Raw genomic sequence first — 941,135 nt, 5'->3', positions numbered from 1 at the left:
CCGTGAGAGAGAGTCAGGCTTGAACTTGGCCTTCAGTCCAAAGCCCTCACCTTGGCCTTAATCACTTGGAATATTACTTCAACCTTATCTTATTTACCCAGAGTCTCCTTGGGAGGTGAGCCAGGAATTAATAACAATACACCTTTACTTTTACTTACAGCCCTTTACAATTTACAAGACCTTTGTACATGCACTATCCTTTGTGAGCCCCATAATGGTCCCGTGTGGTGAACAGGAATGGGTTTAGTGAACCTATTTTATAGATGAAGAAATTGTGGCTTGAGGAGAGTACCCAAATTCATGGAGCCAATTTCAGGACTGGAACCCAGGTATGCTGACACAAAATTTAGTTGTCTTCCATGGCACAAAAGTACTGTAACATATACCTAGGGGTATTCAGAGAATTATTCTTAGTGATAGTTATTAATAACAAAAATAGCTATTATTTATAAGCACTCATGTGTCATACTGCATTAATTGCTTCATATACCCCCTCATTTAATCTTCACAGCAATCTTTTGAGGTTGATGCTAAATTCTCCATTTAACAAGTAATAAACTAAAGCTCAGAAAGTTTAAGGAAATGATCTTGAGTCACACAGCAGAAGTGTCAGAGCAAGGATTTGAACCCAGATCTGTTTTCAAAGATTATACCCTTAGCTCTTAAGATAGATGAATGGCCCCCTAACACATGAAACAAAATTTTTGTTAGCAGCAAAGTATTTCATTAGGTGTATCTGGTAATAATACAAAAAGTGAAGAAAGGGCCTGGCACGGTGGCTTCACGCCTGTAATCCCAGCACTTTGGGAGGCTGAGGCAGGCAGATCACTTAAGGTCAGGAGTTCAAGACCAGCCTGGCCAAAATGGCGAAACCCTGTCTCTACTAAAAATACAAAAATTAGCCAGGTGTGGTGGCGGGTGCCAGTAGTCCCAGCTACTTGGGAAGCTGAGGCAGGAGAATCGCTTGAACCTGCGAGGTGGAGGGCGGAGGTTGCGGTGAGCTGAGATGGCACCATTGCACTCCAACCTGGGCAACAGAGTGAAACTCCGTCTCAAAAAAAAAAAAAGAAGAAGAAGAAGAAGAAAGGTCAGGCGTGGTGGCTCACGCCTGTAATCCCAGGACTTTGGGAGGCCAAGGCAGGCAAATCACTTGAGGTCAGGAATTCAAGACCAGCCTGGCCAACATGGCAAAACCCTGTCTGTGCTAAAAATACAAAAGCTAGCTGGGCATGGTGGTGGGCGCCTGTAATCCCAGCTACTTGGGAGGCTGAGGCAGGAGAATCACTTGAACCTGGGAGGCGGAGATTGCCGTGAGCTGTGATTGTACCACTGCACTCCAGCCTGGGTGAGTGAGTGAGACTCCATGTCAAAAAAAAAAAAAAAAAAAAGTGAAGAAAGGAGAAAGAGAAGAAAGGAAACTGAGCATCCACTTTTCATTCACTTAGTAAATATTCCCGAATAACTGCATCTTCAGGACTGTGCTAGGTACTAGGGTTAGAGGGGGTATAAAAGCAGACTTGGTCCTTACATTTAAAGTGCTTATTTCTGGGAAGGTATATAAAGCATTAAGTAAACACAAATGAATATATACTTGTAAATGGTATAAGTCCTGTAATATTATGGATTACTGGGAGAGAGAATAATGGGAGCAGGGAAATCTTTGAGAGACAATAATTCAGGAGGGTCCAGGAAAGTCTTTTTGAGGAAGGGACCTGTCAATTGAGACCTAGAAGGCAAGTTGTGGTTAGTCAGTGGGGCAGCAGGTGCAGTGGCTTGGTGTGAGAAAGAGCCTGAGCATGAGTGGCAAGAGATGAGGCCAGGTAGAGACAGGCAAAAGTCAGATGGAAGTCAGATCAAAGGATTTGTGGCCCAAGGTAAGGATTTGGGATTTTATCTCAAGGACAATGAGGTGTCTTGGAGGGTTTTCAATCAGAGAAAGGATACGATCTGATTTATGTTTAGAATATCATTCCAGCTACGGAAAGGTAATGGAATTGTAGAGGCAAGATTTGAAACAGGGTAACAGGAAGCTCTTTCAGAAATCCAGGCAAGGGCTGGGCACAGTGGCTCACACCTGTAATCCCAGCACTTTGGGAGGCTGAGGCAGGTGGATTGCTTGAGGCCAGGAGGTTGAGATCAGCCTGGCCAACATGGCAAAACTCTGTCTCTACTAAAAATACAAAAATTAACCAGGCGTGGTGGCACGTGTCTGTAATCCCAGCTGCTTGGGAGGCTGAGGCACAAGAAAGAATTCCTTGAACCCAGGAGACAGAGGTTGCAGTGAGCCGAAATTGTGCTACTGCACTCCAGCCTGGTGTCTCAAAAAAAAAAAAAAAAAAAAAAATTCCAAGCAAGAGGGTGATTTGGATTAGGTCATAGTATTGACAGTGGAGAAGGACAACTATAAATGGATGAATTTGAAATTGGTGCCAGATATTATCCTAGATATTGTAAAATATACTTTCTTATTTAAGCCTCACAGCAACTCAATGATAAGGGTATTTTACCGATTTTACAGATGAGGAGGCTGAGGCTCAGAGAGGTTTAGCCTCGGACTGATACTTTCTCTGTACAGCAGTGATCTGCCAGATAAACTGATATTCACAACCCAGGGTAGGTGTCAGGGTGATCTGCATGATAAAGGCTTGTCTGAAATGCTTCAGTCTTCTCCAGATAAAAGAGGTCAATCTACTTAGGGAACTTCTGGGGGGCGGGACGGGGAGGAGGGAGAAGATAATGTCAACTAGAGAACGATGTGTGACATAGAACATGGTCAGGTCATCAGGACCCCTGGATTCTAGTCTGCGTGGCGCTTCCTATAGCTAGGCAACATGAAAAACTTAGCCTCTAGTGTAACAGGCCAATGGATTCGCTTTGCCTGCTGCCTATACAGAACTGATTTATTAAGACAGGGGAATTGCAATGGAGAAAGAGAATTCACACATAGCTGGCTGTGCAGGAGACCGGAGTTTTATTATTGCTCAAATCAGTCTCCCTGAGCATTTGGGGATTGGAGTTTTTAAAGATAATTTGGCGGGTAGGGGCTCCGGAAGTGGGGAATGCCGATTGGTTAGGTTGGAAATAGAATCATAGGGGGCGAAGTGAGGTTTTCTTGCTGTCTTCTGTTCCTGGGTGGGATCGCAGAACTGGTTGAGCCAGATTACTAATCTTGTCTGGGTGGTGTCAGCTGATCCATTTAGGGCATGGTCTGCAAAATATCTCAGGCACTGAGCTTAGGTTTTACAATAGTAATATTATCCCCAGGAGCAATTTGGGGAGGCTCAGACACTTGCAGCCAGAGGCTGCATGACCCATGAACTGTAATTTCTAACCTTGTAGCTAATTTGTTAGTCCTGTAAAGGCAGACTGGTCCCTAGGCAAGAAGGGGGTCTTTTCAGGAAACGGCTATGATTAATTTTGTTTCAGAGTAAAACGTCAAACCATCAAGTGAATTCCTTCCCAAGGTTAGTTCGGCCTACGCCCAGGAATGAACTAGGACAGCTTAAAAGTTAGAAGCAAGATGGAGTCGGTTAGGTCTGGTTTCTTTTACTGTCATAATTTCCTCAGTTATAATTTTTGCAAAGGTGGTTTCACTAGAGAGATGTAACTGTAGATTGAGCTGGAAAAACTCCTTACAGATGGTTGGATATAAACACCCCACTTAACAGATGAGAAAACTAAAGTTCAGAGAAGGGGAAAGGCTTGCCAGAATCACCTAGAATGACAGTGGCAGACTTGGGGCTAGAACCAGGTCTTCTGACTTCCAGCCCACAGGTCCCACAGGACTGAGCTGTGCCATCTCTTAGATGGGCCCAAATATCCTTTCACACTGGAATATTCTGTATCAAACAAATTCTAGATGAGGAAACTGCTTTTGAGTAGAAGCAGAGAGGCAAATCTCATTTCTGCTCCTAGGAGGTCCCAGCCAGAAACATGAGTCTCTGTCTTCCCACATAAACATCTCTTAAATTCCCAAATGTAGCCTGTTCCTGAGAAAACTGGGTCATAAGTCTGGGTTATCCCCAGGATTCTAGACTTATATTCCTTCCTCTCTCCTTTGCGCAGCAGGTGCTCTCTTTCTCTTTTCCTTTTTTTTTTTCCTTTTTTGGAGACAGAGTCTCACTCTGTTGCCCAGCCTGGAGTGCAGTGGCTCCATCTTGGCTCACTGCAACCTCCGCCTCCCGGATTCAAGCAATTCTCCTGCCTCAGCCTCCTGAGTAGCTGGGATTACGGGCATCCGCCACCACACCCGATTAATTTTTGTATTTTTAATAGAGACAGGGTTTCACCATGTTGGCCAGGCTGCTCTTGAACTCCTGCCTCAGCCTCCCAAAGTGCTAGAAGTACAGGTGTGAGCCACTGTGCCCAGCTGCTCTCTTTTCTCTTAAAGCATGCTTTTGGGAAAGGATCTTCTGACAGCCACTTTTACCATGGCATGAATTACAGAGAAGCAAATCCCAATAAGGCAGAGGCTCTAAATTCTGTCTCTCACTGCTGTGTGACCCTCACACAGAAGAGATCGCTGTTCTTCTGTGGGCCTGTTTCCTTGCCTTTACAATAAGAAAGCAATATAATTTCTGAGGGGTTTGCTATCTCTGACCTTATGGGTTTGGAATTTATTAGTTCCACAATTCCAGGTCCCTGGCACAGAGCAGGTTCACCAAAACTCTTGGCTACCTGATGAGGTGAGGCTCATCAGGTGGAATGTCATCAATTGCCGAGTTCCCCCTCCACCAACCTGTGCCCACCCTCCGGCTCCTAGTTCTACTGCTCCTCCAGAGTCTCAGCTAGTCAGAAGCTCCCAGATGCAGATTCTTTTCCTTCATTTCATTCAAAGGAGGAGCTTGGCCCCACCCTTCCCCTTTACACTTGTACTGTTTGAGTATAATTTGAGAGAGGCACCTTCCTGCCTTAAAATATCTCTTTCACCCACTGGGAGGAAATGAGATGTTGATGACAGAGCAAGAGCTTTGGAGTAAACAGGCTTGGGTTTGGATCTTGACCCTTTCACCTTACCAGCTTTTGTGACCTTGTGCATGTCACCCCTACTACCAGATCCTGAGGCCCTCAGTTGTTAGGTGTAACGCCCACTGCGTGCTATGAAGATTAGAGATGTCTGTAAAGTACCTGTGCAAAAAAAGTATATAAGCTTAAGAAAGCCATCCCTCTGGTTTTTTCCCTGAGGTTCTAAAAACCAAAATGCAATGCATTTTTTGCCTTCTACATGCTTAATATATGGTAAATGCTCAGTGCATTTTTTATCTTTTTTTTTTTTCAGAGACAAAGTCTTGCTCTGTCCCCTAGGCTGGGGTACAGTGGTGCAATCATGGCTCACTGCAGCCTTGAATTCCTGGGCTCAAGGGATCCTCCCTCTTTGGCCTCCCAAAGCACTGGGATTATTTATTAGAGGAATGAGCCACTGTTGTAGTCCCTTATTATCATTATAATTACAATAGTGGCCGGGCGCGGTGGCTCACGCCTGTAATCTCAGCAATTTGGGAGGCCGAGGCAGGCGGATCAAGAGGTCAGGAGATCAAGACCATCCTGGCTAACATGGTGAAACCCCGTCTCTACTAAAAAATATGAAAAATTAGCTGGGTGTGGTGGCAGGTGTCTGTAGTCCCAGCTACTTGGAGGCTGAGGCAGGAGAATCACTTGAACCCAGGAGGCGGAGGTTGCAGTGAGCAGAGATCGCGCCACTGCACTCCAGCCAGGGCAACAGAGCAAGACTCCATATCAAATAAAATAAAATAAAATAAAATATAAAATAAAATAAAATAAACAAAATGATACTTCTTTCACAAAAGCCAGATAGGAGGGCCGGGTGCGGTGGCTCACAACTGTAATCCCAGCACTTTGGGAGGCCGAGGCGGGTGGATCATGAGGTCAAGAGATCGAGACCATCCTGGCTAACATGGTGAAACCCCGCCTCTACTAAAAATACAAAAAAATTAGCCGGGTGTGGTGGCGGGCGCCTGTAGTCCCAGCTACTCGGGAGGCTGAGGCATGAGAATGGCATGAACCCGGGGGGCGGAGCTTGCAGTGAGCAGAGATTGCGCCACTGCACTCCCAGCCTGGGCGACAGAGTGAGACTCAGTCTCAAAAAATAAATAAATAAATAAATAAATAAATAAATAAATAAATTGCACTTAAGTGTAAAAAAGTTTCAAATATATTCTTGAGAGTCACTTGACCTAAGTAGGCTGGATGGCCACAGGGAAAGTGCATAGAAGCACTGGGGACCTGAAAGAGAGCCACAAAGATGAGATGGTGAGTGGAGAAAGGAAAGGGGAATGGTAGGCAGTTTCATTAACATAACACATTTTCCATGGGCCAGCATGGTTCTCTGTCGCTGTAGCTATTGCCAAAGGACTCCATTCAAGGGATCTGTTATCACAGGAATTTGAGAGCACAATTCAGGACAGTTAATAATCAAGTAGTAATGCCTGGGAAATTCTCAAGAAATCCTTCTCAGCATCCTCTGGTCAGAAGCTAGAAATCAGAGAGTCACATCTCGGTTTATAAGAATGAAACCAGGCTGAGGCAGGTGGATAGAAACCAGGCTGGGAAGGGTGGATCACCTGAGGTCAGGAGTTCGAGACCAGCCTGGCCAATATGGCGAAATTCCATCTCTACTAAAAATACAAAAATTAGCCAGGCATGGTGGTGGGTGCCTGTAATCCCAGCTACTTGGGAGGCTGAGACAGGAGAATCGCTTGAACCTGGGAGGCAGAGGTTGCAGTGAGCTGAGATCACTCCCGCCTGGGTGACAGAGTGAGACTCTGTCTCAACAAAAAAAAAAAAAAAAAAAGAAAGAAAAAAGGAATGAAACCTGGAGTAAAATAGTAAAATCTGCAATTCCAAATTTGGCACCTGGAGTTCAGTATTAGAATCTCAGACTTTGACAGAACTTGGAGGTCACAAATACAATCTGGAGGTTACAGATTAGAATTTTGTAGTCCAAATATATAATCTTTGATTGCCATTATTGAAATTCCTTAAGTATTGTGGAATCTAACTGTAGGATTCAAGTTCAGAGAATAGATCCTATCCTTTCAATATTAGAATTCTAAGGACCCAAGTAGCAGCTGAGTTCTAATGGTAAAATGCTTAGACTCAGAGAACAAAACCAGAAGTTGCAATAGTAGATTTCTGGACTTTAGTATTAGAATCTCAGACTCTGAATCTGGAAACTGGAGTTCTAATAGTAGGATCTTGTTATGAAAGTAAAATCTAGAGGTTCAACAGTGGAATTTCAGTTTCAGAGAAAGAACCTAGAGTTCCTAAACTAGAATCTTGATTTATAAGAATAGAACTGGGAATTATATTCTTAGAATCTTGCATTTTGATACTGAAACTTTAGTTCCAAGAATGCAATACAGGTATTGAAGTTTAAAATATGAGGTTCAGAGAGCACAATCTTGAGTTCCAAAGAGGTACCTTGAGTTTATATAGTAGAACCTTGAGGTACAATAGTAAATTATGAAATTCTAATATTGGATTCTAGCATATTAGATTAGATTCTAGCATATTAGCATATTAGATTAGGATTAGGATTAGCCTCCAACAGTAATAATGCAATGGCTAACATTTATTAAGTGCTTACTATGTACCTGGCATTGTTGTAGGTGTTTTACATGTATTACTGTTGTTATTATTGCATTTAGTGCTCCAAAAAAAAAAAAAACTGGCAGGTGAATACTATTGTTACCATTCCTGTTTCACAGATGAGGAAACTGAGGCATGGAGAGGTTAACTTTCCAAAGGTCACACACCTGAGAAGTACAGAAATGGTATCTAACCATAAGTAGTCTTGCTCCGGAACTCATGTTTTTAACCTCTGTGATAAGTGCCTCTAGATTCTAGAGTCTAAGAGAACCTTGAATTCCACTACTATAACAACATTTGGGGTTTAGTCAATAGAACCTAGAGTTACTATAATAGAACTATAATTCCAATAACAGCATCTTGAGTTTTGATAATGTAATTTGTATGTCCAATGGTAGAATATATGGCTCACACAATACAATCTGGAGTTTCCAACAAATTCAGTTCTAAAATTAGGGTTCCCATGGCCAGGCACGGTGGCTTATGCCTGTAATCCTAGCACTTTGGGAGGCCGAGACAGGCAGATCACCGGAGGTCAGGCGTTCGAGACCAGCCTGGCCAACATGGTGAAACTCCGTCTCCACTAAAAATACAAAAATTAGTCAGGTGTGGTGGCACGCACCTGTAATATCCCAGCTACCCAGGAGGCTGAGGCAAGAGAATCGCTAGAACCCAGGAGGTGGAGGCTGCAGTGAGCCAAGATCTTGCCGTTGTACTCCAGCCTGGGCAACAAGAGTGAAACTCTGTCTCAAATTAATTAATTAATTAATTAAAATAAAATTAGAGTTCCCAATGAAGAATTTCAATTTAATCCCAACAATTGAAGTCCAAGATTCTACTACCAAAACTTTTGTCTCAACTCTGAACCTTCAGGTCTAATTCCAATAATGGAATCTGTGTTTCTGAGAGTAAAGCCTAAGTTCTTATAGTAGAATTTTAGTTTCTAAGAGTAGAACCTTGAGTTTTAATAGTAGAATCTTCTGGGTAGACTAAGACACAGAAATAGTAGAATCTAGAATTATTAAAGTAGATCAAGTTCCAGGATTGGAAATTGAGTTTCCAATAATGGAATCTTAAGTTTCAGTAGAAGAATGTGAACTCCGATAATAGGATCAGAGAATGGGTTCAGAGAATACAATGTGATGTTCCAAAAGTGGGATATGTGATTCCAAGAACAGACCAGGAGTTCTAATGTTAGAATCTTAGGCCTTGATAGTAGAAACTGTGTTACTAGAATATTAGAATCTGGGGGTTAGGGAATAGAATCTGGAGTTGCCAAAATAGAAGCTGTAGTTCTAAAAGCAGTGTCTTGGGCTTTAATAGCAGAATCTGATTGCCCAATAGGAGGATATGGGATTCACAGAATATAACCTGGAGTTCCAAACATAAATTACTGGATTTGTAAAGTTGAGTCTATAGCTTACTAGACCAATTTCAACAGAATGATAGTCAAATATGGACTAACACTGGTAGAATCAGGTTAGAATCTGGGGTTCACAGAATAGAACCTGGGAATTAATTCTAGGACTGAAAGTAGAACTTGGAGTTGTGATGATGGACTCTTGATCTAGTTGGTTTTCATCTCAGTTTTCAATCCTTATCCTGTGTTAGTACTGGATTTATTGTGCCTCCTTATTAAAAATCACTGTTTCATTGGCTGGGTGCAGTAGCTCACACCTGAAATACCAGCACTTTTGGAGGCCGAGGCAGGCGGATCACCAGAGGTCGGGAGTTCGAGACCAGCCTGACCAACATGGAGAAACCCCGTCTCTACTAAAAATACAAAAAATTAGCCAGGCGTGGTAGCACATGCCTGTAATCCCAGCTACTCAGGAGGCTGAGGCAGGAGAATCACTTAAACCTGGGAGGCGGAGGTTGCAGTGAGCCAAGATCGCGACATTACACTCCAGCCTGGGCAACAAGAGCAAAACTCCGTCTCAAAAAAAAAAAAAAAAAAATTACTGTTTTTTTTCTAGCCTGGGCAACATAACAAGACCCTGTATCTAAAAAAAAAAAAAAAATACAAAAATTAGCTAGGCATGGTGGCACTTGCCTGTAGCCTCAGGAGGCTGAGGCAGGAGATTCGCTTGAGCCCAGGAGTTCAAGATTACAGTGAGCTATGATCATGCCACTGTACTCCAGCCTGGATGAGAGAACAAGACACTGTCTCAAAAAAAAAAAAAAAAATTACTGTTTTTTTGTTCAAAGAGGGAAGATTCTTAATCACAGGGTAAGAGTTAGACTGCCGCTCTTAGAAGTGTGTAGAACTGAAATGTAACTTTCTAATGTTACTGAAGGCTATTTGGCTCTGGATGAAAAGTCTTCCAATCAATGAGCTATGTGATTAGGCCTCTGCTAGGTGCTCTGGAGCATTCCAAAGTGAAGACCTTGTCCTTGATCTGAAAAGCTAACCATGAATAAAGCAATACAAGTCCAACATAGGGAAGAATGTAATCCAGGGCTAAAGTGTGTAGGCTGGCATTATTCTGACACAGGAGAAAGAACGGTGTGGGTTGTAAGCCAGGCACGGTGGGCCCATGCCTGTAGTGCCAGCTACTCAGGAGGCTGAGGCAGGAGGATGCTTGAGCCCAGGAGTTCAAGTCCAGCCCAGGCAACATAGTAACACCCTGTCTAAAATTTAAAAAAAAAGAGAGAGAGTTGCAACTGAAGAGAGAGAGAGAGAGAGAGAGAGAGAAGTGTATATTGCCATAGCTAAGGAGGCTGTACAGAGGAGGCATTCCAAAGGATGGGTAGAATTTAAATAGAGAGGAGGCAGTGCATTTGTGCACTTCAGGTGGGAAAATTCTCAAATAAAAACATGGAAGTAGAATCTAGCATGATGTACACTAGAAATTTTTTCAGCAAAGAAATATTTATGGAGTGCCTACTTATTCACCAGGCACAATGTAGGTCTGGGGGAAACACAAGAGAAAGCACAAGAGATTTCTGTCCCTGAGGATATCATGTAGAAAAAACAATTACAGTGACTTTGGAGTTAGACAGAACTGGGTTTGAAAAGCAGGCACATTAACTTATTAGCTATGCAACTAGGTTAGCCTCTTTATATCTCTGAATTAGTCTGTCTATAAAGAGGATAATATCTTCCTTGAAGAGTGGTTGTGAGGATTCATGATTGTGTCTGTGTGTATAAAGAGGCATATGGGGGATGCTAGGTATTATTATTATTATTATTAGTTGTTTAAACAGAGTTATATACAAAGTATAATGAGACTACAAAGGAGGTAACACTTGAACTGAATCCTGAATAATGGTAGGGTGCACTTGACAATCAGAAAAGAGGAAGGGCATTTCAGGCAGAGGAAACAGAAGTTCTAAAAGTACTGGGCATGAAAGGGAACAAGTAGTGCAGAGGACCTGGTCAGAGGCTGGGGAGCTGGGTTGCAGCCAGACAGTAAAAGGCTTTAGTGCCAGAGTAATGGCCTTTAGGTGATGGCAACCATTGAAATATTGTTAATGGGGGACTCACTCAACAAAAATATATTGAACTGGTTCAGAGCTTCATTGAATAATAGACCACTATAGGAGAGATGGTCTTTCTTACATGTATACCTTACACAAATTTATCAAGAGAGATAGTACAGATACCCAAGATAAATAACAATATTGGCATAGACAGGAAAGAATGAGCTTTAGGCCTGGTGCAGTGGTTCACACCTATAATCCCAGTACTTTGGGAGGGCAAGGCAGGCAGATCACTTGAGCCTAAGAGTTCGAGACCAGCCTGGGCAACATAGTGAGACCTTGTCTCTATAAAAAATAAAATAATAATAATTTAAAAAAAAGGAATGAGCTTTAAAGTTAGAAATCCCTACCATGTTTCACCTATCAAATTTACCTTGTTTCTACCTTTATTTCACCCCACTTGTAATAATACATTTTGAGGGACTTAGATTAGCATTATGTTGAAGGAAATATTGGTATAATGAAAAGGCAAGGGCCCTGGACTAGGTACAACACAATGTGGTTTTTTGCAAGTGAATTCACCTCTCAGAGCTTCAGTTTCCAAAGCTATAAAATGAGGATACTCATCCCTACCTTTCAGTGAGAAGTCATCAACTGAGTTGCATGTGTTGTTTTAATCAAGCTTTTGGAGGTTTAGGAAACTCACTTTGATTATCATAAGTAATAGGAGTTTCTTGTAAGGATCCATGTGGAAATGAAGAAACATGTCTGACAGGGACCTTACAGCCAAGCCCATGTAGAGCGGGAACTTCTGTGCAGTGCAGTGGCTTCAAGCATCCAGTAATGTAGTGTGGAAACAAGATGGATGCTGTGGTACACCTCTCAGATACCCAATTCAGCATTAAGGCAATCCTATCCCCAGCTACTGAGTCATTTTCTGGGAACTGCCATGGCAAAGGAACTGCCCATCCAAGTGTATGACCCCATCCTGGGTGCTGTCTGTATCTAATGAGGGGTTGATGGTGGGATAAGTGGGAGGCTTAAGGGTCTCACCCCTGTGCCTCATTTCCAGATGACTCTAGAAGGTCATTTTGGCTCCTGTTCTCTCTGAAGGGTCAGTGGAGTTTGTTTATAACTGCATCACAGCCCAACTTCTTCCTCCTCTGCCCAGTTACATGCCCTTCACTTCCTCTCAGGTGCTGATCTGAAGAGCATGCCCCAATAAGGCCTCTGCCCACTAATGTCTGATGCAGAGTGTTTGTGGGAGAACCTGACCTAAGACAGGGAACTAGGAGGCAGGTCGAGATCCAAGCAGGAGGCTGTCTCATTAACCCTTCAGCTGTAGGCATTCTTTCCACTGTGGTGGAAAGACTACCTATTGTCTACTTTTCCTGCTTTTGCAGCTATCAACAAACTTCTCTTTTAATTATCCCTTTCTTTGTTTCATGGCTTTTGTTTTCTGCCTCCTGTCTTTCAACTTTGCCCCCGAACCAAATGCTGATTCCTTCATTTAGTCAAGTTTTCACTGTTTGCCTGTTAGGGGCCCAGCAATGTCCTAGACACTAAGAAGGATGCCTAGTGAGGAGGGTGGCGAAGAGGATGGCCCTTCCCTGATAATGATAACTTTATAGGAAATAAATGAGATTAAGTGTGTAAAATCAGTTAGTAAATGGGAAGTCTCTATACAAATGTGAATTCTTTGTACCATAGGAATTCATACCAGGGAAAGGATAATTAGCTGTGGCAAACTGGGAAAGCCAGAGCAGATGAGATATTCCAGGGTCAGCCTGGCCAATATGGTGAAACCATGTTACCACTAAAAATACAAAAATTAGCCAGGTGGGGTGGTGTGCACCTGTTGTCCCAGCTACTCAGGTTGTGGTGGCGTGCACCTGTAGTCCCAGCTGCTCAGGAGGCTGAGGCAGAAGAATTGCTTGAACCAGGGAGGTAGAGGTTGCAGTGAGCTGAGATCATGCCACTGCACTGCAGCCTGGATGAAAGTGATACTCTATCTCAGAAACAAACAGGCTGGGTGCGTTGGCTCCTGTAATCCTAGCACTTTGGGAGGCCAAGGCAGGTGGATCACGAGGTCAGGAGTTCAAGACCAGCCTGGCCAACATGGTGAAACCCCATCTCTACTAAAGATACAAAAAATTAGCTGGGCATGGTGGTGCGTGCCTGTAATCCCAGCTACTTGGGAGGCTGAGGCAGGAGAATCGCTTGAACCCGGGAGGTGGAGGTTGCAGTGAGCTGAGATCGTGCCATTGCACTCCAACCTGGGCAACAGGGCAAGACTTCATCTCGAAGAAACTAAAAACAGGCCAGGCCCAGTGGCTCACGCCTGTAGTCCCAGCACTTTGGGAAGCCGAGGCAGGCGGAACACGAGGTCAGGAGTTCGAGACCAGCCTGGCCAACATGGTGAAACCCTGTCTCTACTAAAAATACAAAAATTAGCTGGGTGTGGTGGCGGGCACCTGTAATCCCAGCTACTTGGAAGGCTGAGGCAGGAGAATCACTTGAACCCGGGAGGCAAGGATTGCAGTGAGCCGAGACTGTGCCACTGCACTCCAGCCTGGGCGACAGAGTAAGACTCCATCTCAAAAAAAAAAAAAAAAAAACAAACAAACAAACAGATAAAATCAGTGTTGGCAAGGACAAAAAACCAAACACCGCATGTTCTCACTCATAGGTGGGAATTGAACAATGAGAACACATGGACAGGGGAACAGGAAGGGGAACATCACACACCGGGGACCGTTGTGGGGTGGGGGGAGGGGGGAGGGATAGCATTAGGAGATATACCTAATGCTAAATGACGAGTTAATGGGTGCAGCACACCAACATGGCACATGTATACATATATAACAAACCTGCACGTTGTGCACATGTACCCTAAAACTTAAAGTATAATAATAAAAAAAAAATCAGCGTTGGAAAGTTTTTCCATGGCCTGGATTCTGGCTAACTGGATTCACCCACGCTCAGCATAACCTGACACTGGTGGTCATTCATTACACAAAGTATATACAAGATATAAATGGGCCGGGCGCGCTGGCTCACACCTGTAATTCCAGCACTTTGGGAGGCCGAGGCGGGTGGATCACCTGAGGTTAGGAGTTTGGGACCAGCCTAGCCAACATGCTGAAACCCCGTCTCTACTAAAAATACAAAAATTAGCCGGGCATGGTGGCAGGCATCTGTAATCCCAGCTATCCAGGAGGCTGAGGCAGGAGAATAGCTTGAACCCGGGAGGCGGAGGTTGCAGTGAGACGAGACTGTGCCACTGCACTCCTGCCTGGGCAACAGAATGAGAAAAGATACAAATGTTCTCTGGGTCAGGCATGGTGGCTCACACCTGTAATCCCAGCACTTTGGGAGGCCAAGGTAGGTGGATCACTTGAGGTCAGGAGTTTGAGACCAGCCTGGCCAACATGGTGAAACCCCGTCACGATTAAAAATATGAAAATTAGTTAGGCATGGTCATGGGAGTCTGTAATCCCAGCTTCTTGGGAGGCTGAGGCAGGAGGATCACTTGAACCTGGGAGGCGGAGGTTGCAGTGAGCAGAGATTGCGGACTGCTCTCCAGCCTGGGTGACAGAGCGAGACATCGTCTCAGAAAAAAAAAAAAAAAAAAAAGATATAAATGTTCTCAAGCTCAAGCTCATTTTTACTAAAGGAAAAAGTCACACTTTCACAATCATTTTTTAGTTATCTAGAGAAAAAAACCTTGATTTATTTTATTTCTTGGTTATATTTTGCAAAAATTGCCAGGTGTGACTGGTGTGCACCTGTGTCCCCATGTAGCCCCCATTACTCGGGAGGCTGAGGCAGGAGAATTGCTTGAACCCAGCAGTTCTGGGCTGTAGTGTGCTATGGTAGCACCTGTGAATAGCGCCCCTGCACTCCAGCTTGGGCAGCATAGGGACATCTGTCTCTAAAAAAAAAAAAAAAAAAAAAAAAAGGAGGAGGGAGGAGGGAGAATGGGAAAGGGAAGGAGAAGGTGAGGTGAGGGGAAGGATGGAGAAGAAGACATATTAAATCTAATATAAGGTATTCAGTCTGGAGAAATAGGAGCCTGATATCTAGAGACCAACGTTCCTTCCGGCTCCGCCACCATATCCTGCAGTGACATAATCTCATTATATTATTGAATGAATGATATGGCAAAAACTGGATGTGAATTTAGGTCTAACTCCTTTTTTTTTTTTGGAGACAGGGTCTTGCTCTGACACCCAGGCTGGAGTGCAGTGGTGTGATCTTGGTCACTGGTCACTGCAACTACTGCCTCCTGGGTTCAGGTGATCCTTCTACCTCAGCCTCCTGAGTAGCTGGGACTACAGGCATGTGCCACCAAGCATGGCTAATTTATTTATTTCAATAGTAGAGATGGAGTTTTACCATGTTGGCCAGGCTGGTCTCGACTCGTGGCCTCAGGTGATCCGCCCTCGTTGGCCTCCCAAAGTACTGGGATTACAGACATAAACCACTGCGCCTGGCCTAAGCCCATTTCTTTTTCACTTGATCTTCATGTTCTCATAAGCATTCCTTTCCCAATCCCATGAAAATTACTTTCTGAGAGGAATAAATGCTAGTAAGTAAAATAGAAAGTTCTCATTTTTGTGCAAAGCTGAAGTACAGGTCCTCTGTAAATGTTAAATAACAATGGTGATAATCTATCAGTGGCAGTGTGCTTAGAATTTATAGAATCAGGCCTGGCGTGGTGGCTCACACCTGGAATCCCAGCACTTTGGGAGGCCAAGGCGGGCAGATCACCTGAGGTCAGGAGTTCGAGACCAGCCTCAACATAGGGAAACCCCACCTCTACTAAAAATATAAAATTAGCCAGGCCTGGTGGTGCATGCCTGTAATCCCAGCTACTCGGGAGGCTGAGGCAGGAGAATTGCTTGAACCTGGGAGGCGAAGTTTGCAGTGAGCCAAGATCACGCCATTGCACTCCAGCCTGGGCAATAAGAGCAAAACTCCATCTCAAAAAAAAAAAAAAACAAAGAATTTACAGAATCATACAGAATCCTAGGGGGTGGAAAACACCATTAAAGTCATGAGGTCCAGGGATTTTCAAACATGTTTAGGTAGTAGAGCTCCTAGAAGTCACAGTGCTCTTCGCAAAACATCACAGATTACTGACAGCGAGAATCGTTATATGAACTAGCAATGATTTCACCAGCAGACACAGCATGATGTAATGGGAAAGATCAGGTTTTGAAGTCTCACGGACCTGACTTTTCCATTCACTAACTTGACTACTTGAGTAAGTTAATTAACCTTTCTGTGCCTCTGATCCTTCATCTGAAAAATGGGGAAAGCAAATCCCTCTTGCAGGGTTGAGTTACTTTTGATACATGTATAGGTACATATATGTAATATTTGAACCTTAAAAATGGTAGCAACAGGTCCATAATTCCCTATCCAAACTTTCTGGAGCCAGCTTTGTTTCAAAATTAAGAATCTTTTTTACTTAAAAAATGTAATATCGGACGTATGTCATCCAAATGATACCCCTAGCTGAGTTTGTGGCAGTATCCCATAATCTAACACTTTACATTTCTGTAGAGTTTGCACCAAATTTATGAAAAATATTCTTTGTTTTAAAATCATTTTGAATTTAGTTGGCATTTTTGATTTGTGGACAAAGGATTGTAAACATGTGTTATTATTTGAAGGTAATATAACTGCTATGTTTCAGGTCTACACAGCTTAAGAAAATACAAGCCAAGTGCAGTGGCTCACACCTAGAATCCTAGCACTTTGGGAGGCAAAGGCAGGAGAATCACTTGAGGCCAGGAGTTTGAGAACTGCCTGGGCAACACAGCAAGGGCCCCAACTCTACGAAAAAAAAAAAACAATTTTTTTTTTTTTTGAGATGGAGTCTTGCTCTGTCACCAGGCTGGAGTGCAGTGGCGCCAGCTCGGCTCACTGCAATCTCTGCCTCCTGGGTTCAAGTGATTCTCCTGCCTCAGCCTCCTAAGTATCTGGGATTACAGGTATGCACCACCACACTCAGCTAATTTTTTGGTTTTTTGAGATGGAGTCTCACTCTGTCACCAGGGCTGGAGTGCAATGACGTGATCTCAGCTTACTGCAACCTCTGCCTCCCAGGTTCAAGCGATTCGCCTGCCTCAGCCTCCCAAATAGCTGGGATTACAGGTGCCCACCACCACACCTGGCTAATTTTTTGTATTTTTAGTAGAGACGGGGTTTCACCTATGTTGGCCAGGCTGGTCTTGAACTCCTGACCTCATGATCCACCCCCTCTTCGGCCTCCCAAAGTGCTGGGATTACAGGCCTGAGCTACTGCGCCGGGCCATTTTTTTTGTATTTTTAGTAGAGATGGGGTTTCACATGTTGGCCAGGATGGAAAAAAATTTTTTAATTGGCTGGCTGTGGTCACACTCTTGTAGTCCCAGCTACTTGAGAGGATCGCTTGAGCCCAAAAGTTCAAGGCTGCAATGAGCTATTATCACACCACTGCACTCCAGCCTGAGCAACAGAGTGAGACCCTGTCTCAGCTGATACAACTCACAGCTGTCCCCTTCTTGGAGACTTGCCCTCAACCAAATGGGAGCTATCTCTCTTGGTGGTAAGGGAACCAGGGAGAAGACTTGTCAATGACTGTCTGACACAGTCCCTTGAAACAAGGGACTAATTTTGGGGTACAGGTCTTGTTTCAGTTTCCCTGTGGGGTTAGACTGGAGCGGGAATTCACACTCTTCCTTACCTTTACTCCACTGCTTCAACAAGTTACTTCGATAAGTTACTTGAACCAGAATCCCTATCTCAGGCTCTGCTTCTGGGGAACTTAAGGTAAAATACTTGGTACCACGAATGGTCCTTGAAAGCAGACCTAAGGATGGGATTCTGGAGTTGGATCACACATGGACTGGATGGTAATGCGGTAGGTGGAATGAGAGTCTCTGGCATGCCATATATGTAACTGCAAGACTTTCACCTATAGTGAATTGGGGTGGAATATAGGTGGAAGGAAGGGGATATTCAGTCTAGCTGGTGCAATGTCTCAGGCATTTGAGAGATATATGGGAAATACCAACTATAAGGATAGTGGAAGTGGGAGTCTGTTGCTAAATGCCATTGATTGATTGATGAAAGAAAATGAGCCAGGTGTGGTGGCTCACGCCTATAATTCCAGCACTTGGGAGGCTGAGGCAGGAGGATCACTTGAGCCCAAGGAGTTCAAAACCAGCCTGGGAAACATAGTGGGAACCTGTCTCTACAAAAAAATTTTTTTAAAAATTAGCTGGCTGTGGTGGCTTATGCCTGTAATCCCAGCTACTCAGGAGGCTAAGGTGGGAAGATTCCTTGAGCCCAGGAGTTCAAGGCTGCAGTGAGCCATGATCACACCACTGCACTCTGGCCTGGGCAACAGAGCAAGACTCTGTCTCTAAAGGAAAAAAGAAAAAAGAAGAATAGAAAAAGAAAGAAGGCCAGGCGCGGTGGCTCACGCCTGTAATCCCAGCACTTTGGGAGGCTGAGGCAGGCGGATCATGAGGTCAGGAGATCAAGACCGTCCTGGCTAATGCAGTGAAACTCCATCTCTACTAAAAAATACAAAAAATTAGTTGGGCATGGTGGTGGGCACCTGTAGTCCCAGCTACTCAGGAGGCTGAGGCAGGAGAATGGTGTGAACCCAGAAGGCGGAGCTTGCAGTGAGCTGAGATCACACCAATGCACTCCAGCCTAGGCCACAGAGCAAGACTCCATCTCAAAAAAATAAATAAATAAATAGAAAAGAAAAGAAAGAAAGGAAATGACAGGCTCAGATATATTAATCAACAATTTAAAGCAAAGGACCTCACTGGTAGCATTTAAAGAGACTTTCACCCCTTGCAGCCAGTAGGCCAAGGTAGTTAATTATCAGGCAGAATTGTGAGAGTGGGAGCTTCGATAAAAGGCTGAATTCTCAGCATAGGCAAGTCTCCTCACAAAAGTTGGGCCCTAATACGGAAGAAGTAGGACCCTGCGATTTGAAGTGAGGATATGTAGGTAGATACATTTGAGAAGCTTGAATCTCAAGATTCCTTTAAACCCCCAGGCCTATTGAAGTGACTCACTGTCTCAAGTAGGAAGATGAATGCCTGTTTCCTACTCCCTTTGTAGGTAATTTATAAGACAATGCAGGACCTCCTTAGAATCTGTCCTGATCGTTCCTCCTGGCCACAAGTCCCATAAGTAAAATCAAATAGCACAACTAGGTAAATGCAGGGTATGCTAAGGGAAAAGGGAGAGATATATGCCAAAGTGGCTGTAGGATCTGGTTTACATGTGCTGGCGAGTACCAGAAGAATATGCCTGAGGGGTGGATAAATGGTGAAATTTAAAGTTGGATAGGAAGAGTTCATCAATATCAGGGCACTCTCCTGTGACACAGGATTTAAAACCCTACAAGTGCCCCAGGAGATGATTCTGTACACTGCTGGAATGGATCTTTGAAGCCTGAGAAAAGGGACAGCCTACATTCACATTAAAGTAGAGATGCTAGAACTGCCACAGCAAACTATGGTAAAGGGAATCAAAAGACTCAGAGAGGCCAGGCGCCATGGCTCACACCTGTAATCCACCAGTTGATTTCCAAGGCCCACCCTTGGAAGGGCCTTGAGGACATGCCATTTACCAAGGAAACAAGGAATGCACTAGTTAGGGGAGGTACCAGCATCATGAAGATTACAGCAACTATCCTCTAAGTCAGGACTAATGGTGGGAGATGGGCTCCCAAGTAGCAATGGGGATAGATCTCAGAATAGCAGAGATCAAGTGGCAGCACTTAACCATTGAAAAAAGGGTGGACTTAATGTCAGAATGGGTAGCCAGGAGGGCATGACCAAGAGAGATTTTGCAGATGACTTAAAAAACATGATGTTCTCAGGGACAAGACAGATGGATGCCCATTGTATAAGTAAAAGATTTCAAGAATGTATGAGAAGAAAAAAAGACAAATACTGTATGATTTCCCTTATTTGAGATATCTAAAGTGGTCAAATTCATAGAAACAGAAAGTAGAATGGTGGTTTCCAGGGCCTTGGGGAGGGGAAAATGGTGAGTTGTTTAATGGGTATAGAGTTTCAGTTTTGCAAAATGAAAAAGTTCTGGGGATCTGTTGCACAACAGTGTGAATATACTTAACACCATGAACTGTATGTACTCTTAAAGATGGTTGAGATTGTAAATTTTATGTTGTATGCTTATCACAATTAAATTTTTTTTTTAATTTTAATTATTGCAGGGGGTGGGCGTGATGGCTCACTCCTGTAATCCAGCACTTTGGGAAGGTGGGAGGATTGTTTCAGCACAGGACCTGGGCAATAAAAAGTCAGACTTCGTCTCTACAAAAAATAAAAAACGTAGCCAGGTTTGGTGGCACATGCCTGTGGTCTCAGCTACATAGAGGGCTGAGGCAGGAGGATCGCTTGAGCCCAGGAGGTTGAGGCTATGGTGAGCCGTGTTCATGCCATTGCACTCCAGCCTGGGCAACAGAGTGAACCCTGCCTCAAAAAAAAAATTTGTGGGTACATAGTAGATGTATATACATTTGTGGGGTACATGAGATATTTTGATACAGGTTTACAATGTGTGATAATCACATCAGGGTAAGTGGGGTATCCATCACCTCAAGCATTTATCCTTTCATTGTGTTACAAACAATCCAATTATACTCTTTTAGTTTTTCTGTTTGTTTGAATGTTTGAGACACAGGCTCACTCTGTTGCCCAGGCACTGGAGTGCAGTGGCACAATCTTGGCTCACTGAAGCCTCCACCTCCCGGGTTGAAGTGATTCTCCTGCCTCAGTCTCCCAAGTAGCTGGGACTATGGGCGTGCACCACGATACCTGGCTAGTATGTTTTTGTATTTTTAGTGGAGAGGGGGTTTTGCCATTTTGGCCAGGCTGGTCTCGAACTCCTGACCTCAGGTGATCCATCCACCTCGGCCTCCCAAAGTGCTGGGACTACAGGCGTGAGCCAAGCCCAGCCTTCTTTTAGTTATTCTTAAATGTACAATAAATTATTGTTGACTGCAGCCACTTTATTGTGCTATCAAATACTAGATAATATTCATTCTACCTAAGTATATTTTTGTACTGATTAACCATCCTCACTTCCCCCTACCCTCCCAGCATCTGGTAACCATCATTCCACTCTCTGTCTCCATGAGTTTAATTTTTAGCTCCCACAAATAAGTGAGAATATGTGGTTTGTCTTTCAGTGCCTGGCTTATTTCATTTAACATAATGACCTCCAGTTCCATCCATGTCATTGCAAAACAGGACCTCATTCTTCTTCATGGCTGAATAGTGGTCCATTGAGTGTATGTGCCACATTTTCTTCATCTATTCATCTGTTGATGGAAACAGGTTTCTTCCAAATCTTGGCTCTTGTAAATAGTGCTGCAATAAACATGGGAGTACAGATATCTTTTAAACATACTGATACAATTTTAGAAATTACAATTTTTAAAAAAAAAAAGAATGAGGAGAAAGCTGAAATCAGCTGCACTGGAAAGTCAAAAATCTTTGCCTGTTTTCAGACCTAGAAGCCATCAACTGAAGGAGGGAAGAGGCCTCCATAAGGAGGGACCCTGCTAAACCACAGCAAGTATATATAGTAGTGATTCCTCCAGTTCTTCCCCAAAGGGACCTATGGTCATTTATTCAGATAACCTTACACTAAAGAGTTAGGAAAATATCCAGATCTTTCAAGGGTTGCTGGATACTAGATCTAAGTTAACACTGATATCTGGGGACCTAAAGCATCAGCATGGTCCACCAATTGGAATAAGAGTACATGTGGGTGAGGAAATAAATAGAGTCCTGACCCAGGTCTGTTGTACAATGGTTCCACTAGGTACATGGACCTACCCAGTTGTCTCTCCTGTTCATGAGTGTATACTTGAAATAGGCGTACCTAGAAATTGCAGAACCCTCACTGTAGATGAAGAACTACTGTAGTAGTAAGAAAGGCCAAGTGGAAGCTCCTGAAACTGCTCCCTTATAATGGCCAATATAATAAATCAAAAACCTATGACATTCTAGTGAAATGACAGAGTTTAGTGCCTCCCTCAAAACTTTAAAGAATGCAAGAATGGGCCAGGCGCGGTGGCTCACGCCTGTAATCCTAGCACTTTGGGAGGCCGAGGCAGGCGGATTGCCTGAGCTCAGGAAGTTTGAGACCAGCCTGGGCAACATGATAAAACCCCGTCTCCACTAAAAAATACAAAAAATTAGCCAGGTGTGGCAGCGTGTGCCTGAGTCCCAGCTATTAGGGAGGCTGAGGCAGGAGAATGGCTTGAACCCGGGAGGCGGAAGCTGCAGTGAACCGCGGTCACACCATTACACTCTAGCCTGGGTAACAGAGAGAGACTCTGTCTCCAAAAAAAAAAAAAAAAAAAGAATGCCAGAAGGATGGTCCCTGTGACATTTCCATTTAACAGTTTTAATTTTTTTTTCTTAATTTTTCTTAACCTCTGCCTCCTGAGTTTAAGTGATTCTCATGCCTCAGCCTCCAGAGTAGCTGGAATTACAGGCGCATGCCACCACGCCTGGCTAATTTTTGTATTTTTAGTAGAGACGGGGTTTCACCATGTTGGCCAGGCTGGTCTCGAACTCCTGCCATCAAGTGATCTGCCCACCTCGGCCTCCCAAAGTGCTGGGATTACAGGTGTGAGCCATCATGCCCGGCTTCAAATGCCCTTGCTCTAAGATCATTTGGTGGCAAGGAACAGTCTCTCAAGCTGGCTTAAACGGAATGATGGTGGCAGAGGGAGGTGTTTTTAAGAACACAAAAATCTCACTGACAAGTTAGCAACCCAGGGACAGAAAAAGGACAGCCAGGCATCATAGGACAGAAATTGTGAAATCATTTTCTGAGACTGTTCTCTTTTTAGGGTTGTCTATTATTTCGGCTTCATTCTTATAGCTTCCACTGCTTGTACCTGGCCCAGTGTGAGTGTTCTAGCTCCATCCTACAGGATCGTTCAGTCCAAGGGTCCATTAGCATCTGATTCAGTCTTAGTACAGAATCCTTAGAAATAAATGGATTGGCTCAGCTGTTAGTCTATGGATTGGTTCTTGGGTCACTGTTTTGCCCTCGGTCTGAGCATCTATTACTGGTGTGGAGTCACGCTCTGTAAACATGGCTGTCTAGGCTTCTTAAGAAGGATATGTGGATGTAAAACAATATTAGAATGGGTGTGAGTTGGGCTAAATACACTGTGATAACAAGCTTGCTCTAGCAAACATAAAGATGGGATGAAGATCCTTTTCTTCTGTGACACTTAAAAAGAGTCTGTAGCACTGACCTGGTCCTTGGTATGACCTTTTATTTTTTGAGTGTATGCTATTTTCTAACAACTGTAATACTGTGGAGGTAGGGATTAGTGCCAACTCATCTCTGACTCCTCAGAGTACCAACTCAAAGTTTCTCAGCACTGTGGTCTTGGGAATGACTTATTGCTGAGGTAAACTGTATCCATAATGTTTTTGATCGGTTAGACTTACCTACAGTTGGCTGATCTCTTCCACATGGGGTTCCTAGAGGCATTTCACAGGTTTTTTTTTGTTGTTATAGTAAAATATTCATAAAGTTGACCCAGTATAGTGGCTCATGCCTGTAATGCCAACACTTTGGGTGGCCAAGGCAGGCAGATTTCTTGAGTCCAGGAGTTCAAGACCAACCTGGGCAACATGGCGAAACCCTGTCTCTACCAAAAAAAAAGTACAAAAATTAGCTGGGCATGGTGGTACACACCTGTAGTCCTAGCTACTTGGAAGGCTGTAGCAGGAGGATTGCTTGAGTTCAGGAAGCGGAGGTTGCAGCAAGCCAAGAACAAACCACTGCACTCCAGCCTGGGTGATAGAACAAGACCCTGTCTAGAAAACACACACACACACACACACACACACACACACACATACACACACACACACGATATACATAGTTTGTCATTTTAACCAATTTTGAGTACACAATTCAGTAGCATTAAATACATTCATATTGTTGTGCAAACATCATGACTATCCATCTCCACAACTTTTTCATCCATTCCAAACTCAAACTCTGTACTCACTACACAATAACTCTCCATTCTGCACTCCCTTTCTACCCCATAGTAATTCTTTCTGTCTCTATGAATTTGATCATGCTAAGGCAGGAGTCGCCAACCCCCAGGCCATGACCCATATTGATCAGTGACCTGTTAGGAACCAGACTGCACAGCAGGAGGTGAATAGAGAGTGAGTGAACAAAGCTTCGTCTTTATTTACAGCTGCTCCCCATTGTTTGCATTACTGCCTGAGCTCCGCCTCCTGTCAGATCAGTAGCAGCATTAGATTCTCATAGAAGCGTGAACCCTGTTGCGAACTGCACATGCGAGGAATCTAGGTTGTGGGCTCCTTATGCAAATCTAATGCCTGATAATGGGTCACTGTCTCATATGACCCCCAGATGGGGCAGTCTAGTTGCAGGAAAACAAGCTCAGGGCTCCCACTGATTATACATTATGGTGAGTTGTGTAATTATTTCATTACATACTACAATGTAATAATAATAAAGTACACAATAAATGTAATGCACTTGAACCTTCCCAAAACCATCCCCCAGTATGCCCCCAACTGGTTTGTGGAAAAAATTGTCTTCCATGAAACCAGTTCCTGGTGCCAAAAACGTTGGGGACCACTATTCTAAGGTACCTCATATAAGTGGAATCATATAACATTTGTTCTTTTATGTCTCGCTTATTTCACTTAGCATAATGTTTTAAAGGTTCATCCCTGTTGTAGCATGTGTCAAAATTTCCTTCCTTTTAAAGGCTGAAAAATATTCTGTTGCATGTACATACCATATTTTGTTTATCCATCCATCCATCCATCAATGGGCACTTGAGTTACTGTTGTGAATAATGCTGCTATGAACATTGGTGTACAAATATGTTTGAGTCCCTGCTTTCAATTCCTTTGGATATATACCTAGAGGTAGAATTGTTGGATCATATGGTAATTCTACATTTAATTTTTTGAGGACCCTCCACATTGTCTTCCACAGTGGTTGTACCATTTTACATTCCCACCAGCAATGTACAAGGATCCCAATTTCTCCACATCCTGACACTTATTTTTTATAATAACCACCCTAATAGGTTCACATCTATTAGGTGTGCTAGCTCATTGTGGTTTTCATTTGCATTTCCCTAATGATTAGTGATGCTGAGTATCTTTTCATGTGCCTGCTATCTGTATATCTTTGGAGAAATGTCTATTTAAGTCTTTTGCCCACTTTTTTTTTGTATTTTGTTTTTACTCCTTTTTTGAGACAGGGTTTTGCTCTGTTACCTAGGCTGGAGTACAGTGGTCTGACCATGGCTCACTGCAACCTCTGCCACCTGGTATCAAGCAATCCTCCCATCTCAACCCTCCAAGTAGCTGAGACCACAGGTGTGTGCCACCACACCTGGCTAATTTTTAATTTTTTTGTAGAGACAAGGTTTCACTATATTGCCCAGGTTGGTCTTGAACTCCTCAGCTCAAGGGATCCTCCTACTTCAGCCTCCCAAAGTTGCTGGGATAATAGGCCTGAGCCATGATGCCCTGCCTTTTTGACCACTTTTTAATTGGGTTCTTTTTATATTGAGTTGTAGACATTCTTTATATGTTCTGAATATTAATCCCTTATCAGATACTTGATTTGTAAATATGGGGTGCTTTTCTAATTTTTTTTTTTAGAGAGAGGGTCTTATTCTGCCACCTGGGCTGTAGTGCAGTGGCCTGATCATAGCTCACTGCAGCCTCAAATTCCTTGGCTCAAGAGATCTTCCCACCTCAGCCTTTGGAATAGCTGGGACCACAGGTACATATCACCATGCCTGCCTTTTCTTTTTTTCTTTTCTTTCTTTCTTTTTTTTTTTTTTTTTTACTTTTTTTGTAGAGACAGGATCTCACTATGTTGCCCAGGCTGGTCTCCAACTCTTGGTCTCCTGCCTCAGCTTCCCAAAGTGGTGGGGTGATTACAAGTATGCGCCACCATGCCCAGCTGCTTTTCTTTCTAGTGTCCTTTGTACATTTTGAATTTTGATGTAATGCAATTTATCTTTTTTGATTTCATTGCCTGTGCCTTTTGCTGTCACATTGAGGCAATCATTGCCAAACTTAGTTTCATGAAACTTCCCTTTCTTCTGAAATTTTTGCTTTTGTTTTTGTTTTGAGATAGAGTTTCACTCTCGTCGCCCAGGCTGGAGTGTAATGGCGCGATCTTGGCTCACTGTAACCTCCACTTCCCCAGTTCAAGAGATTCTCCTGCCTCACCCTCCCGAGTAGCTGGGATTGCAGGCATGTGCCACCACACCCGGGTAATTTTTTATATTTTTAGTAGAGACGGGGTTTCACCCTGTTGGCCGGGCTGGTCTTGAACTCCTGACCTCAGGTGATCGTCCACCTCAGCCCCCCAAAGTGCTAGGATTACAGGTGTGAGCCACTGCACCCGGCTTGTATTTTTTTCTAGACAGTCTTGCTCTGTCTCCCAGGGTGGAGTGCAGTGGCGCCATCTCTGCTCACTGCAACCTCCTCCTCCCAGGTTTAAGCCATTCTCCTGCCTCAGCCTCCTGAGTAGCTGGGATTACAGGCGCACGCCACCATGCCCGGCTAATTTTTGTATATATTTTTTTGAGACTGAGTTTTGCTCTGTCGCCCAGGCTGGAGTGCAGCGGCGCGATCTCGACTCACTGCAACCCGGGTTCAAGTGATTCTCCAGCCTCAGCCTTCTGAGTAGCTGGGATTACAGGCACGTGCCACCACCCCCAGCTAATTTTTTGTACTTTTATTTATTTATTTATTTTTTTGACGGAGTCCCGCTCTGTCACCCAGGCTGGAGTGCAGTGGCACAGTCCCGGCTCACTGCAAGCTCCGCCTCCCGGGTTCACGCCATTCTCCTGCTTCAGCCTCCCGAGTAGCTGGGACTACAGGCGCCCGCCACTACGCCCGGCTAATTTTTTGTATTTTTAGTAGAGACGGGGTTTCATCGTGTTACCCAGGATGGTCTCGATTTCCTGACCTCGTGATCCGCCCGCCTCGGCCTCCCAAAGTGCTGGGATTACAGGCGTGAGCCACCGTGTGCGGCCATTTTTTGTACTTTTAGTACGGACGGGGATACATCATGTTAGCCAGGATTGTCTTAATCTCCTGACCTCGTGATCCGCCCGCCTCAGCCTCCCAAAGTGTTGGGATTACAGGTGTAAGCCAGTGCGTTCAGTTAGGAATTCTCTTTATCTATGCTGTAGGTAATGTGAACTGGCATATTCTTTCTGAAAAGGAACTTGACAAAATGCATGAAGAGTTCTAAAAATGTTCATGGCTCTTTCAGCCAGTAACTACACTTTCAAGAATCAATAGAGGACGTGTGCAGTGGCTCACACCTGTAATCCCTGCACTTTGGGAGGCTGAGGCGGGTGGATCACCTGAGGTCAGGAGTTCGAGGCCAGCCTGGCCAACATGGTGAACCCCCCCGTCTCTACTAAAAATACAAAACATTAGCTGGGAGTGGTGGTGCACACCTGTAATCCCAGCTACTCAGGAAGCTGAGGCAGGATAATCACTTGAACCCAGGAGGCGGAGGTTGCAGTGAGCCGAGATCGTGCCACTGCACTTCAGCCTGGGCAACAAGAGCAAAACTCCGTCTAAAAAAAAAAGAAACTATTGAAGGAACTCAGAACTCAGATTATCTGTCTATGTATCTATCTATAGATCTCTCTCTCTCTATATATATATATATATGTTTTTGTTTTTGTTTTTGTTTTTGTTTTTGAGACATAGTCTCACCCTGTCGCCCAGCAGGCTGTAGTGTAGTGGCACAATCTCGGCTCACTGCAACCTCTGCTCTCGGGTTCAAGCGATTCTCCTGCCTCAGCCTCCTGAGTAGCTGGGACTACAGGTACACGCCACCATGCCCAGCTAATTTTTGTATTTTTATAGAGATGGGGTTTCATCATGTTGGCCAGGCTGGTCATGACCTCCTGACCTTGAGATCCGCCCGCCTTGGCCTCCCAAATGCTGGGATTACAGGTGTGAGCCACCGCACCTGGCCGTGTTGTTTGTGTTTTGAGACAGGGTCTCACTCTATTGCCCAGGCTGGAGTGCAGTGGCACAATCACAGCTCACTGCAGCCTTGACCTCCCCGGGCTCAGGTGATCCTCCCACCTCTGCCTCCTGAGTAGCTGAGACTCTGGGACTACAGGCAGCCGTCACCATGCTTAGCTATTTTTTGTAAAGATGAGGTTTTGCCATGTTGCCCAGGAGTCTTGAGCTCCTGGGCAATATATTACAGGCTCAAGGGATCTTCCTTCCTCAGCCTCCCAAAGTGCTCGGATTACAAGCGTGAGCCACCTTGCCCGGCCCTCTTTCAAGTTTTGTATCTTAGGTTTTTGTCTTTGATTATTTTGAGGTTTTTTGAGACGGAATCTCATTCTGTCGCCCAGGATGGAGTGCAGTGGCGCAATCTAGGCTCACTGCAACCTCCAACTCCAGGGTTCAAGTGATTCTCCTGCCTCAGCCTCCCAGGTAGCTGGGATTACGGGCGCCCGCCACCACATCAGGGTAATTTTTGTATTTTTAGTAGAGATGGGGTTTCACCATGTTGGCCAGGCTGCTCTGGAACTCCTGACCTCAAGTGATCTGCCCAACTCAGCCTCCCAAAGTGCTGGGATTACAGGCATCAGCCACCACACCTGGCCGCATTTTGAGTTAACTTTTGTATATGGTGTAAAGGATCTGTCGTTCTTTTGCATGTGGATATCATTTTCCCAGTGCCATTTGTTGAAGATTTTTTTCCATGGAATGGTCTTGGCACCCTTCTTGAAAATCACTTGGCCATACATGTGAGGACTCATTTCTGGACTCTATTTTATTCCATTGGTCTATATATGTCTTTATGCCCAGTACCACATTGTTTTGATTCCTGTAGCTTTTTTTTTTTTTTTTTGGAGATGGAGTCTCGCTCTGTCGCCAGGCTGGAGTACAGTGTTGCGATCTTCTCGGCTCACTGCAACCTCCGAATCCCTGGTTCAAGCGATTCCCCTGCCTCAGCCTCCCGAGTAGCCGGGTCTACAGGCACGCGCCACCATGCCCAGCTAATTTTTGTATTTTTAGTAGGGATGCGGTTTCACCATGTTGGCCAGGATAGTCTCGATCTCCTGACCTCATGATCCGCCCGCCTCAGCCTCCCAAAGTGACCTCGTGATCCGCCCGCCTCAGCCTCCCAAAGTGCTGGGATTACAGGCGTGAGCCACCACGCCTGGCCCATATTGCTGTAGCTTTTAAGTAAATAAGCTTTCAAATCAGGAAGTGTTAGTCTTCCAACTTTGTTGTTCTTTTTTGAACTCTTTTGGCTATTTTGGGTCTCGAGATTCCGTATGAATTCCCAGATGAGTTTTTCTATTTCTTCAAAAAACATCATTGGGATTTTGACAGGGATTGCACTGAATTTGTAGATCACCTTTAGTATTGACAGCTTAAGAGCCTTCCAATGTATTAACACAGGATGTCTAATTTGTCTTCATTTATGTTAGTGATGTTTTGTAGCTTTCAGTGTACATACTGTCACTGTACATCACTGGTTAAGTTTATTTCTAAATATTTTATTCATATTGATGCTACTGTAAATGGAATTGTTTCCTTAATTTCCTTTTTGGATTATTCCTTGTGTGTAGAAATGCAATTGAGGCTGGGCGTGGTGGCTCACACCTGTAATCCCAGCACTTTGGGAGGCCAGGGTGGGCAGATCATGAAGTTAGGAGTTCAAGACCAGCCTGGCCAACATGGTGAAACCTCTACTAAAAATACAAAAAAATTAGCTGGGTGTGGTGGTGCACGCCTATAATCCCAGCTACTCAAGAGGCTGAGGCAGGAGAACTGCCTGAACCCTGGATGCAGAGGTTGCAGTGGGCTGAGAATGCGCCACTGCACCCCAGCCTGGGCGACAGAGTGAGATTGTCTCAGGAAAAAAATGATTTTTGTGTGTTGATTTTGCATCCTGCAACTTGGCTGAATTCGTTTATTAGCTTTTTTTTTTTTTTTTAATTGAGACAGAGTCTTGCTCTGCCACCCAGGCTGGAGTGCAGTGGTGTGATCTCGGCTCACTGCAAGCTCCGCCTCTCAGGTTCACGCCATTCTCCTGCCTCAGCCTCCTAAGTAGCTGGGAATACAGGTGCCCGCCACCACACCCATATAATTTTTTGTATATATATTTTTTTTAGTAGAGATGGGGTTTCACCGTGTTAGCCAGGATGGTCTAGATCTCCTGACCTCGTGATCTGCCCGCATCGGCCTCCCAAAGTGCTGGGATTACAGGCATGAGCCACCACGCCTGGCCTTTTTTTTTTTTTTTTCTTTCTGAGACAGAGTTTTGCTCTCGTTGCCCAGGCTGGAGTGCAATGGCGCGATCTTGACTCACTGCAACCTCCGCCTTCCGGGTTCAAGTGATTCTCCTGCCTCAGCCTCCTGAGTAGCTGGGATTACAGGGGCCTGCCACCACACCTGGCTAATTTTTTGTACTTTTGGTAGAGATGGGGTGTCACCATGTTGGCTGGGGTGGTCTCGAATTCCTGACCTCAGGTGATCCACCCACCTCAGCCCCCCAAAGTGCTGGGATTACAGGTGTGAGCCACCATGACTGGCTATTATTATTATTTTTTTTCTGAGAAACAGCCTCACTGTCACCCAGGGTGGAGTGCAGTGGTGTGATCTCAGCTCACTGCAACCTCTGCACCCCAGGTTCAAGTGATTCTCATGCCTCAGCCTCCCAAGTAGCTGGGATTACAGGTGTGTGCTACCACATCTCGCTAATTTTTTGTATTTTTGGTAGAAATGAGGTTTCTCCATGTTGGCCTCAAACTCCTGACCTCCTCAAGTGATCTGCACGCCTCGGCCTCCCAAAGTGCTGGGATTACAGGTGTGAGCCATCACAACCAGCCTCCTTTATTAGTTCTAACAGGTTTTGTGTTGAATAGTTTGATTTTAAACACAGAAAAAATATGGCTGCAAGACAAATTCACTACCTTGTTCAAGTTTATAGAATTGTTTTTCTTTAACAAGGTATGCCTAAAAGGTGGCAAAATTTTAAGAAACACCAGTGTCAAGATCAACATACATAACCCAAGAATTTTTGCCTAAATGCTGCTATGAAACATCCTGAAGTATGCAAAATATTCAATTATTAACTTTATAAAAGTCAACTCCTGAATACATGCAAAAATTACAAACCCTACTTATTTAAAAAAGAAAATCCTTAGACCCTGAACAATCCTTATGACATGTTTGATTTTCAGGTTAATATTGAGTGATATTAATTGGTGAGAGTATCTAACTGGAGAGGCTATGTAAACATAATTTGTAATTATGTAAACATAATTTTCACTTCAATAAATATTTGTTGAGTGGTATGCAGTGATGAGTTTAGACCCTGGGATTTGATAGCTTTTGATTAGAATCTTGGTTCCCCACCAATTAGTTGTTTGGCCTTTTACCAATTTCCCTAAACCATTTTTTTGTTCTTCTTTAAGACAGGGTATAGACTGGGCACAGTGGCTCATGTCTGTAATCCCAGCACTCTGGGAGGCTGAGGTGGGCAGATCATTTTGAGGTCAGGAGCTCAAGACCAGCCTGGCCAACATGGTGAAACCCCGTGTCAATTAAAAATAAAAAAAAACAGCGAGGTGTGGTGGTGGGCACCTGTAATCCCAGCTACTTGGGAGGCTGAGGCAGAAGAATCGCTTCAAGAGGTTGCAGTGAGCCAAGATTGTGCCACTGCACTCCAGCCTGGGTGATAGAGACTCCGTCTCAAAAAAAAAAAAAAAAAAAAGATAGGGATTATAATATCTGCCGCATCAGACTGAGAATTAAATGAGATAACTTTGTATTCAACAGTAAGTAGTTGAAAAACATTACATATTATGATGTTGAGTAAACTACACATTGGGCACTACGAGAAAGTAAAAAGAAAATCAAATAATCTTAATACTCTACTATGGCAAATGAATAGTATGCTGGAAGTAAATGTAAGGACATGCTCAGATAGGAAATTTAGGTAGCTGGCTCCTGTGTAATGGGCTGGAGAGAGTGGATCATAAACAAAACTATTAAGAAAGCTATAATAATTCAGGCAAACTCTATGTGGCATAGCAATACAGGCTGAACTGGAGTGTTGTTCAACACAGGTTGAAATGCAGTGTAGAATGGAGACTTTCTGTGCCTAGAACCATGAGCTTCGGAAAATCTAAGCCATAGCTTAGGAGATAACACGCTTTAATCATCTTCTACCTTCACCTTAATAATTTAGGGGATTCTAAGAAATCATGACTCTTCTAGGTACCATTTTATAGATAAAACTGAGGCTCAGAGAGCAAGGCCATCATTGCATTATTAATGGAGGACACTATTCACACTGCAGTCTATGAAAATGACACCTTCTGGAACACAACAAAAATAAGTGATGGCTCCCGAAGTTGTGCACCGCAGCAGCCCTGTCAGAAAGGTTACAATGTAAGGGTAGATAGCAGAATTGATCTCTATCTAAAAACTTGTGCTTTTCCCACTATAACATACTATCTCTTACCATGGTATCTTATTTATGGGTATGTAGCATACCTAGGGTTAAACACTGAATTAAAACAAAGAAACAAATCAAACATATCGCAGATATGGGTTTTTCATAAGAACTTCATAGGCTTATTAAAGTGAATTTAATGGAATCCTGTAAGCACTAGCTACTTAACAACAAATTAAGGTGCTTGATATATTCTTAAACCATTACTTAATGGGAAAAATAAGGGTAAAACAGATATAAGAGCCCAACCATTTACTTTGGACTTGTCCAAAACAGATAAGGCGCTTTACAAAGAACAAAAACAAAAACAAAAAAACCTCAAAGGACTAACACAAAAATTAAGATCATAAATCAATTTTCTGCAGACATTTCTTGAATTATCCCAAAATTTTAAGGTCAATTTCCCCCCCAAAATGTTTTTATCATTGTTATCTTGGCAAAAAATACCTAATCTTAGTAAGAAGCACATATTTAACTAGTTATTTAAATATAAAAAAAGATTTAATTCATATTTATGCCAAGAACACTACAATTTACAAAAGTTTCATCCAAACTCTTACCCTATGTCTACCCACACCAGAGGGAGGAACATGTCTTTGTGGAGAGGATTTCTTTGAGACTCTAAATATGCTTTGTTCAGGAAAGGGGAAGATACAAAAATATAGAACAAAAAAGAATATTGGCTCATTGTACACAAGAGAGGCCAGCCATTAAGAATTGTTATCAATACAATAAAAGGGAATACTTGGCCAGAGATCCTCTAGATAAGTAGCTAAAATGTGATCAAAAGGAGAAAGAGGAAGAAGCAAATACACAAACGTTTTATGGGTATTAATAAAAATAAAGACATCTCTGAACAAATGATAAAATCCCTTCCCTGAAAAATTTCAAATGAGATTCACAGAAATGCAGAAGCAGAAGAAACTTTAGATTTAGAAACATCTCATTTGGGCTGGGTGCAGTGGCTCACGCCTGTAATCCTAGCACTTTGGGAGGCCGAGGCAAATGAATCACCTGAGGACAGGAATTCAAGACCGGCCTGGGCAACATGGTAAAACCCCATCTCTACTAAAAATACAAAAAAAAAAAAAAAAAATCCCAGCTACTGTGGAGGCTGAGACAGGAGAATCGCTTGAATCTGGGAGGTGGAGGTTGCAGTCAGCCGAGACCACAACATTGCAGTTCGGCCTGGACAACAAGAGCAAATCCCCATCTCAAACAAAACAAAACAGAATAAAATCTTATTTGACTGATGATAAATTTCAGAGTAGTTAGATGACCTGTCCAAGGTCACATAATGCCAGAGTTTTGACTAGGACACAAGTCTCCTGGCTTCCAAGTGTGTGTTTTCTTTCATGTGCTATACTGCCTATTATTTATCTGTCCCTAACCACTTGAAGTGGTTCCCCCTAACTCTGCCTCCACAATGTCCCCCTTTGGGACAATTAGAGAAAGAATTCTGGACTGTGTAGACTGTGGAGCTACTGACCTAACACTGGATGAGGCATTATTTCAAACAATTACTGCACTAACATTCATTTACAGGTGGAGGGTAGAGGAATAATATAAAAGGAAATTCTGTACACAACATCAAGAAAAGCACAAGAGGAAATATTCTCCTCTTTTGCACTGTTATTTTATTTTGTTTAGTCCATATATTATATAAAACATAACAGGAAAAATGAACGAATTTATAAAATAAATTGAGGTGTTTGGATGAAAAAAAATACAAGAGCTTTGCCTTCATGTCTACAGATCTCTTAATATATTGTTGGTCTTGCACCTTAGATATCAAATAAAGATATCTAGCTTGACACAAAAGTTGGTAGCTGCAAGGTTAAGCTGTATTAGTTTGATGATGGGCCAGGAAATGATATATTTTCTAAATTTTGTCCTTAAATATTGGCTGTAACAAATGCTGATATAGCAAAAAGTAAGCTTCTATTAGACAGCAAGAGGGAAACTTGAGTGAATGAATGCAACTTACCTCCAAGTCCTCTTAAAGGAGGTAAAAAAATAAATACTGTGTTTTACCAGTGCTCCCCTCAAAGCATTATTCTAAGCATGCAGGAGGGTATAGTGAGCAGCTACAATAGTAAGATCCAACCCAGAGGTAGGTTCAAGGCCAAGAGTAGGAGAGTGGTTGAGGAAATCCTCCTAGGGCCAGTACCATTTCATAGAATGCCCATTTGTGCTGGGAGATGAGTCTATGGCCTATTTTCTTCTGATTCAAAAGGACATTCCCAATTTCAACCTTGCTGAAAAACAGGCATTTTTGTACCTGCTGTTAAGAACAGCTAGGATACAGGATAAGGCTGGCATAAAATTATTTAGCAAGCACATGCTAGCTATTCCAGTTTGAAATCTACCAAACTGTAACATCAGGGAGAAATAAAAAGTTGAAGATGAAGTTGTTCCTCAAGCTGAGGGAACAAAATCTTACAAAAGGAGGGATTAGGCACTCGCTAAACTCTATATGGAGAACATCCTTCTCAAGCTAGGTGGAAGATGAGGAAGAATATTACCAAAAGCTGACCAGGCCATTTGGAGACCAAAAGGAGAGGAAAAAAGGCATTTAGGAAGCAAGCTAGTAAAAGAAGTTCTTCTGGGTCTGACTAGGTAAGTTAATCTAAGGCAACCATACCAAAGATATGTTACCCATTACTCCAGCATGAAGCCAGTGGCAAAATACCTCAAGATATTTTAAATCCAGAGAAGTGTATGAAAAATATGATAGTTAACCAAGCAAATTAAAATCAAACCACTAATGGTAAAAATCTCTTCAGATTTGAAATCCAAGATACTCACTTTCCATTAATTCTGTGTCTTACGGGGGGAAAAGAAAAGTAACAAATGTAAAGATTTTTTTTATTTCTACTGGGGAGGGAGGAGGATAAATAGAACTGTTTTCCAATTTGCTCTCCACTGTATACACACATACCCACACACATACATAAACATACATACACCAAAAATACCCCAAACAAAAAACAAAAAAACCAGGAATCAAAAACCAAAACACCCTCAAACTGCACCAATACTTCATATTTTGACCAAAAAAATATCCTGGGAGGAAGTGCAAAATGCAAAATCAAATGACCGAAAAATGCTGAACAAACAGCATTATTAATATACAAAATATTTATATTACTGAACTAGTAACAGGTGATGTTCTCCATGTCTGTAAAACTTTGGAACCACATAGCTGATTTGTTAAATCTAGTCCATGCCAGCTTCCAAAAACCAAACTTTTAGTTAGCTTCATTCTTTGATGCCTCATCAAAATTTTCTACAAGATCTGAAAAAGAAAAACAAAGTATATGAATCAAAGAATACAAAAAAGGAAAAAGAGGTAAATGGAACTCCTAACTTCTAACCCCCGAAAAAATAAAATTAGTACAACCAGAATTAGCCTGAAAACATAAGGAGGCAGAAATGAACTGGTGGCATTTTACTAACAATGATTTAATTATTTGCTTAGGACAGTAATCCTAAGGAAATGTTCATCTTTTGTCTATGCAAATTACTGAGGTGAATAGCATTTTCATATGTCAATTATAATTCATACAGAAATGTTATAACAATAGCTATGCAAATTTATAATCACAGTGATTTCAATTTAATAAATCCAGGCAGCAGAGCTTTGTGTGACAATTTCTGATTCTAGGTTCTAAGGTGGGTGCTTACGTTGTTTTTCATTAGATCCTATCCACATTATTGTGAATCAATTTAAATTCATGAGCTTACAATCAACACAAACCTAAAAGTTATCTATGCAATGACTGAAAGGAGATAAACAGGATGCTTAAAATCTTAAGTCTAAGGAAATGTCACTTACCTGGAACATCATCATCTTCCTCATCAATGTCTTCTGGTTTTGGTGCTTTACTGTCCAAGACTACAAAAAGTTTATTTTAATATTAGTCATTGAGAACAAAGACCTTAAAGAAAACTTATAATGTTTATCCCTTTTTTCCTGTATAAATCACACAGAGTTGCTCAGAAATAGCTAAATATTGTCAATCTAAAATGCCATTCATATTTTTTGCTTGAGTAACATTAAAAATAAAACTTTAATCAGTTAATACACTGATAACACAGCTGGCAATTTCCATGTGTGACAAAGATGAAATTTATTTTATTTATTTTTATTTATTCATTTTTTGAGACAGGGTCTCACTCTGTTGACCAGGCTGGAGTGTAGTGATGCGATCTTGGCTCACTACAGTCTCCACCTCCCAAGTTCAAGCAATTCTCCCTGCCTCCCAAGTAGCTGAGATTACAGGCAAACACCACCATACCCAGCTAATTTTTGTATTTTTAGTAGAGATGGGGTTTCACCATGTTGGCCAGGCTGGTCTCGAACTCCTGACCTCAAGGGATCCACCTGCCTTGGCCTCCCAAAGTGCTGGGATTACCGACATAAGCCACCACACACGGCCTACAAAGATAAAATTTATATGCAAAGTGGAATAACTGATCACTGAGTAAAAAGACTTTACAGTGGCCATATTCTCCAAATAAAAAATTAATATTAAGGTTTTTTTCAGCCAGGTATGGTGGTTCACACCTGTAATCCACTGCACTCCATCCTGGGCGACAGAGTCAGACTCTGTCTCAAAAAAAAAACAAAACAAAAAAACAAACAAACAAAAAAAACCAAGCAACAACAACAACAACAACAACAACAAAGCTGGGCACAGTGGCTCATGCTTGTAATCCCAGCACTTTGGGAGGCTGAGGCAGGTGGATCACGAGGTCAGGAGTTTAAGACCAGCCGGGCCAAGACGGTGAAACCCTGTCTCTACTAAAAATATAAAAATTAGCCAGGCGCAGTGGCGGGCGCCTGTAATCCCAGCTAACTTGGGAGGCTGAGGCAGATAATTGCTTGTACCCGGCAGGTGGAGGTTGCAGTGAGCCAAGATCATGCCACTGCACTCCAGCCTGGGCAACAGAGCAAGACTCTGTCTCAAAAAAAAAAAAAAAAAAAAAAAAAGATTTTTTTCATTTCTTTTGGTGTAAGAAAGTATCTAGCTAGGTAGTATGGGCACTACAATACTAGATTTTTTCATTTTTAGGGGCAACATGACACATTTGAAACCAGGACTATCTTGGAAATTCAGAACTTACGGTTGCCACATTTATAGGGCAATCAATATTTAACAAAAACATAGATGTCTGACAACATTATTTTCTTTTTTCTTTTTTTTTTTTTAGAGACAGGGTCTCCCCCCTCTGTCACCCAGGTTGAAGTACAGTGGCTTTCCATAGCTCACTGCAGACTTGAAGTCCTGGGCTCAAGTGATCCTCCTGCATCAGCCTCCTGAGTAGCTATGACTACAGGCACGTGCTATCACACCTGGCTAATTTTTGTATTTTTTGTACAGATAGGGTCTCACCATGTTGCCCAGGCTGGTCTTGAGCTCCTGGCCTCAAGAAATACTCCCTCCTCAGCATCACAAAGTGCTGGTATTACAGGAGTGAGCCACTGCGCCCAGCCATATAACAGTATTTTCTGATTGTCATTAATTAGCAGTGAATATCAAATTAACTATTTAAAATGATGGGCCAAGCATGGTAGCTCACGCCTGTAATCCTAGCACATTGGGAGGCGGTAGGTAGGTGGATCACTTGAGGCCAGGAGCTCAAGACCAGCCTGGCCACCATGGCGAAACCCTGTGTATACTAAAAATACAAAAATTAACTGGGTGCAGTGGTGCACACCACCTGTAGTCCCTGCTACTCGGGAGGCTGAGGCATGAAAATTGCTTGAATCCACAAGGTGGAGGTTGTTGTGACCTGAGATCGCACCACTGCACTTCAGCCTGGGAGACAGAGCAAGACTTTATGTCTCAAAAATAAATAAAATGAAATAAAATAAAATAAAATTATGGCCTGAAGATCTGGGCACTACCCTTTTAGGTAATTACTTCTCAACTTACTATTATTACTACCAAAATGTTTCCGAATATTCTTTTTTTTTTTTTTTGAGACGGAGTTTCCCTCTTGTTGCCCAGGCTAGAGTGCAATGGCATGATCTCAGCTCACTGCAACCTCTGCCTCCCGGGTTCAAGCAATTCTCCTGCCTCAGCCTCCCGAGTAGCTGGGATTATAGGCGCCTGCTACCATGCCTGGCTAATTTTTGTATTTTTAGTACAGACGAGGTTTCACCATGTCGGTCAGGCTGGTCTCGAACTCCTGACCTCAGGCAATCTGCCCGTCTCGGCCTCCCAAAGTGCTGAGAATACAGGCATGAGCCACCACGCCCAGCCATGTTTCTGAATATTCTATATGTCACACTACATAATCATTAAACAAACTCAAAATTTTATGAAGCATAGAAATAACTTTATAGAAAGTAAAATAATTACATACAGGCAAATCCAAATTAAGATGGGACACCTTTTAAATGATTAGGTTCTTTAAGTAAGGTGGGGAGAGAAAGATTTACTAAATTGAAATACCTACCTTGCCGTGGGAACTGTTCAGCTAACTTCCTAAGGCTTGTTAAACTGTCAGCACCAAGCTGACTTAATATTCCAGGAAGCATTTCTGTGATTGGTTTGGCTTCTGCATGACCAGTAATTGCAAAGGTATTAGCAGAAAGGGAAGCTTGGACTTTGGGATTGTTGAAATGAATAACTGTCCCATCATCTTTAATCATGTTCACCTGTATGATCACAGAAGAAAAATGTACTTCACATGCTAGGTACACTAAAACAATATATTTTTAAAAAGCAATTCAGCCAATTATGGTTCTTTACTTGGTAGTTATGTAATCCCAAGGTAGTAACTGGCCAAGCAACGGACATTCGTGGAAAAAGATCATAGTAATAAAGTAAAATGGTGTAGATGGCACAAATTACTAGGATGGACAAGAAATATTCAATTCATTATAGAATCTAGATTTTAAATTCAAAGACTTCTAAGAGAAGGAAGTACATGACCATGTTTTTTTAAAAAATGGAAGTATCAGCCAAAAACCAGCTTCTTAATGAAATTACTCATTATCTTACTCAATTTATACTGTCAAACAAAATCAGTGCAATTTCCACTTGGCAGGGTAGCATCTTACTTAGGGGACTGGTTACAAAGGGGAAATAGTATATGGTAAAAACAACCACTAAAAATCCATAAAGAACACTCAGAAACGTAACCAGGTGTTTCATTCCTTCAAGCACTTAGTACATTTATAAAAATTTCAACTTGTTCTAATCATGCCATTCTTTGTAAGGGATTTTGCTAGTTCTTCTAATTTTTTTTTTTTTTTTGAGACAGAATCTCGCTGTGTCATCCAGGCTAGAGTGCAGTGGCATGACCTCGGTTCACTGCAGCCTCTGCCTCCCAGGTTCTAACCATTCTCCTCCCTCAGCCTCCCAACCTGGTAGCTGAGATGAGAGGCACATGCCACTATGCCCAGCTAATTTTTGTATTTTTAGTACAGATGGGGTTTCACCATGTTGGCCAGGCTGGTCTCGAACTCCTGACCTCAGGTGATCTGCCCACCTCAGCCTCTCATGGTGCTAGGATTACAGGCATGAGCCACCACACCCAGCCAGTTCCTCTAATTCTTAAGGGTAGCTTCTCAACAATCTTTAATAACCCCTGTAAAGGTCAAAGAAATTGTCCCACCCACTCACCTAGTGACCTGAACATGCTTTATCAACTAGGAAACCTTTAAAAATCATCCTCACATTCTTTCCATAACTTTCACCAATATGAACTATTTCAGATTTGATTTCATCCATTGCCTGGGACTTACTGAAATGGAAGGTTTAACATGTGCTACTTAAGATTGTTATTTTTCTCTCTCACTCATGTACTTCATGTTTTTTTCAGTAGAGTTGAATTTGTGTAAGTTAAATGTGTGAATAACGTGATTCCACTATGTAGTTGATTCCCCTGGGTAAGTTACCTTGTGGGGTAACATGCTTACTATATAAAAAGGTTAGGAAGAGTTAACTCTTGGCTACTTTAGAAGCATTTCATGATTCATCCAAAATCTGCCCTGTCAAAATCAAGCATAGATGCTGAGTGTTCTCCATGGACAGTGGGAAGAGGGCTTTTCTTCCTCAGAGGTGATTACCACCATTGATAGCACCAGAAAGGAAGGGCAAGAAAGGGGCTTCTAAATTTCAGGCAAGACCTGGAACACAGAGAAAATAAAGGCAAATCCCTGGAAAATTGTAACTAAACCCACAAATAATTTCCCCAGGTTTTTCTGACAAAAATCACTATTTAAATTCTATACCCTTCCCTCTCTCACTATTACACTTAGGGTTCTATTAATTATATCACACACAAGCATTCAACCCAGCTGTTCTAAAAACACAGCACTGTGAGTTATGTTAACTTCAGAAAAGATAAATTATATAGTTTTGAAGATAATTACAGTTTTGTTAAAAAGTTAAATGTTAAAGTGGGTGAAATCTGGGCTCGAGAAGGATGACAGTGGATGTGAAATGGGATGTTGCTCTGCATTTAGCCTAGAATCACATAATTTTAGAATGGGAAAAGAACAAAAGATATGGTAGGACTATATTTTTCAAATCAAGACCAAATCACGTGGTTTAAAAGAGGATTTCAGGCCAGGTGCGGTGGCTCACACTTGTAATCCTAGCACTTTGGGAGGCCAAGGTGGGCAGATCAAGAGTTCAGAATCAGCTTGGCCAACATGGTGAAACCCCATCTCTACTAAAAATACAAAAATAGCCAGGCATGGTGGTGGGTGCCTGTAATCCCAGCTACTCGGAGGCTGAGGCAGAAGTGGCTTGAACCCAGGAGTCGGAGGTTGCAGTAAGGTGAGATCGCACCACTTCACTCCAGCCTGGGCGACAAGAGTGAAGCTCTTTCTCAAAAAAATAAAAGAATAGGGCAGGCGCGGTGGCTCAGGCCTGTAATCCCAACACTTTGGGAGGCTGAGGCGGGTGGATCACGAGGTCAGGAAATAGAGACCATCCTGGCCAACATGGTGAAACCCTTTCTCTACTAAAAATACAAAAATTAGCTGGGTGTGGTGGCATGTGCCTGTAATCCCAGCTACTTGGGAGGCTGAGACAGGAGAATCACTTGAACCAGGGAGTCAGAGGTTGCAGTGAGCTGAGATTGTGCCACTGCATTCCAGCCTGGCTACCGAGTGAGACTTTCTCAGAAAAAAAAAAAAAAAAAAAAAAGAAGGCCGAGCGCAGTGGCTCACGCCTGTTATCCCAGCACTCTGGGAGGCCGAGGCTGGTGGACTGCCTGAGATCAGGAGTTCGAGACCAGTCTGGCCAGCATGGTGAAACACTGTCTCTACTAAAAATACAAAAATTAGACAGACATGGTGGCAGGCACCTATAACCCCAGCTACTCAGGAGGCTGAGGCAGGAGAATTGCTTGAACCTGGGAGACATAGGTTGCAGTAAGCCGAAATCGCACCATTGCACTCTGGCCTGGGCAACAGAGTCAGACTCCGTCTCAAAAAAAAAAAAAAAAAAAAAAAAAAAAAAAACCCAAAAAACCAAAGATTTCTAAAATGCTTCTGGGTGCAGAGTCTCAAATATTGGAATCTGAGACTTTTTTTTTATTTACAGACATTAAAGTCACAAGAAATCTGAAATCAATATTGTTCAAAAAATTCAGGCTATATATTTGTTGAACTTAGAAGTCTTCCAGTTCAAATCCTTTATGTTAAAGAAATAAACACTGAAGACAAAAGCTCTTTGTTAGCAACATACCCAAGGACAAATAGCTTGTTAAGTGCAAACCGAGGACTTTAACCTGGGTTTCCCAACTTGTTCTTGTTTCCTTCCTACTAAATCATTCTCATACTTAAAACGCTTATTTGCCTACAAAAATTCAATTCAGCTGGGTGCTCATGCCTGTAATTCCAGCACTTTGGGAGGCTGAGGCGGGTGGATCACCTGAGATCAGGAGTTCACAACCAGTCTGGCTAACATAGTGAAACCCCATCTCTACTAAAAATACAAAAATCATCTGGGTGTGGTGGTGGGTGCCTGTAATCCCAGCTACTTGGGAGGCTGAGGCAGGAGAATCGCTTGAACCCGGGAGGAAGAGGTTGCAGTGAGCTCAGATCATGCCATTGCACTCTAGCCTGGGCGACAGAGCGAGACCCTGTCTCAAAAAAAAAAAAAAAAAGAAAAGAAAAGAAAAAGAAAATTCCATGGCCTCATGAGAGCTTGTCAGAGAATGATTTATTTCAGGATATAGGCCAAATCGAGAACACAAAAGAAAAACAACACAGGTATATAGATAAAATGTATCTTATTGGCTACAAAACAAGAGGCTAACATGGAGCCAAAAACAATAAACAAACTCATGGAGTTTTTTCTTATGTTCAAGTTTCTCTTCTGAAGGCTAAATGTTGTTATATTTTACACCCTGATATATAGGTCTTTCTAGTTTGAAATATGCTTGAGTTTAGTGTGAAAAGCAAGATGAATTCCATCTCAGATTGTGAAACATAAATAAATTTATTCATGGCTGTTTTAAATGGAGTGGTCTAAAAGATGCAGCTTCAGGAATAGAAAGGTCCAGAAAGGGATGGAGAGTTTAGTTAATTTTAGAATATAGAGAAATACTAGAAGGTAAAACAGCTAGAATATTTTCTTTCTTTTTTTTTTTTTTTTGAGATGGAGTCTCACTTTGTTGCCCAGGCTGGAGTGCAGTGATGTGACCTCTGCTCACTGCAACTCCTCCTCTCGGATTCAAGCGATTCTCCTGCCTCAGCCTCCCAAGTAGCTGGGATTACAGGTGTGTGCCACCATGCCCGACTAATTCAAATTATTTTATTTCTAACATTCCTTCCTTCTGAGCAAATGACATGGTTATATAAAGCTTCTGGGCACGAGCTATTATAAACTATCAAACGATGAATTGTTTGGCTGAACAAGACCAGTTAGACACCTCTCCTACCATTTTGGGTAAAAGAAGGGATAAGGAACTTGTTAAAGTCATAAAGCAAATTATATGCATTTAATATCGAGACTTCACTTCTTTCAGTGATTTTATACTGTGTGGTTTGAGTAAGCCATATAATATATGTACAATATAAGAACAAGGAGCAGCCAAATAAAAAGGACTATTAAATTAGCAACTATACCAGCACTGAGGTCTCTTTTTCAACCAAACATCCCCTTTAGGTCAAAATTTGTTTTTTTTTCCCTAAAGATAGCTGAAGGTAAAGGATGCCACTTGAGCTAAGGAGAAAGAGGCATTTTGAGACCCCAGTCCAAACCACAGAATGCCCTTGCTCTCATTTTTTGCTTTAATACTGATGTGTATAGTAGTTAGCAGTAAACTTTGTCCTCTCATTCCTAGTGTATTTATATATGCTGTTTTCACTGTTTAGAAGAACCATTTCCTACTTCTCCATCTTGCACATTCCCATTTATCCAAGATTGAGGTAAGATGCTTCTTTCTCTGTGAAAACTTAAGGTGGTTTATGCACTTACTGCTATTATACAGAATTGTCTTGTAGTATAATTGCATTTGTAAATCACTGACCATACTAGAAGGTTAATTTCTTAAGATCAGAGACCATGCCTTATTCGACATAGTATTTCCCCCAATATCTAGTACATAATAATCACTCAAATCTGCTGAATGAATGAATGGATACCTCCTATACAATTTATTCTAAAATCATGGCTGGGCATGGTGGCTCATGTCTGTAATCCCAGCACTTAGGGAAACTGAGGCAGGAGGCGCGCTTAAATCCAGGAGTTCAAGATGCCTGGACAACACAGCGAGAACCCCATCACTACCAAAAAAAAAAAAAAGCAAAAGCAATCCAGGTGGCATGGTGGTACATGTCTATAGTCTTAGCTACTCAGGAGGCTGAGGTGGGAGGATTGCTGAGCCTAGGAGGTCGAGGCTGTGATCACACCACTGCATTCCAACCTGGGTGACAGAGCGAGACCCTGTCTTAAAAAAGGAAAAAAAAGGATATTGTCAGACCAACTCCCCAAATGCTAGATGATGGGTCACATTAAGGTTTAAATATAGCACCAGCAGTGCCTCCAACGAAGATGCCCAGAATCTCCTGGGCTGTATCTTTAGCCTGACTTTTCCTATAGTTTTGACCTTTCAGAATCAGCCCAACCTACCCTCCAGAATTAGGGGCATTTTAAGTCACTCTTTGGCAACTGCTGGGTGGCCCTTTTATGCTGCTATCAAACACCTTAACAATCCCTACCTTTGCTGGGCTCTGCATAGGGTATGTAAGTTAGTCATAGTAGCCTCCTACCTGGTAAATTTGATGCTCACTTTGTTCCTATACTGCAGTACATTTTTGTGGCTAGAGGAGGCTCACAAAATTATATTTGACTCCATAGCTCTTGCTAATAACTGCCCTCTCAGTTCATGGAGGCTTGAATTCTTCTTTGTGACTTTTTTTGAATCCAACTGAGAATGATAAAAGAGAATTAGCAGTTGTCTCTTTTTTTCTTTTTGAGATGGAGTCTCGCTCTGTCACCCAAGTTAGAGTGCAATGGCGCAATCTCGGCTCACTTCAACCTCTGCTCACTGCAACATCTGCTTCCCGAGTTCAAGTGATTCCACTGCCTCATCCTCCCAAGTAGCTGGGATTACAGGCATGTGACACCACGCCCAGCTAATTTTTATATTTTTAGTACAGATGGGGTTTCGCCATGTTGGCCAGGCTGGTCTCAAACTCCTGACCTCAGGTGACCCACCCACCTTGGACTCCCAAAGTGTTGTGATTACAGGTAGGAGCTACCGCGCCCAGCCAGCAGTTGCCTACTCCATCCTACATGTAATGGCACTTAAATGTTTACCAGAAAATTCATCTTTTACTGACTTCTTCCTATACCTTTTAAGAGACAGGGTCTCATTCTGTCTCCCAGGCTGGAGTACAGTGGCTTGATAATAGCAGCTCACTGCAGCCTCAAACTCCTGGGCTCAAGGGATCCTTCTGCCTCAGCCTCCTAGGTTGGTAGGACTACAGGCATGTGCCACCATGCCTGGCTAATTTTTTATTTTCTTTAGAGACACGGTGTCATTTTACTCAAGCTGGTCTTGAACTCTCGGCCCTAAGTGATCCTCCTGCCTTGGCTTCCCAAAGTGCTGGGATTACAAACACAAGTCACCACACCTAGCCTCTTCTTACAGCTTAATAGGGTAAAACAACAGACTTCTTAAGAATAAGGCACATAAGCGTCTGGGGTGTTGTGAGACTGAAGAATGTGAGATTTTGAGGATAATGGGCTTTGCACACGCTCTTATAAATCAGTCAGTATCCTTCACATTCAATTCTAGCTCAGCATCTGCTTATTTCTAATGGCTATTATTAAGCTAAAGCTTACGCTATCATTAGTCTATAACATATGCTGGGATCACTTTGTCTTATTCTCTGGTGACAAGTCTGACAAGACAGGAATTTTTTTTTTTTTTTTTGAGACAGAATCTCGCTCTGTCACCCAGGCTGGAGTGCAGTGGTGCGATCTCGGCTCACTGCAACCTCCGGCTCACTGCGACCTCCGCCTCACGGGTTCAAGCGATTCTCCTGCCTCAGCCTCCTGAGTATCTGGGATTAGAGTCACGCGCCACCACCACGCCTAGCTAATTTTTGTATTTTTAGTAGAGATGGGGTTTCACCATATTGGTCAGGCTAGTCTCGAACTCCTGACATCGTGATCTGCCCGCCTCAGCCTCCCAAAGTGCTCGGATTACAGGTGTGAGCCACTGCGCCCAGCCTTTTTCTTTCTTTTTTTTGAGACTGAGTCTCGCTCTGTCACCCAGGCTGGAATGCAGTGGTGCTATCTCTGCTCAACGCAACCTGCACCTCCTGGGTTCAAGCAATTCTCCCACCTCAGCCTCCCAAGTAGTTGGGATTACAGGCATACGCCACCACTAAAAGTACAAAAAAGAATTCCCGTGCCCAGCTAGGAATTCTCTTTATATATGCTGCAGGTAGTGTGAACTGGCATATTCTTTCTGAAAAGCAATTTGACAAAATGCATGAAGAGTTCTAAAAATGTTCATGGCTCTTTCAGCCAGTAACTACACTTTCAAGAATCTACAGAGGCCGAGCACAGTGGCTCACTCCTGTAATCCCTACGCTTCGGGAGGCTGAGGCGGGTGGATCACCTGAGGTCAGGAGTTCAAGGCCAGCCTGGCCAACATGATAAAACCCCGTCTCTACTAAAAATACAAAAAATTAGCTGGGTGTGGTGGCGCCTGCCTGTAATCCCAGCTACTCAGGAGGCTGAGGCAGGATAATCACTTGAACCCAGGAGGTGGGGGTTGCAGTTAGCCAAGATCGCGCCACCGCACTTCAGCCTGGGCAACAAGAGAGTTGAAAGAACTCAGATTTATATATATAAAAATATACATATATTTTATTATATACAAATATATAAAATATTTATTTACATATAATATATAATTACTATAATTTATATATAATATATATTTTAAAATATATTTTATTTATTATTTTATATATATGGTTTTTTTTTTTTTTTAGACGTAGTCTCACTCTGTTGCCCAGCAGGCTGTAGTGTAGTGGTGCGATCTCGGCCCACTGCAACCTCTGCCTCTTGGGTTCAAGCAATTCTCTTGCCTCAGCCTCCTGAGAGTAGCTGGGGCTACAGGAGCGTGCCACCACGCCCGGCTAATTTTTGTATTTTTGTAGAGATGGGGTTTCACCATGTTGGCCAGACCTCGTGATCCTCCCAAAGTGCTGGGATTACAGGCGTGAGCCACCGCGCCCGGCCCAGAGAGATATATTTATATATAGAAAAGTTCATCACATGATTCTTTTATTATCAAAACATTATAATGTATAATAAATAATTAAAAAGTGTTAAATTACAGTACAGTATATCCATATACTGGAATGTATGTAGATACCTACACATGATTAAAAGGAGTTTTTTTAATGACATAAAACAATTTTTATAATATAATGCTATTTTAAAAAATGATTATTGGCCGGGTGTGGTGGCTCATGCCCGTAATCCTAGCACCTTGGGAGGCAGAGGTGGGAGGACTGCTTGAGGCCAAGAGTTCAAGACCAGCCTGGGCAACATAGGGAGACCTCATCTCTACAAATAATTCTAAAAAGTAGCCAGGCATGGTGATGGAATCTCTCAGCCTGGGTGACAGAGTGAGACCTTGTTTCAAAATAAAAAATTTAAAAATTAAAAAAGTAAAAATGATTCTTTTAAAACAAAAACAAGCCGGACGCAGTGGCTCATGCCTGTAATCTCAGCACTTTGGGAAGCTGAGGCAGGTGGATCACCTGAGGTCAGGAGTTCAAGACCAGCCTGGCCAAAACAGTGAAAACCCATCTCTACTAAAAATTCAAAAATTAGCTGGGTATGGGGCTGGGTGTGGTGGCTTACACCTGTAATCCTAGCACTTTGGGAGGCCGAGGCAGGTGGATCACCTGAGGTCAGGAGTTCAAGACCAGCCTGACCAACATGGAGAAACCCGTCTCTACTAAAAATACAAAATTAGCCGGGCATGGTGGTGCATGCCTGTAGTCCCAGCTACTCGGGAGGCTGAGGCAGGAGAATCGCTTGAACCTGGGAGGCCAAGGTTGTGTTGAGCCGAGATTGCCCCACCGCACTCCAGCCTAGGCAATAAGAGTGAAACTGCCTCCAAAAAAAAAAAAAATTAGCTGGTTGTGGTGGCACACACCTGTAATCCCGGCTACTACTTGGGAGTTTGAGGCACGAGAATCGCTTGAACCTGGGAAGCAGAGGTTGCAGTGAGCCAAGACTGTGCCACTGCACTCCAGCCTGGGCATAGAGTGAGACTCTATCTCAAAAAACAAAAAACAAACAAAAAAAACCAAACCAAACAAAACAAACAAAAAAAAACAAGGTCTTGCTCTGTCACCCAGGCTGGAAGTGCAGTGGTGAGATCACAGCTCACTGCAGCCTAGAACTCCTGGGCTCAAAGTATCCTCCTGCCTCACCCTCTGAGTAGCTGGGATCACAGGCATGCACCATCATGCCCAGCGAATTACATTTTTTTCTTTTTTTGAGATGGAGTCTTGCTTTGTTGCCCAGGCTGCAGTGCAGTGACACGATCTCAGTTCACTGCAACCTCCGCCTCCTGGGTTCAAGCAATTCTCTGCCTCAGCCCCCTGAGTAGCTGGGATTACAGACGCCCACCACCACGCCCGGCTAATTTTTGTATTTTTAGTAGAGACGGGGTTTCACCATCTCGGCCAAGCTGGTCTTGAACTCCTGACCTCATGATCCACCTGCCTTGGCCTCGCAAAGTACTGGGATTACAGGCTTGAGCCACCCAGCCTGGCCTTTTTTTTTTTTTTTTTTTTTTTTTTTTGTAGAGACAGCATCTCACGATGTTACCTAGGCTGGTCTCAAACTCCTGGCCTCAAGCAATCCTTCCACCTCAGCCTCTCAAAGTGTTGGAATTACAGGCATGAGTCATTGCACCTGCCAAAAAAAAGAATTCTAAATTGTACATCTAGCTGTAATCATATGTGTGTGTGTGTGTGTGTGTGTGTGTGTGTGTGTGTATGTAGCATATATATAGTGCATATATATAGTGCATATATATAGTGTACATAAAGATGGGAAAGATTAAATACAAGACTAATAGTAGCTCTCTCTGGGTGGTAGGGATTATGGTTGAATATTGTCTTCTTGACATTTTCTCTATATTCCTGATTTCCTACAGTGGCAATATCTATTATCTATATAGATATACAGATACATATTTTTTTTTGAGACGGAGTTTCACTCTTGTTGCCGAGGTTGGAGTGCAATGGCATGGCCTCAGCTCACTGCAACCTCTGCCTCCCAGGTTCAGGCAATTCTCCTGCCTCAGCCTTCTGAGTAGCTAGGATTACAGGTGTGCACCACCATGCCCAGCCAATTCTCCTGCCTCAGCCTCCTGAGTAGCTGGGATTACAGGCGTGCACCACCACGCCCAGCCAATTTTTTTCTTTTTTTGAGACAGAGTCTTGCTCTGTTGCTCAGGCTGGAGTGCAATGGCACGATCTTGGCTCACTGCAACCTCCGCCTCCCAGGTTCAAACGATTCTTCTGCCTTAGCCTCCTGAGTAGCTGGGATTACAGGCGCACGCCACCACACGTGGCTAATTTTTGTATTTTTGCAGAGATGGGGTTTCACCATGTTGGCCAGGCTGGTTATGAACTCCTGACCTCGTGATGCGACCACCTCAGCCTCCCAAAGTGCTAGGATTACAAGTGTGAACCACTGCACTCATCCGGCAATATATTTTTATGTTGAGGGGAAGAAAGCTTTTTAAATACAAAACATGCCAATAAGGATGGATAAAATGTGGTATACGCATACAATGGAATATTATTCAGCTATAAATCCGTGAAGTTCTGATACACTATGACCTCGATGAACCCTGAAAACACTAAGTTAAGTGAGTGTTTTCAGGCCTCCAGGCACAAAAGGACAAATACTGCATGATTCTATTCATATGAAACATCTAGAATAGGCAATCCATAAAATAGAAAGTAGATTGGCGGTTACCAAGGGCTGGGGTAGAGGGGAATAAGGAGTTATTGTTTAATGGGTATCAAGTTTCAGTTGAGGGAAATGAAAAAAGTTCTAGAGATGAACAGTAGTGATGTTTGGCCAACATTGTGATGTATGCCAATGAATTGTATAGTTAAAAACAGCTGGCCAGGCGCGGTGGCTCATGCCTGTAATCCAGCACTTGGGAGGCCAAGGCAGGCGGATCATGAGGTCAGCAGATCAAGACCATCCTGGCTAACATGGTGAAACCCCATCTCTACTAAAAATACAAAAAATTAGCCAGGCGTGGTGGCGGGCGCCTGTAGTCCCAGCTACTCGGGAGGCTGAGGCAGGAGAATGGTGTGAACACAGGAGGCGGAGCTTGCAGTGAGCCGAGATCGCACCACTGCACTCCAGCCTGGGCAAAAGAGCGAGACTGCACCTCAAAACAACAACAAAAAACAAACAAAAAACCAAAAAAAAAAAACAAAAAAAAACCCTGGCTAAAATGGCAAATTTTGTGATATATATATAGATATATCTACACACACACACACACACACACACACACACACACACACACACAGAGTAAAAAACAAAACAAAAAGCCAAAAGAACAGGACCCTAAGAGAGAAAGAAGGATGCTATGGAATGGTAAAGTGAATAGGACATGGTGCTTCCCTTTTACTCTCGTGTACTCAGAGCTGTCTATCTATGGGCACCTGAGGCTCTAGCTGGAGGAAGAAGGAACTGCAGGAAGAGCCCGCCATTAACTTTAGGTCCTCTTTCTGTACAACTGGTTCAGAAAAAACAAGAACCAGGAAGAGGAAAATGTAAAAAGTAAAACTTATGTGTCCAATTACAAAATTTATATTCCCAGCCTTAAGCTTTCTCTAAGCCCTAGCTCCCTATAGCTAACTTACTGCAGAACAATCCCACCTGGAATAATCAGTACCTCTTAAATTTAATAGGTTCTAAGCAAACTCATCACAGAGAATCAGCATGCTATAAACTAGAAACAACGAATAAACATGTTCCCAGCCGTCAAGACTCTTTATAAGCTACTGAAAACAGACTACTGGATTAATAAGTTACCATTATACACCACGATATGAGATAGCGAAAAACATATTATAGAAGAGCAACTTAGGCTAACAGCAGTAAAAGTACAGAGAAAGGGTTGACTATACCTGGAAAGACAGGAAGGGTTTCATGGAGGCTGAATTATACCCTGATTAAGACAGAAGCTGTCCTCTGAATATTATTATAAAACTCTATGAAGCAACTTGGAACAATTAGGGCATCTGAATCGGAAAGTGCTTTTTGGTTACACTTCTTACCAAATAAACTGGAAAAAATCTGTTGTTTCTGAGAAATAAAACAGATCCTTTTGTCAATGGATTCATGCAATTGGGGAAGAAAAGGTGACAGCACAGTCACTACATTCAACTAGATTACCAAATAACAAGCACATTCAAATATTTTCAAATGTTACAGAACATAAAACATTTTCAGAAATTTGGTTCTGGATGATACTCTGTAAGTCTGCCTAAGAATTCCTTTCAAAAAGCTGGTTATTGGCCAGGCGCAGTGGCTCACACCTGTAATCCTCCCAGGACTTTGGGAGGCCAAGGCAGGTGGAACTTCTGAGGTCAGGAGTTTGAGACGAGCCTGGCCAATGTGGTGAAACCCCGTCTCTACTAAAAATATAAAAATTAGCCAGATGTGGTGGTGCGCCTATAATCCCAGCCACTCAGGAGGCTGAGGCATGAGAATTGCTTGAACCCAGGAGGCAGTAGGTTGCAGTGAGCCAAGACTGTGCCACTGCACTCCAGCCTGAGTAACACAGTGAGACCATCCCCCCACCAAAAAAAAAAAAAAAAAGCTGGTTATTTATTTGACCTTTGTATGAAACTGTCTCTGAAACCCCTCATCCCTTAGTTTTGTTTTTTTTTTTTTTGAGATGGAGTCTTGCTCTGTCACCAGGCTGGAGTGCAGTGGCATGATCTGGGCTCACTGAAACCTCTGCCTCCAGGGTTCAAGCGATTCCCCTGCCTCAGCCTCCTGAAGTCCTATCCTTTAGTTTCTGACAGCCTTGGATTTTTCTTTGTTTGGTAACATTAAAAACAAACAAACAAACCTATATATAATTTATTATACCAAATCAATGAACTATTATACCAAATGAACTATTATACCAAATGAACTATTATACCAATGAACTATTATACCAAATCAATGAACCAAAGAAGGTCAGAGAAGCTTGTCTTATTCCAAATAGTCTTTTAGTTTTTTTTTTTTTTTAGACAGTCTTGCTCTGTCGCCCAGGCTAGAGTGCAATGGCACGATTTCAGCTCACTGCAACCTCTGCTTCCCAGGTTCAAGCGATTCTCCTACCTCAGCCTCCTGAGTAGCTAGGATTACAGGCATGCACCACCACACTCAGCTAATTTCTGTATTTTTAGTAGAGACAGTGTTGTACCATGTTGGCCAGGCTGGTCTTGAACTCCTGACCTCAGGTGATCCACCTGCTTTGGCCTCCCAAAGTGCTACGATTACAGGAGTGAGCCACCGCACCCAACCTTAGTTTTTAAAGTTTCTGAAGAGGACACCAATTAAGCTCTGGAAGGGGGAAAAAAAATCACAAATACTGATAGCTTGGATAGTACTAATGTTAGTGACATTCAGTACTGACAGTAGAAAATTAGGGGTATGGAGAAACACTTTACTTGGCCTAAGTGCATTCAATGAATTTTGAGATCCACTACTGCTCTCCCTGTTCCTCACTCCCTAAACTGAGCACTTTCTACTTTTTCATGTTTTGAAGGTCTAAGCACAGAAAGTACTATCATATTGTTTCACAATAATGGCAAAAAGTGTCTTTTCTTCTCAAAAGTTTTTATCTGCTTTAAACTGCCAAAACTCAAAAAGGCAGCATATTCCTGAGTTCACACTTTGTAACAAGTTTTAAACATCCCAAAGTAAAAATAACAAAGTTTTAATTAATGTGTTCCCTACTCTGACATATATATATGTTCATATCTGAGTGTTTCTGAAAATCATATCTATATTTTCATGTATACATTTAATGCAATAGCTTCTTTTTTCCTTCTCAAGAAGCTGTTTTTAACCCAAGTGTATGAGCAAGCCAGGTTATATATAGTATACTAGATGTTCCCAAAGAGGAATATTTCAGATTTGTTAAGGGTTATATAAAGTAACAAATATCTTGGTTCTCAAAAAATCAATTTTAGAAAGAGGGAAAGAAGAACAAAAAGTAAAACTCCTCTCCATCTTCGGTTCAAATATTCAGAAATTTTATGGTTGCCACCTTGTATTATTACTTTGTACGTTTTCCCTGTACAACTATCCTGTGAGGGTTAGAAGACAACACCAGGATGGGGGGAGGGCAGAGAAGCTGCTATAGTGTACACACATGCCACATATCTATTATGTGGCATTAATTCTCTGCGTGATGTTGTGAGGTGTATTAACTACTCAAAAAAATTGCAGTGGCAATATTAACAAAAAAGAATTCACAATATAATTTAATAAGTGCTATAATAAAAAGCAGATACAGGGCATTGTGGAGGCATACACGAAAGGCACCTAACCCTTCTCTGCACAAATGCTGTACAGGTGCTACCAGGAAGGCTTCTGGGAGGAAATAATGCCTATATTAAGACCTGAAAAAGGAGAAACAGCAATGTCCTTGGAAATACTGATGGGGATTTCTTTTCTATAATGGTTTAAGGAACGAATTCTGCATGGTAGGTGCTCAGTACCTATATAAGGCAGGTGAACCTCTTACCTTCCCTTTTTTTTGGTGGGGGAGGAGGGACAGGAGGAAATTAAAAGGCCAAGAATGAGTATAATCAAGTATAAATGAAAACAGCAAAAGCAGGATAAATTAATGAATACTATGAACTCTGGTTTTGACACACCTTAGTTCAAACCTGGAATTCTAGCACTTACTAGGCTACGTGATCTTAGGTAGGCACCTAACTCTCTAAGCCTCAGCTCTCTCATCTGTAACCAACAACAACCAACTCAAAGGGATATTGTGAAGCTGAAATGGTACGATATAATACATATTGATTTGTCTAGTTGTCTAATTAGTCTCCTCACCAGATCGTAAGCTACAAAAGACAGAGGCCATGCAGAATATCTTGTACCACTGTCCAGTAAGTCCTTGGCAAAATGCTTAGCACGCAGATGTTTAATAAACGTTGACTATCATTAAGTACTTTGTTATGATGATTTCAATTACAGCAACACCATGACCTCGGCACAGTATTATAGGTTTGATTATATTCTGAAGAGATCAAAAATTACTAACTGGTTCCTTATTTCAATGTAAAACACTTATAAAATCAATGCTGCCCCTACACTAAAAGTTTTACTAATTATGAGAGGCATAAAGTCTTCCAAATCTGAACAAAAACTTTAGAAAAACATGTCCTTGGAGATATTACACAGTTAAATCTATACTGCAAGGAAGGTATAATTTTTTTTCCTCTCTAAAGAAGTGTTTCTCAGCTAAGGGTGCCTGCCCTTTGCCTGCAAGGTACGTATACATGGCAATCTCTAGAGATATTTTTGATTGCCACAACTAGGAGTATAGGTCTGTTACCAGCACCTAGTGGGTGAAGGCCAGGGATGCTGCTAAATATCCTGTAATGCACAGGACAGCTCTCACAGCAAAGAATTATCGAGTTCAAAATGTCAACAGGGCTGAGGTTGGGGGGCAGAGGAGTTGAAGGGTAGAAAGGTAGGCAAAGATATAAAATTGCATAAACATTTACAAGTAGGTTAGGTTTAATATTATCAGAATTCATGTGTATTATTGCAACTTATTCATTTTTACCAAGTTTTAGATTTTTAAAAAGAGGTTTGAAAGGACTTAGATTTGTTTTTTCTAATATGTATCTAAGATTAAGAGAACGGTCTCTAAAATATTTGAGGTCCATGAAAATATATAAAAGCTTTCAATAACTCAGAAAAAATAATCTCTAAATATAATTTCAGGTCTTACAAATGAAGCTCTAATCTGTATCTCAGAGTAACAAGGCACAGTCACATCAAGCTGAAAGGAAAAAGATGCATGTGGCTTACATTTTCTACTATTTTATCAGTACACTGATTTTCAATGTACAAAGCAGATTTAAATGATGTGTTAATTTTATTCATTTATATATGCAAGGTGGAAGGAACATGTGGCACTTTGCCATTCCACTACCTTTTCTTTGCCATTTAACTCTGCTATTTCTTTATTAATGATCTCTATCCACATTATTATTATTTTTTTTCAGACAGAGTCTCACATGATCTCTGCTCACTGCAAACCTCTGCCTCCTGGGTTCAAGCCATTCTCCTGCCTCAGCCTCCCAAATAGCTGGGATTACAGGCACGCACTACCATGCCTGGCTAATTTTTGTATATTTAGTAGAGACGGGTCTCACCATGTTGGCCAGGCTGGTCTCAAACTCCTGACCTCAGAAGATCTGCCCACCTTGGCCTCCCAAAGTGCTGGGATTACAAGTGTGAGCCACTGCGCCCAGCCCCTACCTCCACATTATTTCTGATTCTTGTTTTATAGCACATGTACATTAGTCACCTATTTAAAATTGTGAGGTGATACCAAACACAGTAATGATTAAATTTTTTTTTTTGAGATGGAGTCTCGCTCTGTTGCCCAGACTGGAGTACAGTGGCGTGGTCTCGGCTCACTGCAAGCTCCCCATCCTGGGTTCACTCCATTCTCCTGCCTCAGCCTCCCGAGTAGCTGGGACTACAGGTGCCCGCCACCATGCCCGGCTAATTTTTTTTTTAATTTTTAGTAGAGACGGGGTTTCACCGTGTTAGCCAGGATGGTCTCGATCCCCTGACCTCGTGATCCACCCGCCTCGGCCTCCCAAAGTGCTGGGATTACAGGTGTGAGCCACCGCACCCGGCCGGTTAAATTTAACTTATGGCAGTAAAAGCGTAAACTTTGGTTACCATCACAGATGGAACTGGCTGGGTGCAGTGGCTCACGCCTGTAATCCCAGCACTTTGGGAGGCCAAGGTGGGCAGATTATTTGAGGTCAGGAGTTTGAAACCAGCCTGGCCAACACAGCAAAACACTGTCTCTACTAAAAATACAAAAAAAAAAAAAAATTATCCGGGTGTGGTGGTGGGCGCCTGTAATCCCAGCTACTCTGGAGACTGAGGCAGAAATTTCTTGAGCCCAGAAGGCAGATGTTGCAGTGAGCAGAGATCACACCACTGCACTCTAGCCTGGGTGACAGAGTGAGATTCTGTCTTAAAAAACAAAAAAACAAATGGAATCATCAGGCAGAGGTGCATCTAGGTGGTAACATCACAAGTAGTTGTTGTTATTTATTAAGTATCTTCTGGAATAACATTAATCTTTGGTCTCATATTTGAGAAAAATAGTGTCATCAAAATACAATAAACTGACATACAATTTTTTTTTTTGAGACGGATGCTCACTCTGTCACCCAGGCTGGAGTGCAATGGCACAATCTTGGCTCACCGTAACCTCCGCCTCCTGGGTTCAAGTGATTCTTTTGCCTTAGCCTCCCGAGTAGCTGGGATTACAGGCATGTGCCACCACAGCTAGCTAATTTTTGTATTTTTAGTAGAGACAGGGTTTCACCATGTTGGCCAGGCTGCTCTTGAACTCCTGACCTCAGATGATCTGCCTGCCTAGGCCTCTCAAAGTGCTGAGATTACAGGCGTGAGCCACTGCACCCGGCTGACTAATACATTTTAAACAATTTTTGAAACAGTTTTAATAAGAAATCTAACCCATGTAAAGCTACTGCTAAAGCCTTTTGGCTGAGGTAGTAACTAATGAGGCTCTGTAAAATATACAGGTGCATTAGGGTAAAAAAGTCTACCTCTATTGAGCCATGAGTCCAAAATCTTAAATAATAAAAAAAAGTCTGGCCGGGCGCGGTGGTTCACACCTGTAATCCCAGCACTTTGGGAGGCCGAGGCAGGCGGATCATCTGAGGTCAGGAGTTTGGGACCAGCCTGGCCAGCATGGTGAAACCCCGTCTCTACTAAAAACACAAAAATCAGCCGGGCATGGTGGCACGCACCTGTAGTCCCAGCTACTTGGGAGGCTGAGGCAGGAGAACCGTCTGAACCCGGGAGGCAGAGGTTGCAGTGAGCCAAGATCGTGCCATTGCATTCCAGCTAGGGTGACAGAGTGAGACTCCATCTCAAAAAAAAAAAAAAAAGGTCTATCTCATCTGAGGAAATGTTGGGGTTTATTTCTACATTATTAGAGACATATTTTATATTAATATTCAAGAACACTTACATAATTTTGCCATATACGCAAATATCTTGAGCTTGAAAAGTATGATGAAAATCCTTAACTGTCTACTAAAATTATTTTTTTGACCATCATTTAATTTCATACAAAAATCAAAGTGCCACAGTCCTTCAAAGACATCAGAGTGACAATATCAAAGATTTTTCTAAGCTGATATTTTACATCTGAAAGGTCCAGACAATTATTTGTGCATGTACCCACACAATTTAACAACTTGCAAAGTGATCATACCTCTTCAATACCAGCTATATTATTCACAGCCAGTTTTTTTAGAGAACTCTGAAGCTTTTTGTCATCAGCTGTGGCTGTTCTATGTACCACCTTCTTCTTTCTGCGAGCTGTACCCTGAAAAATAACCAAACAGAAGCAGAAGTGTTAGCATGCCTGGCATCTGGCAACTGCAATCACATCTTACGTATCACAATAATCTAAAACCCACATTAAAAAATGGACAAAATAATAATGATTAATGTTATAAGACTTCTCAGAGGTTGTGATTGTCAGCCTAACGCAGATTTCTAAAGGTTGGTTCTAGCCAGTTCCTTTTTTTTCCTTATCAGCTTTTTCAGGTTGAATTATTCTTATCTAATATCCAGCCTTTGTCATTTCAACACAAGATACTGTTTGCTAATAAAACATAATTTATAACTTCAAGACAATTTAAATACTTTATAACAATTTTAAAACATTATCTTTTCTTATAGTAACTACCACCCCCTGCCAGTAGTCTAAAGATATTCTGAAATTTGGGGAATTAGGACATAACTGAAAATTAATGTCTACATTACAGTAGGAGGAAAAAAATCAATAAATATATAAACAAATCAGATAATTTCAAATGGGATTAAGTACTATTAAGAAAAAAGCAAAACTAGAGCACAGCAAGAATGACTAAGTAGGGGCAAAGCAATACTTTATTAGAAGGTCCAGGAAAGCCCCCTCTGAAGAGGTAACATATGAGTTGAGACCCATAACTAGGGCAAGAATGATCAAAGCAGAATGAAACAAGGTTGAACTTGTCCTTTCTAGAAGAGAGAAAATGGGCCAGTATGGCTAGAGCAGAGTGAATAATGGGAACGGAAGAGGAATATGAAATCAGAAAGATAGGCAAGGACCAGATTATGTAGCCTAGAATGCCATGGGCAGGAGCTAGATTTTATTGATTGCAATGGGAAGCCATTGAAAGGTTTTAAGCATGGGAGTGACTTGATCTGATTACTTATGACTGAAGTTGCTATGTAGAAAATGGATTATAAAGAGACCAGTCAGGAGGCTCCTGTAGCCGTCCTGGCCAGAGATGAGGGATATGGCAGTGAAGATGGTGAGGGGTCAGATTCTCACAAGAGACCACATGACTTTGCTGATGGATTACACGTGGGATATGAGAAAAAGAGGACATTTGGATGATGCTTAGAATCTTGGCCTGAGCAAACAGGTTGAAAATTATACTAGTTACTGAGAAAGAAAAAGTTCATTTCTAAATTGATACTGTGAAACTCTAAATACATTTTTCCATTGAAATACTATTTAAAATAATGGATTCCTGGATCAGTTTATTAAGTCTTGAGGGTTAAATCTTTCTAAAACTGGTAGGAGTAAGGAGAAAGGAATAGTGGTTTCAATCTCTGGGTAGCTCCTATAGTAGTACTCAGGGAATCAGCCTTATAGAGGTAAGGTAGGGGCTTCAGTCTCAGCAATTCCGGTGGGAGTGGAGGAGAGATCTGACAGCAGAGGATGCCTTGAAATCTAGTTGCTGAAGGACTGACTATTTACATAGGCACTCATTTGTGAAGCATTCCTGACTCAGGGATAGCTCAACTGCTTGGTGCTTGTTCAACTCGAATGATCCTCAGGCACCTCAAATTCAATATGTCTTAAAGCTTATCAGTCCACCAATCTATTCTTATTTCCTAACTTTTGTAGCTGGTGGTACCACCATATACTCAAGTCTCTAAAATCATGAATCTGAGGGTTATCCTAGATTCTTCTGCATGCCCTTTACCCCCCATATCCCATCAGTCACTAAATCGTGTCAATTCCAACTCCTAAATTTGTATCCCATATAATAGAGGTCCCCAACCCCCAGGCCACTGACCAGTACCAGTCTGTGACCTGTTAGGAACACGGCAGCACAGCAGAAGGTGGGGTAGGGGGCATGAGCGAGCATTACTGCTTGGGCTCCACAGCCAGTCAGATCAGCGGCAGCATTAGATTCTCATAGGAGGGCGAACCGTTGTGAGCTGCGTATGCGAGGAAACTAGGATGCGCACTCCTCATGAGAATCTAACTAATGCCTGATGATCTAAGGTGGAACAGTTTTATCCCAAAACCATCATCCTCCCATCCGTGGAAAAACTGTCTTCCACGAAACCAGTCCCTGGTGCCAAAAAGATTGCGGACTGCTGCCTTAGACTCTAGCAATAGCGTCTCAATTGTTCGCCTATAGGCCAAACTTCCATTTTGTTCCATTTTCCACAACGCCAGCAGCTACCTTTCTAAAATGGCAGTCATTTCCTTCTTAAAATCCTTTAATAGTTGCCCACTGCCTATAGGATAAAACTCCAAGCTCCTTAGTATGGCATATAAAAGTATAATGGAATCCCAAACTACCTGGTCATTTCATTTCCTGCCATTCTCTATCCATTACGTACACTAAAGAACAGCTGTACCGGCCGAGCGCGGTGGCTCACACCTGTAATCCTAGCACTTTGGGAGGCTGAGGCGGGCAGATCATAAGGTCAGGAGTTTGAGACCAGCCTGACAAACATGGTGAAACCAAGTCTCTACTAAAAATACAAAAATTAGCCAGGCGTGGTGGCGCGTGCCTGTAATCCCAGCTACTCAGGAGGCTGAGGCAGGAGAATCGCTTGAACCCAGGAGGTGGAGGTTGCAGTGAGCCGAGATCACGCCACTGCACTCCAGCCTGGGTGACAGAGTGAGACTCCGTCTCAAAAAAAAAAAAAAAAAAAAAAGGCCGAGGCGGGCGATCACGAGGTCAGGAGATCAAGCAAGACCATCCTGGCTAACATGGTGAAACTCTGTGTCTACTGAAAAAAATACAAAAAATTAGCCGGGCATGCTGGCGGGTGCCTATAGTCCCAGATACTTGGGAGGCTGAGGCAGGAGAATGACATGAACCTGGGAGGCGGAGATTGCAGTGAGCTGAGATTGCGCCACTGCACTACAGCCTGGGCGACAGAGAGAGATTCCATCTTAAAAAAAAAAAGAGGCCGGGCACGGTGGCTCACGCCTGTAATCCCAGCACTTTGGGAGGCCGAGATGGGCAGATCACCTGAGGTCAGGAGTTCAAGATCATCCTGACCAACATGAAGAAACTCCATCTCTACTAAAAATACAAAAATTCAGCTGGGCATGGTGGCATATGCCTGTAATCCCAGCTACTCAGGAGACTGAGGCAGGAGAATTGCCTGAATCCAGGAGGCGGAGGTTGCAGTGAGCTGAGATCGTGCCATTGAACTCCAGCCTGGGCAACAAGACCAAAACTCCGTCTCAAAAAAAAAAAAAAAAAAAAAAGAATAGCTGTACCATATTAAAGCAAGCCATTCCATTAAGTACTGTGTTATCTTAGCACCATATGTGCCTTTGCAAGTATGGAAATGACAACCCTTTTTACTCTATCTCATGAACCCTCTTACCTATTTCTTTTTTTTTTTTTTTTTTTGAGACGGAGTCTTGCTCTGTTGCCCAGGCTGGAGTGCAGTGGTGCAATCTTGGCTCACCGCAACTTCCACCTCCCGGGTTCAAGTGATTCTCCTGCCTCAGCCTCCCAAGTAGCTGGGACTACACGTATGCGCCACCACACCAGGCTATTTTTGTACTTTTAGTGGAGACAGGGTTTCACCATGTTGGCTAGGCTGGTCTTGAACTCCTGACCTCAACTGATCCACCCACCTCAGCCTCCCGAAGTGCTGGGATTACAGGCGTGAGCCACCACCCATTACCTTTCTGCCAGCCATTACCTTTTCGCCTAGTGATAAATTGTTTATCCTTTAAACAAGAGCTCAGTGATAACTTCCTTGTCTCCACTAGGCAAGAGTACCTTGTACTTCATTATAACACTCACTATTCTGCGTTATAATTGTGAGCATCTCTCTCCCAAGCAGAGCTGTGATCTTGTTTATCTTCTATGTGCTGGCACACAGTAGGTGCTCAATATACAACAGCTAAATCGAATGTACCAACCACAGTTTTAAAATACACAATGGCGATGTGGTACATCAAGCTCTTCTAGGTATATTCTATGGTTCTTGAATATCCCTAGTTTCTGCATTGGCACATCACATCACACTTGATGCTACAATGTGACTACTGTGGTTACATGAGTGTGTTATTCTAACTCCAGACTCATATAACTGTATCACTGTGGGAGAAGGAGAAAGTACTGGCTCTTCTTCCCTTCCCTTCCCTTGTGCTCATCCCCAGGAACTGTGGTTATCATCAGTGTAAATGACACAGTGGGACCCACTACAAAAAGTAGTGTCCTACCTACCACTTCAGGTCTGAGGTAAGTACTATTCTTTCTTTCACTTTTGCAAAGATTGTGTTGGGCAGAGATATGGGTAGAATATTCTCCTTGAGCCTGGTGCCACAGCTGAAGAGAATCAAAGACTTCAGTTGCTCACAACTAGTTCTTCCTTAGGCTTTAAAAAGTACAGGGAATAAGAAAGCTGATATTCATATTCACCAACATGGAAGAACAGGTAAGAATTTGTGAGGAAAACCTGGCAATGAACAAAATATATAATCAACTTAAGCATCTCCAGCTAAACCTCTGTACAAGTAGGTAACATCCAGTCAAGACAAAGTAACCCTAACATCTGGTATGCCCTGCAAGTGAGTCTAACCATAATAATAGCTATAATTTATTAAGCATCTACTCTGTGCTAGACACCACATTAGGTGTTTTATAAATATTACCCTAATCTTTAAACACCTTATGTAGGATTATTTCTATTTTGCAGATAAGAAAGTGGAAGCTTAACAAGGTTGGATAACTTGTTCACATCATATAACTAGCAGATGGTAAGAGTTAGGATTCAAACAAATGTGGCTATTTCCATTGCATCATCAGAGAGAAAAGTGTTCTAGTTACCTATTTTAGATCTAGACAAGTTATTTTCAAATTGGAATGTGGTTTGATCTTGATTATTGAAAAGATTTTAGATTTTCAATGACCACAAATCCGAAATAATAACACTATCTGGTAATCATACATTCTCCTATCAATTTTTCTTATGCCACACTCACCTTGCCCCCTATCCGGACCTGAGCCTGAAGTTTGGCTAACTTTTCTTGATTCATGCTGTTGGTAAATCTAGGGGGGGAAAAATAGATTTGTTAAAGTCACTCTTTTGCCGAAATTAACAAACTGTTTATGCAACAGTACCTTCTGGTTCACTGAGCTTGTAGTATGCATCAACACCATGACCATATTAATACTGTCTATATTCTTAATAAACATTAATAACTTGTTCTAGCTTCATAAACCAGATATTTTTAAAAATCAAAATTAAATTACCATGAGGGAATCAAATATACAAACAGAAAGTAGAATGGGATTCAAAGTCACCTATTCAAAGATCCCTCCTTAAAACATGATTCAATCCTTTGGCATTCAGTTAAGCCTAACCAATTATGAAATCTCTGTAGGCAAGCCAGTTTTTTTCCCCCAAAGATTTTTACAGCAGAGAGCTGTTACCAAATGTTATTAGCAAAATCTTCAAGTAGATTTTTTTCCTCCCAAATCACATTCTGTATTTCTTATAAACCATAAAGATGACAAAAGGAAAAAAAAGCTGAACAAAGAAGAAATTCAACAAAAGGCTGTCTAGCTGTCAAGATATCAAGTAGTCATGTCCTCTATTCAAGGTCAGATGGTATGTTAATAATGGGGAAAGAGAACCAGGTTTTCAGACATTTGGTGCTTCTGCAGCACTCTCCAGAGTTCATTCAATACCCTGCACTGATATAGTATGTTATACTTGTCAAGACATTCTTGCATACAGGGTAAAATGCTTCATTGCACAATTTAACAAAAACATATCTTTGCTACAGTAATAAATGTTGGGGGGGGGCAGAGAGGAGACTCCTAAAACAAGCTTTTTAAAGTTAATCTTGATTTTGAAGATTCTAAAATTATAGTCATGAATCTAGTCTGGTCAGTGATAATCCCACTAAGAAAAAAACATTCTTAAGTTTATAATGGGTCATCACATTCCACATTACATAAACAAAGAAAAGCCAAATTCAGGCCCGGCACGGTGGCTCACGCCTGTAATCCCAGCACTTTGGGAGGCCGAGGCGGATGGATCACCTGAGGTCGGGAGTTCGAGGCCAGCCTGACCAACATGGAGAAACCTGTCTTTACTAAAAATACAAAATTAGCCGGGCGTGGTGGCACATGCCTGTAATCCCAGCTACTCAGAAGGCTGAGGCAGGAGAATCGCCTGAACCCGGGAGGCGGAGGTTGCGGTGAGCCAAGATCATGCCATTGCACTCCAGCCTGAGCAACAAGAGCGAAACTCCGTCTCAAAAAAAAAAAAAAGCCAAATTAAAAGTCTTGTTTTACTTGTTCTGCAGATCAACAAATCATTACTGAGATGTGAGGGAGGGAATAAGGGACTAGGTTGTTATCAAATCTTCTTTGGCCAATTCTCTAAACCCTGTATAGTCATCATTCACATGAAAAAAATACTGTTTGCTTCATTTGAGAGATTAAAAAAAGCAGCATCAAAGACTATATAATTACTAACCATTTTGTACTTTGACACTATCCTTAGGCAATAACCTATATATCTATCTCTTCTTTAAGGCTAATGTCCAGATCCCAAATAATATTTAGAATTTATGATTCTTCACTCTGCTCAGCGCTGTATCACAATGCTGAAGCAGCTAAAAACACTTTTATAGGAGGAAGTGTGTTTAGAGTCCAAAACAAGAAGTCTTAAATGTGTGCCAATCTTAGCTCTGCCATAGACTTAAATTTGATGACTTAAATCCCAATTCCTATGCTCAAATATCCACAGAAAAGGACCAACATTCACTTTTCTCAAAGGAATGTGGCCATGAGAGTGTAGTGAACTAACAAAGAGCCAAAGGAATTTATTGCAAAAAAAAAGGGGCTAAGGAAAAACATTAGACCTAGATACTTGGTAAACCCTTTGGGATTCTTCTGCATTTTGAAGTAACAATTCCCAAGAGAACAGACAGAGGTTGGGATGCCAAGACAAAGTCTTGACTTGTTTGAAATAAAAGCAAGAACAAAATTAACTCTTCAAATCAAGGTATAGATGAAAGAACAGATTCCATTCCAGGTGGTCAGGACAACAGAATTGAGAAATTTTGTTCCTAAGGAGTATCTCAGAGAAAAATGATTTTAGGGAGACTGAGAGCTCAAGGCAGTAGGGGAGGAACAAGAGTAGTCTTTTGTTTCTTGGCAAGTTGTGGTGTGTGGAATTCAAGTAGGAAAGAGGACTGGACTCAGTCTATGCGATGTCAAGCTCAGAATCTGGAGTAGACCTCCAAGATCACCTGGTTTAATTCTCTATTCTCAATCAACCTCTACTTTATTGCACCCATCATTCCTATCTGTGATGTCATCTCAACATCTGCTAGCACCAGCAAAGTATAAATTACAAACGAAACAGTTCCCTCCCTCCCATCTTAATAGATTAGGAAATAAGGGCCCAGAAGGGAGAAGTCCCTTCCTAGGCCCAAAAGGGAGAAGTAACTTCCTAAAGCCACATGATTAATGAGTTCTTCCTTGGGGATTCCAGGATCTTTTAGCACTGTTCTCAAGGACTCAAGAAAGGGTGTAAACAGGTTTATATTTATTAAGTGCCTAAGTTAGAAGCATTGTGGTAGGCACTTTCACATACATCATGTTTACACAGAGATAAAAATAATTGCAACCTTGAGTCCTGACTTTTTATTATGTAGGGTTTCTCTAAGACAAGCACAGGCTTTGGAATCAGAAAGACCAAGGTTCTACCAGTTGGGAAAGGTATTTTTCTTCTCTGAACTTGTATTCCTCCTGCATTTGGAAAGGTATAACACCACGTACTTCACAGGGTTGTTTTGAGGGTTAAAACATTATCAACCACAGGGAATGGTTCACAGAAGATACACAGTTACTGGTAACTATTGTTACCACTCCCGAGGGGACAACTATGGTAAACTGCAAGAATGTGGGAACGGAAGTTGAAACCGCCATTCACTAGCTGTGCAACACTGAGCCTGTCGGTCAGCAGGCAGTGGGAGGGGGGTTATAAAGATGGGCAAGGGACGCCGACTTGTAAACAAACACTGCCATTACAAGGTGAAGAGTGCTGTAACTGAGTTCGGTTCCCTGGACTCAAGGGCGGGAAGTGGTAACCTCAGCTTCCCTATCTGTAGACTGGGAGCATCAAATGAGATGACAACAGAGAGCCTGTATAAAGCTCAAAGCACACAACACTGCTGTTGTGAGCAAGGAGTAATGGAACAGAGGAGGGGCGTCCACCTGCCTCCTGGGACAGGGTCTGGGCGGCAACAGGGCGGGCCCGCTCGCTCCCACAGGGGGCGGTGGTGCTGGGGACCTTCCCACAGGTGCCGACCCCCAGCTGCGCCGCCGGTAACCGACAGGCCAAGCCAGCCGCCTCCGCCCCCGCTCGCCGCACCACGGCGGAAGTGGCAGCCTGAGCGGTTGGCGGGTGTCGGAAGGGGAGGGCGGGGGGAGACCGTGCGCAGCGGCCTATGGCCGTGAAGTGGCGGGACCGCCGGGGGTCTCACCTGAAGCAGGGAGGGTCCTCCAACACCAGCACGCGGCAAGAGAAAGATGGCTGCCTCAGCCGAGACAGAGAAAGACGACGGCGGCGGCGGCGGCGGCGGGAGCAGATCCACGTGATACAGCCGACCCCGCCTCTCCCTCTCCGGGGCAGCCTATCCCGGGAGCGAACATCTGAACTCCAACGCCCCGCCTGCTTTGCGCATCCCTCTTAGTGCTAGTGGCGGCAGGTGCAGGTGGCCGCGCGGCATCCTGGGGCTTGCAGTCTCCCGAGCGTTCTGTTGTGTCCCTGCCTACAATTTTAGGGAACCTAATAAAAGGGTGGTCGGTATGTTTTTATTTGGGTGTGTACTTTTGTTAGGTCGCTTTTTCGCTATGCATTAAGTACGGACTTTAGGACTCAACTAGTACCAGGAAGAAAAAGACCGGACATTTTCACCTGTTTGTTATACAGCGAAGGGGAAAAATTGGGAAGAAATCCTCAAGCTACAAGAAAAATAACCAGAAGCTTTACACTTTAGCCTGCAGTGACTTATATCCTGGTGTCCTAAGTCCACCTAAGTCAGTTTTGCAATAAGAGGTCCCAAGTTTGGTTTTCTTGGAGCTTGCATCAGTTGGTTGCATCATCCCTGAGTAGAAGATTTGCGGTTGCAAGGAAAAATAAGGTACAGAGCTTCTCCAGCGGGAAAGTGCATGTCTGCACGGCACGAGCCCACGCACCGCAGAACAGGCTTGCCAGGTCTCCTCAGAGACCCTCGCAGGAACCTAACAATGAAATCCAGTTGTCCAGTCTTGATTTGTGGAGGGGTAAGGAGAATCCGAGGCCAGTGGGCAATCCGCCCACTGTTGGGAGCGACTGACCTCACGAATCAATAATTTGCTTTTGACTAGGAAGTGCAGCGGTTCTTGGGGGGAGGGGCTGGACTGGGTGGCGGACGCGAGGAGCAACGGTTCTCCCGAACCTCTCCCCCGCCCCTACTATCTTGGCCTACATTTTCCCGCTCCGTCCCGGGACCTGGACACCCAGAATCCACGAAAAGCAACTCGCGCTCGAGAACAGCTCTCGTACCCTTCTACGTGATCTGCACCTTTAAGCTCACTCCATCCCAAACCGGACCCCGGAGGCACCACCCACATCCGTCTAACATCACTTCCTTCAGAGTTTGAAAAAAAAAAATCTGGGAAGTAGAGGTGTTGTGCTGAGCGGCGCTCGGCGAACTGTGTGGACCGTCTGCTGGGACTCCGGCCCTGCGTCCGCTCAGCCCCGTGGCCCCGCGCACCTACTGCCATGGAGACGCGGCCTCGTCTCGGGGCCACCTGTTTGCTGGGCTTCAGTTTCCTGCTCCTCGTCATCTCTTCTGATGGACATAATGGGCTTGGAAAGGGTCAGACCGCGTTCTTATCTTCTCTTTACTGATCTTTACTATACTGATCCCAGTATAATCTCTTCTTGCCCTAGCACCGTTCCCCTCCCATTCTAACTCTTAGGCCACTCCAGATTTCTTTTTATCTTCCCCAACCGCTCCTGGAGTTTGAAGATTTCTTGGGGTAGAGAGTAGCGGGTCTGGGGAATGGAGAAGTTGTACTTGAGGCCTCTCTAAATTATTGGATTGGGGGGAAGGAATGGCCCGTAAATTAAGGAAAGCATGTTAAGAGCCCAGCATAGTGCCTAGCACTTGGGAGGTCCTGAGGAACGGTCACCTTCCCACCTGGGAGAAATAGAGCCGTTGGGGACCTGCATATGCAGAGGACCCTGTTCTGGGTCTGAAGATTTCTCTCGTTACTTCTTCCGCGAAGAGCTAGGTTACTGCCACTTGCTTGCCTTTGGGAAACAGCACCTGCATCCCAGGTAGCTGTATCTAGTGCATAAGAAGAGCCAAGCGAATGGTAGAAGGTCTGCTGTTTAAGGGTCCCCAACAATTGTCCTTGCTGTGGTTCAGCGAAGTTTTTTTGTAAGTGAGCGATCAGTGGTTATGAATGGAGGTTAGGAGGTGTGGCCCCCTACTCCATCCATTACCTACATCTCCATTCTAAGTTTTAACACCTCTCTCCTCATCAGCCCTTACTTAGTTGAAAGTTGGACTGACAGTCTGTGAACTCAGAGTTTATGCTTTTCTAAGTAGATGAATTGTAGCATGGATCCCAACCCCTCTTCCTTTTTTTTTTTTCACTGACCTTACTGTATGGAATGATTCTGCTGCAATCCTTCTGTTTTTGTTTTCTCTTATCCTCTCTATTTTCACATCTATTGGTGAGTAATAAGATTGGGTGGGCATTCATTTTGCCTGAATGCAATCATTCCTTCATTCCGTAAATAATTTTTGATCACCTCCTATATTTCAGGCACTGTCCTAGGCACTAGGGATATAGCTGTAAACAGGACAGACAAGGTTCCTACTCTGGTGGAGCTTATATTCATGTCAGAGAGACAGAGTAGACTCATGAACAAATTAATAAGACAGTTTCAACTAGGAACAAGTGCTGGGAAAACAATAAGACTGTGATGGAATAGGAAGTAGAAAGGCTGGGGAGGTTGGTGGAGCTGGCATCACTTGAATTATGAAGGTCAGGAGAAGCTTTTTGGAGAAGGTGATATGTGGGTTTCCATCTCAGTGATGAAACTGCATGACAAATCCTGTTAGGCCAGAATGTTTTAAATACTGACAATCCCATTTTAAAACAGACTACCGTTTTTTTTTGTTGTTGTTTTGTTTTGTTTTTTAGACAGAGTCTCACACTGTTGCTCGGGCTGGAGTCCAGTGGCATGATCTTGGCTCACTGCAACCTCCGCCTCCTGGGTTCAAGCGATTCTCCTGCCTTAGCCTCCCGAGTAGCTGGGATTACAGGTGCCTGCCACCACGTCTGGCTAATTTTTTGTATTTTTAGTAGAGACGGGGTTTCACTATGTTGGCAAGGCTGGTCTCAAACTCCTGACCTCATGATCTGCCCGCCTCGGCCTCCCAAAGTGCTGGGATTACAGGCATGAGCCACTGCGCCCAGCCAGCTACTGTATATTTAAAGTTGTAAGTACTGAGAGTAACAGAAGAGTAGAGTGTTGGGTACGTGGGTTTAGATCTGAGTTTTTTCTTTGCTGTTTTTTCTGTTTGTTTGTTTGCTTTTGTTTTTGAGACGGAGTCTCACTCTGCCAGGCTGGAGTGGAGTGGTGCAATCTCGGCTTACTGCAACTTCTGCCTCCCGGGTTCAAATGATTCTCCTGCCTCAGCCTCCCAAGTAGCTGGGACTACAGGCATGTGCCACTATGCCCAGCTAATTTTTTTTTTTTTTGTATTTTTTTGTATTTTTAGTAGAGATGGAGTTTCACCATGTTGGCCAGGCTGATCTCAAACTCCTGACCTCAGGTAATCCTCCCTCCTTGGCCTCCCAAAGTATTGGGATTATAGGCGGGAGCCACTGCGCCAGGCCTAGATCTGAGTTTTAATTTGTTCTGCCACTCACTAGCTGAGTAGCCTTGGGCAAGTTTCTTAACTCTCAAAGCCTCCGTTCCTCATCTGCAAAATGGGCATCATAACTACCTCAGACACTCAACAAATAATTTGCTCTGTTCAAGTTACTGTGTTAGGTGTAGGTAATACCTTGGAATCAGGTATTTTGTATTTTTATTCCTTGTTAGATATTAAGCTTTGTGTGGTTGTTCCAGTTACCATTGTTGTGTAATAAATCACTCCAAAATTTAGTGGGCATGAAGAAATCATTTTATTATGCTCACAATTGTGTGAGTAAGGAATTCAAACAAGGCACACTGGGAAAGGCTTGTCCCTGTTCTATGATGACTGGGGCCTTGGCTAAGCTGGTTACCTCTCCATGTGATCTTTCCGCATGGGCTCCTATGGGTTTCCTCACAGTAGCTTTATGGGAGGCTGGATTCCAAGAGTGCGTGCCATAAGAGAACAAGGTGGAAATGCATGGCATTTTTGTCACCTAGCCTTACAAGGCACATAGCATCACTTCCACAGTACCCTGTAGGGGCAGATTCAAGGGAATGGAATATTAGGACCCCCACCCTCACCCCCAATGGGAGGTATGTTGAGGTCACATTGTAAGAAGGGCATATCTGCCACAGTGAACCAGGACTATTTCTGTCTTGTTCATGCTCAGGAATATTTGTTGAAAGAGGAAATGAATGATAAACATGATAATTGTGATTCCTGTCCTTTTTCAGCTTGCAGTCTGGTAAGATACCAAGACAAGTAAGCAGACAGTTACATGGCAGCATGATATGTGCTTTAAGCAGAGAAATACCAGGTAGCTGCAGGAGCACATAGAAGGGCAGCTTAGGGCAGTGGGGCTGGGTTGGGAGGATTCAATCAAAAAACAAAAGGCACTTAATATTGTGTCGGACACTTAGAAAATATTTAATAAACATTAACCAGTATTATTTCCCCCATGGAAATAATAATAATAATCCCTAAAAGGAATTAATACTATTTCAAACTTTTGTTTTATGTATCTCTTGGGTATGGATTCTTGGGAAGTAGATTATACCCCACTTACCCTACCTTCCAAAAAAGTGCTACCTGAGGCAATGGTTGCTGAAAGTCTTAATGAGATGGATTTCTTCCCAGATGTTTCCGGACGATGGCCTGGTGGTTTACAGAGAGGAGAGACTGAATGATCTCTACTGTTTTCATTAAGAAGAAGCAGCACAGTGATGTGGACTTAGCACTAAATAGAAATTAGAAGGCCCAGGCTGGGCACGGTGGCTCATGCCTGTTATCCCAGCACTTTGGGAGGCTGAGGCAGGTCAATCACCTGAGGTCAGGAGTTCAAGACCAGCCTGGCCAACATGGCGAAACCCCATCTCTACTAAAAAAAATACAAAAATTAGCCAGGCGTGGTGGCACACGCCTGTAATCCTAGCTACTCGGGAGGCTGAGGCAGGAGAATTGCTTGAACCTGGGAGGCGGAGGTTGCAGTGAGCCAAGATAGTGCCACTGCACTCCAGCCTGGGCAACAGAGTGATACTCTGTCTCAAAAAAAATAAATAAATAAATTAGGAGGCCTGGATTGTAATCCTGATCAGGCCATTTAGTTCTGGTCCTACGTGACAACCAATTAATCAATGAGAAAGTTGTACTAGAAGTACTTCCTAAGATCTCTTCCAGCTCTAACGTTCTATAGAGTTCCAAAATAATTACATTGTTCTCCATGGACTAAAAATTTGGAGTACATCACCCATGGGGAGAAGTAGTGACCAATATTTACTGTACATTTACTATCCTCCAGGTGCTGTTGTGTGCATTTTTCATGTATTGACTAAGCCTCATAATAACCCTATGAGATGGACAATGTTTTTATCATTATTCCCACTTAACAGATGAAAAAACCTCAAATGAGGCAAAGGAGTCCAGTGGACTAGCTGGAATACAAATCCCAGAGCCAGTGCCCTTAACCAGCATACCATTCCAGTCTCTCAGTGCAGAAACTCCTCTAAAGTTTAAAGGAGAAACTAGAAAGCTGTCATTGGGAGTGGTTCTTGTGCTCTTCTGCCTGAAACAAAAATGGATAACTTTGTCAAGTCTCTGGAATAAAAATTTGGCACTAACACATATGAAGTGTGTTTACCTCCCACACAGTGTTCTACTCACATTCACAACAGCCTATGGGATACATGTTTTTGTTAGCCATAGTTTGCATTTATGAAAATGGTAAGTGGCTGAACAAGAATTCTAATGCAGGTCTGTTTGACTGAGACAATCAGTATTTAGCCACTATGTTCTATGTCTCAGGTACAGTGTTCCCTGTTTCAGAGGCTTGGCTGCCAGCTCTGATGCTTGACCTTTTGTTATTTAGGTTTCATCAGCTAGGAGGGGGTGGATAATACTTTTCAGATGTCTTTAGCTTACATTCATTAAAACAATTTTTGGATGAAGGGATTGAAAATTCTGATTGAATGCTGTGTTTAGAAATGGTTGCTTTTCTTTTTTAAAAAATTAATGTTATAGGGTAAGAGTTGCTGATGTGGGAGACTTTACTTTGCAGATAACTGGCATAAATTAAGTGGCTATACAGGTGACACTTTAGGAAATTGGACTGCCTTCAGATGTTCCATGTTGGCACAGGTGGGAGTGTTAGTGGTGCTGGGGAATGGATGTTTTTAGTAACAAGGTAAACATTGTACCTTTTAAACATCTTTTTGAGAGGGAAACAAAAGGCCCAAGTTTTCCAGATCTGAAGTTGGTGTTCCCATTCTGCTTTGGTGAAGCTGCATTCGTTTGTTCATTTAATGTTTGCTAGAGAGACAGTAAAGTGTAGTGAATGGTTGTTAACTACAGACCCTGGAACCCAACCACCTAGATTCTAGTCCCAGCTCTGCCACTTAGTGGCAACATAACCTTGGGCAAGCTGTTTCAGTTCAGCTTCCTTATTTATAAAGGGATAATTAGAGTTTCTACCTCATAAAGTTGTTGTGAAGATTAAATAAGTTAACACATATAAAAGCATTTAAGTACCTGGCACATAATAAATTTCATGTGTTAGTCATTAATATTGTTACTATAATATAATTATTACATAAAATAAGCACTTAGGCTGGGTGCAGTGGCTCACGCCTATAATCCTAGCAGTTTGGGAGGCCAAGGCGGGCAGATTGCTTGAGGCCAGGAGTTCAAAACCAGCATGGGCAACATAGCAAGATCCTATCTCTACCAAAAAAAAAAAAATGCAATTGCTTAATAAGTGGTGGTGGTGATTATTACTATTATAAAAAATTCCAATGTAAATTTTAATATGAATTCTCAAGGAAATTTTGTACATGCAGTAGACTATTTTGTTGTTGTTGTTGAGACAGTCTTGCTCTGTTGCCTAGGCTGGAGTGCAGTGACGCAATCTCAGCTCACTGCAACCTTCCCCTCCTGGGTTCAAGCGATTCTCTTGCCTCAGCCTCCCAAGTAGTTGGGATTACAGGCACCTGCCACCATGCCTGGCTAATTTTTGTAGAGTAGAGACGGGGTTTCACTGTGTTGATCAGGCTGGTCTCAAACTCCTGACCTTGTGATCCACCCGCCTCAGCCTCCCAAAGGCTTGAGCCACCACGCCCAGCCACAGTGGACTATTTTCACGTTATACCTCTAGACTTACTCTAGGGATATTGCAGCAGAACAGCTTGGGAAGTACTGGGGTATTAGAAAAGAATGCTAATTAGGAGTCAGGAGACTTAAATTTTGGTTGTGGTCTACCTTGGAGTGTTGGATAACTTCTTTTCTAGGCCTCAGTAAAATAAGAGGGTTAGACTAAATCTCTAGTGTTGTGACTCTTTAAATTTATTAAAGTTAAATAAAAGTAAAAGTTGAGCTCAGCTGGATTGTCTACATTTCAATTGTTCTGTAGCCACATGTGGCTAGTGACTACCATATTGAACAGCTCATTGCAGTAAGTTCTACTTTACAGTGCTGTTCTAGGTCTCTATTAGTAATAACCTTACGTGATTGTAAGGTTTGACACCTAGCTTCTGAGTGGCCTAGGTACATGGAGAATTTATTTTAATTAATTAATTAATTATTATTTTTTTGAGACAGAGTCTCACTCTGTCACTCAGGCTGGAGTGCAGTGGCCCCATCTTGGCTCACTGCAACCCCTGCCTCCTGGGTTTAAGCGATTCTCCCACCTCAGCCTCCCAGATAGCTGGGATTATAGGTGTGCGCCACCACACCCAGCTAATTTTTAAATTTTTGGTAGAGATGGGGTTGGCCAGGCTGGTCTTGAACTCCTGAACTCAAGTGATCTGCCTGCCTCAGCCTCCCAAAGTAATGGGATTACAGGCATGAGCCACTGTGCCTGGCTGAGAAATTTTATTTAACCTTATATTAATCTAGCTTCCTTGACTCTATCTTGTTTGGCATTGGACTTCTGTAAGTCCTTCTGTTTTAGGCATGCTTTTTTTTTTTTTTTTTTAAAGAAAAGAAACAGGGTCACCCTCTGTTGCCCGAGCTAGAGTGCAGTGGTGCCATCATAGCTCACTGTATCCTCGAACTCCTGGCCTCAAGCAATCCTCTGACATCAGCCTCCTGAGTAGCTGGGACTATAGGCACATGCCACTGCATCCAGCTAATTTTTAAATTTTTTTGTAGAGGTGAGGTTTCTCTATGTTGCCCAGACTGGCCTCGAACTTCTAGCCTCAAGTGATCCTCCTGCCTTGGCCTCCCAAAATGCTGGGATTATAGGTGTGAGCCACCACAACTGGCTAGGTATGCTTTTATAAGCATCGTAGAGGTACTTTTTTCTTAAACCAAGTCTGACAATTTTTGTCTTTTCACTTTAATTGGCAAGTTTAGTCCACTTATATTTGTTGTGATTATTGACAGAACAGCTCTTGTTTCTGTTATCCAGTTTCTACTGTTTTTTTCTGTGCTTTTTTTTCTTTTTGCCCTTTCTTTGGGGGTTGAATATTTGCTTGTTCTTATTTTATCTCCTTTATTAGTTTGGAAGTTGGCATTCTAGTTCTTTTCTTTTAGTAGTAACTCTTGAAATTTTACTTGCATACTTAACAAAATCTAACACTATTATACCCCCAGTGGTAAGAGGGACTTTAGAACATTTAATTTCAATCACCCACTCTTCACTTATAAGGAGTTGTCTCATATTTAGTTCTAATTTTAATTTTTTTTTGAAACTTAGTTATTTATTTTTTAGAGATAGAGTCTCATCCTGTTGCCCAGACTGGCCTCAAACTCCGGGGCTCAAGCAATCCTCCTGACTCAACCTCCAGAGTAGCTGGGACTACAGGTGCACATTGTGCCTGGCTTAGTTCTCTCTCTCTTTCTTTTTTAACTCTACAAATCGGGCATTATAAATTGCTATACAGACAATATTTACATATTTATCTACATGTTTGCTGGTTTATTTGCTCACTATTCTTTGTATCTAGGCCTTCCTCTGGGATCATTTCCTACCTGAAATATGTCCTTTAGCTATCCTTTTTATTTTCTCTGATTCTCTCCTAGGGGACTATTTCATACTTCTTCCTGTCTTTTCAAATCTCCAATACTTCTTCCATAGTCCTTGCTCTCAGTTAGTAATTATAGTCCCTCTTTACCAGAAGACAGAAGGAATCGGAAGAGGCCTTTCAAAAATTTTCACTACTGCATTTACCCACTAGTGTTCATACATGCTCCCTTTCCTGTTGTTACCTGATAAACCATCATTATTCCTAGCAAAGGCTAATCCCTCTACTTGAGTGCTAAATCCCGTCTCCTCTCACCGACTCACCAATATTTTACCAGTGACTCTCCCTTCTAATGTTGTATTACCCCTTTTTCCTATCTTTATTGTATCATTTCTATCAGCTTTCAGTTGTCCCTGGTACAGCAAAATTCTTTTCTTTTAGAGACAGAGTCTCACTCTGTTACCCAGGCTGGAGTGCAGTGGCATGATCTTGGCTTACTGCAACCTTCGCCTCCCAAGTTCAAGCAATTCTCATGCTTCAGCTTCCTGAGTAGCTGGAATTACAGGTGTGTGCCACCATACCCGGCTAATATATATATATATATATATATATATATTTTTTTTTTTTTTAGTAGAGATGGGGTTTCACCATGTTGGCCAGGATGGTCTTGATCTCTTGACCTCGTGATCCGCCTGCCTTGGCCTCCCAAAGTGCTGGGATTACAGGCGTGAGCCACCGCGCCTGGCCTAATTTTTGTATTTTTAGTAGAGATGGGGTTTCACCATGTTAGGTTAGACCAGGCTGGTCTCGAACTCCTGACCTCAAGTGATCTGCCTGCCTTGGCCTCCAAAAGTGCTGGGATTACAGGCGTGAGCCACGACACCCAGTCAAAAATTTTTTGAAAGAGTTGTATGTATTCGATCTAATTTTTCTCCTTGGACTGTCTTGGTCATGCTCTAATCATGCTTTCATCCTCACTGTAAATGGCAGCTCCATCCTTCTACTTGTCCAGGCCAAAAACCTTAGAGTGATCCTTGACTTCTCTTTTTGCTCTCATATCCCATATCCATAGCAAAATCCTGCTAACTTTGCCTTTGAAATATATCCAGAACCTATTGGTATCTTACCCCTCTACCACCCCAGCTGGTCCAGTCCACTATCATCTCTTGCCTGGATTATTGTAGTAGCCCCTTTATTAGTCTCCTTGCTTTTGCCTTGCTCCCCTGTATTAGTTTGCTAAGGCTACAGTAAGAAAGTACCACAAACTGTGTCTTTTTTTTTTTCGAGACAGAATCTTGCTCTGTCACCCAGGCTGGAGTGCAGTGGGGCAATCACAGCTCACTACAGGCTCAATCGATCCTCCTGCCCCTGCCTCCCAAGTAGCTAGGACTATAGGCATGCACCACCACACCTGGCTAATTTTTCTATTTTTTATAGAGATGGGGTCTCACTATGTTGCCCAGGCTAGTCTCAAACTCCTGGGCTCAAATGATCCTCTCACCTCGGCCTCCCAGAGTGCTGGGATTACAGGCATGAGCCACCATCCACAGCCCAAACTGTGTCTTAACAGAAATTTATTGTCTCACAGTTCTGGAGGCTAGGAGTCCAAAATCACAGTGTCAGCAGGATTGTTTTTTCTGAGGGCTGTGAGGGAAGGATGGAAAAATCACTCAGCTTATCTAAAAATGTCTATTTTGCTCTTACTTTTGAAAGATAGTTTGTTACAATTGACGAACCAATATTGATACATTATTATTAACCAAAGTCCCTAGTTTACATTCGGGTTCATTCTTGGTGTTGTACATTCTATGTGTTTTGACAAATGTATAATAACATATGTATTCGTTTGCTAGGACTGCCATAACAAATACACAGACTAACCGGCTTAAACAATAGAAGTTTATTTTCTTACAGTTCTGGAGGCTAGAAGTCCAATATGAAGGTCTTGGTAGGGTTGGTTTCTTCTTGTGGATGGCTGTCTTCTATGTCTTCACATGATCTTCCCTTTAAGTTTGTCTGTGTCCTAATCTCCTCTTCTCATAAGGATAAGGGCCCACCGCAATGACCTCATTTTACCTCAGCTACCTCTTTAAAGACTTTAAGATATGAACTTTGGAGTGGGGTGGGGGACACAATTGAGGCCATTAACAGTATGTATCCACCATTACAGTTTCATATAGAATAGTTTCACTGTTACAAAAATATCCTGAGCTCCACTTATTCATCTCTCTCCCCCAGAATCCCTGTTAACCACTGATCTGTTACTATCTCCATAATTTTGCTTTTTCCAATGTCATGTAATTGGAATTATGTAGTATATAGCCTTTTCAAATTGCTCTTTCCACTTAGTATATGTTTAAGGTTCTTCAATGTCTTTTCGTGGCTTGATTACTCCTTTCCTTTTATCACTGCATATTCATTCACTTTGTATTTCAACAAAACTGTATTTTTAATTTCTAGAAGTTCTGTTTGATGACTTCACAGATTTGACTTTCTTTTTTTTTTTTTGAGACAGAGTCTTGCTCTGTCACCCAGGCTGGAGTGTGGTGGCGTGATCTCAACTCACTGTAAACTCTGCCTGCCAGGTTCAAGCAATTCTCCTACTTCAGCCTCCCAAGTAGCTGGGACTATTGGCTTGCACCACGGCACCTGGCTAACTTTTTTGTATTGTAGTAGAGACAGGGTTTCACCATGTTGCCCAGGATGGTCTCGAACTCCTGAGCTCAGGCAATCCATCCACGTCGGCCTCCCAAAGTGCTAGGATTACAGACATGAGCCACCACACCTGGCCAGATTTGACTATTTATTTTGCATGCTGCATGCCTGTTTTTGTGATTCCATGTGTTATTTCTTTAAACATTTCATGCATAGCTATTTCTGTATTTTGTGGCTGATAATTCTAATATCTGAATTCCTCAGGGATCAAAATCTGTTTGTTGCTTGTGTTCTTGTGGCGACTTCTTTTCTCACATTTTTGGTGATCCATGATTGTGAGCTCATAATGGTTGTTCTTCTTCATTGGCTATCCTGGAAGCCTAAAGTGGAGAATCTTTTCCTCCAGAAAGTTTTGGCATTTGATTCATCTGAAAACCAGGGGGTACCACTCACGTGGAATCACTTTAGTCTCTTTTGAGGGTTGTGTTAATGTGGGAGTTTCAGATTCATCTCCATTTTGCCACATCATAATGGACGCTTGCGTTCAGGGCAGCCTCACTTGCTTGTTGCTCATAGGTTTTAGCTTGCTTTGTGTTTATGGAGGGTTCTGTCATTACTGAGTCTAGTGAGCACATTCTGAAAGTCCATTTTATCTAGGATTTCATTGTTTTGTAGGTGTATATCCCTTCAGACTGTCTGGTTGGGCATCTTGCCAAAGCAGGATTCAGTTGCCTGAGTTTAGATATTGACCAATAGAGTGATGGTGATCATGTTAGACACCTTGCAGTTCTCCTGGGCATCCTCTCAATTTCATTCTCAATCACTCACTCTTCAGAGTCAAATCTTGAGCCTTAGGCAAGTGACAGCATCCCATGCTGTTGGGAATGAAAAGTGAGGATGGTTAGTTTCGATACTGCCTGCATGTGCTCATCTGGATGACCTTTTGTTTCCCTGTGGTAGCACTGATGAAAATTAGATTTGAATTTATTTCTGAGAAAGAAAAATCTGAAAGATGAGTGTAGTAAACCAGAATGGCACACGATTGCAATTTAAATCTCAGCTTGGCCATTTAGCAGTTATGTGACCAGTACAGGTGATGTAACTTCTCTGAGCCTCAGAAGTCTCAATCGTATAGAATAACAAAAGCTACTACTTACTGATCATTTATAATATGCTAAGCACTATGCTAAGTTTTTTGCATATATTTCTTATTTAATATTCAGTAACCTTATGAGATATAATTATTTTATGCCTCTTTTAAAGATGAGAAAACAAGCATACAGAGATTAAGTAAAACTGGGTTATTAATAAGGCCAAATTTAAATGAGATAACACATGTGGTATGTCAGGCACATATAAGGTGGTCAGTAAACAGCAGCTAGCATTATGATCACTAATAATTTTTGGATATAAAATTCTTTTTGTGATATGATCTAAATAAGATTCATTTGCTCAACAAATATTTTATGGAGCACTTACTGTGGCCATGTGTACTGCTAAATGCTAAGGAAACAGAGAGGAATAAGAAAGATATGGTCCAGAGATGGACACATAAACATTTACAAGTCAGCCTGGGGAGTGCTGTGATGGGGTAAGAATAGGGTGCTTTGGGAGTCAGGGAAGATATACCAGAAGAAATGCCCTCTAGGCTTATACCTGAAGAATGAGTTGGAGGTGAGGGACGGAAGGAATTGCACAGGTAGTAGTGATTGTGAAAGCCTGGAGGGGAGAGAGTGCGTGCTACTCTCATTTAAAGAAGTGAAAGGGCCGGGTGCGGTGGCTCATGCCTGTAATCCCAGCACTTTGGAAGGCTGAGGAGGCTGGCAGATCACCTGAGCTCAGGAGTTCGAGACCAGGCTGGCCAACATGGCGAAACCCTCTCTCTACTAAAAATACAAAAATTACAGTCCGGGCACAGTGGCTCATGCCTGTAATCCCAGCAGTTTGGGAGGCTGAGGCGGGCAGATCACCTGAGGTCGGGAGTTCAAGACCAGCCTGACCAATATGGAGAAACCCTGTCTTTACAAAAAATACAGAATTAGCCAGGCTTGGTGGCACATGCCTGTAATCCCAGCTACTTGGGAGACTGAGGCAGGAGAATCGCTTGAACCCAGGAGGTGGAGGTTGCGGTGAGCCGAGATCATGCCATTGCACTCCAGCCTGGGCAACAAGAGCAAAACTCCATCTCCAAAAAAAAAAATTAGCCAGTCGTGGTGGCAGGCGCTTGTAATTCCAGCTACTCAGGAGGCTGAGGCAAAAGAATCGCTTGAACCTGGGAGGTGGAGGTTGCAGTGAGCCAAGATCATACCACTTTATTCTAGCCTGGGTGACAGAGAGACTCTATCTCAAAAAAAAAAAAAAAAGTGAAAGTATAGTATAGGGTGTATATATAAGATTTTAGGAAAAATGTGGAAAGTGAGGCTGGAGAGGTGGGCAGGTGCCATATTCTGAAAGGCTTTGTAAACCCTACTGCAAGAGTTGGACCTTTATCTTTAGGGCATTGGAAAGCCTTTGAAAGTTTTTTTGTTTTTGTTTTTTGTTTTTTTCCTGGAGTAACATGATTTAGAAAGACCATTCTGTGCTATTCTACAAAACATGTTCAAGAGTTTCAAAAAATAAAATAGGAAGATTACTCTGGGTGAATTGTGGGAATAATAATAACAATAGCTTTAAATACTTACTTCATTTAATCCTTATACTAACACTTGGAGGTAGGTCTTATTGTCTTGCTTTTACAGATGAAGGAGGAAAATAAGAAAGAAATTGGGACTTGGAGAGCTTACTTCACTCACAAGAATTCACACACGTAATAGGAAGTGGAGTCATGGACCTAGGTCTTTCTGAATCTAAAGCTGTATTGCTGAATCACCTTCAATTGGTTATGATTTGTTATGACCTGCTTTATGTTTACTCTGTGGGAAATTCTCGTTCATTCTTACAGTATTATTAGCATATTCCGTGATAGTTTACAAAGCATTTAACGTCATTTTTAAATTTAGCCTCCTTTGAAACTGTGAATTAGGTGGTGGTGTCTCCATTTTGCAGGTATGAAAACTGAGGCTTGAGGTATGGTCCCATACACCTAGAAGGTGGTGGAGCTGGGACTTGAACACCAAGCTCTTGACAGAAGAAAACCTTCTTAGTGGGTATCTTGTGAACATGCACACTTCCTTCTTGGGACTGTGCCCTTTGTTCATTATGTGAATGCTTATAAAGTTCTTTCCTTCCAGGTTTTGGAGATCATATTCATTGGAGGACACTGGAAGATGGGAAGAAAGAAGCAGCTGCCAGGTACAAGACATGGTTTTAGGTCATTTATGGTGGTAAAACACTTTTCAGCTATCAACTTAACGTTAATTTCAGGTGAAGGGCTATACCAAGGCAGAGCAAGAACTGAATAGTTGCCTAATTACAACAACAGCAATAATAATGGCTAACATTTATAGTTGAGCCTTGAACAACATGGGTTTTTTTTCTTTTTTTTTTTTTCTTTTTGAGATGGAGTCTCACTCTCTCGCCCAGGCTGGAGTGCAGTGGCACGATCTCGGCTCACTGCAAGCTCCACCTCCTGGGCTCACGCCATTCTCCTGCCTCAGCCTCCCGAGTAGCTGGGACTACAGGCACCCGCCACCACGCCTGGCTAATTTTTTTGTATTTTTAGTAGAGACGGGGTTTCACCGTGTTAGCCAGGATGGTCTCAATCTCCTGATCTCATGATCCACCCGCCTCGGCCTCCCAAAGTGCTGGGATTACAGGCGTGAGCCACCGCGCCCGGCCTTTTTTTTTCTTTTTTGAGACAGAGTCTTGCTTTGTCACCCAGGCGGGAGTGCAGTGGTGCGATCTTCATTCATTGCAACCTCCACCTCCCAGGTTCAAGCAATTCTTGTCAAGCCTCAGCCTCCCACGTAGCTGAGATTACAGGCATGTGCCACCATTGCCGGCTAATTTTTGTAGTTTTTAGTAGAGACGGGGTTTCACCATGTTGGCCAGGCTGGTCTTGAGCTCCCAACCTCAGGCGATCCACCTGCCTCGGCCTCCCAAAGTGCTGGGATTACAGATGTGAGCCACCACGCCCGGCCAAACAACATGGGTTTGAACTGCACAGGTCCACTTATATGTGGATTTTTTTCAGTAATAAATGCATTGGAAACTGTTTTGGAGATTTCAAGCAGTTTCAAAAAACTTGCAGATGAACAGCATAGCCTAGAAATATCAAAAAACTTAAAAAATTGGTATGTTACAAGTGTAAAAATATATGTAGGTATTAGTCTATATTATCATTTACTACCATAAAACATACAGAAATCTACAAGTTAAAATTTATCAAAACTTCTGCACACTGGCTGGGTGCGGTGGCTCATGCCTGTAATCCCAGCACTTTGGTAGGTTGAGGCGGGCAGATCACTTGAGCCCAGGAGGTTGAGACCAATCTGGGCAACATGGTGAAACCCCTTCTCTACAAAAAATACCAGTTACTTGAGGGGGCTGAGGTGGGAGGATCAATTGAGCCTGGGAGTTTGAGGCTGCAGTGAGCTAAGACCATGCCACTGTACTGCAGCCTGGAAACAGAGTGAGACCCTGTCTAAAAAGCTTCTGGCCAGGCATGGTGGCTCACGCTTGTAATCTCAGCACTTTGGGAGGCTGAGGCGGGCAGATTACCTGAGGTCGGGAGTTCAAGACCACCCTGGCCAACATGGTAAAACCCCGTCTCTACTAAAAATACAAAAATTACCTGGGCATGGTGGTGTGCACCTGTAGTCTCAGCTACTAGGGGAGGCTGAAGCAAGAGAATCACTTGAACCCGGGAGGTGGAGGTTGCAGTGCGCTGAGATTGCACCACTGTACTCCAGCCTGGGAGACAAAGCGAGACTCTGTCTTAAAAAACAAAAATAAAAAATAAAAATAAAAATAAAAAAATAAAAAACTTCTGCACACAAACACCTATAGACCACACATGCTGCCATTTGCAGAAGGGAGAAATGTAAACAAATGTAAAGATGCCATATTAAATCATAACTGCATAAAAATTAACTGTAGTATATAACATTACTAATAATTTTGTGGCCACCTCCTGTTGCTATGGAGGTGAACTCAAGTATTGTGAGTATCCACTTAAAATGCCGTGCAACATTAATCATCTTCAGTGAGCAGTACGTCTCTCCAGTGTATTGCGTATCGCAGTATAACGTAGTTTCTCAGCTGGGCGCGGTGGCTCACACCTGTAATCCCAGCACTTTAGGAGGCCGAGGTGGGTGGATCACTTGAGGTCAGGAGTTCGAGACCAGCCTAGCCAACATGGTGAAACCCTGTCTCTACTAAAAATACAAAAAACTTAGCTGGGCATGGTGGGCGCATGCCTGTAATCCCAGCTACTTGGGAGGCTGAGGCAGGAGAATCGCTTGAACCTGGGAGACGGAGTTGCAGTAAGCCAAGATCACGCCATTGCACTCCAGCCTGGGAGACAGAGCGAGACTTGGTCTCAAAAAAAAAAAAATTAATCTCTTACAACTCTTGCATATTTTTCCTGGTATTTAGTACAATATCATAAACCTAGAATAACACCATGAAACCCATACAAGGTGCCATTGGTGATGCTGGAAGTGTTCCCAAGAAGCAGAGAATGCTCATGACATTACAAGAAAAAATTGAATTGCTTGATATGTACTGTAGACTGAGGTCTACACAGGTAGTTGCTTGTCGTTTCAAGATAAATGAACCCTTTTTTTTTTTTTTTTTTTTGAGACGGTGTCTTGCTCTGGCCTGGCCAGATGAATCCATTTTGAGAGTCTGAGGCAGGAGGACTGATTGAGCCCAGTAGATTGAGACCAGCCTGGGCAACAAAGTAAGACCCTGTCTCTACAAAAAAAAATTTTTTTAAAGATAAATCCAGCGTAAGGACCAATTGCGTAAAAAAAAAAAAAAAACAGAAAAAGAAAAAAAAAAGAAAATTCATGAAGTTGTCACTGTAGCTATGCCAACAGGTGCAAAAACCTTGCACTTTTTGCCAAATGCCTTTTTATGTGCATAATATGTAGCTTTTACATGGGTACTATAAAAAGGCATACCTATTGACTCTAATATGATTTGAGAAAAAGCAAAGTCATTATATGGCAACTTAAAGCAAAAAGAAGGTGAAGGATCTAAAGCTGGAGTATTTAATGACAACAAATGATGGTTTGCTGATTTTAGAAAGAGGTTTGGCTTAAAAAATGTCAAGACAGGCTGGGCGCAGTGTTGCCCGTAATCCCAGCACTTTGGCAGTCCAAGGCGGGTGGATCATTTGAGGTCAAGAGTTTATGACCAGCCTGGCCAACATGGTGAAACCCCGTCTCTACAAAAAATACAAAAACTAGCTAGGTGGTAGTGGTCCATGCCTATAATCCCAGCTACTTGGGAGGCTGAGGCAGGAGAATCGCTTGAGCCTGGGAGGCGGAGGTTGCATGAGCCGAGATCCCCCCACTGCACTCCAGCCTGGGTGACAGAGTGAGACCCTGTCTCAAAAAAAAAAAAAACAAGATACAGGAGAAGCAGCTTATGCTGACCAAGAGGCAGCAGATGAATTCTCAGACACCGTTAAGAAAATCATTGAAGAGAAAGGATATCTGCCTGAACAGGTGTTTAATGCAGATTAAGGTACCCTACTCTGGAAAAAAAAAGCCACAAAGGACATTAATAGTAAGGAAGACCAACCTGGGCAACATGGGAAACTCTGTCTCTACAAAAAGTACAAAAATTAGCTGGGTGTGGTGGCACACACCTGTTGTTCCTGCTACTCAGGAGTCTGAGGTGGGAGGATTGCTTGAGCCTGGAAGATTGAGGCTGCAGTTAGCCATGAGTGCACCACTGAACTGTAGCCTGGGCAACAGAATAAGACCCTATTTCAGTTTTTAAAAAGGAAAAAAAAAAATAGGAAGAGAAGCAAGTACCAACATTGAAGGCAAGAAGAGACAGGCTAACTCTACTCTTTTGTGCAAAAAAACCCAGCACTTTGGGAGGCAGAGGTGGGACGATTACCAGAGCCCAGGAGTTTGAGTCAAGTTTGTCATCAGAACTGCCCTTGTCTATAAAGCTGTTAACCTCCAGCCTCGAAGAGCAAAGATAAACACCAGCTGCCAGTGTTTAGGTTGTGCAATAAGAAGGCTTAGACAACAAGAACCCTTTTTCTGGATTGGTTCCATCAATGCTTTGTCCCTGAAGTCAGGAAGTACCTTGCCAGTAAGAGACTACCTTTTAAAGTTCTTTTGATGTTGGACAATACTCTGGCCACCCAGAGCCCCATGAGTTCAGCACCAAAGGCAAATTAAAAAGTCTATTTGCGGCTGGGCCCAGTGGCTCATGCCTGTAATCCCAGCACTTGGGAGGCCGAGGTCGGGGGATCACCTGAAGTTGGGAGTTCCAGACCAGCCTGACCAACACGGAGAAACCCAGTCTCTACTAAAAATACAAAATTCGCCGGGCGTGGTGGCACATGCCTGTAATCCCAGCTAATCAGGAGGCTGAGGCAGGAGAATTGCTTGAACCTGGGAGGTGGAGGTTGCAGTGAGCTGAGATCGTGCCATTGCATTCCAGCCTAGGCAACAAGAGTGAAATTCTGTCTCAAAAAAAAAAAAAAAAAAAAAAGGTGGTCTATTTGCCTCCAAACACAATATTTAAATCAGCTACTACATCAGGGGGTGATAAGGACCTTTAAGGTTCATTACACACAGTACTCTCTAGAAAACAGATTGTCAAAGCTATGGAAGAGAACTGCAATAAAGAGAACATCATGAAAGTTTAGGAGGATTATATCGTTGAAGATGCCATTGTCGTTATAGAAATAGCTGTGAAGACCATCAAGCCTGAAACAATAAATTCCTGCTGGATAAAACTGTGTCCAGATGTACACAAGACTTCACAGGGTTTATGACAGATAATCAAAATCATGAAAGAGATTGTGGATATGGCAAAAAAAGGTGAGGGGTAAAGGGTTTTAAGATATGATCTTGGATAAATTCAAGAGCTAATAGACACCAAACCAGAGGAATGAACAGAAGATAACTTGATGGAGATGAGTGCCAGATGATGAGGAAAAACACGTAGAAGAGGCAGTGCCAGAAAACAGATCTGGCAGAAGGTTCTAATTATTTAGAGCTGCTTTTGACTTATTTTACAACATGGACCCTTCTAAGATATGTGCCCTGAAACTAAAGCAAAGAAAAAAGATTGGTATTGTATAGAAACATTTTTAGAGAAATGAAAAAGCAACAAAATCAGACAGAAATTATATTTCCATAAAGTTACACCAAGTGTGCCTGCCTGTTCTACCTCCCCTTCCACCCTCTTCTGCCTCTGCCATCCTGAGACAGCAAGACCAACCTCTCCTCTTCCTCTTCCTCCTCCTCCTCAGCCTACTCAGTGTGAAGACAAGGATGAAGACCTTTATGAGTATCCATTTCCACTTAATGAATACTAAATATATTTTTGCTTCTTTATGATTTTCTTTTTCTTCTTTTTTGCCCCCCTGCTTCCTGGAAAGATTTTCTTAATAACATTTTCTTTTCTCTAGTTTACTTTATTGTAAGAATACAATATATAATATTACATTCAAAATATGTGTTAACTGAATATATTATTAGTAAGGCTTCCAGTCAACAGTAGGCTATTAATAGTTAAGTTTTAGGGAGTCAAAAGGTATATGCTGATTTTTGATGGTGTCAGGGGTCAGTGCCCCTCATCCTGGGGTTGTTCAAGGGTCAGCTGTACTAAGTGCTACTGTGCATTAGGCATTAAATTATGCAAATCAACTCATTTAACTCTCACAACAACTTTTTGAGATTGGTATTATTGTTATCTTAATTTTAGAGATGAAAAAAGTAAGGCACCGTTTTTTCTAAGTTTACTAAAATAACTTGCCCAAGAGCACACAGCTAGCAAGTGGCAGACCCAAGCACTCTGGCTTCAGAGCCTGCTCTTTAAACCTGTATACCATACTGCCTGCTAGAATCAAGTTGAATAGTCTGTAAAGTCTCAAGTAGGTTTAGTTTATGCACAGACAATTCAGTGCATAAGGAGGAGGAAAAGGCAGGGCAGGGGAGGGAAAGCTAAGCACTGGTCTGTGTTTACTTTTTTTTTGTTTGAGACAGAGTTTCGCTCTTATTGCCCAGGCTGGAGTGCAGTGGTGCGATCTAGGCTCACTGCAACCTCCGCATCCCGGGTTCAAGCAATTCTCCTGCCTCAGCCTCCTCAGTAATGGGATTACAGGCACACGCTACCCCACCCGACTAATTTTTTAAAAAGTATTTTTAGTAGAGACAGGGTTTCACCATGTTGGCCAGACTGGTCTCGAGCTCCTGACCTCAGGTGATCTACCCTCTGCCTCCCAAAGTGCTGGGATTACAGGCGCGAGCCACCATGCCGGGCCTGTGTTTACATTTATTTAACCCTCACAACAACCTACAGATTGGTAAACCTGTGAAATAGCAGTTGTTATTTTATAGAAGGGGAAATTGAAGTACAGAAAAGTTACATAATTTGCCAGTAGTTACAACACTAGTAAGTGGAGGAGCCAAGACTTGAATGTTTTTTACTATACTGTACAAGAGAGATACAAAGACCCCAGTATATGTGCATCTACAATATACACACATGCACAGGCACACTCACATTTCTGCACCTACCATCCTATAGTGCTTGCTGTTTATACAAGAGATCCAACAGTTTCATGGCTCTGGGTCTCAAACCTACAATAATAGAGTTGCCAGATTGAGCAAATAAAAATAACGGATGGCCAGGCACAGTGGCTCATGCCTTTAACCCCAGCACTTTGGGAAGCCAAGGCCAGTGGATCACCTGGGGTCAGGAGTTTGAGACCAGCCTGGCCAACATAGTGAAACCCCGTCTCTACTAAAAATACAAAAATTAGCCAGATATGGTGGCGCACACCCATAGTCCCAGCTACTTGGGAGGCTGAGACAGGAGAATCGCTTGAACTCAGGAGGTGGAGGTTGCAGGGAGCTGAGATCATACCACTGTGGTCCAGGCTGGGTGACAGAGCGAGGCTCCATCTCAAAAAATAATAATAATAAAATAAAATAAAGGATGCAGGCCAGGCACCTTGGCTCACACACCTGTATTCCCAGTACTTTGGGAGGCAGAGGTGGCACAATTACTTGAGCCCAGGAGTTTGAGACCAGCCTTAGCAACATACAACCTCATCTCTAAAAAAGAAAAAATAAATAATAATAATAAATTAAAGATGCCCAGTTAAATTTGAAGTTTAGATAAGCACCAAATAATTTTAAATATGTCTATGCAATATTTGGGACACACTTAAGCTTAAAAATGTTTTTGGTGTTTATCTGAAATTCAAATGTAACTGGGCATCCTGTATTTTATCTGGCAACCCTACTAAGGAGAAAAATTCCTATTTGTCTTTCAAGTTCTAAGTCAAATGACTATTTCTACATAAAGTCTTCAGTGATTTCTCTGGGTAGTTTGTTTTTCCCTTCTGTTCTTTTATAACCTCACCTGCATCTATCCATTATAGTATTTATTACTCTGATTGTAGGCGCCTGATCCTTCCCATTCAGACCTTTTATCTTTTGTGGGGAAAGCGTTTTATGTTCATCTCTGAATTCCCAACCTTGGAGATGTTGAATGATTGAAATGGTAATTGAATAAACATTTACTGAGAGCCAGTAGGTTTAAGAGGAGGAATGAAGGAGAACCAGCATTTATTAATTGCCTTCTATATGCTAAATATAGTGCTGATTGCTTACAATATTTAATGCCCCTTAGGCCTTATTAATAAAATGGACGGGCAGTCTTTCGCTGCAGGAAGATCACATTCTCCTGAGGCCTATAACATTTGGCATAAATAACTGATGCCATTATAGTCTCTGTATCTCCTTTCTGAGAAAGCTGAACCTGGGCCTAGCTGGCGTAGAACTCCTGTTTCCATAGAAACAAGAGGGTCTGTAAAAGTCAAGGGAGACAGGAAGAGCAGTTTGCACTTCCGGCTTACGTCGGAGACGCGTACAACCCGGAAGTTGGCGCAGCGCGGTTGCCAATGGTCGCTCCCTGAGAGGATGCCGCTCGTGGTGTTTTGCGGGCTGCCGTACAGCGGCAAGAGCCGGCGTGCTGAAGAGTTGCGCGTGGCGCTGGCTGCCGAGGGCCGCGCGGTGTACGTGGTGGACGACGCAGCTGTCCTGGGCGCAGAGGACCCAGCGGTGTACGGCGATTCTGCCCGTGAGAAGGCATTGCGTGGAGCTCTGCGAGCCTCCGTGGAACGGCGCCTGAGTCGCCACGACGTGGTCATCCTGGACTCGCTTAACTACATCAAAGGTTTCCGTTACGAGCTCTACTGCCTGGCACGGGCGGCGCGCACCCCGCTCTGCCTGGTCTACTGCGTACGGCCCGGCGGCCCGATCGCGGGACCTCAGGTGGCGGGCGCGAACGAGAACCCTGGCCGGAACGTCAGTGTGAGTTGGCGGCCACGCGCTGAGGAGGACGGGAGAGCCCAGGCGGCGGGCAGCAGCGTCCTCAGGGAACTGCATACTGCGGACTCTGTAGTAAATGGAAGTGCCCAGGCCGACGTACCCAAGGAACTGGAGCGAGAAGAATCCGGGGCTGCGGAGTCTCCAGCTCTTGTGACTCCGGATTCAGAGAAATCTGCAAAGCATGGGTCCGGTGCCTTTTACTCTCCCGAACTCCTGGAGGCCCTAACGCTGCGCTTTGAGGCTCCCGATTCTCGGAATCGCTGGGACCGGCCTTTATTCACTTTGGTGGGCCTAGAGGAGCCGTTGCCCCTGGCGGGGATCCGCTCTGCCCTGTTTGAGAACCGGGCCCCACCACCCCATCAGTCTACGCAGTCCCAGCCCCTCGCCTCCGGCAGCTTTCTGCACCAGTTGGACCAGGTCACGAGTCAAGTACTGGCCGGATTGATGGAAGCGCAGAAGAGCGCTGTCCCCGGGGACTTGCTCACGCTTCCTGGTACCACAGAGCACTTGCGGTTTACCCGGCCCTTGACCATGGCAGAACTGAGTCGCCTTCGTCGCCAGTTTATTTCGTACACTAAAATGCATCCCAACAATGAGAACTTGCCGCAACTGGCCAACATGTTTCTTCAGTATTTGAGCCAGAGCCTGCACTGACCAGAGGAGGTAGGGGGGAAGCCATGGCTTCTGATCTCCACTCCACTTTATTTCTCTGGGAAAAATAGGCTGCAGGTCTCCAGAGCATATCGATGCAGTACTGTACTAGAGCTGTTGTGACTGATTCACTCAAACTTTCCTGCATACCCCTGTGCCAGGCCTTGGGTTTACAGCATAAGTTCAGACTAAAGAGAATGGAGAACTATTGTGGTGCAACCTGGCAAATCCCTCAGAGGACAGAGCTAAGGTGGACAGGGATTACCTAGATTGGATCCTACTTGGGCTATCACAGAGCATTGACCATTGGCTTCCCTCATCTGAGGCGTGGGAGAGCAGACTGGATAGATGAGAATTGTTTTAAAACAATTGTGAACAGAAACTGAAGATGGTACAGTTCTACATCTGCACCTGCCCTTTTTTCATACCACAAAAGTATTTTTTGAGTACTGTACTGACTTTTTGCTAGTTTCTATTCTGGGACCGAGTTCACAGATAAATCCATTGGTTTGTATCCTTGAGAAACTTTGTTTTTGTGGAAGTAAGAAAGTTATCTACTAGATTATTTCCTCTAATAAAATCTTTTAAAATAGTCTACTGGAATCTCTTTCACTTAATGTTCCCTGTGTAACTTCATGTAACATTTTAGGTATACTTGTCATTGTTCTGCCTTTAAGTGAAGTAGTATTTTGATAGTTCTGAGAGAGTAGATGTTTTGAGCTACTCTACAGTAATTATATTATGACAATTTCCGTAACTGTTTTGCTTCATTCTGCATTTCAAGGCAAATATCATTGTAAGCTTGTCTTTCATTCTTCATTGATTTCATTGAACAAATGGTAGGTACCTACTTTAACAGTGGCTGTGATTTTCAAAGACCAATTAGATACAGTGTTTTTGCTCTTGAGATATGTGGTGAGAAGCCGGGTGTGGTGGCTCATACTTGTAATCCCAGCACTTTGGGAGTCCAAAATCGAGGTCAGGAGTTCGAGACCAGCCTGGCCAACGTGGCAAAACCTCGTCTCTATTAACAGTACAAAAATTAGTTGGGCGTGATGGTGTGCCTGTAATCCCAGCTACTCTGGAGGCTGAGGCACGAGAATCGCTTGAACCTGGGAGGTGGAGGTTGCAGTGAGCTGAGATCGCACCACTGCACTCCAGCCTGGGCAGCAGTGAAACTGGGTCTTGAAAAACAAACAAAAAGAGATATGTGGTGAGAAATACAAGTAAAAGATAGAATTAGGCTGGGTGCGGTGGCTCATGCCTGTAACCCCAGCACTTCAGGAGCCCAAGGCGGGTGGATCACAAGGTCAGGTGTTCAAGACCAGCCTGACCAACATGGTGAAACCCCATCTCTACTAAAAATACAAAAATTAGCCGGGCGTGGTGGCACGTGCCTGTAATCCCAGCTACTCAGGAGGCTGAGGCAGGAGAATCGCTTGAACCCGGGAGGCGGAGGTTGCAGTGAGCCGAGATCGCGCCACTGCACTCCAGCCTAGGTGACAGAAGGAGACTCCATCTCAAAAAAAAAAAAAAAAAGATAGGATGAAATGGGCTGGTGGTCAGAGGATGATGACAAAAGACAAAATGCTTTGGAAACCTGGTGAAGAGGACTAACTAGCTGTTGGGGGAGGTGGTTTTGGAAAGGTTTTAAGAGGAGTTAACATTTGAACCATCACTGTAGAATAAAGTCAGTAAAGGGCCAAATGGTAAATGTTTTAGGCTTTGTGGACCATCAAATGCTGTTGCTACTTATAGATGGTAAGTAAACAAATAAGCATGAATGTATTTTAATAAAACTACACTGAAATGTGAATTACAATTAATTTTAACATATCACAAAGGAGTCTTTAGATTTGCTTTGCAAACATTGAAAAATGTAAAAATATACAACAAAATATTTGCATATCATGGGCCCTACGGAAGCAGACGGTGGGCTGGATTTGGCCTGCAGACCCTAGTTTGCCAACCCCTGCTCTAGAAGGATAAACAGATGTTTGCCAGGGAGAAAAGAGAAAGCAAGACATTCGAAAACATGCATGCTCTGAAACTATGGAGCTGTTAAAAGAGAGGGTAGATGGGCTGCCTTGGTTGATGGTATATTCCTTGCTCATCAGGTAATCTATACTACCTTTTGTTTCTGATAAACAGGATTCATGTGTGAAATGGAAGTCTGGATGAGGCAAACTCAAAAGGCTTTTTCCAACCTTCATTAAGTTGGTTATTGATTGAATTGGGTCTAACCATGGATTCTGGATTACCATTCTAAATTGAAGTAGACTGTAACCGTCAGAAAGAACATTGGTTTTGGAGTCGGACTTCTGAGTTAGCTAGTAAGTGGCAGAACCTAGGTTTTTGTTTTGGGTTTTTATTTTTTTTTATTTATTTATTTTTGAGACAAGGTCTGGCTGTCTCCCAGGCTGGAGTGAAGTGCTGTGAGTAGCTGGGACTACAGGCATGCACCCCACGACCGGCTAAGTTTTGTATTTTTTTGTAGAGACAGGTTTTCACCATGTTGCCCTGGCTGGTCTTGGACTTGTGAGCTCAAGTGATCCTCCAGCCTCGGCCTCCCAAAGTGCTGAGATTACAGGTGTGAGCCACTGTGCCCGGCCTAGAACCTAGATTTTATGGGGCCAAATATTTACTCTATTGAGCATCTCAATTTTCTCATTTCTATTGTGAGACCATTAATAGTATCTACCCTAGGGTTATTTTGAGGATTTAAATGAGATAATGCATATACAGCACAATGTCATATAATAAACGTTCAGCACATTTTGGCTATTATGGTTACCTATATCCTACTACCCACCTAAACTTGCCCTGCTCATTTGGTTTACAAGCTTTTACAAGTATTGCAGGCAGAAGTCCATCCAGATGTGAGGTAGGCCTAAGGTGAGGTGACTGAATGATTCATTTGACACTTATTAAATGAGTTAATTTATGTATATTTACAGTAGTGCCTGGCACATGGCAAATGGTATATAAGTGTTTGCTATCAATAATATATGTGTCAGATGTAAAGGATATAGAGACAGCTAAGAGTTCCTTGTCTTAGGAATCTCCAAGTCCAGTGGAGGGAGATGGGTAAATAATAGGTACAGATCAATATGTTAAGTGCATGGTAGCTATTATACAGTGTATGTTGTTATGGTGACATGGGGTTGTGTGATGGAGAAAGCTAATGGCTACCTACTTACATGGGGTCTTCCTACTGTCATTTGAGCCTTGAGAGCTTAAGAGCTTCCTCTAGCCAGTCTGGTTCGGGTGGATTGCATTGCTCATTGTGAACAGTTTCCTCCCTGATTATGAAAATTATATTGTAGAAAAATCATGAAATACAGATGTAGTGTAAGGAAAACATCCACAGTCCCATCATCCACAGAAAACTGCTATTATTATGTTTTGGTACATTTTCTTTTAGGCTCTTTTCTCTGTACATATTTTATAATTAAAACCAGACTATAGATACATTTGTATCCTAGTTTTTTATATAAGCTACCAATGAAAAATTATTTTCAATGATTATATAACAATAATCATTTAGAAATACTGTAACATTTTGTTTGCTTTGAGACAGAGTCTGTTCTGTCGGCCAGGCTGGAGTGTAGTGGTGCGGTCTCAGCTCACTGCAACCTCTGCCTCCCAGGCTTAAGCAATTCTCATATTTCAGCCACCCCAGTAGCTGGGACTACAGGCACGTGCCACCACGCCCAGCTAATTTTTGTATTTTTAGTGGAGACAGGGTTTTGTTATGTTGGCCAGGCTGGTCTTGAATCCGTGGCCTCAAGTCATCTGCCCACTTCAGCCTCCCAAAGTGCTGGGATTACAGACATGAGCCACTGTGCCCAGCCCTCCCTAACTTTAAAGCCCAAGTTTGCAGAATTTACAGAAGTGTTAGAACTTAACAATAATTTTGTTACAGCAATTATCTATTATTATTGAACATTTGTCTAAAGATTTTCCCAATTGAAATAATACTACAGAAATGTCTTCACATATTAATCTTTATCATTAAATTTCAAGAAGTAGAATTACTAGATTATAATTTCTTTGTTTTGCTTTTAAGTGGACTGCCCCTGATGGTGATTATTCATAAATCCTGGTGTGGAGCTTGCAAAGGTAAGTGCAAATGCTCAATCTAAATTCAAAACTCAGATGTGTTGTTAAATATTAACATTTAACAAATATTGGCACTGACTCTGGCCCAGCACTACTGACTGTTTAAGGAATACTAAAGAAACATATGACATAGATTTCCTGCCTTCATGAAATTTGCAATTATATTTGGAGGGGATTTTAGGGAAGTTAAGGTGATTAAGATACAGTTATGTCACGTATGGGATTAAGTGCTAAAATGTCAAATGAACAATACATGTTAGAGGAAGCTGAAATGTACGGACAGAGACATGAGAAGGAAGTAGGACCCAAATTAGAACCCAAGTTATCTGACTCTGTGGCATGTGTTCTTTCTGCTATACCACCTTGCCACTTCCCCAGACAGGCTTTTTCTTTTATTTAGTATGCTGCACTTAAAATCCTAGATGGAAAAGGAGTGTAAAAAATAGTATAAAAGACCAGGCGCAGTGGCTCATGCCTGTAATCCCAGCACTCTGGGAGGCTGGGCCGGGCAGATCACTTGAGGCCAGGAGTTGACCAGCCTGCCCAACATAGTGAAACCCCGCCTCTACTAAAAATACAAAAAAAGTAGCTGGATTTGGTGGCACGCGCCTGTAATCCTAGCTACTCGGGAGGCTGAGAATCGCTTGAGCCCGAGAGGCGGAGGTTGCAGTGAGCTGAGATCGTACCATTGTACTCCAGCCTGGGTGACAGAGTGAGACTCTGTCTCAAAAATAATAATAATAATAGGAATGTATGTGTGTATATAACATATATACACATATATACATAACATATATAACATATAATATATACGTATATATGTATATATGTATATATAACATATATACACACATACATATATGTATACACACACATATACACGTGTGGCAGACTGTCACTCTATTGTCTTTCATGTCAATGGTTTTTGAAATGTAACTATAAAAAGCAAATAATGCTTTTCCCCCCTATTCGTATGCCATTATCCTTATTTTATAAATGAGGTAACAGCTTCAGAGAAATGAAGTAAGTCACTCAAGGTCACATAGCTGTGCAGGTTCAGAATCCAGGTAGCCTAATTCTTGTTTTTTAGAGTGTAAAAAAAGTTTGTTATATGAATCAACTAAACAAATGCCTAAACTACCAAAGAGAAATAGTGATGCTTATGTTCGTTAAGGTTTAGTTGTGACAATGATGTTTTTTCTTCTATTCCAAAATCTTTTTCCCCCCAGCTCTAAAGCCCAAATTTGCAGAATCTACGGAAATTTCAGAACTCTCCCATAATTTTGTTATGGTAAATCTTGAGGTAAGACTTTGAGAGTTTCTCCTTTCTGCTATGATTTTAAGACTTTTAAAGTTAGTATCATTCGTGCATATTCATTACAGCTTCATTAGTGGTATGAAGTCAAATTTATGTATGTGTTTTTCTCTTGACCGCTAATACTAAGGCTTGCATCAGATATGTTAGAAAGCCATCTAACATCTATTTCTGGGAGGAACTAGGAGAGGAGAGATTGAATAAGATGACTAAATTTTTTTTTTTTTTATATGGAGTCTGGCTCTGTTGCCCAGGCTGGAGTGCAGTGGTGCGATCCTGGCTCGCTGCAACCTCCTCCTCCCGGGTTAAATCAATTCTCCTGCCTCCGCCTCCCGAGTGGTTGGGACTACAGGCATGCACCACCACACCAGGCTAATTTTTATATTTTTAATAGAGATGGGGTTTTGCCATGTTGGCCAGGTTGGTCTCAAACTCCTGACCTCTGGTGATCTACCCACCTTAGCCTCCCAAAGTGCTAGGATTACAGATGTGAGCCACCGCGTTTGGCCAATTTTTGTATTTTTAGTAGATATGAGGGTCTCACAATGTTGGCCAGGCTAGTCTCAAACCCCTGACCTTAAGTGATCTGCCTGCCTCGGCCTCCCAAAATGCTGGGATTACAGGCGTGAGCCAGCATGCCCAGCCTTAAGATGACTAGATTTTAAGGTCCTTTTATCCTTAGTTTATGATTATGACATGTTTTATGTCTTTGTAAAGCTAGACTAAAGGTATAGTCATACATGCAGACCACAACTTTCTGCAAAATGTGATTCAACTGAGCACCTAATCTGTGTTGGGCTTATATGTGCAACCTGCTTGTTTCCTTATGAAAATAGCTTTTACATACCTCATATAGGCTGCAGGTCTTGGAATCCTGAGTCATAGAATGTCAGATCTTAGAGTTGGAAGGGATTTTTAGGCTATTGGTACTATCCTCATTTTACAGAAAGAACCATCTTAGGCCTGAAGCAGGTATGTGATTTGGTCAAGGTCATAGAGCCTAATAAGTGATAAGAATAGGTACTCTCACCTAGCCGTGCTCTCTTTCAGGCCATACTTTTCACATGTGAGGTACTCAGATGCTCTATGATGATACCGCTAGCCATACGTTTCTGTAAAAATAATGTTTACTTGGGCCAGACATGGTGGCTCATGCCTGTAATCTCAGCACTTTGGGAGGCTGAGGTGGGTAGATCATGAGGTCAGGAGTTCAAGACCAGCCTGGCCAATATGGTGAAACCCTGTCTCTACTAAAAATACAAAAAAATTAGCTGGGTGTGGTGGTGCGTGCCTGTAGTCCCAGCTACTAGGGAGCCTGAGGCAGGAGAATCGCTTGACCCAGGAGGCAGAGGTTGCAGTGAGCTGAGATCGCGCCACTGCACTCCAGCCTGGGTGAGAGAGTGAAACTCCATCTCAAAAAAGAGAAAAAAAAAAAAAAAGATAATGTTTACTTAAACATAGGTCTGGGACTCTTGTGAACACATTAACAGTTAACAGTGAGGCAGCTAAGGGATTGCTTATATAGCTAGGGGATAGCCTGAATGCTGATACACCTCACCATAGCGAAGTATTTAACCCCTGAAATGGGAACCACATCATAAATTGTGAAAGTATTGATTGCCTTTGCACATGAATTCCTCACCACTTTCTGTGGTGAATTAGGATTCCTACTCAAAGGAAACAGTAAAAACGTCTTCATAGAGGATTCTCCAACTTTGGAAATTTCTTAAAAAGAAAACTGATTAGGCCGGGCGTGGTGGCTTATGCCTGTGATCCCAGCACTTTGGGAGGCCAAGGCAGGTGGATCACAAGGTCAGGAGATTGAGACCATCCTGGCTAACATGGTGAAACCCCGTCTCTACTAAAAATATAAAAAAATTAGCTGGGCATGGTGGCGGGCACCTGTAGTCCCAGCTACTCAGGCAGCTGAGGCAGAAGATGGCATGAACCCAGGAGGCGGAGCTTGCAGTGGGCCGAGATCGCACAACTGCACTCCAGCCTGGGCGACAGAGCGAGACTCCGTCTCAAAAAAAAAAAAAAAGAAAACTGATTGTGTAGGTTTTTAATCTCCTGGGAGGACTATGAGTCCACAACTTTGACTAAAATGCCAGTCTTATTGATTCATGCACTAAAGAAATACTATGTGCAAGTCAATGATGTAGGTACTAGGAATATAGCAGTGAACAAAACAGACAAAATTTCCTCGTTGAAATAACATGCTAGTGTGGGAAGACAGAAAATAAGTATTTTAGAATATGTCAGATGGTGGTAAATGCTAGGGCTAAAAAAGAAAGGTGGAAGGGATGACTGTGGTTTTAAATAGATGGTTTGAAAATAAAGGGATATTTGAGCAAAGGTCTGAAACAGAAAAGGGAGTCAACCATGTGGATAATAATGGGGAAAGTGTGTTCAGCAGAGAGTTAAGAGCAAGTCCAAAAGCCTGTGTTAGGATTATCCCTGGCTTGTTTAATGACAGCAACAGCAAGAGGTCAGTGTAGCTGAAGAGGACTTAACAAGGGGTAGGACATTAAGTTAGAGAAGTGCCTAGGTGATAGATCATGTAGGGCCTTATAGGCCACTGCAAGGACTTGGGGTTTTGCCCTGACAAGTGGGGAAGCCACTGAATGGTTTTGAGGAGAGAGAGGACGTTATCTGACTTAAGGTTTACATTTAATCTTAATAGGATGAAGAGGAACCCAAAGATGAAGATTTCAGCCCTGACGGGGGTTATATTCCACGAATCCTTTTTCTGGGTAAGGCACATGATCTTAACCTGGGAATCCATGATGTGGATGGAGAGAGAAATGAATCAAGGCACTGACTTCACCTAGTGAAACTATACCAGGATGACCACAAACAAATAAAAACCAGTTTCAAGAGAGAGTGGGGGAGTTCTGAATGCTAGAACTACAAGTCTGAAGGAAAACTTTTCCCATTAACTAACTGCTTTTGTAAGCAATGACAAAAGTTTGGCCGGGCACAGTGGCTCATGCCTGTAGTCTCAGCACTTTGGGAGGCTGAGATGGGTGAATTGCTTGAGTCCAATTTGAGACCAGCATGGGCAACACGGTGAAAGCCCGTCTCTACAAAAAGTACAAAAATTAGCCGGGTGTGGTGGCACGCACCTGTAGTCTCAGCTATTTAGGAGGCTGAGGCGGGAGGATCAATTGAGCCTGGGAGGTCAAGGCTGCAGTGAGCCATAATCACGCCACTGCCCTTGAGCCTGAATGACAGAAGGAAACTGAATGACCCTGTCTCAAAAAAAAAAAAAAGAGTTTGATCATTTATTCACTTCAATAGCCATTTGCGCATCAGCCATATGTCAAGCACTGTATTAGACACTACAGAGACAGATATAAGCCAGAATTCTCACCCTTGAACCTATAGTGCACCTAAGGCAATGGAATAATATAACCAGATAAATGTCTTTCCACAAATAATTTTATAAGAGATATTTAATGACCACCTAATCTTTGTTCAGCATAAATTCTGCTAGGTTTTATGGGGGATAGAAGTCAAAATCATCAAGCAGAAAAGGAAGCAGAAATGTAGGAGGTATTATGGTGAGGTAATGGGCTGCAAATATGGGCAGATCTTATTTCCCAGAGGGCCCGATGTACCAGGTAGTGTTTGAAGTACCTGTCTGTTGTAATTACTGCAAAACTCTGTGTCATTTTGTCTATAACAGATCCCAGTGGCAAGGTGCATCCTGAAATCATCAATGAGAATGGAAACCCCAGCTACAAGTATTTTTATGTCAGTGCCGAGCAAGGTATAGTTATGCTGAAGGGAGGGAGGATTATTGCTAGATTGAACTAGGATGAACCACATGCAAGGTCTGTGATAGGAAAGTAAATTCAGCATGTTAGCTGAGCATCTCCTGCATGTCTATAGCTTTTGGCCAGATCCTGTGTAGGATATAGGAGGAAGATGAGACTGAGCCCCTTCCCTTGGAAGAGCTGACTGACCCACAGGCAGCTGTGAAGAACTGAGGCACACAAGTGACTGAGGTAGTCACTTGCCCATAGTTTCATAGTTAAGTAGCAGAGCCAGAATTTGAGTCCAGAACTTAGTTTTTTTCCTACTGAGCTAATACTGTTTTTCCTATGAAAATTCAGTGGAAGAGGAATAGTGTTAGGTGAACAAGTCTAAGAGGTTTTATAGATATTAAACTTAAATAGGCCGAGCACAGTGGCTCATACCTGTAATCTCAGCACTTTGGGAGGCCGAGGCAGGCAGATCACTTGAGGTCAGGAGTTCAAGACCAGCCTGGCCAACATGGCAAAGCCCCATCTCTACTAAAAATACAAAAAATAGCTGAGCGGGCTGGGCGTGGTGGCTCACGCCTGTAATCCCAGCACTTTGGGAGGCCGAGGCGGGAGGATCATGAGGTCAGGAGATTGAGACCATCCTGGCTAACATGGTGAAACCCCGTCTCTACTAAAAATACAAAAAATTAGCTGGCGTGGTGGCAGGTGCCTGTAGTCCCAGCTACTCGGGAGGCTGAGGCAGGAGAATGGCGTGAACCCGAGAGGCAGAGGTTGCAGTGAGCCAAGATCGTGCGCCATTGCACTCTAGCCTGGGTGACAGAGCGAGACTCTGTCTCAAAAAAAAAAAAAAAAAAAAACCAAAAAAACCCCGAAACGTAAACGGACCTAGAAGGATAAAAATTTCATCTCTGGACAGATATGAGGAGGACATTTCAAGCTATGGAAGTGAAGTGGCGGGGGAATGTAGCCCAACATAGAGTTTGTAAGGCTTGCTAGAAGAAATAATGACTGGATTAAGCCTTAGAGAATAAGACCTTGTCAGTAGCAGAATGGGAAAAGCATGTTCCAGGAGAGAGAAGAGCACCAGCACAAACAAGTGAAGGAAGTTTGCAATCGTCAGCCAGTCATGCTTTTTTGTTCTCTAATCTTTGAGCACAGTCATTCTGGAGGCAGGGGTTGGAATTCATGCCATGTATTGTTGCTGCTTTCCTTCCTTTTCCCCTCATCTATGAAAGGGAGTTGTGTGCTAAGTTGCCATGTGTCCCTATTTGCCATGCTGCCAGGCTGTTGATCACTTTATGATTTGAGTCCTTGATACTCTTATTCTCAGACTAGGGACGGGGAGGAGATCTGTAGAAGCTATTACCTTCTTCCCCTGAGTAAGGAGAATGTCATGTTCCTTAACCAAATGCAGATCACTGGAGATTGGTATCAAAGGGAAATTTTCCACGTGGAGAAGGGCAGCTGGGCTTTAGGTCTCCAATTCTTGTATCTTGAGATTCACCTTCCCTTTAGAATTTCATCCAAGTTACCACTGCTGTCTCCACACTGACATAGTCCAGATGTGAACATGAGACCCTTCCCTGAATCCTCCATCTCTCAGCTGACATGAAACTGGAACATTCAAACCCAGCTTTACTAAAGGCATAGGCAAAACAAAACAGAAATAACAAACTGTATTATCTGCCTCTTATGAGCTTATGGTTTGGCTTTGCAAGATTCATAGACTCTGGCTCAACCCAGCTTCTGGCCTGCCATTATATAGGGGTGCTTTGTAGAACCACCATTCAGGAGCCTATACTGAAATAGCTGTCCCCCTTGAGTCTAAATCCATAAGCAGGATGCCCCAAGACAGACAAGAAGTTTCATCTCGAGTCTACTTAAGGCCCTCCTTCCAGGTTTCTCTCTCTCTTTTTTTTTTTTTTTTTTTTTGGCCTGAGAACTTGGCTTCATCCATGTATAGTTGATACTGGAAATGACGACCCCCTTCAGTAGAGACACCCCCGCCCCAGCACACACACCCCTCAGTGTAATCTGTAACCTCCACAGGAAGTAAAATAAGTGCAACATTCATCCAAAAGATACAATGGGGACGGTAGGAAGGTGTTTCCTCTTCCCTGGGGGTGAAGTGAACATCTACAGTCTAGGACAGGGGATCAGCTCTAATCCTAGAGGGTAAGCCAAAATAACTGCTAAGATTTTGGTATGACTTCGTAGTTGATAAAGCACTTTTATTATCCATTCTCCCATTTAACTTTTATAATACTGTGTGAAGTGAGTTACATTATTTCATTTTATAAATGAGGAAACAAATTCAAAGAGATAAATGACTTGCCAGGGCCAAAATCCAGAGCTAGATCTTGAGTCCAGATCTTGTACTCCTCTCATATTTCTTCTGAAACATTTAAAAGTGTACATTGGTTGTCAAATGTCAAACATTACTTACTTCATACTTTTTTCCTCCAATCTTTATTTCACAGTTGTTCAGGGGATGAAGGAAGCTCAGGAAAGGCTGACGGGTGATGCCTTCAGAAAGAAACATCTTGAAGATGAATTGTAACATGAATGTGCCCCTTCTTTCATCAGAGTTAGTGTTCTGGAAGGAAAGCAGCAGGGAAGGGAATATTGAGGAATCATCTAGAACAATTAAGCCGACCAGGAAACCTCATTCCTACCTACACTGGAAGGAGCGCTCTCACTGTGGAAGAGTTCTGCTAACAGAAGCTGGTCTGCATGTTTGTGGATCCAGCGGAGAGTGGCAGACTTTCTTCTCCTTTTCCCTCTCACCTAAATGTCAACTTGTCATTGAATGTAAAGAATGAAACCTTCTGACACAAAACTTGAGCCACTTGGATGTTTACTCCTCGCACTTAAGTATTTGAGTCTTTTCCCATTTCCTCCCACTTTACTCACCTTAGTGGTGAAAGGAGACTAGTAGCATCTTTTCTACAACGTTAAAATTGCAGAAGTAGCTTATCATTAAAAAACAACAACAACAACAATAACAATAAATCCTAAGTGTAAATCAGTTATTCTACCCCCTACCAAGGATATCAGCCTGTTTTTTCCCTTTTTTCTCCTGGGAATAATTGTGGGCTTCTTCCCAAATTTCTACAGCCTCTTTCCTCTTCTCATGCTTGAGCTTCCCTGTTTGCACGCATGCGTGTGCAGGACTGGCTGTGTGCTTGGACTCGGCTCCAGGTGGAAGCATGCTTTCCCTTGTTACTGTTGGAGAAACTCAAACCTTCAAGCCCTAGGTGTAGCCATTTTGTCAAGTCATCAACTGTATTTTTGTACTGGCATTAACAAAAAAAGAGATAAAATATTGTACCATTAAACTTTAATAAAACTTTAAAAGGAAATGTGCTGTGATGGCCTTTTTGTTATTGGAAAAGGAGGGAGGGATGGAGATCACTTCAGGAAGAAAACTAACCTAGAGGACCTAATCTAGGAGTCCTAACCTAGGACTCCTGCTCCTTCACCTCCCACATTCAAATGAGCACAATGGCTCCTCTCTTTTACTTTTTAAATACCTGAATTTCCTCTGTCCACACTATCACTGTTTTAGCACGGGGCAGGCTTTTTCTCTCTTCGACTATTTATTGCTATAGCCCCTTAACTTGCCTATTGGCTCTAATATTCCCTCCTCCTGCAATCGATCCATATCACTCCCCTGTTTAAAACCTTTCCTGGCTGGACACAGTGGCTCACGCCTGTACTCCCAGCACTTTGGGAGGCCAAGGTGGGCGAATCACCTGAGGTAGGGAGTTCGAGACCAGCCTGGCCAACATGGCGAAACCCCGGCTCTACTAAAAATACAAAATTAGGCCGGGCGCGGTGACTCACGCCTGTAATCCCGGCACTTTGGGAGGCCGAGGCGGGCGGATCACGAGGTCGGGAGATCGAGACCACGGTGAAACCCCGTCTCTACTAAAAATACAAAAAAAAAAAAAAAAATTAGCCAGGCGCGGTGGTGGGCGCCTGTAGTCCCAGTTACTCGGGAGGCTGAAGCAGGAAAATGGCGTGAACCCGGGAGGCGGAGCTTGCAGGGAACCGAGATCGCACCACTGCACTCCAGCCTGGGTGACAGAGCGAGACTCCGTCTCAAAAAAACAAAACAAAACAAAAACAACAAAATTAGCCGGATGTGGTGGCACATGCCTGTAATCCCAGCTACTCAGGAGGCTGAGGCAGGAGAATCGCTTGAACCCGGGAGGCGGAGGTTGTGGTGAACTGAGATTGTGCCATTGCACTCCAGCCTGGGCAACAAGAGTGAAACTCCATCTCAAAAAAAAAAAAAAAAAAAAAAAAAAAAAAAACCTTTCCAGCCATCTTTAAGATAATAGTATTAATGGTAGGAGATATTTGAACCTCAGTCTGTGCCAAGTACTCTTCTAAGTGCTTTATATATGTTATCCCATTTAGTTTCACTTTAGTACTCCTAACAGCCCTGTGATAAAGGTACTACTGTACTCCCAGAGTACAGAGGAAGAATTTGAAACATAAGGAAGCCAAGACACAGGATAAAGTCAAGATCTTTACCATGGCCTTTAAGAAGCTGCCTACTTCTTCAACCTCATTTATTCCCATTTATGTTTTTGCATTATGTGTTCTTGTGACACCAAATTGCTTTGAGTTCTCCTGACAACATGCTGTTTTATGCTTTTCTATCTTCGTTCATCTTGTTTCCTCAGCCTAAAATATGTTCTTTCTGTTCTTCCTTCATACCCATTTTGAGCCACTTCTTCCAGAGAGTCTTCCCTGATCTTTCTCATGAGGATAAAATATCCTTTCCCCAATACATCTATCATAGCCCTGGACCACTTTACATTGAAGTAACCCAATTGCACATCTGGGGCTGTCATCAGGTGGCCATTCTCCTCGAGGGCAGAAGCTAGTCCTCTGTCCTGTGTATCTAAAACTTTCAGGTGACTTGCCAAGGTCTATGTTAGGTTCTTTTCATCCATTCTCTAAACACCATCAGTGGTCCTGTGGGATAGGTATTAGTAACGTCATTTTAGGGGGAACTTTAGAGAAGGCAAAGACTAGCCAGGTTCTTTTGTTGTTGTTGTTGTTGTTGTTGTTGTTTGAGACGGAGTTTCGCTCTTATTGCCCAGGCTGGAGTGCAATGGCGAGGTCTTGGCTCACCGCAACATTGAATGCCTCCCGGATTCAAGCGATTCTCCTGCCTCTGCCTCCCAAGCAGCAGGGATTACAGGCACCCATCACCATGCTCATCTAATTTGTTTTTTTTTTTTTTTTTTTTTTGGGGGGGATGGAGTCTCGCTCTTGTCACCCAGGCTGGAGTCCCGTGGTGTGATCTCGGCTCACTGTAACCTCTGCCTCCTGGGTTCAAGCTATTCTCCTGCTTCAGCCTCCTGAGTAGCAGGGATTACAGGAGCCCCCCCACCACGCCCAGCTAATTTTTGTACTTTTAGTAGGGACAGGATTTCGCCATGTTGGCCAGACTGGTCTCGAACTCCTGACCTCAGGGTGATCCACCCTCCTCGGCCTCCCAAAGTGCTGGGATTATAGGCATGAGCCATTGTGCCCGGCCTAATTTTTGTATTTTTAGTAAAGATGGGGTTTTAGTAAAGACCATGGTGGCCAGGCTGGTGTCAAACTCCTGACCTTTAGGTGATCCACCTCCATCAGCCTCCCAAAATGCTGGGATTATAGGTGTGAGCCACCAAGCTCAGCAGACTTCAGGTTCTAAACTAAGTAAATACTGGATTCTAACCAGCGTTGTCTGATTCCATATTCATGATTTTCCAACCACATTACTTCCTTTATGTCCTGAGGTGTCTCATTGGAACGAGTTTTATTTTTTCTTTCTTTCCTTTTTTTTTTTTTTGAGATGAAGTCTCGCTCTTGTCCCCCAGTCTGGAGTGCAATGGTGCGATCTCGGCTCACTGCAACCTCCACCTCCCAGGTTCAAGCGATTCTCCTGCCTCAGCCTCCCGAGTACCTGGGATTACAGGTGCATACCACCACACCCAGCTAATTTTTTGTATTTTAAGTAGAGACGGGGTTTCACCATGTTGGCCAGGCTGGTCTCAAACTCCTGACCTCAGGTGATCCGCCTGTCTCGGCCTCCCAAAGTGCTGGGATTACAGGCTTGAGCCACCATGCCCAGCCTTGCTTTGCTTTGTTTTGCTTTTCCTTCCTTCCTTCCTTCCTTCCCTCTTTCCTTCCCTTCTTTCTTTTTCTTTCTTTCTGTTTTCTTTTTTTCTTTTTTTTTTTTGAGACAGAGTATCGCTCTGTCGCCCAGGATGGAGTGCGTGCAGTGGTGCGATCTCGCCTCACTGCAACCTCCGCCTCCTGGGTTCAAGCAATTCTTGTTCCTCAGCCTCCCCATTACCTGGGATTATAGGTGTGTGCCACCACACCCGGCTAATTTTTGTATTTTTTGTAGGGATGGGGTTTCACCATGTTGTCCAGGCTGATCTTGAACTCCTGACCTCAAGTGATCCACCCGCTTCGGCCTCCCGAAGTGCTGGGATTACAGGTGTGTGCCACTGCGCCTGGCATTTTTTATTTTTTATTTTTTATTTTTTTTAGATGGGATCTTGCCCTGTCACCCAGGCTGGAGGGCAGGGGTGCAATCTTGGCTTACTGCAACCTCCACCTCCCAAGCTCAAGCAATCCTCCCATCTCAGCCTCCTAAATAGCTAGGCCCACAGGTACCAGCCACCATGCCCAGCTAATTTTTTAATTTTTTGTAGAGATGGGGTTTCACCATGTTGCCCAGGCCGGGGTATAGGAGTTTTCTTTTTCTTTTTTCTTTTCTTTTTTTTTTTTTGAGACGAAGTCTTACACTGTCACCCAGGCTGGAGTGCACTGGTGTGATCTCAGCTCACTGCAACCTCTGCCTCCTGGGATCAGGCAGTTCTCTTGCCTCAGCCTCCTGAGTAGCTGGGATTATAGGCATGTGCCACTACACCTGGATAATTTTTGTATTTTTAGTAGAGACAGGGTTTCACCATGTTGGCCAGGCTGGTCTTGCTCCTGACCTCAGGTGATCCACCCACCTTGGCCTCCTAAAGTGCTGGGATTACTGGTGTGAGCCACCGCACTCAGCCCAGGAGTTTTCAATCTGGGGTACATAAAGACTTTACATGGAATACATGGACATAGAAACTTTAGTGAATTTTTTTCTAGATCTTCATCTTCCTAAAACTGATTTCCTAGGATTCCTCAAAAAATTAAAATTATCATGTGATTAAGCAATTCCCCCTCTAGGTATATACCCGGAAGAACTGAAAACAGAATCTTGAACAGATTATTTGTAAAACCTGTGTTCATAGCAGCATTATTCGCATCAGCCAAAAAGTGGAAGTAAACCAAGTGGCCACTGAGAAATGAATTGGTAAACAAAAGGTGTTATGTACAGACTGGGCAAGGTGGCTCACGCCTGTAATCCCAGCACTTTGGGAGGCTGAAGAGAGGATCGCTTGAGCCCAGGAGTTCCAGATCAGCCTGGGCAACATAGTGAAAACCCGTCTCAATAAAAAATAAATAAAAATAAAAATGTGGTTTGTACATGCAACGAAATATTATTAGCCTTAAAAAGAAAGGAAATTCTGACATGTGCTACAACATGGATGAACCTTAAAGATGTTCCAAGTGAAATAAGTCAAGCACAAAAGAACAAATATTATATGATTCCACCGACATGAGCTACCTAAAATAGTCAAATTCCTAGAGACAGAAAGTAGAATGGTGGTTGCTAGGGGTTGGTGGGAGGGTGAATGGGGAGTTAGTGTTTAATGGATACAGAGTTTCAGTTTTGGAAAATGAAAAATTTCTGGAAAGGGATGGTGGTGATGGTCGCCAAATAATGTGAATGTACTTAACACCACTGAACTGTACATTTAGAAATGGTTACAACAGTAAATTTTATGCATATTTCACCATAATAAAGGTGATTTCCCAGGAAATGTCAGCAAGATCAAGAGTCCCCAGACCCTGGGCTGCATGCTGGTACCTGTCCATGGCCTGTTAGGAACTGGGCCACACAGCAGGAGGTGAGTGGTGGGCAAGCAAGCATTACTGCCCAAGCTCTGCCTTCTGTCAGATCAGTGGCGGCATTAGATTCTCATAGGAAAGCGAATCCTACTGTCAACTGTGCCTGCAAGGGATCTAGGTTGTGTGCTCCTTATGAGAATCTAACTAATGCTTGATGATCTGAGGTGGAGCAGTTTCATCCCAAAACCAACCCTGCTGCCTCAGTCCATGGAAAAACTCTTTCACAAAACTGGTCCCTGGTGCCCAAAAGGTTGGGGATCACTGATCAAGATAGTTCATTCCCACCTTCTTTGTCACTATTCACCTTTCCCCATCCTATGGGGAAAAAAAGGCATACCTCTTACTCACCCTGAATTTTAATATGTTACATTGTCCTATTTTGTAAAAGCCAAACAAAGGAAACCTAAAATGGGACTAAGCGGCCCAGTGAGGTGGCTCATGCCTGTAATCCCAGCACTTTGGGAGGTCAAGGTGGGAGGAGCACCTGAGGTAAGGAATTAGAGACCAGCCTGGCCAACATGGTGAAACCCCACCTCTACTAAAAATTCAAAAATTAGCTGGGCATGGTGGCGTGTGCCTGTAATCCCAGCTACTTGGGAGGCTGACTTAGGAGAATCGCTTGAACCTGGGAAGCGGGGTTGCAGTGAGCCAAGATTGCGCCACTGCACTCCAGCCTGGACAACAGAGCGAGACCCTGTCTCAAAATAAAATAAAATAAAATAAAATAAAATAAAATAAAATGTGACTAAACTTTCTTGATTAGAGGCTTTTTGTCTTGTACATAGTTCTGTCCAAACATGGTTCTGTGAAGAGCAAAACCTGACATGAGCAATGGGACAGTTTGCACAGTTTGATGATATTTTGAATTTAGACATAATAAACTGGCAGTGATGAAATTTTGCTTCCTCCAATCCTCAAGTATTATTAAAGAAGGCACTTCTCCTGAGGAAGAGTTCTGAGGAGCATTGGTAAAGTTTTGAAGTCATCCAGGTGGGAAATTCATGACAAGCCTTCACCTCTTAGAACTGGAATTTGGAATATCTTGAATTAGAATTTGGAATATTTTAGGATTAAAATTTGGAACATTTTAGGATTAGAATTTGGAACTAAAATAGTTGTCATAGGGAGTTATGTTAACGTATTTATTTGCATTGGAAAATGAAGAATAGAGTTACAATGTTGCTTCTGGGCAAAGACTTGAACAGACATTTCCCAAAAGAAGACATATGAATGGCCAAAAAGCACATGAAAATGTGTGACTATTAGGTATCAGAGAAATTCAGATTAAAACTATGATGAGATACCATTTCCCAACTGCCAGAATTGCTAAAATTAAGAAAAAACTGATGATACTAAGTGTCAGAGAGGATGTGGGACAACTGGAACTCTTATATATTGCTACTAAGAGTGTAAAATGGTACTACTTTGGAAACAGTTTGCAATATTTAATAAAGCTAAATATACACTTACTATGTAACCCACAAATCCCAGAATTATATGACTATATGGATTATATGAAACATAGGAACACAACACACACACACATACACACACCCACACACAAGCTTATCAAAAATATTCATGGGCAGGTGTGGTGGTTCATGCCTGTAATCTTAGCACTTTGGGAGGCCGAGGTGGGAGGATCACTTGAGGCCAGGAGTTTGAGACCAACCTAGGCAACATAATGAGACCCTTTCCCTACAAAAAATTGCCAGGCATAGGGTAGTGCACTTACAGTCCCTGGTACTTGGGAGGTTGGGGCAGAAGAATCACTTGAGCCCAGAAGTTTGAGGCTGTCATGAGCTGTGATCATGCCACTGCAGCCCAGCTTGGGTGACAGTGGGACCCATCTTAACAAATAAAATGTGAAAAAGTATGTTTATGGCAACTTTATTCATAATATCCAAAAAACTGGATTCATCCTCAATGCCTATCAACAAATAAATGGATAACATTTGGTATATTCATACAAAAGGGTACCACTCAGAATGAAACAGAACAAACTGGCCAGGCACGGTGACTCACGCCTATAATCCCAGCACTTTGGGAGCCCAAGGTGGGTGGATCACGAGGTCAGGACATCGAGACCATCCTGGCTAACACAGTGAAACCCTGTCTCACTAAAAAATACAAAAAAAATTAGCCGGGCGTTGTGGGAGGCACCTGTAGTCCCAGGTACTCGGGAGGCTGAGGCAGGAGAATGGCATGAACCCAGGAGGCAGAGCTTGCAGTGAGCTAAGATTGCGCCACTGTGCTCCAGCCTGGGCGACACAGCGAGACTCCGTCTCAAAAAAAAAAAAAAAAATTAACTGGGTGTGGTGGTGTGCACCTGTAGTCCCAGCTACTTGGGAGGCTGAGGCAGAAGAATCACCGGAACTGGAAGGTGGAGGGCAGAGGTTGCAGTGAGCCGAGATTGCATCACTGCACTCCAGCCTGGGTGACAGAGCAAGACTCCATCTCGGAAAAAAAAAAAAAAAGAAAAGAAAAGAAAAAGAACACACTACTGATAACATGCAACAACATGGATGAATTTCAGAAGCATATTGAGTGAAAAGACAGGCCAAAAAAATGGTATATTTATATAAAGTTTTGGAACAGGCAAAGCTTAACTATAGCAGGAGAAAGCAGATCAGTGGTTACGTGGCATTGGGGATGGGGGTGAGAAGGGTTTGACTGCAAAGGCACCAGAAGGAACATTCTGTGGTGATGGAAATGTTGATTGTGGTGGTTACACAGTTGTTTATATTTGTCAAAATACATTGAATCATAAACTAGACATGTGAATTTTTTTTTTTTTTTTGAGATTGAGTCTTGCTCTGTTGCCCAGGCTGGAGTGCAGTGGCACCATCTAGGCTCACTGCAACCTCTGCCTCCTGGGTTCAAGCTATCCTCCTGCCTCAGCCTCCTGAGTAGCTGGGATTACAGGCATGCGCCACCACGCCTGGCTAATTTTTGTACTTTTAGTAGAGACGGGGTTTCGCCATGTTGGCCAGGCTTGTCTCGAACTCCTGACCTCAGGTGATCCACCCGCCTCTGCCTCCCAAAGTGCTGGAATTACAGGCGTGAACCACCGCGTCTGGCCGACATGTGAATATTTATTGTGTGTAATTTATACCTCAATATATTTGATTTTTTGTTTGTTTGTTTGTTTGTTTTAAGACAGAGTCTCACTCTGTCACCAGGCTGGAGGCATGATCTCAGCTCACTGCAATCTCTGCCTCCCTGGTTCAAGTGATTCCCCTGCCTCAGCCTCCCGAGTAGCTGGGACTATAGGCATGCACCACCATGCCTGGCTAATTTTTTGTATTTTAGTAAAGACAGGGTTTTACCATGTTGGCCAGGATGGTCTCTATCTCCTGACCTCGTGATCTGCCTGCCTTGGCCTCCCAAAGTGCTGGGATTACAGGTGTGAACTACCGTGGCCGGCCTGGAGTAGGTGAATTTTTAAAATATTTAAGAGAAAAAATAAACAATAACTGATGATTAAGGAGAGAGGTTAGAAGAAGTCAAAGACAGGTCTCAGGTTTCTGGCATGTAAAACAGCAGAGGGTGGTGCTATTTACTTATTGGATAAGGAACACTGCAAGAGAGAGAAAGATCACTGTTAGGACTACCAGAATCTATTTCTTTTTTTTTCTTTTTCTTTTTTTTTTTTTGGTCCTTTAGGGGTTCTAAAACAACGTACAAAAATACATTAGTTTGCCCAGCTGCCTATCAGGATATTTATTGGCACATGTACCCAATAGGCCTGGGGAGTTGAATAAAGGATTATCCATGCAAGTATAAATTAGAAAGACAAATTTCAAAAATGATTTTATCAACCAAACTTCCCTCTCTCACTTCCAAATCCTATATCTCCTCCTATTAAGAGGATTTATCTAAGAGGAGCCATTTGGGTGGAATTGTGAAAGCAGAAGCTGGAGTGGAGCGGTAGAGGCTGAAAAAAAGAATACGAGCATTCGAGACCAGCCTGGGCAACACGGCAAAACCCCGTCTCTACAAAACAGAGTGGGGTGTGGCGGAGCTACCTGTGGTCCCCTCTACTCAAGGGACTGAGGTGGGAGGATCACTTGAGCCCAGGAGCCGGAGGTTGCAGTGAGCTGAGATGGTGCCACTGCAGTCTAGCCTGGCTGACAGAGTGAGACCTGGTCTAACAATAATAATAAGAGTTCTCTAGCAAGCAGACTCAGAATAAATAAATAAATAGGAAGAATAAGAGGTGAGGAAAGGCTAACAGCATGGAGTCAGGCTGGAGAGACACATAAGGCCAATAAGTACAAGTACTCTCACCATGATGCCCGGGCTGGTCTCGAGCTCCTGGACTCAGGCAATCCTCCAGCCCCAGCCTCCTGAAGTGCTGGGATTACAAGCATAAACCACTATGCCCAGCTTTACATTTGATTTTAAAACACATATTCCAATTTTCTCCAAAATGAATTATTTCTGAAATAAAGTCTGATTTAGAAACTGATCCATTTGGCTGGGCAGGGTGGCTCACACCTGTAATCCCAGCACTTTGGGAGGCCAAGGTGGGTGGATCACTTCAGGACAGGAGTTCGAGACCAGCCTGACCAGCATGGTGAAACCCCGTCTCTTATAAAAATACAAATATTAGCCAGGCGTGGTGGCACATGCCTGTTGTCCCAGCTACTCCGGAGACTGAGAATCGCTTGAACCCAGAGGTGGAGGTTGTAGTGAGCCGAGATTGTGCCACTGCTCTACAGCAGGGCAGACAAAGTGAGGCCTTGTCTCAAAGTTTTTTTGATATTAGATTGCTGTGATTTTTGGGCATATAACTCAGAGTTCAAAGAATTTAATGCCATTGCAATGAAGAAACGCTTTCTATTCCCATATAATTATTTTTAGATACAGAATCTCACTTTGTTGCCTAGGCTGAAGTACAGTTGATACAGGAGTTAAGAATAAATTACTTAGGCAGCTAGTAAGGGAATGGGAGTCCTTAGTAAGGCTTTTCTTTTCTTTTTTTTTTTTTTTTTTTTTTTTTTTTTGAGACGGAGTCTCGCTCTGTCCCCCAGGCTGGAGTGCAGTGACGCAATCTCGGCTCACTGCAAGCTCCGCCTCATGGGTTCACGCCATTCTCCTGCCTCAGCCTCCCGTGTAGCTGGGACTACAGGCGTCCACCACACATGGCTAATTTTTTGTATTTTTAGTAGAGACGGGGTTTTACTGTTTTAGCCAGGATGGTCTCGATCTCCTGACCTTGTGATCTGCCTGCCTCGGCCTCCCAAAGTGTTGGGATTACAGGCGTGAGCCACCGCTCCCAGCCTCTTTTTTATTTTTTGGAGACAGAGTCTCACTCTGTCACCCAGGCTGGAGTGCAGTGGCACGACCTCAGCTCACTGCAACCTCCGCCTCCCAGGTTCAAGCAGTCAGGATTTTCTTTTTAATAAAAAGCAGCCCCAAATCATTTTCTAACAAAGAGCAGCCTGTAAAATCCAGCCGCAGACACAGACAAGCAAGCTGGGAGCTTGCACAGGGGAACGCTGGCAGGAACTAGGAACTAGACATGTTCAAGATGGCGGCTCCATCTCCCCTTTTCTGCCAGCCACAGTACAGTAAGAAGCAGACAAGATGGCGCGGATCAACTGGAAAGTCTATTTGCATAATAAGATTAGGGTTAGGCAACCAGCCTTCCCTGCCATCATACCTGATGGAACCAATCTGTGAGGCCTATGTAAATCGGACACCACTTCCTCAAATCTAACTATTACATTTGGGGCATCTGGCAGGGCTCGGTGGCTCACGCCTGAAATCCCAGCACTTTGGGAGGCCGAGGCAGGTGGATCATCTGAGGTCAGAAGTTCAAGACCAGCATTACCAATATGGTGAAACCCTGTCTCTACTAAAAATAAAAAAATTAGCCGGATGTGATGGTGGGCACCTGTAGTCCCAGCTACTCGGGAGGCTGAGACAGGAGAATTGCTTGAACCCAGTAGCTGGAGGTCGCAGTGGGTCGAGATGGAGCCACTGCACTCCAGCCTGGGCCACAGAGTGAGATTCCTCTCAAAAAAGAAAAAAAAAAAATTGGTGTATTCACCACCCCTGGGTCTTTGCCACTTGGAGACTCCTTCCTCTGTAGAGGAAGCTGTTTCTCTTTCTTTTCTTCCTTTTAAACCTCTGCTCTTAAACTCCTTGTGTCTGTGTCCTAAATTTTCCTGGCACACGACAGTGAACCCCAGGGTATATACCCCAGACAAAACGTAGCCGATTCACAGTGACCTGATCATAGCTCACTGTAACGCTGGAATCCTGGTCTCAAGCAATCCTATCACCTCAACCTCCTGAGTAGCTAGGACTACAGGCATGTGCCACCATACCTGGCTACTTTTTTTTTTGATAGAGGCAGTGTCTCTATATTGCCCAGGCTGGTATTGAACACTTGGCCTCAAGCAATCCTCTTGCCTCCCAAAGTGCTGGGATTATAGGTGGGAGCCACTACGCCCAGCCTCTCAGGTACTTTTTATGTGAAGATTGTTTCTCAGCACTAATATCTCTAGAAGTAATTACTGTTAAGAAAAAGCATTCAAAACTTTGTTGTTGTTGTTTTGTTTTGTTTTGTTTTGTTGAGACAGGGTCTCACTCTCTTGCCCAAGCTTGAATGCAGTGGCTTGATCACAGCTCACTGTAGCCTGTGATCGACCTCATAGGCTTATGCTATCCTCCCACCTCAGCCTCCCAAGTAGCTGGGACTACAGGTGCATGCCACTAGCCCAGCTAATTTTTGTATTTTTTTTTGTGGAGATGGGGTTTCACCATGTTGGCCAGGCTGGTCTTGAACTCCTGACCTCATGATCCACTCGCCTCGGCCTCCCAAAGTGCTGAGTTTACAGGTGTGAGCCACCACGTCCTGCCTGTCATATATTTCTTTAGTATTTCATCATGTTGCCCAGGACGGTCTTGAACTCCTGAGCTCAAGCAACCCACCAGCTTCGGCCTCCCAAAGTGCTGGGATTATAGGTGTGAACCACCTTGCATAGGAGTTCAAAACTTTTAATGTAATTGTAGAGCATTTTTGTAACAAGCCTGTCTAAAGTTACCTGACACCAAGAGTTTTTTTTTTTTATTGTTAATTACGATCCAGACATTTTACAACTTTATAGAGTTGAATTTTAATTTATAGGACACTAATTATATGTGAATGATTTCTTTCCTAAGGGGAAGATAATCTCAAATGTTATGACTTTATTGACTGTAAGTCATTAACCAGTTTTATATCTGATTTAGCAATCTTACTTTAGTATTCCTTTTTGTCACTGACAATATGTATGTATGCAAGTTTTTGTATCCTTTGAATTGGTTTGTCTTCTTGCTGGTCTTTGTTAATGAATTAATTAAAATGTTGGTATGTGTTCAGAATCTGTTTGAGAGTTATGTTTTTAATTTTTTTTTTTTTTTTGAGACAGAGTTTCTGTCTTGTTACCCAGGCTGGAGTGCAATGGCATGATCTTGGCTCAATCCTGACCTCAGGTGATCCACCCGCCTTGGCTTCCCAAAGTACTGGGATTATATGTATGAGCCACGTGCCTGGCCAAGTTTTTAACATTTTTGAAACTGCCATTGCAGAATTGTAACTGAGACAGTGAAAGGAATCTGACCTAGCCAACTCCCTCTTGCATCTAACTTCCAAGCTGTCCTTGTTCATTCCTGGGTGTATGCCCGAACTAACTTTGGAGGAACTTAGTTTATAGTTTAACTTTGAAACAAAGACGATTACAGCCCTTTTCCAAAACAAACCCCCTCTTCCTTGGGGACTAGACTGCCTTTGTAGGACTAACAAAGTAGTCAAAGGATTAGAAATTATGGTTTAGGTGGAGTCATGCAGCTGGAGGCTATAAGATTCTGACCCTCCCCAAATTGCCCCTGGGGATAACATCATTATTATAAAACCTCACATCAGTGCTTGAGATATTTTGCAGACCCTGCACTTGATGGATCAGCTGGCACCACCCAGATCGATAAAATGGCTAATCTGGTCTTGAGGTCCCCACCCAGGAACTGACTCAGCAAAAGAAGACAGCTTTGACCACCTATGATTTCATCTCCAACCAAGCCAATCAGCAGTCCCAACTCACTGGCCTCCCCCACCCTCCAAATTATCCTTAAAAATTCTGATCCCAGAATGCTTGGGGAGACTGATTTGAGTAATAATAAAACTCCAGTCTCCTGTACAGATGGCTGTACATGAATTACTCTTTCTCTATTGCAATTCCCCTTTCTTGATAAATCAGCTCTTGTAGGGGTGGGTTGCCCCTCCACACCTGTGGGTGTTTCTCGTAAGGTGGAACGAGAGACTTAGGAAAGAAAAAGACACAGAGACAAAGTATAGAGAAAGAAATAAGGGGACCCGGGGAACCAGCGTTCAGCATATGGAGGATCCCGCCAGCCTCTGAGTTCCCTTAGTATTTATTGATCATTCGTGGGTGTTTCTCGAAGAGGGGGATGTGTCAGGGTCACAAGACAATTGTGGGGAGAGGGTCAGCAGACAAACACGTGAACAAAGGTCTTTGCATCATACACAATGTAAAGGATTAAGTGCTGTGCTTTTAGATATGCATACACATAAACATCTCAATGCTTTACAAAGCAGTATTGCTGCCCGCAGGTCCCACCTCCAGCCCTAAGGCGGCTTTTCCCTATCTCAGTAGATGGAGCATACAATCGGGTTTTATACCGAGACATTCCATTGCCCAGGGACCGGCAGGAGACAGATGCCTTCCTCTTGTCTGAACTGCAAGAGGCATTCCTTCCTCTTTTACTAATCCTCCTCAGCACAGACCCTTTACGGGTGTCGGGCTGGGGGACGGTCAGGTCTTTCCCTTCCCACGAGGCCATATTTCAGACTATCACATGGGGAGAAACCTTGGACAATACCTGGCTTTCCTAGGCAGAGGTCCCTGCGGGCTTCCGCAGTTTTTGTGTCCCTGGGTACTTGAGATTAGGGAGTGGTGATGACTCTTAAGGAGCATGCTGCCTTAAGCATCTGTTTAACAAAGCACATCTTGCACCGCCCTTAATCCATTCAACTCTGAGTTGACACAGCACATGTTTCAGAGAGCACGGGGTTGGGGGTAAGGTTATAGATTAACAGAATCTCAAGGCAGAAGAATTTTTCTTAGTACAGAACAAAATGGAGTCTCCTATGTCTACTTCTTTCTACACACACACAGTAACAATCTGATCTCTCTTGCTTTTCCCCACAAGCTCTGTCTAGGCAGCGGGCAAGGTCAACCCATTGGGTGGTTACAAAGTGGGCACAGGAAGATTGTGGATTATGTGAGTTATCTGCACAGGAGGGCTATGTGTCCTGGACCATGAAGAAAGGCAGACTTAGGGCTTATCTGCCTTGTCTTTTTGCTTTTCCCTGCTCCGCCAGCCTAACGCCTTTTCCCTAATTCGGACTCCACAATTAGGTTAAGATTCTGTGGGTGTGTTGCGGTAAACTGAGGAACAGAGAGACTGATATGGGAAACCAGGAGGATATTTATTTTAAGGTACACACCAGCTCAGTGGATTCACATCCAAAAACCTGAGCCTTGAACAAAGACAGAGCAGGGTTTTTATAAGCAGGCTTACAAAAGCAAAACAAAGGCAGTTAATCATACAGTGCATAACTTGTGGCCTTGCATAGCTGGTGGCCTTGTAGCTGCGTCGAAAGAAAAACAAGAACTGGCTAAATACAGACATTTGTAAAACATAGTCATGCTTAAGAAGCCAGGGAAAGGAGTAACAGTAAAGGAATTTGTCTTCCTCTCTTTTTTTTTCCGTCAACCTTGCTCTGGAGGGAGGGGGTGGTGTCTGGAGCCCATTCCTTTGGCCTTGGTTTTTCTGAGTGTTATCTTATAACTGTCCTTGAAGTGAGCTGCTAAGCAGAGGAAAACTTGTTCTTCTTTTCTTTTTCTTTTTTTTGAGACAGAATCTTGCTCTGTCACCAGACTGGAGTGCAATGGCATGATCTCGGCTCACTGCAACCTCTGACTCCTTGGTTCAAGGGATTCTCCCACCTCAGCCTCCCGAGTAGCTGGGATTACAGGCACACACCACCACACTCAGCTAAGTTTTTGTATTTTTAGTAGAGACAGGGTTTCACCATGTTGGCCAGAATGGTCTCGATCTCCTGACCTCATGATCCACCCACCTCGGCCTTCCAAAGTGCTGGGATTACAGGCGTGAGCTACCATGCCCTGCCTTCTTCTTTTCTTTTTTAACCCTTGCCTTGCCACATTCTGGGCCTTAGCTTTTACTTTTCTTGGAGTGAATAAATGCAGCACTTATTATTTTTTAATTTCTGGCTCAGGTGGAGTGAAAGAAATACAAGTTCAAAGGGAAACGAAATGATGTAAAATTTCCAGCTATTAACAAGGACTTGTGCATGTATTAGTTTTAAGTGGATAATCTGGGTATCAAATTTCTGTCGTATTTAAAGTGTAGTGTATACATATTGAAAAGTGAGGCCGGGCGCGGTGGCTCACGCCTGTAATCCCAGCACTTTGGGAGGCCGAGGAGGGCAGATCACGAGGTCAGGAGATCGAGACTATCCTGGCTAACACGGTGAAACCCCGTCTCTACTAAAAATACAAAAAATTAGCCGGGCGTGGTGGTGGGCGCCTGTAGTCCCAGCCACTCGGGAGGCTGAGGCAGTAGAATGGCGTGAACCTGGGAGGCGGAGCTTGCAGTGTGCCGAGATAACGCCATTGCACTCTGGCCTGGGTGACAGAGCAAAAATCTATCTCAAAAAAAAAAAAAAATCACTCCTTGTTATACATGGTGTCCATTCCCCATTCGTATTTTATTATTATTATTTTTTTGAGACAGAGTCTCGCTCTGTTGGCCAGGCTGGAGTGCAGTGGCGCAATCTTGGCTCACTGCAACCTCCGCCTCCCGGGTTCAAGCAATTCTCATGCCTCAGCCTCCTGAGTAGCTGGGAGTACAGGTGCATGCCACCACGCCCAGCTAATTTTTGTATTTTTATTAGAAATGGGGTTTCACCATGTTGGCCAGGCTGGTCTTGAACTTCTGATCTCAGATGATCCACCCACCTCAGCCTCCCAAAACGCTAGGATTACAGGCATAGCCACCATGCCCAGCCACCCCATTCATATTTTAAAGTCCTAATCCAAGTACTTCAGAATGTGACTGCATTTGGAGATGAGGTCTTTAAAGAGGTAATGACGTTAAAATGAAGTCATATAGGTGGGCCCTAATGCAATAGCACAAGCATCCTTATCAGAAGAGGAGGTTGGGACATAGTTGAACACGGAGGGAAGACCACTGGAAGACACAGGGAGAAGTAGGCCATCTACAAGCCAAGGAGAGAGGCCTCAGAAGAAACCAATCATGTTCTCAGACTTCTAGCCTCCAGACTTAGAAAACAAATTTTTGTTGTTTAAGCTACCCTGTCTGTGTTACTTAGTTATGGCAGCCCTAGCAAATGAATTCACTCCTTTTCACCCCCATCATTACTACCATGGTCTAAACCATCAGCATTTGTTGCCTAGACACTTTCAGTGTAAGATCCACCATCGGGATGGCGCTTTTATCTGTCTTCTTGTTCACTGATATGCCTTCAAAACCTAGTATATTGAATGTCATGAAGATATTGTGAAAGAGGCCAGGCTCGGTGGTTCACACCTGTAATCCTAGCACTTTGGGAAGCTGAGGCGGGTGGATCACCTGAGGTCAGGAGTTCGATACCAGCCTGGCCAACATGGTGAAACCCCGTCTCTACTAAAAATACAAAAATTAGCTCGGCATGGCAGTGTGCACCTATAACCCCAGCTACTTGGGAGGCTGAGGCAGGAGAATCACTTGAACGCTGGAGGCAGAGGGGTTGCAGTGAGCCAAGGTCTTTTTTTTTTTTTTTGAGACAGAGTCTTGCTCAGTCACCCAGGCTGGAGTGCAGTGGCGTGATCTCAGCTCACTGCAAGATCCACCTCCCAGGTTCACGCCATTCTCCTGCCTCAGCTTCCTGAGTAGCTGGGACTACAGGCACCCGCCACCACGCCTGGCTAATTTTTTTTGTATTTTTAGTAGAGATGGGGTTTCACCATGTTAGCCAGGATGGTCTCGATCTCCTGGCCTCATGATCCACCCGCCTCAGACTCCCAAAGTGCTGGGATTACAGGCGTGAGCCACCATGCCCGGCTGCCAAGGTCTTGCCACTGCACTCCAGCCTGGGTGACAAAGCAAAACTCTGTCTTAAAAAAAAAAAAAGGATATTGTAAAAGAAAGAAAGAAAAAACAAAACCTAGTGTATAGGACCTGGTGTGTGTGTGTGTGTGTGTATTATATACATGTGGTGTATGTATATATATATATATAAATATATATAGCCATCCCACAAGTATTTATTGAATATATATGTATATATATAATGTCTGAGGTCCAAAAGTAGTACAAAGGAAGGGGTGATTAAATTATCTCCAAGTAAGTTGGATGGGATGACAGGATGTGTAGGAAGGAATTTTCTAGATTAGGAAGGGGTATTGAGGAAGTCACCTAAGAAAGAGACAAAGGCTTGGGCAAAAATGCTGAGATTTAAAGCAATTTCTGAGAACTCTAAGTCATTCCGTGTGGCCAGAGCACAAGGACCAAGGGGATTAGTTGGTTGAAAATAAAGTTGAAGATAAAAGAATTTAATCATATTTGCTAAGGAGGTTGGATTTTATCCTGTAGTACAATCAATATCACTGACTTTTTTCCAGTTTTTCCATTTAGATCTGTTTTGTACTTTATTATCCACGAATACCTGGAGAAGTCATTTAACCTTGCTGAGTTTCAGTTTTCTCTTCTGTTGAATGGTTGATGAGACATGAGATAATATATGGAAGTTACCTCAGAAGGTTCCCGGAATATAGCAGGTGCTTAACAAACACTAGTTCCCTGCCATTCAGCCCATATAACCAGGTTGATTTCAGCACCATGGTTACTGGTCAGTCCAGAGAGAGTACAGTTCCAATTTCGGACACAAGAGGGAGTATGAGACTTACCTTTGCCGAAGGTCACAGGCTTGCCTAACAGCCTCCCTTACTTAGCAAGCCCTCCAGGAAAGACAAATAGGAGACATTCTTCCAAAATTAGAAAGGCATCTGTCTTATTTTTGTTTTTCTGAGAAACAGAGGGTCTCACTCTGTCACCCAGGCTGGAGTGCAATGGTGCAATCACTCCTCAACCTCCCTGGGCTCAGGTGATCCTCCCACCTCAGCCTTCTAAACAGCTGGGACTACAGGTGCACCTGTAGGTCACCACACCCAGCTGACTTTTGTATTTTGTAGAGATGGGGTTTCGCTATGTTGCCCAGGATGGTCTCAAACTCCTGGGCTCAAGCAATCCCCCTGCCTCGGCCTCCAAATCACAGGGATTACAGGCATGAGCCACCGCACCCGGCCTACTCTGACTTGTTTTATAGATACTAAGCCATTGGTAACCGTTCTTCATTCCCTGGACACATATTTGAAGGTGGACTCATTGGCAAGCATAATGTACTTAGTTATCATGCTGAAAGTAGCTGATGTTATTCAATAGTCTAGTATGCACCACCTATTTTACATACATTATCATCTTTAATTTAACTCTCAATGAGCCAGTGAAATAATCCTTATCCTCATTTTACAGATAAGCAACCTATGGTCTAGAGAAATTCAATCACATAATTAGTGAATGGTAAAAGTTGGATTTGAACCCAGAACTGCCTGTTTCCAAAACTTAAGTTTATTATATTATATTAATTAATTAATTTAATGTATTTATGTATTTGAGATAGGGTCTCACTCTGTTGCCCAGGCTGCAGTGAAGTGGCACAATCAGGGCTCACTGCAGTCTCGACCTCCTGGGCTCAAGTTAACCTCCCACCTCAGCCTCCTGAGTAGTTGGGACTCTAGGTACGTGCCACCAAGCCTGGCTAATTTTTTTTATTTTTAGTCAACATGGGGTTTCGTCATGTTGCCCAGACTGGTCTTGAACTCCTGGATTCAAGCAATCTGCCCACTTTGACCTCCCAAAGTGCTGGGATTACAGATGGAAGCCACCGCACCCCGACGATTATACTTATTTTAATTCAATTCCCTCATTTAACAGAGGTCATCCAGAAAGGGGTCTGGTCAGTGGTGGATGATGTGAGACCAAGGAAGAACTTTGTGCCTAGGGTGAGCACAATTTTTTTTTTTAAGATGGAGTCTAGCTCTGTCACCCAGGCTGGAGTGCAGTGGCACAATCTAGGCTCACTGCAACCTCTGTCTCTTGGGTTCAAGTGATTCTCGTGCCTCAGCCTCCCACGTAGCTGGGACTACAGATGCACGCCACCATGCCAGGCTAATTTTTGTATTTTTAATAGAGATGAGGTTTCACCATGTTGTTCTGGCTGGTCTCGAACTCGTGAGCTCAAGAGATCCTCCCACCTCGGCCTCCCAAAATGCTGGGATTACAGGCATGAGCCACTGTGCCCAGCCAAGGGGGGAAGGTTCTAGTTAGTTGTTTACCCGTTGTCTTGCCCTGGGAAAACCACTTGTTCTCTCTGCATCTTAATTTCCTAAATCATCTCTAAAATGGATTGATTCTTTTTCATCCATCAGGTCTCAACTAAAATGTCACTTCCTCAGAGAGGCTGTCCCTGTTTAATCATCCTAAGATAATCATCTCTTCGGCATATTTCCTTAAATATGGTTATCACCATCTGAAATTATCATAGATAATTTGTGTACTTATTGTTTGTCTCTTCTCTGCAGATTCCTAATTTCTGTCTGAGCAGAGGTTCTGCCTGTTTAGTTCACGTTTGTGTACTCTGTGCTTAGTACAATGCTTGGCACATACTAAGTGATCAACACATCTTTGTGCAATGAATGAACGAATAATATAATGATGAAGAACTAGGACCAGAGGGTGGAAGCTACAAACAGGCAGATTTTAGCAGAGGACTTTACTAACAATAAGGGTTATCCCAAGGCAAGGTGGTCTGCCCTAGAGAAGGTGGTCTCCCCATCCTTGGAAGTGAGCAGATTAGGGCTATAGAGGGGGCCCCATGTTGGTTTGGTGGAGGGTTGATTTGAGGTTCCTCTGGCTCCTCATTAAAACCTTGATTAAGTTTTAAACTAATACTCCGATAACAGGATGCTATCCAGTCATTGTGTTAAATTATGGAATGGGTATTCTCTCTGTTTAATAACTGGAATAAAAGAGGCCCAAAGGGCCAGGGAAGCAGACACAGGGGACGGATAGTGCTAGATTCTGCTTCTGGGCTCTGTGGGAGAGGCCTGACTGAGACAGTAATGGCCTCTATTAAATTTAAATACAATAAATAAAGTATAATAATTATTTCCAGAGCAGTTGCTGCTTTTACCACCATTCCCCTTCTTCTGGCCCCTCTGTCCCCATGACTGTCTCTTTTGTTCTCTTTCACACAGCAAATGACACTACCCAAGTTAGAAAGCTCTCCTGGTTGCCTCAATTTTCTTTTGCCTCATCTACATCCAATCAGTCACCAAATCTTGTTTCTTTCATGTCCCAGTGCATTTCCCAGCTCAGGTCTTATAATCTCTCTTTCTTTTGTTGTTGTCGAGGTGGGGTCTCGCTTTGTTGCCCAGGCTGGTCTCAAACTCATGGATTCAAGCGGTCCTCTGGCCTCAGCCTCCTGAATAGCTGCGACTGTAGGCGCATGCCACTGTTCCTAGCTATTTTGTTTTGTTTTGTTTTTTGGAGGTAGAGTCTTGCTCTGTCGCCCAGGCTGGAGTGCATGATCCTGGCTCACTGCAACCTCTGCCTCCTGGATTCAAGTGATTCTCTTGCCTCAGCCTCCCAAGCAGCTGGGACTACAGGCTTGTGCTACCACGCCCGGCTAATTTTTTGTATTTTTAGTAGAGACGGGTTCTCACCATGTTGCCCAGGCTGGTCTTGAACTCCTGAGCTCAGGAAATCTGCCCACCTCGGCCTCCCAAAGTGCTGGCATCACAGACATGAGCCACTGCACACAGCCAGCTGAGCTATTTTGAAGTCACTCCACCAGCATTTTCTCTGGTGTCCCTGCTCCCAGTATCTTGGAACCTCCAATTCAATCCCTATTGTGCAGGCTATAAGATCTTTTTAAAACACAACTTTTGCCAAGTCTTCCCCTCGGATAAAGGCCTGTAACAGCCCTGCACTGCCCTGATCATGGAATCCATTGTGCTTAGCATGGCCACCGAGGCCTTGCCTGACCTCTGGCTCCGACTTAGCTCTTCTGCCTCACTCATCACTTGCTGCTCTGCCCATTATGCCTATGCTTCTAGAGACTCCAAGTTCTCTGAAGACTTCACATTATTTCACACCCTTTGGGCCTTTGTTCATGCTGGCCCATCTGCCTAGGTGGCTTCTCCATGCATTTAACTCCTACTTTTCCTTGGGGCTCAGTTTAATTAATTCTTAAGTCTACATCCCAGGACCTAGCACGGGGCCAGGTCTAACATCTCAGGTTCCTCTCTGCTGATCTGTCCCACTGTGAGAAAATAGTCATGTCTCACCAAATCTCTTATTGTGGCTAATTTGAGTCCTGGTTTTCCTTGCTTTCAGTAGCTAAGAAACCATGGGCCAGTTACTACTTGCTCACATCTAAGATGGCATGAATCAGTCCCAACTTCACAGGTTCATTGTGAAAGTTAAATGAGATGGCAGATATGAGAAGAAATCCTTTGTTAATACTTATGTACTTATTTATTCAGCATCAGTATAAGTATTTAATATTTATATACTTATCCCTGAGCTCTTCTAAGAATGGTTTAGGAGGCCCTGTGTTGGGTACTAGTATGGCCTTTCCTCTTGTGGAGTACAGATTAGTGGATCTTATAGTCTACTGTCCTGCACCAGACACTGAGTTCCTTGGGTCAGGGACCATATGTTATTCGTCTCTGCACAGCAGGTGTTCGGGAGATATTTGCTAGCTGGGTGAGTGAACCAGCGATTTATTGAATAAATGACTGAATGGCATTCTAGGTAGAGAGAAAAAAACAGATGCAAATTCACAAAGATGTTATGGAGCAGGCCACATTCAAAGAACTGCAAGTAGTTTAATGTCGTGGGAGCTCAGGGTGTGAAGGGGGTGTGACCAGCAGTGAGGCTGGAGGGTAGATGAGACCAGATCACCAGGGGCCATTAGGCTTATTAAACAGATAAGCTTCTGAGTAGGGCAATGGGAGGTTTCAAGCTGGCTTTAGGAAGCGTCCTATGTTGCAGTGTGGAGTGCGGACTAACGGCAGATTGGAGGCTATTGCAGGAGCAGGATAGTGAGGAGACTGTGGCTATGGAATGAAGAGTTCCTGGGAAGTAGAATGGGCTGGGCTTGGTGAAGCATTGGCAGGGTTGGGGTGGGGAGGGAGGGGTGGTGGGTGGTACCGGGGTTCTGACCATTCACATGTTGAATGTTTCCCCTGTGTGTGTCTCAGATTCCACCCCTGCTGACAGTGTGTGCCCTGGCGATGGAGCAGTGTCCTTGTTGCAGATTTGAACCACTTTCACCTCGTAAACAGCAGCTGGTGAGAGGAATGGACTTGCACATTCATTCGTTTTACAAATGAAGAAACTGAAGCACAGAGAAGGAAGGAATGATTTGTGCAGGAGGTGGTATTTGAGATACTCATCATTTTCTCTCATTACCCACATTTGTTTCTACTCCTGTAGTAGTTTGGTTAAAGGCAATAGACTCCTTGTTCCTTATATTGTGCCTTTTTGTGATGTGACTTCGCTCTTCTTCCCAATCAAAAGTGGAATTTATTTCTTCCACCCCTTAAATCTGGACTGGGCTTGTGACTTGATTTGGTTAATATAATGCAGCATATGTGAGGTCGTGCGATTTCTAAGGCTTGGTCTTTAGAGATTGTGTCTTCTGCCTTTATACTCTTGGAATGCTGCCTTGAGACCACCATGTAAGCTGGTCTAGCCTACTAGTGGATGAGAGGTCACATGCAGAAAAACTGGGGTGCCAGTCCTCAGCTGGCACTGATTGCCAGACTTATGAATAAGGACATCTTAGACCTTCCAGGCCAGCAGCCCTTCCAACTGAATGCAGCTCCTGAATGATCGCAGGTGAAACCAGCAAAGGAGGCAGTTAGCCACTCACAGAATTATGAGAAATAGTGAATTATTGCTGTTTTAAGCCACTAAACTTTTGGGAGTGTTTTTTAAATGCAGCAATAGATAACAGAAACAACTTCTTTGCTTCCTGTTTCAGTAAATGGTTTTATTATCTACCTGGTTGTTTAGGCTGGTGCCCTTTTCTTTATATCTCACATTTAATCTGTCACCAAGTCCAGGGAACTTTACCTCCTAAATATATATCAAATCCCTCTGCTTTCTACCTTTCCCATTGCTATGACATTAGCTCAGGTCCTAGTCATCTCTTATCTAGATTATTACAGCAATCTCTATTGTTTTCTCTGTCTCCTATCTCTCTGCTCCCTATCCTTCCCATCCAATCTGTTGTATTCCCCTGCCACAGGCAGAGCTATCTTTCTCACAAGAATATGTAACCATGTTACTCCATTGCTTAAAATCTTTTTGTTTGCAAGGTAAGCTCCCAAATCCCTAATATGATGTACAAGGCCTTGGACCATCTGGCCTCTTCTTCTCTTTCCTCCCCGATCTTCCATCACTCCTCTCATTGAATCCTACATTTCTCAGCTGTTTCACAGGTACCTGCTTCAGCTACCCTATTGCATGGAGCAATCTATTGAATGGGTTGGATGGAAATGTCTGACCTGTCAACACATCTGAGTTCCTAAGCTGGCCATGAGGGACTCACACTAGGGTAAATATTCACCTTGTGAAAATTTGAACATTCCAAACGACATCCGCTTGTGCCATTTTCTAAGCCACTGATTATCATTCAATAAAAAGCTGACACCTGCGATCTTAGCTTCTTGGAAGGCTGAGGTGGGAGGATTGCTTGAGACCAGGAGTTCAAGATCAGACTGGGCAATATAGGAAGACCGCCCCCCCCCCCAACCCTAATAACAACAACAAAAGAGCATCAATTCTATACTTCTTATAAAACTAGGAGTTGGAGAAGGCTGATTACTCTGGCAACTACAAAAGGAAATTTTGTTGTAGGACTCTATTATTTATTTATTTATTTATTTTTGAGACAGGGTCTCTCTCTGTCACCCAGGCTGGTATGCAGTGGCATGCTCTTGGCTCACTGCAATCTCTGCCTCCCAGGTTCAAATGATTCTCTTGCTTCAGCCTCCCGAGTAGCTGGGACTACAGGCGTGCACTACCATGCCCAGCTAATTTTTTGTATTTTTAGTAGAGATGGGGTTTCACTATGTTGGCCAGGCTGGTCTCGAACTCCTGACCTCAGGTGATCTGCCCGCCTCGGCCTCCCAAAGTGCTGGGATTACAGGCATGAGCTACCGTGCCTGGCCTATTTATTTATTTTTTAAATATAGAGACAGGGTCTCTCCATGTTGCCCCAGCTGGAGTACAGTGGTTATTCACAGGCATGATCCCACTACTGATCAGCACAGAAGTTCTGGCCTGCTGTTTCTGACCTTGGCTGGTTCACTCCTCCTTGGGCAACCTGGTAGCCCCACACTCCTGGGAATTCACCATATTGATGCTGAACTTAGTGAGAACACCTGTTCTGCATAACACACATAACAGCCCAGAACTCCTGAGCTGAAATCATCCACCTGCCTCAGCCTCCCGAGTAGCTGGGACTACAGGCAGGTGCCATCTTGCCCTTGCAGGACTCTTAATCACAATGATGTTCACTGGGCAATCAAAATATAATTTTAGAGTCTAATAGAAAACGCCCTGTCCTTGGAGTCAGACAGACCTGCTATCTGGCTCTGCCACTTACCAGTTGTATGACCTTGGGCAAGTCACTTAAACTTTCTCAATTCTCTTTCCTTGTCTATAAAAAAGGGATGATAATCTATAACTTGCATAATTATATTGAGGATTAAATGAGATAAAAGATGTGAATAATCTTAGTGTAATTTAAAGATTCAATGAATATAATTGTTAACTAATCTGAGCCAAGACAAAAGGTAGAATTTTGTCTTCATTCAGGGGCCAGGTTCAGTGGCTCATGCCTGTAATTCCAGCACTTTGGGAGGCTGAGGCGGGGCAGATCACCTGAGGTCAGGAGTTTGAGACCAGCCTGACCAACATGGAGAAACCCCGTCTCTACTAAAAATACAAAATTAGCTGGGCGTGGTGGTACATGCCTGTAATCCCAGCAACTCAGGAGGCTGAGGCAGCCAAATCATTTGAACCCGGGAGGCGTAGGTTGCAGTGAGCCAAGATCACGCCATTGCACTCCAGCCTGGGCAACAAGAGCAAAACTCTATCTCAAAAAAAAAAAAAAAAGAATTTTGTTTTCCTTCCCATTCTTCCTTGGGCATTTGGATCTGGAAGTGAAGACAGTCCAGTATAATTTGATTTGTGTTGTTCTTCCCTCAGGTGGTTACCTTAGTCAATAAGAAGGTAGCTTATGAGGGCATAAATGATGCAACCCAAATGTCAGATGTGGCCTCTCTGCCTCCTTTTTTTTTTTTTTTTTTTTTGAGATGGAGTCTCGCTCTGTCGCCGAGGCTGGAGTGCAGTGGCGCGATCTCAACTCACTGCAAGCTCCGCCTCCAGGGTTCACGCCATTCTCCTGCCTCAGCCTCCCGAGTACCTGGGACTAAAGGCGCCCACCACGACGCCCGGCTAATTTTTTGTGTTTTTAGTAGAGACAGGGTTTCACCACGTTAGCCAGGATGGTCTTGATCTCCTGACTTCGTGATCCGCCCGCCTCGGCCTCCCAAAGTGCTGGGATTACAGGCATGAGCCACCGCCCCCGGCTTTTTTTTTTTTTTATTTGAGACCAAGTCTGACTCTGTCACCCAGGCAAGAGTGCAGTGGTGCGATCTTGGTTCACTGCAACCTCCGCCTCCCGGGTTCAAGCGATTCTCCTGCCTCAGCCTCCCAAGTAGCTGGGATTACAGTCACCTGCCACCATGCTGGCTAATTTTTTTGTATTTTTAGTAGAGATGGGGTTTCACAATGTTGGCCAGGCTGGTCTTGAACTCCTCACCTCAGGTGATCTGCCGACCTTGGCCTCCCAAAGTGCTGGGATTACAGGTGTGAGCCGCTGTCTGGCTGCCTCTCTGCCTCTTCAAGATCCAAATGCAATGGGCTTGAACCTCAATATTCACATTTCCCAACTCATGTAAGTGCAAAGTCCTACACAAGTTTTTGCAAGTTCCACAAGGGCTTGTGGTCTCACAGTTACCTCTGCTTCCAGTCTCCTTTTTCAACTGAGACCTAACAAAGCACATTGCTCAACTCCCTACTCATGTACTCTCACAATTCCCCTCTCTCAAAAAGCGTTCCTGGGTGTAATAGCCCTTCCTGAAGTCTTGAGAGTCACATAGGATGGTCACGTCCTAGTGTAACAAACAACTTATCCCATTTTAGGTATCCCACTGCTGAAACACTCTTGTCAACTACCATGGGAGAGTTTCTTCTGACTCTTTACCTATGTAGCACCTATCCTTACATTGATTTTCTTACTCATCTTTTTCCTTTTCCCCTCCGATCTCTATTAACTTGCCCTCCCATTTTGTCAAGTGAATTCCAAATTTGCCTTCCCCCAACCCTCCCACCCCCACCTTTTTTTTTTTTTTTTTTTTGAGATGGAGTTTCACTCTTGTTTCCCAGGCTGGAGTGCAACGGCGCAATCTCGGCTCATCGCAACCTCTGCCTCCTGCTACCCCTAATTTTGTTTAGATGGAGTCTCACTCTGTTGCCCATGCTGGAGTGCAGTAGCACAATCTCGGCTCACTGCAACCTCCGCCTCCCAGGTTCAAGTGATTCTCCCGCCTCAGCCTCCCGAGTAGGTGGGAGTACAGGCGCCCACCACCACGCCCGGCTAATTTTTGTATTTTTAGTGGAGACAGAGTTTTACCATGTTGGCCAGGCTGGTCTCGAACTCCTGGCCTCAGGTGGTCCCAAAGTGCTGGGATTGCAGACGTGGGCCATCATGCCCCACCTACCCCTACTCCCTTTTTAAACATAGAGAGCAATTTCTTCTCCCAAAGTTACGTATTCACTCTCATCAATTGAGGCCCCAAGCAGGACAAAAGGACTTTCTGTGCATTGGGATCTGTCATTCCTGGAAGGCAGTTGTGGTTTAAAAATAGCACTTTTTTTTTTCTGTTATACGAAGCACAGTGTTTCCTATTTGTTGAATGCTTACTGTATGCCTACCACTCTATCAAGTCCTCTCCAGTAGCTTGTGTTCTCATTTGATCTTCCCAACAACTCTGAGAAGCAGCTCTTATTATTGCTCTTTCTACAAATAAGGAAGGGGTGTGCGTGCGAGAGAAATTAGGTAATTGGCATAAGATCACACAGCAAGCAAGGACTGAAGACCAGGTCTGCCTGGCCCCAAGCCTGTGTGTGCCCTTTCTAATTTACTATACCGCCTTTCAGAGGAGGGAGAAGGAGAAAGCAACCAGAAGAACTGAGGCTACATAAAAGCAATACCATCTGTTCTCATATTGTCTCACAACTTTAAAAGGATGGCTCTATATGCTGTCTCATTATTCCTAGGAAGAAAGAATAATCATTATCATCTCGTCTATTTTGAAATGAGGGAAGTAGGGCCTTGTGAGAGAAAGAGAGTGAGGGAGCAGTTCAGCGTAGCATGTTTGATTTTGCTATTACAGAGGTACCAGCAGTGGGTGATTAAGAGCTCAAGAGTGACCATGGGAGCTGGTGGCCAAGGTGATGTGGAGGACAAGGACTGAGGGACCAGGAAATCTCATAGCTACTGAAGTCACCAGGAGGATGGCAGGACAGGGGCTAGTGAGGATGACCATGAGCCAGGGGCTGCAATCTGTAATGCATAAGGAGCAATTGGGGGGTCAGTGATGAGGAGGGGTTGAGGGGGGTATGGCTGGAGAGCACAGAAGAAAGAATTTTTGCACAAGGGTGGAAATGGCCATGCCATCCCCACATCCTAGTTTTATAGTATATGGGGAGTGGAAAAATGAGAAGCCTTCTAGCAGAGGGCAGCAAAGGAGGCAGTACCTGGAGGAGGCTCAGGCAAAGAAGTCACCTGAGTACTCTGAAGAAGCAGAGGGTATAGCAGAGTTTGTTGACAAAAGAACAGGATTCTAGAAGGCACAGAGGAAAGAGCTGCCAGTGTGATGGGCAGTGTGAGTGAAAGGGCTGGGCAAGAAGCTCAGAAGAGTAAGCGTCTGAGGCAGAGGCCAGACAAGCAGAGGAGCTGTCAGCTTGGGTGGTTCCTAGGCTGGAGATGTACACTGTAGACAGGGTCATAATGGAACTTGGGGGGAAAATGGTTTTGGTATTTGACTCAGACCTCTAAGATCTGAGATGGGGGAGAAGTGTGGGGAAAGACAATGATTCTAGAGCAAGCCTTCAGCTGGCTCCTGTGACCTCAGGAAGACTGGAAGTCCATATCAGGATTTGAGGGTGGGGTATTTATTGCCTCCTCTATCTGCCTCCTCTAGTGGAAGTGGGACTTCCTAGGGCCAGGCCAGGCAAGAACATTTTTCTACTCCTGTTGACAGCCTCCTGGTAATGGGAAACCATTGAGAGGTTTTTGTTTGTTTGTTTGTTTGGTTTTTGATGGAGTCTGGCTTTGTTGCCCAGGCTGGAGTGCACTGCTGGAGTGCAGTGATCTCGGCTCACTGCAACCTCTGCCTCCTGGGTGCAAGCAATTCTGCCTCAGCCTCCCAAGTAGCTGGGACTACAGGCATGCACCACCATGCCCGGCTAATTTTTGTATTTTTAGTAGAGACAGGGTTTCACCATGTTGGCCAGGTTGGTCTCGAACTCCTGACCTCAAGTGATCTGCCCACTTTGGCCTTCCAAAGTGCTGGGATTACAGGCGTCAGCCACTGTGCCTGGCCGAGAGTTTTCTTAAACAAGGTTGATGGTAACATGGTGACATTTTTTAAAGGGTTGCTCGGGCTTGTGTCAAAATGATTTTGGTATCTGACTCAGAATGAATGGGACCAGGAAGTCTCACAGCTACCGAAGTCACCAGGAGTATGGCAGAACAGGGGCTAGTTAGGATGACCATGGGCCAGGGGCTGCAATCTTTAATGCATAAGGAACAATTGGGTGTCAGTGATGAGGAGGGGTGGAGGGTGGTATGACTGGAGACCACAGGAGAAAGAATTTTTGTACAAGGGTGGAAATGGCCATGCTGACACCACGTCCTGGTTTTATAGGGTGAATTGGAGAGTGAAGGCAGGAATTAGGAAGCTGTTGCATTAGTCCAAGCAAGAAGTGATGATGCTGGAGTCAGAACAAGGGCAATGGAGACACAGAGGAAGGGCAGGGATATGTTAAGGCGGTGGGATGTGGGGTGTGAAGGAAACACAGATAGGGTAGAGGACAGCGTCCAGGTTTCTGGCTTGGTTTCCGCTTGTAGTCAGCCTCCCTCTCTGGGCTTTTGTGAAGACGGAGCCATAGAACGGACCGGACCAGAAAGCAGTTTGGAAATGGCAAAACTGCTACCCATCATCAGCTACATTATCATCAAAGCTCTCTAATTACCCTAGTAAGTTCAGTCAATGGAACGAGGCATGACAATTAAGATAAATCACGAGAGTCACCCAGACATGGGGGACCTGGAGGTCCTGAGTCACCTCGGATTACACCTGCTAGGAGTTGAGGGCCGGGGCGGGGCGAACACAGACTCCGCCCTTGGGCGGGGCCTGGATGCGGCCGGAGCGGAGCAGTGCTGGAGCGGGAGCCTCAGCCCTCAGGCGCCACTGTGAGGACCTGACCGGACCAGACCATCCCGCAGCGCCCCGCCCCGGCCCCCTCCGCGCCCTCCCGACGCCAGGTCCTGCCGTCCCGCCGACCGTCCGGGAGCGAACCCGTCGTCCCGCACTCGGAGTCCGCGGTAAGGGGCGCGGCCCCGGCAGCCCGCCCGCGGAGGATCAGGGACCGATCCCCGGCGCGGGGCGCTGGGCACCGAGAGCGGGCGCCGAGAAGGAGCGCGGGGCAGCGGAAGGAAGCCGGGGGAGGAGCGAGGGAGGGGGCTCCGCGGCGGCAGAGGTGGGGCTCACCTAGGGAGGGGGCGCCGAGGGGGTCTCCCAGACGTTGGGGGCAGCCGGGGGAGCTCCAAGGGCGGGAGGGGAGCAAGAAAGACGGCGCTGGGGCTGGGAGGAGAGATGGGGGGCAACTGGAGGGCAGTGAGGGATCGCTGGGGGAAACGGGGGCGTGGGGGGCGGGGGAGCTGCGAGGAGGGCGGAGTGGGGCTGTGCGGAAAGGTGGTACCGGGCAGCCGAGGGGCAGCGAAGGGGGCGGTGAAGGGAGCGGACTGAGGGGAGCTAGAGCGGGGGTGCGGGGGGAGGCATGGAGGTGAGGAGCTGAGGGGAGGGGACTGGCTGGGCGGGGGTCGTTTGGAGCTGGAGGGGACTGAGGTGCCGAGGGCAAGGGGCGCTGGGCAGCTGGGGAGTGTCTGGTTGGGAGAGGGTCGGGGGTGGGGATGTGGGTATGGATAGCTGGGAAGGAGAAAGGCAGCAGGGCAGTGTCTGGTCGAAAGAGGGTCATTTATGGGGGATGTGGGTATGGATAGCTGGGGTCGGAGGTTGAGCCCGGCTGGGGACCGGCGTGGGGGTAACTGTAGATGGAAGACGAGGGGTGGGGCTTGGGGGCGGGAAGCTTGGGAGAATGGAAGGGTGAGAGGCCAGGTTGGGTCTACCCTGCTGCAGAGGAAGGGGGCAGGGAGCCGGTGGAGACACAGGGAAGTGGCCTTGGAAATGGACACAGGGGCCTACATTCTGGTCAGGAGTGGAGAGGAGGCTCTGGAATAGAGTAGGGTCTGGCGGCTGCAAGTGGAGGAATCGTGGGAGAACTTGGAGTGTATAGATAGGGTGGTGGGGCGCTGGGTCAGCCTGGGGAGGAGGCCAGGTGTGGGTCGTGGTGTAAGGGTGGAAAGGTAATGGGGGCTGGAGTGGTGTCCACGCACTAGCGGTGTCTCGGCCACTCAGGAGTCCAAGGAGGGGACCCAGGCACTGGACCTTGTTACACGGGCACCGGGGATCACAGAAAATAAGAGAATCGTGGACAGAAAAAGTCATCCAACTCTGTTCTGTAGTCCAAGCATGGAAGCAACTTTGGGGAGGGCAGGGCAGCAGCCTTTGGAAGCTAAGAGAGATGTGGAGGAGGTGGGAGAAAGATGGGCCCTCAAAACACACACACACACACACACACACACACACACACACACACACACACACAAAACAAGATGGGCCCTCTTCCCCCGGCTTCCTGGAATCCAGATGGAAAGGGGTGGGAGACAGTAAAAGGAGAGGATGTGTGTGTGTGTGTGTGTGTGTGTGTGTGCGCGCGCACAGGTGGGTGTCCACCTGTTCTGTGCCTATAAACAGAGGAAGACAATGGAAGCCGTGAAAGGCCCTATCTATAGAAGTGGAAAGCCCTGGTGCCCTGTGGGAGCCAGAGAAGAAGCATTTTGGGGGAGGTGGGTGGGTTGGGGAAGCCTTCCTGGTCATGAAGGATTTAGCTAGCAGTGGAGGAAAGTGTGTTCCTATCAGAGGAAACCGTATGGGAAAAGGCAAAAATCTAAAAGCATCTCCAGTCCAAGAAATAGATCTTCAGTTTCTTAAAGATTATGACATGAAGGGAGGCATCAGTAACCTATACAAAATATTTAAATAGATTTCCCCTCTAAGCTTGAAGCTCCTAGGGTTTCTCTCCATCTCCCTAAAGTATAGCACAGGTCCTGGTGCATAGTAGGTGCTTGGTGAATGTTGATTGAATGAATAATTGGTGCTCCTGCCTCAATTTCTTCATCCATTCCCAAGAATTGTTGTGAGAATCAAATAGGATAATGTGGGTGAAAAGAACTTTGTAAACTGTAAAACAATGTACAAAGAGAGAGGCCACTGATGTTATTCTGCAGGTGTTCCTGTTTTGTCAGTGGACACACCCATGGCTATCTCTTTCCAATCTGGAGGAGGAAGGAAATGAATATCAAGCATCTGTTGGTGCAAGATGGAATGCTTTGAAAGCATCTTGTAGAATGCTAGACATTTAGTAGGTGCTCAATAAATGGTAGCTATTGTGATATTGTTTCTGTGGCTCTAGGAGACCTGGGAAAACAATGAGAAGGTGGTGATGGGTCAGCAGTGGGGAATGGTCTAAAGACAGATTGAATTAGAAAAGTAGAGTATGGCTTAAAGGAGGATGAGGTCCACATTTGCCCAACTCCCTTCTTATTCTCACTGAAATGCTCCAAGTAGGAAGACAGGGAATTACATTATTGAGCCCCTGCTATATTGCATATACAGTTGACCTTTGAACAGCATGGGTTTGAACTGTGTAGGTTCACTTATACCTGAATTTTTTTTTTCAACCAAACACTGATTAAAAAAAATACCATGGTGGGTCAAGCGCAGTGGCTCAAACCTGGAATCCCAGCTATTTGGGAGGCTGAGGTAGGAGGATCGCTTGAGCCCAGGAACCTGAAGCTACAGTGAGTTATGATCAGGCCACTGTACTCCATCCTGGGAAACAGAGTGACACCCATCTCTTAAAAAAGAAGAAAAAGAGAAGAAAATACAGTAGTGAAGGGAGGTGAAGTCTGTATATTCAGAGGACCAACTTTTAGTCTAGGTGGGTTCCACTGGGCCAACTGTGGTTCTTGAGTAGGCGTGGATTTCGGTATATATGGGGGTCCTGGAGCCAATCCCTTGCCTATACCAAGAAATTACTGTACTATTCTAGATGTATAACCCACATTACCTATAATTTTCCCAACAACACTTGTTTTATGAATGAGGAAACTGTCTTAATCATGTAACATTTCTTGCCAAGGTCTCATAGGTAATAAATGATAGACCTGGAAACTGAATCTAGTTTGTTTGATTTGGAGCTCCAAACTATTTCCACTACACAGGATGACTTGCTAGAAGAAACCATGAAGCACAGAGACAAACAAACAAACAAAATAAGGGGTTAATAAAACACCCTCCCATATACAGGTTTTAATTCTTGCAACAGTTTTGCCAGGAAGCCATTTTATGAGCTCCTTTTATAGATAAGGAAACTGAGGCCAGGGGTGTGATTTGCCTAAGTTTACAGGATCACTGAAAGAGCCAGGGCTTATCTTTCAAATGCCAGGTCTCTTGGACTCAGTCTCATGTTCTTTGCAACAAAAGGTAAGTTCCTTCATTCACTTCTTCACTCCATTTATTGAGCTGATCTCTTCTCGCTGGATTTTAGGGCTCTCTCCTCCTCCTCCCCGCTCTTTCCTGGCTGAAGTTGGCTTCTTCCTTAGGTGCTTATTTCTGCCGCCTATCAGACTGAAAGGGTTGTTTTTCACAGCCACCCTTTGAGGAGTCATTTCTTTCCCCCAGCCTGGGACAGGGACGACTTCCCAGATGGTCCCTGGGCCTTCATCTGTATTGCTTGTCACGGAGATAGCTCTATCATTTTATGTGACTGTCACAAAATAGAGGAAAGATTTGATTGATGCTTATCTTACAAATGCAATTCTGCATGCACCACTGTGCATGACCTGTCTGCTTAGATCTGCCTCAGGCAGCTGCCTGCTGGGATGCTTTTTGCCTGTCTTCCAAATGTCTGAGTAGCCCCTGGCCGCCCCCTCCTAAGAAGATCCCCTTGGGGGCTTCCATCTGAATGAGCCTTCCAACTGAACTCAGCTCTCTGCCTCTCCCCGTTCTCACACCACCTACTGGGAAAGCCATGCTGTGTGTGCATAAGCAGATGTTAACAGTGTGGTATGGCAAGTACAGTACGGTAGCAGGACACTCAGGATGTTGGGTATGCTTCTTTTTTTTAATTTTTATTTTTAGAGATAGGGTCTCACTCTGTCACCCAGGTTGGGATACAGTGGTGCAATCATAGCTCACTCTAACCTCGAACCTCTGGACTCAAGTGATTTTCCAGCCTCAGCCTCCCAAGTACCGAGGACTACAGGTGCACACCACCACATCCGACTAATTTAAACTTTTTTTGGCTGGGCGCGGTGGCTCACGCCTGTAATCCCAGCACTTTGGGAGGCCGAGGCAGGCGGATCACAAGGTCAGGAGACCGAGACCATCCTGGCTAACACGGTGAAACCCCATCTCTAGTAAAAATACAAAAAATTAGCCGGGTATGGTGGCGGGTGTCTGTAGTCCCAGCTACTCGGGAGGCTGAGGCAGGAGAATGGCGTGAACCCGGGAGGCGGAGCTTGCAGTGAGCTGAGATCGCGCCACTGCCCTCCAGCCTGGGCGACAGAGTGAGACTCTGCCTCAAAAAAAAAAAAAAAAAAAAAATTCGTAGAAATGGAATCTCACTATGTTTCCCAGGCTGGTTTTGAACTCCTGGCCTCAAGTGATTTTCCCATTTTGGCATCCCAAAGTGTTGGGATTACAGGCATGAGCCACCATGCCCAGCCAGGATGCTTCTTTATTCACCCTAAAATTGTTGTGGTTTTCGTTTTCCTTAATCCCGTCAAACCTGGAAGCCATTAGGTAACAGAAGTTCCATTCATGACCCTCCAACTGACTTGCTGTGTGAGCTTGGACAAATCACTTGTCTTTGCAGAGCCTCAATTTTTTTTTTTTTTTTTTACCTGTAAGATAAACGGAGGTAGATCAGGAACTGAAACAATTTTTTACTCTTGCCATCACTTCCTAGTCTCCTATCTGTGGCAGTCACAGCTAATAAAGGCAGGCAAATTTCTCACTGATTCTACACGAGGCTACATGTATTTTTCTCAGCACAGTGTATGAAACATACTTATATACGTTCTCTTATTTAAAATTCACAGCACCTCGTGAAGTAAGTATTATTGTCAGATGAGGACACTGAGGCATAGAATTTAAGTAACTAGGCCAAGTTTACACACTGAGTTACTGGGAAAGCTGGGCCCAGTAGCCAGGCTTTTTGTTACAATAAAAAGCTGCTACTCCAAAGTCCCCTCTAATTCTAGCAGTTTAAGAGTGTGAAGCTGGGCTACATCAGAAAAGTGAAAACCAGTAATCTGACATTTACACTGATAGTCTGGCACTTGAAAAATGCTCTATATGTGTTTCTTGAAAGACATAACACCCTCTAAGGATTTACTGTAGGTCTAGCGTTGACCAGATGTAAGGATGGATAAAGCCCCCTTGAATCCAGAAGAGAGAGCAAACAGTTAATTGTAAAACAGGCCCAAATAATGGAGCCACAATCAGGGAGAGGGCAGTTGAACAAGATTTGCCTGCAGAAGTGAATTAAAGGGGCCAGTGAAATAATATGTATTCAGTACCTCCATGGGCCGAGAAACTGTGTCAGATTGTTTACGTATAGTACTACTCTTTCTATTTGTACCAAGCTCTGTGAAGTAGGTGGTATTTTCTCTATTTTAAGGTAAAAGTGCTGTGGCTTAGAGAGGCAATATGACTTACCTAAGAATTCATCTGAGGGTAGAGCATTGATTTTAAACTTTTTCATAACACTGCAGGGTACTAAGTCTAGTCTCGGCTGTTAGCTATGAGATTTGGGCAAATCCTTTTAATTTCTCATTTTCAGTTTCCTTCTTGATCAAATGGAAATAATAATCCACGTCTTTCCAGCTTTATTTCCCAGGTTTATTTAGAGATAAAAGAAGATAAAGGATATGAAATTGTGGTAAAGATCACATTTATGTTTTAGTAGTGACTCTTTGACCAGCAATTCCACTTCAAGGAATCTCTCTCAAGGAAGTAATTAGGAAAATGTACAAAAATTTATGTAAAGAAATGTTCACTGCAGTTTCATGTATAATAATTAAGAGTAGAAAAACAACTTAAAAACAACTTCCTAAAGAGAGTGACAACATTAAATAATTGATCTGGCTGGGCCAACATGGTGAAACCCCATCTCTATTAAAAATACAAAAATTAGCCGGTGTGATGGTGAGCACCTGTAGTCCCAGCTACTTGGGAGGCTGAGGCAGGAGAATCGCTTGAACCCAGGAGTTGGAGGTTGCAGTGAGCCAAGATTGTGCCATTGCACTCCAGCCAGGGTGACAGAGCAAGACTCTGTCTCAAAAAAAAAAAAAAAAAAAAAGAATTGGTCTTATGACACATCTATAGGATGGAATATAATGTAGTCAACTGAAATGATGTTTTTTTAGAGTTTTCAAAGTCTCGTTCATGCTTTTTTTTTTTTTTTTTTTTTTTTTTTTTTTTTTAATTAGAGAGTCTCCACTGTTGCCTGGGCTGGAGTGCAGTGGCACAATCTCCGCTCACTGTAACCTCCGCCTGCCAGGTTCAAGTGATTCTCCTGCCTCAGCCTCCAGAGTAGCTGGGATTACAGGCAGCCACCACCACGCCCAGCGAATTTTTTGTATTTTTAGTAGAGATGGGGTTTCACCATGTTGGCCAGACTGGTCTCGAACTCCTGACCTCGTGATTCACCCGCCTCAGCCTCCCAAAGTGCTGGGATTACAGGCATGAGCCACCGCGCCCAGCCCTTACTTTCTTTTCTTTTTTTTTGAGACAGTGTCTTGCTCTGTCACCCAGACTGGAGTGTAGTTGTGCAATCTTGACTCACTGCAGCCTCCGCCTCCTGGGTTCAAGCAATTTTTGTGCTTCAGCCTCCTGACTAGCTGGAATTACAGGTGTGCGCCACCACACCTGGCTAATTTTTATATTTTTAGTAGAGACTGGATTTCACCATGTTGGCCAGGCTGATCTTAAACTCCTGAGCTCAAATGATCCGCCTGCCTCGGCCTCACAAAGTCCTGGGATTATGGGCCTGAGCCACGGCACCTGGCCTCAAAATCTCATATTTTTGTAGTACTTTTGGTACTACTAAATTTTTGTAGTATTTAAGTACAGTCTTGCATTGCTAATGACAAGGATATGTTCTGAGGGATGTGTCATTAGCCGATTTCATAGTTGTATGAACATCATAGAGTATACTTACACAAACCTATATGGTATATGGTATAGCTTACTATACACATAGTCTATATGGAATAGATAGCCTATTGCTCCTAGGCTGCAAACCTGTACAGCATGTTACTGTATTGAATGTAGCAGGCAATTGTAACACAGTGGTAAGTATTTGTGTAGCTAAACACATCTAAACATAGAAAAGGTACAGTAAAAATATGATGGTTTTTTTTTTTGAGACCAAGTCTGGCTCTATCACCCAAGCTGGAATGCAGTGGTGCAATCTCAGCTCACTGCAACCTCAGCCTCCCGAGTAGCTGGGATTACAGGTATCTGCCACCATGCCTGGCTAATTTTTTGTATTTTAATAGGGATGGAGTTTCATCATGTTGGCCAGGCTGGTCTCTATCTCCTGACCTCAAGTGATCCACCCACCTTGGCCTCCCAAAGTGCTGGGATTACAGGTGTGAGCCACTGCACCCAGGCATAATATGGTATAAGAGATAAAAAATGGTACACCTATATAAGACACTTAACCATGAATGGAGCTTGCAGGGCCGGCAGTTGCTCTGGGGGAGTCAGTGAGTGAGTGGTGAGTGAATGTGAAGGCCTAGGACATTACCATACACTATAGGAGACTTTATAAACACTCTACACTTAGGCTACACTAAATTTATTTAAAAATATGTTTCTCCAATAATAAATTAACTTTGGCTTACTATAACTTTTAAACCTTATAAACTTAAAAAATTTTTAAAACTTCTTAGACTCTTTTATTTTTTATTTATTATTATTATTATTATTTTTTTGAGATTGAGTCTTGCTCTGTCACCCAGGCTGGAGTGCAGTGGATCTCTGCTCACTGCAACCTCCACCTCCCGAGTTCAAGCAATTCTTGTGCCTCAGCCTCCTGAGTAGCTGGGATTACAGGTGCGCACCACCACGCCTGGCTAATTTTTGTATTTTTAGTAGAGATGAGGTTTCACCATGTTGGCTAGGCTGGTCTTGAACTCCTGACCTTAAGTGATCTGCCTGCCTCGGCCTCCCAAAGTCTGGGGTTACAGGTCTGAGCCACCATGCCCAGCCATAGACTCTTTTATAACAACACTTAACTTAAAGCACAAATACACCGTATGGCCTTTTTTGAGATGAAGGCTCAGTGTGTCACCTGGATTGGAATGCAGTGGTGCAATCATGGGTCACTGCAGCCTCAAACTCCTTGGCTTGAGCGATCCTCCCACCTTGGCCTCCCAAAGTGTTGGGATTATAGGTATGAGCCACTGAACCTGGCCTTTTCTTTCTTTTCTTCCTTAGTTTTTAAATTTATGTTTAAAATTATTTTGTTAAAAAGGAAGACACAAATACACACACCTGAGCTTAGGCCTACACAGGGTCCAGGAGCATCAATATCACTGCCTTCCATTTCCATGTCTTGTCCCACTGGAAGGTCTTCAGGGGCAATAATAGGCATGGAGCTGTCATCTCTTATGGCAATATCTTCTTCTGGAATACCTCCTGAAGGACCTGCCTGAGGCTGTTTTACTGTTAACTTTTTAAAAAATATTAAATATAAATAGAAAAAGTACACTCTAAAATAACAATAAAAAGTGTAGTAAGTAAATACAGAAGCCAGTAACATAGTCATTTATTATCAATATCAAGTATTATGTATAGCACATAATCATATGTGCTATACTTTTATACAACTGGCAATGCAGTAGGTTTGTTTACACCAGCATCAACACAAATATGTGAGTAATGTGTTGTGCTACAATGTTACCATGGCTACTATGTCACTAGGCAATAGGAATTTTTCAGCTCCATTATAATCTTATGGGACCGCCATTGTACATGTGGTCTGTCATTGACTGAAATGTTGTTATGCAGTTCATGATTGTACTTTTAAAATTTAAGTGATTTGCTAAATGATAACATACCATATATTCTAGCCTATACCTTGTACATATGATGTCAGCTATTACAATATGCATAGAAGGTATAGACTAGAATGCATGGTATGTTATTTATATAGAAATAAAAAGTATAAATAGGTCTCTTTGCTTATATATGCAAGGGCTATCTCTGAAGGATATATAAATTGATAACATGTATGCCTCTGGGGAGGGGAACTGGATCAGGAATCAGAGATGGAAGCAAGACTTACTTTTCAGTGTAAACCTTTAGGTTTCATATTACTTGTATTTTATGCTAGGAATTAAGAAAATAATGCAGCTGGGTGTGGTGGCTCTCGCCTGTAATTCTAGCACTTTGGGAGGCCACGGAGGGCAGATCACTTGATCCCGGTTTAAGACCAGCCTGGACAGCATGGTGAAACCCCATCTCTACAAAAAGTACAAAAATTAGCTGAGCATGGTGGCACATGCCTGTAGTCCCAGCTACTCGGGAGGCTGAGGTAAGAGGATTGCTTGAGCCCAGGAGATCAAGACTGTAGTGAGCCAAGATAGTGCCATTGCACTCCAGCCTGGGCGACAGAGAGAGACCCTGTCTCAAAATAAAATAAAATAAAATAAAAATAATAATAATTGAGCTACAGCTGGTAAAAAAGGTAATACTTGCAAATAGGATATGCTTGAATTATTTTCCGTAAGTATGTATTACCTTTTAAATTAACAAATAAAACATAGTATTAAAATAGATGGCTTTTTTTTAAAGTACAATTTCCATTTTATTTTTCTCCAGGAAATAGTCCATCTTCAGTCTTTAAGGACTCAGCTCCTTACATGGGCTTTGGTGGGGGTCGTGGGGCAGCACCTACAGGTCTAAATCAGGGTGGGGGTGTTTGGTCCTTGCGGGCTTCATGAGATCGATTCCTGACTACTTTGCTGTGAATTGCACAACTCGCATAGTAATGTAGCTTCACATACTGCTTGGGAAGCACATAGGCATCGAAGATGCTCACTTCAGAAATGTCCCTGACTGCTGTGGCCTCCACTATGTTTCAAATGACGAATTTCTTAATGGCCTTGTCCTTGGGCACACATTGGGCACAGTTCATCCAGTGAATAGGCTGCAAGTGGCTGCAGGCCTTTTTGGCATGACCATTGTTCCTTCTTTTCTTTGTCATCTTGGAGGCATGGACTGGAGAGAGGAGGTTTTTTTTTTTTTTTGGTAGAGACAGTCTTGCTCTGTTGCCCAAGCTGGAGTGCAGTGGCACAATCATGGTTTACTGCAGCTTCAAATTTCTGGGCTCAAATAATACTCCTGCTTCAGCCTCCCAAGCAGCTGGGATTATAGATGTGTGCCACCACGGCTGGCTAATTTTTTACTTTTTGTAGAAATGGGGTCTCCCTATGTTGCCCAGGCTGGTCTTGAACTCCTGGCCTGAAGCCATCCTCCCACTTTGGCCTCCCAAAGTTCTGGGATTACAGGTGTGAGCCACTGCACCTGGCCTTAGGTGGCACTCTTTTGTATGAAAAAATATTGGAGGAAATACAGTAAAATGTTAACAGCCATAGTTTCTGAGTGGGTGGGATGTCAGTTAATTTTTTTTTTGGGGGGGTGGAGTCTCGCTCTGTCGCGTAGGCTGAAGTGCAGTGGCCTGGATCTCAGCTCACTACAAGCTCCGCCTCCCTGGTTCACGCCATTTTCCTGCCTCAGCCTCCTGTAGCTGGGACTACAGGCACCCGCCACCACCCCTGGCCAATTTTTTGTATTTTTAGTAGAGATGGGGTTTCACCGTGTTAGCCAGGATGGTCTCGATCTCCTGACCTCGTGATCTGCCTGCCTCGGCCTCCCAAAGTGCTGGGATTACAGGCGTGAGCCACCGTGCCCAGCCGTCAGTTAATTTTAAATTCTCTTTTTTACACTTTTGCATAATATAATTTTCAAATTTTTTATAATGAATATATTCATAGTAGAAATTTTCTCTTGTGAATAAAGAAAGATGACTTGCAGGCAGCAGAGCGGAGGATGGTGTGAGGTTGTTGTGGTTGCTTCCCTTGTTTTTATGTAGAAAAAGCATAATGTGGCCAGGTGTGGTGGCTCACGCCTGTAATCCTAGCACTTTGGGAGGCTGAGGCAGGTGGATCACCTGAGGTCAGGAGTTCGAGACCAGCCTGGCCAACATGGCAAAACCCCGTCTCTACTAAAAATACAGAAATTAACTAGGCATGGTGGCAGATGCCTGTAATCCCAGCTACTTGGGAGGCTAAGGCAGGAGAATCGCTTGAACTCAGGGGGCAGAGGTTGCAGTGAGCCAAGGCTGCACCACTGCACTCCAGCCTGGGCGAAAAGAGCAAGACTCCATCTCAGAAAAAAAAAAAAAAAAAGCATAATGCCTTTACATGGCAAGTTCTTGCAACAGCCTTTGCACCTAGTACCATGAAAAGCTGAAAAGTTAAGGCTGTGAGACAGTTTAAGCAGCCAATGGCACCCTCCCTTCCAACCTCACTTTCTTCCTCCATGTAAGTGCTATGCCTCAGTCTCCAAGTGTCCTGGGCATGTTCCACACTTGCCTAGTGAGTCTTGTCATGGGGCAGATTGATACAGGGATGGAACTTACAGTCTCAGATAAGGATTGAGAGCTGGGAACAAAGGGAAGGAAGAACAGAGACCACAGGAGTCCAGTGGTGACATATGCAAGGAACTTTTATTAAAAGGCTGCTAACAATCTTACATATTTGTCTAACTTTTCTTCAAGAGAGCTTTAAACCTACATTAATCAGCTCCTTATCCTTACAGCTCATCTGAGAGGCCCAAAGAGCCACACCCACCAGCCTCATGCCCTTTCTTTGCCCTTGGGGAAAAAAACAGGAATTCCTAAAAAGAATGAAAACCCAGACACCATCACACTTGAATGCTGTCCTCCCACCCTCCTCTGACCACTCATCCAGCCATCTGGGTACCCTTGTGCTGAGAAGAAGGGGAGATTTCAGGTGGAGAAGCAGGGTACCTGAGGCTTCCAAGACATAGGAGAAGCAATTAAAGACTTAAATAAGACCATGTGACCAAGTGCTGAATTATGGAGTTCAGATTCGGGTGTTCTAGGAAAGCAGATGGTGACAGAACTGAGAAGGCTGGGGTCTCAGGAAAGGCCTGGCATGTATTAAATATTTGCTGAGTGAATGAGTGAACAAATAAAGGACCTAGGCTTTGAAGGCTTTGGAATAATAAGGACATATGTTCACATCTGTGTGGAATTTACCAGTTGATAATGGTTTCATCCATTGTTATCTCATTTGAGTCCTGTGATAGCCCTGTGAGAAGAGCAGGGTGGAAATTGTTCTCCCCATTTTCCAGATGAGGAGATTGAGCCCCAGAGTGATGAAGTGACTGTGATGAATTCAGCACACATTTCCTGAGTGCTTATTATGTGCTAGGATTCATGCTGGAAGCCAGACATGTAGGAATGAAGTCCATTAAGGCCCAGATGCTCATTCCAACAGTGCTGAAGTGATACAAGGGCTGTTACAGTGTTCTGGGAGCACAGGGAAGCTGGCACTTGATCTGGATCTCCAAGGATGGGTAGGAGTCTTTTAGGAGGAAAAGAGAATTCTAGGCAGAAGGAATACATGTAAGGGACAAAGGCAAGGAATAATGTGGCTTATTTGGCATAAAGTGTGTAATTAGATCTAAGGGAAGCACAGGTTGGTGAAGAGAAGGGGTATGGGAAGATAAAGTTTAGAGAATTGCCTCTTTGGTTAGTTGGTTATTTGTCAAATTGAACAGTTTGGACTTGATCTTTAGAGCTGTGGAAAGCCATGAAAGTTTCTATGTTTTATTTATTTTATTTTTTAGAGATGAGGTCTTGCTCTGCTACCCAGGCTGGCATTCAGTGGCATGATCATGGCTCCCTGCAGCGTCGAACTCCTGGGCTCAAGTGATCCTCCCACCTCAGCCTCCTGAGTCATAATAGTTTTTGAAGCAAGAGAATGATAGCCCTTTACTGAGTCTTTCCTTGGATGTGCATGTGTTTGCTGTTCTTGGCTTTTTTTTTCTTTCCCCAAAATAGCTCAGGAGCTGCTTCCTCCAGGAGCCTCTCCTTGATCACCGGGCCTCCAGGCTGAATGAGATGCTTCTCATGGACTTCCTCAGCCAGGACTCCTCTGTCTTATCACTTATCTACTGCTTTGTTACTCTGTGTTGACCCACCTTTTATTCTAGTTTTTGTCCACCTAGAGGTCAGGCACCATGTCTGACTCATGTTTGTAAGCCCCATGCCCAGCACAGGGCTTGCCCCAGATCAATGTGCTCAGTAAATATTTGCTGAAGGAATGAATGGGAGGAGCTGGGTTCCACCTCAGTGCTGAGACAACATTTGGGGCAGGTGTAGTGATGGGGTGATTCTGAGTAGTGTGCATTTCCTCAGTGGTGCTGGAGTAAGGAGTGAGTGTGTGAATGGTGGGGTGACCATTAGAAGGATGGTGACTCAGGGTGACACCGAAGGTCTGTTCCTGAGTGACTCTAGGTCTCTCTTGCAGATGGCTTCAGTGACAGATGGTAAAACTGGAGTCAAAGATGCCTCTGACCAGAATTTTGACTACATGTTTAAACTGCTTATCATTGGCAACAGCAGTGTTGGCAAGACCTCCTTCCTCTTCCGCTATGCTGATGACACGTTCACCCCAGCCTTCGTTAGCACCGTGGGCATCGACTTCAAGGTGAAGACAGTCTACCGTCACGAGAAGCGGGTGAAACTGCAGATCTGGGTGAGTCCCGGGAATCTTGGGCAGGATTTTCCTGAGAAGCGGCTGGCCTGCCAGTACAAGGGCTTAGAGGTGGGGCCAGCTTGGAACTTCTGGGCCTTACAGCATCAGGCATTAATGCTGTTTCAGGTGTGGCCCCTGGGCTACCCTCTGCTAGTTTTATACAAGTTTGCTCTCCTCCAGGGGTTCAGTTGCTTCTGCTGTTTAACTATCCAGGAGGTTTTATGTTGGCTTGTCTAAATGAGTGACCAAGAAACTGGGGCTTGGAGTTAGAGACTTGGGTTCAAATTCTGCTTCTACCACTTACTAGTCATGGAACTTGACTGAATTGCTTAACTTCTCTGGGGCACCCTTTCTCCTTTGGGGATTGTAATAGCATCTACATCATAAGGCTGTTGGGTCCTTAGGTCCTTGGCTTAGTTCCTGGAACATAGTAAATGCACACTAAATGTTAGCTAAGGTATCAGTTATCTACTGTCGTATAACAAATCACTTCATAAGTTCATAGTGCCAGACTGGGCAACATTGTGAGACCTCATCTCTCAAAAAAATAAAACAAATTAGCTGGGCATGGTGGTGGGCTCCTGTAGTCCCCATTACTTGGGAGGCTGAGGTGGAAGGATTGCTTGAGCCCAGGAGGTCGAGGCTGCAGTGAGCCATGATCATGCCACTGCACTCCAGCCTGTGCAACGGAGCGAGACTCCATCTCAAATAAATAAATAAATAAATAAATAAATAAATTGGTAGTGTCAAACAACAATAATAATTCATTATCTCATAGTTTCTGTGGATCAAACATTTGGGAGTGGTTGGGGCCTCTCATGAGGTGTAGCCAGATGTTGGCTTGGCTTGCAGTCATCTGAAACATACACTGGAGCTGGAGGATCTTTTTTTTTTTTTTAAGACGGAGTCTTGTCCTGTTGCCCAGGTTGGAGTGCAGTGACATGATCTCAGCTCACTGCAACTTCCGCCTCCCGGGTTCAAGCGATTCTCCTGCCTCAGCCTCCCGAGTAGCTGGGACTACAGGTGCCCGCCACCATGCCCAGTTAATTTTTGTATTTTTAGTAGAGATGGTGTTTCACCATGTTGGCCAGGCTGGTCTCGAACTCCTGACCTTGTGATCCGCCCACCTCGGCCTCCCAAAGTGCTGGGATTACAGGTGTGAGCCACCGCGCTTAGCCTGGGGCTGGAGGATCTTAAGACTGCACACTCACATGTCTGGTGCTAGCTGTTGGCAGAAGGCCTTACTTCGTTCCCATTTGGCCTCTTAGAGTGTCTTCACAGAGCTGCTGAAGTGTCTTTATTTGCATAGCAGCTGGCTTTTCCCAGAGTGAGAGATGTAAAAGGCCAGAGGAAGTGGCAATGTCTCTTATGAGTTAGCCTTAGCCTTACAGCGTTCTGTTGGTCACTGATTCAGCATGGGAGGAAACTACACAAAAGTGTGGATATTGGGAGGAAAGTATCACTGGGGACCATCTTGGAAGCTGGCTGCCACAGCTACTATTATTATTAGTATCTGCCAATAGTACTAATAAATTATGCACATATTTTAGATGATATAGCAACATGTAGATCATATAGTTTTCAAAAATGAATTAGTACCTGGATTGGAAATTTTGAAAATTTGTGATTTAAAGTATTTAAAACATGTATTATTATTATTTTATTTTATTTTTTTCGAGACAGAGTCTCACTCTGTCACCTGAGCTGGAGTGCAGTGGCACTATCTTGGCTCACTGCAATTTCCACCTCTTGGGTTCAATCGATTCTGTTGCTTCAGCCCCCCAAGTAGCTTCAATTATAGGCGTGTGCCACCACGCCTGGCTAATTTTTGTATTTTTAGTAAAGATGGGTTTTCACCATGTTCACCAGGCTGATCTTGAACTCCTGACCTCAGGTGATCCACCCGTGTTGGTTTCCCAAAGTGCTGGGATTACAGGCGTGAGCCACCACGCCCAGCCAAAACGTATGTTATTTATTATCTTTCTATTCTGCGTGTTAAATGTACATTAATACATTATGCATATATCTTATTGGGGCAGTCTGTATGTAGTACTTTTCTTTTTACAAATTATTTCCCATATACTATCTCACAATTAACACTATGAAGTAGGTACTACTTTAATACACTCCTGTTTTGCAGGATAAGAAACTCAGAGATTAGTTAACTTGCCTTAGGTCAACAACACTGCTATAAAGTGGGATTTCAACAAGATCTTCTGATTCAAAAGTATGTGCTCTTTTCTCTACACTGTGCATCTGAGGTATTATAGAGTTCATATTTCCCTTCATGATAATGTCAAATATTATATAGGGATAAAAGTTCATTTTGTTCATTTGCTCTCTATTAAAGGCATTGAGGAGTCAGAGATCATTAGAAATAGAAGAAGCTATACGGGTCGTCTAGTTCACTGATTCCCAGACCCATGGCATCAGCATCACCTTGGAATTTGTTAGAAATGCAAATTTTCAGGCCCACCTCAGAACTATTGAGTCAGAAACTCTGGTGGGTGAGTGACAACCATCTGTGCTATAACAAATTTTCCAGGTGGTTTTGTGGCTGGCTAACATTGTAGAACCACTTAGTTTAACTAGCTTGAGGTGAAAGTCAACATGCATTTACTAAAAGCACCTATTAGGTGCCAGGTGCTTTCACTTGTGTTATTTGATATCATCCTTACAGTTCCATGCACAGGGGGATGTGAGAGCACAGAATATTTGGGGCATGGTGAGCAATACAGTAAAACTGGATCAAGGTTGTGAAAGAGCAGAGAGTGGGTGCTGAGAGAAATTTGCTGGAGAGGCTATAGGTGGCAGATTGGGGGTCAAAGAGATCTTCCACAGCAAACAGAAAGTTCTTGTCATCGGTCAGAGGATTCATGCTTGATGATTCCTTAGGGAACTGAAGAAATTATTAGAGCTTACTTTTAATCTTTGAACATAAGATATTTTTTACTGATATTTACTATGTGGATTGACAGAAGTGTCTTTGTTTGACCCCCATATCAGATGGTCAGATAGCCTACACTCAAAAAATCTTGAGATAGGAGGAGGCATTGTGCCCTTCTGAGGGGTTGACAGTGGACTGACTCACTTCTTTGTTTATGTTCAGCCAATTGTGAGCTTTTGTGGTTTTCTTGTGCCTGGGTAAGTGGATTTATTGATTACATGGTCTAGTTTTAACTAAATGAAACCTCATAATGGATATGTGGCTTTTAAAGAGTCCTATAAAGAAACCTCTGATTGAAGACTATGCTAGAAGATTATAGTGAATCCAAGTGAGCATAAAGAAAATGGCTGAACTGGTGTTTTTCCAACTCCCAACACAAGTTCATTGTCAGCCACGTTTCGAGGTAAAATCAATGATAATCTAATTAGATACGACATAGTCAATCTCCCATCCAAGTACTAACCAGGCCCAACCCCTCTTAGCTTCCGAGATCAGATGAGATCGGGCGCGTTCAGGGTGGTATAGCCATAGATGACATGGTCAATCTCATTGCTTTTGCTGAAGGAAAATTAGCAAAGGGTTTTTATGTGTGTGTATGTGCTTTTATGCAGCAAAAATAAAGTTTTCTGGACTATTCATGAATACATTAGATTTTAAACATTTAAATATTGTTTATTTTAATTTTATATATTTTAATATCTTGTGTATAGAAGTAGACATATAGATATATAATCTAAAGAATACACATATACTGTGTGTGCTGTACCTACATTTTTCTTACTTAAAGGGATGTAAGTTGGAGACCACCACCATAGGCACTGGGGAGCCATAGAAGGGTTTAAACAAGTTAGATTTGCATTTTAGAAAAATTCCTGGCTTCAGTTTGAAGGGTGGATGGAAATGAGGCAAAGAAACCAGGGTTTTGGATCCAAACTCATCAAATTGTATACATTAAATAAGTGAATTTTTTTGTGTATCAATTATACCTCATAAAGGCTATCTAAAAATTAATAAACAAATATAGTAGTGACCAGCTATAAAAGAAAGGAAGCAAGCAAGCAAGCAAGGACTTGGGTAAATTATATGGGGCTGAACTAAGTGTATTATTCTGCTCTGGCTGCCATAACAAAATACAATTGAAATTAATTTTCTCACAGTCTGGAGACTGGAAGTCTAAGATCAAGGTGCCAGTAGGGTTGATGTCTGATGAGAGCTCTCCCCTCGGGCTGCCTTCCCACTCTGTGTTCTTGTGGCCTTTCCTTGGTGCATGGGCATGGGGGAGAGATAGTGCAAACTCTTTGGTGTCTCTTCTTATAATGATATGAATTCTGTTGGATCAGGAACTCACTCTTATGACATCATTTAACTTCGATTACTTCCTTTGAGGCCTCATCTCCAAATACAAGCACACTGAGGGATGAGCAACACTCCAACTCAAAAAAAAAAAAAAAAAGAAAAAAGAAAAAAGCATAGTGTATACTGTATAGGATTAGGTACTATCTAGGGCTTCAACATACACATTTTGGGAGGACATAGACATTCAGTCCATAACGCTAAGAGTGACAAAATGACATAAGGGATGGAAATGAAGAGAGAGATTTGGAACTAGAATTTACAGAATTTGATGATCAATTGCTGTCCCCTCTTATCCTTGGTTTCACTTTCCAAGATTTCAGTTACCTGGGGCCCTCTAGATCTGAACATACTAAACAGAAAATTCTAGAAATAAGCTAATAAATTTTAAATTGCACACTGCTTTTTTTTCTTTGAGATAGAGTCTCGCTCGGTTGCCCAGGCTGGAGTGCAATGGCATGAGCTCAGCTCACTGCAACCTCCACCTCCCGGGTTCAAGCAATTCTTCTGCTTCTGGAGCAGCTGAGATTACAGGCGTACACCACCACGCCTGGCTAATTTTTGTATTTTTAGTAGAGATGGGGTTTCACCATGTTGGCCAGGCTTGTCTTGAACTTCTGACCTCAAGTGATCCACCTACCTCGGCCTCCCGAAGCTCTGGGATTACAGGCGTGACCCACCGTGCCTGGCCTAAATTGCACACTGTTTTGAGTAGCATGATGAAATATTGCACTGTCTTGCTCTGTCCTGCCCAGGGCGTGAATGATCCCTTTATCCAGCATATCCGTGCTGTATTTGCTATCTGCCCATTAGCCACTCAGTAGCCATCGTGGTTATGAAATTGAAAAAACATAGTGTGGTCTGGGTGCAGTGGCCCACGCCTGTAATCCGGCACTTTGGGAGGCTGAGGTGGGAGGATCATGAGGTCAGGAGTTCGAGACTAGCCTGGCCAACATAGTGAAACCCCACCTTTACTAAAAATACAAAAAATTAGCTGGGCGTGGTGGCAGGCTCCTGTAATCCCAGATACTCAGGAGGGTGATGCAGTAGAATTGCTTGAACCTGGGAGGCAGAGGTTTCAGTGAGCCAAGATTGCGCCATTGCACTCCAGCCTAGGCGACAGAGCGAGACTCCATCTCAAAAAAAAAAAAAAGAAAAGAAAAAAGAAAAAGCATAGTGTATACTGTATAGGATTAGGTACTATTTGAGGTTTCAGGCATCCACTGAGGGTCTTGGAACTTATCCCCCAAGGATAGGGGGAGACTGCTTTCATTGTAAAGGGAAAGGGGGAACATTTATGTGTGTTTATACATATCACTTCTGTACACAAAAGTTTTGTGATTTTTTTTTTTTTGGTTTTGTGAGCTTTGATAAATCACTTCATTTTTATGACTAGTTAATGTCTTCAACTATTAAAGCCTCATAGGTTTGCTGGTGGTGAGGGGGCCTAAATGTGATAACATAATACTGTGTCTGGGGAATGCAATAAATATTGGGTTCCTTCCTTTCTCTACCTTTGGGTCCACATGGAAGGGGTCACTGGGTTGCTTTCTTTCTTTTTTTTTTTTTTTTTTTTTTTGAGACGGAGTCTCGCTCTGTCACCCAGGCTGGAGTGCAGTGGCACGATCTCAGCTGACTGGAAGTTCTGCCTCCTGGGTTCACGCCATTCTCCTGCCTCAGTCTCCCGAGTAGCTGGGGCTACAGGTCCCAGCCACCAAGCCCAGCTAATTTTTTTTTTTTGTATTTTTAGTAGAGACGGGGTTTCACCGTGTTAGCCAGGGTGGTCTTGTTCTCCTGACCTCATGATCTGCCCGCCTCGGCCTCCCAAAGTGCTGGGATTATAGGTGTGAGCCACCGTGCCCAGCCACTGGGTTGCTTTCTGAAGTTTTCCATCTGTGGTTCCAGTGTAGGAACAGCATTTAGTGACTCACTAGCACAGTATGAAGTGTTCAGTTAAATTCCTCCAGCCTATTTGATCTCTCTTAGGGGATTCCAGACACAAGAAGAGGAGGTTATGAGCATTGCTGAGCAGGGCCACCCACAATAGGAATTTCTGTCATCTCTGGGGGATGAGGGTCTTGGGAGTGCCTTATTGCCTGGAGCCCCTCACCACAAAGGTCCCTGAGAGCTCCCTTTGTTTCCTGAGAAGTTAATGATTGTGGATCAGAGAAGAAAGTCTTACTGGGGAGGTAGGGATAGGAGAGAAGCCTCATTATTAGGGAGCGAGAGCATGCACAGGTGTGAGAGGAGACTTGGTAACTCCACAGCAACGGATCCAACTAGAGGCCACTTATTGCTGGGTGCTGGTTGCCAAGCAACCCCTGGAGACCTTGTGGGAATAGAAGAGTGGAGGGGGCTTCCACCACCTCTATGTGGGGCCCATTGCAGAGGCTGTCTGGTGCTGATCAAGAGAACAATCCAGAGGATTGAGCTCACCTAGGACTCTGGGTCCTGGATTCTAGTTTTTGTTTTTTTGTTTGTTTGTTTGTTTGTTTTTTGTTTTTTGGGTTTTTTTTTTTTGAGATAGGGTCTAACTCTGTTTCCCAGGCTGGAGTACAGTGGTGCGATCTCAGGTCACTGGAACCTCTGCCTCCTGGCTTCAGGTGATCCTCCCACCTCAGCCTCCCTAGTAGCTGGAACTACAGGTGTGCCTGGCTATGCCATGCCTGAATAAATTTTGTATTTCTTGTAGAGACTGAGTGCAACCAGCACCCAGCAGTAAGTGGCCTCTAGTTGGATCTATTGCTGTGTTGGTGATGATTTAAAAGCTCTTAGTGTAACTAAAGACATACATAGATAATGTGCATAAAGCACTAACATAGTGCATGGCACAGAGTAAACACTCAACAAATCGTAGTTTTTATTAAGGTTCTAGGGAGATTGATAAATAGCATTCCTTTTCTTCCCCACCTAAACCCATTGAGAAATAGATGCAGGAGTCAGAGAGATGGGGCGTAATGGAAAAAAAAAAGCCTTATTACTCATTAAAGCGAGGATGAAGCCATGGCTAAAGTCTTCCGGCAAGTGCAGCTTGCTCATACTTTACTCTGGAGTCAGAAAGACACACAAACCCAGTCATAGGCCAACGTGGGCCGCTGGCTATAATTAGCCCGTACACCATTCACTCAAAGTCAAAGTCCATGTGGCCCAGATTTACTAATATTTAAGGCCTAAAGCATTCCACTCAGGTCTGTAGGAGAAGCCTCTGTCTCCATGGACAGCCTTCCTCATAGACAGAGAAAGGAGGGTCCCTCCTCCAACAGCTCTTTTTTAAATTATCATTTTATTCATGTATTTAATGTTGAGACAGGGTGTCCGAGGCTGGAGTGCAGTGGTATGCTCATGGTTTACTGCAGCCTCGACCTCCTGGGCTTAAGCAATCCTCCCACCTTAGCCTCACCAGTAGCTGGGACTATAGGTGTGTGCCACACCATGCCTGGCTAAGTTTTGTATTTTTTGTAGAGACAGGGTTTTGTCATGTTCCCCAGGCTGGTCTCAAACTCCTGAGCTCAAGTGATCTGCCTGCCTAGGCCTTTCAAAAGTGCTGGGATTACAGGTGTGAGCCACTGCTCCTGCCCAATAGCTCTTACTATAATTAAAGACATAGATAAGAGTGACCATGGGTTCCAAAGGAGGGTTAGACAGAATGACAAACAATGGGACAAACAAGAGGAGTCTTAAGAGATTTCCTGGGAATCTGAATTCCACAGTGATGTGAGTAACTCCTCATATAAACAGGAACTGAGAACAAGGTCAAGGTGAGATGGGGTGCTGGGCAGTCAGCAAGGTTCGCTTATCAGTCATCTGCCTTATGTCCACACAGCAGCCTCCATGAAATGTTAGGTCACAACATGGCTTTGGAGTCATTTATAAATATTAAAGCTAGTGAGTATTAAATCTGGGAATGTCAAGGATCTGTATCTTAGGGCCAGTAATATAAGAATAGCTGAAATGTAAGGGAGTGTAGGAATGTGGGAAAGGTAATCATACCAGAAACTTGGAAGAAGGAGGATTGTGGCTCTTCAGCAGCCATTTAACAAATATTTACTGTGCCAGATTCTGGGGATAGAGATATTAATATAAATGTGACATTCCCTGCTCTCCAGGAATTAATGAGACTGAAATTATGAGCCCAATAAATGAATACCATAGCTCTCTTGTTCTGATTAGGGGAAGAAGAATAGGATATCAAGAGACTTTTCCCTAGAATTTAAGAATGTACAGTCATGGATTATTATATGAGATTGGGTAGCTGTCTAATAGGCTTCTCTATTAGTTTCCTGTTGCTGCACTAAAATTACTACAAACTTAGTGGCTTAAGACAACACAAACTTACTATCTCACAGTTCTGGAGGTCGGAAGTCTAAGGTGGGTCTCACTGGGTTAAAATCAATTTGTTGGCTGGTTTCAGTCTGTGTTCTCTCTGGAGGGCCTCATCTGGGGGGCATCTTTAATTTGCCTTTTCCAGCTTCCAGAGGCTGCCTACATCCCTTTGCTTGGGGCCCCTTCTTCCATCCATCTTCAAAGCTGCAGTGGAACATCTTCCAACCTCTCTGAACCTCCTCCTTGTCTCTTATAAAAACACTTGTGATTATAATGGGCCCACCTAGGCATTCCAGGTCAATCCTGCATTTTCAAGATCCTTAATTTAATCCCATTTGCAAAAATCCCTTTTGCCATGTAAGGTAACATATTCACAGATTTTAGGGATTATATATTTGGGAGACTATTATTCTGACTACTACAGCATCTGTTAGTAACATATAAAAGACCTGGTTGGGCGTGGTGGCTCATGCCTATAATCCTAGCACTTTGGGAGGCCAAGGCAGGAGGATCACTTGAGCTCAGGAGTGAGACCAGCAACATACTGAGACCTTGTCTCTACAAAAAATTTAAAAATAAGCTGTGTGTGTGGTGGCATGTGCCTGTAGTCCCAGCTACTCATGAGGCTGAGGCCAGAGGATCACTTGAGCCTGGGAGGTCAAGGCTGCCTTGAGCTATAACCACACCACTGCACTCCAGCCTGGGTGACAGAGCAAGATCCTATCTCAAAAAAAAAAAAAAAAAAGAAAAAGAAAAGAAAAGAAAAAGGAAAATACCTGATATAAATTCCCTCATCCTTTAAGACTCTGAAGCAGGTAATGTCCATGTTTTAAGTTCACACTGCTGATTAAGATTTCCTGTTACCTTGTTAGGTGTCAACAAGCCTGTGAATTTAGAGCACATCACATCTCAGTCTCTCATTTTATTTAATTTAATTAATTAATTTATTTTTTGAGGTGGAGTTTTGCTTTTGTTGCCCAGGCTGGAGTGCCATGGCATAATCTTGGCTCACTGCAACCTCCACTTCCTGGGTTCAAGCGATTCTCCTGCCTCAGCCTCCCGAATAGCTGGGATTACAGGCATGTACCACCATGCCTGGCTGATTTTTCTATTTTTAGTAGAGACAGGTTTTCACCACGTTGGCCAGGCTGGTTTCAAACTCCTGACCTCAGTTGATCCTCCTGCCTCGGCCTCCCAAAGTGCTGGGATTACGGGCGTGAGCCACTGTGCCCAGCCTCAGTCTTTCATTTTAGACAGGAGGAGGCTGAGGCTCAGAGTGAGATAGGGACTTTACTGAGGGCTCATGGTGATGTCCCTTGACCCATTCCAGTGCTCTTCCTGCCACCTTCAGGAAGGTGCAATCTCGTCTTGAGTGTAAGCTGGAGACCTGTGGAGAGATCAGCGGGCAGCACAGAAGAGTCTGGAGGCTGAACAGGGAAACTGGGGCTCTGACAAGTCTCTGTGGCTCCAGGAATGTGAAGACAGTTCCTGAGTACACCATCCTGTGCTCAGCTCTTATGATAATCAGAATTGATTTTTCTAGGCAGCAAGTTTCCTGGTGTGGCTGCAGAAACATGCTGACACTTTTATCTCCCCAAAGCCTGTAGGAACCAGCTGCTGAGGAAGTAAGTTTAATCTGATTTTAAAAATCACAACAAAGACCATGGGGAGTCAAATCAGGCTTAGTTGGCCTCTGTAATTTTCAAATGAATTAACAAGCCATCCTGATTGACTATTGAAGGGGTCTCCAAGACACACTATTTAGGGCCACAACCCCCTTTCCTTCCATCCAAACTGGCATGGGAGAAAAAGAAATAATCTACAAGCCATTTGTGTATTCATTAATCCATTCAATAAACATGTGTCATGTACATATTATATGCGAGGCACTGTCATGAGAGGGCAAAGAAACAGCTACAATGTGATAAAAGCGATGTAATAAAGGGATGAAGAAAGTGTTGTAAGAACAGCTACCTCCACCTGGGAAAATCATTGCAGGTCTCACAAAGGAGGGGACATTTGAGCAGGGTCTTGACAAATGAGTCTGATTTTTTTCAGGTTAATGTAGAGTAAGAGCTTTACAGGTGGAAGAAATGACATTTGCAAGAGCATAATTGCTTTCAAGGACCCTTTGTGTGCCTAGCTGTGCTAGGCTCTGCAGCGATTGGTGAGACAACATCCCTGCCTCTTAGGGGCACTCAGTGAAGCAGAGGAGAAGGGGGATATACACCAGGCACGCACACATTGAAATGCATTGCAGACATTGAGCAGTGGAATGACATGCTCTGTCTTACATTGTTTTAATAAATTTTTAAATCTTTGGGTAATTTTAGGTTTATAGAAAAGTTGCAGTGATAGTGTAGAGTTCCCATGTGTCCTTTGCCCAGTTGCCCTAATGTTAACATTTTATATAACCATGATACATTTGTCAAAACTAAGAAATTGACATTGGTACAATACGATTAAACTACCGTCTTTATTTGAATTTCACTAGTTTTTTTTCCACAAATATTCTATTACCATTGCAGGATCCAATCCAAGATACCGTATTGCATTTAATAATATTTTTTCAATTGACATATACCTTATATACCATAAAATTCACCTTTTTTTTTTTTTTGAGATGGAGCCTTGCTCTGTTGCCCAGGCTGGAGTGCAGTGGTACATTCTCGGCTCACTGCAACCTCCGCTTCCCGGGTTCAAGCGATTCTCCTGCCTCAGCCTCCCGAGTAGCTGGGATTACACGTGCCCCCCACCGCACCCGGCTAATTTTTGTACTTTTAGTAGAGACGGGGTTTTGCCATGTTGGCCAGGCTGGTCTCGAACTCCTGACCTCGTGATCCACCCACCTCAGCCTCCTAAAGTGCTTGGATTACAGGCGTAAGCCACCGGGCCAGCCAAAATTCACCCTTTTAAACAGTATAGTTCAGTGATTTTTAGTATATTTACAGACTTATGCAACTATCATCACTAATTCCAGAACATTTTAACATTTTAGTGACTTACATCTTTCTTTCTTTCTTTTTTTCGTTTCTTTTTTTTTTTTTGAGACAGAATTTCACTCTGTCACCCAGGTTGGAAGTGCAGTGGCGCAATCTCGGCTCACTGCAACCTCTGCCTCCCAGGTTCAAGTAATTCTCGTTCCTCAGCCACCTGAGTGGCTGGGATTACAAGTGTGTGCCACCATGCTAATTTTTGTATTTTTAGTAGAGACCATGTTGGCCAGGCTGGTCTTGAACTCCTGGTCTTAAGTAATCCACCAGCCTTGGCCTCCCAAAGTGTTGGGATTACAGGCGTGAGCTACTGCGCCTGGCCAGGTGACTTACATCTTAACACTTAACAGGATTTCTCTGAGGCAGAGTTATGCCTGTTTCAAGAATAAATTATGAAGAGCAAAGTGCAGAAGCAGGGAGAACCAGTTAGGATTTGTAACAATTGAGGCTGGGAATGATGGTGGCTTGAACTAGGGAGGTAGTAGCGGTAGTAGTGAGAGTAGTCAGATTTTGCATGTATGTTGAAAATACTGAATATTGAATTAGATGTGGAGAGAGAAAGAAGGAGAGAAGTCAAGGATGTTGCTGAGGGTTTGGGCTGAGCGACTAGAAGTTTGGAGATTCCTCTAACTGAGATGGGGAAGACTGCAGGAAGAACAGGGTTTAGAGAGAGAGAGTTGGGGATTCAGTTTGGTTATGCTAAGTTGGAGATACCCGTTAGATAACCAAGTAGAGATATGGAATAAGCAGTTGGATAAATGAGTCTGCATGTATATGTTAGCAAGTAGTATTTTAAATGATGAGACCAAATAAGATTAACAAGGGAAAGAGTGAAGGCAGGAAGAAGAAAAGGTTCACAGACTGAGCCCGGAGACATTCCAACACCAAGGTGTTGGGAAGATGAGGGAGAATCGGGAAAGGAGACTGAAAAAGAGCAACTGAAATGAGAATGTGTGGTGTCCTGGCAGCCAAGTGAAGATAGTTTTTCAGAGGAAGGAGAGATCAACTGTGTCAAATATGGCTGCTAGGTTATGAATATGGGAACTGAGGATTGACTGCTGTATTTAGCAACATAGAGTACATTGATAACCTTGATACAAGTTGTTTTGGTGGAGTAGGAGGGGTGAAAGCCTGGTAAAAATGGCAGAAGAGAAATTGGAGACACCAAGTATGACACAGCACTTTGAAGGATGTTTGCTCTAAAGAAAAGGAGACAATTGGGGTGGTAGCTGAAGGTGAATGGGGAAGTGAATCAGAAGAGGTTTTTGTTTTTTTAAGATTTGAGAAGTAGCAGCACGTTCGTATGGTGGTAGAACAATTGAATAGAGATCAACAAAGCAAGCCAACAAAGAAACAAAAATACAAAGCTGATGATTTGGAAACAAAGGAGAACTGCTGGGACAATATCCTTGAACTGGGGAGAGGGGATAGGATTACATGCAGAGGGTGAGTCCTTGGTAGGAGCACAGACTGTGCACCTACATTCCCAGGGGAGAAAGCAGAGGGTTTGGGCACAGGTGCAGCTTGGGGTTCCATGTGCTGGTTCGAGTTCTCTTAAGTACAATTTTCTGATGAAGCAAGGTCATCAGTGGAGAGTGAAGATGAGGGAGGAAGTTTGGAGAGTCGAAGAGAGAGGAGAATGTCATTTAGGAAGGTGGGAGAGTGAATAGACTGTGGAAATGTAATTTGATTGCTGATTAGCATTAAGACTTCATTTGAAATTAGTGATCATAAATTTAAATTCATCAGCTCATGAATTTGAAGCATGGTTGTGTGTTTTTCTCCAGCCATGTTTTGCTCTGAGGATAAAGGCATAGAATAGGCAAAGAGTTGACTTTAAGTAAAGTGTGGTTTTGCTGAGTATAACAAAGCAAGAGGGCCTGGGGAGTCAGGGGCATGTGAAGGGAGGCTGTTGTCATGATTGACCTTAGAATTCAAGTTGGGCCAAGAGGGAGGTAACAACACAAGGGATGAAGGACAGTGAAAAGGTGGTAGGGAAAGAAGACTGTTGATGCTGGGAATCTACAAGGAGTGAGCTGGAAAGAGCATAGTGGTCTGAGTATGAGAGGCTTGAAATTACTATTGGTAATGATAAGGTCCAGGATATGACTGTGAGAGTGAGTTACTGAGGTGGGGTCAGAGATCAATATCACTGGAGGAGAAGCATTCAAGGAAATGAGAGTCCAAGGTGATGGAAGCCTCATCTATGTGGATATTGAAATCACCAAGAATTATGGAGAGAGTAACAGTGAAGCAGAAGCTGTTCACTGGCCAGTAGAGGGATAAGTGGGTGGTATAATCTCATGATATTGAAAGCTGGAGGTGTTTTGTTTTGTTTTTTTGAAGGAGGGAAAGAGAGTGATATGAAAGCAGGGGTGAGAAGCAACAACATCTATCCCACCTCCAGCCCGCTGATTCAAGGGTGATGAGAGAGGAAGTGAGCAACAATTTAGAGGCTTTAGGAGAAGCCATGTCCTCAGGGAGAGCCGGGCTTTGATTACAGCAAGGAGGTAAAAGAAACGTTCGGATGAGAGGCTGAGCAAAAATAGATTTTTCTGATGACTGACTGAATTTCAGAAGACTCAGAGAAAGGTTTCAGTGGGGAGGGGAGGAGACAGTGTTAGAAAAGATGATGATGTACTGAGCTATATGGCAATTGGAGTCCAGTGATCAGGGATGGCTTTGGAGACATGGGCTTCTTGCCATAATTGACATGAACAGAGGGATAAAGAGAATACAAAACAAATTATAAAGCAGACAGGTGGTCCCAGGACAGACAGTGGTTGTGTGGCGTGTGTGGGAGGATCCCTGCTTCCTTTTGATCCCTGCATTTAGAGGCCCAGAGTCTGGCAAAAGTGCCATTCTTATTCTGAATGCCTGGCATCCCTCTTGACTTCACACATCAATAATTGTGGCAATGAACAGCAGCTTTCATTTAGACCTTCACCTGTAAATGGGACTAATACTATCTCCCACAAAGCTGATGTGAGCTGACAGTGGCACGGGCTTTCATGCCAGCACTGTGCTCAGTGCTTTTATGAACTGATTTCATCCTGACACTAACCCTGTGAACTAGGTGCTGTTATTATCCCCATTTTACAGAGAAGTAAACTGAGGTCCAGAGGAGTTAGATGGCTGTCTCAAGTTCACACAAATAGTAAGTGGCAGAGTCCAGATTTGAATCAGGGTCTATCTGGCTTCAGTCTGGGTGCAGTGGTTCATGCCTGTAATCCCAGCACTTTGGGAGGCCAAGGCAAGTGGATCATTTGAGGTCAGGTGTTTGAGACCGGCCTTGCCAACATGGTGAAACCCTGTCTCTACTAAAAATACAAAAATTTAGCGGGGCTTGGTGGCTGACACCTGTAGTCCCAGCCACTTGGGAGGCTGAGGCAGGAGAATCACTTAAGTTCAGGAGGCGGAGGTTGCAGTGAGCCGAGATCGCCCCACTTCACTCCAGCCTGGGTGACAGAGCGAGACTGTCTCAAAAAAAATAAAAATAAAAATAAAGGTCTGACTGTCTTCAAAACCCATGTATGGAGTTTTGAACCCCTTGTTATATCTTCACATAGGTAAAGCACTCTGTAAATGGTGAAATTGTTAATAATTACAATTTTTGGGCAGCAATTACATACTTTACAGGTGCTTTACTTGCAGTTTTTCCCTTATAATTATCACAGTGATGGTGCCCAGAACAGATGAGGAAACTGAGACTCAGAGAAGTTAAGGGACTTGACCAAATCTTACCAAGCCTGGAAAATAGCACATCTGGGACTCAAAATTAGGGATGTTTGCCACCAGAGTGTTCTTTTCACACCAAACTGCCTTCCCCACTCTTTCCACTGCCCTGTGGTACCCCAGGGACCTCACAGGTGGTTGAGAGTCAACGTCACAGCTAAAAATCAGAACCTCCAAACAAACACTCTCAGAAACGGAGGTGTTATCTGTTGCAAACTATCACCTTTTAGTTACCAGCTCCCCTCCTTTTCTACCAGCCCTCCTCTCTCTCTGTCCCACTACAACTTCACAGGGGAGTCTAATGGGCATCCAAGATTGAGCAACACCAGTGTATAGGTATGTAATTAAGTGACTTGGCACTGAATGTAGTGGTCTCTGAAGAAGCTGCTGCATGTTCTGGGCATAGGGTGAAAGGAGTGGTTGGGGGCTTAATTACTTCAGCTGTGGTGTAGGTGGAATGAACACATGGTACCAGCAGTGTGATAAGTAATGTCTCTGAACCTCTGTTTCCTCAGCTGTAAAATAGAAGAATATTAATGCCTACTTCTTAGTGTTGTAGTAAAGATTGAATGAGATCATATAGGGAAAGGATCTAGCATGGAGCCTGTAACATATTAGGTGCTAAATAAACTTACCCAAAGTCATACAGTGAAGGGGAGAGCCAGGATTAGCTCATGAGGTTTCTATTATGCTGTACTACTGTGACTGATCTTAGGGTTACCACCACTTTAAGATTGCGAGCCACAGGACTTACAAGGCGGAGTCATCAACAGAGAAATTAGTTGTGAGTTGTGGCCCTTTTACTCCCATTTTCAATGGATGGAGAGAGCAGCAGTGCTCTGCCCCTGAAGACGTCCAGTTGCCATCTAAGGCTGGAGATTCTCCTAGCCTGCTTGGAACCTGCCTGATGTGTTGCTAAGGACAGGGGTGGGATGGGGGAGGCCATTCAACTGAGGATTTATAATCCCTTCCTTCTGCAGAATCCTCCTTCCCCCACACCGTTGCCCAACACCATTGCCCCACACCTTGGGTTGCCAGGCGACAGCTGGAAACTCTTATCCTGTCTGTGCTCCTGTGCTTCTCACCTTCCTCTGTGAAGTCTGTCAGCTCTGTGCTAATGACGCAGGGGCTCTGTGCTGAGGCCCAGATGGCTGGGAGGGCAGGTCCCAGGGGATACAGTGCCCCCTCTCTTGAGTGCCCCACTACTGCCCCCAGCTCAAAACTAAGGGTCATCCTTTACTCCTCTCTGCTCTTGTCATATTCATCTGATTGTTCATGAGAAATATCCATTCTATTTCCCCAATTTCTCTTGAACGCATCCCCTGGTCAGTTCTGTTCCATAAACATTTATTGAGAGCAGACTGTGAGCCTAGCTCTCTCCTTTGCCCTTTCCTACCTTAGATTCCTGTTCTCCCCCTTGGACTGCAGCTGCCCGGTGGCACTCCCTGCCCTCAGGCTTGCCCTCCATAATCGCTGTCACTCCAGTGCCTAAAATCCAGGGGGGCTCTCCTGCATCCCCCTCAACACATTCTTGGCCCTTTCTGCCTCCCCAACCCCATCTTCACCCTTCAGGCAGTCCATGCACCACCCACGTGTACTCTAAACCCCCAACCCAACCACAGGATGCAGTTTTAAAAAAACAAAACCTTTATTTTTTAGAACAGTTTCAGATTTACAGAATTGCAAAGATAGTATGGAGAGTTCCCATTTACCCGACACCTGGTTTTCCCTGTTATTACCATCGTACATTAGTATGGTACATTTGTTATAATTAACCAATATCGATATACTATTATTAGCTAACATCCCTAGTTTATTCCACTTTCCTTAGATTTTACCTACTACTCCTTTTCTGTCCCAGGATCCCATCTAGAACACAACTGATCTGAATTGTCGTGTCTCCTTAGGCTCTTCTGGGCTGGGAGTCGGGATGCACTTTTTCACTCCTTGCCTTGCCCAGGTTGTTTCCTCCTCTCTAGAGATTCCCCCTCTACCCACATTTCCTTTTTGTTTCTCTTCCTTTTTTTGGAATAGGGTCTTGCTTTGTCAGCCAGGCTGGAGTGCAGTGGTGTGAACATGGCTCACTGCAGCCTCGACCTCCTGGGCTCAAGCCGTCCTCCCACCACAGCCTCCAGAGTGGATGGGACCCTAGGTATGTGCCACCACACCCGGCTAATTTTTTTATAGAGACAGGGTCTCAGTTTTTTGCACAGGCTGCCTTGAACTCCTGGGCTCAAGTGATCCTCCTGCCGAGGCCTCCTAAAGTGCTGAGATTACAGGCATGAGCCACTGCACCTGGCCTCCTCCCCCATTTTCTATCAGCAAACTCCCATTTGACTTTGAAGACTCAGTTCAAGTATCATCTCTTCTGGGAAACCTTTGATGACCCACCTCCCCGCAACTCAGTGGCAGTTAAGGACCCTCCTTAACTTTCCATACTAACCAGCTGTATTGCATGTGTCTGGAACTCACCTGTCTTCCTCCCAGACTGCATGCTCCCTGAGGGCAGGGACCGGGTCTGACTCGGGTCTACAGCTCCAGCACCAGGCACAGGGCCTTGCCAATAGTAAGGGTTTAACAAAGACTGGCAAAATGAAAGTGAGTGCTCAAGCTAAGGCTGTATACCTCTCAAAGTTGAGGCTATCTCTTCTCTCTGCACTTGCAGTGCCTGATCTCTCTCTTGGCCTCAGATCAAGTTTTGTGCCACCCCCACCCCTATCAGTTCTGCCCCTCAGTGGCTGGGAGGTCTGAGGCTCCTCTTGGGTTAGCCTCTCTAGAATGAGTAGGCCACTTTCTTTTCTTTTTTTTTTTTTTGAGACTGAGTTTTTGCTCTTGTCGCCCAGGCTGGAGTGCAATGGCGCAATCTCGGCTCACCGCAACCTCCGCCTCCCGGGTTCAAGTGATTCTCCTGCCTCAGCCTCCCGAGTAACTGGGATTACAGGCATGCGCCTCCACGCCCGGCTAATGTTGTATTTTTAGTAGAGACAGGGTTTCTCCATGTTGGTCAGGCTGGTCTCGAACTCCTGACCTCAGGTGATCTGCCCACCTCGGCCTCCCAAAGTGCTAGGATTACAGGCATGAGCCACCGCGCCCGGCCGAGTATGCCACTTTCTTACCGGCTTTCCTCTCAGCACCACTGTGGACACCAGTCCAGTCTGATCATCTGATACATATGAGATCTCATTTGATCACAAGAGGAGGTCTTGTCATCCTCATTATACACTTGAGGAAACTGAGGCCCAGAGGGTAAAGGGTTGTACTTTATTAAAGTTGACAAATGGACTAAGTGGGCCCTGAATGCAGGCTTTTGGGACTCATTCCCTTGCCTGGGATCTTCCTACTGGACCCTACTTCTGCATATAAAAAGTGACACCTAACCTCAGTCAACAATTAAATGCTGTACTAGAGCCATCCCAGGACATCCCAGCCTCCTCTGTGCCTGGCTGAACCCCTCAGGTTCTTCAGCTAGAACATGGGGAGGAAGAGATAAGGAAGGTAAGAGAGAAGAGAAAGGGAAGATAGAGAAAATTGGTGGCAATTCTGAGGTTGGACCCTGTGTTCAGGCTGCCACGAGGTGCCATTTTGTGAGGAGAGAATATGTCCTCTCAGGATACCGGCCTCCCCCACCGGTGTGTTGCCGTGTCAACTGATTGAGCCCAAAGGCTGGCTTGGAAATTTACCACCAACGGAGGCTTAATTAGCCCTTTAATTTCCTTCCAGCGGAAGTTTGCTCAGGTGGTTCCTAGCCCTGCTTTCTTGGGCTCCTCCCTCCTCTCACTTTCCTACAGCTCTAGCTCACCAGGAATCTGAGGCCCATTCTGGGTGTTGACACCAGGGGGAAGAGCAGCAGATTACTGAGGGCAAACAGTAAATTAAATGAACACGACTGTTTATACAGAACTTTACCAACACACTGTCACAACACTTATCTTACTTTATCCTCCCAACAATACCAAGAAAAGGATATTATTATGAAACCTGTTTTGCAGTTAACAGATCTGCAGCTCAGAAAGTCAAAGACAGCAACTGGTCCAAGGTCACATGCCAAGAAGTGGCAAAGCTAGAATTTGCTTGACCCCAAAATCCATACTCTTTCTGCTGCCCTTCACACTGTCTGTTCATTAAGTGCTTACAGTGTTTAATGAAATGACACATAAGTGCTGAAGGAACACTAAAATTAAGGGGGGAGGATGAGAATGAGGGTAATTTTAAGAGGCTTCTTGGAGGATGTGATAAGGACAGAAGTGGGTGCCAAAGTGCAGGGAATATTGTTAAAATATATTTTTGTCTTGTTCCCATAGGGATTTAAAGTGGCAGGAAAAGATCGACAGAGTGAGGGCCTGCACCGTTTTTTTCTTCCTCCTGGTTTGGTCCTGACTCTAGCCTAAGTTTTCCACCAGTTGTGCTGCTACAGATTATCTCCCAGCAGTTCATTTGATCACTCAAGAACAAACAGACAAAACCATGAAAAGAGTTTATATAGACTTTACATAAAAACCACTAGAAGATTTTATAGTCTGGTGGAAAGACAAGCACGTTGGCAATTCATATACACAGTTTCATTGGAGAGAGGATAGAAGAGAAGTTAGGAAGGCTGTGAAGTTTGACTTTCTGGCTCGGGTCTTTTACCAGCTGTATGGCTTCAGGCAAGGTGTTTAATCTCTGAATCTCATTACTTTATCTGTAAAATAAGTATGAAAATGGGACCTCGCTCAGAAAGTTGTAAGAATTAGCACAGTGCCTGGCACAGCCCGTCTAAACAAATGGCAGCCAGTCATTATTTCTGCCTGTGGGTATGGGAGGAAATGCGAGTCATACAGGAGGAAGCATTTGAGCTGAATTGGAATGGTAATTAGCGACTGCCTTGGCAGGGAAGGGGAAAAGGCTGATCCAGGCAGAGGGTGCAGCATGAGCAAAGCACTGAGACTTAGAGGAACACAATGTTTGGGGCCTATGGAGTTGTCCAGGTTGGTCAGAACCTGAGGAGAAAAGAATGGAGAGGGGTGGCAAGAGCTGAAGGCAGTGAAATTGTTAGGTTAGAAAACCAGGGATAAGTTTAGCATCCTAGCAGGCAGTATAACTTAGGGGTTAAACTCCCAGCTCTGACATTTGCTAACCTGGGCAAGTACTTAACCTCCCTGTGCCTCTCAGTTTATTTGTCTTACTCCAAAGAGCTGGTTATGAAGACTGATGAAGTAGTGCATGAAAAGTGCTTGTCACAGTGCTTGACACTTAGTAAGTACTCAATTCGTGTTAACAATTATTATTATTTGATTATAACAATTATTACTATTTATCCTGACTCCTTAGAGCTAGAAGGGGCCTTAAAAAAGTAATCTAGTCTAATATCCCTATTTAAAGAGGAGAATCCAAGGCGCAGGGTGCACAGTATTCATAAGCCCACAAAGCAAGTTAGTGGTAGGATTAAACCATACCCAGGCCTCCTGCCTCCCAGCCTTACAGCTGTGTGGCTCCCTTGCCATTCATTGTCAGGCTGCCTCTGACAGGCTCTTCCTCGCTCCTCAGATGTTTGTCCCCTGTCCCTTGTAAATAAATTTCAAGGCATTTGCTTTGTGGAGATGAGTGTTGATCCTATTTTTAGAACACTCTGCCACCTGTATGCAAATGATCCTCAGGGGACTCGTCTGCTATGGTGACTTGGGCCAACTCCTGAAAGAAAGCAGCTATGAGACCAGAGGGAAAACAGCCCAGGGTAGGATGGGGATCCTGGACTCCTGATTTCTCTATCTAGTTAAGTCTCTGAACTCCTCTTGCCTGCTCTGTATATGTTAACTCCTTGTGTCTCCATTTGGAAATGAGTTCAGAAATAGGTCCCTGGGGCCAGGCGCAGTGGCTTATGCCTGTAATTCTAGCACTCTGGGAGGCTGAGGCTGGCGGATCACTTGAGGTCGGGAGTTTGAGACCAGCCTGGCCAACATGGTAAAACCCTGTCTCTACTAAAAACATAAACATTAGCTGGGTAGCTGGGTGTGGTGACACATACCTGTAATCGCAGCTACTCAGGAGGCTCAGGCAGGAGAATCGCTTGAACCCGGGAGGCAGAGATTGCAGTGAGCCAAGATTGCGCCACTGCACTCCAGCCTGGGAGACAGAGGGAGACTCTGTCTAAGAAAAAAAAGAGTAAGTAAGAGTAAGTCCCTGGGCCAGGTGCCAAGCCAAGGTTTTGGCTTTGGAATGTCATGTCAGAGGGTGCTGTAGAACCCAGGGCTGTGGGCATTCACATCGGCTATGGTGTTGGCTCAGCTTCTGGAGAAATATTTATTGTTTTCAGGAAAATAGAAGTAATTGGGGGATTAGAGGGAGAAAAATCACCTTAATATACAACCCAATGATTCTGCCCTGCAAAACGGGAGAGAACTGGAACTCATGAGATGACAAGAAGGAGAGGGAGGGCAAGGCCTCAAACTTCGCTCATAAAGGTCAACGCCCCCTGGCCTTTGGCAGAAGCAGCAGTGACCTGATCCTCAGTGGCCTTACTATTTAGCACACACTAACTGAATGTCTTCCGGGTGATAGGCCCTATGTTGGACACACTAAACCCTTCAGTGGCTTTCTGTTCTCGTCAGGACGACATCCAAGCACCTTGACCTGGCATTCAAGACCTCCGTGATCTAGCTACAGCCTCACTTCCTACTTCCTCTCCTGTCTACTATTTTAAGTACTATGTTTCCAGGAATCTAAGATGCTATCAATTCTAAGATACATCCTTTTTTAAAGATATTAAAATGTGAAAAAGTGGACATCTGAGAATCTATGAAATATGGTATTTTACAAACCATTGAAAATGGAACTGCTTGCTTTCTCCCCAGATGCTGTGCTGTTTCAGGCTTCTCTATTTTTTTAAGCTATTTTATTATGGAAAATTTCAAACACACACTCGAGTAGGGAGAATAAGTAGTACATGAACTCTGTCCTCCAGCTACAACAGTGATCCACTCATGGTTGGTTCACATGCTTTTCCTATACTTCCTTCTCCCTGGACTGGTAATAATAATAAGAATAGCAACTGCCAGTGCTTACTAAGGATTTAGTTTTTTTCTTAAATGTATAAGTTAATATATGCTTATTTAAAACATATTTTGAAATCACAGCCAAGCATAAAGAAGAAAATGTTACTGACATTTGGGTTGGTGGTTGGTTCCTTTCCAGTTTCTTCTCTATGAATTTTTAACATAGTTGAGGTCAGATTATATATTCAATTTTATTAAACATAGCATTATAACATAAGCGTAGCTAACATTGTTAGAAAATCTTTATATGTTTTTGATGAGTTCATTGTACTTTATACAAAAGATGAACCATATCCATTCATTCATTCATCCAGCAATATTTGTTGCACTTACCACGTGTCAGGCACTCTCAACAGTGGTAAAAGAGTGAGGCCCATTCTCTGGCCTCTCAAAGCTCAGTTTCCCCCCATTGTTTGACATTCAACTACTTTCCAATTTGGAGCTGTTATCAATAATGTTGCAGTGATTATCCCTGTGTGTAAAACTTTTCCTAGGTTTCAGATGATTTCCTTTAGACAGATTCTCGGTAGTGAAATTCCTATTTTACTTTACCTTTGTGAACACTGAATGTTATCTTAATTTTAGTTTAGCTAATTCAGTAGGTTAAAAAAGTATCTCATAATTTCAATTGCATTTCTTTGATTATTTATCGAATAAATCATCTGTATATTTATTAACCATTAGGTATTTTTTAGTTTTTTGTTTTTAAGATGGAGTCTTGCTGTGTCATCCAGGCTGGAGTGCAGTGGCACGACCTTGGCTCACTGCAACCTCCACCTCCCAGCTTCAAGTGATTCTCCTACCTCAGCCTCCCAAGAAGCTGGGACTACAGGCGTGCGCCACTGCACTCAGCTAATTTTTGTATTTTTAGTAGAGACGTGTTAGTATGTTGGTCAGGCTGGTCTCGAACTCCTGAACTCAGATGATCTGCCCGCCTTGGCCTCCCAAAGTGCTGGGATTACAGGAGCAAGCCACCGTGCCTGGCCTACCATTAGTTTTTGTGAATTGTCTTTTGACAAGAGTCTTACTTTTATCACCTGCAATTTCTCAGCACAAGGCCTGACTCTGTTCATTTCCTTTTGCTTGCTGTGATCTGGGGATGTATTAAGTATAATCATGTTTCATGCTTCTTTTTTTCCTCCTGGCTCTCTTCCACCTCACTTCTCTCCCCACATTTTCCTGTCTCAAAGGGGAGTTGGGTGAGTCACATAAAGGGTACAGCAGGTGGCATATGAAGTAAATTCCCCAGAGAGACTTCTCAGAATGCTGTGAATGGTGCTGATGTCAATTTGGAGGCAAAAAGAGTGATGAGGAAATGGATTGGCAACTCTGATGCTAAATTTGTCCATGCCAAAGCACTGGGATATTATGAATGATGGTTCATTCTGCAGGCATCTTTAGAATACTGCTATATGCCCAGATGCGTGTGGGGTACTCATAAGGGCTTAATAGCTGGAGAAGACACAAATGAAATAGGTCATAATTAATAGTCAACCATATACATGTTGGATGGTTTCAGGCTAAGTGGAGATGCCCAGCAGACAGTTGGAAATTTCCATCTGAAACTTGAAAGTGAGGGCCCAGGGGAGGATAAGGAGCCAGTGTAGGAGACACAGCAGGAACCGGCAGAGCTGAAGGGAGAGAACAGGGGAAGAGAAACTTCACAGAAGCTGAGGAAAGAGGGAGTTTCCAGAAAAGGGGTGTGTTTGGGGGTGATGTCATGTTTTTAATTTAGGGCAACAAAAAGGTTATATTACCCATCCTTCTTTTATTTTCATTTTTCTTCATTTTTATCTTTTTTCTTCATTTATTCATTCCTTTGTTCATTCCTTTATTCATTTATTCATTCCTTTGTTCATTCAGTATTTATGGAGTACCTTCCAGGTGCCAAGTATTGCATTAGACACTGAGGGTACAGAAACAATAAGGCACAGCCCCTCCTCCAGTCTAAATGAGAGATATAGGTGAGAGTGGAAGCAAATTCCTGATATAGGTGCTATGATCTATTCATTAAAAATATTTATTGAATACCTAAGATATGCCACATACATTGAGGAACAATGCAAGGAAGCCCTATGACCTTCAGCTAATCCACTTGAAGTAAAAAGTAGTGCCTTTATCTTGGTGGAAATCATGGAAATCAATAGCTATATCCATGAGTGTTTTTGAGTTTAGAGTATTTGAGGGCTTTGTGTGAGAGACCAATGCCAAAAATAAGAATACAGGGCATTCATCTCTCTGGGGTCCTGTTTCCCATCTGTGAAATGGGTATGTACACCTCTCATAGGATTCACATGTGTCTAACTTTCCCACTAGACTGTGAGTGTTCTGAGGATAGGGATCACACATGGCACAGGCTAAGATCAGTGAATATATGTGGAATTAATTACTCTCATAAGGGCTTTCTGTCTTTAATGGCCTGTGCTCTGCTGTCACTAAAATAAAGGTCCAAGTACATTCTGTGGAAGGCCAGAAGCAATGGTGATGAATTTAGACAGGGTCCTGAAGGACTTCCCAAAAAAGGTGCACTTTGACCTGGACCTCAAAGATTAGATAGGATTACAGAGGGCAGGGAGGCGCTTTAGAATCCTTAATCCTGGATTCCAGTGACTTCTTTTCTACCCTCTGCCCTCAAGGACCTAACCAGTTGCTACCTAAGTGTTCTTGGACTCCAATTTACTTATTTATTTTTTTGAGACATTGTCTTGCTCTGTCACCCAGGCTGGAGTGCAGTGGCATGTCTATGGCTCACTGCAGCCCCCATCTCCTAGGCTCAAGTGATTCTTCCATCTCAGGCTCCTGAGTAGCTGAGGGACCACAGGTGTAGGCCACCATGCCCAGCTAATTTTTTGATTTTTTGTAGAAACACAGTCTCACTTTGTTGCCCAGGCTGGTCTCCAACTCCAGGGCTCAAGCAATTCTCCCACCTCAGCTGGGATTACAGGCATGAGTGACTGCACCTGGCTGACTCCATTTTTATTACCTGTAAATCAGTAGTGACAATGACACATGGTGGGCTAGAAAGAGCACTGGATGTAGAGTCAGAATATTTGAATTTGAGTCCTGGTTGAGCCTAAAAATAAAGAGCTATGTGGCCTTGGGAAAGTCACTGAGTGTCTAGGTCTCAGTTTTTCTATCTGTAAAAGAAAGGAGTCAGACTGGATGAACTTTAAGATTGATTTCTTCTGGTTCTAAAATGTCTGCATTGGGGACAAGGGCTGCAAAACTGCCCATTGGGTACTATGCTCATTACCTGGGTAATGGGATCAGTCATACCCCAAACCTCAGCATCATGCAGTATACCCATGTAACAAACCTATACATTTACCTCCTGAACCTAAAACAAAAGTTGAAATTGTTAAAAAAAAAAAAAAAAGTCTGCATCACAGAATCATTGTCAGGCTCCTGTAAGATGATGTAATAAAAGTACTTGTAAACTGTAGGGTGCTCTATAATGTGGTCTATATGGCTGAGGACGGATAGCTATAATATTAAGCTAGCTCCAAAGGACCATTTTTACCACTTTCAGTCCTCTGTGTCTCCCAAGCTCTATTGAACTGCTCTTTCCTTCCTAAAGAGCTCTCCCCTTCCAGTTTCCTTCCATTCCCATGGGACATAATGTCTCAGCTCTCAGCTGCTGCAGAAAAACAAAGCACTTGGAGCTGAGCAGCTGTGGGTCGGAGGGTAGCGCATGGGGGAAAGCTAGCTTGAAAGTTCTCATTACCTGCCTCCCTGGTGCTCATCATCCCCATCCACTAATCTTGCCTGGATTGAAGACGGGAAGAGAGAGGAGTCTGGCTGGAGGAATGCACAGGCAACAGGGCACGACCCAGGGATGAAGACCCCAGAGATAACCTCTCACTTTTTGTGTGACCTCTCAAGTTGTCACTGCTCTGGGCCTCCCTTTGTCTATGACATGGAAAGTGCCCAGAAAAAGGAGGTGATATGTATGAGCTCACAGACCCTATTCCAACCAATCCTGAAGTTCTAAATGAGCTTTCCCTTTTCAGCACAGTCAGCCCTTGAGTTTCTTTTGCTAGCATTCTTTTAAGTTCCTAGTATGTGGCAGGTGCTATAGTTGAGGGCCTAATAGTTAGCTAAGTATGACTTGATTTTAGGGTGCTCATAGCCTGAAAGAGGAGACAGAAAAACAAACTGGTAACTATAACAAATGTGATGTGTACAGTGATATTGATAGCAGCAGGAGGCAGACAAATGCCTAGGCAGATAGGGACAGGTCCCTGATGAAACCCCACCTTCAAGCCAAAAACAGCCTGGACTGCTGCTGGTTCTGGATGAAACCCATGACCCAGAGTGAGAACTTGTGTTCCTGTTTGCCCACCCTTTCCTGGTTGGTTCTTTTTGAATAATGCTTTTTAACCAATTAAATGTTGCCTTTTCCAGTAGTACTCATGGCCCACCCCTCACCTGTCCTGTGCCTAAAAATACCCCAGACTCAGCCACACTGGGAGAGATGACTTGACTTTGGGTGAGAGACCCCACATTCCTGATCCCTCTCTACTGAGAGCTGTTTCGTCACTCAATAAAATTCTCCACCCTCATCACCCTACAGTTGTCAATGTGACCTCATTCTTCTTGGATGTGGGACAAGAGCTTAGGACCCTCTGAATGCAAGTACCCAAAAGGCTGTGGCACTGTGGCCCCCTGCCCTCCACTGGTGGAAGGCAGCCACCCCGTGCGACAGAAGCAGTGGTGGGGCCAAGCCAGTCCCGGAGCTGTGGGCTAGAGTGGAGCAAGGAGCTGACTGAGCTGTTAGCATGCCACTGTCTGTTGGGCTGCTGCTGATGGGGCTGCAAGAGCTAATTAGCACACTGTAACACCCCTCTGGAGCTTTGGGGTTGCAGGCACCCCTGCCTGGGCACTGCCACCTTCCCCTTGGGGTGACATGCCTGGTCAAGCCACAAGCCCCTCACAAAGCCTGCTCTCATGTCAGCACTCGGAATGGCTGGCTGGACCCTGCACTTGCTCACTCACACATCCCCTCCCTCCAGGGGCCGAAGGTGCGGTTGCAGTGGCCACGGGATTTGTGCTGGAAGCTTGCCCTCAGTTGCAGCCCTGAGGGCCAGAGTTGATGGGGTGTCTCCTTCTGTGAGCCTGGCAAAGTGACTGAGAAAAATCCTGTGCCGGTGTAATGGCAAACATTTAAAGGGCAGGGGAGGAATTAGTGGGGAAAGAAAGTTAGGGAAAACTTCAGAGGATGTGACCTTTGAATATGTTTGTGAATTATAGAACGCAAGGGCATTCCAGGCAAAGATCAGCATATGCAAAGGCCCAGGGGTGCGAAGGAGCTGCGTGTTTGGGAAACCACAAGTAGTTAAGGCAAAAACTGGAGCTCACTGTTTCAGTTAAGGAATGACAGGAAAGGAACTAGCAGGGAAGCCTGAGCTAGATCCTGAAGGGTCTTTATCTACTGAGAAGCTTGGACTCCATCTTGTAGGCTTTGGGAGGCCAGCAGACGGAGATGGGAAGGTTTGGATTTTTCCAAAGGACCATCTGACATTCTGTGTGCTCTATCCAAATTGTTACAGACACCCCCATACATTTATCCTTTCAACAAATATTTATTGGAACACTCTGGCCCTGTGTTCCAGGTGCTGTGGCATGCACTGGAGATGCAATAGTAAGCAAAACCAGACATCCTGTTCTTGTGGCACTGGTAGTTTGGCAAGGGAGACAGACCTTAATCAAATAATTACACAAATAAATACAAAATTACAGTGGGAGTGAGTGGTACAAAGGAGAAGCTCATGGTGCCAGGAAAGCATATAATTGGAGCATGTGACTTTTCCAGGATGGTCAGCTTCTTTGCTGAGCTGAGCTCTGAAGAGAGAGCATTACCTCAGGGAAGGGCACTAGGAAGGCTCTCTGGGAATGGGCCTCTTCCGCTTCAGAACCCCCACCCAATACATGTTTACCTCCTATGGTAACAGACACTGTAGACTTTAAGCAAGTACCGGCTTGTATTCATCTGTTTGTCTTCAGGACCTAACCAATGCTTGGCACAGAATCAGTACCAAGTGAAGATTTGAAAGAAAGGAAAAGAGAAGTGCCTTTAGGCACTTTAAATAGTTGAAGATAGCAGTACTATCCCCTCAATGGCTAAACATCTTCCTTCACCTGGTTTCAAGTTCCCTTCACTCTTCTCTGGCTGTTCTGCTAATAGTCAAGGCCCCTGTGACAAGAGATTTAAATCAGTGAAGTAGCCTTGTGAAAGAGGATGGTCTGTTGGGAGACAGAAGACCTGGTTTTATTTAAGCCCGTTTTCATGATTTCCTGTCATTCACCTCTTCAAGCCTAAGTTGCCGTTTTTATAGAACAGAGATATTGGTCCTTCTCTCACAGGGTTTCTCAGGGAATAAACTGAGATAATAAGAAAAAAACATTGTAAACTGTAAGAGTTAAGGAAGTGTAAGGATTTGAATATTTGGAGGGCTGCCACATGAGTAAAGAATTAGATTTATTCTTTGTGTCTCCAGAGAACAGTATTAAATCAGTGGGTAGAAATTACTGTATGTAGATTTCAGCTCAACGAAAGGAAGAAATGTTCTAATAATCAGAACTGTCCATCAGTGGAATGGCTGCTTTGTGAGGGGGTGGGTGTCCAAGTTGGAAGCACTCAATACAAGGATGTTGTGGAAGGAATTCCTATTTTAAGTGAGAGGATGGATTGAATGACTTCTAAGGTTTCCTTTTAACCCTAAAATCCAAAAATCTGATGGTCAAGACAAGCAGAGAAGCTGGGAGAGGGTGTATTGTGGCAGAGAGTAGCATGAACAGAGATATAGAGCAGAAATGAATGTGGCATGTGTGACGACCGTGTGGAAAACTTTACGAAGAAATGAAGAGTGTGTGTTGGATCACATGTGATTTCATTTAAGCTTTCTAGGTGATTTCCAATCTTATGCTCTGGTGGAGGGGAGATTGTTGGTCCCTGGAAGCCTTAGACATGGTTAGAGGACTTCCTGTATTGGGAGGCTGCAGAGGATCTTGGGGGCTAAAGAGAATCAAGAATACAAATCAGGTTGGACTTTAGGCTGTGTTGAAAATGCACAGGCTTTGGTCAAGACAGAATTTGAATTTTTTTTTTTTTTTGAGGCAAGGTCCCACTCTGTCACCCAGGCTGATGTGCAGTGTGCAATCTCAGCTCACTGCAACCTCCACCTCCTGGCCTCAAGTGATCCTCCCACATTAGCCTCCCAACTAGCTGGGACTACAGGAGCATGCCACCATGCCCAGCTAATTTTTGTATTTTTTGAAGAGACAAGGTTTCACCATATTGCCCAGGCTGGTCTTGAATTCCTGAGCTCAAATGATCCGTCTGCCTCGGCCTCCCAAAGTGCTGGGATTACTGGCATGAGCCACCGTGCCTGGCCAGAATTTGGATTCTGTCTGCCTCCTTATTGTTTGTGACCCTAGCAATTTACTTAACTTCCATGAGCCTCAGTTAATTCATATATCAACTGGGGACTCAAACTTGTCCTCCTTCAAGCTGATATAACAATTAAGAGAAATGACGTAAACGGCATCCTGGAAACAGCACAAGCTTTGGAATCAGACAGACCAGGTTTGAATCTCAGTCTGAAATGAACTGACTGCAAGATCTTAGGCAAGTTATTTAAAACTTTACCTCATCTGTAAATAGAGATAGTAGTATTTCAGAAGGGTTTTTTGAAAATAAAATAAAATAAGAAAGGTGCCTACTAACATGTGCCTGGCATGTAGTAATGCTCAACTAACAGTGTTATTTTGTTACCACAAATAATGTAATGGGTCTCATATATAAAGCACTTACCAAAGTGCTCAGAACATAGTGGGTGTTCAGTAAACATTAGTCCCCTTCTGTCTTGCCCACATGTCTGTCTGCCACACTGAGCAGGCTATGGGAGACTAGAGCAGTGGTGCTCACTCTCGTGTCTGTTCTCTGGCATAATCCTCTGCCCATATGAAGAGCTCAATGAATGTCTGTTGTGTAGAAGTGAACTGATTTCTCTTGATGACATGGTCTCCTTCCTCAAGTAGCCAGTGAGTCACTCCTCTTTCTTTCTCCTCCTTCCCATCTCCTCTGTGATTCTATTTCTGACTCTCATCAGTAGGAGGAGAATCAATGTTCCTCAGTGTGATTTTTAAAAATAAAAGGGAGAGATTCAGGAGTGATTCTCTGGGCTGCTTTCCATAGAGCACAGGATAGTGAGAGCTGGAGTGTTGTGTTTCCAACCTCGCTTTTCTTTAAGTGAAATAAAAATGTCAACAATATCAACAGTAATAGCAGCACTTACTATGAGCTTTATTGAGCACCTACCATGTGGCCAGTGCTCTGCTAGGCTCTACCCCTACATTATCTGTCATTCTCACACAGTCACTTCAAAGTATAATATTATTATCACCACCTCACAGTTGAGGAAACTAAGGCTCAATTACTTAAAAAAATTAATTTAAAAGTTAAATAATAAATACTTCTATATTTGGATACCTATTATAAGCCAGACACTTAAAAAATATCATATTATGAAAACCCTACCAAGTAGGCATTTTTATTTCCATTCCAGATGTGAGGAAACTGAACCTCAGAGAGATAAAATAACCAACTAGTCCAAAATCACATTGCTGATGAATGGCAGAGCTGGGAGTTAGGCCAAGGCCTGCTCAACTCTTAAGTTCACCCATTCTCTTTCTAACAGGTCATGTTGCTACTCTTTAAGGGAAACATTATATTGACACTCTGGCTGGAGGCAGCCCTGGGTAGGTTTGAATGGAATGGGAAATGACACATATAGCATGAGACCCATCCACTCTAGCAGGGCAGACCCTGGGAAGCTGGCCCTGCTCCTGGAACTGCCTTTGGAAGTGCAAAAACAATAGCTGATGCCTATGTGGTATTTACTACACAGCAGGAACTGTTCTAAGCATTTCGCATATAATAACATTATTAATCCTCACAAAACTCTGAGGTAGGTACAGGCATACCTCGGATATGTTGCAGGTTCAGTTCCAGATCACCATAATAAAGTAAATATTGCAATAAAGCAAGTAACATGAATTTTTTGGTTTCCCAGTGCATATAAAAGCCACGTTTATACTGTAGTAGTCTATTAAATGTGTAGTAATATTATGCCTAAAACAATTTACATACATTAATTAAAAAATACTTTAGGCCAGATATGGTGGCTCAGGCCTGTAATCCTAGCACTTTGGGAGGCTGAGGTGGGAGGATCACTGGAGCCCAGGAGGTTGAGGCTGCAGTAAGCTATGATCTCGCCACTGCACTCCAGCCTGGGCAACAGAGTGAGACCCTGTTTCAAACAAACCAACAAAATACTTTATTGCTAAAAAATGCTAACAATCATCTGAGCCTTCAGTGAGTGTTAATCTTTTTGCCAGTGGAGGGTCTTGCCTTGATGTTCATGGGTGCTGACTGATCAGGTTGGTGGTTGCTGAAGACTGGGGTGGCTGTGGCAATTTCTGAAAATAGGGCAACAGTGAAGTTTGCTGCATCGATTGATTCTTCTTTTCATGAAAGATTTCTCTGTTGCATGGTGATGCTGTTTGATAGCATTTTACCCATAGTAGAACTTCTTTAAAAATTTGAGTCAGTCCTCTCAAACCTTGCTACTGCTTTATCCAACTATGTTTATGTCATATTCTAAATCCTTTGTTGTCATTTCAAGGATGTTCACAGCATCTTCACCAGAGTAGACTCCATCTCAAGAAACCATTTTCTTCGCTCATCTGTAAGAAGCAACTGCATCCGTTCAAGTTTTATCATGAGATTGCCACAATTCAGTCACATCTTCAGGTCTCACTTCTAATCCTAGTTCTCCTGCTATTTCCACAAGATCTTAGATCTGCAGTTACTTCATCCACTGACGTCTTGAACCCCATAAAGTCATCCATAATTCCAAAGTTTGGAATCAATTTATTTCAAACTGCTATTAATGTTCATATTTTTATCTCCTCCCATGAATCACGAATATTCTTAATGGTAGAATGGTGAATTCCTTCCAGAAAGTTTTCAATTTACTTTGCCCAGGTCCAAATAAGCCTTGAAAGTCAAAATTACTCCTTGATCCATGGGCTGCAGAATGGATGTTGTGTTAGCAGGCATGAAGACATTAATCTCCTTGTATATCTCCATCAGATATCTTGGGTGACCAGGCACATTGTCAATAAGCAGGAATATTATGAAAGGAATATTTTTTCCTGAGAGTGGGTTTCAACAATGGGCTTAAATTATTCAGTAAACCATATTGTAAACAGATGTGTTGTCATCCAGGCTTAGTTGTTCGATTTCTAGAGCACAGGCAGGGTAGATTTAGCATAGTTTTGAGGGGCCCTTGGATTTTCAGAATGGTCAGTTAGCATTGACTTCAAATTAAAGTCACCAGCTGCATTAACCCCTAACGAGAAAGTCAGCCTGTTCTTTAAGCTTTGAAGTCAGGCATTGACTTCTCTCTAGCTATGAAAGTCCTAGATGGCATATTCTTCCAGTGCTGTTTTGTCTACATTGAAAATCACTTATTTAATGTAGCCACCCTAATCAATGATCTTAGCAGGTCTTCTGGATAACCTTGCTGCAGCTTCTACATCAGCATTTGCTGCTTCACCTTGCACTTTTAGGTTATGAAAATAGCTTATTTCCTTAAACTTCATGAACCAACCTCCGCTAGCTTCAGACTTTTCTTCTGCAGTTCCTTCACCTCTCTCAGCCTTCATAGAATTGAAGAGAGTTAAGGCCTTGCTCTGAATTAGGCTTTGGCTTAAGGAAAGATTGTGGCTAGTTTGATCTTCTATCCAGAAACCACTAAAACTTTCTACATATTGCCAATAAGGTTGTTTTGCTTTCTTATCACTTATGTGTTCGCAAGAGTAGCACTCTTAATTTCCTTCAATAAATTTACATTTGCATTTACAATTTGGCTAACGTTTGGTACAAGAGGCCTAGCTTTCGGCCCATCTCAGTTCTTGGCATGCCTTCCTCACTAAGCTTAATTATTTCTAGCTTTTGATTTAAAGCAAGAGATGTGTAACTCATCCTTTCACTTGAACACTTAGAGGCCATTGTGGTGTTGTTGTTGTTGTTGTTGTTGTTGTTGTTATTATTATTTTGAGATGGAGTCTTGCTCTGTCACCCAGGCTGGAGTGCAGTGGTGTGATCTTGACTCACTGCAGCCTCCGCCTCCTGGGTTCAAGTGATTCTCCTGCCTCAGCCTCCTGAGTAACTGGGATTATAGGCATCTGCCACCATGCCTGGCTAATTTTTGTATTTTTAGTAGAGACAGGATTTCGCCATGTTGACCAGGCTGGTCTCAACCTCCTGACCTCAAGTGGTCCACCTGCCTCGGCCTCCCAAAGTGCTATGATTACAGGCATGAGCCACCACGCTGGGCCCATTGTAGGGTTATTAATTGGCCTAATTTTAATACTGTTGTGTCTCAAGGCATAGGGAGTCCTGAAGAGAGGGAGAGATGGGGGAATGGCTGGTTGGTGGAGCATTCAGAACACACACAACATTAAGTTCACTGCCTTAATATGGGTGTGGTTCATGGCACCCCAAAGCAATTACAATAGTAACATCAAAGATCACTGATCACAGATAAACATGACAGATATAATAATAATGAAAAGACTTGAAATATTGTGAGAAATACCAAAATGTGACACAGAGACATGAAGTGAGCACATACTGTTGGAAAAATAGCTCTGATAGACCTGCTTGAGATAGGGTCACCACAAACATTCAATCTGTAAAAAATGCAATATCTGCAAAGTGTAATAAGTTGAAGTGCAATAAAATGAAGTATTATTATTATTCCCGCTTCATAGATAAAGAAACTAAGGCTCCAATAGGTAAGTTGCCCAAAGAGAGGATTACACAAAAGCATGAATATCAGGAGACATTTTAGAAGCCATTTTAGAGGCTGTGTACTATAGTCACATAGTGAGTAAGTGGTAGAATAGGGATTCACACCCAGAAGCCTAACTCCAAAGATCACAGTCTTAACCTCAAGACTATATGGCCTTTTTGTTTAACAAACAGTGGTTAAATTGCTACTGTGTGCACAGCCCTGTGCTACGTACTGGTAGTACTGAGATAAAACTGACTCCATGTCCAAACTCATTTATGGGGTATATACCAGAATTTCTAATTAGTTGGGATTCAGTTGGGTGACAAGACTCTTGGAGAGCTTGGGCACAGGGCTAGGCTCCAGGCAGAGATGGAAGACTCGACACTCTCACAGAATAACAGGGCATAGTTTAGGGAGACTGAGGAGAGCTCAGGCCTGATGGCAGTGCAGGCGCTCAGAAATCCTGCCTGGGCTTCTAGACCAGGAAGAGTGGCTTAATTCCAAATCCTGCAGGACAGGATTTAGGGACTGAAGCTACAGATCAGTGGGAGGTCTATTCTTTGGAGTTGGCTCTGAGGAGCTCAGGAAGCAGAGGCAAGGGCATAGGAGGAGTGGATCAAATACTGCGTCAATGTTTCTTAGTCACAAACACACAGAGCTTTGATGTGGATATGGCAGATTTCTCTCAATAATGTCTAAGATTTCCAGTGTTAAATGTTCAGAACCTCATTTATTCATTCACTCATTTATCCATTCATCTATTCATTTATCCTCCCACTCACTCATGAGCTGGAGAAAATATCTTCCAGAACTCATAGGGAGAACTGCTGTATGTGGTCAGAAGGAATACTTTGATAAGCTGATTGAGGTGGAGAGTAAGATGCTTAAAGACATTGCTCAATGAAAAGAAGATGGTGATTCATATGCTCTCCAAGGAGGGTGAGTATGTTAGATGCAGGTTTTGTTTTATGGAGTAAGGTTATGCAAGTCTGGGCCAGAGCTGAATTGCTGAGGACATGGAGAAGCCAAGCCCTGACAGAAACAACTGCTATCTTTGTTTTTCTTCTCTTCACATCTAATCTATCACCATTCCCTATAATTTTACCTCTTAAATACCTCAATGAATCTGTTCTTACTCTATGCCTGTTGTTACCACTCTAGCTCAGATTCTTATTTAGTCTGACCTGTACTACTGCAAAGATCTTCTAACCAGCCTTCCTGCCTCCTATCTCTTCTCCTTCCAGTCCATTCTCTACACCATTGTTAGAGTGATCTTTCTAAATCTCAGATCTAATTACGTTAATCCCTTGGCTCAAAATCTTTGATCTTAAAAAATCAAGTCCATACCCCATAGCATAGTATTCAGAGCTCTTTCTAGCTTCATCACCTACCTATGTCCCATCCCCTACCGTTCCTGAAGTTCTTCAGGAGTACTCACTGTCAAAAACTCTCCCTTCTGCCAAAATACCACTCCTTTACTTTTCTGCTTGGAAAAGGAAAATTCTTCTTTAGAAAAGTTCTCCTTATATTGCCAAATAAGCACACTTTCATGTGATGCTCCTGGGCTCGGTGCAGATTCCACCCATGGGAATCATTATGCCTTCTACCATATAGTCCCAGTTTTCCTCCTCAGCATATGATAGTATTGCACTTTCTTACCCCTTGAAAGTTGGGTGTGGGTTTGTGACTTGCTTTGGCCAGTGAAATGGGAAAAGTGGAAGTTTTAAGAGCCAATACATGACTCACATACTTTTTTCCCCTCTGGTAGTTGCTCTGTCAGTCTTTATCCTGGAATAAAGATGACAAAAAGCAGAGCACCCAGCCAGTCCTTAATGGATATGTAATAATAATAAAAAATAAAACCTTGTTGTTTAAGCTACTGACATTTGGGATTGCTTGTTCCTGAAGAACCCAGCCTATCCTAAAGGATATATTATCTCCACTTTGACATCTTCCATAACTACCCCAAACCACCATGTTTCTACTTTACCTGAACTTGTGTGACTCTTTTTTTTTTTCCTTTTGAGACAGTCTCACTCTTTCACCCAGGCTGGAATGCGATGATGCCATCTCAGCTCCCTGCGACCCTGCCTCCTGGGTTCAAGTGATTCTCGTGCCTCAGCCTCCCAAGTAGCTGGGATTACAGGTGTACACCACTACACCTGGCTAACTTTTGTATTTTTAATACAGACAGGATTTCACCATATTGGCCAGGCTGGCCTCAAACTCCTGACTTCAAATGATCTACCTACCTTGGCCTCCCAGAGTGCTGGGATTACAGGCATGAGCCACCATGCCCAGCCAACTCATTTTTTTTTATACCACTTATCTGGTGCTGATGACATATTACCTCATATTGCTAATTATCAATTTGCTGTTATATCTTAGCCACCTTCACAACTCTATTGAGGTTTCCTGAGGGCAGGGGTGGTGGTTGTTCTATGTTATTATCACACTAAGTATAGTTCATGGCTAAGGCAATATGTTGTAATGGGTGCAGGAGAGAGACAGATTAGTTCTGAATGAATCTTAGTTTCCTCACCTGTAAGATGAGAGTAACAACATATATTCTCCAGGGTTTTCTAGTATTTGTGGATAACAGGTGCAACCTGTATAAAAATAGTGGCATACTGAAATTATTTTTCTCCTTATTTATTTTTATTATAACTATAGATGGTGTTCAGTAGATGCTTGTGAATAAATCAATCTTTCATTGATGGAGTTGTGGTGGTACCTGCATTAGACATGGAATCAGAAGTCCTGGATTTGGCTGGGCTTTACAGGCTCATGCCTTTAATCCCAGCACTTTGGGAGGCTGAGGCAGGAGGATCACTTGAGTTCAGGTGTTCCAGACCAGCCATGGCTACATAGTAAGACCTTGTCTCTACAAAAGTAAAAAAAATTAGCCAGGCATGGTGGCACATGCCTGTGGTCCCAGTTACTTGAGAGGCTGAGGTGGGAGGATCACTTGAGCCTGGGAATTTGAGGCTGCAGTGAGCTGTGATCATGCACTCAGGACTGGATGACAGCGTGACATCCTGTCTCAAAACAAAAAAAGCTGGGTACACTGGCGAGCGCCTGTAGTCCTAGCTATTCTGCAGGCTGAGGTGGGAGGATCACTTGAGCCTAGGAGTTCAAGGCTGCAGTGAGCTATGATGATTGTGCCACTGCTCTCTAGCTTGAGTGACAGAGTGAGACCCTGTCTCTTAAAAAAAAAAAGTCCCAGATTTAAGGCCTACCTTTTTGTCACCAGCTTTATGACCTTGACCTTGGGAAAGTCACTTGCCCTTTCTGCAATTTTTGCATTCTCAACTATAAAGTGTAAATAATAATGACACCTACCTCACTGGAATCTCATAGAATTTAAATGAGGTAATATATGAGGACATGTTTTATATATGCTTAAGCATCACACATTCTGAGACTGTAATGATATAGAGAAGATTGGCTGGTCCCTCACACGAGGACTGTGTGGAAAATTTGGAAGCATCCCAATGTGCCCTGATAACCCTTTGCTGTTGGTCTTGTCTTTGTTGCTTGCTTACGTGTTTGTCTTTCCAACTAGACTATGAGCTACTTGTGATTAAGAATTGTCTTAAAGTCATTTTTTGAAAAAATGTTTATTTCTCCTTACATAAGAGTAATATGTGCTCATTGTAGAGATAATAAAAATACATGAAGAAGTCTGGGCACAGTGGTTCACACCTGTAATCCTAGCACTTTGGGAGGCTAAGGTGGGTGGATTGCTTGAGCTCTGGAGTTTGAGACCAGCCTGGGCAACATGGTAAAACGTCATCTGTACTAAAAATACAAAAATTAGCCGGGTGTGGTGGTGTGCTACTCAGGAGGCTGAGGTGGGAGGATCACTTGAGCCCAGGGGGTGGAGATTGCAGTGAGCCAAGATTGCTCCACTGCACTCCAGCCTGGGCCACACAGTGAGACCCTGTCTCAAAAAAAAAAAAAAAATTACATGAAGAAAATCAAAATCTCAGTAATTCTTGTCTCTTATTCAGAGAAAATCTCTATTAACCTTTTGATGTGTTTCTTCTATTTTTTTCTGTGCACATATAGTTATAAAACTAATACATCACACATACAAGTATTGTCTCATATCGTTAAATATTCTTACATACATGAACTTACATAAAAATTCTTACATTTTAACCATTCTCCTATTGTTGAATATATAAGTTGATGATATGTTTTCACTGTCTAGATAAAGTTTTAACAAATGTGTTTTTGTACATACATATTTGTCTGATTTTCTATTTTTATAGGGAAAATTTTTCTAATTTTGTGGGAAAAATTCCCAGAAGGAATATTTCTGGGTCAAAGAGTATGAACATTTTTAATGCTCTTAAGACTTCCAAATTGATTCCCAGAAAGGCTAAACCAAGTTCCACTCCCACAAGCAAGATGTGAATTTGTATATTTCACTGCATGCTTATCAATCATGGGAATTATTATTAAAAATAAGGGGCTGGGCACAGTGGCACAAAACCTTAATCCCAGCTACTCGGAGACTGAGGTGGGAGCATTGCTTCAGCCCAGAAATTCAAACTTGCAGTGAGCTATGATTGTGCCAGGGCTCTCAGCCTGGGCAACAGAGTAAGGCTTTGTCTTAAAAAAAAAAAAAAAAAAAAAAAAGAAACAAAAATAAGGTTAAAACTTTTTATGTAATAATTACCCACTCAACATTTCTTATGTGCTTGTTCATGCCTCTTGTCCACTTTTCCTTTAGGATTTTAATTATTCTTATTAAATTCTATGAGATTTAAAAAATCATTTTAATCTAGTCAGCAAGCACAATACAAGACACATAATAGATGCTCCTTAAATATGCCTTGGGTTGGGCGCGGTGGCTCACTCCTGTAATCCCAGCACTTTGGGAGGCCGAGGCGGGTGGATCACCTGAGGTCAGGAGTTCGAGACCTGCCTGACCAACATGGAGAAACCCTGTCTCTACTAAAAATACAAAATTAGCTGGGCATGGTGGTGCATGCTTGTAATCCCAGCCACTCGGGAAGCTGAGGCAGGAGAATCACTTGAACCTAGGAGGCAGAGGTTGCAGTGAGCTGAGATCGCGCCATGGCACTCCAGCCTGGGCAACAAGAGCAAAACTCCATCTCAAAAAAAAAAAATGTCTTGGGTTATTAGTTAATTGTCCTGGGGACTTTTTAGGAACCAAAGCAGACTTTCTAAGAGATTGTTTCTTTTCTTTTCCTGCCCAGGACACAGCTGGGCAGGAGCGGTACCGGACCATCACAACAGCCTATTACCGTGGGGCCATGGGCTTCATTCTGATGTATGACATCACCAATGAAGAGTCCTTCAATGCTGTCCAAGACTGGTATGAGACCCATATTCATTCATTCATTTAACAAACTGTTCATTAAAACCTAACATGTGCTAGGTCCTGTATTGTGTGCTGGGGAAGCCCAGATGAATCAGACATGGTTACTGGCCTCAGGAGTTTACAGACGAGAGCAGAAGACAGATCCATAAGCAGGAATGAAAATATCATGTGATAGGCCGGGTGCAGTGGCTCACGCCTGTAATCCCAGCACTTTGGGAGGCCGAGGCAGCCAGATCACCCGAGGTCAGGAGTTTGAGACCAGCCTAGCCAACATGGTGAAACCCCGTCTCTACTAAAAATACAAAAATTAGCCAGGCGTGGTGGCACGTGCCTATAATCCCAGCTACTCAGGAGGCTAAGGCAGGAGAATTGCTTGAACCTGGGAGGCGGAGGTTGCAGTGAGCTGAGATCACACCACTGCACTCCAGCCTGGGCAACAGAGTGAGACTCTATCTTAAAAAAAAAAAAAGAAAGAAAAGAAAAGAAAATGTGTGCTAGGTGCAGTGATGAAGCGAGGCATCAGGGCTGTGGGAACCCAGCAGAGGGCTCTCTGACCCAGTTTAGGGAGTCAGAGAAAGTGCCCTGGAGTTGCTGACACATATGCTGCATTTTGTAAGATGAACAGGAGTTAGCCCGAGGGACAAATGAATAAGGATGTTCCAGAAAATGAGTACAGATGTGCAAAGGTGAGAAGGTAGGTGCGAGTGTTGAAGGGCATAGGTCATGAAGGGTTTTGTGTGCTGCTATAAGGAGTTTGGATTCTGTCCCATAGGTGATGACGTATGAATTAGAAACCAACAGGTTCACATTTGTGTTTCAGGAAGATTACTGTAGCTCCAGTGGAGAGTGAATCCACATAGCACTTAAAGTTTATCCCTGGGCTGAGCCAGGTGTCCAGGAGCACATACAGTCCAAGTTCATCAAGGCTCAATATGCAATGGAAATCAGTACAGCACCCCAGAGTTGCAACCTCTGAGCAACTTATAGCTTTCTTCCTGGGGCACGATTCCCAGGAGAAGGGAGCCTGAGGGGAAGGACACATGAGAGGGAGGGCCAGGACCCAGTGTCCCTGCTCAGATGAGGATGGGGGAAGGTGGGACATCTGTGTGGTGGCTGTCCTTCAGAATCGGAGAGGCTGAGCAGACCAGGCACACAGCAGCAGTGCTGGCCAGTGCTGGGCTTGTCTCCTTCTCCCTTTTGCCTAATGGTGACCTTCGAGGACTTCGCTTCTCCCAGGGAGCAGTTGTCATAATTGTGTTGGCTTCACATACACAGCTTGAGCTGAGAGTGACCTTGTGGGCTGCCTGCTGCACTCCCCTGTTCTGACCAGCAGTTCAGGGTGTCATCAGCATGTCTGTCATTCCTGGGGGTCTGTGTTCTCCTTTTCTGCCTCCTGGTTATCCTCTTCTTCCTCCTTTCTGTCCCTTCCTTTTAAATAACTCTTTCTTCCCTCTACCTTGGGTCTTTCTCCTCTCCTTCCTCTGTTCTCTTCCCCTTCCCTTTACTCTCTCCACTCATCATTTTCCTCCCTTCCTCCCCTCTCCCTGCTCCTCCTCTTCTCTCTCATCACATCTCCCCTGAAGTGTCTCCACGCTGCCCATTTCCCTGTTGGCCTTGACCCCCTTCCCTTCCTCCCTCAGTCTCTGTTCATTCTGCCTCAGGAACACGGTGACTTTAACACCTGGTGACGATTCCTCCAAGAATAACCTGAGTTTGTTGCTAACCTGGGAGCTGAGAGGAAATGGGGTGGGAGAAGGGAGGAAGATGAAAGAAAGAGTAGCATGGGAGATAAGGAGAGCTGGCCCCAGTTACCTGCCTTGAGTCTGAAGACTGAGGGTCTATCTCTCCCAAGCCCTGGCCTTTGAGTTTTGTCTGTGGGTAACTTGGTCTCAGTCTCACCCCTACCTGCCATCCAAGCCCCAGTGCCCAGAATGGGGCCTGGTTTCCTGTGGGCCCACAAGAAGTGGTGGTTGAGTGAATTCCATCCTTTGAGGGAATGGCTTCTCACCATAAATGAGAAGGTTGGTGGTAAGATCAACTTTAAGAGCAGGGTCAGTAGTAGGTTCAGGTTGCAGTTAGGGTTGAGTTAGGTTGTCAGTGTCAGGGTAGAGTCAGATTCAAGATCTGCTTCAGGACTGACCATTCACTGGCTCGTTCATTTATCAGCATTCACTGACACCTTCTTCGCTGTGTGTTCTGTGCTGGGTATTGGCATCCCAAAGATGAATAGGCCGGTCCTTGCCCTCAGGGAGAGAGACAAATTCAGCCAAGTGTAATAGGTGTCATGGTGAACGTGCAGGAGACCAAAAGAGGAAGTAATCATTTCTACCTGATGGGGTCTTTGGGGAATGTTAGGCCCATCTCCACAAAAAGATGTCTTCATAATATAAGAGAGTCCTTTTTTATTTCCTCTTAAAATTTTGTTTTTAATTAAAGAAGTAATACATGCTCACTTTTAAAAATGTGAAAAGTACAGAAATTTGAAAAGGTTTTTTTTTTTTTTTTTTTTTTTGAGATGGAGTCTCGCTCTGTCACCCAGGCTGGAGTGTAGTGATGCGATCTTGGCTCACTGCAAGCTCCACCTCCCGGGTTCACGCCATTCTCCTGCCTCAGCTTCCTGAGTAGCTGGGACTACAGACGCCTGCCACCATGCCCAGCTAATTTTTTTTTTTTAATTTTTAGTGGAGACGGGGTTTCACCATGTTAGCTAGGATGGTCTCGATCTCCTGACCTCGTGGTCCGCCCACCTCGGCCTCACAAAGTGCTGGGATTACAGGCGTGGGCCAGCGCACCCGGCCAAAAAGTATTTTTTAAAAGTCTTATAATCATCTTATATGAAGGTAACCACTGCTGACATTTTGGTTCCTGCAAATAATCATAATCCGAGGCTTCAGGGAAGGTTTATGAATCACATAGGAGGAGGTGGAGGCTAAGTGGATCTAGGAGAAGCTTGAAGAGGCTCCCCTCAAGGTGTTGTGGGATCAGCACTGGGCCCTGGAGGATGAGTTAGTTGTGGGGAAGGACTTCCCAGTGTAGGCAAAAGCACAAGCCATGGAAGAGCTTTTGGGGAATGAGTAAAAAGGTTAGGGAGGCAGGAGAATGGGTAATGAGGCTGGAGAGACACAGCATGAGTGATCTTGAACTGAGGAATCTGGACTTGATCACATAGCTAGCTGGGGGCCAGAGAAGGCTTTTAAGAAAAGATTCATTGTGATCAAATACCTGTTTTAGAAAGACCTCTCTGCCCAGTGAGGAGAGGGATGGCCAGATATGGTAGAGGTGGACTTCAAAAAGATGGATGAGGTTTGCAGCTAGGGCTTAGGAGTCAGCATCTGTGACAGCCAGCAGGGACAGGTATCTGTCTGTCCTCAGCTGAATTAATTGGCAATAACTTGGATGTTGCTAGTCCTGTGGAAGAGAAACCATTTCTTCACACTTCACAGTTTTCTTTTTGTCATAGGAGGGTATGTGTCTTGGTCAGTTTGGGCTGCTATAACAAGAATACTATAGACTTGGTAGCTTAAATAACGGACATTTCTTTCTCACAGTTCTGGAGCTAGGAAGTCCAAGATCAAGGTGCCAGCAGCTCCAGTATCTGGAGACAGCCAGCTTCTTGTTGTATCCTCCCATGGCCAAGAGAGAAAGAGGGCTCTAGCCTCTTTCTCTTCTTATATGGACACATTTATTAGGACTCTAGCCTCATTGACATAATTACATCCCGAAGACTCCACCTCCAAATACCATTACATTGGGGATTAGGCTTCAACATGTAAATTTGGAGGTGGGGACACAGACATTCAGTCTATAGGAATATGATTAACATATCTCTTTCTATCTCATTTTAGGGCTACTCAGATCAAGACCTACTCCTGGGACAATGCACAAGTTATTCTGGTGGGGAACAAGTGTGACATGGAGGAAGAGAGGGTTGTTCCCACTGAGAAGGGCCAGCTCCTTGCAGAGCAGCTTGGTATGTACATGACACATGTATGTGCATGTGTGCATTTGTACACATGCTCATGAGAGTGGGGTAAACAGGGTACGAGTGTGTTTGTATTTATGACATTAGTGTTGTGATTGTGAATTATGTACCTATGTGATCTGTGTGTATTGTTTTATATTTGTATGAGGTACATATGGGCTTTGTGCTGTGAGTTTTAGATAATTCATCATTTTTGATATGTATATATTTTGTTATATTGAATGTGTAAATAAATTTTAAATTTATAAACTCTTTTTTTTTACCAGTTCCTTCCACAAAGGACTTGAGATATCTTATAAAAATGGTCACAATACAACAATAAAAATAAATAAGTAAGTGAGAAAATTGGAGCAAAGGGAAAGCAAGGGTGAGGGAAAAATAAGAGGAAGCTAGGGTAAGTATTAAGTTCTTGGACACCTGCAAGAGTTGGGGCCAAAATGTTGTCTTTGAGCTTCCTAGCAACCTTTGCCAAGAGGGAAACATAATCAGCTACATGGTTTAGAGTGTCCTAGTATAAAAACAAACCCATTATTCCAGAGAAGCACTACTCTTCATCATCAACTGTAGAGCAGACTCTGTATGCTGAATGTGACCATGTCTTGAATATCAAACATCCTTCCAGCACTGAGTATTTATATGCTGTTCTTACAGTTTATCTCAATGCAAATTCATGCTTCTCACCAAAACACAATTCACAACAAAAGTAATAGTATGAAGGAACAAAACTATGTGGTTTGAGTATGTAGCTCATCGGTGTCCTGACTTTTTCCAAGCTTAACATATTTTGATCCTTGTGCTCCTTTGAGGCCTAGGTGCCCAGGCATGTCTCAGTGGCCCCAAAGCAGAACTCTACCTACCTTTGCTTAAAAGAAGAGCTTTTATTTTATGTATTGGGGTCCAGGGTAAGGTTGCCTTACAAAAAGAGTTCCATGCCTGTAGGTTTGAAAGTTTGAAATCTTCCTCTAGAATAGATGTACTGCTTAGCTTTTAGACAGTCTCCCTAAGTATATCTCACATCCTTAGTGTTGTAAGTATTGAGGAGTGGAGAGTTTAAAGTCTCTGACAGTTTCTGAAGAACAGATATTTGGGCTTATAGGTGGGTAATCTGTATAAAATACAAGTGTGAATTGTGTGTTTTATATATTTGTATTATGAGTATGTGGGTGTGTGTGTGTTGTATACTTTTTTCTCCCCAAGGTGTCCTGTAAACTGTAGCAAACTATAAGTGCTTAATAAACAGGGAGGTTGGGTCATCTTGGGCCTTGCTGTCTCTACACTATCACAGAGGTTCTCAGAGTCCAGAAAGTGCCTCCATGTGGTCCATTGACCAATAAGCAAGTGATGAAGCCCACACCTGGTGAACTTTAGACGGTCCCTTTAGGCTTTCAACCTGTAGTCTCCCTGGAGGCTCCCAGCACTCTCCCTGGACTGACTATATTTCATCTGCTTGGAATGCTCTCTTCTACTCCCCATCTTCTACCCTCATCCAGCTGGTGAGACCCCACTCAGCTTTCAAAACAGCTTACACTTCACATCTTCTATGAAACCTTTCCCAGCCCCCTGCCAGAGCTCTTTATTTGTTCTCTCAATGCACCCCATACGTAAAAGAGTCACAGTACCCATCACAGTTGGATGCACTCATTTACTTGTCTGTCTCCCGAAAGTTCCCTGCAGACAGGAAATGAATCTTGTTTGTCTTTGTGCCTACTGTGCCTAGCATATGGCCGGGCACGGAGGATGCAAAAATATGTTTTGGTTAATTTTATGATGTTAAGTATTTGGGTACTTCATTTTATTGTCCAGTGAAGACTTCCTGAGTGCCTACTCTGTTCTAGGCCCTGAGCTGTGAAATAGGCTACATTTCCTGGTCTGAATAAGCTCGATCCAGTGAGAAAGCCTACAGTAACAGTCATAGTCCAATTGGTCAGGGCTGTGACAGAGGGATGTTGGGGGAGCATAGAGGAGGAACGTCATTCTCCTGGGATCAGAGAACATGATGCCCAAGTGGAGTCTTGAAGATAAGTAGGACCAGTCCAGTGAAGAAGAAAGTTAAGGGCATTCCAGGCAGGGGCATAACCCTGGCAGAGGCAAGGAGCTGCCTTGTGGGTCAGGGAACCATAAATCACTGGATGGTGTGAGTCTGGAGTAGTGTTGCCCAAAGAGGGGACTCACGCCACTGGAATTGTGCAGGATGATTTTCTGTATTTATTTTCTAATACATATTTGGATATGTATTAGAAAAAAATATACCAGCATGCCAAGCCCTTCTCACTAAGATTTTTTTTTTTGAGATGGAGTTTCACTCTTGTCACCCAGGCTGGAGTGCAGTGGGGCGATCTCGGCTTACTGCAACCTCTGCCTCCCGGGTTCAAGTGATTCTCCTGCCTCAGCTTCCTGAGTAGCTGGGATTATAGGCACCCACCACCATGCCTGGCTAATTTTTTGTATTTTCAGTAGAGACGGGGTTTCATCATGTTGGCCAGGCTGGTCTCGAACTCCTGACCTCAGGTGATCTGCCCACCTCAGCCTCCCAAAGTGCTGGGATTATAGGCATGAGCCACCTTGTATGGCCATTCTAAGATTTTTTAAAGGTGAATTGGTTAAACATTTATTAGGTGCTTACCATGTGTCAGGCACTATTTATTCTAAGTGTTTCAAAGTATTATGCATCTAATTTAATCCCTCTAAAACCCTCCAAGATATGTTCTTTCCTTATCTCCACATTTTGTGTGTGTGTGTTTTTTTTAACAGATGAGAAAAGTGAGGCACAGAGAAGTTGAGTAACTTGCCAAAGTCACACAGCTAGTAAGAGGGTAGAACCAGTATTTCAACTCAGGTGGTAGTCTGGCTCCCAGAGCCTGTGCTCCTAACCACTTAACTTTACTACACAGCAAATGTGGTAATCATAGCTGATATATATTGAACAAGGCACTATGTGAAATGTTTAGCATTAATTATCTCATTTAAGTCTCTTTATAAACCTTCAAGCTAGGTACTATAGAGCATGTCCAATACTCTCAAAAATGAGGTTCAGAGAGGTTAAATAACTTGCTCAAGCTATACCATTAGCAAGTGGTGGACTCAGTATAAACCTATCAAATTTATTTAGGAACACAGATAGAACACCTGAGATTAAATCTTAGTGCCATGTTTTTAGGAAGGCACTTGAAGAAGACCTTAATGAATTGGTTAGATTTGGGCAGGTCAAAGTAACCCATCTCTGCCTAACTCGACTCCCTGAGCTTTCTGCTATTGATCACCAGAACTTGCCTATTTACATGTTTATCTCTCCTCCTAGGCTTCTACTGCATGGATTGTGTCTGATTTGTTTCATTATCCTAAGGACCCAGCATAGGGTAGATATTCATTAATACATTTTACTTATTCAGTGAAAAACATTTATTGAGCACGCTGAGCCAAGTTCTGCCCTGGCACTTAGGATATAATGAATGATGAACAAACAGCTGCAATCCTTACTGTCATGGAACTAATGGGGAAAGAGACATTAAATAAATACTTACACAAATATTAATTAAAAATTGTGCAAATAAATGGGTGAATTGTATGGTATGTGAATTATGGCTCAATACAGCTGTTAAAATTGTGATAAGTTCTACTTGAGTTAGGACTCTTGTTATTGCAAGTGATAAAATTGCAAATCAAACTAGCTTTAATAAAAAAAATAGAATTGGCTGGGCGCAGTGGCTCACACTTGTAATCCCAGCACTTTGGGAGGCTGAGGTGGGTGGATCACTTGAGGTCAGCCTGGTTTGATACCAACCTGGTCAACATGGTGAAACCCCATCTCTACTAAAAATACAAAAATTAGCCGAGCATGTAGTCCCAGCTACTCGGGAGGCTGAAGCAGGAGAATCCTTTGAATCCAAGAGGCAGAGGTTACAGTGAGCTGAGATTGCCCCACTGCACTCCAGCCTGGGTGACAGAGCAAGACTCCATCTCAAAAAGAAAAAAAAAGGGAGAGAATGTATTAGCTCCTGTAACTGGGAAGTCCACAAGACCCAGGGCTCAATTGCACTCTCCATTTCTCAGCTTTACTTATCCCCTCAGCCTCTTTCTATAGCCAGACTCTCTGCGTGGGGAGTTAGAGGGATGATGGCAGATTCATGGCTTCCCAATTCCTGCAAAAAGAGACCTTCTCTCTCCCAACCACTATGAATCAATCCCAGAGAATACTATGATTGGTCACCTGTGAGTCATGTGCCCATCCCAGTGGCTGGGGGAGGCAAGTATGGCAACATAGTCCCAATATAACTGTTTAAAATGGTGGTTTCCTAAAGGAGGGAATGAAGGGGGCAGATAGAAGTTAACATAAGTCCACCACAAGTGCTATGAAGAAGTGCAAGAGAGAAACCTAATTTTAGGCTGGAGAGTTAAGGTTTTCTGAGAAAGTAACACTTAAGGTGAGAACAAAAGGATGAGAAAAGGCTAGCCAGGCAAAGAGTAGAGTGTAGGGAGGGGCATATTCCACATCCAGAATAGTCCCAATGTGGGTTAAAGCATGAAATATTCATGAAATTGAAAGAAGGCCATGGCACAGGGACTAAATAATCAAGGGAGAGTAGCATGAGATGAGGATGGACAGATGGGGAGAGATCAGATGATGCAGGATCTTGTAGACCACGTTAAGAATTTTGCAAGGATATGATCAGATCTGGGAACAGTGAAGGGGGATGTTCAGCCTTCCTCACCCTCACCCAGTGACTACCCCTCTGCTGTCTCAGGTATTAAGTCAGTTTCAGTGGTATCTTTGCCAGTGCAGTAATGCCATTCTCTGCTTTATGGGATCCCTCCTCAGGATTCCCTTTCTTGTAGCTTTTCTCAGCTCTCTCAGTCAAGACTATTGATATGGCCAACAATTCGTGTTTATTAAAGCTGTGAGGCTGGGCTTGGTGGCTCACGCCTGTAATCCCAGCACTCTGGGAGGCCGAGGCAGGTGGATCACCTGAGGTCGGGAGTTCGAGACCAGCCTGACCAACATGGAGAAACCTCATCTCTACTAAAAATACAAAAATTAGCCAGGCGTGGTGGTGCATGCCTGTAATCCCAGCTACTCGAGAGGCTGAGGCAGGAGAATCGCCTGAACCGGGGAGGCGGAGGTTGCGGTGAGCAGAGATCGCACCATTGCACTCCAGCCTGGGCAACAAGAGCAAAACTCCATCTAAAAAAAGAAAAAAAAAAGCTGTGTGTTGTGATTGGCCTTCCATATCCTCAAAGTTCCTGGGACTTGGTTGAGATCATATAGATGCTGAGGCAGGTGGGTGTTTGGAACAGTAGAGGAGTTTTAGGGACTTTTATTTCAAGAAGCATGACCTTTTAGGGTTCTGCCTCCATGTGCTCCTCGGAAAGGGGCTTCTTGTCCCTTTCCTGGATCTGACTGGAGATCTGACCAGAACCCAGGGAGGCTAGTAAAAGGGAAATATGCTTCTGCCTACAAAGGAAGGAGAGACCATCCACAATGTAGTTTTTTGTTTTATTTTGTTTTGAGGCAAGATCTTGCTCTGTCATCCAGGCTGGAGTGCAGTGACACAATCTTGGCTCACTGCAACCTTCACCTACGGGACTCAAGCAATCTTCCTGCCTCAGTCTCCTGATCCCAAATAGCTGGGATTACAGGCATGCACCACCATGCCCAGCTAACTTTTATGTTTCTTGTTTGTTTGCTTGCTTTTTTGGTAGAGACGGGGTTTCACTGTGTGGCCCAGGCTGGTCTCAAACTGCTGGGCTCAAGTGATCTGCCAGCTTTGATCTCCCAAAGTGCTGGGATTACAGGCTTGAGCCACCATGCCCAGCCCAAAATGTAGTTTTGAAACACACACATACCAGCATAGTGTAGTGGGAAAAGCACGCCCAGACTAGGAATTAGGAGATTCAGAGTTTTATCCTGCTTCTGCTACTACTTTACTATGTGACTTTGAGCATTGCATTTGCTGTCTCTGGGTCTCTGTATTTACCTATCTGTAAAACATGCAGTTTGGATTAGTTGAGTAGGAAGATCTGTTTGGCCCTATCCCACTTTGATTCTGTGATTTCAGTTTACCCAATTCCGCATTCATGACTCAGACCCCACAGACTCTCATACACTGCCTTGCTTATTTTAGGTGCTCAATAAATCTGTGTGTGTGTGTGTGTTTTCTAGATTGAGATGAACCAAGGAACCTTGTGTCATTGAGTCTGGTTGCAGAGAAAGAAAGGCCTAGTTGGCATTGATAATAACTAACAGTGACTTAAAATTCACAATATGCTTTCACGAAAATCCTCTTGTGACCTTTGTTGTCACTTCTAGCACAGAAGGCTGCATTATCATCAGCTATTGTAATACAGTATCTGTATTGCTGTATAGTACATAGTATATTATCACCAGTACAGTAAACCAGTGATTTTCTTGATGAAGAAGCTGAGTCCAGACCACTTGCATTTTCTTGCACACAATGAGCTGTGCCACACTTCTGTGCCTTTATTTTCCCACTCTAAGATTATGTAACTTTTCTAAGCCATGTAAGTAGTAGATGGCAGGCCCCGTACTCAAACTCAGACTTTGACTTAAAATCCTAATGTTCTCATATCATCCAATGGTGTTTTCCCAAAAGCCTGTCATAGTTTCTCTTCACATTTCCACCCTCAGCCACAATATTGGTGAGATTTCTTTAGATTATGCTGTGGTAACACACAGCCTGAGTCAGGAGAATAAGGGTTTCTTTCTCACTCATTACATACCAGCTACAAGTCAGCTGCAACTCTGTTCCATGCATTTTCTTACTCTGGGGTCCGTTTGGAATGGCTAAACCACACAAAGCCTCTTAAAGCTTCCTTGGGACTTGGATCACATCACTTCTGCCCACATCCATTGGCCAAAGCAAGTCACATAATCAAACTCGATGTCAATGGAGTGGGGAGACGTATTCTTCCCACAAGGAGGCACTGCAAGCTAGTGGTAATGTGGAGGTATAAAATCTCTTGCAGGCAGGGCAGTTCACAGTCACTGAACACATCATGGACTCTGGGGACACAGAGGTGAATGGGTTCCCTTCCCTCAAGATGCACACTGACTAGGGAAACAAAATTGCAAACAGATAATTATAACCTTCTTTGGGTCGATGGCTATGCCAGTCCTCATCCTACTTGCTATTATTTTTCACCCTCTCCTGTTGTTTTTCCTGCAACCCCTTCTGAGGGTTTGACCTTTGCAGGCTATGTTTCCCAGCCTCCTGTGATGGTAGCTTCTGGCTGGGACTAGCCAAAGGAAGATATTGGCAGGTGACTGGAGATGCAGCAAAGGGAGAAATCCAGGTATTTTCCCCCTGCCTCAGCTGGCCCCCCAGCAGGGGCTGCTCCTCTACTGTGACTCCTGCTCTCATGGTTCCAGCATCTTTTAGCTCTAATACTAGTATTTTTTGCTTTTGATAATCTCTGGGTTTCCTCAATATTCTGTTTAGCTTCTTAGTTCTTCCATCACCTATATAAGCAATTCCTTCTGGTTTAAAGAATAGTTCCCATTTTTCTGGTTGGAATCTGACTGAAACAATCACACAAAGTGCCATGAGAGTACAGGGGAGAGAGACATTATATGTTCTGAGTGGTAGAGGTGTTGTGGGGAAGAAAAAGTGAAGCTTCTCTGGGATCAGTAATTCCACAGATGAATAATGAAGATGATTAGGAGTAGTAGCTAGAGATTAATAACATGAGCAATGGCACAAAATCAGGAAGCACTGATGTTTCTGGAGCATAGTGTGAGCCAGGAAGATGAAGCTGGGGGAGTAGAGACCAGGCCATGCCAGGTCTTGGGTGTTCAGCCAGTGAGGCTGGATATTGAATTGATCAGACCTCTTTCAATTCCAGTGACACAAATCCAAGTCAAAATAGCTCAAGTTATAGGGACAGGTGAATAGCTGAAGCAAAATGGAAGAGAAGGTCCATCCAAGGTGCCGGATGGATTGTCCACATGACACTCAAAGTTCCAGAGAATGAAAACAAGCCTTGAGTAGAAAGGAAGACAGTGAGTCCCACTGAGCCCAAATCATCAGTGACCAGAGGATGTGAGTTGAAGGTTGATAAATGACAGAGATGAGGTGGTGTCAGAGCAGGATGGAGAAGGGATCTGAACCGTGGAGGAGACATGTTCTGGAGCAGTGTTGGGATGAGGAGAGGTGAGTTTAGCTGGTTGCAAGTTTCTGAATAGAATTCTGAGGTCGTATTCAGAAGCAGGCAGTGTGGATGCAGTCTATGGGTCTGTGACAGCTGCCTTTGGACAGAGTAGATAAACGTGATCATTTTTGGGGGGTGGAGGAACATCTCAGATTCAGTTAAGAATTGAGCCCCATTAAAAACAGCAGAAATGTCATTGTTCTGAAGCCAATTAGGAGAAGAAAAGGACTGGGGGCTAGTCTGGATAATTGGTTGTCATCTTCCTGGCCTCACTAGATTCTCAGCTCCTAAAAGTCCTTATTAATGAACCTGAAGAAAAGGTTACCATATGGACCTACTAATGAAGAATATTTCAGGAATCTGACAGTAATTGGGTGGGGTGCATTTGGGGTTATTCTGCTAAGCAAGAGAGGCCCTTGAGCTGGCTAGACCCATGAGTTGGTAACTTGAGTCACAGTTCTCACATTCCGGGTACCTTTGAGATGACAGTAAAGACATCTCTTTGGCATGACACAAGAGCTCCCCCTGTTTGGCCCCCTGCTGACTCAACTCTCACCACTTAGGGTTTTCTGCTCTAAGGATAACAAACTGCTATGGCCCTTTTGGCATAGACCAAGGCTGATTTTGCCCCCTTATCTGTGCTCTATTCATGCTGTCTCCCCTGCCTGTTGTGCTATGCTAGACATGCCTGTGCTCACACATACACTCACAGTGACATGTCTTTGTCTAGCTGATATCTGCTTAAGCATCAGCTTCTCCAAGAAACCGTCCCTGGTCTCCAGGCTTGGTTAGATGCTTTCTCTGTGCCCTGACAATCCCCTGGCTTCCCTCCATTCCAACACTTATTGCCCTGTAATATTGTCAATGTGTCTATCTTCCATAACACACTAGGGGCTCCTCAAAGGTAAGGGCTGTGTCTGATTCACCTTGCTGTCCCCAATGCCCAGCACCGTGCTCATTGAGCTGAGCTTTCATGACCCACACTATCCGTATCCCCTCAACCACACCCTCCTTGCTCATTCCCACCTCCTTAATTCAACTATTCATTCCACCAACATTCACTAAGCACCTACTCTTCCAGGTGGTGCTGGGGCTCAGAATGACATAGTTCCTGTTTGGGGAGCTCCCTGTCTATATGGACTTCTGCCATGCAGGGTAAAAAGTGCTATGGCAGGAGGAAGCACAGAGGAGAATGAAGATACCATATGTAAGCTGAGTCCTGAAGAATGAGAAGAAGTTAGGTGAAGAGTTTTGTTTAATTATTTTTAATGTAATTTATTTGTGTATTCATTTATTTATTTATGGTCTCGAACAACTGGCCTTAAGCAACCTTCCTGCCTTGGCACCCCCAAAGTACTGGGATTCCAGGCTTGAGCCACTAGCACCTAGCCAGTTTTGCTCAGTTCTGACTTTTTTTTTTTTTTTTTTGAGACAGAGTCTCACTCTGTCGCCCAGGCAGGAGTGCAGTGGCGCAATCTCAGCTCACTGCAACATCTGCCTCCCAGGTTCAAGCAATTCTTCTGCCTCAGCCTCCCGAGTAGCTGGGATTACAGGCAGTGCCACCACACCCGGTTAATTTTTGTATTTTTAGTAGAGACAGGGTTTCACCATGTTGGCCAGGCTGGTCTCTAACTCCTGACCTCAGGTGATCCACCCACCTCGGCCTCCCAAACTGCAGGGATTACAGGCGTGAGCCACTGCACCCAGCCTGAGTTCTGACTTTAAAGGCTCACATCCTCACTAACTTCAAGAAGCTTCCTCCTCCTCTCCTTCCCTGCCAGCCTCTCCCTCTCCTGCATCCCTGCATGGCCTCTGGTTTCCTCTACCTGGGTTAGAATGTTACAGCTTGTTCTGTTGCTGTTCCAACTGAGCGTGAGACAAGGAGGCATAAGGGATAGACCCCTGGCCCATCTCTGAGTCTCAGTTTTCCTGTCTGCAAATTACAAGTGCTAACCCTTGCCTTGCCCCACCCCACTCACATGGTTGTTTTCGTATTTGTGAACTGTTAATGTGAACTGCAGATGGGAGAGACTGATGCCTTTATTAGCATGTCTTTTCTACAACTATAATTGATCTCCCTGTGTCTGTATCTCTAACACTCAACACAAGACATGGCACAAGGTCAATGCTCAATAAAGACTTGGTGGGCCAGTCACTGTGGCTCATGCCTGTAATCCCAGCACTTTGGGAGACCGAGGCGGGCAGATCACCTGAGGTTGGGAGTTCCAGACTAGCCTGGCCAACATGGTGAAACCCTGTCTCTACTACAAATACAAAAATTAGCCGGGTGTGGTGGTGGGTACCTGTAATCCCAGCTACTCAGGAGGCTGAGGCAGGAAAATCGCTTGAACCCGGGAGGCAGAGGTTGCAGTGAGCCGAGATTGTGCCACTGCACTCCAGCCTGGGCGACAGAGCAAGACTCTGTCTCTCAAAAAATAAATAAATAAAAATGAAATTAAAAAAAAAAAGACCTGGCTTATTGATTGACCCTAAGTGATGAAGACAAAGAGATTTCCCCAAAGGCCCTGGAGACAGTAGAGGTGCAAGGAAGCTGGGAGTAAGGTGGGCCAGGAACATATAGGAAAGAGAATTGCCATGTATTCACATGCCAATCATGTCATATACTTTCATGGATTTAATTTTCATTACTATCCTATGGGGTAGGTAGTATTCGCCTCATTCTATAGATGAGGAAACAGAGACTGGGAGCAATTAGGCAACTTGTCCAAGATCACACAGCTAGTAGCTGCCCTCTGTACAATGTGGCATGTCCTCCCCTCAGTGCCACTTCCTCACAAGGGATTTGTGCCCCTGGCCTTGAACTGTGTCCTCATCTTCATCTGAGCTGAAAACCTATTTACTTACTTACTGGTCTGCCTCTTTCCCAAATAAACAATACACTCCCCGCACCTCCCCAAACACTGCCACTTGTGATAAGGCAGTCAAAGACTGGGGAGTCCATTTTTGTGACGTTCATTAAGGAAAAACGATATGCTGGAGGGTCTCTGAAGCTGACTGGGTTTCTATGGCCTGAGTATAATGAGCCAGCAGCTGCCTCCTTCTTCATCACATGTCCACAATTAGCAGGCACTTCTGCTGCTTGTCTTTCTCAGGTCAGGAGATGGGCCACAGGAGAGGCTGTCAGCTGGAGGTGGGCTGGCAGGAATGGCATGTGCCTTCCAGCCAAAAGGCTGGGAAAAGAGAGGCCTTGTTTATACCTGGGGGGCTTCAGCCCTCTCTATGGATGGTGGAATAATAGGGAGAAAGAGGGAGGGGGGAAAGAGATCCCTCCTTTGTTAGAGAAGATGATAAAAGAGGATGTTAGAAAGATGGAGAGGAGGTGGGAGGAACAAGTTGAAAGAACAGAAGGAAACTGTCTTTATAACAGGCCACTTTTTTACAGCAATGTATTCATCATCTCACACACTCCTCCCACCTGTTCTTGGTAGGAAGACACTGTTGTTTGTCTTATTTGACAACAGGGAGTCTGAGAATTGGAGAGGTTAAGTGAGCAGAGAGGTGAAGTGACTTGCCCAGACTCAGATACTGTTAGTCGGATTAAAGCAGAGGAGGCCAAAGAGACTTGTAAAGGAAGAAAAAGGTATAATCAGGAAAAAAAAATGCAAAGTGAAAGAGAAAAGGGGGAAGAAATGAGAGGCAGAGCTGTGTGTGGACTTTGGAGACAGCCAAACCCAGGTCTAAATCCAGTTTCCGCTAATACAGCCACATGACTTTGTGTGAGTTATGCAGTCTCTCATATTCTCATTTATAAATTGGAGATGATGTTATTTACCCAACTGGTTATTGTGAGGATTAAAGAAGATGATATCAGTAAAGCTCCTAGCATAGTGTCTGGCATGTAGTAGTTGCCCCAAAGATATTAGGAATCCCAAGGAGAAAATGCAAGGGACACAGGGGAAAGGCTCCAAAAGAAGGGAAAGAGGAAAGCAGACAGACAACAGAAGTGGGAGAGGGCTGGGGACTGATGGAGAGGGCCACTTTTGCTTCTAAGGGCTGCCACCAAGCTGACCAAGATTCCTTGGGTGGAAAGCAGCCTTTTGGAATCAGGAGGGCCTTTGCTGTGTCTCTTGGGACAACCAAGTTCTTTTCATCACAGAAAGTGACGCTAAGGGTCTCAAGATACAAAATAGACAAGAATGTTGCATACCTGAGATGTAGTTTTCCCTGGGCCTTTTGTTGGGTTTGTGGAGGGAGGGTGAGATCTATTGGATCGTTTTAGTGGAATTCAGGGAGGAGGAACCCCACTGAGTGGAAATAAACCAGTGTGGCTATGGGTGGAAAGGGCAAAGAAGACTTATTCAGTGTGAATCTTGAGGTGCCTCCTAGAGCCCAGACTAGAGCTGGCCAGCCTAGGGGGAATGAGAGGCAGGGGAAAGAGGAGGAAAATCCCTGCGAAAAAGTCCAAAACCTGGGCTTCTCATACTGGTGCTTTTCCTTATCTTGGGCAAGCTAGCTTACTTCTGTAAGCCAGTGTTTGTATTAGTGAAGTGGAGAGGATCTGACTGAGACTCCTTCCTCAGGGGCAACATGAAGATCAAATAAAATAATCTATGTGATAAGTGCTTTGGAAACTGTAAGGTGCTGTGGACACACGTTTATGCATTTGCTCTGTCAGCAAACACTAATGACCCCCTCTGTGTCAGGCACAGGGTTATATATTTCACATACATTGTCTTGCCTGATCCTTGAAATAATTCTATGAAGTAGGTAAAATTATCCCTTTTTACAAACCAGGAAATTGATTTGTAAAGAGAATAAATGACTCAGCCCGGAATTAAACAGCTGGGCGGTGGTAGAGCTAGGATCAGTCTGACTGAAAGACCAGTGCAGGAAACTCCTGCCCTGTACCGTCTCCTTGAAGCAGAATCCCATGTCCGTGGAATTTAGCCTCTTTGCTTCACTGCTGAGCACTGGACATATTAATCCAGAGTGCTTGGGCTGAGGGCACAGAAGGGTTCCAGCAGAAGGGATGGGAAAAGTCCTTATCTGTATCTCTCCTCTTTCCAGGGTTTGATTTCTTTGAAGCCAGTGCAAAGGAGAACATCAGTGTAAGGCAGGCCTTTGAGCGCCTGGTGGATGCCATTTGTGACAAGATGTCTGATTCGCTGGACACAGACCCGTCGATGCTGGGCTCCTCCAAGAACACGCGTCTCTCGGACACCCCACCGCTGCTGCAGCAGAACTGCTCATGCTAGGCAAGGCCCACCTTCCTGACCTCCCCTCATTGTGGCCCCACACCCAGTCTGCTTCTCCCTGTTACACACTGTCCGCTCTCAGCCCACTCTCCCTGTTACACACTGCCCACACTCAGAGCAAGATGAGTTGCTGCTATTCTTTGCCTGCCCCTGGGGTTCTCTGCAGATGGTCCCAGTAATAGATACTCAGCACTAGACTAACATAACAGGTCACTACACGGGTGCAGAATCACTTTACAAAAGAAGACTCTGTTTTACGAAGGGGATTCACTACAGGGACTTAGAGAACAGTCTCTTTTCTGCCTTTAAAATGAGAGTTCCTCCATTTACCAAAATTTGACACGCACACATTCTTCAGGGGCATGCCAATTGCGTAAAGTGAGGCTCGCCTGCATAGCTAATCCTGTTAAAGACAACTTCTCAAAGCACAACGTGCTTGTTTCCTATCGGGCTCCCTGCGGGGCTTTCTCTCACTACAAGTCAAGCTTGGGCTCTCAAAGCCCTGCGCCTGTTACCACGGATGCCCACAGGGCCTGGGCAGTTGCTGTGGCGACAGGAAGAGCTAATCTTCAGAGAGCTCAGACTCTCTAATGATGCTGAAGGAGCAAAGGCTGAGTCAGAAACACACTTAAGAGAAAAGGATTGGCCGGGCGCGGTGGCTCACGCCTGTAATCCCAGCACTTTGGGAGGCCGAGGCGGGTGGATCATGAGGTCAGGAGATCGAGACCATCCTGGCTAACAAGGTGAAACCCCGTCTCTACTAAAAATACAAAAAATTAGCCGGGCGCGGTGGCGGGCGCCTGTAGTCCCAGCTACTCGGGAGGCTGAGGCAGGAGAATGGCGTGAACCCGGGAAGCGGAGCTTGCAGTGAGCCGAGATTGCGCCACTGCAGTCCGCAGTCCGGCCTGGGCGACAGAGCGAGACTCCGTCTCAAAAAAAAAAAAAAAAAAAAAAAGAGAAAAGGATTATCCCCTACAAAATGTCAGAGGTTCCTGCTATATGAAAGAGCAAGTAGGTATGCTCAAGAAAGACAAACAGAGAAAAAGAGAAACAGGCAAGATCAAGAAACAGATCATGAGTTTCTGATTTTGCTGCTTTCCAGTTGGTTCTTAACTGTGGGAACTTAGTGAAATTGGTTATTAGTTCTTAGACTCCTAGAACCTGAGGATTTTAGATTTGACGGGATGCCCAAATTTACCTAGTCTGACTAGTCAGTTCTAACCTTCCTTTTTCTGACAAGTGACTGTCAAGCCTAACAATCAAATCTCTTTCTTTTAAAGCACACCTTCTAGGCAGGGACAGGAGCTCATTTTCCACACCATCTTTGTCAACTCTCATAGAAAGTTTTCCTTGTATCGAGCTCAAATCTGCCTCCTGGAAATTCTTCTTCTTCTTCCCTCCCTGTTGGTACCAGCTCTGCTGTCAGAGACTTCACAGTCTGTGCTCCCTCTGCCCTGTGACGTCTTCAGACTATTTGAGAACAGGAATCATGACTCCTGGGACTTGCCTTTTCTCTAGGTCAAATACCTCTATAATTCCATCTGCTGTTCTTCATAGGGTCTTCTCCCTATCCTGCCCTTTTCCTCCAATCCATCTTTTAACTGCTCTTGAGCAGTCTAACTGAGAAGTATGATTCAAAGCAAAATAAATCTTAAGGTGGCATGACTCTGAAAAAATTGAGAAAATTGAACTCAGAGATCCCGATCCCAACCCCTTTCTCCTGGGAGTGAAACCTTAGTTTCTACCAGAGAGTGTGGGAAACCACTTCTGGTGGAAGCCCCTTAATTAAATACCTGAGGAAAAAAATAAAAGAAACTCAGAGACCAGAATAAATTAGCTCATTATTCTAGCTTGCTTGGCCACAGGGACATATTTTGTTTTGGCTGAAATAATGACATGGAACTGGCAGTGATTCCAGAAAACCTTTCTTCTCTATCATGGCCTGAATCCTCAGCCACCTCAAAAGTCAGCGGGCAGGAGGAGTCTCTCGCCAGTTTTCTTTTCATTTCAAATGAGGCTCATTGTCCTAGAAAAGTAATTAACTAGCAACCAGTCCAATGACTAAATAAAAGGACCATCCAGCTGTGGCTCACACCTGTAATCCCAGCACTTTGGAAAGCCAAGGCAGGAGGAACACTTGAGGCCAGGAGTTTGAGACCAGCCTGGGCAATGTGGTCAAATTCTATCCCTACAAAAAAAAAAATTAGCCAGATGTGATGGTGCATGCCTGTAGTCCCAGCTACTTGGGAGGCTGAGGCAGGAGGATTGCTTGAGCCCAAGAATTTGAGGTTGCAGTGAGCTGTAATTATGCCACTGCATTCCAGTCTGGGTGACAGAGTAAGAATAAGACCCTGTCTCTCTGTCTCTCTTTCTCTCTTTTTTTTTTTAAAGGAGTCAGCTCTACAAAGATGTTGCTTTCTTTGATGCAATGCAGAGAGCAGAGCTTTGGACTTGGAATCAGGAGACCCGGACTCTGTCATTAAATCAACTGTGACTCTGGGCCAGTTACTTTCCACTTTTGAGTCTTGATTTCCTACTTATAAAATGAGGGAGCTTATTTGGATGATCTTTAAGGTCTCTTTTGGCACTAATAACTCGGTGTCTCTTTTTTTTCACCTTCACCATTTCAGTTGATCCACCAAACAAACCTGAGAGATCAGGATTGGCATCCAAGAGTTGTCTCGGCCAACTCTGATGTCATGCTTACTCTGTACTAGACATTGTTCCAAGCATTTTACGTGCATTAACTCATTTATCTTCCCAACATCTTGTGAGGGAGGCACTATAGTGAGCCTCATTTGAAGATGAGGAAACAAAGGTACAAAGAGGTTCTAGCTGGACCTCTAAAGTCACATAATAAGTAAGTGGTAGAGCTGGAGTTCACATCCAGGCAGTAGGCTCCAAGGTCTGTGCTCTTAACCACATTCTGGGCTGCATCTTTTATAGACAAACTATGATCCAGAGAGATTACGAGACTTGGATCACATACCAAGAGAGTGTTAAAGCCACATTAGGATTCAATTCCAGGGCCATCAGATTCCAAGTCCACTGGAGAAAAGATGTATATCTCTAATCTGTTAACAAATTGCTCAACTACTCAGACTAATCCCAGGTGATGGATGTCTAATGCTCAGGAAAGGCGAGTCAGTCTCTGAGGCAACAGATCCCATGGGCCTGGGTAGAAAATGCCCAGTGCTTCCCAGTCCCAAGTGCTGGCTTTCCCTGTATCTGCCTCTGCCAGGCAACACTTATCAGGCTCCCAATCAGCAGGAGCCTCCATGCTCCACTTTGAACAGCCTCTATGCTCCAGCAATGGGGCATTTGTGAAGAGTGACTTGATTAACTTTTCTGACCATGGGTATAATACAGTTGCTTCAGAGGGCAGTGGTTCTGGGTGTGATTTTTACACTGTAACATTGTATACAGTGTCATGGATAATTACTATTTTTTTCTGGTCATTAACACTCACCTACTCTAGTACTAGGATTTCAGACCAAGGTCCTCATGACGCCTGGATATTTTAGTATCTATATCCAATAATCTTTTCTCTCCTACTGAATATCCAGGCAAAGATGAAATCGTTTTCTTTAAAACTGTCAAATTCTGTAAAACTCAGGAGCCAGTTCAAGGGAACAAGCATCTTCACAATAGATGGAATCAAGAGTTAAATGTTATAGTGGCAAGCTTGTCTACTGGGCAACAGACAACCAGACCTGCTTGTGAGATGGCAGCTCCCCAGCCCTGCTCTGTGACCTCATTTCTGTCAAATGAAAGGCAGCAGCTTCCAGCTGATTGCAGCATAGTGTTCATCAATCACAGTAATAGCGCAATTAGCCACCAAGGTTCAAGCTGTGTAATATGTGTTAGTGGCAACTTGTCCTGGATTTAATCTTCCTCAACAATCCAAATAAAATATTTAAAAACTCTTGACTTCTGGCTGGGCGCAGCAGCTCATGCCTGTAATCCCAGCACTTTGGGAGGCCGAGGTGGGCAGATCACCTGAGGTCAGGAGTTCAAGACCAGCCTGGGCAACATGGTGAAACCCCCATCTCTACTAAAAATACAAAAATTAGCCAGGCGTGGTGGTGGGCACCTGAAATCCCTACTCAGGAGGCTGAGGCAGAGAATCGCTTGAACCTGGGAGGCAGAGGTTGCAGTGAGCCGAGATCGTGCCACTGCACTTCAGCCTGGGTGACAGAGCGAGACTCCATCTCAAAACAAAACAAGCAAACAAACAACAACAACAAAAAACACCTCTTGACTTCTAAAGACGCAAAAGTGGCCAAAAGTGCAATACAGTATTGTGTTTATTTACATCTATTTTAAATGCATGTGTATCTGTAAATACAAAGTGATTCGTGACTCATTGTCTCCTCAGTCTATAGCATTATTAACTTCTAGGAGCAGCAGTGGAGTAGAGTGTACTGAATGGTCACAGACTCATCGATTATCAGATCTGGAAAGGAGCTTAGAGAAGATCTGTTCCAGGCTCCTATTTTATAGAAGGGAAGGTTGACATCCAAAGAATGGAAGGAAATCTCCTAATTATTCTGAGAGTATCACAGTGATGGAGCCAGGACTAGGTCCTGGATCACCTCTAAGAAGACACTTAGCTATTTGACTATCGACTAGGGCCTAGCATTATTAAGCACTAGATAAATACAGATGAAAAAAAAAATGATCCCTGCCTGCAAGGTCCTATGATCTAATGGAGATGCTGTTTCTAAAATATTATTATCCCAATTTGGCAGTCAAGGAAACAGCCCTGGAAAAGTTAACATGCTCAAGTCACCCACTAGCATCATTTGAACCCTCCTCTGTCTGACTCATGCTCTTTCAAATTTTTTTCTTCAGATTGTCTTAGCAGAAGGGTAGATGGGATATACCCTCTGGTAGTACCAGGCTCCCAAGGATTCTTAGAGTTAAATAACCTCAGTTAATTAAATAGCCACAATTGCTTGGTGACCGAAGCCTTATAACATCCACAGAATAAGACCATTCTCCAGACCTGACTCCCCAACTCATATCACCTGCTCCTGCCGGCCACTAAGCTCCTTGCTTGGATATCGAGTTTTCTGGAGTATCCTGAGGAATGTTTGTTTGACTTTGTTTGCCAACAGTTTAGGGGAAGGGGAAAGAACTACAATAACCAGTGTCCTGGGATCTCATTGATTTCAGATTCCCTGCCCCAAGCCTACACCCAATTACCTGCCATAGTTGGGGAATCAAGTAGCATCCTGTGGCTGGAAGTAAATGCAAAACACTAGTCCGTGAGATATAAATACTGTTAAATGATGGTTTTTTAAGGTCCTGATCCATTATATGAAGTAGACAAAATTCAAATTTATTTATTCATTTATTTTCTCAACAAATGAATATATATTATGTGCCAGGATACAAGTAGTGGCAAATTAGACACAGTTCTTGCTTTCATGAAACGTATAGCTTCATGATTTAGTATAGACATTGTCAAATCATCACCCAAATATAATTACAAAGTACTCTAAAGGAAAGGCACGTGATGCTGTGAGAACACTCAACTGGGAAACCGGAATCACCTTTGAGAAACTGTTTCAGGGGCTCTTGGAAGAGTCTACTGCTCCCAAATATCTCTGCTACCCACTGGCCATTGCTTTACATTCCTCAACTAAGCTTTCACCTTTTAGTACTAACCTTTGATGACTGATCAAATACAAATGCCCCAAGAAGACTGAGGATAGGAGAAAGAATATCTCTACCTGTGAAACATTGTTAGACTGCCTGGCTAGGAGTTCATTGTTGTTTTCTGAAGGACGTAACCAACCACTCCAAAACTTACAGGCTTAAAACAACAAACATGTATCATTTCTTATGATTCTGTGGGTTGGCTGGGTGGTTCTTCTGGCTGAGGCAGGATGGTCTAGGATAGCTACATCCACATGTCTGGGGTCCCAGCTGAGATGACTGGGGCTGTTGAGGCCTTTCTCCCTGTGGTGTCATCCTCCAGAAGGCTGCCCAGATTTGTCCATATGGTAGCAGGAGTTTCCTCGAAGCAAGAGAGGGCAAGATCCAACACAGAAGCACTTTTCAAGCTCTGTTTCCATCACATTTGCCAATGTCTCACTGATGAACACAAGTTCCATGGCCAAGTCCAGTTTTAAGAAATGGAGAAATAGGGCTTGGCTCAGTGGCTCATGTCTGTAATCCCAGCACTTTGGGAGGCCAAGGCATGCGGATCATTTGAGGTCAGGAGTTCCAGACCAGCCTGGCCAACATGGTGAAAACCCATCTCTACTAAAAATACAAAAATTAGCTGGGTGTGGTGGCGGGCATCTGTAATCCCAGCTATTTGGGAGGCTGAAGCACAAGAATTGCTTGAACCCAGGAGGAGGAGGTTGCAATGAGCCTAAATCGCACCACTGCACTTCAGCCTGGGCGATAGAGCCAGACTCAGTCTCAAAAAAAAAAAAGGGGAGGGGGAAATAGATGCCATCTCTTTATGGGAGGAGCTACAAAATATGGTGACCAATTTTTCAATCTACCACAGGAAGCACCCTCAGTCCTCTGAAACTAAGTCTGGTAGATGTCCTGGGGTCTTAAAACATGGCTCCGATGATATCACCAAAGACAAGTGGCAAAACTGTATAGGGCAGGGCAGTCTTATCATTTGTTTAATAGTGATCCAAAGGATTTACTTTGGAGGAATCAAGACACTCGAGATGAAGAAGTTTTGATGCTTGTTAAACAGTCCATTTGGATACCTCTTAGCTATCCCCGAGGGATGAATCTGACTTCTCATTTCACAGGATTCACCGTAGATAATGGTTGTAATTCCTACCGGAAGTTCCTGGCCAGAAGCCCAGCAGAAAGATTCAGTATATATAGAAAAGATGGCTCCAAGAACAGTTGGGCCTTCTGTTCTAACTGTACTTCCTTCTTTGATGTACTCGTCTAGTCCCGAGGCTTTAGATGCCAAGTCTTTGATAATAACGTGTATCTAAGTGCCTACTGGACATTTTCATGTCTCAAACTTAACATGTCCAAATTGAAACTCTTGATTCTGCCCCCAAACTTGTTTGAACCCCAGTCTTCACAGAAAACTCATCCTTAATTCTTTGATTTTTCTCTTTTTCTCAGCCTCCTTGTCTAATCTAGCAGCAGATCCTAGGGTTTTACTTCTAAATATATCTCAAATCTGATCATTTTTCTCCATTTTCATTGGCATGACCTTGGTCCAGGCCACCATTGTTTTCTGCCCTAGAGAGCTACCACAGAGTTCCTAACATTTCCCTACTTACGTAATTACTCCACTCTAGTCCATTCTGTCTCACAGGAGTAACATTTTTTATATATATATATATATATATATATATATATATATATATATATATATTTTTTTTTTTTTAATAGAGACGGTCTTGCTATGTTGCCCAAGCTGGTTTCAAATTCTGGCCTCAAGCGATCCTCTTGCCTTGGCCTCCTGAGTCACTAGGATTGTACGTATGAGCCACCGCATCCAGCCTCAATGGCAATCTCTTAAAAATCTAAATAAATGAACGGCTCAGTAACACTGAGGTTTACTTCACACAAAAACAATCCAAACCTTGGCAAGACGGTGAAACCCTGTCTCTACAAAAAATACAAAAAATTAACTGGGCAAAGTAGCCTGCACCTATAGTCCCAGCTACTTGGGAGGCTGAGGTGGGAGGATCGATTGAGCCCTGGAGGTCAAGAATACAGTGAGCCATAGCCATGATTGTACACTGTGCCACTCCAGCCTGGGTGACAGAGCAAGACCCTGTCCCCCTCTCAAAAAAAAAAAAAAAAGAAAGAAAGAAAGAAAAAAAAGAAGAAAAGGAAAGAAATGAAGAGAATTCAGAGACTTCCATTATTATTAATACCTATTTTATTGATTCTGTTTCTAGCCCTGAGTCCGCTCCTAACTTGCTATAGGATCTCTGGTAAATCATTTCCTGTAATAAGCAGCTGTCACCTCTCTCCTTGTTTCTTCCAGAAATAGTAATCTCTTCTTTAGTAGTACTACTACTCCCTAACCCAAACCAGGTGATTCTAGTGAAGACTGTCAATAAACGGAGCATGTGATCAAGCAGGGCCCATCAGAATCCTTCCCTAAGATTTTTATAAAAAGCTGGACCTATTCTTTTTCCATTTGAGTGGCAAATATTTGAAGATATGAGGTCTAAAGCTGTGATGGCTTATTCTCCATCCCTGTGTAAATTCTGGTCTATAGTAAGCGAAAACAAGGCCATTAGGCAGAGGGCAGCAGAGACATAAGGTGAGAAAGAGTGTGGTCTCTGGTTTTCTAGACCCTGATTCTGGTTTGGAGGCTTGGCTGATCACCTCTTCCTTTGATTCTGATAGAAAGCTCAATGTATCTTTCTAATAAAACCCCCCTTTGCTTTGCTTGTTGGAGTTAGGTTCTTATCCCTTGCAACCAAAAATATATTGTCTCTTCTTTTGTTCTCAGTTTTCTCATTTATATATCCTTCTAGCTCCAAAGCACAGAAATTCTAAAACAAACAAACAAACAAACAAAAACAAACAAAAAAAACCTGGGTCATTCAGAAAATCCCACTGATATAGACTTTCTGATCCAGAATGTATAATCTGAAAAGAAGCCTACCCTCGTCTCCATCCTCTCTTCTTGTACCTGAAGGAACGAAGAAGAGGGATTTCTCAAGGTGAGAAGCAGTTCTCCATGGACACTGATGACAGCACAGGCAAAGTTTCCTATGACTAGGGATCACTGTCCACACAGAGTCTGGCTTCCCAGGTATCCAGCAGGTAGACAAAACAGCTAACTCCACTGCCACTCCTTTCTCCACATCCGTTCCTATTTCTCAGCCATCTCAGTGACATCCGCCATCTTGAGAGTCAACTACTGACTGGACTGAGTTGTGTGGTATATGCTTCTGTTTACTTCTCTTCTGTCTTTTTTAAGTGGCCAAATAGCAAACGCTTAAATAGGAAATCTCTGGGAGACTTGAATAAAAGACTTTGCTTGGTAGAAAATCATGTCACAGAAAGGCTAATAGACAGCAAAGTAAATCAGCAAGTCCCTGAGCAGTAGGATTAGGATTCCTGTCTCCTTTCAGATTCAAATGCATCTGTTTCTGGGGTTAACAGTGGACTGTTAAGAGGCTGTGCAGCTTGGGTTAAGTCATTCTTATCTCTGGGCTTCAGGAGCTTAGACCAGATAGTTTCTACAGGCTCTCTTGGTGCTGATGCCTTGGGATTCTGTGGCTGTTTTCTGTAAGATCTGCAAGGGGGAAACAGGATTTTGGCAGCAATCCTTTCATTACTAAAGCTTCCTTTCTTTTCGGGTACAGTGAAAAGAGCCAAGGCTGTGTGACCCCCTCATCACTTAGCCAGGCGTATGGTCCTGGTTTCTGAGGCTGCCAGAAAGCATCTTAGCAATTTGTGTTTGGATGGTCCATGCCTGACTATTCTAGGCTGGAGGTTCCTAAAGAGTAACAAGAGGAAGAGAAACAAGAATCTCTGACACTTGTTGAGAATAGAGCACAGTCCCATTTGTTTGAAAAGAGACACCAGGCAGCCATGTTTATGTGCCAGAAATGCATTCCACCTCAAGGAGGACTTAATTTATGGACCCGTGTGTGCCAGGCTGAGCTGGGCAAGATCTTTCTCAGGACAAACTCTGCCATGCAGCTAAAAGCCTGGAAACTAAAGGATTTCATGTAGTAAACTATCTTCCAACCCCTGTAGACATCAGACCACAGGATGAGGTTTCAGAAGGTCATAAGGCAGAATAGTTAAGCCTACAGGGCTTACAGTCTGACAGACCTGGGTTCAGTTCTTGGGTCTTCATCACTAGTTTTGTGACTTCGGGAAGATGACTCCCGGAGCCTCAGTGAGCCTCAGTTACTTCATATGTAAATGAAGTAATACTATCTACTTCACAAGGCTGTTGAAAGGATTAAATGGAGAATGGGTGTAAAACCCTTAGTGCAGTGCCGTGCACACACAGTAGATGCCGAACGTGTGATGTTGGCACTACACAATGTGTAATCCCAATCAGGCAGAGCTAGGCAGGCAAATCTAATCCAGGATCTTTGTAAGGGGACTGAGAACCAGAGACTGGAGAAAGCCAGTGTAAACACCATGAGCAAAGGAGCAAGAGAAGGGGCATTGTGTAAGTAGGAGATGGAGCTTGAACTTACTAAGTGGATCAGGGTAGAAGAATCCAGTCAGGACCAAGGGAGGAGAGTCCAGGAAAATGCCATGAGCAGCTCTGTAGCATGACCTTGTTGGGCTGGGTTAAAGTAGGGTCTGCCACCAGTCATGTGACAGAAAGGTACCTCATGCACTTCCTCCTTCCCCCAGAAATCAGCCTCCAGGAGTGAGGAATGAGCCCAGAATGAGAGTTTAGAGTGCTCCAGAGCCTTTGTTAGAGGTGCCCTCCGACATTCAGAAAACCAGGATTCCAGAGACCTGGGTTTGAGTCCTGACTTTGCAGCATACTAACTGTGTGATCTTGAACCAACATATTTTCACCTAATGAGGCTGACAATCTTCCCTACTTCACAAAATAGTTATGAGAGTCAAATAAAAGTACATTTTAGAAAGTGAAATGCTGTGGACATTTAAGGTGGAGCCACTGTGAGAGTCTAGGGGGATAGATGGTATTCGTCTCAGAATGAAACGAATACACCCCTCTCAGAGCCCTTTCCAAGGATCCCCTCCTTCTTTCAGCTCCTTCCCTCCACCTCAATACACACTCCTGTCCCAGGAACCTAACCTCATCTAGAAATACCAGGGCCAGCATGCCTTACACCTAGAGGTTTGGTTGGCTTCAGAGAAACTTCTGGAGGCTAAAAGCAGCCAAGAAGAATCAGCCACTACATGCTGGGCCTGGATGAACAGAGCAGTGAGCTGTGATGGGGCTGGGGCTGGGGCCCAGGAGGAGCAGGCAGGAGAGTTTGTATGCACCGTGATTCAAATATTATAACAAAAATCATCGATCATGTGTTAGGCACTTTACAGTTCCCAAAGCACTTTCCCATCCATGCCCTGATGATCTTTGACACAACACTGTGATGTGGGTTTTATTATTTCCAGTACAGATGAGGAAGACTGAGGCCTGCATCAGTGAAGCAACCTATCCAAGACTACATAGAGAAGGCAGTAAATGGCAGGGTTAGTCTCAGAACAGGGGAGGGTCTGTTCCCCCCGCAGTGGGCAGTCCTAATTCTGAACTTCACCTATCTGGGGGTGATAGAGGGGAACAAGAGGAAGCCTGCTGAAGAGAAAACCTAAACATCTGTTTTGTCTACGTATGACTTCCTCTGCTTGTGGGAGAGAAGGAAGGAAAGGAACACATTGTTGTCAGCCCCACAACCCCAACAGAATTAAACCCTGGAGCAGGTTGAACAGCAGAGGCTTCCCTCAGATCAAGGAGCCAGGAGCAGATGATCTATCTCTGTGGCCACACAGAGAGATGTCACCTTATGCAATTTGCATATCATATTCAATTCCCCCAACTGCTCTTTCTAATTTATTCAACTGGGGACCAGGCTGGTCTCATGCCAACCTAGGAGATGTACCATAGCAGTATGAGCAGAATTCCTCAGGAGGAACAATTAGCAAAAACTGCAGTTGCCTCTCGATAGGCCTGAGCAGAGAGAGGAACAATAGCTCTCACGTCTCTCCTCATCAGATTCTAACTAAGCAGATGTTCTCATGCTTTTTTCTTCTTCCTATGTTCTGTATACTGACACCTCTTCTCAGTGGCATATGAAATATGAAATGTCATGTGTTGTGAGTTTGTATAAATATAAAGGAATATATATACACAGTAGCAAAAGAGAAGATCTCATTTACAAATATCTATGGTGTTTCCTTGTTCTGTGTTGATCTGTTTTATTGATACAAACTGAATTTTCTTAATGTATCTTCTATCTCTATTATAGTGGCAATGATGGTATATGCATTAAAGTTCTTCTGAATTGTGTATCATTTGTAGAGTGACTCTTTCCTGAGTTTGTGCTAAGAACTTTGGGCAGAGGAGGCTGGGCGCAGTGGCTCATGCCTGTAATCCCAGCACTTTGGGAGGCCAAGGCAAGTGGATCACTTGAAGTCAGGAGTTCAAGACCAGTCTGGCCAACATGGCAAAATCCCATCTCTACTAAAAATACAAAAATTAGCCAGATGTGGTGGTGGGCACCTGTAAATCCCAGCTCAACTGGGGAGGCAGAGGCAGGAGAATTGCTTGAACCCAGGAGGCAGAGGTTGCAGTGAGCCGAGATCGCTCCACTGCACTCCAGCCTGGGTGACAGAGTGATACTCTGTCTCAAAAAAAAAAAAAAAAAGAACTTTGGGTACAGATTCTTGCATTCAGAAATCTTTAAGAGGAACTGGGAAACAGGTCCAGCACCAGTGCAACAAAAGACACAATATGATGCAATAGCTCATGATGGACTCAGGAAAGGGGGAGATCAGGATGGACTACAACAGTCAGGGAAGGCTTCATGGTGAAGGAAGGACTGACATTGCAAGAGGTCAGGGAATGCCTATTAGTGTGCACTTCTGGAGACCTGCTGGGCTGTGGCTCTGTGCTAGGTGGTGTAGAGGTTGCAGAGAATAACAAGGGGCAATGTGTGCCTCCCAGCAGCTTAGCTCAGTGTTAGCTCATAGCAGAGATTTAAGATACACTGCTGGATGGCACGTGGGAACAAAGCTGCTGAGCTGGAAAGTAGAGAGCCCACAGGAAAATGAAACCAAATGTAGACAGAACTGGCAGCCCCAGGAAGGGGCAGAACCTGCTCCCTACCCCCACCTCTCCTCAAAAAGTTTAATGAGTCTAAGTAGGCGGGATATTCAGTCCAATTTTACACCTATCTCCACCATGATGTGCTAGGAAACCTTTCCCCTTTCTTAGCCTAGTTAACTCCTACTCATCTGCCAGGACTCAGGCATGGAGACCCTGGTGGGCCAGGGAGGACACAGAGCTTTGGAAGCACAGAGCAGAGATAACGGAGGTGTCAGAGATGCATTCAGAGATTGGAATTCCTTCCTTCCTTCCTTCCTTCCCTTCCCTTCCTTCCTTTCCTTCCCTTTCTTCCTTTTCTTTCTTTTCTTTCCTCTCTTTCTTTTTTGGCATTTTAAAGAGTCCCTAGATAGGATTCTTTCAGTTACAGGACAGAGACCCACTTTTAGTAGTCACACAGTAAAAGAGGGGATCATGGCGGGAGGGAAATTTGTTAGCTCATGTTACTTATAAAGTCCTGGGCTATATCTAGCTTTAGGCTTAGATAGAAGCAGGTGACTAAATTATATTATCAGGATTCTCTCTCTTAGCATCAGTTTTCTCTGGGTCAGCTTTATTCTCAGGCCACTCCGGGCTTATCCTATTCATATAGCCATCTGGACAGAGAGAATGGCTCTCCTTCAGTAGTTTTGGCAAAAGTCCCGGTCATGTTTAGAATAGTCTAGGATTAATCATTATGCCAGGGGATGGGGTGTTCTGGTTGGCCAACACTAGATTTTATGCCAATCTCAAGTTGGAATGTGGGGTCAGTCCCACCCAAACCAGAGGAACTGCAAGTGGGAGAGGGATGGTTGCCCCAAAGGAAAATTAGGGTGCTGTTTCCACAAGAGAAGAGAAGAGAAGAGAATAGATGTTGTCCAGGCAAACATACCAGCTAGTCACAGGAGCTACAGAATCAGATCATTCCACAAAAGACATCCAAAAACTGGACTGAGAATGAGAATGGGTTATACCCTCAGGATATGGGGATGGAAGGAATAGGATGGGTAGGAATGTGGGGAGGGGCAGAGTGGAAGCAGCCAGCTGAGGGCAGAGTAGTCGAAGGTCAGTACATATGATTGAACAGGCTGTGTCCTGCTGAGTGGGCCAGAGGGAGGCTAAATCGGGGTTGAAATCAGCCTAGATTCCAAGTGCAAAGCCTTGGGTCCTGGTGTGGAGCTGCACTAGGAGAAAGGGCTCTTTGGTGTAATTCACACAAGGGTGCTGTCTCCTCACTAAGCCATGAGCATAGGGGCAGCATCCATCCAGAGCGGGCACAAATGTCTCCATTCTGCACAAAGATGCAGTCATGGGTTGAATTGTATCCTCCCAAAAGATATGTTGAAGCCCTAACCTCTGGTACCTGTGTGTGTGACCTTATTTGGAAATAGCATCTTGGCAGATGTAATCAAGTTAAGATGAGGCCATACTGCATTTGGGTAGACCCTAAATCCAACGACTGATGTCTTTAGAAAAGGGATGAGAGGGAGATTCAGACAGAGGGACAAAGGGAAGAAGGCTTTCCAGGGATGGAGTCAGGGATTGGAGCACTGCAGCCATGAGCCAAGGAATGCAAAGGATTGCTGGCAGCCACCACAGGCAAAGAGATGGGCATGGAGCAGATGCTCCCTCAGAGCCTCCAGATGCATCCAGCCCTGTTGACACCTTGATTTTGGACTTCCAGCTCCAGAACTGTTAAGAGAATCTGTTTCTGTTTTTTGAAGCCACCTAGTTTTGTGGTACTTTGTGACAGCAGCCCTAGGAAAGGAATCCAGGTGCTATATGAGCTAGCAGCAGGCTGAGAGTAAAGCTGCCGCCCGCCCTGCCTCCTCAGTGTCCTGGTGGAAGATAGAAACACTTGAGGTACCCAAGAGATCCCAGCAGAAGTATGAGGGCCTCCTCATGGGCACTACTGCCTGCAATATCCTGGAAGTGCCTGTTTCCTCTACCTTCACACACAAAGTAAACAGTATTTTGAAACTATAGGGCTACCAGAAAAATGAGAGTCAAGCTTTCATTGGTTTGAGAAGATGACTAGGGCACACTTTATTTATTTATTTATTTATTGTTTATTTTGGGGGGCACACTTTAGATGAGAGCCTCTGCATATACTATTCTTTGTACTCCTCTGTCCACCAAGCTCAGTTAGGTACCTCCTCTGGGAAGCCACAGCCCCTTTTCCTTTCCTTTGCCATAGAACTTCCTGTGCCATATTGTAATTTTCTGGTTATCTGTGGAGTAGATTGTCCAATGATGCAGAATACATTTTCCTGTGAAGTGAAACAAATAAGCAGTAGGCAAATAGCCATTAAGGGGTCTGGGGACCTCCTTAAACAAAGGAAATGAGACTCCAGTAGCTTCACCAAGATGCAGAATTGTTGAAGTGTGTTAAGGTAAACCACAGTGGCTCTGAACACAGGCCAGTAGCAGGAACGGGCAACAAGTCCCTGGAATGTCACTTCCTTAGAGAAGTGACCCTATCACATACCTTCATCTTTTTGTTTTGTTTTGTTTTTTGACGTGGAGTCTTGCTCTGTTGCCCAGGCTGGAGTGCAATGGCATGATCTCGACTCACTGCAACCTCTGCCTCCCGTATTTAAGCGATTCTCCCACCTCAGCCTCCAGAGTAGCTGGGATTACAGGCATGTGCCACCATGCCCGGCTAATTTTTGTATTTTTAGTAGAGACAGGATTTCGCCACGTTGGCCAGGTTGGTCTCGAACTTCTGACCTCAGGTGATCTGCCTGCCTCGGCCTCGCAAAGTGCTGGGATTGATTACAGGCGTAAGCCACCACGCCCGGCCTACCTTCATCTTATTTTGTTTTCTTCATTGCATTTATCATCATGAAATTATTTTATTTGTTTCATGAAATTTCCGTGATAACAGAGATCTTGCCTGTTTTGTTCACGCAGTACTGTCAGAGGCCTGGGCAAGTTACTTAGCCTCTGTTTTACTTAAAACCTCTGTTACAAAATCTCTCATTGATAAATGTACCAACCCCTTAGGGTGATTCTGAGGATTAAATGAGTTAATATTAGAACTTAGATCAATTCTAGCTAACATTTATATTGCTCTTACTAGGTTCCAAGCACTATTCTAAGCCCTTTATATATTCATCAATTTAATCCTCACAACAACCTTATTAGACAGGTTCTATTATTATCCTTATGGTAATATTATTATCCCCAATTTATGATGAGGAAACAAAGAGGACAGTTAATCAGCCTAAGGTGATACAGTTAGTAAACACACAGCTGGGATTGAACTCCCAGAGTTTCCACCCTTAACCTCTACATTGTACTTCTGCCTAGTATAAATCCTTCTTGAATGAATACAGTTACCAAGAAAATGGAAATAGATGGAAGCAATGAACTAACTCAGGAATCAGGACAGGTATTGAAGGGGAACAGTGGCTTGGGATGTGTCAGTGATACTGGAATTTGCATCTATTCTAACGGAAAATGGCTATGAGGGTCAATTTACAATGCAGTAAGGAGGAAGGAGCAAGGTAATTCTTGGCTGAGTGTAGCACTGGAGTAGGGTATTGTCTTCCTTCACATCCTGAAGAGCCTCTGAAACCTGGGCAGGGATTCACACTGATAGCAAGAATACGGACTGGTGCTGGAAACACAGCCCCCATCACATCTCATGGGACACATTCAAAGGAACCCACTCCAGCACTGGCAGTAAGAGAAGCAAAGAAGAGGACCTCTCTCAACCATCCACGTTTCAACCTCCTCTGGCCTTGGCAGCTGCACCCAGTGTTTTATGGGATACTACTGGGAGATCCTTTAAGATACAGAGTGTTAGGTGACCCAGCTAGTTATGTGAGTCTTTGCCACCACTAGTAGTGAGCTTCTGGAGGTTGGGGAAGAACGTTTTGTTTCCTTTTCAATCCCCGGGTCCCACACAGGTTCTGGCACATTGAGGGTATCCAATACCCATTTTTTGAATGAAGAGAACCGAATGCTTATTCTGAACAGATGGGATGATACCTAGACAAGGAAGTTGCTGATAACTTAGACGTTTTAGCTGAAGGGTAGTGGTAATGATGGTGTTTTGGAAGGACATTGAAAGAATGGAGAAATCATAGTCTAGCTAGTTCTAGAGAGGTGTGTGAAGAAAACTGTTTAATCCATCACAAATTTAAAGTCCTTCCTGGTCCAAGGTCTTATTTAAATCCTTTCCTAAAATCTCTGCAGTCTGCTTAAGTTGGAGAATTCTTTTCCCTATTTTTATTCAAGAATGAGTTGGTAACAGTAAACAGAGTCCACTATTGCACACCTATTGGAACTGTTTTTCTTTTCTTTTTGGGGGCGAGGGGCAGTGTCAGGGTCTCACTCTGTCACCCAGGTTGGAGTGCAGTGGTGCAATCATAGCTTACTGTAAACTTGAACTACTGGGCTTAAGCAATCCTCCCACCTCAGCCTCCCAAGTAGTTAGAACTCCGGCACATGCCACCATGCCTGGCTAATTCAAAAACAATTTTTTTGAGAGATGGGATCTCGCTATATTGCCCAGGCTGGTCCTGAACTCCTGGCCTCAAGTGATCCTTTCACGTCAATCTCTCAAATTACAGTCATGAGCCACAATCCCCAGCCAGGGAGCCGTTTTTCCAACTCCCAGCTTTTGCAAGAGCTGCCTGAATAAAAATTGTGCCTATAGAAAGGGAGGCCTCTAGCCCCTCCTTAATGGTGTGCTTCTGCTTTGCACAGTGGATATATAGGATGTCTTTGAATCAGCTATTAATTGTCTACATTAAATACTTGGGTTGTCTCTGTATGACTCAATAAACCAACTCTTTAAAAGAACAGTAGCTAAAAATAAGTAGCTATTTTCAACATAGGTGTGTGTGTGTGTGTGTGTGTACAATATGCATATGTATATATATATATATTTTACCCATCACATGAGCAGATTTCTTTACATTATATTAAAAATATGATTCTAGAAATACTTCTGTTCCATAAGACTGCTCAACCTCAGCAAGTTAGATCTGCATAAATATCTCTTGACTACTAGGATCAGCGTCACCCCTTTCCCTTCCTTCACTTGTTCCCTCTTCCAAAGGACTCCACTTATCTTTGTTTGTGCTGCTATAACAAAATACCCAAGACTGGGAAATTTATAAATGGTACAAATTTATTTCCTCACCGTTCTGGAGGCTGGAAAGGCTCCATCACAACTGGTGTCTGGTGAGGGCTATTCTCTGCTTCCAAGATGGCACCTTGTTGCCGCAACCTCTGGAGGGGAGGAATGCTGCATCCCCACAAGGTGGAAAAAACAGAAGGGGCAAAAAGGGCAAACCCTCTCCAGGAAGCAAGCCCCCCCTTTTTTTTGAGATGAAGTCTTGCTCTGTCGCCCAGGCTGGAGTGCAGTGGTACAATCTTGGCTCACTGCAACCTCTGCCTCCTGGGTTCAAGCAATTCTCTTGCCTCAGCCTCCCAAGTAGCTGGAACTACAGGCACCCACCACCACACCTGGCTAATTTTTGTGTTTTTGGTAGAGATGGGGTTTCACCATGTTGGCCAGGCTGGTCTCGAACTCCTGACCTCAGGTGATCCGCCCACCTTGGCCCCCAAAAGTGCTGGGATTACAGGCATGGGCCACTGCGCCCGGTCCCAGCAAGCCCTTTTTTTTTTTTTTTTTTTTTGAGATGGAATCTCACTCTGTTGCCAGGCTGGAGTGCAGTGGCACTCAGGGAATAATTTCCTAGGAGTACTGAGTCATTCATTCATTCAACAAATATTATAGAGTACTTACTATGTGCTTCATATGATGAGAGTAACTAAGGATAAGAGTATGAATCAGGACTAGTGGAGCTTGGCGGGGAGAGACATATAAACCAATAAATGTGATATCAGAGTTAAAGACAGTCATAAAAACAACAAAAGTACTGTGGGCATCCAAAGGAAAGGAAGGGCTGGTTTGATCTCAGGGTTGTCCTCAGCCACAGAGGATGGCACTTTAGAGCTAATATTTCTAAATTCCAACAGGCGCCCCCCTGTTTCTCTGGGATGATTTATTAATAAAGATTTATTAAGAACCAAGTGTGGTGGCTCACGTCTATAATCCCAGCACTTTATTTGGGAGGCTGAGGCAGGTGGATCACCTGAGGTCAGGAGTTCGAGACCAGCTTGGCCAACATGGTGAAACCCCGTCTCTACTAAAAAAAAAAAAAAAAAAATTAGCCAGGCGTGGTGGTGGGCGCCTGTAATCCCAGCTACTTGGGAGGCTGAGGCCTCATCCAGCCCGGGTGACAAGAGCAGGACTTCATCTCAAAAAAAAAAAACAACAAAAAACCTGGCACGGTGGCTCATGCCTGCCATCCCAGCACTTTGGGAGGCCAAGGCAGGTGGATCACCTGATGACAGGAGTTTGAGAACAGCCTGACCAACGTGGTGAAACCCTGTCTCTACTAAAAAAATACAAAAGTAGCCGAGCGTGGTGGCAAGTGCCTGTAATCTCAGCTACTGGGGAGGCTGAGGCAGGAGAATCACTTGAACCCAGGAGGCGGAGGTTGCAGTGAGCCAAGATCGTGCCATTGCACTCCAGCCTGGGCAACAGAGCAAGACTCAGTTTCAAAAAAAAAAAAAAATCTGTATTCATAACCAATGCATCTCATTGCTTCTTGCCCTCAATTGATCCTCCTGGGATTAGCAACAATCTCTCTGAAATTTCTTCATTTTTCCCCATTCCATTGATATTGCTGCAATTTTTTTTTTTTTTTTTTGAGACGGAGTCTCGCTCAGTTGCCCAGGCCGGAGTGCAGTGGCACAGCTCACTGCAAGCTCCGCCTCCCAGGTTCACACCATTCTCCTGCCTCAGCCTCCCGAGTAGCTGGGACTACAGGTGTCTGCTACAACGCACAGCTAATTTTTTGCATTTTTAGTAGAGACGGGGTTTCACCGTATTAGCCAGGATGGTCTCCATCTTCTGACCTTGTGATCCGCCTGCCTCGGCCTCCCAAAGTGCTGGGATTATAGGTATGAGCCACCGTGCCCAGCCTATTGCTGCAATTTACACCATCAACTTACCTCACCAGAAGAGCCTAGTAGTTAAGAACACAGGTTCTGGAAACAGACTATGTAGATTTGAATTCTGGCTCACTAGCTGTGCATTTTTGGGAAAATTACTTAATCGCCTTAATCTCTCTATATCTCAGATTCCACATCTGTAAAGGAGGGATACTTCTTAGGGTTGCTGTGAGAATTAAATGAGTTAATATATATAAACTGCTTAGAAGAATGCCTGGGAGGCAATAAATGCTAGCTACCATACTATTCTTGGTTTCTTTCTGTTTCAGAGTCCTGCAGGAATCAGATGGCACACTCAAACTAGATAATTTGAGGAGTGCTTAATAAAGGAATCATTTACAAAATGAGTGCAGGGTTTAGAGAGACCAAAAAGGGATACAAAATTTCCCCAGTGCTAGCTAGCAACAGCTAGCTAATCATCACTACCCAAAGGTAGTAACAAGGGATGTGGGGGGAGTGATTTGATTACCAGAATCTGAAGAGGGCAGTTGTGTGGCAGATGCTGTCTGCTAAGAGCAGTGACCTTTGGTGGAGAGAAATGTCCTCACACAAAGACTCGCTAGGGAGGGAGGTGGGGGATAAATTATTGGACCTGTCTTTCCCCATGACCTCTGATCTCCTACTGCTATCTCCCAATGCCGGACTCAACCAAAAGCCAGAGGGCAAAGGAGTCCAGCAGGAGCCCACATAGGTCAAACTTCTGGGATATGCAGCAGGTAAGTAGAGGGAGTACAGCAGGTCTTCGAATAATGTCATTATGTTCAACGACGTTTCATTATAACGTTGATGAAAAAAATAGATTCCTGGCAGAGGCCACCGTGTGTGAAGTCTGCACATTCTCCTCATGACTGCGTGGGTTTTCTCTGGGTACTCCAATTTCCTCCCACATCCCAAAAATGTGCACATTAGGTGAACTGGTGTGTCTAAATGGTCCCAGTCTGAGTGAGTGTGGCGTGTGGGAGAGTGTGCCCTGTGAGGGAATGTCGTCCTGTCCAGGACTGGTTCCCGCTTTGTGCTCTGCTTCTGGGATAGGCTCTGGCGACCTGTAACACTGACCTGGAATAATTGGGAAAATAATTATCTTATACTTGTTTTTATTAATCTTTCTTAAATGTATGTATAGCTCACATTTATTATATTTCAAGGTTTAATATTAGAAGTGTTTTGGGTCTTTATTTAGATGTTTGATGTTTCGTGACCAGAAATATGCCATAGGAACTTATTTATATCAATTAGCCTACAGCTAAATTGATTTCTTTATATATTGTTTCCCTTAGTCACGGTTTCCAAGAATCTATCGATGACATTGAAGACTTACTGTATCTGGAGATGCAAACAGAAAATATCTAGCACACCTTCCCCCTAGCCTTGCCCTCCTCCGTTCTTTGTCTTGCAGTCATGAATGATCTTTCTAAAGCAGGAAATGATATTGTTCTGCCTCATCTGATGCATGTTGGTAGCTCCCCCTCTCTCAGGATAAAGTCTATACTCCTTAACATAAAATGCAGGGCTTAATAATTATCTCCAGTTCACCCCTCCAGTTTTAACTCTCGCCATTTTCCTCTCAACCTTTCCGGTTGAGCCATATGCAATTACTTTCAAACCTACAAGAGCATTCCTTTCTTTGACCTTTCTCATGTCCTGGAACTCTGCCTGGAATCATCCTTCTCCCCTTTCATTCTTCTTCACTTAACTAATTCTTACTCATCCTTTATTTATACATAGAAGGGGTTTCTCTTACCCAGCTAGATTTTGGGGGAATCTAAGCTCTGTTTCTGTGGCAATGCTTTTTTTTTTTTAGATGGATTCTCGCTCTTGTCACCAGGCTGGAGTGCAGTGGTGCAATCTCTGCTCATTGCAACCTCCGCCTCCCAGGTTCAAGTGATTCTCCTGCCTCAGCCTCCTGAGTAGCTGGGATTACAGGCATGAGCCATCACACCCGGCCAGTAGCAATGATTTTCTAAGTTCTGAAAGTAGTGGCATGTTAAGGCTGATATTTGGTAGTATTTTCATCTTTTATGCGGATTTTTTTTTATTCTCATGAGGTTCTAATTATATATGATAGGTACTTAGCCTACAAGGCGGTACTGAAAGTAATGAGTTGAGTTTTTAATGAGCTTATCAATATATAACTTCAAAGGGCTCATTTGAAAACCACTGAAACCTAATCTATATTCCTGGAATCTTGGGATGCTAAGATAGACTTCTAGGAGTCTTATTTACATTGAGAAATATGGGAGCTATTTCCCATATTTCCCAATGAGAAATATGGGAGCTATGATAAGTATTCCTTTTGGAAAGATGACTGGGCTCTGACAGACAGGAAATCAGTCACATGAGTGGAATGTAGACAAAACCTGCTTTTGGTCTGTGGGCTGAAGGATGAGAAGAAAATAAAATGTAATAAAGGTTTGTTTTTTCAAAACTATATAGTCATCTTCTATGTACCAGATAACATATTTTCTCCAAGTAGAAGTGAATTCACAATATTAAAGAACTTCTAGGCTGGGCACAGTGGCTCATGCCTGTAATCCTAGCACTTTGAGAAGCCGAGGCGGGAAGATTGCTTGAGCCTGGCCAACATGGTGAAACCACCCACCTCCCCCAAACTCCGACCCCCACAGAACCTCCCCACTTCCCCCACTCCGTCTCTACAAAAAATACAAGAATTAGCTGGGTGTGGTAGCACATGCCTGTGGTCCTAGCTACTTTGGGGGGCTTAGGCAGAAGGATGGCTTGAATCCCAGAGGTAGAGGCTGCAGTGAGCTGAGGTCGTGCCACTGCACTCCAGCATGGGCGACAAAGTGAGACCCTGTCTCAAAACAAAACAAAACCAAAACCAGAACAACATCTATTGAATGCTCCTTTGTCTGACTCTTTTTTTGACAACAAAACCCAAAACAAACAAACAAACAAACAAACAAAAAACCCCAAAGGCTCTCATAATGGAGGAACATGGGTGGTGGTTTAAAGGGAGATAGGATGTGTCCTGGCAAAATCAAGATGGAAAGTCTGCTTCTTCTTCCCCCTTAAGACCAAACATTCTTGTTGAAGAAGACACCCACTTCTGTGTCTCTAGCTCCACCTTGAGGTTTATCAAGAAATCACCTATTCCGGCCACAACGGGTGAATTAGGTTAAAAAGAGCCGAGATCTTTATGCTGTGCCAACAGCTCTTGAACTTGTACTTTGGGCCAGGCTCTGTAATAAGTGCTCTTTGAACATAATGACATTTAATCCTCACAATAATCTTATAACAAATGTATTTTATAATGAGGAAAATTAAGATTAAGAGAGTTTCAAGAATTCAGGACTGGTATAAGATCACACAAGTGGCAGAGTCAGGATTTGAACCCAGCATCTTCTAGGCCTTCGTTTTCGTTCACAAGTGTCTGTGTATACACTCATGTGCACATCTATCACACATGTTTTTCTTTTCCTTTACAACACACCTGTACATCAATCATTTTATTTAATTCTCACAACAACTCTATTAAGTGGGAATTAATATCCCTTTTTGGAAGAAGGTGAGGCTTAGAGAAATAACCTAATTTTCCCTAGGTCATATGGCTCTTAAGCAGTGAGTTTAACCCAGGGCTCCTTTCTCAACTATATGAATAACATGCAACTTCTCAAGCTGACTTGTGATGACTCCTCACAACTTCTTGTCAGTAGCTCCTTGATATTACCAAAGAATTCATCTGAAGACTTGCAAAACCCCCTACTTTAGGAGTGACACTGTAGAACATAATGTCCAAACAAGACACATGTACAATGAGAAGAGTACAGTAAAGCAACATTAAGACGTGGATGAGGTGGGGCACAGTGGCGCACGCCTGTAATCCCAGCACCTTGGCAGGCTGAGGTGGGTGGATCACTTGAGCTCAGGAACTCAAGACCAGTCTGAGAAACATGTTGAAACCCCGACATTACAAAAAATACAAAAATTAGCCAAGGATGGTGGTACACATCTATAGTCCCAGCTACTCGGGAGGCTGATGTGGGAGGATTGCTTGAGCTGGGGAGACAGAGGGACTTGGATGCTATAGGAGATTGACTAGGCTGATTTACTTTTCCCACATTTTCCCACAGACCAGCATCATGGTGCATGATCTAAACTGGCCCTGTAATGTTAAAAATTATTCCAGGTCAGGGACCACTGGGGTTCATCACTTTTGATTAATGGAAATGAATATTAATATTAAATCCATTAAATTCAAAATATATTTAGTGATGGTATGCTCCTACTGCTTGAATTTGCATTTTCTTTCTTTTTTTGTGTGATGTCCTCCTTTTGCCTGCAAACACTTTCTGTCCTTCTGCCAATGAAACAGAAAATTTGAGAGTTGTGAGATAAATGGTAACACCAAGTGCTGGAGGAAAGAAGACAGGTATCTGTCTGTACCTGGAGAGCAGGAGAAAGTTTAGAAACAGGGCTAAAGGACTAGGAAGTATTCTCTAGGTATAAATGTCTGGGTGTTAGGGATGGGAGAGAGTTGAGAGGACCTTCCAGGAAGAGGGAAAAGAAAGGGCAGATACAAGGAAGTCCGCACACAGAGTGGTGTGAGTAGGTTGTGTGGCTCCTGATGGTTGAAGTTTAAAATCAGAAGGGAGATTTGAATAGATGCTTACTTCTCAACAGGCTGCTCTGTTTTCTAAATATACCAGAGCAACAGTAAATAAGCATTTAATGCAAAACTTGCCCTCTTAAAACAGTGACTTTGGGATCATCAAAATTGCATTGTAACTGAAGACAACAGAAGCACAGGGGAGTGAATAGATGACCTCAGGACAGCTTATTCTGGGCTGAGATAGAATACAACATTCTCTCTCACTGCTTTTTTTTTTTTTTTTTTAAGTTCTGGGATACATGTGCTGAACGTGCAGGTTTGTTACATAGGGATACATATGCCATGGTGGTTCGCTGCACTTATCTAACCATCATCTAGGTTTTAAGCCCCGCATGCATTCGGTATTTGTCCTAATGCTGTCCCTCCCCTTGCTCCCCACCCCCTGACAGGCCCCAGTGTGGTGTTCCCCTCCCTGTGTCCATGTGTTCTCATTGTTCAACTCCCACAAACGAGTGAAAACATGCAGTATTTGGTTTTCTGTTCCTGTGTTAGTTTGCGGAGAATGATGGCTTCCAACTTCATGCATGTCCCTGCAAAGGACATGAACTCATCCTTTTTTATGGCTGCATAGTATTCTATGGTGTATATGTGACAATTTTTTTTATCTAGTCTATCTTTGATGGGCATTTGGATTGGTTCCAAGTCTTTGCTATTGTAAATAGTGCTGCAATAAACATAAGTGTGCACATATCTTTATAGTAGAATGATTTATAATCCCTTGGGTACATACCCAGTAATGGGATTGCTGGGTCAAATGGTATTTCTGGTTCTAGATCCTTGAGGAATCACCACACTGTCTTCCACAATGGTTGGACTAATTTACACTCCCACCAACAGTGTAAAAGTGTTCCTGTTTCTCTACATCCTCTCCATCTGTTGTTTCCTGACTTTTTAATGAACGCCATTCTAATTGGCGTGAGATGGTATCTCATTGTGGTTTTGATTTGCATTTCTCTAATGACCAGTGATGATGAGCTTATTTTCATAGGTTTGTTGGCCACATAAATGTCTTCTTTTGCAAAGTGTCTGTTCATATCCTTTGCCCACTTTTTGATGGGGTTGTTTGTTTTTTTCTTGTAAATTTGTTTAAGTTCCTTATAGATTCTGGATATTAGACTTTTGTCAGATGGATAGATTGGCAAAATTTTCTCCCATTCTGTAGGTTGCCTGTTTAGCCTGATGATAGTTTCTTTTGCTGTGCAGAAGCTCTTTAGTTTAATTAGATCCCATTTGTCAATTTTGGCTTTTGTTGCAATTGCTTTTGGTGTTTTAGTCATGAAGTCTTTGCCATGCCTATGTCCTGAATGGTATTGCCTAGGTTTTCTTCTAGAGTTTTTATGGTTTTAGGTTTTAAGTTTAAGTCTTTAATCCATCTTGAGTTAATTTTTGTATAAGGTGTAAGGAAGGGGCCCAGTTTCTGTTTTCTGCATATGGCTAGCCAGTTTTCCCAGTACCATTTATTAAATAGGGAATCCTTTCCCCATTGCTTGCTTTTGTCATGTTCGTTGAAGATCAGGTAGTTGTAGATGTGTGGCATTATTTCTGAGGCCTCTGTTCTGTTCCATTGGTCTACATATCTGTTTTGGTACCAGTACCATGCTGTTTTGGTTACTGTAGCCTTGTAGTATAGTTTGAAATCAGGCAGCGTGTTGCCTCCAGCTTTATTCTTTTTGCTTAGGATTGTCTTGGCTATACAGGCTTCTCTTTTGGTTCTATATGAAATTTAAAGTAGTTTTTTTCTAGTTCTGTGAAGAAAGTCAATGGTGCTTGATGGAAATAGCATTGAATCTATAAATTACTTTGGGCAGTATGTTCATTTCTACGATGTCAATTCTTCCTATCCATGAGGATAAAATGTTTTTCCGTTTGTGTCCTCTCTTATTTCCTTGAGCAGTGGTTTGTAGTTCTCCTTGAAGGGGTCCTTCACATCCCTTTTAAGTTGTATTCCTAGGTATTTTATTCTCTTTATAGCAATTGTGAATGGGAGTTCACTCATGATTTGGCTCTCTGCTTGTCCATTATTGGTGTATAGGAATACTTGTGATTTTTGCACATTGATTTTGTATCCTGAGACTTTGCTGAAGTTGCTTATCAGCTTAAGGAGTTTTTGGGCTGAGACTACGGGGTTTTGTAAATATACCATCATGTTATCTGCAAACAGAGGCAATTTGACTTCTTCTCTTCCTTGAATTTGCATTTTCAAGGCAGTCCATAAAGTGGATAACCCAAATGAATGAATTAACGTTTAAACCACAGGCATTTGATGTAGGCCCTAGGAGTAGCTGTTGGTGACAAAATGGTGTAATGGAAAAGCTGTGAGCTTTGTAGTAGGACCTAAGACTGAATTCCTGCTCTGCCACTTGCTAGCTGTGTGTCCTTGGGCAAGTTATTAATGTTTCTGGCCTCAATTTCCTTACCGTTGAATAAGGAGTCAGTGGACTCAGAGGATATTAACTTTTGTAAATCCGTCTTATTTTTCACAGAAAGTAATTGCTAAAGTTGGTATACCAGTAAACGAATTGTCCTGTTGGAATCTAATGACTGATTTTCAATAGATGGAAGGAGTGGTCACACCATGAGTTAAGGTGCGAAAGCACTCAGGAGACCTTTGGGAAGTGAAATTTTAAAGAACATATACACAATAGGCAGAATAATGGCCTCCCAAGGATGTCTACGTCCTAATTCCTGGAATCTGTGAATATGTTAAGATATATGGCAAAGGAGAATGAAAATTGCTGAAGAAATTAAGGTTACTAATGAGCTGAATAGGGAGATTATCTTGGATTATTGGAGTTGGCCCAACGTAATCTCAAGCATCCTTAAAAGTAAAATAGGCCAGGCATAGTGGCTCACGCCTGTAATCCTAGCACTCTGGGAGGCCAAGGTGGGCGGATCATGAGATCAGGAGATCGAGACCATCCTGACTAACACGGTGAGACCTGTCTCTACTAAAAATACAAAAAATTAGCGGGGCATGGTGGCGGGCACCTGTAGTCCCAGCTACTCAGGAGGCCGAGGCAGGAGAATCGCTTGAACCCGGGAGATGGAGGTTGTAGTGAGCCGAGATTGTGCCACTGCACTCCAGCCTGGGCAACAGAGCGAGACACTGTCAAAAAAAAAAAAAAAGTAAAATAGAGAGTCAGAGGAAGATACACTATGGAAGAAAGACAGAGAGATGCAGTGTTGCTTTGAAGATGGAGGAAGAAGAACACACGCTAAAGAATGTGAGCAACATCTGGAAGCTGGAAATAGCAAGGAAACAGACAATCTCCTGGAGCCTTTAGAAAAGAATGCAACTCTGCCGACCCCTTAATTTTAGGCCAGTGAGAACTGTGTCGGACTTCTACAGAACTGTGAAATAATACATTTGTATTGTTTAAGCCACTACGTTTGTGGTAATTTGTTACAGCAGTAATAGAAAACTAATACAACCCACATAAGTCCATCACTGTGTCCAGACTTGTTACCTGTTTCCTATAGTGGAGTGGAAAAACCACTGGACTTGGAAGCTGTGGGGTTTTTTTTGTTTTGTTTCTTGTTTTTTGTTTTTGAGATGGAGTCTTGCTCTGTTGCCCAGGCTGGAGTGCAGTGGCACGATGTTGGCTTATTGTAACCTCCACCTCCCGGGTTCAAGCAATTCTCTGCCTCAGCCTCCCGAGTAGCTGGGATTACAGGTGCCCTCTGCCACGCCTGGCTAATTTTTATATTTCTAGTAGAGATAGGGTTTCACCATCTTGGCCAGGCTGGTCTTGAACTCCTGACCTCGTGATCCACCCACCTCTGCCTCCCAAAGTGCTGGGATTACAGGCGTGAGCCCCTGCGCCCAGCCAATGCATCCTATGCATGTAGGAAATTATTATTTACAGTGCCTGATACATAGTTGGTATGCAAAAAGCATTTGCTAAGTGAGACTAATTATTACTTGACAGTCCTTGGGATGTGGAAATGTGATTGCAAAACATGTGTTAGGTACTTTGGGAAGGAAAAGAGATCATATATGGCATCTACTCCTAAATTAATTACAATATAATTAGGGAGGCAATATTCATGAGAAGATTTAAACAGGAGTTCAAAATTTATATAAGACAATAGTACAAGAGAAGTCACAGGTTATATATGATTTACTGCCAAGGAAATGATACCAACAACATGTATCCCAAGTTCAGGTATGGAATGGATATGGGCTGTAATAGTCAAAGTTCAGGTATGGAATGAGTGTGGGCTGTAATAGTCAAAGAAGGCTTCTATGAGGAGGTAGGTCAACCAGACTGGAGCACAGTAGGATCTTGGAGAGTGTGGGTAGAGGAAGAATAATCACTACTGTTACCCCCACAAACACCATTTTTCTGCCCCCAATTTCAGGAATTTACATTGTTCATTTAAGACACTGATAGTTCCAGTGTTTCAAATGGTACCCTTTTTGTCTCCCTTCTGTAACATTTTTCCTTTTAATTTTGAAATAATCTCCAACTTACAGGAAAGTAACAAGAACAGTACAAAGAAGTATTTTTTTCCCCTCTGAACCTTTCGAGAGTAGGTTACCCCTATGATGTTCCATCATTCACAAATTCTCAAAATCAGGAAATCAACATTGATGTATTACTATCATCTAATCCACAGAACCCATTCAAGTTTAAGCAGTTATCCCAATAATGTCATTGAAAGTGATGCATTTAGTTATGTCTCATTAATCTTTAATCAGAACAATTCTTTAGTCTTTCTTCGACTTTCATGACCTTGCTACTTGTAAAGATTATAGGTGAGTTATTTTATAGAATATCCCTCAATTTGATTTGTCTGGTGTTTCTTCTTGATTAGATTCAAGTTACGCATTTTGGGCAGGAATAGCACAGAAGGCATGCTGGGTTTTTCCTCGTGACATACTGTCAGGCTATAGCAATTTCAATTTGTCTCCTTACTAATAATATTAGTTTACAGATTAAGTGGTGTTTGCCAGGTTTTTCCACTGTTAAGTTATTCTTTGTCCCTTCTTAATTAATAAGTATTTTGTGAAGAGGTACTTTGAGACTATGTAAATATTCCATTCCTCATCAGATGTGTACCAAGAAGTTTAGCATACATAGATGTTTCTTGGTTGATTTATTACTGTTATGGTTGCCAAATGGGGATTTTCTAATTCCATCATTGCTTGTACATTTATTGTTGGTATTATACTGTAACAAAAAGTTTTCTTCTTTCATTCATTCATTCAGCAGTTTAGACACATTAATTCCCATTAATACTATTGTTATTTATTTTGAGGCTCAAATTGTCCACATTCTGGCCCTGGGAGTGAGAGTCCCTCCAAGCTGGACTCTGTGTCTTTTTGATATGTTCTCATTATTCTATGAATACTTCTTTACTTTGTGGCTTAGCAAGATGTTCCAGGTTCATCTTGTACCTTCTCTGCCCTAGCCTTGGAATCAGTCATTTCTCCAGGAAGCTTTGGTTCTTTTTATTGGAAAATGGCCTTTTAGTGCAAAATGCATTTGGAAACCAAAATGGAGGTGTTAGGTATGCTCATTGCTGTTGGGGTGTCACTGCTCCTAGGTCCTCTTAGTGAACATAGCTAGAAAATATATGTATGTATATACATACTCACATACACATACACACACACATTTTATTATTATTTTTGAGACAGAGTCTTGCATTGTCACCCAGGCTGGAGTGCAGTGGTGCAATCTCGGCTCACTGCAACCTCCACCTCCCGGGTTCAAGCAATTCTCCTGCCTCAGCCTCCCAAGTAGCTGAGACTATAGGCGGGTGCCACCACGCCAGGCTAGTTTTTGTATTTTTAGTAGAGATGGAGTTTTGCCATGTTGGCCAGGCTGGTCTCAAACTCCTGACCTCAGGTTATCCACCCACCTTGGTCTCCCAAAGTGCTGGGATTACAGGCATGAGTCACTGCGCCCGGCCACACACACACATCTATGTTTTATTCTATGTCCACCTATTGCAAATCATGAGTTTACACAAATACCTACAATTCCAATCCAACACCACAGAGTTCATTCTAATTTTCTGCTTTTCCATATTTGTAACTCCTTACATCTACAGTGAGAAGCCTGGATCCCATCTCCCATTATCCTCAATATATTTATTTATTTGGTAAATCACCCGTTTGTAACCAATCTCCCATTGTTACTGCGGCCCTCACCTCTCCCCTCCTCACTCTGCTTGGATTCGGACACTTTGCACTATCAGCCTATGTGGTCACCCTCTTTAACCGTGCATGCTCTAACAAATATCATCATGCTGTTACCACACATGCTGGACACAGGTGCCAGGCTTGCTTAGCTCTACCTAAGTAAATGATTTTTAGACACAATTATTTAGAAGGTAGGCAGGCTGTTGGAAAGCCAGATGCTTTCTTAATGAGAGTTATCAACTGTCATTTTCGTGTACATGTTATAACATTTGTTACTGTGCATATTACATTTAAAGCTTAGACTGGGGGGTTGGCTGGGCACAGTAGCTCACACCCTATAATCCCAGCACTTTGGGAGACCAAGGTGGGCAGATTGCTTGATCCCAGGAGTGCAAGACCAGCCTGGGCAACATGTGAAAACCTGTCTCTATAAAATAAAATTAAATAAAGTAAAGCTTAGACTTGGGGTTAACTACAGCAGGGAATATCAATGATCAAATTAACACATCATAAGTCTATTTATTCTAGGTATGTGACAGGCAACATGTAAGAGATGAAAAAATATAATCTTTGGAATCAGACACTCATGGTTTGCAATTTCAGTAGTCCAACTTTCCTATTGTTGATTTTGTGCAAGTTATCTAACTTCTCTCGACCTCAGTTTCTTCATCTATAAACTGGTGAATAACATATTTAGGTTGCTGTGAGGATTAAGTGAGTTAATGAAAGTAACAGTCTTAGAGGCCAGGTGTGGTGGCTCATGCCTGTAATCCCAGCACTTCGGGAGGCTGAGGCGGGCAGATCACCTGAGGTCAGGAGTTCGAGACCAGCCTGACCAACGTGGTGAAACCCCGTCTCTACTAAAAATGCAAAAATTAGCTGGGCATGGTGGCAGGTGCCTGTAATCCCAGCTACTCAGGAGGCTGAGGTAGGAGAACTGCTTGAACCCAGGAGACGTAGGTTGCAGTGAGCTGAGATTGCACCACTGCACTCCAGCCTGGGCAACCGAGCAAGACTTCTTCCCCCCAACCCCACATCCCCCCAAAAAAGAAAGAAACAGTCTTGGCACAAAGTATTACAGTTACTCAAGAAACAGAAACTACCAGCTGGGCTTGGCTTCAAGACATGTGAAATTTAAACAAGCAAAAAAAAAAAAAAAAAGAAAGACAAATATCGCATTTACCAGTTCCCATGAAAGCAGAACATTCTATACTACTACCTATCCTTTCAGTCCCAACACTGACTTTCTATCATGTTTCAAAACAAAACAAAACAAAACAAAAAAGGAGGCTGGGGACTATTAGAAGGGAACTCTTTTAAATTCCTGCTGCTTCTTTCTGCTTCTTTCTTCCTAAAACGATGTAAAATTTTTGCTGCATTTGCACCTATCTGTGTATCTTTCCTTCTGGGCCAAATGATAATGGTGTTCCTCTACAATTTAAGGCTAATCCCACTCTTCTGTCTCTCCAGGGATCTTGAAACTTCAATTTCCTGTATCATTCATTCATCAATTTGACAAGTATTTGTTGAATACCTACCACATGCCAGGCCCCATTTTTGACTCTAGGGATGTAGTGGGGAACAAGACAAATGAGGTACCAGCTTTCTCATGGGCCTATAACATACAGAGGGTATGTATAGATAGTAAGCTTTTTTTTTTTTTTTTTGAGATGGAGTCTCGCTCTGTCACCCTGGCTAGAGTGCAGTGGCACGATCTCGGCTCACGGCAACCTCCGCCTCCCAGGTTCAAGGAATTCTCCTGCCTCAACCTCCCGAGTAGCTGGGACTACAAACGCCTGCCACCATGCCCGGCTAATTTTTTATTTTTAGTAGAGACAGGGTTTCACCATCTTGGCCAGGCTGGTTTCGCACTCCTGACCTTGTGATCCACCCACCTCCGCCTCCCAAAGTGCTGGGATCACAGGCGTGAGTCACCGCGCCCGGCCTAAACAGTAAGCTAATAGACAAATAATATAATTTCAGATGATGAGTATTATTTTAATTAATTATTTTGAGACAGGGTATTGCTCTGTCATCCAGACTGGAGCACAGTGGCATGATCATGGCTCACTGCAGCCTCACCCTCCTGGGCTGAAGCAACCCTCCCACCTCAGCCTCCCAAGTATCTGGCATGTACCACCACACCTGGCTAATTTGTGTGTGTGTGTGTGTGTGTGTGTGTGTGTGTGTGTATTTTTTGTAGAGACGGGGTTTCACCATGTTGCCCAGGTTGTTCTCAAACTCCTGGCTTGAGCAACCCACCCGCCTCGGCCTCCCGAAGTGCTGGGATTATAGGTGTGAGCCACCGTGCCTGACCATGAGTACTATTTTAGATAGAATAAGAAAAGGCCTCTCTTAAGAGTGACATGTTTTCTGACATATGACTGGTGTGAAGAACTCAGCTATGCAAAATTTAGAGTAAGAACACTCCAGGCAGAGAGGCAGAGGTAATGGCCCTAAAGCAGGAACTACTCTAGTGTGTTGAAGGACATTAAAAAGCCAGTGTGACTGGAGCAAAAAGCTGAATGGTAGATGAGATGGTAGACTTAGAGGAAGGACAGAAATAATTAATAAGCAAGCCATATAAGCGATAGCAAGAGGCTGGATTTTATTCAAAGAGCAAAGGAATGCCATGATGGGTTTCTTAAAAGCGAATAATATAATTAGATTTTTAAATATTATTTTGTGTCTTTACATTCTTCTTTCCAGGCAGAGTTTCAAAAAATATGTATCTTTAGTCCAGAGATGAGGAGCAACTTAGCTTGATTTGTGATAAAATAATATTTCATTTGTCACATTTTTTAGAGTCACTCCTAATTTATCACGAAGTTTTGAACATCAAATTCTTCTAGAACTATGTTTATAGTATAGGAGAAAACTTTTTTTTTTTTTTTTGAGACAGAGTCTCACTGTGTTGCCCAGGCTGGAATGCAGTGGTGCAATCTCAGCTCACTGCAACTTTTGCTTCCTGCGTTAAAGTGATTTTTCTGCCGCAGCCTCCCAAGTAGCTGGCATTACAGGCATGAGCCACCATGCCCGGCTAATTTTGCTATTTTTAGTAGAGATGGGGTTTCACCATGTTGGCCAGGCTGGTCTCGAACTCCTGACCTCAGGTGATCCATCTGCCTTGGCTTCCCAAAGTGCTGGGATTACAGGCATGAGCCACCGTGCCTGGCTGAGAAAACTATTTCTATGGTCACACAAATTGCTTGGTATATTGTGCACACATTCAGTTTCGGGGGAGAAGACTCCATAAGAACATGCCTACTTCTTGACCTAGATACAAAGCTGCCAAATGTGGATAGCAATCAGTGGGTGGGACAATTAATAACCAGAGCTCCAAAGGTATAATTTCTTAGCGCATGGGCCCTGGACAAAATGTTGAAGTGGGTAATATTTCTCTTGTTACCTACCTCTTCTTTCTGTGTCTTTCCCCCTAGATTTAGCAATCTCTTCACCTACCCCAGATTCATAGTGATCTGAAGTTGCCTAGAGTGTGCTTCGAACTAGAGGAAATAAAACATATCCATTCACAAAATGGGTTAGTTTTTCAATCCTTTCGAGGGTGTTATTGGCATTTAACAAGAGTTATAAAAAGGGACATAAATCACTAATGAAGGAATTTTAGACATTAAAGCAAGGGGGAGATAATTTGGGGTTTGAGATGTTAATGGGCTCATACTATTCCAATCTACTCAATGTAGAGTCAACATTCCACATTTCTGCCTTATCCTGACTTTCAATTATAAAGATGGATAATTAAGAATAATTTATCTTTTAATTTTTAAAAGTAAGGCTGAGGCTGGGCACGGTGACTCACGCCTGTAACCCTAGAACTTTGGGAGGCTGAGGCGGGTGGATAACCTGAGGTCAGCAGTTCAAGACCAGCCTGGCCAACATGGCAAAACCCCGTCTCTACTAAAAATACAAAAAATTAGCCAGGTGTGGTGGTGCATGTCTGTAATCCCAGCTACTTGGGAGGCTGAGGCAGGAGAATTGCTTGAACCTGGGAGGCAGAGGTTGCAGTAAGCCGAGATCACGCCATTGCACTCCAGCCTGGGCAACAGAGTGAGACTCCATCTACAAAAAAAAAAAAAAAAATTAAGGCTCAGATCTGTCCCTTTTGCATTGACTAAATTAACTTTCAGAGGCAGGGATCGAACACAGAAATGAGCTGTTTTTAATTTTCATGATTTCTAAACTTTCACCAGAATAATAGGGAGACAAGGCTCACCAAATCTGATGGGAGGGAAATCCTTGAGGTAAAAATGGAAAGGAGTTTAAGGTGGCTGAAGACGAAGTGGAAATGTAAAAAAGCCTTTAAATACTGTACTCTCAGAAAGTCTGTCAGGGTCTGAAACCGAAGAAATATTAAGAAATTAAAAAATAAACTTAAAGAAAAAGTCTGGGTTGAGCCCAGTGGTGCACACCTGTAATCCCAGCACTTTGAGAAGCCAAGGTGGGAGGATTGCTTGAGGCCAGGAATTCAAGACCACCCTGGGCAACATAGTGAGACCCCCATCTCTTAAAAATAAATTAGCTAGGCATGGTGGTGCATGCCTGTAGTCCCAATTACTTGGGAGGCTGAGGTGGGAAGATTGCTTGAGTCTAGGAGGTTGAGATTGCAGTGAGCTATGAATACACCACTGCACTCTAGGCTGGGTGACACAGAAAGACCCTGTCTCAAAAAAGAAAAGAGAAGGTCTCGGAAAATGAGGTTAAAAATTACAGTCTTGTACTCTTTAACTTTATTGGGGATATCAAGTTCCTTTTAACTTCCTGATGCCTCAGTTTCCTTTTTTTTGGAGACAGAGTCTCACTCTGTTGCCCAGGCTGGAGTGAAGTAGCACAGTCTCAGTTCATTGCAACCTCGGCCCTCAGTTTCCTATATAATAGTTATACTTTCGCTGGGCACAGTGGCTCATGCCTGTAATCCCAGGATTTTGGGAGGCCGAGGCGGGCAAATCACTTGAGCCCTGGAGTTGAAGACCAGCCCGCACAACATGGACCCTGCCTCTACAAAAAGTACAAAAAATTAGCTGGGCATGGTGGTGCATGCCTGTGATTGTGGTTCCAGCTACTCGGGAGGCTGAGGCAGGAGAATCACTTGAGCCTGGGAGGCAGAGATTGCAGTCAGCCGAGATCATGCCACTGAATTCCAGCTTGGGTGAGAGAGCTAGACCCTGTTTCCAAAAAGGAAAACAACAACACCAACAACAACAACAAAGTAATAGCTTAATTTACCTGTTTCCTCTGAGGAATACTCTTTATAATACAAATGAGAGATGGTAACTTTCCAAATTATTTTAAATAGGAAAACAATACTTCTGGTTTGGAAGTCCTGGCTATGCCTATTGGTCATTTTTGAGTTTCACCTGAATAGGTATTTATCTTTATATCTGAAGACACCAGACTAAAATAATTCAGAGATCCCTTGCCAATTCTTATATTTTATATATCTAATCTGACACTTCTTTTTCTTTGAGACAGAGTTCAATTCTCCTGCCTCAGCCTCCTAAGTAGCTGGGATTACAGGCATGCGCCACCCAAGTAGCTGGGATTACAGGGGTGTACCACCACAGCTGGCTAATTTTTGTATTTTTAGTAGAGACAGGGTTTCGCCCTGTTGACCAGGCTGGTCTTGAACTCCTGGCCTCAACTGATCCTCCTGCCTTGGCCTCCCAAAGTGCTGGGATTACAGGCATAAGCCGCTGCACCGGGCCTCTGATCTGACACTTCTAACATGTGCTGTGGGTCAGAATTGTATTGGGCTCAGCATCAGAGGTATTTTTCCTGTGATCACACAGGTTTTCTTCTTAACACCCTGGTAGTTCCTTCTCAGTCTCTTTTGTGAGTTCTTCCTCTTCTGTAAGTTCCTCAAAGCTTTCTCCTTGGGCCCTTTTTTCACTTCACAATCTCAGTGTAGGTGATCTCATTCAATAAGCTTTGGTTACCACCTAGAAACCAATAAACCTCAAATTTTTATCTCCAATTTAGGTCTCTTTTCTGAGCTTCAGACCTGATCTTCATCTGTGTCTCTCACAAATAACTCAAACTTAACATGTCCAAAACTGAGCTAGTATACTCTTCTCCTACCAAAACTCCTTTTTCAGAATTTCCTGTTTACTGAGTTACTGGCACCATCATCGATCCATCCAGAAAACCAGACAGCAGGGAGTTATACCTAACACTTCTCTCTTTATTCTCCCACATCAAATCAATCACTACCTAATACTGGGCAATTCTACTTCCTGAATACATATTATTTATCTACATCTTTCCATCGCCACTATCACTCCTCAAATCCAAGGTATCATCTTCTATTGCCTATATGACTTCAGCAGCCTTCTAACTGCTCTCTTTTCTTCCAGTCTTGCCTTTGCCCCCACCATCCAATGTTTTTCATACATGAGCCAGAGCGGTCTACTTGGAAAACACTTGTGATCATACTCTCTCTTTTCTTTTGTTCAACCATTATTTACTGAGTACCACAGTGTGCCAGAAACTATTCTAGAAGCTGGGGATCCAATGATATATAAAATAGATAAGGCAATGACCTCTTACTCATAGGAAGGTTCTTTATGATCTCGACCACGGACTGCTTTCCCCTTTGCTTCCAGATTAGTACACTACAATTTAGCCATACTGACTTGCTTTCTCAGGGCTTTTGAACAAGTATGTATATTCCTACACCCAATTCCTATACATTTTTCAAATGTTAATTTACATTTCCCTTATTTACCTTTTTTTTTTTTTGAGTTGGAGTCTCGCTGTTACCCAGGCTGGAGTGCAGTGGCACGATCTTGGCTCACTACAACCTCCACCACCCAGGTTTAAGTGATTCTCCTGCCTCAGTCTCCCGAGTAGCTGGGATTACAGATGCATGCCACCATGCTCAGCTAATTTTTTTTTTTTTTTTTTTTTTGGATTTTTAGCAGAGACGGGTTTTGACATGTTGGCCAGGCTGGTCTCGAACTCCTGACCTCATGATCTGCCCGCCTCTGCCTCCCCAAGTGCTGGGATTACAGGGGTTAGCCACCATTCCTGGCCCATTTCCCTTCTTTAGAGAAACTCTGACCAGTCTAGGTCCCTTTGTTTATATCTTTCCAGAACTACTCACAATTATAAATTTAAAATTTGTGTGTTTGTTTAATGTTTGTCTCTCCCACTAGTTCTCTTTTATGTTCCAAGAGAACAGGAAAATTTCTTGTTCATCACTGTATTCCCAGTTTCTGGCACATACCACGAGCTCAATTTGTTGGTTGAATGAAGAATGGACTGCCTCACATGTGCTATGGAGTTAGAACTGTATTGGGCTCAGCATCAGAGGTATTTTTCCTGTGCATGTTACCATATTTCTACAGTCTGGTAACCTGTAAGATTCAGAGACTTTTATTTTTATTTATTTTGTGGGGACAGAGTCTTACTCTGTCGCCCAGCCTGGAGTGCAGTGGCACAATTTTGGCTCACTGCAACCTCCACCTCCTGGGTTCAAGCAATTCTCTGGCTCAGCCTCCTGAGTAGCTGGGATTACAGGTGTCTGCCACCACACAGAGACTTTTTTTTTTGAGACAGAGTCTCGCTCTGTCGCCCAGGCTGGAGTGCCGTGGTGCAATCTTGGCTCACTGCAACCTCCGCCAGAGACCTCTTTTTAAAGCAGCTCACACTTCAGGATGCAATCTTTGTCTCTTTTTTTTTTTTTTTTTTGGAGACAGGGTCTCACTCTATCACCTAGGCTGGAGTGCAGTGGCATGATCATGGCTTGCTGCAGCCTTGACCTCCTGGGCTCAGGTGATCCTCCCACCTCAGCCTTTCAAGTAGCTGGGACTACAAGCATGCACCACTATACCCAGCTAATTCTTTGTATTTTTTGTGGAGACAGGTTTTCTCTATATTCAGTTTGGTCTCAAACTCCTGGGTTCAAGTGATCCACCTTCCTCAGTCTCCCAAAGTGCTGGGACTACAGACACATGCCATTAGATCCAGCCCACCTTTGTATCTAGTTAGAAAAATTTAATTAAAAACCACTGCTGTGAGCTAGGTGCAGTAGTTATGCCTATAGTAATCCCAGTGATTTGGGAGGCTGAGGTGGGAGGATGGCTTAAGGCCAGGAGTTTGAGACCAGCCTGGATAGACATAGTGAGAACTCATCTCTAAACAAACAAACAAATAAAACCAACAACAACCCACTGCTCTGAAGAAGAGAAGTCTAGTGGAGTTGCTTAAAGTGGTAAGTTCTTGAAAAGATGTATGGAAACAAACTGGGATATTTTAAACAGTATTTTTCAATTTACCTCATCTACTGCTCCAGTTCAGGTTCCATCATTTTCTACCTGAATCATTGTACCCTTCCTCCCTAACTCCTTATCTTCCTATCCTATACAATTTGTCTTCATTGCATTTATTGTTTTTTGTATATGTGAGACAAAGTAGCAAACATAAGAAGCCATGTCTGCTCATTCTGTTTACCAGCAGAATTTCACAAACTCTCTTGCCAGCAGAATTTCACAGCCTCAGTGACTGCGCACAGCCCTCCAGAATACCCTGAAAATATGCAGGATAGAGCACAAGTTCCCATGTCTCTTGCCTGAATCACTGCATTTTTAGAAAAGATAAATCCAATGATGCTCGACCTTGCCTCTTCCTGTACATTTCTGACAGGATTAATGACTATGCCTCCATAATCTATAAACATGTGTACTCTTCCACCTAAACCTTCATGAGATTTTGCTCTAGTGTAACTCCTGAGTACATTTTTTCTTTTTTATTAGAGACAAGGTCTTGCTCTGTCACCAGGCTAGAGTGCAGAGGCACAATCATAGTTCACTGTAACCTCAAACTCAGGAGTCCCAGCAATCCTTTTAACTCTGCCTCTCCTGTAGCTAGGACTACAGGGATGTTCTACCACGCCTTGCTTTTTTATGTGTGTGTGGAGACAGAGTCTTGATATGTTACACAGGCTGGTTGTAAATGCCTGGCCTCAAGCAATCCTTCTGCCTCAGCCTCCTTAATCACTGGGATTACAGGCCCAGCCTTTCTGAGCACATTTGATTTAACTTCCAAGCACATGCAGAGCGGCCACCACCTGTATAGAAGCTGCGGGCTGAAACACTGCTTTGGAGCAGTCTAAAAAAAAAACTCTCTGACTCTCCCAGGTGGCAGTCCTCAATAAGACTTCTGAAGAAAGCTAACTTGAATTATTTAAAAGCCTGATTTACTTTAGTTTACATATTTTACAGTTCCTTCCCATTAGGATGCAAGCTCCCCCAAGGCAAGGCTTTAAATTTTTGTTGTCGTTGTTTAGACAGGGTCTCACTGTGTCAACCAGGCTGGAGTGCAGTGTTGCAATCACGGCTCACTGCAGCCTCGACCTCCTGGACTCAAGCGTTCCTCCTGCCTCAGCCTCCTGAGTAGCTGGGACCACATGCACGCATCACCAAGCCTGGCTAATTTTAAAAAAGAATTTTGTACAGACGGGGGTCTCACCATGTTGTCCAGGCTGGTACCAAATTCCCAGGCTCAAAGCAATCCTCCCGCTTCGGCCTCCCAAAGTACTAGGATTATAGGTGTGAGCTATCACTATCACGCCCAGCCTAAGGCAAGTTTTGTTTTGTTCATGGTTGTATTCCTTGCATTTGGAACTCAGAAGAGGCCTCGAAAACCTTGAAGATACAGTAACTATCAACACATCTCCCTGCTTCACGTCTTTCCCCGCTCATTCGTATGTATGAGCTATGATCTCTTACCCCATGGTGTCAGTATAGTGCATCTTACTAATTTCAGCTGCTTTTTAGCTTTCATTTATGTTTGTATTTCCGTCACATTTTACATTGCTAACCAAAGACCACTGCTAGCGGGAAAAACTGGGAAAGGAGACTTGAAGGCAGCAGACGCTGCAGCTGCTCGATAAAAATTGGCCGAATTTAACAGGAGGCTGGAGGAGCTAAAAAACGTTTTCACACAGAAGAGTTAGCACATCCAGACTGGTCTTTTTAGCACTTTCTTAGGGCTTGAGGATGAAACCCCACCACTGTCGGGCCGACTGTAGGGTAGAGAAGAGCCAATTAGTATTTGCGGCGCTCGGGAGCAGCGTCCATCCGGCGGGTGTAGGAAAATACTTCCGGCGTTCTGGTTTTTTATGTGCTGAGTCACAGCCGAAGGCTCGCCCCGGGTCTGAGGAGTAGGGTACCCAAACTATGACACGAATGGGAAAATTTAAAACTTTGGAATTAATTCTCTGCACTCGTTTCTCAGTTTTCTCATTAGGGGAATATTTTTCTTTGACACGCGGAGCACTACTCAGTGGTTTCCACAAAACACACTCGTACGTCATAAACGCGCCGGGGGCCCTTCTCCCGTCGTCCTCCGCGCCACTCTCTCCGCTTCTTCTCCCTCGCCCCGCCCACTTTGGGTTTCGAAATGTTCGCTGGCTGTTCCGAGAATCAGTCCGGGTCACGTTGGTGCCTCTCCTTTCCTGTTCTGATTGGTTGCTTACGTGAGCGTGACTACTTTCTTGCCTCATGATTGGCTGAAATCAGTAGCGTCATCGGCGGCCGGGAGGGCGGAGGGACGAGGGAAGTCGGCGAGAGGGAGACTGGGTTGGGGGAGGGGTTCAGGCCTGTTCCCCGCGGCTGCGGCAGCACCAGGGCCGGCCGCCACCGCCTCTAGAACGCGGAGGAGGTGGGTCCTGGGAAGCGGGATGTCCATCGCTCCAGCTTGGTGGTGAATGCTGAGGAGAGTCACTGTTGCTGCAGTCTGTGCCACCCGGAGGAAGTTGTGTGAGGCCGGGCGGGAGCTCGCGGCGCTCTGGGGAATCGAAACGCGGGGTCGGTGCGAAGACTCTGCTGCTGCCAGACCCTTTCCTATTCTGGCCATGCCTGGAAGGAACAAGGCGAAGTCTACCTGCAGCTGCCCTGACCTGCAGCCCAATGGACAGGATCTGGGCGAGAACAGCCGGGTTGCCCGTCTAGGAGCGGATGAATCTGAGGAAGAGGGACGGAGGGGGTCTCTCAGTAATGCTGGGGACCCTGAGATCGTCAAGTCTCCCAGCGACCCCAAGCAATACCGGTGAGGGAGGAGGCTTGCAATGGGGAGGCGAACAGTGTGCCGGCTTCTCTGTCGGTGCCGCCGTCACTTCTTGTCTCCATGTCTCCCAATGGAGCAACAGGGCACACTTTCCACCCCAAATGCTTCCTTGGGTGGAGGTGGCAAGCGTGATTAGAGGCTTCCCTGTGGTGTCAGCTGGGCAAGTGGGAGATCTTGGGTTGTAAGACGTCAGAATGGGAGAAGCTTTTCGAGTCATTTGAATACAGTCGCTAAAGCAAGAATGAAGGTTTCTTTGAGGAACGCAGCCTGAATGGTGAGGGAGTCTTGGTATTATGTTACCAGGAAAGGTTGACGGAGTTGGATACTTTAATTTGGAGGACAGGATATTTAAGGGGCATATTATCACTATCCAAAATATTTGAGGGACACTTAAGTGATAGGTGAAACTAGTGGACGAAAGTTACCAGAGGATGGTGTGGCTTCAGTAAAGTAACTTTGCATCATATTTGGCCTAAGTTGAAGTGACTTGTTTCCATGGGTAGTTCTCCATTACCAAAACGGTTGGGCGACCTCGTCCAGGAATATATTAGAGAGGGCTTAGGTCTCAGTTGGGTGAGTTGTAAGGTTTCTTCTAACCTTGAAATTCTCTACTTTTGGTTTGTACAGGAGTTCTCTAAACATTTCTAATAATTGGTGATTCAGTCCCCACCTGAGTATTTTCCTTCAGAGGTAGCTTATTTCATGGAGTATCATGACTATGATGTATCTTGCGTGTGTGTGTGTGCGTGTGTGTTTTAATAAGAGTCTGGGTCTTGCGATGTTGCCCAGGCTAATTTCAAACTCCTGGGCTTAGGGAATCCTCCTGTCTTGGCCTCCCAAAGTACTGGGATTACAGGCGTGAGCCACTGTGCCAGGCCTGGACTTTGATGTATTTTAAATAGAGTTCATATTGTCCAATAACTTCGTTGAACAGGTTGAGGAAATTGAGACCCAAAGAGTTTGCTTCTTGCTCTGAATCACACAGCTAAATAATAACAGAGCTGGTATGATGACCCCTACTATCTGACACCAAATTCAGTGTATCATTTGCTGATTTCCTTTTTTTTTTTGAAACGGAGTCTTGCTGTGTCACCAGGCTGGAGTGCAGTGGCGCGATCTTGGCTCACTGCAACCTCCGCCTCCCGGGTTCAAGCGATTCTCCTGCCTCAGCCTCCCCAGTAGCTGGGACTACAGGTGCTCGCCACCACGCCCGGCTAATTTTTTGTATTTTTAGTGGAGACGGGGTTTCACCATATTGGCCAGGATGGTTTCGATCTCTTGACCTTGTGATCCGCCCGCCTCTTCTCCCAAAGTGCTGGGGTTACAGGCGTGAGCCACCCCGCCCAGCCCGTTTGCCGATTTTTTACAAATTTCTTGCTTATGTGAATTGAAAGCTGAAGGATTCTAGTTCTAAATTTGTTATAAGCCCCTACAGCGTTAGCGCAAGAAACAACCTTATAGATAATCTTTTCCACTTCCCACCACACCTCTTTGACAGATGACACTTAGCTCCAAGTTCAGGACCAACCTAATTTCTCCTTTCACTTCAAGTCTAGATATATTTTCTCCAGGCTGCCAGAGTCAAGAGATCTTTATAAATGAGCTAAATTTTCTTTCTCATCAAAGATGTGATTGTACAGGTTGAGTATCCCTAATCCAAAAATCCAGAATGCTCGGAAATCCAAAACTTTATGAGCGCCAACATGACACCACAAGTGAAAAATTCCACACTTGGCACCTTTGCTTTTTGATGGTTGGTTCATGTACACAAACTTTGTTTCATGCACAAAATTATTAAAAATATTGTATAAAATTATCTTCAGGTTATGTGTATAAGGTATATATGAACCATAAATGAATTTTGTATTTATACTGCATCCCATCCCCAAGATACCTCATTACGTATACGCAAATATTCCAAAATCCAAAAAAATCCAAAATTTGAAATACTTTTGGTCCCGAGTGTTTCGGATAAAGGATACTCAACCTGTATTGGCAATGTATAAATGAGCAAGTTGAAAACTTGATAAAAGGTGCTTAGTTTTTGCCTTCCAGATCAAATGTTCAATAATGGTTTCAGGGTTTTTTCCAGCCTATATAAAGTTATATAATAACTAATATTTATGGAATCTACACTGTGTTTCAGCTACTGTTGTAACTGTTTTAGATGTGTTATTTCATTTACTGACCTCATTTTTGGTAAATTTGTTTGATAAATACCTGTTAAGTCCTACTGTGTGCTAGGCACCAAGCTAGATTAAATATTTTCTGAAACTTGGTCAAATATAATGTAATAAATAACATGTTAGTCTGGGTGAATATACAAAAATGATTGAGCCAGTACCTGCCTTTAGGGAGCTTACAATAGTAGAGAGGGACACAGACACATAAAAAAAAAAATTAGAGACTGTTGTGGTGGCTCATGCCTGTAATCCCAGCACTTGGGGGGCCGTGTTGGGAGGATCACTTGAGCGCAGGATTTCGAGACCAGCCTGGGCAACATAGTGAGCCCCTGTCTCTACACACAAAAAATTAGCCGGGTGTGGTGGTGTGTGCCTGTAGTCCCAGCTACTTGGGAAGCTGAGGTAGGAAGATTCCTTAGCCTGAGAGGTTGAGGCTGCAGTGAGCCATGATCGTGCCACTGCACTCCAGCCTGGGTGGCAGTGAGACACTGTCTCAAAAAACAAATAAATAAAACTAGGGCACTAAAGTTTTATAGAAGCCATAACGGAGGTATGTCCTAGATATATTGAGGAATGAAATACATTGATAAATTCCACCGGGGGAGAAAGGAAAGACTTCAAAGAGTAGATAATGCTTAAGAGTTGTTCTTTGAAAATTGTTGCGTTTTTGTCTTTATATGGCTTTTGCCAAGTCATTGTCCTTCTTAGTGTCTCAGCTTATTTTAAAAACGAAGGGGGTTGGTTAGAACAGCAGTGTTTTTCAATAACCCTCCCCTTTCAGAAGAGCAGTTCTTCCATATTACCTGTTTTATATACTGGAGTTTCAATTAGACTTTTGAAGAAAAGATGTTATTAGTTTAAAATAAAGGTGGAAAGCCTCAGGACTAGGTGATCTTTAAAGACTTATCCAAATTCAATTCTATGAATTTTTGTAACCAGAAACACACTTAGACGCATCTGCAGCCCACAGAGCTGAATTATCCTTCCAGATTCTGCTGAGATATTCCCTCTGTGAAGTCTTTCTAGGCAGAACTAATTCCTCCTTCCATTGTATTTCAGTAGGATTTTGTGCACGATCCATTACAGTACATAGCATCATATTATATATCTTTTGAATAAGTACCAGAGGAGGACCCATTTAGAGGAATATTGTGGTGAAATAATACCTTGAAAGATTTACCAGTCTGCATTTATTAATAGCCTGCGGAATTTTACTTCAGCATATGTGTAATTTGTATTCCGCTTTTTTGAAATGTTGGGCATATTTCCAGGACACCTATTATGCTTTTTTAGGGATCTGTATTAAATGCTTACCAAGTATTGATTCCCTTCCCTTCTGGAAGGGTTAAGGGACTTCAGGTTGGGAATTGATATTCAAATTTTTATTGGTGTTGAGTGGAAATTCTGGTTGGGCAGGATTAGTAGTGGTGTATTCTATTTATTTTTTATTTTTATTTTTATTTTTGAGGCAGGGTCTCACTTTGTAACCCAGGCTGGAGTGCAGTGGCGCCATCACGGCTCACTGCAGCCTCGACCTCCCAGGCTTAGGTGATCCTTCCACCTCAGGCTCTCCAGTAGCTGGGACTACAGGCACGTGCCATCATGCCCAGCTAAGCTTTTGTAGAGATGAGATTTCGCCATTTTGCCTAGGCTGGTCTCAAACTCCTGACCTCAGATGATCTGCCCTCCTTGGCCTCCCATAGTGCTGGGATTACAGGCACAGGTGAGCCACTGCACCTGGCCTGGCTGTGGTGCATTCTGAATAGTAAATTTTAACAATGAAGAACACTTAACGTTAGGTATTTTGGATTGACTAAAACAAGTACAGAGCACTTTCCATGTTTAACCTGCTCGTAAAAAGACCTGTATTTCTATGGAGAAGGAAAGAACAAATGAAAAGGTATGTAAACTTCTTTTTTTTTTTTTTTAATGATTAAAAAAAATTTTGAGACAGGATTTCAATTCATCGCCCAGGCTGGAGTACAGAGGCACCATCACAACCTGCCCCACCATGTCCGGCTAATTTTTTGTAGAAATGGAGGTGGTGGTGGGGGCAGGTGTCTCACCAAGTTGCCCAGGCTGGTCTCGAACTCCTGACCTCAAGAGATCTGCCTGCCTCTGCCTCTCAAAGTGCTGGGATTACAGGTGTGAGCTACCACGCCCTGTCGAAAAGGCATATAAACTTCTGAAGGGCAAGTCCTTCTAATTTAAATTTTGGTCAGACTGTTACAAGTGAGGAGATGGTTATCTTAATAAATTTTCAGGCTGGGCGTGGGGGCTCACGCCTGTAATCCCAGCACTTTGGGAGGCGGAGGTGGGTGGATCATCTGAGGTCAGGAGTTCAAGACCAGCCTGGCCAACATGGTGAAACCCTGTCGCTACTAAAAATAAAAAAATTAGCCAGTTGTAGTGGCAGGTGCTTGTAATCCCAACTACTTGGGAGGCAGAGGCAGGGGAATCGCTTGAACTTGGGAGGCAGAGGTTGCAGTGAGCTGAAATTGTGCTACTGCATTCCAGCCTGGGCAACAGAGCAAGACTCTGTCTCAAACATAAATAAATAAATAAATAAATAAATAAATAAATAAATAAATAAAAATTCCATATATTATAGAAAATAATGGGTGGGTGTGTGCTGAATAAGGTACAGGCTATTTCTGAATATTATGTTGTTTACTATTATATGCTGTGGAACAGGAGGAGGATCACAATTCCAGTGAGTGGAACAGTTGCATTGAGAACACTAACATTTGTTGGCTTCCTGAATAGTTTGCTAGTGAAGTGGCTCACTTCTGAGCAGAAGCCTTTTGCTCACTTTGGCAGCACGTATACTGAGCAGAAGCCTTATACAAATCTGAGGTATCAGAAGAAAACTATACACCAGAAAACAAGAGAACTTTTTTTTTTGTATTGGATGGGAAGAACATAGGTTTATTTGTTGATATTTACAATGAAAACTCCTGGAACCGTAATGCTTCATTCAATACATGAGCCAGTAATTTCATTTGTGTGTGTTTCATTTCACACACACACAGACACACAAATATTGCTAAAATGATCACAAAATCTCACAGCTACAAAAGAAATCATTATGACTTCCATGTGTGTAAATTCCATGAGATTGACAATTCCTTAGTCTGATAACAAATGAACAAGTGAATCCAAATTTCTTTTTGTTTTGCACTCTCACTTGTCTTGTAAAGTAAAGGTAACCTAGGTATTACTTCACGAGATTCAAACTCATTTAACAAAGTAAGTGCTTTTAAGATTGAAATATGTTAAATCTTATGAATACTAGTATAACTTTAATAAACATATCTTTTGTCTCTTACTATTCCTTAGACTGATTTCCTTATTTTGTTTTGTTTTGTGTTTGAGACAGTCTGGGTCTGTCACCCAGGCTGGAGTGCAGTGGTGTGATCTCAACTCACTGCAGCCTCCACCTCCCAGGTTCAAGCCATCCTCCCCACCTTGGCCTCCTAAGTAGCTGGGACTACATGTGCACACCATCATGCCCAGCTAATTTTTGTCCTTTTTTGTAGAGTTGGGTTTCGCTCTGTTGCCCAGGCTAGTCTCAAACTCCTGAGCTCAATCAGCCCACCTTGGCCTCCCAAAGTGCTGGGAGTACTGGCATGAGCCACTGCACCGGGCCTGACTGATTTCTTTAAAGTGGGCTGATGGGCTAGTAAGAATAGAAAGAGTGTATATTGTTTCTAACTGAAGTTGTGTGTGTGTGTGTATGTCTGTGTGTTTTAGGAAAATAAGATTTAGCATTAAAAAGCTCTCTGTTGGCCAGGTGCAGTAGCTCACACCTGTAATCCTAGCACTTTGGGCGGCCAAGGCAGGAAGATCACCTGCCTCTGTCTCAAAAAAACAAAACCAGAACAAAAAACTCTCTGTTTTTCTGACTGGGCGCCGTGGCTCACGCCTGTAATCCCAGCACTTTGGGAGGCTGAGGCTGGTGGATCACGTGAGGTCAGGAGTTGGAGACCTACCTGGCCAACATGGTGAAACCCTGTCTCTACTAAAATACAAAAATTAGCTGGGTGTGGTGGCGGATGCCTGTAATCCCAGATACTGGGGAGGCTGAGGCAGGAGAATCGCTTGAACCCGGGAGGCAGAGGTTGCAGTGAGTCAAGATCGCGCCCACTGCACTCTAGGCTGGGCAACAGAACCAGACTGTCTCAAAAAGAAAACCAAAAAACAAACAAAAACGCCCTGTTTTTAAAGAACTGAATGATGGTAAAAGCTCTTTTGCTTTTAAGAAGCTTATGATCTGCTGTAGGAGAGTCAGGGAGCAGATACTGAAACTGAAATGCATTAAATATAATAGGTGCTAGAATAGGGATATGTAAAGTATGACTTTTTGTTTTGTCATTTGTGTTTCTAGCTTGCTGTCTACTGGTTATGTGACCTTTAGCAAGTTAACTAATGTCTCTAAGGCTAAGGATCTTCATAAGGACACAGAAGAAGAGCAACCTATAAACAATTGAAATTGAAAAGGAGCAGTTGGGAAGCAGGTGATAGTGGCTTTTTTTTTTTTTTTTTTTTTTTTTTTTTTAATGAACCAGTGGAGGAGAATTCTTGAAGCAAGGAGTGATGATAGATAAAACTGAGAGGTCAAGCAGTACTAGGACTGAATCCCTTTTGGAGACTCGAGAAATTATTACTGGTGAAAGCAGTTTCAAAGGAATGGTATGGAGGCAGAAACCAGGTTGTAGTGAGTTAAGGATGAATGGAGAGTGAGAAATTGATTGACTGAGATGGAGTCTTGCTCTGTCACCCAGGCTGGAGTGCAGTGGTGTGATCTTGGCTCACTGCAACTTCCACTTCCCGAGTTCAAGCAATTCTCGTGCCTCAGCCTCCAAAGCAGCTGGGGTTACAGGCATGTGCCGCCATGCCCAGCTTATTTTTGTATTTTTAGTAGAGAGGGGATTTCATCATCTTGGCCAGGCTGGTTTTGAACTCCTGACCTCAGGTGATCCACCTGTCTCAGCCTCCCAAAGTGCTGGGATTGCAGGCCTGAGGCACCACGCCCGGCCAAGAGTGAGAAATTTTGAATGATGAGGTACACATTGTTTGGTTTTAAAGGGGAAGGGATGAGAGGAGATTTTAGGATAAAAACAGTGCATTGTAGCAAGAGAGAGTTTTTTTCAAGATGAATAAGAGGTGAGCATGTCTTGCTTGAGAAAAAAAGAATCAGTAGAGAAGTTGAAGATACAGACAGTAATAGATTACTGTCTGTATTAGTAATAATACTGTCAGTATTAGTAATTATTAATTACTAATTATTAATACTGTCTGTATTCATAATAATAATAGATTCTTAGATAGTTGTGAGGTGACAGGATTAATCTTAAGAACATACCCAGAGAGGCTCATTTTAGAGAGACGAGAAAATATCTTCACTTAAAGTGAAGGAAGTAACGAGTATGGATGCAGGCAGTGAAAACTTGAAAGGGTGACTTTCCCCTCTTATTTGTAAAGTAGTCATTGAAATGTACTTAGGTGGTCCTCTGGGGAACTCTAAGGGAAATAGTGGGATGCATAGGGGAAGCCTTGAGTGTGAAGGTTTGAAATAGCTAATGTAGAAAATGGGTGAAGTGTATACGTGGTAAATACTAAGAAAATTTGTGGGTTCTTGAGCATGAAAATGATAAAAGTAAAGCAGTATTTTAAGAATAAAGCAGTAGTTTAAATCTATAGGATGTGGAAGACTGGCTTAAGAGTCAGTTATAATTGTGTCAGTTGTGTTGACACAAATGGTACTAGTCTTTCTGTAGCTGATGTGTTCCCCTCTTCACTTTTCTTTTTGCTTTCCACTTAATTCACTTTAAATGTTTGCTAGGCTAAATGCCCGTGAGTACGGAGATCATGTCTGTTTTATTCACTCAAGGTCCAGTACATTTTAGGTTCTCAAATAATATTTGTAGAATGTATGAATGTATGAGTGCTTACATGCCAGGCATTTTCACAGAACTCATGGGGATATTTTGCCAGAAATTTCTTAGATTAAAATTGTATTCTGAAGCTGGGCACAGTGGCACATACTTGTAATCCCAGCTACTTGGGAGGCTGAGATGGGAGGATGGCTTGAGCCCAGTAGTTCAAGACCAGCCTGGGCAACAAAATGAGATCCCTCCATCTCTTAAAAAAATTTTTTTAAGTGTATTTTGGCCAGTTTTAAAGCAATTGATTTTCAGAGAAAATGAATATGGACAGGTTACAGAAGTGCAAATGATACAAATACTACAAATGCGTATGCTGATATTGTATATTTTGTGTGGAAGCTTGTGCTTGGCATAGTAAGCACTCAAATGTTAGCTATTACTGTTTATATATTGGATAAGGCCATGAATAAAGCTGGCTTTGTAGCATTTTTTGTAGTAGTAAAAAGTTGGTACAACTTTATTTTCCATTGGTTGAATAAAGATTAAATTATGTTACAGTTTTACAATGAAAATAATACATAGCTATAAAAAAGGATAGGTGATTTTATATGTTGAAATAGAGAGATCTTCTCTGATTTATTGTTGAATGAAAACTAGTGGCAAAACAAAATGTATAATTCCATTTTTAAAAGGAAAAAACATTACTGTTATATGTTTACTTAAATTATAGTTTTTCACGTATTCATATATATGTACAGAAACGATTAGGGATGGTATTCAGCAAGCTCATTTCTCTGGGGAAAGGAAGGAGAGATTTGACTTTTGTTTTATTTATTTTTTAGTAATTACAAGAAGATAAGTGTTAAATAACAATAAAGAAGTATTATGTGGTCATCACAGGGAAGGAACTTTAGATAAAAAGAAAATTTAAGAATTCCTGGCTGGGCGCGCTGGTTCATGCCTGTAATCCCAGCATCTTAAGTCAAGGCAGGAGGATCGCTGGAGATCATGAGTTTGAGGCCAGCCTGGGTAACAAAACAAGACCCTACCTCTACAAAAAATTAAAAAATTAGCTGGGCTTGGTGGTGTGCACCACCAAGCTGGTGTGGTCCCAGCTACTTGGAAGGCTGAGGTAGGAGGATGGCTTGAGCACAAGAGTTTGAGGTTGTAGTGAGCCATGATCACACCGGTACACTCCAGTGTGGGCAACAGAGTGAGACCCTATCTCAAAAAGAGAGAATTCTCCATAATTATTCTACCCTGCATTAACCACTGGTAACATTTTAAATAATTTCAATGCCTTATTTTATTTTTTGAGGTGGTGGCTCACTCCCTCTCAGGATGCAGTGCAGTGGTGTGATCTCAGGTCACTGCAACCTCCACCTCCCAGGCTCAAGTGATCCTCCCACTTCAGCCTCCTTGAGTAGCTGGGACGACAGGCACGCACCACCACACCTGGCTAATTTTTGTAGAGATGGGGTTTCCTCATGCTACCCAGCCTGGTCTCGAATTCCTGGATCCTAGAGTCAAGTGATCCTCCTGCCTTCATCTCCCAAAGTGCTGGAATTACGGGCATGAACCACTGTGCCCAGCCAGACAGTACTGTTACTACATGATAGATTTAAGTGCTATTCTATGAAAATACATTACTGAGGAGGTACTAAGCAGTAATTAGAGTATAAATGGATTGTATTCTCTCATTTTATTCCTTCTAACAAACTTCTCATAATGGCAGGTAATGTCCAAGGCCTTCTATTTTGTTCTTAACGTTCTATCTTCATCTTCATCTTCTGTTGTGCTATTTTGTGCTTCTTTTCTTGGCACATGTTTTCTTTGGTCATATTTGCCTTTTGAATTCATGCATGAGTATCTCCTCTCTTTTCTGTTTTCTTTCAATCGTCCCTTCCCACATGTAGTTAGTGACTCTTGTGTGGCCCTCTAGCAATGTTTTTTTTCCAAGCGATTTCATATTTTTGTAGTTATTACTTGTCTTTCCACGCTATTATGTTGAATTTTTTGAAGGGAGAGAATTTGTTTCTTTGAGTCTTTGCATACCTTCTCTTCTGTTAGTAATAAATGAATAGTCTGTACTCCTAAGACCTTATCTCTACTCTCCAGTTGTGTACTGGATCCCATCTCCTTACACCTTTTATGTTCCACTAATTATTCCAGCAATTGTTCTCCTTCCATCCTGCATCATCAGTTTGTCTTTTACTGGATCATCCCCGGGAGCATACAAATATGCTGTAATTGTTTCCATCTTCAGGAGAGAAAATTTCTTTATTCTTTATCCCCTTGGAGCTATGTCCTTCTAGCTATTCAGTTTCTCTGGTAACTGTAGCAAAACTTGTTGAGTTATCTGTACTTGCAGTTTGTAATTCATCTGTTTCCATTATTCTGTAAGCTCACTCAGAGTAGACTTCTGCCACTATTGTTACACTGAAATAGCTAGTTCAAGGTCACCAATATCTTTACATTAGTCAATTCTCAAGTTATCTTACTCAACCTATCAGCATCATACTGCATAGTTCACCATTCTTCTTGAAATGCTTTGATCAGTTGACTTTCAGGTCACCACTGTTCATAGTTCTCTTCCTGCTTATTCACAGATCTCTTCTTATTTCCCTGACTTCTAAATTTTGGATTATCTAGGGCTCAATTTTCAGACTTCTCATCTACCCTTACTCTGTATGTTGTCCGGTCTCATGACTTTAAATATCAGCCTGTATAAAATAAATTTTGTTTTCCTACCTCCATGTTTTTTCTTACTCTTTTTTTTTATAGCACTTATTGTCATTTGACATAAATTTACTTGTGCATTGTCTTTCTCTTGCACTGGAATGTTTCATCACAAGGGCAAGGAATTAGTTTTGTTTACTGCTTATATCGCCAGTGCCTAGAATAGTGCCTGTTTTAAAGTCTTGCTTCCATTTCTGTCTTCTTCCTTTTCTCCTTTGGCTTGTTACATAAGGATATACTTTTCAGTCTTTTTTTTTGGTTACTTTATTTCTTGCTTTTTGTCTGGATCAAAACATAATGTTTAGGCTGGGCACAGTGGCTCATGATGCCTGTAATCCCAGTGCTTTGGTAGGCTGAGGCAGGAGTATTGCAGGAGCCCAGGAGTTTGAGGTTACAGTAAGCTATGATCGCATCATTGTGCTGCAGCCTGAGCGACAGACTGAGACTCTGTCTTTGAATATATATGGCATATATGTATATATAAAACATACATATATATAGAAACAAAACCTTACAGATAACAGCTGAAGCCCTCTTTATATTGCCTCTTCCCATTACCTTCTCTGCCTTCTTTTTTCAGTGTTAACCACTATCTAAATTTCATGTATATACCGTACTAGTTCTATCTATAGTTGTATACTTTTTATTAAACATACTTTTTAAACAGTATATATCATTGTTTTTGCATGTTTTAAAGCATTATAGAAATAGAAAGGTATCACATTAGATGTCTCATAATCTTTTTTTTTTTTTGGTTTAACATTGCTTTTGAGATTTATCCATGTCAATAAGTGTAATTCTAGTTATTTGTGTTAACCAATGTTTAATATTTTGTTGATGAATACATCGTTATTATCTATTTTCCTATTGTCATTTGGTTACAGTTTTCTGTTATATTTTGTTTTATGACTATGCCACAATTTAGCTTTTTTCTTTTTGTTTTTCATTTAAGTTGTTTCTAGCATTTCAGAGGACTGTATATGGTTCCTTGTGCACACGTTTGAGAATTTATCTAGGGCACATACCTATGAGTGAAATGATACCTATAAGTGAAATGACTGGGCATACTCATTTTTAACCTCACTAGATATTGCCATTAGTACTCTTCTAATGGGTTGTGCTTTTTTACATTGACACCAATAGAACATGAGAGTTCCTGCTTCTTTACGTTCTTACATTTTTAGCAGTTATTGATACTGTTAGTTTTTTTCTTTTCTTTTTTTTAAAGATAAGGTCTCACTCTGTTATCCAGGCTGGAGTGCAGTGGTGAAATCATAGCTTACTGTAACCTAGAAGTCCTGGGCTCAAGGGGCCCTCCTGCCTCAGCCTCTGGAGTGGCTGGGACTGCCACCACGCCCAGCTAATTTTAAGAAATTTTTCTTTTTTTTTTTGAGATGGAGTCTTGCTCTGTCGCCCAGGCTGTGCAGTGGCAAAATCTTGGCTCACTGCAACCTCTGCCTCCTGGGTTCTAGTAATTCTTCTGCCTCAGCCTCCTGAGTAGCTGAAACTACAGGTGCCTGCCACCATGCCCAGCTAATTTTTTTTTTTTTTGTATATTTAGTAGAGATGGGGTCTCACCATGTTGGCCAGGATGGTCTCGTTCTCCTGACCTCCTGATCCGCCCTCTTGGCCTCCCAAAGTGCTGGGAATACAGGCGTGAGCTATCATGCTTGGTCGATATTGTTAGGTTTTAAAAAAAATTACTATCTGTGGAAAATTGTATTTCTCACTTTTTTTTAAAGGTTAGTCAAGTGAAGCAGTGGGAGTGGAGAAGGCATCATTTAGTTGTGAATACCACTGAATTCAGATCAGCCTATATTTTTCTTTCTTAAAAAATCTTTTTAGGCTGGGCGCAGTGGCACATGCCTGTAATTCCAGCACTTTGGGAAGCCAAGGTGGGCGAATCACCTGAGGTCAGGAGTGCAAGACCAGCCTGGCCAACATGGTGAAACCCCATCTCTACAAAAATAGTAAATTAGCCAGGCATGATCATGGGTGCCTGTAATCCTGGCTACTCGGGAGGCTGAGGTGGGAGTATCGCTTGAACCCGGGGAGGCGGAGGTTGCATGAGCCATGATCACGCCATTGCACTCTAACCTGGGTGACAGAGCGAGACTCCGTCTCAAAAAAAAAAAACAAAACGAAAAACTTAAAAAATTTGTATTTCCCCTTATTACTAATAAGATCAGACATTATTTCATAGTTTGTAGACATCAGGATTTCTCCTTTTATAAATTGCCTGCTTTTCTATTGGGTTGTTTTTTCTTTTTATAAATTTGACTTGTAAAAATTCATTTTATTTTGAATGCTAATTTTTTGTCGATTATATGAGTTGCAAATGTATTCTCTAAGTCCATAGCTTATGTTTGCTCCTTGTTTATAAAGTCAAACATTGAATCAGTTATTGATCTTTTATGGTTTGCACTTTTTGTATCTTATTCTAAAAATTTTATTATAGTTTTTTACATTAAGAAATCTAATTTTTTTTTTTTTTTTTAAGACCAGGTCTCACTCCATCACCCAGGGTGGGGTGCAGTGGCATGATCTCAGCTCACTGCAACCTCTGCCTCCCGGGTTCAAGCGACTCCCACCTCAGCCTCCTGAGTAGCTGGAACTACAGGCATGCACCACCACGCCTGGCTAATTTTTGTATTTTTAGCAGAGACAGGGTTTTACCATGTTGGCCAGGCTGGTCTCGAAGTCCTGGCCTCAAGTGATCTGCCCTCCTTGTCCTCCCAAAGTTCTGGGATTATAGGTGTGAGCCACCATGCCTGGCAAAAATCTAATTTTATTACTATTTAAAAAAAAATATGGATAACCAGTTGTCCAGTCATACTTTTAAAAAAGTATAAATCCCAGAGATCACCAAATATTTTCTGTAAAAGTTCTAGCTAATAAATACTTTGGGCTTTGTCAGTCAGGAGGTGAAATTGAGGATATTAAGTAAGTACTTGTATATCAAAAAAGAAAACAAATTTCTGCAAATTTTTGGTGAAAATTTTTATGAAGTTCAAAATATAGTATGTTTTTTGGTAATACAGTTCTACTAGTAAGAATGATGGAATTGTTTTTATTGGGATAACATTTTGCTTTATTGGGATCAAAATTAAGTGTTCATCAGTCAGTTCATCTGTTAAATCTGATTTGTAATGAGATTTTACATACCTTATCTTTGAAAATGTCTTTCCACATAGCTAGGTACCGCCAATATATTAATATTGAAATACTAATAGCAGTCTATGAGTACAGATGGTCCCTAATTTATGTTGGTTCAACTTAGGGTTTTTCCACTTTCCATGGTGCAAAAAAGTGATATGCATTCAGTAGAAACCGATCTTTGAGTACCCATATGATCTTTCTGTTTTTCACTTCAGTGTTGTATCAGTAAATTACATGAGATATTCAACACTTCATTATAAAATAGACTTTGTGTTGGATGATTTTCCCCAACTGTAGGCTATGTAAGCATTCTGAGCATGTTTGAGGTAGGCTAGGTTAAGCTATTGATGTTCAGTAGGTTAGGTTAAATGCATTTTCAATTTACAATATTTTCAACTTAAGATGGGTTTTTCAGGACCTAACCCTGTTGTAAGTCGAGGAGCATCTGTATATGACTTTAATTGAGCATATTCTTTGCTTGGAAAACATTTATATAATTATATTAGATTCTTCTCATATTTTTTCCTTTTAACATTATTATAGATTAAATAGATCAAACACTATAGATCAGTCACTTCCAATTAAATTAGGTGGGATCTCCTCAATTGCACAGTTAATGGACTTTGAAATATGGAAGTTTCTTTGTGGTTGCAACAAGGTCTGGAAGGCACTTCTGAAACTATAGTTTGTGGGGGAATGGAGGTATTACTTCTTGTTTTAACTTTTTATAGCACAGGAAGTATATGACGTAGCTTGCCATTACTTGTGATTCAAACATCATTCTTGATTGAAATGACTTAAATGCTGTTTTGTCTTGTAATTTTAGGTTGAGTTCATTAAAGAAACATTATTAAATCTGCACCAAAAGCTAATTTTTTTTTTTCTTGAGACAGAGTCGTGCTCTGTCACCCAGGCTGGAGTACAGCAGTGCAATCTTGGCCCACTGCAGCCTCTGCCTCCCGGGTTCAAGTGATCCTTCTGCTTCAGTCTCCCAAGTAGTTGGGACTACAGACGTACGCCACCATGCCCAGCTAATTTTTGTATTTTTAGCAGAGACAAGGTTTTGCTGTGTTGTCTAGGCTGGTCTTGAACACCTGATCTCAAGTGATCCGCCTGCCTTGGCCTCCCAAAGTGCTGGGATTACAGGTGTGAGCCACCATGCCTGGCCTCATTTTGAACTTCTCTGAAGAAATTCTACAGTGATGTGATACTTTGTTTTAAATTTTCTACTTTTTCTGGTTATTGCTTGTTTTTTTTTTTTTTTTTTTTTTTTTCCTCCACACAGAGTCTCACTCTGTCATCCAGGCTAGTGTGCAGTGGCCTGATTTCAGCTCGCTGCAAACTCTGCCTCCCAGGTTCAAGCGATTCTCCTGCCTCAGCCTCCCGAGTAGCTGGGATTATAGGCACGTGCCACCACACCTGGCTAATTTTTGTATATTTAGTAGAGACAGGGTTTTGTTGTCCAGCTGGTCTCAAACTCCTGGCCTCATGTGATCTGCTTGCCTTGGCCTCCCGAAGTGCTGGGATTACAGGCATGAGCCACTGCTCCTGGCCTTTTTTTTAAGACAGGGCCTCCTCAGTCTGTTCCCTAGGCTGGAGTGCAGTGTCATGATCATGGCTCACTGCAGCCTTAACCTCCTGGCTCAGGTGATCCTCCCACCTCAGCCTCCTGAGTAGCTGGCACCACAAGTGTGTGTTACCACCTCGGGCTAATTTTAAAAATTATTTGCAGAGATGAGGTCTCCTTTTGTTGCCCAAGCTGATCTTGAACTCCTGGGCTCAAGCAATCCTCCCACCTCAGCCTCCCAAAATTCTGGGATTACAAGCATGAGCCACCACACTCAGCCTCTTTTTTTTTTTCTTTTTTAGAGAGATGATCTCACTGTGTCACCCAGGCTGTACTGCAGTGGTGCCATCATAGCTCACTGCAGCATCGAACTTCTAGGCTCAAGTGATCCTCCTGCCTGTGCCGCCCAAAGTGTTGGAATTACAGGCATGAGCCACTGCTTCTAGATGGATGTCTTTTATTGGCGGGGGGGAAAGCCCTATATACGTATATATGTATTTTTTACTAATTCTAAAACTGCTAACCCAAGCAGGACAAAATTTAATTGAATACCAAGAAAATAACCATGCCAGATTTTCATGCTAAATCAGCTAATACTAACATTGTTTAGATACGCAATTTGAATGAACTCCATGGTCCAAAGTCAAATTACCTATGATAACTCATTCTAATAAACAGTTCTATGCATCTAAATTGGAGAGACAAAATTGGCATTTAGGAGGATATTAAGTCCAATGTTATCCATGGACTCATGGAGAGCTTTGACCCACCTGGCCCTTCCTGAGTCGTCGAAGTTTCCATTACTAAAAGCTCTGCAGTCAGTGACTCATCATAGATGAGACTAAGTAATCCCAATTGCATATAAATGTGTGCGTGTGTGTGGCGAATGTTCTAAATGCGAAAATGGTTTATGACCAATGTTTGGTTTGTCAAACCCATAATCAATCCTGAGAAGATAATAAAAACTTCAGGTATATTTCTGCCCTGGTGGGCCATTTAAACATTTATAGAGGTATTTTCTTCACTTGTCATTTTCAGTGTATGTTTTCTGGTGGTACAGAATCTTTCTCATGTAGCCAGGCACAGTGGCTCACCACTTGTAATCCTAGCACTTTGGGAAGCCAAGGGGGGCGGATTGCCTGGGCTCAGGAGTTCAGGACCAGCCTGGGCAACATGGTGAAACCACGTCTCTACTAAAATAAAAAAAAATAATAATAATAATAAAAAGCCAGGCCTCATGGCATGCACCTGTAGTCCCAGCTACTTGGGAAGCTGAGGCACAAGAATTGCTTGAACCTGGGAGGCAGAGGTTGCAGTGAGCCAAGATTGTGCCACTGCACTCCAGCCTGGGCAACAGAGCAAGACTTTGTCTCAAAAAAAAAAAAAAGAAGAAGAAGAGATTTGATTATCTCTGTGGCAGAGTGAGACCCTGTCTCAAAAAAAAAAAAAAAAAAAGTAATACCACTTGGGCAGCCGGGTGCAGTGGCTCACGCCTGTAATCCTCATACTTTGGAAGGCCAAGGTGGGTGGATCACCTGAGGTCAGGAGTTTGAGACCAGCCTGGCCAACGTGGTGAAACCCCATCTCTGCTAAAAATACAAAAATTAACTGGGCATGGTGATGCCCGCCTATAATCCCAGCTACTCGGGAGGCTGAGGCAGGAGAATCACTTCACCATGGGAGGCGGAGGTTGCAGTGAGCCAAGCTCATGCCACTGTATTCCAGCTTGGGTGACAGATCGAGACTCTGTCTCAAAAAAAAAAAAAAAAGAAGTAATACCACTTGGAACATCTTTGTGCATATAATTTTTCATACTCTGGACAACTTAATTGGGAAATATTAACAAAAGTAAAATAGGTCTAATTAATAAAGATGTTTTTAAGGCTGATAGTGTCCCACACTATCTCTCTTGTAATATTCTAGCTACTATATTATAAAGGTGGTGGTAAGAAGAGAAAGGAAGGTTCTTGTAGGTAGCACTTCTCTGTTCCTTATTATTCTAGACACGTAAGTTTATACTGTGAATAAACATATTTTCGGTTTTGATTTAAAGTCACCCCCAGAAAAGTAATAGTAATTGCAACAGGAAGACCAATTGGAAGAAAGCTTTTACTTTCTACTGGGGATGAAAAAGTAGATAGAAGTAAACTCTCCCGGTGACCAAGGTGTATGAAATGCCATTTTAAGCTAGCTGTAGTGGCCAGAAGGCACTGGGAGAGTCGAGTAAGAGAAAGAGGTGGCAGTCTCTATAATGAGCTAGCTGCAGCAGCAATGAACACAGAGGCAGCTATGAGTGTGAATGATAGACATAAGTCTGTATACAACTGTAGTTAAACTGTCTCCAGATAAGAAAGTTCTAGAGCAACTATCCTATATTTTTGAAGAAAAAACAATTCTATCTGGGGAAGTTTTATTCTTCAGAAAGAAAAACTTACGGAATGGGAAAATCAACCCTATCTAAATCAACCCTGACTAGTCAACCCAAGTCAACTCTGAGTATCTCTGAGGTGAAAGATGAAGCATGCTGATGGGTGTCAAATCCAATCTTGTATGAATAAAATAAGCATCGGGGAAGCATAGATGTCATCTTCTAAGGCAAACATTCTGAGGATCTGGCAGCATAAATCCATCAGTTAATTTATAATATAATTGGACACCACTATGGCCAAAGTAAAAGACACGGCCAAATCTGGATCACCTTACAATTTTCAAGATGCTTTCAAGATCCCCCTTGTCCTGTTATGGCTGAGGGAAGCAGTGATGGGAGTAGGCACCATAGTCTGTAACCCCTCCCCTTCTGTCTCGGTACAGACAAAGCAGATAAGCTGGGGCTCTGGTAATCTTACACAGTTTACTTCATGCCAATTTTTATGCTCCATGAGATCCAGGTAAACTGAGAATGCTGTGCATCTCCTACATCTAACTACATCATTTCTAAATACTTAGAAATATTTTAAGTTTTAATACTTAGAAGTATTTTAAGTTACCGTAAAGACTTTGAAACTGTGACACAGGTACCCTCCCCTCTGATGTTTTTCCTAGTCATCCTGGGTCTCAGGTAGCCACATGGCACCCAAGATGGGTATGAAGGGCAGGTCCTGTCTGAGTCCTGAATTTACGCACAGCTGTAGACCTCATGACAGAAGACAGAAATGGGAAGACATTGCCTGGAGGACGGAACCCTCCCAAAATAGCCAGGAGGCAAAGCTAGGGCAGGGGAAAAGGGGATATATTGGGCTTGATTCTGCCTTGCAGCTGGTGGCCTAGGCATTGAGAATGTGTCCTCATGCCTCACTGTGGGCATACATCCAGACCTCTGACTCCAGAGGCTCAAAACCAAAAACAAGCAAGCAAGTATCAAATTATATTTAACTGATAATTTTGAAGCCATTTCTATTTTAGTAACAATTTACAACTACCTTTATTTACTAAATATTACATACAAGTAACACATATAGACACAGACACAAAGACAGAAGCAGATATTATAGCTTACATAAAGGATTGTCATTTGCTGGCTTTTGAATAGTTTTTCTTTTCCCCATTCAGACTATCATTCTTCCATTACCTGTTTCATTGCCCTAAGGAGTTGTTAGCTAGGCAACCTTAAATTTGCATTTCTAATGGGACAACTCTTAGGTGAAATAAGGTAGAAAATTTATATCTCAAAAGCACAACCTAAGACTTTAGGCGTACATATTGTACCCTCATTTGCTCAAACCAAGGAAAAAATGATGTGAGTAAAAAATTTCAGTTAAGATGTCCAGAAAAGCACCTTAAACAAAGGTTTGACTTGTTACATAAATTTAAAACTATGGTAAAAGTTTCTAATATACACAGGCAGACACCCTTACAAATGGAGATTTCCTTTATAGATGTAAATTTCTTTTACAGAAGAGTTTCAGGATAGCCAGTTAAATGCCAGGAAGGTATATTTTAGTTGGGTAGGTGGTTTATTTGACTTAGCTACTGTTTCTTGGCTAAAATTACTGAGTTCAGGGTAGATGGAGCCCATTGAGGAATAGGGCAAAGAAAACAGTACTCTGTGCTTGGACTCAGACTGGATAGATCTAAAAAAGAAGCAAGTCTGCTTTACCCACTGGTTTACATTTTATCAACATTTTATCCAGGATATCGTTATTTTCACTCTTGAGGCAGGATAGTGTTTATGCCAAAAGTTTAGCAGATTTAATTATTCTTGTGAATTATTCACCTGAGCTTTTTATTTGCCTTTTTTTTTTTTTTTTTTAAAGACAGGGTTTCCCTCTGTGTAATCACAAAGGCACAGTCACAGCTGATTTGCAGCCTTTACCTCCTGGGCTCAAGTGAATTTCCCACCTCAGCCTCCTGAGTAGCTGGAACTACAGGTGTACACCACCACATCCAGCTGATTTTTAATTTTTTGTAGAGAGGAGATCTCACTATGTTGCATAGGCTTGTCTTGAACTGCTGTGCTCAAGCGATCTTCCTGCTTTGATCTCCCAACGTGTTGGGATTACAGGCATGAGCCACCACACCTGGCCCTATTTGCCTTTTATGAAGTCTTTTAATAAAGCAATAAAAATATTGAAATGTTTTTAGAAGCTTCTGCACATCAATAGGCATCCTTGAAGACTAATTCAGGACCCCTCATTTTTAAGTGCTGTGTTGTTCATTAGGAACGGTCCATTGTAATTTTAAGTTACAAAGATTTTGCCATTTCTGTAAGTAGTTATTTCTTCTGAGGCCTAATATTTATACATTCTACCTTATAGCTAGAAGGTAGAATACGGTGTTCTTCAGATACTAAGGATCCAATATTTCCCTAGAATCCTGGATTTGGTCCTCAGATCCCCTTCATCAATTTAGTTAATGATTTTTCCCTACCTAAGGGTACAAGAAAAAGAATGTAGAACACAAAAATCTCTGCAAATTTCTGAAGTCTGCACCCACTGTAATATTACCATTTCTGCTAGTTTCTGCCTGATCCTGGACATCTGCAGCCTCTTAACTGAATCCAAGTCAGTTAATTATCAGATCCAATCCAATCATGGATCCAGTCCAGTTTCTGTTGTGACTTCCAAACCCAGTTCGGATCAGAAGTTTGCTCAAACTCGGTTCCAAACAGAAATCTGTCGAGCTTCAGAATCTCAGCGAGAACTTACCACGATATCAGTTGCTTCCAGAAAGCAATGGACATCGTGAGTCTGAGGGGTACCTTGCTTGGTCACTCCATGCTCCTGGGCATGACATCTGTTGAAAACCTTAGACATATTAAATTTAACAGAGTTTAACTGAGCAAAGAATGATTCACAAATTGGGTAGCCCAGGAACCAGAATAGGTTCAGAGAGGCTCTGGTGCAGTCCCATGATTGAAGATTTATGGACACAAAAAGGAAAGTGATGTACAGAAAACAGAGATGAGGTACAGAAACAGCCAGATTTGTTACAGTTCGGGCATTTGGAGTATTTGAACATAGTTTGAACAGTTGGCTGCCTTTGATTGACTGAAACTCGGTAATTAGCACAAAAGTAGGTTACGATCTGTTTATACATCTAGTTAAGTTTCAGTTCACTGTGTACAGAGAAACCTTTAGGCCAAACTTAAAATATGTAAGGAGGTGGCTTTAGGTTAGACTTAATTTAACAGATGTTATATATATTGGTTTTCATCCACTGTTCCTGTCTTGTAACTCCCATAGCCCTTGTTAAAGTCTTTTTGTTACAATGTTGGGTGTGTCAGGTCTCATGTGTCTAGACTTAATTTAACAAATGTTACATATATTGGTTTTCATCCATTGTTCCTGGCTTGTAACTCCCATAGCCCTTGTTAAAGTCTTTTTGTTACAATGTTGGGTGTGTCAGGTCTCATGGGCAGGCCTCAGGAAACAGAATTTCTCAGACTTTCTCCTATCCATCTCTCATCTGCCCCAAGACAAGACCCTATAATCTTCCCTGCCTTTCTGATTGGGAGTTATAAGACCCTCCTCAGAGGGCGTCCCACCCTATCCTTGGAGGAAGGAATGCTGATATTTTGAAATTTCCATAAAAACCCAGGAGGACTAGGTTCCAGAAGCTTCAGGATGGCTCAACACGTGGAGGTTCTTGGAGGGTGGCCTGCACAGGAAGGGCATAGAAGCCCTGTGCCCCTTCCCCCATACCTCACTCTGTGCATCTCTTTATCTGTAATATCCTTTACAATAAACCAGTAAATGTAAGTGTTTCCCAAAGTTCTGTGAGCCCTCCAGCAAATTAATCAAACCCAAAGAGGAGGTCGTGGGAACCCCAACTTGAAAGCCGGTAAGTCAGAAGTTCCAGAGGTCTGGACTTGAAACTGGTATGTTTGTTTGTTGGCAGGGCAGTCTTGGGGACTGAGCCCTCATCCTGGGGGATCTGATGCTATTTCCAGGTAGTGTTGGAGCTGATTTGGAGGACACCCAGTTGGTGTCCACTGAAGAATTAATTGCACGGATTTGGTCACAGAAGACTTTGGTTGCTGACCATTGTAGTAGTATGAGAGAAAAAGAAAAACCGTTTGAGAGTTTTTCCTAGAAATGAAATACCTAGAAATGAAATTACTGAATGAAAAGTATTCAGAGTTTCCATTAAAAATAAAAATGGCTGTATTTCCCTACAAGAATGTGATACCATTTGAGATTCATCAGAAATGTGTGAGAATAATCTGTCCACTTATCAGCACTGGATAGCAATTGTTTTTATTTTTTGTTTAGTTAATTTGTTGGATGAAAAATATTTCATTAAGTTGATTGTCTTTTATTTCTAGTGAGATTGCGCATCATTTTATTTGACATCTTGTGTTCTTGTAATGTGTGTAGTATATATTATTATTATCATTATTATTTTTTTTTGACACAGAGTCTCCATCTGTCACCCATGCTGGAGTGCCATGGCGCAATCTTGGCTCACTGCAACCTCTTCCTCCCTGGCTCAAGTGATCCTCCAGCCTCAGACACCTGAGTAGCTGGGATTACAGGGGTGCGTCACCATACCTAGCTACTTTTTTTTGTATTTTTTGTAGAGACAGGGTTTTGCCATGTTGGCCAGGCTGTATAGCACATATTTTTAAGCTTATTTTTTAATAGGGTTTTTTTCTCTTAATGATTTGAAGGAACTCTTACATGTTGTTAGTTTTTCCTCCCAGTATGCAATTTGCTGTTTGATTTTGTTTATGATATTGTTTTATAAAAACTTAAAATTAGTATACAGTGAACTCTTTTCATTTTTTTTTTCTTTATAAGGGCTTGGATTTTTTATCTTGTTTGGTACAAATTTTCTTCACCCAAATATTATACCAATTTTTTTTTCTTAAATAAAAACATTCTTTCCTTTTAGCTCTGTTATAGAACTGAACTTGGGTCTGCTCGCCTGGCACAATAAGGACATAACCACACTGAGGTTTTGCAGCAGTAGAAAGGAAGGCATTTATTTTCAGGATGCTACGCAAAGAGGACCAGGTAGCTAATGCTTAAATCCTGACCTCCCCGATGATTTGCAGGTAAGGGTTTTTAAAGGCAGTGGTAAATTTCTGGATAGCAGAAGTTACAGACAAAATCATAAACCATACATGGAGGGTTACACACTGATTTTGGCCTAAAAGGTTGGGATATCTTGAAGCAGTGGTGTATAGGTCATAGGTACAGTAGAAGATTTTCTGATTTGCAGTTGGTTAAGGAGGCAAAGCTTTTTCTAAAAATTTGAGATCAGCAGAAAAGAATGTTAGCACTGGCTCATGGGTATAACCTTCTCCAGGCCCCTCAGAAAGAAATTTAGAACAAAGAAGGGGAGTCAGAGTTCAGTCCCCAGTTCCTCTCTATATGAGGTTGCTGTGCTGGCAGATCCTTTTGGTGTGGGCACAGGTTTCTGAAAAACAACTGGAGACATGTTAAGGTATTATCTTTAGTTTTTATAGGGAAGCAAACATTCTTGTGACTCTTAACTTCCTTGGCTATTTTTGTTGTTGTTAGAGATGGGGTCTCGCTATGTTGCCCAGACTGGTCTTGAACTCCTGGCCTCAAGTGATCCTCCCACCTTGGCCTCCCAAAGAGTTGGGATTACAGGTGTCAGCCACCATGCTGGGCCAGCTTGGCTGTTGTTACTGTTACCTGCTTGTTTATCAAGTTGCACATTTATTTTTCAGGGCTAGCTAGGTGCCTGAAGTTTCCTTTGAAATAACTGAAGATTTTCCTTTTTTCTATGCTTGGGGTCCCTGCGTCATCTCAATTCCCCATCTTTTGTCACCCATCAATCTTGTGGGGTACTGGGGTGCAGACTGCTCTGCCTACTTCCTGTTGAATTGGGGCAAAGATTGAGGACTAGGATATGAGGATATTAAGTTTCTTTTCTTTATTTTTTTGAGATGGCATCTTGCTCTGTCGCCCAGGCTGGAGTGCAGTGGCATGATCTCGGCTCACTGTAACCTCTGCCTCCTGGGTTCAAGCGATTCTTCTGCCTCAGCCTCCTGAGTAGCTGGGACTACAGGTGTGCACCTCTACGCCTGGCTATTTTTTGTATTTTTAGTAGAGACAGAGTTTCCTCATATTAGCCAGGCTGGTCTCAAACTCCTGACCTCGTGATCCACCCGCCTCGGCCTCCCAAAGTGCTGGGATTACAGGTGTGAGCCACCGCCCCTGGCTGAGGATAGTAAGTTCCTAGCACGGAATTCAAGGTATCCATGAGTCCCAGGCATGGCACCATGGTGCTGAACTGTCATTATTTGTATTAGTCACTGCTTTATTACATTTTAACACACATTTGGTTATGATATAAAGCACAAGAAAAATTAGCAAGATTGATATGCATAACTTTAGCAATCCAGAAAACATGGATTTTATTCCATGAGGAATCCAAGAAAAGAAAGAAGAAAACCAGTCCTTAGGGACAGTCAGGGAGATCTGTTGTAACCAAGTGACTTGTTCTCTAATTTATTTTAGATGAGTTTCTACCTCAGCAGATTCATTTATATAAGTATTGCATGTGGGATTTGCAACCATACACACTCCTCCCTGCTTGGCTAAGATGTAATCTAAGGCTATCCTATTATCTAAGACACCTGAGCCAATGAATTAATTCTTTTCTGCTAGACAGCTATTGCTGCTGAAGTTTCCTTAGCAAGAATTCCTAAAGAGAGAGATTTCTAATCATGTGCTCATAGGATGCCACTCCCCACCAAGGTAACAAAGTCCATCCAAAGAAATAACCCGCATCCATCTTTTTAGTACCTGGGCAAGAATAGATTTGTGGATCCCAAAGTGAGTATGTGGACTTGTTTACTTTTAATGAGTTAATTTACTTGCAGCTAAGATACGGGATTTCTGACATGTTTAGAGAGCAGACTTCTAAGGAGGGAGCAGGGCTCTTGCTCCTCTCAAGAGGCAAAATCAAGTAAGCCTTTTATATAGAGGCAGAGTCTCATTATTTCTGGCAAATTTGTTTGAAGCTTCAAGTGAAGGGACTTCCAAAATAAAGGAATTCTTTTATATAATATATATATATATATTTTTTTTTGGAGACAGTCTCCCTCTGTCACCCAGGCTGGAGTGCCATGTCTTGGCTCACTGCAACCTCCGCCTCCCAGGTTCAAGCGATTCTCCTGCCTCAGCCTTCCGAGTAGCTGAGATTACAGGCACACGCCACCACATCTGGCTAATTTTTTTGTATTTTTAGTAGAGACAGGGTTTCACCATGTTGGTCAGGCTGGTCTCGAACTCCTGACACCATGATCTACCCGCCTCGGCCTCCCAAAGTGCTGGGATTATAGGCATGAGCCACCGTGCCTGGCCAGGAATTCTTTTATGTAATATTCTGAAAGGGGCCCTCAGATTATGATGATTGAAGGAACTTGAGTATCATTGTTCTATTAGCTGGGTCAGATGATATATCTATAGGTTACCTGTCTTTGTCAACGTCTCAGAAATTCTAATTATAAAATTGCCCTTTTAATTTGGGAGGATGAAAGTCCACAAGGAAGCATAACAAAAAGGCAATTATATTTATAGTTCAGTGTGATCACCTGAAGTAATTAAGACTCCAGGGCAGCACACAGAATTTGCTAAGCCAGTAGTAGACAGAGAAAATAAGAAAAGTGGCCGGGCATGGAGGCTCACATAAAAAACTATAAAAAACTATATATAAAACTATTAAAAAAACTATAAATATATAAAACTATTAAAACTATATATATAAACTATAGTTTAAAACTATATAAATATAGTTTTAAGGCCTCATATACATGTTATATATAATGTATATATAGTTATAGTTATATAATTTTATATATATAGTTATATATACATACACAAATATGGCCTAAATATTAGTTTTAATTAGACTTTTGAGTATAGAGTTCTTAAAAAAATATCCTTTCAAATCTCTTACTATCAGATTTTTAGCTGGGACAAACAGTTGATATTTCTGGCTTTTGAACTCTTTTCACCCCAAAGATATTCTCCCCCATGAAACTAAGAAGCGTTAGCCAGGGTTATGACTTCAACAAGGACACATGAGGTCTCGAAAGAGGTGGAAAGCAGTTTTCACAAGATTCAGAGCTGCCCCAAAGACAGCTTAAAGAGAGGAAAATTTCGTCAGCCATAAATGGAGTACAGACCACATTTCTGTTTGGCCATATTCTCTAGAGCCTCAGTTTCTCAGCTGACCATTCACACACACAACGTGTACCAAAAAGCATACCAAAAAACCTGTAGGCTGCCCCCCTCACAGATGGAGGACAGGAAATCAAAAGCTGCCCATAGAAGGAAAAAGGAACGATAAATGGCAAAAGTCACACAAATATTAAACCAAAAAATGATGTGTTCCTTGGCTGGGAATTCAACCCAGGCAGCCTCAGTGCTTTACCACTGCTGTTCCTGGAGGGGATCTAAAGCAGGCAGTTTTGAGCTTGCAAAGGATTTTAACCTTGTTTTAGGTGAGATATTTGTTCTTTAATTTAGTCAAGTGAATTCTCAAGGCTAGTCATGACACTATTAAGTGTCCTTTGTAAAATTTGTTTAGAAAATAACTTTTTTTTGTAAAAGCAATTGTTTAGAGAGATGCCTGAGATTATTTTAAAATTTAGGGGTCCAGTTTAAAGGTTCCCCTTTTCAGGCTTTTTTCTGGAGTCTTAAAAAATACTGTGGCCAAGCACTACTGCAATTAAAAAAAAATCATTTTTTTTTTTTCCTTGGGCCCAAATCTAAAAATGGCCCAATTCTGCAGAATACACCCTAATGGGCTACAAAGGAAATAGAACTTGTGTTTCTCAAATGAAACAAAACCCTGGACAAGGCATTAAAGGTTTGTCGCAAAACCTAGGTGACAAACCTTTAATGCCTTGGCCAGGTGTTAAGTATTAAATAGATTTTCAAGCAAGTAAATCACAATCAAATTGTGATTTTTCAAGGTTTCAGTCTTCAGCTCTGGGATATCTCCCACCAAGTGCATTCTGATGAAGTAGAGCCCAATACCTTGCTGAAGCAAGGCTGGATTTCCTGCTGAAAGGAAAAATACTATGGGGCTATCACACATCAACCCCCCACTTACCAAAAGACATCTTCTCAGGTGATTTATTTCTAATGCTGTGAAAGTAGAAGCACCACAGGCCAACGGTGTCTGATTGCCTGCCAAATACACGGATCTGTCCCTGAATAAAATAATTCAGGCAGCTGCTGGATTGGGCCCAAGGGTGGCTGCGGCCAGGGACTTATGTGGTACAGATGAGGCACCCACTCCAGACTTTTGTCCCATTTTGGTTGCCGGTGTTTAGAGAACCAAACCGGAGTTGGCTCACCCAGTCCAATAAGGCCAGATATCCACACCAAGATTTTGCAGTGGTAGAAAGGAAGGCATGGTGTTTATTTACAGGGTGTCAAGCAAGGAGGACCAGGTGACTAACCCTTAAATTCTGACCTCCCCTATGATTTGCAGGTAACAGTTTTTAAAGGCAGGGGTAAATTTCAGGATAGCAGACGAGTTCAGTACCCAGTTCCTCCTTATCTGAGGTCTGTGTGCCCGCAGATCCTTTTGCTGGGAGTTCAGGTTTCTGAAAAACAACTGAAGTGACAGATGTTGAGATGTTATCTTTAGTTTCTGTAGGGAAGCAAACGTTCTCATGACTCTGACTTCCTTGGCTATTTTAAAGTTACTATTACTTGCTTATTAAGTTGCATGTTTACTTTCCAAGGCTAGCTAGGTGCCAGAAATTTCCCTTGAAAGAACTTAATATTTTCTTGTATTTCTATGCTTAGGGGCCCACAGGCCCTTAAAAGGTGTCCCTGTTCTGTTTCAGCTCTAAGTAATCTGGAATTTATATATGTTGAAGGTAAGGTAGACATGGCTATTTTTTCCTCACTAAATGAGTAGCCTATTGTTTGAGCATCATTTGTTGAGTTGTGGTAGTAAATGGCATTGTAACAGTATTATATACACTGCTCTGTTTTTAGAAACTCTTGGCTTTCATTGATCTGTTGGTGTTCCTGTTAGTACTTCAGCTTCATTTCAGTCACCTTAAAAGTCTGTATTTTTATTTATTTATTTATTATTATTTTTTTTTGAGATAGAGTCTCGCTCTGTTGCCCGGGCTGGAGTGCAGTGGTGTAATCTTGGCTCACTGCAACCTCCGCCTCCTGGGTTCAAGTGATTCTTGTGCCTCAGCCTCCAGAGTAGCTGGGATTACAGGCACGCACCACCAACCTGGCTAATTTTTGTATTTTTAGTAGCGAAGGGTTTCGCCATGTTGGGCAGGCTGATCATGAACTCCTGGGCTCAAGTGATCTGCCTGCCTTAGCCTCCCAAAGTGCTGGGATTAGAGGCGTGGGCCACTACACCCAGCCTAAAGTCTGTATTTTTATACCTGGTAAGGCAGTTCCTTCCCCTTGTTCTTCCTTTCCTTTTCTTTCTTTTTTTTTGTTTTTGAGACAGAGTCTCGCTCTGTCGCCCCGGCTGGAGTGCAATGGCGCGATCTCGGCTCACTGCAAGCTCCGCCTCCCTGGTTCACACCATTCTCCTGCCTCAGCCTCCCGGGTAGCTGGGACTACAGGTGCCAGCCACCATGCCCGGCTAATTTTTTGTATTTTTAGTAGAGACGGGGTTTCACCGTGTTAGCCAGGATGGTCTTGATTTCCTGACCTCGTGATCCATCCACCTCCACCTTCCAAAGTGCCGGGATTACAGGCGTGAGCCACCGTGCCCGGCCATCTTTTTCAAAATGTTCTTGGCATTTTTGTGTGTTTTGGTCCACATGAATTTTAGAATCAGTATGTCAAGTTCCACAAAAAAATCTTGTTGGGTTTTTTTTGTTTTGTTTTGTTTTTTTGAGAAGGAGTCTTGCCCTGTCGCCCAAGTTGTAGTGCAGTGGCGGGATCTCGGCTCACTGCAAGCTCCGCCTCCCGAGTTCACGCCATTCTCCTGTCTCAGTCATTCTCCTGCCTCAGCCTCCCGTATAGCTGGGACTACAGGCGCTCACCACCATGCCTGGCTATTTTTATTTTTATTTTTTTGTATTTTTAGTAGAGACGGGGTTTCACTGTGTTAGCCAGGATGGTCTGGATCTCCAGACCTTGTGATCCGCCCGTCTCGGCCTCCCAAAGTGCTAGGATTACAGGCGTGAGCCACCGCATCCGGCCCTTGTTGGGGTTTTTTATGGGAATTGCCTTGAATTTATAGATTAATTTGGGGGAAGAATTGGTATCTTTATAATATTGGATGTTCCCACCCAGTAATATAGTATGACTGTTTAGTGAGGTCTTTCATTTCACCTGTAAAGTTTTCCTAATGTTGGCTGTTTAGTAGTATTGAAAAGAATGTGTTCTAGTGTCATGCTACTTAGAGTCGGTCTTTGCTAAGCCACAATAAGGTTGGGCAAATAACAGACCTTTTTTGTGCTTCAGTTTCCTCATCCATAAAATGGGAATAACTCATCAGGATTATTGTGAAGATTAACTGGGTTAAGACATGTAAGTTAATACATTAAAAATGTGAGCTATTGTTATTAGGTATATTTATGCATTTTATAGTTTATATTGCTTTGGCCAAAGGGATTTTAAAAAAATCTTACTTTGATGTATAGGAAAGCTACTGATTTTTGTTTATAGTTCTTTGATTTTGGCTACTTTGCTGAATTCTATTTATTAATAATAGTTTTTGGGTTTTGTTTTTGGTAATTCTCTTGTTCTAGGTAATAATATGTTTTGCAGTGATTTGTTTTAGCTTTCGATATTTGTACCTTATTATTATTATTATTATTTTTTGAGACGGAGTCTCGCTCTGTCATTCAGGCTAGAGTGCCGTGGCGCTATCTCGGCTCACTGCAAGCTCCGCCTCCCGGGTTCACGCCATTCTCCTGCCCCAGCCTCCTGAGTAGCTGGGACTACAGGCGCCTGCCACCACGCCTGTCTAATTTTCTTTTTTTGTATTTTTAGTAGAGACGGGGTTTCACTGTGTTAGCCAGGATGGTCTTGATATTCTGACCTTGTGATCCGCCCGCCTTGGCCTCTCAAAGTGCTGGGATTACAGGCGTGGGCCACCGCGCCCCACCGTAATTATTTTTTATTTATATACATTTTGCATCTTTTTTCATTTATTAGGACCTCCAATATAATATTGAATAGTAGTGACGATAAAGGACATTTTGTTCATGACTGTCTTTAAAATGGATTTGATGTTGATTTATAGACGTGATCCTCCATAAAGCTAAGGGCTTTATGTGTAGGTTCTTAATTTGCTAAGGAGTGAGTTGTGTATTTTTACAAAATCATTTTTATTGTACAAATCATAAATGAATATTTTTTATTACAAAATGAGAGGTGACAGCGTGCTGGCAGCCCTCACAGCCCTCGCTTGCTCTTGGCGCCTCCTCGGCCTCGGTGCCCACTCTGGCTGTGCTTGAGGGGCTCTTCAGGCCGCCGCTGCACTGTGGGAGCCCGTTCCTGGGATGGCGGAGGCTGGAGCCGGCTCCCTCAGCCTGCGGGGAGGTGTGGAGGGAGAGGCACGGGCGGGAACCGGGGTTGCACGAGGGGCTTGTGAGCCAGCTAGAGTTCCAGGTGGGCGTGGGCTTGGCGGGCCCGCACTCAGAGTGGCCGCTGGCCCCTGGCAGTGAGGGGCTTAGCACCCAGGCCAGCAGCTGCGGAGGGTGCGTCAGGTCACCCAGCAGTGCCAGCCCACTGGCGCTGCGCTCGATTTCTCGCCGGGCCTTAGCTGACTCCCCGCAGGGCAGGGCTCGGGACCTGCAGCCCGCCGTGCCTGAGCCTCCCACCCCGCCGTGGTCTCCTGCACTCCCCGAGCCTCCCCAACGAGCGCCGCCCCCTGCTCCACGGCGCCCAGTCCCATCCATCGCCCAAGGGCTGAGGAGTGCGGGCGCAAGGCAGGGGATTGGCAGGCAGTTCCACCTGCTGGCCCGGTGCTGGATCCACTGGGTGAAGCCAGCTGGGATCCTGAGTCTAGTGGGGACTCGGAGAACCTTTATGTCTAGCTGGGGGGATTGTGGATACACCAGTCAGCACTCTGTGCCTAGCTCGAGGTTAATGAACACACCAATCAGCACCCTGTGTCTAGCTCAGGGTTTGTGAATTCACCAATCAGCACTCTGTGTCTAGCTCAAGGTTTGTAAATGCACCAATCTGCACTCTGTGTCTAGCTGATCTGGTGGGGACTTGGAGAACCTTTATGTCTAGCTAAAGGATTGTGAATGCACCAATCGGCACTCTGTGTCTATCTCAAGGTTTGTGAATGCACCAATCAGCACTCTGTGTCTAGCTCAGGGTTTGTAAATGCACCAATCAGCACTCTGTATCTAGCTAATCTAGTGGGGAGGTGGAGAACTTTTGTGTCTAGCTCAGGAATTGTAAACACACCAATCAGCATCCTGTCAAAATGGACCAATCAGCTCTCTGTAGAACAGACCAATCGGCTCTCTGTAAAATGGACCAATCAGCAGGATGTGGGTGGGGCCAGATAAGAATAAAAGCAGGCTGCAGGCTCCTGGGGTGATAACCCACTTGGGTCGAGTTCCATCGCTGTTGGCGATAAATCTTGTTGGTGTTCACTTTTTGGGTTCTCACTACCTTTATGAGCTATAACACTCACCCTGAAGGTCTGCAGCTTCACTCCTGAAGCCAGCGAGAGTACGAACCCACAGGCAGGAAGAAACTCTGAACACATCCGAACATTGGAAAGAACAAACTCCAAACAAGCCGCTTTTAAGAACTGTAACACTCACCGCGGGGCTCCGCGGCTTCATTCTTGAAGTCAGTGAGACCAAGAACCCAACAATTCCAGACACAAAAAGAGTGAAAATGTTTTAAGAATTATAAAGTGTCGGCTGTGCACGGTGGCTCATGTCTGTAATTCCTGCACTTTGGGAGACCGAGGCGGGTGGATCACTTGAGGTCAGGAATTTGAGACCAGCCTGGCCAACATGGTGAAAACCCCGTCTCTATTAAAAATAAAAAAATTAACCAGGTGCGGTGGTGCACGCCTGTGGTCCCAGCTACCCGGGAGCTTAAGGCAGGAGAATCACTTTGAACCTGGGAAGTGGAGGTTGCAGTGAGCCGAGACGGCACCACTGCACTCCAACCTGGGCGTCAGAGTGAGGCTTGGTCTCAAAAAAAAAAAAATTATAAAGTGTAAAATATCTTTGTATCTCTAGTTTTTCTCCTTTCCCCAGATATATACATTACCATTCCATTTGATTTGTGTACTTTTAGTTCTGTTGTTGTAACTTTATATGCATTTAATGGATACATGTTGTACACATAGCTTTCTTTTTTTTTTAAATTAGGTGTTAGATTTTGTCTCATTTTGTTTCATTAAGTAGATATTAAGTACCTACTATGTATCAGGTCCCCTCCAGGCGTTAACATTCTTTTGTTTATTCAATATCTGTTTATTAAATGTTTGGTATATATATGCCTGGTGTTGTCCCAGGATATAGCTGTGAAGGAAAGAAAAGCTCTGTCCTCAGAGATAACATTCTAATGGTGCAGGCAGAAAATAAAATCAAGTAATGATAAATGGTGCGAAGAAGGTTAAAGTAGGATAAAAGAGAATAGAAATGGGCGAAAGAGCTATTTTAGGTAGTGTGGTCAGAGAAGGCATTTCTGAAAACGGGACATTTCTTTTCTTTTCTTTTCTTTTTTTTGTGACGGAGTCTCGCTCTGTCGCCCAGGCTGGAGTGCTGTGGTGCAATCCTGGCTCACTGCAACCTCCGCCTCCCGGGTTCGAGTGATTCTCCTGCTTCAGCTTCCTGAGTAGCTGGGACTACAGGCGTATGCCACCACACAAGCTAATATTTGTATTCTTAATAGAGTCGGGTTTTCGCCATTGTTGGCCAGGCTGGTCTTTAACTCCCGACCTCAAGTGATCTGCCCGCCTTGGCCTTCCGAAGTGCTGGGATTACGGGTGTGAGCCACTGCGGCCGGGCCAAAAGGAGACATTTCATGAAAGACTTGAAAGAGGTAGAGCAGTCGGGCACATACTTTATCTGGGTCAAGGGCCCCTAAGGCCAACAGAACAGCAAGCACGAAGGCCCTGGACTGAGAGTCTGTTGGCAGTGTTTAGGAAACAACAATAAAGTCATTTGTTTAGAGCAAACAGAATGAAGGAAGAGTAGTGGGAAAGAAGGTTGGAGAGGTAAATGAGAACGAGATTATGTTGAGCATTGTATAGGCCATGGTAAGGATTTTGGATTTTAAGTATGATGGGAAGCCAATGATGAATTTTGAAAAGGGAAATGGCCTTGTATTAATTTGCTAAGGCTGCCATAACAAAATATCAAAGACAGAGTAGCTTAAATAACAGCTCTGGGGTCTAGAAGTTCAAGATCAAGCTGTCAGCCTATTTGGTTTCCTTCCTTCCTTCCTTCCTTCCTTCCTTCCTTCCTTCCTTCCTTCCTTCCTTCCTTCCTTCCTTCCTTCTTTCCTCCCTCCCTCCCCCCTCCTCCCCTTCCCCCCTCCCCCCTCCCTCCGTCCCTCCCTTCCGGAATTCCTTTCTTCCTGAGTCTTGCTCTGTCGCCCAGGCTGGAGTGCAGTGGCGCCATCTCGGCTCACTGCAGCCTTCGCCTCCCGGGTTCAAGCAATTCTGCCTCAGCCTCCCGAGTAGCTGAGACAGACTACAGGCACGCGCCGCCATGCCTGGCTAATTTTTTTGTATTTTTAGTAGAGACGGGGTTTCACCATGTTGGCCAGGATGGTCTTGATATCCTGACCTCATGATCCGTCCTCTTCGGCCCTATTCGGTTTCTTCTGAGGCCTTTCTGGCTTGCGGTTGGCCTTCTCCTTGGTATCTCCTCACATGGTCTTTTCTCTGTGTGCACACATATCTGGTGTACCATCGTGTTTCCAAATTTCTTCATTTTATAAGGATACCATTCAGATTGGATTCAGACCTACTTTAGAGGCCTGATGTTTAGCTTAATTACCTCTTTAAAGGCCCTGTCTCTAAATACAATCACATCCTGAGGTAGTAGGGTTTAAGGATTCAACATAGGATTTTGGGGGGAACACATTTCAGCCCATAGCAGGGCTCATTTGCTTTACTTAGCCTGCTGAGAATTGACTTGAGGTGTGTTGGGGCGTCGGGGGATGGTGGTGGTGGAGGCGAGTATAGCCAGGGTATTGAGGTTAGAATGGAAACAGAGAGTTAGGAGGAGATTAGACACGATGACAACATGCTCTAAGGAAATAGCTGTAGAGTTGATGAGAAGTTATCAGAATTGTGATTTATTTTGAAAGTAGAATGCATAGGATTATTTTGATAGTAGATTTTTAGATTTTTTCTGTTCTGTTTATGAAAAATTTAAGCTGGAAAAAAAATGCACCTTACAAAGACCAAGTAAAGTTCCCCTTCCCTGGCTTTTTTTTTTTTTCCCCCAACCTGAGTTGGTATCTGATACAGATATTGGGACTACCTCAAACTGCTTCTCTATGATTCTGCATCTCTGAGATTCATCTTAGAATTTATTTCTGGACAGATTGTTCATATTCTTGGAAAATAGCTCTTGGATTTTAACTTGTCCTGCTGTTGGGTTGTGTAAGGGAGGAAAATAATTTTTTTCAACCCTCATAAGTTATTATTTGGAATGGTCCCCTGTAACAAAAGAAAAACAAATATAAGTTTGTTAACATGTATAATTCATAAATACATGGGAGATACTCAGAATGAGTTGGCTTTTAATTCCTGCTTATATAGTATCTTCAACAAATGTTTAGCAAAGTGTCAAGACAAAGAAAAAGGACTTTGAGTCTGTAGGGGCAGCAACTTGTAGAAAGGCAAATAATGGCAGGCAAAGCATAATTAGTAAACTTGTTAATGTGGATTCCTTTGGTGTCGTATCCAGACCAATACAGGTGTAAAGTTGTATTTGGTGGTTAACTTGTGTTCTTCCACGGTAAACAGGGGTTGGGTTTTTTTTTTTTTTTTTTAACCTTTTTTGTCTTTGGAGTAAATTTATGTCTTGCTTTTAGGCAAGTGGATAGCAGAGAGCTTTCCTGCATCTGCTTTTTAATTGCCTTCAGTTCAACAATCCTTATGCCAAGGAGGCATATTTAGAGGTGGCATATTGCTGTCTACTTCTGGTGGTCTTGAACATTTTAATCCCTCTGTATCCTTACATGTTGCCCTGCCCTCCCACCCCAACAAGTAGTTAGCTTTTTTTTTTTTTTTTTTTTTTGAGACAGGTTTTTGCTCTGTTGCCCAGGCTGGAGTGCAGTGGCATGAACGTGGCTCACGGCAACTTCCATGTCCCGGGCTTAAGCCATCCTCCCACCTCAGCCTCTGGAGTAGCTGGGACCATAGATACACCATGCCTAGCTAATTTTTGTATTTTTTTTTGTAGAGATGGGGTTTTGCCATGTTACCCAGGCTGATCTTGAACTCCTGGACTCCAGCAATCTACCTGCCTCGGCTTCCCAAAGTGCGGGGATTATAGGCGCAAGCCACTGTGCCCTGCCCTGTTTTGCATTTTGTGTTTATCATTCTTTTGCTTAAAAAAAGTTGGATATATATGTATACCTAAATAATATACTGTTTACTTTTGCTTGTTTTTTGGCATTATGTGAATGGTACTCATATAGTATTTTTTTGTGATTTGCTTTTTTCACTCATGTTTTTAAGATTAACCACTGTCGTAGTTTGTTGCTGAATTCTGTATTTCCCTGTGTTACAATATTCCACTGTGAAGAAAATTTTCATTATATGAATATACCACAGTTTTTTTATTCTGCTGTCAGTAGACTTGGATTGCTTCCAGTTTACATAATTGAGCTTATTGCCCTGAGGCTCTCTTTGCTCTTATTTATTGATCTGAAGCTTAGACTTTTTCTAGGGTTTCCTGGGAAGAACCAATATCTTACTACATGTTTATAGGTCTGTGGTTTTCTCCATTAATCTGATCAAATTTGCATGTCTTCTAATGATTTCTAAAAATTTGTAATCTGCTAACAGTGTCCTTTCCTGTTTTCTGTCTGTCATGATTTTATTTTCAAAAACCAAAAAAAAAAAAACCAAACATTTTTTCTATCACTTAAATGTGATTATTTTTTATTATTTATTTATTAATTTTTGGGACAGGGTCTCATTTTTCACCCAGACTGGAGTAAAGTGGCCCGATCTGGGCTCGCTGCAGCCTGGACCTCCTGGGCTCAAATCATCCTCCCAACCTCAGCCTCCTAAGTAGATGGGACTACAGGCGCATGCCACCATGCCAGGCTAATTTTTTGTATTTTTTGTAGAAATGAGGTTTCGCTACGTTGCCTGCTGGTCTTGAACTCCTGAGCTCCAAATGTGATTATTTTATATGGAAAGTAGATAAATCCCAGTGTTCAGTCTTCCATCTTAGGCCAAAGGTTCTCTTCCTTGTCTTTCTTTGCATGTTATTCTTAGTTTTTGCTTGACTTTTTAAGTGTACCTTGTCTTAGACGCCTTCCCTGACTGCTTGTTTCTTACATTCTGTATTTATCTCTGTCATTCTGTATTATACTGGCTCATCTCATTATTAGACAGTGAATGCCTGATGATGAGGAATTTTGTTTTATCCTTTTTATCCTTAATGCAGCATGATATCTGATATGTAAAGGGTGCTAAATAAATGTTTATTGAATAAATACATGAAAAAATTAGTATAAATGGGGCTGAATGCGATGGCTTATGCCTGTAGTCCCAGCACTTTGTGGGGCCAAGATGGGTGGATTGCTTGAGCCCAGGAGTTCAAGACCAGCTTGGGTAACATGGCAAAACCCTGTCTCTAAAAAAATACAAAAATTAGCCAGGTATGGTGGCCTGTGCCTGTGATCCCAGCTACTCTGGAGACTGAGGTGGGAGGATTGCCTGAGCCCAGGTGGTCGAGGCTGCAGTGAGCTGAGATCGTGCCACTGCACTCTAGCCTACACAACAGAGTGAGACCTTGTCTCAAAGAAAAAGGAAAAAAAAAATTAGTGTAAATGGGAGTGGTCTGTAATAGATACCTAGTCATCAAACTGGCACAGTAGTTTTGCAGATAAGAATCAGGAGCTTGAGATGGTGGCACATGCCTGTAATCCCAGCCACTCAGGAGGCTGAGGTGAGCTGCTTGAGCCCAAGAGTTTAAAATCAGCCTGGGCAGTAAAGCAAACTCTGTCTCAAAAAAAGCAGAATAATCTTCCTGCGGGGCTACCAGTCTGTGGGGGATTTCATTTTCATAGAGATATAACCACTTTTTAGTTCATAAAGGCAGCTTTGGAGACTGATATGTCAAACATTTTATAGAAAAGAAAATCAGCAGTTTAATTTTGTGTGATTTTGCTTTAATATTAAGCTGACATGACTGTTCTGTATATTGAGGGATACAATTTATCTTAGCCTAAGTCTTCTGGTATGATAGAATGTTTAAATACTTACAAACTGAGAAATAGGGGAGGCTGAGTGGTGAGTTGCATATCTTTAGCTACTAAAATGTGTTTTTTGAATAGGTAAATATATTTATGTAGTTCAAAATTTAAAAATACAAACAGCGTATATTATGAAGTGTTCTTACCTTCATTTCCCTCCAGCTGTTCAAAAACTGATTAGCTTTTGGGGTTCCCTCTCCAGAGCAACCAATTTTATTAGTTTACAAATAGTTGTGTGTGTGTGTGTTTGTACTTTTACTTGGATTCTTTTTTTAAAATTCTGCTAAGCTGATTACTTGTATTGGTGTAAAGAACAGCTGAATCAAAATGTGTGATTTTTTTTTTCTCCCCCCAGATACATCAAATTACAGAATGGCTTGCAGGCACTTCTGATTTCAGACCTAAGTAATATGGAAGGTAAAACAGGAAATACAACAGATGATGAAGAAGAAGAGGAGGTGGAGGAAGAAGAAGAAGATGATGATGAAGATTCTGGAGCTGAAATAGAAGATGACGATGAAGAGGGTTTTGATGATGAAGATGAGTTTGATGATGAACATGATGATGATCTTGATACTGAGGATAATGAATTGGAAGAATTAGAAGAGAGAGCAGAAGCTAGAAAAAAAACTACTGAAAAACAGGTGCGAGTCATGTCTGTTTTCTTCTAATTTGGGAATTCTTTGGGTAACTTCTAAACTCAAGCTTTATTTTTTAATGGCAAAAAGGAAGTATATAGTTATCTTTTGGTCTTCAGTAAAGGTCTATTCTGTATCAGGATTACATTTTGAAAACATTTTCCTCCAATTATAAAAGTAGTAAATGCTCATTATATAAACTAATGGAATATAAAGAAAACAAAAATATAAAAATCACCCATAGCTATATCTCTCAGAGGTAATCAACACTCAGAGGTATTTGAATTTATGTGTATTTGTATACATTATATGTTTTAAAAACAAATACTGGTAGATGAGGAGCTGCAGAATTCTTAGCCTGGATTAGAGAAATAAGAGTATGTTATCCTTGGTGAGACTGGAAAAAGAAGAAGAAAAGAATGGGGCTAGTGTGAAATCTTTACATGGGCCTAGGGCTCTAAGAGTTATTGTATGGGTGGCTTCTATATAGATAATTAGATAATTGAGTTTGATTTAGCACTTTATATGGGAACGCAAAGGTCTGGACAAATAAGTACTTTGGAAGAGTTGAAATAGAAACTGGGCAGTTAAGCTTATTTAATATGTAACAACCATCAGTGGATAGATAAATAAGTCTTGATAGGGAGAATTTCTTAATATCTTTTGAAGAATACCTCCATTTTCATAGTAGGGAGTACCCAGAGGATAATTTTCGGAGCCAGTACAGTGGAATTGACCAGCAAAAGTTAGTTAAAGCTAGTTTCTTGAATATTGATAATATATTCAACATGGTACAGTCTACATACAAAGAGGCCGAGATGGGCAGATCACTTGAGTCCAGGAGTTCTGAGACTAGCCTAGGTAATGTGGTGAAACCCTGTCTCTCTAAAACATTAAAAAAAATTAGCTGGGTGTGGTGGCACATGCCTGTGGTTCCAGCTACTTGACAGGCTGAAGATGGGAGGATCACCTGAGCCCAGGGAGGTTAAGGTTGCAGTGAGCTTTGATTACACCACTGCACTCCACCCTGGCCAACAGAGTGAGACTTTGTCTCAAAAAAAAAAAAAAAAAGAAAAAGAAAAAAAGTGGTCACCCTTAAAGGTGGGAAGAGTTGAGGTATAAGTAGTAGATATGATTTAATAGTTATTCTTCTTGGAAAAAATTATTTTTTAAAAAGAAAGATTGTACCAGTTTTTTACTAAGTTGTTGGATTGAGTAATATTTTTAAGAAGCTTTTTCCTGTTTACTACTCAGATTATTAGTGATCCTGTTTTTGGGTAGCATGATAGACCAAGTATTAAATAGTTTTAACTTGGAAGGCTGTAGAGATGAACATCAAAACACTGGGGGAAAAAAAGGTATATATATGTCACTTGATAGTCTGTATGCTAAGGTCTCTATGAACAGATTGGAAATTAATAGATTCACTTTTAACTTAAAATAGATCTCATAATTCCAAATAGAGCATTAATAGGAAGAAATTATAAAAGTCACAAAAAAAAAGAACACTGACAGTCAGGAAACCTGGGTTCTACTTCTGGCTCTGTTCCTTTCTTTCTGCGTGATTTTAGGTGTTTTCATTTTCTTTCTTTTTTTTCTCAGTTTTAAAACAAGAATATAAAATTCTGAGGCCTATTTTAGCTCTAAGCCAGACCATGTTATAACTTCTTAACTGAATACTTCTTATCTATACTTTTTTTCTATATCTTTCCATCTATCTGTAAGTAGCTTTTCCCATGATCTGACTTGTTTATATTTCCTATTAACTGACAAAGCATTTAAAAACAGTTAAAAATTGTCTCGACAGGCATTTTAAATGTCAAGACATTATAAAATACTTTAGATTTATACAGCAATTGTGAACACCTTTGACAAATGAACATGTCTGTTCAGCCTTTTTGGTACCCCTTTTTATTTTGCTTAGGTAGATCAAATTCTAAGTTGATCTTTTCTAGCAGCAGGGTCAGAGTCTAGTGATCGTTTTTAAAATGGCTTAGATGCTACCTTTCTTTTCTGAGAACTCAGTGTGATATAATCCTTATAAGATATTGACAGCTAATTTTATGGATTATCCTACCGGGACAGTGGAACCTAAGTAGTTTGAAGACGAGAAATTGTTTTGATTCAGAAGCAATGGGTTCACTAGTGAAAGGAAAGATCCCACGATCGTAAGTGGTAAATGTTTATATTTGTTGAATAACTCTCTGAAAAAAGGAAATAAAGTAGATTAGCCTTGGTAAGAGGTGGCTTAAGAGTGGTTTTATGATCTAAGTTTTATTTGAAAAATGTGTGAAACTTGTTTAAGGTAAATGTGAGAATTAATAAAGGAATTGAGAAGAAAGATATTTGATCGTTTTTTGAATAACATTTACCTAATTAAGAAGTTAACTACTTTTCTGAGGCATCTTTTTTATCCCTCTCCGTTTTCCTCCTCCCAAAAGAAGTTGTTCTTGATTTTAAAAGTTTGATAAATTAACAAGGTTGAAATTTGAATATGATATACATTGAATTAAGATTTGTTCAGGGCTTTCTTAATTCAGTTCTCAAGTATGAATTTCTCAGGTCTGAATTTTTTAGGTAGAAAATTCTCAAGTATGAATTTCTTTTCTAGCAATTGCAGAGCCTGTTTTTGCTGTGGTCAAAGCTGACTGATAGACTGTGGTTTAAGTCAACTTATTCAAAAATGTCTTCAACCCTGCTGGTCGAGACAAGAAATCTTTATGGGGTAGTTGGAGCTGAAAGCAGGTTAGGCACCTATTAAAACATCACAGAACAGGTTAGATTGTGGTTTGAAGAACTGGATATTCCCCAATGTTTTAACTGAGTTTATGTGCCTAAGTCTTCAAAATGGGGTTTATAGTATCAAGTGAGGCTGTTTGGTTCTTCTGAAAACACACTCATTTTCTGACACATGGCTAGACTTTATGCCAGGTACATGCTATTTTTGAAAAGCTCTTTTTTAAGAGGTAACTGTTTATTAAAACAATCTGTTTCACCAAATATGTTAGCCCTGTAAAATTGACATTTACAAAAGTTTGAAGAAAACAAATTTGGGAAAGTTAATAATTCGCCTTTCTATCTTCAAGGATTCAAATTGACCGTTTTTTCTCCTTTTTTTGTCTTTTAACTTACTGTAATTATGCCCCAATAGTTCGGGTGCAGTGGCTCACGCCTATAATCCCAGCACTTTGAGAGGCTGAGGTGGGAGGATTGTTTGAGTCCAGGAGTTTGAGACCAGCCTGGGCCTCATAGCAAGACCCCTGTCTTAAAAAAAAAAAAAAAAAAAAGTCCCAATCATTTTAAGTGCAGTTTGGTGTACCTCTTGGCCATCAATTTTGTTAAAAACTCTGATTTTCCCAAAGTATTGGGAGAATATATACTGATAAGTAATATATGCTGTATATCTTCAATTAGAAGTGAAGAACTAAAAAGCCTCTTTAAAATTTAGTTATACTTTTTAATAGCTACCGATTTTATCTTTTTTTATCACTTACTATTTTTGTTAGATGTTTTCCTAAAATGTTATCTTATTCTATCTTAACAAAATTTTCTAAGTTACATGTTGACAGGTTTCACATCTAGTAACTGAGTCACTCAACACAAAGCTTTTAATTGCTTAGAGATCTTCAGAGATATCTATCTAGATATGTTACTTCCGCAGATTTCCAAAATCTAGTAATTCAGGGAAAAAACTTGGTTCAGAATTATGAAATGCTGACATGAAATGATATTTGGGTGGGCTGTCCAGTCCCTCTTCCCTTTTTTTCTGTCTGTTTCTGCTTTTTTTCCTTAGGTCTGCACCTGTTCAGCATTTGGCAGGATGGCAAGCGGAGGAGCAGCAGGGTGAAACTGACACAGTTCTGGTGAGTTTCACTTTGCTGCTCCTCCTGATTCTCAGGGAAAGAATTTTGTTACTCCTATTGGAAAACATCCATCTCCAAATGAATCCTTAAGATAAGATGCGAATATTATTCCTTTAGGGTTGACTCAACTATTTGTATGTGTTCTAATTACTCCAGTCTGCAGCGGCTCTTTGTGTTGGAGTTGGGAGTTTCGCTGATCCAGATGACCTGCCGGGGCTGGCACACTTTTTGGAGCACAGTAAGAATTTGTAAAATATCATTCCTGGTGTGTTTTTTTCCCCCCTCCAAACTTATATGAATTGATATCAAAGATTAGCAAGTGATTTGACAGAAGTATGATATATTTAGCAAGAGAAAAGGCTAAGAAAAAATCCTTGATTTATGAATATCGTGGGGGAAACAATCTGAGTGTACTTATATTGAGAGTTAGAATGAAACCACACAGAAAACTTTTAAACTGTAGATGTCACTATTGTTGAGCTATGTTAAGGCCAACGGATCAGGAGATGATTGCCATTTTCTAGGAAATGACCAGTCCTGGGGAGGGCAGTCCCTTCCAGGGTTAGCAAGGCCCCCAGCCAAACATCAGAAATACAGGAATTCCCTGGGTGAGGTGGCTCACGCCTGTAATCCCAGCACTCTGGGAGGCTGAGGTGGGTGGATCACTTGAAGTCAGGAGTTCGAGACCAGCCTGGCCAACATGGTGAAACCCCATCTCTACTAAAAATACAAAAATTAGTTGGGCGTGGTGGCATACACCTGTAGTCCCAGCTACTTGGGAATCTGAGGCAAGAGAATCATTTGAACCTGGGAGGTAGAGGTTGCAGTGAGCTGAGGCTGTGCCACTGTACTCCAGCTTGGGTGATAGAGCAAGACTGTCTCAAAAAAAAAAAAAAAAAAACAAGAAACAAAAAAAACCTAGAAATTCAAAAGGCATGATTAATATAAAAACAAAACAATAGAAGCTTTTCATTTAATTTGGAATGTACCTAAATAAAACTTACACGGGGCCGGGCGCGGTGGCTCACTCCTGTAATCCCAGCACTTTGGGAAGCCAAGGCAGGTGGATCACCTGAGGTCAGGAGTTCGAGACCAGCCTGGCCAACATGGTGAAACTCCATCTCTACAAAAACACAAAAATTAGCCGGGCATGGTGGCGCACACCTAGAGTTCCAGCTGCTCTGGAGGCTGAGGCAGGAGAATCACTTGAATCCAAGAGGCGGAGGTTGCAGTGAGCCGAGATCACGCCATTGCACTCCAACCTGGGTGACGGAGCGAGACTCCAGCTCAAAAACAAACAAACAAACAAAAAAACTCTATGTGGATGTTATATAGTTACAAATATTTATTTTTATTTTACAAATATTTATTTTAAATTACTCTTTTTTTAATGGTCTGGTTTTCTAAAGTATTTGAGGGTATACTTCTTACTTTGTGAATTTTTATAGTAGCCATTAATCTGCATATGTTTGTGCTTAAATTTTAATCTCCTTAAATTTAATTGAAGAGATTAAGTTGTAACAGCAGTAGCAGTTAATCTGCATATATGTTTGTGAATTTGTTTGAATTTTAATCTAATTAATAAAAGGTGAATTTTAATCTATTTAGACTTAAATATATTTGTGATCTCTTTATAAGTTATATGTTCGTCTTATCTTTCTTTAAAGATGAAATTTTTTTTTTTTAGTATAAAAGTAACATGAGCATAATAGAAAGTTACAAAATCAAATGTAATGAAGAAAGTATTATTTAGGGTCAGGTGTGGTGGCTCACGCCTGTAATCCCAGCACTTTGGGAGGCCGAGGTGGGCAGATCACTTGAGGTCAGGAGTTGGAGACCAGCCTGGGCAACCTGGTGAAACCCCATCTCTACTAAAAATACAAAAAATTAGCCAGGCATGGTGGCAAGTGCCTGTAATCCAGCTACTTGGGAGGCTGAGACACTTGAACCCAGGAGGTTCAAGAATCACTTGAACCCAGGAGGCAGAGTTTGCAGTGAGCCAAGATTGCACCACTGTGCTCCATCCTGGGCAACAGAGTGAGACTCTGTCTCAAAGAAAAAAAAAAGAATTCAGACATAACCATTTGATGTGTTGGTCTATTTTCTTTCAGTTTTTCTATGCATATAAGAAAGTTCATGTGTGATAAAAATATTTTCTATATCTTTGTGTTGTGTGACTTTGTGTTCTTTCCATTTAGTGGTATTCATGGGTAGTTTGAAATATCCAGATGAGAATGGATTTGATGCCTTCCTGAAGAAGCATGGGGGTAGTGATAATGCCTCAACTGATTGTGAACGCACTGTCTTTCAGTTTGATGTCCAGAGGAAGTACTTCAAGGAAGCTCTTGATAGGTAACTAACTCTAAATATACTTTAATTTTAATGATCTAATGGCACTTTGCAAATGTAAATAGAGTGTTCTTGTACAGTAGAATTGTCACAATACTTTACTTGGACCAGTCATGGTGACTCATGCCTGTAACTCAAGTACTTTGGGAGGCTGAGGTAGAAGGCTCGCTTAAAGCCAGGAGTTTGAGACCAGCTTGGGCAAAATAGTAAGAACCTGTCTCTACAAAAATAAGTAAATAAAAAATTAGCCAAGCATGATGGTGAGTGCCTGTAGTCCTTGGCACTCAGGAGGCTGAGGTGGAAGGATTGCTTGGGTCCAGGAATTCGAGGCTGTAGTGAGCTACAGTCACACCACTGCACTCCAGCCTGGGTGACAGAGTTTGTTTGAGACCCTGTCTCAAACAAAACTTTATTTGGAGAAAAAAGCTGTTAAACTGTTAAATACACTTTGACTCTTGTTCTATTATATATAGTCTTTGTATTAAAGATTAAAATAAAAGTCAACACCTTTTGGGTTTTATTAATTTTATTAATTATGTATTCTCTGTTGACTCATTATGACTTTTTTTTTTTTTTTTTAAGAGATATGGTCTTGCCATGGTGCCTAGGCTGGAGTGCTGTGGTGCAATTGGCCATCAATTGCATGAATGCATGGCTCAGTGCAACCTCAGCCTCCCAGGCTGAATGTGCCACCGCTCCCAGCTAATTTTTAAATTTTTTTGTAGAATTGGGAGTCTCTCTGTATTGCCCAGGCTGGTTTCAAACTCCTGGCCTCAAGTGATCCTCCTGCCTCAGCCTCTCAAAGTGCTGGGATTATAGGTGTGAGCCACTTTGCCCAGCCACTTAAAAAACAGAATTTAGTAGAAAATATGGAGAAACAGAGAAGCAAAAAAGGGATAAGATTGCCTCCAACTTTATAATCTAGAGATAACCACCATTAATGTTTTGGTATAGACCCATCTATATTTTTTAAAGTATACCGATCATATTGTTCATACCCTTTTATAATTGTTAATTTTAAGCAAGATATATCATTTTAACTTACATAATTTATAAAACATGATTTTTAGTGATTGTATGTTATTTACATTGTATAGAAGTACCATAAGGTGTTTAATCAGTTACATATGATTGGACAGTTGAGTTGTTTCCAGTTTTCTAATACTGTGATGATTATCCTGATCTCTGTGAATATCCTTAATTATTTCTATTAAGTTCTAAGCAGTGAAATTGCTGAGTATATTTGCAAATATATTTTTAAGACTTTTTTTTTCTTTAAGCTTTTGAAATTCATTGCAAAATTGTTTTCCAGAAAGTTTGTCAGTACAATAGTAGAAGTTTGAGATTACAGGGTTGCAGACCAAAGTCTACCCCGGAAAAAAGTAGAAAAGTAGAAAAAAGTTATACCTAATTCTAGATATATGCAAGATTGAAATGTAAAAGAAAAAAGAAACCTCACGTTTGTCTAGTATAATGTAAGCTCCTTCAGAGCAGGAATTTTTATCTATTTTTTGTTGATACATCTGCAAATCAATAATTTGGTAGATACTCAGATTTGTTAAATGAATTAATGCAGTTCCTTTATAGCAAAAATTACCATAAAATCAAAAGATAAATGACCAAAAAAAATTTTTTTTAAACATGATAGAGATCTAATATTTTTTTTAAAAATTGGCCTGGTGTGGTGGCTCACACCTGTAATCCCAACACTTTGGGGGGCCGAGGTGGGCGGATAACTTGAGGCCAGGAGTTCGAGACCAGCCTGGCCAACACGGTGAAACCCTGTCTCTACTAAAAACACAAAAATTAGCTGGGCTTGGTAGCATGTGCGTGTAATTTCAGCTACTTGGGAGGCTGAGACAGGAGAATTGCTTGAACCTAGGAGGCGGAGGTTGCAGTGAGCTGAGATCATGCCATAGCACTCCAGCCTGAGTGACAGAGTGGGACTCTGTCTCAAAAACAAAATAAAATAAAAAAGATAAAATAAAAAGAAATTATCTCTTTTCTTAAGAGATTAATTTGATCTGGAAAAATCCTTTGGACATATTCCTATAAATTGGAAGCATATGCCACTATTTATTTATTTTTTTTTTGGAGACAGTCTCACTCTGTTGCCCAGGCTGGAGTGCAGTGATGTGATCTCGGCTGACTGCAGCCTCATGCCTATAATTCCAGCACTTTGGGAGGCCAAGGTGTGTGGATCACTTGAGCCCAGGAATTCGAGACCAGCCTGGCCAACATGGTGAAACCCCATCTCTACTAAAAATACAAAAATTAGCTGGGTGTGGTGGCGCAGGCCTGTAATCCCAGCTGCTTGGGAGGCTGAGGCACGAGAATTGCTTGAACCTGGGAGACGGAGGTTGCAGTGAGCTGAGATCGCACCACTGTACTCCAGCCTGGGTGATGGACCGAGACCCTGTCTCAAAAAAAAAAAAAAGAAAGATAAATCAATGAAGGCAATGCAAATGATGCCTGAGATGATCTTTCCTATAAATTTAGACAGGATCAGCAATACCTTCAGAGGAGACTTTAACCATACAACTTTGAAGAAAACTGCATCTTTACTCTTGTTACAGAGTTCTCAGCTCTTAAGTTTTACAGAATCCAAACAGGTCTTTGTATGTGTGAAGAAATCTTAAGCAGAAGACAAGTTGAATTTTTACAACTTTATATTTAGCTTTGTCCATATACAAAGAAGGAAAAATAACTGATTTTATTGGGAAAAAGGATAGGCAAATGGTATGTATGATATGAATACATTCTGGCCATCTCAGAGATGATGAAATTTGGTATAAAATGTAGTTAAGAAATTTGTTTTGTTTCCTTTTAAAGAGTTGTTCTAAATATGTTTTGTACAAGGACTGCTTCAGCATCTAAGAATATCACCTTACACATTTATTTTTATTTAAAAAGAAAGCCACCCAATAAGAAAGCCACTGCATTAATAGGATAAATTAATGAGAATATCAAATCATAAATTTATGCCATAAGTAGAGCATTATAGGGTGCAAATACTATAATAAATGCTATAATATTATACTTCTACAATGTATAAGGAAAAGCCTTTATACGTGTGTAATATGCTCTTATATAACATGGATTAAGTACCTGTTTTTAATAGGTTAGCAAAATCTGATTCCCTCACACAGGCCACATTGTTTATAAGTATCTTTTAAATAAACAGCTGAGGAAATGACTAAATTTTTACTCCAGTTAAGTAAGTGAGCATGGAAGCCGTCTTTACCATGGTGGCGTCTTCTATTTTCAGTAAATTTGAACTTTATTTTATCAGTATTTCATGGTAAGAGTGACAAATATCAAAGCTTAGGATGTCCACTTCTAACAGGAGACCCTCCCCATTATAAGCGGGAATACAAAATCTTCACTTTCAGGTTGTGAAAAAGGATGAGGCGTCCTGAGTAGTTATAGCCTAGATTCCAAGTGCCTGAGTATTCTGGGGAACCCCAAGTCTTGATTGTAGCTTCATGGGCAGAACTGGTAGTGTTCCCAGGAGCCTGGGAGAAGCAAACATAAGGCATCTCAAAAGGAAGATGCCTTCCTTCTAGGCCCTAAATTGTTACAAATATTTTTTCAAGTAAAATAACCAACATTCAGTCAAAAATAAGCAGGTACTCAGGAAAATAATACAACATGATTGAGAACAGATAACACAAACAGATTCTGAGACATCTCAAGTACTGGCATAGTTACACACAATTTCTAAAATAATTATACTTTCTATTTTTTAAGAAATAAAGGCCAGACGCAGTGGCTCATGCCTGTAATCTCAGCACTTTGGGAGGCCGAGGCGGGTGGATCACGAGGTCAGGAGTTTGAAACCAGCCTGGCTAATATGGTGAAACCCCATATCTACTAAAAATACAAAAATTAGCCGGGTCCGGTGGCGGGTGCCTGTAGCCCCAGCTACTTGGGAGGCTGAGGCAGGAGAATCGCTTGAACGTGGGAGGCAGAGCTTGCAGTGAGCCGAGATAGTGCCACTGCACTCTAGCCTGGGTGACAGAGCGAGACTCTGTCACAAAAAAAAAAAAAAAAAGAAATAAAAGACAAATTTGAATATACTTGCAAGGAATAAGAAACTGTCAAATATGACCTAGGAAATTTGTAAAATGAAAAGATACATCTTGAACTGAACTATGATAAAAAAAATTGAAAATGTCATGGACAAGTTTAAGAGTAAATAGAGTTGAAGATAGAATTAGTAAGCCAGAAGATAAGACAGAAGGAATTAACCCAAGTATAGCATAAAGAACATATATAACCCAAATATAGCATATAGCACAAAATTAAAAATACAAAGAATATGAAGCATAGAGGATAGAATGAAAACATCCCATGTATTTTACTTGTAGTTGTAGAAGGAGGAGAGAGAAAATTGAAGTAGAGACAACAGTTGAAGGGTTGATCACTGGAAAATTTTCAGAACCTGTTGTAAGACATCAAATCAGAGGTTAAAGTCTAATAACTTCCAAAAGGATACATTAGAAGAAATATGGAAAATTTTTGCCAGATAAAGAGAAAATTTTCTTCAAAGGAAGATGAGTTACACTTACAGATGACTACTCAACTTCGTGCTCTGAAGGAAAATAACTACCAACTAATAACTAGAATCATAAATTGTACACTAAATAAAAATATCTTTTAAGAATGTTAGTAGGCTGGGCATGGTGACTCATGCCTATAATCCCAGCACTTTGGAAGGCCAAGGCAGGTGGATCACTTGAGCCCAGCAGCTGGAGACCAGTCTGGGTAACATGGTGAGGGAAAAAAATTAGCAGGGCATGATGGTACATGCCTGTAGCCTCAGCTACTTGGGATGCTGAGGTGGGAGGATCACCTGAGCCTGGGGAGTTCAAGGCTCCAGTGAGCCGTGATGTGCCACTACACACTCCAGTCTGGGTGACAGAATTAAATAAAATTAGTTTCATTATTTAAGTCAACAGAAATTATCCAACCCATCATTAATCATACCAAGTACTGAAAAGAAAAAAAATGCCCCAATATATCTAGCAGGTAGTTAAGTTAAAAGTTACCTTATTGCAAGCAAAAGTTAAAAGTTTTTTAAAGAAGCCTGAGCAATATAGGGAGACCCTGTCTCTATAAAAAATTTAAAGATTTAAAAAAAAATGGTAGTGCACACCTCTAGTCTCAGCTACTTCGGAGGTTGAGGCAGGAGGATTGCTTGAACCCGGCAGTTTGAGGCCGCAGTGAGCAGTGATTGTGCCACTGCATTCTAGCCTGAGTGATAGAGTGAGACACTATATCCAAAAAAAAAAAAAAAAAGTTTACTAAACATTTTAGGAAATTAATTTTTTAAATCATTCTATTTTGCTGGAAAAACACCAATACACCAATCTTTGAATAATTTTTAACAATTTAATTGCATTGCTATTATGTATTTATATAAGTGGTAATTTGTATATGTAATTTGATACATCACAGTTTATATAATTAAAAATTAATTTAAAAAGCAGATGAAATTATAAGATTAACTTAAATACCAAGTCTTTAAAATTCTAATTTAACTTTTAACTGAAACGTTTTTAGTCATCTGTAAACTTGCATTGAACTAAAAAAGTAAGCTTTATATACTCTATAAAAACATGGATATACATAACATTACATAAATAGACTATCTGTGATATTACAATTTTACAAAGGAATGAATAGGAGAACATTTCCGAAAAGGCTCCTAAGGGTTGAAAATGGAAATAAAAAGGGTTGATAAACATTGGGTTAGAAATAGGTATATAGGTAATAAAACTATAAAGAAAAGGAGAGAAATTACTGCTATACATTCAGGATATTTCTTGAGGTAAGGGTAGGAGCTGGGTGCTTCTAGAGTGTTGACTATGGTCTGTTTCTTCACCTGGGTGGGCCACTCAGGTGTAGTTTATATGTTCATGTTTTGTTAACTTTTCTGTATGATTGTTATTAAATATATTTCACAATGAAAAAGTTAAAGTAACATGTAGATATTAGTTTAAAATATAGAAATGCAGATTATTTAGATTTTATATACTTAGGATTGTGAATTAAATCTCCAACTTAGTAAGTTTCTTAATTAAAATAATAGATGTTGATTGATGAAAGTGAACAAAAACGGAAATGCCAGTTTTGTTTTTTGTTCAGATGGGCGCAGTTCTTCATCCACCCACTAATGATCAGAGATGCAATTGACCGTGAAGTTGAAGCTGTTGATAGTGGTAAGAGGAGTACTTTATGTGTAACTACAGTTTTTTCCTTCATGAAACCAGTTACTTATTACATTTATCCTTCTTTATCTCTAGACCATTTTATCTTTATATTTTAAAGGACTAAATTGAAATATGTGTTATGTTTGTTCCTGAAGTCATTAAACATCTAATTCAGTGTAGATTTGAAGTAAATGAAAAGGATGGTGGATTTTAGTTTTTTCATCCTTTGTTTTTCGAAGGTTTTACCATAGGGGCTAATCTTTTGAGATTCAAAGATTGAAGACTATAAAGGAAAAGAATGTGCTTATATAGGGTGAGGCTTCATTATAGATCTGTGCTATAAATATTCCTTAATTACATAGTACCAATAAATATCACCATTGTATATTATCCCTGCTTGATTTATTTAAGTATTAGAAGCATTTAATACTAGACTTGAGGGGACTTCCAGTTCATATAGGTTAGGCTTGGCTTATAGCCACTGCAAGTCTCTGTATTTGTTCCACTTTTTGTAGTATTTCCCTCCTTGGTTTGATGCAGTGTCTAGTTCTAATAATGATGTAAAGCATTTACTAGGCTGAGTAAACTACAGATGGCTAGAGTGATCTATCTGGAAGTCAACAGACCCCTGTTTAACTTACAGAAGTGTCTAGCTGTGGCATTCAGTTTATTTGTAAAAAAGGATGGAATGGTTAAGCTCCTCCTAGCTGTAGTAGCTCCTTGGAAATCAAGGATTTATTTTCTTTATTTTTTTACTTGCCTACCACAGTGTCTGTTTTACCTTAAACCCAGTTAAATACCTGTTGAATGGATGAAAAAACAAAACAACTAAGGATAACTAAAAGCACTTTTCATATTTTGAGACTCAAGAACTGTTATCTGTGTCTTAAATGCTTTCTAGTATGTTTTTCTTTATACAGTTTCTAGAGTGGGTTGACACCAGTGTTTAAACAAGCAGACCTTTAATTAGATTTTACAATTTTAAGCCAGAATATATTTTATTATGCTTTGAAAAATTATGCTGAAAGAAATATATATGTATATACACACACAGTATGGAGTTTTGGTTTATGCTGAACTAAAGTAAAAATTCTGTTGTGCTTTTGTTCATGATCTGCCTGCTTCGGCCTCCCAGAGTGCTGGGATTACAGGTGTGAGCCACTGCGCCCGGCTGATAAATTATTTTTAATAATTGACTTTTTATTTTAATGATGGTTTATACTCACATAAACATATATAATTGCCTGCATAGTATGTCTTAGTGATTGAGATGAAAGGCATGTCCAATGCCTTTTTAAATCTTAATTATGTGTCAAAGTGCAGTCTCTATTTTTATTTACTTACTTCTTCATTTTTAATGTTTGTTTCCTTTCCAAATATGGTCTCTAAGTGTTCAGATATTTATACTCTATTTTTATCAGTTGCAAGGGGTCTTAAATCACTTTTCGTAGATATGTTTACATGTCTGCTATATTACCTGTTATTGCAGAAACATGGTGGCTTAAAATAAAACATTTATTTTCTTACAGTTTTGGAGGAATGGAATCAGGTACGTTAGATAACTTCCTCAAGGTTGTTGAGCTTAGTGTCAGAACTGCAGTTCTAGCGGTTTTTAGTCCATTTGGGCTGCCATAATGGAATCCCACAGACCGGGTGGCTTATAAACCACAGAATTGTTTCTTACAGTTTTGGAGGCTGAGAAGTCCAAGATCAAAGAACTGGCAGATTTGGTGTCTGGTGACAGCCTGCTCTCTGGTTCATAGAAAACTGCCTTCACTCTTTGTCCTCATACAGCAGAAGGGGCAAGGGAGCACTCTGAGGTCTCTTTTACAAGGGACTAATCCATTCATGAGGGCTCTGCCCTCATTACCTAATCATTTCTCATTGGCCCCTACCTCCAAATACCATCACATTGGGGATTAAGTTTCAACATAGAAATTTTGGGTGGGGGGACACAAACATTCAGTCTTTAGCGGTAGCTAAAGGTATTTCTGACTTCAAAGTGGATTGTTCTTAGCCATCATACTTTATTACCAACATAGTTGGTTTTGGAAGAAATTTAAACAATATATATGACCAAATTCCCAGATAAAAGGATTAATATTTTATTAGCATTTTCATCAGTAAAATCTTGTACATAGCATCCTAGAGCTGAAACTTTCAGATTATTAACTACCTTGTGTTTCATTTGAAAAATAAGAGTAAGACTCTGGTAAGCTGAATTGATTTACCCAAAATTACAGGTCATATTAAGTCATAGAGCCAGGCCTGGATCATTGAGTTTCCCACTTCAGTCTTATAACACGTGATTCATGAAGTTAATTTTGTTAATTCCTTGCTTTCTGTTCTGTAAGTTTGAATTTCCATATAATAAAGGAGATACTGAATTTTGTTTTATTATGTGTTTATTTAAAATTGACAGAATATCAACTTGCAAGGCCTTCTGATGCAAACAGAAAGGAAATGTTGTTTGGAAGCCTTGCTAGACCTGGACATCCTATGGGAAAATTTTTTTGGGGTAAGATACTAAATACATCATCTTATTTCATATTTTCTAGTTAAGATTTAGAATAAGAAAAGTTGATAAAGAATTGAAAATTATAAAGCTAGAGTCCCTAGGTACCTTTTACCTTTTAGGATAGCTAGTTAGCCTTTCAAACGCGAAGTTGTTAAATATGCCTCTATTTGGTTCTCTAACAGTGAATATAGCAAGAGTAACACCTAACATTTTGTGAATGCTTTTTAAGTGCCAGATACTGTGCTAACACTACATGAATTATTTCATTTGATCATTATCACAATGTTCAGAGATAGGTACCATTATCATCTCCATTTAAAGATAAACAGGTTTAGGCCAGGCGTGGTGGTTCACACCTGTAATCCCAATGCTTTGGGAGGCTGAGGTGGGAGAATCACTTGAGACCAGTTCAAAACCAGCCTTGGCAACATAGTGAGACCCCATCTCTATTTTAAATTTCAGTCAAGTTATCTCATTTGTTTAAATCACACAGATAGTAAGTGGTGGATGTGAGATTTGAACATCTGTTTATCTGATTATAAAGTCTGTGCTCTACCTCAGCCTGACATTTCCATTTGTCAACAGAGTTAGCAATAGTTTCTGTAAGAGTTTTTGAACTGCGACTTAATTTTGTTCATCTAGTAAACTGTTTAACTGGTGTCTGTTTTTCATAATGGCATTTTCTTAGTGGGAGGATTTAGTTACAGCCTCATATTAATCCTGTTGACTATAGAGTAAAATTTAGGATGAGATGATCTGAATTATTCTTTAAAGGGTGTTTTGTTTCCCTGTATATTTCTGTACAGTTATATACATTTTATAGGGCATTCTTGCTTCATGTGTTTTATTTTTAAGAATTAGATAGCCGGGCGCGGTGGCTCACGCCTGTAATCCCAGCACTTTGGGAGGCCGAGGCGGGTGGATCATGAGGTCAGGAGTTTGAGACCAGCCTGGCCAAGATGGTGAAACCCCGTCTCTACTGAAAATACAAAAATTAGCTGGGTGTGGTGGCTCATGCCTGTAGTCCCAGCTACTTGGGATGCTGAGGCAGGAGAATCGCTTGAACCCAGGAGGTGGAGGTTGCCATGAGCTAAGATCGTGCTATTGCACTCCAGCCTGGGCGACAAGAGCGAAACTCCGTCTTTAAAAAAAAAAAAAAAAAAAGAATTAGGCAAAAATATTATTAAAATAATTAGAAAGAACCTGGATTGAATACTGCTAGACTAATTATTAAGCAAGGAAGCTTAGGGAGTTATTGTCTGTTTTTTTAAGGTTTTCCCAGAGATTAATTCCTTGGATATTAAAATATACTTCAGAATTGTTTCTTATGCATTTTTGTCTTATTAATATTAATACATTATTGCACACTGGTTCAATATTCTTGAGTCCCTTGGGTTATTTCATTAATCATGTATGGTAGCAAAATATGCATTGATGATGTAGAAGACTTTTAACAAAGTTAACTTAGTTATATCTATAATTTTTTTCATTCTTTTATAGGAAATGCTGAGACGCTCAAGCATGAGCCAAGAAAGAATAATATTGATACACATGCTAGATTGAGAGAATTCTGGATGCGTTACTACTCTTCTCATTACATGACTTTAGTGGTTCAATCCAAAGGTAACTATTAATTATGGCTCTTAGAGTTACCTTGAAGTAGCGCTTTCTTAGGATTTGTTTGCCTGTATCAGTGTTGTAGTGTACTATTAATTACTTTAGTGCTTGACCTTAATACAAAGTAAAGGAAATCAGAACTTGGAGATGTCACGTAGCTAGTGGCAAAGCTCAGGGAAACACAAGATGATGAGATTCTCAGGCAAATTTTTTTCTCTTACAGAAATAGGTCTTATCTGTAAGATAAGATATGTAGGCTGGTCTGTGAATGTACTAATATTCTAATAGGTCATGAATTGATCTTTTAAGCCACCTTCAGCTGCAATTGTATCTGTGGTTTTACATTTACTCTATATCGATTACAAACTCTTACAGGGCAAAGTGTTGGTTTGTTCATTCTTACATAAGGTCCTGTAAAAATGGCATGATTAATTGAGATTGACATGGTGACAATTTAAGAATTATCTTAAATATAAAATACTGATGAATACCTCTATGGCAGAACTATCTTAAATGTAAAGACTGATGAATATCTCTATTTTCCTTCTTTTATCATTGTCTTCAGTAACTCACATTCACTTTTTCTCATTAAGGAAATCATGGAAGCTTTCTTTTGTTTTCTTTACATTTCAACCTACTTGTTTTTCAAAGTTAGTAAATTGCTAAATTATTCCTTTTAACATACCTTATAGTTTGCACATTTCTATTTGAAATGCTAATCCTCTCACCCTAATGTGATTCCCCTTTTTATAAAGTTTTGCTTTTTACATTGTCAAAATTAAGATCAAATCTGACTTGGCTCTTAGATGTAAAACATTTTCGCATTTATGATCAAAATGAGTTCACTAAAGTTGACTTGAAGGTAAAGTTTCGTGGTATGGTAGATTCTTCTGTTCAAATTGCTTTTAGGTTCCTTTTACATTTGCTAAATTAGGCAATTCCATATTTGGTATTCCCCAAGTTAATTCACAATTTTTGATTATTGTGTTTGCAAATAATTCCATGTGTTTTTCTTGAACTAGTTATTCTGTTTCTTTTGTATTCTCTTCCTCTATGATGGCAGATATAAGAGCTTATTAATGCTTATTTCAAAATTTTAAAACAAGTCCTAGAGTTTTTGTTTTTTAGCAAGACAGGGTTTTGCTCTGTCATTCAGGCTACAGTGCAGTGGCACAATCATAGCTCATTGTAACCTCAAATGCCTGGGCTCAGGTGATCCTCCTGCCTCTGCCTCTGAGATAGCTGGGATTACAGGCCCCAGCCACTGTGCCTAGGCTAGAGTTTTGATGAAAACTATGTACAATGTAGATTTCATAGGATTTAGATTTTTAGCATTAATTATACCATTTAAGAGTCAAACATCTATATAAATAATATAAATTCAGAAATGATTAGTCTGAATCCCAGGTTTTATATAATGGGGTTCTCTATTGAGAATTAGTGAAATTCATGTGCCTGGTAGAACTAACAAATACTCTTCAATGATGGTCACTCAGATAAAGCAAAAAGTTTCCTTTTTCGTTTAGATCTGTTTTTTACTATAAATTTCCAAAGAATTTCTTACTAAATATAAGAAGTGAATCAAAGGAAAACATAAATCATATATATGTATGATATATATATATATAAAGCCTAAAAAGAAGACCTATGAGTTAAAACCTCAGCAAGTGTACATTAATGTAAAACAAGTGGAATATAAAAGTACTGATGAGATGGCAAAAAGGAGAGGTTAATGTAATATGGGTTAGTACGGAAAAACCTTCCAAGAGGATGTAAGTTTTAGAATGGGCGTAGGATGGTTGGCATAATCTTATCTCTTGGTCCTTCACACTAGCCTAATGCTAAAGATATATTTTTTTGTTAAACTTGTGTGCCTTTTCTGACTTTACCAGGGAGAAATAAAGGGGTCTCACAAAATTCTGTGTGTCGTAAGGTTTTCTTTTCTACTGTTATTTTTCCTGTTCATCCATTACTGGTTCAGGAGTGGCAAGTAATGGCCAAATTAAAATATCCCTTTGTTTTTTAGCTAAAGATCTCTGAGAAATCTAATTGCATTTCTACCTTGAATAATGTCATTGCATTTTCCTGTCTCTTCCCTGCCCTCCCCTCTCAAGAAACACTGGATACTTTGGAAAAGTGGGTGACTGAAATCTTCTCTCAGATACCAAACAAGTAAGATATTTATTTTCATACATCATACACCTTCAGAGTTAAAGAGACCATTATCTTGTATGAGTCCCAAAGGTTTTTTGCTTTTTTATTTTTACACAGGTGATAGAATTAAGACCTAAACAAACTTAATGACTGTCAAGATCACACAGCTTTTGAGTGGGTAAACTAAGATGACAAGCCAAGTTTCCATAGTTCAAAATTTACAGGCTTGTAAATGTATATAGTAAGCAATAATTCTGAAAAATTTATGCCTCCTTTTACATTTATTTAGAGCTTTTCTGTGATACGAAAGAAAATACTATATGAGAGGCAGAAGAATATGCACACTTACATCCCCCGTATTGGGACAAATTGTGTTCTGAAAATTTGTTTTTTTTAAGTCAGTTGTTTGGATATTGCACTGGTTTTCCCCATAAAAGAAGTAATCTTTTAGATGATGGCTGACTTTCCATACTGCCTGAAAAACTTACTTCATATAGTCAAACCAGATGTTCTTTTATAAGAAATTGTATGTCGAGTTTCAGTTCAGGATGATTTAAACATTTTTTCTCCACCTCAAATTCATCAAAATAGTACAAATATTTAAAAGATACATTACTGCTACCTTTTTGTTACAAAGTTTACAAAAAATTTAATTCTGAAGCAATGAAATCTTTCTTCCTGTACTTAGTAGTTTGCATTTTAACAAAATTAATGAAAACAGATATTTTTTCTTGCATCAGATGGGTAACCTGTGGATTTTCCCAATTAGTCTTCTAATACATAATTAGAAACCAGCATAAAATGTTAGAATAACTTATAATGACAACTGATTGGTTATTATTAATTTGGCTTTATATGAATTTCCATTGATAATTAGCAGTGCTTTTTGGTATGTAAAGGTAATCAAGAGCATGACAAATTTGTGGGGCTGTTTTTTCTGATTAGAAGTCTTGAGTGTGAACTATGGAAATATCAAATGTGAAACTTTAATAAAATCAGAGGTGTGTTTAATAGAGGAATTCATTAGGTTCTGTCAATCCCTGATGAGCATTAAAAAAAATCTCATATATTATTCACTAATAACTTTGGTTCCTTAATTAGACAGGTTAAAAATTCTTTGAGGCATTTAATACTAATTTGCATCAACTGTGTTTTGGAAGAAATATTAAAGTTACAATATCTTCAACCAGAGTAGAAGCCCCTAGGAGGGACCAAGTCTTTTAAATACCACAGTGCCTAATATAGTGCTTTATACCTAATATTCACTTCATGTATAATCGTTGATTTTAAAAAAGTATTATCTCTAGTTTGTTTCTTTCTGGAATGGCTTTGTCTAGGAGGAGAACTGAAATTAAATGAGGCTGATAGAGTCAGTAAATATTGGGGTGAGAGGGGGTCCTTTAAATTCATTCTCTATCTCTTGAGTTGTAAAGACTTTTGAGTTATTGGGCTGAGGCTAAGAACAGATTGTGTAACTGAAGATTTTGTGGCTGTGTTGCCATCTATTTGTTCATGCCTGGAATGCTTTCCAAGAAGGAGTATGTAGAATAGATTATAAATATCTCTCAGTTAGATATCCCTAAAGATATTGCTTATAAAGGCTTTTGCCAGTTAAATTTGTATGTATTTGTTTTATTTTCAGTGGGTTACCCAGACCAAACTTTGGCCATTTAACGGATCCATTTGACACACCAGCATTTAACAAACTTTATAGAGGTTTGTGAACCAAAAGTTTAAAACTGTTTGAAATAATGTTAGCACATTCTCTATAACCTAATTGAAGCTGCCAATTTTCATTGAAAATGAGAACACAACAGAAAATACAGCTGGGTTGGAAAGGAAGTAGATGGGCAATGGAGATCTAATTAATAATAGATAGCAGACCACTGACTAGCTGCAGATCGATTGATTCTGGTGCCCTGCTGCTACTTCAGTCTATTTCATGCTTTCTCCTTGTTTTACCTTTCTTCCCTTTTGTTCTCTGTTTTGTTAAATTTTCATTCATGTTTCATTTTATTTATATTCTGCTCTTTTGCCTTTAAATGAATAAAAATAGATGAGAGGGAAAACACTTTGGCAATCGTTTCCTTTTAAATTCATTGTGAAAGTAATATTTGCTAAATAAAAATATAAAATGTCAAGAAATGGGAGATAAATCACCCTTAAATCTTACCATGAAGAGAAGTCATTTGTATCGGATTTCTTTTTTTTTTTTTTGGAGACAGAGTCTCGCTCTGTTGCCCAGGCTGGAGTACAATGGCATGATCTCAGCTCACTGCTTCGCCTCCCAGGTTCAAGCGATTCTCCTGCCTCAGCCTGCTGAGTGGCAGTGATTACAGGCACTCACCACTATGCCCAGCTGATTTTTGTGTTTTTAGTAGAGACAGGGTTTCACCACATTGGCCAGGCTGGTCTCGAACTCCTGGCCTCAAGTGATCCGCCTGCCTTCGCCTCCCACAGTGTTGGGATTACAGGCATGAGCCACCACGCCCGGCCTCCAGATTTCTTTCTGATTTTCTAATAGGTATATTTTCTTAACAAAGTCGAGATTATAAAGTATATATATAATTCTGTCTCCTGCTTTGTTTCATTTAATAGTATACCTGTAATAACTACATAATGAGTTGTGTGATTACATTATAATTTACTTAACAATTTGCCTACAGTGAATATTGCAGAAACATTCTTAATTCACCATCTCTCTTTATTCTATCACGGCAGATTTTTTTTTCTGTTTTTACTAATTGCCTTAGGTATTCCCTCCTTCTTCACCCCGTTACCAGTCTCTTTTGCTTTCCCCTAATCAGTGACTGTTTTGTTACACGCTTCTGCTGCTGGCTCCATTCTGTTAATATTAAACTAACTCTTTCCAGAGACAACTTACTTTTTATTGTATTCTTTCTGGTTTTAGGTTTCCTCTTCATAGAATAATAGCATTGAGAAGAATCCTAGAGATACTTTAACCCAACTAACTCATTTTACTATGAGTAAACAGATTCAAAAAGATTTAAATGCAAGTGATTTTCTCAGGTCATGTAAGCACATATAGCAAGATAGTGGTAGGACTGAATTTCAGCCATGGGTCTCCTGACTCCTAGTTTTGTATCCTTTCTTGCAAGAAGAGATCCATACACAGCAGCATTTCATATCCTCATAGTTCTTTTATCCCTGCTTTCTCTACCTCTGAAACCAAATAAAAAAGAAATTTACAAAAATTGCATTATTCGAGTTGGAAAATTGGCAAGTTGAAACAATAACTGCATTGTACTTAACCTTTCCTTGTTTATTGGAGGATAAATATATTGAATTTTAAACATTCTTGTAGTAAAAGTCATAGAGAAACACTTACATCTGTTCTTCTGGAAAATATTTTTGTTTAGTTGTTCCAATCAGAAAAATTCATGCTCTGACCATCACATGGGCACTTCCTCCTCAACAGCAACATTACAGGTAAGAGTTTAAGGGAAAATTTACTTCATTAGAACCAAGTGAGAGTAATTTTTAAAGCATGCTAAATGGTTTAAGTTTGGGGGTTCTGAATTTATAAACATAGCAATACGGTAACCTGGAACTTGATTACTCCGGGAGCTTTCAAGCCTTGCTATGTATTTTACTATTTTTTGGATATAAAAACTAGAGCTTTCTCAGTTATAGTGGCCTTTCTTAAGTCTTTGAAATTAAGTGTTTAGTGTGAATGCTAACTTTTGTAATTTGTTTCGATCTTGTCAAAAATAAAGTTAAATAATTTGGGCCTGGCAGACTGGCCAACATAGCGAAACCCTGTCTCGACTAAAAATATCAAAAAACTAGCCAAGGCGTGGTGGCACACACCTGTAATCCCAGCTACTCAGGTGGCTGAGGCACGAGAATTGTTTGAAGCTGAGAGGTGGAGGTTGCAGTGAGTTGATATTGCGCCACTGCACTCCAGCCTGGGTTGACAAAGCAAGACTCTGTCTCAAAATAATAATAATTTGGATTGGTAATATGACTAGGGTACATAAATCCCAAGGATTTACTCCTCTGAATTAGGGCAGGTTTATGCAGATTGGGAAAGGAGTTCTACTTGTCTGTATAGTTATCTTATATGAGCAGTGTAGCATGGGCCAGAGAATTATTTAAGTTAAGGATCAGTCAATGCCTACAAATGCTTTTCCAGTTAGAAATAAATGCTAATCAACTGATAAAAATTTAACTTTTTTGGGAGGGGGGGTGGGGCTCAAGCAGTCCACTCACCTTGGCCTCCCAAAGTGCTGGGATTACAGACATGAGCCACTGTGCCCAGCCAAATTCATATTTTAAACAAGGTTGTATGGGCTTTAAGGATTGCCTAACATAGTTGAAAATCATATCTTGACATTCAAGAATTTACTGAATTTAACTGTGTAACCTAATTAAATTTTCTCATATATACAGAAATATACAGAAAACTCAATTTTTTTCTGTATGTCTTTGTGGTAGGAATACTTTAACAAAATTACAGTAGAGGCCAGGGGGAAAGACAGTTTGAACAGCATGTGCACAATTACTCGGACTATTACATTATTAGTATGTGATAAAGCATTTTTATACTTGTTATTGCATTTTCATGAAAACTCTGTGAGTAAGTAGTTGGGCAAGTGAAGAGAAAAAGAAGAATACGGTTAAGTATCTTGCTCAAGGTCATGATTTACTTAAAGGAAAAACTAAAACTAGAACCAAGATTTTCTGACCCTCTGAACAACACATTTCATTTTACCACAGAACCCAATGTGGTACCAAAAGCTTTTACAGACAGTAATTCATACCTATATTAGGTTCTAGACTGATAAGGAATCTACATTTCATATTGGGTGAAGCAAAAAGATTTATCATGAGAGCAGATAAGTTTGGTGTCCAAGAGAAAAAGTAGTGCCCTTAAATTTTGGGATGATTGTACTCTTCAGTAATCTCAAATGAAAGAGTTAATTTTACTATATTTTCTGTTTTTATCTTCCTGCTACTAAATTAATTATAATTTCATGTTTAGTGGACATATGTGAGAATAAGTTTGTGATTATATTTTCAATTATTGTAGCCTTAGAGGTAAGATTTTCTGGTGTATTTATACCTTTTGTTTTTTTCTTCTGACCATTAAATTTTTTTAAAAGGGTGAAGCCACTTCATTATATATCCTGGCTGGTTGGACATGAAGGCAAAGGCAGCATTCTTTCTTTCCTTAGGAAAAAGCAAGTATTCAATTAATAAGTATTTTCAGTATAGCAATCTCTGAAAAATAGTAGACAATAAGTATTATATAATGCATTCTTTTACTTTAGCTGCCAGGAAGCCTAGAATAAAATTTAATGCTTAATTATAGTTATTTTAATAACTTACATTATTTTAATGGCCATATTATATTTGTGTATTTCCTTGTAAGCCACCTTTTAGCCCATTGTTGGAAGTTATTTGTACACAAAATTTTAAAAAATCATAAATGAAATTAATAGATTCCAGAATTACATAAAAGAATTAGCTCTAATCAAGAATTTATATTTGACTGAATGGTAAAGAAATCAATTATTTAAATGCCATGGATCTCCAGGCTTTCCTAACCCCCAAGGCTAGACTTTAATGAAAACTTCATTGGGTAGGTAAATCATAGTTAATAGGTGGGACTGCAAATGGTATATGCAGCCATGTTAGCAGAATGTTTCCTAAGCATTAAAGCACCTGTTTAAGTCACCTATAGCCAAATAATAGAAATACAATTTTAGAATCAAGACTAATATATTAAAGTAATTCCTTGTTTGATTTTTCTATAAATGAATAGTATGAGAATGGAAGGATAGATGAGACATTTAAATAAGTATTTTTAAGACACTTTCGTGTACTAGAACATTCAAAGAAAACTAAGAGGGGAGAGTTAACTATAAAATAATAAACTAATGATATTGGGTTCATATGTACCTTACACAATATATGTTATATGCTTTGAGCTGTGCACAACCTTTCTACCTTACTGAGCTTTATTAGAATTTCAGACTCTATTCTGGTGTCCTCTCTTTTTAATTTTTCAGAATTAATCTAGTCAGGGAAAGGTATAGTCTCATTATTTCTTTCTTAGACAACCTATGTAGGTTAGCTGACAGCCTCAAAGAACTCACTTGACATTCAATGTAAGTATGTTTTAGAAGTGTCTTAAGGCTTCTCCTAGGAGACAGGTTCAAAAATGGTGAGGCCAGGCGCGGTGGCTCACGCCTGTAATTCCAGCACTTGGGAGGCCGAGGTGGAGGATTGCTTGAGCCCAGGAGTTCGAGACCAGACTGGGCAACATTGTAAGACCCTGTCTTTATTAAAAAAAAAAAAAAAAAAAAAGAAAAAAAGGTAAGCAAAATGCTTTCCAGCAGCCATCATTTGAATATTTTGTGCTGTTCTCTTCAAAAGGAATGGTTTTGGCTTAATAAAACTGTTAATGTTTTATTATGGTGCCATATCTATTCGTATTTGCATTAAACAAAGACTGTTATTTCCTTCTGGTGATTCCTAAATGTACCACAATTCCTTGGGAGGCTTTGTGCTTTTAAAATTTGCACTTTTAGATTTACTGTTGGAAAGTATATGTTTACATTCAAAGGCTGAGATTTCCACATTTTACATAGAAAGCCTCTATATTTTGTTAATTTGAATGTCTGTAGACTGTCAATCCAGGAACATTGATTGGGTTAATTTTTTCCCCACCTGTAGATGCTGGGCTCTTGCACTGTTTGGTGGAAATGGTGAGACAGGATTTGAGCAAAATTCTACTTATTCAGTGTTCAGCATTTCTATTACATTGACTGATGAGGGTTATGAACATTTTTATGAGGTAAATAATTCAAATTCAGTTGTTTTTTCCTTTTACGTAGATATCACTTTATGCAAAAGACTAATTGGATGTTTTGTTTTCAGGTTGCTTACACTGTCTTTCAGTATTTAAAAATGCTGCAGAAGCTAGGCCCAGAAAAAAGGTAATAAACACTTCCTGGAATGAGGCCAGGAGCCAGTCCTGGTATATTTGAGGCTTCAGGCTGCCGGTAGACATGCTTTAGTCTTGCCTTGATGGTTTTTCAGGCATTTTCTGCTCTATTTCCTTTATTGACTCCATATCCTTATCCCTCTACATGTGATTGTATACTAAGGCTTTACACATATGTGGGCAGTCCCTTTATTTTCACGCTTCTCTTTTATTGTTGATGCTTCTATTGAGAATTTTTTAAACTTTTATTCTAGGTTCAGGGGTATATGTGCAGGTTTGTTATGTAGGTAAACTTGTGTCACGGTGGTTTGTTGTACAGATTATTTTGTCACCCAGGTACTAAGCCTACTACCCAATAGTTACCTTTTCTGATCCTCTCCCTCCTCCCGCCCTTCTCCCTCAAGTAGGCAGAAATTTTAATGTATCTTCTAATTATAGTTTTCTCCTTCACAGAATTTTTGAAGAGATTCGGAAAATTGAGGATAATGAATTTCATTACCAAGAACAGGTACTGGAAGTCAAATTCTTTTTGCATGTTATCTGTGACTGAGTTGAAGCTGGTGTAGACATTGTTCCTCTTTTTGAAAGTGTCGGTGGAGTTTTAATTCTGTCATTCTGTGTCATGTGAGTCTCCAGGTGGCCTTGAAGCTATCTGAAAATTAACTATTGGGTTTTTGAGTATTTATATTGAGTAAGATAAGGCAGTGAGAGGATTAAGCAGATGACACAGATGATGTTGTGTGGTAATCATTTATCTACATAGTCATCCATCTATCCCTTCAATAAACATTCATGGAGACTTGTTATGGTATTTAATATTTTGGGAATTCAAATATTGTGAAGACATTCTATAAGGTAATTTATATTTACCATGTATAATGTTAGAAACATTGTGCTTTGGAATTCAGGGGAAGGAGAGCATTTTCCTTGATTGAAATAGGCTCACAGGCTGGGCACTGTGGCTCATGCCTGTAATCCAAGCATTTTGGGAGGTCGAGCAGGCAGGTTGCTTGAGCCCAGGCATCTAGTAAAGGACTGGGCAGTGTGGTGTTTTGGGAAGCGTATGGGATATGTTATGAGGTCAGAGTTCTGATGTCCGCTCTGCCTGTCGTTTACTCACTGTGTGACCTTAGGCAAGCCATCTAGCCATCTAGTCAGGAAAAATCCGACTATGTTTCCTCATTGTAAAACATGGGACTGGAACCACTTGGTATCTGAAGGACCTGTCAGTTTTAAGAGTCTGTGTATCTGGGTGCTCGGTAAATACTTGAATTGACTACGTTCCTCTGGAAAAATATTTCCATTTCATGTATCAGTGAACAAGTGGTCATTCTTTCAGTTTTAAATTAAAATAATATTTTTATTAATATAACTTCTTATCGCAAGACTTTTATCTGACAGTCACATTTTAATTTTTTTAAAATTTTAATTAGAGACAGGGTCTTGCTGTGTTGCCCAGGCTTACCTCAAACTGGGCTCAAGTTATCCTCCCTCATTGGCCTCCCAAAGTGGTAGGATCACAGGCATGAGCCACCATGCCCAGTCAACACATTTTGATTTTTTTTTTTTTTTTTTTTTTTTGAGACAGAGTCTTGCTCTGTCATCTGGGCAGGAGTGCGGTGGCATGATCTTGGCTCACTGCAACCTCCGCCTCCCAGGTTCAAGCTATTCTCCTGCCTCAGCCTCCCAAATAGCTGGAACTACAGGCATGAGCCACTGTGCCCGGCCCAACACATTTTGATTTCTACATTGATTTGATTCATGCTTACAAATAGTGTTTAGACGATAGTGCTGTAGTGATAGGTTGCCTGTCTTTATTGCTCACATAATCATGTGGGGCACTTGACTGGTAAACAGGCATTCATAGTCCAGTGTGGTAATTGCTCTCATGAAGAGGCTGTGATATGACTAGAACCTAATGGGTTATAGGGCTCAGAGTGATGCATGAAGGGTATGAGTTTAAGCTCCCTAAGGGAGTAGCTATGGCTATATTTTCTTAGAATTTTTTTTTTTTGGAGATAGGGTCTTGCTTTGTTGCCCATGCTGGAGTATGGTGGCACGATCTCAGCTCACTGCAGCTTCAACCTCCTGGGCTCAAGCATCCCTCCCACCTCAGCTCCCCAAGGAGCTGACACTACAGGCGTGTACTGCCACACCTGGCTTATTTTTGCATTTTTTGTAAAGACAGGGTTTCGCCATGTTGCCCAGGCTGGTCTCAAGTAATCTAACCACCTCTGTCTCCCAAATGCTGGGATTACAGGCGTGAGCCACTATGTCCAGCCTACTGAGCATCAGATTCTTAAGCTGCAATTATATCTCGTTGTATCTGTTCAGAAGCTTTTGGTTTTATTGTTAATAAGAAAGGGAGAAAGTATTTGTATGTTGTGGTAAATCAAATATAATAATGGAGAAGTTCTGGTGTGAAATAATTTACCTCTTTACAGACAGATCCAGTTGAGTATGTGGAAAACATGTGTGAGAACATGCAGCTGTACCCATTGCAGGACATTCTCACTGGAGATCAGCTTCTTTTTGAATACAAGCCAGAAGTAAGGAGGTTTATACGTCTAAAACTTACTTTTAGGGGAAGAGGAGGGTGAGAAAGTACGAAGATGTATTTAAGAACCATGGGAACGAAGAAAACTTAGTTATATTTAGTCAGGATTTTTGTTTGTTTAAACAGAAGTATCAACAGTTTTGTGAATAATTTCTCATGGTTCTTTTACATAATTAAGTTTTAATATAAGGAGAAAATCAAACTCAGTACTTGTTAGGTCCTATTTTAATAATTTTCAAATGTTGAAACATCTACTGCAATAGATGAAGTGATTCCTAAGAATTATGTGGTTTCCCTGTGAAAAATACGTAGTTGTTTAGCTTACCTTTTAATTCAGTTGGAGAGTCAGGACAATTAAATTTTTAATCATTTTGAAAATATTTATTAAAAAAATGTAAGGTTCCCGAATTAGAAACATATGACTTAGGGATAATGTTACATGCCAATACATTGTCGGTCAGGGTCATTCCTTCACTAGTGGAGAATAAGTCATTTTGTTTCATACAGGCTAGCGCGCGTCAACCAGAGGTGACTTTTGCCTTCCAGGGGATATTTATCACTGTCCGGAGACATTTTGGTTGTCACAACTCAGGGTGGGGCGTGGGGTGCTCCTGGGATCCAGTGGGTGGAAGCCAGGGATGCTGCTCAATGTCCTATAATGCAGAAGGCAGGATCCTACCATAGTTATTTGACACAAGATGTTCATAGTGCTGAGATTAAGAAATTATAGGGCATTCCTTGAGATATTTTAGCATAGACGTTCCTAAACTATTAATTTTAAAGAGGACAGGGAAAGGTAAAGGAGGAAGGAACAACCACACATTCTTGCCATGTCACTAGGATGGTTGTGCCTGGTAGTGGCTGGTTGTGTTTTTTTCTGAACCACCATTTGTTGTTTTATACTTAAATAAATGGTGTTTAAGTAGTAGTTAGGGCTCCAAACCAAGCCACAAAATTCTGTTTAGTCCTTATTGTAGCTGGAGGATTACTGAAGGAGGCCCTATCTTGGCAGTGTTTTACTGATTCCTGGATATGAAGTGATACAAAACATAGCTGTTAGGAGCATAGTCCTTGGTAGCATGTACAAATTTAGTTAGAACTCCACTTTTGCCACTTCTAGCTGTATTATTCTGTACAAGTTACATAATCTTTAACCTGAGCAAATTACTTAACCATCACCCAAAGCTGACTGTTATTTTGTGTAAATAAGTATATCTTAGGATTGTTTTTAGGAATAAATGAAATAATGTATGTTAAATACTTCCTGGCTCACAGTAGAAGCTTAGTAGTAAAGGATAGCTATTTTTACTGCTAATGCTGTTAATATGTAGGATTTAAGATAAACACTGTTTAAAGCATTATCAAGAATATACTTGATATTTGTCAACTATACCTCAATAAAGTAGGAAAAAAGTTTTTGAAACACTGTTGAGACTTTGTAAATTAGGGTGTTCATGAACTGTAGGTATTTTTATGAGCATAGATCTTGGAGGTGCCTAACAATGTGATTTTTGCCTTTTTAACAGAGATGTATTAGGTTAAAATTGTGTGTATCTCTTTCCCCTCTTCCCACTTTACTAGGTCATTGGTGAAGCCTTGAATCAGCTAGTTCCTCAAAAAGCAAATCTTGTTTTACTGTCTGGTGCTAATGAGGGAAAATGTGACCTCAAGGAGAAATGGTTTGGAACTCAATATAGTATAGAAGGTAAAATATTTTAACAATTGTCTTACATTTAGGTATATTTAACTTACCTGGAAATGTTTATTCTTTAATAATTTAATGGTTCTAGAGGGGGAAAAAGTATAATTTTTTAAAAAGTTCACTTTGAAATGAAAATTACTTATACTACTGCACAGGAAGTTATTTTCTGCTATGTTTATATTTACTAACTAGTGAAAAAATTCTGTTATCTTGGTATTTTGGGGGCAGAGTTTTGACTTAGTTTTAGAAGAATGCTTCTCAAATGTAGTGTGCATTTTTGTCACTTGGAGATCTTACTAAAATGCAGATTCTGAGTCAGAGGGTCTGGGTAGGGCCTGAGATTCTGCATTTCTCTTTTTTCTTTTCTTTTTTTTTTTTGAGACAGAGTTTTGCTCTTGTTGCTCAGGCTGGAGTGCAGTGGTGCGATCTTGGCTCACTGCAACTTCTTTTGCCCCCTGGGTTCAAGCAATTCTCCTGTCCCTGCTTCCCAAGTAGCTGGGATTACAGGCATATGCCACCATGCCCGGCTAATTTTGTATTTTTAGTAGAAATCTGTCTGGGGTTTCACCATGTTGGTCAGTCTGGTCTTGAACTCCTGATCTTAGGTGATCCACCCACCTCAGCCTCCCAACGTGTTGAGCTTACAGGTGTGAGCCACCGTGCCTGGCCAGATTCTGCATTTCTGACAATCTCCCAGGTGATGCCAGTGCTGCTAGGACCACACTTTGAGTAGCACGATTCTAGAATGCCTGGATATGTGTCAGTCACAGTATTCCTGAGAAAGGATAATTGATTTGTAAGCCAGTTGATAACTAGTTTATTATTAAGAGAATGTTGAACATTGCATTGTTTATTGGGTCAGTTTATTTTTCTCCTTTACAGATATTGAAAACTCTTGGGCTGAACTGTGGAATAGTAATTTCGAATTAAATCCAGATCTTCATCTTCCAGCTGAAAACAAGTACATAGGTCAGTAAAATAGCAATTTTTATACATAATCCATCCATGTGCTAATAGGCACCTGTATAGCACATTATATTTTACAAAGTATCGTAGGAATTTATATTTGAGATTCCCAGTAACATTCTGAGGTTGGCATTAGTATTTTCTTACTTTTCCAAATGAGAAAACTGGGGGTCAAAAAAGCAAAGTGACTGGTACAAGACTATTCAGTTGGTGAATAAGAAACCAGGATTTAAACACAGATCTTGGGACTCTGAAGTTTATGCTTTATCTTGTATAGAGTAGCTGATCCTTTCATACCAATCTCCTTAGGGATTGCCATTATCTTGCCAGATTTTTCTATTGCTTTTCAAACTGCAGGTGGCAGCCCATTAGAAGGTTGTGAAGTCAATGTAATAGATTGTAAGGTCAGTGTAATGAGCCATGAAAGCATTAAAAAATCAGTTAGAATAGAAAATAGCAAAGTGTTTCATTGCATGTAGAAATAATGTTATTTTAAGAACTTTTGTTTCAGATATCTGCCTGTCTACTAGCTTGCAGTGGAAAACATATTTCTAAGTGAGTTGCAGAAAAAAATCATTGAAAGCTACCAATCCTAGGTCCAAGGTTTTAGAGTTGCTTATAACTGTAATTTACTCAGAACACTGTATTTCCAAGCCATTCATTACATGTCTAAGTATATACCCAAAATAATTGAAAACAGGTACTCAAACAAATACATGGACCTTCATGTTCACAGAGCACTGTTCACAATACTCAAAAGATGGAAACAGCCCAAATGTCCATCAGTGGATGAATGTATAAACAAATTGTGATGTATACATACTTTACAATATTACTCATAAAAAGTGTAGTACTGATACATACTATAATGGGGAAGAACCTTGCAAACATCATGCTAAGTGAAAGAAGCTAGACACAAAAGGTCACAGATAAGTCCATGTATACGAAATATTCAGAATAGATAAATCCAGAGACAGAACATAGATTGATGATTGCTAGGGGCTGAGGTGAGTGGGTAATGAGGAGCAGTCTCTTAAGGAGTAGGGGGTTTCCTTTTGGGGTGATGAAAATGATTTGGAACTAGCTAGAAGTGGTAGTTGCACAACATCGTGAATGTATTAATGCTTCTGAATTGTTCACTTTAAAATAGCTAAGTTTATGTTATGTGAATCTCCCTTTCATTAGGGAAAAAAAGCCTTTTAAAAAAGTATTGGCCAGGTGCCATGGCTCATACCTGTAATCCCAGCACTTTGGGAGGCCAAGGCAGGCACATCACCTGAGGTCAGGAGTTTGAGACCAGCCTGAGGAACATGGAGAAACCCCATCTCTCCAAAAAAATACAAAATTAGCCAGGCGTGGTGGCGCATGCCTGTAATCCCAGCTATTTGGGAGGCTAAGGCAGGAGAATCACTTGAACCCAGGAGGCCGAGGTTGCAGTGAGTTGAGATCGCACCATTGCACTCCAGCCTGGGCAACAAGAGTGAAACTCCATCACACACGCCAAAAAAAAAAAAAAAAAAAGTATTAATTATCTATATTAGACACTTCAGTTTCATATCTTGAACTGTAAATAATCTAAACAACCCAGTTAGCTTATTATTTTGGTTTTCTGAGTTAGGGTTTTACTCTGTTGCCCAGGTTGGAGTGCAGTGGCATGATCATGGCTCACTGCAGCCTTGACCTGCTGAACTCAAGCAGTCCTCCTGTGTCAGCCTCTTGAGTAGCTGGGATTACAGGTGCGCACCACAATGCCCAGCTAATTTTTAATTTGTTTCTAGAGATGTGGTCTCTCTATGTTGCCCAGGCTGGTCTCAAACTCCTGGCTTCAAGTGATCCTCCTGCTTCAGCCTTCTAAAGTGTTGGGATTACAGGCATGAGCCACCATGCCTACCAAATCCAGCTCTTTTACCTAAATATAGCAAGTACTCAAATTTTAAAAATTAGCTATTTTTCATCTATGTGATAATGAAACTGTTGTTTTAATTAACCAAAAGGACAAGTTTGACTTTGAGCAGAACTATTTTGTAACTTTTCAAATGTATAGCATAAGGTTGGTAAAAGGCATTCTCATGAATTAATGGATTGTTTAATAAATTGGTTTATGAAACTATCCTGACTAAAGGCTCCTCTCTCAGTTAAAATTGTCTGTAAGAAAGGGAATGAAGCAGAATGTGTAGCAACCAGAATCAGTTCTTGGGAAATTCCAGATCTTTAGAATTTATTTACTTTAAGACCAACATAGTTTTCCCTTTGGTATTGGTCTACTAATTTAATGTATTCCAACATTTGAATTTGGCTTATTTTTGCCACAGAGAAAAGTTACTTAGACTTCTGAAGCCAATAACAGATTACTGGGGCTCCTGCTGAAATACTTGAGTGAATTATTATTATCTTCTTTTATTAGCCACGGACTTTACGTTGAAGGCTTTCGATTGCCCGGAAACAGAATACCCAGTTAAAATTGTGAATACTCCACAAGGTTGCCTGTGGTATAAGAAAGACAACAAATTCAAAATCCCCAAAGGTAAAATGTTGCCCTCCTGTTACTTCCCTGCTGAATTCCAGTGTTCTCTTTAGATGCTCTGTTTCACATGTGATTATCTACTTGCTATTTTGATCTTCCTTTGTGGAGGAGGCTGGGGCTGGGTGCCTCTATCAGCCACCTTGATGCCCTCTCACCCTCCCTAAAAGGAGTAAAATAAGTAAAACAAATATTTCTCCACTTTGCTGTAACTTGCTTCCCCTGTGTATATCACCTACTTCTCTTTCCTTTTCCCCTTCCGTTTGAAGACTTTTTCTAGGCTTATCTACCAGATTTATACTGTCCTCCTATGCTGTCACAGAAATCCTTATGGACACTCCAGTGTCCAGGAAATGAAAATTTAAGGCTAGAATGAAATCGTTTTTAGATTTTTTTCTTTCAGTTAAATGAAAGCAGAGCCAGGTATTTGGCCATCTTAAGGAACTCGTGTGATTTGAACATTGTTGTTTTTAAAAAGAGATAAGAATACACAAAGGAATTATTCATAGACAGATAGCCTAGTCCAGCATTACAAATGTGAAAGCCCCACCAACTGCCTCCTTCTACCATTTTTTTTTCAGCATAAAGGAAGCATAGTATAGAGTTAAGTAGACTCTAAAGTCCTTATCTTTAATGTTGTGGCCCTAAGTGTGCTGCTTTTTACCGTTCTGTTCTTGAACATGGCATAAGGAACTTATTGAAGCCACATGGAATCATAGGCTGGGTGCTCTTGTATGTCATTTAACCCATATCCCCAACCTCAAAACACAACTATATTGTAGCTCTGTGGGATTATTGAGTTTATTGGGAAGTTATTTTCATAATTTTTTTTGAATAGCTTATGAGTTTCTAAAAATCTCCTCAAATTCAGTTTCCTTGGAAAGCCTCTGCTGTAAATTTGTGTGAATGCTGGAGTTGTTCTCTTAATGTTCTTAGCATCTGTCCTCTAAAAATTTTTCCTGACTGAAGCTATTAATAAGAGTATTTATAGGCCTCTCTAAGTATCTGCCCTTATGTCTGGTCTTCCCATAGATTAAAGAGTGCCTTTTGGAACTCTTTATTTGGAATGGTAAATACTGCTTTTTAAAGACCCTTAAGAATAAAGATGTAATGAGGATTTAAGGATTAGTAGTTTACTTCAGAATTTAAAAAATATATATATTAGGGGAAAATAACAGATGTATAAAATATCTGAGGCCCCTAACCTTTTTTATCTATGGTCTTTTTTCTTTTAGCATATATACGTTTCCATCTAATTTCACCGTTGATACAGAAATCTGCAGCAAAGTAAGCAATTGTCTTTTTTTCTGGAAAATACATTTTTTAGTTATTGAAAAACTATTTTGTTTCATTCTAAATCATTCTGTCATTTTCTCTATCCATATTTGAGCTATGTTGCTGATTTATGTATTTTTTTCTGTACTCCAAACAAGTTATTTGTATTATTACCAAACATTAAAATGGAACTGTGGCTGCTCCATTACCAGCACCCATTGGTAAAACATGCTGATAGTGTAGACTAGAGCAATTAGTTCCCAGTTACTGGATGGGGAAAAGTCCTTAAAGATCAGTTTGGGTGAGTGCCCAGTCTATAATGAGACTGATGGATCTGTTGATTCTGTATTTATAGACTACCAAGGAATGTGATTGTTCCTGTTCTTAGCAAATCCCTTATATATTTATGTAGATAGCTTTCATTGTGGGTGGTCGGAGACCCTAAAGTGTATCTGAACATAGGAGATATTTGGGAAATGTGTCTGAATATAGGAGATACTTGGGAAATGTGTCTGAATGTAGTTGATATTTCGGAAATGTGTCTGAATATAGGAGATACTTGGGAAATGTGTCTGAACGTAGTTGATACTTCGGAAATGTGTCTGAACCTAGGAGATACTTGGGAAATGTGTCTGAACATAGGAGATACTTGGGAAATGTGTCTGAACGTAGGAGATACTTGGGAAATGTGTCTGAACCTAGGAGATACTTGGGAAATGTGTCTGAATGTAGCAGATACTTGGGAAATGTATCTGAACTTAGGAGATACTTGGGAAATGTGTCTGAACCTAGGAGATACTTGGGAAATGTATCTGAACATAGGAGATATTTGGGAAATGTATCTGAACGTAGGAGATACTTGGGAAATGTGTCTGAACGTAGCAGATACTTGGGAAATGTGTCTGAACCTAGGAGATACTTGGGAAATGTGTCTGAACATAGCAGATACTTGGGAAATGTGTCTGAACGTAGGAGATACTTGGGAAATGTATCTGAACGTAGGAGATACTTGGGAAATGTGTCTGAACGTAGCGGATACTTGGGAAATGTGTCTGAACCTAGGAGATACTTGGGAAATGTGTCTGAACGTAGGAGATACTTGGGAAATGTTGGTGCATTTCTTCTTTCTTTTCCTACGTAACTGTAAAATCCAAACTTAAAATGACAAGCAGCACTAGAATTTGTTAATATTCACTCTAAAAAATGCATTCCCAAACTCATATTTTTAATTAGTCAGAATGCCTAGACTTGGAGGGTAGACAGAGCCTTCAGGCCAGTGCTGCTGATGCCTATTCCATTTACCTCATTGTACAATATAAATATTATCATTTTGCATGTGTACATGACATGAAAAAGATTGGGAAACACTGCTGAAGGTAGGAATTCTGTAATACACCTCTGAAACTGAATCCTGAGTAAGCTGTATTACCTTTTACATTCTGGAGTAGAGAATTTATACTTTCTAAAAATGAAGCTGCTTACTCTAAATTGAAGCAAATCTATTTCATGTGTCTTTCTTACCAATTAAAGATGCCATTTGCATTTTGTACTTCTTAGTGTGGTCCTCTTTGATATCTTTGTCAATATCCTTACGCATAACCTTGCGGAACCAGCTTATGAAGCAGATGTGGCACAGCTGGAGTATAAACTGGTAGCTGGAGAACATGGTTTAATTATTCGAGTGAAAGGATTTAACCACAAACTACCTGTAAGTACAAGTACTCTGTTTTCCTTATAGAGAGCATTAAAATACCATATTTATTTAGAGGTTTGTGCATGGGATGCTGTATAGAGAAATAAATGTTTATTAATGTGGATTATCTTGAATATTCTTGGCTGATGACAGCTATTCTAACTGTGACTGACTATCCATAAGAACAACATATGTTTCATTAATTACTGGCAGTGCATGGGATTATAGCCCATGCTTTAGGATTGATTTCACTTCCCTTTGCTGTCAGTTTCTCCACAACCAACACTGGCATTTAGGATTGGTTCTAGCTAAATTTTTTACCATACAGGAATAACCTTTTTTTTTTTTTTTTTTGAGACAGATACTCACTCCATCACCCAGACTGGAATGCAGTGGTGTGATCTTGGTTCACTGCAACCTCCGCCTCCCGGGTTCAATCAGTTCTCATGCCTCAGCCTGCTGAGTAGCTGGGACTACAGGCACGCACCACCACACCCAGCTAATTTTTGTATTTTTAGTAGAGATGGGGTTTCTCCGTGTTGGCCAGGCTGATCTCGAACTCCTGACCTCAAGTGATCTGCCTGCCTCAGCCTCTGAAAGTGCTGGGATTATAGGCGTGAGCCACCATGCCGGCTGTGGAATAACAAATTTGACTGGTGTTTTGCCTGAAATAGAGTAGAACTCAAATGCTTGTGCCCTTACTTCCTCATCTTATGCTCCTCATTGTTTCAAGTATGTGTGTCTTGTTTCCCTTCTAAGTTTATGAACCTTTCCGAAGCAGGGTCTGTATCATGTCAGTTATTAATCTCTTAGTGAGAAATATGTTCCAGTATTGCTTCATCAAAAACTTCATAAGAGGAGGAAAAAATAATGGGTTGTTAGCTAAGAGAGTTAGATTACTGAATACCAGGTAAAGCAATATAATATACTCAATAATAAATTTTATATCTAGGTTTCTTGGGTAGAATATATATTATATTAAGATTTAGGGAAATAGGGTTATACAAGAAAAATTTTAGAGGAAAGGACCTGCCAGAAAGACCTGTGCTAGGTGTTAATAGCCTTCATCTGGGCAAAAACCCAAGAGAAGAGTATAGCTCTCACCTTTTTATGCCTTTTCCCTTCTCCATCTCCCCATGGAACAAAGATTGGTCTCAGAAGGAGACGCCATCAGTAAAGAACTATCAGCGGACATTACATTAACTGATAAAATGATGATCACTGACATCAGCAACAAGCCAAGAATAATTTTACTTTGTCAGCCTCTGAGGCCTAAATATAATGTAGCTTAAGTTTCAAGCAGATTAAAGCCTAATTCAGTGGTTGTCATTTGGAAAATATGTTTTAGAATTACCTGGAGAGCTTATTAAAAATACAAACCATGGAAAAGTATTTGATATTCTTGAATTTGTGAGACTTAGCCTTAATATTAAAACCTAATATATAACATATATATATGTATGTATGTATGTATAGAAAACTAGAGATCAATTTTATCTGTAGAATATAGATGTAAACTTTCTAAAAATTAAATCCAGTTTAGCAAAAAGAATAATTCAAGTACCAGGAATGCTAGGGTTGTGGAATATTAGGAAATTGATGATCATAAGTCACCACAACACAAGTCAAAGGAGAGCCACTGTATGAATATAGTGATAAATGCTGATAAATCATTTGATAAATTTGAGTTGGCATTCCTAATACATAGGAATGGAAGGAAATTAATTAAGTATAAAAACCTCAGCCTGGCGCGGTGGCTCACGCCTGTAATCCCAGTGCTTTGAGAGGCTGAGGCGGGCGGATCACGAGGTCAGGAGATCGAGATCATCCTGGCTAACACAGTGAAACCCCGTCTCTACTAAAGATACAAAAAATTTGCCAGGCGTGGTGGCAGGCGCCTGTAGTCTCAGCTACTCGGGAGGCTGAGGCAGGAGAATGGTGTGACCCTGGGAGGCGGAGCTTGAAGTGAGCCGAGATCGCGCCACTGCATTCCAGCCTGGGCAATAGAGCGAAGACTCCATCTCAAAAAAAAAATCAAAAAACCTCAAGTAAAGAACTATCAGCGGACATTACATTAACTGATAAAATGATGAACACTGACATCAGCAACAAGCCAAGAATAATCCACAATCATCTCTATTATTCTGTTATTGTTTTAGAGGTTCTGGCTATTAGAGTAAGATGAAAAAATAAAAACTTTTTTGGAAAAAATATTTTTCCTTGCAGATGATATGATTGTATTCTTAGAAAACCTCATATACCACTAAAATTAAAAAAAAAATTAGGTGTGATATGGCTGGTCAAAAGACTAGTATATCAGAATCAATGGCTTTTTCTCCCCCATAGTACCAGTAATCACTTAGAAATGGAAGCCAGGCACAGTGGGATGTGCCGGTGGTCCCAACTCCTCCGGAGTATGAGGCAGGAGAAATACTTGAGTTTGAGGATACTTAGCTATGATCGTGTCACTAGCCTGTGCGATATAGCGAGGCTCTGTCTCTTAAAAAAAGAAAGAAACAAATGGATGGAAACAATCTTACATTTATTTACAATATTGAGAAAAAAAAGCCAATAAAATGGCTAAGAATAAACAGGAAAAGTATAGGATCTATCTGAAGACAAACTACAAATCTTATTGAGAACACCCATGAAATGATAAAAAAGGAAGAATTGTTCCAAATTTGACAATTATTTAGAATTTTGGACCCTTAAGATTCTTTGAGGCTAGGAGGCTGAGGCAGGAGGATCACTTGAGGCCACGAGTTTGAGACCAGCCTGGCAACATAAGAAGACCTTGTCTGTACAAAAGCAAAAAAATTAGCCGGGCATGGTGGCCCCTGTCTGTAGTCCCAGCTACTCAGGAGGCTGAGGTGGGAGTATGGCTAGAGCCTAGGCATTCGAGGTTATAATGAATTACAGTCGATAGTACCACTGCACTCCAGCCTGGGTGACCAGTGATATCCTGTCTCCAGGTAACACCCAAACAAACAAACGAACAAATTGAGTTGTTAGTAATTTTCTTATGTCCCCCCACAATGCCTAGTTCCATGCTGGGTACCTGGTAAAAACCAAAGAGAAACATTTCCCTCCCTAATACCTAGTGGATTTCCATGCTTCTTAAAATGCTTCCTTCTTTTTCTTTTAGCTACTGTTTCAGCTCATTATTGACTACTTAGCTGAGTTCAATTCCACACCAGCTGTCTTTACAATGATAACTGAGCAGTTGAAGAAGACCTACTTTAACATCCTCATCAAGCCCGAGACTTTGGCCAAGTGGGTATAAATGAGATGAGCTTATATTTTGAGGACCTGAAAGTATTACTCTCCCTAGTGGGTGGGTGTGGGGGTTAAGGCTATAGTTGCAGTGCTAATTTTCATCCGTGTTTGAATCGTGCTCTAGTTTAGGAGACCCGTGCATAGCGTTACGGTATTTCTAAACCCAGCTTATGTAGCTAGCTGTGAATGGGACTGAAAGCAGCTTACTGTAGAGACTAAAAGTAAGGAAGGGTGTTTTCACCAATCATTATACCTGAATGTTAAAGAAGTGCTAGTTTTAGGCCGGGCATGGTAGCTTATATCTGTAATCCCAGCACTTTGAGAAGCTGAGGTGGGAGGATCACAAGCCTAGAAGTTCAAGACTAGCCTGGGCAATATAGCAAGACTTCATCTCTACAAAAAATTAAAAAATTAGCTGGGTGTGGTGGCACATGCCTGTAGTCCCAGCTACTTGGCAGACTGAGGTGGGAGGATTGCTTGAGCCCAGGAGGTTGAGGCTGCAGTGAACCATGATCATGCCACCGCACACCAACCTGCATGACAGAGATAGACCCTGTCTCATAGAAAAACAAACAAAAAACAAACCAGAAGAAGTATTTACTGGTGATTTTAGTATGTTGGTGATTAGTAGCTGAGTTAAATTGCTAAACATGTCACTTATCTAGCAATCTTAACTATCCAGAATTCAGCCAAGCTTCCAGAAGAGAGCAGAAAGGCAGCTACACAGTCTGTATGCTAATACTTAAACCCTCTGCTCACAGGCAACCCCCTTGGGCCTTCATTCAGAGCCTGTTCTTACTACTTTAGTCCAGGGCTAATTGTAGCCTGTAGGATACTTTTGCGTGAATCAGAAAAAAGTATCCTTCTGAGGTACCCTCTATTAGCAGGTAGAGCCTTTGTGGGAGGGAGAGAAAAGTCCTCTGAACAGACCTACCCCTTTGTGCACATGACTGGCTAGCCCCTACTTGACAGTTTTGCCCTGGGCATCTATAAATAGTGAACAGCGTAAAGGTTCTGCTTTTGACACAGCTGTAATGAACCCATCAGTTTCCAGAATTAGAAAGAAGGGGTTAGGAATCAGTCATGTAATAACTGATATTCTGATCACAGAAAGTTACAAAAACTAATAACTAGATATATGTTAGAAAGGACATGGACACAGGGAGGGAACATCACACACCAGGGCCTGTTGGGGGGTGGGGGTGCTGGGGGAGGGATAGTGTTAGGAGAAATACCTAATGTAAATGACGAATTGATGGGTGCAGCAAAACTAACATGGTACATGTATACCTATGTAACAAACCTGCACATTGTGCACATGTACCCTAGAATTTAAAGTATAATAATAAAAAAAGGAGAGTTATCTGCAACCATTGATACGGTGAATAGCCCTGCCAATAACTCATGAATACTACTTTATTTATTTATAAAAATACATTATTAAACACAACCTTCTATTTTATTAAAATTCAACTCCTGAAATTTACTTTATAAAAGAATAATAATAAACCTGTTTGTTGAAGATTTTTGTGCTAGATCTAAGAACTGTTATATAAATTCATTAATTCAATTCTATCCAAAACGGTTACCTCTCACGAATACTTCCCCTGTTTTACAAATGAAGAAATTGAATCATAGATGTTAGTAGATTTGTCAAATTCAAACAGCTTATTTGGGGTGGGGTTGTGGAAATGGGGGATGAAGTTAATCTGATTCTGGACCAGAGCCGTTACCTGTATTATATTGTCACTGCAGTAATAGATATCCCAAATGATGGCTTCTAGTAATTAATGAAATATTAGTGAGATTTCAAACCAAAATAGTAATAATTTTAAATCAGTGTACAACTAAGTAAACTTGACTCATCTGGCAGCTTTACTTTTATGTGAAATATTTTACCCTGCAACTGAGACAGGTAAGTGCATTTTTGTACTGCTAAGTAAATTTGTTTAAAGTTTGTGTATGTGGTTTTCAGTACTTTTTTGGTTAATCTGATACTGTTTTCCCATCTTACATTGTGATAAAAATGGTCTCTCTTTAGAAACACATCCTTTATAGAACTTTGACCAAACATTTCTTTATTCTGAAGATTCATTTCTAATAACAAAACTTTGAGTGTTTTTTTTCTGCCCTCTGTACAGAGATGTACGGCTTTTAATCTTGGAATATGCCCGTTGGTCTATGATTGACAAGTACCAGGCTTTGATGGACGGCCTTTCCCTTGAGTCTCTGCTGAGCTTCGTCAAAGAATTCAAATCCCAGCTCTTTGTGGAGGGCCTGGTACAAGGGAATGTCACAAGCACAGTGAGTGTGAGATGCTCTGTAGGCCAGGTCTGAATGCAGTTGTGAACTCTGGAATTGCCATAGTTCTTTCCTAAAGGGGAAGCTGTAGTTTTGGCAGGCCAGCATTATCATATTCTGTTTAGAAGGGAACCTGACCCCTCTGATGCTGGGCAGCTTTCTTCTTAAGATGAAGACTGCTGGGCTGGGAATGATGGCTCACGCCTGTAATTTCAGCATTTTGGGAGGCCAAGGCAGAAGCATTACTTAAGGTCAGGATTTCGAGACCAGTCCAGGCAACACAGTGAGAACTCATCCCTACAAAAAATAAAAAATTAGCCAGGCATGGTGGCACATGCCTATAGTCTCCGCTACTTGGGAGGCTGAGGTGGAAGGATCATTTGAGCCCAGGAGTTTGGGGCTACAGCATGCTATGATTGCACCACAGTATTCCAGCCTGGGCAACAGAGTAAGACCCTGTCTCAAAAGAAAAGAAATAAAGAAAGAGAGAGAGAAAAATAGATTGCTGGTAATAGACTAGGATTTTGAGTGAAATGGGTTTGGCGTATCTATACTGTTTGTTACCTTTGTTGAAGATTGTATGTGGAAACCATGAACAGTTTAGTATAGAGGCTAAAATGGGAGGAAGGAAATGGTGAGGGATGTGTGTGCATACATACGGATACATACATAGATACATACATACATAGCCAGAACTAGTATGTCAAGCCTGTTTGTGAAGCTAAGGTGCTGGGCTTTATCCTGTAGAAATGGAGAACCATTAAAGGATTTAAGAAGATTTGTGGTTAAGAAATATCCAGAGAGACAAGTTATGAAGCTGTTTTAAAGTACAGATATGATTCCACTCATAGGAGTTATCTAAAGTAGTCAAATTCATAGAAGCAGAAAATATAATGGTGGTTTCCAGTAGTTGGGGAGAAGAGGGAAGAGACAAGTTATTTTATGGGTACAGAATTTTGGTTTTGCAAGATGAAAAAGTTCTGAAAATCTAATCTACTGCACAACAGTGTGAATATAGTTAACATTATTGAACTGTACCCCTTTTTTTTCTGAGACAGAGTCTCGCTCTGTCACCCAGGCTGGAGTCCAGTGGCGTGATCTTGGCCCAACTGCAACCTCCACCTCTTCGGTTCACGCCATTCTCCTGCCTCAGCCTCCCAAGTAGCTGGGACTACAGGCACCTGCCACCTCACCCAGCTAATTTTTTGTATTTTTAGCAGAGATGGGATTTCACCGTGTTGGCCAGGATGGTCTCGATCTCCTGACCTCGTGATCTGCCCACCTCGGCCTCCCAAAGTGCTGGGATTACAGGTGTGAGCCACCGTGCCTGGCCCTGAACTGCACACTTTTAAAAATGGTTGAGATTGGCCAGGCGCGGTGGCTCACGCCTGTAATCCCAGCACTTTGGGAGGCCGAGGTGGGCGGATCACAAGGTCAAGAGATCGAGACCAACCTGGCCAACATGGTGAAACCCCGTCTCTGCTAAAAATACAAAAATTAGCCGGGCTTGGTGGCACATGCCTGTAGTTCCAGCTACTCGGGAGGCTGAGGCAGGAGAATTGCTTGAATCCGGGAGGCGGAGGTTGCACTAAACTGAGACTGTGCCACTGCACTCCAGCCTGGGCGACAGAGTGAGACTCCTCGTCTAAAAAAAAAAAAAGTTGAGATTATAAACTTTATATTATTTTATCAAAATAAAAAGCTGGAGTGAAGGCTGTGCAAGGCGGCCCACGCCTGTAATCCCAGCACTTTGGGAGGCTGAGGCAGGCAGATTGCTTGAGGCCAGGGATTCAAGACCAGCCTGGCCAACATGGTGAAAACCTGTCTCTATTAAAAATGCAAAACTTAGCCAGGTGTGGTGGTGGGCATCTTGTAATCCCAGCTTCTTGGGAGGCTGAGGCAGAAGAATCACTTGAGCCTGGGAGGCAGAGGTTGCAGTGAGCCGAGATCACGCCACTGCACTCCAGCCTGGGTGACAGAGTGAGAGTCTGTCTCAAAAAAAAAAAAGAGTTGGGAGTGAAAAATATTGAAGCCTGATGTTAGGCCAAATAAATGAAAAATAATTGCTTAAGGCTGGACATGGTGGCTTATGCCTGTCATCCCAGTACTTTGGGAGGCTAAGGTGGCAGAATCGCTTGAGCTCAGTAGTTTGAGACCAGCCTGGGCAACATAGTGAGACACCACTTCCAAAAAAATTAAAAAAAATTAGCTGGGTGTAGCAATGCACACCTGTAATCTCAGCTACTTGGGGGCTGAGGTGGGAGGATTGCTTGAGCCCAGGAAGTGGAGGCTGCAGTGAGCTGAGGTCATGCCACTGCCCTCCAGCCTGGGCAATAAAGCAAGACCCTGGTGTTTTTTTTTGTTTGTTTAAAGAAGTGCTTAAGAAATAGAAGATGATGGAAATTCACTCAGTGGGAGTGAGAGAGAAGGCAGTCTAGAATGATGCCCAGATTTCTTTCTTGAAGCAGTGGGTTGGTGGAACAGGAACAGTAGTAAGAGTGGGAGCATATGAGGAGTTTGTTCTGATACGTATTTAGTTGGAAATGTCTGTGGGGCCTTGTACCTGACTAAGGCCTTTTCCTCAGTCAGATGCTTGTTCAAGATTCTCTCCCTGAACTGTTTTGTTATTAACCATCCTCCTCCATGCCTTCCCAGTTTCTCAGGGCTGGCCCTTTGATTGGAATATATAAATGGCCACTCTTGAAATTGTGGCTGCTATCCTCCCCTTTCTCTCTATCTTCATTCTGCAACCCCAGAACCAGCCTTAGTTTCTGTCTTGGCCACCAAAAGAATCTTAAGTCTCAGTCCACAAAGGGAAGAGAAGAAATAGGCTGCCTGTTTTTCCGAGCACCGTTGAAGTACCAGGCAAGGGCTTTTGATACAGAGTCCTTAGTACCATGAATTTCCTCCAGTAGAAATCACTTTAGAGAAGAGCTAATCCCTCCATTTATCCCTTATTTTATAGATAAGAAAACAGAATTCTTAAGAAGGGAAGAGGATGTATTCACTCAGTATTAAATGTTATTTTCTTTGCTTTATCCAGGTTCTATGTCAATGGGCCCAGGATTCTGAAACATAGTCCATGTTGTCATAAAGGCCACAGCCTAGTTGGGTAAACCAACACTGAACAATTAAGTTTGATCCAGTTGGGAAACTGTATTATGGGTAAACAGATTGCCAAGAGAGCCAGAACAGTTAAGAGCTGCTTAGTGTTCCACAAACACAATCAATCTTGAATCAGTCAATGAATAACTTGCCAGCATTTAGGTCACCAACTATATCTGCTTTCCTAAAGCTATGCAGGGCTCCCCAAGCAATTGGAACATTGATATTAGCTGATTCTGGGTGAAATGAATGTCTAGAGAGCTTAATGTAGTTATTCTCTTTTGCCTCTTAGGAATCTATGGATTTCCTGAAATATGTTGTTGAGTAAGTATTTGAATTTTCTCTTTGGGGTTATGTGTTCTTACCAGCGAGAGGGCATGGAGCCACAATTCAGTTAATTGTTACTAAACACCCAATTGAAATACTACTTGTAGTAGATTTTTTTGAGGCTGGTGTACAAGGCAATTGAAAAGTTAGAAGGCCTAGCTTCTTATAGTTTTTGGGTGCCTCAGTGACCCATACTGATTCTCTTGCAGCAAACTAAACTTCAAGCCTCTGGAGCAGGAGATGCCTGTGCAGTTCCAGGTGGTAGAGCTGCCCAGTGGCCACCATCTATGCAAAGTGAAAGCTCTGAACAAGGGTGATGCCAACTCTGAAGTCACTGTGTACTACCAGGTCAGTTGGGTGTACTAAAGACTGGCGGAAGGCCCAGTGCCTGGGGATCAGGGACCCCGTGACCTTCAAGGCCCTTTTATAGTTACTTCTGTAGTTTCATGCTTGGGGCCATTTGTCCTCTTGAAGCAACTACATTTAAAAATTGCTCCTGTTGGTAAAATGGATCCTTTTTCAATCACAGTGAGGTATTGCTTCATTAATCACCTAAGTACTAATCTAGAGGGCCAGAAACCGAGGTGTGGGTGGAAATCCCTACATGTGCCCCTGATAGAACTCCCAAGTAGCAGAAGGACATTTGTTAAGGGGCAGTTTTGAAAAGAAGACAGAAGTAAACATAGCCAAACAATTAAGACACAGCAAAGAGAACGACTACTAGAGTCATAAATGTTTAAAGCACCTGAGAGGAAGGATTTATCACCTCTGTTTTAGGGTGACAACTCCATGATCCAGAGCCCCTTACTTCTTGAGGTCGTACCAGCTGGGTCTCAGATTATTCCTTTTGTCTTCAGATTCTGTGTTCTTTCCACACCATTCTACTGGGGTGTGTGGTGCTTAAAGGAAGGAAGCACGTGGCAGTAATCACAGTTAGCTCTAGCCTATAGCCTGCTTTAACCTGTGGTTGGTCCCACTCGCTTCTAGAACCACGGGGATCTTCCTTAAACCTTGCCTGTCTAGTCTGATTACTGACTCCCCAAATTCTGGGGCTCCTGTAGCCGCTGCTGTTATCTTGGGTTCCCTGCATCAGGAATTCACTTCTTTGTCAGGTCTTGTGAAGATCCCTGACTGGGCTTTGGGTGGGATGGACTGATTATCATTTCTTTGTCTTGTATCTCTGCCCCTGGGCCTCAGCCTTATTCTGACATTATCCTGGTCTGGCTGTCAGGAGCAAATTCACTTGCCCGATGTCACGGTCATCTCTTGTTAGTGAAGTTGTGTCTTGTCCTAGTCTTCTTAATGAGTACTTTGATTCAGGAGCAACAGCACTTTTGGAGCTAGGTTGATAATATTTTTGTCCTTCCGTAGAGGCCCTGCTTCTCTCTGGAGCCTCTGTGGCTGTAGCATTCCAACCTGCAGCCTCTTCTAGGTTATGACTACCAGGTCCCAAACTCCACAAATGGTACAGCCTAGCCTTTCTTAACCTAGTCTACATTTTCAGTGCCTCTGACTGCTTACAACCCCGGTACAGGAGTACTCATTTTCGGCAGGATTTCACATTGTAAGACTATGTTTATAGAAATGCTTTCCATCAGTCACCTCTTAGCACTAGCTTCTAATACAAACTGTTCCCTTTTGGAAACCATATCCTTTCTCAGAGAGCATTGGTTTTGTTGTGGTCTGTTTAGAGGGAAACAGAAAATCTCAATGCTGACTAATCAGGTCTTGCAAGGGCACATAGGCATTAGCCTCTTCCTCTGGTGAGTGGGAAGCAAATGAGTCTGTGTGAGAGGAACCTGCAAGATCCTGACTCTGGGAGGCACTAGCAACATCCTTGTTTATTGGCCTCCTGTCCTTTCATTCTGAATGCATTATTTTGCCAGTCTTGGGCAGCTAGCATGTGGTCCCAAAGCGTGGCTTCTTTCTCTGAAGTATTTTTCTTATCAACTGGTTTTGGTCCTTTTATGTGGCACTGGTTCTTGTTGTGTGGCACTATTCATTTTCTCTCCTCTTGAGGAATAGATCCAGATACATTTCAGGATCCCCAAACATTTCCTGCTGTCTTCCTTAGGGCTTTGAGTTGCAAGTACTTAATTTTAGAATGTGTCCTCTGACAGGATCTGGCAGGTCAGGGATTATTAATCTCACCTTTGTTTGCACCTGCAATTCTATGCTAGTGCCGGGAGTACAAATGGTCAAGCATGACTCCTGTCCTCATAGACCTTCAGTCTGGTGGGAAAGCAGATATGTAAACAACATCAAAGTATGATTAACTCTCTTGGGGGAGAGCGATTGGTGGTGATACCTAAGTGGTTGCCTAGAATAGCTGGATTATTTAAAAGCCCTGTAAACCACTGGATATTCAGTTGGCCTGACAACCTTCTCTTTTCAGTCAGGTACCAGGAGTCTAAGAGAATATACGCTTATGGAGCTGCTTGTGGTAAGTGCATAAAGGAGATGCTGAGGTTTTCAGCAGCCCCTGACCCACTATGAGGCCCGGCCTTTTCTGCCTGGGTTAGGGACATGGGGTAGTCAGAGATCTGTGATTTGAAGGTGAGATGGTCATTTACTGTTCTCACCCAGTATAAGCCTGGGCCAATTAGGAAAAAGGCACTAAGGGAGGCTGGACTTGGGAGGTATGTGAAACACTCTGGGGAGAGAAATGGAGGTTTCTCTGCTGGGAGGAGTTGGGCTGATGGGCAGTATGTTGAATTACAGATGCACATGGAAGAACCTTGTTTTGACTTCCTTCGAACCAAGCAGACCCTTGGGTAAGTCAGCTGGCAGGGCCACTGAGCTCAAATAAGGGCCTAGGGCTTACTTTGCAGGCTGTTCATCAGATATCCCTACTGAGCAGCCTGTTAGAGCTTCCTTCCATCTCATAGGGTGATATTTAGTCATCCAAACTTTTGGAATTTGTATCTTTGACTGTAATCAGGTTTTCAGTTTGGTCAAGTTTCAAGATAAGAAAAAAGGCTAGTTTGTGGTCCCCAATTCAGGAGAGGTATGGACACCTTAACATTTTTGGGTCCTGTTTCAGGACTTCCAGTTCCAATAAGGATGGGCAGAAACTTTTCCCACTCCTATCTAGTGCCTCCAAGGCCAGGGCCCAGATGATCACCTGAGCTCATATAACTTTTCTCTCTGGCTTGTAGGTACCATGTCTACCCTACCTGTAGGAACACATCCGGGATTCTAGGATTTTCTGTCACTGTGGGGACTCAGGCAACCAAATACAAGTGAGTGAGTGAGTGAATAGATGAGTGTAACCTATTATGGACATGGAGAGTAGGGGCTACATGTGTTTCCTTAAACCTTGGGCAACCCTGACCAAGCAGGTTTGCTCTATTTAGTCAGTGGAAGCTGGGAAGATGGGGGTTGTTATAGATGGTCTGTTCCAGGACTGATCAATAGTTCCAGTGGCCCTTTCAGACTTGATTCAAGTCCTGTGGTCATTGTGTGGGGCTTGCCAGTGTTTCTTCTCTTCAGGCAGACCTGAGGACAAGAAGGGAAAGGATGCCTGATCTGACAGGCATTGCTGAAACCTGTTAGTTTTCAGCTTTGGAATGGTCATACATGGTTGTGACTGCTTCATTATGAGGATACCAGGAAACTGGGCTGGAGGTGGGGTGAGGGGGAGGGTTCTTTCTCTTTCTGTCCTCAAAGTCAGGTGGAATACTGAGGCCTGGGAAAACACTTTAGCTTTTTTTCCTGGATATATGTCTTAGTCTTAATTCCTTCTTTTGCCTTCTGCCTGAGATCGGGTTTCTGATGACTTAATTGAAGATGTTTTGTTTTAGTTCTGATTGAAGATGTTTTGTTTCAGTTCTGAAGTTGTTGATAAGAAGATAGAAGAGTTTCTTTCTAGCTTTGAGGAGAAGATTGAGAACCTCACTGAAGAGGCATTCAACACCCAGGTGACTGTGCCAGCCTGGTCTTTTGGCCTTTGGCCCACACAAGCCCCCAGATACAAATCTTAACAGGGCTTCGCCGGCCAGTTTTTGAGCTTTGCAGCCCCACCTTCCTCTTACAATAGTGTCTCCCTAGCTTCATCCGTGCCTCTTATACTGGCATGTCCATCACAAGCCGGGCTGGACAGGGCCCAGTGTGTTCTGTGGGAAGTGGTATGTTGCCTCACCTGAGCATCTTTCTTTTTGGTGGGAACAGGTCACAGCTCTCATCAAGCTGAAGGAGTGTGAGGATACCCACCTTGGGGAGGAGGTGGATAGGAACTGGAATGAAGTGGTTACACAGCAGTACCTCTTTGACCGCCTTGCCCACGAGGTAACATGGTTTTCAGAGTAAGACAGCTCAAACTGGTCAAGGTTCCTGATTCTACAGGCATCACAGGTCTGTGCACACCAGCATTGTGTGGAAGAGAAACTCGAAACACTAGTCCTGGCCTGATTACTCGCTCACTTCCTGAGTTTTCAGACTGGCCTCTCTAGCACCTTAGGTGGCCACGTGAGCTGGGTGCTAATCCTTACCACACCACCACCAATTTCAATCAGAGCAGCTCTATTTTTATGCTATATATTGAGGTCTACAAGATTTTGTGGAGAAAAAGAGTTTTGCCGTTTAAAGAAAATTGAGGACTCTTTGTCTTTACGGAGTTCATTATTCCAAGTGCATGTGTTTTGACAACTTCTATTCCAAAGTAGTAAAACCTATGAAAAAGATCTGGATCTTGTACTCCAGTGTGACTTTGGTTAATACATAGCCCCTACATGGTGAATTACCATAGGACATCATTGCTCTGTGATGTAAAGAGGTTATTTAGTAAGAGGCTTCATCTTAACACATTTTAGTTTTCTTAATAGAAGCAAGGTAGATTTCCTCAAGCCGTGGTATGCAGCTACCATGTAATTGGGAGGTGACACTAAGGGGATGTGGGTGTTGGGCTCAGTGTATGGTATTTAGCTGTAATTATAGCATCTGCTAACCTCTCTTGCCATTGTAGATGATTGGTATAAAATGTGAAGGCATGCCAGAGAGCTTCATCATCGTTTTGGTCTGGAAGGTTAGGGGTAACCTGAGAATAGGAAGAATAAAATGAGGTCTTCAGATGCTAAGCAGGTCCAGGGACATCTGCCTGGGGGTTAGGTTTAAGAGCTATCTTTCTTCTTGAATTTCTTTCCTATCTTCCCTTCCCTTGTAAGATTGAAGCACTGAAGTCATTCTCAAAATCAGACCTGGTCAACTGGTTCAAGGCCCATAGAGGGCCAGGAAGTAAAATGCTCAGCGTTCATGTGAGTATGTTTAACTAACTCCATCCATTCTAGGGTTGTCATTTACTGAGTGAGTTTGGGTGGTTATCATCAGAACTCTTAAACCCCTAAATCTGGTCAGCATATTTTTCACTTTTGTCTTTGTCCTCTTTCAGGTTGTTGGATATGGGAAGTATGAACTGGAAGAGGATGGTACCCCTTCTAGTGAGGATTCAAATTCTTCTTGTGAAGTGATGCAGCTGACCTACCTGCCAACCTCTCCTCTGCTGGCAGATTGTATCATCCCCATTACTGATATCAGGGCTTTCACAACAACACTCAACCTTCTCCCCTACCATAAAATAGTCAAATAAATAAACTGCAGTCACGTTGGCCTGAAGCAATGTGTATTTTAAAATGTGTTTGTTTGTATTTTATGGAGTTAGTTATACTACTGCCTTAGGGCTTCCATTGAAGTTTTGCACTGGCATCATAGCATTTGATTTACTTTTTATCCTTTGTTGAGACTAATAAACCCAGGGTTACTGTAGGAGCTGGCAAAGGAAAATTAGCAGAATGGGCCAAGCGAGACCAGAAAGCCTGCAGCAGCACTTTGAGAAGCCCTGGCCTGTGTCCTCTCAGACTGAGAATCTACTTCTTGAAAGGCCTTACGTAACCAGTATATTGAATAACTAACTAAATGCTAGGTACTAATACCTGTTTTTTTAATGTATTTTTAAATAAAAAAGATGATAGATAGATAGATAGATATAGTTCTGTATTTCCCTTCAGAATGAGCCATCTGCTGCTGTGGCATTCATTTTATTCTATCTATCTATCTATTTTTGTTCACTGTGGGGTGGGGATCTATAAATACACACTCTTCCCAAACCCTCTAAGGCAATAAAACATTTTTGGATAAAATGTTGGTAGGCAGCCCTACATGTGCAATATGAGTTAAGTGAAGATTCTGGGGAATTGCCTGGCAGGGGCTAAAGACAGAACATACAATCTGACAGAGGAAAAGAATGGATCCTCCATTATTTCAAGTGTCTTTCTTTGAAAAGCTAGCTCTTGTATTCAAGGTTGCCAAATAATTGGCTTCCAAGTTTAACCATAAAAGATAATAAAAGATGCACATTTTTAAAAAAAAGGTTGGAAAAATTACTTTATGAAGCCTTAAGCACTAAGAATAATTAATTAAACTGTAATCCAGGATTAGATACAATTTAATAATAGTTCAATTCCAAAATAAAAGTTATTGTAGGTAAGACCATGAAATTTCCTAACACTTGATTTTAATACATTGCGCTAATTTTCTAAAACAACTCAGAGGAACCCATATTTACAGTAGGCAGAATATTTATGAAAAAAATCTGGCATCAGGTATATTTATATATATGTATGTGTGTGTATACGTATGTGTGTGTATATATATGTGTGTGTGTGTGTGTATCCCGAGATTATATGAACTAAGAAACAAGTTGTGTATCTTAACAGCAGTACTAGAGCGCAGAGTTTCAGACTTGGATTTATAAATGCTTTCAACGTGTGGTGTTTGGAAAAGGAGAAGACATCATCTGATTTTCAAAACCTGAAGTTTTTCTCAGGACTGAAGTCAAAATCGTAACTGCCACAGAGGGAAAAGGGAAGCTTTTCCCCTTAATTGTTCATCTGCGTCAGAAAGTCCAGTATCCCTGAGATAGGAACCACTGTAATTAGAAGATTGGAATGAACAGGTTTCTCCCAAAGGAAGATTGTTTGTTGCTGAATTATGCCTACTGCCCTGATCATCAGGTATAAACTTTGCATCTTCCAACCTAATGCTTGGCAGCACCAAGACGTTTCAGTAATGGTTCATCATAAACCCAGCATTCTCCATCTTCATGAAATAACTGTAAGACAAAGAGGAAGAATTTAGTTACATATTTGCTTTGTACTTCTGTAATATACTTACTATTTCATATCTGCTCCCCACCCCGCCATTAGACTGAAATGAGTTTCAAGTAGGGACCAGCGATCATCTTGTTTATAAACAGTGTTTGGCACATCACTTCTTCAACATTCACTGAAATAAATTAGGAGGAACAGCACTTAGGAGGGTGGGGCAGGCAAGCTTACCCTTGTCTCCCACTGAATTTCCTTCTCCTTCCTTTCTCGGGCTTCTGCTCTTTGTCTTTCTTCAAGCCTGTGCTTTGCTTCAGTTGCTGCATCAATGTCTCTGATTTTTAAGTTGAAAGTGACATCCTTCCAAAGGCTAAAACAAAGAGGTAAGAGGAGCTGCCAATGTTGAGAATGAAAGCCTGCAGCCATCCTGAATATAGTATAATACAAGTCAAATGGCTTTAAGTGCTGTAGGTCACAGACTAAATCTCCTTACGCTGGCACCAGGGCACTGGAGTAAGGAACAGACATATGGGCTCAGAAGACTCCACTGCTAGTTGTCAAAGAAGGAAATAAGGGCTGCCTGATAGTATGATAAGGTCAACAGAAGAAAAAGAATAGTGGAAGCTGAGACCTGGGATTCTACTTCTGGCTCTATGTCTAACTTACTGTGCAACTCTGGGTCAATCAGTTTACCTCTGTAGGGCTTGAGTGTCCCTTAATATATACCTGTAAGTGTTAGAGGAACTGAGAAGTTCCATTTCAGAAAAACTCCCTTGGATTTAACAATATGATGGAGAAAATAGTATGAATGGAGAGAATAAGGGTCAAGAAGTAAATTACAGAGGCTTTAAAGTTAGTTAAGATGTGGCTTCCTCTCAAGGCCTTTATTCTCATTTCAGGAAAGAAGGTAAAGAGAAGTTAGCTGACTGAGCCATCCATGGTCACAAAGGTAGTAAGTGGTAGTTCTGACATACGAACCCAGGAATTCAAACTTGGTCTATACTATTATGCTCTGCCCTACTGTCTCTCAAACCCAGCCCTGTGCCTACGCCTAGGCAAAGTTTAAGCACTGCAGCAATAGTTCCACTTAACAATGTCGGCTTACCTGCGGGATTCATACTCGTTCTGATCTTCCAACTTCCTCACTTTCTTCTTGATTATAGGCAACTTCTTGGTATCTACAAAGACTGTATTTTCCTAGAAAACAATAGAGGTGGATGGGAACTAGACCCATAAACCCCTAACCTAATGTTAGATGCATTGTAGTGCTTTTGACACTTCAAATTCTCTAGGTCCAAAATGCAGTTAACTGGCTCCTCCTGTTAATTTCATAACATCTTTCCTCTGTTTAAGAACACTGAGTGGGCAGTAGTACAGAGTGCAAGTTCTTTGAAGGAAAGGTCTATCTTAACTCATTTTGGTATCTCTGGTGCCAGGCAGTCAGTAAATTTTATTATACAAAATCTTCAACTGTGTGTGTATGGAAACACACAGTTTAGTGCTTCATTTTATAAACATACGCCACATACCTAACATTTACTGGGTTCTTACTATGTGCCAGGCATTGTTTTACATATATTATTCTCAAGTGTTTTGAGAGCAGAGAGAAAAGTAAAAATGATTATAATTACCTATACTGCTGGGAGAAGGTGGGGGAAGGAAAGAAAAAGCTTGCCCTGAAGAGATGACATACACTGGAGCTGTCCTAAAGTTCCAGCTCTAATATACTGTAGAAGGAAATGCATTATGAAGGAAGTACTAATGAAGGAAGCCAGAAAAAGGGATAGAGTACAATCTAATGTAGCCTAAAACAAGTGGCAAAATAGAGGATCTTACCCCTGTTGCATATTTTGCATACATCACACCATTCCATTCCCCTTCAATTGAGCAAAAAGACTTCTTGTCATTTGGAGAACTGAACAGAAAAGGAAATACTTGTGTTAGTCTCAAGTTGAAAATTCTACCAAAGAATCTGCTCAGTGTGGCCCAACTACAGAGTAGAGCACAGAAGAGCAACTGTGAAGTTTTTGATGAAAGCATCTTAACAGAACTGGACTCCCCAGGGCTAACTATAAGAATGAGGGCCTTCAACAGGACGCTTATGAACTTGAGATCCCAAGAATGGTGGGTTTGGGCAAGAACGTCCTATTCTGGGTGCAAGGACCATAACAGAGTTGGCAAATTCCCTATCCTCAAGCTGTTCACAGCGTAGTGGAGAGAGACGTAACCACCATTGAAATTCTAGGTGGTAAGTGCTGTGGTGAGCTTACATGGGCACTGGGGGTCAGGGAAGGCTTTGCTTAAGAATATAATGCAGGCTTTCATCCTCAGGTTGAAAGGGACCTCTGTGCCAGATGGTGTGAATACTTTCCCTGAGCAAGGATCCATTCTGCAAAAGCCGTAACAGACCTCTACTTGGACACACAACTATGGAATGTGAGAAGATAAGCAACACAGCAAAGGCCTGGTTAGGAAGGGCAAGGCATAAACAGGATTGAAAGAGGCCAGAAAAGGGAGACATGACCAGGGCAGAGGGAGGAGAGCTGCTATCAACGCCTGAAACTTTCTTTCCCACTGTCCCCTTCCCCCCCAGTTAAGGGTTCCAGAGGCAGAGAGAGTCATGGTGCCATCACTATAGACTTTCCACTGACTGGCACAGTCATCTGCACGTGACCCAAGAGTGTCAAGTGGAAGCAAGCCAGATGCGTGCAAAATGTGATGGTTACTGTTTTTCCCCAGCAAAGGCACAGAAAAAGGGATAGCTGTGAGGACCAGGAGGCAGTGCTGCAGGGGTCACAAAGTCTGCTGTAAGGACCAGCTCATCATTCAATCTGGCAAGAATAAATTAGGGATCCATAATCTGGTTTAGCTAGGCAACCTAGGAAGGCCTCTTTTAGTTCAACATTGCAAGTCAGGTTTTTAGGAAGGAAACCTATCAATGACCTCTGACTGCTCTGAATATATGTTTTAGGTCTTCTTCTGATATGGGACTTCAGCAAAAGACATGACACATAAAATGTGAAACACGCTTACAAAGACAGAACCATTCTTTCACACTCCTAATCCAGAAGCTGTAGTTCAAGACAAAAGGCAGTTATTTCAGAAAAGCATAAGAGCTCTAAGGCAGAAAAAATACCTACAAAATCTCGGCAGTAATTCTGTGCTTCTTGCCCCCATAGAAGGGTTTAGTGTGGAAGATGATATTTGCACTATAGCCTGTTTTGGAACAATTAATATTGCATTCTCCTCCTAATTCCACCCAGGGCACTGTGAGGATAGACCTGCAAAATCAAAAGTTTTTAGGTAAGGTTGACAGTTAAGAGGAAGAGGGGGAAGGGGCATGTCTCAAGGAACAGCAGAGTCTACTGCTGATCAGAGGAAATGGACACACTTGCCTTCCATAGCCATTGGGGAATGTGAGAATGTAATGTTCATCATAGTCTAGACATGAGACACAGCCTGTGGAGAGAAGGGACAGAATCTCTGATGAGTAGTGCCAAGTGGCCACAAGGCTTTCTTGTCGAGCTGATGGTTACTCCAGGATACTCCATTCAATTTAGGGATAACCTATCTAGTTCCCCACCCTTTGCTCTCACCCCCAATACCAATGCTTAGTTGCTAACAATGACATCTAGTCTAGCCATTTTCATAAAATTCTCCTATAACATTGTAGTCCACCCAATGCCAACACACTTACCCTGCCCTATGTTGTGCACCCCAATTGACATCCCAAGGAATTTTGATTTGGTCCAGATATGAGCATTGAATTGTATCTTCTTGTTAAAACACTCAGCATAAAAGGCTGAAACTGAATAGAAATTTTCAATTAGTAGATTATATATACCTACAGCCACCTCTCCAAAATCACATAACCTGGGGAAATAATTGGCTTCATGGGGAAATCCTTTACCCTTCAAACAGCCTCCAATTACGCCAGGAGGTACCTACCTGCCTTTTATACCCTTTTCCCCAATGCAAGCATTCATTCAGAGCCACGTGGGCAGGATCATCCCTGAAATGATGCTGTGGCCAACCCAGGAAGCTTAAAACCAAAAGGGCTATCTGTTCTGGTCTGCAAGTACACCCAGGCTCCAGCCCCAACCTAGGCCCAGCCAGTGTTTCCAGTTTTAATACTGCACTAAACAAACCAGATGTTGAGGGTATGTACAGTTGACCCTCCATATCCATGGGTTTTGTACCCACAGATTCAGCCAACTGTGGATCTAAAATATACAGAGGCTGGGCTCAGTGGCTAACGCCTGCAATCCCAGTACTTTGGGAGGCCAAGACGGGAGGATCACTTGGGGCCAGGAATTTGAGACCAGCCTGGGCAACATAGTGATACACTGACTCTAAAAAAAAAAAAAAAAAAATAAGAAAATTAGTTGGGTGTGGTGGCACATGTCCATAGTCCCAGCTAACTGGGAGGCTGAGGTGGGAGGATCATGTGAGCCCAGGAGGCTGCAGTGAGCTATGATTGTGCCACTGCATTCCACCCTGGGGGACAGAGCAAGACCCTGTCTCAAAAGAAAAAATTTAAAAATACAAAATAAAAATAATACAAATAAATAGTGAAACAACTATTTACATAGCATTTACATTGTATTAGGTATTATAAGTAATCTAGAGATGACTCAAGTATACAGGAGGGTGTGCATAGGTTATATGAATATAAAAGACACCATTTTATGTAAGAGACTTCAGCATCCTCGGTTTTGGTATCTGCAGTATGCCAGGAATATACTGTGTAGAAACTACGTATCACTTATATAAACTGTCTCACAGTTGCTGAGGTCTCTACAGCACAAATTACTATATATAAGATGACTCTGGAAGCATTAAAAGTTGGTTTCCTAAATCCCTTCTTTTTATACGCACTTAATTTGTGAAGCTAAGAGTCTGGAGCTTACAAAAGGAAAAGATATGAGGAACAAATCAACTTGAGTTTCCACTTCAGGGAATAAGAAACACACAGCTAGTCACACAACTGACAGTACCCTCAGCTATGGCGCTTTTAATGACCCTCTTTAGACAGAATAGTTTTGAGAGCACAGGTTGCAGAGGAGCTCTGTAACTTACTGGGTGGATGATGGGAAACCTGCTCAGCCACAAATGTTACACTGTTTTTGGAAACCCAGGGAACTGGTCCTTCTGAAACTAGTTCCTGCAAGCAAATATAACATAATTTTCTTTTGATGAGAAAACACAAATGACATTTCAGAGAATCTGGTAATTGGGGTCTCTGCTCGCTCTACACACACCAAGCACCCTATATATATATTTCTATTGTAGAACTTAACTACAATATTTTAATTGCTTTGTGTCAGTCTCCCTGACTAGACTAAGACATTCTTAAAGGCAAGGATTGTGTGCCTCATTCAGGGCTGACAAGAGTAGGCACTTATCAATGTCTGCCAAATGAATAAGAACAGACACATACTTGTCTGTCTTCAGTATGGACTATACGTAGTGCATCACTTGGAGAGGGAAATATATGGAGAATCATGTTTACTGACAGATTATTATGTGTCAGGTGCTGTGGGCTATGGTTTTGTTTTTTTTACTTCTTAAAGCCTTTTTACATGCATTTGAGTCTTCCCTGCTGGTCATTTTCTTCAACCACTAAATTTGTTGGAGCCTCAGAGCCAGTTCTGGGTTACCTACTCTTCTGTAGCTATGCTGTCTTCCTAAATAATTTTATCCAATCCTAGAGCTTTAAAATGTCATCTAAATACACTATACTCTTTGAAAGCCCCATCCCCATCTCAGACCTCTCCCTAAACTCCACACTCTTAAATTCCATCTCCCTACTTGACAGCTTCACAGACCTCTAAAACTTTATATTTTATATTAGCTTTTGATTTTTCCCTCCCCAAATCCAATCTTTTCCTTATCAGTAAATGACACTGCCACTGCTTACATCCACATGCAAGGATTCATCTCTGATGTCTCCTTTCCCTTACCTCCCCCAATCCATCAATCAGTTCTACCTCCAAAATAAAGCTTGAATCACCATGTCTCTCTTGGAATAATGTCAAAACCTCCACAATGGTCTTCATGCTTCTATATTTGCCCCTTCTCAATTTATTTTTCACAAAATCATTCTATTGATCTTCTCAAAACAAAAATGAGATCCTGAAAAGCCATAAAATTATATTATGGTCTACAAGACCTTGCAAGATCTGATTTCTACATCCCCATCCTCATCTCATCCTACTCTTTTTCCTCCTTCTCACTACATTCAAACTATGCTGCTCTAACAACAATTTCTTCTATGGGTGGTGACCATCTTTTGATCATTGCTTTCATCATTATTATTTGCCCCTAAATAAAATCTTGAATCAGTATACAATTAAGATAATTTAAAAATGTCAATGCAGAACTCACTGTGTTCTCTTCAGTATCATTTGGTAATGTCCAATGACACTGAAAAATCTCGCCCAAAATGGGATTGTATGGCTTTTTGGCAACTGATCCTTTCCTTCCCGCATGAAAGGCTGAGAGGTACCATTTCACAACCTGAACCATTCGATCCTTGGGATCCTTCTGGTCACTAATGCTGCAAGGGAGAAAGACAAAATTTAATGTCCTGCTTTCTGGTACAAGACAAGATGATGCAACAACCCCCAGCATGGTCCACCTAAGTCAGGCTGAGAGGACTGAGGACCTAGGACCAGGAGTTAGCTTACAGTTTCATTTTAAAATTGAGTATAATATATATAATTAAATGCATTGGTCTTAGTGGTTTTTTCTTTTTTTTTTAATTTCAACAGGTTTTTGGGGAACAGGTGGTGTGTTTGGTTACATGGATAACTTCTTCAGTGGTGATTTCTGAGATTTTGGTGCACCCATCACCCAAGCAGTGTACACTATATCCAATGTGTAGTCTTTTATCCTTCACACCCCTCCCACCCTTCCCCTTGAAGCCCCAAAGTCCACTGTATCATTCTTTCTTTTTGAGACGGAGTCTCGCTCTGTCACCCAGGCTGGAGTGCAGTGGCGTGATCTCGGCTCACTGTAACCTCACCTCCCAGGTTCAAGCAATTCTCTGCCTCAGCCTCCCGAGTAGCTGGGATTACAGGTGCTTGCCACCAGCTTGGTTTTTCATTCCTGAGTCTCTTCATTTAGCATAATGGTTTCCAACTCCATCTAGATTGCTGTGAATGCCATTATTTCGTTCCTTTTTATGGCTGAGTAGCATTCCACAGTATATATATGCCACGTTTTCTTTATTTGCTTGTTGATTGATGGGCATTTGGGCTAGTTCCATTTTTGCAATTGCAAATTGTGCTGCTATAAACATGTGTGTGCATGTGTCTTTTTCATATAATGACTTCTTTTCCTCTGAGTAAATACCCAGGAGTGGGACTGCTGAATCAAATGGTGGATCTACTTTCAGTTCTTTACGGCATCTCTATTCTGTTTTCCATAGTGGTTGTACTAGTTTACATTCCCACCAGCAGTGTAAAAGTGTTCCCTTTCCACCATATCCACATCAACATCTATTTTTTTTTTTTTTAATATGGCCATTCTTGCAGGAGTAAGGTGGTATTATTGCATTGTGGTTTTGATTTGCATTTCCCTGATAATTAGTGATGTTGAGCATTTTTTCATGTTTGTTGGCCTTTTTTTTTTTTTTCTTTTTGAGATGGAGTCTCGCTCTGTTGTCCAGGCTGGAGTGCAGTGGCGCGATCTTGGCTCACTGCAAGCTCCACCTGCCGGGTTCACGCCATTCTCCTGCCTCAGCCTCCCCAGTAGCTGGGACTACAGGCACCTGCCACCACGCCCAGCTAATTTTTTTGTATTTTTAGTAGAGACGGGGTTTCACTGTGTTAGCCAGGATGGTCTCACTCTCCTGACCTCGTGATCCACCTGCCTTGGCCTCCCAAAATGCTGGGATTACAGGTGTGAGCCACCGCGCCCGGCCAACCATTTATTTTATTATCATTATCTTCTTTTGATAATTGTCTATTCATGTCCTTAGCCCACTTTTTGATGGGATTATTTGTTTTTGTTTTTGTTTTTTTTTCTTCCTGATCTGTTTGAGTTCCTTGTAGATTCTGGATATTAGTCCTTTGCCAGATGCATAGTTTGCGAATATTTTCTCCTACTCTCTGGGTTGTCTGTTTACTCTGTTATTTCTTTTGCTGTGCAGAAACTTTTTAATTTGACTAAGTTCCATCTATTTATCTTTGTTGCATTCACTTTTGGATTATTGGTCATAAAGTCTTTGCCTAGGCCAATGTCCAGAAGTTTTTCCAATGTTATCTTCTAGAATTTTTATGATTTTAGGTCTTAGATTTAAGTCTCTGATATATGTTGAGTTGATTTTTGTATAAGGTGAGTGATGTGGATCCAATTTCATTCTTCTACATGTGGCTTGCTAGTTATCCCAGCACCATTTGTTGAGAAGGGTGTCCTTTTCCCACTTTATGTTTTTGTTTGCTTTGTCAAAGATCAGTTGGCTGTATTTGGCTTTATTTCTGGGTTCTCTATTCTGTTCCATTGGTCTATGTGCCTGGGTCTTAGTGTTTTGCTTGAGGATTTGACAAACGTATATATCTATTTAATTAATCGTCACTTAATCAAAAAACAGAATATTTCCATTAATCCAGAAAGTTTCCATATCTCCCTTTCCAAACAATCGCCACATCTTACTTACTCTGAGGCAAACACTGCTTCTGGTTTCTAGTATCATAGATTAAGTCCATGTAAGTGCATTGCTTAATTGCCAAATAATTGGAGATTTTCTGTATGTTATCAATTACTAATTTAATTCATGGGTGTAGAATATACACCCTGTATGATTCCAATTATTTTAAATTTATTAAGACTTCCCTATATATGTTCTATCTTGATAAACATTTCACATGCACCTGGAAAAGACTCTGTGTTATACAATTGTTGGGTAGTGTTTAGAAAGGCCAACTGGGTCAAGTTGATTTGATATGCTGTTTAAATCTTCTATAGCCTTCCTGATTTTTTGGGGGGGCGGGGAGGTGGTGAAGGCAGAGGCTACTTGCTTCATGAGACCCTGACGGATGAATTTGTGGACTTGGCTATTTCTCTTTTTAGTCAATTTTTGTTGCTGCATGTATTTTGAAGCTGTGTTATTAGGTACATACATATTTAGGAGTATTATTTATTCTTGATAAATAGATGCTTTTATCATTACAAAATATTCCTATTTGTCTCTAATAATATTTCTTGTCTTAAAAGTCTCCTTTGATACTTATACAGATACACCAGTTTTTGCTATGTTTAGTGTTTTGCATAGTATCTCATTTTCCATCCTTTTACTTTTAACCAGTGTCTTTAAAGTTTCTCTCTTGAAAATATCATATAGATAAATCCTGCTTTTTTAATCCAGTCTGACATTAAATGGAGTGGTAACTGTTGATATAGTTGGGATTAACTCTACCATTTTAATAGGTTTTCTACATGCCCCCTTTGTTCCTTGTTCATGCCATTATTTCTCCTTTTCTCCTTTCTTAGAATTAATGGAGTATTTGTATGATTCCGTTTAATCTTATCTACTGGCTTTTGAACTGTACTTTTATTTTTTTTAAGACAGGGTCTTGCTCTGTCACCCAAGCTGCAGTGGTGTGATTATAGCTCACAGTCCCAGCCTCAAATTGCTGGGACTGCATGACCCTCCTGCCTTAGCCTCCCAAGTAGCTGGAACTACAGGTGCACACCACCAAGCCTGGCTTATTATTAAAAATTTTTTTTTGTAGGGACAGGGTTGTGCTGTGTTGCCCTGGCTGGTCTCAAACTCCTGGCTTCAAGCAATCCTTCTACTTTGGCCTCCCAAAGTGCTGGGATTACAGGCATGAGCCACTGCAACTGGCCTGTAAATAGTTCTGGGGGCCTCAAAGTTTAAATTCTCACACATAAAAACTACCCTTAAATCTCAAATCTATACCCAATGAACAACTGGTACGTTCCATTTTTGCTTACACGTTACTAATAAATGCTTAAATTTTACTTCTTAAATTATCTGTTAATTTAAACACTGCCATATTTATTTAAATTTCTGCCTTTGGGGAATTGGTTATTCTTTTAAATCTTCATCAAGAAAAAAAAAATATATATTTATCAATGTCAGCCAATGTATCCACCCAGCAAGAAACTTCAGTGATATGTATCTAGCTTCAGTAAACCACAGTCTGAGACTAAGGAATGCAGAGAAGACGAACTAACAACATTCCCCATTACAAAAAAATTTCCTGCTACCAGCGAAAGGCAATGTGAACTCACCTCCTTGTAAATCAATTTCACCTTTACATTACTTCTATCTCATACATATACACATATATAATATTGCAAGCTTTATATTTAAAATTTATAAATCATCTATAATTTGGATACTATATTGTAAGCTCAAGGGCAGACATGACTTTTCCTTTCTCCAACTTGTAAGAAAGTGCCTAGCAAACAACAGGTGCTTTGGAAAGGTTTGCTGAACTCAGAAAATTAAGCTTCATTAGGATATAGTACAAATAATTTGACAGTGATTGCCAGTGCCTGGATTAAATAAACTTATACCATTGGCCTTGTGAATATTGGCTACCTATTAACGGGCTCTTGAGAATTTTTTAAAGTGTTAAACTTGGTTGCCTAACATCGCCACCATATAACTTTAAGCAAACAGGCAACCAGTGTAAACACATTATTCAATACCACAGAATACCCAGAAATGTTTGAAAGGTGACAAGGAATCCATCTATCCTGCAAAATAAAAGGCAGAAAGCTGCTGAGTAACATCTGTAAACGTTGGAAACTACCATGTTCAGTCAAATACCTCACAAACAGGTCCGGATGTGCAAAAAAGTCTGCATACATTTCTAAAAGAGATCTTCTTTCAAGAATAAACGTTGGAAGAACTACCTGAAAAACATACACATTTGACCCTTGAAGATCAAATTTCTCTTCAGATAAACAGACTAAAAAAAAAAAAAAGAAAACAAAACAAAACACCACCTCATTCAAATCATGGTAACATCCACCACATATTGCCCAGGCATGCTCCAAAAACTAATTCTCAACCTGTCAGATTCAGAAATGACCATTAACCTGCCTAGCAGATCAAAAACAGAGAAAGACTTTTGAATGTTCAAATGTCACTTCCTCTGTGAAACTTCCTTTTTCTCCCTAAGTATAGTAACAACAACAAACTACTCAACAAACTCACTCAGAGGAATCCTTTGATGCCTCCTATCTGCTGGACATTACATATACATTATTTTATTATTTGTATATTACATACATATTATATTACAATAGCCCTATGATGAAGAAATTATTACAGTGAAGAAATATGAAGCTCAGCGTCCCACTATTAATTGTCCCATTATTAATGTGGAATTCAAACTGGATCTGAGTTTGGGGCGTGTGTGCACTTTCTACTGCTGTTGCTCTATCATCATTAGACAAGTGTATAGGAAATACATGATGAGCACCTACAATCCAAGAATTAAGTTTTATTCACACTCGCGCTCTCACTACTATTTACACAGTAAGAAACTTTTAAATGAGCAATTAAAGGAATAAACAAAAAGAAGAAAAGAATACAGACTGGGAACCAACAAACTGGAATACGGGAAGACATGAGAAAGATGATTAACCAATGAAAAAAAGAGAAGAATTTCATTAGAGAATGGGAATGGGAGAAGAGTTTTTGAAATGAGTATCAGATTATCAATTATTCATTACGAAGTAGAACACCCCAGAGTAAGCAAAAATTTCTTAACATTTAGTAATAACTACATATCCACTATATTCAAGGTCCTGTGTTAAAAGCTGTGGTGGAGGCTGGGCATACTGGCTTGTGCCTATAATCCCAGCACTTTGGGAGGCTGAGGTGGGTGGATCACCCGAGGTCAGGAGTTCGAGACCAGCCTGGCCAACACAGTGAAACCCCGTCTCTACTAAAAATACAAAAATTACCTGAGTGTGGTGGCGCACACCCGTAGTCCCAGCTACTCGAGAGGCTGAGGCAGGAGAATCACTTGAACCCAGGAGGCAGAGGTTGCCGTGAGCCAAGATTGCACCACTATACTCCAGCCTGGGTGACAGAGCAAGACCCCATCTCTAAATAAATAAATAAATAAATAAATGCAAGCAAGCTATGGTGGAGACAAAGGTAAGTATGAGAGAATAACAAGAGCATTTAAATTGTAGGTGGAATGTGACAAACATCATACAAGAATGCTCTAAGCACCCTGGAAGTTCAGTTCAAGGAAAGATCATGCTCTGTTTGGGGGAACAGAATGAGGGCAGAGCTGGGAAACAATTTATTGAGGTGGCACTAGAGAAAAGCCTTAAAGAAGAGTAAGGCTGTGATAAAAGAACAAGACATGGAGACGGGAGAAAAAAAAAAAGACAAGGAAAGGATAGGAAGAGGGGTGTGACAGGGATTAATCAGTGAACCAGTGTGGCTGGACATATAATGAAAATATAAAGTGGGCTGATGAACACAAGCTTGGAAAGGGACACTAAGACTGTAACACTTAGAATCTCTATTATCAGACTCTCAGCATTTAAATTTTAGGTAAACATTTTTCTTCCACAGAACATGTAAATTCATAATCCAAATAGGGTTAGATTAGCAGGGAAGCTTATATACTGCCTTGGTACAACTTCTTACCACTTTAGATAACGCAGAATTATAAACCACCGAGTAAAAATGCTGAAGAAGAAAACATGGATAAATACCTTTAATGTATAAACAGCTCTTACAACTCAAGATGAAGATCACTACTCCAGTAGATAAATGGACAAAGGAACTGAACAGCCAAAAAACATTTTTAAAAAGTTTAATTTCACACGTAATTTAAAAAAAATAAATATTTTTTTCTTCTACTTAGGATTTTTCTGAGAACTCTTATTTAACAGATTTTCTTCAATGTTTGTAGTGCTATACTGATACATGCTATTAAGTCAAACTGCTGTAACAGTGATGAAGAGAGCTGGGTTTAGCTGTCTTCAACCTGGGTTCAAGAGCTTGTTTAGCCTCTTCTTAGCTGTGAGGAGGCCCTGAAAAATTAACTCAATTTCTCTAAGTACCTGAAAAGGAAGATAATTACATGCCCTGCTTATATGTTAGGGTTCTTTTATTTTAAAGACTGAGTGAGGTTAAATGGGATGTGACTGTGTAGTATTTTTAAAAACTACAAAGTATTTGGAAAACAAACTCTTTTTGGAAAGTATCTGAAGTGAGAAAACATTCTTATAAAAGACACAAATTTAAGGCATTATTGTAACAATACTTTGGAATGCATAAAAGGAACCAAGATTTCAGAATCTGTTGGCAATCACAGCCATTTGTGCCAATAAAAATTTCAAAAATGACTTATTTTAAACACATTCAGTAAAAAATAATTATGATAATATCATTTATAATATAACAAGCTTTTAGCAGCTATGGACTCAAATATGGTTTATTTGGCAGAGAAAATTATGTGAGGCAAGAATTACAAACTTGATTGTGGCAAATACATCTGGTTGCCTCTCCCCATCCATGCTTCACCCCCAAGAACTCTGATTCAGTTCAGGTTCAGCTGTGGGCTGCCATGGCCTTCTCTTCCACGTCTCAAGGGGTGAATGTGGATTCATTTAAACCAATCATTTAGCCTCCCCCTTGCCAGTGGCAGGTTTAGGCACGAGCATATGCCTGATACTGGCCAATGAGATTCAACAGGAAGCCTAATGAGCCACTCCTGGAAAACAACGTCCTTCCTAACAACAACAACAACAACAACAACAACAACAACAACAACGCCAGCAGCTGTACAATCTAATGATTACTGAAGCAATTCCGGGGACAAACTCCTGCAAATGTTCTCCTACCTAGAACATTCCTAGTAAGTGTGTTGGGCTCCACAAATAAAAGTTGTCCTTGTGTCTCTGTTCTCACTTAGATTAGGGGTAAAAGGTTTTATTACAGACACTTACTTGAAGGTATTATGAATTAGTCTTTTTCTTAATGGCCCTCTAAATCCAAAACAAAAAGGAGTTCACTACTGACAAAGACTATAACACTGGAATTGATTTTGCCCTAACAAAAGTGAGAACTCTAAATTTAATCAACTCCCCAAAGCTCGGCAGAACAATAATCAATATGAAAGTTAATACAGTTCAAGCCTTCAAGACAAAGGCAGTAGTGGAAAGATTACAGGTTTTAAAATCATGGAGCAGATTAGAATCTCAGTCTGCCACTTAATATGACTTAACACGACTCAGCCACATTACTTAACTTCTGAGTTTTAGTTTCCTGATGAAATGAAGTTAATAACACCTACTCTGTGGTACTGTGGTGAGAATTAAGTGAAAGGAGGGGGTTTTCTAGCACAGTGGCAGGAATATACAAAGGCACCCATACACCAGTCTCCTAATTCAAGCATGCATTCTGTTGAGAGCTCCAAGTTTAAATTCAAATTCAAATCCAGACTATGGTAATTTTGCATGACTCAATATGTGTCATTTTGCGTGCCTGTAGTCCCAGCTACCAAGGAGGCTGAGGCAGGAGAATCGCTTGAACCTGGGAGACAGAGGTCACAAATATGTCACAATTTTACATTTACTACCTCTTCCAATCCTTACAATAACCCTCTGAAACAGGTTACTATGTGTCCAATTTGCATAGAGAACCCTGAAGTCCACAGAGGAAGAAACAGAAGAAACTCACTGAAGACCGTGCGTGGTTTGCTAATATTAGAGGTAGGACGAAAACACAGATCCTCTGACCCTAAGATTAGAACTCTACCAAATCTTAATCCATACAACTCATACACACTGTTCTCTATGAAATTATCCTAGCTTGACTTATTTCATCATTTATAAAATTTTGTTTACTTATCTACATCTATATTAAATCACAAGAAGACACAGGTATAAAAAGAAATTATGTCATTTTACTACATTTGCAGGCACACTCACCACGCAATCACTGAGAATCCATACATACCCACACAGACTTACAGCAAATTTGGTCTTACCTTAGTAAGATCCATTCCAAGTCTAACCTGCGACAAGAGATGCATGATAACGCTCTTGTGCTCCTCCACAGACCCTGCCTCCGCATCATCATCTCTGTCATCATGTGAATCAAACAGGTCTAAAATAAAGCAGATCTTATTAGAATGGTGCTAAATTGGGCCAATCTGTCCTGATACTAGAATTACAATTTTGTTTGTTTGTTTGTTTGAGATGGAGTCTCATTCTTTCGCCCAGGCTGGAGTGCAATGGCACGATCTTGGCTCACTGTAAACCTCCATCTTCCAGGTTCAAGCAATTCTCCTGAATCAGCCTCCTTGGCAGCTGGGATTACAGGCACGCACCACCATGCCCAGCTAATTTTTTGTATTTTTTTAGTAGAGATGGGGTTTCACCATGTTGGTCAGGCTGGTCTTGAACTCCGGACCTCAAGTGATCTGCCCACCTCGGTCTCCCAAAGTGCTGGGATTACGGCATGAGCCACCACATCTGGCCACAAATATTTTTAAAGAAAAAAAAGTTAAATTATCAAAGGTCACTTACCAGCATCACTTGTTCCATTGGACAAGGAAGAATTAAGTGATTCTGTGGTATCTGGGCGTTTTAGACTATTTCCCGAGCTGCTGTGTGTCAGGACTGAGGCAGATCCAGAAGAACTATAAAAACATTAATTACCTTATTTAAGCTAAAGAAAGCAATTTAGAATCATAGTAAGCTAGACTCGTACAGTTAGCTGGTTACATGCATGCATATATATGCTTTAGAATTCTCTTGATGACAAGGTCTCTTGTCTTATCCTTTATGCACAGGATGTGCTCAACAAAGCCATGTTGATAGTCAAGACCTAGAAGTCATCAAAAATTAGTGAGATCTTTGCCTCTGCATTTAAGTTTAAAACTAGAGTTCCTTTTATGATTTTGTTACTGGGTATAAATCTAAATATGTCACAATTCTTGGCAACAATTCCAGAAACGGCAAGTCTCAGAAACATGTCTTGTCTTTATGTTTGAGATCCTTTAATAAAAGCCCACATTGGTATTAACACTCTTCCTAATCATTAAAAAACTGTACTTGAAATTATAAAATAAAAAAACATCTTATTTATGCAAGTAAATTCATGCTAACTGGCTTTTATGAGCCAGTTAACAGGTCTAAAGAAAGATTATTCTATTATTAATAGATTATCATACCTGTGATCATAATTTACCGATGGAAGTGTGTGTGTGTGCGCGCACACGCACGTATATTTATATTTTTCTTAAGAGACAAGGTCTCCTTATGTTGCCCAGGATGGACTCGAACTCCTGGCCTCAAGTGATCCTCCCACCTCAGCCACCCAAGTCACTGGGTTTACAGGTGTGAGCCACCACACCCAGTTGGTATTTGTATATAAATAAAGGAAAAATAAAAAAGGCACACAATTTACTTATTAAATGTAAAAATTGAAATCAAATTTCTCACGCTTTAGATATTTATAAAACAGTACACATGAGTCTTATTACAACTCTACACGTGCGAAAACATGTATTCTAATCTAATCATAATTTGCCCTTGTTACTTAACTTCTTTTAATTTTTTTAAATTAATAAACTTTATTTTTAGAGCAGTTTTAGGTTCATGGCAAAACTGAACAGAAAATATAGACAGCATGCATACATTCCCTGTCTCCACACCTGCAAACCTCCCTCATGATCAACATCCCATACCAGAGAGGTATATTTCTTACAACCAATGAGCCTACATTGACACATCATTATCACTCAAAGTCTACAGTTTATATTAGGGTTCACTCTTGGAGTTGCCTGTTCTATCGGTTTTGATAAATATATGACAACATGTATCCACCATTGTATCATACAGAATAGTTTCACTGCTGTAAAAATCCTCTGGGCTCTGCCTGTATTAGAACACTAGAATATTAGGATATTCTAAAATTAGAATATATTATGTTATTCTAGTTTGCCCTGGTTACTTACCTATTTTTCAAAATTTCTTGAGTAACTAAGTATTACTTCTTTGATTATTTAGTAGTATATATCACAAGGTATTATAACTAATGTCCACCTCACCAGTTTTGAGAGGCAATGGAAAATATGTCTAAAAGATACAGGTAAGAGAAATCAAATGATCATTAAATGACAGAACTGGGGCCAGGCATGATGGCTCACGCCTGTAATTCCAACACTTTGGGAGGCCAAGGCAAGAGGATCACTTGAGCCCAGGAGTTTGAGTCTAGCCTGGGTAACATGGTGAGACCCCATCTCTACAAAAAATAAAAAATTAGGCTGGGCATGGTGGCTCAGGCTTGTAATCCCAGCACTTTGTAAAGCCAAGGTGGGCAGATCACTTGAGGTGAGGAGTTCAAGACCAGCCTGGTTAACATGGTGAAGCCCCATCTCTACTAAAAATACAAAAAGTTAGCCGAGCGTGGTGGCATGCGCCTGTAGTCCCAGCTACTTTGGAGACTGAGACATGAGAATCGTTTGAACCTGGGAGGTGGAGGTTGCAATAAGCCGACATCGCACCTCTGCACTCCAGCTCCAGTTTGGGCGACAGAGTGAGATTCTGTCTCAAAAAAAAAAAAAAAATTAGCTGGGCATGGTGGTGTGTGCCTGTGGTTCCAGCTACTGGGGCGGCTGAGGTGGGAGGATCACTTGAGCCCATGAGGTTGAGGCTATAGTGAGCTGTGTTCGTGCCACTGCACTCTAGCCTGAGTGATAGAGTGAGACCCTCTGTCTCAAAAAAAAGCATGAAAGTTACCTTTAAAATGCTTTGTGCCTCTGTGATGTATCTCAAAATAGAGTCAATCTTTTAAATCAATTGACCTAAAAACCCCAAATCCTATAACATATGAATCTTATTTTAGATGTAATTTCAAAGGTCCTATTTATGCTGTGTTTTTTCTCCTTACCCATGATTAGAAACCATGTCTGAGCCAAGTGAAATACTCAGTAAGACTGTAAATTGAAAAAAAATGGGATAAATTTTCAGCCATTTCATAATTTACCTTGTTCAGAACAAATGATATAAAGAAAACAGTTAAAAACAACACCTATGTATACAGGAAAGTTTTATCTGCAATGGGCTAAGTTGTCTAGAATTTAGGCATAAAATCATAAAGTATGCAAAAACAATTTAAAGCTATGAATTATAATAATAATTTATCGAGTACCTTGTATGCACCATACACGGTATGTCTATATCTACATTACAACCCTAAGGAAAACACAATGACGCTCATAATACACAGACGCTCGGAGGTTCAATGACTGGTCTGAAGTCATACAGCTGGTGAGTAGTGGAGCCATTTCAAACACGTCTGGCTCCAAAGTACAAGTTCTTTCCAACATGTACTTTTATCTAATTTATAAATGTGTAAACTACAGTGCTCAGTGCCATAGTTACACAGAAGCTATCATTAGTATAGGTCTTTAGAAAAAGAACAGTGAAAGGACTTAAGCTTTCAAGTTCTCTTCCTTCAGAAAGAGAAAAACAAAAAATAGTAAAAAGAAATTTGACCTCAGTTAGAAAATCAGCAGTAGCAGCTGATGACCAGCAGGTGTCACAAGCTCAAATAGCTACAGATGCCAGGCAGAGAATATGTGGATAGGACCAAGACATAAGATATATATGGAACTGGGGAGTCAGCATACCCAACCTGAAAGAATCTAAAGCCTTGTTAAAACAAAACAAAAAACAAGTCAACAGAACACTGTGCTGCCCAAATAAAACATCTGCAGTCCTTACTGGTTTGGGCTTCTAGATTAGAATATACAAACAAGGAAGAGTGAAATTGAGGGAGAAAAGGAACACAGAGTGGGTTAGTTGGACATAAAAACTTAACTCTGGACCCTTTCAAAGAGATGTTCATGAACTGTGTGTTTATTATGGGACAGGGTACTGGGAGAGCATAGAAGGAACCTTAACAGCAGGAATAGAAGAAGCCCATGAGCCTGTGCATGACTTTGTAGACCTGCCTATTACAGGTACAACAGGTGTTTTAAATGTTTCGATTTCATAGAAATTTTGGGAGAATCCCTCAAAACGGAGCCAGAGAGTGTCTATCAGTGATGTTACCAAGAGCTAACCACATATTATCAAGCTTTTACTGAATACAGTCATATGCTTTTAAAGGATGGATACATGAGTGATTTACTAGCAAGTGACATTCAATTGCACTTTTTTAGAACAATAGCTAATGTATTGTCTTTAGGCCAGGTGCAGTGGCTCATGCCTGTGATCCCAGCACTTTGGGAGGCCGAGGCAGGCGGACAGCCTGAGGTCAGGAGTTCGACACCAGCCTGGCCAACATGGCAAAACCCCTCCTCTACTAAAAGTACAAAAATTAGCTGGGCATGGTGGTGGGCACCTGTAATCCCAGCTATTCAGGAGGCTGAGGCAGGAGAATTGCTTGAACCCAGGAGGCCGAGATTGCACCATTGCACTCCAGCCTGGGCAACAAGAGCAAAACTCCGTCTCAAAAAAGGCTGGGCGCGGTGGCTCATGCCTGTAATCCCAGCACTTTGGGAGGCCGAGGCGGGCTGATCATGAGGTCAGGAGATCGAGACCATCCTGGCTAACACGGTGAAACCCCGTCTCTACTAAAAATACAAAAAACTAGCCAGGCGTGGTGGCGGGCGCCTGTAGTCCCAGCTACTCGGGAGGCTGAGGCAGGAAAATGGCGTGAACCCGGGAGGCGGAGCTTGCAGTGAGCCAAGATGGCGCCACTGCACTCCAGCCTGGGCGACAAAGACTGTGTCTCAAAAAAAAAAAAAAAAAAAAAAAAAAAGACGGTCTTTAATTCTCTTTTAAATAAAATAATGACTGAACCCTTCAAAAATTAATAATAACCTTTCATTTTCGAATTTTCTTCCAAATGCTTATTTTCTTTTAACCCCATTATTATAAAAACTTTTTTTCCAAAATTAAATTTCTATTGGCAAACTGCTAACAATGGTTTCTCAATAGTTTATGTTTTAACATTCAAAATGAAAAAAAGAAACCAATATGCTAAACTAAGCCCTTTCTGCTACACTGGCCTTCTTTAGTTGTAGATTTAAACCTCCCTTCCACGTCTTAACTATATATATTCACCTAGACCACATAGGACTGGCTGAAGGTAATTGGCTTGCAAATTTACATTTAATTATTTCCAAATTTGTACTGTGTTAAAAAGCAAAAACCCTAGCTATAGTAACAGTATAGTAACAGTCCCCTGAGAAAGCAGAATTAGAAGTAATTCCCAACAAAAACTAAGCTATTAATACATCTACAACAAACACAAGTAAAATGAAAGTAAATCAGTAATTCTACTTCTTTTTTTTTTTTTTTTAAGACAGAGTCTCACTCTTGTCACCCAGGCTGGAGTACAGCAGCCCAATCTCGGCTCACTGCAACCTACACCTCCTGTGTTCAAGAGATTCTCCCATCTTAGCCTCCCGAGTAGCTAGGACGACAGGCGTGTGCCACCACACTCAGCTAATTTTTGTATTTTTTTAGAGACAGGGTTTTACCATGTTGCCCAAGCTGGTCTCAAACTCCTGGGCTCAACTGATCCTCCCACCTCAGCCTCCCAGATTGCTGAGATTAGGGGCATAAGCCACCACACCTGGCTCCCTAAACTGTTTTTGTTGTTGTTGTTTGTTTGGAAACAGAGTCTTGCTCTGTTGCCCAGGCTAGAGTGCAGTGGTGTGATCTCAGCTCACTGCAACCTCCGCCTCCCAGGTTCAAGTGATTCTCCTGCCTCAGCCTCCTGAGTAGCTGGAATTTATAGGCATGTACCACCATGCCTGGCTAATTTTTTTTTTTTTTTGGTATTTTTAGTAGAGATGGTTTCACCATGTTGGTCAGGCTGGTCTCGAACTCCTGACCTCATGATCTGCCAGCCTCAGCCTCCCAAAGTGCTGGGATTACAGGCGTGAGCCACCACACTTGGCCTCCCTAAACGTTTTTAAATAAAATTAGTGCCTTAAAGCCAGTGCAGAGAGACAGATTTGAGGTGGACTTCCATTTCCCTGTAAGTAGACTTGCAATAAAAAGCTTTTCTTTCCTCAAAAACCTGGGACTTAGTAATGGCTTCTAGCACATTGGGCAGCAAGCCCCTTTTGCTCCATAACACTGTAGGAAATAAATTTCTGTTGTTTATAAGCTACCTAGATTACTGTATTTTGTTATGGCAGCTTAAAGGGACTAAGATACCATACCACGTATTTCATTAGATTATAAATGTCTGCCTATTCCCCCAAAAGTTCCCTGTGGGCAGGGCCTGGATCTTTGTAACCTTGATATCAACCTAGCACAGTGCCTGGCTGATAGGTGTTGAATATTTCCACTCTAATTAAAAAAAGAAAAAAGTAATAGAAACCTCTTATTTGTATAATGCTTCATAGCTTATTCACTCTCATTGGACCCTCTCCTAATGTTGGTACTGTAGAAACGGCCAGGGTTCAACTAATAACGCTGGCACATTACTATAGGTGATGCTATTTATTCCACTTGGATTAACTTAGGACTAAAATCAAAACTCTCACAGAACTGGCTTTGCTCAATAAGCCAACCAAAAACAAGTTGTCCATACAACTATTATACATCAATAAAAAAACTTCTATTAAAAAGGTTGCCCTTTTAATTTTCCCAAATAATAACTGATGAGGCAAGTCTGTCATTAACACTAGTCTCAAAATCAAATTAGATTTTTAAAAATCAGGAGAATCATTTAAATACATATTCTGTTCATCTACTCACTCTATTAAGCGCTTTGGGGATGAGCCACTTTGATGGAATTCATCAGCATCATAAAATTCATCTTCACTGCTGGAGTAAGAGAACTCTGGGACTGTATTTGGAGACAAGTTCACGTGGCTTGGAGAAGTGAGACTGCTACTCGGTGGTGAATGGCCACTGCCTAGGAAGTTAAAAGGGTTTTAGAGAAAAATATTGGTGAAAGAGAAGAAACTAGGGAGATGGAGTCAAAGCAGACTTTTCTAAAATCAAAAAAGAGTTTGGTTAAGTTTGTAAAAGTCGCTACAGTATTTATAAAGAAAATCAACATTTAAACTCCACACAGAAAATGGCAAATCATGATATAAAATGAGGACACAGCCTTTTAAATAAATGAAACAAAAAGCTATGTCCTCATTCTATAATTAAAGATTATCATTAATACTAGGAAGGGGGCCCTTTTGATTATATGAGTTGTGGAGTTGCAAGTCCAACAACAGATATGATTACAATGGGATGCCGGGACTCTTATTTTACACTGCAGATCCAGATACCTAAAAATGCAGCAGTGAGCCACTGGGAATGCAAAATGAAAAGAATATTAAGACCACATAAACATTAAAATATTGCAGGATATCACATTCCTATCATTCAATATTTTTTGGCAATCACATGGAAAATACACACACCATCCAAATTCCTCTCCTCTTTTCCACCTAAGTCAGGGGCTCAGAGGTGGAGATAAAAATAGAGGACTACGATGAGAAGAATGCAGAAAATGAAAAGATTCAGAAGAACATTTTTCTATTCCTAAATAGTCTAACTAAAGAAATGGAAATTAATGAAGACCCAGACAAAGAAGCCTGCCATCTAATCTCTGAGATGATCATCTGGTACCTTATCTACTAGTAAAGCAAGAACAAAAAAGTATCAAACCAATCGACAAATGGAGTATTAAGATCAATTTAACTTACTGAGCATTTAAGGGCTGTCAGTCAGGCAATTTATACTAATCTACAGATGTCTGGTGAAGACTAAAGTTTATTAAGACACTGATGGCAATCTGAAAGCCAGGGCCACAGTTCTGGAAGAAATTGAAGACAGCAATAAAAATGAATCCAGGCTAGGCACAATGGCTCATGCCTGTAATTCCAGCACTTTGGGAGGACCAGTTGGGAGGACTGCTTGAGGCCAGGAGTTCAAGACCAGCCTGTGCAACAAAGTGAGAGCCCCATCTCTTAAAAAAATAGATAAATAAATTAGCTGGGCATGGTGGCATGTGCCTGTGGTCTCAGCTACACGACAGGCTGGGGCAGGATCACTTAATCTGAGGAGGTCGAGGCTGCAGTGAGTTGTGTTTGTGCCATTGCATTACAGCCTGGGTAAACAGAGTGAGACCTTGTCTCAAAAAAAAAAAAAAAAGAATCCAGAGTCACTTACGGATTTTTTGCCCATTCCTATATGTATGGTTCAATAGTTGTGAAAAAAAGCACATCAGTTTGCCACATTTAGTCATCATATTCACAAAGGTATTTTAAAAAGATAACACAAAAAGTTTAACCCCTAAAAGGTAATGCTTATTTTGGAAATTCCAAAGGTAGCTCACCTTATTAGTAAATAACTTCATATTCTTTTTATTACCCAACAGAAAAAGTAAGAGAGAAAAGCAGCTTTTTCTTATTGGAATAAAAAAAAAATTGATCAAGAATTGCAAATGATTAAGTAGCATGCAAATATTCCAGGTGATCACACAAGTGAAACTGTATCTAAGAAGAAAAGTTTGAGTGGGAACTGCAAACAAAAGATCTGAGATTTACTTAGGAGAGCAAACATTTTATCTTATTCCTTTATTTCTTTTTTGTATTAACAAGAGAAGTAAGGGAAAGAAAAGTGGAGAAAATGAAGTTAGGATGAAAAATCAAATAAGATATAAATCACAGGAATTTAATTTTAAATTTTTCTTTAAATCTACTCTAAAGTGTTAGATTTTTGAAATACCTTCAACTGAAATAGTTTTCAGAAGATTATCTTCTGGAAGTAATTTTTACAAAAATTAATATACATAAGAAGAGCTTCTCACTTTCTCAAAGTCTGTTGCTAGTTTTACGTATTTCCAAACAGAAAAATTTTGGAATTTTGGTTGTTTCAAAATTCCAACATAAAAATACGAACAACAACAAACAGGTACTATTTTTTAAATGAAGAAGAGGTGACACAGCTCAGGAAATACAGAAGTCAGCCAAAATATTTCAATTTCATTATTCAAATTGCTTATCAGCCTTTTCCCAAGAGCTTCAAGTAAGAGAGCTATTTTTTTTCTTTCAAAATTCAAAGGCAACTGCCCATGCTGTTAAATAGTAAAGATCAAAGTAATAGCATCAGTACTTTTACTAATTCGAATTTTTTAAATCACAGGGTAATTATTCATCATTACACAGGAAAAATCCTACCCGGGAAAAAAATCTGAGGATGAACAAAAGGGGCTGATCTCCCACTTCTTCAAGAGTGGTTTTGGTTTTGGTTTCCAGGTTTAACAGTGTGAAAAGTGCTAGATGCTTCCTTGAGTTTGGTTCTACAAGTTATTCAACATACATTTAATTAATTTTAAAACAAGATAAATCTAGTATCTAACACTGATAGTATCCCTGTAAAACAGAGAAAAAATAAAGACCCTAAGCCTAAACGAATTAAGAAAATGCAGGCTGGGCGCGGTGGCTCACACCTGTAATCCCAGCACTTTGGGAGGTGGAGGTGGACAGATCACCTGAGGTCAGAAGCTCGAGACCAGCCTGGCCAACATAGTGAAATGCCGTCTCTACTAAAAATACAAAAATTTGTGGGGCGTGGTGGCGCACATCTTTAATCCCAGCTACTCAGGAGGCTGAGGCAGGAGAATCACCTCAACCCAGGAAGTGGAGGGTGCAGTGAGTCGAGACAGTGCCACTGGACTCCAGCCTGGGCAACAGAGTGAGACTCCATCTCAAAAACAAAAAACAAAACGTTTAAACAAACAAAAAGAAAATGCAAATTAAAATGAAGTATCTTTTTTCTAACTATAAAACTGGCAAAAAGGTGAAAGACTGATAAATGTTTTCTAAAAAAATATACATATGCCAAAGGTGCTGTACAAGGATATCACTGAAGTATTGCTTCCATCAGTGGAAAAAACAAGCAATACCTGCCCAGGCAGCTGTAAAAAGAATGCTGTAGACCTAATTTTACAAACATGGAAAGTGCTCTAAGTGTTCTTTGTTAAAGGAAAAACGCAAGTCACAGAAACACATAACCTAAGTTAGGTTTAAACAAAAACAATAAAAATACACGACATAAGTGTATATGCACATACATGTATGCAAATTACTGGGGGGAGAGTAAAGAGGACTTGCAGTTTTTATTCTGTGCACTTCTGTGTCAGCTTCATAATAAGAAAGTATGCAAGTCTAGCTGGAGTAAATTTTTCAAAAAGTCAACATAGATCACCAAATAAATGTTAAGGTAACAAACAAACAAAACTCTGTAATATTTTATTTTATTTAAATTATTCCAGGCATGGTGCCTCATGCTTGTATAATCCCAGCACACTGGGAGGCTGAGGCAGGAAGACTGCTTGAGCCCAAGAGTTTGAGACCAGCCTGAGCAACATAGGGAGACTCCTCTCTACAAAAATTAAAAATCAGCCAAGTGTGGTGTGTGTGCCTGTGGTCCCAGCTACTTGGGAGCCTGAGGCCTGGGAGGTCAAAACTACAGTGAGCCCTGATCGTACCACTGCACTCCAGCCTGAATGACAGAGTGAGACCCTGTCTCAAAAATAAAAATTTTAAAAACTTAAAAATAAATAAAACTTAACTAAAGCTTCTCTTTCAAACACAAAGCTAACCACTTCATGTATGGAACTATAATGTTAAAACTAACATATCTCCAACAGAAAATATACAACACATTTCTTCAACTTTCCCCCTCCTCATCAGAGGTCACAAACAAACCTCAAATGTTAATAGAGTTATGAGACATAAAGAAATTATGCAAATCTGTACCTGTACTATTTGGTGTAGGAGTCTGATGATGTCCCAAGGTAGCCAACACAGGTCCAACTGGTAGGGAAGATGGACGCTGCTCTGACTTACACAACTGAACAGGTTCTAGGAGATTTGAACGTATAAAATAAGGTACAGAAACAGCCAAACACACATTCTATTGACTGTAATTGTCTGGGATTCAAAATCCTAAAGGCCAGTAATTTTTGAAACTTTATTTCATTAAGTCTAGTTCCATGCTACTCCTTCCTTTTGACTTCCTAGCCTCTTAAACTCAATGATGATAGGCTACAGAGTACTAAGATACCAGGCAGGATATCAAAAAACCAGCCACAGTAGGCCAATACTGCAGTATAACTATGCTGTAAAACCAACAAATGCTTCTGATGATAATGTGTTTCTGAGCCTCAAACCACAAAAAATCTGAAGTGGAGTACAGTACCTGTTCCTCTTTAGCCCCAAGAGGTAGTTTAAGCTAATTCACTTAAGAAGTAAAAACTCACAAAAGGATTTCACATACTTACTAGTACTTTTAAAAAGAGTTTTCCATTTTACAGTACAATTTCTGACTTCACTATGCCATCGAGAACATAGAAATGTTGGATATAACAAAAGGGCAAAAGGAATCAGTCAGTGTAGCTAGGTATTGGCCCTGAGCCCTTCTTTGCCAGTTTTTAAAAAATTGCATGTATTGCTTTATACAAAAAAAAAAAAAACAAAACAAAACCCAGATGTCATGTGATCAGTAGGCATCATAAATTTCCCTCTTCACTTTCTCATTATCTTAAAATCTACCATGAACATACCATTTGTATTGTTCAGAGCTACACAGAATACCCCAAAACGGAACATCCCTGGATTATCCAGAATAAGGTATAGTAATTTTTCCTCGCTAGCCATGAATTCTGAGTCATAGAATCCTGTTCTACCAGTGAATCCAAATCGTAGTAACCAAGTTTGTTTTCTATCTCACTTTGAATAACAAAACCACTTTCATCACACTTCAGTAAAGCCCCAATATCAAAACATTATCATCTTTTTTCAGTTCACTTTTGGCTGTATTATTTTTTGAGTGCTTTTATTAAAAACAAGGAAAATCAAAAATAAACAGTAATAGCTAAGACTGCTATGACAGCCACACAAATTATTTTTTTCTCATCAATGAATCTAAGAAACATTTTCCCAAATTACCTGGAGGTAACACAGTCTGGGAAGGCATTGTGCTGATCACAGGTTCCAAAGGACTAGGTTGATATATTGCATCTACGGGATTAATAGTACTCTAAAATAAAGAAACACAATATAGCTATTTTTAATTAAATGCTCTTCTCATGCTACCCTCCCAAATGCCCACATTTATGACTTCAAAATCCTGAGGGTAGCTATATAGATATGTTGATCAAAATGAAAAGAGGGAATGAAACACCTTTTCTATACAGAAGTGTAAGAGTTGCTTAAAGCATAGTAAGGAAAGACAATGAATGAATCTCTGTCACAGAAGAAGGTAAAGCTAAATGGAAAAACTGAGGAGTTATAAAATGGTGTGGGGAGATTTCAGGAAGTCAAAACCACCTCTCAATTCAATTCGGTGCTTCTCAATCTCTTAATTCACCACAAATATTGTTTCTCTGTTTTTTTCACTTTTGGTGAGTTACACCAAATGTCCAACTGATGTACCTGCACCACTAGGATCTCATCTTTCCATCCCATACTGCTGCTATCACACAGTACAGTCACTCCTCAGGTATCCAGGGGGACTGGTTCCAAGCACCCCCCGAGGATGCCAAAATCCACAGACACTCAAGTCCCTGATAAAATATCGTGTAGTATTTGCATACAACCTACACATACGCTCCCATATAAGTTAAATCATCTCTAAATTACTTATGACACCTAATATTATGTAAATATTATATAAATCACCATTATACTGTATTGTTTAGGAAATCATGACAAGGAAAACAGTATATACATATTCAGTAAAGAGGTACTTTTTTTTTCCTCAAATATTTTGAATCCATGGTTGGTTGAATCCACAGATGCAGAAGGCTGACTGTGTGTCTAGTTTTATGGTCACTAAAGAGAAAGAGATGCATCTTCTAACTGGGGAGTGTAGAGAAGAGGGCTTGCTTTCTGAGGATTCAGAAGAGAGGGAGAAAAATTCAGACATGTAGTTAATTTTAGAGGGGAGAAAAGTCTAGGATTCTCTGATTCTAAGTCAAGAAATTATTCTGACAGCATGAAGGCATTTTAAAAAGAAAACTCCATAGGGCAGCAGGGGGGTGCGAGTGTGTACATGTTAAACCAAAGTCTTTGCCACAGCAAAGTTTACATTTACCATTTAGAAGACTAAACTGGGCAAACCCAAGAAATAAAAATGTAAGTTCTTTACCTTTAATTGATCTGGAAAACTGAACTTCACATATATATTAAGTAGTGCTTATAACAGAAGATACTAAAACAGAAATATAAGGGAAATACTTTGCCAATAAATAAGCCCAAAAAAGCAGTTGTAAAAACTTAAAATCACCTAATAATAGAAACTGAGGTAATGGTAAAGTTTTTGTAGCATTCTCACGTAATATCTAAGTTAAAAATTTTTTTCCAGGCCATGTGAAAAACAAACATACACTGTGTTCAGGACTGTTAAAGAAAATTTAAAACCAAAAAAACCCAGCCCTCTTTCTGCATGAATATCTAAAACTCATTAAATAAGGTCTTTTCGATCAAGTGACTTGAACACAGGAATTCTGATTCTTGTCACTAAAATAGTTTATCTGCCACAAATACTTTAACTGAAAAATGAAGGACACTTAGAGAAAACACCCCCAAAACAATCAGTAATAATTAAAAAAAAAAACAACTAAGAAACTGAAGTGGGGAATGTTTTGAAGCACTGAGAAAAGCAAAGAAACAGAGACTTGGAGTTTTTAATAGCTTAGAATCTTTAAGTCTCTTATCCTCTATGGGCCTCAGTTTCCCGGTCTGCAAAATAAAAAGTCTGTATTTACATGGGTGCTAAGGGTTTTCTGGTTATTACTTTGATTCTATTTTCAGATACTAGACCAAGCCATAATAACTAAACAAGTATCTCAACAAACATGGAGTTGTTCTTAAAATAAATTCCTTGTTTACACAGCGCTTTTCTCGAAAATAACTCCAAATGCTTTACAAAGACAAAATTCCACCATTAACGCTTTGATATATAGCAGTGAGAATATGTCACACCTCCTTACCCCTCCCACTGAAGGGAATAAGAAATAAAATAACTTTGGAACAAGGGACCAGAATTCTCTTTTGGATGTAATCTTTTATTTTCCAGATGAAACGTTCTTACAATTAGGCTGGTCAACCAAAGAAAACACTTAAAAACTTTGTGCACTGTTAAACAAAAATTATGAGAGGCCACTGTTTTGGACTGAGCTCTTGTACTAGGGCCCAACAGATTAGACCAAACCAAAATGGAGTCACTCTTGTTAAATGCCGTATCATTAAACTCTAAGGAAGCAAGTGGATCCCAAAATAGACCAGGTTTTTTTTTTTTTTTCTGAAAATAGGAGATTCCAGTCTACCCGAATCAGTGTAATACGGAAATGCTCACTGTTTTAACCCTTAAAAGAAAAGTAATCTGATGTTAACCAATCAGCATTTTTTCCTGTTACAGTTCTCACCTTACAAAACCCACTGCTTTGCCACTGCCCAGTGAGACCTCTCATTCTATTTTGTAGAATGGAGGCTGATCCGATTCATGCATCTTGAATAAAAGCCAATTAGATCTATGATTAAATTTGTTGTAATTTTGTCTTTTGACAACATGTATATTAAAAGTACTCAATCTTTTTGTTATTGTTTTTGATAGAAAAAATAACTATGCTACACTTATCCACAGTCCTTGGTCAGCCAACTTCAGGCTCAAATATGTCACATTACATTCTACAACTTGCTTTAAAAATAAATGTGCAGAACTTGAGAAGCAAAAATAATACTACTCAGCCCTAATCTGTTTTGACATTAATGAAACCCACGTAATACAATGTATTGCACATACACATACATGTACATATAGCTAACATTCATTGAATACTATGCGCTTGTTCTGTACCTTACAACAAACTTCTAAGGTAGAACATTTCAGCTTTCTTTACAGGAAAAGAAATTAAGACTCAGAAAGGTTAAGTAATTTGCCAAGGTCACAGGTAGTGAGTGGCAGGGCTATTTTATTTGAACCCAAGCAGCCTGCCTCTAAGGCCTATTCCATGAATAGTTCCTCTATTTTTTCAAAATAAAAATTCTTAAGGAAAATATGCTCTAGTCCCTGGGCAAATGATTCAAAGATATTTTTCTATTAGGTTAAATTTTCTATGAGTATAAACTTTCTAGATGTTTTTCATTGCAAATGATCAAGTGTTTTTGGTATGTTTTATAAAATCCTGCCTGTTTTATTTAACATAATATAACTAATTTGGCTTTGAGGGAAAAGAGATAAAAATAACAGCCAACATGGTTTTCCTTTGGAGTCTTTGGAGACCATAAAATGCTAGACAATACATACAGTCCTTTCCTATGAGGCTAACAATCTTCGATAGTATCTCATGAAGAGATATTATTTCAGTTTGTATTACATTTATATCATACAATTGTATTATATCACCATGGATCATACTTTGAACTGACAAAAATTCTGATATATTTAATTCAAATTCCAAACATGCTTATTTTACTTCTGCTTTCTTAAGAAATACGCAAACACAGATTTAACTTAAAAAAAATTTTTAAACCAAATATAAAGATAACATGCTCATCCTTTCAAGTACAATCAGGAGATGTTTTTGAAAATTTACAGAATGTTTTTCCAGATCTCAGACAAGCTGGCATTTGTAAAGTCTAGGACAAACAAAAAAGCTGCCTCCTGCTTCAGGAATACAGACTAAGGTCACTCAGTTACCATAAAACTAGGGTAAGCACAAACCACAAACCTTCAAACTCTTTTATTTCCATCTGGGAAATACTAACAATACAATTTTCTTCTTTCTTTTTGGAGGGGAAGTTGAATATAAAGGAAAGGTAAAAAGATAAGAGAGAGGAAAGAGTGAGAAGATGGTTATAAGAGAAAGAATTCATGTTGTAAATTGTTCCAACAAAAATGCAGTACATACCACATTAACAATGATGGTTAACACATACACAAAAACTAAAAATAAAAGATAATAGGAACCTATAAATATATTCAAATAGATTAAGGTGTGTTTCAATATTGTACTCCCCCACCCCCACTTTCATCTGAGAAAAATAGAAATTAGACAAGAAATGTGGCACTGAGTTATGCATTATTTAATTGTAAAAGCTGAGTATTCATACCATGATTAACCCTTCAAGTTAATACATGCAAAGTGATTCAATCTGAACCCACACTTAGAAAAATTTTAAGATTGTCATTTCCCCTGCAAATGATTGCTGAAAGAAGGGAGCTTAAAGGAAACTGCAAGAGTCAACAACAAAAAGCAGTGAGTAGTTGGCATTGAAAAATGAGTAGTAATTCAGGCTTCTCCTGATATGACTGGTTATAATGCTCTGCAGAAGTAAAGGGAAACAAAAAGATTACATTAAACTTACTATCATTCCATCTGCGTGCTTCTCCGCATTACTCTGGTCCTTAAGGAAAAATGTTAAAAATATTAACTTCATTCTTACATGTAAGTAACTCCTTGTGTATTTCTCCTACAAGAAAGCTTATTTACTAGGTAAGTAATAATGTTAGAACATGATTTATCTGCCTCCACTAAGATTTTAATTCCATGTGTACATTCTTAGCCAAACACAATTCTAACTCTGGCTACACAACAATCAACACCAACAGCATGGCAATTATTTTTCTATATAGGGATTTAACTAAGTTCATCGTGGAAATATCCTGTAGAACTGTAGTCACATTCAAAATTCCAGGCAAAAGTGATCTCTACATGGATGAACCTTTGAAAACATGATGTTAAGTGAAAGAAGCTAGTCACAAAAGACCACATATTGTAAGATTCAACTTACATGAAGAGTCAAGAATAGACAAATCTAGAGAGAGAAAGTAGATTAATAGTTGCCAAGGGCTGGATGGGGTGAAGAGTAGGAGGCTGTTGGAAGAGAAAGGGAGGCACTGACGCTCCTCAACTTACAATGGAGTTTACCTCCCAATAAACCCATCTTAAGTTGAAAATATTGTTAAGTCAAAGATGCATTTAATTCATCTAACCTACCAAACAGCATAGCTTATCCTAACCTACCTTAAACGTGTTGTAGAACACTTACATTAGCCTACAGTTGGGCAAAAACCATCTCGCAACACAGTACACAGTGCAGAGTTTCAGCTGGCTACCCTTGTGATCGCGTGGCGAACTGGCAGCTGTGGCTTGCTGCCACTGCCCAGTATAGTGAGAGAAGATCATATAGCATTACCAGTAGCCTGGGAAAAAACCAAAACTCAAAATTCAAAGTACAGTTTCTATTGAACGCATATTACTTTTCTGCCATCATGAAGTCAAAGAATCCTAAGTAAAACCATTATTAAGTCAGGGACCATCTATATAGAAAATCTATATAGAAAATATTTGCTTAATAGGTATAGGGTTTCTTTTTGCGGTGATAGAAGTATGCTAAAATTAGATTATGGTGATGGCTGTACAATTTTGTAAATATAACAAAAACCATTGAAATAAACCATTTGTTTATTTATCTCTTTATTGGCCGTCTACCCTAGAGTACAATCTTGGTGAGGACTTTGCTCATCTTACCACTTGTATTAATCTGCTTGGGCTGCCATAACAAAATACCATAGACTGGGTGGCTTAAAGAACATCCATGACTTTGAAGACTTGGTGCAAAAAGAGAAAGAGTCATGCCTGTAATGCCAGCATTTTGGAAGGCCGAGGACGGAGAATCACTTGAAGCCAAGAGTTTGAGACCAGTCTAAGCAACAAAGCAAGACCCTGTCTCTACAAAAAATTTAAAAATTAGTCAGGCACAGTGGTGAGTACCTGTAGTCCCAGCTACTCAGGTGGCTGAGGCAGGAGGATTGCTTGAACCCAGGAGTTTGACGTTGCAGTGAGTTATTTATGATTGTGACACTGCACTCCAGTCTGAGTGACAGAGCAAGACACTATCTCTTAAAAAATGAGAGAGAGAGTAAGAAAGAAGAGAGAGGGAGAATATGAACTATCTCATTAGTAAATTTTTATACTGATTACATGTTGAAATAATATTTTTGGTACACTGGGTTACTAACATACATTATTAAAATTAATCTCACTTGTTTCTTTTTACCTTTCGAAATGTTATAAGAAAATTTTAAAATACATTTATAGCTCTCATATTTTTATTGTATAGCACTGGTCTAGACTTAGGATAATCAACAGGAACTGACAAAATTAAAGCCTCAAATTCTAAGTAATCAACAGTATTTATTTGCATCTATTTTATGCAAGACTATAAAAACTACATAAATCAAATTGATCTGTGTCTACCTTGAAAAATGTTAATAGTCTCTATCTTTGCCTGTAAGAATGACCATTTAAAGTGCCTGATTTTAATTGTATTGAAATACTGTTTTACCGCATGATTTAACTGGTGAAAATCAACCAGAGTTTAAGTTTGTAGCAACTATACCTCAAAACCAAAGCATGTCTAGCATAGCCTTTTTCCCAATTTCAGTGATAATTAAACAATGCAAAAATAGTGTTCTAGTAAATCACAGTCAACCCCCTGGCACATGCCATTCTGACAGGCATTCTGAGTTGTGGTATGTGGTCACATCACCTGACTGTGATACTGGTTAAGTCTCCACCTGCAGGGGCCTCCTAGCTTATCTTCACTCTGTCCTGCCCTACTCCCCTTCTCTCCCCTTACTCCCCAGCTCCACTGCAGTCTCCCAGGAGAAGAACATCAGCTGTCTCCACCAAGGGTAAGGGGAGGGATGTCTTCTGAGATAACAAAGCCCACTTGAAAATTCCACTAACCAGGTGGTCTCAAAACTTTGTTGCACATTAAAACCACCCAGGGGGTTTAAAATAATCCCAATACCCAGGTGATACCCCACACAACAGAATTATAACACAATGTCTAGGGATGGGAGCCAGGAATCAGAACTGATTTCCAAATGACTCCAATATGCAGTAAAGTTTAGGAACCAATACACTAATCATTTAGGCAGGAGAGAATCTACTGGGAATAGGAATTCAAATCAAAGAATCAAAACTGGAAGGAGCTTAAAATTAAAATTTTTACTTACAGCATGCCGCCTCTAAGAAGCTGATACTAATCAGCCCCAAACAAGAAAGGTATCAAATTAGCTATCTTCTCATATCACTGTGGGGTCTCAAATGGCATTATCTCCCTCAAAGTAGTTGATTCTGGTATTTTATTAACCTGCCAGTGAATAAGAGTCTGCCAAAGTGGCTATAACAATTTATATTTCCATCAGTACTCAATGGAAGTTCTCCAACTTTTACCAGATGTGTTACTGTCACTTTAAAATTTGCATCCTTCTTTTTTTAAATTTAATAAACACTTATTTAGAGCTTATTACATGCCAGCTACCAAGAGCATCACAAATAATCATTTAGTCTCACAGCATCAGTAAGAGACAGACATTACTATTATCCCTCTTGTATATGGAATATAAACCAAAGCACAGAAAGGATAAATAAACTTGCTCCAGTGGTGGGGCTTGGATTCAAACTCAGTCTGGGGGCCATAATCCACGCTCTTTAAGACTATGCAAAGTTGACTGTTGTTATTATTTTAAAATCTTTTATCTTAATCATAGATTAACTGATTAAATTTACCTAAAGATTAGTTTATAGGGATGGTCATCACAGCACATCAGAGAGGTGGCTAAGTAAAAAAAATCATACATATAGTGAAAATACTAAACCATGCAACCATTAAAAGTAATGCATTAGAAAAATCACTCAGTAATTCAGTTATTTATCAGGCACCTCCTATATGGTAAGCAACTGTAGGCACTGAGGATACAATGGGGTTATGGACTGAATGTTTGTGTCCCTCCCCAAATTCCTGTGTTGAAGCCCTAACCCCAAAGGTGGCTATATTTGGAGATGAGACCTCTACAGAAGTAACTAAGGTTAAATGGGATCATAAGGGTGGGGCCCTGATTCAATAAGATTAGTGTCCTTGTAAGAAGAGAAACCAAACAGCTTGCTATCTCACACGTGCACGCTCCCTCTCTCTGTGCATACTCACCAAGGAAAGACTATGTGAAGACATGGCTATCTACAGGCCAAGAGAAGGACCCTCATCAGAAACTGAACAGGCCAGAATGTTGATCTTGGACTTCTGGCTTCCAGAACGGTGAGAAAATAAACTTCTGTTCTTTAAGCCACCCAGTCTATGGTATTTTGTTATGGCAGCCCATGCAGACTAATACAAGTGGTAAGACGAGCAAATTCCTCACCAAGATTGTACTCTAGGGTAGACAGTCAATAAAGAGATAAACAAACAAATATATCGTGTAAACTTGACTAGTGATACGAGGCCACGAAGAAAAAGAAACCAGTGGGAGGTATAGGCTATTTTAGATACAGGAGTCAGGAAAAGTCTTTCCAAAGATGTTCCTTGTGGCAGAAATATGAATAAAGTGAGAGAGTGAGCCTAGTGGCAATCTGTGGTAAATGCCCTCCACGTGGAGGGAACAGCAAGTAAAAATCCCTAAAGCCGGGGGCGGGGGTGGAGGGGGGAAGCTTGTCTTGCCTGAGAAAAAGAAATGAGCCAATGTTACTGGAATGGTGTGACCAAGCAAGGGTAGGAGACAGGTAAGAGGGCAGTGAACGTAAGTAGTTTCTATTTCATTCCAAATGAGATGGAAAACATCAGGGGTATTTGAGCAGGCAAGTGACACGGTCTCATTTACATTTAAATTAAGTTTAAAGATACAGAGTCCATATACAGTACAAATATAATTGAGGATTGTATTTGTACATAAGAAGACTTAACAACAATAAAACTTCCTTCTGGAATAAATAAAAGGCCAAATTTCATTTACGTGATCCAAGTTATCCATTGCGAAGAACCCTAAAACGTAGTTTTATTAAGCTGGGCTAACACAGACAGGTAGCAAGTACAAATTACACTAAAAATGTTCTCGATGAGTGGCTAAACAGTGAGCTACTGAAATAGGCTAGGCTGACCTACTGTACAACTATCTAAAGTCCTGAATGATTTTCAGAGATCACCCAAACTGGCTTAAACACTGTATCAGCTCCTCTGCTTCCCCAATCTTCAATAGAAGGCAGTATGTATTCCCTAAAATACCTAGTCACTCAAACAGGGCATGGTGTGGTTTACTGGTTATCTGTAGGTAAGCTTTTGGATAACTATAGGTGCTTCTACTCACCTATGTAATTCCAGAGCCAAGAAAAACTAAAATAAAAACTTTATCTCTTTTGTGCCTCCAATCCTATCTTTCCTTCTGCTTGGCTTTGGAATATACTATGATCTACAACAGGAAATGAAAAATTTAGACACATACATAGGAAATCTAGATATCACTAACATCTAGAAACAGAACATAAGCCCTAAGTTCTGACACTTTAAGTATAATACATTGGGCTGGGTTTGGTAGCTCACGCCTGTAATCCCAGCACTTTGGGAGGCCAGGAGTTCAGACCAGCCTGGGTAACATGGTGAAACCCCCATCTCTACTAAAAATATAAGAATTAGCCAGGCGTGGTGGTGCATGCCTGTAACCTCGCTACTCAGGAGGCTGAGGCACGAGAATCAGTTGCACCCAGGAGGCAGAGGTTGCAGTGAGCTGAGATTGTGCCACTGCACTCCAGCCTGGGCAACAGAGCGAGACTGTCTCAAAAAATAAAAAATATATTTTAAATCAGGCCTCAAAAGAAAATGACATTGCCCCATTTAATTTATAAGCTAAATATCCTTACTATCCAAATGCAAATGGACTGTCCTATGCTATTGTGTCATTAACAACAGTAGGTTAAAAGTCTCTATGATTTGGCAAACAAACATATGCAACTGAAGAAGTAAAAGAGATGAGTAATTATAAACTCATTCAAACAACATTTCTCAACTGGGCTGTGGAGCTGGTCACCCACCCCTTGCTAGCCACTTGCTGGAAATAAAGGGGTGTAGTGAGGTAGAAATAGTTTTAAAAATTCCTATTCTCAAACAATAATATTCTTATTTCAGAAACTCTCAGGCAATAAAATATATATTTAGGTTGAATACACCAAAATTTTTCAGAAAAAGAGACAACATATATGAAATTTTTAACCCACAATAATTCAAAATATATTTTGTTTCATGAATAAGGAAGAATAATTAAAATCCACTAACGTAGTTCACTACCAGAAAAAAATCCGTAAAAATTTAAAAAATATATCTCTATTATATTCTTCATTATGGACAATAACTGTCAGAACTTACTTCTCTATTTTCTAAGAAAAACTTTTTTTGTGGAAGGTTTTGTAAAATATGTCCCTGTTCTAAGCAGTGATAATGGATAAAATGGAAGGAAGGGATGAGTCATTCAAACATGCTCCCCTCCTTCCCAGCTACCAGAAATGACATTACCAGAAACAGTAGCTAAGATAATAGCCAAACACAACAGTTGTTCCATAGAATAAGCTCACAATACAGTTTAATGTAGAAAGGTACTATGTTTCAGATCTGAGTTTTTTTGCTATTAAAGAAAAACGCCATTATAATTTTTGAACTCCATACACAAAGGTAATTGAAAGTAAAATTTACTTACTTTGGCAATCTGCAGCAACACAATGCAGTGTTTAATTGATTCTACCATGCTCTATAAAAACAAAACACTGATTTTAGGATCTTGGCTCAAATAAATGGATATATAATGTTAAAGCTTAAAATATAAAAATCAGTTCAGATGTATAGAGTTTAAGTCTATACTACACAAGAAATATCCTCTTTGGATCTAGTGGGTTCTAGTATGCTGATAATGCCAAATGAAGTTATTCATTAGCAGTTCTATGAATTTTAACGAATGCCACAAATTGTTAATTTATACTAAATAATATCTAATTTTTTTTTCTTTTTTTTTTTTTTTAAGAGACAAGGTCTCACTATGCTGATCACGCTGGATTGCAGTGGCTATTCACAGGCACAATTATAGCACACTGCAGCCTCAAACTCAGAGGCTCAAGCGATCCCCGTCTCAGCCTCCCGAGTAGCTGGCACTACATGCACATGCCACCGTGCTTGGCTCTAAATGGTTTTTCAACACTTCAAACAGAAAGACATACGAATCTGATTAACTTACGAATTCTTACATCAACAGCAAGCAACCCTAAGAAATCTACCTAAGACACTGATAGGCTGGGTATGGTGATTCACACCTGTAATCCCACTGCTTTGGTAGGCCAAGGAAGGAGGATCGCTTGAGGCTAGGAGACCAGCCTAGGCAACATAGCAGAATCCCATCTCTATAAAAAATTAAAATAAAAATTAGCTGTGTGTGGTAGCGTGTGCCTATAGCCCTAGCTACTCAAATGGCTGAAGCAGGAGGATTGTCTGAGCCCAGGAGTTCGAAGCTGCAGTGAGCTATGACTGCACCATTGTACTCCAGCCTGGATGACACAGCAAGACCCTGTTTCTTAAAAAAAAATAAAAAGACTTTGATGGAAGTATGGAGAATAAAGGATCCTGTCAAAACACTGGTGAATCAAATTATTATTTTACCTGTTTTAAAATTTTGAGCAAGGTACACATCTCATAAGTAGCCCATTATATAATGTCAGAAGTCCACTATATCAGAAAACTTGAATTATAATATATTTTAATAAGAAAGAAGCCAGCTGCAGTGGCTCATGCCTATAATCCCATCACTTTTTTTTTTTTTGAGACACAGTTTCGCTCTTGTTGCCCAGGCTGGAGTGCAATGGCACGATCTCAACTCACTGCAACTTCTGCCTCCCCAGTTCAAGCGATTCTCCTGTCTCAGCCTCCAGAGTAGCTAGGATTACAGGCATAAGCCACCACGCCTGGATAATTTTGTATTTTTAGTAGAGATGGGGTTTATCCATGTTGGTCAGTCTGGTCTGGAACTCCCAACCTCAGGTGATCCGCCCACCTCGGCCTCCCAAAGTGCTGGGATTACAGGTGTGAGCCACCGCGCCCGGCCAATCCCACCACTTTTGAAGGCTGAGGCAGGAGGATCGCTTGAGCCCAGGAGTTGAGACCTGGACAACATAGTAAGACCCTGCCTTAAGAATCAAAGAAATTAATTATTTTTTTTAAAATATGAAATAACATATCCACTGTGCGTGGAAGACACCTTTTATCAAGATTTCAAACGAGACCAGAAACAGGTAAATGGTACATGAAGTCAATTTCGATTAAGGGGCTTATTCTATTAGTATTATTTTAAATTCCTTTAAAAAAAAATACAATGCTTAAGCACCCCTGTATAATATTCATAAAAACTAACATCTCAATTGCTGTCATCAATAGTGGCAGCTTAAAATAGAAATAACTTTTTAAAACATTTTCTAATGCAAAGTCAGAATGTATCAAACATATAACTTACATTTGTTGTCTCTTTGAGAGTTTCAATTTTCTGTGAAAAATAATAAGTTTAAACAGAAATAATCAGAAGCACAAAGAAGGACGGTTATTTTTTACTGGCTAGTCATTTAAAGAATTTTACCAAAATGTACTCATTCTAAGTGAGTACAAGCAAGTTGGGAAGGGAGTACTTTTTGTTGTATTTTGTTTTTTATCTAAATCAATTATTTGTATAAAAATTCCAGACTTTTATGAATTATATGTTCTCTTTAATAAAATTCACGTGATTCAATTTAAGGTTTGTAAGAATAATATAAAACATTCTTATTCCTGGCTGGGCACGGTGGCTTGAGCCGGTAATCCCAGCACTTTGGGAGGCCGAGGTGGGCGGATCATGAGGTCAGGAGATCGAGACCATCCTGGCTAACATGGTGAAACCCCACCTCTACTAAAAATACAAAAAATTAGCTGGGCGTGGTGGCAGGCACCTGTAGTCCCACCTACTTGGGAGGCTGAGGCAGGAGAATGGCGTGAACCTGGGAGGCAGAGCTTGCAGTGAGCCGAGATCACGCCACTGCACTCCAGCCTGGGCGACAGAGCAAGATTCCATCTCAAAACAAAACAAAAAACAACAACAAAAAATTCTTATTCCTTACCTGAAAGCAAGTTTTGGCTTTTCTACGAATTTCACTTATTTTAAAATCACATTTATCTTTCCTAAGTTGTTTTAAAACGACATGGGACTAAATCCCAAAACTAAAAATGAAAGGTGAGTTATAACATGAGTTACTATTAACAGGTATAAAAGAGCCAAACGCAAGGCTATACAGTCAACAGAAGAGCAAAAAAAAAAAAAAAAAAAAAAAAGCCAAGGAGAGGAAAAATGTTAATTAGAAAAAAGACAATATGCAAACTACAAAGTAGCTGTCAGAAATGCAAGTGGGGGACAATAGCAGAACCATAATTAAAGCAGTATTTGATTTGTTTCTTCATATATGGCTTTTTATTTATTCTGAACATTCTTGCTGGTTGGTTTATTGGTATCTGAAGTGACCATATGTAACCAACTTTCTACCTTCAACATATGATACATGAAAAGGAAATAACTTACTCCTAGGAATATGATACAGAAAAGGTATTATATTAAAACTCTGGGCTGGGTGTGGTGGCTCACACCTGTAATCCCAGCACTTTGGGAGGTCAAGGTGGGTGGATCACCTGAGGTCAGGAGTTCGAAACCAGCCTGGCCAACATGGTGAAACCCTGTCTCTACTAAAAATACAAAAATTGGCCAGGTGTGGCACATGCCTGTAATCCCAGCTACTTGGGAGGCTGAGACAGGAGAATCATTTTAACCCAGAGGGTGGAGGTTGCAGTGAGCTGAGATCGTGCCAATGCACTCCAGCCTGGGCAACAGAGCAAGACTATCTCAAAACAAAACAAAACCAAAAAAACTCCACAACTCTGTATATTATCCTTTTGTTTAATTATGAAACCATAACAGAAATTTATCAGAAAAGTACCCTTGAGGTCCATATGGCAGTAATATTACACTAGGTCAATAATATTATTATAGTAAGTAAAAACACACTAAGATACTTAGTGTTCTCCAAAAGGCTGAATTTAAAATTTTTAACGTCAAAAGCACGGTTATGGAAGTTACCTTTCTCTGTTCATCTTCTTTGCAGTTTTGAAGCTTGTCATCAAAAAGCTACAAGATTTTAAAAAATGGTTATAGTATCAAGCCACTTTACTATACGATGTACATTCACTAAACACAGAAAAACAAACATTTGTTCTTAAACACATTTTGTCCAGGGATGATTTATATGTTATTTTCAAGACAACATGTATTTTTTTTCGAGCACTCAATCAAAGTCAAATTCTATTGTATGAAATCATTTTAACTGGTCAAGATCAATCACTCTGGAAGAATTATAAGCAAAAGAAAACAGATGACTTTTAAAAAATTAAACTATGAATTCAAACTTGAAGTTTTTTTTCTGCTTTGTTTTCCAAGTTTATCAACAGTCCTTTTCCCAGCACCTCTGCTTTTAATTAATTTTAAGTAGGAACTGAAGGAGACAATTCATTTCAGTAATGATAAAAGAGGTAGAGAAATCACCTCCCCATATTCCATCTCCCTCAAATTAAAAAAGTGTTAGAAATTGAGCCACTAGGCAGGGCACGGTGACTCACACCTGTAATCCCAGCATTTTGGGAGGCCGAGGCAGGCGGATCACAAGGTCAGGAGTTCGAGACCAGCCTGGCCAATATGGCGAAACCCCGTCTCTACTAAAAATACGGGCACCTCTGTAATCCCAGCTACTTAGGAGGCTGAGGCAGAAGAACAATTGCTTGAACCCGGGAGGCGGAGGTTGCAGTGAGCTGAGATCGTGCCACTGCACTCCAGCCTGGGTGACAGAGTGAGACTCTGTCTCAAAAAACAAACAAACAAAAAAAGAAATTGAGCCACTAAAACACAGTTTCATGGAAATTTTAAACAGAATATGAACCAAATCTTGCCTTATTTTTTTCTAATTATGCCTACATATTTACCTTTTTTTTCTTAATGACCAAAAAAGCATTATGTAAATATGCTATTTACCAATATAATTAGAGATAAAGACCTTTGAATAAGTCAGCTAGATCTTTTAAGTCTGCTTTAAAAACTGCTGAAGAACCACATGAGGGCTGTAAATTAACATCAAGTAACTGTTTTTACTCAAAAATCAAGCTCAGTAACATTTTCTATTTATATAAATTTAATATACAAACTAATGCCATACCTTTAATTGTTCAATCAAGATTTGTAGGTAAGCATCAGCTTCTGTAAGTTTCTTATCAAAATCTTGGACACTAGGAACAAATCCTGAATCCAAACCCTAGAGAAAGAGAATTTGCAATAAATCTACCAGAACCCAAGCAAAGTTTAATAGTACAAAAAATACTTTTCCCTTCATACATGAAGACATTTCAATTTTTAAAATACAGTTCTATTTTGACACAAATAATAGGTCTATTTAACAGTTAGGTCTATTTAAACAGTGGTACATCAATCTTCCTCATTAACTTGGAGCACTGCTTCCCTTCTCAGCAGTTACACATGCTGCTGCTCAAATTGGATTTACTCTTCTCTCCAGAATCACTTTCTTATCTCCCCCAAACCCTGTAATTGGCTCCCAGTCACCACTAGAACAACAGTAATTTAACAAAGGAACATAAACAAAACCCACCTAGGTTACTTCTATTTTCCCCTTTTTCATTCAGTTCATTCCTCCCTTCCCTTAATGTTAACTTCATATTCTCACTGTTTAGTTCTCCCATTCCTCAACCCACCCCATGATCTCTGAAGTTTTCCTCCCTCCTCCCCTACTAAAGAAAGAACCTCTAAATTTTCTCCTCTTCTAAGAGGTGGCCCCTCTCTAAGTGAAAGTAACAACACCTGTCCTAATCAAGTTTCCTACTCACTTTCACCCTTGGCATGAACACTACACTTAGACGTGGTATAGATGTTTATTTATTTAGAAGGCCTACTTATTTCTCGGTCTAAAAGTGCAGCATTTGCATGTCCTACTTTTTGCATACGTAAAGAGTTTAAGCTCCAAGAGCATGGGATTCTTATGTTTTAACTTTAGCCAAAAGAAACTTTTGAGTTCTTAATCTTCTCTGACTGCCACATTTTCATGCCCAGTCATCATACTGTTAAGCAGGGGACTGAGGGTTAGGAACTGCTACTGTAAAAATCCCAACCCAACCACAAAATTCTGCACTAAATGGGTAAAATATACTTGATCAACATACCCATCTCACACTTGACTTTCACTTGTCATCTCCTCCCTGCCTTCGCCCAAAGCATGCTGATTATTTTCACATTCTCATTTTAGTAAACTGAAGCCAAAGTTTATTTTATATTACAGCAACACCTGATCTTTGTATACTTTATCATTAAAGCACTTTTACAACCATTATCTCAAAACATCAAATTAAGATGGTATGGTATTATGGAAACAGTAATGGGCTGGCAAATCTGGTTTCTAATTCTAGTGCATTCACTAACACAATATTGTGGCTGTCCAAATCTGGGTTTTCTTGCCAGCCAAATACGGGCATCCTCCTCCTCCTATTATTAGTACAGCAGCTACTACCTCTACTAAAGACAACAACTAATGACACTATCAATTACTACTATTATAGTACTTTTGTTGCTCTTCCCAAACTAAAATTCAAAAATTTGGAACCAAAGAAAAAATAGAATTTTATTAAAAATCTAAGTCCTATTAAGACCATGGGAAAAATCAACTTATCTCATAATTTGTTTTCTTTTTCAAATTCAAAGGCGATAAATGTCTATTTTACATACATATCAAGAAACTGTTTGACAATGAGTATTACAAAGCCCCTTCCCAATGAGATGACATGTACAAAAACAAAAGTTGAAAAAAAAAATCTTAATAAACAATGTATACAAAATCCAGATATATTTATAAAACTGTGTTTAAACTTCTTCATTTTTAAAGATAACCCAAAGAAGTTCCTGTTAGAGACATTTAAAATATACAGTTTGGTGACAAAAGACATAGAAATGGATAAGTACATCATATTTCATAGATATTAGAGTACTGTACTATGAAAGAAATGAGCAACTTATTTCCATGTTACTGTGCCACAGAAAAATCAGGACTGTTTGGCTTGTTTTTTGGTTTTGTTTCACACAGCAATGTAACATGATTATCAATAATTAACTATCAAGACCCAGTTAAAATCAGCTAAATACATTGTTTTTAGTAAATATTTTAAAAGGTTAATGGCATATTCATAAATGAATAAAAAAAGCATCTAAATGAGAGGGGAAAAGTGATCTTTAAGTATTTTCACTCTTCTGAATCCATTTAGAATTAACATTGTAAAAATCTAACTAAAACATCCTTTTTAAACAAATTACCGATTAGATTAAAAATTGTTCAGTGACTGAATGGAAACAGATTTAAATTACTGCTATCTAAACCTTACCTAAATCAATTCTTCAGAAACAACTTTTTGATGTTTGTAGAATCATATAAACCTCACCTTGACTCTCTTCTTACACTTGCCTCTAGATAGTCTTCCATAACCTTCTTTTAACTCTAGAATAAACTTCACACTTCACAAGGTCCAAGCCAAAGATCTACTCATCAATCCATTTTTCTTTAGGTAATGTGTAACAGGAGGTTTATAATGACAGTCCCAGAACTGGCCCAATCACCCTTGCATAGTAATGCAAAAATTTTTCATGTATTTAAAAGGAAAATTTATGTATATAGTTGCCCCATCTGCAACCAATAAAATATCATGTAAAATTCATCGATAACATGAACAAGTAGTTAACAAGTGTTTTCTCAAATCTAGTAAAACTAATACTCTAGAAGAAAGCACAAGTATGACTTTATATTGTGACTTACAGCAGTCACCTAATTCAACCTCCCATTCACAGAAGTTCTTTTCATAACATCTTTGAAAGTCATCTAGTCTTGTCTTAAGTATCTCATGAGATGAGAAACCCACTACTTCCTAATGTAGAATATTTCATTAAAATTCTCCTGAAGTGTTAACTGTTTCTCTTTCCATTCAACATTTAGAACACTAAGCCACAACACTTATTCATATTAATCCTTTTTAATGGAGATTTATTTTTATTTATTTTTTGAGACAGGGTCTTGCTCTGTCACCCAGGCTGGAGTGCAGTGGTACAATCAGGGCTCACTGCAGACTCAACCTCCTGAGCTCAGGGAATCCTCCCACCTCAGCCTCCCAAGTAGCTGGGACTATAGGCATGTGCCACCAAGCCCAGATAATTTTTTATTTTACTTTTTTTGTGGAGACAGGGTCTTGCTATGTTGCAAGACCCTGTCTCCGCAATAAAATAAAAACTCCTGAGCTCAAGCAATCCTCCCACCTCAGTGTCCCCAAAAGTGCTGAGATTACAAGGTGTGGGCCAATGCGCCCGGCCGAGTTTTAAACAGGACTAAGAATATAGTCCTTTACCATATTGAGGGTGGTCTGTCTTTGAAAAGAACTGAGAATAGGGCAAATTCTTTCAGACAGTGTGACTTCATACTTCTTACAGTAGCTTTTGAGAACAAGTAAGCTGGGAGTCAAGTAGATACACATTCTAGTATTCTGTACTTGCTCTAACATTTATCACATTTTATCATAATTGAATATTTGAGTGACTTCTCTGAAGGATTAAAACTCCACAAGGGCAGGAACTATGCCATTCATTCATCACTATACCCATCAGGGCCAGCTCAGTGTTAAATGAACACACATGGCGCTGGCTACAGTGACTGGAAATTGTTGATGCCACAACATCGGTCTTCCCCCGACCTCCTCTCCCGAGATTTCTCTTACCTTTCTGTTCTCTTTCTCCTATTCTCTACTCCCTCAAGCCTTTTCTCCATGTTGTCTTTCTTTCTCTTTTGTCCAGGTCCTTCAGTAGTAACTGAAGGGATTATGTCGCATTATTGGCACTCAGGACCAAAGAGGTTGCTGCTCTTTGGTTTATTACACTGATGTGAGCCACAGCTCTAATTAGATGATTCCTGTATGAATTCATTTAAAGTTTAAATTATACACAACAATTATAGAGAAATAAAGACAAAATGGTCTGTGATGTAACAAGAAATTAAATTAGAAGAATCTCAATAGAAATTAAACTTCAATCTAACCATAAAATTTAGAAACCTATGTAAAGAAAAACCACTTCTGTGGTGAATATGCTAAAAAAAAAAAGTCTCTGTTTTTCAAAAACACTTTATTAATAAAGCTACTCTAGCCTGGGCACAGGGTAAGACCCTCAAAAAAAAAAGAAAGAAAGAGAGAGAAAGAGAGGTTGGGGGAGGGAGTGGGGAGAGAGGGAAGGGAAGGGCAAGGGGAAGAGGAAGTAAAGAAAAAAGGGAAGGAAAGGAAAGGAGGAAGGAAGGAAAGAAGGAAGGGAGAGAGAGGGAGAAGGAAGGATGGAAGGAAGGGAGGGAGGGAAGGAGGGAAGGAGAGAGGGAAAGAGAGAAAGAAAAGAAGCAAAATCTAAAGTAGATACATAAAGTCAAGAAGAATAACACATACTTCTATATCATCCAGAATCTATGTATCCAGTTTAATAGAGAGAGAAAGAGAAACATACACATCTGGGCCAATTTAAGGGGAATTTCTAAAATAATATAACTAGACTTGTAGAAGAATATCAAACTGCCTCAAAACTGTATGTCGGTACTTCCTACTACCTTTCTAATACTTAAGTTAAATAACACTACTTTTTTCAGAAGGAACTTAAAAGCTAACAAATGTCAGCAAAATCAATTCTTAATGATTTCAGTTGGGACATTAAACACTATTTATACTTTACACATACACGTAACTGAATGTTTTACCCCCATTAAAAGGAGTACTGCAAGAGAAGTCCTTAAAACTGTCTGAAGTGCATATAAATTATAGTTGCTTTGGAGAGACACTTCCTTAGTAAAACAACACAAGAGTCAATTCCTGAGGCAGAGTAGGAGCTTTTAAAGTAATTCCTGCTGACAGAGGAAGAGTAATGAACAGTGGAGATAAAGGTGAAGTTCTTGAGTCCAGAATCCGGAAATTAAGAAACCTATGGGCAACCTGAGGAACCGAGAATAAGGTAGAACAGGAAGGCTGAGTAATAACATTGTAAAAAGAAATTCACAAATGAATAATTGTTTTCATATCTAATTTTATTTCACAGTGAAAACTTAAAGGAGTAAGTGTCCTATATGCAGTACTTTCTTATAGGGCAAAATCATATATAATAAAAATATGTTGTAAAAAGAGAAAAAGAAAATATATTAGAAGTAAGTTATTCTTTGTCTCATAGAAAAAATCAGAATAACAAGAAAAACAGGTAAGTTATCAGTAGTAGAACTGTAAATTAAACAATAGCTTAAAAACTTAACAAAGAAAAAACACACAACAAGCCTCCTAATGAAAAATAAATGGCATGAATCTGGACAAAAGCAGACATTTTTTTTTAATTAGTAAAACACATACCCTATAATAAAACTAATGAAAACTTAGCAGGAATGTAATTTTGATTAAAATATGAGAATATTGGAAAGTTTATGTTCACAATTAGCAATTTGAGATGACATGCATCACAGATAAGCTTTCATCCAATGAAAGAAGTATAGAGCATACTTACAATTCAATCACTTACAATTATTTTTGAAAATTCAAGAACTGGAGAGATACCAGAAGACTGGAAAAAAGCAAGTGTGGTACTGATCTTCCATAAAAGTAAGGAAAAGAGAGAATAGAAAGTTACCATGCTGTGAGTCTAACATCAATAATCAAGTAAAGGAATAGTAAGAGAAAAATCTGTAACTACACAGAGGAAAAGTAGGTACATGAGCAGCAAGTGGCAAGTTAAAAAAAAAAAGATTATGCCAAACATAATGGCCTTTCTTAGAAATTTAAGTTAGCAAATTAAGTTTTTAGAGAAATGACATCTTGTCTCCCTACCAAAAGTGGTTTGACGATGAAAAAAAGTATATTAAAGAGACCAGAAATATTACTTATACCATGATTTTATGTGAGGCACACTAATCTGTGATTTCCTTGGATTACTGAAAATTTGGAAACATTTACAATCCCTACTGTCCCCGTGGTTTATCCATTTCTGCTAAGGGAAGAACAGGACTTAGAAGAACAGGGAAGTTCTGGGGTTAAGATTTTCATCTCTTTTAATCCTAAGGAATAGTCAACTATCAATTCATTTGGAGTGAAGATCATCAATTAAAAAATATCCATAAAATTGAGCCTAGTATTAAACCTTTCCTTTCACTATACCTTAGAGAAGTTATTTTCCATTTACCAATGTCTTGATAATCTAAGGCTTCAAATTAGGTTCTTTATTGTCAACATGGTAGCTGTAGTTACCTTACCAACTGCTAGGTACCTCAAGAATGCCCTGAAAAGTAAGGTCTTTTTCTGTAATGCTAAGTAAGCAGCTCTAACATCATGGATGCACAATGTATATTAAATTTTTTTCAGAGTATTAGGTACTCTACTAGACACTTTACAAGCTTTCTCATTTGAGCATTATAATACAGTAAGGTAGACAGATATTAAACCTGTTTTATAAGTGCTTACCCAAATCATCCAGCTGAATTTTTTTTCAATTGGGATATCAACCTAGTCCTTTGACCAAATCCATTATACTTTTCTATTAAATCACAATGATGTTTAAAAGGAATTAATGACAGAAGGGCACTAAAATGTAATCTAAAAACTGCCTGAAGGCCCTTGACATAGTGGAAACGAGCACAGCTTTAAGGACTCATCTAGTTTTAAATCCTGAATCTGCAACTTTCTAATGAATTACCTGTGTGATCTAGCCAAATTACTTTTTTCACTTACATTTTCTCATCCATGAGTATAATAATAAACTACTCAAGGTTACTGGAGAGATTAAATGAGTAATACATGTAAAGTAACACAGTGGTAGGTGTTCTACTTCCCCTTCATAATTTGGAGCCTTAGATAACCAGGATTCACCACTATATCTCCAGGCCCTTACGCATAGAAGGCACTCAATGAGTACGGATGGATAAAAACAAAACGAATCAAGAACTAGATAATACTATAACCACAGGCAATTTTCATATAGATCTACAATCAAGTAAAGGCTATAAGCATAAGTTAAATTGTATTTAACATCTGTTTTAAAAACAAGCTATAAGTTGATGAACTCCCAAGAAGATAATAGAGAATGGTAATAAAAAAGAAATGAATAACAGACAAAACAAGTGGTAAAACACAGTATGGAAAACAGAGCAGGAAAAATATTCCAATATGAGATGTTCAGGAAAGCACTGGGTATTATGACTGAACCACAAAAGGTAAACTGTACTTAATTATTACCTTGGTAACAAAGAATCAAACAATATAAAGAAAGTTTTTTTCATAAAAGAATCTAATTTTTGAACATATGTTAGTGCTTTGAAAAACCAGAATTGCGTTTATCTTTAAATTTACAAAGAAAGGTTTATGTGTAATGTTCAGTTTCTGCTAAAAAATAAATCTGGTACAGCTAAAATCTGGTACAGGAATCGGGTACAGCTAAAATGCAAGAACTTCAATCATAACCCTTAGCACAATTCCTTACTCTTCATGATACCCTCATCTGATACTAATACACCCTTTGACTTATAGAACAAAACACAAATACTAACTCCATAAAGTGATTTGGTTACTTATACAACTAAACAATAAAGGTCTGGAATTCGTACCATTTTTCTCTATTTAAATCACTGACAGCTTGTCTTTCCCAGACACTCCCAATTTATTCAACAAACCCATATAAGAAGTTACTAAACTAACCAAAACAAACAAAAAACTTAAGTCTGTAAATAGGATGACTGTATATTTTAGTTTGCCTGGATGGTCAGTTTATGCCTGGTTGTCTCAGCAAAGTTATTATTAGCAGCCTCCTTCACTCTCAAGTATCCCAGTTTAGGCAATAAATTACATGGTCACCCTCTCTATATAGGATATAGCTAGGATTTTTAAGACACAAATGTTATGAAAGGCATATAAAATTGCCTCAGATGATTCAGAATCCAGCAAATTGCCTTTTTAAAAAACTACAAAACCTAAAATGAAATGAGTTTACAGGTTCTGAATGCAGAAAGCAAGCTACAGAAATAAAAGACACTGGAATTCAATGCAGTTAATATTAACTGAGTGCTTACCTTATGCTAGATAAGTACACACATGAATAATACTCAAGTTGCAGTTTTATGTAATTTTACTTACGCACTAGAAGTTTCATTTTAAAAAATGTACACACACACACACACACACACACACACACACACACACCCCTGAAATATAACACATGAAACAAAAGAAACAAAACACCTGCAGTTACCCCTAGGGAATGGGACTGAGGAATGAGGGCATGTGAGACAGTGACTCTGAGTTTTTATTTTACACATTCATGTTGTTTAATTTTTTAAAATAAATATGCATTTATTTTATAATTTACATTCAAAAGCTTTAGGTAAAAATGTTCAGAAGCTACAGGTTATGAACATTTTTAGAAAATTTTATAACCATTTTAGCATGCAAGGTCATAAGCATTATTCTTTTGAAATTGTCTATAAAATTATAAAATGTTTTCCAGGAGTAAATCTGGCAAATGCTAAAGCTGCTCAGATACACCTTTCCAAGCAAAAAAGTAGGATAGCAAATTTATAATATCATTTAAAGGTAAAGCACGCACTAGCAAAAAGCACTTAAAACTTCGTAATCACTATACTGGAATAAATAAAATAATGAAAAGTGGCCAATATAACCAAGCAAAATGGCAAAGTTTTTTTTTTCCACCTCCTTCCTGCCAACAACATGATCATGACTCAACATCCAAGAAAGCAATCTCTTAAAGAAGAAAACACCTACTACAGCACACCACCTAACAAAAGCACTGTTGGACTATGTAGTGCTGGCAATCAGCCAACACTTTTCTTCTGAGATACTTTAGTTGGTTAGGCTACTTGCAGTATCTTTCTTAGAAGTCATGGAGTAAATCATTCCAGGATCTAAATAAACTCTGAGAGGTTTACTAGTACAGGATGAAAGAAAAATATTCTTCCATTCCCCAACCTCAGATTAAGAGCATTTTGGAAAGCCTATCTGGAGTCTACTTTTAAGGATCCATCAAAAATGAGTAAATTTCCTGGAAATGTGTTCTACAAATAACTAGGAAAAATTAACATTAAATACGTGAATCCTTAAACTGAGTACTTTAGTAGTTAGTTCAGGTTCTGAAATAACTGCAAAATTCTTATAGCCTAATACTTCTTGAAAATTTGATTATGAAATGTTTTCAAAAACAAAACCTGATATATTAATCTAACAAGACTGAATCTCTACAGCAGAATATAACAAATTGACAAATTAACACTCAAGGTGATAGCTAGTCAGGACTAACAGATAGATGATCAGTCACAGGCAAACAAAATAAAACAACGACCCTGACTTGAATAGACTCAACAATTGTTCTGACATTTATCTCTTAGAAATTATATATGCCAAAGCTGTCTTCGTATATCTAATTTTAGCTGCCAATGAGTACCAGAAGAAAACAGATTCGGTTTTCGCTAAAGTTGTTAAAAAGTGCATACAAAATTACTGATTTAGTTTAATTGTCAGAATCTATCAAGATGATATAAAATACAAGCCAATGAAAACAGGACTTCGTTTTATTCTCTACTATCTCCACCGGGCTAGTGTTTGGTTTGTAGCAAGTCCTCAATAAAAATTTTGTAAATGAATTAAGGAATTCTGCAATGTGCCCACCTGTTAACATTTAAACACAAAAAGTAATCAAGGAACTAGTTCTTGCAGATTATAAATCAGAATATTCGTGGAAAAATCATAAATAACTCATAGAGTTATTTTAAGGGATTTATTATATTAGTTGGTTGCTGTAATGTATGGCTGCTGAATTTTTCCAAGGCTAAACGTTTTTAAGAAGAAAGAGAAACTAACTAGGAGAAAAACACATTGAAATAAATGGTAGTAAAACAAGAAACAAGATGAGGCAATGACAATCTTCTTGTCTCTCTAAAAACTCGTTATCTCACACTAAATCTTATCCTGAGCACATTTTTACACATACTATGCTGGACCTTAGAATTCAGTGTTACAATAATTACTTATTCACTGAGCATCTCTTATGACTATGGCCCTGTGCCGGATCCTTTGGGGATGCCAAGATGAAGCAGACACAGATCTAAAAGAGTTTCATTCTATTAGAGGGAATATATATCTGTCTACAAATAATTGATTCAAGCATGGTAAAATGTTATCAGAAAAGCACGAAGAAATTCAAAGGAGAAAGTTATAAGGACGAGAAAGCTTTCACAGAGGATGCAATTTAGAGTGTAGGATTTGGACAGAAATGGGAGGGGTAAAGCAGTACTCCACCGGGCTAGTGGGCCCTGGCAGGAAACAGCATAATCAGATACAATGTTTGAACTTTTCTTTAATCAAGTGACTACAGTACCCACAGAAGTGAGAGTAGGGCTAAGAAAACTAACAAGAGATGCTGAGGTACTCAGGAATTAAGAGCTGCAAGTAGCCTGAAGGGGCAAGGAAACAAACAAGGTTCCCACCGGCCAGTGGACATGGACGGCTGTAAAACAGTCACTGCCAGAATTGCCTCAAAGCATGGAAGGAGCAGAAGGAACAAATACTCCAAAGGCCTTTTTTCCCTTCCATTTTCTGTCACTGCTTCCCATTTGCTAAACCCCAACCAGAAGCCAAGGGATAAAGGATCCCAGATGCTGAAAGCTGTAAAAGTCAGCCTCCTAGAGCACGGAAGAGAGAAGGCCAGAGAACAAATCTGCAAGAAAATGGAGAATAACCAGAAAAGGCATATTCCCAAACTGAGGAGCTGAGAAGCACAAGGAGGCCAACTGAGGAACAATATTCTGTTACAGAAGAATGTATATTTTTTGGATCTGGATGCTGAATCTCAAGGAAACCAAAATTAGTGGCTAAAAATGGGAATAAGTACTAGGGTTTGGGGGGGAAAGGCGACCAAGGGGTGGAGACTACCAGGGCAGCACCCTGAGTCTCTCTGGAGAAAATAAAAGAGCAAGAGTCATCTAGGCTCTGGCCCTAGTCATTTACTCTCTAGCTATGTGGCCATGGGCAAGTCGTTTAGCTGCTTTGAGACTGATTTCTCCACAATAATAAAAATTTTTAAAAAGGTAGAAATGGAATTAGAATTTGAAAATTCTCTCCAGCTCTAGGATTGTGTGATGCCAATACTTCCAGGTAAACAACTAGGTTCACCAGGAGGATAAATTCCTAACCATATTGGAAAACCTGGGGCCCGTGTATTCACCTTAATAAAAATTAATTTCATTTAAATAAACACAGTAAGAATTTACAGGTTCCAACTGCAGCCAAGTCCTCCACGGTATGACAAAATATGTCAAAACACAAGCAAACTCTGTCATTTAGTGTAACCTTGAAACTGAGTGAGAAAGACTAACACAACCAGATTTTAAAACATGCTCTGGAATGCAGAGAATGCAAAGAAACAACGGAGTAAGCAGAATAACTTAATTGAAGTGGCACATTTTGGGAAAAACGAGTTGTTCAGTCAATACAGCAAAGAAGCCAAGTTCCTAAAGGTGTCTCCAGAAATAAATGAACTCCAATATGGCAGGAACTACAGTTCTCTTCTCTCTCTCCTGCGTGCGCACATGTATACACACACATACAGAGCAACCAAACCATTCATTCATGACACATATATTTATTTAATGTCTATTATGGCCAGGTACTATCATCATCTTCAAAGGATGTCTTTAAGGACAATAGAGATAATATTAATAGCAAATATAATTAAGCATTACCTAATCATCTGGAATGAGCTCAAATTTCACCTTTAAAGCAGTTTCCCTGACATTCTAGCTAGCCTACATGCTTTTTCCTATGATACTAACAATACTCCAGAACCAATTAGTACTCGTACTACTATTAGTATTATTTTAATCATGTTAGAGGTCCTATAGATTGGGTAGGGGAAGGTGGGGAGTCCTGGAAGTCTGCCCACTTTTTTTTTTGTTTGTTTTTGAGACAGAGTCTCGCTCTGTCACCCAGGCTGGGGTGCAATGGTGTGACCTCGGCTCACTGCAACCTCCTCCTCCCAGGTTCAAGCAATTCTCCTGCCTCAGCCCCCCAAGTGGCTGGGCTTACAGATGCCCACCACCACACCCAGCTAATTTTTGTACGTTTATTAGAGATGAGGTTTTACCATGTTGGCCAGGCTGCTCTCCAACTCCTGACCTCAGGTGATCTGCCAGCCTGGGCCTCCCAAAGTGCTAGGATTACAGCGTGAGCCACCGCACCCGGCCCTGCTCACCATTTTTAGCACTGTTTCTAAACATTTTTCCAATCCCCCGTTTCTCATGTCTGGTAGCAACCAGGGAGCTTGGTGACCTAGGAAGCATTTTTAACTCACAGGGAAAAACCTAACTCCAGTAAAACTGAGTCAAAGGTTTACACACTTAAGCTATTATCGTCACATATTTTGATCACTTAAGCACTTACTGAACACCTACTATGTGCCATGCACTAAACTAGGGACAAAGGCCCCGGGGATACAAAGATGAGTGAGAACCCCAGATCTCTAGGAAATCAGGGTTTAATGCAAGAATCACATATGTTTAAAAATTTACAATACAACTTAGTGAAGGCTGTGATATGGAGATATGAGCAAAGTGCTGTAGTAGCACACACAAGAGTAACAAACTCACCCTGCCTGAAGGAAGGCATCATAGAAAAGGTTAACACAGGAGCTGTATGCTAAGGAAGAACTGGAGGCTTACCACTTGAGATACAGTGGGGTAATCTAAGCAAGAAGGAAAGGCTGTGAAAAGACAAATAACTGTGAGAGGCTATGGCATGTTCTCAATGAGAAACAGTTCACAGTGGATGCCGTGGGTAAAGCACCTGGAGCTGAGTCTGGACTCAGAGATAAATCAGGACCAGAATATGAAGAAGGGCCTCCAGGACATGCTGGGCAGCTGGACTCTGGCAAGGAGGAGCCAAAACACATTCTTAACTATAAGAGCGGCAACCCATTCCAAATTTGTTTTTGGATAAAAAGGATGGGGTAAGGGGAGTCCAGTGACAGACTAGTCAGAAAGCCTTGCAAAAGTCTAGGTGAGAGACCATGATGGCCTGAATTAAAGCATTATCATCTAGAAAAAAGTGACGAATCTGAAAAATATTACTAAGGCAAACATAACAGGACCTGGTGACTGGAGATGGAAAATAAGGAAGATGGAAAGTAGCTTTAAATGCCTGTGTGTGGTAGAACTTCATTAAAATATTTAAGGAGGAATACGTGGCTTAATTACATTGTCAGTATAAGAACTATTCTTTCAAGCTTAACAATCTTTGTTTAAACCTTTACTGAAAAGCTTCCTAAATATAATTTTCTAAGTATACTACAGTAATCACAAAGTCTTTTTTCTATATAAGAATCATCATAAATATCTGTTTTCGCTCTACAGTATAAAGTTTAGCTACAGATAGAACTCAACATACCCCAGGGGACATCCTAGAATTTGCTTCTCTGAACAAAAGCCTGATTATCAGATTTTCTTGTCATCGTCCCCTTTCTTAATCAACAGCGTGCAAACCATGTGAGTGCCTGACTTTCCAACCAGCAGAACATGGTGCTAACAAAATAATGCTCTTTCCTGGCTGAACCAAACTTACAGTTAAATTCCCTACTAATCTTAATATCAACAGAGATTGAAGTGGGGATGGCTGAGCGTACAAAATATAATAATCTTTTCACATTAAAAAACATTTGAAAAATTTCACATTAAAAATATCATAGAACTTTAGAAATACCAAAATGAACGTGACCAGTAGACAGCCTTTGCATCCTCGTATTTACTGAAGGGCACTTCCAAATTCATCGTCATCTCTGTCAAAGCCAAACTCAGGGCACTTTGTAAACAGATGAAACTTGTCTGTTGTCTTTCTTGTTTCTCACTTAAGCTCTCAAATCAGACTACAAATCTGTTTTTTTCTTTAAGAGTTTTTTTTTTTTTTTTTTGAGACAGACTCTTGCTCTGTCGCCAGGCTGGAGTGCAGTGGCACGATCTCGGCTCACTGTAAGCTCCCCCTCCAGGGTTTATGCGATTCTCCTGCCTCAGCCTCCCGAGTAGCTGGGACTACAGGCGCCCGCCACCACGCCCGGCTAATTTTTGTGTTTTTAGTAGAGACGGGGTTTCACCATGTTGGCCAGTCTGGTCTCGAACCCCTGACCTCAAGAGATCCGGCCGCCTCGGCCTCCCAAAGTGCTGGGATTATAGGCAGCACTGTAATTACAGGCGTGAGCTACTGCGCCCGCCTTTTTGTTTTGTTTTGTTTTGCTTTGAGACAGAGTCTTGCTCTCTGTCATCCAGGCTAGAGTGCAGCGGTGCAATCATAGCTCACCGCAACCTCAAACTTCTGGGCTCAAGGGATCCTTCCGCCTCAGCTTCCCAAGCAGGTGGGAACACAGGTGCACATCACCACCACGCTCAGCTCATTTTTAAATTTTTATTGGGGCAGGGGCGGGGGGAAGGTTCTGGCTTTGTTGCCCAGGCTGGTCTCCAGCTCCTGGACTCAAACAATTCTCCCGCCTCAGCCTCCCAAAGTGTTGGGATTGCAGTCTGAGCCACCACGACTGGCCCAAATCTGACTTTTAATCATACACCTTCCCTGAACTAGAAAAGGTAATACGGTATTTTTATTTAGGTTGTCTCTTGTCGGGCTGCACAAAAAAAAAAAGGTGGGGGGGAGTAAAGCAATATATTTAAAGTATAAATAAATGACAGGTGCTAACAGTATTCATTAAAGGGTTTCATCAACTACTTAGTTCAATACAGGCAGTGTTCAAGAGAGATTATTCATAATTAACTACGTGAGAATTTCCAGTTTCAAAGTTCACTGTAAAAACTTTTAAAACTACAACTACTATTCTAAGATGCTTCCAGCTTCTCCACTGAGAAACTAGGAATTACTTGATTTTAACTTCCTTAATACAGCTAAAAGTAAACAGTTTAATCAAAAAGCAAAACAAAGTATTACTTCAAATTAGCAAAACTGGTTTTCTTGTTCAATACATCTCTCAACCTTTCATAACAAATACTTATAATACAGTATGAATGTCAGCAAAAAGTGCATTACTCAAATATGCTTCCTAGTCCATTAATTATACTCAACTTTCCATAACTCGGCTGGGCTAAGAACCCCATAAAACTATACCAAAGTTTTCAGTATTTTTGCACAAGCTACCCAAAAAGCGTAAAATCACCTCCTTCCCGACACACATACTCAAAAACAATAGCATCCGTAATTACTTTATACACAAAAAATACAGGGCCAGGCACGAACACCGTGCCAAAAATAAACCACCACCAAAAAACACTTGGCCTGCAACTGGAGATTCTATTAATGGGCAACTGGTCAAAATTAAGCTTTCACATAAGAGAAAGCTTAACTTTTCTGCTTAAAATCATATTCTGAGACAGCTTTCAAAAGGAAAACAGAGTTCCACAAAAATGAATAGAAAAAAAGAGACCTCCTCCAAAGTCTCATTTGGGGGCGAATGCCCTCTCGGTGGAACTGGAGGCCCTGACCTCAGCCTCCACCCCATCTAGGCTGAGGAACTGAGAACTCCCAAGGAAGAGGGGCCCGGGCAGCCACGTCGTCCTACTCACCCCAGGGGGCGGCGGGAAGGAGGCAGGGTGAGCACGACATTCGCGCTCCGGCCTGGCGGCCGGGACCCCGGGGACTCAGGGGTAGGGGCCGGCCCCTCTCCCAGACCCTCGGGGTCTACTCACTCCGCAAGTGGCCAGCAAGAAAGCCATTCGCCAAGGCCCCCGCCCTCTGTGCCTCCAGGGGAGGTAGCCGGGGGCTGCTCCCGAGCACCCCTTTTTCTTCTCCCCTCGACCCGATCCCCGGACTGCGGTGCAGGCGGTCCTGACTGAGGTTCAGCCCGTCCCCCGGGACACCCCCTTCACCCCCTTCACCCCCCACCCCTTTCCCGTCCCCTCCCCGGCGGAGGGGTCGCCCCGATTGGCTGGCCCTGGCGGCTCCTGGCAAAGAGACCCCTGGCGATTGGCCATGGGTCACCTGCTGTAGGAGGTGAGAGGCAGACGATTGGCGGTTGGGCCAGTTTTGGGTGGAGAGGCCGAGGGAGCTGGCAGCTCGCGGGAGGGGTGCGCAGCGGCGGGAGGGCGTCCGGAGCGCCCCGCCCAGACCCGCGACCCAGCCGCCTCCGTGGGGGGCGGGGGTTCACCTTGGGGGAGTGCGCCTGGGGACACGCGGCTTCTGCGGCGCCGGCGCTGCTGGGGGAAAGGGAGGTTGCGCTCTGGGACGCTCAGCCTGGTTTCGGGGCTTCAGCCCCGCGGATTCCCACTGGGTAGCGGCTGGAGAAGGGCCCGCGGGCGCCAGCGTGCCTCACCTACACCCACCGGCTTCTAACGTGCCATCCAGTTTATGGCAGCTGTGGAGCCTGGTCCCCGGAGTTTCACCTTGATAACGGATTTTGCTTACTTCCGGAAAGTTGTGTCGCGTGGGGGTTGATGGAGTGAGGGGAGGAGGAGATACTATATCGGTAAACAAAAGCGTGAGCGCCTATATTTTTATTAATCCGGTGAGACATCGTGGGCTTGCTGTTGTGCCACAGCTCCATAAGGAATGTAGGTGGCTTGTAAAGATGCTTCAGGAATCCAAATGGCGCAAACTGCAGATTATATCAAAAGTCTGGACTTAAGAGGACCTCGACAGAGAATCACCCAAAATGCAGGGAATCACAAACATAAGTGATTAACTTATTGATCTGGAGGACTAGCTCCTTTTCCGCTCTTGCTGGTTTTTCTTATGGTTAGGTATCTTCCTATCCCGCCCCCTTTCAGGACTCTACTAAACGTCCAATTATCTTTTGTACTTTTATGTCTCTACTGGTACCCACTGCAAGACCTAGCACAGGGCACACTGCACAAACAGCGCGATGCTGGCCAGGCGCGGTGGCTCACTCCTGAAATCCCAGCACTTTGGGAGGCGGAGGCTGGGAGAGGCGGGGGAAGGAGGGAGGATTCGAGGCCAGGAGTTGAAGACCCCAAAAACAACAAAAAAAGGTGCAATGCTTGCTGAATAAATATGCTAACCTGCTGGACTCAGTGTTAAAGATACCTTCAGTTTGTTGTATGTAAATCACTTCAAAATGCCCAACACCAGATGCACTCTCCCCTTCCCCCTACCCACTCTAAAAGCTGGGTACTCTGCCAGGGCTCCCTGTCTCAGTAAATGAAACTGCTATCATCCACCCTAATACGCAAACCATAAACCTAGTAGTCCTCCTAGACACCTTCCCCATTTCACATTCAGTGCATCACCAAGTTCTGTCATTTTTACCTCCTAAATACACTCTCCATTCTGTCCATCTCTCTCCATTGCCACCACCCTATAACAGGTCCTGGCCTGTTGGAATAATCTTACTAAAGTCTTCTTGAATCTACTCTGGCTACTCCAATTCATTCTCAACACTAGAGCCAGAGCAGTATTTCTATAACCAATTTTATTACCCCTTCATTGCCTCCCCCAATTAAAGAACTTTAACTGCTTTCCACTGAGTTGTGCTTAGGATACAATTCAATATTTAACAATGGCTGACAAGGTTTAGCCTTACCTACCGCTTAGCTCCATCTTTTACCTTGTAGTACCTATTTTCTGCTTTGCACACAATGGCCTTTTTCAAACTCCTTTAATTTGCCAAGGACTTTCCAATTTTAGGGCCTTGGCGCATGCTGTTATTTCTTTTATACTGTCCCCTTGACATCAATCCCCACACTTCACTTATTTACTTCTACTCATCATCATTTCCTCCCTGCCAATGTCAGTTCTTGCTATCTTACATCGTCATAGCCCATGTAACTCTCCTTTGTAGAACTTACTACAGCTGTAATTTTACATTTATCTTAGTTATTTATTTAAATTTTTTTAGAGACAAAGTCTCACAGGTCTCATGTTGCCCATGCTGAACTCAAACTCCTGGGCTCAAGTGATCTTCCTGCCTCAGAAATAGCTGGGACTACAGGCGCACACACCACCTTACCTGAGTTATTCTTTTTAATTAACTTTATAGAGTCATAATTTACATGTGATAAAATGTATCCACTTTAAATGTACAATATATTTTCATAAACATATGCACACATGTAACCACCACGATTAAGAAATAAAGTATTTTCCATCACCTGGGAACTTCCCTCATGCTTCTCTACAGTCAATCCCATGAACCACTGCTCTGCTTTCTATTTGTGTTATTCTTTGATTAATGTTGATCTATACCACTAGACTGTAAGCTTAACGAAGTGAGGATCCTATCTAATTCTGTTCAGCATTATATCATTATTTAGTAGAATTCCTGGCACATACGAAGTCCTCAAACAGATTTCTTATGGTAATAGATTCTGAAAATAAACATTAATTCTCTGATAAATAACAATAAACTATAAACAATGGTGGAGGGGAAAAAAAACATCAATTTTGCCAGATGTCCATGGTCAGTATTTAACCTTCACTAATACTCTTTTAAATTTTCCTTTAATAGCAGTTAATGTTGTGCCTGGGCAGCCCTAGGGACTTAATTCCATATTAGCTGATCAAACGGTTCTCTAAGCCAGTAAAAAAAAAAAAAAAAAAAAAAGCCTACATCTCTAATTCTGCCCATGCACTGTACTGTTTGACCCTACAAGGGACAAAATACTTATTTACTCTATGTTACAATTACATATTAAGAGATGCCAGCTCCAATCCAAAGTCTACATTTTCACAATTTAATACTACAGATAGCTATTTGTTGCAGACATGCAATTCTCATTTTCCTAATCTTAGTGTAAAGTTAGTGTTCATAAAAGAGGTAGCATTTAAAATAAAAAGTAATTACACAACACAAAGCAAATTTACCCATCTTGTACCAAGAAGCTATAACCAAATTTGGCAACTCATGCTGTTAAAAAAACAGAAACAAAACTAAAAGCTGTTAAAGCCTATTATGAGTTGAAAAAGGAAAAAACCCCAAAGCTGTTTCAAAATAAAGTGACCAGTGCCTAAAACTCATATGTGACAGGTGATTTCCAACCCATGAATCAGATTTCCAACTCTTCTTTCAACTATATAACTAAGGCTATTAGGTGATTAAATTACTATTTTAGACTGTTGAGCAAAAAAAAAATAGGCCGTGCCTATTACCTATACCTATTAAGATGAAAAGAAAATTTTAATTATACAGAATTCATGTACTACTTTCAAAAATTTTTCTGCTAGGGAGCCCAATAATGTTTACCTAGAAATCACATTCTGCTCTAATGTCACCCCAGACACAGATGAAAAATGCTTTGGTAGCAATGGAAGAAAAAAAAGAAGAAAAAATATAAAAAGCCAAATTAGGTGAGACTTCAGGTTTCTGATCTAGCATGTTAAGAAACTTAGAAGTACCACTGTGTTCTAACAACATGTAAAACACTGAACAAACTGAAAAACCAACAACTGTTCTTAACTCTGTAAGAGAAGTGAGGTCACAGGGAAAACTGATGACTCCCAAATTAGGAGACCAACAGGCAAATATAGAGAATCACAACTTCCCTGAGCAAAAACTCACAAGGGGCAACCTCCATGGGAACCAGCACCCATGGGAACCACTTAATGAACAGTAAATATATTTTATCTTCCTTATGATTTTCTTAATAACATCTTCTTTTCTCTTTATTGTAAGAATACAATATATAATACAGAAAACATATAAAATATGTATTAATCAACTGTTTATGTTATTGGCAAGGCTTCCAGTCAATAGCAGGCTATGAGTAGTTAAGCTCTGGAGGAGTCAAAAGTTGTATGTGGGTTTTCAACTGCACGGGTGGTAGGGAAACCTGATCTGTATTTGACAAATTGGTGGAAGCTCAGTGCAGACAAGTCTGAAAGATATAAACTCCAGGGACATGTAGTAATATGGGCAGGGGGGAGAACCACAGTTTTGTGAGTTTTACCTCCAGGAGCTCAATAAGGGTCATCACAGTGAATACTGGGGGAAAAAAAATCCCCTAATGCGTCCCCTCTAGGCTTCTTTGTAGGAGAAAGTATTTAATATATACCCAACTTCAGTCCTCTCTAGCCCTACTCTCCCACTTACAGGATGGACTTGAGAAGCACATGTGAAGTTGACAAAAGTTCACTAACAGACTGAAAATGTTTCCCCTCCATGCACACCTTACCACCACATTACTAAAGGTCCACTCACAGCAGTTTCTGTTACCTAATGCATCATGTATGGCTATCAAGAAAAAATTATAAGACATATTAAATAGGAAAAAACACAGCTGGAAGAGACACAGTAAGCATCGAAACTAGACTTGGATGTTGCAGGGATGTTGGAATTGTTACACCAGAAATTTGAAATAATTATGATAAATATCCTAAGAACTCTAATGGACAAAGTAGAAACCATGCAAGAACAGATGGGCAATGTAAGCAGAAAGACAGAAATTTTAAGAAAGAATAAAAAAGAAATGCTACTGATCAAAAAGACTGTAACAGAAATGAAGACTGCCTTTAATGGGCTTATTAGTAAACTAGACAAAGCTGAGGAAAGAATATCTGCACTTGAGAGTATCTCAACAGACACCTACAAAACCGAGAAGCAAAAGGAAAAAAAGACTGGAAAAAAAAAAGCCTGGAACAAAATATCCAATAACTGTACGACAACCACAAAAGCATAATGGGAACACCAGAAGAAGAAACAGAGAAAAGAACTGAAGAAAAATTTGAAACAATGACAGAGAATTTCTACAAATTAATGTGAGACATTAAACCGCAGATGAAGAAAGCTCAGAAAACACCAAGCAGGATAAATGGCATAAAAATGGCATAGACACCCTTTCCTGTGCCCTTTTAAGGTTGACGCAGTGCTTTAAGGGGCTAACACAGAAGGGTAAAGGAAGTCTCCATAAACCCCAGAGAAGAGATTGTAAAGCTCCTCTTTAGAACCTTTCTGGAGTCACACCTGAGAAAACAAAAACAAACAAGCAAAAAACCCTGACAGCTAGGCATATAATTTTCAAACTACTGAAAATCAAAGATAAAGAAAAAAATCCTGAGAGAAGCTAGAGGGGGAAAAAACTCAACTTGCCTACAGAAGAGCAAAAATAAAAATTACATCTGACATCTCCTCAGAAACTATGTAAGCAAGAAGAGTGGGCCAGGCGTGGTAGCTCACACCTGTAATCCCAGCAATTTGGGAGGCCGAGATGTGCGAATCACGAGGTCAGGAGTTCGAGACCAGCCTGGCCAACATGGTGGAACCCCCGTCTCTACTAAAAATGCAAAAAATTAGCTGGGCATGGTGGTGGGCGCCTGTAATCTCAGCTATTCAGGAGGCTGAGGCAGGAGAATCACTTGAACCCAGGAGGCGGAGGTGGCAGTGAGCTGAGATCGCGCCACTGCACTCCAGCCCAGGCGACAGAGTGAGACTCCATCTCAAAAAGAAGAAAAAAAAGAAAAGTGGAATGAAATATTTCTTTAAAGTACTGAGAGAGATCAGGCACAGTAGCTCAGGCCTGTAATCCCAGGATTTTGGGAGATTGAGGTGGGTGAATCACTTAAGGTCAGGAGTTTGAGACCAGCCTGGGCAACATGGCAAAACCCTGTCTCTACTAAAAATACAAAAATTAGCAGGCGTGGTGGCGCACTCCTGTAATCCCAGCTACTTGGGAGGCCAAGGCACAAGAATCGCTTGAACCTGGGAGGTGGAGGTTTCAGTGAGCCCAGATGGCACCACTGTATGGCAGCCTGGGCGACATAGCGAGACTGTCTCCAAATAAAATAAAGGACTGAGAGAGAAAAAAATACCAACCTAGAATTCTGTACAAAACTAAAGATATATTTACCATATGATCCAACAATGGCACTCCTTGGTATCTGCCCAAGGGAGATGACAACATACATCCACATAAAACTTGTATACAATGTTTATAGTAACTTCACTCATAATTGCCAAAACTTAGAAGCAACCAAGATATTCTTCAGTAGGTGAATGAATAGGCGGTACATCCAGATAATGAAATATTATTCAGCACTAAAATGACTGGAGCCTGTGATCCCAGCTACTCAGGAGGCTAACGCAGGAGGATCACTTGAGCCCAGGAATTCAAGGCTGCAATGAGCTATGATTGGGCCACTGCACTCCAGCCTGGGCAACAGAGTGAGACACCTTGTCTCTTAAAAAAGGAAGAAGAAAGAGGAAACAGGAAAGAAGAGGAAGGAAGGAAGACAGGGAAGAAAAGAGGGAGGGAAAGAAATGAGCTATCAAGCCATGAAAAGATGAGGATGAAACTTAAATGCCTATTACTAACGGAAAGAAGCCCATTTGAAAAGGCTGCATACTGTGTGATTCCAATGATATGACATTCTGGAAAAGGCAAAACTATGGAGATGTTAAAAAGTTCAGTGGTTGCCAGGGATGAGGGAGGAGGGAAGGAGGAACAGGTGGAGCACACTGGATTTTTAGGGTAGCAAAATTACTATGTATGACACTATAATGGTGGATAAATGTCATTATAAAATCGACCAAACCCATACACAACACCAAGAGTGGACTCTAATGTAAACTACGGACCTTGAGTGATAATGATGTGTCAATGTAGGTTCATTAATTGTAACAAACCACTCTGGTGGGGGATGTTGATAGTAGGGGAGGCCGCACATGCGTAGGGGAAGCGGGTATAGGGAAAATCTCTGTACATTCTGCTCAATTTTGCTGTGAACCTCAAACTGCTCTAAAAAATAAAGTTGTTGTTGTTGCTGTTGTTGTTATAGTTAATCAAATCATATTTACCCTAGGCATTTGCCTAGCAAGTCAGGCCAAATGAATGAAGCAGATAACCTTAAAAGACAACTCTTGGAAACAGGATACACAGTTTCACTATTTTGCCTGACTGGTTCCCAGAAGTCTCAAAACTAAAGTCAGTCAATTTCCATGTAGAAACTTTAGCCAGATATCACAAATACACCACCAAGCATGTATACGGTAGAAGCAGTCCCTACTTTATGATCAAGGCCACCATTGCTCCAAAAGTTTGTAAACTGTTTGCAATTTTTAATGCATTATCCAACAGAAAGAAATATTTGGTTCAAGGTTAGGAATGAATACCCTCTATACAACCCCACAACGCCTTGTTCACCACTGTATCCTTAGCATCCCTTCAAACAAGGAATGGCATGTATTAGGTACTTAAGAAATGTCTGTTGAATAAATAAAATGTCAGGTACTATGCTATAAAATGGCAAAATAAACTACTAAAAAATGTTGAAAATGGTGAGTCTGGGAAGTAGGAAAGTACAATGACAGGAGGCCATATTTTTGCTATATGAGCCTTTCAGTACCACTTAATTTTCAAAATTATTTTAGATAGCAATTATTGCTCTGATTTTTACAGGTAACATTCTGTGTTGGTCACTTTATTCTGAAAAAACATGTAGATTTTGTTGAAAATGCTTGAGTTGCCAAATTTGATTAGAAATACATAACTCCTTGCCACAAGATGAGTGAAACTGCTTTGTGTTGTCTAACTACTTCTATCTATCTATCTATCTATCTATCTATCTATCTATCTATCTATTTATTTTAGAGATGGAGTCTCATTATGTTGACCAAGCTACTCTTAAACTTCTGGCCTCAAGCAATCCTGCCTTGGCCTCTCAAAGTGCTGGGATTAGTGGCGTGAGCCACCATGCCAGGCAATCTTAAATCTTTATACTAGACTAGTTCCATAAAGTCAAGGGCTACATGTAGTTGTATTCAATTATATCCTCTACAACTAGTACAATGCATGAAACATAGTAAATGCTTAAAAAATATTTACCAAATAAATAACTTTCCTGTATGCTCTAAATGTTCCAAATTGAGCATGCACTATTTAACTGGCTACTTCTCCATTCCACTTTACCTGTGGAAGAGGTGACACATCTGTATTGCAACCATTTCCTTTGGGAGACAAAGGACTTCAAGGGAGAACGAATACACCTATTTTTCTACATGATATGAAAATATAATCTAACAAGGCCAGGGAAAACAATACAGTTGTGATAAACCGATCCTTATATACTGAGAAATTAAAATGGATGCTCAAAAAGCTAATCTTCAGTGAAGTAGTTCAAGAAAAATGCTCAAAAGATTTTTATTAATCTACTCAGACACATAATCCATTATAGCTATTGAGGGTAGAATCAAGGCATCCCAATACTAAAGATTCATTTTTCAGCAACTCTCCTAAATTGTACCTTAAATACAATTAAGTTATGTTAATCTATAACGAAAGTTGGGCAGACATGTAATTATCATACCTGATACTTCTTTTGGGAAAAAAAAAGGTTTTACAATGTCTCTATTGATAATGACTTGTAATTTTATTAGGCTGGTGCAAAAGTAATTGGACCACCCTAAAACCACATCTCCTTTTCATATAATGATGTTTTACTCACAGACTCAATGGTATTTCTAATGAGGCTTGTACCAGCCCACCCTGTTCCCTTCAGCCCTCCCTTTCCCTTGTATACTCTTATAACCTTGTATACAAGGTATCATGGCCTTTCTCTCTAGGGGCTTTAGATAAAAGCTAGTGACGACAAAAAAAAAAAAAAATTAACATAAAATTACAGGCAGTACCAATGAAATTCCAATTTCAGCCAGGTGTGGTGGCTCATGCCTCTAATCCCAGCACTTTGGGAGGCTGAGGCAGGTGGATCACTTGAGGCCAGGAGTTCAAGACCAGCCTGGCCAACAGGGTAAAACCCCATCTCTACTAAAAACACAAAAAACTAGCCAGGTGTGGTGGTGCGTGCCTGTAGTCCCAGCTACTTAGAAGGCTGAGGTGAGAGGACTGCTTGAGCCTGGGAGGTCGAGGCTGCAGTGAGCTGAGATTGCACCACTGTACTCCAACCTGGGAAACAGAATGAGACTCCGTCTCAAAAAAAAAAAAAAAAAAAAAAATTCCAATTTGATAACCACCAAAAATAAAATCTACATGAAGTAGCCACAAAAACCATACATATGAGGACAATTAATGCCCAATTTCTTAGCCCAAAGAATAATCATAGAAACCATTTAAATTTTTGAAATATCAACTGATGTATAGCATAAAGTTAAGAAACATAAAGGTCAGTCAGGCGCGGTGGCTCACGCCTGTAATCACAGCACTTTGGGAGGCAGAGGTGGGTGGATCACAAGGTCAGGAGATTGAGACCATCTTGACAACATGGTGAGACCCCGCCTCTACTAAAATACAAAAAATCAGCTGGGCGTCGTGGTGCACATCTGTAATCCCAGCTACTTGGGAGGCTGAGGCAGGAGAATTGCTTGAACCTGGGAGGCGGAGGTTGCAGTAAGCCGAGATCACACCATTGCACTCCAGCTTGGGTGACAGAGCAAGACTCTGTCTCAAAAAAAAAAAAAGAGAAAAAGAAAGAAACATAAAGGTCTATACAACTCAGTTAAACATCTGCATGAGCATCTTCAAACTTGAATCTAAAATACTTGAATCTACAACAATCTCCTGTGTTTTCATTCCTGATAGCCTATAAAAATTTGTATAGCCACACACTGTTACTCAGCTTAGTAACAACCTTAAAACCAAGTTACTTCATTGCCCATATTTGTACTTATAATCAAACTGGCACAACATACTACTTGTCATAGAAGTGACACTGACCAAGTAAATGGCATATCTATATGAAGTCAAAGCCAACTGACCCCATGGCATGTGCTATGCCAAGGAAGTCTTCCCAGTAGTTAGAACAGAGAACACATCATCACGTTCCACATGGTAGTGTACGTATGTCATAGTTTAAAAGAATCTATACCCTAACGATGAGTACCATTTGCACATTGTAAGTAGTGACCCACTTTTAGCAAGGCAATATCATTCATCACATTAAATTAATGTTAATTTAGATTGTATTGCTTTGTATTATGTTTAACTTGAAATTTTCTTTTGGATGTATAGTTCTATAAGATTTTAAACCTAAAAAATTTACACCTGGCTTTATGTTTGCCCACATTAAATAACATTATACTTAATACTTTACTTATATATTGGCATTCACAGCCTGCAAGAGTTTTTTCTAAAATGGGCCCCAATTTACTCAAGTTTATAAAACTGATTTTTATACCTGTATGACATCCAGACAAGCTGCTATAACTCATATTTTTTACAATATAGGAAACTATAAAACCTACAGGATGTAACATCCTGAGTCTTCTTGTGATGATCAATCCCTTACTTGATAATCTCTCAGCATTTAGTTTGTACTAAAGCTTACTAGGGTTAAAAAAAAAAAAGAATCTGAAAAGTTCCCCTCTATTAATCAGTATCATCAGATATCTACTGAATGCCTCTTACTGGTTAAGAAAGAGAGGATTAAGAAGCACAGCACGCCCTCTGGTCTCCCCTTCAAGGAACTTCCTCTTTGGCTGAATGTAAAGACATGAAAAGATACCATAAGCTGACATACAACAAATTTAGAATGACTACTGGAATTCAGCTTCCATAAGAGCCGAAAGGATGAAGAAGATCTTAGTTATCTTCTGTCACCTTCAGTCTATCCTAATTACAATTTGCTTTGGGGAGGAAAGAGAAGACAAGCTTAGTCTTAGCCATGCTGAAGTGGAATTCCAGGGAGACATCTAACTGGCAAAATCCAAAAGGAAAAAAAGTGAGACTAAAGCTACATATCAAAAGAGATATAAAGATTAGGGGGAAAAAGAGTCATCTTACAGAAGGTTTAGCTGAATCCATGAAAACGGTGGGGGCTGCTGAAGGGTGATGGAATTAGGTCACAATCTGCAAGAAAACATCCTGTGGTCAAGGTAATGTATGTAGTGTTAACCTTGGGAAAGAGCAAGAATATGTTTTCTTCGAAATATTCAAAGCAGAGAAATAAAGTACAGGTGAAGTCACTAAGAACTGTTGAAGAAGAAAGCCTTCATTTATGAAGAAGGGAACAGGCTATAATTCGATACTGATTACAATGAAAACAGTCTACTGTGAGGATTCAATTGGAAACCAACAAGAAGTCAGTAAGATGACTACTAAATCGTAACAGATACCCAGTTAAAGTCAGACAAAAATTGTGATAGATACAACCATCTTGCTTTTGTGACCTCTAACAGTTCTAGAAGCAGAAAAATCAGACAACGGGGGCCCTGGGGAATGAAGACCAGAATGGTATACAGACGAACTATCCAATGACAAGAAATTCTAAAGGTGATAGCAAAAACAATATATAAATTTTTAAATTTTTGTGGGTACATAGTAGGTATATATATTTTTGGAGTATAAATATTTTGATATAGGCATGAAATAAGTAATAATCACATCAGGGTAAATAGGTATCCATCACCTCAAGCATTTATCTTTTGTGTTACAATCTAATTATACTCTTCTAGTTATTTTTAAATGTATAATTACTGTTGACTATAGTCACCCTGTTGTGTTATCAAGTAGATCTTATTCGTTCTCATTTTTTTGTACCCATTAACCATCCCCACTCCCCCTACACTTATACGCCCAACCACCCTTCCAGCCTCTGGTAACCATAATTCTATTCTCTAGCTCCATGAGTTCGATTGTTTTAATTTTTAGCTCCCACAAATAAGTGAGAACATGTGAAGTTTGTGCCTGTCTTATTTCACTTAACATCATGACCTCCAGTTCTATTCAAGACAGGATTGCAAATGACAGGATTTCATTCTTTTTCACAGCTGAATAGTATTCCATTGTGTTTATATACCATGTTTTCTTTATCCATTCATCTGTTGGACACCTGGGTTGCTTCCAAATCTTGGCTATTGTGAATAGTGCTGCAATAAACCTGGGTGTGCAGGTATCTCTTCCGTATATTGATTGCCTTTCTTTTGGATATATACCTAGCAGTGGGATTGCTGGATTATATGGTAGCTCTATTTTTAGTTTTTTGAGGAACCTTCAAACTGTTCTCCACAGTGGCTGTACTAATTTACATTCCTACTAATAGTGTATGTGGGTTCCCTTTACTCCACATCCTCACCAGTACTTTGTTATTGCCTGTCTTTTGGAAAAAAAAAAAAAAAGCCATTTTAACTGGGGTGAAATGATATCTCATTGTAGTTTTGGTCTGCATTTCTCTGATGATCAATGATGTTAGGCACCTTTTCATATACCTCCTTGCCATTTGTATGTCTTCTAACAAAACCAGTGATAAAGCAGCAGACCAGAAGGTCTCCACTGGGAAATGGGATGAGCAAAACAAGAAAGTACTAAATGGCCAGGAAAAACAGAGAAGTAGGGGTCAGATCAAAATGAGAGAATAAAAGTTCAGAAGTAAAGTGATAGAGGAAGATGAAGAAAAGAAAACTGTTGTCAAAGAAAACGCTTTTTAACTTAATATTTTGCAGGTGGTTCAGCTCTTAGTAATGACAAGACCAATGGAGTGGAGTTTAATGGCTAAAGTAGATAAAGTTCAATGAAAAAGGAAAACATGGCTGGGAATGGTGGCTCATGCCTATAATCTCAGCACTCTCAGAGGCCAAAGTGGGCAGATGGCTTGAGCCCAGGAGTTCGAGACCAGCCTGGCCAACATGGCAAAACCGCATCTCTACAAAAAAATACAAAAATTAGCCAGGCGTGGTGGTGCATGCCTGTAGTCCCAGCTACTCAGGAGGTTGAGGTGGGAGGATCACTTGAGCAGGGGAGGCAGAGGTTGCAGTGAGCTGTGATTGTGCCACTGCAATGAGTGAGACTCTGTCAAAAAAAAAAAGGACATATAAATACAATGAGGTCAAGAATTAGACTGGGAAGCACTATTATGTAGTAGGAGCTTCCTCATCTATAAACTGAAGTGGGTGGGGGGAGTTTTGTGAGAATTTTTTTTTAAAAAAAGCAAAAGAAGAGAACCTAACATGGCAGTAGATACTAGGATATGTTTTAAAGGTAGGTTGCTGAGATCACTGCGTCTCCTCTCCTATACCCCTTTGGAAGACAGCTCCGTGAGTGCCCATCCCACAGTGCCTAACAGACAGTATGTTATACATCTCAAAATATTCAATAAACAACAATGGAAAAGCAATCTCTACATCAACCATTTGTTCATTCATTCCTTCAGTTATTTCTTCATTTAACTAACATTTACTGAGTGCTACTGAATACCAGGCACTGGCAGAGGGAATGGTAGGAACAGTAGTTGCATTGTAATGGCAACTAACATTTACCAAGTTTTTACTATAGCCAGGCATTATTTCAACCAGTTCTCATCCAATATTAGTTTATCAAGTTCTAGCAAGTTTACGTTAGTTTATTTAACCACTAAAACAACTCTATGAAGTAGGTACTCTTATTATCCTCATTTTATAGATGAGGCCACTGAAACTCAGAGACAGTAAGTTGAATGTTAATGGTTAAATGTAAGTGGTGGGCTCTGGGATACAAACACAGACATTCTGGCTCTAGAGTGAAGTTCTTTACCACACTTCACTACATCTGAGAAAATAATCTTTTGCCAGTCAAATGAACATTAATTCCATATTTCTAAATGTCCTATCTTCTCCATGCATTAAATGTAGGAAAAAAACCTCTTGTATTACATGTACTTTTAAATATCAAAGCTATTAGAAGTCTAAGACTTCTCAAAGTTATCTTTTTCTGCCCATTATTCCCAAAGACATACAAGCTCTCTTCTTAGCAAAAGCTGAAAAATTCCAATATTGGATCTAGTTAGGAACCTGAACTTATGATGTCAACATCAGCTGATAACAAATAAACAAGAAGAATATGATAAGGAGATAGTGAATTGTGCAAATACTATAGTATTCAAAGGAAAGAGATCATTTTGAACTTGGGGGACTGGGGAAGGAAAGGCCAGTCGGCAGAGGGTTCATAGAAGAGGTCAGTTCTAAACTAGGCTTTGAAAAAAAGGGTAGAAGACATTTCACAGAGAAAGGACATCACACACAAGAATGTGGAGGCCACAAATGAAAAAATGTATTTGAAGGAAAGCAAGTAAGCAATAGCACTCTAGGTTTATGTAGGGGTATAGTGGCAGAAATGCCTACAAGGGCAGGTGGCTCTTGTTGAATGTTGAATGTCAGTCTAACCAACAATGGGGGGGCGGGAAATCTCATCTGCCACATTCAGTCTAATATGATCACTAAAACACTTATCCTCCCCTCTTAGGCCAGGTGTGGTGGCTGAGGCAGGAGAATTGCTAGAACGCACGGGGTGGAGGTTGCAGTGAGCCGAGACAAACCACATCTAACTAGATTTACTTTCTGGGGTACAAAGTGAGACTCTGTCTCAAAAAAACAAAAAACAAACAAACAAACAAAAAACACTTATCCTCCTCTTACAGGATCACAAATTTGCTAAAATGATGCTATAGTCATTTATGAAACTGCCTAAATTTAAAAGAAATCTACAGGAATTACAAATTGCTTTTAAAAGGCATAACTCACAGAGTAGCTTAAAGATTTCCTACTTCAATTTCATATTCATTTCTTAAAGTCCCCTAATAACCACATCCTTTAATAATGTTTTTTAAGCCTCTACTGAATACTTTCAAGTGATGGGGGGTTTACTATCTTGTAGGGCCTAAGATACCCTATGTCACCTTATCTAATCAAGTCAATTCCTGATATAGAACAAAGTACAGAGAAAGGGTTATAAAACATGTTTTCTACAATTAAATTTTCTAAATTAAAACAAAATCCCCTATGTACCACAAATATAAGCTCTTTCACTGGAGAATAAACATAGAAAAATATCTTCAGTGTAGTACGGCAGACGTTAGTTGCATGTCACCCAACATCTGTTTTTCCCTATTCTGACTTTGGTGCGGGTCGGGTTGGGTAGGATGAACACACCTTCTACCCTATCAGCAATGTGTTTCTAGTGAGGCCAGTAACATCCCAGCTCCAGGGTAGAATCTATGACTGTGAAATTGTGACTGGTCAGGATTTGACACATGGCCAAAGCTAGGGTGATGAGCAATAATTGTGTTACTCCTATTAAGGTCTAGAAAGAATAGCCTCCTATGGACTCGGTTCCAAAAATGGGAGGCTGACATTGCTACAACCACCTTACCACCACCAAGGGAGAACCTAACCGAAAATGAAGCCAATGCAAAAGTGGAACGTAGAAATAGAGATGGGAGATCTGAGTCCTCATGACATGAATTACCTAATTCAAACCACATCTAACCAGATTTACTTTCTTCTTCATGAATCAGTTTGGGTTGAGTTTTCTTTCACTACCATACAAAAGAGTACTAACTGACACATACGGTAATAGCCAAATCCTTTAACAAGAAAATGAGGTGAACTTCTCAGTATTTACCTATTATCATGCATAATTATGTAATTTGGTTGTATTGATAACTGACTACAGATATTAAATTCTTAAAATAAATCTGGCATATTTTAACATAGAATTTCACTTTCAACATTGTCTTGCACTGTCTTGTTTCTAGACAAAAATCAGTATTTTACTCTGCAGAAAGCAGGAGAAAATAAATGAGTATAACTTTACTATAACTGTAAAGGAAAAATAAGCAACTCAGAAATTATAAGTTCCTATTACATCATACCACAGTTATTTAAAAAAAAAAAACAGAAAACAGACAAAAAAAGAAAGCAACAACTAATGAACTATCTGGAAACCATGTAAAGACCCTTACTTGAAGCTGGAGAGTATGTCGAAGAATTGTTTCTTCTAAGGCATGGATCCACTTCTCTCGCTCATCAGCATCACGGGCTGGAATAAAAGATTATACATTAAAATTAAAAGTTTAATTCTATAATATATCTCCATATTTGAAAATATCATTTTAAAACTATGATGGCTAACAGAAAAGGTTTTTAGTTGTACCATTTCCTTAATAGGTTCAGCTTGATCTATTAATATTTTTTACAGATATGCAATCTACTTGCAACAATTTATAAGAAAGGGAATAATTGTGTTCAATAATAGCAGGCTACATAGTTCAGACCAACCTTCCCACTGAGAACAACTAGAAAAGCTAGACTGATTTTTAAAAAACAACTGGTTGAAGGCATCACAAACCAACAAGGTAATAAAGAATTACCAAGCCAAGATCTGGGAGAAGACAAAAAATTTAGAAGATAAACCTTGTATTTAGGGACACTTCTCATGGAGGCATTGCAAATTCCAGGAGAGGAATTGCAGACCGGACAATGCACTTAAAAGCTTGTCAGTGTGTGGCGGAAGCTGGTATATGAGAACTCTACTTTCTGTTCAATTTTGCTGTGAACCTAAAACTTCTTTAATTTAAGAACAAAAAAAAACTGGCTGGGTGCAGTGGCTCATGACTGTAATCCCGGCATTTTGGGAGGCTGAGGCGGGCGGATCACCTGAGGTCAAGAGTTCAAGACCAGCCTGGCCAACATGGTAAAACCCCATCTCTACTAAAAATACAAAAATTAGCCAGGCATGGTGGCGGGTCCCTGTAATCCCAGTAACTCAGGAGGCTGAGGCAGGAGAATCACTTGAACCCGGGAGGCGGAGGTTGCAGCGAGCCAAGATCGTGCCACTGCACTCCAGCCTGGGCAACAGAGGGCGACTCTGTCTCAAAATAAATAAATAAAATAAAATAAAATAAAAAAACAAAAAAAACCAACCACACAAGCCTTTTCAGGCCAGAAGTTGGAAGCCAGGGCCCACCAACAATGGGAGCTCTGGTAAACAGTCCATGTTCTAGTTGGGACCCCAAACAACTTCTCTGTGGGAGTAGTGATAAACTAGAATTAAAACAATTGCTTGGTCATATGGGTGGCCCAGAAAAATCTTGATGCCTGAAATTGATTTAAATGATCACAGATTTTTAGTGACGCCAGGCATCTACTAGCAAAAGCAAATGAAAATCTTTTCTGTAGGAAGATAACATCATCTTAGCTGCTAAATTAAATTTACATAAACAATTTTTAAAATACAATGTCTAGCACATAAGCAAAGATAACCAAGTACACATAAATGGAGACACTTTTGGAGACAAAACCACACATAAATGAGAACCAAAAGACAACAGAAACAGATCAACAGGAGCTCCAGATTATTGCATAAATGACATAATTTTTTCCTTTTTTATTTTTAGGGTTTTTTTCCACTTAGATTTATAAAATAATCAAATCAAATATAAATTCCAAAAGTGACAAATAATCAAAATTAAGAATTTAATAGATGAGTTCAACAGCAGATTAAGTACAACCAAAGAGACAATTACAGAACTGGGAGCAGTTAGAAGAAACCCATGAGAACAAAAGACAGTAAGTCAAAGAGATAGAAAATATAGAAGTAGCTCTCCCTCTCCCTCTCCCTCTCCCTCTCCCCACGGTCTCCCTCTCTTTCCACGGTCTCCCTCTCATGTGGAGCCGAAGCTGGACTGTACTGCTGCCATCTCGGCTCACTGCAACCTCCCTGCCTGATTCTCCTGCCTCAGCCTGCCGAGTGCCTGCGATTGCAGGCGCGCGCCGCCACGCCTGACTGGTTTTGGTGGAGACGGGGTTTCGCTGTGTTGGCCGGGCCGGTCTCCAGCCCCTAACCGCGAGTGATCCGCCAGCCTCGGCCTCCCGAGGTGCCGGGATTGCAGACGGAGTCTCGTTCACTCAGTGCTCAATGGTGCCCAGGCTGGAGTGCAGTGGCGTGATCTCGGCTCGCTACAACCTACACCTCCCAGCCGCCTGCCTTGGCCTCCCAAAGTGCCGAGATTGCAGCCTCTGCCCGGCCACCACCCCGTCTGGGAAGTGAGGAGTGTCTCTGCCTGGCCGCCCATCGTCTGGGATGTGAGGAGCCCCTCTGCCTGGCTGCCTAGTCTGGAAAGTGAGGAGCATCTCTGCCCGGCCGCCATCCCATCTAGGAAGTGAGGAGCGCCTCTTCCCGGCCACCATCACATCTAGGAAGTGAGGAGCGTCTCTGCCCCGCCGCCCATCATCTGAGATGTGGGGAGCGCCTCTGCCCCGCCGCCCCATCTGGGATGTGAGGAGCGCCTCTGCCCGGCCGTGACCCCGTCTGGGAGGTGAGGAGCATCTCTGCCCGGCCGCCCCGTCTGAGAAGTGAGGAGACCCTCTGCCTGGCAACCACCCCGTCTGAGAAGTGAGGAGCCCCTCCGCCCAGCAGCTGCCCCGTCTGAGAAGTGAGGAGCCTCTCCGCCCGGCAGCCACCCCATCTGGGAAGTGAGGAGCATCTCCGCCCGGCAGCCACCCCGTCCGGGAGGGAGGTGGGGGGTCAGCCCCCCGCCCGGCCAGCCGCCCCGTCCGGGAGGGAGGTGGGGGGGTCAGCCCCCCGCCCGGCCAGCCGCCCCGTCCAGGAGGTGAGGGGCGCCTCTACCCGGCCGCCCCTACTGGGAAGTAAAGAGCCCCTCTGCCCGGCCAGCCGCCTAGTCCGGGAGGGAGGTGGGGGGGTCAGCCCCCTGCCCGGCCAGCCGCCCCGTCCGGGAGGTGAGGGGCACCTCTGCCCGGCCGCCCCTACTGGGAAGTGAGGAGCCCCTCTGCCCGGCCACCACCCCGTCTGGGAGGTGTGCCCAGCAGCTCATTGAGAACGGGCCAGGATGACGATGGCGGCTTTGTGGAATAGAAAGGGGGGAAAGGTGGGGAAAAGATTGAGAAATCGGATGGTTGCCGTGTCTGTGTGGAAAGAAGTAGACATGGGAGACTTTTCATTTTGTTCTGCTCTAAGAAAAATTCTTCTGCCTTGGGAAAAAAAAAAAAAGAAAATATAGAAGTAAGGGTAAGCAATACAGCGTATGAGAAAATGTAACACACATGTGATTGGAACCCCAGAAGAAGACAAAAGAGAGCATGGCACGGAAGCACTGTCCGGCTGAGAATTTTCCAAAACTGATTAAAGACATTCAGAAGTCCTAGGAATCCCAAGCAAGATAAATCAAAGAAATCCACAAGTTGGGCACATCTCAGTAAAAATACTGCAAACCAAAGATATAGGAAATATCTTTAAAACAGCCAGGGAGAAAAAAGGACAGGTTACTTTCAAAGAAACAACAATTAAATTCAGGTAGGCTCTCAAAAGAAACAATGAGAACCAGGAGACAATAGAGTACGACATTTAATGGCTAAAAGAGAGTAACTGTCAATTTAGAATTCACTGAAATATATCCTTTATGAATTAAGATGAAATAAACTCATTTTCAGACTGACAAAACCAGAATCTGCTATCGGCAGATGCTCATTAAATAAAATTCTAAAAAGTATTCTTTTCTAGGCATAAACAATGCCTGATGGAAGGTGGTAGGAGCTGCACAGAATGAAGAGCAACAGAAATTATAAGTATGTGGCTAAAACTAAATATTCTCTACATACAATCATAATATTTAATAATATCTTATGGGGGTTTTTTCTGGCTCTCAGTGTCCTGTTTTTATTGTTTTGCAGCAGCACACCTAACACAGAACATAATTACAAATACTCACTGTGCAAAAGAAGAGCTAGTGCTTAAGTACAAATGGGAAATACAATTCCTTTTATTTAAATAAATACTTAAACACAACTCAGGTCCTATAAGCATCTGGACTCTAGGTCTGAGCTGGAGTTGCCTCGCCTGTGTGCTCACAATGACGTCATGATTTTCCCACCCCCAGTAATCAATACATGGAATCAGGTGCCAAAGGGGAATGTGATCACAATGAACCCCTTTTCTAGAGCCTACCTCAGCCCTCTACAGACATGATCTCTGGCCAGGACAAAGATGACCAGAATTTCTTGAAGGTCCATAATCTACAATAGTTAAGTATTCTACATGATTCTCTGGGTTGCCATTTCTATGGAGGAGACATATGCACTTAGGTGACTTTCTTCAGCTCATAATACAGGCCCAGACTTGGCCCCATGCCTGTGAGGATGTTGGACCATGCATCCTTGAAGGAGGCTTCGCCCCTTCATTTTAGGAGAGCTTCTGCCAACAATCAAGGGCACCCGTGTTCGTAATATCACCTCCTTTGCACCTGGACTGCATCACCATCCGCCCGCACTGTGAGGAGTAGGTAGGAGGCCACATGGGCCACTGTCATGGCCTGGCAATCATCCAGCTCACCATGTGGTGGGTGTTCTTGGGGTCAGGGAGCATGCCCTTGGCTGTATCATACACGCTGAGGTAGGTTGCCCAGTACATATGGATGCCCTGCACCGAGATGCTGAAGCCCTGGGACAGGCCTCGGATCCCATCAGCCTTGATCTTCTCCAGGCAGTCTGCCAGGCCTTTGAGCTCCCACTATATGCCCAATTTCCCAACGTTGGCTGCCAGGCAGGTTCTGGCAAATTCCAGGGGATAGAAGAAGCACAGGGAGATGGCCCCAGCCGCCCCTCAGGAAGCCAGGTTGCCTGCAAAATATCTCCAGAACTGTGCATGCTTATGCACGCCTCCCAGAAGGACCTGCTTGTACTTATCCCTAAAGGCAAAGTTGAGGGCTTGCATGGGGAAGCAGTGGATGGTGCTGGCCAGGTGCCCCTCCAGAAGGACAAGTGCCCTGCTCCTTGGGGATGTGGACCTTGCAGCCCACCACACCACGCCTTTGTACGGTGTCGCCACAATCTGCTTACTGGCATGTTGCACCTGCAGCAGTGCCTTGACTGGCTCAACTCGGGTCGCTGCCCTCTTGGAAATAGCGAGGGCAATGCCTCCGGCCAGTAAGTCCTTGACAAAGGAGTGTGGCCTGTTCCATCCTGCTGGCCAGCGGGCAGCGGAGGGAGGGAGGGAGCTGCTTGCTCAGCTCTGCTGCTGCTGGGACCAAAAGGCTCTCATGGGATTTTAAATAAATATATGCAAAATTAAACTGCATATAGATTGTATATACAAAACAACTGCATATAGATTGGAAAAGGGAAAATGGAATAAAAAGTTTTAAGTTTCTTACATTGTTTGGGAAGAAGATAAAATTATCAATGATTTTGATAACTGAAGGATTCATGTTATAATATCTAAAATAATCACTAAAAGAAAAGCTTTTTAAGTGTTTAACTTCTAAAATTAAAAAATCCAATAATAAAGATAATCCAAAAATTGACAAGAAAGGAGAAAAAAGAAATCGAATATACGAGACTGAAAGAAAGCATACAGTAAGATGGCAAATGTTTAAGCCTAAAAAATCAATAATTAAATGTGAGTGAAGTAAACGTGCTAATTAAAATACAAAGGCTTTAAGATTTGTAAAAGTATATGATGCTTACAAGTGACACGTTACATCACTTGCATTAATCAATAAAGCAAGCAGATGAAACATTAATAAGGACATAGAAGATTTAAACAGTCTGATGAATAAACTTGATTCAATGAACATATACAGAATGCTGAATACAACAAATGTAAAACAGATATTCTTTTTAAGCAGAACACAGAATATTTCTAAAAACTGACCAAATATTGGACCCTAAAACAAGTCTCAACAAATATCAAAGGACTGAAATCATATATTCTCTAACCATAGTGGAAATTTAAGCTAGAAACCAGTAAAAAAAAAAAAAAAAGAAAAAGAAAAAAAAAGGATAAATTAGAAAATACTAGGGTTTTTGATGCTCTCTGCTCCTCTCATTTGACAGACAGCCGCCCCTTCTCATGCACCACCAGCCGTGTCCCTGAGACACCATGGTGAAAATGAAGGCTGGAATAAACGGATTTGGCTGTATTAGGCACCTGGTCACCAGGGCTTCTTTTAACTCTGGCAAAGCAGGTATTGTTGTCATCAGTGACCCCTTCTTTGACCTCAACTACATGGTCTACATGTTCCAGTATGACTCCACCCATGGCAAGTTCCATGGCAGCATCAAGGCTGAGAATGGGAAGCTTGTCATCAAGGGAAATCCCATCACCATCTTCCAGGAGTGAGATCCCACCAAAATCAAATGGGGGTGACACTGGTGCTGACTATGTTGTTGGGTCCATCAACAACTTCACTACCATGGAGAAGGCTGGGACTCACTTAGAGGGGAGAGCCAAAAGGGTCTTCATCTCTGTCCTTTCTGCTGACACCCCCATGTTTGTGATGGACATGAACCATGAGAAGTAAGAAAATAGCCTCGAGATCCTCAGTAATGCCTCCTGCACCACCAATTGATCACTGCACCCCCATCCAAGGTCATCCATGACAACTCTGGCATTGTGGAGGGACTCATAACCACACTCCATGCCATCACTGCCACCCAGAAGATGTGGGTAGATGGTACCTCTGGGAAACTGTGGCATGACGACCATGAGGCTCTCAAGAACATCATCCCTGCATCTACTGGTGCTGCCAAGGTTGTAGGCAAGGTCATCCCCAAACTGAATGGGAAGATCACTGGCATGGTCTTCCAAGTCCCCACCACCTACATGTCAGATCTGATCTGCCATCCAGAAAACCCTGCCAAATACGATGACATTAAGAAGGTATTGAAGCAGGCACCAGAGGGCCCCCTAAAGGGCATCCTGAGCTATACTGAACACCCGGGTGTCTCCTCCGACTTTAAGTGAGAACCACTCTTCCACCTTCCATGATGGGGCCACCACTGCCCTCAATGACCACTTTGTCAGGCTCAATTCCTGGTATGACAATGAAAATGAATCTGGCTACACCAACAGGGTGGTGGACCTCATGGTCCACATGGCCTCCAAGGAGTAAGTGCCCAGGACCACCAGCTCCAGCAAGAGCACTAACTAAAGGACAAGAGAGGACCTCAGCTGCTGGGGAATACCTGCTGCACTCAAATCTAACAGAATAAACAGACATGCAAAAATCTCTTCTTGACACAGTTTCCATGCCAGACCCCCTGAAGAGGGAGGGGCCTGGAAGGCCCCACCTTGTCATGTACCATCAATAAAGTCCCCTGTATGCAGCCAAAAGGAGAATGAAAGAAAGAAAAATAAAACAAAATACTGAGATGTTTTGGAATTTTTAAAAATAAATACTTCTAAATAATCCATAGGTCAGGAAAAAATATCTGCACTAGAAATTAGAAAACATGTAGAACTGAATAAATGAAAATATGATATATGGATTCATTGGATACAGTTAAAGTAGTGCATAAAGGGAAATTTGTAGCCTTAAATGCATATATATATATATAAATTCATATATATATTAAATGCATATATATATAAAAGCAAAAAGGCTGAAAACAACAAGAAGTTCAAAATGAGTAGAAAAGGAATTGATAAAGAACATAAATTAATGAGATAGAGGGCAAACATTCAATAGATAGGTCACTAAAGCCTAAGTTGGTTACCTAAAAATAACTAATGAAATTGATCAACCTCTAACAAAAATGACAGGAGGAGGAAGGGACGAAGACAACACAAACATGATGGCACAGATCATTAATGCCATGAATAAGAAAGAGGACATCACAACTGATGCACATACTCATAACTCCCTGACTATAAAACTGAAAATTTTAATTAAGTGGAAAATATTATTTAAGGAAATACAATTTACCAAAACTACCACAATAACAACTTTAAAAACCTAGATAGTGCTATAACTATTAGGTTGGGCCACAGGAAAGTACCCTTTTGGTAGGTCAAAAACACTCTAATATTAAAATAATTGAAAATCATCTCATAAAGAAAAATCCAAGCCTAGAAGCCTTCACCAGAGAATTCTTAAGGAATAATGCCAATCTCTAATACAAAATCTTCCAGATAATGGAAAAAGAGTGAACACTCCACAACTCTTTTTTAAGGCCAGCATAACTTTGACACCAATCTGACAAGACTGTTATTAGAGAAAAATTATAGGCAAATCTAACAGAATAAACAGACATGCAAAAATCCTATATAAAAACAGTACAACAGAATAGCACAATCTATATACTGATGCATGACTCTTTCCTCTCCCAGTGGAATGTACTAAGAATAAAATGTGAAATGAATGAATGACCATGACCTTAAAAAATTAATAGATCATGTCCAAGTTGTGTTTATTTTAGAAATACAAAGTTGGTTGAATATGTGAAAAAAAATCGATCAACATCTAACAATACAAAAATATATATGGAACAAGGTTATTTACTATAGCATTTTTTGTAACTTTAAAATATTGGGGCCAGGCGTGGTGGCTCACGCCTGTAATCCCAGCACTTTGGGAGGCTGAGGCCAGCGGATCACCTGAGGTCGGGAGTTCCAGATGAGCCTGACCAACATGGAGAAACCCCAACTCTACTAAAAATACAAAATTAGCTGGGTGTGGTGGCATATGCCTGTAATCCCAGCTACTCTCGGGAGGCTGAGGCAGGAGAATCGCTTGAACCAGGGAGGCAGAGGTTGTGGTGAGCTGAGATCACGCCATTGCACTCCAGCCTGGGCAACAAGAGCGAAACTCCGTCTCAAAAAAAAAAAAAAAAAAAAAAAAAAAAAAATATATATATATATATATATATATGAAACACCCTAAATACTCATACAGAGGAGAATGGTTGAATAAATCAAGGAATACTATGCAGGTATCAAAAAGAATAAAAGCCAGTTGCAGCAGCACACGCCTGCAGCCCCAGGAGATGGGAGGCTCACTTGAGCCCAAGAGTTCGAAACCAACCTGGACAATACAGTGAGACCCCATCTCTTAAAAAAACAGGAATGAGGAAGATTTCTTTAGTGATTTGGAGTGATTTTCAGACATACCATCAAATAAAAGATTTTTAAAAAGTGAAGTGTGTCTTTACTATAAGAAAAAAGGAATATCAGAAAACATACAAGTATTTTCTTATTTGTGCAAAAGAAATATAAAGCTTCTAAAGAAAACTAAATAAATTGGTTACCTTACAAGCCACAGGTGAGAAAGGATGGGAAGCCAGGAAGAATAGGAACAAATTAGTAAGAATTAAGGAGGTAGCAACACTCTGAATATATCTTTTTGCATATATTCAGCCTCTCAGAACCATAATATTTCACATAATTGAACCTCAGTGCCATGGAGTGAATGTTTGTGTTGCCCCAAAATTCCTATGTTGAAATCCTAACCTTCAATGTCATAGTATTAGGAGGTGAGACCTGCGGGAGATAATTAGGTCATGAAGGTAGAACCCTCTTTAATGTGACGAGGCACCTCAGAGCTGTCTCACTCTCCTTCCAACACATGAGGATATAAGGACAAGAAGTTGACTGTGCAACCTGGAAGAAAGCTTTCACCAGAACCTGACCATGCTGGCATCCTGATCTAAACTTCCAGCCTCCAGAACTGTGAGGAAATAAATGTTTGCTGTTTAAGCTACGTAATCTATGGTAATTTGTTATAGCAGCCCAAACTAACTAAAACATGAAGTAACTTTGAAAAATCACCACCGATCCCACAGAAATACAAACTACCATCAGAGAATACTATAAACACCTCTACGCAAATAAACTAGAAAATCTAGAAGAAATGGATAAATTCCTCGACACATACACCCTCCCAGGACTAAACCAGGAAGAAGTTGAATCTCTGAATAGACCGACCAATAACAGGCTCTGAAATTGAGGCAATAATTAATAGCTTACCAACCAAAAAAAGCCCAGGACCAGATGGATTCACAGCCGAATTCTACCAGAGGTACAAGGAGGAGCTGGTACCATTCCTTCTGAAACTATTCCAATCAATAGAAAAAGAGGGAATCCTCCCTAACTCATTTTATGAGGCCAGCATCATCCTGATACCAAAGCCTGGCAGAGACACAACAAAAAGAGAGAATTTTAGACCAATATCCCTGATGAACATCCATGCAAAAATCCTCAATAAAATACTGGCAAACTGAATCCAGCAGCACATCAGAAAGCTTATCTACCATGATCAAGTGGGCTTCATCCCTGGGATGCAAGGCTGGTTCAACATATGCAAATCAATAAACGTAATCCAGCATATAAACAGAACCAACGACAAAAACCACATGATTATCTCAATAGATGCAGAAAAGGCCTTTGACAAAATTCAACAACCCTTCATGCTAAAAACTCTCAATAAATTAGGTGTTGATGGGAAGTATCTCAAAATAGTAAGATCTATGACAAACCCACAGCCAATATCATACTGAATGGGCAAAAACTGGAAGCATTCCCTTTGAAAACTGGCACAAGACAGGGATGCCCTCTCTCACCACTCCTATTCAACATAGTGTTGGAAGTTCTGGCCAGGGCAATCAGGCAGGAGAAGGAAATAAAGGTCTTCAATTAGGAAGAGAAGAAGTCAAATTGTCCCTTGACTTGATACATGATTGTGTATCTAGAAGACCCCATTGTCTCAGCCCAAAATCTCCTTAAGCTGATAAGCAACTTCAGCAAAGTCTCAGAATACAAAATCAATGTGCAAAAATCACAAGCATTCTTATACACCAATAACAGACAAACAAAGAGCCAAATCATGTGTGAACTCCCATTCACAACTGCTTCAAAGAGAATAAAATACCTAGGAATCCAACTTACAAGGGACATGAAGGACCTCTTCAAGGAGAACTACAAACCACTGCTCAATGAAATAAAAGAGGATACAAAGAAATGGAAGAACATTCCATGCTCATGGGTAGGAAGAATCAATATCGTGAAAATGGCCACACTGCCCAAGGTAATTTATAGATTCAATGCCATCTCCATCAAGCTACCAATGACTTTCTTCACAGAATTGGAAAAAACTACTTTAAAGTTCATATGGAACCAAAAAAGAGCCCACATTGCCAAGTCAATCCTAAGCAAAAAGAACAAACCTAGAGGCATCAAGCTACCTGACTTCAAACTATACTACATGGCTACAGTAACCAAAACAGCATGGTACTGGTACCAAAACAGAGATAGACCAATGGAACAGAACAGAGCCCTCAGAAATAATGCCACACATCTACAACTAACTGATCTTTGACAAAGCTGACAAAAACAAGAAATGGGGAAAGCATTCCCTATTTAATAAATGGTGCTGGGAAAACTAGCTAGCCATATGTAGAAAGCTGAAACTGGATCCCTTCCTTACACCTTATACAAAAATTAATTCAAGATGGATTAAAGACTTAAATGTTAGACCTAAAACCATAAAAACCACAGAAGAAAACCTAGGCAATACCATTCAGGACATAGGCATGGCAAGGACTTCATGTCTAAAACACCAAAAGCAATGGCAACAAAAGCCAAAATTGACAAATGGGATCTAATTAAATTAAAGAGCTTCAGCACAGCAAAAGAAACTACCATCAGACTGAACAGGCAACCTACAGAATGGGAGAAAAATTTTGCAATCTACTCATCTGACAAAGGGCTAATATCCAGAATCTACAATGAACTCAAACAAATTTACAAGAAAAAAACAACCCCATCAACAAGTGGGCAAAGGATATGAACAGACACTTCTCAAAAGAAGACATTTATGCAGCCAACAGACACGTGAAAAAATGCTCATCATCACTGGCCATCAGAGAAATGCAAATCAAAACCACAATGAGATACCATCTCACACCAGTTAGAATGGCGATCATTAAAAAGTCAGGAAACAACAGGTGCTGGAGAGGATGTGGAGAAATAGAAACACTTTTACACTGTTGGTGGGACTGTAAACTAGTTCAACCATTGTGGAAGTCAGTGTGGCAATTCCTCAGGGATCTAGAACTAGAAATACCATTTGACCCAGCAATCCCATTACTGGGTATATACCCTAAGGATTATAAATCATGCTGCTATAAAGACACATGCACACGTATGTTTACTGTGGCACTATTCACAATAGCAAAGACTTGGAACCAACCCAAATGTCCAACAACGATAGACTGGATTAAGAAAATGTGGCACATATACACCATGGAATACTATGCAGCCATAAAAAATGATGAGTTCATGTCCTTTGTAGGGACATGGATCAAGCTGGAAACCATCATTCTCAGCAAACTATCGCAAGGACAAAAAACGAAACACCGCATGTTCTCACTCATAGGTGGGAATTGAACAACGAGAACACATGGACACAGGAAGGGGAACATCACACACTGGGGCCTGTTGTGGGGTGGGCAGAGCGGGGAGGGATAGCATTAGGATATATACCTAATGTTAAATGATGAGTTAATGGGTGCAGTACACCAACATGGCACATGTATACATATGTAACAAACCTGCACGTTGTGCACATGTACCCTAAAACTTAAAAGTATAAAAAAAAAACAAAAAAAACCAGTATTTTGACTATATAGTGAAAGGATAGGCCAAAAAAAAAGAACCATATACAAATACAATACTCTAGTTAGTAAATTTGATTTTCATAGGAGTACATGTTAGCAATTCTGTAACTACAGACAAGTGAGTATGTTATAGATAATGAGAACCAGGTTTCTTACTATCAGAAAAAAATTAGAAATACAGAAAGGGAGAAGGTTAGAATAAACCTTGTGATGTTGAACTACAATCGGAGGTTTCAGTATGAACTCATGATTTTAGGTAAATAAATTCACAGAGTACTGGACTATAACCCATAGAATATAATAAATATCCACAAGTCCAATATTAATATAAAATAATTGAATAAGTAAATAAGTAGGGGAGATGAGACATCTCTTCCTTTAGAAGAATTACAATGGGCCGGGCGCGGTGGCTCACGCCTGTAATCCCATCACTTTGGGTGGCCGAGGCGGGTGGATCACCTGAGGTCAGGAGTTTGAGACCAGCCTGGCCAATATGGTGAAACCTCGTCTCTACTAAAAATACAAAAATTAGTCAGGCGTGGTGGTGGGTGCCTGTAATCTCAGCTACTTGGGAGGCTGAGGCAGAAGAATTGCTGGAACTGGGGAGGCAGAGGTTGCAGTGAGCCGAGATTGTGCCATTGCACTCCAGTCCAGGTGACAACAGGGAGACTCCATCTCAAAAAAAAAAAATTACAATGAATAAGTGTAGAAGGACTGACAAAAGTTAAAAATCACCATTAGACCAACACCACAGCAATAATTACATCAGGCAAGATCCACTAATGGCTAAAATCAATGGGCAAAAGTGAGAAGAAACAGGAAATTGGCATAGATTCAAAGTATCTCCCACAAGAGAATAAAGTATCTCCCCCAAATGAATAAATAATAATTTTACAATGGAAAAATCTGGTACACTATCTTAATCAAGTGATCAAGGTTAACATCACCAGTTAATAAGATTAATTGACATCCTATACCTCTGAATACAATCCACTGAGACAAGGAAACAACAGCATCATGTTTGTGGTATTCTTGCCAAAAATACATAATTGCAATCGAATCATGAGAACATATCAGATAAATCCAAAATGAGAGACATTCTACAAAATAACTGACCAATACTCATAAAAAATGTCAAGGTCATGAAAGATAAAAAACAAATAAAGAACTATTACAACTAAAAGCAATGTGGCATCCTGGATTGAATCCTGGAACAGAAAAGGAGCATTAGAGGGAAAATTCAAATGAGCTCTGTAGTTTAGTTAAAAGTACTGTACCAAATGGGTGGGAGATCTGGCTCAGGACATTAGAGCCTGAGTAGGGTGAAGAGGGCATGCATCATGTAAAGGCACAACCTAGCACAGGGCATGAGAGCCCAAAGCAAGAGGAAGAGGGAAGCTATACAATGGGAAAGTCCAATATGAGGAGTCAGAACCCAAGAAAAAGAAGGAAGGTGTCCACATTGCAGTGAACAGGCTCCGCATGGCACAAGGTTTCCAAGGCTGAATGGAGTGATGGTGACATTTACAAAAGGACATGGATGATTGGAAAATAATTACATACAGAAGGATTGATCAAATAAGTAAATACAACAAAGATAAAGTTTTTCTCACTTTTGGAAAACGGAGTTAAATATGGTAAGGGAAAAAACAGAATTATTTCTGTTGTGATAGACTGTAACTGGAGGTATCAGCATGACCTCATCATGGTTTTCGATATACATGTAGATAAATACATATGGAAATAAATATGAACATGGATGTACACATGTGTAGACACAAGCACACCCCTATGTATGTAACATTCATGTTTCTTAGCTCTATGTACATAACATTCATATGTTTCTTAGCTCTCTAGAGGGCCTGGGAGCCATAACACTTTATAAGCAGTAACTACACCTAGCACTGGGTGTTGATTTCTAAATATCATTAGAAATCAGCACTCCCTGGAAAAATGGTTGATTCCAGAACTAGGACAGAGAAGGTATAAAATGAGCCTGGAATGTCTTTTTGTGCCAGAAAGTAAGGAAATACTTAAAGAATGACAGGGGCATGTTAAAAGGACACAGAGGTCAGCTTAAATAGGATTCCTCTGGTCAAATTGAGGACAATTTGAGCATCAAAATAAATAAAGACATTTGTGTTTGTAAAGGCGAACTCAGGGAAAGCTTCTGAGGCAAGGAAATTAAAGCTGAGTTTTAAAACTGAGTAGAAATTAGAGGCAAAGGTATGTGAGTGTATATGTGTGTGTCTGGGTGAGAGGGAGAGAGAGAGAAAGAAAAAAGTGGGGGTATGTGGAGAAGGAGAGGGGCACTGACAGGGAAGACATTCCAGGTAAAAAAGACAGACTAAGCAAACGAGGGCAAATTAGTATACTATACAAAAAAAGAGGGAAAATTACTATACAGGAGCAGGAGCAGGACTAATGTATACATGTAGCTTTGCTACTTCTTTCTAGTGTTGACTTTAATAAGCCACTTGCATTGTCTGAATATGTATTTTTGTGCTGTTTTATGATAGTCTCAAAAAAATGAATATTCATTTTGCACCTTAAAATTGGAAGTTGAACTGAATTCTCCCTTCCAGCTGAAAATTCAAGAGTCAATATTATTCTGACCAATCTAATCTACCTTCTCCCATTCTCCTAGCATGTCAGTAAACAAACCTCTACTCTAATGGATCTAATAGAAAAAAGGGCTTTGTGTCTATGAAGCACCAGAGATGTCTGGTTATTATTCAATCACAACAAATTGTTCATATGAGAAATAAAAATACAGTAATGATATACACAATTCAAAACCACCTGCAGAGCCAACTCTCTAGAAGTAAAATTAAAGCTATACTAATTCTGAGTGAATCCTGCAAAGGGTCTAACTTAATGAGCTAGTTAAAACAACTTTGAGTACTACAGTATTTTATCAAATATATAAAGTTAACTCCTCTTCCCTTTTTTAAATAATGTTATTTGTACATTCAGCTTATCTCTAGACTTTCTTCTCTAGCAGCTACCACTGCTATTCATTATATTTTCCAGCTTGCTTTCCATCCTCTAAGCCAGTGGGCTCCAAATTTTGTTTGACTGCGACCCACAATAAGAAGTACATTTGATAACTTCAGCCAGTTCATACATACATATGCACACATATGTGTACATATGTGTACATACACATATACATATAAACTGGAACATTCGTTTCATAAAAGAGTGCTTGCTCTTATTATATGCCATACACATTGATATTTTTCTGTCTGTTGTAATTCATTTTTTTAAAATGCTGATTTGGGCCCACTAAATAGACCTTTATAATCCATTAATGGACTGCAATCCAGTTCAGAAAACACTACTCTAAGCCACCCCAATGTCCCACAAAGCTGTTGCTTTTTAGTATCTCTTAAGCTGCACAGTGTAAAGGCCAAGAGGGCTGACTCTTGGGTCCAAATCCTCGTCTGATACCTAGCTTTGACCTTATTCATTCTGACCTTGGGCAAGATACTTAAATTCTCTAAGCTTTACTTTTCTCATCTATAATCTAAGGATGATAATATTACCTATGGGGATGGTAACAGTACCTCGGCCTTATAAGGTTGTGAGATTTAAATGAGATAATCTGTACAATATTTACCACGATGCCTGACATACATGAAAATACCAATATGTTATTATTATCACATGTTCTATCAATCCAACAGAGAAAACTAGTTCTACTAATCCAGAGAACAATTTGCCAGAGAAAATTAGTAGAGAGGAGATTACTGGTAACTCCTAATTCTCAATAATGCCTGGTTTATATGGAAACAATATAAGGTGCACAGAGGAAAACAGTATTTATCTAGTATGTAGAATACATTTTCAGGATTTTATCATCTTTGCTCATTTATTACATATCTAATCACATTTTCTATATTATACACATTTGAATAAGAATATGAAGTTATTCAAAAGATTTCACTCTTCCAGCGTAACTCACACAACCTAAACTACAAGAAGTAGCTTTTAGGACAACTTTCTAAAACTCCTATACCTTACCATTCCTGATCCACTGCTTAGGAATCTGTCCTCCTAAAGTCATATCTTCTCCTTTAAGACACAAACAACTGTGAATATATTACTGCCTGTATACAAAATAAAGTGGTTATTTGCCTGTTCTGCAATTTAAGTAAAAAAAAAAAAAAAAAAAAAAAGTAACCCCTATAATCAGGAAGGCCTCCTTTTCTCTGAAAGTTATTGTGAAATAAAAACATTACACAAAAACCACATTTACAAGATTAACTGCTGAGACACTGCTCAGGTAGCTACTGAGCCCCAATATGCACGGGGTACTATGTTTGGTATATGAGCAAGGATAAAACAATTCATGATCTCAAGTAATTAAGTCTCCTGAAAAGTACAATAACTTGGGTGGGTAGTATATCGTTTGGTGAGGTATTATCTTCACGCTTTTTTCTTTTTTCTTTCTTTTTTTTTTCTTTTTTTGAGAAATACGGTCTCACTCTGTTGCCCAGGCTGGAGAGCAGTGGCATGATCATAGCTTATTACAACCTCAAATTCCTCAGCTCAGGCGATCCTCCTGCTTCAATCTCCCAAGTAGTTAGGACCACAGGCACAAGCCACTACGCCCAGCTAATTTTTTATTCTTTTAGAGATGGGTGTGGGGCTGGGTCTTGCTATGTTGCTCAGCTGGTCTTGAACTCTTGGCCTCAAGGGATCCTCCTGCCTAAGCCTCCCAAGCAGCTGGGATTATAGGCATGAGCCTATATCCCAACTATCTTCACCCATTCTATCAGCCTCTGTCAACTAAGCAAAAAAGATAAAAATAAAAAATAAAAAAAAACGGGACAGGGGAGCTTTTAAAGAATTAAAGTTAGTTTTATTTAGAAGTCTTACTGAGGACTGTTACCTAGGAGAGTCTTTTAGAGAATTTTTGTTAGACTGTTTCAAAGTAGGGTTTTAGACACAGTTTATAAATTGGTGGTGGCAGTTTTGTATGTGCTTGTAAGTTATAGTAGAGCAAAATCTCATTAAAGTTTGGGTGTAAGGGCATATCTGGTTATATATTACGGAGGCATAATCACTAATCTTGTTGGACATTATCTTACGTGCAGAAAGAGGCAACGACTAGAATCACTGAACTTGCCTTTTCTAAAAATGCAGTGATTTAAGCTGGAGATGTGGGAAACTGTGTTCTATCTTATTTATTGTCTTTAGGGCTTTTTGTTGTTGTTGTTGTTGTTGTTTTTAGAGGACTGTGCTCAGTCACTGAGTCAGGGCCTTTGTGAAATTTTGTTGGCAAGGGATTTTGTGAAATTCTGGCAAGTAGAACAAGCAAACATCAAACATTCTCATTTTCTTAAATTTGCTGCTTTGTCTCACACCTCTAATATCTTTGCTTACTAGAATTCTATTCACTCTTCTGGGCTACGCTACAATGTCACTTTCTCCACCTATGTTGCTCATGGTGAGAGCAGCTGCTCTCTCCTTCCTTAAATTTATTCAAATATTCCAATGCTCAGGCAATATATAAATACATACACCATGTACCAGTCATTGTCTTAGGCATTAGGGACACAAATTGGATCAACAGTTTAGAGCTCTAGTCCAGCAATAATCAGCGTCCAAATCTACCTTCCCGGTTTTACTTTCCCACATACTCTTCCATGAACCACTACATTCTGTTAGATTGTATGTACTGTTCACATGACACGATTCTCTGCTTTTGCTCAAGTTGTTCCCTCAGCTGGAATGCCTGAGCCCCATCTCTAACTGTAAATAATAAAAGCTAAACCTATTGAGCATTTAATTTGTGTCAGCACGGTTCTAAGCATATAACATGTATTAACTAAATTTTCACAACAACTACATGAGATAGGTATTATTATTATCCTTATTTTCTAGAATAAGGAAACAGAAAAGTTTAGTATTTCACAACGACATAGCACCTAAAAAGCAGCAATGAGAATGGAATCTCTAGGCTTCAGACACCCCTAGTTCCGTTAAATAAACTCACCCCATCCCATTCTGTTTTCGCTGAACAAAGTTCTTCTTAAGGAATAACAATATAAACTTTTCCACAGTTTGGAGATATTATAGCAAACAGAAAGAATGAACGACAGAAACTCTGGTCAGGAAACTTGGGTCCAAAAGGGGTTAATATCACCAACTACCTCATGGTTCCACTGTGAAAATCAGGGGAAATAAGGTATGTAATAACACTGGGAATCCAACGAGATTGGGGTCCTCAGTGCAAAACTATTTTCGTACTAATACTGAAACATAATCTGCGTTTGTCATGTTTGCAATGATGCTGTAAGAACAATGGTGGTAAAACTGCTGGCACACGAGCACAAATCAAGGCAATGGCACCAATCAGAACTGGTAGTCACTAAATTCTTTACCACTACATGCTTGCAGGGAAAAATAAAACATTACTATTTCTTTTAAGAATGCCCTTGAAGAAAAGCAGTAAACATCATCAAATTTTGACCCTCGAGTAAATATTTAATACATAGTCTCTGTGACAAATGGGAAGCACATATAAAGTACTTCTGCTACACACTAAAGTATAACGGTTATCTCAAGGAAAAGCATTTGTGCAAATGTCTGAGTTGGGAACTAATGGGCACTTTGTTAACAGAATATCATTTTTACTACAAAGAACAAATGACAAACTAAATTATTCACTCTCGGGTGTTTGGCAAACATTTCCCCGAAAATGAATGAAGTGAGTTTGTCATTTCAGGAAAAATTGACAACATTTATTGCCAATTATAAAATTCAAGCTTGTAGGCAAACATTAGAATTTTGGAAAACATGTATTCACCAGCCACCACGACCTTGACAGATTCTGAAAACTTAAAGCCTTTTCTGATTAGTTTGGAGCAATATCAACAAATGTAATTTTTTTATGTCATAAAATGAAATGTGTCAATATTTGGAAGATCCATATAATTCAGTAAACCGATTTGATTTTCAAATAACCAACGCATGATGTTACAAACTCATACAAAGCATAAAAGATCTATTCAAAGTGCCACACAAACCAATGGATTTTAATGTAATAAAAATATTTTCATATAACGTCATTAATACAATTTCAGATTTCACATTGCAACTAAACTTTAAGTAACTATCACTTAAATTTTGGTGAGTATCAAAGAATATTCGCAGTTATCTAAAAAGGCTATTAAAATATTCCTCCCTTTTCTAACCACGTATCTGTTGAGGCTACATTTTCATATACTTCAATCCGAACAACTCATCATAATAGATTGAATGCATAAGCAGATATGAGAATCCAGCTGTCTTCTATTAAGTCAGACGTTAAAGAGAATTGCAAAAATCTAACATGATGCCATTCTTCTCACTATTTGTTTGGGAAAATTATTATTTTCTCATTAATGTTAGTATAATGGGTTTCTTGTGGCTATTTTTAAATAAATAAGTACATGTTTTCAAAATCCCTCAGTTTTAATTTCTAAACTGGCAAATTAATAAATATAACCCACATAAAGAAAAGCTGTTTAAAGTCCTTAAATAACATTAAAAAGTGTACAAGGATCCTCAGACCAAAAAGTCTGGGAACTGCTGGTATATAATACATGTGATATCTTACTTGATTGCTTCCTCCAACAGAATGTAAGCTCCTAGAAAGCAGAAGCTTGACAGCCTTATTCATGGCTGTATCTCTGGCATTTTCCAAAATGCCTTGCACATTTTAGTGTCTTGCTCATTATGTATCTGTGGGTAGTTACACTACGAATAGCAGCATGGATGCTGAATACAAATATTCCACTTAGATAATCAGATGGTTCAAAATGCAACTGACTATAGTTTGGAACAAGTTGGGACATGCTGAGTAGTCAGATGGTATATATATTTTTTAGAATTAAAATCAGCTCACATTAATTCAACCTAAGATGGTATTTTTTAAAAAGGTAAAAAGAGGTGAGGAGAGAGAATGACCAATTCACATGACTGAGATTAAAGTAATCTAAGCCTATGCTTTGATATCCACGAAGTCTGAGTCATTATTTAAATAAACTGCTATCATATTAAGAACAGAGGTGAGATCACATTAGAAAGATCTGTGTGCCTTACTACGCCTCCTATATGCTTCTGTCAAAGCATCTACAACACTATAATGCTCTAATTTGTTTACATTTTTTTCCCTTCCCTCGCTCAGCTATCCCTGAGGTTTGGGATAAAATCTGATCTATATTTTCTTCTTTTCTTTTCTCTCTCTCTCTCTTTTTTTTTTTTTAAAGACAGTCTTAAAAAAGATTCTGTTGCCCAGGCTGGAATGCAGTGATACTAACATGGCTCGCAGCAGCCTTGACCTCCTGGGCTCAAGCGACCCTCCTGCTTCAGCCTCCTAAGTGGCTGAGACCACAGCTAAGTGCCATGCCAGGCTAATTTTTTTTATTTTTTGTAGAAACAGGGTCTCGGTATGTTACCCAGGCTGGTCTTGACATCCTGGGCTCAACCTATCCTCCTACCTCTCAAAGTGTTGGAATTACAGGGGTGAGCCATCACACTCAGGCTGATCCATATTTTCTTAATTTTCAGAGCCTGACATTTTCTTAGCAACTAATTGGTAGTCATAATTATAGGACAAGTGATAATTTGTCACCTTTTCAGATGCTATCTTCTCAATGAACTCTTCTAAACAGCATAGACTAAAACCTGGCCCCCTAACCGAGCATTCTCAATTCCCATTATCCTGCACTATCTTTTTCTTTTCTCTATTGTACTTATCCCTTCTAACATATACAGTCATGGACTGCAATGACATTTAGTCAAAGACAGACTGCAGGCGGGGTGCAGTGGCTCACTCCTGTAATCCCATCACTTTGGGAGGGTAAGGTAGGAGGATTGCTAAGCCCAGGAGATCAAGGCTGCAGTGAGCCATGATCATGCCACTGTACTCCAGCCTGAGTGACATAGCAAGAACCTGGAAAAAAAAAAAAAAAGAAGAAAGAAAGGAAGGGAGGGAGGGAGGGCAAGGAAGGAAGGAAGGAAGGAGAGAGAGAAAGGAAAAGGAAGAAAAGGAGGGAGGGAGGGATTGCATATATGACAGTGGTCCTGTAAGATTGTAATTCCTATCACCTAGTGACATAGCCACCCTGATGCTGTCCTAACTTTGCAGGGCGTTTGTGGCAATGCTGGTGTAAACAAATCTACTGCTCTGCCAGTCATAAAAAAGTATGGCATGTACAGACATGTATGGTTATAATGCTTGATAATGATAATAAATGACAATGTGACTGGTTTATGTATTTACTATACTATACTTTTTAACATTATTTTACTTTATACTTATTTATTTCAGACGAGGTCTTACTCTGTTGCCCAGGTTAGAGTGCAGTGGCACAATCAGAGCTCACTGCAGCAGCCCTGACCTCCCAGGCTCAAGCGATTCTCTCACCTCAGCCTTCTTAGTAGCTGAGAATACAAGGTGCATGCTACCACGCCTGGCTAATATTTAAAAATTATTTGTAGACACAGGGTCTCGCTATGTTGCCCAGGCTGATCTCAAACTCGTGGACTCAAGCAATCCTCCTGCCTGGCCTCCCAAAGTGCTGGGATTGTAAGTGTGAGCCACTGCACTCAGCCTTTTTATCTTTATTTTAGAGTGTATGCCTTCTATTTATTTATTTTTTAAAGCTGTAAAACAGCCTCAGGCAGGTCCTTCAGGAGGTATTCCAGAAGAAGGTATTGTTATCATAGGAGATGATAGCTCTATGCCTGTTATTGCCCCTGAAAACCTTCCAGCGGGACAAGATGTGGAGGCAGAAGACAGTGATATTAAAGTTCCTGACCCTGTGTAGGCCTAGGATCATGTGTGTGTTTGTATCTTCATTTAAAAAAAAACAAACTTTAAAACATAAAAAAAAATCTTAAATAGAAAAAAGCTTAGAGAATAAGGATATAAAGAAAATATTTTTATAACTATACAATATGTTTGTGTTTTAAGCTAAGTATTATTACAAAAGAGACATGAAGTTAAAAAAATTAAAAAGCTTATCCAGTAAAAAAAGTTACAGCAAGCTAATGGCTGGGTGCGGTGGCTCAAGCCTGTAATCCCAGCACTTTGGGAGGCCGAGGCAGGTGGATCACAAGGTCAGGCGTTCGAGACCAGCCTTAGGTGTACATTAGGCTAGTGAAACCCCGTGTCTACTAAAAATACAAAAACTAGCCGGGCATGGTGGCGCTCGCCTGTAATCCCAGTTACTCAAGAGGCTGAGGCAGGAGAATCGCTTGAACCCAGGAGTCAGAGGTTGCAGTGAGCCGAGATCATGCCACCACACTCCAGCCTGGGCGACAGAGTGAGACTCCATCTCAAAAAAAAAAAAAAAAAAAAAAAAGTTACAGCAAGCTAAGGTTAGTTTATTATTGAAGAAAGAAAAAATTTTTAAATAAATCTAGTGTAACCTAAGTGTACAGTGTTTATAAAATCTACAGTGGTACACAGTAATGTCCAAGGCCTTCACATTCACTCACCACTCACTTACTGACTCACCCAGAGCAACTTCCAATCCTGCAAGCTCCGTTCATGGTAAGTGCCCTATACAGGCATACCATTTTTTATCTTTTATGCTATATTTTTACTGTATCTTTTCTATGTTTAAATACACAGATACTTATCATTGTGTTACAACTATCTACAGTATTTACTTCAGTAATACTCTACAGGCTTGTAGCCTAGGAACAATAGGCTATCTCATGTAGCTTAGGTGTACATTAGGCTATCCCATCTAGGTTTGTGTAAGTACACACTGTGATGTTGGCACAATGATGAAACTGTCTAATGACGCATTTCCCAGAACCGATCACCATCATTAAGCAACACATGATTGTATACTTATTCATGTTTATTTCTCCCTCCTGCTTCTGAAATATAAGCTCTACAAAGGCAGGGATCTTTATCTGTTTTATATATTGATGTATCCCAAGCCCCTAGAATAATGCCACCCATATAGGTGCTCAATAAATATTTGCTGAATGAGGAATGATGATCCACTAATTTATTATTCAGTGCAGGGTTCCATTATTATATTTAGAGACTAAAATTAGATTTCCTAAGAAATCTTTATTTTTGCTTAATGATCCTTTTAAAGCTGCCACAATTGGATCTTTCAACAATTTATGAATAGTTTTAGCTGAAGTCTCCAAAACTGTCAGATAAAATGCAGGCAAATATTTACACAAGTGTTCCTCCCCCACAACTTCCACTTCGACAATATGAGGCAATGCTGTGAGTCTCTGGAACAAAGTCAGCACTGTAGTGGGCAACCAGGTATCAGTGATTCACTCAAAGCAGACAATGAAAACCAAATGTAGATTAATGGGTTCTTTTCAGTTCATTCTAAAATCACATGCTTCTTAGTTAAATTATTACTAGTCAATGGAAAGCCTCACCAAATTTATCTGTAAATATATCCTAAAAAATGTAGCTCCTACAGTAAATATTTCCTATTTTAACTCTAGGCTTCAGAGAAGGCCTAATCTTAGGTCATTATTTCTTAATTTTGAAATCTAGAAAAATCAGGATTTGAGTTTTTAATCTTTAAGATACATTAATATAATACCGAAAGGACTACAAAAATGTTAGAAATAGGATGGTTTTAGAGAATTCACTCAAATGTCAATAAGGAGGTTGCTTTGGCAGAAAAGAATCCAGAAAAAGGGAGAACAGGAAGCTTAAAAAGCTATAGAAAGAATGAACCTGGGTCATGTCATTGACAGGAGATAAAGAAAAGATGGAATCCAATGGACATGGTAACTCATCAGATACAGAGAGGAATGTAGGGAATGTAGACTTAGGGAAACAGAAGGCTTCAAATTTGGCTAATTGGGTAAATGAAGTGCTGTTTTATAACATAGAGAAAACAGGAAGAAAATCAGATTAGGAGGTGGTAGGTTACCAAAATTTTATTTGGGGCTGGAAGAGTCTCAGACTCAACTAATCCTGAAATTTGGTAAACTTGACCTCTGCAAGAATCTTATTAAAAGAGGTTTTATTGAATATTAACCTTCCTTCTCCAGGGAAAGCCAAAATGTAAAATATATCTTTAACATATTCTGGGGAAGAAAAGAGAAAGAAGAATGACAGGAGGTAATTAGAAGAAGCTAAAGCTAAATCTCAATTCATGAGGGAAAATATAGAACTTCAAAAATACCTGCCCATTGATTACCAAGGCTAAGAGTTTCAGAAAGGAAGAATATTACACATCATTCAACTTTTGAGTAAGTCAATGAAAGGAAAGAAAGAAAAAAAAATGCCTGTTAGAAAATTCAGGAAAGAAACTAAAGCAAGGCCAAAAATATAAATCTATAGGAAAAAAGAATTTGCTACTGAATTCTTTTGTTGGCTTCCAAGGCAAGCAAAGCCAAAACAGATGTGGCCTAACAGAGTAACAGAACCACATTATAAGAAATTACCATGACTGATTTATGTTACTATAAATAAAATGTTTAGAGAATTTTCTGAAAACAGATGTTATTCCTTACACATTGCAGGTAAGGAAGCCCTTTAGACTTAAAAAGAATATGCAAATATTTCTTCAGGGTATAAGGTAGAGTGAAGGTATTTCTGCATTATAATCTTATAATATTCCTGGTAAACAACCTTTCTGAAGGCTTCACTCTTTGCCCTCAGTAGCTTTCCAAGGACTTCTGCTCAGGGCAAAGAACTAGCAGTAAGCTACTTCCTCCCTTCTCTATATTTAGCATAAGCTGTTAATATAATATCTTCACCTTTCTTTCAGAGAGCATATAGTCCTAGACCAAGGCTGCAATATAAACTCAGACATAATCCAAGTACACTCCACAAGCTTTAACTCCATCTCATAAAACACAATCTATATATAGTAAAATGTCACTGATTCAGCCCTCCCTACATTTAGGACTTACAATGATTTATACCAAATCACTATGCTTAAATCAAATTCATTAAGTACAAAATGTAAAAACTTTTTTAAAATTCTTTTAAAAAATTTTTTTAGTTTATTTTTATTTTTTAGAGACAGGATCTTGCTCTGTTGCCCAGGCTGGTGTGCACTGACACAATCATAGCTCACAGCAGCCTCGAACTCCTAGATTCAAGTGATCCTCCCACCTCAGCCTCCCAAGTAGCTAGGATTATAGATGCATAACACCATGCCCTGGTAATTTCAAAAGGATCTCGCCTCTTTGCTTAGGCTGGTCTTGAACTCCTGGGCTTGAGCAATCCTCCTGACTCAAACTCCCATAGTATTGAGATTACAGGCATAGGCTACCATGCCTGGCCCAAGAAATTCTTGATGACATGCCAAAAAATATATATTAGACAACAATGTTAAACTTAGTTCTAGTTTCTATATATAAAGCTAGAAAAGGTATTTCTTTTCAGATAGGCTATGGCTCAGATTCACTTCTCTCTACCATGAACCAACCTGTCCACATTGCTAAAATTCAACTGCACATTGCATTTATGGCATTACCCTGATTTATCTCATTAGTTGAAAATGTAAATTCCTCAAAAGTTTTGTAAGCTACCTAAAAACTCCCACAGAGAGAACATGGTCAAGCGTCAATTTTTATACTTCGAATAGTCATGTTCCATTCATAGTCCATCCATTGACAATCAGGATGTACCCTGTGTAAGTAAAAGCAACCACCGTTACTGCCTTGGTTCAAACCTTCACCATCTCTCACCAGAGCCTCTGCAGTAAGCTCCACACTAGGCTCCTTGTCTCCAATCTCACTTCTCTTCACTCTGGTTCCTAGTGTTCCCTCTGAGCCACAAATGTGACGAGGAGGCTTCCCTGACTAAAATTGCCCTTTCCTAATTTACAGAAAAGGTGTTTTAACCTATCATTCTGGTGTATGAGATCTTTGATGATCTATCTAGTTCCAGCTCAACTCAAGCCTCCTTCTCCTCACCTCCCGTGTATTCTAAAATATAGGACACTTCTTACATTTCTCAAACAGGTCATCCTTTTCCACACTTCCAAGCTTGTGCATACACGGTTCCCTTTGCTTAGAATGTGCTGCCCCTTTCTCTGCAGGTTGCTAAGTGATCCTTCTTTCCACTTCCAGCCTTGCCAATCTCCACCTCTATTTCATCCTTCAAAACCCACATCAAACATTATCTCTTCTGTGAAGCTTTTCCTTGCCTCTACTAGTTTTCTCTTCAACATTTCCATAGGTCTCTATGGCACTTATGTTGTACTGTAATTATTTGTTCCAAATTACATACTATGCATAAGTTATTTTGCATCCTGTGCTTAAGTTTCCTTATAGTTATCTTTTGGGTTGTTAAAAGAATTAAATGAGAAGATGTACTTAAGCCTTTGGTACAGTTCCTGCTGTACCAGCTGCTATGCTCATCAGTCATTCCTCCTATCAAACTGAGACCCCCTGAATAGCACTCCATCAGTTCTGTATCCCTTGTGCCATCCTCAGTGTGTGGGATTTTCAATTTTGGGTTATCACTAAGCCAAACCCTAGACTAGAAAAAGGAGAAATGGGGAATCCCAGAAACAGCAGCAGCATTATCACAAGTAAATTCATACAGAGTAACAGCAGCAGCTAAGGTGTTTCGAGCCCTGCTATTTGCCAGGCACCATGTTGAGTATTTATATGCATTTCTCTAATCTCACAACACTTATAGAGTCAGCATTGGCATCCTTATTTTACTGGTAACCTCATGCTCTACATTCAGTCTTCTTTGGAAAGCAGGACTTCTGCAAAGAAGGAGTAAATATGAGAAAACATATTGGTTTGTTTCCTTCAACAATCTGGGAATACTCCCTCAGTTGACACAGTAAGAGAACTGTGTGTTAGAACAGGATTAAAATTAAATTGGGTACAGGTTAATGTTTGACTCCCTGACCCTTAAATCCATACGGGGAGCATCCCTAGGCCTTTCTCTGGCCAGGTTTCCAAACCTCCCACACACCTGGTAACAGACTTGATCATCTTATGCCTCATGCCATGACTCAAGCCCATCTTTTCCAACCAATGCCCCAGTTCCTTTGCCTCAGCTGGGTCCCTGCCCAGTGACAAGCATCAACATGGATATACACTAAGCACAGGAGAAACGTGACAACCAAAACCACCTGACAGCATGAAAACATTGCTAATACAGTCAGTGTAGGAAGGATGCTATGCTGTTTAGGAGAGAGAACAGCAGTGAAGCTAGAGCTGCAAAGAGGTTAAGCCATGGTAAAAGAGACAGACATGAGTATAGCCAAGAGTAACAAGGAAGGAAAGGCATGAACAAGCAGCACCATGTGATGAAAAGAGCATAGGTTTGAATCCAGGCTCTGCCACTTCCTACATGTGTGACATGGAATAAAAACTTACACAAGCCTCAGTTTCCTTATCTATAAAATGAGAATAAAAATACCTACTTTTTAAGTATGTGTGAGGTACCTAGGAGAATTATACTCCCTGCACGTTAACTGAACCCGAAGTAAGCATTTGCATCCTCTGCACCCCATTTTTATGCACCAGAGGCTCACTTCTATATCATAATAATCTTCTCCAGAAAAAATTTACAATCATCCCCTCCAAGAAAAATTCCCACTGACACCCATCTCCACTTGATTTAAATCATCCATATTCAAGGACCAGTTCAATTTTCTTTTATTTGATCCCCTGATTCCTCCCACTGGGCAGTTACCTAAAGCAGAGGTCCCCTGGCAAAGATAGAGACTTTCTTATATTTATTTGAACTCGATTTCTTTTTTCCTGGGTATTCAAACTCTCTTATGGTCCCAAATTTAATATTAAGAAAATCTAATGATAAAATTTAACTTTAATCTATACGCTGTATCAGTGTTACATGTGGAATACATTAATGAAAGCACCATGATCCTAAGAATGAATGCCTTGTAGAGGTCTTTTGTAAGAGGTTAATGGAGGAGGTTCAAAAGACAAAGATAATCATAGTAGGGGCCGGGTGCAGTGAATCACGCCTGTAATCCCGGCACTTTGGGAGGCCAAGGCGGGCAGATAACTTGAGGTCAGGAGTTCGAGACCAGCCTGGCCAACATGGCAAAACCTCGTCTCTACAAAAAAATTAGACGGTGTGGTGGCGCGCCTATAATCCCAGCTACTTGGGAGGCTAAGGCAGGAGAATCGCTTGAACCCTGGAGGTGGAGGTTGCAGTGAGCCAAGATCATGCCACTATACTCCAGCCTGAGTGACAGAGTGAGATGCCATCTCAAAAAAAAAAAAGATTATCATGGTAGAAGTAAGCATTTTCTTGGAGAATTTACCAGTTGGCAGTCTAAAAGTAAAAACAAGGGTGAGTGAGTGCAGTCTACGCATTACCAGAATTACTATAGCTTTAACTTAGAGATATTTAACCTGGGTCTGAGAACTGCCTGAAATTGTGTGCAACCAGGAAGCCTCTTCTAGGATGGTTTTCAAAATGCAAAAACCTTGGTATTAGGCATGTTGCTTTGCTCACCCTTTATACTCAGAAACTAACTTAATGCCTGGGATACAATAAACACTCAAATATTTCTTTAGAAAAAAATGAATGTATGAAAAGAAGGGAATAAATTGAGTACTGGTATTTTCTAGAAGCGAAGGACTGCCTAGGGAAGGGCTGTAGGGCTGAAGTAGGAGGATAACTTGAGCCAGGAGTTCAAGGCCACAGTGAGCTATGATCCTGCCACTGCATTCCAGCCTGGGTGACAGAGCTAGATTCTCTTGCAAAAAAAAAAAAAAAAGAAGAAGAGCAGTGTTCAGGCAACTATTTGAATATATTTTGTATCCTATTCAAACATTCTTTTTTAAAAACTGTTTTCTTGGCCAGGCGCGGTGGCTCACGCCTATAATCCCAACACTTTGGGAGGCCGAGGTGGGCAGATCATTTGAGGTCAGGAGTTCGAGACCAGCCTGGTCAACATGGTAAAACCCTGTCTCTACTAAAAATTAAAGAAAAATTAGCCAGGTGTGCTGGTGAGCACCTGTAATCCCAGCTACTGGGGAGGCTAAGGCAGGAGAATCACTTGAACCCGGAAGGCAGAGGTTGCAGTGAGCCAAGATCATGCCACTGCACTCCAGCCTGGGCGACAGAGCAAGACTCCACCTCAAAAACAAATAAATAAATAAACTTTTTTTCTTAATTGACAAATACAAATTTTATATATTTATCATGTATAACATGTTATCTTGAAATATGTACATTGTGGAATGGCTCCATCAAGCCAGTTAACACAAATATTACCTCACATACTTATTTTTTCATGATGAGAACACTTAAAATCTACTTTCTTAGCAATTTGCAAGAATACAGTACATTGTTATTAATTATTGTCACCATGTGGTATAACAGATCTCTTCATGGCTCGGACCTGTATTCCCAGCACTTTGGGAGGCCAAAGTAGGAGAATCACTTGAGGCCAGGAGTTCGAGACCAGCCTAGGCAACATAGTGAGACCCTGTCTCTACCAAATAAAAAATAAATAAATTAGTTGGGCATGGGAGTGAGTGCCTGCAGTCCTAGCTACTCAGGACTCTGAGGTGGAAAGATCACTTGAGGCCAGGTGTTGGGGGTTACAGTGAGGTATGATTGTGCCACTGCTCTCTAGCCTCGGTGACACAGCAAGACCCTGTCTCAAAAAATAAATAAATAAATAAGACTTCTTGAACTGATTCCTCCTGTCTAACTGAAACTTTGTACCCTTTGACCAACATCTCCCCAACATTCACTGCCTCCAGCTCCTGGTAACCACCATTCTACTCTCTGCTACTATAAGTTCAATTTTTAAAGTTTATACATTTAAATGAATAATGTCCTTCAGGTTCATCCATTTTATCACAAATAACAAAATTTCCTTTTTTTTTTGAGACAGAGTCTTGCTCTGTCGCCCAGGTTGGAGAGCAGGGGCGCGATCTTGGCTCACTGCAACCTCCACCTCCCAGGTTCAAGGGATTCTCCTGCCTCAGCCTCCTGAGTAGCTGCGATTACAGGCATGTGTCACAATGCCTGGCTAAGTTTTGTATTTTTGGTAGAGACAGGGTTTTGTCATGTTGGCCAGGCTGGTCTCGAACTGCTGGACTCAGGTGATCTGCCCACCTCAGCTTCCCAAGGTACTGGAATTACAGGCATGAGCCACCAAGCCCAGCGAAGATTTCCTTCTTTTTGAAAACTTGGTCTCGGCTGGGCACAGTGGCTCATGCCTGTAATGCCAGCACTTTGGGAGGCTGAGGTGGGTGGATCACCTAAGGTCAGCAGTTCGAGACCAGCCTGACCAACAAGGAGAAACCTTGTCTCTACCAAAAATACAAAGTTAGCTGGGCATAGTGGTGCATGTCTGTAATCGCAGCTACTCTGGAGGCCGAGGCAGGAGAATCGCTTGAACTCGGGAGATGGAGGTTGCGGTGAGCCGAGATCGCACCATTGCACTCCAGCCTGGGCAACAAGAGCGAAACTCCATCTCAAAAAAAAGAAAAACCTGGTCTCAACTGGGCATGGTGGTTCACGCCTGTAGTCCCAGCACTTTGGGAGGCAGAGGCGGGCGGATCATGAGGTCAGGAGTTCAAGACCAGCCTGGCCAACGTGGCAAAACCCCATCTCTACTAAAAATACAAAAATAAGCCAGGCATGGTGGCAGACACCTGTAATCCTAGCTACTCGGGAGGCTAAGGTAGGAGAATTGCTTGAACCTGGGAGGCGGAGGCTGCAGTGAACCAAGATCATGCCATTGCACTCTAGCATGGGCAACAGGAGCAAGACTCTGTCTCAAAAAAACAAACAAACAAAAAACTGGTCTCAACACACTGCTCCTAGCCAAAAAAAAAAAAAAAATTAGAAAGGAAAATAAAGTTGAAGAGTATTCCATTGTGTATATATACACATTTTCTTTTCTTTTTCTTTTTTTGAGATGGAGTCTCGCTCTGTTGCCCAGGCTGGAGTGCAATGGTGTGATCTCGGCTCACTACAACTTCCCCCTCCTGGGTTCGAGCGATCTCCTGCCTCAGCCTCCTGAGTAGCTGGGATTATAGGCGCGCGCCACCAGGCCTGGCTAATTTTTGTATTTTTAGTAGAGATGGGGTTTCACCATGTTGGTCTGGCTGGTCTCAAACTCCTGACCTCGTGATCTGCCTGCCTCGGCCTCCCAAAGTGCTGGGATTACAGGTGTGAGACACCGCACCCGGCCACACATTTTCTTTATCTGTTCATCTACTGATGGACAATTAGGGTGACTCCATATCTTGGCAACTGTGAATAATGCTACAGTGAATGAGTGAATGCGGGGAGTGCGTTACATATCTCCTCAACATACTGATTTCATTTCCTTTGGATGTATGTTGGCCCTCTGTATCTGCAGGTTCTGCATCCGTGGATTCAACCAATTAAAGATTAAAAATATTTTTAAAAAGAAACAATTAAAAATAATAATACAACAGTAAAAATAATGTAATTTTTTTTTTGAGACGGAGTCTTGCTCTGTCGCCCAGGCTGGAATGCAGTGGCGTGATCTTGGCTCACTGCAACCTCTGCCTCCCGGGTTCAAGCAAAATTCTCCTGCTTCAGCCTCCCGAGTAGCTGGAATTACAGATGCCCACCACCATGCCTGGCTAATTTTTGTATTTTTGGTAGAGACAGGGTTTTGCCATGTTGCCCAGGCTGGTTTCGAACTCCTGACCTCAGGTGATCTGCCCACATCAGCCTCCCAAAGTGCTGGGATTACAGGCGTGAGTCACCACGCCCAGCCAAAATAATACAAATTTTAAAAGTATAGTATGATAACTATTTACACAGCATTTGTGCTCTATTAGGTACTTTAAGTAATCTAGAAATCTATTGATGGTTTAAAGTATATAGGAGAATAGGCACAGGTTTATGCAAATACTGTGCCATTTTATATAAGGGGTGTGGGCATCTGCGATTTTGGTACTGGGGGTGGGGAGTGGGGGTCCTGGAACCAATTCCCCACAGATACTGAGGGGCAACCTTATACTCAGTAGTGGAATTGCTGGATCATATGGCAGTTCAATTTTTAGTTTTTTGAGAAACCTGCATCCTGTTTTCCATAAATGGCTGTACTATCATTACTTTAATTAGTAGAAAAACAGAAAAATTAAAATGGCAATGGGAATAATAATAAACATAAGTTTAATAAACATAATACAACCGAGAAATCATTAAGAATGCTGAAAACAGTAAATATTTATCAATGGGACAATCCATAGAATTTGGCCCATCAGACTCTGGTCCGTTGCCTATATGTTCATTTTTGAAGGAAAGGAATAAAATGTGTAAATAAATCTTATGAATAAATATTTTCTCTAAAAGGCAAAATGTCATTAAGGACTTTATAGTATGTGGTAAGAATATACCCTCCTATACCATGCAAGTCTTTGTTCAACTCACACAGCCTACTTCCATGCATTTTTTTCAGGTACATTATATACAAAGGTAGGGAAATGCTTTTGTCTATATATCTTAATCTACTCCTCACACTAATACCTACCAAGCAATGTATTCCAAACTGAAAAAACATTATTAAATATATCAGCAATTTCTGAAATAATAAATAGCGTTAATGAATAAGTCTGTTTCCTTTTACTTTCAAAAAAGGAGGATATAAAAAAAGATGAACAACAACAAAAAAATGGTCAAAGGAGTAAACAAGTAAACAAACACATCAAAATATATTTTTGCAGTGACATTGAGTTGGCATGCCTTTAAAATTATAATACTAAGTGCTGATGAGGGGTGTGATGAAAACAGAAGAGTAAACGCAATTGGGCAAGACTGTTTCAGAAATATTAAAAATATTTATGCTTTTAGTTCTGACAAATTCTTTTATGAATCTAAGTATCCTTAGTTAACCAGAGATTTGGTTAAAGATTAACCAAATGGAGAAAATGGAGAAAAATGTGTACAATACAGATGAGTGGCTAAATATATTATTTATAAAATGAAATATTATGCAACTTTTACAAATCATGGTTTTTTTTTGTTTTTTTTGAGACAGGGTCTCACTCTGTCACCCAGGCTGGAGTGCAGCAGTGCAATCTCAGCTCACTGCAACCTCCGCCCCCCGAGTTCAAGTGATTCTCCCACCTCAACCTCCCTAGTAGCTGGGACTACAGGCACGTACCACCACGTCAGCTAAATTTTTTTTTCTTTTTTTTTAGTAGAGACAGGGTTTCACCATGTTGGCTAGGCTGGTCTCAAACTCCTGGGATCAAGTGATCTACCCCGCCTTGGCCTTGCAAAGTGCTGGGATTACAGGCGTGAGCTATCACCCCTAGCCAAAAATCATGTTTTCTTAGAACATTCAGTGTCATGGGGAAAGGATCATGACATAATACTTAGAACTGAAAATCTGGATAACCTATTTATACAGAATGACTCAAAATTTTTTTTTTTTAAGATGGTCTCTCACTCTGTTGCCCAGGCTGGAGTGCAGTGACAAGATCTTGGCTCACTGCAACCTCTGCCTCCCGGGTTCAAGTGGTTCTACCAGCCTCAGCCTCCCGAGGAGGTGGTACTACAGTCGCAAGCCACGACACATGGCTAATTTTTGTATTTTTAGTGGAGAGGGGGTTTCGCCATGTTGGCCAGGCTGGCAGAATGACTCAATTTTATAACACGCACACATTCATACACATACAGAATAGTCCCCCTTTATCATAGGAAGACCCCCTGTGGATGCCTGAAACTGTGGATAGTATTGAACCCTATATATACTATATATTTTTTCCTATTACATACTTGCCTATAATAAAGTTTAACTTATAAATAAGGCACAGTAAGATTAACAACTAATAATAAAATAGAACAATTATAACAATATGCCAGCATCACTACTCTAGAGCTCTGGCACCATTATTAAATAAAATAAGGGCTACTTGAACACAAACATTGCAGTACACTGCAACAGTAAATCTGATACCCAGAAGCCTACTTAGTAAGTGACTAATGGGCAGGTACCATCATCACCATAGATACATGGGACAAAAGGATGATTCACACCCAAGTGGGATGGAGCAGAAGAGTGTGCAATTTAAAACTTATCAATTGTTTATTTCTGGAGTTTTCTATTGAATATGTTCAGACCACAGCTGACCACAGGTAACTGAAACTGTGTAAAGTGAAACCTCAGGTAAGAGGGGATTACTGTAAACAACTGAAGGATCAGAAGGAAATACACAACCATGTTACTAACAATTATCTTCAAGTGGTAGGATTATGAATGATTATTAGTATCATCTTTATACTACTTTATACTTTTCCCAAATTTCTAAAGTGAGCAAGTATTAATTTTACTACTTAGAAATTATGGAAAACAGGATGTTGGAATAAAATTATTAACAAAAAATAAAACTATCCTCTCTAACCTTGCTAGCTATTAAGCCAAACAGTCCCTAATTAGTTAAACCTGGAAAGATTATAATTTCAAATATTTAGGGAGGATCTTGTACAGAAAGCAAATAAAGAAGAAGAAAAGTACATCAGTGAAGTCCGACCCTCCTCAATAATACAACAAACTCCCAATACACGAATTCAGTAGATTTCCCTACTAACACCTATTGAAATGATAAAATCTAATTAGAAAATTAGTTATAACTGATTTATTTCCCTTACATAAAGTGTGGAAATATCTTATTATTTGGTTTCATTTTGGAGAATAATTATCACATGAAAATCAAAAATATGAAACAACAGAGGGAAATTTTTTAAAGTCAACAGTCCTACTGATAATGGCCTCTGTTTACTAGTGATAGTGTTGAGATAGCAGAAGATCTTTAAGCCTGCAACCATGGTTTAGTCTTATAATTTACTAAATGATTAATGATGCAGATATGCCTTGCTAAATTGATTGATGTTAATGCAGTAGCACTGATGTTGCCATAATATACTTGATCAATATAACTTCTCTGAATTAAACACTTTCCTTCACCATAACATCAACAACTGGTTTATTTGTAGTAATTCTGCATTTATTTATTTATTTATTTTTGGAGACAGAGTCTTGCTCTGTCGCCCAGGCTGGAGTGCAGTGGCATGATCTCGGCTCACTGCAACCTCTGCCTCCCAGGTTCAAACGATTCTCCCGCCTCAGCCTACCGAGTAGCTGGGATTACAGGCATGCGTCACCATGCCCGGCCTATTTTTGCATTTTTAGTAGAGACGGGGTTTCCCCATGTTGGCCAGGCTGGTCTCAAACTCCTGACCTCAGATGATCCGCCCGCCTTGGCCTCCCAAAGTGCTGAAATTACAGGCATGAGCCACTGCACCCGGCCACTGCATTTTAATAAATAAGCAAGCTCTAATGAACTGAGGTGAAACCAACCATAGATAACTTCTACTAAGACTTACATTACATTTTTTAATGCTTAAAAATTATGTCTTTTGTCTTAGGCAACTTGTATTGCTTTGAAAGTATATTCAAATAAATTTGTAAACCAATTTCATACTAAAACGTATTTTTATTTTTTTGAGGCAGGGTCTCACTGTGTCACCCAGGCTGAAGTGCAGTGGTGTGATCCTAGCTCACTGCAGCCTTAAACTCCCAAACTCAAGGGACTCATCTGCCTCAGCTTTCAGAGTAGCTGGGACTACAGGCACACACGCCACCATGCTCAGGGGAGTTTTTTCATTTTTTTTTTTTGTAGAGACAGGACCTCACTATATTGCCTAGGCTGGTCTCTAAGTCTTGGCCTCAAGCCATCCTCCCACCTCAGCCTCCCAAAGAGCTGGGATTACGGGTGTGAGCCGCTGTGCCCAGCTGAAATTATTTTTGAGAACACACTGCTTAAAAAATGTTCTCTGTAGCCAGGCACAGTGGCTCACATCTGTAATCCCAGCACTTTGGGAGGCCGAGGCGGGTGGATCACAAGGTCCAGAGTTCAAGACCAGCCTGGACAATATGGTGAAACCCCGTCTCTACCAAAAATACAAAAATTAGCCGAGAGTGGTGGTGGATGCCTCTAATCCCAGCTACTTGGGAGGCTGAGGCAGGGAACTGCTTGAACCCGGTAGGCGGAGGTTACAGTGAGCTGTTGTTGTGCCACTGCACTCCAGCCTGGGCGACAAGCCTGGGCGAGACTCCGTCTCAAAAAAAAAAAAAAGTTTTCCGTAAAGTCCTTTGAAAATGAAGGATTATTTTATGGAAAACTAATCACATACATACCCTTAATTTTTATCTTTAAAATTTTATTTGATTTTTCACACATCAGATTTGCTTAAGGCAAGACATGCCTAATATATAGGTTAGGACATACAGACAATCCAAAATCAAGGGCAAGTCACTTAACTCTGTGTCTCACTTCTCTTTATCTACAAATTGAGGACAATTCCTTCTTATGTGTAAGTGGTTGTTATGAGAGTAAATTGGAATAACATGTTTAACCATTGGATCCAGACCTGTGGTTCTCAAACTTAAGAGTGCATCAGAATCACTAGAGCGGGCCCATTCCCAAAGTTTCTGATTCAGCAAGTGAGGGGCAGAGCGCAAGAATCTGCATTTCTAACAAGTTCCCAGGTGATGCTGACCCTCTATTCGAGAACCACACTTTAAGAATCCCTGATGTAGACCAACATGTGCACGAATCTTGGCTCTGCCACTTAGCTTCTCTGAAACTCAGTTACTCTAACTCTAAAACTAGACATAAAGCTATCTCACAGGCTGTGGAATTTAGGAATTATGTAAGTAATGTACAGTGCCTGTTATACAGTGCCTGGTTCATAACAGATATTTGGTAGTAGCAATAGTAGTTTTTACCACTACCACAAACACCAACACCGCCACTAATATTTCTACGAAGTAATGGAACATGTAGAACATTAACAATGCCCAATTGGGTTTTTTTGTCATTTTTTAAAATTGTATTTATCATGTACAACATATTTTGAAGTATACATACATTGTGGAATGGTTTGAACTAGCCAATTAACAAATGTGTCACTTTACATAATTATCATTTTTGCAGTCATTGTCAATTTTTTTTTTTTTTTTTTTTTTAGATGGAGTCTTGCTCTGTCGGCCAGGCTGGAGTGCAGTGGCGCGATCTCGGCTCACTGAAATCTTTGCCTCCTGAGTTCAAGTCATCCTCCCACCTCAGCCTCCCAAGTAGCTGGGATTACAGGCACATCACCACCACTCCCGGCTAATTAGCGTCAAATTTTTTAATTGCATTAAACTGCACTGTAATTTAAAGTTTCTTATTTTATATTAATTCCGTTTTTTTTTGAGAAGGCATCTCACTGTGTTGTCCAGGCGGGGGTGCAATGGTGGGATCTCGGCTCACTACAACTTCCGACTCCCGAGTTCAAGCAATTCTCCAGCCTTAGCCTCCTGAGTAGCTGCGACTACAGCACGCACCACCATCCCTGGCTAATTTTTTGTATTTGTAGTAGAGACGGGGTTTCACCATATTGGCCAGGCTGGTCTCAAACTCCTGGTCTGAAGTGATCCACCCACCACCTCGGTCTCCCAAAGTGCCCGGCCTCTTAATTCCTTTTCTGATAAATGTTAATTATAAACTAGTTGACAAATCTCTACAATATATTTTATAACAATGAAGAGGAAAATGGCTCTAGGGTACAATTGTTTGTGTTCAAATTTCAGTTCTGTCTTATATTAGCTATGTGTCTGTGGCTCCCAGTTTTCTAATCAATAAAATAAAAACACTAATAGTATAACAGTACCTACTTCATAAGGTTGTGAAAACTGCATGAGTTAAAATGTTTATTTTATGGTAGGCACTATTCAGTTAAAACTCATAAAATAAACATTCAATAAATGTTAACCATTATTATTATTATCCCAATATATTGTCAGTAACATTATGAATGATATTAAATCATTAAACAGATAAAATTTTATTTGAAGGTAAAATTCAAATAATTAGTTTTTTTCGAATTATTAGTAAGAACTAGTCTTCTATTAGATTGAGCCATATGAACAGCTAATGTGCAACTACTTTTCACCTATTAAAAACAGTAATTTCATGTGGTTGAAGCTAACAGCTTTCATCCTAAACTCTCTGATCATTCCTCTGAGCCTGTTAGCAGTTCCACCCTAGTATGATCCAAGGTTTAATCATCAGCTCTCTTCTCACTCTGATCTTCCAGAAGGATAACACTCAAGACTACCATGGCTTTAATCAAAGACTAAAAATCCAAAGGTTTTATCTAGCCCATAGATGCATTTTATTCGGTCTACATAAAAAATTGTTCCTAAAACTGGAGAGTTCACACACACACACACACACTCAACCCCATTCACAAAAAATAAATAAATAAATAAATTAATTAATTAATTAATTTCTGGCTTCTCTTGGAAAAAAAAGGATGATCTGACAACAATGGGCAAACATTCCAAGCCTACAACTGTCTGGAACTAAGTGGCAGCTATCCCTTTACACAGGGTGTGACCTCTCCAACTTGCTAGTCTTTACACAGCCATACTCTTCACTCATTTACAGTTATGCACTGCTTAATGACTGGAATCTGTTCTGAGAGATGTGTCGTGAGAAATGCATCATTAGGCAATTTCATCACTGTGCCAACATCAGTACATGAACCTAGATGGTAAAGCCTACTACACACCTAGGCTATAGGGTTTGGCTATCATTCCTAGGCTATAAACCTGCAAGCTTGTCCAATCTGCTGCCCACAGGCTGCATGTAGCACAGGATGGCTTTGAATGCAGCCCAATACAAATACATAAACTTTCTTAAAACATTATGAGGTTTTTTTGTAATTTTCTTTTTTAGCTCATCAGCTATCGTTAGTGTATTTTATGTGTGACCCAAGACAATTCTTCTTCCAATGTGGCCCAGGGAAGGCAAAAGATTTGATGCCCTGCTATAGAGTATGTTACTGGACTCAATACTGAGGGCAACTACAACACAATGGTAAGTATTTGTGTATCTAAACATAGAAAAAGTACAGTAAAAATATGGTATTATAATCTTATAGAACCACCATCATATATGTGGTCCATCGTTGACCTAAATGTCCTTATGCAGCACTTGACTGTACTTATCTGCCTAGCCGTTAGGCATTCATATTTTCAACTTCTAGTTCTACCTACCAGCAGTATGCTGACGATCACAAATCTCCATTTCCAGCCCAGACTCAGATCCAATTACCATCATCTATGTGTCCCACAGACACCTTAAACATAAGAGGTCCCTCACCACTACCTCTGCTCTCCTATATTCTCTATTTCAGATGCTGACAGTGAGGCACAATGGCTAACACCTGAAATCCCAGTAATTTGGGAGGCTAAGGCAGGAGGATTGCTTGGGCCCAGGAATTCAAGACCAGCCCTGGCAACATAGTGAGTTATACCTCAATAAAGTTGATTAAACATACACACATATAAATTTTAACTCAAAAAATAACTATTACAATAAAAATTTTTTATTAAAAAAAAAATTAGTCAGCCATGGTGGTGCAGGCTAATTTTTTTAGTAGTTCCAGCTACCTGGGAGGCTAAGGTGGGAGGATCACTTGAGTCCAGCAAGTCGAGGCTGCAGTGAGCCATGATCATGCCACTACACTCCAGCCTGGGTGACAGAGCAAGGCCCTGAAAAAAAAAAAAAAAGAAGAAGAAGAAAACAAAGGAAAGAAAGAGAGAGGGAGAGGAAGGAAGGAAGGAAGGAAGGAGTTGACAACATCCAACAGTAAGCCAAGCCAAGAGCATCACCCTTAGTACCCAAATTCTCTCACCTCCCATTTCTGAGCAATTACCAGTTCCTACAGATTAAAAAAAAAAAAAAAACTTTTTTAGAGACAGGGCATCACTATATTGCCCAGGCTGGAGTGCAGTGGCTATGCACCAGGTGTGATCATAGAACACTACAGTCTTAAACTCCTGGGCTCAAGTGGTCCTCTGGCCTCAGCCTCCTGAATAGCTAGGACTACAGGTGCATACCACTGTGCCCCAGTTCCTATAGATTTTTTAAAATCTCAAATCTAGTCCATTTTCCTCCCTATTATCACTGCTTTAATCTATTTAAGGTCTCATCAACAACCACAGCTATGTTATAACACTATGAATAAACTGCCCATGCTCCAAGCCAAAGACACTGCTCCCACCTGTGTGTTAGATCCCATTCTCTCTTGCTTTCTCCAGGACACTGATCCAGCAACTCTCTCCTTTCTCTCTTGCATCATCAATTCTTCCCTGTTTACTGAATCACTGCCAACAACATAGAAATGCTATTATTTCTCTTATCCTACAAAAACAAAACAAAAGCTCCCTTGCTCCCATTTCCCCTTCCGGTTACTGCTATATTTCTCATCTTCCCTTTACATCAAAACTTGAATGCACTGTCTCCACTCCTATCTTAAAATCACTCTTCTCAAGGTTACCAATAAACTTCTCAGTATTAAATCCTGTAATCATTTCTCAATCCTCATCTTATTTGATCTGTCAGTAGCATTTGACATAGTTGCTGATCCTTCTCTCCTCCTAGAAACACCTTTTCTTGTGGCTTCCAAAGTACCACATTCATTTGGTTTTCCTCCTCCTTTTTGGTTGCTTCTTCTCAATCTCTTTTGCTGGTTTTACCTCATCTTGCGCCCTCTCAATAAATGTTTGAGTGCCCCAGGGCTCTGTAGTTGGACCTCTTTTCTCTCAACATTTATTCCCAAATTCTTGTGGCTTTCAATACCATCTATGTGCCAATGACTCCCAACTCTATTTCTGCAGACCAAACTTTTCCACTGAACTCCAACTGCCTACTTGACATCTCCATTTGCCTATTTGGTGGACATTTAAAACTTGTTTAGTAAACATGTCCAAAGCTAAGCTCTGATGCCCACATTTCCCTCACCCTCCCAAAACTAGTTCCTCCTGCAATCTTCCACTTCAGTTAATGGCAACTCCATTCTTGTTACTCAACCTAGACTTGTCTTTCTGTCATATGTTACAGCTCAACCTTCAGAATAAATATACTGTCATACAATGAAGTATTACTTAGCAATATAAAAGGAACTATTAATATATACAACAACATAGATGAATCTTAAAAACATTATGCTGAGCTAAAATAAAGCCAGAAAAGAGAGTACATATGGTATGATTCCATTTATGTGAAATTCTCCTAACAAAACATCTATTCTACAATGATAGAAAGCAGAAAAGTAGTTGCCTGGGGCCGGGGGCTGGGGCTGGGGACTGACTGACAGGAGCATAAAGGAATCTTTTGGAGTGATGGAATCTATATCTTGATTGTGGTGGTAGTCATGAGTAAATAAACTGATTAAAATGCCTAACTGTATATTGTGTACATTTTATTGTATGTTAATTACACCTCAATAAAGGTGATTAAACATGCACACAATTCGACCACTTCTCACTATCTCCCCATCTCCACTGCTACCATGTGGGAGCCACTACCACCTCTCTTCTGGTTTACAACAGCCTCTTACTGCAGAAATAGTTTCCCTACTTCTGTCCTTGCCCCTCTGAATTTTACTCCCAACACAGTGGCCAGAGTCATCCTGTTAAAACATAAATCACACCATGTCACTCCTCTGCTCAAAACCTTCTAATGGCCTTTTATCTCAGTCAAATTCAATGCCCTTATAAAGGCCTCATATGGTTGGACTTCCTGTGTCCTCTCAGATTTCATTCTCCATTACTCTCCACCCATGGTTATCTGCACTCCAGCCAGAGCTGACCTCTAGCTGTTCTTCAAATATATGAGTATAAACTACAAAAAGAAAAACAAAACAAAGTATATGACTGTGTTGGGGAGGAAGGCAGGGTGGGTACGTCATTCCAGGCAAAGAAATGATGTATTCACCCCACCTCCCCCACCAACATAGCCATATACTTTGTTCCCTGACTTTCTTCAGCTCTTCACTAAAAAGGCACCATCTCAGTGAGTCTTTCCCTAGCTACCCTATTTAAAATTTCAACACTTCCCCTCTCCCTGCAACCTCACCTCTATTTCATTTTCTCCTTTCGTATTTTATTTTTTTCTCCCCAGGACTTATCACTCTCATTTACTTATATTTTACTAACTTATCATGTTGATCGTGTTGATTACCTTTCTCCTTTCCTGGAATGGATGACTCAAGGGGCAAGGAATTTTATCTGTTTTGTATACCACTGTATCCCCAGAATAATGTCTAAAATAGATGTTGAATGAATAAATGAATGTATCTGAACAAACTCTAGCTTTCCCTTTAATAGTTGACAGTAGAATTTGTTTTATAATGCATCAACTGATATTTCATTTGCTTAAAAAAAAACTGGTGTATTCAATAAAAACTTCAGCACATTTAAAGATATGTTCACATATATAGCTAAAATTTGCTTTCAATTCTAATCAAGAATTTAAGATCTCTCAGACACTGATAACTTTGTATCAAATTTGCAGGGATTTTATGATCAAGGACCTATGAATGTGAAATAGCTCTCATTAACGAAAAAAAAATACAGTCTTACCAAGTTCTTTGCAAAATCCAGATCTCATGCTAAAACTCCCATAACTACTACAATAGAAAATAAACTAATTATTCTGACAGTTTCAGAACTATGAATCCATTTTTAAAATGTGCATAACTCTTATCATTTAAATCCTTCCTGAGGAATATTTCTTGTTTTATAAGCCAAATAAGTATGAGAGTGCCAAAGGGGACATAAATAATTTAAAAGTAAATCAGAAGGTAGAGGTACAGCTTCTGAGGGTCCAAAGGAGGTGTCTCCTTCTTAGTAACTGCAGAGAAGAGAATTCCATACTGCAGCCTTACCTGCACCCAGCAGCTCTTTCTTGAAATGCATTAAAATATTCAACTTCATTCAAGTAAAGAGTTCCAGAGTGTAGGAATTACCTGCTGATTTATAGGCAGCATTACATATTTAACTTAAAAATAAAAACTCTGGGCTTTCATAATAGGATTTAAAATGTTTTATGAAGTTAAATATAGTAGAAAATTTCAGGACAGCATCGTTATTAAAGCAGCTCTGAATAAATTATATCATCAAACACAGTAAATATTTTAAGGTTATGTGGAAGAAAGCATTAGAGATATCACTATTGAGTACACTGGTTTAGGTTTGTTGAATATAACCTGCATCTTTCATTACTATCTGTCAATTTCTGAAAGAAGACAATGAAGAAAAATAACTGCAATTCACTATCCTAGCACAAAAAGACAACAGCTGCCTAAACACCTCATATAACATATCTGGCCTCTGTTAGACTTCATAACCAAAACATTTTTAAGCAATAAATGTATTTAATATTTATTTATCTTGGCATACCTAGCATCTCTAACAGTGCACTGTTACTTGTAGTTGAGAGAAAGTGCTAACCTCTCCAAATCTTTTCATTTCTAAGTTTCTTGAACTGCTCGAAACATAAAAGAGAGATTACTCTGGAAAGGCAAAATAACAAAACCATTAATACTAAAACTAACAGTCACTCCTAATAGACAAGAGGTACTTAGGACAAGATCATTAAAATTGACTTTTATTTGCTGGTTTAGAGTTTTCAAAGCAAAATGAAATGAGAATGATCATACAGTACCTTACCCTTTCTACCGGTGAACCATAGCATGCAATGCCGAAACATAGCAGTGGCAGATGGCATTTAACTATAAAAAGGATAATAGCAGAGAAATGATGGCTGGCAAACAAAACACAGAAATACAGATGAAATGAATGCAAACTTGTAGTTCTTGAAGCAGAGCAAAACCTTTAAGCCAAAGGTTGCCACTAAGCTTCAATTTAATTTATATTTTGAGTTTTACACAGACAAACACTGCAACCTTCACAATCAGTCTTTAGACTCTTCATGCAGAAGCAGAACCATACTCCTTGATAAAGAAGATCAGCAACCTTCTGTAAACACAAGCCAGCAGCAGCAGCAGCCCATTACTCTCTCCCTTCACTGATTTTTATCCTTTAAAATTTTCATCTCCAACTGCAGCCAGATCCACAGTCGTTTCAAATCGATCTACATCCATTGCAGATACAAATCCCTGCCTAACCTGCAGTACCACTTCATCCAGAATGTTCCTATGCACTCGTTCATGCAGGATCAGTTGCAAAACCATTCAAGTCATCCAGCAAACAACCCAAAAGAGAAGAAAAGAAGCAGATGGGACTATGAAGAGAAAGAATCTCTTCTTTCAGCTCACCCTGGAAATGGAAGGTTTTCTGATCAACAGTTATTGTGAAGGTGCTGTCGTCCTCATCGTCTATACCAATCACAGCTCCCTGTGAAACAAAGAGCAAAATCCCAATAAGGCAAACAATGACATCAGCAATATTCACTACTGCTATAGCCCTGGAATACTCAATGCACCAACGACACTGGAAGCAGGCTAGACACAGAAAAGAGGAAACTGAGACTCTAGTTTTGCTTAAGGAGAAAGAACTAAAGGAGAGGAGCTGGCAGGACACTCTAGTACCATGTACAGGTACATTCTATGCCTTCCTTAAGGGCATAGATGTGCTGGGAGGCGGAAGGGACAAACACAGAAGCTGAATCTAGGATCTGTGTTTTAAGAGCCAGCCACTGAGCCTTTCTGAACTTCAGAATGCTCTCTAAAATGGGAGTCAAAAACCTACACCTCACCAGGTTGTTGTAAGGCTGAAAGAAGGCAGGTGCTCTTCAGCAGGCTGCTTCTGTGATAGTATATACTTGTTAGTGTAGAAATGCCAGGTGACATTTGCTTCAAAACACTGTCCCAACCCCTTCTTCCAAGTGCTTCCATAACCACTTGTACATTGCCCTCCAAGAGCACTTTTCACAGTATACTGTGATTATCTGTTCATATGTCAGCATCTTCCTACAGAACCACTATGAAATCTTAGAAATCAAGGACTATTTTATTTGATACATGGCACTTAAGTACATACTTAGTATATGTTTCTAAATAAGAGCACAAACAACTCTCCAAACTGGGGGGTGGGCAGGCACACACAATGGGGAACTGAATTTACAAGTTGTTTTGGGAAGGCGGACTGGGTAGGTTTTAACCCTTTTAAAAAATACTTTTTTATTACTATTTTTTGAGACAGAGTCTCACCCTGTTGCCTAGGCTGTCACCCAGGCTGGAGTGCAGTGGCACGATCTCGGCTCACTGCAACCTCCACCTCCCAGGTTCAAGTGATTCTCCTGCCTCAGCCTCCCAAGTAGCTGGGATTACAAGCGTGTGCCACCACACCCGGCTAACTTTTGTATTTTTAGTACAGACAGGGTTTCACCTTGTTGGCCAGGCTGGTCTCGAACTTCTGACCTCAAGTGATCTGCCTGCCTCAGTCTCCCAAAGTGCTGGGATTACAGGAGTGCGCCACCACACCTGGCCCCCTTTTCTTAATATTCAACTACATGCATTCTGTGAAGACAACAGGAATTAAGATAAGAGACAGGAAACTAAGCAAAATAGGGAATCTATTGTTCAATGTCCTTAAGAAAAAAGTATCTTAAGTATTCCAGAGAGAAAGACTACAGAACACAGAATAGGTCAAATGCCTCAGGTGATAAGAGAAGCCGTGTGCCCTTGATAAAACCAGAGACCTTGACAAGGGAGTTGAAATGACTCAAGGGGACAAAATACCTAATCCCATGAAAAAAGGCTACATAGGGGGACTACTCCTATACCAGGAATATTAGGGAATAGGATCAAACATTTATTCATTTCTTCCCCAGAGGCTATCTGGATGAACCCCAACTCTATCCAAATTCCACCTACTTGAATTACTTTACTTATTCCTCAGTGTCAGATGGGGTAGGAAATTTTATCTCCATTTTCAAATAGGGAAAGTGTCTCCAGAGAGTATAATGACTTGCCCAAGGTCACACAAAGCCTTAACAGCAGAACCAGTACCAGATCACCATTGGCATGGAACCTAGCTATTCCACGACAGCAAATACAGACACACTTCAGTGGGTAAGCACGTGCAGAAACAGCTCATTCTGGTTAATGTAATTTGTGATTAACTGAGTTAACCTTCTAACTTGTGATGTATCAAATATTTCCTGAGCCATAACTAAATACCAAAATATATGCAATATACAGCTCTGGAATATATGCCCTGCCTTCAAGGCACTTATATCCAGTACAGGAGATAAAACATGCAAAGAGGTGACTATAATACAGGGCGAAAAGTTATCTCTCTCTGGATGAACCTTGAAAACAGTATGCTAAGTGAAAGAAGCTAGTCACTAAGGATCACATGTTACATGATTCTACTTACAAAAAATGTCCAGAATAGGTAAATTCATAGACTGACAGTAGATTAGTGGTTGTCTAGTGCTGGGAGGGTTGGGGTGAAATGGGGAATGGCTGCTAATGGGTATACTAGATTTCTTTACAAGGTGATGAAAACATTCTAAAATTGACTATGATGATGGTTGAACAACTCTGTGAATATACTAAAAACATAAATTGGATACTCCAAGTTGATAAATTGCATAGTATATGTATTATATCTCAACAAAGCTATTGCAACTCACTCCACTCTCAAATGCCTGCTCTTTCTCTTGAGTTCCTTAATTAAGAACCCAAATGTAAGCTCAACAAGTCACCTAGTCAACTCTGGTAGAAACCTCCAGGTCTGTACAACTACCCCTTGTTCCATTACCACAGGCTGTGCTCATTCTACCTCTCAACTATTAAGTTCACCAACTTGTCTCCATCCTCTCTGCTACTTCTGTAATTCAGGCTTTCATCGTTTCTTGTTTGGTAACAATCTGCCTGCCTTCAGTCTGGACACTTTACAGTTAGTTCACAGTCCTTGCTATTGCCGGAGTAATATTTCTGAAGCACAGACTCTTATTAGAGACTCACATGTTTAAAACCTTCCTTGGCTCTCTATGAACTAACAGATAAAGTCAGCATTACTTCATAATGTCATTCAAGGCTGTTCAAAATCTGGCCCAACCAACATTTCCACTATCGTCACCCAGCTTCCTTCTGCCCCACCTCACAGACACCCCATATGAATTCAGCTTCCACATTTCTTCCACATACCTCACTCATGAAAATGAGTTCAGTGCAATAGCTGGCAGCATTAACTAGTCACTGTGGTTTAGTGCTCTGTGATGACAAGATTGACGGCAGTGTTATCCAACAGAACTTTCTGCAGTGATTAAAATGTTCTGTATTTGTACTGTTCAGTTTAATAGTCACTAGCAACAAGTGGCTACTGAACATTTGAAATATGACTAGTATGACTGAGGATCTTAAATTTTTAAAATAATTATTTTAATATTTTAAATTTTTAAAAACACCAAGCAATTTCACTTTTTAAGGTCATTCTTCAAGCTCTATTTCTCACCATTTGTTAAACAAAAGCAAAATCCCACATCTCCCTCTAGCTACCACATCTCCTCACATTGCTTTCAGAGAGGAGCTTTTTGAAAATTGGCTGTACCTTAACCTTCCATCCACTCTTGCAAGCTGGCTTCCTTCCTCTCACGGCACCAAACTTCTCTCTCACAGATCTCCAATGACCACATTACTACTTTAGTTTTGTTGTACAGAACTTCTCCGGAGGCCGGGTGCGGCGGCTCACACCTGTAATCCTAGCCCTTTGGGAGGCCGAGGCGGGCGGATCACCTGAGGTCAGGGGTTTGAGACCAGCCTGGTCAACATGTTGAAACCCTGTCTCTACTAAAAATACAAAAATTAGCCAGGCATGGTGGCGCATGCCTGTAATCCCAGCTACTCAGGAGGCCGAGGCAGGAGAATCACTTCAAGGCAGAGATTGCTGTGAGCCAAGATCGCACCACTGCACTCCAGCCTGGGTGACAGAGCGAGACTCTAAAAAAATATATATATATACACAAAACATTTCTCTGGAGCACCTGTTGCTGCTGCAGAAACATTTCTCGCTGCGTACTTTAGATAGTCTATATGGAAAAAAACATTACTTTCTGGACCTTTGCACTTTCCCCTCTCTAATCGAAGGCTTCTTTGAAGACTCGAACCTAGCTAACAGTCTCCTACTCCAATCAGGTCTTGTCATGATCCTGAGCATTCTTCAGTGTATATATGCACAATTGATCTGATGCTCTGGTCTCTCAGTGTCTTGATTTGTTGAATTACTCAAATGAACTACATTGCTATTCTCCTTCAGTCCTTCATTTCCTATGACAAAAACCCTACATCCACACTGTCCAATACAATAGCCATTAGCCACATATTGGGTATTTAAGTTCTAATTAAAGTTAAGTAAAAATTTAAAATAAGTCCCTCAGGCCGGGCGCAGTGGCTCATGCCTGTAATCCCACCACTTTGGGAGGCCAAGGCTGGCAGATCACCTGAGGTCGGGAGTTCAAGACCAGTCTGACCAACATGGAGAAACCCCGTCTCTACTAAAAATACAAAATTAGCCAGGCATGGTGGTGCAAGCCTGTAATCCCAGCTACTCGGGAGGCTGAGGCAGGAGAATCACTTGAAGCCGGGAGCTGGAGGTTGCCGTGAACCAAGACTGCCCCATTGCACTCCAGCCTGGGAAACAAGAGCGAAACTCTGTCTCAAAAACTAAATAAATAAATAAAGTAAGTCCCTTAGTCACACTAGTCATACTTCAAATGTTCAACAGCCACTTGTGGCTAATGACTATGAAACTGAACAGCACAAATACAGAACATTTTAATCACTGCAGAAAGGTCTGTTGGATAACACTGCCGTGAATCTTATCATCACAGAGCACTAAACCACAGTAAATAGTTAATGCTGCCAGCTATTGAACTGAACTCATTTTCATGAGTGAGGCATTATGCTAAGCATTTTACATATACTATCTCATCTGAAAATAACACTACATTGAAATGTAACATATATACAAATCACAAGTGTACAGCTCAATGAACAGAAAAGCTCCCCTTGTAACACTTCCTAATCATTAACCCAACCCTCCATTCCAAAGATAAATACTATCCTTAGTTCTAATATAACAATTAGTTTAGTCTGTCTTTGAACTTATTTATTTATTTATTTATTTTTGAAACAGAGTCTTACTCTGTTGCCAAGGTTGGACTGCAGTGGCATGATCTCAGCTCACTGCAACCTCTGCTTCTGAGGCTCAAGTGATATTTGTGCCTCAGCCTCTTGAGTAACTGGGATTACAGGCATGCATCACCACACGCCCGGCTAATTTTTATATTTTTTGTAGAGACAGGGTTCACCATGTTGGCCAAGCTGGTCTCAAACTCCTGGCCTCAAGTGATCCACCCATCCCAGCCTCTCAAAGTGCTGGGATTACAGGCAGGAGTCATCATGCCTGGCCCTGTCTTTGAATTGTATACAAATGGACTCACACCACTTATTTTCCTTTGTGTCTGGCTTCTTTCATGCACCATGTTTGTAAGATTCATCCATATTGTTGCATGAAGCAGTAGTTTGTTCACTTTTATTGCTATATATATCATTCCTCTGTATAGACCCACAATTATCAATTCCATTGTGCATGGACATTTATGTTGTTTTCAGTTTTACGTTATTAGAATAAAGCTCCTATGAATATTCTTATTCATATCTTTTGTTATACATGTATTTATATTAAATACAAATCTAGGAAAGTAAATTTGCTAGGTCACAGGATATGCATATATCAGGTTTAGGAGATACTATCAAATCGTCCTCAAAAGTGGTTGTGTCAGCTATACTCCCATCAGTGGTATACGACAGTTTCAACTGTTCCAATAACTTCACTAACAGTTTTTCACCTTAGTTATTCTTGGCAGGTAAGTAGTGACATCTCATCATGGTTTTAACTTCCACTTCCCTAATAACTGACAAGGTTAAGTATGTTTTCATGGTTTCTGACCATTTGAAGATCCTCTTTTGTGAAATAGTTTAAGTTTCTTCTCCATTGACAAGACTGGACTATCTTTTTCTAATGACTTGTAGGAGTTCTTTCTATATCATGGGTATGAGCCCTTCAATGGTTATAAATTAAGCAAGTATCTACTTCTACTCTGTTGCCTGCTTTTGCACTCACATAATGATATCTTTTGATGAAGAATTCTTAACTTTAATGTAGGACAGTGTATTGACTTTACATTTTATAGTTCTGCTTTCTATGTCTCCTTTAAGAAGTCTTTCCCAGTCCCAAGGCCATGAAAATATTCTCCTACATTATCTTCTGGAAGGCTTTACATTTGGATATCAGGTGGAGTAAATCCTCCAATTTAAAAAAAGTTTTTTAATAAATAAACATCTTGAACATAGTCATAGCCAGCCATCCCCAAAGGGGCAGAGGAAAGCAAATCACCATTTCTACTGGGTTCTGTATGTTGGCTGAGAAGGCAGGAATCAGGAATGGATACTCTTGACTCTTCATAAATTTTTAGTCAGCTACACACGTTTTACACACACACACACACACACACACACACACTTGCCAGCATAATGACTCAAATGACTAGAAATAAACTGGGATTTGCCAGTCTAAATAAATAGACTGTCATTTATTTAGGTCTTTTTAAATTTCAATAATGTTTTATCATTTCCTGAGTAGAGGTCTCACTCATCTTTTGTTAATATTTATTCCTAAAAATTTGATGCTTTTTGATGCTATTATAAATGTTCTCCATTTAAAAAAATTCATGTTCTGATTGCCAGTTGTTAGTATACAGAAATATCACTGATTGGCCAGGTGCGGTGGCTCATGCCTGTAATCCCAGTACTTTGGGAGGCCAAGGCGGGCAGATCATGAGGTCAGGTGATCAAGACCATCCTGGCTAACACGGTGAAACCCCATCTCTACTAAAAATACAAAAAATTAGCCAGGCCTGGTGGTGGGCGCCTGTAGTCCTAGCTACTCAGGAGGCTGAGGCAGGAGAATGGCGTGAACCTGGGAGGTGGAGCTTACAGTGAGCCGAGATCACGCCACTGCACTCCACCCTGGGCGACAGAGCGAGACTCTGTCTCAAAAAAAAAAAAAAAAAAAATTCGTTGATTTTTATATAATGACTTTGTATCTGCTTATCTTGCTAGATTCAATTCTCAATTCTAATAGTTATATCTATAGATTCTTTTGGATTTTCCATATGCTCGATTAAGTTGCTGTGAATAATAGTCTTATTACTTCTACTCCAAGCCTTACACCTTATATGTCTTTTATTGCTTTATTCATTGGCTAGGACTCCCAACAACAAAAGCAGCCATCGGGTAGAAATTCTAAACCTTCCTGATGTGCCCTCCCACCTGAAGACTCACTTGCATCTAAACCCAGCATGCTTCCTTTCCACTTATCATAATGGAAAAGGCATCCATTCTTCTATCGAAAACCCAGTCCTTCCACACTCATGCTCCATATCCCTGCCAATTTTCAATTTCTGTCTCTCTCTTCCTGGTCTCTATTTCTCTTCTCTGTCTCTCTCTCTCTTTTTCCCAACTGCATTTACACATACTCAAGACTCAAGTCTTTATACTCTTTAACAACAGCCCTTTTCAATTCCATGTCCTAACCAAGCAATTGGCCAGCCTCTCTCATTCCCTTTTAGTCAAGATTATTCAGCTGTCCAATCCTCTAGTTTATAATTTATTTTAACCTTCCATTCCTTGGAGGATATGTTACCACACCAATGGTTCTTCTTCACCTTCACACAAGGTGACCATACGACCTGGTTTGCCAGGAACAATCCTGGATTATTCCTGTTGTCCTGGCTCAATAATGAATAGATCCCCCTTTCATTCTCAAGCAGTTCTGGTTTAAGGGATGTGGTCACTCTCCGCCACAGCCTAGCCTACAAGGCCCTTAGTGATTTGCTCCATGCCTACCTCTCTATTCTACACTTAAATAGCTTAAGGTTTACCAATTGCCCCAATTTCTCTCCTACCACCATTTTTTGCACATGTTCCCTCTGCCTGAGACATCCTTCCTCTCCCTTTATCTGGGTTTAGAGTATTTTTTTGATTATATCTGGTAAAGCAAAACTCCCTTTGATAATCTATATATGAAATGGTGTTCTGTTGTTAAGAAAAGTTATTTGTTATACTAACCCACAAAAATATCAATGTTTTTCTTTCAACTCCACTTTTATGACCCCCATTGTGCCAACATAATAAACATATACATCTTTCAGTGACCTCTCATGATTTTTTTCTGAAGGTTTCAGATGGTCAGCTTCTTAAAGTTCTATCAGTACTTGAGGTCACCAAGGTGCCTGTTGCTCCAGGGTCACACTATCAAGGCACCAAAAAGAAACTAGAGCTACACAGTCTTGTCCCACTGGATGAATTTCCTGACTTTCTCTCTTTTCGTTTTTTTTCTATACACACAGACATACTTCAGACATGAATCATCATTCTGATGCCAAAGACAGACAGATAGTTTTGCTCTCACGGCTTGGGGTAAAAAAAGAGAAACAAAATTCTGGCTATTTTGGGGCCAATCTCCCTTTGCGAAAAGTAGGCTGGTGAACTGGTTCCAAAGATAATAAAAAAGAATGATGACTCCTCTGAGACATAGATTGCTCACAGGCTCCTAAAAGGAATGTAGACAGTGCTAAGAATACACAGCATAGCTACTCCCATTATAACTCTACAACCACATACTTTTCATCACTGCTTAAATGACATTGGAAGTCTATTTACATTCACATAGTGCATTTAAATGTGGTCCCTGAGATTTAGGCAGAACAGGTCACTACTCTTCTTTAGAGATTAAGAAACTGAGACTCAGGTTTAAAAAAAATTTTTTTTAAGTTTGCCAAAAGTCCAACAACTAAAAGGGAGAAGAATACTAGGTCTTGCAAACCCTGATCCAAAGCCTGTTCTTAACAGGACATGGTGACAGTAAACAATATTCACTAATTACTTCAACAAACTTATTAAATACCTATTCTGGGCCAAGAACAGTAACAGCCAAGGGATACAAAACATGTCTATGCCCTGGAGGAACATACAGTCTAGAGAGGAGTGACAGAATCAATAATATAGAAGGGAGCAGAATGGCTTGCAGTTCAACCTGCTCACTAAAGAAGACGCTGCATGGAGGACCTACTTTAGCATCATTCATTCATTGATTCAACAAGTATTTATTGAATTTCTAGGCACTGGCCTAGATGCCAGTAAGAGAGTGGTAAACAATTTGCTTTGCTTTTGCATTCAATATTTTACCTTCTTATTCCCCCTTACATGAATTGAAAGTATGTAACTTTTCTACATTTTGAGAATTCTTTTGTCTTTTTTACAGATTTGTATGCATTTGGGGGGATTTTCTTTTTGTCTTCTTTATTAATATGCAGGAGTTATTTATATATACACAGAATATTAATCCTTTGCCAACTGATGTATTTTAAGTATTTTCTCTTCTATCCATGAGTTGTCTTTTCCCTTTGACTGTGGTATCTTTTTTTGTTCAAAGGTTTTAAATTTTGAATGTTGTCAAATCCACAAATATTTGCCATTGTGGTTTATGCTTTCTGCTCTATCTTGACATCATAAAGATATCACCTATGCTTTTTTTCTAAGTTTAAAATTTCATTTTATACCTCTTATACATCTGAAATTTGTTTTTGTGTATCACATGGGGTAAAGAGTAATCTTCTTTTTTTCATATGGACACCCAATTGATCCAGTTTCATTTACTAAGTGATAATGTCTGATTTGTAACGCTCTATCATATACCAAATTTCCAGCTTTCTCCAAGACCCAAATCCAAATGGTTCTGTTTTTCAGCTTTCTCTTCCATTCCGCTAATCTATTTCTGTCTCTTATAACACCACCATACCATTTTAATTACCATAGTTTCAGTTAAAAACTTAATATCTGGAGTGGCAAGTCCACCAACTCCTTATTCTTTAAAAATATCTCTCCCCTTTCCCAAATTTTAAATGACTTTTAGAATCACCTTGTCAAGTTCTTTGACAGCCTAATTTTGTTGATTTATGCTTTTTTGAGAAATTATCCATTTTCATATAAGCTTTCAAATTTATTGGCAAAATGTATTTGTAGTAGCTTCCTGACAATTTTTCATCTCTACTATTACGTACTTTTCTTTTTTTCATTCTTAATATTATTTATTTGTGCCTTCGTTTTTTTCCTCCCAATCTAACCAGGGTTTATTTTATTACTTTTTTCACAGAATCACAGTTCAGTTGGTTTATGCTCTCTACTGTTTATTTCCCATTTCATTAGTGTATTCTTTTTGTTATTTTCTTCTTTCTATTTCCTTTGCTATTTCTTTTCTTTACCTAATTTTAAAATTTTAATGTTTAGATCATTAATTCTCAATCTGTCTTGTAATATATTCATTTAAGATTATAAATCAGACTTCCATAGATGCAGTTTTAACATGTGGTTTTCTCATTATCGTTCAGACTTAAATATTTCACAATTTCTATTATCATTTCTACTTCCACCAATGAATTATTCAGAAGTATGTGTGTGAGGTGGGTGGCTACTGTTTCATCAAGGGATTTCTAATTTTTTCCATTGTTGTCAAAGAATGTTATCTATGTGATACTGCGTCTTTGGTATTCTCTTTTTCCATAACAATTTAATTTCTTTTCTTAGTATTCTATGTCTGATATTAATTCTGTTTCCCAGCTTTCTTATGGTTAGCACTTGCCTGGAATATATTCTTCCATCACTTTCTTTTTCATTTAATTTTTAATTTGTAATTATGAAATAGTATAAACATTCATAAAATAGAGCACTAATGACATCTATGTACCAATCACAGAGATTAAATAGATGTTTACATCTTGCCCAAGGGAGGATATTTTCAATATTAAATTCATAGAGAAGAGAAAGAGCTTACAAAAAGGCTACTGAATTAACGAGAAAAGCCACAATGAATAGAGTGACTTTTCACTGTGAAATAACAAGACAATTGATAAAAGTTCTTACAGGATACAGATCCAAGGGAAAAAGGAAGACATTCTTAAGGTTATACATTAACCTAAAAATAACACCTTATTGCATTGTGAAAAAAAAAAGTGATGGTATCAATGAAATAGGGCACTAACAGAAGTCATTACTGAAAATATTAATATTCTGTCATGGTGCACCACCGACCTCTCTTGTGGTAGACTAAAAGAAAAGAGAATAGATAATGCATCTCTCAGGAAATCACATTCAATTCTGATACCTAGCACAACAGGTAAATGGAATACTTAGTTTCACTGGATGGAGTAAAAGAGGGTCACTCTAAATCACATGTAGATTAATAGTTTTCAAAGATGTATAATAAATTTACCATTAAAACTTTGTTTAATATAATTCATTTTTCTTTGGTGATTCCTAAGGCCCTTTAGAATTCTTCAGAATCTGAGATTCATCTGTATTAATAGAAATTATGAATTACAAAAAAAAAACTACCATTCATTTAGATCCTATTAAGCTCCAAACACCGTGTTTGAGTACTTTTCAAAATGTATTAACTAATCTGGTACTCACAACACTATGAGTAAATGGCATGATGTCTATTCCAGAGATATGGGAAATAGGGCTCAGAGCTGAAAAGTTGCCTCAAGTCACAACGCCAGAATGTGGCAGAATCCAAGTCTGAATTTCATTACATACATGCCCTGTATTTGTTTTTGCCACTACACCCTACTTTTTTTTTTTTTTTCTTTGAGACAGGGTCTTGCTCTGTTACCCAGGCTGGAGTGCAGTAGTATGATCTCAGCTCACTGCAGCCTCGACCTCCTGCACTCAAGTGATCCTCCCACCTCAGCCTCCCAAGTAGCTGGGATAGAGGTGTAAGCCACCACACCCAGCCAATTTTGTTCATTTTTTTTGTTTGTTTGTAGAGAAGAGGTCTCATTATGTTGCCCAGGCTGGTCTCAAACTCCTGGACTCAAGTGATCCTCCTGAATCAGCCTCCCAAAGTGCTGGGATTACAGGCATGAGCCACCAAGCCCGGGCCACACTGCCTCTTTAATGTTGTCATGTCTCCATTTTCCAGATATTATCTGAAAATGCCAATGTTTTGTTTTTGACTAGTATGGGAGAGGATCAGACCACAGGACTCAAGCAACATTTTATTTCTTCATCAAGGAAAGGGCACCGTCTAGTGGCACACACTTCATAACCAACACAAAGAAGGTTTTTCACTTTTCTGCTTTCCTCCACTGGTTTGACACTACCTTATAATGACTTACAGTATCTGAATTCACTCTTCTAGTCCAGAGGAATGGGAGCCTAGTAACATTAAGAATTGAACAGGGCTTTGAAATAAGACCCAAGTCCAATCTCAGATTCACCATTCCTATGTGACCTTGATAAGTTACTAAGAGTAGTTTGTGTCTCAGTCTCCTCATCTGCAAAATGAAATATGAGCATTTACCTGACAGGGTTATGATAGGAATGTGTATGAAAATCATCCAGCACAGCACCTGATCTGGGTTTCCTCTATGGTCCCTTTCTCCATTCTCCTTTTATGTACCCTATGTTCATGTGGGTGTTTTGCTTTGTTCTTTTTAGAAAATACATCATACCACTGGCTCACATTATGTTTAAGATAAATAACTCCCACAGTTCTTTTGTATGCAAACCATAGTAAAGGCAAATTTCCCAACATTTACTGATTATTTTCATAAATACATAAAATTAACAATAAGCATTTTTGAGTATTTATTATGTGCCAGGCAACTGTGACACTGAATAGGAACTTATTATCCAAGTGGAGACAACAGAAAAATTAACATGTAATACAATGTAACAAGTAATTTCATGGCTCTAAATTACAAATGTAAAAAAATAGGCCAGGCATGGTCGCTGGTGCCTGTAATTTCCAATGCTTTGGGAGACTGGGTTAGGAGGACTGCCTGAGGTCGGGAGTTAGGAGACTGAGTTAGCAAGACTGCCTGGGCAACACAGTGAGACCTCGTCTCTAAAAAAAAAAAAAATTTTAATTAGCCAGGTGTGGTGGTGCACACCTGTAGTCCTAGCTACTCAGCAGGTTGAGGCAGGAGGATTGCTTGAGGCCAGGAATTTGGGGATGTAGTGAGCTATAATCGCACCATTGCACTCCAGCCTGGGTAAAGAGCAAGATCCTGTCAAAAGTTGGGGGGAGAGCGAGGAGGGGGAGGAGAAGCAGGAGTGGGGGAAGAAGGAAAAAAAAATGTAGAGGATAGGGGAGAATTAAACCTGTTAGAAGTATGCGGATTAGAAAGGCTTCACAGATGAGGTAACATTTGAAAAGTCTCTTAAGCGATGAGCTCATCAGATAGGGGGTGCAGAACTTCCATGATATAAGAAAAAGAAAAAGTCAGAAGCAATGAGGAATGAAGAAGCACAGTGAGGGAAAAGGAAGAAACATAGTGTGATTCAAATATAGGATGGGATGGATGGGGCAAGGGCAAGATCAGTAGTGCAGTCAATGATAGCTCATTAAGCTCATTTGGAATCTAGATGCAGTATCACTACCATATTCATCATCATCATCATCGTTGTCATCCATAGCAGTTACTGTTTCCTATACATACATAATTGCTAAGCCTCATTACAACCGTACCAGTTATATCACGGTATCCTCATAAAAGTTAAGAAATGTGCCCAATGTCAGAGTCAGTAAGGGAAGAGCTGAGTAAAATTCAGCCCCAGGTCTCTCTGATTGTTTCTACACCAGTGGTCCCTCTTGGTTACACAACATAATTACCTGGATAATCTGTTTAAAAATAAAGGTTCCAGAACACTACACTAAAGCAGCCTATCTAGAAGGTGGACTTGGTAACTGTATTGTAAACAAACCCTCAAGATATTTCTTGACTAAAAGCCTCGGCAGTTTAATTTTTGGAAAATACTACAAAGCCTAGTAAAATGCACGTGTGTGCACACAGAGGGACAAACACACACATACATGTTTCTAATTATTAAGTTCCATCTATGTGCCAGGACCTAATCGTCACAAAATTCTGCAAGAAGAGTATTATCTCCACCTTAAAGAAGAGGAAACTAAAGCTCAGGAAGCTTATGATAGCTTCCCTTTTCCACTCAACAAAGGAATGGGTAAAAATGGGAATCAAACACAGGTATATTTGGTTCTTCTCTGTCATGCTGTGTAGTAGGCAGAATTTTAAGAATGACTCTCACAGACCCTTGCCCCTGTATAATCTCCTCCCCTTTGAGTATGGATGAAAACCATGAATATGATATCGCAGGAGTAATTATGTTACATTACATGGCAAAAGGGAGATTATTTGGTGGACCTAATCCGATGTCATCACATGAGGTCTTTTAAAAGCAGAGCATTTTCTGCAGCTGATAGCCGAATGGGAAGTCAGAAAGATTCAGAGCACCAGAAGGATTCAATGCACATCGCTGACATGAAGATGGAGGGGTCTAGGCCACGTGACCAAGAATACGTGCAGCCTCTAGAAGCTGAAAGCAGAACACAACTGACAGCCAACAACAACAAAAAACAAAAAACAAACAGGGCTTCAGTTCTACAATCACAAGGAATTGAATTCTGCAAATGCCCTGAATGAGCCTGGAAGAGGACTCTTCTTCAGAGCCTCCAGATAAGGGCCCAGTCCAGCCAACTCCTTGATTTCAGTCATACGAGACCTTAAGCACAAAACCCAACAGAGATGTCTGACCTATAAAACTGTGAAATATATGGGTGTTTTTGTGTGTATGGTAAAACATACTAACATGAAATTTATTATTTCAACCATTTCTAAGTGTATAGTTCAGTGGCATAAAGGACATTCACATTGTTCATGATGTGATGATCACCATCATCACCATCCATCTCCAGAGCTTTTTCATCTTTCCAAACTGAAAACTCCATACTCATTAAACACTAAGTCCCCATCTCCCGTACTCCCAACCCCTGGAAACCACCATTCTACTTTCTGTCTCTGATTTTGGCTACTCTAGGAATCCCACATAAGTGGAATCATACCCTTTTTGTCTTTTTGTAACTGGCTTATTTCACTTAGTCTAGTGTCCTCAAGGTTCATCTATGTTGCAGCATGTGTCAGAATCTCCTTCCTTTATAAGACTGAATAATAATAATAATAATAATAGACTGTATTTATATACCACATTTTTTATCCATTCATCAGTGGATGGCCACTTGGATCCTTTCCACCTCTTGGCTACTGTGAATATTGCAAATAATGCTATGAATATTGCAAATAATGCTATATATCCATGTTATATATCCTATGAACATGGATATATAAGCATCTGTTTCAGTCCCTGTTTCCAATTCTTTTGGAAATATACATATAAACACATATATAAGTGGTTGTTTTTGAAGCCAATTCATTACCTTTAAAATTTGGTAAATAATAGGAAATAATCAAGCAGTCATCTTGCCTATTTTAACTGCACCACTGGGTAACCAAATAATAGATGAAATGTCTCCTTATAAAATTATTTCTGATAAAAATTAAAACAAAATGATAGCCTGTCATTATTTTGCAACCCTCAGTGAGTTAATGGGTGTAGGTACTGAACATCAATAGCTGCTAATATCAACAAAGGGCAAAAACTAGACACTATGTTCTTCCTGCTAAAAGAACACACCACCACCTACAGTCTTGCCAAAGGGATCAAACCTAAGTCTGATCCAGTCTCTGGATCCAGCTGCCAATTTGCAGCAAAAACAATGGACAGAGGAATGTAGTGAACTGCACCACCGTGCAATCAGTAAAATCTATACTATGGAAAATTCTTATAGGTCAAAGGGTCTGGATTCCTTTTTTTTTTTTCTTTTTTTTCAGATAGGGTCTCAGGGTCTCACTCTGTCACCCAGGCTGGAAGGCAGTGGCACAATTATGGCTCACTACAGCCTTGACTTCCTGGGCTCAAGTGATCCTCCTGCCTCAGTCTCTCAAGTAGCTGGGACTATAGGCATGTGTCACCACATCCAGCTAATTTTTTAAATTTTTTGTAGAGATGGGGATCTCACTATGTTTCCCAGGCTGGTCTCGAACTACTGGGCTCAAATGATCCTCTGCCTCGCTCGGTCTCCCAGTGTTGGGATTAAAGGCGTGAGCTCCAGCACCCAGCCGGTCCAGATTCTTCAACAGACAAATTGTAAACAAAAGACATCAAGTTAAACAAATAGGTAAGAAAACTATAGGACTTAGGGATACACATTTGGGTAAAAAAGTTATAACCAAATGTAAGAAGTGATTACTTTAGGAGACATATAAGGGATGTAATTTATTTAATTGGGGCACGTGGAGAGGCTTCAGGTATAGCTGACAAAATTCTATTTCTTAAGGTGGTAGTTAGAAGGGTTAATAATTAATTAAGCTACATTTAAAAGCAAAAACAAAAAAATAAAGACAGACAAAACCAGTGGATTAACTGTAACAATGAGACAGTGGCCTAAATCCAAATGGAATTCAACTGCAGTGCTCTGTCAAGACAGTTCTGCTAAAGTCTCACTACTGAACTTATCTCAAGCCAAAAGAGCAGTTAATACCAGACTGACTGGTGACTGAGGTCAACAGCAAGTGCTTAGAAAAGTAATTACACCAAACAGACAAAAGAGAAACCAAAGGAAAATTTTAGAAAAAAAAAAACAAAAACTAGAAGTTGAATTTTTAAAAATCTTTGTGCTATCACATATATACCATCTGATTGAAACAAGCCTGTCTCATTTCCATCCTGCAAATCTCCCATACCTACTCCTATCTCAGTGCCAGGATTTTTCTATTATAATTTGGTGTCTTTCTCAGCGGTATTTCCCAGTTCTATCAAGGACTGTTAACAAGGGCAATAATATGTTTACCAAATATATTCACATCTTCAAAAGTAAGGATGCAGAAAAAAAGGTGGAAGAAAGAAGTCAACAGGGTCCTGAAGAAAAGGTTCCTAGAAGCTGATTAACCTAGTTATGATAGAGGCCACTTTTCTTCATATACAATGGGATACTAGAAACTGCATCCCTAGCCATGCATTCTTTCTTGCCTTTACCTATTTGAACAATGGTGGAAACTGAAAGCAGCATGAAGCTATAGGTCTGCACCATAAGGCAGCCACTAGTCACATGTGGCTATTGATCCCCTTCTCTGAAGTACAGCTAGTCCTAATTGAGATGTACCCTTTGTGTAAAAAACACACTGGATTTTGAATAGTTAGTATGGAAAGAAAGATTGTAAAATATCTTAATTTTTTTTTATTAATCACATGTTAAAATAACAATATTTCAGATATACTGACCTAGATAAAATATTAATTTTGCCTGTTTCTTTTTACTTTTGAAATGTGGCTTACTAGAAAATCTTAAATTATAGATGTGGCTAACATTGTATTTCTACTGGACAGCACTGCTATATATACCATGATTAAATAGTGCTGAACAGGAAAAACAAAGCAGCGGCAGCTAACAGTTGGGATTTTTCCATTTTTTCTACTGTTGATATACCACCAACACCATAACTCACTTAATTTCCAGCCCTTGTCTCTTGTCTGTAAAGTAGAGGTTTAAGAAAATCAGAACATGCATTAAGTCATAAATACAACATTGAATCATGGGCCAAAATAACTGAGTTCTAGTCCTGGTTCTGATACTGACTAACAGTTACTTGGAGAAATCACATTTTCTCTCTGAGACTTAGATACCTGCCCCAACAATTATGTAAGGAAGCTAAACTAAATTTAGACTTCCATAATTCTATCAGAATACAATTTTCTTCTGTCAAAATTGATTTTCATAAAAATGAATAAATACTCACTCTGAGTCTAACACATCCTCTGCGAGAGCCTCTCATCATTTTGTCCTTGGACTAAAAGAAAAACAAAGCATTCAATGAATAAAACATTAACAGACTGGTAAATTGTTTTTAGAATCATCTGGGGATAAAAGGACAAGATTTACAGTAATACCCATCCCTTCTGCCAATTTCTCTTCCAAAAAGAAATTACTTATGGATAGGAAAATAAACAGATTTTAAATGAAAATGTCATACAGTCTATATAAATTAACCTAATCATAGAACTTTACACATACCTTTAATGTAACATATATTACATCATTATTTTCATTCCTTCTTCATTCCCTTAAGTACGAATGTTTCTCATACTTTAGAGAGTCAGAGAACCACCTAGAAGGCTAAGAATCACCTGGAGGTTTAAGAATCACTCCCAGATAATTATTTTTTTTTGTTTTGTTTTGAGATGGAGTCCCGCTTTGTCGCCCAGGCTGGAGTGCAATGTCTCAATCTTGGCTCACTGCAACCTCCGCCTCCTGGGTTCAAGCGATTCTCCTGCCTCAGCCTCCAGAGTAGCTGGGATTACAGGCACCCGCCACCATGCTCGGCTAATTTTTGTGTTTTTGATAGAGACGGGGTTTCACCATGTTGGCCAGGCTGGTCTCGAACTCCTGACCTCAGGTGATCCACCCACCTCGGCCTCCCAAAGTGCTGTGATTACAGGCGTGAGTCACCGCACCCAGCTGCCCCCAGATAATTATGACAAAGGCAAACAGAAGACCATACCTCAAGAAGTATTGCTTTAGCTTTACCTCTGCAATTCCCCAAATGGGTAACATTTTTTGCTTCTGTGACTTCTCATCCAATGTCCCTCAGTTTGGAATTTTCTTGACCCAAATGTTCTGCCTCGTTGTCATTCCAAGCACCTTAGCTCTGTCTGATTTAGATTTCCACCCTGGGCTCCCAGAGTCTTCTGTGTGTTCCCCTGTTGTGGCATGCATCACCCTGTGTTATAATTGCTGGTTTACTTCACCCACAAGACTACACATACCTTAGGGGGTAGGAATTGTATCTGACTTATGCCTCAGAACAGTGTCTGGTACACATCAGGTGCTCAAAAAACATTTACTGATGAAATGTAACTTAGCCTTTCTGTGTCTCTTACTAAACTGAGCCAAGCAAAGCCTATGTTATGCAAAAGTGCTATGTTTACATTCAGTAAATATTCCTAAGAGTAAATTAGTCATGTGCAATACAACAAAGTAACATCTCAAATAATGGAAGTTGAACAAATACTTAATACTTGAACAACTGGTATTTTCCTGTACTCCACCTGTGTGAGAAAGCAGCAAAACAAGCCAATATTGAATGATTATGTTTTAAAGATGATTATCCCACATGAAACTATAGATGCCCTACATCCAAAGTCTTGAGCCGTAAGAATTCATGTTCAGAAGTGATTACCGAGATACTAAACAGAGTATTCTTTTTGTTCTAACTATAAATATCAGGAATCATATATTTTAGGAAAAAAATTTCTCAATACCAAGCAGAGTTGAAAAGAGTTCTTTACTAATAACACAGTGAAAGAAAACAGTTGATGAAAACATTCCTTAAGCATTTAGTCGCCCTTTTACTGTACCCTATACTTATCTTCCCTTCAAGTGTAAAGGAAATACACAAAAATAATAATTAGATTTGAAAATCCCTGATGAGGTTAGAATGCAAAATTAACCCAAACAAGGTAAGAATATATTCATCCTTGATCCTCTTCTACTATAACACAATTTTTTAAATAAAATTACAGTAAACAGAAAAAAGGCAAGACAGGTCCCAGTGGTAATACAACTATTAGGGTTACAAATTAAACAACATTAAGAGGGCCAATTATAATCCTAGTCGTTTCCTAATTTCCTAATCCAGCACTTTGGGAGTCCAAGGCAAGAGGGTCACTTGGGCCCAGGAGTTTGAGGTCGGCCTGGGCAACATGGCGAAACTCTATCTCTACAAAAAATACAAAATATTAGCTAGGTGTGGTGGTACACACCTATAGTCCCAGCTCTCAGGAGGCTGAGAGGTGGGAGGACTGCTTGAGCCAAGGAGGTCAAGGCTGCAGTGAGCCATGACCACACCCCTGCACTCTAGCCTGGGTGACAGAGCAAAACCCTTTTTTCAACAACAACAAAAAAGAAAAAACTAAGAGAGATAACTGAAAATAATTAAAACAAATACAACCAGGAAATAATCACGCAAATCCAGAATGTGTGACATTCTACAAAACAACTGGCTTAGATTCTTGCAAAATGTAAAAAAAAAAAAAAAAAAAAAAGACTAACATGTAAACAATCGTAATAGAGCAAAAATAAGTGCTGTGGACTCCAGAAGGCTCCTCCCAGTCAAGGAAAAAGATCAGGGAAGGAAGCAAAACTGAAATGATCAGGTTTCAAGTTTCAACCTGGGGCTTTAAAAAAGAAAGAAAGAAAAAAGAAATCTGATAAAAAGAAAGGGAAGGTAGTGGGGGAAAGGCCATTCCAAGACAAGGAAACAACATCAGCGAAGGCACAGATGTAGAAAACTTTACTTTCCTATTCATAGGAGAGTAGATGTACAGACAAGAGCACAGGGTGCAGACAGGAACTTACAGATAAGACTGAAGGCCAGGAACAGTGGCTCACGCTTGTAATCCCAACACTTTGGGAGACTGAGGTGGGCAGATCACTTGAGTGAGGCCAGGAGTTCAAGGCCAGCCTGGCTAACGTGGTGAAACCCTATCTCTACTAAAAATACAAAAATTAGCTGGGCATGGTGGTGCACACCTGTAATCCCAGCTACTTGGGAGGCTGAAGTAGGAGAATCCCTTGAACCTGGGAGGCGGAGGTTGCAGTGAGCAGAGATGGCACTGCTGCACTCCATCCTGGGAAACAGTGTGACTGTTTCAAAAAAATTAAAATTAAACATTTTTTAAAATGAGGCTGAAAAGAAGATTACAGGGACCAGATCCTGAAGGGTCTGAAAAAAAACATGGAGTAGTTAAGGAAATTTAACTTTATTCAATAGTTAATGGGGAGCTACTAAAGGTTTACAAAGAGGGCAATAGCATTCTTAAAGGTGTGTTTTAGAAAAATAACACCGTTAAATAAGAGGACTTGGAGAAAGGGATAATAGCAACATTAATAATAACAATAGCAGAAGCAGCAGATCCTCACTCATTGCTGCCCCTTATGTAACAGGCACTTTATATACAGTAAACCTTACAAGCCTTTGCATGGTAAGAATTATTCCTATATTAAAAATGAAAATGACACTAGGGATATCAAGTAAGTTACCCAGTGTTACATATGTAAAATGTGGCTGAGTTGCACAGTTGGAGATGCCTGTCCGGCAAATCATTCTCCCAGACCTTATCTGAGCTGTAATAGCATCAAATTATCCTCTTTCACAATAGCACAGGGCCCTCTCCCTCCCTCTCTCCACTCAGCTTTAATGCGGGGCTATAGGGAAGCTGGTGTGACTGCTTTCACCAGACACAGCCTTTTCTGATAAAGGAAGCTGACCAATCACAGGACCCACTACCCCACAGGGCAGGACAGAGTCATCTCCCAGGAAGTTTTTCAACCGGGGCAAAGGGAAGAGCTCCCTCCTATCTGCTCTTGAAGCTGTGAGGTACAGAGGCCACTGGTCCTGTGCCTTCTATGCGAAGAAAGCAAGCCTACACAGCAAGAGAAGCACAGAGATAAGGAGGAAAGTCCCAGCTGCCAGTGATCTTCAGCTACCTCCTGGTCTGAAGCAAATCTGTCTAAGCCAATGCCATTCACCAAATATTAGGTTATTTCTGATGAATCCTAGTAGCTTCTGGTAATGAAAGAAAGGTAGCTGACATAACGCCAGCAATCTTCCTACTGAGTGTTATCTTACCAATGTTCTGAAACCTGCTAACAAATGTCCTTTTTCAAGCAAATTGGCACAAATAGATATGTGGTCTACAGCCCAGTAACTGTCACTCTCTCTGCCTCCAGCTACAAGGCCCGGTACCTTAAAAAAGGACCACTCTGAAATGAATGCTACTGTCTTTTCAGCTGGATGACAAAACAGGATTACCCCCATGAAGTGGGAATATCGAACTGATATGTTCTACTCAGAAGGGGTTCTCGGGCTACTCCTGAGCTCAAGCAATCCACCTGCCTCAGCCTCCCAAAGTGCTGGGACTACAGGTGCGAGCCACTGTGCCTAGCCAAAAGTTGGTTCTTTAAAAAATCAACAAAATTGATAAATCATTAGCTAGACTGACCAAGGAAAAAAAAGGGGATTCAAAGTACTAAAATCAGGAATGAAAGAAAAAAAACATTATTACCAATCTTACAAAAACAAAAAAATTCTAAGGAAATACAAGGAACAACAAATTAGATGAAACCAATAAATTCCAAGAAAGATATAAACTGCCAAAACTGACTAAAGAAAAAATAGAAAATCTGAATAGACGTAAAATAAGTAAAAAGACTGAATTAGTAATCAAAAAACTTCTCACAAAGAAAAGCGCAGGCCCAGATGGTGAGTTCTATAAAATGTTTAAAGAATTAACGACATACCTTCACAAACTCTTCCAAAATATAGAAGAGCGAACACTTTCCAATTTTTTCTATAAAGCTAGTATTATTCTAATACCAAAACCAGAAAAAAAATCGTACGTAAAAAACAGTATCTGTTTCTAATATAGATGGACAAATTCTCAACAAAATACTAGCGAACAAAATCCAGCAAGATATAAAAAGGATTATATACTATGACCAAGTGGGATTTATCCCAAGAATACAAGGTTGAGTCAACGTATAAGAAACAATCAATATAATATACCATATTAATAAAATAAAGAACAAAAATCACATGATCATCTCAAAAGACACAGAAAACGTACTTTTAAAAAAATCTAACACCATTTCATGATAAAAACCACTCAACAAACTAGAAACAGAAGGGAACTTCTTTGAGTTAATAAGGGGCATCTATGAAAAGCCCAAGGTAACCGCATATGTAATGATGAAAGATTAAAAGCTTTATACCTAAGAACAAGACAAAAATGTCTTATCTTGCTACTCCTGCTCAACACTGTACTGGAGGTACTAGCCAGAGAAATCAGGCAAGAAAAGGAAATAAAGGCATCTAGATTAGAAAGGAAGAGTTTAAAGTATTTCTGTTTGAAGAAGACATAACCTTCCATATAGAAAATCCTAGGGGGCTGGGTGCAATGGATCACACCTGTAATCCCAGCACTTTGGGAGGCTGCAACAGGTGGATCACTTGAGGTCAGAAGTTCAAGACCAGCCTGGCCAACATGGTGAAACCCCATGTCTACTAAAAATACAAAAATTAGCTGGGAGTGGTGGGCGCCTGTAGTCCCAGCTACTCAGGAGGCTGAGGCTAGAGAATCGCTTGAACCCAGGAGGTTGTAGTGAGCCGAGATTGTGCCACTGCACTCCAGCCTGGGCAATGGAGCAAAACTCCGTCTCAAAAACAAAAAACAACAACAACAAAGAAAATCCTAAGGAATCCACACCAAAAACAAACTATTAGAGCTAATAAATGAGCTCACCAAAGTTTCAAACAGAAATTCAATAACAAAAATTAATTGTATTTCTATACTTTCAGATTTAAAAAATTTGGAGATATAACTAAGAAAACAATTCCATTTATAATAGCATCAAAAGGTAAAATACTTATTAATAAATTTAATAAAAGAAGCATAAGACTTGTACACTGAAAACTACAAAACAACACAAGGAAATTAAAGAAGACCTAAATAAATAGAAAGATACCTCATGCTCTTAGATTGAAAGACTTAATGTTGTTAAGATGGCAGTACTCCCTAAATTGATTTACAGATTCAATATAATACCTATCAAAATCCTAACTCCCCTTTTCTGTTGTAGAAATTGATAAGCTGATGCTAAAATTCAGTGGTTTTGCAAGGGACCCAGAATAGCCAGAACAAACTTCAAAAAAAGAACAACATTGGAGGACTCACACTTCTCAATTCCAAAATGCAACACAAAACCACAGTAATAATAGACAGTGTGGTACTGACATTAGGATATGCATAGGATCAATGGAATAGAATTGCAAGTATAGAAATAAACCCATACATACATAATCAAGTGATTTTTTTTTACAAGAGTGCCAAGACTATCCAATAGGGAATAGTCTTTCCAACAAATGATGATTAAACCATATGTAAAAGAATGAAGCTGGATACCTACCCTATGCCATAAAAAAAAGTTAACTCAAAATGGATCCAAGACCTAAATTTAAAGGGTAAAACTATTAAGTTCTTAGGTAAAAACGTAGGTATAAATCTTTGTGACCTTGGAATCAGCAATGGTTACATGATACCAAAAGCACAAGCAATAAAAGAAATATTAATAAACTGGGCATCATCAAAATTAAAAACATTTGTCCTTAAAGAACACTATCACACTAAGGCAGGAGGATCCCTTGAGCCCAGGAGTTTGAGGTTATGATGAGCTATAATCATGCCACTGCACCATAGCCTGGGCAACAGAATGAGACCCTGTCTTAAAAAAAAAACCAACCAAACAAACAAAAAACACTACCAAGAAAGTGAAAAGACAAACCAAAGAATGAGAGAAAATATTTGCAAATCATATATATCTGGGTAGGGGTATAGTATCGAGAATATATACAGAACTCGCACAACTCAACAATAAAAAGACAACCCAATTTAAAAATGGGCAAAGGATGTGAGTAGATATTTTGCCTAAGAAAATCAAGTTAAGAAGATAGTTTCAGCTGGTGATAAGTGTTAAGAAAATAAAGGAAGGTGATTGTCTTAGTGCATCTTGTGCTACTATAACAGAATACCAGAGACTGCATAATTTATAACAGAAATTTATTTTCTCAAGTTTTAAGGGGCTGGGAATTCCAAGATCCAAGCACCAGCATCTGGTGAGAGCCCTATTTATCGCAGAGCAGAGGGTGGAAAGGCAAAGAGTACAAGTGAGCGAGCCCTTTTTGTGATGGCGTTGATCTGTTTACAAGGGGACTGCCTAAACACTTTCCATTAGCCCCCACTTCCCAACACTGTTGCAGTGTTGCAGTTAAGTTTCCAACACATGAATGCTGGGGGACACATTTAAATTAGAGCAGTGATGATCAGAAAGTTATTGTTGGGAAAGGAGGTTCTATTTTAACTTAAGTAGCTTGAAAAAGCTCTTCAAGGAGTTGATACAAGAACTGAGATTTGAATTAGAGGACCGAGTAAAGTGAAGAATCTGCGGGCAAAGTCCCAGGCAGAGGGAAGAGCAGGAAATGATTCATCAGTAGACTTGCTCTCCCATTCTCGGCAAGGGCTATTTCACATTTTCTCCACTCTCTCCCTCAGCACATCTCCACCTGGCTTTCTCAAAGGCATTTAAAACTCAACATGGGCTGGGCGCGGTGGCTCACCTCTATAATCCCAGCACTTTGGGAGGCTGAGGCGGACAGATCACATGAGGTCGGGAGTTCAAGACCAGCCTGGCCAACATGGTGAAACCCTGTCTCTACTAAAAGTACAAAAATTAGCCGGGTGTGGTGGCACACGCCTGTAATCCCAGCTACTAGGGAGGCTGAGGCAGCTAGAATTGCTTGAACCTGGGAGACAGAGGTTGCAGTGAGCCGAGATTGCGCCACTACACTCCAGCCTGGGCAACAGCGCAAGACTCCGTCTCAAAAACAAAACAAAACAAAACTCAATATGTATAAAACTAACTCGTGATCCTGTCTCTCTTCCATCCAATCAATCAAAGTCCCCTCATTTCTGTCTCATAAAAGCTCTCAAATCTTCTTTCATGAGGTCATAAGGGAAAAAGAAAAACAAACTCTCAAAACCTTTCATTTAACCTCATCTCTACCATCAACCACCCCAATCCAGCCCTCTACAATACATCCCAATATTGTATCACCTGCTTTTTTTTTTTTTTTTTTTTTTTTTTTTAGACAAGGTCTCACTCTGTTGCCCAGGCTGGAGTGCAGTGGCACAATTTTGGCTCACTGTAACCTCTGCCTCCTAGGCTCAAGTGATCCTCCCACCTCAGCCTCCAGAGTAGCTGGGACTACAGGCATGTGCCACCACACCCAGCTAATTTTTTTTTTCCTTGTAGAGAAGGGGTTTCGCCTTGTTGCCCAAGCTGCCTCAAACGCCTGGGCTCAAGCGATCTACCCACCTCAGCCTCCCAAAGTGCTGAGACTACAGGAGTGAGCCACCGTACCCAGCCTGTATCACCTTCTAATTCTTCTCTATCTCTTCTTCCTCTCCTCCAATCCTTTCTCCACACAGGAGCCAGGAGTCTTTTCAAAACATGAATCTGATCAGGTTACTTCTTCGATTAAAAAACAAAACAAGCAAGCAAGCAAAAAAAAGTACTTCATGGCTCTACATTGCACTTAAAATAAAATGCACATTTATCAATTTGCTCTCTCTAGAGACCCTGCTTGGCCTGGCTCCAGCCTACCTCAAAATACCCCATCATCCCTGGGCCCCACCCACACTCATCTTTCAGTTCCCTGAACCAGCCAATCACTTTCTTGCCTAAGGACTTTTACATGGATTGTTCTCATTGCCTGAAGTGCCTTTACTCATCTACCCTCACTCTTTTTACTGGCTAATTCCTACTTACCCTCAGTTCCCTGAGGAGGGAAGCTTTACCTGAACCTCTAGAGCAGATAGCCAACCCTTCACTTCTAACAAGGATATAATAAAACCCTTTTTTTCCCATAATACTGTGGGAAAATAAAATCCTATGGGCTTGAGTGTATCCCCCAAAAGTTCATGTGTTAGAAACCTAATCCCTCCGTCCTCATGAATAGATTAATGAGGACTCTGTCCTCCTTGATGGATTAATGTCACTATCACAGGAGTGTGCTCTTTATTGATGGAGTGACTTTGTCGTAAAAGCAATTTCCCTCACCTCTCTTGCTCTACCTCTCTCACCATGTGATGCCCTCCACCATGTTATGAAGCAGCAAGAAGACACTATGCTCTTCCAGCTGCTAAAACCATGAGCCAAAATAAACTTCTTTCCTTTATAAATTATCTAGTCTGTGGTATTCTGTTATAGCAACAGAAAACAGACTAAGACATAAAATGTCCATGGATTTCTCAATGTTCTTCTAAAAAGCTCTAGGGTCCTGGCAACATTTCTGCATGCCATAAGGATTAGATCTTTTGTTTTCAACTGGTCTGGAAGGATAATAAAACCCTCTCTCATTTCCCAGAGAAGTTTGAAAGGTTACAGCCTGGAGCAGTTCCCTAGGCCAAGCTTCCAAGGTGCTAAGAAAAGGGGTACAGCTATCTCCCTAGATATTTGTATGTAAAAAGAGATAAAACTCCAGATATGCCAAAGGGTTGGAGTTAGGATTTAGGCTTATTACCTTTCCTAAGTGACCATTTCATGAGGGGAGGGGGACAGTTGCCTATTTCCCCTTCATAGGAGAGAAAAATAATTTTTCCTTGTCCCCCACCTACAGAGTGTCTGGCTACTCACGCAGGACAATTGACCTGGCTTTTATAGCATCATCCTAGGGGTAAGGACTAGGGCAAAAGCAGGCCAATACATTTATTATTATGAAATGTCTCTGATCCAGAATACCTTGTGTGCATTCATGATAAAATTAACAAAGATAAATAATTAAGAGCCTGCCAAGTACTTTATAAATCTGTAATTAAACAATTCTGAAATTACTTAATTTCATCATCCCTATTAGCCTTAAATTCTAGGAGAATATTGACCTATTACACAGAGGAAACTCAAAAAATATTGAATAAATGATAGGACGGAGACACGTAAGTACAGCTAGCCATTTAAATTTTCATTAACGTAACCCTCAATTTTATGTACTATGCCTCAACAGCCAGTAATTTGAAGCTTCTATTCTTATTCTGATTATGTTGGTCAGAAAATTAAAATCGGCTGCCCAAAGACAAATTAAACTTCACAGATTTTAGTGTGTTACTAAGTCTGTTAAACCTGCCTCAAAGGAAAAAAAAACATTTGGCCTTTACGCTAGCTACCATCTTTATAACCACTTGACACTTACCTTTTTTAAAAGTCAGTACTTTTTCTGTAAAGAAACATCTAAGGAATGCTGATTCCAAACATTCTAATCAATACTGTGTGCCTAGATCTAGGCAGCAAACACCTTAGGATATCTAGATTCTCTTCGATATACTGTCAGTGTGAAAATCAATTTATTCTGTAGATCTAAACAGATATTTATCTCGGCATTGACCCGGTGCTCCCAGGAAGCTGAGAAACAGATCCTAACCTCCAACTGTTACATTATCAAAATAGTTGGTGATATAATCAACACATTTGTAAGGCCCTGCTAGAAGTAATCTAGGATGGGGTTAAGCAACCAAAAGCAGCTTTTTGCTGGCTATAGAATAAAGAACCTTCTGGAAATCAGTAAATTAATAAAATCAGAAACAATTTTTATTTTCCCAGGGTAAGAAATTTCTGAAAGAGTCACATAAGTCTATCAGAAAGTAGAACTTATCTTGCCAAAATTAATTTCACAAACTATTCTAGAAAATATCCTTCTATGGCTTACTTAATGTGAGAAACATGTATTTATAGGAATACATACTGTAATGGACTGAATGTTTACATCCCCACAAAGTTCATATGTTGAAATCCCAACCCCTAAGATGATGGTATTAGGAGGTGCGCCTTTGGGAAGTGATTAGGTCACAAGGGCAGAGCCCTCATGAATGGGATTAATTCCCTTATAAAAGAGGCCCCAGTCAGAGCAAGGTAATGACCAACAATGAGATGACCTGCATTCTCAAGAGAATAGCTCATAATAATCTCAAATCACACAGCGGTCTGCCTGCTTGGTCCATTTCTTAAATCCTTAGGAAAAAGTAATTTTAAGAACATACTAAGAACTATTTAGCTAAATGTCAGTCTTAAATCTGCTTTAATATGGCAACGCACAGTGGCTCACACCTGTAATTTCAGCATTTTGGAGGCTGAGGCAGGGGGATCACTTCAGGCCAGGAGTTGGAGACCAGCCTGGGCAACATAGTGAGAACCCATCTCTAAAAAAAAAAATTTTTTTTAATTAGCCAGGTGTGGTGGCACACACCTGTAATCCTAGGTACTCAGGGGGCTGCGGTGGAAGGATCCTGTTAGCCCAGGAGTTAGAGGTTACAATGCACTGCACTCCAGTCTGGGCATCAGAGTGAGAGCCTGTTTCAAAAAAAAAAAAAAATTATCTTTACATTACTATTATTCCCACCCTATCTTTCAGAACCTAATTAATGCCTGGGACCTGGAAGGTATTATTAATAGATAAATGTCTGCTCAATGAATGGTCCCAGACCACTTTCCCAGTTATCTTACTCATCCAACAAACATAATTCACTCAAAATATGCCCATTCAGTCCCAATTCAAGCTATTCAACACTCCCAAGTAACACAGGGGAAACCTTTTCCCCGGTTCTGTAAACTTTCAGTCCTCTTCAATCAAATTTTTACAACTGTATTTTAAATTATTACAATAAAACAATTAGAGATTAATAATATCTAATAAAAAGCACTAAATCAAAAGCACAAAAGTAACTACTTGATTATATCTTGATTGTAACTACTTAATTGTATCTCCAACAGGACTGCAAGCTTTTAGAAGATTAGTTCAGTTTATTCCTAGCACATACTAAGTACTAAAAACATCTTATTAAGTTTAAAAATTAACTCATAAAATCTAGCTTGGTGCCAGTATATACTGCAATCAATAAAAACCTGTTTAATTGGAAATATAAATATGAGTTTACAAAGTAAATGTGTCTGAAAAAGTTTTGTGCAAACATATTTAAAATTCAGTAAGGAAGATTTCCTTGCCATTTACATTAATTCTACAATCCTTTTATAAAGCAAAGAATGGCCAAGTATGGTGGCTCATGCCATAATCCCAGCACTTTGGGAGGCTGAAGTGGGAGGATTGCTTGAGCTCAGGAATTTGAGACCAGCCTGGGCAACATAGTGAGACTTCCTCTTTACTAAAATTAAAAAAAAATAAAAATTAGCCAGACATGGTGGTGTGTGCCTATAGTCCCAGCTACTGGAGGGCTGAGGCAGGAGGATTGCCTGAGCCCAGGAGGTCAAGGCTGCAATGACCCCTGATTGCGCCACTGCACTCCAGCCTGGACCACAGAGCGAGACCCTATCTCAAAAAAAAAAAAAAAAAAAAAAAAAACAACTAGGAATGCCTCCCCGAATCTGTTACATGAGGACACTTAAATTTATTTGAATGTTAATTTTACTTTGCTTAAAGTACACTGTGTTGAAGATCAAGCAATAAACTCACTGACTTGCTATGAATCTCTCACAGCTAAAAGTGAGGTCTCCTTCTGAACTTATTAATATACAGCATGCCATATTACTTTTCTTAAGGCACTTATTATTTCTATCTTACATGATAATAACGTATGTGCATGTCTCATCACTTCTCCCAAAGGTAGTTTCTGACTCATCCTTGTCCCCACCACCCCAACTCAATATGCTACCCTTGCTACACTGTACTTTGCAAAGAACATTTAACATGTTGATGGTAGAAGACCTGGGGACAATGAACGTGGACAAATGTCACAACAGTTCCTCTCCTTTACGCATAAATGTAAACACTGTTTCCACATTGAGAGACATGTTAGTTCATTTCCAAGTGCATATGAGGTTGCACACATAGCCAGTGTTGTACCTTCGACCATCTACTACTGGCACACAGGAGGAAAACTTGACAGGCAAACTAACCCATGAAGACAGGAATCACAAGACGCTGGTTCTAGGGCATGGGACAGACAGGAAAGGGACAGGAGGGAATTTTGCAGGAAGATAACAATGCTTCATATTTTGATTGGGATATTAGTGACAAGGCTGTAAATAAATGCAAAGACTCAACTAATTATACACTTAAAATATGTGTTTTTTACTGGAAGAAAATTATACGTCAATAAAAGTAAATTAATAAATAGTACTTGACAAAATTCTACGAAGATACACTAATTACAACAGTTACAAAATAGGAAATGATAGCAGCAACTCTCACTCACTCCTGTAGTTTTTTTTTTAAGGCATTCTTGCTATGTTGGCCAGTCTGGTCTTGAACTCCTGACCTCAAGCAATCCTCTGGACTTGGCCTCCCAAAGTGCTAAGATTACAGGTGTGAGCCACTGCATCTGTTCAGATTTTTATTTTTATTTTTATGAGACAGAGTCTTACTCTGTCACCTAGGCTGGAGTGCAGTGGTGCAATCATAGCTCACTACAGGGGCACACCACCACACCCAGCTAATATTTTTGTATTTTTTGTAGTGACAGGGTTTCACCATGTTGCCCAGGCTGGTCACTAACTCCTGAACTCAAGGGATCTGCCTGCCTCAGCCTCTCAAAGTGATAGGATTACAGGTATGAGCCACCGTGCCCCGCCTTTCTTTTCTTTAAAAAAAATTTTTTTTATACAGGTAGAGTCTCACTATGTTGCTCAGGCTGGTCTCAAATTCCTGGCCTCAAGCAGTACTGGGATTACAGGTGTGAGCCACCACACCCAGAATGTAGTCTCCTTTCTATTTAAGAGAGCACGGACTCCTAAAGCCATCCTGATAGCATTTAATGTACTAGAGACCCTTCCCCAGTTACTGCCTTGGGACACTCAATAGCCCCAAATGTCATTATGCTTCCAGAAAGCTACACCAACAAAAACTCTTGAGTAGTCACAGACTCACAATAATGGAGAAATTTTCCCCATCACTCATCCTTCAAGTTATCATAGATAACTATCTCATCCTTCCCTCCTTTCCCTGTCAGTTACAGATGGTCTCATTTTGAGCATCAGATTTAATGTCTATTGATTCAATATACAAAAATATATCAGTAAACAAGGTAATGGTGATTTTGGGGGTCTCTCCAAGATCCTGGGAACAAGGCTGCCTTCCCTTAAAGAAAAGAGACATATATCAAAACAGAGATATATACAAGATCATCTTTAAGAGATGGAACAGCCTGGAGATCATTATACTAAGTATTTTAGAACTAGAGAAAGAAGGCCAGAACTAATATCAGAAGGCAAGGATAGAAGTTTTTTTGACCCAAAGATTAAACCTGTTACATTCTGGTAATAGGTATGTCTCTAACATGGAGATACTGCATCTTGATGTCAATATCTAATGCCACTAAATACCTATAACATATAACTTTGGTCTGATGCTGCTTATAATTTGGCATCCCAAAGAGTTTGCATTCAGAGAATAAATGTATCAGTTAGATAGCCTAAATGTAGAGTCTTCTTAAGTTATATTTCTTGTTGTGAATTAATAAATTGGAATACTGATTCATATAATGGTGACCACTGTGTACATTTAGTGAATATTACTATGTCAAACACCTCCATAAACTTTAGCTTTTTGTTATCATTTACTGAGCACTTATGTGCCAGACACTGTGCTAGTGCTTTAAATACTATTTTATTTAATTCTCACAATGATCTTATGATATTGGTTCTTTTATCATACCCATTTTATTTAGTTTTATTTATTTATTTTTTTGAGACAGAGTTTCACTCTTGTTGCCCAGGCTGGAGTGCAGTGGTGTGATCTCGGCTCACTGTAGCCTCTGATTCTCCTGCCTCAGCCTCCTGAGTAGCTGGGATTAAAGGCATGCGCCACCAAGCCCGGCTAATTTTGTATTTTTAGTAGAGACGGTGATTCACCATGTTAGTCAGGCTGTTCTTGAACTCCTGACCTCATGTGATCCACCCACCTCAGCCTCCCAAAGTGGTGGATTACAGGCGTGAGCCAACATGCCTGGCATGTTATACTCATTTTATAACTGAGGAATCAGTGACAGAAAGGTTGGAGTAACTTGTCCACAGACTCACAGATAGCAAGTGAGAGAAACAGGATTTGAACCTAGGTATGGATCCAAAGGTACATTTGTACCACAGTCACTATAAACCTGGTTAATTTAAGTCTTCCTTAAAGGTTTTTCTCAACCACAAAGGCTGGGTGTAAAATCAGTGATCTTTCTGAATTCAGAGGAGTATGTCACCCTGTAAAGCCTCTCAGCAGTGCCTCAGAGGGCGGTAATGCTGACTTCTGAACCATCTCTAGCATGTAAATTCCTAGGTCACTAGATTACAAATACATGTCCACATCCCTTATCCCAAGACCTTTGGATCAGATGTGTTTTGGAAATGACAATTTTATTTATTTATTTATTTATTTATTTTTAAAGTAGAGATGGAGTGTTACTCTGTTGCCCAGGCTGGCCTTGAACTCCTGGCCTCAAGTGATCCTCTCACCTTGGCCTCCCAAAATGCTAAGATGACAGGCATGAGCCACTGTGCCCAGCCTTCACAATTTTAGAAAGGTAAGACAATTTGGGTTGGGTGTGGTGGGTCATACCTGCAATCCCAGCATTTTGGGAGGCCGAGCCAGGAGGATTACTTGGGCTCACAAGTTCAAGACCAACCTGGACAACATGGTGAAACCCCATCTCTACAAAAAATACAAAAATGAGCCTGGTGTGGCAGTGTGCACCTGTAGTCCCAGCTACTTGGGAGGCTGAGGTGGGAGGATGGTTTCAGCCTAGGAGTCAGAGGATGCAGTGAGCTGAATCATGCCATTGCACTCCAGCCTGGGTAATAGGGCCAGACTTTGTCTCAAAGGGAAAAAAAAAAAAAGAATGAAGTGGCATCCAGGAGAGGTGGCAAATGCCTATATTCCTAGTTACTGGGGAGGCTGAGGTGGAAGGATTACTTGAGCCTAGGAGTTTGAGGCTACAGTGAACTATGATCATGCCACTAAACTCCAGCCTGGATAACGAAGCAAGACCCTGTCTCAAAAAAAAAAAAAAAAAAAAAAAAAACAAGAGAGAGAGAGGAAGGAAGGAAGGATTGATTTTAGAAAGGATACACACACACACACACACACACACATATACATACATACAGTACATAAATTGTGTCACCTGCAGTGAGGTCTAGGGTAGCCAAGGATATTAATTCCACAACCAAGCATATTAATATATCTATAGTACAACAAACAAATATTTACACTAAGCATGATAAAGATTATAAATAGCCACACATCAGTTCAAGATAGGCTTTACTTCCAAATGAGCGTATCATAAATTTAGGGGGAAAAATCTTTTTAATTCAGGGCTGTAGAGATTTCAAAATTGCAGGCAGAGGATTGTGGACATATGGACTTTGATCTAGTGGCCTATAACATTGTCGAGTCTCAGGTTTTTCACTGTTTTTAAAAAAGGATAATTTTATCTTCAAGTCAGAATTTCAGGACAACAGGTGAGTGGAGAGAACCACTTTCACGGAGCTCAATTAAGCACAGCCATGATGACTTAGGGTTTTTGCATCCCTTATAAAGTTAAATATTAAAAACTAAATAGTAGCCCAAGTTCTGCAAACTACTGATAGCATGTTAGTAATATATGCTGCACCTTGAAGGAAATCAAAATATACCACCCCAAAATATACTTCTTTGGCATATTTTGAGATAGCTATTCTCAGAGGGGCTGCAGACACGAGAATAACTCTGAAAAGCTGTACTTTGGTAGGGGAGACTTGTATCTGCAGAGGTAATCTACATTAGTGGAGTAACAGCGAGGTGCAAACACCTTTTTCTGAGACCTCCTTATCTGCCTTATCTAATCTAGGAAGATTACCTCACAGGAAAAGGAGACCAAAGTTCTGACATTTTTTTTTTTAATACAGATGGGGTCTATCTATGTTGCCCAGGCTGAACTCAAACTTCTGGGCTCAAGGGATCTTCCTAACTCAGCCTCTCCAGTGGCTGGGACTATAGGTATGACCCATCACACTCTGCTCTTGACACACTTTTCGAAGTCTGACAGAGAAACTTTTCCCACAGGTAAAATGATCTACTGAGAGATTTCTCCTGCATAACAAGACGGCCCAGCCCTTGCTGGCCATGGGATATGTTTGCCTGTGTCTCCACCCAAATCTCATCTTGAATTGTAGCTCCCGTAATTCCCACATGTTGTAGGAGGGACCTGGTGAGAGATAATTGAATCATAGGGCCAGTTTCCCCCATACTGTTTCTTGTGGTAGTGAAAAAGTCTCATGAGATATGATGGTTTTCAGCGGTTTCCCTCTTCCCTTGGTTCTTATTCTCTCTTTGCCTGCCCCAGCGTAAGACATGCTTTTCGCCTTCTACCACGATTGTGAGGCCACCCCAGCCATGTGGAACTGAGAGTCCATTAAACCTCTTTTTCTTTATAGATTACCCAGTCTCAGGTATGGCTCTGTCAGCGGCGTGAGAACAGACTAATACACCATGTTTCCTCCTCTCACTCTCATACACTGCAGCAACCCCTTCCCCACAACCCCAGGATACCCTTAACCCTCTATTCCTTTCTGCATGGTATAAAACTTCAGTTGGCCTTTCTTTGAGTCTCATATTTTGTATGGCTCCCATGCTTATGCACGTGAATAAATTTGTATACCTTTTCTCCTGTTAATCTGGCGACTGTCAACTCATTTCAGCCGACTTGGATTCAAACCTTCAGAGGGAAAGTTTCAACTTCCCTACAACCTCGACACAGATTTTCTATTTTTGTTTTGTTTTTCACATACCACCCAAAATACTAAATATTGACTTGTGTTTATTCACAGAGTTGATTAAAGGAAATAATGAGGGAGTGTTAAACTCTGTTTTATGCTCCTCCACCATCAGTACTTCTCCCACCAAACTGTGAAATGACAATCCATTATTAACATTCAAGTTCACTCCTCTACCAAAAATTGCCCAAGGACCTTTTTCCCTATTTAGCAAAGACTAATAGAGGGCCCAGAATAACAAGATTATAAAAAGGGAACAAGAAGAACACTACAAAAATGTATAGAAGATAGAAAAATTTGTGCAACACACAAAAATGTGGTTAGCAAGAACAACAGCTAGACCCATGAAATTTCAGATGCTTAGTCCTAATTCCAAGTCTCATCCTATAGACTCCAATTTAGAATGGGGCTATGCTCCAAAAGCTCCTTGTTCAAATCTGGAGGTTGGGGCTCAGGAAAAATGTTTGCAATGAAAAACTGTTAATAATTATTTCCAAGCCAGGTAAGGCGGCTTACACCTGTAATCCCAGCACTTTGGGAGGCTGAGGTGGAAAGATCACTTGAGCCCTGAAGTTTGAGACCAACCTGGGCAACATAGTGAGGCCCCATTTCTACAAAATGGTTTTTTTAAAATTAGCTGGTGTGGTGGTTCACACCTGTGGTCCCAGGTACTCTGAAGGCTTAAGTAAGAAGACTGCTTGAGCCCAGGAGGTTGTGGCTGCAGTGAACCATGATCATGCCCCTGCACTCTAGCCCCCGTGACAGAGTGCAAGACCCTGTTTTCATTTTATTTTATTTTATTTTATTTTATTTTATTTACTTTATTTTTTGAGACAGGGTCTTGCTCTGTTGCCCGGGCTGGAGTGGACTGGCAGGAACACAGCTCACTGCAGCCTCTACTTCCCAGGCTCATTGATCCTTCTACCTCGCACCCATTCCCCCATCCCCACCCAGTAGCTGGAACCACAGGCATGCATCACCACACCTGGATAATTTTTATTTTTTATTTTTTTGTAGAGACAGGGGTCTCCCTACATTGCCCAGGCTGGTCTTGAACACCTGGGCTCAAGCAATCCTCCCGTCTTGGCCTCCAAAGTGCTAGGTTTACAGGTGTTAGCTACCTCACCTGGCCTTATTTTACTTTTATAATAAAGATAAAAGTGGCCAGGTGAGATGGCTGACACCTGTAATCCCAGCACTTTGGGAGGCCAAGGCGGGTGGATCGCCTGAGGTCAGGAGTTCAAGACCAGCCTGGCCAACATGGCGAAACCACGTCTCTACTAAAAATATAAAAAAATTAGCCAGGCGTGGTGGCGAACACCTGTAATTCCAGCTACCTGGGAGGCTGAGGCAGGAGAATTGCTTGAACCCAGGAGGTGGAGGTTGCAGTGAGCCAAGATCCAGCCTGGAGGACAGAGTAAGACTCGGTCTCAAAAAAAAGAGAAAAGTATTTTTTAAAAGGCAATTTAAAAACTCTCATTTTTTTTTAATCAAGTCTAACTTTACTTCAAAATACATGGGTTTCCAAAAAGAAATGAAGGCAGAAGAGTTAAAATGACTTTCATTTTAACTAGTCACAGAGGATGTTGCCTGTCAGAAATTTAAACTTACTCCTCTTTCAGGTGATAAAATTCCAAGGTAGACCCTATCTTCTTTGATAATTTGCCACTGCCTTTCTATACTTATGCCATGTAAACATAAAAAACCCATCACTCACAAATTCTGAGACTTTAGTATCTGGTCCCCGCCACTTCTCCCCCCATCGCAGGCTTTCCATTGAGGTAAGAGGAAGAGTCTTTGCTTAACCTAGCATTATAATAGATCACTGTAATTTACAAAGGCCTCTGCAGAAAGTTTATTTAATTGTGATAATGATGTAAATTATTTATCATCTGCCAGCAAACTAGTGATAACAGGTTTATCATCATTCTAATCACTATTAATCTAGTGTATCCCAGAAAGAACATTCTATTTGAAGTTAGACCTTGATCACCCACATAGAAACTACTATGGGATCCTCTTAAATTTCAATGTCTTCACTGTTCAAAGGAAATAATACCAATTACTTCACAGAACTGTTTGTAAGATTATAATGGAGCTGAAAATTTCTTATTGCCTAATGATGCTGTACTCATGTTTGTGGCAATGCTGTTATAAACAAACCTACTGTGCTGCCAGACGTATAAAATATAGCACATACAATTATGTACAGTACATAATACTTGATAATAAGTACATTACCTTATATATTTACTATACTGTATTTTATTGTTATTTTAGAGTATATGCCTTCTATTTATATATACGTGTATATATAGATATATTTAAAAGTTAACTGTAAAACAGCCTCAGGTAGGTCCTTCAGTAGGGATTCCAGAAGAAAGCATTGTTATCATAGGAGATGACAGCTCCATGTGAGTTATTGCCCTAAAGACCTTCCAGTGGGACAAGATGTACAGGTGGAAGACAGTGATACTGATGATACTGAGCCTATGTAGACCTCTGCTAATGTTTTTGTATCTTACTTTTTGAAGCCACCTTTGCAAAAATTCTATCAGTGAGAAAATTATGGCAGTTGGGGAGACCTGATCTAGCCAATGCCCCCTTGCCTTTAGCTTTCAAGCTGCAATTATTTCTAGGCTTAAGCCAAGCTAACTTTGGGAGACATTTATAGTTTAAATGATAATAATCCTTCCCCAAAACTCAACTGCCTTTGTAAATCTAATGAGAGAGACCACCAGGCTAGGAGATTAGAGGAGCCTGAATCCTGCTAAGGCATAGACATAAATGATTGTCAGCCATTATTCTGGACGTCACAATTACTTCTGCAGATAACATCACTATTGAAGAACCTAAGGTTGGTCTTTTTTTTTTCTTTTTGAGACAGGGTCTTGCTCTGTTGCCTAGGCTGGAATGCAGTGGCATGATCATAGCTCACTGTACCCTCGACCTGTTGGGCTCAAGCGATCTTCCTGCCTCAGCCTCCAAGTAGCTGGGGCCACAGGTACACTCCACCATGCTTGGCTAATTTTTTTAGTTTTTTGTAGAGATGGGGTCTCACTATGTTGCCCAGGATGGTCTCAAACTCCTGGGCTCAATGATCCTCCTGCTGCTACTTCCCAAAGCGCTGAGATTACAGGCATGCACCACCATGCCCAGCCAGATTGGCCTTTTTGAGATATCTTTTCAAGTTTTTTGCATGTCTGACAACTGATGGCTCCCACATGGACATGCCAGCTGCTCCTGTGGCCTCACCTAGAAGCAACTCAGCACAAGAGGACAGCTCCAACCCAACCAATCAGCACTCCCCATACTGTAGGCCCCAGCACACCAAACTATCTTTGAAAAATCCCTAACCTCAGAGTGAGGCCAGCCTCGTGTCAAACTTTCTTTACTGTAATGCCATGGTCTCCACAAACTGATTTTCTTTGCGCAGTGGGCAGAAAGAACCCATTGGGCAGTTGTATTTTTAACAAGAAAAAGCTTAAAATAAAAAACATAAAATAAGAAAACTTATAAATAGAAAAGAGCTTATAGAATAAGCATATAAAGAAAGAAAATACTTTTGTACAGCTGTACAATGTGCTTGTGTTTTAAACCCAAGTGTCAATACGAAGGAGTCAAAAAGTTAAAACAAAAATTAAAGGTGTTTTAAAAAAATTAAAAGTTTATCAAGTAAAGCACTACAGTAAGCTAAGGTTAATTTATTGAAGAAAGAAATTTTTTTTGTAAGTTTAGCGTTACCTAAATGTACAGTGTTTATAAAGTCTATGGTAGTGTATGGTAATGTCCCCGGCCTTCACATTCACTCACCACTCACTCTTTGACTCATCAGAACAACTTCCAGTCCTGCAAGCTTCATTCATGGTAAGTGCCCTATACAGGTGTACCATTTTTTATCTTTTATACCTATTTTTATTGTATCTTTTCTATGCTTAGATACATTTAGATACACAAATATTTACCATTATATTACAATTGCCTACAGTATTCAGTACAGTAATGTTGTAGTGCAGAAAACGACTAACCCAGAAAATATGGCACTTGGGCATGGTGCTTTTGAAAATTGAAAGGCCTTAGAAATAAAACTTAGGATCAAGGTCCCTCTAACCTTGTCTTGTTTCTCCCTGACCCAGCGCCGGGAGAGACTCTCTGGCATTTCCTTATCTGACCAAAAAAGCATCTTACCAAAAAAACCACAATTGTCTTCTATCCCCTTTCTGAAATCTCATTATCTATCACAGAAAAGAAGACTGAGAAATGCAACTACACCTGGATGGACTTTTCTGTCTCCTTGATTCATTCATTCCCCCCAGTAATCATTTAGTACCCTTTAAAAGAATTGTCTACACTCCCCATCTCCTCCGTCCCCTGTGAAAAAGGGTATATAAATTACTGTACTCCATTAGGGGGTTGGGGTAATCACTCCATAACTCCCCCTCCCCCATGCACATTAATAATTTTTTTTTTTTGAGATGGAATATGGCTCTGTCGCCCAGGCTGGAGTGCAGTGGCACAGTCTTGACTCACTGCAATCTCCAACTCCCAGTTTCAAGCAATTCTCCTGCCTCAGCCTCCCAAGTAGCTGGGACTACAGGCGCACACCACCACACCCAGCTAATTTTTGTATTTTTAGTAGAGACAGGGTTTCACCACGTTGGCCAGGCTGGTCTCAAACTCCTGATCTCAGGTGATCCACCCACCTCAGCCTCTCAAAGCACTGGGATTACAGGCATGAGCCACTGCACCGAGCCACATTAGTGAATTTGTATGCCTTTTCTCCTATGAATCTGCCTTTTGTCAGTTGCATTTCAGCGAACCTCCAAAGGCCAAGAAGTTTTCCCTTTGGCCTGCCCATACAGTTTCACACTGTACAGGGTGGCAGCCTACCACATGGACTAGGTATGTAGTAAACTATATGATCTAAGTTTGTGTAAGCCCACTTTATGACATCCACACAATGATAAAATCACCTAACAAATTTCTCAGAAGATATCTCCCCACACTCCTGCCCCATTGTTAAGCGACCCATGACTATATTTACTGAAAAGCCACTAAGTGCCAGGCACTGCTCTAGATGCTGGAGATAAAATGATGAAGATAAATAAAGTCTCTGTTCTAATGGAACTTACATTCTATTCATACAAGACAGAAACAGACAATAAGCAAGAGAAACAAAATAAAGCAATAACAATATATGCCATGAAAAATCAAACGAGATGATTATGATAGCAACTGAGGGTGAGAGGCCTACTTTAGATGGTTTGTTATAGAAAGGCTTCTCTGAGCAGTGACATATGAATGAAAACCTGTATAAGAAGTAATCAACCATGCTAGACCTGTCCAAGACAGAAAACATTCAGAGGCCCTGAGGCAAGAACAAGTTTGAAGAACTTCAAAGGAACAGAAGAAAAGCTCAAGTGAATAGAGAGTGTTAAGCTAAGGCCGGGCATGGTAGCTCAGGCCTGTAATCCCAGCACTTTGGGAGGCCGAGGAGGGTGGATCACTTGAGGTCAGGAGACCAGCCTGGCCAACATGGTGAAACCACGTCTGTACTAAAAATACAAAAATTAGCTGGACATGGTGGCACGCACCTGTAATCCCAGCTACCCAGGAGCCTGAGGCAGGAGAATTGCTGGAACCCAGCAGGCAGAGGCTGCAGTGGGCCGAGATCACGCCACTGCACTCCAGCCTGGGCAACAGAGCAAGGCTCCATCTCAAAAAAAAAAAAAAAAAGAAAAAAAGAAAGATAAATTGAAGCAGATCACAAAGTCATAGTAAAGTCATAATAAAAAATTTAGATATTTTTCTTTTTCTCTTTTCTTTTTTATTTTTTTGAGATGGAGTCTTGCTCTGTCGCCCAGGCTGGGGTGCAGTGGCGCAATCTCAGCTCCCTGCAACCTTCACCTCCCGGGTTCAAGCAATTCTCCCACCTCAGCCTCCCAACGTATTGAAATTACAGGCACGAGCCACTGCACCAGGCCAGCGTAGGAATTTTAACTTCCCAAAGCCAGATGACTGAGATCTTATTAAATAAAGATGAAGAAAAAATGTTATCTTTTGTTCATTTGCCTCTTGAAGAAATACAATACAAAATGGTACAATAACTTACACAGAAAAATCTTAAAATGCTTTTAGGTTGTAGAATATCATGTATAAAATGATTCCATTTATATAAAGTACACAGATGTGTATTTGTGCATAAAGAGTTGTTAGGAAAGCTATTCTCCAAAACACAGATAAGTAGGATTTCAGGTGTGACTTTTCTTCCTTCTACTGTATAGACCTTTCACTATAGTTTGACTCTTCTTTTAAAAATTTAGAGTAATACTGCAATAGTCCTTTCCAAAAAAAAAAAAAAATTGAGAGTAGGCCTTCATTAGTACAGTGGTAGAAAAATAATTAAGAGTACAATGTCATCTCTTCAAGAACAGTAAAACAATTTTTAAAGCTGTAAAAGAGTAACCAGTGTCATCAAATGCTATGGAGACAGTGCTAAGATTAAGAGCGAAAAAAGCACCCATTGGGTTTAGCAACAAAGCTATCACTGGGGACCTCTGCTGGAATTTTCAGTGAAATGTGGAGGTAAAAAAGAGTGCTGTCGAGTAAATGCAAGATGGACTAACAGAGACAGGCATTTCAATACACAAATGTATATTGAGGAAGACAGGTTAGGATGATATTTTCAAAAAAAAAACAGAATTAGGAGAGACATTTTTCAAAGTAGGAGAGATGAACATGTTAATACATTAATGAAAAAGTCAGTCCATCCTAAAATTCATATGTAAATTCAAAGGATCCAGAATAGCCAAAACTATCTTGAAAAAGAACAAAGAAAGTTAGAAGATTTACATTTCCCAATTTCAGAACTTACTACAAAGCTACAGTAATTGAGACAGTATAGTACAGGCGTAAGTACAGACAAATAAGTCAATGGAATAGAACTGACAGTCTAAATACAAATCTTCACATTTATGGTTAGTTAACTGCCAACAAGAATGCCAAAACAATTCAATGGAGAAAGAAGTCTTTCCAACAGATGATGCTCGGACAACTGGATATCCACATGCAAAAGAATAAAGGTGGACCCTTACCTCATTCCATATTAAAAAAAAAAACTAGCCAGGTGCAGTGGCTCACACATATAATCCCAGTACTTTGGGAGGCTGAGACAGAAGGATCATTTCAGCCCAGGAGCTGGAGAACAGTGTGAGCAACATGGCAAGACCCCATCCTCTACAAATAAAAAAAGTAGCCCACATGGTGGCACAAGCCTGTAGTCCCAGCTACTCAGGAGGCTGAGGTGGTAGGATCACTTGGCCTGGGAGTTTGAGGCTGCTATAAGCTATGATTGTGCCACTGCACTCCAGGATGGACAACAGAGAAAGACCTTGTCTCAAAATAAACAAACAAAAAAACCATGACCAACAACAAAAATGGATCAGACCTACCCATTATAGCTAAAATAAACAACTCTTAGAAGTAAACATAGATATGAAACTTTGTGACTTTAGATTAAGCAATGATTTCTCAGATACGACACCAAAAGCATAAGCAGCAGCAGAAGAACAAATAAACTGGACATCATCAAAATTAAAGATGGCCAGGTGTCATGGCTCACACTTGTAATCCCAGCACTTTGGAAGGCCAAAGCGGGAGTATCACTTGAGTCCAGGAGTTCAAGACTAGCCTGGGCAACACAGTGGGACCCTAACTCTACCAAAAAAAAAAAGCAAAACAAAAATTAGCTCGTGTGGTGGCACATGCCTGCAATCCCAACTACTCAGAAGACTGAGGCAGGAGGATTGCTTAAGCCTGGGAGGTCGAGGCTGCAGTGAGCTGTGATAGCACACTGTACTCCAGCCTGGGTGACAGAGTGAGATCTGGTTGTAAGGGGGAAAAAAAAGAATAAAAAGCAACAGGCTATCTAAAAATGTCTGTATAAAATGATTACAACTGTTTGTTATACTGCATAATAATAATAATAATATTCTTAAATAAGAAAAATCTGTAGTGAGGAAGAAGTTAAATAGAGAGAGGAGAGAAAGCAGATAGAGGAGAAAATCTATAGACTGAGATCCCCGAAAAGTTTGTGAGCAAATGGAATCCAGAACACAGGATTACCTCTTCTATGATAGGGAAAGGTAAAAGCAAGTATAAAGAGGAAAATAGATATATCAAAATAGGTGGGAGAACAAGGAGTTGAGAGTGTTCCCACCAAATGGACTATTGTCTCTGGTAAGCATGGCATCTCCTATGAGTGATGGAGGAAAGAAGAGGATTGAGAGACAAAAGATAGCTGCCAGAACGACAGATCACATTTTTATCCAGTGTATTTTCACCCAGCTGTGCCATAACAATACTAAGATAAAATACAAGAAATAAGTAGACAATCTTATCATGGGGCCTCAATGGAACAAAACTCCAAGAAATAGACAATCAACTTTTACAATAATTTTAACATTGTCATGTGAATAGAAAAAAATTAATTATGAATACCTGGAAATACTTTCCTTGAATATAATTCCATTTATATCATCCCATGTAACATGTAAACTTAACTTCTGCAAGTAAATTCCATTTTTAAAATAATCCTGGGCTGAATGCAGTGGCTCACAATTATAATCACAGCACTTTGGGAGGCCGAGGAGGGTGGATTGCTTAAGCTCAGGAGTTTGAGACCAGCCTGGCCAACATGGTGAAACCCCATCTCTACCAAAAATACAAAAAGTTAGCCAGTGTGGTGGCGCATGCCTATGGTCCCAGCTACTCAGGAGGCTGAGGTGAGGTGGGAGGATTTTGAGTCTTGGTGCTGGACGTTGCGGTGAGCCAAAATCATGCCACTGCACTCCAGCCTGGATGACAGAGCAGTACCCCATTAAAAAAAAAAAAAGAAGAAGAAGATAATCCTTTACAATTAAATAAATGAGAAGGAAACAATTGATTGGGGTGGCCATTTCTTTGTCTGTATTTCTCTATAAACAGTAAAAGAAATTCAATCCTTAATCTAAATCACTTGTACACTGTTCTAGTTTTGATCGGGATTACCTATTTGAAAATCTAATCCTTCCAACTGGCATGGTCTAGATTAGTTTAAAATAAATTAAATTACATTTTAAAAAAAGAAAATCTAATCATACAATTGCCACTTTTGGAGTGGCATATTTAAGAACAACTCTACATCTTTCTACAAATTATCACCATCAAGAAAACTGCTTGCAACAGAAGCAAGAATTGACTGCTTGTCTGCTACAACACAGGAAGCAAAGATGGCACACAGTTCCACAGGCTCTGGATGACTAAACAAAAAACCTCTGTTGTTAATATAAACCCAATCAGGTTTTACATAAACTGTGGAAACATACATATTTGCTATTAGTATATTCTGTAAAACTTACAAGGCTGTGTAAACAAGAATTCCAAACAGCCTTCTGCCTCACTCACCTATAATTCGAATTAGAAGGGCCATTCATATTCTATTCACAAGGAGAATAATATGCCTCATTGTCAGGCTTGAAGATTATTATGATGTTCAGTACTGCCATCATGGAGTTTACAAGCTTGCTGTACAGATAAAGAATGTACTAGAGATACATTTAGTTAATTGTAGCAGATGTAAGATGATTAATGCCCAAAAGAAGTATATGAGCTAGGCTCAGGAGTTTTAGAAAAGGGAAAAATCAAGACTGTCTAAAGTATTCAAGGAAAGTAAAAGATAAAAAATTTCCAAATAATTCTTCCCACTGATACTACTCACTATCTTAGAGAGTTTCTTTATGTCTTTTCAGGGTGTTTGGATTTATTTTTATTTTTATTTATTTATTTATTTATTTTTTGAGACAGAGTCTCACTCTGTCACCCAGGCTAGAGTGCAGTGGCGTGATCTCAGCTCACGGGTTTTGCCTTCCGGGTTCAAGCGATTCTCCTGCCTCAGCCTCCCAAGTAGCTGGGATTACAGAGGTGTACCACCATGCCCGGCTAATTTTTGTATTTTTAGTACAGACGGGGTTTTACCATGTTGGTCAGGCTTGTCTTGAACTCCTGACCTCAAGTGACCCACCTGCCTCGACTCCCAAAGTGCTGGGGGATTACAGGCATGAGCCACTGCACCCAGCCCATTTAGATTTAGATACAATTTTTCTTTTGTTCCTTTTATAATTCTAAAGCTACTCTATTAGATTTGGACTACTAAAATGTACCATATAGCCAGGCAAGGTGGCTCACACCTGTAATCTCAGCACTTTGGGAGGCTGAGGCAGGTGGATGATCTGAGGTCAGGAGTTCAAGATCAGCCTGGTCAACATGGTGAAACCTCGTCTCTACTAAAAATACAAAAATTAGCCAGGCCTGGTGGTGGGTGCCTTAATCCCAGCTACTCGGGTGGCTGAGACAGGAGAATTGCTTCTACCCAGGAGGTGGAGGTGGTAGTGAGTGGAGATCGTGCCACTGCACTCCAACCTGGGTGACAGAGCGAGACTCCGACAAAAAAAAAAAAGTACCATATATAAGCTCAATAAAAATCATATTTGATATATTCAAGAATGGTTTACTTAGAAAAGAATAAATTTGCTTTTAAATGTTTGATGGGAGTGGTGCTGATACCTTTCCAGGAGAATCTGAGACTACTTTTACATGTTTGCAAGAGAAATATATACATTTAAGCTATTCAAAAATCTAAAATCTAATAATTAGATGGTAGATTTTTTTATCATCTACTAAACATTGCTAAAGACTGCCAAATAACACTTAAATGTGTTTTGACTAGCAGTGGTTTTAAAATGCAAAGTCATTACAAGTCTCTTCCAGACAGTGTGTAACAGCAAAGAACATATGATTTCTCTAACGACTCCTTTTACAAGGAATATCTTGAGTAGCCCAGGTAACTTACTAATTCAGTTTCTAACCCTCTCTCCAAAAGCAATACAAATCAAGAAAGAGGGTTAAACATTTGTGGGTAATGACTAAACAAATCATATTTAGCTATTCCTTAGCTATTCCTTTTTCCAGTTCCCACTGTCATTGTCCTAAATCTTTACTATACTCCTTGCGTCCTGACTGTATCCTCATTTTTAACATTGACCTTGCTTCCCATCCCTACACCATTTAAGCATATTCCTATTTTAGAAACTGTTCCCCTCCATTCCACATTCCATGTCCTCTTTGCCCTTTCTACAATGAAACATCTTGAATAACCTCCATTCGCTTCATATATTTCCTGCCTCCTCTTTACTCTTCAAGCCACTCCAACCTGCATTCCATACCTACCACTCCATGGAAACTGCTCTGCCTAAGAACATCAATGATGTTCATCAATCCAATGGATATGCTTTAGATCTCATCTATTTAATCCTTTCAGCAGTATTCAAGCCAATTTACTACTTCCACCTTGCCATCCATGACTGCCACATTCTTCTAGTTTTTCTCTTACATCTCTGGCATCCCTTTTCACTCTCCTGTGCAAGCTTTTTTCCTCTGCCAATCCCTTAAATTGTGATTGTGGTGGTTTAAAATTTGTCCACAAATTCTTTTCAAAAGATAAAGCCTAATTTCCCTCCTCATGTCTGAAATTCCCATCCCCAGGAGCATGAGTGGAATTTAATGGCTTGTCTCTAATGAACAGAATAAGGCAGAAGTGGTGGTCTCTGACTAGGTCATAAAAGGGATTGAGGCTTCCTCTTTGCTCTCACTTGGATCACAGCCAGCTGCTCTGTCATGATGACACTTAAGCAGCTCAATGGAGAGGCTACCTGGTGAGGAATGAGGCCACCTTCCAACAGCCAGCAAGGAACTGCCACTTTCTGACAACAGCCATGTGAGTCATCGTGGAAGCTGATCTTCCTGCTCCAGTCAAGCCTTTCAGATGACTGCAGCACTGGCTAATATATTGACTACAACTTCATAAGAGACCCTGAGCCAGAACTCAAAGTTCTGACCCACGAAAACTATGAGGTAACAAACTGTTGTTTTAAATTGCTACATTTTGGAGTAATCTGTCATAACGCAATAGATAACTAAATCCAGTGGTATTTTCCAGAGTCCTATCCAAAGATCTCTATTCTACTCACTCTCTCAACTCTCCATATATGAAAAACTAATATTTATCTGCAGCCCAGATTTATTTTATGTTTTACTGACTGATAAGAGGATATGCAGCCCAGATTTTTGTCCCAAGCTCCAGACTGTAACACATCTTTATGTCAATTTCAACATGCCCCAAAGCAACCACTTCTCTCCCCCAACCTGTTCTTCCTATCTTCCTTTTTATCATTCAACCAGCTCAAGCTGAAAACCTGGATGTCTTCAGACTCTTCCCCTTTCACTCACATCCAATCACTAAATCCCATCAAAAGCAACCTCCTGATTACTTCTCCGCAACCATATTCTTTAAAATAAAAAAAAAAACACACATTTCACCTGAACCTACTGATCAATTTTAACATCATAGAGAGACAAGCTAACATCATATGCCTCTTGATTTGATAGGTTCCACCTATATTCTTGCCCAAAAGAAAAAAAATAAATTTGATTAAGCTTTCAGCTCAAATTATCAATTTATATAGGAAATACAGAGGACAAAGGAACCTGTTTAAACATACCAAAATGATGCTTCCAACAAAATCCAAAATGCAGAAAATTCTACAGAGTAAATGACCTGGTGTCTTAGACAAATAAATGGCCAAGAAAAAGAGAGGGAGAACTAGAGATTAAAAGAGACTCTATAATTTTATATGCAGATCTTGTTTGGAATTCTGACTCAAACCAACTGGTAAGGAAGAAATGTTTGCGACATTCTAGGAAATTGAACAGACTGGATATTTGATATTAATAAATACTACTATTTAGCTGTAATAAAAGTGTTTTGATAACATTCTTTTGAAAATAGAGGGACCTTAACTTTCTTTTTTTTTTTTTTTTGAGACGGAGTCTTGCTTTGTCGCCCAGGCTGGAGTGCAGTGGGACCATCTCGGCTCACTGCAAACTCCACTTCCTGGTTCAAGTGATTCTCCTTGAAGGGAGAGGCTGAATTCTTGGCCTCCCAAGTAGCTGGGATTACTGGCGCTGGCCACAGCAGGGCAAATTTTTGTATTTTTAGCAGAGATAGTGTTGGCCAGGCTAGTCTTGAATTCCTGACCTCAGGTGATCTCCCCGCCTCGGCCTCCCAAGGTGCTGGGATTACAGGCGTGAGCCACCATGCCTGGCCACATACTGAAATATTCACAAGAAATAATAATCTGGGATCTGCTCTAAAAATAATTCAATAGAGGAGGAAGGAGTTAATGGGAGTACTAATAAAACAAGACTGGCCATATGTTGATACTTGTATAAGCTGGATGAAATGAATTCATTTTACCGTCCTCTTTAGTTTTATGAATGTTAAAAATTTTCTATAATAGGCTGGGCACAGGGGCTCACGCCTGTAATCCTAACATTCTGGGAGGCCGAGGCAAGTGAATGCTTGAGCCCTGAAGTTCGAGGCCAGCCTCAGCAACATGGTGAAACCCCGTCTCTACCAAAAATACAAAATTAACCAGTCTTATCAAAATAAATGAATAAATAAAATAGATTTATTTTTTTAAATTTCTATAATAAAAGATTTTTCAATAATAATAAAAAGTGCTTACAACACTGAAATAGCTCTCCACTGCCCTGGGGATAAAGTTCAAATTCCTTAACATGGTTTGCCAAGAAAGCCTTTCATTATCTGTCCTCCTGCTTAGCTCCCCAGTTCATCTCTCACTACTACCTACCTCACAGCCCAACCTCCAGAACTGACAAGCTGCTTACTCTTCTCTCCTCCAAAAAACTTTTATTCCCTTTGTCTCAAGCACTTTTCCCTCTCTGCTCATACGGCTAATCTCTCCTCATCATTCAAGTCAAAACAAACCTGCTTCTCCAAGGAAACCTTTCCTAACCCTTCAAGACTGAGTCAAGTAGCCCACCTATGTATCCCCCTGTGCTTCCTCTATCACAGCTCTTATCTGGTATGTCCCCCAACATATTATAGGTACCATGAGAGGATGAACAATTTCCATCTTATTTGCCACTTTAACCCCACTTCCTAACAAAGTGCCAGGCACACAATAGGTACTCAGTAACCTTTCATAAATTAACAAAAGGCACAAACTCCTCTTTCTAAACTTCCAATTCCTCATAGATCTATAACTCCCCCAATTTCCTTCCTTCCATATCTTCTTTTGTGATCATAAGCCACATAAACAATTGGTTGCTCACATAGTGTTCCTAAATTTATATCCTTAGTTCTCCCTGGCCATTTCATCTAATAAAAATTCAACTAAGGTGAGGCTTGTGTAAATCTATTCAGTTCACAACTATCGCAATGATCCTAACCCAATCCTGAGATTACCTCAAGAACAATTCTCAGTAAAGCCAACTCTAAAGCAAGGTCACTCTAGTTTAGTTCAGGGTTTTCAGAACCACCCTAGAATATATTAACAACCACAGAGACAGACTACAGGCCAAGTGATTTTGGAAACAAGAAATAAAGTTATGCTATTCACTGCCTTGCTTGGAAGGCTACACAACTAATTCAGATATTCTTCCTGGAAGATGTAGCTCCAAGTTATTAGCCACATGCAAATCATTAATATGTACCTTCAAATCCTTCAGAATCCGAATGGACTGAAATAATGTCATGTGTGTAGAATTCATTGCCAATATCCAATGTGTCTCCTACCTTCCCTTTTAAGTAAATATCTATCCTTTTCCCCTCTTCACTAGACCTCCTCTAATTTGAGATTGGGTATCATTTTATTTTCACAAGATGGTACAACAATTGTCTGTTGTTTCTCTGTAAGCAAATACTTCAATATCAAGGAACTAGAAAAGAAAAAAAATCTTCTAAACAGCTGTTAGTGAGAAATATGATACTTCCTTCCTCTGGCAAGGATAATATTTTAGGGAATCTAGTCTCAAAAAGAAGGATAAGCATTGAGGGGGAAAAAAGTATTTTTTTAAACCCTATATTTAGCCAGCAAGAAAAGAGATATTTGTCCAAGTATTCAAAAACTGAAAGGGCAACAAAGCAGAAAAAGGATACATGAAAAGAAGAAAAAGAGGAAAAAGGAAGATTCTTTCTGGGCTAGGCATTCCCAAGAACCTCAGCTGGGGGCCTCTCCAGTATGGTCCTAGATTCAGATCCACACAAATTTGGGATTTGTAAAGTAACTTAACTGCATAGTGTCACTCACTGAAATCACTCTATCTTGAATAGAGTTTACGGGATTTTCTGATTATCACATCTACTTAAACCCAATATTACTTTTCCTTTATCTAAGCCATGGGTTTCATAATTCCAGAGTTTTCAGGACATAATATTCAGTTGCCTCTCTTTCATGCCCACCTAAAGACAATCTTGAACAATGTGTTTAAGACTCATTAAGGTTTAGTCTTTTTCCCTTTAAAAACTATGTAGAGAAAGAAAGCTGATAGTTGAAGGATGATGAAAGTAATACTTTTACTCTTGCAAGCTTGCCTTTAGTAACTCACAACTTACACTTTTCTCCTTCCTGTAGTGAAAGCGAAGTTTAGTAGAAAAAGTCAATAATTTGGCATCCTGATTCCATCACTTAGTGCTATGTGATGTTGAGCAAATTGCTTTAAAAGCCTGGAGCCTCAGATTTCAAAACTGTAACTGGGGATATTAAATGGAGATAATGAATAACCACCTTGCAGAGTTATTAGGAGTGAAATGAATTAAAGGACTCACCAAGCTAGTATATAAGCTCCAGAGAAGAGGAACAGTGAATGTCTTTTTTACTGTCTATTCTTGCTGGCATGAAAACGCACATAGCAGCTCAATAATATTTTTTAAATGAACAAATAAATTCAGTGTCCCCTTTCTCTCATCAACCTTAATCCTTCTTCCATAATCATGTTTTTCTTTCTGTCTTCTATTATTTTCTAAAGCTTTCTGGGCATTCTATTTTGTCCTCTTATGTATTTTCTTCCCTCATATCGGCTATCGTCAACTATACACCATTCAGAGAAAGTACCTTTCTAAGTAAGTTATCTCCCTAATACCACCTACTCTCCATATCGAATGCGATGAGGGTGGAGGGGATAGTCAAAACATAAGATTCAAGGCCGGACGCGGTGGCTCACGTCTGTAATCCCAGTACTTTGGGAGGCCGAGGCGGGTGGATCACCTGAGGTCAGGAGTTCAAGACCAGCCTGGCCAACATGGTGAAACCCCGTCTCTACTAAAAATACAAGAATTAGCAGGGTGTGGTGGCGCATGCCTGTGATCCCAGCTACTAGGGAGGCCAGAGGCAGGAGAATCGCTTGAACCCGAGAGGCAGAAGTTGCAGTGAGCCGAGATGATGCCATTGCACGCCAGCCTGGGCAACAGGGCGAGACTCCGTCTCAAAAAAAAAACCACACACACACACACACACACACACACAACCACGTAAGATTCACAGCAATTCATCTACTTTTCCACGGCCACCAACTCATGTTAACAACAGTGAAGCCCTGAACCCAGAATGTAACTGTAAGGGGACACTGCACTATCACTTGTCTCTCTTCGCTGACAAGAGTCTCGCGTGTAGGAAATCCTTGGCTCTCAAAAGTTAAGGCGTCGTTTGAGCTCGCCTCCCGCTAAATAGAGGGGTGCGTCCCTTGAATGAGACACACAACCTGAACCGACTGGAGGGATTTCGGACCCCCTGGTGTTGCCCGAGGGCTGGTCACTTTTGGACCTGTCCCGGCTCCTCTGGCCACTCCTCCGAGGAAGCAGAGCTCTTCAATCCCTGGAGGGAAGCTAAGGGGTGCGGCCGGCTACAGGGCCTTGGTGGGACAGTGTAAAGTCCATGACAACATATGAAGACAGCATGAACCGCAAGACTGGACCTTTTAAGCCATGACTACGATCACCCTTACCCGCTCACAACCATGCTGGACCCCACTACCGCTTAATAGCGGACCCTAAGAAAGAAACTTGGCTCACCCCCAACCCATAAATCAGACAGCTAGTTTCTATTTATTGGCTGCGCCCCTCTCTCCCTCACCCTCATTGGCTATCCGAGACGTAAAACCCTCCCCAACAAGGGAACCCTCGCGTACGGCGGCACCCCCAGACTAGCAACCTCAACTCAGCCACCTAAAACCCCGGTCCCCCACCTCCACCCAGGAAACGCGGCCCCGAGGCGCCTGGAGCTGTGCCCTCCAAGGACTCACCGTGTAGTAGGAGAGCAGTCCTGCATTGTAGTCCAGCACGAACCAACGGTACTGCCAGCCCTTCATCACGTTAGTCCATTTGCTCAGCGGCCCTTCCATGATGGACGCCATCTTGGGAGCCGCCAATGACAACAAACGGCCTGACGTCACTCGCCTATATGGCATTCAGCATGCGGGGGGCGGGGCCGCAGGGGGCGGGGCGGGTCCTGGGCGGGTCCTGGGCGGTGCCGGCAGATGCTCCAGCGATCAAGTCAAACACGCTTTCTTAGGGCGCCTATTGTGTGTAGGACTCCATGCCACGGATGCGAGAATGCAAACGTGAATACTGCTATTAAGATTATTTATAATCTGTCATGGGATTAGAGTAAAGAAAAAAGATTATGAACATATTAATAAATAATTTTACTGGCCATGATACCTTCCACTTCCAAAAGATTTCATATCTGATATTCATTTATGCATTCATTCCACAAATCCATTCATTTAATAAATATTCGCTGTTTTGTGCTAGGCATTCTTCTAGACATTGGGGATACAACAGAGCCTTCATGACAGGTGAGGGGAATGGTAAAATAAATAGTAAATTATATCGTACATTAAAAAATCATAAATGCTATGGAGAAAAACATAAGCAAGGAAGGAGAGAGCGCTGGGACTGCTATTTTAAATTCCCAAACAGGGAAGGCCTGAGTGAAAAGGTAACTTTTAAGCAAAGACCTGAAGAAAGCGAAGGAGGGAGCCTGGTGGAAGAGCCTTCCAAGACGAAGGAATAGCAAATGCAAAGACCAAATGTTAGGAGTGAGCGTGGCATCTTGAGGGATCAACAAGGAGGTCAGTGTGCGTGGAGCAGTGAGCCAGGGAGAAAGTGGTGGGAGATAAGGTCAAAGAAGTAGGGATAGATCACTAACAGCCTACAGGGGCAATTTAAGCATTTATTGGCTGGGCGCGGTGGCTCGCACCTGTTATCCCAGCACTTTGGGTGGCCGAGGCAGGCAGATCACTTGAGATCAGGCGTTCGAGACCAGCCTGGCCAACATGGTAAAAGCCCATCTCTACTAAACATACAAAAATTATCTGGGCGTGGTGGCGCACCCTGTAGTCCTAGCTGAGGCACAAGAATCACTTGAACCTCGGAGCCGAGATTGCATCACTGCACTCCAGCCTGGGTGACAGAGCCAAATTCTCTCTCACACAAAAAAAAAAAAAAAAAAAAAAAAACCAAAGGATTTATTGACCACCTACTATATCTAGGCACTGTTGGAGGTCCTGGGAATACAGCAGTGAATAAGCTCTCTCAGAGCTTAAATTCTGTGGTGAAAGCAAACACTAAACAAGTAAACAAGAAAAATATCCAATACTGATTAACACTGCAAATAATTTAATAAATTATTTTAATAGGAAGTCAGTGGGTAGCTAATTTATAGGGGGTGGTTATAGGGCAGGCCTCTTAGGAAGTGGCTTTAAACTTAGATATGGAGGATAAGAAAAGGCCAGCCGTGCAAATATCAAGAGAAAGAGCTAAAAAGGAAACTAAAAGATGAGGCACTAGCTGGAAACGGAGGTGTGGTCAAGGGAAGGGCTTTCTTTGTCCTTTTTTAAAATTATTATTTAGATCGAAGACACTAGAGAATATTACTTTGCTGATTTTCAAGAGAGGGAAAAACTGGGGACATCCTAGAGAAAAGAGAGAATAGCAGCAGTGAAGCCCTTCATAAGATTGAGACCTCTTTTTGTGTTGGCAAAACACTGGAATAAAATACAAAAAAAGAAAGAAAGGAAAAGACTGAGACCCCAAGCCCAAGTGCAAAGGTTGACTTTTGATACTAGCAGAGATACTTTATCCAAAGTAACAAGAAAGAAGAGCAGAGAGTATGGGTTCAGATGCCAGTGGATCAGTAGTTAGATGGTATAGAAATGAATGAGTTTCTGTTTTTTTTGTTTGTTTTGTTTTGTTTTGTTTTGTTTTTTTGAGATGGAGTTTCACTCTTATCGCCCAGGCTGGAGAGCAGTGGCACGATCTCGGCTCACTGCAACCTCCACCTCCCAAGTTCAAGAGATTCTCTTGCCGCAGCCTCCCAAGTAGCTGGGATTACAGGCGCTCGCCTGGCTAACTTTTGTATTTTTAGTAGAGACGAGGTTTCACCATGTTGGCCAGGCTGGTCTCAAACTCCTGACCTCAGGTGATCCACCCACTTCGGCCTCCCAAAGTGTTGGGATTACAGGTGTGAGCCATTGCGCTGGGCGGAGTTTCTACTTCTAGTTGAGGAGAGGCTCAAAGCTTAGTACTTAAGAATGTGGATCCTGGTGCCATAGTACCAGGGTTTTAATATCCAGATTCATCACTTAGTAGCTATATGGCCTTAGGCAAGTTTGCTAACTTCTCTGTGCCTCGGTGTCCCCTTCTTTAAAATGTGAGTAACAATAGTAGCTGTCTACAAAGGTTGTTTCAAGGATTAAGTGAGCTCCTATGGGTAAAGAGCTTAGAACAGAGCCTGGTAGATAGTAAGCACTCAATTAATATTAGCTCTTATTCTGCAATTATACAGGCAACAGGAGAAATAAATAAATAAATAAATAAATATTAGTTCTTAGAATTTTCCCAAAGAAATGTGGTGTGGGCCGGGCTTGGTGGCTGACACCTGTAATCCCAATGTTTTGGGAAGTTGAGGTGGGAGAATCGCTTCAGGCCAGGAGTTTGGGACCAGCCTGGGCAACATAGTGGGACCCCATCTCTACAAAAAAAATAAAATTTAAAATTAAAAAAAATTTGTTGGTTATGGTGGCACACATCTGTAGTCCTACCTACTCAGGAAGCTGAGGCAGGAGGATTGCTTGAGCCCAGGAGGTCAAGACTGCAGTGAGCCAAGATCATGTCACTGCACTCCAGCCTGAGTTGGATGCCAGACTGAGACACTGTCTGTAAAAGAAATTTGAAAAAGAAGTAAATAAGAATATATCTCTACAAGAAATTTGAAAAAGAAGTAAATAAGAATATATCTGAAAGGGATAGCAGCCAAAAAAATGAGCATCCTGTTTCTCTTTTCCTTTCTTTTCCTTGGGATCGCCTCTTTTCTATAGATTACAATTTAATAAAGGTTTCTGGGAATAAGGTAGACGTTTGGCATCTTCAAGAAAGCCAGGCCAGGCTCAGTGGCTCATGCCTGTAATCCCAGCACTTTGGGAATCCAAGGTGGGAGGACAGCTCGAGCCCAGGAGTTACAGACCAGCCTGGGCAACAAAGTGAAACTCCTGAGCAACAAAGAACAGCCTGGACAACAAAGTGAGAGCCTGTCTCTACAAAAAATTTAAAAATTAGTGAGGTTGTGGTGGCTCATGCCTGTAGTACTAGCTACTTAGGGGGCTGAGGCAGGGGGATTGCTTGAGCCCAGGAGGTCAAGGATACAGTAAGCAGAGATCGTGCCACTGCACTCCAGCCTAGGCAAGGCAACAGATCAAGACCCTGTCTCAAAAAAAAAAAAAAGAAAAGAAAGAAAAGGCAAGGCTTGGTTTAAGAGACATGGTTCCTATTCAGGAGCTAACCAGGACATGAAACATGCATGCAACTGAGTGTGGTACAAAGCCATTTCTGTTTCTTTTTGGATATTTTTTTTCTTATTAATTCCACCATTTATTATCTACCCTATGCCAGGGACTGTGCCAGGAATGTTATATATCTTATCACTTTTAACCATCACAATAACTCTGTGAGTATTTTAATCTCCACATTTTACAAATAAGGAAACTGAGATTCAAAGAAATGAACAAACTTACCCAGGTACCTGAGAGTATTAATTAGTGAATTAACGAGTATCTGAGTCCATATAAACACATACCTGTCTTTTCATCATGCTACATGGCCTCCTCAAAACACACTATACACTTCCTATAGAAACTTGATGTTCCAGACTAATCAGCAGAATAGCTCATGTTGCGGATGTCTTTTGGGATAAGCAAACTGTGGGGATCTTGAAACATCATGACTCAGATTGAGTTAAAAAATTTACATAGTGTTCATTAGTATCCCTCCATTAGCTTCTTAACAGCAGGAACCAGGCCTTATCTTTGTAGTCCTAGAAACTAGCCCAGTTCTTGGCACACAGAAGGTGCTTAATAATTATTGTTTGATCTGAATTATCTGTTCCATTGAAACTGACCAAAAGGTTTCAAGGATTGTGCTAAACTCCATGAGTTACGTTGTTTCCTTTATTCCCCTCAACAATCCTTCAAGATTTGTACTATCACACCCGTTTTAAATATGAGGACACTAGAACACAGAGTTATTTAGTGGCTTGCCAAAAGTCACACAACTAGTAAACAGCAGAACCAGAATTAGAATCTAGGTCTTTGCATGCCAGATCCATTTCACCCCAGCAGCAAGCTATATCTTCATTGTTTATGTATAAATGTCTTGATCACTTCTCAGTTATTTGGCTAAGATTAAGTGTAGTAAATAAATGTCTTGGACATGACACAGGCAACATCATCAACTTCTAAATCAGTTTTAACTTTCATCAGGGTCACCAGGCATCAGCAGGCTCTACTTAGCTTCAAATGTCAAAACACAGGTCATCAGGGAAAGCCAGGATCAAGTGCAGTTCTTGACTCATAAAACCATGTCCATTTCCACAGCACTTTTTCTACATTCTACACAAAGTGTCAAACTACATTCTTTAAATAATTAGCTAAAGTTACACGTGGTGGAGACACATCGGCTATAGTTCCTACATTCCTCAGTGACTGGCATCTTGTGGAAATGATGTGGCAGCTGATGCATAGCAGAAAAAAAGGACTAGACTCAGAACTGAAAGGTAGAGTCAATGTTAACCGTAAAACATCAAAAACTCGTCAAGGACAGGAGCTGGGACAGATTCATCCTGCCATTCAGAATATCAATAAATATTAAAGACATGATTTTTGAAAGACCATTCTGGCAGCAAAACTGAGGACAAAATGGAGAGGAGCAAGATGAGATAAGAAGACAAAGAGAGTTTTAAAAAGCTAATCAAGCAATAGAGAGTTTCAGTTTGGACAATGACAGCATGGATGAAGAATAGGAAAGATACTATTCTGTATATTTATTGAGAAACATTTTGGAGATAAGATTTTAAAACTCACTAAGCAATGGAATTAAATGAGGAGGGAGTAAGGAGAATCAGAGATAATACCAAGGTTTCTAACTTTTGTAACTGAATAATCATTTAGCCAAGTTTTGTTTTGTATGTATGTATTTATTCATTTATTTATTTAGAGACAGAGTCTCACTCGGTCACCCAGGCTAGAGTGCAGTAGCGCCATCTCAGCTCACTGCAACCTCCTGCTCACAGGTCTAAGCGATTCTCCTGCCTCAGCCTCCTGAGTAGCTGGGACTACAGGCGCCCGCCACCACGCCCGGCTAATTTTTGTATTTTTAGTAGAGACAGGGTTTCACCATGTTGGCCAGGCTGGTCTCAAACTCCTACCTCAGGTGATCCACCCCCCACCCCTTGACCTTCCAGAGTGTGGGATTACAGGTGTGAGCCACTGTGCCTGGCCTGTTTTGTTTTTAAAAAGGAAGAACAAGAATGGCTTGTGTTTCTCCATAGGAAGTTTCCTTCCTTTACACAGCTGTTTAGACCATTAATTTTTTCCCTTAGTTTCTAGCAAAAATTATTTCCAACTTTTCACAGCCAAGAGTGTAGGTACAAATTACTTCATAATGCATTCTGTTGTTGTTGGTTTGCTGTCTTCTCTTCCTAAACTTCACACCAACTGCTTTTTGTTATTGCTGTTATTGTTGTCATGTTTCTTAATTGGTATTTGTCGAGCATCAAATAAAACAACATTCCTACAGTGTTGTTTTATTAAGGAAAAACACAGAAACCTACAAGACATTGACTGTCCTTTGCTGGGTGTAGAGGAAACAAGATCATGCTTATATTTGGTAGAAGCAAAATAAGGCATAGCCTGTTTTGTTCACAGTCCTGTTTTTTTTTTTTTCACCCTTTCCACTAGCTACAGAGCAAGAAAGTGAAACATCAAGTTTAGGAAAAGCTATGATTTTCAGGCAAAAGAGAGTTGAGAAAGGGAGAGAAAATATTTTAGGAGATTTAGGTTCTGTAAGTGTTCTAAGGAAAGAAAAGAGGAATGAACTGATCTTTTGTCTTCTCCTTCCAGTGTCCCCTTGGAGACCCACATCTCAGCTACCTCGGGCTTTAAACATTTTACAAACACCCTCCTTCACAGATGGAAGTGACCTTTCATTCTTTACAGCCCCATCTACACCCTGAACAAACATGTAACAGTGTCTGGGACAACCTATTGCATCTACTCATTGAGTGCCTGGTTCTCCTATCTCTTGGGTTCTTTGAGGACTCAGTCATATGTGCATCCACAAGCTTAGCACAGTGCCTCACGTAGACAACATGGAACACAAAGCCGCAGGCAATCTGCTTAGCAGCAGCAGGCAATCTGAATAAAAGGGTCAGGGAAGGCTAGGGAAGCTGGATTGCCAGAAACCATTTTTACTTACGCTTTGTACTTATTTGGGTTGGCTGAGAGGAGCTCATAGAGATTAGGGAGCTAATTCTCCCAAGCCACTTTCTTGAATAAATGATAGTCAAGGAAAAAGTAGCTTCTCCAGCTAAAATCTCATTGAGGTCAGTGACTTATTCACCTCTCTATCTCCAATATAACAATACTGCCTGGGGCATAGCAGCCCATGTTGAATGTTTGTGAAGATGATCTGAATTAAGGTTAGGAGTTCAAAACCAGCCTGGCCAACAAGGTGAAACCCCGTCTCTACCAAAAATACAAAATTAGCTGGGCATGGTGGTGCACGCCTATAATCCCAGCTACTCAGGAGGCTGAGGCAGGAGAATTGTTGAACCTGGGAGGCAGAGGTTGCAGTGAGCAGAGATTGCGCCACCGCAGTCCAGCCGGGGCAACAGAGCAAGACTCCATCTCAACAACAACAACAACAACAACAACAACAACAACAAATATCAGTTCCTTTTTGAGAGTTTCTTTGGACACCCACACCTGTGCCCACCCCCAGATAGAGCTAATCTTACCTTTACTATGTTCCACAGTGAATTACACATTCTAATTCAGGTAGCAATTATCTCACAGCGTCCTTAATGAGTTCATCCACAGTGTATTGTGACAAGAATATTCTACATTGTAAGATATATGTGTGGGGCCGGGAGTGGTGACTCACACCTGTAATCCCAGCACTTTGGGAGGCCGAGGCAGGCAGATCACGAGGTCAGGAGTTCAAGACCAGCCTGGCCAACATGGTGAAACCCCATCTCTACTAAAGACACAAAAAATTAGCCGGGCGTGGTGGCACATGCCTGTAATCCCAGCTACTCAGGAGACTGAGGCAGGAGAATCGCTTGAACCCAGGAGGTGGAGGTTGTGGTGAGCCGAGATCACGCCACTGCACTCCAGCCTGGGCAACAAGAGCAAAACTCCGTCTAAAAAAAAAAAAAAAAATAGACATTCAGCCGGCAAGTGGATATCCTAATTTGGAGCTCAAGAAATAAACCAGTGCTGGAATTACACATTTGAGTTTTAATCCATAGGCGGTAGCTGGCCAGGAGTGGTGGTTCATGCCTATAATTCCAGCACTTTGGGAGGTTGAGGCATGAGGCAGGAGGATCACTTCAAGCCAGGAGTTTGAGACCAGCCTGGGCAACATAGCCAGACCCTGTCTCTACCAAAAAAAAAAAAAAAAGCCAGGCATGGTGGCACATACCTGTAGTTCCAACTACTCAGGAAGCTGAAATTGGAGGAGCTCTTGAGCCCAGGTGGTTGAGGCTGCAGTGAGCCTTGATGGTGCCACTGCACTCCAACCTGGGCGACAGAGTGACACCCTATCTCTAAAAAAAAAAAAAAAAAAGGAGAGAGAAGGTAGCTGAAGGCATAGGAAGCATTGAGATCAGGGAATGTGGATAGAGTGTATGGTTCAGGATGGAACCCTAGAGGACAGCAAAATTTAAAGAAGAGGAAAAAGAAGAGAAACCAGGAAAAAAGATTAAGAATCAATAATTAGAATGGGGAAAAATGAGAGAGGCTTGAGAAAGCTAAGGCCTACGGAAAATACTTCAAGATCAAATGCAGGAAATTAAGAGGCATTCTCCTTGGTGAACTCTATTTCTATATGAATTAGGTCATTAACAGATAGGAAGGGGGAAGGGGAGGTCATAGAATTAGACAGTGAACTTTAAGAAGGTGATGAAGTGTAAAAGGCAAGAGGGAAGGGCTCTGTGAAGTGAAAAAAAAAGGGATGGAAGTAGCAATAAGGGTCCCTCTGAGTTTAAACATACAAACTATTGGTAGCACTGGCTTATCTTGTTTTGAATGGTTGAGGGATTTTTTTTTTCCCCCAGCAATTCTCAGCAGCCTGTGTCTAGGAACACAGGAGGTGCATCACTGGAATTATCCAAGGTGAGAGAGATTTATAAGGTAGGTGGAGGAAGGAAGAAGTTGAGAGTAGCTGGTTAGCCTATATGTTAGAGTAGGTAGTTAGGCGGACAAGAGCAGGGCAGGAAAGCCCCCCCCCCCAATCCAGGAATGTCAGGTGACCATCAGATGATGGTCAGGAGATTGTTAAACTATCTCTCTAAAATAATCATTGAAGGCCAGTTGTGGTGGCTCATGCCTGTAATCCTAGCATTTTGGGAGGCTGAGGTGGGTGGATCACTCCTTGAGGTCAGGAGTTTCAGACCAGCCAGGCCAACATGGTGAAACCCTTTCTCTACTAAAAATAAAAAAAAAAAAAATTAGCTGGGCATGGTGGCACACTCCTGTAATCCCAGCTACTGGGGAGGCTGAGGCAAGAGAATCACTTGAACCCAGGAGTCAGAGCTTGCAGTGAGCTGAGATTGCACCACTGCACTCTAGTCTGGGTGACAGAGTGAGACTCCGTCTCAAAAAATAATTAATTAAATAAAATAATAATTGGTCGCAGCTGGTGCCAGGGAAAGGCAGTCTCCCAACAGACAGAAGACACTTGAGGCTGATGATCAGCAGCTTCCTGAGAAGATCTCAGGAGTTGGATGAGTGGGCTCAAGCATGCACACTAAGAGGCAAAATGGTGGAGTTTAACTTGTATATGACCTTCCTCTAGGAACACTAGACTGGTAAGGGAAAAACGCCTTAAATGAGCATATGCACAACTTCAGTAAATACAGTGTATGCGGCCCGCCCAAGTGCTGGCAGGCCAGTGTGCATGCGGACAGCCTGCCCCAAGGAAAATCAAGAGAGGAGAGATGCAAGTCCTGGAACCATGCCAATGTATAAAACCCCAAGTCAGGGGTCAGATGGGGCACTTGGATTTCTCAAGTCATCCACTTGGCCCTCTTCCAAGTGTACTTCCTTTCGTTCCTCCTCTAAAATTTTTTAATAAACTTTCATTCCTGCTCTAAAACTTCAGTCAGTCTCTCACTGTGCCATATGCCCCTTGGCCAAATTCTTTCCTCCAAGGAGGTGAGAATTGAGCTTGCTGCAAACCCGTATGGATTCACTGCTGCTAACAGATAGACATAGCTGATGAGATCTAGGCTGATTATGGCAGGAAAGGAGAATAGATTAGGAGGAAGAAGCCAAGAGATTGAATTGGATCTCCTTTGAGGTTAAAGAGAGACTTAGTGGGAATAAGAGAGCTGGGAGGATGGAAAGTTGTGTGCATATATACACACACAGTATGATTCCAATTTTATAAAAAATATACCTATCTACCCAGAAGATTACATAGATATACTACAGAAAAACATCTGTAGGCCAAGTGTGGTGGCTCACGCCTGTAATCCTAGCTCTTTGGGAGGCTGAGCCGGGCAGATCACTTGAGGTCAGGAGTTTGAGATCAGCCTGGCCAACATGGTGAAACCCCATCTCTACTAAAAGTACAAAAATTAGCTGGGTGTGGTGGTGCACACTTGTGATCCCAGCTACTCAGGAGGATGAGGCAGGAGAATCACTTGAATCCAGGAGAGGGAGGTTGCAGTGCTGAGATCGTGCCACTGCACTCCAGCCTCACTGACAGAGCATGACTCTGTCTCAAAAAAAAAAAAAAAAAGAAAAAGAAAAGAAAAGAAAAACATCTGTAGTCAGTTTGTGGGATTATGGTTGGTTTTATGTTTTTTCTTTATACTTTTGTGTTTTCCAAATTTTTTCTTTTTTTCTTTTTTTTTGAGATGGAGTCTCACTCTGTCGCCCAGGCTGGAGTGCAGTGGCGCGATCTCGGCTCACTGCAAGCTCCGCCTCCCGGGTTCACGCCATTCTCCTGCCTCAGCCTCCCGAGTAGCTGGGACTACAGGCGCCCGCCACCATGCCCGGCTAATTTTTTTTGTATTTTTAGGAGAGACCGGGTTTCACCGTGTTAGCCAGGCTAGTCTCGATCTCCTGACCTCGTGATCTGCCCGCCTTGGCCTCCCAAAGTGCTGAGATTACAGGCGTGAGCCACCGCGCCCGGCATGTTTTCCAAATTTTCTACAAGTAACAGACATTGTACTTGTAACTACTTAAAAAGCCATTTTGTAAAGGATAAAAAATATATTTTAAAAAAGTACCACCAGGTAATTATGTCAGCTCTGAATTTGCCAGGCATTTGCCATTTATAATCATGTGCCTGCCTCCTTAAAGAGCTGAAATAAGCAGCATTATTGTTCAAACAGGGACATCCTGTCAGATTGCAACAGCCTTCTGTGCCAACCAGAAGTCTTGCAGAATTCTCATGCCCTCTTCCTCATTCTATATCCACCTAGGTCCCCATAACTTAAAGACAAATCATCACAGCCATAAATTTGCAGTATATTAATTCACTACATTTTTCCAAGCAAGTGGCCTTCAGTAAACAGCAATTCTATGCTGAATCCTGAAGTGCTAAAGATAGTGCTGAAGATACAGAGATCAGTCTTACATAGTTCCTGTCCTCAAGGATCTCAGAGTCTGTGTTGCCACACACGGCAACACATGCCAAGCCAGGGATAAAGGTGCTCTGGGCAAAGAGGGGCGCCTAAACCAGCCTGCACTGGAATCACACAGCCTTTCCTTTCCATGTCCACTGCTACTAACTGGTCTCAAACCTGCACCATTTAATGCTTGGATTGCTACAGTAGCTTGGCGTTATCCACTCCACTATTGCTACCTTAAACCTAGCCTCCACACTGACTGTGAGAGCCGGTCATATTTCTTTCTTTCTTTCCTTTCTTTCCTTCCTTTTCTTTTTTCTTTCTCTCTCTCTCTCTCTCGCTCTCTTTCTTTGTTTCTTTCTTTTGAGACGGAGTCTAGCTCTGTACAGTGGCCTGATCTTGGCTCACTGCAACCTCCACCTCCCAGGTTCAAGCAATTCTCCTGTCTACCCTCCTGAGTAGCTGGGATTACAGGCGCCTGCCACCACGCCCAGCTAATTTTTGTATTTTTAGTGGAGACAGCGTTTCACTATGTTGGCCAGGCTGGTCTCGGACTCCTGACCTTGTGATCCGTCCACCTCAGCCTCCCAAAGTGCTGGGATTACAAGCCTGAGTCACTGTGCCCGGCTGAGAGCCAATCATATTTCTAAGGAAAAGATAAAATTTAATTCCTTACTTCCAGACTTATTTTTTGTGTCATTTATCTTCCCACCTCCAAATATGATACCAGTTCCCTAAATTCATGCCATTATTGATCCTTGGGACATTTCTGCTATTTCTGTCTTCTCTGTGTTGAATGTCTTTACTCCTCTATGTCTGGAAAATACCTACTCATCTTTCAGGACTCCATTAAAGTGTCTGTCATCTCTTCTATGAAGATTTTCTTTTTTATCTTCTTGTTTTTTGGAATGGGGTCTCACTATGTTGCCCAGGCTGGTCTCAAATTCCTGGACTCAAGCTATCCTCCTGCCTCTGCCTCCCTAAGTGCTGGGATTGCAGGTGTGAGCCACTGCTCCTGGCTGATTTTCTTGATTTATCTCTCCAGCTAGTTAGAAATCCCAGTTCCCTTATTTAAATGGCTCTTGTAGCACTTGTAATAATTTCCTGCCTTTATTGGCTTGCACATTTGTCTTGTTCATTAGATTGTAAACGCTTTAAGGACAGGGGAATAATCTTATTCATCTCAGTATCCCAAATACCTAACTCAGGGGTTGGCAAACATTTTCTATAAAATGTCAGATAGTAAAATATTTTAGGCTTTGAGGGCCAGATGTTCTTTATCAGAAACACCCAACTCTGCCATGTAGTAGGGCAAAAGCATAAGTGAATGGGCATGGCTGTGTTCCAATAAAACTTTATTTATAAAAACATGAAGCTAGGCCAGGTGCGGTGGCTCACGCCTGTAATCCCAGCACTTTGGGAGGCTGAGGCGGGTGGATCACCTGAGGTCAGGAGTTCAAGATTAGCCTGACCAACATGTGAAACCCCGTGTCTACTAAAAACAAAAAATCAGCCAGGTGTGGTGGCAGGCGCCTGTAATCCCAGCTACTTGGGAGGCTGAGGCAGGAGAATCACTTGGACCCGGGAGGCCGAGGTTGCAGTGAGCCAAGATCGCACCATTGTACTCCTGCCTGGGAGAAAGAGCGAGACTCCATCTCAAAAACAAACAAAGAAACCATGAAGCTAGCCATATTTGGTCTTCAAAACCAGTTTGCTAATCCCTTTAGTGTATGATGGACTTACAATAAATACCTAATGAATTTTTTTTTTCTTTGAGACAGAGTCTCACTCTGTCACCCAGGCGGGAGTATAATGGTGGGATCTTGGCTTACTGCAACCTCCGCCTCCCGGGTTCAAGTGATTCTCCTGCCTCAGCCTCCCGAGCAGCTGGGATTACAGGCGCCCACCACCATGCCTGGCTGATTTTTGTATTTTTAGTAGAGACGGGGTTTCATCATGTTGGTCAGGCTGGCCTTGCACTCCTGACCTCAGGTGATCCACCCACCTCGGTCTCCCAAAGTGCTGGGATTACAGGCGTGAGCCACCGCACCCAGCCCTAATGAATTTTTTTAAATGTAAAATGAAGTGGTAGAGGCAGTATTTGCGTCCCATTACATTCTGTAGCAGATGCTATTGGTTTCCTGTCCATATTTTCCTGGCATTCACTTCTAGACACTGAAGGCTATTATAGGGAACACACGCAGCTCACTGCCTGAAGATTTTGGTTTTCTTTCTTTCTTTCTGACCAGGGAACATGCTTGGCCTGTGCACAGAGCAAGCTGGGAGTTTCGGAGACTTAATGTTATCAGAACCAATGATGTATAGGGAGTTGAATAATACCCCAATTTTCTCACCCCTCCATTGGGATACCTTGAATGTGCCCTGCACTGTCTCCCAGAGTTCCACAGCATAACTGAGGTCCAATTGCCCACTATGGTAACTAGCTTAATAATGTATACATTATTGACTATCTTCACTTCTGTCTTACTACCCAACTCCTACCCGGGTTTACTGATATCATATCCTAAATAATTTGCCTGCACTCCAACCCAAACCAAGACACATACTTTTTCTACTACATACACCACAGGGCTTAGCCAGAAGACCCCGGCTGAAATGTTTTTATTGCCTATAAAGAGAAATATATTAACTACTAGTATCTCCTAAAATATTGGCGCAGAATAATACAACTACAATAAAAAAAGAAGAGGACTCTTAGAGACCAGAACATAGAATAGGCTCTGCCATAACCCAGCTGTGTGACTTAGGGCAAATCACTTAAACCTATTTAAGATTTTGTCCACTTTCTAGGAAAGAGAGGCAGTATCATGAACCTCACTGGGTTTTTGTGAGGATGAAATAGCATAAGGTACTTAAAATGTCCCATCCAGTTCCCTAAATAGAGCTGTAAGATCGTTTTCTCTCCAAATCTAAAAATCTTGTTCTCAGTTCTCATTCGCTTTGGCCTCAGTAAATTTACTTTATCTGTATACAATACTGTTATTCCTGATACTGTTTTGTGAATTTTTGTTTCACCAGCACATAACTTGTTTTCTTGATTATATTGCTAGTTAACAAAAGCAGGAACTTTATCTTATGCTTATTCATACTTAAGTGAAATCATATATTTGAAAATGGTTTGCAAACTGCAAAGTGTTTTTTTTGTTTTTGTTTTGAGACAGGGTCTCACTCTGTTGCCCAGGCTGGAGTACAGTGGCACGATCATGGCTCACTGCAGCCTCAACCTCCTGAGCTTAAGTGATTCTCCCACTTCAACCACCCTATAACTGGGACTACAGGTGCACGCCATCATGCCCGGCTAATTTTTGTATTTTTTGCCAAGAAAGGGTTTCACCATGTTTCTCAGGCTGACACTGAACTCCTAAGCTCAAGTGATCCTCCTGCCTTGGCCTCCCAAAGTGCTGGGATTGCACGTGTGAGCCACCACCCCAGCCCTAGTGTTTTGTTATTATTTACCTTATTCCATCAACATATTTTGAGCACCCACTGCATGCTAGTCCTTGTGCCAGGCATTAAGGATACAGAAAGAAGTAAGATTTGCTCTCTGATTCAAGAGTTTAGTTGGCTGGGTACAGTAGCTCATGCCTGTAATCCCACCAGTTTGGGAGGCAGAGGCGGGAGAATCCCTTGAGCCCAGGAGTTTGAGACCAACTAGGGCAATATAGTGAGACATCTCCCCGCCCCACTCCTCGTCTCTACAAAAAAAAATTTTTTTTTAATCAGCTGGGTGTGGTGACTTGTGTCTGTAGTCTCAGCTACCAGGGAGGCCGAGGTGGGAGGATCCCTTGAGCCCAGGAGGTCAGGGTTCCAAAGGGCTGTGATTGTGCCACAGCACTCCAGCCTGGGCAACAAAGTAAGACCCAGTCTCAAAAAAAAAAAAAAAAAAAAATTAAAAAAAAATGTTTCATGAACGAGACGGATTATGAAAGTATACGAATAAATTACCATACAGTGAGACATGTGTTAGGGTAGAGGCAGGATGGAAGAATTTTAAGAGCCCTGGCTGGGCGCGGTGGCTCACGCCTGTAATCCCAGCACTTTGGGAGGCCGCGGCGGGCGGATCACGAGGTCAGGAGATCGAGACCACGGTGAAACCCCGTCTCTACTAAAAATACAAAACATTAGCTGGGCACAGTGGTGGGTGCCTGTAGTCCCAGCTACTCGGGAGGCTGAGGCAGGAGAATGGCGTGAACCCAGAAGGCGGAGCTTGCAGTGAGCCGAGATCGCGCCACTGCAGTCCTACCTGGGTGAAAGAGTGAGACTCCGTCTCAAAAAAAAAAAAAAAAAAAAGAACCCCAAGAATGGAACAATTGACTGGCCTGAGGGAGACAGCCAGGCAGACGGGATTCCATTTCCACCTCTGCTGTTGACTAGCAGAGAGATTTTGGCAAAGTTACTTAACCATTTAGACAGCAAGTTCTTGACCTAGGTACTAAGGATAAGAATACCTTCTGCACAAAATTGCCCTGAGGATTAAACAAGATGATAAATGCAAAGGACCCAGCAAAGTGCTTGTACTTAATTGGTGTCCAATACAGGTGCATTTCTTTTCTTTTCTTCTTCCTAGGAAGGTAAGAAGGGCTTTCACAAGGAAAAGTATTTGAGCTGAGCTTACTGACATGAAACCTTTGCCTTCTTACTCAGGGAGAAGAAACTAATGCTTGTAGAGTAGCTACTAGAAACAGGCACTCTCTTTGGGGTTTCCCAGAATGAAGAGGGGAAGAATATTCCATCAAAGAGAACAGTATAGGTAAAGGCAAAAGGCTTGGTAATATTTACTGTGCATCTTCCAGATGTGATGGGACAAGTGAACCCATGGGGGAGATGAAGCTGAAGAGGGAGACCTGAGCAGGATTGGATAACTGCAAAGTTCTTTGCCTCCCAATAGCTAGTGTTTGGAGTTTAAATGTCCAGCTAGCCCTGCAGAACCACAGACAAACTGTCTTTAGACCAAAGTTCTCACTGATCTGCAGGGTTTCAACCCTTAAGTGGAAGTATATCAATTACAAAGATCTAATCTCCTATCTAATTCCCAGGACTACACAGTAATTTCCCAAACATGGGCCTTAGTGCATAATTTATGCACTCACTTTGTAGCTTTGTAATTAAATCTGCAGAGGATTTGGAGCTACAGGGCAATGCTGGTACAACTCCCTGCATATGTAAATATACCAGGCTGGAGTATAGAATTGATGGTTTTGAACACATCCTTTTCCTACCTACACTGCTAATGACAGTGTTACAGCTGCAGTTAAGTGGGATGGATGCACTGAACAAATAAAAAATTAAAAAGCATGCTAACCAACCGATCCACATAATCCTTCCTGATCTGAATTCCTGTGACATTCAGGGTCTGTACCATCCACAACAGCTTTCTGATATCTATTATGTATGTCCTGAACTGTTCCCTGGGAGGTCTCGTGAACTAAATCTGATATTTATCAAGTGTTTACTATACCCTGACACTATGTTAGTAATTTCACATTCATCTTATTGAGTTCTTATTCTGTGCCAAGTGCTCTAGTTACACTGTGGAAAACAAATCGGACTTGGTTTCTGATGTTATGCAACTTCTAAGTACCTCAAGTAATCCTTATAATAACCCTTCAAGACCAAAATTTTACAAAGAGGGAAATGAGAACTAGATGAGGTTAATACTTGGCCCCAAAGCTGACTTACCCATTAGGCACAGTAGGCACAGTGCTTAGGGCCCATAATACTTACAGGAGCCTAAGAAAACATGTTTTAATTTTAATTTCTTTTAAAACCAGAAGAAAAAAAGAACATAATAATAATGAATATATAATAATGAATCCAGCCTGTTTTGTGTTTGTCTTTATGCTGATGCAGTCATAAATATATCTTTAAATGCTTTTTTATGGAAGAAGGGGTCCATAAGGGCAAAAGTGCCTAGAGCCCACAAAAATCATGATATGGCCTCAATGAACTCAGGATCACGCAGTTGGTAAGAGACAGAACAAGGAGGCATACCCTCTAAGCCTGACATCTCTTTCATTAGACATATCTAGAGGATAACTACTGTGCTTTTATATCTCTCTTAGTGCTAGGTTCATAGGGGTAGCTCCATAGTTATTGAATTAAATCACATTGAGTTAACCCAAAGTGCTTTATATAGTGGTGCTACGGTTTGAATGTAAGTGTCCCTCCAAAATTCATATGTTGGAACTTAAAACACCAAGGTGATGGTTTTGAGATGAAATGGGGCCTTTGGGAGGTGATTAAGCCATAAGGGCCCTGCTCTAATAGGCAGGAATAATGCCCTTATAAAAGAAGCTTCAGAGAGCAGCCTGGTCCTTCCATCTATTCTGCCATGTGAAGACACAATGTCCATCCCTTTTTGCCTCCTTCTTCCAGGTGAGGACACAGCAAGAGGCACCACCTTGGAAGCAGACAGCTTTCAGAGAGGAGTTGACACCTTGATCTTGGACGTCCCAGCCTCCAGAACTGTGAGAAATAAATTTCTGTTCTTTATAAATTTCCCAGTCTTAGGTACTTTGTTATAGTAGCACAAATGGACTAAGACAAGTGAATAATTAATAATATATTCTTACAGATTGAATAAAACCCTGTGGATGCTGCAAATATCACATGGATTTTTTTCATCTGAAAAATAGAACTGAAAATAAAGTCTACACATTTTATCAGCTTGTAGAATTTTTGGATCAAAAGATTAAAACAGATATTGTTGCTTACAAATAAAGATGCTTATTTTTTACTACATATTAGACTTATGACAAATCTCTGATCTAAGCATGATATTCTAAAAAGTAATATAAATATGTATATAATAATTTTTTTAAAATTCATCTATTCATTTAACATTCACTGTGCTAGGGACTTAGAATATAAAAACAAAGAAGCCACTGTGCTCACTGCCCTTGAGGAGCACATGGTAAACTCAATCTATCCTTTCACAGAAAATGAACAGACTCCATGGGAATGTAACCAAAATAGTACAAGCGATTCCAGCTTACCAGAATTTAAACATAATACAATTTCTCACAAGGGCTAACACATTATGAACATAACAGTGCTTGTTATAACAGAAGTCATTGGTGTTTTGTTTTTTGTTTTAGAGATGAGGTCTCAGTCTGTCACTGAGCCTGGAGTGCAGTGGTGTAATCATAGCTCACTGCAGCCTCGACCTCCTGGGCTGAAGTGATCTTCCAACCTCATCCTCTTGAGCAGCTAGGACTACAGTCATGCAGCACCATGCTGAGCTAAGTTGCTAGTATTAAAGGAGCATTCCTAATGTTCTAATGTTCATCATGTCACACTTTTTTTTTTTTTTTTTTGAGACAGAGTCTCACCTGTTGCCCAGGCTGGAGTGCAATGGCACGATCTTGGCTCACTGCAACCTCTGTCTCCTGGGTTCAAGTGATTCTCCTGCCTCAGCCTCCTGAGTAGCTGGGATTACAGGGGTGCGCCACCATGCCCGGCTAATTTTTGTATTCTTAATAGAGACTGGGTTTCGCCATGTTGGCCAGGCTGGTCTCGAACTCCTGACCTCAGGTGATCTGCCTGCCTCAGCCTCCCAAAGTGCTAGGATTACAGGCGTGAGCCACCGTGCCCAGCCCATGTCACACTCCTTTTAAAACTGCACCCAACTAGTGCCTAGAGCAGCCATTCCCAACTAGTTGTCGAATTAGCATATGTGTGTGCGCGGGCACACACACACACACACCAGGAGAGATTTGGTAATGTCTGGAGACATTTTTAGTTGTCACAACTGTCAGGGGTTGGGGAGTGCTACTTACATCTGATGAGTCAAAGCCAGAGACACTGCTAAGCATCCTACAATACAGCGGACAGCCCTCTACCCCCACCCCACTACCACCACACACAGAATTATCTGGCCCCAAATGTCAATAGTGCTGATATTGAAAAACTCTGGCCCAGAGGAACTAAATCCAAACTCCTCCAGTTGGCATTCAAGGCCTGGGCCAATTCGGCCCTGTTCCCCCTTTTCTCTTTATCTCCCTCTGCCTTGTTCTCTGGATGCTCCATCTTCCCAGGAACCTTATGTTCCAGCTCTATCAGACCATCACAAAATGAAAGAGTGATTAAGCACTTGGTCTCTGAAGTCAGACAGACCTGGCTGTGTATCTTGACTTTACTACTTGTCAGTTGTATATCCTCCATCTTAGAGACTCAGTTCCTTCTTCTGTAAAATGAGGAAAACAATAGTTGTTTATATTGAGAGAACTCTATGAGGTGATACAAGTAAAGTCATTTCACAATATCTGGTACATCTCTCTGCCTCTGTGCTTTTGCTGTTCTTGCATTTATTAGGGCACCAAAACCAGGCTTCTTTCATCCTAAATTAGTTGCCTAAAGGTCCATGTCCCTAACTGGCCTGAGAATTCCTGGAGAGCAAGGATTGGGTCCTATCTGTTTTTGTTTCCTCAGAACTTGGCATAGCACCCTGCACATAGTAGGTGATTAGTAAATATTAGTTGAATTGCAATTTTGACACTCCCTTTAAGAGAAGACCACCCTGCCAATGGGCAAACAACCTAGAATTCTAAAGGAGGCTCTTATTTTTAGAGCCAGTCATTGTTTTCCTTGCTGCTTCCATTTTCTCTGCCCAACTCTCAGGGCTCGGGTTCTCTTCGTCAGTTCTGGGTACTTGGCATGCATGGTTCTTGGCCAATTGCTCCTCTCTCTTAAAGATCTCATCTAGCTATGTGGCTTAAAATACCACTTATATACCTCCAAATTTATATTTGTAGCCAAGACCTCTTCTGTGGGATTATATTGTGTGTATATATATATGTGTGTGTGTATATATATATATACAATCTATCCTTTGTGTGTGTGTGTATATACACACACACACACACACACACACACACACACACACATATATATATATATACACACATATATTCCATAGGACTCTGATTGATGCAGGTTAATATATTTTAACTGTGTACTTGACATCCCGATTGATTATACACCGACATCCCAACTTAGCACACAGCAGCTAAAGTGACCTTTTAAAAATATAATTCTGATTATGTCACTCCCTTTAAAGGCTTCCCACTACACCAGTTATAAATCCTACCCATGGCTTATATCATGAGAAGTCTTGACTCCATCCTTTCTCCAGCCTCACCTCCTTCCTCACTGTGCTTAAGCCACATTGGCTTTCTTTCTGATGCTCAAATGTGACAAACTCATCCTCCTTCTCAGAGCCTTTGCACTTGTTGCCTCTTCTTGGAACACTTGCCCCAGATGAATACATGGCAACCAAAGTGTCACCTCAAGGAGGACCTCCCTGACCCCCTTTCCTCTCCCAGCATGAAAGCTTTCTCCATCTCTCTCTAAGTCATTGCCTTGTTTTATTGCTTCCTTTATGAGACTCTGTGTCCCCTACTGGAAAGGTAGCTCCATGGGAGCAGGAGACTTGCCAGTCTTGTTCTCCACTGTATCTTCAGTCCTAGCCCAGTGCCTGGCATATAGGAGGACCTTAATAAATAGATATTGGATTTTTTTTTTCTTTTTTGAGATGGAGTCTCGCTCTGTCACCCAGGATGGAGTGCAGTGGCACGATCTCAGCTCACTGCAACCTCCGCCTCCCGGGTTCAAGCAATTCTCCTGCCTCAGCCTCCTGAATAGCTGGGATTACAGGCACATGCCACCATGCCTGGCTAATTTTTGTATTTTTAGTAGGGATGGGGTTTCACCATGTTGGTCAGGCTGGTCTTTTTTTTTTTTTTTTTTTGCGACAAGAGTTTCACTCTTCTCGCCTAGGCTGGAGTGCAGTGGCGTGCTCTCGGCTCGCTGCAACCTCCACCTCCTGGGTTCAAGTGATTCTCCTGCCTCAGCCTCTCAAGTAGCTAGTATTACAGGTGTGATCCACCACACCTGGCTAATTTTGTATTTTTAGTAGAGACGGGGTTTCACCATGTTGGTCAGGCTGGTGTTGTACTCTTCAGGTGGTGATCCATTCACCTCAGCTTCCCAAAGTGCTGGGATTACAGGCATGAGCCACTGTGCCTGGCCTTTTTTTTTTTTTTTTTTTTTGAGACAGCGTCTCACTCTGTTGCCCAGACTGGAGTGCAGTAGCAGAATCTTGGCTTACTGCAACATTTACCTCCCAGGCTCAAGAAATTCTCCTGCTTCAGCCTCCCCAAGTAGCTGGGATTATAGTCGCCCGCCACCATGCCCGGCTAATTTTTGTATTTCTTAGTAGAGATGGGGTTTCACCATGTTGGCCAGGCTGATCTCAAACTCCTGGCCTCAGGTGATCCACCCACTTCGGCCTCCCAAAGTGCTGGAGTTACAGGCGTGAGGCACCATGCCTGGCCTGATAAATAGATATTGAATAGATGAATGAAGTTAAACGAAAGTGTAGTGAAGGCACTGGAATGAGAAGGCCTGGTTTCTAGCCCCTATTCCATCTCTGTGTGACCTTGGGAAGCTACTTTGTCTCTTAGAATCTCAGTTTGTTCATCTGTAAGGCGAGCATGATAACACCCTCCTCACACTAGTGTGAGGATTAAATGATACGCCTCTTAAGAGCCTGGTGCAGTGCTTAGCACATAATACAATAATCAACAAATGCTGGTGCTTTTTTCCCTCTTTGAGCCTCATTTTCCTCACAATAGGGTAAATAACATTGATTGTACAGTATGGAGTTGTTGTAGAAATGACATGAATTTACAAGTCTTTCGCTTCTCTGGCCTTTGCCCATGGTCTTCTCTCTGCTCCTCCTCCTCCCTCCCCCATTTCTTCCTCCCTGGTTAGCCTCAGTTGTCACTTTCTTCAGGAAGCCTTCCCTGAGACCCCATGCTGGATCAAAGCCTCTTCTGGGCCCCCTCAGGCCCTGCATTTCTGTTAAAATAAACAGATATCATCGTGGTTTCTTCATAGGCCCAGTGGATGGATGGATGAATGGAAGGATGGATGGATGGAAGGATAGAAGGATAGAGGGAAGGGAGGATGGAGGGACAGAGAGATGACGAACGGAATCAAGTGAGAGCGACTTCAACCAGCTCCACAAAGTCGAGCACCCCAGAGGCAAGCCTCAGCTGCCCATTCCACTCCCTAACTCCTAGAGACCCTCCCCTGCCGCTCCCTTAACACCTGGTTGGCCCCCATTAGCTCCTCAGTCCTCCGGCGCTCTCAGCGGTGGTGCCCTGGGATTTGTCCTCATTATTCTCACTACCCCCAGGCCTCGAATGGAGGGCAGCCAGGTGTGGGGATGCAGGTGATCTCAGCCCCCGCCCCTGGGTCAAGGTAGAAGTGGCAGCAGTGGGGCCGAACTCCTGGCGAGGGTAGCAATGTTCCAAGGCTGGGACTCGAGGTTCCGCAGGATGAAGGGGCTGCAGCTGCTGCCACTGCTGCTGGTGACCTGCACCCTGGGAACGTGCGCCCAGCGCTGGGTCTACCTGCGCGAGGAGTTCAAAGACGGGGGTAAGCAGTTCGGTGCCTGGCAGGCAGCGACTATAGAACAGACTCCACGCCCTTGCCTGTCACCTGTCCCAGCGGTCAGGCAGGCCGACTTTCCCGGTTTGGAGCCCGTTTAGAGAGAGAAAGACTACAGCTGAAATCCCTACTCGCTACCTCCTAGCTGTGTGACACTGGGCAGGTAGCTTACTAAGTCTGCATTTCAATTTCTTTCTCTATTAAATGAGGACAATACGGATCTTGCAAGATTGTTCAGAGTGTTAAATTAGGTAAGGTGAGTAAAGCATTGTCCCTAGCATATAGTTGGAGCACACAGTTGGCATGCAGTAAACGTTTGTTCCTTCTCCTTCATCTCAAAAACACAAATGGGTGAACCCTGGAGGAAAAAGGGGGTCATTGATTGTGATTGTGAAATTTTCTGTTTCTTTTTTTTCTTTTTTCTTTTCTGTTTCTTTCTTTTTTATTTTTTTTGAGATGGAGTCTCACTCCGTCACCTAGGCTGGAGTGCAATGGCATGATCTCGGCTCACTGCAACCTCTGCCTCCCAGGTTCAAGTGATTATCCTGCCTCAGCCTCTTGAGTAGCTGGTGCCCGCCACCACGCCCGGCTATTTATTTATTTATTTATTTTTTATTTTTAGTAGAGACAGGGTTTCACCATGTTGGTCAGGTTTGTCTCGAACTCCTGACCTCAGGTGATCCACACACCTCGGCCTCCCAAAGTGCTGGGGTTACAGGCGTGAGCCACTGCGCCTAGCCAAATTTTCTGTGTTTCATAAAATATCAGAGTTCAGAGGATCTTGGGGGTCATCTTGTCCAGTCTCTTCCCTAGAATGCCTCATGAACTTCAGAGAATTATGGAAGGGCTTACTTACCTAAGGACAAATGTTCAATAGTACTGTTTCAGCCCACTAACAAATGATGCTCTTCGTGTGTGTGTGTGTGTGTGTGTGTGTGTGTGTGTGTGTGAAATCTGATTAATTATTTGAGGGTGCAGTAGATAGGGCACTTGCTGGGGAACTGGGATGTTTTGGATTTGAGTCCACATTCCACCATGGATCCCTGGATAAGCCTTTTCCCATTTCTGAGACTCAAATTCCCAATCTTACTTACCTAAAGACAAATGTTCAATGGTACAGATACTGGTGATACAAGTAATACTGTTTTGAGGGTAGCAAGGTATAGAGGTGCTACAGAGGAAGGTGGGAATAAGCCCAGGCAAAAGGCCTGGACAGGAAAGCTTCAGGGAGAAGGCGAAACTTAAGCAATGTTTCGAAGGATAAGTCAGTTTATCAGATGGGCAGAGAAGGGGAGAAGGGTATTCCAGGTAAGAAGAACAGCATGTACAATGATACAGCCAGCAGTGGCATCTTCAGGGAACAGGAAAGTGTGAAGGGGAGGGGAGTTAGGGTGAGGCTGGAGAGCAGGTGGGGCATATACCAAGGGGGTTAGGGAGCCTGACCTTTTGCTGAAGGCAGTGGGAAACTAGTGAAGGTGATAAGTGGGGAGAAATAAGATCTGACCTGGGTATTAGAAAGAGTGCTTCAGAAAGTAAGTGGACCTGGATTGTGAGGCTGACTGAAGTTGAGTTTGGAGACAGAAAAACCATCCAGGAGGCTATTGTAATCTTTTTTCCCCACTATTTATTTATTTCCATTTATTTCTCTCTCCCTCTCTCTCTCATTTTCCCCCTCTTCATGGTGAAAAGTAGAGAGGCTGTACCAGAGTAGTAGTGATAGGAATACAGGGGAGGGGGCAGACAGGAAAAATGTTCAGGAGTTGGCTGAAAAGTGGGATGCAAAAAGCCCCTCAGCTTCACTGTAACAAAGCACAATCCTTTTCCAAGGATAGGTTCAAGGTCCCCTACTTCCTGATGGATTTCAGCCATCCTTTGTAATGAGCCCTTTGAGGCTAATCTTGTGACTGCTAGCTTGAGGGCCCATTTCCCTGCCCCAGCTGGCTTTTACTCACACCATAATCCCTCCCAGTAGAAGGCAGGGAGAACATGCACAGACCTGCCATCATTCCCTCAAGGACTGAACTCCACTTGTCCAATGGGGGAGTAAATGCTCAAATGCCCAAGGGTATTATCAATAAATATTTAGGAAATGCTCTGGAATCAGGAAAAGAGAGGCTTCAAGCCCCAGGCAGTTGATGAAGCCAAAATCAGGAACACAATCCAGCACTATGTCCAGGAAGGTTTGGTCTGCACGACCTCACCTCTTCCAGGAAGACTTGCCTAGGCTTCCCCTAGTTCTCTTAGCCCCTGTGCTTCTTGTGTGTCAGCCCTGCTCACACAATGACTGTCTATTTACCTTATTTTCTTTTGTTTCCAGCCCAGTAAACAATTATTGGATGGCTGAATTATTGGACTGAATCTTGACACATACACCAAAAAGTAACACCCCAAGAAGAGAATTGTTATTACAAGAAATCTTCCTACATTAAGACTTAGCAACGGCCGGGCACAGTGGCTCACGCCTGTAATCCCAGCACTTTGGGAGGCCGAGATGGGCAGATCACGAGGTCCGGAGATCGAGACCATCCTGGCTAACACGGTGAAACCCTGTCTCTACTAAAAAATACAAAAAATTAGCCGGGTGTGGTGGCGGGCGCCTGTAGTCCCAGCTACTCGGGAGGCTGGGGCAGGAGAATCGCTTGAACCTGTGAGGCGGAGCTTGCAGTGAGCCGAGATTGCGCCACTGCACTCCAGCCTGGGCGACAGAGCGAGACTCCGTCTCAAAAAAAAAAAAAAAAAAAAAAAAGCCTTAGCAACAAGTAATCGTTGAGGTCAGGTGCCTACTTTGAAGAAATCAACCCAAAATGCAATTATTATGTTGAGTGAAGAAAGGTCAGAGAGATGTGCAGAAGGGCTGATTCTGCTCACTGATTGAGGAGGGTTGGCTACGGGGGTCCAGGGTTCTGAGGCTTATCCTCAGCTTAGAGGACCGAGAAGTCCAGTGTTAGGGTACTCAGAACTGGGAAGGTTTAGGCACTGACTTGTTCTATCCAAACTCATAAGAGGCATATATATTAGCGAGATACCAATATTTCTCTTTTTTTTCTCTCTCTCTCTGTCTCTTTCTTTCAGTCTTGCTCTGTTGCCCAGGCTGGAGTGCAGTGGCATGATCTCAGCTCACTGCAACCTCCACCTCCAGGATTCAAGCAATTCTTCTGCCTCAGCTCCCGAGTAGCTGGGATTACAGGTGTGCACCACCTCACTTAATTTGGTAGAGATGGGGTTTCACCATGTTGGCCACGCTGCTTTTGAACTCCTGATCTCAAGTGATCTGCCCGCCTTGGCTTCCCAAAGAGTTGGGATTACAGGCGTGAGCCACTGTGCCCGGCAAGATACCAATATTTATCAAGCATCTTAGACTTCACATGTCTAAGACAAAACTTTTATGTGCTCCTCCAGACTTATTCTATTTCCCCCGGTGTTCTCTATCTTAGTAAATGGCTTAACCATTCATCTGGTTGTTTAGGTCAAAAATTAAAGAGTGGGCAGGGGTGGTGGCTCACGCCTGTAATCCTAGTGTTTTGGGAGGCTGAAGTGGCAGGATTGCCTGAAGCCAGGGGTTTGAGACCAGCCTGAGCAACATAGTGAGACCTCGTCTCTATTAAAAATTAATTAATTAAAAAATTAGCCAGGCATGGGCCCGGCACGGTGGCTCACGCCTGTAATCCCAGCACTTTGGGAGGCCGAGGTGGGCAGATCACGAGGTCAGGAGATTGAGATCATCCTGGCTAACATGGTGAAACCCCATCTCTACTAAAAATACAAAAAATTAGCTGGGCTTGGTGGCAGGCGCCTGTATTCCCAGCTACTCGGGAGGCTGAGGCAGGAGAATGGTGTGAACCTGGGAGGCAGAACTTGCAGTGAGCAGAGATCGCGCCACTGCACTCCAGCCTGGGCGACAGAGCGAGACTCCGTCTCAAAAAAAAAAAAAAAAAAAATTAGCCAGGCATGGTGGCATGTGCCTGTAGTCCCAGCTACCTGGGAGGCTGAGACAAGAGGATTGTGTGAACCCAGAAGTTTGAGGTTATAGTGACCTATGATCGTGCCACTGCACTTCAGCCTGGGCAACAAAGAGAGACCCTGTCTCGGAAAAAAAAAATTAAGAATCATCTTTGATTCTTTTATTTCCCTCATCTTCTTTATTTAATCCATCAGCAAGTTTAATTGAGTGTACCTTCAAAACATAATCCTAAACGTGACTTTTTTTTTCTTTTTTTTCTTTTTTTTTTTTTTTTGAGACGGAGTCTCACTCTGTCGCCCAGGCTGGAGTGCAATGGCGCGATCTCGGCTCAATGCAAGCTCCGCCCCCTGGGTTCACGCCATTCTCCTGCCTCAGCCTCCCGAGTAGCTGGGAATACAGGTGCCCGCCACTACGCCCGGCTAATTTTTTGTATATTTAGTAGAGACGGGGTTTCACCGTGTTAGCCAGGATGGTCTCGATCTCCTGACCTCGTGATCCACCCGCCTTGGCCTCCCAAAGTGCTGGGATTACAGGCTTGAGCCACCGCGCCCGGCCACGTGATTTTTTTTTTTACCTCCTGTATTGCTACCGACCTAGCCCAAGCCACTATCATCTCTCAGGTGGACTACTGCAGTAATTTGAATGGCCTCTGCTTCTGTTTCTGCTTTCCCTTTGTCTTTTCTCATATAAATTTCAGAATGACTTTTTTGAAATGTAAATCAGATTGTATCATTCTGGAACTTTAAAAACCTCCACTGCCTATTAGGTTTAAAATAAAACCCAATCTTCTTACCATGACCCACAAGAGCTTCCATGATCTAGTCCCTGCCTACCTCTCTCTTTTTTTTTTTTTTTTTTTTTGAGACGGAGTCTCACACTGTTCCCTGGGCTGGAGTGCAGGGGCGCAACCTCAGCTCACTGCAACCTCCGCCTCCCAGGTTCAAGCAATTCTCCTGCCTCAGCCTCCCAAGTAGGTGGGATTACAGGCACCTGCCACCACGCCCAGCTAATTATTTTTATTTTTAGTAGAGATGGGGTTTCACTATGTTGGCCAGGCTGGTCTTGAATGCCTGACCTCGCGATCCACCTGCTTCGGCCTCCCAAAGTGCTGGGATTACAGGCATAAGCCACCATGCCCGGCCCCTGCCTACCTCTCTTATCTCCTGCTTGTTCATTATGTTCCAGCCACATTGGCTTTCTTGTTGTTTCTCAGACTTCAACCCCATCTCAGGGCCTTTGCACTTGCTGTGATTTCTGCCTGGAATATTCTTCTCTTAGATATTCATATGGTTTGCTCCTTCTCATCATTCAGGTTTCTGCTTAAATGTTTTCTTCTTAGAGGGGATTTTCTTGTTTGCCCTATCAAATATTATTCCCCTGTATACGGTTATACTCTATCCCTCTATGTAACTTAATTTTAAAAAATGAACTTTTTAAGATATAATGTACATGTAACAAAATGCACTCAATTAATGTGCATTATTCATTGAATTTTGAAAAATGTAGGCCAGGCGTGGTGGCTCACGCCTGTAATCCCAGCATTTTGGGAAACTGAGGCAGGCAGATCGCCTGATCTCAGCAGTTCAAGATCAGCCTGGGCAACATGGCAAAACCCTGCTTCTACAAAAAATACAAAAATTAGCTGTGCATGGTGGCGTGCACCTGTGGTCCCAGCTACTTGGGAGGCTGAAGTGAGAGAATCACTTGAGCCCGGGAGTTCAAGGCTGCAGTGAGTTGAGATCGTGCCACTGCACTCCAGCCTGGGTGACAGAGGGAGACCCTGTCTTAAAAAAAAAAAGAAAAGAAAAGAAAAAGAAAAATGTATACACCTGTGTGACCACTGCCACAATCAATATATAGAACACTTCCATCACCCCAAAAAGTTCCCATGTAAGCCTTTGCATGCTTACTATCTCTCTCTGTCTCTCCGTTTTTCTCTCTCCTCACTGTTAGATTCACTTCCTGAGAGCACAGTGCTTCTCTGCTGTCTTCACTGCTATAGCTTCAGAAACTAGAAAAGTGCCTGGATCAGGCACATAGTAGGTGCTCAATAATTTTTTGTTGACAAAGAATGAATTGCCCTGGGAAATTATCCTTTTCAGAGATCCAAATGCTCATATGAGCCAAGGCAAACCCTTCCTGGTTATCAGAGACCCAGGAAACCAAGTTCAATGAGTCTGAATTTTATCTTATTGAATGCTTATTGTGTACCAGCGAGTCTTTTTCTTTTTTCTTTTGTTTTTGAGACAGGATTTCACTCTGTCACCCAGGCTGGAGTGCAGTGGTGCTGTCATGGCTCACTGCAGCCTCCACCTCCTGAGCTCAAGTGACCATCCCACTTCAGCCCCTGAGTAGTTAAAATCACAGGTGCACACCCAGCTAATTTTTTAATTTTTAGTAGAGACAGGGGTCTTGCTATGTGGCCCAGACTGGTCTTGAACTCCTGGGCTCAAGCAATTCTCCTGCTTTGGCTTCCCAATGTGCTGAGATTGTTGTTATTATTATTTTTTTGAGACAGAGTTTTGCTCTTGTTGCCCAGGCTGGAGTGCAATGGCATGATCTCAGCTCACTGCAACTTCAGCCTCCGAGGTTCAAGCAATTCTCCTGCCTCAGCCTCCCGAGTAGCTGGGATTACAGGCATGCGCCGCCATGCCTGGCTAATTTTGTATTTTTAGTAGAGATGGGGTTTCTCCATGTTGGTCAGGCTGGTCTCGAACTCCTGACCTCAGGTGACCTGCCCACCTCGGCCTCCCAAAGTGCTGGGATTACAGGCATGAGCCACCATGCTTGGCCGAATTTTTTTCTGTATACATAATTTTACTGAATTTCTCACCAGTTCTATAAGGAAGATCCTATTATTCACTCTTTCAGTGATGAGGAAACAGGTTCAGAGAGGTTGGGTGATTTTCCCAAGGTTGTACAGCTAATGTCAAAAGCAGTTGGGAAGCCAAGGAGGGGAACATCTGGAAAGCATTCATTGCATTTGACAGTTAGGAAGACCATTTGACAACTCAGTGGAGTGGTGAGGCGGAAGCCTCACTACCTTAGGTTGAAGGGTAGAGGGGAGCTGAGGAAATGAATACAGCAGGGTTGGGTTACATTTTGGAGAATTCTGGCTGAGAGGGAAGTAGAGAAGAGCGCAAGTAAGTAATTTAGAATACAAAGTGCACATGCAAGGTTTGGATGACACAAGGTGGGGGTTTTGCAGAAAGGTAAACAGGCAAGGGGGTTGAGAAGAGCGAGCAAGTTGATGGATCTCCACCTCTTTTCACTTTACAACCCCTGTACCTGGTAAAGTACCTGGCACACAGGAAGTGTTACAAGTTTGAAGGAAGAAGGAAGGAAGGACTGTGAGAGTTAGGCAGAAAGAAGCCAAGTGACTAAAAAGAAATGGGATGGGAAGTGTCAAAGAACAGATGCAGTTCAAGTAACACAGTGTGAGAATTGGAGGATAGGAGGCCATGGTCATGGAGGTGGGTGGAAATGGGTGTTCGAGTTTCAGATTTCTTCTTCTTCTTTTTTTTATTTTGAGACGGAGTCTGGCTCTGTCACCCAGGCTGGAGTGCAGTGGCACGATCTCAGCTCACTGCAACCTCCGCCTTCTGTGTTCAAACAATTCTCCCACCTCAGCCTCCTGAGGAGCTGGAAGCACAGGCACATGCCACCACGCCTAGCTAATTTTTGTATTTTTAGTAGAGATGGGGTTTCTCATGTTGGCCAGGCCAGTCTCGAACTCCTGACCTCAACTGATCTGTCCACCTCGGCCTCCCAAAGTGCTGGGATTACAGGCATGAGGCACTTTGGAGTTTGAAATTTCAAAGCAGTTTCTGCTGATGACAAGGCCTAGGGTGTGAATGTAGTGACAAATGGCTAACCTGGAGTAGAAGTAGAGATGAGGAAACTGAGAGGCTAGGATGGGCTGTCCTATCGACATCACCTGGATGATGATGGACCTGAGTAGAGAGGAAAACTGTGACCAGGGTGCCAGTTTGCAGTAAGTGATGGGAGGGACTTGGAGTGGTGACTGATCAGGGCAAGAAAGCAATAACATGAGTGACAGCATGGAAGATTCCACCAGTAGTCCCTTACCTGCAATCTGTAAGAGCTTCCCACCACAGCCCTGGGACCAGCCACCCCAAGGGGCCTCAGCCTCGTGGACTGGGGCAAAACATTAGCCTCTGCTGCTTCCATTGTGACCCGCACCTGGGGCCTGGCTGGTAGGATTGTGAGTATAGCCTTTCTAAGCCACAGTATGCAATTCTGGCCAAAGCCTTAAAATTGTACATATCCTTTTCCTAGGTAATTCCCTTCCTAGGATTTCTTTTTCCTCTCAAGAAATAATCAGAAATGTGAGCAATACTTTATGCATATGTAACATATAAATCATGTGAGCATTATTTGTAATTGGAAACATTTGGAGACAAACCTAAATGCCCAACAGTAAGGGCTCAATTTAGTAAAGTATGATATATCCATAGAATGTTTGGGAAGTTTTTAATGTCATGGGGAAATGTTTATGACCTAATGTCTTGAAAAATTTACAAAATTATATATATAGTCACTGTAAAATATATTTGTGCATAAAAAAAGAATAGAAGAAAATGTACCAAAATGGTAAATAATGGAATTTCAGATTAGTTTAATTTTTTCATTATTTTCTACAATGAACTTGTGTTACCCTTTTAATTTATTATTATTATTATTATTAATTTATTTTTTTGAGACACAGTCTCACTCTGTTGCCCAGGCTGGAGTGCAGTGGCACGATCTCGGCTCACTGCAACCTCTGCCTCCTGGGTTTAAGTGATTCTCATGCCTCAGCCTCCTGAGTAGCTGTGATTACAGGTGTGCGCCACCTATGCCCGGCTAATTTTTGTATCATTAGTAGACACTGGGTTTTGCTACGTTGGCCAGGCTGGCCTTAAACTCCTGACCTCAAGTGATTCACCTGCCTCAGCCTCCCAAAGTGCTGGGATTACAAGTGCGAGTCACCGCTCCTGGCCATTACCCTTTTAATTAAAAAAAAAAAACTATTAAAAATTAAGAGAACTGTTTGCTCTTTCCAGTTCTTGGAGTTAAATTTTCTGCTTTTGAACTTTATTTATTTATTTATTTTTTGAGATGGAGTCTCGCTCTGTTGCCTAGGCTGGAGCGCAGTGGCACGATCTCAGCTCACTGCAACCTCCACTTCCCGGGTTCAAGCAATTCTCCTGCCTCAGCCTCCTGAGTAGCTGGGATTACAGGTGCGCACCACCACGCAGGGCCAATTTTTGTATTTTTAGTAGAGACAGGGTTTCACCATGTTGGTCAGGCTGGTCTCGAACTCCTGACCTTGTGATCTGCCTTCCTCGGCCTCCCAAAATGCTGAGATTACATGCATGAGCCACTGCGCCTGGCTGAACTTTATTTTTGATATCTAACCTGTACCTGATGCCTTAAGTAACCTTTATTAAGCATAGTCTTAGCCACTAAGCATGATGCTTTACACACTCCAATCCTCATCTCAGCTCTGCAAAGTAATTATTATTTTCCTAATCTACAGATGGTAAAACTGAAGCCCAGAGAAGTCAACTAATTTGAGGTCACATAGCTGCTGAGTGGTAAAGCAGGGTTTGAATCAGGTCTGAATTTTTTTTTCTTGCATTATTCCTGCTACCCACCCCACTGCCTTCCACAAGTCCAATAAGTTGAGGGCCTTCTGACTTTTTTTTTTTTTTTAAGAGATGGGGCCTCACTCTGTCACCAGGCTTGGAGTGCAGTGGCATGATGATAGCTTATGGCAGCCTCGAACTCCTGGGCTGAAGTGATCCTCCCACCTCAGCCTCTTGAGTAGCTGAGACTATAGGTGTGCACCACTGCACATGGCTAGCTCACATTATAAGTAGTGCTTAGCACCCTCCAGAAAGGTAAATCTTAGATTCTTCGAATGGCAGAACTGAAAGCCTCCTGAGAGCTCATCTAACCCCAAATGCCCACCTTTTCCCCATTTACAGGTGAGAAATCTGAGATCCAGAAGGGAACATGACATGCTAGGGGCATTTAAGGGATTTGTAACAGAGATTGATTCAGGGTCCTTTCTTTCTGCTGTTTTCCCAGACTACAGAGCAACACAGCAACCAGAGGATGTGCAAGGGCTTTATTTTTTAATTTTAATTTAATTTTATTTTATTTTATTTTGAGACGGAGTCTTGCTTTTATCGCCCAGGCTGGAGTGCAATGGCGCGATCTCGGCTCACTGCAACCTCTGCCTCACAGGTTCAAGCGATTCTCCTGCTTCAGCCTCCTGAGTAGCTGGGATTACAGGCACCCACCACAACACCTGGCTAATTTTTTGTATTTTTAGTAGAGATGGTGTTTCACCATGTTGGTCAATGCTGGTCTCAAACTCCTGACCTCAGGCGATCCACCTGCCTCAGCTTGGCCTCCCAAAGTGTTGGGATTACAGCATGAGCCACCGCACCTGGCCATGCAAGGCCTTTAGAATCCAACCCTTTCATTGTACAGATGGGGAAAATGAGACCCAGAGAGAAAAGATGGTTTTCCTAAAGTCACATGGTGAGTTTGTGCAGAAATTTTGTTGAATCCAGGTCTCATCCTTCATAAAAGATTCTCTAGCCACTGCTACAAGCTGCCAAGTGTCAGGTGGCCAGCAGATGATAATATCAGCGGCCTCAAGGACAACATGACGTTTTGGAATCCCAGACCTTGCATAGGGACTGGCATATTAAAATATGCAGAAACCGGGCACAGTGGCTTGCACCTGTAATCCCATCTACTTGCGGGGCTAAGGCGGGAGGATCACTGAAGTCTAGGAGTTCAAGACCAGCCTGAGTGATATAGCAAGACCCTGTCTCTAAAAAAAGTAAATAAATAAATAAATGTTGGTAGATTGAATTGTGGGATCATTAGTTCAGGTATGGGGGAGGGCTAATGGTGACAGCAGTGACTGTTGAAAAAGTCCAAAATCAGGCAGAAACTGGAATTCAAACGAGGGACTGAATGATGTAGGAGTCACAAGGGGTGTGTGTGCTTGTGTGTGTGTGTGTGAATGTTAATTCTGTCAACACTCAGACTTGAATATGAAAACTTGGCCAAAGAGACGTTCTGAGACAAAGGGCCTCTGTTCGCAGCTGGCTCAGACCCACCGAGGACAGCTCAGCAGGGCTGAGGAACACTCTGCTGCTCAGGCCCCCGACTGATAAGTGATTGAGACTGTCTGTGAATCATGGATACTTGGACATGCTGAGCCTGGGGAAGAATCACCCTGGACTGATGCCCGAACCGAATAGGCCTGATCCAGCTGGCCTTTCCAGGTCTCAAGTACAAACCGATGGCACGGATCTCTCTGGACACCACAGGGATGTGGAGGCGAGAGTGAAGTCTTGGAGCACACAGATGATACTTCAAGTCCTGATTCTGCCACTTGCTCAGTGGGTGACCTTGGGTAATTTACTAACTTATCCAAGTTTCCATAAAATGGAAGTGATTATTCTAACTTCGTTGTTGAGCACTGTGAGGACTGAGTAAGGTGAAGTATGGAAGCCATTTTGCACAGTGTCTGGTACATAGTAAGGACTCAGTAAGCGCTAGCTCCCTTTCCTACACTCTTCTCCATGGCATTCTACCTGTGTAGCTCACCTGGGATGTGGCTGACTCCCTGTCCTTGTCAATCTCTATTCAAATCTTATCTCGGCATAGAGGCTAGCCACCATATGTTAAATAACACCCTACTACGTTTAATTTTCCCCACATAATTATTATTGCCTGATATTATATTATATATTTATATATTTTTTTCTTTTTTTGAAACAGAGTCTCACTTTGTCACCCAGGCTGGAGTGCAGTGGTGCGATCTCAGCTCACTGCAGCCTCAACCTCCTGGGCTCAAACGATCCTCCCACCCCAGTCCCCAAAGTAGCTGGGACTACAGCACCTGCCACCACACCTGGCTACTACTTTTGTATTTCTTGTAGAGATGGAATTTCACCATGTTGCCTGGGCTTGTCTCGAACTCCTGAGCTCAAGTGATCTGCCTGCCCGCCTCAGCCTCCCAAAGTGCTAGGATTACAGGTATGAGCCACTGCACCCGGCCCTTTGATATGTTATTTTCTTTAAAGTTTGTCATCTTACCTGCCAATTGGGATATAAATTCCATGCAGGAAGGGATTGATTTTGTTCACTGCCTGACACATAATAAACCCTTAATAAACAAGTGAGTGTAGAGAAGGAGGGAGGCAGGAAGGAAATCTATTGAAAAGACTGTTGGCCAGGTGTGGTTGCTCACACCTGTAATCCTAGCACTTTGGGAGGCCGAAGTGAGTGGATCACTTGAGGTCAGGAGTTTGAAACCAGCCTGGCCAACATGGTGAAACCCCGTCTCTACTAAAAATACAAAAAAATTAGCCATGCATGGTGGTGCGTGCCTGTAATCCCAGCTAATCGGGAGGCTGAGGCAGGAGAATTGCTTGAACCCAGGAGGTGGAGGTTGCAGTTAGCCAGGATCACACCACTGCACTCCAGCCTGGGTAACAGAGCGAGACTTTGTCTCAAAAGAAAATAAAAGACTGTTGAAGCTGCTCCTTCTTCTCTTGTCAGATGTGACCACTTCCTTTTGGTAATTTTGTTTTGAAGGTATGGAAGGGGATGCATGAGTTGGATGCAGTGAGACTTTGGAATTAATACATCAGTTAACAATTATAATTCCAGGTACCTGGAAAATTTGCCTTAAATTTCTCTTCTTAAAATTTCGTTAAACTATACACTTATGGTTTGAATAAATGTTATCTGAATAAATCTGAATAAATGTTATACTCCAATTAAAACATTTACTTTTAAAAAGTAAATGACACCAGAGCCCATATCATGGTTTATAATACCATTGTCCAATAAAAGGAACTAGGCCTCCTTAGAGAAATGGCTGATCTAGGGCTGAAGAAGAGAACATACAAGATGAGCCTTGAGCGTCGTATAGTTCTAGAAAGTAAGGAAGTGTTCAAAAATCACAATGATGGGGGTGTGTCAAAGGGACATAGGAGACAACTGAAAGAGCTCCCAATGGCTAACGACATTTGAGCAACAAAAAGCCAGTTGTGGTGGCACATGCCCAGCTACTCAGGAAGCTGAGGTGGGAGGATCCCTTGAGCCTAGGAGTTCAAGGCTATACTGAACTATGATTGTGCCACTGCACTCCAGCCTGGGTGACAGGGTGAGACCCTATCTCTAAAAAAAATAATAATAAGGTATAAAATAAATATCCATGAGTCCATACGGGTATAAAGAAATGACTGAGTAAATAAACAGGGACAAATAGACAAATCTCCTGTACAGAAGAATTCCAAATAATTTATGTAAATACTCTGCCCTCAAAGAGGTGGAGCATATCTCCCCACTGCTTAAGTGTGGACTGTACATATTGACTTTCTTTTAAAGAGTGCAGTATGGAAAGAAGGGGGAAAAAAGAGTAACTTTGCAATGGAGAAACCTGATACATACCGCCTCAGTCAGGTGATTGGTGTTAACACCATCAGTGATAAGTCATGTTAATGGCATGCACCATTAATATGATGGGATGAGAATGGCCGTTTACCTCTGTGGTCTTCTTCCCCAAAACCTATAACCTCTATCTAACCAAGAGAAAAACATCAGACCAATTCCAGTAGAAAGACATTCTGGCCAGGAGCAGTGGCTCACCTTGTAATCCCAGCAGTTTGGGAGGCCAAGGCAGGCAGATTGCTCAAGCCCAGGAGTTTGAGGCCAACCTGGGCAACATGGTGAAACCCCATCTCTATAAAAAAAAAAAATACAAAAATTAGCCAGTATGGTGGCACGTGCCTGAGGTAGGAGGATCACCTGAACCTGACAGACAAGGTTGCAGTGAGTAAAGGTCATGCCACTGCACTCCAGCCTGGGCAACAGAGCAAGACTCTGTTTCAAAAAAGTTATATATATATATATATATATATATATATATATATATATATATATATATATATATATATATAATGGCTAGAAGGAAATACAGTATATCAAAATGTTAACAATGGTCATCTCTGAGCGGTAGGTATCATGGATGTTTTTACTGCCTATTTGCTTCTTTTAGGCTTTCCAGATTTTCTACAATAAATTATTTTACGTTGAAAAATGAAGAAATATAAAATAAGAAAAGCAGATAATTTATTTGCCTGCCTCTCCCATTAGATTGTGAATTCCTTGAAGACTTAAGGGCTTGAGGAATTGTCTTGCTCACTTTAGCACCCTGGCATCTAGCACTCAGACTGGCACAGCATAGGTTCTCTGTAAATATTTAAGTGAAAAGCCTATATTCTTTTCTGCTTTGAGCATAGAGTCTCTTATTTAAGGCACACTTTTTTAGCAAATTTGGCCTGCTTTCTAGGGTATAGCTGATTAGAAATGACAGCCTCCAAGATAAATAGAGGACCTGCTAAAGGCTCTCATTCAATGACAGCAGCAATAGTTACATTATTGTCTTAATTAATTTGGCCCTCATGCCAATCTGTTATTCCACAAACATTTATTGAGCACCTACTATCTGCACAGAATTCCTTTCTTTAAAGAGTTTAAATATAATCCTTATTTATAAATGAGAACACAGATTCAGAAAAGTGATTCACTCAGGTTATATACAGAAATCGGTGGAAAGGCTGAGATTCTTATCTCATGCTGTTCACCACCCCACAAGGCTTTTTAACAGTTGATAAATATTTGAATTATTATGGTCTGTGTGGCAGACATACAGGTAGACTGGCAGGCAGAAAGAAAGAAAAGGCAGTAGGCAGGTAAATTGGCAGTCAGGTAAGCAGGGATGTAGGTCTACTGGTCTCATGAGAATCAGTTGGATTGCTAGAGGCAAACATGGATCTCAGAGAGAAGTGAGTGCTCACAGCAGAACAAGGACGGTGGAGACAGAAACACTACAAAACCAGACCCAAACCTCTGCTGTACATTACAGCCTAAAACAGGCCTTGAGTCTTCAAGAACGTTTAAATTATTATTATTATTATTATTATTATTATTATTTTGAGACAGAGTCTCACTCTGTCGCCCAGGCTGGAGTGCAGTGGCACAATCATGGCTCACTGCAGCCTTGACCTCTCTGGGCTCAGGTGACCCTCCCACCTCAAGGTAGCTGGGACTACAGGCATGCACCACCATGCCTGGCTAATTTTTCTATTTTTTGTAGAGACGAGGTTTTGCCATATTGCCCAGGCTGGTCTCAAACTTCTGGGAAAGTACAAATTTTGTTTAGGATTCTATATATTAGAGGTCAGGGTCTTTTATTATGTCTAGAAAAATTTCTCATTGAAAATGTAGACAACATGTTGGCACCTGAAGAGATAAGCTTTAACGTATCTAGCAAATTCTCTTTTGAAGAATACAATCTGATTATGTGGAATAAAGGCAGCAAATACATATTTTTATCTAAATAAGCATTTCTAATGGATCTAATCTGTCTGAGGCTAAGGACTAGGTGCCCAGAAAGCACAACTTTTACCTTCAAATCTAAAAATATTTACATCTCTTTACCTATGTATATCTTTGTATACATATACACATACGCACAGATTACATATGCACACAAATACTCAAGTAGTATTTATTGATCACTTCTAGTGTGCCTAACATGGTGTTGCATGCAGTTTCACTTAATTCTCCCAGAAGAAACTCTGTACCTTAGGTCCCCATTTCTACAGATGAAAAAACTGAATCTCAGAGAGGGTCAAGATTCTGCTGAAGAGGCTGCAGTGAGCTGAAATTGGACCACTGCACTCCAGCCTGGGCAACAGAGTGAGAATCCATCTAAAAAAAAAAAAAAAAAAATTCTGCTGAAGGTGGTGGCAGAAACGAGTCCCTAGCCAGGTCTTTTGATTTGAGCTACATCACAAGCCAGACACTCTGGGAAGTACAGATACAGAGATAAGTTCATGTGACATTCAGGCATGCCTTCTCTGAAGTCTGCCTTGACCCTGAGGAGCAGTCAGTGTTTTTCTGAATTTTATTGCCCTGTGCTTTCTATCACTACCCTTACCACACTGTTGTTTGACTTGTCTGTTTACTTGTTTACTGTTTGTTTACTTATCCGTCTCTTTCACCAGATTATGAACTCCCTAAAGCTCACAGGTCCCTGAAAGGACTTTGTCAGATTCTCATTTCTGTGCACCTGATACCTGGCACAGAGTGATGCTCAATAAGCGTTTCTTGAAGAAAGGAATTAATGAGCCCAAAACAAGGGTGCAGAAGAACTGGGTTCTAGTCTCAGATCTGTAACTGACAAGTCTGTGTGCATGGGCAAGTCACTTCCTTCTCTGGGTTTCAGTTTCCCTACCTCTAATATGAGGAAGTCAGATTAAATGACCACTAAAGGGTCATTCTGGCTTGAGCCTTTCATGATGTTATGATGTTAAGAGAAAAAATGTGAAAAGTTAAAGGGACTTCATTAATCATATGATATTATTCTCCTAACAAAAAGAGAGCCTCCTTGTTTTGAGACACCCTAAATTGTGTCAGGTTTCATTTGTATTGATACTGTTCACCCAGAAAAATAATTAGCACTGAGAAGTTTTGAGTTCTATTCTAACCTCTTCTACCATAAAGTTCAAGGCCAAAGTTATACAACTATTTCTACAAGCTTTTTAGAATCAATTAACATTTGTCAAATGGAGAATAAAAGAGTCAATCCATTAGTAAGGCTAAGAATCTTATGGCTTAGGCAAAAGACATGATCATGCATCCATTCAGTTATTCACAAATATTTTTCGTTATTACTCTGTGCTAAATACTGGCACACAACGGTCAGCAGAATAGTTATAGATTTTACTAGTCTGGTAGGGAAGACAGACATTACTCAAATTATACACAAACTATTAATTACAGACCGTGAAGTGCTATGATTGACTCTTAAATTTGTGGCACACTTTTCGGGTTATAAAGGGCTTTTCTCACACGTGATTTCATGGGAAGTCATATAAAGAAGTTAAAAGTACAGATTTTGGTGTTACCTAGAACCGGGTCTGAGCCTGGCTTACCCACTTACTTACAACTGGGCTTTTGGGCAAGATTCTGAGCTTCTGTTTCTCTATCTTTTGAATGAGGAAAAAACAGGACATTCATCACAGGGCTGTTAAGAGAATGCAATGAGATGATGCATGAAAGTACTCAGCACAATGCCTGACATACAGTTCTAAACAGTAGCTATGGTTATTACACACATTTTTTCTACATAGCACTTTTTCTTTCTTCTTTCAGAGAAAAGACAATGTATTACGCCATTCTTGCATTGCTATAAAGAAATGCCTGAGACTAGGGCCGGGAGTGGTGGCTCACGCCTGTAATCCCAGCACTTTGGGAGGCCTAGGTGGGTGGATCACGAGGTCAGGAGACGGAGACCATCCTGGCTAACACGATGAAACCCTGTCTCTACTAAAAATACAAAGAATTAGCCGGGCGTGGTGGCACGCTTGAACCAGAGGCGTTGGTTGCAGTGAGCCGAGATCATGCCACTGCATTCCAGCCTGGGCCAGAGCAAGACTTCGTCAAAAAAAAAAAAAAAAAAAAGAAAAGAAAAAGAGAAATGCCTGAGACGGGGTAATTTATAAAGAAACGAGGCTTAATTGGCTCACGATTCTGCAGGATTTACAGGAAGCATGGTTCTGCCATCTGCTCAGCTTCTAGGGAGGCCTCAGGAAGCTTATAATCATGGCGGAAAGTGAAGAGGGAGCAGGTACGTCACATGGTGAAAACAGGAAGGAGACAGAGAGAGTAGGAAGGGGAGGTGCCACACACTTTTAAACCACCAGATCTCAGAGCAAACTCAGAGCAAGAGCTCACTGATCACCAAGAGGATACCCCAAGCTATTCATGAAGGATTCTCCCCACGATCCAAACACCTCCCACCATGCCCCACCTCCAACATTGGAAATTACAATTCAACATGAGGTTTGGTGGGGACATACATTCAAACTATATCAGACAGTTTTGAAATCAGATTTGGGTTCAAATCTCAGGTCTACCACTTACAAGATGCAAAATGGAATTTAAAAATGCCTATCTAACCAGGCCTGGTGGCTTATGCCTGTAATCCCAATACTTTGGGAGGCCAAGGAAGTAGGATCGCTTGAGCCCAGGAGTTTGAGACCAGCCTGGCTAACATAGTGAGATCCTAATTTCAACAAAGAATCAAAAAATTAGCCAGGTGTAGTGGCATGCTTGTGGTCCCAGCTGCTTAGGAGGCTGAGTTGGGAGGATTGCTTGAGCCCAGGAGATTGAGGCTGCAGTGAGCCATGATCATGCCACTGCACTGCAACCTGGGCGACAGAGCAAGACCCTGTCCCAAAACAAACAAACAAAAAAACCCAAAAAAACCCTAAAAACAGAAAGCAAAAACAACCAACAAAAAACCTATCTCACAGCATTGTCCATGAGCATGAATAAGGTGAAGTTTTTAGGGAGCCCCATGAGGGCCTAATACATAACACATCTTTTTGCCTTGGCATCTACCCTTATCCTTCACTGGGTCGATGATGGTCAGAGAAGCAGGATCCACTTCATTCAAGCCACAGCAAGTTAAGGCACAAAGAAGCTCTGAGGCCCCTCCCTCAGGAGGGAGTGACAGAGGTGGTCACCAAGACCTGTCTAATTACCATGACCTTGAAAGAGACGGGGAGACCACAGAAAGTGTTGAGGAGGTAAAACCTCTTCCCTTTTAGAATTTTTTCAGCTGGGCCTGAAAATTAAATTGACATCAGACAGATTAACAGGAGAAAAGCATAGAAATGTATTTAATGTAAGTTTTATGTGACATGGGAGCCCTCCTAAGGAAATGAAGACCTATAGAAGCAGTTAGAGTCAATTACTTATGTGGTGAATGGGCAAAGAATAGTAAGTTGTGAAATGTGGTAAGGGAAAGGGGCTTGGGCCAGGATAATTAGGTAGAGAAGTGATGAGGGAGATAAGGGTTAGTTTAACAAAGTTTGTTTATATAGATTTCCTTTGGCTTCAACTTCCTGTCTTTGATAATAAAAATGTTACTTTCCTTTTGGTATAGGGAAGACATCTTTCATGTGGGGATTTTATCCCCTGCTTTTCAGAAACAGAATGAAGGTCAGAGTGATCTTCTTGCACTTGCTGTTTTATAAGTGCCTTTAATTCAAAATAGTCGATATGGAAGAGCAGCATATTTTGGAGTGCCATGTTCTTAACTCTTTCAAAAGCAAGCTCAAGTCCCCTGGGTCTCATAAGGGGAAACAGTTGAGTCATCAGACGTGAGTAATAGGAGCTGACAGAGCCAGCTCAGGGTGGTCTTACTGGATGTGTGTTGATGTGGGATATTCATAGGTAGAGATAAGGTAATAAACCTAGGTATTGGGGGCTGGGCACGGTGGCTCACGCCTGTAATCCTAGCACTTTGGGAGGCCGAGGCAGGCGGATCACTTGAGGTCAGGAATTCGAAACCAGACCGACCAACATGGTGAAACCGCATCTCTACTAAAAATACAAAAAAAAAAAAAAATTAGCCGGGTGAGGTGGCGGGCACCTGTAATCCCAGCTACTCAGGAGTCTAAGGCAGGAGAATCCCTTGAACCTAGGAGGCTGAGGTTGCAGTGAGCCGAGATCAGGCCACTGCACTCCAGCCTGGGAGACAGAGCAAGACTCCGTCTCAAAAAAATGAAACAAACAAACAAAACCTAGATATTGGGGAGTGGGAGTAGAGAACTATCCATTGAACTACAAGGAGAAGATCAAATAAAGTTTACCCTGAAGGCCTCTTCCAGCTCAAGCTGCCAAATTGCCCTGTGACTCTGGGACCCATAGTGGGCCCAGGAAATGGGAGTCAGCAACTCTGAAGCATAAAATCAGAAAGGCACTGAACATTTGGTTGGAGTGCCAAGACCCAAGAAGAATGCCTCTTTGTCTACATGCCATCCATGCCAAAGCAAAACAAATTTATCAGCATCTCCTTGAAACTACAAGAAAGAGATTAAAAAGTTTAAGAAACAGAACAGGGTAAATGGAAATTGATTGCTCATTGTCATCATTACTAATTCAAGAAGGTATAAAATGTTGTTGCTAATCTCTTTACTTGGTGAGCTGATTTTATTATTTTACTAAACATAAATATGTGTAAGGGATGAGTCCCTCTAAGCACATTTTTCCATCTACTTTTATGAGAATAAATGTTTCATGCCTTTCTTTTGTTTTTGTTTTTGTCTATGATCACCCAACCACCAAATTCATTTCCTTTATTATTATTTTTTTTTTGATACAGAGTCTCGCTCTGTCGCACAGGCTGGAGTGCAATGGTGCATTCTCGGCTCACTGCAACCTCTGCCTCCTGGGTTCAAGCGATTCTTCTGCCTCAGCCTCCTGAGTAGCTGGGACTACAGGCATCCGCCACCGCGCCTGGCTAATTTTTTATATTTTTAGTAGAGACAGGGTTTCACCATATTGGCCAGGCTGGTCTCGAACTCCTGACCTTGTGATCTGCCCACGTTGGCCTCCTAAAGTGTTGGGATTACAGGCATGAGCCACCGCGCCCGGCCTGTTTCATGCCTTTCAACCATACATTCCCATGGTGATTTTCAGCTCTTAATTGTCATGGAGGAGGGTGAAGTAGGATATTAAAGTAGAAGTGCCTCAACTACTTGGTATTCAAGCCACTCCACATGATAATACACAAATAGTGGGATTCAGACAATTGGACAATGAAAGGAATTTCAGGAATATCAGAGTCATCCCTTGACATACCTTTACCGTTCCTGTAAGTCTTGGTCAGTATTAGCTGCATTTTGTCTTTACGTTCTTTTTTTCTCCTTTACTCATAGATGAATGGAAAAAACGATGGGTGCAGTCTAAACATCAGCCGGATTATGGTAAATTTCAGCTCGCTGCAGGATAATTTTATGGAGACAAAGAAAAAGATAAAGGTAAATACTGGAACTCAGTATTAGCACATATAATTATTGTATATTAATATACTAATTGGGAAAATTCTGACTTTTATACAACTGTTTTTGTCTGTGATATCACCCAGTCACCAAATTCATTTCCTTTTTTTTTTTTTTTTGAGATGGAGTCTCACTCTGTCGCTCAGACTGGAGTGCAATGGTGCAATCTCGGCTCACTGCAACCTCCGCCTCCCGGGTTCAAGCGATTCTCCTGCCTCAGCCTCCTGAGGAGTTGGGACTAAAGGCTCACGCCACCCTGCTCAGCTAATGTTTATATTTTTAGTAGAGACGGGGTCTCACCATGTTGGCCAGGATGGTCTCCATCTCTTGACCTTGTGATCTGCCCGCCTTAGCCTCCCAAAATGCTGGGATTACAGGTGTGAACCACCGTGCCTGGCCTTTTTTTTTTTTTTTTTTTTTTTTTGAGATGGAGTTTCATGCTTGTTTCCCAGGCTGAAGTGCAATGGTACAATCTCGGCTCACCACAACCTCGGCCTCCCAGGTTCAAGTGATTCTCCTGCCTCAGCCTCCCAAGTAGCTGGGATTACAGGCATGCACTACCATGCCCGGCTAATTTTGTATTTTTAGTAGAGACAGAGTTTCACTATGTTGGTCAGGCTCATCTCAAACTCCCAACCTCAGGTGATCTGTCTGCCTCTGCCTCCCAAAGTGTTGGGATTATAGGTGTGAGCCACTGCACCCGACCTTTTTTTTTTTTTTGGAGATGGAGTCTCACTCTGTCACCCAGGCTGGAGTGTAGTGGCACAATCTTGGCTCACTGCAACCTCTGCCTCCCTGGTTCAAGCGATTCTCTGGCCTCAGCCTCCCAAGTAGCTGGGACTACAGGCATGTGCCATCACACCCAGCTAATTTTTGTATTTTTAGTAGAGACAGGATTTCACCATGTTAGTCAGACTGGTCTCAAACTCCTCATCTCAGGTGATCCGCTCACCTCAGCCTCCCGCATTGCTGGGATTACAGGTGTGAGTGCCACTGCGCCTGGCCCACCCAATTCATTTCTCTTTCCTAAAATAAAAAATTAGTAGATGGAGTGCTCACTTTGGCAGCACATATACTAAAAAAATTAGCAGATGGAAAAGAATGAACTCTCCACAAATATAATATGTCCATTCATTGAATAACAGGAGTTCAAAACTAAGCCCTTCCACAAATCCCCGTTAGTCTTCCTAACAACTTTAATATGTGATTACTATTACTTTCCCAGTTTTTCAGAGGAGCCTCAGAGAGGTTATTTGCCCAAGGCTATATACACAGCTGGCAAGAGGTAGAATCTGATTCTGGATCTGACTGTAGGGACTATATTCATTACTGCTGGACTATGCTGCTTTCCCCAACCCCCTAGGATTTTAAAAATAGCACGCTGCACTTGAAACAGGGGAAGACACTGTATAACATCCAAATGTTCTTCTTCCCTAGAGGAGCTTAGTGTGACGGAGAGAGGAGCAGACAGACCTAGGGCTAACTCCCATGACTTACTAGCTGCATAATTTCGGCAATTCTTATTTCTCTGAGCTTCAATACTAGATGGAGATAATAACCATTGCCTGCCATGCTCATTAGACAGGGCTTTTGTTAAGAGCCAAATAACATTGTGGAGGAAGGGTGAGCTCTGAGCACAAGTTCTGCAGGATTGGGTTTTTTGTCTGAGAAAGCTTTTGTCCGCTAAGTAGAATTCATTGATCTTTCCCTGAAGTGATTTCCTATCTTCTTCCTCCTGGCTACTGTTATGAATCTCATTTTCATATTGATTAAAGGAGAGAATTATGAACTGGCTTGAGAATCTTAAATTTTAAATCCACTCTGGAAAACTGTTCCCAGAGTATTAAACGGTATTAAAGGGAAAACCATTTCCAGAGTAGAGAGAAATTGGAGACGGTGTGACCCACGGGAAGCTGTGCCTTGGTGATGCCAGTGAGGGTAGTCTGCTCAGCCACTCATCTCCTCTCAGTGTGGTTTCTTGGTTGTTGTCCCTCACATTGTATCCCACTCAGGTTCATTGGATTCCTCCTAGTTCTTTAGAAGAGTCCTGGGTTACAAAAGAGGCTCAGAGAGAAGGCAGGTGGAATTGAGCTACGAAGTAGGGTTTGGCAGAATAGAGACTCAAAACTTGGTCTTGCCTGCAGGTTCGGTGCTCTTTGCCTTGTGCACACGCCCTCCTCCGTGAAGTCTTCCCTGGTTACTCTAGCTGTTCTTGGGGTCTTTGGGGAAGTAAGCATACTTTGTTCAATTTTGTTTTGTTTTGATTAAGACAGGGTCTTGCTCTGTCACCCAGGCTGGAGTGCAATGGTGTGATCGTAGCTCACTGCAGCCTCAAACTCCTGGGCCCAAATGCTTCTCCCACCTCAGCCTCTGGAGTAGCTGGGACTACAGGCATGTACCACCATCCCCAACTAATTTTTAATTTTTTTTGCAAAGACAAGGTCTCATTATGTTGCCCATGCTGGTCTTAAACTCCTGGCCTCAAGCAGTCCTCCTGCCCTGACATACTAAAGTACTGGGATTAGAGGCATGAACCACCATGCCAGGCCAAGCATATTATTTAAAATGTAGACAACTCCTAACATAATGTCAGACATGAAAGTGTTTACCACAGAGCCTGGTGTACAATAAGTGCTCTTGAGATGTCTGAATCAGGACCTGTGATTCTTCTGTGTAATTTAACACATACTTATTGAGTCTTTCTTCTATGTCAGGTCCTGTTCCAGATTCAGGGAATATAAAGATGCACCTGTTCTTCAGAAGCTAAAAATTATTCAAAGAGACTGAAATAAACCTAGTTTCAACATAGTGTGACCCAGGAAAGTACAGAGAGCTGTGGGATCATAAGGAAGGACCCAGCCGGGTGTGGTGACTCACGCCTGTCAGGAGTTCGAGACCAGCCTGGCCAACATGCTGAAACCCCATCTCTACTAAAAATACAAAATTAGCCGGGCGTGGTGGCGGGAACCTATAATCCCAGCCACTTGGGAGGCTGAGGCAGGAGAATCATTTGAACCTGGGAGGCGGAGGTTGCAGTGAGCCGAGATTATGCCACTGCACTCCAGCCTGGCGACAGAGCAAGACTCCGTCTCCAAAAAAAAAAGGAACCTCACCAAGTACGAATAATGATAGCCCCTTACATTTTATGTTGACAGTTTACAAAGTACTTCTCAGATCTCTTACTCACTTGACCTTCACCAGGAATCCTATGAGATAGGAATAATTCTCCACGTTTTGCTGATATGAAACTGAGACTCAGAGAGTTAACAGAGCCCTAACCAGTAAGCTGGGCAGCAGCATGGAATAATAGAAAGACCACTAGCCTGGAGGCCAGGAGACTTTGCTTGTATGGCATGATTTCATTTGTGACTCTGTCATCTTGAGTAAGTAACCTTTCCTCCCTGGGGCTTGGTCTGCTCATCTATAAAGTAATGTGGTTAGACTAGAAAGGCTCTGAGATCTATTATTACCCTGATACTCTCTGGAGGAGGAAGTAAAGTCTTATAGTTGAAGATGGGGGCTCTAGAATTAAATGAACTGGTTGAGTGATCCTGCACAAGTGAAATAGCCTCAATGGCTTCATGATAAAGCAGAGAAATTAGGAGAACCCACTTCATGGGGTTATTATGAAGATTAAGTACAGTAGTAATATATGTGAATGAAACACATTGGTAACGAGTAAGTGTTCAGTGAATGTTAGCAGTGATTACTATTTGATCTACGAGGCTATGGTAGAAAGATGTCCAGAAAGTGCAGGGGCTCTTTCTACCACAGCATTTTTGTATGGTAGAACCTCATTCTGGTCACCCAGGGGAGCCTCGGAAAAACAGGCCTTTGTTTTGTAAAGTTGTAGAACAGTCTTCAAGTATCTCTTGAAAATCAGAGGTAGCATGGTATGCAGAAAGAATCAGACAAACGTGGCTTAAAATTCCAGCTTGGCTCCTTGCTAGCTATGTGGCCCTAGGCAGGTGACTCACCTCCTTATGACTCAGCCTCCTGATTGTAAAGTGGAGATAATACTCATTTTGCAGGGTTGCTCTGAGGCTTGAATAAAAGTATGTGTGCAAAGCTTTCAGCACAGGTATGGAAGAAAATACCAGAGATTGGTGAGGTCAAGTGCTGGATCTCTCTGGCTGCTTTTTGGGTATTTAAGCCTGAAGACTCTGTGCTTTCTGCTTCTAGGTCTCCAAACCAGTGAACATGCCAAGTTTTATGCCTTCTCAACCAGGTTGAAGCATTCAGCAATGAGAATGAGACCTTGGTGTTTCAGTTTTCAGTAAAACACAAGCAAAGGAAGTATTGTGGTGGCGGATATGTAAAACTCTTTCCTGCCACCCTGAACCAGGAGGATATGCACTCAGGATCCAAGTATCACATCATGTTTGGTAAGCTCTCTGATAGCAGTCACTGTCAGCTCCATTAGGTCCTAATGACAGCCACTGTAGTTGTTGAAAACGCTCAGATTCACTTGGAACAGAAAATGTCTAATATGATAACTCCACCCCGCCTCCATGTGGCAGGACTCTTCAAAGACCTGAAAAAAGCAACTCTAAACCTGAATGTTAATATAAGTAAACCACAGAGGTGGGGAGGCACATGGTACCATATTAAGAAATCTATAGCACAGGGAGACATTTTCCAGTTCTCAGAAGAGGAGAAGGAGGTCATCAGCTACGTAGACCCTCTCACAGGTACACTACAATAAGGCATTGTACTCTGCCTCAGTGAGAGAAAGGCACAGGAGGTCAAGGAAGTGACCTTTTTTTAGCATCTGAAATGTGTCCAGAGTGTTGTATCTGTAACCTAAATATGTAACTAGGCCTCCTTGGGGCAGTCCAGATCTTACTTAAGCACGTGTGTGTTTTGGATAGTGAGAGTGGTAACATGGGAGGTAAGGTTGAAAATTAAGTTAAGGCTGGGTGCAGTGGCTCACCCCTGTAATTCCAGCACTCTGGGTGGCGGGGGGCTGAGGCGGGTAGATCACTTGAGGTCAGGAGTTCGAGAGCATCCTGGCCAACATGGTGAAACCCCATCTCTACTGAAAATACAAACATTAGCCAGGCATGGTGGCTAGCACCTGTAATACCAGGCAGGATAATTGCTTGAACCTGGGAGATGGAGGTTGTAGTGAGCCGAGATTGCACCACTGCACTCTAGCCTGGCTGATAGAGCAAGACTCCGTCTCGAGAAAAAGAAAAATTAGCCAGGTGTGGTGGCGGGAGCCTGTAATTCCAGGTACTCAGGAGGCTGAGGCAGCAGAATTGCTTGAACCTGGGAAGCAGAGGTTGCAGTGAGCTGAGGTTGCACCACTACACTCCAGCCTGGGCGACAGCCTGGGTGACAGAGTGAGACTCTGAGACTCCGTCTCAAAAAAAAGAAAAGAAAAGAAAATTATGTTAAATCTATTCCCAACTGTTGGCAGATAAGGCTTTCTGGGCTCAGAGACACTGATGATCTCTAGAGTTCCCTCTAGAGTTTTTACAAAGCATAAAGGGCCCCAGGCTCTGTTTCTAGGTAGCCTTGGGTTTGAATACCAACAATGCTACTTACTAGCTGTTTGTCTTTGAGCAACCTGCTTAACTGTTCTGAGCCACAATTTTCCCAGCTAAAAGTGGGGGATAGTAACACCTACTTGTAAGAATTAAATGACATGGTATAAAATGCCTGACACAGAAGGGGTTTCTGGTTGGGTTTGGTCAATGGGAGCCCTGGGAGATCAGAGATGGAAAAGAGAGTTGTGTTCCTCAACTGAAAGTCAGCTTCTCTCTTGCCTGTCTTTTCCACAGGATTCTTTCTTCCAGGCTCTGGCAAGCACTCCTTCTAGCCCCTTTAGGCCTAGGGGTAGAACCCCATTGTTGCTAGCCCTGAGCATAGCACTATACTTTATGTTTTCACAATGTCCTGCCCCAACCTTTGTAAATAGTCCTTTTATTAAATCCTTCTCAAATAATCCCAAATTTGATTGTGCCATCTATATCCTGCTGGGACTCTGATTAATACACATGCTGTGTTTGTCTTGGGTCTTGGCCTTAGACCAGGCAAACTGCCTTAAAGCTATGTGAAATTATGCTTTGGGGTTTAATTTCCAGGCCCTGACATTTGTGGCTTTGGCAACAACAAAGTACAGGTCATCCCTCATTACTGAGAGAAATACCATGAGAACAAGACCATCAAGTGCAGGGTGAGTGTGTGCTGGTCCTCAGCCAAGGGGGAAGGAGATGCATTTTATATGTGTTATCTCATTTAATTCTTACAAAATCTTATAAATTAAATACTGTCATCTCCATTTTACAGGTTAAAAAGTAGATCTAGAGAAATGCTGTAAATTGCAGGATTTCATCAAGGAGCAGTTGATCCAAAAGCCTAAGAAGTTATATGAGGTCCTCCTGTGGAACAATGCTTGGCATAGCCCAGTTCCCCACTGCTAGACATGGGAGAGGATGGGGGAGGGAGGGAGTGTTGGACTTAGAAATGGGGATGGGTAGTCAGTTTATCATAGTAACATCAAGTTAGAGACACCTAGGTTGGCTAGAGGATAGTAGGTGGATTTCATCAGCAACTCAACAGGGATTCAAATACTAACTCTGTTTTGGGCCTTAGGCTGGGGACAGAGTGGGCCAGACATGGCCTTTGACTTCACAGAACTCACAGTCAATGAAGGTAAGAGTCAAGCAAAGTGACTACCTAGTATGCTGGGCATCTGTGGGAGCACAGAAGAGGACCCCTACCCAACCTGGAGGCTAAGGAAATACTTCTTAGGTAAGAGTTCTCCTGAGCTGCACTTCAGAAGATGAACATGACTTGATCTTGTGAAGTGATAAGACAATTTTAGGGAGAATTGAATTCTTAGAAAAGATAATCACAGAAGGAAAGTCACAGCGACTTGAGAAAGAGTAGCACTGCAAGTGGGAGCATGGAGAGAGGCAGGAACCGAGCCTAGAAAAGCCCACAGGAGTCATTGGAGAATGAGTGTTTCACACCCAAGGCCTTCTTTAGCAAGACTGTGTAAAGGCTGTACCATGCAGGAGCTCTCTGAGATCCTCCTCTGGGGCAGGCCTCATGCTGGAAGCTGCAGACACAACAGACAAATCATATATGACACCTGCTCACAGTCTAGTGGGACAGGCAGAAAGACAGGTAAGATCAGAGAATGATGAGAGCTGCAGTGCAGGGAAGGATGAAGGCTAGGGAGACCAGAGGAGTGTGTACTATGAGAAGAGGCCCAGAATCCATATAAGGTTAACCAGAAAAATGGGTTAAAGAGTGTGGTAAGGTTTGTTTGTGACTATGTGGGTGGTGGCATTCAGGGAACTGAGGGTCTGGTGCATTTAATGCTTGGGATCTAAAGATGTTCAAAATGGAACTGAAATATTTCCCCATTCCCTTTATAGATCAATAAAGACCCTCACCTGTACACTCTGATTATTCGCCCCAATGCTACTTATGAGGTTAAAATTGACAACCAGCAGGTGGCAGCTGGGGCTCTGGAGGAGGACTGGGACTTCTTGCCTCCCAGGAAAATAAAAGACCCTACGCCCAGAAACCAAAGAAATGGGATGAACGCCTGCACATAGAGGATCTGGAAGACAAGAAACCTGACATCAGAGGGCATTTGGCTGGGAAGCAGGTGGGATCTCAGCTGTGGAGATAGGAGAAGGAGGCTGGGAATGATGGAGCAGAGACTGGGGACATCAATCCCTCAAGGAGTTGTTCAGCTAGATATTGTTTTCCAAAGAGGCATGGAGGGAAGAGGGCAGCCACTCACCTTTGTTGGGGATCCAGCAGCCTCTGTGAACAATGTGTTATGATCCCTCTTTTGTGGATAAGGAAACTGATGCTTAGAAAATGAAGTAACTTGCCCAAGCATACATGCGTTAGAACCAAGATTTGAACCTACATCTTTTTGACTCTTAAGTTATCAATATGGGGAATGTGTGGAGTATACTCATTGGCTCATTATTATTATTCTGGAAAGCTGTACTGGATATAGCTATGAATAGAACAACCCTTGCCCTCTAGGGATTCTGAATATAGTAAGGGAGGCAGATAAGAAAACAAAGATCAAAATATGTGATCAGTGCTGAGAGCCAGGGAGGCAAGCCAGTGAGAGCCCAAAAGCGGATCCCAGCCCAGCCTGAGTTGAGGTGTAGGCAGTGGTCTGAGAAAGAGAAGGAAATGCTTGAGTGAGTGAGTTAACCTAGGAGTTGGAAACATAAACTCTGGGGTCAGGCTGATATGGGTTGGAGCACCACCTTTTTCTAACTATGGGACCCCATCCTACTAGCAGTTAACTCTGCACAAGGAATATAACTGCTGTGAAAGTCAACTTCACAAACAGGTATTATTTTAATACTTACGTGTGAAGGTTACTGTGAAGATTAAATGAGCTAATAAAAAATACATAATGTAGTGTCTGGTATATAGGAAGTCCTTAATGTATGGCCTTTATATGTTAATAATATGCTGAATTTCAAATAATAGATTTATTAGAGAAAAGTAAGAGGGAAACTGGGGTGGAGGGAAGACATTCCAGACTCAGGGAACAGCAGGAGCAAAGGCACAGTGGTTAGTTAGGAAATAACATGGTGTGTAAAAAACTGACAGCAGTAGTTCAGTATTTGGGGAACATAAGGTTCAAGGTGGGGCATGGTAGGAGATAAGGTTGGAAAGGTCTGTTGGAGCCAGGCCAGGAAGGGCCTCACCCACCACATTGCTACTCTGCAGGTCAGAGCAGAGTCAGTGTCATGCAGAAGAGATGCTTGAGGTCAGGCAGGGGTCAGCATGGGACCAGGTAACTGGAGTCCAGCCCCTAAAGAGAGGCCTGCAGAGAGACGGGCAGTTGCCTAGCCACGTGTAGGGAGATTTAGCAAAGGGCCCCAATCCTTGGTGGAGGGAGGTGTAGTAAGGGAATTAAGGCAGATGATCAGGCAAAGTGTCTGGGCCTTCAGCACCATGGAAAAATAAGGGGCTGGGTTGCTGCCATGCCCAGAAGGCAGGCTTAGGGTAGGAAGACTAAACATGGACCCTCCCCTCCTGGTGAGGACCATGCACCTGATGTAGTCAGGGTTGGCTTGGCTCAAGGACTTGGGGAGAGTAGAGAGGCTGCAGGCCTCTATGCTCCCTGTTGAGTGGAACAAGGGAAGATGGAAACTGATTAAATCAACAGGGCACTGTCACAACTATAGCCCCCAGGATAGGATGCTGTCTGTCTTAGGAATCATAAAACGGCTAGAACAGGCTAGGAACCAGAGAACTTTCCCAATCACAATTGTGTTGAATGACTGTGAATTTGGTGGGCTGGCATAGAAGCCTTCAGTCATTCTGGACAAATGGTCACAACCAAAGCAAACTGCCAGGCAGGCAGAGCAAAGCCTTGGAGGCTCCACAGCATAGAAATATAAAAGTTGGGGTAGGCTGTTTTTGATCTTGTAGATCTCTGTCTTAGGAAATCAGAGGGTCCTGGGGTACAAGGAAGGACTGACACAGGCCTGGGAGCATACTGGGATACAAAGCAGGTCACCAAGAGGCCTTCAAGAAGAGGGACCTAGGCTAAAATACCTATTATAACAATAAGGGCCCATGATTGTGGGGGAGGGTGTGGCCAGAGACAAGGGAAATTCCCATCTTACTTAAGCTTAAAGAACTCAAGGTCAAAATGATAGTGAACCCAGAGGAGGGATTGGAAGTGCTTAAAGCCTCTTTCTTTTCTGCCCTGCATTTGTTTACAGGTCCTGAGCTGGACCTTCATATAGATGATGATGGGAGGGGGCAGAGGGAAGGAGCCAGGTCCAGCCTGACAGCACTCTGGACCCCCGTTTTCTTTTCTTTTCTTTTCCTTTCTTCTCTTTTCTTTCTTGCTTTCTTTTTTTTTTTTTTTTTTGAGATGATCTCGCTCTGTCACCCAGGCTAGAGTGCAATGGCATGATCATGGCTCACTGTGACCTCTGCCTCCTGGGCTCAGATCCTCCCACCAGGTGCATGCCACCACACTTGCCTAATTTTTAAAGTTCTTTGGGGTAGGGATGGGGTCTCACTATATTGCCCAGGCCGGTCTTGAACTCCTGGGCTCAAGCAGTCCTCCCACGTTGGCCTCCAAAGTGCTAGGATTATAGATGTGAGCCACCACGCCCAGCCTGGACCCCAGTTTTTTCTCAGCCTACGCATCTATCCTCATGAAGGAACATTTCATTTTAGTACTGGGAAGACTTTGAATACATCCTGGATCCAGAAGCCAAGAAGCCAGATAACTGGAAGGAGGCTATGGATGGGGAGTGGGAAAGGCCTCTGATGCCAAATCCGAAGTATAAGGTGAGGGGGGTCTCTCTTTCCAATGGGTGTGAGAAATGAGACAAAAGACATGTCAACGCTAATTGATGAAACAGAAATTCTGAGATCCTGTGGTCATCTTCCCTTCCCCTAAACCCCGCAAATAAGACTGTACCCTCATCTGAGCCCTGCTCACAGGGCTATGCCTACGTTGGACGGGGTGGGCTGGTAAAGGCCAACTTTGACAGGTATAGGGCCAGGCAGCCCTGGGCCTGGAGTTTGTCCAGAGTGGTGGAAAGCAGCCAGTCACAGGAATGTGGTCAAAATAGGACATGGGTTTGGGGTCAGGAACTGGAAGTCTTAGAAACAGGCCAGAAGGAGAAAGGGTGTCCATGAATGAGCCAAAAATGCAAGGGGTAGGGACACTTTTTATTTTATTTATTTATTCATTTATTTTGAGACAGAGCGTTGCTCTGTCACCCAGGCTGCAGTGCAGTGACGTGATCTCGGCTTACTGCAACCTCCACCTCCTGGGCTCAAGAGATTCTCATGCCTCAGCCTCCCGAGTAGCTGGGACTACAGGCACGTGCCACCACGCCTGGCTAATTTTTTGTATTTGCAGTAGAGACGCGGTTTCACTCTATTGGCCAGGCTGGTTTTGAATTCCTGACCTCAAGCGATCCGCCTGCCTTTGCCTCCCAAAGTGCTAGGATTACAGGAGTGAACCACTGCACCCAGCCAAGGGACACTTATTTTTAAGAGCTAACTCCTGACCTCATGTTAGAAGCAAGAAGAACGAAAGGAATCAGTGTCAAATTGTCCAGAGGTAAAACTGACTGAAGCAAGCATGATTTTATTTGGCCACAGTTTCCTACACTACACACCAGGAAGAGAACGGCCTCAACTGCCAGGATACTCAGATGATATTCTCTGAGAAGCTACATTTTCTTTATTTCATGAATGAGCTGGTGCAGACATGGGGCCAAGCTCAGAATGGGTCCCTGCCACCTCGCTTGGCTTCCTCTGGGTAGCAAGGGGAATTTGAAAGAATCTTGTGCATTAACTCAAAGAAAGGGAAAGAAGCTCCTGGAATCCTTCTCTGAATCCTTATGTCTAATACACAACTGCCTCATAAATCAATTGGTGTATTAGTCCATTCTTGCATTGCTATAAAGAAATACCTGAGACTGGGTAATTTATAAAGAAAAGAGGCTTAATTGGCTCATGGGTCTGCAGGCTATAGCTATACAGAAAGCATGGCAGCATCAGCTTCTGGGGAGGCCTCAGGTGTCCACTGTGATGGCGGAAAGTGATGGCAGGGTTTCTCACACGGTGGGAGCAGGAGCAAGAGAGAAAGGGGGGAGGTGCTACACAATTTAAAAGTAACCAGATATCATGATAACTCACTCACTATGCAGTACCAAGGGGGGATCGTGCTAAACCATTTATGAGAACTCTGCCCCCATGATCCAATCACCTCCCACCAGGCCTCACCTCCAACACTGGGGATTACAATTTGACATGAGATTTGGGTGGGGACACAGATCCAAACCATATCAATTGGCCTTTCTGATTGCATGAGATCAGAAGAATGACAAAATACTAATGCCTTGTTCACTGGTTCTTTGCTTAGGGAGAATGGAAACCTTGGATCATTGAAAATCCCAATTACCAGGGGGAGTAGATTCATCCCAAAATAGACAACCCTAAATATAAGCCTGACGCCACCATTTGTCACTATTATAACATTAGTGTTCTCAGCCTGGACCTTTGGCAGGTAAAGCCCTCTGAGCTCAGAGCCACTGAGCCACAGTCTCTCAGTTTTCACAAAGTAGAAAGAGCCTCAGGCTGGAAATCACAAGACTTGAATAAGTCTTGGTCTTTATAAGCCTCAGACTGCTGATCTTTTAAATGGGGGCAGTCATAGTCTTCCTAATAATTATAAGTTACTAAAATTTACTGAGTCCCTCTCATGTACCAAATGCTGTATTAAAGACTTTGCATATGCCATTTAATTTTCACTAGCGAGTCTCCTACTTGTTTTTTTTATTTTGGAAAAATTTAATATATTCTCTATTGTTAAGTACACCAGATGCTGGACTTCTGAAACAACAATTGTACTTCAGCATAATTGCATTTTCTACATTTTTTCTGTTCATGTTGCTTGTTCCTCTGATTTACCTAGAATCAGTGAATCTGAAAAACAAAAAGATTCTTTAAGCACCTGGTAAATTTCAGGTCCCACATTAGAAAATGAGCAAGCATCAATAATATTGATGGGGGTGAAAATATGACACTGTGAAAGTCTCCTACTTCTAAATGTGAAAAGGAGACTCAGAAAAGTTAAATAATTTGCCTGAAGACATACATCTGTTAAGGTAAGTAGAAAAGCTAGAATTTAAGTACAGCTCTTTTTGTGTTTGTTTGAGACAGAGTCTCACTTACTCTGTCACCCATGCTGGAGTGCAGTGATGCAATTTCAGCTCACTGCAACCTTTGCCTCCTGGGTTCAAGTGATTCTCCTGGCTCAGCCTCCTGAGTAGCTGGGACTACAGGCATGCACCACTACGCCTGCCTAATTTTTCTATTTTTAGTAGAGACAGGGTTTCACCATGTTGGCTAGGCTGGTCTCCAACTCCTGACCTCAAGTGATCCACCGCCTCGGCCTGGGATTACAATCGTGAGCCACCGTGCCCGGCTGAGTGCAGGTCTTTCTGATGTCAGATTCAAAGTTCCAATACTTTACGCTGCTTCTGCTGGTCCTACGTGATCCTTGGAGGTGCTTCTAGGGATAAAGGGAAATCAGAGATGTGGTAAAACTCTGAAACATTAAAATTCCCGGACAGATGTTAGGGGTGATTGCCCCAGCCATGATGATAAGTCCTGACCCAGCTTCCCTCTCTCTGCCAGTCTTCTTTCCTTTAATTGGAAGGTAAAAAGGAGGGGACCAATACGCCAGCCTTTAAAAAGTTGTTGTCCTCTCCATCTCTTTCTTCTCTGAGACTTATTAAGAAAGATGGGGAGGACTCCTCCCCAAATCAGGAGAAAAGAGAGTGGCTCAAGGCCCCAGAGTAAAGGCCTTGGCCATGATTCCTCCCAGGAGTCTGTTAGAAACTATAATCTACAAAGTCCTGGATGAAGAATTCCCCTGGAGAGGAAGGGAACTCACTTTTGTTAAACACTGGCCTGGGGTGAGTGCTTTACCTACATTACCTCCCCAAATTCTCACAACTCTATAAGGTAAGTACTATTATCCCTTATTATTTCCTCATTTTATGTTTGAGAGAATTGAGACTCAGAAACACCAAGCGACATGTCCAAGAGCACACAGCTAACGCATGGTAGAGACACGATTCAAACATAGGTCTGTCAGCCTCTAAAGCCTTTGCTGTATTGATTACACCCACTGTACAACAGAGCCTCTGGAAGCCACAGCCACCTGTCCTTGGGTATATCCTGCAAAGTCCCATGGCCACGTGTCTCAGTGTCTCTGATCAGTGATTTCTACAGTTCAGAGCCACCGAAGGTTTCTGGGACAGACGCCCTCTATTTGAAGCTTTCTTAGTTTGTTTATTTATTTTCTACTTTATTTATTTATACTTTCTTGCTTCTCTGGCTTAAGAAGACCAACATAGGAGTACAAGGAGGTCATGTATGTAAATAACCAGGAGCATGTGTTGGGGAGTGGGGAAGGGTTCAGAAGAAAAGGAAGGAAGGGAGGAAGGGACACATTGTATCTTTCTTTTCTTTTCTTCCTATCTAATTTGAAGAATGTGGATACACTTTGCATTGTTATTTTTTTTTTACAGTTGTCTCTTTTTAATACATAAGGAGAACTTTCTACATCTTGTAAACATATGTGACCATATTAATATGCCTAATCTGATTATTTCATTAAAATGCTTATCCCCCCACTGAAAACATTAAGGTACACATTTTAAACTGTATCTTTGTTCATATACAAAATTAAAAGTATTTGACACTAATTGCTCTGGGTTCTATCAACCTCTGTAAGCAGGCAAACCTTAGTATTTGAAGAATTTAAACCATGCCAGAGGAGTGCTTCTCAAACTTTAACATGCATATGAATAAAATGGGGGGTCTTATTAAAATACAGATACTGATCCAGTAGGTCTGCAGTGAAGCCCAAGAGACTACATTTCTAAAACTCCAGCATTGTCTCTTAATTTTGTGAGGAGTGTGTGTGTGTGTGTGTGTGTGTGTGTATGTATGTGTGTGTCTGTATTTTAAAGAGACAGAGAGAGAGAGAATTCTGCACAATGCTGACATTACCCTTGCGAGCATGTTTTCTTCTAACTTCTAATCGGGTCTGACACTCACAGGTCCTACTCCACCATCCCCCGCAACCCCCACCCCCACACTCAGCCAGCCCAGAACATCCAGGTTACCATGGGGTCCCTGCCCTTTATTGGAAATCCAAGTGACTCTCAGTATGGAGATGGGTGGGAATTCCCTCACCTTCCCCTGCCCCAATTTCCAGCCTTCAGATGCTCTGGCAGCCCAGATCCCCTCCCCATCCCTCCTTGGTCCCAGCCTAGTAAGATGGTCAACTTTCCTGCCTAATCCCTGACCCCTCCTGTTCCCTGTTCTGACACCTCCAAACACAACCCCTTTACCTTTTTTTCTTTGGTGGAAGTGACTGCATTGTTTTTAGTTGTTGTTGTTTGTTTTGTTTTTTAAATCAGCACAGAGGCTGGGAGGAGATGGTAGAGAACAAAGAAAATTTTCCTCTTACCATTGGGACTCCTTATGATCTTTGAAGGAATGAGTATAGTCTAGCCACAATGAGTATAACCTAGTCATAATGTCATCACCCAATGGGTTCATCTGACCCACTGCCCAGAAAAGCCGGGGCACTGAGAACAGCAAGTTTTCACAACAGAGAGTTTAATAAATGCAGAGCTCACTAAGCGGAAGGATAGGAATTTATTATTACTCATATTAGCCTCTCCGAAAATTTGGAGGCTAGGATTTTTTTAAGGATAGCTTGGCAGGCGGGGTGCTAGGGAATGGGGAATGCCAATTGGTTGGGTGGAGGGTGAAATCAGAGAGTCAAAGCTGTCCTCTTGAGCTGAGTCAGTTCCTGGGTGGGGGTCACAAGACCAGATGAGCCAGTTTATCAATTTGGGTAGTGCCAGCTGCACTCTGCATCAGAATGCAGAGTCGGAAAAATACCTCAAATACCAATCTTAGGTTTTACAATAGTGATGTTATCTATAGGAGAATTGGGGAGGTGGCCTCTGGCTGCATGACTCCTGAGTCATAATTTCTATTTTGTTAGTTTACAAAGGCAGTCTGGTCCCCAAGCAAGGAAGGAGGGGGTTTGTTTTGGGAAGGGGCTGTTATTATCTTTTTTTTTTCTTTTTGAGACGGAGTCTGGCTCTGTCACCCAGGCTGGAGTGCAGTGGCACAATCTTGGCTCACTGCAAGCTCCGCCTCCCGGGTTCACACCATTCTCCTGCCTCAGCCTCCCAAGTAGTTGGGACTACAGGCGCCCGCCACTACGCCTGGCTAATTTTTTGTATTTTTAGTAGAGAGGGGGTTTCACCGTGTTAGCCAGGATGGTCTTGATCTCCTGACCTCGTGATCTGCCCGCCTTGGCCTCCCAAAGTGCTAGGATTACAGGCATGATTTTTTTTTAAATTAGATTATAAACTAAATTTCTCCTATAGTTAGTTTGGCCTATGGCCAGGAATGAACAAGGGCAGCTTGGAGGTTAGAAGCAAGATAGAGTTGGTTAGGTCAGATTTCTTTCACTGTCACAATTTTCCTATGTCAGATTTTTCTCACTGTCATAATTTTTGCAAAGGTGGTTTCAATAATACAAAGCACATTGATATCCCTTACATCATATGGTCTGTGCCATATCCCTGTGAGGCCAAGAGGGTAGGACTTACCGTTGCCATTTTACTGATGAGAACACTGAGGACTCAGCGAGGAGACTTGATTTGTCAGGGCCCATCTCTAACAAGTGCCCAAACCTATACTCTTTACATGTTATTACTCAAGTGGGATAGCACAGGTAACTTTCAATGAATTCCTTAGGGCCTTAGGCTTTAGTCGAACACAGTTCACAGTTCTTTTACAGAGAAGATACAAGTAGACCATGATTACCAGTTAGGATGCAGAACTGGCACTCTCATAGCCCATGAGTTTAATGTAAGGGCAATGGGGGCAAAGGGGCACTAAAAAGACCAGAGAGATTAGGAGTAGTTCTCATGAAAGTAGGGAAAATGGAAAAGCCAACAAATAGGCAGTTCTCCTAACAAGACTGCTGACAACTCAAAAAAATCCCAAAGGTAAGAAAATATCTTAAAGATGCAGAAGGAATTTTAAAAACCAATTGTTAAAAATTGGCTCCTAGCAAAATAGTTATCTCTATTCAAAGTGGCTATTTTATCACTTGTCTTTCTCTTGGAGGCAAGGTTGGTTGGGTAATGTAAGCCAAATAAAAGCCTTTCTTATTAAAAACAAGAAAACTTTTTTGGCCATGAAACAGTAAGGCAGGGTTTTTTGTTTTTGTTTTCAATTTTTAGTTTTTGTGGGTACACAGTAGGTATATATACTTATGGGGTACATGAGATATTTTGATACAGGCATGCAACTTGTAATAATCACATCAGGGTAAATGGGGTATCCATCACCTCAAGCATTTACCCTGTCTTTGTGTTACAAACAGTCCCATTACATCTTTTAGTTGTTTTTAAATGTATAATAAATTACTGTTGTCTATAGCCATCTTTTGTGCTATCAAATACTAGATCTTATTCATTCTACTTAGTTTGAGATATATATATACATATATATGTATATATATACACATATATATGTGTATATATATACTTTTTTTTTGTTTCTTTGAGACAGAGTCTCACTCTGTCATCCAGGCTGGAGTGCAGTGGTAAGATCTCTGCTCACTGCAACCTCCGCCTCCCAGGTTCAAGCATTTCTCCTGCCTCAGCCTCCCAAGTAGCTGGGATTACAGGCATCCGCCACCATGCCCAGCTAATTTTTTGTATTTTTAGCAGAGACAGGGTTTCACCATGTTGGCCAGGCTGGTCTCAAAGTCCTGACCTCGGCCTCCCAAAGTTCTGAAATTACCTAATTATGTTTTTGTACCCATTAACCATCTCCACTACTCATAGCACCCTACCCCCAGCTCCACTCTCACCCTTCCCAGTCTCTGGTAATTATCATTCTGCTCTCTAACTCCATGAGTTCAAGGCAGGGGTTTTTTCAAAGCCTAGGGAGGGACATGGGATTACTCATGCTACAGACTTTCCAGTTGGTTATACAAATACTCCCATGAAATTGACTTCATGATTTATTTAACTTACTGCAAAAGTAAAAAATTATAAAATGACCATCATTTTGCCCTTTTTGAAACATACTCAGGTACTGAAAAGTTATGATAATAGCCACTAGTGTCTATTGGGTGACAATTAACTGCTAGACAGTGTGCTTTACCTATATTATCGCTAAGTCTCATGAAATTACTGTCAGGGAGTTATTATTTTCCCTACTTTACTTATAGGGACTAGGCTTACAGGGATTGAGCAAACTTGCCCGAGATCACACAGCTAGTATGTGGTTGAGCTGGTCTGACTCCATGACTTGTGTTCTTTGTATTCTGTTCCTTTCTCATTCAATAAACAAACATGGAAAATATTACATATGATGGATTTCATTAATCTTTTCCTTCCATTGTAAATATTAAAAATGTTATTTTAAAAAAATAGAGAACTATAGTACATGATCTGCATCGTATAGAATCTGGCTGGGCGCAGTGGCTTACACCTGTAATCCCAGCACTTTGGGAGGCCAAGGCGGGTGGATCATTTGAGGTCAGGAGTTCAAAACCAGCCTGACCAACATGGTGAAACCCTGTCTCTACTAAAATACAAAAAAAAATTAGCCGGGCATGGTGGCACATGCCTGTAATCTCAGATACTCAGGAGGCTGAGGCAGGAGAATCACTTGAACCAAGGAGGTGGAGGTTGCAGTGAGCCAAGATCATGCCACTGCCCTCCAGCCTGGGCGACAGAGCAAGACTCCCTCTCAAAAAATAAAAATAAAATAAAAAAAGAATCTTAAATTCTGCTTGCATTTCTTGTTGAACCTTTTCCTTTTACTATGGTCTTTTAGTTTTTCTGATTAAGGAGAGAACCTTTTTTGTTGCCCAGGCTGGAGTGCAATGGCGCTATCTCAGCTCACTGCAACCTCCAACTCCCTAGTTCAAGGGATTTTCCTGCCTCAGCCTCCCGAGTAGCTGGGATTACAGGCACGTGCCACCATGCCCAGCTAATTTTTGTATTTTTAGTAGAGACAGGGTTTCGCCATGTTGGTCAGGCTGGTCTCGAACTCCTGACCTCAGGATCCGCCCGCCTCGGCCTCCCAAAGTTCTGGGATTACAGGGGTGAGCCACTGCGCCCAGCCACCTTTTTAAAGGCATCTATATGTAAGTATCATCAGAAGTAGGCACTATCAATCTGAGCTGGAGCAAGAGCCAGTGGGCACCAATTTGGAGGCTAGCAGAGTGATAAAAGTTACTTCACAACCTTCTAAAATAGTGTTCAGAGGCATAAGGAGCATAGATTCTTGGGAAACTAAATTAACTTTGTTCTAGAGCAGATCAGCTAGGGCAGTACAGGATTTTGGACCCTCTGTGTTATTAATAACCCTTGTATTTCCTTGTCTAACCCAAATTATTGATTACAACCTCTGGGCCAGTAGCCTGGGAATATGCATTTAGCAAGGGTCTCCAGGTGCTTTTTAAGCCCTTCGACATTTAGGCACCTAGTTTTAATAATCCTGTTGTTTTCACTTCAACAGGTAAAATCTGTCAGCATCTTTGACAATTTCCTTCTTACAAATGATGAAGAGTTTGCTCAAAAAGTTAGAAATAAGACCTGGGGAATGTCTGACTCCTCAGTTGTTCACTATTCTTTGCATTTCAAAAATCAGCCACATAGTCTTTGTCTCATTTTTGGTCACTCGGCCCTGAGAGGTGGGAGAAAGAACTCATGTTCACTGGACATCTATAATTGTGTACTTGTGGCTCTGTCAGCACTTTCCAAACGCTATCCCACTTAGCCCTAAAACAATCCAGCAAGACAGATATTATTACTTCCATTTTTCAGGTGTAGGAACTGAAATTCAGAGTATAAAGTACCCAAAGTCATCCGCAGCCTTTGACTTGTTGAAGTTTTGCCTTCCATTTTGAGTCACAAACTATGAGTCTCTTATATTTTTCTTTATAGTTTTACTCTTCATGTTTATTAAATTTTTAACCGTCTAGAGTCTACTCTTGTATAGGATGTAGAATTGTTGAAATATGTTAATTATACTATCCAAGCCTTGCTGTCTCAGTTTCTGAGAGGAGGATGTTCAAGTCTTCAGCTACAATTATGCATCTGTTTTTCCCTGCAGTTTCTCTCTCTCTCTCCCTCTGTGTGTGTATGTATATGTATTTATATTTATACCTGTATCTGTAAGAGACAGAGTCTTCCTGTGTCTGCACAGAGTGCAGTGGTGTGATTGTGACTCACTGCTGCTTCAAACTCCTGGGCTCAAGCAATCCTCCCACCTTAGCCTCTCGAGTAGCTAGGACTACAGAAGTGCAGAAGTGTGCCACCACATCCAGCTAACTTAAAAACAAATTTTTTTTGGCCAGGTGGGGTGGCTCACGCCTGTAATCCCAACAGTTTGGGAGGCTGAGGCGGGTGGATCACCTGAGGTCAGGAGTTTGAGACCAGCCTGAACAGCATGGAGAAACCCCTGTCTCTATTAAAAACACAAAATTAGCCAGGTGTGGTGGCGGATGCCTGTAATCCCAGGTACTCGGGAGGCTGAGGCAGGAGAATCGCTTGAACACGGGAGGCGGAGGTTGCAGTGAGCCGAGATGCGCCATTGCACTCCAGCCTGGCAACAAGAGTGAAACTCTGTCTCAAAAAAAAAAAATTTTTTTTTAGAGATGGGATCTTGCTATGTTGCCCAGGCTGGTTTCAAACTCCTGGCCTCTCATGCTCCTTTTGTGTGTCAGACTATCTGCTGTAGTGCATTGATCTAGAAGGGAGCTACTGAGCTCATTTTCTTTTTTTTTGTTTGTTTTGTTTTGGTTTTTGTTGTCGTTGAGACAGGGTCTTGCTTCTTGGCCCAGGCTGGGGTGTGGTGGTGAGAATACAGCTCACTACAGACTCAACTCCCCAGGCTCAAGTGATCCTCCTGCCTCAGCCTCCCAAGTAGCTGAGACTACAAATGCATGCCACCATGCCAGGTTAATTTTTTTTAACGTTTTTGTAGAGATGGGGTCTTGCCGTGTTGTCCAGGCTGGTCTGTAACTCCTGGGTTCAAGCAATCCACCTGCCTCAGCCTCCCAAAGTGTTGGGATTACAGAAAATAGGCTCAGGCTCAGGATGGCTACGAGAAAGAAGGAAGGTAATGAGTGCTGTTTGTTTACCAGCTTCCCCGGCCTCCTAGAACTATTTTGTGGGTGGAGTGATACTTGGGGCAATGGCCTCATGACCCTGACAAGCTCTATCCAGATGTTCTGGTTCTGAAGGAAGGTCCATTCAAAAGCAGGTTTGTGGCCAATACTTGATTACCCAATAGGCAGATTAAGCTTATGCTTAAAGCACCTGCAAAAACACAGGCACAAAAAAAAGTTTGTTTTTTTTTTTAAAGAACTTTGATACTTAGTATTTCCTTTAAAAAAAAATGGAAAGACCAGGTATGGTGGCCCACGACTATAATCCCAGCACTTTGGGAGGCTGAGGTGGGTGGATCACTAGGTCAGGAGTTCAAGACAAGCCTGGCCAAGATGGTGAAACCCCACCTCTACTAAAAATAAAAAAATTAGCCGGGCATGGTGGTGGGTGCCTGTAATCCCAGCTACTAGGGAGGCTGAGACAGGAGAATCACTTGAACCTGGGAGGCGGAGGTTGCAGTGAGCTGAGATTGGACCACTGCACTCCAATCTGGGCAACAGCATGAGCCACCGTCTAAAAAAAAAATTGAAGTAGTCATTCTGGGAAAAATTATTAGACCTTGTAATACTTTTTAGTCTGGTTTTGTCTTGTTTTACTTTGGGATTATATCTAAAATTGTTTTGTGAAGGTACTTTTTCATATTGGTTAAGAGTTTGAACTTTGGAGCTAGACTGCTTGAGTTCAAATCCAGGCTCCATTATGTATTAGCTGTATGAACTTAGGCAAGTTATTTAACTGCTCTTCATCTATAAGTGGAGAATAATGATAGCCTCTATCTTATAAGTTCCTGGTATATAGTAAGTGCTCAATACATGGTAGCTATTATTATTAAACCATACATTCACTTGACAAGTACTTGAGTACCTGTTCAAAGCACTGTTGTAAGTGCTGGGGTTATAGTAGTGAAATAAAACAGAGAAGTTTCTACCTTCATGGGGCTTACTTTCAGTTTGAGGAGACCAACAAGAAAAGTATAAGGAAGTCTGAACCTCAGATCGCTCATCTAGAAAGTAGAACAAGTAACAAACCTCATAATTTGCTGTGAGGAATATACATAACGTGTGTAGATTGCCTATTATAGCACTGTGGTTAGCAAGGCAGTAGGCATTCAACAAATATTTGCTAAATTGGAACCAATTTTATTTACGAACAAACTAAACACACACACACACACACACACACACACACACATTTCTATTCACCCTACACATGCTGAAACTTTGTATGTAAATAAACACTATCCCGGAAATCTGAAGACTGTTGGAAGGCTGGACACGGTGTCTCACACCTGTAATCCCAGCACTCTGGAAGGCTGAGGTAGGTGGATCTCCTGAGCTTAGGAGTTCAAGACCAGCCTAAGCAACATAGTGAACCCCCATCCCTATGAAAAATACAAAAAAAAAAATTAGCCAGGTGTAGTGGCATGTGCCTGTAGTCCCAGCTACTCAGGAGGCTGAGGTGGGAGGACCCCTTGAGCCCAGGAGGCGGAGGTTGCATTGAGCCAAGATGACACCATTGCACTCCAGCTTGGATGACAGAGTAAGACCCTGTCTCAAAAAATAAATAAGTAAATAAATAAATAAATAAATAAATAAATGACTGTTGGAAGATGCCAGATATTTCTAAAGTTGGTTAACTTTGTTTATACTATCTGTAAATTATTTTGAAATTCTACATTCTAAACAGGACCTAAGAGAAGCAATGGAGAGAACTTTATGAAGAAATTGAAAAAAGAAAGCAGGCAGAAGAGGCCAAGAAGTAAAAGGAAACGGATGAAGAAAAGGAAGATGGCATTTGGGGAATTGAAGAAGAGGGAAATGAATTGGATCCCACTACAGAGCCAGGAAATGACAGGGAGATGCAGGAACATGATGCTGACAGAGTGTTTCTGGGTAAAAATGAGGAAGTCCTTGTTGACCAGAAGGGTGAACTGTAACTGGGATTGTGGAGGCAAATGTTAGGAGGAGAAATATTCATGAGGTTGGTACAATTTGGGGAGCAAAATAACTTACTTTTTTGAAATAAACTTTGGATTTGTATTTCCATCCCGCTCCCTTTGCTCTGTGTGACCTGGGGAAAGTCACACTGCCTCTTGGGGCTTCTGTTTCCTTATTAGTAGAAAGGGAGTGATCATTTCTGTTTTATGAGGTTGTAGGGATTAAATGAACTAATGTATGTAAAGTGCCTGATACAAATAGGTAGTCAAAAAATGGTTGCTATCACTACTATCATTATTATGGTGTTTATGAAATTAGTTATCAGTAAATAAACTTCTGTATAAACTTAATCCTCACTTTCAATTTATCCCAGGACACCCAAGGATTTTATTTTGTTTAAATGTATGGGGCCAGGCACAGTGGCTCTTGCCTGTAATCCCAGCACTTTGGGAGGCTAAGGTGGGTCGATCACCTGAGGTCAGGAGTTTAAGACCAGCCTGGCTAATGTGGTGAAACCCTGTCTCTACTAAAAATACAAAAAATTAGCTGGGCTTGGTGGCGGGCACCTGTAATTCCAGCTACTTGGGAGGCTGAGGCAGGAGCATTGCTTGAACCTGGGAGGCGAAAGTTGCAGTGGGCCGAGATCGCACAACTGCACTCCAGCCTGGGTAACAGAGCGAGACTCCGTCTCAAAAAATAAATAAAATAAAATAAAATAAAAACGTATGTATTAGTATTTACTGAGCAGTGCTGATGGTTATACTTGTGGACAGATGATGTTTTCCTCTTGCAGATGTATCAAGCACTTAACAACTAGATTTCCCCCTAACATAAGAAAAAATACTTTGTGAAAATCTATTTGCTTTTCTGCTGTTTTGTGCCCTAACTTTTAAATAATTGTCACTTGTTTGCAAGTTTGCTAGTCTCATATTTATTTTTTTCTGTACTACCTGCTCACGTGTCATCATGCACATTCTTGTAGCTCTTTATAGATTAGAAAGCACTTTGCCATAAATTTGTGGAGCTTCTACAATGTGCTCATCTAATCCTCATAGCAGCCATTGTAGAGGATACCATTCTTATCTTCATTTTACAGATGCGGAAACTGCTCAGAGTGGGTAAGTCACTTGCTCAAGGTTAAACAGCTAGTAAGGGACAGGACCAGTCTCTCAAGCTTGTCTGGTTTCGAAGTTTATACTTCCATAAAACAATAACCCTATAAATAACTCTAACAAAGCACTATAAAAGAAAACAGTTTATCCTTCCACTGCACCAGGCTGTGGAATGAGTGAGTGAATATCTATTACTATTGAATACATAAAGTAGGCAACCGACATTCCACATGGAAAAAAAATGCCTTTTTAAGTGCTTTTTGTTTTGTTTTGTTTTGAGACAGAGTCTTGCTCTGTTGCCCAGGCTGGAGTGCAGTGGCACAATCTCAGCTTACTGTAACCTCCACCTCCAGGGTTTAAGCCATCCTCCTGCCTCAGCCTCCCGAGTAGCTTGGGAGTACAGGCGTGTGCCACCACATCTGGCTAATTTTTGTATTTTTAGTAGAGACAGTGTTTTGTCATGTTGGCCAGGCTGGTCCCTAACTCCTGACCTCAAGTGATCTGCCCATCTCAGCCTCCCAAACTGCTGGGATTACAGGCGTAGGCCAGTGTACCTGCCCTTCAAATGTATTTTTAAATGACTATATCCAACAGCCACGGAGTCAGACCCACAGACATGGCTGTCATACAGTTCAGTAAATGATAAGCCAGGGCTCTGGAACATAGCAGGTGCAGGATCTGGAACATAGTAGGTGCTCAGTAAAAATTAGTTGAATAAATGAACAATTTTCTGCCTGGTAGTTTTGGTGGTTTGAGAAAAGACTTCATGAAGGAAGTGAGTTTTGAGGCGGCTCTTAAAGAATGCATGAGTGTGCATCTTTGGGGGAAGGTTAAAAACAAAAAAGAATGCACAAGTCTGCCCAAAGGAGAAGGGGATGTGTGGACCAGATTTCAGAGTCAAAGAGCAGAGCACCAGATGACAGGAAGTAGGGTGGTGAGTTCAGGGAGCAGCAGTGAGAACTTCTTCCTTCCTCCCTGTAGACTGGTGCCTGGTGTGGTTTCTAGACCTTACAACCTTTGGAATATTCTGGTTTGGAAAACTTGACTTTATACCAATTTCTACAGCCTGAGAGTCTTCCTGTTGTGAAAAAGAGCTAAGCTTCAGGGGCTGAGGCTAAATATTTTGTTTTGGGGCTGGAGGACTGGTGTGGATGGTGATTTATATTTTAGGGATGCCAGTCTGATATGAGCATTGTTTACTATAAATGTCTGCTCTGATTGCTCAGATGTATGCTCTACCAATTGTTACATATTTTCAGTATCACCAGATGAAGATATTTTCAGGCAGGATTTTGTAATCCTTGTTTACAGTAAGGATTCATTTGAATATTTTTTAAAGCTGCTGCTCTCACCTTTGATAAATTTTCTTTTGCCTTTTATTTTGATTGACTGTGCATACACTGTTTCAGAAATTATGGTATGCCAGACATGGTGGCCCACACCTGTAATCCCAGGACTGAGGGAGGTCGAGGCAGGAGGATCACTTGAGCCCAGGAGTTCTAGACCAGCCTGGGCAACATAGTGGAACTCCATCCCCACGAAAAAATTAAAAATCAGCTGGGCATCGTGGAGCATGTTTGTAGTCCCAGCTACCCTGAGGTTAGAGGATCGCTTGAGCCCAGGAGATAGAGGCTTCAGTGAGCTGAGATGATGCCACTGCATTCCAGCCTATGCAACAGAGCAAGACCTTGTTTCAAAAAAATAAAAACCAAGCTAGGTGTGGTGGCTCACACATGTAATCTCAGCACTTTAGGAGGCCAAGGCAGAAGGATCACTTGAGCCCAGGAGTTCAAGACCAACCTGGGCAACACAGCAAGACTCTGTCTCTATAAAAAATCAAAATAAAAAAAATCCAAACCAAACAAAAAGAAATTGTAATTTTAACAAGAAAAAAATGCCTGCATAATTCTACCCATTCTGCACATAGACTGAAATTTTTTGTGTTTCTTTCCAGGACACATCTTTTGAACACCACCATTCTGCAACTGAACCATACTCCTCCAGATGATTTTTTTAAAAATTATGATTGTATATTTAATTTTGAAAATTAATAGGTATTCAGTGTAGAAATCTGGAGTCAACATATGTATTAGGAAGAAAGTTAATATTATTATTGTATAATATACAATATTATTATATTTCCTTCCAGTTTTGAGGATTTAATTAATCACACTACTTAGTACATGGTAGTTTATCATCTTTGGTTGGTGACAATGTCACTTCTAAATTTTATTTTATTTTATTTATATATATATATTTGAGATAGGATCTCACTCTGTCATCCAAGCTGGAGTGTAGTAGTGCAATCTTGGCTCCCTGCAGCTTCGACCTCCTGGGTTCAAGGCAATCCTCCTACCTCAGCCTCCCAAGTAGCTGGGACTACAGCTACAGCTGCACACCACCATGCCCAGCTAATTTTTGTATTTTTAGTAGAGATGGGGTTTCGCCATGTTGCTCAGGCTGGTTTCAAACTCCTCGGCTCAAGTGATCCACCTGCCTTGGCCTCCCAAAGTGCTGGGATTCACAGGTGAACCACCGTGCCCTACCTATTTGTCCATTTTTTTCTCTTTTATTCCTTTTCTGTTTCCCACTTAGATAATTAAGTTTTATTTAAAGTGTCTGTTATTTTTATTTGTATCTGTTCTTATAAAAAGTGAATTTTTGTTTTGTATTAATACATTTTTAATTTCTGCAAATAACATCATGTTTTAATCGCATTTTTTCTTCATATTTTTCACTGAGCACTGTTTTAAAATGCCTTCATCTTGCTGTGTATGCATCTAATCCATTGCTTTTGATTGTTGCATAATATTTTACAATACAACATCTACCACATTTTAGCTATCTCCTCTCCATATGATAACCAGGTTGTCTTTGAATCCCTATGACCATAAATAGCACACAATAAATATTTTAATGCAGAACCCCTATGTGCCTGCATAAGAATTTCTTTGGGATATATCCCAGGAGTCTAACTGCAAGCTCATAGAGTGTATGAGTTCTGAATTTGCATACTTCATGTCAGATTGTGATCCACAGTGGCTGTACCAGTCCATACACCCACCAGAGTTCCAGCATCCCCACAACTCCACCAGCTGGCATTATCAAGCATTCTAATTTCTGTAGCTTAGTAGATGTAAAAGGATAGTACGTTGCTGATTTAATTAGCATTTCTGTGGTACTTTGGGCATCTCTTCATATGCCTTTTGATTTTTGGAATTCCTCTCTGTTTATATCTTTTTCTCTCTTTTTTTGGTGATAATGTTCATGCCAACTATTTGTATGTTTTGCTTTTATTTTTTCCTAAGGTTTGCTGCCCTCTTATTTATTTACCAGTTTTGTGTGTTGCGTATTTTGAACATATTCTCCCATTCTCTTATCTAGTTATGTTGTGTTTTTTGTTTTTTTTTTTTGAGACAGAGTCTGGCTCTGTCGCCCAGGCTGGAGTGCAGTGGCACGATCTCGGCTCACTGCAAGCTCCGCCTCCCGGGTTCATGCCATTCTCCTGTCTCAGCCTCCTGAGTAGCTGGGACTATAGGTGCCCTTCATCATGCCTAGCTAATTTTTTGTATTTTTAGTAGAGACAGGTTTTCACCGTGTTAGCCAGGATGGTCTCGATCTCCTGACCTCGTGATCCACCCGCCTCGGCATCCCAAAGTGCTGGGATTACAGGCGTGAGCCACCGCGCCCAGCCATGTTGTCTTTTATCTAGTTATTTTGTTCAACAATCTTCTTTGTTGAACAGAAATTCTTAATTTTAATGTCATTATATTCATCAATATTTTTGTCTTATAGCCTGGTGTGGTGGCTCACACCTGTAATCCTAGCACTTTGGGAGTCCAAGGCAGGCAGATCGCTTGCGCTCAGGAATTCGAGACCAGCCTGGGCAACATGGTGAAACCCCATCTCTACAATAAACACAACAAATTAGCCGAGCATGGTGGCTGATACCTGTAGTCCCAGCTACTTGGGGGCTGAGGTGAGAGGATCGCTTGAGCCCAGGAGGTTGAGGCTGCAGTGAGCTGAGATTGCGCCACTGCACTCCAGTCTGGGTGACAAAGTGAGACCCTGTCTCAAAAAAAATTGTCTTACAGTCTGTGCATTTGAAGTTTTGCCTTTCCTTTTCAGTCACAAACTATAATTATCTCATATTTTTCTTTGTTAGTTTTTCACATTTATTATGTTTTTAACCCTCCTAGAGTCTACTCTTATACGATGTAGAATTGTTGACATATGGTAATTATACTATTCAAGCCTTGATATATCAGTTTCTGAGAGAGGGATGTTAAAGTCTTCAGCTATAATTAAGCATCTCTTGATTTTTCTCTGCAGTTGTTTTGTGTGTGTGTTTGTTTGTGTGTAGCTGGAATACAGTGGCATGATCATGGCTCACTCTGGCCTCAAACTCCTGCACTCAAGCGATCCTCTCACCTCAGCCTCCTGAGTAGCTAGGACTACAGAATTGTTCCACCATGCTGGTAAATTTTTATTTTATTTTTTATAGAGATGTGGTCTTGCTATGGTGCTTGTCTTGAACTCCTGGCCTTAAGTTATCCTCTCACCTCAGCCTCCCAAAGCACTGGGATTATAGGTGTGAGCCACTGCACCTGGCTCAGTTATGTTTATTTTTTGAAACAGGTGGGACTGTAGCTGGGACTACAGGTGTATGCCACCACGCCTGGATAATTTTTTTATTTTTTATTTTTAGTAGTGACAGAGTTTCGCCATGTTTGTCCAGGTTGAGTTCTGTATATTTTAAGACTGTATGATTAGGTGCATCTGTGTGTTTTGCCTGTTGTATCTATGTATTTGTCTATTGTTCCTTTTAAGAAAAAATAATGACTTTCCATCTCATCTTTTGAAACTAAAATTCCTCTTTGACAGATAATAAGATCGCAACCCAGTTCACATTTGCCTGGTTTATCTTTCTTTTTATTTTTAATCTATCTCTTTAAGTATGTCTCTGGGTCGGATGTGGTGGCTCACGCCTGTAATCCCAGCACATTGGGAGGCCAAGGCAGGCAGATCACTTGAGGTCAAGAGTTTGAGACAAGCCTGGCCAACATGGTGAAACCCTGTCTCTACTAAAAATACAAAAATTAGCCAGGAGTGGTAGTGGGCACCTGTAATCCCAGCTACTTGGGAGGCTGAGGCAGGAGAATTGCTTGAGCCTGGGAGGTGGATGTTGCAGTGAGCCGAGATCAAGCCACTGCACTCCAGCCTGGGTGACAGAGTGAAACTCCATCTCAAAAAAAAAAAAAAAAAAAAAAAAGCATGTCTCTTAAAGTTAGTTTACTGTTGGATGTAATTTTTAAAAATCCCATTGGTGAGATTCACTTTTTTACATTTAATGTTATTATTATATATTAAGATTTAGTTCTATCCTCCATTTACTCTACATTCTTTTTTTATTTTTAATCTCCATTTCTGCTTTCCATTGAATAGGCTGAATTATCTTCTGCTGGTTTAAAATTTATACATAATTTTTTTCCTTATGGTGGTAGCCCTTAACTTCAGACTCACACCCATGGGCTTAAGAGAGCTTCTCTCTCTCAACAGTTTGAACAAAAGCCTACACGAAAGTTCCAAGCTTGATTCTCAAAGAGTCAAGTGTTATGTGTTCACGCTGATCGAATCAATGTTGCTGAAGCAAGGGTTATTTGATCTTCAAAGGAAACACAGAGTACCAGTCCCAAAAGAAGGGAAATGGAGGCTAAGAGATCGTAAAATGGTATATGTCCACATCTTTCTTTTTTTTTCCTTCAGAGATTCAGTCTTACTATGTTGCCCAGGCTGGACTCAAACTTTTGAACTGTCAAGCTCCTGGTTCAAGTAATCCTTCTGCCTCAACCTCCCAAGTAGCTGGGGTTACAGGTGTGTGCCACCACAGCTAGCTTCACATCTTCTCTCATATGAAATAAACTCCTTTGAGCCTCAGTTTCTTCATCTGTGAAATGGCAATGATAATACCTATCTCCAAGGGGTGATATGAACAGCAAATTGGGTAACAGATATGAATGTTCCTTGTGAATCATCAAGTGCTACGCAAAGTTTAGTCATTATTCTCACTCTTGCATTCATCACATGGTATTATTGACATTTGTTTAGGTGTTGGTATTTATCTATAATGCTGCAAGGGAAGTATTGTCCTAGCCAGCATTCTCCCTAAAGTGTGCTGATGGACGTAGAATTGATTTTCATTTCTTGAGAATAATGAGTGGGCATGATGTCAGCACTATGTTTGACCTAGGGGTCAGTTTCCTTCCAAAGAGGTCTACAGTGCTGAGGCAGCTAACTTACTAGCAGACTGGCCAGACTGCACACAGCTGAAAGCTTGGCTCCAGTTTCTTCTCTGCTTTGAGTTAGATGTGTGACTTTTGCCAGGTCACTTAAACTCTCTGAGCCTCAAAGTTGAGGCCAGGCGCAGTGGCTCACGCCTGTAATCCCAGCACTTTGGGAGGCTGAGGCGGGTGGATCACGAGGTCAGGAGATCAAGACCACCCTGGCTAACACGGTGAAATCCCGTCTCTACTAATGATACAAAAAATTAGCCGGGCATGGTGGCACGTGCCTGTAGTCCCAGCTACCCAGGAGGCTGAGGCAGGAGAATCGATTGAACCCAGGAGGTGAAGGTTGCAGTGAGCTGAGATGGCGCCACTGCACTCCAGTCCGGGGGCCAGAGTGAGACTCCGTCTCAAAAAAAACAAAAAAACCTCTCTGAGTCTCAAAGTACTTGCCTGAAAAATGGAGGTTGTAAGAAGACCTGCCTCTTAGAGTTGTGGTAGGATTAAGAAGATTATATGCAAAAGGCCTTGGCCTAGGAGAAGATCTCAAGTTTATCAGACACAAATTCAAATCTCTTTATTGGGCATTTACTAATTTCCATCCTGATGCATTAAGACTAGTTTAAGTGCACGTTCTTTCTCATCTCTGAGATACAATAAATTGATCTGTTTCCTTGGAGAAATGGTTATTTCTCTCCAGGCCTTATGTTTTCAGAATTTGGACCAGGAATCCTTGCCCCAGGATTACAGTCTCACAAGAAAAATCCTGTTTCTTATAGGCACCTGGAGTTGATAATTCTGCTTCTTTTTACACATGAAGGATTTAGTTTCAGACTATACTGAAAGATAGTGTATATCTGCTCTGTTTACTGAAATAGGTTTGCCCTCTATGTGATTGTTCATAAACCTACAATAATCCCATGAATTAGGCCCTGATATCCCCATTTTACCGATAAGGAAGTGGAAGTTCACATAAATCAAGTGACAAAATCAAGCTGATCATGAAAAGGGAGGTGGGCTTTGGAGTCAGACAGACCTGAGTTAGGATTCCAGCACTGTATTTACTAGATTTTGAACTTTGGTCCAGTGACCTAGTTTCTTAAGTTTCAGTGTCCTCATCTGTAAAGTTGGGATTATAATAACATATACCTTACATGCATGTTGTGAGGTTGAATTGAGAGAGTATGTATAAAGTAGAGTGCCTGGCACATGGTAATTATTCCATAAATTCTTAGACACTTGATAATTATACTGGGAGCCCAGAGCCCATAGAACCTACCTATCGAGTGCTGCCTTATAGGAAACTTCAATTATCATCAAGCTGTTTTAGAACTTTTCACTGGCCGTTCAAATGGTTGCCCTTAAAAATCCCTTGAGCTGTGATTCAAGATTAAAGTCCCAGGTAGGAAATGAGGGCAACAAGATATGTATAGTGAAAGGAGACCTTGCGTGGGAGTCTAGAGATCTGGGATGTAATGATGACTCTTACTCAGTGTGTGTGGGACCTTAGGCATAGCACTCTATCTTCCCAGCCTCAGTTTTATTATTTGTTAAATGGAAACTACTCTTTACCTCACTGGAGGTATAAATGCAGATGGATAAAAATGCTCTTTTTGCAATTTTAGAAAGGCTGTATATGCCAGGTGCAGTGGTTTAAGCCTGTAATCCCAGCACTTTGGGAGGCCAGGGTGGATGGACTGCTTTGAGCTCAGCAGTTTGAGACCAGCCTGGGCAACGTGGTGAAACCCCATCTCTACTAAAAATTCAAAAACTAGCTGGGCATGGTGACATACACCTGTAGTCCTAGATACACAAGAGGCTGAGGTGGGAGGATGGCTTGAGCCTGGGAGGTAGAGGTTGCAGTGACCTAAGATCGTGCCACTGCACTTCAGCCTGGGTGACAGAGCCAGACCCTGTCTCAAAAAATAAAAAAAAAAAGGCTGGGTAAATGTGAGTGCTTTCAATTTGTGTTTACTATTCTCCCCAGAGGGAGAGTAAACTGGACTCGACCATAACCTGAGACCTTCCTCCCAGAGAGCAACTACTGGGAAGCCCAGCCCTTAAGTGAGGCCTTGTTAACTATTTGTTGCTTCTGCTGCAACAACTTTTGCTCAAATATCAGTCACCAAGCCTGCTACATCCTCATCCTTGCAGAAAGGCAGCACTATGCTGACCATCCCCACCCACAGCCTTCTCTAACACAGCTTCTGGACTAAGACTGGGAATATGACCCAAAGGCAAGCAACCCATGGGCTTGCCAATGACCTACAAATGTGTCTTGGCTCCTAAAATATGAGTTGGACAAATCAATATTTCTCTGTCAGGAATTTGAATCAGGCAGCATGAGGTGATTGAGGCAATTAGCAGCAATAAAAACTATGACTAACAGGATGTAAAGAGAGAGGCCATGAGTTTGAGTAGGGGTATGTGTGGGAGGAGATGGAGTGTAGATGATGACAAACCAAAGTGATAAAGAAGCAGAAATTATGAATGAACAGATCTATGAAGTAGAAAAGATAATATATGGATAGACAACAGATATTTCTAGAGTTCCTTCTATGAGCTGGAAACTGTGTTTGGCTCTGAACATAATGAAAGTGACTAAGACTCAGCCTCTGCCTTCACAACACTTAATTTTAGTGGGGAAGAGAGACAAACAAGCAAACAAACAAATAAATAATTACAATTTTTTTTTGAGACAGAGTCTCACTCTGTTGCCTAGGCTGGAGTGCAATAGCATGATCTTGGCTCACTGCAACCTCTGCCTCTCGGGTTCAAGCGATTCTCCTGCCTCAGCCTCCTGAATAGCTGGGATTGCAGGTGCGCGCCACCATGCCTGAGTAATTTTTTTTTTGTTTTTTTTTTTTGAGATGGAGTCTCATTCTGTTGCCTAGGCTGGAGTGCAGTGGCGCTATCTTGGCTGACTGCAGCCTCCACCTCCCAGGTTCAAGCAATTCTCCTGCCTCAGCCTCCCAAGTAGCTGGGATTACAGACGCCCACCACCCCACCTGGCTAATTTTTGTATTTTTAGTAGAGACGGGGTTTCACCATGTTGGCCAGGCTGGTCTGGAATTCCTGACCTCAAGTGATTTGCCCACCTTGACCTCCCAAAGTGCTGGATTACAGGCGTGAGCCACCACACCTGGCCAACAAAAAAAATTTTTTTTTTTTTTGAGACAGAGTCTTGCTCTGCGGCCAGGCTGGAGTGCAGTGGTGCTATCTTGGCCCACTGCAACCTCCACCTCCCAGGTTCAAGTGATTCTCCTGCCTCAGCCTCCTGAGTAGCTGGGACTGCAGGCGTGCGCCACCACGCCCAGCTAATTTTTTTTTTTTAGTAGAGATGGGGTTTCACAATGTTGGCCAGGATGGTCTTGCTCTCTTGACCTCGTGATCTGCCCACCTCGGCCTCCTAAAGTGCTGGGATTACAGGCATGAACCACCACGCCCGGCTAACAAATTGTTTTAAAGGCTAAGAAGAAAACAAATATGGGGCCAAGATGGAACATATCAGGGAGGGTCACTAATGATCTTGGCAGGAGTAGGGAGGGACCTACTTAAGAAATAGCATGATTCTAATTAATGGTGTCCAGCTTTAAAAAAAAAATTTAAAATAATAATTAAAAAAAGCAATGGGAGGGAGAGTCTCTCTGGACAGAAAATTAAAATGAGACCTAAAGAATGAGAAGGATCCAGCTGTGTGAAGATCAGAGAAAACAATATTTGACATTTCTCAGAATAGGGGATTTAAAAGAAAAAAAGAAGAATACTTGAGATAGAGGATGTTTAAGGCCTGCTGGCAGGAAAGAGCTTATCATGTTCAAGGAAGATGATGGGGGTTGCGGTGTGAAAGCCATGTGGATGGAGCAAAGGAAAAGAAAAGGAAGCATGAGATGAGTTTGGAGATACAGGCAGACGATAGATCACACAGGCCTCTCTAGGCCTTGGTAAGGAGTTGGGAATTTAGTTCCAGTGTAGTGAGAAGCCATCAAATATTTGATGCTAGGTAGTGACATGATCTAGCATAGTGTGGCAGATAAGCTTGAAGGCTAAGAAGTCAACCTGGGTTCAAACCTAAGTTCTACCATTTACTGGCTGTGTGCCCAAGGCTGTGTGACCTTGGGCAAATTTCTCAATCTCTCTCTGCCCTAGTTTCCTTATCTGTAAAATTGAGGTAGATTTGGGTTTTACTTCATGGAGTTGTTGTATAGATTAGATACATGTAAAACAGTTCCTGGCACATAATAGACACTAATAAATGTAAGTTCGTATTATTATTTTGTTTTTAGAAAGGTCATTGTAGCTGGTGTATGGAGAATGAATGTGGGGGCATAAAAGGAAGAGGGTAAAGAATAGGTGAGGGGAGGCCAGTTATGAGGCTTATGAGTAGCCTGGGTAAGAGATGACGAGTGAAGTGATGGTGGTAGACACAGAGAGAAATGGACTAATTTCACATAATTTTGGAGGTAAAATTTTCATATTTTGCAGATGGACTGGACATGGGGGTTGAGGAAAATGGAAGAATCAAGAATAACTTCTAAGTTTCTGGCTAGAGTAACCGGGGGATGGAAGTGACATTTACAGAGATTAGGACTCGAGGCGAAGCAGGTTTGGCAGGGAAATTAGGAGTTCTATTTTAGATATGTTAAACCTGAGATGTCTTAAGACATCCAAGTGGATGTCTATTAGACAGTTGGTTACACATTTTGGAGACCAGAAGAGAGGTCTGGGAAAAAGATGTAAATTTGGAAGTCATTAGCATGATCAGCATTTGAAGACAAAGAAATAGTTGAGATCATCTAGGAAGAGAGTCTGCAGAGAGAAGTGAAGAGAGCCAAGAAGAGTCCAGAGGATTTTAGGGTGGTGGAATAGACAAAGAGAGTGAGGACAGACCTGCGAAGAGAGAGTAAATCAGCAGAATGTGGTATCACAAAAACCAAGAGACGAGAAAGTTTCAAGAAAATTGGAGAGGTCAGCTGAGTGGAAAGGTCAAATAAGACTAAAGAAAATATTGGACACTGATGATCTTGGCAGTAGTAGGGTCAGTGAAGTGGGTGGTCTAAGTAAGAATTAAATAAGTTGAAGAATGAATTAGAGGTGTGCTTGCTTTGACAGCATATTTACAAAAAAAAAGGAACAATACAGAGAAAATTGGCTTGACTCCTACACAAGGATGACACATCTGTGAAGCATTCTATATGCCTTTTGTATAGATTTTAATTTTGTGACAATGTTTACCTTTACATATTTAAAAACGGAATTAAATAAACAAGAATGGAAGGGATCCTAAAACTGAATATAAACAGAAACAAGTGAACCAAACTATATTTAAATAAGTAATATAATCACTCTGAAGGAAAAAAAATGAATCTAAATACTTTTGAACATAGTACTTGAATATACAGCTTTTGTCTAAAAACAAAACAAAACTGCAAACAAATCTTGAACCCTGTTTAGTAGATTGTTTTTGTTAGCAGAATGGATGTAACAATTCTATTTTGTGTCTATCTTGTTTATTTATTTATTTATTTATTTTTGAGATGGAGTCGTGCTCTGTTGCCCAGGCTGGAGTGCAGTGGCGTGATCTTGGCTCACTGCAACCTCTGCCTCCAAGGTTCAAGTGATTCTCCTGCCTCAGTCTCCCTAGTAGCTGGGATTACAGGCATGCACTACCATGCCCGGCTAAATTTTGTATTTTTTAGTAGAGATGGGGTTTCGCCATGTTGGCCAGGCTGGCCTCGAACTCCTGACCTCAAGTGATTTGCCCGTCTTGGCCTCCCAAAGTGCTGAGATTACAGGCATGAGCCACCATGCCCAGCCTATATCATAATTTTAAACAAATGAATAAAGACATTGATGTTGTTGAGAGCCAGAGTTCTTACTGTGGGAAAAGGGAGATGCAAATAAGGAATAGGAGAAAGAACCCTGTGGTGTTAAATTGGAATTAAAGTATCAGTAATGAATTATTAATTTAAAATGGTTGACCAGAGCTGGGTGCAGTGGCTCATGCTTGTAATCCCAGCACTTTGGGAGGCCAAAGTAGGAGGTTCACTTGAGGCCAGGAGATTGAGACCAGCCTGGGCAACATAGTGAGACCCCATCTCTATAAAGAATTTAAAAATATTAGCTGAGTGTAGTGGCGTGTAGTCCTAGCCTATTCCAGGGGCTGAGGTGATCTCAGGAGTTCATATCTGCAGTGAGCTATGATAGCATCACTGCACTCCAGTCTGGGCAACAGAGTGAGACCCTGTCTCTGTTAAAAATAATTATAATAATAATTAAACAAAATTAGGTTACTATTTTTCCCCTTTGGCTCTGTTTACTAAAATGGCCTAGAAGCAATTACACTCCAATAGGAATGAGCACATCTGATGCCCAAATCTTGGTTTCTAAATACCATTCCCCACTAAAGAGTAGCTCTTTGGAGAAATGGCTGATTTTCAGGACTAGGCAGTGAAAGTACAAGATAAGCCTGGAACATCTTATTATGCCAGAAAGCAAGGAGGTGTTAAAAAAAAGTGATGAAGACATGTCAAAAGGACACAGGAGCTAGTTTGAAGAGGCTCTCATTGGCCAAACCTGGGACAAGTTGAACATTTAAAAAATAATAAGGGTAATGTTTATAACTCATTAAATAAATTAAGAATACATTAGTTTATACTCATGATAATAATTAGAGAGAAGGAAACCTTCTTGCTTACAGTAGAATGCCAACTAAAAAATGTAGATGGAATGATAGAAGTAGAAAATCACCAGTTTGCAACTATCACAGTAATTGATTCAGACAAGAATTATCAATGAGTGTTGAAACCATTGGGCAAAAGTTTGAAGAGGAACAGGATATTTACATAGTTTCAAAGTCCCTCTCTACAGATTACCATTACTTACACAGGAAAAAATACTCTACAGTGAAGAAATCTGGTAGATACCACCTTAATCCGCTGATCAAAGTGAACACCATCAATAATGGGACCAAGTGACACCACGTTTCTCCCCATATGATGCACTGAGAAGGACACAACATCATATAACTAGGATTTCTTCCTGGAAAAATATGTAAATCCCTTCATGAGAAAACATGAGACAAAGCCAAACAGGGGGAGACACTACAGAACACCTGGCCAGTACTCTTTAAAAATGTGAATATCGTGAATAATAGTGAAAGACTGGGGAACTATTCTAGATTAAAGGACACTAAAGAGTTATAACAGGCTAGGTGTGGTGGCTCACACCTGAAATTCCAGCACTTTGGGAAGCAGAGACAGGAAGATCACTTTGAGGCTGAGAATTATAGGCCAGTCTGGGCAACATAACGAGACCCCACCTCTACAAAAATAATTTTTTAAAAAATTAGCCAGGCATAGTGGTGCGTGCCTGCGGTACTAGCTAGCTAGTCTGGAAGCAGGGGTGGGAGGATCGCTTGAGCCCAGGAATTCAAGGTTGTAAGTGAGCTGTAATTGAACCACTGCCCTCCAGCCTGGGTGACAGAGCGCGATCCTGTTTCTAAAAAATAATAATTAAAAGAAAAAAAACCTTTTTAAAAGTCATGACAGTTAAGTATAATGCATTACCTGGATCAGGCACTGGATCAGAACCTGATGGGGGAAAATACTGCTATATAGGACATTATCAGGCCAATTAGTGAAATTTGAGTATGGACTGTATATAAGCACTATGTCAATTTAAAATTTCTGGATTTGATTGTCATACTGAGTGGGTATGTAGGTATATAAGAGAATGTCCTTTTCTCAGAAAATACACATTGAAATATTTAAGGTATTAGGGGTAACTACTGCAATTCAAATGGCTCAGGAAAAAATATACATATCCATGTATATGCATGTAGGCATATGCCCACACATGAGAACTTCTGGGGCATCTGGGAATTCTTTGTAATATTTCTGCAGCTCTTCTGCAAGTTTGAGATTATTTCAAAGTAAAAAGTTAAAAAATAAAGTGTAAAGGTGGGCACGGTGGTTCATGCCTGTAATCCCAGCACTTTGGTAGACAAGGGCGGCGGGGTGGGGGGTTAACATTTGAGGTCAAGAGTTCGAGACCAGCCTGGCCAACATGGTGAAACTCTGTCTCTACTAAAAATATAAAAATTAGCCAGGTGTGGTGGCATCCTCCTATAGTCCCAGCTACTTGGGAGGCTGAGGCAGGAGAATCACTTGAACCCATAGGCAGAGGCTGAAATGAGCCAACATCAGCCCAATGCACTCCAGCCTGGGCGACAGAGTGAGATTATTATTTTGTTTTTAAAAAAAAATAAAAAGTAATAATAATAATAAAGCATAGATGAAGAAATAGAAACAGTATGGAGATAACTCTTTAGAAAATTTCACTGTGAATGGGAGCAGAGAAATGGAGCCAAAAATAGAGTCAGGGTCATAAGATAGCTCTTTAAAGACAGAAGAAACTAGGTTTGTTCACTGATCAGAGAACCAAGGTGGACTTCAGTCTCTCCCTTTCAAGACGAGGGGCTTAGATCAGACATCCTGTAAGGGCCTTTCCACCTCAGGCCCTTTGTGACTCTATGACTCTCCTACCCTCTCCTAGATGCCTAGAGTTCTTCTGAAAACATGTTTTATTCCTTAAACTGCAACCAGGAAAAGACATTTGGGCCACCACCACTTGAGGGCAGTAGAAAATGATGCTGCACGCAATTTGGTGGTTTTATTGTTTTGGCTGCTGGAAGAAAACAAAGGCCTTCACATGATTTACCCTCAAATGTCTTAGGGCAAATAAAGGTCCCGTGAACACACCACTTTTTCCAAATGTTTTAAACAAGAAAAGCCCAAGATAAGTTATAACAGGGGGTTGAGGAGTAAGAGGGTGAGAGGGTCTCACATCTTGAAAAAAGCTGGCACATACTGTAAGTTTAATAAAGAATAACTGATAACAGAAAAATTAGAGCCTGTCAGAATTGAAAGGGATCCTAGAGGAGGATGAATAGAGCCCCTTCGTTTTATAGGCAGGACCCTGGGTCCAGAGGAGAGAAGGGGCTTGCCCAAAGACACAGTGACATGGTAGAGAAATTAATGGTTTCAATACTTATCTGGCTAGCCTGTGAAGAGAGAGATTCTGATATTTTCAAATGACATAATAAACGTCACTTGCAAAAAGCGTGGCCCCATCACTGGTATTGGTACTGAGTTCTGAAAACACTGTGACAACACAGTTGTGAGGCTGTGTCTCTTGTGGCTTCCTCTCCCTGGGAGGATCTGACTGTTCACCTTTAATTCTTATCCACTTCAACGGGTCTGAATGCCCTGGACAGCATAGTTCTGATCCTATCCAACCCACTCCTCACCCCTTTCTGAGAGGAGCTTCAGACTGCTGAGGGATCTTAGACTTTCCTACCAACATCAGGGGATGAAGTTGAAGGCCATTTGGAAAAAAAAGTGAATGAGCATGTGACAGAACATTATTTGGAAAGAAACAACATTATCATTGCCATAGAGGGGAGATGATCTTAAAAAGACAATCAGAAAATCCAAAGCATAAAACTTCCCTAATATGACTTAAGGACATGATGGAGAATAAAATTACTAGACTGTTCAAAACAAAAAAACCAGTATGACTTCATAACATGATAAACAGCTGGGAGCATTTTTTTTTTTTTGAGATGTAGTCTCACTCTATCGCCCAGGCTGGAGTGCAGTGGCACGATCTCAGCTCACTGCAAACTCCTCCTCCCGGGTTCAAGTGATTCTTGTGCCTCAGCCTCCTGAGTAGCTGGGACTACAGCATGTGCCACCACTCCCCGCTAGTTTTTATATTTTTAGTAGAGATGGGGTTTCACCATGTTGGTCAGGCTAGTCTCGAACTCCTGACCTCATGATCCACCTGCCTCGGCCTCCCAAAGTGCTGGGATTACACGTGTGAGCCACTGCGCCCAGTCAGCATCAATTATTTAGAATAATAACCTCTAACCCCTAACCTCAGTATTATCTATTCCTCTGCAAAAAAAAAAAAAAAAAGAAAGAAAAAAGAAAAAACAAAAGAAAAAAAAATGCCCAGGCATTAGCCTGGCATTCAAAAATCCCTTGCCTGTTCCAGATAATTTTCTAGTCTCATGTCCTGCCATAGCTCCCACCCTGCACTCCAACCTCTGTTTTCTGAGCACTCATTGCAATGGTGTAACTGTGAACATTTATTCAGGCCATGTGCTGCATTTGCTCCATTTTGAGGCTCGATTCAAATGCCACCTGCTTTGGAGGCTTTCCTTGATCTGACCCTTACGTTTACTCGCAGATTCCTTTTGACTCCCACAGCCATTTCATCTACTTCCCTCTTTTTTTTTCTTTTCTTTCTCTTTCTTTCTTTTTTTTTTTTTTTTTGAGACAGAGTCTTGCTCTGTTGCCCAGGCTGGAGTGCAGTGGTGCAATTTCCACTCACCGAAACCTCCGCCTCCTGGATTCAAGTGATTCTCCTGCCTCAGCCTCCAGAGTAGCTGGGACTACAGGCATGCACCACCACGACCAGCTAATTTTTTGTATTTTTTTTAGTAGAGATGGGGTTTCACCATGTTGCCCAGGCTGGTCTCGAACTCCTGAGCTCAGCCAATCCACCCACCTCAGCCTTCCAAAGTACAAGGATTACAGGCGTGAGCCACTACACCCAGCAGCATGTACTTCTCTTTAATATTTATTTCATTCTGTCTTGTCTTTCCCATCACAGAGTGAGCACTTAGAGGGCATGAACTGGGTCTTAATACTATGATTTTTTTAGAGGTTGCTTCCAGTTATTAATAAATATCTACCATTTATTAATTACCAATTAATAATTACCAATTATTACCAATTACCAATTAATTACCAATTACCATTTAATTACCAATTACCATTTAATAATTACCAATTATTAATAATAATCTAACAATAATTTTACTTATCTTTCTAAATCTCCTGTTTCTCAGCTCACTCCTTCCAACACCCTGACTCCAACACTTCTCTGATCCCTTCCTGGGCCTTATAATCCAGTGATCCTAATATCTCTTCACCATTCCTCAACTATCTTGTGTCCTCACTTCCCTTTTTACCCACCTAAATTCCAAGGTCCAATGTTAAAATCACTCCCTTGATAGGTCCTCTTCTCTCTTGCCTCCTCTTGCATTCTCATTTTGCTTCACAAGATCCCTACCCTGCACAATCTAACTCTACCTACTCTCTGCCTTTGGGAAAGTGGATGAAGAAAAACCCACAACTGTGTCAACTGGACTCTTAAAATTCATCGCCACTGACCTCAAGTGGGCTTTTAGTGCTACCTGGGAATCATACTACATTTTCAAGTCCATCCACTTTTCCTAAATGCTTATTTCGTAACTTTTTTCAAACTTTTCATATCCTCTCCTTTTTCCTCCCTCTCAGCAGATAACCCATCCACCTGCATCCATGCCCACATACTCAGCCCTCTTCGGTATTCTCAAAGCCAATTCTTTCCCCTGCACTCCAGCAATTCCCTCTCTTGCTTGTATCATCAGTGATTCCTCTTCTACCAGATCATTCCGTTCACTTTCTAAAAAATGCTGCATTATTGCTCACCTTAAGAAAAGAAACCTCTCTTGACTCTGTATCCCTTACTAGGTATTCACACCATTTCTCTGCTCTTCATTTCAGCTAGACATTTCTAGAGAATTATCTGTTTTTCTTGACTCCAAGTCCTCTCTTTTCATTCTCTCCCGAGCCTCCTCTAATTATACTTTTCTTTCACCTTCCCCTGAAACGATTACCAAGGTCACCAAAGACTTCCACATTGCTAACTCTGGATATTAATTGCAATCCTCATCTAACTAGCTCTTTGATAAGATTTGACATGCTTTCTCACTCCTTCCTTCCTTGCTCCTTCCTGAAACACATTGCTCATTTGGCTCAAGGACAGACATCATACTCTCCTGGTTTTCCTCTAAGCTCAGCTGCTCTTTCTTTGGTCTCCTTTACTAGTTCCTCTTCATTTCCCTGAGTCCTAACATTGGAGTGGCCCAGGGCTTGGTAGTTGGACTTCTTGGGTTTTATTATAGACACTTGGACAGTCTCACCCAACCTCATGGCTTTAAATGCCTCCATATGCTAATGACACCCAAATTTATATCACCAACCCAGGCCTCTCCCCTGAACTCCAGACTCTTATTCCAACCGCATCCTTGACATTTCAACTTGGATATCTAAAAGTGTATCAAATTTAGTCAAAGGCCAAATTCCCGATATTCTCTCTAAATTGGCTTCTTCCATAGTCTTACTCATCTCAGTAAAAAACAATTTCATCAATCCAGTTGCTCAGGCAAAATCCCTGGCATCATCCGTGATCCTTTTCTTCCTCTCATACCTCATCCTTAATCCTTTAGCAAATCTGGTGTGCTCTACCTTCAATATGTACAGAATCTGACCACTTCTTACCACCTCTCACCACCAAGCCATCATCATATCTGGATTATTGCAATAATCTTATATTTGTTTTACCAGTTTCTGCCCTTGTTGATCTACAGTTTATTTCCCCACAATAGTCCAAATAATATTTTTCTTTAAATGTTTTTATTTATTTATTTATTTTTAGACAGAGTCTTGCTCAGTCACCAGGCTGGAGTGCAGTGGCACGATCTTGGCTCACTGCAACCTCTGCCTCGCAGGTTCCAGTGATTCTCCTGCCTCAGCCTCCCGAGTAGCTGGGATTACAGGCACATGCACCACCACACTCAGCTAGTTCTTTTGTATTTATAGTAGAGGCAGGTTTTCATCATGTTGGCCAGGCTGGTCTCTAACTCCTGACCTCAGGTGATCTGCCTGTCTCGGCCTCCCAAAGTGCTGGGATTACAGGCATGAGCCACCGCACCTGGCCCTATTTTTTTCTTTTTTTACAACAAAGTCTCGCTCTGTCACCCAGGCTGGAGTACGGTGGCCTGATCTCGGCTCACTGCAGCCTCGGCCTCCCGGGTTCAAGCGATTCTCCTGCCTCAGCCTCCCGAGTAGCTGGGATTCCAGGCATTTTGATATTTTTAGTAGAGGCAGGGTTTCACCCTTTAATAGAGGCTGGTCTCAAACTGACCTCAAGTGATCTGCCTGCCTCGGCCTCCCAAAGTACTGGGACTACAGGTGTGAGCCACTGTGCCAGGCCATAATTTTAATTTTTTTTACAGACAGGGTCTCAGTCTGTCACCCAGGCTGGAGTGCAGTGACGCAATCATAGCTCACTGCAGCCTCAAACTCTTGGGCTCACTATGCCTGGCTAATTTTTTTTTTGTTTAAGAGACGGTCTTGATATGTTGTCCAGGCTGGTCTTGAACTCCTTGGCTTCAAGGTATTCTCCAGCCTCAGCCTCCCGAAGTGCTGGGATTACAGGTGTGAGCCACCATGCCTGGTTTATTTGTCTTTTTCTTGTTGAGTTGTAAGGGTTCTTTATATATTCTAGTTAGAATTCACTTGTCAGGTATATGATTTGCAAATATTTTCTCCCATTCCTTGGATTGTCTTTTCACTTTCTGGATGGTGTCCTTCGAAGTACAGAAGTTCTGATGACATCCAGTTTATCTAATTTTTCTTTTGTTGCTCTGCTTTGGTGTTATATCTAAGAAATCATTGCCTCCTCTAATAAAGATGGTTTGCATCTATGTTTTCTTCTTAGAGGTTTTTTTTTTTTGTTTTTTTTTTTTTTTTTTTTTTGAGACAGAGTCTCACTCTGTCACCCAGGCTGGAATGCAGTGGCACGATCTCAGCTCACTGCAAGCTCCGCCTCCCAGGTTCATGCCATTCTCCTGCCTCAGCCTCCCAAGTAGCTGGGACTACAGGCGCCCGCCACCACACCTGGCTAATTTTTCTGTATTTTTAGTAGACACGGGTTTCACCGTGTTAGCCAGGATGGTCTCGATCTCCTGACCTAGGGATTCACCCACCTCCACCTCCCAAAGTGCTGGGTTTACAGGCGTGAGCCACCGCACCCAGCCTCTTCTCAGAGTTTTATACTTAAGCAACTCTTAGATTCTTCTAAGAATTTTACAGTTTTACATTTATGTCAAGGATCCATTCTGAGCTAGTTTTGGCATCTGGTATGACGTAGGGGTTCAACTTCATCCTTTTGCATGTGAATATGTAGTTGCATGTGAATATGGTAGTTCAACAGTACCATCTGTTGAAAAGACTATTCTTTCCGCCATTGAATTATCTTCATACCCTTGCTGAAAATCAATTGACTATTAATGTATAGAGTTAGTTTGAACTCTCAATTACATTCCATTGGTTTATATGTCTCTCTTTATACTAGTACCATGCTATCTTGACTACTATACCTTTGTAGTAAGTTTAAAATCAGGAGCCTGTAATCCCAGCACTTCGGGAGGCCAAGGCAGGTGGATCATGAGGTCAGGAGATCAAGACCATCCTGGCTAACACGGTGAAACCCTGTCTCTACTAAAAATACAAAAACAAAAAATTAGCCAGGCATGGTGGCGGGCATCTGTAGTCCCAGCTACTCGGGAGGCTGAGGCAGGAGAATGGCAAACCTGGGAGGCAGAGCTTGCAGTGAACCGAGATCGTGCCACTGCACTCCAGCCTGGGCAACAGAGCAAGACTCTTGTCTCAAAAAAAAAAAAAATCAGGAAGCATGAGTCTTCCAAATTTGTTCTTCATTGTTAAGATTATTTGGCTATTCTGAGTTACTGGAAATTCCATATGAATTTTAGAATCAGCTTGTCAATTTATACAAAGAAGCTAACTGGTATTCTAATAAGGATTGCACTGAATCAGTAGATCAATTTGGGGAGTATTACCATATTAACAATCTTAAGTCTTCCAATTCATGAACATAAGAAGTCTTTCCATTTGTTTAGGTCTTCTTTACTTTCTTTCAATGATATTTTGTAGTTTTTATTTGCAAATCTTGTACTTCTATTAAATTTATTCTTAACTATTTTTTCTTTTTGATGTTATTGTAAACGGAATTGATATTTTTTATTCTTTATTTTTGAGACAGTCTCGTTCTGTCTCCCAGGCTGGAGTGCAGTGGCGGAATCTGGGGTCACTGTAACCTCTGCCCTGGAGGGCTGAAGTGATTTCCCCACGTTAGCCCCCTGAGGAGCTGGGACTATGGGTGTACTCCACCATGCCTGGCGAATTTTTGCATTTTTTTGCAGAGACAGGGTTTCACCATGTTGCCCAGGCTGGTCTCAAACTCCTGACCTCAAGCGATCAACCCAACTTGACCTCCCAAAGTGCTGGGGTTACAGAGGTGAGCCACTGTGCTGGGCTGGAATTGATTTTTTAATTTCATTTTCAGTTTGTTTTTTTTTTCCCCGAGACAGAGTCTCACTCTGTCACCCAGGCTGAAGTGCAGTGGCAGGATCTTGGCTCACTGCAACCTCCGCCTCCTGGGCTCAAGCAATTCTCCTGCCTCAGCCTCCCAGGTCGCTGGGACTTACAGGCATGAGCCACCATACCTGGCTATCATTTTCAGATTATTCATTGCTAGTGTATAGAAATACAATTGATTTTTGTATATTAATGTTGTATCTTGCAACTTTGCTGAACTCATTTATTCCAATAGATTTTTGTTTGTTTCTTTAGGATTTTCTATATATACAAGATCATCTCATCTGCAAATATAGTTTTACTTCTGTTTCAATATGGATGTTTTTTATTTTTTTCTTGCCTAATTCCTCTGGCTGGAAACTCCAGTATAATGCTGAATAGAGTTACCTTTCTTGGTTTTTTTTGGGACAGAGTCTTGCTCTGTCACCCCCAGGCTAGAGTTCAGTGGTGTGATCTTGGCTTACTGCAGCCTCTGCCTCCTAGGTTCAAGAGATTCTCGTGCCTCAGCCTCCCAAGTAGCTGGGCCTACAGGTGTGTGCCACAGCCCCTGGCTAATTTTTTTTTTTTTTTTGTATTTTTAGTAGAGATGGGGTTTTGCCATGTTGGCCAGGCTGGTCTCGAACTCCTGACCTCAAGTGCTCTGCTTGCCTCGGTCTCCCAAAGTGCTGGGACTACAGGCATGAGCCACGGTGCCCGGCTGAGTTACCTTTCTATAACATGATTTTGGATTTTTATTTTCCTTCCTGGGAACCTTTCAATGACTCCACATTGCCCTCAGAATAGACTTCATTTTTTATTAGCTTACAAGGCCAATTTAAATCTCACCCCAGGCAGGCACCCAGCCACAGTGACTCACATCTGTAATCCCAGCACTTTGGGAGGCTGAGACAGGAGGATTGCTTGAGTCCAGGAGTTCAAGACCAGCCTGGGCAACATAGTGAGACCCAGTCTCTATAAAAAATAAAAACATTATCTAGGTATGGGGACATGTGTCTGTAGTCCCAGCTACTCAGGAGGCTGAGGTGGGTAACTGCCTGAGCCCAGTAGTTTGAGTCTACAGTGAGCTATGACTGCACCACTGCACTCCATCCTGGGCAACAGGGTGAGTCCCTGTATCTAAAAAAATTTTTTAAAAAAGATAACCCAATTCTTAATCACCATCATCATCATCATCATCATCATCATCATCATCATCATCACCATCATCATTGGATAGTCCCCATTTGCTGAGCACTTACTCCCCATGTCTCAGATACTATGCAAAGTGCTTTATAATCATTGTCTATTTAATTCTTTTACTCATTCTGTATGGTAGTCTGCATGAAACTGAGGGTCAAAGAGTTTTAATAACTTGACCATGGTGTTGTAGCTTATAAGTGGAGGACCTTGATTCAATGTCAAATTTGATTCCAAAGTCCATCATCTTAACCATTGTCCTGATGTTAGGGGTCCTAGCGTATAATTCTTACTTTTAAAAGGGTAAATAGGCCAGGCGCGATGGCTCATGCCTGTAATCCCAGCACTTTAGGAGGCCTAGGTGGGCAGATCACGAGGTCAGGAGATCAAGAGTATCCTAGCCAACTTGGTGAAACCCCGTCTCTACTAAAAATACAAAAAATTAGCCAGGTGTGGTGGCGCTTGCCTCTAATCCCAGCTACTCAGGAGGCTGAGGCATGAGAATCGCTTGAACCTGGGAGGCAGAGGTTGCAGTGAGCCGAGATTGCGCCACTGCACTCCAGCCTGGTGACAGAGCGAGACTCCATCTCAAAAAATAAAAATAAAAGTTAAAAAAAAAAGGGTAAAATAGATTCCTGATTGGGTGCTTAAAAATTCCAGGCCACTAGATTTAAAAATGCCATCAATGGAAAACAGTAAGAATCTCCTTTGCTTCCAGTGTTGATTGTGAATCTCTTGAGCTATTTTTGGGACTCTTTTGAGCTACTTTCCCCAATGACATAAACAAACATTACCACCACCTGCTAAGTGACAGATACTGAACTAGGTTCTCTCACACCAGTTGCATCATTTAACTTTCCCCGAAATCCTCAGAAGTAAGAATATCCTCATTTTACAAAAAAGAGAATCTCCAGAGAGAAACATTTCTCTCAGCCTCTTGTAGTCCAGCCATGAGTCCTTCTGGGTATTTTCTAACACCCCTTCCACCCTTCTCTGCTAGTTTCTTTCTCTCTCATCTCTACCATGCTCCATTTAACCAGACATCTCGCTCTTCTGGGCTTTGCTGACACATACTTTACCCACGGTAGGCCATATTCAGGTGCTTGATGAGAAGTCCCTGTAGGGTTTTAACCAGGAAAATAATAAGATCTGGTTTATGTTTTAAAAAGAACATTCAGGCAGAGTGCAGTTGTTCACCCCTGTAATCCCAGCGTTTTGGGAGGCCAAGGCAGGTGGATTGCTTAAGCCCAAGAGTTTAAGACCAACCTGGGCAATGTGGCAAAACCCTGTCTCTACAAAAAATACAAAAATTAGCTGGGTGTGGTGGTGTGAACCTGTAGTCCCAGTTTCTCTGGAGGCTGAGGTAGGAGGATCAACTGAGCCTGGGAGATGGAGGCTGCTGTGAGCTGAAATTGGACCACTGCACTCCGGTCTAGGTGACAGAGTGAGATGCTGTCTCAAAAAGAACAAAAAAAATCATTCAGGCTGAGGCAAGAGGATCGCTTAAGCCCAGGAGTTCAAAGCTACAGTGAGCCATGATCGTGCCACTGCACTGCAGCTGGGTGATGTAAATAAATAAAAATAGATCATTCAGTTTATGATATGGAGAATGAACTTAGGCAAAATCATGGAAGTAGGGATGTTGGTTAAGAAACTTTAGCAGTGGTCCAAGAGAAAGGCCATGGTAGTGGAGGTGGTGAAAAGTGGTCAGACCTGGAAATTAGGATCTTGGATATATATTGGAGATCGAGCCGACAGAACTTTCTGGTAGATTGGACTTGGGCTATGAGAGAAAGCACAGAATCAAGGAAGAAAAGTGATGAAGGCCTGAACAAGGCATCCTCTATTTGTGCTATAATGTGAGATGTCATGGGTTTAAACTGAGACACAACTGTGATTATGGCTTTGAAAATCTTTGACTGAAAGAGTTGTCTATTTGTTATTTTGTGTTTGTGGGGGAGATATATTAACTTTTCCCAATGACATAAACCAACATTATCAGCACCTGCTAAGTGACAGATACTGAACCAGGCTCTCTCACACTAGTTACATAATTTAACTTTCCCCAAAACCCTTAGAAGTAAGAATATCCTCATTTTACAAAAAGGGAAACTAGACTTAGTTTATGATTTGATGAAGGTCAGGCAGCCAGTCAAATGGGGCTGAGCTGGGATTTGAAATCAAATTTGACTCTGAAGCCCATGCTCTTGTTATTGCGCTGATTCAGAATCAGGATTCCTCAAACTTTTTTCCTCATCACTTGAAGTCTTCTGTTGACACTCATGTGCCCTACTTTAGAGCCCAAGTCTGGCAAACAGGACAGCTTTGTTCTGTCTGCAGCCCATCCTCTGACTTGCCTTGTGATTTAGGGCAAGCTTCTTAATTTGATGATGTCTCAGCATTCACACATGGTAAGTAGGGCTAGTAATTACCTATGGAGAAAATGCTTTGAAACCTGCAGATGAAAGAACCTGCAGCCATGAGTGCAAGGTTTCTTTCCTATGGTGTTCCTTTTGGTTTCTTATGGCTTCCAGCACTCTTCATAAAGGACAGAGAGGAAAGGAAGGAAATAGGGCAAGGGCAAAACAGTGTTTGCTTTCTCACTAGAAGCCAATGGCCTTTGGGGACATAAATATAATAATCTCTCTTACTGTATAGTACTCAATAAATATTACTAATGGATTAAATAAATTTTATGTAAAAAACCATTAAGTGGGCTTTGGAAGGCCACTGAAAACCTTTAAAAATATTTTCTATTTTTGTGTTCTGGTTACTTAAAGCCTACATGTTCTCCAGTAGGAAGAAAAAGGAGCTAATGCTTATCTAGTTTCTGCTGTGTCCCAGGTTTTCACATAAACCTTCATTTAATCATTGTAATAGCATGAGCAGGTAGGTATTATTATTACTTTTAGTTTACAGGAGAGGAAACCGTGGCTTGGTATAGTTCCTCACTTCTGCAAAGTCACCAAAGAACCTGCAGGACCAAAACTGGACCAACCTGGGCCTTCCCAGTCCTAAACTCAGCTTCTTCCCAGGGTATCCCACTGCCCTGAAAAGTTAGTGATGATGACAATTTTGAACTGTTCTATCACACCCTGCGTGTGTATGGCATTTACAAATCTCTTACTGCTTGTTCTTTTCATAGCTCAATCCCTGGCACAGGGATGGTTATTTGCATAGCACAATTGTTGTTATTGTGCTGCCTCACATATTCTTTCTGCCCTGGGCAAACGCGAACAATGATGGACTATATTTATGAAACCAGCAGCTTAGAAGCACGAGCTTCAGATTACCATGAGAATTGTAGTAAGATTTTAAAATACAGTTTAGCACCATCTATATGGAAAGCCCATCTCTCAAAGTCTCATGCAAATAAACTGGCCCTTTGTGTATTCAGAGAGTTCCTCAGTTTTTTTTTCCATAGTTTCAATCACTTCACATTTCTCAACTTTCTAGATGCTGACTTCACAGACACGCAGTGTTCATGAAGCGTTGATATGACAACTGCCTCTAAAAGCTAGAAAATAAGAAAATAAAAGTAGTTTTGATTTCCTTTAAGGATGGGTTGGGGAGGGGGGTTGGAGTTAGAGTAGGATAGAAAGATGATTGGTGACAAAGCTGTTTATGATTTAAGGTCTTCTCTTTAGGCTCATCCTGGATTTAGGGCTATCGTAAATCCAGAGCCTCATCTTCAGCTTCCCATGTTCAAGGGCAAAATTTTAACAAGTCTTCCTGGGTGGTGATTAATGTCTGCAGGACACCAGCAACACACCCCAGGAAAAAGCGCATTTGAATCAGAAGACCCGTGTATAATTGTGTATAATTCCCAGCTTTGTCATTATGAATTTGGACAAATTCTTCTTCTGTTAAAAAAAAAAGATTAAAAATAACCCTTGTAGAGCTGTTTTGAGGAATAAATGAAATAATGCACATTAAAGCAGCAATTTGTCTGGGTGCGGTGGCTCACACCTATAATCCCAGCACTTTGGGAGGCTGAGGCAGGAGGATGACTTGAGCCCAGGAGTTGAAGACCAGCCTAGGCAACATAGCAAGACACTGTCTCAAATAAAATAAATAAATAAATAAAACAAAAAAAAGAAAACAGCAATTGTTGGTTATTAGTATTCAGATTTAAGTCATCAGATACAACTTTGTTTACCTAGGGAACATCTACTTTTTCAATGACAGGGATATGTCAGTTGTTCAAAGCACCCTTATTCTTATTTATTTATTTATTTTTATTTGATTGATTTTAAAAAAATAGAGACGAGGTCTCACTATGTTGCCCAGGCTGGTCTTGAACTCCTGGGCTCATGCAATCCTCCTGCCTCGGCCTTCCAGAGTGCTAAAATTACAAATGTGAGCCACCTGGTCTGGTCTGGCAGACCCATTCATGTAACTAATATATCTGTCAAACCAACTTAGTTGTTGGAGGGTTGCCTGAAGGGTAGAGAGTTAAATGGTGATCTTGAAGAATGGTATCTTATAGCTGCTACTTATTGAACATCTATTCCAGGCCAGTCTCTCTGATAGGCCATTATACATGAGCTCTAATCCTTAAACCATCCATACAAAGTAGATATTATTATCTTCAATGTAATCATGAGGAAAATGAGGCTTAGTGACCCAGAGACATTAAGTTGTCCTAGAAAAAACAGATAAATTCTTCTTGTCTGCTCCATGCAACTCATTCTTGTTATAATGAATTAGATTATAACATATATTCGATTGGCTACATTTTTCCTCTCCTAAAATAGATTTGGGATATGACCCAGTGCTCTGACGAGATCTGGGCCACACATTTGCAAATTGTCATTGGTTTGTCATTAAAACAAACAAACAAACAAACAAACAAAAACACCTCTCTCAGAAGTTCTAGGCCTTTTTTGGGAATTTGGCCCATTATTCTCTTCCCTATAGACATGCTCCCATCTCCCATTACATGTCATTAATTTAAACCAGAACCTACGAATGAAGAAAGAAGCCACTACAAATTACTAGTGGTCTGGAAGGGGACGTGGGGCAATTCCCATATAAAGATTTTAAGCAAGTCTTCCCTTGCTAGGGCATCTGATTCTTTTTATTTTTTGTTAACCAAGACCCAAGCCTGCTGTCAATGGCTCTTACTTATAGAAGCTATTTATAAAATAAATTTATAAAATATTTGTTCCTTGATTTTCTTATGGGGATAAAGTGAAGATCCAAATAACAATTATATATGAGATTGTATTCAGTTCAATTCAACAAACTTTTATAATGTACTTACTGAACATTAGAAGTTGTGCTTCTAAACATTTGGCCGGGCACGGTGGCTCACGCCTGTAATCCCAGCACTTTGGGAAGCCGAGGCAGGCAGATCACTTGAGGTCAGGAGTTCGAGACCAGCCTGGCCAACACGGTGAAACCCTGTCTCTACTAGAAAAAAAAAAATTAGCTGGTGTGGTGGCGGGTGCCTGTAATCCTAGCTACTCAGGAGGCTGAGGCACAAGAATCGCTTGAACCCAGGAGGTGGAGGTTGCAGTGAGCCGAGATTGCACCGTTGCACTCCAGCCTGGGTGACAGAGTGAGACCTTGTCTCAAAAAAATAAAAATAAAATAAAAACATTTATAAACGGTGAAAAGCAATACTGTATACATACAAGGTGTTATTTATTTATTAGAGATGGGGTCTCTCTATGTTGCTCAGGCTGAATTCGTGCTCTGTGCAACTGCCTCAGTCTCCTGTGTAGCTGGGACTATAGGCATGTGCCACCATGCCTGGGTAAGGTGTGCTTTTGACTTAATATAAATCATATAAAAGTTAAAACAGTAATAATTCCTTACTTTTCCTGTATGAGAAACTGAAGCTCAAAGAGGTTAAATGGTTTGCCTGCGGTCACACTCTGATTCTTAATATTCTCTTTGCTACTCTGCACTGCCTTTCCGGAAACTACATGGCAGGGTTTCCACCTTATTCATCTGAGAGGAATATCTTACATCTCATATGGTTTGGAGGAGTCCCCTTGAATAGCAAGTGAAATTATACTCCCCAAAGCGATTTGCTCCATGATTTTCAGATTTCATAATTTGTGTAGCTACAAGTTTAGGCACTTTTGTATATGTCATCTCATTCATCCTCACAACAACCCTAAGGGCATACAACTAGTGAATGGGAGAGCCAGGAATGGAACCTGGATATTCCTAATGTCTGAGTCCTATTTATTTCACTATACTATGCTGCTTTGTCTATCAGTTGTATAACCCTGGGCAAATCACTTAGCCTCTGTGACCCTGCATTACCTCATTTGTAAAGTGAGTATGACGATTACTTCCTTTTAGAGTTGTGAAGCTCAAATGTGCTAATATAAAGTAGAAAACACCGGTAGAAACACCGGTTGTGGTTATGGCTGATAAGTGTACCAAAGTGAAGTAATGTAAAACAGTATCTCTTATTCTCTCTTCAGTTAAAGAGATTAGCAGCAAAAAAGAAGCCAAGGAAGATGCTCTTGAATAAGTGGTTACTCACCAGACCTATATGGCTTGCTCTTGTTAGCTGGCCTTTGCCAGAAGGAGTCTGAGTAGAATTAGGAGTTCCTTGGGAAATTTCTGGAATGGTTTGCTTGTGGAGGCAATAGTCTAAAAACTTAGGTGGGGCTAACTCCATCCTGGGTCTTGTTCAGTTGTCCCTCCTACCACGGGGACTGCTATGATAATGGTAATGGGTGTAGGCCTGATAGAGTTGTGGTTTGTTGTAATGGGAAGCCATCGTGACTAAGAAATTAAGACCAATTCGGGCAAATACATTTATTGAGGCCTCTGTGGTAGGCTAAACTATGAGGGAGATAAAGCAGTGAGTCAGCCCCTTGTCCTCAAGGATTTTACAGTGCAGTGAGGTGGAGACAAACCCTCAACTAACGCTTACAGATAAGGCAGAGTATAAAAACGGTCACATCAGAACAACTTAGAGGTGGGGTGTGGAGTTCCTAGAAGGCTTCTTGAAGTAGGTGGTATATACTCTGAGACTTTGAAGATGAATTTCAAGTAACTGGGTATTCCAACTGAAGGTTGGCAGCATCAGAAGGTGTAGGATGTGTTATGTTTAATATAGGCAGGAACGAAGGCCTTTACTGAGCATGCACTGTAATGCTAGGGTCTGACGATATAGAAATATATTGAAAACAGTTCTTGCCATTGAGGAGCTCTTAATCTAGAGGGATAGATAGGTGTAAACTGTCATTAGGGTGATGACTTCACAAGGTAGAGAAGAAAGGTTATAAAGGAGAGTGTGTAACTCTGACATAAGGAAGAGAAAAAGATACTTTGCAAAGGAGGTGAAACTTGAATTATGTCCTGAGAAAGAAGGAGGAGTTTGCTAAGTGGATGATGGGAGAAGCTAGGAGTGCTACAGGCACCAGCGTTCCCTTGTTAAACAATCTAAATGTGACAGGCACCAGGCAAATACATTTTTGCTTCCCCTTTCCAAATGGATTTTGGCTGTGGGAGGGAATGACTTAATGTCTTCTTTTCCAATATACTAGCAGATGGTTAAATATTTACAGTTAGACTTGGATTCTAATTCAGCTATATAATTAGCTGTATGACCTTAGTAAGACACTTATTTGTGTTTCAGTTCCTTCATTCATACAATTCAAAAAATAAGAGTCTAGTACAGAGCCTGGCATATATAAAGTGCCATTATTATTTTCTATCATTATCTCATTTAGTCTTTGTAAGTAACTGGGCCTCTAGTTACAATTTCCCCCATTTTTCAGAAGCAGGAGCTCAGCGTAGGTAGGTGGCCTGTCTGAAGTTCACAGGTCAATCTGCAGTCGCCTCCGCAGCCCGTCCGCTTTAATTTTATGTCCGCGCCGGGTTTTCCAAGGCGGCCCCGGGGGCAGGCTCTGGTCCGGTGGCCGAGACTCCGGCGCCAGGGTTTGGGCGGCGCCGCGGCCGGCTCCGGCGGGCGGGCAGGCGGGCGGGGCCAGGCGGGGCGGGGCGGGCGTGGGGAGGGAAGTTGTGGAAGTTAGGGGAGACGCCCGCCCGCCCGCCCCGGCCTCGCCTGCGGCCGCTCCCTCCGCCTCCTCCCCGCCCCGAGCCCCAGTCAGCCCGTCTTCCTTCCCCTCCCTTGCATGATGGAAACACCATGGCTGCGGCGGCCCAGCTCTCTCTGACACAGGTAACGCCACACGCCCGTCCGCCGGGCTTGGCCGGCCGGTGCCCCCTCCCCCACCGCCCTCAGCTTCGCCGACTTCTTGGCTTGTGGGCCAAGCAGGCAGCTTCTTGGCTTGTGGGCCGGGCGGCCGGTGTGTGTGAGGGAAAGCGGGTGCGACTGCGGGAGGGCGCCCTCCGGAGCCGGAGCCCCCCTGCGGCCGCCGCGACCTCGCCCAGGGTCGTCGGGCGCCTCCTGCCCCGCCCCGCGCGGCCCTCGCCGCCCTCCGCGCCGCTGCCGAGTGGACTGTGACCCGGCCGCGCTCTGCCGGTGCCGGGCCGGCTCCCGCGGGGCAGCTTTCACCTACCCAGGAAGTTTCCTCCCACAGGGCCGCACGCATCCCAGGTGAGCTCCTGTTGAGCTCGCGCGGGCCGGCCGCACCCCCGGGCCGCACGAGGCTCGCCCGCCAGGCCGGCTGCGCGCCGCCCCCAGTAGGAGTTGCCTTCCAGAGCCGGACGCGCAGGCCCCCCAAGCCAGTCTTTCCTCTCCAGACCTGCCTTTCTCCCAGGGTCCGACGGAAGCCCTCCCTTCCCAGAGTTTAATGTAGTTAGCCTCGCCTCCAAAGAAGTCTCATCCTACTCAACTACCCACTCTGCCGGCCCCTTCCTCCGTTCAGCCTCTCCCCCCTCCTGATCAGGTTTCCTTCTGGGTCAGACCCCCAATGCAGCCTTTTGCCACCCACGTCTGCTTCCACTTCAACTTCCCCTCGGGGGGCTCACGCCTGATCGCTGTCCAGGTGGATCCCTTTAACGGGTGTGGTGGCTCCGCCAGTCTTGGTGCCAGGAACGGCCTCCCGGGGAGCACTTTTCTTGGGGGGAATCCTCAGCAAAACCTGTTCTCGAGCTTCCCTCTTGCCTCGTTGCTTCCTGTCAAAGTCCAGTCCTTGTGCTTCTCAGAAAACCTCTAAACATCACTCACACTGGGAACCTGGTCCCTCCCTCTCTGTAAAGAAGCCAATTACAATGTAAACATGGTGTCCGGGATGATAAGGTGACAGACACCTGCCAGTTCCTTCCTGCTCCTGTGACCCAAACTCTCCCCCGCGTCTCCTCAGACGGTTCTCTCCAGAGCTGGTGGCGCGTGCTTCCCGATTGGGGCCCATCCCGTCTTCCTTGCCTGCATTGTGGTATCTCACTGCCATCTTGTACTCCTTGGCCTAGATTCGTCGGTGCTTCTAAGGCTTTAGCGCTGGGATAGGGCAAACATTTCGGCAGTGGAGTTTTCTGTGTTTAAAATCAAGAGGCTTTGGGGTGCTTTGCCTAGCACTGTAGGATAGAGAGAAAAAAATGTTTTCTCAGAAACCAGGAGTCACGTACATGCTTCATGTAAAATAACTAACCCGTGTTTGCAGGAATTCTAAGTGTCATAAGGAAAGTCTATTTCCCAGTTTTTTTGATGGTGGTGGTGGTTGTCCTGTTCTGACAAGCAGAGAACCCTTTAACATGGAATGTGGTGGTTTAGTCTTGGTTATGTATGTTTGGAAGGGTCCTCCCAAAACTCAAATTTGAACAACTACAGCACTGACTTTTAGGTATTCACTTTCTGTGAGTCTAGTTAGTGACTTGCATTAAACAAGATCCCTGTTGGCAGGCTGTTGTTTTCTGGCTCTGTTGGCCAATTCTGGCAGGAGTTTTCCCTTGAAGATTTTGTGCTCTTAAAGACTTCCGTAAAATTGCTTCTCAGTTGTGTGCATACTTTATTCTCTCCCTGGGTAATACCATGTTTTTAGCTTCTATTTACATCATTCATCTCTGGAGAATTGCTTCAAGCTCTGTCAGTTTTATAGCCATTTAAAAAATTTACATATGTTCTTGGGTTATATATTTAGGTATTAATGTGTACACAGTAAGTACGGAATCAGTAGTAGCTATTATCCTTCAGTGCCTCACATATGAGATAATATACATTGGTGGTTAATTTTTATTGATAATTCAAATAAGTAAATTCAGAATATTCTGATTTTAAAACATGAAGAGGCAATAAGAGGGATTACGAAGGCACACGAAAAAATAACATTTCCAGTTGCTAGTATACCCTAATGTGCCTCCTTGTTACTTCAAAACTTTGCAGATTTGTGGTTTTTAAATTTAATTTAATTTTTTTATAACTGCCTGAGCCCAATACACTAAGATAACAATGCAGCCTGGTTTCACATTCATTACTGACCCGTTTGTCATCCTCTGTTCCCCCCACCCTGCCCACTCTCCCAGCACACACATTTAGACATAGGCATACTCAAGTGAGAGCTCATTCAGGGCAGGGACATCTTTTAATCCATCTTTCTCCCATGGTACCTATCTGGAAGAAAGTAATTAATAACTGTTGTAGGAATGACTGAAAGCTCTAAAGGGTTCTATAACAGTTATGGAGATTAAACATGCTCAAGTTAATTTCTGCTTCTGTTCATATGTTGATGATTTTCATTCAGCAAATATTTTTATAGTACCTATTATGTACTAGACATTGTACTGGGATTATCGTGTTTATAATTTCTTGCCTTTACCAATTAAGCAAAACTGAGTTTGGGGAAAAAATGTGAAAAATGTTTTAGCTTATGCCTTCCTTCCTTTTTCCAAGCTTGCCAACCAACCCTTCAACTCCCCAGCCACCAAAATAAATTATCTAAATTATTATAGTCTAGCTTCTAGAGATGATAGAATGCTAGAGTACCAAAATGTTAGTTCCAGTTCTGCTTTGGCCACAGCTAACTGTATGGGTTTGGGTTAAATATCCAGGCCTCAGTTTTCTTAACTTTAAAAGAGACTCAACAAACATTTGCTGAGCATTCAGTATGTGCTAGGAATTACTCTAGGTACTGAGGATATATATACTCATGAACAAAAATAGTTAACAATTCTTTGACCTTGGAGACAAAACCTGGAACTTATTTCTGCTAGAGGAGTTTGAATTAGCTGATCTAAGGACCTTTCCAACTTTTAAGATCCTGTTTTATAGACAGTGTTCTATGATTTATAGACCTAGTGGACTTTCTCTGGGTTCTTTAGTGCTTTACAGCCTTAAATGTTTTCTAATTCAGTTGTCTTTACTAGGTGTTCTGTTTACTTCTTGTCAATGAGAAGTAAAACCTGAGGGAGAAAGATCTTGATTTTTGCTTCTGTTGGTAGATTAGAAAAAAAGCATGTAATACTTAAAAAAAAAAAGTTTCCAATAGTCAGTTTTACTCCCTAACGCCCATATCCCTAATAATAATAATACTGTTAACTTCCCTTTGGGAATTACTATATGCCAGGAATTTTACTACACTTAGAATCTAACGATATGTTTTACAAATTAGAGAAGCTAGTAAGTAAGCTAGTAAGTGGTGAATCTACGATTTGAACCAAGGTCTGTAGGACTTCAAAAGCTATTTCACTGTTCTTCTCTATGTACTAGATGCTTGGCCTATCCAACGCTCCCTTACATTTTTTGTTCTTTTTTTTCGGCATATGCCATTGTCTTAAGTAGTAAGCCTCTTGAGGATATAAGCCATGGTTTTTGCCTCTGAATCTCTAGTGCCTTTGATAATATCTTGGATGATACAATTGTGTGTTCAAAGTTAGTGCTATTGATGATAAAGGTTTTATTTTACTGAGATAGGATTTGAATATTTAAAATAGTCTTTTAGCAATTCAGCTTTATACTGGTTTTCTTGCTTTAGTTTAGCAAGAATTTTTTTTTTTTTTTGTTTTGTTTTGAGACAGGATCACACTCTGTCACCCATGTTGGAGTACAGTGGCATGATCAGGCTCACTGCATCCTCAACCTTGTGGGCTCAAGGGATCCTCCCATTTCAGCCTCCTGAGTAGCTGGGACTACAAGTGTGCATCGCCATGCCCAGCTAATTTTTAAAATTTTTTTGTAGAGACAGGGACTCACTCACTATGTTGTCAGATTCTTTTTTTTTTTTAAAGTAATAAAAAAGCCCTTAAGTAGGGACTTAATTTTAAAAATCCTAGTATATAAATGGTATAACAACAGTTCTAATGCTTTTTTTGTTAAATTACAAGAGTGATATAACTGTATTACAGAAAACTTGGAAATTAGAGGAAAACATCTCCCATAATTTCACAGTTTGTAGTGTTTATTTTCAGTTTCATTTTTTAAACAAGTACGCAGTACAAGTGCTAATAAACATATCATCTTAGTAGTCTGGTTTAACAATTATGACAGTAAATACAGGTTAGTTTGAAAATGACAACATGTTCTCAGAAGCAGAAAAGTGATATTGTTCTCAACATGACAGATATTTGAGTTCCTACAATGGGAAAGGCACATTAATGATGTTTTTCTTTATTGCCTATAATTATGGTTCGATATACTCAGGAAATCTCTTGAGAGAGATATCTAACCCTTCTCAAAGATGGCTTGAAATGTTCAGCACTTGGGAGAGGTTGTCATAGTTAAAATTAATTAGGAACAAGTTCATCCAATAGCAAGTCTCTCAGGAATAATCTAAGAGTGCATTCCTTTGTTTTCACTCTATTTGCAGACAGAATGCTAGTAACAGACTAACGTGTAATAGAAAAAGATTGAGTATCATTAGCAACGAATCATAGTTCAGAATCTCTGCAATCTCTAATAGTGTGATTTTAAAGGCCTAATCTAAGATATTTTACTTGTTCTTTAGGGAATTACAAAAAGCACTTTATATACTTGTTTGTGAGTTTGGGGCTTAATAAAATTGGGAGCAGAAAAGATAACTATTGGGTACTGGGCTTAATACCTATGACACAAGTCCACTGATGTAATAAACCTTCACATGTACCCTTGAACCTAAAATAAAAGTTTTTAAAAAAAAAATCAGTACTCTGGAAACCAAAACCAAGTAAATGGCCTGAGAGAGATCTGGTTAGTTGGAGAACTGGTAGAAATAATAAACGAAAAGTTACTCCAGGCAGAGTTCATTAGGCAAATTCATATGCTGGAGTTTCATTTTTAAAGCAGTTGAATCAACAAGGTATGCCTTCATTAATTATATTTATTAGGTGTTTTTAATAATCTGAGGAATCTTGTAAATTGAATGCTGTATTACAGTAAAGTGAACTTTTTTTATTTAGACAAATGATCTAACCCAGTTAAGCATGCGTAGAAGAAAGCCTGGAAGAAAAAAAACACTAAAATTTTATAGTAGCATGGTTGTAGTTTTTATCTACCTTGTTTTCAACAGTGAGAATGTATTCCTTCTGTAATCAACTGATTTAGCTTTTCTCTATGGCATTTTTGAGAATTTATTCATTTAAATTGAATACACAATAACTACGTGTAAAGTAAAGCTTTGTGTTCTAAGATTGTGTCTACACTTAGTTTTCATCCTAAACATTTAGAGAAATTGATTAGAGGAATGATAATAATTATATTAATTGATTTGGACAATTCAGTTAGAGGACTAATTTATAATTTTTTGTGCTGCTTTATAACTTAACAAAGCGTAACCTATGAACTAAGCTATTATTATCATCATTTCAAATTGGAGGATACTGAGGCTCAGAATTTGGGACTTAGGTTTTATAGTTAGTAAATTAAAAAACCAATATAAATTCATGGTTAAAAAAATTCATACAATGCTAGTGAAGTCTTCTTTCTGCTTTAGGCCCTCATTTGCTTTCCCAGAGGCAGCCATTCTTGCCAGTTTCTTGTGTGAATTTCCAGTAATAGTCTGTGTATATGCGAATAAATATATATGTATACTGTATATGTATATTCTTTTGTGTAAGCTGTTTATTGTTTCACAGTTTGTTGTTATATTATTTTTAGCTTAACTGATTTAGGAGATTGCTCTATAACATCACATATAGATCTCCCTTATTGTTTTCAAAACCTCAGGGTATTTCTATATGTGAACTTACTGTTATTTATTTTACTGGCCACCTAATGCTGGACATTTATTTTGTTTTCAATCTTTTGTTACAACTATGCTGCAGTGGATACTCTTTTACATGTTTTTGTGCACATGTGTGAGCATATGGATTAATTTCTAGTAGGTGTAATTTTTGGGCCAGAGGATACTTTTAATCTGCATAGATACTGCTAATTTGGGGTAGGCATAGTGGCTCAGGCCTATAATTCCAGTGCTTTGGGAGGCTGAGGCGGAAGGATTGATTGAAGCCAAGAGTTCAAGGCCTGGGTAACATAGTGAAATCCATCTGGGACAAAAAAAAAATTTTTTTTAATTAGCTGGGCATGGTGGTGTGTGCCCGTAGTCCTAGCAGGCTACAGGTGAGCTATGATTAGCAGGTTACAGTGAGCTATAATTGCACCACTGCACTCCAGCCTAGGTGACAGAGCTAAGACCCTGTCTCCAAAAAAAAAAAAAAAAAAAAAAGATATTGCTCATTTACATTCAGAAACACTGTAGCAGCACACATGTTTGAGAGTGTCATTTCCTCCACAGCTTGATCAACATGTATATTATTGTCAGTCCAGTAATCAGAAAGATTTCAAACAATTTCATTGTTTTAGTTTGTTATTTCTTTATGGGTAAGGCTGAACTTATTTTTTTTTCCTTTGAAACCATTTGTATTTCTTTTTTTATAAACTGCTTTAGTCTTTTACCTGTTCTCTTGATGGGCTGTTTGTCTTCTTTCTCACTGATTTGTAAGAACTCTTCTTATATTTAGGAAATTTGCCCTTCTTTGCAAAATCCTTTGCAAAATTTTTTTCTCTGAATTTTTTTTTGTTTTTGGCATTTTTTGATTATGTAGAAATATTTGTTTTATATGTTTAATTTGTCAGTCTTTTCTCTTAGAGCTTCTGCAAAATCTAGATTTTTAAACTTCAGGAGCAGAGGCAGACTAATATAACTGCAAGAGCACACCTGTTCTGCCCCTGAGTAGTTCTGTGATCTTGGGCAAATTACTTAACCTCTTAAGTGCACTCATTTGCATATTAGAAATAAACTACTGAGACTTCTTGGGTATTATTGAGACCTCTTAAGCATGTTGTGATTACAAAATGAACTGGTGACTTATTTTCTTTAGCTACTCCTGTAGTTTCCCAATTTGTTAAAAGCTGGCCTTGTACCCTGCCTCATATACTCTGCTTTCCTATCACATAAATGTGAACTTCTGAATATTTTGTGCAAAAGTAGGATAGAAATGAGGTAGAAGAAACTCATTTTTGTGATATAAATAAGGCTTTCAAATGAATCAGAGGTGCAATTAAAAAATAAAAGTTGGGCTCTTTTTAAAACTTGTTTTTATGTGGTAAAAATATACAAAGAAAAGTAAGCCTCACTTCCTCCCTCCTTTAAACTGGGGATTATTACAATGGGAATATAACAGTACCAGGAGTTTTTCATCTGAAATAATCAAACTGCTTATTCCTTACTAAATCTGCAATAAGAATACAAATTTGACCAAGAATGCTAGGATAAGAACATATTTTTTGGAGGAAGACGTTTATATTACAGTACTTTATAGTTTTTTAGATCATGGTTTCTCAGCCTTGGCACTTTGAGATTTTGGGCTGGAGAATTTCTTGTTGTGGGAGGCTGTTCTGTGCATTGTAGGGTGTTTTGCAGCATCCTTATCCATTAGACGTAACACCTTCACCAGTTGCAGCAATCAGAAATATCTCCAGACACTGACAAATATTTCCTAGAGGATTAAATTGCCTCTGGTTTAGAATCACTGGTTTATTTATTTATTTTTATTTTAAAGTTTTAGTACTTTTGAGAGAGAGTCTCGCTCTGTCGTCCAGGCTGGAGTGCAGTGGTGTGATCTTGGCTCACTGCAACCTCCACCCCTGGGTTCAAGCAATTCTCGTGCCTCAGCCTCCCGAGTAGCTGGGATTACAGGCGTGCATCACCACGCCTGGCTAATTTTTTTTGTATTTTTAGTACAGATGGATTTCACCATGTTTTCCAGGCTGGTCTCTATCTCCCGACCTCAAGTGATCCTCCTGCCTTGGCCTCCCAAAGTATTGAGATTATAGTGTGAGCCACTGCGCCCGGCCAAATCACTGGTTTAGATATATACTTATTTATTTATTATTATTTTTTGAGGCGGAGGTCTGGCTCTGTCGCTCAGGCTGGAGTGCAGTGGTGTGATCTCGGCTCACTGTAACCTCTGCCTCCCGAGTTCAAATGATTCTCCTGCCTCAGCCTCCCAAGTAGCTGGGATTATAGGCGCCCACCGCCACACCTGGCTAATTTTTGTGTTTTTAGTAGAGACGGGGTTTCACCATGTTGGCCAGGCTGGTCTCGAACTCCTGACCTCAGGTGATCCTCCCTCCTCAGCCTCCCAAATTGCTTGGGATTACAGGCGTGAGCCATCGTGCCCGGCCTAGATACATACTTTCTGTGGTCCATTAGGACATACAAGATATACTTTCTAGGGGTGAGGACAGGGGAAAGAGTTTATCTTCATATTTTTATTCTTAAGCCTGCCATGAGCCATGATTGACTCCTTGTGCATAAATATTGAGCTTAAAAAACTTAAATGAGAAGGCAACCTGAAATTGTGAACTTAATTTTATGTGTGATTTCTGTGCCTTTTTTAGTGTGATCTCCTCCCTCTTCCGGCTCCACTGTAGTTTGGAAACTTAGTGTGGTCTTCTTTTAGTTGTGGAACAGTTCTATCTAGTGGGCTAAGTATCAATACAGAGATCCTGGAAGGAAAACATTCTTATGCCACTGTTGAGAAGGAAGAGGACTGATGCTTCTAGAACACCTAATAAATACTAAATACTTTTAGATGATCTACATACATTATTTCACTTAATCTTCATAGCCTTTCTACAAGTAGGCATTAATCTTCTGTATTACTTGCTCACGGTTGTATTTTAAGTGGGAGAGTTGAGACTTGAACCCAGGCACATCTGTTCTCCAAGTACATTTGCTATGCTGCTTCCTATAGTCATTGATGATATTTCAGTCAAATTTTGGGATAAGAATGAACATTCATGTGATCTTACATTCCTCTATTGTTATGTAAAAGAAATTATCCAGTGGTGTGTGTGTGCGTGTGTTTGTGTGTATTGGGGAGGAGGTCAATAGTGGGATAATAACAATAATACTTACTGAGCACACTTACGTGTCATGTGCTATTTTCAATAATCTTTACAACCTGATGAACCTTTCAGTATTCTTTACAACTTGGTAATCCTTATATCCCTGTTTTACAAAAACAAAACAAAATAAAAAACTGGGACACAGAGGTGAAGTAATTTGTTCAAGGTCAAACTGCTGCTAAGTGGTAGAGCCAGAATTGTAACCCAGTAGTCTAAGCAACTCGGATATTGATTGAATGAGTCTGCATTTTTAAGGGCAAAATGGCTCTGACAGAGCTTATTGTGGTACCATTCCTTGGTTATAGCTGAACATATGTTGTAGGCTACTACATCTTCCTATGTGAAAATCAACTTATCATTGCATACACCACATCTCTAGAAAGTGATTGTTGCACGAAGTTATAGTGGAAAGTTTTTGTAGACATAGTAGAAGGTAGTTTTTCATTTTGCAACCTCCAGATTTATTGCTCATGAAAATCTAAGCTTGTCTAGGTTAGTGTACATCATACCAATATTTACTTTTAAGCTAATATTCTCTCAGACATGGTTATTTGGACTTGGAGTTTCTACAGTATTGTATTGCTAAAGATAAAATGTATCAGAGACTCCCTATAAAATAGACTTTTATTGACTAAAACCTGGAACCATTAGCTGTAATGATTTCTGATCCTCAGATGAACATTTTTGAGAACTAGCATAAAATAATGAGAGAGATCTTGGGCTCTGAAGTTAGAATGTCTTAGGTAAATTGATAGATTTTAGTTATATGAGCCATTAATTTTTATGAAATGTTGCACTTAATTAGAATTTTGATGGATCATTTATACTAAGGATTATTGATAACTTCATTCCATCTTTTGTTCTGTAGGTACAACATAGATATAGCATTATGCATATATAAAAAATATGAAATTATATGCATTAAAGGTGCTTCCAGTATTGATGGTTGATCCTCTGTTTCAGAAAACATTTACTAGATGCCTCCTGTGTGTCACTACTCTAGTAAGCCTTGGACATACAGAATAAGACCATGACATTTGCTCTGAAGTAGCTTTTGGTTTTTTAGGGAGATAAACACTGACTTTCTTGTGTGACAAGTACTGTGATAAAGGATGATAGAAGTAAGGCAAGGGGGTGCCATGAGAGAATACTGTGATTATGATGAAACTTTTGGTGGTAATATAGTTTTTAATTATTTAATGGTTTTATAGGATCCAGGGTTGTTACTGTAGAGGATATTTAAACTGTACTTGAAAGGATAACATAAATCTATAGGAACATTTGATTCAAGTTAAATTGTATTTTGGTGCATAGAGTTCATATTGTGGGATATAACATCAATTTTCTTATGAGATTCCTTGTTTTATCTTTTTTTTGTAATAAAGGAAGAATTTTTAACTTTGACCATAGAGCATAGGAAGGGGACTCAAGGATAGACTTCAAAAGATCTGTGATCTACTCCAAAACAGTAGGTAAAATATTTTATATATATATTTTAACAGAGTGTCAAGATTCTCATCCCAGGGACACTGAGAGAAGTTTTACGTAGTGGGAAGAACACTGGATATAGTACAAGACAAACCTGGATTGAATTGTAGCTCTGCCATTTGTGACATCTCTGAGTGATCATGGCAAATTACTTAAACCCTTTCATTTGCTTATGTATGATGTATACACATTGTTGAGATATAGGAGACATTTGATAAATAGAATTGCTTGTATTATTATTAATACTTACCTGCAGAATTTATATGTATTTGTTTAAATTTTCTCTTTCTTTCTTTCTTTCTTTCTTTCTTTCTTTCTTTCTTTCTTTCTCTCTTTCTCTTTCTCTCTTTCTCTCTTTCTCTCTTTCTCTCTCTCTCTTTCTCTCTTTCTCTCTTTCTCTCTCTCTCTCTCTCTCTCTCTTTCTCTCTTTCTTTTCTTTTCTTTTCTTTTCTTTTCTTTTCTTTTCTTTTCTTTTCTTTTCTCTTTTTGTGACTGAGTCTTGCTCTGTTGCCAGGCTGGAGTGCAATGGTGCGATCTCAGCTCACTGCAACCTCCACCTCTCGGGTTCAAGCAATTCTCCTGCCTCAGCCTCCTGAGTAGCTGGGACTACAGGTGCACACCACCATGCCCAGCCAATTTTTGTATTTTGTATTTTTAGTAGAGAGGGCTTTCACCATGTTGGCCAGGATGGTCTCGATCTTCTGACCTCGTGATCCACCTGCCTCGGCCTCCCAAAGTGCTGGAAATACAGGCGTGAGCCACCGCGTTGGGCCTAAATGTTTTTTCATTTCCAGTATTCTTCACTCACTAAAGAAAACTTGGAACATGCATGTCGAAAAGTAGAAGATAGATCACCATCCACACCATTCTTTAAATTTTAGTCTTTTACATCGTTTCTTTTTTTTCCAAATGTAGTTATTATCTCTCTTTCATACACACACACACATATATATGTGTGTATATATATGTATGTAACATTTTTTATTCTGTTCTCCTTTTTTTTTTTCTGAGATGGAGTCTTCCTCTGTCACCCAGACTGGAGTACAGTGACGTGATCTCAGCCCACTGCAACTTCCATCTCCCAGGTTCAAGCAGTTCTCCTGCCTCAGTATCCCAAGTAGCTGGGATTACAGGTGTGTGCCACCATACCTGCCCAATTTTTGTATTTTTGGTAGAGATGGGGTTTCACCATGTTGGCCAGGCTAGTCTTGAACTCCTGATCTTGTGATCTACCCGCCTCAGCCTCCCAAAGTGCTGGGATTACAGGTGTGAGCCACTGCACCTGGCCTATTCTGTTTTCTTTAAGTGTTTTCCTATGTGGTCTGCTTAGCATCTTTTTAATGTCTTTGGAGCATATTAATTGATTGTGTGCTTTATAGTTTAAGCCCTAATGTGTACAGATATTTTATATATGTCCACTATAATTTATGCTGTTGCAAATAACCTTTGCTCTACCATTTGATAAATTTTTTTCTGTAGAGTTATATGTGGTACTTATTATATTATTGAATTATTTTTCTATGTATACATTTGAGTTTTGAAATCAAATGAGTGAATTTTTAGTTTATATTTTAAGATCTTGAATGGTAAAGCAGACAGCAGCAAGGGTTAACTCGAGCAATAATCTGAAAAATGCTATTCTGAAGGGATTAAACCGAGCATATTTAATTTGGTTGCAAGGGCCATTTATAGTTTGTCAGAGTTCACTTAGCATAGGAAATTGGCATTAAAAGTTGTGAGCTTGAAGAAGATTGAAATATTTCAGTTTGTATATACAGTTTTCACCCTTCTCTGCAGTCTGTATTGCTTTCATTCTTAGTTTGTTCTCTACATTCTTAGTTTGTTCTCTACATTCTGTTCTGTTCTGTTTTTTTTTTTTTTTCTGGCACACTTTTATGCGGCGCCTTGTAAGATCTGGGGGTGGATTCTGGACCATCTGGCACTTCAGAATAGCTCAAAACCTTAACTCTCTTGACTCTACTTTGAGCCATACTTGCTTGAAATGTCCTGGTTTGTCTCTCTGCTTGGCACGTTTTCTGCTTTATACCCTCAGAGCTTTTTATGACTAATTTCTTCCTTAGGACAGGAATTTTAAGAGTACCAGTATTCATAAGTTAAAGTGGACAAGACTTATTTCACTGTAAAATTCACCAAAAAAACCCTCATAAACTTTGCAATCTGTTTTTAAATGTATAATTGACATGAGCACTTATGTCTGTTTGATAAATATTTAAAATATTCAAAAATGGAATTTTTTAAGGTACTGCTTATAGTTTTTCTTTGATTATGAGGCCAGTTAGGAAAGTGTAATTCTGCAAATTGTAAATCTACTGAGTTGATTTCTAGTCCTAGCTTTAAAATACTTCATATGTCCAAATTAATAATAAGTTAAAAAGATATACCTGCATTTAAAAATATGAGCCATCTACCAATTCCAAAAAGCTGTGGAGGTAGTTAATGTATAAAATATTTAAACATTGTTGGCTGGGCACGGTGGCTGACGCCTGTAATCCCAGCACTTTCGGAGGCTGAGGTGGGAGGATCACCTGAGGTCAGGAGTTTGAGACCAGCCTGGCCAAAGTGGTGAAACTCCGCCTCTGCTAAAAATACAAAAATCAGCCGGGTGTGGTGGCAGGCACCTGTAATTCTAGCTACTCGGGAGGCCAAGGCAGGAGAATTGCTTGAACCTAGGAGGCAGAGGTTGTAGTGAGCCAAGATTGCGCCATTGTAATCCAGCCTGGGTGACAGAGCAAGACTCCATCTCAAAACAAACCAACAAATAAATAAATAAATAAATTGTAGTGAGCCAAGATTGCGCCATTGCACTCCAGCCTGGATGACAGAGACTCCATCTCAAAAAATAAATAAATAAATAAAAATAAAATAAAATATTTAAACATTGTTTACTTTTATTAAGAGACTTTTTTTGTAGCTTTATGCTCCATTGTTCTTTTCTAAAATTTTTATTTTTTACTTTTTAAACAGTTTAATTGAGATGTAATTCACATACCATACAACTTACCCTATAAAGTGTACAATTCAGTGGTTTTTAGTCTCTTCACAGATACGTGCAAACATCAATTTTAGAACAATTTTATCACCTCAGAAAGAAACTTGTACCCCTCAGCTATCACCCTCCCATATTGCATGCTTCCCCCAGCCTAAGCAACTATTAATCTACTTTCTGTCTCTATAGAGTTTGTTATTCTGGACTTTGTATGAATGGAATAATATAATACATATACTCTTATGACTGCCTTCTATCACTTTTTGTGGTTTATCTATGTTGCAGCAAGTATCAGTAATTCATTCCTTTTTTTGGTTGAAAAATATTCCATCGTATGGTTATACCACATTTTGTTTTTCCATTTGTTCATTGGTGGATATTTGGGTGGTTTCCACCTTTTGGCTGTTATGAATAATGCTTTTATAAGCATTCATATACAAGGTTTTGTGTAAATATATGTTTTCACTTCTCCTGGGCACATATCTGGTCATGTGGAAATTCTGTGTTTAATCATTTGAAGAGCTGCAGATTTTTTTTTTTTTGAGACACAGTCTCACTCTTTCACCCAGGCTGGAGTGCAGTGGCGCAATCATGGCTCACTGCAACCTCTGCCTCCTCGGTTAAGCGATTCTCCTGCCTCACCCTCCCGAGTAGCTGGGACTACAGGTATATACCACCACACCCGGCTAATTTTTGTATTTTTAGTAGAGACAGGGTTTTACCATGTTGTCTGGGCTGGTCTCAAACTCTTGGCCTCAAGTGATCCACCCGCTTCGGCCGCCCAAAGCACTGGGATTATAGGTGTGAGCCACCACGCTCGGCTGCTGACTGTTTTAGAGCAGCTGCACCATTTATATTTGTACCAGCAGTGTACCGGGATGAGGATTTCTCCACATCCTCTCCAGTAATTGTTATTAGCTGATTCTTTGATTTTGGCTTACTTTTTTTAGTATCTCATTGTGTTTTCGATTTTCATTTCTCTGATGATTAATGATGTCAAGCATCTTTTTATGTGCTTATTAGCCATTTGTATGTCTTCTTTAGAGAAATGTCTATTTATATTCTTTGCCTGTTTTAAAATTGAGTTGTCTTTTTATTATTGAGTTGTAAGAATTCTTTATGTATTCTAGATAGAAGTCCTTATTAGATACGTGGTTTGCATATATTTTCTCCCATTTCATGGATTATTTTCTTGATGGTGTTCTTTGAAGTACTTTGAAGTTTTTAATTTAATTTTAATTTATTTTGTTTTCAGACAGGGTCTTGCTCTGTTGCCCAGGCTGGAGTGCAGTGGTACAATCACAGTTCATTGCAACCTCGACCTCCAGGGCTCAAGTGATCCTCCCACCTCAGCCTCCCCAGTAGCTGGGACTACAAGTGCACGCCACCTTGCCCAGCTAATTGTTTTTATATTTTTTGTAGAGATGGGGTTTCACCATGTTGCCCAGGCTGGTCTTGAACTCCTGGGCAACATGCTCGCTTTCGCCTCCCAGAGTGCTGGGATTACAGGCTGACATAAGCCACCTTGCCTGGCCTGAAGTTTATAATTTTTATAAAGTCTAATTTATATATATTTTTCTTTTGTTGCTTGTGCTTTTGGTGACATAGCTGAGTCTTTTGGCAAATCTAAGGTCATGAAGATTTATCCCTGTGTTTTCTTTTAAGAGTTTTATAGTTTTAGCTATTATATCTAGGTCCTTGATCTATTTCAAGTTGATTTTTATATATGGTGTGAGGTAAAGGTCCAACTTCATTTTTTTGCTAGTGGATATCTTTTGCTTGTGACATGGTATTCCAGCATCATTTGTTGAAAAGGCTATTCTTTCCACATTGAATGATCTTGGCACTCTTGTCAATAATCAGTTAACCATAGATGTATGATTTAGTTCTGACTTAATTCTGTTCCATTGATCTATATGTCCTGTGCAGTACAACACTGTCTTGAGTATTGTTGTTTTGTAATACATTTTGAAATTGGGATGTGTTAGTCCTCTAACTTTGCTTTTTTATTTTTTATTTTTTGTTGTTGTTCACTTCTGTTGCTCAGGCTGGAGTGCTGTGGTGCAAACTCGGCTCATTGCAACCTCTGCCTCCTGGGTTCAAGCGATTCTCCTGCCTCAGCCTCCTGAGTAACTGGGATTACAGGCGCATGCCACCATTCCTGGTTAATTTTTGTATTTTTAGTAGAGATGTTTAGTAGAGTAGACCATGTTGGCTAGGCTGGTCTCAAACTCCCGACTTTAGGTAATCCACCCGCCTCAGCCTCCCAAAGTGCTGGGATTACAGGCATGACCCACCGCGCCCAGCCTACTTTGCTTTTTTCTTTCAAGATTGTTTCGGCTATTCCGGATTCCTTGCAATTCTATCTGAATTTCAGAATCAGCTTGCCAGTTTCTACAAAACAGTCAGTTGGAATTCTCATATAAATTGCATTGAATCTATAGATTAGTTTGGGGAGTATTATCTTAACAAGGTCTTCTGATCTATGAACGTGGGATGTTTTTCCTTTTTATTTTTAACTTCTTTAATTTTGTTCAGTGTCTTGTAGTTTTTAGAGTATAGTAAGTCTTGTACTTTTGTTAAAGCTATAACAAATAAATTGATAAGAAAACTGTTTGATGCTATTGTGAATGGAATTCTTTTTTTTTTTTTTTTGAGACAGAGTCTCACTCTGTCGCCCAGACTGGAGTTCAGTGGCATGGATCTTGGCTCACTGCAACCTCCACCTCCCAGATTCAAGTGATTCTGCTGCATCAGCCTCCCGAGTAGTTGGAATTATAGGCAAGCCCCCACCACGCCCAGCTAATTTTTGTATTTTTAGTAGAGATGCGGTTTCACCATGTTGGCCAGGTTGCTTTCGGACTCCTGACCTCAGGTGATCCACCCAACTTAGCCTCCCAAAGTGCTGTGATTACAGGCGTGAGCCACCGTGCCCAGCCTGGAATTGATTTCTTAATTTCATTTACAGATTCTTCGTTGGAAGTGTATAAAAACAAAAATTTTTTTATACTGATCTTGTATCCTGTAACCATCTGAACATATTTATTACCTTTAGTAGTTTTTAGTGGATACCTTAGGATTTTCTGTATATAAGTTCATGTCCTCTGCAAATACAGATTTACTTCCTCCCCCAATCTAGATGCTATTTCTTATTCTTGTCTGATTTTCCTGGTTAGAACCTCCAGTATAATAATGATTAGAAGTGGCAAGAGTGGACATCCTTTTCTTGTACCTGAAGCATACGTATGTATAATCAATACCTCAAAAGTGCCTAGTTCAGCTATGAAATAAAACTAGTGTTATTTGAAAGGGTTTTTTTAAAAGTATTTATTTATTTTTATTTGCCACTATACTAATGAGGAAGAAGGGGTTTCTAAATTTTGTCATTTATTTATTTGTTTGAGACAAGGTCTTTATTGCTCAGGCTGGAGTGCAGTGGTGAGATGGTGGCTTACTGCAGCCTTGACCTCCTGGGCTTAAGTAATTCTGCCTCAGCCTCCCAAGTAACTGGGGCAACAGGCATGCACCACCACATCTGGCTAATTTGTTTGCTTTTTGTAAAGATGGAGTCTCACTATGTTGCCCAGGGTGGTCTCAAACTCCTAAGGTGCAAGTGATTCTCACATCCTTCGCCTCCCAAAGTGTTGGGAGTATAGGCATGAGCCACCTCACTTGGCCAGAGGGTTGTTTTAAATTCACATTTTAATTATGTTGCTTCAGAGGGGTTCTTGAGGGTGGTCCTTATACTATCAGCACCTGAAAACTTGTTTGAGATGTAGGTTATTATTAGACTCTCCCCTGCAACTCTGAAAAGAACCAGGGGGTGGGAAGTTCACTTAGCCTTTTGCATGGTAAATGTAGTTTATCTTAAAATTAATAATGTGGCAGGGTGCAGCCGCTCTCACCTGTAATCCCAGCACTTTGGGAGGCCGAGGAGGGTGGATCACCTGAGATCAGGAGTTTGAGAGCAGCCTGGCCAACGAGGCGAAACCCCATCTCTACTAAAAACACAAAAATTAGCTGGGCGTGGTGGCAGACACCTGTAATCCCAGCTACTCATGAGGCTGAGGCAGGAGAATCGCTTGAACCCGGGAGGCGAGGTTGCAGTGAGCTTAGATTGCACCACTGCACTCCAGCCTGGGTGACAGAGCAAGACTCGTCTCAAGAAAACCACAAAAAACCCACAAAAAACCCCCCAAAAAACTAATAATACTACCAATGAGTAACACATACAGTGTTTTTTGTTTTTTTAAGACAGAGTTGGAGTTTCGCTTTTGTTACCCAGGCTGACAATGGTGCCATCTCGGCTCACTGCAACCTCCACCTCCCGGGTTCAAGCAATTCTCCTTCCTCAGCCTCCTGGGTAGCTGGGATTACAGGGGCCTGCCACCATGCCTGGCTAATTTTTTGTATTTTTAGTGGAGACGGGTTTCCCCATGTTGGCCAGGCTGGTCTCCCACTCCTGAACTCAGGTGATCTGCCCGCCTCGGGCTCTCAAAGTGCTGGGATTACAGGCGTGAGCCACCACACCCAGCCAATACAAGGTTTTACATTTATGGAACATGTAATTTTCACAAAGACTATTTATAGTACGTTTTTTCTTTCTTTTGTGTTTTTTAATATATGAGGAAACACCCCAGAGAGATTGTCAATTTTCTTTCTTTATTTTTTTTTTTTGAGATGGAGTTTTACTCTTGTTGCCCAGGCTGGAGTGCAGTGGCTCGATCTTGGCTCACTTCAGCCTCCACCTCCCGGGTTCAAGTGATTCTCCTCCCTCAGCCTCCCAAGTAGCTGGGATTACAGGTGTGTGCCACCATGCCCTGCTAATATTTGTGTTTTTAGTAGAGATGGGGTTTCACCATGTTGGCCAGGCTGGTTCTGAAACTCCTGACCTCGTGATCCTCCCACCTCAGCCTCCCAAAGTGCTGGGATTACAGACGTGAGCCACTGCACCCGACCTACAGATTTTCTTTTAAAAATTAGCTGGGTGTGATGGTGCACACCTTTAGGTGCAGCTACTTGGGAGGCTGAGGCAGGAGGATTGCTTGAGCTTGGGAGGTCGAGGCTGCAGTGAGCTGTGATTATGCCACTGCTCTCTAGAGTTGAGAAAGGCAAGACCCTTTCTCAAAAAACAAAACAAACAAAAACCACAATGAAATACCACTTCATACCCATTAGGATGGCTATGATAAAAAAACCAGTAACTAGCAAATATTGATGAAGACGTGGAGAAATGTACTACTGATGAGATTATAAAATTGTGCAGCCACTGTGGAAAACAGTATGGCAGTTCCTCAAAATATTAAACATTGAATTACCGCATAATCACCATATAATCCAGCAATTTCATGTCTGAGTATATATCCAAAAGAATTGAAAGCAGTGACTTGAACACATTTGTATACCAGTGTTTATAGCAGCATTATCCACAGTGACCAAAAGGTAGAAATAACTCAAGTATCCTTTGACAGATGAATGAGTAAACAAAATGTGGTATCTACATGCAACGGAGTATTTTTGACTCTTAAGAAGGGATGAAATTCTGATATATGCTACAAGAAGGAAAAATCTTAAAGACGTTATGCTAAATGAAATAAGCCAAATGCAGAAAGACAAATATTGTACGATTACATGTATATGTGGTAACTAGCATAGTCAAATTCATAGAGACAGAAAGTAGAATAATTGGTAACAAGGGGTTGAAGGGGAGTTAAGTGTTTAACATGTACAGATTTCCAGTTTGGGATGATGAAAAAGTTGTGGAAATGGATAGTGGAAATAGTTGCACAATAATGTGAATATACTTAGTGCCACTGAATTCTGTACTTGAAAATGTACAATTTTATGTTATGTGTATTTTACCATAATAAAAAAGTAGAACAAAAATGAGAAAAGGACTTGAATAGAGATTTCTCTAAAGAAGATATGCAAATTGCCAGTAAGTTCACAAGAAAATTTTCAACATCATTAGTCATTAGGGAAATGCAAATTATAATCACAATGAGAAGCCATTTCATACCCATTAGGGTGGCTTTTATCAAAGAAAAAGAAGGAATTTGGAGATACTGGAACCCTTGTGCATGGCTCATGGGAATGTAAAATGAGCTGATGGAAAACAGCATGGCAGTTCCTGAAAAAAATTCAAAATAAATGGTTCAGCAATTCCACTCCCAGCTGTCTACTCAGAAGAATTGAAAGCAAGGATCCAAACACATACTTGTACAGTAATGTTTATAGCAGCATTATTCACAAGAATTAAAAGGTAGAAATAACCCAAGTGTCCGTGAAGAGCTAAATGAATTAAAAAAAAATGTGGTGCATGCATAAAAGAAAAGGATTAAAATTATCATACATGCTACAACATGAAGAAACCTTGAAGACTTGAAATGAAATAAGCCAAACACAAAGGGACAAATATTATGTTTGTTTTTATATGTGTCTTAGTCTGTTTTTGCTGCTATAACAAAATACCAAAAACTGGGCAATTTAGAAAGAACAGAAATTTATTTCTTCCAGTTCTGGAGGCCAGGAAGTCTAGGATCAAGGTGCTAGCAGATTCAGTGTCTGATGTGGACTGCTTTGTCCTTCCAAGATAATGCTTCTTGCTGCATCCTCATATGGTAGAAGGGCGTAAAAGGGATGAATGCTGTGCCTCACATGGCAGAAGAGAAGGAAGGGCAAAAAAAGGCAAGTGCTGGGAGGACTCTTTGATACGTACCTAAATTGCATTCACAAGGGAGGAGCCCTTATGACTTTATCACCCCTTAATGGCCCCACCTCTTAATACTATTGCATTGGAGATTAAGTTTCAACATGAATATTTTGGGGACACAAACATTCAAACTGTGGCAATAAGGTATTCAAAACAGGCAAATTCATAAAGACAGAAATAGAAATGTATTTACCAGGTGACTGGGGGAGAGAGGAGTGAGAAGCTTTTGTATAATGAGTACAAAGATGAAAAAAATCTGGAAATAAATACAGATGCTTCTCAACTTACAATAGGGTTGCATCCTGATAAACCCATAGTAAGTGGAAAATATCATATGTCAGAAATGCATTCAACATGCCTAACTTACCAAACATCATAGCTTAGTCTAGCCTACCCTAAATGTGCTTAGAACACTTACATTAGCCTACAATTGGGCAAAATCATCTAATACAAAGCATGTTTTATAATAAAATTTTGAACATCTCATATAATTTATTGAATACTGAAAGTGAAAAACAATGGTTGTATGGGTACTCGAAGTATGGTTTCTACTGAATGCTTACTGCTTTTGTACTGTTGTAAAGTTAAAAAATTGTTAAGTTGAACCATTGTAAATTGGGGACCAACTGGTGATGGTTATACAACATTGATACCACTGAGCACCGTACCTAAGATCATATCATCAATGAAAATTTATGAACCATTTGAAATATATGGGTATGTGGGTGTTTCTTTAGGTCTCTTTGTTCCATTGTACCTTTTATGAGTTGGATAAGTGAATTTATCAATGGTCAGGCAGAATTTTTTGAGGATAAAAGCATAAAATCCAAATATAGAGAAGTGACATTGTTATCTTATCGACTAGTTGGAAAAGGGGGGTTTAAGTTTTTTTTCCTAATTATGAATCTGTATGTCATTATTTGAATCTATCACCTTTATACTTCACAATACACACTAGTTTTTTTTTTTTTTTTGAGACGGGGTCTTGCTCTGTCGCCAGGCTGGAGTGCAGTGGCACAATCTCGCCTCACTGCAACCTCTGCCTCCTGCGTTCAAGCGATTCTCCTGTCTCAGCCTCCCAAGTAGCTGGGACTACAGGCGCGCACCACCATGCCCAGCGAATTTTTGTATTTTTAGTAGAGATGGTGTTTCACCATGTTGGCCAGGACGGTCTCCATCTGTTGACCTCGTGATCCGCCCGCCTTGACCTCCCAAAGTGCTGGAATTACAGGCATGAGCCACGGTACCTCACACTAAAATTTTAAGTGGCTGATTTAAGTGATATTTTTCGCTGCTGCCAGAGGACTGTTGCAAAGATATGTGTGATTTAACGAATATTTATATGTCATGATACTTCTAAGATGCGTGAATTGGGTGTGGGCCTATTCAAGCTGCCTTGCTTGGCTGATTAATGAGTATTTCTCACCCTTTGTTGTATGCTTATAAATAAAATGTGCATCATAGTCACCATATCCATGTATCATTTCGAGGGCATTAGGTCATATTGAGCTTTTTCTTTGCATTTGTCATGATTAACTTTTTTGTGACTTTGGACAAGTTATCTTTTTCCTTGTAAGTTTATCTCATCTGAGAAGGGGATTTTCCCCTCAATTTTAGTATAACCCTGTTTTATTTTTCTGCTTCTTAAAATGGATGAGAATGACAAAAGAAATTTGCTAGCTGACTGGTTAGAGGAGTTAGTTGTGATGGCAGTCATCATTGCTCTGTATGTATGTACTTGGTAGTACATAGAAATATTCATCAAATGATTACTTCAGTTGAGTTGCATTTGTAGAACTACATGAAGTTGAATTTTAACTTAAATTTGAACTCCTAAGTGTCTTCTAAAAAATATTCTATATGTAACATTGAATAGCTTTTTTCTGTATGCAGAATGCAGAAGATTTCTTGTTATTCAGTTACTCATTTCATTCTTTCATTTTTGTTCACTTATAAAATATTTATTATCTTCTATGTGTCAAGCACCATTCAGGGTACAGGGCACTGAAAAAAATTCTAGAACTCAGAATCGAAGTGTCCACTGTCATATGTCACATAGTAGACATTAGATAGTAGTAATTGTTAAACTCTTGGAGAACATTGTAGAATTTTAAAAGCTAAATGAGAAGTTGATATGTTATCCAGTGACTGTTACTCAAGTTCTGACTATAATGGAGTGAATTTTAAAAATTAACAGTTTAAAAAAATAGAAAAAAGGAAATGTAACAGAAAACTGCAGTATTTTAAAATATTTCTTTATACTGAAGAGATCAGTGTTAGAAGTGAGGCCTAAATTATATGAAGCAGCAAGTCTGTCTGATTCTGGGCATAATTGCCGAAAGCAATTCAGAAGAATCTTCAGATTTTGAATGTGAAGAAAGCTTTGACTTAATGTTTGTTTATGATACTAGGGGAAAATGATGAATAAATGTATGCAATTGTAGGTGAATAAAAAGTATGCTTTTAAATTATCTATTCATTTTGGTAATGCTTTTGTTAAATGGAAGGTGGCACTTACAACTAAAGGTTTCTTAGAATTGGGGGAATATGGTATACTTCTCTGAGTGTTATCAAGTTCAAATGTTACAATTCATATGAAAGAGCTTAGTACGATAATGGGGAAAATAATAGTAACATTGATTATAAAGGCAACAAACTTAATGATTAAGAGTGAAAGTCCTGGAATCAGACTTCTTGGATTTTAATCCTGTTACCAACACTTAACTAGGTGTGTAACTTTGAGTCAGTTACTCAGTTAATGTCTTATTTTCCTCATTTGTTAAATGGGTATAATAGTATGTGCCTCAGGTTAAATGGGCTTAATGTGTAAGTGCCTAGACTAGTACTTGGAGTATAGGAAATGCTTAATGAGATTCAATGTATGTTATTTGTTATGAAGCTGTGAAACACTGTGTATATGATTTTAAAATGTGCTATTTAAATTCATACTTTACAGTTTAACTTGCCATTTTAAAAAGCAACATTTGATTACTGATTGAAAAAATTTTTTGGTCTCATTTGTGCAGAGCTTATATTTTTCTCCTTGCCTAAGCTGTTCTTCATTTGTTTGTATAAATATTGGCATGTTTATTTACCTTGGACTAGTCCATGTCACCTTTCACTAATCAAAGCTGTTATTTCTGGGTTATTAATCATCCCACCCAATTGGGTGGCAGCAGTAAACCCTGAGGGCTTGCCATCTCTCCCACTTTATAAGTTATTACTGTCATTATTGTTTAAATAATTAAGGAGAGGTTTTTTTTTTGCCAAATTCTTTGCTGTTTGGAAATAAGGAATGGAACAAGTAATAAATATGCTGAAAATATATGTTTTCTTAGTTCACTTTAAGAAATTGATTTATTTAGGAAATGGTGTTTGTTTTAAATTACACTTGATTTTTTTGAAAAATTTGTATGGGCATATTTCTTAAAATGTTAGGTCTATAGTATAAAAAGAATTAAAACACCAAAGATTTCTATTGATTTATATTCTTTGGTTATTCTTTTATATTTCTTGACTGGTATTCTGTATGGTTCCCAAAACCAGTCAAGAACTGTAAAACTCTTACTCTACATACTTGCCAGCAAAAAAAAAAATAAAAATAAAAATAAATAAAACTCACTTTGTCAGTTTTATCCATTCTCATATCAGAACCTTTTTGTTTGCATGTGACAGGAAACATCAATTCTAACAGTCTTAAGCAGAAAACATTAGTTTATATAAATGGTAGGTCCATTAGTAGACCTGGCTTCTGGTGTGTCAGGGTCACAGTGATGTCACTACTTAGTTTTTCTTTTTTTGTACCTTGGCTCCATTCTAAGGCAAATTATTCTGTTGTAGAACTAAGATGATTATAAAGCTTCAGGCTTGCATACTTTATAATTACAAGTCCAGTGGACCCCTTTCTAATAGGTCCCACTAAGGTTACATTTCTGCCCTGACATAGTTGCTGTGGAGAATGAGTTTAAAAGTAGGTTTGCCAGAAAGAATTGAGGTTACTGATTGTTATGAGTTGAATTGTGTCCCTTCAAAATTTGCCAGTACTGGAGAATGTGACCTTACTTGGATATAACATTGATGCAGATATAATTAGCTAAGGTTATATGAAGTAGAGTGGGGCACAGATCCAGTATGACTGGCATCCTTATAAAAAGGGAAATTTGAACGCAGACATACAGGGAGAATGGCATGGGAAGATTGGAGGTAGGCTGCCACAAGCCAAAGAACTACCAAGAGTAGGAGAGAGGCCTGGAACAGATCCTTCCCTAATGCCTTCTGGCTTCCAGATTGTGAGACAGTAAGTTTCTGTTCTGAGCCATCTAGTTTATGGTACTTTGTTATGGCCCTTGTGAACTGATACAGTGATCATGAATTTATAATAGTGGTCTACCTTGTTGAGTGACTTTCTCAGCTGCAGCATCAAAGAAAAGTTTTTAGATGGTTTCATTCAGGTTTGGGATTTTGCTATATTGGTGTCATAAGACAAGAGGAGCAAGGGAATTTAGGTTATTGGCAGGAGAATTATTGAAATGATGAATTGTAGAATCTAAACTGAATAAGGTGGAAGAGAAAGTAAAATAGAGAGGGCCTGAGGGATCAAAGTCTATTGGGCCCATGGATAAGAGGTTTTATAGAGGTCAAAGGATTATAATCTGGAAGAAGAGGTTGTGGTTGGAGGACAAGGTGCTTGAAATAGTGATTAAGGAGGTGGAGCACTTTTGGTTGAAGATAGAAGGGCAAGGAAGGATTTTACTATGGGACAAGGAGGGTGACTGGGACATAATATATGTGTTCACTGTTGATCCTGTGTTTTGGAGAGGTTCTTGAAGTTAAAGAGATCAAGGAAGTAAGAAGCCAGGCTGTGGATGGGTTGTGCAAATTGATAATTGAAATTACTAAATTTGATGTAGGGTTGGGGTAGAGAAGATGACAGTGAGCCATCAAAGCCTTAGGTAAATGAGGTAGAGACCAGGAGCTTGAAAGTTAACATGAAAAGGAAGAGGAGAGAGTAATTTAGTTGAAAGTTAAGAGCCTCAGCTGGGCACCGTGGCTCATGCCTGTAATCCCAGCACTTTGGGAGGCCGAGGCTGGTGGATCACCTGAGGTCAGGAGTTCATGACCAGCCTGGCCAACATAGTAAAACCCCGTCTCTACTAAAAAAAATACAAAAATTAGCCAGGCGTGACGCCTGTAATCCCAGCTACTCGGGAGGCTGAGGCAGGAGAATCGCTTGAACCCAGAAGGCGGAGGTTGCAGTGAGCCGAGATCGTGCCATTGCACTCCAGCCTGGGCGACAGAGGGAGACTCTGTCCTCCCATCCACCCCCCAAAAAAAGAAAGTTAAGAGCCTCAAAAGAATAGAGCTTTATTTTTATTTATTTATTTATTTATTTATTTATTTATTTATTTATTTATTTATTTAATTTGAGACTGAGTCTTGCTCTGTCGCCCAGGCTGGAGTGCAGTGGTGCGATCTCGGCTCACTGCAAGCTCCGCCTCCTGAGTTCATGCCATTCTCCTGCCTCAGCCTCCAGAGTAGCTGGGACTACAGGCGCCCACCACCACGCCTGGCTAATTTTTATTTTTTTGGAGGATGGAGTCTCGCTCTGTCATCCAGGCTGGAGTGCAGTGGCGCGATCTTGGCTCACTGCAAGCTCCGCCTCCCGGGTTCACGCCATTCTCCTGCCTCAGCCTCCCGAGTAGCTGGGACTACAGGCGCCCACCACCACGTCTGGCTAATTTTTTGTATTTTTAGTAGAGATGGGGTTTCACCATGTTAGCCAGGATGGTTTCAATCTCCTGACCTCATGATTCGCCCGCCTTGGCCTCCCAAAGTGCTGGGATTACAGGCGTGAGCCACTGTGCCTGGCCTTTTTTTTGTATTTTTAGTAGAGACGGGGTTTCACTGTGTTAGGCAGGATGGTCTCGAACTCCTGATCTTGTGATCCGCCCGCCTTGGCCTCCCAAAGTGCTGGGATTACAGGCGTGAGCCACCGCGCCCGGCTGTTGTTTTTGTTTTTTAAAACAAGAAGTTAAATAGTGTAATGTGGACAAGCTGCTGGTGAGCAAAGAGGAGTTTATTCACATTTCTAAAACCTGAGATAGGCAGGTCGTTAAAACCTGACAGCTGCCATTTGAGGGGCTACAAAGGAGGTGAGAGGATTTTTATAAATTCGTATATTAGTCATTCATGCTTAAAGATCATGCTTCTTCCACTGATCTGTTTTTTTTGTTTGTTTGTTTGTTTTTTTGGCCTACCTAGAATGATGTATATAGGGCTCACTAAGTCTTCTGATGAAAGACCCAAGCTATACTTTGCTTTCATTCTGTCTCTATGTCACCTAGATTTTTGATCAAATTGAGTTGTATTCAATTAAAAACTGGCCCATTACTGGTTTGAGTTGGTGATATGGTCTTTACATCCATCGTTTTTCAGTAGTATTTTCTGTACTATCTCTTTGAAATTCTTTTGTCTATTCTAAAGTCCCTTTCTTCTTTCATTTTTGAAAGAAGTGAATCTCCAGAGCAAATATATTTTTTTATCTGGATTTTGAAAACTTTCTTTAGAATACTGTATTTACAGTATTCCTAGGTCTTTGCCTGCTAAGTCAATTTGTAATGTTTTGTTATGGAACAAACATGAGATGTTAGCGTGTTTGCAGAAGGTAGCATTACAATTTTTACTAGAATTTAAGCCCTTGAAGGCAGGAGCCCTATCTGATTATTTTAACTCCAGACACCTTAACCTATTGTCTTGTACCTAGAAAGCATCCAGTTTATGTCTATTAAATTATTAAATGAGGGCCAGGCACAGCGGCTCATGCCTGTAATCTCAGCACTTTGGGAGGCCGAGGCAGGTGGATCACTTAAATCCAGGAGTTTGAGACCAGCCTAGGCAACATGGTGAAAACCCATCTCTACAAAAAATACAAAAATTAGCTGGGTGTGGTCCCATCTGCTTAGGAGGCTGAGGGAAGAATCACTTGAGCCCCGGAGGTGGAGGCTGCGGTGAGTGGAGATTGTGCCACTGCACTCCAGCCTGGGCAACAGACTGGGCAACACTCTGTCTCAAAAAAAAAAAAAAAAAAAAATTAAATGAGTTGGGAATTACAGAGCTGAGGAATATGTGCACTGTGCATTCTGTAAGGGAACTGCTCAAGTGGCTGCTTGTGTTTCCTTGACTCCCCACCCTCTCCAGTTCTAAAGGTGAGGACTGCCCAGGTGATTTGCCTTTCTCTGCCCCACCACGCCCTCCACCCTAGCTTTAGAGTTGTTCTCCTTTCTCAAATTTCTCTTATTACTAGCTTCTGTAATAAGCAAACAGCTTCCGGTTTCTATTTTCCTTGTCACTTTGGATTGCTGTTAATCACTATTGCTCCTTACTATTTTTCATTCTTCTGTTTACTCTTAGTTTTCATCCTGTTTTCTTTTACATTGTAAAATATACAAGCCTTTTCTAGATATGGATAGCCTATCAAAAGCTTCTAAATGTTCTGTCTTGCAAACTATAAACCTATGTGTATAAAAACATAGACTCTTGGTGTATTCATTTAGTACTTTGGCCTTAGGAGTTGCTATTCTATCTTTAAAGGGTGGTGGTGGTGGTTGAGGTGGGAGTTGAAAGGCTGTGGTGGCTAGTCCCCATTCTGATTTCTCAGCCCTCTTGAAAATGGAGTAATAGAAGGTGGAATTCTAAGTAGTTGAATTTTTATGTGTTAATATGTCAGAAATAATTTTATGGCAAATTACAGAAAATTGTGTGCATTAAGAGACTAAAAAATTTTTTAAAGAGCAAAACTAAAAAGAGTGGTTTATTTGAAGGGATAAAATCTATTCCATTGTCTTCCTTTTACTACCTGGCCCTGATTTGCCATCGCACAGTGTTCTTACTGCCTGATTTGCCACCTTCTCTCTACTTCACATTGGTCTTCAATACTGCCTTTTCATGGGAAGTTGCAAAAAGTAGTACCGAGAGGCTCTATGCACCCTTCATCCAATTTTCCCTAATTGTAACATCTTACATAACTACAGCAATAGCAAAAACAGGAAATTGACATTGGTATAACCCACAGACCTTATTTAAATTTTGCCGGTTTTATAGATACTCATTAGTGTGTTTGCATATATAGTTCTATCCATATGCAGTTTTATTATGTGTGGGTTCATGTAACTGTAAGCGTAATCAAAATAAAGACTTGCTCTGTCACAAAGATCCTTTGTGTTACCCTCTATAATCATACCCACTCCCCTCTCCATTTTATTAATTTATTTACTGACGACTCCCTAGTATCTGACCTTGTGATTAACTGAGAAAAGATTGGCATTATGTTTTAGAGGTTGTCTCTTTATTTTACTTTCACTTCTGTTTTTTTTTTTTTTTTTTTTTGAGATGGAGTCTCGCACTGTTGCCCAGGCGGGAGTGCAATGGCATGATCTCGGCTCACTGCAACCTCTGCCTCCCGGGTTCAAGCGATTCTCCTGCCTCAGCCTCCCGAGTAGCTGGGATTACAGGCACCCGCCACCACGCCCAGCTAATTTTTTGTATTTTTAGTAGAGATGGGGTTTCACCATGATGGTCAGGCTGGTCTTGAACTCCTGACCTCGTGATTTGCCCGCTTTGGCCGCCCAGAGTGCTGGGATTATAGGTGTGAGCCACCATGCCTGGCCTTCCACATTGTACTGTAACCATTTATAATAAGACTAAATCATTTAAAATTTCAGTTTATTTTGTGTGTTAGAGAATCTTGTACTCTCAAAGTCATGTACTCTAATATCTCCTCCCACATAACCCTCCCCTAAAAATGACACCAGAAATTCCATATGAGACAATTCTTGACATTTAATTATTAACCTATAAATTTCCTTAGTAACTGGGATCTTTTTTATTACTACTTGATACACTTTGGTGTTGATTTACTTATGTGTTAACATTTGCTAGATTATGCTGCACTAAGAAACAAGCCAAAATATGAGTAGCTTACAATAAGAAGGGTTTATTTGTTTTTCACGTTATAGGCTTCCTAGGAATCAGCTATGGTTCTGCTCTGTGATTCTTTCTCATTTGAGGATCCGGGCTGGAGGAGCAGTCCCTATTTGTGACATATTGTTCTCTTGGTAGAGAGAAAACAGTAAGACCTGTCAGAAACACACAATAGCTGTTGAAGCTTCTACTTGGAACTGGAACTTTCTCCCAGATTCAGTGGCCAAAACAAGTTATATGGCCAAACCCACCCTTGGAACACCCACGGAGAGACACCACAAGTCACATGGCAACAGGCAGGGATATTAATACTACTCTTAAAGAGAGAGAGGCTATATACTCTGTGTATACAAGAGGGAAACAGACGACTGGGAATTATAATACCACCTAAACACCTTAAGATGCTGTACTAGTCACCTGAGGCCAGGAGTTTGAGACCAGCCTGCAAAACATGGTGAAACCCTGTCTCTACTAAAAATAAAATAGTCTGGCGTGGTGGTGTGCACCTGTAGTCCCAGCTACTTGGGAGGCTAAGGCTGGAGAATTGCTGGAACCCGGGAGGCGGAGATTGCAGTGAGCCGAGATCACGTGATTGCACTCTAACCTGGGTGACGGAGGGAGACGCCATCTCCAAAAAAAAAAAAATACATACATACATACATACATATATATATATATATATATGGTATACTAGGCTATACTTTGTAAAAATTTTTTTCTTAGTAAAGTTTATTATATTTACATTTCTATAGCTATATATGTAATTATAATAACATATTTTTTCCTTAACAAAAATAGCAGTTCCTCCTTTTGTTTTGTTTTTTTTTTTTACATTAGTTAGGATATTGGTTTAAACCAAAATCACAAATTTCAAGTAACAAGTAACAATCCAAGTGGGGTAGGTGGTGTAGAGTGCTGTAGGAGCTTCATGATGGTGTCAGGGACTCAGGCTTTTTTTCTCGTGTTGCTGTATTTTTCCCATGTTTTCCGTCGCAATCCAAGATAGCTTCTCTAGATTCTGTCACTATATCTGTATTCTAGCCAGCTATGAGAAGGGTTAGGAGTCAGAAGGCATTTCCTTTCTCTTTAGATGCACATCCTCGGAGTTGGACACATTTCTTTTATCATTCCATTGATGAATAACTGAAATTGCAAGAGAGGTTGGGAAATGTAGGTTTTAGCTAGGTGTGTGTATGTAAAGCTTAGGGGTACTATTACTAAAGAAAGGAGGAGAGGCTGGGTGTAGTGGCTCATGCCTATAATTCCAGCTACTTGGGAAGATTGTTTAAGCTCAGAGGTTTGAGGCAGCAGTGTGATTGTATCACTGCACTTCAGCCAGGACTGAGTGGGATCCTGTCTCAAAACCAACCAGATCAGGAAACAGGCTTTTCAAGGAGGTAAAATAAGCTACTAAAGATCATACCTAAGAAGTAGTAGAATGGGCTTTGAATACCTTTCTGATACAAAGTCTGAGTTTTTTTTTTTTTTTTTTTTTTTTACAAAACTTTATTGGCTTTCTAGCATCTCTTGTTTACAGGTACTTTACATTTTTCAGACTAGTAAGAAATAGCAATGGACTCTTTCAAAAGAATTCTGACATTTATGAATATTTAACTTTGTGACAGCTGGTAAGAATTTATGATATAGGTAATGAATATATAATTGCTTTTAAATTGTAATAACAGAATTGTAAAAGGTCAGATTTTGATTTTGACAGTTGGAGTTAAAGTTTTCCTTTAGAAATTAATTTGATTGTTAAAAATTCATATGCAGTTTTATATACTGATCACATTTGGGGATTTTTATATTTTTCTCTAGATTGAAAATAGCCTTATTGTTTCATTCTTATTATATAATTAGGATGTGTTTATTCTCAGAGTTTCCAGAGACTGCAGAGTAGTATGAAGAAGAATGTAAAAATCATTTATGATCTTGCTATCCAGAGATAATCATTGTTACCATTTAATAAGCTATGCCTTTCAATTTTTTCCTCTGTTCATTCATTATATGTGATTTTTTTTTCCCTGCCTAAAAAGTGATCATGTTCATAGTCCGACAATAACAACAAAAGCCAATTTTACTGAGACACACCAGAAACACTCTTTGATCATCTTGCTTGATGAGTGACTTGGCACTTTGGATGGCTTTTTCCATTCTCACTTAGCTGTATCACATTAGTGTAGTTATCAGCACAGGGTGTACTTTAGAACACTTTGGTGAGCTAATATCTTCTCCTATGTGTTTAGGTAGTAACCAATGAACCTGTAATGTGAGGATTATTAAGGCACAGGTTGGAGATCAGGATTTCTTACTGTGTATGAGGTTTTTTTTCCCTGTATTCAAAAAATCCAATTAAAATTAACTTTTTATTATTGAGGGAACATATTTAATTTGCTGTCTTTGGCAAAGTATTTATACTGTTGTCATAACTAAGTAGATGACTATATAATTTTTCATTCAAACTGGTACATTTTTGAGAATGAAAGGGGGTACTACAAATATTTAAAATTCTATATATTTTTGGAATATTTACTTTTTTCAACCATTAAAATAGTTTTTATTGCATTAGTAGATCAATAAAATAGCTCCATTTAAAGTCTGTTTTCAAAAACAATTTCTAAAACATTTTGTTGTACATTATAACAAAGTTTTTAACATGGACTTCAGTTGAATATTTAAAAACAAACTATTTTTGGTAATAAATATTTTTATCAGTTTCTCGGTCAAATCTGTCACTAATACTGTGTCACTGATACTTTTCTGAATATGATTTTCCATCTGGTTTTACTAGTTTTAATTTTTTCATAAAATTGCAGTATTTTGCAGAGTTACATTTTATACTTGTGGTTGTTAACTTCTACAGTTGATGCTTCACTATAACCAATAATGTTTTTAGTTGCTAACATACTTTATATGTGCTGCTGTCCCCAGTTAGCTCAGGAAAAATTTTGCTAGATGGAGAATATTCTTAATTCTAATTTTTTTCTTATTGAAAATTATAGGCTGGGCGCAGTGGCTTATGCCTGTAATCCCAGCATTTTCGGAGGCCGAGGCAGATGGATCACCTGAGGTCAGGAGTTCAAGACTAGCCTGGCCAACGTGATGAAGCCCCCGTCTCTACTAAAAATACACACACACACACACAAAAATTAGCCAGGTGTGGTGGCGGGAGGCTGAGGGAGGAGAATCACTTGACCCTGGGAGGCAGAGGTTGCAGTGAGTGGAGATCATGCCACTGTACTCCAGCCTGGGTAACAAGAGCAAAACTCTGTCTCAAAAAAGAAAAAAAAGAAAAGAAAATTATAAATATATCAGTCTCAGTATTTTCACAGGCAGTGTCCTTTTGCCTGTATTAAAGGTAATCTCTGTTTTTACTTTTCATTTTTTATAGAGACAGGATCTCCCTATATTGTCCAATCTAGTCACAAGGTACTGTCTTTGATACAAATAAGTTGTCCCTATTTATGATTATTTTATATGTTCCACCAGATTTAAGTGTTGCAAAATTGTAGGCCTTCTCTAATTTTTTTTTTTTTTTTTTTTTTGAGATGCAGTCTCGCTCTTGTAGCCCAGGCTGGAGTGCAATGGCACAGTCTCAGCTCACTGCAACCTCTGCCTCCTGGCTTAAAGCAATTCTGCTGCCTCAGCCTTCCTAGTAGCTGGGATTACAGGTGCCCGCCACCATGTCCAGCTATTTTTTTTTTTTTGTATTTTTAGTAGAGACGAGGTGTTGCCATATTGGCCAGGCTGGTCTCGAACTCCTGACCTCAGGTGATCCACCCGCCTTGGCCTCCCAAAGTGTTGAGATTACAGGCATGAGCCACTGTGCCTGGCCTGTAATTTTCTTTCACCTACTTAAAAATAGAAAGACTCGACTGCGCATGGTGGCTCACACCTGTAATCCCAGCACTTTGGGAGGCTGAGGTGGGTGGATCACCTGAGGTCAGTAGTTCAAGACCAACCTGGCCAACATGGCGAAACCCCATCTCTACTAAAAATACAAAAATTAGCTGGATGTGGTGGCGGGCACCTGTAATCCCAGCTACTTGGGAGGCTGAGGCATGAGAATCGCTTGAACCTGGGAGGCAGAGGTTGCAGTGGGCCAAGATAGTGCCATTGCACTCCACCCTGGGCGACAAGAGCGAACTCCATCTCAAAAAAAAGACCCTCGATGGAACTTCTAAAATTCATTCCAAAATATAATGATAAAATTTCAAAATGAAATCTCGTGTACTATTTGAACTCTCATTTAATTTGTTCGGTTCTTCCTTGCTTTTGAAGGATATATTTCAGTGTCTTGGCAAACTTTGTTGATAATAATTGGTATTTGCTAAAAGCTTCAAAAGCTGAAGGTTTTCTGGAGCTTTATTCATTAAACTTGTTTTTGTTTGTTTGTTTGTTTTTTTAAGGAGATGATGTCTCACTGTGTTGCCCAGGTTGGTCATGAATTCCTGGGCTCAAGTGATCCTCCCATCCCAGCCTCCCAAATAGCTGGGACTACAGGTGTGCGCCATCATGCCCAGCTCACTAAACTTTACTTTTGATTAAAGGTTTCCAACTGATTTTGAACAGTATGCAACCAATTTCTAGAGGACTTATTTTTAAAAAGACTCACTATTGAGACATTGATTGGATTTATAAAGTAGTTTTTTGAAAGTACTAGCCTCGGAAGTCCGATGACAGGTTGCAAGGAGAATACACATATTGCTCTGTTGCACTATTTTATTGTATTCAGTATCAGTCTTATCCTTAAAAATTTAACAGTGGGAATATGAAAACATTTATAAATGTTGACGTTTGAAGCTGACTCATTAATAGTGATGTCACTAGAGCTCCATGATAAATAGAAACTGCCTCAGTGGTTCTCTGCAAATTGTCTGCCCATCTATTTTCTGGAGAAATGAAAATTTAGAGCTTAGTTTTTATTGGATACAGTGATGTCTTTATAGCTCATTGCTCCTGAAAAGGCTTATGAAATAATAAAATGGTTACCAAACAACAAAATAAATAAACAGTTGTAGACTTGTACAATACAATAAATGACAAAACCATCTAAGAGTTTTCATACTATTGACTTTGCACATACTTCATTTGCACCCAACCTGCAATTTCCCACTGACATAGCCAGCTGGTGGCCTAGTGTGTCTTGTGGTCACTGTACATGCCACTGCACTGCCTGGCATACCAGGTAACCAACAGGAGCACCAGTGTCAAATATTTCTCCTAATATTTTGCAAGACCATACAGAGTTAATTGCCCATGGTTGCTTAAGTCTGAGGATACTTTTCAGTAAGTCTATGCACTCCCCTTGCAAAGAAGTTGTTTTGTTGAATCTGTAAAGAATCAGAACAAGAAAGATGGAATTATCACTAGTTCTCTTCCAGATTTCATCACTTGTTTATGTGGTGAAAGCACTTATAGACTACTAGTTGATAACTTGGCCAGAAACTAGATATACACAGTAGAGATACAAAATCCATTCTGGTTTTAGTGTATTTTGATATAATGATTGATAATAGTTTTTTTAAAATTTAAAATTTAATTTAATTTTTTATTTAAAAAATTTTTTTAAATGGAGACAAGATCTCGCTGTGTTGCCTAGATTGGTCTCAAACTCCTGGTTTCAAGCAGTCCTCCTGCCTCGGCCTCCCAAAGTGCTGAGATTACAGGCGCGAGCGACTACACCTGGCCCAATAATAGTTTCTTTTTAAAAATGGGAAATCGGAGACATATGTTAAGCTGAATGGGATGCTGGGACAATGACGGTAAATCAAGATTTTCCTGGGCATACCAGGGCATATGGGAAGCAACACAGAGCTGGGAGCAGGACACCTAAGTCCTGACTCTGACTTTTTTTTGAGAGACAGGGTCTCACTCTGTTGCCCAGGCTAGAGTGCAGTGGCACAATCACAGGTCACTGTAGCTTTGACCTCCGTGGCTCAACCAATCCTCCTGCCTCAGCCTCCTGAGTAGCTGACACTATAGATGCATGCCACTATGCCCGGCTAATTTTTGCATTTTTGGTGGAGATGGTGTTTCTCTACATTGCCCAGGCTGATCTCAAACTCTTAGATTGAAGCAATCCTCCCCCAATAGCTTCCCAAATCCCCTCCTGGGATTACAGGCATGAACCACCACATCCGTCTGACTCTGCCTTTTTTTTTTTTAGGTGGAGTCTTGCTCTTTTGCTAGGCTGGAGTGCAGTGGCGTGATTTCAGCTCACTGCAACCTCCACCTCCCGGGTTCAAGCAATTCCCCTGCCTCAGCCTTCCACGTAGCTGGGATTATAGGCATGCACCACCCTGTCCAGCTAATTTTTTGTATTTTTGTAGAGACGGGCTTTCACCATGTTGGCCAAGATGGTCTTGATCTCCTGACCTCGTGATCCGCCCACCTTGGCCTCCCAAAGTGCTGGGATTACAGGCACATGCCACCGTGCCTGGCTGACTCTGCCTTTTAAAGGCCTGGAGAGGTAACCTCTCTGAGACTGGATGTATTAGGGTTCTCCAGAAAAACTGAACCAGTATGAGACACACACACACACACACACACACACACACACACACACACACTTGCAGTCTTGAGTTCGAATATATATATCTGTGTGTATGTCATACCTGTGATAAAGTTTAATTTATAAATTAGGCACAGTAAGATTAACAACAAAACTAATAGTGAAATAGTACAATTATAACAATATGCTGTAATAAAATTTATGTGAATGTGGTTTCTCTCTCTCTCAACATATCTTATTGTATTATACTCATCCTTTTTGTGATCTGTCAGCCTGATAACTGAGTCGGCTACTAAGTGACTAATGGGCAGGTACCATATACAGAGTAGATGCCCTGGACAAAGGGATTCACGTCCTGGGTGGGATGGCATGAGATTTCATCATGCTACTTGGAATGGTTTACAATTTAAAAGTTATGAAATGTTTATTTCTGGAATTTTTCATTTAATACTCTGACGGCGAGCAACTGAGGGTAACTAAAACTGTGGAAAGTGAAACTGTGGATAAGGGGAAACTACTGTGTGTGTGTGTACACATTTTATGTATTTTTAAAATTATGCTTTCCTTCCCCCTCACCCACTTAATAAGTCCTGTCAAATCTATGTTACAAACTTTTTTTCAAGCCATACCCTTCTCTTCTGCCATTGTCAATGTTCAGCCCCTCAACCAGACCATTAAAATTACTTCCTAAGGCCGGGTGTGGTGGCTCATGCTTGTAATCCCAGCACTTTGGGAAGCCACAACGGGTGGATCACTTGAGATCAGGAGTTCGAGACCAGCCTAGACAACATGGCGAAACCCCATCTCTACTAAAAATACAAAAATTAGCCAGGCATGGTGGTGCACGCCTGTAATGCTGCTACTTGGGAGGCTGAGGCAGGAGAATCACTTGAACCTGGGAGGCGGAGGTTGCAGTGAGCCTAGATCGTGCCACGCCACTGTACTCCAGCCTGGGCGACTTCATTTTTTTTTACTCTACAATGGCAGATGAAACCCTTCATAAGTTGTCTTCTACAAAATTTTATAATCTTATCTCCCTATCCCTCTTATCGTTCAGAACTTCTTGCTGTTCTTTTTAGACATAACTGAGTTTTCTGTTGATCGCATGCCTTTGTGCATACTGCTATCTCTGTGTAGAATCACCCTCTCCCCATCTTCCCCATACCTCAAGTTCCTGCTCTGATGTCACCCCATGAAGCCTTCCTGGATTCCCATCCTGATCCCAGAACACTCTTACACATTCATATGGAGGCAAACTTGATCCTTCAAACCTTTTTTTTCTTTTTTGAGACAGGGTCTCAGTCTGTTAACCAGACTTGAGTACAGTCACAGAGTCACAGCTCACCGCAGCCACAACTGCCTGGGCTGAGGCAGTTCTCCCACCTCAGCCTCCCAAGTAGCTGGGACTACAGGCATGTGCCACCACACCTGGCCAATTTTTAAATTATTTGTAAAGACGAGGTCTCACTGTGATGCCCAGGCTGGTCTCAAACTCTTGGGTTCAAGCAGTCCTCCTGCCTCAGCCTCCCAAAGTGCTGAGATTACTGGTGTGAGCCACTGCACCCAGTCGATCCTTCAAACATTGAATTTCAGATGAGTCTGTTCATAAGCTGACCAAGGAACTCTTTGAACTGTAGTGTGAATTTAATGGAACTGCCTTTCTGCAAGCAGTTTATATCTGATGACATCACTACCTTTCTGTATGTCAGTTTGTATATTCATTTAATTGTTTTATTGAAGTGGTTTTTGAAATGTATTCATAGGTACTTTGGGTACTTGGGTAGAGGATGAATTCTTGGGGATTTGGGCCTCTCAACTGGCTTTAGAGAAAGCATTTCATTCTCAATTTGTTACATATTGGGTTTCTGGGTAAAATATTAGATGAAGAGGAGTTTTGATGTCAAAAACAAAATTTAAGATTCTTGTTTCATTTCTTGTCTACCTGATTCTTAGTAACCCATGTGACTATCTTTATCTATTCTCTGTCTCACGCTCCCCAAGAAGAAACAAAATCTAACCCCTGAAATCAAGGATATTTTATCTTATTCATCTTTGTTTCTCAAATATCTGTTGAATGAATGCCAAATATGTTAATAGAAGTTAATGAATAGCATCTAATTTTTATTAATGTGTTTATTTCAGTTATCAAGTGGGAATCCTGTATATGAAAAATACTATAGACAGGTAAGATTTTTGTTTCATTGTTTGCCTGGATTGAACATTAAATGTACTGTCAACTCTTGATTGTATGCCTGTAGATTACCAGCTAGCTCGATAAATTTGATGTGTCTTGTTTTCAACATCTTGTTTACAGCCTCCACTTTGAGTACTTAATGCATTTGACAATCCCAGAGAAATGAAGGAAAGATAATTAAGTCCAAGTACTTAGTTGTCTTAAATATCTATGTTGAAAATGTATACATTTGATAGATTTATCCAGATATAAATATTCCAAATTCTTAAGACAAATACAAATAACTTCTATGTTGTTTTTAAGACTTATTAAAGTATAATTTTCACAAAGTGAAAAACATGACTTTTATACAAATACATAATGAGCATGTATCAGATTTTATTCAACTCATTAATTACTGGTTAATTAGTACAGATATACAGCCTCTGGTCAGATATAAAAATGGGAATATGGCCGGGTGTGGTGGCTCACACCTGTAATCCCAGCCCTTTGGGAGGCTGAGGCAGGCGGATTACCTGAGGTCAGGAGTTCAAGACCAGGCTGGCCAACATGGTGAAACCCTGTCTCTACTAAAATACAAAATTAGCTGGGTTTGGTGGTGCATGCCTCTAATCCCACCTACTCGGGAGGCTAAGGCAGGAGAATCACTTGAACCTGGGAGGCGAGGTTACAGTGAGCCAAGATCGTGCCATTGCACTCCAGCTTGTGCAAAAAGAGTGAAACTCCATCTCAAAAACAAACAAACAACAACAAAAAAATGGGAATATGAGTTACAGAGATTTACATACTTCACCAGACAATATTCATTTGTGTTGGTATGGACAGGAGTCACTTGCATCGCTATCAGTTTCTATTAACCTCTACCTCTACGAGTATAAAGTAGTCTAGACAGAAGAAAGTCATCAAGGGTGCATACCATAGATCAGACGATAATTTCTTGAAGGTGTAGACAATCTTATTTGCCCATTTTCAAGTGTCAGATTATTTTTTCTAACAGTCTCACTACCTTATGATTATGATCACAGAAAAGGCTGGTTTCATTATTTTTGGCCTGGCTATTTACATAGTTGCAGCAAGTATTAATTAAACATTATAGGCCTCTTTGGTTTTGACTTGCAAATCAGGAGCTATAAACTATATAGCAACTTCTAAGGTCAGAGAATAATTTCTGCCTGAAAAATATCAAGAATCTCAGACTGTACTTTTTAATTCCCCTGTTACATTTGTTCTTCTATCTTAAGGCTGTGCTCCAAACCTTAGAAATTCTCTCCACCATATTTCACCTTCACTACATATAAATATGAGTGAATTTATCTCATCTTGAGGTTTCCCAGATTTGCTAAGGTTCCTAGCCTGCTGGTAAGTGACCTTACTTTACTACCCGTGAGGCTAGGATCTTGTAAACCAGGTAGCAGCCCAGTTTTCTTGGGAGATCTTTGTGATGTTCGTGCCACATAAAGTCAGTGCTTGTTCTTTAATCTTTGTTTTGTTTGAATAAAAGAAGTCATTCTCAAATAATGGCCTTGTTTTACACAATTGGCTTATCCAGTTACATCCTAAGAAGAAAAACAAATTGCTATTGAACCCATGTAATAACTATATTGCTATAAAGAGTAAAAACATTCCATACAAGTATTTGTTTTTGAATTCTGAGGAGTCAGTGAGAATCAGATACTATTGATGGGGAGAAACCAGAGCAGAAAAGCTGAAAATTCTAAAAATCAGAGCACCTCTTCTCCTCCAAAGGAACAGAGCTCCTCGCCAGCAATGGAACAAAGCTGGATGGAGAATGACTTTGACAAGCTGACAGAACTAGGCTTCAGACGATCAGTAATAACAAACTTCTCTGAGCTAAAGGAGGATGTTCGAACCCATTGCAAAGAAGCTAAAATCCTTGAAAAAAGATTAGACGAATGGCTAATTAGAATAAACAGCGTAGAGAAGACCTTACATGACCTGATGGAGCTGAAAACCATGGCACGAGAACTACGTGACGCAAGCACAAGCTTCAGTAGCCAATTCGATCAAGTGGAAGAAAAGGTATCAGTGGTTGAAGCTCGAATGAAATGAAGCGAGAAGAGAAGTTTAGAGAAAAAAGAGTAAAAGGAAACGAACAAAGCCTCCAAGAAATATGGGACTATGTAAAAAGACCAAATCTACGTCTGATTGGTGTACCTGAAAGTGATGGGGAGAACGGAACCAAGTTGGAAAACACTCTTCAGGATATTATCCAGGAGAACTTACCCAACCTAGCAAGGCAGGCCAACATTCAAATTCAGGAAATATAGAGAATGCCACAAAGATACTCCTCGAGAAGAGCAACTCCAAGACCACATAATTGTCAGATTCACCAAAGTTGAAATGAAGGAAAAAATGTTAAGAGCAGCCAGAGAGAAAGGTCGCGTTACCCACAAAGGGAAGCCCATCAGACTAACAGCTGATCTCTTGGCAGAAACTCTACCAGCCAGAAGAGAGTGGGGGCCAATGTTCAACATTCTTAAAGAAAAGAATTTTCAACCCAGAATTTCATATCCAGCCAAACTAAGCTTCATAAGTGAAGGAGAAATAAAATACTTTACAGACAAGCAAATGCTGAGAGATTTTGTCACCACCAGGCCTGCCTTACAAGAGCTCCTGAAGGAAGCACTAAACATGGAAAGGAACAACCGGTACCAGCCACTGCAAAAACATGCCAAATTGTAAAGACCATCAAGGTTAGGAAGAAACTGCATCAACTAACAAGCGAAACAACCAGCTAACATCATAATGACAGGATCAAATTCACACATAACAATATTAACCTTAAATGTAAATGGGCTAAATGCTCCAATTAAAAGACACAGACTGGCAAACTGGATAAAGAGGCAAGACCCATCAGTGTGCTGTATTCAGGAGACCCATCTCATGTGCAGAGACACACATAGGCTCAAAATAAAGGGATGGATGAAGATCTACCAAGCAAATGGAAAACAAAAAAAAAGCAGGGGTTGCAATCCTAGTGTCTGATAAAACAGACTTTAAACCAACAAAGATCAAAAGAGACAAAGAAGGCCATTACATAATGGTAAAGGGATCAATTCAACAAGGAGAGCTAACTATCCTAAATATATATACACCCAATACAGGAGCACCCAGATTCATAAAGCAAGTCCTTAGAGACCTACAAAGAGACTTAGACTCCCACACAGTAATAATGGGAGACTTTAACACCACACTGTCAACATTAGTCAGATCAGTGAGACAGACAGTTAACAAGGATATCCAGGAATTGAACTCAGCTCTGCACCAACCGGACCTAATAGACCTCTACAGAACTCTCCACCCCAAATCAACAGAATATACATTATTTTCAGCACCACACCACACCTATTCCAAAATTGACCACATAGTTGGAAGTAAAGCACTCCTCAGCAAATGTAAAAGAACAGAAATTATAACAAACTGTCTCTCAGACCACAGTGCAATCAAACTAGAATTCAGGATTAAGAAACTCACTCAAAACCACTCAACTACATGGCAACTGAACAACCTGCTCCTGAATGACTACTGGGTACATAATGAAATGAAGGCAGAAATAAAGATGTTCTTTGAAACCAACGAGAACAAAGACACAACATACCAGAACCTCTGGGACACATTCAAAGCAGTGTGTAGAGGAAAGTTTATAGCACTAAATGCCCACAAGAGAAAGCAGGAAAGATCTAAAATTGACAACCTAACATCACAATTAAAAGAACTAGAGAAGCAAGAGCCAGCACATTCAAAAGCTAGCAGAAGGCAAGAAATAACTAAGATGAGAGCAGAACTGAAGGAAATAGAGACACAAAAAACCCTTCAAAAAATCAGGGAATCCAGAAGCTGGTTTTTTGAAAAGATCAACAAAATTGATAGACCACTAGCAAAACTAATAAAGAAGCAGAGAGAGAAGAATCAAATAGACACAATAAAAAATGATAAAGGGGATACCACCACCGATCCCACAGAAATACAAACTACCATCAGAGACTACTATAAACACCTCTATGCAAATAAACTAGAAAATCTAGAAGAAATGGATAAATTCCTGGACACTACACCCTCCCAAGACTAAACCAGGAAGAAGTTGTATCTCTGAATAGACCAATAACAGGCTCTGAAATTGAGGCGATAATTAATAGCTTACCAACCAAAAAAAGTCCAGGACCAGATGGATTCACAACCGAATTCTACCAGAGGTACAAAGAGGAGCTGGTACCATTCTTTCTGAAACTATTCCAATCAATAGAAAAAGAGGGAATCCTCCCTAACTCATTTTATGAGGCCAGCATCATCCTGATACCAAAACCTGGCAGAGACACAACAAAAAAAGAGAATTTTAGACCAATATCCCTGATGAACATCCATGCAAAAATCCTCAATAAAATACTGGCAAACCGAATCCAGCAGCACATCATAAAGCTTATCCACCATGATCAAATGGGTTTCATCCCTGGGATGCAAGGCTGGTTCAACATATGCAATCAATAAACATAATCCAGCATATAAATGGAACCAATGAGAAATAACTAAGATCAGAGCAGAACTGAAGAAAATAGAGACACAAAAAACCCTTCAAAAAATCAATGAATCCAGGAGCTGGTTTTTTGAAAAGATCAACAAAATTGATAGACCGCTAGCAAGACTAATAAAGAAGAAAAGAGAGAAGGATCAAATAGACGCAATAAAAAATGATAAAGGGAATATCACCACTGATCCCACAGAAATACAAAATACCATCAGAGACTACTATAAACACCTCTATGCAAATAAACTAGAAAATCTAGAAGAAATGGGTAAATTCCTCAACACATACACGCTCCCAAGAGGGTGAAGGACCTCTTCAAGGAGAAGTATAAGCCACTGCTCAGCGAAATAAAAGAGGACACAAACAAATGGAAGAACATTCCATACTCATGGATAGGAAGAATCAATATCATGAAAATGGCCATACTGCCCAAGGTAATTTAGATTCAGTGCCATCCCCATCAAGCTACCAATGACTTTCTTCACAGAATTGGAAAAAAACTACTTTAAAGTTCATATGGAACCAAAAATGGTTCCACATTGGCTCAAAAATGAGCCCACATTGCCAAGACAATCCTAAGCAAAAAGAACAAAGCTGGAGGCATTACACTACCTGACTTCAAACTATGCTACAAGGCTGCAGTAACCAAAACAGCATGGGACTAGTACCAAAACAGAGATATAGACCAATGGAACAGAGCAGAGCCCTCAGAAATAATACCACACATCTACAGTCATCTGATCTTTGACAAACCTGACAAAAACAAGAAATGGGGAAAGGATTCCCTATTTAATAAATGGTGCTGGGAAAACTGGCTAGCCATATGTAGAAAGCTGAAACTGGATCCGTTCCTTACACCTTCTACAAAAATTATTTCAAGATGGATTAAAGACTTAAATGTTAGACCTAAAACCCATAAAAACCCTAGAAGAAAACCTAGGCAATACCATTCAGGCCATAGGCATGGGCAAGAACTTCATGACTAAAACACCAACAGCAATGGCAACAAAAGTCAAAATTGATAAATGGTATCTAATTAAACTAGAGAGCTTCCACACAGCAAAAGAAACTACAATCAGAGTGAACAGGCAACCTACAGGATGGGAGAAAATTTTTACAATCTACCCATCTGACAAAGGGCTAATATCCAGAATCTACAAAGAACTTAGACAAATTTACCAGAAGAAATCAAACAACCCCATCAAAAAGTAGGCGAAGGATATGAACAGACACTTCTCAAAAGAAGATATTTATGCAGCCAACAGGCACGTGAAAAAATGCTTGTCATCACTGGTCATCAGAGAAATGCAAATAAAACCCACAGTGAGATACCATCTCACACCAGTTAGAATGGCGATCATTAAAAAGTCAGGAAACAGATGTTAGAGAGGATGTGGAGAAATAGGAACACTTTTACACTGTTGATGGGAGTGTAAACTAATTCAACCATTGTGGAAGACAGTGTGGCGATTCCTCAAGGATCTAGAACTAGAAATACCATTTGACCCAGCCGTCCCATTACTGAGTATATACCCAAAGGATTATAAATCATGCTGCTATAAAGACACATGCACACATATGTTTATTGCGGCACTATTCACAGTAGCAAAGACTTGGAACCAACCCAAATGTCCATCAATGATAGACTGGATTAAGAAAATGTGGCACTTATACAACATGGAATACTATGCAGCCATAAAGAAGGATGAGTTCATGTCCTTTGTAGGGATGTGGATGAAGCTGGAAACCATCATTCTGAGCAAACTATCGCAAGGACAAAAAACCAAACACCGCATGTTCTCACTCATAGGTGGGAATTGAACAATGAAAACACTTGGACACAGGGTGGGGAACATCACACACCGTGGCCTTTTGTGGGTTGGGGGGAGGGGGGAGGGATAGCATTAGGAGATATACCTAATGTAAATGACGAGTTAATGGGTGCAGCACACCAGCATGGCACATGTATACATATGTAACAAACCTGCATGTTGTGCACATGTACCCTAGAACTTAAAGTATAATAATAATAATAATAAAAAAAGAAAACTATTTCATTTGGTTTACAAAAGCAGAGGCTACTAAGTTGAGGGTCTCAGAAAGGGCTTATGCACATAGCTATTAGAAAATAGAACATTAAAATAATACCAACAGTATTCCAAGTAAATAACTATAATTAAATTTTCCTCAACAGTTCATTCAGTCCTGTGTAATTCTTGTTCAGCTGAATCTCGGATTAGAAGTCTGCTTTTATGAAGTACATCTTCTTTCAGACTGAAAAGAGTCCTGGAAATCCTGACTTCATCTACCAATATGGTCTGAAAGTAGTGTGATGTCAGCTGAGTAGTCTTTATCCAAAAATCCACTTTTTGAAATGTTAATAATTCAGACTATGTATGTCTTATAGATACAGACTATATCAAAAGTATAGTCATTTTCATGAGGCTCTAAGACTCTTTGTTGAAGATATATCAGCTTCTGGCCTATAGCTTCTGGCTTTGCCTATGGCAGAGCCTTTAGGCAAGCAGCAGAATACCTCAGAAACTGCCTGTAGATGACAAAGACTAAATGTTTATATTATTAGGGTAACCAAAAGAATGGAAGATAGTAAAATTCTTAATTGGGATACAGTACATAATGATTTCATAAGAGTTTGATCAATGTTTCCCCTGAATGCTTCTATATTTAGTAGGCTGTGTTGGGTATGGATATTTGTTTTGTATGCTGATCAGGAAGTAGGCAAAGAAAAGGAGTTCTGAAGAATTCTACAGGCAGGTTTCCCAATCCTTATACTTCCTCTTATTCCAAATTTGAAGGATTAGGCCATGTTTTTCTTTTTTGCTGAGTGCATGATTTTTCCCATGTTGTACCACTTGAAAGAAAGGTTTTCCCTTTTGCTTCTTTGCTAGGATTGGACTGTCTAGAATGCTTTGTACAGTATATGTTTACAGTAAACTTAATCTTTTAACTAAACTGGAAAAACAGATATCTCACAAATATACTATTATCCTGTTACCTTTCCCATGACTTTTTAAAATGTACTTTTCATTTTTACAAATGGAACTTTAGGAAATCTTTACAAAAATGAGTCTTTTTTTTCCTGTTTTTGTTGTTGTTGTTGTTTGTTTGTTTGTTTGTTTCTGTTCTTGTGACCTCATTCTGTCTTAAAGGAAAGTCCCTGGTCAGTTAAAATGGTATGTTCCCTAATATGTTTTAGGAACTTAACAGCTTTAAAAAGGTTTCTTCAAGTTTATTTTGGAATCACTGCTGGTTTTAGAGCTGCTATTGCTTTGATTTGTTTTAAAGTGCTGCAGTTCCTAAGAGTAGGTATAAAAGTGAAAGTTGATGATTGAAAGATGTTTGAAGAGGCACATAACATGTGCAACTATTCCCATTTGTCAGAAGACCTCTGTAGGAAATGCTGCTCCTTTCTTCCTAGTGCCATTTAATTGGAATTTAAATGACAGCTATAGAAGATATGTGTTGATGTTACAACCCCACGAATTTGCTTTGACAATCCTCTGAGCTTCACTTTTCTCATTTGTATGGTAGGGCATGATAAAACAAAAACCACTTTGTAAATTGCCAGTGCTGTCTAGATAGTACTACTCATATGTCTGTCCACATATTCTTTGGCCCATGGTAGTCAAAGGATTCTCATTCCTTTCTTGCAAAAGCCAGGTCCCAAATCACAGGGATGGAAGGCAGGTAAATGGTGATAATTTTGCCTTTTGTATTTTGTTGTCAACTTACGGATTTGTATCTTTTCAGGTTGATACAGGCAATACTGGAAGGGTGTTGGCTTCTGATGCTGCTGCTTTCCTGAAAAAATCAGGGCTTCCAGACTTGATACTTGGAAAGGTAGTATTCGTTCATTATAACTAGATTATAAGTTTGTAAGGAATGTGTACTATAGATGAACTGGATGCAAATTTAGAAAGATGCCATCAAGAAATTTAGAAGTTAGAACCGAGTCATAGAAGCCATTTTAATAGTAGGATGAAGGGAATTTGTAGCGTAGTGATTTACCCTCTTGAAAAGTAAGGTGTTTTTCAGATTTTTAGAAACAAACTACTTTTTAATAGGATAAAATGAGGAAGTAATAAGTACATTTGGTGGGGAGAAACAGTGAAGACTGGGAATCTTGCCACACACTCAAAGACTTGGCTCTATCCCTACTTCCTCTGTTATAACTGTCTCTGTTTAATGTGTGGTAAATAGACTGGGGGATGAGAGGCTTTTTAAAAAGAGCACAAAGAGGTGGAAAGCCCCTCCCCTGTCTACTCCTTATATGTGATATTGATATATATTCAGAATCCTGAAAAATAATCACAATAATTTAATTATTCACAAATATCAATCATCTCAACTTGCACATAGAAAAGAATATCTTAAGGATCCAAAATCAAGAATAGTATGTACATTCTAGTAGAAAGAGCATTGGTCTCAGAGTTAGAACTTGGATTAATGAAAAAGGCATGTGACTGGAAGTTAGAACTTAGGCTTCACTTCTTTCCCTGGTGCCTTGAATGTTCTTGAGCTAAGTCACTTACCCTCATTGGGCCTTAGTATCTTTGTGAAGGGTTGCACTAAATCAGGGGTGCCCAATCTTTTGGCTTCCGTGGGCCACATTGAAAGAAGAAGAATTGTCTTGGGCCACACATAAAATACATTAACACTAATGATAGCTGATGATCAAAAAAAAAAAAAATCATAAAAGAACCCTCATAATTTCTTAAAGAAAGTTTATGGATTTGTGTTGGGCCACGTGCAAAGCTGTCCTGGGCTGCATGTGGCCTGTGGGCTGCAAGTTGGACAAGTTTGCACTAAATGATCTTTAAGGGTTCTTTCCACTCTTAATTCTATGATTCTTAGATCTGATTACCAGAGAGCCTGAGGTTGTAAATAGCAGAGATTTAATTTATCATTCAGATGACTTTTGTTTAAAATATACATTGATATTTTTTCCCCCTAAATTTCAGATTTGGGATTTAGCCGACACAGATGGCAAAGGTATCCTGAACAAACAAGTAAGTTTCAGATATTCATATGATTTTTTTTTTGAGTGATTCAAAATAAAAAATAGCCAGCAGGGTTTTCTTGTATTTTGAAGCCAAGAATTGGTTTTTACCAACATTAGAGTTTTGCCTAGGGCAAGTGTGTAACAAAGTATTTCCAATCACTAGATGTTAATATAAGTCTTAACAGTTAGTGTGAGTTTGGTGACATTGTTCTCCTGGAGTTTATTTTTCTGTCTTTCAGAGAGACTTTGCTCTTTAATTAATTTTCCTAGTTACATAGGGTTATAAGTAAAAGTGAATGTTATTAAGTAAGTGTTAAGATGGTATTGTCTAGTAGATTTGAAGATTTGAAAGGAAACTCTTGGTTAATCACATGTGAGATGTGAGTATTCTGGTCTAGATCTTACTCCTGATATATAAACCAAAAAATGATTTATAAACCAGAAGTAAATTCTTGACCAGAATACATAAAAGTGGTTATGGCCAAGGGTGTTGAACACCATCAGTGTACTCTGAAGTTCTGATTGTTGGGGATGGATTTCAGAGTTGTATAAGGATTGAATTCCAAGTTTGCTGAGTGCCACTACTCAAAGTTAGGCTTCCTCCCCACCCCCGGCATAGCTGAAGCAGGATCAAAGCCAGATATTGGAGAAATTTGATGAGAGGGTCAGAATATCCAGTCTTTTAATTAAGATTTCGGGGCTAGATTGTAGTCCCTGTTCATGTCTCTGGGTAGAAGGGCTACTTTGGTGTATTGGAGGTATAGGAAAACAAAATTCATAGGGGCCCACCTAGGTGCCATGTAGTCAGTCAGCAAATATTTGTTGAGTACCTATGATGAGCCAGGCTTTAGAAATACAGAGGTTAACATGATAGATGTGGTCACTGTCTTAAGGTTTTACAGTATAATAAATTTTTTACTTATAATTGTTTGATTTTGGATATTGAGTTTGAGTTGCCTTAGTACTTCCAGGTGGCTGGATTTATGAGTCTGCAGTTAAACTTTGAAGTTCCTTTGGAAGCATAGATTTTTTTTTTTTTTTTTTTTTTTTGAGACAGAGCCCTGATCTGTTACCCAGGCTGGAGTACAGTGGCGTGATCTTGGCTCACTGCAACCTCTGCCTCCGGGATTCAAGCAATTCTCCCATCTCAGCCTCTGGAGTAGCTGGGATTACAGGCATATGCCTCCGCACCTGGCTAGTTTTTTTGTATTTTTAGTAGAGATGGGGTTTCACTATATTGGCCAGGCTGGTCTTGAACTCCTGACCTCGAGTGATCCACCCACCTCGGCCTCCCAAAGTGCTGGGATTACAGGCGTGAGCCACCGTGCCTGGCCCAGATTTTTAAGTTAGCATATGAATGAAAGAAAAGAAACCAATACTTAATGAATTTCCATGTGACAAAAATGACAGTAGGCACTTTCCTCCTGCAGCATGGTTTTTATTTTGTTGCTCATAATACATTGCAAGGTAGGTATTAGCCCCCCTATTATGGAAGGGTTTTAACTTGCCCTTGGCCTCACAACTATAAGTAGCAGAAATAGAATTTAATGCAGAATTATTTCACTTCATAGCCCATCCATACTGTGGTAATAGACTTGATTACCTAAGAGTAATTGAATCTCAAATAGAGTGAGAAAAGAAAGAGGGTCATGTTAGAATACTTAGAATACTAGCAGTTAGGGAAGACATTGACTCCAACAGAAGAGACCTAAAAGGTCAGAAGAGAACTAGGAGGGTTTTGTGAAGCTGTTTGGTGGAGGAGAGCTTCCAGGAAGATACTTTCCCAGGCTGCAAAAAGAATAAGCAGTATGAGGCTTTTTTTTTTTTAAGGCTATTCTATTTGGTAGCTAGGAGATTATCTGTGACATAGGCGGTAGTTTTTCTAGCTAATCATGGGAGTTGAAGTCACATTGCACAGAAGGTTGTGGAATGAATGAGAAGAAAATGGGATATCTTGAAATAGCATTTTTTCAAGAAATGAGTGAAGGCAAGGGATTGTATAAAGCAGACAGTCTGCAAGGTGATAAGAATGGGTTATGAATTGGGTATGAAGGGTATGGGGGAGAGTACGGGATTTCAGAGAAGTAGTGAAGGGTTGATTACATCAGCGACTATACTAGGGTATTGACAGGTTGGACAAATTGTAGCTGGAGTAAAGGCTTTTGTTATCATGTCTATGACACTAACTCAAAACAGCTGAAAACCAGTTGCTTCAGCTTCTTTGCATTTATTTATTAAGTTTTGGACTAAGACTTCAACTGCTAAAAATCCAAGGACTTTTGGGAGAGATTTATAATTATTTTGAAGTTAAACCGTTACATAATTTTTTTTGATGTTGCACAGTTATTTTCTGTAGTTTTTCTGGAATTGCAGTCATTAAGTCATTTGAATTACTGTTCCAGTTTCAAAATTTATAATCTCACAATCCAGAGATGACTTTTCATAACATTTTAGGTATTATTTTCTTTTGGGATTTTTCTCTAATTCTTTTTTTCTCATTTAAATGATAAAATACATCTCTTAATATCATTAAATATTATTTGTTTTTTTTTGGTTTGTCTGTTTTTTTGAGACAGTCTCGCTCTGTCACCCAGGCTAGAGCGCAGTAGCCCGATCTCGGCTCACTGCAACCTCTGCCTTCCATGTTCAAGTGATTCTGCTGCCTCAGCCTCCTGAGTAGTTGGGACTACAGGTGCACGCCACCACACCTGGCTAATTTTTGTGTTTTTAGTAGAGAGACGGGGTTTCTCCGTGTTGGCCAGGTTGGTCTCATACTCCTGACCTCAAGTGATCTGCCCGTCTCGGCCTCCCAAAATGTTGAGCTTACAGGTGTGAGCCACTGTGCCTGGCCCTAAGTATTATTTTAAACATGAGTATTCTGTATGATTTCCACTATCTGTATGTATTTTCCCATTTATGTTATTATTAGCGATTCATAAATACTAGGAACATCTTTCTACATAGGATTTTTCTGCAAGATATTTTTGAAGCAAATATGCTACTTGTTGCTACATAAGACCTCTGTAGTAATTATGAATTGTTTTATATTTTTAGATTGTAAGTATTTGTGCAGGTAGGTAAGTTGGTAGAGGGAGAATGCTCTTAACATTCATACTTTTCTTTCTTAGGAATTCTTTGTTGCTTTGCGTCTTGTGGCATGTGCCCAGAATGGATTGGAAGTTTCACTAAGTAGTTTGAACCTGGCTGTTCCTCCACCAAGATTTGTAAGAAATGCTTTTAGATTTAAATTGTATTTAATTTTTAAAAAGTGACACCACGTTATTTGAAAATTAAAAGTAATATATTAAAAGGAATTCTCCCTTTGGCCCTTTCACTCAGCTACTTGGCTTTTTTCCCCCTACTGGCTCCTGCTGTTTTTAGTTAATTTCTTGTGTATCCTTCCAGAGTGATTATATATGTATATGTGAGAAACTATAGGCTGGGTGAGGTTGCTCACGCCTGTAATCCCAACACTTTGGGAGGCAGAAGTGGGAGGATCATTTGAACCCAGGAGTTCAAGACTGGCTGGGAAACAAAGCGAGACCCCCATCTCTACAAAAAAATCTAAAATTTAGCCGAGTGTGTTGGTGTGCACGTCTGGTCCCAGCTACTTGGGAGGCTGAGATGGGAGGATCATTTGAGCCTGGGAGCTCAAGGCTGCAATGAGCCGTGATCACACCGTTGCTCTCCAGCTTGGTTGATGGTTTAAGACCCTGTCTTAAAAAAATATATATATATAAATACTTATTTTCTTATTTTACTTTAATTGTAGCATGCTATATATTAACGGTCCCCAACCTTTTTGGCACCAGGGACCGGTTTCATGGAAGACAATTTTTCCATGGACCTGGGAGGGATGGATGGTTTCAGAACGAAACTGTTCCACATCATCAGGCATTAGATTCTTATAAGTAGCATGCAACCTAGATCCCTCACATGCGCAGTTCATGATAGGGTTCGTGCTCCCATGAGAATCTAATGCCACCGCTGATCTGGCAAAAGTTGGAGCTCAGGCCATAATGCTTGCCTGCCAGCTGCTCACCTCCTGCTATACAGCTCAGTTCCTAACAGGCCATGGATGGGTACCAGTTTGTGGCCCAGGGATTGGGGACTCCTGCTATGCACATAATTCTATACCTTTTATAAGTAGCTTATTAAGTTTTAGAGGTATTTATATATCATTACATAGAAGCTTCCACTTTGTTTTTTATAGCTGTGTAGTATTTCTTTGCTTATGTTTATGATAATTAACTTTCTATTGATAGGCTTTTAGTTTATTTTGAATCTTTCATTATTAAAAAAATGCTGCAATGAATAATAAACTTGGACATATGTTATTTTGCATGTGCAGGAATGTATTTATATGTGTTAATTTCCAAAAGTAGAAATGCTGTTCAAAAGTTTTTGCCTTTGTAATTTCTATGTATTTTGTCAACTTGCTTTCCATAGTGGTTGTACTAGTTCACCCTCCCTCCAGCAATTGTTTGAGTGCCTGTTTCTGTACACTTTGGCTAGCATACTTTGGTTAAACTTTTAGATCTTTGCGGTTTGATAGGTGACAGTATGTAATTTTAAATTTATCCTTTTGGTTTTATGGAGTGAGGTTGAATAGCTTTTCTTGTGCTAATAAGAATAGCTTTCTTATAAGCTTTTCTTATGTTTACATTGCCTTTATGTGAATGTCTGTTTATAGCTTTTGCCCATTTTTCTTGGTTGTTGCTCTTTTACTTATTGAATTCTAGGGCCTCTTTAATTATTAGGACATTAACTCTTTGTCTGTATGAGTTGCAAGTCTTTTTTTCCTATTTTGTCATTTGTCTTATTTTTTTTGAAGAGACAGAATCTTGCTATGTTGCCAAGGCTAGCCTTGAATTCCTGGGCACAAGTGATACTTCTGCCTTAGCCTCCCAAATAGCTGGGACAATTGGCATGTACTACTGAGCCTGGCTTATTATTGTCTTTTGTGTAAATAAATTGTCAGGTTAAATTTTTTTTAATTTTTTACATTTAAGTTAGTATTGATCTAGGATGTGAGTACAGATTTTATTTTTATTTATTTATTTATTTTTTTTTGAGAGGGAGTTTCGCTCTTGTCAACCAGGCTGGAGTGTAGTGGTGCAATCTCAGCTCTCTGCAACCTCCACCCCCTAGGTTCAAGTGATTCTCCTGCCTTAGCCTCCTGAGTAGCTGGGATTACAGGCACCCACCACCACACCCGGCTAAATTTTTTTTTTGGTGGTAGAGATGGTTTTTCACCATGTTGGCCAGGCTGGTCTCGAACTCCTGACCTCAGGTGATCTGCCCACCTTGACCTCCCAAAGTTCTGGGATTACAGACGTGAGCCACCACACCTAGCCTAGATTCAACTTTATATTTTTTCAAGATGGCTACCCTACAGAAAGTATAGTCAATACAGTTTATTAAATAATCCATCCTTCACTTCCTGTCTCTTCATTCCCTTTGAAATGCCATCTCAGTTGTGTGCTAAATTCTCATATGTATTTTGATTGCTTACTCGATTTTTTTTGTTCTTACCTATTGATCTATTTATCCATACCATATGCTGATGTTACATTGTTTTAATTATCATATTTGGTGACATGTTTTTTAAATCTAGTATGCTAGTCCTCCCCACCTCACTCCTTTTTTTCCCCAGATATTTTATGGCTCCTCTTGTTTTTTGTTTTTTTAAATTTTAAGAGATGGCCTCATTCTGTTTCCCAGGTTGGAATACAGTGCTGCGATCATAGCTCACTGTCACCTTGAACTGGGCTCAAGTGATCCTCCCCAGTAACTAGTTGCTTGTTTTTAAACTCAACATTTTAGAAGTTTTTGGTCTGCATACTAATAATTTAATTTCTTAAGTTTAGAGAATTTCTGCACTTTTATGTTTAGGCATGTAGTCAGAAGGTTAATTTAGGGATTTGTTGCCTACGTGCATTACAGTCATGCATTGCTTAACATGGTGAAATCCCATCTCAACTAAAAATACAAAAATTAGCTGGGTGTGGTGGTGCATTCCTGTAATCCCAGCTACTCGGAGGCTGAGGCAGGAGAATCGCTTGAACCCAGGAGATGGAGGTTGCAGTGAGCCGAAATCATGCCACTGCACTCCAGCCTGGGCGACAGAGCAAGACTCCATCTCAAAAACAAAATAAAACAAAAACCAGAAAAGGTACAGTAAAAATATGGTATTATAATCACTTTGTTTCATTGTTATTTAGATGGTCTAGTAAATGTAAAATAGTGTCCTGTGTGCATTGAGATCCAGCATTTTGTGTGAACATATTTAAATCCAAAAACCATTTTTTCTTCATTGCTTCTTGATGTGAGAATTTCAACTCTTGTTGTGCTTTACTTTCTTCTATAGCATGATACCAGTAGTCCTTTGCTAATCAGTGGAACCTCTGCAGCTGAGCTCCCATGGGCTGTAAAAGTAAGTAAACTTTGTAACTATTCTCTCACCCCTTCATTGCTTCCTATCTACTCTCTCTCTACCTCTGAAATATATTGCTATCTTCATTAGACTTTCATACATGTTTAGGGAAAGGTAGGGGAGAAGCTGTTACTGGTGTTTCTGAGGGATCTTTCGGCTCTGTCAGTTGTTTTGTGACAGTATCGGTCTACTTGTATATCTGTTATAATGTAAAGAAAAATGGTGATGTCATAATCTTGTATTAACTAAAATATTTGATTAAAAGATAGTTTACCCCACTGGTGTTATCTCTTACTTGAAAATTCTGGTTAACTATGTATTTTCTAGATGACTCTAAAACAAACAATTCTTTATGAAATCTTTTTAGAAATAGGTATTTTGCATTATAGTTTTTCAGAGCCACATCATATCGTACTATAAAACTTGTAATTTAAAAATGCTTAGACTATAGCAGATCAAATGAGCTTTGATAAATGTGTACAGTTTTTTTGAAAACCATTTTTATTTGTATGTCTTTGTATGCTGTGGACTGGGCACTAAGTTTTAAAAGTGTGGGAATATGGCCTTGACTGGGCAAATAATGAACAATAGTTTTTCATGTTACACTAATAACTTTTAAAAATTTAGGAGATATCTTGTTATTGACAAGAAAAAGAAATATTGCTTTGGGAAAAATGGAGAAATCTTGATGTTTATTCCTTTAGTAATTATTTTATTTTTAAAAATTTATTTGTGGCTCATGCCTGTAATCCCAGCACTTTGGGAGGGTGAGGCGGGCAGATCATGAGGTCAGGAGTTCGAGACCAGCCTGGCCAACATAGTGAAACCCCGTGTCTACTAAAAGTACAAGAAAATTAGCTGGGTGTGGTGGCAGGCGCCTATAATCCCAGCTACTCGGGAGGCTGAGGCAGGAGAATCGCTTGAACCCGGGAGGTGGAGGCTACAGTGAGCTGAGATTGTGCCACTGCACTCCAGCCTGGGCGACAGTGCAAGACTCCGTCTCAAAAAAAAAAAAAAATTTTATTTATTTGAACTGCACCTCATACCATCTTTAGAGAGTCATGGAATGTCACTAATTAGCTGTGTGTTCTTATAAAAGTTACTTTTTTGCTCTGGGTCTATTTAAGTGAGAGGGTTGGACTAGATGTTCTTCAAAGCCCTTCTACCTCTGAAATATTTTGATTCTAACCCAATAGTTGGAAAATAAAGATGGTGTTCCAGCTACAAAAAGAATGGGCAACACCAGACTCTTGGGTAAAGTCACTTTGAAATTATTATTTCCTATGTATTTTTTTCTTGCGTATCTTTACAATGAATATTATATTTTGATGAAAGTGAAAAATGTTTTTTAAATGATAGTTTAAAAACATATGTAGTCTATTCTTTAAGGACTTGATTTTTATAACTGCAGTTAAATCCTTTTCTCTTATTATTTAACTTGTGATTTTGTTTTTTATTGTAGCCTGAAGATAAGGCCAAATATGATGCAATATTTGATAGTTTAAGCCCAGTGAATGGATTTCTGTCTGGTGATAAAGTGAAACCAGTGTTGCTCAACTCTAAGTTACCTGTGGATATCCTTGGAAGAGTAAGATATTATTTACTCCGAAATGTAATTTTTATGTATTTTAATTTTATATCTATTATGCCAGGAGCATGTATAACTCTTTGTTAAAAATATACAAATCTTATTTTAAAGTTGTATCATTATAGGATTTTTTGTTTTCTGACTTAATGTATAAAATTATTGCCAGCATATTTCTGTATTTGGTTATTCCCTGTAAAAATGAGTGGTTGAAATGAATTACATATGTAAGCCCCTTAAGTAGGTCCTTTTTTAGTTTGTGCTGTACACTCTTGACCTCCTATTTGCTTGAGTTAATTTCTAGAGACCATCAGTATTTTATGTCTGCCACTTACTCTGTGGCTGTATCATGGTGTCTTGTTGTAAGGAATAGTTTTATCTCTGAAATCATAAATTCTTCTCTCTAACTTGTACTTCCTGTCTTTATAGAGCTCTTTTCCAGAAACTAGCAAGACTAATTCTTTGACTGGTTTTACTAAGACCTTTAAATCTGACTTCTTGGCTGGGCATGGTGGCTCACACCTATAATCCCAGCACTTTCGGAGGCTGAGGCGGGTGGATCACGAGGTCAGGAGTTCGAGACCAGCCTGGCCAATATGGTGAAACCCCATCTCTACTAAAAATACAAAAATTAGCCGGGCGTGGTGGTGCGCAGTCTGTGGTCCCAGCTACTCAGGAGGCTGAGGCAGAAGAATCGCGTGAACCCAGGAGGCAGTGGTTGCAGTGAGCCGAGATCGCACCACTACACTCCAGCCTGGGCGACAAGCAAGACTGTCTTAGAAAAAAAAAAAAAAAAAAAAAAAAATCTGACTTTTTTACTTTTCCTCTTTTTTTCAATTTTTTTACTGTGATAAATATGCATATCATGAAATTTAACATCTTAACCAATTTTAAGTGTACAATTCAGTGGTATTAACTACATTTACATTATTATGCAACTATCCCCAATATCCATCGCCATGAATTCTTTTCCTCCTGTAAAAGTAAAACTTTATTCCCTGTCTTTTGGTCTACAGCTTCATATCTATCCTTAGCCCCCTTTGCCATGTTATTTTTCTATCTCTCCTGCCTGATGGAAAAAACATGAAGTAAATTATCTGCCTTCTCTGTGGTGCATGTGGACTACTGAGCAGGTGTAGTAAGATTGCTGTCACTTTAAATTTATCATCACCAGCTTCAGCTGGGCTTCTCCGTACTGCCAGTCACTCTTGTGCTGTTTCCATAGTGATTTCTCCATAATCCTCTTCATATTTCAAATCTTAACTACTCTCTTTAAACCTCTTGCCCTTTCTTTTTTTTTTTTTCTTTTTTTGAGATGGATTTTAGCATTTGTTACCCAGGCTGGAGTGCAATGGCGCAATCTTGGCTCACCACAACCTCTGCCTCCCGGGTTCAAGCAATTCTCCTGCCTCAGTCTCCTGAGTGGCTGGGATTACAGGCGTGTGCCACCACGCCCAGCTGATTTTTATATTTTTAGTAGAGATGGGGTTTCTCCATGTTGTTCAGGCTGGTCTTGAACTCCTGACCTCAGGTGATCCACCTGCTTCAGCCTCCCAAAGTGTTGAGATTACAGCGTGAGCCACCAGCACCCGGCTGCCCTTTCTTTAATTACCTGCTTCAGCAGATTACATAGGGTCAAATCCTGGCTGCACCACTTCTTAGCTGTGTGACCTTGGGCAAGTCATTAGAAAGCCATGTCTCAGTTTTCTAATCTTTAAAAGGGACATAATTCCCAGCTTATAGAATTGTAGTGATTGAATGTGATAATGAATGTTAAGTCCTGCTTATTACCATGATTGCTACATACTCTTTGAATGCTAGCTGCTATGATGATGACAACCACCATACCACCATATTATTACTACTACTGGATCAATGTTATATAGATTTTAGATGCTCAATAAATATTTATTTAAATGCCATTTTTTAGTATTGTTTCCCACTAATTATTTCTCCCCTGTGTGATCAGTGTGAAATTTCTAAACTATAAATACACTGTTGTTATTTTATTACTTAAACCTAACTTTTTAGTAGCTTTCCATTGCACTTAGAATAAAGCCCAAACTCCTTTCAAGGCAATTATAACCAGACACTTGCTTATCTCCATTTTTAACTCTCAACAGTACACTTTTTTTTTTTTTTTTTTTTTTTTTTAAGAAACAGTGTCTAGCTCCGTTGCCCAGGCTGGAGTGCAGTGGCATATCATAGTGCACTGCAGCCTTGATCTCCTAGGCTTAAGGGATCCTCCTACCTCAGCCTCCTGAGTAGCTTGGCCTACAGGTGGATGCCACCATGCCCAGCTAATTTTTTATTTTTATCTTTTGTAGAGATGGGATCTCGTTATGTTTCCTAGGCTGTCTCAAACTCCTGGGCTGAAGTGATCCTCCTGCCTTGGCCTCTCAAAGTGCTGGGAGGCCATATGGGCATGAGCCACCATTCCTAGCTCATAAACTTTCTTTTCTTGCCCTCGAGTAGAACATGAACTGAAAGAACATTAATCTTTTTTCAATTATTCTCTTTTTAAGGTTTGGGAGTTGAGTGATATTGACCATGATGGAATGCTTGACAGAGATGAGTTTGCAGTTGTAAGTAATCTAATGTTCTTAACATCTTCATTATCTTAATGATTTTCTCATGTGCAAATTTCCTCTTTTAGTTCATCCTTAGAGGAAAACTATATTCTCATCAGATTATTGGGTGAACTTTTTTTTTTTTTCTTTTTGAGACAGAGTCTCACTCTGTCACCCAGGCTGGAGTGCAGTGGCACAATCTTGGCTCACCACAACCTCTACCTCCCAGGTTCAAGTAATTCTCGTGCCTCAGCCTCCCAAGTATCTGGGATTGCAGGCACATGCCACCACGCCCAGCTAATTTTGGTATCTTTTGAAGAGATGGGGTTTTGCCGTGTTGGCTAGGCTGGTCTTGAACTCCTGACCTCAAGTGATCTGCCCACCTCAGCCTCCCAAAGTGCTGGGATTACAGGCATGAACCACTGTGCCCGGCTGGTTGAACATTCTTATATAGAATTTATATTTATTTTCTAAACAAATGGATAACAGAAAATGTGTGTTCTGCCATCTTCATTTTATTTGGCTTTAAGGTACATAGGAACGTATACTTTGTATAATTACTGTAAAGATAGTATCTTTTGTATCACAACCTGACCAGGTATCTTAGTACCTGCTTCTAATATGGAATAATTTTGCTTCAAATGTATCTCCCAAATTTCACATTTCCTTTTATTTCATTTAAAGGAAACATGAATAACACTTGAGTTTCACTTCATTTATGAAGGCAGAAAAGTTTTGACATTTTATCTGAAGACATGTCATCTTAGTAATTGAATAGTTAATTCCAAATATGGTTGTATTCACCTCTTCCTTAAAGGTTTGATAAAACTTTGCTGTGAATTCATCAGTGGTAAATTTCTAATTTCCCTTTTACTCTCAGATTTTCTCTTTTTATTTTGGTAAGGAATTACTAATTTCTTTTACTTTCAAACTTGTTGCTACAAATTTGTGATACTCTCTTTCGTGGTTGTTCTCTTTACTCACTCCAAGTCTTGGGAGTACTCCCACTTGTATTTTTACTTAATCTGATTTTGTCTAGTTTATTGATCTGTTAGAAGAACCATCTTTTGAATTTACTTATCCTTTCTATTATATTTTGACTTTTAATTTAATGATGTTTAACATTTAATTCCCTGTTACATTTTCTTATTCTTTTTATTTTAAATTTCTCGGAGATGAGTATTATGTTTCTTCAGTTCTCTTTATCTTTAATATTGAAATCATTTAAAGGATATATTCACCCTTGAATACAGGTTTAGTGGGATTCCATAGATATTGGTACAAAGTTTTCTCCTTTATACAGCTTTTTAGATAATTTTTAGTTTTATTATCTGGTTAGGAATATGTTTCCTAATTTTAAAGTGGTTAAGTTTGGTTGGTTTTTGTTACTTTGATGTATACTTTCAACCTGATTGGATTATAACTAGAAAAATATAGTCTATAAAATGTCTAATTAAAAAAATTAGTTAAGGCTTTCTTTGTTGCCAAGTTTATGACCTGCTTTTACATATATTCCATGGATATGGCAGTATTTCTGTTTGGAGGATATTAGAGTTTTATAAATTCATTATATCAAATTTATTTTATTTTATTTTATTATTTTTATTTTTGAGACAGAGTCTTGCTCTGTTGCCCAGTATGGAGTGCAGTGGCGCAATCTTGGCTCACTGCAACCACCGCCTCCCAAGTTCGACGATTCTCCCGCCTCAGCCTCACAAGTAGCTGGGATTACAGAAGTGCACCACCACATCTGGCTAACTTTTGTATTTTTAGTAGAGACAGGGTTTCACCATGTTGGCCAGGCTGCTCTTGAACTCCTGACCTCAGGTGATCCTCCCGCCTCAGCCTCCCAAAGTGCTGGGATTACAGGCGTGAGCCACTGCACCCAGCCTCAAATGTATTGATTATTTAGTTTCTCTTTGTCCTTATTTTTCTTTTGTTTTTGGCCCTTCCTTAGATTTTCCTCATTTTCCACAAGAGCCAGATGAAATAGGCAGAATACATATTACCACATTTTAAAAATGCAGAAAGAGAAACTTAAAGTGACTTGAATTCTTGTTCACAGGTACCTAATCTTTTTAATTTTAATTTGAATAATAGTTGGGAAATGGTAAAGGATACTCCCTCGCGGTGGTGACAAAAGTTATCTCAGTCGCATTTCAGGGGTTGAGCCATTGTTTGTGGGATGCTTTTGGGAATGGGGCCGTGCTGAAGAGATTTCGGTGATGATATACTTTGAAACATCGTCAAACCCTACACATAAACTTCTCATAAATGGTTTTTGTGGTAAGAATATTGGTGCAAAATCTTTGCATGGTACGATGTAATGAGGGATTTTTTTTCTCATAAAGACAAATTTTTTTTTTTTTTAGACGGAGTCTCACTCTGTCACTCAGGCTGGAGTGCAGTGGCGGGATCTCAGCTCACTGCAGCCTCGGCCTCCTGGATTCAAGTTATTCTTCCACCTCAGCCTCCTGAGGAGCTGGGATTACAGGCATGCACCACCACCCCCGGCTAATTTTTATATTTTTAGTAGAGACAGCGTTTCGCCGTGTTTGCCAGACTGGTCTCGAGCTCCTGATAATAGGTGATCCACTCGCCTCGGCCTCCCAAAGTGCCGGGATTACAGGCATGAGCCACCTCTTCAGGCCCAAGACAAAAATATAGTTAGAGTAGATGGGGAATAGTAGTGTCATCATTTGATAAACAGTAGTGCATGCTAAGGTAAATGAATAAACACAATTTATCTTATATGCCTGGAGCCTATTCCCAGGTAACTGGCCTTTTTTTTTTTTAATAAAAAGCTTTATTAAAAATAATTTTTGAATAATAAATACATTTGTAGGAAATTACTACCTTGAATTTTGTTTTAAATAGTAGACACCCCTTTATCTTCTCCTAGATTTACTTGTTAACCATTTTGTCACATTTGCTTTCTCCCTGTATCCATATTCTTCAGAATTTTTTCCTAGTTTTAAACTCTAGCTTGTGTGATTTTAATACTGCTTCTCCTGTTCCCTCTTTTTTTGAATTACCTGATATTTCTTATGTTTGTTGTGTATGTCTCTTGAAAATGGCAGATTTCTGTATTTTAATGCTTTACCTAATTGGATAGTTTTTAAGATAATAGCACTTATATTGATTTGATTTTCCCTTCTTTACCGATTTATTTTACATTTTTATTTTCTCTGTTTCTTACTGTTGCTTATTATCAACTTGTGATTCATTCCCTTACCCCGCCTCCCAGTTAATGTGGAAATTTTGTTATAATGTCTTGTTTCATTAATATAGTTAATACAGGTTGAGCATCCCTAATCTGAAAATCCAAAACTTGAAATGCTTCAAAATCTGAAACTTTTGAGTACTGACATGACCCACAAAGTGGAAAATTCCACTCCTGGTCTCATGTGATAAGTTACAGTCAAAACTTTTGTTTCATGCACAAAATTATTAAAAAGATTGTATAAAATTATCTTAGATTATGTGTATAAAGTTTATATGAAACATAAATGAATTTCATGTTTAGACTTGGGTCCCATCCCCAAGATAGGATAATATTCCAGAATCTGGAAAAAAAAAAAAAAAAAAAAAAAAAGATAATATTCCAAAATCCGAAAAAATCCAAAACACTTCTGGTCCCAAGCATTTTGGGTAGGGGATTCGCACCTTGTGCCCCTTTTCCTGTACTAGTACTTATTTCTCCTATGTTGAAAACAAGATTTTCAACCATTACTCTAGCAAAATGAGTCCTTTAGATTATTTTTATTTATTTTCTTCCCCATCATGTTCTTTTTTTTAGTTTTAATTTTTATTTTTTTTGAGATGGAGTCTCACTTTGTTGCCCAGGCTGGAGTGCAGTGGCGCGATCTCAGCTCACTGCAAGCTCCGCCTCCTGGGTTCACGCCATTCTCCTGCCTCAGCCTCCTGAGTAGCTGGGACTACAGGCGCCCGCCACCACGCCTGGCTAATTTTTTTTGTATTTTTAGTAGAGACGGGGTTTCACTGTGTTTGCCAGGATGGTCTTGATCTCCTGACCTCGTGATCTGCCCGCCTCGGCCTCCAAAAGTGCTGGGATTACAGGCTTGAGCCACTGTGCCTGGCCCCCCCTCATGTTCTAATTCCAGAAGACCTTAGAACATTTTTTGTGACTCAAATTCTAGATTTTGCTCAGTTAATTTATTTCTTTTGGTTTTGGTATTTTTCTTCCAGTTTTGTTCAATATTAATAACTAGTATTCTTTTGGTTAGAATTTGTCTGATAAATCTTTCTTTATCCTTTTACTTTAATAAATAGAGCAACATAATCTGTACTCTTTTTAAAAATTATAATTACTGCAAGATAGCCTGTGTAACTACAGCTGCAAGTCATTGATTTGTTTTTATTTACAAGCATCAATATTTTACAAAACTGAATTTTGAGAGCTGATATCATTCTTCCTTGAAAATTGAAGTAATTTAAAAAATACTTTTGCAGTAGTGACGTAGCTAAGATCTGAACATTTTAAATTATCCTCCTAAATAATAAAATATAATGTTCTTATTTATATGATCAGTCCTTTTGGCCTATGGCAGTTTATACTCTGCCAGGATTTTGGTTTGTTGAAGTATAATACAAGTTTAGGTCTTATTTTACTAGATAATCAAAACTGACTTGAACATAGGAATCTTTTTGTTCAAGACTTACCTTTAAAATTCTTGCCCATTTCCCCTTGGGTTAAATGCTTTTTGTTTGTTTGTTTTAAAGACCCCGTGTCTGCTTTGTGTTTATTTTTTTGAATGGGAAAAAATGAAAATGAAGTTAAAGAGAGGACTCTAACTTGGGGTGTTGAATTTCAGTATAGATTTTTTAAAAGAGTAACTTAGTAATTAACCAAAACTTGCTTGAACTTGAGTCTTTATGTTTAGACTTACTTTTAAAATTCTTAACCCGTTTCTTTTATTTTATAGCATAAATGAGATTTTTGGTTGGTTTATCTTTTTAGTTAGAATAAATGAAGTTAAAGATTCTAACCTGTATAACTTCTGTTGCCATGTGAACCTTTGATGAATGGCCCTTGTTTCTTTTCAAATGTAAATGCTTGTTCATATTCTCAGAAGCCCAGTAGTTTAATTAAAAATCCAGAATCTAGAATATCTTTTAGTTTTTTGGTTTTTTTTTTTTAAAAGTAAATTTGTAAAAGTTAGGCCTTGGCATGACCATGGGTATTCTGGCCACAACTAAAATGACTTCAGAGAGTTTTGTGTACGTGGAATGTATAATGTATATATGTATGTACATACACAAAAATAGATTTAAAAAATCATATCTACCCCCTCAAATCTGGATTTTTAAAATATCTGTGATTGTGTATCAGTATTCTGTTTACTCATGGATGAATTATCTGACTAGATTGTAAGGATATTGGAAATATATTTCCGAGTTTAACTTCTGGCCCATTTGGCTTTGTAGAAAGTCTCTGATGGAGCATTAAGGCGACATTTTGTAAAAGGAGCAAATTTTTCTTTTTCTTTCTTTTCTTTTTTTTTTGAGAGTCTGTCACCCAGGCTGGAGTATGGTAGTGTGATTTCGGCTCACCGCAACCTCCACCTCCCAGGTTCAATCTGTTCTTGTGCCTCAGCCTCCTGAGTAGCTGGGATTACAGGTGCCCGCCACCACGCCTGGCTAATTTTTGTATTTTTTGTAGAGATGGGGTTTCGCCGTGTTGGCCAGGCTGGTCTCAAACTCCTGATCTCAGGTAATCCACCTGCCTTAGCCTCCCAAAGTGCTGGGATTACAGGTGTGAGTCACCGTGCCCAAAGGGCCAAATTTTTCTGTTATGATTTGAAAACTAGAAATGTATCTAAAATTATGCTACTGCCAGTGAACCAAGGGAAGTGACTGATAATTATGTTAAAGTTTATTCTCTTTGTGGGGTAAGTTCTGCAAGTGTATAGTCCTATTCTGTGAAATAGTTCTTTGTTTTATTAGGGCTGAAACTACTGCTTTTTATTTTAAAGAAAAGGCCCGTAAATCTAGGAATCTAGTATTTGGTGAATGAGCCTATGCTCATGATTTTTGTAGATTTAGAGTTTGACAAGATCCTGTAATTTAGCTTCTTTAAGCACAGCAGTTCCTGGCTTACAACCCAGGCTAACCTGAGCCTTCTAGAGTCATGCTCTTTTTTTTTTTTTTCCTAATGAACTTTAAATTTTGGAGTGATTTTAGATTTATAGAAAAGTTGCAGAGAGCACAGTTTTCCATTCCCCTTCGCTGTTTTCCCTTTTTACCATATTACATTACCATGGTACATCTGTCAAAACTAAAAAACCAACATTGGTGCATTATTAACTCCAGACTTTATTTGGGTTTCGCCAGTTTTTCCTTTCTGTCACAGGATCCAATCTAGGGTATCACGTTGCATTTAGTTGTCATGTTTTCAGTCTCTCTGGTATATGAGTTTGTCAGTCTTGCCTTGCTTTTTATGACCTTGACATTTTTGAAGAATACTGGCTAGATATCCCACAGAATGTCTCCCAACTTAGGTTTGTCTGATGCTATTCTCGTGACTAGACTGGACAAATGAGTTTTTGCAAAGAATAACACGGAGGCGTAATGCTTTTGTCATCACATTATATTGGGGGTACATGATATCCATGTGACATCACTATTGATGTTAACCTTCACTTATTTAAGATAAGTGTTTGCCAGATTTCACCACTGTAAAGTTACTTTTTCCCTTTTCCTACTCTATTCTCTGGAAGTATAGACTCATGCCCTTTTTACTTTGCTGTTTGTCTGCATATCTATCTATTGGTTTTTACATTCTTACTAAGCCTTAAATTTTTCTATCAGGTAAGTTCTTAGACTGAAAGTGGCTTAAGCTTTTGTCAGTAATATTTGTTTGGGTCTTCATTATGTGAAGAGTTTTTGGCACTTAGAGATGTATAGAGGAGCTGTTTTTGTGTGTATTAGTGTGTATCACGTTGTATTAAAATTAACTGTTTACATATTTCCTCCTCCTATTGGGTCGTAAAACTGAGCACGATCTTTTCCCTTTTTTTTTTTTTTTTTTTTTTTGAAACAAAGTCTCACTCTGTCGCCCAGACTGGAGTGCAGTAGTGAGATCTTGACTCACTGCAGCCTCCACCTGCTAGGTTCAAACAATTCTCCTGCCTCAGCCTCCAGAGTAGCTGGGTTTATAGGCACCTGCCACCACGCCCAGCTAATTTTTGTATTTTTAGTAGAGACAGGGTTTCACCAAAGTCTTGGGCTTTGGCCAAGAATTAAAAACCCTCCAGGTGATTCTCATGGTGACTAAAATTTGAGAAATACTGCCTAAAAGCATGGAAAATGAAAAAATATCAGAGAAAGTGGACAGCTGTTAGTAACTGATTGCAACAGTAAAATTAAATCCCCTCTTTCCCTCCTGTCTCAGGAGTTTGATACTTTTATTATTCTTATTAATAAAATTTTTTATACTTTTACTTTGAAATAAAAAGACATTCTAAATGCTTCTTCCTTAAGTGTCTCTTTCTGTGTAAATGCACTTGCTAGTATGTTTCAGTTTGACAACTAGTTACTAACCAGATTTTTTTTGGTGTGTGTGTGAATGCATTTGATTTAATTGCTTTTGTTTCAGTGGCATACTTTTAATAGGAATAAGTACAATATAATAAGAAAACAAAATCACAACCCAGCAGTATTAAAAGTATTCTGTTCACTTTTGCTCTTTTATTTGGAGGTATAATTTTTGGCTTTAGTTTTGCCAGGGAAACTATTTTCAAGGCAACATGAAATTAATAATATATATTTTTAACTTTCATAAAAATGTGTTGTCTATTGGCAGCAGATGGCTAACGTTGCTTTTTCGCTTCTAGTGTCCACTTTTCCAGGAAATGACTCCCATCTGCAGCAAGAGAAGTGCTGACTGTTAATGTGTACACTAGGCACTTCTCTTAGCTCAGTGCCATTCTGACAATTTCACAGTACATATATTGTGAATTTGGTTGGAAGTGTATGTTAGTCAGATTGTTTTCTTTCTGGAGTTTCAGGCTTTTGGAAATAAAAAGTTTGTGTGTTTCTAAAACTGAAATTGAATTCTTCTAGGTTGGCTAGTGAAAAAGGAGAGGAGAATTCTTGGTTAAGTGTGGTTCCTGGACAAACAGCATCAGCATCATTCGGGAACTTGTTAAAAATGCAAATTCTCAGGCCCAACCTTGCTGGTTAGAAAATTCTGAGTGCAGGGGCCAGAAATCTGTGCTTTATCATGCTGTCCAGGTAATTCTGATGCCTGCTAAAATTTGGGTACCAATGGGTTAAGGTTTAGTTTTATCGCTTGTAAAGGACAGCGTGGTATTGTAAGATTACATATGTGCTGCTAATAAAGCTGATCAAATTTGGAAAAAACAAGAGCTTTGTAGCCAGAAGATGTTGGTTTGAACCCCACTGTATCACTTCTTAAAAATATTATATTGGGCAAGTTACTTAGCATCTTAGCTTCAGTGTGTTCATTTGTAAAATGAGATTGGTAATCCTGGAAATCAGTGATGAATGTTGTTGCATTGAGTGCTCAATAAATAAATTGAGGGGTTGGGTGTGGTGGCTTACTTGATCCCAGAAGTTTGATACCAACCTGAGCAACGTAGTGAGACCCCCATCTCTGCAAAACATAAAAAAATTAGCCAGGCATGGTGACGTACGCATGTAGTCACAGCTACTTGGGAAGCTGAGGTGAGAGACTCACTTGAGCCTGGGAGGTTGAGGCTGCAGCAAGCTGTGTTCTCGCCACTGCATTCCAGCCTGGGCAACAGAGTGAGCCTTTGTCAATAAATTATTAAATAAAATAAACAAATTAAATAAATATATAAATATATGTGAAAGCCCCACAAAACTTAATATATGATTATATGCAAATTTTCTCTGGAAGAAAAAATTTAACAAGAGACTGGGCTCAGTGGCTCACACCTGTAATCCCAGCATTTTGGGAGGCTGGGGTGGGTGGATCGCTTGAGCTCAGAAGTTGGAGACCAACCAGCCTGGGCAACATGGCTAATCCTCATCTCTTTAAAAAAAAAAAAATTAGCTGGGTTTGGTGGCGTTTACCTGTAGACCCAGCTACTTGGGAGACTGAGGTGGGAGGAAGGCTTGAGCCCAGGAGACGGAGGTTGTAGTGAGCCAAGATTGCGTCACTGTGCTGGGCAAAAAACAAACCAACCAAAAAAAAAGAAATAAAAATTTAAGAAACATGCAAGCTTTCTTTTCGTGGTTGCTGGACTCTTTCTAGAGGTTCCAAGTTAGTTTGAGTGATTTCATATGCTAAAAGATAGTTATGGAAAACTTTCATGCTCTGAAAGTGTTGAAGGTACCTTGAATGCTTTAAAATGAAGAGAATATATTCTGGGACAGTCTGTATGCAAATTTTTCCCATTTTGTGCAAGTGCTTTATGTATTAAAAATACTTGTCATGGTTCAAGAATCAATATAAGAAGATATACAGTGAAAAAAATCTCATTTCCACCCCTGCTCTCAATTGCTCCATTTATCCCTATTCTATGCCTAATTTTCTTAATTTCTTATTTATCTTAGAATTTCTTTTTTTTTCTTTTCTTTCTTTCTTTCTTTTTTTTTTTTTTTTTTGAGATGGAGTCTCTCTCTGTTTCCCAGGCTGGAGTGCAGTGGCACAATCTCAGGTCATTGCAGTCTCCACCTCCCAAGGTCAATCAATTCTCCTGCCCCAGCCTCCCAAGTAGCTGGGATTACAGGCATGCGCCACCACGCCTGGCTAATTTTTTTGTATTTTTAGTAGAGATGGAGTTTTACCATGTTGGCCAGGCTGGTTTCGAACTCCTGACCTCAGGTGATCCACCCACCTCAGCCTCCCAAAGTGCTAGGATTACAGGCGTGAGCCACCACGCCCAGCCTATCTTAGAATTTCTTAATGCAAATATAAACAAATATAACTAATTATTTCCTCCTTACCACAAAAGATAACCCACTAAACACACTGTTCAACACTATACTTTTTCATAGTTAACAGTTTATCTTGGATACCTTTTCACTATGAGAGCTCCATGATTCTTTTTTTCCTGGTTAGCATTATTCAAGGCTATCCACAACAAACTGCATCCAATTTAAGTATATAATTTGATGAGTTTTGGCAATTATATGCCTGAAGGCACCACCACAGTTAAGACACACAATGTTCTTTGTGATTTTTTTAATGCTTTATAGTATTTCATTATATGGATATACCATTTTTAAAAATAATTTTTTTACCTTAACTTCCCAGTGTAGAGTATACCATAATTTTTTAAACCAGGTTTTGTAGATGGGCATTTGGGTGCTGATACAAACGGTGCTGCAATTAATCTTTTTCATACAGCATTTCATATGGATAGATTCCCAGATGTGGGATTGCAGAGCCGAAGGGGAAACACATTTGCAATTTGGTAGATGTTGCCAGTTTGCCCTTCATAGGGGTGGTACCAATTTGAGCATGTTAGGGGAAGAAAAATAATTTTTCCTATACCCTTTTAAGTTCTTGGCTGAGAACCCTGTAACAAAAGATAAGAGAAAAACAGAAGTTTATTAACATGTATATTTCATATATACATGGAAGAAACTCAGGAAAGGAGTAACTGTCAAATAGGTGGCTTACAACTCAGGTTTGCTCTTGCTCCTGCTCTTGCCATGTGACACGTCTGCACCCCCTTTGCCTTCTGCCATGATTGGATGCTCCCTGAGGCCTCATGAGAGGCAGATGCTGGAGCCATCTTGGTACACCCTGCAGAACTGTGAGCCAGTTAAGCCTGTTTTCTTTATAAATTACCCAGCCTTAGGTATTTATTTATAGCAATACAAAAACGGACTAAAATACAGCCCCCCCCAGTGTGGCCTTTCCATCCTAGGAGCTGCCCAGGAGTGCCCTGGCTCCTGCAGGGTAGCAGTTGGGAGCCTTATGTCCCACGTTGTGCCCAATCCTTCACCACAGCTAGCTGAAGCCCAAAAATACCAGAACACATCCTCTCCAAATTCTGAGCTATTAGGAATACCTCCTTGGCCATCTCTTGAGTGATCCAGTAAGAAAGAGAAGAAGAGCAGCATCTGACATCCAGCCACGGGCCAGGCACTCACAGCGAGGCCATGTAATTTTCCTACTGAATCTTCAGTGGAGCCTCCCTTATGCCTTTTCCACACCCTGGAATCAAGCTGCCCTGCACTTGGAGTTTTTTGCAACCATGGCTTCCTCCTGGACTTGTTCCTGTGGTCCCACCCAGAAGCCATTCAATGCACAGGAGGACAATTTCCCGTACCCCAAGATTGCACCCTCAGCCAGTCAGCAGCAAGCACCCATTGCCTAGCCACCCCCACCCCTTCCCCAAACTGTCTGAAAAACCCTAGCCCCCAAATTCTTGGGGAGATTGATTTGAGTAATAACTCTGTCTTCCGTGTGGTGTGGCCAGTTTTGCATCAATTAAACTCTTCCTTTACTGCAAAAGAAACTTAGCCTAATATAGCATCTTTAACAAAGAACAATGAATTTTTTTAACTCTTATTTTAGGTTCAGGGGTACATGTACAGGTTTGTTATATAGGTAAATTGCATGTCACGGGGTTTGGTGTGCAGATTATTTTGTCATTCATTTAATAAATGATAGGTAGTTTTTTGAACCTCTTCTTCCCTCCACCCTCACATTGGCCCCATGTCTGTTGTTTCCTTCTTTGTGACCCCATTTACTCCATGTTTAGCTCCCACTTAGAAGCAAGAACATATGGTATTTGTTTTTCTGTTCCTGTGTTAGTTTGCTTAGGATAATGGCCTCCAGCTGTATCCATTTTGCTGCAAAGGACATGATCTTGTTGTTTTTTGTGGCTGTGTAGTATTCCATGGTGTATATGTACCACATTTTTTTAATCCAGTCTACCATTGATGGGCATTTAGGTTGATTCCATGTCTTTGCTATTGTGAATAGTGCTGTGATGAACATATGTGTGCATATGTCTTTATGATAAACAATTTATATTCCTTTGGGTATATACCCAGTAATAGGATTGCTGAGTCATTGATAATTCTGCTTTGAGTTCTTTGAGAAATCACCAGACTTTTCTACAATGGCTGAACTACTTTACATTCCCACCAGCAGCATTAAGTTTGTTATGTAATTCTTCTGGCGACACCTCTAGGCTGATAAGGGTCTGAATTCATTTTGGGCAGGAACTGTTATCCTTCCTTGTAGAGAGGGCAAGAGGGATACCTTTGTAAATTTATATCCTGCTTTTAGGCATATAGAAGGAGGGCAGAGAGCTTTTATTTATTTATTTATTTTTTTGATGCTACTACTTCTCAGTTGCTTTCAGTTCAAAATAATCCTTATGCCAAAGTGGAATGTTTTGGGGTAGCATGCTACCGCTCAGCTCCCACCAGCAGTGTAAAAATTTCCCCACAGTTTAGCTAACAAAGTATATTATGAAACTTTGAGTTTTTGCCAATTAGGTAGAAAATGGTATTTCAGTATAGTTTTAACTTACAGTTTTCATCTGAGATTGGGCATTTTTTTTATGTTAAAGAATGGACCATTTAAGGGATTTGCTTGTCTGTAAAATATCTCTTCAAACTCTTTTTCCATTTTTCTATTGGACTTTTTTTTCTGTTAATTTTTAGGAGCTCTATATATTAGGGAGAGTACTTCTTTCTTTGCATATGTTGTCTTCTCAAATTGTTGTTTGCCTTTGACATTGCAAGAACTTTAGTTGAAGGGTACGTCTCTAAATTTTTACTAAGGATATCTTCCTAAAAATTTCTTAGTTTTTATTTCTTTCTTTTTCTCCCTCCTTTCATCCCTCCCTCATTTTCCTCTTCTTTCCCTCCCAGCCCAATTTCTTAAAAAAGGATTTGAGAGCCTGACGATGATTTATCATTGAACAATAATCAATTCAGTGGGTGGATGTTAAGTGCTTTTAATATATATGACCCTGGTTCATTTATTTTGAAGGCCATGTTTTTGGTATACTGTGCACTGGAGAAAGAACCTGTGCCAATGTCCTTGCCTCCAGCCTTGGTGCCACCATCTAAGAGAAAAACGGTCAGTATATCAGGCTCTGTGCGGTTGATCCCCTCTTCAGCATCAGCCAAGGAATCTTACCACTCCTTACCATCTGTAGGCATTTTACCTACCAAAGCACCATTAAGACAGGTATAGATTTATCAGTGTTAAAGGATTTTTTTTTAACAAAGTACATGGCATTTAACAGTTTACTATTTGACAAAGATAGAGCAATTAAAAGGATAAAAATTTTAGAGCACCATCTCGTTGAACCTGCATAATGTGATACTCCAGAGAAGACAGATATTCCTTCTACATTAGGCCTTGGGTCATATGGATGTTTTATTGGTTTTATTTTGATCTCCCTGGAATTAAAGTTAGAAATGGAAGATGCTCCATGCTAACATGGCATGTTTGCCCTGGCATAATTAATAGTTGTTTTTATTTTTGTTTAATACCTAGTTAACTCTTGATTCTTTGGGATCAAATTATTGAATTCTGGGTTGTCCAAGGCTTTTTTTTTTCTGCCCCCAGCCTGCCTCTTGTCAGATTGAGTAAAGGAAGATAATGACAGGATATGCAAATCAGCCAGTTTGGCTATGGTTAACACTGCTGGGTCAAACTATAAAAAATAAAGATTGAGAATTATCTGAGTATTTTGTTTATACAGACTTTCAGTTACCTATATTAATGTGGGCATTAGTCAAGAGTTAACTATGTTTGAATTTACTCATTTCTTAAAAAAAAGTAAAAATGTGCACCTATGGATAAGTCCTAACTGACCTGTATTTTCTTCTGTTATTTTCTCTTCCCCACAGCATTTTGATTGAGATGTCATATGGAAGTGATACATTGTTGCTCTGAGTTAGTAGGGTAGAATTGTTCAGAATTTGTGATGGATATTGTAATGGATTGAAAGAGTGACACTTCAAAGTTTGTTTCATTTTGGCAGAAATACTGTTTTTTTTCCTCCCTGTAGTGGGTTGTATCCCCTGCAGAAAAAGCTAAATATGATGAAATCTTCCTGAAAACTGATAAAGATATGGACGGATTTGTGTCTGGATTGGAGGTCCGTGAAATATTCTTGAAAACAGGTTTACCTTCTACCTTACTAGCCCATATATGGTAAGACTTTATTTGAATTGATTTTTTAAAAATATGGTTTTGTATCAATTCCAGTTTCTGCATTTTGATTTTTAGTCATTTGTAAATAGGACAGTTTTTGTTTCAGAATTTTTTATAGAGAAAATCAGAATCTGAAGAATTCTTCTGGCTAATGGACAAAAGCTTGAGAATGGGTTACCTGAAGCTTTATAAGATTGACAGCATCCGCTGGGCATGGTGGCTCACGCCTGTAATCCCAGCACTTTGGGAGGCCGAGGTGGGTGGATCACCTGAGGTCGGGAGTTTGAGACCAGCTTGGCCAACATGGTGAAAAGCTGTCTCTACTAAAAACACAAAAAATTAGCCAGACATGGTGGTGTGCGCCTGTAGTTCCAGCTACTCGGGAGGGTGAGGCAGGAGAATTGCTTGAACCTGGGAGGTGGAGGTTGCAGTGAGCTGAGATCACGCCATTGCACTCCAGCCTGGGCAACAAGAATGAAACTCCATCTCAAAAAAAAAAAAAAAAAGAATGACAGTGTCAGTTAATTGTTATTAGAATGTTAAAATCCAGCTTCTGTTTATATCAATTAAACTTAAAATTTTCAGAGAGAATCCAGATATCTGAAATTTAAACAATGTAAAAAACAGTATCTTCAAGGCATACCTGCATAATTTTATAGTGTATATGTATACTTTCATACCTTCACATAGGAATAACATACTTGGTCCTTGAAAAGGCAAACCCTAGTGTCTTTAATGAATTTCACAGAAAATGAGATAATGTATATGAAAATGCTTTATAGTTTGTCTGCCGCCAATCCACCTAACGATACCAGAGGTTATCTTCAGGTTTTCAAGAGGCAGAAACGTCACAAGTGGGGCCACATGGTTGTAAAGAGAAACTTAGAAAAGAAGGGAGGCAGACAGTAAGTAGATCTGCCTTAAAAGAAACAAGAACCCAAGACTGGGAAAGATTAAATATGCATAACTAGTAGTAGCTGCCACTATTGAGTGCCTAGGGTAGGCACTATACTCAATAAATGGCAGTTGTCACGGGCTTAATGTTATGCCTAAGCTTTTTATATATCCTGTCTTTAATTCTCATAGTAATTTCGCAAGATGGGTGTTATCATCTCCACTTTATAGATGAGGAAACTAAGATTTGGAGAGGTTAAAAAACTTAGCCAAGGTTATAAGAAGAAATAAGTAGAAAAGCTGGAATTTAAGATCTATGTGACATGTAGTCTTTTTACTTATGTAGTCTTTTCATCAGGCCCTACTGGCCTTCAGTGCATTAAACAGATCAGGATTTCAGAAAGCTGAGCTTTTTTTTTTTTTAATTACAGAAAAAGAAAGTAGAGTAAAACCTTTGCAGTTTCTCTTCAAGTGATTGTGTAAAGCTTTCCAGATTGCTGCCTTTTCCTCACATGTGATTTCCATTTGCAGCTGTTTATTCTGCTTTGGCTTGGTGATCCTTGTATCCTCCTACTCCAAGAGTTGCAGGAGGCATAGCAATATCAAAATTGTGCTTGTTTTAGAATCCTTCTAATGCCACCAGTGAATCAAATTTGTTGAGACTTAGATTTTATCTTTAATATCTTTTAATGTTAAAAATGTTGGGTGTAAGGAATGTTAGGATTCTTTGGCCCACCACAACTTTTACTGTATAGTGGTTCTGAAAATTGGTAAGAAAACACAAAGTGTAAACCCAGATTAGAGGCTCCTGCTCAGCACCAGGGTGAACATTCTCTTTTTACCATCTTAGCTGATCTACCTCTTCGAACAGTTGAGTGAGTTTTTAATAACCTGCAAGTTGGTGTGACTGTCTTTTTAAATTCACCTCATTATTTTAAAAAAGCTGCATAGTGGTACTTTTTCTCTGGACTTTTTGCAGTTGTGGCACTTACATACCATTCATTTTGTTTATTTGTGCAGGTCATTATGCGACACAAAGGACTGTGGGAAGCTTTCAAAGGATCAGTTTGCCTTGGCTTTTCACTTAATCAGTCAGAAGTTAATCAAGGGCATTGATCCTCCTCACGTTCTTACTCCTGAAATGATTCCACCATCAGACAGGGCCAGTTTACAAAAGGTAAGAAAGCTTAAAAGGAAACCTGAATGTATTAATTTCAAAGGAACAATACTATGTCGAATTACAGATTCAATTTGGATGAAATAGAAGAGAAAATGTATCTGGCTAAGAGCAGAACAGTATACTGTTTGTGGTTTAGTTTGTGCCTATAAATATGCTGGAGTGCCTTGTATAACATCCTTGGCCAGTAGCTTGTTTACCCCATTCATTAAACATGACAACTATATTTCCAGTCTTAAAATTGGAAAATGTGGGCTTATTTTTCCTTTCCTGGATTTGTGAATTAAGTTTTATGAATAGATTATAAAAGGAAAGCTATAAAAATTAAATTATTGTGTTTCACTTGATGATTCACTCTTACATAAAATGATACAGATTTGAAAACAGAATCTTGCATATGATGGTTGCTTGGTGTCAATTTTACATCAAAAAAGCCTCCAAGGAAAACATTATGTTGAGGATGTATCTGTGCGGTTTTTGCTGTAGGTGACCTTTTGTTCCTGAGTATACCACTGAACTTCATATTTGAACAGCTAGAAGTGGGTTTTACCTAGTTTTGGTTTCTGGACAGCAGTGAGAATTTTCAAAACTTCATTGTTTTAGTCATGCCTTGATTTTTCTCTCCTCATGTAGAAACCCTTCCTAGTATGATGCATTTGCAATATCTTGGCCTTTAATAGACCTTTGAAAGGACTTGCATACCATAGTGGCTATTTGCCTTTAAAAATAAATACTTTGTATTTTTAAATCTCTTATGGCCTATAAAGTATAACCATGGCTGTGGAGATTTTTCAGGGTTGTTATACAGTAATAAGAGTTGTCAAATGTGTGGTATGAGGAGAGCTCTTTAAAATATCATAGAATATTTTGGGTTTTGCATTAATTTTGTCACATGGTTCTTAAAAATCCCATTTTAAAAAGATTAATAAAAACCAAATTGGGACCAAGCACAGTGGCTCACACCTGTAAACCCAGTATTTTGTGAGTCCGAGGTGGGAGGATCACTTGAGGCCAGGAGTTCCTGGGCAACATAGCAAGACCCTGTCTCTACAAAACAAAAACAAAAAAATTAGCCAGGTGCGTTGGCGTGTACCTGTAGTTCTAGCTACTCGGGAGGCTGAGGCAGGAGGATCACTTGAACCCAGGAGTTTGAGGTTGCAGTGAGCTAAGTAAGATCCAACTGCTACACTCCAGCCGGGGCAACAGAGCAAGACCCTGTCTCTTAAAAAAAGAAAGAAAGAAAGAAAGAAAGAAAATTGGATTTTTTTGGTAAGCTAAATGGAATTTATAGCTACCAGGTATGGAGAGTTACTTATAGAAGTTTTTGTCCTTATTTGTAATAAAATAAATATTTTATTATCTGCTTTGTGAGTTATGGGGGGGGCCTTTTTGTGAATTTTTTGATTCCTTATGATGTATGACATGAGTCCCTTAAGTTGTGGAAAAGGCTGAAAGTGATGCCACCCAGAAGGATAAAGGTTACTGAATATGCATTTTTGCTCTTTGCTATATAACTGTACCTCAGTTATGGAATACTGTGTTGTTTCATGCTTTCTTTCACCTATGCAGACTGCTTTTTTTTTTTCTGCCTTCTTCATTTTATAACCTATTCAATTGCCTACCAACACAAATTTTAGATATGACAGAAATTTCTGAAGCAAATTAAAAGTTTGAAGTCTATGTTAGTAGATGCTTGAAGTTGCATGAGGTATAGTTTTTAATTTAGTAGATTTGTCTGAAGTTCATTCACTAGATCATAGATACGTTTGTCTATTTATGTCAGATACCAGTATTATTCATTGAAATGGGAATTTATCACTGCTATCTTATCTATTAACCCAAAATTTTAACTTTAAAAATGAAAACTTGCATTGTTTTATCTTTCAAATAACCTCTTTTCTCTTTAATCTGGTTTTTTTAGTACTGCATTTTTTGCAGCTTTGACTAATCCTTTTTTGAATGTTGCTTTCCTTTCTGTGTTTTTTCTAGTTTGGACTATTTTTTCCATTCTGCAGCACTCTGCTTTTCGCCTTTCTTGTACTGTCAGTTTCTTAACTCTACTCTCTCTCAAGGTTAGAGCTTTACTTTATGCCTTTTTTAGCTTTGTGGTTTTTGGTTTACAAGATACATTTTGAAATGAGAGGTTTTTTATTCAGCAAAAAAAAGAAAATTCCTAAACAGCATGCTTTTGTCACATGTCACTTGGTCCTTGTGTGCATTTTAGTCTGCCTTCCCTAGGCTCTCTGATCCACTTAACATCACCAAAGTAGAATTTTTGTGTAATGCACAAGAATAGGGTAAGAGAAAACATTTTGAAAGAAGGGGACATGCTACATATTTTTTCTCATATACCCTTCAAATGCTACATAAAATATTAACTAAACTTTTTTCAGTATCTGGGGTGTCACTTTCTAACTTGTTTGAGGTTAAACTAATTTGTCTCACTTTGTCTTCTTATTTGATGATATTTTTACAGGCAAGACTATAAAATGTGAGTCACCTTTTTTTGAGTTAGAGTGACAGAGGAGATGTGGTAGTCACAAGTTCTTTGGTACATTTGCACCTCTGATAGCAAATTTCTGATAGCATTTAAGTGAAGTAATTTACTCTTGCTGATAAAAGTGAGACCAAGTGCTAATGTTTCATTTTGTTTAGCTGTCTGGCCAGGCCTAGCTCATAGGTCAAGTTTAGATAGAGTTAAAATACTAGTGAATAATTGTCACATTCAGAAATCCACTTTAAAATATCTAATTTAATTTAACACTGATAAGTTTTTGTGTATCAGTGGAACACAGAAAATAGGAGGTATATTTCATACAAAGCTGTAATTAATATAAAATTGAGATTAGTATTAAACCTTTGTAGATGAGTTTTGGTACTGATAGTCAAAACAGCTCAGTACTAAAACTGCAGTGTGGCATAAAGAAATACAGAAGGAATTACTTGCCAAATTTTATTGATGTACCTGTTTTATCAAATTTACTTTTAGAGTAATAATTTCATTTACCGAAATGATCTTGATATGCAAGTGCCACTGGGGGCATTGCGTGAAATAGCACTTAAATCGGAAGACTCTTGATTAAACTACGTATTGGCTGGGTTCAACTTTGAGCAAGTTATTTAATCTGTTTCTTCAGTTCTAAGATGGGGTTAATAACAATATCTGCCCTACCTACTACCCACTTTTCAGATTAGTTTTGAGAATTAACTAGTGGAATTTAAAGTGCTTAGTGAATTGTAAATGAGTATATAAATATGAGGAGATGGGATATTGTGTGCTTTTAGGTTTCTTCTGTTGTGCAAGTTGTTGACGTAAATTAACTATACAACAACATAAGTATTAACACAAAGTCTTATGTTCTGTTATATAAAGTCAGCAGTATATCTTAGTTTTTAAATGTTCAGGCCTCAGTTTTAACATTTCCAGATGGTAATTATCCTGTTATTTGTTAATCTGGTTGTAGCATTGGGTGTAGATGAAATGTTTGAGGAAGCATTTATCTTTTCGCTCTGACTTCAGCTAGCTATCTGGGGCATCAGTGATAGTTTACAGAGGACATTGAGCCAAGGTAGAAACAACTCAATGGGAGGCCACATCTTTTAAGAGCATATTCTGTTGAAGAGTTAATTATAACAATAGCTTACATTTATAAAATATCACAGTTTGTAGACTGATGTCACATCACATTATTTCATTTAACTTGTAAAGTGGGCAAGGCAGAGATTATTTCCCTATTTTACAGGTGATGATAATGCAGTTAGTAAAATAGCAGGACCCAGAATAAACCCAGCTAGATTTTCTGAATACAAGGACCATTCAGAGACCAATTTTGTAACCTTCATTGTTGAAAGAAAACTGTATGGACAGGATGTCATATATGAAGACAGTTTCATATATGATGGTATTAATATTTATTATGGAACATGCTTGAGCAGTTGGTTTTACTTTAAATAAAATAGACACAGTATGTAACAAAAGTAAAAATTCCTTGAATTAAATAAAATCAACCACTACTGTAGGTCTGAGATTCAACAAAAATTTGTGTGTTTACTCTCAGCCAGTTTATACAAATACAAATAAATCACCATCAGTTTCTCTGAGAAATTTACACTTCAGTGGAGGAATTAGTTTATGAATCTGGCATCTCTTTTACTGCAAGGTTCTGAACAGGCTAGGATCAAGTGACAAAGACATTCGGATCGGAGGTGGGGATGGGGTACATAGTATAGAATAACAGTTTTCGGAGAATTTAAGGGAAATGTAAATGTCTTACTATATAATTAAGTATAAAATTATATATAATTGTACTAGATATGATTTTCTTAATTAAAAATCTCAGTAATACAGTAAAATATGCAATACCTTATATCTGCGTAGAGCTTTAATATTTTTAGTGTTTTGTCTTATATTACCTAATTTTATAGTAATGTATAATTGTGAACTTTTTGTTTTTAGAACATCATAGGATCAAGTCCTGTTGCAGATTTCTCTGCTATTAAGGAACTAGATACTCTTAACAATGAAATAGTTGACCTACAGAGGTATGTAAAGCAAAATTACAGCCTACTCACATACACACACACACACACACACACACACACACACACACAGTACATGTATATATGTATACAACTTCCTCCCCACACACACCTTTCTGTTTCTAATGTATATTTTGATAAATGCTACCTAATATTTGGTTAAGTACCACAGTTCTGTTTAAACGGAGTCAGTGTACTTCATCATATATGAGGCAACCTTTAATTGCAGGATACACTGTTTACTTATGTACCACTGAAAAGTCACTGCCAAATAAACAATGACGTGCCATTAACTATAAGGTACTGTTTGATTTCATTTAGAGAAAAATGCGAAAAAACGTATATCCTAGAATGACTGAAAAATAGTTTTTCTCCAACCTTAGATATTTGAATAACATATTAGAAAAACATTATCATTTAATACATTTAATAGATGGAATGTTAAATTCAGACACCATGCCAAGAGCTTTCATAATTGTTACTTGACCCTCACACAAACCTTGTAATTTGAGATAGGTGGTGGTGTTTCTGTTTTACAGGTAAGAAACTTAAGATGCTTAGATATTTTGCCCAAAATGATACAAGCTTGTCAGCTGCAGAGCTGATACCTGATCCCAGGACTACTTTATTCTAAGTTGAATCTTCTTTCTTATACATAGGTACTATGTAGAACAGACTCAAATACAATTTGATTTGAATCTGAGTATAGCAGATATTATTGGTACTTCCTTAATTTCCGTGTTCCCTGGAAACTTTATAGTAATACTGATTGTAAAAATGACTATAAAATTACTTTTTAAAAGTGAGATAATTTTTCTGTCTACAGGGCACTGTATCTAAATATTCACACCAGTCTTTTTCTTTTTTTAACCCTCACAACACTTTGAAGCAGATAATGGCTGATATACTTTATTTTACTGACAGTATTGAGATATAAGGAGATTAAATGAGTTAACTGCCTTATATGGCAATAATTTGGCAATGATCTTAACCTTATCTGTGAGACTATGTTGAGATTTCTGTAGAAAAACTGGTTGTTAGAATTTTTCAGTTGTAAGAAAGAACTAAACCCAAACTAAGAGTGAAATTTATTGACTTGTGAAACTGAAACCTTTCAGAGGTAGGGCTGGCTTAAAGCATTCCTTGATATTGAGGCTCAGATGATATAATCAGTTCTCTTGCTCTCCATTTCTTGTTTCCATTTCCACTGGGTTGATTCCATTCTCAGATAGACTTTCTCCTTATTTTGGCAAGAGGGCTATAGTACATCTAGCTACATGTACTTATAATTTCAAATTTGGTGAAGAGTGCCTCTCTTCTGGCATTTCCTGGAAAAGACCTGAAATTCAGTCTGATTGGATTGGCTTATTGGCCTTTTCCTATGACATAAAACTTCTAATATTGAAATCTGACCAGGGCAAAAAACACTTCGTGGTGATTGTATAGTTTAATTTTGTCCTTACTCACGGAAAAAAAAAAATCAAATCCAAAGTCACACATCACGTTAAGAGACAGTATTGGTATCAAAACCAGGTTGTATAAGTTCAGCATTCTTTCTGTTATACAATTCTGCCACTCATTAGGATTTTTAAATTTTTGACTTTGTTGCAAAATAGAAGTAGTAAACAATTACTGAACCTATAATGGTGTTTATACTGTTCATTTTCATGTGGTCCATAAATGGTCCATAAACATTTTTGCTTTCCTTATATATGTAATATACATGTTATAGTAGGTAGATTTGAAAATACTTATCATCTGGGCCTCTTAAGCCTATGAAAATGGATACATACACCAATGTTCTAGGACTTGCTTGATTTGACTTCAAGTGTACTTGTTTAATGTATAAAATATTTCTATAATGAATTTTAATGGGAATTAGAGCATCATAGAAAAAATGCTCTTACTGTTGAAAACATTATTTGTTACATTTTGGTCAACTAATCTTTCAATAACTTTTAGTAACTATAATGTTAAGTTGTACCAGTGGCAGTCTTATATAGTAAATGGCAGCTGACAGCATGAAAATAACATATCTAATATTTTGTGACTATCTTATTAGGAAAATCAGAGAATTTCAAAACCTTGTTAGTTTTTAGGGTATAGTCACATTTTATAAATGTGCGGTATATTTATACATGATTTGACGTTTGTGAAAATATTTTCCCTGGACTTTTATTTTAGATGAGATCTACAGTGTAGGCAAACTTATATAATCTGTCAACTCCATTAGTGTCATAGTCAGACTCATCCCCATGCTAAAATTATAGTTGTTAAAATACGCTTTTGTAAATAGTTGTGTTAGGTCATTATCACCAAGTCTTCAAGGTATTACATTATAAAAACCTTGGTTTTTATTCTTGTGAATAACCGTTTTTTCCATGCAAAGTTAAAATTCTTCAGCCTTTAATTTTTTTATTAATATATAAGGATGTGATGAGTATGACTACAAAACAGGAAAAAATAAACAGATTTCGTTTGTGGCTTTTGCTAAATTGTTACCTGACAAAATCTTAGCCAGTTCTTCATTTTCGTTTTGAGATGAAGATACTTAGTTTTAGTCCAGGGGCTGGGCGCGATAGCTGATGCCTGTAATCCCAGTACTTTGCGGGGCCGAGGCAGGTGGATCACTTAAGGTCAGGAGTTTGAGACCAGCCTGCCCAACATGGTGAAACGTTGTCTCTACTAAAAATACAAAAATTAGACAGGCGTGGTGGCACACATCTGTAATTCCAGCTACTCAGGAGGCTAACACAGGAAAATTCCTTGAACCTGGGAGGCAGAGGTTGCAGTGAGCCATTGCACTCCAGCCTGGGCAACACAGTGAGACTCTTGTCTCAAAAAAAAAAAAAAAAAATTTTTTTTTTTTAGTCCAGGGATCAAACCTCTAAGTAAGCAGCATGTATGATGTGAAATTGTAATTACTGTATAATGAATGTAGTACTTTATAATACTTTTTTCTTAATGATAGTTATAATACATATTCATTGTAAAATTCAGGAAATAGATAAATGCATAATGAAAAAAGGAATATATTTCTTAGAATCATATTTTGTTTTGAGCATTGCAAACCAATGGAAATATTGAAAGCTATATATAAACTTGAGTTAGTTGGGTGAAGAATGTTCTTTGTTATTGGTCAGAAAATGAGATTTCGTTGTCTTTGTTTTCATCTTTAGTTCACCAAATTGTTTCTAGTAGAAAATATAAGACATTGGGAGCTTGAAGTGCGAGATACCTTTAGGTATATTTTAAAATTTTTTTCTGTGATTTCTTCAACATTTGCTATTAATTAAATGATTTAATTATGCCAATTAGATTAAATTAGTATGATATTTTTAACTTAAGGAAAAGCAATACAGGTAGTTGTAATATAACACTCATCGAATATCTGAATCTCTTACTTGAGCTCAAGACCTGTATTTTTCATTGCCTACTAGTGTTTTCATCTGAACATCTAGTAGGATATGAATTCCCTAATTGTCCCCTCACCTCTGTTTTGTATCTCCCTTCTCAGTGACATCACCATTCACCCAATCACTCAAGCTAGAAACCTGAGATTTTTCTTCTTCTCATCTTTAGTCTTCTACCTTTGAAATGTCTGTTGAATTGATTCCTTACCTTCCCATCTCTTTTGTCTAATCAACTTCTCACTCTTCAAATCTCATCTTAGACATCATTTCCTCTGGGAGAGGAAGCCTTCCTTGATTTACCTCCCAACCTCCATACTCTCTTCAAGTCTTATTTAAGAGCCTATTTTATGTAGTCTTTATATTTACAACTGTTATAACACTTATCATTCTTTGTTATAATTCTGTGTTTTTTAATCTCCCACTAGATTATGTGCTTCTTAAACACGGGCTGCTTGTATCCCTAGTGTTTAGCTCATAATAGATGAGAAAATAATTTTTTCAATATTGTTGAAATCTGTCTTCTCTGTTTTCTATGTTTCCTTCTTAGTTTTAGCCTTTGTCTTTTATCTGGATCATGGCTGTAACCTCCTCATTGGCTCTCTGCTTTGAGCCTTTTCCTCCTTTGGACCATCCTACTTCCAACTGATATATAAAATACAACTCAGATCCCTCAGTGACTTCCCATCTCCAACTGAATCCAGTTCACTTCTTTGAACATGGTGTAAAGGCTCTTCCTTCATGGTGTTCTCTTGGCATTCTGACCGTTCTGTCTTAGCCACCTCTCACAGTATGCTGCCCTGTGGTACTAAAAAGCTATTTGAGAACAGATACAGTGTGTTTGCTCTTTGTACTCTGAGTGTTCAGTACAGTACTCGAATCTACTATTTCAGCTTTGTTCCCTTTCTCCAGTCGTATGATAGATGGGTTTATTACCTCTTACTTCAACATACCACCACTTTTATTCTTCTATGCCTCTGATCCTACTGTTCGCCTTTGCCTGGAGCATACCTTTTACCTTATAAAGTTTTGTTCATGTTCAAGACCCGTCTTAAATATTGTCTCTTCTGTCAAGCCTTCCATGAAATCTTCAGATTACTTTTCTTTCCTCTTCTTCCAGAGGCTTTATTCGTTTATTGTAGTATTTCTACTGTTTAACTATAGTAATTTATATTGCTTTTTTGGTAAATTTTTAATTCCTAAGGGCAAGAGCTATGTCTTGTTCATTTTGATAGGCCTAGAAATTAACACACACATTACTTAACACCGAGGAATAGGCTAGTTGGTTGAATGAATGACGCAAAGTATGTTATAAATATTAGAATATTTCCAAGACTTACTTCCTGCAAAGTTTATGGCAGAATAGAAGCCATGTGTTAAATGTTGAACTAAGGCAAAGACCTTCTGAATAATAGCTTATTTTGAAGACTATAGGAAAGGATTTTAGGCCGGACACAGTGGCTCACACCTGTAATCCCAGCACTTTGGGAGGCTGCAGCGTGTGGATCACCTGAGGTCAGGAGTTTGAGACCAGCTTGGCCAACATGGCGAAACCTCATCTGTACTAAAAATACAAAAATTAGCCAGGCGTGGTGGCGCATGCCTATAATCCCAGCTACTCAGGAGGCTGAGACACGAGAATCGCTTGAACCTGGGTGGCAGAAGTTGCAGTGAGCCGAGATCACTCACAGCCGAGATCACTCCAGCTTAGGCAACAGAGTGAGACTCAGTCTCAAAAAAAGAAAAAAGAAAAAAGAAAAAGAAAAGGATTTTATATATAAAAGGTTTTTGAATCCTCACAGGAACATTAAGGTTAGTGGGCTGATTTTTTTTTTTAAATATTCTGCAGACTTAGTTTTTCTTTTTTTTCACATGTTTAAAAATTGTGATAAAATACACATAACATAGTAATTTATCATCTTAACCATTTTTAAACATACAATTCAGTGGTATGAAATATATTCACATGGCCAGGCACAGTGGCTCATGCCTGTAATCCCAGCACTTTGGGAGGCTGAGATGGGTGAATCACCTCAGGTCAGGAGTTCGAGACCAGCCTGCCCAACATGATGAAACTCCGTCTCTACTAAAAATACAAAAATTAGCTGGGCATGGTGGCAGGTGCCTGGAATCCCAGTTACTCAGGAGGCTGAGGCAGCAGAATCGCTTGAACCCGGGAGGTGGAGGTTACGGTGAGCCGAGATTACGCCACTGCACTCCAGCCTGGGAGACAAGTGCGAGACTCCGTCTCAAAAAAAGAAAAAGAAATATATTCACAGTGTTGTGCAACCATCATCACCATTCATTTCCAAGACTTTTCATCTTACAAAACTGAAACCCCATACCCATTAAACAATAACTCCCCATACTCTACTCCCTCCCATTTTCCCCGCCCTTCCTCATAGCAGCCACCATTCTATTATACTTTCTATCTCTATGATTTTGACTACTGTAACTATCTCATATAAGCAGAATCGTGAGATATTTGTCTTTTTATGACTATCTTATTTCACTCAGCATAATATCCTCAGGGTTCTTCTGTGTTGTGGCATATGTCAGAATTTCCTTCCTTTTTCAGGCTGAATAATAATTCCATTGTACTTACATACCACATTTGTTTACCTGTTCATCTATTGATGGACATTTGGGTTGTTTCCACATTTTAGCTATTATGAATAACGCTGCTATGAACATGAACATACAAATACCATTTCAAGACCCTGCTGTCAGTTCTTTGGAGTATATTTGCAAAAGTGGAATTGCTGAATCATGGTAATTGCAGACCTGTTTTTGTGTCAAGGATTTCCTTTGAAAATCTGATGAAGACTGTTATACCCTGCCCACAGAAAAAAAGAACATGTATATCTGTGATACTATTTTGTATTTATTTCAGGAGTTCCCAGACACTTAAAAACTATCTGTGGACCCATTCTTGAGAGCTGTTGCTGTGACAGTAAAATGCCTCAGTTAGAGAAGTTCTTGGCAGTGGAAAAGATGAAACTACTAAGAGAGTGCTTCAGTCACTTGGATAATGTGGTAGTGGTAAATTATGCTGAGGCAGGAGTTAATATTTTGTCATCTACTAGCTTCCATTTCCTTCCTGTCTCTGTCCTTTTAGCAAGAACATCAGGAAGTTAAAGCCACATCCTGTCAGGCCTGTTTGTTATCCTGGTCTTGGGCCAGTAAACAGGATAGATAATTAGAATAATAGTTATCAGGCATTGTACTGTGCCTTCTTTATGTAAGTTCACTTGCTGAGCTCTTGTAACATCCCTGAAGGGTAATAACTTTATTTCAGTTTTTCAGATGAAGAAATGAACTAGTCTTCATTTCCACGAAGTTTTCCCTGATTATCTACCTCAGCTCAGAGAGCACTCAATTTCCTTCTCTCCCAGTAGATTCTCGACTCTGTGTGATGGCACAGGCCAACTCTTACTTCTAATGAGGCAATATAGTGTAGTATTTCAGAGCATGGGCTTTTTAACCAGATTTCCAGATTGCCTGACATGACCTGGATATACTTAACTATCTGTACCTCAGTTTATTTATCTGTAAAATGGAAATATGAATAACCATGTACAATGCTTAACGCAATGCTTGGAACATAGTAAGTTCTCAATACATGTTAGTATTTATCATCATCATCCCCAACACCGAGTTCAGCACTTAGAGTACAGGATTTACTCAATAGCTGTTCACTAAATATTGGTTGGAGTAGCTGAATGAACTTTCTTTCTCTAGTTGAAGAGTGAATGGAACTATGTAGCCAGGTAGCCAGATTCTGTGTTCCTAAATATATAGACCTCTACTTCAGTCATATTCAAGAACCGATTTTTTAAAATTTCTAAATCCTAGCATATGGTTCAAATTTTTAAAAATTCTATGTTTTTGTTTTAGTTCAGTTCAAATATCATTAGAAACCATTATGTCTGGAGAGTTCATTGCTTATATTATCAAATCTGGAGCTCTTTTGCTTATGATCCAACTTGATGTGTTTGTGACCCTCTAAAGATCTGTGACACTGACACTAAAAGGTCTCTTTTGTGACTCTGCCTTAAGAATGGTATTACTGGTTAAATAATTGAAGCTCTAGGTTGCGGTGTGCATTTCTTTGATAGTAAGGAGGCAGCCTAATTCATTTTCACATAAAGTGTATAGATCATCATTAAAACCTCTGTTTTGGGAGACTCTCCTTACTTGAAAACCTCCTTGCTAAAGTCTGAACCTGTGCTGTCCAGTATAGTAGCCACTAGCTGTGTGGTGATTGAGCACTTGAAATATGGCTAGTCCAATTTAAGATGTGTTGTTAGTATAAAATATACTGGATTTCAAAGATTTAGAATGAAAAAAAATGTAAAATATCTTAGTATTTTTCATCTTTATTACATTTTGAAATATTACATTAAAATAAATTTCACTCATTTCTTTTTATTTTTTAATGTGTGCCTGTTAGATCATTTAAAAATTACTTAGGCTGGGCATGGTGGCTCACATCTGTAATCCCAGGACTTTGGGAGGCCAAGGCAAGAGAATTGCTGAGGCCAGGAGTTGAGATCACCCTGGGCAACAAAGCAAGTCTCTATTAAATATATACATACATACATACATACATACATACATACATACATACATACATACATAATCTATGTGGCTTCTTTGTACCTGTTCTGAGTTAGAATTATTATACATTTCATTTGCTTGTACTGTTTTGTGGCTCTGGTAGCTTACTAAGGGACACTTACCTCTTTTAATACAGCAATAATTATTGAGATGTATTATAGTCTGTCTTTGGAAAGCAAAAGCATCTACCAAGAAATTTCAACTCCTGGAGGATTTAAGAGTCACAGTCTCTGCCGACATACTGGAGGCCTGATTGCCATCACTCCAGGTGCTTTATTACAGCTTTCAAAAAGCCAGTAAATGTATTTTTATACTAGTAAACAATGTAATGGTAATAATAATAATAGCTGAAATTTATTTAGCACTTAACTACATGCCAGGCATTGCTCTGGAGTCTTTCTAGATGTAACATAAATTAATCCTGCCCATCAACTTTATTATCCCTATTTTGTAATTCAGAAAGTTAAGGTTTCGTTTTATATTTCTTTTCTGTTAGTTTCTTTTAATCTCATTTTGTCCTGCCAGATAAGTAGAATAAATTATTATGGATTTGCAAAATAAATTTATATTTCTGGCCAGGCGCGGTAACTCACGCCTGTAATCCCAGCACTTTGGGAGGCCGAGGTGGGAGGATCACCTGAGGGTCAGGAGTTTGAAACCAGCCTGGCCAATAAGGTGAAACCCCGTCTCTAGTAAAAATACAAAAATTAGTCGGGCGTGGTGGTGCACACCTGTAATCCCAGCTTCTCTGAAGGCCGAGACAGGAGAACTGCTTGAACCCGGGAGGCAGAGGTTGTAGTGAGCCAAGATTGCCCCACTGCATTCTCGCCTGGGTGACAGAGTGAGACTCTGTCTCCAAAAAAAAAAAGAAAAGAAATTATTTCACCTTTGTAAAATGAACCATCTGATTTTGGGACCTGCCACTAAGGGGGTGTGCTTTGTCATATAAGCCACACCCCAAAGTTTGTATTTTTTCTGATTCTACTTAGGCTCTCTTTTCAGTTACTTACACCCATAAATATATTCTCTTATTTTTAAAAATAAAACCCATTAAAAACAGCCAGTCTCTCAGAACTAAGTAAGAACATTAGTTATTCCCATAGTACCATCATACTTTCACAGAATTTATCTTTAATTTTTATAATTAATGGCTACTAATTTTCCCCAGCAAACTATAAATAGAGGCCCAACTACAATCTTGTTTGGAATATAGTAGACATTTAATAAATATTTGTTGAAAGAATGAAATTGTATCACATAAAGATTATATAATTAAGGCAAGTTTTATTTTTGTGTGTGTGTGTGTGTGTGTGTGTGTGTGTGTGTGTGTGTGTGTGTGTGTATGTAAGTAATGTATTTTTCAGATAGGGTCAGGCTCTGCTGCCCAGGCTGGAGAGCAGTGGCGTGATCATGGGTCACTTTAGCCTTGACCTCCCAGGCTTAAGCAGTCCTCCCACCTTAGCCTCCTGAGTAGCTGGGACTACAGGCATGTGCCATCATGCCCAGCTAATTAAAAAAAAAAATTTTATAGAGATGTGGGTGTCACTATGTTGCCCAGCATGGTCTCAAACTCTTGGCTCAAGTGGTCCTCCCACTTCAGCCTCCCAAAGTGTTCAGATTACAGTTGTGAACCACTGTGCCTGGCAAAGGAACTTTTAATTTAAAACTTATGGTAAGAATAAATGTCTTTGTTCTCAAACTTTAACCTAAGCTTTTGTGAACTACGAATTCTTGATTTTTTTTTTTTTTTTTGAGACGAAGTCTTGCTCTGTCACCCAGGCAGGAGTGCAGTGACACGATCTTGGCTCACTGCAGCCTCCATCTTTCAGGTTCAAGTGATTCTCCTGCCTCAGCCTCTCAGGTAGCTGGGATTAAGGCATGCACCACCGCACCCGGCTAATTTTTGTATTTTTAGTAGAGATGGGGTTTCAGCGAGTTGGCCAGGCTTGTCTCGAACTCCTGACCTCCAGTGATCTGCCCACCTCGGCCTCCCAAAGTGCTGGGATTAAAAACATGAGCCACTGCACCCGGCCATGAACTCTGAATTCTTAGAATGAAAGGTCATGTAACTTTCAAATTGTTTAAATTAAAAACGAAGACTTTCTCATCAGCTTTCTATAGTTATTACTGTAATCTAGCTCAAGGCTTCTGACAGTTCCTAAGATAAGCAGAGTCAGGGTGTTTTATTGCCTTTCTAGCAATTGTCATCAGCTTTCTGAGCGATAAGAGCCTCTGCTTCCTCTCTTCCTCCACAAGCCAGACAGGAAAGAAGAGCTGTGTTGCTAAATAATGCCATTCGGTGTTCAAAGAAGCATGTCTCAGAAACCTCTAAGGGACTCACCATTTCCTGTGTATTGAAAGTCTGTCTTGGCTGGGCACGATGGCTCACACCTGTAATCCCAGCACTTTGGGAGGCTGAGGTGGGTGGATCACCTGAGGTCAGGAGTTCAAGACCAGCCTGCCCAATAAGGTGAAACCCCATCTCTACTAAAAATACAAAAATTAGCCAGGCGTGGTGGCGGATGCCTGTAATCCCAGCTACTCGGAAGGCTGAGGCAGGAGAATCACTTGAATGCGGGAGGCAGAGGTTGCAGTGAGCCAAGATCGCGCCACTGCACTCCAACCTGGGCTTCAAAGTGAGACTTCATCTCAAAAAAAAGAAAAAAAAAAAAAAAACCAACAACAACAGTAAAAGGCTGTCTTTACCTAGTACAGAAGTTCTTTATAATCTTTTTCTGATTTACCATTTCAGCTTTATTTAACCACACATGAACCTTCCATTCTAGGTAAGTTAGTCTGTCTAGAATTTTCTCATCTCTCTACTTTTTTTTCATTAATTTTTTATTATCATAAAATATACATAACATAAAATTTACTACTTTAAATTTTTAACTACTTAAAGTGTACAATTCAGTGTCATTAATTGTACACTTAAAGTGGTTAAAATTTTAAAGTGGTAATTTTTTTTTTTTGAGACAGAGTTTCACTCTTTTGTTGTCAATTTTAAATGTACTTAATGTCATTAAATACATTCACAGTAATTGTGTAGTTATCACCACTATGAATCTCCAGAACTTTATCATCCCAGACTGAATAATCTAATTGGAATTGATATCAACTTACTTCAGTCCCATACAAAACTGTGCTCCTGGCCAGGCGTGGTGGCTCACGCCTGTAATCCCAGGAATATGGAAGCCAAGATGGGAGGATTGCTTGAGGTCAGGGCAACATAGTGAGACCTTGTCTCTACAGAAAATAAAATTAGTTGGCTGTGGTGGTGCATACCTGTAGACCTAGCTACTTGAGAGGCTGAGGCGGGAGGACTGCCTGAGGCCAGGAGTTCGAGGATGCAGTGAGCTATGATCACACCAATGCACTCCAGCCTGGGAAACAGAGACACTCTGTCTTTAAAGACACAAATAAAATTCTGGTCCTATACAGCTCCATTCTCTCCTCTGCCTTACCCTCACTTTTTTTTTTTTTTTTTTTTTTTGAGATGGAGTCTTGCTCTGTCATCTAAGCTGGAGTGCAGCAGTGCAATCTCGGCTCACTGCAACCTCTGCCTCCTGGGTTCAAGTGATTCTCCTGCCTCAGCCTCCCAAGTAGCTGGGATTACAGGCGCCTGCCACCACACCCAGCTAATTTTTGTATTTTTAGTGGAGACAGGGTTTCACTGTGTTGGCCAGGCTGGTCTCGAACTCCTGACCTCAGGTGATCCATCCGCCTCAGCTTCCCAAAGTGCTGGGATTACAGGAGTGAGCCACTGCACCTGGCCCATTCTCACCCTGTTATGTTATTGATGTCACAAACTGTATCAGAACTCCCCCTGTTATGTTATTGATGTCACAAACTATATCTTTATACATTGTGTATCTACTAACAGATTCATAAATTCTTTTTTATGCATTTGTCTCTTAAATTCTATAGAAAGTATAAAGTGGAGTTGTAAACAAAAATTACAGTAATACTGGTTTTTACATTTGTCCATGTATTTACCTTTACTGGAGATCTTTTTATCTTCATATGGCTTTCAGTTACTGTCTAGCATCCTTTCATTTTAACCTGAAGGACTCCCTTTAGCATTTATTGTAGGGTAGATCTAGAAGTAATGAACTCCCTCAGCCTTTGTTTGTCTGAGAATATTTTAATTTCTCCCTCATGTTTTTGAAGCACAGTTTTGTCAGGTATAGAATTCTCAGTTGACAGGTTTTTTTTTTCCTTCCAGCACTTTAAATATATCATTTCATTGCCTTCTGACCTTCAAGTTTCTGCTGAGAAATCCATTGATAATCTTATTAAGGATTGATTATATGTCACAAATTGACAAGTTGCTTTTCTTCTTGCTTGCTATTTTAAAGATTATTGCAACAGTTTGATTATAATGTGTCTCAGTGTGAGTCTTTTTGTGTTTATCCTACTTGGAGTTCATTGAGCTTTTTAGATCTGTAGATGCAGATATTTTATCAAATTTGAGTTTTCTTCTTAGTCTGCTTCTTACTGCTGTTTTGCCAACATCTTCTGTGCTTTCTTACGTAAGCTCTCTCTAGTAGAAATACCATTTTCTTACCTGACATTTACTCTTTCCTTCAAGGCTTAGCTGAAGTCTCTCACCTCCATCACACAGTATTCTCAGACTGGAGTAATTTATATTGTAAATATGACATTATTATCTGCACAGCTCACTTTGCAATTAATCATCCTGCCTTCAGTGATACCAAGGAGGCCTTTTCTGACCTCCTTCAGGGAGAGTCAAGTTCCCATTCTCTGTGTTCCAATAGCACCTTACCTGTCCCACAGTGCTTACCTGTTGTAGCACCTAGTACACTGCATTGTAATTATCTCTTTATATTCTTATCCCCAACCCCTCACACCAGGTGTGTGTTCACATACACTGAATTAAGAGCTTCTTAATGACAGGTGCCTATCTCACTGGTTTTATGTACCTCCTAAGTATAGCATAGTGACAAGTATGTAATAGGATTCAGTATGTGTTATTGAGTAAGTAGATAAGTTGTATAGTGGTATATTAGGTTTTATTGTGTATTTTCCCTATCGCTCTTCATAGCAATCCCATATATGGTTTGTAAAGTAGATATTCATTTTATAGCTGCAGAAACTAGAGCTTATAAAGAGTTTGTTGGTGTTTAACTTTTTATTTAGCATCTACTATGTAAACTGGGTATGCTGGCATAAGTTATGTAATCCTGTATGCAGTTGTGAGATACAGGTTTTATTATCCCTCTTTGAAGAGAAGAAAACGGAGGCTTAAAAAAGATGAAATGACCTACCTAACTGGAGCTGGTTTAGGCAAAAAGAATTTGATGACCCCTATATAATTGGAAGAGTAAAGGTATAAGTGGGCGGGAAGGAGGGTTAGAAAGAGAACAAATAGGATGTGTATATATATGTATGTATATATGTATATATATGTGTGTGTATATATGTGTATATATATATGTGTGTGTGTATATATATATATATAGAGAGAGAGAGAGAGAGAGACAGATTTATTTTAAGAAATTTTTAAGATTGTGGGAGCTGGCAAGTCCGACATCTCTAGGACAGGCTGGCAGGCTGGAGACCCAGTGAAGAGTTTATGTTGCATCTCAAGTTTAAAGGCAATCTGAGATAGAATTCCTTATTCCTTGGGAGACCTCATCTTTTCTTAATGCCATCAAGTGATTGGATGTGGTCTACCTACATTATTGAGGGTAATCTGCTTTACTCAAGCCTACCGATTTAAATGTTAATCTCACCTAAAAAATACCTTCACAGTAACATCTAGGGTCGTGTTTGTCCAAATATCTGGGTACTGTGGCCTAGCCAAATCAGCCCATAAAATTAAGTATGACAGGAGGTGACAGGAGCCAGGGCTTGCTACCTAGAATGCTAGCTTTTTATCAGTTCCAAATAAAGGCATCCTAGATGAAGATTCTGACTGCTTTGGCATTGGTCACAGGCTCATTCTTGAATTAATCTCTGTGATTGTGTGGTGGGGTACTTTGGCTAAGCTTCGACCAGGAGCCAATTTCTGGACAGTCATTGCCCAGAGAGATGGCATCTTCTGTTTGAACTATATGAGTAGAAAGACATTAGAAGAGGCGGAAAGAGAAGCAATCTCCTAAAAGGACTGCTGAACCCTAGAAGGAGAGAGAGTCGGTCAGAACAAATAGCTTACATCACCACTACAGTGATGTAAGGTGACTTGTGACAGAGTTTGTATTTAGTATTTAGTAACCTATTTTTCTCCAAATCTGATGGTTTCAAAACCATATAATGAATTTCTAAAAGTAGAGAGTAGATAGGTTATTTTGAATGATATTGAGATAAGATTTTGGGGGCAGAAATTTTAGTGTTTACATTATTTATTCTGTAACTATATTAGATCAGTGTTTTCTAACCTTTTTTATAACCCATAATTCCTTTTAACAAATTTAAAAACTACTTCACTGTTGTTTAAAATTCTAAGTAATGTTAATATTTAGGCTCAATATTAATTACTTGACATCTTACATATTTTGCCTTGCAAATCCTAAGATGATAGAGATATTAACATCCACATATGAAAAATAAGACTAGGGTTCTGAAAGGTTAAGTGACCTGATCAGAGTGAGAAAAACTATTTCTCAGAAGAGCTAGATTTTTCTCTGTTTGCTTGTGAGAGAGATTGACAGTTAAGCTACTTAATGATACCATTTTTATGGTGAAATGTACTCCAAGAGAATTTTTATAAATAAGTTTCAGGATTGGAAAATACAGCTTTGTGAGTTTTCACAACTTTGTAGTTTCTAATAGTTTCTAGTTTTTAATGTTTTCTGGTTACGAAATAGTGGATGCTGCTGTTTAGGAAAAAAGACATAAAACTGTGTTTCTGGGAAGGACTTTGAAGATGATTTTATCTTGTCTTTGATAATATTGGAATTGCATCAAAAACTGAGACAGATGGCTTACACCCTACTGCCTGTACATAGAGTCTAGGAAAATGGAAGTGGATTGCATAGACTCAAGGTCCCTCAGCCTAACTGTCCTTGTGAATAACTTGACCATTTCATATTAGATTTATGTATTTATGAACCTTAGGCTTCTGAAAGCCTAGCTTGGGATTTGCTTTCCTTGATGGTTCAAATTCACCGCTCCATGGAATCAGAACTGTGAGCCTTTGGAATACCAGGGAGGTTTATTCTTGGCTTGTTCTTTATAGCTTTGGTACTTGTGGATTCCTCAGGATGTGTAAGCATCTTAAAAATGAAAACCTGAAAGATAGTCTAAAATAGAGGATGAGTAGGATCATTTCATTTCCCTTTTCTGGAGATTACTAAGGTGAAGGTAATAGCTTTTCCTGTCATGACATCCAAGATGAGTGGTGGTTTGGGCAAAATGCTCACACACCTTTTTTTATTTTATTTTATTTTTTTTTGAGACAGAGTCTGACTCTGTTGCCCAGGCTGGAGTGCAGTGGCCTGATAGCTGCTCACTGCAGCTTCCGCCTTCTGAGTTCAAGTGATCCTCCTGCCTCAGCCTCCTCAGTAGCTGGGACTACAGGTGTGCGAGACCACACCCAGCTAATTTTTGTATTTTTAGTAGAGACAGGGTTTACCACATTGGCCAGGCTGGTCTCGAACTCCTCACCTCAAGTGATCCATCCACCTCGGCCTCCCAAAGTGCTGGAATTACAGGTGTGAGCCACCACACCCAGCCTCACACACCTATTTTTGAAATAATGTCTTATATCTGTCTTATCTACCTATATTGGTGGGCTCCTTGAGAAGTTGCATATAAATATTACTTCTTATTGTGGCACAGATCCTTAAAGAGAATTGCTTTTAAATTACTAGTGTTAAAAATAATGCTTGTATTGATTATGTGTCCATCAACTGTAGAAAAATATACATGTTCAAAATTAGGGAGAATATAAGAAATATGGTCAAGTATCCTAAGTGCACACAAAGATATGTTTAGATATTTTTATTTGCCTGAAATGAGAAGAATAGTTATAAAGGTTAAGAATCATTGCAAGACAACAGAATAACATTTGAGCATCTCTGAAACTGTAAACTAGGTCAAGAAAATTACTTGATTTTCAGTCTGATATACAGGACAAGTTTTCAGTCATAATTTTTTTAATAGAAAGTGATATAATTGAACATTTAATTCTTTTTAAGTTTTCTGTTTAGCAATATATGTTATACTACTTGGTTGTGCTAATAAAAGGAATATTGTAAGACCAGAATTTTATTAGATAAACATGAATCAAAAGTTAAATTTAATTGATCTTCTTACTAAGAGGAATTAATGCCTAAAGATCTCCATATTTTTTTTTTAGTTGGGAATGGTCTTCAGGATATGATTAGAGATAACACCATCCTTTCCTCCCCTTCCTCTTCCTCCCCCATAGACCCCAAATTATGAAGAGAAATTTGTAGTCCTCAAGCTTCCTCCATTTTACCCAAACATAGACTGTGTTTGCTGTTTAGAGCTGAGTCCTTTGTAATCTGTTTTGGATTTTCACCAAGTGAGCTTCCTTCCTTTGCTCTCCCATCTTTCTGCCTTGGCTACTTTGAGTCAGCTCACTGGCTTCTTGTAGCCCTGTTTTCCTGCATGCACACTTGATCTGAGCAGACACTGTCAGTGACAGCAGTTAGCAGCAGAGCAGAAAGAATTCAGTACAAATGTGTGCACTGCTGATCTGTGACACTGTAGTGTTTTCTATTTTTGTTATTATCTACTTTCAGAAACCAGGAGCTGAGTTGATACTGACCTTGTGTGGAATGCCTCTGAGGATTTGGGATGGGGGGAGGGTGCTAGATTTTCATGTGACTTATCTCTAACATGCTGCAGCAAGACTGAAAACATTCATCTGCTCACATAAGGAGGAAAGAAAATTTCCAAGATTGAGCTTGCAGAATTTGTTGGGTATTTTCAGAAATTTTTCCCCGTGTTTTTGTATTTCTTGAATTTGCTTAATTTATATAAGGGTTGGAGGTGGGGGATGGTCTTTGCATGATAAATAGGTTGAGGTATGGAAGGATCGGGCTGCAACAATGATTCTCATGGTAAGGGACTGTTTAAAATCACAACATCGCGACCCACATTGCGACCCATCTGACAAACGGTTAGTGAGCTCCTTGGCCATCTCAAATGTTTAAAAGTAACAGTGTACAAATAGCTTTATTTGTATGCTTTCTTCCATAGACATCTTAAGAACATTGTGCCTACGTATCCAAAACAGTTGATTTTTGTCTACATTTAAAATCTCACCTCAAGAAGGTGAGAAATATAAATGAAGCATGCAGTTGTCCCTTAAGTATCTGCTTTGGTATAATTTTCTCACTTTCCTTTATGCTGGAGCTAAATGGAGCCTGAGCTTACATTTTGGGTTATGTCTGAGATGGAAACTGAAATGTAGTCTTGAAGCTCGAAGGAGAAACTTGGCTATACTAATCTGGAGGACTTGTTAAATGCTGTCTTCCCTTCTCCATGTTGCCGCCTTTTACCTTTCCCTGCGACCCCAGAAATGTACTGCTGCAGAATTCTTTGAGCTTTTTCTCTCATTTTGTAGAAAAGAAAGTGAAGGGAGGTGTGTGTGTTTGTGTGTGCGTGTGCACGCATGATTTCAGTACAACTACAAATGGGCAGTTAAATTGTTACATCAAAAGTGACAGCTTTATTTTGCAATTCTGAATCTAAGGTTGCTTGGGATTCGTTCATAGCCACTCAGGCCTGATTAAAGCATATAAGAATTTAGGTAACGATGTTTCAAAGTAAAAGCGGAGCCCAGCATGTTTGATTTGAAGAGCAGAAGAGATAAATGCTGCTGTGGTTCTTTTTTTACTTTATATATACTGTTTGTATATTTGATCAATTGGATTTGATATATGGTCCTAAAATAGCTTTTTTTGAGATGTAATTTTTGATAGAGCAAATTGCCTGTGTATTAATAATCTTTCCCATTTTCTCTGTTGTTTCATTCTAAAATTGATGCACACCAGTGATTTAAGGGGAAATTAACACTTCAGTAAATGTCTTTTTCCTTAGTATTGTTGACTGTTTTTATTAGCCATTTTCATTTAATTTGACAGTGGTACCTAAGGGTTAACCTTACAGAGCTGATGCAACCCCTCCTTTTCTTTACCAGCAATTTTCATTGGACACTATTTCCATAGCAACAGTGACATCAGTGAAACCTGAGTGTTTCATTGATTATTTTTCTCCTCTTCCTTTTTTAATCTATCCTCTTTTCACCACATTTTAGTGAGAAAGCAATTTTTTTTTTACAAATGGAGCTTATATTGATTTTTATTTCATAAATAATTGAAAGAGGGTAGAAAAATCTGCCCTTCATTTAAAAATTGAATGTTTCACTATGTATTTAAAAAGCGATTCAGGATTAGGAGGATGGATAACCATACCAGCTGTAGCTGATGTTCTAAAATATTCTTGCATTGTTTGCTGGTCTTCTAGGGAAAAGAATAATGTGGAACAGGACCTTAAGGAGAAGGAAGATACTATTAAACAGAGGACAAGTGAGGTTCAGGTAAGTGACCATAAAATTTAGTGTTCCACTGCTGATTTAGGACTATTCATTTTAAATTTATATGGTTATTTACTATTTGCTGGATGTAGTATTAGGTCAAGAGAATGCCTAATGTTTATATTATATAAATGTTTATCTTTTCCAAGATGATTGTTCTTGCTTGGAATTCTGGCCTGCAAAGATTATACTGCAATGAGAAAGCAGTATTTTTCAGCATAGATTTCTAGTTTTGAAAGTATTTTTTAAATGGTACTTACCTGCATATTATATCATTAAAGGGGTAAGTTTGCATGACTTACAATGTTAATATTTTTGCACCAGTAAAATTAGAGTGAGATCATCATCTCATCATCATCATCATCATCATCATCAAAAACCAGTATGCTTTTTCATGCATGTGAGGTTTTTGTTAGCTAGGAGACCTAGTATGTTAAAGGACTGTTTCTCATAATACTTGTAGGGTGGGAGATGATACAGAACAATTTAAAGTAGCATTTTATGAGTAGCTTAGTAACCAGCATATCTTAAACTTTGGCATAAAGAGCTTTAGTTCATTTTCATTAGGTGTTGTGTTAAATTGTTTCATTTTACAAAGAGAAAGGATGACAAAAACCTCAGTTTTTGTTTGGGAAATGATAAAAATAAGGGAGTAGCAGTGTTTCTAACGTTAGAAATAGAGAAAACTGGGCAGTGCCTCACTTAGAGCAGTAAGCAATGCATGTGGCCATGTTATTGGGGTACTGTTTCCTTAGTGCTGCACCGGCACATAGAGGAGATTGGATATAGAAGCACTGGTAGCAGTTGCTAGTAAGAACTCTTGGATGGGCATTTCTTAATGTGTTGCTTGTATGTTGGATTTTCCTGCTTTTCCTAATAGTTTTAAGTAGGGAAAAACTCTAAATTGTGTTAGGCCCATTGTTTTGTTTTGATGCAGGACATTCATTAGAGATTGTCTGTCTGGTGGACTGTGCTAGGGTGGGGAGAATGATTTACTGAAGAATTGAGGAAGAAGCCAGAGAGACTTCTTGTTGGAAGTTGATTCTCTGATTGGGTGACTACATTTATTATATTTACTTGAATTTTCCTGAAGGCAGTGCAAGTTAAGAGATCATCATCAATATAATTCTCTCTCTGGCAGTGAGGTTAGGTGGGCATAAGAGGGTAAGTTATCTGAATTACATTATTTTGTGCAGTTTTTGAGCTTCTTAGGAAATGCAAAAGAGCCACACATTCTAAGCAGTTATTACTAAAAATAGTTTAAAATGGAAGATAAAATAATCTACACAAGTTTTCATAATTTGAAGAAATAGGTGTAGCTACTGATACAATTTTGGACAGCTTCTAAATTTAGCCAGTTACTGCTTTAAAGTACATAGGTTCTTGTGATAGACAGTATTTTGTTGAGTATATCTACCTGTTGGTTTTTCCCTGCTGCATTTTTTGAGGATGTGAATTTAAATACCCAGTTTAGAAGAGTGCTGAAATTTACATTGTTTCCTTCAGTTTAAATAGGCTATCCCTGAACATTTGGTGTCTTATAATTATAGAAGTTTTGTTGTCCATCAGAATTTCTCCGTGATTTGCTTGCCCTTCTTACTTAGTGGCAATGGTAAGGTGTATGTCTAACCTTAAGCTTTGCAAAATCCAAAATGTGTGATTGGCACAGGAAGTCGAAATGGTTCAATTTTTCCACATAGAGTGCTCTAAGTATAAGTAAGGCATCTTGGGCCATGGTAAGTAAAGACCAAGTAATAATCAATGAAAAAAATAGTGGATTAATTAAAGATTTGGGTTAGTAGATTCATTATTTATTCATTATACACTACAGTTATCTATGTTACGCATGGTAATGAGGTACTAGACTAAGAATGATGTGGATAGTTGACATCTACCAGTAATTAAAACTCTTATATTAGTGATCATTTTCAATTTTCTGAAGCAAAACTTACCATAGGTGGTAATAAGTATATTTCATTACCTATTTTGAGGTAACTCTGATTTACCCATTGGTACTGAGATGTAGACTGGAAATAATATGGATAATTAAAGTCTGTAAATAACTCCAACTCTCAATACTTACTTTCTAATTTCCCTGGCAAAAGGCAACTCACTGGAGCTATTAATAAATGGCAGAATCAAAGAGAGTGTATTTCACTGCTTCTTTCTGATCTACTTTCTAATGGTGATGCTAATGAGAAATGTCAAAATGAAGACATTGGGGAGGAGAAGTAAGGGAATTTTGACCTATCAGTACCTGCCGCACTTGGCTTTTTGAGTGTTCTTGCTTTTCTCCATATTAATAAAGTCACAGTGATAATATGAGCTCATATCTCAAACACAGAAATCAAACTTTTAAAGCCAAAAGCTTTAATTTTTTTTTTGTTTTGTGTTTATGTAGTCTGTCTAATTCAGTTAGAGTAGAAAGTCTGCTATGTAATTAATTTCTGAATTTTTGTTTCCTGTCTGTATTTCTGTTAATTACTGCCTTGAAAACTTTCTGTTTAGGATTTTTTCTTGAAGATGACTTCACATTTTATTTCATGAGATGATCACTGTTAGCTTGTATGAGATATATACCAGTGGATCAAGTTCTGTGGACAAATTAGGCCCAAAGTGATCCAATTCCAAGGGGGAAATGTTGTGAAAAGCCATTTTATCTAAAATGTCTAAGGTTTGGGTGTGTATTTTTTGTTTTGTTTTTCATAAGGGGAGAAAGTAGGCTCACATTCTTCCTACCTTAAAGAATTGCCTATGTATGATCTTATTAAAAATTTTTTTCTTCTGAGTAGTCAACAGATATTTTAGAAATTCACTCTCATATGCCTGGTTTCTTCAGTTTTGAGTAGAACTTTATAGCAACAATTTGATGTCAAACAAACTTGAATTCAGTTCCTAGCTCTGCCACTTCCTAGGTTTGTGATCTTAAGTAATTTAACCATTCTATACTTTAGTTTCCTCTTCTGTAACATGGGATAATAAAAATAACAAACACTTAAGAGCTGATGTAAGAATAAAATGAGATAATGCAGTAAAGTGCCTCACAGAGTGATTGGCACTTGGTAAGTGTTCAGTAAATGTTCTTACTAGCTGTATTATTCCGCACCCTACAATCATCTCTTTATTATCTTCTCTTCACCTTTAAGCTCTTTCTTCTCTTTCTTCACATAGGCCTCTTGGACATAGGACTCTTCAATTTGAAAATACCCCTTCCTTGGCTATTGCTGCCACTTTAACTACCAACTTATTTTGCTCTACTTTTATTGCTTTGTGTGGCCATTTTCCCCCCCTTCCTATCTTTGTAGCAACCCTGTACAGTCTGCTGCTTGCCCATACCACACTGTGCATTTTCTCCCCAGGGCCAAGAATAATCTTAAGGCCAAATCTGTTCGTCCTTCTTGTATTAGGTACTCCTTTCTTGGGTTGTATTCTCCTGGATATCTTCCTACCTCTCTGAACCTTTGCTTCCATTGACTTTGCCAAGGACAGATGGACAGACAGATTGTGTGTGTGTTTATGTGTGTCCTTTCTTTCCTTCTCCATAACCCCTGTCATCCATATGCTGATAACACCCAAATGTTTATCAAGCTCTCAACTCTCCTGAGTGCCAGTCCCACATCTCCAGTTAACCATTTTGGTGTTTATCATTTGAAAATCCGTGTGTCTAAAATGAATCTTATTGAAAAAACTTGGCTTCTGGTTTGAACTTTCCTATTTTTCTTTCTCACTACTGCCACCTGTATCGCCTAATATCTAAAATCTTAAAGTCATATCAGAAGTACTCACTCCATTCGCTCTTGCCTTTCCTCCTAAACCAATTTAGTATCATGACTCTCAGATGTGGGAATCTTTACTGTTGCTCACTGCCACCATTAATGATGGGAGGGTGTCATACCTCAGGTTATTGGAGACAGAGAAAAAGATGAAATACAAACCCTCCTCTTTTTTGACTGTCTGACTCTGTACTCTGTGCCATATATATTCTCCTTCTTATTCCCACTTTTATAACTTTTGTTGTTATAGTCCAGAATGTTCTCTACTTTCCTGCTTATGTGAATTCCACTCATGCCTTAAAGCCTAGCTCATATCCCACCGCTTGTCTTAAACTTTCCCTTCTCTGTCTCTTGGTCCACACCAGTCTTTCCTGTGTTGGAACTCCCAGAGGAAGGAATACGTATCCACTTATATATGGCATGAACCATATGTTACCTGGTAGTGTTAGCTTGGTGTGATGTGTATAGCTTCCAATATCTTCCTTCCTATATATTGTGAGTTCCTTGGGCTTAGAAATTGTGCCTTGGATCATATTTTTCATTATATTTGGCAATATATTGTTAGATGGAGGTAAATTTAAGGAAGCTGTTCACAGCAGAAGTGAATAAACTTTGGTTTTGTGTATACAATTTAAAATAAGACAATATAACTGGAACCCATAGGTAGAAAAGATTGAGAGCATAGTAGTTATCATGAAAAGTCAGACTTCTTGATATTGTTCATATTACCCTCATGTAAAAGAAGCTCCCTATTATTTATGTTTCATCATAAGATTCAGTAATTCAGAGTACTTGTCCATGTTTTTTATTTTAATTCACTTAGTTTTTTTCTTAGATGAAGAGGGATGACTTATCTTAGATAGAAATAAAATTAGATACATGAGCTCAGCATTCTTTTTCTGGCCATAATGCTCTTTAGAACATACTGGGAAGCATATGATTGAGAAATAAAGGCAGTCTGTTAATGGGGTTTTCTAACACCCACCCTAGTTTATTAGGCTTCCTTTCTGTTCATTGACTTAAACATCTTGTTCTATAGTTGATACATTTTTAATGTTAAGAATAGTCCTAAAACTTCCATCAGATAAAACAGTGTATCTGATTATTTCTAATTGTAGGTTAGTTTATAGAGGTTTTCTTTTAAAAATAAATAATTATATAATTATGTATAATATATAAAATATATTACTGATATTGATATGAACTATTAACATGATATGTTTGCATCTGTTTCATATAAAATACAGAGTTAAAAGGTTTAACTTTTCAGATAACTTTTAAAGTAACTTCATCAGTTGTACATCTGACTTGAGTTGCTAAAATGAAAGTTTTATTTTTTCATATGTCTAAAATTCTTAGGTATTTGTTTAAATTTTATTTCCACTACCCCATAGCACTTCATGGGGGATAGAGGGATAGCAGATAATTTGCCATTTTCAGTAACTTCAGTGATTTCTAGAAAACAGGACGTTTTCCTTGAAATTTCTTTTTAAGTAAAGCCAAGATTGCCAGCTCAAATATCCTTTAATTTCTAGATGAGTAACCTCGGATATGGCTTGCTTTGATATTTTTCTAAAATAAACCTTGGCACTATATTGCTCTAGTTTTGTTCACTTCATCCTTGCCATGCTTCAGCTGCTGCTATCTTCCTTTCTTTTGCTGTTGATGGCACTAGTAGGCAAGTAGACCATGATCAGGGGAATAAAGCAGAACTAGGAAAGCATCTGCAAATGTCTTCTGTCATTCACTGGAGGGAATGGCATTTGATAGTGCTGAGTCTGTGCACAGACCCAGGAAAGGATGTTCCCAAGGGCCACGTTTAGGAAAGAGAAAATTACCCAAGTTCAGCAGAAGACACTGTTTGTTAGGAGAACCTTCCACTGCTCTAGTTAAGGGCATGGCGGGGGAGGAGAGAGCAGGAAGAGAGAGAGAGGTACATCTGTTGCCTTAATTTAGTCTCAGGATAAGCAATCTGTACCAAAATAAAGTTGCTAAGTATATCTAGATGCTGATATTGATATTGAAATTGCATTGTGATGGTGGTAGCCTTACAAATAATTTTCCAGTGAAATTTGTTATTAGCATGTATATTTGCATGAGTTCATTTTGATTTTGTGCAGTTTAATAATTTTAATTCTGTATACTGGAAAGGAAGGCCTTTTTGTATGTAGTTTAGTGTTGGAATTTTTTTTTTTTTTTTTTTTTTTTTTTTTTTTTTTGAGACGGAGTTTTGCTCTTGTTGCCCAGGCTGGAGTGCAATGGCACGATCTCGACTCACTGCAACCTCTGCCTCCCAAGTTTAAGTGATTCTCCTGCCTCAGCCTCCCAAGTAGCTGGGATTACAGGCATCCGCCACCACGCCTGGCTAATTTTTTATTTTTAGTAGAGACGGGGTTTTTCCATGTTGGCCAGGCTGGTCTCGAACTTCTGACCTCAGGTGATCTTCCAGCCTCAGCCTCCCAAAGTGCTGAGATTACAGGCGTGAGCCACCACGCCTGGCCCAGAATTTTTATAGACCTTTTTTCATATTTAGAAATAGACATAGAGAGACATTAATTATAATGAATTTTAATATGGACATCGTTCCAGCTTGAAGTTTCTCATTAATGTTAGGTATTTCCTCAGTAACCTTTCCTTTAAGTCCTGTAGTTTTGTATTACTATGTGGATTTTTACTGAAGCTAAGAAATGAAAAAGGGCAGTGAGTCTGGGAAATTTGAATGAATGTGTTTGCTCTTTGGGAGAGAAAGGGCAGAAAGAAGTAAATATTATATTGGTTTGTTTATTTGTCTTCCTCTTACATAAGCCTGTCTTTTGAGGTTGTGTTTAAGTGGCTCACTAAAAATATTATTTATGAAAAATAGTTCAGTTTATTAAAGGAAACCAGCATTGATTCTATTATTGGTAGTTCTTACATAAAAATTTAGTCACATCAGAATATTTTTGTATTGGTATTTTTATATTTTATATTGGTAGCAATGTGATACTTAAAAAAAACAGCAAACTTGACATTTTCTGATTATAAAAGTAACATGGGTTCATGGTAAATTTGTAAAATGAAGAAAAGTATGAAAAAGATGTAAAAAGCCTTTCTAGAGAGAGCTATTGTTAACATTTTGCTGTATTTTCTACAAATATGTATAAATTTCTTTATATTAATTTGTGATCATACTGTATATGCCTCTGTATTCAGCTTTTAAAACTTAGTATCATGTCCTAGACATTTTCTTATATTGTGTGACCCTTTTAAGGTAAATTGTGTTTTTTGTCCCTGGATTTACAATAAAAGACATCAAAATTACATCTGGCTTTAAAGATATTATTAGAGACATGAAGTAGATAAAGAATATTTTTCTTTGGGGTATGAGGGAGGGTGGGGAATATGACTAGAGTATTTACTAATGGGGATAGATAACATATTTTTCCTATTCCCACTCTTGAACATTTTTAGTTAAAGGGAAAGAGAAAAAACTTTTTTCCCTCTAGGATTTAAAACATGCTTTTGGGACCAGCATATTGTTATATAAACCTATATAATAATTTTATGAACAAAGTAAGGAATTCAAAATAGATTATATTTTCTTTTTTCTTTTTTTTTTTGAGATGGAGTTTCACTCTTGTTGCCCAGGCTGGAGTGCAGTGGCGCCATCTTGGCTCACTGCTGCAACTTCTGCCTCCTGGGTTCAAGTGATCCTCCTGCCTCAGTCTCCCTAGTAGCGGGAATTACAGGCGGCCACTACCACGCCCAGCTGATTTTTTGTATTTTTAATAGAGATGGGGTTTTACTATGTTGGCCAGGCTGGTCTCGAACTCCTGACCTCAGGTCATCCACCCGTCTCAGCCTCCCAAAGTGCTGGGATTACAGGCATGAGCCACTTTGCCGGCTCAATAGATTGTATTTTCAAACTAACAAAATTACTTTAGATCTGCAGGTAACATTCTTTTAAAATATTTTATAGCTGAACTAGACCAAGCACTGTGGCTCATGTTTGTAATCCCAGCATTTTGGGAGGCCGAGGCGGGCAGATCATTTGAGCCTAGGAGTTTGAGACCACCCTGGGCAACATGGTAAAACCCCATCTCTACAAAAAAATTTAAAAATTAGCCAGGCGTGGTGGCACATGCCTGTAGCCTCAGCTACTTGGGAGGCTGAGGTGGGAAGATTACTTGAGCCCAGGAGGTTGAAGCTACAGTGAGCCGTGATTATACCACTGCATTCTAGCCTGGGTGACAGAGTAAGATCCTGTCTTAAAAAAATAAAGGTATATGCCACAGTGACATGTTAAAGCAGTAATGATTATTTCCAAATAATGAAAGTTTTAAATGTCAGATCAGCCTTGGTCTATAGATTATAAAAATACTGAATCAGTTTAGAAATGTAGGTATTATTTTAAAAAGTTTAAAAAGCATTTGTCATAGGTCAGTTTGGGGTATTAATAAATAGCTATAGTTTAAATACATAGTGAAGTGTTTCACATTATGTAAAAAGAATGTAAGTCTTTTCTTTCTGTCAGTCTCATGCGTGTTTCCCATTAGTTTTTCCCACATACTAAAATCCTATGATAGTTACAGTAATTGCTTAATTAAGCCCCTGGAATGTGCTAGGCATTGTACAAGATTTTGGATAATCAAAGAAAGATGAAGCATGGACACTGTCCTTTAGAAGTTTGTAATTTAGAGGTTAGCTATGATTACAGTGTATTAAGTATGACAGTAGAGGTTAGGAACAAACAGTAGAGTTTGAGCATAGGTGAAGGAAGCCCAAGATGAGTCAGACGAGATTAAATTTGGCTGGATTCTGAAGAATCAATAGTGGGTTTCCAGGTACATATGGTGTGGAAGGACATTGAAGACAGAGGTTATGGCTTGTGGAAAGGCATAGGGTCATTGAAATATGTTGTCTATTGGAGAAGGAATAGGGTCTTCTGAGGCTGGGACACAGGTGAATATGAGAGGAAAAGAAGGTAGAACCCAGAACTGAAGGTTTTAATGTGTCTTGCAGCAAGTTTTACTTAATCCTCTAGATAAGAGGGAACAACACATATTTTAAAAATAACAGTGACTAGAGAAATATCCTTTGCAGTGAGTTATTTTTTAAGCAAGTTGGACATTTGGAATAGGAAGAAACAAAGGGAGAAAACCCAGTTGTATGTCAAGGAAGGAACGATGAAAGCTAAAATAATTTGGTAAACAGCTTAAAGAGAGATTTTAAGGTAGAATCTATAGGACATGTATGAATGGAGAAAATCAAAGATGAATCTGAAGTTACTAGACTGGGTGATACAGAAATTGAAGTCATTTTTCTCTTTTGGCATGGGTTTATTCAGAGCCAATGCCATGTGCATATCTAAAGTCGTATCTCTATATGGTATGGATTAGTTAACAGTGTAGGCAAGGTTAAAAATTTAGACATGAAAAAAATTAGGCATGCTGGTAAATTAATGATAAAGTACTAAAGGAGTTCACCAGTTTGAAACTGTGATCACACAAACTCACGGAATGTTAGCACTGGAAAGTCTTTCATGATCATCTATTGTGTTGGCATTTTTAAAGGAATTTTTAAAATAAATTATAGTAAATAATTGATAAACATTTTTGTCAAAGGAATCAGAAAGAGAACATCTAATTCTTTTTTATTATTATTATACTTTAAGTTCTGGGATACATGTGTGGAACGTACAGGTTTGTTACATAGGTATACATGTGCCATGGTGGTTGGCTGCACCCATCAACCCATCATCTAGGTTTTAAGCTCTGCATGTATTAGGTATTTGTCCTAATGCTCTGCCTCCCCTTGTCCCCCACCTCCCGACAGGCCCCGGTGTGTGATGTTCCCCTCCCTTGTGTCCATGCGTTCTCATTGTTCAGCTCCCACTTATGAGTGAGAACATGTGGTGTTTGGTTTTCTGTTCCTGTGGTAGTTTGCTGAGAATGATGGTTTCCAGCTTCATCCATGTCCCTGCAAAGGACATGAGCTCATTCTTTTTTATGGCTGCATAGTATTCCATGGGATGTATGTGCCACATTTTCTTTATCTAGTCTATCGTTGGTGGGCATTTGCATTGGTTCCAAGTCTTTGCTATTGTGAATAGTGCTGCAATAAACATACGTGTGCATGTGTCTTTATAGTGGAATGATTTATAATCCTTTGGGTATATACCCAGTAATGGGATTGCTGGGTCAAATGGTATTTCTGGTTCTAGATCCTTGAGGAATCGCCAGACTGTCTTCCACAATGGTTGAACTAATTTACACTCCCACTAACAGTGTAAAAGCGTTCCTGTTTCTCCACATCCTCTCCAGCTTCTGTTGTTTCCTGACGGGTTAATGAGAGAACATCTGATTCTTAAGAAACCTAGGCAAAGCAAAACTCTATATAATACAATAAAGAAAAATTCAATTTAGAAGGGGCATAAGCATATTTAACTAAGATTTAAAATGTACTTATTTCCTCATTTAAAATTTCTTCTCCTTCAATATTATAATTTCAAGTCTCTTAAAATAAGGACTGAATTAAAATACAGAAATTGTTTTTCTTCCAGAAATCAAGTGTCCCTGTATCTTAAATTCTCTGTACAGTTCCATTTATCAGTCCTTTGTGCAAGAGTTAGCAATTCATGGCACAAGGGTCACTTTTTGCCTTTCTTTGCAGAGTTGATGATACTCATCAAACATTGTCCGAATTCCTCAAGTATCATTGAGGAATTCAAAGGCTACTGCCTTTGAGTTTCCCTTTTTGTCTGCCTGCTCTGCCTGGGCTTTAAAGGAATTTTTTAAAGAAAGCAACATGATATTTTTAGACTAACCAGTTGGTTAAGAAAATATAAGATAAAAAGCAATTATTGAAAGCATTGTTCAGTGTTCTATTTAATCACAGAAACATCTGCATATATTTGAAAAATAGTGACACATGTGAGACATTTAGTCTGCAGATGGTATGTCACATGGTGGTTAAGAGCTCAGGCTGTGGAGTCAGAACCCACTTTGAATCCATAGCTTACTATTTTTAACTTTGGACACATTACCTACACATCAGTACTTCAGTTTTCTCATCTGTAAAATATGAAATGATATCAGTACCTAACTCGTAGATCTGTCATATAGACTATAAATAAGTTAGTATATTTAAAGAGCCTAGAGCACAACCTAGCACATTTTAAGTAGCATTTAAAGTGTTGGCTATTATCATAATGGTGCTATCTTGTGTAACCTATGCAGTAATTCAGAGACCTTTTACCTGTAAGTTTCTCTTCTGTTCTTAGATTCTTATTCTGGTGAATGACTGTTGGGACCTTTGAATAGATATTATTTTTAGAAATTTGTGTTCAGTTTTACCTCACCCGCTTTGAAATCTTTGCCTACCTCCTGCTGACAGATACTTCGGAGTTATTAATCCCTGAGCCACTGCGCCTGGCTTTTTAAAAATTTCTGTAGTTCTTGTTATTAAGCATGAGGTCTGGTATGTACATGGATGAATAAATAACATTTTCAAAATGGTTCTTTTTTTGTTTTAAGAAATCTTTTCCTACACTGAGATCTGCATTTCTTCTACACATTTTAAAGTTAGACTTTTACATTCAGGTCCATTATTTACCTGGAATTAATTTTTCTTTTTTTTTTTTTTGGAGACAGTGTCTCACTCTGTTGCCCAGTCTGGGCATGCTGTGGCATGATCACAGCTCACTGCAGCCTTGACCTCCTGGGCTCAAGAGATCCTCCCATCTCAGCCTCCCAAGTAACTGGGACCACAGGCACGTACTACCACGTCCAGCTAATTTTTTTTTTTTTGAGATGGAGTTTCACTCTTGTTGCCCAGGCTGGAGTGCAATGCATGATCTCGGCTCGCTGCAACCTCCACCTCCTGGGTTCAAGCAATTCTCCTGCTTTAGCCTCCCGAGTAGCTGGGATTACAGGCATGCGCCACCACGCCCAGCTAAATTTTTTTTTTTTTTTTTGCATTTTTGTTAGAGACAGGGTTTCTCCATGTGGGGTTTTTTTTTGACCAGAGAATCTGAGAGGGGAAAGATTGAGCTTAAAACAGATTTGTGGGGAAATTCCAGGAGTTCTATTTTCAACATGTTAGCAAAGCCCATCACATGTCCAAGGACAGATTTGAGTTAGCAAATTGAATATCTAAATATGGATTCTAGGAAAGATGTCTTCAAGTAAAGATTGTATTTAAAGCTGTTAAGTACCCTAGTCTCATCAACACAGTATACTCAGTAAGACTTTATTCTTTCTTAAGGTAGATTTAAAATTACTAACTTAACCCTCCCCTGCCCGCAAAGAAAATAAATATATTAATTTTCTTGGATTTTAGGATCTTCAAGATGAAGTTCAAAGGGAGAATACTAATCTGCAAAAACTACAGGCCCAGAAACAGCAGGTACAGGAACTCCTTGATGAACTGGATGAGCAGAAAGCCCAGCTGGAGGAGCAACTCAAGGAAGTCAGAAAGAAATGTGCTGAGGAGGCCCAACTGGTAATGTCTGGCTGTTTCCTGCTGCCTGCACCTATACATTAGTTGCTTTTCCTGGCTTAAGATGAAAACATTCTCTACTTTTTGTTATTGATGGTGGTGGTTGGCAATCCAGTCAGCATTTGGGTTCATGGGGGCGATGGAGCAAGGTTCATCCAGAAATTACAGGCCTTCTTTAGAGGAAATAGAAGGGCAGTTAATGAACTGTTTTTCCAAATTTTTGTTGGAAATATGGTGCCTATACCTTCAACTCTCCTCTGTCCCTCCCCCAGTTACCCTTCTTTACGAAAACCATACATCAAAAAACATCATAATTGGCTGGGCACAGTGGCTCACACCTGTAATCCCAACACTTTGGGAGTCTGAGGCGGGGGGAATTGCTGGAGCCCAGGAGTTGGAGACCAGCCTGGGAAACATGGAGAAATCCCATCTCTACAAAAAATATGAAAGCTGGTTGGGTGCAGTGGCTCACGCCTTTAATCCCAGCACTTTGGGAGGCCGAGGCAGGCGGATCACGAAGTCAGGAGATCGAGACCACGGTGAAACCCCGTCTCTACTAAAAATACAAAAAATTAGCCAGGGCGGTGGCGGGTGCCTGTAGTCCCAGCTACTCGGCAGGCTGAGCCAGGAGAATGGTGTGAACCCAGGAGGCGGAGCTTGCAGTGAGCTGAGATCACGCCACTGCACTCCAGCCTGGGCAACAGAGCGAGACTCTGTCTCAAAAAAAAAAAAAAAAAAAATTGAAAGCCAGGCGTGGTGGCCCACATCTGTAATCCCACCTACTCGAGAGGCTGAGGTGAGAGGATCACCTGAGCCTGGGAAAGTTGAGCCTGAAGTCTGAAGTGAGCTGTGATCGTGCCATTGCACTCCAGCCTGGGTGACAGAGTGAGACTGTCTCAAAAAAATAAAACATCAACAACAACAACAACATCAAAAACTCCATAATAGGGCTAGGTATGGCTGGGCATGTTCCTATAGTCCCAGCTACTCAGGAGGATCACTTGAGCCCAGGAGTTTGAATCCAGCCTGGGCAACATAGCAAGACTCTCTCTCTCAAAAATTAAATTAAATAAATTATTTGCTATTGCTGTCAAAAAAAACACCAAAATAGTAAACTAAACAAATAAATGTATTGCATTTTGGAACATTTTAATGACATCTCTTCTTTTAATCCCCATTTCTTCTCATTCACTTTCACATTATAGATCTCTTCTCTGAAAGCTGAATTAACTAGTCAGGAATCGCAGATCTCCACTTACGAAGAAGAATTGGCAAAAGCTAGAGAAGAGCTGAGCCGTCTACAGCAAGAAACAGCAGAATTGGAGGAGAGTGTAGAGTCAGGGAAGGCTCAGTTGGAACCTCTTCAGCAGCACCTACAAGATTCACAACAGGAAATTAGTTCAGTAAGTCTTTGTAAAGCAAGAAATATATTCAAATGGATCCTCTGTGTCCTTTAGTCAGTTATACTTTCCAACTTCTGCTCCTTCAACCTCTTGCCTAGTTTACTGTTCATTTTTCAGTCATTTTATACAATAGGTTTTTTTGTCACCTGTTATATATTGAAACTATCATACATCTTGTATATCTATCTGATGATTATCATTGGAGTAGTGATTAAGAGTGTGGGCTTTGTGGCTAGATGGTCTAGGTTTAAGTACTGGTGTGCCACTTACTAGCTAAATCACCTTAGTATCAGATTCTTCATCTTCAAAATTGGAGGATTAATAAATACCCTACCCCTTAGGGCCACTGTGAGGATTAATGAGGCAAAACCTGTAAGACATTTTAGCATGGTGCTTGGTACATAAATGCTCCATAAGTGTTGCCTGTTTTATAAACAATAACCTAGTTTCTTCTGTTTTGTGATTCTAATTTTGAATTCACATTTGCTAATTTGGAAACTTTTTTCTTAAGGAAATTGTTCCTTCTGTAGATAAATTTGCAGTGTTATAGTTGGTCTTATGTATAGATCCTTTGCTTTATTTCCAGGTTTCCCTACATGAAGACTAATGTTTTAATGAATGATAAGATAGTTAGGGCTCGGCATGGTGGTGGCCCATGCCTGTAATCCCAGCACTTTGGGAGGCTGAGGCAATGGATCACTTGAGGCCGGGAGTTCGAGACCAGCCCTGCCAACATGGCCAAACTCTGTTTCTACTAAAAGGTACAAAAATTAACTGGGCATGGTGGTACCTGCCTGTAATTCCAGCTACTTGGGAGGCTGAGGCACGAGAATCACTTGAGCCTGGGAGGCAGAGGTTGCAGTGAGCTCAGATCACACCACTGCACTCCACCCTGGGCAACAGAGTGAGAATCTGTCTCAAAAAATAAAAACTAAAAAAAAAAGGATAGAAACACAGAGATCATGGAGTTGATTTCTTTCATTATGAATTTGAACAAACTAAAGCCAAGGAAGTTCAAGTAACTTTCTCAAGGTTACATATCCTTGAAAAGAGCTACATCTAAAATCCAGTTCTTCTAAAACCCAGTCCAGTGTGCTCAGTTATTACATATAATGAAGTCCTTCACTTTTGCGCTTCCTTACCCCCTGTTATCTGGCAGCTGAGTACCTACCTACTCATTCGTCATGCAAGATATACCTTAAATTCTTATTTCTTTATGGTATTTTCTGCATCCTGCTTTTGTTGGACTTTGTATTTATGTTACAGCAATAATAAGATTTTTCCCTGCATATTTGCTTATATGTCTGTCTCCCCTAGCAGAGTCATGGTTTTGGTCTGGGAACTTACACATTTTTAAAAATCCGTATCATTTAGCACAGTTCTTGTCCCAGTGTAGGTACTCAATAAACAGGTAACCTGAAAGAGTTGTTGTAGTGAGAATGCTACCAGATGAATGGGTATTCTTTAAAGTATTTTCTTTTTTTGAATCTCTTTAAAAAAAAAATCCATGTATACTAAAATTTCAAGAGAGAAATACTTATTGTCAGAAATTACTGAATCTTTTCTCTAAGTCACGTAGCATTCCCAGAGGATTCTTCTTAAAGGAAGCAAATGTATCCTAGACCAAGTCTACAGGTATAGCCATTTTTATTTTATTTATTTTTTTGAGACAGGGTCTCATTCTGTCACTCGAGTGCAGTGGTGTGATCATGGCTCACTGCAGCCTTGACCTCTGGGCTCAAGTGATCCTCCCATCTCAGCCTTCTGAGTAGCTGGGACTACAGGTGCACTCCATCATGCCCAGCTAATTTTTATATTTCTTGTAGAAATGAGGTTTCACCGTGTTGCTCAGGCTGGTCTTGAACTCCTGGGCTGAAGCAGTCCTCCTGCCTCAGTTTCCCAAAGTGTTGAGATTATAGGCATGAGCTACCACACCTAGCCCGTCAGGAAGTGGAGGAGGGCGTTTTTATGTTACATGTCTTTCTAGTAATAAATTCTGTTCTATATTTCTTCTTTGTGTTGGCAGATGCAAATGAAACTGATGGAAATGAAAGATTTGGAAAATCATAATAGTCAGTTAAATTGGTGCAGTAGCCCACACAGCATTCTTGTAAACGGAGCTACAGATTATTGCAGCCTCAGCACCAGCAGCAGTGAAACAGCCAACCTTAATGAACATGTTGAAGGCCAGAGCAACCTAGAGTCTGAGCCCATACACCAGGAATCTCCAGTGAGTCTAATACTTTCATAACCTTCATAATCAACCTCCTTGTGCAGATCCAAGTTTCACTGACATTATATCTAATATAAATACATGGCCTTGCCTCATCTGAGGACAATTGAGATTTCCTTTTTAGAAGCAGAGAGTCCTAATCCAAACAATTGTACGTTTTAACTAGTATAAAAAGATAACTTTAGCTAATTTTTTTTTTTTTGGAGATGGAGTTTTGCTCTTGTTGCCCAGGCTGGAGTGCAGTGGTGCGATCTTGGCTTACTGCAACCTCCGTCTCCTGGGTTCAAGCAATTCTCCTGCCTCAGCCTCCTGAGTAGCTGGGATTACAGTCACGTGCCACCACACTCAGCTAATTTTTTGTATTTTTAGTAGAGATGGGGTTTCATCATGTTGGCCAGGCTGGTTTCGAACTCCTGACCTCAAGTGACCCATCTGCCTCGGCCTCCCAAAGTGCAGGGATTACAGGCGTGAGCCACCACGCCCAGCCAGCTAATTTATTTTTTGTAGAGCCTGTTTTTAAAATGGTGGTTCTATAGAGTAAAACTTTTTTTTTAAGTACCCTCACCAAAAGCTAAAATTATTTTTATTACGTAGTGTTAAGGACATTCATTTACCAATTATTTGACGAGTACCAACTATGTGCAAGAGTGCTGTATTACATAATATAAGAGCTACAGAGACAAGAGACCTCAGTCTTTCCTTCAAGCAGCCTACAGTGTAGTAGTGTAACACTGTGTTAAAGGGCTGTGCTAAAGGAAGCGCAGAATTTTCAGTTAGGACAGTTTGGAGGGGGTTCATAAAGATTTTGTTGGGGAAAGCTTTGCGAGTTTAGACAAGTGAGAAGTGGTTAAGCAAAGAAGAGGAGGATACATTCCTGCCAGAGAAAACAGTATTAGTATAGGTACAAGGTGGAAGAATACATGCAGCACAGAATCTTGAGAAGTTCTGAAGGATATCTTGTGATGGTGGAGAGGGTATTGGTAAGAGATGAGGCGCTTCTAGTAGGCATCTGCATTACCTCTGGTGATTGTCAAAGTATAAATGTGTATCCCTTTCCCCAAACTTGCTGAACTAGTTTCTGGGATAGAGCCAGATATGTATATTTTAAAAACACACTCTATGGGTGATTGTCATGTGCACCTGGATAAAAATGACCAATTTTAGGTCAGAAAGTGCCAGAAGATGAGAAATTTAGATTCATCTTAAAGCATTGGGGGATTTATCCTACTGCAATGAACAGCCATTGAAGAATTTTAAGCAAGAAGTGACGTGATTAACTTTTAGAAATGTGGAAAACGGATTAGAGAGTGAGACTGTACCCGTAGAAGGGATAATGAGAAGAATAGAAGTTTGAGAGGTATTAAAAGTGAAAAGTTAACAGACTCGATTTTATTTACACAGTGCAGTCATGTATGCATTATAAAATATTCTTTCAAGCGCAAAAGGCAGATTACTAGGTTATCCTGCAAATAGATAAGGGTGGTATAAAGTAGCTATTGCCCTGCTACTTTTTTTTTTTTTTTTGAGACGGAGTCTCGCTCTGTTGCCCAGGCTGGAGTGCAGTGGCGCAATCTCAGCTCACTGCAACCTCTGCCTCCTGGGTTCAAGCTATTCTCCTGCCTCAGCCTCCCGGGTTTAAGCTATTCTCCTGCCTCAGCCTCCCGAGTAGCTGGGACTACAGGCGTGTGCCACCACACCTGGCTAATTTTTTGCATTTTTAGTAGAGACGGGGTTTCACCGTGTTAGCCAGGAAGGTCTCGATCTCCTGACCTTGTGATCTGCCTGCCTCGGCCTCCCAAAGTGCTGGGATTACAGGTGTGAGCCACTGCATCCGGCCTGCCCCTACTACTTCTTAAGTCTTTCACCCACTCGTCTAAATGAAGAAGACAATGGGAAGCCATTGAAGGACTTTTAACCAGAAGGGTCACGATCACATCCACATTTTAGAGCTATTAGTTTGGCTACAATAAGGAGAAGAGATTGGAAATACATGTATTGGAGGCAGGAAAGCAGTTGGAAGGAAGACTGCTATAGTAATTGGAACCAAAGATGATAGTACTATAAGTGATTGATAGTGACAGTGAGGATGGAGAAGAAGGCAAGGATTTGAAAAAGAGGTAAGAGGTAGACTGAGCAAGACTTGGAGTCATATTCTGAGGATTAAAGATGACCTGAAGGTTTCTGACATGAGTGACTTTGATGCTTGATGACACCATTTCCCTAAAAAAGATTATAGAAGGAGAAGTTATTTGATGAATACATTCTGCTTGTCTTTTTTTATTTTTAAATAGTTTTTGGTTATCTTTAGTCAGTTTTCTCTGCCATGTCAAAAAGTATATTGTTAATCTACTTGCATTAATATTTTGTAGGCAAGAAGTAGTCCTGAACTACTGCCTTCTGGTGTGACTGATGAAAATGAGGTGACTACAGCTGTTACTGAAAAAGTTTGTTCTGAACTCGACAATAATAGACATTCAAAAGAGGTAAAAAATGATTTTATATTTACATTGGGGACTTGTAAGGGTGGAAGGACAGGAGGAGGTGAATTATCAGACATTACTTAATGGGTACAATATACATTATTCAGATGATAGATACATCAAAAGCCCCGACTTCACCTTTAGGCAATATAGCCATGTAACAAAATTCCACTTGTGCCCCTTGAATTTATACATATAAAATAAATAAATGTTCTTAATAGCTGGATGTGGTGGCAAGTGCCTGTAGTCCCAGCTACTCAGGAGGTGAAGTAGGTGGATTGCTTGAGCCTGAGTTGGAGGCACTAGGCAACATAGAGGGACCTAATCTCTAAAAATTAAATGATATTTTAAAAAAATGTCCTTATCACTGTTTTCCTCAGATGAATTATACACTATTTTAGGTGAAGGAAAGAGAAAAATATGTTAAGGTGAAGGAAAGAGAAAAATGTGTTAAAGGTGCTTTATGACTAGAGAGATATTTGTTACATTACCATCAGTTGATTTTCCTTTTGTTTTCAAGACCAAGTCTCACTCTGTCACCCAGCCTTGAGTGCAGTAGTGTGATCTTGGCTCACTGCAACCTCCACCTCCCAGGTTCAAGCAATTCTCCTGCCTCAGCCTCCTGAGTAGCTGCACATGCCCAGCTAATTTTTGTGTTTTTGGTAGAGACGGGGTTTCACCATTTTGGCCAGGATGGTCTCTATCTCTTGACCTTGTGATCTGCCCACGTCAGCCTCCCAAAGTGCTGGGATTACAGGTGTGAGCCACCGTGCCTGGCCCATCAGTTGATTTTTCAAAGCATGTGTATGACCTGAATGTGTGTTATTTTATTTTAAAATGTTACCTTTTAAAACTTTGGTTTCTAAAAAATAATTTTAATTTAAAATTATTTTTAGGAAGATCCATTTAATGTAGACTCAAGTTCGCTGACAGGTCCAGTTGCAGATACAAACTTGGATTTTTTCCAGTCTGATCCTTTTGTTGGCAGTAAGTACTCTTTTTTTTATATTATAGATTTACCCAAAAAAAAGACTTTTTAATATATAAACTAAGGATTCAAGGCTTCAGTTTCAATAGCCTACCAACTCAGTCTGTCGCCCAGGCTGGAGTGCAGTGGCACGATCTCGGCTCACTGCAACCTCCGCCTCCTGGGTTCAAGCGATTCTCCTGTCTCAGCCTCTTGAGTAGCTGAGACTACAGGCGCCCACCACCACACCCAGCTAATTTTATGTATGTATGTATGTATGTATGTGTGTATTTATTTATTTATGTAATTAATTTATTTAGAAATGGAGTCTCGCTCTGTCGCCAGGCTGGAGTGCAGTGGCACAATCTCGGCTCACTGCAACTTCTGCCTCCCGGATTCAAGCTAATCTCCTGCCTCAGCCTCCTGAGTAGTTGGGATTGCAGGTGCCTGCCACCACACCCAGCTAACTTTTGTGTTTTTAGTAGAGGCGGGGTTTCACCATGTTGGCCAGGATGGTCTCCATCTCTTGACCTCGTGATCCGCCCACGTTGGCCTCCCAAAGTGCTGGGATTACAGGCGTGAGCCACCGCGTCTGGCCTAATTTTTGTATTTTTAGTAGAGACTGGGTTTCACCATTTTGACCAGGCTGGTCTTGAACTCCTGATGTAAGGTGATCCGCCTGCCTCGGCCTTCTAAAGTGCTGGGATTACAGGTGTGAGCCACTGCGCCTGGCCTGCTTTGTATTTTCCTACTGACTAATGTTGAACATCTTTCTAGATGCTTATTAGCCATTTGTGTATCTTCTTTGGAAAAGTGTTTATTCAATTTTGGTGAAGTCCAGTTATCTATTTTTTCTTCTGTCACTTGTGCTTTTGGTGTCATCTAAGAAACTATTACCTAAGTCGCAAAGATTTAATGCTGTCTTTGTCTAAGAGTTTTATAGTTTTGCTGTTACAGTTAGATCTTTGATCCATTTTGAGTTTATTTTTGTATATGATGTGAGATAGAGGTCGAGCTTCATTCTTTTGCAAGTGGATATCCAGTTGTCCTAACACCATTTGTTGAAAAGACTGTCCTTTCTCCATTTTGTGTTCTTGATACGCTTGTCAAAAATCAAATGACCATAAAGGTAAGGATTTATTTCTGGACTCTTCAATCCTGTAAGAATTTTTTTTTTTTTGCTTCAGTAAAGCTCAGTACCTTTATTTCTGAACTGGTGATGATAATACCCTCCCAGTACTCTTGTGGAGAGTAGAGATTTTGTTAGTAAAATTTTTGCTGTAATGTCTTCCCCTCCATCCGTAACCTCAACTTGTGATCAAGGTAAGTATAGTTGGCTGTATATTTCATAAGGTCAATGACATTCCTTATTTTATCTACTGTGAAGTGAAGTTATTGAAATAAACTTTGCTTTGCTTTTGTTTGAAAGTTACTCTTTAAGTAGTGGTGTCACCACAGTAAATATTGTTATTTGGATTTCTTTGTGTTTATTTTATCACAGGTGATCCTTTCAAGGATGATCCTTTTGGAAAAATCGGTCAGTATCTTATTGAGTTTCATCTTAGCTTTCATTCATTTCTGCTTAATAATAAGCTTATGTTATTTAGGTCTGAAACTGAAGCCCCAGTAAGATGCTCTATGTGCCTGGCATTTTCAGAAAGAGAGTAGTAAATTCTTTTGATTTTGCTTAATGAATTGTTGCTTTACTTTTACTTCTTCTTTTTTTTTTTTTTTTTTTTTTTGGTGTTTTTTGTTTTTGAGACAGGGTCTTATTCTGTCACCCAGGCTGGAATGCAGTGGTGTGATCATGGCTCACTGCAGCCTTGACTTCCTGGGCTCAAGCAATCCTCCTGCCTCAGCCTCCTGAGTACCTAGGTCTACAGGCTCATGCCAGCATACTTGACTGATTTTTTTTTATTTTTTGTAGAGACAGGGTCTCACTGTGTTGCCGAGGTTGGTCTCGAACTCCTGGGCTCAAGCAGTCCTCCTGCCTCAGCCTCCCAAAGTGCTGCGATTACAGACAGGTGTGAGCGACTGTGCCCGATAGCTTTACTTTTTTAAAAATGACATTAGTGTTTAGACTTTGGTGCTTTAAATATTTATTCTGATTCCTCCTTACTAACTAAAGGTTTGGTGAGCATAATGATCTATACTGCTTCAGGGTTTAGAATGTAATTTTGTTTTCCTAAGATTATAGCCCACACGTGTGATTAGAGGCAGAGAATCTTGAAGAATTACTAAAACATCAGGCTTTTTGAGATATTCTTTTTCTGGGAATTTTCATTAGAATAATGCAAATCTTGTTTACCATTTAGTTTTGCATCCCAAACCTGTTCTAAACTATTGGCTGTTAGCTTTGAGCTCAGAGAGAAAAATACATTTAGAAGTTTTTATTGTGTTTTCTTTAGTTACGGTAGCGTAGAATAAGGGGACTTAAAATTGGATCCCTTGAAATTATATGTTAATTTTAAAAATAAGTTTATTAGGTGGAAGGTTCTGTATCTTTTATCAAAATTGCAAAGGAGTCTGTGAAATAAAAAGTACTCAGCTTAGATTCTACAGTATTTCAAACTGTCTTTTTGGATTTTTTTTTTGAGACAGTCTTGCTCTGTTGCCCAGGCTAGAGTACAAGTAGTGCGGTCTTGACTCACTGCAACCTCCGCCTCCCATGCTCAAGCTATTATTCTCATGCCTCAGCCTCCCGAATAGCCAGGATTACGGGCGCGCACCACCACGCCTGGCTAATTTTTGTATTTTTAGTAGAGACAGGGTTTCACTGTGTTAGCCAGGCCGGTCTTAAACTCCTGAGCTCAAGTCATCCGTCTACCTCAACCTCCCAAAGTGCTGGAATTACAGGTGTGAGCCACTGCACCTGGCCCAAACTGTCTTTTTGTTTGTTTGTTTTTGAGACAGGGTCTCACTGTCACCCAGGCTGGAGTGCAGTGGCAGATCTTTGCTCACTGCAGCCTCTGCCTCACAGGTTCAAGTGAGTCTCCCACCTCAGCCTCCCGAGTAGCTGGGACTATAGGTGCGCACCACCATGCCTGGCTAATTTTTGTGTTTTTTAGTAGAGAGGAGGTTTTGACATGTTGGGCAGGCTGGTCTTGAACTCCTGACCTCAAGTGATCTGCCTGTCTCAGCCTCCCAAAGTGGTGGGAATGCAGACGTGAGCCACTGCACCTGGCCCCAGACTGTCTTTTAATTAAGGCACTGATCATACCTTCAAGTGATGGGAAATTTAGTGCAATAATTTTTTTTTGTCTCTTATATTCGTGCCTTATTTTTTTAGATCCATTTGGTGGTGATCCTTTCAAAGGTTCAGATCCATTTGCATCAGACTGTTTCTTCAGGCAATCTACTGATCCTTTTGCCACTTCAAGCACTGACCCTTTCAGTGCAGCCAACAATAGCAGTATTACATCGGTAAGTGGGAGAATTAAAAACTGTTAAGTTAAATGGATAATAAGTGTCCTAAGCAAGTTTCTTGAAATACATAGTGATGAAAGAACCCTCATTTAGATTACTTCTAATGGACCATATAAGAATTTCAGTCTCATCCCAATTCATTTAGTTTTTGGTTCAGACTGGTATTTCATAGTTTGATTACCCACTGGAATTAACTGGAATGACTGAACGGAGTCCAAAAGTGATGTTCATCTTTCAAGAGACTAAATCTTATCCTATTGAGGATACTAAAAATGATTGGAAATTTATAAGCCAATCTTACATAAAACTTTTCTGAAATGTTTGGTATATTATTGAAATAATGAAAATTAAAAGAATTTTAGAAAAATAAAATCGTTTATGTTATTTCATAGACACATCTGGAATGTTAATTCTGCAAAGTACAAATTCTCACTAAATGTCAAGCTCTCTTGAGAATGTACATACCTACAGCAATCACTGTTTAATAACCACATGCCTGATCCAGGTACTGGTGTGTGCTTTACATTCATTGTTTCTAATCTTCACATCAATTTTGCAAAGTAGGTGTTGATATCCCTATTTTAAAAATGAGGACACTGGGACTTAGAAAAATTAACATGTTTAAGGTCCTATAGCTAGTTGCTGTTTTATCTGGAGGCTTTAAAAAAATCTTCATGGCTGGGCGCGGTGGCTCACGCCTGTAATCCCAGCACTTTGGGAGGCTGAGGTGGGCGGATCACGAGGTCAGGAGATCGAGACCATCCTGGCTAACACGGTGAAAACTCGTCTCTACTAAAAATACAAAAAATTAGCCAGGCGCGGTGGTGGGTGCCTATAGTCCCAGCTACTCAGGAGGCTGAGGCAGGAGAATGGCGTGAACCCGGGAGGCGGAGCTTGCAGTGAGCCGAGATCGCGCCACTGCACTCCAGCCTGGGTGACAGAGCGAGACTCCGTCTCAAAAAAAAAAAAAAAAATCTTCATCTTGTGGATATTTAGAAATACTCAAAGGAGAATAATGTAATGAAATATTTTAACAAGCTTCCATGCATCCATTACCCAATTTCAATAGTTAGGAATGGTTTTGCAGGTTTTTGGTTTTGCTTTTTAATTTGTATTTTGAGACTTCGTTTTTGAGACCACAGTTTCATGTCTGTAGGTAAACTGAACCTATAAAGGACCAGTTAACTGAGAAGCATTTGAAGCAAAAAATTTGTCTTCTAGTACTATTAGATTAAGAATATTTCCTTTAAAATGTAATTGATTATTTTAAAGATAATAGGTTTTGTATTATTGAAAGTTGCTTCTTTTTTGTATTCAGTAAAGAGCTGCTTGGCTAAGAACTGGTGTTTTCCATTGAATAAAAACTGGACAGATACCTTCGTGACTGAATATTTTTCGTTTCCCTGGGCTGCTGGATACTCTGTTTTCCTATAGCACTTAGTTTGCAATGTGGACCCATTTGCCAAATTCTTCTAAAATTGCTGCTACTGGAATTCTTCTCCTCTCACCTTCTTATTCTAGCCTCTCATTCTCCTATCATCTAAAGAGCAAGAAAGCTAAATTAGCTCTTCTAATTTAAAAATGAATACATTCCTCTTGTCCTGTCCCCCATGAGATTTTTCTACCATTTGTTTTACTGACTTTTATTCCCAGTTTTCTAAAGGAATATTGTCCTTGCTTTACAGCTTGTAATTTCACCATTCAAAACAAAAAACCAGATTGGCAATATAATAATAGCTGCAGTTTATCTAATTTCCTCTGTGTGCCAGGGATGGTGCCAAGCTCTTTATATGCATTGTCTCATTTACTTTTCACAGTAATCCTATGAGGTTTACGTAGGTTAAGTTGAGGCCAGGTGTGGTGGCTCCCACCTCTAATTCCAGCACTTCAGGAGGCCAAGGCAGGAGGATCACTTGAGGCAAGTAGTTCACAACCAGCCTGGGCAACAAAGTGAGACACTGTCTCTACAAAAAAATTAAAATATTAGAGGTGTAATAGCATGCACCTGTAATCCCAGCTACTCGAGAGACTGAGGTGGTAGGATTGTGTGAGCTCAGGAAGTCAAGGCAGCAGTGAGCCATGATTGTACCACAGCACTCCAGCTTGGGTGACAGAGTGAGATCTTGTCTCAATTTAAAAAAAAAAAAAGATAGATTAAGTTGGTAGTAAGTTAGTAACTGGTAGAACTTGACTCAAGCCAAAATCTAAGATTTTCACCAATACAATCTGGAAATTTTTAAAAAATTGCCCTGCTAAACTCCCCAATTATCAAACTGACATAGAGTTTTGTGGCCCCTTATTCCTTCATGGGCTGCACAATCTATCCTGTTCCCCCTGCTATCCTGATGGCCTTTTAGGGTGGTTGCACAGTATATGATGAAGGACTAGAAACTAAACCTGACACACATGTGGTTATGCCCTTTCCCTTTCTCCTTGTGATGGCAAATCAAATCTGCAAGCTGTTGTTTAAAACACAGCCTGTTAGTTTTTTCTTCTCTCAAAGAGAAGAAGTAATAATACAGGTTGAGCACCCCAAATCCGAAATGTGCCAGTGAGCATTTCCTGAGTATCATGTCAGCACTCAAAAGGTTTCAGACTTTGGAGCATTTCACGTTTTCAGATTATGGATGTTCACTTGGTAAGTATAACACAAATATTCCAAAATCTGAAAAAAAACCCAACATCCAAAATACTTTTTGTCCCAAGCATTTCAGATAAGGATGCTCAGCCTGTACTTGGTGACTTGTTATGTCAGTGACCTTCTCTTACACTGGAGTTATGACTATCATATTAGGAAACATGGAAAGTTATCTCGCTATATAGACCAGTTTAAGTTTTTCTTTAATTGCTGTTTATTCTGCAGATATCTAAGTTAGTGTGCTAGTTGTATAATAGTATAATTGGCCTCAGTTAATACTATCATTACTTTTTATCATTCATAGTTTTCATTTCTAAAAACTTCATTAGTATTAATTCTTTCTGCTAGTAGTTTTAATGGACTCTCTTTTATAAAGAGAGAAGGTTAGTCCCAGTTAACATTACCTTTCTCTACAATTAATTTTTTTAACTTGGAGATTTATACATTAGCTCTGGCAGTATTATTTGACATTTATTTGTAATATCCAACTTCTTGATAATTGGAAATAGAGTCTGTAATACAAATGACATTGATAATCATGCATCAGAGTTGCATATAAATGTTCAGAAACTCTTTTCACACTCTTTTTACCTGTTTGCCAAGTCTTTCATCTAGCCCCTTAAAAAGAGCCTGGTGCCAGAAAGAGGAAACTCAGTTATCTTCCTAGATATACAATTTGTTTGACTATGATTAAAAACTAAAGTATAAAGTAGGAAGACAGTTAAAAGCCAGAATCGCTGGCATCTGGTAACATCCTCACCTTTAGCAAGATCAGTTGCTCTTGATCCCAGACTTTTACATAGCTTATTGTTGAAAGCAGGATCTTAGCAAAAAGCTATCTTTGTGTATATGTGTGTGTGTGTGTGTATGTGTGTATGTGTGTATATGTGTTTTCTCTCTGAGGGTCAGAATGCAGAATGATTTTTAGATAACAATTAGAAAATAGAAATGTAACATTTTATGATATTAAGTACTAGGATATTTGAGAATTAAAATAGTGTGTGCATTCTAAACGTAAAATGATATTCTGGAATCGAAAAAGGACATTAATGGAAAAACTGGTGAAATCTAATAAAATCTATGGTTTATAGTTTTGTACCAGTGTTCTTAGTTTTAATAGATGTACTATAATTATGTGAGATATTAACATTAGGGGAAACTGGGTGAAAAGTGCATGGGAACTCTGTACTATCTTTACAACTCTTATGTAAATGTAAATTATTCCAAGATAAAAGGTTAGTGGTGGCTGCCACCTAAAATCCCAGTGCTTTCAGAGGCCAAGGTGGGAGGATTTCTTGAGGCCAGGATTTGAGGAAAACATAGCAAGACCCTATCTATACAAATAATAACAAAAATTACCCAGGTATGGTGGCATACACCTGCGGTCCCAGCTATTCAGGAGGCTAAGGCAGGAGAGAGGCAGGAGGATCACTTGAGCCCAGGAGTTTGAGGTTACAGTAAGCTGTGATCACACCACTGCATTCCAGCTGGGGTGACAGAGCAAGACCCTGTCTCTAAAAAATAAGTAAAAAGTTAAAACAGTGTACATCTATACAACTAGCAAGATTATGAAGAAAAAAATAAACGAATATCACCAAAGTCAGGATTGTGATTATAGAGGGACACATGAAGACTTCTGAGGTATTGGCAGTTTCCTGGGAGATGACTACACAAGTGTTCACTTGATACTTACTTGTTAAACCATAGATCTGTTTCATGTACTTTTCTGAATAGATGTTATATTTCACAGTTAAGATTAGAAAATAATATGTATTATTTCCAGTTAGTAAGATTGCAGATCACTATGGGGAAACATTTGTTCCTAATGTCTATATTCCTTAATTAATTAAGAATTTGTAAAGAATATATTCTTTGGAGTGGTGATGAGGTTTCAGCTGTGAAGTGTTGCCTCTCTCATTCATGGTTTTGTATGCTTTGTTTAGGTAGAAACGTTGAAGCACAATGATCCTTTTGCTCCTGGTGGAACAGTTGTTGCAGCAAGCGATTCAGGTAAATAAATAATTTATCAACTTCATTGAACATTAAACATTTTTTTTAAGATTCTTTTTTCTTTGTCTCTAAATATATTTGTCCTGTTATTTATAGCTTTAAAATTATTGCATAATTATATCCAATAGTAATTTACCAATAATAAGCATTTGTATATCACTTTCTACTTATCTTTCATTCTTTCATTTATTATTCATGTTGAATATTACACTAGAATATGAACTCTACCCAGTATCAGTAAACCAATAAAAATGTTTTGCTTTATAAAATGCTGTGTTGCTTGGCAGCTTCAAAGTCAGCATTGACTGTTACGGATCTTGGTCTAAGTTAAAAGATTAGTGGCTTCCAGTAGAAAATGAAAATTGCTTTACAAATACAAATGGGTTCTGTTAATAATACAGAGAAAAGCTAAATGTTATTTTAGCATCCAGTCTTCATACTTCATTTATGGTATAAAATTTTTTATTTATTCTTTTAATAACTTTTTAAATAGTAATCTCATTTTAAACATAAACTGAGGACCAGAATATTAAGCAGTGTTCATCAAGATCGTACAGTTTAATAGATTTGAACCAGGTAAAGCCAAGATTCAATATTAGGTCTGACAAAAAGCTTTTTCAACAAAGTAACTCTGCTTCTTTTCTACTGTTCATTTAAAACAAAACAGATAAACAGACCAGCTATCATTTGGGATGGGAGAGCAGAAAATTTGAGGAAAGTAAACTCAAATGTGTAAATACTCTAATATTATGCTGAAAATAGATCGCTTTATTTTTCTAGGTGAATACAGAGTGAGTTGTTCAGTATACAGATGTATTAATTGTGACTAATTAAGGATTATGAACATAGAAAAAGAATAGTAGAAATGCCTTTACAGGAGCCTGGGCCCGGTGGCTCACGCCTGTAATCCCAGCATTTTGGGAAACCAAGGCAGGTAGATCACTTGAGGTCGAGACCAGCCTGGCCAACATGGTGAAACCCCGTCTCCACTAAAAATGCAAAAATTAGCCAGGTATGGTGGTGGGTGCCTATAATCCCAGCTACTTGGGAGGCTGAGGCAGGAGAATTGCCAGAAGGCGGAGGTTGCAATGAGCTGAGATTGTGCCATTGCACGCCAGCCTGGGCAACAGAGTGAGACTCTGTCTCCAAAAAAAAGGCTGGCTCTAAAAAACAGGTTGGGTTTCTTATAATGAACAAATTGTAACAAGATGAGATTTAGCAGAGTGCATTGTTTTCGGGTTGGAAATTAACTCCCAACATGAGTAGCAAGAGTGAGGAATACAAAAAGGAGATATGTAGAAAATAAGATTTAATGTAGGCTGGATATTGATTTAAATAGAAACTTAGAATGAGAGCAAGTGAGACTTCTAAAAGGCTTATTGTATTAACAGTGGTTAAATTACATATTTTTTAAGTACATGTGCTCTTTTTATACCCTCATTATTAAGCTGATTATATTGCTAGGGGTACTATAGAATTAAAAAGGATAACCTAAGAGAATAAAATGAAAGGTTAATACGTTTATGATTGCCCACACCAAGGAAATGGTAAGTGCCATAAGAGTTAATTAAACCAGCAGAGATTAAAGGAAGGGGAGATCACGTTAAGGATAAATCATTAATGATATCAAAGTGGAATGTGGCTTTTGTGGTATGCCTTGAAAGCATGGGCTAGTATTTTAGCAGGTAAATATGGAAAGAGATTATGTGGAGCAAAAAGAACAATGTGAACAAGGAATGGAGGCAGAACATATAGGGCATATTCAAGGAAAAACTAACACATTTTTGCAAGAGCTATTTCTCTTTTTTTTGCAAGATAGAGGAATAGTCAAGGCTGAAGTGGTAGGTTACAGTGTTACATTAAAGATTTCTAATACCTCTGTTGATCTTCTGCTTAAATTCCAGTTCCTAATTCATTTCCTGTAAAGTGGTAGAATAAATGATGATAATAGCCTAGGAGGGTGCAAAGATTTATCATTAATTGTAATAATAATGGCTACTATTTATTGAACACTTGCAGAGTTCCAGCAGTCAACATGCTAATCATTTTTCTCTACTTGGTCCCATTTAATTCTCACAACAACTACGTTAGATTATTTGTATTATGTTTATTATACAGACAAGGAAAATCCAGGCATGGAGAGATGAAACAGTTTTCAGAAGGTTAAAGTAGTAGTATTAGATGTATCCAATTCAAATGAGGTCTCTGGTTTTCCACCTGCCTCTTTGGTCATTCTTTCTTTAATCTCCTTTGTTGATATTTCCTCTTTTTCTCAACCTCTTAATATTGTGTTGTCCCAAGTCTTAGTCCTTGGACCTCTTTTCTTTTTTATCTGTACTCCCTTGGGGGAACTCATCTGTGGCTTCAAATACTACTGATACACTGATCTATATCTCTAGTCACATCTCTTTCCTGAACCCCAGGCTCATTTTTCCAGCTATTTATTTGGCATCTCCACTTGAATGTCTGATAGATATATCTAATGCATAAGTCTAACACAAAGCAGCTATTTTTCCTTCCTAAACCTGCTTTTCTTGGCACCTTCGACATCTTCATGGTTCATCTTTAATGTTGTCCAGGCCTAAAATCTTAGAATCATCCTTGGTTCTTCTTTTGCTCTTCCTCTGTCTCTAATCTGTCAGGAAATCTTATTGACTCTACCTTCAAATTATATCCAGTAAAAGCCTTACAGTGGCCTGCACTTTTCTAACAATATCTCATCATTATTCCCATTACTCACTCTGCTCCAGCCACACTGGTCTTCTTGCTGCTGCTCAAACAACAGACCCATGTTCTTTGGCCCTTTGCACTAGCTGTTCCCTCTTCCTGGGATGATCCTTCTCCGTATGTTCACATGATAATCTCTACTACCTCTGACAAATCTTTTATTTTATTTTATTTTATTTTATTTTATTTTATTTTATTAAAGTTTTAGGGTACATGTGCACAATGTGCAGGTTAGTTACATATGTATACATGTGCCATGCTGGTGTGCTGCACCCATTAACTCGTCATTTAGCATTAGGTATATCTCCTAATGCTATCCCTCCCCCTTCCCCCCAACCCACGAAAGGCCATGGTGTGTGATGTTCCCCTTCCTGTGTCCATGTGTTCTCATTGTTCAATTCCCACCTATGAGTGAGAACATGCGGTGTTTGGTTTTTTGTCCTTGTGATAGTTTACTGAGAATGATGATTTCCAGTTTCATCCATGTCCCTACAAAGGACATGAACTCATCATTTTTTATGGCTCCATAGTATTCCATGGTGTATATGTGCCACATTTTCTTAATCCAGTCTATCATTGATGGACATTTGGGTTGGTTCCAAGTCTTTGCTATTGTGAATAGTGCTGCAATAAATATACGTGTGCATGTGTCTTTATAGCAGCATGATTTATAGTCCTTTGGGTATATACCCAGTAATGGGATGGCTGGGTCAAATGGTATTTCTAGTTCTAGATCCCTGAGGAATTGCCACACTGAATTCCACATGGTTGAACTAGTTGACAGTCCCACCAACAGTGTAAAAATGTTCCTGTTTCTCCATATCCTCTCCAGCACCTGTTGTTTCCTGACTTTTTAATGATTGCCATTCTAACTGGTGTGAGATGGTATCTCATTGTGGTTTTGATTTGCATTTCTCTGATGGCCAGTGATGATGAGCATTTTTTCACGTGTCTGTTGGCTGCATAAATGTCTTCTTTGGAGAAGTGTCTGTTCATATCCTTCATCCACTTTTTGATGGGGTTGTTTTTTTTTTCTTGTAAATTTGTTTGAGTTCATTGTAGATTCTGGATATTAGCCCTTTGTCAGATGAGTAGGTTGCAAAAATTTTCTCCCATTTTGTAGGTTGCCTGTTCACTCTGATGGTAGTTTCTTTTGCTGTGCAGAAGCTCTTTAGTTTAATGAGATCCCATTTGTCAATTTTGGCTTCTGTTGTCATTGCTTTTGGTGTTTTAGACATGAAGTCCTTGCCCATGCCTATGTCCTGAATGGTGATGCCTAGGTTTTCTTCTAGGGTTTTTATGGTTTTAGGTCTAACGTTTAAGTCTTTAATCCATCTTGAATTAATTTTTGTATAAGGTGTAAGGAAGGGATCCAGTTTCAGCTTTCTACATATGGCTAGCCAGTTTTCCCAGCACCATTTATTAAATAGGGAATCCTTTCCTCATTGCTTGTTTTTCTCAGGTTTGTCAAAGATCAGATAGTTGTAGATATGCGGCGTTATTTCTAAGGGCTCTGTTCTGTTCCATTGATCTATATCTCTGTTTTGGTACCAGTACCATGCTGTTTTGGTTACTGTAGCCTTGTAGTATAGTTTGAAGTCAGGTATTTGATGCTGCCAGCTTTGTTCTTTTGGCTTAGGATTGACTTGGCGATGCAGGCTCTTTTTTGGTTCCATATGAATTTTAAAGTAGTTTTTTCCAATTCTGTGAAGAAAGTCATTGGTAGCTTGATGGGGATGGCATTGAATCTATAAATTACCTTGGGCAGTATGGCCATTTTCACGATATTGATTCTTCCTACCCATGAACATGGAATGTTCTTCCATTTGTTTGTATCCTCTTTTATTTCATTGAGCAGTGGTTTGTAGTTCTCCTTGAAGAGGTCCCTCATGTCCCTTGTAAGTTGGATTCCTAGGTATTTTATTCTCTTTGAAGCAATTGTGAATGAGAGTTCACTCATGATTTGGCTCTCTGTCTGTTATTGGTGTATAAGAATGCTTGTGATTTTTATACATTGATTTTGTATCCTGAGACTTTGCTGAAGTTGCTTATCAGCTTAAGGAGATTTTGGGCTGAGACAGTGGGGTTTTCTAGATATATAATCATGTCATCTGCAAACAGGGACAATTTGATTTCCTCTTTTCCTAATTGAATACCCTTTATTTCCTTCTCCTGCCTAATGGCCCTGGCCAGAACTTCCAACACTGTGTTGAATAGGAGTGGTGAGAGAGGGCATCCCTGTCTTGTGCCAGTTTTCAAGGGGAATGCTTGCAGTTTTTGCCCATTCAGTATGATATTGGCTGTGGGTTTGTCATAGATAGCTCTTATTATTTTGAGATACGTCCCATCAATACCTAATTTATTGAGAATTTTTAGCATGAAGGGTTGTTGAATTTTGTCAAAGGCCTTTTCTGCATCTATTGAGATAATCATGTGGTTTTTGTCTTTGGTTCTGTTTATATGCTGGATTACATTTATTGATTGGCATATATTGAACCAGCCTTGCATCCCAGGGATGAAGCCCACTTGATCATGGTGGATAAGCTTTTTGATGTGCTGCTGGATTCGGTTTGCCAGTATTTGATTGAGGATTTTTGCATCAATGTTCATCAAGGATATTGGTCTAAAATTCTCTTTTTTGGTTGCATCTCTGCCTGGCTTTGGTATCAGGATGATGCTGGCCTCATAAAATGAGTTAGGGAGGATTCCCTCTTTTTCTGTTGATTGGAATAGTTTCAGAAGGAATGGTACCAGTTCCTCCTTGTACCTCTGGTAGAATTCGGCTGTGAATCCATCTGGTCCTGGACTCTTTTTGGTTGGTAAGCTATTGATTATTGCCACAATTTCAGAGTCTGTTATTGGTCTATTCAGAGAGTCAACTTCTTCCTGGTTTAGTCTTGGGAGGGTGTATGTGTCGAGGAATTTATCCATTTCTTCTAGATTTTCTAGTTTATTTGCATAGAGGTGTTTGTAGTATTCTCTGATGGTAGTTTGTATTTCTGTGGGATCGGTGGTGATATCCCCTTTATCAGTTTTTATTGCGTCTATTTGATTCTTCTCTCTTTTTTTCTTTATTAGTCTTGCTAGCGGTCTATCAATTTCGTTGATCCTTTCAAAAAACCAGCTCCTGGATTCATTAATATTTTGAAGGGCTTTTTTGTCTGTTTCCTTCAGTTCTGCTCTGATTTTAGTTATTTCTTGCCTTCTGCTAGCTTTTGAATGTGTTTGCTCTTGCTTTTCTAATTCTTTTAATTGTGATGTTAGGGTGTCAATTTTGGATCTTTCCTGCTTTGTCTTGTGGGCATTTAGTGCTATAAATTTCCCTCTACACACTGCTTTGAATGTGTCCCAGAGATTCTGGTATGTTGTGTCTTTGTGCTCGTTGGTTTCAAAGAAGATCTTTATTTCTGCCTTCATTTCGTTATGTACCCAGTAGTCATTCAGGAGCAGGTTGTTCAGTTTCCATGTAGTTGAGTGGTTTTGAGTGAGTTTCTTAATCCTGAGTTCTAGTTTGATTGCACTGTGGTCTGAGAGACAGTTTGTTATAATTTCTGTTCTTTTACATTTGCTGAGGAGAGCTTTACTTCCAACTACATGGTCAATTTTGGAATAGGTGTGGTGTGGTGCTGAAAATAATGTATATTCTGTTGATTTGTGGTGGAGAGTTCTGTAGATGTCTATTAGGTCTGCTTGGTGCAGAGCTGAGTTCAATTCCTGGATATCCTTTTTAACTTTCTGTCTCATTGATCTGTCTAATGTTAACAGTGGGGTGTTAAAGTCTCCCATTATTATTGTGTGGGAGTCTAAGTCTCTTTGTAGGTCTCTAAGGACTTGCTTTATGAATCTGGGTGCTCCTGTATTGGGTGCATATATACTTAGGATAGTTAGCTCTTCTTGTTGAATTGATCCCTTTACCATTATGTAATGGCCTTCTTTGTCTCTTTTGATCTTTGTTGGTTTAAAGTCTGTTTTATCAGAGACTAAGATTGCAACCCCTGCCTTTTTTTGTTTTCCATTTGCTTGGTAGATCTTCCTCCATCCTTCTATTTTGAGCCTATGTGTGTCTCTGCACGTGAGATGGGTTTCCTGAATACAGCACACTAATGGGTCTTGACTCTTTATCCAACTTGCCAGTCTGTGTCTTTTAATTGGAGCATTTAGTCCATTTACATTTAAAGTTAATATTGTTATGTGTGAATTTGATCCTGTCGTTATGATGTTAGCTGGTGATTTTGCTCATTAGTTGATGCAGTTTCTTCCTAGTCTCGATGGTCTTTACAATTTGGCATGATTTTGCAGTGGCTGGTACTGGTTGTTCCTTTCCATGTTTAGTGCTTCCTTCAGGAGCTCTTTTAGGGCAGGTCTGGTGGTGACAAAATCTCTCAGCATTTGCTTGTCTGTAAAGTATTTTATTTCTCCTTCACTTATGAAGCTTAGTTTGGCTGGATATGAAATTCTGGGTTGAAAATTCTTTTCTTTAAGAATGTTGAACATTGGCCCCCACTCTCTTCTGGCTTGTGGAGTTTCTGCCAAGAGATCCGCTGTTAGTCTGATGGGCTTCCCTTTGTGGGTAACCCGACCTTTCTCTCTGGCTGCCCTTAACCTTTTTTCCTTCATTTCAACTTTGGTGAATCTGATAATTAAGTGTCTTGGAGTTGCTCTTCTCGAGGAGTATCTTTGTGTCGTTCTCTGTATTTCCTGAATCTGAATGTTGGCCTGCCTTGCTAGATTGGGGAAGTTCTCCTGGATAATATCCTGCAGAGTGTTTTCCAACTTGGTTCCATTCTCCCTGTCACTTTCAGGTACACCAATCAGATGTAGATTTGGTCTTTTCACATAGTCCCATATTTCTTGGAGGCTTTGTTCGTTTCTTTTTATTCTTTTTTCTCTAAACTTCCCTTCTTGCTTCATTTCATTCATTTCATCTTCCATCACTGATACCCTTTCTTCCAGTTGATCGCATTGGCTGCTGAGGCTTCTGCATTCTTCACGTAGTTCTCGACTTTTGGTCTTTGATGATGGTGATGTACAGATGAGTTTTTGGTGTGGATGTCCTTTCTGTTTGTTAGTTTTCCTTCTAACAGACAGGACCCTCAGCTGCAGGTCTGTTGGAGTTTGCTAGAGGTCCACTCCAGACCCTGTTTGCCTGGGTATCAGCAGCGGTGGCTGCAGAACAGCGGATTTTCTTGAACCGCAAATGCTGCTGACCGCTGACAAATCTTAATTCAGATATCACCTTCTCAGTGAAGCTTATTCAGGCCACTCTGTCTGACATTTACAAGTACCACTACCCAGCTCAGTGCTCCCACATTACTATTCTCTACTTTTCTTCTTTCATTGTCACTTACTTTCCATCTTATTATATAAATTACTTTACTTTTCTCTTATCTGTTTCCTTTTCATCCTATTAGAAATTAAGCTCCAGAAGGAATTGAGATCTTTGTTTTCACTGATATAACCCAAGAACCTGAAAATATGCCTGGGCGTATGTTATTGAATGAAAAAATGAGCCAGCTGCTCTTCTCAGAGAACATGTAATGGGAGTCTAGTGGGTAGACATTATTTATTTTGTTATGATAAGTAGTTTTTTTAAATTGTGGTAAAATATACATAACATAAAGTTTGGCATTTTAACCTTTTTTAAATGTACAGTTCACGAGCATTAAGTACATTCACATTGTTGTGCAATCATCACCACCATCCATCTCAAGAACTTTTTTCATATTCCAGAACTGAAATTCTGTATCCATTAAATAATAACTCCCTATCCTCCCTCTCACCAAACCCTAACAACCATCATTACTACTCTGCATACTTCATATAAGTGGAATCATAAAAAAAATTCATATTTTGGTGATTGACTTATTTCATTTACCATAATGTCCTCAAGGTTCATCCATATGGTATAATGTATTGAATTTTTTACCTTTTTCAGACTTGATAATATTCTATTATATGTATATACTGCATTTTGTTTATTTGTTCATTCATTAATGGACACTTAGTTGCCGTCACATTTTGTTTGTGTGCATAATGCTACTGTGAATGTGAGGGTACAGATATCTGAGTCCCTGCTTTCAGTTCTTTTGGGTATAATTCTAAAAGTAGAATTGCTGGATCATATGGTAATGCTGTTTTTAGTTTTTTGAGAAATGATCATACTATTCTCCACAGCAGCCATACCATTTTATACACCAGCCAACAATTCACAGTGGTTCCAGTATTTCCACATCTTTGCCAACCCTTACTACTTTCTGTTTTATAGGCATCCTAATGGGTGTGAAGTGGTATCTTATTGCTTTGATTTGTATTTCCCTAATGATTAGTATGTAGTGCCTTTTTTTATATGCTTATTGGCTATTTGTATATCTTCTATGGAGAAATACCTATTCAAGTCCTCTGCCCATTTCTAAATCAGGTTGTTTTTGTTGAATTTTTTATATATCCTAGATATTAACCCCTTATCAGATAAATGATTTGCAAATATTTTCTCCCATCCTGTGGGTTACCTTTTCATTCTGTTAGTACTGTCCGTTGGTGAACAAAAGTTTTTAATTTTGATGTAGCTCATTTTATCTATTGTGTTGTTGTTGCCTTTGCTTTTAGTGTTATAACCAAGAAAGCGTTGCTAAATCCAATATCAGGAAGCATTTCCCCGATAAGTTTTATAGTTTTAGCTCTTACATTTAGGTATTTAATCCATTTTGAGTTAATTTTTGTATATTGTGTGAGGTAAGAGTCCAACTTCATTCATTTGCATGTGGATATTCAGTTTTCCCATCATCTTTTCTTGTGAAGACCGTCCTTTTTCCATTGTTTGTTCTTGGCACGTTTCTTGAAAATCATTTGACCATATATGTGAGGGTTTATTTCTGGATTCTGTATTCTGTTCCATTGATCTATATGGTTTGTATTTATGCAGTTCCTCACTGTTTTAATTACTATAGCTTTGAAATAAGATTTGAAATCAGAAAGTTTGACTACCAACTTTGTTGTTCCTTTTTAAGACTGCTTTGGGCTGGGCACAGTGGCTCATGCATGTAATCCCAGCACTTTGGGAGGTCAAGGTGGGTGGATCGCCTGAGCTCAGGAGTTCAAGACCAGCCTGGCCAATGACTGAGTTCAGGAGTTCAAGACCAGCCTGGGCAACATAGTGAGACTCTGTCTCTACAAAAAAATGCAAAAATTAGCCAGGCATAGTGGCATGCACCTGTACTCCCAGCTACTTGGGAAGCTGAGGTGGGAGGATCACTTGAGCCGAGGAGGCAGAGATTACAGTGAGCCAAGATCATGCCACTGCACTGTAGCCTGGGTGACAGAACCAGACCCTGTCTCAAAAAAAAAAAAAAAAAAAAGAAAGAAAGAAAAAGAAAAAGACTGCTTTGGCTATTCAGGTTCCTTGAGATTCCATATGAATTTTAGGATGAATTTTTCTATTTCTGCCAAAAGAAAAAGTCATTAGGATTTTTGATAGGGATTGCATTGAATCTGTAGATATCTTTGGGTAATATTACCAACTTAAAAATATTAAGTCTTCTAATCTGTGAACATGGGATGTCTTTCCATTTGTTTGTGTCTTTAATTTCTTTCAGAATGTATTGTATTGTCAGTATACAAGTCCTCCTTGGTTAATTCCCAAGTATTTCATTCTTTTTGATGCTGTTGTAAATGGAATTGTTTTCTTAATTTCCTTTCCAGATTGTTCATTGTTGGTATATAGAAATATGACTGATTTTCATATGTTGATTTTTGTATCCTGCTACTGTGCCAAATTCAACTATTAGTTCTAATTGTTTTTTGGTGGAATCTTTAGGGTTTTCTACATATAAGAGCATGTTATTTGCAAACAGATTTTATTTCTTTGTTTTGAATCTGGATGCCTTTTATTTCTTTTTCTTGCCTAAGTGCTTTGGCTAGGACTTCCACTACTATATTGCAGGGATCCCCAAACCCTGGGCCACGGACCAGTACCAGTCTGTGGCCTGTTAGGAACCAGGCTGCACAGGAGGAGGTGAGTGATGGGCAAGTGAGCAGTACCTAATGCCTGAGCTCCGCTTCCTGTCAGATCAGCAGCAGCATTAGATTCTCATAGGAGCTTGAACCTTATTGTGAACTGCACATGTGAGGGATCTAGGTTGTGCACTCCTTATGAGAATCTAACACCTGATGATCTGAGGTGGAACAGTTTCATCCTGAAATCATTCCCCTCATCCCACCCCCAAGTCCTAAAAAAATTGTCTTCCACAAAACCGGTCCCTGGTGCCAGAAAGGTTGAGAACTGCTGCTATATTGAATAGAAGTGGTAGAAATGGTAAGAGCACGCATCCTTGTCTTGTTCCTTATTGTAGAGAAATGGTTTCAGCCTCTCAAGATTGAATGTGATATTCACTGTTGGCTTTTCATATATAGCCTTTATTAAGTTGAGGTAGTTTTCCTTCTGTTCTTAGCTTGTTGAGTGTTTTTATCATGAAAGGGTTTTGAATTCTGTCAAATACTTTTTTTGCATCCATTGAAATGATTGGTGTTGTATTTTTCCCCTCATTCTGTTAATGTGGTGTATTACATTGAATGATTTTTGTATGTTGAACCATTCTTATATTCCAGGAATAAATCCCACTTGGACATGGTGTATAATCCCTTTAATGTGCTGTTGAATTCTGTTGAGGATTTTTACAAAAATATTCATAAAGGATATTGATCTATAGTTTTCTTTTCTCATCTATATGTCTTCATCTGGCTTTGATAGCAGAGTAATACTGGCTTCACAGAATGAGTATGGAATTGTTCCTGCCTCTTCAATTTTTTGGAAGAGTTTGAGGGAGACTGGTTTTGATTATACTTTAAATGTTTGGTAGAATTCACCCGTGAAGTCATGTAATCGTGAGCTTTTCTTTGTTGGGAGGTGTTTTGTTTTGTTAATTTTAAAAATAATGGTGGCCGGGCACAGTGGCTCACGCCTGTAATCCCAGCACTTTGGGAGGCTGAGGCGGGTGGATCACTTGAGGTCAGGAGTTCAAAACCAGCCTGGCCAACATGGTGAAACCCCATCTCTACTAAAAATACAAAAATGAGCCAGGCGTGGTGGTGGGCGCCTGTCATCCCAGCTACTCAGGAGACTGAGATAGGAGAATCTCTTGAACCTGGGATGTGGAGGTTGCAGTGAGCCGAGATTACACCACTGCACTCCAGCCTGGGCCACAAAGCGAGACTCTGTCTCAAAAAAAAAAAAAAAAAAAATTAAAAATATGGAATGCCACAAGAATTTGCATGTTATCCTTGCACAGGGGCCATGCTAACCTTCCCTGTATCTTTCTAGTTTTAGTATATGTGCTGCTAAAGTGAGCACTGTTGGAAGGTTTTTGATTACAGATTCAATCTCTTTATTAGTTATGAGTCAATTCAGATTTTCTTTGTTTTTGTGATTCAGTCTCCATGACTTGTGTTTCTCAGAATTTGTTCTTCTCATTTATATTATTCAGTTTGTTGATGTATAATTGTTCATAGCACTGTGTTAACAATCCTTTTTATTTCTGTGAAATTACTAGTAATGTCTCCTCTTTCATTTCTGATTTTAGTTATTGAGTCTTGTTTTCTTAGCCCATCTAGGAATGTCAATTTTGTTGATCTTTTCAAAGAACAAACTCTTGGTTCTATTGATTTTCTCTATTTTTCTATTCTCTGTGTTGTCTCTGCTCCAATTTTTATTATTCATTTCTTTCTGCTAGCTTTGAGTTTAGCTTGCTTTTCTTTTTTTAGGTCCTTTACAGTGTAAAGTTAGGTTGTTGATTTGAGCTCTTCTTTTTTAAGTATTTATAGTTAGAAGTTTATCTCAGCACAGCTTTTGCTGCTATATCCCGTTAGTTTTGGTAATGCTGTGTTTCCATTTTCATTTGTTTCAAGATATTTTCTAATTTTCTTTGTGATTTTTCTTTGACCAATTGGTTGAGCGTGATATTTAATTTCCACCTATTTGTAGGTCGTCTAGTTTTGCTTCTGCTGTTAATTTTTAGTTTTATTCTGTTTTAATTGGAAGAGATAAATTTATTTATTATTTTTATTTTGAGATAGAGCCTCGTTCTGCCACCCAGGCTGGGGTGCAATGGCGCGATCTCAGCTCACTGCAACCTCTGCCTCCCGGGTTCAAGCAATTCTCCTGCCTCAGCCTCACAAGTAGCTGGGACTATAGGCGCCCACCACCACGCCCGTGTCATTTTTGTATTTTTAGTAGAGACGGGGTTTCACCATGTTGGCCAGGCTGGTCTCGAACTCCTGATCTCAAGGGACCTGCCCATCTCGGCCTCCCAAAGTGTTGGGATTACAGGCATGAGCCACCGCACCTGGCTGGAAGAGATATTTTTATGATTTCAATTTTTTAAAATTCATTAAGAGTTGTTCTATGGCCTAAAGTATGTTCTGTCTTGGAGAACATTAGATATGTACTTGAGAAAATGTGTATTCTGCTATTGTTGGGTGGAGTGTTCTGTATATATCTGTTAGGTCCAGTTGATCTAAAGTGTTGTTCAAGTCCTCTCTCTCCTTATTGAAAGTGAGATATTGAAGTCTCCAACTGTTACTGTAGAGCTGTCTGTTTCTCCCTTCAGTTCTGTCAGTGTTTAATGTATATATTGAAGAAGCATGTTTGGTGCATGTATGTTTATAAATGTTACATCATATTGGTAAATTGACCCTTTATTTATTGTATAATGTCCATCTTTGTCTCTTGTAACAGTTGTAGAGTTAAAGTCTATTTTTTCTGATATTAAGATATCTCTGCTTTCTTGATATTCTATTTGCATGAAATATCTTTTTTCATCTTTTCCCTTTCAAACTATGTGTGTCCTTAGATCTAAAGTGAATCTCTCTTATACAGCATGTAGTTGTGTTTTGCATTTTTTTTCTACCAGTTTGTGTCTTTTCATTAGAGAGTTTAATCCATTCACATTTAAAGTAATTACTGATAGGGAAGGACTTATTATTGTCATTTTGCTGTTTGTTTCTGTATGTCCTATAGTTTTATGTCCCTTATTTCCTCTATTACGGTCTTCATTTATGTTTAGTTGATTTTTTGTAGTGACATTTTTTATTCCCTCCTCATTTCCTTTTACTCTTTTCTCTGTGTTTCATGGAGATTACACAAAACATCCTACAATTATAACAGTCTATTTTAAACTGATAAGATTTAATTTCAGTTGGATCCAAAACCACTCCTTTACAGCTCCACTCCCCACTTTATGTGGTTGAAAGTCACAATTTACTTCTAAAGTTGAGTTGTGAGCCAGTATTATAGTAATACTATTTTTTATATTTGTCCATATGTTGATATTTACCTTTATCAGAGAAAACTTTATATTTTCATTTGGTGTCTAACATCCTTTCATTTCAACTTGAATGACTCCCTTTAGCATTTCTTTTTTTTCCTTTTTTTTTTTGAGGCAGAGTTTTGCTCTTGTTGCCCAGGCTGGAGTGCAGTGACGCAGTCTCGGCTCACTGCAACGTCTGCCTCCTGGGTTCAGGCGATTCTCCTGCTTCAGCCTCGCTAGTTGCTGGGATTACAGGCATCTACCACCATGCCCGACTAATTTTTTTTTTTTTTTTTCCTGGAAGCAGAGTCTCACTCCAGGCTGGAATGCAGTGGCAAGATCTTGGCTCACTGCATCCTCCCCCTGTCGCTTCAAGTTGTTCTCCTGCCTCAGCCTTCCAAGTAGCTGGGACTACAGGCACGCACCACCATGCCCCACTAATTTTTGTATCTTTAGCAGAGATGGAGTCTCACCGTGTTTGCCAGGCTGGTCTTGAACTCCTGACCTCAAGTGATCCGTCCACCTTGGCCTCCCAAAGTGCTGGGATTACAGGCATGAGCCACCACGCCCAGCCATGCCTCACTAATTTTTGTATTTTTAGTAGAGATGGGGTTTCACCATGTTGGCCAGGCTGGTCTCAAACTCCTGACCTTACGTGATCCACCCACCTTGGCCTCCGAAAGTGCTGGGATTACAGGCATGAGCCACTGCTCCCAGCCCCTTTAGCATTTCTTATAGAGTAGGTCTAGTGGTAATGAACCATTCAGTTTTTGTTTATCTGGGAATATCTTAATTTCTCTCTTGTTTGTGAAGGACAGTTTACCAGATACAGAATTCTCAGTTGACAGTGTTTTTTTCGAACCCTTCAATATATTCCCCTACTCCCTTCAAGGTTTCTGCTGAGAAATTCACTGATAATTTTATTGAGGATCCTGGCCAGGCACTGTGGCTCATACCTGTAATCCCAACACTGTGGGAGGCCGAGGTGGGAGGATCACTTGAGGTCAGGAGTTCGAGACTAGCCTGGCCAACATGATGAAACTCCATCTCTACTAAAAATACAAAAATTATCCGGGCGTGGTGGCTTGCGCCTGTAGTCCTAGCTACTCCAGAGGCTGAGGCGGGAGAATCACTTGAACCCGGGAGGCAGAGGTTGCAGTAAGCCAAGATGGCAGCATTGCACTCCAGACTGGGTGACAGAACGAGACTCCATCCAAAAAGAAAAAAACAATTATTGAGGATCCCTTCTGCATGATGAGTCAGTTTTCTCTCACTACTTTCACAGTGCTATCTTTGTTTCTGTCTTTCAGCAGTTTGATTATAATGTAACTCAGCATAGGACTCTTTTGAGTTTATCCTACGTGGAGTTTGTTGACCTTTTTATATATCCATGTCTTCCCTCAAAGTTGGGGAGTTTTGGCCATTATTTCTTCAAATAAGCTCTCTGCCTCTTTCTTTCCGGTATAAAGATTAGTGTGGGGGTGTCTCCATTGTTCTTTTTTTTCCCCTCAAACTTAGAGCTGGAAGAAACCTTAGACATCCTGTGGGCCAGAATTTCATATTACCTTCCACAAAACTAACTTCCAGAGAGGTCTTCAGGAAGTTGGCAAATTTTAGTTACGTATTTTTAAAGTGTCTTTGAACTTTTAAGAACTACATCTCGTTAATTATATGTATTCGTATATATTATTATCCAAATTTTAACAAATTAGAGTGCATTGGTGCTTTAAAGTGCTGTCAACTACTCTGAGAATGCAAAATTCTTGTTTTAAAATGTGTATCTTACAACTCCTTCCTTGGATGAATTAGATTTTTTTAGATGGAGAAACCAAAATCAAGTACAGCCATACCTTGGAGACATTATGGTTTGGTTTTGTTTTAGGAACCCAGGCTGGTCTTGAATTCCTGGGCTCAAGCAGTCCTCCCACCTCAGTCTCCTAAAGTGCTAGGATTACAGGTGTGAGCCGCTGCACCTGGCCCAGCATGGGTTCTTTTCCATACCACCACAATAAAGCAAATATTGCAATAAAAGAAGTCACATATAAAAGTTCTGTTTTCACTATACTCTGGTCTATTAAGTGTGCAGTAACATGTCTAAAAAATGCACGTGTCTTAATTAGAAAATGCTTCATTGCTTTAAAAAAAAAAAATGCTAATGATCGGGCACAGTGGCTCACACCTGTAATCCCAGCACTTTGGGAGGCCGGGGTGGGTGAATCACCTGAGGTCAGGAGTTCAAGACCAGCCTGCGCAACATGGTGAAACCACGTCTCTACTAAAAATACAAAAAATTAGCCAGGCGTGGTGGCGGGTGCCTGTAATCCCAGCTACTTGGGAGGCTGAGGCAGGAGAATTGCTTGAACCCAGGAGGCTGAGGTTGCAGTGAGCTGAGATAGTGCCATTACACTCCAGCCTGGGCAACAAGAGTGAAACTCCATCTCAAAAAAAAAAAAAAAAAGCTAATGATTATTTGAGCCTTCAACAAATTGTAATCTTCTTGGTGGTGGAGAATCTTGCCTCGATATTGGTGGCTGCCGACTGATCAAGGTGTTAGCTGCTGAAGGTTGGGGTGCCTGTGGCGATTTCTTAAAATAACACTGAAGTTTGTCACATCAATTGACTCTTCCTTTCCTGTACGATTTCTTTTAGCATGTGACACTGTTCGATAGCCTTTTACCCACACAAGATAGTCTTTGAAAATTGGTATCCGTCCTTTTAGATCCTGCCACTGCTTCACGAACTAAATTTATGTAATATTCTAAATCCATTGTTCTCATTTTAACAATGTTCACAGCATCTTCACCAGGAGTACATTCTATCTCAAGAAATCACTTTCTTATCTGTAGAGGCAACTCCTCTTTGGTTCCAGTTTTATCATGAGATTTCAGCAATTCAGTCACATCATCAGGCTCTACTTCTAATTGAAGTTCCCTTACTAATTTGTACCACGTCTGCAGTTACTTCCTCCACTGAAGTCTTGAATCCATCAGTAATACATGACGGTTGGATGTAACTTCTTTCAAAGTCCTCTTACTATTGCTATTTTCACCTCCTTCCATGAGTCACACTGTTTTTGTTTTGTTTTGTTTGAGACGGAGTTTCACTCTTGTTGCCCAGGCTGGAGTGCAATGGAGCTGTCTCGGCTCATTGCAACTTCCGCCTCTTGGGTTCAAATGATTTTCCTGCCTCAGCCTTCCAAGTAGCTGAGATTACGCCCGCCACCACGCTCAGCTAATTTTTTGTATTTTTAGTAGAGACAGGGTTTCACTGTGTTGGCCAGGCTGGTCTCGAACTGCTGACCTCAGGCGATCCACCCCGCCTCAGCCTCCCAAAGTGCTGGGATTACAAGCGTGAGCCACTACACCCGGCCTGAGTCACATTGTTCTTAATAGCATCTAGAATGGTGAATCCTTCCCAGGAGGTTTTCAGTGTACTTTGCCCAAATCCATCAGAGGAATGGCTGTCTATGGCAGCTATAGCCTTATAAAGTGTATTTCTTAAATAATAAAACTAGAAAGTCAAAATTACTCCTTGATTTGCAAGAATTACTGCCTGGCTGCAAGAATGGATGTTGTGTTAGCAGGCATGAAAACAACATTCATCTCCTTATACATCTTCATCAGAGCTCTGGGTGACTTAGGTGCATTGTCAGTGAGCAGATTTTTGGGTTTTTTTGTTTGTTTGTTTGTTTTGAGACAGTCTCCCTCTGTTGCCCAGGCTGGAGCACAGTGGTGCAATCTCAGCTCACCACAACCTCTGCCTCCCAGGTTCAAGCAATTCTCCTGCCTCAGCCTCCCAAGTAGCTGGGACTACAGGCACATGCCACCACACACGGCTGATTTTTGTATTTTTAGTAGAGACAGGATTTCACCATGTTGGCCAGGCTGGTCTCGAACTCCTGACCTCAAGTGATCTGCCCGCCTTGGCCTCCAAAAGTACTGGGATTACAGACGTGAGCCACAGTGCCCAGCCTAGCAGGAGTATTTTGAAAGAAATCTCTTATCTGAGCAGTGGATCCCAACAATGGGCTTAAAATATTCAGTAAAACATGCCATAAACAGCTGTGCTGTCATCCAGGCTTTGTTATTTTATTTCTACTGTCAATTTATCTTAATTCATAGGGGCCTTAGGATTTTCAGAATGGTCAATGAGCATTGGCTTCAACTTAAAAGTTGCCACAGCTGCATTAGCCCCATAGGAGACTCAACCTGTCCTTTGATGCTTCAAAGCCAGACATTGACTTCTCTTTAGCTATGACAGTTGTAGATGGCATTTTCTTCCAGTAGAAGACTGCTTTGTCTACATTGAAAATCTGTTGTTTAGTGTAGCCACCTTTATAGATCAATTATCTAAGCTAGACTTCTGGATAACTTGCTGCAACTTCTGTATCAGTACTTGCTAAGTTTGTTTTTCTTCTTTTTAAAATCCTTTTGTTTGTGAAATGAAGAATGGACTGTTTTTTTCAGTTCCTATGGTTAAGTTGGCAAACCTGTTCTTGCCCTATTTATGTATTTATGTTGGTTTGTTTGTTTTGTTTTGTTTTTAGTTACAACGTAAGTCTTTTCCTACATTGTCTTCTTAAATGTAATTCCACTTGACATGAAAACTTTTAATTATGAGAATATGGAGAAGGAGAATTAGTTATTATTATATAGGTCATTCAGGTCAGTGGTTCCTAAATATCTTTTAAACTTTATATGGGGAAAAAGAGATATGTATATAGGTTTTTAATGTATTTATTTAATTAGTTTACTTGTTCATAAAATCCCAACTTCTGGAAACTACTGAGATTCTGAGAGGTGATGTTACATACCCAAGTCACAAACACAAGACATTTACCCACCTTACTGGTACCCTTCTACCCTTATTATTTTCTTCCACTAGGTAGAATTCCACCAGGCAAAAAGATTGATCCTACGGAACAGGGGAATTGTTAAGCTTTCAAAATAAATAAAAACATGCCAGTAAATTTTTGTTCTTAAATGTTATATATAACTCTACTCCAACCTCTAAAATATACTTGTTATCATAGGGATAGAAGCATATTAAATATAGTCGGGCGCGGTGGCTCACGCCTGTAATCCCAGCAGTTTGGGAGGCCGAGGCAGGTGGATCACAAGGTCAGGAGATTGAGACCATCCTAGCTAACACAGTGAAACCCTGTCTCTACTAAAAATACAAAAAATTAGCCGGGCGTGGTGGCGGGCACCTGTAGTCCCAGCTACTTGGGAGGCTGAGGCAGGAGAATGGCGTGAACCGAGGAGGCAGAGCTTGCAGTGAGCCAAGATCGCACCACTGCACTCCAGCCTGGGCGACAGAGCAAGACTCCATCTCAAAAAAAAAAAAAAAAAAAAAAAGAAGTATATTAAATATTTTATGGCTGGGCGAGGTGGCTTACACCTGTAATTCCAGCACTTTGGGAGGCCGAGGCAGACAGGAGTTTGAGACCAGCCTGGCCAACATGGCTACTAAAAATTCAAAAATTAGCTGGGCATGGTGGCATGCACCTGTAATTCCAGCTACTTGGGAGGCTGAGGCAGGAGAATCTCTTGAACCTGAGAGATGTTGCTCGCCTGAGCAACAGAGCGAGACTCCATCTCAAAAAAGGTATGTTAAATATTTTGCCTCACATTGAGATCTTGTTAGCATTTGCTTCTGGTGAATAGACACATTGCAGACTGTGAAAGAAAACTAAGGAAAGCAAATTTAGAATTCTTACTGGGTTTTTTTGTTTGTTTGTTTTGTTTTGGAGACAGAGTTTTGCTCTTGTTGCCTGAGCTGGAGTGCAATGGCGCAATCTCAGCTCACTGCAACCTCCGCCTCCCAGGTTCAAGCGATTCTCCTGCCTCACCCTCCCGAGTAGCTGAGATTACAGGCATCCGCCACCACGCCCGGCTAATTTTTGTATTTTTAGTAAAGACGTTGGCCAGGCTGGTCTCGAAGCCCTGACCTCAGGTGATCCACCCGCCTTAGCCTCCCAAAGTGCTGGGATTACAGGCATGAGCAACCGTACCCGGCAGGATACTTACTTTCTACATGTACTTTATAAAAATTATTTTTCCATTTTATTGTGAGATTAGTTTAAGTGCCAGAAATTTTTTTGTGTGGAATATTTTACTAACTCCTGACAGAAAATGCAGAACTTCCCAACTGTTAATTAAATCTTTATAACATCCTGAGGATATAGAAGGGAGCTCATGATCTCCCTAGAGCATCTTTGACTCCAGCAGGAGTAAAATACCCAGTAGGTTTTCCTTTTTACAGGCAATGACTCAGGCTAAACGTATATGTGTTCATGTATTTACTTAGCCTCTGCTTTCTTTCATATTTCTTCTCTTAATTTTCATCATTTCCAGAAACCACAAGCTGTGACTGTCCTTCAAGTTCACTTAATTTTTTTTGGAGACGGAGTCTTGCTCTGTTCACCCAGGCTGGAGTGCAGTGGTGCAATCTCGGCTCACTGCGACCTCCATCTCCTGGGTTCAAGTGATTCTCCTGCCTCAGCCTCCCAAGTAGCTGAGATTACAGGCGTGCACCACCACGCCTGGCTAATTTTTGTATTTTTAGTAGAGACAGGGTTTCACCATGTTGGCCAGGCTGGTCTCGAACTCCTGACCTCAAGCCATTTAATTGTGTCTTTGAAGGTAAATAATATGTGGAACTGGATCCCAAATCCTGAGAATGCCAGAACTACAGGTCCAAAACATGATGCACTATTCTCAGCAGAGTTCAGAAGGGTCAGAACTCAAGGTGTTATGAGGCAGAGAACACATGAAATTCGTGCATTCCATTTAGCAGCCCCCATGAGACCAGAAATACACCCCAGGAGTCTTTGAAGATGGGGATAATTCAACTCCTGGTTTTATAAATAGAAGAATGAGGAGTACCAAAAATGTTATGTTGAATTCTCTTCATTTTTCTCATACAATCTGAAGCCTGAGCTATCTTATCCTCAACTCATAGCAGCTGATGCTGCAGTTTAGGTTTGAGATCAGTCCCTCTATCCATTCAAGAGTGACCCGAGGCATAGAGCTCTAATCAGGACAGCTTTTTAACAAGAACCTTCTAGTGACATACTGGTTTAGTTTATAAGATTTTAATTTACAAATTTAAAAAGCTGCATCTTTAACTTTTTCTCCTTTTTCTTTTCTTTCTTCACATCACTCTTTTCCTTATCTATATCTTACTCTTTGTCATCTTTTCTATCCTTTTTGCTCCCTTCTGTTTCCTGCCCTTCTTTCTTCTCTACATCCTGATTGGCAATCTTGTTGTTGATGAAGTTGTGTAGGGCAACTATGGAATGTGTCAGGGAGGCAGAGTACCCCACTGCCATTTGGTCGTTGATCTTCAGGTACAAGGCCTTGACAGACTGCTGCAGGCTGATGTCTGGCAGCAGATTGAAGACTTCCTGCAGCTAATGATCTGGTGGTTGATTGGCAGCTTGCCTGTGGCTGTTTTTTCCAGGTAGCTCCTGATATCCAGAAGCTTGGAGTTCAGCCTCCTCAAACCATGGACCTCTTTGTGATCAGCTGGTAAAGACTGTCCACTGTAGCATCTTTGATGTCTTGTAACAAGTGTTCAGCTCCAGCTGCCTCAGCTTCCTCTGCTCCAGTTTCATTAGCCACATGCTCAAATGTTTTTGAGGTTGGAGCACCATCATCATGGACTTCTCTCACTGAAATATATGCTTCTGTGGGCAGCCCCAGATCCTTTAGTTTCAGTCAGTAATACCAATACTGAGTTAGGTTAGTGTCTTTTCTTGAGTTCATTGATGGCAATGTTACTCTTGTGTAGTTTAGGGCCTGTGTGGTACCACCCAACTATTCTTTGGCATTAATTTTCTTAAACATTCCATACATGTTTTCCAAATAATCATGGTCTAAAAACCAGACAGAATGATTTTTGTCATCTTCATCAAAAGGGACTCCAGAACTGTTGGATACATCAAGTACTTTTGTCTGCCATGACCCCAAAAGCACACCAACAATGCACTGCTGGTTTCCAACCTTGCTGATTCGGTTGAAATGATCCACCACACTGAGCAGCACCGGAAGGTGGACCACTGCCTTCTGCACTGCCAGCTCTGACATCTTGACACACACCGCCCACTAGGCCTAGCTCCCTGCAACCCACAAACTCCAGCAGTAGCAGCAACTCCTGTGAAGACTACTTAATTTTTTAATGAAAAAAATGTGTGTGCATGGGCAGGTATGAATTTATGTATAGTCATGCATTGCTTAATGATGGGAAAATGTGAGAAATGTGTGGTTAGGGGAACATCAGAAAGTGTACTGACACAACCTGGATGGTGTAGCTTACTACACAACCTAGGCTATTCGTCATATAGCCTATTGCTCCTAGGCTTCAAACTTGTACAGCCTTGAATACTATACTGAATACTGTAGGCAGTTGTAACGCAATGGTAAGTATTTATGTATCTAAACATAGAGTAAAAATTCAGTATAGAAAATAGAAATGGTACATCTGTATAGGACACTTAACCATGAACGGAGCTTGCGGGGCTGGAAGTTGCTCTGGGTGAGTCAGTGAGTCAAGTAATAGTGAATGTGAAGGCCCAAGACATCACTGTACATTGTTGTAAACTTTATAAACACTGTACACTTGCACTACACTAAATTTATAAAAAACATTTTTCTTCAATAATAAATTAACCTTATCTTACTGTAACTTTTTAACTTTCTAAAACTTTAAAAAATTTTTGAACTTTTTGACTCTTGTAATAAACCTTTAGTTTAAAACACTATACAGCTGTACAAAAATATTTTCTTTCTGTATATCTAAACTTTGCCTACTTTTAAATTTTTTTTTTCTTTTTTTTTTTAACTTTTAAACTTTTTTCTTAAATGTAAGATGCAAAAGAGAAAAAAGGAAAAAAAATTAATACACAAACAAACATGAGCCTAGGCCTGCACGGGGTCAGGACCATCAATATCACTGTCTTCCACCTCCACATCTTGTCCCCCTGGAAGGTCTTTGGGGGCAGTCAAACACATGAAGCTGTCATCTCTTACGATAACAATGCCTTCTTCTGGTATATCTCCTGAAGGACCTGCCTGAGGCTCTTTTTCAATTAACTTATTTGTTGTATATGTAGAAGGTGAACACTAAAATAACGATTGGCCAGGCACAGTGGCTCACACCTGTAATCCCAGCACTTTGAGAGGCCACGGTGGGTGGATTGAGGTTGGGAGTTCGAGACCAGCCTGGCCAACATGGTGAAACTCAATCTCTACTAAAAAATACAAAAAAAATTAGCTGGGTGTGGTGGCATACACCTGTAATGCAAGCTACTCGGAGGCTGAGGCACAAGAATCGCTTTAACCCGGGAGGTGGAAGTTGCAGTGAGATGAGATCGCACGACCGCACTCCAGCCTGGGCAACAGAGCAAGATTCCATCTCAAAAAAACCAAAATAGGGTGGGCATGGTGGCTTATGCCTGTAATCCCAGCACTTTGGAAGGCTGAGGTGGGTGGATCACCTGAGGTCAGGAGTTCGAGACCAGCCTGGCCAACAGCGAAACCCTATCTCTACTAAAAGTGCAAAAATTAGCCAGGCATGGTGGTACGTGCCTATAATCTTAGCTACTCAGGAGGCTGAGGCAGGAGAATTGCTTGAACCCAAGAGGCGGAGGTTTCGGTGAGCTGAGGTTATGCCACTGCACTCCAGCCTGGGCTACAGAGTGAGACTCTGTCTTTAAAAAAAAAAAAACAGCCTAACAAACAAAATAATAATAAAATAACGATTAAAAACTATAGTATAGTAAATATGTAAACCAGTAACATAGTTGTTTATTATTATTATCAAATACGGGTTGAGCATCCAAGGTCTGAAAAATCTAAAATTTGAAAATCTAAACCTTTTTGAGCACTGATATGATGCTCCAAGGAAATGCTTATTGGAGCATTTTTGGTTTCAGGATTTTTGGATTTGGAGTACTCAACTTATAAGCATATACAGTGCAAATATTCCAAAATCTGCAAAAATCTGAAATCCAAAACACTCCTTCTCCCAAGCATTTCAGATAAGGGATACTCAGCCTGCATTGTGTACTCCACATAATCGTGTGTGCTATACTTTGATACGACTGGCAACACAGTAGGTTTGTTTACACCAACATCACCACAAACACATGAGTAATGCATTGGACTATGGATATTATGATGGCTATGAAGTCATTAGGTGATAGGAATTTTTTAGCCCAATTATAATCTTACTGGGCCACCATCATATATGTAGCCTGTTGTTGACCAAACATTGTTATGTGGCATATGTCAAGATTTCTGGTAGATAGCTGTTTTTCAGGGAATTATTTGTGAGCCTTAAAATTGGTTTCCCTTATTCCTTGTTATTCATCTGGTTATGCTAAGAAATGTTATATTTGTTTGGACGATTCTTAATAGACAGTTTCTGTCCCTTTTTTCTTTGCATATTTTCAACAAATATGAGCATCTCCTAGTTTCCAGACCTTGTGCTAGGCCTTGAGGATACAGCTGTGAACAAAACAAAGTTCCTGTCTTCATAGAGTTTGTATAAGAAAGATAGGCAATGAACAAATATATGTCAAATACTGATGAGTACTGTGATTAAATCAGGGTAAGGGATAAAAAGTGATATACCTAAAATGTAGCTTTTTCATGTACACCTTCACAAAAAACCGTATCAGCATAGCATGATCTCAAATATGTAAGAAAAAAATACCAGGAATAAAGGCTGTTAAAGAAGTATGCTGAAATATTCATAAGGGTTATTTCTGATAGTGAGATTTAGGGATGATTTTTAAATTATACTTTTATATATTTTTCCAAAGCATTCATTACCTTTATTCTTTGGGGAAAGGCGGTACTAATGAGGTCATAAGTGCAGCTAAAGCCCAGTTCTGCTGGCTCATAGCCCCTGTGTACACCAAGAGGAAGAAAGTCACCTGCATGGTTTCTCTAAAAGTGTTTCTGGAACTCCCCCCAGCAGGTATCTTACGCGTGATCTGAACAAGTTGAACTCATTGAGTCCTGCTTTCTGAACGGGCCTCTGCCTCAAATCAACCATGATCAGTATCTGAGAAAGTTATTTGTCATTCATCTAAGATTTGTCTTTCTGCAGTGTTTAGACTAGTGCTAAATAGGTCATTTATGAGGAAAGTGTAGAAAAACTCTTTAGTAAGGTACTATATATTCTTCATATAGAAGTGTCCTTTTTAAAATTAATTTTGTTCACAATATATGCTTCACAATATTCCAGTCAAATCTGACCTAACTGAGGCTATTGCACACATGTTGTGACTTGTAAAGGCTGTGGGACAGGACAGAGAAAAGGCATGAAGCAAATTTTCAGTCCCACAAGTGAAATGAGCCCAACTCTTTTTCCCTTGTCAGCAGTCAGGGAGAGCATCTTCACCCCACTCAGGCTGTGCCTTAGCTACCTCAGCATCAGAAATAACAGGAGCCGGGCACGTGGCCTATAATCCCAGCACTTTGGGAGGCTTAGGCCGGCAGATTGCTTGAGGTCAGAGGTTTGAGACCAGCCTGGCCAACATAGTGAAACCCCGTCTCTACTAAAAATACAAAGAAAGAATTAGCCAGGTGTGGTGGCACACACCTGTATTCCCAGCTACGTGGGAGGCTGAGGCACGAGAATCACTTGAATCTGGGAGGCAGAGGTTGCAGTGAGCCGAGATCGTGCCACTGCACTCCAGCCTGGGTGACACAGGCGAGACTCCATCTCCAAAAAAAAAAAAAAAGAAACAAAAAAGAAAAATAACAGGAAAAGGACAGAAAGAAGGGAAACCCTGAAACTACCTATGATGAGGCTGGGCCCTAGGCTGAGGATTCAGCAGATATGTATCAATGAAAAGGCCATCTTTTATAGCTAGAATTATAGGATTTCCTATAACCCTGAACTTCCAACATCCTCTTCAGGATCAGAGTTGCTGGTATATCCCTAAAGGCCTGATTTCTCTATGCTTCCACCCACTCCTTTTTCCCACTTGGGCTACCCTTTGCCTACAGCTGTCTTGGTGACGAAATGTTTGGTGACAAAGCAAACAAAAATAGTGTATCTTCTTTGCTCCTCTTTTTATGTCCAAGATATACTCATTTTTAGAGATACGGGCACACTTTACACATTCAAATGGGCGGATAGGCACACTTTTGTTCTAAGAATAGTTTGAGGATAACTTTTCTTTTTTTATTTTATTTTATTTTTTTTGAGACGGAGTCTTGCTCTGTCGCCCAGGCTGGAGTGCAGTGGCGCAATCTCAGCTTACTGCAGCCTCCACCTTCCAGGTTCAAGTGATTCTCCTGCCTCAGCCTCCTGAGTAGCTGAGATTACAGGCGTGTGCCACCATGCCCGTCTAATTTTTGTATTTTTAGTAGAGACGGGGTTTCACCGTGTTGGCCAGGCTGGTCTCAAACTCCTGACCTCAGGTGATCTGCCCGCCTCGGCCTCCCAAAGTGCCGGGATTACAGGCGTGAGCCACTGTGCCCGGCCTGAGGAGAACTTTTCTGTGCCTCTTTGTCTTGCCTTCTCTTTTGCAGTTCTTTCCTTGCCTTCCTTTCCAACTGTTTGCTTTGTTTCTTTCCATCTTCCTGTATCAGGCAGCAATTCCTATAAACATTCTTTGACGTTATTGGTAGCCCTTACACCTGAATGGGTGAAGCCTATCTCAGAGTAGATCATTCATTCCAGCTGAAAATGTTAGTCTGCTTGGTAAGTGCAATGTGATGGAAGAAACAACTTCTCAGGCCTGTGAAACATTGATTAAATATACTTTGTTTGTTTGTTTGTTGGAGACAGACACGCTCTGTCGCCCAGGCTGGAGTGCAGTGTCATGATCTCAGCTCACTGCAACCTCCGCCTCCTGGGTTCAAGCGATTCTCCTGCCTCAGCTTCCCAAGCAGCTGATATTACAGGCACGCACCACCACGCCCAGCTAATTTTTTGTATTTTTAGTAGAGAGAGGGTTTCGCTGTGTTGGCCAGGCTGGTCTCGAAATCCTGGCCTCAAGTGATCTGCCCACCTATGTTTCCCAAAGTGCTGGGATTACAGGCGTGAGCCACTGCACCTGGCCTGTTAAATATACTTTTGTAGTTACTGTTCCTTCTGCCTGGTAGCCTGGTTTCTCTTCCCCGTGTTTATCTATTTGGTAAACTCCATTTCTTACTCAAAAGATTTTATTTAAAAGCTGAATGTAATGGCTTCTTTGCTCCGTTTCCAGATTCACCCAGGCAGTTAGTGACTCCCACTACAGGTTTTTCATACCTCTTTCATAACCCATATAAGACTGTTTTATTATTATTTGTTTACATATCTTTTACTAGACTGAACTTTTTCAAGGGTAGAAATTTGTATCATTTTATTTTCTCAGACTTGGTATATGGTCAACAAATGTTTGTTGACTGTCCATTCTTTGGATAGGACTTATTGCCTGTTTTCAAGGACCTTACCATCTAATAAAGGTGATCAATTACAGGTAACCATGGTACAAACTAGAATGCCATTAGTGCCGCAGAGAAGGAAAAAATTACTTCTTGCTGTGGGAAGTAGTGACACCTAAGTTACTCCAGGGTTTGTTGATGAGGTAGCATTTGAAATATGTCTTGAAGGATGAGTGTGAAATGTGGCATTAATGGTATTATATTAGCTTTTTGTACTTCTTGATGTCTTTATTAGCAGTGATTTAAGTTCATAGGAGCTATATTATTTGAAATGTGTTCCAAAGCCTTACCTATAAATCATCTAGTTGTTCCTTTACCTGTACTTTACCTATAAATCATTACTTTATTTGCTATTACTTTACCTATAAATCATTCATCAGTTGATTTATACAAAGGAATACATCTTGTGGGGTTATCAGTATACAGTCTGTCTTTGTGGGTGTCAGTCATAAATTCAGGAATTAATATTTGAGATTGTATGTTTTCAACTGTCTGAATGTGATTAACCAAAAGAAAACATGAAATTTGATGCCTTGGCTGGGTTTGGTGGCTCATGCCTATAATTCCAGCACTCTGGGAGGCTGAGGCAGGAGGATCACTTGAACCCAGGAGTTTGGGATCAGCCTGGACAACATGGCAAAACCCCATATCTACAAAAAACACAAAAATTAGTCAGGCATGGTGGTGCATACCCGTAGTCCCAGCTACTCAGGAGGCTGAGGTGGGAGGATCACTTGAGCCTGGGAGATTGAGGCTGCAGTGAGCCATGATCGTACCACTGCTCTTGAGGCTGGGTGGACAGAGTGAGACTCTGTCTCAAAAAAAAAAAATGTCTTACTGTCCTGTTTCATTTATTTTCTTTATTCATTTTAGCCACAGACCCCTTTGCTTCTGTTTTTGGGAATGAATCATTTGGAGGTGGATTTGCTGACTTCAGCACATTGTCAAAGGTAATCTACAGTAATTAATGGGAAGGGAAAACATACTGTGTTTCCACCAAAAGAACAATCCTCCTTTCAATTATATAGTCCTCTCACAAAGTTGCAACTTGATTTCAGTAAATCACAGCAAATGTTGATTTCAGATAGAAATGAAAGATAACATATAGTTAAAGTAGACATATTTCTTTATATAACTAGACTGTATTGATGGTAGAGGTAATTATAATTTTCTGTTGGCATGTTTGCTTAACAACTTCATATTTAGTCTTCTGTCTTTTTAAACATGTTTCTCCCAATTGAACCACATTTTCCCCCTGTTGACTGTCTGGGTCAATAGGTGTAAAATCTGGGTTTTTATTTCGTCCTCTCTGTATTGGTTACTTGATTTTATGTTCTGAGGTTGTTAGGGCCAGTATTAAGGTAATTAATACACAAAGTCCAGTACTAAATGTCCACTATTTACTTTCCACTGTGGCTGTGATATTGATTCGGGCTAAGAGAAAAGGAGGATTAGATTGTTGGTTCCTTGGTTCTCAACTGAGGGTTATTTTGCCACCAGAGGAACATTTGGCAATGTCTAGAGACCTTTTTGGTTTTCACAATTGAATAGGAGATGCTACTTACATCTAGTGGATAGAGATGAGGGATGCTATTTAATACAGTCCACTCTCTAGCCCCCCACAATATGCAATTACGTCCAGCCTGAAATGTCAATGTTGAGCATTACCTAAATAAATGTAAAATTGTGAAGTCTGATTCATTATAGAAAAGTTAATCTTTTGTTACATATTTGAAAGGGTCTTCAGACACACATTAAGATTTATCATTCCAGCCAGGCGCGGTGGCTCATGCCTGTTATCCCAGCACTTTGAGAGGCCAAGGCAGGTGGATTGTCTGAGCTCAGGAGTTCAAGACCAGCCTGGGCAATGTGGTGAAACCTCGTCTTGACCAAAAAACACAAAAAATTGGTCAGGCATGCCGGCACGCACCTGTAATCCCAGCTGCTCAGGAGGCTGAGGCGGGAGGATCACATGAGCCCAAGAGGCAGAGGTTGCAGTGAGCCTAGATTGCGCCACTGTACTCCAACCTTAGAGTGAGACCTTGTCTCAAAAAAAAAAATTATCCTTTTATGGGATCAGTTTGCTTCAAAAAATTGACTTTCAGGCTGGGTGCAGTAACTCAAGCCTGTAATCCCAGCATCTTGGGAGGCTGAGATGGGAGGATTGCTTGAGCCCAGGAGTTCGAGACCAGCCTGGGCAACATAACGAAACTCCATCTCTACAAAATAAAAATTAAAAAAATAACTAGGCGTGGTGGTACACACCTGTAGTCCTAGCTATTCGAGAGGCTGAGGCAGGAGGATCCCTAGAGCCCAGGGGTTCAAGGCTGCAGTGAGCTATGATTGTGCCACTGCTCTCCAGCTTGGGAGACTCCTGCCTTTTAAATTAAAAAAAAAAAAAATTGACTTTCAAGTTGTCCTTATAGTTTGTCAAGATGCCATTTTCCTTGCATTAGTATTAAATCTTATATTTAAGTTCATTAGGACGTATGGAATCCATTTTTTTTCCTTTGATTACCATTTAGATCAGATATTCGTTTGCGGAAAGGCATACAGTCCCTTTAAAATGGGCCTCAGGTGGTTTTTGCATTGAATATTTCCTGAAGCTTGACAAACCTTTAATCTAGATTGAGCTGTTTTTGGTTTGATCTGTTAATCTTAATAAGTAATGATGTTAGAATCACTCCTCATATAGAATAACTTTTTTTTCAGAAATTTCTCCCATTGGACCCTGAATGCAAAGGTTAAAATTTCAGTGTTCTCAGAATTAAAATAAATAAAACTGTATAATACTGAAATCATTATTCTGAATGCTACATGACTACCACAATTTGCTTGGTATAGCCATGTATAACCATTTCTTTTTAAACAAAGGTCAACAATGAAGATCCTTTTCGTTCAGCCACATCGAGCTCTGTCAGCAACGTAGTGATTACAAAAAATGTATTTGAGGAAACATCGGTCAAAAGTGAAGATGAACCCCCAGCACTGCCACCAAAGATCGGAACTCCAACAAGACCCTGCCCTCTACCACCTGGTATGAGAGTTGGTACTTTTCTTCAGTCAACTGCATGGCTTTTCTCTTTCTGAAAAGTATTGTGCGGAACTTACTTATATAAATGGCTTTAAGTGAAACAAGTCAAACATATGTCAGAAGCCTGCTGCTGTCATTCATTCTGACCTAACTGCTGAATTACAGACATGCACTTAAGAAGTCAGCATGTATAAATTTCATGAGCTGTCTTTCTGCTAAGACCTTTTTTCTTTTCTTTTTTTTAACTTAATCATTTCAGAGAGGCAATCAATGGAAAAGGGAAAGTGTCAAGAAAATCTTTTTGCCTTTTGGAAACTCATTGATTATCCATTTGAATAGCAGTTTCCTGTACTTTGGTGTTTTAATTATAATTTATTTAAGAGAAGATTGTTTCAAAGTCCTTTTCCTGTAAAGTATAAAGTCTTCCTTAAATCCTTTAATGTGAGAATATATGGCCTCTTTAGTATCCAGAATTCAGCAATACAGTGATTTGAAACAAAGTATTGGTTTTCTTGAAGGAAAATGGTATTTTAGCTAACTTAAAATATTCCTCTTTTTTTTTTTTTTTTTTGAGATGGAATCTCGCTCTGTTGCCCAGGCTGGAGTACAGTGGCATGATCTCAGCTCACTGTAACCTCAGCCTCCCGGATTCAAGGGATTCTCCTGCCTCAGCCTCCCGAGTAGTTGGGATTATAGGCATGATCCACCATGCCTGGCTAATTTTTGTATTTTTAGCAGAGATGGGGTTTCACCATGTTGGCCACGCTGGTCTCTACCTCCTGACCTCAAGTGATCTGTCCACCTCGGCCTCCCAAAGTGCTGGGATTACAGGTGTGAGCCACTGCACCTGGCCAAGACTCTTTTCTAATAGTGATTTGTTTCTTATTTTTGTTTGTTTCTATGTATAATTAGTATGTGTGTGTATGTATATGTTTAGCACTATACAAAGGAAAGTTTGTTTTGTTTTTAGGTCATAATAAGTGGCTAAAAGGATAATTCCTTGAGTAGTTGTAGTGCTGTTGGGGTATTATGTGAGAAGACACATCTTAGTATATTTTTTTTTAAATCATACCTCATTCCTTGGGAAATTTTCAGTCTCAGTAGTTACAGATTAATATTGCCTTTTCATCATAACCTTTCCATGGTCTTGAGCAGATAGGTTTTTTTTCTTTGACTGAAAGAATTGCATGTACAATTGTAAATATCCGATAATCTGTTGAAAAATCAGGTAAATGAGTTAAGTGATTCCTTCTAAGGAAAGGTAGCTTATGTCATATATTTCTAGAAGTGAGGTTATCAGAATATATTTAAAAATAAATAATGGTTAATTTGCACATTTAAGTTTTTACAACTTGCATGATGCCAATAGTGAGGTTGTTTTTTTAAATCTTAAGTAAAATAATATGCTAGTGTTTTTGCTCAATCTAAGAATCTTCATCCAAGTAATTGTATATCATTGTAAAAAGATTAAGGAAAAGACTGGTTTGTTGGAAAGAGCACTAAACTGGGAGTCTAAATATCTGGGTTCTGTTTCTGGATGTTCCCTGACTAACTATGATCTTAAGTGTATAATTTCATATATCTGACCCTTGGCTATTAAATGTTGGCAGTAATTCTAATTTTGCCTACTTTCACAGGATTATTGGAAGAATCCATTGAGATATGAGCATCTTTTCTAAGCAGCTACAGTGATGGAATCTGTTGTTATGATTGCTATTACCAGCTTATGCATTTTAGGAAAAAAATATATTTGGAGATATTTTGACCCCTATTTTTATTATCTTTTCTTCAAGAAGTACTAAGTTTAAGTAAGACTTAGAGAACTTGTTTGAAAATGGTAATGAATTAGTGAGTGACTAATAGGACAGAATACTATTGTTTGGTCAGAGATTATTTGATCAGCAACCGCAAAGATTTAGGCCCTGGGCTTCAAAACATTTTTTCTTCATTTTGAAATACAGTAAATAACAAAAAATTGGCAGCATTTTACTACGGTAATTTAAAAATTTTATGCTCTTAGGTATTGTATGTAGAACTAGAGAAAAATCAGAAGAATTTTCCCAGTTTTCAGAGGTCATTTGCTCTTACTGCCACTAGTGGATAACTGTTATCAGGCTGAGGGCTGTAACAGCAGAGGCAGGCCATTTCTGTCTTTATTCTTTATTATTCTCCTTCTGTTTAATCCATTCGTCTCTCCTTTTGGGAACATGCTGCTTGGGTGTGGCTAGGGGATGGTGGGATTCAGTCTTTGGACAAAAATATGATTCCTGGCCCATCCTTACTTTGCTATTTGTTTCATTAGCTGCACATAGCTGGAATCTATTTGAGAGATCATGTGTGAAGAATTTGAGGACAAATTGTTGGTGTAGCTATTTAAGACAATATTCAGAATGTGTTTTAGGTACTCAATCATCCTCTACCCACAGTACTTTAATGCTATCTGTGTACATGTTCTTGTGTGCTTGTATTTGCTGTATTTACTGGTTGAATTAATTGTAATGATTTTGATCCAGGGAAAAGATCCATCAACAAATTGGATTCTCCTGATCCCTTTAAACTGAATGATCCATTTCAGCCTTTCCCAGGCAACGATAGCCCCAAAGAAAAAGATCCTGAAATATTTTGTGATCCATTCACTTCTGCTACTACCACTACCAATAAAGAGGCTGATCCAAGCAATTTTGCCAACTTCAGTGCTGTAAGTACTGTGAATGAGCTGTTTGGGGGAGAAATCTTTAAAGAGTTTTCAGAGATTATTTTGGAGTCTGCCAAGTTTGCATCATTTTAACTAAATTTACCAAGATACTAAAAATGATCTTTCATTCTTCCCCCAAGCAAAACCTCTGTTTGATCCTGTTTTGACAGTTCTACGGTTGTTCCATCGCACAGATGATTTTAGTAGTCCCAGTTCTTGTCATATACACAAGTTGTTTTGTAAATCTTTCTCTTAGTCTTGGTAATGTAAGTAAAATCCTAACAGTTATTATTTTGTGGATGGTTATGGGTGATGGTGATTTAATGAACAATTACAGAGTCATTGCTCTCTGCCCACTAGATGAATAATGCCAGTAATAAGTTTGTGTATTTGCAGCTGTGTATGTGTGTTTGTGTATAAAGTTTTAATGATTTCTGGAGACCAGTCAGCAAATATTATATGAGAGGATAGAGCCAGAGATTCTTTGAATAGAAAGTAAAACTATTAAACTTACACAGTAGCTTTTTAAAAATGTAAATGCCAGTTTTATGAAATAAATAAATAAATGGTTGTCAGGATTTAAACAATCTTTATTTGGAGGGCCCTAATTCACTAACTTCTCATGTTTACTCTGCGTTCTTTCAGAGATGTCTAAAATAGGAAGATCGTTAGAAACAGTGGAAGGGTGCCATGATAACAGCATAAGCAGGGCCTATAAAATCACAGAAATGGGGCAACCAACCATGGAGGTATCAGTCTAGAGAGACATAAAGCAATGTCATATATTCCATCATTATTCAGTAAAAAAAGTTATTTTTTAATAAAATTCTTAGACCGGGTAACAAATTTTCAGTTTCACAGTTTTTTCAGGCAAAATAACCTTCGTTATCATTGCCTGTTCTATAAAACAGAGATTTTCTTCTATTTATCACCTTATGCCCTTGAGATGATTTTGGAAATAGATCTAGTGGCCAGGTAACTCTGCCTAATATTTCCCTCCTCAGTGTAGCATTGGGCCATTCAACCAATTGCTTTATTCCTGCAGCTGTTTCTAGTTAGAAGGGAGGTAGTCAAGAATCTGCATGCAGGCCGGGCGTGGTGGCTCACGCCTGTAATCTCAGCATTTTAAGAGGCCAAAGTGCTTTAAGCACCTGTAGTCCCAGCTACTTGGGGGGCTGAGGTGGTGGAGGTTGCAGTGAGCTGTGATCATGCCACTGTACTTCAGCCTGGGTGACAGAGCCAGACCCTGTCTCCAAAAAAAAAAAGAATCTGCATGCAACTAAGACGACTGAGCTCCCAGCTTTTGAATCTGTACTCTAAGTTCTGGTGGCTTCTCTTGACTATGAAGGAGCAAAATAGGAATCAATATTTTGAATATTGTAAAAATGGAGTGCCAGAATTATACTGATTTTTTTTTTTTTTTGAGATGAGTTTTGCTCTTATTGCCCAGGCTGGAGGCGCGATCTTGGCTCACCACAACCTTCACCTCCCAGGTTCAAGCAATTCTCCTGCCTCAGCCTCCCGAGTAGCTGGGATTGCAGGCATACCCACCACACCTGGCTAATTTTGTATTTTTAGTAGAGACGGGGTTTCTCCATGTTGGTCAGGCTGGTCTTGTACTCCTGATCTCAGGCGATCCACCGGCCTCAGCCTCTCAAAGTGTTGGGATTACAGGTGTGAGCCATCGCGCCCAGCCTTACTTAACTTTCCTTTTTTTTTTTTTTTTTTTTAAAGACAGAGTCTTGCTCTGTCGCCAGGCTGGAGTGCAGTGGCGTAATCTCAGCTCACTGCAACCTCCACCTCCCAGGTTCAAGCAATTCTCCTGCCTCAGCCTCCCAAGTAGCTGGGACTACAGGCACGCACCACCACACCTAGCCAATTTTTGTGTTTTTAGTAGAGACGGGGTTTCACCATGTTGGCCGGGATGGTCTCGATCCCTTGATCTTGCAATGTGCATGCCTTGGCCTCCCAAAGTGATGGGATTACAGGGGTGAGCCACCGCATCCAGCCCGACTTAACTTTCATTAGATGGAATTTGATTTGTTTCAAGCAGAGAATCAAAAATTGGCCTTTTTAGAAGGTTATAATTCTCTTAGTGTAAAATAACCCTCTGGTAGTTTGTGGCATTTAATATCTTAAGTATGGTTTTAGCAAGTCAAACTCTTGTTGGGGCCAGACGGGGTGGCTCACACCTGTAATCCCAGCACTTTGGAAGGCCGAAGCGGGCGGATCACTTGAGGTCAGGAGTGTGAGACCAGCCTGGCCAACATGGTGAAACCCCGTCTCTACTAAAAATACAAAAATTAGCCAGGCATGGTGGCGCATGCCTGTAATCCCAGCTAGGGAGGCTGAGGTGGGAGGATCACTTAAGCCCCAGAGGCAGAGGTTGCGGGAGCTGATATAGTGCCACTGTCCTCAAGCTGAGTTACAGAGCGAGACTCCGCCTCAAAAAAAAAAAAAAAAACAAAAAAAAACAAATCTGGTTGGAAGGAGTCTTGAACAACAGCTGAGGCATTTTGCTCCAAAATCTCAATATAGTATAATAAAAAACAGCTTATAATAAGAACATCTTCTTTTTTCATTGTGAAAGATGTGGTTAAGCATTACACGTTTCAAAGTTTTGCTTAATTCCCTAGGGAAAAAAACTACCATTTCAAAAGCCTGACAGTGTATTTTATTTCATCCTTTCATGAAGGATTTTCTATGTAACAAGACTTGAAACCAATTAGAATTTTTAATTTAGTATTTGCCAAGGTTGCTGTTTGGGGTAGATAAAAATATTTCCCCAACATAATAATTATGAGTGTTAAGATTTTATTTAGACTGGTCTAAAAGTTCCCAAAGCCTGGAGAAATCTTCATAATGCTTTTTGTTTTATTTTTATTTTTTTTGGCTCACTCCGTCGATCTGGCTGGAGAGCGGTGGTATGATCACAGCTCACTGCAGCCTCAACTTCCCAGGCTCAGGTGATCCTCCCAGGTAGCTGGAACTACAGATGTGCACCACCACACCTGGCTAATTTTTTTTGTAAAAACAGAGTTTTGCCATGTTGCCAAGATGAACTTCTTGAACTTCTGAGCTCAAGCAATTGGCCCACACCCACAGAACTAGGATTACAGATGTCAGCCACCATGCCTGGCTCAAAATGCTTTTTATAAAATATGATTAGGTTCTTGGGAGGCCGAGATGGGCGGATCACCTGAGGTCAGGAGTTCGAGATCAGCCTAACCAACATGAAGAAACCCTATCTCTACTAAAAATACAGGATTAGCCGGGCGTGGTGGTGCATGCTTGTAATTCCAGCTACTCGGGAGGCTGAGGCAAGAGAATCGCTTGAACCCGGGAGGCGGAGGTTGTGGTGAGCCAAGATTGCTCCATAGCACCCAGCCTGGGCAACAAGAGCGAAAACTCTGTCTCAAAAAAAAAAAAAAAAGATTAGGTTTAAATCACATCTTGCTTAGTATACCCAATACTTTAATATGATGTATAGCAAAATCAGCTTTTTTTTTTTTTTCTTGCTTCTTAGCTTTTTTACACATTAAGGGTTAGGAAACTACCAGTGGGATTAAATTAAAAATGATTTGTTGTGTGAGGGTCTCAGTAAAGTTGAAGTGGTAAATATTTTACATTACATTAGGTCAAAAAGGCTAGCCCTGTCCTGTTTTTAAATCTTCTAATCTACTATAAGCATTTCTACTTTTTTTAGTGAGATATATATATATATATATCACATTTAAAAAAAAAAAATATATATATATATATATATATATATATATATATATTTTTTTTTTTTTTTTCAGATGGAATCTCACTTTGTCACCCAGGCTGGAGTGCAGGGGTGCATTTTCGGCTCACTGCAACCTCTGCCTCCTGGGTTCAAGTGATTCATGTGCCTCACCCTCCCAAGTAGCTGGGATTACAGGCACCACCACCATGCCCAGCTAATTTTTGTATTTTTAGTTGAGAGCGAGTTTTGCCATGTTGGCCAAGCTGGTCTCGAACTCCTGACCTCAGGTGATCCACCTGCCTCAGCCTCCAAAGTGCTGGGATTACAGGCATGAGCCACCACATCTAGCCTAGTGGCATTTTTAACATTTAGTTTTATAGACTTTCTATCTATAGATTGAATTAATTTTTTAAATTAAACTATAGCTTAATAACTGGTTAATATTAAACATGTTTTCAGGGGGAAAAAAAAAAGAATTAACAAGTAACCAGACTATTTCCAGAGTCCTTCAGGTGTCCTTTTGTAAAAACTATTTTTCCTTCTTTTTACTTGCTTTACTCATTTATTTATTCGTTTGTTCATCGATCTTTTAAATGGCAGTATCCCTCTGAAGAAGATATGATCGAATGGGCCAAGAGGGAAAGTGAGAGAGAGGAAGAGCAGAGGCTTGCCCGACTAAATCAGCAGGAACAAGAAGACTTAGAACTGGCTATTGCACTCAGCAAATCTGAGATATCAGAAGCATGAAGAATTCTCTTGTTCTTTGGCAACAATATAGTATTCTTCTTCCTGAATACTGAAACTATTTACAATGTGTATCAAAACTACCTGTGAGCATGGGAATACAAAAGGTTTGAGATTCCTGTAAATGTGACAAAATTTTAGGATTTTTTTTTTTTCTTCATTACAGATTCGTCTTTTTTTTTTTTTCTTATAAAAGCCGTAACCCAGTCAGACAAATTCACCTTCACTTAGGCCCCTGTTCTGGTATACATTTACTGTGAGCTTTTGCCTGCCTGTGCTATTTTACTTGTAAAGCTAGAGCACCCAAGCTTCTGCCTTCTGGAATATAGAGAAATAGTTTCACCCTGCACTACCCTGTTCTGTAGTTATTCTGATGATAGCCAGTGAGGTTCTTAAAGTTTGCAGTATTCTCCCCTGATTGGAATGGTTGAGTGAGGGTAAGGGAAAGAATATCTTATTTCTTTTATGATTGGTGCAAATTGGCTAAAGTGCATTTTTAAATTTCCTCTACTTAATTTGTTTTTCAGAGATAAGGAAAAATATTTTGCACAGATTTACTCCACTATGGAAAAGGGATGCTGTAGGTTGAACCATTATAGCCTCAGATTCGATCTTTTCCTAACTAAAAATATTAAAGCCTCATGTGTGAAATAAATTTTTAAAAAGATTTATCTGGATTTAGAGAATTTTAGATCAACAGATACCTCTCAGTGTGTTTGCTAATTAATAAAAATCAGTTTCTTACAAATAAAGTTTGTAAGAAAATGTTCATTTTAAGTGATAGATAGTGGAGAAAATTTATCACCTAAAATATACCCATCAGTATAAGGCAAGCAAAAGTCTTAACATGGCAGCCATTCTGCCTTTGCCGTGGCCCTGTCCTGTTTAGTTCTTAGTGGGTTAATTTTTGTACTTTTGCAGAAGAAACTTCAGCAAGCTAGAACTGGAAGGTACTTTAATTTTTCATATATATTTGTTTTTTTTTTTTTAATGAAGGCTCATTTACTTGAAATGTAAAAACTTTCACTGAATACAAATAGAAAAAGTGATGTGTTTTATATCATATTGCTTTTTGTCCATCTTTGTGGTTTAGTTTATTTACTCACTTCATGTTTTTCACCTATAAAATTGTCAAGCTAGCAAAAAAACTCTTGTTTTTTTAATTGGGAGAGAAGAGACCTGCCAGATTATCAGACCTCTTCATGTTAAAAGACCATCTCCTGTAAAACTGACCTAGTGGACAAGCTGAATTTGAAATAGACTGTGAAGTAAGCTGTAACTTGTCATTTTAATTTTGTTTAACACGGTTACTGACTTAGATGATGTATTAAATACCAAGATAAAGAAAAATGCACCTAAAATCTAATTAGAATTCTCTGGGTCAACAAGTCAAGGTGGTATTGATCTGTGTTAATCTGAGTAACTTATTGCCTAGCCTATAAATAAATTCCAAAATATCCAATTCATTTCTTCTTGAAATGGTGCTTGTTTTGTTTTCTTTCCATTACACAATTAGACTCCTACAGTTTAAAACAAACTTTAAACCACTATCTTGCACTGCTAACTTTTTTCTACCTTTGTAAATAGAAACATTTCTGCATAAAAGTCATACATATGAAGCAAGGGCTGAATCATAATCACAAGGCTTAATTTTGATAAACGAATCCAGTGACCTAAGGATTTTCTGCAAAATTTGACTGGGAGTTGTGATAGGTGGTATTTTTGTTTATTTTCTTCCTCTTACTCCTTAGGATAAAGGTAAGTTGACTTGAACAACTTTCTTTTGCACTGGGAAAATAAGCAAATGTTTAAATGCTTCAAAAAAATTTTCAATTAAACTCAAATATTAAATATCTATAACTTATAAACACCAACTTTCAATGTAATAAATGTATCCTAATCTTATGTATGTTTAACTGGATTACATAGATTTTTATCTTTTGTTAAAATGTGTATACCCCGTGGACCAACATAATATTAAAGTATGTATATATTATATAAATATATATGTATATGTGCTCGCTTGTGTAGGATGAATGTCTTAGAGTCGTTTGTGGTATTTTATGTTGTTGACTCTGGCTCCAGGGCCTGTGCTTGAAAAGGACAGATAAGTATTGCCCAGAGCTAAGTGGCACTACTTACAAAGTTTTAAATGTCTTCTACATACTGATTCATGTTTATTTGAGCTCTCTTTATAGAATTTTCTCTTAAAGTTTCAAACCTCTAAGTTGTAGCCTGTAATTATGAGAACAGTAAACTTTAAGTAATAATAAAGAATCCCATCCATATATCCAATTTGCAATTGAGTTTTGCATGGTTCTCTGATTATGTCCATGCTGTGTCCAAGGAGGAGTAGGTACATACAATCAGCACAGATTAATATATGTAAAGGGTTTGGGACAGCACCTGGTATAGAATAAATAATAAATGTAAACTATTATTTTTGGTTATCATGTCGTGCTTTTATGAAAGAAATGAAATGTATATGCATAAAGACAGTGCCTAAAACATAAGAATTTGTAGGCAGGACACAGTGGCTCGCGCCTGTAATCCCAGCACTTTGGGAGGCCAAGGTGGGCAGATCACCTGAGGTCAGGAGTTCGAGAACAACCTGGTGAACATGGTGAAACCCCGTCTCTACTAAAAATACGAAAAAATTAGCAGGCATAGTGGCTCGCTCCTGTAGTCCCAGCTACTCGGGAGGCTGAAACAGGAGAATTGCTTGAACCCAGGAGGCAGAGGTTGCAGTGAGCCGAGATCACACTACTGGACTCCAGCCTGGGTGACAGAGTGAGACTCCGTCTCAAAAAGAAAAAAGAATTTGTCACTGGGCACAGTGGCTCATGCCTGTAATCCCAGCACTTTGGGAGGCTGAGGTGGGAGGATCCCTTGAGCCCAGGAGTTTGAGACCAGCCTGGGGCAACATGGTGAGACCCCGTCTCTACAAAAAAAATACAAAAATTAGCCAGGTGCGGTGGTGCGTGTCTGTAGTCCCAGCTACTGGGGGCTGAGGTGGGAGGATCGGTTGAGCCCAGTGAGGCTGCAAGAAGCTGGGATTGTGCCACTGTACTACAACCTAGGCAACAGAGCAAGACCCTGTCTCAAAAAAAAAAAACATTGTGCTTGTAATCCCAGCACTTTGGGAGTTCAAGGTGGGTGGATCTCCTGAGGTCAGGAGTTCAAGACCAACCTGGCCAACATGGTGAAACCCCTGTCTAATAAAAAATACAAAAATTAGCCGGGCATGGTGGTGGGTGCCTGTATTCCCAGCTACTTGGGAGGCTGAGGCAGGAGAATTGCTTGAGCTTGGGAGGTGGAGGTTGCAGTGAGCCAAGACTGTGCCACTGCACCCCAGCCTGGGCAACAGAGTAAGACTCTGTATCAAAAAAAAAAAAATTGTGACATGGACTTTTGGAAGGCACTGTGTTCTGAAAAACTCATACAGTACTGGGACTGAATCTCTTTCTGCCATTTTTGAGGATGTAATGTAAAGATGATTTTGAGAAAGTTATTTCGCCTCCCTGAACCTCATTTTCCTCATGTAATGTACATCACAGTACTTAACTCACAGGATTGTTGTAAAGGATTTAGCTTTGATAACTTTTTATTATTTATTTTAAATAAGCAAATTCAACCACAGTATTACTAATAGTGAAAAGAGCTGTTGGTTGTTGAATGTACATTATATATGAAGCACTCTACTAGGCATTTTATGTGTGTCTTCTTGTTTCTTGTTTAATCTTCACAATACCTCTAAGTAGTAGATATTGTTGTTAGCCCCTGTTTTAGAAATGGAGAAACTGAGTCTCAAAAACCTTAAAATAATGTGCTTCAAATCATCCAGCTGATGAGAAGATGAGCCAGGAACTGAACCTGGTCTGTCTAGTCCTAAGTGTGATACTCTCAGTTTACCATGCTTTGTTTTATTTTGTGTGAAAAAAAAATTTACTTATAGGAAATGGTAGGAACAGGACATCATAAATAACAATAAATAACATTTATTAAGCTCCAGGCATGATCCTAAATGCTTTACTATTAATTTATTTAATCCTCACAATAGTAACCATGAAAGGTACAGGTACTATTATCTTCTCCATTTTACAGAGGAGGAACCCAAACTAGGCCACAGTTATGCAGCTAGTAAGTGGTAGAGCTGGAATTTGAACCTAGGAGATGGGCTCCAGAGTTTTAACCACTACTCTGTATTCCTGTTAATGATGAGTAGTCAGAGGAGCAGTGTCACAAAAGAAATAATCCATGTAATCACTGTTCTTGAGGATTAATGGAATAAACCTATATTATACATGGCATCTTATAAAACATTTTCCCATTCATTCTTGTATTTAACTCGTATGAGGGTTTAGAACAGTTTCTGACACATGAAAGCACTTACGATTATTAGTGTTATCATAAGTGATAAGTATATGGGGGGAGTAGCCAGCCTTGCTTTTAGTTTTTCTTTTTTTGTAGAGACAGAGTCACATTCTGTTGCCCAGGCTAGAGTGCAGTGGCACAGTCATAGCTCACTGTAACTGTGAACTCCTGAGCTCAAGGGATCCTCCCGCCTCAGCCACCCAAGTAGCTAGGACTATAAGTGCATGCCACTGGACCTAGTTAGTTATTTAGTAGAAATAGAGGTCTCACTGTGTTGCCCAGGCTGGCCTTGAACTCAAGTGATACTCCCTCCTCAACCACCCAAAGTGCTGGGATTATGGCTCAGCCCAACCTTGTTTTAAATACAAGATTTAAAACCAAAAGGCTAGAAAAAATGAAAACTAATTTATCAGTACTGACAAGGCTCTGGCAAGAGTACATAAAAAGGGAGGCAAAGTAAGTTGTGAAGAGTTTGAAGTAGCTCAGTGTGACTAGAGTGTAGGTTTGTGAGCAAAAGACTGAGGTGTTTGTGTTTATAAGAAATATCTCATTGGTGGTGATTTGGGGAATTGCCTTAGAAGAAAATCAGGTAAGGCAGGGAGAGCAGGTGGAAGATTGTTGCAGTCATGCAGGTGAGATGGTAAGAACTGAAAATGTGGTTGTGGCTGGGACTGAGAGAAGGGGACCAATTTGAGAAAGATTTAGGAGAATTAACAGGCCTTGAGGTCTGATTAGATGTAGGTGGTAAGGGGAAAGGAGTACACAAAATGTAGCAAGCAATAGGATCACCTGGAGGGCGTATCAAACTACAGATTGCTGTACTCTAGCCCCAGAATTTCTGATTCAGTAGGTTGTAGAGTTGGACCCCCAAATTTACATTTCTAACAGGTTCCCAGGTGATGGTGATGTTGACTCAGGGGCCTCACTTTGAGAACCACTAGAGTAGATGATAACTAAGTCTCTTTTGTTAGCAAGTTTTATTAAGTCCATTCATTTACTCTGCAGTGCTGTTGCAGAGTACCTTGTCATTCTATACTTGACCTGTGGATTCTGCTTCTTGGTAACATCTAATCTTTCTTATGGATAGACACTTTTTGAAAATAATAATTGCAGGCTGGGCATGGTGGCTCATGCCTGTAATCCCAGGACTTTGGGAGGCCGAGGTGGGCAGATCACTTGAGGCCAGGAGTTTGAGACCAGCCTGGCCAACGTGGTGAAACCCCGGCTCTACTAAAAATACAAAAATTAGCTGGGCATGTTGGTGCATGCCTGTAGTCCCAGCTACACTCGGGAGGCTGAGGCAGGAGAATCACTTGAACCCTGGAGATGGAGGCTGCAGTGAGCCAAGACCACGCCACTGCACTCCAAACCTGGGTGACAGTGAGACTCTCTCTCCAAAAATAAAAATAATAATTGCAAGTTAGCACTTATATAGTACTTAGTGCCCAGTACTATTTAAAGTACTTTATATATACTGATTCATTTAACCTCCATAACATGCTTTTAAGTTAGGTACTGTTATTCCCAGTTTACAGATGAGAAGGCTGAGAAGTACAAGAGGTTAAATAACTTGTCCAAGATCACTGAGCTAAAAAGCACCAGAGCTAGGATTCAAACCCAGGTCCAGGCAGTCGGCTGAGCATGGTGGCTCATGCCTGTAATTCTAGCACTTTGGGAGGCCAAGGCGGGTGGATCACCTGAGGTCAGGAGTTCCAGACCAGCCTAGCCAATGTGGCGAAACTCCGTCTCTACTAAAAATACAAAAAAAATTAACTGGGCATGGTGGCGAGCGCCTGTAATCCCAGCTACTTGGGAGGCTGAGGCAGGAGAATCGCTTGAACCAGGTGTGGGGGGTGGGTGGGGTGGAGGTTGCAGTGAGCCGAGATCACGCCACTTCACTCCAGCCTGGGCAAAAGAGCGAAACTCCGTCTCAAAAACCCCAAAAAACCCAGGCATTCTGACTTGAAAATCCGTGTTCAATTACTCTGTTCTGCTGGAAAAAAAAAATACATTAAGATACTTTTTTTCTTGTATGCATGGATCTATGATGTACCTTTTACTTCCAGAAAGGTCTCTATTGTCTTAGTTTTGAAAATGCACAGTGAAAAAGTCATTATTCTATTGACCTTTGCTAAGAACTGTTGCGTGGGCCAGGGACAGAGAAGACTCATATGAGGGCCTTGCCATTAGTGGTATAGTAGGAAAGATAGGCATCTACTTACATAATTTCACAGCATTGCGTACTGAGGATACTGTAGGAGTGCTGGGATGCCCAGAGCAGGGAGAGAATAGTTCTAGCTGAGAGGATTGGGGAAGTCTTCCCAGAGGAGGTGTCCCCAGAAGATAGTATTCTGTTCCTTACTAGCATTACTAAAAAACACACATGGTGACAGTTGGAATTTTTTGTTAAAAACACAGCTCTCACAAGGCCGCATCATTTGATGTTAGGGCTGTGTTCACTGGAAAAGGCCAGCAGTCTCCTAGGAGGCCTCATTTAAGTAGCATTCATTACTTGAGTGAATTAAGCCTGGTCCAACATCTGACCTTCAAGTTTAGAAACCTGATTTTCATCAATAAAACAGAGACAGATCTCTATTAAGAAATTTCACAGGGACTGATAGACCAGAATGTCACTTTCCAGTAAAAATAAAGTTGTCACAGGGCTTGGAGTGCCCACAATTGGTTGAACATGACTCCTCCCTTGCTGGTGGTTGGATACCTCCTCTCTCTGAGGCGCCGCTTGATCTTTGCAGCCAGGGATGCCTGGGCCCCTCTCATGGACACGTTTTTCAGATTAATATCTTTAATCAGGTTAGAGTCTGGTTTGGCTGGTCGGGTAACTATAATGCCTCTTTGGGGTGACTTTGCATATCTTTGCTTTGATCCATTATATGTAAATTTTTCAGTATGTTAATGAGCATCATTTTTAAAATCATTAAATAGAATTCATTATTGAATATGTACTGGGTCACAAAATAAAATGTTTGAAAGCCATTTATTTTTTAAAATCTCTCCAGAGGAATGTAAGTCCTAATGTTATGTATCCAGGTGAATGATATAAAAGATTATCTCATGGGAGGGGGGGAATCTACAGAAAGACCCCACCCATTTTTCCTTCCCCACTGCACTAAGTGTATAGAATGTGTGCAGCTGCCTGAGACCTAAGGGCTTAGTTACAGCCTCTCCTTTCTGTTTCCTCTGGAGTCAGAACTTGAAAGGATTGAGTTAGTTTGTGGGAAGGAAAATAAATGGGAAAAAGCTGACACTTACTGGGGACCTTCTCTGAGCCTGGCACTAAGGTCCTTAATATATGTATAATTTATTCTTCATGACTCTTAAATAGAAAATATGAGGTATAGAGAGATGGAAGCGATTTGGCCAAGAAACCCCAACCTAGGAAAGGTTCACAGCTGGACAAGCCAGGTTCCAGCCCAGGTGCCTCAGCTGTGAGACTTACTCTTCTACCACACTAGACTGCCTTTTGCTCTCTACGGCTACTTATGCTCTAAGGACTGCCCTTAAGAGCAGGTGTGCAAGACTCAGCAACCTAGGCCCTCATCGAGCACAGTGGAGACCCCACACCCCTCCAAGGCTCTATAAGACACACAGGAGAGACTGAACTGAACTACTTGCTCAGCCTATGGGCCTTTTAATGATGATTGGACTTTTCAGGACTGAGACAACCCTGATTTGTTCTCCTCCAGATTGTGGGCCTCTACATGAGTTGAAGATCCTTCTAGGCACTGTGACATATAGAGACCTGGATGGGGTAGAGGCTGTACTTAATTGAATCAAAACTCTGGACCTAGAATACATAGAAGCAGGTTAGGAGCCCTCCACCCTTGCTCCCTTGTAGCATGCTGCCTTAACCATACACAAGCAAAAGAAAACCCTGATGCATCTCAGCTTCCTGAGCAGGTTCCTGGCCTTGTAGAGGGAATCCAGACCTTGGAGTTTTATAAACATGGGCCTAACTTCTGGTCTTACCATTTCCTAGCTGTGTGTTTTTGGGTAAATCTGTTAACCTCTCTGGTCCTCAGGGATAACAGTTCCCTTGCAGGGTTGTTGCCAGGATTAAAAATGATAGATACAGGTTGGGTGTGGTGGCTCATGCCTGTAATCCCAGAATTTTGGGAGGCCCAGGCAGGAGGATTGCTTGATTCCAGGAGTTCCAGACCAGTCTCGACAACATAGCAACACTTTGTCTCTACCAAAAAAAAAAAAAATTAAAAATTAGCCAGGCATGGTGGCATGCACCTGAAGTCCTAGCTCCTCAGGAGACTGGGGTGGGAGGATCACTTGAAGCCAGGAGTTCGAGGCTGCAGTGAGCTGTGATCACACCACTGCACTCCAGACTGGGCAACAGAGCGAGACACTCTGAAAAAAAAAGATGATGGATACAAAGTCATGGTTTCTGTTACATGGCAGATACACACTAAAAGCTGCCATGCCCATGTTTAAAAAGACAGAAGAGGTAACAATACATTTTCGAAAAATGTGAATCTGAATAAAGGGGATAAACTTCAGTTGTCTTGAAAGTTCATTTATATAGAACACTTCATTGCCCTCTGATTCTGGATAAAACTATCACTATACGAGGTGCAGGTAACACACACTATGTGTCCAGCACTGTTCTGTTTTGCTTGCATTAAATCCTTACAACAACCCTTGTAATAGGTGCTGTTATCCTCATTTTACTGATAAGAAAATGACACAAAGAGGTTGAGTAACTTGCCTGGTTGTGCAGATACCTAGTGGTGGGGCCAAGATTTTAACCTAAGCAGTGTGGCTCCAGTGGAAGGGAGGATGGGAAGAATAAAACTGATTCTACCTTGGGTTTATTACATGATTCAAAATAAGCTTGAAAAAGTGGCTTGTAAATGCTTTGTGCATCTAATAGCTTGCGTGGCAGGAAAACTAGGGCTAGGGTTAAGATATACATTCTCAAGTCGGGCTGTGTGTGTTGAGTCCTAGCTCTGCCACTTAACTAGTTTGTGTGATCTTGAGCAAATTAATTCCTACCTGCCTCACTTTTTCAACTATAAAATTGGGATTGTAAAAGAACATACATGTTAGGATTATTTTGAGGACTAAATGAGTTGGCACATGTGAAGAGTTTAAAATAGTGCCCAAGTAACATAATTCTAAACAGATGAGGAAGAAGAATAAGAAACAAGCCTTGAAGTTTAAGAACCCCGGGATTGAATCCCAGCTCCTGATTTGATCTTAGGAACATTTCTAAACTTCTGACCCAAATATTCTTAAAACAGTTGTCTAGATTAGAGGTAGATACGTAAAGGCTCTCTGCATAGTGCCTGCCATTGGGTAGAAGCTTGATAGGTATTAGCTCCTTCTTTATTTACTCACCATTGAGTACCTACTATGTATAGCAATAGTGCTGAGCTCTGTAGAAGACACATGAGATACTATCTGTACCTTCAGAGAGAAATCTGAAATACCATTGTAAATAACTTATACAAGGATTTTAAAATATGTAATGCTAAATGCTGTGAGAGAGACAAAATGTATCCTCTGAAAACGGAGAGACCGCTCTGATGGGGAGATCCTGGATGGCTTCCTGGAGGAAGTGGTGCTGGCTGTGGGCTGACAGGCTCGGTGAGATTAATCCTCTTAGTAAACTGGGCTCTGGGCCCATAGAAGGTCAGGCTTCTGAGGTCCTGTGGCTCTTCTTGCCTGCGAACCCAGGAGAAAGTTGGCTAAGTGCTCAGTGCTGGCCAAGCTGGACAAGGCTCTGGACTAAGGGGTTTGGGTCCCTGGGCATACTGTAACTGGATTTTCCAGATTTAGAAGCTCTAGCTTTGTGATCAGATAAGCAGTATTCCCCGGCCCTTGTTGATCTGCAAAGACCATGATATGAGTGAAAGGTCATATGTTCTCTGCTGCCTACCAGGGAAGAGTGAGAGAAATTGCCCAGATGGTCCTTAGAGCCTCTGCCCTCTGGGCAGCTTTGCCCAGGGCCTCCCACTCCGTGCTCAGCCCACCCATGGTCCATAGGCAGGGTGGGAGGAAAGCACCAGATTGGGCAGAGAAGCCTGGGTGTAAGACCTGACTTCACAACTTGGTTTCAGGAAAGGTCGTTCACCCCTCTGAACCTGTTTCATCAACTGTAAAATGGGGATGAGTGAGTATGTAACAAGATGCAGATAAATAAGAATTGGTGTAAACTGCCTGGCTCAGGGCTTGACACATGAGAGAACACCTGACATGTGAAAACCAGTCACCACTTATTGGACACGAAATTTGTATTGCACAAGTACCTAGGATACAGACCCAGCCCAAAAGGAAACAAAAATGGGCCTTAGCCACCCTGCCCCTGCCCTGTGTTCAACCCCCACCTTCTCTGATGAGCTAAATCTCCAGGGGTCCCTGAATCCATTCTTCACACTGGAGCTGGAGCAGGCCTTCTCAAATGCCTCCTCACGGTGCTCCCCTGCTCCTTGTCCTTAGTTGGGCCTCCCATAAAAGCCCCTGGACTGCACGCCAGGGGATCCCCTTGCTCCAGAGCTGATTCTGCTTGGTGGTGGTAATTTAAAATAAAAACCAAAAATGTACGCAGCCTAAGATGAAATGTGGGGCTTCAAAGAAAGTTTACACTGGAGATGGGGCGGTGGCTCATTCTCCTCTGTCCCCCGACCTGCCACGGGGTACTGGACTCATAAGTCGGTGAAGTGGGTCACTCCAGGGCCTGGCCTGGCCTGCAGCCTCCACCCTCAGGCCCAGACAGCTGCTCTCCACTTCCCTGCCCATCAGCCCCCTGCTGCTGGTGCTCTGTGCCCAGCATTTGACTCGGTCCCGAGCTTCTGACCCCATTCCGGCGAGGCCCTAGCAAAGCTGGCTCTGTATGTAGGGAGGAGGGAACAGGGTTGGTGGTGCTGCTATGTCCCGCAGGGACCCTGGTAAGGCCATCGTGTGGCCCGTCAGTTTGGAGGCTGGGCTCTGGACCGAGTGGGACCGGCCGCTGGCCCCCTTGTGACCTTGGACAAAGCCTGGAGCTCCGTTTCTCCCGGTGCCCAATGAGGGGTTTCAGAGTGTTTGGGGTCCTTTCTGGTTCTGGGTGGGAGTGGGCTTGCCCAGGGACCTCAGGCCCGCTCTAGGGACACTTAAGCCCTTCCACTTTGGGGCAGGGAGGCGCAGGTCCAGGGCGGGGAGGAGCCACGGGTCCCGCCCTGCCCGCCCCGTCCAGGTGCTGCCACTGTAGCCTCCACGGCCGCCGCCGCCGCCGCGAGGGGCCGCCCGCGGCCCCGTCCGAGCCCGGCCCGCGCCCATGGCCTTTCTGACCACCTGGAAGGAGGCGGCCTCCGGGAAAAGCGACCGCAGGTACCGGGCAGGGGTGGGGACTCGGCGGAAGGCGCGGACGGGACCAAGGGGCCGCCGGAGGACCCAGCCGACGTCGGGGAAACAGCTGAGAGGCACAGCTGGGGAAAGGGTGTGTGGCTGCTGGGCGTGGGGGTCGGCCGGAGGCCCGAGAGGGGCAGCGCCGCGCGCCCCCTGCTCTCTGTCCTCGCCCCCAGCAGGGCGGGAACTGGGGAGGGTAGACGCGGTCCCACCTGAGCGCCGCTCAGTGTCGCAAGACGCGGGCTATCTGCGAAGTCAGCTCGGTGAGAAGGACCTCAGGTGGGGCTGGCGGTCAGGTTTGGGCAGCGGCGTCTGCGCTCAACCCTCCATCCTCTCACCTGGTTCTCCTCAGGTCTGCATGAGCCAAGTGTGGGCACGCTGTGTGCCCGGACAGATGAAGCCAGGGCTCTGTGTGCTTGAGGGGTTGTCCACATCCGAGGAGCAGGTGGGGGAAGTCCTGGGTTCCAGTCCCAGTCCAGGGTGAATTATGTGCACCCCAGCTCCTCCAAGGCGAGCCCTCCAGGGTGTGTCAGCCACCTCCCTAGCTGACCCTACCTCCGGGATAAGTTAGTGCGCCCCAGTTGTGTTCCTGTGAGAGGGGACCACAGCCCTGACCTCTCTTCTGAGGTTCAGCCCTCCCCGCATATTTACATCTTCTGAGGTTCAGCCCTTCCCTTCATATTTACATCTTTAAAGTTCACCCTGCTGTGCCAGGGAAAGGGCAATCCAACTGTCCTCCCAACACCTCCATCTGACTGTCCTATGAACACCTCAAACTTGGCAAGCCCCAAACTTGTTCCTCCTCCGGTGTCCCCGTGTCAGTGAATGGTCATCCACCCAGTTGCCCAAGCCCGAAACCTGGGAGTCATCCCTGACACCTCCCTACCTTTCTCCCACCCCCGTCTACAAGTCCTGTTGATTTTACCTCCCAACTTCTCTCAAAGCTGTTTATTCTCATTGGACTATTGCATCAGGCCCCCTTCCCCAGCTCCTCCTGTCTCTCCCTTTCCACACATCCTTTCTAAAGCACAAACCAGACCAAGCCATTTTCTGCTTTAACACCCTTCCATAGGCTAGGCGTGGTGGCTCATGCCTGTAATCCCAGCGGGAGGATCGCTTGAGCCCAGGAGTTTGAGAGCAGCCTGGGCCACATAGCAAGACCCTATCTCTATATAAATAAAGGAAAAAACATTAAAGAAAATAAAACCCTTCCATGGCTCTCCACCACCCTTTGGTGACTCTCATTCAGCCTTTCAGCACACATTGTTGAGCACTTGTGTGCTGGGCCAGCACTGTACTAGGCACTGCAGGTATGGTGTTACTTCAGATATACAGGTCCTGCTCTTGGCAACCAGGTTCTAGTAAGAGAGACATAAACAAGTAGACAAGTAAACATCAGAAATAGATGCTGGGCGAGGCATACAATAAGGCAATGTTATGCCCAGTAAAATTGGCAGTGCTGAAGCATTGCAGGCAGGATAGCTCACATCAAACCCTGAGCTGTGTCTGAGAAGAAAGGAGGGAGAGTGATGGAAGATCACTGAGACCCAGGAAGCAGGCTGGCCAGAACAAACAGGACCAGGAATTTAGGTTTCACTGTGTGGTGGGAAGCCACTGGAGGGCTTTAGCAGGGCATTTACTTATTTAAAGCTGACCACGCTGTCCTACGGAGAAAGGATTTTTGTGGACAGACGATTTCAATGCTGGATCACTGTCACCTCCTCCTTTTCTGTTTCTCCACTACTTATGGAAAGGAGACAGGGCTCATTTGTCCCCATGTTCCCAGAGCACAGCACATAATGGGGCTCAGAGTGCATTTCAGTTTTGATGAGGACATGGGATGATTTCTGAGGAGCACGAGATCACTTGGCCACATGGCTTTCTTGCCTTCCAGGACCTTCCCTGCCTGGGAGAATCCAGTTGTGCATCGTCCTGTGGGCACCAGGGAGCCTTCGGGGTCTCCCGTGTATGTATGTTACACACCTCTCAGTGTGCAGGGAGAGCAGAGGGGAGGCTGGCGTGGTGGTCCAGGAGAGAGATGCTGGGGTATGGGTTAGGAGAATGGAGGGAATGGGAGGTAGACGCTAAGAAGGAAGAAATGAGAAGCAGTGAATGGACAGGCTGAGGAGAAGGTGTAGGGGTGGCCTCTGGTCAAGCAGAGGCCTCTGCATCCCCCAGTGGGCCTGTGTGAGGAAGTGCATTGTGAGCCTGCACACATGCGCCTTTGTGCTTCAGCTGGAACTTGCTGGGCACAAATACCCAGAGAATTCTTTACTCCCAGTTGACCACACAAGGTCTCACACCCAAGGCTCAAACCTGGGTCTCCATTCTCCCAGCTCAGGCCCTGTGACCGCTCCACCCTCACCCCTCGCCCACCACACCACCCTGTGTCCCACAGCATAGCCAAGGGCAAAGAGTTTGGCAGGGGGGATGGGGATGTGGAGGGGTGCTCAACCCCTGCTCTGCCGCTTACTTACTGGCTCTTTGACATTGATTCATTGTTTGATCTGTGTGAGCCTCAGTTTCCTCAGCTGTAAAATAATAGCTACTCTCTGAGCTGTGGAAAGATCTATTGAAGTCATTTGTAAAGGACCTAACAGTCACTGGGGCATATTCGGTGTTCACTTCTTTCTCGGTACTGTTATGAGGTAATCTTCCTTCCAGGGTATTTGCATTGAGCAGAGGGGATTCTGAAAGGCTTCAGAGTCAATGGTGGGATTCCAGGCACCAGGATTGGGTAGCTGGGAACTGCTGGGAAAAGGAAAGGGGACTGTTCCTAACGCCCATGCATCTTACAATGGGGACCGCACCCTACTCAGCCTACAAATCAGGCCCTTCTTAGCCATACCATAGCCCCCACTTGTGGTAGGAGACAGCACCAAAAATAAAAGGGGATGTGCAGATGGGCAGATTGCTTTAGAGAGAGTAATTGAGTGGCAGATCTGCTGTGGGAGGGAGGGGCCTCCTCAAGAATGGAGAGGCCCAGCCAAGGAGGCTGGAGGCCTGCTAGGACTGCTGTAGTCAGAATTCCTGCTCTTGGTTTCAGCCTGAGCTGGAGGAGCTCTCAGATGCTTCTAGGTTGGGAGTTTCTAATTTGGTGGCAGGAATCCTTGGGTGGCTTTGAGGTCTCTTCCTTGGGAATGAATTTGGACTTGAGGCCAGTGCTGAGTTTTGACCTCTGTGATTCTCAGATCCTGCAAGTTGAAGCATTTGTGATTCCCAGACTTGTGATTTAAAATTTCAAGGTTTTTTTTGTGTGTGTGTGTGTTGAAGCTTTTAATCCCAGGACTTTACTCTGCCCCCTGTTGCTGAGGGTGATTGTAAGGGGTAGGAGAGGGCTCTAGTGTGAGAGGCACATTGTGGTCCCTCAGATCCTCAATCCCTGGTGACAAGAACTTGAAAGACATTCAAGCAACCTTTGTCCCACTATCAGTTATGGAGGGGTTCAAACTTGGAACATTTAGGTCCTTTTGGGGGTCATTGAGAAATAGATTTGGGTTGCAACTTCAGTTCTGCCAGCACACCACATTTCCTGTAACATCTTCAAATCTGTGATCTGAGGTTGAGTTGCTTTGTCCTTTCCTGAAAATTTCTGCCTCTCAAAGCAGTTTCTGTCTGTGGCCAGCTCCATTCTCTCCTAATGCTCACCTGCTTCTCCACTCAGTACAAGGCATGGCTGTCAGCAGCTTCCAAGCTCAAGTCCTGGGATGGTAAATCAAAGCAGTGAGAAGTACTCTGGGGCCACATAAGCTGGTTTTGTTTTTTTGGTGTGTGTGTGGGCGGGGGGTGGGGGGGCGGTTTATTTTTTGTGAGACAGAGTTTCACTCTTGTCGCCCAGGCTGGAATGCAATGGTGCGATCTCGGCTCACTGCAACCTCCACCTTCCAGGTTCTCCTGCCTCAGCCTCCCGAGTAGCTGGGATTATAGTCATGCGCCACCACGCCCAGCTAATTTTGTATTTTTAGTAGAGAGGGGGTTTCACCATGTTGGCCAGGCTGGTCTCAAACTCCTGACCTCAAGTGATCCATCAGCCTCGGCCTCCCAAAGTGTTGGGATTATAGGCAAGAGCTACCGCACCCGGCCTTAGGCTGGTTTTGAAGCCTGATTCTGAGACTTTCTAGCAGTATGACTTTGGACAGGCTGTTTAGCTTCTCGTGCCTCAGTTTCCTCATCTGTAAAATGGGGGTAATGTTAGGACTCACCTCCCAGGATTGTTGTGAGGATCGGATGAGTTAGTTTATGTAAAGCACTGCACGGCATGCTGCTATACCAGCGCGAGTGATGATTATAAGAGGAAGGGCTTCACCAGCTTTAGTCTGAAAAAGCTCAGGAGACTACTCTGACTGGTGCTTCCTTCAACCAATCACTGTTCCCTGAGAGGTGGGGTCAAGTAAGAAGAGGCTCCTCACTCAGCCAATGGGCTGGAGAGGAGGGGAGGAGAAAGGGGGCGGTGATGAGGGAGGAGGGCAGCATTTAGCAAATGTGACCACTGAGCAGGCCTTAAAGCTGTAGTTTCATGACATACCCAAATTACGATATATTTGGAGCACCCTGCCCATTCCTCTGAGTCCCCCTGCTGTTTTTCATGCTCTGAGATCTGAAAACTGAAAGGTCCCTCATGGACCCTCTCGGGGCCTGTGCCACCCACCACTCTCCTGAGTTGTGGCCTTGCCAAACACAGCCCTTCTCTCCCTGACTGCCACCACCACCCTGGCCTGGTGGGGGAATGGTCGCTGAGGCACTTTGCTAGATCACCTTTCTTAATTCATTCCCATTCAGGTTGCTATAATGAAATAGCATAAACTGGGTAGCTTATAAACAACAGAAATGTATTTCTCACAGTTCGGGAGGATGGGAAGTCCAAGATCAAGGCAGATTGAGTATCTGATGAGGACCTGCTTTCTGGCTTATAGATGGTGCCTTCTTGCTGTGTCTTCACATGGAGGAAGGGGCGAGGAGTCTCTCTTGAACTTCTTTTATAAGGGCACCAATCCCGCTCTGCACCCATGGCCTAATCACCTCCCAAAGGGCCCACCTCCTAATACCATCACCTTAGACATAAGGATTTCCACATATGAATGTTGGGGGATGCAAACTGTCACTCTATAGCAATCACCCCATGCCATGGGTGGGACAGCCCCTTCCCTTAATTCCCCAGCAGCTCGGCTGAGGCCAGGCTATAACATCTCTATTTATTTATTAATTTATTTTGGTAGAGATGGGGTTTCACCATGTTGCCCAGTCTGGTCTTGAACTCCTGGCCTCAAGTGATCCTCCCACCTCAGCCTCCCAAAGTGCTGGGATTATAGGCATGAGCCACCATGCCTGGCCAGGCTATAACTTTTAAAAACACCTTAGGAAGAAGGGAGTGAGGGACAGATGATTTTATGATGTTATGGCCCTCTCCCCTCAGCCATCCTGGAAGGAGCCTTCCTGTAGAACATCCACTTCTGGGAGGGCCCAATGTGTCTTCCAACATCTTCTTTCCCAGGAAAAAAGAGGAATTTTTCTCTTAGCCCAAGATTCCCAAGGCTTCCTTTCTTATGCTAAGATCGGCTATAAAATAATAAATCAGTCTTTCCCAGGTGATCAGCAGTGCGGAAATCTACCACTTTCAAGTAAAATCCTTCCCCTGCCCTATAAATGGCTGGTCCTTTGCCCCATGACACCCTGCCAAAAGGACAATTATATTAGGACTAGGTGGGACATCAGAGACCCCATCCACGTGGAACTGGGCTAAGACACCCCGTTCCTTTTGGCTCCTTTTCTTCCCATGGGAGTGAAATTTGTTTTGCCTCCTGCAGCCTCAGGTGTTACTCCTTAGCTTCCCTCTTACAGGGTCTGCTCTGACCAGCCCCCACACCCTGCAAGAAGAAGCACTGCAGCCGCTCAATTCATTTCAAGCTAAGATACGTCCTTCCTCAGATACATACAGTAGCTAAATCTCAGGTTGAAAGAAACTGCCAAGTAAATGAGTATGTGGGCAATTGCTTTACATCTGGGTGATTGAAAGGTGTACCAAAGGGCTGACCCTGAGCACAGGACAGGCCACTCAAAGGAGGATAAATCAGGCTGGGTGTAGTGGCTCACACCTGTAATCCCAGCAGTTTGGGAGGCCAAGGCGGGTGGATCACTTGAGGTCAGGAGTTCAAGACCAGCCTGGACAACATGGTGAAACCTTGTCTCTACTAAAAATACAAAAATTAGCCGGGCTTGGTGGTGCGTGCCTGTAATCCCAGCTACTTGGGAGGCTGAGGCGGGAGAATCACTTGAAACTGGGAGGTGGAGGTTGCAGTGAGCCAAGATCGTACCACTACGCTCAGCTTGGACAACAGAGTAAGACTCTGTCTCAAAAAAAAAAAAAAAAAAAAAAAGATAAATCTCCACTCGACAGCGCTGCACTCGGGTGGTCACCCTTCTCCCCTTCTCTCCTCCTTTGCTTGCCACTGCTCCCTCCAAGCCCCAGCTCCTCTCCCCTGAACACCTTCTGAACTTGCCTGCTGCCTCTAGAATGTTCTCTTTCCCTTTCTCTGTGATCTGTAATGCAAGATACCTGCCTTTGACTGTGCCCCAACAGCCAGCATGTGACATGCAGCATCATCTGTAATCCACACAACTCTGACCAGGGAAGCCTTGCTTTCTCCACTTTAATAGAGGAGGAAACTTAGGCGCAAAGAGGTGAAGAGTGTTGCCCTGGATTATAGTGAAGAAGCCAAAATTCAGAGTCAAATATCCTATTCCCAGCAGTATATTGTACTGCCTCCCCCAGAAATGGCTTCAGTATCTCTTCATGCTTCCTAAAATGCATAGATGTCAGGGTTTTCTTTTTAATATTCGGTGGATAATTTTGTGTTCTGCTTTTTTCATATTTTTCCATATTCAAGTAAATTCGTTTAGGCAGCAAGGCTTTTTATTGAGCCAGGCACTGTTCTAGGCACATTAGAGAACAAAACAATAATGCAAAAACAAATTCCTGAAGCTGGGCACAGCCACATGTCCCTAGAGTCTCAGCTACTCAGGAGGATCACTTGAGCCCAGGAGTTCAAGACCAGCCTGGGCGATATAGTGAGACCCCACTCAAAACAAACAAAAGCCCTACCTGTGGAACTTAGTTTAATAGGGAGAGGGAGAATAAATGAATAAGCAAAATAAAAAGATGTCACTTGACAACAAGCGCTGTGGAAAAATAATGCAGGGCAGAAGAACTGGGAGGATGGAGGCAGGGGTTCAATTTTAAATAGAAAGGGGCTGGGCACGGTGGCTCACGCCTGTAATCTCAGCACTTTGGGAGGCTGAGGCGGGCAGATCATCTGAGGTCAGGAGTTCAAGACCAGCCTGGCCAACATGGTGAAATCCAGTCTCTACTAAAAATACAAAAATTAGCTGGGCATGGTGGCGGGCACCTGTAGTCTCAGCTACTTGGGAGGCTGAGGCAGGAGAACCACTTGAACCCGGGAGGCTGAGGTTGCAGTGGGCCGAAGACTGTGCCACTCATTCCAGCCTGGGTGACAGAGTGAGACTCCATCTCAAAAAAAAAAAAAAAAAAAATTAAACAGAATAGTCAGGGAAGGCCTCACGGAGAAGGTGATATTTGAGCTGAGACCCGAAGAAGGTGAAGTAGTGAATCGTGTGAGAAGAGCATTCCAGGCAGACGGAATAGCAAGTCCAAAGGGCCTGAGGTGGGAATGTGCCTGGCATATTTGGAGGTGAGCAAGGAGGCTGGTGTGGCTGAAATAAGAGAGGGAATAAAGGGAAATGATGTCGGGAGATGATGGGAGCATACAGGTTGTGCAGGGCCTCATGAGCCATAGACAGACTAGTTTTTGCACTGAGGAACATGCGGAGCCTTTGCAGGGCTTTGAGCAGAGTTGTGATGTGATCTGGCCTAAGTGTCAAATGGGCCTGGTGCTGTGTGGATAATAGACGGTAGCAGACTATGGTTGTGTGCCACCATGCCCAGCTAAGTTTTTATTTTTTGTAGAGACGGGGGTTTCACTATGTTGCTGAAGCTGGTCTCCAACTTCTGGCCTCAAGCAATTCTCCCGCCTTGGCCTCTCAAAGTGCTGGGATTACAGGCAGATGGAGCCAATTTCTATTGTCACCAGCAGTGTGTCAGGTAGCTCATCTGCCCTGAAGATATGTAGCTCATTTAATCCTTGCAACAACCTAATGAGGTTGGTGCCATCATCATCCCCGTTTCAGAAATGAAGTTACTGGCCCAGGGTGTCAGGTGCAAGCCCTGGCTTTCAAACCTGCTCTCTGAACTATTCTCTAATCGGATGAATTGCTTGGGACTGCCCAGCTAGGACATAGTGGGGCCAGGAGTCCATCCAGATCTTCCTGTCTTTGCATCCCAAGTTCTGACCCCTGAAAGGTTGCCATCAATGCTGGAAACCCCTCATTAGAGCTCTGACCCCTTTTTTCAGTTAGAGCTGTTCTTGGTCCCTTGTGCTAACCCAGGCTCCTTCTTTAGACCTACCTTCAGCAGCTCCTAGAGACCAGACTTAGGTAGAAGAGCCCAGATCCTAGAACAGAGACCCTCAGAGCAGGGAGGGCCCATGAGTTCTTGGCCCAAATTTCTCTCCCCTTTATATCTGGTGGGAAGAGGAAACTGCCCCACAGTGGGGCAGTGACTTGCCAAAGGTCACAGAGCTAGCGGGGGGCAGAGTCCATGCCTGCCCAAGGAGCAGGAATAGATCCTTCCTTAGGGGCCCTTGCCAGAGAATATTTAAGATCTGTCACTGTCACAGCCCTCCAAAGGCCCTTTGTTGACAGGCCTGTTCACTTGTGAATTATTAATGAGCCCAAACCTGTAACCTGTTAGGGTGGGGCTCACTCGCTTTAAGGAAACCTGCTTTACAGTCACCAGTTCAGTGAGAGAGGAAGGGTTCTAGACTCTGAAGAGGGGGTATCTGGGCTGGCAGAGACTGCAGGTGTTGGGGAGGGGGCGCTTCATGCCAGGGAAAGGCCTGGGGGAAGGGGCTGGGAGGGGTGCTGAGAAGGGGGAAGGAGTCACCCAAATAATGCTCAGTAATCTGCACAGCATCCCTGAGAGTTTGGGATTATTATCCCAGGTTTATAGATGGGAAAACTGAGGTTCTGAGAGGTAGAGGCAGAACTGACTTCACAGCTTAAGCTCTTTCTACAACAATGGCATCATGTGTCACTGCTTGCATCCCCCATTTCTATGACCTCTCCCACTTAAAACACCCCTCCTTTCTTCTCTTCTTCCCCCTTTCCCTAGAGAATAAGGAATCAAGACCTGGGTTCGAGCTACGGCTAGATGTTGGTCCAAGCCTCTATTTTCTCATCTGTAGGATGGGAGGTAATGCTATTACAAACTTTCTAGGGCATTCTAAGGGCTCACTTAATAGGTATTTATTAAGGGCTCTTTTTTTTTTTTTTTTTTGTGAGACAAGAGTTTCTCTCTGTCGCCCAGTCTGGAGTGCAATGGTGTGATCTCGGCTCACTGCAAGCTCCACCTCCCGGGTTCAAGTGATTCTCCTGCCTCAGCCTCCTGAGTAGCTGGGATTACAGGTGTCCACCATCACCTCCAGCTATTTTTTTTTTTTTTTTTTGTATTTTTAGTAGAGGTGGGGTTTCACCACGTTGGCCAGGCTGTTCTTGAACTCTTGATCTCAAGTGATCTGCCCGCCTCAGCCTCCCAAAGTGCTGGGATTACAGGCATGAGCCACCGCGCCCGGCCATATTAAGGGCCTTCTTAAGTTGACAATGGCACAGGTGAAAGCAGTCCATGAAGTTCTCAGGGCCATTGAGAGGTGTGGTGACACTGGTGATTTGTTCTTGCACGCTGGGGAGGAAATGAGGGAGGAAAGCAGGCCTGGCATCTCCCAGATGTAACGCACCAGGAAACAGGTCTCCTGACAGGAGGAAGGCATCCAGGACTCAGGATGCTGTCCCATCGCCAGGGCCCAGCTGTCACCTCAAGGTGGGGACACACAGGTGATCCAAGTAAGGTCACTTGAGTTGGGGAGGCAGAAATGATGATGGTGACTCACAGACTCCCCTGTGCTGGGGCTGGGCCAGAGCTCCTGGGGGCCAGGAACGGCCTGGGTGGGGCCCTCCTGAGGGGTGGGCCACTCTGATGCGCTGACTCACCAGGTGACTGGCTCTAGCATCACTGTTCGCTGTGATGGTGTGGGGAGAGTTCCAGCTCTAAAGGCGGCTCTTCTGCTTCCCTTACTGAGCTCATTTTTCATCTGTGAAATGGGGAGGAAAGTAGTGTCTAGTGGTCCACCACAACCATCACTAGGTCATTTATATAGCACTCTGCTATTTTCTTTCTTTTTTTTTTTTTGAGACAGGGTCTCACTCTGTTACCCAGGCTGGAGTGCGGTGGCACCATCATGGCCCACTGCAGCCTCAACCTCCTGGGCTCCATTGATCCTCCTGCCTCAGACTCTGGAGTAGCTGGGACTACGTACCCCATGCCGGGCTTTTTTTTGTTTTAGATGGAGTTTCACTCTTGTTTCCCAGGCTGGCGTGCAATAGTGCGATCTTGGTTCACCGCAACCTCCGCCTCCCGGGTTCAAGCGATTCTTCTGCCTTAGCCTCCCATGTAGCTGGAATTATAGGCATGCACCACCACACCTGGCTAATTTTGTATTTTTAGTGGAGACAGGGTTTCTCTGTGTTGGTCAGGCTGGTCTCGAACTCCTGACCTCAGGTGATCCGCCCACCTCAGCCTCCCAAAGTGCTGGGATTACAGGCATGAGCCACCACAACTGGCCTGGCCTTTTTTTTTTTTTTTTTTTTTGTAGAGACAGGGTCTCACCATGTTGCCCAGGCTGGTCTCAAACTCCTGGGCTCATGCAATCCACCTGCTTTGGCCTCCTAAAGTGCTGGGATTACAGGTGTGAGCCACCATGCTCAGCTTATATATGAATTCTTAATACTCGGAGCAACCTTGGAAGTCGGCAATATTATTTCCATTTTACTGATGAGGAAACTGAGGCTCAGAGAGGTGGTAAAGTGAAAATTAAATAAGATAATCCATGTTATACACTGAACATCATGTGTAGCATGTAAAAAGCCTGTGATGTGTGTCAGCCATTGTTATAATAATAACCTCAGAGGGAAATTGTAAAGTGCTAGGCCCCGCATTAGTGTCTGGTGACTAGTCAGGTACCTGATGTCAGGCCCTGAGACACAGAGATGAACTGGACCAGGCCCTAGCCTCCAGAAGCAGACAGTCACATACAAACCTCACTCTCTGCTCCCCACCACCCCAAACACACATACCACACACAGACAGTGACAGCTCAGGGTGATTAAGGTAGGTCAGAGTGGGTTAGGGCAGTGGGTGCAAAGGGAGCCCCTGACCCATCTATGGAGGGAGGGCTTCCTGGAAGAGGTGACATCTGAACTGAAACCTGCAGGGTTAGGAGGAGTTTTGGCATATGGCAAAATGTCAACAAATGTTGGTCAAATACAGTAAAGGTTTACTCTGGAGCTAATACAGCTTATAGCTTCAGGATTCTTCACTTACCTGGCCCCTGCCAAGGCTCTGGGAGAACCCTGGCAATTTTATACAGGCTGACTATCCCTAACCCAAAATGCTCTGGACCAGAAGTGTTTCAATTTTTGGATTTTCATGGATTTTGGAATATTTGCATATGCATAATGAATTATCTTGGGGATGGGGTCCAAGCCTAAACATGAAATTCATTTGTGTTTCATATACAACTTATACACATAGCCTAATGGTCATTTTTTTTTTTTTTTTTTTTTTGGTGGGGGCGATGGAGTTTTGCTCTTGTTAACCCAGGCTGGAGTGCAATGATGTGATCTCAGCTCACTGCAACCTTCGCCTTCCGGGTTCAAGCGATTCTCCTGCCTCAGCCTCCCGAGTAGCTGAGATTACAGGCGTGCGCCACCATGCCTATCTAATTTTGTATTTTTAGTAGAGATGGGGTTTCTCCATGTTGGTCAGGCTGGTCTCGAACTCTTGACCTCAGGTGATCTGCCTGTCTCAGCCTCCCAAAGTGCTGGGATTACAGGCATGAGCCACCATGCCCAGCCACCTAAAGGTAATTTTATACACAATATTTTTAATAATTTTGTGCATGAAACAAAGTTTGTGTACACTGAACCATCAGAAAGAAGTGTCACTCTCTCAGCCATCCATGTGGACAATCTGTGATTATTTGGCATCATCATCATTTTTGACTCTGAATTTATGTGCTCCCAATAAGCATTTTTTTACCCTTATTCACACATAAGTACTTAACAATAAAAATATAACATACCATTAATGCAGTGAAAAAATAGTGTTCAGGGTAACTCAGCAGCACGTGAGCATCAGTAGAATGCCTGTGTCCGCTGTAACAACAGCACAGCAAACATGGCAGGCCTGCAGTCTCCAACTACAGTGCTCAAAAAGCTTCAAGTTTCAGGCCGGGCGCGGTGGCTTACGCCTGTAATCCCACTGTGGGAGGCCAAGGTAGGCGGATCACTTGAGGTCCAGAGTTTGAGACCAGCCTGGCCAACATGGCAAAACCCTGTCTCTACTAAAAATACAAAAATCAGCTGGGCATGGTGGCACATGCCTGTAATCTCAGCTACTCGGGAGGCTGTGGGATGAGAATCACTTGAACCCAGGAGACGGAGGTTGTGGTGAGCCAAGATCACGAGATTGTGCCACTGCACTCCAGCCTGGGTAACAGAGTGAGACTTTGTCTCAAAAAAAAGAGAAAATAAAAAAAGCTTCAAATTTTGGAGCATTCTGGATTTCGGATTTTCAAATTAGGAATGCTCAACCTGTATTGGTAAATTTGTATTCTTTTTTTGAACAGCGGCCTCCCCATTGTAAGCTTCTGGATCCACCCCCGGTTACATGAATGACTAACAAGTGACAAGGGAGGAAGGTGTGTTCCACACAGAGGGAACAGCATGTTTAAATGCCTAGAGATTTGAAAGTGCATGACATGTGATAGGGGCCCCAGCCTCATCATCCTCTTTACATGTATTGCTTGTGGTCTCACCAGCCTCACCCTTTCCCACTTCCATGCCTTCATCCATGCTGCTCCCCGATCTGGTACACCCTCTCCATGACTTCAGTTTGTTTAAATAATATAAACTTCAAGGCTCAGTTCTGTCACCACCTCTTCCAGGAAGCTCCCCAGTCTCTCCCCTTGTCTGGATTCTTTATAGTTGCTGGTGGATGTCATCATAGCTTACTTCTAGTAGTTAATTATCTTTTTCGTGCCTGTATATGAGACTCCTAGAGATGGGATGATTCTTGCAAGTGAGCATCTGCCCCTGCTCACAAATGGGCAGGATGGGACTTCACTGCCTTTCCAGGCAGCCTGCTTAGATTTTAAGCAGCTACCACCAAGCCCAAACTGCCTGGCTCCCCTGGGATCTGGTACAAGTCCTGTTCCCACCGTGGTTGCTTCTGCAGGCTGTCCCCTTCTGCTTCCTCTTCTGACGTCCTGGAGGTCATAGTTGCTCCAGGGGAGCTACAGTCCTTCCTTACTTCTGTCCCCTCCTTTGTGAAGGGACAGCTCTAATGGCAGCCACATGCTCTGATGAGTCATGGTTAAGAGCAGCATCTGGGGCCAGGAGATGGTGACTGGTTAACTCTTCATGGGCCAGTGGCTTTCTGTGCCAGAAGATCAGGTCAGGTGGAGACACCGCCTCAGGGCTCGGTGCACAGTGGACATTTGGGGAGCGTTGTGGGTGACCCCCACACAGGCACTGGGAATGCAGGGGAGAGGGGGCCAAGGGGGAAAGGGGCCAGAGTGTTGGCTTTGGATTCAGGAGGGATGGATTCCAGTCCTAGCTTGCCACTTATTAGGTGAGTGACCATGCGTGAATCAAATGAACCCCATGCCTCAGTTTCCCCATCTGTAAAATAGCAATTATGGGGATCATTTGAGAAGGCAGTGTGAACTGCCAGCTAGCAGTGAGTGCTAAACCGTGTTTTCCCCGCCTTCTGGTCTCCTGCAGTCACTCAGTGGGCGAGATGGTGGGATTAAAATCCAGGCCTGACTCTGGGGGCTGTCTTTGTCTGCACGAATGCCCCCATTAATGCGGGAGGATGGTGACGGCTCAGGTGGGGGCCGCTTCGGGGCGGAAGCTGTGGGGAGGAGAAGTGACAGTAAAGTGGACCTCAGGTCCCGGAGAAGAACTTCTAGCGCCAAATAGGTGGGGACGTGTGAGGAGGGAGCGAGCTCCCGGCCCGGGCGGTGTCTGCGCAGAGGGCGCCGGGCTCTCACCTGTCGGAGCGGGGGTGGGGGCCGCCCAGAACCCCCGGCGGTGCGGGAGCGCGGGTCGCCGCGGGCGGCCATGGCCCTACGGTGCGGGTGGGGAGACCGAGGCTCGGCCCGGCCCCGCCGCCTTCCCCGCCCCCGGCGCGCCCCTCCCCGGCCGCCGCGTCCGCGACCGCACAGCGCCCGGCTCGGGGTTGCGGCGGCAGCACCTGGGCCGCGATTGGCGTCCGGCTGGGGCAGCGCCGCCCGCGCCCCTCGGCGATGACCTCGGCTGGCGGCGCCCCAGGAGCCCTGCCCGCGGGGTAAGTGCGCGGCTGGGAGGCCCGGGGGCGCGGGCGGCGCGGGCTGGGGCCCGGGCAGGTGGCGGGCGCCGCGCCAGGCCTCCCCCCGCGCACCGGCCTGGGGCCGCACTGCGGCTTCCAGCCCCCACCCCGCCCGGCCCCTGGCAGCCGCCGCCGCTGCCAGGAGTGGGGGCAGGGGGCTGTGAGGAGGCGGAGGCGCGGGGACCCCGGGTCGGTCACTCACCTTCTGGGTCCCAACTTTCTCACGGAGCTGTAGTCACAGACACGTTCAGAGCAGCCTTCCCCACCTGCCTCGTGGCGTTCACTCCTGTGGGGTGGGCCCTGTTACTCTCATCCCCATTACAGATGAGGAAACTGAGACACAGCACTTAAGTGACTTGTCATCGGTCACCCAGGAGGTAAGAGTTGCGGGTGGGATTTGAACTCAGTTCTGTCTGTTGTCAGATCCCCCCACCCCATCATCTTCAGGGACATTAGGGGAACTTAAACAGCTAAGGTATGGGCCAGCCGGGCCCATTGGGTGCAGCAGGAACCTGGGTAGTAAAAAGTGGGTGTTGTCACCTTCAACGTGGCTCTCCTGCCCAACCCTACCCACATCCCACTGAGAAACCCCTATAGGACCCCTACCTAGATCACCCCCCGTAGCAGTGACAGCCGCTACTGCCGGGAGACCTTCAGCAACTCTCTGCTTTTCCTGGGCCCCAGTGGGCAGGGCAGGGGGCAGCTGCTAGGAGCCCTGACTGCTGGGAGGTTGCTGGGCAGAGAGCCGGCCCAGGTGAGCTGGGAGGAGGGCTCACCCTGCCTGGAGCCTCACCACCAGTGACAATATTTGCTAAGGGCCCGAGGCTTGACACATGAACAGGGAGGTGACGAGGCTGGTGCCAGCTGGCAGCTGGAAGTCTCCACAGGGCTTGCGTGTGTGTGGCTCTATCAGGGCTTGGAAGCTGGGTTGCTGGGGGACACCCTGGCCTGGGAGAGGGTTGCCTGGTGAGTTTCAGCTTCATCATTTTTGTTGTGTGACTTTGGCCAAGTCCTTAACCCTTCCTAGACTTCTGGTCCCTCCTTTGGAAAACACAGAAGTGGGGCTGGCTGTTCCTTTCCTGTTCTGGGCTCAAGTATTTGTAAAGCTGGAGGTTGGGTAGGTTCCTTCTGTGCAGCCCTGACTGAGCACCACCACCCTGCTGGGTCCAGAAAAGTGGTTTCCAGGAGAGAAGGCGGGCATGGAGCAAGGTATCTATCAAAGAAGTCTAGACTCCCTGGCTGAAAACCACATTCATCCCACTTCCTTATATGCTTACATCCCTGCCTAAGTGCCCTCTACAACCCCGGGCACCTCTGGCCCTGCTGCAGGCCTCAGGACAGCAAGCTTGCTCTTCTCACGCTGGTGGGTCTTCCTTATGCAGAACCGTACCTGCCTCTCTGCATGCCTGCCCACTCTTCTTTGAAGCCACCTGTCCATCTGTCCCCAACCCTGGCTAGTGTCATCCTGGTGGGGTCTGAGCAGAGGAGGGCCGCACGCAGCAGGACCATTCTCACCTTCACTACAGAGACACTCACTCAACAGACACTCAGCAAGGCCTGCTCTGGGCCCAGATGGTCATTGGTGAACAAATCAAGCCTTAAATCTCTACCTTTTTAAAAATTATGAAATATTTTAAGCCTTCAGAAAAATATAGCAAATAGTAAAATGAACTCACAAACCCTTGCCACCCAACTTTGTCAGATATTAACATTGTGCCCCATTTATTTTATATTCTTTTTAAGAAATAAACCATAGTAGAGACCCTTGAAAGTCTTGTGGAAACCTCTTCCCTCCTTCCCTCTCCAGAATTACTTGCCATCCTGAATTTAGGTTTTATCATTTCTCTGTTTTTATTCTTTTACTCAGTGTGTGTAAGTCTTAAAAATATGTAGTTTGTTCTTCAAAGTTTTCTGTGAATGGAGTCCTATAGCATGTGTCATGCTGCAGCTCGCGTTTTCACACTCAACTTCAGGTCTCAGATTTAGCCTTGATCCTGTAGCTCTTGTCCCACTTGCCCTGATGTGTGATATACCACCCTATGTAGACACCTCCATTTGTTTATCCTTCTTGATGGATGTCGAAGTGTTCCCAGTGTCTTGCTATTCAGACAGTGAATATTCTTGTATGATGGTGTTTGCACATGTGTTTCACGAGGGTGCCCCCTTAGTAGTGGAATTGCTGGGTTGTTGGATATGTGCACTCGATCTTAAATAAAATAAAATAAAATAAAATAGAGACAGGATCTCACTTTGTTGCCCAGACTGGTCTCAAACTACTGGGTTCAAGCGATCCTCCTTCCTTGGCCTCCTGAAGTGCTGGGATTACAGGAGTAAGCCACTGCGCCTGGCCCACTCAATCTTTTAAAGTTATTTAGTTTCATTATAAAGTCAGTGCTACTTGATCAAGAAATGATGGTAAAGCCGCACGCAGTTGCTCACGCCTATAATCCCAGCACTTTGGGAGGCCCAGGCAGGTGGATGACTTGAGATCAGGAGTTTGAGATCAGCCTGGCCAACATGGTGAAACCCTGTCTCTACTAAAAATACAAAAATTAGCCTGGCATGGTGGTGCACACCTGTAATCCCAGCTACTCGGGAGGCTGAGGCAGGAGAATCTCTTGAACCCGGGAGGCGGAGGTTGCAGTGAACCCAGGTAGTGCCATTGCACTCCAGCCTGGGCGACAGAGAGAGCCTCTCTCAAAAAAAAAAAAAAAAATGGCAATACATAATTTTAGAAAAAAATAATAATTACTCACATTTTCTGAGTACTCTTGTGCTTTCCATAGTCTTAGTCATTCTTCACAAAAACCGTGGGAGGTAAGTACTGTCATTCCCATCTCCTTGATGAGGAAACGGAGGCTCATAGAGGGTATGGAACATTCCCAAGGTTATCCAGCAAGTAATAGCTGCAGCTTGAGTCTAGGGTTGTCTGCTTTCAGAACTCTTGCAGGCCACACTGCATTAGGTCATGCTACATCACTCCGTGACACATTTATGTGCAGCTAAGGGGGACTCTTTGGAAGGAGAGTCACAATCATTTTTGCAATTTAGAAAGATCACTTCTAAAGCAACAGATCCCCATGGGCAGATTATTTTACTCGTTGAGCCAAAGTTCCCCTCAGTGGTGGAGCAGGGATTAAAATCCAGCTCTGACTGCAGTTGGCTTCCTGAGCGACCGCTCCGCCGCCTCACCCACCCCACACCCACCTCATCCTGACTGGGATGGAGGTAGGAGGATTTTCTGTTCTCAGTGGGAACTGAGGGTCTCCCAGCTCTACCCAGATCTGCCCATGAGGCACAGAAGCAGCAGTCCAAGCCAACTCTAGTAGAGAAGTGGGAGGGAAGGGGAGAGTGGGGGCGGCTCCAGGCTACCTGACACCCCCTCCCACCCTCTAGCTCCCTTCTCGTTTGGGCCTCAAGTGTGGGTGGGATCTGAATGAGAGAGCCGCCACCACTGTGCCAGAGCTCCTGGCATTGGTCACCAGCTCTGCTCCATCCAGCCCAGCACCTCTTCTCCGCGTCCCTCTCCTCTGTTCCCCAACACACAGTGGAGAGGCCACCATCACCGCAGGAATAGATGTCACCTGGGCCAGGCAAGGTGTCCTTGGAAAAGAAAGGTCTTGGAGACGCAGGGGCAGCCTGTGGAGAAATGGGGGCCTCAGTCTCAGCCAGGTGAGGGGAAAGGTTTGGCGCTGTTGCTTCCACAGAATGCATTTTTGTCTTCTCCCAGGCTCCTGAGAGGAGCCTGACTGCGTTCCTGTCTTCACTGCCTGTCCCTGCCATATCTATCAAAGACAGATAAGGGTGCCTGCTGGCAGGACTGAGTGAAATAATGCAGTCATCAATTTAAATAAGTTGAAGTGGTAATCTCTTTGTGGCGATGGGTGGTTGGTTGTTAATGCTATTATTAAGTCAAATGGGGCGGATGTCTCCAGCCTTCCTGAGCTCTCTAGCCACCGCAGCCTCACCCCTCCATTTAGCTGGCCTTGCAGAGCCTCTGTCTTCCAAGCCCTTCCAGAACGCTTGTACCTCCTAACTGTGGTGTCATGCCTCCAGCCCTGTGTGTGTGCTGTTTCCCCTTCTTAGACTTCTTTCTCCATCTTGTTCTCAGTTTGATGGCATTTTCCTTGATGCCATCCTCCTTCCATGATGCCATCCTCCTTCCGCCCAGCCTCCTCAGTGCCCCAGGCTGAGTTAGAGGTGTCTTCTGGGCCCCTTTGGCCCCCAGTGATTCCCATGATCACAGCCCTGAGCACTGTAGCGGTCACTGCCCTGTCTGCATCTGTCACCTGTAGGCTGTGAGCTCCTGAAGAGGCAGGCCTAGGTCTGTGTCCACTCTGTGTCCCCAGAGCCCAGTCCCACGCATAGCCTAGAGCACGAGATTCGCGGGTGCTTGTGGGAGGGAAGGAGGGAGGAAATCAGCCCAGGGCTCAGCTCGCCCCCAGTCTGGGGGAGGTTACCGCAGACAGCCTCATCCCAGTTAAGCAGAAGAGGTGCCGGGGCTGCCGAGGGAAGGACTGTGCCTGTCTGCACTGACTGTCCATCCGGCCTGGATCTTTCTCTCCAGGTAGACCAAGTAGACAGGACCTTTTCCTCGGTGGGGGATGGAGGTGGTGAGGGGTGTGTGCAGAAATGGGAGGCAGGCTCTTGGCTCAGAAATTGTTTAGAGGTTGGCATAAACCACAACAATGGGCTTGACTTTCTGGGGCTGAGCTGATGGGTACTGGCTCAGGCAGAAACTTGGGTTAGAATGCATGCTTGGATGTGTGACCTTAGCTTGGATGTGTGACCTTAGCCAAGTTACCCGTCCTCTGTGCCTCAGTTTCCCCATCTGCAATAGGTGTGGGGGGGTAATAATCCCATTTCACAGGGCATTTTGAGAGCAGTCAGAGAGAATGCCAGTTAAACACCCAGGCAGTAGATGCTCACTGCTGCCTCATTGATTCATCCAACAGAGATGAATGGCTTGAACACCAGTCACTAGGCTATGCCCTGGGCAGAGACAGACACCATCCCAGCCTCTGAAGAGAGGGGCAGGGACCACATCAGGTGGGGCCTTTTAGGCCATGGAAAGGAACTTGGCCTTTACCCTAAGAGCAATGGGAAGCCAGGGAAAGATTTTAAGTCCAGAAGTGACATTTGTGGTTTTTTTTTTTTTTTTGAGATGGAATTTTGCTCTTGTTGCCCAAGCTGGAATGTAATGGTGCGATCTCTGCTCACCACAACCTCTGCCTCCCATGTTCAAGCGATTCTCTTGCCTCATCCTCCGTAGTAGTTGGGATTACAGGCATATGCCACCACGCCCAGTTAATATTGTATTTTTAGTAGAGGCGGGGTTTCTCCATGTTGGTCAGGCTGGTCTCGAACTCCTGACCTCAGGTGATCCGCCCGCCTCAGCCTCCAAAAATGCTGGGATTACAGGCATGAGCCACCATGCCCAGACAGATGTGGGTTTTAAAGATGTATCTTTGGCAATTATGGGAGAGACAGGTTAGGGGAAATAATGCTTCCAACATTCTCTCTCAAAGAAACTACCTAGAGGTGGGGATGAGTTACAACAAACATCCTTTAAAGTACATTCCTGGCCAGGTGCAGTGGCTCACGCCTGTGATCCCAGCACTTTGGGAGGCTGAGGCGGGTGGATCACCTGAGGTCAAACACCTGAGGAGTTTGATACCAGCCTAGCCAACATGGTGAAACCTCATCTCTACTGAAAATACAAAAAAATTAGTCGGGCATGGTGGTGGGCACCTGTCATCCCAGCTGCTTGGGAGGCTGAGGCAGGAGAATAGCTTGAACCTGGGAGGAGGAGGTTGCTGTGAGCTGAGATCGCACTACTGGTCTCCAGCCCGGGCAACAGAGAGACACCCTCTCCTCAATAAATAAATAAATAAAATAATTCAGTACATTCCTGAACTCCCACAGAAGTAACAGAAACCCCCTCCAGCCAAGCGTGAAGAGAGAACTGAAGTCAGGCTGGCAAACAAGATGAAGCCACAGCAACCTTAGGCTATTTACACATTTCAGAAATCTAAAGCCAGGAGTTTCAACGGCCACTCAACAGATGGGAAAGAAGGTCTTGGGCCTACACAGTTACAGTTTAAGGAGTTGGAACTTAGCATTCCCCAACTCAACACTTAAATCTGGGACCCTCCAAGGGCTACAGCCTCAGTGAATAGGAAGATTGGCTAGAAAAAAGGTCCGCCCCCACCAGCAAAGTTAGACAGCATTTCTGGTGGGAAAAAAAGACTCCCTAAAAAATGATAAATACTGGTCTGCCATCACACAAACTTTGGGTTTGATGGCACACCACTACCTTTGTGGTCCTGGAAACCATAAACTTAAAAAAGTAACTTAAATGGTCTCAGGGTGGTAGTTCCCCTGGGAACCTGGACAGAGTAAATGAAAAATCCTTCCTGGAGCAATGTATCCTGTCCCACAGTCCCTTTGGATCTGTCAAACATGAATTTGTAATATAATTGCAAAACACACAAGGAAATAAGCCACTGTGAGCAGCAGGCACCAGAAACAAGAAAGAGCAGAATTAGTTTCCCTGAGAGTCTAAAATGCTAGAATTATGAGATATAGAATAGAAATAATTATGTTTAAAATGTATAAAGGAATTGAAGATGGACTTGAGGCAGGGAACATAATACTACCCCAAATAACTAAGATTTGAAAAAGAACCAAGTGGAATTTCACAAAATGAAAAATATAATCATTGAAATGAAAAATTCAGTAGGTAGGATAAGTAGCAGGTCAGACACACCTAATGAAAGAGCTGGTGAAATGAAAGAAATTACTCAGGATCTAACAGAGAGCCCAAGAGATAGTATAGAAGTTAGTTAAGAGACATGAAATATGGAATAAAAAGGTCTAACAGAGAAGAGAGAAGAAGGTGGAAAGAGTGGAATGGAGAGTGTTCCAACAGACCTGGGTAAAGATGGTGCTGGCCTGGACCAGAAGGTATTGGGCATAGAAGGGGTTGATTGAGAGATGTTAGGAAGTAGGCTGTGGCTTATACCTATAATCCCAGCACTTTGGGAGGATGAGGTGGGAGGATCACTTGAGCCCAGGAGTTCAAGACCAGCCTGGGCAACATATGAGACCCTATCTCTGTAAAAATTCTTTATAAAAAAGGAAGTAGAAATGATGGGATTTAGTGGAGTTTAGTGATGGAGGGGATGACAGAGGCCAGAGAAGGGATGTGGCAAAGATGATTATCAGATTTTTGGCTTGGGGAATTGGGTAGAGGAGTGTTGCTTATTGGGTAGAGGAGTGGACAAGCATGGTGTCTCACGCCTGTAATCCCAACACGTTGGGATGCTGAGGCAAGAGGATCACTTGAGCCCAGGAGTTTGTTGAGACCAGCCTGGGCAACATGGCGAGACCCCATATCCACCAAAAAAAAGAAAGGCAAAGACTGGGGGAGAACAGATTGGGAGAATGAACACGAGTTCAGTTTTGAAAAAGACATGTTTCAATTTGCCTGGGAAGATCTACTGATGCATCTCAGAGTGGGAGACTTTAGAGCTGGGCCCTAAGGTATATGTAGGAGTTTACCTGGTGGAGAGGGAATTTCTTTTAACTAACTTCTGGGAAATAGGATTTCCCTTCAGGGAGAGTATCAAGCCTCTTTCTGGAACATTCTTTCACTCAAAGGAGGCCCCTTGAGAAGAGGCATTATCAAAACATCAAATAGGCAGGGCTTCTGGGATCTCTTAGTTTCATCTCTCATTTTTATATGGGAAAGCTGAGACCCAGAAAAGTCAGGGGTTTGCTTTCCTAGCCTTAGACTCTTCATTCATTCATTCATTCATTCATTCATTCATTCATTCATTTACCTAACAGATATTTATTAAAAGCCTACTTTGTACTGGATACTAGTTGCTGGGGATACAGCAGTTAAAGATTCTTGCTTCCTGGAAGCTTATAGTTTAGTGGAGGGAGACAGACAATAAACACAAAAATAAGTAAAATATATCACGTCAGAGGGTGGTAAAAGCTATAGAGAAACGTAAGGACTGGAAAGGGCTCAGGTATTCTGGAGGAGCCATTGGCAAAGTGAATTTGAAAGGCCCTGGGCCTCTCGTTTGGGGCTGCTGACCCATAGTGTGACAGCCCATTGTGACAACGTCAGGGATTCTAGAGTCCAGGCCTGGGGGAGGGAGGAGGCCTTGGAGAAGGAGGAGGGAAAAAGGGGCTGTGGGATTTAGTGGCTGGGCTGCACCCCCTGGGGGGGCAGCAGAGCCCAATGGGCCAGAAGGGCCACAAAGACTCCCTTTACCCTTGTGGAGGGTAAGATCATTGATTCCTGAGGCCTCTTTGCACCTTGCCCTTGGCCCCTCCCCCACCTCCAACAGATCTCTGATGACATTCCCTTCTGCTCCCCCTCCCACCCTTGGGAACACCAAGAGGTGGGTCCAAATTGTCCCTGCGTCCCAGTACAGAGTGGCAGCCTGGAGGAGCTCGTGACAGGCACCCAAGGCTGGCCAGGGAGGCTGAGTAGACCCTGTGAGGCTCTGTTCCAGCCAGGAGAGGCTGGAGGGTTGGAGGGCCCCTGTGTCATGCCCCGCATCTCTTCCCCCAGGACTCCTGAGAGCAGCCTCCATGAGGCCCTGGACCAGTGCATGACCGCCCTGGACCTCTTCCTCACCAACCAGTTCTCAGAAGCACTCAGCTACCTCAAGCCCAGGTGAGGCTCAAGCCCCGGTTGGGGTAGGGGGTGTGCATGACGGTCAGGGAGAACCAGAGGTCTTGTATGAGAGGAACCCTGTGTAACTAAATGCCTTTGGCTTTCTGGGTCACCAGGACCTCTGAGAAGTCCCATAAAAATGGCTCAAGCTCCATTCCACGGCCTGTGTGCAGCCAGGCCCTCTCCAAGGTCACTGTGACTTGCTTCTTCTTAGGCTCTTGAGGGTTCTTCACACTTTGTTACTTGTTCCCGCAGAATCCACTTGGAGTTTCATCCTCACCAGCTCTCACATGACTCCTTTGTTTATTTTTCCCCAAAGCACTAAAGACTTAGGTTGCCTGCTTTCCTGGGTGTTTTAGGGCAATCAAGAGGGCTGCTCACTTGACCATTTCCTTGAGTACTCACTGCCATGTTTCTGTAAATACAAATCAATAATGGGCGTATACTCCTTTTTCTTTACTTATCACTTTTTCTCAGTTTTAAAAATTGAGATGTAATTCAGATACCGTAAAACTCACCCTTTCTTATCACTTTAAAACATTTATTGGGCTGGGCGTGGTGGCTCACGCTTGTAATCCCAGCACTTTGGGAGGCCAAGGCGGGTGGATCACTTGAGGTCAGAAGTTCAAGACCAGCCTGGCCAACATGGTGAAACCCCATCTCTACCAAAAATATAAAAAATTAGCTGGGTGTGGTGGTGTGTGCCTGTAATCCCAGCTACTCAGGAGGCTGAGGAAGGGGAATCACTTGAACCCTGGAGGTGGAGGTTGCAGTGAGCCAAGATCGTGCCACTGCACTCCAGCTTGGGTGACAGAGCAAGACTCTGTCTCAAAAAAAAAAAAAAAAAAACCAGAAAACATCTACTGATAGATGAGAATTTAGCTTTCTTACACCCCTGCCCCACCTCCCTTCCCTCATCTTTCTCGTCATTATATCACAATATTGGGGTAAATCAATAATCAGTGTTTAACTAGGCGTGGTGGCTCATGACTATAATCCCAGCACTTTGGGAGGTCGAGGCAGGTAGATCGCTTGAGCCCAGGAGTCTGAGACCAGCCTGGACATGGTGAAACTCCATATCTACAAAAAAAAATACAAAAAATTAGCTGGGTGTGGTGGTGTGCGCCTATAGTCTCAGCTATAGTATATAGTAGCTATAGTCTCAGCTACTTGGGAGGCTGAAGTGGGAGGATTATCTGAGCCCAGGAGGTTGAAGCTGCAGTGAGCTGTGATCTTGTGCACCACTGCACTCCAGCATGGGGCAACAGAGCAAAACCCTGTCTCAAAAAAAAAAAAAAAAAAAAGAAAAAGAAAAAGAAAAAAAGAAAAGAAAAGAAAGAAAGAATCAGTATTTACCTTACTATACCTTTGTGATTAATGCTTATTGCAAAGAAAATCATGTGCGAGACTATTTCCTTCTAGAGTTAATAATTTTATTGCTTTTCCCATTGGCCTAATTTGCTAAACATTTATCCGTAAGTCTTTATAACCACTCCATCAGATCATCCTATCGTTGAGTTTTTCCCAAAATGCTGAAACCTATCAAGTAAGCACTCAGTACCCCCCTCATTTTCCTGGAAACCTATCCTTGGGAGGACAGACATGTCTTCTGGCTCCTCCTGGCTGTTTCCTGGAGCTCCTTTGCTTTTCTCCTGTTTCTTTGATTCCAGGTCTTGTCTCTTGTGTCCCCCTCATTTGCCAGGGAATGTCCTATAGAAATTTCCTAAGAAAGTCTGGGCGCAGTGGCTCATGCCTGTAATCCCAGCACTTTGGGAGGCTGAGGTGGGTGGATCATTTGAGGTCAGGAGTTCAAGACCAGCCGGCCAACGTGGTGAAACCTCGTCGCTACTAAAAATACAAAAATTAGCCGGGCATGGTGGCGAGTGCCTGTAATGCCAGCTACTCAGGAGGCTGAGGTGGGAGGATCGCTTGAACCCAGGAGGTGGAGGTTGCAGTGAGCAGAGATTGCTCCATTGCACTCTAGCCTAGGTGACAGAGTGAGACTCTGTCTGGAAAAAAAAAAAAAAGAAAAAGAAAAAAAAGAAATTTTATAAGAAAGACTTGCATAAATATATTTTTTTCCCTAAGAATTTTGAATACCTTGCTTCAGTGTTCTAGCATTTACTGTAGCTGTGAGAACCCTAATTCTTCTTACTCCTTCTCCAGAAAGGTTTAGGATTGGCTCTTGTATTTCTGAAAATCTGGAATTTTACCATGATGTGTGGCAATGAAGTCTTTTTTATCCTGGATTGTTATGCGGGTTCTCAGTTCTGGGAAGTGCTCTTGTACGATGGTTCCGTCTTGTTTCCCTTTCCTGGGCTTTCTTTAACTCACCTTTTGGACCTCCTAGGTCAGTCCTCTTCTGAGCCTCTTCCCTCTCCCTCTCCTTTTTCCCATTGCTTTATCTTTTTATTCCATCTGATTTTTGGAAGATTTCCTCACCCTTCTCATTAATTCCTTCTGTTGACTTCTTTATCTCTGTAACCATATGATTAATTTCCTGGTATTCTTTATTCTCTGAATGTTCTTTTTTCCCTATAACATCTTCTTCTTGGTTTATGGTGCACCAACTTCTTTATATCTATATTTGGAATATGAGGCCCTTAGGACAGTGCCTGGCATGTATTAAGTATCTAATAAAGTATTTATTGTTATTATTGTCACAATATTATTTCTCTTTAAAATGTTTCATTCTTTTCCTGCATAACTAGGCTTTCTCCATGTTCCTGGAGTCTGTTTAATGGGGAATCCTCTTCTCATGGGGTGCTTTCTTCAAAAACCCAACCATCCCTGGCTGTCTGTCTAGTCCTGTTTAAGAATGAGTTCATGCGAAGGCCAGCTGGGAGGTCTGTGCCAAGCTGCCTTGTAGTTGGTGGGGTTGGCTTTGGATGACCTAGAGAGCTGGCCCCCAGATGTCAGCACCCGGGATGGCTTAACTTCTCCAGAGAGGAGTCGTCCATTTCTCAGCCTGGACAGAGAGCCCTGGCGGCCTGAATTGGGAGACTAGGGGCTGGGGTCTAATCATCTCTGCCACCTACTCTCCGTAGTCCCCTTCTTTTCAGCTCCAGCTTGTCCCCTGCACCCAAGCTCCAAGGAAAAGTGAATGCTGAGGCCAGGGGACTGGTTTCCACAAGTCCCCAGGCCTGACCTCTTCAATTTCTGTAGACATCATGGACCCATCTTTCTCCCGTCTAGGGTCAGTGGCCCAGCTTCTGGGGTGGGGTGGGTGTTCCAGGGCGTGTGGCAGTCTCCACACCATACTCCCACTGTCTGAGGGGACCTGGCTTGAGGGGGTCAGGCTGGGTGGGTCAGGGCCTGCAGCAAGAGCATGACCATGGCCTGAGGCAGGCCCAGCCGCAGCCTGCTCTGTCTTGGAATGTCCAGGTTCCCCTCTCAGTTTTCTTGGAAGGCTCTCCAGCTCCTGCTTCTCCCCTAGTCATTTCCTGTCACTCACTCGAGCCTGGACCCCAGACCATAGCCACCCTCCTGCACTGGAATCCAGCTGCCCAGGACACAGCTGCTCAGCCGGTCCCACACCCCAAGCACAGACACATCAGGCACCTTTCTCCTCACCCACTGAAGCCCCGATAAGGCCATGCCTCAGCCTACTCTAAACTGTCCTGCAGACTTGGGGCCAACAGAAGGGAGTCGAAACACAGGAGAAAATATTAAAACCAAAGGCTGTGGCTGTGCCTGGGTCCTCGAGCTGTCCCTGCCACATGGTCCCTGAAAGGGCTTTTCCCTCTGTGGCCCCCTCACCTCAGGAGGGCATTCTAACAGGAGTCCTGTAGCACTCAGGATCGCCAAAGGAAACCCTCGTCCTAACAGAGACACCCCAGGAATCCAGTCTTCCCATGGGGCCACCTGTTATCTCACGTGGGAAGTAGTGCAGCTTCTGTTTCTTAGCCCCTGCCTTATTCCAGAAAAGGATCCTTTCCTTCTTTTTTCTTTTTGTTTGTTTGTTTGTTTTTGAGACAGAGTGTTGCTCTGTCGCTCAGGCTGGAGTGCAATGGTGTGATCTCGGCTCACTGCAACCTCCACCTCCTGGGTTCAAGCGATTCTCCTGCCTCAGCCTCCTGAGTAGCTGGGATTGCAGGTGCGCGCCACCAGGCCTGGCTAATTTTTTATATTTTTAGTAGAGACAGGGTTTCACGATTTTGGCCAGGCTGGCCTCCAACTCCTGACCTCAGGCGATCCACCCGCCTTGGCCTCCCACAGTGCTGGGATTACAGGCGTGAGCCAGCGCACCAGGCCCTTTCTTTCTTTTTAACAGTTTTCCTCCAAATAGTAATGTCAGTAGCACACCACCCCCAGACCACCTGTGACAACCCAAAATGTCTGCAGAAATTGCCACATGTCCTCACATTGGGAGTGGGGATACCCTGGCACTTCCATTGAGAACCACGGGTCTAGAGAAAACAATTCTTGCTGGAAAACAGCCTCCCTTCCTCACTGATGGCCACCAAAGCTTCAGAAGATGTTGGGCCCAGTGTCATTCGCTGTTCTTCGCTGCACACATTGTCTCGTTTAATTGTCCTGGTCCCATGCAGTGGGGGATGGTGCTCCTCTTTCTCTCTGCATGGGGCATCTGGGCTTTCCTAGCTCCCTTCCCCGCCTTGCCTCTGCTTTCCATAAGTCATGCCTTTGAGTAGCATTGTCTCTGCTTCTAGCATATTTCACTTAGCACTGAGTCTGACCTGACGCACTGTCTCTGGGACATGGAGGCTACTGCTTTTGGCTTTCTTGAATTACATGATCGTGGTTAATAAATGGCAGAGTGGGATTTGGATCCAGGTCCTCCAGCTGCACAAACCACACACTGACTGCTGTGTGTGTGGTTTGCCCTCCCCCTTGGGTTGGCGTCATTTACCTTGGGCAGGGCCTCACATCTGCCTCCCCCAAACCATGAGGAGTGAAGGAGGTGGAAAGGGTGCACTGGGGGCATGTGTGGGGGTGCAGCAAGTTCAGGGTATGCCCTTGAGTGTTCTGTAGTTTTCTGAGGGAAGAGGCAAGGTCACCTGCCAAGAGCGAGGGGCCAGGTGGTGTTGCAGGGATAATAAGGAGAGGGGAAAAGGTGTTTCTGGGCAGGATGCCAGGCCTGGCCGAGGCTGAGGCCCCAGTCCAGCCTGTGTCTGTCTGTGTAGGGGGCAGCTTTCTCCAGCATTGCTCAGTGGCAGTGTGGAGAAAGTGGGCAGTTGCATGGCTCCTGAGCTGGGCTCCTAGCTAGGTTCAGCAGAAGGTTGGCAGGCTTGGCATTGAGTATGTTGAAAGAGAGAGACTGGTATGAGGACACTAGGCTAAGCAGTCAGGAAGAGGGGACAGGCTGGAGGAGGGAGGATGGGCAGCGGGAGTGATGAGCCAGTATGGGCAGGTCAGGAGGCTTATAGCTGGGAAGGCGGCGGCATCCTTTAAGACTCCAGAAGCAGAGCCATTCTGTGTGATGAAGACAAGGTCACGCTATGACTCAAAGGATGGAGGTGGTTGGGCACCTGTCACTGGTTCATTCAGCAACAGCCTTTGAGCGCCCTCCTGGGCCCGGCAGTGTGCTGGGTGCTGGGGCTCCATTACTGAGCAAGACGTGGGCTGTTCTCAGGGTCCAGCAGGGAAATGGTGAAACAAGCAATAAGGGGTGCCGAGAACGACCCAGGGACCCCATTTCCTGTGGGAAAGGGGCTGGTCAGGAGGGCTGCCTCATTCCCTGGGGCTCATTGCCAAATAGAAATTCAGGGTCATTTGTTCAAATATTATTAAAATTTAAAAACAGTGACAGCAGAGAATTAAACCAAACATGGGCCCTTTTTAGGCACAGGCCCTGTGCAACAGCATAGACCACACACCCGTGAAGCTGCCCTGGAAGGCTTACTGGAAAAAGTGACATTTACACTGAGATGGACTGGATGAGAAGGAGTCAGCCAGATGGAGGGCGTTTCTAGGCAGAGGGAACAGCCTGTGCAAAGGCTCAGTAGTGAATGAGGGTCTAGAGTATCTGAGAGATGGAGACACTCACCTTGGCTGGAGTGGGAGGAGCTGAGGCAGGTCCCAGAAGGAAGAAGGCAGGGTGATGGACAGCGGACTGGGGATGGGGAGTCCATAGAAGCAACTTGGGCTGGAGAGGAAGACAATGAAGTGGGGTCTGAAAGGACCAGAAAGTGGAGTAGGGGGAGCTTCAGTGAGCACGAAGAGGAAGAGACTTGGAGAGGCCAAGGGGCTGCCTCTGCCTTCCAGTGCCCTCCCTATCCTGACAGCCGGTCTGGGCCCAAGAAGGTGGGACCCCAGTAGACATGTCCCAGAGTGAGAGGACAGCTCAGGAATGAGGGGACTAGCGGCCTAGATGATATATATGCAAATACAAACTTGGGTACAAGCTAAACTTGGAGTGCCTGAGGTTTGAGGGTTGTCATACCTCTGTACTTCATTTCCCAGTTCAGACTAGAGTTGGGGGCTTCCAGGAGGTAGGCTGGGGAGGGGCTAGTATTCTTAGCCACAGGTGCCTGTTGGGGCCTTGGGCCTCAGACTAGAAATTCCACATTTCTGCCAGCTGCCCGGGTGGGGCTGTCCCTCTTTCTGGGCCCAGCACCAGACAAGTTTCCACAGGTGGGGCTGGGCAGGTGGTGCTGAGTCCCGGGCCTCAGACCTGCAGTGGGAGAGGAAGAGAGAGACAAGGACTTGAGAGATGGAGAGGCCTGGGGGCTGGGGGTGTTATCTGGGGGATGGGTCTGTGTGCTGCCAGGGAAGCCCCTCCTCGAGGAGAAGGACTTTATGCAGGGAAGTGACGCAGGACACGGAGGGACTCATATTTACCGAGCTTTGGTGCAGTGGCCCCTGGCCTGGGTATTCTATTTAAGCCATGCAAAAACCCATTGGGGAGAAGAGTTAAGGTTTTCCTTCCGCAGGGAAAAACTTGAGGCTCAGAGAGGCTATGAGACATGAGACATGCCAGGTCACACAGCTGGTAGCTGGCAAAGCTGACTCCAACCTGTGTCTGAGGGACTCTGAAACCTGGTTCTGGCCCCCACTCTGGGCAGCCTGCTCCTCTCTACAAGCCACTGCCTGCAGATTAAGCAGTCCTAGCAAAGGCCTGGGAGCATCCAGAGAGTGCCCCTGGCTGGCGAGTGGTAGAGCAGCCTTGGTTTCCTTCCTTTGACCCTCAAGGATCACAGGAGTGTCACCCAGAAGTAACTTAACTTATGAGTGTTTTATGAACAGGAAAAGCAGGAAAAGGGGTAAAGTCACATGATTTCACAACCAAACAGCCTGTAAACCTTAGTCATCTCTCTTTCCTCTGAAGTTCCCAGCATAAACCTGGCACTGAGGAGATTCATAAATAATTCACGAGGAGACCTGGGGAAGGGAGTAAAGGCGCTCTCAGTCAGTCCCACAGTCTCGCAGGGACCCGGGCAGGCTGGCATTATCGTCCCCATTTTGCAGAAGCAGAAATCTAGGCCCAGACATGTTAAGTGACTCCCTCCACATACAGAGAGGACCTGGCATTGTTCCCGTCCCTCCCTGCCTGTTGCCTTCTCCATGTGATGGACTAAATGCCACCCCCTGCCCCCAACACACCCTTCAGCTGAGGAGCCTGGGTCGGTGAAGGAGCAGGGAGCCCAGAGGCTCCTGAGGCCACCTTGGCTCAGCCCTGACATCGGTGCTGAGGACAGAGATGAGTCACACACAAGCTCTGTCCTCGAGGTGCCCACAGTATGGGGAGAGCTGAGCCTATGCTGATGTCAGTTCAGCGTGGCCCGTGCCTCAGTTACAGATGGAGTCCCTGAGGAGGAGGCCTGGATTCCCAGTGGTCTGGGAGGCATTTGAGGCCTTGACAGATATGTCAGGAGATGTAGAGGAAGAGCATTTCTTTCTTTTTTAAAAAAATTATTATTACTTTTTAGAGACAGTGTCTCACTATGTTTCTCAGGCTGGTCTCAAACTCCTGGGCTCAAACAATCCTCCAGCCTTGCCCTCCCAGAGTGCTGGGATTACAGGCCTGTGCCACCACACCTGGCCGAAGAAGGGCATTGCAATCTGAGGGAACAGGCTGGGCAAAGGCCTGGAGGAGGGAAATGTGGGATTTTCTCATGGAAGGTTTGTGTGGTTCAGTGTGGCTGGGGGTGCAATCTTGAATGTGACCAGATGGGGGTGGGTGAGGAGCAGAAACATCAAGAGGGCTGGAGAGGTGGGCAGAGCCGGCGTCTCATGGAGCTTTAGCCCCGGCAGGATCTCCTAGGATGTGGGAGCCATGGGAAGGTGTAACCACTGGGCACCATGATCAGATGAGGGGAGGGAGTGGGAAGAGGCAGCAGGTGACTAGTGAGGAGGTCCAGGGAAGTGAGGTTGAGGGCGGCCCAGGGGTGGGGTTTGGGCTAAACAGGATCTCACAGACAGGACTTGGGCTCAGCCTGCAGGAGGTGGGGGCAGAAGGCAAGAGGGTGGCACTGGGTGCAGGGAAGGGCAGCCTCTGGCCGACATGCACTAAACCCTTTCTCAGTGCTCATGGCAGCTATGCTGCTGCCACCCCTACCGAGCTGATGAGGAACTGAGGCTCAAATCTGGTAGATCACTTAGGGCCACTCAGCAGGAAGAAGGCAAGCTGGAAACAGAATCCGAGGTCTTTTGAGTAGCAGTGAGCAGATTAGACCTGGCCAAGGCCCTCCCCGTGCCTGGACCTCTGGTCCCCTCACCTCACTGCAGAATGGAGGAGGGTGGAGATGAGCTGCCCAGGACCAGCTGCCTCTGGGGCTCTATAAGGTGGTGCTCTCAACGTCTCTTCTCTTTGGCAGAACCAAGGAAAGCATGTACCACTCACTGACATATGCCACCATCCTGGAGATGCAGGCCATGATGACCTTTGACCCTCAGGACATCCTGCTTGCCGGCAACATGATGAAGGAGGCACAGATGCTGTGTCAGAGGTTGGGGGCATTGGGGGCAGGGATCAGAGGTTGGGAGGCCCACCCTGCTGTCACCCTGGCCCATTCCAGGGCCTAACATGCCACTATTCGCACTGCTGCTTTTGGCTAAGAGGTTGTGTCTGCATGTGCTAAGAGCTGTCCCTGTTGGCCCTGCCTCAGGAGCTATGTTGTCTGAGCCAGTCACTGGGCAGCTTTTAGGGACCAGGGTGACAGAGTAGAGGAGGAGGCAGCAAGACCTGGGTGGGCAGGAGGGTAGGCCAGGCTGGACACGAAGAGACATTAAGGAGAGGAGCCGAAACGTCGGACAGGTTGGGAGCTGCCAGGAGCAGCATCACCTGGCCAGGAAGCGGGTTGACCAGGAGCTGCTGTATAGCCTCAGCCCCAGGACTGATCAGGTGGTAACTGTCCCCATTTGACCAGTGAAGGCACTGAGCCTCAGAGAAGTTAAGTGACTTTTTTGCCAGAATATCAAACCTCTTCTGTTTGACCTCTAAGCCTGTGTTCTTTCTTGCTAGCTCTGTCTCTTTAGGAATGTTCTAGGGTGTAGCAGAGAGGGGCAGAGACAAGTGTGGCCTCTCTCTAATCCTCACCTGAGGCCCCTCTTTTTCCTCTTCAGGCACCGGAGGAAGTCTTCTGTAACAGATTCCTTCAGCAGCCTGGTGAACCGCCCCACGCTGGGCCAATTCACTGAAGGTGTGGCATCCAGGACATCCTTTCAACCATGCTAAGCCCAGGTGGCCAGCTCCAGGCCCAGGAAGGGGCAGTTTTCTTCCCTGTCATCGCCTAGGGGGCCAGGCCCTGGTGTCCATGCCAGGACACACATGGGTCAGAGCTGGGGCCTTTTGAGGCATGGCTCTCTAGTGAGGGTGTGGGGGGCAGGTGAGACCCACTTATGCGATAGCACTACTGGCTGAGAACCTGCAAGTCAAGGAAAGGGAAAGCTGTCACAAGGCCAGGGCTCTGCTCCTCAGGCCAATGGGTGTTTAGAGTTGTATGTGCAGTTAAGTTTACTGATTTAATTATCCTAGTGATCGCATGGGCCCCAGAGGGGAATATGGTTTCAGCAGCCGAGTCAATGGGACAACATGAGAAGAAGTGGTCTGGGGTGTCATGGTCCATCTAGGTCTTTGTGCCATGACCACATGCAGCTGTCCTGGAGGCAGCAGTGGCTGACCGCAAGCAGTGAGGGGCTCTGCAGCATAGGGGAAAGTGGCCTTACCCTCCTCAAGAGCCCTGGAAGGTTCTAACGCCCCACAGTGCATCTGATGTTGCTGGGTACACAGCACCTACAGTGGTGCTTGGAGGAGGGTATGAGCTAGCTTCTAGGGACAGTGACGAATGCTCTGAAGCACTGGGTGACGAGGTAGGGGACAGGAGAGGTGCTGACATAGGTTCCCTTTGCTTTTGGGGAAGTTGGGGTGTGAGGATTTGTCCCAGGCCTCCTGACTAGAGTCCCAGGAGGCCACGGGGCTTTGGTTTTCTCCCCACAGAGGAAATCCACGCTGAGGTCTGCTATGCAGAGTGCCTGCTGCAGCGAGCAGCCCTGACCTTCCTGCAGGTAGGGACCCCCACTTGTACAAAGAGGCTGGGATTTCAGAAGATCAGTTTCCACGTCCAACCATGACCCATCCCCTAGAGCAACTGTGACCCATCCCCCATAGCAACCACGACTCATCCCCTGTAGCAATCGTGTCCCATCCTTCACACTCCTGCCCCTGGCGGGGCTCAAAGGGAAGTGATGGGCATCATCTCCTCACATCCTGAGTACACACGCTCCCACCATTACCGGGATGCTGTTTCCACTGTGCGACTGCTGCATTTCCTGTTAAGGGTCATATGGGGGTGATAGGCATTGTCTCAAAGCCTGCTTTCCATTTGATTCGTTCAACAAGCATTGTAGCACCTATGATGTACCAGACTTTTTGCACACGGTATAGGTATGTAGTTTTTACATACCTTACACACATTACAGTTTGTTTTTGCTAACATTTACATTTGTTATTTAATCTTCACCTCAGAGGCCTGTGAAGGGGAGACTTAGAGGAGAGGGGTCACTTTCCCAAGGTCACATGATTAGAAAATGATGAGCAGGGATTTGAACCTAGGTCTGACGAAGTTGGAGCCCAGGTCTCCTCACCACACGGTGGGAATGATGAGAACGATCACTGCATGCTTTTGCCTGAAAGCCTGGGTTATAATGAGAACATATTATCATCATTATATATGTGTATTTAGCAGGAGAGGGACATATGCATTTTAGTGTTGGGGTGCTGGTTAATTTCATAGCTTTTTTTCTATCTTTTTGACCTGGAGAGATGAGAATTGGATTAATCCTAGTCCTTGCTTTAGGATTCACTGTAATGATTGCACCATAAATGAAATTTTGTTTTATTTATTAAATTTTTACAAATAATGAACACCCACCAACACCACACCCGACTGGAGGACAGAACACTGGCAATAACTCTCCTCACCCTGGGGCTCCTCCTCACCCTGTCCATGTACCCAACAGGGGAATCACTACCTAGAGTATTATGTTTATTGTCCCCTACCCTTTTTTGTTGTTGTTGTTGTTGAGACGGAGTCTTGCTCTGTCGCCCAGGCCGGAGTGCAGTGGTGTGATCTTGGCTCACTGCAACCTCCGCCTCCTGGGTTCAAGCGATTTTCCTGCCTCAGCCTCCAGCTAATTTTTGTATTTTTGTATTTTTAGTAGAGATGGGGGTTTCACCACGTTGGCCAGGCTGGTCTCAAACTCCTGACCTCAAGTGATGCGCCCACCTTGGCCCTACTCTATTTTTTTTTTAAATAGCTTTCTCAGCTTTGTACTCATGTCTGAACAGCATATTGTGATATTTCCGTTGGTTTTGAGCTTCCTAAGTGGTGTGGGTCTTGCTTTCTTCACCCAGCCTTATGTGACTATGTTGCTTGCTTTCTTCACCTGGCCTGTGTGTTATTCCCTTGCATGAACACACCGCAGTTTGTTTATCTGTCCTTCTGCTGGTGGCCATTTGGGCTGTTTCTGTTTCTTGGCTATCATGAACTTCCACAACCCTTGTCCATCCGTTTCCGTTGGGTGTACACAGTGAATAGAGCTGCTGGCTGGCTGTAGGCAACAGAGCTTTACATTTATAAATGTGATAAATACCTGCTTGTTGTAAAAACCACAAATAATCCAAAAACAAGCATCCCCCCTCCTTTCTCGCAGTCCCTCCACCTAGAGGGAGATACTGTTAATCACTGGGCGTGGCCCCTCCAGGCCTCTCTCCAAGCACAGAGTATGTGTACCTGGGAGGCTGGTCCAACCCTGGGCATTTTAGAGGTTTTGTTGGGCCAAAGAGCAGGGAGGCCTGGTTTGGCTGACCTCCGACCTCATCCCCCCAGGGTTCCTCACACGGAGGGGCAGTCAGGCCCAGAGCCTTGCATGATCCCTCTCACGCCTGCAGCTGCCCACCTGGGCCAGGCCGTCAGCATCTTTTCCTCCTGCAGGACGAGAACATGGTGAGCTTCATCAAAGGCGGCATCAAAGTTCGAAACAGCTACCAGACCTACAAGTGAGTGGGGCTGGCCATCCGCTTGTGGGGAGACCCTGGGCCACAGCATCTGCTAGGCTGTCCCCCTCAGGCGGCTTTGTGGGAGAAGAAGAGTACTAACCGAGGCCAGAACCTAGTAGACTGCTGTTGCAGGCTGATTTCCATGCCCTCAGGACCTCAGTCTCCTGGAATCATATTCCTCTGGCTTTCTGGCTGTGTCTCTTCCCTTTGGTCCCTTGAGTGCCTACTCCGTGCCTGGCCCCTGCTGGGGAAAATAAGACACAGATTCTGCACAGGGTGTTCTGGTGGGGGCAGGGAGACAGCCACAGGAACAGCCATTTTGGGAACAGCAGCAGAACTCCTACACATCTGTTAAGGCCCAGTCCAAATGCCACTTTCCCCATGAAGCCCTCTTTAACCCCTCTAGTATACAGGAAAGGTATACATACACACACATGCACATGCACACATGCACGCACACACACACACATACACACACACGTGCATGCACGTGCTCTCTGCAGGCCAAAATCATTTCCATGCTATCTCTGGATCCTTGACATTCAAACTGGCCCAGGCACAGGCCGTGTTTATGAATGAAGATTCCGTTTGGAACATTTTTACCCAACATGGCTCCATAATCCCTTATCTATGGTTCCCACAGCAACAAAAGCTCTGAAAATCCAGTCCCCCACTCACCAAGTTTTGCATTAAAACTTATTTCCATTAAAAGTTGATTTGAGGCTGGGCACTGTGGCTCAAGCCTGTAATCCCAGCACTTTGGGAGGCCGAGGCAGGTGGATCACCTGAGGCCAGGAGTTCGAGACCAGCCTGACCAACCTGGTGAAACCCTGTCTCTACTAAAAATACAAAAATTAGCAGGGCGTGGTGGCAGGCACCTGTAATCCCAGCTACTTGGGAGGCTCAGGCAGGAGAATCGCTTGAACCAGGGAGGCGGAGGTTGCAGTGAGCTGATATCGTGCCACTGCACTCCAGCCTGGGTGACAGAGCGAGACGTCATCTCAAAAAAAAAAAAGGGGGGGTGGCGGCAAGAGGTTTATAGAGAGTAGATAAGGTTTGAAATATGAAGAGGATTATGGAGAAATCACTATGGAAACAGCACAAGAGTGACTGGCAGTACGGAGAAGCCCAGCTGAAGCTGGTGATGATAAATTTACAGTGACAGCAATCTTACTACACCTGCTCAGTAGTCCACATGCACCACAGAGAAGGCAGATAATTTACTTCATGCTTTTTCCATCAGGCAGGAGAGATAGAGGAATAACATGGCAAAGGGGGCTAAGGATAGATATGAAGCTGTAGACCAAAAGACAGAGAATAAAGTTTTACTTTTACAGGAGGAAAAGAATTCATGGCGATGGATATTGGGGATAGTTGCATAATAATGTAAATGTAGTTAATACCACTGAATTGTACACTTAAAATTGGTTAAGATGTTAAATTTCATGATATGTATATTTATCACAGTAAAAACAAAATGAAAAAAAGAGGAAAAGTAAAAAAGTCTTTTTTTTTTTTTTTTTTTTGAGACAGAGTCTTGCTCTGTCGCCCAGGCTGGAGTGCAGTGGCATAGTCTCAGCTCATTGCAACCTCTGCCTCCCAGATTCAAGCGATTCTTCTGCCTCAGCCTCCCGAGTGGCTGGGACCACAGACATACGCCACCCCACCTGGCTAATTTTTTGTATTTTTAGTAGAGATGGGGTTTCACCACATTGGCCAGGCTGGTCTCGAACTCCTGACCTCAGGTGATCTGCCTGCCTCGGCCTCCCAAAGTGCTGGGATTACAGGCGTGAGCCACCACGCCTGGCCTATTTATCATCTTTATCTCCCCATTTAATGTGGCTGCTTCCCTGCAGGGATATTGTGAGCTTGTTACAAGGTATTGCTAGGGTATAATGTACCATATAGCATGTGGACATCATGTTACCTTGGAGGCCTATGCTAGAATTTTTCTAGAAAAACCAGACAAGTGCTCTGGCCCCGTCAGCCTCCCTACCAGCTGCCAGAACGAGGTCACCAAAGCACACACCTTGTCAGGCCACCCCTTGCCAACTCCCAAGGCTCCTCTTGCTCTTAAAAGAAGTCCTGGGTTATTGCCAAGTTCTTCCTGGGAGGTCACCCTGGCCCTTCTTGCCACATCTCCCACTTCACTCTGCCTTAGGTCATTGGGCCTTCCCCCAGTTCTTCAAATATGCCAAGGTGGTTCCGACCTCAGGGCCTTTGGACGTGCTGTTCTCTCTGTCAGAAACACTTTCTGCACCGGGCTTTCTGTACCAGATTTCAGCTCAAATGTCACCTCCTCAGGGAAGCCTTTCCTATCCCCAGACTAAGTCAGGCCCAAGGACTCTTCTCCTTGGAGCCTGTCATCACCCTCATAGTGACTCAATCGGGGGGCGGGGGGGGGGGGTCTGTCCCTTAAAGTGAGAATGCTGTGGGGGCAATGGCTTGGTGGTTTTGGTCCCTGCTGTCTTCCAGTGCCTGGCACAGAGAAGCTTCAAGCTTGCTAATTGAAAGCCTTCAAAATGCTGTCAGCCCAGGAAGGAGGCAGACACATCATTAAAAGCCTCTGTCCTGCCCCAGGTGGCTGGGCTAGGGGCTCTGTGCAGTTGGTAACCAGGAGAAATAGAGTTGAATTCCAACCAGGAGACTCCAGGAAGACTTCCTGAAGGAGGAGGTGTTTTGGTTAGCCCAGTGGTTTTCAGCTAGGGGTGACTTCCCCCTGTGAGACTTTTGGCAGTGTCTGGAGACATTCTGGATGTCCAGCTAGGGAGACGATGCTACTGGCATCTGGTGCTCAGGGGCCATGGATGCTGCTAAACATCCTACAATGCACAGAACAGCTCCCCTGCCACCCCCACCAACAAAGAATTATCCAGCCCAAAATGTCAGTAGCGCGGAGGCTGAGAAAACCTCTTTTAGATAGGATGTGGAATACGAACAAATGTCCAGAAGCTGCCCATGGCTGAGTGTGCCAGGGCCCATACGGCTGAAATTCAGGGGGTGAGGAGTGTGTTATCATGGTGGGAGATGGGGTTCGAAATTCCTCAAATACCAGCTCTCAGGATTACCAGAACTGTATGAATCCACCACCAGGGAGTTTACCTGAGGCCCAGCTGGAAGGGGTCCCAGCCCCTACCCCCCACCCCCAGCAGTGGCTGAAACAGGACTTGGCATCTCTCTGCAGGGAGCTGGACAGCCTTGTTCAGTCCTCACAATACTGCAAGGGTGAGAACCACCCGCACTTTGAAGGAGGAGTGAAGCTTGGTGTAGGGGCCTTCAACCTGGTGAGTGCTCCTCCTCCATTTCCACAGCACCTGGCTTGAGCTCAGTCTCCCCTTCTGTCCCTGACTCATGTGTGGTCACTGCCAAGTGCCCCTGCACCTGGCTGTGTGCTGGGCACCAGGATCCAGAGGTGACCAGACATGTGGCCAGCCTTCAGGGGCTCACAGCTGGGGTGGGGGTGGTGTGGGCGCTGGAGCCAGCTCCAGAGTCCATCGGTGCATTTCTTCCCAAGTCAGGCCAGTAGCTTGAAATCCACCATGGTGGAACCTTCACAGCACCCGACCTTGGCACACACAATAAATCAGGGCTTTCTCTGCCCTGGAGAGCTGCTGGTTAAACATTTACCAGTGTCAGGGAAGGAGACAGTCCTGAAACCAGCTGATGACTTAGAGGGGACAGAGAACTAAGTCTTGTTCCTGCATGGAGTGGGGGAAGGTTTCCTACGGGAGGGGGTGAGCATCTGTGCTGGCTCCTGAAGGATCCCTAGGAGTTTCCCAGCTGGGGAGGGGCTTCCAGGCAGAGGGAGCAGGAAGGCTGGGAAAACTGCCTGATCAAGGGAGGAGGAGCTTCCCAGGGAAGATTTAGCCTCAGGAACCTAGGTGGCCAGGGGTTTCCTGGCTAGGCTTCCTGGCACCTGCCCATGGACCCCTGATATCTTAGCTGCCATCTACTGCCCGAGCTTTGGAAAACATTGGCTAGAGGCTTTCAAAGTTAGAGGGGTGGCCCTCTCCCCTCCAGGTAAAGCCTGTTAAAGAGCTAGACTTGGGACAGTGGGGGTGGCCCCTGCCCACTCTGGGTACCTTCACAGGCTTGATTGCCTCCTTTCTTGCAGACACTGTCCATGCTTCCTACTAGGATCCTGAGGCTGTTGGAGTTTGTGGGGTTTTCAGGAAACAAGGTAACCACCTGCCTCCTAGCACCCCTGACCTGCTCAGCCCCAGAACTGGGGCTGGGCTGCACAGGGTGGGGCTGACAGGCCACAGGGCCTAGGAGCCCATCCTGGCTCAGCCCCTCTCATTGTATGGCCCTGGACAATGCCCAGACCTCCCTGGGCCTCAGTCTTCTCTCTGGACAAATGGGGCTAGTGATCCCTGCCTGGCCCTCCCAGGGTGCAGAGGCTCTGGGTGGGTGTGGGTGTGAAGGGCAGCTCCATCAGTGGCCCAGGATCACACATTCTCTGAGCCTGACAGGTGTCAGGGGCTGGTCCCTCTCTCCCTAGATACTGCCTCACTTTAAGACTTTGAGTAAGTCCTTCCCCCAAGGACCATTTTCTGGTGCTACCACTTCATCCAGCAGATGCCTGAGGGAAGCCCTACTGGGCATCAGACCTTGAGGAGGAACCAGAGAACTCAAGCACCCAAAGACTTTACTGAGGGCAAGAACCTGAGTACCAACCCCAGGTTGAAGGCAGCAGATCAGGGAGGGCTTTCTGGTGGAGGAGGCCTAGTGTGGTAGAAGGAGCACTGGCCTGGAAGTTAGGAGCTCTGGGTCAGTCCAGCCTCATCCCCTTTTCTCTGTGACTCTGAGCAAGTCCCTCTCTTCTTTGAGCCTCTTTTTAGTAAAATAAGGGCCTTGTTAATGGACCAGATAAATGTTTCTCAAACGTGCACTGGCCCTTACTGATATTTGCCACACCCACGGACCTCTCTATTATAATTTATATATTACTTTTCTCAAAAGTGACTCATGACTTTTACTGAAATTGATTTAAAGGAAACATCTCTACACAAACCTCCATATTATTTGGCATGATAAGAACATAATCATAAAAATAAATACCACGAGGGCCCAGCCATCTTTTGGAAAGCCCAGCTAGACTGTGTAGCCCAGGCTCAGCCAGGCTTCCTCTTTCTGAGAAAGCGGGCTTAGGGTGAGAGAGTTCAAACCCCACGAGCAAAGGACTGGGGATTTCTCCTGGGCACCACCAAAGGATAGAAAGATAACAGAAGGGAAAACCCTCACCGTGACTCAGTGTTTCCTGGCATCTGCCCATGGACCCCTGAAATCTTAGCTGCTATCTGCTGCCCGAGCTTTGGAAAACATTGGCTAGAGGCTGTGAAGGTCTCTTTCAGTTTTGTTTCCTTAAGAAAGCGCATGGGTCATGAGTAGGATTTCAGGATGAAGGGAGGACCCAGAGGTGAGGCAGTGTGGCCTGGCCAGGAGGGTTGCGGGACCTACTGTGCCAGCCTGGGCTTCCTCTTTATCTCGAAGGCAGGGGAGCCATGGAGGGTTTGAGGCAGGAGTGAGGCAGGTCAGATTTGTGTTTTAGAAAGAACAAGAATGCTCTGGAGGACAGACAGAGGGGCAGAGACTGCAGGCAGGGAAACAAGGTGGGGGGTCTGCCCCCAGCCCCTCCCCAGCCAGGCTCTGGAGGCTTCTCCCCCAGGAAGCCTTCCCAGGCCCCACCTATGCCCTGAGCCCATGGCTGGGATCATCCACCTCCGTGTCTCTCCTGCTCCCAACCAGACCTTGGGCCCTCAATACCCATCGCAGGGCGGCCAAGCCCGTGACTACAGGGAGGCTGGGGAAGGGGCTGTGGAGAAGGTGGGGGACACCTCAGACCCGCCAAGCCTTTGTCCTGGCCTTGGCAGCCGTGTCCCCTTCTCCCAGGAATGTGCTGGGGCACTGAGGGGCAGCCACTTGCTCAGGGCCACACAGCTGACCTGGCCCCCAGGGTTCCAGTGCTCTTCCGCCCCTGTGCCGGCAGCACTGCCCACACAGCTGTCCAGCTGCCTCCCAGGCCCCTGCCCTCTCTGGGAGCCTCACCCACCCTCCCATCCCCTCAGGACTATGGGCTGCTGCAGCTGGAGGAGGGAGCGTCAGGGCACAGCTTCCGCTCTGTGCTCTGTGTCATGCTCCTGCTGTGCTACCACACCTTCCTCACCTTCGTGCTCGGTAGGTGTACAGGGGGACCTGGGGCCCTGGGGTTTGGTCGTCTCCAAGGGGGAAGGAGAACGAGGGGCTACAGACCCTGTTCATGCCCTGTGGCTAGGGATAGGGGTACTGAAACCAGAAACAGAGCCACATCCACTGTCCTGGGGACTGGCCTGCTGACGCCCACTGCCTCACAGTGTGACTGGGTTCCAGCCTCAGTTTTCTCATCTGTGAAATGGGGGTGGTTGTGCCCACCCTGTAGAGGGTGTGAAGACACTGTGTACAGCACCTTATGGTTCTGGGCACAGCCTTGGTGGATGCAGGCTCCTGGTTATCGAGCCCTGTGAAGTGCTGGGGGCGATATCTGCCCTGCCTTATTTAATCCTCATGTCACCCTAGGGACAGGGAGAATTATCTCGATTTCACAGAGGGGGAGGGGGAGACCCTGGGAAGCCCCTGCTGGGTTGCTGGCAGGATCACAGGAGCCAGGGGTGGTGACATGTTCTGTGTCTCCCCCACCATCTCCTCCAGGTACTGGGAACGTCAACATCGAGGAGGCCGAGAAGCTCTTGAAGCCCTACCTGAACCGGTACCCTAAGGTGAGCCCCATGTGCTGCCCGGTACCCCCAGCCCACAAACACCCACAGACCCCACGGACCCACACGGACTTACATGTGTGTCATTGCAGGGTGCCATCTTCCTGTTCTTTGCAGGGAGGATTGAAGTCATTAAAGGCAACATTGATGCAGTGAGTGATGGGGGTCCGGGCCGGGGCTGGGGATCCCTCGGGGTCTCCCAGACCAGCAGGAAGTCAGGCACATGTGACATACTCAGGGACAGGATAGACTGGGGGCGGGGGGGGGGCCAAGAGAGAACCAACCAGAGAGCAGGGGCAGGAGAGGCCCTTCTGGCAGAGCAGCCTGGGAAGACAAGGGAGGAGGAGGCATTTGTGGTGCCTGGGATTTTGACTGGGAGATATAGGACTGCAGCATTGCAGTGGAGGGAGGTGGAGGGAGGTGCTTGAGGGAGGCAGAGGTTAGGAAAGCCCATCTGTTTAGGGCATGACGATTAGGCTGGAGTCTGGTACCTCCCCTCCATTATAGCTCTCTCCTGCTCTTTCATTTTGTTACTAAAAACCAGAGTCCTAGGCGGGGGCTGTATTTGAGCCCAACGTCATGTAAGACTTAGGAGGTAAAACCAGGACTGGAGGCCAGATCTCCTGGCTCCTGGGGCCCCACCTGAGCCTAGCACAGGGCTGGACCACTATGCCCTGGAGGAGTCCCGGTCTGCTGTGGTGTTGGGAGGTTCGGAGGATGCAGAGGGGTTGGGGCTGGGTGGGCACCCGTCAGGCTGACCAGAAGGTGCCTGCAGGCCATCCGGCGTTTCGAGGAGTGCTGTGAGGCCCAGCAGCACTGGAAGCAGTTCCACCACATGTGCTACTGGGAGCTGATGTGGTGCTTCACCTACAAGGGCCAGTGGAAGATGTCCTACTTCTACGCCGACCTGCTCAGCAAGGAGAACTGCTGGTCCAAGGTGGGCTGATGCCACGTGTTAGGGGCATTGGGTGACCAGGGCTGACTGTGTGCCTCCAGACCACGGGCCAAATCCCTAACTGAACACAGATGTCTCAGCTGGAATCTAAACATAACCTTAAATTCTAATAGGACTCAGGCTTGGAAGGAACTAAAGACCACAAGAGAAACTTCTGAACCACAATGTGTCACAAAGAGATTTCTAGTCACAAAGGACAGAAACATGGCTCCCTCTGTCCAGTAGAACTGTTTCTGTGGTAGAAATGTTCTACTTATGCACTGCCCAAATATGGTAGTCACCAGCCACATGTGCACAATGAGCACATGAAATGTGCCTAGTGCAACTGGGAAACTGATTGTTTTCAGTTTTATTTAATTTTAATTAACTAAATGTTAAATTTAAATAGCCATGTAGGGCTTGTGGCCACTATATTGGACTATGCAGGTCCAAAACACAAAAGGCTCATATAACTGAACATTCTTGGCACATCCGACTTCAGGTAGGGCTGGATCCAGGAATTCAAATGATGTCGTCTGGCTTGGTCTTTCCATTTGTGGCTGTGCTCTCTCCTATGACATCTTTGTTTCTGCTGCATCTTTGCAGGAAGGTTCTCTCCATGTGACAGGCAAGGTGGCCACGGGCTGCTTCTACTCATATCCTCCCCTTGGTTTCAACCAGAGTCCCACAGTTTGAGCCTCACTGGTCTGACTTGTCACCTGCCAATGCCTGGAACAGAGGGGTGGGAAGATTCCTCATGGGCTGAGAGTAGGAGAGGGGTGGTTCCACAGAAGAAAATGATGCACCCAGAAATAGTGGAGGGATTAACAAGATGCCATACAGGCAAAACAAAGCCAAACAGATGCCCGCCTACCAAAGATGAAATTTATCATGGTAAGTATTGAAATAAGTGTTAGCTTGTACCATCATAGTAATGATAGTGCAGAAATTGGAACCAAGAGTCTTACAACCACCTAGCTCAGCAAACGTCTAATCTGTTATTTGTAAATACACAGGACATGTGTCTTCATGGCTTCATCCCCTGCCCATAGCAGACATTGCTAATCAATCCTCTGCCATGAGCCTAGCTGTGACCTTAGATACCTTCCCTGCAAAGCTCCAGGCAGCCGTTAGAACTGACCCACATTGGCACCTGTTAGGAGACCTGTCATCTGCATCTGGTCCCTCCCCCTCCTCTGCATGGAGGTCTCTTCCGTAGCCCTGCCTGGGGACCAAGCTGAAGGGGAATTCTCTGGGTCTGGGGCAGGTGGGGCTGGGGAAGGGAGCAGGCTTCTACTGAGCTCTCAACATGTCTGGCACCTGTCATGTCCTCCACACCACACCCAGTGAGGAGAAGTTATTATCTCCATTGGGCACATGAGGGCCACTGATGCTAAGCGAGGACTGTGACTTTCCCACCCACATGGCTGTTGGTGACAGACACCGGATTTGAGGACAGTCCTGTGTGACTCAGAGGCCTCTGCTTCTCTCTTGCTCCTAGAGTCCTCCTGAGGAGTCGGGGCTTGCCCTGAGCCCACCCTGCTGTTGAAGGTGCTTCCTCAGGCCCAGCTCCCATGGCCCCCACACCCCCTCCTCATCACCTCCTACTCCCAAAAAGGACAAAGCCTCAGGGAACCTTTTTTCTTTTTTTAGAGACAGGGTCTTGCTATGTTGGTCAGGCTAGTCTTGAACTCCTGGGCCCAAGCAATCTTCCCACCTCTGCCTCCTAAAGTGCTGGGATTCTGGGCCTTAGGGAACCTTTTTGAACTGAAAGTGACTCTCGAAGCCTTCCTGTAGAGTGAGGTGGGTGGCTGGGGCTAACCATATGGGGAAGGAGAGACCTGGTGGGGGCACACAGCTGCTATATAGAGGAACAGAAGGTGGGCCAGGCCTCCCAGCTGTCAGGAAATCTGGCTCAGTCCCCAGACCGCTGTGTGGCTTTGGGGTGGCCAGTCCCTCTCTCTCTGCAACACTCTCCTCATGAGGACTTCTGTGAAAAATGGGGGTTGTAACCCTCTGAGTTCTGGGGCCCCACCCATTTCTAATCTCCAGAACTTGGCCACCACAGACTCCACCAACTTCTAGTCCTGGGGCCTGGGCCTCTGGCCATTGCCATAGGCACCACCTGCTCTGTGCAGGCAGCGCCCCCCTCTGCCAGGATCCTCCGAGGTCAGCTGCTGGGTCTGACCCGCAGACCCTGGCTGAGCGACGGATGAACGGAGTATGCAGACACAGGCTTGCCTGTCAGCAGATGGGGGACCCCTGCCAGAGTCAGCAGCGGCCCCCATAAGCCTGCCACGCTTGCATTTATTTAGTACAGATGTAATGACAAAGGCCTAAAGCAAACTCCATTTGTGGGTAATTAACATTGTCGCCCCCCCAGAAAGAGCAGTCCTCCGCATGATGATTAAAGGCCAGGTTCCGAGGCCTAAGTAAACCAACTTATCTAGATCAATTCCCTTACTTCTTGTTATCTACTCTGAGAGAATTCAGCTGCCTTCAGCCAAATCCTTTCCCGAAGCTTTTGCAAAACCTCCGAGCCTTCCAAGGTTTGCTTCTTTCTGTAATTTTTCTCACCACCCTGACCTATCTCCTGCAGTCAGCCCTGTGGAGGCCTTTGTGTTTCCCCCAGTGCTGGCAGCCTAGAGGCTGAGATGGCCAGAAACAAGGTGGTGACAGTGGCGTGCTCAGGGCTTGGGAAACCCAAGGAGCTAAAGGCATGCCCAGGCAACCAAAGAGGACAGGAAGGCTTCTGAGGAGAGACCTCTGAGGTGGGTCTTGGAGAGGAAGGACTTAGGGAGGCAGAGTGGAGGAAGTGAGAGGACACCCCAAGCCAAGAGGGCGGCAGGACCAAAGGCTCAGAAGCCAGGGCGCTGCAGAGGGGCTGTGTGCCACAGGGTGAAGAGTTTGTGTGGCAGAAGGGCAGGGGGCTTGCATCAGGGGTGACAGCTGCTCTTTTGTCCCAGCATAGCCCCTGTACATCCCTGGAGAGCTGGGGCGTCCACAACTCTAAGTCACAGCCCCCATCCTAACCCTGGTGGTGCAGTGAGGGTGAGCTGTCTGTGGGCAGGAGGGAAGACTCTTGGAGATGAGCCTGGTGAAGGGATAATGGCATCCCGGGCCGAGGAGCAGCACAGGCAGAGGCCTGGGGAGAGTTTAAGGAGTGTAGGGGAGGAAATGGCAGAAGATGAGCCAGAAAAAGAAAGGTTAGGGCAGGTCCTGGAGGACATGAGTGGCTGTTTGGGCTTTATCCAGCAGTGGGGGAGCCTTGGCAGGCTTGTGGCTTAGATAGGTGCTTTAGAAAGCCCACCAGCAGTTGCTGGGCCACCCCGCTGGCTGGGTCCTGTTCTAAGGCAGGAAATACAAGCATGAGCAGGAAAAGACCCCCTCAAGGCTCACGTCCTAGTGGGGAGACAAGAAACACAGATGGGCAATATAACACGATGTCTGGTTCCAGTAAGTGCAGTGAAGAACAAGCGAGGCTGGATGCAGGGAGTGATGGGAGGGGCTTTGTAAGGGGAGGTCGGGGGAAGCCTGTCTCAGAGGACACCAGAATGGAGCGCAGGAGCAGCACGTGGCAGTCACATGGCAGGCCGTTAGGGCAGAGGGAGCTGGGCAGGGCACAGCAGGGCAGGAGTGTGTTTGATGTGTCCTGGGAACCGCCCTGAGGCCGTCGTGTGGCTGGAGTGCTGCAGGTGTCAAGGAAATTGTAGGAGATGTCTCCTGAGTGTGATGGAATATAACCAGATTTCCAGAAGGAACTGACATGATCTGACTTAAAAAGGTCAGTGTGCGAAATGGCTTGCAGGGGACAGGAGTGGGAGCAGGGAGATAGGAGACAATGTGTACCAGGACAGCAGAAAGACATCCCGGGTAGCCTGGAACAGGGAGACGGTGTGGAGATGGTGGCAGTCCGATAATGAGAGCCGTAGGGCAAGGCCAGCAGGATCCTAGAGTGAGACGGGAGGTAAAGTCACCGGGACTTGGTGTCTCCACGTCAGGGGCAGGGGAAAGGGAGAGGACAAGGGTGACCCGGGAGGTTAAAGATGGGACCGGGGCCAGACGCAGTGGCTCATGCCTGTAATCCTAGCACTTTGGGAGGCTGAGGCGGGCGGATAGCTTGAGGTCAGGAGTTTGAAACCAGCCTGGCCAACATGGTGAAACCCCGTCTCTACTAAAATATACAAAAATTAGCCTGGCGTGGTGGTGCATGCCTGCAGTCCCAGCTATTCAGGAGGCTGAGGCAACAAGAATCGCTTGAACCTGGGAGGCGGAGGTTGCAGTGAGCCGAGATCGCGCCATAGCACTCCAGCCTTAGCCTGGGCGACAGAGCGAGACCACATCAAAAAAAAAAAAAGATGGGACCGGGAACAGATTTCAGGGAGGGAGACTCTTCCCGCCGTGGCCCACGAAGACCAGCTTTCCCTCATGTTGTGAAGGGCGGGCTGAGGCCCCGGCATGGGTGGGGCTGCCAGGTGGAGGCCGCTTTCCGCCTGCTTTAGGCAGGACTCCCGGATGTCCGGCGCCTTTTCCTTTCCACCCTTTCTTAGCCAGGAGGCAGGAGCTGTGGTTCGGGGCTTGGCCACTTGAGGGCAGCACAGAGCCAGGCTCCTGTCTCAGGACTTCTGAGGAAGGGGCGTGGTGTGCAGGGAGGACTGGGTGGGGTAGGGGGTCTCCCGCAGGGCCACGGTTTCCCTGTCAGGGCTGGCTGTGCATTTAGTGGGCAAGGTGCTGGGGTTGACTCCCGGCTCTGCCCCAGTAGCTCTGGGGTCCCAGGAAGCAGAGGTGGGGTACGGACTCCTTTCTGGCATTGGCTTTGGGATCAAGCGAGGTGCTGGATGTGGTGTGCCTGGCACACACAGCAAGGCAGTTAGTTCTACCAGGGTGGCCCGAGCTGACCCGACCCAGGCCCTGCTCACGTTTCTGGCTCAAGCCTCTTCTTTTTACAGCCCGTGCTTCATCCTCCTATTGGTAGTCCACACACATCCTGCCACCTCCTGGCTTTGCTCAGCCTCTTCCTCCTGGCTGGAAGGCCTGTCTGGGGCCTCAGGGAATTTCCCCATTGCCCTTCAGGGGCCCACTGTGAAGCTGTTGCTTCCCGGAAGCCCCGAGTGCGCCCCTGTCCTTGTGTCTCTGCCGCAGCCCCAGTCTGTCCTGCCTATTACTAGTTGCATGGGTTCTTCTTGCCACTGCTTCAAGTGGAGAAGAAGGTGGCTGCTTTGACATGGGTTGTCCTGGATTCAGGTCTTCAAGTTGCTTCAGCTTCTTACCTTCATTTCTCCCCTGGGGCTTGGAGACAACGGGAGCTCCTGTGCTGGGCCACGTGAGGTCCGTCTGCAGATTCCAGCCCGGCTGGGGCTGGAGGAGGGCTGCTCACACCTGGCTGTTGCTCTGTCTCGCACAGGCCACCTACATTTACATGAAGGCCGCCTACCTCAGCATGTTTGGGAAGGAGGACCACAAGCCGTTCGGGGACGACGAAGTGGAATTATTTCGGTGGGTCCCACATCGTGCTCCCACTGTGTAGGCCACTCCCACCGTGTAGGCCGCTATGGACAGACCAGCCAGGCCACCCTGAGCTGTGGGCACTGGGGAGGGAGGAGTAGGGTGGCTCCCTGCCCCCACCCGCGGACTGCCCCCCCTGCGTGTCCTCCCCTCCCATCACCACCCCATGCTGCTGCTGCTGGTGGTTGGAGCCCTTTGACTTTCTTCAGAGGCTTTCTTTCACAGAAATGGTTTTGCTAATATCGTCTTCCTCCGAGTCTCTTTCATGTGGACAGTAGGACAGATGTGGCTCCAAGGTCCAGGGAGGGAAGGTCTTTCACTCTGCTGAGTTAACCTGAGACACTCAGAGAAGCACAGTAGAGAGCTGACAGTCGGAATCGAACAAACAAGAGTAAACCCAGCCTCTGCTTGTTCTTAGCTGTGTCACCTTGGACAACTTCAGCATCTGTAAAATGGGAACAACAACCTCCACCTCGCAGCACTGTTTTGCAAATCAACTAGATAATAAATGTTAAGAGCCTGGCGCATAGAACTAGGAGCCTAGAAGCTGCCCACTAAGTGGTGGCTGTTTTCATTCTTACCTGTACCACCGTGTTTGCTTCCTATGAAGTGTCTTTAGAGCAGAGCTCAGCCTTGGCAGGTGGAGGATGGAGCTTAGAGCCTTCCTCCAGTCTTGGTGAGGTTGAGCCCAATTTGCAGACCCAGAAATGGGTATAATATGAGCCTCCTAGGCTACTGTTGTCACAATAATAGGGCATTTATCACTTACAGAGTGTCTGCTACTACAGCAGACTCCATGTCCCCCTCTCAGATGACTCTTCCAGAAAGCCTAGGAGGGCAGGTGTCATTACCTCCATTTTAGAGATGAGGAAATTAAGGCCAAGAGAGGTTCTACAGTGAATAAGCAAAGGAAGAGTTTGGGGGGACCTCACACCCACATCCAGCTGTTCCCTGAGCCTAAATGGCTCAGGCCTGAGGTCACAGCCACACCCGGTGACTGTGGCAGAAATAGGAGGAGGGTGGGATGGAGCTGGTGGGTGAGGCCCCAGATGTGGGGGCGTGCCTGGTGGCATACCGCATTTTGCTCTGCCCTTGGAAACAGCTGAGAAGGCCAGAACTCGCGAGGCAAGAGTTAATTAAGGGTTTGAGCTGTTTGGTCTTGGGTAGGTCCCACCCTTTCTCCGAGTGTTGGTCTCTCCTGTGAAATTGGGGTTAAACTTCTCTTGGATCCTCCCCAGAAATGGAGCCTGGGAGTGGAGGCGATAACTAGGAGGCAGGGCCGGCCCAGGGGTGTTTGGCACACTCTCATCTCTGCCAGCTGGCGGGGAGGAACCCCTTGCCCAGCCATAGGAAGTGGCCAGGTCTTGGGGCAGGGTCTCTAAAATTATAGCCGCAGGCTATTTCAGACCTAGAAGGCTCTTTAGAGTCTAACACTGTCATTGTGCAGATGGGGAAACTGAGGCCCAGAGAGGCGCCAAGCATAGCTGGGTAGGCTGGGGACCCTCTGCCCTCTCCTGCTCTTTTTCATCCTCTCCCACCCTCCCCATCTCTTTCGCAGAGCTGTGCCAGGCCTGAAGCTCAAGATTGCTGGGAAATCTCTACCCACAGAGAAGTTTGCCATCCGGAAGTCCCGGCGCTACTTCTCCTCCAACCCTATCTCGCTGCCAGTGCCTGCTCTGGTGGGTAGGAGGTCTGGACTGGCGCTGCCCTCCGGGTATAGGATTGTGGGGATTCACTGAGAGCCACAGCCAGGGGGAGGTGGATGAGGAGAAAGACCTTCATGCCTCAGGGGCCTGGGGAGGGTTTCACAATTCACCTGGGAGTCTGGCCCAGCCCCTGCCCCTTAGAGAGGGTCCATTGGGGCTGAGAGTGGAGAGACAGGCAGGCTGCAGATAAAAGGCAGAGAGGGACACCCTCCTGGACAGAGAGCCCCATGTCCATGTGCCCAGGCAGCGGCATCACCCGGCTGCCAGTGATCCCAGCCTGTCTGCTCCAGTCTTGTCACAATGATTATAATTGTTTTCACGGTCCCCCTCACTCGGCCAACCTTTTCACGTTATATTCAACTCTGAACTCACATAATAGCCAACATCGTTATCGAGCACTTGCTATATTCAAGGCTGCCCACACCCATTGCCTATTGCCTGATTTGAGACTCACATCAACCCTCTGAGTAGGCGCTGCTGGTGTCTCCATTTTACAGATGGGGGTAATAAGGCCTAATAGATTAGTAGAAAGATCAAATAACTTGCCCAGGTCACACAGCTGGTGAGTTGGAGTCAGAATTTGAACTCAGCAGTCTGGGCCCACAGCCCATATTCTGAGCCATGGTTGTGATGCTAATTCTATGCACGATTTGAGTAGGCATCAGATAAAGTTCCAGCTTGCTAAGAGTCCTTGTTATTCAAGTAGTAAGGGAGCCAGAAAAGTAGAAGGAAGCCTGCTTGAGAGACCTTTTTCTGGTCCTGGCTGTACTGTTCATTAACTGAGTAGCTTTAGGTCGGTTCCCTCTTCCCCTTATGTAAAATGGGTATAATAATAGATTCCTTTCCCATTTTACAGAGCAGTTATGAGTATCAACGAGGAAAATGTGTTAAACACTTTATAAATTGAAACGGTCAATATTTATATAGTTTGATTTAGCACTTACAACCTGAATATTTCTAAAGTTTTAAAATATTTTATGGTTTAAAATATACCATAGGCCAGGCATGGTGGCTCACGCCTGTAATCCCAGCACTTTGGGAGGCTAAGGCAGGCAGATCACCTGAGGTCAGGAGTTAGAGACTGGCCTGATCAACATGGAGAAACCCCACCTCTACTAAAAATACAAAATTAGCCGGGCGTGGTGGCGCATGCCTGTAATCCCAGTTACTCGGGAGGCTGAGGCAGGAGAATCTCTTGAATCTGAAAGGTGGAGGTTGCAGTGAGCTGAGATCGTGCCATTGCACTCCAGCCTGGGCAACAAGAGTGAAACTCCATCTCAAAAAAAAAAAAAAAAAATACAGTAAAGCTATTACTATCAAGTGGAGCAGGAGGATATTGTAGGAAGGGCAAGGGCAGCAACTATACCAAAAACTTAGGGGAGAATTTCCCAAACTGTAATCTGCAAAATACTGTTTATGCATTAAATGATTTATGTGATTAAATACATTTGGGAAAGACTGGCCTAAACACAGTTTATATACTATAGGCTTTCTTGGAGTCTTTATATATTAATCTAAGAAGAAGTTTAAAGATATGTTTTTTCTCTAACTTATTTGGCCACAGAATCATTTCTAATTTTTATTTATTTCGGGGGAAGGGGAGAATCCTTTTTTAAAAAATGAAACATTTGCTGGCTGGGTGTGGTGGTTCATGCCTGTAATCCCAGAACTTTGGGAGGCCAGGGTAGGTGGATCGTTTGAGACCAGGAGTTCAAGACCAGCCTGGCCAACATGGTGAAACCCCATCTTTACAAAAAATTCAAAATTTAGTGGGGCATGGTGTCCTGCATCTGTAGTCCCAGTTTCTTGGGAGGCTGAGGTGGGAGGATCGCTTGAGCCCAGGAGGTCAAGGCTACAGTGAGCTGTGATAGTGCCACTGCACTCCAGCCTGGGTGACAGAGTGAGACCCTGTCTCTAAAATAAAATAAAATAGAATGAAACATTTGCTAACTTGGGACCACAGAACAGTTGAGAAATACTGGTCTAAACTGAAATTCCCTTCCTAGAACATAACAAGAACCACAACAATAATGTCTTTCTAGAACTTTATGGCTACAAAGTGTTTTCACATCCATTATCTTCTTTGATAGTTTAGGAAATGCTCATTTAAGCAAACACAGTTACTATGAATGAAAGTTTAGTACTATTATTTTATTTTATTTATTTTTAAATATTTATTTTAGAGGTGGGGTCTCACTCTGTCATGCAGGCTGGAGTGTAGTGGTGATATCAGCTCACCACAGCCTCAAACTCCTGGGCTCAAAGGATCCTCTCACTTCAGCCTCCTGACTACAGGTGTGCACCGCCATGCTCAGCTACTATTTTTATTTTTTTGTAGAGATGATATCTCACTGTGTTGCCCAAGCTGGTGTTGAACTCCAGGGCTCAAGAGATCCTCTAACCTCAGCCTCCCAAAGTGCTGGAATTACAGGCGTAAGCCACTGCATTCAGCCTAATTTAGTATTCTGAGCTTCCTGGCAGTCGAGGCAAAAACAAACAAACAAAAGGAACCAATAGCCTGACAAAGACATGGTGAAAAGAATTTTTTTTTTTTTTTTGAGATAGAATCTCACTCTGTCACCCAGGCTGGAATGCAGTGGGGTGATCATAGCTCACTGCAGCCTAGATTTCTTGGGCTCCAGCGATCCTCCCACCTAAGCCTCCCAAGTAGCTGGGACCCCAGGCTTGCACCACCATGCCTGGCTAATTTTTTTTTTTTTTTTTTTTTTTTTTTTGGTGGAGATGGGGTTTCGCCATGTTGCCCAGGCTGGTCTTGAACTCCTGAGCTCAAGTGATTATGATCCACCTGCCTAAGCCTTCCAAAGTGCTGGGATTACAGGTGTGAGCCACCATACCTGGCCCCAAGACTTTTTTTTTGAGACGGAGTCTCTGTCACCCAGGCTGGAGTGCAGTGGTGCCATCTCGGCTCACTGCAACTTCCGCTTCCTGGATTCAAGTGATTCTCCTGTCTCAGCCTCCCGAGTAGCTGGAATTATAGGTGTGTGCCACCACACCCGGCTAATTTTTGTATTTTTAGTAGAGATGGGGTTTCACCATGTTGGCCAGGCTAGTCTCGAACTCCTGACCTCAGGTGATCCACTCATCTCGGCCTCCCAAAGTGCTGGGATTACAGGCGTGAGCCGCTGTGCCTGGCCCCCCCCAAATTTTTTTAACTAAAAAAAAAGAATCTAAGAAAAAGAATAAAAGGAATCAGATGTGTTTTAAGAGTCTCAATGATGGTAACTTCATTCTAAAGGAAATGGAATATGAATGTCATTATTTAGCCCATTGCTTTGGGAGACTAGGAGTAGAAGAGAAGGTGACATAGCCTTAAATTCTGTTGTCCTGAAATGTGTGTATGGAGCATGGCCTGGTCCTCAAAGGACAGAAAGTGTTTGGCCCCAGAGAGGTTGGGAGAAAGGACATAATAGCACTCAGGGAGGGCATGAGCAGGAAAATAGCTGGAAAACTTGGGCAGCTATGAGCAGCACATTACGGACATTGGTCCATCTTACATCTTCACTGGGGTAAGGTGAGATCTCAGGAGGAAATCAATGATAAGGCTCCCATAACCCCCTCAGACCCACAGCTTCACAGGCTGACTGAGACCTGTCATGGATGATTAGAGCTAGAAGGTCCTTTAGTGAACCTCTGATCTGAACTGCCCATTTTGTAGATGGGAAAACTGAGGCCCCATTAGGGAAGAAACCTAGGACTGACTTGCCCCCCTGCCTTCAGGAAATGATGTACATCTGGAACGGCTACGCCGTGATTGGGAAGCAGCCGAAACTCACGGATGGGATACTTGAGATTATCACTAAGGCTGAAGAGATGCTGGAGAAAGGCCCAGGTGACTTCCCTCAGGCCCTTGGGCCTGCCATGCTAGGTCAGGTCTTTACAGCTGAAGCTTCCCTCTGCCAAAAATGTCCTTCCTCCTTTCCCTACCCTGGCAACTCTCCTTTATCTCTCTAGACTGAGCTCCTCCAAGCAGCTGTTCCTTGTCCACCTGGTAGGGTCAAAGCCTCTGGGCTCCCGCAGCCTTGGGGCTTCCTTCAGTGCTGACCTCACTGTATTGTCATTGTCTCAGTATTTGCCTTTCCTTCTTAGATGTGACCCCTGCTGAGGACAGGGACTGTGTCTGATTTACCTGTGTCCCTTTGACCTAGCACAAAGTAGGGGGCTCCATAAGTAACTGCTGCAGAAATGAACAAGTCTGTCTTTTTCCCTCACATCCCTATTTTCAGAGAACGAGTACTCAGTGGATGACGAGTGCTTGGTGAAATTGTTGAAAGGCCTGTGTCTGAAATACCTGGGCCGTGTCCAGGAGGCCGAGGAGAATTTTAGGAGCATCTCTGCCAAGTAAGTGCCTCTGCAGCTGCTCCTTCTGGGTCTGAGTCTCCTGGGTAGAATATTCAGGGCTTCTCCATCCTCATGCCCACTGCAGTGGCTGACCCTAGCCAACCCCCACTCACCACACAGGTACTAAACCAGTGTCCACTCTGTGCCAGGACTTGTGCCGGGAGCTGTACAGATAATTCAGACCTAGCCTCCCAGTGCCACCAAATTGCCTGACTACAGGAGTCCATCCACGTTGTTTTGAGTGAACAGTGTCCCCTGGAGTTTGTAATTCGGTGACTCTATCCTTGCCCTCAGGGAGGGCAATGTGACAGATGGCAAGCTGTAGGCAACCCAACCAAGGCTCGTCAGGGCCATGCTAAAGGAAAGCGGAGAGGACAGCAGGTGCCCCAAGAAGGGACCTAAACTTAATGGGAGATACCAGGAAAGGCTTTCCAAGGCTGATGTTGAAAGTGGGAAGTTCATCAGGCAGAGAAAGCAAGGGAGGACAGGTTTGAAGTGGAGTAAGTACAGCATGCACCAGTGCATGGACACAGGAAAGACATCTGAGGCTGGGGTGACGGTGATGGGGTCTTTACCTGCCTGGGTGAAGTCATAGAGAGAAAAGATTGAAGATGAAAAAGGAGGGATAGAATGAGAAGGGCCTGGATGTTTTGTTCACAAGGCTAAATTGTATCCCAAAGAAGACAGCCAGAAAGGGTACCGGGCAAGGAGGACTTGGGGTTTAAAAGGATATCTCCAGGACAGCATGGAGGTCGGGTCAGAGAGGGTAGATCAGAGACAGGAGACTTTACAGTTTAATAAACCATTCAACCTGGAGAAAGGGAGGTCGGGACTTAGGTGGCGGTGGACTAAGGACATGACAGGAGCCATAGGTTGTCAGGGAGCTGGAGCCCAAGGTACAGGATGGGAAGGCTTTGCTATGGATCCCAGCCTTTCTAGGGCTGGGTAGTGGGAACCTCCCAAAATTGGAGTTCGGGTTAGGAAATCCTCACATGCAGTTTGGGAGAGGCTCAGGAGGAGGAACCTGAGCCATGTCCTCTGTTCTGCAGTGAAAAGAAGATTAAATATGACCACTACTTGATCCCAAACGCCCTGCTGGAGCTGGCCCTGCTGCTTATGGAGCAAGACAGAAACGAAGAGGCCATCAAACTTTTGGAATCTGCCAAGTAAGGCTTGGGTAACCTCAGTCTGTCCTTTGCTCCCTCTGAACTCAGCTCAGGAGCTGGCTGGGGACAGAGTTGCCCAGAGAGCAGTGAGTGGAGTTGCTAGCAAGGCCAGTCTGGCAGTCTAGAGGGTGGACCTGTGTCCCTCGGAATCCAGCTCTCGCCTGTCATAGGAAGACTTCTTTCTTAATGTATAAATGCGCAGTTAGACTCCCAGAGGCAGGAAGTAAGTTCCCAAGGTCACATCAGAAGCCAACTGCATGGCTGTGTGAGGACCCATGCCTCCTGCCTTCCAGGGTAGGGGTCTATTCCCTAAAACCACCCCTTCAAGCTTAGGAACCCAGGAGGACCAGGAGTGGTTCCAGTGGCCATGATACCAGGGATGAGGGGCCACAAACCCTTCTGGTTAACTCTCCCATTGGGTAGGGCTCAACTCTCTCTGGACACATTAATTTCTCTACAATCCTTCCTTGGCTCGCGGGGCTCATACAGCTCAAACAGGAGGAAAAGCATCTCTGGGAGCAGGCAGCCTCATGTGTCTGATTCGCTGCTCAATTCCAGGCAAAACTACAAGAATTACTCCATGGAGTCAAGGACACACTTTCGAATCCAGGCAGCCACACTCCAAGCCAAGTCTTCCCTAGAGAACAGCAGCAGATCCATGGTCTCATCAGTGTCCTTGTAGCTTTGTGCAGCAGTTCCGGGCTGGAAGACAGAGACAGCTGGACAGAGCTCCTGAAAACATTTCAAAATACCCCCTCCCCCTGCCCTGCCCTGCCTTTGGGGTCCACCGGCACTCCAGTTGGATGGCACAACATAGTGTATCCGTGCAGAAGCCGAGCTGGCATTTTCACCAGTGTAGCCAAGGGCCTTTGCCAAGGGCAGAGCAGGTGGAGCCCTCTGCCTGCCCTATCACACATACGGGTACTTGCTTTTCACTGTGATGTTTAAGAGAATGTATGAACAGTTTACATTTTCCTTAGAAATACATTGATGGGATCACAGTTGGCTTTAAAAACCAACAACAATCAACCACCTGTAAGTCTTTGTCTTCACCTATTATCATCTGGAGGTAAATCTCTTTATATGATGATGCCAAAGGGCAAATTGCTTTTCAAATTCAGCAAGTTCTCAGCTTGTGTGACGGAAGGTCCTTCAGAGGACCTGAGGAATGCCTGGGAGAGGCTAAGCCTCAGGCTTCAATGCTTCTGGGGTTGGGCATGAGGATGTACACAGACACCCACTACCTTACTACTCACACTTCATTTCACTCCTTTTGTAAATTTCCAATTTAAAAATCAAGCACGTCTTTTTAGTGAGATAAAATCTGAGCTCTTCTGTAGAAAAATCAATCTCTACCAGTAGAAAATGCCAGGGCTTGATGGAAGAGCTGTGTAGCCCTTTCTATGCCAAAGCCAGGAAATTTGGGGGGCAGGAGGAGGTTCTCAGAATCCAGTCTGTATCTTTGCTGTATGCCAAACTGAAACCACTGGGAATAATTTATGAAACATAAAAATCTTCTGTACTTCACTCCAAGGTACATTTGCTTACTGACAGCATTTTTGTTAAAACTGTTATTCTTGACCTGTTGTGTATGCGTTAGATTCTTCAGTTAAGAGAAAAGAGATATTTAAGTGATAAAATTTATGCCCTTAAGGGATCGTGCATCATGTATTTCAATAAAATATGTGTTGCATGAATCCTTAGGCCAGGCAGAAAGTCTTGATCAGAAGCCACACGGCCTATGTATGTTTTATTTAGACCACACAATGTTTTAAACTTTTTGAATAAGTTACCAGCATTCACAAATGGGGAGATTTTACAGATGAATCTGGTTCCTGGCCTGTAATTTAAAAACAAACAAACAAAAATGGCAACATTGAGCCTCATTCCCATGAGGCAACAATCAGCTAGAGCTAAGTCCAGGCTACTTTAAACACTTCTGTTACCTTTCTGGCCCCTAAAAGCATCTGAATTTGCAACCTCTAGGATTGTTAAAGTGAGAACTCAGGTTCAATGACCAACACCAGGTTTTACTCTTCACTTTCTGATGTCAGCACACTTCAACCTAACCATTTCCCCGTAGGGAAAATCATGCACACAGTAAAAATATTCATCTGTGAAAACGTTACTCCCCAAATGCATGAATGCAGTTTCTACGAGAGAAGAACCAGTTAAACTTTCCAATCTTCTAGGATTGCTGTATTTAACAAACACGAGTATCTGCCAAGGGTCTGGGTTAATATATAAAGATCCAGTCGGTCGGGCACGATGGCTCACGCCTGTAATCCCAGCACTTTGGGAGGTTGAGGTGGGTGGATCATGAGGTCAGGAGATCGAGACCATCCTGACCAATATGGTGAAACCTCGTCTCTACTAAAAATTAAAAAATTAGCTGGGCGTGGTGGCGCATGCCTGTAGTCCCAGCTACTTGGGCAGGAGAATCGCTTGAACCCAGTAGGCAGAGGTTGCAGTGAGCTGAGATCGTGTCATTGTACTCCAGCCTGGCGACAGAGGGAGACTCCATCTCAAAAAAAAAAAAAAAAGATCCAGTTGACCAGCCTCCTATGGGTGACATCGAATGAAGTAATGGGTTTTAGGCAAAATATATTATTAGGAAAAAAAGCAAAAAAACCCTCACCCAAGATTATCTTTTCCAATGAGTATTGTCAGAGTAGAAATGCTATGAAAAAAAAATCTCTCATATTATTAGAATGAAACAAAAGAATGTCCTCCATAGAGAGTAATCCCTTTGCAAGCTATCTCTTCTCCAAAGCCTGGATGCTGGGAGACCAACCTGTTTCTAGGCTCCTGGACAGGACAGGGTGAGCGGGTAGAGACAGGCTGCAGGAGGACAGGCCTCCATGGCTTCCCCACATGTTGGAATGTTGCCTGCTGCTGTATCAAAGCAGCACTACTCACAGGACACCAAACACATACTTTGGAAAATTGCAGTTTACAAAAAAACTCATTTCGGGTGCTTTTTTTTTTTTTTTTTTTTTTGAGACAGTCTCGCTATGTCACCAGGCTGGAGTGCAGTGGCGCGATCTCAGCTCACTGCAACCTCTGCCTCCCGGGTTCAAGCAATTCTCCTGCCTCAGCCTCCTGAGTAGCTGGGATTACAGGCATGCGCCACCATGCCCAGCTAATTTTTGTATTTTTAGTAGAGATGGGGTTTCACCATGTTGGCCAGGATGGTCTCGATCTCCTGACCTCGTGATCCACCTGCCTTGGCCTTCCAAAGTGCTGGGATTACAGGCATGAGCCACCACGCCCGGCCACGGGTGCTTTCATTTTAAAATTTGGTCAAGATGATTTCCTCGTCAACATTTGCTGTTTATTTCCTCCTGGGCTTTGTTAATTAATCCTATGTCACTTTTACCTCTGCTGCCCTGATAAGATAAATCAGTGGGTTTTGCCTCCTGTACCCCACCTGCAAATTCTGAGATAATCTATCAAATATATACATATACATACATATGTGAAGGACAATGAAAACACTGGGTTTCTAACATCACCACATCCTTATGCAAGGGCGTTTTCAAGAAAGTGAAAATTCTGTCATAGGCTCTCAATGTCTTATTTGAGTCATCTGTGGTCACTGCTTCTCTAATAGTGCAGACCTTCCCAGCACATCTGCCATGGAGAGGCCACAGATCAGGTGGAAGGTTTGAGCCTGGAAATAAGGAGACCTGAATTCCAGTCCTGACTTTGCTACTGATTTTCAAAGTAACCTTGGGAAAGTCACAGATCCTCTAAAAATGAGCAATTTGGACAAGATTAAGGCTCTTTCCTGCCTTCTACAGTTTCTTTATGGGTTTTCATCTGCAAAATGAGGCAACAGATACACTTCCCTACCTTTCTGCCAAAGCCTTGTGTCCCTAAGCAATTCAACCAGAAATAATAGACTTCTTAGGGGCTCTACAGTAGCCAGAACACCCAGAGAGCAAGTAATCCTCATTTAGAGAAAGTCTAAATCCTGTGCCCCAAGATGAATTCAGTTGTTAGGGAAGTAGCAATGATGTAACATGATCTGAACAGGTCCTTGGCAACAGAAAGTCTACCTCAGCCTCTCACTGATCACAGGCCCTCAGAATGGCAGAGTGGCTTCTAGCAGTGTGCTGGGCCCTCAGCTCTCCCATGGGTTGGCAGGTTGCCCTATTCCTTATCTCTTGAGCCAGAATGGGAGTGTTTCCAAGACAGTTATCATTCACAGCAGAAAGCCACAACCTGACATCAAAGCCAGGATCCTAAAAGGCCAACACCAACTCAAGATTTGGCTGAGGTCCAGGTGGGAGATTCCCAAGTGAAGAATGGCACCAAGAGGTTTTAAGAAAGCCCCAGTGTGCTGAGTACTAGAACCATTCAAGGAATCAAATCCAGACCCTTTCCTCTGGAGTTACTCCCAAGATCATTTCTTCTAAGATGATGGGAGTCAACAGTCTTTTCCTTGTTTACTTCAAATTTAAAGCCTAACAGTGCCTTCTCAACATCCTCAGCATCATCACACTAATTCAGTAATAAATGAGAGGTGTCTGGATTCTGCAATCCAAGCAGCAAATGGGAACTTCTCACGCCCACCCTCAGATGCAGCCTTCCAAGGTCGGAAAGTGCCTTCTGCTCGGGTTAGCACGGCTCCTTTGAATTCCAGTGCAAAGTTCATTACTGATTAATAGGCTAGGTCCACAAACAAGAAACCTCATTTGGGGACTCGAAAACTCCATCTCTAAATGAGTAATCTATGACTGCTTCCACTGTATAAAGTCAACTGTTAAGTGACAAAATAAGAATAGAGCCCTTTGGGAAGACATAGAATGAACTATTGAAGGTCTCTATGGACTGTTAAAAGTTCATGTTTGGCTGGGCGTGGTGGTTCACGCCTGTAATCCCAGCACTTTGGGACGCCGAGGCAGGTGGATCACAAGGTCAGGAGATTGAGACCATCCTGGCCAACATGGTGAAACTCGGTCTCTACTACAAATACAAAAATTAAGTGGGCGTGGTGGCAGGCACCTGTAGTCCCTGCTACTCAGGAGGCTGAGGCAGAATTGCTTGAACCCGGTTGGTGGAGCTTGCAGTGAGCCGAGATCGCGCCTCTGCACTCCAGCCTGGGTGACAGAGCGAGACTCTGTCTAAAAAAGAAAAAAAAGTGGATGTTTAATCAGAGACATCACAGCTAATGTCTCACAAATGACTAGATCAGGTTTGTTTTTCTTCCTCCACATTAAACACTCCAGAACATCAGACACCAATATGCTCTGGGGAAAAGAATAAAAGCTAGTATTTATTAAATACTCATTATGTGCCAGTTGCTATTCTAAGTACTTTACATTTATTTAATCCTCATAATATTTACATAATCCTATGAAGTGGGGCCATTGTCATTTTGCAGATGGCAAAACTGAGGCACAGGTAAATAAGTTGCCTAAGATCACACAACGATTATGCAGCAGTAAGATTTGAAGACAGGCTGCTGAACTCTAAAGCCTGTACTTTGCTACACTGTTGGTCAAGCTGTAAAATCCTGTGTAAAGTTAGACCCAGCTTATACTGACTCTTGGGCCACTGTGAAAATGGAAGAAGTACTGACTAATAGCTCAACCGCTGGAGATGCTTGGCTGCAAACACATGGAGCATGTCTTTGTGGCATGGCTCCCTTTGGCACTTGGCATCATGAAGTAGGGAGAGGGCCTAACTTGCAAAAAGCCAAAAGAAAAGCAATCCTTAAACAACAGTATTTGCTCAGAAAATCATCGAGGGATGATGGAGGAAAAGGCATGATCCAATCCCCACTCAGGTAGAGTTCCAGTCAACTACTCCAGAGATGGGAAGTGAAGCCTGCACTGAGGCTTGATGCATAGCAAGTCATGTGCTAGAAGGGGCTTGGTATAAGACAATAAGAAAGAGGATCACTGGCAAACTGGGAAGCATATGATGCCAAAGGCACTAAAAACTGTTTTATAGTTTAAGCACTTATGAGTGCTTGGCTAAGCACATCACATTTGTGGGTCAAAGTGGCCCACGGGCCACAGCTTTGTCCTCCTGGTACTGAGATGACTTCCTACAGTTCTCTGGAAAAGAGGTTGTGAGCAAATTCACAGTATGAGAAAGCCTGGTTTACTAAAAATATCCAGCCTTTGTTTTTTTTTTTTTTTTTTTTTTTGAGACTGAGTTTCGCTCTTGTTGCCCAGGCTGGAGTGCAATGCCGTGATCTCGGCTCACCGCAACCTCTCTGCCTCCAGGGTTCAGGTGATTTTCCTGCCTCAGCCTCCCGAGTAGCTGGGATTATAGGCATGTGCCACCACCCCCGGCTACTTTTGTATTTTTAGCAGAGACGGGGTTTCTCCATGTCGGTCAGGCTGATCTCAAACTCCCAACCTCAGGTGATCTTCCCACCTCAGCCTCTCAGAGTGCTGGGATTACAGGCCTGAGCCACCACGCCCGGCCTACTCAACTTTTAAGTTCGATTAATTACATGGGGTAGTGGATAAAAGCACAGTATATTCAACTTAATCAAACTACTTCACCCTATTTAGAGAATCAGTTTACTCTTAGGCAAAATGGGGTTTAATGCCAACTGCTTTACAAGGGTTGTTGAGGATAAAGAGCAAGCATGTAAATAAATAGCCTAGTATGGCCCCGAGTATACCATATTCAGGTAAATTTATTGGCTTACTTCTACTGTGCGAAGGCAGTGGTGGATTTGGCCTGACGGATGACTGAATCGGGGGCGCTAGTGCCACAATTAAGCTTTCTTTATCTCTTGGCTTTTGCCCCTGTGTTAGATTCTTTTGATCTGGCTTCTCTGCATGGCAGGAGTACATGGCACTTTAGGTCTCATGTCCTTATGGCATATGGCCAGTGAAGCCAAGGGCTGCTTTTCCTAATTCCAGTATGAACAATACCAGATAAGGACAATTAGTCTGGCTTGGCTCAAATGTCCATCCCTTAGGCAAGTGCTCCTCAAAGTGTGGTCCCTGATCAGCATTAGCATCCCCTGGGAACTTGTTAGACATACAAATTCTATCCCACCTTGACCTAAAAACTGTAGGCTTGAGGCCCTGAAATCTGAGGTTTTTTTTTTGTTTTGTTTTTGTTTTTGTTTTTTTGAGACACAGTCTCCCTCTCTCATCCAGGCTGGAGTGCAGTGGTGTTATCTTGGCTCACTGCAACCTCTGCCTCCCGGCTTCAAGCAATTCTCCTGTCTCAGCTTCCCAAGTATCTGAGATTACAGGCACGTGCCACCACGCCTGGCTAATTTAGTAGAGATGTGGTTTCACCATGTTGGTCAGGCTGGTCTTGATCTCCTGACCTCAGGTGATCCTGAGGTGACATGAGCCACCATGCCCTGCCACAGTCTGAGTTTTAAAAGACCTGTAGATGGCCGGGTGCAGTGGCTCATGCCTGTAATCCCAGCACTTTGGGAGGCCGAGGCGGCTGGATCACTTGAGGTCAGGAGTTCGATACTAGCCTAGCCAACATGGTGAAACCCGTTTCTACTAAAAATACAAAAATTAGCCGAATGTGGTGGTGCATCCCTGTAATCCCAGCTACTTGGGAGGCTGAGGCATGAGAATTGCTTGAGCCTGAGAGGGTGGAGGTTGCAGTGAACCGAGATTGCGCCACTGCACTCCAGCCTGGACAACAGAGGGAGACTGTGTCTCAAAAAAAAAAAGAACTGCCGATGAATCTGATGCACACTGAAGTTCGAGACCCACTGCCCTAAAATGGCAGTGAGGTACCACAATTGGCCTACCTTCAGACATATGCTCAGTGGGGGTATTACTAAAAGGGAAGGCGGTGTATTTGACAAACAAAAACACCATAAATCCACTATTATGTCCTTTCTTTCAAAAGTTGATATACAGGAAGAATGACTTACCCCATTCCCAAGAACAGGGGAGGATGAGAACAGTGGGTGTACTGGTTAGAGACAAGGCTTATCAGAAAGCTGCATGTTCAGGCCAGCATTTTGGGAAGCTGAAACTGGTGGATAGCTTGAGCCCAGTTTGAGACCAGCCTGGGCAACACGGCAAAACTCCATCTCTACCAAAAAACACACACACATACAAAATCAGCCAGGCGTGGTAGCATGCGCCTGTGGTCCCAGCTACTTGGCAGGCTGAGGTAGGATTGCATGAGCCTGGGAGGTAGAGGTTGCAGTGAGCCAAGATTGCACCACTGCACTCCAACCTGGATGACACAGTGAGTCTCTGTCTCAAATATGAGAGAGAGAGAGAGAGAGAATTAAAGAGAAAGAAGAAAATAAAGAAGAGAAAGAAAAAGAAAAGAAAGAAACAGAGAAGAAAGAAAGAAAGAAAGAAAAAGAAAGAAGAGAAAGAGAAAGAAAGGAAGAAAGAAGCAAGCTGCACCTTCAAGGAGAGCTTTCCCTTTGTTGCCCTTCTCCTGGCCACCCTCCAAACTCTTCTTTATAAGATCCCTATTTTGCAACGGGAAACTCCTTGAGATGTTAGCTAGCTTGGATTTCTAAGGACCTCTTTTTCCCCATTTTCTCCTTCCCTTCATTTAATACATATCTGTTGAACACCTACTGTCCTGCTCTCACGGAGCTTGTTCTGAAAGTGAAGTCATAGGAGTTAACAAAGAATTAGAGCCATGGAGTAAATACACTCATCTGCCACATAACGATATTTCAGTCAATCACAGACCATATATATGACGGTGGGTTCATAAGATTATGATGGAGTTGAAAAATTCCTGCCAGGTGCAGTGGCTCACGCCTGTAAACCCAGCACTTTGGGAGGCCAAGGTGGGCGGATCACCTGAGGTCGGGAGTTCGAGACCAGCCTGACCAACATGGAGAAACCCTGTCTCTACTAAAAATACAATATTAGCCGGATGTGGTGGCACATGCCTGTAATCCCAGCTACTTGGGAGGCTGAGGCAGGAGAATCCCTTGAACCCAGAGGCAGAGGTTGCGGTGAGCCGAGATTGCACCATTGCACTCCAGCCTGGACAAGAGCGAAAGTCTGTCTCAAAAAAAAAAGAAAAGAAAAATTCCTATGCCCTAGTGATATAGCCATGGTAAGTTTGTAGGGCAACACATTACTCACGTTTGTGGTGATGTTGGTGTAAACACACCTACTGCACTGCCAATCATCAAAAAAAAATTTTTGAGACGGACTTCCGCTCTTGTCGTCCAGGCTGGAGTGCAGTGGCATGATCTCGGCACTCCAGATCATTGCAACCTTCACCTCCTGAGTTCAAGCGATCTCCCGCCTCTGCTTCCCGAGTAGCTATTACAGGCATGAGCCACCATGCCCAGCTAATTTTTGCATTTTTAGTAGAGACAGGGTTTCACCATGTTGGCTATGCTGGTCTTGAACTCCCAACCTCAGGTGATCTGCCTGCCTTGGCCACCCAAAGTGCTGGGATTACAGGCGTGAGCCACCACGCCCGGCCCAGTTGTATACAATTATAGCACATACAATTATATATGGTACATATTACAAAAGTTTAAAAGTTAAAAAATTTAGAAAGTTTATAAAAGTACAGTAAGCTGTTAATTATTGAAAAAAGAATATTTTAAATCATAAACAATGTGGCCCAGGTGTGGCGTTTATAAAGTCTACAGTAGTGTACAGTAATGTCTTAAGGGCTTCACATTCGTGCACCACTCACTCACTGATTCACCCAGAGCAACCTCCAGCCCTGCAAGCTCCCTTCATGGTAACTACAGGTATACTGTTTTATCTTTTACAGTTTTCTATGTTTAGATGCACAGATACAAGCACTGTGTTACAATTGCCCAGGATATTCAGCACAGTAACACGCTGGCCAGGTCTGTAGCCTAGGAGCAACAATACCATCTAGGTTTGTGCAAGTACATTCTATGATGTTCCATGAGGACAAAATTCCTAATTCATGCTTGTAAGTGGGATGTATCTGGTCTAGAGGATAAGAAGTCAGCTATCTGAACAATGTGGAGAAGAGAGCTGCAGGGCAGAATAGCACAAAAAGACTTGAGACAGGAAAGAACTTGCCATTTTAGAAGGCACACAGACGGCCCATGGGGCTAAATGGTTGATTCAAATGAAAAGGCAGAAAACCAACTCATCCCTGTTAAGGAGTTTGAGTTTTATGCTCCGCATTACAGGAAGCTATTAAAGTTTTTTTTGAGATGGAGTCCCACTCTGTCACCAGGCTGGAGTGTAGTGGCACAATCCCGGCTCACTGCAACCTCTGCCTCCCGGGTTCAAGCGATTCTCCTGCCTCAGCCTCCCAAGTAGCTGGGATTACAGGTGTGCGCCACTACGCCCAGCTAATTTTTGTACTTTCAATAGAGACGGGGTTTCATCATGTTGGCCAGGATGGTCTTGATCTCCTGACCTTGTGATCCGCCCGCCTCGGCCTCCCAAAGTGCTGGGATTACAGGCGTGAGCCACCACGCCCGGCCTATTAAAGTTTTAAGTAGGGAAATGACATCAATTTATTTATTCACCTTAATTTAACTGCTGTGTGAAGAATGGATTATATAGGGTTAAACATGGAAGTTAGTCTCCAGCACCAATTGCTTCTGGTTTGTCTAAACCATAAAAATGCTGCATCTTGGCCAGGCGCAGTGGCTCACACCTGTAATCCTAGCACTTTGGGAGGCTGAGGCGGGCAGATTGCCTCAGCTCAGGAGTTCGAAATCACCCTGGGCAGCACGGTGAAACTCCATCTCTACTAAAAATACAAAATTTAACTGAGCATGGTGATGTGCCCCTGTAGTCCCAGCTACTCAGGAGGCTGAGGCATGAGAATCACTTGAACCCAGGAGGCAGAGGTTACAGTGAGCCAAGATTGCACCGCTGCACTCCAGCCTGGGCAACAGAGCAAGGCTATGTCCAAAAAAAAAAAGCTGTCAATATGCTAAGTTATAATTAGGTGCTAAGACTCAATATGAGTAGGTATTTCATGTTCTTTGCTCTTCAGAAAAAATCAGAAATCCAGTTTATTAAAATCCATGCCCAGGACCAGGATTTCTTACTTCAAGTATATCTTCAAAGCCATTAACTCAAAGTTTAAGGAAGAGCCCTGAGAGCAGGACTTGCAAAAACAGCCCATCATCTGAAAATGCCTTACTAGAACAGCACCTGTCTCACAACCAGAAATAAGAATGCCGGCCGGGCGCGGTTGCTCACGCCTGTAATCCCAGCACTTTGGGAGGCCGAGGCAGGCGGATCACCTGGAGGTCAGGAGTTCGAGACCAGCCTCAACATGGAGAAACCCCGTCTCTACTAAAATAGAAAATTAGCCAGGCATGGTGGTGCATGCCTGTAATCCCAGCTACTCGGGAGGCTGAGGCAGGAGAATTGCTTGAACCTGGGAGGCGGAGGTTGCGGTGAGTCGAGATCATGCCATTGCACTCCAGCCTGGGCAACAAGAGCTAAACTCTGTCTCAAAAAAAAAAAAAAAAAAAAAGAATGCCTATGAATTATTCTTCCTCGTGTCAGGGTAACACTACAGATAGTGATGAGTGTAAGCAAGCAGCACGAAGACCAAACCTCTTCTCTTCCCACACTTTGCACACTGTGAAGTTGTAGCTGTTAACTTTTATAATGTGTTTACCCAGTTCAGCTAAGCTTTTGCATAGAGGATCATCATTCTGCATTGTTTCAAAGCTGAAGGCCTGGCTCTAATTCTGGGGTTGGCAGAATGTAGCCTATTCCTGCACCTCATTTGGATAATGCTGGAAGCCAATCTCAGTGTCTTTCTGATAGTATAGTAGTCCAGGCTTCTCAATTCACACACAATGCTTAAAACTTGCTTTTGGGTACTAACTGACCAGATTAGCTACTGTGGTGGCCTCCAGTGAGAAGTTGAACTTTTTTTGCATAGCCAACCAAATCTTCTCACAGGCATTCAGAGTACACACTGCCATGACAAGACACTTAGGGAGACCCCTTAGTATCTTCCTCAACAACTTCTTTTTCTCAGTGCTAAGAGATGTGGAGCCCACAAGCACAAATATTAGAGGAAGGGTTCAAAGCAAATAGGCGCTGCTCCTTTCATCACCATCAGTTTTAGATGCCTAAAACATGTGCCTATTGCTAACACTCCTTCATTCAAAGAGAAAAACAAACTTTCTATGGGAAGCACCTGAAGATGACTAAATGTGCCAGTGAACAGTAATTTTTCTCAAGAAACAGAAATGTAATGAAAAGGTAATCTCGACCATACTTTTATTAAAAAACTGTATGTGAAGAAACAATAAATGGCTTTAGTCAGTTAATAACATTAATCAGATGCATCCAGCTACTGTCCTAAGGCAGTGCCAGGCTGGGAGCAGTGACTCAGGCCTATAATCCCAGCACGTTGGGAGGCTGAGGCAGGAGAAGCTCTTGAGGCCAGGAGTTTCAGGCCAGCCTGGGCAACATAGTGAGACTCAGTCTCTACAAAAAAACAAAACATTAGCTGGACGTGGTTGAGCGCACCTGCAGTCAATCCCAGCTACTCGAGAGGCTGATGTGGGAAAAATCACTTGAGCGCAGGAGTCTGAACTTACGGTGAGCCATGATCAAACCACTGCACTACAGCTTGGGGGACACAGTGAGACCCTGTCTCCAAAACAAAAGCTTGTGCCTAAGTGCTCAGTGTGATAAAGCAAACAATGTGGACAATTAAAATGTGCAAATAAATCTCAAACCCTTTTTATAATTCACTGGTGCCTCTGATGGAAGAAGCTTGTAAAATCAGGAAATAGGTTGTAAAGGGACTTACTTATCTGGATGCTCTGTATCTATGCTAAAGAGCAAGGAAATAGCAAAAGGACAAATGAAGAGCAGAAAGTCTAGATAATTGTGCCTGGACAATCAATCTCTGAATAACCAACAAGTGCCCAATACTGCTTCTAATTTCTCAGGAAACAAAAAAAGAACCAAACCTGTACTTCACAAGTTTGGGAAGGGATCATCTACCAATGGTTCCAAAACCTACTAGTGCATCAGAATCACTTGGAGAACCTGTTACAAATGATAGATGGCCAGGTATAGTGACCCATACCTGTAACCCCAGTACTTTGGGAGGCTGAGGTGGGAGGATCATTGGAGCCCAGGAGTTCGAGACCAGCCTGGGCAACATGCCAAAAACTCATCTCTACAAAAAAATACAAAAATTAGCCAGGTGTGGTAGCATGTACCTGTAGTCTCAGCTCCTTGGGAAGGTCGCTTGAGCCTGGGAGGTGGAAGCAGTTGTGCCACTGCCCTCCAGCCTGGGAGATAGAGTGAGACTCTGTCTCAAAAAGTTCTGTTTCTCCTCTCTCACTCTGATATGATAGGGGTCTCCATTACTAATAAACATCCAGAGCCCTAGGTAATTGTGCTCTGGTTGTCCTGGCCTCAGAGAACTACTGATCTACCAACACTCCCATGGTGAGGAAAATGTGGCTTAAAGAGACAAAATGAGTGAGTCGAGTGAGCCATGATCACACCACTGCACTACAGCCTGGGAGATAGAGAAAGTCCGTCTCAAAAAAAAAAGTACAGAAGGACGGGTCAAATCGTCTTCTATCTCTTCCCGCCCAGTAAAAGAGCAGTTGATATTTAAAAGAAAAAATATTTTAAAAATAGAAATATAATAAAAATTAAAAAACATAGAAGTGTTTATTTAAATTCAGATAGGTAAATTTAACATTACTTGAAGAGATATTAACCTAAAATCCAACTTTTCTTGTGTCCACAAATTTTAAAATTAAGGCTTAAAAAATTAGGTGAGGTTATTACACTAAGATGCATTTACACGCAAGTTTCATCAGTTGACTCCATGACTGCTACCCACTGCTTTTGTAAGCACAGATAGCCACCAACTATTTTTGTGACTTATGCTGAAGAAACATACTTTCTCTCGTTTACCACTTCTCCAGTCTCAAGACCTTAGGTAGTTCTCCTTTTGACTACAGTATCACCCACTCTATCCATGGGGTATACTCTCCAAGAACCCCACTGCATATCTCAAACTGTGGATAGTACAACATACGTACCTACACATACATACCTATGCTAAAGTTTAATTTGTAAATCAGGCACAGTAAGAGATTAGGAACAACACTGGTAAAACAGTAAGTTTTTGTCTTTTTCTTTTTTTTTTTTTGAGGCAGAGGAGTCTCACTCTGTTATCCAGGCTGGAGTGCGGTGGTGCGATCTCGGCTCACTGCAACCTCCGCCTTGCAGGTTCAAGTGACTCTCCTGCCTCAGGCTCCCAAGTAGTTGGGATTACAAGTGTGCACCACCATGCCTGGCTAATTTTGTATTTTTAGTAGAGACGGGGTTCACCATGTTGGCCAGGCTGGTCTCAAACTCCTGACCTCAAGTGATCCAACTGCCTTGGCCTCCCGAAGTGCTGGGATTACAGGTGTGAGCCACCAGGCCCGGCCAAGATTAAGTGTTTTTTAAAAACTGTATTTACAAAAGTTGTTATAGATTGTAATAAAAGTCACGTGAGGCCAGGCGCAGTGGCCCACGCCTATAATCCCAGCACTTTGGGAGGCCGAGACAGGTGGATCACGTGAGGTCAGGAGTTCAAGACCAGCCTGACCAACACGGAGAAACCCCGTCTCTACTAAAAATACAAAATTAGCCGGGCATGGTGGCACACGCCTGTAATCCCAGCTACTCGGGAGGCTGAGGCGGGATAATTGCTTGAACCCAGGAGACAGAGGTTGCAGTGAGCCGAGATTGCGCCATTGCACTCCAGCCTGGGCAACAAGAGCGAAACTCCATCTCAAAAAAAAAAAAATTATGTAACTGTGGTATCTCACTCTCAAAATACCTTTTTGCACCATAGTGTGTGGGTATGTGAAATGGCAGAAACCGTGGATAAGGGGGATTACTGTACTTTATTAAGTGTTGCTCCTTTTTAAAAATGAATGCTTCTTTATGAAGATTTGTATGCAGGGGATCTGTTATCTCAATGCTTACTATTGCATGAAATCATACTGTTTTATATCACATGATAAACACCAATAGCAGGGGGCGAGTCTTCTAGTACCGACTGAGGAGATTCCCTATCAAGAAACTCACAGAATTTTTTAAGTTTGTGTTAGGTAAACTACAAATATCTGAAAGTATTTCAACTTGTTAGGTTTTACACTCAAAAGGATAAGATTCTTTTGTTTCTTCCTGGTTAGGCTTTTTAGAAATTTCAAATCCCACAGCCAAGCTTGGACATATCTTGCCCATATCTAAATCAAGAGATTATAGCTATTGTTTGGTTTTAGAAACTTTGGTGCTATCAAGCCTAAGTATATGATTAAATGATATTAAATGCCAAACAATAAAAAATACTTCCCACAGGTATATATAGAGAGAGAGATTTTAAAATAATCATACACAACTTTTTAAAAGATTATATGGGGAATACTTACTTATGTAATCAACTCTAACTTTAGCCCTTCACAGCTGTATTATAACTTTATTTAACAACTTAGTAAAAGTCAAAATTGATGGTTCTTAACATTGTATGTTGAGAATATAAAGTGCCTAAAAAAGACACATTCTGCCCAATGCTAGTTCTTTCAATATTACCACCAAACTTCTGTGAAAGACTTGTAATGAAAAGAAAGACTAACTGCAACATGGAAGATGATTTTTAAAAAAGTTCATTTGCCAATTTTAACAATCTAGAAAAAAAGAAAAGTCTGACTATAATACTTGATGACACAGACATTATGTTTAAGTAGAAAACACAAGAATAAAAAAAGCAATTATCAGAAAATATTGCACAACTTCAGTTGTTTCCTCCAAATTTGCTTTATGTACTTGGGTGGATATAAATTAATAAACAGAAATTTAAGCAAGATACATGTAACAATTTAACAGAACCTGATAATCTAATTTCTTTCAATTTTTCTCAAATTCATCTTTAAGTCTTTCCATCATGGGGCTCATAAGGAAATTTAAGCAACATATGGATACTACAGTTGAATGTCAAATCTTTACAAAGTACTTATGACATACTACATTCCTCTATAATGCAATTATGAATAACCTTCATGACACTGTGTTTTGTATGTAGAAAACTGTTAGAGTTCAATATTCAACTCAATATAAAATAATAATAAGAAACACTTCTGATGTTAGGTTGAGACCACTTTTCCTTTTGCTAATGAATGATTTTTTTAGCTGTAATATCACTGAGGTGAACCAATAAGTCACCTTTGAGTACATATGAAAAAATAAACACATGCTAAATGGATAAAACATTACTACTACATCTTTACTAGACCATCTCTACCTCTAACACTTCAGAAGCTTAGAGATTTAAAGTATTCTTACATTAACTGCAAGAAACAAAGGAGAAATTCCTTCTTTTTTGAGATCACAACTATGAAGTCATATGGTTATACAAATTCTGCGTTTGTGTGCAAAACATAAAATACAATTATCTTTATTCTCCCTGCTTAGTTTTGTCAGTCAGCTAGCAGGATGTAATAGATACCTTTCCAAGAAACAGAGACTGAGATGTGTTTTGTATAACTTCAATAACCTCAGCACTACAGTAATGAGAGATGCAGTATCCTTTTGCTATGGTTCAAGACAAGAGGCAAGGAGGTCAGAAGAAAGAGAATAAATCAAAATTTTTACAACTGAGTAACTATTTCTCATTAGGTCTCACCACGGTGCCACCTTCATTTTTACATAAACGTGGTGGCATAATTCAATCTCAATAAATCAGAATTCTTAATATTTAAAATTTAACTTGACTTTCCATTATCACCATATTAACAACCAAAATAATTAGATAAAACACATAGGAAAGGGTAATATTAAACCCCACCTTAATAGAGTTGGTTTCTTGACACATTAACTTATTTTTTATAGAAAAGGGATAGTGCATCTCAGTTTGCTTACAAGCTAGGAGATCACTTTGAATTCTGCATTTCCTAACTGCAAACAGAATATAGCACTTATAACAGGTTATAAATAAACTGGTTTTCAAGCATAGAGCCAGCCCCAACGATAATAATACACTATTTAAAAAGACCTAAGGCAATGAATTCCATTTCCAATGGAAAAAAAGAACTGTGCAAACAAGCTTAAAACTACTTTTTTGTGTGTGCCAGTGTTATAAAATGTAGCTTTTAATAAAACCTTGACCCAAATGCCAGCAACTTCAGAAAAGAATTCGGGTGGGGAAGGGGAAGAGAAGAAAGTTATTTCATTTAGGAAAAATAACTACTATCTTTTTCCTAATCTTCAATACACACAATTTAAACAAATACAGCTGCTGTTAACACTTTACACAATTCCTATGTACTGGAGCAATAACAAGATCTAAATACAATTATATTTTTAAACATTGGGTCAAGGCTTTACATAAAAATACCATCCTACTTTTCCCACTAAGTTTCTAAAATATCACGTACTTTTTCCCCCAACATCTGCAGCCATCCAGGAATTTTAAGGAAACTTTTGTGCACGATCTTAATTCCTAATCCCTGGCTCTTTGGGCTCAGTGACAAAAGATCAAAACCACCAAAATGGTGGTTCACTTGAAGTCAGATAAGAGACCCTGGCTCAATTAGTCTCATAGGATGAAAGCAGTGCTGCATCAACTGGCTCCATGCAGGAGGGGCACGTGAAGGATCTCATCAACCAGTCATCTATACAGTCCAGGTGATAGATGTGCATGCACGGCAGAAATCGAATTGGGTCCCCATAAACAAAGTCCATCATACAGATCACACACCTGTTGAGAGCAATGGAGAGAAATCAGAAGGCATTTTCAGAAGTGTCCTATTCAGAAAACTCTTTAAATCCCATTAAAGACAGTGTTAATCTGAGTAACACATCAGAATGCTTTGCCTGTCATCTTATTGCCAAAGCATGCAAACTGAATTTTTTCCTAATGTTGATCTGTCCACAGTCTCTTATTTCAATCCCCTGAGAATTTGCAGGACTTAGGAGCAATCAACAGAGCAAAGAGAAATGGATTACATATGCATCAAATCTACTGCTGTGCTTGTAAACAGCTACATATTATAGCAGATACCTGAAGGAGAATGGGATTATTTTAGGTAGAAAAGCATCAGTTAGATCAACTTTGTTTTCTTGCACTATTTAGTGTAATCCTGGACTAAGACAATTTTCATTTTAGTAACTGTAAAACAGAAACACTAACTTCGGGCAACTTTGTTTCCTTGTGCTATTTAGAGTAATCCTAGAGTAAGATAATTTTCATTTTAATAACTGTAAAAACAGAAACACTAACTTCAGCCTACTTACTGGGTTGCTGTAAGTTAAAGCTCTCTTCATTAACACTAACTTTCTCTTATTTTACTTTATTTTACTTTTTGAGACAGAGTTTCAAGTGATTCTCCCACCTCAGCCTCCCAAGTGGTTGGGATTACAGGCGCGTGCCACCATGCCTGGCTAATTTTCGTATTTTCAGTAGAGATGAGGTTTCACCATGTTGGCCAGGTTGGTCTCGAACTCCTGGCCTCAAGTGATCCCCCGACCTCAGCCTCCCAAAGTGCTGGGATTACAGGCATAAGCCACTGTGCTCGGCCTGTGAAAATTCTTAATTACTACATAACATTCTCTTGCTAGTAGCCAGTAATAGAGCTATGAAAAAAAATTAAACATTCTCTTGCATTAAGCGAAGTGTTTCAATATATTAAATGTCTGACTTTCTAAAGTGCAGGAGAAAAGGCAAATTTTTCAAAAGCAATCTGAAAATAAAACTTTGAAATGTACAAATTAATTAAAACTTACTCCCGGATCTTTTTTTCTGATCCATCTCTTCCAGGGTCATAAACTCCTTTAGGCAGATGTTGTATAAGACCTATTCTTTGAGCTATCCTAATTTGTTCCTCTTCAGTCAGCTGAGTTGCTAGCCGAGTCTGGCTAGGTGTTGGGTGGTAGACTGGAACTGGAACTTGTTCCTAAAATATTAAAATATAGAGGAAAAAGATTATTTTTTAAAAACCTTTCGAGGGCTTATTTTTTGGTCAGAGATAGAAGGGAAAGGGAGCCCTGGGAGGGGTAGGAAGCTGGGCTAGTGTTTGGCTGTATGACTGTGTTTCACCCTGCCTTAACTTCAGCTACTAGAATAAAACATACACACACCAAAACATTCTCATTCTGCCTAAAGGATATAAACACAGACTTCACTGAACTGGCATGGAATGTTAAATGAACTATTTCCACATGATAAGAGACCAGCCTGGACAACATAGCAAGACCTCATCTCTAAAAATAATTTTTAAAACTTTTTAAATGGACTGGACTATGGCAAAAATAAATCTAAAAGTTATCTAAGACTAACTTTCCCATTTCATAGGACCAAGCTTGCCTACAGTCACTAATTGACAATACTGAAATTAGAATTCTGCTGCTCCTAATCCAACTGATTTTTTACACAACAAAACAATTCAAAGGAATCGTGTGTATAACCCCCACCTTTTTTTGAGATAGGGTCTCCCTCTGTTGCCCAGGCTTAAGTGCAGTGGCACAAACACAACTTACTGTAAACTCAACCCCCTGGGCTCAAGCAATCCTCCAACCTCAGCCTCCTGAGTAGTGGGGCCACAGGGTTGAGCCATGGTGCCTGGCCTATAATAATATTTAAAACTGAGCAACTCTGATGGAATGAAGCTGGGATGGAGTGTGGCCTAGAAGGGATGAGGCTCCCCATCCCCAAGCCCTCACCTTGGTTACCTTTGCAGAATCCTCAGAATCAACAGAGCAGTCTGAAAAACACTACTATCTCAGAAGATGAGATTTTCAGTCTGAAGAATTAAATTATAAGATTTCAGTCTCAGCTCGGCTACTTACTGTGATTGCTTGGACCAAGTCTCTTAATGTCTTTGAATAAAGCAGATAACAGTACCCACTTTAAAGAGTTGATATAATCATGAGATAACTAAGAGCTTTGTAAATGCCAATATTTGTAAATTATTCTAACATCTCCCCAACGTCATGATTCTCCCCATCATGATTCTCTGCTTTGCAGACTTTAAGCTAAGTGCTACTGTCCTTGGCTTTGGTCCTGGCTTTCTGGCTTCTCTTTGAATACTACAAACTCTTGGACTCTGTTGTGATCTCTGCCAGCTCTGAGTTCTTCAACCCTTGAATTACCATTTCCAGTCTAAATTACCTTCCTGAATCTTAGCCTCAGTCCTAGTTGACCAGTTTTGATGAGCTGTCATCCACACGCAAACTGGGAACAAATTGGTTTAAGACTAAGATAATATAAAGGGTCTCTTAAATCCTTGAACCTAACAAACAAAAATAACTAAATTGTTTTAGAGAAAATAAACTCCAACTATGGGTTTTTCAGAGGCTAGATTTCTTCAGTCTTGTGGTTCACATACGTGTAGAGAACACAGAAAGCAGAACAGAAAAGGAAAGTTCTACTTTACGGGGAAACATTAATAAACATTAAAGAAGAAAATAAAAACTATATTTTAATTCACGTTATGAGTGTATTTTCTCCTTTGGTATTTTTTTGTTAAAACAAAGGAACCCTCTCTATATCTTTTAGATATTTAAAATGATTGAACAATCTAATTTCAGTTTACATGGTTCAGAAAACCATAGAGGAAAGGAAATGACTAAGACCTCCTGATATTTTAAAGATGAATGTGGCCTCACCCTTCTTACCACACATGCCTAATTTTAAATTTTAATTCCCATGATACTTGTTTTAAAATGGCTTGATATCTGAGTTATCAATTGTTTCATAACTAGACAGCCACTGATTTTCTAGGCAGCAAAATGGAATCCTGATTCAATTGTTGGCTAACAGACACTGAGTGAGTAGAAGATTAGACAGGGGTATAAAAACAACAATTTTAAAAGATGTGATGGCTGGGCATGGTAGCTCATGCGTGTAATCCCAGAACTTTGAAAGGCCGAGGCAGGCGTATCACCTGAGGTCAGGAGTTCGAGACCAGCCTGGCCAACATGGTAAAACACCATCTCTACTAAAAATACTAAAATTAGCTGGGCGTGGTGGTGCACGCCTGTAATCCCAGCTACTCAGTAAGCTGAGGCAAGAGAACTGCTTTAACCCGGGAGGCAGAGGTTGCAGTGAGCCAAGATCTTGCCACTGTACTCTAGCCTGGGCAACAGAGAGAGACTCCATCTTAACAACAAAAAAAGATATGGATTTGGGGGTGGTTCCCACCATTCCCTATCTGCGAACACTATATGGTTTATGTTCAACACCTGCTTCCCCTCTGAGAATCAGGAATTTTGTCATATGCTAGGCAGTGGGTGCCTAATCAGTACCTGGGGCACTGAGTCTCCAAATGAGCTTCTCTGGCAGAAAACCTTTCATATATGTTGAAGGAATTAAGCATGTCCTGTGTGACTCCACTAGGAGATAACTCTTGGAAGCTTGTGCTTAGTTCCCTTTAGACCAAAGCACCTTTCCCCTTAGCTGATTTTGCTTTGATTCTTTGCTGTAACAAATCATAGATGTGAGTAAGATTATATACTAAGTCCTAAGAGCCCTCCTATTGAATCACCAAACCTGGGGACTGTTTTGAGGACCTCCAACGCCAGTGCTAGGTTGTGCTCCCACTTTATATTTGCAAAGCTACTGTGTTTCGTCCCCAGCTGAAAACAAATGAAAAATAAATAAATATTTTGATTAGCCTATTTCAGGGCCTAAATATGGACCTAATGACAAAAGGTATACAAACACATCTCACTGCAACCTCCAACTTCTAGGCTCAAGTAATCCTCCCACTGCAGCCTCCCCAGTAGCTGGGATTACAGGTACACAACACCATGCCCAGCAATTTTTTTGTTTTGGTAGAAACAGTGTCTCGCTGACCAGGCTGACCAAACTCCTGGCCTCAAGCGATCCTCTAGCCTTGGCCTCCCAAAGTGCTGAGATTACAGGTGAGAGCCACTGTGTCCGGGCTATGTGGGTAGTCTGATAAGGGCAGGGGCTATGTCTGTTTTGCTTACCAATGTTTACTACCTACTCAGCACGGTATCTGGCACACAGTTGGGACTCAACATAATTATATAACTGAATAACCTAAATCAAAGCACTTATGTTCTTGTAATATACATTATATACATATTAGAACTTTGTAGATATGCTATGAAAAATTGCTAATGCGCCTGGCACAGTGGCTCACGCCTGTAATCCTTGCAGTTTGGAAGGCCAAGACAGGCGGATAGCTTGAGCTCAGGAGTTTGAGACCAGCCTGGGCAACATGGTGAAACCCCGTCTCTATAAAAGATACAAAAATTAGCCAGAAGTGGTGATGTACACCTGTAGTCCCAGCTACCTCGGGGACTGAGGCAGCAGGATCGCTTGAGCCCAGGAGGTTGAGCTACAGTGAGACGAGATCACACCACTACACTCCAGACTGGGTGACAAAGTGAAAGAAAAAGAAAAAAGAAAAACTGCTAATGATTTGGATTAAATAACAATAAGAAAAAGAAAAACTGCTGTCTCAAAAAGAAAAAAAAAAGAAAAACTGCTAATGATTTGGATTAAATAACAATAAAACCAAAAAGGAAAACTTGATATAAATTACACCCAACATTCTCCCAAGTGAAAATACCTGGGTTGTTGTCTCTTTCAAAACTCCACCTACCCATCCCACAGGAACTTCAATAGGTCCAAAACCAAACCAAATATACTTCCTTCCACATGCCTCTCAAACTCAGAATTTCTATGCCCCCTACCTAGGTTAATGAACAAAAATACATAATGGAAAGAGTACAGGCATTCCCTGGAATTTCTGCTCTGGTATTTAATTATGTATGTGGCCTTACGCAAGCTTCTTAATATCTCTGAGCATTAAGGTTCCTCATCAGCATAACAGACAAAATACCTATCTTAATAAAGGGTTGGAGGCCAGATGCAGTCATTTAGCTCTGTTATCCCAGCTACTCTGGAGGCTGCGACATGAGAATTGCTTGAACCTGGGAGGCGGAGGTTGCAGTGAGCTGAGATCACGCCACTGCACTCCAGCCTGGCCCACAGAGCTAGACTCTGTTAAAAAAAAAAAAAAAAAAGTATTGTAAGGAATAAGCAGATAAGTAAAGCACTTACCAAGATAAGGGCTTACTTAATATATGGGCTCTTCTCTAATGACACCACTAGTCACTGGAGATAGACATCTCATCCTTCCTGATTCCTCTGACTTCCTCTCTTCCCTTTTCCACTATCATCTACTTAAATGTCTTATACAGTCTTACCTAACTACCATTTCCTCGTTGTTGATTAGGAGACACATGGGCTTGCCCTGTGAGTTTAAATTTCAAGATGGAATTCACAGAGAAGCAAATTTCAAATAAATTTAAACAATCTTTTCCTTAATACTTTCTTTAGTTCTCCATATGTCTGCATGCAAAAGAGAGAAAGAGCGAGAATCCAAAGGAAATCATCTGCCTTTAAGAAAAGGAGAAAAGGAATAATTTAAAATTAAAATATGCATTGTGGAAAAATGCAGCAGCATGGAAGGGGGTAGAATAGAAATGGAAGACAGGGTTATAAAATATGCTGAAGCAGGACAGAAGATACAGTCTTTTTTTTTTTTTTTTTGGAGACAGGGTCTCACTCTGTCACCCAGGCTGGAATGCAGTGGCGCGATCTTGGCTCACTACAACCTCCACCTCCCAGGTTCAAGCAATTCTCCCACCTCAACCTCGAGTAGCTGGGAGTACAGGCACGCGCCACCACGCCCAGCTAATTTTTTTATTTTTAGTAGAGACAGGGTTTCACCATGTTGGCCAGGCTGGTCTCGAATCCTGGCCTCAAGTGATCCACCTGCCTTGGCCTCCCAAAGTGTTGGGATTACAGGTGTGATACAGGTGTGAGCCACTGCACCCGGCCAGAAGATAGGGTCAAACATCAAAAACAGCAAGGTCTGATCTGATGCGAAAAATCTCTGAAGCATTCCGGTTGTTTGTTAATATATAAATGAAGCACCTATAAAATGATGGATGTTGTCAAGAATGTATCGGGCCCTAATCTTAGGTGGTTTAAGCCAAGAAAGACACAAAACAGGTGAATGTAAAACGTGTCTGTCTGAAGGGCACTACATTAAAAGTTGGATTCAATTTAGGGAATGTGATACAATTTCAGAAACGAAAACAATGCAGTGGGGAAGTGCCTAAATAATGTGCTGAGGCTGGAAATAGCACAAGTCTGGTTTGTGGTGAAGGAAAAATAAAGTCACTGCTAAAGCATGCAGCTTGTCACCAAAAGCGGTATCTTTTCCTCCAGTAGGAAATAAGAGCCAGCTCTTCTGATCCTTCTCTTTATATCCTTACAAGCTGCTGCTGGCACCACCTTCTTCCCAGCTGCAGTCTCCTACTGGGAAATGTTTTCTCTGAATTTTGCCAGACTGACATTTAAGACCATAAAATGGAGGATTTAGAATAGTTGGTCTCAATGTATGTTCTACTTCTGATGTTCCATGAAATCTTGACCAAAACAAAAACCCCCAGATTAGCACTGATGCAGTTCCTGAACAATTACACAGAGAGATGTAAAAGCTAGCATCACATCTATCTTCCTGATAAATGTGTGTGTGTGTGTGTGTGTGTATATATATATATATATATATATATATATATTTTTTTTTTTTTTTTTTTTTTTTTTTTTGAGATAGGGTCTCATTCTGTTACCTAGGCTAGAGTGCAGTGGCACAATCTTGGCTCACTGCAGCCTTGACGACCCCCCGGGCTCAAGTGATCCTCCCACTTCAGTCTCCTGAGTAGCTGGGACTACAGGCCCATGCTACTATGCCCCGCTAATTAAAAATATACATTTTGTAGAGACAGGTTTTCACTATGTTGCCCAGGCTGGTCTAGAATTCCTGGGCTCAAGCAATCCTCCTGCCTTGGCCTTCCAAAGTGCTGGGATCCCAGGAGTGAGCAGCCAAGCCTAGCCTTAAAAAGCACATCTCAGCACTGAGGAAATACAGTATCACGATAAGGTGAAAGGCTTCCATTAACTGTAACACCTTAGAGATATAATTCACATTCTATTTCCCTATTTAAAATACACACTTCAATGGTTTCCAGTGTGTTCAGAGCTATGCAACCATCACTTATCAATTTTAGAACATTTTCATTACCCCCAAAAGAAAGTGTACTCATTAACAGTCACTCCCCCAAACTCCCCGGCCCTAGGCTACTACTAACTAATTTGCTTTTTGTCTCTATAGATTTGCCTATTCTGGGCATTTCATAGATAAGCATTATTCAGATGTGTGGGTTTCGTTCCAGACCACCCTAATAAAACTGATCACAGATCACTGTAAAAGATATAATGAAAGAGTCTGAAAGCACGAGAATTACCAAATGTAGCAGAGAAATGAAATGAGCTGCTGGGAAAATGGTGCCAAAAGAATTGTTTCATGCAGAGCTGCCACAAACCTTCAAGTTGTGTAAACACACACACACACACAACCCTGTGAAGTGCAATAAAACAAGGTATGCCTGTGTATGGAATCATACTAATATGTGGTCTTTTGTGGCTCGACTTTCACTTAGCATGTTTTCAAAGTTCACCCATGATGCAGCATTTATCAGAATTGCATTCCTTTTTATCACTGAATAGTCCACCACCATTTTGTTTAGTCACTGATGGACATGGGTTGTTTCTACTTGTTAGCTACTGTGAATAACAGTGTTATGAAAATACATGTATAAGTTTTTGTACATGTTTTCATTTTATTGGGTATATAAACCAATGAATGGAACTCTGCAAAACCTTTTGTAGAACTGCCAAACTTTTCCAAAGCACCTGCACCATCTTACAATCCCATCGAGAGCTGTATTGGTAAGTGATGGTTGTGTAACTCTGAACACACTGGAAATCAATGAAGTGTGCATTTTAAAAAGGGAAATAGAATGTTCCAGTTTCTCTACAGCATTGCTTAAACTTAATCTTTTTATTATAACCATTCAAGTGGATAAGATGTGATATCTCATTGTGATTTTGATTTGCCCTCTCTGATAGCAAATTATCTTTTTGTTATCTCCTGGACACAAGTCCCTTAGCAGACCAATGATTTACAAGTATTTTCTTCGAGAGGCTGAGGCAGGCAGATCACCTGAGGTCAGGAGTTCAAGACCAGCCTGGCCAACATGGTCAAACCTTGTCTCTACTAAAAATACAAAAAAAAAAAAAAAAAAAAAAAAGATTAGCAGGCGGTGGTAGTGCACACCTGTAATCCCAACTACTTGGGAGGCTGACGCACAAGAACTGCTTGAACCTGGGAGGTGGCATTGCAATAAGCCAAGATTGTGCTGCTGCACTCCAGTCTAGATGACAGAGGGAGACTCTGTCTCAAACAAACAAACAAACAAAAAAAAGCCCAAATATTTTCTTGCATCCTATGGGTTATCTTTTCACTTTCTTTACGTTATTTGAAGAACAAATTTTAAATTTTAATGAAATTCAACTTTGGTTACTTTTACTTTCAGTATCCTAAGAAGTTTGTCAAACCCAAGGTCATGAGCATTTGCTCCTATATCTTCTAAGAGGTTTATAAAGTTTTAGCTCTTACATTTAGGTGTATGAACCATTCTGAGTTAATTTTTGCATATAGTAAGAAAGGGGCCCAACTTCACTTAACTATGTGGTTATATGTAGGTGTCCCAGCATCATCCGTTAAAAATTGTTTTGGGGCCAAGTGCAGTGGCTCACACCCGCAATCCCAGCCTGGGCAACATGGCGAAACCCCATCCCTACAAAAATTAGCCAGGAGTGGTGGTACATGCCTGTAGCCTCAGGCTACTAGGGAGGCCAAGGCGGGTGGATCACCTGAGACCAGGAGTTCGAGACCAGCCTGGCCAACATAGTGAAACTCCATCTCTACTAAAACAGAAAAAATTAGCTGGGGGTGGTGGTATGTGCCTGTAATCCCAGCTGCTCGGGAGTCTGAGGCAGGAGAATCGCTTGAACCGGAGAGACGGAGGTTGCAGTGAGCCGAGACTGCTGGGATTACAGGCATGAGCCATAGCAACGAGCCGTGAAATTTTTATTTAAAAATCTTATCACAGGCTGAGCGTGGTGGCAGGTGCCTGTAGTCCCAGCTACTCCGGAGGCTGAGGCAGGAGAATGGTGTGAACCCGGGAGGACGAGCTTGCAGTAAGCTGAGATCGTGCCACTGCACTCCAGCCTGGGCAACAGAGCAAGACTCCGTCTCAAGAAAAAAAAAAAAAAATCTTATCACAGACAGGGCGTGGTGGGAGGCTGAGGCAGGAGAATCACTTGAACCTGGGAGGTGGAGGTTGCAGTGAGCTGAGATCGTGCCACTGCACTCCATCCTGGGCAACAGAGCAAGACTCCATATATATTTGGGCCCATTTCATGCTGCAAATCTTAATTACGTCTGACAATTTACCTAAATATTCCAACAGCAAAATTCAACTGAATTACAATACCACATACCTATCAGAACTCTGTGACTCAGAGTTCAGAACTCTCAAAAGGCTTTGTGGTTTCTGGCAGCAATGACAGGAGCTCACTCTGGGATTGCCTCTCACGGATTCTTAACACTTTTTTTTTTTGCCATGGAAACCTTATGCAGTCCAATGAAAGCTATTTCAGATAACGTTTTTGAATAAAACACATAAGATTACTAAGGAAATCAATCACACTGAAAGCAGTTCTATCCCTGACCTTAAAGGGTCTGTGGATCTCAATTTTAGTACTCCTCAATCTAAAGATTACTTTGAGATTAAGAACTTAGATCTTACAGAGTTCATTAAAACATGTTTTAAGGGAGAAACATTTTTGAGAAACAAAATCTAGGGATGAGAAAAAAGTCCAGATAATTAAACACAGAGGAGGTGGTGAGGTATATGTGAAAAAGGAATGATAAGCTTACATCAACATTAAAGGTTCTTTCTTTCGATTCTCATGTGCATGTGAATTTCCCGCTAAAACTGACTTTATTAAGCAAATTTGTTCCAAACTTTAAAAAATTTTTAACTTAAAAAAATATAAAGTACCTATGTATCTAAACCCCAGAATAGTTTATTCACAAGTGAAAATGCAACTTAACTGCCACTGCCTCTGGGATCTCTCTATTGGGAGTTGCTAGAAAATACTGTGATGAGCTTGAGTATCTGGTTTTCCAACATGCCAAATTATTAGAAGTAGGAAGAGGTAGTTTAAGGGCAGACACACTAACAGCAGATGAAGAACTGACAATGAGGAAAAAAAAATCAATAAAAAGTAGGTGCAAGAATCCAAAAGCCTAACAGCTTTCACCCACTAACACAATTGTCCTACATAATTAAAGACTCTGGATGCACTATTCTGTTACCTCCAGGGTATAATAACGTATCTAATAATAATTTTGAATCAGTAAGATAAAATGACAATGTGCTCAGAAGTCATTTCAGTGATTTCTGGGGAAGGGAGTGAAGTTGAAAAGGGAGAAGGTGTGAAAGTTTGAAAGAGGGCCAGGTTGAGAATCAGTCTGAGAATGAAAACACCCAAAACTGAATATTAACGCTTTACAAAAACACACCCTAAAAAATTTTAATTAAAGAGAGACAAACAGACATGAGCCTATTTAGAAAATCCCAAGGACTCTAACCAAAACCTCCTAAAATGAATTCAGCAAGGTTGCAGGTTAAAAGAACACACATAAATTAATTGTATTTGTAAATACCAGCAATGAACTGGAAGCCAAAATAAAAAGTTTGAACACCATTTACGATACCAAAAAACTGAAATGTTTAAAGGTATAAATTTATCTTGTGCAGGATCCGTATGTTAAAAACTAATTCACAAAAAAATTAACAGATCAACAATGGGCCTCAGCCAATTAACTAAACTTACAAACTCCTAATTCATAGGACCTAACACCACCTTGCAAACAGGGGTACATCATAAAAATCTAAACAATCCACAAAGTAATATCATTTCTGCTTTTAGGGGCTTTTAAGACTACAACTATTGATGGCCTTGAATTGCTACATAAAATTAAAAGCACAAAGAGAATGCGATAAGTTTAGTGTTTCTGAAATCTTTCTAACGTCTTCTCCTACATACGCTATTTGATCATGAACTTATTAACTCTTTGACAACAGAAAATATTCAATTACTGATTGACTTAAACTTTGACCTACACTCCTCACCAATCTTTAATTCACTGAAGTGCTTTAGAAAAGAACAGGAAAAGGTTTCTGTTACTTAAAAAGATTTGTTCCAGTGGTGGTATAATCATTGCTTTCATGACCAAAAATCAAAACATATTTAAGAGGTAGTCTAGGAAATTTTAGAAGCTTAAATACAGGAATTTCTATAACATGTAAGAGATTTACAGTGATAATGGATCAAAACATTTAACATGAGAATTTTTGCAGGAAAATCAGGATGGATGAGAAGCTGCATTATACAACATTTTTTAAAAACCCTAATTTATTCTTTCAGCAGAGTGCCACTGTGTGTCAGATACTGTGCTAAATATTTCCACGCCTTAAATTCATTTATCTTTGCAACCATTTGAAAAAGTTGCAATAACCTCCACTTTTCAGTTGAAGAAACAAACTTAATTAAGGACCTAACTGAGGTTAGAGAGGAAAAGGGGCTTGCTTAGTGAAGGGCTTCTCAACCTGGGCAATACTGACATTTTAGTAAGACAATTCTTTGTTGTAGGGGCTGTCCTGTACATCACAGGGTGTTTGGCAGTTCTCTCCATCCACTAGATGCCAGTGGCACCCTCTTCCCTGCCACATTGTGACAACCAAAAAATGTCTCTAGACTTTGCTAAACGTTTCCTGGAGAGCAAATTCATCCTGGTTGAGAACCACTGGCTTAGGATCTTACAGTAAACAGGACAAAACAAGGCTGGATAGTTTCTGGTGTTACAAGAAAGCCATAAAGGATGGGATACATGTCCTTTTTCTGGTAGTTTTTTGAACAAGGCCTCCAGTTGTCACATGAAAATGGGGTGGGGAGTGGTGCAAACGCTAAATATACAAAGGCCCAGTGGACATAATACTAAATAAAACACATCCACATTACACTGAAATGAGCCTTAATTGATAGGAATTGGTGCCTTAGTAATAACTACACTATAAATTCAAGAGAGAAACGTTAGACAGAGAGCACAGATTGCCTATCAGGGAGATTGGCAAAAGAAAGGAAATCACCAACTGAGAATAGAAAAGAAGACACGGGGACACTAAAAACATTTTATTAACTCGAGAAATTTGCTGAGGCAGGGCTGTTTACTTCCAAATGAAAAAAGAGATGTTATACATATGGGTATTTCTGATAATTTATGTGCCATATGTTGTGCCTACCTTTAGGATTTATGAAACATTTTTAGAAGACCCATTTCATTTTAAAGAAGTCTCATTACTTCAAGTATCACTGTATAACCTACTTAATTCCAGTATCTCATTCCTCTCCTGGACTCTACTGGAAATGAACTCCTAGAGGCTCCTGTGACTGCCTTTGAGCCAAATCTAGTGTATTATATAACATTTTCTGCCTCACTGTGCAGTTATCCCTATTGTTTAAATGCATTTCTCCTAGTTGCCCTGCTCTACTGCCCAACCTATTTCTGCATCTTTAAAATGAAGAGGATCTCCAGCAGTCCCCACTTATTGCAAGGTTTCAGTTAACTGTGGTCAACCATGGTCTGAAAATACTATATGGAAAATTCCAGAAATAAACAACTAATGTTGTAAATTGCGTGCCATTCCGATTATCACTGATCACTAGAGAAATGCAAATTGGCTGGGTGCAGTGGCTCACACCCGTAATCCCAGCACTTTAGGAGGCCAAGGCAGGCGGATCACCTGAGGTCAGGAGTTCGAGGCCAGCCTGGGCAACATGGTGAAACTCCATCTCTACTACAAATGCAAAAATTAGTTGGGCATGGTGGTGGGTGCCTATAATCCCAGCTACTCGGGAGGCTGAGGCAGGAGAACTGCTTGACCCTGGGAGGCGGAGGTTTCAGTGAGCCAAGATTGCACCACTGTACTCCAGCCTGAGCATCAGCAACAGACTTTGTCTCAAAAAAAAAAAAAAAAAAGAAAAGAAAAGAAAAGAAATAAGAAGAGAAATGCAAATCAAAAACCACAATGAGATACCATCTCATCAGTCAGAATGGCTATTATTAAAAAGTCAAGGCTGGGCACAGTAGCTCACGCCTGTAATCCCAGCACTTTGGGAGGCTGAGGCAGGCGGATCACTTGAGGCTAGGATCTTGAGACCAGCCTGGGCAATGTGGCGAAACCCCATCTCTACAAAAAATACAAAAATTAGTCGGGCATGGTGGTGTACATCTGTAATCCCAGCTGCTCGAGAGAGGCTGAGGCACAAGAATAGCTTGAATCGGAGGGGGCAGAGGTTGCAGTGAGCTGAGATTGTGCCATTGTATTCCATTCTGGTCCGCAGAGCAAGACTATCTCCAAAACAAAAAAACAAACAAAAAATGTAAATAAAAAATAAAGAAAATTAAAATAAAAACTCCAAGTGGACCCAATTGGGGCCACCACACTTTTGTGAATTTTACCTCCAAAACCTCTACCAGGTCCTCACGTGAGTGCTTCCAGGAGGCGGAGAGGAAAATAAACCATTTTAAATATGCCAGAGCATTCTGCTCCTAATAAGTCTTATCCTCATGCGAAACTTTTAATTTAATATAAAGTTCTGGGAGAAACTTTTACCAGAGCTTAACCTACCTGGGGAAAGAGAACTACCCAACTCCAGCCCCTCCAGCCATCCTGTCCCAGATAAGGTGGGTGGGAGGTACTGAGAAGCACTGAGAACTGCAAATTAAAACAAAAAATACCACACACACCTATCAGAATGGTGAAAATCCAAAACACTGACATTAAGTCCTGGCAAGGATGTGTGGTAACAGAAACTCTCATTTACTGCTGGTGGGAATGCAAAATGGTATGCTTTGCGACCAGGCACGGTGGCTCACGCCAGTAATCCCAGCACTTTGGAAAGCCAAGGCGGGAGGATCACCTGAGGTCAGGAGTTTGAAACCAGCCTGGCCAACATGGTGAAACCCCGTCTCTACTAAAAATGCAAAAATTAGCTGGGCATGGTGGCACGTGCCTGTAATCCAAGCTACTCGGGAGGCTAAGGCACGAGAATCGCTTGAGCCAGGGAGGTGGAGGTTGTGGTGAGCTGAGATCACGCCATACTGTACTCCAGCCTGGGTGACAGCGAGACTCCATCTCAAAAAACAATAACAACAACAACAACAACAAAAATGGTATGCTTAGGGTGACAGTTTGATAATTCTCACACAACTAAACATATTATTACCATTTGATCCAGCAATTGCACCCTTTGGTATTTACCCAAAGGAGTTGAAAAATACATCCAACCAAAACCCAGAAACAAATGTTTACAGGAGCTTTATTCATGACTATCGAAATGTGGAAGTAACTATGGTGTCCTTCGATAGGTAAATAGATAAACTACAGTATATCAATGCAAATGGAATGTTATTCAGCACTAAAAAATAAATGAGCTATCAAGCCATGAAAAACATGGAGGAACTTTAAATACATATTACTACATGAAAGAAGCCAATCTGAAAAGGCTACATACTGTATGATTCCAAATATGCAACATTCTGCAAATGGCAAAACTATGGAGACAATAGAACCATCAGTGGTTGTCAGGTGTTGGGGGGAGGGATGAACAGATGGAACACGGAAAATTTTTAGAGCAGTAAAACTACACGTATGATACTATAATGGTGGATGCATGTCATTATACATGGCAAATCCATGTACAACACCAAGAATGAACTCTAAGATAAACAGTGGGTTTGGGGTGATAATGTTTTGGCAATCGTTGAATATTTCAATGTGGGTTCATTAAAAAAAATTAAATGTAGCTCTATCAAAATTCTAGCTGGCTCATTTGCAGAAATTGACAGTTGATCCTAAAATTCACATGGAAATACAAGGGACTAAGAATAGCCATAACAATCCTGAAAAGGGAGAACAACAACAACAAAAAAGACTCACACTTTCTGATTTCAAACCTTACTTATAAAGCTACAGTACAGTACTAGCCTAAGGACAGACATATAGACCAATGGAACAGAAGAGTCCAGAGATGTACTCTCATATTTATAGACAACTGATCTTTGGCAAGAATACCAAGATAATTCAATGAGAAAAGAAAACTATTTTCAACAAATGGTGCTGGAACATCAGGCTAGTCACATGCAGAAGAATCAAGTTTGACCCCCTCCTTGAACATACCAAAAGCTCCCCAAAGAAAAAAATAGACAAACTGGTTTTTATCAGGATTAATCACTTTTGTGCTTCCAAAAACACCAGCAAGAAAGTGAAACACAGCTGGGTGCAGTCGCCCACGCCTGTAATCCCAACACTTTGGGAAGCCAAGGTAGAATTGCTTAAGCCCAGGAATTCAAAGCCAGCCTGGGAAAAAGAGTGAGACCTTGTCTCTGCCAAAAAGACAAAAATTAGCCAGGTGTGGTGGCATGCACCTCTAGTCCCAGCTACTCAGGAGGCTGAGGCAGGTGGATCGCTTGAGCCCAGAGTTTGAGGCTGCAATGAGCTATGATTGTGCCACTGCACTCAAGCATGGGCAACAGTGTGAGACCCTGTCACTAAAAAGAAAAATAAAAAATTAAATGTAACAAACTTATCCAGAGTACAAACTGCTGAGTCTCTATGTCAGCTATAATGTACACATTGCATGATATATAAGTAGTAGAAACATATATATACATATTATATAGCATATTAATAGTATTAAAAATAATATAGTTCCTCTTTACAGATACTATGTGATAATTAAATAAAATAATGTATGTTATGCATTAAACAGTATGTTGGGGGCAATGTAAACACTCCCCTCACCAATGTATAAGCTATTGCTTTTCTATGCAAGTATTCTATTCAAGAAAGAGCCTATAATGAAAAGAAAATTGGAGCTATGTTTTTTTCTCCCAGAGTAAAGTTAGTAAGAGCCAGCATATACTTATGTGCTATTCATTTGAAAAAGGAACTAGGCTGGGTGCTCATGCCTGTAATCCCAGCACTTTAAGGGGCCAGGGCAACCTGAAGTCCAGACCAGCCTGGCCAATGTGGCGAAACTCTGCCTTTACAAAAATACAAAAAAATGGCCGGGTGCAGTGGCTTATACCTGTAATCCCAGCATTTTGGGAGGACGAGGTGGGCAGATCACTTGAGTCTGGGAGTTCGAGACCTGCCTGGCCAACATAGTGAAATCCCCTCTCTACTAAAAATACAAAAATTAGCAGGGAGTGGTGGCACACGCCTGTAATCCTAGCTACTTGGGAGGCGGCTGAGACAGGAGAATCGTTTGAACCCAGGGGATGGAGCTTGCAGTGAGCCGAGATCCTGCCACTGCACTCCAACCTGGGTGACAGAGCGAGACTCCATCTCAAAAAAAAATTAAAAATACAAAAAAATTAGCCAAGCATGGTGGCATACACCTGTAGTCCCAGCTACTCGGGAGGCTGAGGCACAACTGCTTGAACCTGGGAGGCAGAGGTTGCAGTAAGTGGAGATCGTGCCAATGTACTACAGGCCTGGGCAACACAGCAAGACTCCATCTCAAAAACAGAAAAAGAAAAAGGAATTCATTCAAGGAAGCAAGGAATATCTAACTCTAATCAAGGAGACCATGTTTTATTCTTTGATTTAAAAAAAAAACTATAACCTAATCAACAGAATTATCTCATGAATGTGCCAACACAAAGGGGGTTAAAGTTTTAGGGGGAACCCCCCAATATTCATCAATGCCACATTTTGGTCACCAAAGAGGTATGCTTTATTGTGGAACATATTTTTCCACTGTTTCGATAAATTATTTAGGATGATCCGATTGATCGTGTAGAGCTTTAAAATCCTCACATCCTTTGATTTAGCAATTCCTTCCCTTTTTTTTTTTTAGAGATGGGACCTCACTATGTTGTCCAGGCTAGTCTCCAATTTCTAGGCTCAAGCAATCCTCCCGCCTCCACATCCCAAAGTGCTAGGATTACAGGCATGAGTCATTGTGCCTGGCAAGATCCAGCAATTCCTAAAAAAATTTATACAAATAAAATATTCTAAAACAAGAAGTGTTTTATCGATTAAACATTCATAGTATTATTTAAAATATCAAGAAAGCAAAAATAATGAAGTGTTGAGCAAATTATAGCACCCTAAACATTCTTCTTCATAAAATTTATGGCAGTGTATTTTATATCCATTTACCTACATCCCTCTCTAGAACGCGGGTACAGAGAACATGGAGATCATTTTACTTATCTTCACATTCTAGGATCTAACACAATCTCTACTTTCCTTCTATTCTTTATTTCGTTTCCCCCACCTCCTTTTTTTTTTTTTTTTTAAGAGACAGGATCTTGAGGTTGCCCAGGCTGGAGTGTAGTGGTGTGATCATATCTCACTGTTACCTCGAGCTCCTGGGCTCAAGTGATCCTCCTGCCTCAATCTTCCAAGTAGCTGGGACTACAGGTGCATGCCACCACACCTAACTTTTTTATATTATTTGTAGAGATGGGGTGTCAGTATTCTGCCCAGGCTGGTCTCAACCTCCTTCCCTTAAGGGATCCTCTCACCTTGGCATCCCAAAGCACTGAAATCACAGGCTTGAACCCCTGTGCCCGGCCTTATTTTCTAAATATTATGCAGAGAACAATTACCATTCTTTTTTATTAGTAAAATATACTTTAAACTCCTACAAATCAAGTTTTTAACAGACAGACAACCCAATTAAAAACTGGACAACGTCGGGCGTGGTGGATCGCATCTGTAAACCCAGCACGTTGGGAGGCAGAGGCGGGCGGATCACGAGGTCAGGAGTTTTGAGACAAGCCTGGCTGACATGGTGAAACCCCATCTCTACTAAAACTACAAAAAAATTAGCCGCGCGTGGTGGGCGCCTATAATCCCAGCTACTTGGGAGGCTGAGGCAGGAGAATCGCTTGAACCTGGGAGGTGGAGGTTGCAGTGAGCCAAGATCGCGCCACTGCACTCCAGCCTGGGCAACAGAGCAAGACTCTCTGTCCCCCCCAAACACACACACACACACACACACACACACACAAACTGGACAAAAGACTTCACAAAAGACAATACCCGAAAGGCCAAAAAGCACTTGAAAAGGTTAACTCTACTACTCACTGGGAAAATGCAAATTAAAACCACAATGAAATACAGTTGACCCTTGAACATGGGGGTTAGGGGTCTCAACCCCCAGTGCAGTCGCAAACCTTCATATAATTTTTCTTTTTTTTGAGACAGGGTTTCACTCCCGTTACCCAGGCTGGAGTGCAATGACGCAATCTTGGCATACTGCAACCTCCGCCTCCCAGGCTCAAGCAATTTTCCTGCTTCAGCCTCTCAGGTAGCTGGGACTATAGGTGCCCGCCACCACATCCAGCTAATTTTTGTATTTTTTATAGAAACAGAGTTTTGCTGTGTTGCCCAGGCTGGTCTCGAATTCCTGAGCTCAAATGATCTGCTGTCTTGGCTTCTGTCTTGGCTTCCCAAGACATATACCTAGGATTACGGGTATATGCCCCATGCATGGCCTAAACTTTGACTTCCCAAAAACTTAACTACTAATAAGCTACTGTTGACCAAAGAAACCTTATGGATAACACAAACTTGATTAACCCATATTTTGTATGTTACATGTATAACATATTGCATTCTTACGAAATAAGCCAGAGAAAAGAATATTAGGAAAATCATAAGGAAGAGAAAATACATTTACAGTGTTATACTGTATTTTCTTTTTCTGTTTCTTTTTTTTTTTTTTTTTTTTTGCTTTGAGATGGAGTCTTGCTCTGTCACCCTGGCTGGAGTGCAGTGGCATGATCTTGGCTCACTGCGACCTGTCTCCCGGATTCAAGCAATTCTCTTGCCTCAGCCTCCTGAGTAGCTGAGATTACAGGCATGCACTACCACACCCAGCTAATTTTTATATTTTTAGTAGAAACAGGGTTTCACCATGTTGGCCAGGCTCGTCGCAAACTCCTGACCTCAAGTGATCCACCCACCTTGGCCTCCCAAAGTGCTGAGATTACAGGCGTGAGCCACCTCGCCCGGCTCCAGCTAATTCTTTTGATTTTTTGTAAAGATGAGGTCTTGCTCTCCTGCCCAGGCTGTCTCAAAATCCTGAGTTCAAGTGATCCTCCTGCCTCGGCCTCCCAAAGGTGTGGGATGACAGGTATTAGCCACCATGCCCAGCCCAAATTTTAATTTTTTATAATAGATGTGAATGCTTTACGGTAGTAAATGATAAAATGGACTAGTATTTACATATTTTATGCATCCATCATGACATACCTTAATTTTTTGATATTTCAAAAAATGAGAATCACCTAAGTTTATTCAAATTGTCACAAATCCTTTCTTCTCCGAGAAAACACCAAATGGTGGATGACACCAGTGCAGCGGGGGGGGGCCCGGAGGCCCTGGGATGGGGAACTGCGGTGGCTTCCGCGGAGGTTTCGGCAGTGGCATCCGGGGCCGGGGTCGCAGCCGTAGACGGGGCCGGGGCCGAGGCCGCGGAGCTCGCGGAGGCAAGGCCGAGGATAAGGAGTGGATGCCCGTCACCAAGCTGGGCTGCTTGGTGAAGGACATGAAGATCAAGTCCCTGGAGGAGATCTATCTCTTCTCCCTGCCCATTAAGGAATCAGAGATCATTGACTTTTTCCTGGGGGCCTCTCTCAAGGATGAGGTTTTGAAGATTATGCCAGTGCAGACGCAGACCCGTGCTGGCCAGCGCACCAGGTTCAAGGCGTTTGTTGCTATCGGGGACTACAATGGCCACGTCGGTCTGGGTGTTAAGTGCTCCAAGGAGGTGGCCACCGCCATCCATGGGGCCATCATCCTGGCCAAGCTCTCCATTGTCCCCGTGCGCAGAGGCTACTGGGGGAACAAGATTGGCAAGCCCCACACCGTCCCTTGCAAGGTGACAGGCCGCTGCGGCTCTGCACTGGTGCACCTCATCCCTGTACCCAGGGGCACTGGCATTGTCTCCGCACCTGTGCCCAAGAAGCTGCTCATGATGGCTGGTATCGATGACTGCTGCACCTCAGCCTGGGGCTGCACTGCCACCCTGGGCAACTTCGCCAAGGCCACCTTTGATGCCATTTCTAAGACCTACAGCTACCTGACCCCCGACCTCTGGAAGGAGACTGTATTTACCAAGTCTCCCGATCAGGAATTCACTGACCACCTCATCAAGGCCCACGCCAGAGTCTCCGTGCAGCGGACCCAGGCTCCAGCTGTGGCTACAACATAGGGTTTTTAGACAAGGAAAATAAAGCGAATTAAGCGTAAAAAAAAAAAATTGTCACAAATCTCAAACAAAAATTCCAACATACTTGTGTAAACAAATTAGCACTGTAAGTGGACCCACGCTATTCAACTCTATGTTGTTCAAAGGTCAACTGCATTTCTATACTTCTACACACCTATTAAAATGTCTAAAATAAAACAGATCTACAATTCCAGAGATCTGTTGTATAACATAGTGACTACAGCTTAGCATAATGTATTGTGTATACTTGAAAACTGCTATGAAAATACATCTTAAATATTCTCACAATAGCAAATCATAACTGTGAGGTGAAGGATCTGTAAATTAGCTTGTCTGTGGTAATCATTTCATGATGTATACATATATTAAAACACCATGGTGTACATCATAAGTATATATAATTATATCAATTATACTTCAAAGCTAAAAAAAGTTTCAAAAATAAAGATTGACAATACCAGATACTGGTGAAGACGTGGCACAAATGAAACTCTCATATTGTCAGTACAAGCAGAAAATTAGTGCAACCACTTGGAAAACTATTTGGCAACTTATTTTTGAAACACATCAACAGGATAGATTGACAGAAGAACGACGAATAGGTATGTGTGAAAGCAAATACAGCAAAACGTTTACTGCAGAATCTAGGTGGTAGGAATGAATATGGGTATTCAAACAATTCTGTCAACTCTTGTTTATTTTTGAAAATTTCTGTAGTAAAATGCTGCAGGAAAAACTAAATATACATGTGGCTCCATTATCCAGTAACTCTATCCCTGGATATATACTCAAAATAGGTGCTCAGGTATAATGTTCACAGCATCTTTATTTATACAGCCAAAAATTGATACTACCCAAATACACATAATGGAATGAATAAGTAAAATGTGGTATATTTACACAATTTTGAATACTGCATAGCAATGAAAAAGAATGTGAACTACTGCCATTACGTAAGAACACAAATTTCACAAAGAATGCTAGAATGTTATTCAGTTTGAAATTCATGACCACACAAAACAAATATGGGTGATAGGAGGTCATAAGGACCAACAGTTACCTTTGGAAAAAAGGTACTAACTGTTGGAGGGGGCAGGAGGGAGCCTTTTGGGGGCTTGGAAACAGACTATATTATAGTTGTGGCTATATTTTGCAAGTGCACTAGCCTACGTAATTAAGAAACCTGCTGGGTGCAGTGGCTCACACCTGTAATCCCAGAGCTTTGGGAGGCTGAGGCAGGAAGATCACTTGAGCCCAATGCTATCCTGGGTAACACAGCGAGAGCCCTATCTCAATCAATCGACCAATCAATCAGTCAATCAAAAGAAACTCAAGATATTCTGTTAAAGATACACTAGTTTCTGTATAATACATTTTAATTAAAATTTACACACACATACTTTTACTGTACAAAATTACACAACTCAATGACCTCTAAATTCATGTCCACCATCTAACAATTAGTCCGACCCGACTGACTCCAAAATCCTTGAACACCAAAATCCTCAGATGCCCAAGTCCCTTATATAAAATGGCATATTTGCACATAACCTGTACACCCTCCCATATACTTTAAATCATCGCTAGATTACTTATAATACCTAATACAATGTTATGTAATAGTTACACTATATATTTTTTTAATTTGTATTAGCTCTTGTATTATTTTTTATTGTTTTCTTTCCCAAATATTTTCTGTGATTGGATGGATCAGAGGATGTGGAACCTGTGAATACAGAAGGCTATCTTTTTGACTCCAAGCTCCACCACTCAATTTAATCAGGGCAGCTCTGTTGTTTTTATTCATTTTTTATACTCAAGTTCCAAGTAAGATTATCCAAAGGATACAGAAGCTAAAAAGTACATTTGTGATTCACTGCCCTATCACAAACTGATCACACAACTTCAAAACTATATACAAAACCATTTAATAATTGATTATGTACTATTTCATGCTGACCTCATAATTGCTTCATGTCTTATCCCTTAACTGTAGGCTCCTAGGGGTAAGAGACTCATCATTTCTCCTTTCCCCGTTGAGCTTAAAACATACTTGCTAACTGATAGAAGAAACTAGAGGCCGGGCGCCGTGGCTGACGCCAGTAATCCCAGCACTTTGTGAGGCCGAGGCGAGCGGATCACCTGAGGTCGGGAGTTCGACACCAGCCTGACATGGAGAAACCCTGCCTCTACTAAAAATACAAAATTAGCCAGGCATGGTGGCGCCGCCTATAATCCCAGCTACCCGGGAGGCTGAGGCAGGAGAATCGCTTCAACCCAGGAGGCAGAGGTTGCAATGAGCCAAGATCGTGCCACTGCACTCCAGCCAGGGTGACAGAGCAAGACTCCATCTCAAAGCCAAAAAAAAAAAAAAGAAAAAGAAAATACAGTATAGCACTGTAAATGTATTTTCTCGTGACACTGCACTCCAACCTGAGCAACAAGAGCGAAGCTCCATCTCAAAAAAAAAAAAAAAAAAAAAAGAAGAAACTAGGTATCAAGCATGGTATTTCTTACCCTTAAGGCCTCGCTACTCAATTATGGTAAACTGCTTCTTTTTCTTCCACAAAAATAAGGTTTAAACTGTTATACAAAATTACATGTAACTTTAACTAACTGGGTCAATTATAAAGTCTCACTCTTCTTAAAGCCATTCAACTTTATGAGTGTTCAGAAAATTTTAAGAGTTTTAGAAGCAAATATATTTGGAGGGTTGCTTTCTTCATTCCCACACTTTCAGATCCTTTAGTTACCTTACAGTATGCTTTCTAGATTAAGTAACAAGATAATTACTCATTTGGCCCCTGGGAGTACACTCTAGGCTGGCAATTTAATTAAAAGATAGGGACACACGCATTCATTGTCAAAATAAGGAACTCATCTAAGAGTTCAAAAGGCCAATTTGAATATAAAAATCAATAGGTCAAGCAAATTCTCCAAGAGGATAAAATACATTTACTTCTCCCTTATCACTTTACTTTTCAACTTTGGCCAGGCCTAGCAGCTCATGCCTGTTATTCCAGCACTTCACTTTAGGAGGGTGAGGCAGGAGGATGGCTTGGGGCCAGGAGTTCAAGACCAGCCTGGCCAACATAATGAGACACTGTCTTTACAAAAAAAAAAAACAAAAAAACAAAAAACCACATACTTCCATTTAACCTGAGGAACCTAATTGAAAACCAAAAAACCCAGACACTTTGACTGGATGTGGTGGCATGAGCCTGTGGTCCCAGCTACTTGGGAGGCTGAACCAGGAGGTTGGCTTGAGCTCAAGAGTTTGCGGCTGTAGTGTGCTATGATCATACCTGTGAATAGCCACTGCACTCCAGCCTAGGCAACAAGGTGAAACCCCGTCTCTAAAAAAAAAAATAACTACACACTGTGGCTATCTAAGCCAGCTCTTCCTCAATCTTTCACTCACATTTCCACTGACTTCTCTCACCACCTCACTCTCACTTTCATTTAGATCACAGCTGAAAAAAGCCTGAACTCTGAGCATGTTAAAAATACCATAAATATTTGTTAATTCAATATTAAAAGTTACTGGTAAGGAATCAACTGTTTACAGCCTATTATTTTTTCCTTTTTTTTTTTTTTTTTAAGAGATAAGGTCTCACTCTGCTGCCTAGGCTGGAATGCAGTGGCTCAATTATAACTCACTGCAGCCTCGAACTCCTGGGCTCAGGTAACCCTCCTGCCTCAGCTTCCTGATTAACTGGGACCACAGGCACAAGCCCAGCTCCAATTTTTCAGTGTATAGTTCAGTGGTATTACATAAAGTTATGTAGCCATTAAACTATCCATCTCCATAACTTTTCATCTTATAAAACAGAAAACTCTACCCACTAAACAATAACTCTCCACTTACAGCCTAAATATTTTCTTGTAGAAATGGGAGTCTCACTGTGTTGCCTAGACTGGTCTCAAACTCCTGGATGCAAGCAATCCTCCCGCCTCAGCCTACCAAAGCGCTGAGATTACAGGTGTGAGCCACCACACCTGGCCTTCCCCATGCCCCCATTCACTCTGTTGCCCAGGCTGGAGTGCAATGGTGCCATCACAGCTCATTATACCTTCCAACTCCTGAGCTCAAGCATTCCTTCTGCCTCAGCCTATAGCTGGGACTACAGGCATGTGCCAACACACCTGACTAATTTTTTATTTTTTTGTAGAGACGAGATCTCGCTATTTTGCCCAGGCTGGTTTCGAACTCCTGGGCTCAAGCAATCCTTCCCACTTGGCCTTCCAAAGTGCTGGTGTACAGGTATGAGCCACTGCACACAGCCTGTCGTCTTCTTTTTTGTTGTTGTTGTTGAGATGGAGTTTCACTCTTGTTGCCCAGGCTAGAGTGCAACAGCGCAACCTAGCCTCAACACAACCTCCACCTCCTGGGTTCAAGAGATTCTCCTGCCTCAGCCTCCCAAGTAGCTGGGATTACAGGCATGTGCCACCACACCCGGCTATTTTTGCATTTTTAGTAGAGACGGGGTTTCTCTATGTTGGTCAGGCTGGTCTCAAACTCCTAACCTCAGGTGACCCGCCCACCTCAGCCTCCCAAAGTACTGAGATTACAGGTGTGAGCCACTGTGCCTGGCCACCTGTCTTCTTTCTTGACTGTGTCTCAGCCAAGGTAAATTCTGCACATGAAGAGGGAAGTGATAAGAGGTTGATTGCAGATACAATCAGAATTAGAGATGTGTTGTATTTCTTTTCTTGCCTCAAGTCGTTTGCAAATATGTCTTTTATGTATTACCTTCCTTACTTCAGGTACAGAGTTAGGGATGTATTTCTGTCCTGTACTCATATGGGTTATTAAAAATAGGCTGTTGGTGTCCAGCCCAGTAGCTCACGCCTGTAATCTCAGCACTTTGGTAGGCCTAGGTGGGTGGATCACGAGGTCAGGAGTTAAGACCAGTCTGGCCAACATGGTGAAACCCCATCTCTACTAAAAATACAAAAAATTAGCCAGGTGTGGTGGTGCTTGCCTCTAATCCCAGCTACTCAGGAGGCTGAGGCATGAGAATCGCTTGAACCCAGGTGGCAGAAGTTGCAGTGGGCTGAGACTGCACCACTGCACTCCAGCCTGGGCGATGGAGTAAGACTCCATCTCCAAAAAAAAAGGCTGTTGGGTGGGCATGGTGGCTCACACTTGTAATCTCAGCACTTTGGGAGGCCGAGGTGGGTGGACTGCTTGAGTTCAGGAGTTTGAGACCAGCCTGGGCAATATAGTGAGACCCCGTCTCTACTAAAAATACAAAAAATAGCTGGGTGTGGTGGTATGCACCTGTGGTCCCAGCTATTCAGGAGACTGAGATGGGAGGACTGCTTGACCCGTCTCTACAAAAAATAAAAATTAGCCAGGCAAAGTGGTGCACGCCTATAGTCCCAGCTACTCAGGAGGCTGAGGTGGGAGGATGGCTTGGGCCCGTGAGGTTGAGGCTTCAGTGAGCCGTGACCATGCCACTACATTCAGCCTAGGCAACAGAGTAAGATTATGTCTCAAAGAAAGAAAAAGAATCCCAATCTACATAAGTATTTCTATTAAAACTTTTAAAGATCAAAATTCTGCAACAAAGGTTTCTACTATTACCTAAAAAATATTTTAAGAAAATCAAGTGCTCAGATCTTATGTACCAAGTAACTCACCATCCCATCTCCATCTTCTCAAGTTACCCTATAATTAGCTCTAGAATTAAACTCTGAACAGACTATCTTACTCTTAGTGATGCATACAATCTTAATGCCAAAAAATCAGCCTTTATTAAAGCACATTCAGAATGAGAGGTCAGGCAGAAACAAAGAAAAATCCTGCAACAATGGGGTCACACAAATAACAAATAACTGGTTACTTATTTATAAAAGTCACCTAGGCAAGCTGAACTTCATGGAACACAAAACCAAATTCAGGCTGGGCGCGGTGGCTCACGCTTGTAATCCCAGCACTTTGGGAGGCCGAGGCAGGAGGATCACAAGGTCAGGAGATCAAGACCACGGTGAAACCCCGTCCCTACTAAAAATACAAAAAATTAGCCAGGTGTGGTGGCGGGCACCTGTAGTCCCAGCTACTCGGGACAGGCTGAGGCAGGAGAATGGCGTGAACCCGGGAGGCGGAGCTTGCAGTGAGCTGAGATCGCGCCACTGCACTCCAGCCTGGGTGACACAGCGAGACTTCGTCTCAAACAAACAAACAAAAAAAAAAACAAATTCAAAAAATATATAATGAAATTAACTTTCCCAAAGCTCAACGTACTTTATAAATTAGAAGTGATAGGCCAAACACTAAAGCACAGGATTCTGGGAATGCTTAATAGACACTAACAACCATACAATTGCACACTCTTACAGCAAAATGCTGATCATTACATTCACTAAAGTATAAGTGCGTGCTTTGTGAAAATTGTAGTTCTAGCAATGTGAAAATGAACCAGACTTGAATTCTAAAAGAGCAGATGTGACACTGTCACAAATAATTAAAATTAAAAGGGTAAAGTGTCTTAAGAATGGTGCATGAATAAAGGAGTTCAGATTAAGAAAAGTGTATGTAGGAGAAATCAGAATTCGTGGATTCTTGGCATTTGAACTGGGCCCTGGATATTAGAAATGAGACTGGGAAGGATTAAGGAAGAACATTCTGGGCAATGGATACAGAATGGGCAAAGACAGGAAAGCAGAAGACATACATGGAATACAGCAAACTGCTCAGTATGACTGGAGTATACAGGTTGTATAAAAGAAAGCACAAGGCTATGAAGAGCTGAAAAAGTATATGTAGAGCCAAATCATGACTTTGAATGCTAAGTCAGATATCTTCAGTGGTTAGTCCTAATAAAGAATCATTAAGGGCCGGGCGTGGTGGCTCACGCCTGTAATCCCAGCTCTTACGGAGGCCAAGGTGAGTGGATTACCTGAGGTTAGGAGTTGCACACCAGCCTGAGCAATATGGTGAAACCCCATTTCTATTAAAAATACAAAAATTAGCTGGGTGTGGTGGCGCATGCCTGTAATCCCAGCTACTCGGGAGGCTGAGGCAGGAGAATTGCTCGGACCCGGGAGGCGGAGGCTGCAGTGAGCTGAGGTGGCACCACTGCACTCCAGCCTGGGCAACAGAGTGAAGACTCTGTTTCAAAAAATAATAATAATAATAATAACAATCATTAAGGATTATGAGGCAAGTGATCTGATCCGGGATGAAATTTATCTGGCAACATGGTATAAAATGAATGAGGAGGAGACATCAATTATGTTGCTGTAAGAACTGATGAGGACAATTATGATGGTGACCTTACAAGGTAAGAAGTCACAGTTCTAATTTAGTCTATCATCAAATATTCACTGGGTGTCTACAATATGGAAGGTAACATTCTACTCCACTAAGATATCTTACAAGTTTAATGTATCATTCTCATTCTTGAGGAAACTGATGTGGAGAAACAACTGTTAAAGCAACAAAAGCTAATAAGGCAATATATGATTTCCAGATAAATGTTACAAACACAAAAAAACTGTACATGACAAATCAGCAGAGACAGGAAAAAAATGGTCAGTGAAGGCTTTATTAACAAAGGTGGAGTTAGTTGATCTGCCCCTCAATAAGAAGGCTGAACTTCTTGAGCATAAAGAAGGGGAGGGATAAAACTTCAAAAAGGTAAATTGTTAAAAGCTGAATAATTGTATAATAAGGCCTAGATACGTGAAATAAATTTGGAGATATTTTCCACCCAAATGTTAAACAAAATGCTAATAAAAAAACACAACCCTTTAATTATCTAAATTTAACTTCGTAAGTTATCAGGAAAATGAGGCATTAATATACCATTACAGGCAGGGCACAGTGACTCACATCCGTAATCCCAACACTGGGAGACATGGTGGGAGGATCACTTGAGCCCAGGAGTTCGAAACTAGCCTGGGCAAAGTGAGACTCCATCTCTAAAAAAAACAAGCCCATCCCCCACAAAACATTATAGCATTGCATGCTTAAAAATAAGCAGTACATTCTAGATTTTTTATAAGGAAGGGGGTTATTTTTAGTGCATTCTACAGGATAAACCAATCCTTTTAACAACAAAAGAGGGTTTTTGGTTTTGTTTGTTTTTTGTTTTTGTTTGGTATTTTAATAGAGATGGGGGTCTCACTTTGTTGCCCAGGCTGGTCTCGAATTCCTGGGGTCAAGTGATCCTCCTGCCTCTGCCACCTAAGTGCTGGGATGACAGGTGTGAGCCACTGTGCCCAGCCAAAAAAAAAAAAAAAAAAAGGTATCTTGAAGAAAGCTTTATGCAGACACAATTTGAAATATCCAAAATGTTACATTTTCTTATTTGTCAAAAAAGCTCCCCAAAACAATCTGATAAATTCTTTCCTTTTTCATATTTTACATGTAAGCGGCAGAGCCAGAATTTGAACACAGGACAATCTGACTCTAAAAGCAGAGCTATACTTGCATTCAATGCTATACAAACTTATTTTCTCAGGATTTTAAAATTTCAAATGTATCAATCAAAAAGTATAGGTCGGGGAAGAAGACTGGCGAATCTCAAACTATATAACTACTGCAAAATTGAGAGACACCTATCCTTATTTTTATATATTCAGATTAGAAAATGTAACATGGTTTGTTGTTCAATGAATATTACACTCTTTTAACAAAGTGCCTCCCTCAATTTAGCACATAACAAAGCTCTTGACAGTGACACAGGGGTACCTCAAGCTGTTTTACATATGCCTTTCAGGGCTGGGCTGCCTACCTGGCCTCCCCCTCTCATGGACCTCCCTTCTTCAGCCTTTCCTGGCTTATCCTCCCACTCACTGTCCTTCCAAGATTGCCTTCGCTGGGCAGATTTCCTCTGTATTATTTTTAAACATTTAGGAATAAGGGAGTTGGGTAGAGGGTGCGACAAATTTGTTTCTACTTTCTAATTTGACAAACACCCTAAATCTCTTTGCATCCAATACTTCAAGAATAGGGATTCAAGTACTTTCTTTTTCTCCCCCAAGTACTTTCCCATTACATAAATATCTTGCGGTGATATATATACACGGTAAAAACCCCTAAATCACTTAACACTTAGTGTAAACCAATTGCTGTATTTAATATTACTGGAATTTGACTTTTTAGGATTCCTTAAAACTGATCTACAACAGCTAGACACGGTGGTGTAACCCTGTAGTCCCAGCTACTCAGGAGGCTGAAGCCACAAGATCCTTTGAGACCAGGAAGTGGAGGCTGCAATGCACTATAATTGCACCTGTGAATAGCTACTGCCCTCCAGCCTGGGCAACACAGCAAGACCTCATCTCTAAAGGAAATAAATTTTTTTTAAAACCTGAGCCAGGCAGAGTAGAAGTGCACCTGTAACCCTAGCTACTCAAGAGGCTGAGGCAGGAGTATCCCTTGAGCCCAGGAGTTTGAGACTAGCAACATAATGAGACCCTGTCTCTATTTTTTAAATTTAAAAAATATAAAGGGCAGGCTCAGGGGCTTACGCCTGTAATCCCAGCACTCTGGAAGGCCAAGGTGGGCAGATCACCTGAAGTCAGGAGTTTGAGACCAGCCTGGTCAACATGGCAAAACTCCATCTCTACCAAAAGTACAAAAATCAGTTGGCCTTGGTGGCGCATGCCTGTAGTACCAACTACTCCAGAGGCTGAGGCAGGAGAATCGCTTGAACCCAAGAGGCAGAGCCAAGATGACACCACTGCACTCTAGCTGGGCAACAAGGTGAGACTTGGTCTCAAAAAAGAGAAAACAAAAAAACCCAAACATATATATACAGAGAGAGACCAGCCTGGGTAACACAGGGAGGCCCAGTCACAAAACAAAAAAACAAACAAAAAAAAACCTGATCTACAATATAGAAGCAAAAATGGCACTAGGAATATGCAGAGTTCTTGTAAGCAGTGCAACTATACCTGCCTCAAATACATTAGTTCATTTAAAAGAAATCTATTCATTCGTTCAACCAAATTACTGAATGCCTAACATGTGCCAGGCACTGTTATAAGTACTTAGGAAACACCAATTAAAAAAAAAAATCCCCTTTCCTCCTTTCTACCTAGTGGGAGAAGACAGGTAATAGACAACGCAACTTTCTAACACATGTTGGAATGTAATAAATGGTATTGGGGGGGAAAACAACAGGGTGAGAGGGACTTCCAGGTTATTAGGGCAGGTTGCACTTTCAAACAGGGTGGTCAGAGAAGGTTTAAGGGGGCAGTGAGAAAAGACTTGAAGGAGGTAAGGGAGTCAGTCAGCCATGAAATCTGGGGAAGAGTATTCCAGAATAAGGAGGACAAAGGTCCTAGAATAGCAATGAGGACAGGGAAGCTGGAGGGAAGCCAACAAAGGGGTTAGCTGTAGGTGTCAAGGGACATGCGTGGAAACAAGGGGTACAGATTATGTAGGGTTTATGCGACACTATAAGGAATCTGATTTTTACTTTGAATGAAACAAGGATCCACACAGAGGGTTGGGGAGACTGTCATGCTCAGTTTTACCAAAATAACTGTGGCTGTTGTATTGAGGACAGGCCTTAGCGAGGACAAGGGTGAAAGCAGGGATAACTGTTAGGAGGCTACAAAAGAAACCATGGAAAGAAATATACACTTCCTACAAACTTGGATCATAATGGTGCAGGGATTTACTTTAAGGCAAAAATAAATAAAAACAAATTTGTCAGATGTTAATAGGAAATAACTGTAACTGGCTCTTGTCATTATATGTACATTGTACATATAAAGCAGCAAACAATGACATCTTTTAACTACTCACCTCAAGAGAACATGTTCCTTTACAATCAGCTATTCACTGTTAATTACATATAATTTGTTGAAAAAGTTACTTTTATCAACTGAGAATACTATAAATCTGCTGTGTGAGGTAGCTAACGCCTGTAATCCCAGTCTTTGGGAGGCTGAGGGAGGAGGATCACCTGAAGCCAGGAGTTTGAGGCTGCCAAGTGAGCAATCCAGTCTAACCTGGATGACAGAGGGAGATTCTCAACTCAAATAAATGAATAAATAACCTTGGATTGCTGTTTCTCAGATCATCTAAAATAACCATTCCTAAGACAGATCTTATTTCTTTGGGGGTGGGGGACAATACTTTTTCTCCAAAAGTTTCTTTTTATGCTCCCATGTTTTAAAGTAATTTTCTTCTGATTGATACTGAATTTGTATATTAGTCTGCGTCATTCACTTCAGGAAACTGCAACCATAAAAAACTCCCACTGTCAAAAATATAACATTTCCAAAAAAAGTTCCTTCATGACACCAAAAACCCCTCATCCCTCATCATCACCTAGTTCTTCTGGAAAAGGCAAACACAGTTTCCATAAATTCTAGTACCTTTAATAGTACAATTATCATAAGGATAGGAGAAAGAGAACAAGTCAAAGATATTCAATTAAGAAAGGGGATAGGAGGCAGGAGAATTTGCTTGAGGCCAGGAGTTCAAGACCAGCCTAGGCAACATAGGAGTCCCTGTCTCTATTTTTTTAAAAATAGAAGGGGGTGAGGGTAGGGAGCATAAGAGATTTTAAAATAAAAACTTCATGCCAGATGCGGTGGCTCATGCCTGTAATCCTAGCACTTTGGGAGACTGAGGTGGGTGGACTGCTTGAGGTCAGGAGTTCAAGACCAGCCTGACCAACATGGTGAAACCCCGTCTTTACTAAAAATACAAAAATTAGCTAGGTGTGGTGGCACGCGCCTGTAATCCCAGCTACTCAGGAGGCTGAGGCAGGAGAATCGCTAGAACCCGGGAGGTGGAGGTTGCAGTAAGCAGTGAGATTGTGCCACTGCACTCCAGCCGGGGTGACAGAGCGAGACTCCATCTCATTAAAAAAAAAAAGTTAAATAAGCACTTTTGTTGTATAGTAAACATAGGAGGGAAAGACAGTGAAGGATAAACATAGCTTGCTTGCTTCACTCAAAGGTACTTGTAAAGACACCCAGATTCAGCTTTGATTTTTAAGAGACTACCCTGTGACAACTTACTTTGGAAAAAATATTTGTGTAAATACAGAAAATACTAAATTCAACTTCATTAATTAATTCAGCATTTAGGTGCTTATGTGCCAGAAACTGAGCGAGGGGAGAGTCCCTGTTCTCAAGGGCTTTTACTCGTAATTTATCTCCCAGTTACTGAGTCCCTACTGAGGCAGATGCGAGGGATACAACAGCAAACCGGAAACACAGATTCTCTACCTTCACGCAGCTTGCACTGAAGGAGGCGATTACAAGGATGAGACACACATCTAACAAAGATACAACACTAAAGTGTTATAGATATTGCTTATGGAAGTGTAGAGGTTTCAGTGGGGACACAAGGGATTCGGGCTGGGAAGGAAGGGAATGCTGGGACTTCAGACATGAAAGCTGAGTTCTCAAAGAGGATTAGATGTCCACCTGGCTGACCCGGGCGAAGGGCTCCAAGCAGAGAGGAACTGGAGCAAAACAAAGCTGTGAACAGCCTGGTGTATTTGGTAGGCCTGGAATATAGAACGTAAGAGGGAGAAGTCATGGAGGCTTCTGTAATACCACAATCAAGACTGGACCTTACTGGTATATATGAAATGCCCCCAGAAGAATTTTATTCAGAAAACGAGCATATATATGATCAGGTTTTTCTGGTGTGATGAGACATTGGTTTACACAGGAATGAGAAAAGAAAACACTAGATAATGATGTCATCACATGAAACAACAAAGGAGCCTACCCAGTCAGAAAACTAAACTCTTCAGGAAGAAATTAAGCACTACTACTATTGAAGCCCTCTGGAAAAGGGTGTATTCAATATCATCTAAAATGGAAAAAGTACAGGAAAGGTTTTCACACATCTATTGTGGATTATAACATCCACATACCTATTTTGAGTTTAAGAGGTCTTCACTCGAATTCTGCAACACATCTGGGACTACTGATTATTGTACAAAAAGCAGTACAACGTATTTAGGAGAGTCTTTGATACAAAGGGAGAACACGAGTAACCGAAGGAATTTCCCAAGCCAGGTTTAAAGGTTTCCAAAGTTCAAGCTAATCAAGTTTTCTTAAGTCAGCACGTTTAAAAGGTGTGTCATATGGGTGGAGCAAAAAGAGGAGGGATTAAAATTTATATACATATATATATATATATATATACACATATATATATATATACACACACACACAAGTAACTCGATGTCGCTAGGGTTAAAATCACCACTTGGAGATCCGTCTCCCAAGCAGAGGGAAAACCTGCCAGATCCAATTAACAAAAAGACGAGGGAGGTGGGTAAGAGGACGACCACACATGAAAACATAAATGGGGCGGGGGGGTGGTGCTTGGCAACCACCTATCCAGAACCCATAATCCAGTTGGCGGTGCGATGAGGAAATCATACGATTCAGACATAAAGACAGGAAAATGTCACTCCCAAACTCCACAAGCGAACCACCAGACACTGGCCAAGGGGATGTGATCACATACTCTGATCCCAGAACTCAAGGGCAGAGGGTATCATCCCCACACGGTGCCCGAGGGCAGGCGAAGAATCAACCTTACTCTGAGATCAGAGAGCAAATGCCCTCAGATCCAGCCCTAAGGGGTCAATGCCGCCCAGGCCAGGCCTTGCCGAAGCCAGGGGCAGAGACGGCCCCGAAGCCCCCTCAATCTCCGCCAGAGCTGCCTCTACTCGCTCCCCCCAACACACACCCTCCCCTACCTGATATGGCGGCGGCGGCTCCTGATCCGGCTCCGTCCCCTCGCCAAAGCTAGCCCGGTCGGACTGAGACTCGTGAAGCAGGGAGATGTCATCCGAGGTGGGGGATTTGAGGCAGTTCCCCATCTTCCGGAGCTGGGGTGCGTGATCTGGGGGAGGAGAAAGCAGCGGTGGGGTCGTTCGCACACTCCGCGGTCCGCCTCGGTTGGCGAGGTGGGGTCGGGCGACAGGCCGGGGATCAGGCGGAGGCGACTCCACCGCCCCACGGTGCCGCCGAGGGGCCGCTCATGCCAGCCCCCGGGGTTGGGGGATCAAGGCTGGGCCGCGGGCTCCGCTGGGGTCGCGGCGTTCGCCTCCTGCGAGGCAGCGATGGGGGGGGGGGGGCGGGGAGACGAAGCACTTCCCCACCCCGCCCCCCCGCGGGGCGGCGGCGGCCACGGAGCTGCTGGGCCTAATCCAGGTCAGCGGGGGGGGGCGCGGCCGTCGCGGCTGCCTCAGCTGCTGCCTCAGCTGCTGCTGCCCCCGCCGACGCCGGAGCCACGGCCGCGGGCCTCATCCTACTCCGCCTCAGCGAGACGGCGGCAGCCAGAACGAGGCCGGCTCGGGCACTGCGTCATCGCGCCGTGCGTGCTCTGGTCCCGCCCCCGGCGCCAGGAGGCGAGGGCGGCTCCGGCGGCGCCCATCCCCCTCTCCACTAGCAGCTGTTCTCGGTGCTGCGTCAATTTTTGCTTCTCTCTGACTGCTTGGCTCCGTACCTGGCTCCGAAACCAATCTCCCGTCTCCCGCGCCTCCCCACATTCATTGCTCCTGCCCCGTCTAGGGCTCAGTTCTTACCTGTGCACTGCCTGACAGTCTTCTCACCACCCTCCGCCAAGCGGTCTATTTATATAAACCCATATCGGAATGGATCAGTCCCATGATTAAAATGTTAAAAGCTTCCCCTTTATCCCTTCACAATAAAGTCCTAGCTCGTTACTGAACCATCCCTGCCTGTCCAATCACGTCCTTATCCTTCCACATCACAGCCAGAGAGATTATTCTTCCAGTTGTATATCAGATTGTTCATTTCTTTCCAGTCCCAGCACCAAAGTCCAAGCCACCATCATCTCTCACCTTGGCTTCTGCAATAGACTCTCAGCTGTTCCTGAGTTCATCATTGCCCACATCCAATTCACTGTTGGCACAGTTGACAGAGTTATCTTTTTAAAATTTAAATCGGATCATGTCATTCTCCTGTTAAAACCTTCAGTGTCTCCTCAAGGCTGTCCTTAAGACAATCCTTAAATGGTTTACAAATCTGACTCCCTTTCAATCTCATTAGCAGCATTGTCACCTCCTTCACAAATTCTAAACTAGACTCTCTAAAATGCTTTTCGTTATCTGGAATACTATTGCCTCTGCCTGGGGCCTTTGTCCATATTGTTTCTCTCACAGAAACCCACTTCCCTCCACTCCCAACCTTTCTGCTTCTCATCAGGCTAATCATTATTCTCAGGAATCCTTCTGGATGCAACTTCATTTCCCCTGGGGAGACTCTCCTGACCCTCCAGTCTGGGTTAGTCGCATCCTGTGTGCTCTCAGACCCTGAGCTTTTCTCTGTCACAGCCTGATCAAGCTGAATCATCTGTCCCTCTGTGCAAGGCTGGCACACTGCCCAAGGTAGAGTATGCTCTCTCCTTGGTTGAATGAGCAGCTCAAACAACATATGCAAAAGAAGGAAGCAAGAAGGATGACAGTGCTCCTGATAGACGTTCATTCAACAGGTGGATCTTGACTGCCTTTCGTTTCATTCACCATTTACTGAAGTTGTGTGTGCGTGTGTATACCAGACCCCACGCTAAGGACTGGGGAAAAGGATGATCATACCTGGCTTGTTCCTGATAGAGCCCAGAGACCACCTGGGAAGACAAGTAATCAGGTGAGTCCTAAGCCCACACCCTGCCACGGACCCCAAGGTTTTTAGAGGAACTGAAAGACAGCAATTAGTTCATTTGAGTGAGGAACAGAAAGGATTCTTAGAGGTAGGGCTATATTAAACTCGAATGGGTCTGAACACTCTTACTCTGCAGTCCCTATTCTACGAAGTCACTATCTTATTTAAATGCACTCAAATTCCACATTAAATATCACCTTTTTGATATAAAATTTTTGAAAAGACTCATAATTTTGGGCCAGGCGTGGTGGCTTACGTCTGTAATCCCAGCAATTTGGGAGGTCAAGGCGGGTGGATCACTTGAGGTCAGGGATTCGAGAGTAGCCTGGCCAACATGGTGAAACCCCATCTCTACTAAAAATACAAAAACTAGCCAGGTGTGCTGGTGCACGCCTGTAGTCCCAGCTACTCGGGAGGGTGAGGCAGGAAAACCGCTTGAACCTGGGAGGTGGAAGTTGCAGCGCAGTGAGCCCAGATTGTGCCACTGCACTCTAGCGTGGGCGAGGGAGTGAGTAAGACTCAGTCTCAAAAAAAAAAGGAAGGAGAAAGAGAGAGAGAGAGAAGGGAGGCAGGAAGGAAGGAAAGAAGGAAGGGAGAGAAAGAGAAAGAGAAAAGAGAAAGAAAAGAAAGAAAGAAAGAAAAGAAAGAAAGAAAGAAAGAAAGAAAAAGAAAAAGAAAGGAAAGAAGGAAAGAAAGAACAAACTGACTCACAATTTTGGTTTTGGAATTGTTGAGCTTCCAAGAACTCATTTAATTTATGATTGGCTAAATTTACCAGAAATCAGAGGTACCCTGGAATTTTTACAAAGTGAGAAAATTTACCCCACAAATTATTGTCAAACCTAAAGAAATTTTTATTAATAATAATTTATACAATTATTTGACATAATATTTACACAGTGCTAGAATTTGTAGACATTGTTTGTTTGTTTTGGAGACAGGGTCTCACTCTGTCACCCAGGCTGGCTTGATCGAGGCTCACTGCAGCTTCAACCTCCTGGGCTCAGGTGATCCTCCTGCTTCAGGCCTCTCCAGTAACTAGAACTACAGATGCACACCACCATGCCTTGCATTTGTTTTTGTTTTTGGTAGAGACGAAGTCTTGCCATGTTGCCCAGGCTGGTCTCAAACTCCTGGGCGCAAGCGATCCTCCCGCCTCAGCCTCCCAAAGTGCTGGAATTACAGGTGTGAGCCACTGTATGCCTGGCCAGACATAGATTTATTTAGTTAGTTTTAATTTTTTTTAATTTTTATTTTTTGAGACAGAGTTTTGCTTGTGTTGCCCAGGCTAGAGTGCAATGGTGCGATCTTGGCTTACCGCAACCTCTACTTCCCCGGTTCAAGCAATTCTCCTGCCTCAGCCTCCTGAATAGCTGGGATTACAGGCGCGCACCACCACGCCCAACTAATTTTTTGTATTTTTAGTAAAGACGGGGTTTCACTATGTTGGCCAGGCTGGTCTCGAACTCCTGACCTCAGGTGATCCACCCACCTTGGCCTCTCAAAGTGCTGGGATTATAGGCGTGAGCCAGCTCGCCAGGCCAGATTTATTTTTTTAAGTTTTGTTTTTCATTCTTTTTTTCCACAGGTGGGTAACACTGACACAAGCCCTTGAAAAGTTCTATAGTGCCTTGTGAAAATAAGTTATATTGTTAAGTTTAAAACTAGCTTGGGCTGGGTGCAGTGGCTTACGCCTGTAATCTCAGCACTTTGGGAGGCCGAGGCGGGTGGATCACGAGGTCAGGAGTTCAAAACCAGCCTGGCCAATGTGGCGAAACCCCATCTCTACTAAAAATACAAAAATTAGCCGGGCATGGTGGCATGCACCTGTAATCCCAGCTCCTCAGGAGGCTGAGGCAGGAGAATCACTTGAACCTGAGAGGCGGAGGTTGCAGTGAGCCGAGATCACGCCATTGCACTCCAGCCTGGATAACAGAGTGAGACTCCGTCTCAGTAAACAAACAAACAAACAAGGCTAGTTGTTCACCAGAAGATGGGAGGAGCATTTGAAGCCCATTAATGGCTTGGACATGGTCCCTGCCTTCAAATAGCTCAAACTCAAGTAGATGAGACAAGTAGGTGAACAGTTAGCAGGGCTACATTCAGACCTTTATATTTGTTCTACTTTTATTTTTAACTTTTGCTTCCATGAGCATATATATATCACTACCTCACAAAGGTACAGCTTTAGACCTCTGTGTCTGGTGAGAGAATAACTGTTGCATATTCCCCTGAGCTCAGAGGAAATGATATTTTAGAAAAGATGAATGGTTATTGACCATTATTTTTTTGTGGATGAGTAAAATATCAGCTACAATTTTAACATAGTTTAAAAAAACGATAGAATTTTGTTTTGTTTTGTTTTTGTTTTTTTTGAAACGGAGTCTCACTCTATCACACAGGCTGCAGTGCAGTGGCACAATTGGCTCACTGCAACCTCCACCTCCTGGGTTCAAGTGATTCTCGTGCCTCAGCCTCCTGAATAGCTGGAATTATAGCCGGGGTCCACCATGCCCAGTTAACTTTTTGTATTTTTAATCAAGATGGTGTTTCACCATGTTGGTCAGGCTGGTCTCGAACTCCTGACCTCAAATGATCCACCTGCCTTGGCCTCCCAAAGTTCAGGGATTTCAGGCATGAGCCACCATGCCCGGCCATGTGGTCTTGATAATAATGAATAAAACTACCAGAATAAAATTGTATCTATCACTTATGTAGTGCTTCCTATGTGTCAGGCACTGTCCCAAATGCTTTACTTCTGTTCATTTAATGCTAATTAAATGATCTGCAGAGTGACTAGGGCCTAACACAGCATGGCTCTTTTGGATACTCACAAGCTAATCAGATGTGAAAATAACATTGTCTTTGGCCCAAGTTGAATAATAGCCATCATAGCAAACTCTTATAAAACACTCTCTGTTAGACAGCATGTGTTTTATTTGCCCTCTCTGGTAATTCATTCAACCCTCAAAACTCTATGAAATGGACACTACTGATATCCCCATATTACAAATGATGTAAGATATAAACAGATGTGCTAGAGTTGGTTCATACTAGCTCATATGAGTCAATTGTTAGAATTTCAGGAATTGTGTGACCTTGTTGTTAAACATAGTCATTATTAAAAATTAAATTATATAAACTTACAGTTAAAAGGTATATTAAAAACAAACATAATAAATACCCAAAACGAGTGGCTTTCTAACTACTTTACTGTATTTCACTATTATCTGTGTTATTGAGGTTATTTCCTTCTAGTGTATCTCTGTGGTAGAAATACTTTATAATGACAAGCCGCTGAACATCTCTCCCTAATTCTGTGTTTAATGATGCCAGATTGGTAGCTTGAAATTGCCCATGGTGAGAGTATTTATACCTTGGAAATCAGCAAATGTTACAGGACTTGATTAATTGTTTCGTTGACTGTCTACACTTAACCAAGTGACTCCAATTCCAACCTGGCATCCTACATTCCAGCCACATCACAGTGCTTTCCATAGCCTTGACTTTCAGTATGCCTTTCCACCTCTATCCTCTAACTTTTGCCATGCTGTTCCCTTCTGTTGAAATCAAGCATCTTTGAAGATTCTCAGATTCTTTTGTAATTCATAAGCATGATGACTCGGTATTCACGTGCATGTGTGAGATGTGCCACCCTGGAACCTTGTTGCAACGTCAGCACATTATGGGTCTGACATGAAAAAAAAATTATCCTGAAATACCACTTTCTTCATGAGGCTGTCTCTGATCTCATTCAGTTGGAATATAGGCAATGATAAAAAAAAAGGCATCTATCATTGTATTGTATTATGTATGCCTACTGCTAATCATATATGAATATTTTAACACTTTTTTTCTTATTTATTTATTTATTTATTTATTTTTAGAGACAGGGTCTCCCTCCATCACCCAGGCTGGAGTGCAGTGGAAAGATCATAGCTCACCGCAACATCGAACTCCTGGGCTCAAGCTATCCTCCCGCATCTTCCTCCCACGTGGCTGGGACCACAGGCATGCACCACCACACCTGGCTAATTTTTAAAATTTGTGTAGAGCCAGGCATGGTGACTCACACCTGCAATCCCAGCCTCCCAAAGTGCCCAGCCACAGTTGTTAGTGTGTATAATCATAACTGCCATTTATTAGACAGAACTGGACAAATAAAGAGACCTGGAAGGTATAGTGACAGTCATCTTTTACAGAAATACAAATATGGCTTCAAAGAGATTAAGTAACTTGCCTGATGTCACACAGCTATTCACAGATAAAGGGAAGGGGAGAAGGCTTATCTTGAATGCCTTTGGCATAAATGTATATTCACGTGTAAGGAAGTAGCTATTCAGTGATCTTCTTCCTAACCTGGTTTTGGAAAGGAGCCCTTGGGAAGTGTCCTTAGACCAAAGAGTGTGACTTAATTATAAAATATAATTTATTTATTATTATTATTATTTTTGTAGTTGCAAGATTTAACAGAGTGAAAACAGAGCTCCCATATAATGGGAGGGGACTCAAAGGGGGTTGCCACTCCCTGCTTGAATGCCTGGGTTTATATCCGGATCATTGTCCCTCCCTCTGTGCTCTCAGGCAATATATGATTTGACTATTTCTTTACCTCCTGCTTTAGCCTAATTTTTATTTTAGTGAGCCCTCTTTACTACCTGATTAGTTGGGTGTGAGCTGAGTTACTAGCCCCGTGTTTAAAGGTAGGTGCAGTCACCTTTCGCAGCTGGGCTTAGGAATTATTAGTTGGCCTAGGAAATCCAGCTAGTCCTGTCTTTCAGTTCCCCCTCTCAACAGGAAAACCCAAGTGCTGTTGCGGAGGTTGGCCGACGATCACTCTAACTGCTTACTGCTGAATTGGGGTGAAGTAGGGGTTGTGCAGTTGAGATTTCCTCTGGAGGGTTGCCTTCGATGTCATCAACATCGGAGCATGGGCTAGCAGGCCAGTCCAGGGGACCCCAGTAGATCTTAGTCATGGGCTGCATCTGGGGCTCCATTTGAAGAACCATTTGTAGTTTACAGCTTCGATTCTGGAAGAGACAAACCTAACAAGGAGGTTAAAGATACAGGGATTGAAATGTATGGCCTGAAGTGCAGGGGATTATTTCTTTGGCACACTTCACAGGCCCTGACTATCTGCTTGATAGTTTTGAAAAGGCCTGGTCCAGTAAATAATAATTTGGCCATCTGATGGGTGCTACCAATGCCAGAGTGAAAGGTTTGGTGAAGGATTTTAAGTAATTTCCATTGGTTAGCTGCAGGCAAAAGTATTTTTCCTTCTTTGGTGGCTAGCCATCCTGAGGGGAGAAAACTATGTCCTCGTGAGGTTCCCCATTCTATTTCTTCTGCTGAGTACTGGGGCTTGGTTTCCTGGAGGGGGTTACCCCACACTAGGGGTCCTTCTATAAGCATTTCTAATGGAGGGTCCCGCCTTGTGGCTCTTTTGGCTTCAATATCCATTTGGCGGTTCCCTTCTATTTCCCTTTCCTTTCCTTTCCTTTCTGATGACCCCAGCAGTGTAAGACTGCCACCTCTTTAGGTTTCTGTACAGCCAATAATAATCTCCTAATGGCTTCCGGATATTTGATAGGTGCTCCCTCGGAAGTTAGGAATTCCTTTTCTGTCCATATTGCTGCGTGGGCATGGAGGACTAGGTAAGCATACTTAGAGTCTGTATATATATTTACCCTTTTTCCTTCTCCTAATTCTAGTGTATGATAGCCCCTGCTTTTGCTAGGATATCTCTCCCTATCAAAGGAGTGGGGCTTTCAGGCATAATTAGAAAGGCATATGAAAAGAGTAAAATTCCCCAGTCACAACTTAGTGGCTGTGAGAAGTATCTAGTGACTGGCTGTCCTAGGACTCCTCGGATAGTGACAGATCTGGAGGACAGTTGTCTGGGACAGGAGAGTAAGACTGAGAAGGCCGCCAGTGTCCAGGAGACAGTTAACCTCCTGGCCCTCAATGGTCAAGCATACCCAGGGCTCTGTGAGGGTGATGGCATGGGCTGGCACTTGCCCTGGGCACCCTCAGTCCTGCTGCTGGATCATCTGGTTAGTGGCTTCTGACTCAGAGGACCTTCGTCCCCTGGGGCAGTGGGCCTTCCAGTGATTCCCTTGACATAAGGGGCATGGACGAGGGGGCGGCTTATTTCTACTTGGACAATCTTTTTTAAAGTGTCCTCGTAGACCACACTGGAAGCAAGCCCTATTAGGCATTCGATTTGCCCAGCTTTTCCCGTTTCCAGAGCCTCCAAAGTCTGCTTGCCTGAGGGCCATGACTAAAGCGGTGGCCTTTTTTTAATCCCGTTTGTCCCGTTCCACCTGCTCCTCCTGATCTCTATTATAAAAAACCGAGGTTGCCCAGTTCAATAGGGTTTCTAAGTTTTGCTCCGGGCCTAAGGCAGACTTTTGAAGTTTTTTTTCCTAATATCTGCAGCTGACTGAGTGATAAACTTATCCTTTAAGATTAGTTGGCCTTCAATAGAGTCAGGTGACAGAGAGCTATGTTTCCTCAACGCCTCCCTTAGTCTCTCCAGAAAGGCAGTAGGATTTTCTTCCTTTCCCTGTGTTATAGTGGACATCATTGAATAATTTATAGGCTTCTTCCTAGTTTTCCTGTCCTTTTAGCACACAAGTTAGCAAATGTCTGCGGCACCAATCTCTGTGTTCTGATTCTGTGTCTCAATGAGTGTCTACACTGGGAACTGCCTGCTGGGCTGTGGGGAATTGTTCTTTTTCCTCCGTTGTCATCCTATCATTGACCTGACTGAGACACCAGAGATCGCCAAACTCTCAGGCTGCAGTTATGGCGGCACTTCTCCCATTTGAGGTTAGTGTCTGATCTAGCAGTGACATTATATCTCTCCATGTCAGATCAAAGGATTGTCCTAACTTAATTCTCAAGGTTATCTGAGAATTTACCTAAGTCTATTTTAATTTGCTTTAAGTCTGAGAGAGAAAAAGGTGCACGCACTCTGACTGGGCTGAACTCTCCAGAATACATCTTAGGGGCGTTTTTGCCTTGGGGGGAATGTTTCCCATCTGAAAAAAGAACATAGGGATGCCAGCACCCCTAGTCATTTTCTGATGCGCTTTAGTCCTAGAGCGTCCTCTATGGTCCTAATGCTTATTCCTTTCCAGGATGCATAACAACCCATGGACCTCTGCTTATCGGATTAGTTACGCTTACCGATGTAGAAGTCTTGCACCTGTTTTCCTGCCTTTCTTGACCACAAAGAAAGGTCCAGGCTGCTGGATTCTAGTGATCCTTTACCAGCGTGCCCAACATTGCCTTTGTGCTCAGGGGTGAGTCCTAGAGCTGGGCTGGGTTCCTGAGTATTTCATAACAACCCAGCTGCCCCATCAAGATGCATTCCCATAAACAACAGTTCTTATGCAAATTCATTTCAGAGACGTTGTAGGTAACCTTTTGAGTCAGGATTGAGATAGAGATTTTTGATTCTATAAGTACTTTAAGGCTTGGCTGAGTGCAAACAGCTCCGCACGTTTGAGCAGACCAATTATTAGGCAAATTTTCTAACTCTGCTTCTACGAGAGTTTCCCTATCAATTACTGAATACCCATTGTGTTTTTTTCTCCTCAATCGCTTGGGAGGAGCCATCAGTCCGTCCTGTCCGGAAGAGAGTTACTCTTAGGTCTGGTCGGACCTTTGTATGGTAATTAAGATTTAAATCCCCTGTTAGGAAATCTGCTGGGTTAAGGGAATTTTCAGTGGTTAGTGTTAAATCACCTTTTTCTAACAGAATAGCCCCATACTTTAAGATTTTTGAGTTAGTAAGCTCCCTTTTCGCTTTTTGACTTAGTTGCTTTTTCCTCTATTGTCATCCTATCATTGACCTGACTGAGATACTGGAGGTCGCCAAACTCTCAGGCTGCAGTTATGGTGGCACTTCTCTCATTTGGGGTTAGTGTCTGATCTAGCAGTAACATTATATCTTTCCACATCAGATCAACTTCCCTTGGATTCCTTGTATTTTTAGTAGAGATGGGGTTTCATCATGTTGGCCAGGCTGGTCTCAAACTCCTGACCTCAAGTGATCTGCCCACCTCAGCCTCCCAAAGTGCTGGGATTACAGGTGTGAGCTACCACACCCGGCCTATTATTACATATTTTTTGCTGGCATATTTCTCCAAGAAAATGAACCAGATATTAAAGTGATATTGCAGAAATGTAGAACTTTTTTTGTTTTGGAAAATATAGCTATTTTTCATAAACATGTTATTTATCTTAACATTTATTGGGCTTAATTTATTACTTTTAAACAAATTAAATAAATATTCTTTATATTTCTCATTTTGATTTCTAATATGATAAATATTGATAGATTTTATTTAACTGTTTTACAGGCAGGGGCTTGAGCTGGCTCTGTCACCCAGGCTGGAGTATAGTGGCATGATCACAGCTCACTGCAGCCTTGACCTCCTAGCTCAAGCTATCCTCCTGCCTCAGCCTCCTGAGTAGCTGAGACTACAGGCACATGCCACCATGCCCAGCTATTTTTTTTGTAGAGACAGTGTCTCACTATATTGCCCAGGCTGGTCTTGAACTCCTAGGCTCAAGTGATCCTCCTGCCTCAGCCTTCCAAAGTGCTGGGATTACAGGCGTGAGCTACCAAGCCTGGCCTCTCAATATTTTTCTTTTTTGTCTCTCTCTGAAAACATTTTCTTATTCTTTTCTTTTGCATATGGGAAAAGAAGGAACTCAATACTTTTTAATCCAAAAATGGAAAGTTTGAGAGTTGCCATTCTAGGGCCTTCTTACTCAAAGGATGCTCTGTTGATCAGCACTAATTTGAATATCCTATGAGCTTGTTAGAACTGCAAACTCTCAGGTCCCACCTGAGACTGACTAAATGAGAATATACATTTTACCATGATCCTCAGGTGATTTGTATGCACATTAAGGTTTCAGAGGCTAAGCATGGTGGTTCATGCCTATAATCTCAACACATTGGGAGTTGAGCTTAAGTCCAGGAGGTTGAGGCTGCAGTGAACTATGATGGGGCCACTGCACTCCAGCCTGACAGAATGAGATCCTGTCTTAAAAAAAAAAAAAAAAAGAATGGCCGGGAATGGTGGCTCATGCCTGTAATCCCAGCACTTTAGGAGGCTGAGGCAGGAGGATCAGTTGAGGCCAGGAGTTTGAGACCAGCCTGGCCAACATGGTGAAATATTGTCTCTACCAAAAATACAAAAATTAGCTGGGTATGGTGGGGCTTGCCTGTGGTCTCAGCTACTTGGGAGGCTGAGGCATGAGAATCACTTGAACCCAGGAGATGGAGGTTGCAGTAAGCCAAGATCATGCCACTGCACTTCAGCCTGGGCTACGGAGCGAGATTCTGTCTCAGAAAAAAAAAAAAAAGTGCCAGGTGCTGTGGCTCATGCCTGTAATTCCAGTACTTTGGAAGGCCGAGGAGGGTGGATCACTTGACCAGCCTGGCCAACATGGTGAAACCCCATCTCTACTAAAATACAAAAATCAGCCAGGCATGGTGGCATGGGCATGTAATCCCAGCTACTTGGGAGGCTGAGGCAGGAGAATCGCTTGAACCCAGGAGGCAGAGGTTGTAGTGAGCCAAGATCACACCACTGCACTCCAGCCTGGGCGAGACCCCGTCTCAAAAAAAAAAAGGTTTGAGAAACATTGGTCTACAGGAGTTGAAAAGTCTTCTTGGAGGAGATGACACTCAAGTTTTGTATGAGAAGGAGGAGGAAGAGCAGCTGGGTGGGGTGGGACTGACTGTAGACGGATGACTTAAGGAGAGAGAAGAGCTTGGGTGAAGGTATAGTAGACAGAAATGTCATGATACACTGGAAAACTACACATAGAACATATCTAAATTCTTGGTAACATTTAGACACCTAAAATATTAATTATGGTGATTACAGTATTCTGCAGTAAAAATCAGGAGCTAAAACTGCCTGTGGTCCTTTCCCTGGGGGAAAATTTTAATTATTTTTCATCTTCGGCTTCCCACATGGGATAAAATTTTAAAATTTTAAAATAAAAATAAAACAAGGAAAAATATGTATAATTATATATATAGATGTTCACTGAAGACAATCTCAAAAATAATAATCTATTCAATCATAGAGAAGTGATTAAGTACAGTAATCATATATTCACTCCATGAGGTTATTTTCTGAAATGGTCATACTTCACAATGTCAGTCTCTATTCTCTATTCTCTTACCTTGCTTTGTTTTTCTTGATAACATGTGACATTTTACTATTATGAATGGTTCATTGCATGTCTCTTCCACTGGAATTAAGCTTACAGGGCAAGGGCCTTCTCTTACTCACTACTAGCAATCCTCAGCATCTAAAATAGTCTAAGCTGGGCACAGCAGCTCACACCTGTAATCCCAGCTACTCAGGAGACTGAAGTAGGAGAATCGCCTGAACCCAGGAGTTCAAGGCTGCAGTGAGCTGTGATCTTGCACTCCAGCCTGGGCAACAGAGTGAGATCCTATCAAAAAACAAAAACAAAAAAGGCCGGGCACAGTGACTCACGCCTATAATCTCAGCACTTTAGGAGGCCAAGCCAGAAGGATAGCTTGAGTCCAGGAATTGGAGACCAGCCTGGGCAACACAGGGAGACCCTGTCTCTACAAATAATAATAATAAAAAAAACTAGCGGAGCGTGGTGGCACGTGCTTGTGGTCCCAGCCATGCTGGAGGCTGAAACAGGTGGATTGTTTGAGCCCTAGAGTTTGAACCTGAGAGATTGAGGCTACAGTGAGCCGTGATCATGCCACTGCACTCCAGCCTGGGCAACAGAGAGAGACCCTGTCCCTTTATTTTATTTTTTCTGTTAATGATGAACTTCTATAGACCCTGTCTCAAAAAAAAAAAAAAAGTTTAGCACATTGTAGGAACTGTATAGTTGTTGGCTATATGCATGAATGAAACATAAAACTTTATTGGGATACAATATTTAGTTAAAATACAGAAAATACGATGAAATGTGTTCTCTCATTAAAACGATGAAAAAATGACATGTTGACAGAGACTAGAATTTTGGAACTTGGAGACAATGGTCACCAAGGTAATACAGAAAAATCAAAATGGTTCAATAGGAGAGGATTGTCAACAATATTCTCTTTCTCGTTAATATTATTGTTTCAAAACAGTTTGTGCAATGAAAAAAATTAGAAAAATGAGGGCAAAATTATGGATAGAATATTGTTTGTCAAGCTTATTTTTGACAAATGGGGCCCTGTATTCCAAGATGGGAAGGGACAGTCCTTGGAGCTTTCAGGGAAAGAAAAGTACAGAGAAGCAGAATGATTTGCTTAGTGTTTGAACAATAGGTAACAGAACACTGGGCAACTTCTGTATTTTTTGTAGAGACAGGGTTTCGCCATGTTAGCCAGGCTGGTCTCAAACTCCTGAGCCCAAGTGATCTGGCTGCCTCAGCCTCCCAAAGTGCTGGGATTACAGGCATTAGCCACCACACCCAGTGTTCTTCATCTTTTAAAACTCAACACTATAGTCATTTCTCTGGGAAGCCCACCCTGATCCTCCCTTTTCCCCACTATAGATATTTCCTAGTCCTGTGTTCTGCCAGCATTTGGTACACGTCTCTATTAGCATCTAGCATTATCTTTCAAGATATCTACTCACCTTATTAGACTGTGGGCTATCCCAGCTAGTTATCTTTTCCCCTTGAATCTGAGCAGACTCTGTAACTCCTTTGATGAATAAAATATGGTAGAAATGATGCTGTTTCAGTTTCCAAGCCCAGACCTTAAAAGACTAAAAGCTTCCACGTCCTATTTCCCGGAACACTGCTTCTTGGGGTCCTTAGGTGTCATGTAAGATATCTGACATTTCTTCTGGAGAGACCTCATGGATAGGCATTGAGACTAGAAGGACCTGCCTGAGCCTAGCCTTCATGAGAGGGTGAAGGGCCCTGCTGAGTCAGCCTTTCAATTGTCCTTGCCAATATGTCAATTATGGAAGCAGAGCAGTCTTGGAACCTCCGGACTGTCCCAACTGCTAGCTGAATATCATCAACTGACCCCAGTTAATTCCCAGTGGGGCAGAAGAATTGGCAATCCAAGCCTCACCCCTAATATTGGCCCACAGAATTGAGAGAAATAATACATTTCTTAAAATAAAGCAACTAAGTTTGGGGATAGTTTATTATACAACAACTGATATCTGGAACAGAATTTGATACCTGGAAATGGGGTGCTTCTGTAACTGTAACCACCCAATGGGTTCACCTTGCCCGCTGCCTAGACAGAGCCAATTTATCAAGACAGAGGAATTGCAATAGAGAAAGAATAATTCACACAGAGTCGGCTGTGCGGAAGACTGGAGTTTTATTATTACTCAAATCAGTCTCCCCAGGCATTCAGGGATCAGTTTTTAAGAACAACTTAGTGGGTGGGGGGAAGCCAGTGAGCCGGGAGTGCTGATTGGTCTGGTCAGAGATGAAATCATAAGGAGTGAAGCTGTCTTCTTGCACTGAGTCAGTTCCTGGTTGGGGGCCACAAGATCATATGAGCCATTTTATCAATCCAGGTGGTGTCAGCTGATCCATCAAGTGCAGGGTGTGCAAAATATCTCAAGCACTGTTTTAGGAACAGTTTAGGGAGGGTCAGAATCTTGTAGCTTCCAGCTGCAGGACTCCTAAACCATAATTTGTAATCTTGCGGTTAATCTGTTAGTCCTACAAAGGCAGTCTAGTCCCCAGACAAGAAGGAAGTTTGCTTTGGCAAAGGGCTGTTATCATCTTTGTTTTAAACTATAAACTATGGCCAGGCGCAGTGGTTTATGCCTGTAATCCCAGCACTTTGGGAGGCTGAGGTGGGTGGATCACTTGAGGTCAGGAGTTTGAGACCAGCCTGGCCAACATGGTGAAACTTCGCCTCTACTAAAAATACAAAAATTAGCCAGGCGTGGTGGCGGGCAGCTGTAATCCCAGCTACTTGGGAGGCTGAGGCAGGGAGAATTGCTTGAAACTTGGAGGCAGAGGTTGCAGTGAGATGAGATTGCGCCACTGCACTCTAGCCTGGGTGACAGAGTGAGACTCTGTCTCAAACAAAACAAAACAAAACAAAACTATAAACTAAGTTCCTCCCAAAATTAGTTCAGCCTATGCCCAGGAATGAATAACTTGGAGATCTGACCTAACCAACTCCATCTTGCTTGAAGGTTAGAAGCAAGATGGAGTTGGTTAGGTCAGATCTCTTTCACCGTCTCAGTTACAATTTTGCAATGGTGGTTTCATAACAACCCAAAATATATGGCATTGGCTTTGGGACTGAGCAATGGGTGGAGATTTGAAGGGTCTTGAGGAGTCTATTACTGCATGCTGGAAAGGCCTAGAGGAGATTGTTGGTGAGTACTTGTTATTGGAAGCTGGAGGAAAGTTTGGCAACGCTGTCCCTTGAGGTAACATGGAAAATAGAAAGGTACCTAATGAACTTATGGATCTGGCTGGGGAGATTCCAGGCAGAAAGTACAGTGTCATCTGTCTTTTCCTAGTTGGCTATGATGAGATATGAGAAGGGCCCAGGGTAATATTTCTAGTTCGAATAAGAATCTCAAAGGAGCCAGGCGCAGTGGCTCACACCTGTAATCCTAGCACTTTGGGAGGCTGAGGCGGGTGGATCACTTGAGGCCAGGAGTTTAAGACCAACCTGGGCAACCTGGTGAAACCATGTCTCTACTAAAATACAAAAAATTAGCCGAGTGTGGTGGCGTGAGCCTGTAGTCCCAGCGACCTGGGAGGCTGAGGCATGAGAATTGTTTGAACCCTAGTGTTGGAGATTGCAGTGAGCTGAGATTGCACTACTGCACTCCAGCCTGGGTGACAGGTTGAGACGCTCTGGCTTCCAAAAAAAAAAAAAAAGGAAGAAATGGCCTTAGGGTAACAATTAAGACCATGGTGTTGCCAGTAAAATGATATCACAGGGCAAAGACAAGTCAGGCACGCAACGTAAAACCTTTTGTTAAGAGATCAGAAAGATTTAAGGCAGTGTCTCATAGATACTTTCAAAATCATTTCTAAGGAAAAAATTATAAGGAACTTAATTTTGTGCCTTATAGACCTTCTGTGCTAAACAATTGAGTTTCTCAGTCTTACTGCTGTGGTGCCGCAGCAGCTTTACAGGAGGCCCAAGGTAGAGAAAGGCTATTTGAAAGACATTTGTGGGTGTGGTGCTTTGCTAATGGAGTGAAGTGTAACTTGACATATGGGAAACTCCCCAAATTTTAGAAAGATTACATTAGCTTGGCCTGAAACCTACTGAGATAGTACAAAATGAAGAGGTCTTTAGATCCCCCCTTTCTCCCCCTCCGGCCTAGTAGGGCAGAAAGCAGACTAAGAAAACTGCTCAGCTACGAAAATGGGCTATTTCTTATGGAAAAGGAAGGATGACTCAGAGGGCAGAATCAAAATTCACAGAGAATCATCTGTAGGGAGCAGAACTGGCAAAATATGCCTAGCTAGATTTCAGAATTTCTATGCACCAGTGACTGCTATGTGCTTTTGTTCCCCACCACCACCTCTTTTGTTTATTGTTTTTGTTTTTTGAGACAGGGTCTTGCTCTGTCACCTAGGCTGGGGCACAGTGGCACAGTCACAACCCACTACAGCCTTCACTTCCTGGACTTAAGAGATCCTCCTGATGTACGCCCCACCTCTGCCCCAAGTAGCTGCGACCACAGATACATGCCACTATGCCCAGCTAATTTTTTTCTTTTTTTTTTTTTGAGATGGAGTTTTGCTCTGTCACCCAGGCTGGAGTGCAGTGGCGCAATCTTGGCTCACTGAAACCTCCACCTTCTGGGTTCAAGTGATTCTCCTGCCTCAGCCTCCTGAGTTGCTGGGACTACAGGCGCATGCCACCACACCCAGCTAATTTTTTGTATTTTTAGTAGAGATGGGGTTTCACTGTGTTAGCCAGGATGGTCTCCATCTCCTGACCTGGTGATCTGCCTGCCTCGGCCTCCCAAAGTGCTAGGATTACAGGCGTGAGCCACTGCACCTGGCCTAATTTTTTTTTCTTTTTTTTTTTTTTTTGGTAGAGATGGAGTCTCCCCATGTTATCCGGGCTGGTCTCGAACTCCTAGGCTCAAGGGATCCTCCCTCCTCAGCCTCCAAAGTGTTGGGATTACAGGCCGGGTGCGGTGGCTCACACCTGTAATCCTAGCACTTTGGGAGGCTGAGGTGGGTAGATCACCTGAGGTCAGGAGTTCCAGACCAGCCTGGCCAACATGGCAAAACCCCGTCTCTAACAAAAATACAAAAAATTAGCGGGGCACGGTGACAGGCGCCTGTAATCCCAGCTACTTGGGAGGCTGAGGCAGGAGAATCGCTTGAACCCAGGAGGTGAAGGTTGCAGTGAGCCAAGATCTCACCACTGTACTCCAACCTAGGTGACAGAGCAAGACTCCATCTCAAAAAAAAAAAAAAAAAAAAGTCTTGGGATTACAGGCATGAGCCACCATGCCAGGCTACCACCTCTTTTGAACAGAAGTGTCTATTGCAGTTCTTATGCCTCTATCACCATTATAGCTGGTTATATAAGGAGCAGATAGCAGATAACTTATCTCTTTAGTTCACAAGTCTTCAGGTTGAAAAGCTACACCCTAGGAACTACAGCTGAGGAGCCCACCTCCACATCTGGAACTTATTCAGATGATGAGATCATGGACCTTGATCCTGAGTCTGACGCTGTAATGTGCTGAATTTTGCTGGGTAGGTCCTTTGAAGATCTGAATATATTTTGCATGTGCGAGGAATGTAAATAATTTGTGGCCCGAGGGCCGACTGTTACAGATTAAAGATGGTTGTAAATTCTTAATTACTCTTACCATTGACAGGTGGGTAAGAGTATCAAGGAGTGCCTCCTCTTGAGTCTGGGTGGCCTCTGCGATTGCTTTGACCAATAGAATACTGCAGAAGTGACACTGTGCTACTTTCCAAGCCCAGGAAATTCAGACTGGTAACTACTATTTCCTGCCTCTTGGGAACACTGTCCCTTGGAGCCCACCACGTATTTGGCTGGAGAGATCATATTAAAACTACACGGAGAGATAGAGGGGCCTAAATGAAGCCAGCTTTCCAGCCACTCCTGCCAAGGCTTAAGGAATATGAGTGAAGGCTCAAGGCATGTGAGTGAATACCATGCAGTGACCCCAACTGACTTCATGTGGAACAGCAGAAGTGACCTGCCTAGCCCTGACTGAATACCTGACCCACACAATTATGAGAAATAATAAAATGGTTGTTGGGTTAAGCCACTAAGCTTTGGGGTAGTTTGTTACATAGCAGTGGATGACTGAAATACTCCATGACTTTGGGTCAGTGTCTCCTCTCTAGAACTATTTCCCCAACTTCAGCAGTGTTAGGCTAGGTTAGGTGAACTCTAAAGGCCTTTATAGCTCTGATTTTCAGTTCCGATGAAGACTAGTTGAAGTAGGTTGGGCTGCTTCTGATGGCATGTAGACATTTGTTGGATTACCAGAGGAACACACAATTTATATAATTAGGTACGCAGGCTGGGCGTGGTGGCGCATTCCTGTAATCCCAGCACTTTGGGAGGCTGAGGCAGGTGGACCAGGAGTTTGAGACCAGCCTGGGCAAGATGGCGAAACCCCATCTCTACAAAATATACAAAAGCTAGCTGGGCGTGGTAGTGCACATCTGTAGCCCCAGCTGCTTAGAAGGCTAAGGTGGGAGGATTGCTTGAGACTGGGAGGCAGAGGTTGCAGTGAGCCGAGATCAAGCCACTGCACTCCAGCCTGAGCAAAAGAATGAGACCCTGTTTAAAAAAAAAAAGAAAAAAAAGCAATAAATATTTTATTTTATTTATTTAATATAAATAAATATTATAATAATATAAATAAATATAAATAAATGGTGAAATCCCATCTCTACTAAAAAAATTCAAAAAAATTAGCCGGGCATAGTGGCGGGCGCCTGTAGTCCCAGCTACTCAGGAGGCTGAGGCAGGAGAATGGCGTGAACCTGGGAGGTGGAGTTTGCAGTGAGCCAAGATCGCACCACTGCACTCCAGCCTGGGTGACAGAGCGAGACTCCGTCTCAAAAAAAAAAAAAAAAAAAAAAAAAACTTGGCCAGAGGCCGGGCTCACCCTGTATCCCAGCACTTTGGGAGGCCAAGGTGGGTGGATCACTTGAGGTCAAGAGTTTGTGACCAGCCTGGCCAACATGGTGAAACCCTGTCTCTACTAACAATACAAAAATTAGCCAGGCATGGTGGCAGGTGCCTGTAATCCCAGCTACTCAGGAGGCTAAGGCAGAAGGATCGCTTCGACCTGGGAGTCAGAGGTTGCAGTGAGCTGAGATTGTGCCTCTGCACTCCAGCCTGGGGGATGACAGAGCGAGACTCCCTCTCAAAAAAAAAAAAAAAAACTTGGCCAGGCATGGTGGCTCATGCTTATAATTTCAACACTTTGGGAGGCCAAGATGGGAGGATCACTTGGGGCCCGAAGATTGAGACCAGCCTGGTCAACATAGTGAGACTCTGTCTCTAGAAAAAAAAAAAAAAAATCCAGTGTGGTGCATACACCTGCCTAGCAGCTCGGGAGGCTAGGGTAGGAGGATTGCTGGAGCCTAGGAGCTTGAGGCTACTGTGAGCTATGATCATGTCACTGCATTCCAGCCTGGCTGACACAGTGAGACCTTATCTCTAAAGAAAGAAAAAAAAAAACAACCTTGAATAGTAAATATGACCTCATTTTAAACAAATAATTTTTTTAACACATTCTATCTTCCAGAAATTGTATGAAGAGATGTGAAAATAAATGTTATAAGCAGTATAAACTGTGAATGTATTGTGATAGAAATGATTATATTTCTTTGGATAAATAAGAAAATCTTCTCAGGAAATAGGACATTTATGTATTATTTCTTTATTCATTATTAATTTATCATTATTTTAAATCAGAGCTAACATTCATTGAGCTCTAATCAGATGCCCGGCATTGTTCTAAATGTTTTACATGTATTATTTGGTTTATGACCTACAACTCTAAGAAGTAGTTACTATTATTTCCCACATTATATAAATGAGGAAGCTAAAGGAAAGAGAGTTTAGGTAACTTGCTCAAGGTCACCCATTAAGTAATCCTGGATTGGACCCAGGTGGAACAGACATCATGATTTTAACCATTAGGAGCAACATTTAAACTGGATCTTTTTCTTTTTCTTTTTTCTCACTCTGAAACTGCAGTAAAATAAACCGAGTCTTTTTTTTTTTTTTTTTGAGACAGGTCTCACTCTGTCGCCCAGACTGAAGTGCAGTGGTGCGATCTCCGCTCACTGCAACCTCCACCTCCCAGGTTCAAGCTATCCCCCCGCCTCAATCTCCGGAGTAGCTGGGACTGCAGGCGCGGGCCACCACGCCTGGCTAATTTTTATATTAGTGCCCAGCCTAAACTGGGTCTTAAAAAGAGAAGACTTGGGCCAGGCGCAGTGGCTCACGCCTGTAATCCCAGCACTTTGAGAGGCTGAGGCTGGCGGATCACTTGAGGGCAAGAGTTCAACACCAGACTGGCCAACATGGCGAAACCCTGACTCTGCTAAAAAAAAATACAAAAATTAGCCAGGCATGGTGGTGTGTACCTGTACTCTCAGCTACTTGGGAGGCTGAGGTGGGAGAATTGCTTGAATCTGGGAGGCGGAGGTTCCAGGGAGCCGAGATGGCACCACTGCACTCCATCCTGGGTGACAGAGTGAGACCTGTCTCAAAAAAAAAAAAAAAAAAGAGAAAGAGAAGACTGGTAGGCCAAAGGGCATTTTAGAGAGAAAAACACATACAAATATTTGATGAAATGAAAGTTCACTGTGTTCTAAGAATAACATTCAGGGAAGCTGAAATTTAGAGAAAGAACGTGTGTGTGTGTGTGTGTGTGTATGTGTGTGTGTGTTGGGAGGTAGTTTGGGGCCAGTTAATGGAGGACCTTGAATACTAGACAAAGGAGTTTGTACTTGATCCAGTAGGCTGTGAGAGCCACTGAAGTTGTTTTTCTGTTTTTCTTAATCAAGAGAGTCATATGATTAGCTCTGTGTTTTAGAAACAGCAATCTGGTGGCAAGGGGAAATGGACTAATGGAAGAGACTGGAGGCAGAGAAAAGGTAGTTAGGACTCAGTTGCAATGGTCTAATATTGGGGCCTGAACTAGGATGGTGGCCGTGGGAACCAAGGAATGCATGGCCTAGTGCTTATTTTTATAGCGAATGTATATTTTCTATAGGACATTCTATTTTGAAAGATTATTCAATGATGGCTGTTTTTTCTGCTTGGAGAGGCTTGGATTAAAAAGCTCGTTTTTGTAATTTGGAGGGTCAGGAACTCTGCCTACAACTCAGTGGTCCTTCTCACAGAGTAAATCAGATACACTGAGGCTTTACGGGTCAAGGGAAACCTCCCCTCTGCCCTCCAAAGGTTCACTGAAGAATCAGCTCACAAAAGGTAGATTAATTGGAGAAAAGGCATACACATTTATTTAATGTGCATACATGGGGAGAATCATGGGGTGATTGCCCATCCTACAGTGTGATTCAGAAGCTTGTAAGCTATTCTGGCAAAACAGGTTGTGAGAGGGGGAAGAGGAATTCTGTTGAGGGCATTACTAGGGAGAATAAATGAATCAGGGAACAGAGATTAACTTGTACATTATCTTGTGAAGGGGTTGCTTCAGGTGTGGTTACAGTCTTGGTCTTATAGGGAAGGGAAGAAAAAATAATTGTTCCTTTTGGAGAGTCTGGATGTTAGGCAGATAGGGACTTTGGGTGAGACAGTATATGTGCATGTTGGGGGAAGGTCAGAAAGACCTTGAGGCTTCTTCAGTTCAGCATGTCAAAACGCCATATTTTGTGGTATTGGTTTCCTGGCCCCAACATTACCCTGTCAGAAACTTCCCTAGAAGTTTCACACACTAAAAGCTGCCCATATCAGAAGATGGCATCGCAGATGGGCTTTCAAACAGAAGAAAAACAAAGGTTAATGTTTGGTACAATCTATAAACCGGCTTCCTTAGAGTCTGGAGGGCAGTTGGGTGAGTTGTCTGGATGTAAGACTTGAAGCATCTTCAGTTAACGTGGAAGTAGATGCTGGCAATCTGACAGGTTTTTCTTGCCTGCAGTTTGTATGTCACAACATATGAGCTTCAGCCTGGAGGGCCTCAGGAAAAAGACGGTAGCAATTGTATTGCGTCCAAGTCAGAAAAGTGGAAGACAAATTTGGAAACGTTAGTATAGGGACTTGTAACCAGGAAAGAATTTATGATTTCATCCTTACTGTAGGCAAATAACAAAAACTCACAAACAATGAACAGGGCTAGAATCAAATAGTGGGTGGACTATAGATTTCTTCTAAAACATAATTTTTCTTCTAAAACATAATTCTTCTCTCTCTAGTTTCCCATTTTCAGCAAGGATAAATCATAGCAGGACCAATTAATTTGCAAAATAAGTTTTAGTCACAATATACTTGGCCTGATTATTTGCATAAAGTGCAGCAAGAATAGTGATTGGCCATATAGGTTCGTTTAAATTGGCTTTGCTAGAACTTTTTTTTTTGTGAAAGTCTTGCCTGTCACCAGGCTGGAGTGCAGTGGAATGATCTTGGCTCACTGCAACCTCTGCCTACTGGGTTCAAGCGATTCTCCTGCCTCAGCCTCCCAAGTAGCTGGGATTACAGGCATGCACAACCACGCTCCTAAGTTCTGTATTTTTAGTGACAGGGTTTCACCATGTTGGCCAGGCTGATCTCAAACTCCTGGGCTCACCCACCCTGGCCTCCCAAAGTGCTGGGATTACAGGCGCTAGCCACTGTGCTTAGCCAGAAAGTGACATTCTTTTCTTGCTGCGAGAACAGAAAACTTGTAAAGGAGCTGCACAGACAAGGTACCATGTCAGTCTTTCCAGACGTTTTATTAGCTCTATAAAGTCAACTTCTATTCCTTTAAAATATTTTAAAAATTATTTAAAAAGTTATTTGTCTTTTCTTTTCTTTCCTTTTCTTTTCTTTTTGAGATGCAGTCTTGCTCTGTAGCCCAGGCTGGAGTGCAGTGGTGCGATTTCGGCTTGCTGCAGCCTCTACCTCCAGGGTTTAAGCGATTCTCCTGCCTCAGCCTCTGAGTAGCTGGGATTACAGGCACCTGCTACCACACCTGGCTAATTTTTGTACTTTTAATAGAGACAAGGTTTCACCATGTTGCCCATACTGGTCTCGCACTGCTGACCTCACGTGATCTGCCTGCCTTGGCCTCCCAAACTGCTGGGATTACAGGTGTGAGCCACTGCGCCCAGACTTATTTTTCTTTTTGAGACAGGGTCTCACTCTGTCACCCAGGCTGGAGTGCAGTAGCATGATCTTGGTTCACTGCAGCCTCAAACTCCCAGGCTCAAGCGATCCTCCCACCTCCACCTCCTGAGTAGCTGGGACCATAGGCATGCACCACCGTGCTTGGCTATTTTTTACATTTTTTTGTAGAGATGAGATCTCACTTTGTTGCCCAGGCTGGTCTCAAACTCCTGGACTCCCGTGGTAATCCTGCTTGGCCTCCCAAAGTGCTGGGATTACAAGTATGAGCCACCATGCCCATCCTAAATTATTTTTTGAGTAGACATGGGGTCTCACTATGTTGCTAGGCTGGTCTTGAACTCCTGATTTCAAGTGATTGTCCTGCCTCAGGCTCCCAAGGGGATTACAGGCATGGGCCCATGCCTGGCCTTAACTTCTATTCCTTAAAGCAGCCTGGGCATATCTAAAAATATGATATTCCTGTCAAAGCCTTGGTAAATCCAGTGTCTCCAATTGTGTCCTATTCCAAAATAAAACAGATTCTATTGAGTTTATGCAAATAGCTATATTGCAATAAATTAAGAATAATCACGGCCAGGTGTGGTGGCTCACGCCTATTATCCCAGTACTTTGGGAGGCCGAGGCAGGCAGATCACCTGAGGTTAGGAGTTCGAGACCAGCCTGGCCAACATGGCAAAACCCCGTCTCTACTAAAAATACAAAAATTAGCCAGGCGTGCTGGTGCGTGCCTGTAATCCCAGCTACTCAGGAGGCTGAAGCAGAAGAATCACTTTGAACCTGGGAGGTGGAGGTTGCAGTGAGCCGAGATTGTGCCACTGCACTCCAGCTTGGGCAACAGAGCGAGACTCTGTCTCAAAAAAAAAAAAAAAAAAAAGAAATTTTGTTATTTCTGTGGCATATAACAATTTAACATAATAATCACAATTATTACTGATTTAAGACATAACAGAATTTTAGGAATCTTACGGAATTTTGGAACACATATTAATAACGCATTTATACAAATATAACCTGAAGAAAGTTTTTTTTTTGGGGGGGGCGGTGGTGGTCTCACCCTCCCCACCAGGCTGGAGTGCAATGGTCCGATCTCAGTTCACTGCAACCTCCGCCTCCCAGGTTCAAATGATTCTCCTGCCTCTGCCTCCCAAGTAGCTGGCATTACAGGTGCTCACCACCATGCCCAGCTAATTTTTGTACTTTTAGCAGAGATGGGGTTTCACCACGTTGGCCAGGCTGGTCTCGAACTCCTGACCTTGTGATCTGCCCGCCTCGGCCTCTCAAAGTGTTGGGATAACAGGCGTGAGCCATCACACCCAGCCCTGTTTTTTTTTTGTTTGTTTGTTTTTGAGATGTAATCTTGCTCTGTCACCCAGGCTGGAGTGCAATGGCATGATCTCGACTCACTGCAATTTCTGCCTCCCTGCTTCAAGCAATTCTCCTGCCTCAGCCTCCCGAGTAGCTGGGATTACAGGCACCTGCCATCATGCCCAGCTAATTTTTGTATTTTTAGTAGAGATGGGGTTTTACCATGTTGGCCAGGCTGGTCTTGAACTCCTGACCTCAGGTGATCCACCCACCTTGGCCTCCCAAAGTGCTAGAATAACAGGTGTGAGCCACCGTGCCCGGCCAACCTGAAGAAAGTTAAATATCATTTCATATTTGACAATGCTTCCTGTATGATTTTTATATACCAAATAAGCCTGATATGGACTTCCAGGGCCCTAATAACCCCCAAAATTAGCCTGAGGTCAAAAGTATGAATTTTGAAATTTTGATTTTAAAAAGTTTGTCAAATAGCAAAGGTTTCAGACATTTGCTCAAAATAGGATCATAAGTTACTGTAAAATAATAGTGATTCATTTAACCAAGGTGATAATTCAAAGTTTTTTTTCTTTTTTTTTTTTGAGACAGTGTCTCACTCTGTTGCCCAGGCTGGGATGCAGTGGCACAATCTCGGCTTACTGCAACCTTCACCTCCCAGGTTCAAGCGAGTCTCCCACCTCAGCCTCCTGAATAGCTGGGATTACAGGTGCACACCACCATGCCCAGCTAATATCTTTGTAGTTTTGTAGAGACAGAGTTTTGCCTTGTTGGCCAGGCTGGTCTCGAACTCCTGACCTCAGGTGATCTGCCCGCCTCGGCCTCCCAAAGTGCTGGGTCAAAGATTTTAAAAAGCGAAAATCTTTACTCTTGGCCATTAGAGGACACACATATCAAAATAATTGGAATACTTCAGTGTTTTCCTGGCCTTCACATTTGTGACACTGCACCATCTACAGTTGTTTGCGTTATTTCCACCTCAAAGCCAGGACCCCAGCTGCATTTTAAGAACAGACACAGCTCTGAGATTTTAAAATGTCCACGTGTGGCATTATGATATATATTGGTTTTTGTCCATGGTCCTGGCTCATAATTCCCATAGCCCTTGTTATAGTCTTTTCTATAATATAATGTTGGGTGTTTCAGGAAACAGAATCTTTCTTTCTCCTGCCCTCCTTTCACCTGCCCCTAGACAGGACTCTAATATTCCCCTACTTTTCTGATTGTGGGTCTTAAGACCCTCACTTCAGAGACAGTCATGTCCCATACTCTGGAGGAAGGAATACTGAACAGAGAGGCCAAGAAGAATCTGAACAGATAGGCCTTGCTGGGTTTAGATCACATCCTTTTTGTCTAATCACATTTTGACATGCTTCGGTCATGGACAACCAATGAAGTCCCCATAAAAGGCCCAAAGGACAAGGTTCAGGGAGCTTCCAGGACAAGGTTCAGGGAGCTTCCAGAGAGCTGAACATATGGAGGCTGACAGGAAGATGCAGAAGAATTTATCCATGTGCCGGGAGGGTGATCAACACCAACTCCATGGGGACAAAAGCTCCCGTGCTCAGGACCCTTCCAGACCTCACTCTGTGTATGTCTTCATCTGGCTGTTTATTTGTATCCTTTAAAATATCCTTCCTAATAAACCGGTAAATGTGTTTCCCTGAGTTCTGTGAACCACTCTAGCAAATTAATCAAACCCAAAGTGGGGGTTGTGGGAACCCCAACTTGAAGCTGGTCAGTCAGAAGTTTCAGAGATCTGGACGTACAACTAGGGGGAAGGAGAGGACAGTTTTGTGGGACTGAGCCCTCAATCTGTGGGATCTGACACTGTATCTGGGTAGACAGTATCGCAGGATACCCAGCTGGCGTCTGCTGCTTGGTGTGTGGGGAAACCCCCCACACCTTTTTGGTCACAGAAATCTTCTATGTTGATAATTATTGTGGTGGTGTGAGAGCAGAGGAAAAACGTAGTTTGGGATCATTTTTCCTACATAGCACAGAAGGCCACAAAACTTGGCTGAACTCAAATAAAACTGAACAAAGGATGAGATAAATCCCACATAAATCCTGCCTTTTGGCCTTCACAAACTTGGCAAAGGAAACTTGCTGACCCCTCCAAGCCTTTTCACATCAAGTCCATTTGCCTAGGAAGCTCTCTCTAAGAGCTTAGAGAGCTAAGCTAAGCTTGTCCTCCTCTAAGATGTAGCTCAGATCCACCTATCCCAAGGTAAAGCCAGATAGGTCTTCCTTTCTGCTCCTATAATGCCCTACATATTTCTCTATTACAGCGCTTGTCATCTGTTTAATAATTATTTGATTACTTACTCTCTCCCACCTGTACTGTGAATTATTTAAGGGTAAAGATTTACTTTTGCTCATTTAATTATCTCCCATGCTGGGCAAAACAACTAATAGATATATAAATGTTTGTTAAGTAATTTACAGTCAGTATGTAAACACATGGTAAAAATCTTCAGTTAAGCAAATTCAGATGAAAATGATATAACATTTAAAAGTTATTTTTAAAGTTTAAAAGTTGCTGGACATAGTGGCTCATGCCTGTTATCCTAGCACTTTGGGAGGCCGAGGCGGGTGGATCACCTGAGGTCAGGAGTTCAAGACCAGCCTGGCCAAACTGGTGAAACCCCATCTCTACTAAAAATACGAAAATTAGCTGGGCATGGTGGTGGGCACCTGTAATCCCAGCTACTTGGGAGGCTGAGGCAGGAGAATTGCTTGAACCCGGGAGGCAGAGCTTGCAGTGAGTGGAGATTGCACCACTGCACTCCAGCCTGGGTGACAGAGTGAGACTCTGTCTCAAAAAAAAAAAATTAAAAAAAGAATAAAGTTTAAAAATCAATCAAAGTAATATACTCACATTGTTTAAAAAGTCAGATAATACCATAAGGCTTATGATTAAAAAATGTGATTCCCTATCCTTGCTCATCTTTAACCTCAAACCCCCTCCCCAAACATTTTTAGCCATTCTGGCGTTTACTTCCATTAAATAGACAATTTGCTTGTATACTTACTTTTTTTGACCTATCAATTTTAGACATTATCTTTTGAATTTCTGCTATGAAAGATGAGGATTTAGCCCTCTTTCATCACTCTAGATCTCTATTTTTCCCCTAATCTAGTTAAAATATATTTTTTCACTAAATCAAAATTTACTGAATTATTATGAATGTTGTTTACTGCTAAGCTAAATGATATACCATAATTACATTTCCTCATATACATTTTTCTTGCTGGAGATATTAATTTTTTTTATTTGCTAAATTTTCTCTCTCTCTCTCTTTTTTTTTTTTTTTGACAGAGTCTCACTCTTGCCCAGGCTGGAATGCAGTGGCACAATCTCGGCCCACTGCCACCTCCACCTCCTGGGTTCAAGCAATTCTCCTGCCTCAGCCTCCCAAGTAGCTGGGATTACAGGCACACACCACCATTCCTGGCTAATTTTTGCCTTTTTAGTAGAAATGGGGTTTCACCACGTTAGCCAGGCTGGCCTCGAACTCCTGACCTCAGGCAATCCACTGCCTTGGACTCCCAAAGTGCTGGGATTACAGGTGTGAGCCACCACACTCTGCCAATTTGCTCAATTCTCTATGTCACTATTTTCTACATGATTAAATATATCAGATAATTTATCTATTCCATTTATTTTCCTGAACATATAGCTCCCAAAGCCCTCTACTCTCCTAGTCCAATCTTGATGCATGCTGAACAGCTGTCATTCTAGGATTATCCTTTATCACCATCGTGAGGATTCTCTTTGACTCTGTTGTGTATTTCCTCTTTTTATCTTTTTATTATTATTTTTCTTTTTTCTAGTTTATATCTCCATGAAAAATATATTTCCTCTTTTAAGAATCTTAGATCTTTCTCTTTTTTGGGTTTACTCTCTGTTTTTCTTTTTCCTTTTTTTTTGACACAGGGTCTCGCTCTGTTGCCCAGGCTGGAGTGCAGTGGTACAATCATAGGTCACTGACACCTCCAACTCTTGGACTGAAGGGATCCTCCTGCCTCAGCCTCCTGAATAACTGGAACTACTGGCACATGCCACCATAACCAGCTAATTTTTTTTTTTTTTTTGTAGCGATGGGGTCTCCGTATGTTGCTCGGGCTGGTCTCGAACTCCTGGGTTCAAGTGATCCTCCTGCTTTGGATTCTCAAAGTGCTGGGATTACATGTGTGAGCCACTGGGCCTGGCCTGGGTTTACTCTCTCATTTTGGTGGCACACATCCTATAGTAGCTTCCCAAAACAAAGTTACACAAAGTAATTTTTTGGAGACTTTGCAAGTCTCAGTATGTCTTAATTTTCATTTCCCACTCGATTGGTAGTTTTCCAGATATAGAATTCTAAGTTGAAAAAAAGTTTTACACAGGATGTTTAAGGCATTGCTACTTTATATTCCTAGTGTTTGTTGTTAAGACATTTAATATCATTCAAATTATCTCTCTATCCCTTGTATGATACTATTATTTTTCCCCTAAAGCTGGAGCATACTTTCTTTATCTCCTAGTGTTCTTTTTTCTTTTCTTTTCTTTTCTTTCTTTCTTTCTTTTTTTTTTTTTTGAGACAGGATCTTGCTCTGTTGCCCAGGCTGGAGTGCAGTGGTGCCATCTTAACTCACTACAACCTCCACCTCCCGGGTTCAAGCCATTCTCCTGCCTCAGCCTCCTGAATAGCTGGGATTACAGGCTCCTGCCACCACATTGGGGTAATTTTTGTTATTTTTTTTTTAGTAGAGATGGGGTTTCACTCTGTTGGCCAGGCTGATCTTGAACTCCTGACCTCAAATGATCCTCCCACCTCGGCCTCCGAAAGGGCTGGGATTACAGGCGCGAGCCACCATGCCCAACCAGTTTCTGTCTTTTTAAATGGGGTCTTGCTATGTTGCTCAGCCTGGTCTCGAACTCCTGGCCTTGAGTGAGGCTCCTGCTTCAGCCTCCCAAAGTGCTGGGATTACAGTTGTGAGCCACCATGCCCAGCTGAGTTTATACCTTTAAAACAATCATTTGTTCTCACTGGGGCCGGGTGTGGTGGCCTGTAATCCTAGGACTTTGGGAGGCTGAGGTAGGTGGATCACTTGAGGTCAGGAGTTCGAGACCAGCCTGCCAACATGGAAAAACCCTGTCTCTACCAAAAAATACCAAAAAAAAAAAAAAAAAAAATTAGCCAGGCATGGTGGTACATGCCTGTAAGTCCCAGCTACTCAGGAGGCTAAGGTGGGAGAATCACTTGAACCCAGGAGATGGAGGTTGCAGTGAGCTGAGATCATGCCACTGCACTCCAGTGCAGGCAACAGAGTGCGACCCTGTCTAAAAAAAACAAAAACAAAACAAAACAAAAAAACCCCCAATCATTTGTTCTCCTTGTATTGATGTTTTGGGAGAGGAGAAGGGATAAGTATATGGTTACATGTGTTATGTTAGAACTGGCCCAATTGACCAGAAATTAAAACATTGAAATGATAACATCAATGGTGATAAGATTGTGGTGAAATCTTATGTGGGAAATCTGTTGTGGGAACTCATATGTTGTTGATATCAGTCTAAAGTAGTATAATCCCTTTGCAATATGGAAATCTGTTCCTATGTTTTTTTGTTCTTTTTTTTTTTTTTTTGAGACAGAGTCTCTCTCTGTCACCCAGGGCTGGAGTGCAATGGTGTGATCTTGGCTCACTGCAACCTCCGCCTCCTGAGTTCAAGCGGTTCTCCTGCCTCAGCCTCCCAAATAGCTGGGATTACAGGCGCCCGCCACCACACCTGGCTAATTTTTATATTTTTAATAGAGACGGGGTTTCACCATGTTGGCCAGGCTAGTCTCGAACTCCTGACCTCAGGTGATCCACCCGCCTCAGCCTCCCAAAGTGCTGGGATTACAGGCAGGAGCCACTGTGCCCAGCCTATTGCTATGGTGTTAATATGTCTCCCCAAAAGCATGTTTTGGAAACTTAATCCCCAATGCAAGTGTTGGGAGGTGGTGTCTAATGGGAGGCATTTAGGTCATGAGGGCTCCAACCTCATGAGTGGATTAATGCCAATTATAACAGGGTTTGAGGTTGCAAGTTTGCTGTCTTGCTCTCTCTCATCCTCTCTTGCCCTTCCACCTCTGCCAAAAGATAATGCAACACAAAGGCCCCCTTCAGATGCTGAACCCTCGGTCTTGGACTTCCTAGCCTCTAGAATTATAAGAAATAAATCTCTGTACTTTATAAATTGCCCAGTCTCAGGTATTCTGCTGTAGCAGCACAAAATGAACTAAGACATCTGTATTGAGTCATAAAAATGCTGTGACTTTTATTTTATTATTATCATTATTATTTTTTGAGACAGAGTTTTGCTCTTGTCACCCAGGCTGGAGAGCAATGGCACGATCTCTGCTCACTGCAACCTTGGCCTCCCAGATTTAGGTGATTCTCCTGCCTCAGCCTCTGGAGTAGTGGGGATTACAGGTGCGCACCACCATGCCCAGATAAATTTTTTGTATTTTTAGTAGAGACGGGGTTTCACAATGTCACCCAGGCTGGTCTTGAACTCCTGACCTCATGTGATCCAACTGCCTTGGCCTACCAAAGCGCTGGGATTACAGGCGTGAGCCACCATGTCCAGCCAATGCTTTGACTTTTAACTGGATATCCTTTGAATTTATTTATTATTTATTTATTTATTTATTTATTTATTTATTTATTTATTTATTTTGAGATGGAGTTTCTCTCTTGTTGCCCAGGCTGGAGTGCAATGGCATGATCTCAGCTCACCGCAACCTCTGCCTCCCAGGTTCAAGCAATTCTCCTGCCTCAGCCTCCCGAGTAGCTGGGATTACTGGCATGCGCCACCACACCAGGCTAATGTTGTATTTTTAGTAGAGACGGGGTTTCTCCATGTTGGTCAGGCTGGTCTTGAACTCCTGACCTCAGGTGATCCACCTGCCTCAGCCTCCCAAAGTGCTGGGATTACAGGTGTGAGCCACTTCGCCCCACCTCTATGAAATTATTATAAACAAACACGGTTGTTTGTATGTATGTATGTATTTATTTATGTGAGACTAGTCTCACCCTGTCACCCAGGCTGGAGAGCAATGGTGTGATCTCGGCTTACTGCAACCTCCACCTCCTGGGTTCAAATGATTCTCCTGCCTCAGCCTCCCGAGTAGCAGGGATTACAGGCGCCCACCACCGCGCCCAGCTAATTTTTGTATTTCTAGTAGAGATGGGGTTTCACCATGTTGGCCAGGCTGGTCTCGAACTCCTGACCTCGTGATCTGCCCGCCTTGGCCTCCCAAAGTGCTGGGATTACAGGTGTGAGCCACTTTGCCCAGCTGGTTGTTTATCTTAATGAAAAATTAGAGGCACAAAAAAATTTTTTTTTGAGATAGAGTCTCACTCTGTTGCCCAGGCTGGAGTGCAGTGGTGCGATCTCGGCTCACTGCAAGCTCTGCCTCCTGGGTTCATGCCATTCTCCTTCCCCAGCCTCCTGAGTAGCTGGGACTACAGGTGCCCACCACCACACCTGGCTAATTTTTTTGTATTTTAGTAGAGACAGGGTTTCACTGTGTTAGCCAGGATGGTCTCGATCTCCTGACCTCATGATCTACCCACCTCGGCCTCGCAAAGTGCTGGGATTACAGGCGTGAGCCACCGTGCCCGGCCAAGAGTCACAAAAATTTACATCAACCCCAGAATGTTCAAATTCAGTAGATTCTAGCATATCCAGTTGATAATATTATATAGTAATTATTTAAAAATATGAGGCCAGGTGCTTTGCTTCATGCCTGTAATCCTAGCACTTTGGGAGGCCAAGGCAGGAGGATGGCTTGAGCCCAGGAGTTTTAGACCAGACAGGGCAACATAGTAAGACCTTATCTCTATAAAAAATATACAAAAAATATGAATTACATTTAAATCAAACATAACAATAAGTGCAATGAAAAGGGCACAAACATATGTTCCCGTGGATAAGCAATGTAAACTTTATATATCTATTAAGGGAACATGCAAAAATAAAACCAGTTGTTTTAACAAGGTAGAATTAGGGAGGTTTTATTTTTGCTTGTTTCTTTCTTTCTTTCCTGTTTTTAGAAACAGGGTCTTGCTCTGTCACCCAGGCTAGAATGCAGTGGCGCGATCATAGCTCACTGTAACTTCAAACTCCTAGGCTCAAGGGATTCTTTTGCCTCAGCCTCCTGCGTAGCTGAGACTACGGGTGCGTGCCACCATGCCCAGCCAATTTTTTTATTTTTAGTAAAGACAGGGCCTCTCTATGTTGTCCAGGCTGGGCTTGAACTCCTGTCCTCAAGCGATCCTCCCACCCTAACCCCCACCTCCACTGTTTCTTTTTTTTAAAAAAATCATTTTATGTTGTTATAGAAATGTTTCCATAATTAAAAGATTAAAAAAAAACCCTCAAGCCCAAAGCTGACAAAAATCATAGTGATTGTGCCTACCAGGCCTCTAAGATGAAGATGGAAACTAAACCATTCAGTCAAACATCTGAAAGTTTCAGAACTGCCAGGTCTTTGATGTTGGGTAGACTAAACAACCAGATGTTTGACTGAAGTTTTCATTTTCATCTGAAAGGCTGACATCATGCAACTATAGCCTGAGTTCATAACTGATGTCAGTTACCATAAGGTTCAATTAATTGCTAACATGGCCCCAGGCAGCTCTCCTGGCTTTCCTCATTTGGTACTCAAAAATATCGTCTTTGACTTGCTCTTAGCTTTAGGTGTTACCATAACTCTTTCATTAGTCTTCATTATCTAAAGAATAAAGGCTAAACTGCTTAACCCTTCATAATGTGGCTCCAACTGACTTCACCAGCCCCGTCTCTAATCATTTCCTTCCCTGACAAAGTCTATATTCTCCAGATGCTAGAGATACAGTCCTTGACCCTCAAAATATTCATAGTTTTATTGTCGTTGGCTAGTGGATACCACTATTATCATTCATGTAGCTATTATGTGCTAGAGTGCTAGGGCTTTGTATACACTATTGAGTTTAATCTTCACTGTAACCTCTTGTGGCATTATTATTTTCATTTTACCAGTGAAGAAAGAGAGGCTCAGAGAAGTAAAATATCTTGCTCAAAGTCATAACCATTAAGTAACAGAGCCAAGATTAAGCCTATTGGATTCCAAAGCCTGTGTTCTTAATTACAACACCACAGAGACATGTATACTAATACATTTACTAAGGTATTTGGGTGGCTACAGTAGACTTATGGAGAGAATGAGAACTATGAAATGACAGGAAACAGGTGGAAACAGGCAAAGGTTTAGTCCAAGAACCATTTATAGAGTGCTTGATATGTGCTGGGCCCTATGGCTAGTCCTAGGGACACAGAGAAGTCAAATATCATTTCTACCCTGAAGGAGAAACCAGACACCTAAAATTAGGTAGAAAGCATAGGTGTTCTAGAAATGGAGCCAGCAGGAGGAATGGTGACATACATGTCCAGGGCATAGCTGGGATACATGGTCTCAGTCCAAAAGTATGGGAAAAGGGGAGAGATTCAGTGAGATCCCAGGTGTCAAGTGACTTAGAGAGAGTGCCCCAGGAAGATCTCTATCTCTCCACAGGAGTATTTGGGAGGTGAGGAAAGAGTAAAAATTGTTACCCCATGAGAATCAAGAAAGCACTGAAGGATAAAACAGGCACAACTCCTTAAAACAACAATAACAATTCATTTATTCTACTAGTTCCTATCCTGTGCCAGCTGTCAGGTGGGCCCTAGGGATTCAGAGAAGAGTCAGACACAGTCCTTCCCTGTAGCGGTCATTGAGGCTGACGCATTCTCTCTATAAATACGTATGGAAAACTTACTATGTGTGAGGCATTGTTCTAGGCACTGCGGATACATCAGTGAACAGAACTGACGTGCCTTCATGGAGCTTAGCTTCTGTTAGGAAGAAACAGGCAGATAACGCATAAAGAAAGAACATATATATTATATCAGATGGTGAGAAGGGCCAGAAAAAAAATAAAGCAAGAAAGGAGGATAGGAAGTATCAATGAGATAGAGGAGTCCAGGAAGGCCCCTCTGAAAGTTTATATTTAAGCAAAGACCTTGTATTTTCACAAAGAGGAAAGCATTCCAGTTATAGGGAAGAACGAGTGCAAAGACCCTGCGGCTGGAGTATGCTTGGTGTAATTTGGAAACAGCAAGGAGGCTAGATTAACTGAAGCAGAGTAAATATTATAATAATTTTGAGGCCGGGCGCGGTGGCTCATGTCTATAATCCCAGCACTTTGGGAGGCCTAGGTGGGTGGATCACTAGAGGTCAAGGGTTCGAGACTAGCCTGGCCAACATGGTGAAACCCCGTCCCTACTAAAAATACAAAAATTACCTGGGTGTGGTAGTTTGCACCTGTAATCCTAGCTACTCGGGAGGCTGAAGGAGGAGAATTGCCTGAGCCTGGGAGGCAGAGGTTGCAGTGAGCTGAGATTGCACCATTGCACTCCAGCCTGGGTGGCACAGTGAGACTCCTTCTCAAAAAAAAAAAAAAAAAAATGGAATTTTGACTTTTCTTCTGAAAGAGATGGGTAGCCATTGGAAGGTTTTGAACCAAGAAGTCTTATGGTCTACTTTATGATATCACATTTTCATTGTGTTTTTTGTGTTGGTAATAGACTGAAGGAGGAAAAAAGTAGAAGGAAGTAGGGAGATCAGCTAGGAAGCTATTGCAACGGTTCAGAACAGAGATGATGGCGGCTGGGTTCAGGGTGATATCAGTAAAGGTAGTAAGTGGTCTGATTACAGATACAAGCATACCTTGTTTTTTGTTTTTTTGTTTTTGTTTTTGTTTTTGTGAGACAGAGTCTCACTCTGTTGCCCAGGCCGCAGTGCAGTGGTGCGATCTAGGCGCACCACAACCTCCGCCTCCCGGGTTCAAGCAATTCTCCTGCCTCAACCCCCCAAGTAGCTGGGATGACAGGCGTGTACCACCATGCCTGGCTAATTTTTGTAATTTTAGTAGAGACGGGGTTTCACCATGTTGGCCAGGCTGGTCTTGAACTCCTGACCTCGTGATCTACCTGCCTTGGCCTCCCAAAGTGCTGGGATTACAGGCATGAGCCATCACGCCCAGCCGCATACCTTGTTTTTATTGTGCTTCACTTTATTGTGCTTTGTAGATATTGTGTGGTTTTTTTTCCCCACAAATTGAAGGTTTGTGGTAACCCTTCATCCAGCAAGTCTATTGGTGCCATTTTTCCGGTAGCATGTGCTGACTTCATGTCTTTGTGTCACATTTTAGTAATTCTCACAATATTTAAAACTTTGCCTTAGCTGGTTGTGGTGGCATGCACCTGTAGTCCCAGTCGCTCAGAGGCTGAAGCTGGAGGATTGCTTGAGTCCAGGAGTTTGAGGCTGCAGTAACGCTATGATTATGCCACTGCACCCCTGCCTGGGTGACACAGCGAGACTCTTGTCTCTAAAAAAACCCAAACATAGCCGAGTGCGGTGGCTCATGCCTATAGTCCCAGCACTTTGGTAGGCCAAGGCAGGTGGATTACCTGAGCTCAGGAGTTTGAAACCAGCCTGTGCAACATAGTAAGACCTCCACATCAATTTATTTATTTATTTATTTATTTTTTTAATTTTATTTTTTTTGAGACAGAGTCTCGCTCTGTCGCCCAGGCTGGAGTGCAGTGGCGGGATCTCGGCTCACTGCAAGCTCCGCCTCCCGGGTTCACGCCATTCTCCTGCCTCAGCCTCCCAAGTAGCTGGGACTATAGGCGCCCGCCACTACGCCCGGCTAATTTTTTGTATTTTTAGTAGAGACGGGGTTTCACCGTTTTAGCCAGGATGGTCTCGATCTCCTGACCTCGTGATCCGCCCGCCTCGGCCTCCCAAAGTGCTGGGATTACAGGCGTGAGCCACCGCGCCCGGCCTCCACATCAATTTATTAAAAAAAAAGAAAAGAAAACCAAACATACAAAAAAACTAATACAACTTTGTCATTATTATTATCTGTTATGGTGATCTGTGATCAGTGATCTTTGATGCTACTATTGAAATTGTTTTGGGAGTGCTACAAGCTGTGCCCATATAAAATGGTGAACATAATCAGTAAATGTTGTATGTGTTCTGACTGCTCCACCAACCAGCATTCCCCTGTGTCTCTCTCTCCTCAGGCCTACCTATTCCCTGAGACATGACAATATTGAAATTAGGCCAATTAATAATCCTACAATGGTGTCTAAGTAAGTGTTAAGTGGAAAGAAGAGTCGCATATTTCTCACTTTGTTTTTATTACTTATTTTTAAATTTTTGATATTTATTTATTCATTTATTTATTTATTTTTGAGACAGAGCCTTGCTCTGTCACCCAGGCTGAAGTGCAATGGCACAATCTTGGCTCACTGCAACCTCCACCTCCTGGGTTCAAGCAATTCTCTTGCCTCAGCCTCCCAAGTAGCTGGGATTACAGGCACCTGCCATCGCACCCGGCTAGTTTTTTGTATCTTTAGTAGAGACGGGGTTTCACCATGTTGGTCGGGTTGGTCTCGGAACTCCTGATCTCAGGTGATCCACCCGCCTCAGCCTCCCAAAGTGCTGGGATTACAGGCATGAGCCACCACTCCCGGCCATATTTACTTTTTTTTTTTTTGGAGATGAGGTCTCACTGTATTGCCCAGGCTGGTCTTGAACTCCTGAGCTCAACCGATCCTCCTGCTTCGGCCTCTCCAAGTGCTGGGACTACAAGCATGAGCCACTGTGCCCAGACTATTTAATGTTTTGTAGAGATGGGGGGTCTTGCTATTTTGCCCAAGCTGGTCTTGAACTTCTTGCCTTAAGTGATCCTCTTGTCTTGTCTCCCAAAGCACTGGGATTACAGGAGTGAGCCACTGTGCCTGGCCATTTCTCACTATAAATCGAAAGCTAGAAATTATTGTTTAGTGAGGAAGGCATGTCAAAAGCAGAGATAGGCTGAAAACTAGGCCTCTTGTGACAGTTTGCAAAGTTGTGAATGCAAAGGAAAAGTTATTGAAGGAAATTAAAAGTGTTGGCCAGGTGCGGTGGCTCACGCCTGTAATCCCAGCACTGTGGGAGGCTGAGGCAGGTGGATCACCTGAGCTTAGGAGTTTGAGACCAGCCTGGCCAACATAGTGAAACCCCATCTCTACTAAAAATATAAAAAATTAGCTGGGTGTGGTGGCAGGTGCCTGTAATCCCAGCTACTAGGGAGGCTGAGGCAGGAGAATCGCTTGAACCTAGGAGGAAGAGGTTGCAGTGAGCCGAGATCGTGCCATTGCACTCCAGCCTAGGCAACAAGAATGAAACTCCGTCTTAAAAAAAAAAAAAAAGATGTTGATGGGCATGATGCACATGTGTAATCCCAGCTACTTGGGAGACAGGCCAGAGGGTCACTTGAGCCCAGGATTTTGAGACCAGCCTGGGCAACATTTATTGTTATTTGTTTGAGACTGTCTCAAATAAATAAATAAATAAATAAATAAATAAAATGCTACTCCAGTGAACATATGAATAATAAGAAAGCAAAACTGCCTTATTGCTGATATGGAGAAAGTGAGAGTGATCTGGATAGAAGATCAAACCAGCTACAATATGCCTTTAAGCTGAAGCCTAATCCAGAGCAATTCTATGAAGGCGAAGGGAGATGAGGAAGCTTCAGGAGACAAGTTTTAAGCTAGAAGAGGTTGGTCCATGAGGTTTAAGAAAAGAAACCATATCCATGACATATAAGTGCAAGGTGAAGCAGCAAGTGCTGATGTAGAAGCAGCAGCAAGTTATTCAGAAGATCTGGCTGAGATAGTTGATGAAGGTGAGTACACTAAACAACAGATTTTCTTTTCTTTTCTTTTCTTTTTTTTGACATCACTGATCTGAAGGCAAAACAACAGATTTTCAATGTAGATGAAACAACTTTCCATTGGAACAAGATGCCATCTAGAACTTTTATAGCTAGACAAAAGTCAATGCCTGGCTTCACAGCTTCAAGGGAGTGGCTGACTCTCTTGCTAGGTGCTAATGCAGCTGGTGACTTTAAGTTGAAGCCAGTTCCTCATCGATCATTCTGAAAATCCTAAGGCCTTTGAGAATTATGCTAACTCTACTCTGCTTATGCTCTAGAAATGAAACAACAAACTCTGGATGACAGCACACCTCTTTTTTACAGTATGGTTTCATATATATATATATATATTTTTTTTTTTTTTTTTTTTTTTTTTTTGAGACAGAGCTTTGCTCTGTTGCCCAGGCTGGGGTACAGTGGTACGATCTCGGCTCCTGGGTTCAAGCAATTCTCCTGTCTCAGCCTCCTGAGTAGCTGGGATTACAAGCGTGTGCCACCATGCCTGGCTAATTTTTGCATTTTTAGTAGAGACGGGGTTTCGCCATGTTGGCCAGGCTGGTCTTGAACTCCTGATCTCAAGTGATCCCCCCACCTAGGCCTCCCAAAGTGCTGGGATTACAGGCGTGAGCCACCATGCGCAGCCTGTATATATTTTTTGAGACGGTCTTGCTCTGTGATTCAGGCTGGAGTGTAGTTGCACAATTACAGCCCACTGCAGCCTTGATCTCTTGGACCAAGTGATCCTTCCACCTCAGTCTCCTGAGTAGCTGGGACCACAGGTATGTGCCACCACACCCAGCTAATTATTTTATTTTTTATACTTCCTTATAGTTTTATATTTTAGCTACGAAGGTCAGTTACCAGAGCCAAAGTTGTTCTTAACAAGCAGAATTTGTTGAATATGTCCATTCAAAGGGTCTCTTACACCTTTCTGGGCCTTTTCACTTGCAGAGAGGAGTAGAAACTGTAGCCAGATTCTTCGTATTATGCATTCACACATGATGCCCAATCTTCATATGCTGTCCAATTTCTTTAAGATAAAAGGAGTGACTTGCAGTAGGGCCATGTAGCTGAGGAAGTTCAGTATGGAGGAGATCACATCTTTGCATGTCTTCTGTTCTGTTTCATCTCCTCCAGGTCCAGCTTCGGTGTGAGGCCCTCAATCCAGAACATCATGGCTCTGACTCACCAGCCTTCAGCTGCTGCACTCTGCTCTCCTCAGTGGCTGCCTTGCACCTGGAACTCAATTTTTTTTTATTTTTATTTTTTTGAGATGGAGTCTTGCTCTGTAACCCAGGCTGGAGTGCAATGGCGCAATCTCGGCTCACTGCAACTTCCACCTCCCGGGTTCAAGTGCTTCTCCTGCCTCAGCCTCCTGAGCTGGGATTACAGTTGTCCACCACCATGCCCAGCTAATTTTTGTGTGTTTTTTTTTTAGTAGAGACAGGGTTTCACCATGTTGGCCAGACTGGTCTTGAACTCCTGACCTCAGGTGATCCGCCTGCCTTGGCCTCCCAAAGTGCTGGGATTACAGGCATAAGCCACCACACCCAGCCAATTTTTTAATTTTTTAAATTTTTTGTAGAGACAGGGTCTTGCTATGTTGCCCAGGCTGATCCTCAAACTCCTGGCATCAAGAGACACTCCTGACTCCACCTCCTAAATGCTGGGATTAGAGATGTGAGCCATTGTTCCTGGCCCCTATTGAATTTTTTAGTCCACTGTTGAGACCTATTGATCAGAAAAAAGGTTGCTTTCAAAAGGTTATTACTAAAAAAAAAAAAAAAGAAGAAGAAGAAGAAAGAAAAAAGATTACAAAGATTACTGCTCATACTCATTCACAATGCATTTAGTCACCCAAGAGCTCTAATGGAGATGTACAAGGAGATGAATGTTGTTTTCATGCCTGCTAATACACATCCTTTCTGCAGCCCATGGATCAAGGAGTAATTTAAACCTGCAAGTCTTATTATTTAAAATTACATTTCATAAGGCTATAGCTGCCATAGATAGTGATTCTGCTGATGGATTTGGGCAAAGTACATTGAAAACCTTCTGGAAAGGATTCACCATTCTAGATGCCATTAAGAATATTTGTGGTTCCAGGGAGGAAGCCAAAAACCAACATTTACAGGAGTTTGGAAGAAAGTGACTCTATAACTCATGGATGACTTTCAGAGGGGCTCAAGACTTCACTAGAGGAAGTAACTGCAGGTATGATAGAAGTAGCAAGGGAACTAGAATTAGAAATGGAACCTGAAGATGTGACTGAATTGCTGCAATCTCATGATAAAATTTAAATGGATGCAGAGTTGTTTCTTATGGATGAGCAAATAAGTGATTTCTTCTTCTTTTCTTTTTTTTTTTTTGAGGTGGAGTCTCGCTCTGTCACCCAGGCTTGAGTGCAGTGATGTGATCTCTGCTCACTGCAACCTTAACCTCCCAAGCTCAAGCGATTCTCCTGCCTCAGCCTCCCAAGTAGCTGGGATTACAGGTGTCCACCACCATGACTGGCTAATTTTTGTATTTTTAGTGGAGACAGGGTTTCACCATGCTGACCAGGCTGGTCTCGGACTCCTGACCTCAAGTGATCCTCCTGGCTTGACCTCCCAAAGTGCTGGGATTACAGGTGTGAGCCACCATGCCCAGCCTCTTTTTTTTTTTTTTTTTAAATAGAGACAGAGTCTCACTGTGTTGCCCAGGCTGGCAATCATGGCTCACTGCAACCTTGACCTCCTAGACTCAAGCCATCCTCCTGGTTCAACCTTCCAAGTAACTAGTACTACATGTGTGCACCACCCTGCTCAGCTAATTAAAAATAATTTTTGTGAGGAGATGGGGGTCTCACTATGTTGCCAAGGCTGGTTTAGAATGCCCAAGCTCACGTGATTCTCTCACTCTGGACTCCCAAAGTTCTGGGATTACAGGTGTGTGCCATCGTGCCTAGCCAGAAAGTGGTTTCTTGAGATGGAATCTACTCCTGATGAAGATACTGTGAAATGTAGAATGGTAGAAATGACAACAAAGGATTTAGAATATGACATAAACTTAGTTGATAAAGCAGCAGCAGGGTTTGAGAGGACTGAGTCCAATTTTGGAAGATATTCTACTATGAGTAAAATGCTATCAAATAGTACTGCATACTACAGATAAATCTTTCATGAAAGGAAGTGTCAATTCATGCGGCAAATGCTACATTGTCTTATTTTAAGAAATTGTCACAGCTGGCATGGTGGCACACACCTGTAATCCCAGCTACTTGGGAGGCTGAGGCAGGAGAATCGCTTGAACCCAGGAGGCGGAGGTTGCAGTGAGACGAGATCGTGTCATTGTACTCCAGCCTGGGCAACAAGAGGGAGACTCGGTCTCAGAAAAAAAAAAAAAAAAAAAAAAAAGAAAAGAAATTGTCACAGCCACCCCACCCTTTAGCAAATACCACCACCCTGATCAGTCAGCAGCCATCAACATGGAGCCTCCACCAGCATAAAGATTATGACTTGCTGAAGGCTCAGATGATTGTTAGCATTCTTTTTTTAGGAATAAAGTATTTTGGGGCCAGATGCAGTGGCTCACACCTGTAAGCACTTTGAGAGGCTGAGGTGGGCAGATCGCTTGAGCTCAGGACTTTGAGACCAGCCTGGGCAACATGGCAAAACCCCATCTCAGGCTGGGAGCGGTGGCTCACGCCTGTAATCCCAGCACTTTGGGAGGCTGAGGCGGGTGGATCACTTGAGGTCAGGAATTTAAGACCAGCCTGGCCAACATGGCAAAACACTGTCTCTACTAAAAATGCAAACATTAGCCAGATGTGGTGGCACGTGCCTGTAATCCCAGCTACTCAGGAGGCTGAGGCAGGAGAATCACTTGAACCTGGGAGGTGGAGGTTGCAGTGAGCTGAGATTATGCCACTGCACTTCAGCCTGGGCAACAGAGTGAGACTCCATCTCAAAAAAGAAAAAACTCTACAAAAAATACAAAAATTAGCCTGGTGTGGTGGTGCACACCTGTGATCCCAGCTACTTGGGAGGCTGAGTTGGGAGGATCACTTGAATCCAGAAGGTGGAGGCTGCAGTGAGCCAAGATCACACCACCGCACCCCAGTCTGGGTGACAGAGCTAGACCCTGTCTCAACAACAACAACAACAACAACAAAAAGTATTTTAAAATTAAGATAAGTACATTTTTTTTCTTTTCTTTTCGAGATGGAGTTTTGCTTTTGTTGCCCAGGCTGGAGTGCAGTGGCGTGATCTTGGCTCACTGCAACCACTGCCTCCCGGGTTCAAACGATTCCCCTGCCTCAGCCTCCCAAGTAGTGGAGATTACAGGCGCCTGCCCCGCACCTGGCTCATTTTTATATTTTTAGTATAGACGAGGTTTCACCATGTTGTCCAGGCTGGTCTCGAACTCCTGACCTCAAGTGATCCACCTGCCTCACCCTCCCAAAGTGCTGGGATTACAGGTGTGAGCCACTGTGCCTGGCCAATAAGTACATTTTTAAAGACAGAATGCTATTGTGCACTTAATAAACTATAGTAGAAACATAAGTTTTCTATGTACTGGGAAACCAAACCAAAAAATTTGTGTGACTCACTTTATTGCTATATTCACTTTATTGTGATGGTCTGGAACTGAACCCACAATATCTTTGAGGTATGCCTCTGTACCATATTTTAAAGGTAGAGCTTAGTAAGATTTTGCTGACAGGTCAAATTCAGGTGTGAAAGAGTAAAGTCAAATGTTATACCAAGGTTTAACCATAAGGAAATGAAAGACTGGAATTGTTTACTTTGAAGAATGAGACTGAGGAAGAAGCAGGATTCAAGGGAAAGATCTGAAGCTCAGTTTGGACATGCTAAGCTTTATATGCATTTTAAATATTCAGGTGGAGCTGCTAAGTAGGCAGTTTGACACATGAGTTGTAGTTCAGGGGAGAGATCCAGGCTAGAGATAAAAATGTGGGATCTATCAGTACGTAGATGATATTTGAAGTCACAGGACTGAATGAGGCTGCCCAGGGAGCAAGTACATACAAGAGAAAAGTGCAAGGAATGAGCTTCAGGAACTCCAACATTTAGAGGTCAGTATATGGGCAACCAGAAAGGGAGACTGAGGGGGAATTATTCAAATTAGATTAAGTGAAAAAAGCCAGGCACAGAAAGACAAATATTGCATGTTCTCACTCATATGTGAGAGCTGTAAAATGTTGATCTCATAGAGGTGGAGAGTGGAATGATAGTTACCAGAGGCTGGGTGGGGGTAGGAGGATGCCGAGAGATTTGTTAACGGGTACAAACATATGGTTAGATAGAAGGAATAAGTTCTAGAGTTTGGCAGCACAGTAGGGTGAATATAGTTAACACCAATGTGCTGTATATTTCCAAATAGCTAGAAGAGAAGATTTGAAACGTTCTGGACAAAAATAAATGATAAATATTTGAGGTGATGCATATCCTAAATACCCTGATTTGATCATTACACATTGTATGCATGTATCAAAGTATGACATGTACCACACAAATATGTACAATTATCATGTATTAATAAAAAAGTAAAAAAAGTAATTAGCATGAACCTAAAAAAAAGAATAGAAAGAAAACAAGGAGAGGGTAGATTCTAGCAGTCAAATGAAGGAGGCACTTCTAGGTAAAGGGAGTAATCAATTCAATCATGTGCTGCTGAGAATTGACCCTGGGACTTAACAACATGGAGGCCATTTGTGGTCTTGACAAAAGCAATTCCAATGGGATATTGGGTCACAGCCAGATTGGGAAAGTCTAAGTGAGACTTAGAGGAAAGGAAGTGGACACAGTGAGATTAGATAAGACTTTTGAGGACTTTTCAGTAAACGGGAGCAGGAAATAGGATTGAAATTGGAAGGGTATGTGGAGTCACGGGAGGGTGATTTTTAAAATGGGAGAAATAATAGCACTTGTGTGTGTGTGTTTATGTGCTTATAGGAATGGCCTAGTACAGGGTTTCTCAATTTGGGACTGACATTTTAGGCAGAATAATTCTTTGTTAAGAAGGGCCATCCTCTGCATTGTAAGATGTTTAGAAAGCTTCTTAGCATTCTGTCCACTAGAGGCCAGTAGTGCGCCCTGCTTCTTTCCTGGGTTGTGATAACCACAAGAGTCTCCAGAAATTGCCAAATGTCTCTTGTGGAAGGGGGATGGCAAAATTATTCCTGATCTAGTAATAAATAAATAAATAAATAAATAAATAAAATAAAAAATATTGGTGATGCAGAATATAGAATGGAAGAATTGCTGGGGGAAATTTCTTTGAGTTGATGGGAAGGGATGGAATCTACTGCATAATAAGAATGGGTCTGCTAGATCACAGACTGCATCCACATTAACAGAGAAAGCAGAGGTGTGAGCACTGATGTAGCTAGGAGTTAGATGGGGGTGATGGGAACATATGGAAATTCCCCTCTAGTTGCCTGTGTTTTCTCGGTAAAATAAGCAAAGTAAGCAGCTGGAAAACAAGCACTGAAAAGAAGGTAAGTCACCATAGCATTTGCAGGAAAAAACAAAAAAATCAAAAGGAGGTATTGAAAGTTTTAGGAGACAGGAGATCTCATGGAGGTCATCTCAGAGAATGAAACATAAAATGGACTGGAGAAATACGTTGTAATTGCTAAGCAGCTTTACTATTCAGCAGTAAAGACATTAAGCGTAGAGTAAGACTAATTAACATTGGTATGTATTTTTCTCCAGTCCTACTCCAGGTCTTGGTCCAGGTACTGAGTAAGCAGAGAGTTGGATACAAGCAGAACTGCAGATTTGCCAAGAGAGTACCATGAAGTGAAGGGAGCAAGGGAGTCCAGGGGATATGCAAGAGAGTGATTATAATGATTGACCATGATATTTAAGCTGGATATAGAAGAATTTGTGTAGGGGATGGAAGATTGTGAAAAGGAATGTGGTAAGATCATCAGTGGCATATAGGTCCCTGTGGGATTGGAAGATTGTTGGAGTTGATATTAAAAAAGTGAGCTGGAAATATAGAAAGTCAGAGGGTGGGATCCCTGAAATTGAAATTATGGAGAGACACATTTATTGGTAGGGACAAGGTCTAGGGTATGAACATGGTAGTGAGTTTCAGGGCAGGGTCACAAAAGCAGATACACAGAGACATAAGGTATCCAATTCTGGGGGCTGAGGAGTTACAGCAAGACCTTACTGCAGTAACTAACATAAAAGGTCACCAACTTCCACTCTACCTTAGATGATCAGCCAAACTATTTATGGGAACATCATCCCCCTTGCTAGTGAGTGATTTAGGGATGGCCAAGTGGACAAGGGAAAGTATTGTGGGGAGCTTCTGGAAAATACTTCCTTATTCTACAGAAAGAAGAAGTTCCTCTTCTTCCTCTGGATTTTGTGATGCTTGAAACCTCTGTAGCCATCCTGTTACCAGCCTGAAGATGAAGCTAATGGTGAAAAAGGCAGATAAAGGGAAAATACGTGGGCTCTTTTTTTCTTTTCTTTTCTTTTTGTTTTTTTTGAGACCAGGTTGTCCAGGCCGGAGTGCTGTGGCTCCATCACAACTCACTGTAGCCTCAAACTCCTGGGCTCAAGCTATCCTTCCACCTCAGCCGCCTGAGTAGCTGGGACTAGAGGTGTGTGCCACCACACTCTGTTAATAATAATAATAAAAATATATAGAGACATGGTCTTGCTATGTTGCCCACGTTGGTGACCTCCTGGCCCCAAGTGATTCTCCTCCCTCAGCCTCCCAAAGTGCTGGGATTATAGGCATGAGCTACCATGCCTGGCAGACAGGGACAGTATTTCATCCTGAAGAAATTAGAGAGCCAAGGGAAGGGTTTTGGCAGGCTAAACAAACAAAAGGTTTGTTTAGGTTTTGAGGATAAGCATTTTCAAAAGGGAAATTCTTTTTCTCTGCCTTTTCCTGTAAGTAAAATTCCTATTGATTTCAAAAATCTACTCATTCATTCAGTAACTATTTACTAAGCACTTACCATGTGCCAATGAAAGTTACAGGAACTTAGGATACAGTGATGGACAAAACAAACATTCCTGACACCATGGATCTTTTGTCCTGTTCAAGCCAGATAGTACCTTCTCCAAGATGTCTGCCTGAAGTCTCTCAATCATACTTGCTATTTCCTTCTGCTTTTATGGCGCATTGTACTATGTTAATGACATTTATTGTAGTCTGCTTCAAGTTGGAGCCATGCTTCAAATGTTAAATATCTTCCACACTACACCAGGGGGTTCTTGAGTTTAGTGTCTACGTTATTAAACTGTCTCCCAAGAGCAGAATTGGTTTGGAGCAAGTAGAAGTGGATCTTGGTTGAATGAGCAAATTATTCTGTCTACAGCCTGAAGGGGTTAGTCCTACATGGTGGAGCTTTTATTGCAGCCGCTGCCAGGCATTCATTTGGAGGAATTGGGAGCCAATCTGTCATGGGCTTAGGCGATCTGGGAGCTGTATAGAAATGACATTCTCAATGAGTGATTATTACTGATAAGTGATAACAAAGTTCATTTGTATGACTATGGGCATAATAGGAAATGAAGGTCTGGATAATTCTATTATGAAATTCAAATAGCTGTCCAGTTTAATGAATGTAAATGGCTCTTTGATGAAGACATGGAATGATGCCAGTGAAAATGGTGACTGCAAGTAAGAAAATTTTTCTTTGGTTTAAACTTCAAAGACTGAATAACTGGGTCTTATATTTGTTTCCATATTTCACAAATTATTGAAATTTAGAGGAAAGATCTCTGATTTTCTTTAAAAAAGGATTACTGTAAAAACCTAAAGCAATTGTTTCTGCTGGATGTCAAATAGTTGCTGTTGTGTTGCTGCACAACCAACAGAGGGAGCCCTTGCCATAGAACCTAATAACTTCCTTACAGAGTTTGTACATTGGTAGAAAGCCAATGGAAGAACAGAAAAAATAAAAAGAATAGAGGAGTTAAGATGTTAAACAATTTGGTTTTAAACTGTATTGTGAATCTGGAATCTCTTTTATGAAACTGGGTTTGGGGGATTACAGATATTTCAAAAGAGTGTGTACGTGTATTGGATTTTTTAAAAGCTCTTTACATACTGCCATAGTGATCATTTATCTTTAAAGCACACAATTATATTACTCTTCTGCTTAAAACTCTCCAATGGTGTCTTCATCACTCATATGACAAATCCAACCTTATGGGGTTGTAAAGATTAAAGCAGATAATATATAGCATAATGCCTGGCGCATAGCTAAATTATCAGTAAATTCTTAGCTATTATTTTTTACTACTGTGTCTTTTACTGTACTGATGGTTCAGACTCGATGCTTTCCAAATGGCCCCATTCCTACTCTGGCTTTAATCTGCTTAACTCCCTTCTTGTCCTAGAGGTTTCAGGACCTCAGAAATCTTGCCTCACTTACAGTGTGGGAGCTCTTTTGGTACATATCATATTGTAATGATTTGCTCACATGTCTCTCCGACTTGAGAGCAGAAGTCATATCTCATAAGTTGTTCTGTCTCCAGGGCCTAGTAATAGAGCAACCAACTGTCCAGGTTTGCTTGGGATTATTCCAGTTTTGTTTTGTTTTTTTGAGATGGGGTCTTGCTATGTTGCCCAGGGCTGGGCTCAAGCAGTCCTTCTGCCTCACCCTCCTGAGTAGCTGGGATTATGGGCACACACCACCAGACCCCAGGCTATTTTTTGTTTTTTAGTTTTGTTTTTTGGAAAAAAGGCAAACACATTTATTCTTTTTTTTTTTTTTTGTAGAGACGAGGTTTTTCTATGTTGCTCAGGCTTGTCTCGGACTCAGCTCAAGTGATCCACCTGCCTTGACCTCCCAAAGTGCTGGGATTACAGGCATAAGCCACTGTGCCCAGCTCATACAAATTTATTAACATGTACACAGGGAGAACCATAGAGTGATTACCCTGACTGTTCCAGTTTTAGCATTGAAAATCTCATGTCCCTGGAACTCCTCAGTTCCAGGCAAACCAGGACAACTGGTCACCCTACCACAGATTCTGATACATAATAATAGTTCAATCAATAAATTTGTTTACCTAAGCAAATTATCTTTGATGAGTCAGTTTTGCTTCCTGGGCTTAAGTCTGTCCAACTATAACCAAAAATTTTAAACAAGATAATGTCTAAGGCCTATTTCAACTCTGATATTTTATTTTATTTATTAATTATTATTATTATTATTTCTTAGGGAGATATTCTCACTCTGTCACCTAGGCTGGAGTGCAGAGCTGTGATTATAGCTCACTGCAACTTCAGTCTCCTGGGCTCAAGTGATCCTCCCGCTTCAGCCTCCTGAGTAGCTAGGACTATAGGTGCAGTAACACCACGTTTGGCTAATTTTTTAAAAAAATTATTTTTTATATTTTGAGACAAAGTCTTGCTCTGTCACCCAGGTTGGGGTGCAGTGGCATGATCTCGGCTCACTGCAACCCCTGCCTCCTGGGTTCAAGCGATTCTCCTGCCTCAGCCCCCTGAGTAGCTAGGATTACAGGCACCTACCACCACACTGCCTGGCTCATTTTTGTATTTTTGGTAGAGACGAGGTTTCACCACGTTGGCCAGGCTAGTCTCAAACTCCTGACTGCAAGCATGAGCCACTGCACCCAGTCCCCTTTCTTTTTAAAGACAAGATCTCACTCTGTCACCCAACTGGAGTTCAGTGGCAGGATCATAGCTCACTTCAGCCTTGAACTCCTGGCCTCAAGTGATCCTCCTGCCTTGGCCTCCCAAAGTGCTGGGATTACAGGCATGAACCACCACACCTGGCCTTTTAATTATTTTTACAGATGGGGTCTTGCTCCATTGCCTAGGCTGGTCTTGAACTCCTGGGCTCAAGCAATCTTCCTGCCCTGGCCTCCCAAAGTGCTAGGATTACAGGTCTGAGCCACCACATCCAGCCCAACTCTGATGTTTTATAACTGGATGTCACATTTATTGCCTGCCTTCACTCATCATTTTACTTTATACTCAGGAAATCTTAAATAGTCACCATTCTAATTTTTTTTAAAAAGCACTGCTGAAAATAGTCATGATACATAAGTAAAAAGTAAGATATAAATCTTATATATGCCATAATCCCAATTTTGTAAATATGTATATTTTTATGTTTAAGAGAAGAAAAGTGAATGCAATTGTGAACTTTTAAGTTATGGATAGTTTTTCCCACTTTCTGCATTTTCAAAACTCTCTACAATGATTGCATGATTTTATAGGCAGTCAGCAAGAGATACAAAACACTAATCTTTATGCTGATGTGGCAGTGGGTATACTTCATTTATTTATTTATTTTTTGAGACAGAGTCTCACTTTGTCATGCAGGCTGGAGTACAGTGGTGGGATCTTGGCTCACTGCAACCTCTGCCTCCCAAGTTCAAGTGATTCTCTTCCCTCAGCCTCCCAAGTAGCTGGGATTACAGGCACACACCACCATGCCTGGCTAATTTTTGTATTTGTATTTTAATTAATTAATTAATTAATTAATTTTGAGACAGAGTCTCACTCTGTTGCCTAGGCTGGAGTGCAGTGGCACGATCTTGGCTCACTGAAACCTCCACCTCCCGGGTTCAAGCGATTATCCTGCCTTAGCCTCCCGAATATCTGGGATTACAGGCATGCACCACCACACCCGGCTAATGTTTTTATATTTTTGGTACAGATGAGGTTTCACCATATTGGCTAGGCTGGTCTCGAGCTCCAGACCTGAAGTGATCCACCCGCCTCTGCCTCCCAAAGTGCTGGGATTACGGGCGTTAACCACCACACCCGGCCTTATTTTATTTTATGTTTTTGAGATAAAGTCTTGCTCTGTCACCCAGGCTGGAGTGCAGTGGTGTGATCTCAGTTCACTGCAACCTCCACCTCCTGGGTTCAAGTGATTCTCCTGCCTCAGCCTCTTGAGTAGACTACAGGCATGCTCCACCATGCCCGGCTGATTTTTGTATTTTTAGTAGAGAGCAGTTTTTGCCATGTTGGCCAGGCTGCTCTTGAACTCCTGACCTCAAGTAAGCTGTCCGCCTCAGCCTCCCAAAGTGCTGGGATTACAGGTGTGAGCCACCATGCCCGGCCAGCAGTGGGTATATTTTAAATAATTATTTTTCAGAAAATTATTATCTTTGCATGAAGTTGTTAACAAAAGTTAAGTCACTTGGCTGGGTGCTGTGACTCACGCCTGTAATCTCAATGCTTTGGGAGGCCGAAGCAGGAGGATTGCTTGAGCCCAGGAGTTTGAGACCAGCTTGGGCAAAATGGTGAGACCCTGTCTCAAAAAAGAAAAAAAAAAAAGAAAGAAAGAAAGAAAATGAAAAAATAAGTTAAGTAACTGACTGTATGTTTCCTTCAGTACAATGGTATTCAAACTTTTTTTTTTTTTTTTTGAGATGGAGTCTTGCTCTGTCACCCAGGCTGGAGTGCAGTGGCACAATCTCGGCTCACTGCAAGCTCCGCCTCCCGCGTTCACGCCATTCCCTTGCCTCAGCCTCCTGAGCAGCTGCGACTACAGGTGCCTGCCACCATGCCTGGCTAATGTTTTGTATTTTCAGTAGATACGGGGTTTCACCGTATTAGCCAGGATGGTCTCGATCTCCTAACCTCGTGATCCACCCACTTCAGCCTCCCAAAGTGCCAGGATTACAGGCGTGAGCCACCGCGCTGGCCTCAAACTTTAATGTAGGTCTGGAGGGGCCTGAAATTCTGCATTTCCAACAAACTTCCAGATGATGTTGGTGCTTCTGGTCTGAGGAACACATTTTGAGTAGGAGGCTTTAGGGTATATTAATTCTAATCCACATTTGACTATTAATGGCAAAAATGTTTTAAACTCTACACTCTATACAGTGTTAATTACAAAAATTTTAACCATCTCCTTCCTTTGGCAGTGCTTCCCAAACTAACACACCGGGTAAATATAGGCAGCTTCTCTTAACTTTCTGAGAGCTGGTGGAGGACGTATGGGAAACTTTGTAAAATCCTTGAGGCATAGTGGTTGGGAATTCCTGCCTTACAGTTAGGTAAATTATAGTTGTCTTTTGTAAACAGGATGTCAAATACATCAAAACCTCTCAGATCAACCAAAATATCAGGATGCTAATGTAGCGTTGATAGATGCTATGTTACTCAAAATATTTATTTACAAAAATATTGCCCATGACCAACCACATTCATTTCACAACAGACTAATGGGTCACTGCCTTTGAAAACATGGTCTAGACAATGTTGCTCAAAGTCAAATTATCATTAAAGTCAAGATATCGTTAATTCTAAGTCAAATCAAACAGACTTCTTTTTCTTTTCTTTTTTTTTTTTTTTTTGAGACTGAGTTTCTCTCTTGTTGCCCAGGCTGGAGTGCAATGGTGCCATCTTGGCTCACTGCAACCTCTGCCTCCTGGGTTCAAGTGATTCTCCTGCCTCAGCCTCCCGAGTAGCTGGGGTCACAGGCATGTGCCACCACACCTGGCTAATTTTTGGTATTTTTAGTAGAGACGAGATTTCGCCATGTTGGCCAGGCTGGTCTCAAACTCCTGACCTCAGGTGATCTGCCCACCTCGGCTTCCCAAACTGCTGGGATTATAGACGTGGGCTGCTGTGCCTGGCCTCAAACAGATGTTTACACTTGCAGAATTTTTGAAGTGGAAACTTGTGGATAAATTTTCTAGCAATAAGGTATTGATTAAAATTTTTTTGTATTTTTATTCAAAAAAATAGAGACAGGGTTTCACTATGTTAGCCAGGTTGGTCTTGAACTTCTGGCCTCAAGCAATCCTCCCACCTCAGCCTCCTGAAGTGCTAGGATTGCACGCATGAGCCACCCATGCCTGGCCATGGTGTTGATATTTATTGAATATCTATTATATTTCAGTAATTATGATAACTATCTTACATCATTTATCTTACTTAATACTCATACCGAAGCTGCAAGGCAAGCACTCTTAACTGCATTTTTCTTATTTGGAAATTTAACCTTGGGGAAGATTAAGTAATGTGCCCAATGTTACAGGTTGAGTAAGTGGCAGAGGTGGAATTCAAACTCCAAATGCCTGGCCTTAAGTGGCGCTGACCCTTCCCTACCTTCACCATCATCACGTAGACGTTCTGTAAAAGCTTAGCAACCCTCGTATTTGGAATTCATTCAGACAACTTCTGGTTTTCCCAGTTAAATCCTATCATCTCTAAATATCAATTCCAATTTTTTTCTTTTATTATTGTTTTTTCTTCTTTTTTCTCAGCCTTAGAAGCAGAAGATTAAAATTCCAAATTTAGCCCAGGCACAGTGGCATACACCTGTTATCCCAGCACTTTCAGAGGCCAAGGCAGGAGTACTGCTTGAGCCCACAAGTCTGAGACCAGCCTGGGCAATATGGCGAAACCTCATCTCTACAGAAAAAAAAAAAATTAGCTGAGTGTGGTGACACACACCTGTAGTCCCAGCTTCTTGGGGCTGAGGCAGGAGGATCACTTGAGCCCAGGAGTTGGGCTGCAGTGAGCCAAGATTGCACCACTACACTCCAGTCTGGATGATAGACCAAGACTCTATCTCAAAAAAAAAAAAAAAAATCCAAATTTGTAAGAGAAAAATAATTTAACTCAACTTGGAGCAGGTGTAAACCCCCATCCAGTCTGCTATAGTCAAAACGATGTCATCTCCTAGTACAGTTATGGCCACCAAGCCCCTACTGTATGGGTTGTTGCTGGGGGGTGATTTCAAAGAAGGAGGCTAGGACAGGGCAGTCACACAAACATATTTACTATACCCGTATTGCTCCTCAGTTGAGAAGGGGGATTTTCTGTCTCCCGCTCCAGAAAAGCCCTCACTGTAGCAACACACTAGGAGAAGCTAGATGAGAGTAACCTGCTTTGTCTCCCAATCCCCTGACAAACTCCTCCCTTCCCCTTCCCCAAATACACAGAAAGGATAGTCCTGGAAGTTCTCACTGGAGGCAGTGGAGAGTGCCAAAATGAAAGGAGCATATGTTTTAGTTTTTGTGACTGAGGACAGTGACAGACTCTCTGGGTCAATAAAGATCTTAGAAGATCCAACAGTAGCCGATCCCTCTCTGTATTTGAGGAATACTGTTGTCCCTTCTTCCCTAGGTCCCAGCAGCTGGCTTTTGCTTCAGGCTCTGAAAACCTGGCATTGTTTATTACATAATTCAAACTTTCCATCCAAGTTGCTATTTTAAACCTTTGAAAAATAAAACAAAATGCAAAATTTCTTTCTAAAAGTTGTCGAATAAAGAAAAAAGCCTCATTCGCCTTCTTAAAAATTATTCAAAATAGAAAATTGGTGTGGTAGTTCTTTAACACATCTTCCTTTATCCTATTAATGTAGGCATATACCTCTGATCAGGAGCCACAATGAAAGTTTCAACTATGCCAAAAACTTAAAACTAAATGAATCAAAAGGCTGTAAAAGCATATGGAAATTAAAAATGCTTAAATCCTTTTCAGATAAATCAAAGAGTACTTTCATCTAATTCCTCTGTTTTTTTCCCACCCCTGAGGAAGATTGACCTGGTCTCTGATTAAAAGAACACTTTGATTGAAGTGCCTTTTAAAAGAATATTTTAATATTTTGCTTTCTGTTATTTGCAATATTATTAAAAGTTTAAAAATACTGTTCCTCATTAACATGAAAAAAAGATTGAATTTTTTTAAAAAGTAGAGACTGGGTCTTGCTATGTTGCCCAGGCTGGTCTCAAACTTCTGGGCTCAAGTGATCCTCCTACTTCAGCCTCCTGAGTACCTGGGACTACAGGTGTGAGTTACTGTGCCCGGCCATTTCATTCTTTTTTTTTTTTTTTTTTTTTTTGCAGCAGAGTCTTGCTCTGTTGCCCAGGCTGAAGTGCAGTGGCACAATCTTGGCTCACTGCAGCCTCTGCTTCCTAAGTTCAAGCGATTCTCCCATCTTAGCCTCCTGAGTAGCTAGGACTACAGTCGTGTGCCATCACACCTGGCTAATTTTTGTATTTTTAGTAGATATGAGGTTTTGCCATGTTGGCCAGGCTGGTCTTGAACTCCTGACCTCAGGTGATCCGCTCACTTCAGCCTCCCGAAGTGCTGGGATTACAGGTGTGAGCCACCGCGCCTGGCCATATTTCATTATTTTGTATGAATGAATAGTATTCCATTATGTATATATACCACATTTTCTTTATCCATTTATTCATGACTTTTTTTTTTTTTTGAGAGAATCTCGCTCTGTCGCCCAGGCTGGAGTACAGTGGTGCGATCTCGGCTCACTTCAACCTCCGCCTCCCAGATTCAAGCCATTCTCCTGCCTCAGCCTCCCCAGTAGCTGTGATTACAGGCGCCTGCCACCATGCCCAGCTAATTTTTTTTTTTAGCATTTTTAGTAGAGACAGGGTTTCACCATGTTGGCCAGGCTGGTCTCAAACTCCTGACCTCAGGTGATCCACCCACCTCAGCCTCCCAAAGTGCTGGTGTTACAGGGGTATGCCACTGCACCCAGCCCATGATGGATTTAGATTGGACATTCCATGTCTTAACTATTGTGAATAGTGCTGGAATAAACATATGGGTACGGGTATCTCTGTAACGTACTGATTTGCTTTCCTTTGGTTAAATACCCAGTAGTGGGATTGCTGGGTCATATGGTAGTTCTATTTCTGTTTTTCTGAGAAATCTCCATAATTTTTTTCCAAAATGGCTATACTAATTTACTTTCCCACCAACAGTGTATACGAATTTTCATTTCTCAGTATCCTTACCAGCATCTGTTATTTTTTGTCTTTTTGATAATAGTCGTTCTAACTAGGGTAAGATAATATGTCATTGTGATTTTGATTTGAATTTCTCTGATGATCAGTGATGTTGAGCATTTTTTCATATACCTGTTTGCCATTTATATGTCCTCCTTTGAGAAATGTCTATTCAGATCCTTTGCCTACTTTTTAATGGAATTATTTATGGGGTGGGT

General features: G+C 41.7%; 9 protein-coding genes, 6 long non-coding RNA genes, 3 other non-coding genes and 12 pseudogenes across 70 annotated transcripts, besides 60 other annotated features; 15 read left to right on the top strand and 15 right to left on the bottom strand.

Moving 5' to 3' along the window:
- Window positions 1–31,936: 31,936 nt before the first annotated feature.
- Window positions 31,937–66,358, bottom strand: BTF3L4 (basic transcription factor 3 like 4). Of its 3 annotated transcripts, NM_152265.5 has the most exons (6): window positions 66,274–66,358; window positions 62,752–62,818; window positions 57,715–57,828; window positions 39,112–39,313; window positions 36,482–36,541; window positions 31,937–35,941 (listed from the first exon to the last, which is right to left on the bottom strand). In NM_152265.5, the coding sequence occupies exons 2-6, from the start codon at window positions 62,803–62,805 to the stop codon at window positions 35,895–35,897; spliced, it is 477 nt and encodes a 158-aa protein (NP_689478.1). In that variant the 5' UTR covers window positions 62,806–62,818; window positions 66,274–66,358; the 3' UTR covers window positions 31,937–35,894. The 3 variants fall into 3 exon arrangements, with proteins under 3 accessions (NP_689478.1, NP_001230696.1, NP_001129969.1); NM_001243767.2 differs by lacking the exon at window positions 39,112–39,313; NM_001136497.3 differs by lacking the exon at window positions 62,752–62,818.
- Window positions 65,443–66,154: an enhancer, noted in NCBI's record as "H3K27ac hESC enhancer chr1:52522171-52522882 (GRCh37/hg19 assembly coordinates)". NCBI's record gives its function as "activates a minimal SCP1, AML or CMV promoter by ChIP-STARR-seq in primed H9 embryonic stem cells {active_cell/tissue: H9 hESC(primed)}" and the evidence as "EXISTENCE:reporter gene assay evidence [ECO:0000049][PMID:30033119]".
- Window positions 65,443–66,173: a biological region, named in NCBI's record as "H3K27ac hESC enhancer GRCh37_chr1:52522171-52522882".
- Window positions 65,934–66,173: a silencer, noted in NCBI's record as "silent region_884". NCBI's record gives its function as "represses an Ori minimal core promoter by ATAC-STARR-seq in GM12878 lymphoblastoid cells {active_cell/tissue: GM12878}" and the evidence as "EXISTENCE:reporter gene assay evidence [ECO:0000049][PMID:35858748]".
- Window positions 66,155–66,868: an enhancer, noted in NCBI's record as "NANOG-H3K27ac-H3K4me1 hESC enhancer chr1:52521457-52522170 (GRCh37/hg19 assembly coordinates)". NCBI's record gives its function as "activates a minimal SCP1, AML or CMV promoter by ChIP-STARR-seq in naive and primed H9 embryonic stem cells {active_cell/tissue: H9 hESC(naive and primed)}" and the evidence as "EXISTENCE:reporter gene assay evidence [ECO:0000049][PMID:30033119]".
- Window positions 66,482–102,522, top strand: TXNDC12 (thioredoxin domain containing 12). Of its 3 annotated transcripts, NM_015913.4 has the most exons (7): window positions 67,462–67,653; window positions 81,056–81,116; window positions 94,023–94,075; window positions 95,305–95,378; window positions 98,074–98,143; window positions 99,079–99,162; window positions 101,641–102,522. In NM_015913.4, the coding sequence occupies exons 1-7, from the start codon at window positions 67,557–67,559 to the stop codon at window positions 101,718–101,720; spliced, it is 519 nt and encodes a 172-aa protein (NP_056997.1). In that variant the 5' UTR covers window positions 67,462–67,556; the 3' UTR covers window positions 101,721–102,522. The 3 variants fall into 3 exon arrangements, 1 of the variants encoding a protein (NP_056997.1); NR_046406.1 differs by lacking the exons at window positions 94,023–94,075; window positions 95,305–95,378; window positions 98,074–98,143; window positions 99,079–99,162; window positions 101,641–102,522 and adding an exon at window positions 88,725–90,556 and having other exon boundaries at window positions 66,482–67,653; NR_046405.1 differs by lacking the exons at window positions 94,023–94,075; window positions 95,305–95,378; window positions 98,074–98,143; window positions 99,079–99,162; window positions 101,641–102,522 and adding an exon at window positions 88,602–90,556 and having other exon boundaries at window positions 66,482–67,653.
- Window positions 67,034–67,438: a silencer, noted in NCBI's record as "fragment chr1:52520887-52521291 (GRCh37/hg19 assembly coordinates)". NCBI's record gives its function as "represses an EF-1alpha promoter that drives an FKBP-Casp9 reporter gene in an ReSE screen in HepG2 liver carcinoma cells {active_cell/tissue: HepG2}" and the evidence as "EXISTENCE:reporter gene assay evidence [ECO:0000049][PMID:32094911]".
- Window positions 69,970–71,735, bottom strand: TXNDC12-AS1 (TXNDC12 antisense RNA 1). The gene is made up of 3 exons (NR_126385.1): window positions 71,688–71,735; window positions 70,804–70,869; window positions 69,970–70,246 (listed from the first exon to the last, which is right to left on the bottom strand). It is a non-coding gene; the product is annotated as a TXNDC12 antisense RNA 1 (long non-coding RNA).
- Window positions 88,837–89,136: an enhancer, noted in NCBI's record as "active region_1030". NCBI's record gives its function as "activates an Ori minimal core promoter by ATAC-STARR-seq in GM12878 lymphoblastoid cells {active_cell/tissue: GM12878}" and the evidence as "EXISTENCE:reporter gene assay evidence [ECO:0000049][PMID:35858748]".
- On the top strand, window positions 88,843–90,550 carry KTI12 (KTI12 chromatin associated homolog). The gene has a single exon (NM_138417.3). The coding sequence runs from the start codon at window positions 88,892–88,894 to the stop codon at window positions 89,954–89,956; it is 1,065 nt and encodes a 354-aa protein (NP_612426.1). The 5' UTR covers window positions 88,843–88,891; the 3' UTR covers window positions 89,957–90,550.
- Window positions 115,122–115,416: an enhancer, noted in NCBI's record as "tiled region #8174; K562 Activating DNase unmatched - State 8:EnhW, and HepG2 Activating non-DNase unmatched - State 3:PromF". NCBI's record gives its function as "activates a minimal TATA promoter and a strong SV40 promoter by Sharpr-MPRA in K562 cells, with weak activation in HepG2 cells {active_cell/tissue: HepG2 | K562}" and the evidence as "EXISTENCE:reporter gene assay evidence [ECO:0000049][PMID:27701403]".
- Window positions 117,050–117,894: an enhancer, noted in NCBI's record as "H3K27ac-H3K4me1 hESC enhancer chr1:52470431-52471275 (GRCh37/hg19 assembly coordinates)". NCBI's record gives its function as "activates a minimal SCP1, AML or CMV promoter by ChIP-STARR-seq in primed H9 embryonic stem cells {active_cell/tissue: H9 hESC(primed)}" and the evidence as "EXISTENCE:reporter gene assay evidence [ECO:0000049][PMID:30033119]".
- RN7SL290P (RNA, 7SL, cytoplasmic 290, pseudogene) lies at window positions 126,614–126,909 on the bottom strand (annotated as a pseudogene).
- Window positions 131,930–132,039: a silencer, noted in NCBI's record as "silent region_883". NCBI's record gives its function as "represses an Ori minimal core promoter by ATAC-STARR-seq in GM12878 lymphoblastoid cells {active_cell/tissue: GM12878}" and the evidence as "EXISTENCE:reporter gene assay evidence [ECO:0000049][PMID:35858748]".
- On the top strand, window positions 131,953–214,697 carry RAB3B (RAB3B, member RAS oncogene family). Of its 2 annotated transcripts, none has more exons than NM_002867.4 (5): window positions 131,953–132,101; window positions 145,536–145,763; window positions 185,241–185,359; window positions 189,211–189,335; window positions 202,539–214,697. In NM_002867.4, exons 2-5 carry the CDS (start codon window positions 145,536–145,538, stop codon window positions 202,724–202,726), a joined length of 660 nt encoding a protein of 219 aa, NP_002858.2. In that variant the 5' UTR covers window positions 131,953–132,101; the 3' UTR covers window positions 202,727–214,697. The 2 variants fall into 2 exon arrangements, with proteins under 2 accessions (NP_002858.2, XP_016857447.1); XM_017001958.2 differs by lacking the exon at window positions 131,953–132,101 and adding an exon at window positions 145,412–145,440.
- Window positions 141,766–142,207, bottom strand: RPS26P14 (ribosomal protein S26 pseudogene 14; annotated as a pseudogene).
- RNA5SP48 (RNA, 5S ribosomal pseudogene 48) lies at window positions 149,118–149,243 on the bottom strand (annotated as a pseudogene).
- Window positions 169,609–169,668: an enhancer, noted in NCBI's record as "active region_1029". NCBI's record gives its function as "activates an Ori minimal core promoter by ATAC-STARR-seq in GM12878 lymphoblastoid cells {active_cell/tissue: GM12878}" and the evidence as "EXISTENCE:reporter gene assay evidence [ECO:0000049][PMID:35858748]".
- Window positions 224,127–225,326: an enhancer, noted in NCBI's record as "P300/CBP strongly-dependent group 1 enhancer chr1:52362999-52364198 (GRCh37/hg19 assembly coordinates)". NCBI's record gives its function as "activates an origin of replication core promoter dependent on BRD2, BRD4, P300/CBP, MED14 and CDK7 cofactors, with strong dependence on P300/CBP, by STARR-seq in HCT116 cells {active_cell/tissue: HCT116}" and the evidence as "EXISTENCE:reporter gene assay evidence [ECO:0000049][PMID:35650434]".
- Window positions 239,130–239,330: a silencer, noted in NCBI's record as "peak224 fragment used in MPRA reporter construct". NCBI's record gives its function as "represses an SCP1 promoter by STARR-seq MPRAs in K562 erythroleukemia cells {active_cell/tissue: K562}" and the evidence as "EXISTENCE:reporter gene assay evidence [ECO:0000049][PMID:32103011]".
- Window positions 241,684–241,881: a silencer, noted in NCBI's record as "fragment chr1:52346444-52346641 (GRCh37/hg19 assembly coordinates)". NCBI's record gives its function as "represses an EF-1alpha promoter that drives an FKBP-Casp9 reporter gene in an ReSE screen in HepG2 liver carcinoma cells {active_cell/tissue: HepG2}" and the evidence as "EXISTENCE:reporter gene assay evidence [ECO:0000049][PMID:32094911]".
- Window positions 242,635–243,188: an enhancer, noted in NCBI's record as "H3K27ac hESC enhancer chr1:52345137-52345690 (GRCh37/hg19 assembly coordinates)". NCBI's record gives its function as "activates a minimal SCP1, AML or CMV promoter by ChIP-STARR-seq in naive H9 embryonic stem cells {active_cell/tissue: H9 hESC(naive)}" and the evidence as "EXISTENCE:reporter gene assay evidence [ECO:0000049][PMID:30033119]".
- Window positions 243,579–243,758: an enhancer, noted in NCBI's record as "active region_1028". NCBI's record gives its function as "activates an Ori minimal core promoter by ATAC-STARR-seq in GM12878 lymphoblastoid cells {active_cell/tissue: GM12878}" and the evidence as "EXISTENCE:reporter gene assay evidence [ECO:0000049][PMID:35858748]".
- Window positions 243,579–243,936: a biological region, named in NCBI's record as "Sharpr-MPRA regulatory region 5937".
- Window positions 243,642–243,936: an enhancer, noted in NCBI's record as "tiled region #5937; HepG2 Activating DNase unmatched - State 1:Tss, and K562 Activating DNase unmatched - State 1:Tss". NCBI's record gives its function as "activates a minimal TATA promoter and a strong SV40 promoter by Sharpr-MPRA in HepG2 and K562 cells {active_cell/tissue: HepG2 | K562}" and the evidence as "EXISTENCE:reporter gene assay evidence [ECO:0000049][PMID:27701403]".
- Window positions 243,839–243,888: a silencer, noted in NCBI's record as "silent region_882". NCBI's record gives its function as "represses an Ori minimal core promoter by ATAC-STARR-seq in GM12878 lymphoblastoid cells {active_cell/tissue: GM12878}" and the evidence as "EXISTENCE:reporter gene assay evidence [ECO:0000049][PMID:35858748]".
- Window positions 243,926–333,443, top strand: NRDC (nardilysin convertase). Of its 3 annotated transcripts, none has more exons than NM_002525.3 (33): window positions 243,926–244,378; window positions 282,139–282,427; window positions 285,033–285,166; window positions 286,215–286,284; window positions 286,441–286,522; window positions 288,483–288,636; window positions 294,784–294,857; window positions 297,271–297,366; window positions 298,867–298,989; window positions 301,098–301,155; window positions 302,780–302,853; window positions 304,518–304,587; window positions 306,264–306,341; window positions 307,840–307,960; window positions 308,044–308,102; window positions 308,564–308,618; window positions 310,555–310,659; window positions 312,249–312,372; window positions 313,252–313,338; window positions 315,740–315,859; window positions 317,092–317,143; window positions 318,689–318,839; window positions 321,970–322,097; window positions 324,242–324,404; window positions 327,799–327,830; window positions 328,043–328,181; window positions 330,229–330,276; window positions 330,555–330,607; window positions 330,992–331,075; window positions 331,663–331,753; window positions 332,004–332,120; window positions 332,996–333,085; window positions 333,220–333,443. In NM_002525.3, exons 1-33 carry the CDS (start codon window positions 244,038–244,040, stop codon window positions 333,415–333,417), a joined length of 3,660 nt encoding a protein of 1,219 aa, NP_002516.2. In that variant the 5' UTR covers window positions 243,926–244,037; the 3' UTR covers window positions 333,418–333,443. The 3 variants fall into 3 exon arrangements, with proteins under 3 accessions (NP_002516.2, NP_001095132.1, NP_001229290.1); NM_001242361.2 differs by lacking the exon at window positions 243,926–244,378 and adding an exon at window positions 244,613–244,670; NM_001101662.2 differs by lacking the exons at window positions 285,033–285,166; window positions 286,215–286,284.
- Window positions 245,605–246,136: an enhancer, noted in NCBI's record as "H3K4me1 hESC enhancer chr1:52342189-52342720 (GRCh37/hg19 assembly coordinates)". NCBI's record gives its function as "activates a minimal SCP1, AML or CMV promoter by ChIP-STARR-seq in primed H9 embryonic stem cells {active_cell/tissue: H9 hESC(primed)}" and the evidence as "EXISTENCE:reporter gene assay evidence [ECO:0000049][PMID:30033119]".
- TSEN15P2 (tRNA splicing endonuclease subunit 15 pseudogene 2) lies at window positions 262,430–262,878 on the bottom strand (annotated as a pseudogene).
- MIR761 (microRNA 761) lies at window positions 286,251–286,309 on the top strand. Its single transcript, NR_031580.1, has one exon. It is a non-coding gene; the product is annotated as a microRNA 761 (primary transcript).
- Window positions 333,434–604,381, bottom strand: OSBPL9 (oxysterol binding protein like 9). Of its 16 annotated transcripts, NM_001416294.1 has the most exons (28): window positions 604,207–604,381; window positions 561,630–561,771; window positions 548,521–548,660; window positions 508,234–508,348; window positions 505,432–505,779; window positions 470,612–470,662; window positions 453,141–453,219; window positions 408,574–408,650; window positions 377,022–377,117; window positions 375,896–375,943; window positions 374,255–374,284; window positions 372,458–372,508; window positions 366,295–366,333; window positions 361,873–361,963; window positions 360,682–360,786; window positions 356,672–356,831; window positions 350,471–350,583; window positions 349,930–350,048; window positions 345,735–345,820; window positions 341,318–341,489; window positions 340,010–340,094; window positions 338,628–338,738; window positions 338,326–338,389; window positions 338,071–338,211; window positions 336,767–336,845; window positions 336,036–336,127; window positions 335,165–335,300; window positions 334,255–334,938 (listed from the first exon to the last, which is right to left on the bottom strand). In NM_001416294.1, the coding sequence occupies exons 5-28, from the start codon at window positions 505,594–505,596 to the stop codon at window positions 334,864–334,866; spliced, it is 2,265 nt and encodes a 754-aa protein (NP_001403223.1). In that variant the 5' UTR covers window positions 505,597–505,779; window positions 508,234–508,348; window positions 548,521–548,660; window positions 561,630–561,771; window positions 604,207–604,381; the 3' UTR covers window positions 334,255–334,863. The 16 variants fall into 16 exon arrangements, 15 of the variants coding, with proteins under 15 accessions (NP_683707.3, NP_001337137.1, NP_078862.4 ...); NM_001416293.1 differs by lacking the exon at window positions 508,234–508,348; NM_001416292.1 differs by lacking the exons at window positions 508,234–508,348; window positions 561,630–561,771.
- Window positions 333,830–334,030: a silencer, noted in NCBI's record as "peak223 fragment used in MPRA reporter construct". NCBI's record gives its function as "represses an SCP1 promoter by STARR-seq MPRAs in K562 erythroleukemia cells {active_cell/tissue: K562}" and the evidence as "EXISTENCE:reporter gene assay evidence [ECO:0000049][PMID:32103011]".
- Window positions 335,510–335,710: a silencer, noted in NCBI's record as "peak222 fragment used in MPRA reporter construct". NCBI's record gives its function as "represses an SCP1 promoter by STARR-seq MPRAs in K562 erythroleukemia cells {active_cell/tissue: K562}" and the evidence as "EXISTENCE:reporter gene assay evidence [ECO:0000049][PMID:32103011]".
- Window positions 337,142–337,436: a silencer, noted in NCBI's record as "tiled region #3774; K562 Repressive DNase unmatched - State 17:Gen3'". NCBI's record gives its function as "represses a minimal TATA promoter and a strong SV40 promoter by Sharpr-MPRA in K562 cells {active_cell/tissue: K562}" and the evidence as "EXISTENCE:reporter gene assay evidence [ECO:0000049][PMID:27701403]".
- Window positions 391,283–391,332: a silencer, noted in NCBI's record as "silent region_881". NCBI's record gives its function as "represses an Ori minimal core promoter by ATAC-STARR-seq in GM12878 lymphoblastoid cells {active_cell/tissue: GM12878}" and the evidence as "EXISTENCE:reporter gene assay evidence [ECO:0000049][PMID:35858748]".
- Window positions 392,538–392,587: a silencer, noted in NCBI's record as "silent region_880". NCBI's record gives its function as "represses an Ori minimal core promoter by ATAC-STARR-seq in GM12878 lymphoblastoid cells {active_cell/tissue: GM12878}" and the evidence as "EXISTENCE:reporter gene assay evidence [ECO:0000049][PMID:35858748]".
- Window positions 392,538–393,217: a biological region, named in NCBI's record as "H3K27ac hESC enhancer GRCh37_chr1:52195252-52195772".
- Window positions 392,553–393,073: an enhancer, noted in NCBI's record as "H3K27ac hESC enhancer chr1:52195252-52195772 (GRCh37/hg19 assembly coordinates)". NCBI's record gives its function as "activates a minimal SCP1, AML or CMV promoter by ChIP-STARR-seq in naive H9 embryonic stem cells {active_cell/tissue: H9 hESC(naive)}" and the evidence as "EXISTENCE:reporter gene assay evidence [ECO:0000049][PMID:30033119]".
- Window positions 392,798–393,217: a silencer, noted in NCBI's record as "silent region_879". NCBI's record gives its function as "represses an Ori minimal core promoter by ATAC-STARR-seq in GM12878 lymphoblastoid cells {active_cell/tissue: GM12878}" and the evidence as "EXISTENCE:reporter gene assay evidence [ECO:0000049][PMID:35858748]".
- On the top strand, window positions 397,757–397,878 carry LOC124900447 (small nucleolar RNA SNORA26). The gene has a single exon (XR_007067401.1). It is a non-coding gene; the product is annotated as a small nucleolar RNA SNORA26 (small nucleolar RNA).
- Window positions 412,714–413,570, bottom strand: SLC25A6P3 (solute carrier family 25 member 6 pseudogene 3; annotated as a pseudogene).
- GAPDHP51 (glyceraldehyde 3 phosphate dehydrogenase pseudogene 51) lies at window positions 414,507–415,515 on the top strand (annotated as a pseudogene).
- Window positions 474,625–474,833: a silencer, noted in NCBI's record as "fragment chr1:52113492-52113700 (GRCh37/hg19 assembly coordinates)". NCBI's record gives its function as "represses an EF-1alpha promoter that drives an FKBP-Casp9 reporter gene in an ReSE screen in K562 erythroleukemia cells {active_cell/tissue: K562}" and the evidence as "EXISTENCE:reporter gene assay evidence [ECO:0000049][PMID:32094911]".
- Window positions 499,303–500,502: an enhancer, noted in NCBI's record as "MED14-independent group 3 enhancer chr1:52087823-52089022 (GRCh37/hg19 assembly coordinates)". NCBI's record gives its function as "activates an origin of replication core promoter dependent on BRD2, BRD4, P300/CBP and CDK7 cofactors, and independent of MED14, by STARR-seq in HCT116 cells {active_cell/tissue: HCT116}" and the evidence as "EXISTENCE:reporter gene assay evidence [ECO:0000049][PMID:35650434]".
- Window positions 500,020–500,159: an enhancer, noted in NCBI's record as "active region_1027". NCBI's record gives its function as "activates an Ori minimal core promoter by ATAC-STARR-seq in GM12878 lymphoblastoid cells {active_cell/tissue: GM12878}" and the evidence as "EXISTENCE:reporter gene assay evidence [ECO:0000049][PMID:35858748]".
- Window positions 500,109–511,670, top strand: LOC105378719 (uncharacterized). The gene is made up of 3 exons (XR_947339.4): window positions 500,109–500,181; window positions 505,943–505,986; window positions 511,585–511,670. It is a non-coding gene; the product is annotated as an uncharacterized LOC105378719 (long non-coding RNA).
- Window positions 504,048–504,955: an enhancer, noted in NCBI's record as "H3K27ac-H3K4me1 hESC enhancer chr1:52083370-52084277 (GRCh37/hg19 assembly coordinates)". NCBI's record gives its function as "activates a minimal SCP1, AML or CMV promoter by ChIP-STARR-seq in primed H9 embryonic stem cells {active_cell/tissue: H9 hESC(primed)}" and the evidence as "EXISTENCE:reporter gene assay evidence [ECO:0000049][PMID:30033119]".
- Window positions 504,956–505,864: an enhancer, noted in NCBI's record as "H3K27ac-H3K4me1 hESC enhancer chr1:52082461-52083369 (GRCh37/hg19 assembly coordinates)". NCBI's record gives its function as "activates a minimal SCP1, AML or CMV promoter by ChIP-STARR-seq in primed H9 embryonic stem cells {active_cell/tissue: H9 hESC(primed)}" and the evidence as "EXISTENCE:reporter gene assay evidence [ECO:0000049][PMID:30033119]".
- Window positions 514,337–514,519: a silencer, noted in NCBI's record as "fragment chr1:52073806-52073988 (GRCh37/hg19 assembly coordinates)". NCBI's record gives its function as "represses an EF-1alpha promoter that drives an FKBP-Casp9 reporter gene in an ReSE screen in K562 erythroleukemia cells {active_cell/tissue: K562}" and the evidence as "EXISTENCE:reporter gene assay evidence [ECO:0000049][PMID:32094911]".
- CALR4P (calreticulin 4, pseudogene) lies at window positions 538,922–560,787 on the top strand (annotated as a pseudogene). Its single transcript, NR_161259.1, has 9 exons — window positions 538,922–539,203; window positions 539,733–539,829; window positions 548,598–548,699; window positions 552,903–553,105; window positions 554,810–554,901; window positions 555,321–555,479; window positions 556,112–556,347; window positions 558,915–559,028; window positions 560,620–560,787. The product of NR_161259.1 is annotated as a calreticulin 4, pseudogene (transcript).
- EPS15-AS1 (EPS15 antisense RNA 1) lies at window positions 543,343–604,381 on the bottom strand. 3 transcript variants are annotated; one of them, NR_183651.1, is made up of 5 exons: window positions 604,207–604,381; window positions 561,630–561,771; window positions 548,521–548,660; window positions 544,815–544,894; window positions 543,343–543,576 (listed from the first exon to the last, which is right to left on the bottom strand). It is a non-coding gene; the product is annotated as an EPS15 antisense RNA 1 (long non-coding RNA). The 3 variants fall into 3 exon arrangements; NR_183652.1 differs by lacking the exons at window positions 543,343–543,576; window positions 544,815–544,894; window positions 548,521–548,660 and adding an exon at window positions 561,016–561,182; NR_183653.1 differs by lacking the exons at window positions 543,343–543,576; window positions 544,815–544,894; window positions 548,521–548,660 and adding an exon at window positions 561,016–561,182 and having other exon boundaries at window positions 561,630–561,768.
- Window positions 553,026–553,185: an enhancer, noted in NCBI's record as "active region_1026". NCBI's record gives its function as "activates an Ori minimal core promoter by ATAC-STARR-seq in GM12878 lymphoblastoid cells {active_cell/tissue: GM12878}" and the evidence as "EXISTENCE:reporter gene assay evidence [ECO:0000049][PMID:35858748]".
- Window positions 553,346–553,395: an enhancer, noted in NCBI's record as "active region_1025". NCBI's record gives its function as "activates an Ori minimal core promoter by ATAC-STARR-seq in GM12878 lymphoblastoid cells {active_cell/tissue: GM12878}" and the evidence as "EXISTENCE:reporter gene assay evidence [ECO:0000049][PMID:35858748]".
- RNU6-1281P (RNA, U6 small nuclear 1281, pseudogene) lies at window positions 583,924–584,028 on the top strand (annotated as a pseudogene).
- Window positions 603,164–603,353: a silencer, noted in NCBI's record as "silent region_878". NCBI's record gives its function as "represses an Ori minimal core promoter by ATAC-STARR-seq in GM12878 lymphoblastoid cells {active_cell/tissue: GM12878}" and the evidence as "EXISTENCE:reporter gene assay evidence [ECO:0000049][PMID:35858748]".
- Window positions 603,164–604,132: a biological region, named in NCBI's record as "H3K27ac hESC enhancer GRCh37_chr1:51984193-51985121".
- Window positions 603,204–604,132: an enhancer, noted in NCBI's record as "H3K27ac hESC enhancer chr1:51984193-51985121 (GRCh37/hg19 assembly coordinates)". NCBI's record gives its function as "activates a minimal SCP1, AML or CMV promoter by ChIP-STARR-seq in primed H9 embryonic stem cells {active_cell/tissue: H9 hESC(primed)}" and the evidence as "EXISTENCE:reporter gene assay evidence [ECO:0000049][PMID:30033119]".
- EPS15 (epidermal growth factor receptor pathway substrate 15) lies at window positions 603,387–768,390 on the top strand. Of its 8 annotated transcripts, none has more exons than NM_001981.3 (25): window positions 603,387–603,454; window positions 641,339–641,380; window positions 649,705–649,794; window positions 650,916–650,963; window positions 654,085–654,180; window positions 657,327–657,392; window positions 658,855–658,980; window positions 661,503–661,562; window positions 674,518–674,607; window positions 675,548–675,693; window positions 677,608–677,764; window positions 682,221–682,306; window positions 700,795–700,867; window positions 712,957–713,118; window positions 714,321–714,518; window positions 716,545–716,748; window positions 719,121–719,234; window positions 720,128–720,218; window positions 721,700–721,735; window positions 723,488–723,621; window positions 728,206–728,272; window positions 756,624–756,700; window positions 758,625–758,787; window positions 761,298–761,482; window positions 765,807–768,390. In NM_001981.3, exons 1-25 carry the CDS (start codon window positions 603,422–603,424, stop codon window positions 765,951–765,953), a joined length of 2,691 nt encoding a protein of 896 aa, NP_001972.1. In that variant the 5' UTR covers window positions 603,387–603,421; the 3' UTR covers window positions 765,954–768,390. The 8 variants fall into 8 exon arrangements, with proteins under 8 accessions (NP_001972.1, NP_001397726.1, NP_001397725.1 ...); NM_001410797.1 differs by having other exon boundaries at window positions 674,518–674,718; NM_001410796.1 differs by lacking the exon at window positions 674,518–674,607.
- Window positions 603,504–603,973: a silencer, noted in NCBI's record as "silent region_877". NCBI's record gives its function as "represses an Ori minimal core promoter by ATAC-STARR-seq in GM12878 lymphoblastoid cells {active_cell/tissue: GM12878}" and the evidence as "EXISTENCE:reporter gene assay evidence [ECO:0000049][PMID:35858748]".
- Window positions 617,572–617,631: an enhancer, noted in NCBI's record as "active region_1024". NCBI's record gives its function as "activates an Ori minimal core promoter by ATAC-STARR-seq in GM12878 lymphoblastoid cells {active_cell/tissue: GM12878}" and the evidence as "EXISTENCE:reporter gene assay evidence [ECO:0000049][PMID:35858748]".
- Window positions 621,077–621,366: an enhancer, noted in NCBI's record as "active region_1023". NCBI's record gives its function as "activates an Ori minimal core promoter by ATAC-STARR-seq in GM12878 lymphoblastoid cells {active_cell/tissue: GM12878}" and the evidence as "EXISTENCE:reporter gene assay evidence [ECO:0000049][PMID:35858748]".
- Window positions 711,570–711,770: a silencer, noted in NCBI's record as "peak220 fragment used in MPRA reporter construct". NCBI's record gives its function as "represses an SCP1 promoter by STARR-seq MPRAs in K562 erythroleukemia cells {active_cell/tissue: K562}" and the evidence as "EXISTENCE:reporter gene assay evidence [ECO:0000049][PMID:32103011]".
- Window positions 740,239–740,345, bottom strand: RNU6-877P (RNA, U6 small nuclear 877, pseudogene; annotated as a pseudogene).
- Window positions 749,253–750,451, bottom strand: PSMD7P2 (PSMD7 pseudogene 2; annotated as a pseudogene).
- Window positions 777,388–777,817: a silencer, noted in NCBI's record as "silent region_876". NCBI's record gives its function as "represses an Ori minimal core promoter by ATAC-STARR-seq in GM12878 lymphoblastoid cells {active_cell/tissue: GM12878}" and the evidence as "EXISTENCE:reporter gene assay evidence [ECO:0000049][PMID:35858748]".
- On the top strand, window positions 777,537–835,395 carry TTC39A (tetratricopeptide repeat domain 39A). 21 transcript variants are annotated; one of them, NM_001144832.2, is made up of 18 exons: window positions 777,537–777,662; window positions 800,828–800,932; window positions 809,710–809,841; window positions 810,458–810,534; window positions 811,332–811,399; window positions 813,328–813,392; window positions 816,577–816,676; window positions 817,507–817,572; window positions 819,461–819,569; window positions 820,080–820,147; window positions 820,237–820,296; window positions 820,920–821,081; window positions 826,483–826,574; window positions 828,142–828,262; window positions 832,028–832,139; window positions 832,534–832,648; window positions 833,698–833,814; window positions 834,373–835,395. In NM_001144832.2, exons 1-18 carry the CDS (start codon window positions 777,610–777,612, stop codon window positions 834,494–834,496), a joined length of 1,746 nt encoding a protein of 581 aa, NP_001138304.1. In that variant the 5' UTR covers window positions 777,537–777,609; the 3' UTR covers window positions 834,497–835,395. The 21 variants fall into 21 exon arrangements, with proteins under 21 accessions (NP_001138304.1, XP_011539350.1, XP_011539355.1 ...); XM_011541048.3 differs by having other exon boundaries at window positions 813,223–813,392; XM_011541053.3 differs by lacking the exon at window positions 777,537–777,662 and adding an exon at window positions 790,900–791,321 and having other exon boundaries at window positions 813,223–813,392.
- Window positions 780,109–780,188: an enhancer, noted in NCBI's record as "active region_1022". NCBI's record gives its function as "activates an Ori minimal core promoter by ATAC-STARR-seq in GM12878 lymphoblastoid cells {active_cell/tissue: GM12878}" and the evidence as "EXISTENCE:reporter gene assay evidence [ECO:0000049][PMID:35858748]".
- Window positions 780,549–780,608: an enhancer, noted in NCBI's record as "active region_1021". NCBI's record gives its function as "activates an Ori minimal core promoter by ATAC-STARR-seq in GM12878 lymphoblastoid cells {active_cell/tissue: GM12878}" and the evidence as "EXISTENCE:reporter gene assay evidence [ECO:0000049][PMID:35858748]".
- Window positions 780,659–780,708: an enhancer, noted in NCBI's record as "active region_1020". NCBI's record gives its function as "activates an Ori minimal core promoter by ATAC-STARR-seq in GM12878 lymphoblastoid cells {active_cell/tissue: GM12878}" and the evidence as "EXISTENCE:reporter gene assay evidence [ECO:0000049][PMID:35858748]".
- Window positions 791,182–791,231: an enhancer, noted in NCBI's record as "active region_1019". NCBI's record gives its function as "activates an Ori minimal core promoter by ATAC-STARR-seq in GM12878 lymphoblastoid cells {active_cell/tissue: GM12878}" and the evidence as "EXISTENCE:reporter gene assay evidence [ECO:0000049][PMID:35858748]".
- TTC39A-AS1 (TTC39A antisense RNA 1) lies at window positions 791,372–792,999 on the bottom strand. Its single transcript, NR_123731.1, has 3 exons — window positions 792,844–792,999; window positions 792,440–792,523; window positions 791,372–791,781 (listed from the first exon to the last, which is right to left on the bottom strand). It is a non-coding gene; the product is annotated as a TTC39A antisense RNA 1 (long non-coding RNA).
- Window positions 792,049–792,118: a silencer, noted in NCBI's record as "silent region_875". NCBI's record gives its function as "represses an Ori minimal core promoter by ATAC-STARR-seq in GM12878 lymphoblastoid cells {active_cell/tissue: GM12878}" and the evidence as "EXISTENCE:reporter gene assay evidence [ECO:0000049][PMID:35858748]".
- Window positions 808,881–809,696: an enhancer, noted in NCBI's record as "H3K4me1 hESC enhancer chr1:51778629-51779444 (GRCh37/hg19 assembly coordinates)". NCBI's record gives its function as "activates a minimal SCP1, AML or CMV promoter by ChIP-STARR-seq in naive and primed H9 embryonic stem cells {active_cell/tissue: H9 hESC(naive and primed)}" and the evidence as "EXISTENCE:reporter gene assay evidence [ECO:0000049][PMID:30033119]".
- Window positions 810,085–810,584: an enhancer, noted in NCBI's record as "H3K4me1 hESC enhancer chr1:51777741-51778240 (GRCh37/hg19 assembly coordinates)". NCBI's record gives its function as "activates a minimal SCP1, AML or CMV promoter by ChIP-STARR-seq in primed H9 embryonic stem cells {active_cell/tissue: H9 hESC(primed)}" and the evidence as "EXISTENCE:reporter gene assay evidence [ECO:0000049][PMID:30033119]".
- Window positions 810,585–811,086: an enhancer, noted in NCBI's record as "H3K4me1 hESC enhancer chr1:51777239-51777740 (GRCh37/hg19 assembly coordinates)". NCBI's record gives its function as "activates a minimal SCP1, AML or CMV promoter by ChIP-STARR-seq in primed H9 embryonic stem cells {active_cell/tissue: H9 hESC(primed)}" and the evidence as "EXISTENCE:reporter gene assay evidence [ECO:0000049][PMID:30033119]".
- Window positions 821,358–821,407: a silencer, noted in NCBI's record as "silent region_874". NCBI's record gives its function as "represses an Ori minimal core promoter by ATAC-STARR-seq in GM12878 lymphoblastoid cells {active_cell/tissue: GM12878}" and the evidence as "EXISTENCE:reporter gene assay evidence [ECO:0000049][PMID:35858748]".
- Window positions 821,437–828,147, bottom strand: LOC124904177 (uncharacterized). Its single transcript, XR_007066082.1, has 2 exons — window positions 827,165–828,147; window positions 821,437–821,807 (listed from the first exon to the last, which is right to left on the bottom strand). It is a non-coding gene; the product is annotated as an uncharacterized LOC124904177 (long non-coding RNA).
- Window positions 824,230–824,872: an enhancer, noted in NCBI's record as "H3K4me1 hESC enhancer chr1:51763453-51764095 (GRCh37/hg19 assembly coordinates)". NCBI's record gives its function as "activates a minimal SCP1, AML or CMV promoter by ChIP-STARR-seq in naive H9 embryonic stem cells {active_cell/tissue: H9 hESC(naive)}" and the evidence as "EXISTENCE:reporter gene assay evidence [ECO:0000049][PMID:30033119]".
- Window positions 835,396–849,205: 13,810 nt separating the features above from the next.
- RNF11 (ring finger protein 11) lies at window positions 849,206–886,380 on the bottom strand. The gene is made up of 3 exons (NM_014372.5): window positions 885,774–886,380; window positions 852,528–852,697; window positions 849,206–851,502 (listed from the first exon to the last, which is right to left on the bottom strand). Exons 1-3 carry the CDS (start codon window positions 885,894–885,896, stop codon window positions 851,331–851,333), a joined length of 465 nt encoding a protein of 154 aa, NP_055187.1. The 5' UTR covers window positions 885,897–886,380; the 3' UTR covers window positions 849,206–851,330.
- Window positions 856,802–857,096: a silencer, noted in NCBI's record as "tiled region #5693; HepG2 Repressive non-DNase unmatched - State 23:Low". NCBI's record gives its function as "represses a minimal TATA promoter and a strong SV40 promoter by Sharpr-MPRA in HepG2 cells {active_cell/tissue: HepG2}" and the evidence as "EXISTENCE:reporter gene assay evidence [ECO:0000049][PMID:27701403]".
- Window positions 861,142–861,436: a silencer, noted in NCBI's record as "tiled region #6511; HepG2 Repressive non-DNase unmatched - State 19:H4K20, and K562 Repressive non-DNase unmatched - State 8:EnhW". NCBI's record gives its function as "represses a minimal TATA promoter and a strong SV40 promoter by Sharpr-MPRA in HepG2 and K562 cells {active_cell/tissue: HepG2 | K562}" and the evidence as "EXISTENCE:reporter gene assay evidence [ECO:0000049][PMID:27701403]".
- Window positions 871,159–872,091, top strand: RPS2P8 (ribosomal protein S2 pseudogene 8; annotated as a pseudogene).
- Window positions 886,116–886,595: a silencer, noted in NCBI's record as "silent region_873". NCBI's record gives its function as "represses an Ori minimal core promoter by ATAC-STARR-seq in GM12878 lymphoblastoid cells {active_cell/tissue: GM12878}" and the evidence as "EXISTENCE:reporter gene assay evidence [ECO:0000049][PMID:35858748]".
- On the top strand, window positions 887,557–927,558 carry LINC01562 (long intergenic non-protein coding RNA 1562). The gene is made up of 2 exons (NR_147076.1): window positions 887,557–887,688; window positions 925,325–927,558. It is a non-coding gene; the product is annotated as a long intergenic non-protein coding RNA 1562 (long non-coding RNA).
- On the top strand, window positions 891,297–891,400 carry LOC124904818 (small nucleolar RNA U13). The gene has a single exon (XR_007067414.1). It is a non-coding gene; the product is annotated as a small nucleolar RNA U13 (small nucleolar RNA).
- Window positions 918,841–918,940: a silencer, noted in NCBI's record as "silent region_872". NCBI's record gives its function as "represses an Ori minimal core promoter by ATAC-STARR-seq in GM12878 lymphoblastoid cells {active_cell/tissue: GM12878}" and the evidence as "EXISTENCE:reporter gene assay evidence [ECO:0000049][PMID:35858748]".
- Window positions 918,971–919,040: a silencer, noted in NCBI's record as "silent region_871". NCBI's record gives its function as "represses an Ori minimal core promoter by ATAC-STARR-seq in GM12878 lymphoblastoid cells {active_cell/tissue: GM12878}" and the evidence as "EXISTENCE:reporter gene assay evidence [ECO:0000049][PMID:35858748]".
- On the bottom strand, window positions 925,200–925,360 carry LOC107985472 (mitochondrial import receptor subunit TOM5 homolog; annotated as a pseudogene).
- Window positions 936,159–936,658: an enhancer, noted in NCBI's record as "NANOG-H3K4me1 hESC enhancer chr1:51651667-51652166 (GRCh37/hg19 assembly coordinates)". NCBI's record gives its function as "activates a minimal SCP1, AML or CMV promoter by ChIP-STARR-seq in naive H9 embryonic stem cells {active_cell/tissue: H9 hESC(naive)}" and the evidence as "EXISTENCE:reporter gene assay evidence [ECO:0000049][PMID:30033119]".
- Window positions 936,659–937,160: an enhancer, noted in NCBI's record as "NANOG-H3K4me1 hESC enhancer chr1:51651165-51651666 (GRCh37/hg19 assembly coordinates)". NCBI's record gives its function as "activates a minimal SCP1, AML or CMV promoter by ChIP-STARR-seq in naive H9 embryonic stem cells {active_cell/tissue: H9 hESC(naive)}" and the evidence as "EXISTENCE:reporter gene assay evidence [ECO:0000049][PMID:30033119]".

The sequence above is a fragment of the Homo sapiens genome, chromosome 1 (assembly GCF_000001405.40).
Source record: "Homo sapiens chromosome 1, GRCh38.p14 Primary Assembly".
NCBI lineage: Eukaryota > Metazoa > Chordata > Mammalia > Primates > Hominidae > Homo > Homo sapiens.
Note: the sequence above shows the minus strand (reverse complement) of the source record. Positions and strands in the feature narration are given on the sequence as shown.

Excerpts from the sequence above, each read along its gene's own strand:
- TTC39A (XM_047449631.1), top strand. The coding sequence starts at position 795,815 with ATGTCACCTGGGCCAGGCAAGGTGTCCTTGGAAAAGAAAGGTCTTGGA. Across the intron at positions 820,148-820,236 it reads ACCTGAACCGGTACCCTAAG|GGTGCCATCTTCCTGTTCTT; the intron begins GTGAGCCCCATG and ends GTGTCATTGCAG. Across the intron at positions 821,082-826,482 it reads AGGAGAACTGCTGGTCCAAG|GCCACCTACATTTACATGAA; the intron begins GTGGGCTGATGC and ends TGTCTCGCACAG.
- KTI12 (NM_138417.3), top strand. The coding sequence starts at position 88,892 with ATGCCGCTCGTGGTGTTTTGCGGGCTGCCGTACAGCGGCAAGAGCCGG.
- BTF3L4 (NM_152265.5), bottom strand. The coding sequence starts at position 62,805 with ATGAATCAAGAAAAGTTAGCCAAACTTCAGGCTCAGGTCCGGATAGGG. Across the intron at positions 57,829-62,751 it reads AGGTCCGGATAGGGGGCAAG|GGTACAGCTCGCAGAAAGAA; the intron begins GTGAGTGTGGCA and ends GTTATTTTTCAG. Across the intron at positions 36,542-39,111 it reads TGAACAGTTCCCACGGCAAG|TCTTGGACAGTAAAGCACCA; the intron begins GTAGGTATTTCA and ends AACTTTTTGTAG.
- TXNDC12 (NM_015913.4), top strand. The coding sequence starts at position 67,557 with ATGGAGACGCGGCCTCGTCTCGGGGCCACCTGTTTGCTGGGCTTCAGT. Across the intron at positions 67,654-81,055 it reads ACATAATGGGCTTGGAAAGG|GTTTTGGAGATCATATTCAT; the intron begins GTCAGACCGCGT and ends CTTTCCTTCCAG. Across the intron at positions 94,076-95,304 it reads CTGGTGTGGAGCTTGCAAAG|CTCTAAAGCCCAAATTTGCA; the intron begins GTAAGTGCAAAT and ends TTTTCCCCCCAG.
- RNF11 (NM_014372.5), bottom strand. The coding sequence starts at position 885,896 with ATGGGGAACTGCCTCAAATCCCCCACCTCGGATGACATCTCCCTGCTT. Across the intron at positions 852,698-885,773 it reads AGCCGCCGCCGCCATATCAG|GAACAAGTTCCAGTTCCAGT; the intron begins GTAGGGGAGGGT and ends TTAATATTTTAG. Across the intron at positions 851,503-852,527 it reads TCAGAAAAAAAGATCCGGGA|GTGTGTGATCTGTATGATGG; the intron begins GTAAGTTTTAAT and ends TGCTCTCAACAG.
- EPS15 (NM_001410797.1), top strand. The coding sequence starts at position 603,422 with ATGGCTGCGGCGGCCCAGCTCTCTCTGACACAG. Across the intron at positions 658,981-661,502 it reads CTGTGGATATCCTTGGAAGA|GTTTGGGAGTTGAGTGATAT; the intron begins GTAAGATATTAT and ends TCTCTTTTTAAG. Across the intron at positions 758,788-761,297 it reads ACCCTGCCCTCTACCACCTG|GGAAAAGATCCATCAACAAA; the intron begins GTATGAGAGTTG and ends ATTTTGATCCAG.
- NRDC (NM_002525.3), top strand. The coding sequence starts at position 244,038 with ATGCTGAGGAGAGTCACTGTTGCTGCAGTCTGTGCCACCCGGAGGAAG. Across the intron at positions 327,831-328,042 it reads TTCCTGAAATATGTTGTTGA|CAAACTAAACTTCAAGCCTC; the intron begins GTAAGTATTTGA and ends ATTCTCTTGCAG. Across the intron at positions 333,086-333,219 it reads GTAAAATGCTCAGCGTTCAT|GTTGTTGGATATGGGAAGTA; the intron begins GTGAGTATGTTT and ends GTCCTCTTTCAG.
- OSBPL9 (NM_001416294.1), bottom strand. The coding sequence starts at position 505,596 with ATGCCATATAGGCGAGTGACGTCAGGCCGTTTGTTGTCATTGGCGGCT. Across the intron at positions 360,787-361,872 it reads CCAGACTGTGTTACCTCCAG|AACCTGTTCAGTTGTGTAAG; the intron begins GTAATTTGGGAA and ends CAAATCTCCTAG. Across the intron at positions 338,739-340,009 it reads GGTTTCCCATCATCCACCCA|TTTCAGCCTTTTATGCTGAG; the intron begins GTAAGTTACAGA and ends ATTTCTATTCAG.
- RAB3B (NM_002867.4), top strand. The coding sequence starts at position 145,536 with ATGGCTTCAGTGACAGATGGTAAAACTGGAGTCAAAGATGCCTCTGAC. Across the intron at positions 185,360-189,210 it reads TTCAATGCTGTCCAAGACTG|GGCTACTCAGATCAAGACCT; the intron begins GTATGAGACCCA and ends ATCTCATTTTAG. Across the intron at positions 189,336-202,538 it reads GCTCCTTGCAGAGCAGCTTG|GGTTTGATTTCTTTGAAGCC; the intron begins GTATGTACATGA and ends TCCTCTTTCCAG.